This window comes from Urocitellus parryii, chromosome 2 (assembly GCF_045843805.1).
Source record: "Urocitellus parryii isolate mUroPar1 chromosome 2, mUroPar1.hap1, whole genome shotgun sequence".
In the NCBI taxonomy this organism is placed as follows: domain Eukaryota; kingdom Metazoa; phylum Chordata; class Mammalia; order Rodentia; family Sciuridae; genus Urocitellus; species Urocitellus parryii.
This window is the reverse complement of record NC_135532.1, coordinates 197,469,641-198,623,073: the sequence shown is the minus strand read 5'-3', so window position 1 is coordinate 198,623,073 and position 1,153,433 is coordinate 197,469,641. Positions and strand designations below refer to the sequence as shown.

The 1,153,433-nt window shown below is 34.1% G+C and overlaps 1 protein-coding gene across 1 annotated transcript; it reads left to right on the top strand.

Annotated features, from left to right (window-relative positions):
- Window positions 1-339,761: 339,761 nt before the first annotated feature.
- Window positions 339,762-850,554, top strand: Robo2 (roundabout guidance receptor 2). Its single transcript, XM_077795545.1, has 28 exons — window positions 339,762-340,098; window positions 679,387-679,544; window positions 682,539-682,659; window positions 692,993-693,131; window positions 717,676-717,803; window positions 722,514-722,525; window positions 739,708-739,832; window positions 744,014-744,185; window positions 747,721-747,926; window positions 752,033-752,114; window positions 752,560-752,722; window positions 754,347-754,513; window positions 757,621-757,742; window positions 767,670-767,901; window positions 770,994-771,118; window positions 773,443-773,614; window positions 784,501-784,683; window positions 792,671-792,713; window positions 794,160-794,287; window positions 799,581-799,862; window positions 800,265-800,390; window positions 805,028-805,184; window positions 812,200-812,460; window positions 815,664-815,869; window positions 827,721-827,894; window positions 834,362-834,634; window positions 836,420-836,620; window positions 850,385-850,554. The coding sequence occupies exons 1-28, from the start codon at window positions 339,762-339,764 to the stop codon at window positions 850,552-850,554; spliced, it is 4,665 nt and encodes a 1,554-aa protein (XP_077651671.1).
- The last annotated feature ends 302,879 nt before the right edge of the window (window positions 850,555-1,153,433 follow it).

Sequence of the window (1,153,433 nt, the reverse complement as noted above, 5' to 3'; positions counted from 1 at the left end):
ATTGTATAAATTTTGCTGCTAATACAGGAACAATTCATAGCATATTTTTAAAGTTATCCTTTAAGAAAAGAAATTATATTTCTACTTTCTGCTGAAGATCATTGAATGGAAAATAGATAATTTAATGAGACAAAATGGGAGAAGGTTAACAGAAAAATTGGATATGTTTAAGAAGTATTATAATTTCTGTGAACGTCTCCATTTGCTTCTTTTATACTATATAAGTCTATGTTGTATTATCTATACTGGTTTAAACATTGCAGAAGCTGAAAAACCTTAAAATATACATTAATTAATGAATATCTATACATTAACAAGGTGAGTGTTAATGTAACCTTATAAAAATTCTATTAAGAGCTCAAATTTAAATAACTCTTTTAAAAGAAAATAACTGATTGTCCCACTTTTTTCTCAAATAACTTTTTTAAATTTTAAATTGAATTTATTCTGTAGACAAAGGTAAAGATTCATTCTTGCCTAGTCAAAAGGTACGTTTTTCTCTCTGAAAATGTTCAACTTTATACATGATTTATTGTGTACTTACTTTTAGCTTTTCCTATCAGAAGACAAAGGATTCAGATCAATGACCTTTTTTTAATTCTATGAATGTTCTGTAAAATGGTCTCTTGCTTTTCAAATTACATTAGAAATCAAAAGTGCACATGACTTTGAAAAGATTTATCTTTTCTTAAGTATATTGGAGGATTAATCATTTTTCTATTAATCTTATTCAAATTCTAACAAATTAAAATAAAGCTGCATTCGAAGGGGAAATAGGTATCTACCATTCCAATATACCTTTATATATAGTATATATATGTTTTACATATATATGTGTGTGTGTATTTCTATAAATATATTGATGGATTCATCAATCAAGAGATATTATAAAATTAGTTACCAAAATCAAATTTTATTATAGCACCATCATTAACTCTATATTTCTTCTTAGATTTACAGTAAATAATTTTATCTCAGGTTCTTCAATTCCAAATTATCATGCTTTTCAGTTCTGTGACTCTTCCATTGAGATATTTGAGCTTTAAAAGGCACATTATAACAACATTCAAGACTTTAGTTTTATTCTAGATGATTTTAGAATTACATAATTTTGAATCATTAAAGTTTTCCTTCTTAGAATGAAGGAAAGGAATCATGTGTCCACGCATTTTTGTTGCTCCTAATTAAAAAAAAAATTGGCAATAGAAAAAACCAAGTGGTCCATTTCCATCATTTCCATTTGCAACTTTATTTTTTTCTCTTCCTGATTGTGCCTTTGTCTGTTCTGAGCAACTAGATCAAGTGTATTACCTTACAGCTCTATGGCATTTAAAAGAAATGTCTGAGGAGAGTTGCTAAATTCTCCTTGAGCCTTTTCTACATTTTCTATAGACTCTTGCAGTATCTTAGAGTAATCTCCTATAAACATAGTCAAATAAATGTCAGGTCCTTCCTAAAATGTCTGCTTGTTGTTGCCTAGGCATATATATAAACACTACACATGTTCTTTATCAATTATCCATTGATGAACACCTAGATTAATTACTCATTTTAGCTGTCATAAATAGTGGTGCAATAAACCTGGAAGTTCAGATGTTTCTTGGGTGTACTAATTCCTTTCCCTTGTATTAATATCCAGAAAGGTAACAGCTGGAGATCTAGTTTTAGTTTTTTAAGTAACCTCCATTCCATACTCCGCAGTGGTTTTGTCTATTTACATTCCCACCAAAAGTGAATGAGAGTTCTTTTTTCACATCCTCACCAACATTTGTTATCCTTTGGGCTTTCTTTGTTTGTTTTGCTGAATTGCAATCTTCCTAACTGGGGGGAGCTATGGTATTTTGGATTTGAATTTTCCTGATTGCCAATGGAAGGAAGCATTTCTTAGGTATTAGCTAGAAATTTGTATTTCTTCCTTTAAGGTCAAGGCTTAACCTGTGGCTGTACCTTTCTATGGACCATGAAATCAATTTCCTTGAAATTTAATTTGTACAGAATTCGAGGGAATAAATTAAAAAAAAAAAATCAGAGAGCTTTTCTTGCTGTTCTTATCCTCAGTTGCTCATATTCTAGATCGTAAGATAGTTATACTATTATAAGTGCCCAGTTGAATAGAATTTATCTGGAAACAAAGCAGAGGATGGTCATTCCATGCAGAAGAAGCAACATGAGCAAAGTCATGAAGATGGAATTTTTTTTAAATCATAAAATCACACTCATACATATAAATTGTGCATGCAAGTATTTATGTCAGGGCCTACCTAGACCAAACCATGTGTATTAGAAATATGATTGTATATTATGCTGTAGACAATGGTGGAAAATTGATAATATGGTATTAATGTTGAGGATTATTGGTGGTCACTTGATAAGGGCTGAGCAGGGAGTCAGGCTCACCAAGGCAAAAGGATTTGGACATCTGTGAAGCATTCTTTCCCTAGATTAGTCTTGAATGTCCTGAATTGCTTTAAGATGAGGAGGTGTTGGGTAAAAAAATGGGATTAAAGAACTGTTTGTACTCATCCTTAAAGAATTAGAATCATGTTACACCAAATGTTTTCCCCAAAGACAAACCCCAGAAGATCTTGACAGGTTTGCTGTGAATATAGGGTTTCATGTCACAAAAATAGTTTGAGATAAACTGGATTAAAGGAAGTTGAACATGGTTATGTACTAAAGGATGTTTCAAAGAGTTTAATATGCAAACATGAATTCTGAATATTTAACAAAATGAAGTTTGAAGAACTTTTTTGTTGTTGTTCTTGAAATGTAAAGTATTATGGACTCTGTTGTTTTTAAGTAGCATCTGATAGGACTGTGAGTCAGCACAGTTAGCAAGTTCTGTCTGTCCAAATGATAGTGGCAAACTTGCAAACTTAGAATGCAAAGACAAGGACAACTAGAGCATTACACATCACTCTGTGAAGAATTTATAAGTGATATCAACAACAAAAAAAAGCACCATATTGAACACATAATGTTCATAATTAGGTTGTGCATTCAAAAGAATTAAGAAAACATTTTTGTTAGTTTGAAAGGCAGATGCAACATGTGTGTATAAATACATTATTTCAGATGTTAATTGAATGAATGTATTGACTAAGCATTAATATGCTGAAAAATACTGTGGCAGAACTGGGTGTACTATATTGGGAGGGCTTCTTAGGAGAAGAGGTGAAATATGAAGCACAAAATTATTTCAGTTTATTTAATTCTTTTGTTATTTTCACATCATGTCCGAAAAAATGGTGATGTGAGAAAGGCATGATAAAATTTTAAAATATTTTAAATCAAAGTTTATGTCCTCCTTCCTTTATAGAGTCATACCTGGAAACTCATATGCTATTTTATTATTTTTAATATGCCTCTCTTTGACATTTGAAGAATAACAACATAATAACTTGTGAATCCAATAAATTTATATGTTTAGTTTGAACTACAAATATATAGTTATCATAACATTTCCTAATTTTTCTTCTGTTAACAGATGAGGTTTGTTGAAGATTGATTTTGGCAAACTCTGTCAAGATGGTAGTTGTTTGAGCAGTTTTTTAAGACAATTTCTTCAAAAGGGAAAAGAAGCCTTTGAGATTTGAATCTCTGAAAAATCACATTTGATTTGGGACAAATACAGCAATGGCTTCAAGTAGTATTGAAAAAGAGTCCTTGGTCTATACCCAAAGGACTTAAAAACTGCATACTACAGGGACGTGGCCACATCAATGTTTATAGCAGCACAATTCACAATAGCTAAACTGTGGAACCAACCTAGATGTCCTCCAGTAGAAGAATGGATAAAGAAAATGTGGTGTATATATACACAATAGAATATTACTCAGCATTAAAAGAGAATAAAATTTGCAGGTAAATTTGATGGAGTTGGAGAATATAATGCTAAGTGAAGTAAGCCAATCCCCCCAAAAATGAATGCGGAATATTTTCTCTGATACAAAGGTGCTGATTCATAATGGGGATAGGGTAGGGCATGGGAGGAATAGAAAAACTCTACATAGGGCAAAGGGGAGGGAAGGGAATAAAGGGGGTACAGGGGTAGGAAAGGCAGTGGAATGAGATGGACCTCATTACTCTAAGGACATGTATGAAGACACAAATTGTGTGACTCTATGTTCTATACAACCAGAGATATGAAAAATTGCACCCCATATGTGTGATATGAATTGAAATGCATTGTTCTGTCTTATATAACAAAATAAAATTTAACAACAACAAAACAAAAAAAAAGGAGTCAAAGGAGAGGCAACTCTCATTTGAACAGACAGAACTTGCTGATGTCATCTATTCTGTTATTGTAACTTCTTTCATTAAAATTTCCTGTCTCAATTATATGACAGTAACCAGCAGGGGCTGCTCTTAGCATTATAAGCAAACTAATTTTCTCTAGAAATGAATTTTTGGTACTAAGTGATCAGTATAACTAAAACAAATTAAGCCTTGTGAGCATTTACAGTAAAGCCCTGCCCTTTTCTTTTGGGGGTTGGTTATTTATTTATTTATTATTTGTTAACTCTTTGAATTTATGCTTTCTCTTTAAGCTTCCATGTATGAAACATCTATGTATTTATGAAAATACTACTACCTCCTACCATTCTTCATAATTTTTTCATTAGTACAGACATAATAGAAAAAAGACAAATTAGAGGCTATATGCTCAAAAGTTAAAATGTGCATTTTTCAAAAAATTTTTAGTTGTTGATGGACAAAATACCATTATTTTATTTATTCATTTTTATATCGTGCTGAGAATCAAACCCAGTGCCTCACACATCCTAGGCAAATGTTCTACCACAGAGTCACATCCCCAGTCCATGTGCATTTTTAATAAAAATAATAGCAAGGAGAAAGAAAATGGACTTTCTTTAATAATTGTGATTTCAAACAGAAGCAGGCTGTCCTTAGGGCAAGTTTCAATAACATAGAAACCAATTTAGTTTTTTTTTTTTTAATAGCACAGTTCTTTTCTATAAGCCATTGGAGAAATTAGAATAGAGGACCAATAATGTCAAATGGCTTTTGAAGGTGTGCTTGGGAAGAGAGAGAAATACGCTGTGTTAGGAACTTGCAGAGTGCTGTTATTTGTCAAAGGTTAACAGCATCATATACATTACAGCCTCTCCACTGAAGCAAGGGGAAGCATAACCCCTTCACAATTCTTAAATTGTACTATGATTTCCCCAGCCTTGCTGTTCTTCCATATTTTATTTATGTTCCAGCCTTTCTGGAGAAATTCCAAATAGTTGAATAAATCACCTATCTTATGACATTTAAGGATCATAATGAAGTAAGTCTGATTACTTGGGATAATGCTACTTCTTTTATTATTTCCAATTAAGAAATGTACAGTTGATCGGGTATTATTAAACTTTTCCAAGTCCCCAAATTATATTTTGGATTAGACTTGACTTTCAATAACTCACACACAGACACCTCCAGGTCATGGCAAATATTATATTTGAGGTGGTGAAGTTTGAAGCTCAGCCCTAATTAGGGAGTTTGGTACTTAGTCATGCACATAGACACTTAGGAATCAGCTTTTGGGACTACTGTATGATAGGTGAGCTGGGAAATTGCAACCGAAGCTCAAAAGTTAAAAAGCTAATGGAGGAAATATAGGGCCTAGATGTATCTGATCCAGATTCTGTACAAGTAATAACTTTTAAATAATAAAAAAACCCACATGCTACACATGTATTCACTTCACATACATTCTGTCTCTAGTATATCCTATTATAAACTCTTTTCTATAATCCGGTCAAGTTCACCCATGAAGTAAATAAATTTTGTGATTAATTAGCCCTCAATTTTAACTTTCTTGGAAATAATTTGTGTGACTTTTACTTTTTACATTTGGATTAGTGACTGAATGAATACTTCTGTATACTAAATTCTAACAAATTACCAAATATCTATTTTAGTGCTTAATATTTGCTCATTCATTTACTAAGTGCTTATTAAATAGTTTTCATGGTACAGATTCATTCTAGGTTGTAGAAATGCTAATTCAAATGAAACTCTTTCTCTGCCTTTGGGTTATTACAGTCTGTTTGCAGTTTAGGAACCCTTAAGTGCTCTGATACAGACACCCAGGAAGAGTCATGAGTCTAGCTAAGAGACAACTACCCCACAGTGAGTAAGGATTAGAAACCATGGTAACTTGGGGAGTCATATCATAAATTCATTCTCAAATTATACTCTGGGAAAATAGAATATGTAAAAAAAATTCTAGCAAGATGCAATATTCAGATTAAGAGAAAGTTATACATAGAGCATTAATTTAAGAGTTACAAAACTAACTCGACTTCAAGACACAGTCTACCTTTTCTTATCTTGATTCCATTTCAGCTCATGTACTATAGGCTCAAAGATTTGCTTCCATATGACCTCTACTGCCATTAAACTGAAATCCTTTGTTGTAGTGGGCTATATCTTTTTTCACCTTTATAAATAAAGCATGAATAAAATAATTAATGCATAAATGTCCTCAATTGGTAAATGAATAAATTAACAACTTTTTGTCTATCTATATTGCTATTTGTGCTTTAACCCTATATTATTTATAGAAAATCATTTTTTACTCTTTGAATTTGCCTTACATTCAGTCTACAGATTTCAGAGCTAATAATATAAAACCTCCCAATCCAATCATTGTCTCTCTTCCTCTGGATATTTGTTTAGCATCAAGGGAAAATACCGTGCCAGTCCTGTGACTGAATAAATAATTACTGAGTAGTACAATTACTTTAATTTTTTTATTAGTTAACATTTGTCAAAAAAACTTAGGTATCTTTGTAAATATAGCAAAACCAAATAAAAATAAGCTTGGTCTATTAGCATTATAGCTGGAGTGCTGCTTACTGTATCTATTCATTGAAAACCCTGTTAGCCCAACTTTAATAGGCAGGAACAGTTGATTAAAATTGTGAAGGCTATTAAAATATCTACATCTAAATCACTTATTGTTGAACTGGATATCAATTTTCACAATAGTTCAAAGGACATATAAACATATTCCTATATGCATTAACATTTCTTCTTTTGATCTCTATAACTGAATCTATATTTAATCAAAGTTACTCAGTTGAACTGATTTTTTTTTCTATTTTGAGGCAACCCATTTAGAACTAAGAATTTCTTTTTTTAATCTCTTACAAAAAGTTTTTCACAATTTTTTTAACCATTTAAATACTGCCCTGGCATTAAGAGAAGTGTGTGCTTCAGTCCTCACCATCAGTCTTCTCATGTAAATACAGCTCCTCAGACATAGTAAATAAACTCCACTTGGACTCCATTTGATAGTATGATCGTGTATAGAATTTCTTTAATTTTTCAGTACCTTATATATTATATCAATTATTAATTAGCTATGAATATATGAAATTTTAATCTGCATTATAATGTAATATTCATCTAATAGTCTTAGACATTGTATTATGAAAATATAAATTGGATTTTCGTGGTCTATTGGCCAAGCTCAGGAAGAAACACCAGAATTATCAATTACATTACTAGATTATTTTTATTCTTTGAACATGTTTCTAGTTACAAAATATAAACTCTCCCAATTACCAACATTAGATATAATGAATATCTTGAAAAAATAATCATAAAATAATAAACCATATTAGAATACTTAGAAAATATGAGATGGTATTCAGTGATGCGTTATATCATATTTTGCTCCATCAGTAAATTTGGGGGAATTTTAAATTAAACTAAAATAAACCATATTATCAGCACTTCAGATATTCCATTGCAGTAACCTTAGTGTGAATTTTGGATGAAAATCATATTTTCAAGTGGAAATGAAAAAGCAGTTTTCCTTTCAAAGTTTATTTATTTTCAGAAGGCATCAGGATTAATATTTTTTTAAAAAAAAATCTAAAATTTGGGAAATAAGAAGAGTAAGTTGCCTTTTAGAGAAAAGCAAATTATAAAAGCAAAAAGACCTGGGAAGGGTGGTCTCCTCTCCACAAAACCTTTTTTCTTTGCCTGTTCATTTCCTTACTATACTTAATTTTGCTTCCAAATTGGGTTAACTTCTTATTTCTCCATCTTGTCATCTTCTTTATAATGTCTCATCTAATACTGCCACCTATGGACATTTCAGTGGCTGATTGCACTATGTCTTTCAAGTTTAGTTTTATCATCTATTTATTTCTTCATTTGCTTTTTACAAGTTCTTGACAGCATAGTATCTAGGAATTTTGCATTCTGCATGGCACAGATTCATTGTGCAGTGGCTAATTGTTATAGTAATAAAGACATACTCTAGTATTTAACTAAGGGCAGATTAGAACAAGAGATGTAAAACATGGCTTGACACAAATGTCAATAAATAACTTTTAAGTTATCCATTGTAAAAACATTTAAAAATGGCACTGACAGAATTGCATAAGTAATTTTTCCCCATCAGGAAAGAATCCTATCCATTCCTGTAGCACTCTTCACATGTAATGCCTGCCTTAGGAAAATCCTTACCATAAATGTCTCCTATTAAACAATGCATACTAGGAGAGACCTTCAAGACATAGGAATGAAACTCCTTTGCTACGACCAAGGAATTTCTTTTTGTTAGAGAAGCTCACTAGTAGGGCTATGGCTTCACTTAGCTTTGTGGACATGGTGTGAGGTCTATAAAAGTATATTCTCAGGTATTTTCTTTGACTACCATATCTTCCATTGATCTTTACAACTGCCTTCAAGTAAGGGTCCTTGAAATTTCGAATGCTTTGAAAGATCAAGCAATGTCCTTGATCCTTCAGAAACTCCCCAGGGAGGTGGAACTTTACTACTGGTTCTAGAAGATTGCACTAAGCCATCCCCTTCATATTAGCCATAGTGGTTATCTCATCTCTCTGCTGGGAAAATGAAGCCTCAGTGATCAAAGCTGATAGAAATGACATTGCAGTCCTGGTTGTTTATAAGTTAACTTAGTCAATGCAAACACTAAGATTGGGATAATATACACACAGCAGCCAGCTGGGTGCAGAGAAAATTGCCTCCAAGAATCAGAGAACTGAGCTGTGGGTCAAGTGCATACCCATCTGTGGAAGTTGTTCCAGAACCATCTGAGCCAGGAAAAAGCAGCTCCTTCCTGTTTTGGTCTATCAGCATATTTCCAGCACCCTCTGATATGTCAACTGGAAGTGGGGAAAGGCTCAGGTCCCGTTTCAACACCACAGAACAAGAGCTAAGAATTGCAAAATTGCAACTGAGTAGAATAAATTTGTTAGAAACTTAAGTCCAAAAATGTAGATTTAAAAGGTGATCAAAGTTATAGAAGTACTTGTGGGATTATCTATAAAAATATTAAAAGCTGGATATGGGAATCACACTTGTGATTCCAGCTAGTTCAGAAGCTCAGGCAGGTGGATGGCAAGTTCAAGGCCAGCCTCAGTGACTTAGAAAGACTGTCTCAAAACACCAAGAATAAAAAGTTCTTTGGATGTAGCTCATTAGTAGAGCACCTTGGGTTCAAATTGCAGCACTAAAAAAAGTGAATAAAAGTAAAAATAAGTAGAAATAGATAAAAGAATCATGAAATTCATATGGAATAATAAAAGACCCAGAATAGCAAAAACAATGCTAAGCAGGAAGTGTGAATCAGGTGGTATAGCTATACCAGACTTCAAACTATACTACAGAGCAATAGTAACAAAAACAGCAGGGTACTGGTACCAAAACAGGCGGGTGGACCAATGGTACAGAATAGAGGACACAGTAACCAATCCACAAAGCTACAACTATCTTATATTTGATAAAGGGGCTAAAAGCATGCAAATGGTGCTGGGAAAACTGGAAATCCATTTGCATCAAAATGAATCTGAATCCCTATCTCTCGCCATGCACAAAAGTTAACTCAAAATGGATCAAGGAGCTTGATATTAAATCAGAGACATGGCATCTGATAGAAGAAAAAGTTGGTTATGATCTACATACTGTGGGATCAGGCTCCAAATTCCTCAATAGGACACCCATAGCGCAAGAGTTAACAACTAGAATCAACAAATGGGACTTACTCAAACTAAAACGTTTTTTCTCAGCAAAAGAAACAATAAGAGAGATAAACAGGGAGCCTACATCCTGGGAACAAATCTTTACTCCACACACTTCAGATAGAGCCCTAATAACCAGAATATACAAAGAACTCAAAAAATTAGACAATAAGATAACAAATAACCCAATCAGTAAATGGGCCAAGGACCTGAACAGATACTTCTCAGAGGAGGACATACAATCAATCAATAAGTACATGATAAAATGCTCACCATCGCTAGCAGTCAGAGAAATGCAAATCAAAACTACCCTAAGATACCATCTCACTCCAGTAAGATTGGCAGCCATTAGGAAGTCAAACAACAATAAGTGCTGGAGAGGATGCGGGAAAAGGGCACTCTTGTTCATTGCTGGTGGGACTGCAAATTGGTGCAGCCAATTTGGAAAGCAGTATGGAGATTTCTTGGAAAGCTGGGAATGGAACCACCATTTGACCCAGCTATTCCCCTTCTCGGTCTATTCCCTAAAGACCTAATAAGAGCATGCTACAGGGACACTGCTACATCGATGTTCATAGCAGCACAATTCACGATAGCAAGATTGTGGAATCAGCCTAGATGCCCTTCAATAGATGAATGGAGAAAAAAAATGTGGCATTTATACACAATGGAGTATTACTCTGCATTAAAAAAATGACAAAATCATAGAATTTGGAGGGAAATGGATGGCATTAGAGCAGATTATGCTAAGTGAAGCTAGTCAATCTTTAAAAAACAAATACCAAATGACTCCTTTGATATAAGGGGAGTAAACAAGGACAGGGTAGGGACGAAGAGCTTGAGAAGAAGATTTGCATTAAACAGGGATGAGAGGTGGGAAGGAAAGGGAGTGAGAAGGGAAATCGCATGGAAATGGAAGGCGATCCTCAGGGTTATACAAAATGACATATAAGAGGAAAGGAGGGGTAAGACAAGATAATACAAATGGAAGAAATGATTTACAGTAGAAGGGGTAGAGAGAGAAAAGGGGAGGGGAGGGGAGGGGAGGGGGGATAGTAGACAATAGGATAGACAGCAGAATACATCAGAATCTAGAAAGGCAATATGTCAATCAATGGAAGGGTAACTGATGTGATACAGCAATCTGTATACGGGGTAAAATTGGGAGTTCATAACCCACTTGAATCAAACTGTGAAATATGATGTATTAAGAACTATGTAATGTTTTGAACGACCAACAATAAAAAAAATAAAAATAAAAAAAATTAAAAAAATTTATTTGGTACTAAAACAGAGAAGAATAATTGACCACAATTAATGTAGCTATGGATGAATTTTTTAGTTACAGTGTCTATGTGCCAGCACAGTCATAGAATCAACTGACCCAGAAAACACCTCCAGACAGAATACATTCAGTAACTATTTCTTATCAAAGTGAAATAACTGATTATTTGGACCAAGGATCCATCCCTGCAGAATAGACTCAGATGAACCTCAAGTTTGTAGGTGAATATGTGTTACCTAGACCTCATCATGAAACCCTTTAATGCATTAGACAAAATTGAGATCACAAGGCACAAAAGCCTTAGTATTTCTGATTTGGCAACCCAGGATAGTCTTGTAAAGATGTTGTCAGATACTGACAGCAAAGTCCTGGGCTTCTGAAGTCCCAGGTTTCCCTCTTACTGCCAAGACTCCCACCCCCCCTTCTTTATAATGGCAGTTGACATCTTGACTTTATCTTTATTGGGCTTTTCAATAAAATTTTATCTTCTCTTAAAAAAAAAACAAAAAAAGTAAAAATAATAAAAATTACATTATGACTTAGAGTCTAGCATTTAGTTGAATCTCTATAAAGTCAGTTAAATATATGTATTCATTAAATGATGCAGAAACATAATCATGCATTTGACCAAACCATAAATAGTAAGTGGAGTTTCTCAAATATGTTATCCATTGAGACCAAGTCTTTCTGTAGCACAAAATTTTGGAATGTGATCATCTATACTGGAGTTAGGAAAATGATTCTTGTCTTTGTTGTAACTTGCAAAGCAAAATCATTTCCCTGTCTTGGGCTATAATTCCCAAACTGAAAAATAGGGAATTTGGAATCAAGGGGATTCTTGTAGGGTTTTCAAGCAGTGCTGCATGATTTTCTTTATGTAGGTCCTAGCGTTAGGTTGCTAGGGCTGTCATAATCAAGAAAGATGTCATAACTTTAGAATTTGGGGCCTGAGTATTCTAGTCTATAAAATGTTGAACCAGATTGTCTCTTAAGTCCATTCTGACTCTGGCATGTGAAAGGAAAATATGGATAAGCACAGTTTCAGGAAAGTATAGATGAAGGAAAAAAAAAGGGGGGGGGGAGAAGCCACAGGGGGAAAGAGACTAGGGGAACTACGTGGCACTCCTACCTGGATCTCTTTCCTCAATGGTTTGATGTAGGCAGTAATATTCTAACAATGAAATACTACGGAAATCTGCAAGTCTCAGGTGAATCTTAAATTTGTAAAAACAGTTACAAGAATACTAAAATAGACTCTTTCCAAATTACCAAAAATAAAATCCTTTCTTTCCTCTTGTAAAAGAGTTTCCAAATACCTGCAGGCAAATTTAGCCTTTGAATTTTTTTAATAGGCACACCATGGATGAAAATAAATATCTGCTTTTTAAAATAGTAAGCAACAGAATGCCAAGAACACTTCTTGAGCCAACCTCCTGAGCTCCTTGCTTCAGGAGAGGGCTGTTAAGATAACAGGTGTCACTAATCACCATGCAATCCGGGGGCTCCAGTTGGAGGTGGAGAGAACCTCAACCAGATGCTTTCTTTTCTGATTAAAAATTCTTTCATATGAAACCTCTAACCTTATGTATGCTCTCTTGCTCACACACATTTTGTACTTTTTATTTTTTTATTTTTTTTTTTTTTGAGTGGGCTTGGGGAAATGAATGGATTAGCAGCTTCTTACTTCTGAGTCAGTAAGTTAATTAAAGAGTGTGTATATAAAATGGAGTAATGAATTATTTAGCTGATAACAAACATGATATAAAATTCCATTTATTGGATAGTCAATTCAATTTTATTAGCTTTAGAATTGTGTAAATTATTTTTTAACAGAATGCAAAAAAATATTTAGTATTTGTAGATTTATTTTTCCCATGGGACATTTGTTGTTCTACAACCATCTCTGCACTTTATGAAATGTTTTAAATATTTGATTGAAGAATGATGCAGTTTAAGAAGAAAATTATGTGGCTTTTGATTTAAGGATACATAAAAGCCTGAATGATACCTGTATTTTGCCTCTTATTTCTTCTCTACTGTCTCTCTTTCAACAATGTACCCTTCTTCAGAGATAATTTTCAGATCACTTTTAACTAGGGAGTAATTTGTTAAACACAAAGAGCTGTGGGCAAACCCTCATTTGCATACATCTTTAAGAAAGGAAAATTCTATAAATATACAGCCTAGAATGACTGTAAATTCATGCCTTTAAGGAAAAAAAAAAAGCAAAAAAGCAGCCCTTCCCAGTGAGAGGGTTCAGTTTAGTCTCAGTGGTTTCTCTCATTCATCTCTCCAATCCTCCAATGCTATCAGCATTTCCAGTTCCCTGGGTGAGGATGGCCAAACATTCTGGTTTGCCAAGGACAGCCCCCTTCGCAAACTTGCTGACTCACCTTTCTTTCTTCTGAGTATTCCTTTTTACTCTTCTTGTTTGCATAATAGCTCTTTACCAGTTCCTATGTCATGTCACCATGGCACAAATTCATTGTTCTAGCTAATTGTAAAATAAAGAAATTCTCTTACTTCCATTTTAAAGATTAGGTATTGTGCTTTTTTTTTTTCTTCTCCTTACCCCAACAATGATATTCTTTAGAGATGTCCAGAAAGGTTTTTTAAAAATGCAAATGCTCTTTATTAAAGTTGTGACATTGTATAATGCAAGAAGAAGTCTGCATGGCTTGCTAGCAAGAATATAGGATTTAGATATTGCTTGGCTGAGCTGTGACCTTGGGCAAATTTAACTTTAATCCTTCATTTCCTTTCCTCTAATGTGAGAATAATAATACTTTTATGAATTATGGTTGTCAGAATTGAAGTATTGTATATCAGGTGCTAGGATACTGTCTGATACATGGCCAGTGAATAAAACATGGTAGCAATTAGAATTGTTACTTTTTATCAGAGAAGATCATGAAATACTTATGGGAGGGCTGGGGATGAGGCTCAAGCAGTAGCACGCTCACATGGCATGCGTGCAACCCGGGTTCGATCCTCAGCACCACATACAAACAAAGATGTTGTGTCTGCCAAGAACTAAAAAAAATAAATAAATATTAAAATTCTCTCTCTCTCTCTCTCTCTCTCTCTCTCTTTAAAAAAAAATACTTATGGGAATCAACAGAGTAAAATAGTCTCTTTTTCATGCTCAGGGAAATCACAAAACCAAGTAGTTTGGTAGAGTTCACCACAAGTTGGACTTTATAATGTTGATAAGTCTATTTAGAGATAAGTGTTCAGATAAGTATTTTTAAAATATGGATTTTAAGTATTCAGACAATTAGAACTAATGAAAAACAGAAGCCTAAAATTTCCTATGAAATGACTTTACATAATTGCTGTTACTTCATGATGAATTTGTGCAAATTTAGAATGAGTAACATATTTAAAAAATACAGTGGTACTAACAGATAAAAAATCAAGATCTTTGATTTGTCAAATAACAAAATTCTGTCCTCAACAATATGAAAAAAGTTCCAGACCCTTAAGAAATACTGGTTAATATAATGTAAAAAATATCAATCCATTATACCTTTGTATGAATCAAATATTTATCTAATAAAATGAAATGGTCATGTGTTCCTTAATTACTTTTGTTCTTCTCTACAAGGAGAATCCATCTTTTACTTGTCCTTTAATCTGAGCAAGCTGTTTTTGAGAGGCATGTTATGTTGAAAGTATGTTCCAGATTTACATGGACAGCTAGTAGTAACTGCAAACAACCCTTTTTTGGGCAGATCACACGTCATACCATGTGCTCTAATTTTGAGAATTAAAAATGAGGTTCAGCCCATAGGAGTGTTTTCTCAGTTGTTAATCTGAACATGTGACATCAAGTCCTGATTTTGAAAGTCACTATTTGTCTGCATTTTAACATTGTAAAACCTTCACATTGATGCCTTTTATTTTAAAGCATACATTTCTTCATGGGAGCTTTATAGGACTCAAATGGTGGAATGTACTGTGCCAGGGACAAAGAGATACAGATGTGGTCATTCGTTACCAGCACACCTACATCATATTGTTTTCATTTCTATATCAATAAGGACAATGTGGAACACTTCTCCAATCTATATCAATCATGATATTATGTTGACTTGGTTTGGATCATAATGTAAGCTTAAAATCCTTTATGCAGCAAGCTAGGATATAAAATGATACAAAACAAATTAAACTGATTAAATTCATAATTCAAAAGTTAGTAAGCATTTACATGGCAGCTAGCTATTTTAGTCTTTGTTAAACAAAGTCAGTAATATAAAAAATTATCTTCCTTAGAGGACAATTGAAAATGCTGTCTTTAATGTATGAACATTCTTAACATCAATCATGCACTAAAAGGTTGTGTCATACCTGTTGATTTTAAGAGTTATTACAAAGTAGACAAGTTGAAAGCATCTATCTTATGATGCCATCCACCCGTTCTACCCACTTTATGGGAATAAAGTGCTATTTTGTGAGATTCTAAGTGAAATAATATATGGAAAATTACTTTATATGATAATGAGAAATATGTAAGGTTTATTCACTCAGTTGATATTGAATGTGTTCCATGTGCCAAAGTCTAAGAAGAAGTCAACTTATTCTAACTGTCCATTATTTTTTTAACTTTTCATCTTAGATTGGTTTTTATATTCATATATTTATCTACATATCAGAATTTTTCCAAATAGTTAACACTTTTTCAATTACTTGCTGGGTTTCCTTTTTTTTTTTAAATTTTTCCTCTTTACTCCATCATTTATCTTTTATTTTTACCTCTTTAAGACTTGATTTATATTCTTTCAACCAATTCATGAAAACAAACACTTGAGGCTATATTAGAGCTTTCAAAACAGTCCTAAAACTTCAGGGCCCTGAACTCATCCTTCCCAGATTTTCATGTCCATTGGATCATTAACGTGCTAAGATGTGGATTCTGGTTCAGTGGGGCCTGAGATTCTGCATCCCTAACAAAGTCCCAAGTGACCCAATTCTCCTGCTCTGCAGACACACTCTGGGTGGCAAGGTACTCTCCTTTTGAAGTGTGGACCAGTGCCCTGTTTACTCCTTTTATACTATTTTCCTGCAAGCCATTTCTTTCCAGAAAAAGTTCTTCTTAGAAATAATTAAAACTTGGAGCTGTAAACAAAATTCTGCCATTTTTCCTGACATTAACACATTCCACGTGCAGGAAATTTCAACAAGAAAAGATCTTTATTTTGTGTTTTCTCTAGAAAACTCTCACTCACTTTAATTAGCTAACTCATGCACAGTAAAGTCACAAGATCCAACTGATGTGAGCTCCATGTGTTTTCTCCCTTGAGAATTAGCATGTAGAATCTGTTCTCCTTGTTGCACGCTCTGTCTTGATTACTATATGTAAATAGAAATGCTGGGCGATTGGAACATAACCGAACACGTGCATGGCAAAGTGAAATTAAGTCCACACCTGATTTCAATCCAGTTTCATGTGAGCTTTTGATTAAGCACCCATGGTTTGTTTAAATATGCTTCCTCCCTGCTTCAGATTCTATGGAAATTTTATGCAGTTTTGATTACTTAAATTTATTTTTTTATTTCACTGTTTTTATTGTTTGGAAATATCAACACAGAAAATTTTATGGGACTAATGCTTACTTTCCCATTGTTTCGTGTGTGTTATATCATTATTATTCGATGATCAGACATGAACTCTTAACTATGATAGAATATCCTTCAGTTTATGATCTTACTTAACTTTCCATACTAGACTTCACTCCCACACTTACAGCACAATATAAAGGAGATCCAACCCAGAGTCAGTATCAGGACTTTGGTCCTAACTCAATTTGTATACATCTGGGTAAGTCATCTTTATGTCTCAATTGCTTGGCAGCTATTAACAGTACTATTTTCAAAGTACTTTTATCTTCATTAATACATTTCTAAATTCACAGAATGCTCTGTGTTTTGAAGTTTCAGTGTCATGCTTTTTCAACCTAAGAACTTGAATCTAAGATTCCTTCTCAGTTCTGCTTAAGTCAAAGGAAACTCTGACCTAGAAATTTTCGTAAACCTCTATGTGTGAATTACTTCAACTATAATGAGAATTAGCAATGAGACTTGTGATCACTAAAGTCTGATCTATCTCTATGATTAGAAGTTTTTATGATCCTCTAATAACAATTTTCATTTCAATCGGTGAACTCAATGGAGGAAGGAACAATGTGAACATAGAGTCTAGATAGCAGCTTTTAAAAATGGAACATGCTGTAAAGTATGGAAAGAAAATGGCAGAAATAAAAGTTAAACAATAAGTTGCTTAAAAAATTAAAAGACAAGCCATGATTCAGATGCAAATGGCATTTGGAAACAGGTGAGCCAGAAAAAACAGTGGCATTTTTACAACTTGTTGTTTTTGTAATGGGAAATTTGACATTTATCACATATTCCACAACTATATACAGTATGCTAACCAAATTTTGAGTTGTGATGATTTTACTGGTACACTAATTGGATCTTTTCCTTAACAACAAGGTGGGGGTGGGGAGCAGTAATTTCTAAATAGGCAAAGCTCTCATTGGGATAAATGGATAATGGAACAATAGCTAATGATTTACCATATATCACTGTTAATATTTGTCATTGCTCTCTGGTGGATAATTGAACACTCTGACAACAGATATAGGACTAGGGAACAGTAGACTATGTATCTTGGCTCTAATATTGACTTGCTGAATGACAATAGAAAGTAACTTAGCTCATGTGGCTTGAGAAATGGAAGGGTTACTACAAGGTGAAAAAAATCATTCACTTTTCACATTATTTATGAAGTTTATAAGGAGATTAATGAATCAATAGATAGGAAAAAGAACAGTGATCTATAAATGATAAGCATAAGAAAATAAACTATATTAACTGCATCTCAAAAGAAAAGTGCTTGAAGACACCTAAAATATTTGCCTTATTGAACTTTCATCTTCTTTGTGTTAACACTGCTCAATCAACAGGTCTGACAAAAACCTTTTAGTAAGTGATTGACGTTAAGAATATTTGTGCATTAACCATGATATTTTCAATTATCTTCTAAGAATGGATGACTTTTATGTTTTATTGTCTTTGTTATTTAAAACACTGAAACATTTAGCTTCTATGTAAGTACCTAAAAAATTTACAAATTAGTGTGGCTAGCTTGTGAATAGATCCAAAAAATAATTAATAAGCAATTTAGCTAATCTTATCTTTTCTGGTTCCAAGAATGATTCAAAGTAGGCACCATGAACAATGATTTTCAACATATGAGTAACATTATTTAGTAAAATAGTAAACATATTTAAGGAAGTAGAAATGAAAATAATATTTTGACTTTACTTAGGGCAAAGAATAAACATACTCTTTCTCTTATAAGTACTACTTTGGCCCATTTTAGTTTAAAACAATCTCCATAAAGAAATGAAGCACATTCAAACGTCAATTTTGAAAAATACTCAGGCACAATGCACTAGTTTTTGTCATTTTTGTTCTTTATTATTTTCAGTTTAAGTTTTCATCACTCCAGTTTTGATCCAATGTGACACTGGCAGGTGCATATCAAATGAGTACATGAGAAACACTTTGAATACTTCTTTCATCCCTCACTTCCATTCACAAATACAGGATGCCATTAAGGTGTTCACATTATCAAAAATATTAAATTTTAAATTAAATTTTACATGTAAGTCATAATTTTGTTTTAATGAATATAGTTCTGATTTTTAAAATATTTTTCACTAAGATAAGCAAAAAAGGACAATATTTTTGGTCACCAGAAAAGCCTACTTAAATTGAAACATTAATAAAATATCAAGCTAGTTTTTAGCTCATTAGCACTTATACAATTCTCATTGAACCTAAAAAGTATTTTCTGATATCAACCTAAAAAGTGTTTTAATATTTCAATATATGTTCCATTATGAAATATTTTAAAAAGAGATCAATCAAATAAGCATGGGAAATACTGAGTACAACAGTGCTTCCTTTAGACTTCAGGTCTTTGCAGTAATTTAATATACTAATCTGTACTTCACCTCCTTAGGAGTGCCCCAAACTTAGTTTGCACAGTACATGATTTTCTACAGACCTTTGTGAGGTCAGTGTTCTGCAGAAAACAATTTAGAATAATCTGCCTTGTACAATTTAGAATAATCTGCTCTGAAAGGCAGATTATTTTCAGATATGAATGATTTCATCCTCCTGTTCTGTCACTAATAAATGAATCCCACTGCCTTTCTGAAAGATTCTAGAGTTTTCTAGTTTTCCTTTCATCATGTGTAATCAAGTTGAAGATGACTTTTGATCTCTCTTTCTTTTAGAAATATCAATTAGGTGAAAAGTTACCTAAATGTTTAGTACATTCTATTGGTAAGTCGCTGAGAAATATTCTAGAAAACTGTAGATTACATACTCAATAGTAAAAAGAATCACTTTTTGAGATGAAAAATGTTCCATATTAGACTTGCCAAAATTTTGTATAATCAAAATTGTTAATTGAATTAACAATTGTGCTAAATTATAGGCTAAATTAACAGAATCCTGTATTACAATTATAGGTACTTGTTTTACATAGGAATTTTTTTTTCCATTTTTAATAGTATTTCTGTGAAATAATTTATTTGCTAAGCAAAACATACAAAGATATACAAAATCATTTTTATGGCTAAACAAATGCATATATCTTGGTCAGATAAAGTTGATTGTATATGTGATGTCCTTTTATATAGGTAAAGATCATTCAATAAAAATACAGCCTATGTTTATTTAAATCTACACCTTGTCACTTTTTGTAATTTTGTGTATTAAAGGGAGAAATAGCAAAAAATAAAACATAGTAAGATGCAAAGAACATCATTTTTTTTCCATCTAAATTTGGTTTTCAACCTGGCCATATGGAGTGGTCCATAGCAAGAGCACTATGAAAGGTTTGATAACTGACACAATTGTACATCTTTGTTTGGCAGATGTGATGATGCATAAAGTATAGCTAGATATGACTGCACTTGATAAAATTAAGTGAAAAACCAATATATGTAACATTTAGCTTTTTATACACACTCAAGCATTTGGGTACCTTGTTAAAACTCAGTTCCTAATTCAGTAGGTCTGGAGTGAGAACTTAAAGACTGTATTTTTACCTGCCAAGAGATTATAATGATGATTCTACTCCAAGGACTAGGATTAGAGTAGTAGGAATATAAAACTATGTTGATTTTGTTGATTTATCTCATTGGTCAGCTGAATACTCAAGGCTCTCTCAATGATCTGCATTGGGCTATTTCATAAATAGTCTATACATTTTTATTTAAATCATAATTCAGAACAAAAGTCAAAATACTTCTGAGACAAAAGATCAGACAAAAAGATTTCTTTTCAGCTAGGAGTTATTTATAGGAACCAACTTTTAATATTTGCTTTGTATTCTTCAAAATGTGGTCTGGACAATGAGCATTCATTCTATAATGTCTTTGTTTTCTCTTGCCATGTAGACCAGACACTGCTCAATTCAACTCTGACATTTCAGTGTACAGCCAGGTGGATACATTATTCTCCCCTGCTATCCTTTGCAGGCATATGTTATTTTACTTAAATTTGTCTAGCTTTAGAAAAGATCTTGCTTGATTTTTTTTTTAATTCTTGCTTATTTCTTCCATGGTTTAGTTTGTGACTTAACACTTGTAATTCTGCTCTGAATTCCTGATGTCTCTCTTAAATGAATAATTACTAGAAGCTTCCAAGGAAAAATAGTGCCATTTACAAGCATATGTTTTTCACGCAGCATCAACTCTTTCTGTATGTTATTAAAACTTATCTTTAATAAACTATTATTATATGATATTACTTATCTAAGTATACCAAAGTCTTTTTTATTGATCACCATAGAATGCTTACTTCATTGCTTTTGACTTAGTGTTATTCCGAAAAATAAATAAGTTGGGAATAATTCCATAGTAAAATATTTGCACATGTTGTCAGCCTGCATGGTTTTATTACCTAGATATAAAATTTGGCTTAGGGTTAGAAGGGAAACAATATCATAACTCCACTGGTCTGATTTAGTGTTCATAGTTTCTTTTTCTCTCCCTCTTTTTCTATTCATCACTTCTCACTCTAAATGCTTTATTTAATGTACCAATGGAAAGTACAGCCTCTCATCATGGTGTTGCCCCTTTTTTCTAGATGATGATGATTAATCAATTATGAATTTATGAGAAAGAAACACCTGGCACACTTCCATAAACAAATAGGTTTCCTAGGGTTTTAAGAACAGCTGAGGGTATTTCAAAGGGTCAGGGAGATCTGTGAGTAAAGCTCTCTTCACAGTTTGACTTCCCCACATGCCTGTTTCTCATAAATATGCGCCTTTCCACCAACAACATACATTTATATACTTATTTAACACACAACATAGTAAAAACTATAAAGAAAGAATGTAAGGGAGAAAGATTTAACTTAAAAACTCATGCATATTGAAAAAGTTCTCTTTAAAAATATATTTCTCAATCAGAAGTCTAAATAAAAAACACAAAGATGGTGGTCTTTATGAGTAAGAAATATACAGCTGAATGCCTCCAACTGAGGTGGTTTTATCCTACAAGTTAATGGCAGCTGTTGGTGTTGGATACAAGGCACTGATAGAGAAGCATGTTCCAAAAATTCCTTCTGCTGTTCCTGGAGACCTGTTTCTGGCCCTTGACTACACTTCTGTGGAACATTCTACTGGTATGTTTTCACATTTGAGGGGGGATTATGAAATTGACTGTGTGGTATTTTTCTACATTTCGATATCTCATAATTTACCTCACTTTCCTGAAGACAAATTTCTTTCCAAAGCTAGGGTTCATGACAGGTGGTACCCAAACATTGATGGATGTGCTGTACAACAGAGTTCCTATCTAGGTGTCCAAAGTGAGAAGAGATGTTAAGGTAAAAGGTAACCAGATGTAAAGGGTTAGGATGCAAAACAAAACAAGGTGAAAAAAATAATATGATATTGATGATGTTTTTAGATTGATTACATGAGAAAATGCTAATATTTTAAATTGTGTTTAAGTATAATATATTGTTAAAACTAATTTCACATTTTCCTTTAGTGTTTATTTACTGTGACTACTAGAAAATCTAAAATTATCTTTGGAGGTCACATAATGTTTCTTTTGAATAGCACTATTCTAAGGGTTTATTTTTGTTTATTCTTTATATCATTTTATCCTATAACTCAAAATATTTTCATAGTTCGAGGCTATCATTACTAATGAATTTGAACATTAAAATAACTTCCAAAATTAACCCCCCCAAAACTCAAAATAATGGTTATTTGCATCAAGCTATATATTTAAGTAAAAGTCACAGTTAGAATCTATCTACTTTTTATTAAAATAATCTTTAAGTCAGACTTGTTCACATTTAGAGAAGCAATTTTGCATTCCTGGCATGACAGTAATTTAAAACATTGTATAAAATCACTCTTAAAAAATTAAATTTGCTTGAGAATAAGCTTAAATTTGTGGGGGAAATACACTATGAATGTTTGAAATATTAGACAAATTGAGAAAAATTGCTATATTTTTAGCTTAAGACACTTATTCATTTTTAGCTAAACTGTTTTGTTTCTTATAAAATGTTTAGTTTAACAAAAATGAGTACAAATTTTTACTGTTGGAAGGTATTTTAATTCTGATTTAAGAATTGCAGTATGGAAATATTGAAGCTATTTTCAACATTACAGATTTTCATCAGCACATTAATGTACGTTCTAATCATAATAGAGTAAGGGTGTTTCCCAACATTATTTAGTAGACAAAAAGAAATCAGCACAGGGTAAGTCTGTTTTGAACTCTGTTCAGTCATGTTGAATGTTTGAGACAGCAAAAGTACCTCATATCACGTGGGCTTTATTTATAATGTAATCCTATTCTATGCTTCACATAATGTTTTTAAGGGTTCCTTGTATTTAACTTAGAGTATTGTCCTCCACAATATATAATAATGATATCTAAAAGGTATATTGCACAAGGACAAGGCTTTCTTAAGGTTGTATTTTATTGATCAAATAATGAAGAATAGTAAGAAATATGTATATACATATATATGTACACACACATAACAAACATGATATTCTTAAAATCTACTGAATTAATTTTTCATGATTACTAGAGTTCTCTCTTCTTTCCCCAATGTTTCACCTTGCATTGTTTTTTGTTTTGTTTTTATCTTTAGGAATTTTTGTTAATGAAGAAGTTGATCAATTTAATTCAATTTTTAGTCATTTTTTTTTGTTTACCTATTTATATGTTGCTCTTTTGAGTTAGAACAGAAGTGAAGTGAGCCCAGGGTTGATGTGTGTTACAATTTACTATATTTTAAGAGATGCTATAATCATTGCATCGTGAACGTTTGTCATGTGAATGGTTTGTACTAGGTCCAGAGGGTTCAATTGTTTTCCATTTTAATTAGTGGGAATCTATATCCTTAACAATGATGATTTATACTTCACAACTGACACAAAGAAATATGAATTCAAACAGCAAGGGGATGAGACTGAAATTTCTCTGTATACACATTGTTTTTTCACAGTTTTCCTAAGATCTTTGGCTTAGATAAAAAATTCTATGATGACAGTCTTCATGTCTGAAAGAAATTAAAAACAATCACTATAGCCAAAGTAAAGTTAAAGACAAAAAGAGATTTCAAGAAAAACGCAAATATAAGAACTCATCCATACACTTGATAAACATGAGAAATGGAACCTGGTAAATGAAATGTCATGGTTAATACCTTTTAATCAATAATAAAATGTAGCATTATTTACCCAATGATTATATCTGTCTGAAAGGTTTCTTTTATTGTAAGGCATGCTTTTATTCTCTTCTTTAAAGATCTTAAGTGTGATTATGTTAAAGTGTTACGTTCATTCTTGTATGTTTTCTTGTGAAATGAAATTGGGATTTCATGAAGGACCTTGTTCTTGAAAACTCCCAAGACTGATCAATCAGCCTTATTAGACAGATATGTTTTATTCTTTCTTTACATACATTAGCTTTTATCTGTGCTTAATGACAAGATTTCCATATGTATATGCCTTACCTTTCTGCCTTGGTCTTCAGTACTGCTTCTTCATTAACATATGCCATTCTTGAGTCGTTATTTGGATCTCATTATCTGTGAAAGGCTTCAAATTTGAGGGTTTCTTTTTTCTTTTGGAGATTAATGGTTTTTTAAAACTCTTAATAGCACAGTGAACTTTCATCTCTGAAATAAACCTCTTGCTCTGTATATATTAAGAAAGTATTTGATTCTTATGTGAATATGATATATAGTCTTAGTTCAATATTTTACAATACAAAGATCAGATTTGGATGCTCTGATTAGAGATAGCTTATAAGCATTTGAATGGAAACTTACAACATAACCCTGGAGAGAATACAAAGAAACTGGATATATATATATATATATTTTTGAAACAGTTAAGAACTGGAGAGCAAATAACATAGTTATAAATTACCAATGGAGACATTTAAGCTGTGAAATTTTGTCCAATTGATAAAATATGGACAAATACTGATCTTTTATTTCTGACATAATACAAATGTGTTCCTTTTTGAATACTAATCAAATAATGTTTTTTTTTTTTAATTTTAGTGAGACTTTCAGTCACTGAATTCACACTGAGGAAGCTGTGAATATGTTTCAATCTAAAACATAATATAATTCACATTATTATCTTATATAGGAAATGAGTGCAACTTCATCCAATGGATATGATATGTAGCTTATGGAGTAATTCTGGAATTCATGAACCAAGTTTGTATTTTTAATTCATTTGTAATTCATCACAAATACTAATTTGCAAGATCTGATTCTCTGGTCTTGGCATAAGAAATAATTTATTGCATTTTCTGATTTTAACTGAAAAAAACATTTTTAGAATCATAGAACATCAGACTTTGGAGAAACATTCTGATAACTTATTAGTTTTTTGAAAGAAAGGCAGTTCTTTAAAGAAATACATTTATAAATTGGTTTATTTCATACTACATACTATTTTAAGTCTTCTATTTTTGATAAATCATGATTTTAAAAGATGAAACCTGATATGAGATATGATTTGTATTAATTCCTTTAAATTGATCCTCAAACAAGTTCCTATTAAACAGTCATTTTCAGTTAATAGATATATGGACTAAGAGAGAGGTCAAGGTCAGAGGAAGAGATAGGAAATGGTTTTATGATGTTTAGGAAGTGGGATATAGTTAGATTTGATATCAACCTACATTTTCATGAATGTATTTTACACAAATCTATTTATTGAACATATTTTTACAAAAATATTTTATGTGTAATTTCTCATTTTTGCATTTTATTGAGAAATTGAAAAGATTTGTAGATTTGAATATTCTATTTTTTTCCTAGAGAGGTAGTAAATGTAAAATAAATGTTTCTTTTGTGATGGTCAAAAACTTTATGAATAATTAAGAGCTTTTGATGCAAAGCCAACATAAAGACTCAAAATAAAAGAGGTGATTTCATTCAAAGGAGTTCTGGAATGAATTGGATTCACTTTGGTTTGGTTTTACCATAAAGATCAAATTTATGGAACAAATGAAAATGACATGAAATATCTACAGTAAAACTACAGAACAACCATAAGTTTTCTAAAGACTTATTTCTCTAAAATGAATAAAACTTCTAAATCTTATTATAGCTATTAGATTAGGAAACAAATTTTCCCATGTCTTCATGAAGCTATGTATATAATTCTATTGAATACCAACTACTTAACCTACATACATGAGAATAGAAATAGTTTTATTATTTTAGACAGGCTTATTACTGTTCTGCATCTGGAAGTTATATATAATTATTTGCTCATAAAAACTACAAGAAAGAAACAATATTTTAAACTCTACAAAAGAAATTCCCCTTAGGTTATAGAACATGATATATAAATTATGACTAAACCATGTAGTTTCAAATTTTGAAGAAGGTATTATTAAATTTATTTTATAAGAGACTTAAGTAATTGATAAAATATCACTGAAACAAAAACTGGAATTTAAATCTAAAAATTAAATTTTCATACACCTCAATTGTTTCCTTTTATGCTTAGAAACGTATTATACTAAGCAATGGACAAGTTGGTTTGACCATAGTTGTACAGATACTGAATATGAAACTCATTAATTGCACGTTTCTTTATTTACAATTAATTCAACTTAATTCCATCCATAGCATTAACATCTTTTCAGAAGGAAATATTGATGAACATTATTGATCTTTTGACAAATCCATATCAAGAAGTACATTGATGCTATTTAAGTGTTCAGTCATATTAAATAGCCTGCAAATTATTTTTTGGAGCTTAGGGATCTAGAACATAGTAAATTCTACAATTAAAATAGGCTTTTTAGTATGTCTATAGGGAATTAAATAGAAAAAGTAAATTGTATTTGTGCATTACAGATTATAATTGTGATATCCTACATAAATATTGCTCTGAATATCACTCTAAGTAAAAAGAATGTTGGTACAAACCATACACACATACATACACACACATATATATATGAACTAGACAATAGAAAAATACTTGTTACCCACCAGAAAAAGTCCTGGATACTTTATATTCTTGATAGTAGAGGCAGACATACATTTTTTTGGTAGCTCATTCCGCATGCGAATAAATGATCTTAACATATCAATGGTGATGTGTTACACATATGGGGGACCCAGTAAGTATTATTTACTGGCCAAAAGAAGGGCTGTGAAACTCTACAATTAATTATTAGTATGTAGCATCTTTAAAGGATGTATACAGAGATAGAAATCTATGGGGGATAATAATATTAAATTTCAGCTACCCTGCTGCTTCCAACATTTCCAGTAAATCTAGTGAAACTTTCATTTTCAATGGCAAATTATAATATTACCATAAAATTATAATACATAAAGCAGACTCCTAACTGCCTTTTACCAGCTGCCTTTTTCCCTATGGATTTAAATATCCTGTTGATGTATTATGAGATAACCATTTTGCAGTTAACTCATGTTCTGAGTATCCTGTTAAAAGTGAATAACTTACTCAATGCTAGAGAGCCACACTAGCATTCCTTTAGTTCTGCAATATAATCCTTAATTTGAAATGAAGTTTGATTGTTTTAACTACAAAACATAAAGGAGCCTGCACTACATCAAGACCTTTAATGGAAACTAATGGAATTTTTGGCATAAAATAGTAGAATTAATTAGATCCAGCAATGCACACTGTTTAACTGCTAGCCTGCCATTTTACACTGATTTGAAGTCATACATACTTAACAAAAGACATTGAGTTGATTGCACAAAGGAGGCGAACACTCTTTTCACGTTCACTGTGTAAGTTATTATCCTCTGTGAAAAGATTATTGACTTTTTTTAAGGAGATATTATGGAGAGAAATGATTGCTACCAGGATGACTGGTAGAATTATGTATGAGATAAGTAATAACTCTAATTTCTCATCTGCTGAATAAATGGCTTTAATTTTAAAATACTAGTTAGTGCATATGAGATTTCTGCTGAATTGAGCAGAATCATCAAAGCTGGCTTTGAAATGTAATGGACACTGAGATTGAAAAAGAAAAGAAACCTTTTATGTATACCTTTTCTTGTTCAATAGTTATATATCCTGCATTGTTGGTGGTGTTTCTTATTTCTTCCTGAAGATTGATTTGGAAAAAAAAATGTATGTGCTTTGGTTTATACTAACAAGGTATAGAAAGGCTCCATACCTCTTACCATATTTAAACATAACATAATACAAATAATACCTCTGATCTTTATATAAGAGAGTTATTAGGCTTATAAAGAATTAATGACACTTTAGTTAATCTAGATAAAGGGATCAGTTCATATCCAGGTAAACCTAAATTCAGATTTTTAAACTTTCTTGTGTTTTTGCCTTAAAGTATTACTTTCCCATTATTGCAGTTTTCTGTAACTATGTGACTCAATTTTGCCTCATAATGTTAAGTATCTGAAAAGCCTGTTATAAAATATAGACTTTCAGGTCCTGCTGATGAACGTTTAGATTTAATCCAAACTGAGAGGTACCATTCTGTAATGTGTGCGTTTCCCTATATATAAATGTATCCTTTGTACTAGGCATGTTTATGAGGTGAGTTCTGGCCAATGGACCACAAGAAGAGGTGACATGTGTTCAGATGGAATGAAGCACATAATGAGTTAGCCTCTTCCATCCCTGCTTCCTTGAAATGGAGACCTTGGAGGCCCTATGTCCCTGACAATATACGATATGGGGAGAACGGCTTGTTTGCATAAATGTGGTAGTTATTAGAGCTGTTTACTAAGTACTTCCTATTATTCTTCCTCTGAGAATTTGGCACATCTAGAAGATGAGTTTTATTTTTGTAGTTGTGTGGCTAGTTGCAGTATGTATGAGCTGTGAGGAGAGGTTATACATTACATTGCAGATCTGAAGCAGAACATTTAATTCTCAGTGAAAGACTTCAATTCCATTTAAGATGGTAGGTATCTACTAATTCGGACCCTTGAGTAATTTAAAGATTGTACCATAAAGGATAGACAAGGAGAAGAAATGGATATCTCTGGTTTCAAATTATGGAAAGGAATTAGTTATCAGGGAGACATAATTTGTCTTGACTTACATAAGAATAATAAATATATCTATATAATTAAGACATTAAAATGTGAGAATTTTGGTGTTTTAGCTATTATCCTTAATTATCACAAAATTACAGTGTATGGGCAATTTTCTCTATTTTGTTATCTGAGGTATTTTTATTTACTTTTAATTTATACATAAAAATATGAAAATTGGCAAGGATAATATGTAATGCTTTGATAAGTGTATGCGTTATTTAATTAGTTTAAACATGGCTATCTTCTTAAACATTTTTCACTTTTTTATGGTGAAAACATTCAAAACTCTTTCTCCTAACTTTTTGAGATAGATCGTACACAATCCCTATCTATAGTCACCCTACTGTTCACACCAGAATGTTTGACTACTGTATAAGTGCAACATAGTTCCCATTAATCTATTTTCCCTGTTGCCTCCTTCCCCCTATTCTCCTCTGCCTCTGGTAACCACCATTCTACTTTCAATTTTTATAAGAAATATTTTTATGTTCCACATATGAGTGAGATCATGCAATACTTGTCTTTCTGAGCTTGTCTTATTTCACTTAACATCCTCTCTTTGCATGATTCTGATATGCAGAATCCAGTAAACAGTTTAGTTGAATAAATCACAGCAGTCCCCAACATCACAGTTCAAATTTCCATTTCCATTAACTGTGAGTAACTGCATAAAGAATAAACCTTAATTCTAGCCCTTCAGTGAATTCCAAATTCACTATTTGAATAAGAGATGTGCTACTTCTTTTTGAAAGCTGAACAGTAATTGGTTGTTGCATACCTGTTATTCAGTGTTCATACAGACAGCAAAAGCATCACCTGAATTTGTGTTGTACCTTACTTTATCCTCCAGTAATAACCTGTGGCATTTGTAAAAATGATAATCAGAACAATGAATTGAGCAACAAAGGTGAAATTGCAGCAAAGAGATGAAAAGAAAGAACATTGCAAGTGAATTCCAGATAAAATGTAAAAGGATTTATAGAAGAAATAATCTACCCTGGAAATGTAGAAATTCAAGAGACTTTATTTTTTTTGCAGCCAAGGAACTCGGTGAACATAAACTTCTCAACATAAATTAGGTAACTGATGAGGTAAAAAGAATGAAGAAGTCTCAGAGGAAGTGTTCTGGCAAAATACTTGACATTCAAGGAGTTTTCAGATATTTCATGACGTTGAAAGTGTGAAGGATAAAAAGTTGGAAGCAGATCCAAACTTAAAAGGGAGTATGACAGTTCACCAAGGCATAGCTAAGACAGTCACTCCATATTACAAATTACATGACAAGAAAGCAAACAGTACTTAAACACTGCTAAGAAGGCTTAAAAAAATCAACAAAGCATGCTTCAATTTTCAATCTTCTTCCTTTTTTCATTTTTTCTTACTATTTTGTAATTTCTCTATACATATATAGCCAATGTAAGATAATTTTTAATATTTTACTCAAAATTTGTAAAGGTCACTGGGATATCATAATGTTTCCTATTAATATTAGGATTGTTTTGCATGGTGTCAATTTGCATGGTCATTTTTACTTTTCTGGTAGTATGCAACAGGAACACTGCCTGTATTTGATTAGGAATAGTTTCCTGGGAGATAATTTTGGTGATAGTACCTTTAAGATCTCCTAAAATCATGCAGTCTACTAACTGCTCAAGTTTAGCTTCAAAAATTATAAATTGCCACCTATTTACCTCTTCATTTAGTAAAGCCTGCTGCACCAGTTGAAATGCCCTCTTTGTAGCTCTCAGACATCTTGCCTCTTTCCACCCCTTCTCTTCCTAAATCATTATTTCTCTGCTTTTCCCACCAGCTTAATCCCTCCTTACCTTCAGCCTTCAATTGTTTTGTCTTCCTCAATAATCCTTCTGGATATTTCTAAGTAGAATTTTTTATTCATATCTTTCATTTGCAATTGATTCTAGAGTCATAATTTTATATTTAACAATATCAATAATTTCAATAATGACTGTCTGAGTCACTGTAATAAGTTACTCCAGGCAGGTTTCACATCTTATACACAGCAGATACTTCCTATAGGTTTTCTGACTTTCAAAAGCAAATGGAAGCCAGTAGTGGTGGCACACACACATCTGTAATCCCAATGACTTGGGAGACTGAGGCAGGAGGATCGTGAATTCAAAGCCAGCCTCAGCAAAAACCAGGTTCTAAGCAACTCAGTGAGACCCTGTCTCAAAAAAAAAAAAAAAAAATAAGGCTGGGGATGTGGCTCAGTGATTGAGTGCCCTTGAGTTCAACCCCCAGTAACTGCCCATGTCCCCGCAAAAGCAAATGGATATTGAGGCAATATTGTCTACTTTCCAAAATATTTTAGGATTTCCTTATAAGTAATTATTCTGAGAGTTATTTACTTTTAATCTGGAAGGGAACCTTATGAATCACACCATCCAAATATCCATATTATACAGGAAATATTTCTATCCAATTAATCATTATGATTTCTTTGGTCAGGATTGAGGCATGCCTGTTACAAATCAAGATTTTTCTTAGCTACTGTAGGGCCAGATTTAAATAGCTGATGATTAGTTAAATGTTGGGACATTTTGTGGAGTGCAAAATAGAAATACTGGTGAATAAGAGTTTTGACATTATTAAGATTATTAAGAAAAACAGAAAACATACCAAAGGGTGGGTGTGCAGAGAAAAGAGAATGGTTTAGTATTCGTTGTTTCTTATAATTCCCTAGTTTGAAACTTTACACAGTTCTTTTAAAATTGACATTGTTAGATAGATGTTTTTCACTATTTACATTTGAAGAAAATAAGTTTTCTCAAGAATACAGAGCTAGTGACTGCATTATAAAGGATTTGAACCCAAGTCTATCTGACTCCATAATCCCTGCCCTTCTTATTATCCAGACTGAATCCTAAAGAAAAGACTCAAAAGAGCCCAGAGAAGTCCCCCCAACACACACACACACACACACACACACATATGCTGGCACATACTATTGTCTTTCATTCTTTTTTTAAAAAAACACACTCTCTTGAAATATGATTAACAAATACATAACCATACATATTTAACATTTACAAAGCAATGAGTTTGGAGATAAGTATACATCCATGAAACCATCACCATCATCAAAACTAAAAACAAATCTATCACCTCCCAAACTTTCTTCCTGCCAGCCCTCTTTATGATTACCATTATTACTTTAATTTTGTGTGTGATAAGAACATATATACATAAGTCCTATCATATAAGCAATTATTATTACTTAACTGTAAGACATTATGCTGATAGTAGATGCCCAGAATTTATTTACCTTACATAACTAAAAGGACTGTGACCTCTAATTTGCCCCTCAGCCAAACCCCTGACAACCATTCTACTATGCACCTGTGAGTATGACTATTTTATATTATACACATAAATGAGACCATAATATGTGTCTTATGTGTCTGGTTTATTTCAATAGGTATAATGTCATACTGGTCCATCCATGTTATAAGTGTCAGTATTTCTTTTTTAAAGGGTGAAACATGTTCCATTGCAGGTATTTAGCATCTTTTTAAAAATACATTCATCATTTGTTGTTTTGTTGTTTCAATATTTAGCTATTGTAAATAACCCTGCAGTGAATAGGGGAGTACAGATAATCTCTTTAAGATACAGATTTCATTTCCTTTGACTACTTACTCAGAAGTGGGAAGGATGAATCATGTAGTAATTCTATTTTTAATTCTTTGCAGAAACTCCGTATTGTTTTCTGTGCTGTCATTACCAATTTTCATTCTCATCAACAGTGTGCAAATCTTCCCTTTTCTCCACAACTCACCAACACATATGGGTTTTTGTTTTTGTTTTTGAAATAACAGGCCATAATAACAAGTATGAGATGTTAAATCATTGTTGATTTGACTTGGATTTCTCTTGTAATTAGTGATATTGTACATTTTCATATACTGATGGTCATTTTTATGTCTTTTTAAAGAATTGTCTTTCAGGTCCTTTGCCAATTTTTTTAATAACTAATTTTTTTCTTTTTCTTTTATGATTCAGTTGTATGAATTCTTCATCTGTTTTAGATATTAACTGCTTATCAGATAAGTGATTTGCAAGTATTTTCTTCCATTCCATAAGTTGCCTTTTAATTTTGTTGATTATAAATTTTATCATCTATTAATTTTTAATTTTGCAGCCTGCACTTTCGTAGCATAACCAAAAACAACACTGTAAAGACAAATGCCGAGGAATTTTTTCCCTTATGTCTTCTTAGTTTTATGGTTTCAGGTGTTAAAAAGTTTTAATTCATTCTGAGTTAATTTTTGTGTTGGTACAAAGTTAGTGTCTATACATTTTTTTCTTTTCCTTTCTTCTTTTCTTCCAGTTTTCTTTAACACCATTAATTGAAAAATCACTATCCTTTCCCAAATGTATATATTTGGTGCCCAGTAATTTTTTTTCTTTTGCTACTAGGGATTGAAGCCAGGTGTGCTTAAACACTGAGCCACATCCCCAGCCTATTTTATATATATGTGTGTGTGCGCGTGCATGTGTGTGTGTGTGTGTGTGTGTGTGTGTAGATACATATGAGAGACAATGTCTTGCTATGTTTCTCAGGGCTGTGTTGCTAAGTTGCTGAGGCCGGCTTTGAACTTGGGATCCTCCTGCTCAGTCTCTTGAGCTACTGGGATTACAGGCATGCACCAACCAATGTGTCTTCTTGGTCCCCTTGTTGAAAATTGGTTCACCATACATACTGGTCTTTCTATTTTCTGCCATTCTTCTATATATTTTGTTTTATATTATTATCATACTGCTTTGATTATTACAACTCTCTAATGTAACTCAAGATCAGAAAGAATGATGTCTGGTATTGTTCTATTTGAGATTGCTTTGGCTATTCTGAGTCTTTGTAGTTCTGTAGACATTTTAAAACTGTTTATTTTTGTAAAAAATTTAAATTTTGAAGGTGACTGCATTGACTTTACAAATTGCTTTAGGTTGTACTGTGGTGTAGATATGATTTGAATGTGTCCCCTCAAAAGTGCATGTGTTGGAAGTTGAGTCCCCCTGTAATAGTGCTGTGGCTTAGTAGGAAGCAGTTAGGTCATTGGAAGGGCTGCCTTAGAGGAGAATAATGAGGCTTTTGTAGGACCTCAGTTAGTTCCCACTAAAGTGTTTATTATTTTAAAAAACTAAGACTGTCTCCTGAATGTCTCTGGTTTTCTCCTTTGCCATATGACCTTTTTTGCATGACTTCCTGACATTGTGATGTCATCCACAATTGGTCTTCATCAGAGTCTGAATGGATAAGGCCACCTTATCTTAGGAATTCCGGCCTCTAAAATGTGAGCTAAATAAACCTCTATAAAGAACCTAGTCTCAGGTATTTTTGTCATAGGAACAGAAAACAGACTGATAAAAGTATTAAGAGTGGTTAAACAATATCAATTCTTTCAATCTATGAATACAGAGTAACTTTCTAATTATTTGTATCTAATTCAATTAATTTCATCAATATTTTATCATTTTCAAATCTTTCATCTTCTTAATTAAATTTATTCCTATATATTTTATTCTTCCTGATGCTATTTAAATGGGATTGTTTTCTTAATTTCTTTTTCAGATTTGTTGTTACTGTAGAGAAATGAAGCTGATTTTGAATATTGTTTTGTATCCTACAACTTTACCGAATTTGTTTATTAGCTTACCCTGGTTTTTGGTGGAGTCTTTAGGAATTTTATACACAAGATCATGTCATCTGTAAACAAAGGCATTTTATTACTTCCTTTCTGATTTGCTTGCTATTCTTTCTTTTTTATTATTTATTTTTCTTTCATGCCCATTTGCTAGGACTACTATTACTGTGTTGCTTAGAAGTGGTGAAAGTGGGCTTTCTCATCTTGTTTATGATAGTATAGGAACAACTTTCAGCTTTTCATTGTTGAGACTGATGCTGACTTTGAGCTTCTTATATATGGCTGTTATCATGTTGAATTACATTACTTCTATACCTAATTCATTGAGGATTTTTATAATAAAAGGGTGTTAAGTTTTGCTAAATTCTTTGTCTTTATCAGGATGACCACATGAATTTTATCCTTATTTGCGTTTATGTGGCATATAATATTTATTGATTTATATAAATGTTAAACCATCCTTGGATTTCAACAATACATCCCATTTGGTCAACTTTAATTTTTTGTTTTGTTTATGGTGTTGTGTTTTCCATGAGAGGGATTGGATTCAGGGACTTGCTTATGCAAGCCAAGTGCTCTATCACTGAGCTGCACCTACAGTAAAGAATATTTTTTCTTTTCATTTTGTGGTGCTGGGGATTGAACCCCCCCAGGGCCTTGTGCATGCAAGGCAGGCACTCTAGCAAGTGAGCTATATCCCTAGCCCCAGAACATTCTTTTTAATGTGTTCTTAAATTTTATTTGATAGTATTTGGTTGAGGATTTTTTTCATTTATGTACTTTTCTTCCAGGGCCCTTGTCTACTTTTGTTTTGAAGATAATATTGGCCTTATAAAATAAGTTTTGAAGTGTTTGTCCTATTCAGTTTTTTTTGAAGAATGTGAGAAACTTGGTATTAATTCTTTAAATATTTCATAAAAATATACGGTTCTGAAACTCCTTTCGAATCCTGAAGGACTCAGAGTAGCCAAAGCCATCTCAAGAGAGTAAAACGATGCCACCTGTGAAACCGTTTAGTAATTTTCTTTGAGAGATTTTCAATAACCGATTCAATCTTTCAAGTTATTGGTTCTAACTTTATATGTCTTCATTATTAAATCTTGGTAGGTTGTAAATTTTTGAGAATTCAGCCATTTATTCTGAATGATCCAGTTTGCTGGCATTATAAATCTTTATAGAAAAAGGAAACAGAGAAGACAAAACTAAAAATGAAAAAGGAGATGATACAACAAATACCGCACAAATACAGAGTCACGAGAAACTTCCATGTTCACTTCTGTCCCCAGATAATTCACCTTTGCTGATTCATTTATTGGATGGGACAGGCATAGTCTTCCTGAGCTGCTTAACTTTTCTCTCACTTTCTTCTGCAGAATAAACTGCTATGCTACTCTGAGGAGGGGGTAATTTCTGTAGAAGGAAGCTTCTCTTCTAACATGCCTCCCTATGTCCACTCAGATATTGTGCTTCACCAAGGCACCAGAATATTTCTTAAATGTACTCTTGAACCTACACATTGTATTCTCATCTGTGGGTCTTATTTCTGTTGGAAAAGGAGGGGTAGCCTCTCCTGTTTCATCATCTTTCTGATGTCACTTCTATTTTAGTTAGCTTTTTCACTGCTGTGACTACAAGACACAACCAACACAACTGTAGAGGAGGACAGGTTTATCTGAAGGCTCAAGGTTTAAGATGTCTCAGTCCATAGACAGCTGGCTCCATTCCTCAAAGCTCAAGGAGAAGCAGAACATCCTGGCAAGAAAGTGTGGCAGAGAGGGAAGCAAATCCCCTCTGATTAAGAAGCAGAGACTCCACTCCCCAGATACAAATATCTGCCCAAAGCCATACCCCAATTCCCACCTCATCCAGCCACACCCTACCTCTTCAGTTACCAAGGTTAATCTCTAACAGGGAAATAAATCACAGATTGGGTTAAGACTCTTACAATCTAGTCATTTCTCCTGGGAACCTTCTTGCTTTGCCTCACATGTGAGCTTTTGGGAGAGATATCTTACATCCAAACCATAACAACTCCCAATTATTGTTTACTTTGTCCTTTTTATTCATGGCTGATTATAATCTCAGTAGCTCTTAAAACCTTTATGTCTTCCTTTTGTTTTCCATTACTATTTTAGCCTCAATAGGAAAATCAAAATTAGTTTTGACTTTGACTTATTGGATGATAAGTAGCCTTTAATTGTTTATATGTTGGGGAATCAAGGATCTGAAAATCAACCAACTGGAGCTTTCACTAAGCTAGGACTATCTTGTTAAACTGTCTAAAAAGCTTATTCAAGGTTTGTTTATGAACATGTCTTCTTAAAGCACAGTGTAAGCTGACCTAATAAAGTATATGCCAATCTCACATGTCTGGTTTTCTTCTTATAGAGGCTTAGTAGTATTTCCTTTTAAGAAGATATAATATATTACCAATGAATCAATTTCACTTCATATTGCATATTGTTGAAGTTTAAAGGTTGCAGACCCAGAGCCAAATATTTGAGAGCAAAGGAAGAATCGTGTTTTAGCATTTGATCTGCACCTAACAATACACAGTCATAAATTTCATTCCTCCCCATCTCACCAATTCTAGAACTATCCTAGAATGCCAGTTAAGCCAGATTTATTTGCCAGTGACTAAGAGCTTCTAAAGCCTAGTACTGCATATGAATGGAAGATATTTGTAAATACTTTATAATTTATTCTAAAAAGTTTTTGGCCTTGATATCCAAATTGGCCTGAAACTATGATAAGTGCTTCATAAATATATAAATTTTGTTCTATGTTTTGACATTCCTTAGACCTAGGCTTAGAGGGTAGGTTTGAAGAAGGACCAAGTCATTTAACTGAATAGAATTGAATCAAGTCAGGAATTGATCCCTAATCAAGTTTCAGTTCTAAACTCTTCCTTTTTAATCTGTGCTTAAATATGTCAACATACATTGAAATTGAAAAACTGTCTATTTAGTCATTTTTAATTTTTACGGCAACAAAGGTTTCAAAGTTGTAGTCTCTTGTATTTTCATATATACTGTACTTTTCTTTTCTCTCTTTGATCAATGTACACATGATGATACATTTTTCCTGCTCTAATTTGACATGTATATTTTCTTAATTAATTTCTTAGGCAAGGAGTTGGTATGTATATTTTTTTTATAAAGAACCAGTTTAAAGATTTCATCTTTGTGGGCCATATGGTCTCTGTTACAACTGTTTGAAATGCTCTACCATTAAAGAATGAAGACAGCTATATATAAGTAAATGAATATAGCAATGTTCTTATAAAATTTTGCATATGGACACTAAAATTTGAATTTCATGTAATTTTCACATATTACAAAATGACATTCTTTGGATTTTTGATGTTAATTTGTTTGTTTTCTTCTTACAGTGCTGGTGATTAAACCCAGGGCCCCTCCAAGCTAGACAAGTATACTACAGAGCTGTACTCCCAGCCCACAAAACTTTTATGTTGAGAAAAGTTTAGCTACCTGTATTTGACCCATAGGCCATAGTTAACATTACTTTAGCATTCTTAGTTACATTCACTAAGATGTATGGCTTTTTTTCTTTTTTTTCTGAAGCCAGGAAAATCTCATGTATAAAGATATATCATGTAACCCACAAATACCAAAGAGTGTGTTACTTCCTGCAATAGGATTTTAAAATTCTCTTATGTTATCACAAATGTTTTAAAAAGCATTTCATTCAGTATTTCTTCAAATTGGCAAATAAGAAGCACATTTTGTTGTCTCTCAGAAGTAATGAAACTGGTGACTCACCTACCAGCCAAGAATGATTAAGCCAAAGATTTGGCTAACATATGAAATTAATGTATTTTAAAAATCTGAAATGTCAAAAAAATAGCCCCAAATACTTGGATCTATGGCAAGTGCTAGAGTACAAGAACAATTAATATATATTCTGTTGTTTGTGTTTTGCAAATGTTTTTACAAACCATATCTCATTTACTCTACAGGACAACTCATTATGATATCAGGATGGCTCAGGTAGCCTTCCCATAGCAGGAACCTAATTAAGCACCCAGATAGTAGCTCTCACTGATATAAAAATAAATCCAACATTAGCAACAACTCAAGAAATTGATTATCAACCTTTACTTTTAAATCAGTCCAGAGAGATGAAATTTAGTTAAGAATTAAAAAACAGGATTTGCTTTTATCTCATCACCCCTCTCTCCTTATTTCTAAAAGATTCTCATTCTTTTATTGACAAAGCAGAAGGGAAGAAAAAAGAGAGAAGTTCTGAAAAAGCAGAACTCTTATTTGCTGAGTGCCTATATCAAACCAGGCAAATGACATTAATATCAAAACAGAAGACTTGGGAGAAAATATTTGTGAGAAAAGGAAACCATGTTCAGAAGTTTCCCTCCACCTAACATAACACATAACCTCAAAAATTCTAGCATTCCTTGGTTCTATTTTAAATGATAAAAGGTGACAGCAGAGCCCTATCCATCTCACCCTTACTATGGCAGATATATTGCTTTTTTAAAAATCTTAACAAACATACAAGTGGATAAAACTGAATCTCAGAGAAATTAACATGTCTTAGTTTATACATCTAATAAAAAATCAGTAACAAAACCTGGGCTTCAGATTCCACAGTCTCTTTGTTTTGTTTTGTTTTGTTACCAGGGATTGAACCTAGCTGCACTTAACCACTAAGCCACATTCCCCACCCTTTTTTATATTTTCATTTAGAAACACAGTTTTGCTAAATTGCTTAGGGTCTCAATAAGCTTGACTTTGAACTCACTATTCTCCTGCCTTAGCCTCCTGAGCCACTGGGATTATAGTTGTGGTCACTATCTTTGAATACAGACATAGTATAATTAGTTTTAATTATATTACAAGAGAGTATGAAATTACTCTATGGTCTTTCAAAAAATATTTTTATAATATGTCAATTTTGTGTTTAATATTACATATGTAATATTCATTGGAATGATATAGCAAATATCATAGTGGAATTTTTTTTGTGTGTGTATTCTTCAGCTGATTCTCTTAAGAGAAAAGCAGCTATTATTGTGGGTTCAAAAATGTCCACTAATATTTCAACAGTAGGGCCTTTGATATAGCACAGTTCAATAAGTCTTTTTCCTCTAGCAAGCTAGGGGACCTAAGAGAAAGTTTAACAGTGATAATCAAAAGAACCTTAGGTTTGAATGCTGATCCTATTATAGCAAATGATTAGCACAGGTGGACCTTTCTCCATGTTCAATGACTGTTGGTAATCCTTAAATAATCAGGCAGCTGCTAGATAGCAAGGAAATGTCAAGTCGAACACCTGGGTGTTAAACATTTATACATGCTGTAGGCCACTTTTGATCTATCTGCCCAACATGCCAAATGTCAGTGGCTTCACAGAGGTCAGGAGGAAAGCACCTCATTAGAGCATGGCTAGTTTACTTGGAGTCAAAAGGCACAAAGAATCCTGTCCCCTTAGATGCAGGGTGGTTATTTTCTTGTGCAGTGAGCTTGCCAGTAGTTTTGAGTGGCCCAGGTCCTCTATTGTCTCTATGTCTATAAACTACGCTTTCTTTCTTTCTTTCTTTTTTTTTTTTTTCCTTTAAAAAGAACATCGAAAGGGCTTCATTTTTTCCAAGCAGAACAATACAAATTACTGTTTAATGGCCTAGGATACTATTATATGAAGGAGCAGCCGGCACGAGAGCAGCCAGCACTGGCAGCTCCAAATTACACTTGGGGTTCTTCAAGAAGTTAATGACTGTTGGTGGTACGCTGTAGAGAGCACAAGATAAGGCAGCGTCCTGGCTCTCCGGATGTTGTGCAGACAGAAGCATGTTGTCTGATTGCCTTCCCTAGCCTCCAGTTCAGTTCTGTTTTCCTTGCTATTGTACTGCAGATGCAGTAATTAGTTCATGAACAGGCTTGAGGAAAACTGGGCTCACAAACGAACTCATTTTCTTTTTTTCAAACAAGCTGCCCAAGTTCATAAGCTGTGGTGAGTGCCTTCCTAAAATCAATGTGAAGTTTTATAAGTGAAGAAGGACAAAGAACATAACATGAAATGAAACTTGATTTTTTCCATTCAATTTAGAGGACAGCAAATTTGATTTAAGAAATACGAATGTCAAGAAAAAGGAATGTCATGTATTAAGTCAAGGGCTTACCAAAATCTAACAAGTCTTCGAGGAATCACTTGATTCCACCATAGTTCCCTGTATTATACAACTCTCCTAGCTACACACAATTTGAAAAGGAAATTGAGAACACAGTCTAAATAATAGATGTTTCCTTCTTTGGCTATATACCAACTATTGATATCTTCTATATTTCCGTGGTATATGTTATAGCTCAAACCAATATAATTTTTTTTTAGCAACTAGTTAATTATGAACTGGGGTTTAAAAAATTATGGAGATATATATCCATAATTTTATGGATATATATTTTATCAAATATATATATATATATATATATATATATATATATATATATATATATATATTTGACTAGAAATCATGATTTGCCTCAAATTGCTGACAGTCAAACTAGTGTTCTCTAAACCACCTCAGCAACCTGGACTTGATTTTGGTAACTATAATTTTTAAGCAAAATGGGAAATTGTGGGCAACTTTGGGCCTTTAGGATGATTTTAGAAAAAGACTTGCCACCAAGCCAAACGAATTGATGAGGGTGTTACAGAGGTTATTTTCCATAACCTTAATGGTTTGGAACAATATGGTTTCAAGCATCAGTGCAACAACATGACTTTTCCAGTCATGCTGATTTAGCTACATTCATTCTTAAAATTCAAAGGTAATAGCTCCAAAAGTGATCATAAAGCCAAGCCTAAGAAATTTTGCTTTTCATACTTCTTCCTACTTTTTGGTCATGATGTGAGCTGTTTCCCTCTGCTACATACTCCTGCCCTGATGCTCAGCCTCACCTTGAGCTCCAAGAAATGGAGCCAGCCTTCTATGGACTAAGACTTCTGAAACTTTGAGCCCTCAAATAAACCTTTTCTCCTCCACAATTGTGCTGGTTGGGTCCTTTAGTCACAGCAGTGAAAAAGCTGACTATGAAACACTTTCTCTTCAACCATTCCCTTTTTCTCATTGTTTCCTTCTGTCTTCATCACCCCTTTCTCTCTCCCACCTCCTCCCTTCTCTCTCCCATTCTCTCTCTCTCCCTCATCAGTCTATGTTTTCTCTTTCTACTTTTCCCTCTCCCCCCCCACCTCCATCCATCCCTTCTTCCGTTGGCCATCCAGTGAGCAAACCTATGGAGAAGCCAGGGGGCTCTCAAAGTGAGCAGCTGTAGACTCTTGCAATAGCCACATCAGAGAGTCCATTAACCTTCAGAGGATATACCCATGGTCTACACCTTGACTATAATCTCATGAGAGACACTCAGCCAGACTGACCCAATAAACTGTTCCCAGATTTTTGGTTCCCCGATACTGTAAGATGGTGTGTGTTTGTAGCTGTTACATTTGGGAAGATTTGTTTTATAGTACTAAGCTACATCTGAATATGAAAATAGATAATCAGAGTTTATTTTCTGTTACCATATTCTGGGGTTCCTTTTTTATGTCATTAAAGTAATCCTGTTTCCTCAAAAAATGTAATATGTTTCCTAAGAAATGTTTCACATAAAGTCTAAGAACTTCTCTCTGGAAAGTAGCTATTGTGTAACTGTTTCAGTGTGTCTAAAATATGATTCAAGTATTTATAACCAGAAGATCATGTTGTTCTACTTAAAGGGGGGAAAAAAACATGTCAGATAAGATTAAATTTTGTTGACCAAAAATAATTTTGGAGATGTTATAGGAAGAAATAACTGAATTAAAGCTAGGTTCTAAAATGAGATACAAACAAAATTAATTTAAATGCACAAAGCTCACATGTTACAAAGTCTTTTGAAGTATTAAAAGGATACCACACATACATATTTATGTAAATTTTGATTTCCACTCCACTATAGTTGAGTGATCCCATTTTCACAGCCAAATTAGAAATTTTTCCATGCAAAAGGCAATAAAATACTAAATATAAACATAGAGATAAAATACAATTACATATTCCAATCTTTCAAATTACTGAAGTATAAAAATTTTATCCAAATCTTGCCCACATGTACAAATTTACATGCTTCTAAGCAACTATTTTTAAACTGAAACTTAAAAACTATTTAAATATTAGTGATATAGAAGGTTATTTTTAAAAAGTCTAAAAATACAAACTCAACAAGCATTCATTGTTAATTTTTTTGTTAATTACACACAATTCAATATCCACTTTTCCTTAGGGAGAAGCTGCATGGCATTAGCTTGAGTCACATGGCCACTCTTTAGGTAAGAAATTTGGAGGGGAAGAGAGAAAAGAGTTGAGAAAATGTGAATAAAATTCTTACCATAACTTCAGGGAGTGTGGAAGAAACTCCCCACAAAATGAAGGGATTCCAGGAAGTCAGAAACTTAACAGATGTTAAATATAGTGACCATTCTACAGGAATAGATCGTAAGAACAAATTCTGGGTTATTCTTTTCTACTAATTCCTCAAATTTCCACGGTCACCTTCCTTTCTCTTTATCACCAATTTGACCTCATCTTCCTAGTTCTTGTTCTCTAATCTGCTTTTCCTATTTAAGACTTGTCAGAAATAGGGCCAATGTTGTAACTGTATGATATGGTGCTTGCCTAGCAGGGGCAAGGCCCTGGTTTCAGCGCCCAGAATTGGAAAACAGAAATTCACAGAAACACCCCATGAAAAACATGATGTCTACTTTTGTCCAATGATGTTTCAGTATTTTAACATTTTGGTTTCAAAATATTGTCAGATCTCTTTGAGGAATCCTCTTCCTTTCCTCCTCATCTACTTCCATGAAACCTCTTTCTTCTGGTTCCACCTTTCCACAGATCAGGTCTCCTTTGTCTCTAGTACCTTGAATGATTGTGTTGAATTGTTGTCATGTTTAAACAGGGGGAAGGTTTACAAAGAAAATATTTTTATTTAAATATACTATATGCACAAATCATAGCTGTTTTGCTTATACATTTTTAATGAAATGAACAAACCTTTATTAGCCTGCATCACAAAACAGAACATTAGCTATATCCTTGAGGCACCTACAGTGTCCCCTCCCAATCACTGCATCCCCCAAAGTCATTATATGCCTTATATACTCTGGATTAGTTTTAAATTTTTAAAAAATTTCATATAAATGTAATCAGTATGTAGTAATTACCTTCGCCTTATTTAATTCAATGTAGTGTATGTAAGATTCACCCATGTTGTTGCATACTGTAATTCTCGATTTTGTATGAATTTCCACTGAATATTTTATATTTTGTATGCCCGTTCTTTTCCTTTTGATAAATATTTGTGTTACTTTCTGTTTTCACTCTTGTTAACCATGTGGCTATGGGACTTTTTTAATTAGAATTTTATGCTAGATTTTTTTTTCATTTGCCTTTTAGCAGTCAAGTTTTATGCCTTATTAACTTAAACTCCCTCACAATTGAGATAAGTAAGAAAAACAAATACAGAAAAAGTTGTGGAACTTGGTGGAAATGTATTGCATCTTACATAAGTTCTGAAAACTACCATTTTCAAATTTAATATTAATCACTTTGATTATGAACAAACTACTCAGGGTAGACATTCAAGTCATAATTTTTAAAGTAAAGTTTATTCTAAATTTAGAAACTCATATTCCACTTTGGTAATAAATGCCCTCCAGTTAGCTTTTTAAGTTGGCATAATAAAGGTTATTTAACTTTCATAGGATTCCTAACTTTAAGGGAAAATTCTATAAATATATATGAAGGTAATATATCAATTGTTTTGTAATTTAGAATTTCAAATTTGGAATAACTCATCTGTAGATGAATTGTATTCTTTAAAAATAGTTTTCACATCTGAGCTATCTATATTATTTGTTTCTATATGTCATGTTCTGATTATGTTTTAAGCCATTTTTTTACCCTACAACAAATAAGTTCCATTAAAATTTATTACATTTTTATTAAATATGGGTACCAATATAACACATATTCAGACTAAATCACTTGTGGGAGTTCTGGGGCTGATCTATTTTTAAAAACATCACACCCTTGAACTACCTAACTAGACCTTCATGAAAGTATTTTCACAAGATTTCTATTCTTGTTAACTAATCAGTTTTGGTAAAACTGATCATTCTTTCCAAGAGACAGTTTCCTTTTTTTGTAAAACAGAAATAATGACTGCATCACAGGATTATTTATAACATTTTTCCAATACTCTAATACAAATATATTATAGACCTTGATTATTCCACATAAACAGTACTTTAATAATGCTGTAGATCTACTTCTTAAAACTGCCAGTCAGTTACTGGCCTTCCAGCATAATGGGATTGTGAGTGCCTTTAAAACCCTTGCCTTCAATGTAATGTCTTTTGATTTGCAAACAAATGTTTCTTTGAAATGATTCATGCTGATGGCAAAACAAATACCCTTCATAGTGCATATGTATAATCCTAGAGCCTTTCAGACCCAGAGACAAGAGAATTGCAAGTTCCAGGCCAGCTTCAGAAACTTAACCAGACTCCGCAAATTAGTAAGACTGTATCTCCAACTAGATTGTTTACTTAAGCCTAACATATCTCCACAAATGCAAGGGGTATGTTAAGACCCTATATCCAACTAGAAAGGACTGAGCATGTAGCTCAGTGGGAAAATGCTCCTGAGTTCAATCTCCAGTACCAAAACCAACAAAATATGCTTCATACTAAAGCAGTACAGCTTACCTTCTCTTAGCCTAGTAAATATTTAGCCATATACTACATGGGTGAAGGACAAGGACAAATGGTATCTGAGACCAATAGATAGGCAGAAGTTGAAAGTCTATGATTTATGGAAAGTTATCTGCATAGTTGTATTTTTTATTGTCTATAGATAGTATACCTCAAGAACATAGATAAATACTATGATAAATACTCAAATTTAGAGTTGCTTTTCTGATCTCATTACATAGATAGAAAAGAAAGAAAGGCATAGGGTATTTTACCAAAGACAATTTTGATAAGACCTCCAAAGATAAAACTAAGTCAATAATAAATATTAATAAAATTTATGTATATAATTTGTTACCTACTTGATAAGAGATTATAGTTATAATTGGGTGGCTCTCTGTTTGCATATTTCTTAGAAATTCAGAGGAGGCCATTGGCTTTTATTTGATTACTTTGAAGCACTTGCTAAAACAAAGGAGATTTCTTTACCAGTAAAATATTCCTGTTACGCTTCTTTCTGCTTAACTAAAAGGAGGAAGAGGGGAAGGAGGAAGGGGTAAGGAAGACAAAGGAAAGATGGAGGAAGGGACATATATAGAAACACACCCACGCACACACACACCCCCACAAATACACACCTTATCTTTCTCTACTTTGCTTAAACTATTGTATCAGGTTTACTTAAGCTTCCTAAAATTGTTGTTTGAGTGTATGTTCTCATATAAATTAAATATTTGTGCAGTACCATATCTTATACTTTGTATTTTAACAAACTTGACTCCAGTCTGGACACCTAAAAGAAATTTTACAAGTGCTTTTAACAACTTACAGGAAAAATTGAAATGAATAGAGGAAACATAATAAACAGAGAAGGTGGAATGACTTTTAAATATAAATAAGTCATATAAGAGTATAGTCCTTGTTTTCAATGAATGACATTTTGAAGAGAGTTAAGTCATGCAGCTCTAGAAAAACCATGTATACATGCAAAATGCAGATTTTCTTATCAAACTTGCAAGTGTGGGCAGCAGAGTGATGAAACAGAATTTCTGGGGATATGTTAGGCTTAAATATCAATCTAGTCACTTTATTTATTCAGCAAATATTTACTGAGTTCCTATCTTGTATGGATAAAGGAGAACAAGTGCAATGGTCACATTATTATTAGGGAGACAATAAAAGTAAACAACGTGATGGACACACTAAGAGCTGTTCTGGCTAGCAAGAGGGGACAGCACTGGAGGTGGCCATTGTGGCACTAACTACAAGGCCTCAAGGGAAGCTTCTCAGAAGGAAAAACTGAAGCTGAAAAACTGGAGGTCTCTCCATGTGACAAAATGAAGGGAAAGTGTTTCTGGCAAAGGGAACTATAAATAAAAGACCTTTAGGCAAAACTGAGCATGGTACAGGAAAGAAGTCCAGTGATGGATAGCAGTCTGTCTCCCAACAATGATAGGCGCCCAGACTGAGAAATTAGTTCATAAATAAGTTAAGAGCAACTCATATTAATAATAGTAACAGCTCATATTTAATGAGGACTTACTTTACCCACCAAGGTCAGATTTTTTGCATAGACTACATTGAAAGACAACTATTGTTCAAGTTCAGGTTTTGATGGTACATAGCCCTGAGATTTGAATTCTGGCTCTCCTAATTATTACCTTTGCAATTACTAGTAAATTCCTTGATACCACTTTATATTTTATACTTCAACTTTATAATGGCATGGTAACAGTACATTCCTGTATAATCAAATAACATAATAGTAGTTAACATTCACTTACTGAGTATGTACTATGGCCTAGAACATTAACATGAATTAATTTACTCTTGCCAGGATTAAACCCCATTTGTCTAAGATTGGAACCCTTATATTTTTTAATAAGTCCACCGTAAATGCATTTCCTGAATTATTTATACATATATTTTTACAAGTAAAGTGTTATAAGGAAAACAGAAACATTTTAAGATCCAGTTTACTCTAATAAAAAGCAATGATGATAAATTTTACATTATAGTTATAGGTGCTTTGTGATATATCAATTAGTATGAACATTTTGAGAGTTAGAAATACAGTCTACTCATTTTCAAGGCTTTGTATCATAGTATCTGATACATAGTAGGCTCTTAATTAGTGTTTGTTGAATGAATGATAAACATTGGAATTTCTGCGAGTTTATCTTCAGCTAATTTCACTTTTCTTTTCTCCCCTTGTCTCTGTCAATATAAATGTCTATCCTTTGCACTTTCATTTTTGCTATTTCTGCTCCACTTCACCTTTGATTATTTTTTTCTTCAACTCCATGTTCCACTGAACACTTCCACAGCTGGGAATATCTACTTTTCTTTGTAAAGCTTTTGGTTTTACTCCTTCCTTGAGTGCTTCCTTTATATCATTTTAAATATACCCTGCCACCAAAGGCATCTTTAAAAGGGACCTAAGCGTCTATTCTTTTGATAATTATTTCCACTTTCATTTCTTTGTATATATAACTTAGATTTTATAGCTTTTAAGAAATTAAGTGTAGCTAATTTTAGGAACAGCATGGATCAGAAAAGCAGTATTTTATAAAGCTCTATTATTTCTTGTTCATGAGCCTCCTAATTCCACTGTAGTCCTTCCATATTTGTGCATATGGGTATGTGTTAAATGTATTAGAACTACTGGTACTTATATCTAAATAAGCATCCTTCACCTCTTACAGACTGAATCTAAATATTTGGCCCTCATGGGTCATTTTCTGTTCACTGTGATCCTGTCTTTGTTTCCTCAGACAGTCAAAATTCTGCCCTAATAGACATGTCTCTTGGTATGTTGGAATGCTGCACAAAAGTTAAATCATTCTTCATCTTTCTTTTAGGACTGGTGTTATACAACTGAGAATCTTATCTTTGTTCAGTTCACTTTTATAGTCAAACATCTTCAAACTTGGATCCTGAACATCTCTAAACATAGCCATCAGTGTCCTAAATTAAAGTCCCCCTTTCTATTTCTTTTCTCTTTACAGGCCAGAGAAAGAGGCCCACTACCTCCCTTGATGTGAAATCAATTTCCTTCTTTGTATTGAGGCTTGTTTCTCTTGTACTAAGATTACATCTTGTCTTCCTCTAGCTGTCTGTGTTCTTAATGCGTTACATGGTTCTGCTTGAAGGAATGCTTTCTCTCTATCTGGGTGATTTTAATTAGTCTTTTGAAGTTTCTTTTGAAATCCTTCTTCTCTTTCACTTTTGATTATTTACTGTCTACAATTCCCCTTATCTCAGTCTCTGTGTTAAATACTTTTCTATACTATGATTTCTTTGGGAATTTTAATTCTAGTTGTCAGAGTATGGGTCTGCCTATATTTCATGTGTGTATGTAGGAAAACATACACACAAATACATTTGCTCCTTTTAAAATTCTCCAGCTTCCTCTGAACACCCAGGGAAACATAAATAAGTCTCAATTCTTGCTCTGGGATTCAAGATACCTCGACAGTAAACAAATGTGCTCCCAGCAATGAGGGAAAGCCTACACAGAGATCTATGAAAGAAATGAATCTTAGCAAACTCTTTCTAGAAAGGCAAGATTTTGCAGAGAAGATGCCTTGAACTTTGTCTTGAAAGCTGAATAAGTGTTTGTCCAAGACATAAATAAACATGAAATGGTTTGAAAATCATTGCTTCACAAGCAGGTGAATCTTCTGAAAGAAAGCACCTCAGCTTCTCAGAGATGCAAGCCAAAGTTTTGGCACTTTCACCTTTTAAATACACAGTGGGGTTTCCAGCAGTATTAATGGGGAAAAACTCTAGTCTGCATTACAGAAAGCCAGGATAAGATAACACATCCAAATGATAATAAATGATAAATTCTGTCACTTCTTGACAGATGCAAAGTATATATATATATATATATATATATATATATATATATACACACACACACACACATATAGATATATATCAGAGAATTTTCCCTATTTTACAAGATTAATTTCTGCATATGATCAAAATCTGTATCTTGATCTATTGTCTCAACATCACATTCTGAACTCAAATGGTGAGATGCAAAATTTAAGAGTTGAATGATTTGTGGTCAAGTTTTTATGATGGCTTCATGAGAAATTGGAATCAATGTGACAAGACTATACGTTTCCACATTAAACATTAGGAAAGAAGATTTTTTAAAATTTATAATTATAATGAAATCCTATTTGTTTATTCTTTGTTTGTTTTGTTTTTCATTGTGTGTCTTGCAAAGGATGTGTATGGAATCATTGCATAAGCTGTCCTTCAGAGAGATATTGATACATTTGAATTCTGGGCAAAGAGTTATTTATTAAATTCTTTCTTCCTCAGGATGTCAGCAATGACTCCATTATGTCAACCTCAACATGCAGATTTCTGCTTGTAATTGAAGATGCAGTTCAGGATCCTACAACAAATTACTTCTCAGCTGCAGTGTCTTAGTTCCTACTGTGCTCACCCTGAAATTAACCTCTATAGGTATATATATCCTTTTTAAAATAACTGCTTTCCATTTATGGAAAATAATTCAATATTCATCATTTATTGACAGACTGAGATATGACAGACCCCCTGCAGACATTTTCATTGATAAGAACACCTACTAGTGGATTTTATTAGCCACCTACTTAGAAACTTATTAACTAATTAAAATGGAAAATTCTCTCATCATCTTTTAGGTTCTAACAATTTCTTTAACCTCTGGTACTAATTTATTAGAGAAGTAGAGCAAATTCTGAGAGTTTTTATGCTCTTTTAAAAACATAACAATAAAGGATATTAATAGCCGTTTATATACCATCAGTCTTGTTTTAAATGGACTTCATTTTTAAAAGAGGAATGTATTTTTAAAAACATTTGCTATGGTTTAGAAAAATTCTAAACAGCATCATTTAAAGGTATTCTAAAGAGATATTGCCTTCTTTAAAACAAACTAGCATATTAAAATATTGAAATAACTAAGCACATAAATTATGATGAGGTTTTGATTACTGAAACTATATTTATTACAACACAATTTACTCATAAAAATTTAGAACTATTAGTGCCTAAAGAATTCAATGATTTTTATCAGGTCATGAAATTACTTGACAAAAAATTTTAGTTGTTAAGCTACCAAAATCAAAATATTTAAAGCCACTGTCCATGATCAGTCAATACAATGTGAAGAGAAAATACAACTGAAGTTATAGTCTGAGTCACTAAAATATGAGTAACTTGAATTACAATTTCTAAATTAATTTCATGAAATGTATATTTATCAGTAATTTTCAGTGGTTACATAAACATATAATGTCCAAATTATTTTTATTCAGCCCAAAGGTATCTGTTGTGTTAAACTGCATTCGTCTTCCTCCAGGGTATGTGCTGTAGAACCTGTCCTTGATCCCATTGATGATAAGACATGCATACCCATAAATTAAACAGTAAGCCAGCATATTAGATTAGCTATGACATTGTAGGTTTAAATAAGTGATTTTGACAATAAAAGTTACAGTTTTTTTAATAAATATTTTTTGAGTACTTTCTCCATACCAGGCTTTATTCTAGTTGTTGGGGACACCCTATTGATGTCAGCACGAACAGTTCTGTCTTCATGGTCCTTGAAAAGAGAAGACAAACGGTAATAAAGAAAATATGAAAGAATAGCATCTTCTGTACATTAGACCGGGTCTCACTGACTTCATAATAGAAAGCATCATAAGTGGACTTTAAAGTATTCAAAAAGAATCAGGATAATAAGAATGGAAAGGATCATTTTAAGAATAATTAATTATATCTCTGGGGAACAATAGGAGATGTCTTGAAAATGGGTAACAGATACATATATGCAGAAAACAATTAATATGTTTCTGTGATGGGAAGTGTTTGTATTAAACAGGAGTGAGTGATGAATTTGGCCCTAGAAACTGAAGCCAAAGTAGACAAGCCAGGCCATTGCATTATTAGTGATTGGAGAATGAGCAAAATATTGTTATCTCATAATTTCTGTGGGTCAGGAACTAAGGAAAACTTAGCTGGTCCTCTGCTCAGGGTTTCATTGTGTTATGAGGGATCTCATAAAAAGTGAAAAGTGTTTCAAGATCCCTCAAGTTGTTGGTATAATGTATGTCTGTAGTTTGTAGGATGGAGATCTTATTTTCTTGATGGTGCTTGCTTGGTGCTCAGGTACTAAGTAGGGCAGGCTGTCCACTGACCATTGCCAGGTAGTGGTCTCCAGAGATCCTCCCATGATGTGGAAGATGACTTCCCTAAACCAGAAAGGGAAGTCTCTCTCTCTCCTATCTCCTGAGACTTAGTCTTTCATGACTAAGCAAAAGTAAATTTCCATTGATTACATCAAATTAGATTTCATCTGAATCCTAGAGAAGATAGTAGAACATTGCAATTCTAGGAGTCCAGAAATATTGAGATAATCTAACCACCAATAGACTTCTTGGCAAACATAGAGCTAAATTTGTGGGTCCCTCTTAGCAAGAATATGTACATCTTCTAACCTTATTTGTGGCTCCTTTGAAGGAATCCATACTTGCTTATTTTTTTTTAATTTTTAAGAATTGTGGAAAGTGTCATTGTCTTTAAATCACCTTAACTCATTTTTTGTAGCAAATAAGGAAGAGAAGGAAGAATTAAGAAACTAAGGAAAAAACAAGTCAATTAAGCAGAGAAGAAAGGAATGGAAAAAATAAAAATTAGAGACTAGGGAGTAGTTAACATGATTTTAAAATATTATATCAGAGAGTAGGTAATGGATTTGTGAGGTATTGTTATGCATAATCAAAATAAAATATGAGTTACCAATACATTTTGACTGGAAGCATTGTAAAATTTTAAGAAAACTCTAAGAATTTAACAGAGCAGAAAATGAGGATATGAATCACACAAACTTGAAAAGAAAGTGTTGAAGAAAGATGACTAATTTTAATCTGAAATGATGGCACACTTAAGTAGAGGAATATAAAAAGTTCAACTCTAAGCTGCACATTTTAGATAGAAGGAAACTGATGTTCACAGGTGCCCAATGACTTTGTTGAAGGTTACATAGTTAGTCAAAAGCACACCCAGGACCCAACCCAATTTTTTTATTATTTTTACTGAATCATGATTTTTTATTGTATAATAATGAATCTGGGGTGATCAAAGAAGACATAAAGACATGACAAGTAACAAATCCATGGAGCACAGATGACAATTGGGAAGGTAACTGAACTGGAAAAAGAGTTGGGTGTCATCTGCATAGAAATCAAATATTTATTTATGTTTATTACATAAATATATAATGTCCAAATTATTTTTTTCAGCCCAAAGGTATCTGTGAAAGTTTTTAAGGAGGATTCTTAATTCAGAACAGAAGGAGGAAGAAGGAATAGCTACTATAGACACTATTTAAAAGATTTGAAGACTATTGAATATTATCCTTTTCTGAGTATTTAGCAGTTTGGGGATATAATACTTTAGACAACTTTCCCAAGGAATGAAGAATTGTTTACCAATGTATAAAAATTATGTAATTTAGCTTTCAAAATCCCATTTGTAAGTGTAGGAAAGTCTAGCATTCTGAAACTAAGAAAGGTATTAAGAAATAAAGCATTACTATTTGGTGATGATGGAGAAATTCCTACTATGACTAAACTATTTAATGACAGTTTGAGAGATGAAGATAATTTGGTTGTTTATTAATAAGATGCAAGTTACTTCCCTAATGAATCATTTTAATCAGTGATCTATCAGTTCATCAGTGTTAATCAGCGTTTCATTACTAAATAAGGACTTCATGATGAGGTGGACAAACTCATAGTGTTGCATGACTAATAAGAAGACATCTATTTTTTTTCAAAAATATTTTTATTACTAAGGTTTTATAATATTCAAAATTTGAGAAAATACCATATTTAGATTAGCAAAATCCAACGGCATCTTGAGAGATGTCCAGCATTTATAATCAGATGTTTGTGAGATATACATAGTTATCAGTATGTATGTAATTCCTCCAACTATAATGACACAGATAAAATAGTGTTATTGTTTATTTTATGTAGAAAGAACAGTTTCATCATTTTTTTATTTTATGTATATTTGCACTCCATTTACTTAACCAACAAAATTATGTTACTTAGATCTTAATAATGATGAGATGTGGAAACATTGAGATAAACTTAAACAGGTATTAGAAAATAGGCATTCTAGCAGAATGTGTCAGAAGGTGTCAGGAACATTTTATTTTCGGCATCATGTTGTATATGTTGGATATCTTACATCTCATCCAGGTTTCTGGTGACTAGTTTTTCCATATGTAGTATCATTGGTGAATCGCCATCCTCATAGACACTTTCAGCTTCATGTCCAGGGTCCTCAGACTAGAAAAACTAGTACCAACCCTTGTCACATGAAGAAAGGTCACATTGAAATTTCAAGACTTCATATCACTACCTCTTCTCCAGTGTCTTTGGCTGGCTTTTTTCTTTGAATCTGTGCTGCATTTTGTGTTCAGAGAGAGAGAGAGACACAATTTCAGATGGTGTTCAAAGCCTTTTTGTCCTAAGCTGTCAAATTTATTTTCTAAGTAATTTGTGTCATTATTTCTCATATTGAAACAAATACATTTAATACATACTAAAATCTAAAAGATGATATTACTTTTAAAGTCCAAAGATGTTTTTAAAGTATATATTTACACAAGGCCATTTCACACCTAAGGATCATGGCTATTTGAACTTTTCAGCCTTTAGTTACCAGACAAATTTCTAAGTCTGAGAAGAATTTGGGGGGATTACAGTCAAGCAGAAGGCTTTGTCATGAATTTCAAAAAAGGAAATTTGGGAAAAAAAAGGAAACACTGATCATCTATCTTATATTTTATGTGTATCAGAAGAATCAATTACTTATGATGTGGCCTTGTTTATTTTTGTCACAATAAATATTCCATTGCACACTGAAACAAAATACTAGTCCTCAAAATGAAGATACTTGTAACTAAAATAAGGCAATAGAGCTCTCTAAGAGGTACTTATAAAATATTAATAGATAACCAGTCAACATTTCTAAAAGGAAGAAGTACAGTTGTGAAATATGCTGAACAAAATTAGTACCGGATGAAAGTTTCTTGCAAGTGTTATTAACAGCATGATCAGAAATCCAATTAAATATAATCTCTTCCGCACAATAAAACCATCCTAGCATAGACATATTTTTCCAAATACCATGTATTACACAAATTGAAAAGACACTTGCTTAGGAGATTTTTCAAAGAGTTGAATAAATAAATACAGCTCTTTGTTTGTACTGGCACTTCTACTGGTCAAACTTTAGAACTTGGAAGAATATTAAAATAATCCCTACCAGGAAATTAGCATAGTGCACAGACTCTTTTAAGAACAATCATAGCTTATTAAAAACATTATGCATGTGTCTCCTCTGTCCAACTACATATACATATGCAGGATGATAGTAATTTTATTTAAAGACATTTCCTTTGTTTAAATAACATTACTTGTTTTGAAATATTAACTTTCATTGATCCTTAGCCAAAGAACTCAAAATTCAAGTACCGCAAAAATTTATTAATCCACATATAATATGAACCTGAGACTTAGAACATATTTATTTAAGTTTAGATTGTTTCCCTTAAATTTAATCACCAGATGATTTTTATATATAATTGTTTTAGTCAACATTTTTGTCAAAAGTTTTAAAACTAATTTTGTATGTAAACAAGAATTCTTTCCTATGTTAAAACATGTTGTCTTTTTTTTTTCTTCTTTTTTTTTTTATTGATTGTTCCAAACATTACAGAGCTCTTGATAAATCATCTTTCATACATTTGACTCTATTGGGTTTTGAACTCCCATTTCTACCCCAAATACAGATAGCAGAATCACATCTGTTACATACTCACATTTTTACATAATGGCATATTAGTGACTGTCTTAATCTGCTACCTTTCCTAACCCCTACTATCCCCCCTCCCCTCCCCTCCCACCTTCCCTCTCTGCCTCCTCTGCTGTTGTTCAATTCTCTCCTTTTTTTTCCCCCCTCCCCCTTGCCCATCATAACCTCTTATACTTTTGTGTATCATTGAAGGTCTCCTACCATTTGCATATCCTTTCCCTTCTCTCTCCCTTTCTCTCCCCCCATTCGTCTTTGTTTACAGTTAGTCTTTTCCTCATGCTCTTCCTTCCTGTTTTGTTCTTAGTTGCTCTCTTTATATCAAAGGAGACATTTGGCATTTGTTTTTTAGGGCTTGGCTAGCTTCACTTAGCATAATCTGCTCTAATGCCATCCATTTCCCTGCAAATTCTATGATTTTGTCATTTCTTAGTGCTGCATAATACTCCATTGTATATAGATGCCACATTTTTTTTTATCCATTCATCTATTGAAGGGCATCTAGGTTGGTTCCACAGTCTAGCTATTGTGAATTGTGCCGCTATAATCATTGATGTGGTCGTATCCCTATAGTGCGCTCTTTTAAGGTCCTCAGGGAATAGTCCGAGAAGGGCTATAGCTGAGTCAAATGGTGTATCCATTCCCAGATTTCCCAGGAATCTCCATACTGCTTTCCAAATTGGCCTCACCATTTTGCAGTCCCACCAGCAGTGTACAAGTGTACCCTTTTCCCCACATCCTTGCCAACACTTATTGTTGTTTGACTTCATAATGGCTGCCAATCTTACTGGAGTGAGATGGTATCTTAGGGTGGTTTTGATTTGCATTTCTCTGATTGCTAATGATGGTGATCATTTTTTCATGTACTTGTTGATTGATTGTATGTCCTCCTCTGAGAAATGTCTGTTGTATGTAAACAAGAATTCTTTCCTATGTTAAAACATGTTGTCTTTTTGCTTTAAGAAAACTTTAAAAGACTTGACAGAAACAAATGATGCTTTAGTCTGTAATTACTTTGTATTTGGGAAGTGATTGTTCGGAACCATTTCCAATTTAGTGAAATTAATGTAATAAGAAACTGTAGGTGAATATTCTAATTCATTCCACACTTTATATCTAATAGCCCAAAATCTATTTTCATTGTGATCAATCTGTTAACTTGCAGGAGAAATTTATCACATTACATCTAAATATTTCCCAAACCTTATTTGGGGGAATATAAAGGTACTAGAGATAACTGAAGATGAAAAGAAAGGACTTTTTGTGTTATTCATGAAAAAGCTGTCTCTATTGTTTTATAACAGTGGAATATAACCTAAATACATGTAAAAATAAGTGATAAAATTATAGAACTAATATAAAATTAGTATGCTAGCTTTAACATTATAGTATATGAGTCATTTTTAAAAAATCATTTTAAAAAACCCACATAATAGAAATACAACCAAAGTATTACAAAGCTATTCCCAAAGGAAATACAAATACAAATTTTGTTTGTAATTTGTTTAATTTTAAAAGACATAAATGCTATTTTATGCTTTTTTATTATTAATCAGAAAAAAATAAACATAAAATTACATTATGTCTTTTTTTTTTCTTGCAGGGGTACTAGGGATTCAGCTCAGGGCCACTTGACCACTGAGCCATATTTTTACATTTTATTTAGACACAGGGTCTCACTAAGTTGCTCAGCACCTTGCTTTTGAGGTTGGCTTTGGATTTGTGATCCTCCTGCTTCAGCCTCCCAAGCCGCTGGGATTACAGGTGTGTACCACAATGCCTGGCAAAATGATGTTATATCTTTTAAAACTAAACAGACAAATTACAAAAAAAATGTTTAGTCCATAACATAAATATTCTTACACAACGCTGATGAGAGTGAAAATACAGCTAACTAGAGAGATATCAGCTTTCCCATTCCTAGGCACTGCATGTATTAATGCACGGGCTAGGCAGCTAAGGTGATGACTAAGTTATGGATTCTAACTTTGTGTCCAAAGATATTGTACAAACGTATATGTGGAAGGATGGCTTGGATGAAGCTCAGAGTTTGATCTGTCTCTTTTCTCTCCATTTCTTTTTGTATTCACCTCACAAAAAAGTACAAAAACCATAGCAGTTGTCTCTGTGGAGAGTATATATAGCATATGTGAATCTATTCAACATAATGAAAACATCCATTTCTGTGATGAATTATGGTGAAATTATTTGGTTGACATAATATATTCTTTTAGTTAATTAATTGGATCAGTATGATATATACAAAAAAGATTAGTATTTTTTTCTCATGGATCAATTAAATGTTTATTGGGTAAAACAGACATGGAATAAGAAACTGTAGGTGAATATTCTAATTCATTCCATACTTGATATTCTAACAAAATAGCCTAAAATCTATTTTCATTGTGATCAATCTGTTAACTTGTAGGAGAAATTTATTACACTACATCTAAATATTTTCCAAACCTTATTTGGGAGAATATAAAGGTATTAGAGATAATTGAAGATGAAAAGGAAGAGCTTTTTGTGTTATTCATGAAAAAGCTGTCTCTTTATATTTTATGCTAAAGTTCTCATTAAGACATGGGTCTGAATATCAAGTCATTCAAGAAACATAAAAGAAACTAGATAATTCACCCAGTAGCTCTCTTCATAATAGAGTTATTTCACATTGCTCGAAAAAAGAACACTTAGTAAGAATAACATAGGAAAAAATTTTTTCTAGAAACATTAAGGACTTTGTACTGTAGAAGTTCACTGTATTTAAGGCAGGCATTGAAATAAAAGGAAGAAATAAAATTCATTTGCTGAGGATCTAAGAGTGCTACAGATTCAGACTGGAAAACATGATATCCTGTACTCAAGGAATTCATAGTCATGATTTCTGTGCACTTACGGTTTTCAAAACAAAAATCATTAGTCTGGTATCCTGAAATTCAAAAATTAGAGGCAGAAAAAAGTGGAATGGTATTATTAAGTTCTATCCTTTTGATAAGATAGCTAAACTACCAATCCTGTTTGCAAACAGTCCCATTTATGATGAAGAATTTTCATGCAAAATAAATTCACCACCTAAATTTTTTAAATGGACCTGGCAGGAAATTTTTAAATATCAAGTGAGTTGATAGTCAAGAAAGAATAACTGAAAATATCATCTCTTCTCTGGTAGAAAGGTACATCCACATTCCTACTGTAGAATTAACATAATTATATTACAGATGCTTTAAGCTTATTCAATTGAACTACTCTAAACTCAATTTTGCACAAATATTTAGGTGTTTGATAATCAGCCCCCAATCAATAGCAATAACTAATATCCAGCAAAATAAAAAAAAGTGTTAAGAATATCAACAGTAAGTGACTCACTACTTCGATTAAAAATATTGGAGGTGATTCATGACAATCCCAAATGAGGAATATTGTATTTTCTACTATTTTCTGTAAGTTTTTAAAAGTATAGTCACAACATACCTTGTTCTATTTTTTTTTTACTCTTTCTTGATTTAATTTTTTTAAACATAATTGTTCTTTAAGGACTAGGGAAAATGGCAAATCTTCTGGGTAGTTAAATTACATGTCAAACATTTCAGAGTTTGGAAAGCAGCTAATGAGGATATAATATTAAAATGTCAAACATATACGTACCATTTTCTTCCCCTTCCTGCCTCTGAAACACTCTGGTAACAACCATAATGATCTGTTTAGGCTTTGGTCTATTGTTCCCTTTCCTCAGTCATATTTAGTAATTAGTTTCTCCTCAGGGCTGCACTTTGCTGAGGGAAAGTAAATTTCCAGAATGATGTTCAGCTTTGAATTAAATCCTGCTTATAGGACAGCAAAGACACATCAGGGGAGTGAACTTGACAGTGTCTAGATTTTTTCATTTATTTCCGTCTCTACAAAGTGCCTTACCAAGTATCCAAGTACATTTTTTTTTTGTCTTGGTGAGGTTTTGTTTTGTTTTGTTTTGTTCTTACAAAACTTTTTCACCTACTGACTGTGGATAACATCAGAGGAGATTTTTTAGAAGCCTGGTATTCCCTTTGCAACTAAAACAGGGAATGAGAAGCCAAAAAGAACAAATTTCGGTGAGCGAGAGTCCCAATAGAGTGATAAGGCATTAATGTTTGAAGACCAAATGTGAATTTGGAATTTTGTTACCAATGGCACCCTAAAGAAGTAATGTGGTATTATGTATTTATAAAAACATATACTTTCCACGTCTCATGAAGGTTCAAAGTGAATTGACATGACAGAATTATGTCCAGCAGTTTGCAGTCAGATAAGTACAGAATTGTCATCAGGAAATGCTTTGTGAACAAGTGTAATCATTGAGTGATCTAAAGTATGTGATTCAGGATCTCTCAGTGGCCATAAGTGCTCTGTTATTATTTTTTAAGTGAAAGGTCAATCTAAAATATGAGATTGTTATGATTTTAATAACTCTTTTGCTGTGATGTTTTACTGCTCTAGTATGTGTACCTTGCCCTAAACCTGTCATAAGATTATTAAAAATAATTTTGAATTATTATCAACACTTGGAGTGTTTGCATAGAAACAAAAAAAAAAATGGGATGCTGTATGGTCCTTCACTAAGCTGATAAAAATTACTTGCAGTCTTGCAGGATTACTATAAATATTTTTAAGTGTTTTGTTTCTTGGGGCATCATCAGGATATTTGTATTCCTGATGATGAGAGAAAAACAGAAGAAATAAACCTGAGACCTGTGATGTCAAACAACAGCAAAAAAGGAGTATATTAAGGATGGATAGTAAAAGATGTTCCACCCTGGCTCTTCCTTTCTCAACTGTTCATCTTAGATCTTCTCCTAGCACAGGATAATGTGTGACGGCTTTCACTGTTCTCAGCTATTCATTCTTTTTAAAAAAAAAAAAATATTGTTTTTTAGTTGTAGATGGACACAGTATCTTTGTTTTTTATTTATTTGTGTTTATGTGGTGCTGAGGATTGAACCCAGGGCCTCATGCATGAAATGCAAGTGCTCTACTACTGAACCACAACCCAGCCCTATTCATCCTTTTAACAAATATTTCTGAGCTTCTGTTATGGGAAAGGCACTGGGTTTTAGGGTGAATTTAGATTTAAAACAGGCCCACAGGAAAATAAATAACAAAGAGTCACTCAAAGAAGTATTAAGAGCATATAGCAAAGAACTTAACACAGTCAGGGGTTGAGGGAGGCATATCTATCCAGATGATAATCACTTCACGTCCAAAGAATGAGTGAAAACAAAGGGAAAAGGGGATTGGGCAGTAGGTAGACAAGGCTGTGAACAAATATTGTCTCTCTGATCCCCTGTTAAACTGAACCTTCTGTTAAGCTACTGGGCTTTAACTGCAAGTTTCACTTCTTGACTCCAGTGCTGTCCTCCAAGGGGTAATTGGAGCCACGAGATGCCTTCTTCCATAACCCAGCCCCTGAAACATCTCTTAAAAATGTGGAACCTGAGGCAAGGAACAGAGAGCATGGTAGGAGTCTCTGGGAAATTAGCAATAGAAAAATCATGGTGGTCTTTTGTTGTTGGAAAGAATCTTTTATGTTGGGATTTTTGTGAAGACTACTACTAAACTTCTAGGCTAGGAGATCAACCTCTGCAGTAGAGAAAATGTTAATGCGTATTAATTGATGGTTAATTTTATGAATAAGCATCCAGCATATAAAAACATCAAAAGCAAATAATCCAATATGCTAGTTATGTTTTAGTAGCTTACAGTATTCAAAACAATAGCAAATGCTTCACTATTGTACAGCAGCTTCACTGGGCCCCATGCTATGTGAGTCCACATTGGGAGAATGAGAATAAATACTGGCTTTAGTTCAATAGAAATTTTTAAACAAGTCAATCTCTATTCTGTCTCTCTGATGACTCTATTTTTCCATGTGTTATAATCAAAGACATAACTCACTTTTACTCAAACAAAATGCTCCACCAGGTAAATCATGAGTGACAAGCTGACTCAGGTTCAATCCCGGTTCAATATTGCCCAGCTAACATGTCATTTATTGGAGAAAGCCTGTTGATCGATTTGTTTCATGTACACATTACTTTGAATCACGGTGATTTTAAACATCAGAATTTCAAGTACAATTATGTTGTAACTCATCACCATTAGCATTCTTCATCATCCACTCTCTTTCAATGCCACACACATGAACATGCACATTTCTTGTCATAGGAAAGGATATTATTTAAAAGTTTCCCTAACATGATCTTAGTTTCAGAATGAAATTATTTCTCCAGCTGAACCAGTACAAAAATAATGTGTCCTTTTGTTTACAGAAAAGTCCATTTAATGTACAGTAGTAAAACATATTTTTCTCTTATAATTTACTTTAGATAATTTAAATATATAACCTTACTTCCTTAGAATTATATTTATGTACGGTCATCATACATAAATAAAAAGAACCAATAGTGTTGTTATATTTCAGTTTTCCTTTAAATTTCTAACAATTGAAAATTTTAGCCATAACCAATAGATTACACATAATAATTATAATAGCTTGACATGAACTAGTGTATTTAAGAAATTCCAGTGGATGATAGATAAAATTCCCTGAACTAATAATATACTTTGAATGTGTGAATTTGTGGGGTTTTTTTGTATTGTATTGTATTGTTTTGTTTTGTAGTTGATCAAAGGATAAAAATTATTTACAATAGGTAGGGTGGTATAGGTGATTTTGTGTGTTTCATGATGAATCATTATCTCCAACTAGTGCTATTAGAAATTATGCTATAAACTTTGCCCTATATGTATTTATTTTGTTTTTTTAATAATATACAAAAGAATCTTTCCTGAATTCTACAAATTATAAAATAACATGGATAGGAATATGTGAACAGTAAATGATGTTTGATTTATAAGAATGAACACTGGAAAATTGATGAAAAATTCAGTTAATCTCATAGAAATCAAATTGAAATAATTCAATTTATTATTTGAATGTGTAATTATAGCAACATATTCTATCATAATTTTTTAAACAATCTTTTTAAATTCAGGAAATAATCTTTTATGTGTTGCCAAATAGCCTAAATGAGAAGGAGATGTAGCCTGTAGTTCACTGGTGGAATGCTTGCCTAGCATGCTACATTCCCTGTGTTTCATCCTCAGTACAAAAAACAAAAAGTCAGGCATGGTGGTACTTGGAAGGCTGAGGCACGAGGGTTGCTGGTTCCAGGCCAGCCTTGGCATCATATCAAGACCCTGTCTCCAAATAAAATTTAAAAAGCACTAGAAAGGTAGTTCAGTGATAGGATGCTTGCCTGGGTTCAATCCCCAATACTGCAGAAAAATATAAAATAAACCACAATAACAAAACTTGTTGCATACTTAATTGAATGTGATGTCAATGTATTGACATTATTTTGTTTTGTGCTTGTATGTAGGACACAATACACACCCAGAATTAAACTGTTTTTTTTTTCTTTTAATGATTAAGCTAAACACATTGTCTTTTATCACTTCATCAAACTTATAGATTTTATATTTCCTTTATGTAACTCAACAATGCAAATATTAAGTTTATAAATAAGAATTGAATTAACATTTTAATTCCCTTTCTGACAGTTGCTGTTCTTTCCATCTACAAAGTTAAGTTCAATACATTGGCAGAAAACAATTTTTAACTCTTTCCTATCACTTTGTTGGTAAAGAAAAAAAAAACTGGCTCTTTTTAGGTGAATAGTTTTGAACTTAAATTCTGAAATTATTACTTTCTATGTTTCTCTTTTATTCAAAAGATTGGATGAGGGACTTTAAAGTTAATATTTGGGAAGTGCTTGCGACCATGACTAGCATATAATAAATGCTCTATAAATATAATAATCAATAATAAAACACCAACATTCAAATGAAGCTCTATTTTCTATACTTTTATTGCCTGCATATTTTCAAAATTAATAGGGGAATTGGCAGACTACCTTAAGAATGGGTCAGTTGGAATGTTCTGCCCTGGGAGCAGTCAGTATACACAGTAATAAATCAGCTGATAGTTGTTCTACTCTTTAACTATCATACTGCACTGGCAATTATAAATAATATCAGTGAAAAAATGCTTCCATTGCTGTTCCCTCTGTATGACAATGTATAAAATAATAATAAAAGACCAATTTACTTTATTCTTAAACGGCAAACTTTAGTGTTATGTTCCCAAACTAGACATCAAATGCCCTTGTAAGTTGATGCTCAGCAGCATTTACCAAATAAATCATTTTACAGACACATTGTAAGACTTTATGACCAGCATCATAATATTGTTTATTAATAAACTAGAGTCAATAATTCAACAATAATTGAATTCCCATGGGGCTTTTGTTTTTTTCAAAATAACCCTTCTAATTACTTATTTAATATCCGTCCTTTCCATTAGACAGGTAGATTCATGAAGTAAGCTATAATGTCTACCTCTCTCAATGATAAAATCCTGGTTCCTAATACACAGTGAATAGTCCATACATTTTTTTCTTGAATGGAAGAGTTAATTACTAATAAGGTTAATGGAAGTTCTGTGCATTTATCCTAATAGTAGCATAAAACTTCATTTTGCTAGAATAACGTAGAAAACTGCTGAATTCCAGGTTTTAGTTCATATGTGGTTGCCATGTAGAAGACAAAATAGTACTTAATAATAAAATTTGCCAACATTTGCTGAGTAACTGGTATCTTAGGCAGTGATCTATGCACTTTAGATATAGTCATTTAATCTTTATCCAATTATAGTGGTTTAAGAACTATAATAATTTGCTTATGAAATAGGTCTGAGGTAAGTGGTTTGGTTTATATGGCAACTCTGCCTAATAGTCATTTCAAGGGCCTGGTTACCCCCAGGTTACCACCCCATCATCCTTTAGGGTGATGTGGTCATCTGTAGGGTTAAAGCAGGCTCACTCCATATCTGTGTTCTACCTATAAAGCAGGAAGTGGATATAGTGGAGAGGTAACTGTTCTCTGAGGTCCTGACCAGGACATGGGGCATGTGCCACTTTCACTCTTACTCTGCTGATAAGAGCTTGCTCATATGGCCAAGGAACTACACCAGAGGCAGGGAAATACAGACAACTTGGACAGTCGCATGCCTAGCTCCAATTCTGTTACTGTGGAAGAGAAGGCAGATTTTAGTGAGGAGCCAATAGCTGCTACTCAGCAGTTTCTTCTCTTTCACAAATGCCTGTTTTGTGTGTTTCCATACTTTTTTCAAACTATTGTTTTCAACTGACCATCTCTTTCCTCATTTAGACAGTGTCATTATTCCTCCTACCCTGAATATTTTAACTGCATTTATCATTCAGAATTCAGTCAGGAGACAGGAGCCCCATGGAAACATGGAAAATATAATATTAACTAATAACTGAATACTCTAAGAGATACAAAGAACTCCAAAGAATTCAGAAATCGCAGACATACAGAACATTTACTACTTTTAGGGCTAAAATAGAAAATAAAGAAAATGGGAAACACTCCAGTTCCCAACTCCTATCCTGTCCCTGAACACTGAGATTCAGACTTTGTTGCAGAGGGAAATGTTGGGGCCATTGTAGACTGGGGCGGCTCAGCAAGAAGTTGTCTGCTGGTGATGCACTGAAATTTCTAGGATACTGCTGCTTGGGAACTTGTAAAACTAACAGGAAGCCTTTCATGGGCTTTCATGACAAATGCTTAAAGGTGGGTAACCACTGAGTGTCCTCCATTCCAATGGCAGTCATTGTTTTGGAGCAGGAATTACAAATCACCCAAATCAAAGAGACAACCCCTTTCTCCTGTAGGTCTTCCACCCCACCAACACCCTGTACCAACAAAGATAAACATTCTGCCACCTGAGCTGGCAAAGGAAATGTGTTTATGGGTCCAGCTCCAGTTTTCATTAAACAGTGCAAGGGAAGATAGATTTGAGGCTAAAAGGCAATAAGTTGATGTCTGCCCACTGGACAGACATGCTGTGAATAGTGTGATATAATGTGTTTGTTGTTTTACTATAATAAGGTTCTTCATTTTACAACTGAATGAGATGAAAAGTTGTCATAGTTTTTCCTCCAATATAAACAAACAAAAATCTCCCCCCAACATAAGCCTTCTTTATTCCACGGTTAATATTCAATCTGCAGATTTCCTCTCCTACCTCCCCCAATATTTTAATAGCTCTCAACAAGTTCCTCACACTGTGCATAGTAACCATGAAAAAAAAATATTATCAATTGGCTAAACAATAATGAAAGTCCACCTCTTTTAGTCTTAGCTAAAAAAATCGTTCAGGCTCATTTATCCTTCCTATTTTCACACAAAGCGGTGTCTGTTTCCTAGGATTGCTTGTGACCATCTCCTCAATGACCCTGTCATTATCAGTGTGAGTAGTGAGAAAACGAAAACCAAAGCTGCAGATGTGTTCCTAGAGCCATCTGGCTCCTTTGGAAGGTAATTTACTTACCTAAAAATAATCACATGCATATATGCACCCCCCCACTCCCTTAACACAACATATTCCTAAAACTGTTAACACTGGTTCAGTTGAGTTTACAAAGAAAAGCGTTTCTTCTATGCACACTGTTCTTTTGTTCATATTCACATATGGTATCTGAAGGAAAGAGGCAACTCTCACACATCCTAGGAAACAGGAAAAATCTGTTGTGGAGATTTATTGTTCTAAAAAAATCAAAAGCATCTTTTTGATAGTGTGTGTGTGTGTGTGTGTGTGTGTGTGTGTGTGTGTGTGTGTTATGTGGCTATAAAAGTGTCACAGTTTAAGGAAGGAGTTTAGAGTTTGATTCCAAACTAACTTATTATGGAAGGCGAATTTCAGTAGGTATGACCATTCTTGAAAATTTCTGGCTGTGGGTGAGCCTGATGGCATGGGAAATTTGAATTCTTCATGTGTAGTCATTACAATCCACCAGGTAGATAGAATAATCTAGGGTACTCACTGGGCCATCATTAATCATCATTTTGTTACTTGACTGAATAATAATACAGACAGTTTAACATTAGTGCAATGCTATTCAACTGCTGTAGACATAGTTGCAGTGTCCCTAACATCTTCAAATTCCCCTTTGGAAATCTGTGGATGAGTTGATTTATTTTTCAATTCTAACTTTTTCATACTATGAAACGTTGATAGTGATTGATCACAGAATGCCCCATGGGTACCACTTAAGTGGTCTTCACCTCATGGTGGGCTTGAGTGTGTGGCCTCATAGAAGCATGAGCATGGTCTGTAAAATAGATGTATTTGGGGGGCAGTCATGGTAAGTGTCTGTTCTTCTATAAGCTGCTTCCTGAATCTTAAGACTAAATATACATGACACATTAAATACTTAGGCCACACCTGTAATCTAAGATATAAATTAATTCTATCTTAGTAAAACTGGTTTAGAAAGGAAACTATTGATTTTATTCTGGTCTCTACAATTTTACTTGACACACTTATATTCTAATTATAAAGAGGATGCTCCCTTATATTTTTAGCTTGAAATTATTTTCTGAGCAGCTTATATAAGTAAGAGTAAAGTGTAGAAACAGCTGTCCCTTGTTATTTTGTTTCCTGAATACAAATAGTCTTAAATTGCTGTAAATGGAAAGGCTGGAATGAATTCAAACGCTGCTTGTTTAAATACACTCAGGCTGATGTTTGTGTGTTGGAACCTTTGGAAAGGGCAGCACCAGAAAATACCACACATTAACTTGTCGCACATGACAATATACGATTATGGCTTCCCTTTTGTTTGGCGAGTAGAGTTGCATTGGTATCATTCAGAAATGTTGGTGACAGTAAATCACAAGAGATTTGAAGTAAGATATGTGGACTGGAGTGTTAAATCCTGAAGTATTTAGTGAGACTTTTACTCCAACTCCTCTTTGGAAACCAAAAGTCCTTTTGGAATTTAATATTTAACTGAGTTCAAGCAAGTATTTCATGATGTGTATAATATGTCAGGAAAAAAAATGAATAAATGCATCGTGATTTTTCTTCTGACTTCTGAACACTTCCTATGTAAGAGGTTAGAAATATATGTAAAAGTCAAAGAAGGTGATTTGTTTTCCCTCCTTAACCCAATAGCTTAAGGTAAGTGCTAGTCTTAGAATGTTCTTAAATAGATCTTATCCAAAAGTTTTATTAAATATGTAGAATTCTTGACAAATTCCTTTTTCTATATTTGAGGAAAGAGTAGCACCAGGAAGTTTAAGAAACTTGACAAAGATCATAGGCTTGTGTTTGGTAACAGACATAAATAAGTCCTTGGTATTCAGAAATGCAGTCTACTGTTTGTATAATAAAGCCATTTTTTTACCATTCATCTCAAGGATTCTCTTTAGTTATTATAGTAACTGCAGGCAGAGCAAGTCATTCAAACTTCCTCCACACTTAATATACTATTGCATAATTTGCAGATTATTTTCCTGTGTGGCTCATCCACACAAAAGCATGGGAATTTGTAAAAAAGATAAAAGATATGCTCAGCCTTTTGAAGTTAAAACTGCTGTGATTTTACTACTTCACAGATTGCAAGGGACAGTACCAACTAAGCAGAAAGGAAGTGAAAGACTGAGGTTCATAAATAAAATAAAAGAGAAATCATAAAAAGAGAATCAGACTTATCTATTGGAGAAAATACTAACAAAGAGTAAGTTAAAGCTCTTAAAATTGTAAAAAGAATATAATCAATTGTTCTTTCTCCTGTCAAAGATCTTGAATAGAAATGAAACAAAATTATGTCATTAGATATGGTGAGAACATACAAAAAGCAAAATGCTGCATACAGTATTAAATTCAAGTCTTGGCCTTGCTTTGAGCCTTTGGATAAATTTGTGAACCTCTTTGAGCTGCAGGTTCTTCTTCACTGTGTGGCTATAAGCATGATATAGGGTCATCTATAAAGTCCCTAACTAGCAAAACAAGACCTGCATATTGTATAGGTAAAGAATAAATGGTTCCTTTTTATTTTATTCATATTATAATTATGTTAAATTAATGTATTAGTTTTTTAAAAAAGTAATCTCTAATTTAACTGACTCTAATCTCGACAAACACACACACATATATATTTTTTTCATTTATTAATAGTGCAAACTTAATGATAACTATGCAGTAGGGAAATAAACAAATACTCAATAAATTTGTGTGCCAAAATGATTGGAACCCAAGGTGCGTATTTGTGACGGACCCAAGCCATATTTGAAATTAATTCTCAAGTTAAATTCTTAGATGTGCTGTCCCATTATTAAGAAATTATTTCCTAGGCTGTTTTTCAGTATCATAAAATATTCAACTTTTGCAATAAAAATCCACATTATGGGAACACTTTTTTCCATATCTAACATAAATATCTATCTGAGCATGTCCAATAATCTTGACATTTTATCATACTTTATGTTCTGTGCTATGTCTAATCTTTGTAGAGTCCAGTTCCTTAACAATAAACTTCACATTGCCATTCTTGTCAAAGACAGGTTTTTTTTTGTTTTTTTTTTTTAAATCTCCTCTCACACAGAAAAAAATTGGCTTTCCCTTTTGAAAACTCACTGCCCTTGAGTGCCTTCCTTGAGCCCCTTCCTCTTGCCTTTGCTCCACATTTCACTTTAGGATTCTTTCCCTAAACTACACTTTCCAGTGTCTTTCCTTTATTTTTCTCTCGACCCACAAAAAGGCTGAGTCCTTTCCATCCTTATTAAAGACTCTCTGAGTCTGGCCACCCTCCTCCACGCCCCCAGATGCCCAAACCTCACATGGTCCACATTTGCAATTCCTTTTTTCCTCATTTTTCATCAGCAGCCTGATCTAATCTGCATTTTCTTCAATGCAATACTGAAAATATCTTCTCAGAACTGTTACTAATTGCTAAACCCAAGTTGTGTGCTTTCAGACTTCATTGTAGTTGATTTTCCTGCAGCATTTAATAGCATCTCTTTGTTCCTTTTGCAAAATCCTTCCTCACATGATGCTCCCAATACTTTTTCCTCATTTTTCTCCCTGTGTATTTCTTTTTTTGGTTTCATCTGTCTCTTTTTCCTCCACCTTCACCTAGTTGCTGTGTTTCCTAAGGCACCGTTTTCAGCGTTTTACCGTTTTCCTTATAATATTCTCCAGTCCTGATCTCTCTTTTGAAGACAAAGCTTTGATCTTATAATAGGTTCTAGTGCCCCCACCATTCAACCCATTCCTTTTGGAATGCTCTTCCTTTAGGGACTCACTTTCTTGATTATTAAAAGAAATCTCTGTATATTTACAAAGTTCAGTCATGGTGCCGTTTATTTCTCCTCCTTCCTCATAACTGGCTAGCCACCTAGTCCTGTCCATATTACTTCAGAGGTATCTGTTACCTGTGTGTTAGTCTGCTTTATGTTAGTTTAACAAACACCTCAGGTAATCAGCTTAAAAAGAGGAAAGGTTTATTTCGGCTTATGGTTTTGAGATTCGGTCTATGGTCAGCCGGCCTTGTTGCTTTTAGTCCTGTAATGAGGAAATGCATCATGGCAGGAACATATGACAGAAGAAGCTGCTCACCTCATGGTAACTGGGAAGCCAAGAGAAAGAGGAAGACAAGGTGTCAGGGTCCCAATATACCCTTCCAGGGCATGCCACAGTCCGGCTGCAACAAAATAACCAGGGGGGGGGGTGACGAACAACTTGTGTAGATTGATACAGCAGGAGTAGGAGCCGTGTATTGTAGGACAGGAGCGGTATTTATACATTCCACACAGCTTATCTTAATTAGCATAAACTAGATACAGCAGTCAACCAATAAGGAATCTCCACACTTAATGGCTTGAAGGCATGACTTCACAAACCACTCCCTCTGGCATTTTGCCAGGCGCCATCCAGACTTGTTTACAGACTCTAACAACAGCATGCCCCAATGACCTAACTTTCTTCCACTAGGCCCCACCCTCAAAGGTTTCCAATACCACCATAGGCTGAGGACAAAGTCACAAAGCTCTTTAGGGAACTTTTAATATCCAGACTAAAGCACCTGAGCTCCTTGGATTCCACTGTTGCTAGTATTCTAAACCCTTTCCAGAAGATTTTCTCTTTTCTAGTTCTTGTTTTGTCTTCTCCAATTCAGCTTTCAAAACTCCAGCAGAATATCCTCTCCAAAGCAAAAATCTATTTTCACCTCCTACTCAAAAAGCATTTTTTTTGCTCCTTATTGCTTGCATAATAAAATAGAATATTTTTAGCATTATCCATAGTCTGGATATCATGACACCTCACATCCTCCAGGCAGTCTTTGTATTTTCGATCCTCTGTGACTTTGTTCATGCCTCCTTTTGGCACCTGTAAATACTACTCATTTTTCAAAAATACAGATCCAAAGTCATACCTTGGAATCCTCTGCCATTGGATTTACTTCCATTGTCTTACATTCATTTCCCTTTCTGGCATCATTAGAGTGTGTCCAATTACTACACAATATGTACAAAATAATATCCAGAATTATGATGGACATCTAGTTGTCTCCTGGATTGAAATTAGTAGGAGTTTTTTTAGGGTCTTGTTTTGTTTGATTTTCTAATCATAAACTTTCTCTCATGCTACTTAGGTATGTAACAAAATGCATATTTTAAAATCAAAAATTTCATCATATGCTAAGCCCAATCATCTATTTAAAGAACTTTGAGAACACATTTGCTGATTTTAAAAAATCTCCAAGGCAGGCATAGCATATAAACAATATGGATTATTGTGAAAAATCTACTAGAATATCTAAAGGTGTGAAATTTGTATAGGGTTTATTTTTAGGCACAACATTATATAAAGTGAATTCCTTTTAAAGAAAAGAAAATGAGGCCTAATTGTTAATTTGCATTAAACTGATCTGTAATATTGAATTCATCAGCTTTTCTATAAGCCTCAACTCACAAGAAGCCATTACTGCCATTTGTGACTGGATGTTTCATGTTTATAAATTTGTATTATGTCTTTCAATCTTTGTGTTTATTATTTTATTGCACATATTTCTATGTTAGGTAAATAGTATTAATACCTTATCCAATATTTTCTTATGAGCATCAGAGCCAAGAGAAGCAGTTGTGATGGTGCTTTGAGTTGCATTTAATAAAAATTCCAAAATACACTGTCTAAAAAATGTGAAGCGTTATAGGTCATATACCTGAAAAGGAAAGATTTCTGTTGGCAAAATTAGCTAATTTTGTGCTGACTGGGTGAACTCTGAACCAGCTTTGTGGGCAGCAGAATACCATATGCTGACTGTCTTAGGCCAGGATTACTGGAATTTACAAAAATTGAAATAAATAATTATTTGTTGAAACCAGTAAAAGCAATCTATAAAATGGAGAGGGAAGGGTGAAATCAGAACCTTCTAAATTACATGATTGCTATACATGGGGGAGGGAAAAATGGGTAACATGAATGTTGGGAAGACAAGTACAATGACCACAAACAAGATTAATTAATAACTTTGACTTCATTTAATGCTTTCCCTCTGAAACATTCTATCTAAGACTCTGAAGAAGTTTAATACAAATCAATAAATTAATTAAATACTTCCATGTTATATCCAAAGAAAGTAAAGAATTATTGAACTAATTTTCAATTTACTGTGTCTCTAAATAAGCACAGAATTTGAAGACTATTGGATAACATGTCAGACTATTTTCTGTTCTTGTTAAAATCAATATGAAATTATAGTACTCTTATTAATGACAAGAATTTCAGAATTTATAGAAGCCTTAGTCTTTGCCCTCAAGAAACTAACAAGTTGGGTTGTAGATACAACATATAAACATAAAACAATGGAGAAACAACATGATTTAATATGTCACAAAATGTTAGGATGGGATCATGATACAAGATAAAATTGGTCCTTTGAGGAAGGGAAGTTTCTTTGTTGACCAGAATTCATGGAGTTAGGCTTCTAGAAAAAGATGCGAGTTCAGATGACCCCTGAAGAGGGGTAGATTTGAATAAGAAAAAAAGGGCAGAATATCCATTCAAGGTTCAGAAAAAAAGACAAACCAGTACAGATTGTTTTAGAAGGTACACATTGAATGTATGTGTGGGAATTAAGGAACTTGGGATGCAGAGATGACAAAGAATACAGAAGCTGGCCTCTCTAAAGACAAATGTCTTCCATCAGGAAAAATTATTTTTAAGTATTTTAGGGTTAAGGTGAAAATAAATTTACACCTGAATTCCTACCATGTCAACTGGTTTCAGACATGTAAAAATTAGACTTTGTTTATCTGAGGGACAACATGATCAATGCTGTGGTCTTTTTAGATATTATCTCTCTTAAACTCATACAAGTCCAGGAACAGTGAGAACAGAGATAGGTTCAAGTTCAATTTCAGGGAGAAAGCACATGAGTCTTAAATTCAGTGTGATAGGGAGAGTGAATGCAAGTGTTTTAACAAATCAATTTCAGAGTCAGGAAGTTCAAAAATGGAACTAGGACTTTTTAATTCTTTCAATGTATGGGAACTTGAGCAAGTAATTTTGCCTGAAGTATCAGTTCCATAATTTATAAAATAAAGGAGGGAATTTTAAATCTTCAATAGGAATGTATGGCAAAAATTGTCAAATAATTTATTTTATTATCTGCATTTTCTAATTGTAGAATAATTCAAAGGTTGAAGCTCTCATCCTTGTGGACAAAAAAATAATAGTATGTACTCTTGCATGACTACCAGCAGGGGTCAGATATTTCAGCAAAAGTACAGTATTTTGAGACAGCAAACATTGGATTCAATTCTCTGAGAATTCTGAAGAAATAAATAAATGATGTTAAGAGAAAATATTAGAATCCTAGAGAAGTCAATAGTTTTCATTTAGATTTTTTACAGGTATATAGATAATAAAAATGGCAGCTATTCTTTGACTAGCTGGTGGAAATATACTCAAAGAGAACTTTCACAATTGTACATAAATATGTTTCCCCAAACATTCTTTTATTGTGGTCTTTTCTCACATCCCCTGCCCTGTTCTTATTAATTCTTACCTTCCCCCTCATTCCTTATTCCTTCCTTCTCTCTCTCTCTCTCTCTCTCTCTCTCTCTCTCTCTCTCTCTCTCTCTCTCACCTTCCTCCCTCCATCCCTCTCTCTGTCATACACTGCAAGGGAACAGATACACTAATTTATAAGTACATAAACATTGAAACCTACATCTTTCAGTCAGTTAATATTAATCAAAAATGGCTACTCTGTGCACTCTACCACTAAGCCATATCCTCAGCCCTTTTAATTTTTTCTTTTGAGAAAGGGTCTCAATAAATTGTTTAAGGCCTGCCTAAACCACTGAGGCTGGCTTTGAACTTGTTATCCTCATGTCTCAGCCTCTTGAGTCACTGGGATTACAGGCATATGCCACTGTGTCCAGTTGCTATGTGCTTTCCTTGTGTGAATTTGAGTATCCGAAGATAAAAGTCATTATAAAATATGTCTTCTTGATAGTAAAGTCTGGTTATTTTTTATGGCATTTAACCAGATAGGAATTTACTCAACACTGCTAATTATTTGGATCTGCAATAAGAGGATATACATATGTATATGTAAATATGTGTAATCTCTTCACTGGTCAGAGCATTCCATTTGTCAAATTCTTGAGACAATCCCAGTTGTTAATGTCTATAATGTTTTGTTTAGAAGATTGGTGGTACTGTTTATAGAGAGAGGTCTCCTGAATCCATTTTGGAAAAATAAATATTAACATCTGTTAGAAAAGTTCAACTGTGTGCTTTCAAAATTGTACACATTCAAATGGAATTATATCTTATAAATAATAAAAAAAGCATTTCAAAAACAATTGTCAATATAGACTGCAAATTTCTTGGCACAAATGAATTGGCTACATACAAAAATTATACATTTCCTAACTGATAAAGAGAGCTGAAAACTTATCTACCAAATCTTTAAACTGCTTGAAAACATTGAAAACTTGGAATTTTTATCACAAAAAAAGTTTTAAATTTGAGAATCACTTTTTAATATGGAATATTTGCAAAACTTACATAAAATTATTTAACTGTTACATTTTATGCAACATGTAGAATGTGTCAATTTGAAAAAGGAGGAGAAATTTCTTTGAATAAATACTGCATATACTATATTTGCTAATTGTAGAACAATTCAAAGGTTGAAGCTCTTCACATAAGATGGATCAGCATGTTAGTTTTCGCTTGTTGTAAACTATATGCAGAGGTTTTCATGTTATTGATATTTTGTCAAGCATGTTGATATATTCTTCTAATACCACTGTCCTATCTTTGTGCTTCCTACTTGAGTTCATTTAAATTGGTTTCTCAAATCTTATGTTTTCCAATTTGAAGAATAAATTATATTTTATTTAGAGACTATAGTCCAAAATCCAAGACCATTACAAAAACTTTACAAAGTAGACACAAGATTTAACTTTTCAACTTATACAAGTCATTTTGAAAAGGCATGAATATATACCTTAAATTCTTGAATTTGGTACTACTATGACTAAGCAACTTGGGGCCATTTTTGGTACCAGAACTGCCATGCTTGAGAGAGAGATTGTAGGAACAAATCCTATTACTTATATTTTGGAAAGGTGATGTTAGGTGAGAATTTATTTTAAATTATTTGTATTCAGTTGGTATTTATTTGATCAGATCTTATACAGAATATATTCATTGAGAATATATTTGTCACATAAATGAATTTGAAGATTTCATTAATACATTATTTAAGATTAGATATCAATGAACTTCAGAACTGTGTTTCCGTCCTACTTTGTCTACTGCTTGATAATTACTACTTCCTTTTTCTAATATACATCCATCAGTTGAACAAATATGTTTTGGAATTTTCCCATATGTCAGGTATTGAATTTATTCCCAGTTCCATATTCATTTAATATTTAAATCTCCCATCAGCATTATCATCGGTCCTACACATTCTTGATTTTGGTCCTTTCATGTGTAAACTCTTATCCTTTTCACTATTTTGTTCATTAATTTTAAAGTATATGATAATCTTTTTTTATTAACATCTTGATTTAAAAAATTTCATAGGTGGAAAAGGTGTAGTTTTGTATTTTTAGCTTTATTTTGCTAAACTATTGGCTTTTATGTTCTATTTTGTTTTTATTCAGTCCACATACTTCCTAATTTCATTTTGTTTATTTCTAGTTTCTTTTTTTTTTTACTTTTATCTAACCCATGGATTACTGAGAAGTATATTATTTAATTTCAAACTATTTGGAAGTGTTCTAGGTGTCTCTCTTTTATGATTTCTAGTTTACTTTCATTCCCACAGGAAGTAATATATTTCTAAGTTTCAGATTTACTTAGACTTGCTTTATGACCCTAAATACGGTTTATCTCAATAAATATTCCTTGTGCATTTTAAAAAATTCTAAATAATTCTTTTGCTATTACATGTTGTACAAATTTTAAATAATTTTTAATAATTTTAAATAATTCTTCTGCTATTACATATTACACAAATACCAATTAGGTCTGTTTGGTTGATAATGTTATTAAAATCTCATACATGCTTAGTAATTTTATCAATGTGTTATATCACTTACATTTTTGAAACCTATTATAATTGTTAGATTTCACATTATATAGTATTATATATTACTGTATGTGATATGGCAAAAATGTTTTTTCCCATGTTATGATGTCACTGATGTTGTCATGTCTACTTACTTATATTTGAATAATCCATTTTTAATACAGTGTTTTCCTAGATATTGCCATACTGTGTAGTTTCTGATTGCAGGAACTCTATAGAAACAAGGAAAAGTAAACTGAGGAAAGTGAATTGTGTTTTACATAAATATTCAATTCATGCAGAGTACAGACATTATAGATTCATAGAATATTTGCGACCTTACAAATGTGCATATTAAAATCCTTTACTGATATGCTGACTTTAAAATAATTATTAAAGGGTTTATAAGAAAATACCCCTATGAGAATCAACTACATATATTGTATTTGATACATACAAATAAAATTATTATGAGTATTTTAGGCAACATCCAATCCTCATAGTGATTACTATTTTTTACAGTGGTTTTAACTCTTCATACTGTTATTTCTTAACATTTTATGTTTTTTAAAAGTCTCAGACTCATAGAAGACTTGCAATAATGAAACTGGTTTAAATAAAAATATCACTTGAAGTTGCAATTTAACATTTTACTTGTCTTAGCGCTTTTCTTACATATATATTATATATTTATTAGATTTATATTTAGCATACAAGGTTCTATTATATATAAATATATAATATACATTAAATATAAATGCAGTTATTAAATATCAGAATGTAAAACATTTATGCTATACTCTCTTACTCACAGTCCAAATCCAAATGTTTTCAACTATGCTAATAATTTCTTTGGGGCTATTTTATTTCCATCTAAAATAAAATCTGATTCACTCAAAGACTAGACCAAGTATACTTATTTTCTCTACTTTGTGTTCTCTGATCTTGAGCATTTCCCCAGCCTTCACTTGCAATGATCTTAAGAGGCAATTCTTTCACACCTAATGAAAAGTTTTATTTTTCCATGTAGTATTCAAGAAATAGTTTAGCTGAAACTCACTTCTTGAGATTTGACATAAAAATGCCACATAATTTCTCAAGTAGAAAAAAAAAAAACCCTAGTATTTAAATAGTTGGGACATGTTCTGAAATGGAAGATTCCAATGGAGGTTTTTAAAAGCATTTGACTATGGCTCTGTCCTGGTATCTTAAAAACAGCCCTTTTAGCTTCTCTCAAAATTATATTGTATAGATGACCACATAAATTCAGGTTATTCTATAGTCGTTGGGAGGAGGAGTAGCTTTAAGTCACAGTATATTTCTCAAATGTCCTTTGCTGATCTGTTTCCATGAATTGTAACAATGCCATTATGCTATCATTGTTCAGTGTTACAGCTCTGAAGACAGAAGTCTTGTTTTTGACTCCTCCACTATCGCTTATCAGCTAAGGAATATTGAATAACCTCTTCAAACTCATTTTCTTCAGTAGAAAAATATGATAAACACAATAACTTGCAAGAGGGGTATTGAACAAATTCAAAGAGTATATCACATTCAATCTGTATTGAAACTCTTAGACATTGACTGGTATTCAATAAACATTAGCTACAACCAGTTTATAAAACCACTAACCGAAGTCATTTCTTAAATGTTTGAATACTCTGTTTTACTGCAAATGGAAACCACCATTTACACAATCTGGATTTTCCGTGAAATCCCTTAATAAAGACACATGACATCATTAATATACAGACATGCCAGAACAGAGGAAAAAAGTCGAATTATTGCTTTTGAAAATAAAGGGGAAATTTTCACAAGGAAGAATAAAATATGGAGACACAAAATGCAAATTGAATCATAAAATCATTTTGTGAGAAAATAACCTAAACACTGTAGGAAGTTAGATATAAACCTTGGAGCCAACCACAATAGTTTGAGTTCTACTTGGTGAAATAATAGGAAAAGGTAACTTGAACAATTTATTGAGTTAGCCTTGCTCAGGATCCTTATTAAATTTATCACTATAGAGTAACATCAGGAAAGCTAAATGGAGAAGATATCATCATGGATTTAGTAGTGAAAATAGACTCCACAGAAGACATAGAATTAACCTGGGCCTTAAAAATAATGTTCAAATAAAAGGAGGTAGTTAGGGAGACATGGAAATATAGAGTATCTCATTCTGGGAGTGAAGATACACACACACACACACACACACACACACACACACACACGAATAAATCAGTCTACTTCAAGCATTTGTTTGGACAAAAGTATCTGCCATTATTAGAGAGCAGAAATTATCCAGATTCTAAGGAACTGTCATTATGTAGACAATCTCATCAAAAATTTTAAAGTAAGAATATGTTATCATGCAGAGTTCTCAGTTGCAAGTATATAAAATGTTTATTAAACTCTTGCTAAAATAAGAAAAACTAAATATTCTAGGTATAACCATAGCTCACATATTAACACAGAAGGCAGGATTTGGGCAGCTACAGATAAGGAAGGTGGATAAGAATTTTGGAGTGTATTCATTGTGAGAATGCTAAAACTGGGTCTTTGATTTGGTGTCTCTCTAATGAAGAAAACAAACTCCAATTATTTCTGTTACCTTTATGACAGTCCTTCAGGGGCCAAAGTCTAAAGAAGAATTTAAATGGAGGACAAGGAATATCTAATGTATAAGCCACAGTAAAAGGCAGAAACTGGGTTTTTATACCACCAAGACTATACCCATTGAGGCAGGGATAATCCTCTAGACAGATACAGGAGTGGTTTGGACTTGAAGTGTCCCCCAAAGCCTCATGAGTGAAAGGCTTGGTCCCCAGTTCAGCAATATTTAGAGGTGGGGCTTTTAGGAAATGTTTGGATCATGAGGGATCTAACCTCACCTGTGGATTAATTCATTTGATATATTAATAATAATTAATTGACTACTTGATGATAAGTAAGAGAAAGTGGGTCAAAGCAATGGAGCTTGCCAACCATAGACTGAAAACATGAGTCAAAAATTAGTATTTCCCTCTCTAAGTTGTTTGTGTCAGGTATTTTGGTCATAGCACTGAAAAGCTGGCACAGGTTAGGAACAAAGACCTACAACGTGCTAAAAACAACATTGTAGAGGCATAAAGTCTTACAGCACTACATAAAAGCCATTGGATAAGACTGTAGGAATAATTACAGTCTTATAGCAGTCCAGGTATATGGACTCAAGAATACATGTAGACTTGAGATCACTAATGGAGCTTCTGATTTCCATATGCAGATTTCTAGCATTCCATACTACAAGAGAACAGAATCCCTTTGTATTTTTCTATGCCTCTGATATTTGATATTTGTAGTTCATATAAGATAAAAATCACAAATATTTTAGAAGTAAGATGGAAGATAAAGAATGCACAGATATTAAAAAATGTGTAGTAAACTAGCCACTGTCCATGGAATTTATTTGAGAGCTGGAAATATCTTTTTTGAGAGAGAGAGAGAGAGAGAGAGAGAAAGAGAGAGAGAGAGAGAGCATTAGCAATCTTGACATCCTTGTCTTCTCTTTTTACTGTACATGTAACAAATTCAGTTTCATCAGTCTTAAAACTGATAATAAAAGATAAATGGTAGTTTTCTAAAAGGCACCACTATTGGGAACTTGGGAAGGAACATTGGTGCTCCTTTCATTCCAACTAATTCAACACATGAGAAAGAGGAAGAAGATTTATTAACGTTTCTAAATACACAAGAAGAAAGAACATCTTTCATACATGAATCCAAAAATATTCTCTTAAGGAGAATTAAAAATACAATTTAGTACAAATTTGTGTCTGGCAGCTAGTGAAGCAGAAGTTGTCTATTTGCTGCAGCTGATGCCTCTCAGACTCCAAGGCGCAGTAGGTACCAGCTGAAGTCTGTCAACAGGGAGACCAGCAGAAGGGCAACACGACAGTCAAAACAGGATGAAACCACAGTCTAAACAAGATGACAGGAGCATTTGTGCAATTAACAGCATCAGCAAAAGGAAAATTGTGTTTAGAATATTCCGCCAGGAATCAAAAAAAAGGCAGAATGCTTATCTTGCCATAATAATGTTATGCTATATTTGGCTTGATAGAATCAGTGGCACGAAGGATGGTATTAAAGAATGGAGTAGAATCTGATAAAGTTGTTAGCAGAATTTCCCCCAAATCCAATATTCTCTTACAGACTTTTCATGTTCATATTCATGAACTGACCATTGCTAATGTTGTTCCAGTCATTGCTAACATTTCAATATTTATTATTTGGTTTAGCTTTTTAAATAACTGTGCATGGTCGACATTATCAACCCCATTTTACAAGTGACAAAAATACAAGGAACCATTCTGAGCACTAACTATAGTAGAAAGATTAGGAACTGTGAGTCATTGACCAGGGGCAGATTCAGTGCTAAGGACAATACACATCTAAGCTTATTTCATGATCCCAAGTCTCTATGAGTAAGTTATCATCTCAGATTTTCAACTCAGAAAGCAGAAGTTCTGGTAATTTTGATCATACAAGTACCAATATAACTTCAGTTCTGCTCATTTAAAAATCTGATATTCATCCAGAGTTTTCCATTATTTAAAAATAATGGAAATAGTAGAATTATTTATTATTAATTTAAGAAGCTAGTCAACCTTTATTGCATTTCCCCTTGAGCTTAATGGAAGTATCTTATCATTAGTTACATTTGTTCTTAAATACTATAAATCACTTGTTCACCATTTTGTCATTAATGATGATTGGTTATATAAATATAATAAATATATTAATTTGCTAACTAGTATAACATTGCAATATATTCATTCGTTAAAGATAGCATAATATAAACTACATAATAATGTAATAAAATAAATGTTTATTAATACCAGGAACCATTCAAAATCTGTTTCTATAAAAAGTTTTGAGAATAATCATATTACAGAAATAGAAATAGAATACTAGTGCATCTACAGTGCATTATATTGTTGGCATAGTAAAATTTTATGATTATTAAGAAGAATTTTAAATCATTACAACCTCTTAACAAGAATAAGGAGGCTGGCTTTCACAGTGGGTGCCATTTTCATTAGTTCACTTTTCTTAGCTGCATCTTAAAGATGCCATCATAATATGTCCCACATTTTGTTTACCTTCTCCTTCTTCAGATATTCAAGTTTTCTTTACATCAACACATTTGTAGTAACTTAAAAGATTTGTTGAAATTTTCCTTGTCTATTTTGTCCTCCAGAATCTTGTTGATACTCAGGGTAGCAGAATAAACATCAACTGGAGATATCAGAAATACTAAATCTGGGGTTCCAGAACTGCTCAGTCACAATCTATATTTTGCTAGATCCCCAGATGATTTGATGTTAATTAATATTTTGTGATCATTTTCCTAAAAAATACAAGCTAATATTTTTGCTGAGCATAACTCTGGTTCTACTGAAAATACAAAAGACTTCACCTATCTACTTGTAGCAGCAAGAGTTGGTTTGCAAGAGAAAAAAAAAACAAAAACATGCTGATATTCTGTTAGGTTCAGAAAAGAAAGTACAATTTTTGAAATGTATTATCCTTAAATATTTGTGTTCTAAATTTAATGTGCTTAGGCTTTTTAAGTATCTTAACTTGATGTAAATCTCTTTAGAATCATTCTGATTTCTTGTTGCTAAGGGATTTTGGCATCAACACTTTTGTTTCCCACACACTTATATTATTTGAATAAATAGCATGTTTATGTGGGGGTAAAATGCTCCATGTAACACTGTTTTCAACTGAATAAATATGGATTGGTTTTGATGCAACTGTTACAAATAATGGTATAGTCCGTTGAGAATAAAATATGGTTTTCCAATCTTCCTGAACAGATTTCACATTACCAAGTCATCTTAACATAAATTCTCGTGGATTAGTGAGAATTTTGCACCAATAAATTAGAATATATAGAAAGATCTATGTATGTAGTAAACCATATATGCAAATTAAACTACTTCATCAGGGGAAATGGTTTTTTATGTCAAGTGTGTGGGCTTCAGATAATGGAGCAATAGTAAGTGAAAACCATAAATGGTTTTTATTTTCCTTCAGAAAAATCTTCAAATTATCTATTTTAACATTGAGCAGTCCAGTCCCTTTATTTACCTCTGCGTAGCTTCCCCCCAGGCTTGTTTCCACCAGGAACCCATCAAAGCTTAATTCCATAAGTGATGTAATACAATTTGGAGGCTCCCTTTGCATATGACTTGAACATTCAACCTTCCAAATGCAAAGATTCTGTATGCCCAGTTCAATATCCATGGATTCCATATCTCTGGATTCAACCAGCTGCTAATAGAAAAGTATTTTTTTTTAATTGCAAATGTTCTGAATATATACAGACATATTTTCTTGTCATTGTTTCCTAAGCAATACAGTGTAACAGCTACTAAGGTAGCATTTATAAAGTATTAAGTATTACAGGTAGTCTTATAGAGATGATTTAAAGTATGCAAGAAGATGTGTGGGGATTATATGTAGATATATTGAGATTTTATATAAAGCACTTGAGCATCCACAGATTTTCGTATTTGTAAGGGTTCCTGGAAACAATTTCTAGAGAATACCAAGGGTTGATTGTAACTCCAAAGTTATGTGTATCCCTGGCAAGCAGAATAGCCATAGGTCTGTACAGGCTTCTATTTTCTTATGACAGCACTCAATATTGAGATTTGCCTTTTTTCTTCCTTCTTCTGCCTAAGACTAAAAGAGGAATTAAAAACTGGAGTTTTTATAAATAGCAAAATAATGATTTATTTATTGCATGAGAAAAATCATTAAAGTAGTAATGACTTCAGGCACATAAAAATCAAAGTATTGAGGATTCTTGGATAGCAAATTTGAAGAGGAATAAAAGACCTACTAAGCCAGCAAGGCACTCAAAGAAATCTTTTAGACAGTATCCAAACGCTTTTTACCCTAGCTTATCTGAATACTTTCAGTCTGATCAAAGTGGTTTAGTTGTAGGTATCTTTTTTAAACTTAAAAAAAAATCAACTTTTCTCAATTTGATAAATCTACTAACCTTAGCTTAAAACAAAATTTAAAACTCTCCAAATATCATAATTCAAATAATAAAACTTATAGATAAATAAGCAATTTTGAAATGCTTGGTTTTCAAAGCCTCATGGTACACACCTCTAATCCCAGAAGCTTGGGAAGCTTAGGCAGGAGGATCACGAGTTCAAAGCCATCCCCACTTACTTACTGAGGCCCTAAGCAACTTAGCAAGATTCTGTCTAAAAATAAAAAACAAAAATGGCTGGGGATGTGGCTCGGTGGATAAGTGTCCCTGGACTCAATCCCTGGTAACAAAAAATTAAATAAATAAAATAAAATGTTTACTTTCATTTGTATTCTAGGAATGTTCTTGCTACTTATTGGATAAAAAGAAAAAAATCTAATTTAACATCTTCTAATAAAGGATGTTAAGTCCATTTAATTCCTCAAACCCTTCACAAATTCTTAAATGAATTAAATATTTGTAATTTAAGAGATTATCACCTTCTTAAAAAAAAGATTTTCAACAATCATCATTAAGATAGAGATTTAAAATTCTCTGTTTTTTTTTTTAAACTAGGTATTCCAATTGTTTTTATTTAATTGAACCAAGGAGCTCCATCTTTCAAATGAGATCAGCATGGATACAGCATGACTTCGTCCATGATCTCAAAGTTGGGAAATGCAGAACCTGGCTCAAATTCCAAGTCTGTTTAGTCCCTTGTGTCTTCACCACTGTACTGTCATTACATCATTGCAGTTAACTAAGACTCTGGCTCCCTTAAGCCCAGCTGTACACTGCACCCATATCTGACACCTCCACCTCCTTCTCTGCAGGCCTTCACACCTCCTTTAGCCATGTTAAGCATACAAAGCATTTCCCCACTTTCACCCTTTTTTTTTTTTTTTCTCAGTCAACTCGATAACCTTCACTTGTCCCTTCTGGATTTCATCATAATTAATTCTGACAACTTGTGGAATTTCCTAAGGTTATTTTATATTGTCATTTTTTTCCCCTCTGAAGTGCTTGAGATGTCACTCTCCACAACTTATCTGAGAAATTAATGATTGTGTTCATGATTCAATCATCAAAGTCACTGATTAAAATGCTCAACAATAGGTCTGGAACCAAACACTGTGGAACATTACTTATGTCACATGAACTTGGCAATGGCCCATCAAATACAACTCATTCTATAATCCTACAGCTCTGTGCTGTAACCTAATGGTAGTTGAAACAAGACAATATATCCCAATTTATTGATGACTGTTGGCATGCAGGACAGAACCTAAACCTGTATGAAATAAAACCGCATTGGATCCATTGCTTTTCCCTCAATTTGTCACATCTGTCACTCTACTATAGAGGCAATCAATCATAAAGTATATATGTAGCTTTCTGGTAATTAACCATGTAGTTTTTCTTCTGTGCTGGTAATTAACAGAATAGTTATTCTTCTTTACCCATGTTCTAGTCTTTGCAAAAAAATTTCACATAGATTGTTTGTAGCTGGTTGTAGTGAACATGGTATTCTGTCCAAATTTCACTATTCAAACATTCTTACAATTTGTACTAATTGATTTATATCTGTGATGTGCACATGGTAGACATCTTAGCATATTTTTAAAAATGTAAAAATTTTAAAGATAAATGGATTTTTTTGTCTTCCTTTTTTTGTATCACTAAATGACAGTTTGAAGAGTAAACACTTCAATTTACTAGTAATGCTGGTTGGTACATTGTTATTCTCAATACTTGGGTTCACTGTCTAGGCTAGAAGTAGTTTTGAAAAGCTTTCCTGTTATTTTTACCTACTTACTGTCTTTTCAGAGATCACATAAAAGAATCTGTATACTTACACTGATAAATTAATTATCCATGTTTCATTTTTCTTTTGGTCATTTTTATTCAGAAGTTTAAATTGTTGTACGTTTTTACTTACCAATGATAAAGAGAGTCAATCTTCATCCTATATTCAGTGATCATTATACTCTGCTTTTTTTTTTTTTTTAACAATACTGGTCTCTTTCTATAATTCACTTCCAATGCTGGCTGACCTTGTGATTCACATCTTTCCTGGAACTTAATTAGATAATTGAACAACAATCAACTTATTCACTCTCAGTGGCCCTTCAGGCTGGAAATGTCAATAATAATTCTCCTTTACAGAAGCAAATTCAGAGTTGATTTAGAGCTATTGGTCTGCTTTGTTAACTATACTAAGCACACAGTGCCAATTTGGTTGTTTTGCTACTGGACAAGAGTTTTATTGGTTTTTTTCTTCTTCTTTATTATATATCAACCTTTGATTAGAAATTGAGGTGATAGAACAAATATACTGATTCTTTGTATTTTCAGAAGAAGAAAATAGACATTTAAATATGTTGGCAATACCTTTCTAGGAATAATTATACTAAACATAGTATCTAGTCTAACTTTAGAAAGAGTAAACATTTAATACTATTTCATGTGCTTGGGACAAGGTAGATCAAGATAGATTCTGATCCAAACAGAATGAGGATGGGTATATCTCACCAGACAAGAATTCGTTTAACTTTTCTGTAGATCATTATGCTTCTTTTGCTCATTCTGAAATTACATGTCGTCAATATTCAAGAATTATCAAGTTTAGTTAAAATATACAAGACACTAATCAAAATTCAATTTTTTTCTTTAATTCCAGGTTCATCAAAAAATTTCTAATATTTATTTTGTGAAAAAAATCACTAAAATATATACTGATATTTCTTCTCATTATAATTTCATAGTTCTTTTTTAAACATATAATAAATAGCATGATTTTCCAGTATACTATTCCATAGCAAAGACTATAAGTTATCCTAGAACTCAAAATTAATTTAAATCAAAACAATTCCTATTCAATTTATTTGTAGAGGTACTTCATCTATGAAATATATTTCAAATAGGTAATTGAATTGTTTCTGGTACAGAAAAGCATGGCTCAGATGGGATGTTTTATACAATGACTGGTTCTACTTCATGAGAAAGTAATGATATAAGACTGGTTAGTTTTCTTACTGAAATTTTATAATAATTTTTTCTTTAACTCCAGAATCATCAAAAGATTTCTAATTTTCATTTTGTCAAAAAATATCAAACTACATGCTGTTGTTTCATGACTAAAAGAATATTTAATACTTAAAAATTTAAAAATTCCCCAAATTTACAATTCTTGGTAGAGAATGAAAATTTGCTTTCTTACAGCAGCATTTTATGCATTTATGTATTTATTGCCATTTTATATATCAGTAAAAACTACCACAAGCTGATAAGCACTTTGAAACCCCTATAAACACAATCATATTAAGTTTTCTTGCAAAAAAAAAACAAGCCATCAAAAGTAGATAGTGGTAATACAGTGAGAAAAGGTAATAACTAATTTTGAGCAATAACAAGCGAGTTGAGGTTTCCAGATGTACTATCCAGTCACACTGGCAAAGGCCAAAAATCTTCTAAAGATCTTTTAGCTGAAGAGATTACTTCTTATCTATGCTCATAAGTAAGTTTCTTAAAAGTTTTTCCTATTACATTTCTATGTGTCAATCTCCAAATACATGTGATTTTGTTACCACTTTTTTTCTCTTTAAAAATTGGGAGTCTATATCTATCTAAGTCGGCTTGGGCTGCTATAACTGGGTGATTTATAAACAGAAATGTATTGCTTATGGTACCATAGACTGGGAAGTTCAAAAACAAGTTTTCCATAGATGCTGCATCTGGTAAAAACTCATGTCCTGATTCATAGATGGCATTTTCTTCCTGTTTTGGTATTCACAAGGTTGAAGGGAGAAGGCAACTCTCTAGAGCCTCTTTTATAAGGGCACTAATCCATTTGAGGGCTCCACCCTCATGACCTAACTGTTTCCTAATGATCTCATCTCCTAAATACCTCACATTAGTATTAGGTTTCAACTCATAAATTTTTAGGGGATGGGTCACAAACCTTTAGAACATGACAACACTGTGGTTTTATTAGAATTATGATATATATTTAAAAATTTTATATTGGATAACAAAGTAATGATGCTAGAATGAAAAACAAATCAATGAAAATAAATCGAAGAAAAACTCTAAAAGATTATTTTATTGTTATACTACATAACATTTTTACCCAAGATTTACCCTATGTATATCCTGAATGGTTCTGTACTTGGCAGTATAATTCTGACAGAATATTTACACTTTATTACTTTCTGGTTAGTAAAATCATACTGGTATATAATATATATATATATACTAGGCATGCTCCATAGACTTTAATTTCCCATCAGAGAAATAACTTGAAAACATATTAAAAGCGAGGAAAATAGCTTCTCTTAGGCACGTATTGGGTGTATATTATAGATAATGGCAAAAGTACAGTAGAATCTCATATTTGGGGGAAAAACTAAGAGTAGGTGTTCCTTTCTAGTATGTGTTCATCTAAAGCCTGTTTTCCTTTCTCGACCACATCTGTATTACTCACTTCAGAATGTTGATAACTTTTCAGCCAACTTTGAACACATACGTGGATAAAGAATGAAAATTCTGTCTGGGGATGAAGCTCAATGTTTGCCTATCTTATTCAGGGTTCCAGGTTCAGTTCCCAGCATTTCATTTTTACAAAAGGAAAGAAAGTTCTTAGACCTCTATCCCCACATTTAAAAAACCAAAAGTGATTCTACTATAAAAGATTTCCCATATTTGAAATAATAATGAAGTAAATTACAAATGCTGATTTGAAAATATTTTAATTTATGGCATTTATCTCCCCTCTCCCCCAAAATTAAAAATCTATTTTTGCTTTGATTTAGTATTATTATTTTATGGTAGTAAATTGTTCATACGGCATAGTATCATAGTAAGGAATAATATAAGTTATTGTACAAAAATATTCAGAAGCAGGTAGTTGATGTTAATGAATTTAGATTTACTGCTGAAAGGAGTAGAAGTGATACAGTTACAAAATACAATACTGCTCCTTAGAATACCATCTGGATAAGATTAAGTTATGGTCATGATTTACAAGTCACTTTGTGCTTGTCATTGTTCTAGCTCCTAGGATACAAAGATAAAGAAGGTTTCATCTATCTTCCAAAACTTTCAATCTATTAAGATTTCATGACATAAAAAATGAAAAGTGATATATTTATTCTTATCTCTTTAAACTGCATATCTTTCCATTATGTATGTGAAATAACACAAAAACTAATTGAGCAACAAATACAATTTAACCTTAAGCTAATAGACTGGAAGCTGGAACGGTGCCACCAGTATCCTCCTGACCTTACCTCATCATTGTGCTCTGCTGTCTTCCATATGCCCCGGAGCTTTGAATGATGGGATCTGGGAAATTAAAATTTCAGCTCCCTCACTTTATAAAGTCTCTTAACCTTCCAAACGGAGATAACTCTGAGACATGCATTTAAACTACAATCCTGGAACCCAGAAGCTCTAGTGCTCACCTGCCTGGCTTGCTATTGGTCCTCACAGTTATGGAGCCTCCCCTGCATCTCTTTCCTACTACTTTTCTCCAAGTGTCCCAAATAAACTACCTGAATTCTAGTCCTGGTCTCTAGGTCTACTTCCAGGTAGTGACAAACCAAGGTACTACATATGATTTCAATTTGAAGGGGAGATGCACATAGGTTACCAATTTTTTTAAATTATCCAAGCAAATTGAGATATTATCTCAAAAATATTTTTATGAACATAAAGGCACCTAATCTTTTAGTCCTTACGTCTTCCCATAGCATTTCTGCAATGCGGACACTTGTTTTTCTCAGATTCAGTTGTCTCTTTCTGTCCAATAATAACTTAAATGTCCAGAGGCCCTTACAAGGCTTGTTTATTCTTACAAGAGCCTGAAATTTTCACTTCTGTAAACAATGTTTAATACTTTCCCAAATGACAATTCAATATAGACAGCCATTTCTTAGGAAAATGAGAAAATTCAAGTGTGTCAATCATTCATTCATTCTACAAGATTTGTTGAATATCTATACTACATATAGCACTGCAGATCTACATTGCTCAATAGGTACCACTATTAAACACTAGCCACATATAACTATCTTTAAAATTGAATTAAATAAAATTTAACATTTATTTAGAATCATCTAGCTACATTGTAAGTGCTCAGTAGTCACCCATATCTCATGGTTATTAAATCGGTTAGAACAATTATAGAATATTTTCATCCTTACCAAAAATTCTATAGGATGCCACTACTCTGGGTGATAAAAACAAAATAAATGAGACAATTTGCCTTCAAGAAATAATGTTGACCAATTATACTATGTACATATATGAATATTTCACAGTCAATTTCAGCTTTGTCTAGAAAGCATCAACTTCAAGAAGCAATAAATAAATAGAAGACCAATAGAATATAGGAAGGAGAATGGGGAGGGAGAAAGGAGGGCTAAAGTAGATACTGGGGACCAAAAGGGAGAAAATTATATCCAATGCATGTATTATTATGCCAAAATGAACTCCACTATTATCTATAATGCACTTATAAAAACATTAATAAAGAGAAATCATACAGAAAGTATTCAATAAAATACCATGTGATTGAATTTAGTTGATATAAAGTAAATATTCCCAACCACATACTTTAATGTCATTGGGATATAAACTTTCACAGAAGACTTCCTGGTAAACTAGCAATCTGAAGGTTGTCAGGAGAGAAGGTTGTTACAGGCTTTGCAATATTAGGAACAGAGACAAGTCAGGGAAGTTGGGAACTTTGTTTAGACTTAATAGTGGGAGATAAACTGTAGACTTAAAATTATAAAGTAGTCATCTCAGTCATGTGGGATCTATTAGAAATAAAACTGGAGTTAAGATTTCACGAGGATATATCTTTTTTCCTACTAAATGGGTCACTTGTTGGTAGCTCTTTACTTGTGAGCTGCCTTCTTTCACTTAAAATCTGAAAAACAAAACAAAAACCAATTTGAGAATACCTTGGTATACAACAAAATAGTTACAGAATCTTCTTCTCCCTCTGAATATGAACTCCATAGCTTTGCACTCTGCTTTTTCTAATTAAAGGGAAAATATATTTGTTCTCCAGATATTGACTAAAACAGAATCTAAGACTCTGAGCCTTTGAAACCAAAGTCCTGTGACCTTCATAGTACAGGCTCAGAGTCACTGCTACCTTTGTGTAGGAAGGAACTCAGTTTGTTCTAGCTGGGTGGTAATTAGGTTGATTTGCCTAAAGGAGTGTTCTTGAGATCATGATGTCATCTCAAGGGTAATGGATGCTTGAGGGTTGTTGAATATTTAATATATCAGAAGGGGTAAAAGGAAAGAGATGTTAAGTATTTTAAGAGAGGAGAAAATTAGAAGCTTATAAAAACAACTGATGGAAACTTCCAGATACACAACCCCAATCTGAAAGAATAGAAATATCCTGAGAATAATTTACCTATGCCCACAATTAAATATCTTTCATTATTTTGCAGTAATTTCAACATTTACATTGGCAAACATTTTTCTTTGCATTCTGCCTATTTATTTAACAGTTGATTTTGTATTCACTATTGCTTTAAAATAGTGTCAGGATTGTTGTAATACTAAAAGTAATATGTATATGTTATAATACTAAAAGTAATACGTATATATATATGTATATACATACATATATACATACATATATACACACACATACATATGATCCCAGGAGATACCTGATATATACATACATATATACACACATATATGTGCACACAAATATATATATATATATAATTGCTAAACAGTTAAGAGTGATTATTAAGGACTCACATGCATTCAAAGATGTATCTTAGTGACTACACTTTAGGTGATACTGTTTAAATTTTCATGGATATATATTGAAATTTACTTCTTAAAATAATGTCAGGTTTCACCATATTCCTGACAATAGTGTCATGTAATATTTTTAAAAGCATATGATCCTTATACTGTCACTATTTAACTTTTGGAATATACTAAAGCATTCTCAATATTTAGTTTCATTTATCTCCTTAGGTTAATATTTAAAATATTTTTTCACATGATAATGGAAATGATGCCAAGATACAAAATGACTGAAAAAGGAGTGGCTAAGATTGCCACTTGGGACCCTAAATGTATTACTTTTCCAAGAGTTACTCAAGCTTAGAAAAAGTCAAGAATTTCAATCAAACCCAGGTATTTATTTTTAAAGTCTTGTTGAAAGTGATTAATAGAGTCTTTCTTTGCACATAGTTTGAGTTTGAGAATAAATGACATTTAGTTTTTTTATTCATGTCATTCTACAAATCAAGTTTATTTCCTTTGGGTTCACATGTCATTAGAAACCCAGGGATTGCCTTAGCATTGATTCAATATATTAATTCTCTTGTATTTATTGCAATTATATACATATGTGATTGGAGGGGCAGGGAGAGCCTATAATATTTATCAAATTTTAAAAAAAACATTGAATTAGTCTGTTTTAAAATACAGATGAAACATAGATAATTGATTAAAACCCCAAATAATCAAAAATCACTGGAGAAACCTTCCCTAATAGTGTTTAGTATACAACACTTTTATCTTTAAGACATGGTCATATGTATTCCATGTATATGATAATCCATACTTTTTATAATGCAGTATACTTTTGGAGCTGAATTATTTATAATTACAATTTTTAAAATTTACCTGGTATTGCCACATGATACATTGTATTAAAAATGCAAAAATAGTCCAGTATGGTGGCACATGCCTGTAATCCTAGTGGCTCAGGAGGCTGAGGCACGAGAATCTCAAGGTTCAAAGCCAGCCTTAGCAACTTAGTGAGATCCTGAGGAACTTGACAATTCCCTGTCTAAAAATATAATATAAAAAAGGTCTGGGGTTGTGGGCTAGTGGTCAAGTGCCCCTAAGTTCAATCCCTGCTATTAAAAAAAGCAAAGCAAAAATATATGAAATAAAATGTATACTGTATTCCCATCCCAGTCACCCAGGCAATTACTGCTTTGATCTTGAGCTTCTTTGTAATCTTCTCTACAAGTACAAAGATAAATGGATAGTCATGAAATAGTCTCAGTCTGTCTCTCTCTCTCTCTCTCTCTCTCTCTCTCTCTCTCTCTCTCTCTCTTCCTTCTCCCTCAGTAAAATTATAGTTTACCATACATAAAATTTTGCTTTGCTTTCTTAATCTAATAGTATGACTTAAAGATTAGTCCACATCAGTACATATAGAAGTACATTCTTTCAACATCTACAGATAATCTGTTACATAGATGAACCATGATTTATGTAACCTATCCCTTTTAATAAATATTATATTTCTTTCTGTAACTAGCTATTACAAACCATGATGCAATGAATGCTTTTGAATGTCTTGAATTTATGAAGGTTCAATTCCTAGAGTTGCAAATGGTAGTTTAAATGGTAAATTCACATTTAATTTTTCTAGACATTAGCAATGTATCCTGCATAGACAATACCAAGTTACACTTTTACTCACAATGAATGAATGCCATAGTGCAAACATTGTAGGACTTGGGCATAATTTACTTAATTGTATTAATAAAACTCAATGGGCAAGGAATATATTCACATGAATATTCTACTTTAATTTTTTGATATAACTGAGCAATGATAACTTATAGATTCTTGCTGCAGTTCTCTGCAAGTCTCTTCAAATGCCTATGTTGTTGAGAACTACAATTGCTTTGCCAAATATTTATTGAAATCTTATGCTTACTGAGGGTGAGTAAAGCCCACATTCTTTTCAAACTAACAGCTCCACTATAATATTGTTCAATTAATTAAAATTAAAAAGTTTATTACTGTTAAATCAGTATTTATTTAAACTATAAGTTCAAGGAGAGGAAATTTCTATTATGGAAATTTTAAAATACCTAACTGAAAATACCTATTTGAAAGATTAGATAAACTATTGTAGCTATTATTGGAGTCTAAAAGGTAAACTAAAAAATAACTGAACTAAACAAGAATCATATTACATGTGAGAGAATAATCAAATATTCAAAGTACAGGGTTTATTGCTTCTCTGCATCCTTTCCTTTCTATAAATGAAATTGCTAAACTGCTCCAGGAAATGTTATGTTTTTGTAACTTTCCATCCCGGGTAGTAATCAGGAAGCACTAAAAATGCTCATGAAAACCATATTCCACATATTAAGTGAAATTCACACATGGTTAAATAAGCAACCTAGCATGCCTAAGCAAACATTTTATATGGTTTCTCATTACTAAACATTCAAAACAAATCCATCTAAGAAGTTGGTTATCATCCATTTAAATTATACCCTCAAATTTAATCACAATTTTTTCTTTAGGGCAAAATAGTCCAATATGTGGAGATGTTAATCTAATGGTGTTCAAGGAAGGGGGCAGACATTTTACATATCACTTAGACTATTAATGAATATCTTTACACGTGACTTTACGCAACAAGGTGAGGCATGTTTGGATGTCTGTCCTCCATAAAGCATAAAGAGGGTGCTGTAGTGGATACGGAGTTCAAATTTCAGACCTCTGCAATCTGTCTGTATAAGACAAATGTTTTCACAATATCAAAGAAATAGTTCTCTTTTGATAAGGTTGCATAATTCTAAGATCATCACCCATCTGTGTATATATTTTTTCTTTTAGCTTATGTTAATGGCTTTATTTGGCAACTTAATGTTTTCCTTTTTCCTCCTAACAGCAGGTGAAAGAATTCATAAATCTGCCATGAACAGTTGCCAATGAATATTCATATCTGGGATGTCTGATTGCAGCAGTTTGACATTTTTATTTGATTTCCATCAAGAAAAAGAAATGCTTTGTTTCTTAATTCATAATGCATTCTAATTGGTTTCTGCACATTATACCACTGGTTAAGTTATTGTAATTGTCAGAATCAAACAACTCATTTATAAAATGAGAATATTTGGTATAATCCACAAAAGAAAAAAAAAGCGACTAAGAATTCATCTCTAAGACTCATTGAAAACAGTATGCATTTGTGTTTTATTATATAATTTGTGAGAAAAAAAATGTAGCCACACTGAGCAACTTCATGTTCTATGCTGAGTGTAGGATGCACTCTGATAATGCACTGGGATACCCTGTTAGATGAGCAGATCTGATTTGGAAGTCCCACCAGCAGATAATGCATGCTTAAAAGGTATATATTCTCTGTATATAAAGATCTGTAGAACTTTGTTACATGAAAAAGAAGACATAATTGGTTCAACCTTCATCAACATGGGCTCAGAACACTTTTAGCAGATATTTGTGGTTATTTGTCAGAAGTCAAGGCATTCAAAAGGAGCAAAATTGATTTTTTAATTAATTAAAATCTGCCTTTAGATTGATCTGCCTCTAGATGTGTATCTTTAAAATATCTTTTAAAATAAAAAGAAACCTAAGTATTATCTGGGCAGCTAAATGCAGATTCCTGGGCCACATCCCTAGGGAATCTCTCTCACTGCATCTGGAGTGAAGCAGGTAGTGTTTTTGTTTTGTTTTGTTTTAATCTCCAACAAGCTCCTAGGTAGTGATGATGATGCTCTACCACATTCTCTATTAAAGTATTTTATAGTTCTGGGTATCTATTGGTCTTCTATAAAATATATGTAATCCTAAATGAAAATACAGTTTAGCAAATCATTAAGCAGCTTATACTTTCAGACAAATTGCAAAAATATAGAGAGGAGAGGGTTCAGAGCAACATACATATTAATAATCCAACACAGCAAGTGTTTACTCCCTTTTCTGTGCTTGCATATGCTATGCATTATATGCAAGGATTAAAAACTAACCACTACTGCATGTTTTTTAATCCTCTTAAGAAATAGAATTTGAATTCTCCAGCTCCACTGTTGTTATCAAAAAGCTAAGTATAATATAACAGTGAATTAATGCATTTCTATTCTTAATTACCTGTAAACAAAATACTGAATAAAAATATCTAACAGATTAGAAGGGGGAAAAACATGGGAATTAGAGGGTGTTTTCCTATTGTGTTACTAAACTCAGAGCATTTATTTTTAGTTGCAATTTATGAAAAACTGATTTTTGTGCTTTTGCAAAGTGGACACATTTTTTTCTTGAAATATTATTTTGTTTTCATACATCCTCTCTTCCAAAATAGTTTTGATGACCCATTGGGTTTCAGCACCAACAATGAACACAAGTTTTTGTTGTGGTGGTAGTGGTGGTTTTTAAACAATAACCATTTTCACAGGACTTTGTTAGAATCCAAAGCTTCCTTACTTGTTTTCTTTATTTCATGCTCATTCCCTTCCAAGTGTTTCATCTTGACTACCAGACGTCTTTCTAAAATATTAATATCATCATGCACTTAATTATATTAATTGTATTCATTGTATGCAATTGCATTCATTGTAGAACAAGCATTTCTTAGCCTTGCCCCCACAAACTCTTTACAATCTTATCCCAGTCTACCTATTTTAGCTTTATAGTTAAAACTTTTAATCCATCTATAAAAAATCAACTTCACATATCCTGAAAATACCATGTGTTCTCAAGCTTGTTATCCCTTCCACCAAAAATATCCTCCACTCTATCCTTTTGGGTTAACTCCTATTTGTCTTCAAGACTCCATGTATTCTTTCACTTCTTTTAGGATTTTTCCTTGTTCTCCCTTTTCTATTAAGTTCCCTTTATCTAGGTCTCCATTATATCCTTTATGTACTTTTTGTACAGTGCTTGCTCTCTATATACATCATTTATCTGCCTTTACCTAAGTCTCAAGATACAAAGGATGGACTGTGTCCTTTATGTTTATCACTATGCCAGATATATAGCAACTCAGTAAATAGTTTTTTTTTTTTTTTTTGGTACCAGGGATTGAACAGGGGTTCTCAACCACTGAGCCACATCCCCAGCCCTATTTTTGTATTTTATTGAGAGACAGGGTCTCATTGTGTTTCTTAGTGCCTCACCATTGCTGAAGCTGACTTTGAACTTGTGATCCTCTGTTTCAGCCTCCCAAGCTGCTGGGATTACAGGTGTATGCCACCGTACTAGTTTAGTAAATAGTTTTTTTTAAGTAAATTTATTACCCATGCCATGAGTTTGAGAATAAGACAGTAGCTAAAATTTAATTGTAAAGAATCTGCTAACACAAAGAATATTAATTTTTAAATATTAATGAGCAGACAAAATTTGTATTTCTTTGAGAAAATGGCATAATGTAAAGCATGAGTTAGGAATGTATTTAAGCTGTCACAAAACTTCAGGTATAGAGTAAAAAAAAATCCATAGTTTTATGGTATTAACATGGGTGTTAGAGAGAGAGAGAGAGAGATGCTAAATGCAGAGCTTGATAGTCCAAGATTTCTATCCTGGTAGATGAAAAGTGTGATGGTATGAGGGACAGGAAGAAATACCATTTTTCACCTGGAGGTTGATAGGGTATTTTTTTTTTACAATCACATTTAGAAAGAGGTCAATGGAAAATAAGAAAATATGAATGCAATTAAAAACAAGCATCCACTGCATAAATGAGTTTATGGGGCTTGAATCATGAATATGAGCATCAGTAGGATAAACATGAGAGTGGATTTCATGAATGCTTAGCAGGCACTTTGTCAGGGGAGAGCAAAACTAGAATTTGAAGGATGAAGGATTAGCCTAGACAGAAAAGAAAGAAAAGAGATGTTGAGCAAAAGATGCATAACTTTCAAAAGAGGTTTTGTTTATATTACCAATGCAGAAAGTATTTACAATTTTCATATCATTTTGGACAATAGGCTTTAATCATAAAATTACATATCCTGAAATTTTAGACACATATCAATGTAAAACGTTGCTGTGAACAGCTCACATGGGTTGTCCTGGAGATAGAGGTGCTAAATGGTATCTCCATGGCTTTGTTCCTGGCTCATCCCTGGGTATCCCAATGCAAGCGGTCTGTGTGCAGCAGCAGCAGCCTGTGATGAGGCTTGCTTCTCTAGAATGGCTTCTTCCCTCCTATCTCAATGGCTTTCCCTCCCCTTGTTGCTTCATCATTTTCCTTCATCATCATTCTGTCTGCCTTCAAGCCTCATCCTAATACTTTACCTCCCTCTGGAGAGCCCCACCATGGGAGACCCTGAGGATGTGGTGAGACCACATGGGAAAAACAGAAAGGTTTCCCATAACTGAACTGAAACTTCCCCAGCCACAACTTCTGGCAATACCTTCCCACCCAGCCAGTGGTGGCCACACATCTTCTTTCTCACTGTTTCTGCTGCTTGGCATATGGCAGTTAACTGTTCTCTTTCCAACAGTCATGTTCCTCTAGGCCACTTCCTTTGTTCAAGGCATCTTGCTGTTTAAACTTAAGTGTGACTCATGGGAGACGAAAGAAACCAGATGTGACATCTGTGGTGAGTCTACCTCTTGCCACCACTGAGGTACTTGAATATGAATGCTGGTCATCAGTTTTTGTTGCTTTAATCTCCTAAATTACAAACAATGCTTCATGGTTTCCAAAAGTGCCCCTTGCCTTTGTGTAGTAATGTGTATTATAAGGGTTTTCACATAAATCATTTAGTCCGACCCTTAAACTAGTCTTCAATGTGAGGCAAAGTGGTGACTTATTTTACAAAGGACATGTCCAAGATTGAATGTGAATGAGCAGTTGTCTCAAAGTGACACTGCATAGATGTGGCAGAGTTGACCCACATCTGGTACTATTCCCACTGTACTATAAGATGGCTTTTAATCTATCTATAAAAAAATCAACTTCACATACCCTAAAAAATACCATGTGAAAGATGGCTTTCAGATTATTCTTGGATCTTCCAATACTGATAAGATTATAGAGCAGATGTTTCCTCTGCTATTTTGATTTTTCACAAAAATATTGTTTCATTAGGGCATTTTGTACATCAGAAAAATTGAAATATACAAACCCTAAAGAAGACAAGTTCTTTCAGATAACTCCTAGCAGAATTAGTAGGAGGAGCCAGGCTTCATGATAATTTTCCCCATGCTGTTTTTATAGTGGATATTGTGGTGTGGTTTCTTTTTGGTTTTGTTTTGTTTGTTTGTTTGTTTGTTTGTTTCATTGTTCTTAGAAGATACTTAAATGTGCTTTGCTTTCATATTTCCTTGATATTGCATTATCTTTTACTAAAACATGAGGGATTTACCATCTTGTGCTCTGGTCGAATCCTGCCACATGACCCATTACTACAATTTTGTGCAACTTGTCCTAGAACTTACTCTGTGAGTATTCTATCTTCCTCCTCCATTTTCCAATAGTCCATCTACAGGCCTCTTCACTACATATGAGGAGTTATAATTATGTCTCTGGGTTTTAAGAACAAACAGAACCCAAACCTCTTCATCTCTCACTGCTTGCTGAACTTGCTCCTCTTTTCTTCCCAGATAAATGACAGACCTTTTCTCTCCATTCCCTTATCCCAACTTTACCTTCTTTGGACTTTATTTATTTAGAGTGAGTGACTGTGTGAAAGATGGAGAGAAAAGGAAAAAAAGATACAAAAGGAAGGCAAAAACTTTCTCTTTACTTCAAATGTATCAAACTTTAGCCCACCATGCCACTGAGGAGATATTAAGAAAAGTCACTGGCAAGCCTGGACATGGTGATGCATGCCTGTAATCCCAGCAGCTCAGGAGGCTGAGTCAGGAAGATTATGAGTTCAAAGCCAGCCTCAGCAATGGCAAGGTGCTAAGCAACTCAGTGAGACCCTGTCTCTAAATAAAATACAAAATAGGACTGGGGAGGTGGCTCAGTAGTTGAGTGTCCCTGAGTTCAATCCCTAGTATCCCCTTCCCCCCAAAAAAGAAGTCCCTGGCAACTGCCAACATTTCAAATCAAGTTAACATCATTGGCCTCTTCCCCTGACCTCTCTGAAACAGTGGTAATTTCCAATAACATCATCATTTGAAATTCTCTCTCTCTATGGGCTACTACACTATTCTGAATTTTTTTCACAACTCTTAGAACTTCTCCATCTATGTGAATGAAGTAGAGTTAATAATGAAGGGCAAGGGCACCGAATGCCATGCCACTGGGCACCACCGCTAACTAATATCAGGCAAATTATTTAACTTTTGTACATGTTTCTTTTAATGTGTGAGATAATAATAGTACCTACCTAAGTTAGGTACTATCTTGTAGGGCTGTTTTGAGGATAGGAGGGGTTGGTGCATGGAAAATGCTTAAAATAATGCCTGCCAAATATTTACTAAGCAATTAGTAAATACTATCATGGCTGCTACCACCACTACTACAATGGTTACTCTTCTTCCTCTTGCTTCTCCTCTTTCTTCACCAACTGGTATATGTAGCGGCTGCCTAGAATTCTCTTCTTAATCCTTATTTCCAATGAGTACTCTCCAAGTCATCCTATCATCAAGTCTTCAAATCACTGTATATATAATTTTGCACCTCAAATCTTTATTCCCATCCCCTTATTTGAATTCCAGACCATTATATTTAATCATCTTCTGGACAACTCCTGTTTGATGTCATGCTGGTATTTTAAGGTTAATATTTGGAAATCTAATACATCCTTTCTCAAAACTTATAATATTTATAAATTAATATATCATTCCTCAAAATGATTTTGACTTCTCATTAAGGTTAATAACTCTGAATTTGGTGATTATCTAAACCAAAAATTTCAGGTTGCTTTCCCCTTTTCTGCCACTCTAATTGACTGTGTATCACGAGAAAGAGGTCTTGATATAAGTAACAGAGAACTTAAGTAGAATTGGATTAAACATAACCATTTATTTTATATTATTTATATTGTCAGGAAGGTAAGGAATGATTCCCCAATGCTGCCATGCAATATACTTTCTCTTGTATCTTATCATATATAAATTAATCACGTAGTTACATGTAACAGTCCAGAAGGCTGAGAAATGACTGTCATTCTGGTTGGTCTTATCTTCATCTAGAAATTGGCAAGAGAAGATTTTTTCTTTAACCCTGTTAGGGTTCCCAGCTACCTGTAAAAGGAAAACTGACAAAGACAAATTAGGGGGAAAAGTATTTTATTAAGTTTTATGTCTTAGGGGAGCTTCCATAAGAAAAGGAAGACCCAAAGGAATGTTAAGCTTGTACATTTTTATGCTAGGTTTAATGAGGAAGTGATCTGTCTTGGAGAAACAGCACAAAAGGGGTACAAAATGATAATAAAGTGGAGGAAATCTATGAAGGTCTGCTTATTCAGATTTTTCTGTGTCCTGTGTCTTCATAGATAATGATCATCTTCTTTTCTGTGTTTAAGAAGGGCACATCTCAAATGAGGGTCATATGATCTGCTCCAGCAGAGTGTCAGAGAACCTTCTTAGTTTTTATGAGCTGCTTCAGAGGAGATGGGTGGGAAGGTGATAGTGACTTTCTGACTTCTGCCATTTCTTCAAATTTCCTCCACCTTATTATCATTTTGTATCATCTTTTGGAGTCATATGTCTTGAACCCCACCAAAAAACATAAGGAAGAAGATAATATTTGGAGGGATTTAATCAGTAGTCTAATGTCTTGTTATCTTGTCAATTATAACTTTGACAATTTCACATCTCTTTCCTCTTTACATTGAAATTGCTACTGCCTTAATTTAAGGTATCATAGTTCCAAAAGGCAAATGCAAAGAAAGGTAATCTCCACATTGCTGATAAAGTCAACTTTCTAAAACAAACACCTGGCAGCATTTAACTTCTCATCCACAACTTGTTTCTTAAATCTTCCTTACTATAACATCTGCATTTCCTTTTATGAAGGACTGAAGTCGCCTCTGTAACACAGATCTAAATTAATGAGAAAACCTTAGCTCCCAGCTGTTCTTGTATCTTGTCTTCGAGTCACTATGTATTTCTTCTTTTGAGTTTATACATTATGTTGTTCTGCATACGATATTTTGCTACCCCTTTTCTATGATGAATTTCTGCATATCCTTCAGGATCTAGCTCAGAGAAAGTACTGGTCTGTTAAGTTATTATGTGTTGTTTCCTAAAAATCAGATAAAGTTGACCACTTCTACCCTGGAACACTCTACCTTATATATGTAATATATTCTAGGGGGCAGTGTTTATTCTGTTGTCTTATAGGTAGAATCTTGTTTTTTCCATCTTTTCCCTTAGGCTGTAACTGCAATAGGAACTTGGCTGGGTATCTTGTCTCTCTTTAGTACAGTATCAAAAATAATAAATACTCAATTGTTTGTTTAATTATTAATTATCTGAAAAAAATTAGATGAACATATACATTATCACAAGAATGCATATTAATACTGTAAAGACACAACTTCCCTCCACCAGTCAATATCTCTAGCAACAAGAATGCTAATCCTTACAGATTGCTTATCTCAATTTAAACTTAGAAATATGACTTAAATTCTCTTTTCCCAAAGACTTACCTTTTACTGATGCTTAACAAAACGTTTGTTCTCTACATAAAGACAATCCTGATGAGACTTAAGGAATTCCACTGCCATGAAATATAAGCTTGTCTAATGCAGAAAATATATAGTATTTCCAGGTCAGTGAGCATTTCCCAGGAGCCACTTGTAGTCCTCTCGAACACTAATCTATTATGCATTGCTCCATTGAATTGCATAAGGTCCTTCTCAGGAATTGGCTGTTTCATTTAATCTGATCTGGGCCATATGTAAAAAAATTTGTAAATGTTTGAGATCTATCTGGGCACTCCATCATTCACAATATGTTATTATTTGATAGTTATGCATCTGTGGTTTCTTCAGTTTAAAATATGACTGCTGGTTTTATAATATTGAGAATATTTTCCTTGGCTTATATATTTCAGTACAATATCCCTCATTATATGCAAGAAAAAGTGATCGAATAATTTCTGACTTCAACTCGTATGTTCCAGAATATGTATACCAACTTCCTTCACTTTATCCTGATGAATAGAAAAATGATTCCACAGCTATCACAGAATTAATCATGAAAATTGGTTTAGTTTCTACATTTTATAGCCTATGTTTGGGTTTTTCTCATCCTTATGTCTCCAGGGTAGAATTGCCAGAAACTCACATTGACATCATCATGTTTCTTACTCCCAGTATGTATCTTTATTTTGACATCCATCAAAAAACTTTGTCACTGTATGTCTGTGGGTAGATGGAGGGCTTTAGTGTGAGCATCAATTTGTCATAAACAAAGTAAAAAGTAGTTTATCTATTTTAATTTCAGAACTGAGGCCACAGCAATAATGTTTTATTGTCTACAAAAATTAGTTGACTAGATTATCAAAACCTGTTTGTGTCTGCAAATATGAATACCTAAAATCAAACTTTGTACTGATCTAATACATCAGAAAACTGATTTTCCATCTGAGTTGTAAAGATGAGCTAAAAATAGATTTGTACTAAAATAATTCAAAATGGGAAATGACACATTGTGGGACTATGCAGTGTTTTGAAGGTCAAGACCACTTTTAATAATGTGCAATATAATTCTTGTCTAACTAACAGATTTAGCAAAGTTAAACTGAAAGTACTGTTAGGATGGCAGAAAATCAGAATTTAAATTATTGAGCAAAAGATCCGTCATTAAAATGTCAAGCATGAGGTTTATTTTTCCTGAGGATAACTCAGAGAATATTCTAGTTCCACCATGTGCTTTCTCTTTTCTTTCTTTTTTTATATATCAAAAAATATTTGCAGGCATATCATCTACCCCATTACTTCTCAAACTGTCAGTAATAAAGAGTTATATTTTTATGATTTTCATTTGCATTCTGTTTGGGGCCAACATTTTTCAAAAATATGAGACATGAATTTTTAGGAATTCAAAATTAAAAGACAAAGTCATACAAAATTTAAGGAGATATGATAGCATGAAATAACTAACAAGTTGTTTATCAATGCTTACTTTCAAATTCTGTTCTTATATGCTGTGCTCCAGCAACAAGTGATTTATAAATTAGCACAGGTTCGTGGACTACACTTTGAGCAGTACTGCTTTGCAATATCACCAGTCAAAACACATATTCTCTGCAACATAAACACTCTAAAGTCAATCTCCTTTGATCTACCACAGTTGAGGTTGACTTAAAATAATGGATCACAATGTTATGGGCAAATTGATTACCCTAAACTCACCATTCATTCCAGGTAACTAAATTTAAGTTTCCCTTGTATATATGTCACTGATATTGGTTGATTGGACACATGATAAGTAAACAAAATTTTGTTTAATTACAGGTATTGCATGATACCATAAACACTGTAATAATTGCATGGAACTTTAAAGTCTTTACCCACCAAGATTATCTTTAAAAGGGCGAATCTAATTTATACCTAGTTCAAATGCTATACTACATTTTGAATTAAGAGGCATTTTTATTTCTGATGGTAGAATTTTAGGATCAATTATAGCTACCTTGTATTTTAGTAGGTACTTCAACATGATTATATTAATTTAAACATAAAAATCAGGATACTTATGCAGTAGTTGAAGTTTGAGAGAGCTTCTCAATAGGCTTCTTATTTCAAACCTTACCAACCAAATTATAGTATAATTGCTTTTATTTGATCTTTTGCTATCTAAAAACTGCCTTGAGGGTATGTGTTTCAGTCCATTTAATTTGATCAAAGTCCATGAGTTTTTCAAAGAACTTCCAGATTTGAAGTGGCAAAGAATATTCCATGTATTTTTACTACCCCATATGGACAAGTAATTTCAATTGCTTTAAAAAAAAGGAGAAAAGAAAAGGGAAAGGAGGCATATAATTCTTAGCTTTGAATAAAGTTATTTAATTTCATGTTTTGCAGGTAAAAAGTGTTATTTAGAAGCACAATAATATTTGCTATGGTTCTGTTATTATCGATCTGTCTTTCCTTTAAGCCTTAGTCTTTCTGTTCACGTTATTTTGTACTATTTTTACTTTTTTATTACTATTTAATATTTTCAAATATTATTATTGTCAAACTTTATATCTGAAATATTTGGTTTTACTAATTTCTATTAACAGAGTTAACTCATTCATCCAAGGCTTCTGACTTTATAAGTCTTTATCCTTGCTTCATAAGTGAATCATTCCAAATGTCTTTATTACTTCTTTACATTTAATTCTCAGAAAGGGTTTTAGATGTTTATAACCCACAACCAGCATTTCCTCTCTTTTGTGCTACACAATCATTGGTTTATTTTATTATTTTATTTTTGGGAAACAAGAAACAAATGAAAAATAAGGATGACTGTTTATACATAATGAGAATGAATTAAGAGTTGAGTAGGATAATTTTCATAATCTGCAGTATCTGTAAGTAGACACACCTGCACATCTCAACTGCTACTTCCCAGCACCCTGGGATTTTCTCAAGGGCCTGATCTTCTCATTTAATGAAATATATGTTAATTGTTCAGCCATTTCTAGTGGCAGGGTGAAGTCATTAAGTGACTTTGAATATATAGCGAACTATCTTTAACCAGATAGTAGCTACATTTTAACTCAAATGTGTGACTACCACTTTTGTTTTTAAAAGAGAGAGAGAGAGAGAGAGAGAGAGAGAGAGAGAGAGAGAGAGAGAGAGAGAGAATTTTTTAATATTTATTTTCCAGTTTTCGGTGGACACAACATCTTTGTTTGTATGTGGTGCTGAAGATCAAACCCAGGCCGCACACATGCCAGGCGAGCGCGCTATCTCTTGAGTCACATCCCCAGCCCACCACTTGTTTTTAAGCAAGGAAAAGGGAAAGGTGTTCAATTCAACAGACATTTACTGAGTGTTTATCTATTCCAAAGTATTACTATTATTTTGAAAGATAGCACAAAATGCCATAAGTGGACTATCAACTTATACTTTTTTCTAAAGGGAAGTTTTATTGAGTGAAAAACTTATAATTTCTGCTATTATAAGGTACCTTTTCTTGCTTTAGTTAGGAAAATAGGTTAACTGGGCTTTTATATGTTATGTGAATTGTGGTCTCAGTTTAGAGCTATTTGAGGGAGCCACGTTCAAGGTTTCTACTTAAGATGAGTCCATTTTATAAGAGGTTTGTATACACTGGAGGATGTTGATGTGTTTTAGTTTTGCTTGCTTTATCTGTATGTTTCAATTGGCAGAGCTTGAGTTTCAGAAAAGTTAAGCCCACAGAAATCTAAACCTTAAAAGCTTACATGTAGGGCACTTTTACTTAATGCTGTTCAACAGGGCAGAAAGGCATTCATGATGATCTCTGCTATCCAGAATCTTCCAGAAAAAAATGTTAACATCAATTTTCAATGGGATGTATTAGCATTTTCATTCTTATACTTAAATTGTTTCAAATTAGAAAACACTTGTAAAAATTTAAAAAATATATTTATTTGGAAGAAAGTACTTGCTCATTCTGTCCTCTAAAATTCTTACAATTCAAAGAAAAATTTAACTCATTGCATAAGCCTTGTGAAAACCAACTGCTTCTAACAAGGCAGAACATCATTTTTTTTTTTCCATAGAGTTTCCATCTGGCAGCAGGGCTGACAGTAACATTTAAGACCAATGATATTTTTAGGATCAAGTATGTATTTCATGACCAGTATATCGCTCCATTTTCTGTTCCTTGAATGAAATACCTGAGGCACAGAACTTCATAAAGGAAATAAGTTTATTTAGCTCACACTTCTAAAAGAGCTGAAATTTCAGTTTGGGGCAGCCCATCTTTTCAACCTCCAGGGAAAAGTTTCCAGGCTGTGTCATGCACGGTGAAGAAGCAGGAAAGGAAATGGCTCCATGCAGGAGAGATGATATGGCAGAACAGAAGCAAGAGGGATTCGGGAGCCAGCTTTACTCATAGAACATCTTGCTTTCATACGTTCTAACCAGGATCCTGTAAGAAATGTGTTAAGCCTTTGATTCCCAATTGCCTGACCACCTACCACTAAGTCTCACCTCTTGAAGAGTCCACCACTTCTCAACAGTGCTACACTGGAGTCCAAACTGGTAGCACCTCTAGGGGACACACTTGAACCACCTTTAAACCATAGCACCAAGGGCATTGCCTGCCCCACCCTTCAATGCTTCATGCTTCCCATGGCACTGGAGCCTGGCAGTATTTCCTCCCTTTACCTGGTATAAACCCATATTCATTGAATCATCACATGACATACATTTATTTTTGTAATAACTATGTATATAATAGTATACATATAGGCAGTAGGCATGAGAATGTCAATACAAACTACTATCAGACATGATAAATACATACCTATTTCAATTTTGTAAATTACATTTAATGATTTTACCAAATATTGAATCTTCTCTGTAGCCTACTTAATTTCAGAATCTTGGTTGATATCCACTAAAATTGGATAGTGCTCTTTTTCTATATTCAACACCAGTTTATAATCTGTCCACTCCTGGACTGTACTACTGTACTTCCTCTCATCTTCCACTTCTTTCTCTGTATAGCATGTTTGCCTTGATTTATTCTGCCACGCGACCAGCACGCTAGCTTCATACTAGAGGTTCTAAGCATAGAAGTTAACTAGTGAGATCAAAATAAACACACAGAAACTCAATTTACCTTTTTCTTTGACCAGGTCAGAGACAGCCCCCCCTCTGGCTCCTACCTCGAGCCACCCAGTGGGGTAGCTAGGTTTACACAAGAGACTAGCAGGAGAGAGAGGCAGGGCATGCCAGAGAGTGGCCTTTTATTGGAGAACAAGAAATTCAGGGGAAATTTCCATCCAGTGAAGGTCGAGGGGGGCAGCATTCCAAGGTCAGGGTCAGTGATTGGTCTCAGGGTCAATGGTCAGTCACACCTCCACACGGATGGGCTCTCTTGCACCTAAAAAGGGTGGGAATTAGTTCTGACACAGCTTGGCCAGAACGCCTCACACCCAGTCAAGGAGGTGCCCAATCACGTGCGAGAACGGCTTCCCACAATTTATTGCTTTTTAGTGGACAAGAACTGGCCACAGCTTCTCTCTTTAGAAGTAGAGTTCTCACTATCAAGTACATATTTGTTACATGAATTAATTCCTTAAAACTTAGGCACAAGCATCTCTTAGATGATAAGTTATAACTTTTCATATTTAAAATAGTGCAAATTACTCAGAAATTTTTTTAATAATATGCCATAAAATTGGATTTAAATTTTGACCAGATGACACTGCACGTTGTTTCTGGTGTTTTTAAAATCTCCAAGTTAATTAAATAAATATGTCCCCAAATATAAAAGTGAAGAAAAAGAATAACAGAATAAGAGCCTGATTTATGCAAGGCTTTTTTTCCTCCTACTGGAATTTTGTGTATCATCTTTTACCTTATTTAATCCTCCAGATATGCTAAGTGATATAATCCATTATGCTTATTTGATAGCATAAGGAAACTGAGGCAAAAAGCTCATTTGCCTTGCTAAAATGACATAAGTGGTAGAACCATTGTAAATACTGCCTCTAAATTAGTGGGACTCTAACTCTGCAAACTTGCATTGCTATTAAATAAAACAACTTGTTTTGCAACAAGTGGGAATTTTTAGCATTTGTGGAAAATTCTGTGCAACTCATAGATTGATCACTTTTTAATATCATGGAGCTTATCAAAGAAACAGAATATCAGAAAAATTTTTTTTTAATATTTATTTTTTAGTTGTAGATGGATACAATATCTTTATTTTTTTTATGTGATGCTGAGGATCTAACCCAGGGCCTCACACATGCTAGGCGAGTGCTCCACTGCTGAGTCACAACCCCAGCCCAGAAAAATTCTTAAAATTAATTAATTCTATAAACTGTGGTTCATATTGAAAATAGCAAGTCTCTCTATAATACAATTTGCCACTTGCTAGTACTTTTATGTTTTTTTTTTTTTTTTTTTTTTTTTTTTTTTTTACCATACATCAGGAACAAACAGGTACAAGATTTGGGGGATGTGGTTTCAGTTTTATTGACTGTGATTTCTAGGTGTCATTTGGTATTCTTTAGTCCATTGCTCCCAGTTAGTTTCCATGCCCAATGCTTAATACTTAGGACAAAGTGAAATCTCCCAATTACATTATTACAGTCTCAGAGGAATTGTAATCCCCTGAGTATCACATAAACCACCTAATCTCCTAGGAAACTTTTGCATTAGGGTAAATATGACTGGAACTTCAACCGACCAGATTGGAATTGAGCCCCTTTCCATCAGCCTTGAGAGATGCAGTATGATAGCCCTCAACATCCTTAGGCAGCATTGATTCCTACTAGAAGTCGCAAGTCCTTGTGATTTTGGCAAAGCTGTGAGTTGAACAGGTGCTCTGCTTATTGAAATGCTCCTGGAACAAAATTTAGCCTTGTAGTACAAAGAGATCAGGGCCAAAATCCTTCTTAAAGTATACCTGTAATCTGTGATCTACAAAAAAAAATTTGATTTCTTTGAGATTCCTTAAAGACATTTTTTGGAGATATTTTCAAATCCATGTACATATATTTATGTTTATCAAGAAGGATTTTGTTGAATTTTAATTAATTTTTTGGTAGCTATGGATGAATATAATTATGAAAGAAGATTATGAAAATTTAATGGGCATAAAATGGCATGTATAATGATTTTTTTTAAGGTGAAATTCTTTGGAACTCAGCAAAAATTAGGGAATTTGTGGAGGTTAATCAGTAAGCAATATTTGAGATACATTTGTCACTAAACTAATGGCAAACAACAATTTTGCATCCCAGTTTATATGAAATCTGGAATATAAGATATAAAAGTCTGGTAGGAGACAAAAGATAAAGCTCCCTATCTGAATACCCAGCAAAATACAGAAGAAAAGCAAAACATTAAAAAAGATGAGTCATAGTTCTTTAATATCCTATATCTCTATTAATCTAAAATTACACATTGATTTTTTAGAGAATCATCTCAAACATTTGTCAGGTGAATGACTTGTCTTCTGCTAATGTATATTTCTTCTCTTTGGTGCATCATCTAATAATCTCAGGATTAATTATATCAATGATAACTATAGTGGTGTGAAAATACCAATAATATCTATGTGGCCTTGTGCAAAAGATTGGCTTTTTTGGATATATTCCAAAAAGAAGATGATTTTGAAATTGCAGATACTCACAAAATTGGCTTTCATCAGAACTATGAACATTATTTTTTAAATTATACATTCAAAACCCACTTTTTGAGTCTTATGTAAATGATTTTATATGGGACTTAATCATCTCTGTTTTTCATGTTTCCCAAAGGATTATATTACAGCCACCACATAGACTAACATTTAGAAAATGCATTACAATACTCTTCCAGTTTTCTAGAAAGCTCGAGTTGCTATGAGGTATATAAGATTACATTTGTAGATTATCTCTGGTAATAAAACTTCTCCATTCTGGACTAGTGTCTCAGTAGAGTATGGCCTCTTAGAGAACATGTCTCATTTATCATTGACATCTAGAGTCTAGGACAGTGCCTGACATTTGGTAAATATTAATAAGAAAGTAAAGCACACTAACAGATCAACAAAATTTTTTTATAATAAAAAAAAACTTTCTCTCTCCTTCCCAAAATTAAGACAAATGAAAAAATAAAACATTTTAGAAGGCAGAAAATAAATCTTGCCTGGTTTGTAACATATCAATTATCTTAAGAATGAAACAAAATGATGTAAGATGGCCAAGATCTTAAGTGTCTATATTTTGGCTCAAAATCTTCACTTAGCATTGACCACTTCCTCCTCTTTATCTTGTTATTTTCTCTCTCTCTCTCTCTCTCTCTCTCTCTCTCTCTCTCTCTCTTTCTGGTGCCTGAGATTGAACCCAGTGGTAACTACTTGGTTTTAAAGTATGGGGTATTAAGAAACTATCTAAGGTAATGTTGTTTTATGAAAATCAAATACATTAACATTTCTAAATAACAAATTTACACCATGAAGCTCCTCAGCCCTCTATTAACAAACCCAACCAACTACAAGGTAGGTGCTAACTTATTGCATAGTGTCTGGAAATGACTCATGACTTGGTGACCCTCTTTCAACTTTGTGGCTTGTGGCAATCTGCTCTTCTCAGAATCAGAGATGTTTTTTCTAAAATTGTTTCTTCATCATTCACTCTTTTAATTTCGTTTTTATTAACACCCAGGTATTTTTTAGAGTTTTATTTAACGTAATCCAGGATTTTGTCTTTGAAAATTATCTGTTTATCTAATCTTCCACTAGTCACTCAGGAAATGATTAGGGAGAATCTATGAAGATGAGATACATTTTTTTATGGAAATGAACTTGATTAGGAGCTAGAAACCAGGCCTATGATTGCTACCTATTATCTGTAGATTTATGGCAGGGAATGGCCACCAACTTGTTCTTAGAAGGTCTATCCAGCTAACTTTGAGAGCAGTAGAGCTGAGATTGCTTTGTGAAGCCCAGCTCTTGCTTACATCACAACGTGGCTGACCATAGATGTAATTAGCTTTGAAGGGCTTTGGTCACAGATGGCTACAGGGATGTAAACCTTGCGGAAATAATGACAGGCCTGCAACTCAGCAGTAAGTCTTCATACATATATTTTTAATTTTTCTTTCATTCTTTTCTTTTAAATGAAAGTTCCAAACTTGGAAAATTGTAACACCTGGAGATTTGTCATAAATGTCACTGAAATATTAATGAAGGCACCAAAGGAGAATAACAATTTTGGGTTATCTTTTATTCTACAGAAATAGTCTCTCTTAAATTTTAACCACATAAACTAAAAAAAAAAATCTACTTACGACATGACAATAAACTGCTGAGCCGAAATATTCCTTTGATATTTATTTTTTTCTGATTTATTTTGCAGATCCAAAGCCAGTGTGTTCTTAGTGCAAACACTTAAAATATGGCTAAAATAAGATGTTAGTATTAATATCTGAAAATTATAATTGCAAAAGCAAATTAGACTTGTGACAGTATAATATAAAAAATAAACCACAATAATACTATAAACACCCAAACCTTTTTTTATTACATTTTTATGCATAGAATACCTTTTATTTCCATTTTAGGTATTAGAAACTAAGAAACTCTGTATATTATATTGATACATGTAAAATGCTCATGATCAATATTTTTCAAAATTCTTATAATTTCAAATGTTTTATTATACAAGAAGAGAATTAAATAATTGACTTCTTTGAGGTTATGAAACTTACAATCATTGAGATCATAAACTGTATAAGTTTTGGTGAGAAAGAAACTCTAAGGTACCAGAAAATTTTCCTAATGTTTGTTACAAATTTTAAATTACAACTAGTTGCACTTTTAGTGCCAAGTTGATTTGCATTAAAAATGTTCATCCTTGTACATCGAAGTTTTAAAATTACACATATTTCTGCTTCTGTAAAATGAATACTATTAAGACCTCCTGTATGCTACCTCTTATTGTTCTCTTTTGCATTCTATCAAGTATTTTATACTTATATAAGACTGAGTCATCCAAATGACTGAGTGACAAATAAAAAATCACATTAATTGTATCAGAGTGAACATTAGGCCCACAAAGGTTCTAAACAGACTTAGGTGCTGATAATTTCAAGAATATTATGTAAAAGTTATGTCTTGCTTTGTTCCAATAATTCATATGATATTTGGTATTTCAAATATTTTTATAAGAAAAACAAGTCTTATATTTTTAACACTTACTCATTTATTGTTGTCCAGGAATCTTATTTAACTAAAAAATACCCAGGAACTTATTCTTAGGAAGAATAATGTTAAACCAAGATTACTCTTACTGCACATTAAACATTACAAAGGTTAATAAATGTCACATTGCAATGGGTCAGTCAATATTTAAGCCTCTTCCAAGGCAAAGTTCATGTGCTGTAGGGCAAGAAAGAAAGCTTCATAAATATTTTAATTATTTTCAAATCGGAATAAGGATGTACTGGGTGACTTGTAAACCAGAGGAATTATTTTATTTTTTAATGTAGTGTCTGGAATCCATAGAGTCTCCTGAGAACAGTCAGCTTAGCTCCTTAGAAAGAGTGAATCATCTTCTTCTAGCAAACCAAACTTTTCTGTTTGAGTTTACAATTTCTTTTATAAAATGTCCTTTGAATTATGGAACAAGTTGAATAATTTGCTTTCTGGACACTTGTGGCAATTCTCAATTCCATAGACGCGCCTTGAACTGCCAGTTGCAGATAGCAAAGAACTGAATCAACAGTAGCATCAGCACAATCTTGAATATACACTAACTCTGAGAGCTTTTTCACCAAATTTGCTCATTTGACAGAAGAGCTATGAAAGCTGGCAAAAGAATTTCTTTCCATTTCTTCTTTCCTGTGGCCAGATACTGACTGAGCATTCTGAAGTTTACCACCCAGAAAGAAGCTTCAGTCTCCTCCTAATTTGATTATTGACCCTGGTGGCCTTGAAAGAGAGAATGGCACTAGCTAAGATAAATAGATTGGGGAAAGAACCAAACAGAAGCCCAGCAGAAATAAGCCAAAGAATGTAAATTTGCCTGAGACCCAAATGTTAAAGAGGGAAACAGGTTAGTGGGCCAGCCACTGTTGATTGACTGGAGAGATAACTCACCCTGGGAATTTGAGAAAAGGAATTTAAGTGCCTTTAGGTTAAACACAGGGTTTAGGTTAAATACTTTATGTAAGAATTGGTTGTTTGTTTTCAGACCAATAAAAAAAAAAGTGCCTTTGACATCTAAGAACCATTAACTCTGTTTTTGGTCAGGCATACTTCATCTTACCCATTAAGAATCTTCCAAGGCCAAACAAGGGATGAATTTTTTAACTTCAAGCTGCCAACAAGTTTCTTGACTGTTTTTCCTCTTTAGTCATTTATTGTTATCCAGGAATCTCCTGATTACTTCTCAACCCCATAAAATTTTGAAGGGGTTGTGTTGACATGGTTTTATTTTAAGTCACAAAATTTCAAAGCAAGAGGGTCCTTCTGTTATGATTCTGAAACCAGTGGAGAGAGAACCTCCACCATTAGCTCTTTGCATCTGATGGCAGTTTGGAGTAAGGAAGGAATGAGGGTTATTTGAAAAAAAAAAATTAATGTTCTGTTTTCTTCAATGAAAATTGAAGTTCTTTAAGAACTGCATAGAAAGCAGATGAGAAAAGCCTTAAAGGAGGAATAGGATTAGCAAAGAAGATTCAAGAGATGGTAATCTTGTTTAATTCCTTCACAGTTGATGCAAGAGCATACTTAGTCCTGACAGACCAAGAGACTTCCTAAGGCAACACAATTAGTGACTAAGACCAGAACACAAATTACCTGACCCAGCGCAACACTTTCTTGAGATACTGCCTGTGTAAAAGAAATCATTGTGTCTGAGATTTAATCATTTATTGATTTAACACAAAACCCTTTCCTTGTTGTGGTGGTTCGAAAACTCATGTTTTGAAACTTCATATGATAATCTTCAGAGGTGAAGGTCTTTAAGAGGTAATTAAATCCTGAGGACTATTCTCATGTGAATGGGATTAAGACCCTTATAAAAGAAGCTTCAAGTGGTTTTCCTGTCCTTTTCACCTCTTTCTTCCATTCTGACATGTGAGGACACAGTTCTCCTTCCCTTTAAAAGATACACCAACAAGGTGTTATTCTTGGAAGGACAGCAACCCTCTTCAAGGAACAAAACCTGCCATTCCCATGATCTAGGACTCCCCAGCCTCCAGAACTGTGAGAAATAAATTTCTCTTCTTTATAAGTTATTCAATCTCAGGCATATTGTTATGTAAGTATATTGTTAAATAGACGAAGATATTTGTTATGTATGGTGTATCAATTTCCTATTGCTGCTAGAACAAATTATTAAGTTTATGGTTTAAAGACAAGATGGCTTTATTACATTAATATTCTGGAGGTCACAAATTTGAAGAAGACTTTATGGTGTTCAAACTGAGGTGTCAGCAAAGTGGCATTTCATTCCTTGTGTTTTCCACTCTGTGGAAGCCACCTTCTTTCTTTGGCTGATAGCTACCTCAGTCTGAATTCTGCTTCTCTCATCATTTTTCTATTTTTGTACGCAAACCTTCCTTTTCCTCTCTTTAAAACACACAATTGTAAACCCAGGCCCACAACTATAATCCCAGTGGCTCAGGAGGCTGAGGAAGGAGGATCATGAGTCCAAGGCCAGCCTCAGCAAAAGCAAGGCACTAAGCAACTCATGGAGACCCTAAATAAAATACAAAATAGTGCTGTATAGTGGCTCAGTGGCCAAGTGCCCCTGAGTTCAATCCCTGGTACCACCACCCCCCAAAAAAGACACATTGTATCAGTCCCACAATGATAATTCAGTATAATGGTCACAACACCCTTAATTCAGACTATATCTGCAAAGTGCCTTTTCCTTACCAGCCTACCACAGTCACAGGATTGAGGATAGGCTGTGCTCATGTTATAGGGACCAGTATTTTCTCTACCATACGTAGTATTGAATCAAACACTGATATGAGGGATGAGGATAAAAAGAATGACTTTGATAAGAAAGGTTTTCTTTTTTTGCCTGTTTCTTTTTTTGTTTACCATGGTTTGGTTGTTCTAGAATCACCTCATTATAGGTTAACATTTTGACCACATCAAATCAAATACTAGGAGAGATGGAAATTTGAACCTATTCCAATTAATAGGCAAATAAGGGATCACAAATAATTCATTCTCGAATTCGCTTTGACTGATACAAAGAGCATTTTTAAGAGTTTATTATGATATTTAATAGGTTTGGTATATAAGAAATGTATAAGGTTTTTACAATATTTTAAAAATAAATGCCAAAGTATTTAATGAAATAAGATTTTACTCAGAATAATTGCATGTGAGAATTAAAATGAGCAAAAACTTGCTATTTTAGGGAAATTAGAAATTGCTAGCACTTATTTGCAGAGCATTAAGTTTGGCATAAAGTTGTCTCTGAAATTCTAAAATGCTATAAATGGATTTCTAAAGGATATCATCATTTTTTTAAGACTCAAAATTGGAGGAGGAGACTATGTATATTCTAATACCTAAGTAAAAGGATTTATTTTTAATTTTCTATAAAAGTAAAAAAAGTCTGAACTTTTCTTGTATTTTCCTAGACTAAAATTACACAAATGTTTTATACATAAACATGTAATATTAAATTGTATTATTTTATTAGTATTCAAGTTAGTGCTTCAAGTAGCAGTGGCACTGAACAGGATATGTCATCGTTAAATTTTTGTGCACAGACCACTTTAATGTTAGATTAAAGATTTTTCCTACAAATAGGGGCTGGGATTGTGGCTCAGTGGTAGAACACTCACCTAGCAAGGTAATGCACTGGGTTTGATCCTCAGCACCACATAAAGATAGATAAACAAAGGTATTGTGTTCATCTACAACTAATATAATATATTGTGTGTGTATATATATATATATATATATATATATATATATATATATATGTGTGTGTGTGTGTGCATATATATGTATATATAGTATATAGCATATTGTATATACTATATATGTATATGTACACATATATAAACATATATACATATATATGTATATAAACATGTATATATACATATATGTTTTCATTTAATCATTTATTTAGGTATCTAATTATATATATACATATATGTGTGTGTGTATATATATACACACACACACACACACACACACAAACAAATATATATAAGATTTTTCCTACAAATATGCTGGTTCTGGTCAAGGAAGACTGTCTAAAGCATTCAAACTGTAGATACCTAAATTAGTTTTTCTATAACAGTATGCTATGGTGTTAGACCAGAAGCCAGGATGAATTAATTTTTTATTCTGTGTTTCAAGGTCATAGCATTTCTGTAGTACTAAGCAGTCCAGAGAGGAAGAAAAAGAATGTAAAAACTGTGTCAGGAGAGGAGATAATAAAGAAGCATAAGTGGAGGAATTGTAGTTGGTGGGCACTCTGTGGAGCTGTTTTAATCTTAGTTCAAACTAATTTATGATGCATTTGTTTTGTGCTTAAACACTCATTTCTACATTGTATCTTCCAAAGTTTTATGATAACATAGTAAGTATTCCACATACAACATACTCTGCTACAAATAGCTGCAGGGCTTATTTGGCTCTAGCTGCCATAATGAATTAACATGGACTGGTGGTTTAGGCAACAGAAAAATTATTTGTTCACAGTTCTGGATCCTGGAAGGCATAGATCCCAAGATCAGATGCCACAAAGCCAATTGCCTCCCTGGCTTACAGATTTCACCTTCTGTGTGTGTGTGTGTGTGTGTGTATTCATATGCACACACACACACATATTAGTGGTATTATTATATATGACAGAGAACTATAAATATATGTAAAATTGGGATTTATTATGTCATATCCATGTATGTATTTAACATAATTTGATCAATTTTCACTACCTTCCCTTGCCCTTCTTCCTCCACCTGATCTGCATGCCCTACTCTACTGATATCTCTTCTATTACTACTGCTACTGTCATCATCATCATCACAGTATATTATAATTATATATAAGCAGGATTCGTTCTAATATATTCATAGATGAACATAAACTAATTTGTAGGTTTAATTCTCTAGTACTTCTCCATGCCCACTCCTCCTCCCAGCCAATTTCTTTTCTCTTCTGGTCTTCCTTTTATTTATTTTTTACTCTTTTTTCCATATGTAAGAGAAAACATTCAACCCTTGGCTTTCTGAGTCTGTCTCATTTCATTTAGCATAATGTTCTCCACTTTTGCTTACTCGCAAATAGCATGATTTCACTCTTCTTTATGACTGTGTAAGATTCCATTGTGTATATGTACCACATGGTCTTTATCCATACATCTGTTAACGGGTACATAAGCTGGTTGCATAACTTGGCTATTGTGAATTGGGCTACTAGAAACTTTGCTATGCATATATCATGATAGCCTACTGATTTTAGTTCTTTTGAATACCAAGGAGTGGGATAGCTGGGTCATCTGGTGGTTCCATTCTTACTCTTTTGAGGAATCCCCATGCTGCTCTCCACAGTGGTTGTACTAGATGTTCCATCAATAATGTATACATTTACTATTTTCTCCACATTCTTCCCAACATCTGATCAGGTATTTGTATTCTTGATGATTACTATTCTAATAAGAGTGAGATGAAATCTCAAAGTAATTTTGATTTGCATTTCTCTGGATGCTGAAGATGTTGAATATTTTTTAATGTATTTATTGGTTTTTACTGTTTATTTAATGTCTATTTAGTTCATTATTTAATTTAAGCTAACTGTTTTCTAGTATATGTCTTTAATAACTTTGTCAAGGATTAAGTGACTGTATCCATATGGATTTGTCTCTGTGTCATCTATTCCATTGGTCTTCATTTCTGTTTTTAATGTCTGTTTTATGCTATGCTATTTTTGATACTATAGCTCTATACTATAATCTGAGAGTGGGGATTAGGATGCCTTCAGCATTTTTCTTGAACTATTAAGGTTTGTGTGTTTGGGGGTGTGTGTGTTAAGTTCTTTAAATATTTTATTTACTTTGGATATTACTTAGTAGTCCAATCAATAAATGGATAAATGAGTTAAATAGACATTTCTCAGGATTGTTTTGGCTATTCTAGGTCTTTCATTATTCCATATAAGTTTTAGGACCATTTTTCTAGTTCTATGAAGAATGTTATTGATATATTGATGGGGGATTGCATTGAATCTGCACAGGCCCCTTTCACAATATTAATTCTGAGTATCCAAGAATGTGGGAGGTCTTTCCAACTTCTATGGTCTCCTTTAACTTCTTTCTTAATACTCTATAATTTTCATTTTAGAGGACAGACAACTTGCCTTCTTTTTGTGTGTCATTGTGGCCTTTTCTCAGGACATACATGCACAGAGAAGACTCTCTACCTTTCTACCTTTTTTTTTTTCTTTTTTATAAGGCCACCAATCTTATCTAACTAGAACCCTATCCTTATGACCTCATTAACCTTAATTACCTCCTAAAAGTCCTATCATAAAATATAGTCACTTTGAAGTTTAAAGCTTCAACATACATATTTGGGAAGATACAATTCAGTCAATAGCATTCCACGCCCATGACTCAATGAGCATTTTTAAGGAAAAAAAAAAAGTCTCCTTATTTAGGAAGACTTTAGGATAGGAAAATCCACAAAAGATAGAAACAGAATAGAGAAAGAAACTTTTTGCTCTTGGCTGACAATTGTTAAAATATTTTTAGTATTTGGGATATTTTGGAAAGTCTCTTAAGCAGCTAATCTTAAATAACGTGAAATAAAAACAAAAGTTGCCACAAAGGAGATCTATTATTCCTTCTTTTTTTATTGAAAGCTATTGACTCATAGCAAAGAAAAATCAAGACATCTTTCACTAAAATTTTTCTTTGGGTTCTAATGGCATGTAGTTGGCTTATCATGACAAGAATTTAGGATTGCTTCAAACATTTCCTATAGTATAATATTTTTAAAATGATCTGATTATTGTTTATTTTCAATAAAACTCAGAACATTATTTCAAGTGAATACTGAACAAATACATCTGAGCTAAATCCAATATTGAAAATTGTATACCAAGATTACCGAGAAAACATTTGTCCAACAATTTTCTTTAATCATTTGTTCAATAAGGAGAAGCCACTTCTTGTAATGGGGAAAGAAGTGGTCTAGGGCGCCATTCAGCAAAGCAATGGTGCTTATATAGACACCCATATTTTAAAAATAGAAATGGAGCTGAAAGTATAAGGGGTCTTTGATGGCTTGCAGCACAACCATAAAAAATTCTAAGCTGCATCATAATAAGCTGCACATACAATGGGGCAAATGTTTGTGTTAATCATCCAATGACACTTTTCATGTTCCCTGTTTCTTCTTGGGTGATTGAAAGAGAAATCATATGATCAGAATTTCTAAATTAAAAGAAATAGAATTATTAATATATTCATTTTTAATAATAGAAATGGGGAAAATAAGGTGTTTTAATAATATTCTTAAGTTTTAATTTCATTCCTGATGGATAGACATTTTAATTGAGCAAAACCAGGAAATTTATTCAGCAAAAGGATCCATCAGGCAATTTCTCTAATTCTAAATGTTTGTAAACTCTATTGGGTTTCCATGCCATTTCTCACTGACACTTTTATAGATAAATATAGTATAGTCCAACAAAATATTCAGGAGAGAAGAAACAATTGTGTATTTACTCGATGTTTATTAAACTTTAAGGTGCACTTGGATCACCTTGTAATATTATAAATGTGAAACTCCTGGTTCCATAAGACGAGGTTGATTGTCTCTAAGAATCTGTATTTCTGCCAAGGTCCCAAGTGAGGTGCCTGAGACATTATCTCAAGTATCACTATGATGAACAAGAGATAACATCAGGAAATACTCTACAACCCCAGTAAGCATCCACCTTGGAAAATATAAGAAAAAAAATCATATTATAAGGACAATGAATTTACATAGCAATAAAGTAATACATTTAGGAAGTCTTCCTGGGGTATTTCAAGTCTAGATCAATGCTATTGAATGTGATCCAGAAGCTAGAGTTATAGAAACAGAACAAATATGATATGGGATGTGATCAAGGTGAGACATTCTGTAGCAGACATTCTATGAGGTAAGACATTCTATTATTATTATTGGATAATATGACAATAATAGTGAAGTTAAGATGTAGAGCACCTTGATTGCCTATAGTGTTTATTCAGAGTCAGCTTGGCTTAAGTCTATCAGCAATTTGAACCACTTTGTTTTAAACTATTCAATCTCTCTCCCTAAGAAGAAAAGATAATACAATTTAATAGGTGAATACAAAAATAAATTGAAAATGTTGTATGATATCTTTCATATTTGACTGTGTATACTTTGCTGTAGGACATAAATGCACTGGGGTTCTGATGCAAATTATTCATTATAAGACCTAAAAAATAATAAAAGTAGTTCTTAAAGTAATGATTTAGGGCTTGAATTTTATATGTTTTCCAAGGGCCTTTATGACTATACATAATTCATGAACCTGTAGTTCTGTAATGTTTGAAATTTTTCCCCTCAAAGTGTTTTTTAATGATTGGGTCACATGGCCAGAACAGTCCTTTAATGTCTCTCTTTTTTCCTGGTTTACCATTTTTCCATTTTGCTTAGGAATTCATTAGCCTTTGCTACATACCCTCAGAACATCTACTTTTATAATCCACTTGGAACACAGAATGAACAGGGGGACCTTATTGAATATCATGCATTTAAGATGGCTAAAATGGATAGAATTAAAATGGGAATGGCATATTTGTATACACAATAAAGATGAAAAGATGGTCAGTGTGCATACAGCCATGTATACTAGCTGAACATCTATCATTGTGCAGGCAAACATGTTTATTAAAACTAAAAAGGCATGCTGAACTGAGATCATGTACACCTTTCTATTTGAAGACAAATTATTTTCATTCTTTAAAAATGAAAACTTTTCAGTTATAAATAAATAGTTCATTCTATGTGCATGTTAGTTTGGTTTAACTTTTTGGAGGCTTTTTAAGTTGTAGATGGACACAATATCTTTATTTTTTATGCGATGCCTAGGATCGAATCCAGTGCCTCGTGCATACCAGGTAAGTGCTCTACCATGAGCTACAACCCCAGCCCATGGGGGCTTTCTTTTTTACATGTTGTAGGAAGAACTGAGAGACAGGATTTTAATACTGGTGGTCTTCATTTTGTCTAGCAAAGTATTAATTACTATTTTTATATCTGATTCTTAATAGTCCCAACTTGTTTGATACTTGATAAGTGGAGTAAAACAATCATTCTTGGTTATGTCAAATGAAAATATTTGTGAATATTTGAATTTTAAAGAATATACTATCGATCAAACTAAAGTTTAATGCATCCATGAAAGCTTAATCTTTGGGATACTTTATTAAACATTGACTAATATAAAATTGGGATTTGGAAAGATTCTTATTTTGTTTATTACACAGGCTTCTTTCTCCTAGGAGAGTTCCTCTGTATTAATTGCTTCTGTGCTCAGATGCTTCTAATTATTAACCTGCAGGTGTCTCTAATCACTGTGTCTTCCAGCAGAGTTTTGTTTGAGGACCATTAGCTGTGATGCTTAATTACAATACACTGTACCTAGTTTTGTGTACTGTTTGATCTTTCAGATGGCTTCCCAGACCTCAGAAAACAGTCATTGGCAATCATTTTCTACAATTAACCACTGTGCCCTGTATCTCTTTCTCTATTATTAAATTGGATCAGAGTGTAGAGAATTCTACAAGAGCCATTCCTTAAATCGGAAGACATGAGGCACTAAGATATAGCTAATGCCACTTAATCTCAAAGATGTCAAGACCAAAGAATGATCATTTCCTCCCATATTTTCAATTCTGAAAGCTGAAGTACATATAAGGATGTATAGAGTCAATGAATCTTAAAGTGTGCAGATTTCCAAAATACTTATTCTTGCCTTTTAAAGGGGAGAGAAAAAAAAAAAAAAAAGGTCAGCAGTAGACTTCAGCCTAAAAGGCAGTTACCTGCTTCTAGGCCTCCCTCATCTGCAGCACTGCATTGCTGACCACTCATTTGCCAGGCCACTGTTAAATATTTCAGGAATATGAAAAATTAAAGTGATTGGAATAAAGTTGATGTTGCTTTTGAAGTACAAACCGATGTATCTTCTATTTCACATCAGAGCAAATTGTATATTTGAATAAAAATCAACATGCAAATAAAGATGTCCATAGGTTTCTCCTACTCAAAGTGCTCATTTGGATCTCTGAATTTGTCTTTTGACCTAGACGTGGCATCTAAATGGGGCCCTGTGATTATGGCCTTGACTAAGGCAGAAAGCAGGGAGGCAAGGTCTGATGCTGCGATCAAACAGTTCTGTCTGGTGGTTTCCAAGCCTGCTCTGGTAATTACTGTTTAACTTGACTCAGCAGGATCACCAGGGCATCTGGAGGTGGTAGGTTGGACTTTATTGTGGGTGATACTTTTTTGCTTTGCTTCTGATTTGTTGGTTGTAAGTTTGGGAGTTGGTGCTGTTATTTAGAATCGTGGCTTTCACAGTACAGATCTCTGCAGGGGTGAAACAAGTGTCTGGCAGTCTGTTCATGTTATATTTAAAATCAAAATTAGTAAATATTTTCAGAGTATCATTTATCTGTCTGGGTTTTCCCTATAGATGTAAAGTTAATGTTTAGCACATTTGGCAATATAATGACATCATGTGTCTCCCATGAAAAACCCACTCCAACCCCGGCCTGTACTATAAATACATCTGTAATATCAAAATAGCTTTTGAAAACCCTTTAGATGTTTCTTTCTTGAAAACAGAATTGTTGTTTTTAGCACCTTTGGTAACCATTACCTATATTGTTTAGCATGCTCAACAAAAAAATGCCCCAAGTCACAAAAAATAAAATTAACAAAAACATACAGTTCTAAAATACAATTTTAGGATATGGTTCCATGATTTTTAAAAATCTGTCAATAAATTACTGGGAAAGTTGTTATCTTTATTTATTTATTCACAATTATTTACTGCATTTGTTTGTTGTTAAATTTATCTTCCCATCTGTGAAATACAAAGAAAATTAATTTTCGTACTTTGGTGTTAGGAAACTAAAATGTTATCATATTGGAAACTCAATTTTTGCATATAAGCTTTAAGATGCCCTCTCTTTGAATGAGAATTTTGAAATGAGTAAATGTTAAACATGATACTTTAACCTTGTATTCACAGTCTTCTTAATTAGTTTCCATTATCAGTTTGTTATGTGTGTTAGTATCACTTGTGTCTGTAAAAGGATATTAACCTGGAGTCCTGCCCAAAGAAAGGAGAATGGCCTCTTTTCTTTCATAATCTAAATAAAAGTATAATCATCACTCATTAGATTGCATACTTTGGGGTTACTCTGAATTTTATAAATTATCAGGTAACTATTTAAAATAAAATTCAGTCTTCTGCAAATAATTGCCTAGAATAATGAAAGATGATGGTATTTATAATTCACTTTGTAATATATAGAAGTGACTGATTTAAATCCTCCTGAAATTTTTATATGTTGTTTGTTTCAATTTAGTATTAAAGTCTGCAGCATCTAAGTCTGCATCATGAGCCTGCAGGAAAAAAAAATTAAGTATGCAAAAATAATAAAATAAGATTGAAACATACTGTTAATTAATAACGCTCCAATCATGTTCACATTTTGTGATTTATATAAATGATCTTAAACTTTGTAGGCTTTGGCAAAGCCTATAATATTCTGGGAATACAATCTACAGGCCTGTTATCTGAACTCTTTATTCTAATCTTCCTGAATAATGAGGCGACTTCAGTATATTGATGGTGTCATTTTCTGGTTTTTATCCTCAACAGAAGCATATGATGAAAACCATTTATCTCAAACCAATTTAGTACCACAGTGTAGAAGATAGTAAATGGAAAGGAATCTTGTATTATGATTTATTTCATGCCATATGATCTAAGGTTGCTAACTATCTATTTACTTTATCTGGTGCCCAATACAAGACGGTCTAATTAAATTCTGATGTCCAAGGACCAGCTATTATCAAAGCAATGGTTTCCTAAAAAGGTTAAAAACATTCAATGCAGACTTTGTCCTGGAATTTGTTGAACGGTGTTCTTTTCTTCAAGAGTTTTGTTTAAGAGAGTCCTCAACTTAAATATTCAAGTTGAAGCTATATCCAGGCTATAGAACAATGCTGTGAGCAAAATACATTTCTAGAACTAGACACCAGCTGATTTAAAATGGCCCTTTATCTTTCATCCTTTGTAATCCATTGCACATCCTTAAAAATTAATAAACATTTATCAACCCTCTGGGAGAGCACACTAGGGGGTTTAATTATCTTTTTTTGCTTTGTATGAGCATAAACATTATTATGAATTTTCCAAGTGGCACATCTTCACTTGCTTTGTTTTAATAGATAAAAAGCTTCTTAATAGAAGTTAAGTTTAAATTCAATATAATTATGTTTTATGATATAACAATTATAAAATATGTAGAAATATTCTCACTGTTGGCATTTTGAGATTTTATATATATATATATATATATGTGTGTGTGTGTGTGTGTGTGTGTGTGTGTGTGTGTGTGTGTGTTTCTCTTAGGTTATATTGTAATATTTCCTATATTAATACTAATAATAGTGCCTCTCAGGGAAATACAACATTATACCCAAATAGGAGACAGCCAGGCTATGGAGGTTGTCTGACTGCTAGATTTCCCTAAATAGTAATAACAGACATATTAAGCTTCCCACCTATAACATTAAAAGATAAAATAAAGGCAGAGAGTATGCTTATATTTTTTTGAGATGACCTGATTAAGTAGAGTTGATTCTCATACCAAATCCAACTTTATTAAATAAACAAAGAATGACAGTGAGCCTGAAAAGATCAAGAGCCAAAATGATAGAAGGAACATGTAAATGACAGAAGGTTTTCTTGTGACTGAAGCCATGGAGAAAATAATTACTAATCAAGACAGATAGTGTCACATAGGTTTAAATGAACAACGTATCTATATGTAATAGTGTCCCTAGTGGATAATTTTAATAATGTTCACATACAATTTTGACTGACCTTAGTTTTTATCTTATTGAGTGACTTAAGAACTTATAAGTAAGTAAAATTAGACTGCAAAATAAAATCTTTCCACACAGGTGACTTTGGAATTGAGCCTTGAGGATGCATGAAACTTAGTGGATGAAAAAGGCAAAAGGTCATTTTGTCAAATACATATTTACTAAATGAACATACAAAGGATTTATCTAGGGCTCATAAATTTCAAAGATCCAGTTGTACAACAAGTTGGCATGAGTATCACACAATTTATTAGCATTAGAATTAATAAGCAAGATGAGCCACTATTCCTACTCAAACTATTCCAGAATATGTACCATGTAAACATTTCAGTATTCAAACATAAGAGAATTCCTTGTTCGTAAGTACACCATCACATTAAGAGAACTCAAATTAGAGGCTATATCAGAGAAGACTAAAGGAAGTGGAAAGTACTTGCAAACTGCATCAGATACCTCTGGGTGCTAAGAATCTCTTAGTAAAATCTCTCACTGGGACCCTTGAGCACTTACCTCATTCCAGATACTGCAGCTCCTGATTGGTTTGAGCCACCATGCCTTCATATTTCTTATGCCCCCATAGCACAACTCACCCTCCTCCTTCATGTTTTTCTATCGTTGCAGAGACATGAGAAGCCATGGGGACACATTAGGGCTTCCTTGAGTACAACCTGAAATGGTGTGTGGAGAAGGGGGCGAATGAAAAGGGGGTTCATATAATGGCCCCTGAAGTAAACCTGTGATGATGGAAATGAAAAGGATAGATATACTGTTCCTTCCCCCAAGATAGATGGAGATGCAGTAGTTCATAATACATTTTAAAGATGGAGAAATTATGTCTGATAAAAAGTATAGTCAGGTTGGTAATGGGTTTTTCTAGCTTTTACTCTCCCTGTTTCCCTTGTTTTTTCTCATTCTGACTTCCTTGGAAGGGTATTTTCTAATAAAGTACAACATCAGATAAGAGTTTGCTGAATTTCTATGCCCTAAGGGCTAAGAAAATAACACACCACACACACACACACACACACACACACACACACACACAAACACACAATAAATCCATTGGATTATGGACACCTTTTAAACAAATATTAGAAAAACAATGACAAATAGTTTATCCCAACTATTTATATTACGATTATATTACGATTTAAGGAGTAAACTTTTAATAGGCTTTAGCTTTGCCGTTTTTGTAAATACAAAATCTTTCTCATCCAAAGCCACAGTAAAGAATTCCAGCCTCTAAGATGGTTTACGGTCTTGTACCTACAGCAAAATTATCTGGCTACTTGAGAAATATGAGATATCATAATTTGAACTTTTGGTAGATGCTGTTTACCCTGGGTTGAAAACTTAGGAAACTTTCTTTAAAAAATCATCTAACTGAAACAAGGGAAGTGAATAGAAGTGGTAAGGGAGGCAGAAGTGAGAAACCAGAGGTACTATTAACAGAATGGCCAGGAGCCAGGAGAGAATGGTCAAGCTCTAAAGTGGCAGGTAGGGAAGTGGTTTGAGATGAAACCACAGCAGAGGGAAACATGAAGTCTGAGTTGTCTCCTAGGTGGCCAGCAGCAACATGTCATGCCTTCAGTGTAAACTAACTAGAAGTAAGCTTTTCATCCTTCAGGCTCATAAGCCGTATTTGAAGTGCTCCGTAGCTCATAGTCACCATGTTGGACGTGGGAGAAGCATGACAGAGTGTTCTGTTGAGCAAAATTTGGCTAGTTTCTGGAAAGCACATCAAGACTTATTTTTTTAATGAAATAACTATATTTATAGACAGGTTTTAAGTAGGAGTGCTTTTTAAAAGTATCTATTTAAAGGGAAAACTCTGATGCCTGTATTGTTCATTTTCTGACTATTAGAAAGATTGCTCTGTCCTTGCGTTAGGAAGCATACTTTAGAATTGACTTAAGAAAAGCACTGGACTAAGTCCTAGTCCCAAATTATCCATGTAACCTTAGGGAAATCTTATGATTTCATGGGTCTCTGTTTTCTCAACTGTTAAAGGCAGACATTAAACGTCCATGCTCACTTATTCTGACCCCTAGGTAATAAAAATAAAGAACAAAATAAAGTGAAAAGTAAGTTTAAGAGAGAGGCTAAAACTTCTTTTCAGAACACCTTCAAGTGAATCATCAGGTACAGTGGGAGCACATCCCGGGCAGTACAGTAACAGGTAGAGAAAGCAATATGGAGGAGAGGTAGGAGTGGGCTGGTCTGCCTCCTCCATCCTACCACCTCCACATACCATTCAAAGCTGTTTGGATTCTTATTGTGTAGAGAATCCTAGTATTGTTGTATTAAATTTTTTTCTACTTAAAATGGTTGTCTCCAACATATTTTCTGAGATTCTCTGATTCTGGATTTCATCATCAGTATTTACCTGCAATCATAGGATGGGTGAAATAAAAATGCACTTTCCATCATGAGCTTTCACCCCTCAATCCTTAGCAAGTCATGTCAGGTAGCCATGTTAGATTATGTAATCTCAGGCCTAGAGTCTTATCATACCCCACTCTTATTACTATCTATATAAGGTAGAATCTAGAAAGTCATTTGATAGATGTAGTTTATTACATAGAAGTTTGAACTAAAATATCACTTTCTTTAAAATTCTGTAACTATAGATTTTCATTCATCTAAATCTTAAAAGTTCCAAATACTTTGGTGACTTTACCTATATACAAATTGGAAAGCAAGAATCTGAATAGAGAGTAAGATCTAAAAAGAAATCTTCTAAATTGATTCAATTAGTTATTATGATGGTGGATATTAAAGAATTAAAATTAATAATTTTTCTATTATGCTTAATATGGGTAACCACAAAATAGGTATAAAAATCAAAATAAATACATATAAGATTTATATATAGTTTTATAACAACTGTAACCAAACCACTAAGTATACTCCATCAGGATTATGATTGAAACAATGTATGGAAAGAGTTATATTTTCTAGTTTGTATTTACTGTATGACATCATAGTCTTTACCATTTACAAACCCCCATCTACATATCACTGTTAAAAAAATGCCTTTAATTATCTCTTACCACTGGAAGATTTCTGGCTCCAGGTTTAATCAGTGCCAGCAGGAGTTAAAAAAAAAAAAAAAAAGCTGATTTATTGGTTCATTTTCTCTTGTGAAGGTTCACACATGTGTAATGTTTAAAATCCTCTAATCTCTGCATAACTTCTCTAGTTCATGCTTCCTCCAAAAAAATATTATCTATGAAGGACTAATAACATTTAACATAAGAGCCAGTTTTTCCTGAAGCTTACAGTCCCTTCAAAGTTGACAGATTGTTTGGTCAGAATCTTTTAGGAAGTTCTTCATAAGTTTTATTCATTCTTCACACAATTTACACACCACAGCAGCACCTCTGTTGGAACTAGGCCGACACAACTTCCTATGAGCTTTTCCAAATCAGAGCTGTGCCCCTGGGGCTTGACTGATGATAAGTGCTGAGAATCTGATTCGTATTTGCAGTGAGAGAGAGAAACCCTTTCCTCAGCCAAACTGATTACTGAGCTGAGACTGACTCACTGGCTCTGTGTAGGGACTGATCTCCAGTCTTGGCAGTGGATCCTCAAAGCCACCCATAGGAAGGAGATTGGAATATAGGTGCTATTTTTTTAAAATACTGGTAACTTGTTAAGGCACAAATTCCTTTAAGAAATGGATATAAGAAACATTTAAGTAAAATCTATCTACAATATTTACAAGACCATAGATCAGGATAATCAAGGGATATCTTATCTAGAAGGCAGCTTTCTTGTTTTAGGATTTAAGGAGACCAAAAGTATAATCTCACAAAGACATGTTGATAAAACATGGTGAGACTATTTTATGTTTAGAGGTCAACATTTCAACACATGGAAATCCATTCAATAGCTCCATTTTAGAGTGGCAATATTAGAATAATAATTATTATAGTCATATAGCAAACATTTATTCAATACATATGTGTGCCAGTTTCTGTTCTAATTACTGGGGAAAAGAAAGAAGAGATGAAAACACCTGTTCAGATTACTCTTTTCTAGGGAAGACAATAACAGATATTTAGATAAAAATATAATGTCTGTCACAAAGAGGTCATGGAAAAATCATTTTAAAGGAAACGGGAATAGGAAATGCTCAAGTTTAGGACGTTTTTTGTTGTTGTTTGACTTTTGGATAGATATTCAGGGGGGCTTCTTTAAAACATGACATTTCAGTAAATGATGAAGGAGCTGAGGTAGCTAGTTTCCCTCAGAGTGCTCAGAGTAGAAGGAATGAGTTATGCAAAGGAAAGGGGGAATTTATCACCAACCAATAAAAAACCCTGTGGCCATTGTGAGGACTTTGCTTCTATTTTGCCTGTAACAGGAAGTCATTTAAGGACACATCATCATCCGAATTATGTTTTCACAGGATTATTCGACATTGGAAACAGACAGGAATGGGGAGACTGGTTAGGAAGATGGTTCAATGACCCAGGAGAAATAGGCTCATGGGTTACTGAACCATTCCCATGTGCCCAACATTGCACTAAGAATTTTATATGATGCATCTCTTTTAATTCTAACAACAATCCAACCAATATCAATATTGTTATTAGCCTTTACTTGTTAACAATAGGAAATTGAGGCACAGATGAGTAACGTCAACAAACATACTATATTACAGTTAGGATTTGACACCTTTGACTGTTTCAAGAACCCACATAAAATAAAATATAATGTCAATTCACCACCATACTACCTAAAGTCAGATACAGACCACTGCTAGATTGGGTAGAATTTTTAATTGAACAAATCTGTGTGGTACAATGCCATAATTTGATACATGCCTAGTATGGAATTATCAAAGTGATATAGCAAACACTTTTATCTCCTTAAACATTTTATGAGTTTTGAATTAACTTGTAAGAAATGTACATGTTTATGGAACATAGTCGGATACTTCAATACATAAAAGATTATCAAAGGTGTTCTGCTCATGTCCTTCCTCTGTTCAAGATCATCATTCCAAAGGTTTCTGTTTAGGGCTTGAAATTTTCTTGGAATGATTTTGAGTGTGTATGTATGTGTGTGTGTGTGTGTGTGTGTGTGTGTGTGTATACAATAAATTAAAGATTTTCATAATTTAGTTTATTGATTATTAAAACCACTTTTTTCTATATTGACATGATTCTGAAATTTGATGAACAGTTAGTTTTAATAAGCAATGATGATTCTTTTTCTTTATTTTGTGATAATGAATCAGACATTCTCTTTAAATAACAACATCTGTGCATCTGTCTGTCTACCACTTGCCACTCATTTCTTCTCCTCACCTGCTGTGATGGATAGGTTATCTCATTATTCACCTTGGTTAATGCTTCCAATACCTTACCATATGTATAATGTTTTAGTGAAGGTTTCAAGTAGATACTTTTCATCAAATCAAAACATCTCTTTCTTTTCCTAAGTTGCTATATCATTTTAAAGTCAGAAATAGGATTCTTAGGAATCCTATGACAAAGAAGCTATAAATATAGGCATTCTTTTTCTAAAAAAATCTTTTGTAGATGTAGATAGACAGAATACCTTTGTTTATTTTTATGTGGTGCTAAAGATTGAACCCAGTGCCTCACACATGCTAGGCAACCACTCTGCGACTGAGCTATAGCCCCAGCTCCTGGCAGTCTTAAAGAAGATGAAAAGGGGGGAATGTCTTAGGGAAGCATGAAGAACTTGGCTTGAATCTCTGGTTCCATTTGCCGGTGATCGTGAGGACTCCACACAAATCAGGGACATCAATAGCACACAGAAGTCTATACTCCTAGACAGCTTCACCAACAGCATTCATCACTCGGTCTTAAATCTCTGTGATTATGTATCTGCAAATATGATACATCTAACACTGTAGTGTGATTTGGGACTACTTATCTCCCATGATTCTGCCCTCTCATCACTTCAAACCATGAACTCAAAAAAAAAAAAGTTCCATTTGAATTGTCATTTTTTCTATCTATCCTGTCTAGCTCATCCAGTACTGAGATGCCAACAATAATTCCAACTGTTTCAGATTTCCAATTAATGGACATCCTTCTACCTTTATTATTGTTCTCATCTTACTGAAATTTCCTAGTCCAACATTATACTGTAATGACTCCCATCAACCCATCATCTATTTGGGTTGCTATGTCTCTCCTCATTGCCCTATTCATCTAGCAAAAATGCAACCCCTGTGAAATTTTTTTTTAATCTGCTATTACCAGCCTAGTTGGAGCAAAACACAAACAGGCTGAATTGATTCATTTTAGATTCATGATTATATTTGAGGCAGTTTTCTGTCACAGTAACAAATGCCTGAGATAAATCAACTTATAAAGAGAAAAGGTTAATTTTGGCTTAAAGTTTTGGAGGTTTCAGTCCATGATTGAATGATTCCATCACTTTGAACAGAGACATTACAGCATGGACTTGTGGTTGAACAAAGTTGCTCAATTTCAAGACCCAGAAGTAAACAAAAGACAAGAAGAGAGCCCAAGGTCCCACAATCCCCTTAGAGAGCATGCTCCCCATAACTCAAAGAGTCCCTACTAGGCACCACCTCTTGAAGATTCCACCACCCCCAATAGTGCCAAGCTGGAGACCAAGTCTTCATCACCTGGACCTCTGGGGTACATTCCAGTTCTAAACAACAGCAAATGACCTTCAGTGTCACCAGAAATTCCACTTTCATTTCTCCAGCCAATTTACATTTTCTCTTCACAAGATGAATATTTCATACCTTCCTACTTTCCTCAAACCCTATAAGACATCATCTCTACTTCTTTCTCTAAGCTGATAATTTTCCTGTTAGTTCATTGAGTACATATAAATAAATAAAAATTCTCGCATGCTCTAATAACTCTTCAACCAATAACCTTAGCTCTCTCTATATTTTGTGGTCAACCTCCTACCTCAAAAGAAAATTAACTATTCTGGTTTGTGCCCATGATGATCTCTTCTGATTGGAATTTTAAATGCCACCCCATTTTCATGTTTCTGGTTGTCATTTTGAAAATGTTATGCATTATTTTGTGAGTGATATTTTTGTATGTGTGTGGTACTAGATAACCCAGGGGTACTTTACCTCTGAGCTACATCCTCAGCCCTGTTTTTTAAGTTTTATTTTTAGGCAGAATCTGACTGAATTGCTGAGACTAGCCTCAAACTTGCAATTCTCCTGCTTTTAGCCTCCTATGTCTTTGGGACTGTGAATTATTCTGGCAATGTTATTCTCGCCTCTTTCCCTTTTGATCAGACACACACATATGCTCATCATATACATATAAGAGATATACATACATGTTATACATGTATGTGTATGTTACATGTATCTTTTCACTTACATCTTAATAGCTTATCTGACAGTGACTAGAGAGATGCACACATTTCTTGCTAGCTGTATTCACTTAAGTATTTCTATATCAGTGGGAGGGCGAGATTGTCATCAACAAGTTTGGAGATGGAAAAAAGAAATCCTTCAGAATCATAATAATATCTCGTTGAACATATGGATTATTTCTTCCTGAAAGCTATACATTTGTATTTTTTTTATTTTTATAATCAAAACTTAAAAATTATCCCTGTATATGAAAACTACAAATTCATAAAGGTTTTACCTAAATACTATGGGAAAGTTCATTTTCTCCATAGTAGGGACTCATAAGGAATTCCCTTGAGCAATTGGTATTTCTTTCTGAAGTTTTAGTCTATTCTATTTTTATAGTGGTATTCATTTGAGGGAACAAAATCTCTTTCTCCTACCTCATGAAACCTATTACCAATACTTGGCATTATAATTTGTTAATTCAATGCAGTTTAGATTCCATTAGGCATTTTGTATATAAAAATGATTTTTCAAATGTTCTGATATTTCAAAACATTATCCCTATGGATCAAAAATATGACAACTGAAATTTCAGTTATATGATGCTGTTGTTGATATCTTCTAAAGCTAATAAATGCCTCTTAAATCTTAAACACTTCTGATAGTGTATCTCACTATCCTCAATTGTTATGTCAAAATTTATAAGAATGATGCTGTCTTGATACATTTTTGTAGGCAAAATATTCCAATTGTTATTATGTAATTCTTTCCATTCAACAATGAGATATAGTGTCTGAAGAATGTATTTGCTCCCTGTGTTTTTAACTGATATTGGCAGTGTTGTCCAATACAAAAGATCACTGAGAATAAACTATCTTATGACCTGTGCTATAGTAGTCAGAGCTAATTATCATAGCCAGTTGTCACTGAATAGTGCCAGGCTCCTGAATTGCTTCCTAACTAAAAAGAGCTCCAAGTCAATTTTAATCCTATTCAGAGACATGAAATTTATTTCCTGTGTAGGTAAAAGTCAGAGATCCTGAAGAAACATGACCATCTAACACTAGTCACTTAAATACAGTTGGATTAAGTCAGAAAAAAAATACAATTTTTTCAATTGAATCCAAAGCAAATAGAATTATATTTCTTTGAAAGAACTAGCATAGTTTTATTTTAATTTGAGTTTTTCCCTTTTAGAGACTATAGAAGGAAATTATTTGTGTTAAATCTTTTTATAATGAGACTGTTAGTAAAAGTTAAAATCAAAAGTTAGATTTGTAGCTTCAAGTTAAGATAATCCTTCAATGGAAAATATATTTTTATTTTTTTCTCCTTTTCACTTTTCTCTTGTATTTCCTTCTATGATCCAATTTTTGCTTCCTCTTTCTTATATTTTCTTTTTGAAATATCATATTAACAATTTTCTCTAATGTCTTTACCCTAGCACTATTTATCTCTGTAAGGAAAACATAAAATAAACTGATCATTCAACTTCTTCAAGGAAAATAAATGTGTGCTAGTTGATGCAATGTAAAATATATGCACCATACTCAAATCAGTGTTAATTTGTAAATTATTTAAAATTTGGTATAGTTCAAACAGAGATTATAGCATTGTGTGTTTGTGTACATACATATTAAAGTAGCTTTGAGAACATCATAGGAAACTTAAGGAATGGAAACTTCACTTTCCTTTGCATGGATTGTTGCAAACTAAGTTCTCTGGAGCCTGCAATATCAAACTCAAGTAGCAAAATAATTTCAACTTATGATTATAACATAGAGCATTTAAGAAAAGGTTTCATGTTCCTTTTAGAAAGAGATTTTATTTTCTATAGCATGATCATGTTATGTTTTTTCCTTCTTTTCTGATTTGAGATAAAATGTTTTTAAGTAATTTTATTTTTGCCATTTTAATTCTTTGTCTTTTGTCTTTATACCTTTGGCAAACTGCTCTTGTTGCTTATTTGATCTTTTTCCCTTGGGAAAAATGGAATCTTCCCTCTGCTCCTTTGACAGCCCGACTTGCGACTTGCCTTCTAGTCTATCATCTGCATATGTGAGAACTCACCTCTGTCTGGGATCTTGTACCTGGGAACTCAGAACTTTCCCTACAGTGTCACTGCCAATTTGGTGTGTTAGAGAGTTGACTGTCACCTTTTTCTCTGGTGGGTTTTACCTCAAATCTTAAGGGGTTAACTCAAATCTTAACCCTTTACTTAAGAGTTAACTCAAATTTTAACTATTCATCTATATACAGATTTTCTATTTCCTACAATAAACATGATTCATAATATCAAATATCTTAATGTTTACTTGATCCTGAAGCATAAGAGATTAAACTACTCCATCTCCTTGCAAAAGGGAACACATTATCTTATCAGTCAAAATAGAAAAAGTAATCTGAACCTTTGAGATCTTCATTTTCTTATCTTGATTCTTGAACTTTAGAACATTTTGTTGAGATTGTGGTTGTATCAATTGACTAAATTCTGCATTGAATAAAAATACATAAATATTAATAAGATGAAAATAAATTTACCTTGCTTTATTATTGTTTAAGTGAATACTTGTGGGTGGATAGATATGATATAGATGACGATGAGTTCCCTTCATATTGTTATCTTCAATTCCTAAATCTCAAAATAGGTTGAATGCAGTTGATGAAATTTTTAACTAGAATTTTAGTAGGTTCATTTGTTAAAATTCAAATGTTAAAATTAGAGCCTTATGTAACTGACTTGATAACAATTTTAGTTCTCTAATACTATTGGTGGCTGAAAGCTGAATATATTTTCACTAGACAAGTATGAGTCCAGTGATTTTGGTGATGAATTCAGAAGACCACATAGTAAAAAATTTAAAACTTTTTGAGAACTTGTGGGAGCTTTTTCAAAAGTACTTTTTAATCTCTAAGTTTTAAAATAAGCAGAATTGAAACATTAACCTCTGTTTTTCTGAAAATTTTATCACTGATGTGTGTGGTAGGTTGGTGCTAAATTACACTTATTCTGCAGTAAAGAGGGTTATCAGCACTGTGTGTGATAGCTAAGCACTATGCCACTGGATCCCTTTTAGATCTATTAGTTCTAGAAGAATCTAATAACATGGACTAAGCTTTCAAAATATAAGGGCCTGGTTTGCATGTTGTACATAAAAATATGTAAAAATTTTACATTTTCACTTCAAATTTTTGATGGATCCATCAGTGCTTAAAAAAAGATTGAAATTTGGATTCACATTAAAAATGCTAATTATATTCTTGTAAAACTGCATATCAACATCAGGAAACAGCTGCTTCCACAAAAAAAAAAATGCTGGCTTTAACTTACATTTAAAAGAGTTTCAGCAGTTTTGTAAAACTTTGAAACATCCCGGTGGTTTTTTTTTTTTAATTATTCATATGAGGCCTGGAAATTGTGTCACAAAAATGTCTAAACCACAGGAGGCTCATCTTGAGAAAGCACACAGAGGTAAGACATAGACATCAATAGCATCCACACAGAATAATTGTGGTCACTCTAAGTGCAATTCTCTGTTTAAAGTGAAGGCAGAGTAAGCCAACCCATATAACATAATTCTGAAGTGACTGGTACTAGGAGAAAAAAAGAACCTCAGAGCAAGAGGTTCCTGAAAATCAAATTGACTCTATCAATGTGTATCTATTCCTTCATGGACACATGTCCTAGTTAACCTCATTAAAATGAAAATCAATCAAGGAAGTAAGGGTCTCCAGTTTTAAAATGTTTTAATACTTATATATGGCATATGCACTTTATAGTTTGTTGAGTGATTTAATGAAAGCTTGTTCTTCAATTTGTTGTCCAATGGATGAATCCAATATTTATACCATCTTGTCATGTATTTTATCTGCAAGTAAATGAAAAGAAATATCATTAACCTATTTACTATGTTATGGTTTGTATGTGAGGTGTCCCCCAAAAGCTCACATGTATGAGAGACAATGCAAGGTTTGGAGAGAAATGATTGGCATATATCCTTAACCTAATCAGTGAGTTAATTCCTTATGGGATTAACTGACTGGAACTGGAGGCAGGTGGGGTGTGGCTGGAGGAAGTGGTTCATTGTGTGTATGGCTATGGGGTATATAATTTTGTATCTGGAGAGTGGTCTCTCTCTCTCTCCTTTTCCTGATCGCCATGTGAACTGTTTCCCTCTACCACACTCTTCTGCCATGGTGCTCTGCCTCACCTCAGCCCAAGGAATGAAGCCCTCCTTCTTTGGACTAATACCTCTGAAACTATGAGCCCCTAAATAAATCTTTCTTATTCTATAGTTGTTCTGATAGGGTCTTTCAGTCACAGCAGAAAAAAAAAAAGCTGACTAAAACACACTATGTGTTTTTTCATTGTAGCTATTATGTATTTGTCGTTTTATTTTACCTGGTTTTCTAAAGAATGTTTTCATGTCAGCATATACCTTGTGGTGAGATGTCAGCTTGATAACTTTAGGATCCAAGTAGAAATACATACATTTTTTTTTCTCACAAGGCTGTGAGGGTTTATTCATTTTGTCATGGAATTAACAATAGCCAATATTGTGTGTTGCTGGCTCCTTTGTTATATTTTATTGTTTAAGTGAGGTTATTATATTTTGTGGAAAAGAAAGAAGATGAATTGCTTCCATAAAATAAATATATCCTGTGGCAATTACATGTGTAACTTCATATAATAGCCTTATTTTGAAGCACTACTTTACAATCTGAACTGACTTTATAATTTTGGTACTGTTTTATCACAATTAAATTTCATCCTCTCCAAATAAGATAACCAATACCAACAAGTTTGACTCAATAAATCCATCTAAAGTAAGTATTACTAACAATTGAAAAGCACCTATACTTAAGATGGTACAAGGTATTTATAAGTAAAAAGTATAAGTAGTGAAAACTTTAATACATATAAAGTTTAATTCATAATATGTGTTTTCAGTTGCTATGTTCTCAAAACACATTATAAAATAACAAGGGTTTTCATGGTAAGATCCTACATTTTGTGCTCCCTATTTTACTTAACTATTTTACTAATAAACATCAACTATTGTCACTGTAAAGCTTAAACGAAAAGATATAAGTCAATGAACCTTAAAACTCATTTATAGGTAGTGATTCTCTCTACTTTTGTTTGAGAACAGTATTTCCCCTGCAGTAAGATGGTGTGAAGATTCATTGTTGCATGGACTTAAATTTCACTGTGTCTTTTGGGTCATCTCAAGTTCTTTAGACATATTTGTTAAAAATATATTCTCTACCATGTGCAGTATAGAAAGGAAAGAAGGATTTTAGCCGGCATTTATTATATTCCAATTACTGGGGGGAACTCCAGGCTAGGAAAGACAGGTTTTCAAGAAACCATCCGTTCTTCCATGTGTTTGACAGCAGAGAGGAATGGGCCACGTGATAACCTTAAGGAGTGGAAGAATAGTAATCAGACACCCATCCCTTGTGTTTCCATAATCACCAGCACCAGATGCGCTATGTTTGCAACCATCCTCCCCTTTCTCCAAAAGGAAAAAAAAATCTCTCTTTTATAGCCAATCCAGTGTAACATTATAAATAAGACCTGATTTTTTTCAAGAGGAGAGGAGGGAGTTTTGAAAAAGCTCTGGATCTTCATTGAAAAGATTGTTCATGATTTTTTTTTCTAGTCTTTATCTTTAAAACAATTAAAGTGCTTGAAAGAAATCAAAAACCTAATCTACTTCCTATGTCAAAATCATACAAGGTCACATAGAGATGATTATTTACTAAATGAAGAAAACGCTACAGTATAATCTATCATAGCTAAAAAAAAATGTGTGAATTTAAATAATGCCTCCTGCTTAGGATCAGAAAATTTTATCTTCAGCCTATATCTTTTTCACAAATATTTGATGATGATCTTGCTCTGTGGCACTAATAATTTCAAGTTATGATTTTTTAAATCATTCAATTTATTTGATAGCCATTTTCATTCCATAGAAAAGATAAGCCTTGGATTTCTAAGGCTATGACCTTGATAGATTTATTTAATGTGGATAAGGACTACATTTTTATTTGTTAATCAAACATTTCCTGAGCACGTTGAGTGTGAGACTTAGTTAAGGTGAACTACACAGTCAGAACCCTTCCCTCATCCGGCTTGCTGCTGCTTTCTTTCTCTGCATGTGGTTAATTTCATGGGTCTTGTTACTGTAAAACCACCTACCCAAAGTTATTCAAAGTCACATGAATATTAATTAAGTGCTATACTCATGAGTATATATTTTATGTACAGTAGCACATATTTTTAAATCATAAGAGGTTTATTCTTTTAGAGCAATCTTAGTAGGAAATTATCATCACCCTCTGTCACAGGATGGAGTGACCTTTTCCCCAAAGTCTGCCTTAAGTTTGATGCTAAATTTAGGTTAGTTGGAATGGGTCACAAATCGCTAGAAGGTTTATCACTTCAGGGGTGTCATAATGTGATAAGCCGCATAATGAAGAAGTTGGGCCAAATTATTAAAATTATTTTCAGTGTGACCAAATTCTGAATTGTCACACTTTCTCTAAGACTCTGGAAGATATTTTTTTCCAATATGCCTTGTCAAGTGCAAGTACCAATTAATGTTAGTGACTGAAAAACCATCATAAAGGTGGCCTGCCAGCTGAGACAAGGATTTGGGAGGAGGGCTACCAGCCTATCTGTGAAAATGTAAAAACACATTGTGAGAGAAGCTGCTGTTGATTATTAAGAAATGAACATTCCTGCGGTTCATTTGAAGGCAATTCATAGTAGTCAGCAAAAGATACATGAGACCACATCTGAGGCCTGGAATTTTTGAGTTCCTGTATGCAATGAGAAATGGAGTGGTGCGGCAGTGCAGATGAAGAAAAGATGGTGGGAAGTGGTGTTGCCTTCCCATCTGGTGTTTTACAGCAGCTATGCTCACAGGCACTCTTAAAGCAAAACAGAATGAGGAAAAATAAATCCTCAATCCTGTGATGTTTAGGCTGAATCATCTAAGCCAAATGATTGCTTAGGAATACATTAAATACTGAATAAAACAGAGTCCAAATGTAAATAAATAAACCCGAGGGAAACTTCTTACTTTGATGAGAATCCTGAGCTAATTGGACTTGCCCAAGAGCAAGAGCATAATGAAACCAGTCCCTGGCGTGAGGTTTGTAGGTATTTTGTCATTTTCCACTGACCGCACTTGATTAAATTGCAACACTCCCATATTCTCTAATTTATTTTTATCTGCAGAATGTACTCCTAAATTACATATTATATATTTAACTTGTTCTCTGGCACTGGAACATAGCTTCTGAAGGGCAAGGATTTTGAAATGTTTCATTCCATTTTAAATCCTTGGCTCATGGAAGATGCTCAACATATCTATTAATGAAATAATGAATTAAACTCTCTTTAAATATGGTACAGGAGGAAGGACAGCATATGGGTGATATGCAGTGCAAAACAACAACAAAAAAATTTCAGATGCATTCTCATGCTTCCCGGTCTCAAGAAGAAATTTAATTAATTAAATTTACTTCCTACTTAGATGCCTAAAAACATGTTTTCTTTTAAAACACTTTTAGATTTAATTTAATTTCTTAAGCAATATATTCTATGTATAATTTAAGTATATGCATACTTGTGATGACTTGCATTTATTTTTTAATACAGATTTTTGTTTTTCTTTTTCCTATTTGGTTTGTTTTAACACTAAAACATGTTCTGCCTTCTTTCTTCTTCCATTTGCAGACACCTAACAGTACCCATGTTCTAAACCTAATATATGACATCCATATTTTCTGACACTCATCAATTCTCTTTGTTTTAAACATTCTTGCCCTATGTAAATGGAAAATATTAAATGTACCTTTTGTACATATTTTAGTGTAGCACTATAAAGACCAGATTTTTTTCATATAATGCCTTTTGCATATTGTTTCCTTATTCAACAATACCATGGACAGTTTTTGATGTAGATCATATTCATTCTGGTTTAAAAGCTATCTAATATCCGCTAGGGACAGTGGCTCATGCCTGTGATCTCAGTGGTTCTGGAGGCTAAGGCAGGAGGATTGTGAATTCAAAGCCAGCCTCAATGAAAGTGAGGTTCTAAGCAACTCAGTGAGACCCTGTCTCTAAATAAAATACAAAATAGGGCTGGGGGTGTGGCTCAGTAGTCAAATGCCCCTGAGTTCAATCCCCTGTACCATTAAAAAAAAATGCTATCTGATATCTGATATCCTATATGATGGGTGTACCATAATGAATTCAGCCATTCATCACTGTTGAACATTCCTTTGTACTTTCTTCCTACTTGTTTGCACAAAGCTATAATAAAAGGCTATTTGCATCAATCAGTATTATATACCATGGGTCTTATTATTTTTATAAAAGCTTTTTTTAGTAACATTTACATAGACTGATTCCTTGCCCTGGTCTATTTATTTGTGAGTATCCTGCGTGTTGGTTGTTTTGATGTCTAGTGTGAATATAGTCACACTAGTATAATTTTCCTCATTTTTTCAAGCTATTTTTAGGCATTTTTTTCTGTACAAGTGTTAAGATTATTTCATAAAATTCTACAAAATACCATGTTTGGACCTAATTAGAATTTTAGTTAAATTTATGTTTATTACAAAAAAAATCTTAAAAATACTTTGCCTTTTTAAATTGTCTAGACCTTTTAATAATTTCAGATAACATTCTGTAGTGATGTTCCATTGGATTCCAGAACTAGTTAAATTAATTTTGTAGTATTTAGTAATTATTCCTTGATCAAATTAGTTTCTCAAATAAAAGCTATCTGTCCATTGCTAAAATAAATCTTTTGACTTTTTATCTTTACATTTTATCTGACAACAATCAAATTTTTAATACTTCTAGTAACTTTTATAATAGTTTGAGTATTATAAGCATGTTATTATATTGGCAAAAAAATTAATTTATATCGTCCTTTCAGTTGATTTATTTATTATTCTTTCTGGTCCTGAGTATTGAACCCAGGGACACACTTAACCACCGAGCTACATCCCCAGCCCTGGTTAATTCATTTTTTGGGAGATAGGATGTTGCTAAATTGCTTAGACCTTGCTAAAATTATTGCTAAAATTGTGCTCCTCCTTCCTTAGCCTCCTGAGTCACAGGATTTATAGGCATGCCACCACTGCTGCCCAGCATTTGATTTTTCTAAAAGTATATTATTGGAATGGCAAATATCAAAACTATGTTAAATAATAATGGCAATCATGGGCATTGCCACCAACTTTTTAAATGTCATGTTGTCAGTGACTTATCAAATAAGACATTTTTGTGTTATTTTGATAGAATTTGCCTTTCTTATATAGACTCTTCCTGTACTTATTTTGCAAAGAATATTACCAGTTATAACTTAATATTCATCATGATTTCTGAACATTTCTTATTATTTTCTTCTTTGTTCATATAGTGTTTTTAGAAAAAATACTCAACATTGAAATCGGCTTACATTTAAAAAATAAACTCTGAGTCTTTATCATTATATATTTTAATTTTTTTGCATTTATTGAAAGATGATGCTTTTCTTTAGGTTGTCTTCAAAACCATTATTATTATGTTTGAAGTTCTACCATTTTGTTTTTGTTTTTTTTTGTATACTGTTTTATAATAGACTTTTTTATAAGTTGAAATTCACTAAAATAATAGAAGTAGTAAATACATAAATCAATTACATAGTAAAGTCATTCATTATCATTTTCAAGCATTATATATTGCATATAATTATATGTGTTTTACTTTTTTAAAAAAATTTTTATTGTTGGTTGTTCAAAACATTACATAGTTCTTGATATATCATATTTCACACTTTGATTCAAGTGGGTTATGAACTACCATTTTTACCCCTATACAGATTGCAGAATTACATCGGTTACACAGCCATTGATTTACATATTGCCATACTAGTGTCTGTTGTATTCTGCTGCCTTTCCTATCCTCTACTATCCCCCCTCCCCTCCCTTCTCCTCCCCTCTTCTCTTCTCTCTCTACCCCCTCTACTGTAATTCATTTCTCCCCCTTGTATTTTTTCCCTTTCCTCTCACTTCCTCATGTATGTAATTTTGTATACCCCTGAGGGTCTCCTTCCATTTCCATGCAATTTCCCTTCTCTCTCCCTTTCCCTCCCACCTCTCATCCCTGTTTAATGTTAATCTTCTTCTCATGCTCTTTGTCCCTACTCTGTTTTTAGTTACTCTCCTTATATCAAAGAAGACATTTGGCATTTGTTTTTTAGGGATTGGCTACCTTCACGCAGCATAATATGCTCTAATGCCATCCATTTCCCTGCAAATTCTATGATTTTGTCATTTTTTAATGCAGAGTAATACTCCATTGTGTATAAATGCCACATTTTTTTTTCTCCATTCGTCTATTGAAGGGCATCTGGGTTGGTTCCACAGTCTTGCTACTGTGAATTGTGCTGCTATGAACATCGATGTAGCAGTGTCCCTGTAGTATGCTCTTTTGGGGTCTTAGGGAATAGACCGAGAAGGGGAAAAACTGGGTCAAATGGTGGTTCCATTCCCAGCTTTCCATCTCTATACTGCTTTCCAAATTGGCCGCACCCATTTGCAGTCCCACCAGCAATGTACAAGTGTACCCTTTTCCCCACATCCTCTCCAGCACTTGTTGTTGTTTGACTTCATAATGGCTGCCAATCTTACTGGAGTGAGATGGTATCTTAGGGTGGTTTTGATTTGCATTTCTCTGACTGCTAGAGATGGTGAGCATTTTTTCATGTACTTGTTGATAGATTGTATGTCCTCCTCTGAGAAGTGTCTGTTCAGGTCTTTGGCCCATTTGTTGATTGGGTTATTTGTTTTCTTATTGTTTAATTTTTTGAGTTCTTTGTATACTCTGGATATTAGGGCTCTATCTGAAGTGTGAGGAGTAAAGATTTGTTCCTAGGATGTAGGCTCCCTATTTACCTCTCTTATTGTTTCTTTTGCTGAGAAAAAAACTTTTTAGTTTGAGTAAGTCCCATTTGTTGATTTTAGTTATTAACTCTTGTGCTATGGGTGTCCTATTGAGGAATTTGGAGCCCAACCCCACAGTATGTAGATCGTAGCCAACTTTTTCTTCTATCAGACGCAGAGTCTCTGATTTGATATCAAGCTCCTTGATCCATTTTGAGTTAACTTTTGTGCATGGCGAGAGAAAGGGATTCAGTTTCATTTTGTTGCATATGGATTTCCAGTTTTCCCAGCACCATTTGTTGAAGATGCTATCCTTCCTCCATTGCATGCTTTTAGCCCCTTTATCAAATATAAGATAGTTGTAGTTTTGTGGATTGGTTTCTGTGTCCTCTATTCTGTACCATTGGTCCACCCGCCTGTTTTGGTACCAGTACTATGCTGCTTTTGTTACTATTGCTCTATAGTATAGTTTGAAGTCTGGTATCGCTATACCGCCTGATTCACACTTCCTGCTTAGCATTGTTTTTGCTATTCTGGGTCTTTTATTTTTCCATATGAATTTCATGATTGCTTTCTCTATTTCTACAAGAAATGCCGTTGGGATTTTGATTGGCATTGCATTAAACCTATAGAGAACTTTTGGTAATATCTCCATTTTGATGATGTTAGTTCTGCCTATCCATGAACAGGGTATATTTTTTCCATTTTCTAAGATCTTCTTCTATTTCTCTCTTTAGGGTCCTGTAGTTTTCATTGTATAAGTCTTTCACCTCTTTTGTTAGGTTGATTCCCAAGTATTTTATTTTTTTTGAGGATATTGTGAATGGAGTAGTTGTCCTCATTTCCATTTCAGAGGATTTGTCGCTGATATACAGGAATGCCTTTGATTTATGCATGTTGATTTTATATCCTGCCACTTTGCTGAATTCATTTATTAGCTCTAATAGTTTCTTTGTAGACCCTTTTGGGTCTGCTAGTTATAGAATCATGTCATTTGCAAATAGTGATAATTTAAGTTCTTCTTTTCCTATTTTTATGTCTTTAATTTCTTTCGTCTGTCTAATTGCTCTGGCCAGTGTTTCGAGAACTATGTTGAACAGAAGTGGTGAGAGAGGGCATCCCTGTCTTGTTCCAGATTTTAGAGGGAATGCCTTCAATTTTTCTCCATTCAGAATGATGCTAGCCTGAGGCTTAGCATAGATTGCTTTTACAATATTGAGGTATGTTCCTGTTTTTCTAGAGTTTTGAACATAAAGGGATGCTGTACTTTGTCGAATGCTTTTTCTGCATCTATCAAGATGATCATATGGTTCTTATTTTTAAGTCTATTGATGTGGTGAATAACATTTATTGATTTCCGTATATTGAACCAGCCTTGCATCACAGGGATGAATCCTACTTGATCATGATGCACAATTTTTTTGATATGTTTTTGTATCCGATTCGCCAGAATTTTATTGAGGATTTTTGCATCTAGGTTCATAGAGATATTGGTCTGTAGTTTTCTTTCTTTGAAGTGTCTTTGTCTGGTTTAGGAATCAGGGTGATGTTGGCCTCGTAGAATGAATTTGGAAGTTCTCCCTCTTTTTCTATTTCCTGAAATAGCTTGAAAAGTATTGGTATTAGTTCCTCTTTAAAGGTTTTGTAAAATTCTGCTGTATACCCATCCGGTCCTGGGCTTTTCTTAATTGGTAGTCTTTTGATGGTTTCTTCTATTTCTTCAATTGATATTGGTCTGTTTAGGTTGTCTATATCCTCCTGACTCAATCTGGGCAGATCATATGACTTAAGAAACTTATCGATGCCTTCACTATCTTCTATTTTATTGGAGTATAGGATTCAAAATAATTTCTGATTATCTTCTGTATTTCTGAAGTGTCTGTTGTGATATTGCCTTTTTCATCCTGTATGCTAGTAATTTGAGTTCTCTCTCTTCTTCTCTTCATTAGCATGGCTAAGGGTCTGTCGATTTTATTTATTTTTTCAAAGAACCAACTTTTAGTTTTGTCAATTTTTTCAATTGTTTCTTTTGTTTCGATTTCATTAATTTCAGCTCTGATTTTAATTATTTCTTGCCTTCTACTTCTTTTGCTGTTGTTTTGCTCTTCTTTTTCTAGGATTTTGAGATGAAGTATGAGATCATTTATTTGTTGTTTTTTTTTTCTTTTTTTAAGGAATGAACTCCAAGCAATGAATTTTCCTCTTAGAACTGCTTTCAATGTGTCCCATAGATTCTGATATGTTGTGTCTGTGTTTTCATTTATCTCTAAGAATTTTTTTAATTTCCTCCTTGATGTCTTCTATAACCCATTGATCATTCAGTAACCTATTGTTCATTCTCCAAGTGATGCATGATTTTTCCTTACTTCTTTTATCGTTGATTTTCAGTTTCATTCCATTATGATCAGATAAGATGCATGGTATTATCTCTACTCCTTTATATTGTCTAAGAGTTGCCCTGTGACATAATATATGATCTATTTTTGAGAAGGATCCATGTGCTGCTGAGAAAAAAAGTGTAACTGCTTGATGTTGGGTGGTATATTCTATATATGTCAATTAGAAGTTCTACCATTTTGAAACATTGATTAATAAGATTTCTGTCCAAGTCCTTCCTTAGCATTTAAATGCACCTACTTTTTAGTATATATTTTTCACCTACCTGTCCAACAACTCTGTTCTTCTGGAAGACAGTTGTCTATAACCATCATCTCTCTAATTGCCCATTGTATTTTTTTTCTTTGTTGTGTCATTAAAACTCAGCTATGGGTCTTAGAGTACCTTTAGTGGTCCTGCACATGATAGGAAAAATATTCTGCAACCCCACGCCATCCTAAGATGAGAAAAAAGCAATTCAATCTCCTAGATTTGCAGAGCTGCAGGGGTAGGTCAATGTATCTTTGTTCAGTTCTTCCTTTATTCCTGAGAACCTGGGAGACCAGACCATGTAGAGGGATCACTGATAGAAAAATAGGGACAAAATTCCTCTACCACTCTGAAGCTCACTTTTACATTTCTGCCCTTGTTCTCCCCTTACTCTCTCCTCTTCACCAACTTTTCTCAAAACTGAACAGTGTCTATAGGTTCTCAAGTACTCAAATGCCTAATGCAGTTACTTGGAAAAGAGGAAAAGTTAAAAAAAAAGTTAAAAAAAAAGTTAAGAGGCAAAGGGCTTGTGCAAGGACAGGAAAGGGAAGGGAAGCAGACAAGAGGAAGGAAACTTGCATTCCCTTAATCGTGTTGCCAGAGTTCTCAACTTTATTTCTAACACTTCCTGCTACAAAAGTGACATTAAAAATTAAGGCATTTTTTTTGCAATCATATCATGAAATCTGCCTTTATCTCCCACCCTAATACACAGTAATTTTTATGGAGAAGGACCATGTACTTTTTATGATGCTTGAGGACTTTCTTATGAATTCATTTTAAATATATTTTCATGAATTCATTTTAAATATATATTTAAGTAAAAAAAAAGCACTGTTCACTGTATCCTTAATGATGTATGCATATTTGTGCTTGTGGAAAGACATGATTGAATAATGGAAATCAGAATTGTTCTTCATGTAGCAATGACAACAATGTGTTGTTTATGCAAAAGCTGTTTTTTGACTTTGATTTCGGTATATTTTCTCTTCTAGTCTTACTCAATTTATCAATTAAATCTATTAGTAAGAAGCAAAGCTATAGAACCAAGATATACTTGAGGTGTTTTGCTCTCCTAATAATATGCTAGAACTTAACATCTATGTAAAGAAATTATTCTATAAAGGAATATATCTTTTTTCCCCACTTGAGTTTGGTAACTTTTCCTCTCTTTGTGACATGCTGGGCACCACTTCTCCTTTCTTACTGTCTCCACCTGCTGGTACATGAGATTGATGGTTATCCATCTTATGACTCAAGAGAGTCCGAGATTTAGGAACTGGCTCCTGTGGCCCATTTAATCTAAATTCAGTCTGCATTCTTGCTCTGATTGATCTCTCTTCACTTACTCCATGAATATGAGCCGTTAAGGGCAGAGAACATCTTTTATCCCCCAACTCTACAGTTGCCCAGAGTAACTGAGTTTCCTATGTGTCTTTCTGATACTATCAACTTTTATTTGTGACTCTTGTTTCTCTTGCCCATGCCTAAGTCTGATGTAGGCATCCTCTTATACCTCTTTTTCTTTTCTTCCAAGCATACAGTTCTTTGAGGTTAATGAAAGATTGCTTCTATAAGTAATGAAAAATATTTTTTAAAACTAACAAGTTACCTCCAAATTTTTCTCTTTTTTAAAAACATTAATATCATTGGAAAAAAAAATGGCTGTTTCAGAGTTGCATGAAATTTGTTCTCCAAGACAAAATTTTGTCAATATTTAGGTGAGAACAATGTGATGGTAGTGTACAGAGGAGATAAGTGTTTAATCCCAGACAGTGAATAAGGCAACTGAGGGGGAGTCATGAGTTTTGCCTTTACTCATGAATACTTTTATTTTCCTCATGAGTACAGGCTTACACTTACATATTACGAATAGAGTGAGGAAATTAGAAGAGAAAAAGTAAGGTAATCATGTACTTGGGACACACAAGGACAAGGGAGTCATAAAATCTGTAGAAGGACTGGAGGTGGAGCTCAGTTCTGGAGTGCTTAACTGGCATGGGCAGATGGCATAGGTCCTATCCTCAGGACTATAAACAAAAAGGTTACCCATGTGGAGATATAAATTTGAGTTTGAAAATGTAGTGAGTACTTTAATATTTACTCTTATGAGTATCAGAATATCTTTAAGATGGTAAAATCCATATTTATTAGCCCAAATAATATGAAATTCTAATTTACTGTAAAGGGGGGAGCAATACCAAGCAAGAGGTAGAGTCATGATCCAAATGATTATCTCCCAACTTCTCCATGATAGCCAATAACTGTCCTAATCCTCACTGGGAATGACCTAATTAAAAAGCCACATTTGTTATTCTTTCAACCAGGACAATGCAATGGCTGAAAAATTATAGCCTCTATGTGAAATCCAGGATTTATGAGGGACACTTTTGTTGTTGATTTCAGCCTGGGTTGCTCTGGGTGTTCCACAGGCTTCTCCTTTAGGTGCCTCATTCCACCATCATCTGAGAGCTCAGAGTTACCGGAATGTTGTACTGAAGGACTGTCCTGGAAATATTAGGCAGTATCAGTGCAGTAAAAATCTGGCACTCAAATCTCCCAAATTTAGTTCTTGGAGTTAGATTGGTTTTTCATCTCTGAATATCTTTATTTTTCTTATCAAAGGAATTTTGAAGATAGGTATAGAGGTTAAGAGCTATCTAGTTATTGGAGTTAGATCATGTTTTCATCTGTCATTACTTTATTTTTCTTATCAAAAGAATTTTGAAAGTAGGTATAAAGGGGTTATCAGTAAAAGCTAGCATTTATTTTCTTCTCTCTGACATGCATTTGTTAAAGCAACAAGGCAAAAAATAAATCACATCTCTTAAAGTCGAAGTGAATTCATGATGAGATTGTATGAGATTTTTAAAACATGTATAAAATGGAGTGTTTATTATTTTGTAGTTCTCAAGTAATTATAAAAAAACTTATATAAGACCTACTATTAACCTCATGTCAAAGCTAACATATATTTCCTTTTTGAATTGAAAGATTCTTCTTATATGAAAGTATTATTTATCCCTTAAAATAAAAATTTGATATAATAATATATCTGCTCAAATTATACAAGTTGATTTAAATACTTATATATGATTATAACCAAGTGAAAGATCTATTGCCTGTACATAGTTAAATTAAATATATGTAGATGTAAAATGTAACCATATATATTTTCCATAAAATAATTTTAATGAAAAATATTGTTAGGGTGATAGTGATTTCAAAAAAACTACACAATTCATTTGGTTATTTAGCTAAAAAGACATATGATACCCAGCTAATAATTTTGGATTTGGACTCATATGATTAGTATTTGAAAATCACTTGGCACCTACTAATATAAATATATATATTTATATATATGTATATTTATTTTTACAAATTTATTTGGTCTACACAGTAACATTATATGACATTGTTGCCATTGTGGTTCCATTTCTAGATGAAAAAAAAAAACCTCTAATACAGGTAGATAAAAGATATATGTAAGATATATCTCTTATCCAGGATACAAAGAATAAGTAGCCTAACTAGGACAAGACCTTAGACTGAACTTCAGATCTGTTTACTTAAGAAAACAGAGGCTGTTATACAACCCATAATATTATAACTGTTTAAATGCTATGCCTTTCACCACTATGCCTTAGAATTTTCTTTATCCCCTTTTTCTTTAGATTGGTACCTCCCAGCTGGAGTGCAAGTATACTAAATGATTCATTTTGAATTTGCCTGGATGTTTTTAAAGATACTTTTCGGCTGCAGAGTAATTTAGGCTTTGTAAAAATGTAATGAAGTTACAAGTCTGCATGTGCTGTTTCCTGATACAGTGAGATGGAGGAAAGCTGGGATTGTGTGTGTTTTGTTGATTGCTCTGTCCCAAATGTCCAATATTACCTGGCATACATAAGTCCTCATAGTTGAAATGGATGAATATTTGAATGAATGGATGAATAAGTGAATGCAGAGGGCAGTGGAGGAAAAAGATGGAAAGTACCTTGATCCCCAGTGGCATTATTTAAACATCACATTAACCACATTACTGCACCCTTTTGGGCTTCTTGCTATGTGGAATAATACTTGTCCTCAATCTTTTTATATATGTTAATATTTTAAGTGTCAAAATCCTAAACTGAGTGTTTTATTTTCCTAAATTATTTTATTTCTATTTTTTTTGTATGATGACAATTCTGTTTTGGTTTATTTGGAGGCTATAAAAACTATTATTAATTTACCTAAAAAGTAAAATTTTCCAATGTAAAAATTACTGCAAAATAAAATTCTGAGTCTGCCCATCAAGACAGATAAAAACGTGTATAGTTAAGTAAATTTGCCTTGCCTACATGAGGATGAATTTCTCTTGGTAAAACAAACGGTTACTATATAATGTTGTATAGGATATTATGAGATTGAATTTCTGTTTTTACTTTTCTCATAATTTTGTTCCTTCTATTCCTCTTCTGTATTCTTGCATCCTATAGCAGATATATTTAACCCAGTTAACTGGAATAACAGGTACATCAGCCACCACAGCTAAACAGTAGGAACAAAAATACTTGACCTCTTCAAGTTATATATTTAGTTGATAATTTGATAAGTTTATTGAGTGCCTACTAGCTGCTGGAGAGTCTATTAGATACTAAAGCTACTATGAGGAGCATAATTTTTTTAATGTAGCAAAAACTATGGGAAAAAATTATTCATTAATTAAATGGCGAAAGACAATAAGCCCTCTCCATGGTGTTTCTGTTTTAATACCATGTTACTAATAAGTCAAAAGGCAAGGAAAAATTGTCAACCCTAAAAATTAAAATCTTTTTCTTTGTAATGTTAATTCCTTTCCCTCCTTTGAGTGAAGTTGATTGTTGGTAGAAACAAATCAATATTGAATATTTAATATTTATTTTAACCAAGGATGTCTTATACACATTTGCTTATGGGGCATCTGTTGACTAACTAACTTGATAAGCATTATGCTTTCCAAAGCTATCAGTGCTGAAGGATTTGGTACATGTTATACATGTAATTGATTTTTCCTTCAGTTTGATAAAAACTAAAATAGTGCACAATTTGATTAATCTTTAAGAAAATCTCAAGTTTTTTTTTTTTAACTTGGAACATTAAAGTTCCATGTTTTGGCCACAAAACTTTAGAAATATTGACCTTGTATTGTGTTCTAAAAGACAGATATAAACCCAAAAGAATTTTTTTCCTTAAAATATGCATGTGCAGAGCAACAAAATATGATAGGACAAGAGAAATGGCAGTATAAAAATCGATGGAATCTCACCATACTTGATTCTGATCTCATTGCTGTGTTCTTGTCTATGCAGTAATTCTTGGTGGATTAAATTTTAAATGACATTTTAACCTAGCCTCTTTTGGAAACTTCAATACTGGAGACTTTTTATTCAAGATTATTGTTTCATAATTATAGACTATTTTAATGCAAAAATCAAGACAGATTTCATCTCAAGTAAAGCTTTTAGTTGATCTTACCAAGAAAATAGAAGAAGAAAAGATTCAAAGAGAAAAAGGTTATTTTTTTTTCCATTTCCTCTCCTTGTCATATAATTTACTTGAAAGTTAGAAGTACTCAATGGTCTTCTCAGAGAAGCATTTTTTCCACACCCTATGCAAGATGTCTTAATTGGGACATTATTCTAAAACTCTTTGGCATTTCTGAACTTCTTAGGAACTACAATAACGACTGAATCTAGCAAAACTGATATATGTTCAGCAATTGCAGATGAGTCTTGAATTTTTGTAAAAAATTAGGCTATTTAAATTATTGTTTATACATGAAATGATGAGAAAGCACTGTAAATTTAGTATGAGCTATCAGCTCTTAGAAATCATAATAAGTTACACAAGTTTTCAAATTATAAAACCATTGTCACTATGTACATAAAGTTTGCAGTAAATGAATATGCATCACAGCTTTAATCATTAAAACACTTTCCATGCTATAATATTTCTTCTTGAGAAGGGACAAGTGTCATTTAATTATTTCAAAAAGAAAGCTTGGCAGATATGTCCTTTTTCATTACTTCCTAATGCTTTAGGTACTCTACTGAAATATTCTCTAAAAATTGTCACCTAAATGATCCTGAGAAAACACAGGTTTTAATAGTATCTGTGTTGGCGGGCATTTGGAAAGATTCTACGATGCACCATCTGCACTTCTGACATAAACAACTGAGAGATTAGTTTAGCAATTAAGCAGGAATATATTTTAAGAAATGAAGAAGTATAGGCGCTTGCTGGTGATTTCATTTTCAGGAACACAAAACCATATTTATCGCAAACTATAAGTTCTTTCAAGGAAATGGAAATGACTGTCAACAAGTGGTATATTTGTTGCTCAGCACAATTCTTATTGATCTGATGTAGCATTTTCTTTTTAATCTAACAATGATTTATTGGAATTTCTGTGAAAGTCAATGCACTCCATAGTTGGAAGAATTAGAAACCCCTTCTGAATACAAATATGCATACACATATATGTGTGTGTTCTAATATGTGAGTATATATTAGATTAAGGCAGGCACACCTAAAGGGAAAACAGTCAAGCTTACACAAAATGGGTGAGAGCAACTATTGTTTCTATAATGGGCTAATTTTTTAATTAGATTAAAAAGTTAAACTTTGAGTACCCAATTATGGCATTCAATAAAGGGTGTCGGTAGTATTTGTTATTATAGATGTTCGATAGTTAAAATTTGCAGTTCTCCCAGTTATTCAAAGTATGTACTGTTATAGTTTTCAAATATGAGGGGTTTTTCTTCTCAAAATGCTAATAATTATTCAAATATAAGTTATTGATGATTCATAAATTATATAATATATATCAAAATGTTCTATAAGTTTTCTGAAAACTCAGTTAATCTTCAAAAGGACTTTTCAGGGGGATAAAATAAGTCACACAAGTTTTCAAATTATAAAACCAAAAGCCAATTCTTAAACACTAACAGATTAAAAAAACTCAACAGTAGATGTAAGAGCCTATTTTCCATACATGTTACATGGCATAATGACCAAATCAGAGTAAGAAGCATGTCATCACCTCCAAAGTTTATAGCTTATAAACTCATAATATTATTATGTGCCAGTTAAAAATAAAATGAAACTTGAGTATGCAGATTTTAAGGCTGATTCAGACCCCAGTTTTGTGATCTGATGCAAATAATTTCTCGGTGTTTGCTTTATTTTCTATAACAGGAAATTACTGTCATGTGCTTCCAAAAATCCCTTAAAATTACTAGAGTTTATGATACAGAAGCTCCTATATCTGGGTTCTGCTGAGTATCTCACACATAAACAGAAAATGATTTGATAGCAAATTTGAAATCAGAACTGAGGAATTTTTAGTTCTAGTGATATAAGAGGAATTAGAATCAGAAATAAAATACAAATAGATAAAAAAAATCTATTTTCTTTCTAAATATCTGCTGCTTTTTCTTATGATTTTTTAAAATAAAAATGTAACAGGGCACAAATGGTCCAATGTAACCAAGCTCAAATGTTCAAGTATCCATCAAGGAACATAAGTTGTTTAGAAAGCTAAAATTCCATTTGGTAGATAAAATAATTTACAAACCTGTCAAATTTATCAGCACAGAATAATCAGTAGACAATTAACTTTCTACATGTTCTTATAATTCTCAGTCAATAACAGCTAATTGCTCTCTTTTTTCAATGAATTATTCTCCAATTTTAATGACCCAAATAAAACTTCAAATAGAAGTAGAAGTGAAAATTATCATCTCAGAAGCAAATTCATAATCATTACATAAGAGGCTAATTTATAGGCAAAAATTCTATTTCACTGAACTAAAGTTAATTAGGCAGTATGTATTTGACATTAAGCAATGAAGCTTTTAAACAAAATGTGTGTGTGTGTGTGTGTGTGTGTGTGTGTGTGTGTGTTTTCCTGAATCCAGAGAAGGCTGTTAATGATGAATTACTACTTTCTCTCTTTACTCTGAGATTTGAAATAGAGAAATACAGTGATACAATCCAGAACCCAGTCAGCTAAGATTACATTCTTTGTACAGAGGGAGTTTTAAAAAATAGATCTTATATGTCCAAAGAACACACAGATAACTGCTGAGTAACTCAAACATAAACAGGAAAGAAATTTGATAGCAAACCTTGGTGGCGGTCCAGATCGAGTCTAATTACTGATACTCCATGTGAACATTTTTTTTGAGTTAATAATGTGGGAGGACAAAGGGAAAGGCAGGGATGATGAGCCTTCCGACTCTAAAATCCGAAACCTTGACCCTTTGTCAAAATGTGACTCTCCCCATGAAACTGCCTGAGTTGATATATGAGTGAGTAATTCGGGGGTTTGGAGAGGTCTCAGAGAGCCATTTCTCTGTCACTTCACCTGTGTTGAAGATCAGCATTGCGCAGGGAGTCACGCCCTCCCCACTTGTGAAAGCAGACAAGGCATTCTAAGGACTTCACCTTCAGCTACTCCCTGGGGCTAATTAAAGTGAAGAATTATCTGGATCAGCTATTTAGCAACAATCAGGGAAGGGAAGCTTCTCCTTGCTTTGTGTGTGTATTTTACATGAGTGTTTCTTTAAATGTTAATTCTGTGTATTATCCATTCTATAATAAAATCAAGAAATCAGTTATTCAACATCATAAAAGCCCTTCTTTATTACTAAGCTAGTTATAGCTTCGAATAATTTTTTAGGACCAGCAAATTTTAGCAAATAAATAAATTTAAGCATTTTAGCATTTTAGCTTTTTATCAGATGTGTTCTGTGCAGAAACATGACAATGACTACATTTTAGCTACTGACTTCTTTGCCACTGAAGGGCCAGCCCAACCTCTTGCCATTAATTAGTCTTTTAGAAAGACAAAGTGAAAACTATAGATTGAAATTCAGTTGAATTCTCGATGTATTTTTGCAAAATGAAATAGTAAGTTATACCAAAGCATTTTGCATTGGAAGTTAGTAACTTAGATAGATAGTAATATCTATATTCATAGAAATCTCTAAATGTAACCACAATTGCATAGACAAAGTATGCCTCATTGACTAAATTCATTGCACACAACTCAGGTTATATACATTACGTATTATTCCCTGTAAAGTGCCTATTGGATTTTCCACAAAGAGTAAAACACTTACTTGTTAATTATGTAAAATGCTTCTTATAATTGTTTGGAGTTAAAACAAACATGAAATGTAATTTAAAAATTCCGGTGTTCAACTATGCATAAGAGAGAGTAGCAGAAAAAGATGAAAGCTTAGTCTGTTTTTAGTGTTTTGTAGTCATTAATGTATCATCTTTTTTTTTTAACCTCTCTGATAACTGAGAATAACTGATACCTTATGTATTTTAGTCTGCTTTTTCACTGCTATGACTAAAGGATCTGACCAGAACAAGTATATAGGAGGAAAAGTTTATTTGAGTGCTCATGGTTTCAGAGGAGGTCTTAGTCCTTCAAAGAAAAGCTCCATTTCTGAGGCCTCGAGGTGTGGCTGATCATCATGGTGGAGTGGACAGCAGAGAGAAGCAGCTCAATTCATGGTGACCAAGAAACAGAGAGAGAGACTCCACTCTCCAGATATAGACTATACATACCCCATAGCCATTCCCAATTCACACCTACTCTAGTCACACCCTACCACTTCCATTAATCCCATCAAGGATTAACTCAGTGATTGGGTTAAGAGTCTTATAAACCATTCCTTTCTCCTCTGAACCTTCTTGCATTGTCTCACATGTGAGCTTTTGGGGATACCTCATATCCAACACTATGTCTACTTCTACAACATCTACATCAAGAGTATTTATTTTTCTTAAGAACCACTGGAGAAATACTTCTTGGATCTTTGTGTAAAGATAATGTCTTAGTATCACTATGATTTATAATTATTTTTTCTTCTCCTCTGTACCTTTTCTTTCAATGTTGTTGGGAGGCTGAGTACAGTTATTAGGATAAATGTATGCAATATTAAAGTGCCTTTTGCTATACATTTTAATGTACTGATGTTACACTTACTACATGATGATAAAGGATATATAGACAAAGTTCTTAGTCCACTTCCTCTATTTAGTTATAAAGCAAACTGATAGTTGCACATGTTGGAAGAAGAAAAGCAAAGAGAAAGAATTTCAAAAGAACAAAACCAGGACAGTGATGTTTTAAGGAGAGAGGAAAGCAGGAATGTCACTACTTTGTAACTGAGAAGGATATATCTTGTCTGTATCAGACTTTACCCAATTGAGATGACTAGAAATGGGTTAGGAAACCCATTCTCTCTAAACTTCATTATAACTGATATTTAGAGAAATTGTCCCTTGCCCTCCCTAAAATAGCACCTATTTGTAGTCCTGTTAATATGACTCCTTATTTTCTACTTTCATAACATTCAGCACAGTTATTAGCCTTGTTTTTAATTCATGCATTATTGCATAAACAACCAGGATCATATCTGCTTTCTTCACCACTCTATTCCCAGTGTTCAGCCACATCTAGCAAATAGTTTACCATGACACATTTTAAATATATGAATGTTGTCTCTTCTGTTTATTAAGAAACTCATCAAAAAACTTAGGAATGGATATTGGGATTGTAGCTCAGTGGTAGAGCACTTGCTTAGCATGTGTGAAGCACTGGGTTCAATCCCCAGCACCATATAAAAATAAATAAGTAGAAGTATTAAAAAATGAAATTTTTAAAAAGCTCAGGGATGTAAATGAAATTATTCCAACCTTAGTACTTTTGTGGACAAGAACTTAAAAGGCAAAAACAGTAACTTTAGTAAGGTAGCCCTGAGGCTTGGTGTGCTTGCCTGCTTATAACAAGGATATCACTGTCATTGTCATTTCAGGCTCTTACAATAAAAAAAACATTGTATACCTAATGGCTTAAAGAACAAACATGCATTGCTCACAGATCTGGAGGCTAGGAAATCCAAGATAAAGACACAAGCAGACCCAGTGTCTGAGAGGGTCCCCTTCCTGGTTTGCACACAACCCCTTTCTTGTATCTTCACATGGCTGGATGCAGAAAGAAGCAAGCAACATTTCTGCTTTATTTTATAAAGGCACTTACCCCATTTCTTTTCATATTTATTTTTTTCCCCTAATACTGAGGATGGAACCCAAGACTAATCTCATTTTTGAAACCCTTATGACTAGTCACTACCCATAGGACCTGACTTCTAATACTATCACATTGTGGGCTAGGATTTGAAGATATGGATTTTAGGAGGCACAATCGGTCCATTAGAGACACCAAATAGATTGTACAGTGTTGCAATTTCTGCAAGGCGTTCTTTAAAAAAAGACAGCATGGCTCTAATATGCTTTTATTTTACTTGACCTTCAGATGTTAATTGCATGTATAAACTACAATTTGAATGAGACTTGATTTTACAGCCATCTTAACTTTGGTTTACAAAGTCTACCAGAGGAAAACAAAATAAAGTAGACATGATGGATATATTTTTCTAGATGATAAACACAAATTTGCAAACCTGTTTAGATTTTTTTTATTTGTATATAACATCGGAATGCATGACAATTCTTATTACATATATAGAGCTCAATTTTTCATATCTCTGGTTGTATACATAGTATATTCACACCAATTTATGTATTCATATATGTACTTTGGATAATAATGATCATCACATTCAACCATCATTTCTAATCCCATGCCCCCTCCCTTCCCCACCCAGCCCTCTGCCCTATCTAGACTTCGTCTAAGCCTGCTTATATTTTAAATTATGTGTATGTGAGGTAGTCTCCCAGGATATTTTTATATGGATAATTGAGTTTTTTTAAAAAAAACACTAAATCATCTAACACCATAATGTTTTCTTCTAAAGGGTATGCAAAGGGAAATTTTAAAAAAGAATAAATTCAAAGGAATTCTTTCAGTCTACCCAGGAGTGTGAGAACAAGAGCCCTTGCCCCACTCGTCGTTATTATGGGCAAACATACCATTTTTCTTTTCAGTTTTGGGGTGTTTATGATAAGGAAAACGCTGATCTATTTGAAGAACAAAAAGATTTCTAGTTTAATTTTCTAGTACTTTTCACCTGATCCTCTTCCCAAGACAACACATTGACTAAAGAAGCAGACAGGCTTAGCTGGAAGGGGGCCTTTAAACTTTATTGGCTGTTAAAGGCAGGCAGTGATAATAAGTGACAAACCACACCTGGGCTGCTTGGACAAGAGGCTATCCAAAACCAGAGGGAAGGACTCTTCTGCAGTTTGGTGTCCAGAGAGTACTGTTTCTGCTTCGTTTTTATGTTCTACATATGGTAATCAAGAGTCCCATTAAAGTAAAGAATGAAGCCTGGTAGTCTGTTGCCTTTTATGCACTGGGATCATTACTGTTTGCTTTTTCAGTAAGAGTGATTTCTTTTCTGTTGAGAATTATAGACTTTTCTGAGGAAACCCTTTCCTTGAGTGGATTCAGAAATTGCAGTACCTTCAGGCAACACTTAACATGGACACACACACACACACAAAATAAAGTTCTTACTGACAAGAAAAATGATTGATAAGTATATGCTGAGAAAATGGTGAAAATGTTAGGAAACCCAAGGAAACTATTCAGTGGAATCAGCTCTATGCAAATGAATATGAATATTTGCATATTTTCTTTTCCTGTTCATACATAAAGAGCCCCAGGTGGTGCTGAAAGAAGAGTGCAGTTTGTTTGGGGATTCTATAACAATTCTTGTCTTTTGCTCATTTACCAGCTGTGTCAAATATGGCAAAAAATGGCTTCTGGGAACCTCTCATACAGGGGAAAAGAAAGTCCTTTTTTAAAAATGTGCTTTCCAGGGGCTGGAGATGTGGCTCAAGTGGTAGCGCGCCCACCTGCCATGCTTGAGGCACTGGGTTTGATCCTCAACACCATATAAAAATAACGATACTGTGTCCATCTAAAACTAAAAAATAAATATTAAAAAATAAATAAATGAATTTTTTTTAAAAATGTGCTTTCTGAAAGTCATATATAAGAGGATAACATCTGGGGATCTGGAAAACCATAAGATTTCCAACTGATGGCTTTACGCTACAAAACTTTTGGTTCTTTATTTCTCTGGAAAATATGAGCAATTATGAAACCAGCTGTGTAGCCAAGGAGAACCTCAGACCAATGAAAAAGGAGAAAGATCAGATGAAGAAAGTAAAACTGTTATATTATCTAGACATTAAGATGAACAGAAATAAAAAAAATCCCCCTTTTTCTTGTAATTAAGAAAATTAGACATATTAGACAGTGACCAGAATGGGTACATAATTTGTAGAATCCAATGGAAAAGGAAAACATGTATTTCCTTACTGAGAAGCAGGGAATAAAAACAAAGATAATAAAATATGAAGCATCTTCCTTTAAGAATATTTTATTATTTTGCATAATAGGGATTACACTTGAGTAATCATATACTTACAAATTAGTGATATTTTAGTATCAATTTTATATATACAGGAATAGTTTGTCAATATGATCTCTTGATTGATCAATTATGGGGGATTTCTGGCTGATGTTTATACAAAATTATTTTCTAGGTCATCAACTATATTCTTTTAAACTTTATTTTAACAAATGCAATTGAACATGATGTCAGTAACTTTACAAATGTTTGATAGCAAATATATTTGATAATATTCAAGTTAAAAGTATAATTCTGATGTTATAACTCTTGGGGAATTATTAAGAAGGTTTTATGAGCTGGGGCAAAATTGGAAAAAATTTCTCATTAATTAATTTAAAATATAAGTTTTAATACGTGTAAATCTGATAATTCTCATGCGAAAAGTTTTTTTAAAAATTATTTCTTCATATAAATCAATGTAACATTAGTCTGAATTTAATTTTAAATGTATTCAGTGTCATTTCCATATTTCCTTTGATCTTTTCAGTAACTTGTAGGATATCATATCATACAAGAAACCAAAAATGGTATTTTCATTTAAAAACAATTTAAAACACTTGTATATACATCCTATCAGTGTTTTCTTTGTTTTTGGGGTTTTTTTTAGGTGTGAGAGACTAAACCCAAAGCTTGTACATAAGAAGCACATGTTCTACCACTGAGTTTCACTCCTGGACCCCACCCTACATTTAATATGAAGGAGAAAATAATTTTACAATTGTCTTCTTTATTAATACTTGTTTCATCCAAAATTGTACTATTTTGCATTGACAAATTGCTATTTAATTTCTATTTCTAAGTCTATGGCTATTTCTTTTCATAACTGTTGCAGCAGTTATGAAAAACAGAGATTCTAAACCCTCTGAAGAACTCTGATAACTCCCTGTTATTCTTCATTGCAGTATCATGTATAGGTTTTTAGTTTCCAATAATTTACTGACAAACTGAACAATTCTCATTTCCAAGTATTTATATAAATTTGTATTCTCTTTGTTCCCACTCAACATAAAATGTGGAACTTCTTGTTCATAAAGGCAAAAAAAAAAAAAAGAAAGAAAATTCAGTAATCCAAAATTCATCAAGTCCAGGTAATTCTTAACAAATAATATATCATTTTGTTTTATATTATCACACCTTTTCTGATGTAATATTTTTCTTTCCTTCATTTATTAAGAACTTAGTCCAGAGTCTCAATATTGTTAGAGAAAATAAAAGATACCATACTAAGTAGAAAGTGACACAAAAGGACAGAAAAACACTTCTACTAGCTTATTTATGAAACATTCTTTTTAGGGAGCAATTTAGAAAAATATTGCCAATAAGTAAACCACCATCATTTGCATCACATTCCATCTAGGAAGAAACCATGGGTTAATGATTTAACCCTTTAGGGTCATTAGAAACAGCTAAAGTTTTATTATATACCACACTGGAGACAGAAGATTTCTCCTTTCTTCATCTCAATTTGTAACTTTACTGTTTAGTTTCTTCTGTAAACCAGAAAATCTTGAATTCATGATATACAGTAACACACACACAAAAAAAACCTTCTTGCTGTGGATACTGTAACAATCTAATGCTTCTTCAACTTAAATCAGTGTCTTATATACTTACACTTTTAAAGTCGTATTTGCTTAGAAACACAATGCTCTGGGGCACTAATATTGCTACTTCCTTGAAAGTTTACATTTTGCATGTGTTCAACATCAGTGTCAATTAACTGAACTCCTTAAGTTCAAACCTTTTGAAAAGAAGATGTAAAACTATAGAATATATATTTCCAAGACAATACTCAAATTAATCTTTGATTACAATAGTTAGACAAATTTAAAATCAATGAGTTTTTTAAAACATGCAGTACATTTAATGGAAAGTAAAACATAGTGATGTTTTTAATAAAGACTCATTAAAAACTGTGATTCTTGGCAAGCATATACATTACTACATTAAACTATAAAATGTGTATGTTCGGAGGGCAAACAGTATTCTCTTTGTTGGTCCAGAGAATGCAGAGAGGGAGGGTTAAAAAAAAAAAAAACTATTTCAAGCTACACTAATAAATTTTTAGTGAGTCCTTTTAAGTATCTTGCCAAAACATTAGACAGTTTTAGTAGAATGCTTGGCTGCAAATTGATCCATAATAAATTGATTGATGTCATCACTTGAATGTATGCCTTTCATGGTTGGTGATTTAGGATGTATTAAGTTGGATGTGTGTTTGACTTGTCAAAAATTCCTCTGGTGAATTCAGTTTAATTATTAAAAGTAAATGGGAAATATTCATTAGAAGAATACTCATTTTTTTGCTATGTGCTATCTCTAATATTTATAATAATTTTTAAAAGATTGAGTGTGTTTATATGCCAGGCACCATTACTGGCACTTGTGATACTTGCAGTGAATAAATGTAGACCACAAATGAATCATGAGATAGTCAGATTTCTCCTAAAAGACAAGATCTTACCAGTATTGTTAAGATCATGTGAGTTAATTACCTCATTTTTTTGTCTTAAAACCTGTTGAAATATAAAAATACTAGAAGAATCATAAAATTTCATGATTTCATATAAAACAGGAAGAAATGACACCTGAGCTGTTTTCTATGAACAGGTAAGAATACAAGGAGAACTGAGTCAAAGAATCACTCAACCATTACTGGCTGATTCCTAATGCGCAAGTTACAGTAATGGGAACTGAGTCATAAAGTAGATTGTTGTTCAGAATCTACTTTTCTACCAATCAATGCTTCAAGAACCTAAGAAGAAATTATAACTCTAGTTTTAGATAGCATCCTGCTATAGCCAGTAAAAATGAGGTTAGTCCAAAGTGAGGAGGAGGCATGATATTGAAGTGGGAGTTGCTGTATTTCAAGGGCAAAGATAGTTTGCCAGGAAGATCTTCCTTGGAATGAAAGCTGCAGATCTTTCTTCATTACCTCTCCAAATTGTGTTGGATCAGCTTTGAGCAGAAGCCTTCCAAAGTCCCAGGATTCATAATAAGGACCACACACTCCATAAAGAGCTTCAGGTTTTCTCAGAAGCCATGGATAGGTCAATACTGTGCATAGGCTGTTATCATTTCATTTAGTCCCTGACAGGAGCCTTTCCAGCTTCTCTGACAGGTGTAAAGGTAACATGTTTTCAATCTCCTCGGGATCAGGAATTCATTTTTATCCCTTGTGAAGAGAACTCCGTGAAATAAAGTTTTGTTTCCTGAAGAACACAATAATAGTGGATGTTTACATTTATTTCTGTTTCTAGCTGTCACATAGTTGCCTCTGGCATAAAGGGCAGAGTATATGGGCTCCATTTCTTGTGGTGTCCCCAGGATTTATACCTTCATCCAGGTATAAAGAGCTTGCTATGACAGAGACAAAGCTTAACTCACTCAGATCCATCAAAAATATGAATCATTGCTAGAGGCTGAGGAGGAACAGCTTCCTGCCATTCAGCTTCTGAACACCATTATCATCCTTTCTAAAAATAGAGAATAATGTTCTCTCATAATCTTCTGCTTTGGAAAGCCAATCTCTTTCAGCATTTTCAATTGTACTATGATCTCTTCTATCTAGAAAGGGTACACATGTACATAAGCAGACATTTGTTATAAATATGAAAATAGAATAATACTATATACCTACAATGGCATGTAGATACATATGTATATATGATTGTTATTAGCAATAATACAGTCTCTATTTCATCAAATAGCCTCCATCCAAACTCAGTGAGCTGAAGGAAATGACCATACCAAGGAAAGGAAACTGCTAATAGCTCTAGTGCTTTTTAGGTTTTCAATCAGAGTTCTTCTGGCTCATTGGCTGAGCTCATTGGCCAGGAATGAGGGAAAAAAGCAAGTAACTACTGGTAATCGTGCTATTCTGCAAAGTATCATTGGTACATCAGGAAGATTAATTGCAGAAACACTGTGTCCTGTCTAGTACTGTGCCGACAGACTGAAACAAAGCAGTTGCGCTACTGAATCACTCGGAACGTGTTTCCGGCCCTTCTTCCTGTGCTTCTCCCGAGTTCAGAGCTAAAAGATGAATAAGAAAATACTACAGCAGAAATGAAAAATGTGAACATGAATGTATGTGATCTGGAAGTAATACATTTCTTTTTATGCATTTTCAAGATAAGAAATTACATAAGCTACAGACAATACATTATTATATATCACAATTATATTTGATTTAGAAAATACTTGATTGTCATCTTTTAGCTTGAATTATTTTTTTCCATTTCTCTGTGGATAAAATATGTAAGAATTTCAACAGAAGTATACAGACTTTCAAGTTATTATTTTTTTCTACACAGATTTTATCATGCAAACAATAATGGACTTATATTTATTCTTGTCCTGTAACTTTCTATGATGTATTAAAATGTAGTTATTTGGGGCTGGGGATGTGGCTCAAGCGGTAGCGAACTCGCCTGGCATGCGTACGGCCAGGGTTCCATCCTCAGCACCACATACCAACAAAGATGTTGTGTCCGCTGAGAACTAAAAAATAAATATTAAAAAAAAATAAAATAAAATAAAGTATTTAAAAAAAAAATGTAGTTATTTATGGAGTATTGGGTTTGAAAGTTTGTGTTTCTCAAAATCCATGTGATGAAATCTGAATGCCCAAGGTGACAGTATTAGCAGGTGGAGCATTTGGAAGTTGAGTAAGTGAGAGGGACAGAACCTTCATGATGAGATCAGTGCCTTGGTACGAGATCCAAGGGAGCTGCCTTTCCCCTTTCCCTCTTGAGAACACAGCCTGAAACCACCCTGTATGATCCAGGAAACAGGCATTCATAAGACACCAAATCTGTCTCTGCATTGTTCTGGGGCCTCTCAGCCTCCTCCAGAACTGTGATAAATAAACGTTCATTTTTTATAAACTATCTAGTTTATAACAAAATGGTGTTTTGTTATTGTAGACTAGGCAGACTAAGATATGTGAATTACCAGTCTTTCAAATTAAAAGCTACTTAAGTCAGAATCGTTATTTGATTTATTTTAGTACAACCAATGTGTGCATATCAGAATGCTTTATAAAAACTAAGTAAATTAGAGGGGAGCATCAGTTTAGTTGTGTTCATGGATTTGGGGTTAGAAATACCATACAATGGAATCCCAGCTCAGTCACTTTGCTGTGGCCCTTCAGACATTTAAACTCCAAGAGCTTTCATTTTCTTGTCTGAAAAATGGGAATTACTCATACCTCAGAATTATTAAGATGATGAAGTGAGTAAACATGTGTAATGCCAAATATAATGATGCACATAAAATTATTGTTTGTTTCTCCTCTTGTAAACCTCAGTAATATTGTTGGATGCATAAATTAAAAAATGAAGAACTATGAAGACTTTCAGTGTCCTTAGAATGTTTCATGTATTTACATAATAATAGCCCATCATGCATACTGAACATTTGGATAAGATTTTTCCAAATTTCATATTTGTTCAGTTATAAACTTCTTTTTAAATTATAAAATAACTTTAGATCAAAATTTTAACCATGCCAAAATATTAAAATTAGCTCACATATATGTCTGGAAAGGATAAACAACAGCAGAAGTGTCTATAATTGGTTAGAACAAGTTTACAGTATAGTTGATAGTCACATGTGCCCTTAAATACATGAGGCTTGGGAGTGACCACAGATGAATGGGAGGGGCAGGGGAAATAGGCTGAGCAGTTTAAACTACAACAATCAAATCAACCTCAGAAAATTGAGTACCTAGGGAAGGCAGCTGAGTTAATAATTGAATGTAATAAGTATCAGATTAGTATTCATTTGTTCATTTATTTTTTAAAAAATTAAATGAATACCTACTATGTTCCATAGACTCACCTGGATACAGTCAGTTAGGAAAGAATCTATAACTCAAATTTAGAGGGATAATGACAGGTTCAGGCTTGTCTTAAGAGGCATGCATTACTCTTAGCAGTGAATGTCTTCAATACTGCCATATGGGCCATATGACTACAAAACTTTCTTTTGATTTCTATCCCAATAAACTATGATGACATTATCTCGTATCTGAAAATTCCAGGTTTCCCTTTTTGATTCAAATTGCTTTACCCTCTCCAAAGAGTAAAAGTATTTCTCTATTACAAGGATGACTATATCCAAATAAAATGTGTTCAGAGTCAATGTGGCTACATTCTTGGACTCCTGTTTTAAATTTCTCTACATTATACTAAAATGTAGAGAAAATGTTAGATTTTTGTTATGCGTGGGGATGCTAAAGCAAATTGTTTAACATGAAGAATGATGGTATTTTAATGGTGTGTCAACAAACAGAGAAAAGCATTCCTAGGAACTAACTATAATCATCTTTCTCAGAATCTTTCACTGGAAACAAGGTATCATGCCTGAATTATCTGCAAATTTTCTGAAGTTCTTTTGGAGATTTTTATCTTGTCTTAATTATTCTTCAGAAGTTACAAAGATAATGAATCTAGATTTTTCTATGAGTATTTTGTCTCTGCTAGCTTCTCTGTGCATTTCATAAAGCTTGGTTTCTTTTCTATACCTTATATCCATGAATAATTTACTTCAATGAGATGATTAATCATTTGACTTGATTATCCAAGTTAATGATGAATGGTCAACACAAGTAGAGAGAGAGAGAAAAAAAAATATAGATTCTTGAAGAGAAGTTGATAAATCTTTTGCTTCAAAATATAAAAAGTTCAATTAATTAGAAATAGTCAATAGTCTGAACAGAACTAAAGATCTACAGAAGACAACTAAGTAACATATTATCACAAATAATCAGTTGTTAAGGAGAGTCAAGCTCAAAGAACCATTACTGAAGTCTATTCACTTACTCATTTCTTTTAAAGAATGGAAAATTAATCATTTCTTTCAAGTATTCAAAGCCCAGTAGCAAATACTGACAATGAGCAATTATTTTTATCCTAAATTTACTGTAATGAAATCTCTTCATACCCAGCTTCACCTTACATGGAATCTTTGCCAAAACATGGGATTATTTACAATGGCTTTGCTGAATTCTTATTTGTAACTTTTAATATTTCTCTTGCTCCACTCATAATATAGAAGAGGGATTAGATCACAATAGATGGTCAACTTATTTTCATTGAATTCAAATAAATAGAGTTGTACATATCCATTATAATTAGCATTGTTAAATATATCTCATAATACTTGTTCGTGGGGGAAGAACTTGGCCAAAATTATTTTTCCCAGTGAATTCCAAATTTTTTCTAAAGACCTTTTGAAAAAAATTCCTTAGTAATGTAAGCTCCTCTAAAGGATGCTATATTTTTTTCCAAAGTTTCACTATTCCAAATAACAACAAAGGATACCCTTAAACATAAATCCTTGACATCTCTGACTACTTATTAATAATAAATTCCTAGAAGTGGCACTACACAGGAAAGGTCTATAAATATTTTTTTTGAGTTCTTACAACATATTGTCAAGTTGCTATCCAGGAAGGAAATACCATTTTATATCAACCATCAACCGTGCATAGGAATGTTCTTTTTCATGGGAAACTTTTTAACTTTGCCAAGAAACAGAATTCTACTTGTTTTTTAATATACATTCGTTTGAGAAATACAGAATTCTGTGAAATCAGATACAGGAAAAAAATGTTATGATGATTGTTAAGTTGTGAAGTTCCATAAATATTTTATTTCTTTTGTTTTTAAGTCTTCAAAGGGAACAGACTCAATCTAGGGGCAATGCTTTCCCTCCAACACTGCTTCATCTCCCCCACCAACACTCCCAGTTCCTCCATTTAATCATTTCTGTTACCAAATGACCATGATGACCTTGCATTCATTATCATCAAGTCAAGTATTTTTTTTTTACTTCACTTGAACTTTGACCTTCAACATATCTATTCTGTCAACAAATATTCTATTTTTACTTCACAGGGTCTAGTGTTCCTTCATGGTTACTTTCCATCTGCCCCTTAACTTACTCTTTCAAACAGAATGGTTCTCTTTAAATTGTCATAATCTTGAATCATTAAAATAAAATATTAATTGGTCTTTCTAATTCTGGTCTTTTTCTTGTACAATCTATTTCCTTTACCGTATTGCATTAATATCCATTCAAATGGTGCTTGGATCACCTCATTCTTTAAAACCTATAATGACTATTAAGAAATTCCCACTCTTATGTTTAAAATGACTTTCTACCTAATCGGGTAAAAAGCAATTAGTTTTCCTAATGAGATCCAATATAAAATATCATGCATACAATTTGTTAATATATTACCACCCAACTTTGGCCTGTTTAACATTTTAATATATTTATGCTTTATTCATACCCAGAGGTAAACCACTAAAGAGCAGTATCTTTATACTACCCTAGAACTGAAATCTCACATTAAATAAGATAAAAATTTTATAAATATACATTCTATTTTAAGAAAGAGATTTTTGTGAAGTCATGGTCAGTAAACTCTATTGTGTTGCAATTCATAGCAGAGGCTGAAAGTGCTGTGGAACTGTTCTAAAAATGAAAAATTGTTGCTTCAAGAATACTACTTATGAAATCTCTCTCTAAAGCTTAGATTCTATTTGTTGACCTCTGTGTGTTATTGTTAGTTCTTACAGACTTTGAACCAAGATAGCTATAGATAATTTCTCTCCCATATTAGCCTCACTGAATTTTGTTGACTTCTTGTCAAATTTCCTAATACCAATTTCTAACCAAGCTTGTGAATTTGCTACTGCCCTCCAATCATGATCCAGCTTATTTTCTACCTTCTCTTTCACAGCAATCTACTAAGTTCTGGGTCTTTCTTTACTTCCCCACCACATGACAGAAACTAAAAAATTACACAAAGTCTCTTAATTCCATAGCATCAATAATTCTATTGCTGTAGTTTCATGAACTTTAAAACTTGAACTTGTATTTATATGGCAAATTTAACATTTTATTCTTTTTTTAATATTTCTTAGTTGTAGTTGACACAATACCTTTATGTTATTTATTTATTTATGTGTGGTGCTGAGGATTGAACCCAGGGCCTCACATGTGCTAGGCACACGCTTGACCTCTGAGCCACAACCCCAGCCTCTAGAATTTTATTCTTCATCAGTTACATGTAACTATTTTATTTCAAGAATATACCATAGTTGGGCAAGTAGCAAATCTGTATTTGTATCTATTTAAAATTTTGTTGTATTTTTCTCTGGTTTATCCATATAATAGTAAATTGTTGGACTTATTGAATAAAATTAATTAATCAGTATTAAAAATAAAAACTATGATTTATTATTCATGAACAAATCATATTTTGATTGTGGTAGGGAAAATAACAACCCCTGGAAAATATCTCTGTTCTAATCCCTGGAATCTTTGAACATGGCAGTTTTACGAGCAAAAGAGAAATCAAATTTGCAGATGAAATTAAGATTGCTATCCTTAGAATAAAAGTTGGAGAGGGAGATCAGGAGAGATGAAGTGAGATGTGACAATAGAAGAAGAGGAGCCAGAAGAGAGGCATCATTGTTGGCTTTGAAGATAGACAACAGTGGCAATGAGTCAAGGAAGGTGAGCTGCCTCTGGAAGTTAGAAAAGACAACAGATTCTTCCCCCATGGGCCCCAGAAAGACATTCAACCATACTAACACCTGGCTTTTATCCCAGTGATACCTGTGCCAGACTTCTGGCCCACAGAACTAGAAAATTATACACTTATGTTTTTAAGTCACAACATTCATAAAAATATTCATGTTCATTTAAAATGAACACACTCAAGCAAACCCTTCATCACCAGAGCTTTTTGATATTAGACATCCTTGTTCAGGACCCTCAGCAAACATCAAAGGCAGTTTCTCTGCCCTCATTACTCTGTTTCTCTCCATTACTGTCTGGATTCAGGCATCTCAACAACCCTATCAACACACACAATTTTTTTTTTGGGGGGGGGGTACTTGGGATAGAACTCAGAGCACTAGACCATTAAGCCACATCCCCAGCCCTGTTTTGTATTTTATTTAGAGACAGGGTCTCACTGAGTTACTTAGTGCCTCACTTTTGCTGAGGCTGGCTTTGAACTCATGATCCTCCCGCCTCAGCCTCTTGAGCCTCTGGGATTACAGGCATGCACCACCATGTCTGGCCAATATACACTTTTTTAAGTGGGCTTCCAGGACTGCTCTCAGGGTTTTGTCCACTTCATCAGCTATCTCCTCTCACCCACCTTTGCTAGTCTCTCCTCAATCCTAGAGTACCCACGGAGAGTCCTTGGACTGCCTATCTTTCCTTTTTTCTCTCAACTCCATTTTTAGCTAGTCAAATCTAAAGGCTTTGATTATATTCTGTGTTTTTATTATTGACACAAATTTCTCATTTCTTCCCTCCTTGTGGATGGCCTGTTTCATACCTCGTGTGGATATCCAAAGATATCTCAAATAGTAAATAACCCAAGCAGAGCTGCTGATTTGTGCCTCATCCCCATCTTAGTGAGGAGGAACTATATTCTATTTGCTTAGATGAGATATCTTAGAGATATTCTCTATTGATTTTTCTCTGAAAAACCCAATACTAATACCTGTCCTGTTAGAAAATCATTTTGACCCTATCTTCAAACACTGTCTAGAATTCAGCACTTCCCACTGCATCCCTTACTTTTCACCTGGTCTAAGCCACATTCATCTCTCTCCCCTGTCACCTTAATAGCTTCCCAACTATTCTTCCTGCTTCCATTATCACCCTCTTCCTCCAAAAAAAGCAAAATGACGCCTACACATGCATTTCAGAATGTGAAACATGGATCAGAACATTCCAGTGGCTTTGGATCTCACTCAGAGTAAAAGCTAAAGCCCTTACTGTCATCTTCACCTTGATGACTTCCTCCTGTCCCACTTCCACCCTTTACTTTGGCCTGTTCACTGCTATTGATTCACTACTTTCCATTGTAGGGAGTATTTTGGCTTGAAATACTCTTCACTGCTATTTGTACACAAATCTGTCCCTCACTTCTGTCAGACCTTTTCACAATGTCACCTGTAAAATCTTACCTGACTACACCATGGAACAATTTCACACACCATCCCCCAGCACCTCCTACCTTCTCTGCTCAAACATTTTTTTATCACATTCTCATCCTATATAATTTGCTTACTTATCAAGCTTATATTCTGTATTTGAAAAACAGTGCACATAGGAGACAGACACAGATACATCTATCAATAGATATCTTTCTCTACAAATGCATATATCTAGAGAGATAAATCTCTATATACACAGATATATAGAGAGAAATACAGATCGATATAGAGGTCTCTGTATATAGAGAGTGGGTAAAAATTAAGAACTGGCTTTAGAGAAGCTGAGAATTCCCACAAATTGCTTTCTGCAAGCTAACGTCACCAGAAAGTTTGTAATGTAGGTCTAGTTCAAAGTTAAAGCCCTGAGAACCTCAGGAGCCTAGGATGTATCTCCCAGTCCAAGTTTGAAGATCTGACAACAAGGAAGTGTAAGTCTGAAGACACGATAAATATATGTTCCATCTCATTCAGAGATAAAGTTCACCTTCTCTGCCTTTTTAAATTTTTTTTTTTTTAATTTTTTCTATTTGAGTCCTTGATGAATTGGATGATACCTACCCACATTGGGAAGGGAAAAGTTTATTCATTGTAAAAATTTAAATATTAATCTCTCTGTAAAACACCTTTACAGACAAATTCCAAAACAATGTTTACCAGCATCTGGGTACCTCTTATCCCAGTTCAAGTTGATGTATAAAATGAACCATTTCAAAGTCTTTGATTTCCTCCCCCCACCTTTCTCTCCTAGAACACAAACTTTATGAGAGTTGGGACTTTTATCTGTCTTTTCACTGCTATATCATAAATAAATGAAGACCCAGGACTAGGACTATATAGAGAATACAGAAAAGAAAAGCTTTCTGTTACTGTCATACAGAGCTTACAAGTTTCTAGTTTTCCCACAGGCATATGCTCCTTTATTTTGTTCAAAGTTAAAATGTTGAAAAATAAATAAAAATCCCTGATTTATGCTTAGGTCAAAGGTTTTATTTTTTTAAAAAAAATCTTTAATTTTAAGCCAATTAAAGAAAAACTTTAGTGAAACAGATAAGTAAGTTGAAAATCAATTTGAATACACTTAGAAATACATTCCACAATGTCAGTCTGCCTACTTCAAAAAGCAAAATAGTGAAAGCTACCCATTTTTATTCAATTCACAGTCAACACACTTTTATTGTAGATCAATGATATGCCTCTTTACCACCAAAGAAAACTTTTATTCTTTTATTTTGTAACCTATATAATTTACTTAGCATTTGTATTACATTTCTAAAATTTTATACCTACATGTCTTTGTTCACTTTACAAAATATATAAAACATATAAAAAAGTATTTAGTGTTAGGTATATTATATTGTCAATGTTGGCAGCATTATTTTCTGCATTTTTCGGCTTTATTTATAGTGATGTTAAACCACTTTATTTATAGTGATGTTAAACGTGTGTGTTAATCTATACATAAATGCCCAGGTCTCCATTGAGAATCATCATGAACACTTTAAGGTAGTTTATATGGCTTTAATAACTATCAACACCAAGTACTTTTTTTTTCAGATTTTCTCAGGACTTCTAAATATAGACCACAAATAAAAACTTTATAACAGGGCATGGGAAAAAACAAAACAAAACATGAAGTCTAGTAGCATTTGACTTTGAACTAGTGTTCTACTTAAAGACATGAGAAAGAAAATAGAATTTTTGACATAATGGAAAAATATAAGATTGAAACAAATATTTTTTCTCATATTTACATATGCTTAATAAATATCTCAGGATCTTCATACTAATTAAAACTAAGCATTTATTTATACTGTAGAAATTATTCAAAATAAACAGAAAAGACCCTATTTTCTATGTTTGCATGTGCATATTTAGAGATACACACACATATGCAAAGAAATGTAAATCATAAATCTGTTGCAATTGTAATCCCTCGTGTATTTAAGCAATGCCTCCACTCATCAATTGCCATGATTATTTTTTTCTTTTTCTTCATTAAGAGTATAAAAAACATCTTCTGGGGAAAAAAAAAAAAAAAGACCACTCATTTCTGATCATTGCACAAAGTTCTACCCAGGTAGAAAATCAATTCAGAAGAAAACATACTTCCATTCAAATTAGGATTTCATTTTATCTAAACAGAACTACCTGAACAAAAATTTCCAGCTTTAAAGTTATTCCTTATGTGTTCTATTATGAAGGAGATACAGAAAAATTAACTTTTCACACTTGATTTCTGTTTCAATATATAACTGGAGTGTAGGCTTACTCATGAAAACACTCTTTCAAGGTCTCCACATCTTCTCTTCACTCAAATGTTCATATAAAAAGGGCACTTAAATAAATATAGTGAGCCCACCTCCCTATCACCTTAGTATTCACAACGTGAACAGACACATTTTATTTATAAGTGTTCCAGGAACCACTTTATTTGTTGGGGTGAGAATATTGTTTTAAAACCTGTACAACAGAGACAGGTTTTAAGCACCGGATAGGATATAAAATATAAAATAATATTTATTCAAATAGTAAATGTGGAAGAGTCCAGAATTACTTCATGGTATTAGCATGGCCTCCAAGTATGTTATAATCCTTCCAAAGTCTCATTAATTTCTTCATACTGCATGTGCTCTATTGCCAAAAATGTATAAATCTAAAATGGAGAGTATGAAGTTTCATTAAGCTCATTGTTTGTGATTTACTACATTGCAAACTTGCCACTTTTCCTGTCATCCAGATATTGAGTTGTGTTCCTACAGAGGAACTAGTTTCTAATGACTTCTACAAATTTGTAGGGATTGATTGTTTGTCTTTTGGGAAGGCAATCCACTATGGAAAATTTTTTAAACTTCTTAAAGTTATCTCCGTAACTTGCTGAAATCAATTTTTCTAATGATGAATATTGGAGTCAAAACTGTAAATGAAACACCTCTGTTCAAAACAAAATATATGAGTAACACTGTAACTGATTGATGGTCATTTGTGATCCTGGCTTGATTTTGATTAAATTTTAGAACTCAGCTTTGTAGCAATGATTTCACACTTGACTAAAAAGCTTTCCCCTCTCTAAGTTTGGATTGTTAGACTCATACATTATGTATTCCCTTTAATGACCCACATAGCCAAGGGATGGCACTTTAAATTGATGAGGGTTATATATTCATATGTAGAACAAATTAGTTTAGGGACAAATGAAGAATAGATGTGCAGTTGAGCTAGCATGAACTGCTACAATTATAGTGATTATTATAACCACAGTCTAATACCTTCCAGACACCAGCTATCATTACATGTATCTCTATCACAAAGAAACAATCCTATCTCTCCTAATAAAATTATTTCATTACAGGAATATTATTTATATAAAAATATCTCAGATGCTGCATGCATTTTCATGTCAAACTGCTATCTTCCAGTGTTTAATATTCAAACAACATAAAATTCGCTTGACAGCATATCTGGGATTAGAATTTGTCTCTAGAAAAGCTTTTTGCTGTGCTGTGAGACTTTTTTTGAGAAAAATTATTGAACATAATGACAGTTTCATTCATAGCTGACACAAATTGCTTTCTCTTTGCCATGTTGCTATATACCTAGCAAGGATCTCTGTGTGGCATGAGGTCAAAAACATAAAAATAAATTTTAAAAATATCAAACAATGTTTTAACTGACTATGAAATAAAATTTCATAGATTTTAAAAATTCAAATTAGGAAATGTATCTTTTAACATGTGATGACTGTATTTTATTATTTATAAAATTTTAGAAGATTATACATCAAATATTTGTGGAATTTATGTTTGCTTGAATAAAAAATTGATTTTTGAATGAAATATTAATCAATGTTCTGTTGACACATTATTCCAGGAGAAAATAATTTCATTTCAACTTGAAAGTAAAAGAAGTATGACAAAGTATTTTCTCACTGGTTAAATTTCTGCAGTGCCAAGATTTGTGAGAATTATCAGAATACTCTTATTTTTCACATGTAGCCTCTAATTGCAGGCAAACTTTTCAAATAAAAGTTAAATATAAAGTGCATTTGAGTTTCAAATTAATTTTAAATATCCAAGTCTTTCATATGTAGCACTTCAAGACAGAACATCTTACTGTGGATGGTATTGCTGCTCAGGTCAGAGAAAGTGTGATCTGAAGGATTTATGAGGTATTAAAGGCAAGGACTGATAAATTGAATCTTTGCTGGAGCTAACACATTACAATTAGTACCACATGTTGACATTAGTAGGTTTTCCTTACAATGCACACGTCTATTAAATATAAATGATGCTTGTTATGACATTGGGATCATTCTTTTAACACAAGTTAAGAAAATGGTTATAAGAATTCACATAGGCAGTGAGTCCTCTAAGACTCTATGGTAATTACATTTTGGCTATTTAATGCAATTCTACTTTCTTATATTCTACCTTTAGTCTTGGTTCTTTTACTCAAATTATAACATCTACTTAAATATATACATTAGTAGGAACATGTCTGAACCTGAGTTGATTTCTTGCCACATTATTCCAAAACAATTCCTTACGATGCATGGAATATTAAAATGATGACTAGTCTCCACATCCACTAGCCAGCTCTATGCAGTGTTGCAACTCCATAAACCACTATTTCTTATTGACCTACCCCTCCTAATCCTCAACCCACACACATTGATTGATTTTCCATTTTTCTGCTTGTACATAGTAAACATCAAAAGTGAAAGGTAGTCATGAAATGAGCTGCTATTGTCATGTTTAATCATTATAAAATAAAACTTAGTAGTAGAAAAAGCATATGGCTGTCCCTCGGAGGGTTAGGTAATTGTACTATTGCATAATTACAATTATTTGATTCAAATATCTACAGTACATGTGCCAAGTCTGTGCATAATACTATCTTTATGTGTTACAAAACAGCAATACAAAATAGTGAAAAAACATAACAAAAAGCATTCTTGATCTGCTACCATAAAAATGTATTGGCATAATGTCAAGATATATCCTTCTACTTGTTTCCTGATGTCTTTTACCATAGATTCAGTCATATTTCAGTGTAATCTTGTATTCTGTTTTTGTTTTGACATACATATACTTTATTTTCCTCATGTGTTTATCATTTTTATTAGAACAAACAATGCATGCTTATTTTGGACAACTTTAGGAAAAAAAAAGTTCAGTGAAATAAAATAGCAACTTTATAATCCCATCAACCAAAGAAAACTACCTATGCATATTTGAATATTTGATTACAAACTAAAAATAAAGTATAAATTTTTGCAGGAGGGCATACCAGGGATTGAACTAAGGGGCACTAGACCACCGAGCCACATCCCTAGCCCTATTTTGTATTGTATTTAGAGACAGGGTTTTACTGAGTTGCTTAGTGCCTTGGTATTGCTGAAGCTACCTTTGAACTCTAGATCCTCCTGCCTCAGCCTCCCAAGCTGCTGGGATTACAGGCATGCATCACTATGCCTGGAAAAATTATAAATTTTTAACTTAAGTATGTTTAGCCAATATACATGTGACAAGTTTGTAATATTCAATTTTTTGAATGTCATTAGTATTTATTTAAATTGTCTTTAATTCTTCAATATTACACTTAAAGCTAGACGGCCATATGTATATATACAATGTCACCTGCTCCTCTATCCCCCACATGCATTTAGGAATATTCATTTTCAATCATTTCCTATTCTCTTTGAAAAGAATAAATAACAAAATCAAGCAAACTTGAGTCAAAAAAGTCAAGATACTATTTGTCAGCATGAGGACACAGGAAATATCATGGGACCCAATGATAGAAAATACAGATGCGCCTCATAGAACAGGTCCCTAGAACCTGATCAGTATTCCAGGCAACTCCTCTGCCCCTGAAGACACACCACACGGTTTTCCTTATCTCTGTATGCCTGCTCTTTATGGAGCTGCTTCCTGCCTCACTTGATTCCTCTGCTTATTCTTTGATGGTTTAGCTCTGCAAAGACCATGAACCTACATACAATCTGCTTCTCTCAGCTGAACTTCTGTGCCTTTGTGTGTTGGTAGTTCTAAAAATTGATAGATGGTCAGCTCAGATAAGCAAGAGCTGCCCAGTGAACCCTCTGGTGTTTTCTTACAATGCTTGGCCACATGTTGCTCCATCCGTGGCCACTCTTTTGTTCTTTCTCCTAATAGGAGGCAGTGCACAGAACTGCTAAAGCAAGAAAGGTGGTAAGGCAGAAAATTGAAAGTTGATACCTGAAATGAACTTGGTTAAATGAATTAAGATTGAGTGGTTCTGTTTTAGACATTTTATAATAAAAATGAAAAAGAAGAATAATCTGCCCTATGCCTAGAACTAATTAATTAGAATATATTTTGATACTTGTATACAAATGGAGCACAAATTCTCATTCCTCTGGGTGTACATGGTGCAGAGTCACACCAAGTCATGTAATTATGCATGTATAAAGGGTAATAATGTCTGTCTCACTCCATCATCCTTCCCACTCCCATACCCCTTTCCCTCCCCTCCCCTCACTCCTCTCTTCTCAATCCAAAGTTTCTTCATTCTTCTCTACAACCCACCCCCCAAATTATGCATAATCATCCACTTATCAGAGAAAACACTTGACCTTTGGATTTGGAGGACAGTCTTATTTTGCTTACCATGATACTCTCCATCTCCATCCATTTACCTGCAAATACCATAATTCTATTCTTCTTTAAGGCTGAGTAATATTCTTTTTTTACAATATCTTTATTTTTATTTATTTATTTATTTATTTATTTTTATGTGGTGCTGAGGATCAAACCCAGGATCTCATGTGTGTGAGACAAGTGCTCTACCACTAAGCCACAACCCCAGCCTAAGGCTAAGTAATATTCCATTGTGTATATACACCACATTTTCTTTATCCAATTATCTGTTGAAATGTATCTAAGTTTGTTCGGTAGTTTAGCTACTGTGAATTGAGTTGCCATAAAAATGTGGCTATATCACAATGGTACATTGATTTTAAATACTTTGGGTACAAACCGAGGAGTGGGTTAGCTGGGGACAAATGGTGGTTCTATTCCAAGTTTTCTGATGAATCTCCATACTGCTTTCCAGAGTGATTGCACCAATATTCAGTTTCTCCTGCAATATATGAGTGTTTCTTTTTCCCCACATCCTCACCAACATTTATTATTACTTGCTTTTTGTTTGTTTGTTTGTTTGTTTGTTTGTTTTGGTGCTGGGTGTTGAACCCATGGCAAGCATTCTACTAACTGAGATATCAACTGAGCTATATCCCCAGCCCAGGTGTATTCTTGATAACTGCCATTCTGACTGAAGTGAGATGAAATCTTAGAGTAGCTTTGATTTTCATTTATCTAATTGATGGAGATGTTGAACTTTTTTTTTCATATATTTGTTGTTCTATTGTATTTCTTCTGTGAAGTGTCTGTTCAGTTCCTTAGCCCCTTTATTGATTGGGTTATTTGTGGGGTTTTGTTGTTGTTGTTGTTAACTTTTCTGAGTTATTTATATATCCATGGAGATTCATGTTTTATTGCAGGTACATGTGGTAAAGATTTTTTCCCATTCCATAGTCTTTCTCTTCATATTCTTGATTGTTTCCTTTGCTAAGAAGAAGCGTTTTAGTTTTAATCCATTCCATTTCCTGAAACCTGATTTTACTTCTTGCGATTTAGGAGTCTTATTAAGTAAGTCAGGTCCTAAGTTGACCTGGTGAAGATTTAGGCCTACTTTTTCTTCTATTAGGTGCAGGGTCTCTGTTCTAGTGCTTAAGTCTTTGATCCAATTTGCATTGATTTTTGTGAAGGGTGAGAGATAGGAGTTTAATTTCATTTTGCTATATATGGATTTCCAGTTTTCCCAGCACCATTTGTTGAAGAGGCTATCTTTTCTCCTATGTATGTTTTTGGGCCTTTGTCTAGTATTATATACCCATATTTATATGGGTTTGTCTCTGTATCTTCTATTCTGTCAGTTGATCTACATATCTACTTTGGTGCCAATACCACCCCATTTTTTTACTATTGGTCTGTAGTATAGTTGAAGTTCTGGTATTGTGATGCATCCTACTTCACTTTTCTTGCTAAGGATTTTCTTGGCTATTCTGGATTTTTATTTTTTGAAATGAATTTCATGATTGTTTTTTTTCTAGTTCCACCAAGAATATCTTTGAAATTTTAATAGGAATTGCATTAAATCTGTATAACACTTCTGATAGTATGACATTGTTTACAATATTAATTCTGCCTATCCAAAAGCATGGGAGATCTTCCCGTATTCTTAGGTCTTCTTCAATTTCTTTCTTTACTGTTATATAGTTTTCATTGTAAAGGTCTTTTACCTTTTTTGTTAGATTGAATCCCAAGTGTTTTATTTATTCATTTATTTATTTTTGATGCTATTGTGAATGGGGTAATTTTCCTAATTTCTCTTTCAGTGGATTTGTCACTGATGTATACAAGTGCATTTGATTTATGGGTATTGATTTTGTATCCTGCTACTTTGCTCAATTCGTTTATGAGTTCTAGAAGTTTTATATTTCTTGATGAATCTTTGTGGTAATGTACTTGAAAGCAGATTTTTTTTTATTCTGTGATTTGGTGGAAAAAATTTTAGTTTTTAACATTGTTAAAACTTGTAGTGAGCAAAAATTCTAATAAGTGAAGAGTTAATGCCAGTGATGAGACACATGGTTTCTTTCGTGTAAAACATTCTCTGTCCTTCCAAAATCTAAAAACCTATGAACACAGCACAAAGTTATTATCCACCATTATGTATAATAAAATTAGTTCTACAGTGTACCAAATTGGTTATCAGAACTATTCTTTAACATCACGTAAATTTGTGCATAAATATTTAATTTGAAGGGAGAAGGTGACAGATGAAGAATGAAGTAACAAAATAGTCCAAAACTTCCAAACATTAAAACCAAACTCTTTTAAGTGTTTTCCACTTAACAGAATGTTGAATTATTTTTTTTAACCAGGTTAATCTTGTTAGTCTCAAACCTTGTCTCAATTGTCTATACTATATCAAATCAGAGCCAATAATGATTTGATCAAGGCAGAGTGGCTATTATAACTCTCAATAAAACAAAATATCCACATACCTCCCATTTTGTCTAAACTTACTTCATGTTTTATCAAGCATTTTCTTAAATTGTATTCAGTTCATAGAATAATCTTTGCTTGTCATGCATGCTGACCTTAATTCATCCCAAGATCACCAAATAGGCATCAATCTGCAGAGCTCTAGAATATCAGAATTAAAAGAAGACTGAATATCCTCAGTAACATTAAAATAAATAAATAAATAGGCATTGATCTTACAGCTGCTAGCTCAGACCTTGATTCCTTTTGTCATGTCTCCAAGTGATCCCATCCATTCCAGTGGCTTTAAATCCTATACCCACAGGATAATGATGCCAAAATGTATAGCTTTGATCTAAAATCTCTTTCAACTTTACATTTATATATCCATTTTTCTGCCTGACTTTTGGATTCAGATTTTTCAAAAACAAATTTAACATTTTCAAAGGGAAGCCTTTTCACTCTAAATCTTTTCCATCCTTAATCTCTTTATCTTTTACTTCTTAGCCAATAGTACCTTTGACCACGCTTTCCCCAAAGTTAAAGTTCAGGAGTCATCTTCAAAATATCTCTTGTTCCCCATCACCAACTCCTGTCAATTCAACCTCCAAATTGTGTTTCCAATGCTTGTATCTTCTTGGGTTATTTTGCCATCACTTATTTCAAGTTGATATTTTCTTCCACCCAAATTATAGCAAGAGCACTTCAATTGCTTCCTTGTCTCCACTCTGGTCTTAATTCTCTTTTCATTACTGTTAAAGAATTTCTAAAATATGAATTTATTAAGTCACTACAGCATTTTAAATCACTTTAAATGTTCTATGTTATTAATTTGTACTAAAGGTTTAGAAAGTACTCAGTGATAATACAAATTCTTAAACTAGACTCATAGGGCCCTGCATGAGATGCCCCTGCCTTTCTCTCCAGGACAATTTTATGCCACTCTTTCTAACTTTCAAGAGTAACTACACTAGCCTTCTTTTATAGTCTTGGTTAAGTCAAGTTCTTTAAAACTAAAATATTAAGCAGGGTGCCATGGCACACACCTATAATCCTAGTGATTCAGGAGGCTGGGAACAGAGGTCAGTAAGTTTAAGGCCAGCCTCAGCAACTTAGTGAGATCCTCAGAAACTTAATGAGACCCTGTATCAAAATTAAAAAACTGAGGACTGGGAATGTAGCTAAGTGGTTAGTGCCCCAGAGTTCAATCTCCAGTACTGAAAAGAAAAAAAAAAACAAAACCAGAAAACAATTATCATGTTGCTTCCTTTACTTCCTTTATTTAGAAGACACCTTTTTCTTTATGAGGCTAACTCTTGATTGTGTTGCAGCCTGTGTAACAGAAATAATGATGCCATAGACCCTGTCACCTCTGCTTTCAATGAGCACTAACATCTATGATAATTGTCTCTCTTGTTCAAATGCCTATAATTTTTAGGAAGGTGTTGCTATACCACTAGAACTCGATCACTGCCATGCTACTGGAAGGAAGTCCACTTCCTGATGCATAATAATTGCCTAACAAAACTTCTTTTGACTAACCAACAAAACCTAACAGCATGTGTTTTTGCTTTTACCTTGTAGTATTAGGGTTTGAATCTAGGGCCTTGTACATGTTATGAATATGCTCTACCTCTGAGCTACACTCCCAGCCTTTCATTTTATTTTTTATTTTTCCATTTCATTTTAAGATATCTAAGTTGCCCAGGCTGTCTGCAAACTTGTCCTCCTGCCTCAGCCTCCTAAATAACTGGCGGTACAGGTACATGCCATGGTTTAAAAACACACATTTTTAAATTAGTAGGGGGCTGTGAATGTAGTTCAGTGATAGAGCGCTTGCCTAGCATGCACGAGGCCCTGGGTTTGATTTTCAGCATTGCAAAAAATAATTAAATAAATTAGAGAATAGAATAGCATCTGAGTAAGAAAACAGCCTCTCTCAGGATATAATCTAGCAGTAATTAATTACTAAGTATTAAGTGAATGATATTTTTAGCAGAAATTGTCCAAAAGAGAACATATTTTCTTCTCATTTATGTTGTAGTTCAGCTTTCTAGAAGGAAACCAGTACCTGTTTTATTTCCAAAAGTTATATCAAGTCATTTTAATATGAAAGAAATTTGTGCCTATGAAGAATTATTTAGATTATATAAGAAATTTATACTTATTTAGGAACAGAAGACTTAAACTATTTAGAAGCTTCTACTTCCAACTTTTGACTGTTGAGACCCATTGATTTGTTTTCCTTTTCATCTCTTTAACCTGGAAGCTCTGTGTTTGACACTTTTATCACCACAATGCAATGCCTGGTTTTCATTTGTGAAGAACACCTCACTTTTACAACCGAAACATTTCATTTTTACAAGTGAAACATCATGGGCTAAGTACTACATGAAAATCTTACACCAGTTCTTCTTTATTGTCCTGACTCCATATTGCACAAACCTAGATTTCTCATCAAGATAAGTGTTGCATAACTTTAATTCTATTCCGTTCAGGAAGGGAAGGCTGCCTGCCCCTCTTGCTTATGACTTTTTGTTTGGGAAGCACCGGTGACTTTGAAGAGTGCTGGCCACGCTCATGACATGCTGATGACAGCTGCTCCTGGAGAGCAGACGCTTCATGTGCCTGGGGATGCATTTCACTTTTCACACTCAGAGACTTGGGCTGCACACACCCTTGTCCTTGACGGCAGACACAATGGAAACTTCAGGATGGCACAGAAAACACACCGGCCTCGGGGATTTTTGAGTCTTATTTTACTTCTGATTCTAATTTCCTTTTTGATACTGAACAGTTGACTTAATTCTCCATGTCACACCCTCAACTACAAAATGTGAAGTTAATCTGAATGGACGGACTCTAATAATCTCTTTCTATTCTCTCTTTCAATTAGTCTAATTTTCCATCTCAACTGAAAGAAACAATAACAGGATTGAAATACTATGTTATATTAACTTATGTTGAGCACTGAACTGTGTCCAGAAGGTCGGACTCCTGTTTATTTAGATTCCTAAGATTTATACTGTTATCATGAATGTATTTGTGACAACACTTTCTTCTTCCCTATCAAACGTATTTTGTAGGAGCATAGACTTTTGAAGCAATGTTCTTCCTTCAGTATTTACCTAACATCATGCAAGTACTTCAGCTGTGCATGGAGAGGTTGCATTGCTTGGGTAGACTGATTTGGAGTTGGTCCCTTCTAGGAAATTGTTATCATGGCTTATTGAGTTACCTCAGAGGATTGGCATTTGTGTTAGGGAATTCCCTTCCTCCTTTATCTTAGGTCTTACATACCTCTCATTGCTGTGTTGTTAGCTATGTCTGCTGATCTGGCAAGAACATTTTTTAAACCCTTCTTGTTTATTAAGGTTGTCATTCAACTATAATTATTCTTCTGGTATTTCCAACCTGCCAGTTAGTGTTCCCAACTTCCCAGAGAGTGAACTTTTTAATTAGACCATTAAAGAAACCATAAAAAATACTTATGAATTTTCTATAAAACATGTTGGAAGAGGCCACTTCAAATAACTTCTTTTTTCTTGTCAATGAACAAACTAGAAATTAGGAACTGTATTTTAAGTGGGTTCTGAACAATAAATTTTGATAACTAAAATATCTATTCATAGTGAAAATATAGAACAATTGCAAGAAGCAAAAAGAGAAGGCATTTTGTTATATCAGTACTTTCCTTTCTCCTGGTGACTGGGGATGTTATAAAACTTTATCTGTGTCTAGGTTTGCTTCCTTTCTTTCACCTCTGCAATCCTGTTTTACTGAGTACCAATGGTTTTAGGTGATATGGACACTGCTTCATTTGCTCTTCAATGGAACCTGAGGATCAGTAATGCAGTCCAGACTTTACAAACCAGGAGGAAGCTGGAGTTCTAGTGACGGGAACAATAAATTGTGAGAACATGATTCAAGCTGAGTTTATTTATCTAATTCAAACTTGTTTATTTTTTATTTAAAGAGTAGTTTGTATGAATAGGAGAAAAACTTTGGTGAATTTATGGACACTCAGTTATTAGTTTTAATGTTTCAAAGATGTGGAATTAATCAGCAGTTCAAAACTTTCCAATATAAAGTTCTGTTAACATTAAACTCCAAACTGTCCCATTGTGAATCCTTGTTATAAAATCATGATTCAGCAAGGAAATAATACTTTTCTAAGTGATTTATATACATTCTTCAAAGTCCTATTGTTCTTTGATTTGTTTGGCAAATGTATCTTTTTTATAGAAGATGAAAAGATAAATTGTAGCCTTGCCCTAACAAGTTATAACTTCTGGAAGTTCAAAATGCAAGATTAATTGTACTCAAAATAAAATTAAATATATTGCACTTACTTTAACCAACAAAAAAATATATATACATTTTTTTTTCAAATAAACTTTCCTCTAACAACATTCACATTAACTTACCTTCCTTCAGAACAAATAATACATTTTTCTTGAATTTCAAAAAAGGGGGAAATTTACATTTCATAAATTTGCAGATAGTAATTCTAAATATCATTCTGAACAATTTGAGCTATCAATTGGAAGTTTTAAGAAAATGAGGAAGAAAAGGGAAAATCCAAATTCCAATTACATAAGTTTTTCCATATCCTACATGTCTTTTGAAGCCTAGGAAATAGGACATTCCTAAGCAATATGAATTGAAAACTAATGATTGTGAATTGTTTGACTAGCTATTGAAACAGTTAAATATTTTTATATAAAAGAGGAAATTTTATTTGTTTATTTTTATGTGGTGTTGAAGATCGAACCCAGCACCTCACATGTGCTAGGCAAGTGCTCTGCCACTGAGCTACAGCCCCAATGTCACAGTAGAATGGGTAGAGAATAGTGATGGGAGGGGAGGGGAGGGGGAGATAGGGAGGGCAGCAGAATACAACTGACACTAGGATTGCTGTATTTATACACATGGATGTATAACCAATGTGATCCTGCAATCTGTACACGTGGAAAAATGAGAATTCATACCCTATTTGAATCAAATGTATGATATGTCAAGATCATTGTATTGTCTTGAGCAACTAATAAAAAAAGAGGAAATTATTTTCTAACACTGTATGCCAAATTCCTGAACTGAAAGTGATCAACATTCTATCAGCTGATATGAATATTAGAAAGTAGTACACACAGATGAAAGACAGTCACATAGTCTTAAACTCTTCTCCCAAGAGGAGGTGAAGGTCCGTGCCCTCTCCTCCTGAGGCCATGTGGGTGCTGGGATGGATTTTAACAATAGATAATGGTGGAAGTGGTGTTGAGCCAGTTCAGGATAAAAGCATTCAATAAATGTTAATCATTAATCTTATTTTTAATGTGCTATCACTATACATATATAAATTTTTAAATACTGAAGACAGATTGCCATCTTGCTAATGTTTCATATCAAATCAGACTTGGAGTCTACTGTATCCAGAACCTAAAAATTTAGGGCACTTATTATGCTATAAATAAATGTTTGGAGCTCATTGAATTTCTTGTCTATGAGTTTAGAGTTGCCATTTAATTTTGAAAAATGTTGGCAATTTTTTCTTTAAAAATGTGTCTTATCCCACTCCCACAATTCATTTTTTTTGTGTGTGATATTCCAATTTATATTATACTCCATTTATATTAGATTATTTGTAGTTGTTTCACAACTCATTGACACTTTGCTATTTTATTTTTAATTCTTTTTTTCATTTTTTAAATTTTATTTCAAATACCTCTTTATTACTGTTTCAAGGTCACTGATCTTTTCTTCTCTACACTATTATCTTTCCTTCTCTTAACTATTATTCCCATCTTACACATTGTAGTTTTCACTTCTACAAGTTCAACTTCATCTTTTTTTAAAAAAAATCATTCATGTTTGTACCTAGCATGTTGACTCTTTCCTCTGGTTTCAAACTTGTTTATTTTAGGACGTGGTTTTGAACATGTAGAATACGTTTGTTATGACTACTTTCGTGTTTCTGTCTACTAAGTCTGTCTTCTGTATCATTTCTGGGTTGGTGTTGATTGTTTTGTTTTTGTTTACATGTTTATGTTTTCATTTACTCTGAATTATGCTTTCCTGCCTCTTTGTGTGCCAGGTAATATTTTTTGGATGGTAAATATTCTAAATTTTACTCTGTAGGTTCTAGATAGTTTATTATTCTTGTAAATATTCTTTCCTGCATTCAAAGATGTGGTTAAATTCTTTGAAAATAACTTGATTCTTTCTTGTACTGCTATTATGTATTGTTAGATGGGGCTAGAGCAGTGTTTCATGTAGGATTAATATTGCTTTTGCAAAGCAAATAATTCTGAGTAGTACAGAAAATTGCCCTTGAGTTGTAAGATATTCTCTGGTGGCTAACCAGATCCAGATTTAGTTCATCTTCTATGATCTCTAGAAATGTCTTCTACTCTCAACTTTTTAGGTGACTCTTTGCCCAGTTATGGGAATTGGTTTACACATGTGTCCTAATTACTATTTAACTAATTACTTGAAGAAGTGTCTGCAGAATTCCAAAATTTTCTCTATGTGCAACTTTGTTCTTCCCAAACCTTTTCCCATGAGTCCCAGACATAGGCTTCCTCAAACTCTCAGATCCGTTTCAACTGCTTTTTCTCCCAGGTCCCCATCCCTGCAACTGTGGCCTGCCAGCTCTGCTAAGACTGCAAGCTGGGGACAAATTGTTAATTTTTTCCTGCCTTTCAGAAATTACTCTTTCTTTGCTGATGTTCACAGTCCTGAAAACCATTGTTTTATATATTTTGTCTCATGTTTTATTTGTTTTAGGGAAGAGGGTATACTGAAAAAAAATTAATTATAAACTGTTATTACGACCATGCAAAATCACTGTAAGATAAAAATTCTCATAGCTTTTGAAGGTCCAATAATATACTTAATTCCTTTTTCACAAATCAGAAAAAAGTCAGATGTACATTAGAATTGTGGCCCCAGAAATATTATCAGTTCAGCAGAAATATTACAGTAAAATTAATCTATTTAGTTCATTGACTCTGTTAGAACATACAAGATACCTCTAGAAACCTCTAGACTTTCTTTGAAAGTCCATTTGTTTTTAAGGAGCCATATTGTAATATGGGTTTTTCTTTATAATCCAGTGACACCTATACTTTGTTGTTCCTTGATCTATTATTCAGTGAGATTTAGAATAAAATACTGTAAACATTCCATTATATGACAGCACTTGAAAATTTTGAAGATACACTTTATATTCCAATGTCTGTGTCTTCTCTTTAGCTTACTTTTTTTCTTACAGGTTTTTCAAAATCTTTGTGAGTACTTACTGCATCTCAGATCTTCCTTATAGGATAACTTTCTTTCATTTTTATATTATATTCCTTAGGATTTCCTTTACTGAGAATCTAGTAATGGTAAGCTTTCTCAGTTTTATTTTATTTTTTTTTTCTTTTTTTTTCTTCTTCTTCTTTTTTTTTATTTTTTTATTTTATTTTATTTTTTTTTTATTGGTCGTTCATAGCATTACATAGTTCTTAATACATCATATTACATGGTTTGATTCAAGTGGATTATGAACTCCCGCTTTTACCCCGTATACAAATTGATGTATCACATCAGTTACCCTTCCATTGATTGACATATTGCCTTTCTAGTGTCTGATGTATTCTGCTGTCTGTCCTATTCTCTACTATCCCCCTCCCCTCCCCTCCGCTCCCCTCCCCTTTTCTCTCTCTACCCCTTCTACTGTAAATCATTTCTTCCATTTGTATTATCTTGTCTTACCCCTCCTTTCCTCTTATATGACATTTTGTATAACCCTGAGGATCGCCTTCCATTTCCATGCAATTTCCCTTCTCACTCCCTTTCCCTCCCACCTCTCATCCCTGTTTAATGTAAATATTCTTCTGAAGCTCTTCATCCCTACCCTGTCCTTGTTTACTCCCCTTATATCAAAGGAGTCATTTGGTATTTGTATTTTAAAGATTGACTAGCTTCACTTAGCATAATCTGCTCTAATGCCATCCATTTCCCTCCAAATTCTATGATTTTGTCATTTTTTAATGCAGAGTAATACTCCATAGTGTATAAATGCCACATTTTTTTTTATCCATTCATCTATTGAAGGGCATCTAGGCTGGTTCCACAGTCTTGCTATCGTGAATTGAGCTGCTATGAACATCGATGTAGCAGTGTCCCTGTAGCATGCTCTTGTTAGGGCTTTAGGGAATAGACCGAGAAGGGGAATAGCTGGGTCAAATGGTGGTTCCATTCCCAGCTTTCAGAGAAATCTCCATACTGCTTTCCAAATTGGCTGCACCAATTTGCAGTCCCACCAGCAATGAACAAGAGTGCCCTTTTCCCCGCATCCTCTCCAGCACTTATTGTTGTTTGACTTCCTAATGGCTGCCAGTCTTACTGGAGTGAGATGGTATCTTAGGGTAGTTTTGATTTGCATTTCTCTGACTGCTAGCGATGGTGAGCATTTTTTCATGTACTTGTTGATTGATTGTATGTCCTCCTCTGAGAAGTGTCTGTTCAGGTCCTTGGCCCATTTATTGATTGGGTTATTTGTTATCTTATTGTCTAATTTTTTGAGTTCTTTGTATATTCTGGTTATTAGGGCTCTATCTGAAGTGTGTGGAGTAAAGATTTGTTCCCAGGATGTAGGCTCCCTGTTTATCTCTCTTATTGTTTCTTTTGCTGAGAAAAAACTTTTTAGTTTGAGTAAGTCCCATTTGTTGATTCTATTTGTTAACTCTAGCGCTATGGGTGTCCTATTGAGGAATTTGGAGCCCAATCCCACAGCATGTAGATCATAACCAACTTTTTCTTCTATCAGATGCCGTGTCTCTGATTTAATATCAAGCTCCTTGATCCATTTTGAGTTAACTTTTGTGCACGGCGAGAGATAGGGATTCAGATTCATTTTGGTGCAAATGGATTTCCAGTTTTCCCAGCACCATTTGTTGAAGATGCTATCTTTCCTCCATTGCATGCTTTTAGCCCCTTTATCAAATATAAGATAGTTGTAGTTTTGTGGATTGGTTACTGTGTCCTCTATTCTGTACCATTGGTCCACCTGCCTGTTTTGGTACCAGTACCATGCTGTTTTTGTTACTATTGCTCTGTAGTATAGTTTGAAGTCTGGTATCGCTATACCGCCTGATTCACACTTCCTGCTTAGTATTGTTTTTGCTATTCTGGGTCTTTTATTATTCCATATGAATTTCATGATTCTTTTATCTATTTCTACAAGATACGCTGTTGGGATTTTGATTGGCATTGCATTGAACTTATAGAGAACTTTTGGTAATATGGCCATTTTGATGATGTTAGTTCTGCCTATCCATGAGCAGGGTATATTTTCCATCTTCTAAGGTCTTCTTCTATGTCTTTCTTTAGGGTTCTGTAATTTTCATTGTATAAATCTTTCACCTCTTTTGTTAGGTTGATTCCCAAGTATTTTATTTTGGGGGGGGATATTGTGAATGGAGTAGTTGTCCTCATTTCCGTTTCAGAGGATTTGTCGCTGATATACAGGAATGCCTTTGATTTATGCGTGTTGATCTTATATCCTGCCACTTTGCTGAATTCATTTATTAGCTCTAATATCTTCTTTGTAGACCCTTTTGGGTCTGCTAGGTATAGAATCATATCATCTGCAAATAGTGATAATTTAAGTTCTTCTTTTCCTATTTTTATGCCTTTAATTTCTTTTGTCTGTCTAATTGCTCTGGCCAGTGTTTCGAGGACTATGTTGAACAGAAGTGGTGAGAGAGGGCATCCCTGTCTTGTACCAGATCTTAGAGGGAATGCCTTCAATTTTTCTCTATTCAGAATGATGCTGGCCTGTGGCTTATCATAGATTGCTTTTACAATATTGAGGTATGATCCTGTTATCCCTAATTTTTCTAGCGTTGTGAACATAAAGGGATGCTGTACTTTGTCGAATGCTTTTTCTGCATCTATTGAGATGATCATATGGTTCTTATTTTTAAGTCTATTGATGTGGTGAATAACATTTATTGATTTCCGTATATTAAACCAGCCTTGCATCCCAGGGATGAATCCTACTTGATCATGATGTATAATTTTTTTGATATGTATTTGAATCCGATTCGCCAGAATTTTATTGAGGATTTTTGTGTCAAGGTTCATTAGAGATATTGGTCTGTAGTTTTCCTTCTTTGAAGTGTCTTTGTCTGGTTTCGGAATCAGGGTGATGTTGGCCTCGTAGAATTAATTTGGAAGTTCTCCCTCTTTTTCTATTTCCTGAAATAGCTTGAAAAGTATTGGTGTTAGTTCCTCTTTAAAGGTTTTGTAAAACTCTGCTGTATACCCATCCGGTCCTGGGCTTTTCTTAGTTGGTAGTCTTTTGATGGTTTCTTCTATTTCCTCTATTGTTATTGGTCTGTTTAGGTTGTCTATATCCTCCTGGCTCAATCTGGGCAGATTATAGGACTCAAGGAATTTATCTATGCCTTCACTATCTTCTATTTTATTGGAGTATAAGGATTCAAAGTAATTTCTGATTATCTTCTGTATTTCTGAAGTGTCTGTTGTGATATTGCCTTTTTCATCCCGTATGCTAGTAATTTGGGTTCTCTCTCTTCTTCTCTTCGTTAGCATGGCTAAGGGTCTGTCAATTTTATTTATTTTTTCCAAGAACCAGCTTTTAGTTTTGTCAATTTTTTCAATTGTTTCTTTTGTTTCAATTTCATTAATTTCAGCTCTGATTTTAATTATTTCTTGCCTTCTACTTCTTTTGCTGTTGTTTTGCTCTTCTTTTTCTAGGATTTTGAGATGAAGTATGAGATCATTTATTTGTTGGTTTTTTCTTTTTTTGAGGAATGAACTCCAAGCAATGAATTTTCCTCTTAGAACTGCTTTCAATGTGTCCCATAGATTCCGATATGTTGTGTCTGTGTTTTCATTTAACTCTAGGAATTTTTTAATTTCCTCCTTGATGTCTTCTAAAACCCATTGATCACTCAGCAACCTATTGTTCATTCTCCAGGTGATGCTTGCTTTTTCCTTTCTTCTTTTATCATTGATTTTCAGTTTCATTCCATTGTGATCAGATAAGATGCATGGTATTATCTCTACCCCTTTGTATTGTCTAAGAGTTGCCCTGTGACATAGTATATGGTCTATTTTTGAGAAGGTTCCATGTGCTGCTGAGAAAAAAGTGTAGCTACTTGATGTTGGGTGGTATAGTCTATATATGTCAATTAAGTCTAGGTTGTTAATTGTGTTATTGAGTTCTATAGTTTCCTTATTTAACTTTTGTTTGGAAGATCTGTCCAGTGGTGAGAGAGGTGTGTTGAAGTCTCCCATGATTATTGTATGGTGGTCTATTAGACTCTTGAACTTGAGAAGAGTTTGCTTGATGAACACAGCTGCACCATTATTTGGGGCATATATATTTATGATTGTTATGTCTTATTGGTGTATGGTTCCCTTGAGCAGTATGAAGTGTCCTTCTATATCCCTTTTGATTAGCTTTGGCTTGAAATCTATTTTATTAGATATGAGTATGGACACTCCTGCTTGTTTCTGCGGTCCATATGAGTGATATGATTTTTCCCAACCTTTCACCTTCAGTCTATGTATATCTTTTCCTATCAAATGCGTCTCCTGTAGACAGCATATTGTTGGGTCTTGTTTTTGGATCCATTCTACTAGCCTGTGTCTCTTAATTGGTGAGTTTAAGCCATTAACATTTAGGGTTATTATTGAGATATGGTTTGTTCTTCTATCCATATTTGTTTATTGATGTTACTAAACCTGATTTGTTATCCTCTTTGACTACTTTCCCCCCTTTACTGTCCTACCTCCCATTGTTGGTTTTCAATGTTATTTTCCATTTCCTCTTCCTGTAATGTTTTGCCAAGGATTTTTTGAAGAGATGGTTTTCTAGCTGCGAATTCTTTTAACTTTTGTTTATTGTGGAAGGTTTTAATTTCATCTTCTAACCTGAAGCTTAATTTCGCCGGATACACGATTCTTGGTTGGAGCCCATTGTCTTTCAGTGTTTGAAATATGTTATTCCAGGATCTTCTAGCTTTCAGAGTCTGTGTTGAGAGATCAGCTGTTATCCTGATTGGTTTACCCCTGAATGTAATCTGCTTTCTTTCTCTTGCAGCTTTTAAAATTCTCTCCTTATTCTGTATGTTGGACATCTTCATTATAATGTGTCTAGGTGTGGATCTCTTATGATTTTGCACATTCGGCGTCCTGTAGGCTTCTAGGATTTGGGATTCTGTCTCATTCTTCAAGTCTGGGAAGTTTTCTTGTATTATTTCACTGAATAGACAGTTTATTCCTTTGGAATGGAGCTCTGTGCCTTCCTGTATCCCAATGACTCTTAAATTTGGTCTTTTGATATTGTCCCATAATTCTTGGATGTTCTGCTCATGGTTTCTTAGCAGACTTGCTGAGCTGTCTATGTTCTTTTCCAGTTGAAATACTTTGTCTTCATTGTCTGATGTTCTCTCTTCTAAGTGATCTACTCTGCTGGTAGTATTCTCAATTGAGTTTTTAAGTTGGTTTATTGTTTCCTGCATTTCTAGAATTTCTAATTGTTTGTTTTTTATTACCTCTATCTCCCTGTGAAATTGATCTTTTACTTCCTGGATTTGTTTGTCAATGTGATCTTTCATTGTCTGATTTTGCTGTCTCATGTCTTCCTTGAGACTCCAGATCATCTGAAGCATATATATCCTGAACTCTTTATCTGATATTCCATCTGTTGCAGCTATTACCTCTTCTAAAGTTGAGTTGACCTGCATTGCTTGTGGTCCTTTCTTTCCTTGTCTTTTCATACTGCTCGCGTTTCTTTCTGCTTGGTGCAACTGTTGTGTTTTTGAAATTTACCCCCTATTTATTTATGTTGCTCTTGTATACTTGAAAAGTCTCCCTTGCAGGTGCAGGCGGCGGCTGTGCCCCTACTCCAATTGGGGTGACGTGTCTACCACGCTGGCGGCTCTCTGGGCCTGTTCAGGGAGTGGAAGGTGGCTCTGCTCTGTCCCTATTCCAATTGGGGTGTCGTGACTACCATGCTGGCAGGTCGCTGGGCCTGTTCCGCGCGTGGGCGGTGGGCTTGGCTGGCGGGATTCCACCTAATGGCAGTCCCTAACCTCCCTGCTTGCTAATTAATGGCTTCTCTGAGGCGCCACGCCTTCTGTAGCTGCGGGGCAGGCCACGAGAATCAGTTGGCCTGGATCTCCGGGGTCCTGCTGCTGGCTGTTTTGATGTTGCAAGCTGTTGGAGAGTGGTGGTGTATCCTTCAGCTTTCCCGGATGGTGGCCACTGACTGCCTGGATGGAGTGTCCGCTGTTTTGATGTTGCACTCTGAAGGAGAGTGGCGGTGTATCCTTCAGCTTTCCCGGATGGTGGCCGCTGACTGCCTCGGTGGAGTGTCCGCTGTGGGGGATGGGACTGTACCGCTTCCTTCCCCTTCTGAGATCCTGTGCTCGGCCCAAGGGTCCGTGTGGGCTTGGCTGGCGGGATTCCACCTAATGGCAGTCCCTAACCTCCCTGCTTGCTAATTAATGGCTTCACTGAGGCGCCACGCCTTCTGTAGCCGCAGGGCAGGCCGCGAGAATCAGTTGGCCTGGATCTCCCGGGCCCTGTTGCAGGCTGTTGGGATCCCTGGCACTCTATCACTTTGATTTTTCCTGCTTGCCCCTCCCCCAGCACTGGCTAGCCAGGTTTCGTTTTGGCTGCTACTGGGAGGAGGGGTTGGAGGTCAGGTGTCTCTAGTTTCCCCCTAATCTTTATGGAGGCTCAGCTTGATACTCCCTCTCCCGGCAAGCCTAGGAGAGATTTTATGCGAATTCCCGCTGTCTGGGGGGTGAGCTGAATGACACCGACCTGTTTTGATGTTGCACTCTGAAGGAGAGTGGCGGTGTATCCTTCATCTTTACTGGATGGTGGCCGCTGACTGCCTCGGTGGAGTGTCCGCTCTCAGTTTTATATCAACTGAAAGTTTCCTTCTTTAATCCCTTATCTTTATATAATAATTTAGCTGAACACAAAATTTTAAGTGAACTCCTGGCTTAATTATTCATGATGAAAAGTGAATAGATAGTATGATTTTCATTCTTGATATATAATCTATCACTTCTCCTTGGTTATTTTTATTTATTTCCTGAATCTAAAAATTCATGACTTTCTTCAAATCTAAAATTTTTCTAATATTACCTTTCTCTTTCCTCATTCCTTTTATGGTAGTCTAGCAAAGTATATGCATAACCACCACCCTTCACCTGAACCATTCATATTTTTTAACTCTGACTTTCTGTGCTACATGTTAATTCCTTTAAATCTTCTAAATTGGGAACCCACTTCTCAGGTGTATTCAGTGGATTGTTCAACCCCTCTATTGAGGATTTAATGAAAATAAATTTAATTATCATTTATACTTCATCTTTTCTAAGAGCACTTTTTCTTGCTTTAATATATTTTTTTACATTCTTAAATTGCATCAATGTGTTTATAATAAATATTAGATAAATCTAACATTTAAAGTCCTTGAGGAGTCATCTGCTTTTTTCTGTATTCGGCACTAATGCTTCTTTTTCTCCTTGTATTGATTTCAATTTTGAAATAGATTGACCAGAATTCTGCAAGTCCTAGATTGAGAGTGAGTTTTTCTAGAGAATTCAGTTTTTTTCTTCCAGTCCCATTCAATATACAGGTCATACCAACTTGAAGATCATTTTACATTCATTTATTGACTTGAATTTTCCTGAATGAAGCAGAGAGTAAATTTGAACTGTAAACCAGACAGAGGTCAGGAATTCTCAGAAAGCCTATTTATTTTTTTATTTATTCAGAGGTTAGGGCAAGTCTGACAGACTTCCAACCAATTTCCAGTTGTTCATAGGTTTGCTTGTTTTAACCAGGTTTGACATTTAATGGGACAAGTTTGTTTACTTTGTGGGATCCAATGCTGCCTCTTTTCCCCAGGATAGCTGTGAAAACATGACACTTTAATGTTCTAAGGTAGTCAAACATTCACCAGGCAGCTGTAAGTCCTATGGTAGATTTTTAACCAACTTTCTAGCACTTTGTCTTTGGTTTTTGAGGATTTTGCTTACTGTGTTTATTCCTCTTAGCTCTATGTCTTCAAAATTATGATTACGTTATTTTGGAAATTATTTTTAATGTCTTCTTAGGGGAAAGTTTTTCAGATTTACTAGTTGAAATAGTTCCCTATTTTCCATAACATCTTCCAAGTCATTTGGAGACATACTGTAATAATGACAAAGAAGTAGGACTGTATGATGTTAATTGAGAATTCTGTTATTTAACAATAATTCCAATATTTAGAAAGATTAAATGTGCATATTCCACCAGTTTAAAATTAATTTAATTGTCTTTACATTTGGCTTGTATTCCTTCTTATCCCTAAGTATAAACAGGCTACAGATGTTCAGATATGCTGGGGGACAATTCAAGATTCTTTCAGTTTTGATGATAGAATCCCATCAAACCATACAAAGCAAGAAATTTGTTTTTTATTTGATAACATACTTAAGAAGTTCAGTACTTAGGTCAGCATATTTCAGGTAAGCTGATGTCACTAGAAACATCTTCATGTCTCATAGCTGCTTTCTCCTTGATTTTATTCTTCTTTAAGAAATGGTAGAGGAATCAGCCTCCTTATATCAGAGAAAACATTCAGCATTTGGTTTTTTGGGATTTGCTAACTTCACTTAGCATTATCTTTTCTAACTTCATCCATTTACCTGCAAATGCCATGATTTTATTCTTTTATTGCTGAGTAATATTCTATTGTGTATGTGTGTGTGTGTGTGTGTGTGTGTGTGTGTGTGTATATATATATGCATATATATGTATATATGCATATATATATATATATATATATATATATGCCATATTTTTCTTTATCCATTCATCTATTGAAGGGCACCTAGGTTGGTCCCACTGTTTAGCTGTTGTGAATTATGCTGCCATAAACACTTATGTGGCTGTGTCCCTGTAGTATGCTGTTTTCAAGTCCTTTGGGTATAGACCAAGGAGAGGGATAAGTGGGTCAAATGGTGGTTCCATTAACAATTTTCCAAGAAATGCTGAATGTTTTCTCTGATATGAGGAGGCTGATTCATAGTGGGGTAGGGAGGGGGAGCAAATAGATGAACTCTATAGATAGGGCAGAGGGGTGGGAGGGAAAGTAGGGGGCATTGGGGTTAAAAATGGTGGTGGAATGTGATGGACATTATTATCCCCAGTACATCTATGAAGATACGAAGTGGTGTGAAAATACTTTATATACAACCAGAGATATGAAAAATTGTGCTCTGTATGTGTAGTAAGAGTTGTAATGCATTCCACTGCCATATATAAATAAAAAATGATTAAAATTATAAAAAGAATAGTAATCAACTCATAAAATAAAGAACCTTGTAATTACACACACACACACACACACAAAAAAAAAAAGTGGTAGAGGGGCAACCAACTTCCTCCTGCAAATCTGGCAATCTTGGCTAAAACGATTGCCAGAGATTGAATCTAGAATGCCCCTCAAAGGCCCATGTGTCAAAGCTTGGTCCTTAGCTTGGCACTGATGGAAGGTATTGAAATACTTAACAGGTGGGGCCTAGCTAGAGATTTTAGGTCATTGGGGGAGTGTCCTCTAAGGGGATTAAGGGAAGCTTATCTCTTCCTCTTTCCTTTTCATGTCCTGGTCATGAAGTGAACTGTTTGCTATACCACAAGAACTTGCCATGATGAGCTATCCTTCCAAAGAAGGATAAAAGCAACAGGTCTGTCCAGACCTCTAAAACTTTTCTCTTTGTAAGTTGATTTATCTCAGGCATTTGTTACAGGAAAGGAAAGAAATCCAATGCACAGATCTTCTCTTTTCTAATAGTTTCTAGTAGTTTGGTGGGGGGGAGGAGGGATCCCACTTATCATTCTCATTTGTATGGATAAAATGTCTTTCCCTGAATCCAGAATGTCAAATTTCTCCCTTCAAAATGAAATGAATCAGAACTGGAGGCAAGGTAGTCTCCCAATAGAACACTTTAGTTTGTTATCTATTACCACAGAAAGGAAACCTATGTGAGGAAAAACAAATAGAAGCAGAGTCCTATTGTATGTCCCCATTGTCTCAAAATATTGAAGGAAAAGAGCTTATTCTGAAATCATATCATAGTGAATCCTCCTGGTGCATAGTAATCCCTGCCTTCTCAGTAAGTTCGTACACCATCTCATTGTGATTAGCTGAACCTACTTTCTTCCACTTTAAACCATGAGGGGGTGACATAGTACTTTTTATAACCCCCTTTTGTAATGAGTTCTCTAAAATTCCTCAGATGATTCAATGCTCATCTTTTTAATACCCTAAGCTGTAATTGCAGAGACTAGAGAATTGAATGAATTTAGACTGATTGGTGCTCTGTTTTAAATTTCCTAATTTAAAGTAAATTAGGGTTCCTTCTGTTAATGTTTGTTCTAGGATGTTCAGTCTGAAGACTGGGATATTTGACAAAAGTAAGAAAGCAGTAGTCAAGGAATCCTCCATTCTTTCTACCAGTAGAATTATTTTCTCGTACTCCAACAGGTAGACAACATCTCCTCAGTTTCTTCTTTCCCTAACAGAATCAAATCAGCCTTGATGTTGGTTTGACCCTTTGTATTTCTAAGTTCTCCTGTGAGTAACATACTACATATAGGGATCCCATTTTATGAGACAGTGACTCTCATTCTGAAACTATTAATGATGAAAGAACTGTTATTATTGTTTTTTTTATTTCTTCGTGGATTTTGTAATATACAGTTAATAAATTATTAGAAAATGTATTGCATATAGGAACCACACACATTTCAATGTAGTACTCTAAAGGTTTCTAAACCCTCTTAACACCTTACTCATCTCGTCATAGCAGTACTTCACGGGCCACACTTTGAGTAGCACTAATCTAAGATTTATGTCTCACTATCTCCAACTCATCCTTTGTTGCAACCAAGTATAGAATATGCTGGGTTTTTCTTTCCCATAGTCATTTTCTTAAGAATATGACCTTACTTTGAACATAGATACATTTAATTAAATCTCTCAAAATATACTTATCCCCAAGGTAATGAAAGTCAAGAACATAGCTTTTGTAAATATTCAGAAAGTTAAAACCACCAGCAACACAATACCTGGCCTCCGCTCTCTGTTGTGATCTGAACATGAAATAAATAATCCACTTCCCTCTCCATTTTAAGGACTAAGGCTAATCTTGCAACGTGTTTTCTCTTTCTAATGTAATTTTGGAAGCTAGCATTCTATTTCTGTCACCTTCCATCCTGATAGAAACTTACTTGTTTTAAGGTGGTGCAATCTTCAAACATCCCAATCTTTACATTCATTCAATACTATCTTGATGATACATTTGAAGTCATATTTACTTCCCTGCATTATATATAACCTCACTGTAAATATAAATATAAGAAAAATTAGTTTGAAGTTATGTGTGTATGTATATATGTTCTTATGTACATGTTTATATAAAATGAGAGAAAGAGAAAACAGAAGCCAAAGTATTGTGTTAAATTTCTTTCATGACTTTTTGAAGTGATGTATTTTTAAAATTTCCATGTCATGCTGTTTGTTGTAGGGAACAGCAAGCTGGTGCTATGATAGTGTGTTGTTTTCTTTGTTCTTCCCTAGTTAATTAGAATTTTTCTTGATGAAGATATAGTTTTTTAAGTGTTTATTTTTTTAATTGTAGTTGTATACAATACCTTTATTTTATTTATTCTTTTTTTATGTGGTGCTGAGGATCAAACCCAGGCCATTGCATGCTGCTGAGCTGCAACCACCGCCAAAGAGATAGGTTTTTAAAAAATGGTAGTTGTAGATGGACAGCATGCCTTTATTTCATCTGGTTATTTTTATGTGATACTGAGGATGGAACCCAGTACCTTACACATGCTAGACAAATGCTCCACCACTGAGCTAGAGCCTCAACTGGAAGAGATGCTTTTTAAAAATGTAGTACCAAAAGAAAAAAAAAGTCTTCTACCTGTGAATGATATTTGAACCATTCCTGGAGTAAAGCAGACCATGCTTCAGAATTCTCTCCCACATAGCCAAATGTCACATCTTCTTCCTGATTCCAAAGGCCCAAAATTACATATCTTGCTATTTATGCCTTGACACTATAAAATTCCCCAGTTAGCTCACCAAGTTTTCAATGATTGCACTTCTCCAACATTTTCTTAAAAGATATAAAATGTATTCTTTAGCATATATGGTTCATAATTGCTTATCTTTGATAAATTATATGCTGTCACTTATTTTGGCAAGTAATGTCTCCCTGAGAATCAGCATAAGCCAATGGCATGAGAAATTGATGGTTTTTAACAGACTTCCCATCCCATAATAGACATAATGCTCTGCAAATCAGGCTATGTCTCTTTGATCATGTTTACTAATATATTTCTTAAATTTTAAAAAATTTATTAGTGCATCTTAGTTGGGGTTCATTTAGACATTCAAAAATGCACATTACATAGTTTTCTTCTTTTCAATTCCCAGTGCTTTCTTTTTCTCTCCTCTGTTCCCTCTCCAGATCCCCTTTCTCTGTTTCTTTCTTCTCTTTATTTCTTTTTTAATAGTGTTTTATAGTAATATATAGAAATAAATTGTGATGTAGTCATACCTACACATACCATAATATGACCAAATTCATTCCTCAATTCTTCCCCATTTTAAATAACTTAGCATAATAGTTAACTGACATTGGACATAAACAGTTTCTGCATCAGGCCATGGAAAAGCAACTTTCCCATTGTAGGCTACTTTTGTTTCTTCCTATGAAATAAACTTTCTATAGTCATGTTAAGGATTACTTACGCCATGATTTTTCTCGCCATGTCTTTAGCATAGGTTATTTATGGGTATATTTATGCATGAAATATACAATAGTTATATTTTAATAATAAATAATGATATGATTCATACAGTACATTTGGTTTTCTCTCTCAGTGGGGAGAATTTTAATTAAACAGAATTTTCAGATTCTATTTTAATTGTACAGATGTCGAATTTTTTATTTAATGTCTAAAATTTACACACATTACATCAAACTCCGCCAAATGGTAGTATTTCTGGCCTTTTAATGCATCAAACATTAGAAATGTTTGCCAGAATTCATTGCAAAACCTGCATAAAATTTTGCTATCTTGTACCACTGACAAAATCACAACAATGTACTGTTGATGCTGGAATTTTAACAATATTTAGAAAGAAAATTAAAGATACATGTTGTCCAGCCTTTTAAAAGTTGGTTCTGATTTAGAATCTCTTAATTCCTGAAAAAAAAAATACTTGTTGCTGTACTCGATAATCTGAAGATTGAGGCTGCTAATTTCAGCTGTCTGCTCTTTGTGATTCCACCCATTAAGAAGGTCACAAAGGACTTTGAGTCAGTATGTACTTTAGTTGGAAACAAAAAAAATTCTAATATTTAATGCAACCTAATTGACTATAATAAACCACACATATGCATAAAGAGACTACTCAAAGGATGAGGGTTTTGGAAATGGCAAAATATGCCCATATTATTATAATGTACCTAGAAACTTTAAGCAGGACTTGAGGACACAGATCATGACCTTAATTTTATCCTGAATGATAAGGAACAGACCTAAAAAGCTGCAAATCTATTTAATATACTCAAGGACCTCAACATCTTGCTGGTATTTATGTAATTCAATATACTTCCAATTCAAAAAGCACTCTCTCCTAATAGAAGTTTGAATTTCATTGTGGCAATGTCCTTTTACAGCCAAATGGTCCCTTCTATCTATATTTCTGGTTGAGTAAGAGATACCAAACATTGTTTTGCATTGTGTTTGGTAGGGAATGTGGTTAGCCATGAAAAGAGACAGGCCTTGGAAGTATATGCACTTATGTACATGGACCAGTTGTACTCTTCCTATTTCACACTTGAAGGCTGGTAGCTGTTGTTCCACCAGAATAAATCTGTACTCCAGTGTTCTTTTGCTAGAGGGAATCTTTAAATGCCATGTAGCTATAGCCTTAACCTTGACTGTCTTTCATTCTTGAATCTCTATTCAGTTACATGCGCTGAGTGACTTACAACAAAGTGGGAGAAAATTCAGCGACTTGACATTTACAGGTCCCAACTGATTCGTTTATTTATTCAACAGAGTAAATATTTAGGCAGCAGAATTAAATTGGAAAATGTTTATCAAGTTTGAAACCACCTTTCTTTCAATATATAAAACATAAACCCAGAAGCCAAGGCATAGAGAAATTTACCAACCAACATGCTCTATAGAGAAGGGCACATTTAAATGTCCCAGTCTGTTTTATTCAGCCACTAATTTGTTTTGAAAATTTCCACCAATCTTTTAGTATAGCTGTATTGAAATCATACCTAATAAACCATAACTTTCATGCAACTAATCTTTATTAATCATTTTGTATAATATTATAGTACAAGCAGTCCTCAATATATTCTCTGACTCTTCTTCAAGCAAAGGATCTAGTCTAGTTGCTTCACCTGAATGACCTGTGTTACTCCCATTATTTATAACAACATCTATATCTACACACTAGGGAACAGGTTAATTCAAAAACTACTATGACTATAACCTCAATACAGACTCTTAAAAACAATGTGTCAGCAAAAACTGTGATGAAAATAAACAGTCTTGTGGTTCTTGCTTATAACAGCACTGTATAATAAGCTATCTAAAGAGCATTGTCCACCTGGATATGTGGTGCATACCTGTAATGACAGGATGCTGAGTTGAAAGCCAGCTTCAGCAATTTAGCAAGGCCCTAAGCAACTCAGTGAGAAACTGTCTCTAAATAAAATATTTTAAAAGGGCTGGGGACTTGGCTCAGTGGTTAAGCACCCCTGGGTTTAATCCCTAGTACATACATAAATGAATAAATAAATAAGGTATTGCCCCAAACTAAAGTTTGCAATGGTCTCAGAATGATTGTTTTATGTATTTTTATTAGTTGTCAATTGACCTTTATTTTTTTACTTATATCTTGTGTTGAAACTCAAACCAAGTGCCTCACACATGCTAGGCAAATGCTCTACCACTGAGCCACAGCCACAGCCTGCAAAATGATTTTATTATCACAAAAGAAGAAGCAAAGTGACATATAAGACCTTTAAGAGCTGACAAAGCAGTGATAGCTCATTGTCATGATGGACAAAATAACTATAAGCTTAGGATTACATCAGTCAGAAAGTATATGATCCTAATTTCTATGGATACATTATTATATGTAAAAATGACATTTTTTTACAATTTTAATCATTCCTAAGTGTACAATTCAGTGCATAAATTGTGTTTACAATATTGTTCAACCATAAACTCTGTTTCTAGTATTTTTTCTCATCTCATGTAGAAACTCTAGGCCAGAAAACAATAACCTTCGACCCACCATTCTACATACTCTGAAGCTCCTGGTTTGTAACCTCTAAACTTCTTTTTATCTCTATGAATTTGGTTACTCTAAATATTTCATATAAGTGAAATCACATAATATTTGTGCTTATATCTGGATTGTTTTATTTAGAATACAGTTTTTAGGGTTCATCCCCATTGTAGCATATATCAGAACTTCCTAATAGCAGTTTTCCCTAATCAGTTTTGTTTTCTGCATTTCAGTTAACTTTGATTGATGTCTAAAAATATGAAATGGAAAATTCCAGAAATAATCAATTCATAAGTTTTAAACTGCAAGCCATCTAATGTGATGAAAGCCCATTCTGTCTCACCTGGGATGTAAATCTTCCCTGTATCCTGTGCATCTACACTATATCTCCTACTCTACTGATATATCACTTGGTAACTGTGTTGATTACCAAACCACTATCACCATATCACAATACTTATTTCCAAGTAACACTCATTTTACTGAATAATAGATGCAAATCACAAGAATAATGACATTGGCAATTTGGGTAGGCCAAAGAGAAGCCATAAAAAGTACATCCTTGAAGACAAGGTAAAGTACAATAAAATATTGTGACAGAGAAAAAGACCATTTCATATCATTTTTAATACAGTACATTGTTATAGCTATTTTATTCTCTTAGCTATTGCTGTTCATCTCTTACAATGCCTAAGTTCTAAGTTAAACTTTGTCATGGGTATGTGTGTATAGGAAAAATCATAATGTAGATGAGGGCTTGGTACCATCCATGACTTCTGCCATCCATGGGAGACTTGGAATGTACTCCCCATGAATGGGGGCGCACTGCCATGTCTTATTTTGGCTGAATAATATTCTATGGCATCCACATGTCACTTGGGTTATCTCTGCTTTTTTACTATTATAAATAATGCTGCAGTGGACATGGGTATATAAAATATCTACTTGAGTCCCTTTTTTTGTATTCTCTTGGGTGTATATCTAGAAGTGAATTGTCCAAGTCATTCTATGTTGATTTTTTGAGGAACAACCATATTATTTTCCATATGGCTATGCCATATAACATTCTCAGGAGAGTCTGAATTTCTCCACATCCTCAACAAAACTTGTTATCTTCTGTTTTTCATTATAGTCTTCCTAATAAATGTGCAGTGGTTATGGGTGCTAGTTAGGATTTCTCTTTACCCAACCATTGATAATGTTAGACAGCTTTTCATGTTCTTTCTAACCAATATTCAGAAATATTCAATATATCAAAATCTGACAATTTTATCTTGATGCCCTTATTAAACTAAACTAACAATTTTAATTATGAAAATCTGCAGTATTAAAATATAAAATAGGTCTTTAAAATACATTACTTTCACCCAGGTGTGGTGGTGCATGTCTGTAACCCCTGAGGCTTAGGAGGCTGAGACTGGAGAATAGTGAGTTCAAAGCCAGCCTCAGCGAGGCACTAAGAGACTCAGTGAGACCCTGGCTCGAAATAAAATACAAAATAGGGCTGGAGATGTGGCTCAGTGATTGAGTACCCCTCAGTTCAATCCCCAGTACCTAAAATAAAATAAAATACATTACTTTCATCTTAAATATACATTTTAAGTATTTTCCTCAGTGAAATGTGGAATTACCCTGAGAAAATGATATATGCTTCAGCAAAATTTTAAACACATATTAACACAAATGAAAACATCTTCCCAATATTTCCTCTGGTTTATGCCCTTTAGACTTCAGCTTTCAACAACAGTAATCATCATGAAAATCACAGAAATTTTATTTGTGAGCTGCTTATTTACTGCAGATATTAATAAACAACTGAATATCAAAAGCAAATGTGAAGGTTAAATATACATTTAATATTTATTTTAATAATTAGATGTGATTTGCCTTTACATTAGAATATTTTACTAAGTTAATTATTCTGGTGCATCAACATTGCACAAATATTGGAATTTACCATGAGGAGCCATACAAGTCTGTGAGGTTACTGATAGAAATAATGGAATGCAGAACAGGAAACAAAGAGAGATATATTAGTTCATGCTAGGCTCTAAGTTATTGTTTCCCACACTTATCTGCAAAATATCACGTGGATACATGACTAAAGCACACAACCACAAAATCAAAATTTCTGAAGAAAACTTAGGAATCTGCATTTCTAATAAGTATATTGAAGATTATTATGAAAAGGTTGAGAAACAGAGGAAGGCTGTGAGGTAGGTGCTTGTCTGAGCTGATCCAATAACTCATGTGTATATAATTTTTCTGATTCAGACTTAAAAAACAGGATCTCCAAAAGGTTAACTCTTGTGCCTTCAAAATAGAATCTTGCCTTTGCTTCAAATCTGATTGTTTGAGCACATCCATTTTTAATATCTAAATTTAAATATGCCATATCCTTGCAAAATACTAGCATTTTTATGCAGAAACTACTGAAAATTTTCAGTCTGCTACTGTTTTTTTAAATAATTTCCATTACTAGAAATGAAAATGGGCTTTTATCAGATAATAGCTACCATCCACCTATGTTGTGGCTTTTATTTATTATATCCATTTTTCTTGCAATTTCTCTTATTTAAAAAGAAGAGTCAATGAAGTTCCCTTACAGATTCTTTTCCTCTGACTCTAACAGTCTGTGTTTCAATACAGTTATATCAGCTTTATATTTCCAATCTTAAAGACAGTTAAACAATAAAATATGTCTTGAGTATCTTACTAGGATTTGGAATATTTCTGTAATATTTAGATTGATACTATCTGATTTTTTTCCAACTCATTCACAAAGAAGCAAAAGTAGTTAATGTATGTTGGTATTTACAGCCTCTGATAGAATCATTGTTTGGGTTTAAAAAGCTGTAAAATTTAACTGTAAATTAACTTGAAACAAGCCTGAGGATTTTAAGTTCATGACCACAGATTAGAGGGAAGTGAGTTATCACAGATGAGTTCTCTGAAAGGCACTGATACTAAATAAAGGAGTTCTGTCTCATTTTTATTGCTCTTCTCTCTTTCCTCTTGACACCCTTCCCTCACAAAGGAACAGAGGGGTGAAATGTGGCTCTTAGACTCTGAATTACACTGTAGTAAAATACAGAATCCACACTTAGAGCTGCCCCACCCAGGATTGTCACTTTGTTTGAGGACTAGAGAGACTTCGTGCTGGTGCCTTCACCGCCTTCTCACCTGCAGCATGAATGAAAGGAGATGGTCTGAGCTGCTGAATTGCAGCCTATTTTCCAAGTATTTCCCTCCTCCTTCCATATTAAAGCAAACTCAAATATCTAAGCAAAACAATCCCCGCTCAGAAGAGAGTTTGTTATTGTTATCTGTCTGCAATTTCTCAGTTCCAGTTTAGGCATCAAATTACACTGAGTATACCCATTTTAAAATCCCAATCTCATGGAAGCAAATGTGCCCTACTAATTTGGTCTGTAGTGCTGTACACCACCTTCATATCACTAGTGAGTACAGTTACTTGGCTTGAAAAATCCCAACTGTTTTATAGTTTTAAGACTGGCATATTTTACTAGGACTTTCTGAAGTTGCATTTTATCACAGTCCTAATGAGCCAATTTCCCAACTGTAACCTATGCATTTGGAATGATTTTTAAAACTGTGTGTTTAGTTTTGTGCCAGCTCACTTTACAAGTGAGGGTTCAGGGTTTTTTCCACATGGTCACTTGATGTATTATGAATACAAAGCCTGCGTAAGAGACAAAAACAAAATCCTTTTTGTGCAGCAGGTATTCCCACGTGTTCCCCAGAAGTAGCTGTGAATAAGATGCTTACCTTTTTGCCACCTTTTCAATTATTGGCATAATTGATATTCTTCCTCCCCTTAATACAATTCCTTCCCCCACCTCTTCTCCTAGGTCAGACTTTTACAGTTATCTCCATAGCAACATTCACATCTAATAGGAAGATACATCTTCTGAATGGCTAGCAATACAACATTAACTGTTAGAACATAACATTTTTCATGTTGGAAACATCTGGAATTCACAACCAGCCAAGATATATAAAAATGTCTTTGGCTCTTTAATAGTCACCCAAGGCTGAGCTTGCTTTCTTTATTAGAATTCATTTACAAACAACTCTTATTAACTAGCTATGTAGCATAATAAAACTAAGCTGTATTTCAACATCAAAAAAAAAGTTTAATTTACAAGTGAAGTTGCTTATAAAGGCTCAAATCACCCTTTGTGGAAGAGAGTTTATGGTAGATTTGGGGCATATTACCAACCTATTACCAGTGCACTAATACCTCTATTTACTGGCTGATTATGTCCTCTGGCAAAATTCGGAACTGTCTACTACTCTGGTGCAAACTAATCAGTTTTCAAAATTAGTTATTGATCTCAGACCCATTGTAGAGGACCAATTTAGTGGCTGGTTCATTGAGTACTGAAGTGACACAGTTTGTGTAAGTAGCAGAGCAGTCAGAGCAAATATAGTGTTCAAAGGCAGTGCTAAAGGTAGTTTTGTATTGCAGGGCATTGACAAATAAGAGTATTCAAGGGTGCTAAGTTGCTCTCATTAGAGATAAATAACACAGGGGCATCCCCGCCAATCACATGAACTTCTGCTTTTTTTGTATAGACATTTGTTATATGTTCTCTTGAAAATTTCACTAAGTAGTGGATTATAAATCATTTTAAAATTCCTTACAAAACTAATGTCCCTCTGTTTCTTCAAACTAGAATTTTTATTTAAATTTACATGAAGGTGATAAAACCAAGTCCTTACCTTAAGTGATTTTTTGCTGATAAGCATATTTTTAAAATGCTAGAAAAAAACTCCAGAAATTATGAGTTCACTTAATGAGCTCAATGGTTAACGAGTTACACCCCATTGAAGGGTGCTTCTTAGTGGTTAGAGTATTGGCCTACCATGGTACTGCCCTATATTGAATCTCCAGAACTGCAAAAAATAAATAAATAAAAATAAAAAAATATTCAGTTTCTAAACTCTGTTTTACATTTCTTATAAATTATCCATCATTTTTTGTTTCCCTGACTTTTGTATGTTTCTTTTAAAATAGTTTCTTAATGATTTATTTTTTTTGCTTTGTTTCAGGAAATGTTAGGGACAATTGAAAGTTAACATATTTTCTGGGTATTTCAGAGAAACAAAATAATGAGTTGAACCACATGGCTACCTACAAATAAAAACAATTCAAAAATTGTCCTTGATATTCCTTATCAATCTGACACCCTGAGGAGAAAATCTCAGAGGGTTAAGATGTAAAATATTCATATGAAACTTTAGGTGCAATTTGCTCCTTTTTAACTATAATTTATTTCAAAAATAAATTCCACACAAGCAATGTAAGAATTAATACACTGTAAGGTCAGCTCAGTATTGAAAAGTAACTTGAAAGCAACTATACTTACACTACCAGTGTGACTCTTCACCATGTACTGTCAGAGGAAGGAGAAGCTGTGCTCCATTTGTGTACAATGTGTCAAAATGCATTCTACTGTCTGGTATAACTAATTAGAACATATTTTTAAAAGAAGAAGCAACTATATAAATAAGTTTTATTGTGTCGTTGCTGTGAGTTCTTAACCACTAAGCTTCATTCCCAGCCCATTTTACTTTTTAATTTTAAGACCAGGACTTATTAAGTTGTTCAGGATCTCAACAAGTTGCTGAGGCTGGCTTTGAACTTGCCGTCCTCCTGCCTCAGCCTTCAGAGCTGCTGATATTACAGGTGTGCATCATCTTGCCTTACCTTGTTTATCATTTTCTAATCACCATGATTTTCAAGAATATACTGATCTTATTTTTTTCTTTCAAGCTTCTTACAAATGTGTCTGTGTTTCTATAGGCACATATATGATGTGAATTTAAAATATAAACTTCAATAATTATTTTAATTTAAAATATTCCACAAAATCTCTAGTTTGATTATTGTAAGTAAGAGGAGGTGAGAAAATATATGAATTATCTATTTTCTAGACCTTCTGAGTACTATTTCAAAATTCCTTCTAGGAGATAAAATATATTGCTTATCAGATAAAATATAAATGGCAACTTGAGCATCCAATTGTATATTGCACATAAACTGTTAATGTCTTCAGTACTTGGTGTGGTTAACAAATCTAGGAACATTTGGCAAGATTTTAATGTGGGCTATGGGTAGACCCATTTTTAGCCACATAATTTCTTTGTGGTTGTGGTTTTTAACCCTGGAAAATCATATCTTTTTCTGAGACATGTAGAAAGACACAGACCCCACTGAATCAGAATTTTCATGGACAGTTCTAAATTTCTTCATTTTATAAACTCATTTGCAACAGAGAAAAACCACTTAACACTTCAAACGAAATGTTTTACGAACACAAATATGTGATAACAGTTAAAAATGTATGCACCTCACAGTTTTTCTTTTACTTTTTTCTTTTTTTTCCCAGTCAGGCTTCACAGAGACTTCATTAGCATACCTGTTACCTTGCAGGATCTAAGACATCACTATCTTAAGCCTAAAACCACATACAAATTAACAAAGTCTATTCATACACATATCCTCACATTAATCTCAAAGATGGATCTTACTGTCATCCCCAATATTTCAGAGTAGTTAAGTGAACATGAACATATATTGGAAAGAACATGACCTATGGGTTCACACAAACCTGTGTTTGCAATTTGTGTGTGTGTGTGTGTGTGTGTGCGCGTGTGTGTGATGCTGGGAATAAAACTCAGGGCCTTGGGCATGCTAAGCAAATGCAGTTTTGCCATTTTTCATTAGGTATCTTTCACTATTGCAATTTTAGATTTCTTGTGTAAAATATAGGAAAACCATTTGCTCTGGGTAGCTTTAAGGTATACATAACTAAAGTTTCCCTACTAGCCAATCAGAGTAGATATCCGACAAATTTTATGTAACCTACAGATTCTTTACTTTTTTAAGGACATTACTGAAAATCAGTTCATGATATATTGTCCTAATTTGCCTATAAATGGCAATACAGCAATTAATATTTTGTCAGTTACACAATCTAAAAGGCATTCCCTAGTCCTGTACCTGTCCACTGGCTTACCAGAAGTTCTACTTGATTCAATCCATTCTTTGTTCTTTAGTCTGCTCAGTCAGTGTGTCACTGTTATTTGAAAAAGAAATCTAAAATATGATTTTCATTTTAATGCTGTAGGAATTATTGCTATAAACTCAATTCATAATTTAGGGCCTAAATGAGAATAACTGTAAAGAACTTTACATTCTTTAAATGCATAATACTTGGTCTAAATATTTGATGACATTTTAAATTGTATTCAGCTCTTAACATGCTCCAAATATGTTGTTGCCTTAGTTGTTATCTACACAAGATTATAAAGTGTGAGCCCATCACCGATGCAGGTCATTCTATTTCTTAGATTCTCTTTTTCCTGATTTTGTGATCCTAGTATTTAGTCTTCACTATATAGTAGCACAGGTCCTCGCAATTTCCAGGGGGTGGTTGTTGTTGTTGTTGTTGCTTGTATGTTCTTTTTTTGCTAATCTAGGAAGTAATACATTGGATACCACCTAAACTTAGAAAGCAGAAAATGCTTCAGACTTATTAGTTTCCATAATTTATCCCTTTACTATAGTCCAGAGATTGTATAACTACTACCCTTACCCTGCATCTTTAAAAAATAAAAGCCATTTCCATGGGGTAGTTTATAATTTTTATAAAGACATCATATTTAAATGTCTGTTTCTCCAGCTGGATTTTCCTTTTGGTATCTCCAAAAGAGCTTACACAGCTAAGCACAGCCTAAGTGTTGCAGAAGTAAGTAGACATAATAGTCCAGCAAAAACCTTGGACTGATAGTGTCCTTGGTGGGGAGTGGTGGAATAGGAATGGAAAGGAGCATCTGAGGCCACACATCTTCTGTGTTACAGCTGGACATCACCTTCTGACTGGCCGCCTGGATAGAACTGCCACAGACAGACACGGCCTATAATTTGGCAAACTGAAGTATAGAATTAAAATAGGAACGTGGATGTATAAAGTTATAATTAGGCAACTAGCAGCCTCAATCTCCTTGACCTAGCATTTCAGGAGATGTTCAGCAAATATTTAGCTCTAGTTCCTCAAGTGTTGCATAGTTGCCACTGCTCTAGAGCAAAGCCAGTTGTGTAGGAAGTCGTGTAGATCTATACCTGTGCCAGTAAAAAGGTTGAAGAAGCAGAAAGGTATATGCTCCTCATTTCAAAGGTGTGCTTGCACACTTACTATCTGTATTCTTAGGCAAGTAAATTAACTTCTCATTCACACTTATAAAATAAAAAACTTCACAGACTGGGATTGTGGCTCAGTGATAGAGCCCTTGCCTGGCATGTGTGAGGCACTGGGTTTGGTTCTCAGCACCACATATAAATAAATGAATAAAATAAAAGTCTGTTGACAAGTAAAAAAAAATATTTTAAAAAATTTTAAAAAATAAAAAACTTTATTAAATTGCTGTAAGGTTTGGAGATAACTGTAGACACTTCTATAATGTCACTATTCAAAGGGTAGTATTGTTTATGATTTATGTAATTATTTAATAGTAATTGTTTATCTGTCTATGGGCAGTGTTAAAGAACCATTCATATATATTTTAAGTTTTTCCTCTTTGCATTTTTTTTACATATATTAAGAGGCACTTTTTTTTTTTTCTTGGTACCAGCAATTAAAGCCAGAGGCACTTTAGCCCATAGCCATATCCCAGCCCTTTTTTATTTTTTCTTACTATCATGCCAGTTGCTGAGGGCCTTGCTAAATTGCAAAGGCTGGCTTTGAACTTGGAATCCTCCTGCCTCAGCCTCCCAACCTGCTGGGATTACAGGTGTGTCCCACCAAGCCTGGCTAGGCAGATATTTTATTTTATTCATAAAATGGCATAGTGTAGACATTCATAGTTTATTCACATATGCTATGATTTATACATATGTAACATTTATTGAGTCTTTAGCAAATTCTGAGCACTATACTCAAAGTTTTACTTGTACTGTTTTATTTTTTTCTGTTTTACTATGAGAAAGCATTAATAATGCAGTCAAGCAAAATTTCCCCAGAGCAAAATGCAGAGCAAACCTTGCAAACAAGCATACTTTGTGTCTCACTATAATCTCTGTGTGTCTAGTGTTGCAATCTTAACAATCAGAGTAAGGATTCAGTGAAATGAGAATATGAGCAATACATAACTGATAAATGTAAGCGTAAGAAGTGGGAGAGATTATAGTTTAAAAGTAGGAGCATAGTTATTATTATTAGCCTGTATTCCCTTCTCTAGATTTCTGACTTCAAGTTAGTCCTTCTACCTCTCCTCAGTCTCTGGTATTCTCATCTATAAAATAAGGCAAATAAGAGGAACTTATCTTGGGATTCTTATGATATTTAAATAATATCAGTAAGCATTAAAACAATATTGGGCATGATTATGTTATGACCAAAGAGGGAAGTTTTGAGGTACCCTGGAAAAAATCCTTCTATACATCACAATTTTACTTGAGACTCCTTGGTAATAAAGTTTTGTATTAAGCTGGGGTCCTCCAAACATCAGCCATGTTTTTTCACATGTCTGGCTGTGTGAAATGTTACATTATAGCTACTGTTTATTAAGTATCTATCACAGCCCAGTTTGTTGGTTACTTTGCATACAGCACCTCTACTCCTCACATCACACTGGTGAATACTATCAGGCCAGTTGTACAATTGAGAATGGCCATAGATGTAAAGATAAAATAACATCCAGAATTACACATACATACTTTGCATGTGGGCAAAATCTAGAAGACACTGAAGACTGCCTAAAGCTAAAATGTACGTTTGTTTCACAATAGATTCTCTCTCTTAAGATTACCTATTTTCAATATAGACACTTTGAGCTTAGCAGCTGGACGTGGACCTCAATAGTCAAATGTTGCTGGTGAGGTTAGGGATGTAGATAATATTCTTCTTATCTTGACTTTGGAACACTTACCTATTGTTTGTGTTTTGTTCATTTGATTTCATAATTTTTCTAAAATTTAATGTATTAGAATTATTTGAGTAAAGCTGAATATCTAAGTATCTTTTTATACTCAAACATCTTGTATAAATTTCAAAATAATTTTAATCCCCAGCACCCCCCAAAATTCAAAATATTTCTAGATCTAATAATGATTGAGAGTAAACTTATCCTTCTCAAACAGATTTAAGGTGAAGGTCTTTAGAATATAAGTAAAATCTATTGTTTTAGAAACTGGACTTGTAGCTGGATCTTAATATTTCTGAAAATTATATTACATATAAGTATGTTTCTTGGAAACCTCATCTACAGTTTTTAACTTAACCTTAATATGTATCAATAATTTACATTTTAGCATATCTAACAATGTAGTATGCAATTCATACAAGGTAATCAGTACCTTTTAGGGAATGCACATACATATAACTTGCATAAACCCAACAATTATTATTTCTCATATTATTGTAAGTCCTGAATATGTATAAATTAAATTAAATTAAGATAATAAGTGGTATTCTAATTGAATGTCAATGATTTAAATTATGTTTCCTAGAACTGCCCTACATTTTTTTTCTTTCTTTTTCTAATAGCTTCTGTGAAGGTTAAATCTTGAATATTTCACTTTTTAAATGAGGTTGGTAGGCTGATATATGCAGGTTCGCATCAGGTTTGTATTATTCACCAGAAAACCATCATAAATATTATAATTTCATCAATGATTGATGGATATTTTCAGCTAAATATGTGACATTCACTGTTGTTATGTAGGTCATCCTTTTGACAACAAGTTTTACATTTTAGGATGTTTTTTCAGTTGTTTACATAGTACAAGAGTTGATATCTCCCATTTAATCGGTTTTAAAAGTTAATTTGGTGACAGCTGCATAACTGTATAATCGGTGTCTGTTTTATTCTCAGCATAGAGAGCTTTTAATTAATTTATATTTTAATCTAGATAATGTGTGTTTCAGTGCTACAGCATTTGGAGACATACATTTAATAAGTAAAGACTGGAAGAAAGTGAAATACATGGGCTCAACTGTTTGCAAGAGGGAGCTATCAACTGGTTCAATGAGCTTTGAAAATAAGTGAAAATAGCAGAATTCAATAAGGTGGCTAGGAAATTTGACCTTACGTTTTTGGATTTCAGAATCAATACGTTAAATGTGTTAATATAGAAAAACGTTAAAGTATTCCTTATGGAAAATAATGAAGCTTTAAAATTTAATGACTGATTGAAATACCATGCCCCTTTTGTGTGACCATGGCTTCTCTCATTATACTAAACCAGAAATTGAACTGGACTGCAAGACACAGAAAGGGCCTTTGAGAGACTGATCTTTGTTGCAAGAGACTCTTTATTTGATCCAATAACCAAATTTTATTATTTCTGGAGAATCTCATGTACTCACATTCCCTAAGTACCAAGAGACACAAAACCCAAGAAACAGTACATTTGCTGAATCATATATCCAACTGAGAAGAGATTTGTTAAAAATAATTCTTTTGAAGAATAGATTCAGCCTCAATTGTATTTCCACCGATGGCCTCATGCTGGTTTTCTCTCTTGATTCCTACCCCTTTAGCTTTCCCTTTATGTCTCTTTTCTAGTTGTAAAGAGAGCATTCCAGCCTCTGATAATGACTTACAAGCTTTATTATAAATTGTTGGTGCTTTGGAAGAATAACAAAGAGGATGTTTTCTCTTTAGCTGTGATAGAAACAACCATATCAGAAGAGCTTTGTGTGAGAGAGTGTGTATGTGTGTGTTTGTTAGTTTTAGTATTTTTTTTTTGAAGCAAATAATTTTTCTTTGAAAATCACTGTATCATTAAATTTTAAGAATATAATTATAGCAAGTGGTACAAGAGTACCTTGCAAATCTCTCCAAAGGGACAAGATAAAGCCAGCATGGTTCAAAAGTTCAGAATTCAAAGCATCAAAGTATGAGACTGAAAGAAAGGAAATTCCTCTGGGATCACTATCATTTTCTTACATTCCCACCAGTGCTTTGCTGGTTTGTTCTGAAGAACCATTCTCCACAGACCCCTCATTACAATTTCTGCTGTGACTGGCCACAGTCACTTGAAACTGGCGATAGAAGTCAAGGCATTTATCCACATTGTCATTTTGCTTCTCTGTGGCCAGGGGATTAATCACTTTCTCAAGGGCCTAACTCTACCATTTCCTTTACTTTCGGGAAAGGAGATTTTAAGAAAATGCCACTGTGTGACCACAGCTTGTGCTTTAAAAAGAAATGCAATATATCATTTAAAGAAAGAAAATTACCAGGAGATAATTTTAGCTAGGATTCAGTTATTTAATGCATATTTGAGAGGTGACCTCACTTCCTGGCCCAATCAGGTCCTGAAGCACCCTCCTAAACATGATGAAAAGCTAATGTCTTCACACAAGTGAGCCTTGTGGGCTGGCTGGGTGACAAGCCTTTGGTTGGCTTCCATTTTCACCAGTTTACATCTACAAGCTGGAAAAGGACTAAATGGAAACTGACAGACTAGTCTTTCCAGGAAACAAATCTGGTTAGGATACAGGAGGAAGGATGCCTGGATCAGGCAGTGAATCAATGTAGTGAATTCAGAATTAACATTTCAAATGGCTCAGTTGTAATATTTAACAAACTAGTAGCATTGCATTAAAATAATTGAATGTCAGATGGGTATTTAGAACCAGATAGATTCTTTTTTATGTGGGAGGGGGGGTTGAACTTGGGGGCACTCAACCACTGAGCCACATCCCCAGCACTCTCTTGTATTTTATTTAGAGACAGGGTCTCACTGAGTTGCTTGGCAACTCGCTGTTGCTGAGGCTGGTTTTGAACTTGTGATCCTCCTGCCTCAGCCTCCCAAGCCACTGAGATTACAGGCCTGTGCCACCATGCCCAGAGACAGGACCAGATGATTTCTAAGAAGAAATTCAGTACATTTCTTTAGAATAATTTTTTAGTCCCTTGCATTAACTACATTAACACAATGTTCACGTGTATCATGTTATTCCTTTTTATAGTAAATACACGAAATATATGATATATTATTTTCATTTTATGGACAAGAAAAACTGAGTCAGAGAAGAACTAAGGAAATTTGACTAATATTACATTTTTATTAAGTTTATAACTCAGAATTCAAATACCTCTCTTCTTGATCCAGAATTTTCCCATATTATGAAATTCTGCCTTTAACATCATATATAAATTAATGTATGTTCACTTATCTGTTTATAGTTATAGAAATAAACACCACAAGAAAAAAAGTACATGAGGAATATATTTTCTGTGCCTTTAAAGTAATGACAAAAGACCTTTTTTATTCCAAATTTAATCATCCATTATTACCTGCCAATTTCTCTAGGATATCCCCATCTCTTAAATTACAGCTGACATGGAAATCATGCAAGACATTTTATGTTTGGGAATAAGCCACATTTTTCTTATATAGAGATTATAATTAGATCAAAAATATTTCTAAAAAAGAAAAATATCTGATATATTCCAAAGTATTTTTATCTGAATTTTCTAAATTTTGTAAAGGTTAAAACTCCTTAATGCCCACATAAACTGAACCAATATTTCTAAGATATTGATCAATAATCCAAGATTATTATTTGGGTACAGTTAAATTAACATATCTTAGATTTTATTTTTTTGAAAATTATACTTCTTTTATTTAAATTTATTCCAATTCACTTACTTTTTAATTAATTTATTTATTTTTACATTACAATTCTTAATACACCTTTATACCACAATTCATCATATCTCTGATTGTATATAAGGTATGTTGACACCAAATTCACATCTTCATACATGTATTTTGTATAATGATAAGGGTCTCCTTTCACCATCCATGCTTTCCTCCTTCTCCCTCCCTTTCCCTCCCACCCCTATTCCCTATCTAGAGGTAATCTTCCTTCCTTGCTCTCCCTCCCAACCCCATTTTGAGTCACCCCCCTTATATCAGAGAAGACATTCGGCATTTGTTTTTTGGGGATTGGCTAACTTCACTTAGCATAATCTGCTCTAATGCCATCCATTTCCGACATAGCTTAGATTTTGGATGTGGGATAATGCATTAAAACATGAAGAATAAACATATATTTGGCAGGATTAAATATCTTCCTTCAAGATGTAAACAAAATCAAAAGCCCATACACTATGAATGTACCAATTTGTCTGTAACTGTCAAAATACTGCTGTATCAAGCTTGTGAGGTTTACTGTAGATTGATAGGCACATATTAGTTCAGAGAGCTTCAATGAAAACATAACATTTACATTTTTGCCTATGGTTTATAGTTCAAAAGAATGCTATATGGGATGCAAAATACTGAGCAAAACTTAGTGATGTTAGATTTAGTTTAGAAATATGTTAACTTGATTCAGTTCAACCAACTGTTGAATTTTGCCCAGTCAAGCAGTATGCAGCAAGGTGAACACCTGTGGTGGGTTCTGCAGGGTGAGCAGGGAATACTGGACAATTGAGTCACACTAATAATAACCATTCTTTCTGGAATGGGGTGCTATCTCACTGTGGTTTTGATTTGCAATTCTATGATGATTAGTGATGTTGAGGTTTCTTCCATAATACCTGTTGGGTATTTATATTCCTTCTTTTGAAAAATGTCTAGGGCAATAGGCATTTTTTCATAGATATTTAACATTTTGCTATTGTGCTTTTGAAATTCCTTATAAATTCCAGATATTAACCCCTTTTCAGATGTAGAATTTGCAAATTTTTCTCCTATTTCTTAGACTGTCTCCTCACTGTGATGTTTGTCCCTTTGCTGTGCAAAAGTACTGTGTATTTCCAAAGAACTAAAAGGAAGGATTTTTTTTTTTACCACATAGAAATGATAAATGTTTGGAAAAATAAGTACGTATACATCTATAAATAAAATATATATGTATATCACTAAGTCACATGGTGCCTCATTCATATGTGTAAGTTTTTATATTTTTATGTATCAGTTAAGAATTAGTTTAATTTAAAAATTAAAAATCACAGGAATTAACTTTGTCTAATACCCTTATGGAACTTCAGTTTGATCTATCTAAATATAAGCTCTGCAATTCCACTTAGTGTCCGATACTTAAGTTCCCAAATAACCTTGTTAGAGACTGTATTTTTTTCTTCTTTCAATCCTTAGATCTCAAAAATGGAAATTATAGCTATCACCTTAAGTTCCTTAAAGAAAATAGTTGTGAGAATTCTTTTTCTTCAGCTGGGGTTGTAGCTCAGTGATAGAGCACTTGCCTCTCATGTGTGAGACACTGGGTTCGATCCTTAGCACAACATAAAAAAAATAGAATAAAGTTATTGTATCCATTTACAACAACAACAATAAAATATGTGTGTGTGTGTGTGTGTACACACACAGAGACATATATAAAACTTTTTCTTATCCAATGAACTATTAAAAAAAAACTTGGTTACCTTCTGGAGTCTCTGAAAAAATTTTATTTACTTGATTACCTGTAAGACATTTTGGGCTTGGAATTGAGTGGCATTTCCCTACCTGCCAATCAAGAATTTTTATCTGGATTGATATCCTATGTGAAAATTGGTTGTTACTTGAAGAAAACATTTTAAAGATCTCAATAATATGGAAGATCCTTTCATTTGTTAGTTCTTACTTCTTTGCAAGGTTGTTTTATGTATAGAAAGATGTTGATTACATCTTGTTAGTAAAGAGTAGGACAGGGCCTCTTTGTACATATTTATGATCATGTGTACATATATGCTCACATATTATGTGCATAAATATAAGTGATATTTTCTTACATTATGTAGCAAATTTTTATTATCAACTACTAAGTTAAATGTCTTTACTTTTTCTTATCCTTGAAGTTTTGGTAAGGGCCATTTAGTACGGTTTAATAGAGAGTTTGTTTGTAATTCACAAGTTAGAGAGAAATAGAGAAAATAGCCTTGAGAGGCCAATGTGAACAATATGTTTGACTCTTAAGACAGGAAGATAAGCTCAAACCCAAGTTCAATTGTTGTCAAAGGCTAAAACTTTTATCTCCTCAATCTGTCCTCTTTTACTTATTTTTCTCAGTCCTAATGACAAATGCTTAGACAAATTCCTGGTTACCCAATGAGCAACATGCTTCAATAGTCCACTGAAAATTATTACTTTACCTATTACCTGCCTCAGGTTCTTGCCCTGAGAGATGAAAAGAAATATTTTTAAATGCCCTGAAAAAAAAATCTTTCTAGTCAGTATAGTGTTGCATAAATAAATACACTGTATCAACAGTTCTTATACTATTCACATTGTTATTGAATGTGATGATTAATATAATCAACCACTACTGTAAAGGGGAAAATGCCCATCTTATACCTTTTTATATATAATTAATCAACAGTATTGTCATCATATATGATGGACACCATATTTCAGCAGCCAAGAATAACTAACACTTTATTCATATATTAATTATAGAGGTAAGGGACACAGCATGACCTTTCTTGACATTAGAGTTCTAATTTGAATGTAATAATGAATATTTACTAAGCTCTGACTATATATAAGATCTTAAGCTAAGAAAAAATTGAAATGTGTCCATGATGTCTCCATCCCAATCCAATCTCAGAGGCTCACAGTCTATTTCAACACACAATAGTATTGCCTTTTAATGGGATTTTGATTGCATTTGATCAGCTGCATCTCTGAGTAGAAATGGTATGAGAGTGGGTGAAAAACTCAGGAAAAGAATATGCCAAAATTGTGAATTTACTCTGAGTTATGGCAGTTCAAGAGGCTTTGAGACTCTCTTGATCAGATAACAGACACATGACATTCCATTAAATTTGTTCATTTTTAGTTTTGATGATTCTGTTAACAAATCATGGAATTTCAATTTCTAGAAGATTCTTGTTTATCAATTAGCCTTTTACAGGCCTGTAACAAAAGAAAACCTTTATTCAATTTTTTATTTGAAGAACTATTCACAAAAATTTTTAAAATATGAAAAATTAGCCCTCTTCACACACATTAATCCTGGAAGCAAAGATTTTAGAAGTATTTTTTTTTCAGTCTTTCAATTCCCTTTCTTTTTCTTTTTTCTTATTTTTTAAAATTTTATTATTTTTTAAATCATTTCATTTGGAAACAAGACAATATATTTCATGTATAGCTGTCCAGAAACTGACATATTCTGAAAAGATTCCATGAATTTAGTAGTTTGATATTCACAAAATAGGTATTATTTTTAACCTGAATTCACTGATGAGGAAAAGCAACTCACCCCAGGTCAGTTACCCAGCTATTGGAGAAGCCTAAAGGACTATAACCCAGATGTTCTGTTTACTGAGCTCCTGTTTCTCAAAGGCTTGGTAATGTATTTACTTATTTATTCTCTCTGACACAGCCTCTTGCAGTGTTTCAGGAATCTCCTGATATTGCATCTGGCTTTTCTGACCTTCACTGGTGAATTCAGTTTCTACATCTTCACAAAATGTATTGCTTGAAATGTGCCTTTTGTACTTAGTGTTTGGAACCATCTATTTTTAGAAATATTTTTGGCTTCTCTTCCCTAGTTCTTGGTAGACCTTCAAGGGCTCTGTGGGATCAGAATGGTTTATTTCAGTTGGTTAAATAATACCATTCAAAAAAGCAAAAGTAGTACACAGTGTAAAAGCAGCTAAGATAAATCCTCATTTCTCCATCTGCAATGACAGCCCACTCTCACTCTATATGTGCATTGCTCTTTAATTAAAAAATAACTTTAATCCCCATATTATAAGGATAGTACCATATAGAAAATAACAACAGGTTACTAGGAATGCGGACATGCTTTAATATGAATTTGTTCCTGATTTTACTTTGAAAAAAAAATACTTTCAAAAAGCCAGAACATATTGATAGAAAATATATTGCTCTTCAACTGACAGTTGGTGCTTATTCCACCTTTGTATTCTTGGATTTTTGGAGCATTTTCAGCACTGTAGAGTCTTAGACAATGCGTTAGGAATCACTGAACTAGACCACTGTCGTTTGATCCCTTTCTCTATCTTGTCATGGTTTAACATTTCATACAACATTGACTGTGATGTTAAGTTTGTTTCCCTTGTTTTAACTTAGCTTTCTGTTTCCTAGCTTATTTTTTAAGGAAACTATTGCTTTTTGTCTTACAGAGGTGTATTCTGACTTAGATTACATTAAAATTCTACCCTTTAACTTGAACCACAGTTAATTTTTGACAACTTGTCAAAACATGAATATGTTTTGAAATACAAGCATAATTTTTAAGTATTAGTTTTCTTAACATATAAATAAATTATTGTTTCCAAACTTTATACCTTCAAAACTCTCTTTGCAAACATCCTCTATAGTTATATACATATATTGACTATACAGAAAAGGGCAGGATTTAACATTGACAAAGATACTAGATCTCAAATATTCTACACGAGGACTATGGTATAGACAACTTAAAGTAGACAGCTGATGAACAGGTATGTAAAGTCTTGTCTGTCCTTTGAAAGGAATTCAACCTGGTAAAATGTGCTTATTCTTGGTGATTTATTAGAAGTTCTTAGGGAACGTAAATTTGTCTTAAATATCTAAACTGAAGTCGTACTTCATAGAGTCTAAAAACAAGGAGTAGAAGATAAAAAATACAATTAGACAATTGAACAGGTAATACAAAGAACAGATGTTTTCTGGGTGGATAAAATGTGGAATAATACATTGAATTGGAGAGATATCTGTTGTATTAAAGGTGACAGCCTAACATGCCATGTTAGAATATCATTATTTCACAAGGCCATAAAATAATCTTTTCAGATTGAATAACATTTCCACTAAAGCACAGAAATGTTGTCATTGACATAAATTGTGTTTTAATCAGCAATGGGAGATGTGTAAACTACATTGAAATACCATAGCAATTACTGTCATTTTCTATGTAATCCTTAGATAGCATTTTTAGATTGTCCAAAAATGCAGAGAAGGGTTGATAAGCGGGTACATATTTGACTTGCGTGGTAATGTTTCATAATAATTAGTAACTTTGTCTACACAACAAAGCCCTCCAGCCCAAAGCAGGACACATAGTGGTTCACTGTATATTGATTTCCATTGAGTCACTTTGTGTCTTACAACATTGAAAGTTGTTTAAACAAATAACTTTTCTGAAAACATGGAAAATGTTTTCAGAAGAGTTAAAACATGAGAACATACCAGAGACATTTTTATTTTATTTTATGCATCCTTGCTGAGAGAGGATTTATATCAAAGTATGAAAAACATGTGAAAACTATGTCAAGCCTGATGAAAAGTGATTAGTGACTTTATCTTTTGGTATTGCTGAAAACCAAAGTTTAACAAAGTTTTAAATATGAATGTCAATATAATATTCACTTTAATAATACATGATTTACACTAGCATTCGCATTCACTACTGAACAACATGACTTCTTTTCTAGATATTGCTTTATGCTTTGGTAACTTCATTTGCTATTCATATGGAATATGACATCCCTATGTGAATGCTCTCATGAAAATTTGGAACTGAAAATGAATTCCCAAAGGGAAAGTAAGCACTGTATGAATTCATGAGTGTTCAACTAGCCCAGTCAATCTCACAAAAAGAAGCCCTGTGTGGCTTGATAATTTTGGCAGTTCACAACATAGACTTGTTTCTTCTCCAGTTTGAAGTTCACTGCCCATTATGGATCACATTCTGACAAATCTTTTAATCAGAATTTTACAGGGTGGAAAGTGATTCAATAAAGACTAATAATGTGCACTTGATATCATTTCTGAAAATTCTAATTGATCTTCTGAGAAGATAGATGGCCAATATATTTTTTAATATATTGTGGGCAATATATTTTCAATATATTGTGGGAAATGAGGAGACATTTTTCATTATAAACTGATGAAAATTGGCAAATAAATCTGTTGCTAGAAAGGTACGTATATTAGACAGCTTTCTGTTCACTGTGTCAAAATGCCTGAGAAAAACAAAGAAAGAAAGGTTCAATGCAATTCCAATTAAAATCCCAGTGTCATTACTTATAGAAATAGAAAAAGCAATTATGAAATTCATTTGGAAATTATGACATATATACACAATGGAATATTACTCAGCATTAAAAGAGAATAACATTATGGCATTTGCAGGTAAATTGATGGAGTTGGAGAATATCATGCTAAGCAAAGTGAACCAATCTCAAAAAACCAAAGGCTGAATATTCTCTCTCTAATAAGTAGATGCTGATCCACAATGGGAGGACATGGGAAAAATGGAGGAACTTTGATTGGGCAAAGATGGAAGAGTATGGAGAATACGTGGGGGTAGGAAAGATGGTGGAATGAGATGGACATCATTACCCTAGGAACATGTATGACTTCACATATGGTGTGATGCAACATCATGTACAAAAGAGACATGAAAAGTTGTGCTGCAATTGTATACAATGAATCAAAATGAATTCTGCTGTCATATATACATAATTAAAAATAATTAATTAATTAATAGAAAGATTCATTTTGGCTTACAGTTTCAGAGCTATCATGAGTGTTCAACTAGCCCATGGTCACATGGCACCATTATTTCTGGGATTGTGGTAAAGCCGAACATGATCATAGAGAGGTGTGGCAGAGGTGCTCACCTCCTGGAACCCAGAAAATGGAGTTGAGGGGGGTAAAAATATACTTCTTGAAGTTATCCCCACCAGTCACCTCCTTCCACTGACTAGGATCCACCACTCAAATTTCCACAACCTCCCAATAGCACCACTAGCTGGGGACATGAACCCATCTATGGGTGGTGCTCCCGACCCAAACTGTAACATCATATTAAACTTGATGTTGGTGCAAAAAAAGTTTTGTAATGCATTATAAAATATTATAGGAGAATTTAGAATATTAAAAGTCTGTCCATGAGGAGGAAATTTTGTTTCACTAAAAGTTAAGACAACTAGTCTCATCAATGTTTTAGGTTCCTTTTTAAACTTCCAAAGAATGAGAAGTTACAATGTGACTGCCCTTCAGCAAAACATTTGATAATTTCTCCTATATTTCTGAGTATTGCAGTTAAAATGAGTCCTATCAGCTGTTCCCTTTTTGTTATAAACCATTTGACAGCTACACAGCATAAAACTAGGATCACATTAGTATCTTTATAAAGCTTCTTTGCTGATATTCTAAAATGTGTGGATTCCTGTGCCCCCATGCAAAGCTTCCAATTTCAAACTTTGGCATTCTTTAATTTCAGTATGTACTTGCAGGTCTGGAATATTAATGGCCTTGACAATATTCTTGGAAATTCCCATAGTTATCTTGTAAACTATGTTACTAATTGAAGATCCAAACATAAATAAAGCAGACAATCTATCTCCAGGTGGTGAGAGCACATGTTCAAGGCTGGTTCATAATTCTATTTTATATTGCAAACTCATTCGTGTCAAGTAACAACTAATTGCAATAAAGATTCACTATTCTTATAGTCAGTCTCAGAAACAAAATATATATTTTACTGGAAACAAAGCACATTTTTCTGTATTTTCCTGTCAAAAAGTATACAGATATATTTTTCATTTGGAAAAGTATTCTAATGATCTGATATCTATAGGAATATAGTTGAGTTTCTTATAGCAATAAATAAGTGCTACAGATTCTTCTAAGTAGCTCAGTTTAGTGTTCCAGTGCCAGGTGAGATCTATATTGCTCACAAAATCAAAATGAATAACCACAGAAATCATTATTTCTTGGACCTAAAACACAAAGGCAACATTATAGAGGATATTCTCAAGGTTCTGAAAAAACAGGTTGTGTAATGCCTCAGGAAAATAAAATAGGGAAGCAAATACTGGATTCCATTTTTGAGAGTAGCTGCTGCCTTATAATCAATAGAGAAAATAAAATATGCTGTCACTTTGCTGCAGTTCCACATAGAAATATACCAACTGCACACACAAAGATTTTAAACAAAATTGCCTCTGCAGAAGCTTGGAGGGTATTTCAGAGTTATGAGGGTTCTGCTCCGTTGTTTTGTTTTGATTTTTTTTATTGTTTTAGGAAGACAAACTACTCTCTCCAATTATTTTTCTTACACACACTTGAAGGTCTTCACATCCCTATAGATTTTGTACTCTCTCCCTGATGTTCACTTTTACTCGGTGAAAACTCAGTAAATAACCGTTTGATGAGATTTCTAAAAATAAGGCCAGGAAACATTCATAAGGTCAAATACTAAGTAGTAGTCAATTATAGGCATAAACAAATAAAGGACCCGATGTTGCAAAACCTGATGTGGAGACCTGGTAGAACACCTATATGTATAGAATTGTCTGTTGAGCTAATAAAGGAGGGAAAAAGCATGATGCTGATGATGGCATTCTTGGCTACATCACTACATAACATTATGATGAGATCACATTGCTATATAGGAAGCCAGAGAGAGGGAAAGAGGGACAAGCTTGATCTTTGCATAAAAACTTGCTCTCATAAGAATTAATTCAGACACCCAGGAGAACTACCTTAAACTCTTAAAAGGGAAGTACCCCTAATGACCTCTAACTTGGCCCACATAAGGAAGGTAAAGTTCCTAATACCTTCCAATATAGCCACACTGAAGACCTAGCTTCCAACACAGGAACCCTTGGGAGACAAAACACATCCATCCTTAGCAATACCCAAGCAATGAAATATCAAGCTCTAGAATTCTTAGACAATTAAAGAAAATTTAGCCTTGCTGTTTATCTTAACTCAGTACTTAATTATGAAATGTATGCATAAAATATTTAGAATAGTGAATAAAAATTACTAGTAACAATAGACAAATTATCTCAAGCACTCAACAGGTGTATGTTAGTTTTTTATAGACAGTACATGATTCAGCAAATACATTTATTTGAACCAAATAAAAATATAAAGTAAACTCACAGGATAAATTATATATATGGATTAGTCAGTTTTGTTTCTATAACAAGATGTCTGAGATAATAATTTTTTTAAAAAAGTAAAGGCTTATTTTGATTCACAGAAGTTTTAGTCAGTTTTCAGTTGGACACATTGTTTTGAGAATCAGGCAAGGCAGAGCATCATAGTGCTGATCATAGAGCTAGAGAGATAAGAAAGGGAGGGTTCAGAGACCCAATAACCATTCCAGGGCAAGCCCCAATGACCTAACTGTCTCTCACTAAGCTATGCCTCTTAAATGTACTACCACCTCCAAAAATTATAATAGGTCTGGGCCATACATCAGCATTTAGATATTTGGGGAACATTCCAGGTCCAAACCATAGCAACATATTAATAACATTTATCCTATGAATTCAATTGATAATATACACACTGAATTTATTTATGCCTCTTTTTCACCAAATACTGGAATTTGGCCTTATGCTAGATGAAATATCCAAAGTACCAATAGATTAAATATCTTTTAAAACACTTACTGAACACTATATGTTAGACATTAGGCAAAGTTACTTTGCATTTAACTTAATCTTTCCAAGCTATAATAGCATGTACCCCCACTTTTTTTTTAATGAGGAAACAGTTTTTATAAGTTGAAGAGACATGAGTAAATTCACCTAATGGCTGGTAGAGTGGAGATTCATACTTGGGTCATCAGAAAACAAATCTAATTTTCTACACACTTGTCATTTTCTCTATTCACTAAATTCTACTTTCTAAACGTGAACTACTAATGTGGAACTTACCAGCTGTTTCAGTTTTCTACTTGTTGGAGCACAGGCTTCTTCTAAGGCCTAATGAAATATCAGATCAAGCCTTTTAAAAATAGAAAGTCTTAGAGAAGTTATAAAAGAAAAAAAAAAAGCAAAATCAGACCCATAGCCTACCAAGCCTATTGTTCTCCAAGAGCCCAAGTACAAGGATACCCTTATTCTACAGGTGACACAGAAATTCTTACCATAATAATCCAGAGAAGATATAGGACATTTTTATCTTATGTTGACCATTCTAGTAGGAAAAATTTGAAAAAGCATATTTAAAATTTATAGGTGTTCCAGATCTAAAAGTAATAAAGACATTTATGAAATATAAAACAAAGGATAAAATCCTGACTCACATGGCATAGATTATACTGGGATTGAATGGTAATAGAAAAATAAAGAGAAAACTGAGGGAGTAGAGGAATGAAGTTGTAGAATGAGGGGAAAAGAATAATTATTAGGAAAAAATATTTATATCACTATATGCTTAATTCAAAACTATTTGACGTAACTCCATAAATTCTTTGATTAATAATTTTTAAATTTTACATAAACTTTGTACATATACATTGAAAACCCTTTATTGCAACAAACCCTAAATATTTTTAAATAATTTGGCCTAAACTAAAATAATGTATTTGGAATTATTTATGAATATAGAATAGATGGAAGTGATTCTAATAATATAGAATTATTAATTAATAATAAATGCTGTAAGTAATCTTAGTTTATGCAGAAATAAAAATTTCTAAAGTATTTACTCCTTTTCTCTTATTCAAAATCATTAGGCTCTTGAATAGTCTAATTAAGTGAATTTATTAAACTCAATAATTTTAGAATTTTAATTAATAATCACATTCTGAATTTTATTAAGCATTGTAAATCAGTTAAAATATATGTGAGTTATACTGAATGACTTGAAAATATTTAAGGAAAATCTTGGCTAAGAAGATAATAAAATGAAGATAATCTATTCTTGTATAGAAATTGAAACAGTCCATTTCTGTCTAGGTGACATAATTTGATAATTATTGTTAATAATAGGTGATGTTATTCAGAGATTATTTCATGGCATACATATTAGATTTTTAACTCAACAGGTGGGACATAATGCAAATGACAAGTATGAGACAAGGCTGCATTCTTAACTATATAGTTTCAGAGATGACATATAAGATGCCAGTATTTCCTGAGAATTAATGATCAGCTGGAAGAGCCTGTGGTCTTAGGGCCATTAACTTCATGTGGTCATTAATCCTGTTGGAAATATCTTATAGCAAGGATATTTGTAACAATTACTTTTCCTCCCTTAATACAATTTTTGGTTAGTGCCTCTTTTAATCCTTTCATTTTTGAGGATGCTCTTTTCTTTCACACTGACAATGAAATGTTATCAATCACTTTATGATAAGCATTTGAAGCAGATTCGGATTATGTTATTTCATGTATTTTGTATATTTTGGCATTGTTCTCATTCTTATAACATCACAGTGGTAAAGGCATACATTGTATTGTAATTAATCAAATGGTTCAAAATAATATGAAGCTAAGTACCTATTTGAATGGCTTGCTGAACAGTATGCATTGGTCAGCGATGAAATGTATCAAGTTCAAGTTACAGAATGCAGAATATTTATCTTCAGGGTTGTTTACTAGAGATTAAATTTCTAAGGAGTTGCCACTGCTTTGAAGATTTATGTTCCTGCTTTCAAGACACAACTTAAAGTAATGGTGAAGTTATAGAACCTAGCATTTTTCGGTAATGTGTGTTTTTCCACCAAATATATATGTATGCCTATGTATGTGTATATACACATGTGTATATATGTGTGTGTATGTATCTTTATATATGTTATTTTCTAACAGAAAGCAGTGTCTTAATTCCCTGTTATTTATTGCCATAATGCCCATGAAATTATTAATGTTCTACTACCAGTTGAATTTTTATGACAGAGGACAATATTAAATTAATTTAGTTCCCTTAAAAGAATTTAAGAATATTAGCACTTCTTTAAGAAAGAGGTCCTATCAAAATAATATTTTAAACTTAACATGCACATGTATTGTAATATTAATCATCACATTAGAAATACATGTCAAGAAAGTATAAAGTTGGTTATAATACTTTCATTAGAATGCAGAATAACTGTTATTGGCAGATTTTAGTATTATAAAAATGTATTGAAAATTAACCTCCATCTTTGGAATATTATTGAAACCATTAGGAAATGTAATAGGTAAATTCGTGGCAGAGACAAGATGCAACAAGCAACTAAGAAGACTTTGCCAAATTAAGGCAGAATGAGACCCACACTTCCTAAAATGAACGTGACATTGTAAGAAACCAATGTCACATCTTATTGACGATAAAAGTGCCAAAAGCATGCATATTAGATTAGAGCTAACCTGATTGGAGGATGTGGGATGTTTAAAGTACAGTAATAGAAGTAGGCGCTAATCTCTGTCATGATATGCCATGTCACCACTCCTTGAAATTCCATTGGGCAATATTAATTCAAGCAGAGGTCTGAGCAACTAATAAATGAGGCAAATTGAGTCAATTACTAATTTCATGCTTTTATGATTTGGGGTTTAGCTAGATAATATGTGCAATTTAATACACTACTCTCTAGAGATCTTGACTATTGGCAAAGAACAAGCATTTACAGACCTATTTGTAGTGTTCATTTTGCCTGAGTTCCACCCTGCCATGTGGTAGATGAAGGGAAGTCTGAGGCCACGTGTTATTTTGTTTCTTCAAGCTTCATGTGTGACTTCTCTTTGATTGAAATCTTCATCAGGGTTTATAGCTCAATTCCTTGCCTTCTAGCAATATTTACTTGGCCCTATTTCTCTTTAGGGAACAGTAATCACAAAAGATAAGGCAAAATCTATGTGTTAATATATTTGACTGGGATACTGCCAGGGGTTTTATGACATTCATGAGCTTTTAAAAATTAACCTGATCTTCAACTTTCTTAAAAAGCTAGTTATATTTTATGTTCAAAACAGTAATTCTAAATTCCTCTCTTCCATACCTCCCCTCCCCTCAAAATGATGAAACACCAGTTCTCATAGATTCTTTGTGTCATCACTGATTACCAAGTTAATTTGTGCATAAGTAGGTATTCCCATGGGAATAGTTTAAATTAAAGTTCTCCAAACAGTGCATTTTATTTCATTTACAAGAATGTTTTGCATGACATATACATAATTAATTAAAAGTGTACTTATTAATATTTTAAAACTAACCATGCCACATAAAATTGCATCCTGAAAAACAAAGCAATATTAAAATAATCTAAAAATTTATTCATCATGTGAACTTTTATTTTGGTAAATTAGACATTTCTTACTTTTAAAATGCATCTATGTAAGCTATACTTCACTTGGCTCAAAGGTTTAGAATTTGTCAAATTAAAAGACAAAGTATAATTCTATGCAACCTATTTACTAATGTGGTTGTTACAACATTTTTTACTTTATTTCTCATTGGAAAAATAAGATTTTTTTAAGTCATTATACTTATTTATATCAATTCTAAGGTAGACCTATAAGCCTGTTTTTCTTAGTGTCACCAAGAACCAAACAAAAGCATACTTTAAACCACGTCTTTCTAGCCTTGTTTCACCTGATTCAGAAGAGATCAGTAGGGGGAATAGATGGTTGCCAAAAATTCTCTTTGGCCAAAGTTCCCACCACAAAAGTGAAGTAGTAAATTGAAAATAAAGCCAATTGTGTGAATAAGTCAGGCTAAAAAGCATTTTCCAGGGAACTCTATCAATAATTTACCTAAGCTGTATTGCAGGAGTGTGGGCTTTCATCAAGGTAAAAAATGCAGAAGAAAATATTTTCATTTTCTTTCTGTTCCTCCCTCTGGCCTTCCCTCCTCCCTCCGTTCTTCCTCCCTCTCCTGCCATTTTCTCTCTGTGATAAATTTTGTCCTTTTCCACTTTGCTCTGCTGGTGTGGGCCTGACTTCCCACCCACAGTTATTCCCGGTGGAGTAGTTGCCTCTGTCCCAGTGGAACTGAGACTTGCAGGACTCTGGTTCTTTGCTCTGACAATAAAACCACAAACAACTTGCTTTCTCAAGGGCAGTGCACGTCCTAGGAGGTGAAGAAGAAAAGAGACATTAGCCAAACCCAGCCTCCGTACATTTCAGTAGATTCAGTGTAGAAAGGAAGTGGTTTCCAAGACTTGCCTGGTGCTGCACATTTCCAGGCCCCCTCTAAAGAGAGACTCCAAATGCCCCCTCTGTGCTGTCAGAGAATGAATGTATGTAGCATAAAATATTATGTCATAATTCATATTCTGAAAAAGGCATGTGAGTCCTGTCTCTACACATTTATTATTTCACTAAAATCCTTTTTAATATGATAATTAAATGCTTGCTGAATAACAACACTATCTCATTCGTACTGTCAATGACCAACTAAAGGGTTTCTAGTTTAATTATAGAGGAAAATGTAATTTAATATGAAACTGCTAAAGCATTAGGAACTTAGTGGCATAGAAAGAATAACAATAGATAGTATTTATTGAGTACTTAGCATAAACTTTTCCTTTTTGAAGAATTTTATATGAAATACTATGATATCCATTTTATAAATTAGGAAATGGAGGCACAGAAAAGTTACATTAACTATATATTGAAATAAACTTGACAAAGAATAGCTTTTGACTCTATATAAGCTGATTCTACTATTAACTACTCTATTATGGTCTGGTTTGTATAAATAATATATAACACAATAAGACTAAAAAATATAATTTCTCTTTTCACTTATAGTCTTAGGTATTTGGGGAATGATTTTAACATTTGAGATGAAATGTGTGTTATCATGTAATATTTTGATATATATATATATATGCATCCACATATTCACATATATATGTATATATATGACTATGCATTTAGTACAATAGCAATGACACAAAACTATAGAGAGAAATCTGGTAGGATATTTGTGAAAAAATGTTTCAATGAGTTGAAATTCTGGATGAAATCAATTTTTTTTCATAGTTGATGCAATGCACATGCACATACCTGTGTGTGTGTGTGTGTGTGTGTGTGGTCCACAGGCACATAGGTGTACAGGTATGTGTGGACAAGGCTCATTTGTATTTCTTTTACATCTACCAGACTCAGTATTCACCTTTGTTCCTCCTGAATCCTATTATTTGTATTAAACCTGTGGATTCCATTTAATGAATGGTTTAAATTTGTGCATTTTATCTCCTGAGATGCAGTAGATCTCAAGATGTTAATACTGCTATTTTCCTTTCCATCTCCATTAACTTTGTTTATAAAGGTTGTTGAATATTATTTTGCCTCAACTGTCCTTACTCTTCCATTATTTATGTAAAAAGTGAAATGTAAAATTCAAACACAGAATTTCAGGGTACCAACTCTGTAGAGTTCACTGTGATTTACTTTCTTCTTCATTTCTCTTAAGATGTCTATCCTGAAAGCCACATCCAGTCTTTCTTCAACTTGGTGGTAGTTTTCCTGCCTATGTGTTCCCAGTCAGAAGATATGGACACAGGGAGAGACATGCTACATATGAAAAGTCACTAGTAATAGAAATATAAAACTTTTAAAATAGCACAAATTTATGGAATGCTTAATTTTTTAAATGACTACCTGTACCAATATTATTAAACAAACAAATAGGGTATTCAACATATAACTCATTGCAGCCATATTTCAAACCATTGTGAATATGCTGTATTGCAGCCTTCTAAATTATGTAAGTAATTAATCTAAATGCAGTATCATCCTACAGCATGCACTGTTTTCTAGTTTTCACTGTCCGTGTGCAGCTGAAGTCATCAATACAAATTATAATGAAATGTTGTTCATATTTTTATAACTACTGTCAGCTTGTATCTCTAGTTTGTTCAAGCAAGCTGTATAAATCATGGTTTTACAATGTGATTTTATTTTGTTTTCATGAGATACACTGAGTTTTGAGGGCTTGGAGAAGATAATAAATAAATTAGCATCCAAGGAAAAGAAAAAACATTCATTACCATAGAAAATATAGACAAAGCCCTAATGTTAGATGAACATACTAGGCTTTTGGTCTTTTATTATGCACAGTGTGAATATCTTGCCATTTATTGATTTGCAATAAAAAATCAAGTGAATAGAATGTAAACAGGAATAGAAAGGCTTCAAATATCAGAGCATATAGAGCAGGACAGAGTTCAAAAATCCCTGAATTTATGTTGAAAGATTCCAGTTAGGGTATTGGCTCCAGTATAAAGGACATATATGGTGAAATGTAGGATTATAATCAGATATTTTCTCTGCAATGGAAAACTCCAAATGTAAAGGGGGTTGTCCTTTAAAATTTCCATGACCACACAGAACTTTCAGGTCTTTGTGGCTGATGCTCATTTTGTTATGAGTGTGAAATTTATGCCACTTAAAACATAGACCTTATTAAGAAAAGTCACTCTCTTTTACAGTGTAGGAGAAACACATGGTTAGATCTACCCTCCCCCACATACCTATTGATTTTGGAAGAAACAGGATAGAGAAAGCAAGGGAGCATTAGTCTTTTCGTTCCGAGGATTACTATCTCCAAGTATCCAAGTCTATGTGTATATGTAAATTTAGTTTCAGTTTAAAAAACAAACATAACAAAACAGAAAACACATTATGAGCAGATTTAAAGCTCTGTTTTTCTAAATGACAGTTATACATCACCATGGCTGAGAAACATCATGGATGAACACTTGCACTGTGGTAAAAATAGCAGTGAGAGTTATTCGACATCACACATTCTGGGATTTCGATCCATAATTTCATTAGGGGAAAAAAATAAGACTATATGCTTAGACCAATTTTACATGATTTTTTATGAAAGAAAATTATATGAAATCTTGGTATAACATATTTTTTTTTCCAAAAATAAGAAGAATCTTTTTTTCCTTTGTATGTGGGACCTGATGTCCCTTTTACTGAATAAAAATCACTCTTCCCCTTCTGGGAATAGCATCTCAGTCACAAAAGATATAATGTTGTCTATAGGGTCTTATTCCTCAGTTTTTAAAGCAATATTTTCTACTATGATCCATCTAAAATTTAAGAAGTGAATTTTGGGGGTATAGAAAAATAAGTTTCGAGAAAAATAAAAGCATTTTTTAAAAAATTTCAAAGCTTCTGATTTATTGATCGATGTATGTTCTACCAACCTTCCAACAAGAGCTACTAGTATCATTGCAATGGGATTTATTACTTTAAAAAATCAAATTAATAACTTGGAGCTCTTAGCAACTCTGTCTTTAAAAATGAATCAATAATGAATTTGTGAAATTTAAAGGTAGCTTAGAGGAAATGATCCCCTAAGCTGCATACAAATTATTCAAAATAAAACTTTATTTGTTCTAGATCACTATCAAATTCACATCATCTAATTTTTTAAAATATTACTTTGCTATGATGCTTGAAATTCTTCTAATTAAAGTTTAGTTAATGACTTTTTTTTAAAAAAAATGCATCTATCTCTGTCAATCTTGTTAAAAAGCTTTTAATCTTTCACACCTCAATGTGAATTGGTTTCATGAGCATGTATTCATAGTAATTGCTCTGTTTAAACAGGAAGGGGAACTCACACTTTGATGGATATTGCTCCCTTGGTTTCTTTGGCTCCTAAAATGGCAGATAATGTTTTAAAATTTGCTAAATGAGCTCATATATATATTTGTTTGTTTCAAATGTTGTCATTGGACAACTGGGTACAAGGAAAGTTGTGTGTGCTCATCAACTATCAAAACTTGAAATTCAATTTGTTCCATTAGCTACATTAAAGATCAAATAACAATTTGTGTGCTGGCATATGATCCAAATTATTTCCAATGTTATATCTATAGAGAATAAATTTGGGGTTTTCAAATATAAATTTTAAAACTTTCTGCATGCATTGGGTATATTGGAACTGTTACTGGCTACCCTTTACTTTTCCAATTATAAATGATTGACTAAGAGGTTTACAATAAGCAAACAGGATAATAATTATGTTATAATAAGACACTTTATTATAATTTCCCCCAGAAATTTGTGTGAATCAAAATAGTTCATAAAAATATCTTTAATTTTTTTTTAGCAAATTTTTATTGAAGTCATACTGTATGCAAGATAGCAGGAGCCTATGGGCAGAGGGCTTAAAAACATCCAATGCCTGTTCCTAGGGAGATCCCCACATTTTAAAATAATATCCTGATATTTCCTGAACAGATTTTATTAATATCTTATCCTCACTCTCCCATATACAACAGAAATGTGTCTTAATTTCCTGAATTATATCAACAAGTAAATGAATTATTACAGGGAGCATCATAACTCAAACATACCAAGTTGGCAAAGCTGTATGTCAATCACTGAGTTCCATTTGTTGTTGTTGTTTTCTTCTTATTCTTCCTCTTTTCTTCTTTCTTCTTCCTTCTTCTTCTTCCATTTTCCTCCTCCTCTTCCTTCATCTTTAATCGTTTTTAGCAAATCTTCCTCAGATGGTAATACTGGTAATTTTTTTTATTTATTTAGGATTAGAAATAATTTTTGCATAAGGCTGAAATTTACACTAGATATAAGTGAGAAAATTTAAAAGTAAAAATAATAGTGCATTTATCACAATATTTAGCCACAGTCTGAGTGTTCTCTTTCAAAATGATTTATAATAAACCATTGTTAATTCATACTGGTCTTCCATTGATATAGAGTAAAAAAAAATGTTTTGATTGGATATTGAACCCAGGGCCACTGTGTAATATCCCCTTCCTCTTTTATTTTTTCATTTTGAGACAGGATCTCACTAAGTTGCTGAGTATTTTGCTAAATTGTTTAGGCTGCCCTTGAACTTGTGATTCTCCTGCTACAGCCTCCAAAGCACCAGGGATTACAGGCATGCACCACCACAAATATTGAATACATTTTACCCGTATTTTCAAATTGAACTATAGTAAATTATGAAAGAGAGTTTAACAAAGTAAGGTAGTCCTTCCTTCTTTGAATCTACTAGGCACACAAAACTATTCTTTTGTTATTTCTTGGTCTGATGTTATTGTTTAAATAAAGTATTATCGATGGTTTCTAGTATAATTATTAACTGGTATGCAATAAAATACATACCCACCATGTGTCTGTTTCTGCAGTATAGACATGGTTATTTTTTAAAGGCAATAAAATAAGTAAAACTTGCATAAAGATTCAGTTTTATGTATAAGGTATTTTATTTTATATGCATTTCTCTGTTCTGTCTATTCTGAGATAAATTTGGTATTTTGAAATACCATACATATCTGCTATGTATAGCTTTTTTTACAGAACAGTTTTGGGGAGTAACTGTAATTTTAACAGGAATAATTGGAATTAGTAGGAATAATCATTTCAAAGTAAGCATGAGAAACCCTATTATAATTTTTTTATATATTCTTCCATTTAAATGTAGATAACTTAAAAATGTGTAAAGAAATGTGGTAAAGTACCTGAAACATTTCATCTTATAGTAGAAGTGATACTCTTATACCTCATATTGAATTTTTATTTATACCATTTATTACACATTTGCTGTTAAATATGCCATTGCTTACCAATAAATTCAATATGTGCAATCTGTCATGGGGTCTGATATTCTTTAATATGTTTATCAAGGACTATTATCACTAACACTGAGCCTGATCATTCCAGATGATGCTAAATCAAAAGGGTTTCCTCGTATAGCACAGAGAGAATTGAAAAATGGTCTTCAAGATTTCCCAGCACCATTTGTTGAAGAAACTATCTTTTTTTCCAGTGTACATTTAGGATACCTTTGTCTAGCATCAGACAACTGTATTTATGTGGGTTTGTCTCTGTCTCTTCTGTTTCATTGGTCTTCATGACTGTTTTGGTGTCAATACCATGCTGTTTTTGTCAGTATAGCTCTGTAGTATAATATAAGGTCTTCTATTGTTACGCCTCCTGCTTCATTTTTCTCACTCAGGATTGCTTTGGCTATTCTGGGCTCTTGTTTTCCAAATGAATTTCATGATTAATTTTTCTATTTCTATGAAAAAAATCATTGAAATTTTAATAGTAATTGCATTAAATTTTGGTAATATGGCCATTTTGACAATATTCTAAATATCTAAGAACATGGAAAATCTTTCCATCATCTAGGGTCTTCTTCAATTTCTTTCTGAAATATTCTGTAGTTTTCATTGTAGAGGACTTTCACCTCTTTTGTTAGATTGATTCCTGAGTATTTTTATGTTTTGAGGCTATTGTGAAAGGGATAGTTTTCTTAATTTCTCTTTCAGCCGATTCATCATTAGTGTATAAAAATGCAATTGATTTATGTGTGGTAATTTTATATCCTGCTATTTTAGTGAACTTGTTTATGAGTTCTAGAAGTTTTCTGGTGGAGTGTTTTTGGGTCTTCTAAACAGAGGATCATGTCGTAGGCAAATAGGGATAATTTGAGCTCTTCTTTTCCTATTACTATACTTCTGATTTTTTATTTTGCCTAATTGCTCTGGTTGGAGTTTCAAGGACTACATTGGATAGAAGAGGTGAAAGAGGGCATCCCTATCTTGTTCCAATTTTTAGAGAAAATGTTTTCAATTTTTCTCTATTTAGAATGATGTTGGCCTTGCATTTAACATATATAGCTTTTCCATATGTAGCAGAATGAAATTTAACCCCTTTATCTCACCCTGCACAAAACTCAAAGTGGTAGAAGGACTTAGGCATTAGACCAGACATGCTGAGCTACTAGAAGAAAATGTAGGCCCAACACTCCATTATGTCAGCTTAGGAAATGACTTCCTCAACAAGACTTCTAGAGTGCAGAAAGTTAAAAGCAAGAATCAATAAATGGGGTAATATCAAACTAAAATGGTCTTCACAGCTAAGGAAACTATCAAGAATGTGAAGAAAAAGCCTACAGAATGGGAGAAAAACTTTGCTACCTGCACCTTAGAGCGTTAATCTCCATATGTAAAGAACTCAAAAAACAAATAAACCAATCAATAAATGGAAAAAGGAACTGAACATGCACTTCATAGAAGAAGAAATACAAAGGTCAACAAATAAATGAAAACAACGTTCAACATCTGTAGCAATTAGAGAAATACAAATTACACTGATTTCATCTCACTCCACTCAGAATGGTAATTATCAAGAACATCAGTAACATTAAATGTTGGCAAGGATGTGGGGAAAAAAGGTATGATCATAAATTGCTGGAGGGACTGCAAATTGATGCAACCACTCTGAAAAGCAGTATGGAGATTCCTTAGAAAACTTGGAATGGAACCACCATTTGATTCAGTTATCCCACTCCTCAGTTTATACCCAAAAGACTTAAAATCAGCATCCTACACAGCCACATTCATGTTTATGGCAGTTCAATTCACAACAGCTAAACTATGGAATCGACCTAGGTGCTCTTTAACAGATGAATTGATAAATAAAAAATGTGGTATATAAACACAATTGAATGATAAAACAGAAAGATTTTGTGATTTTTCTGGTAAATGACTGCATCTGGATACTATCATGCTAAGTGAAATAAGCCAATCCCAAAAAACTAATGATCAAATGTTCTTTCTGATATGCAGATGCTAACACACAACAAGGGGTAGGGGAGAATGGGAGTTCAGTGGATTAGACAAAGTGGAATGAAGAAAAGGGAAGGGGATAGGAACACAAACAACATTAGAATGAATCTGACATAACTTTCCTATGTTCACATATGAATATACCACCAATGAAATTCCACAACATGTACTACTACAAGAATGGGATCCTAACTAGAATAAGATATACTCCATGTAGGTATAATATGTCAAAATATACTCTATCATCATATAGCCAAAAGAACACATTTTTAAAAGTAAAAATAAAAGATCTTCAAAATAAGAGGAATATTTCCATGAAATGATGTTCTGATAATAGGACAAATGAAAAGAGTGTGAAAAGATAATAGCACAAAATTCCAAGAGTGTGAAAAGTTAAAGATTGTTTCCTAATCAAGAATAAGATGAGAGAGCCAGGTATGGTGGCACTTGACTATAATCCCAGTGGCTTGGGAGGCTGAGGCAGGAGAATCATAGGAGGACTGCAAGTTTAAAGCCAGCCTCAGCAACTTAGTGAGGCTCTAAGCAACTTAGTGGCCTATCCTGTCTCAAAATAAAAAATAAAAATGGCTGGAGATGTAGCTCTGTGGTTAAGTACCCCTGGGTTCAAGGAAGAAAGGAAGGGAGGGAGGGAGGGAGGAAAAAAAGGAGGGAAGGAAGGGAAGAATAACAAGAGAAAACAGGCAGTATGAGTTAGCTTTTGCTAATCTTTTTGCTCCAGGCAATGTATCATCTGCAGTTTTATCACTTAATTTCTGCTGCTGGGTAAGTATTGACAATAAAACTTTAGTAGCTTAAAACAATCAGCATTTACTTCTGCTCATGATTCTGTGGATCAACAATTTGGGTGAAGTTCTGATCTAGGCTTCACTTTTTCATATCAGCACGGAAAAGACACAAAATGGCCTGAGCAGGAGTTTCTCTGAGCACTCCATGCTTTCTCGGTATCCAGGAGCCCAGCCAGCCCTCATTCACATTTTGCTGCAGGGTCCCAAGAAGAAGCACCAAAGAACACAAAGCTATTTTATTCCTGGACTACAATCAAGTTCAATATCAAGTCTACCACATTCTATCAGCCAAAGCAAAACACAAGACCAGCTAAGAATCTAGGAGTAGAGAGATTCCATCTGTTTATGGGAGATTTTACGAAGATCTGTGGTTGATTTTACAATTAACTAGTATAGCCTATATATTAGGAAATGCTGAGCATTTCTTATTTTAGGATAAAACTATCAATAACTTGCATTCATTTATGAACACATACAATAAAAATGAGGACATGACAGGTCATGGAGTTGAGAAAAACATCCAAAAGAAATGAAAAACTTGACTAGATTGTATAAGACCTTAACCAAAAAAGGAGAGGAGGAGAGACAGAAATTGAGGATATTTTCAAGAAATCTAGACTGATAAAGACAAATGCCCTAGTCTCAGATAATATTAACAATATTTGTTATCCTCTTTGACTACTTTCCCCCCTTTACTGTCCTACCTCCCATTGTTGGTTTTCAATGTTGTTTTCCATTTCCTCTTCCTGTAATGTTTTGCCAAGGATTTTTTGAAGAGATGGTTTTCTAGCTGCGAATTCTTTTAACTTTTGTTTATTGTGGAAGGTTTTAATTTCATCTTCTAACCTGAAGCTTAATTTCGCCGGATACACGATTCTTGGTTGGAGCCCATTGTCTTTCAGTGTTTGAAATATGTTATTCCAGGATCTTCTAGCTTTCAGAGTCTGTGTTGAGAGATCAGCTGTTATCCTGATTGGTTTACCCCTAAATGTAATCTGCTTTCTTTCTCTTGCAGCTTTTAAAATTCTCTCCTTATTCTGTATGTTGGACATCTTCATTATAATGTGTCTAGGTGTGGATCTCTTATGATTTTGCACATTCGGCGTCCTGTAGGCTTCTAGGATTTGGAATTCTGTCTCAATCTTCAATTCTGGGAAGTTTTCTCGTATTATTTCACTGAATAGACTGTTTATTCCTTTGGAATGGAGCTCTGTGCCTTCCTGTATCCCAATGACTCTTAAATTTGGTCTTTTGATATTGTCCCATAATTCTTGGATGTTCTGCTCATGGTTTCTTAGCAGACTTGCTGAGCTGTCTATGTTCTTTTCCAGTTGAAATACTTTGTCTTCATTGTCTGATGTTCTCTCTTCTAAGTGATCTACTCTGCTGGTAGTATTCTCAATTGAGTTTTTAAGTTGGATTATTGTTTCCTGCATTTCTAGAATTTCAATTTGTTTGTTTTTTATTACCTCTATCTCCCTGTGAAATTGATCTTTTACTTCCTGGATTTGTTTGTCAATGTGATCTTTCATTGTCTGATTTTGCTGTCTCATGTCTTCCTTGAGACTCCAGATCATCTGAAGAACTTAAATTATCACTATTTGCAGATGATATGATTCTATACCTAGCAGACCCAAAAGGGTCTACAAAGAAGCTATTAGAGCTAATAAATGAATTCAGCAAAGTGGCAGGATATAAGATCAACACGCATAAATCAAAGGCATTCCTGTATATCAGCGACAAATCCTCTGAAACGGAAATGAGGACAACTACTCCATTCACAATATCCCCCCAAAAAATAAAATACTTGGGAATCAACCTAACAAAAGAGGTGAAAGATTTATACAATGAAAATTACAGAACCCTAAAGAAAGACATAGAAGAAGACCTTAGAAGATGGAAAAACATACCCTGCTCATGGATAGGCAGAACTAACATCATCAAAATGGCCATATTACCAAAAGTTCTCTATAAGTTCAATGCAATGCCAATCAAAATCCCAACAGCATATCTTGTAGAAATAGATAAAAGAATCATGAAATTCATATGGAATAATAAAAGACCCAGAATAGCAAAAACAATACTAAGCAGGAAGTGTGAATCAGGCGGTATAGCGATACCAGACTTCAAACTATACTACAGAGCAATAGTAACAAAAACAGCATGGTACTGGTACCAAAACAGGCGGGTGGACCAATGGTACAGAATAGAGGACACAGTAACCAATCCACAAAACTACAACTATCTTATTTTTGATAAAGGGGCTAAAAGCATGCAATGGAGGAAGGATAGCATCTTCAACAAATGGTGCTGGGAAAACTGGAAATCCATTTGCACCAAAATGAATCTGAATCCCTATCTCTCGCCATGCACAAAAGTTAACTCAAAATGGATCAAGGAGCTTGATATTAAATCAGAGACACGGCATCTGATAGAAGAAAAAGTTGGTTATGATCTACACGCTGTGGGATCGGGCTCCAAATTCCTCAATAGGACACCCATAGCGCTAGAGTTAACAAATAGAATCAACAAATGGGACTTACTCAAACTAAAAAGTTTTTTCTCAGCAAAAGAAACAATAAGAGAGATAAACAGGGAGCCTACATCCTGGGAACAAATCTTTACTCCACACACTTCAGATAGAGCCCTAATAACCAGAATATACAAAGAACTCAAAAAATTAGACAATAAGATAACAAATAACCCAATCAATAAATGGGCCAAGGACCTGAACAGACACTTCTCAGAGGAGGACATACAATCAATCAACAAGTACATGAAAAAATGCTCACCATCGCTAGCAGTCAGAGAAATGCAAATCAAAACTACCCTAAGATACCATCTCACTCCAGTAAGACTGGCAGCCATTAGGAAGTCAAACAACAATAAGTGCTGGAGAGGATGCGGGGAAAAGGGCACTCTTGTTCAATGCTGGTGGGACTGCAAATTGGTGCAGCCAATTTGGAAAGCAGTATGGAGATTTCTCTGAAAGCTGGGAATGGAACCACCATTTGACCCAGCTATTCCCCTTCTCGGTCTATTCCCTAAAGCCCTAACAAGAGCATGCTACAGGGACACTGCTACATCGATGTTCATAGCAGCTCAATTCACGATAGCAAGACTGTGGAACCAGCCTAGATGCCCTTCAATAGATGAATGGATAAAAAAAATGTGGCATTTATACACTATGGAGTATTACTCTGCATTAAAAAATGACAAAATTATAGAATTTGGAGGGAAATGGATGGCATTAGAGCAGATTATGCTAAGTGAAGCTAGTCAATCTTTAAAAAACAAATACCAAATGACTCCTTTGATATAAGGGGTGTAAACAAGGACAGGGTAGGGACGAAGAGCTTGAGAAGAATATTTACAGTAAACAGGGATGAGAGGTGGGAGGGAAAGGGAGTGAGAAGGGAAATTGCATGGAAATGGAAGGCGATCCTCAGGGTTATACAAAATGTCATATAAGAGGTAAGGAGGGGTAAGTCAAGAGAATACAAATGGAAGACATGATTTACAGTAGAAGGGGTAGAGAGAGAAAAGGGGAGGGGAGGGGAGGGGAGGGGAGGGGGGATAGTGGACAATAGGACAGACAGCAGAATACATCAGACACTAGAAAGGCAATATGTCAATCAATGGAAGGGTAACTGATGTGATACAGCAATTTGTATACGGGGTGGAGGCGGGAGTTCATAATCCACTTGAATCAAACCGTGTAATATGATGTATTAAGAACTATGTAATGTTATGAACAACCAATAAAAAAAAAAAAAGAAAAAAAAAAAAAAGAAGAAAAGTTTTCATCACTCTAAACTTAAAAATAATTTTTTTATGATCTAAACAAAAAAAAAAACAAAACAAAAAAAAAAACAATATTTGACATACAAAAAGTAATTTATAGTGTTTCATGAAACATCAACATAGATTTTTTTCCTCACTTGAAAAAAATAGCAAACATGTAATTCTCACCATAATCAGTAAGACAAATAATATCACTCATAATTTATAGGTATGGAAATTGAGGTTCATATCGAACTGTGGATAGCAGTTACTTTAAATATAATGGTGTTTTCTTTTGGAAAAAAAGAAGTTATGTCGGTAATTGAGTACAAAAAGCTTTCACATCTTGATATTCTCAAGTGAATGCACAACTAGCCTATGACTAATTTTCACACCTAGAGGAGTTTGGTGATTAATGCAGGCGATGTGTTGGCAATTTCTCTGGAAGGGGTTGAATTAAGTGCACTGTCTCACATGCACTACAGAAAGATTTGCCAAGTATATTGAGGGAGTAAACCTGATCATAGGAAACACTTTATTTGCTTCATAAAAATTTTTAATGGGTCTTAATAACTGCATCTATTTATTGAAGCAGATGCAGCAATGTTTCAACTTATAAGAATTTAATTAACTCAGCTCAAATTAATATTTGCATTCAAAATGCAAGAACCTGCATTAAAGTTCACACTGGCCTTCTCCCCAAACAGTCCCAACCCTCAAGGTTTTCTATAATTTAGTTAGGCTTCTCCAGGTGATGTTATTACCTCTAAAGGACGTTTTCAACCATCTATTTATGGAGAAGAGAAGCTCTTGTTTTTTTTCTTAAAATTTTTTAATTGATTTTTTAAAAAATAAGTGACAGTGGGATGCATTACAATTTTTACTATACATATACAGCACAATTTTTCGTATCTTTGGTTGTATATAAAGTATGTTGACACCAATTCATGTCTTCATACATGTACTTTGGATAATGATGTCCATCACATTCCACCATCCTTGCTAACCCCTGTCCCCTCCTTTTTTTTTTTAACTGCAAAATGAGTACAAAGTGCCTATTTATTTGTTGTGGAACTTACTCCCGTTTCTTTATTCAGTCTTGGAATTAGATAGCACTGTTGTCTACAGCCTGGTTGGTTCTGAATCTAACCAACCATAAATAAGTGAATGCACTCAAGGTTATCATAAACAAAGGCAGAAACCGGTTGTCTTAGAGATAACTAGGGGTACCCATAACACCCTTTATCCAGGATACAGTTTCTTTTAACTTAAAGTATAAAATGTCCAACATGACCACTGTTATTTACACTTAAAAAAAAAAGAGAGAGAGAGTATGTCTTTACAACTCGGCAAGAGTCAAATGCTTTTGTCGTGTGACTCCCTGTTAAAATAACATTACTCAGTTTAGAAATGTCAATCTTGTTTTATCCCCTGGAGAAACTATATTCTAGTTAATGGTATTCACTCTAGCAATAATTACAGGAATTCCAGCTCTTGACTAAATACAGAAAAGACTCACATTTTAGCAAGAAATGTGTGACAAGACTGATAACATGCATGAGGAGCCCTTGGGATTTATATAAAATGCACTTTTGAAGAGTTGTGTGCTTTGTGCCTGCATTAAACTCTTAACTGCAGGCCTTATTTCAGAGGCCTGATCTTTAGCCCTATGAGTACATACTCTCCCTTTCAGTACTGAATCATCTACACCTCTGAGTTCTCCATTCCATGTATTCTTCCAGTGAATTGGTAAGAGTAAAGATGGGGATACATTTTCCTTGCTTTGGTATCCTCCAGGGCAACTAGCGCATTTCATGACACATAGTAGGTGTTTAAGCTGGTAAATTTTTGCTGTCACTCTCAATATTTCCAGACTTGTTTTATTCTTCCTTTATATTATACTTCTACCTGAGACCAGATGATGTCTTCAATGTCCAGTGAGAAAAGGAAAAGAGATCAATCCTCCGTTCTAACCAAAAATAGTACACATGATCTTTAAAAATCCCTCCCAGTAAGACCACAGAGGAAATTATTTCACACAGGAACTATTGTCAGATGCAAATGGACTGCACAAACCTGAGTGATTCTTTAGGGTTTGCACTGGACATGATTCAAACACATGCCTGGTAGGTCACTAAAAGTCCTTGGGTCCTATGATGACATCATTACCACAGCATATTAAGCAGCAAGGATGTGTACATGTGTACATCCTACAATGTGTACATCCTACCTCCAGAGTGCCCCTTTGACCCTCTCTCTCAGTCTGGACAGCTCTCCCTCTGATATTTTGCTTTTGCAAGGTCTTGAGTCTCACATTAAGTTCTCATGTTAACCTAAACATTTGTTGGCCATTACAAAGTGCTCATTCTATATGTTTTCAAATAACCATTATTTATAGGTAGCTGGTATCTTTAGTTACTCTTATTTCCCCATGCACATTTACTTCAAATGTCATAAACTTTCTTAATAGAAGTCATCACAAAAAGTTCTGAAGACAGGACTTTCTAATATAAGCCGATAATTGATAAACATTTTTAGTGATAATACTTATCTATTGAGGAAGTTTATTTTGAATGCAAGAAAGTAGTATAAAGGGAAAATGCATATACAAAATGATATTAAAATCAAATAATAAAATATCTTTCATTCTTAAAATGTATTTTAGTTTAAAACTTCTCAAACACTATTCACTTATAAAATACATTGGTAAAATCTGAATGAAATGCTGTAGATGCAGGGGTAATTTCCAACACTTGCCATGATGTGCTATGAGTTTTAGTCTATTCAATGTGATATCAGGTATTTCAGAGCCAAGACAAGGTTTGAAGAGTTTACCCATTTGACATTGTGCGCCTGTTAAATTTCTATTAATGAGCACTGACTCTGAAACAGTGAACGCTGGTTTCACATAAGAACAAAGAAGCAATAGTGCAGCCCTGCTTCTATTTCCCCTTAAAATTATGCTCCATAAATGAAATTGGATACCATACTTTGAGCAAAAGTAGGGCAAGAACAGAGCTATTACTTTAAAACAGACTCATTCTCAAGCAGAAATCCAAATTGGAATGTCGGCTATTGCCAGTAGTAACAGAGTTTTGGCTACAAAACAATCAGTTTACGGACTTATTAACAGTTCATAAAATGTATGGCATTCCTCTGGTTCTTGTCACTGGCGAACATATGCTCTGAATTTACAACAGACTGAAGCGCCATTCCATAAATATTAAAAATAGTTGTGAGCATCACAATGGAAACTCAAACCGCAGTGGAAATCTGATGCATATTCAAAGAACATCAGATCTTTTAAGATGGGATCAATGATGGCCAACACTGCAAGTCTGTGCACTAAGGGTTTGAGGAAGGATTTTTGAATTAGGATTTTTGAGGTCTAAGTGGTAAAAAATGTACCTTCTCCATTTCATAAGGACATCACTAACACCATTCTCTATCAAATCTATGATTCTAGAACAAAATTCTCAGCAGATTAGTGGTACCAAGATTCTTCAGTGTGGGAAAGATGATCCTCTTAACATCAAACCAAAACAGTAATGTCATTTATGAACATCTTTCTATTCCACAATGAGCTAACAATCTGAGAACTATAAAGTGACTCCTTTCATTTTCCTTCAAAAATACTGCACTTAATGTATTTTGTTGCATATATATGTGACTCACTCTGCTTGGAATGTGAGCTCATCAAGGTTAGAGGCCCTGTCTTCTTTGTATGCCCTCTCTACCTACCTACTCAACTGATTTCCATAAGACATTTAGCACGATGTATATCTCAAATCTGAACATCAGTCACTATTATTTAAATGAATCAAAAGTTTTATAAATCTATTATTGGAAAGCATATGGTAAATATACTTAAAGAAATGTGTAAGAATCCTGTGATATTAATTATCATGCATAAAATTATCTTTTAAAATGAATTTTACTTTTCAACCATGTTAATAGTTTAGCTAAGTAGCTTAGTGTTCAAATTAAACATCTTAGTGTTCATATTAATTTATTTTCCTTAAATTATCTCTTTCAAGTCCTTAAGAATGATCCTTTTATCCCATATTCTAGAACTCATGACAAATTAATTTTAAATTTATTAATATGATTAGTGTTTACATTAATTTATACATCAAATTAAGTCTTTTCCTGTTTTATCAAAGTACATCTTTTCTCAAAATCTAAATCTTAAGGACTCTGGCTATATTTGAATATACAAATTATACTGATAATGCATTATTTTATATTAAAATATCATAGTTAGTCATCATCTATTTTATAATCACATGTTATTTGAAATTCTAAAAATGATGCTTTGTTAAAGTAGCTTAAATGTATTCAAAGTCCAATAAATCTTAGGATGATAACATAATTATGCTTCTACTTATATATTAAAAAGAAACATCTTTATTTGCTAAGACCTAATGTGCAAATATAATAATTAACTTAATCTTTGAAGTTTGTAGTCTTGTCTAAATACTGGCAAAAGATTTCAGCTGGATTTTGGCTTCAATGATATCTTTTTGTTTCAGTCTCTAAATCCAACCCATAGGTAATTATTTATTTAGTTGTGGTTTTGTTACCTTTTAATGTTTTTCTTTTTGATCTGGCATACCCATGAAAATTAGAAGAATTAAAATAATTTTTACTTTATACATGTTTGGAAAATACCTACACAAACATTCATCTATGATCACAAGATCAAAGCATTCTGATGACTGACCATACACCCAGGAACACATTATTATTAAGGTAGATAAACAAACCGTCCCACAAGAATCTTCTAATGTAGAACCACCAGAGAAGTAAAAGGAGAAAGCAAGCTATCTTTTTAATATATAAACTTTACTGTTCTCTACTTTTTATCTCCATAGTGAGTGTCTAATATTTTTTTTCTATATACATCTGTGAATATGGTAGATGTTTAGATAAGGGTCCTTCATTCTGCAGCACCTTTACAACTCCTCCACTTTCTTGGAAACAATATCCTCTATGAAATATGAATCTGACCATCACTTTAGAAGTTCTCAAAGCATGCTGATCCCTTGATCATTACTGTCCCTCCAGCTAGAGAAAATATGGGAATGAGAGACCTTCAGGCCAGGGAGAAATCCAGAATAGAAAGTAAGACCTTTCTTCCAGGGAAACACCTAAGTTATGTCATTTAGCTCACAGTCCTTCGAGAACAAATGAGAGAGCACTTGCTAGTTAGCTGAAGCATATGGAGTACGTAGTAAATGTTCAGCAAAAGGATGATTATCAGGCTTTTGTTCACAGCTTTTTGTTCTAGACCCAGTCAGAGTGACTGCAGGGTGGGTGTGGTGAAAACAGATTCCTTAATAAGATCCAGTGAGTCTTTTTGAGAAAAGCTGCAAAATCCATCTTTTCTTTCTCTGCCTAGAATTCTTCAAATTGACAGTTCCCTTAGCCCCTCATTATAAACTAGGCAGCTCCAGAATATATAACCAAACTTGGAAACATATTTTAACTTATAAATTATGTTTACTTCTTTAATAATTTGAAGTCAGTTTAAAAAAAACAGTGAAAGATTTAAATTCTAAAATTCTAATGTGTCAAAGATAATTATAAACTTTAAAAATGTCCATCAATAACGACTACTTTGTTGTCATATGAAACTTTCTTAAAAACCTCAGGATTAATAACTATAGACACTAATTAAATCTGCATAGTTCTTTCTGTTGGTTTCTTGACCATAGGAACTAGATTTGTGGTTTGTAATTCTGCCAATGGTATAAAAAGAGAGAGCTAGAAAGATGTAAAGAAAATTCATAGGCAACAATGGTTTCAGCTCTGAGTTCTTTGTTCCTTGCTGGCAACCAGTTGAATAGTAGTTTAGGACTGAAAGTGGAAAGAGAAGCTGTAATTGAAGTTACACCTACTCCCACATTTTACTCCCTCTGAAAATGGGAACCCTGTTAGGTCAATCACTTGCCTGCAGCTATACAACATCCATAGTATTTCAAACCTATCCAGGAAAGCAATCAAAACCAAATGTCTAAATTCAGTTGAAAGCTGCTTATCATCAAACTTCTCATTCATGATTTGGGGACCAGAGTGATTATTGAGAAATCTGTTGCAGAGTCAGAGGAAAACCCCCATTTATAGACATTTTGCTTCCAGTAAAAAGTCTTGTGCTGATATTTGTTCCCTCAAATACTTTGCAGATGGTAATCTAAAGTAATATTATGCTGATGACATAGTCTCTTCTTTTTATAAAGTAAGACTATGTCTTGGCCACTTTCCTATGCTTTTCCCTATGCAGTCTCCATCTTGCACATTTCAGATCCATGTTCCATGGAGACAGCATGTCTTTTGCAGACGTTTTTTCCCTTTGTCCACACTTCCTGTGCTGCTGTCCAGATTTTTTTTTCAAACTTATCTCCAAATGCCAATACTACTGGAAAACTCTTCTTAACTCCGAAACTGGTTGTTCCTTTTCCTCAGTGTTTCTGGAACTGCATTTTAATTATCTGATAACTTTTTTTTTTTTTCTAGAAGTGCTCTCAGGGTTCTTTGAGGAAGGGCAGGGCTCAGATATTCATTACATATGTATTGATAATGTCCTGAATAATTTCTGGAGTCAGCTCAACTGTTCCTATTGCTGCAACAATAGTGTATTATTTGTTTGCCATATAGTTCCTTTCAACATATATTAAGCAAAATAGAGTTATGTTGAAAAGGCAGGTGTCATTCAGTAGTGATGAACTCATGTCATCTGTGGTTCAAAATGGACTTTATATTTTGACAAGGTGATGAGCAAGGTGAAAAGAAAGAGGTTTGTATAATATGAATTCTGTGGGAATTGTATTTTAAGAAGTACAGGAAATAAAAAAGAATGATAAATGACAACTTAATACTGAAGGGGGTCTAAACAGGCATGTGAAAGAATGGCTGGCTGCTGCTGCTGTTCCTGCCCTGACAGAGGGTTATTTAGGGTTTGAGAGCATGATTCTGAGGAAACCTGATCACATATGTTAATTTTGTTTCTGCATCTGGCCTAGCCTCCAAGTCATAAAGAAGATTGTCATACCGAAAGATGCTGTCATTTCTCCTCTAAGCCAAAGCTGGCTTATACTAGAACTTAACTATGTCTTCAGGTATCTTATCTCTGTTTTTTAAAGAATTCGTTGGTTTTCTGAATTTTTATATTTTAATGAGTTATATTAGAAAAAGTGCTGTCTTGATATTAACATTCACTGTATGTTAATAAGAAACTCAGAATGGTCTTACTTGGGTTGTAAATATGTTGCTTACAAACTTTTATTTGATTCTTTTGAATACCAGTCAACCTTGTCACATAAGGGGTGAGGACAGTCACTTGTGTAGTCATCCATACCTGAGTTTGATCGGTCTGTCCTGACTCTTGTGTTGGTGAAGAATTCATAGACCTTTAAGTCTCAAACATTATTCAATCAGGATTATGTAAATTAACAGAAATAGGGGAGTCAAAGATAGACATATAAAATGTATGTACTGACCAGATGTCGATGGTACTTTTGGTGGTAGTTGTTGCTGTGGATGGAACTCCAGGCCTCTTCATACCACACACACACTGTACCACTGATCTACACGCTGCCATTCAGATGACATAAATGTAGAGTGTGTATACATTCAAAACAGCTGTGTAATTGTGAAATCTTCAAAAGGTCTTAAAGGCACCTGGGTTTGGAGAAAACTAAAGGAAAGATAAGGAAATAAGACAAACACTATAGGAAATGAAGACTTTAACGTTATTTTAGAAAATTATCTGTGAAAGTCACAAAACAAAGAAGGAAAAGTCCATAATGGGGAAAATGTGATTTAGGTTAAAATATCTGAGTTTTCCTTTTATTGATTATAATTATGTACATACATATATCTTTCTCTGAGTGTTGGTTTCTTTTTTTTCTGTAAAATGTTCATAATGAAAGCTTGTTGATAAGACAGGTAAAATCTCATATGGATTAATATCTAGGAATGTACTCTTTGAAAGATCAATAAGGTATATATGAAAGCAGAATGCATTTTGATTCATTATACACAATTGTAGCACAACTTTGCATTTCTATGGTTGTACTTGATTTAGCATCACACCATATGTAGAGTCATATATGTACCTAGGGTAATGACGTCCATCTCATCCCACCATCTTTCCTGCCCCCATGCACCTTTTCTCCCCTCTCTCCCCTTTACCCAATCAAAGTTCCTCCATTTTTCCCTTGCCTCCCCACTCCCTGTTATAAATAAGCATCCACTTATCAGAGAGAATATTCACCCTTTGGTTTGGGGGATTGTCTTACTTTGCTTAGTATGATATTCTTCAACTCCATCCACTTACCTGCAAATGCCATAATTTATTCTCTTTTAATGCTGCGTCGTACATCATAGTGTATATTTATCACAGTTTCTTTATCCATTCATCTATTGAAGGGCATTTAGGTTGCTTCCACAGTTTAGCTATTGTGAATTGAGCTATTATAAACATGGATGTGTCTGTGTTACTATAATATGCTGATTTTAAGTCCTTTGAGTATAGACCAAGGAATAGGACAGTATTCTTGTGCAAACATCTCTGAGACACGTACTTATATAATGCATTCCTCGAAGGGAAATCCTTGAGTCTGTTTTTTGGTTGGATCCAGAATGTCCTTCAAAGGCTCAGGAGTGGAAGATTTGTTCCTCAATGCAGGAAGGTTTAGAGGTAAGACTTTAAGGAAGTAATTGGATCATGAGGCTCTAACCTCATTGCTGGATCCACCCCACGGATGAGTGTTCATAATTGAATGACTATTGGGAAGTGGTGGAAGCTATAGGTATTTTGTCACAGTGAAGAAAAGCTAACTCTGTTTGAGTACATGCACTTTTTTAAAATTATTTTTACAATCTTAAGGAGTACTAAACTTACTCTTCCAAAGGGTTTTAGTGATTTACATTACAGTTACTAGCTAAGGAATCATGCAAACTATTGCTATTTTAAATGGATTTCAGCATTGTATGATTTAATACAACCATATATATATATATTATTTTCACAATATATATTTCATGATAAAATTATATATTTTTAAAATTGCTCATATTACACCTCATTATTTCTAATCAGGAGACTTCAGATACTACCAGAAAGCTTAATCCAAGTTCCCAGAGCTTCAACTCAGTTTTTCTTCACTGGTGACACAATACCTAAGAAAATCAACTCAAAGAATCATTGGTCTAATGAATGAATGTCTGTTTTTACTTGAAAATCAAAATAAGTATATATTTGACATTATTATATAAAAAAAAAAGACTCGTTTCTTGTGTTGTGTGTCTTCTACTTAGTACTCAAAATCCATCTTCAGACCCTTCATCCTATTCAGTGCCCTGGGGAAACTGACCATTTTGATGGCATCAACAGCCTGTGCTTGAGTCTGGCCAGGGTGAGCACTTCCAAATGATGATAGGGCCAGGGAAGGGTTAGACCAGGAAGTTTTCCCCAGACTCCCTTCTAACCCAACTGACCCATGTTGGCTGCATTGCTCTAACTCGGTAGATGTTTCTTGTCTTCTCAGCTGGGTATCTCTCTACAGCTCCATTTTTCAGGCATAGGAATGATGGTAATTCCTTCCTGTGACTAGCTCCAGTGTAGTTTTCCTTAAACCTTACATAAACTTTTGTAAAAATCTTCTTTATTAAAATATTCTCAAAATATCAATAGGAATGTGCCCTTTGTGTCATGCTGTGACCCCGATTGAAATTTCAGACAAAAACATTTTCACACAGATTTTAAAAATGATGAATTAATTCACCATTTGAAGAGGAATGATTTAAAAACAACAGTAATTTGTGAACCCAACTTATAGCTACTTTATCTAGGCCTGAAATTTCTTTGAAATGTATTCTTTTCTCACTAAAATCTCAAACTGAATATGTACATAAATAAATGGCTACATAAATTTTGAGGAATATATGAAGTGTATGACTATTTCATCTATTGTAATACAAATAAATAAATAGAATGTGAATAACTTTGATATCTCATTAATATATTCAAGGATTACAATGTGGCTTTCTGTATGCCTGGGACCAATACTGCACTCTACAGTTACCTGTGGTCCATTTTGAGAGACATAAGTTCAGTGTATAGAGACAGAAAATAGTTGAAATGTGCAAGTTTATTTCTGGGATTTTATATCCTTTGTTGACTTCCTATTATATCAAATCTTCAGGAAACTTCTAGCCTAAATATAAGCTTCCTTCATTAAAAGTTAGTGTTAGTTAAAAAACAATAGATAGATAATTTTGTGACACTATCAAGCCAATTTTAATAATGTGAATTTAGTCTCCTGGCAATAGCATGTATGCTTTTGTTCTGAATTGAAAAGTCTCTTGAAAATAGGAATTTCAGTTGCCTAAATGGAGAAAAATAAGTTAACCACTGGATGGTAAGCTTTTGTTGCTAAGATTTGCCTAATGGAATCTCAGAAATCAATTATTTCCAAATTTCTTTGATTGTCACAATTACTCTGTAGACTTACACATTTGGAATGTCAGAGCCTCGTCCGTAACTTTAGGTACCTAGGAGTTAGCTGCTTATCTTTATTTCAACAATCCTGGCCTTTCTGATAATCAGCTGCTGTGAATTACACTTTGAAGTATCTTCCTAAATCCAGGTCAGTTCTATTTCCCTCTGTGTAGGCAAATTTTTATTAATTCCACGTTTTCATTGTCTGATTTGACATTTTTTTTCTATTTCACTATATGATTTCAGCTGACTTAATAGCATCCCTTTCTATGGGAAGGAAGCATTTCTGTTTTGATCTTGGGTATGACAGAATTAGAAAGCATAGTAGACTATTCATTAAAGAAATAAATTTCTCTAAATCCTTTTCTCTGTAAGAATTGGCCAACATTAGTGTTTTAGTATAATTTGTAATCACTTGGCATCACATCCTTAATCTAATAAGAATTGAGATAATTTTTAAAGGAAAGTAGAAAAATAAATTAAATTATAGGTGTACCTTAATTTATAAGATAGATGTGCTTCTGAGAGATTGGCTGTGGTGGAAATTTCTATTAACTAAATTATATTTTCTCATTGACTGGGGCTTATAATTGGAGAGTCATGATTTTTAGAGTAGGGGAGAAAGCAGAATGTGGTTTTGAGACTAAAAAGGAAGCAAAAATATATAATTTGTTGTAAATTTACTTCAAGACTCATATTTAAATATAAATGGCAGGTATTGATAAAAATAACAATACTTAAATACATCAGAAAAGAGTACACCTTAAATCCCATGCCTTTAGGGCTCTGGTTTAATGGAAGGGCTCTAGTTATAAATGAACTCTATAAGGAGAAATAGATTATGTAATATGTATTACTATTTTCTTCCTATTGGGGAAGATATATCCCTAGTAAGATAGATTCTCCTCCTCTTAAGATCCTGAGTTTAGAACCACCTCTATAACTAAGACCTCAATTATTTGCTTATAGTAAGAGGGCATAATACTATTGAGACTGAGGAGGTTTAGTTAGAAATGTTGTTTCTAAATGGTAGTTTTATGAATTTCCAATAAGCTAGAAGATTTTCTGATATCACTCAGTTTAGCATTTTGATAAACATAAGTTTCTCCAAATTTAATTTCCTATTAGCAAGGTCTGTCCAAATATTTTCAGGACAATTAAAATTTTGTGGAATGCATTGTCTTCATTTTTAAGCCTGAATTCCATAAGGTATTAACATTTTGTCTGATAAACTCCAAAATTTTAACACATTAAAGTTTTTGAATGGCTGCTAAATTGGTCCCGTCTCTTATTTTACGTTCCCCACACTACCACCTAAATGGATTACTATTTCATTTAACATTCCTCTCTGTCAAGCAACTTAGATAATTTGTTCACTGGACAACCCTGGTAAAACCGTGATTAAACTCACAGCAGATAGTGGGATTCAGTCCTTCCCCACTACAGCTGCGTTTGAATAGAGGTCTGACTGAGATGTTCACAAGGTGAACTGCATAATGGCATGTGACTCCAAATGGGGTGGCAGCCTATGATACAGAACACAGCAGTTTTCACACTCACTTTAGAAGATGAGAAACCCCAGAAAACAGGACATTGGGTTGGAAGTCCTGACCATCAGTATCTTGCATTTCTATTTAAACTGTGTAGCTGTCTCTTGAATTAAAATCCGAGGTACTGTATCAGAAAAGACCTGGTTTTGTTAAGGGAATGAACAATTGGGGACAGCTGGGGCCTGGGGGTGGCCAACAGACCACCTAAGTGTTACTCTATTATCAGAGACAAGCAAAGGAATTGGTGGTTAATGGTGGTCCATTAAAGCAGGAGAAAGAAAAAGGGAGTAAAAGAAAACTAGCCAAATGATCAAGCAGAAGCTTATTCAACATCTGAATTCCGGCTTTCTTAGATTTTTCCTGAATGATGAATCTTTCACTTGGTAAATTATATTTTTATTATTAAATTTGTTGTGCTTCTATTACATCAATATTGTAGGTTGTCGTCATAATTATGAAATGAACTCTACTGAACTTACTTTTTTCAAATAGGTATTTGCACCCTCAATAGTATTTTTAAAAGTTAAACTTTTTAACTCTCCTTAAAAACAGACAATTAATTTAAGGGAAAAAAAAGGAAATATAGCATTTCTAGACAAGGCTTCAGGAGAAATCTTGTCATTTCCCTCCAGTGCAGCTCATCATAAAAGCTCGGAGGAAATAGTGTTTAAAATCAATTAACCAAGAAGGCCAAAATCAATTTAACAAGAGTTAGCTAATGTTTTACTAAAATGAGCTCTGTTTAAAAAAAAAACATGATTAATATCATTTAGGGGTTTTTATTAGTGGTGTCACTTCCAAAAGTGTGACCAATTTGTAATGAAAGGGCCTTTGTGTACACATAGGGGATTTATGGGAGGCACGGAAATTTAACTTGGTATTAGTGATTATATCTTTTCCTTTTCTTTGATATTTTAAGAGAATACTCCATTTTTACTCTATCTCCTTGGAATGTCTACTAAAAGGTCACTGAAGGATCAAGAAGTATTTAACCTATAACCATCTATGATTAAAGCAGCTCTATTCAAATTATATTCTAGAATGACATTTAACAATGTTGGTATTGGGCAGAATCATAAAAATCCATGCATTTTAGAGTTAGAAGGGTACTAAACATTTTAGGCCCATACTTTTCAAACTATTTTAACAGCTTATTTTTAATAAGAAATACAATATATACAAATGCTTTTAATGTTTTTGCTGTGATTGAAAGGAGGGTCTAACCTGGGCCCTCTGGGTTTCTCCATCATGGTGATTCCTTGTCTTCAGACCAAGACCCACAGTTTGAAAACCCAACCATCTGCTATCTTAACATAAAAGCAAACAGAAACCTAATGTGTTCAGATGACTATGTTAGAACATACCCACACACCAGAAATATAACTTGATCTATACACTATGACATCTTCCCAATTATCCATGTACTAATATATTGTTTTGCACTATAGAATTTTAGTTTTGCATTTTAAGTTGCCTTTTCAGGTCTTAGTGCTACCATGCATCAATCTGTGTTTCTCTGAAAGAAAGATATTGCATTGATTGTAAACAGCAAACTTTTCATTATCTTCATATGCATATGACTTCCAGCCACCAAAAATAGCTCCACATTTATTTTTGTAAGTCCAGCTCCTGGCAAAAATAATGTTAATAGCAATAGTCATGTTAATTATGTTGGATCTTACAAAATGGTAAATCTTTTTATTCTACAAAAAACAGTTTTATGTGGCTTAACCTAATATATTTTCTAATTTTTTCAATAGCTCTGTAATGCAACCATTAGCCCCATTCTCTAGGTGAGAAACTTACATTTTACAGAGGAGAGCTTTACCCTTAGTCACAATGTCAGGAGTGCCAAGGTGGGCATTTAGCCCTACACATCTCTAAATCCCCTATCTTTTCCCTTGTGCCATGGTATACAGTTCAGATAATTTTGATATAGAAAAAGCAATGTTCCATGTGTACATATAAGTGAGAAACATATCTCAAACCATATTTCTTTATGAAATAAGTTTTATATATATGATAATACTACTTAAATTGTGATCAGATATCAGCTCTATGGATTTTTAAAAGACTTTTCTTCTACCTCTGAAGCCTTCAGCAACATGGCTGTCAATCATATTTAATTTACTATAACTCATATGCCATATGCCGAATACAATAATCTTGCCACTTGTTCTTATCACATCAGGAGGTCTTTGTTTTGTCAAGAATTTTGAACTAAAATAAATAGTAGGACACGAAACAACAGAAGATGGCTATTAGAATGGAAAAATGTTGCTTCATTTAATGGGAATTTATCTCATTTCAGAACTGCTAGGTGGAAAAACAATCAGCTTTTGTGTCTGTGGCCTTCAGTCTTTTAAATTCAAAGGAAATGAGTTAAAAACAAAACAACCACAACAACAACAACAAAAAAGCCTTCTATTGAAAAAAGGAAGATAAAGTCAATAAATGGGGGAAGTAACACTGATTTATGAAGAGATTTTTTTTACCCCATCAGAGGTAGCATCAAATGGCTACCAGGACCTGAGAAATTAAAGTGAATCTGAAGTAAATCAGCCATGGGTTTCTCTCACAATCATTCCAGAGAATTAATTCAAGAAAAGTATACGATAGTTCCTTAAGGGAACAAAATGAAAAAATTTTAACATTTTATGATATTTCAGCCTCTTACATAAATAATTTACTTCAAAAACAGGACATATTTAAAAGTGAGATATAGAGTGCCTGCAAGCGAGGCGAACCTGCAAGCCACGGGCGGGCGGGTCAGGCCCAGCAACCAGCCAAGAGACAGCAGATACACGTGCCTGCGGGGAACACAGACCGGACCCACTAGGACAGGTCCGGTGGACAGCTGAGGGCAAGGCCCGTCCCCTTCCCCAGTGTCTGCAGGTAGGCGGGGGACTGTGAACAAAAGCAGAGCGGCCCCAAAGCCTGCTGAGGGGCGGAACCGGCCCCTCCCCTAGTGCCTGCAAGCGAGGCAACCCTGCAAGCCACGGGCGGGCGGGTCAGGCCCAGCAACCAGCCAAGTGACAGCAGATACACGCGCCTGCAGGGAACGCGGACTGGACCCACTAGGACAGGTCCGGTGGACGGCTGAGGGCTAGGCCCGTCCCCTCCCCCAGTGTCTGCAGGTAGGCGGGGGACTGGGAACAACAGCAGAGCGGCCCCAAAGCCTACTGAGGGGCGGAACCGGCCCCTCCCCCAGTGCCTGCAAGCGAGGCGAACCTGCAAGCCACGGGCGGGCGGGTCAGGCCCAGCAACCAGCCAAGAGACAGCAGATACACGTGCCTGCGGGGAACACAGACCGGACCCACTAGGACAGGTCCGGTGGACAGCTGAGGGCAAGGCCCGTCCCCTCCCCCAGTGTCTGCAGGTAGGCGGGGGACTGTGAACAAAAGCAGAGCGGCCCCAAAGCCTGCTGAGGGGCGGAACCGGCCCCTCCCCCAGTGCCTGCAAGCGAGGCGACCCTGCAAGCCACGGGCGGGCGGGTCAGGCCCAGCAACCAGCCGAGAGACAGCAGATACACGCGCCTGCGGGGAACGCGGACTGGACCCACTAGGACAGGTCCGGTGGACAGCTGAGGGCAAGGCCCGTCCCCTCCCCCAGTGTCTGCAGGTAGGCGGGGGACTGTGAACAAAAGCAGAGCGGCCCCAAAGCCTGCTGAGGGGCGGAACCGGCCCCTCCCCTAGTGCCTGCAAGCGAGGCGACCCTGCAAGCCACGGGCGGGCGGGTCAGGCCCAGCAACCAGCCAAGTGACAGCAGATACACGCGCCTGCAGGGAACGCGGACTGGACCCACTAGGACAGGTCTGGTGGACGGCTGAGGGCAAGGCCCGTCCCCTCCCCCAGTGTCTGCAGGTAGGCGGGGGACTGGGAACAACAGCAGAGCGGCCCCAAAGCCTACTGAGGGGCGGAACCGGCCCCTCCCCCAGTGCCTGCAAGCGAGGCGAACCTGCAAGCCACGGGCGGGCGGGTCAGGCCCAGCAACCAGCCGAGAGACAGCAGATACACGCGCCTGCGGGGAACGCGGACCGGACCCACTAGGACAGGTCTGGTGGACAGCTGAGGGCAAGGCCCGTCCCCTCCCCGAGTGTCTGCAGGTAGGCGGGGGACTGTGAACAAAAGCAGAGCGGGCCCAAAGCCTGCTGAGGGGTGGAACCGGCCCCTCCCCCAGTGCCTGCAAGCGAGGCGACCCTGCAAGCCACGGGCGGGCGGGTCAGGCCCAGCAACCAGCCAAGTGACAGCAGATACACGCGCCTGCAGGGAACGCGGACTGGACCCACTAGGACAGGTCCGGTGGACGGCTGAGGGCTAGGCCCGTCCCCTCCCCCAGTGTCTGTAGGTAGGCGGGGGACTGTGAACAAAAGCAGAGCGGCCCCAAAGCCTGCTGAGGGGCGGAACCGGCCCCTCCCCCAGTGCCTGCAAGCGAGGCGAACCTGCAAGCCTAGGGCGGGCGGGTCAGGCCCAGCAACCAGCCAAGAGACAGCAGATACACGCGCCTGCAGGGAACGCGGACCGGACCCACTAGGACAGGTCCGGTGGACGGCTGAGGGCTAGGCCCGTCCCCTCCCCCAGTGTCTGCAGGTAGGCGGGGGACTGTGAACAACAGCAGAGCGGGCCCAAAGCCTGCTGAGGGGTGGAATCGGCCCCTCCCCCAGAGCCTGCAAACGAGGCGAACCTGCAACCCATCAGGAGGTTAGGCCCAGCAACCTACGGAGTGACACAGGTGCCCCTGGCGCCTGCTGAGTAGGTGGACCTTTGACCGACCAGCAAAGCAGACCTAGGGCCTGCCAGCATGGTAGATGGTTCACACTAATTGGAGGAGGATCACAACCACTACCTGCCCTGCAAGAGTGATTTTCCAACTATACAAGAGCAATATAAATAAATAGAGGGAAAATATCAAAGACACAACAATTTCACCAAGCAGAAAGAAACGCCAGCGGTATGAAACGACAAGGAAAGAAAGGACCACAGGCAATGCAGGTCAACTCAACTTTAGAAGAGGTAATAGCTGCAACAGATGGAATGTCAGATAGAGAGCTCAGGACATACATGCTTCAGATGATCTGGAGTCTCAAGGAAGACATGAGACAGCAAAATCAGACAATGAAAGATCACATCGACAAACAAATCCAGGAGGTAAAAGATCAATTTCACAGGGAGATAGAGGTAATAAAAAACAAACAAATAGAAATACTAGAAATGCAGGAAACAATAAACCAACTTAAAAACTCAATTGAGAATACTACCAGCAGAGTGGATCACTTAGAAGATAGAACATCAGACAATGAAGACAGAGTATTTCAACTTGAAAAGAACATAGATAGCTCAGCAAGTCTACTAAGAAACCATGAGCAGCACATTCAAGAGCTATGGGATAATATCAAAAGACCAAACTTAAGAGTCATTGGGATACAGGAAGGCACAGAGCTCCAAACCAAAGGATTAAGCAATCTATTCAGTGAAATAATACAAGAAAACTTCCCAGACTTGAAGAATGAGACAGAATCCCAAATCCTAGAAGCCTACAGGACGCCGAATGTGCAAAATCATAAGAGATCCACACCTAGACACATTATAATGAAGATGTCCAACATACAGAATAAGGAGAGAATTTTAAAAGCTACAAGGGAAAGGAAGCAGATTACATTTAGGGGTAAACCAATCAGGATAACAGCTGATCTCTCAACACAGACTCTAAAAGCTAGAAGATCCTGGAATAACATATTTCAAACGCTTAAAGAAAATGGATTCCAACCAAGAATCGTGTATCCGGCGAAATTAAGCTTCAGGTTAGAAGATGAAATTAAAACCTTCCATGATAAACAAAAGTTAAAAGAATTCGCAGCTAGAAAACCATCTCTTCAAAAAATCCTTGGCAAAACATTACAGGAAGAGGAAATGGAAAATAACATTGATAACCAACAATGGGAGGTTGGACAGTAAAGGGGGGAAAGTAGTCAAAGAGGATAACAAATCAGGTTTAGTAACATCAATAAACAAATATGGATAGAAGAACAAACCATATCTCAATAATAACCCTAAATGTTAATGGCTTAAACTCACCAATTAAGAGACACAGGCTAGTAGAATGGATCACAAAACAAGACCCAACAATATGCTGTCTACAGGAGACGCATTTGATAGGAAAAGATGTACATAGACTGAAGGTGAAAGGTTGGGAAAAATCATATCACTCATATGGACCACGGAAACAAGCAGGAGTGTCCATACTCATATCTAATAAAATAGATTTCAAGCCAAAGCTAATCAAAAGGGATAAAGAAGGACACTTCATACTGCTCAAGGGAACCATACACCAACAAGACATAACAATCATAAATATATATGCCCCAAATAATGGTGCAGCCGTGTTCATCAAGCAAACTCTTCTCAAGTTCAAGAGTCTAATAGACCACCATACAGTAATCATGGGAGACTTCAACACACCTCTCTCACCACTGGACAGATCTTCCAAACAAAAGTTAAATAAGGAAACTATAGAACTCAATAACACAATTAACAACCTAGACTTAATTGACATATATAGACTATACCACCCAACATCAAGTAGCTACACTTTTTTCTCAGCAGCACATGGAACCTTCTCAAAAATAGACCATATACTATGTCACAGGGCAACTCTTAGACAATACAAAGAGGTAGAGATAATACCATGCATCTTGTCTGATCATAATGGAATGAAACTGAAAATCAATGATAAAAGAAGAAAGGAAAAATCAAGCACCACCTGGAGAATGAACAATAGGTTGCTGAGTGATCAATGGGTATTAGAAGACATCAAGGAGGAAATTAAAAAATTCCTAGAGTTAAATGAAAACACAGACACAACATATCGGAATCTTTGGGACACATTGAAAGCAGTTCTAAGAGGAAAATTCATTGCTTGGAGTTCATTCCTCAAAAAAAGAAAAAACCAACAAATAAATGATCTCATACTTCATCTCAAAATCCTAGAAAAAGAAGAGCAAAACAACAGCAAAAGAAGTAGAAGGCAAGAAATAATTAAAATCAGAGCTGAAATTAATGAATTTGAAACAAAAGAAACAATTGAAAAAATTGACAAAACTAAAAGCTGGTTCTTTGAAAAAATAAATAAAATTGACAGACCCTTAGCCATGCTAACGAAGAGAAGAAGAGAGAGAACCCAAATTACTAGCATACGGGATGAAAAAGGCAATATCACAACAGACACTACAGAAATACAGAAGATAATCAGAAATTACTTTGAATCCTTATACTCCAATAAAATAGAAGATAGTGAAGGCATAGATAAATTCCTTGAGTCTTACGATCTGCCCAGATTGAGCCAGGAGGATATAGACAACCTAAACAGACCAATAACAATAGAGGAAATAGAAGAAACCATCAAAAGACTACCAACTAAGAAAAGCCCAGGACCGGACGGGTATACAGCAGAGTTTTACAAAACCTTTAAAGAGGAACTAACACCAATACTTTTCAAGCTATTTCAGGAAATAGAAAAAGAGGGAGAACTTCCAAATTCATTCTACGAGGCCAACATCACCCTGATTCCGAAACCAGACAAAGACACTTCAAAGAAAGAAAACTACAGACCAATATCTCTAATGAACCTTGATGCAAAAATCCTCAATAAAATTCTGGCGAATCGGATTCAAATACATATCAAAAAAATTATACACCATGATCAAGTAGGATTCATCCCTGGTATGCAAGGTTGGTTCAATATACGGAAATCAATAAATGTTATCCACCACATCAATAGACTTAAAAATAAGAACCATATGATCATCTCGATAGATGCAGAAAAAGCATTCGACAAAGTACAGCATCCCTTTATGTTCAAAACTCTAGAAAAATTAGGGATAACTGGATCATACCTCAACATTGTAAAAGCAATCTATGATAAGCCACAGGCCAGCATCATTCTGAATGGAGAAAAATTGAAGGCATTCCCTCTAAGATCTGGTACAAGACAGGGATGCCCTCTCTCACCACTTCTGTTCAACATAGTCCTCGAAACACTGGCCAGAGCAATAAGGCAGACGAAAGAAATTAAAGGCATAAAAATAGGAAAAGAAGAACTTAAATTATCACTATTTGCAGATGATATGATTCTATACCTAGCAGACCCAAAAGGGTCTACAAAGAAGCTATTAGAGCTAATAAATGAATTCAGCAAAGTGGCAGGATATAAGATCAACACGCATAAATCAAAGGCATTCCTGTATATCAGCAACAAATCCTCCGAAACGGAAATGAGGACAACTACTCCATTCACAATATCCCCCCAAAAAATAAAATACTTGGGAATCAACCTAACAAAAGAGGTGAAAGATTTATACAATGAAAATTACAGAACCCTAAAGAAAGATATAGAAGAAGACCTTAGAAGATGGAAAAATATACCCTGCTCATGGATAGGCAGAACTAACATCATCAAAATGGCCATATTACCAAAAGTCCTATATAAGTTCAATGCAATGCCAATCAAAATCCCAACAGCATATCTTGCAGAAATCGATAAAAGAATCATGAAATTCATATGGAATAATAAAAGACCCAGAATAGCAAAAACAATACTAAGCAGGAAGTGTGAATCAGGCGGTATAGCGATACCAGACTTCAAGCTATACTACAGAGCAATAGTAACAAAAACAGCATGGTACTGGTACCAAAACAGGCGGGTGGACCAATGGTACAGAATAGAGGACACAGTAACCAATCCACAAAACTACAACTATCTTATTTTTGATAAAGGGGCTAAAAGCATGCAATGGAGGAAAGATAGCATCTTCAACAAATGGTGCTGGGAAAACTGGAAATCCATTTGCACCAAAATGAATCTGAATCCCTATCTCTCCCCGTGCACAAAAGTTAACTCAAAATGGATCAAGGAGCTTGATATTAAATCAGAGACATGGCATCTGATAGAAGAAAAAGTTGGCTACGACCTACATGCTGTGGGGTCGGGCTCCAAATTCCTCAATAGGACACCCATAGCGCTAGAGTTAACAAATAGAATCAACAAATGGGACTTACTCAAACTAAAAAGTTTTTTCTCAGCAAAAGAAACAATAAGAGAGATAAACAGGGAGCCTACATCCTGGGAACAAATCTTTACTCCACACACTTCAGATAGAGCCCTAATAACCAGAATATACAAAGAACTCAAAAAATTAGACAATAAGATAACAAATAACCCAATCAATAAATGGGCCAAGGACCTGAATAGACACTTCTCAGAGGAGGACATACAATCAATCAACAAGTACATGAAAAAATGCTCACCATCGCTAGCAGTCAGAGAAATGCAAATCAAAACTACCCTAAGATACCATCTCACTCCAGTAAGACTGGCAGCCATTAGGAAGTCAAACAACAATAAGTGCTGGAGAGGATGTGGGGAAAAGGGCACTCTTGTTCATTGCTGGTGGGACTGCAAATTGGTGCAGCCAATTTGGAAAGCAGTATGGAGATTTCTCGGAAAGCTGGGAATGGAACCACCATTTGACCCAGCTATTCCCCTTCTCGGTCTATTCCCTAAAGCCCTAACAAGAGCATGCTACAGGGACACTGCTACATCGATGTTCATAGCAGCTCAATTCACGATAGCAAGACTGTGGAACCAGCCTAGATGCCCTTCAATAGATGAATGGATAAAAAAAATGTGGCATTTATATACTATGGAGTATTATTCTGCATTAAAAAATGACAAAATCATAGAATTTGGAGGAAAATGGATGGCATTAGAGCAGATTATGCTAAGTGAAGCTAGTCAATCTTTAAAAAACAAATACCAAATGACTCCTTTGATATAAGGGGAGTAAACAAGGACAGGGTAGGGACGAAGAGCTTGAGAAGAAGATTTACATTAAACAGGGATGAGAGGTGGGAGGGAAAGGGAGTGAGAAGGGAAATTGCATGGAAATGGAAGGCGATCCTCAGGGTTATACAAAATGTCATATAAGAGGAAAGGAGGGGCAAGACAAGATAATACAAATGGAAGAAATGATTTACAGTAGAAGGGGTAGAGAAAGAAAAGGGGAGGGGAGGGGAGGGGAGGGGAGGGGGGACAGTAGAGAATAGGACAGACAGCAGAATACATCAGACACTAGAAAGGCAATATGTCAAGCAATGGAAGGGAAACTGATATGATACAGCAATTTGTATATGGGGTAAAAGGGGGAGTTCATAATCCACGTGAATCAAACTGTGTAATATGATGTATTATGAACTATGTAATGTTATGAACGACCAATAAAAAAAAAAAAAAAGAAAAAAAAAAAAAAAAAAAAAAAATAAAAGTGAGATATATTAGAAAAATAAATTCATGAAGATTCTCATTGTTTTTGCTATGTTCTTTGTATATTATTAAGCAGATATTATATTTCACAAAAAAATTAAATAATCTCATTTTTTCTTGAGCTATACCACAATTGATAATTCAAAACCCTATGGGCATAAAACTGCTTTTCTAACATTTGGGGGTTCTTAAGAATTCATATGAACAGAATATTGAAAACTAAGCCCATATCCTACAATATTGCTTTCATATAGAAGATCTTAATGATTATGGTAGGTATGGAAAAGAAAAGGAAATTTAATAAGCTCTTATTAATTAATGATATTTTAAATATCATCATATAGAGAGATTTTAATATAGAGAATTAACACAGAGATTTTTTTTAAAGTAATATTAATTAGGATGTCTGTGTAACCGGCTGCATCTTCTGTCACTTCACTACTGTATTGTCAGAGCTGATTCCATGGTTCCTGATAACCAAGAAAAGTAGACCCCTGATCTGGCCTGCTCCCTTTGCAAGTATGTAGATGTCAAGGAGGAAATCCTTCCAAATACAGCATCCTTATTTTCTCAGGGATCCCACACAATATAGCAATAGTTCTCTATTAGAAACTCAAAGAGGTTAGTATTAATTTCAAATGAGTTACCTTAGTCAATTCACGCTGCTATAGCAAAATAGCAGAAACCAAGTAGGTTAAACAACAGAGACTTACTGCTCACAGTCAAAGCAACAGCAGATTCAGTTTCTGGTGCCTAGGTAACTCCTAGCTGTACCCAAACATGATAGAAGAGGCAAAGTAGCCTTCTGGGTTCTCTTTTATGAGGACACTAATTCCATATATGAGGGCTGCTCCTAAAGACCACCTCTTGATACCATCACCTGAGGAGTTAGATGTCAATCTAAGAATTCTGGAGAGTCCAGCATTCAGACCATGGCATGAGAGCTCCTAAACATAAGCACTAAAGAGGACAGAGAGTTCTATGACCTAAAGACTTCAGGAAATTCTTTGTGAACAGAGGGGCCTTCAGAGGAATGGTAAGGAGCAGCTCAATAGAAGGAATAACAAGGGATTCCATGAGAAGAAGTATTCCAGAGGGTGAAGCCAGAATTATAAATGCTCAAACTAATAGATTCTTGGTTTTTAGGATTTTTAACTCTTTCTCTCTAAATGGGTTTTGAGTGACCCTTTCATACACAAGAATTTATACCTTAGACACCTGAAAGCATTTGTTTCAAAAACTCTGTGGAAAACTTTGAGAAGACGAATTGGTTTCTGTAAGGAGATATCCTACATTGCTCCTTGAGGTTAGAACTTTAGACCTTAGATTCAGTCGGATTTGGGTTTGAACCACACTCTAACACTCCTGGCAGGTTGAGTTGATGATGGGGGGACTAACAGTATTGGAGACACGATAATGAGATTACAAAGGATCTTCTTCAAGTGGAAATGAGTCATGGTATAAAAAACGCTTACCCCAGCACACACAACATAATCATTATCTCTAGCCATTTTGACTTACAATATATTTTAGAAACTATTAAAGGGGCCCTGCTGTTTTTAAAGAGTAAGAACAGGAAGAATTACTTAATAAATGAAAACTGAATAGGAAAAATAATTTAGGCATTCATATCACCCTATACTAAAAATAGAAAGTGCATCTTGATTTTATGGTTAAATATAAAAAATGAAGCCACAAATGAAGCAGCAAAAACTGAGGACTGAATAATTTATCAAATATCTGGATGGGAAGAACTTTCTATATATAAAAGCATTAGTGAAACAGAAGCTCTTATTCACAGCTGGGGAGCCTGTAAATATTTTCTGTTTTTTTTTTCTCAGAAATATTTTTGCCATGAATTTTGAAACCTTAAAAATGTTCATATACTTTGAGTTAGTAACTCAAGCTATTTAAGCAAACACTTAAATTCTAATGAAGCAATGACAAATTTTGCACTATCACTGATGGAATAACCTGTTCAAGTTAGAGTTTGTTAATCTAAGGGAATAAAGAATAATCCTGGAAGTAACTAACCTAAATGTCCAAAAATAAGGGAATATTAAATAAAGTGATATGTCCACACTATATAATATCACCAACTATAGAAAATGGTATTCATAAGCCTAATGATATAAGATAGCTTTACTTTTCAATACTAAACAAAACAACAACAACAAAAAACCAGGATATAGAATAAGAGAATAAGCTTATAACTATAAAGCAAAATGCTGAGAAAAACAGTAAAAAATTATAAAAATGTGCTTTTTCCTTGAATGGTAAGATGCAAGTTTTATGAATTCTTTTCTTTATTCATTTCAATATGTAAATATTTTCTATAATAAAAGAGTGAGAAAAGCTACTTTGCTAAATATATAAGACTTTTTCAACTGTGGTAAAATATACATTTACTTAAAATTTATTATTTTAACCATTTCTAAGCGTACATATAGGTGGCATTATGTATATTCACCTTGTTGTACAACCATGTCCACAGTCCATCTCTAGAACTATTACATCTTCACAAACTGAAACTCACCTCTCTTTATCCCCTGGTAACCACCAATCTTCTTTCTGTCTGTATAAATTTGATTTCTCTCAGAATCTCACATACTGGGTAAATAGTGTTGGTTCTTTTGTGACTGGCTTGACAATTACATTTGTGCAAACCATTTTTTCCCCTTCCACGAAACAGTAAGCCAAATAGTGTATGAGAAAGTAAAATTTAAAAAAAAAAATGAAACAAGGCTGTAACAATAGTTGCAATATCTTAGGAATGGGTAAAATTTACAGAGTGATTTATGATAATTTTAAACACCTATTTTACATCAAATATTTTAGTACTTTTAGAGTACAAGGAATGAAACCACTACTGAGAGGACATAGCCTCTTAGTGAAAAACAGAAAAAGAAATTAATGAACCCCTGGTCAATATAGAATTTTTTCAACATACTCTTTTTGAAACATAAACTAGACAGAAAAAAATTAAAACTTGCTGATACTGAAGAAAGTCTCATGTGAAAGTACTGACCTCTCATTTTAATGACTGCTAGTCTACTTTTCTACAGTCATAGCAGATTGTAGAAATATTCTGATTATACTTAAATCACACAATAAATATAAAAGTTACAACAAAAGACTCATGTCTATAGTTCTGAAAATTACAAACATCTACAGCAAGCTTCATAGTGATAACTGGCAACCTTAATAACTCAGATTTTCTGTATATAGCATTCACATGTGACAAATTATGCACAGAAGCTCAATTGTATGTAGAAGGAACACACAAACCAATATGAATTTATTTAGCTACAGTAAGTTTATAGTATTGCCAGAGAGTTGCTGCTTTATACATTAGTCTTTCCCTACCAAGTTAGACATCTAAATTTAAGTAGACAGAGACTCGTGTGGATATCACAGTACACATCAAATGAAGGCCTCAGGAAACTTCAAGAGGGATCAAAGGGGAGAGGACACAAGAAGGGTACTATGAAGAGTCAGGTGGAAACAGCGCAAGCCCTACATGTCTGTTGCTCTGAGTGTTAGTGTGAGAGCTGTCACAGGTCTGGCCCTGAACTACACAGTGTTAAGTGAGGTAGTAACTGTTTTGATACCCAGTACTTCATCTGTCTCTCTCTTATCCCTATCATTCCCAACCTTTAGTAGTCACTATACTATATTCAGATTGGTGTTTCTTAACTTCCACATATGAAAGGGCATATGCGATATTTGTCTTTTTTCTCTGGATGGAAGGAGTAAGTCCTAGTGTTCTACAGCAGGGTGACTGTGGTTCACAATAGTTTATTGTGCATTTTATGAAGAATATAGGAGCTTAAAGGCTCCAAACATAAAAAAAAAAAAATAAGGAGAGGGAAGAACTAATTACCTTGATTTGATCAGTACACACTCCATACATGTGTTTAAATTTCATACTGTACCTGGTAAAATACACAGTTACTACATGACAAGTTTTAAAGAGACGGGAAAATCGACTTTGAGTTGTTGACTGGCAACAATTAAAACAAGGAATGATCTCAGCTCCAAAAAGAAATTGTATTACACGAACATAATCATATACGACACACATACAAAATACGTTCAGTGTTCTGATCCAGTGTTCAGAGGGGATAGTGTTCTTAGAGTTAAGCTAGAATTGGGGATTTGCAGATTCAACTGCATTGAGAGAAAGGACAAAGAGTTAAATACTTGGGCTGGAGTTGTAGCTCAGTGGTTGAGCACTTGCCTCCCATGAGTGTGGCACTGGGTTCCATCCTTAGCACCACATAAAAAATAAAATACATAAATATATTTTTTAAAAAGTTCTACATTAAAAAAAAGTTAAATACTTTGCACTGAGAAGTACCTAGAGGTTGGGGATTTGGAGACTATGTACCAATTGTTTTGGAATGCATTTTGAATAATAATGAAACAAATAATGAGAGAAAACAAATTTAAAATTTGCTTTTATAATGTAAAGTTTATATCACTGTCTTGGAATATTTTTATACATTTTGCCCCCCAAAATCTTTGTCTTTCTTTGAATTTGCAAGTTAGTAACATATTGGGGGTTGGAGGAGGACATGTTTTGGGATATAGAATACCATAAAGTGAAGACATTAAAGCATTAGTGAAGTGACCACTAGTTTGACCTTTTCCTGTCCCTGCCCCCCACCCCCCTACCCCTGCTCTTTTTAAAAAAGATTGGCAGTAAATTAACTTAGTGTGCCTTCTTTAAAAGGCAGGAGACCATGAGACAGAATGGCTAGCTCTTCCCTTTAGAATGTGTGGCAGTTAAATCTAAAGGAAGTAGCCATAAACTTCTAACACAAACTGTTTCACTCTAATGGCAAAGTTCTTTCTTTCTTTTTTTTTTCTTTTGTTATTAGACATTTCAACTCTTAGTTATTGTTTTGTACTCATCTTCACTAATGACTGCTTCAACCTGCCATCAGCTCATAAGAATCCCCTCAAATTGTTTCCTTTTATTAGAATTCTGTGACCATGTTGAGCCTTGAAAACAAAATATAATAGAATGCATCCCAAGAGACAGCAATAATTAAATGTGTGGAAGCTGTCCAGTTTCTTGGGTGTAACAAATTCAAATATAAATTGATTGCTAAGGGGGGAACAAAAGTAATGTCCTGCAGTGACTTGAAACTTTTAGTTAACAGGACAACTAACAAAAGTTTCTGAAAGAATAGACAAATTGCTCCTGATTGAACATAAAGGGAGATGACATCAGGTTGGACAAGAGATTCATGATTTATGGTGAATTTCTTTTGAAATGCAAACGACCTCAAGGAATCTTTACAGCTCCCTTAGGAGAAGTCTCTTGGGTGGTATCATTTGTGCTGCAGGACTTAGAGAGGGCTGGTGCAGTGATAATGGAGAGTCTTAGGAGCTTGATATTGGGGGATTTACATGTAGGAATCCCTTGAGCACTTACTGAAGACACCCACATAAATCTCCACATCATTTCTTGAGAGGCATTTTCCTTACTGCTGCTTTTAGCTGGATGCTTTAGTTTTATTTCTTAAGAGGTACCTGATAAGAAAACAGCCTCAACACCACCTGGAGGAGGCACAATTCTGATAGGAGCACCTCAATATTTCAATTTATGGATTGATTCTGAAAATCGCCTTTGCCATGATCATCACCACCATCAAATCAATCAAATTTAAATGTTCATGGTAAAAAGACACCCAAATGGGAAAGTATATATGCTTTGTATGCTGGATATTAAGACATATCTCTGCATTTTGTAGTTTCCTTCAGTCCTATGGGTTTTTAATGGTACATCCCTGGAATCCCTATAGACCACTTAATAGCCACAGATAAATTTTGACCTTCATGATATCCAGATCTGTGTTATTACAATGACACTAGTATGATCTTTATTTTAATAGAAGTGTGTGACTTTTAGCATAAGGCAGATACATTATTCCTGTGGAATACAATGGATTAAGTAGCTACCCAGAATGACCCCAACTTTCTAGTCAACACTTGGACCCAAAGAACAACTGCTAACACTTGCACAGCTTCACATAAAAAATAAGCATAATGGATTAGACCAGATATACCAATGTAATACTATTAACATATGTACCACTTCACAATCATAGCTTTCAAAGTAATGTTATTTCACATATCCTAAACCTGGAAATAATGACTCTTTATAGTTCTGCAAAGGGCTTAGGCCCAACAATTGATACAACAGGTGACTCTTTGGAAACATCTCCTACCTGAGCAAAATAAATTAAAAAAAAATGTTTATTCTTAAAAAGATGGGGCTATAGAAGTTAGTAGTCCAACTGTTGTCATTGTACACATGAAAGGCAAAATATGTTTATAGGGCAGATTCTACTCATGTTATACCCTGGCATATAATAGTATTCAGTGAATATTTGTTGATAGATTGAACAAATTTCCCCCATGATTCTCTTTATTCCAACCACTGTAGCCTTTCTGGCCTAGAAGAACTATCCAAAGATATGCAGGCATTTTAACAAAGATGATGTGTTTTGATATTTATTATGTGGTATAAAAACTTGATATTATTAAAGCAACAGTTTTAGGGCAGGGGAGGTTAATGGATTTTTAACTAGAAGAATAGAGTCATGCTTCTACTTATCAAACATTCAGATAAAAAACTAAATTACATCAGCAGTGAAAAGTCATGTAGCCAACATCAAGTCTAATTTAAAAAGCATTTCTGTAGAAAGGCAAAATAGAATTCTATTCCTCAGTTGAAGCAATACTATTTCAAGGAAAATTAATATAAGTCTGACAACAATAAGGTTAATAATCCCCTTACATGTCTCTCTGGTGACAACAGTGATGAGAATGTCATATTACAAAAAGAAATCTCTGAGAGATGCAAGTAGGAAAAATTCACCTGAAACCCCAGTGCACTCGGGTCTCTGGTGAAGCTCGTGGCCAAAGTGATCTCTCTACAGAGCTGGCTTACTGTATGTGAAAGTGATACTTGCATTGCTACACTATTGTTTCCAAAGTTCATGCAAAGGAACACACAGGCATTATCAGTTTGAAAACCCCAGAGAGTATATACAACATGAAAAGTCAATTGGACAGTAAATGTAAAACCAGATTCTGAGTGGTATGTAAAATCCAGTGACAATTGTTAAGTGGTTTCCTTCAGCTCTTTTAGTGTTAAATGATAGGAACCATTAAAAAAAAAAAAAAAGTCTTTGGCATATTGATGTCAACATGGTACTTTCTTGAACTGCACCAGCTAAGAGAGTCATTTTGGCATTGAGAGCTAGCATAAGGACTAGGGAGGGTCAAATGAAGAACTCTACTTAAAAGGTAAGAGTCAAGAACTACTCTCAGACCCACTTAGCATATTTAACTAAGTGTGTGGGGCAGGATAGGGGGGATCCTAGCTAAACTAGCTCAAAAGCCCTGTGGTGTAAACTAATGAGGTCAGGTCACATTTTGTCATGCGAAAGAAATCTGGAGTTCTACTCACTAAGAGCTCCAAACAACACTAGCAGCCCAAAGACTAGCAGATCACACCAGGCGCTTTCTCTTGCTATTGTTTCAGTGAAATGAGGCTTATCCACACCCTCCCCCTCACCTTCCTCACACTCCTGCTTTTCCTTCCTCCCACTTTTGCTTTCCTTTTCTTCTGTTTCATTTCCACCCTCCTCTTCATAACCCGTTGGGGCAAGTCAATAAGGGACTGTTCATGAAATCCCTTGCCAATTTTTTTCTCAGAACTGTTCCCCACACCCTCTCTTTAGGAAAAAAAAAAAAAAGATTAACATCAAGTTGGGGTACACAGGATGGTGGAGATGCAGTGAACTGTGGAGGGCATAAGGTTGAACTATTTCTCAAGCTATATTTATATTGAGAAACATTCATGAAATTCAGACCATATCTCAAAACAAATCATAGACGTCCCAATTGAGCTCTTGTTTATTTATTTACTTTTACTGTCAGTTCTTTTCTCAAAGCCTCCATACTCGTCATACACAATAAAAATGTTCTTCACTACATCTCTGATCTGAGTTCTCCAAAAACTTTCCAAACCATCTTGACATTTCTGGTTGACTTTTTGCTGGTTCTATGCATATGAAGTTTCTGAACTTTCTACCAATGTTGAATTCCTGTTGTCATGAATATGGCTTTTTTTCTTTCAAAAAATCTTCTAATATTTCTTTTTCTGTACCTTACTTGGGTGACTATAAGAAAACTGACATTGCCTATCTTTTTTCCAACAACTTTCTTCCACACTGAGGGTTTAGTGTAACATGTGGCACCTTGTATTATACATAGTAAAATCAATTGGGATGTCTATGATTTGTTTTGAGATATTGGTCTGAATTTCATGAATGTTTCTCAATATAAATATAGCTTGAGAAATAGTTCAATCTTTACTATGGATATTACTTTGGACTAAAAGTAAGAGGCTGATGCGACTTTGTTCCTTCACTTAATATAAAATATCATCTGAGAGAGAGAGAGAGAGAGAGAGAGTGTGTGTGTGTGTGTGTGTGTATGTGTGTACGCACACATGTGTGTTCTCCCTTCTTGTTAATGATTATACTGATTCTTGTCTCAGGCCTAATGTATATGGAGAAAATTTCCAAAATAAAGAGTATTTCCTTTTTTCTTCTTTTCAAAATCGAATGTACAAGAAAACTGATGTAGGTGGACTAGGGCTGTAGCTCAGTGGCAGAGCACTTGTCTAGCATGTGTGAGGCATTGGTTTTAATCCTTGGCATCACATTAAATAAATAAATAAATAAACAAACAAATAAATAAATAATTGTTTTAAAATATAAAAAAAAAAAGGAAACTGATGGAGGTTGTGACATAGAAACTGAGATTTGTCAATTTTTAAATTTTAACACAGGAAAGCTATAAAAGAATCAGAGTTAGACCTTCTTCTTCTCTAAGACTACATTAAATAAATAAATCAACAGAAGAAATAAGTCAAGTCTTCTATTACTGCCATAAGCACTTGTGTAAATCTGGTACTCTGATAACTTTTACTACATTTTGCAAGAGGCATTCTGCAGAAAAAATCAATAAAAATCAGGACTGGATATTATTATTTCTTATTTCCACATAGAGACAAAATTTGGTTAGTATTTCTTCTAACATTTCTGTGGTTTAGAATTGTTTTAAATTTTTGATATTTTTTTTCTAATCACATACACACACACACAAAATAAAGTATGTTTAAATGTACAAAGCAAGATTTTAATCAAACTCTACTGGCATTTGCAATACCTATTAATGAATGACAAAATATAAATGACTAAATTTGCCATGGTGAAATTACTATAGATTTTAAAAGACCAATTTATTAATAAGGTATCTGTTATTAATTTTAATTGACCTGCTATCCTTGAGATATATAACAGCAAAATTACAATGGCTGACTTAGTTCTGAAATTCTGACATGGATCTTTTACACAAAATTTTTATATTTAAATTTTTTTCATTTAAATTTCTTTAATATTTAATAAATGGATGTGTATGTATATATATATATATATATATATATATATATATATATGATAAAGTTTTAAACAGGTTTAAAATGATTATTTCCTGTTCCCAAGACTTCTACTTCACTTGACTCTAATTAAAAAATTATTTTCGCATTTTGAATTTATCAAAACAGGTAATGGCTATATTGGTTTATTATCGCTACCATAAAAATATTACTGTGAATTTAGTGGCTTTAAATGACAGAATGATTCTTTCAACATTGTATAAACTAGCTGTCCAGAATCAAGGTGTTGGTGGGACTGCTCCCTCAGAAGACTTTGGAGAAGAATCCTCTCTTGCCTCTCACAGACTGTGCTAGCCCCCAGCAATCTGTGGATTTTAGCTGTTCATGGCCAGTCTCTACCATTATCTTCACATGATTGTCTTCTCTGCACAGTTTCTATAAATAATAAATTCCCCTCTTCCTTTTTTATGTATTAAGTACATATACATATAATACATAAAACATGTATATAATTTAAAAAAAATATTTTTATGTGGTGCTGAGGATCGAATCCAGGGCCTCGAACATGCCAGGCGAGTGCTGTACCACTGAGTCACAACCTCAGCAATTCTCCTCTTCTTATAAGTACAGTAGCCATTGGCTTAGAGCTCATCCTAATCCAGTATGAACTAAACTCCATTATATCACCAAAATCCTTATTTCCCAAAACATCCCATTCTGAGGTTCTGAGTGGACATGAATTTGGAGGATGCCATTCAATCCAACACAGAAACACATTGTGGTCAGTCATTTCTCTTTATCCTATGATAACCTATCCTGCCACAGTGAATTTATATTCCTTCCAAAAGTGAAGAAATCCACAGGAGGTGAGTGTGTGAGACACTTGACAAAACATTTCCAGTTTTTTGTCACCAGTGGAGTAGGAGGTGAGCTTGGGCATGCATCCTGCTTTGGTAGTGATATATAAGAAATCATGACATTTTTGCTCAGCCAGAAGATTTAACAACCATCTTCTGCCTTTTCATTTGTTTGTAAAATGAGAGCTCCATTTCCCAAGCTCCTGGCAAGAGGATGATACATAGGAATCCCTGGTTAATTCAAAGTAACAAGAAATAACAGTTGTTCCTTGAGATTTAGAAATGGTTCCTATCTGTAAAATATTCATTCTCATGGGAGGTAATAGGAAAAACTTTCTCTTTTTATGTATTAAGTACATATAATACATAAAACATGTATACAATTTATCTGTGGTTAAAACTCCATGGAGAGGTGATTAAGAAAAAAATCTAAAAATGCGCTTTCTTACACTGCTCAGGTTGCTATTATAACAACAAAAACCTTAAAAATTGGAAGGCTGAAAACAACATAAATTTGACAGTTCTTGAGGCTGTAATGTGTTAAGAATAAAGTGCCAGCAGAATCTGTGTCTTCTGAAATCTTGATTTCTATTTCATGGACAGCATGTTCTTTCTGAGTCCTTAAATGGTGGAAAAGACTACCTATTTTTCTGGGGTCCTTATAAATCTGTCTTCATGACCCAATCACCTCATAAAGGATCTATCTTTTAATAACATGACCCAAGATTAGAATTTCAAGGTACACAAACATTCAGATCTTAGGAGCTCCTTAGAAGAGTGACAAAAAGAAAAACTGTCAAGATACATTAGAATAATCTAGCTTATACTGGGTGATAATGTAGGGTTTTTGAGAGTGTTTATCAATCTCCCTTGCATAGTTTCAACTTTAGAAGATCATTCCTCAAACTGGGAGTGGTGGCACATGTGTGTAATCACAGTGACTCAAGAGCATCACAAATTTAAGACCAGCCTGGGCAATTTAGTGAGTAGCCATCTCAAAATAAAAATTTAAAAAAGGGGGATGGGGATGTAGCTCAGTAGTAGCTGAGTTTATTCCCCAGTGGGACAAAATAAAAAGAAAAAAAGAGAGAGATATCAAAGTGGTTACCATATAGAAGTGGCTTTAAATCTTTACATATTTAGACATTATTATAATTTAATTGTTGTAATATTAACCATAGTTTAATGTCCTGTGGAGAAATAAATGACAACATTTCCAATAAAACTTTAAGCGATATTCCAAGTAACTGATTATATTTATCAGGATAGATTAAATGATAAAGTGAATATTATTAAAACTTTGATAACTCAACACATTACAAGATATTTATCACACAACTCATAGTCCAAAGCATTTGAAAGAGAGTGAGGTTGCGTGAGTCTACTCTGCACTATCACTCATCTATTCCATCTGCTGGTTCAGTGTTTTCTACAGGACTTGGCCAGGAGACAATAGTCAAAGTACCTGGGAGGATGAGGGAAGAGGAATCTTAGAGACCATATATAGAAGTACCTGCATCCAATGATCAGAACACAGTAATGTGGTCCAAATTGACTGCAAAGGAGGCTAAGAAGTTTGGCCAATCTCTGTGTACATGAAGGAAAGGAGGTGATTCCTAGTTAGCAAAGAGCATCATCTCTGCTATACCGATGAGGATACTCCAGCAACCCTAAGTCTCAGAAACCAATTAAAATACATGAAGTTTGGGGCTGGGAATGTGGCTCAAGCGGTAGCGCACTTGCCTGGCATGCCTGCGGCCCAGGTTCAATCCTCAGCACCACATATAAACAAAGATGTTGTGTCCACCAAAAACTAAAAAATAAATATTAAAATTCATTCTCTCTCTCTCTCTCAAAAAAAGAAAAAAAATACATGAAGTTCTTTAAATGCAACACCATAGTAAATAGCTATTATATTATCATCTTTGTTTTATGGTTGATGTAGAATCAAGATGTAGAATGCAGATCTGCCTCCCAGTCTGATTCCAGATTTCTAGTTCTCAATCAGTGTGATCTGCCATTTCCCTACTCAGGAATCATCATTATCCCAAGGGTTAATGTAAGGGAAATCTATTTCAATGTTAGATTAAACAAAATTAAATTTTTTCTAGTGTCTAGTAAGTGGCTTACCTAAGAATATTGTGAAATCTCATCTGGAAATCTTTAAAATAAATTAGGTTTTCATCTCTTTGGATAGTTAGACATTATTCAATATAAAATTTTGGGGAAAAAGACACGACAACCCCTATAAAAGTTCCTGTAGCATTGTCATATAATGTCATTTTAAAGTGTCTATTTGATGGGGAGGAGAGAAGCAAGAAACAAAATAAGTAAGCAATAACCTGGATTTCAGTTGGCTGTACAAACTAAAAGAAAAAAACAAAAAGAAACAACAAAACAAAAAATCCTCAGTGCTCATCATAATTTCCATTGACCCCATTTGTAAGAATTATACCTCAAACACTAACATTGGTCAGATTACTAAGAAGAACAATATAACAAATAATTTTAGAAAAATGAGAAAATAAGGTATACAGATTTGGTAAAAATTGCTAAAAAACATAACAAATTTAGATATGAAATATATTTTATATCAGATACTGTGTAAAATATTTAAAATGTATATTTCTAATAAATATAAGGAATTAATCATTGAAAAAAATTATAAAACCAATTAAGATAGGAACCTTACTGTATAATTTGTATCTAGTTGTCAAAAGCTGACATACAGTTTTTTGTTTTGTAATATTTGGTCTTGGGATTCCCTTACATTTATGTTAGCATATACTGGAAAGGCTAAAACTACTCAAAACAAAATCATTATTGCTATACTATTTCATGAAGAAAATAATTGGTAGAAAATGTTTAAGAGAGAAAAAGACAATTTTTCATCCATACTGAAACATTTTGATATAAAGTATCTTATATACCATATCCTAGCTTTATTGTAGGTTTGTCTATAAATATGAGCCATACAATTTCTTTCATTTATTTCATTTTATCCTTTAAGGAAGAGAATGTGCATTTACATGTCTAATTTTTTTTTAAAAAAAATTACATTACTGAGATTCCCTGCTGGTATCTAACAACTAGAAACCTAGTATTCTCTATAAAAAGGACTTCAGAAACTACACAGGCAGTCAGAGTTTATTTTATCAGGCAGAAATAAGATACTTTGGATATTGGAAGGGAATCAGAATTTGCTCCCAAACAGATTAGTTCTCATATGATAGAATCCTGGGCAGTGCAATTGGATTACATGTGCCCTTGGATTAATTCCATGGTATTATTGGAAGGGAGAATAAACAACTTTTTTCTAATCTAAAGAATCCATTATGAAACATATCTAAAAGACAATGCTGAGAGAATATGGATAGTTCTCAAAATCTGGAACCTATGGACAGAATGAGTCTTTCCCCAAATCTTTGGCAATCTTCTTTTTAAGGACAACAAAAAAAATCTATTTTGGATATAAATTAAAATTTCCTATAAGGATTACAGTTATGTGTTGCTAAAATTTAATTATGCAACATCCAGATTGAAGCAGATGGACTTGGAATAGTTTGGCAAAGAATCAAAGGGATTTTCTTGGTTTCAATATATTGCGGTATAAAAATAACAAAAAGTGTATTATTTTACATCATTGAAGTCAGATTTTATGTTAAAATAAGAAATTGAGATCTTTCAAAAGAAAGAAGAAAATAATAGGAAGTGAGGAAAGGATCTCTGAACACATATCAGTCTAGTCACAATCAATGACTCGAATTGCACTTTTCGATAATTTTTAATTTTGCTTATTTTGTAAAACCATTAGCCTAACCTAGATGAAAGATTATGATCTTTGCTACCAGACAGCTAGTTTTTCACTTTATTAGGTGTTTAGGTTTTGTACTTGACTAAGATATGTGTGGGCAAAGGTGATGGAAATTTATACTGACATTATGAGGATAAGTAAAATATCATCAGTAACCCCTGAAATACTTTTATGTGATTATAAAATATTAAAATTTTAAGACATATACACTTTGAAAAATTATGCCTTAATATCATGTGCTACTTACTGTGATTTTTTATTATTCAAAAACCATGAAGTTTGGAAATATCAGTAAAGTCTTCAATTGAGATAAAAAAGATTTACTAAATTTATTTTAATTCTAAACAAAGTTTTCTTTCTTGAAAACAGTTGGCACATGTTTGTCAGAAAAGCACTTAATTTTCAAGTGAAATGTTACTATATTTTATTCAACTTAAATCTCAGGCTTCTAATATATTAATAACTCTATATAATGTACCAAAACACCATCTATACATAGATACATAAAATTATTACATATGAAAATGATCAATACTTCAAAATTAATTCATTGAAATCAGATACAACATCTTCCATAAGACTAATAGTTACCTTACATTTTCTCTCTCAAATCCTTTGGGGAATAAGGTAAAAAATAATTTTTTAAAAAATGAAGTAACAAATGAGTCACTCTTCTCTGATCAAGTCTGTTAATGCCTCACTTACTTTAATTTTCCTATCTTCTTTTGTAGATAATGACCCATACATTTGATTTAAATGTGATGTTTCTACATTGTATGGTAAACAATCTTATATTTAGAAAAATTCAAGCTGAATAGATAATAATTGATGATGTTTTGGCTTTAAAAAGATCCTTAAGTTTTACAAAATTATCATATGTTTTTATGTTGTGATGTGTAAGGGCTTTTTAAAAGTTGATCAATAAAAGAAAATACTTATAGTATTACAGTAGTTCTATAATGTGGAATATGTTTTAAATTAATCCCAGAAAGCATAGCCTAAATTAAGAACATAGATTATTTTATAGTCACATATGAATTTAAATGAAGAGTGTGTCTTTGATTAAGTTGGGTTAAGTATCTGATCTTATAGTTTTCTCATCTGTACAATGGGAATAATATCAACTACATAAGACTTTTATAGAAATTGAACAACATAATACTTTTTTTTTACATAATACATTTTTAAAGACTAGAGAAATTCCTGAAATGTTGTAGTAGATACTCAAATTACTATTATGAATCAAACATTTGACTTTCCTAATATGAGCCTTGCCATTATGAGCATAATGGAAAGAGTAAAGAACAGAGTTGAAGCTTTATGGTTTATACCATATCATTGAGGAATATAGTTCAAAAATTAAATATGTAATATCTTATATGTCATATTGTACAGATTGCCTTCATATGGTTATTTTCTAGTTCTTGGGGATGGCTAACTTGGAGGTTCAATCACAAAGCAGGCTATTTGATCACCTTACTCAAATTAGGGTAAATTATAGTCACCCACACATAGTAATCTTTACATGTATTAAAATATATTTATCTGATAGGCATATTTTGAGTACATAATAATATCATTCCAAGTTTTACATAAAAGAAGCCTAGATTTCATGTATATTTCTATATTCAGCTGCCTGTTTAGAAAAGAAATAACTCATCCTTGAAAGAAACTGAAGCCAAATCCCCATTTGATTCTTGTTTCTTAAACCCTCTGAATTGATGATGCTGGGGTAGGGTGTTCCCTGTTCTAATCCATTTTTGGCTTTTGTCTTAATGGAAAAAAATTAAAAACCATTTTTTTGGATGACAGTAATGTTAAACTGACTCTTCAACAAAATTAAAGTGAGAAATCTATATCTTATATAGACAGTGCTCACTAAAATGTGTTGTTTAAATGAAATATGCACATTTTCCCTGGACACATCTTATCAAATTTCTCCAAAGTTGGTGTCTCTGTTCCTCTATTTAGTGTTATTCATAGTGAATTTATGATCCTTACCATTGCTGATTTAGCATAAGAGTTTTAGTCATAATTCTGAACTGTTAGGATAAGATTCATATAATAATCATCTGTTTTCTTTAGTCATATTCCATAAAAAGTGGCATGTCCATAAAGCATTCTTTCAAAAACTAGTTTATGAACTTGTCTTTGAGGAAAGCAGAAAACACAAATTCCAAATTTCATTTGTTGCAGGTATTATTCCATAATACAGATACTATATAGCACAAAGTTGATACCAGTCTATAATTACTGGTTTTGTTAGTTTTAGTAGGTAACTGTGAGTACAAAATGATAATGATTGGCAAAAATGCCCACTAAATATAGCCCAGTGATTTGCCTGAAATAAAACTCTAGTTTGTATGCCATCATTGGTCATACTCTCTATATGCTCTCCTAAGTAATGCTTTTTTGTCCTAAGGACAACAGTAGTGGGTGGGTGTGTCTCCTCCAACCTATCTCTCCTGCCTCCCTCCTCCACAGTTTTTCTGTCTATAGGTTACTTAAAGATATAGTTTGTGAGTCTGTTCTGTATGAAATAAAATATTTTGCCTAATAAATATAAAAAGACTCTTCCAGGTGAAAAGTTTCAACGTTTTCCTTTCCAAGATCCATCTTCAAATTAAAGGTCTTGTAAATGCATAGCTTTGTTAATTCCTGCACTATTTTATTAGAGAGATTCCATTATCAGAATTTTTTGTTGCACTCATATTAAAAAAATGCAGATATGGTGGTGGGGGTACATTATTTAGAGGAATGAGTTAGAATTTTTCATCTCTGACTTTTAACCTAGTCCAAGTGTTTGAAATCAAAGTTTGCTGGGTGGTGGCAACACAGACCTAGTAATCACTTTTATTAGAGGAAGCTGAAGTTGAAGGATTGCAAATTCCAGGCCAGCCTGGGGAATTTAGGGAGACTGTCTCAAAAAATGCACTCAAATGGAAGTTTTAAAGAATTATCAATTATTTTTCAGTATCTTAGAGAGAGAAAATAAATGTTAATCCAAAACATTTTTGGATTTTCTAGACCACAGTATTATCTAACAGACCTCTTAAGTCCTTAGGGGTGTGGAAAGGCATCTTGGAGAACTTGTTTCCCTTTAATGGTTTAGTCGTCTTTTTCCTCTACATGGTACTAATTTAGAATCACTACTGTGCAAATTCAAATGGTTATCTTCAGCACATTAAGCCCCCCACCCCTTTACAACCCAATACTGTAGGTCAAAAGTGTGCTGAAATTACTCATGAAAAGAATGGCTTACAGTTTTTGCAAGACTGTTTCATTGTACAATTTTTAAGCATGCTGGGGTTCCATAAGAACTCTCCTAACTGCCTGAATGTCGGTGACGATTTTTTAAAACACGCAGCATCACGCCTGTGATAGGGAGGGGAGAACAAAGTTAAGTGGCTGCACCAGAACCTTTTCAACCAGACAAAAGGCTCTTCCTCCAACGTCCTTAAACGTAGGGGATCTTTCCTAATATTTGCCAGTAGGGGGAACTAAAGACTCACCATCCAGCATTAGCTAGGCTCTGGGAACTGCGTGAGTTCCTGTAAACCGCCTTCTAATCACCGGACAAGCATCAAACAGATACCAGGAGCCTGTGATCACACGTGGGCCCGGCCACACCGGACGCACCGGGGCACCACAGACACTGGCATCCCTTTGATCAAACGTGGCCTCTCTTAATCATCACCGGTCCCGAATGACATTCGCTCTGTAGATTTTGCCGTATTTTCGCGGTGTTATCCTCTCTGGGCAAAAATCCGGCTCTTTTAGAGCAGCTGGTGTTAGCTTAGTTAGGTTACCTAGATCTCCCAGATCAGAATCTGTGTTTACCAAATTTCCTTTCGGACATGCCCTTCTCTGGAGTGTAAAGGCTTTGGATATCCCCAGACTCCAAGCTCTTAGTTTCTCGCTTTCCCCATCTTCTGGTGAACTCCCTAGCGTCCCAAGATCCCGCGTCAAACTCATCTTTGAGAGGTCATAAGGCAACTGAGTACTGTAAGAGGGGATGCCACCTCTTCCTTTGCCCCCCGCGCCCGGAATTCTTTAGGGCCATAGATCTTGGCTAAAAGGAGCTGGTAGAGGTTAAAGATTTCTCTCCCCCCCCCCCCCGCCTGCCTAGGTTTTCCCCCACTTCCTAGTGCCTTTCATAACCATGTAGGAAGTACCAGCACACCACCTTCCCACTCCAAAAGGTGGTTTTATTTCCTTTCCTTTCTCCCTCCTGCTCAGCTTCTCATTTTGCTAAAAGGTGAAGAGTGAGTGTTTGTGTGATTTTTACGCGTAATGAGGCTGCGCCCTGGGTCCTAGAGGATGATCTTTTTTTTTCAGAAAGCGTGTGCAGCTCCAGCAGACGGAAGGATGAATAATTAGGAAGGGCTTCCATGAAATCACTCACCGAGAAAATTACCTGCCCATTAAACGGGACGCGGCGAGGAGCAGGAGGCTAGAGCCCACCTATCGCCTCCCGAGGCGGGAAGGAGGGGGACGAGGAGGCGCAGAGAAGGGGAAGGAGTTGACCGGTGGCCCCGGTCCTTGGCAGCCAGCGGAGGTCCAAATTTGTTAATTTCCGTCCCCCCAGGGCTCTCGACTCTCCAGACCCCTCCACAGTCCCCGGCGGGCTGTTGCCCCTGCACGAGGGGGGTGGCGGAGTCTGGAGGTGGAGAGCTCAGTGCACCCCCTCATCCCCCCAACCCTCCCCGGGGCAGACTCCCAGCAGCTTCATTCCTCCCCTCCCCTCCCTCCTCCTCGCCTTCCCTCCTCTAAGTCCTTCCACCCGCGGCAGCTGCAGGAGGAGGCGAACGCTCTTCAGCCCCGCTGCCGGAGCAGCGGCAGTGGCAGCGGCTGGACCAGAGGGACAGGCGGCTGGACCGCGCCTGGCGGCTGGACTGTGCGCTCCTATTCTCTCCCGCTCCTGGGTCTTGGGCTCGCTCGCCCAGTGCCGCTGGGTGCACAATCGCTCAGAGGCGGCACCGCCGGGTGGCCGCAGCCTCAGCCCTGCCCCTCCCTCCCTCCCTTCAGCCTCACCACGTAGGAGTTCGGATTCTCCACCCGTTTTCTTTCCCTTTTCCTCTCTTTTGGAAACGAGAGGTGGAGGGCGGCAACAAGGCTGCAAAGGAGAGGCCCGCCTGCAAAGTGTTGCTTTGACACATCCTTATTATGGAAGTTAAGTGAAAAAAACAAAAAACAAAACAACAACAACAACAACAACAAAAACCCCAAAAAACTCCGGGACGTGTTGCTGCTACGGAGAAGGAGAAGGGGAAAGGAAACCAGTAGGCAGGCCAATGGTTTTTCGGCAGCTCTCTGGCAAGTTTGTGGAACACTTTCTAGGAATTAGATCTTTTTCCTCCTCCTTCATCTTCTTGACTTCTGAAGAAAGAACTTGGCTTTGGATTGCAATGGAACCAAAGGAGAGAGGGTTAGACACACTTGAGTAATCTCTCCGGCTGGGGTAAATTTGTGGGAATTTAGGAATCAGAGTGTGAAAATACAGCAGCCTTTGAAGTGCCCTCCGTTAATTTGGATGGATCTAAGCGTGTCCCACTCAAGAACTGGACACCAACCCCTTGATCTTGTGATTTGCTCTTCTTGATTCTAAGTAGTATTTAGAAAAGTCTGAACTTTGGACCTACCTCTTTCTTTGATACTTATTTTTGTACTTTTGCTCTCTGGGATTGGTTTCTAAAACAATCTGGATCGTTTTTAATATGTCAAAATGAGTCTGCTGATGTTTACACAACTACTGCTCTGTGGATTTCTATATGTTCTGGTTGATGGTAAGTTAAAAACGCTTTTATCCTTTTTCTGTCGTCCCACTCCCAGCATTTCTTTCTGAGTCTGATGTGGGTTATACATAAAATGACATTATGTCTGCTGGTCAGTTTGGCCAGTCAGGAGTTCTTTAGGGACAGAGGTGTTAGGTCTTTTGTTTCTATACTGCTGTAAGTGGAACACCTTAATAGTACCTATTGTCGTTATTTTTGTAATTTACTTAATTAATTGAGAAATTGGATAACAAATGATGGGCTCTCAGCTTTGTTAGGAGAAGAAATATCAAAGTGAATATCCTGAAAGACCCTAATGCCTAATGTGCCTGCTCTCTGCTTGGTGTTTACCCTGATATCTAAACTTTGGCTTAGAAATTCAAGGGAGGAACTATTGTAACAGACACTCTGAGGCAGGTTCAATGGGTCAGGAATTTGAGATTGGGTATCACAGGGATCAATGTGTATCACCTGCGTGCCAGTGAATGCTATCCTAGCATGAAATCAGAATGAAGAATTTAGACCACAGAGAGAAAACTGTCAAAAGTGAGACTGGGCGAGGCTCCAGCAAGGGGCAGATGCGGGCATGGAGCACTCAGCTCAGTCCCCAGAGGGCAAACACAATGGGGACCTGAAACAGGTGCTATAGGTGTCTCCCTCTAGGTTGAGTCAGTCTGTCAAGCAGATAGCATTCTGCCTCTGATTCTCCTGTCTTTTGTTCTGATTCTGTTTCCTGGGATATTTTCATAGAATGTCAGTATTTTGTGAGACTATTACAAAACCCTTTTTGTAGCTCTTTTTAATGAACTGCAGAAATAATAATAAGGAAATCTTTTTCTTCAATAGAAGAAAGTCAAACAAATATTTGGTATTAGCCTTCTGTGGACTTTAAATTTATTTTATCAATGGAAAATATTGATAAGAACACCCCTCCCCTCTGGAAATAGGGATTGCAATACTTTTGTTTTCAGTTATGAATTTGTAAGAATTTGAGCTGCATTAGTCCAAATATTGGAGTCATCATAATAATGTGTTGTCACATAAACTTCCTTTAGCATTTGCATTGTGGATGAATTCATTATTTGGGACACTGCCCATTTTTATCCATCTGTGGGAGCTAACTTTATTCCTGGCAGTTGCTGCATGGTATCTAATGTATTGGACTGAGAAAGGAAGCCTTTCTATAAACATGAGGCAATACAGATGAGTTTACCTACTGTCAAGTGGCTGTATTCAATCATGGACTACATGAGTACCTATGCCCCCCAGCAATAGTAGGCAAGGGATGCATGTGTGCAGGCTGCTTCTTTTTCCCTCCTAAGTGATCATTGTGAATTATACTGGGGCAATATCTATAATCATATGTATAATCATTCTCCATACATTTTCTTTTCTAACACATTTACCTTTACAATATATTTACATTACCATAATATAAAGATTTACATATTTATCCCAAGTATATTTGATCATGATAAGACTTTGGTATAGCCATTAAAATAGTATACCCTCATAAGTCACAATTTTACATACTTCAGCAACAGAAAGCCATGCATAAACTATGTATTAGACTATAGACTTATCACCAAGTTTTTTAAATCAAGTGTGTCTCTAGAAGGAATACAATTAATTTGCTCAGTGGAGGTGACAGAGGGAATCAGAAGATCTCAGTGTTACAGAATGTAATTAATGTACCTGGGTGTTTGGAGGTATATGAAACAAATGCAATTAACCAGCTTGCTAGAACAGCAGTAGCAAGACATCATTTCTCTCTTTCTCTCCCTCCCTCCTTTCTTCCCTCCCTCCTTTCATTCTTCTCTTGCTCCTTCCTTCCCTTCTTCCCTCCCTTCTAACCCTCCCTCCCTTCTTTCCTTACTTCTTTCCCATACTCCTCCCACTTCCTGCTCCAAAGACACACCTAGAACCTTTGTTCTGGTTTAACATTATAGGATCAGGGGTTATAATTTGTCTGGACCATAATTATACAGCAGAATTCATAGTAGATTGTGGAAAATACCCAGGGGTAGAATAGTTTAGACTGAAGAGGCAATGTTAATTTTTTTTTCTCATGTGAAACTAGTTTTGTATGTAGCATCTGCTATGTTGAAATCAACGGAAACTGTGGACACTCTTATTGAATTAGTATGTAAATCATATGTTTGACATTGGATTGCCTTTGGATACTTCAGAATGATGACAGCTTCTCCATGGGGATTGTTGAAATTTGGGTTGTGGACAACACTGCCCTCTAGGCTGTTTGGATACCTTGGGACTCAGTGTTCACATATATAATGAGGAAGCTGGTTTGTAGGATCTGTAAGCTTTGTTACTTTCCCAGGATGCTGTGATGTCTATTTACTTATTATCCTTCTTGGAGGTGTGTGCTTATTCTCCACATGAATTTCAAATTTCAAGAAGCTTGTACCATTTCAAAGATATACTGACTATCCTTGTGCTAGACACAGAAATTAATTTTATTCAGTGACAAATGATACATAGATTTGCATTGAAATTTGCTTGGTGGGTTATTTATATGTGCATTTTTATAGTGTTTGAAAAAAATGTTAGAGTTTTGCCTCCTTATATAAGATATGTGCTAATATTATTTATGATTTTTTAGAATCCTGTCCCTGTAGCAATCCATAGGGAATAAATATTATGTTAGTTGAGAATATTAGTTCAGAACTGCAGAAAAAACTTTTCTGTTTTCTATGTAAAGAAAGATTTTTTTTTCATTTGGTACAGATTAATTAACCACATTCAGATTTTTCTCTATATAGGGAAATACATATTGGGTTTAAAGTTGTTTTCTATATTTTCTTTGTTTTTAACTAATAATGGAGTTTTTCAATCATTTATAATAAAGCAATTTTAACTATCAGACTTTATATTATCATCATGATTGCATACCTTGATCTGTTGATCTAATAGCTTTAAAATATTTGTGAAAAAGTGCTTTTAAAATAAGAATGGTTTTCTCATCTTTAATTCTTTTTTAAAATGGAAATGGTACATGTGATATTTGGGGAGATAAAGATAATGCGTGTGCATAGTGCAGATGTATAATCTCAAATAGGTTTATACATTTTGCTAAAGTGCTCCTTTCAGTAATGGGCTCATTATTGTGGCCATATGTAGCCAATTTCAAAACTTAAATGGCATATAAGTAACCTGTAATGTGTTCTTGCAGCTATGCAGTAATGTCATGTTTGAATTGGCTTTGTTTGAATAACCTTTGATGCTATGCAACATGTGGACCATAAACCAAAAGGATTTCTTAGAACATTAAACAAGGATATCTAAAAGAACATTAAAAGTCATGGTTATACAGAAGGGACAGTTCTGATCATCTCATCTCTGAGAAGCTTGTACAAAATTGTATCTTTGATAATAAAAATATGGATATGTGAGCACATTGCATAAATGTGGATACATACATAGTGATGAAAGAAGCTTGTGTGTGTGTGTGTGTGTGTGTGTGTGTGTGTGTGTGTGTATCTAGTTCTAGCTGCTTAAGAAACCTAATCTGTTAGACATTCATTTACTTCCAATGTGCATTTTGGTCTCTGACAAGTATTAAGAGAGAATTTTCATCTTATTTCTTTTCCTTTTCTTCTTTTTCTCATCCTCCTTTTCCTTCCTTCTCCTCATTTTTATGGTTCTTTTCTTCTTTCTCCTTTTTTGAATCTTGAGAAAGGAATTAGAGAAATATTTCAAGAAGATAAGTGAGAGTATTTCTTGAATACTACTTAAGAGAAATAATAATAATAATAATAATAATAATAATAATAGAAAATTTGCAGTTAAGGGCAATGTATTAATTATGTTTTAACTTTAGGTTAGGTGTATCCAATTAGGGTTTTGGCTTCCTTGCTTTTCTGCCGTAGTCTGACTGGGCACAAATCACAAGCCACTCAAGCAGGAACAAACTGTATTTCTGAACTCCACCAGCACACTCCACACACGCTCCCCAGGAACTCTCCCAAACGCCACCACGCGGCTCCTCCAGGAACACACCACCCACCAACCGGAACTCCCCCAACCGTGCGCATGCACCCACTGCACCCACTCTCTGAATCCCACAAGAACTCCACGGGAACTCCAAAGTAGCGGGCGCTCAAGGCAGCAAGAGCAGCCCTATACTGGACAGTAAAGGTCTGATATACAAAATTGAACCAATCCAGCATCATCTTAATGGCTCATTTCTCAACCATTACTTCTGGCAAAATGCCAGGGGCCATTCTGACTTGGCTGTGGCTCTCAACACTTTTCTTTAAAGATACTAAGTTTATACAACCTTGTTTTTTATAGACCTTCTGTTTTTCTAGTTTAGATAAACAAAAGTCTTCATATCTGAGTTCGAGTAGAAATAGAAACTTTATAGAGTACCATTTCACAGATTTTTCTTAAAGAAAATAATTTTTCTTTCTTAATTGTGTATCTAGATATAGGCCTGTCAACATAAATCAGTACATTAATATGAATATTTATTTTAATCTTCTTTTGAAAAATTATTGAATAAAGAATGAATTTGGGCTGGGGTTGTGGCTCAGTGGTAGAGCACTTGCCTAGCACATGTGAGGTGCTGGGTTGGATCCTCAGCACCACATAAAAATAAATAAAATAAAAAAAAATTAAAAGAATGAATGGGTGACTGTAGTTTTTTTAAATGTTTTTAAATTTGTTTTAAATAGTTTTACATAACAGTAAAATGCACTTTGGTACAGCATATGATTTCTCATTCTTTCAGGTTATACACAATGTAGAGATGATTCTAGTCTTTTAAGGAGAAATTTCTAAAAACTCTTTCAATGTTTAGCAAGGTGTTTATCATTACCATAATAGTCATGTAATATGCCATCTAATGAGTGGCATGCTCACCCAAAATACCTGTCCCTAACTGAAAACAGCATTGAAGTAACTTGGGCCTCAACTTTCTTCTTCATGATCTTTGCTGACTCATGTCCTTAGCATTTATTCTTTACTCTATTGGAAATGCTCTTACCTGGATCTTTGTATTGGTAGGTGAGTCTTTCAATTGATTTAGTTAAGTTCCTGTTTCAATATGTCTTCGAAAATAAGGGTATATTAGTCATTTTTTTTTTGTTACTACAAAAGTACAAAGACAAAAGGTTTATTTTGGCTTAGACTTTTGGAGGTTTCCATTTGGGATGGGTAGACTGCATTGCTTTTAGGCCTGAAGTGACACATCATGGTGGGAAGGCATTTTTACCTTATGGCCAGAAGCAAAAGAGAGGAAGGGGAAGTTATTGAGGCCCCCTGTCTCCTTCGTGAGAATGAAACCAAAGACCTAAGGTCTTCCCACTCTGTTACCTTCTCCTAATAGTACCAACTTGAGGACTAAGTCTTTAAAACATGGGCTTTTGGGAAAAAAAATCCAGATCTAAATTTTTTCCCCTTAAGACACAATTTGGCTACACCCTTTATCTTTCTTAAAATATTTCATCTTTCTTGGAAGTGTGCTTGTTAGTGAGTGTGTGTGTGTGTGTGTGTGTGTGTGTGTGTGTGTGTGTCTGGTGTGTGTGTATCAAAAATTGTGAAGAGACTGACATTTTAACTTATTTGCAAACTAAAAAGAGCTGCATGAATAGCGGCAAAAGACATGAGATTGATGGGTCAGAGATAATGGCCTTTATTAGTCATGCCACAATAAGCAGCATGGTTCATATTTGTGTTGATTTGCTTAGTCTCTGGGGGGGGGGGTGCAGATAGATAAATGATGCATACATAGTGGGTTTTTCTCACAACCGAGGAACCCTGAACTTGGAACCTGAATATTTATAATAGGCAATAATGTAACTTGCCCCACCTATGCCTTGGGTAGCATTATTATCTTGACCCTTAAGGAAATCTGCCTTCTCTTCTCAAAGGGGACAGTCTCTATTTTCTAAAATATGTGAACTCTATTTCAGTAAATATCTTTGAAAATACAGTTTGGAAGAAAACAGTAGTTAGTGCCTCTGCTAGCAAGACATGCAGAAACAAGAAGATCAGCATGTTCTCCCCCAGGTAGACAGGTATGGACATTGGTTTGTTTATTGTCTGTCTCTTCCACTTAGTGACTCCTCCACTAAACTGCTAGGTCAGGGACTTAGGAGTCATGTTTACCAATGTACTCTAGTGCCTAGAGCACTGAATGACACATAGTAGATAGTCAAATATTTGTCAAATAAATGCAATTGTACTTATGGAGTAATTTTGACATGTTGATTTTCATGCCTTAACCCAACACATGAGATGTTTCCCATTTGAACTAGGGTGTGTGTGTGTGTGTGTGTGTGTGTGTGTGTGTATACAGAAACTAAGACAGAAAGATAGCTTACAAACTATATATTGACTCAAATGACACCATGATTTCTGGTTATTTAAAATTTTGCCTTTTGCCTATCAGAATATACAGAATTGACCATTTGATTTGGTATACCTCTTTCCAGTCAAAGAAAGGTTATTTTATCTCGTGATTATTTTCACATTCACTCTTTCCTGATCCCAACACCAACACTGCTGTGTTTTTTAACAGACTGTTGATTGTTATGCATATTTTGATAAGGCATTTTTCAGATGATTCTGATAGTCCTTAGTAGGACCATACATTCTCCCCTACTCTGAGCAACATAATGATATCTAGCCTAAGATTTGAGACTTTCTTTTACATTTATGTCAGATTTCACTTTCCACTTAAACATTAGCAACAAATAAAAATGATTTCCCTAGTTTGGAAATGGAATCAAATAGATTAGCCCTAAAATTGGTCCCCAGATATATAGCTCCCAAGTAATTGAAAAAGAAAAGGAATATTAAAAGTAATATCCCTAGTAATGGACATCACCCTGTTCTATCTGTTCTTGTAATCATCATACCCAAGGAGCTGTTTACCGTCCTTGACACTGAGCTGAGATACATTCAAGAATTTGGCAAGTGGAGCCTTTTTTGCAAAGTTACTTTTGGTTTATGAAAATGAATGGAAGCCTTAATAGGAAAATTTATTTTTCAAAAGTAATAAATGTCAGCCTAGATAATTCTCTGAACTTTGGTGTTTAAATCTTTTCTCTTTTTCTCTAGTAGATTTGCAGAGATGTAATTCATATACTGTAAAAATTTACCTGTTCAAAGTGTGTAGTTTAGTAATTTTAGCATATTTACAAAGTTATGTAATCATCACTAGAACCTAATTTTATAATTACCTCAAAAAGAAATCTTGTACTCTGTTCAGTGTGCAATGTGATCTCCTACTATAGGAAACAAGTCACTTGTCTACTTTTCTGTTTCCACAGAATTGTCTGTTCTGGACATTTCATGTATTTGGAATAATGCAAATCATGACATTGTGTGACCAGCTTCTTTACCAGAGTGTAATATTTTCAAGGGTCATTATGTGGTAGCATGAATCTGTACTTCTTTTTTATATTACTGAATAATATTCCATGTTATTTATTATTTAGCTTATCAACTGTGAACTATTATGGAGATTGCTGCTTTGAATATTCATGTGCCTAATTTTTATATAGACAGTGTTTTTCATTTTCTACATTTACCCTAGACTGAAACTTTTGGGTCATGGCAGCTCTAGACTTAACGTTTTGGGTAACTGCATGACTATTTTCCAAAGTGTCTATACAATCTTACATTCCCACTAGTGGTGTTTATGGTAGATATTTTAATTTAAAGAAATTATTGAATATCCTTCATAAGTTGTTTTACATTGAATCTATTTTATATTACAAAAATATGTATTTTTGGGCTGGGGATGTGGCTCAAGCGGTAGCACGCTAGCCTGGAATGCGTGCGGCCTGGGTTTGATCCTCAGCACTACATACCAACAAAGATGTTGTGTCCGCCGAGAACTAAAAAAAAAATAAAATATTAAAATTCTCTCTCTCTCTCTCTCTCTCTCTAAAAAGAAAGATCTCTCTCTCTCTCTCTCTCTCTCTCTCTCTCTCTCAAAAACAAAAGAAAAAAATATGTATTTAATTCCCAACAGTCCTAATTTCTCATTGGTTTGCTAATTGTTTTTTTTTTAATTTTAAAGATCAGTTCTTTATTTTTTTTTTCCATTCTTACTCTTGCCTTAAATTTTTTTTTATTGATTGTTCAAAACATTACAGAGCTCATGATAAATCATCTTTCATACATTTGACTCAATTGGGTTTTGAACTCCCATTTCTACCCCAAATACAGATTGCAGAATCACATCTGTTACATACTCACATTTTTACATAACGGCATATTAGTGACTGTTGTATTCTGCTACCTTTCCTAACCGCTACTATCCCCCCTCCGCTCCCCTCCCACCTTCCCTCTCTGCCTCCTCTGCTGTTGTTCAATTCTCTCCCTTTTTCCCCCCTCCCCCTTGCCCCTTATAACCTCTTATAATTTTGTGTATCATTGAAGGTCTCCTACCATTTCCATATGCTTTCCCTTCTCTCTCCCTTTCTCTCCCCCCATTCGTCTTTGTTTACTGTTAGTCTTTTCCTCATGCTCTTCCTTCCTGTTCTGTTCTTAGTTGCTCTCTTTATATCAAAGAAGACATTTGGCATTTGTTTTTTAGGGCTTGGCTAGCTTCACTTAGCATAATCTGCTCTAATGCCATCCATTTGCTGCAAATTCTATGATTTTGTCATTTCTTAGTGCTGCATAATACTCCATTGTATATAGATGCCACATTTTTTTTATCCATTCATCTATTGAAGGGCATCTAGGTTGGCTCCACAGTCTAGCTATTGTGAATTGTGCCGCTATAATCATTGATGTGGCCGTATCCCTATAGTGCGCTCTTTTAAGGTCCTCAGGGAATAGTCCGAGAAGGGCTATAGCTGGGTCAAATGGTGGTTTGCTAATTGTTGTTTTTCAAATCTTTAGTTGCCCTGTAGGGTTTTATGAATACGGTTAACAATACTGAACCGGTCACTTTTAGCAGAGATCTCAAAAATATTAAACATAAATCATACAATGTGATCATCTCAGAACTAGAATAAATACATATAATTATGTGGCACAAATCTCTATTATTGGGACACATGCAGAATTGAAGATCAGAGATTTTTCTATTCCTTGTCCCAGAACCCCTTGCTTCTTAATGATGGAGCAGAATCTAGAGCCTAGGGATGTTTTATGTCTATAACATACTTGTTCCTGTGAGAGACTGTTTCTAGTTTCCTAGCCCTAAAACTTTGTAACAGGAATTTCAGCATGCTGTTTATACTGCATGAAAATGACAAATTGTTTTCCTAAACATGTCAGTGGGAACATCAGCCTGGATATGTTGAGGTTATCATTTGATCCAGCACATGCTAATTGAGTATCCATTTATAGACAGGACAACTTGCTGGGCTCTGTGAGGACCATAATAACTGTAAAATCGATTCCATCTTTAAGGATATTCCTATTTAATAGGGCAGGTACCAAATGTTCAATTCACCAAAATAAAAGTAGTGTCCAATAAATGGGAGTTTGATGACATTCACCACAGAGTGTGAGAACTTCAAGAAGGAATAGGTAATTTTAAGCTTATATTATCTAAGAAAGGTAAGCACCCATGGGTTTCTTAACCTGGGCCTCAGAGGAGCAGTGGGGAGTTTGATGGGTGAAAAAATTAGAAATTGCATTTCAGCAAAAGGAGGAGAAGGAAGAATGTCATGGATAGGACAAAAGCATGCTAAAGGGAAAGATAGGAAATGTACTTTGGTTGCAATATTGTTTGTAGGGAAGAAGCATGTTATGATAATTAAAAGACTTGGCAAAGAATACTGAGTGAGTTTCAACAAGCAATTTAAACTCTGTATGCCTCAGTGTCCTTATCTGTAAATGAGGCATGGTATCAATGTCTCTCTGATACAGTTGTTATGAAGAATAATGAATATATATAGGAAAATAAATGTATTATTCTCTGAATGGGACCTGATGTTTTATAAGCACCATCTAAATGTTAGTAGCATTTTCATTATCATTCCTCACTACTGTGAACAAGGAATTAACCAGAAGAGAACTTTGGCTGTCAAACTATTTGGGAGCTACATTTGGGATACATTTCTATGACAATTTTAATATAATGTTTTTCAATCATGAGTCTTCAAATGACTGATGAGAATTTTTGCAGCCTCTTAAGTGGATGCATCTGTGACCACACCTATGCAGCTGTGACAAACGTGCTGTGACATGTGTGTTTCCATTGCATCATTTGCTGACTGCAGAGCAAATGGCATTCCCAAGTGCATAGTGTTATGAATGAAAGGAATAAACAAGGGGGACATACTGCAGATAGCAATTTTTGTTAACAAATGGAATATGCTTGGATAATGCTGCATTTTATTTCATGTCGACAGTTTACATTCTATCCAGAATATTTTACCTGGTGCTTTTGATGTAAAGTACCAAGGAGATAAATCTTGTATAAGATCAACTTACAGAGTCCTAATTTAATACTCCTACTATGGAAAATATTTTGAAAACCCAATATTGAGCCTCATTTTCTATTTTTCTCTAGATAACCCAATTTTGTAGTATAGACATTGATTCTAATAATTACCCATTATTCAGATTTGCATAATGAGTGTTTGTATATATCAGAAAGGATAACCTAAATATAACAATATCATGACTACTAAGGAAGGGGCACTCCTTGGGTGACCAAAAGGTCTGGACTTCAGAGTCAGTCTTTCTACCTATTAATTGTATGGTCTTGAACCCTTACAATTTTTTTTTTATAAAGATGAGATTATACTGTGTACTCTCCAAGGTCTGCCTCAAACTTAAATTCTTTTTTCTAAGTAATTTTATTTAATGCTTTATTGTATGTTATCATTCTTGAGTACATTTTAAGGAGAAATTTTGGCCTAGAAAAAATATTGAAAAATATGCCTAAATATGCATCTTTGAAAACTATCATGGTCTATTGTCCAATCTGCCTGCTAAATGTGAGCTCAATGACATGGATATGAATGGTGGGCAAATGTCACTAATCTTATAATTCACATCCACATTTGTTCATTAATGACCAGTAGTACTTACATTTTCTTTATGAATAATGGAAGTTAAAAAAATAACACTGCTAAAAAAATAATAGTCTTCAGTCATTGTGTTTAGGTTTATGACCTCTTAACTAGAACCATATGCAACATAGTAGCTATAGCTCAGGAGGGTTAATAGCCATTTTTTAAATTTCTGTGGCAAGGATAGATGTGGGATCTATTTCCCCTTGTTTTGGGTCCCAAGATTTTTTGGAAATTAGCTGTAGAACATGGAATATAACAACAATCCCAGTACACTGCTTTTGAGTTTAAACAAGGATCACCTAGTTAAAGTCAAACTGGAATTAAGAGATTTGTCCAAAACCTCTGCCATATTTATAACCAATTAAAATGTTCATAAGTATGATCAAAAAGGGGAGAATTTTTGACTTTTAAAAAAAATTGTCAGGAATTTTTCTTTGTAAATAAAAGTTTATAAATCATTATAAATCAAGGTTAGAGCTATACTTAAAAGTTTTGCAGTGTATATTTTCAAATACTAGCAAAGAACACAGAATGGTTAGACTAATTTGTTTAACTCTGCCTCCTAATCATAGAATATGATTTTTGGTATTGCATTGAATTAAAGAAATTTAGGATGAATCTAGAAATAGGCATTCAGTTGTGTTTTATAACTTTGATCCTCTGAATATTGTTAAATAACAGTGTAATATTGAAAATCAAGCCCATTGTTGATAAGTTAGACAGGGCATTCTTCCACTTTCTCCTCCTAGATAGCCAACAACAGGTTGGTTGTTGTTGACCTTTATCTGGCTTGCCAATCTTATTATGTATTGGAAAAGAAATTGGGTAGAGAAAAGAGTATAACTTTTTTTTTTTTTTTTTTTGGTACTAGGGATTAAATACAGGTACTTTAGCATTGAGTCATATCCCCAGAACTTTTTTTTTGTTTTATTTTGAGACAGAGTATCACTAAGTTGCTTAGGGCCTCTGTGAGCCCTAAACTTTGCTGAGGCTGGCCTTGAACTTGCAATCTTCCTGCCTTAGACTTCCGAGTCCCTGATATGACAAATGTAATTCACCAGGCCCAGCTTGCATATAATCTTTTGCAAATAAAACCAGTTATGACATTCATCAGCATTTTATTTCCAGGCAAAATGGACTTTCAAGAGTTAGAACACATAATTTGATGTTGTGGGAACAATTTTATTGACTGCAATTTATTTCATTTAAACTCAAGACTTAAAAATTGAAAATGCAAAAATATTTCAAGGGTGCATAATGCCTGCATGCACAAAACTTAAAACTGTCATTCAGTGGGGATTCATAGCCTCCTCTTCTCCTCCAAACATGGTCAATGCTGTTTAAAAACTTCACCAGAGAAGAAGTGCTCAGAGACTCAATGGTGGTGTTTTTTCCATGGCTCTTATGAAAATAAGTAAGTGGTTTTGTAGTTAAGTAGTTTTTTAAGTGCTTCAGTCCCACTGAAACCCTGAATAATGTCAATTTTTAATACAACATGAAAGAAAAAGAATTTGGGAAAATATGTAACAACATGTGGGTACATATTTTGGGCAAACAAGCTCTTATCCATCTCACGTCCTTACACAGGGCTATAAGAAATGAATTAACTGAGGTGTTTGATGGTTGCTGTCTATTCACAATTCAACACAGAATTTTATTTCAAGAACACTTTCCAGACTATGAATTTGTATTGTACTTTTCTGTTAAACTCTAACACCTGTGATGTTCATCCATTGGATATAATGAAATCCTCCAGATTTGTGATTCTCTCAGTAAATGTGTCTCATTACGTTAACTTTAAATTCCAAGTTTGTTCAACTTTTCAAAAGGAGTTTTTATCTTTTGAATCAGGAGCTACACATGGCATGCAAATAAGATGACCAGACAAATGCTCTTATAGGCTCATCTTTATCAGGATTTGCTTGTAAGTTTTCTAAACATGGAGTGCTTTGGGAGTTTCTGAATATTTTTTTTTTTCATTTGAAATGATCCGGGAGATTCAAGGATATGTCTGGGAGGGGTAATCTTTGTGAACTGTAAGGGGTCAGTGACAGGGTGCATTATAAATTAAAAAAAAAAAAACTGCACATTTGAATGAAGTGGATCAGACTAGTATCACACACTCAACTATATAGCAAACAGACAAGCTGATATTTAGTTCTATGGATTGTTAACATTCACATAAAACAAAATTATTTAGCATTTACTGAATCCTTTTTGATAATCAATTTGGGATCAAATGCAAAAGAACATGTGTCTGCTTTGTATGACCCCAAATTCTTCCGTTTTCCCTTTGAGCAGATGACATGCCTTCTTTGCTGACTGATATTGGTTGCTAGGAGAAGTGCACTGGTTTGGTCCCTTCTTATCCAGCAGTAAAACTAAAGAGTGTATTGAGTGAGAGAAAGAGGCAGAACATAGTATAGGCCATGAATCATGACTTGTCTCTAATATGTCCACTTTGCTCCAATTTTTTTTCTTTAAAAACTTTTGTTTTTACCAATGATGCTTTCTTTCAGCCATTATCTATAATCCTCCTGGAGCCTAAGGGGACAGGGTTGCTAAAGAGAGGCTGTGCTGCTAAGAGTCCACTCAGAGCAGTAATAAAAGCCTTGAGAGTTATTCATGGGTCCACATGAGTGAGAAAGCCCTACTCCGTGAATAGCATCAGTCAGCTGCCTTTGAGATCCGTGATTAATACCTTCTGTTTGTAATTGGGGGGGGGGAGGCAGACAAGAAAGGTTTTTATACTACTTTGGCCATTTTGCAAATTATATATTATACAGCATCAAAGCTTTAGACAAAGAAGTTACTAAATTTTCAATATCTGCAATGTTCTTTTTAAAATGTAGTGTTTTACAAACTGTTAATTGTGACTACTGTCAAGTGAAATTGAAATGGTAAAAATATCACAAATGAGCATTAAAAAAAATCAGCCATCCTTATACTTTAGCAAAGTTTGTGATGATACTGAATTAAAGAAAACATGGTATTAGTGATCATATTCAGAATGTTTTCTAGGCACATTTCTTTTACAACACTCAAATAGCATTTTTGTTTGTTTGATGAAGAAACTAATTACAATACTCTTGAGGATGTAGAGAAGCATCTAATGAGAAAGTGTTAAGGGTGGCAGGTGTTAGTTTCCCATGAGCACTTGGATGTAAGGAACAATCTGTGGTTTATAAAGAAGTTGTTATTTATATGTATATATGTGTGCACAGTAGGTTTTATCTATAGGACGGTTTAGCATTAGGGACTGGAGATGGTATCAATATAATCCCATTACATCATATCTTTTGATCACCTTATATACACACCACAGTTCAAATAAAATGCTTGAGGTTTAGGAACCATGTGGTGCACCCATAGAAAAGTTTCCAGTTTTGGTGGCCTGTTGTGTGTCAACTAGAAAATGTAAATTGATGCTGCTCTAATCTGTTTTTCAGCATGATTCTAATGTCATGCAGATTGTTAATATTTAGATAGTAAATTAAGCCAAACCTTAGTGTTTTTAAAAAATAATTCCCATTTTTCTCTTTATTTTACATTTTTATTTTTGATGGAGCACCCTAGTGTGGTCCTTGAATACACTCTCATGTTCAATCAAAAGAGTATACTTTTATCTGACTCTGAGAATAAACAACATTTAAAAGATTCTGAATGATGGTCTTATAAAATGTTTTTCACTCTGTGGAAGTGAAATATCTTGTTAAGAGGTGGTAATACCCAAGGGCAATCAGAGATGAAATTGTAACGATTTGGTGAGTGATGTCTAGAGATCAGCTTTAAGTGAGGTCTGATTTAACATCTTTATTAGTGATACAAAGGACAGAACAAAACGATACAGAAATTACATATCTCATTATTATAAAACTATCATTCTTTCCCTTCCTCCCCTGAAACCACATGGAATGATTCACAAAATTTTAGGAAAAAACTCTTAAGAGAGTAAAAGCTAAAGCTTTATTTAGCATATATATATAAACAAATCCTTCAGGGAAATAATCAGAACTCTAGATATCTAACTAGAGGGAGAAGCCAGCAAAACAATAAGGCTGAAAGGGCCCAGGGGATAAGTGTAGGAGTCAGGGCAAGGAGAGAATGTGATTCAGATTAGAAGTGTCCTATCCCAGTTTAAAGGTCACGAGATTATAGTGCCCATTTTGGTAGTTTTGCATCACTAACTAGGGAGAGTCCCCTTCAATGAATGTGGCTTAAGTGCAATTGAAATACTTCTTTCATTTTGTGTTTCACTGCCAGAACATGAGAGAGGTTTTGGCAGAAGAGACACAGAAGTTAAGACAAAGATAGAGTCTTCAGAAGGATGACCGCTTAAAACCAGAGAAGGCTGTGCTCAGTATCTCTGTATATCCAGGCCTAAGCAGATGAAATAACAATACTAACATGGATTCTAGAAGACCTTTTAAAATATTGGGATGGGGGGATTTGGAAAAATGAAACCATATTCAAAGTATTTTGCCACTCACATTTTAGGACTTGTCACAAACCTTGTGACAAGCTATGAGCTGTACTTAGGTGGAAAATACTCATTGAAAATTGTTGACTTAAACTACAGGAGATGCTTAATATAAAGTTGCATTGTAGTTCAAAGGATAATTAGTAAACAGCAAGAGTCTACTATATAAAGAGATGAGAGTTGTAATCAGATGCATTGGTTGAACAGAACCCAGAACATAATCCTCTTACTACTTTCAACATTAACAAAATTTTATTAGATGGTCCTGTGTCCTTTGGGGCTATGCAATTTAAGAGAATGTGAAAAATTTGGCCATCTCTATTCTGTAAGAAGCTGGAAAATGGTAACAGGAAAATAGTATCTAAGATTGGCAATATAAGTTGGAGTTCTTTTTTTTTTTTCTGTTTTTCATCTGGTCCCAATTTTTTGAATTAATTAATAATAGAAGGCAAAATAACGTCCTGTAATTTGATTTAAAAATCAACTTTCATGGTTTAAAGTATTTTCAGATATTCAGTAGCTGTCACATACAAGCTGGTAACCGGCTATTGTTTTATATCATGAATGATAAGCCCAAGAGAACAAAAAGAATGTAGAGCTGGTGCCAGCCCTCATCAACTCCATCTTGTTCTTACAGTCTCAGGGTACCTCTGTTACCATATTCATCTACTTAATACTGAATCTCTCAGAACTTTTCTGTTAAGGGTAAAAGCTGTAACTAGTTTTAACATGGCCAGCTCTGGACTTCTGTCACATTATTCAACTCTGCTTGTAGTGAGAAAGTAGCCAATATGTAAATAAATGAGCAGAGCATGTTCCCATAAAATTTTACTAACAAAAAATTTGAGTATTTATTATAATTTTTTTGATATCATAAAATAGTATTTTTTGCTTGCTTTTTTTTCTTCCATTTAAAAATTTAAAAAAAGATATTTCTTATGAGTCATAGCAAGAATAAACAATGGGCCAGATTGTGCCCGAGAGTGGTAAGTTTCTGTTAAGAATATATACTGGTTTTGTTCATTAAGAACTAGAGGAAGAAGGCGTGGGTGGGTAAGTGGTAGAATGGAGTTGGAATCCTGATATATTATTTCTTCAGCTTCATCATGATTCTTTCATTCTTCCCATAAATATTTAAGCTAAATATTTACATACTTGGTTGTGTGTTCTTTTTTTTGAACCTAAGGGCGCTTAACCACTGAGCCACATCTACAGCCCTTTTACTTTTTATTTTGAGACAAGGTTTTGCTAAGTTGCTTAGGGCCTCAATAGGTTGCTGAGGCTGGCTTTGAACTTGTGATCCTCCTGCATCAGCCTACGATAGTTGTGTTGTTTAGGTCCCAAGATGACTTACCTACATACAGTCTCTGGCCTCAAAGACTACTATAGTTGAGACATTCACACAGTTCATTGAGAACCTAAAGGGTTGCCCAGAGCCTTTTGAGAAAGCTCACCTGGCAGGTAACTTAAGCAGCATTGAAAAGAAAAGGGAGGTTGAGCTCCCCCTTTCAACAAGTGGTTATGTTGCTGGGAATGGGTGGAAAGGTTGCCAGAGGCATCAGATTACCCCTGGTTGGGTACAGGGGCAAAGAGGAGAGCCCTGGAAATGTGTTTGGAGGTTGTCTTGAGAAAGACTTAGTCATAGATGGAAAGCAGTGAAATTCATCAGGAAGTTTTAAAGTGGATTAATGTTCTTAAAAACATAATATATGCCCTCTACAAGGTTGTTATTAAAGATAGAAAGACCAAAAGGAGAGAAAACCCTTTGGGAATGAAATGGTGAATTTCCAACAGATGTTACAGTGGGGAGACAGACTGAAAAACTATGGTGGAGGGAAATTTGACAGAATTGGACTGGATGCAGGGAGTAAAGGAGAAAGTGGGGGTGGGGGTGGGGTGCAGGGTAGTGATACAGCCTGTGTGCACATGAAAAGAGGCTTCTAGGGCTTCAAATCGAGAATTTGGGAAAGTGAGTCAGAATTAACATATTTGCCATTGCATCTGTCTGTCTTTATGGGGAAATTATTTTATCCTATCCTTCCCTGCTGTTCCTCTAGAATTGAAGATATTAGATCATTTGCTATTTGTGATTTCTTTTCTGTTCACATGTTTGGGCTAGTGTATGTTTGAACTCAACTTCAGATTTGCTTGAAATTTAAAACTAAGGCTTTGGTTCCTATATACATGCTTTCCATTGAAAGATTCAAATAGTTTTTTTTTTTTTTTTTTTTGTAGACAGTGTATGGCATCTTTAAAACCCAAGAATAATTTCATAAAGTTTTCCAAGAGAAATCTCTGCCTTCTGTCAGTATACAGCAAGATTCTTATTTATGTCTTAGTCCATTTTATATCTCCTGAGTTACATTTAGGAGAGTTTTAAGTTCGATGAGCATAAAGCATACTACATAGACAGTTTTTATGCAGTGGGAGAAGCCCATACAATGGTGCTTCAAACTCAATGTGTAGTCCCCTCCACCAGCATGGTGGTGCATAATTCTATCAGCCTAGGATGAAGGCCCATAGATGTACCAGTTGAGATTCTCTGTTTGCTGCACAAGGATGTGTGGTCTCTTTTCCCCCAGTCCTTAGACATCTCCATATCACTCATTTTTTAATTTGTGTGTGGGGGAGGGTATGAGAGAGAGAGAGAGAAAATTAGAATGGAGCTAGTACCTCAGCAATATGGAAGTAAAAATAAAATGAGCAGTGAGAGATAATGAAGACCAATTCTTAAAGCTTCCAATCATTTTTTATTTTGTCAGCTTCACATTGCTATCATGCTGTGGAACTACATCATAGCCAACATTTGAAAACACATGGGTACTGTACCTTAACATCACTGTAGTCAGCAATGAGAAGAGTCCAAATTGTGCAAAATCACATCAGTGTATGTGCACATGTGTCCACATGTGTTTGAAATCTGGCTCCAGAGTAATACAACAGCAGTGAAATTAGAGCCATAATAATTAACTCCCAAATGGCTCACGCCTGTGATCCCAGAAGTTCAGGAGGCTGAGGCAGGAGGATCATGAGTTCAAAGCCAACCTCAGCAAAAGTGAGGCACTAAGCAACTCAGTGAGATTCTGTCTATAAATAAAATACAAAATAGTGAGTGCCCCTAAATTCAATCCCCTGTACCCCCACAAAAAAATTAAGACCCGCATGTTAATTTGGGAATTGTGGTACAGATATACACAGATACGCACTAATTTATTTTCTTTCTTTCTTTTTGCTCTTTTGGAAAGAATTAGCTGACACAAAATAGTCACCTGGAACTCATCCCTCTATGATTTCTATATACTACTTTTTAATTTAATTTTTTTTCTGATTTTCCCTCTTTTCAACTTCTACATTTTCTGACTAAATCCTGTTGCTTCTAGCAGTCATCATTCTGTAACAAGGCACATTATAATTTATATAATGTTGAAAAAGATAGTCCTAATATTAGGGATCTATGCATACAATTTATTTTTCTGATTTTGTCATCTGGCCAGAAAGTTGTGTACTGTATTGATGAAGGGCTTTAATTCTAATAATAGTCTGTGAACTCAGCAGGGACAACTTTGATGATGAGGCATATAGAAATGATTAGAACTATCCAAAATCTCATAATGAATTGATACTAGATATATGTAGATGCCATGAAAGAAAATATGGTAGACTGTTTTTCCATTTTACCTCAGTGGTATTACTCTATAACACATTATTCTTTCATAGTATTTTACAGTACCTTCAATAATTCTGTGTAAGGGTTAAAACGAGTTTGATAAAATGAACAGTTGGATGCCTCATTTAAGCATAATATATCCATATATGACCTTAAATAAATTGGATTGGACTGTATCTTAGGTGATATAAATGTAATTAAACTACATTTGTGTACCCTGGGAAACTAATCGAAACCAGCATGTTACTTTTCTTATACCCATTGACATTTGGTTTACTTATTTAAATTAATGTAACCGTTAAGAGCATTTCTTAATTTTGCTCTTCTAATTTTATATTGCAAAAGTAGGGAGGCTGAGGCAAGAGGATTGCAAGTGTGAGGCCAGCCTTGGAAACTTAATTGAATTTTGAGACCCTGTCTCAAACTTAAAACAACAACAAAACCCCAAATTAGAAAGGCTGGTAATTTAGTTCAATAGTAGAGCATACCTGGTTTCAACGCCCAGTACCACAGTAAATAAATAAGTAAATAAAAGTAGGGTCAAGTTAACCAGAAGAATATTTATAAGCTGAACTTTGGCAAAATATTAATTATGAGAAAACATAGCTTTTCAAATAGCTGCGAAATATATTATATTAAAAGGTAGATGGAGAATTTGAACTGTCCTTATAGTGCACAGTATTAATAATAAGCCTTTCATGAAAGGATTTAGAACTTGGTTTTTAGTCATTTGCCTCACACAAAGAGAAGAGTTTCCTTTGTGGGAAATTAGATCATCAGAAGACCTCAAATATTTGAGTAGCAACATTGTGAAGCTACACTCAGTCCAAACAAGTTCCAACGAGATAAAAGTCCTCAGGGTAAGAGAAAGGGATGATGGCCACAAAGATCTACCACTGAGTTTCCCAGCTTTTTTTGTCTCATGTAGCTAAGACTTTCTTTGATGAAGTCATCCTTTCCTGATCCATCTGTTTAAGAACTTGCTCCCCCTCCCCACCCTTTTTTCAACAGAGGCAGTATTTAGCAAATTTGGTACAACTTGTAAAGACCTAATTTTGTTTGATGAGATTCACAAGGATTAGGCTACAAAAAGTAAAGATGATAATGCTGTATATTTGTAAATGAAAATTTTCACTGCTTATTATTAATATCTTAGTTCATGCTGTGCTTTCACTCATCTGAAGACACAAATACCGAATAACATTTCTTTTTGCATTGTGAAAAGCATACATCCTCTCATTTCTTTGAACTTACATTTAAGGCTGGGTAACATTGAAAATAGAATGTTCAGGAAAAATAGTATATCCAGTATCCATTTTCATAGCCTTATATGTAACTCAAAGTACAGAAACAAAGCAAAAATTTTTGGCAAATTTCATTAAGGCTTATAGAATCAATGATATAAAAGTGCTTAACTATTTTCAAATTTATTATTTAATATTTCTAACAATATTATAAAGTTTTTGCTGTTTTAAAATTAATATTTTAAAATTAATATTTCTAACATAAAACCTAAGATGGCTATATTCATAAGAATAGCCTACATATTTCATAGATCAAAGACCATTTGTACATATATCTAGTATGTACACTGAGTTATGTACAAGTATACATACATTTTCACATACATGTGTGTCCATACTTAAAATTTCATAAAAGAACTTACTTTGTATTCTTTGGTCTTAACATTTTCATGAGTTAGTTACTAATATGGAAATATATATTTGCAAGGTATATATTTTATACCATATGAGTCAAACTTACAGATTTTGGATACTACAGAGTATTTAAAATATATATATAGTTGGATTTTGATTGCATTCAATGTTATTAGGGTGTGTATGTGTTTGTGTGTGTTGTTTTCCCATCAAAAAGGGGAATACTTACATTTATTTCTAACATGTTATTTAAAGATGCATTAGAATATTGGGATAAGAAAGGTCTCTAAAATCTTTTTACTAAGCTCTCAAATGTCACCTGAATAGAATAAGTGAACAAAAAATATTAGGTTTAGATATTTTTAGCTTGATAGTCACCTACCTCAGTTGCCTTAAGGCAACATACGGACATTAAAGTATAATTCTCTGCTGTTGCCTGGAAAGTTCCGACTTAATGTAAGTAATATTCACAATGGATTTGCTATTGTAATTTTAAATAAAAGAATAGTGTATGCCATCTGGTATAACCTGCTCATTTCTTCCATAACATCCCAAAGAAAAAGTTCCCAAGTCCTTCCAAGTTTAACAAAAGTTTCAAGCAATATTGCCAGCACTCCTGAAAAAGCAATGGAAAAAAATATGTCATTCGAATTATGCCATTAAAAGACAGTTGCTTTTTAAATGCATATTGTCTTGCTGTTTCCAAGATAATGACTGTTATTATTAGTTTAGATGATAGAACATAGTCACATTATATATTAATTCATTAAAATGTATTTACCGAACATTTGCATTATGCCGAATACCTGTAAAGAAAGGGAGAGTTTTTAGTTTGGTGGGAAAGGTAGATCATAAACAATCACATTGAACATGTTTGTTATTGTGCTTGTATTTAAATACCATAAAAGCAAAGAAACGGATCATAAATACTCGAAAATAGATTTAAAAATCTATGCATTGTGGTTTGTTGGTCCTAGAGGCCTCCTGGGGGAAGTGATATTTAAGTTGAGACCATTAGGGTGGAGATAGCTGTGGGAAGAATGAGGTCAGGGAAGGAAATACCAGGCAGAAAGAAAGCCCTGAAGAGAGACCTGATGGGAGAACATGGCAAAATCTTTGAAAATTTGGAAGAATGGTCCAGTGGCTGGGAGAGTGGTGAGGGAGGGAAGGTGGAAGGAGGCTGAGCTGGGTGACACAGCCTTGTAGGTGAGGACTCTGAGATTAATGCTAAGGATAAGGAAAAGATTTTGGAGAATTGCTATGCTCCTAGGGGAATTGACAGGTCAGTAGAAGAGCCACCCGCAGGTCCAAATATTGTAGTGCCTGAGCAGCTGCCCTTAGAGGTAGCCTCAGGGACTGTGAAAGCATATTGGGTGGGAAGCCATTGTGGGGGGGTATGTGGGCATCCAAAAGGACATTTTGGGCTGAGTTCAGAGTAAGAGTTAGTCAAGGGCTCCACTACCTGCCCTAGACCAGTTATGTAAAAAGCTGGGAGTGGGGTATACCTCAGTGGTCAAGGGCTTGCCTAGCATATGTCTTGAGTTTGATCCCCACCACCTCAAAAAAAGATAGATTCCTCTGGGAGGGGAGAACAAGTGTTTGTTTTCTTAAAGCTTTGTGCATCCAGGATTGACACCCTGATGATGTTGAGAAATAAAATGGGAAGAATTGGATATCAATAAGACTGGAGCAAAGAGGGACATGACTTAAGGGATAATAGGAGTGTGACCCCAAACAGAGTTTCAAGTACATGCTGCAAGACAGGGAGGCTAATTAAAGTTTGACAGGGTCTTCTTAGCTCATCCACTCACATAACCCTCTCTTGCTTTCCCCTGGATTACAACCAACTGCAATGGTAGTAATTTAGGTGTGTGGTTGATGATTCACACATAAGTTACTTCATGTCAGGAGCTGTTTCCTCCTTACTTGTTATTGCTTGTAGTAGGTAGTGAAGACACCTGCATGTAAAAAAAAAAATGTGCAACAAACACATATTTGTTGAATTAAATTAAGATGAGCCACTTAATCAACTCTTCCTTTGCCCTTTCTTGTTCTGGACTCGGCAAAATGTTTTCCTGTGGTATTGCTGAATTGATCTATAGTATATTTCTGGGATATACATAATTTAGGGATTCTAAGTTTTGATTAGGTTATCTGTATTTTGGTGATTTTTGAACTCAGGGGCCCAGGACCACCGAGCCACATCCCCAGCCCTACTTTGTATTTTATTTGGAGACAAGAGTCTCACATTGCTTAGCACCTTGGTTTTTGCTGAGGCTGCCTTTGAACTCATGATCCTCCTGCCTTAGCCCCCTGAGCTACTGAGATTAGGGGCTATGCTACCACATCTGGCTATTTTGGTATGTTTAAAAACTATTTCTAGTAGAGAGGAATTTGAATGAACTCACCATAAAGAAATGACTAATGTTTAATGTGCTAATTAACTTGAGTTGGTCACTAATCAATGTTAACATGAATCAAAACAACATACTGTACCTAATTAATACATACAAATATTATATGTCAATCACAAAATTTGAAAAAGTTAAAAATTAAAGACCCCCCCATTTCTCACTTAGGAATATTTAAAATATGTACTTTTTGTACTGTATTTGCTAATTTACTTACCTAGATGGAAGGGCAAACCTGTTTTCTCCAGGTTGACTTTATAAACCTCATGAAAACATTAATATGCTTAGATTGTTCTTTTTTAAGCTTTCATTTTATAATGTCACAACAGGAAATAATATGGTTATAAGAAACTGACATTTAAAATATATTTTAAGTTGTCAATGGACCTTCATTTTTTATTTGTTAAAATTATTTATTTATATGCAGTGCTGAGAATTGAGCCAAATGCCTCACACATTCTAGGCAAGTGCTCTACCACTGAGCTAAAACCCCAAGCTGCATTATCTGACTTTATTTTAAAAGTGACCTTAACAGGAAAATTTATTGTTCTATTCCATCTATTCCTTTTAAAGAAAAAGAAAAACAAAACAACAACAAAAAACAAACACTAAGAGCTCTAGATTAGTTTATAACAGTTGGTAAAAGAAAATTGAAGCATATGAAAAACTAGTAATGAGATATATTTTTATATAATTGCAATTCCATATTATAAATATTTAAGTAAATTTAAGAGCAGAATACTAGCGATATTTAAAACAAAAAATATTTTATTCTAGAATTAAAAGTGGAAGTTTGTAACAATTTAAAAACTTGGGACATATAAATACTTGAATCAGAGGTCAACCTACATAATATAGTGTGCTTTTTTACCAAATATTTTGATTTTCTCCTGAGAAAAAAGACAGAATGAATTATTTTCTATAATAAGATATTTGTGATAATGACTTCCTAATGTTCTTAGGTCCCATTTTTTCCATAAGGTTGATGACCACCAGGGGGATATAGAAGCCCTGGTAGCATTAATTCTCAGCTTAAGGCAAGAAATGGATTTTTGGAAATTGATCAAAATTGTGGGACTCCCCAGCTTTGAAAAAGTAGAGTGTTCACAACAGTATTTTTATTAAGTGATTCCGACAAAAGGTGGGTCTGGCTTAATCAAGGGCATAAACTAAATTCATTTATAAAAAATCATATGAGGGAACTGCATATAAAATAATAATAATTACAATAATGTTCAGTAATATTATTACAGTCCTTCCCCAAGGAGCTTCAAGCGCTTGGCAATTGTCTCATTAATTCTCAGGAGCTCTCTTGGAAGGAGTAGAGCAATAAATCACCTATCGAAGAGATGTTTTAAATAGGAATGTCAATTACGTTCTTAATAAATAAAGGCTTATCTACAAAGATCACAGTTCACTTTTAAGAGAGTAAACTTTTTCTTTACAAGAAATGAGTGGCTAAACAAAAACTTTATTCAAAATTAATTTTGAAAAATAGCTCATTGTTTCCCTTTGTGTTTTAATTTAAACTCAATTACCTGTCATTCCTATGACCTATTTTCAAAATTCCATTAAAGTCAGCAAGTAACAAGATTCTTAGCAATCTTTAGTCAGGTGTCATTTGACTATTGGTGATAGAGATTGAGAGCACCTTAAATGTGGAATTTCAATCAATGGCCGTCATCTATACTATTGATTAAACATTTAGTTACTTTCATAATGGCCTAAATTTTAAACATTTCCTAGAATTAGTTAATTTTAAGGAGCAATAAAAATACTAAAATAACACCATTGTTTGCAAAATTAATAAGGAAGTTAATGCAATGTAAGGTAAATATGCATGTTTCTTTCTGAAAATAGTGCCTTGTGCCATTATTGGATATATAGATGCCCTTTCCACTCTGAGGTCAGAGTTCAAATTAAGCCTCAATCCTAAGTAAATTGAGATGAATGGTTTGGCCTTTGTCCCTGGTGTAAAATAGTCCATATCACAGAATCACCATACATCTGTTTGTGCACAATTGGCATAATTGACATTCTCCTAGGACTTTGTTGGCATTGAAAGTGAAGCTATTTCTTACTATTATTGAAGATTCTTCACTAGTTCGTGGATTTAAAAAAAATAGTGTAAAAATGGCCCAAAATATATGTTCACTTGTGACAAGGGAGAATTATGTCTCATCATAATCAATTTGGTAATTGATAATAGTACAGTAAAAACTAATACATTTATTAAGATTGGATGTACCTCTGGGAAATGACAAGGTAAACAGTTGGAATAATTCTGAAGAGGTCACTACCTTCACCTTACTACTAGTTTTATAACTACTTATACACATTTATACTAAGAAAAATCAAGATTGCCTTTAAATTCTAAAGAATTAAAAAGTTTTTCATATTTATCATAAACTTTTAAATTTAAGTGAATAGCTAAAATATTAGAGCCTCAAAGGTATTTGATAATAAAAACTCTAATGATACTACATACAGGTGGAAAAAAATTGATTCTAAAATTGACTTTGTTTCATAGTTTTCTGTGTTAAGAATAGCATAATTACATAATTTCTCAAAATTTTTTATTATGTATATGATACTATATCAATTTGAAAAACTTCTCTAACCAGAAAGACTGTAAGTGAAACATTTATTTGTACATAATTTTACTTAGGAAATCATAGAATGATGTAGTACCGTAAATAAGTATTAAGCATAGAGAAATAAACTTAGTATAGAGGCAAGTATGTTATTCTTAAATATGCTCATATTTTTAATTATGTAGTTCATTTAGTTTTTTGGTAGGAGTGATTGATTTTAATTTTTGCTTTAAAATATAGTTGATACTATAAGCAAACAATCTAAAGAATTTGTAAGGAATTATTTTGTGTATTGGAAAATTATACGAAAATATAGGATGATTACTTCCATTGTCCTCATTTATTTACCCCAATATAATAAGGAAACAAATCTTTGGTATCCTTGCAGCAGCTTTTTAAAGTTGACACAAATGTTTGAGTTAGAAAAATTTTAACTTTCCATTTGGATTAAATATAAGATTAAAACAAAACAGCACAGCTTGTATTGGTGGGTAAGCCTCAGTAGTTTTTCCAAGGAGTTATAAATCTGTCTTTCCTTCATTTTTAGTGACCACTAAGGTTGTAGTATTGGATTACCCAAAGCTGTCATTCTCTTAATGTACTGGCTGAAGAAGGGGCCCTCTAAACATAAAAGTAATATTGTAACTTGAGTTGGTGGGTGCACTGGTAGGCCTGTCAGTTGAATCTATACTCAATTAGAACTCAGTTATACTTATTCTATTACTTTTGCTAATTCTTGATATTTTCATTACCATTCTTATTCCACAAAAGTTAAGCCAGTGTGTACCTTTGAGTACAAAAAATGAGTTATTCATATGTAGCAAATTAGAAAGAATTGATAACTATTTCTAAAATAAATTGCCTTGAGTTGTGTGTTAGTTACAGACTAAGAAGATTGGAAAAAGGTCACAGTTTTTTTGTAAGAATAGAATTAACGAAGATAACATAGAAAACACCTAGCACCATGTTTGACATAAGCTCAGTGATGAACTGAATATTGTCTTTTCTAAGTTTGTTGATGAAGATCACCTGTTTGCTACTACCTTCAGCCTCAGAGGGCACCGACCTCTGGCAGTAGGTAGAATACCAAAGCTGCTGCTGGTATGAAGTAGTTATTCTGGGAAAGAACCCTACATGTCACATTTTCCTTACCAGGTTTTTTTTTTTACTAGGTTTACCAAGCTAACCAAGACATCCTGGTTTTAAAGAAGATGCAGCTGAACTTCAAAAGCTTTTCCTTTTAATATTAACGATGTACTGTATTAATGTTTAAAATCATAATTACTACTTTGTTAAGTGGTATTACTGTTCAGGGTATATAATCTTCAGTTATAAATAGGTTATTCAAAAATCTTTTCTTTCTTTGAATTTCTCTTTTCGTTACCATTCCTTTTATGATCTTGGTGTATTTTTCTCAGAATACTTGAGAGTGTATTTTTTCAAAACTTTGCAAACACTTGCAAGTACCTAGCTTTTTGCTGTTTCTGCTGTTATGAATTGTGCTAGAGGGAAGAATCAGCCCTTTATTTTGCAATACTCCTTCTTTCTCACCACTGGGAAAGCACAGGCTTTTTGGTTAATATTTATGTCAAGGGTGTGAATCTTAATTTGATATGAGAAAACATATTTTCGTGATGAAAGAAAGCTGTAAATCTTATGTGTTGGAAACAAAGAGAGAAATTAAGACAGCTTTTGCAAAGATGTTCCCTTCTGTTGTGCCATCATTTCCCAAGGGAAGAGAGGGAAGCCATTTTGTTTTGACTCTTAAATGAGAATGAATGAATTACCCTATAGAGAATAGTCTTTGTTTAGATGAACATTGTATAGAATGAGGCATACTCATTTTTTTTCCATTGCTAATTTCTGAAACCTCCTATCAACCATTCGCTTAACAGTCAGCTTTAATATTCACTCGGAAGGGAAATATATCTTGAGAGTGTAATTCTAACACATTATTCATTTGTGGGGGAAGGGTGAATGGCATCCAAACAGCATAAGAGGAGGCAGAATTGGAAACAGAATGTGTGAATGAAGACTTTAATGTTTTGTGAACATTAAATTCAATATAATTCCAGAATCAAATGTGCACAACCCACTTCCATGGTGTATTGTGTAACTCACATCATTCACAGAACACATTATCTGAAATCGAGGTGGGCACACTGCAGTCTGTAGGCTGCATTCATACTGCCACCTGTTTTTTTAATGACCCACAAACTATGGTAATGTTTTCTTAACACGTTTAACTAGTTGACATAAACAGTAATGATTCATGATGTGAAACTTTCATTAAATCTAATTTTCTTATCCACAACTAAAGCTTTATTGGGACACAACTGCACTGCATAATCAATGGCTATCTTTGTGCCACAAAGGCAGAGTTAAGTAACTGTGACAGAGACCTTATAGCTTGCAAAAATTAAAATATTGACTATATTGCTTTTTAAGAAAAAAAAATTGGTCATCTCTGATTTAGAACAGAAGGGTGATAACTTGTGTCTCAATGTTGGACCATCAACAAAAAGGCTGCTTTCTGAGTCAGAAATAGACAAACTGAAATGAAGCATAGGATGTCACTTAGCAGAAAGGATGAGAGTGGGAGGGCTGAGACGAGTTTTAAAAAATGGAATAAGAAATAGTTGAAAGTATGAGGATACTTTGCCAGGCAAAGAAATTGACAGCACTATCCTTCAAAAACCTGTTATCATAAGGGTGAATGATTAACTTGTTATTTAACATAAAGGGGTCAATTTGGACTTAGGACAGTAGGTGGATACTTTACCGAAGCATATGTTCCTTCAAGGCAAATGATATATACTAACAAAATTATGCTACTTTGGAACTTTTTTGAGTTAAGGACTTCTAGTACTTCAGACATTTAAGCATAAGCTATTTATTGGCTTGCTAGAGTTCTTGATGGAGGTAGGACCACATGTAAGTAAAGATACAATCCAAATGTTGGTAGGACCAGGCTTCCCTGAAGGCACTAAGGTTGAACTGTATCCTTCCAGGTATCTGTTGGAATCCTAATCCTGAACAATCACAGTGTGATATTATTTGGAAATAGAATCTTTCCAGGGATGGTCAAGATGAGGTCATTAGGTGTATACCTTAGTCCAATATGATTTACATCCTGATAAAAAGAGGAAATTTAGACACAGAGGCAGAGAAACAGCAAGTATTCATATAATAGTACAGGAGTAAGAAATGCAATATGCAAGCCAAAAATTATCAGCGAGTCACCAGAAACTGGGAGAAAAGCATGAGACAGATTCTCACAGCTCATAGAAGGAACTAATTTAGCCAGCACTTTGGATTTGAACGTTGAGCTTCCATAATGAAGTGTGAAACAAATTTTGTTGTCTAGGCCACTTTGTAATATTTTGTTAAAGAGAATGCCAAGACAGTAATACATCTCCTTCACCCCTTTTAACTTCTCGAGGACTAGATGTCTCTGGCCTTGTGGCAACAAAACTCCTGTCCCTTTCTTTTTTCTTTTTTTAGAGAGAGAGAGAGAGAGAGAGAGAGAGAGAGAGAGAGAGAGAGAAAGAGAGAATTTTTTTTTTTTAAATATTTTCGGCGGACACAACATCTTTGTTGGTATGTGGTGCTGAGGATCGAACCCAGGCCGCACGCATGCCAGGCGAGCACGCTACCGCTTGAGCCACATCCCCAGCCCACTCCTGTTCCTTTCTTGGTCATCATAGGAGCTGCTCCCCAGGGTCTTTGTGGGTCTTTTTCTGACTCTTATCAGGAAAATAAACTCTAAACTGTAAACTGGAGTTAAATTAAAATTTAATATAAATGTCCCTCATAATTGTTGAATAATGGATATTTTACGAAGTTTGTTCAAACTTCCTAGCCTATGGTTTTGTAGTTTTTTTTTTTCCCCTAGAAATAAGAAAAGCAACACTCCATTGGAAAAACTCCAAAATTAAATGGAATGAAATGGGTAATGTTTCTCCTCCTTTGAAGTGAGTGATATGGTTTTGGAAAGCATGGTCTTGAAGCAGCTTACCCGAGGGGCACAGAGACTCCTCCACAGACTTCATATGAGGTGAAAGCCATAATGGTTGCCTGTGTAAATGCTCCATCCTGTGAGCCACCGCCATCTCTGTGCCCATTTCAGGGTCTTTTAGGCCATTTATAAAGTTATTAGGAAGCCATCAGCTTCCTGTGGTGAAGAATTGAACAGAAAATGTCCTTACTTCCATCAAGCTGAGCCGTGTCCTTCAGAATTTACTCCCAAAGAATCACTCTGCCCACTAATCCAGGTCCTTGTAAGTTGTCCTCTTTTATCTGGGTTACTGCAAGAGCCTCATACTTGATTTTTCTCCTTCTACCCTTCTTGACTAACCAGGGTGGGTTTTGAAAGGGTGAACCAGCTCCCTGAGGCATTTAAAGCACCTCAGTGAGTTCTATTGAGTTGATGATGGGTTGTAATCGTTAATATGGCCTATGAATTCCTACACAGTCTTGGCCATAACTTCTAAACTTTATTCTACAACTCTTTCCCAGATTCCATACCCCAGTCACACTGATGATATTTCAGTTTTCTAGAACATATGAAGGTCTTTCACATTTAAGGACATACTTATACTATGATAGGAGTACTCTTTTCCTGTTCTTACTTTGTATAACTCCCTTTATCTTTCAGGACTGTGCTTATGAGTCAGTTTGAGAAAACTTTCTTGACAAATAATTCAAATCAATTCTTCCTTTTATATCCTCCTTAATCAGATTTATTACAATTTAATAACATTTTTATATTTACTCTCTGGGAATAGGTGTTAAACACACATCTGAAGAAATATATTTTAAGTTTAATGTGTAGTAGAGATTCTAAGCTTCATTCATTCATTCATATTTGTGTGCTTTGAGGCTTGGTCTTGCATTAATCTGTTATCATTTTAGTTCAGGATAAAATTTATATTTATTTATTACAAACACACCATAATAAAGTGAATTTTGTTTTTATGAAAGAACAGTTAGGCCATCATCATTTAGTTTAATACAGTGATTAGCAGAAGTTATAAAGGAAATCATTTAAAACACTTGAATAGGAAATGAATCTGTTAAGCCTTGTGTTTATAATATTGTTGCTTTTGAGTGGTTTGTAGGTAAGTATTGAGGAAAATGCTTAACAGATATGAAAACAATTGTACTTTAAAATTATAGCAAAGGAGTATTTAATCCCAAGGGGGTTAATAAATTTCTCAAAGGATAAAGGGTTGTAATTATATTTAATCACTATCATTAAAAATAGTATTTCACAGGTTGAATGATTTTACCTCAGTGTTCTGAATACCAAGTAAACATCGACCATTATTTTTCTAATGTTCAGTTTGTTGTAAGAAAGGAGCAGAGTGAAGAAAGGGAAGAAAGCATGCTGTTCTGAAAACACCTGTAGGGTGAAATAAAAATGAAAGGAAATATTCCTTGTAATTGCTTAAAATCCATTAAAAAGGTTGCTTTTCCATGCAAAAGAGGGCAAAAGGTTGTGAGAAACACATTATAGAAAACAAAGATCAATGGGACAATATGATTAATTCGAACTTAAATAGGGACAGTTCCCCATTTGTCACCCAGTGGCAATTTGCAGGAAACCTTAGCATTTCATCGAAAGGCTACTGTGAACAACTTTAAAACAATTAGCCTTCCTAGAATGGGACTGAGGGCCTTCCTGAGTCCTCCTTGGGTGCACAGAAAACCCCTGGTTAATCTTCCCTTCTTTTCTGTCAACATGAATATTAAGTGGTTTCCTCCCTAGTGCACTATTAAGTTGTCTTATTCAGTATCACTTTCTGGGGACTCCACAGTTTGTCCTTCACGCTGAAGACGAACAGATAGGCTTGTTCAGTGAGCCTGGTGTCAGTTACACTTCATCCTGAAGCTTTATGCCTAAGATGTTCTGACCTGGATGTATACACAAAAATGGGAGTTCGAGAGGTTTCTTAACTGGGTCATATATTTTAACTTTTTTTCAAACCAACTATTTTGATTACTATTTTTTTTTTATGAATTGCTTAATATATGTACAATGAATGGCATTTACTCACAAACTAAAATCCTGTGTGTACAAATGAGCATTCTCATTAAACAGATAATGTTAATATTTCATTTTTATCACCAGTACCATGCACATTTATGAATTATAGATGCAGATGGAAATTTAATTTGACATAAATATTCAAGTATTTTGTGATTGTTTTCACAAATATTAGTGAGTGAGGTAATTGCATTTCTGTTCTCCACCTCTGTGAAGGCTACCTTTAAAAAATGTCACAGTGTCATTCTACTTCACATCCTTTTGTCTTTCTTTTCTCTAAAGTTCAGTTTTAAAGTATGTTTCCTTCCAACTGTGCCATAACTCTAGGACATAAAAGAAGTAGTTAGGAACAGACGATTTTTTATGTGTATTGTTTCCTTACAAATGCCTACTAATGCAATTAGTTACGTTCCTGAGAGGGTCTTTGTATTTATCTATTATATTTTGAAGGAACCAAAGCACAGTCTTTTCTAACACATTAGGGTATTTATTGGCTCAGCTGGTTGGCTGACAGATGTTCCTTTCGGATGGAAGAAGAACTAATACAGCTAGATCAATTAAAAAAAAAAAAGTTGTGTCTTGGGTGGATTCACAGCTTTGTGTTTCTCTGTCATTTTTAGAGGAACTGTCCCTAGAGGAAACATCACCTTTATTATTTTTCCCCTTCTGTGATGTATATTAGTCACTAGAACATTACGTATAAATAAATAAATGATGAAATAATGAATGAATGCAATCTTTTGAAGAAATAATATTATTTCCCATACAGCATAAATGTCCCTGAGGACCCAGTGGGATGACAGTGTAGCAACCTTTCCTCCAAAACTTAATGAACATTTTAAAGTGCTAGATGTTGATTGCTGCTTTATTCTTTGTAGGGTCTTGAGAAGAAATATTTAAAAATGTCAAACTTTGAATTTCCAGTATTTTCAAGTGAAGGTTTTTGTTGTTAGGATGTCTCCGTCGTAGCACTTAGAACTTCACATGGAGAAAGTTGATTACTTTAAAACCTAGCTTATAGTAAACAAGTCATAAATTGAAGAGGAGATGTCATCTTGCTTCTGGCCAGTGACATATACATAAAATACATCTCTGTACCTTAGCATTATATGGCATTCTATATTAGCATTATAGAGTGGCTAAGCAAATTTATTAGGAATCATTTATTTTCTTCAAACTTCACTTGAAAACATTTTTTCTTGGCCTATTTATATCGGAAGGTACAGGATGTGGAAAGCTGTGTGGACATAGTAGTACTTTAGGTGAAAATACAGATGGATTTCAATAATACAGGAAGGTGGGAACATCAGTAAGATTTTAGGTTTATAGTCATGTTTTTCCTCTCTCATGGAGGCTAGGCACTGTTGAGATTATTTGGGATTCCTCTCCTTGTGTTCATTAGTGACTTGGAAGTGGATTAGGAATACTCAGTGTGGTAGGGTTGGGCATTACTGTTTTCTTTAATCAATATCCTCTTGATGAGAATAATCAACAGAAAAAATATATAAAGAAAAACCTTTTTGTACTTTTGTTTTAGTATATATACAAAATATTATTTGTGTATTTTCTCCAAAAGGAAAACTTTAATTATATACTATTATTTCTTTTGGAACCTAAGTAGGACTTAAAATACTGTCTTTTGCTAAGCTCAGGATATTTCTCAAAAATGCAAAAACAGTTTGAAATCTTGGCCACATTTTGTTGTCTTGTACTGCTGTGTTAGTCAGCTTTTCATCATTGTGAATAAAATACCTCTTAAGAACAACACAGAAAAGGAAAAGGGTATTTTGTTTCAGCAGTTCAGTCCATAGTTGGCCCATCCCCATTGTTCTAGGCCTGAGATGAGGCAGATCATCATGGTGGAAGGGTGTGGTCGAGGAAAGTGGCTGAGCTCCTGCAGGTAGGAAGTGGAGACAGAGAGGAGCCAGGGGCAAAAAATATGAGTTCCAAGAGCACACCTACAGTGACCTACTTTCTCTGCCATGCCCCACCTACCTAGGGTAACTACTCTATAGGTAATCCATTTAAACTATTAACCCATCAAATGGATTAATCTGCTGATCACATTTACATAATCAGTGGATTAATTATATAAGCTTTTCACCTCTGAAAATTCCTGCATTGCTTAATACATGAGTTCTTGGGAAAATACCTGGTATCCAAACCATGAATCGCTTATTTTTAAGGACCCAATTTATTTTCATCATTTACTTTTACTCTCAAAAAAATGTAATATATAAGTTCTCTATATTATTTCCCATACATTGGTCATTAGTATACCCCTTTAGTTGTGCCTTCTTGTGAATTATACTTCAGCTTATGAAAACTCTTCAACTTTTAGGGATTAAATTAGACTGTTTTATAAATATTGTACCTAATTTAAGTGTTTAAATCTTGTTTGGAAGAAGGGAGACATCTTAATATACATGGTCCTAAAGCATCTCATGGAAACTTCTTATTATTTATTTATAGATTATTTTTATAAATGATAGATGTTTTACAATGTAGAGAAAATAAGTAAAGTTGGAGAAAGTGAGCATTTCTCCCCCCCCCAGGTCAAGCCATGTCCCACTAAACAACTATAACTTATTTTTAAATGAAACTACATGAAATCTTTGTCAATGATTGCATCAAAAATTGAGTAAAATTGTTCACATATATATTAGTTGTGATTTTGGATATAAATGATGTAGCACTTTGCATCATAAATAACTTACAGTAATGTACAGGTAAATCTATATGAAACATTAACATTTACTTTAATCAAAGTTATGCATTCAACATTATAGAAAATTTTGAGATTTGAATGCCTTTGTACTCCAAAAAGGAAGTTAAAATTCTGAGCTTTCGGTTTTGTTTTTGTGTTACTGTGAATTAAACCCCATGAGTCACATCCCAGCCCTTTTTATTTTTCATTTTAAGACAGGGTCTTACTAAATTGCCCAGGCTGGAGTTTCCAGTTTTGAATTAAAGAATTCAGCAAACTGACATGGATCAGTGCAAATTCTACAGATTGTTTAAAGCTGGAGAAGCTGAGGTTTAAAAGGAAGGAATTTGGTAATAAGGACCTTTTAAAATGTTATTGGAGCTGCTCAATTAAACTGTTGCTTCCTTTTAATAAATGTACTGTCTCCTAAGTAAAACTCTGAGTAAAAATAAACAGTGATCATATAACACATGTGAAATATATGTTCTTGCTTTTTTGAAAAAAAAGGCAAAAATGTTGAATTCTGTTTTGAAAACCTTGAGTACTATGGATAGTTTCATGTGAGTCTGTATAAACTATTTAAAGTAAAACAAGGATCATTATACAAAAGTTGTACTGAAAATGAAATAATTTCAGTAAAGACCCTGTCCTTAAAAATTCAACAGAGTATAACTAAGTGGCTTAATGTTTGTTAAACATGTTATGTATAGCAGAGAGTACTGTGCTGGGCACATAAACTACTAGGTGCAATCCTACAGAAAAAAAAAACAAGATCTTTATAATTAACTAAAATTCCAGGACAACAATTGATAAACTGTTTCTTATACTCTTTTATACAGGTAAGTAGCAAGCCTGGTCAACTTTAGTTTTATTACAGGTGATTCCTGGCGTGGGGCTTAGCATAAAGGAATTATTGGCAAAGGTTAGTCAAGAAAAGATTGGAATCAACTGAGACTGATACTGTCCATCATCAACAGGACCTTCCAGTCTTATCTAGATTTTCAAGGGTTTTATTCTTTTTAAATATTCATTAGTGTATTATATGATACATAATAGCTGAGTTTGCTTTGACACATTCATAAATGCATGTAACATATTTTGCTCTTGAGAGTGAACTTACGCATGAACATATATAGTTCTAGATTCTCTGTCTCTGCCACTATCTCTGTACTTGAGACCTAAGTTTTCATTAATATGTAGAAGTTAAAAAGGTAGATCTCATAGAAGAAGAAAATAGAATAGTGGTTACCTGAGGCTAGGAAGCAGAAGAGGTTAGAAAGAGGCTGGATAAAAGGGTATCTAGATAGAGTCAGATGGAATAAATGAGACTTAGTGTCCTACAGTGTAGGGACAATAGTTTACAATAGCTTATTATATATCTTACAAATAACTGCTAGGAAGGTGTTCACAGTGCCTTGATATAAGGAAATGGTAAATGTCGAAAGAGATGGAAATGCTAATTACTCTGATTTTATCACTATACAATGTGTATATGTATTAAATTATCATACTATATCCCATAAATTTGATTGATTTTTACATGTCAATTAAAAATAGAAAAAAAGTAGACATCCAATCAATACTTTTACAATTCTAAGTTTTATGAGTTTCCTTAACACTGAAGGAAGTACTGGATATGTCCCCTTCAAGTATTTTACTACCTCATGGCAATACGGGGTTAAGTCAAAGTAACAGGGCACAAGACCCTAAACTGCAGGAGATGTGGAATCCTGTCCTCCAACACGTAGTTTTAGGTTTGTTTCAATGATTAATGAAATTATTGATATTATTCAGGTGACTTTTCATATGAAAGTCAAATACAAGTAGTTAATAGATCACATTATCTTTCCACTCATATCATTTCAGCACTTGCAATAATTATATTCTTAAAACACAGTTTGTTTTTATGATTGAAAAAAATGTAAATGTCATTGAAAAAATTAACACTGCTTCTTACCTACCTTGCAGTTAGTGAGCATTCACAGTTGAGAACTTACAACACAAAGACATCTCCCTTAGGTTTTATTCTTTAGCTTACTTAACAGTTTATCAATTGTTGTCCTAAAATTTTAGTTAAATATAAAGATCTTGTTTTTTTTTTTTTTTTTTTTTTGTAGAATTTCCTGGAATGCTTTGCTCCAGGAACTTATATCTCATATTCCATAAATTAATTACCTGTACTAATTCACTTCTTATAACACAGGGTAGGCAATATTATTGCCACCATTTTTATACTGAGGTACCAAGAGTGTGAGCAATTTGTCCACAGTTCCCCAATTATGTCAGAATTTCAAATATGAGTCTACAGTATATGTTCTCCAATAGCCCTACTGTACTGGCTTAAACCTGATAGGGTGCTTTAAAATTAAGAAAAAGAGTAGTTAACATTTTTATATTTGTGGTTCTGTTTCATCCTAACCCAGTATGTAGAAGCAGATAGAATTTTCTTTTCTTTTTCTTTATTAGTTGCTCAAAACATTACAATGATCTTGACATATCATACATTTGATTCAAATGGGGTATGAATTCTTATTTTTCCCACGTGTGCAGATTGAAGGATCACGTTGGTTATACAGCCACGTTTATACATACTGCCATACTAGTGTCTGTTGTATTCTGCTGCCCTTCCTATCCCCTTACTATCCCCCCTCCCCTCCCCTTTCCTCCCCTCCCATCACCTCTCTCTACCCCCTCTACTGTAACACATTTCTCTCTCTCTCTCTTTTTTTCCTTCCCCCTCACACCATCTTATATGTAATTTTGTATAACAATGAGGGTCTCCTTCCATCTTCCATGCAATTCCCCTTCTCTCTCCCATTCCCTCCCACCTCTCTTCACTATTTAGTGGTAATCTTCTTCTCATGCTCTTCCTCCCTGCTCTGTTTTGAGTGACCCCCCTTATATCAAAGAAGACTTTCAGCATTTGTTTTTTAGGGATTGGCTAACTGAAGCCCAAAGAGGAAGTGTTCCAAGGGCAAATGTGTGTTTGAGGTAGGCCCAGTGGTTGGTTTTGTTCACGAAGAGATGTTTATGGCTCACTCTTTCAAACAGAGATGGATCCATGTTTTCCATGGGGGCCAGATTCAACAGGACGGCCAGTTTCCCAGAGCCCTTGGTTTCTTCACCTCAGCTTCTCTGTTTGTCTTGTACTTACAGTGACCCAGCTACCCACAGGCCTTATCTTTTAGAAATTTGGTCAGAATTATAAAAATAGGTTATGTATTCTGTTGTTTAATTCAACTGTTAATAGTTTATTATGCCTTATGGAGGCATTTTGACATTTTTCTATTCCGTATGCTAATGAGACTGACTTACTAGACATCCTTCATTACAAGATAGACTTTTTGCTAAGTGTTTTTCTGGCTAATCTTATCAATTTTTCTAACAGCAAAAGTATTCCTGAGGCTGATTAGGAATACTTAATATCTCATTATGGTGCCTTTAAAGTTGAAAAGAAAATTAACATTATAAAGATATATTATGTAAGAAGTATAGCTATAAATTAATGAAACCATGGTCATAGGTTGCATATGAAGAGTACTTTCTGGTACTTTTTTCCTTTACATAACCTGGGACACTTATTCATTTATTTTTTTCCTAATTACTGTCTCTACAATGATGTTTATTCCACAGGTATTGCTTTCCAGTCCATGGGGAAGTGTTTACATTGTGACTTTAATCATGGATTACAGTAGAACTTCCATGGGAGTGAATGTGATTGCTAGCCAGGGGCCATCTTGCTTAAATCACCTATGCTTCAGTGAATAAATTATTGCATAGTTCTGAAATTCAGAATTGATTTGAATAATATATTGGTTTCCCAGAGTGGGGTTTCCATGCAGCTTTGTGGTTATTAGACAAACTCATCTAATCTCAGAGGAATCTACAGAAGATAGATTTCTAGAAAATTTAGTGTTATATTATATCGTAATATTATAATACATTGTAATATTCTCATTGCACATTTATTTACCTAAGGAAAAACCATATTGGTTTGCAAAGCTTCCTGGACAAATAAGCATATTTTTCTCTCTTCCTGTAGTTTTCTTCTCTTAGCTTTTGTGTCCTGTGTTTCTTCCCAAGCAGTGTTATGCAAATGAACCAATTAATGGTAGATAAAATGGTCTTCCTACCTCGCTGTGTTGGTAACTGGAAGGGCAACACCGTAAGTCACGTACCTATTCAGTGGATTCTATAGGCCACTGTGAGGGTCTGATTAGCTTGACTGTGGAAGACAATCGCAGAGGCATCTGCTCCGTTAATTTTGAGAGAAAATTTACCAGATGGAGGCTGAAGATTTAAGTGATTAGAAGGTAGTAGATTGGAATACAAATTGGATTAAAAGAAATTAGATTGATATAAATCGAATTGAGTCACAACAGTTTGTGTTGTTCGTACCAAGGGCCAGTGGATTATGGGAGAAGCAGATGCTCCAATGAGATAGGAATTAATGTGGCTTTGACAGTCCATCTGCGAAGGTCTGAATATCGAGTACATCCCTAATCTCTCTCTCCATTTATCAATGCCATAATGTTAATTAGTACTTCATTCATTAAGTTACTTACAGGAGAAAAAACCTCACCCCTATCCCCTCTTTGCTTGAGAATTTGTTATTCTGCCAAGAACTGGAAAGCTCTTTTCAGCTGAGCTAGCCACCGGTGACTGGGAGGGTAGACCTGTGTCCTGTCCCTCATGCATACAACTGCCTCTGGTTCAAGCACAGGAGTTTGAAAATATTCACTCCTGTATTTTTCTCTATAACTATATAGTCAGAAGGAGCCTTTTGTTAATGCCTAGACACAGTTCCACTTAAAAGTGTGAATGAATTAATCTGATAATATAATTATGCATATTTATACATTCCGGATTTTATAACATATTCACTGAGTCATATGTTTTGCTTAATGGAATAAATATTTGACATTAATATTGAGTGTCAGATTCCTCCTTGAAGGGAAAAATGAGAAAATTGTGTTCCATGATTCTGTTTGTTTATACTCGTGTGTGTGTGTGTGTGTGTGTGTGTGTCTGTGTATGTGTTTGATGTCGCTGGACTAGATTATTTATATAGAACGGTTGACCCTGATTGTTCAAGAAAAAATTTAAATGAAATGTAAAGAGACATATCATTTTAAATACTTGTGCTTATACTGGGAATATGATCCTTTAAAATCCAAGAGGTATTGACATGGAGCCTCATGGAGCCTCATTATTACACCTTTGGTCACAGTGGTGAAATTCAGCAGAAGGCAGCTCTGTCTTGGATCCCATCCAAGGGAACTGAGCCAGTGATGATCCAAAGGTGATCTTACCTCTAAGATAGCCCGAGGGTGTGTGCACTCTAAGGACAGCCATGCAGAAATGCCCTAGTGTATTAATAACAATAAGGCAAATACAACTTTTGGAGACTAAGGCGATGAGATGGGCCAAAATAGGAACACTGAATCCTGTGATGCAAGAAGTATAGCATTAAAGGTTGTGCCAATTCATTCAGAAATAATTGTGATACAAACTTGGGCTGCCTGCCAGTGTGCAAGCAGGAAGAATTTCTGTTTTTGTTATGTGAAGTAAGTCAATGGCTTGTGCAAAAGCATATTAGGTGCTGTAAGTTTTTGGTTTATCAAAGAAAATTCTATGGACAATGAACAGTTCATGCAAGGTGCTTAATGTAGGAAATATATACATTCCTCACCTGGGATGACAAGGGGCTTCTTGTGCATTCTCTCCCCAGCATCCATTACTTAGATGGTTGTTGTAATCACTCTTAAAATTGGCTAAAGAATATGATCCTTTTAAAGCCCCTCTTTCTTGCATTTCAGAAATAACCTGACTTTAAGAGTAGGGACTGAATCTTAGGTCTGTCTGAATCTGGACTTCATGCACATTGTCTGCTTAGGGGCTATATTTAAACACTGTGTGTGGCTCACATTTCTCATTGTACACTTATGGATGTAAGTTGATTATAACGTAGAAGGTATCAAGCTAGATATCGGCACAATTTAGAAAAGGAGAAAGAAAAAAAATACAATGAAATTTTAGCCTGCAAATTATAAACTGTAAAGCAGAATAAGGGTGATAAAGAACAAATTTGTTTCTTGCTGTTGTGAGACAGATTAAATAACACCTGAAAATAATTTAGCATTTAGGGGTAATCCTGTGTTCCTGTTTTGATACTTCAGTGCTCAATCTAATTGTCATTTGTCTAATTAATGGTGGATGTCTTCGTTAAGAACAGTCAGTACATCAAGGTGGTGCTTATTGAGCCTGGCAAAGCCATACACGTGCTTGTATTCATGCTTTTGTTTCCATGACTGACCATTGGGTGTTGAACATATTTTTGAGCCCCAGTGAGGATAATTAAAGTAATCACTTGATTGTAAACTAATGACAACAGAGATCCAACCTCCTCATTTGCTGATTGTTGATAGACCTTCGACCGTTGATATATTTTCCCTGTGAAATGTTTCAGTGTTTTTGTGCATTGGAGTTCAAATTCCATGTGCTAGATACGTGAGACATACCGAAACTGAGTCTGGTGCGTATGTGTCAACTGTGTGACTGCATAGATCCAACTATATTCTAATTATTTCTGTTAATAGTCTCCCAAGGAATATTCAGAGATTAGGATTGGTTATGCTTCTACCTAGTAAATAGATAATTTTTCTTTGTTTTATATTTTAAAATGGTCATAAACTGTATGGAAAATGTCAGCCAGATTCTATCACAGCTAGCATAGTTAGCTCAAGGATTCATATCTGTGGCAGGTGACCTGCAGGTCTGATGTCAAAAGAGGAAGTTTAGAAAAATGTATCAGGCACAGGCCACCTCAAGGAAACAGAGCCTTCTGCATCTTATTTTTTCCTCTTGTAGTCAATATATTCCAAATTTACAGTCAACTGAGAAAATGAGAAACGTGGCCAATTCTAATATAGGAAGTGATGTGCTGACACCTTTGACTATAAACCCAATGTCACAAAGACATCATATAACATGGGTAAATACTTCCCAAACAAATGCCAAGCCTTAGCATGGTGCTTCACAGGTTTGTGTTTCATCTCAGGTCTTCCAAAGCAATTTACTTAATCCTGGCTGCATAAAAATTGTTCTAATTAGTTATACTTGATAGCAGAATGCATTTTGACACATTGTACACAATTTGTAATTCAGCTGACTGAATAAATGGATTTCTACTGGCTAGAGGGATGGGAAGAATTTAGAGTAGTCCAAGAAAGTTGGGGAAGGTTTGGCTATTTCACATACTTCTTTGTTTAAAGATAAACTGCAGGTAGATATTCTAAAATCCTTAGATATTTTTCTAGAAATAAAATGATGAGGGAGAGAAAGGAGGATGCTCAGAAGAGCCAAAGATGAAATTGAGCGTCTGGAGAGATGGTGGCTGTGAAACTGAGAGGCAGACATAAACCTGGAGAAAAGGAAGAGCCCATCAGGATCTGACCTATGTGGATATGAAAGAAATTAAAGAGTTAAAGTCCAGAATGGGGATTTGAGCATGGAAACTTAAAAAGGTAGGGATGATGCGAGGAAGAAGGATGAGATATGACACAAGGAGAGAGGAGAGGGAACAATTTTGAGATACAGAATTTGAGAGGATGACTTGAGTTTTGGGGCTGGCATGTGCATAAAGCCCAACTCATTCCTTAGCTGGAAATACTAAACTGCAGATTTGAGTCTTTTCACAGAGAAGATACCTGACTCTATGCAAGGGAATGAAGGTTCTGTGGAAAGCACTGGGGAGAGCAGAGGTTCAAGGCACACACATCTTGGGAGGTGTCACCTGGAGTCAGAAATTACTGAACTCAATTCAAACTTTTAGTTCCATGGTTTACATACAACTCAAAGATATTTTTATTATCCCATTTATGGTAGAAAAATTAATTATTAACAAAAGAAATCAGTAATGATCTTCCTTTAAAAAAAGCAAAAAAAAAAAAAACAAAAAAAAACAAAAAAACTGCATGCTGTTTATCTCTTAAAAAAATTGTTCTAATTAGTTATACATGACAGACAGCAGAATGCATTTTGACACATTGTACACAAATGGAGCACAATTGCTCATTCCTCTGGCTGTACCTCTTAAAAACACACAGCCCTTATCAGTTTCTTTGAAGCAGAATACGTACATGGAATATGAAGCAAACATCACTATATTCTTATAATTTGTACACATTTTCTTTCAAATTTTCACATTCTGCAGCTTTATAAAGTCCAGCTTTTTCGAGTTGAATGTATTGAATTCTTGACTATAAAAGCAACTTCCCATATTTGAAAAATACCACCTTATTCTAAGTTGTCATTACTCTTGTCTTTCACAGTCACTATAGCCGTATACCTTTTTATTTCCTCGATTGTCAGCATTTTATTTCCTCTCAGCATAATCCAGAATAATTCTGTGTGTTCCACTCCCTTTGCTTTGTGACAAGAAAGCATTGCATTTTGAGAGTGGCTGGAGGGAGGTTAATTCCATGTCCTCCCGGTAACAACCTAAGAAAACCTAGGATCATTGCTTTCATTTGATCCCTCATTTGATAAGGCTTCAAAGTAAATGGACTGAGTGGAAAATAACATTTTTCATAAGTTCTCTAGAAAGTGCAGATGTTTTTTTGAGAGACCCCAGGAATTGAGTCTCATATATTTTAGTGAAACATAATTCAAGCAGAAAAATATCATTTTAAAACATTTATAGCCTTCCCATTTGCTGATTTTCTCCATTCAGCAGAAAAAAAAATAAGCTCTTTTTTTTTTTTCTATGCACACAGAATCTTTTAACTGAAAACTACACTCAGTATTTCTCTTGCAGTAGTGATATTATCTGGTGGTCATTGTGTTCTGAAACAGAAGACATCTCTTGAAAGGAAATTTAAAGTTTTATTGAATCACTTACTTTTGAAAGAAATCAACAGATATCATTAATAGACAAAAATGAAGAGAAAGTAGATTTTCAGATGAAAAGTATCCTGTCCATTAAGGTAACATATTCCTTATCTACTAAAGTAACTTCAGTTTTCAGTCTCAATTTAACCAACCATTTACACAGCTTTTCAATGGATGTTTTAATAAAATCATTAGTTTACCAAATAAAACTGTATAAATAAAAATTCCTTAAAGAGATTAACTCAGACTTATTCATTATTTTAATGCAACACATAAAGTGAGGACAAAATTCAAACTTAAAATATTTCTTCAGGGTCCTAAAACTTTGAAAATAGATTGTATTTCAACCTATTTGCACCTGATTTACTGGCCCACTTTTCAAGCTATTTTGTATCAGAAATCTTGTCTAAGTTGCTTTTAGTGGAGTAAGGATTTTACTTAGACTTGCTGCATGAAGTAAAAGTGAATTAGGTATGTATCCAAAGATACCTCTGCAGAAATGTGATGCTGTGGCCCCTCTTCAGTTTGGTCAACTGTGACAACCCATTCAAAGCAACAAATACAAGTTACATTCAGCTGGCTTTAAGAGTCTACTTTGCTCCTCAGGTCCAAGTTTCAGCCAAGAATTCCAATAGGCCTTTGTATGATAGAAAGAAAGCTGAATATGGCTATTCCCAAAATTCAAGGAAAAACAAAAACAAAAACAAACTTTCTACTATTGGGGTAACTGTATTAATCCTTGACATGGGGGTCTCTCTCTCTCTCTCTCTCTCTCTCTCTCTCTCTCTCTCTCTTTATTGCAGGAGGTCTAGCCTTATTGTAAAAATACACAATACCATAAGATTTTAATTTAGAGATTTTAAAAAAATGGGTTGCTTTTACAGGGAAAGAATAATTTTCATTTGGTCCATTCCTTGAAATTACTGTTTAGAGTTTTAAATAGTTTCTAAATTAATCTTCCTGTTTACATCATGTCACCTCAATCAGGTGATGTGCCCTCAACAAATATCATTTGATAGCCCTTAATCCTGTCTAAGATTTAGAGTAAAATCTACCAAAACATGTGTGCTTTTTGTATACTAATCATGCAACGGTTTTAATATTTTCTTGAATACAAGTCATCAGTGTTTGTATAGCTCATTTTGATAAGATAGGTGAGGGATACAGAAAGTTATTTAGAATTAATGTTTGTTTATAATTTAGTGAATAAAGGTTGGAAATTATTTCTTCAGTTTGCCTGGATAATAATTCTTGGTACTAATGTCCTACTTATCCAATTGGTCATGAGCTGCCATAGAAACTTTCTTAAGCTTTTTGATAAAAAATTAGCTGCTTATAGCTCCTTTGAGAGAATAACAAAAGTGACTTTGTCTATTCACTCATTTGTATAACATATTGATTGGGCACCTAATATTTTCATCTTTATAACTTAATATAGTATGGCAAAGCTGATAAGGTACAGAGCTATGCAGCATAAATCCTTCAAGGAGGACCAAATAAGATGCATAGAAAGCCCTTCAGTTTGGTAAGTAGGAATGGGTAGAAAATTAGAGAAGAGGGATACACAGAAGCTGTATTTTGAGTGACTTAAAATTACATAAAAGGACCATATTTTGTACAATGATGGTTCTTTGTCTTTATGGGGTCACATATTTTCTTTTAAGTATAGTGATCAAGGTTATCCTAATGAAAGATCATACATTATACTAATGCTAGTAATCATAGCAAACTTTTTCTGAACTCTAACTTCCACTCAACACATGCAAAAATGACATTCAATCCACTAGCTATGTTATTGGTCTGGTGCTGGTAAATTCTAAAATAAGTGAATCAAAGTATGGAGAGGTAAGAAACTTATCTGAATACACACTTCTATCTAGCATTTGAAAAAGAGCAATTTCAAGCCAGAATTATTTTACTGATAGAGAATCTATATTAACTTCTAAAGATGTACCCCTCCTTTTTTCTCCAGAAGACACATGCACACATCCATACCAAATTACATATCATCACTTACTACCATTACATGTAAGGCCATACATAGTTTAACAATCATATTTAAGGACTGGGGTTGTTGCTCAGTGGTAGGGTGCTTGCCTTGCATATGTGAGGCTCTGGGTTCAATTCTCAGCACTGCATAAAAATAAATGATTAAAATAAAGGTCTTGGTGTCTCTCTCTCTCTCTCTCTCTCTCTCTCTCTCTCTCTCTCTCTCTCTCTCTCATATATAAAGGGTAATGGCATAATGCAGTGACATTCACATGGTACACCAATGTCTCCAGGAGATGAATGCTCACTACAAGTGCATGAACCTAAAATCAGCCCTTTTATCCATCACTTGGACATGAGGCAGCTGAGACACTTGATTTAAGATAGCTCTGATTTTTTTTTTGGTAGTGATTAGCCATTATTCTTTTAAGTAACTAACTGAATTATATTAATATTTTTAATCCTGTCTTTTAAAAATACTTAACATAATATATAGTAAAAGAAATTTGTGTGCAGGTTAACCAGGATCATTGAATTTCAATTTAACTTTATAATAAAATGTTTCAGCATAGAGAAAAATATACAAGAGTTCTAGGCAAATTTATTCATCCAAAACTCAATTTTAACAAATAGTACATGTATTCACATGTCAGAGGTGTTGGGAATGGCGTGTTTTAGGCACTGACAGGGGGTCTTTGTTATCTAGAGTTACTAAGATTAATGTTTCTGCTGTAGAAGTTTCAGAATATAAATCTTAGAAAATAGAAGGCCAAAATGTTATCAGTACATCAGAAGTTTAGTTAAGTAGCACACCATACATCATCTACATCAAGTCAATGTTACTAGTTTTTAGAAAATTAAACATTATCGAACAATTTTCTGAGTTTGGAGTTTGATTTATTGCATATTCTGTAAATCTAAACCATGTCAAAATATTTATAACTATGATGATAAGAAGCTAAATTTCAAAGATCTCTTTCCTGGAATAGGGATTGTTTTTGTCATTCTAAGGCAAATCTGCATAACCCATGAAAGCTGCTGATTTGGTGGCAAATCACTCTTTAAAGAATGCCTTCAACCATGTATGATGTAGCAAATTGATTTGAAATAGTAATGGATGAAAGTCCAGGTTAATATATTGCCTCCTCACTGAATTGTTGGAAAATGAGTTTATAAAGTAGGAAATTAATTTGTTATTTCTCAGGAGGAATATCACCCCTAAAAATTTCCTGGAAACCTTTCAGATTAGTGGTTCAAAATTTCTCTTTAGTGTTACAGAGATATTCCCATATGGCCACCCTGGATTCAATTGCTTTCAGTTACTGATTTTAACTTAAACTAGTTCTACATTCCCTTAGGATGCTGGTACACTGATACTGGAGCCCACCTGCTCAGGCAAGGTCAGGGGTTCAGTGCCTTGGAACTGAGCAACCAGAAAATGTAACATTCTTAAGAAAAGATTAAAACTTATCTGATAAACTGAATAAAGCATGGGGTGGTGGAGAAGAAAAGAGGTACAAGTGTTCTAGTTTTAATATATTTAGCAGTCTCTGTTAATCGTAGATAAATAAGGACTGAAATACATTTGTGAATTCAGAGAAATAGTTTTGTAAATGGCTCTTGGTTACCTTTTCCTGAAATAGACACTTTTTCCCTCCAAACAAGGAAGACAATTTTGAAGATCTTTGATGAAGTTTGTATTTTAAAAATTAATGAAACATTTACCATGTATTTATTGCCAATGGGAATAAATTTCATAGATGTTTTAGGATAAATTAATAAATTTCAAGTATTACATAAGCTTTTTTTCTTTTTTTCTCTTTTAACATAATTGTTAAATTTCAGAGGATTGGCTAAGAATATATATTGGTACACATGGGCTTTGATAGCAGACAAACCTTCCAAGAGCCAACTTTTGCAATCTATACATTCATTAAAAGTATGAATGCTGTCATGTAGCTTTAAATTTTTTGTTTTGTGATCATAAATTTAAATTGTGCTCATTATCCTCTCTTTTAGATGTGTCCATTAAGACATTATTGATGTGATATACAAAAAGTGTGGATCATGCTTCAGAGCAATATTTTTGGAGCAAATTTATTCTTCTAATTATCTCAGTTTGGGGATAAAAAATAGTGCCATTAAAAACAGGTTAAGTAATTACTCAAGGCCATAGAACTAATTATACAAAAATGCAGAAAATAAAGTCAAAACAAAACACAAAACAACTAAAACTTAATCCTTGGGAATTTCTATTTTAGAATTCCAAAATGTAGGTAGGAGGAAGAGGGTATGAATAATGAAAAGTCATTCAGTAAACAGAGAATGGAGTCAAAGTTAAGGCAACTGTGTCCCATCCCCAGGTGTGGGGGAAAAAAGTAAAGTTCATTGGGGCTCTAATTACTCTCTGTGTATAACCAGTCTTTGAGATAAAAGTTTTTCTAGTATCTTAATCTTCTGCCTCATTTCATACAAAGGTAATAGAGACCTTGAAATAGTGGGGACTTGCTTTTAGGAAATGGAAACATTATTGAACAATTTAATCAGTTTGGAATCATTTCATTGCATCATATTTTGGAGAGCCATATTGTACATCTGGGAACTCTCAGAATTGAAGCTACATTTTGCCTGGGTGTAGTGACACATGCCTGAATCCCAGTGACTGGAGGCTGAGGCAGGAGGAGTAAGAAGTTCAAGGCCAGCCTCAGTAACTTAGGGAGACCCTATCTCAAAATTTAAAAACAAAGGACAAGAAATCCATGTATCTCAGAGGTATAGCACCCTTGGGTTTAATCCCCTGTACAAACAAACAAACAAACAAATCTGCCTGTTGAATTTGACAAGAAAACATTTTTTAAATTCCTTTAACACATAAAACCCTTTAGTTTTAGAATTAAAAATAGGAACTTTGCTGAGTTTCAGTATGCAAATATGCAAGAGTCTTTGTACTTTCCAAATATTTACTTACCATCCTATCACACTGTAGGACTTCATCAGGAAAAAAAAAAAAAAGTATCTGAAAGTCCAATTCTCTCTCTCCCTCTTGCAAAAGGGAAGTACACTGGGATTTAGAAAAAATTCAGTGATGTGAAAGTTCTGAGGATTGATTTGATGGAGTGATAGAGGAATTTGTTAATTACATTTTCTTATAAAATATTTTAGCTTATTAATGAGAACAGCATTCATGGTGGCACTGAGACATATTTCTCTCATTGAAGAGAAATTTTGAATACGACTTATTTTGATAGAGGAGAAAGCAGTAACAAAACTTGAATTCTTTTGAAATTGAGTCTAAAGATAATAGCCGGGTCTTGCTAAATGTATCAAGGAGTATAATATTAATGCTAGATTCACCCTTTAGGGAAGAGAACCTTGCCAATGTGATTACTGTTCTATGTGTAAAATTTCACAAATAATATATGTAATGATTTAAAGGAGGAATAGGAAGATACACTGAATGTCATGACACCCTCTGATGATCATTCAATCTATCTGATTTCTTTTCTAAACCAATTGGTGAAATGACTTTGATTTACACATGGTTGAAGTAAGGTAGACAATTATAATAATATATAATAATATAATAATATTAGCTGGATATTATTTCTGACACACTGATTCCTTCTTCTGCATGTTTTTATGCAGTGTTAGTGTAGTTATCACACTAGGATAGATCTTTAGCCATTTTAGAATTGTAGTAAATATTCAGACTCTTTCTGGGTTAATATTACTAGGAAAATCTATTTGGAAAGTAGTTTGTTAAAACAAATATAGTTATGAATTGGGACACACCATCACATAAGCTCTTAAAGAAGAGAAAAAACGGACTTCATGACAGGATGCAGGTAGACATGATGAGGTGTATTTCATACTTTCCCCAATTTACCAAGAATTTCATCTGCTCTTAGAAAATTTCAGAAAAGTTTGAGATGCATTTCTTGGCTTGTAGAGGGACCAAAAGTTGATAAAGCCAAGTTGCCGGAATACTGTATACTGTAATAATGTGGAATCATTTACTTTGAAACACATGAGGTGAAATAAACAAGTGTTCTACTAGGTAGTTTATCTTCTTTGTTCTGTTATATAATTGAAATTACTTCCTGAAAACAAAGTTCTGCAGTACTCACTCCCTACAAAGGAGTGGTTATTGACTTCACAAAATCAAATTAAACTGTATTCATGAATTTTGATTTTTATACTTCACCTTGGAGAAAGTTGAAGAGGTTAAACCACTTAAGTTTAAAGAATTTAAATATTTTTCCAAAACCATTACAAAATCATTGTTTGAGAGTCTCTGTAAAGCAGAATTAATCCATTATGTAAATTTGAGTACTATTCAAAGATTTGAGCATTATTCAAAGATGCATCTGCATCTGTCTGGGCTGAATGATGTGGCTGTGGAATGTTTGCATCTAGCCAAGTCAAGTGAATGGTCTACTCTGAGTCTGCTTGTGTATTAAAAAAGAAATACCTAGATGATCTGATGCAAGTAGTCAAAGAATTGCACTTTGAAAAACATAAATGATACTTGCTGGCTCAATTATAACTAGGCATTCTGGTGATTCATTTCATTGAAATCAACTTTTAAAAGAGGGTTTTGGAATTAGCCTAGATCAGGTATGTGTTCTTTTCTTTCTTCTTCAACCATTTATTTGAAAAGCCTGGCATATTCTGAATGAAAGATCTTATGTTCCTATTCTGCCTCTTCAGGCTTTTTGATTATGAATGTCATATGGCTATATCACAGTGAGTTTTTGTAAGAAAAATAAAACTTTACTTGTCATTTGTAGGATCTTCTAATTACTTTCCATTATGTTTCTTTTATAATAATAACCAGGGAGAGTTGACCAAAATATTTTTAATTCAAACTTGACAGATTGCCCAATTAATAATTGAGAAATAGAGGATACCTGAGTTGATATCAGCTGCATACAAAGTTAGAACCATAGACAGTTCTTCTGATACATTGCCATTCATTATAGGGTTAATGAATATTTCTCATTATGTCCATAATATTAACATTATATCAAAATAATTTTCTCATTTGAAATCTGGAAAAGAGGTGGTTCTATATCAGACAAGCATAAATTAAAAATTAATTTATTAATGGAAAGTTATAAGCAGGTAGAGTAGGGTCAGAAAACTTTTTCTGTAAATGACCAGGTAGTAAACATTTCTAGCTCCATAGGCAAGAGCCTTTCTTTCCTCTCTTAGACCTCCTTCTTCTCCCCTTTTTCATACACCTTCTTCATCTTCTTTGTTCTCCTCCCTCTTACGCTCCCCTCCCTCATTATCTTATAAAAATGTTTTTAAAAATATAAAACCATTCTTAGAACATATAAGAACTGATTAAATCATTGCTTCTCAAACTTTGATCTGCATCCACATCCTTTGAGAGGGATTTTGTTAAAATGCAGACACAGATTGCTTAGGGTTCTGTATTTCTAATGTGTCTTTGTGTGGTACCTGTGTTGCTAGCTGGGGACCACAATTGAATAACAAGACTCTTGAGTTTAAACTTTTTTGTTGCACTTCATGTGATGAACAGCTCCCCCTGTAAAGTTTGGTTTGGAATCCCCAAAGAGTTCTATTGACAACTCAGCTTTTTTTGTTGTTGTTGTTGTTGTTGTTTTATGCCAGATAATTGAATTGTTTTGATAGTCCTTTCTAATTTCGAAGGTGTAGAGACTCTTTTAAAATTTAGTGCAAGATATGTTGACTATCACCATCCCCCAATATCCCCACATGTACACCTATCTTTCTGAAAAATAACAAAGAATTCATGAATCTACATGAGGCTTCTCATTGGCTCTTAGGGACCACTTCTGTAATTGTATAATGTCTAAATTGAAAGAGCTCAAAATTGATCCCCATTCTTGTAATAATATCTTAAAATTTATAGTTTTATTTTTTATCTCTTTCTGTCTCTTTCTATCCGGATGTGAGTCATTTCAAGACCCAAATATTGGTAGGAGAGCACACAAATTGTTACACATTTTATTAAATTTGTTCATAGTACCCTTTTATACATTACTGTTCTATTTTTATTTTTCTGATACTGTGGATTGAACTCAGGGACACTCAACCACTGCGCTACATCCCCAGCTCTATTTTGTATTTTATTTAGAGAAATGGCCTCACTGAGTTACTTAGCACCTGGCTTTTGCGGAGACTGGCTTTGAATTCAAGATCTTCCAGCCTCAGCCTCCTGAGCTGCTGGGATTATAAGCATGCACCACCATGCCCGGCTACATTACTGTTTTCAAACTGCTTTATTGATAAATAATTCATATGTTCAAAACACCCTCTATAAGTGTACAATGCAAGTTTTGTTATAGAGTTGTGTAATCTTCACCATGCTCAACTTAGTAGATTTTGATCACCCTCCAAAGCAACTCCATCCCCCCTAGCAGTAACACCTCATTTCCCCTGACTCTACTCCCATCCCCCTGCTTAAGTCTCACTAATCAACTTCCTATTTCTATGGATTTTCCTATTCTGGACGTTTTATATAGATGAAATTGTACTATTTATACTTTTTGTGATTAGCTTTTTTCACTTATATTTTCAAGGTTAATCCATGCTGTAGCATAATGGCAGTTCTTATTCATTTTTATTGAGGCATAATATTCTATCATATGGCTATAACACATTGTATTTATTTATTCATCATCATCATTAATGAACATTTTATTTTTCTGCTTTTTTGACTATTATAAATAATGCTGCTTTGGACATTCATCTATAAGTTTTTGTGTTAAGGATGTGGTTTCATTCCTCCTGACTATATTTCTTAGAGTAGAATTACTGGGTCACATGGTAACTACAAAAAGTGGTGTTTTCAGAACTTCCCAGATTGTCTTACTATTTCACATTCTCATCAGCAATATATGAAGCTCTCAAGTTTTTCTTCGTTTCAGACAACACTTTTTTATTTTACTTTTATTTAAAATAATATAGCCACCTAATGGGTATGAAATATATCTTATTGTGATTTTGATTTGCATTTTCCTAATCATTAATGATGACCCGCATCTTTTTGTGTGCTTACTGGCTATTTTTCTAACTTCTTTTTAAATTTAAAACCACTTGTACATTTTGAAATTTGGTTATTTATATTTTTGGATTATTATTTATATATTTGAGGTATGTTTCCTATCAGATATATGATTTGTTTTCATATTTTTTCTGATTCTGAGTTTGCTTTCATTTTTTGATTTGTTCTTGTAAGCAAATTTTAAAATTTTATAAAGTCCATTTTGTCTGGTTTTATTTCTGTTGCTTATGTTTGTTTTTTTTTTTTTTCATCCAAGAAAGCTTCAGCTAACCCAAGGAAATGAAAATTTGCTTCTGTAATTTCTTCCAATTACTGGATAGTTTTACTTCTTACATATAAGCAGTAGGTGGCCTTTTGAAATGTTTATAATGGGAATAAATTTACTACAGGAATATCCTGATGTGACAACACTAACAATCTGTATGTAACATAGTGTACCTATGTGCTAATGATAGATGTGTAAATTCGTGTTCATTGAATATATTGGATTGTAAATCCATTACTAAAGATTTTAGATATTTTTCCCTTTTTATTTTTCCTTTTTTTTTTTTTTTTTTTTGGTACTCAGGGGCACTTGACCAGTGAGCCACATCCCCAGAACTATTTTGTATTTTATTTGGAGACAGGGTCTCACTGAGTTCCTTGGTGTCTCCCATTTGCAGAGGCTGGCTTTGAACTTGGAATTCTCATGTCTCTGCCTTCCATGCTGCTGGGATTACAAGCGTATGCCACAGCACCTGACTTTACATTTTATTTAATACAATTTGTGTATTTCATGTCTTATTTAGGCCTTATCCAGTCTGACTGTCTTGTATAGTAGGGAACTATTTGATACAATAAACAGCCACCCAGTAGTATGGAAAATCAAGTTGCTTACTTTTGGCAATACAACATTATCTTACAGTAGGAAAAATATAGATTGTTGCATATGGGAAATTAGAGAAGAATAAGGAAGATACTAAATAAGATGACTGTAGCCCACCATTTTTAAATAAAAAATGACATGCAACTATTCATGCATTTTAGAATCAGATTCTATTCTTATATGTCCAGACCTTTCCATTTGAGAATATGATTTGAATTCTTTGGGAATTTTTGATAATTAAAAAATCATTGTTACTTTATGTATTCTGTCAAAGCCTTGTTGGATTTACGAACCTGGTATTTATAGATACATAACCTTTATTATTGAGATTCATATTGTATTTACTTATTCATTTGCTTTCCTTTATTTTTATGTTTAAATTCTTATCTGTCAACTGTAAATTACTCTCTTGCTTTACATACTAACACTTATAATGTATGTTTTTTTTTCTGTATAAGATAAAAAGTGATAGTCAACAAACTTTAAAAGTTAATTCTCATCAAACAAGAGCAAGTTATTCATGACCAAATTAAATTCCCTTTGTTAACTTAAAATATGCATTTCCAATTAGTATTAAAAGTGAGCTAAAATTACTTTGAGGAGTAAACATTACTTCCGTTTATTGATCAAAAATGTATTCATAGTAGGTGAATATGTGGAAAATTATAAGAACAAACTATTAAGAAACTCTTATTGAGGTCATCATTATGTGCCCACATATGGGTACTCCTTTTAGCATCTCAGTTTAATTTATTTGCAGAAGCTATAGAACATTACCACAAATAATGATTACTAATACCTTAGAAATTTGAAGTATCCAAAACATCACACTGTATAAAAACTTGACCTTAAAGTACCACCATATGCTTTTGTTTTTATTTCACTGAGCCCTTTGTGGCTCAACTTTCGTTGATATCAGAAGGAGATCAGTGGTACCTAAGTACTGGTGGCTATGTACTTTACAGAGCCAAGAGATTTACACAGCTCACAGTCCTGGAAGTCCAGGAGCCTGGTGCCTGCATCCACTGGCTCTAATGGGAACCTCTGGCTGCGACACAACATGGTGGATGTCAGCACTGTGAGTGCACTCGTAAGAGACAGATTAAATGGAAAGACAAAGCCAAGAGCCTTTCAGAGGCAGGCTTACTCTTTTAAAAACAGCTCACTCTTGCAAGAAGAACTAGATAACTCTACAAATCCAGCAGTAACTCCTTCCAAGGATGTTACTCACAATGACCTAACTACCTGCCACTATGCCCCACTTCTTAAAGATCTACCCTTTCTCGACAATGCTATACTGTGAACCAGTTTTCCAAAAGAAGGACCTTGGGGTCACAGCATATTCAGACCACAGCAATACTCATCAATTTTTCTTATTATATGGCAACATACAAAATTCTGTCAGGTGTCTATATTATAATATGCTTTATAACTGCTTCCCTTTTTCTAAATGCAGCATCATTTCTGAAGGCTAGATTCTTTTTATTGTTTCATTTGACCAATTCTTTCATCTTTTACCTCCATTGCTATCCATCTTTTATACTGCAAATAAAAATGTCTTTCTAATATAGAAAGTCCAGTCACTGCCCCTTAACAGCCTGTTAGCCACATGGGATAAAAGGTACACTCTTTAATATGATATTCACGCCCTTTTGTATCATACTCAAGACCAGTTGTATCTTCACCAGCTGCATCAAGTTGCTCCCTGGTTATGAAATGCAGTACATGCATAATCTCATTGCTCTACCCTTTGTTCATGGTGTTGCTTCAGTCTGTGTGTTTTCTTCACTCAGGTGACATATTTTCTTTCTGCCACCTTTTTGGGAAGAGGTCTCTTATTATGCTGTAGTTAGGGTTAAAGCTTTGTTTTTATCCTATGATGCTTTCTTGAACCACCCTAGAATACATTTCACTTTAACTTGGTGACTTATTACTTAAATTCCTCAGACAGACAAACCTGGGTTCATGTGTTGCCTGTTCTGTTCATTTCATCTACATTTCTGGGCAACTCATACCACTCCGAAACTACTTCCTCAAGTATTACGTGAGCTATATTGTTCATAATTCATTGGCCTCTTTTGTGTTGAAGTGTGATAACACAGTGCCAGCCCAGTAAGTGGTAACCCTTGTCTTCTAAGCACTTCCCGCTTACCTTTCTTAGTAAGTACTTCAGGCAGGAAATTAGTTTTTTTTCCCCATTTCAACATGTTGGTCCCCAAAGAAAATCTTTTTGCCTGTCAAGATTCATGGCTATTAAAAAATATGCAAAGGTTTTCAGCTATGTGGATAGTTCAAAGGCTGTTACTGCGAAAGCAGACGGATCCAGGCTGCAATCTATTGCCTTAAACTGTGTGCTGAATATTGGTGCTTGTAAACTGAAGAGGTCAAATTGGTAGGGAGCAATTGACAGTTGCTTAGAGGCTCTTGAAATGGACTCATCAAATACCAAAGCACTGTACCAGAAGATAAAGCCATCCAGGCAGAAATGCTAAAAGTCAAACAGAAGATAAAGGCAGAGAAAGATAAAGAGAAGGCAGTATATGCAAAAATGTTTGCTTAGTAAGGATTTAATTTTGCTTAAATATTATGCATTTGTTGTATGAAGGAAATAATACAGTGTAAGAGTTATTGTCTATATGTGATCGCTAATGTGATTCCTTGGACATTTCAGTTCTTTGTTGTTTACACTTTAAAATACTAATACAGGTTCCTTCTTAATAAAAAGTGGCACAAAATTAAAAAAAAACACTAAAAAATTCATGGAAATGTAACTTACTAGAATAAACATTAAGTTATTGCTATGTTGTTTCATTCTACAAAAGAGTTGGTATGACTTATGACCTGCCTAAAAATCAAAAGTGGGATTCATAAATAAAGCAATTGTGTTCAGTTATTCAACTAAATAATGGAAAAACTCAACTTCATCATCATGGAGATGTTAAAGCTCATCTTGTTCTGTCATGTTTGTAGGATCTCGACTCCGCCAGGAAGATTTTCCCCCACGGATTGTGGAGCACCCTTCGGATGTCATTGTCTCTAAGGGAGAGCCCACCACTCTGAACTGTAAGGCGGAGGGCCGACCAACACCCACCATTGAATGGTACAAGGATGGTGAGCGGGTGGAGACCGACAAGGATGATCCCCGGTCGCACAGGATGCTTCTGCCCAGCGGATCCTTATTCTTCTTGCGCATCGTGCATGGGCGCAGAAGTAAACCTGATGAAGGGAGCTACGTCTGTGTTGCAAGGAACTATCTTGGCGAAGCAGTGAGTCGAAATGCATCTCTGGAAGTGGCATGTAAGTGAACATAATGAACCTCATATGCACATTGACGTTAGTCTTAGAAAATTTTAATTGTTTCTCATAGATGCTTAATACTGTCTAAGAATCAGTGTACTACCTAATTTCATTTTGGCTTCTCCAAAGAAATCTGATTAAAATAATGTAAGAGGTATTGCAACACATTTGTTGATATTAAATCAATGTGGAGATTGTTCTCATGTTAAAGGTGGTGATTCATGATGCTGCCCATATTTAAAATTTGCATTTTTAATGGGAGATATAACCAAGTATTAAAGTTGGCTATGTTAAAATTAAAGTTGCAGTGTGACATGACATCTAATTCAAGGTATAAATTCAATATCATACCTATTTTTGGTACGTGTATATTATTTGTGAATATATATGTGTGTGTGTATATATATATATATATATATATATATATATCTGTATACACACGTGCATATATGATATATAAACTAATAAACTATTTAGAGGTTTAATATACACACATATGTATGTGTGTATAGATATATATTATATATATGCAAAACTTCTGAACTGTTCTTAGGAATAATTTTATATAGAATGAATTGTGAAGAAGATGGCAATAACTTTTCCTAAAAAATATTGTAATCTTCAACTTTCTGGTTTTAAATAGGTCTTCAGAAGATAAGAGAATTAAGGAGTAGAACTGGGCTGGGAGTGCTGAGTAATAGCTCCTGGACCAATGTCTTTAATTAAAGTTAGTAATGGTGATCAATCACATGCTCCATGGTATCCCACTGGATTACAAAGGTTGTATATCAGAGTATTCAATTTTTTTAAATATAAAATTGTCTTTACACATGAGAACATCTTTGATAAAGAAAATCTTACTATTTCTTATTTTGTTGTCCTGGTGGAAGCCTCCTTTCCTCTGATTTATAGTTTCTACCATAAAACCCACTGATGCTTAAAGTGGGTCACTCCAATTGGAAAAAATGACACAAATTCCAAGATCTACTTTATTTTGTGTGAAAAACATTGAGATATGAACAATAGAATCTTAACTTTTAGTGCCATTTTGCATTGGACATCAGATATTTTTTTTCCAAAAAAACGATACCACAAAAAATAAACATGTGGCTTAGTAAGATATATGAACACATGTAGTTTTAGTGAAATATACAAACAAAACCTCAAGAATGCAAATATTCCTAACTTTTCCATTTGTGATTTTTTTTTTTTATGATCCTGGGGATTAAAACCTGGAATTGCTCTGCCACAGAGTTACATCCCCAACCCTTTTTTTGTATTTTGAGATAAGATCTCTATAAGTTACCCAAGTTGGCTTCAATCTTGTGATCTTCCTTTCTCAGCCTCCCAAGTAGCTTGTATTCCAGGTGTGTGCCACCACTCCCAGCTCCATTTTTATCTTTTATTTCTGGAACATTTCAAACATATTAAAGTATTTCAACGTAAAATTCTATTGATATCTTTACCCTGTTGACTGCTTTATTGTCAATATGAAAGGCATTATTCTCCCATTTTGTAGGAGAAGAAAATGAAATCTATGGTGATTTAATGATCAAGATGCAAACTATAAGCTATAATGGGAAATCTAAGACAAGGTTCTGAATCCTCTAATTTTTAAATTGAGGGGATTGTGATTATATATATATATATATAAAACCATTGTCAGTGGTGTTTAACCTGTTTTACATAAATGAAAATAAGAAGTTTTTTTTTCATTTTATGTCCCCAGCAGCAAATAACTGCTTTAAATCCTCAACTAATTTTCGTTCCCCAAACTATGGTTTATTTAAACGAATTGTCTTATTGTTGGTTACTCATAGATTTCTTTTTTTTCTCTGAGTCTTAGCTGTGTTAAAAGTGCAACCCACACACATGCATGTTTTATTTTTGTTTCATCTGAAAGGATTACTGTCTTTCCTAATTGCATCATTAATAATGAATCAAACTTTTTCAGAAGGAAAAAATTTAAACCACGATTCTTTTTCATGTAACTTGACAGTAGCGTATTTTATTTTGAAATAAATGAGCTGTAGAAATGCTTGAATTTACTTATGATCTAGAGAAGTAAATAAGAAGGCTTCCAAATTGGATTTAGTTAGTGAATAATATTCTTTCTTCTAGTGCCATGTCAGTTCATGCCATCTGAGGTAACACAAGATCAAATAATCTTCATTTATATGTTGTTTAGTGCTTTCCATGAGCTCATCAGTCTTCTTATGTAGCTCATAAAACATATTAATATGCAAATTTGGGTCAAGGAATTGTGATTTTTTGATACCTATTGGTAACTAATTATTTCATTATAAAATGATGGAGGACTAGCTGAAAATGGTATCAGTGTTTGCCTTTATATTTTGTACTACCCAACTAACTGCTCAGTCATGGTGCATTCAAGTCCTCATCTGTTAATGGAATGTGGATAATCTCTAAAAGAGGTGTTAGATTATAATAAAGAAGAAGAGATATTCCAATCTATTCTCAAATAGCACACAATCTACTTGGAATAATGAAGTAGATATATATGAAGTAGATGAATGTAGATATATCATTACAATGAATTAAATGAATGAAACATAAAGCCCATTATAGAAACAAGTAAAAGATACTGTGGGAACCCAGAGAGGAAAATATTTAATTCTTCCTAGATAAATTATTTTAAGAGAGGATTCTGGCTGTTACCTACAGACATAAAAAAAAGGAAGAAGAAGAAGAAAGATTATAAGAGGATATAATATTTGAGCTCTGATTTGAAGGTCAGGTGAAAATGTCTGGGATGTAACCTGAAATGGAAGATCATCCTGGTAGATAAAAAGAAAAGTATGAAAGAACACTGGGTGTTTGGAAAACTGCAGGGAGCTTGATGTGAGGTTGGTGAGCAGAATAAATTGGGAAGGTAGGCATAAGCTGTTTCATAAAATGCAGACTTTTTTTGTTTTGTACAAGGATAGTCTTTAAAAACTAATTGACAATTATATAAAAGGGATGATGAGTAAAGTCTGAGAAGAGTTAAGCAATTGTTAAATAATTCAGAGAAGAGTTCATCTTAGATTTTAAACTGAAAACTGTAAAGACGAAAGATAGGAGGAAATGCTTAGAAACACATTTAGGAATTAACATTTTTAGTAATTAACATTTTATTTCATATCACTTTATGACAAATTTGGGAAGATTGAGTGTGATTCCCAGATATTCATTTCTGCTGACTGTCTGCATATGTAGTCCTACTATCCATAGAGACAGGATATGATAAAATAACCAGTGGACATGAGGGATAGTTGTCAACTTTAACTATATGGTTTAGCATGCCAAGGAGATGTCAAGGGAAAAATTTCTCACATTTCAAAATAATGAACAAAATTCTAGAATTGAGAGGAGAGGTCTTTTCCAGGTAGAGGTTGAAGAAATTGGAGTGGGAAAAGTAAACGTGAGATCTCAGGCAAGCCATATGTATGGGGAAACAGTTGATAAACGTGGACATCACTGCTTAGTACCCCTGTATTTAATGGGGAGCAAAGAAAACAAGTACCAGTGCAGGAGACTCGGGCTCAGAAGAGGTATGATAAGATATGGGCAATGAAGTGACAAGAAGAACAAAATACATTTAAGAAAATACTTGGTGGACTCTACCTAGTACCAAGTACCAAGAAAGCACCTGTGGACTCTAGCACTGGAGACACAGATCACAGCAGTTGAAGAAGGACTAGGTAGTGGAGCTGGAGTGGCAAATGATGTCTGTTCTTTCAAGGCTGCAACTCGGAATGGGGTGTGTGAAAACTAGGGTATCTCAACATCTGCAATTGCCTTTAGAAGTTGGATAATTTTGTATTGTGGGGGCTTGTGTTCTATATTGTAGAAAGTTTAGAGGCATCTTTGGCCTTTCTCCATAAGATGTCAGTAAAATTTTTCCTCAACAACAGTTGGGAAAACCCAAAATGTTGGCAGATATTGTAAAATCTTTCCTGGGGTACTTCAGACAGGAACCAGGGCTCTAGATGTAAGCATGAGATCAAAAGTATCCTATTACCAGCAGACCAAACTTGTCAAAGCTTTTACTGTGAAATGATTATTGATAAAGAAAAAAACACTATGAAAAATGTGTGACTCCCTTTGCTTCTCCATACTTTCCTTTCTAATTAAAAAAAGACTGAATTTTGCTCTACTATGATATGTGAAATGTCATTGTCTTGATTGGGCAAGTGAAAATCAGCCTGTTCTATCCTGTACCATGTTCATACACTTTTCCTTTTTCCTTTAATGTATAGTTAGTTTTATGTAATGGAACGATGCAATGAAGATAAATAATACTCAGACTAATCATTGCAGTGGAAATTTAAATTGCTTACCTCTTTGTTGCTTTTTTCCCCCCTTGGTTTGAGGGAAATAAAAAGCAATGCAGAAAGTGCTTTTCAAATCACTTGAACTCAAGAAAGATCTTTAGGCAAAAAGCAACATTTGAATAGTTAGAAAACAAGAGTTGCAGGGGCCACAAGCAAGAGGCCTGGCACTGAAGAAGTTAATGTGCAGTGCTCTGATGGGACCACCAGGAAAGCCAGGGCCTGGCTGGGGCAGATAGGGTTTCAGCTCCAAACAAGTGCTCTGGTGTGTGTGTGGAGCAGGAGCACAAGGGGCCCTGGAAGGAGCTCGGCTGCCCTGGATACAGCCAGAGTCAGTGGCAGCCTCTAGAGATAGCAGCTGTAGCCCCAGGTGGTAAATATATGACAGCAGCTTGATCTATCGACCAGGGGAAGAGGGGTTCTGGCCTAAATGAAAATTCATGAAAAATTGATGAAGTCCCCAGATTATTTTTTCCGTTTCCTCTCCTCAGCACTATGCCAGCGCAGAGAGGAGAGATTAAATGAGGTACTGAACATGTTCCTGGCAGGAGGTTGTGGTTCAAGGGTTAAGGGTCACATAGAAACCGATCTTTTTTTTTTTTTTTTTCCCATGTTCTTACTTCTAAAGCAAAACACAGGAACTTTTCAGGTTAATTGTGATTCACATTCACTTTGCTTTGATAAATAAAATGACAAACTGTTCCAAAGTTAGCTTTTGGTAGACTACAAAAGACAGAACAAGCATAATCCTTAATTCAGTAGGGCAATAAGAAATAAATTGAATTTCATGACTGCAGGGTAATTCCTTTCTTTTATTTTTTTCTTCCTTTTGTTTTCTGTTTTCTTCATTTCTTTCTATTTTTCTTTTGTTATCAATGCCCATGCTACAAGAAAGTCATTTAGAGAAGGAATAGGTCTTGCATTATTTATAGGTCACAGATTGCTAGAATAGCAAAGCCATGGAACACTCTACCAACATAATGACCCTGTTTGCTTTAAATCCAAAATGAAATTGATGTTTTATCTGTACAAGGAATAGAAGTTACAGAAGTAGACTGACTTTAGTATGAGAGGGCAAAGGTGACACTGAAAATGAACATAAGGTAAATAGATTCCTTGATGTCTTCAAGTTGATAAATATGCAATTTTTTATGTTTTTATTTTCTTTTGGCTGTAGATAAATTTTATTCAGACAACAACTTTATTCTTATTTGAGATATAAGATAATTTAAATTGCAAAAAGTTTAAGCCATGGAGACCATTAAAAAATCACATTATTGTGATATAATTACATACCATATTTTTTGCCCATTTAAAATATACCATTAATATTCTTTAGTATATTCACAAAGTCCTGTAACCACCACTGAAATCTAATTTAGAATTTTCAGTTTCTCTCACTGTACCTATGCTCAGTCAATTCACATTCTTTCTGACCATTCCTGCCCTAAAACTAAGCAAACTCTAATCAATTTTCTATATCTATAAATTTGCTGTCTTTCAAATTTAATATATGGAATCATTCAATCTGTGTCTTTTATGACTGACTTCTTTCCCTTGGTATTAATGCTTTCAAGGATCATGTCTGTTATGGCATGTAACAGTACTTCATTTCTTTTTACGGCTGAATAGTATTCCACGGTATTGATATACCACAATTTGCTTATCTATTTGTCAGTTGGTGGACATTTAAGTTGTTTCTATATTTGCCTATTATGAATTATGTGGCTATGATTATTATTTTTAATTAATTTTAATTTGGTATATATGATGGCAGAATTCATTTTGATTAATTGTACATAATTACAGCACAACTTTTCATTTCTCCTGTTATATACAATATAGCATCACACTGTATGTGCAGTCATTATTACCTAGGGTAATAATGTCCATCTCATTCCACCATCTTTCCTGCCCTCATTTCCCCTCCCCTCCCTCCCTCCCCTTCGCCCAATCAAAGTTCCTCCATTTTTTCCATGTCCCCCATTATGGATCAGTATCCATAGCTATGATTATTCTAAAAAAAAATTAATATTACTTTTTTAGTTGTAGATGGACACAATACCTTTATTTTGTTTGTTTATTTTTATGTGGTGCTGAGGATCGAACCCAATGTCTCACACGTGCAAGTCAAGCACTCTAGTGCTGAACCACAATCCCAGCCCTAGCTGTGATTATTTTTGAACAAGTTTTTATGTGGACATGTGGTTTCATTGTTCCTTTTTATTTATTTATTTTTCATGCATTAATGGGGATTGAACCCAGAAGCACTTTACCACTGAGCTACATCCTCAGCCATTTTGATTGTTTATTTCAAGACAGGTCTCATTAAGTTTCCCAGACTGGCCTCGGACATGATTTTCCTGTGTCAGCCTCCTACGTGGCAGGGATTATGTGTGTGTACCACTGTGCCTGGTTGGTAGGGTTTTATTTGAATATTCTCTGTGTCTAACTCTCCTCTTAGTGTCAAGCAGGCATGAACATATCTAGTGTTTGGTAAATGTTACTGAATGGCTTCTGTGGTGGCCACCCTGTGTCATGTCCATCAATTGGGATTCCATTAATTAAAAATATCATCAAATATTTAATTATGTGGAAACACTGAATGTCCATAAATTTTCTATTTTTTTCTTTGACTTACTCATTAAATTAAAATAGGTAAAAATTGATAGAGTAAATCCTTGAGTAACTTCTACTAGACTATTTTAACTAAGTTGGATAATCTTCCTGTTTACATCATAGTTTCATTGAAAGGGGGCAATTTTCTGACTTTTAAGGAGCTGAATTATCTTTTCTGAGAATAACCGGCTCTGTATTTTCCATACCAGGCTACTTCATGATATTTTAACTTTTTTTCCCTTTACTTGGGTGGCATAGAATAAGAAATCATGAGTGATTGTAGTAGATGTTCATTAAGGAAGTCCAGGAATGGGAAGATAGAACCAGCTACCACAACTCCATATCATCGTTGAAACACATGTATGCAAACAGCCTGTTACCTGCATACATGGCCATAAGCTGGACTCGAATTGGTATTTACAGATTTTTACCAAAAACAATTTGGGAGCAACTGACTTTTTCATAATTTTACTACTTGCGTTTGTGTCAAGAGAGATTTCAGAATTTTTAGTGGTGATATATGGAAGATGGGGAGAGATACATAAGTGACTGAAAACTTTCATAGCTCAGAATACTTTGCATAAGAATTGGAATGTGTTGTTCCTTGGGCTGTTTTGTAAACATGCCTTGTAATTTTTTGATATTTCATTAAATGCTTTCAAATATGATCTTACCTATGATTTTCACAAATAAAGAAATAAAAGTTGCTATAAATAAGGAACAAACTTGAACTTATGATCTATTTTAATAAGTTTAATACCATATTTTCATATCAGATTCCTTTTAACTGGTTAAATTAACTGTATCTAAACCCTGTCTCAATGTCATACTCAAGTTGTCATTTACTGATAAATAGTCTGAATTAATTAATTGTGGGGAAAGCACATAAATGAAGTGAAATCTTGATGTCATGTAGCTTTCAAAAGTTTATTCCCATTAAAGGTACAAGACTGGACTCTGCAAACATAAATTCTAGAATGACAGAATAACGTAGTGATGTGAAGAAGATACAAAGACAAAACATGTTTAGGTCTTCATAGTAACTAATGTTAAGGGGAAAAAATGGTACAATGTTTTGGAGGATTTCCTACTATAAAATCTTTGATTTTTAAAATTTATACTGGTATGTACACACAGTAGATTTTTGCTGAAAATGTATATAGGGTGACCCTATACTTGAGGTGTGTACATTTGTGCAGCAACTCATGAGCTTTTTTTGCAAGATGTGTGTTTCAGAAAGATGACAGTTTTCCAATTTTTTAAATTGAATTTTTCTGTTAATTACAATACACATCCTTCCCTACTGCAGCAGCCCCCACAAGGTTACTATAGTTACTTAAAGGAGTTGTACTTCCTTCATGCATGAGTCAAGTGTGCATTATTAGCTCTTCAAAATATTGAAGTTACTACAGTGGGGTTTTTTTTCCACTCTGGACATCTTTTTCTGTGTAGAATCTGTACAAGTCTCTAATGTAATTGGCAGGGAATGAGGTTCAATTACAGTATTGACATGTTCTCAGCACTACACAATATTGGAATTGGGGTTTTTTTTTTAAGATATTCAAAGATGAAGACATTGCCAACCACCCATTCCTTAACTAGGAGATATAATATATTTTTGTCAACTGGAGAAAATTCAAGCAAGAATGAGAGGCAGGTGTTTTAATAGTGTGACAGATAAACAAGCCTACAACCTGTTAAGGCCCACTTGGATTTTTTCTGTTTTCTTCTTCTCCTTCGCAAAAATATATGGCACTGAAAATAGCCCTTGGTCTTTTATTCATTGGTTACTTTAATCCTGTTATAAAATTCCCCATCAAAAATTTAGCAAGCTGGGCTGGGATTGTGGCTCAGTGGTAGAGCACTTGCCTAGCAAGTGTGAAGCACTAGGTTCTTGGCACCACATATAAATAAATAAAGATCTATTGATAACTAACTCCATTAAAAAAAATAGCAAGCAAAGATATTAGGCTGGCTTACAGACAGCAAGAACATTTTGATTGAATGCCACATGGAGTAACATCACAAATAGGGACTTGTCATTGGGTTTTTATGAACATCCCATGGAGAAGGAGCTGTCCTTTACACAAGGACTTCTTTCTGGAAATCAGGTATTTTTCAGAGAAACAAATACTTCTTAGTACTTGTGATGGCAATAATTACTTTTCTGTGTGTTGTTATCTAAACATCTAAGTATAGACCAAGATTTTGGAAGAAACTTTATCATGGGAGAGAGAGAAAGAATATAATAACATAAAAACAAAATGGAACTCTTTCTATAGGGCATATTTGACGTAAGCCATTTTATATGTCTATAAATCTGTGTTCCATATTTTCCTTTTTTATGCTTTCTTTGATTATTCATATTGAGTGAGGACACTCAATGTTTTTCCTTGAATCAATTTCAAGGGAACAATGGTGTGTCTTAATTTTTATTAGCAGAAAGGTTTTTAAGTGGCCCATGCCTCCAGTGGTGCTTGTATTACATGGGGTAGTCTCATCAAGTGACAACTAACATTCCATTCTGCATAGGGGCAGGCCTTCAGAGAGAGCAGGTCACACAAGTGGAAAGGTGTAACCTTGAAATGTTTTCAGATGAGTTAGAGTGAAAGATGACATTAGAAAACTAGAAAGAAGTATAAAGGCAAAGACCTGAGGTTGTAGTTGATTAGGTCTGGAGGAAAAAGGATATAGTAGTTTAGTTGGAGAAGTTATATAGTAAAGTACAAGGAAATAAATTAGAGAGGTAGACTGGTAGGGACTAGACATTAAAGAGTTTGTACTTATCCTGGAAGACTTCAGGGAGCACCTTTTGATTTGGGTTTGCCTACCTGGAAATGAGGTATAAAAGAAGACCTGTGAAACATAGTGTGAGGTGGTTTGGAGCAAGGAAGAGTGTGGAGGGGTGTTATGGTTTAGATATGAGGTGTCCCCCAAATGTTCATGTGTGAAACAATGCAACATTGTTCAGAGTTGAAATGATTAAATTATGAGAAGTAAGATATAATTAGTGAATTAATCATCCAGTATGAATGAACTTGGCAGTAACTGTAGGCTACTAAGGTGTTTCTGCAGGAAGTAGGTCACATCTTTGGAGTATAACTTTGGGGTTTATATTTTGTCCCTGGTGAGCAGACCTTTCATTCAGATTTCTGGCTGTCATGTCCTGAGCTTTTTTATCTTCACCACAACCTTCCACCATGATGTTCTGCCTAACCTCAGGCCTAGAGCAATGGAATCGGCTCACCATAGACTGAATTGTTAAACCATAAGCCAAAGTAAACTTTTTTAAATTGTTCTTGTCAGGTCTTTCGGTCAAAGCAACAAAAAACTGACGGAAATAGGGAGGAAGAGCGCCTATATGTTAAGTATGACAGGATGAGGGCTAATGAAATTGATGAATTGAGTCCATATTGGGAAAAAAGAAAATTGCATTTCCACAAAGAATTGACAGGATTTTAAAATATGAATTTGTAGCTTAAGAGAAGATATGAATTTAGTGTGCTATATTTTTTTGGGGGGTGGGGGAGTACCACAAATTGAACTCAGGGGTACTCCGCCGCGAAGCCACATCCCCAGCCCTATTTTGTATTTTATTTATAGAGACAGGGTGTCACTGAGTTGCTTAGTGCCTTGCTTTTGCTGAAGCTGGCTTTGAAATCACCATCTTCCAGCCTCCGCCTCCCAAGATGCTGGGTTTACAGGCATATACCACCGTACCCGGCTAGTGTGCTATATTTTTGTACAATATCTTCTCACTGTTGTCTACTCAGAGAGATGCTGCAATACAGATAACTAAAACAGACCAAGAGTTGATCAATGGGAATACAGATTCAGCTTTTCAGGATGGTGTTGTAGAGAACTATTGCACAGCAAGGTGAGTATACTCAACACGACTGAACTTGACACTTTAAAATGGTTTAGAAAGACTATTTTATAATATTTTTACCCAAACTAAAAACAGAAACAAAAACAAGATGTGACTCATGTCATCAAAGAGTGTCGAATGAGATGTACCGAAGGTGGTCAGTGATCCTGGGCCAGGAAGAGCTGCCATGCTGGGTGAATACAGAGGAGAAAGAGGCTGACTTGGGCAGAGCAGTGGAATAGGTGAAATGATTTGCATATGTAGACAGTGAGCAATAATCATTAGTGGTGGTGGGGGGTAGTACCAGAAATTGAACTCACGGGCAGTCAGCTACTGAGCCACCTCCCCAGTTCTATTTTGCATATTTTTTAGAAAGAATCAGGCTATGAGTTTCACACTCATTGTTTTTTCAGTTCTCAAAATATCTTTAAGATTTGGTTAATATTATTTTCTCTACATTATATCTGAGACATAAAAATAACTTGCCAATTTTTACCCAGAAATTAGAAAGGGTTCGAATTCAGATAGACCTGGCTCTCAAGCCTGTTGTCTTAATCACTATGCTAAGCATCCTCAATGATTCCTTTAAGCAAACAAACAAGATCATTTGGTACTTAGAAGAAATCATTAGTGTTTGTTTCCAGTATTTTAGCCAGAGATCATTATGCAATTGCATGTAAACAATGATGATACTGGACTAGATATAGTATGAAGCATTGTTTTGGTGCTACAATTCTGTGATTCATGGGATATTAAAGGGTAAAAAAAAAACAACAACAACAGATAGAGTAATCTTTTCTATTTTTTTATTTAGTTATATATTGACATTTGAGAGCTCATTAGTTTATTCAAGTAATTTGATTTTCTCTGTACAGTTCCTAGTTGTCAAATATCAGTATCAGGAAAATCCATCACTTTCAGTTCTTATTGACATGTTTGCAGGCCAAAGCAGCTTGGAGATTAAGAATCCAATTTATAAGATGAGTCATCTATCATTTAATATCTAAAGATAACTTGACTAAGTTTATAAAAAAAAGGAGGATGATAATAGCAATGATACCCTAAATACCTTATAGTGTTTTCTGAGAGCACATTCATGTGTATTATTTCAAATTTTTTGCTGTATGTGTTTGTAAACATTTGCTGACTGATACTTCCTAAGTTCAATAAAGGGTATCATTACCATTGGTCAATTTGGCTTTCAAATTACTATAGTTATGTAATTTTTAAATTTAAATAAATGAATCGAAAGAGAAAGAGAAAGGATTGTCTTTAACAAGTGATGCTGAAGCAGTTATTTATCCATAGGCTAGTGAACTTCAACATAGACCTCACCTATTATGTAAGAATAATTCAAAATGGATCATGAACTTAAATGTAAAGTGTAAAAATATAAAATTTTTATAAGGTAACATAGGAGAGAGGCTTCGATGTTTAGAATTTGGTGAAGAGTTCTTAGACATGATATCAGAAGCACAAAACAGAAAGGTAACATTAATAAATTTGACTTCATTAAAATTTGAAAGCTTATTTTCTGAAAGATCCCATTAAGAAGATAAAAAAATGAGATTCTTGGCAGGAGAAATATTTGCCCACCACATAGCTGATAAAAGACATATCTAGAGTATGTAGAGAGCTCTTAAAACTCAATATTAAGTAATACAATCCAATTAGAAAATAAGCACAAGGAATAATGAAACTTTTCACCAGAAAGGATATATGGATGGGAAATAAACACCTTAAATGATATTAAAATCACTGGCATTATGGAAATCCAAATTAAGATTTGAATACCAAAGGAAGCTATATAGTCCTAAAACAACTAAAATTGGAGCACACAAGTAATCCCAGCAACTCAGGAGATGGAGGCAGGAGGATTGCAAGTTCAAAGCCAGCCTCAGCAACTTAGCAAGCCCTTAGCAACTTAGTGAGACCTTGTCTCAAAATAAAAAATGAATAAATACAAAAAAAAATTTAAAAAGGGCCAGGGATGTGGCTCAGAGTTTGAGTCCTGGGTTTAATCTCTGCTACCAGAAATTTTAAAAAAGGAAGAAAAAAGTGTGACTTTACCAAATGTCGGTAAGTTTGCAGGAAACTGGATTACTCATCCATTGCTGGTGAAAATATAAAATGTACAGCCATATTGTAAATTAGTTTGACAGTTTCTAAAGGTAATGAATCAATATTTCCATAATATTTTTCTCTTCCTGAAAACTTATCTTAGAAAAAAATGTAGGTCTTATCTACACACAAATCCTTGTGCATAATTTTATTACCAATTTTATCTGTAGTAGCAGAAAAACTGGAAAAGACTAACATTTGCCTGAATCAGTGAAAGAGAAACAAACTGTCCTATACCCATATTATGGAATACTACTCAGCAATAAAAAGGATTGAAGTATTGGTATATGCAGTTTCTAGGATGGGTCTCATGGGCATTATGCTAAATATAAAAATGCAATTTAAATGGCATCTAAAAGATCACTATGGAATGATTCCATTTACATAACATTTTAAATGACAAAGTTATAGTAAAGGAAAAGAGATTAATGGTTGTAATGTGTTAGAGATGAGTAGAGAGAACTGGTTGTGACTGTCAAAGGACACCAAGAGAAATATCTTTGTGGTGAGAAAATAGTTCTGTATATCAGTTGTGATGGTCATCACATGACACAATGAAATAGAACTGTACACATGTACCAGTGTAAGATTCCTGGTCTTGCTATACTATAATGATCTAAGATGCAATCATAGGAAAAATGTGGGTGACATCTCAGAACTCTATTTGCTACTCCCTGTGAATCCATAATTGCTTCAATGTAAGAAGTTTAAAAATTAGTTGTCAAAAACTTACTCGTCAAAGTATCCTAAGTAGGCATCAATGATAAAATGACATTAAGAACTGAATAGTTTATTTTATAACTTGTGAATATTCAAATGTTTTCCTTAAACATTGATGAATTCATATTTTCTTTAAATATTCATGATCTGTTTAAAATTCACTTGTTCATGAATTCACTCTTTGAAATTCATAAATTCAACTTTTCAAGCATTCTATATACAGTTCTGTGATTTATCTTCCTGTCTCTGATTTTTGCTTCTTCATGATTTTTTGACTTTGGCAATAGACATTTTTTTTCTAAGAAGAGGAAGTTAAGGAAAGAGAGCAGTAATTATTTATGAGAGCTAAATAATAATGTCTGATATATAAGTTAATGTATAGCGTCCATTAGATAACTATCAATTTGTCTCTTAACCTCAACCACCTTGATAACTCAAATCAAGGAATGCTAATCTGCTAGCTCAGTTCCAAATTCAGTTTAAATTCCCCATTAAGATTGGAATGGCATTAAAATCAAAGATTTATGACCATGATACGTAGGAAAAGGTGAAGGAATTGAGATTATTGATCTAGGGGCAGTGAAGACATCAGTAGTTCCATAGTTTTGACCAAGCACAAGACCTGTCATGACAGAGAATGAGTTTGTTATACATGACCTGAACAGAAAGAAAAGGAACAGTGGAAGGAAAATGCACATTTTGCTTCAACTGGACAGTGATTGTGAAGTGTGTTCTTCTCTTGTATCTTAAGGAATTATAAACAAACCACAGCCAATAAGATGTGGTCAGAAAGGAACTTAAAAAGTTATAAACAATTCAGTATTTTGGTAAAGCTTTGCCATATGTATTTTCTCTAAGGAAAAATTAATCTCTAGGCTAATGAAACCAGAAACAAGTGTTAGTATCTGGTGTCCTGTTCAGTTGAAAACTAATTCTTATCACTATTCTTATTCACAAGGAATTCCATAAAGTAGAAATACTTTTCTTAAATTTTATATTATCATGCTGTATGAATAATCCTTGGAAGAATTTCTTTTGTGTGTACATCTTATCCTTTGAGATTATAAGCAATTAAATTAATTGCATTTTGTAGGCCAACCCCTCATTTATAACATATAATTCCCCAGGACCCACATGTCCAGATTCAAGAGCAGCTTGATGGAAAGGCTGATTTATTTCTGTTTTCTAGCTGTATCTGCTTTGAATATTCTTAAAAGGAGGAGGAAAATGTTGTGTTTAATATTCATATAGGATTTTCTTTTAAAAGCAGCTTCTATCAAAAGCCTACTGTCAAATAGGACTACCTATAAACGGGTCAACTTGTGAAAAGCTTTCCTGAGTACTTAGTTTGTTCTTTGGGATTGATGGATAAGCTGATGGAGTCTGAACTTCAAATGTGTATGTCATTAATAGAGATGTAAGAATCTCAATTTGCTTTGTCTTTTCCTTTCCTGACACATCATAAGGAAAAGCTTTACTAATGAAGTACCCAATGGTAATAACCCATTATATGCTAGACTCTCTTTATATCAGATGACATGCAAATGAACTGTTCTATTTCTGTGGAGAAAGAGAGACAAGGAGTGGTCTAGTTAATCATACTTGAGGGCTGCCATAGTTGTCTTCTGGGAAATATTATCATTATTCATTCTTATTTAAGGGTCCTTACTCTGTGCATAAGAAAATCTCCCATTCATTTCATTTGGGTTTGATGTTAATTACAGGGGCATTAATGGAAGCTTTCTCATAAGAAATGAATGTGGGATTAAATCAGGGGGGAAAAAAGGAGAAGAAGCCACAGCAACCTTTGTGAGTCAGGTCACCATGAAACCATGTGTGTGGGAGCTGGCCAGTTGGGGGAACGTTAAGAGATCGTCCATGCCTTGTTGTTCAGATAGATAAACTGAGAGAAATGAAACGACTTAATCAAAGCTTCCAGCTGAAGAGACGCAGGAATGAGATCACAAATGAGGGAATCAGTTTCATCAGACAGCAATGTAGGGAAGAGAGAGTTCTGGGAATTTAAGAGATCAGGCTCTGGCTCTTTTCTATTATTAACTAATTCTGTGACTTTTGGCAAATTTTTTAAATCTCCCTGGACCCATTTTTTTTTTTTTTTTTTTTAGTTTAAATGGAGGAGACTTGACTAGGTTGTTCATCCTCCCCAAAAGGGGAAATCTAAGCAAAACATACATGGGGTAAGTGTGCAATTACTTCACTAAGTTCCTTGTGAAAAAAGTGTTTTGAACATAATATCTACGTTTTGCTTCCAGAACTTGAGAGGCACCAACCTTGGATATCACGTAAATCCAACAGTAGTCTGTGAACTGGCCTTTCTCCTTGTCTGTGAAAATACTTTTTTTCTTATTCTGGATAATATCTCCATTAAAAAAAAAAATTCTCCTGAACACTCAAATTGACAACAAGTAATTGATAATATCATGAGGGCAATGAGTCTTTTCCTTAATCTTATATGTCTTTTGAGGAATTACTTGATCATGTACCCATGTATACATAGTCTGTGTTCACCTTATGACAATGTAATTAAGTCATTTTTCTTATTCAGTCAAACATTCAGGTCGAAAGTAAATGGTTTTTTGAAAAATTATGTACATCCTGGACTAGTATTTCTAATGTAGTGACTTTTAATGTGTACAAATACAAATATTTCATGATATAAGACTTTTTCTCCAAAACAAGCCAAATAATGCAAAGAAATTATTGACTTACGCATTTGATTTTCACTTGGTGTAAAAATATTTGATTACAAAAATGCATTCTATTTATCAAAATATTTTCATCCAAATAGCATAATTTTATAAATAGCAGGGTTATATTAAATAGATATCACATATGGCTCATCTTTTTTTTGTCCCATCTTTGAACCCATAATATCTGAACTGTGTAAAGTCTTTTCCAGCATAAATGTTTTTGTTTATTGATTTTAAAATTTTCTTTAATTTGCATAATATTTTTATATTATTTTCCTGTTTATATACAATATGTTTCTAATTTAGAAATGCCAGAAACTACAGAAAAGTTTTAAAAAATATATTGCCATTAGAAATTTAAACATTAGTTTGCATTATGTTTTTATGTAATTAATGGCCAACAGTATTGTTTATTAAAAAAATGGACAATCTTTGACATAGTCAGTTTTGTTTAATACATACATAAAAGATATTAATGCTACACACATAAATAACTATGATTTGGTCAAATTGGATAAGACTGATGTAATTGTTAATTTCTCCAAAGAATATTAGAAAACTCATATCTTGTACGTATTCTCTAAAAATAGATGTAACTAAATTTCAAATTTGTCAAATAATCCCTTCCAAATTCTAACATTGATGTATCTTGAACTGTTTCATGTATTGATCCTAGTGCCAAATATTTTATAACTCTGTAGAATAACTTAAAATCATTATCTTTCTGGCCACCTGGAAAAGTTGACTTCAGTACTGGATATTGTCATATCGTTGCTAATACTTAACCTTTTCCACCTTGAGAAAGGCACATATAATAGGTCTGAAATTTGACATGGTGAAAGTTAGCAGGATAATTGTTAATTTGTGGATTAAATAGACTTTTATGGTTCCCTTTAAAATGTGCACTGTTCTTTTGCTTTTTATTTTTCCCAATAAAGTGATATTTCAAAGTCGGCAGAAAATTTAGAAGCTTCATTTTTATAAGTGATATCAGTTCTAAAAAATTTGGTTTATTTTGTCCAAGTAGTCTTATTTTACCTATACCAGATTCCTCGGTTGGAGTGACCTTTGGAGTGACTGGTGTCTTGAGTGATGTTGTTAATGAGATCTAATGACATCATGACCCTGACCCCTTCATGGCCCTTGCCCCTCTCATCCATCTTCTTAACCCTACAAACTGTGAGTCACTGTGTAGAATCAGGATTAAACAAGTGTGAATAAACAAGTTCAAGAGTTTTCTGCCATGGCTGCTGGTGCATGGCAGTGGCAAAGTAAGACACGGAGAAGTCAGTGCTGAGAATGCTTTTCGTGCACCTCCATGAATCTTGTTGGAGAAATCTTTACTGTTTATGATCAGGGCAGTGCATCTAATCTCCTCAGCGTGCTCCTTTCCTGGACAGTGATGGCGGTTGGCCTTTATAATCACATAGCTGTTGGCACATTCAGTGAAAGGATATTTGATGTATCACTTATACAGTGTCACATGTTACTAAAGCTTTTATCTCATTAACTGTGATTAATGTTGTATGGCATGGGCTTGTCATGTAAGTGTTCATATTCAGCAAGTTTTAATCCCTTAGTTGGCTTGATGAGGGAAAGATGTTTCTTTTTAAAGATGAGAACTTTATCTTAGGGACTAAGCAGCCTCATTTGCAAATCACCAGTTCTACATTGGGCCTGACAATGTGTGACATAGCTCTTCCTTGGTTCTTTCCCCATTATGTCCTTCAGTGTGTTATCATTGAACATGAGAATGTCTTTATATAACTGTGATGTAACGGAAACAGATGAACAGTTGTCTTGTGTAGAAAAGAACAGAAGGGATACAGGACTTAAGGAAGAATATGATGTAATTTCTTGGCCTAAAAGTTGCTTTTTTAAAATATGATTTCCATTGAAGTTAGATAGAAAGGAGTCGAGGCACAGGCTATAGATACTTCCTTGCTTTATCTACTTTTGACAAGTCCTTTCCCTTAGCCCTGGGCACCATTTGATAAGTTGACCAGTCAGTGATTAAACATATTTATTTAGTTCAATGGGTCAGAGCTATTGCGACAGATAGAAAATTACTGATGGATTATCAATTTCAGCACCTCTGACATCTGGCCTCAGAGTAGTCCATCATTGGAGGACTCATAACACATTTAGTTAGACAATAACATGCTCAGCTACCTGTGTGATCACAGAGCGAGATATTGGAAATATCTTACTCTGAATTAATAAGACAGATCACAGAAATTAGAAGTGTTTTGCACTTGTACTTGAAAAAAGCACCCAGTGATGTCCTCTGTTTGCAGCAGGAGTGAGAGCTGACTTATACATTCCATGTTTTGTTAATTTTGTGTTGTTTGTTTTATAAATTTCCTTAGCAAGTAACTTTTAGATTTGATGAGATGGTTATTGGTAAATACTGTGGAGACATTATGAAATATAACATGATTAGTTTGTCAAAGTATACTATTTTTAAATGCTTTAATGAATTAAAATAAGTCTTAAATTTTTGTCTACTGAGATATCAAAATGACCAACATAAAAAACCAGATCGAAATACCTTCTGTTCTAATATTTTAAATCAAAAACAAGATTTCAAATAGAATTTATGAAACCCCTTTTTAATCTTTTTTTTTTTATTACAGTTGAATGTTTCTTTTACACTAAAGTAAGTCTGACTAGCATAAGTTCCTTACGGTAAAGGCCATCAGGAAACATGGAAATATATTTTATTTTGTGTATTTGACTAAAATGTATTCTAGTATAATCAACATGGAATTCAAAATAATCTCATGACTGGTCTTTGAAACAAATGATTTAGGTTAGTAGTTTGTTTTAAGGTATGTTCATGTCTTTAAAAAAAAAAGTGGGCCGCACACTTTGAGAAATTAATAGGTTGTGACAGATAATTATCTTTTGGGGGCTTTCTTCTCATTTGTAATTCTTTCCTGAGATTATCCCCTTTATCTTTATATCCCATGTGCTTAACAGCTTACTTTATGATGAGCCCACATTTAATATTTATGTGCGCTGTCATAAGAGTTTTTGTGAAGCTAAGGGGCTGGGGATGTAGTACTGTGGCAGAGTGCTTGCCTAGCAGGTATGAGGACCTGGGTTCAGCCTCTAGCACCACCTAGGAAAAAATTTAAAAAAGAATATTTGTGAAATTGAAATGAACTTATTTCACGCCTTTTCTTGAATATCTAAATTGATAATAGCTTAGAAATAATACCCTTTTTAACAAAATGAAGATTGAGCTCTTTGACATTACAATTTTTGTTTTATTCACAGAATCTGTACCAGTGCTATGTGCTATAAAATTGACAGGGCCTTTGTAATGTCCAGCTTTTTACAATGTGATAATAACTTGGCACTATTATAGGTCATTATGGGTCATTATTTATTTCCAAAGACTCCTTGATTTTAAAACATTGCAATGAGATTTCTTCTATAATTCTGTGGACATCTTCAGTGGTTGGCTAGTCTTATTCAGCTTATCTCTTTTGACAGACCTGAGCTGGCTTGGAAAATTCTTAGATGAATGTTAGTCATAGGATTCTCTCTGGAATCTAGAAATTTTGCTGAGAAAAAACTGCTATGGATATTCAGATAAGACACAATTAGAAAATGAAGGAGACAAATTAGGATAGGAGTTAGATTTGGAAAATTCTTTTGAGCAGTCACAGGGAAGCCATTGTAACATTTTCCCTTGAAGAACAACCCTTCTATTAGAACATGACACATCTGTCATTGCTTTGAATCCTTAAACAGTATGTCTAGTCTTCAATGCTTCTTCAGAAGTGTTACCCTGTGCTTTTAAAATCGAAGATGCTCATTATGTACCCTGTATTTTGATTAACTGTTAAATGCCAAAATTTTCCCTTTGCTTTTAGTGTATACCATTTACTTCCCTTTGAATTAACATGTATTTTATTCATTTGCAATTTTCTGGCAATAATAAGCAGGTCAACAGATATTTCCATATAAAACAAATAAACAATGGAGAAGTGATTTACCTTGTTTTGTAACAGACAACATGGTTTAGGCAATTAGCATGAAAATTTGTTGTCCCATCAGAATGAATCAAATTAGATGAAAATATTCATTAATGTGACTTGATATGCGTCAGGGTTTCTTTGGATAAAGGAGCATGGTATGTTAAATTGCTAAGTGCTTTTTTAGAAAGGGATTTTATTTTCTGGTACCCGACAGGGAGACTTAGAAATTAGCCACGTAATACCTGTGACAGCGCCTTTAAAACTGTAAAGATCTCTAACAGAGTGAAGTATTTTCATGTGGTGTGAGTTTGTTGCAACAGACACTGAAAGGGTGAGAATGCACAACAGTCTTATTTCTAGAGCTTTCTCTGTTGACAGTCTAAGAATTATGATTTTGTGAAATTCATTTTGACATGTAATGATTTTTCATGCAAGGACATTAACATTGGCCAGTTTTGTATATTAAAATGCAATGTAGGAGGACTCTAAGAACTGCAATATTTAAATGCTGCCTTCCACATTGATCTTGAAAGCTTTGAATCAGTAATTTTGAATGACTTTCATGCTGGGCTACTTTTTTTAAAAATCCACCCTATTAAGCATCAGTGATTTTTTTCACTTCTTTATGTATTTGGATTAGTGTTTTACATGGTCAACAACCTTCATGTTTCATTTAAATCTAATTCTTAAGCATTGTGATGAACAATGATGGTAAAAAGTCAGGGAAAGCATGATTATTTAAAGTTGTAACATGCATTGGCATTTATCCCATGATGTCCAGTATATGCATTCTTCCATACTCAGCATATTTTGGAAAGATGCGGAAAATCACAAAATCAATGACATTAACATAGTAAGCTTTCCTTAACTTTGGTGATCAAACAGGATTTATGTACTGCGGGATTTTGAAAAATTGTGAAATTTCTAAAATATGTGCTGAAAAGATTCTAATATAGTCACATTGTGCTCATGGTCTGGATTAATTCATATTTTAAAACTGTGAAGGTGGATTAGCTGCACAAAAGAAGGAAGGAAAGTTTGTCTTTATTTTGTGAATGTATGAATACAGTTTTTATCATTCTAATGTTGGCAAAAATAGAATTCAATGGCATAGCTGGAATTTCAGTGATAGGAATTAGATTTGGTGAAAAATCAACTTTGCCACCCAAGAGTATTGCACTTCTGTGTATTCAGAATATTAAAATTTGAGCTAAATCCAAATGCAGTCTTAAAAAGCAAACAACAAAACCAAAAAAAAAAAAAGCGCAATTGAACAGTTTTTGTACTGAATTTGAGCAGGCAGTAGATATACATTAGCATTATGTAACTATTCTTGAACCTGGCTTTATTTGACGTACTCCTTAGAAATAGTAAGCTCCCCCAAAAAACTTATTAATCCATATTTGGGCAAATTAACTGGGGAAACAATGTACATGTTAATAGTATAATCATTCTGACTTGGCTATATGCTTAATCTTTGACATTCATTTTGGTTTCTTCTGAAATTCCTTGATATTCTGTCACAATAATATTTTGACTAAAAGATGTTTTACCGTCCACCCATGTAAATCCTTCACTGGTTGAAATTGAGTCAGGAATGGGACACCCTGATGTAAGTATTTTCTACTTGACTCAGTTAAGCCAGATTTATTCCGTTTGTTGTGGTTAAGCCACCATGCTGTGTTGAAAATCTTTCCTAAACGTATTATTCTGTATTCTGTATAAGTCAGAATTGCTTGTATTATTATGGTATCCTGGGGTAATGATTCTGAATGTTAGTTTTCTTTATGTTATAATATATTGTGTATACTATGATATTCCACAGTAAAAAAAAAATCAGAATCCTTCATGAAGTTGAGCACTAATTATGTTTTGGAAACTTTTCATACACCATTTCAACTTCACATCAAGCCACTGATACTTAGGACATTACTTTTATTTTTTTCTTTATGAGAAAATTGTCAAGTTAGAGTTTTTTTTTTTTTTTAAATCCTTCCCCCAGTGAAACATCTACCAAGAGAGAATTTTTAAATTTCCATGTGTCAGTTCAATGACATGAATTTCTTTCTATTTAGAATAGTATTTGGAAATGGTGGATATAAGGAATTCTTGGTATTGATCTTTGTGCTACCAGCAATTCTTATTCTTGACAGACCAGCATCTTGGTTTATTTAGGTGTGACTCTTGTTTTACGTGTGAAGTGGATAACTATTTATGATACTGAGGAGTGCGTGTATTTATATGTATAAAGAGAGAGCAAGAGGGTTTTACTTATTATTTAGATCCCCGACTATGTGAAGGTAGACCCTTTGCTTTATGTTCACAAATATGGTCTACCTGCATAAATTTGGCTGTCATCCATACAGATATGTAAGTGAGTAAGCATGGCCCAGGCAAGAAGTCAAGGTTACAGTTGAACAATCACTTATGCTGATTAAGATAGTTAATATTGTAAATTCTTCATTAATTTTTATATTCAAAGAAAATGTAGAAATTCACACAGGTAATTTGGAAGCATGTTATTACTATACTACAGTAAACTCATGAAGAATGGCCATTCAAAAGGCTCAAGTCCAGTCAAATGTCTTTTTTATGGTGATGACAACATAAAAAATGAAGCTAGCATGCCTCACCCAAGGCTTCCTTCTCAGATCTATTCCACATGTGCTGTTGTGGTAATATTGTGAGCACTGAAGTATTAAAACAGTTTTGTCTTGTGTTCTTTCATTCTGACAGGCCTATGACATAATGTCGACAAGCCATGTCTGATAGATTCAAAATTAAAAGTGAATACCCTGTCTTTTTTTTTCCTTACGTGCACCTAATGGCCTTTGAGTCAATGTGCTATTTCACTGCTTCCAGCAAACGATATTCCATAATAAGTCTGGGAAGAGCTTGTAAGGTGGTTTTTTTTTTTTTTTTTTTTTTTAAGGCTGTTAAAGATTGTTTGGTGTTGGCTCTGGTGTAGCCCAGTAGTAGAGTGCTGGCGTAGCACCAAGTATGTGTTAGGCACTGGGTTCTATTCCCAGCATCCTCCACCCCCAAACACCCAACAAGATTATTTTGGTCTAAACTATATTTGCTACTAAAAGAGAAGAATGGAGAGGAATCAGCAATGACAACAAAAGCTAGTCAAGGATCTGAACTCTGAAAAGCAGTTTGCCAATGAAGATATTAGCTCTGTGCATGTGATTTGATATTTACACAATAAGATTAACCAGTTTATTTTCACAAACATTCAAGTGGCATTGAAAAAAGTATAGGTGGAAATTTAAAATGTTCAGTGATTTGATGTTTAGCCCAACATGACATTCTATGGTCCCATTAAGAAAGATGACGAGCTGTGACCAAGACACTACCTCCTAGGCATGCCTTCGTTTTGGCAGCTTTCTCACTAAATCAAAAGTTTTGCATCGATGGCTATATAATTCAAGATGATTTTTAAATTGTTGCTTTTAGAAAGGCATGTGAAAAGAACTTAGAGGGCTTAGAAACAATTGAGCTTGGCTGTTAAAACACTTATCCACTATTTGGCTCTTTTACTTATTTAATCAATGAAATACTAGACTGGTTATGAATTTAGCTTGTTTTGATGGATAGTCGGGTATGGAGTGGGCCTTGCTCTTGACTGCTTCTATATTCATTTTAAGAATTAGGCATTTGCATATAAAACTGGCATCAATTTCATAAAGCAGGCAAGAAAGTGATAAACATGGGTAATGTTATAGGAGAGCAGCTTTCTTATAAACTCACAATTGTGTCTAAAACTCATCGGTGTAAGACATTTGAAAACTACTTTCTTGAAACAAAATCTTGCCGGAAACCCTACAGTTCGGGATCCAGACTGAATATAAGCAGAGTGTGTCTGAGTCTTCTTTCCTGGAAACTACAGGATTGAAATGGTTCCTTCTATGTTCATAGGGTCTAGGAGGTTTGAGGTAAATGTATTCTAGAGAAGCTAGTGTACACTTAGTTTGTGATTTCCCTGGAAGGGAACATGTTTTTATTGAACTGGACAAAATTTGAAAAATTGGAAAAGAGGAAAATGAAGCATAATGGAAACAGAATAGAAAGAACACTGGTGAAGGCAGAAACTTTGAGCCAAGAAGGAGCAGTGGTTTTTGAAAGACTGTGAGAAGACCAGTGTGACAGGAACAGAGTACTAGTACTGACTTCTGAAGTCAGGTGGAGCCCCATCAATAGGAACTGCAAATGCCAAGCTGAGGTGTATGGAAGAGTGTCTGTGAGGCAATATGTATATGTTTAGGAACAACATGGTGGAACACACATGGTGGAACGTTTGGTGGAGTTGTGGGAATGGGTTACCCAGCAAAATAAAATTGAGCCAGGAGAAGAAACTGGAAGCGTCTTTGGTATTATTGAATTTACTTTTGGTAAAAGGAAATTCTGACTTTGGGAACAGAAGTATGGTTACTTTTATTTTAGTCATAAACTAAGAATCTACCACAGTTCTTATCTTACTTAAATAACCATTTTTAGTTACAATTAAATATAGCAAATGATTTATCCATTGTAATTTCTTGCAGTTTCCAAAAGTTTGCACACCGCTCCTCTCTCTTACAGTCTTTATTCTTTTCTTTCCTTTCTTCCTTCATCTACCCTGCTTTCTTCCTCCCTCCCCTCTCTCCCTCTCTCTCCCTCCCTCCGTCTCTCTCTCTGTCTGTCTCTCTCTCTCTCTCTCTCTCTCTCTCTCTCTCTCTCTCTCTCTCTCTCTTCCTAGGGATTGAACCCAGGGATGTTTTGCCATTGAGCTACATCACTAGCTCCTTTTGTTTTATTTTGAGACAGGGTCTTTCTAAGTTGCTTAGGGCCTCCCTAAATTGCTGAGACTCTCCTTTGACTTGTGATCCTCATGCCTCACCCTCCCAAGTCACTAGTATCACAGGGGGGTCACTGCTGGCTTCCTCCTTCTTTTTACTTCCTCCTTCTTTTCCAATGTTCTTAACAGTATATTGGGCTTCTAACATGATAAGTACACATCCTCATGATACAGTTACATCATGACTGATATGGGGAGAAATTTTCTGGTATTTAATTCAAATGATAGGTTCCTATTTTGCTCATTTTTTCAGATAGAAACAACTTTTATTTGTTATGAAACCTGGAATTATAATAAAGTTTAAACCAGATAGCCACACTTTGTGGAAAAAATATATTGAACAGTTGTGGTCTGTCTGCTCAATGTCAATCATGGTCACATGAGTGTTCCTGATTTTCTATCTTCAAGAGTACTGTTTAGGTAGGTCCAGGTGATTATATGGAAGGAGTTAATTTGTTTCTGAAACACAAATCACGACAACTTTTATCCCTTCAGTGGACATGTATCATCTATTGGTGTGAGTTTTGTTAATTGCTTTGCATTTCATTCAGATACAGTAGTATTGTTTTCTTATGTTAATATTAATTCTGCCCTTGGTCTGCATGCCTTGTTTCACTAATAGGTACTCAGCTCTTAACCAAAAAAAGATTGAGCAGAAAAAGCAAACATATACTGACCCAAGCATGAAGGCACTTAGAGCAATGTTCTTGATCAATAGTATGCTGTAGTGTACTTAACCTTTATATCATAAGGAAATATGAAACAAAAACATGTAGTATAGAAAAAGTTTGCTTTACCTTAATTGTAATGTTTTTTGAATTTATGAATTTACCAGCTATAGAGTATATAATAAATTTTATGAAGTTTTCCTGAAGTACAAATCAATTAGCAGCCACTTTTAAAGAGTGCAATCATTAGTAACTCACATCATAATAGAATATACAGAATTGTCATAAAATGTGCCTACATTAGTTTCCTTCTCTTTCTGAAGTACTATTATTAGTTGGTTTACTTATAAAGGAAAACATGTTTGCACACTCTGTGGTCTAAAAATTTAAAACAGGTTATTATTTATTCAGCTCCTAGCGTTTGCACACATTTGACCTTAAATGACAAAGTAAATGAAAGCTCTTTTTCAAAGTAATACAATCAGTTCAAAAATATTGTGCTAATAAAGTTATACATTCTAATTGAAAGATTGATGGCAATCCATTTAGTTGTTACTAGGTTATTTGTGACAGACAAATGTGGAGTAACCTCATTACAGTCAGAATTGTGATGACTTGTAGCTGAGGAGAGAAATAAAGCTTTAAACCATTGTCACAGTCCATTTCCAAAATGTATTCAGAAGATGATTTAAAAGAAAATATATGACCATTAAACATAAGTTTGAATTGCTTACCTAGAAGTGTTATTATAACAGCAATGAAGTAATCATCTGTTTGATCCCTAATTGGCCTACTTAAAATTCACAAATCCAGATTTACAGATTCCAATTTGTGTAAGAGAAATGCAATAGCAAGCCCTAGATTAAAAAGATTATCCCCTGTGGTTTGGTATTTTCTGTTCATATTTTTAGTCGTTTTCTTCTTGATCATTAAGCCTATATGAGTTTATTTTAGACATCTCTGTCCACAATCACCAGTTCATGATAAATTATTCAGCACTTTTCATTTGTGTGTTCACTAGTAGTTTAATGTCAGGCTTTCAGCACAAGCACTCAAGGGAATGCCATCAACATTTTAAAGTTATGTAGTTGAGAAAAAGAAGGCAATATGGATGCATGTAATTATTTTTTTTTTCTTTTGCTGAAATCTTTGTGGGATATATTTCATGTATATTTGATTTGAAGTTTCTTTGTCTCGATTTATGAATAATAATGTAAAATGTTGACCATAGAAAGCTCTGTGTTCCCTGCACAGTTTCCTACTGTAATATCTGCATGTATCTCTAGAATTTCTTACCTTCAGAAGTGTTTGCATAGACATCCTTTTTGCTTCAGACCCAATTTATCACTTCTTACTTGTGGTGCAATCTCATTTAGAGTAGTCATTGTTTCTTTTCAGATCTCAGTATTTTCACTTTCTCTTGTTCTTCTACATCCTGAAATTTTTCTTGTGTTTCTTATAATCAATGACTTTCATTTAGCTTATTTTTTTGTCCTGAATTCGAAACTAATCTTGTATTGAAAGTGATCCTCTTTGCAAGAAGATGATTAGAAACTTGATTTAAGTCTGGCCCTAATTTTTTAAATGTATTTAGAAAAAAAATGATTTTTGTTGTCTGGTTAAGTCAATTAAGTATCTGTTGAATATCTTCATCTACTAATAAATTGAATATAGTGTTCTTTTAAGATAGTGTCTCCCCATAAATTGGACATTTTGTCTCTCCTAATGAGTAACTAAAAGAAAGTTTGTCTCCCTTCTCGCTTTTAAGTTTTGTTGTCAGCTAAGGCCAAGGTTTTTGCTTGTTCAACCCAGTGAATTAAAAACCATGTAACAGTAGAATCTTTGCTAACAGGAACCAGTCAGTAAAGGTGTTGTGTGTTGAGGTGAGAGTCCAAAGAGTAATGAGGGTACAAAGTACCTACCTTCCGAATCTAGTTAAAAATAATTTAATATAGATTACTCACTAGCTACCTAACCTCACACAATTGTTTAACTTCTCATCTGAGTTGTTTTTCACCTATAATGTTGGATAATGACGCTATGTTACTTATAAAGTGTTGTAATACTCATACACATATTTATAATTATACATCATCAATTTATAAGTCATTCAGATTGAAAATGTTTCAAAAATTCTACAGGCTTTTCATCCTCTTAAGCAAATGAATATAAAATGCCTACTGCATGCCAGGTTTAGTTACAGATGTTAGGGAAAAGTCAGTGAATAAATCAGAAAAAAGTTATTTTTTCAGTGTTTACATACTCAATGCAGAAACCTGAACAGTATATAATATAAATATATAAGAATAAGATTACTCACTATTTTATTATTTTTGCATGTGTCTGTGAGTGTGTGCATGTGTTTTGCTTTTGTTTTTCAGATTGTCATTGTAAGCTATCATTTTTTTGCTTATTTGTATTTCATAAATACTTTCTCAGAGCGTGTTTTTTTCTTCTCCATGATTTTTAATGGTGCGCCCCCCTCTACTCTCCCCAGTCTCAAGCAACCACCCTTGTCCTGTCAATGTCCATGGATCCCATTTCTACCTTTCCATTTCCATTGGCTTCATGGAATTCCAGAACCTCTGGTGGATCTTTGATTGAAAGATATCCCTCCCCACTCCACGCCACACACTCACTTTTCCTCTGGTACAGGCTATAGGCATCTGAATTTGTCTTACTTTTCATATTTTAAAGCAGGCAACTACATAGGCCAAATACAGGCAGTGCTTGCTCTTGTTGGGTTCCAGGGCATTGCAGATTTTAGATAAGGCTTCTCTCATGTCCTACAAACCAGATCTACCTATACCTAGCATGACTTTTCTCCTACAGAGGGTACTTGGCTGGAACCCAGGGCATGGAAGTTTCAGATAGTTGCATTAGTGATTAAAGACAGCTGAATAATAAAACATCAATAGTCAAATGACATTTAAAGTCTTATGCTTTATGAGTTATTAAAGATGCCATCAGTATAAGAGGAAATATGCAACCTTCAGAATCCATAACATAAATATGAAAAGTAAATTGTTGATAAACTCCAATTTCAATAAGGGCAGGGTACTTCTTTAAATTTTTTTTTCTTTTAAATTTATAATACTTATCACAGTGCCTAACACAATTGTGAATGCTCAGTATAATTATTTGGATGAATATAATGTAGTTTTCATGGTCTGTTTTTTTTGTAATTATTAGACCAGTAAATTTAGGAAAAATTATTTACTTATTATATTTGACTGTTTAGTAAAAGAAATATTAAATTTACTGGGCAATTATTACTACTACATTCTGGAAAACTATTTATACATTTTGGTATGTGACTGTATTTTTAAAAATAAAAATAATTAAAAACTTGGTCATTGCCAGGCATGGTGGTACATGCCTGTAACCCCAGCAACTTGGGAGGCTGAGGCAGGAGAGTATCAAGTTCAAAGCCAGCCTCAGCAACTAAGCGAGGCCCTATGCAACTTATCAATACTCTGTCTCAAAATGAAACATACACAAAAAAGGGTTGGGGATGTGGCTCAGTAATAAAGTGCCCTGGGTAAATCTCCAATACCCAAACAACAACAACATCAACAATAAAACCTTGTTCATTAAAGCTAGTAAAAATTAATTAATAAAATATTAAATGAATTCATTTGAAATTCATCATTTCAAATGTGCTTAAATTGCATTAATTAGAATATTTTTTTCTTTAGAATAGGATCTAATATATTATGGCTTGCTCATAAAATTATAAGAATTAATAGGTATTTTTTTCTAAAAAATACACATGATTTATTATAAATTTGTGATTTTTATCTACTGTCCTTGTATTGAATGATGATGTTTCATAATGTTTGAATACTGTATGTCAGAAGATTTATTGTAGTTTTAATTTCTCTGAGCCAGTGCTTGCACATATTTTAGTGATTATTGGCTGATAAACAATAAAGAGCCTGCACAGAGCTCAGTGGCAAATATTTCTGCAATTTCCCCTGATTAATATGGTCCTTTTGGTGTAATGTGTCAATTTTATCAGATTCAAATTTATCACCAAACTATCAATAGCAGTTTCAGCTCCTGGAAAGGGCTATTCTGACTGAGTTATCACTGGACTCACACTATTTTTGTTAATACCATAGGGAACGTTTTTAAGAAAAAGTCATTCAAGTTCTGCTTGATGAGTCTAAAATACCTGTATGACATTCAATGAGGGCTGGGGTCGTGGCTTATCGGTAGAGCACTTGCCTAGCACGTGTGAGGCCCTGGGTTCAATACTCAGCACCACATTAAAAAAAAAGAAATAAAATAGAGGTATTGTGTCCAACTACAACTAAACAGTAAATATTTAAAAAAATCAATGAACTGTTTGTCTGAAGAATTTGAAAATTTTAAATAGTACTTATAAACTAATAGAAATTTTTACACAGTCATTAAATTTCTTTGGGATCTTATTTTTTAAAATGTGTTCTAATTAGTTATGCATGACAGTAGAATGCATTTTTACACATTGTACACAAATGGAGTATACTTCTCATTCTTCTGGTTATACATGTTGTAGAACCACACTGATTGTGTAGTCATATATACATATAGGGTAATAATGTCCAATTCATTTTATTATCCTTCATACCCCCATACCCTCCCTTCCTTTTACTCCCTTCTGTCTAATTCAAAATACCTCTTTTGTACCTAGCTCCACCCCCCCCATTTTTGTGAGTTAGCATCCATGTATCAGAGAAAACATTCTGCCTTTGGTTTTGATTTTTGGGATTGGCTTATTTGGCTTAGCATGATATTCTCCAGCTCCATCCATTTATAGGCAAATTCCATAATTTTATTCTTCTTTAAGGCTGAGTAATATTCCATTATGTATATATACCACATTTTCTTTTTTTCTTCCCCCTTAGGCAATTCATTTTTTTACTGTTTCTTTCCTGTAAATTTTTTTTTAAAGAGAGAGAGAGAGAGAGAGAGAGAGAGAGAGAGAGAGAGAGACTTTAATATTTGTTTTTTAGTTTTTGGCAGACACAACAACTTTGTTTGTATGTGGTGCTAAGGATCAAACCCGGGACGCACGCATGCCAGGTGAGTGCGCTACTGCTTGAGCCACACTCCCAGCCCTCCTGTAAAATTTTGACAGTACAAAATTCATAGTGTTGTTATGAAGATTAAATGAGCTAAAATATGTAAAAGTCATAGAACAGTTTTGGGGCGTTCTAAGTTCTGTGTAAGTGTAGTAATAATAACAATAATAATACTCTTTATTAGTTTTTTTCCACAAATAGGTTTCACAATTCAAAGCAAATTGGTGTTTACCAAATTTTTTCTTTTAATATCTTAGAATTATTTTCCATGGCTCAAGACAGTATTTCTTAGCATGTGCTCCTTGGATTATTTGCATCAAAATCAACTGAGGTGCTTATTAAAATGCAGAGTTTTTATTTGTTATATTAGTTTTACATGACAGTAGAATGCATTCTGACACATCCTAGGTAAATGGAGTATAACTTCTCATTCTTCTGGCTGTACATGGTATGGAATTACATCGATTGTATAATCATATATGTATATAGAGTCATAATGTCCAATTCATTCTAGATCCTTCCTACCCCCATACCCTCCCTTCTCCCTTCATTCCCCTCTGTCTAATCCAAAGTACCTCTATTGTTCTCTAGCCCCACCTCACCACTTTATTGTGAATTAGCTTTAGCATATCAGAGAAAATATTTGACCTTTGGTTCTTTGGGACTGAGTTATTTCGCTTAGCATGATGTTCTCCAAATCCATCCTTTGGCAAATGCCATAATTTCATTATGGTAAATGCCATGATTTTATTCTTCTTTAAGGCTGAGTAATACCTCATTGTGAATATATACCACAGTTTCTTTATTCATTCATCTGTTGAAGGATACCTAGGTTGGTTCCATAGCTTAGCTATTGTGAATTGAGTTGCTGTAAACATTGATTGATGTGGCTGCGACACTGTAGTATACTGATTTTAAGCCCTTTAGAGATAAACCAAAGAATGGTTTAGCTGGATCAAATAGTAGTTCCATTTCAAGTTTTCTGCTTTCCATAGTGTTTATACCATTTTGCAGTCCCACCAACAATGTATTATTGTACATTTTCCCCTACATCCTTGCCAACATTTATTGTTGCTTTATTATTAATAATTGCCATTCCAACTGGAGTGAGATGAAATCTTAGTGTAGTTTCTGTTTGCATTTTTCTAATGGCTAGAGATATTGAAATTTTTTTTTCATATATTTGTTGGTTGATTGTATTTCTTCTACTGTGAAGTATGTGTTCAGTTCCTTAGCCCATTTATTGATTGGATTATTATTATGTGTTTTTTTTGTATTAAGCTTCTTGGGTTCTTTGTATATCCTGGAGATTAGTGCTCTGAGGATCCTTACTTTTTAATCTCAGGATTCTTTAATCTCAAGAATATGAAAATACCTTTAATTTAGAAGCACTGGAAAAATGAGGACTAGTAACAAAAAAGTCTGTCATGTTAATAGTAATTATAATTGAGTTCAATTCAGCAAATACTTTTGAACCACTATATGTTATTATGTGTGCTAAATTGAGGAGCTACAAAAATTAATATATGCCAAGCAAATTGAGTAGATAGGTGATGTTTATTAATTCTTTCTGGAATACTACATATAAAATAACCAAGTCTGACAACATAAAAATAACTCTAACTTCCTACTTCTTCTAATCTTCAGTTTTCTTAGTAATATGGTAAAGTGCATCATTAGAATATTTCATAGCCATTATGGTATATAAGAGCAATTTCACATTTTCAGGGTCACTGACACCAAAAATCCATTAATATGAAAGTGGAAATGTAAAGGAATTTTATGTAATAATAATTTTCCATTTTGTGAAAGGTGATTTTCTTGCATGGAGAGTGATAAGACAGAAACAGAATTTTGAGCATAAATCTATAATTTTCAAGATAACAATACATTATGGAACCCAGATTATCTTATTTCTAAGGAATTGCATCATTTCTTTGTTAAATTATTGTATTATCATATGAGATTTCACTCTCAAGCAAATCATGTTACTCTATTAAGAACTTTGAAACCACCAAGAGAAATACTAGCACTATATCAAATATTTTAAATATACTCTACAACACAGAAATGTATGATTATGAGAAATTCTGTGCATGTACTTGATTTGACATTTGCCAAAAGTCAAAGAAAAAGCAATTTAGTCCTGTGATTTACTAGCACACCTTCTGTCTAGGGACCCCTTCAGTTTTTATGATTATTCCTAACAAAATTTTAACTAATAATTTTGCTTCATATTTCAAAATATTATTCTTAAAAAAATTTAATGTATTTGTATACATGGACAGTTTCTAGAATACAACTATTTACAAAGGGTAGTAATTTTTACTAATCTGACATATTTGGTTATCATGCATGTTAGAAGAGATATACTTTTCTTATTTATATTATTATTTATATTATTATTCAGAGCAAAATAAATCTGACATTTCACATGTTTGTGAAATTTCAACCAAAACCACTCAGAAGAACAGAAGTGTAAAAATCTGAAGTTTATTTATTGTTTTCCCAAAAAAACTTTGCATCATTTTTTTCTACTGCTGATTTTGGCCAAAACAGTGTTTAAAGATTAAAAATTTACAAATGACTTGTAACCTGCCGAATGTCCTTCTCCCAGACATTATAACAAGGTTTATTGCTTTCCAGGCGTTTGGGACTATGGTATTAAAAACAGGAAGGAGGAACTGAAAGGCAAAGGTTAAGTTGTGATAAGTTCTTTCCAGAAGGTTCCAGAATTGGCTTGGACATATGCTGTATCTACGCCCTTTCAGTTATCAACCAACAACTCTGCAAGTGAGGATATCGTGAATGTTCACATCTCTACCTGTCAACACTTCTGAAACCCTTCAGCACCCTGTTTCTCAGTCTTTTCTTGATCAAAGCCTGATATCTCTAAGGCTTTCATAAGATAATAATCTAATAACAAACCCTGTGTCACAAGACAAAGGAAAAGACTGTGTAGGAGGCCTCTGCTAATTTCCCTCATAACATAATCAAATCAGTACAGCTATCCAGCCAGGACTCATAACCCTTAATAAGTCACTCTACTCGATTAAGAGAAATTGATTTCCTTCTACTGTGGATCATAGTGATTTTGATAAATACGGTATCTGCTTTTCACTGTACTCCCTCCTTAGCTGCCAGTGTCTATGTGTTCACAGTTGGCAGGTAAACGAGCTAGTGAGATGACGCCCTGTCATTAACTGCAGTTGGTATCAGCATTTTGACAGCTGTGGAGTTGAGTGGATCCATAGATCAGCTTTGAAGCCAGTTGTAAGAGCCTTGCCCAGCAATTACATACTCCTGACAACACTGCTGGCAGCCTTCAGCATGCAAAACTCCTGGGTTGCAATTTTTAATTGGAAATATGGAGACAAAATAGAATGGGTGGAAATGACTAGGGTTTAAACTCCAGTTCTATAATATGAAGAGTGGCAGTGAAGCCAAACACTACTATGCTACTCACTCAGGTTATTTCTTGGTCCTAAGGTTATTGAAATGCGTGGTGAACTTACCTGATTTAGATTGTTGCAACAAAATCTAGGTTTCCAGAGAAAGCCATTTCTCAAATAATAGCATTGGAGGAAGGAAATTCTTGTCCCTCCACCCTTTCTACTCACATGAAGAATGTTGTTGGTTGATTTTAATTTGAATCATTTTCCTTTGCTTTACATAATTCCACAGCTCTTAGCAGTCTATTTTAACATAAGTGGGAAAAGAAGGGAAAGGAAGGAAAACATTCTATCAGAGAAGATTTACTGTAATTGCTTAAACGTTTTCATATAAACTTTCTATACATAGCATGTCAAAAGTTTATTTCTGTAATTGAAAACATGAAGTTCTTGGTGTCTGAAAGGGATTTTATATAACATAGTATACACAGAAATGGCAATAAAGATGCATCTTTTACTACTTTTCCACTTTCTAAATGTTTTGGGACTTTGTGTATAATACTATTAACTTCTAGCAGGTAGCTCCTGTTTCTGTTCTTTACACAGGATGTAGTAATCTGGAGTGATGGATTATAGAAAGATGTGAAATGTAATTGTTAACCAAAGAGACAGTAAAGTAATTATAGGAGACACAGAAAATATTCTTCAGTGTTCTCTTCATAAAAATAATACTTTTATTTCTTTTGATAAAAATTTTATCTTGGCCTAAATCAGACTTTTTTATAAATTAACTTCATTGTTAATACATATATATTATTTTTTATTAGAGTATGCTATGACATTGCTTTTTAATGGTGGTTGTTCCATTTGAGAATATAATTGGAATTGTATTAGGGGAAATTAGTCTTTTAATCTATATCTTGATCTTTTATTTTTATATAAAGAAAGGAAAAGAAAATATACTCTTTTCTATTTTTTGTAGATGAACATCTTCATCCTCACATCCATTATTCAAGAAAATATTGTTCTTTAATATTATTGCTTCTTAGCTTTTCCCAAAAGAGAAATACATGATAGTTTATATACATTATATATTGATTTATTATTCATTATATATTAATTTATTACATATTAATGATTATTTGTATGAATAATGTCTTAACAAATTCAATCTTCCTTTTATTTGCATTTAATTTTTTACTATTTGAGAAAGAACAAATGAAGTGATGATATGATTTGGCAAAATTCTGGCTCTATCTTTACTGATTTTGAGGGGAATTCTTTCCCTCATATCCAGGGGATTCTAATTGTGTGATTGAGTGATCCCAAACAAGTCAACTTGAGAGCAATTCTCCAATGATTTCCTGCCCATTCGACTCAACTGTCCCATGAGGAAATATGAGGGAGAGGTGTATTTTACTCTGTCCTGTCTGTCTAAGCTAGAAAGTTAATGAATGAAATATAGCCCGATATGTTTGTAGTCATGTCTCACTTAGAGCAGTACCATCCCTATCTATATCAGCAGCTCTATAACTGTAATAGATAAAGTCTCTGGTACATTCCTTCCATGCAAAAGTAATTGTATTTAACAAAATAATTTTAGGATTTATAATATTCCAGGCTCTGTGGAAAACAAAGATGGCTCTGACACACATTTGAGTATTGAGAACTTTCTATATTATCCAGAAAAATTTCCTTGTAATTCCCTTCTTTTTAGTTTTCATAATAATGGTAGATTGTTTTTGAAGATATGGTCCAGTTCTTCAGACCAACAGTGCAACCAATTCTGTTTTCTAACTAGTTCACATTTACTCTTTATTTTTTTTTTCGTACTGAAACATATTGTAACCTATTGAACTATATTCATTGTGATTGTTTTGTAAAAATACAGCTAATTCCTCAGATTATAAAAAAATAAAGCAATATGTCATAGTTTCTACTACATATTCTTAATTCACCACACAACTTAAAATCTAATTTATGGATCTTCTTCTCAGTAATATTTTACATGACATGGTAATTTCAAGATGGTAGGAGAATAATGGAGTTCATTTTATATAAAAAATGTAAATGCATAGAATCTCTTGTGTATCCAGTTTAGAGTATTCAAAAATATATATTCATGGTAGGGAGACAACATAGGCTATAATTAGCATAAAAGAGAGACAGTAATCATTGTATGAATAAATAGATAAAAGGACTAGCATATGTCTAAAAGCTTTTAAATGAAGTGTATGTAGAGTGAGTTTTTAAAACTCTTTTTCCCTGTAGCCCTTGTTTAAAGTTCCATTGTACTTTAAGTCAACCATATAACTAATAATAGAGATAGAAAGACTTAGACTGATTATCTCTATGTTCTGTTTGATCTTGTCATTTGAAGTGGCCAGAAGCAAGCAAGCAGAACTTGGACTCACAAAAGCAGTTTGCAGAGTTCAGGGAGGATCAGGCCAATTGCAGGCTTCCATACTTATGGAGGAGAGAACATAATCATGAATACAAAATTGGAAGTGTCTTGAATGAAAAAGGAACAAAAAGTCTGTTGGAAAGCATAAAGTTTTCTATGCCAGACAATAAGTTAGTAGCTAAGCTACATTTAAAACTGTTTGTGATATGAGAATTTATTATAAATATTTCTTCTATTACAGGGGAAGTGGCCAGGATCAGTCTAAGCAGCTACAGTCTCTGAATCTATTTGAAAATATGATTGAGTACAGATTAGGAAACAAACAATCGAGGAAAATCTTAAAAGCTTACATTTAAAATATTCTTAAGAATTAGTCTCATTATTATGAAGACTATAAAGTAACAACAACAACAAAAATGCTTCTCCTTGCTCTGATTTGAAAAAAATTAAAAATTTTAGTCTCATACAAATTATTCCCTGATGTCAAAAACCTACTATTAGAAAGTGAACAGCCCCCCACCAAAAGTGGGAAATTCCCAACATATAAAAATGAAAAAAAAAAGAAAGAAAACCTTTTATTAGGATTTTTCTGAATAATTTAATAAAATAACAAAATCAGTTTCCATGTATTGTATCAATGCCCCATTCATATTTTTAAAATTATTGAATTTTAAATCCATTGTACTTGGAAAAGTTCTTCAAAATAATAACTTACTATAGTACATCCATACTAAACAACCTTGACTCTCTTAAGAGACTAGTAATGAAAATGTGATTTACTCCCTAAAGTTTGTTTGTAAATCCTGAATCACTTGATTGATTTGGAAATCTAAGATATTACAGAGTATGAAACGAGTTCCACAAGTTAACAGCTCCTGGGGATAAAGATCAACTCATTCTCACAGAGGAACAATGTTCAGAGTGCGTTGGCATTTACCATCACACTTCCCAGTAAAGCTTTGTGTTCCTGTAGGCTGTGCCTTGTACACACTGGCTTTAGCAAGACCTTCGTCCCCTCTTTTCCTGAAGTTGGACAGCAGCAGCAGTAGCAGCAGCTGCCTATCTAGACACTTTTCTTCCCTTCATTTGGATAATTATGAGCAAAGGTCAATCATTTCCCCATCAAGGCAGATCCTGACAACCCCACATGTCAGAGCCTAAGTTATAGATGACATGCTTGTCAACCTCAGAAAACCAGGAGTTTATCTCAACTCCCTTAGATCAGCTGAAAGTTGAAAACCAGAGGTAGGAATGGAATCCATGAGGGTGGCTGTTTGCCCTGCCTTGGTCAACTGCAGAAATACAGTTCTAGAGATTTTTTTTCTTTCTTTCTTTTTTTTCTTTTTTTTTTTTTTCATTTTAAGCTCCACAAATGGACAATTACATTCCGCTTGTTAAACATGGACTGTGAGCCTCCTGACGGAATGCAAATGCCTCTGTTAACAGCATGACCTTGTAGTGCCTTAGACAGAATGTCTTTAGTTATATTGCGTGTGTGTTTTTTTCTTTTCCTGAACCCAGATTAGTTTTTTAGATGATGATGAAATATTTTAATGCTGGGAGTGGGACAAATGATGGTCTTTAAAAAAAATAATAAGTAGGTTCTGCGTAAGCTAAAACTCTGGCATCATTAGAGACATAAAGACATTCAATTCAGTGCACTGAACACTGAAGGGGTAATTACAGATATTTTGTTTATATTGTGAAATTTAAGATTAAATTTGTACTGCTCAGGTTATGTCAGAGATTGATTTACATTTAATTATACAATACGTTCCAGTATCCATGGACTCAGCATTGATAGAAACTTGCATTATTGAATCTGCTGGTAACCAGACCCTAAAAGCATAGATAGAAAATTGCAAAAAATCAACAATGGAAAAATTTGTGCTGCAGTGGTCTTTGGGTATTAGAGTTCCTGAAATTCTATCACTGTGTTAACCATTTACACTTCCAATAGTCCCAAATAATCTCTGTGATTTAAAAGAACAGCATATAAAGTTAAAATGTAGCATGGGGGGTCCCAGATTAGAACTGATCTCTCATTTGCCTTCCTCTACCTAATCAAACATTTTCCCACAATTCTTTGAGCAATTTTATTTTAAATCCTTTCAGAATTTTCTCTTTCAAGAAAACCTAAAATAATTCTTTCTTCTTTTAATAAGAATAAATGCTTTTATATAGTAAATCACTATCTTCATACTTTGCACTTGTTTAAATCAAAGTTTTTATTTATTACATTTTATGACTCTGCATATAGGTAAGCTGTGTTAAAATGATAATGGAATATTCATTCTCAGGATGAAAGAAAACATTGCTTTCCAAGAAAGACATGACCCAATGTGATAACTCAGGACCAAAAAGAAAGTGTGCGAATTACTTCCTGAAATAGGAATCTAACCTGACCTTGTATCAGGTAATGTTTGTCCCAAACTCTTAAGAGTCAAAACCTGCATAGAAATCTAATGAATTTTGTGTATATAATTCTGTCTTATAGTCAAAAAGTACTCGCTTGCTATTTTCTTTATATACTGAGGTGAAATAGATAAACCCCTCCTAAAAGGCTTTTATTAAGTGTACTTGTTTTATAATCAGTCATTATAGTGGACATGTACGTCTTCAGACACAACCCTCTGCTATTGATGGCACTTGTGGAGACGATTGCTTTACTTGTCCTCTGTTCTCCTATATCACCTGCCCTATTTCCTATATCCGGATTCTTCACCTTCCAGGATTCCCACAAGAAGGGAGTCAAAGGCTGGCAAATTCACAGGTGTTTTGTCACTTTTTAAAATCCCCCCTCAGATATTCATTATGTTAATGGCACTTTGTGATGTGTGGTTTCTGGATTTATGACCCATTCTTGATAAGTGTGAATCGGGACTGCATGTGCATCTTTGATAAGGTTCTAATTGGATACTGGTGACCTTTCTGGATGTAATTCAGGGAGGAAGATTAAAAAGCAGTCCAGGAAGTGACAGGTTTGGGACAATAACATATGAATTCGGCTCTGCTGGCAGGCAAGAGATGTAAGCCTTGATAAATTAGAGGCAGACCAAATAGGCTTACTGAATGATTTCTCATTTCTGCTGCATCCTTGGGTAAAAACCTCTTGTATGAATTGTGCTAATGCAGTATTCCCCTGCCTCTGGGTTAGACTACTTGTTTACTGATTGCAGAAGCTGGCAAATTATTCACTGAATGTAGTTTCAAAGTGACTAAACACTGCATACTCAAAAGTGCAGGCTTCTGTTGCCATACTTGTTCAGTCTTAGAAATTGGACACTTTGCCCATGTTTGGAAGAGAGTTACCCGAACTCAGAATAACCCTAACTTGTTTCACTTTTTTTTTCTTTTTTTTTTTTCCTTTCTCATAATTGTATAAAAAGCCTACTGGAAATATTCATGTAAACATAAAGAACCTGATTCTGAAACCTGAAAATACCTTTGTCCAATTTTAAAGATAAACTTTAAAAGACAATCAATTTAATAAAGAAGCACATAATTAATAATTTTCTGTATGTGATCAAGTGATAAATTCTTACTATGTTTTCTACTTTGACTATATGGTGGACATGCACTTGTATAAATAAGTATATTTAATTATGTATTTAAAGGCTAAGAAAATACACTTGAAGACAAACACATCCCTTCAGAGAAAGACAGATTGAAGTGTATTTTTCTCTAAAGGGACACTTATTTTGAGTGCTAATATCTGATATTTCAATCCTAATGGTTATCCTATAATAAAGATTAAAAAGCCATTTTGTCAGGTGATTTTGTAAGGGCTCCCTTCTTTGCTATTGGGCCCTGTTGTGTATATATAGAATATAAAACAAAATCCAAAGTAGCAGCCATGTCATTGCTGGAACTCTCTACAAGGATGAGCCCAGATAGGAGGTCTGTTTCCACTTATTTTCTTCTCAGACATGGGTACATTCAAGGTGCATGGATTCTGTTAATTCTGCATTTACCTTTAAAGAGAACCCCCTAGAGCTTGCCTTAAGGAATAGAAAAGGCATCCTTTCTCCAGGGCCTTAGACTTGGCAGATATCACACTAGATACCTACACATGTAGAAGTTCTAGCCTCTGTGTAACTCAGGAACATGTTACTAGCACTGTTTTTACAGGTGAGCAGTTTTCCCAGCACTTATATTGCACAGTCTCCCCACTAGCAGTTCCTATGTAAATGAAAAACAAAATGAGTAAGACCAGGAGAAAGGAGGTAACTCATGTAAGGTTACATTGTCTGAAACCCTGAGAAACCAGATTTGAACCTGGCCTCTGTGGGTCTTAACACAAGCAAGTACACAAGCCAGCAAACAAATGTCAGCTGTATAGCTCTTTAACCATTTTACAATTCATTTACCAGACACCAACATTCAAGACAATAGTTTTATTGAGATGTAATTCACAAACCATGTACTTCCTTCATTAAATTGCCAGGCATCATTTTGTATCTTATGTCTACTATAAAATCAGTACAACATATTGGCACTTTTTTTTTCAGTTGTGTTTAATACACACGATATTACTCATGGTATGAAGACTATTTGTTTTAATCCAATTAAAGAATGCAACCCACACTTGAATGCAACAGTGCATATTTCTGCTAAATTCTAGGATATCAAATTGGACTTTGTGTAGAATTTCTCTGACTTTCATAATTTTGGATATTTGTATTCACCATTCATGACCTCCTGTGACCGTCAGACAATTCCGACAAGCATTCTACTTCTAGATCTCTTCATGCTTCTTTCTACCCTGTAAAGTTATTGAAAATTGAATCTAATCTAATCTATTTACTTTATCCATGACTTTGGTGTTTTCAAAGCGTGTTGTCTGTCAGGTTAAGTTAAAAAGAAAAAGCAACCTTATATGATGGACTGTCAATGCCATACATGAGCTGATGCTTTCTTATTAATACAAACTTCCCTTTCATAAATCCTACCAGGAAAGTTTTCTCTGAAGAGACAAACCCCTTAATCTCACTCATGCTGATGTGTATTTCTGAGTCTGCCACCTTTCTTACTTGTCAAGCAAGTTTATCCTACTTTTTCTTTCCTTCACAAATGTGATCCAAGATGAAAATTAAATAGCAGTTCCTTTAACAAGCCCTAGTGGTGTCCTACACACCCACCTCAAATTTATCCTTACCTCTTACAAATTCCTATTGAGCTCACAGTTGGTTCCATAGAATTTAACTCTTGAAAACCATATTTTTTTCCTCATAGGTTTCATTTATGGACACCTTGATTCTCTAAAAATTTTAAATTTCTTGAAAATATGTTATATCATCACAGATTTCTTCCTTTTCCCAGTATGTCCTCATTAGAACATACACTTTGATTTGTCTAGATTATACATAAATATGCATGTGCATACACACACACACACACACACACACACACATACACATCACCTTTTTTTTAAAAGAAAACAAGATTCACAATGATTATTTAAATTTTGTGAATTTAAAAGGAAATATTGGATCAAATATATCCATAGATGAGCAGATTCTACAGATGAAAAGTAAGATAAGTAATATGACTATGACATTCTAATGTGAAGTGCATCTCTAATTTTTAGGAAGTGATATACAGTGCCAACTGGGGGAAGCATGTACAAGTAAGAATTTTATCAATTGCAAGATACCTGGTTTTGGAATAAACATAAATGTAATTAACTTTTCAGGACTCTTATATCAGAAATCATTAAAAATTATTAATAACTTGACCAATGGAGCATGATGATAAAAATGAACACTCACTATCTCTCTGATCAGTTGTTTTGTCTTATTTTACTGCCTCTAAATGTAAAAATATGAATTATGATAGGAATCTGTCAGTGGCTGTGGCACATTTATCTTTTGCCGTTTGAATTTAAATGTTAATATTAGACATAATGAAGGCACTTAGATTCAAGCTGAAAATGAGTAGAGGAAGTTCATGGGCTTTAGCCTCCACAGTAGATTGCTGGGTTGTGGCCAGTGTGCCCTGCAGAGTGTATATGGTCTGTGGGATCATGTGGAGACTGCAGTTTCCAGGCCCTATGGGAGTCAAAGTTGAAGATAAATAATTTCCAAGTAAAACGGACTCATAAGCTTTTTAAAAAATATTTTTTTAAATAGAATTAATTCTGATTCTAGAGAAACATGTTTGAAAATTGAACCTTTTGGCTCTGCTTCGGTTTCAAAAATTTATGTTTACATTTTCAAGGACGGTTTCTTATAGCTAATTTTTGCAAGAACTCCATTAAAAATTTTAGTTCATGTACTTGTGTATGTTTTTTATGTGGTTCAGCGATAAAGAAACAAATCTGTAAAGAGATTTATAAAGTACAACATTATTTTAAAACAATAATAAAATATTGCTTAAGATTTTACACATAGTCTAAAAACAAGGAAACCTAGAACCACAATGGATCCTTTAAAATTAAACTTATTAAGACAGCACTTTTCTTGGCTTAAGTATGTTATTTCTCTCTCACTTTCCCCCACTCATCAAATGAATGAGATAACTGACAGAGCAACTTAAAATAAATATGGCATAAACTTGTGTCAATTTAGGTTTGATCATATCTGGGCTCTTTTTCATCACAGTTAACAATGTGATGCAATTATTATTTTTTAATTAATACTTCTCATTGCTAAAAAATGATTTAAAAACAGAATAGTATGCTTGTTGATTTGGTTGTGCAGGAAGGTACTGTTTCTTCAGTGAACATCAGAGGAAGGAAGGTCACTGGATTGAGTTTCTGAAGCAATATTCTCATGCACTTATCTACTGAAGGTAGTGATTAGAATGTACACTTAAACTGCCAGAGCTCAAGTCATCTACAGATTCTGTTCCTGCTACTTAAATGTTGTAGTGCAGGAGATACTTGCTCTTCTACAAGCTACAAACTCCCAGCCTGCTGCCATGTCAGGAAGCCTGAGAAATCAAAGAGCCACCTAATGACCTTCCCCATTGTCTGGCCTTGTCGTCTTCTATCAGCCGTGTGCCACAATCAGTGAGATACACTTGTACCTCCTGCCTGCTCAGGGTTTTGGCAGCCCCTGATCCTGCACCTGTTTGCTTATACATGAGCTGTGCATGTTTGAATTTAAATAGACGCAGGGGGCGGGGAACAAGGGGTAAGGACAGTGCCTCTGTCAGAAGCAGTTCATTACTGCATGCACTAGAGCTGACCACAACTTGTAGGCAAGTGGTAGGCATCTTCATACAGTGTTAGTTGATTAAAAAGATTAATTTCCCCCCATTTTAGAGTTGAATGGGAGAGCGATTTGGTTAAAACAAGACTAGTTATCATTTTGATTATCATATCGATAAAGCCTGATTCACCTCAAAACTTATCAGTAAGCATTACCTTCAATGCATAAAGAATTATGAATGATTGATTATTACTAAAATTATCTCTCCCTGAACTCTTCAATTACAAAAAATAATTAGTTGAATTTATTAAAATAAAAGCATGAATTCAGCTACTCATACAGTTGAAATGCAGCCAGTGTTTTGTAAACATATACATTGTGGGCTCCTATCTGGGATAAGTATCTGTTTATATTAGGAATGTGTTTTACCTAAGAAGAAGAATTGCTAGTGATTTTCTTTTTCCATATTTATTAAGCTATGGCTTAGATAAGTTTTCAAACTCTTGTTTACCAACTGTGGCATCTTTCATCAATTCTTTTTTGCTTTGAGTAAGAAGGCCCTAAGACTGGTTGCTGATTTTAGTATTTACAAGTTCTGTGACTTTGGATATGTTGTTTAATTTGTCTGAGGCTCAGTATCTACATCCACAGAAAGAAAGTGCAGGTGCCCACTAGAGAGCTGTTCAGTTATTTTGAGTGCTTTCCTCTAACTATAACGAGTTTAATATACATTAGTGTTTATTAGTATTAGTATTGATGTTGTATAAAAGATTAGTCATGGTATTCATAATATAAAATCTCAAAGTTTCACTACTAAATATTCTGTATTTCTAAGAATCTTCAAAACCAAATTTTGATTGTATCACAATATTCAAAGTTTCATAGAAATATTTCTTCTGTTTAGCATGTTTTCCTCATGTACTTTTCCATTATATATAATTTCGAATAATTCTGTAATATCAAAATGAAATTTTAACATATAATTGCTTAATTTCACACTTCTTTCTAATTCTGTTATCCCAAAGATTGTGCAAAAGTTATATAGACTGATATATATATAATAGTATATACATAACTGATATATATATAATTTATAAAAAATATATAATATATATATATATATATATATATAAAATATATATATATATATATATTTTTTTTTCCCCCAACAATTAGTCACAACAAAAAGCAGATAAGAGAATTTAGGGAGTGACTCTGACATTTACAAATATTCCCTTCCACACAAACTTCCCTAAAAGTTATGAAAGATCTGTTTAATTTGGGGATACCTTGAAGGACTTCAAGCTGTCACTGTTTCACTACCCCATGCAGTTTGAGCAAATGAGCAGCCTTGAACTTTGCAAGCAGAGTTCCAGGGCCTGGGCAGAAGGCAGTGCATCTGCAGGTCCTTGCATGACTAATTTCCTGTCAGCAAGTGATTTTATTATCATTTAAATAAGAATTTGTAATAATAGCAGTAAACTTGCCAGATGGCTGCATTGGTAAATTTTAAAGGATATAGGTTTGGAATAATTTTGTGCTTCCTGCTTCCACGTTAGTTCCTCGGTCCTCACTGCTTCACAATCAACTACTTTTGTTACCACTTTTGCTTTAGCCACTTTCAACATTCCCATTGATTAAAAGGATTTTAATAACTCAACCCGTCTTTGTCTGCTTTAGCAGAGGACATGTGTTTCCCTGCTCCTGTTGGTACTGGAGAAGGGGGGACCCAATTGTGTCTTCTGATCATTTCTGCATGAAAAAATATTGCTTCTGTCTCTTTTTAACCATCATTTAGCAGGAGAGAAAAATTACCTAAACTTCTTAGTTCTTATTTCTCCTGAAGTTATGATAAGGTATATCAAGAAATATATCCATTTTCTCATGTTCTTTTATCACAGCACTTTTTACTCAGCAATAAATGAGGACAAGCTGGAGCACAGGAGAGCTTACTAATATTTGCAGCTTTCACATTTTTTTTCTAAAGAATACAGCCAGAAAGACAAATCATATCAAATGATATTTTGCAAAAATTAAATATCATTATGTCAAAAATGCCCCTAAATATGAAACATAATATTGATCATATTTCATAATGGACAGTTAACAAAATAAACCTAACAGATAAATTTAAACTGTCAATTATGCTTAATTAAAAAATACAGTTTCCTCAGTCATGATTTAAAAAATAATAAAAGCCATGTGTTGAATCCTCTCGATCTGCGATTTTTGACAGAATGTTTGAGAAAGTTTTGTGTTGGAGTTAGAATTGTAAACAGTGTTTATGTTGACTCCTTTTGACTTAATATATCAGCATAAGTACTAAATACTAAATAAAGTCCCTTAATTGAAAGCTTGGAGGCAAAGTGATGGTACCTTTCAGGCATCTGCTTTCAGATAATAGTATTTAATGTACACAAGTGACACTGGTTTGGGGAACTACTATCCACATTTCTTAAGCTTTCTTAGTAGGTATCTCCACACTTAAAATGCTCAACTCATAAACTGCCTTGAGTTCAATACTTTTCGAATGAGGTTTTTATTCCTGCAGGTCAGTAGCAGCTTATAGGAGGTTTAGCTGCCTCTGTTGGCATTAGTCAGCTTTGAACATCCCTCTCATCCAACTCACAGCTTGAACTTCCTCACCTTCCAATATCCATGTTGGTTGCCTTGAAAACAAACTGTTGAACAGCAGCTTTAAGAAGAATAGATTATTGACTTAGGTCCATTCAGTCTTGTCTCAAATGTGATCTATGTAAAATATTTTTGTGATTAGGTCTTATTATTTTACTTGTTTTTTCCCTTTTGTGACTCTATGGTCAATTTGGGCTGTAGTTCTCATTTGGTTTTTCTCTTTATTCTGCATATATGCTTTTTAATTGTGGTCTCTTTACAGGAGGCTACAGCTAATTGGTAAAAAAAAACCAGAGAAATTGATGAAAAAAAAAAAAAGCAAAGCAAAAATATGTGCGCCTTCAGGAACATGTTGCAATTGGGTGATTCTTTAAATTTTTGTTCATGATTTTTTTTTCCTTTCCAATGGACATATAATTATATCGTTGTTTCTGTGATGTGAAACAAAAATTAGATGTGGAGGAAAACTAAATAGGGAACTGCAATGTTCTTTTAAAATGAAGAATTTAACTGAACCACTCAAAAGTCCCCTGCTGGGCTCAGGCAAGCTGAAATTAATTCAAGACGGCAGATAAAATTTTTAACCAACCCGGGTGGAGATGACGGATGTGACAGCTCTCAGTTAAAATGTCTTTTAGTGGAAAATGCATGCGTATTAGTCAAGAGATGTGACATAACTGTCCCGGATGAGAGAAAATGAACCAATGACCATTTGCATTGAGAACAAAAGAAAAATTCTTTTATAGTAAACTGTGGAGAAAGGTAGACTAATAAGTTTAGATTTCTCATTTATTCATTCATGTTTGGGAATATTTTGTGTGATCTTATTACCTTTATAAAGAACCCTCTGAAGGTTAGGATGAGCATTATATCTTGGGCAGTAGTTCTTTTCTGGCTTGTGTACATGTCAGGAAAGAGAAGATTTTTGAATAAAATATCTATGCCCTCAAAAGTTAGATAACCCTTCCCCCCCCCAATGACAAGTAAAACAGAAGAGTATAAATAGTCACGCTTTAAAAACTGAGCAAAAAAGAAAAAAATGACAAATTTAAAACTCAATTTTCACTTCATGAATGAAATTTTGAAGTGAGAATTTTTTTTCAATTTGTTTTCTTTTTTACTATAAAACACTGTAAACAAAACAAAAGTGGATATGAGTTTATAGTAAAATGTTTTAGGGAAAGAAAATTATTTGTAAACTTCAGATGGAAAGAATCAAACATGTGAAAGTCAAGTTTAATTTATTTTAGGAACAGAAGCTTTTAAGACATGGTTACTAGTCAGAACTGAAAGTATTATTGACTTTTATAGTACAGAGTTTATTCTTCCAATCAAAGTTAAATGCATTATCATAATTTTGTTATCAGAAGTGACACTGCTTTAAAAGGAAGTCTCAAGTATAAACCTATAAACCTAGAATTCTCTCTTTTATGATCAAAAGGAAAGAATCAACAAAGAAGTATTTTAGTGTCAAGTCTACAACAAAATTTCCAGTTTGGAAGTTAGTTTTTTTTTTAATAATCCATTATCCTCAAAATAATATTTTAAAATATAAAATTTATAATAAAATAAACATTATATACACAGTAGTTAATAATGCAGAGTGATTTGTAAAAGTGTCTTTGAAATAAAGTGACGCTTTACCTGGGCATTAGTGATAAATAGGTGTTTATCATCTATGCAAGATGTTTTTTATTTCTAGGGAGAAGTAAGATTTAATCTTCTGTCTCTGGTCTTTCCTTGTATCTTCCCTTTCAGAATACTGAGGTTTTACTCATTCATTTTGTCAGGATTAACGCTTTGCAAATCTTCTCTTTCTGAACTGTAGCATAATTTTCTGTGGACAGCTATATGTCAACACACACTACAAACTACAAGGCTGACTTTTTTTTTCAGGTACTCTTTCACTAAATTTGTGACACTGCTTAAGTATTTTTCTTTGAAAATAATTTACTGATATAAATTCCCAACACATCTTTAACTCAGAGACTAACTCATTAATTTCCCTGAGAAGCTCAAGACAACACAGTGGTATTTTATTCTATCGTAATCTGCAATTACAAATGACATATTTAAATGAGGTTGAAGAATTAAGCAATATTAATTATACTTTCTATATGTGTATATGTAAAATTTATCTTTCAACAAATACATACTCTTGGTTTTTATGGAGTCTTACTCATGAATAGTTCATGTCTTTGCTATTCTTTATTATACACTTCCTGCTTCTGTAACTTTATTACAGTCTTCAGCCCTTCTAAGTTATTTAAAACATGCATTCTAAACAATTTCCTTCTGGTCTTCTGCTTTTGATAAGTGTTTTTTAATATCATTGTACAATAGTATTTTGTTCATATTTCTGTTGCTTATCCATTCTATTCTTTCTGCAAGGCACATCTAAACTACAAGTTTGGGCTGCCTTTTCATAGCTGTGGAAAATTCAGTATCTTCTTCGTACTGATAATGTCATGTCATTTATAGCCACCCAGTTTGCTGATACTTATAAATAGCTTTACAGTAACTGTATGTATAACAGAAATAGAATGTAAATCACATAAATAATTTTATAATTTCTATAAACAATGTTAATATGATAAAAGAAACAGATAAAGTTAATAATATTATAACCCCAAATCTACAGTTTTATATTAACATGTAATCAGTATAAATTATCATTAATGAAATATCAATTTTTGTAATAAGTTTTTGAAATCTAGGGCATACATGCATCACATAGTAATTTGAACAAACCACATTTCAATGCTAAAAAGTCACCTGGGCATTGAACTTATACTTGTAACATATTATTTGAACACATCACATTTTAATGGCCAACAGCCACACATGGATGTGGCCACCATAATTGCAAAGTGCCACTCTAGGACTCTTCTTCTCAAATTGTGCTTCGTGACCAACTAGCATGTGTGTCACCTGTCAGCTTGCAACAGATAAAAAGTTTCAGGTCTTACCCTAGACCTGCTGGATATAAATCTTCATTTTAAGTAGATCCCCAGGTTTTTGTATTCACATTAAATATTAAAGAGCATTGCTTAGGAACTTAAATGTAACACATCTCCTTTACCAATTACTCCATGTGCCATGGAATTTTTGTAACAACTCTATTGAGGTATTCACATACCTTAAAATTCACCCCCTTAAAATGTAAATTCAGTATTTTTAGTATATTCACAGATGTGTAGTCATTACTGTTATCTAATCTTAAAAAATTTCCTTTACCTAGAAGAAAAACCTGTATATATTAGCAGTTACTCACCATTCACTCTGGTCTCAGCTTCTGACAGCTAAGCTGATCTACTTTCAATATCCATGGGTTTTCCTATTCTGGACCTTCCATATGAATGGTGTTATTCAATGTGTGGTTTGTCTGGCTTCTTTAAATTAGCATGTTATAAAAATTCTTCCATATTGTAGCACATGGATCTCTACTCCATTCCTTTTTAAGGTCAGCAAATATTACATTGCATGATATACCACATTTTGTTATTCTTTTCCTTTTGATGGACATTTTATATACTTTACTTTTTGACTATTTCAATAATGCTTCTGTGAGTACTCATATGCAAGTTTTTGTTTGGACATATACTTTCAATGCTGTTAGACCTTAAAGTAGAAGTGCTGAGTTACATACTAATTCTGTTTGACTTTAGATGGAATGGCTAGACGGTTGTCTAATGAAGCTGCATACTTTTACACATTACCAGTAATCTATGGGGGTTTCGGTTTTTTAACGTCCTTTCTAACCAATGTCATTATTCATTTTTTTGAAATTCTAACTTCTATTTTAGTGTGTGTAAGTAGTGTCTCATTTGGCTTTAATTTGTGTTCCCTAATTAGTAATAATGCTGAGCTTTTTTTCATGTGCTTATTGATCATTTGCATGTTTTCTGGAAAAAAATGTCCTTTGCCATTTTTTGAGTGCCTTTTTATTATTAATTGTAATAATTTTTTGTGTGTATTTTACATTGTAAGATACATAATTTGTGAATATTTTCAACCATTCTATGTAATGGTGGATGGAATTACTTAAAGCACAGACATTCATAACTGAAAGTTCCATGTCTATCTGACTTTCCATCCATCCATCTTCTTGTACTTTTGTTGTCATATCTAGAAAACTATTGTCAAATCCAAGGTCAAGATGATTTACTGCTCTGTTTTCTTCTAGGAGTTTCATAGTTTAAACTGTGATTCATTCTGAGGTTTTTGTTTTTTTGTATGTGGTATGAGGTATGGCCCTAACATCATTCTTTTACATGTTGATTTTTAGTTGTACTGACACAATTATGTTTAAAAGACACTTTTTTTCTTCCCCTGAGTTCTCTTTGCACCATTGTCTATTATCATATAACCCTTAATGTAAGGTTTTAGTTCTGAACTCTCAATTGTATACCATTCATTGACAGGTCTCTTTTTATGCTAGTATCCCACCATTCTGATTATTATAGCCTATGGTAAGTATTGAAATTGAAAATCTGGATCATTTAATTTTGCCTCTTTTTTTAAATATTGCTTTGGCTCTTTGGTGTCTTTTCTATTTCCATATAATTTAAGGAGCAGCTTATCAATTTCTGCAAAAATGTTAATTGGAAATTTTATAGAGGTTGTAATGAATCTGTAGATCAATTTTGGGAATTTACCATCTTCAAAATGCTGTCTTCCAATCCGTGAATGTGAAATACCATTCCATTTATTCAGGTCTTCTTTTATTACTTTTAGAGATGATTTATAATTTTCAGTGCACAAATCTTACCATTTCTGATGTTAAATTTATTCCTTACATATTTCATTATTTCCAGTAATTATAAATAACATGCTTAATTTTATTTTAAAATTGTCCAATTTTGTCTTGTATCTTACCACATTGCTGAACACAGTTGTTCTAATACTTTCATGAGTATGCATATTTCCTATTTTTTCATATCCACAATCATATCATATGTGAATAGAGATGGTTTTACTTTCTTCTTTTGTTCTATTCTTTATTTCATTTTCTTGCCTAATTGCCCTGGCTAGAACATTCAGTATAATAGAAGTGATGAAACCAGTGACCCTTATCTTGCTGCTGACCTTAGGGAGGAAATATCACAAATTTTATAGGTTTTTAAAATAAAGGAGTCAATTTTCATATGGTAATAGCTTTTTATATTAAATATGATATTAGCTGTGGGATTTTTCTACATGGTTTTCTCAGGTTAAGAAGTTCCTTTGTTTTTCTAGTTTCTTCGATGTTTTTTTAACATGAAAAGGTGCTGGATTCTGGCCAACAGTTTTTCTGTATCTTTTTGGAATGAAATTGTGATTAGTGTTCTTTATTAATTGGTGTGTTAGGTTTTTGACTCTCCTATGTTAAAATAATTCTTGAATTCCTGGAAGAATCCACACTTGGTTATGTTGTATAATAGTTTTCATATGTTCTTGGATTTGGCTTGCTAGATTTTCTTGAGGATCTTTCTATTACATGCATAAAGAGTATTTTGTAGTGTTTATACTTGTGGTGTCTTTGTCTAGTTTAGGTATCACAGTAATTCTGGCCTGTTAAGCATTTGAGAAATGTTAATTCTTTTTCCAGTTTTTGGTAGAGGTACTAAAGAATTGGTGTAAAATCTCCCTTAAACATTTGGTGGTATTCTTCACTGATGCCTCACAGGGCCTAGATATTTCTTTTGGGGATTTTTAAAATCATTATTATTAAGAATTCAGTCTTGCTGGGTGCGATGGCACCTTCCTATAATCCCAGTGGTTCAGGGGGCTAAAGCAGAAAGACTGTGAATTCAAAGCTAGCCTCAGAAACTTAGTGAGAACCAAAGCAATTCAGTGAGACCCTGTCACTAAATAACATCTAAAAAAGGGCTGGGGATATAGCTCAGTGGTTGAGTGCTCCTGGGGGAGGGGGGGAAGAATTCAGTCCCTTTACTTATTATATATGTATTCAGAGTTTTTATTTTTTCCTAGAGACAGGTTCAGTGGATTGTATTTTTCTAAAAATTCAATTCATTTGATGGGTAGAACTCTTTCCCATCCATGAAACGTGGCCATTAAGTGAATTGAGAAATTCAATTATTTTTTCACCAGTCTTCCAAGTATTTTGCAGCAGAGATCATTCACTGTAGTTTTCGATGTGACTGTGCAACCAGAATGAGCCTGGAGTAGTGTGTAGTTTCTGAAAATTAATTATGAATTTCCAAGAAGTAGAGACCAGAACAATGTCTTTCTTTGGCCATAGTTGACTTCTTAGTCCCACAAAACATGCATAAGACATTTAAATAATGAAGCCAGATGGACAACGAGTCTCAGTAGTAAATGAATGTAAGTAATCCTTCATTTCTCCTCCAAAATTAATGACAAGTTGTAACACACAAAAGATCAGATCTATATTTTTGTAGTATAAATCACATTTAAGTTAAATCCATATACTGTGTATTGAGAGAGATTTGATAAGACTCAATCCAATCTTGCACTCAACATGATTCTTTCATATTCCTGTCTTAGAGTTGGGATGGTAGCCCTTCTCTTCTCTGCTTGAATAATAATAGTAACAAGGCAATCATCTCTCACAAAGCAAACCCTTCTATTGTGAGGCAATTCTAACATATAGTAGGATCTTTCTAATTTTAGAAGAAAATAGCCTCCTAACCTATATACACTTGATTCTGATTCTGCCACAAAAGCGATATGGGTCAAGTTTACTTCATCTTCTTTTTGACAGCCCTTCAGGTATGAGAAAGCAGCAGAGTATTTTCTTCTTACTAGATTGGTAAAAAATGAAGTAGAGTGGAACAAACAAAAACCAGTATAGAACATACTCTACACTCATAATTCCTTAATTAATTTTCACTTGAAGCAGTACACTTAAAAAATCTCCTCTAGACTTAGGTTTTCTTTCCTCTTGTGTTAGCATGACGTTAAAGAAATAATCCAGAGATAATAAATATGTACAGAGAAAAAGCAGATAATAAGGTATATATACCTAATGAAATATTTCCTTAAAGTATTTTGAAAAGACTTGTTTTTGAAAGAGTAAGAGAGATTAGTAGGCATATGGTCAGTTCTCAAAAAATTTGAGATGGCCATAGTGCAGAAGACAGAATTATGTCCATCAAAGGTGCCATGTCCTGTTTTCCCTCTCCTGTGAATATGTTAGGTTATATAGCAACAGTGATAAATGTGGCTCATCAACTGACTTTTGGATAGTGAGATATCTTGAATTTTCTAGGTAGACTCAATGTAGTCTCAAGTCCCTTCAAATTGAAAGAGGGAAGCAAAAGAGGAGATCAGTGTCATCTTGAGAAGGATTTGATTGGCTTTTGCTAGTTGTAAATGAAGATGGAGAATGCAAGTGCTCTTTAACACACCCTCCCATGGTGCCTACAGAAACTTGCCAATCCCTTTAGTTTAACCTAGTGAGACCCATGCAAACTTCTATTGATCCTTATGATAATAACATTATATGGTTTAAGCTGATACATTGTGGTAATTTGTTACAATAGCAATAGAAAACTAATATAGTTGTGTAATAGAAAACTACTACTTTGATCTGGATTCAGGTCTAATTACTAAAATTCATGAAAGTTACTAATTACCTATATGTTAAACTCTGCACATTTTTCAGTCTTCATTTTGACCTCTCAGGAGCATATGTAATTTTAACTCTGCCACATTTTCCTCTATGATATATTTGTTTTTTGCTTTTCATGACCCAGCACATTCTTAATTGTCCTTCTACTTCCCTGGCCTCTTTCTTGGACTCATTTCAATGAAACCCAGTTTAAAATTTGAGGACTTCTCCCCCTTTTGCTCCAGAGTTCTCACCTGCTTTCACTGCTACTTTTTCTAGAGAGCATGGAAATTTCAGTCTCCAGTCCAGATCTCCTTAGTGAGCTCTATCCATGTATTTCATTGCCCACTGGAATCTCATTTCTTTTTCTCAGAACTTCTTCACCTCTGCATTTCACATATTGAACTCATAATGAAGAAGACCAGGTACCCCCACCCCAAAAGACCCTTGCTATAATTAAGCTGCTCTTCTTGCTGGAAAGATTTTTACAAAGAGTATCAACAGGATATCAGCAAAAATTTCTGCAGAGGGATTGTGGTTTATAGTTTCCTCTTTCTCATAAATGCCAGATTTGCAGACAATACATGTAAAACCTATGTTTAGCCTTAAGAATGTGGGACTATCCCATTGAGTATAAGTCTAAAAGAATTTCTACACTCCAGGTCCAGAGATCTTTAGGTACTAACCCCCTCTGGACTGCTGTAGCTAAATAAAACTGCTTCCTGGAAATTCCTCATGTGTCCAGACTCATTATCCTACATTGATAACTTTCCTGTTCTCATGACCCCACTGTTCTCTTCCTTTCACATGCAAAGAATTAGTACAACCTGCCAGTGTAACATTTTTCAGCTATTTCTTTATTCTGCCTCCACCTTATCAGCCAAGTCTATCTGTTCTCACCTCAGTGGCTCAACTGCATCTTCTCTGGACTGTTTTACATCCTGCTATCCACATTTCAGCCACAATTGTTTTAAAGTGTTAATTCTACGCTGTCATACATGCATCTAACACTGTTGCCCATAGATTCTCCTACAAAAGCCAAATGACTTCATTTGGCTAAAACTTTTCAATAGTTCTCATATTATCACCTGCCCCAATATAATACACGACACAGTTTTAGTTTCAGTCATATTTTTACATCAAACAATAAAAGGAATGATAATCATGGAAATATAGAAGGTAAAGCTGTGTTCACTATTAAGATCAACCAGTTTTTCTTATTGTAGTTCTTCTTCAGTATAATTATAAGTTGTGTCCTTATGGTTGATTGAGAAAGTGGGAAGTAGGCTCTGTTTAGGAATGAGTCAGACAAGGGTTCATGTAGTCTAAAAATCTATTGGACATGCAGTCAGATTTTATTTTATTTTAGATTATCTTATATACTATATGATTGCATATTGATGCATATGAATCATTTTACATCTATTCCCCAGTTAAATGGATGTCAGTGCCAAATTAATTGAACCCTAAGCATCAGTTGGCTCTTCATTCACTGATTGTGTTGTTAATGTATGATGTACCTATGACATTGTAAAACCATTGTTCAACCAATTGTCGCATATATTGGTTATTTGAAATTCAGTGGCAAGAAAATTTTTCTATCTATTGCAGGCTGCTATGACAAATTATAACAATTTTTAAATTTTAATAGTCCATGTGATTTCTTAATATTGTTAAGCTCTTATATTATTACATTTAACTTAAATGATAAAAAATAGTACCACATTTAATATTTACAGATTTATGGTGGTATTTATTATTTGTTTTTATATGATCATTATAAATCAGGATTAAGCTACCTTGTGAGAGGAAATATAAATCCCTTGATTTTGATAGAGTCCTTCTGTCTGTAATGTTTGTACTCTTTCCTTTATACAATGATTCCCAAAGTAGGCTTCCCACATCAGTAGCATCAACACCACTTGACAACTTGTTAGAAATACAAACTCTTGAGCCCCACATCAAACCATCTTAATCAGACACTCTGGGCTTAACCCAATAATAGGTGTCGTAATTGGCCTTCCAGATATACACTAACTATTGAAAACTATATTGTTATGTCACTTATAATACCTTAATATGACAAGCACCCAACATCTTTCTTTTTGTTCTCCTTTAGCTTATTAATTTTTAGACACTAATGGAATCAGAAAGTAATTCAATGTTTTCTTCCAACTTACTTACCAAAAGATTACACAAATTAACAAATAACATTCCCAAATATATTTAGGGTGGCATAAAATTAAAAGGTTGAAATGTTTTTAAACTGTGTGTTCTCAGTATATAAGATATTTAACATCAGTATCCTGAACCAATATTCTCATTTTATTTCATTATGGAAGTTTAATGATTCTCAAAATTCCAGATCGATATTCCAAAGAAAGACACTTGTAACAGGTTTATATTTGGAACTTTTTTTTTCTTTCTGTGTAGGAACAAAGCAATTCTTTATATATCTGCTTTACTATCATTGAAGGGGATATGGTATTCCCCATAGCTACTGGAATTCATGGAGTGGGGACTTGTTAGTAATTAGTAAGAACCTGTGTGCTCCTTGTTCTTTGGCATGCTGGTGTTGAATTATTTTGAATATTTATTTCACTACACTTTAGGCTAAAGTTGAGCTATTGCTTGTAAGAAAATTTCATTCTCTCTTCTAAAACTACTAAATGAGTATCTAGGTCATAGATTGTTTCTGAATTGGAGATTACCTATATTTGATTCTTAGGTCAAATATTGGTTCTTTATATTAAATATTAGTGTGTGCATATTTACCAAAATTCTCATAGGAGTTGTGAAAGTTAGATAATAATAGCATATTGAAGTCCTGAAATACAGCCTTCATTGCCCCGCCTCTTAGCCTAGGGCTTTGTAATTCAGGTGTTTGACTTTAAAGGAAAAAGAGGAATATAAAAACTACCATGCAACATGCTCATTATGAAATTAACTTCATTTAAGTCTCCTAGTCCCTAAATACAGTAACAAAAAGTATATTCTAGTGCTGTTTTCCAGAAGGCTGAATGCACAGGTTAAAAACAGATTAACAGTGAATACTTTGAAGGAGATCCAAGTTTGCTGATCACAGTGCATGAGTTTAGACATAAGCCAGAACCTGTGAAGCCCCGATGCCTATATTGGGTAGAGCTTGCTGATAACCAAATGTGGTTAGTAGAACTTTTCTCAATGAATATATTGGTCAATGCAGCCTTCCTGGGAAAACACCTTGCCCTTAAGAAGCTGTGACTTAGAATGTCCCACTGTAGCCTGGTGTTGTGGGAAAACAGTTGACCAGATGAGATGAGATGAGTTAATATATGTAATTGGGGATATTGCAGGAGATAGTTGAATTCTTTGGAGAAAAAGTGGTTCACAAATTAATGCATTGATAATGAATGTCATTACCAGTTTACTAGTAATAAGGCCAAGGAATAAAATGCACCTCTAGCTTTTGCAACTCAAGGGATGTATCTTAGATAATAAGTACTTGTAGTAGTATCAGCTTATAACTAAAAGTATGTGCTAAGAGACTCCCCCAGAAGAGTTTGTCTTCTGACATGCTGAATTGCCCTGGGGTTGGTGGCAGCTTAATAAAATATGTGAGTGTTCAGTATGGAGCTGTTAAGTTATTTATTCCACTTCTGATACTGCATGCATGAACTGCCACTGTTTGATGAATCACTGAGGAGAATGGGAACTGACAAACAACTCTTCCTTTAGCGGCTGGTCACACTGACAGCATCAATAGAAAAACACATCATGGCTTCTAAAATGCCACATTTTCACCATTTACCCTGAATAAGACATGAAGCTCTTTAAGGAAAGCAGTAGTACGTTATCATTAAGGGCCAGCTGACAGAGAAGCGAGTGTGCTTTGAACTCTCTCAAGTCATCATTCTTAATTTCTTCTCTTCTTAGATGGAAGGCCCACCCACATGGGCTCAGAGCAAGGCAGGGACTATTGCACCATTTAAAATCTCATTGATAGATTGGTTTCATCAACACCCCTCCTGGCTCCTGCCATCGCCATCGGGAGAAGCTCCTGTTCTCATTAGGGTCCTGTAATGTCTGTGCCTAACATTGTTCTCATGCAAATAGAATGACACAGAAGATAAGTGCCATGAAAATTCAATTTCCCCCAACCATCATTACTCCTTTCCTTTTAGTTATTCCCACTCCAATCTGCAGGAGGTAATGTGTGCAATCTGCTGGTACTTGTGCAAGATGATTACTGCATTTTAGTAATGAATTTCCCAGCACTAGGGGGTGTTTTCGCAGGTTCTCTGGTTTACCTGACATGGACTGGGCAGCAGTTCTCACTTAGCTCTTGCACAGGGGAGCTCTACAATGGTGGATACCTGATTGGACTTGTATCCAGGACTCTTCCTTCTGTAGTCACCAACAGCACTTGTGAAAGTAGATTTGTTTAATGTTGTCTGGAACATAAAGATATATGTCTACTTGTCTAAATCAAAGCACAAAAACCCTCTCAAAAGATGATAAGAACCTTTCTCTGAAGTCAGCACCCAACCGTAGATAATGAATAAGAATGCAAAATCCAGGATGGCTCATATAAACATATTGAAATGATAAAAGTGGAGACGTTAAATAACTCTTGTTTTGTTAATATGGAGAATTCCTCCTTGGGCTCAGCTTACTACTAGGAAAATTGATGGGGTACATTTTAAATCCCCATACCCAATACTATTCTCTATATTAAGTTTCTTTGACAGTGAGAATAAGTATGTAAACATTTTATCCTCAACGATTTGTTAGGTTTTAGATGTTCTTTGCTTCTCTGAAATTAACCTCTAATTCTTCATTAGTTTGGGAGTTGACTGCATAAAATGAGAGAGAGAGTGACAGAGAGAGAGAGGGAGGGAGGGAAGAGGGGAGGGAGACAATATGACTACTAAAATATAGATTCACTATACAAAGCAGATTTCTTCACCACAAACAAAATGTGAATTATACTTTCTGTGATGATTATATCCCTAATAGTAAATGAGAAGGGCAACTACACAAGGCACACTTTTTAATGGCATTTATGTAAAAGTTATTTATTACCTAAATAAGTAGAGATGATCTTTATCAATGAATAAGAAAAATACTTTATATGTGGCAGCATTTTATGTACAAGGTGGACTAAACAAAAACTATTTATAATTATTTGAAAGAAAACATTGCATTTGTTTTCTATAAAACTTTTCCGGAAAAATGTATTTATTTTTCTTATAAAGGTAAAGATATTTTAGTAGGGTAAATGCATTTAGTAGGGTAAATGCAACTCCATTCTCATGATCTTGAGATATTTTGCTTGGATTGATGGCTTGGCTTTCTTTCACATTTTTTAACTGCTGAAATTTACTTGTTTATTATTGTATCTCCAAAAGTTAAAGATGTTGATACAATGAAAATAGAAATCATTTCTTCATTTGAATCATTTAATTTTGTAATGCTGATTTATATATATAATATATGTCTATATATTTTATATGTATACAATATACTATAATAATATATTATAATTCAGTAACGATGCCAAAACTGCTTAGAATGTCTGTAGCACACAATTTCTAAAGGAATTAGGCTAGACTGGGAAAAGGTTCTTAAAAATCAGTGATGATCTCTTAACATATTAGTGAATTTTTCACACAACATGCAGTTTAGGTGGGAACAGTTGCCAATATGTGGTTCAGAGAGTCATATTTGAACTACACTTTTAATTCTACTACTTCAAGTTAGATACTGAGCATATAATTAGTATATTCTTGGCATGTAATTATACAGGAGTTACAGTTTATGTTGACCTTGAGAAATACTGATACTGCAATTTTAATCTAAAAAGTACAACTTGAGTGTGAAATTGTATGCTGATTTGAACTGCTTGCATTGTGAGTTTGCTCTCCTGAAGAATCATCTATTACTATGATAATTTCCTATGGAATTTGAATATGTAAAGTGTTATTAAAGCATCCTTTATGACTGAATGGTTAACCATTTACACAGATAGGTAAAGGAAGGACTCCAGTGGGTTGGAAGGAGTTCCTAATTACAACCCTCCCATCCTGTAAGCTTCATGGCTTGCACTTCTCAGAAAGATAGAACCAATGGAGCATGACTGCCTAGGGCACTTGGTCCCAGTGGGGTTTACTTGTTTGTTTAGTTGTTGAGAAAAACACATTATGACCGTAATAATAATTATGTATTTGGAATTGGATTTTTGCATCTGTAACACAAAGTTCTATCTTGCATATAATGCAGCCTCAGCACCATTTTTATGGTGCTTCATTTGCATATGGAGCAGTATGGGACTATTCAAATATAGACTTCATTTGACTATAGTGCCACCATTGTTAATTTAGTGTAGTATTAAGTATTCCCTGTGACCACTCCTCAAGCCATGCTTGAACTCTTCATTAAGGAAAAACGTGTGTGGGTACATTCTTTAGTTGATATTTAAACTAAGGTTAAAAGATTTTATGTTGTTTTCAGCAGTGTGTAATATCTTCGTAAAGTTTGGAATAATATCAGGAAAGGAAAGTAGTTGAACATTAATTCGATATTGATTTCACAGTACTTTTTATGATTTTTGAAATATAGCTCAATTCTGTTTTAAGCTCATTTTAAGGAATCGTGTTTAGAAATTTGAAATTTAACTTGAAAATCAATATGTAGACTTTCATTTACTTTCAGATATTTTCTGAAAATACATTTTCTTCTCTTTGTCTCTCTTTTGGTAAATAGTTTTTCAGTTCCCCTATTCTGTTCTGCCTTCTTATTTTTTTTCCTCTCACACCTTTCTTTGCTATTTTAGTTCTTCACTGATGCCTATAGTTGCTTTTCAGGACAAGAATTTCCCATCCAATTTTAAATTAGTACCTTCCATTCAAATAATATATGAAGGCACTGTCTAACAATAAGGTAGCAACAGAACTTATCTAGTACAAATTGTATGTACCAATAATGTATTTAAAAAAATAAACTCTTGCTAAAGTAAATATGGATATAACTAATCCATTTTAGAAAACAATTTATAAAAACTGGAGCATGAATTTATCAGATTTTTGGGGACTTTTATACATGTTAATTTATGCCTTTTAGTACTTCACAAATAGGACATATCACAGAAACGCACACTCTGGTAAACATGACATTTAAAATGAAATAAAAATAAAATAGTTTAAAAATAAATAGGTTGTCCATACCAGTAAAAACAGCAACAGCATAGTATATATCCATGCTGTATTTTTATTTCAACATTTAAATTTTGAAATTTTGGGGTGCTATAAAATTATAACTCTGATCAGAAGATGCATATTAAAATAATACTTGGCCTAACAAGTGCTGACCTAACACCTTTAGATGTCCTGCATACAATGAATGGATACAGAATATTGTACTAGGAAAACAGTTACCATTGTCTTCTGTGTTCAATTAAAATAGCTGTCAAGCAGATAAACAGCTTTCCATAGGCAAGATCCAAGACATTTTATAGATGCCAAGTTCAGTGTCTTAATGAATTCTTGAAACTTGCATAATGGAAACCAAACACACCTGCCTCTGTGTCATTCTCTCTCTCCCTCTGATTATGTGATATAGCAAAGATGATTAAAAACAACTTCTTTCCTGTATGAATTGAGTAAGATCCTTTATAAGTCTTACGTATTTCCTTTTTCCTGTAATAAACCTACAAGGTATAGGGGTTATCACTAAAGGTGGGAGACACACTGAGAATTATTCTGTTTAGTCTTTAGTAATATTATCTTGGAGGTTTCAGGAAAAGTTGGTGGTGTAACTTTTGCTTTTTTGAATCCTATGTAATATTTTCATGTTTTATGATATTAATGATGTCTGCTGATATTTAAAATGTATGTAATTAAGATATTCTTCAGGCCATCTAAACATGCTGCAGGAATAAAGAGCCCATACATAGATTTTACAAAATATTATTTTATGTTATATAAATTGTCCACATATTTCCAGTTGTTAGTGTAAGGCAGAGTCCTGGCTGATTCTAATAGCAGTCCTGCCCATCATTCAACTGTTAACTTACAGAAATTCCAATAATCCAGTGATGTACATTGTGTTCTAGGCCATTTATTTCAAATGCTGTGTATTTTCAAATGCCTTAATCACAGAGGTCAACTATAAGTGCTGCAATCTTTTTTGTATCCTCCTGTATTCTCTTTAACAATTCCCTGTCATTTCACATTATACTATTCATAATTTAAAATTATATCTGCATGTATATTTGTTTAAAATCAGTTTATTCATCTTGACTGACAGGTCTGGTTTATTTACCAACTTACATCTAATACTTACCAATGGTTTGGGACACTGAATGTACACTCAAGAGAAATGGTTTTTAATCTTTTAACCATAGCTTACATTTAAACATAGCTTACAGTTATGTTTTTTGAAAATATTATTTCCATCATAGCCAATTTTTTTCCTTTTATTCCCTTTTATATTATACATATTAATGAGGTTCTGTGTGATATGTCAGTATATGTATGCAGTTTATAATTAGGTCAAATATAATTATATCCTGAAATATTTATTGCATCATCATGGTGAAAGCATTCAAATCTTTTCTTTTAGCTTCTTGATTTATATAGTACATAGTCCTAGTCTGTAGTCACCCTATTGTGAGTATCATACCCAATCTTCTCTTGAAGGCTGGAAAGGCTGGATGGATAGTTAGACAGACAGATATATATATATATATATATATATATAGATATAGATATAGATATAGATATATAGATATAGATATAGATATAGATATATGCATAGAGTTCTGTTATTAAGCTATAACATACTTGTATGAATTAGATATTTCATCAATTTCCCATTGCATATAAAGAGTAGGATAAGTGGTTCCAGGGTAACATAGAAGCATATAGATGAAGACTATGTGGATGTCAGTATTCTGGTTGGGATATTGTACTATAGTGTTTTTCTTTCTTTCTTTCTTTCTTTCTTTCTTTCTTTCTTTCTTTCTTTCTTTCTTTCTTCCTTCCTTCCTTCCTTCCTTCCTTCCTTCCTTCCTTCCTTCCTTCCTTCCTTTCTTTCTTTCAAGATGAAACCATTGGTAGAATCTAGATAAAGAGTACAATAGTATTATTTCTTATCTTAAAATAAAGAGTTTAATTAAAAAAGTATATAACAATGATATAAGAACTGAACAGATATAGAAAATGAAATAAAGAACAACTTTAGTATCATACTTGGGCATTAGGAACATTTTGTATCCATAATTTACACATTAAAGGAATTAGGCTAGACTGGGAAAAGGTTCTTAAAAATTAGTGATGATCTCTTAACATATTAATGAATTTTTCACATTATCTTTGCAAATTTATATAGTTGCCATATTAATTTTTTTGGTGGTGCTGAGGATTGAAACCAGGGTCTTGCATATGCTGGGCAAACACTCTACCACTGAGCTATACTCCCCCCTATTTTTGCAAGTTTTAATGGAATTATAATATATATATACAGAAAAGTTAAAAAATATGGGTATCCAGTTTGCTGAACTTTGATAATCTGAACACATCTGTATCTGTAGTAGTCACATTTTGGAATAGACCATGACAAGTACTACAGAACCTCTTGCCCCAACCCAATGTTTATTTCTCAATAGAACTTCCATCTTATCTTCCAACTCTTTAGATAGAGATTTCTTTTATCCCTGCTTTTATCTGGAAAAATGACAATATGTAAAAGAGTACAAAGTGCAGGGTCAGTAGGACCAAGCATTACACTTAACCTAGATGAGTATTTGTTAATATTCTACTGGTATCTCTTAACCTCATCCTCTGTGTATGTACAAACCATGTGAGTGTTGTTTGCAAATACTGACACTTGAACTGTAAATACTCAGGTATGTACTTCCTAAGAACACAAATATTTTTCTACATAATCATAATTAGATTTTCACACTCAGGACATTTAATACTGATTCAATATAATTAGTTAATAAAAATTTACTTCTACATATACCCAATTGTTTCAAATATACACATTATAATTTTTGACACAATATTCAGTTCAGAATTGTGAATTATTTTTGGTTATTCATTTCCTCCATCTCCTTTTTTTTATTCTATTTAATTTGGAAAAATTTTCGTCACTTTTTTGTTTCATGATGTAGAAGTTTTAAAACAATCTAAGACAGATTTTTATAAAAAAAAGTCTCAACTATTCATTTGTGTCACTAAAAGTCACACATTTGTACTTACTACTATTTCTGATACATTTCTTTATTCTTGCCTTCTGAGTCCATTGGGCTTACAGTTTAAAAATATATGTTTCATCTCTGAAACAAGGTGTATGAACTTGGATAAGTCTATTGGTCTCTTTAGACCTTAATTTCCTTGTTTTCAAATAAGTTGGATTCTTTTCCATTGATAAAATTTTATTTATGTGCATGTCACATTGGCCTTGATGTTACATTTGTAGTTGGTATTTCTGCCATGGAAAAGAAACCTGTATTACTGCTTCACCATCTACTACTTGGGGGGAATAGCATCTCATGGTACAATTTTATGAATGTTAGATATGCTTACCAGAGAATTTTGGAACATTATCAATAGAAACTCTGCTGGAAAAATTGAATTTGAATTTCCAAGCTGTTGAAGTGTGTTTTGAAGAGCTGCCTGGCCTCACCACCAAATTCACTTTTCTCCTCACAGCCTACTTGAGAACTTTTCGTTTTTCCTTACATTTCAAACATAAGTGTGGCTACAGGAATGGCAGTTAAATTTATATATGTATCACTTTTCTATCTATTTTGTTTCACAGATATGTAAGTAGTTTTCCTTACTCTTCAAAAATATTTAATTTTACTGTACAATGTGTGGCCTTAGGTATTAGAAAAAAATTTGAAACACATTTTTGTGCAGAATACATTAGGACTATTGTAGTTGCAAAAGCATAATTATTTCTATTATGCTGTAGTAGACTTTGGATTTTCTTGTTTAATAATTATGTCAAATTTTTATGTATTTTGTCCTGGAAAAAAGACTATTGGATTATGGAACATCTTTCTTCACTGTTAGGAGTGTTGACACAATATTTCTCTCCTGCATTAAATTTACTGTTCCCTGGAAAACTTAACATGGCAAAAATTTGAGCTAGAAAATGAGAAACACATCTTTATCTTGATAATGGAAATGAAATTTGTAATTCAAATGAGAAAAGTTAGTGAACATAGTGCATAGCCTTGAAAAGTGTTATAATGTGCTAATTTGGTTCTCATAAGATTGATTCCAAACATTCCCATAAAGGTATGGATTATGTCCATTTAGTAAAGTCGAAGGTACAGTGAACTCCTGAATGGCTTGACATTCTTATAAGCATTTTGCTTAACAGACCTCTGGTCCTTAAAATACATGACGAAGTCAAGGGCCTATGGATATACAACCAGCGTAGTTCTTGAATTTTATATTAGCTGATAAATCTGCTTTGGACCCATGATATCTTATGAAGGCAAACATCACGAATATGCACAGTTAGAAGGATTATCACTGTGTTATCCCTTCTTCTATGGATTTGGACTCCATAAGGTGCATTTCTCTACTCAATTACTTTTGTTAAGTTGTAGCCTTAAAACTAGCAGGAAGAATAGGAAATATCAGGTCTTATTTCAGATCTTTGTCGTTCTTTTCTTACTTCCTTTGCTTTAGAGAATCAGACAATGGAACTAGCTACATTTTGGTATTTATATTCTATTATAGTATAATTAACTTTTCCTGTCTTGTCCTCTCATTAAAATGCTGTATCTTCATAGCAGATACCATTGCAGGTTTAATTTTTTGCCTGCTCCTAACAAGTGCCTCACTTATAGTTGTAAATTTAAGAAAAGCAAACAAAATATCTGCTCAGTTAGGGAATGTTTAATGATTAAATGAATGAATCAGTCCAACTTTTTTACATGAAAATTCCTTTGGCTTTCTAGCAGGTTAGAATCCTCACCCCTAATCATTTCGCATCACTAGATGCCTGGACTCAATGTGGTACTGGGGTGGGCAAGCTTGGCTGCCTTTACCTTTTTGCCTCCACGGGAATATTTTCTCTTAGGTTTAGAGAAGTGTGTTTTTGTAGAAAGGTTGTTTTGTGTTTAAGTGCCTACAGGAAATGAGAAGCAGCAGTTTTTCTATTTCCAGGGTTCAAAACAGACTAGAATGAGAACAGAATAATAAGGAGTCCCTTCTCCTTTGTATAATTTTCTGATTGTGTCAATATGCTAATGGAAAACAATCCTTTTCCAGTTTCTAACAATTTGTGTATAAATACAATGTGTGTTGATAGTTTTAAAAATTCACTTGGCTTTTGGGATTCTCTTTTAAGTATTTTAAAGAACAATTTTAGATATGTAAGTCTAAAATAACCATGTCTTTCAGTATTTGTCTTCAAATTTGCCATGATTTAATAAACTTATCATTTTATTTTAGGCAGTCTCTAAAATAAAAGAGATCATAAGACTCCTGACTTGCCAATTGTTGGTAAATCACTCTTACTAGGTATTTGAATTAGATTTATACTCCCCAAAGAACATTTCCATTATTGTTAATAAAAATGCCATTTATTAAGTAAAATGCAAGTTTACAAGGTGGGAATTTTGTGAATGCTGTTTCTGAAAATCATTTTTCCACTTGTAAATCAAACCTACCACCCATACTATTTTAGTGAAAACTTTTATCTGAACTATGGCTGAGTGCTTATACGAGAAACATGCTTCAGTTATGACTGCCTTGATGTTCGCCTCTTTTTTTTTTTCATTTTAAAGATAAAGGTCACTGTAAGTAGGTAGTTCATGAGTTAAAAGTATTCCAAAAGGTTGAGGAAAGGTTGAAGATTACAATGGAAACAGAGACAGTTTCCCACAAAGGGGACAGGAGTACCCACTGTGGTCCTCTCAGGGTCTCTGGGGGTGGGATGGGATCTGACAGTGATGGGCTTCCCTTGACTGGTTCCTTTCTTTGTACCCTAACACTGGTCCGTAAATAGAGCAGCTCATCATGCTCTGAGACTGACACTGCGGAAGCTTCATAAATCAGCTAGTGAGTGTTCTGGCATGAACCTTTAGCCACTGCCTTCCCTCCAGAGCTGACACCTGTCACCTTTTAAAGAGTGCACATTCTCTGTCACTGGTGCTGGGTCCTATCTTTTCTTTATTCACTCTCATATTCTGCCTAGGTGGTCTGATCTGGGTGCTGCCCATATGTGATTAAATCACTGCCACATGGACTTAGTAGGTTTTTATTTATGTCTAAAATCTTAGAATTTCCACATAGTCATTGGGTATACAACTTAAAACATCATACAAAAGGCATTTCATTTTTAGAAGATGGTTGAAAGAACATAACTATGCATATGAAAATTTTATGTGTTTATAATTACTGATAGACTATTGCTTTTATTGGGCTTATAAGCTAATACTATAGAGCTTTTAAAATATGAATTCTTAAGAAATTGTGAATTAAGGAAGAGGGCTTTGGGCATCATGATACTACAGCTTTCTTCATTAAGTCAGTAACTATTGCCTATTTGTTTCTATTAAAAATATGTATCTTCTCCATAAAAAGCATGCCACTTTATTGGAAAACCATAAGTGAATCAGCAGTATTATTATCTGGTTTTATTTTGTCCTAATTATGTTTTCTATTTAATTGGCATGTAGAATCCCTTAGCTTATACAGAGGAGTCATGAAAAAAGTTTGTAAAAAGTTTGCAGTCACTTATTAACATGAAAAGAAACTTATACCACTCTAATATTTGCATGTTAATGGCACTGAAATAAAATAGCCCACACAGCTTTGGCCATTTCGCTCCTTTCCTAAATTTAGACCTTACTTTGAATTCTGTTGAAGCAAATGAGGATCCTGAGGTGTTTGTAATTGGGGGGCATTAAATGCAAAATACAAGCAGAGGGTGCTTAAAAGGGACAGAAAAAGTCAGTTTCCTATTGATTGGGCCATGGTGGGATAAATGTGTGGCTTCTGCCCTTAATGGAAGCTGATTGTTCGGGGATGTGCCGGTGAGACTGGTCGATTCTTGAGCTGTTGTTTACTGGGAAGGACAATATCAATTTTCCAGAGGGATGATTGGTGGGATGTCAAGGCTGTCACCCCTTTCTCCTCGTCACTGACAGACAGCCCAGTGACAATTACCAGTGAAGGGACATTGACTACATTGGCATATACACTAGAGGATAAAACTGGCAAACAAAAAAAAGAGGAAGGCACTCTGTAAAAAAGATATAATCAGCACTTGTCAGGACTGGTTACATATATGATGTCTGAATAACAGGGCCACACATTGCCTTTACCAAGGAGGCCATGTGGCCCGTTCCATCCTGCCCGGGAAATTCATCTTGGAATATTTGGGGGAGGGATAGCATTAATTGTTGAAATTATTTCTATTCAAGAGTTATTATCAAAACAAAAATAATTTCCATTACCTATTTTTCTCATTAAATCCAACATTGAAAACTTGAATTTGAAAGGAGATATTTTTATTCTACAGAAATGATGACATGCATAAGTATTTCCTTATGAATTGAGATAATTTTTATGACTTTTCCTTTTGGGCTTATGTTACAAAAGGCAAACGCACAATTAATGAGCTGCATTGCTTAGATATCGCAACAGTTTTGCCAGAAAAGTATCATTTTAATTGTGGGAGATGCTTTCTTCAGAGTTGGTAGTACATTTGCTTATTGCTAGATTTTCTAGAAAGATTCTTCTATCAGCCCCATCGTTTCTATTTCCTTCTGTTCCAATGCTAAACAAGGTGAAATATGTTTAAATAAAAAATCAGAATGGCCCTTGCCTACTTTAACCTACAGAGAAACTAACAACTGAATTAGTCAGATGCCCTGGAGCATTGGAACTTTCGGGTAACTGCATTTCATTCTCAGCAAGTGACTAGTCTTTGTGTTAATTCATAAATGTCATTTGCTCATTTCATTGTATTCACTCTAGTTACTTCTTAGTAACTTTCCAGCAGAATATAGTGATCCTATTTGGAAAAATTCACAAGTAAAAAAATAGTTTATATAGTCAGTTTTATATATTCTCTTAGGAGCTCAACACCTCCCTCTGCCACAGTCTGGCAATACTTTCTAAGCATATGCTAGATCGCCTGATGAGCTTTGTTTTTACAGTGGTCACTGTAGAGATGAAAGTAATTAGATAAACGTGGTTGGTTATCTCTCCCGTGTGCCATGCATGATTTACATCAGATGGATTTCTCCTCAGTGAGAAATATTGTCTTAAATACTATTTATGTGATTTAGAAAAGAATATGTATTTATTTTAGAAACTGACAGGCATAAATAAGTGCAAATGGTGGTATAAATATTACACATTATCCTATCATTTACAGGAAAGTGTTGTTAACATTTTCAATTTTGTCTCTTTTGGTTTTTGTTTGAATATTTTAAGTGTTTGTGTTTTTTTTTAATGAGGTCTTGATGCTACTATTTACCAGCTTGATAAATACATAGAACACAGTCTAATGATGTTGATGGTGTTCTTTTATTTTAAATAAATACTTTCAATACTTCCAAGTGATTACATATGGAGGTTGTTTTTGATTGAGGTTGTAAGACACTATGCAAAAGTTATCATTAATTTCCTCCCATAAACCATGGGCTAATTGATTTTCCGTTGAACTCATTAAAAATAGATACTTAGCTTTTTAGAATATTGTCTCAGAAACCCAAGGCAGGACCCAGGTCCTCTGGGATGCCATCAACTGACCATTGCAGCAGGCCTAGAATAGTGGCCCTCCTACTTGTCAGTACTATCCATTTCCCAGCAGATAAACATTTGCAAGGCAAATAATAAATTAGCCATTAATCAGAAGAATGTTTGCCTTCGATGGACTCTGAATGGAGTGGAGATGTCAGGTAGGTAGACAAGGTAAATCAACAAGGCAGAATCGATCAGAAGGAAGAGCCACCCACAAGAAACTGGCCCTTACATTTCAGGAAACACTGGCCCTTACAGTTAAAGGCTTTGGAAGGTAAGAACACTTTTTAAGAAAAGAAAAACTATAACATGGTGTGGGTAGATTTTAAGAATAGAATGCTCACACTGTTCACCCATATTTATGCTTCCAACTGATGATATGTTATTTAGAAGTTTGATTTGGAAAAGACTGTCAAATATTTATTTTTGAAGCTCTGTATATTTAAATATTTTATTTTTACCCAGAGAGCTTTCATATCTTATTAAATGTGCCCACATTTTTATTCTTTTTTTGAATTAACGATTTGTCAAGTATATTGTATTAAAAACAAGAAGCAACCTTGACATTTTTGTGTTCTTTTTTTTCCCCCCCCAATTGTGTTGGCTAGTATGATGCAAAGACTTTTAGATTTGGGTTTTGAGAAATCCCATATGTTGAGCTTTGTCTGGCCAGTTAAAAGTCATGTGCTCCTGGGTATGTCACTTAACCTTTAAAACCCATAATTTCCTGAGTTGTAAAATAGGTCCTGGCACTATTATTATTTTCTTTTATAAAGAAATCATGTATGTAATATAGGTTTATTCTAAAGCATTGTTCATATTTAATAATTCCAAAAGATGAAATTATTAAATGGAAAATCAGTTATTGTTGCATATCTTTTTTCTATTATATCTAATTGATTAGAAATGCATATCTTGTTTCTGAAGATCTTATATGTAAAGAGATTAAGTGGCCCAGTGGTTATAAAGAGGCAATATTATCTTTCTCAATTCTCTTGAGGTTAGAAACTACAACCTTTGTTTTCTTAGAATTGACCATGAGGGAAATTGCTCTTGACTCCAAACACCTACCATCTGGCATACTCTGTCTTCTTATTGTGACATAATGCCTTAGGCATCCTAAAAGATAAGTTTGGAACATTTCCTGGACTCTCCACATGTTTGTTGTTCATTTGTTTACTCACATGTACAAGAGAGAATGAAAGTAAACATAATAATCATAATTCTCCACATTGACTTCTGTTATTTATTTGCTGACTCCCTCACTTCCCATGAGTACAATTCTCCAAATGTGGTTTCCTAGACTTTGGTAGTTTATAAAGTAATGACACCTTTTAGCCAAGACATTAACTGGGTCACAGATGTCCCATCCCCATAGTTTAGCTTGACTAAAAAAATACTATTAATTAGGAATTTTAAATGAATACTTGAGGTGTTGATTAACATTGCCTTAAGCATAGAATACAATTAATGTTTTGCAATTTTGGAATATATGTTACACCTGAGAAGGGGAAAATTTCTTTATACAATCCAGAATCTGTTAGATTAAGTAACCTCTACTGATAAGTTTGAAGTGATAAACATTTCAGTCAATACATTGTGGCTTCCCGTGAAGCTATAATGCTATTTGCTCTGTGTTATTTTTTAAAAAATCATCTCCTTAAATTTTTCTATATATATTCAACCTCTATCTTTCATTCTTTTATATAACTTTAATGTGAATTCATAAAGAAATATGAGTTTTTATATGTAGATTATTTATTTCTGTCATTTACCTAAAGATTTAACTCCAAATCTTCATTCACCATTTTCTTTTCACTGTTTTAATATTTGTGTCTAAGACTAATTCGTCTGCTTAAGTTTATCTTTTTCACTTACTTTCAGTCTATACCTATCGAATATTTATTTTTTTAGTCTCATATATTAATACTTTCTTAAAATAGAATATGCAGTTCTCCTTCATCTTAAACCCAAGGAAATATAAATAAGTAAAAAATTACATGGGATTCCCAAAGAGAAGAAATTTCATTTAGATTTGCATTTCAAAAAGGTTTCATAAAACTAGAGTAACTTGAAAAAAATTCTTAAATACTAATAGTTTAAAGACTGTTAAAACATAAATACTATTTGTTGTTATACTGAAATTTTTTTTAAGTCTTAAAAACTCATTTTTAATAGCAAAGGTTACAATGAGTCATAATCTCACTCCTTTGAATTTACAACTCACATTTTTCACAATTCTGGGAGCTATTCACTTTCTACAGATGTGCAAACTGAGTCAAAAAGGCATTAAATAGCTACATGAATTTATATATTTAGTAGTAATCGATTGATCCAGAGTCTGTACTTAGTTAATTCTAGAGCCAGTGCCTGGCCACGCACTTCTTGCCCCTCCACATTCACTCAAAGATGTTATTAACTCTAAAGTCATTAGCTCTACACGCTTTACAAATTCACTTTAAGAATTAGTTCTTTTCTTTAGTTTTGTTTTGATTATGGTGCATTGAAAGGGAAGTAGAATAAAATGAAAACAGAAATGTAAGGTGGAACTATATGGTAGACATTCTTGAATTTTGGATGAAGAGTTATAAAAATTTATTTGGTATGCCATGCGGTGCCATCAAAATTTTGAATTGAAGTGATATAGTTGGAGCTACATGTTAGCAATTGTGGGATAGTTTGAAGCAAGGAAACATTAGCAAAAGCATAATCATTTGGAAGATTTGCAGTGGCGTGGATGAGAAATCATGAAGCCTAAATCAGGAAGGTGACTGGGCAGAGGGTACATTTGTGAGAATAATTTAGGTAGAACTTATAGAATTTGATAAGCCAGAATGGTCATAATCCTTAGGATCAAAGGCAAGGGTGACTTCAAGTGACTTCAAGATTTTATATCCATGCCTGCAAACATGGAGTAGTACTAGTGAAATCTGGATTAAATGAAGATGAATATTTAATTTGGAAAATACCTCTTTTAATATGTGTTGTATAATATATTAATGGAAAATTCAGACAAAGTTTGAAAACAATATTCTAGAAGTCCTTACTGACTTATAAAAGTCAGAGACAGAAAGAAAAATAATTTCTGGAAATATCCAGTTAAAGAAAACTAGAAGGTGCGGAGCAAAGAAAGACAAAAGAATGAGTCTGCAATAGCAGCAACATTTGAGTAGCAAGCAACCGGAGCAGAAATAAGAAAGTAGGAATGGGAAGCTCCAAAGGATTGACTGAAACCTAGAATAAGGAGAGTCCTAGTGAAAGAACAGAGATTTCCAAAAAATAGAAGGTGGTCAAAATTCATACTCATCAGAGCCAAGGAGAAGTTCTTACTTCATCCAACTCTATAAAAAAAAATTAGGTCCACTACTGTGGCTCTTGAACAATGAGTAACTACCTAAAAATGAGTGAGCCAGTGAAAATGCCCAACGAAACAAATATACATATAGTATACGCATAAGGATTGTGAATTTCTGTACTGCCAGGGTAGTTTTGAGTGTTTCTGTTTCTGATTATGTGTGTATGTCACACACACACACAAACACACACATATGATATATATGTATCATCCCTCTCTATATATGTATATATTGAGATATATATTTATGTATGTTAGATTTATAATCTGTGAGAATGAAAAAATGCTACATACCGTAACAGTAGCTATGCATGAATATCTAAGTAGATTTTCTGCCTATTTTCCAATGAATGTGCACATATCTTTTTCCATTCACAAACACATATGCAAATGTGCTAACTGTCCCATATTGTGTAATTCCTTCAATATTTTCTATTTATTATTAGTCAATATTTATCACATATTACTTTGTATCTTGAAGTATTTAGATTCGGAAACTGAGCACTAGGCAATAAACAAAAGACCTGTCTTTATAAAGTGCCCATGTAAAAAAAGTAGACAGAAGATATCATAAATTTTCCTGTCAGTTGTAAAGAAAGTAAAAGAAGATAAAGGGATAGAACATTCTGGGGAAAAGTGGCACTATGCTAGGTAGAATGGATGGAAATGCAAGGGAAAGGGAAAATCTATTGCAAACTTTTTCAATAGTAGATAATCCATATTTATCAGCCATTTCCTATAGATCTGGGCTCCTTTTGTACAGGATAGCACACAGTATGCAATACTTCAAAGTTCTTCCGTGCAGAACTATATGTTGATATCTAGATCACTGGTTTTTATTCTTAAAATAAAAGATGATCTTTCAAAGCATTTGCTCCTAACTCAGGTTCATCAGCATTGACCTAAAATCTCCAGTACCTGTTTATTTCAAAATATACATTCCCAAATAGATTTCAGTGCTTCAGGTTAATGAAGGCACCTCTTAAATAAATGCTAGATGCATGCAAGTTTAAGAGAGACTAAAAAAGAAAAACTTTTAAAACTTAAGACATTAATAACAGTGCTTCAAATAAGTGTGATTTTAGTCCTTTGAAAAAAATATTATACCCTCTTTGTGTGTATATGATTATATATTCCCACTTATATATTTAAAAACCTCCATTTACATAGGACATGTTTGGCTTCTCATTGTATTGAAATATTTTGTTAAATATGCTCCCTAAGACAGCTTTTTCTTTTGTTTTACTTAGTGCTTTGCAGTAATATCTTGAGAACAGGAAGCCCACTCCTATTGAGAATAAAAGCAATTTTTTTTTCCTAAAGTGTCAAGTTTGAGTTTAAGTTAAAACAGAGATATTTTGGTTGTTCTGATTTGACTTTTGTTTAGACACCACACTAATGCAAAGTAGCTGAACAGTGATTCAAATGCAAATATTTGAGTTTCTTCCAATGATTCCAAAATAACTCACTGTGATAAAATTAGTGTACCTTAGGTATATATTAATAAATGGCTACAAGCTGAATGTATTGCTTTTATCTCTAAATTATTATCTTATTTCCAGCAATAGAATATTAGTTAGAAACATGAAATTGAAAGGCTATTTTTAATTTTATTTTGTATAATGAAAATAAAAAGAGCTTTAATATTAATAATTGCCTTTAGATGTGGTATTTCCATGTCTTTTGACTCCTTACCAGTGAATTTCAAAACTCCTCTTTACTTGCTAATAAGTCCTCGCTTCTCAAGATATGGATTTGCTGTAGTCGAGTTTACTTAATAAATCTGCAAAAAGAAGTCAGATTTAGTAGAAGACTCATGTACATGTGTTCCTATTATTTTCCTTTAATGACATCCAAATATATTTCATTCTTTCACATAGTTTATGCATATGTGCAAACACATACATGTTTATTTAACAAGATTTATGTTTTGAAAAAAATATTTTAGTTGATCAGAAAATATGTAAGTATTTTACATGAGGATATTAGAATTGTGGAAATATCTAATGGGATATAGGGAGCAAGAAAAAATCACACTTGAAATTTGTTCATCATAAGATAAATTAATATAGCATAAAAAACAATGGGTTGGCACTCTTACCTAATGCTATTTCTGGTGTTTTGTTTTGGGTGCTGGGGACCAAACTTGGGGTCTTAAGCATGCCAAGTTCATGTTCTATCACGGAACTATACCCCTCTCTCTTTTTAACCATGTATATAAACTTACTATTAAATATACTATAAAGTTTTAGTTACTTTCCACTAAAACTCAAATAAGCAAACAACACATCAAGCAGAAAATTGATTGCTGTTATTACGGAACTACATGTGACTATAAGAGAAGATTTTTAAACTGCTGGAGTTGGTTTAAATTGTCTCTTAAAAGTTGCAACCCTGGCTGTACTCTGTTAAGTCTGTACTCTGTTAAGGAGATAGTTTCATGGACAGGAGCCCATTTGTAATTAGATAAGGAAAACTGACAGCAGCAGTTGAGTTAGTGGCTCCCATAGAATGACAGGTATTGACTGGACCCTGGGCTGTGTTTGAGATGGTGAGGGAGTCGATAAAAACATCAGGGCTTATTTGGAGTAACACTGCTGGCAATGCTTTAATTTGCCGCCTGGAAAAGAGCCACAGACGTTCTTCCCCCACGTTTAGTGTTGATGAGATCCAACACCTACATTTAATCTTCTGTTTACCACTGAAAACACTTGTAAGTGGTACATGGCACCACAAAGAGGGAACATCACAGGGGGGTGTACTTTGAACTCCATGCTGTAGTCCCAGTCCAGGAAAAAATCCTCATTTGTATCATTGAAACAAACATAAAATGAAAAGTTTAAAAAATGAAAAAAGTAAAAAAGAAAAAAACACTGTTAACTGAATTCAGGAAGAGATAAAGAGAAGAAAGTGTTCTTTGGACATCCTTTGTATGTTTTTCTGCATACCACCTCTGTTGAATAAAAGAAAATCAATTGAAAAGGAATGCTGTGACATTCAAAGCTGCATGAGAAATGTATTGCTTCTATATCATTTAAAAATTCTATTTCATACTTCTGTTTAAAAGCAAAAATATTCTAAATACAGACCAGGTATTTTTGAAACTTTTTATATAAACACACACATGTGCATATATATATATATTCATATATATATGAATGTATATGAGATAGACAGTCATGTGCTGCATAAAGATGATTTTGGTCAATGATGGACCACATAAAAGACAATAGTCCCATAGATTATATTGCCAACTGACATTGTAATGATGTTAGTTTGTGTAAGTGTACACTGTCATGTTTATACAGTGAGGAAAATGTCTAGTAATGCATTTCAGAATATATTTCTTTTGCTAAGTGATGTCTGTATAAATTTGGTGACAAAATTTTGATGCATTCTTTTACATGTGTGCTTTTATATATGTTTTATCCTGTGATATCCATCCATAAACATGCAAAAAAATCACCCAGATTTTAATACTGATTACTGAAGAACTCAAGTGAACAAATTATTGAAACAAATTACTTTTAGTGAAGATTCTACTATACCACATTTAACTTGCTGCAAGAACTCAACAGAAACTAATAGAAAAATTGCATATTTATTACTATAAAATTCAAATAATCCTCTAAATGTGACCTTCAGTGTCTATTTAAATATGGGTAGGATTTAAAAAAATACTTGATTGCCAGTGTTTAATATTTCCCACCTGTTGTAATGGAGGAAATGCCTGAGATTGTGTTTGGATTGTGCCAGGAAATTTCCACAGTTTAGGTTTAACAATACACACCAAACTCCCTTTAGGCTCAGTAAATGACCTAACAAGATTATCTGACATATTGTGGAGATAAGAAGCTCATATAATGGACGCTTGTCTTATTTCCCTGTGTTCCCAGTCTATGTCTACCTAGGGACTGACTGAATCAGTGAATTGAGATTGTATTTCCAAATTTATTAAGGTAGGACATGCTGTGTCCCATTAAGCATTTATCTCAATATAATTTTAAGCATGCAAAAGGAAAATAATAACAAGAAAGAAGTGTAAGCTTGAGCTAATACTGTCTCACACATGCAAGGGACTCCTAAGGTGTGTGAAATGTATGCTTCTTTAAAAAGGCTACAGAAAATAGGAAACAGACTATGACAACCCAAAATTTCAGCAAAAAAATCTTTCAACTAAAAATGTATCATTGAATACTATAAGAATAATGATGTATAAATATACTGAATGTTTGAGGCTTTCATCATGTGTTAATAATGTTTGATCTCATTATATTAACATATATCAATTGCCAAACATTTAATTATATCAAAAATATTTTAATTGTGCTAAGACACATATACATCATTTGACTTATTTTGTGGAAAGATCAGGCATTATTAGGTAGGAGTGACTATTGCCTTTTCTTTTATTGGTGCAATGATTCATTGATTGATTGATTGATTGATTGATTATTTAATTATTTATTTTGAGATGGGATCTGTCTGAGCTGGCCTTGAACTCCTGGGCTCAAGTAATCCTCCTATTTTACCCTCCCAAGTAACTGAGACTACAGATACATTGATTGATTTTAATTAGGATAACCTTGAGTCTTTTGTGTTTCACACAAACAAGTGTAGTTTTAGATGTATGTATCCTGCTGTTAGGGAAATTGTCAGTCACCTTCTGATTCTTTGTGGATGGCTATTTCATTGTGGATGGTTATTTCATGCATAGTGCCTTGGTTTATTCCCTTAATTTATATTTGGCAGCTTTTTTAACCATCCTTAACAGGACTAATTGAGATTAAAGTGTTGTATATCAAGAAATTTCCAACAGCTGGGACTTAACATATAAGCAATTCATATTGGTATTTTATGTAGTACCAGAAATTCATGGTGGAGAAAAGCCAAGTAATTCAAAGTTCATTCTTTCATTTGTTCGTTCATTCATTCATCAAACATTGCTTGAGGAGTGTGGTGGAGTTGGGTTTGGGACAACAAACATATACACAGCCCCTGTCTTAAAGGGGTCTCTAGCTCAGTGAAAAGAGAGACATGTAAATAAATTATTGTAATAAGGTAGAGTACAGTGTTATCAGGACAGTAATCAAGATATGTACCAGCTTGAACAGTAATTCTCAAGGAGGGAGTGATTAATTCCTTCTGGGGTGGGGTAGAGGAAGGATTGAATTTGAGCCCATTCTTTTGAATAATACATGAGACAGCACCAGTCCATCCTCCTAAATTGAGTAGTTTAGCCAAAGAGACCTGCCAACCTATCGATCAGCTGATGAGGAGACAGAATATAGAGCTAGTGGGCCTGAATGAATGGTGAGCTGACAGAAGCAGGGCTTGGTGCCATTTTCAGTGTTATCCTGAAACTACAATGAGCTGGTGTGCTGGACAATCTCTCCATAAAGATGAGGTGGTCCCACTGCAGAAGAAACTTTTTAGAAATGTGTTAGTAGAGAGCATTCACAAATGCAGGTAACAAGGCCACAGATGACATGATCCATGACCTGAAGGCAAGAGCTTTGCATAAAGTTCAAGTCGTCAGATCTGTTTCTGAGTGAAATTCTTACTTATGCATTTCTGCATGTTCTGCAAGGTGTTCTTCCTATCTTAGGTGATAGAAGGAATAAACAAAATGAACTTTACAGTAATAATTTTAAAGATTTTTACTTGACCATGATTCCTGCCTCAAGTCATGATGTGCCTAATTGGATTCCAGGCTGTTTTTACTTCACATCGTATTTCATCACATCGTATTTCATCGATGCCAGCTTTTATCTTAGTGTTCCTAACCCAGTGAACTTTCTCACAAACAAAACCAAAGCAAACAAAAGAATGTGTTTGTTCTATTTTCCAAAGCTAGACTGTTATTCCCTTTATCTGCTCCTCTGTAAACTTTAAAACTTCCAGGATACCTAGTGTTTCAGCATCTCCAGTGCTATCTTGAGGGCTGCTTCCTGGTTACTTTCATGTATAGGTAGTATATGAAGTCAGGGTCTGAACTGTCTTCTCTTCACTTATATATGTGAAGTCCTAACCCAGTATTTCAGAATGAAATTCTGTAAATCCTCCTTGAATCATGAAGGGGTATGTTTTAATAAACCATCATAAATAAAAAATATCCTAAGTTAAAAATACATTTAATACACCTACCCTACCAAACATTATGACTCAGCCCAGCATATCTTAAAGGTGCTCACAACACTTGTGTTAGTTTTTCCCTACTAGAGGATAATGTAAGTGTTAATGAAAGGTCTATGCTATGATAAACTATTGAATATCTTATGTAACTTATTAAAAATCTGTATGCAAAAAATGGCTGGTAACACAGAACTATAGAGTATTAGCTTTCCCCCTCATGATTGATTGGCTGATTGGAGCTGTTGCTCATTGCCGCTGCCCAGTACCACAAGAGATTGTTGTATTGCATATAGCCAGCCTGGAGAAGAGCTGAATTAACAATGTGAAGTACAGCTTCTACTGAATGATTAGCACTTTCCATCATCCTGAAGTAGAAAATCATAAATCAAGGGCCATATATATTTGGAGGTAGGTTCTACAGATAATCATACAGATAGATACATACAGATAGCTAATATGATGTAGGACCTTAGACTAGTATGACTGGTGTCCTCATAAGAGGACATTAGGACACAAACAGTGAAAAGGCCACCATGAGGACACAAGGGGAAGATATCCATTAAGAAAAGAGGACTCAGAAGAGACTGGCTTTCATCTGACCTTGAACTTCTATCTTCCAGAATTATGAAACAATTTTTTTTGTGTGTGTAAGAAATGTAGAATATGATATTTTGTTAAGAAAGCCATAGCAAACAACAAGGATAAAAGTTATTGTTTATGTATTTTTTTCAGTTCTGCTGCGTCCATATTTTGTTCAGACTAGAATTTCCTGACCATCTCTGGAACCTAGTACAGATCACTGTTCACAGTGTAAACCTTCAATAAATCACCACTGAGTTGATTAACTTTCTTTTCCAAGTGATATATCACAATTTATAAATATTTCTTTTGATGTCCTCTGCTATCATTGTTGATTGGGACTATGCTGTTTGTCACATTAGCACACTGTGGAAATTTTTCTGCTGTCATTAACCATCATCTATTTCACATTAGCTTGCATCTGAGGTTCAGTATCTATTCCCTCCTGACTCTGGACATCATTAGATCTTGTTAAACACCAACTGAACCTCCAGGATGAAAATATTTATAGATATGTTCACTGAATGATTAGGGACATGTTTATAAGATTGGTAGAGAACCAAGGCTCTGGGGATTTCCTTACAGCTGGACAACATAACCCGAATCTCCAGAGTTGGTCTCCACTAATTACAAAGTGTATGTACTTTCTCCTTATAACTCTTGCATCACCTTTATTTTAAAATCCCAAGATTCATGAAATGTTGGGTATTTTGATCAGAAATAATAAACTAGAAGTAGTCAATTTTGCCAAAGGGTTAAAGCATCTTTGCATGATGTATAGTGGGCCATAGGAAGATGAATTAGATGTCAGTTTTGCCAGTGAGGATCTTGTGTTTTAATAAAGGGAACTATAATAAAGTAGAAAAAGACCTGGTGTAGAAGTGATACAGATAGAATGTTAAGAGTTCAGAGGATTTCTTCTGTTTGGTGAAGTGACTCATGGAAAGTGAAGGCTTGTAGTCTGACTAGAAAGGAGGGTAGGCTTCAAGTTTAAACTCATTTATTCATTTATTTATCCAGATTTAAATAAAGTAGAACAGTATTCTGTTTAGAGTGGTGGATAAAGACAGATTACCAAAGGAGATTTTAGGAAAACATAAATATGGTATTCATTTTGTTGTTGTTGTTGCTGTAACCAAAATACCAGGAAAGACCAACTCAGAGGAAGAAAAGTTTATTTGGGCTCATGGTTTTAGAGGTTCAGTCCATGATTGGCTAGCTTCATTGTACTGGGCACAAGGTGAGGTAGAACATCGTGGTGGAAGTGGGTGGAAAAGGAGTGCTGCTTGGCCTGTGATGGTTAGGAAACAAAGAAAGAGTGTAAAGGGCCACAGGAAGAGGAACCCTTCCAAGGTATGCTGGTAGTGATCCACCTCCTCTAGCCATTCCCCACCTGTCTACAGTTACCAATCAGTCCATTCAAACTAGGATGGACTGGTTAGGTTATACCTCTCATAATCATTTCATTCTGAACATTCCTGAATCAAGAGTAGATTTTGATTTTGATTCAAACCACACATACGTGTACACACACACACACACACACACACACACACAAAGATAATGGCAAAGAACTTGTATGTGGGGAACGGATATTTCTGTGGAAGAAATGGAACCACAGATGGAAACATGGAGTAGTCAGAAGGAGCACCAAAATGTCAATGTCACAGAGATGAATGAGGTTAGAAGCAGACAACAATATTTACATCAAAGGGAAGTTTGAAATGATGTCACAGGGACAGAGGGCAGAGTCCTGTGCTTTTGAAGCTTCACTAGTGATATTGTAAGGTAAAAACGAATAGTTTGGTAACTTTTGATTCTTGCTTGCAGCCCAGTAAAGCAAAATAGAGTGATTTGTGGACTAGCATGTGATAATTTGAAGAACCATCAAGATAAGAGGAAGGGCCCTTTAGGATCAAGGGACAGAGTGCAGGTTGACACAGAGAAGTTGAAGTAATGCAAAGTTAAATGGTAAAGCTAGGAGTTGAGCCAAAGCCAAAGAGTTTTGTCCAGAGCACATATCTAGTATTTATACAAAATGAGGGATTTTTCTTGAAATGAAAAAAATACTTCTAATTGTTCTCTCTCCATACATATATGTATATATGAATATAAATAAATATATATATATGTATGGAGATATATATATATATTTATTTATATTTTATACTGGAATTAAACCCAGGGCCACTTTGCAGCTAAGCTTCATTCCTAGTCCTATCTTTAAAAACAACTTATTTTGACATAGGGTCTCCTTAAGTTGTTCATGGTCTTGCTAAGTTGCCAAGGCTGAACTCAAACTTGCAATGCTCCTGCCTCAGCCTCCCAAGTGACTAATTATAGGTGTGAATTGCTGTGCCTGGTGATGGTCATCTCTTTAAACTTGCCAACAATCCCTGAAGGCAACTATTAAGACAAGTTTATAGGCACTGAAATTGAGTTTCTGTGAGATTAAATAACATTATTCAAATAATAGAATTATTTGTGCTGAGCTAGAATTCAAACTCTGATCCCTTTGGCTTTTGTATAATTATTATATTCCTTTTTTAATGACTTTCCTTGAAGATTAGCTATTAAAAAGGTGTTTTCACTTTCTTTGACTAGGCAATATTATTTACAAACTCTATTATTTACAGAAAATATTACTTACAATCCCAACAGAATAGTGCATGTGTGTGACAATATGAACTATGTCAGTATCAGCTGATTGTAAACTTGCACTTCTAGTGCTCAAGGGGCAGAAAGCAAAAGCTGTAAATTTCCTGTAATCATTGTCACAAATGTAATCACAGCTATTGTTTCTTCTACAAATTTCTCACTGAAGTAAATGAAAATGAGGACAATATGACTGATCTTCCATTGTAAAAAGTAAAATCAAAAAGCAGCAACTAATATTAATAAAGCTGTGTATATTCAACAATTTCTTCTGTGGAGTGCCTAGGTTATAAGACGGATCCAAAAATTATTATTTGATTTTGTTAGCTAACTTGTTTACCTACATTAACTTAAAACTTTGGTTATTCTGCAAAATATAAGCTATTTTATTTTCAGTTTATAATGAAATATACAAAAGGTCTATTGTTGTCATTGTTGGGCCTCAGAAAGTTCTGGTTGGTATCCAATGGGCCCATTCATCCGACATCCAAATTGCACCAAAACTGTGACTATAGCTTAAAATAAATACACTTAAAACTAGCAAAATCTATTAAAATAAAACTAGTAAACAGTCCTTTTATGAATAATAATTGTTGTTTATCTTTACTTTTGGTTTTAGTCTTGTTTTGATAGGCAGATAGAATGGAATGGCCTGTTGCACATTGTACTTCAATCCCATTGCAGATGCTGTGGGTCCTCATTTGCTGTCTCCTGAATGAGGTTACATATTGGTAACGTTTTCCTCTGTTTTGATCCTAGAAATCTCCATTCTATTTTCTTGAACACTTAGAATCTCTCTTTATGATACAGTCTAGAAAAAGTAGCTCTGTGATTCTTTCATGTTCCAAATATCTCAGTTGTTCTTAAGGCTTAAAAATAAAGTTATTATGTTGTGATTTACATTGATACTATAACTCATATGGTTTATATTTTTTTCATCCTAAACTATTGAAATAAATATAAGTGAATGATATTTTTCATTTTAAAACTAAATATGGGATAAGTCAGTAAGTAATGAAAAGTAATGATCTCAATCCAACTAACTGCATGAATGCTGACTAAATCAAATGTACACTAAAAACAAAATGAATTTCAACCCATCTGTTACCATAAAATATTGGGATATTTTTAAATGGAATAAATGAAAAATACCATAATTTTTACAATATCAAACTTGAAAAGTTTGCTTCCATATCAAATCTTTTAGAGATTATCTGTATTCTTCCTTTGAATTATCAATGTTTACCACTCCAACTCACTGCCCCCCACCCCCCAAAAAAAAAGAAAGAGAGAGAAAGGTTTGAAATGACATCGGTTTATTCACTTATATACAATTTGCTCTAAAGGGTAAAAAACCAACTACATGAACTTACAAACATGGAAAAATTAGTGTATATGATATTTTTTCCAACTAAAGGATTAAATAATGTGAAAGGGAAGCACTAATATTTGTCAAAACAGAGCTACCTTTACCCTTGAGGGTTATTAAAGTCTGGATGTGTTTTATATGCAAAATGACCTGTCAGGATTATGGAAAAAAATCCTGACACCTGCTCCTCATCAGTGCCCTAGAAACAAAGGTGAAGAAATGGGTTTCTGAGCATGGGATTGCATTGCTTACTGGGTTTGCCTGAAAATGCACACGTGTGCTTTAGGATGGCATCACTGCGCCTGTCACTGAGTCCTTAATTACTTTAAGGCAGGAAAAGCAGCACTAAAAGAATAATGTGTGGATGAAAGAAACATGTATTGTTTTCTGGATAAAAATTTCAGTAGGCATTGCATTAGGTTGTAAGAGAATATTTTTATTATGTATTTTTATAGGAGATAGTATCTTTGTACATTTTATGTTCATCAAAAATTTAAAGAAAAGATTAAATCTGAAGTGCCTTAAAACTGCCAGTAGAATAGTTGACTGGTATAATTTTAGTCCTGTACTCTTAGAGCCAAATAGTGGGCTGAGAGGAAGGGATTCTTTTAATATATATTTTAAACAATGCATGGTGGCAAATGATAACATTTCTAGTTCAAGAGCAAATATTTAAAACTAGAATTTGAATTATTTGTATAACCGTGTGTGTGTGTGTGTGTGTGTGTGTGTGTGTGTGTGTAAGAGAGGGACTGGCTGTCTTATTTAGAATGCAGACATTTTCTTTTTATATTATAAGCTTAAAAATTGGCTCAGATTATCTCAGCTGAATTAAAATATTTCTCATACTTTCACACATTTATTTGGCCTTCAAAATAAATTTCAATGAATTCCAGATTTTTTGGTATAATTAGTTTTAGAAAAGCTTATTGTACTAATTTTAGTTTTATATTGTGAACTATTTTGCAAATAGATATGATATAGTTAAAATATGTAACATCTTGAAGATAATAGAGAAACTGGAAAAGTTACAGGTTTGCTGAGACAAAAACATTGAAGATAAGATTTGTAGCAAAGGTTCCTAGAAGTGACCATGGAAAGATGATAAATGATATTTACCTCATATGTCATGATAACTGTTTTTTTAAAGAAGATATCTGTGCCCTCTTTTATCAGGGGTATGGGACAATGCATCACTAACAAGCACTCAATCACCATGACATAAAGAAATAGCAAACCTTGAAGATGTCAAACAGTGCCTAGTCAATCCTCCTCTTTTTCTTAAATATTGAGTTTATTCTCAAAACTGTATCTCCAAAGTGAGTGGTTTTTAAAATTTGATGTTTATTTTCTCATAAGATTTTAATCAGACACACAAGTGAGTATGTGAATATATATAATATTTAACAATCTAATGAAACTATTTTAGCATTAAAAACTATCTGTAGGGGCTGGGATTGTGGCTCAGCAGTAGAGCGCTCACCTTGCAAGTGCAAGGCCCTGGGTTCGATCCTCAGCACCACATGAAAACAAATAAAGGTATTGTGTCCAACTACAACTAACTAAATAAATATTTTTTTAAAAAAACTATCTATAGTTAAGTCTTTTTGAAACTGTTCACATTTACTGAATGCTTTCTATGGGACAGATGCTCTGCTGAGTGCTTGTAGCAAACCCAGAAGGCTACAATTTGTATTCTCATTTCATAAATAAGAAAACTGAAGCACAAGGGCACCAAAGTAATCCAGATATAGTGTTTGCTTTCTTTTCTTTCTGTCCACCTGGTGCTGGAGATGGCACCCAGGGCTTTTGGCATATTAGGTAAGCGCTCTATCACTGAGCTACACTACCTACTCAGCCCTTATTGCTATATTAGAAGAAGATCACAACATTTGTTTAAAACAATTCTTATTTGAGGTACTGTAATCGGCTTAGTTGTGTATCCTGGCACTTTCATCAATGTTGTGTATAAAGTATGTACTTTTTTATCTCCATCAAGAAGAGGGAGTAGATTTAGCATTGAATTTGAAATGATATATCTATACTTCTGTAGTCATGAAATATTTTTTTCCATGGAAAATTTGACCTTTATTTCAGAAGAATGCATGAAATTTGCGCAAAGAAGATCCATATCTAAACCAAACATTAGTTATATTCCAAACATTCATACAAGGCTAGAATGCAATTCAAACTGTATTAATGACTTACTGACAAACTGAAAGATGAACTTAAATGTATTGGAAAATTCTATTTGTGTTTAGAACATACCCTTGTAGTCATTTGCAACTTTTTCAGAGTGGCATTATCTGTATATAACATAGTAAATGAATTCTGACCTCTAAGCTTAATTGTTCTGCTAGATGTTTCTCAAACTAAAAGATTTTGTCTCTGAGAGTTTTATAAACAAATCCTGACCTAAGTGGCTCCTTAAGCATTCATCCTGATTTGTAAGATGAAAATGAACTCTATTTTCTTTACAGACAAAACCTGTGTGACTTCCTTTTAGAGAAAACAGTGAGAGGCCACATTATAATCTAGAACATATGCAGGGTCTTGGCTAGCAAAGTCCAGTAAGGAAGCACTGTATTTTGAGGGAACATTTATCTTGGCCAAAGCCTTTGTAAAAAGAACGTGGCTTAAAAGACTTTGTTTGTGCTGGTCTACTTCTACACTGAATTTTGAAATAGAAGAGATGTCCATATTGTTTTCTCCAGTGGCTAGAGGCTTGGACTCTAAGGAATGTGAGATCTGTGTACAAAACCATTTTAATCAATGCACCTCCATGGAATCCCTGAAATGGCATTAACTCTGGGTTCTCTCCATAATTTGTAAAAGAGTGTACAAAATCCTAAGGCACCCTTCTTATAGATGAATAGCCCTGCTAATAAGAAACATAAATATGAGCTTTGGGGAAAAAAGGCATCTCAGAAGGACAAATTGTACGGATGCTCCTGAAATATTTCAAATGTTGTAAGCAAAAAACCAAAAATGCAGAATTTCAGAACAATGAAAAAATTGATAACCTTTCCTTTCAAGTATACACTTATTAAATGCTAAATAAATATATTACACTGTGCAGGGTATTTGTCTATTTCCTTTTAGTAAGGTTATAATAATAGAATGTAAAACAATGGCAATGGAAAGTAGCGTAATACTAGCTGCATGTATTAATGGCTTACTGGATGACAGGTATTGCACTTTGAGTACATTATTTCATTTAATCCTGAAATAGCACTAAGAGGTAATATAAGGTTACCATGAGAACAAGTTAGTGTCTGCACCTTAATTTTTTGACCTGTTGTGCCATTAGATAGTCCAGATGAGAGCCATAAATTGAGCAGAGAGTCTTAATTGTTCAGGGACTCAGTGATAGGTCTAAATACTCATGAGGGATTTTGGCAGATCATTCAACTCTTTAAAATTATGACCTAAGACAGATAGGAACCATGATCTCTGGGGATAAGAGCCTAATGCATTAAAGTTCTATACCATCTTGCTTTGGGTATTTACCATTTTGCTCGTGTTTCCTTTTTACCTAATAAAATTCAAGGTAGTAGGAATTTTAAAAAAATATATACATATATATGTTGCTGAAAGCTTAATCTAATCAGGCAAAGACTAAAATTTATGATTTGGTTGTTAATTAGACTTAAAGAACAAAGCTAATGTTGTTCCATTTAGTGAGAAAGGCCTCTGAGGACTGAGAACTGACCAATATTGGTTCTCCTGCTGGGAAAACACTGTGCATAAACAAGTCCCCAGGGCTTCATTACTAAGCCTTTTAGACAAACACAAAATGCATCTTAGTTTATTTGAAAATCCTTACAATGAAGCTTTATTGTATATCTATAAATTTTTCACACTGACGTGTCAAAGACTTGTAAAAGTATACTGGCAAGAACGATAAACATTATAAATAACTCTTTTCCCTTAAATGTAAGATGATTGTGGATTGTACACAGCATGGTCATAAAATGAGTACGATGCTGTTTGGAGAAGCAATTGTGGGAATGAGTTGTAATGTCTAAACAGAGTAGTAAACTTTATGGAAAGGGTAAGCAAGTTAGCATTATTTAGCCATGTTGAGTGTGTAGTATTTGATGATCAACAGAAAAGATGTGTCACTGTGTATATTATTTGGTTGATTTTTTAGAAGATAATTTTAAAATATAATTTAATGCCAATATGTCCTAAGACAATTACACTATCTTCCTAAGTTTTTTTTTGTTTTTTAATCATGTTCTGGCTTATGAATGTATTTCATATACTAACTATGTTTTGTTTTAAAGAACATGTATAATTTCCTAGGAATTTTAAATGGAATTTGTCCAATTCCATAGAAGCAGTCCTCTCATACTAGAATTTATCTGCTTTGCCAGTATACTATACATATTTCTTGGGACAAATTCTTATAGAGTAATTCTAATTTATAATTTTGAATGCCACTATTCAGGATTGGTCATAGTGGGAATCTTAGCAGTTCAAGTAACCTGCCTACCAATTTGAACTGCTGGGTAAATTCTCTGTTAATTAAAAAAAAATATTTTTTTTTTAACTATTCATATAGATTGCAAATGTGGTTCTGTAAACCAATTGTTTCTTACTAAATTTCAAAATCTTTACCACTTCTTGAAAAAATACAGTTATGTTTTTGACATATACTCTGCCCAATGAATATTAGAATATGTTTCCACAGTGTGTCCATGGAAAGACCAGTCTTTGAGTGTCATGCCATCATCAGAAGATAAGCAACCTTGGAATGTTTAGTTCGAGTTGTCAATGTAAAAGTATAATCAAGATTACAAATAATAGAAAATGACTCTCAGAATGAAATTTGTGAAGTTTTGGATACTTCTTGACGTCAAAGAAGAAACTGGGTCTCAGCCAGAGTGGTACCTAATTGTATGAGAAGATTTCATGGAATTAATTCTTCCTGGAATGAAAGCTTACCAGGATGGCCACTGGAGAACTTCATATGAATATTTGGACATTGGGAATCTTCAGTGTACTTCAGTTAACCAAATAAGTTCATAGACAAGTTGCCTTCATTTTGCTAATTGAGCCATGACTTTGGAATAACAAAGGTGAAGACAGGTCGTGACCTAATTAGCAAGGGAAAATAAAATTATATCATCACCCTGGCCTAAGCATTTACACTGCAGGGAATTCTTTGAAGGATTTTTTGTTTGACTACTACAAAACCTCATATATTTCTTAACAGTTTTCCAAATACATAATTTCAGAAAAATACAAGAATAAAAGTGCAGCATGCTGCTCCTCCCACCTTTTTGAAGTTCTGGTTACTGAATATAGCTATACTAAGAATTATTTCACTAATTTATTTTCATTTATCTTTGAAATGTGAAGATCAGTCATATATTTACAGGTATTCAATTTATTTTCTTTTTTAAACAGCTATCTAATAAAATAAAATAAAATCAACTAATAACAAAGTGTATTGACTAATGTTTCTGTGAAATGATGACTTATGACAAACAATGATTCAGCTCAAGGATACTCTCCAACTGAGCTACATCCCCAGCCCTTTTTTAATTTTTATTTTGAAATGGTTTTACTAAGTTGCCCAGTCTGTGTTTGAACTTGAGATAATCCTGCTTCAATCTCCTTAGTTGTGGGGATTACGGGCATACATACTGTACATAATGCACAAGAAGATGGATTTAAAGGTTTCGTTTTTATTATTTCACATCCAAGTCAGAAAAAACCCTAAATATTGTAGCTAGTTTTTATAGTTACCATGATTGTAAGATTAGTGTCAGCTTATTCCTATTGATTAATTAATTAACTTTTCTCCAAATCTCGGGGTCGGGGAGGATTCTTCTTTGAAGCTCTTCTCTTGAAATTGGCCCCAATGCCCTGCTAATATTAAGTTCTGGTGTCCCAGGACCTGCTGCTCTTCTGTTAGTTCAGTTTACCAAACTTAATATGGTTATTAGTTTTCTTTAGCAACTTTGTTTTCAGGATGTTACTTTGTATCTCATATTGTCTGATCTCTGGATTCCTTCATGTATTTATTAAAATTTTCTCCTTGATCCAGTATATTTATATATAAGGTGTGTTTCATTGAATGACTGTAGAAACTCGAGTTCATTCATTCAACTCAGCCAGTATTTACTGAGAAATTATTAAATGCCAAGTAAATATTCATTGGATAAATCACATTAACATTATTTTTAACTATTGTGAAAAACTGTCCCCAAACTTCTGAAATTAACATTAGAATAATTGTAATTATTAACTAATAGTGTCTATGAGTTGTATTCTTTGAAACCTCCCATCAAATGATGAAGTTTTGTTAGGGCAAAATGGGAAAAATAAAACGCATTATTGGGCTGTTAGGAACATGACATTGGATGAAGAAGTAATTATTGTGTAATGTTCCATTTATGATATATGATTTATATCAGAAAAGCACTTTTTCTACTAATTATTATAATTTATTATAAATCAAACATCACAAGTCTCTTTGAAGAAACAATTTCAGAATATAGAGACAATGTTGTTAAATTTTCTACCTTGGAAATGACACTGAAATCTCTCAACTTCTTCTTTTCCCCTTTTTTTCACCACTTATATACCCTTTAAATAATTTTTCTCTCAATTTCATTAAATTCAGAAAAATATGATACTCTTCAAATGACACATATAGACACCTTTTTTTCCTGTTACATTTCTCAAACTAGAAATCTTTTGTTTTTTGTTTTTCTTAGTACAGGGGATTGAACTCAGGGACATTCAGCCACTGAGCCACATCCCCAGCCCTGTTTTGTATTTTATTTAGACACAGGGTCTCACTGAGTTGCTTAGTGCTTACTGTTGCTGAGGCTGGCTTTGATCCTTCTGCCTCAGCTTCCCAAGCTGCTGGGATTACAGGTGTGTGACACCGCACCGAGCTCAAACTAGAAATCTTTTATTGCAACTTTTTTGGATTTAGCTTACTTATACAACATAGTACATTTTGATATTTCAATTTTTCTATGCCCATTCCTTTGATTAGATAAAGAAAGACAAGGAGATTGCTCAATTAAATGTGAAAGAAACATTATGAATATTGAATGAATGGGAATTTTTTTTCAAAGGAAAGTTTATTTAAGTTACTTCCATACAGTTTTTTTTCTATCTTCCAAATGAAAATAATTGCGCTGATGACGAAATTCAAGGAAAAAAAAAAAAAAAACAATGGCAAGCCGACAGTAATATTGAAAATTAAATGGAAAGCGGAACAGATAACATAAAGTAATTTTAAAGATTGTATCTACTTCATTTTGACAATTGAGCACTTAAAGTTTCTGGAAATATTTTAGTTCACAGCAAACATTCCAAATCTATCATATCTATATTAATAAGATATGTAGACTTATTTTCTAAGAAAACCTGCTAGAATGAAACATAAGCAATTTTAGAATTCCAGATACAGCTTATAATAATTGCACATACTTGCCTTGCACAATTATATTACAAAAGAAGCACAGTAGCTATAGAAGTGCTGAAGTGTATGGAACCTGAATCTGTCAAGTTAACTGTCTTCTGAGTTCCTTTCCCCACCTACCAGGCCTCATTAAATTAATCTGAAATGAGCACTATCTCTTTAAGGCTGGGAAAGTGTTGTGCTGATGAGCCAGGGGCTGCCCACCAATTGGCAGACCCATTGGGTGATAAATGTCCAAGGACCTCCAGGCTGACGACACATTTTTCATCATTAATCCAGCCCATTGTAACCGGGGCCACTCACATTGATTCCAACTAGGGGGCATCATCTGCTGTTAAGAGGGTGATGACTCGCTAAAAATGAAGGCCTGAAACTAATCAAATATATTTAGAGCCGTCCCTGGCAACTCTCTGGGAGAGCAGCAGTGGTGACCTAACAGGGAGCCACAGGCAGGTAGTGCAGTGCTTTTGTATGGGAATGTGAGAAATCCATTTGGAAGCCTGTTGGTTGTGCACTGTAGTACAAATGGGGTGGGGTGGGAGGGGAGGTGGGTTTTCCAGTAGGACCACACTTGAGAGTTTCATTAAAAACACAGTTGAGAAATACCATGCTTTTGTTTGGAAAATCTGGGAACTTAGTCACAAGGAACAGAATTATTCTTAAACTCAAATCTCTTTTTTTTTTTTTTTTGGCTCATTAAGTTGTTTTTGTGTTTTTAAACATTTATTATATTTGGTTTAAGAAAAATGCTTAGTATTCACTAAAAAAAACCTCCAAAACACAATACACAAACTTCATGGGGTAAAGGGTATCTCTTTTTCCCCTTGGAAAATTAAAAGAGAAAAAAAGTTAAATTTGACTCCTATATACTTTTATTTTAACCTAATGAATTAATTTTTATTATGTGTTTTGTCACAGTTAGCTAGGTTGTAGTACTTCAAGCATATGATTGTCCAATCTACATTAACATTTTATTCATGTGCATATATATTTCTTTTAACTAATGCTTTCATTTTTTTCATACATATTCATAATAAATGTCTGCAATTAACTCTTAACTGGTGATCCTAAAGGTAATGGTTCAGCCAACTTGTGTGTCTCAGGAAAACATATTTACTTCCTATTTGCCCTTGATTGAGTAAAATCAGGTGCATATAGGAAATTAATTCAAATCATCAGACTTACTCATTAGAAAGTTTTATTTCTATACTGAGCAAAATAATTATAATAGAAGAAAGAGCAACAATGTTTTTAAAGATTTGGCTTAATTAAAAAAGTAAGGAGACCTAATTAAGTTCCTTTTCACAAAGAAAAATGTAGATAGGGATCAAAGAGAGGAAAAGGACAAAGTAAAACACATGGTGTCAATCTCCAGTAAAATATTTTATGTATTGTTAAAAAATATTTCTTGAGGATTTGAAGGCTTCCATCAGAATTCTCTGGAGGAAGGTCATCAATCCTATTTTGAAATCTTATTTCCCCTAAGTTCCAAAGCTGAAATTTCACACCTTTCATATATGCAAGTTTTAATGAGGCCTGTATATGCAGAATGTAGTCATCAAATGCCTCTGGAGTTGGCTGAACTTATGTGGAAAAATTTATTAATGAGCAATCGACGACCTGACTTTATACTGCCTGTTGATGAATAGTCAGCATCCGAAGCTTGTCTTCACTGGGTCTGTGTGACACAGTGCCAAAAACCAACTGGTTATTAAGCATCCTGTAGGAGCAGGAAAGAGACCAGTTAAATAATTATGTTCCTTGAAAACCAAATTTTATTGTGTCACCTGTTTAGGGCTGGTTAGTTTTAATGAAGTCAACTGGAGCCTAGGCAGAGAGTGGGTGGCAAAAGAATTGATTTAAACACCACCAACCTTCCTTTCTCTGCTTTTAGGAGGGAAGGCAGGTAAGTCAGACTTGCAAAGCTCCAACATAAAGGAAGATGAGAATAAATTAGCTTGCTGTGGTAGACAGAATTAGCAGTCTAAAGATGTGTACATTGTAATCCCCAGAATCTGTGAGTTGTACATGGCAAAAGGGATTTAGCAGATGTGATTAAATTAGGACCTTGTGATGGGGAGATGATTTTAGAATATCTGGGAGGGGCCAGACTAGTGATATGAGTGATTAAGAGTGGAGGCTATTTCCCATTTTTTTTTTTTTTTTTTGCTTAAAGGCACTTAGGATTATGGAATGTGAGTCAGAGAAGTGCACATTGCTGTCATGAGGAAGGGGATACAAGTTGAATTAGTCTATTTGTTTAGCTTCCAGCTTCACCATAGAATTCAAACTTAACAGGAGCTAGGACTGTTGTGTCATTGGTGTCAAGCACAGTGCCTGACATATAGCAGATGCTTAGACAGTAGATGTTTGAGTGAATAAACTAGTGAACAAAGGATTCAATATTAGACAACAAGTCTTCTTAAATTTTTATAATCCATAAACATCAAAGTAATTTCAGGATCCCCTGGTTATTTATATCATTTATTCGGACATGGAGAGCTTCCAGTGTCTACCATCTTGTTGCATTCATAAGTCCTGTTGAGAAACAGAGTTGAAGTAAGGAATATATATGTATGTATGTATATATATATATATATATATATATATATATATATATATTTATTTATTTATTTATTTTTGAGGATTGAACATGGATTTTTCCAGATGCATGATGTATATAGATTTGCAAGGGGAAAAAGATATATAAAATGTATCTAGAAAAATCCATGTTCAATCCTCAAATTGAGTGAAGTCCTTAAAGTTGGATGTTCCTAACATTATCCTGCTACTGACTGTGACTTATAGGTAGACAAGACACATGAGGTCCATTCTTTCATGTAGCTTCTGTTCTACTGGGGAAGACACAAAATGAATGCAATCCATCTTTAGAGAAATTAAACGGGTGATGGTATTAGGAAAAAGTTACATGTTATTATAGGCTTGGGCAGGTGGTCAGCACGAAGGCAGGATATTTAAGTTGAAACTCATGAGAAGGAATGGGTCTTAAAAAGTCTTAAAGATTGAGAATTTTAGAGGGAAAGAACCTCCTGCCTAAAATACCTAAAATGGAAAAAGAGTTGGATGATTTAAGGAATCAAAAGAAAAGTCTATAGCTGAAGAGGAATGAACAATAGCTAGAGTTATCCAATGGCATAGTGAAAGGTCATCATGATCCTATTGCAAAGTGGGGCATTTGAGGACCAAGTAAAAAGTTCAGACTGTACATGGCTTCTTTTGGTAAGGTCCCAAGATGTTTCTTAGAAGTATATTTCACTTATAAAAAACATGCTCTATCTTCAAGTGTTTGGTATTAGTGATAAACTTTAAATGCAGTACTCTCAAAGAACTCAGACTCAAGGGAGAGGGATGTGTAAACAGATAATTACAATACAATGTGATACATATAAATGACATGATAATCAATAGTAATGACTCCCAGCAGGATAATATTCAGTGGTGGATAAAGTAAAGTGTTAGCTCCTTTAGTGAAAAAATATTTTATACTCTCTTGTAAGAGTCTATCCTGGTTTTCATCTCTTTGTAGCAATACTCACTCTATAAGTCTTAATGTGATTCTTTTGCCTCTTATTTTTTATGTGTTAGATAAGTAAGACTTCAATCATGAAAGCCTTGCCTGTCTCCCTGGGAAACTGAGGCAGAGGACATGGTTGATCACTGGTCCCTGTATGAGGGATCTATAGGGTGATTGCTGATAGTGTGGGCACAGTCATTTTCCAGTCTCTAAATGATGATATCCAGGAGACAGACACAAGGGTATTCAGAAAAAAATCACAAAGACCTACTCAGCTGTTGTCATTATGGGTTAAGTCAGTGATTCCTTGGCCAGAATGCTCTACCTCTTATTCCTCATCTGACTTACTTACTTACAGTGGGCAGCCAGTGATTCAGGCTGTTTTTATTCTGATGGACTTAGTCACTCTTTACAATCCATATAAATGGTTTTCATTTAGACCTTTATGAATTAACATGAAAATACTCATCACATATTTTGAATGTAGAGACAAAGTGGAAAAGCATGATAGAATTTGGATAAACTTAAAGATTATTTTTAGAATTATACATATTTGTAAAACATTAAATAAAAGGATACACACAAAGCTATGTATTCTTTGAGAGTGAATTGCAAATAGAAGGTGTAATATAGCCTTTTCAGTGTGTTATAATTGGATAATAGACATTAGGGTTTGGACCTAATGAGGGACATTAGGGATGTCCCTCAAAGCATGAGCCTCAGTACCAAAAAAGTACAGAGGCGGGCTTCTGTTAAGTGATTGGATCATAAGGGCTCTGACTTTTTCAGTGGATGAATCCATTGATACCTAAATGGATTTCTTGAAGGTAGGACCTAATAGAGGAAGTAGTTCCCTGAGATGTACCCTGTAAGGGTTTTTCTTCTCCCAGGTCCCTTCCATTCCCCAGCCCCTCGTCTGGCTTCCTGCCTGCCCTGAACTGAGAAGCTTTCCTCTGCCATGATGTACTACCTTATCTCAGGCCCAAAGCAATGGAGCCAGCCAACCATGGATTGAACCTCTAAAACCAAGAGACAAAAATAATTCTTTTCTCCTTTAAGTTGTTTTGCTCAGGTATTTGTCACAGTGATGAAAAGCTGAGGAACACAGTGGCAATGAGATATATAGCCATTATTTTAGAGAGAGACAGAGTGTGTGCATGCATGTGTGTGTGTGTGTGTGTGTGTGTGTATGAGTGTGTGTGTATCCTAACTGATCCATTATTATTTCTATTATAATCTATAATCTATTCCTGTATATAGATAACCTAATAGTGTAAGCTAAGGGTACCAGGTGGGAAATATTTCAAAGACTGCAGATATGATTATTTTTAGTAGCTATTATTATTATTAAATCAATTTCAGAGCCACAAGAGCAACACAATAAATTCAACCTAAAGAAAAAGAAAAATTGAATTGCTGTTAGCTCTCATGGATCAAAGAAAAGTTTTTTGAAAACAATGTTTATGTGCTGTGGGCTGGATGAGCATTCCATTTATAGTTCTGTTTTTCTTGAGTGAAAAACTGCTTCTGGTGTACATCCAGACCAAACATTCCTTTAATTGCAAAACTTTATTAGAAGAAGTCTAGTTTATCTCTTTTCTAAATCATCACCTGGCGGTGACAAAGAAAATAAAAATAGCCTGAGAATGCTCTTACAAGAAAAAGTAACTGAAAGACATTTAGTTTTCTCAACAGTTATAAGGTGTGTTTGATACTAGGGACTAGAGGACAGATATGGTTTAAGAACATTGTCTCTGTGTAATACACCATTGGCAAGAAAGGATTGCCCCAGAAACCACAGGCTTACCTCTCCTACCAAGGCCTCAGAGTGTAATTGCAGTTGTAAGTTCCCTTTACTGCAATAAAGGCACAGTATGTGATTACAATTATTAAACATTCTGCCTTTGTCATTGATCCTATTCTTCCTAGATATCATTTATCAAGCACCTACTATGTGCCCATCATTGTCAAGCCTATATCCCCAAATTCATTTTAGGATGACCTTGATGGGTAAGATAGTATTACTTTATTATGCAATGTGAGGAAAACCCAAATTATAGACATTTTATGCATTTCTCTCAAGGTTACACTGCCTATGAAACAGAACAATCTGTGGTTGAGCCCAGGTCTTTCTGGATTCTGTTCTCTTTCTACAGCTTTGCATCTTGGTGAAGCAGTATCTCAACATTTCATCATTGATTTTATATACACTGTATAGAGATGTAAGGGAAAGTCCTTCCAAAAAAGAAGTTAACTCAATTGCAGCCAACTGTGCTTCATTTGGAATTTAAACATGAACCATTTACAATAAAACTTTTGTTAATTTTAAAGTTATTCTTTGTTCCTCAAAAGGCCTCTGAACTTTGAATAAACTAAAGAATAGGATGAAAGTATTTAGAAGCTCATAATTTCTGTAGCTGAAGATGCAATCTTCATTTTTTTTCTGTTTAAATTCTTCATAAACCATTTTAATTTGCCTCCTTTCATCTGTATATGACATTGGATCAGTATTTCTGTTATGTCTTAAAGCATATATTTTGAATCAAGCTCTTGCACACCCACTCCATGTGTTGCCTAAAATTTATATAATAGTTAGGTCTTGGTTTTTATTCTGTTTTTCTTCATTTTGAAATAGGGTTTTACTTTATTGAACAGGCTAGCCTCAAACTTCTGAGCTCAAGAAACTCAGTGTTCCAATTTAGATATGAGGTGTCCCTCACAAGCTTATATGTGAGAAAATGTCATAAAATTTTTAGGTGAAATGATTGGGTTTTAAGAGCCTTAATCTGACATGTGCATGAATCCCTTGATGGGGTGAGTAAGTGTAGGCAGGGAGAGTGTGACTGGAGGCTGTGAGTCATTGAGGGGTATGTCTTTGGAGCATATGTTTTCTGAGCTGAGCTTAGTCTCTCTCCTCTTCCTGGTATCCTGTTCTGAGCTACTTTTCTCCACCACACACTTCTGCTATGATGTTCTGCCTCATCTCTGGCTCAGAGCAGCAGAGTTACCCATCTATGCCCTGAAACTTCTGAGACCTTGAGCCCCAAATAAACTTTCCCTTCTATGAAACTGTTCCTGCCAGGTCTTTCAGTCATAGTGGCAAAGAAGTTACTTAAACACTGATATTACAGATACATTCCATTGTGCCCAACTGGTTCTTTGTTTTGAACTAGTATTATTTCATTGAAAAAAAATAAAGTAGATCTATATTCTAAAATCTACTATAAGAAATGATGGGGGCGTGTAGCTGCCAAATTTCTAAATACTGTTCCTTGGTTTTCAAGGACAAAACAAATTGTGGATAGCCTAACAAGTTTTACTGATCTAAAAATTGTATATCTAGATTACTCACAAATTTATAAGATTAAAATAAATTATGCATGCAAACTTTAGAGCTAATTAGAGAGTACGAATGATTCCCACTTAATACTCATTTTTAATTGTTTCAGTAGCTGTACTCCTCCACTACTGGGTAGATATGCACATATTTTAAATTCAGAGAGGCCTGGGGATGTAGCTCAGTTTTAGAGAATTTGTCTAGTGTGCATAATATATCCCCTCTACACACACACACACACACACACACACACACAAACACACACACACACACACACATGCACACACTCACACACATACACACACATGCAAAGTCAAAGAAAGAGTCAAGAATAACATCAAATATCAGGCAAACCAGTGGGCTGTGAAATTACTGGTCACTGGGCTTTTTCTGTGAGTCCTGACTATATGTTGTAAACTGCTATTGACATTTTCTGCAGTGTACAGCAATTCTACATCATGATGCTTTATTCTAATTTACTCCATCTGGTTAGATCTATCTTCTAGAGTAATAGAGAAATGCTGAATGGTTTGAAGAGAGATAAAATAGTGCTATTTCACAAGGGATGATAATAGTAACAACTACGAATGGTTTTAATGTACACCTATCATCCTAATCATTAAAATTTAGGGACATGACCTGAGGCAGGAGTTGTCTGAAATATAATTATTGCTGTCCTTAAAAAGTTATCATTGCTTTAAAAATGATTTTCATAGGCAATTTGATTTTCCTCAGCATGAGTAATGGGATTAGTATCTGGGAAATCTTTAAACTTTCTGTATTCTTTCCTCCTTCTCTCCCTTCCTTCCTCCTTTCTTTTCTTTCTGCCCTCTTCATTCATTCTATCCCTCCCTTTGGTCTCTCTCCTCCTCTCCCCATTCTTCAGTAGTTTCTTCTTATCTCAATTTCTTTCATTCATTAAATATTCATTTTAATGCCTAACAAGTGTCTCCTGGGTGATTGTTGCAGCTCCAGGAAGTCAAATCACTCCTCTTCTCAGGACTCACTGACCAAATTTTCCTTGGGAGAAAAAAATGCTCAGCAAGGGTGGTTTCTAGCAGAGCTAGGGTTCTAAATTCCATCAACAAGATGCCTTCATCAGCAGTGCCTTTTAGCATGAAACATCTCATCTGCTTGTGGGAATGTAGCTGGATTGGTTGACCACAAAAGAATGTTGAACTCCAAGCCATGTGGTAGATCAGTTGAGATTTGGCATAAGATATGCTATGCTGCCCTTTTATGGCACTATACATTGTAATATCATGTCCTGCTAGGTCCAAAGAGTTGAGAAAAGCAAATAATGTATTTATTTGGTCCAATATATGCTGAAAACAAAACAACAACAACAACAAAAGCACATTGAACATAAAGGTGCTACCCAGAAGCTCAAAGGATTTATGAAATCTGCAGAATGATTTTGATAGAATTGTCACCTCACTTTTCTGATTAGCAGGATTTAATAGTCTTGGTGTAAATCATTCATGGAAATGATTTTTTCACACCCAATTCTGAGGAATAGGATGCTGACAGTTTACAGCATTTATTTTAGGTTCAGTGTCTATTTTTTCCTAGAATGTTTATGATATGAAAGTAAATCAGGTTTTAACATCTCCTTGGGAGGGAAGACCAGAGTGAGCAAGATTGATGTATAACTAAGGCATTGGAAACCAATGATGGTGCTGACATTTAAAATGTCAGCTTTGAAGTGTCTGAATATACTTTCTGTGTAAAAGTTACTGAATCATACTTGTCTGTCTTTTTCAAGAAAACCAAATACCAATTTATTATTTACATATATTTCATTTATTTCCCTCTCTTACTGTCTCATGTTTTTATTGAAGGAGGCTTTCAAGGATTCCCTTTGAAAACAGATTTTCATGATGATTGTACTGATAGTGGCAGCTGAAACTGCTTCCCTTGGAACTGATTTACCACTGTTTTGTCTCTCAGCCTTCACTGTAGCTCTATGAGATAGGACCAGTAATCATCCCTAGCTTAACGATTAAAAAGCTAAAGTACAAATGAATTATTAGTATTTTCAGAGCTACACAGCTCCCAAACTGTGTGTTCTTAACCATAATACATGGTTGCCTTTCCATGGAAAAGTAACTTAAATAAAAGCAAGGTCTATCTTTTGGCACCCTGTCTCTTAGGACAAAATATGACTCATGATTTGGTCTGAACTTAACCTGATGAAAGAAATGTAAATAGGAGGTGAATCTGCTTTCCAACAGAAAGCAAATAAGAATGATTCACTGCCTGAGTTATTTGAAATAGATTGGGGTCTGTGTTGAGTTAGGATTTGACTTGCTTCTCTGCAAGATGTTAGTGGAACAACTAAAGATGTAGCACCAGGGACCACATCTCCTGTTTTTATTCCCACTTCATAACTATTGAATAATAATTTTCTAGACTCACTTTTATATTAATATTGAACTCAAAGGAGGTGACCAAGAGGTATCAGAGTTTTCGTTTTTAAGCAGAAAAATAATTTTTCATATTATCCAAACTCTCAGACTTTTTATTTCAAATTACCTTTGATGGTCAATGGATAAGGTAATGTAGAATTCAGGACTAACTTTCCTCCCAAAAAATTTTAGAATATATTTATGATGATAGCTTTATACTTTTAAGTACCATGTTTTCTGTTACAGAGTTCATAATTGAAAAAGGTCTATATGTTTAAATCTGTATTTTTAAACTTTTTGGTTTTGTATTTACAATTATAAAAGAATTTAAAAAACTAATAATTTTCCTAGAATATACAATTTTATTTTTCCTTTGAAGTCTAATTGACTATTCAGTGGGCCACCTAACAGTACTTTATATAATTTAGTATTTTCTCCATAATTGTAAATATGTCAGCAAAATAACAAGATCTGGAAAAGATTATCCACATTGTTCTTTCAGAGGAAATGCCTCGTATTAGCCAGTCTAATTAATCAGAATTTTTCCTTAAGGAGTTAGGAATGTGTCATAATTCATAACAGAAGTTCAATCAAATATAGTCTTAAACTAGCAATAAATTATGCTGCTAGAAAAATTACTTTTTCAGTGTGTAGGCAAAAAAATTGTTACTAATAACAACTTTTCCTTGATAAGAAGGCAAATACTAAAATAAATAGAAAAGTACTTTTCAGATGTGAAACATGCATAGGATTAGAGTTGTGCAAAATAAGAATGTATTAGTTTCCTGGGGCTACTGTGTTAGTAAGCTTTATGTTACTGTGACAAAATACCTGAGATAAGAAACTTAAAATGTGGAAAGATATATTTTGACTCATGGTTTCAGAGATTTCAATGTATGGGCAGTTGGCTCCACTGCTTCTGGACCTATGATTATGCAGAACATCATAGAGGGAAGGGCATGGTGAATCAAAGCTACTTATCTCATGTTGGCTTAGGAAGCAAAAAGAGAGGAAGAGGCTAGGATCTCAATATCACTTTGAAGGCTATATCCCCAGTGACTTAACTTCCTTCTCCTAGGACTCACAACCACAGGCTGACAACCAGGTCTTTTACAAATGGCCTTTGGGGGATATTCTATATACAAACTGTAGCAGCTACTATAATAATTGCCACAAGATGGGTCGTTTCAAGCATCCAAAATTCATTCTCTTTCATTTCTAGAGACTGGAAGTTTAAAGTCAAGGTAGTATAGGACCATTCTCCCTCTGTATCCTCAGAGGAGGATCCTTCTTGTCAGTTCCAGTTTCTCATAACCCTGTGTATTCTCCATTTGGCTGGATGACTTCAATGTCTACCTTGTCTTCATGTGACTCTCTTCCCCTTTTTGCATGTAGTCCTGTGTCTGTACATATGTTCTTACAAGAACTCCGGTCTTATTATATAAAAGAAAGGCCCAGCCTACTCCAATATCACCTCGTCTTAACTTGATTACTTCTGCCAAGACCCCATTTCAAATAAGGTTATATTTTAAAATACTGACCTTTAGAACTGCAATATATCTTTCTGAGGGACACCATTCAATCCATAAGAAAAATGTAATATACGTTTTAAAAATTTTGATATTATTTCCTTTTTGGAATTAGATATTTCTAGTGCTCGTCCATCTTTGAAAATAAGGTAGCAATACTCACTTGTAATAAAATGCTGCTTCACATTATTTTTTTCATGGTCCTAAATATACTGCAATCTTCTTGAATTGTCGCACAATTTACACTGGTTGGGCTCACATGAATCATAGCACTTGCTTAGACTGTTTTTCTCCTTTCATGTTTGGATTGGTGATTTGATGTACTTTAACCTTTACATTACAGATATTTTGTGCTAATAAAATACAAAATTATTTTAAGTAATATTATTTAAATATTAATTGAATTACATTATTTCTTAATGCAAAATACAGGTATATACATTATGAGGGATATTTTTATCTACGTGTTTTCTCTCTTATCAAATTCTGCTTTTCCAATCTTCTCTCTTGTCAAATTTCTAAAATTTTGAAAGAGTGTGAGGAATGAGAGGATTTAGTAGAACAATTACTACTTTATCTATTTTAGGAAGAATCATTCTAAATCATAAATTTTATATCATTTAAAAAATTCATTCAGGTAGTCACAAATTCATAGTAAAACCCAATTTTAACTAACTCTGATTTCTGTATTAAATAATTCAGAATTATAATTTCGATCTCAATTTTACATTTTGGTATATAAGTAAAATACACAATTTATTAATTTATGTTTTTTGTTGCTGTTTCTCACTTTTGTTCACCTTGTTCATCATTTACTCTTACAAGATGCTTAGACATGTAAAAACGTATAGTCTCAACATCACTTTTAAATAAAGGAATGTTAAAAAATGAAAGTATAATTCATATTTGACATTTTTATTTGTGGTATCTATACAAAACCCAAGATTATCTTCACTGTCCGGGGAGGGGGGGGGATAATGTAAAGGCACCAAAATAGAATCATATGTTATGTTCCAGTGATCAGAAAAGGAAGTTGGGGACTGTTAGTGTGCAACAGTTCTGAGTGTCCTTGGTTAACATGAGGCAACTGGAGGTTCATTTGGTCTGTGCTTAAAGCTCTAACTACTTTGGGTGAAGTCTATTAATGATATTCTTTACATGCAGCTGACATTTTAAGATTCTTGCTGCTTTTCAATGAGTGTGGGCACTAAAGATGTCTTCTAGCTCTTGAGAATTGATTTCATACACACCAGGAGCTTGTGATGGATTCACTCCCACTGTGGGAATTGTCTGTGAATATCCAAGGGCAGGAATGGGCTTAAATAATCTATCAGGAGCTCTCTCCTGAAAGAGTAAGAAGCCTGCATTAGAAAGAGGTGATGCTGAGTTTAATTCCTAGCCTCTTTTGTGATTCTAAACCCTTTGATAAAGCCTTACATAGTGTGAGCAGGCTGATCAGGAAATGTATTCATCTGACTTTTGTCTACCTCTTTATAGCTCTTTAAAGTACCTCACCTGGAACTCAAAGCTCCCTATGAATTTAGAAGTGATGACTATATTTCTCTCTCAAATTACATTTGGCTTTGAATAAAATATCTAACATTTTGAGGAAATTCTATTTTGATGTGGTTGATCAACTTTCATGTTATATACAATGGACACATTCATAAATGGCTCTTATCACAAATTCATATTTTGTTTGTTTTAAAGAACATAAAGATTGAATTGAAACCAATAGATAAAGTTACAGAAGCTTGTGCCACCCATGGTGTGCTGATTTTAATAGCAAGCAGTGTTAGAATTGTCAATGTTGCATTGACTTCTCACCTGTTAAAGCTCCTGAAAACCTGTTATGCTGAATAGAATTCATACCAATAGGTGGATACTATATTATGCAGCCATAAATGAGCAATCTAACTCATATTTGTTTGAAGTTGGGCTACAGTTAATGGTCCTATAGCTTATGACAGGATGAATCATTGAGTTATTAGGGTTTTGTTTTAGGGAGATATCTCATGTGGTATGGAAATAACCTTAGATATCACTGGATTTCTTACTATCACAACAAAGAAACAGATTTTTTTTCATAAAATAAAAAAATCATAAAAAAGAAATTCTCCTTATAACTGAGAATGGAGGAACAACCATGAATAAGAGAGATATAGCACTTGCTTCCAGTGAAATTATATTTTAGGGGGTAAAGAGAAATGAAAGAAAAAAAGGAGACAAATAATCAAAGAAGAGAAAATCACAAGCCAGTGACAACTGTTATAGAGAATTAAAACCTTCTGGCTGCTGTAAATACTCATTAGTGGCCATTTTGGACATGTCTGTCAGGCAAGGTCTCCCTGAAAAGGAGGCTTCAGCCTTAGAGAGCCTTGCAGATGATTGGTGTACAAGCATTGCACCCCAGAAGATACTGCCAATTCCAGGACCCAAATGTAACAGAAAAAACTTGGCAGACTTGAGGAAGTGAAAGAATGCAAATATGGCAAGTTATAGTAAGTGAGGAGAAAAACAGTAGAAATAAGCAAATTACATTGGACTCCATAAGCTATAGTCAGGCACTTAGAGTTCATATAAAAGCAAAAAAAGAAGCCATTCGATTGCTTTAAATAATAGAGTGGTATTTTCCACATATTTTTAAGGGATTTTTATGGGTTATATATGGTAAAAAATTCAATCCCATTTTTGGTGAATTTTCAAATGATTCCAAAAATAGATGTACATCTAATTCTTTGAAAGGCAGGCATGATTATGTAGAGGTAGTAAGAGCTTAGCTTTAGGTATTTATATTATTTTTAATGTAACCTTATTTCAGGAGTATTCAGGTTCTGTTTTATGTAGTAAATATAAATAGTACTAAAGAAAACAAAAGTCATTTTTTTCTATTATCTATAAAATTATGACCAGAGCAATTATTGAGCAATAATTAAATATTAATGGTAGAACTAGTGGGCTGGTTGTCACGGTTTTGCCAAATTAACAATAATTGAGGGAAGTTAAATATAGCAGAAATAAAACCGATTTGTTGTTTCTCAACTTTTCATCTGTTTATTTAACTGGAGAGCTGAGCAAACAACCTAGTATACATGGGGTATTTTCCTAATCTACAAAATTGAGGACTATAGTAGGTAATATATCCCAAACACTTACCCAGTGACAAATGTCAGGCCTTTCCCTTCTGAATTATTTAGGTAACTTAAACACCATTGATTACCTGACTTTATACTCAGAAATATTATGTCTAAGGCTCAGGGACAGGCATTTTAAAAAATTATTATGTGTGATTCTGATGTGTAGCTATGTTGTAGAATTGTTGAAATATATGAACTCCAAAAGACCCTTCTCTTAAAAACAAAAACAAAACAAACAAACAAAAAAACAAAACAAAAAACACTTTGAATTCTGTTTTTTAAAGCTGCTTCCAGAAATCCTCACATTTTAAATCAGGATGCATTGACAGGTTTGGTCTTAGCATGTTAGGACTTTTTGGCTTTGTAGTTGAGCAGCATCCTGTACAGATATTTTCACAAATATCTCAAAACTATTGCATTTTCCCTTTCAATTTAGAAAATGTCTTAAAATTTACATGAATTTTAGCCTACAATTTTCTTCTAGTGTTTGATCTGAGATTGTGCTAAAAATTAAGCATATTTTATAACAAAAGTTAACATTACAAATATCAAAAAAAGTCATGATTTAAAAGAATTTTGATATCACAATACAACAATACACTCAATAGAGATTAACATTTCTGTGTAGAACTGTATTTATGGACATGGAAAATATTCACTACATATTTCTTGGTAAAAGAAACAAATTACCAAATGGTTCTATCCTATGTTATAGACGAACAAAAGATGAAAAATGAAATCTCATATATATAAGGAAATAATCCTGTAATGCAAAATACCTCAATATTAAGTTGATGCTTCTATCTCTAAAAAAGATAGAATTATGAAGGATTGTGTTATGTTTTATTGTGTTTAGATTGACATTTGTTTTTGAAATATATGTTTATGACTTTGTATTATTTAAAAGATAACCCATAGCCAGTGTGTAAGACGGATGGGGAGGTTTGACATGAAGGCACTTTTACTTTGGTCTAAATCTAAAGATCCATTTCAAGACACTGTAACTGATGACAGAGTTCAAGGCATAGGAGAGAAGCATATCAAGGAAAAACTAGAGCAGTAATGCTCACAGTCAGATGATCATATGAGTGACCCTTCATTTTCATACTGTCAACTTAAAGGGAAACATATCTAGTAATTAATATGGATTTGATATAGCCATTCATCACTGGGCTGATCAAAAAGCATAGTGAAGTTTTTTCCTTCCTAGTGAGCTTTTGTCAACAATTTTTTTTTCTATTTTGTCCTGGTTTCATGATGTAACTAATGGGATTATACTTGAAGAGCACAAAATTAAATGCTTAATTATATTCAGCTTCAATTACAGTTATTAATTGATCCAAACTTACTAGCATGACACCTGAAGGGAACCAGTTTCTGAAAAATTATAGGAGGCAGTACTTTGGGTATTACACTCACATGAGCTAACAATCTAGATGAAATTTCTTTAATTAATTTGATTAAGTTTCAACAGCTTTGGGGATTCATATTGCATACCCAATGCTTAGACCAAAAAACCTTATTTTATAAACAAGGGAAACAGAACACACAAAAGTAAGTATTTATTACAGGCAGAAGCAATTTTCATTCCAAATAAGTTTCTATCTCATTATTTTTTTTTATATTTATTTTTTAGTTTTAGGTGGACACAATATCACTATATTACATTTATGTGGTGGTGAGCATCTAACCCAGTACCTCAAGCATGCTAGGTGAGCACGCTACCACTTGAGCCATATCCCCAGCCTTATATCTCATTATTTTGAAAGTATTTTTCTTGTGTGTAATTTGGGCACATTGTCAGCTCTGAATCATGCTTGTAAAAGATTCTCATGAAAAATATTTTACAATAAATATATACATACTTCTGAATTCCATGAAAATTGAGTTAGATTTATAGTGTTGACAAGTAATTTAAATTGATGCTTTTTAGGGTCCAATCATCATGTGCATATGTGTTCAATTCCTTGACCTTGGTAGCTCCTGCTAGATTTCTCATTAAAAAAAAATTCCTTAAAGTCTGCCTTTCTACCACCTTCACCTGCCTTGCTTCTTTATTGTGCTATGTATACTGTACACAATTTCTCTTCTGGCTGAAATCCTCTTTATCATTAGCCTTTTTTTTTTTTTTGTACTAGGGATTGAACCCAGGTGCACTAAACCACTGAGCCTTTTAAAAATATTTTATTTAGAGACAGGGTCTTACTGAATTGCTTAGGGCCTTGCTAAGTTGCTGAAGTTGGCTTTGAACTTATGATCCTCTTGCCTTACCCTCCCAAGCTGCTGGGATTACAGGCGTGTACACCATGCCCGGCCACCATTAACCTTTATTTGTCTACGTCCTACTCATCTTTCAGAGATCAGGGAAAATTCTCTTCCCTTGAAGAAGTAGTTATGACATAAAGACCTTTATATTGAATGTTCTGCAACATAGCACACTGAAGTATTTCGTTAAGTGCTGAAGAATCAATGAATGAAATGCTCATCTTTCCAATAGATTTAGCAATGTTCTTTATTAACTTATTTTTAGATACAATACTCTTTGTTTCTTGTTTTCATTGGCCTGACAACCTCTCTTTCTCTCTCCTTCAATTTGGTTAAATAACTATATTCTAAGTTTATTAGTCTTTATAAGTAAACTTTGAGATGATCATTTTGAACATCTTGCAATATATATCACATCAGGTGTCTCCTCTTTGGGGTAATGGATTAGAGTGAAATACTAATGATTTGAAGGTTAGTCTGATTCACCATTGACCGGGGGCCATAAGAAAGTCTTTTAGCTCCTGTGAACATCAGTTTGCTAATTTGTAGAATGTTTAAAAGTAGCACTTTCTCTATGGAAATTGCAGAATTATTGTCAAGTCAAATTAAATGCACTCAACAATGCTCTATACATGTTAAGGAGCTGTACAAATTCTGTTTCATATTACAAATTCAAATTGTATAAGAATTTTTTTCAGATCTTTGAAACTGAACAACTTTAAAAATACTTGTGAAAGATAGAAGGAGAGGTTTTAATTACTTTAAGACAAAGTCCTCTAGTAATATTGGGATGACAACATATCTAATTAGAAGTATAGATGAAAATAGAAAATGTTTAGAAGGTGACCTTGAAAAGCATGCTTCAGGTTTTTTCAAATTGGCAACATCTGCATACACAAAAATTGCTTTTCAAACTCAACTGAAAATATAGCTCTACTTTCACCTAGAGATTTTACTAAGTATGTCATAATGCTTCATGGAATTCAAAGTTAATCATTTTAACTGAACATTTTTACCTATATCTAAGTGTTCATTTATATATGTCATTTTCATATCAGTATAAAATATTAGAATATTATTATCTCTAATATTTTAATAGAGTTCAATTATATTCTTTTTAGAAATTATAAATGATTCTTAAAACATAAAGGCATTATTCTGTCAACATGATTAAATGGACATTTTTCCAATCTTTGGTTGAACTATTGAATCTTCCAGTGAAGAATACATAAAATCATGTAAGTTATGAATAAACTTTCAGGGTAGGTGTAACTAACATCACCTGACTAATGAAGAGAGATTATCATCTCTTTTATCATTTAGACATTAATGAACTTTCAGTCTTACATAGCAAATTTACCCATTCATCTTTCTGGAAAATAGATTAATTATTGTTTAACTTGTCTCCTAAATACTACTATGGTGTATAATAGTAGGAATATCACACTTTCTTCCACAAATATAAATAGGTGAAGTAGATTCATGGAAACTATCATCTGAAAGAGGAAATCAAATTGAGTATTACACAAAGTTTTCAGTGGCATTTATGCATGTGATGAGAAAGCCTTCCTCTGCACCAGGGGTTATGTGATCTAAATGGCTTTTTAAGGAAAACATCAGTTACATGAGACTGCAAAACTTAACGGCAGAGAAATTTGTCTTCCACTGGTCCCAGAGTTCAGAGCCACTGAATGTTTGTTCTGCACTTGGCTATCTCTGCTGGTGCTGTGTGAGCTCTTGGTGCTTTGCTGCTCAGCCCTACATGGTTTTAATGTCAACTGATATCCTATCACCCAAACCAGTTCAAGATGGATAAGAATGTACTTTTTACTCTTAAAAATGTGTTTGTATAAGATTGCTGCGCATTCTTCTCTAGGCATTTTGGTAAATATAGCAGGAATACATCTTCGATCCGTTCAAACTAAAACAGGGCTAGCTAGCTAGGTTATGGGATGTGTCACTGACCCAATGCATAGGAAGGAAGGTGAGTCTAAATCCAGGCTTCAGACTTTCTTCAATCTTTTTTGTGTCTCTCATATTTAATCTCTCATCTTTTTCCCTCTTTCTGACTCTCTCTCTTCCCTCAGACTCTCCTGACTTTATATACACATTTATAAATTATCCTACTGAGTGTCCCCCAGATTAAAAAAGTTCACTAACCAGTTTAGTTTCTATCAAGTTCCCATTCATACACCAATCCATTGGGATATGTATGAACATGGCTGTTTGGAAAGGAAATGCAGTAAAGAAATTTCCAAAAGAAGGGAATTACTGTGAAGATAGACAAAAGCAGTCTGACGAAAGAATGATATAAATTTGTTTAAAAATGTTGTCCCAGTGGAATATGCTATCTAACTTTACTCTTCTGTCAAAAACCTAAGAGGAATAGAAGCTACACTTATTTTTATAAAGTATAGATACAGATCATATCTAAAACCTGTTACAAAAATGCACTGGTTCATTATCAGAATGAAGAATTAAGTTTAAAGACTGATTCCTGCTAAAGGTCGTTCAATTTCACTGATTTGGGGTTTCCCCAGGAGGTTATGTTAACCAATAGTCTATCAGAAGAATTTGAATATCACAGGGGACTTTCAAAATGGGAAGCATTGAGTAGTAGAGATGAAAGATTTTTCCTCCCGGAAGTATCTTTTTAAAATGGAAACACTTTTTTAAATATGAAAGAATGTAAGAACTTGTGTTAAGAGGTTTGAAAAATAAATTGTTTTTCCTTCATTTCATCTTTTTTGTATTTTTTTTCACCTCAAATTTTCTTTTATTTGAAAGAAACTGCTTTCCAATAAAGGATATTTCATATGGCACCATTCAGAAAGTGTCATGGGGTGGGATTGTAGTTTAGTGGTAGAGTGCTTGCCTAGCACATGAGAGGCAGTGGGTTCCATCCTAAGTACCACATAAAATAAATAAACTAAAGGTGTATGTCCATCTACAACTAAAATGATATTTTAAAAAACTGTAATGTGTGTACACACATATACGTACATACATATTCTATAAAACCGTGATATTCTCTGAGAGTTTCTTCTCAGTTAAATATTTACCTTTCTTGCTTTATTTTAAGCTGATGATGACACAGAACAGTGATATGTCCATTAGCTTCATGTGATTGGCACAGTTGTTCTATGGGAAAATGTGGTCTACTCCTAATTTCATTTTCATTTCCTAAATAAGAAGACCCATTAAAAAGCAGACATCTGGTGTACAAAGCACTTAAAGCTGTAGCTCTCAAGGAGTGCTTTCTTTCCTCTTTAAATATGTATGAACTGTTGTTTTGGTAATCCACTTCACCCTGTCAAAATAGAATCAAATAGAATATATGTGTGACCTCTTCCCCTGCTACCCTGGGAAAATGAGTTCCAAGATCATTGAGGTGTACAGTATTCTGAAGCCTTCACTTTCTGTTTGATTCAACATCAAAGCTCTTACAGTTACGGAAGTTGAAAGTTTAGCTGAATTGATTTCATTAATAGATACAATACTATAAAGAATGGCTCTATGAGCTTTAAATAGTTGAAATGTGAAGAATAAATTGAAATATTGGGAAAGTCGGCCTTGAAAGGAGTTTTTCAGTATCTCTGCCCTCACTGATATGTCATCTCAGATAGGGATTAAGTGAAATAATTCTACATTCAAAATATTCACACTTCATGGATACTGAGATGGCATATTTTTAATTTGTTTTCCTGAAAGAAGAGAACAACCAAATGAGGCATTTGTGCTAACATTTTCCCTTGGGTGGTACACATTTGATATCAGTGATTCTTTGAGATTTAGATCCACATTTCCCAAGATGAAGTCCTTTGGGATTCTAATTTACCGTTGCCACCCATTCTGCTCTGCAGGAAAGGTTTGCATAGTCAAATGCTACATTCCCTGACTTCTGTAGATTCATGGTTAAAATTTGCTTACTGCATTCTCTGCCATAGGTTGAAGTAAAGGTATCTGTGCCTCCTAAATTACTCCAATATATGTAAGTCCTGAACATTTGGGAAACTGCTACTTAGATAATTTAGATATAGATGATGATATTTAAAATGATTAGTACACTTTATAAACCAATGAGAAATACCTCATGTGGTCTTCCTTCTAGTTTTGTTGTTTATTTTAGTGTAATCACATCAATCTGACTTGGTTAGCTTATAATTTTATTTAATTATTCTTCTAAGAATAGCTGGGCTTCCCATAACATTTCATATCTAGCAAATTCATGTGCATCCATCTAAATTCTGTTCAATTTTTTTTAAGGAATGAAATGTATACTTTGTTATTAGAATGTATTTACAATTTTTTTTCCTTATGCATTTTATTTAGTTCATCACATTAATTCTGTGCATAGGGCACAGGGAAGAACGAATAGCTCATTTCCCATTTGAAAGAGTAGTTATTTTATTTCCAATAGTTATATTATTTTTAGGAATTACTTATTTTTTTGGTATTTTAAATTTTCATTTTTTTTAATTGATTGTTCCATACATTACAGAGCTCTTGATAAATCATCTTTCAATTTGTATCTTTCTAAATCTGTATGAATGAGTCTGTGTCACTTTGATGTTTTATGATATTCTGTTGTAATTAGAGTATTTTAAACAAATGATCTTAAAAGTAGAAGCACTCTGAGCTCTAATTGGAACCCCTCTCTCTAACACTGTCTTTTACTATGTTCTCACCTGATGTGAAGCCTGCAAGAGGACAGCTTCTTCATTGGAGTAAAGGAAAAGGAACGAAATTCTGAATTGATTTACCATATGACTCTAGTCAATAGACACTGAATGTGTTTTTAAAAAATTTTATTAGCAAACCATGGATATTTGAATAATATTTATAAAATGCTTCGAGGAATTTGTCTGGGCAATTCAAGATGATGTCAAATGGCATTTTTCACTCATCCATTTGCAAATAAATCCTTACTGTCATACCAAATGAAATCAACACAACATAGAGAATAACATTTAATACTCTTTGGATTCAGTCTTATAATGCTTTAATACTGTCACTCTGGAGGTTAATGATTTTTGCAACTATTGTATTATTGACTTATGTATACATTATTCCTAGAGCTTATCACAAAAATATGTTTCATTGTTTGATTTTGGTGGAGATATTTTGCTTGTTATTTTAACTAAATTCCTTGTATGCATTTATTTACTGGCTGCAGCTCCCTCTCACCTAAAATCATCCAAGGAACATGATCAGAGAATGGGCAGGAAAATCCTGATAGTTGAAATTCTTAGCTATATGGATTATAGATAAGATACACTTTAACTTATTAGACATTTATTTTTCCCTAGGGAACATTGCAGATAGCAGACTACAAGACTAATCGATGATATTTGGTTTGTCAAGTTTCCATCAGATATGGGGAAAGTCTTGAATTTTAGCAGAGGTTTATCATAAATGTCCTAATTTATCAACATAGGGACTTTGGTTTTTTTTATTATAAAAAATTTCAAACATGCACAAAGTCAGAGCAAATAGGATAATGATCTGATATATAACCATGACCTAGCTATAACTATTTTTTGACAGAATTTCTTTATCTTCCTTTCCTTTTCTATGAAGTATATTAAAGCATTCCATTTGACCTATAGATGTTCTATTAGGCATCCCTCAAAGTGTGTATAAACTTTCCTTTACAAAGTTAATGGAATTTATTCTAGGCATTTTACTTTTTTAATGGAAGATATATAATTGTTGGGCCTAAAAGATTTATATTATTTCACTGTGTTGAAAATAAAGAATTTTTACCAAGTGTGCTTCCCCTACTTGGTTTTTACTAATAGATTCTAATTTAGCTAGTTTTGCATGTCATGTAATGATGAAAAGCTTCTTTTTGTTCTAACAGCTTTGGATTTCATTACTCAGAGGAAAATTATCTTCAGTGATATGCCAGGGCTATATGAAATCTTGCTGTATTTTTTTGCTTATTCTTCAAAGATTAGTTTCTTTAATATACTTGAAGCCATGCATTACCAAGCAGCCTATTTTATAAATTCTATAATAAATTAAATAAAGCTCTGTCTGGGTCATTTTTGATTAACCTGATTTAAAATAACATGATTTACTAAAGAGATAGAGGGAGAGAAAGACTATGTGCTTCTAAATCCATTATGAGTATATTCATCATCAAGCAATTGTCTGTAAAAGTGTATTAAAATATGCCTAATAGTGTAAAAAATGATTCTTTCATTGAAATTGAATTAGCACTTGCAAGCTTATACTAGTGTTTGAGAACTGTAAACATTTAATCAAAATCTTTCACTTTTATCCATAAATACCATTTCTATAGGTAACTTCATGCTAAGGTATTAGAGATTTATGATTTAGAACATTATTTTTTTGTAAGGTTCAGGTTTTAGATAGAAACATTTTAATTGGAATGGTATCATGAGACTTAGTTAAACCTAAGACATCACACATTGCTATTGTCCTCATCAGGAAAATTATGGGAATGCAAAATTAGAGATAGTTACACTCTTCCATTATGTATAAGAAATTGTACAAATCTTTCTTTGTTGTAAGAATGTTATATTCATGAAAACATTGAAATATGTTAAATACATCAGTTAAGGCTGTTTTGACTAGAATGATTTAATTTATTTTTTTCTTGGAAAACAAACAAGCAAGCAGACAAACAAAAGAAATTGCTATATTAGTACAACAATATAGTGCTATTATGATGCTGGAAATGTGCATTTACTTATTCCCTTTTTTGTTTGTTTTGTTTTTTCAGTTTCACATATTTTCTTTAACAGGCGTGAGATTACACTATTGGGTTTTATTTGATGGTACTTTTACCTGAACCCCATTTCCTCCTGTCCTCCTGTTCTTTTCTCCTCTTTTCAGTTCTTTACCTGCTCTTTACCTCATATGCACAGCTTAGAGTGGCTTGTAGGTTCTGGTGCTGCAAATGTGCATAGAAAGAGCCATGGAAACATCAGGTGCAGCAAATCATCCACACATGCTCTTTTGACTTTCTATAATTCTTGATTGACAAAGACAAGAATACTCAGTTAAAAAATAATAGTGCTGACCAAGCTGATTTTTCTTAAATAGCTTGAATTATGATGTCAACATAGAGTAGTTCCTTTAACAAATTCTTGATATTTTATATAATGAAAAGAAGTTGCATCTTAAAAACATTTTTTTTTCTGAAAAGCCTTTTAGACTTCAAATTTTCTTATAGCAAAGGAAAACACAGTCATGCATTTCTTTTTCCACAAAGTACAAAAGTAATCTTCCTTACTAATTATGTAACAACCCCAGAATATAAATTATAAAAAAGAGGTATTGATAAAGAAATGATATTTCTGAAGGTTATAATCTTCAGTTAAAAATATATCTTTAAAATACTCATATAAGATTCAGACATAACATTGTACAATTTTGTCAATTTGCTTTTTACCTTTCATTCCATGTAGGAATGTCAAGGAAAATATTTTCAAATAGATTATTTTTCTGACGTAAAAATGAGTTTCAAGCTGTGCATGGTCGAACATGTCTGTAATCCCAGTGACTTGGGAGGCTGAGTTGGCAGGATATAGAGTTCAAAGCTAGCCTCAGCAATAGTGAGGCACTTAACAACTCAGTGAGACCCCGTCTCTAAGTAAAATACAAATGGGTATGTGGTTCACTGGTCAAGTGCCCTGAGTTCAATCCCTGGTACCTACCCCTGCAAAAGAAACAATAAAAATGAGTTTCAATATTTTTCAAAAGGTATATATTGGAAAAAAATGTACTGTTAGTACAGTACATTTTATCTCATAAAAATAGTATTCTGATAAAATAATTAAAATTTGAATTCTGAATTTCAAGTGTCATAAAACAAATGCCCCAGTTCAGCCTATTTCTAAGGAAAAAATTTAAGATTTACATAAAATGAAGTTGAGTTTTTTTGTGAAGTTTGAATTCTTCAGTTTTAGAGTGGTACTCAGTAATTCTGCCAGAGCCAATGTCTACAAGTACAAGCTTGTTTGTATGTGATGTGTTTGAATGACAGGTTGGATCAAGTTCAGGTGGGAGATTAGGGTGGACTAGTGGGAGGAAACAGGTTATGCTATCCATGCCAGTCAATCAGATTACCTGATTGTTCTTTCAACTGCCTTATCCTGTCATTGACTGTCAAGTCAGTCAAAATAGTGAAACTAGGTTTTGCATGTATGCAAAGCTGTATTGTATGAGTGCTATTACCTCACCCTTGTAAAGATAGACATAACAAATATTTTAGTCTTGTGCTGAAAACTGTACACAAATATTGCAAATGTTTATGAATGTGCATGTGTGTAGGAGAGAAATCAGACTGAAATTAAACCCAACATTGTATTTTTATAATATTTGAGTTATTAGTTGACATTCAAATAATTGGTAAAGCATCCACCATGATAGATTCCTCTTTACAGAAATAATCATTCATATCTTCTCCATATTGTTATATCTAAACCAGCAGTAATTCTGGGAATTATTTGGTTTGCATTAAATACCTGGGAAATACTATTTCTCTCCTCCTCCTCCTCCTCCTCCTCCTCCTCCTCCTCCTCCTCCTCCTCTTCCTCTTCCTCTTCTTCTTCTTCTCCTTTTCTCTCTCTCTCTCTCTCTCTCTCTCTCTCTCTCTCTCTCTCTCTCTCTCACACACACACACACACATACACACACACAAATATACTTATACACACTTTAAAATTACTTAAACATTTTTGAAAAAAAGCTTTTAAAATTATAGAAATATTCAACCAGGTCCATAAGAAGACCTAATTATTTCTGATCTTGGGAATATAATTCTCTGTTGAATGATGAAGTTCAAATTTGGCTCATCAATATAAAGTAATAAGCTGATAGGACACACACTTAAATATAGTTGGATTAATCATTTCTAGGCCTAATGCCCCTAACTTTGTGGCTCAATCTCAAATCTGTCTGCTAGTTTCATTAAGCATGTTTTGGTGCTAAGATAGTTGCTAAGTCAATGAAATTAATCTTTAAGAAGCTATTTTCATTGTAAGGAACAGGCTTTAATTTTAAGCCTTCACTCTTTTTCTGTAATGTTCTCCACAAACCACTGAAAGTAGCATGGTACTACTGTTGGCTGCAAGGAAGAAGATGGAAGATACAGCTATGTTTAGTTTTGAGAAAGTTTTATATATATTATATAATTTTTTCTTTAAAAACAAAAATCCCCAGAGATAAGCATAATAAGTGCTATTAAAGCCATTGAAGAGATAAATTAAACAGGGACTTAAGAGTTCAATGAATAGACCACATTGGATGAGCCCAGGAGTGATAGAATAACCAGGGTTGAGTTGTCCAGTGCCCACTGACACACTTTCCTTATGCTGCAGATATTTTTGCAATTTAAGTGCTGTATATTTCAACCCACCTGAATCAGGAGGTTGATTATTACTTTTCCTAACCATCTGTATTGAGGATTCCCTCTGAGAAAAAAGACCAGTACTTTAAAGGTATTATAAAATAATAACAATTGTTTGACCTCATTATGTCAGACTTGAGAAAAATATAAGATAGTTTACATAAAAGTAAATTTATTGTTTCATCTGGTAAATAAAAAGGTTGAGCTTTGTTGAAAGATTACCCCCAGTGCTGAAAAGTATATATTTTGACTAAGTCAAAAAATTAGGTTGTTCCTTCACTGTCCCTGCTAGATTGCTTTTAAACAACAACAATAATAATAACATACAGAAGTTACTGTAGAAGCTTTATAATATAAATTAAATTCCTTTGAGGGCAAAAGTGAATTTATTACGCCAAAGCCAATGGGGAAAGAAATTAAAAGAATATTATTACTAAAATTGGATGTATGTGTCTGTACCAAGTGGAAACTTATTTTTAGAACATATTAAATTTATGTTAGTTTACTTTTCTATTAGAATCCTTCAAGCAAATCCTAAAGTACTTATCTGAAAACTAGTTTCATTTTCATATTTGCTTAATGAAAGGACTAGAAAGTTGTCTGTTACATAAAATATACAGAAACTAAAGTTACTCTAAAACATAAGCCAGGTTTTAAGTCAAGAAAAACATTAAGCATCTGTTTATAGAGAATATTGAGCCAGGTGCATAGGCGCACACCTGTATTCGGAAGGATCAAGGGTTCAAAGCCAGCCTCAGCTAAAGCATGGTGCTAAGCAACTCAGTGAGAACCTGTTTCTAAATAAAATTTAAAAATAGGGCTGGGTATATGGCTCACTGAGTTCAATCTCCACTACAAAAAAAAAAAAATATATATATATATATATATATAAAATCGTGTGTGTGTGTGTGTGTGTATATATATATATATATATATATATATATATATATATATATATATATATAAAATACAGCAAGCAAGCTTCTGGTTTTTCTTAAATAATAATTTTTGGGGGGTTACTACTGGGGATTTTAACCCAGGGATACTTTACTACTGAGTTACATCCTCAGACCTTTTTATTGAGACAAGATCTTGCTAAAGTTACTGAGGCTGGCTTTAAACTCGAAATCCTCTTGCCTCAGCCTCCCAAATGGCTGGCATCACAGGTGTGTGCCACCACACCTGGCAAAGTAAGAATTTTTTAAATTTAAAATTTTTTCTTTTATTAGATTTGGTGAAAATTATCTACTTAGATGAGCCATTAGGGGGTATAGATTTTGATTTAATGTTTTATTTTTAGCATTTTTCTAAAATATTTACTTAATTTACAAGTTAATTTTCATTTAATAGAAAATATTTTGTGTGATTGAATATGTACTTAGAAGATTGGTTAAGAAAATACTGATTTACTTAAAATCATGAGTGACTTTCTCACTTGTTAATCATCCTTTTCCATAGGATCATTTAATTAAGTTTTTGATGGTAAGGACCTTAGAGTAAAGTAAAAGCTTTATATTAAAACTAAGACAAATATATTCTTAGGATCCTGATCAAGTTGTTTTTTTTTATTATGACTTTTTGAAATGTGGTCCCACTGTGTTGCCCAGGATGGCCTTGAACCCCAGACTGACACCATCTTCCTGCTTCAGCCTCCGGAGCAGACAGACCTACAAGAGCACACCATGGCTGACTTCTATTTGCTATTGAGTGTTTTAATGCTCTCTTTGGCTCTGTTTGAGTTTCTAAACCTCACTACCAAATATATTAAGAAAATAGAGGTGGTCACATTGAATTCTCTTTTTTCAACTATAAATTCTTAAAATATGTTTTTAAATATGTTCTCTTAAAATCTCAGCACAGACTTGTCTCTGATCTTTTCAAATTCAAAAATCCTGAACAAGTGTTTTCTCATCCTGTCACCCTTCTCTGGGGTGTTGTTCTGTCCCCTGTCCACTATAACTCTCTTTTTTTTATCTCGGTTTATCTCCACATTCTCCCCTTTGTGCCTGATCCAAGCTTTATAAGAGCGTTTGGTTATTCCCTTTTAATCAGCACTCAGTCAGGATTCCTTTCCTTTTCTACCACAGTTACTCAGGAGCCATACGTTTGTCTGTCTCCTCTTTCTCTTTTTACTGGCACTTTCCCATCATATCCTTGTCATATCTGTACTGCTGGACAACTGTACACTCGGCTAACCCTCCCTCCTGGCTTCATTTCTCTTGTCCATTTAGGTGCTGATACCACATAGATAATGCAATTCACCAACTTCAGCTGGAGAACACTCACACATGGACTTCCTCACCTAGCTATTGAGATCTTCCATTCTCTTTCCACATAAACCGGAGATCACCGGGACCTCAGGCCGCCTTTTCTACCTCCAGACGTTTATTCAAGTTACCACATTTTTAACTAGTCTCACCCTCTCTCCCCAAATGTTGCTCCTCCTTGAAAGAATATCATTATTTTCCATTCCATACCATCTTGTTTTATTTTACATCATATTCTTTTTTTTATTTTAGATCTTTATATATTTTCTTCTCATGTAGTTTCTGAAGAATAGAAATAATATTTTTTGCTTTTCATGTTCTAATTAATACACATTTGATTAAATATTCATTGATCGAATCATCTTAATCACTCAATTCATCTCAAGTATCCGTATCCTTGATCTTGTTGTACGTATTTAAATTTCCAATTGGATATCTCCACATACATGTACTGTAGATATTTAATCAGGACATAAAAATTCAAATATGGGGGCTGGGGATGTAGCTCAAGCGGTAGCGCGCTCGCCTGGCATGCGTGCAGCCCGGGTTCGATCCTTAGCACCACATACAAACAAAGATGTTGTGTCTGCCGAAAATTAAAAAATAAATATTAAAATTCATTTTCTCTCTCTCTCTCTCTCTCTCTCTCTCTCTCTCTCTCTCTCTCTCTCTCTCTCTCTTTAAAAAAAATTCAAATATGATTACTTAATGAACCCAACCCCACTCTTTATGGCAATTTCTCATGAGGTTTTGACTAACTAATGACATCACCAACCTTTCTGCAACCTAGACTAAAAAGATCAGAGACATTTCCATTGACTCAATCACTAAATTTGATTTATTTTGTTTTTTATGGGTGTGTGACATCTGGCCTTTACTTTCTCATTCTGTCACCATTACACAAGTTCAGGATTCAGAATAATTAGGGTTTCATCATATGACATTCAAGGCTTTCTGTAAGTTTCTCTGAAGCTTGAGTCTCCTGTAGTTTTCTTTCTTAGCTATAAGACTAGCCACAAATTCTTTTTTGATATTTAATTGACTTGTTTATCTCATTGTCATTGGTCCTATTTTCTATTTATCTTATCAAAATCCTTCTTCAGTAATTATTCAGTCTCTCTTAATGTTTGATTTTGGAAGATATATAGATATATAGATATAGATATATATAGATATAGATATATAGAGATATAGATATATATAGAGAGATATAGATAGATAGATAGATAGATAGATAGATAGATTTTTTTTGGCAGTGAAAGTGATAATCCAACTTGTTTCTTGTTAAGTTATATGAAAGTCTATGTCTGCCAGGAGAATATGAACTCAAAATATTTTTTACTGTTCTTTGTCTTGACCAGGATCTTCTTTCCTGGCATGAATGGCACTGCTCAAATGTGTTTGTTGATATAAATCACCCCATCATTTTCAAAGTGCTTGTAGCTCTATGCCATTCTCAAATTACATATTATTTCCTTTAATTTAAATAATGGTTTTAAATTACAAGTACCAGTTGCACCCCACACATACTGAAAACCTAATAAATCTTAGTTATTTTGTGTGAGGCTTATGTTTGCAATAGAAACAGAATGCATTTCCTCTGTCTACATGGAAAAATTGAAAGAGGAAACTGTCTTCAATAAGGACAGGTAATAGGTTTAACATATCTTCATGGTCAATTTTGATCTCTGCATAGGTAATTGTATTGATTGTTGTCTCATCAATTAATACATCTGCAAATTCAAAGCCAATAATACTGTGAACACGTGAGTAATTTCACTGAGGTAAAGCCAATTTGTGTTATTTTTGGAATGTGATTTAAATGATGTGAAAGAAGCAATTCTCCCTCTTTTTTTATTTTTAGAAACTCAGTGGTGCAACATACCTCAAGCAGTTATGCTTTGGAAAAGCCAGTGCAGATTATAAAAGTACAGTTAGGCCCTTGTGACAGAGACAAAGGTGATATAGGCTTTCTGCCTCATAGGCTTTCTGTGTCATAGCAGAGAAACCCTGTCCATCACAATATGCAAAAGGATGTTATTTAGTTCATGGAATGCCCCTATTAAATCTAGAAATTAGTGGAGATTTAACTATATTTCAAATCTTAGTAAAATTCTCAAATAATTTTATATTTTTAAATTTTACTCATACTTTTATATCATTTCAACATTAATAAGTCTCACTATTTAAAATACTTAAGAATTAAATCCAAATATTTACATATACTTTTATATTTTAAATTAATATATAAATGTGTTTATATACATTTTAGAAGGGACACATGAAGAATTCATTATTAAACTTAACTTTGTTTTTCTCTTAGGAAGAAAAATACTCAGATGAAACTAAAATTCATTTCTCTTTTAAAAATCTGTGTAAAGACAAAAATAACCACTAATGAATCATTAAAACATATAAATACATTTATGTTAATATTTCCACAACTTAAAAGTATGCATATTGCATTGATGTTTCTGTTTATAAACAACAACAAAAAATAGCCTTGGGATTTATAAATACTTCTGAAAAAATAAATTCCTTGTATTTTATAGTCAAATTAGCTCTGAGTTTGGCATTTGCTCCTTGCAGCCTAAGTCGAGAGAGAGGACCGTTAGCCCTCCTGGAGCTTTGGGACCTTGGGCTTTTGCCTTTGGAAATTAAATATTTAATATTGCTTTGTCAAGGCTGGCTTAGAACAGGAGCCTTTCTTCATTCCAGGGCAATGTCAAAATTCATAGAAGAGCAACAGCTCATATTGTCTATTGAAATCAAACCTGACTCTTCTCCCCTCCCCTCTCCCAGGGCTGCTCTTGGGATTGTGACATCATTACCATCTCTGGGACCCCTAGGGTTGTTGTTCCTGTTAAAATGAAGTGAGATTAGGGTTCTAGGAGAGCACAGTCAAATATTTGAGCACTAATCACACCCGATGTCTTTTATTACTTTTCAGGCTGTGGATATCTTTTGGTTTCAAGAATTACATGCTGCAGTCATTTAATGTGAATGTGGACAGAAAAGAATACAATTAGGTGAATCATACACAGAGACAAATCTGCTTTTTACAGCATTCTATGAAATGGAAGATGCTATTTAAAGGTTAGCTGGTATATGAAAGAGACATTTATCCCCTAAGGAGAGAAGGGAACTATGTAAAAGGAACAAGACTTTTATTAATATTTTACAATTAAATTTGCAATCTCTTTATCCCTTTCCCTTTTGTAATTTTCATGTTGACCTATGTAAGTGCTTTGTCCATGTAGCATCTACTCTTTTTGGCCAAGTCGTAGGATGGGACAAATTTATTGAAAAAAGAAAGAGAATTAAAAATTCAGTGATGAAGATTCAAATAGTGTCTGTTTAGGGATTATCTTCTCAATGCTAGGGCTTTCATGGTTATTAGTTAGGGACTTTTGGGATTGGTTCCTTGATGCTGAGGTGGGTGATGTCAGTATCAAGGGAGACAATGGTGTTACTTTAATTCTGGGGGTTTCTGGTGATTACATCATATTTAAATGCAGTGGATAGATACATTCATTGCAACATTCAAAAGTGATCTGTTTTTGTGATTGGGGTATTTGAATTAGAAAAGACAGAATAACTCAATCAGACAAAATGCATGGGGATTTTATTATACCTTCTTTTAAAAAAATGAATAATGGAAAAACAGTGACTATTTAACATATTTGAATAAATATTATAATCTATTATAGTGAATGATGTTTAATAAGATTCATTGGGAGAGAAAATAGACCACCCCAAATGATAACAAATCATGAAAGGCAGGGTACCTTAAGCACTATTTTTTTATTCTATAAAGCCAAAGGAAAGTCATATGATCTGAAAATACTCACCTAGCTCTAAAATCTTATGACTTATGTAACATGAGAGAAGATGATATTTATGACATGAGTAGAATTTACCTTAACAAGAGATATGAACTTGGATCAATAGAAGTTTTATGCATTTTTTGTCTCTTTGCTGATATGAAATACTCTATATCATGATATGACATATTAGCAGAAGAATTTGTTCAACTGTGTATTAAAGAGAAAGTCTCAGAGTTTAGAATATTTATTTTCAAAATTTCCATCATGCTTTCTGCCAAAACTAAAATGTGATTCAAAAGCATTCACTTGGATAATTAAACTTCTTTCTGCTAGAATAATCTGATTTTAGCATTTCATGCCTTTTTCTAAAAACCAGACTTAGAAACAGTTTTGGGTTCACAGAAAAAAATGATCAGAGATACAAAGATTTACCATATCCTCTCCCTTGACATGTGCATAGCTTCCCTCACTATCAACATCCCTCTCCAGATTCTTATAATTATCACCACTGGTGAACCTACTTTGACACATTATTATAGTTCATATTTGGGTTCTCTTTTAGTGTTCTATGTCTGTGAGGGTTTGGACAGATGTCAGAGTCATGAATCACCATCCTAGTTCCACATGGGGTTATTTTCAAAGCCCTAAGATTTTTCTGTGCTCCTTCTACTCTTTTATTCCCCTCCTCTAACCCTTGGAGACCATTAATCTTTTTACCAACGCCACAGTTTTGCTTTTGTAGAGAATATCATAGTATGAAATCATGTAGAATATGCCTTTTCAGATGATCATCTTGGATTTTAATGTCATTCCTATCTGCTTATGGCTTCATAGCTCATTTCTTTTTAGTTATTAATAATAGCCATTATCTGCCACAATTTATGTATTCATGCACCTGTTGAAGAACATCATGATTACTTCCAAATTTTGGCAGTTATGAATAAACCTGTTATAAACATCCATATGCATATTTTTAATGAACATAAATTTTCAATTTCCTTAGGTAAATACCAAGTACTGAAATTGCTGTATTAAGAGTATTTTGAGTTTTTAAAGGAACTGCCAAACTGCCTTTCAAAATGCTATTACCATTTTGCATTCCTACCAGCAACAAATGGGAATTCCCATTTCTCCACATCCTCACCTGCATTTGATGTTGTCAGTATTCAAGATTTTGGACATTAACATATATTTGTAGTGATGTCTTATTATTGTTTCAAGTTGCATTTTGGACTTATTTGTCATCTATCTATTCTTTGGGGAAGTGTCTATGAAGTCTTTGTCCTATTTTTTGTTCAGGTTATTTCTTGCCGCAGTCTGGCTGGGCACAATTCAGGAGCCACTTGTCAAAAGAAATGAACTTTATTTTTAGAACCACACAGGCCAAACAAAACAGCTCCTCAGGAAAAACCCTCAGAGCCCAACTGCCACCACCGGCTTCCCACAAGCCTCTCTCACAACCACCAGCCTCTTCACCTCCCACAATCCTCCTGCTCTTGAGGCCGATTGGCTGGGTCGTGTGGGCGGAGCCAAAAAAGTCCCCCAACGAGCAGCTCCATGGTCTGAAAGGGCAGGGAAACAGCCCAATGAGCATCACCGCAGAGGAGCCAATCAGCTAGATGTTGCTGGGGCCGCTGTGAGCCAATCATCAGCTGGCAGTCTGAAAGGGTGGGGAAACAGCTCAATGAGCATCTCCAATGAGCATCACCACAGAGGAGCCAATCAGCTAGATGTTGCTGGGGCTGCTGTGAGCCAATCATCAGCCGGCAGCTTGAAGTTTGCTGGCAGCTGGAAGTTTGCTGGGGCCCCTTCCGCTGTGGCTTCCAACATCTCCCCCTCTCTGTTTAAACAACAAGCATGTGGCTTAGGGACCGTGCCTGCCTTAGGATGTCCAATAGTACATATGGTCCTTACCTGTTATCAGATGAGCTGACCTCAAGGCGTCAGCCTCCTGTCTTAGGTTGGTACCATTGCAATTGGATCTTACCCATAACTGACTACCGGTCCAGTATACAGCCACACCTGTGGAAAGGTCTTTGTACCAGCGGGGGGGGGGGGGGGGTGGTGGTGGTGAGGTTCTTTGCCTCACCTCTGTTGGCCCCCAAAGTTTAGCTGAATGATCATGACAAGCAGAAGGGAGGAAGATACACCAAGCCAATTGACAGCTCCTTTTGGAAAAATTGTACCATTGATGACATCATCAGCAAAAATACCCCAATACTACCACAAGTTGCTGCACCAACAGATAGTTCACAATGCATACAGGTGAGTTCACAATGCATACAAGTTATACATAGTCCAGGCAAGTTCTGCAAGCAGTTCAGTGATGGCTATTGCAGAAGCTGTAGATTGGTTTTATCTTTGTCTTCACAAGCACTGGGATGAAGATAGGAATTCTGGCAATAATGGCTAAAGAAAAAATTATGTAACATTCCAGGAGGCACTAAAAGAAAACAATTTTCTTAACAATTTACATTGTCTTGAAGTGCATTATTAAATATAATGAAAGGAAAGGTGAAAGTAAAAAAACAGATCTGTTAACCTCCTTTTTTTGTTCATATATTAAAATAATCCTCAACAGCTGTTTACCCAATTTAAATTAAACCATTTAAATCACGTGAAAAAAAAAATTTGGATCAATTTTTTCATGAGCGCTCATCATATATGATATATGGACATACGTGCATTCAAACATAACACAAAACACAAGTGTGCACACATAATATAATACATACAACACATAACATAATAGTAAAGGCCTTACAACTTTTTACAGGTGAAATCTCCATTGCAATGTTTAAAAACTCTATAGTCAAAAAAATAGAACTGATCAGCAAAACATTAACCTAGGTCTGTATGAGCTCAAAAAACAAAATAGAACTTCATGATATGGGAAAGGGCAATAATAAAATAGATATTGAAAAAAGCGTCTTGGTTCTTTCTGTCACAGATGTAAGAATAGCCAAACTGGAGTTTTGGATATCAGTTGTTATGGATTTGAGCCAAATCATCTTCTTTTTGGTCTGTAGAAATCGCTTTAGTTAATCTTTCTGGAATCCAGATAGGCTGCTGTTCTCCCTGTGGAAACACATAAACAGACCTCCGACTCCAGACAATCACTGGGTCAGGACCTTAGTTAATCTCTCTGGAATCCAAATCGGCTGCTGTTCTCCCTGTGAAAACACACAAACAGACCCCCGACTCCATACAATTACTGGGTCAGGACCTTACCATTGTCCTGTTAGAATATCCTTCCAAAGTACCTTGGGCTTATGTACATTTTTTGGACACATATGCCTTTATGCAGCACTAAGCCCTGATGAATCCAAATTTTAAAAGTTTAGAGGAAAAAGGGTTATTTTAAGTTTATCTTTGGGGAATATATACCCCTTCCCAATTCCTTCTTTTTGCTTTAATAAGTACATTTTAATAGTTTGATGAGCTCTTTCAACTATGCCTTGTCCCTGTGGATTGTATGGGATTCCTGTTATATGAGTAATGCCAAATGTTGAGCAAAATTGTTTAAAAGAGGTAGAAGTATAACCAGGGGCATTATCTGTTTTTAACTGTTTTGGAATGCCCACAGTGGCAAAATTTTGTAAGCAATGAGCTATAACATCTTTAGTTTTTTCTCCGGCATGAAGGGAGCCCATCAAAAATCCAGAAGAAGTATCAGCTGTAACGTGCAAATATTTTAATTTTCCAAATTCTGGCAAGTGTGTGATGTCCATCTGCCAAATATGGTTAGGTATCAGTCCTCTAGGATTGACTCCAAGATTAACTTGTGGTAAAAAAAAAGGTCACACAATTTTGACATTGTTTTATTATTTGTCTAGCTTGTTCCTTAGTTATTTTAAAACGCTTTTGTAAAGTATTAGCATTGACATGGAACTTTTTATGAAAATTTGTAGCTTCTTCTAGTGTAGAGAAAATATGTATGTCATGTGTAGTTTTATTTGCTAAATCATTGCCCAAACTAAGGGCTCCAGGCAATCCTGTATGTGCCCTGATATGTCCTATAAAGAATGGATCTTTTCTGTCCCTGATTAGACTTTGTATAGTGGAAAGCAAAGAGAAAACAGTAGAGGAAGGGGAAATCCTACCAGCATCTTCAAGGGATACTATAGCATTAACTATATACTGACTATCGGAAAATAAATTAAATACAGAATCTTTAAACATCACAAAAGCTTGTAATACTGCATTAAGCGCTACCTTTTGAGCTGATTGTTTGGGTACTAAAAATGTAAAAGTTTGATCAGGTGTAACTATTGCTGCTGTACCATTATTTGACCCATCAGTGAATATATTTGGAGCATTCATGATAGATGTTTTTCTTGTCATTTTTGGAAAAATTACAGGATGCAATGACCAAAAAGACAATAAAGGATTAGATGGTAAGTGGATATCAAATGAAACATTAGATTTGCACATGATTATTGCCCAAGTATTTAACTCATTAGCTAACTCATCAATTTGATTCATAGTATATGGAGTAATAATTTTATTGGGAGAAATTCCAAACACTCCCTTTGCCGCTTTTATTCCTTTGAGTATTAATTGTCCTATGGCCTCAGGAATAGTAAGAATAGTATTAGGAGAATAAGATAAATGTATCCATAATAATGGATCTTCTTGCCAAAATACTCGTGTAGGAATATTTTTTGTTGGTAGTACAATAAATAATAAAGGCAAACTTATATCAATTCTATCCAAATACATATTTTCCATATATGTTTCAATGATTTTTAATGCCTTTCTTGCTTCGGGTGTTAACATTCGGGGTGAATTTGGGACTGATGGACCTTTTAGGATACCAAATAAAGGTCCCAACTCTCCTGTTGGTATACATAGATAAGGCCTTATCCAATTTATGTCTCCTAATAACTTTTGAAAGTCATTAAGTGATTTGAGTTGATCTACTCGTATTTGAATTTTTGGTGGACGGACCATGGTTGAGGATAATAGAACTCCTAAATAATTAATTGGAAAATTTAATTGTATTTTATCTATTGCTATCTCTAGATTATAATTTTTTAATAAGTTTGTAAGTGTGGCATAACATTCTAGCAATGTGTTTTTATCTTTGTGTGCTAATAATACATCATCCATATAGTAAAATATTTGTAGTTCAGGATTTTGATTTTTAAGTGGTTGGATTACTTTGTTAACATAAATTTGACACATAGTTGGGCTGTTAGCCATCCCTTGAGGAAGTACTTTCCACTCATATCTCTGATTAGGACCTTCATGATTCAGTGCAGGGATAGTAAATTCAAAACGTGGACTATCCTCAGGATGAATTGGAATTGAAAAAAAAAAAAACAATCTTTAATGTCCATAACTAAATCATACCAGGTTTTTGGCAAAGCAAACAATTGAGGAATCCCCGATTGAGCAAGTCCCATAATAACCATCTCATTATTAATGGCTCTTAAATCTTGCAATAATCTCCATTTACCAGATTTCTTTTTGATGACAAAAATGGGAGTATTATGGGGAGATACAGAAGGTTGTATATGTCCTTCCGCTAATTTTGTTTGACCAGGTCATGGGATGCTTGTATCTTTTCTTTAGTCAGGGGCCACTGAGGAACCCATACTGGTCTTTCTGATTTCCAAGTAATTTTTATTGTCTCAGTGGCCCTTTCTGAAAATCCAACCCATGTCTGTCTGTTCCTTGATCTATTTGTATTGGTGCTGCTATACCTTGTTCTTGTTTTTCTAATCTTTTTCCTTTCCTAAAACCTTGTCTAGTCATAATAGTGGGTGCATTTTGGTTGATGTTATTTATTAATGTCAAACCTAATTGATCTAGGACATCTCGTCCCCATAAGTTTACGGGAAGATGATCCAATACATATAGCTGTATAGTTCCTTCACATCCTTCAGGATCCTTCCAATCTAATACCATTGCACTTCTATGGGGATTAGTCGCCACTCCTAGGCCTCGAAGCGTTTGAGTGGCTTGTTGTAATGGCCAATGTTTTGGCCATTCTTGACGAGAGATGATGCTAAGGTCTGCACCTGTATGCAGTAGCCCATTAAATTCATGTCCTTGAATATTTAGTTTTAGCATGGGGCGAGAATCTAAATTTAACGAAAGCATAGCCCAATCTACACCTGTGGAGCCTAATCCCTTGGAACCTCTTTCTACAGCACGACTGGAAAATTTATCATGTAGGCTTGGTATTATTAGTAACTGTGCTATTCTATCTCCTGGTGAAATTACTGATATACCCTTTGGAGAACTGGCTATAATTTTTATTTCACCTTCATAATCAGGATCAATTACCCCAGGACTTATCATAAGTCCTTTTAGAGTAGAAGAGCTGCGTCCCAATAATAAGCCTACTGTTCCTTTGGGAAGAGGTCCTTTTACCCCTGTGGGAATGATTTGAACTCCCATCTCTGGAGTTAGTTCTGATCTGGCGGAGGCGCAGATGTCCAACCCTGCATTCCCTCTGGTTTCTCTGATGAGGGATCTGATGGACAATGTGTCCTGGGCACAACCCTGATGGGGTTGCTGGGTTCCTCCAGTGCTCCGTATATTTGTGGTTTTGGGCCCCGGAGCATTGGGCCCCTCTGTCCATTTTTTTGGCAATGGAGCCCGATGCCTTTCTCCACGATATCGTGGATAAACACCTGGTCCTTGTTCGTTTTTTGATAATGGAGTACCCTCTATGGTGGTTTGAGAACGGCATTCATTAGCCCAATGTCTCCCTCTACGGCATCATGGGCAAATACCTGGTATTCTACTCCTTTGATACCTAGTTTTGTTAAACCCTCCTCCTATGGGGAAATTCCTTTTAAAATGTCCTGTTTGTTCACAATTGTAGCATGTTCTTGGCCTGGCATCTAAAGCCTGTTTTACTGCAGCTGCCACAATTTGCCCTTGTTCATTAATGTCTCTGGCATCTAAAGCCTGTTTTACTGCAGCTGCCACGACTTGCTCTTGTTCATTAATGTCTCTACATAATTTAATATATGTGTTTAAATGTTCATGTTTCCATGGTCTAATGATATCTCTGCACCAACGATTCGCTTGCTCATAAGCCAGTTGTTTTAGTAATGGCATTGCTTGTTCTTTATTCCCAAAAACTCTGGTAGCTGTTTGAATAAGCCTATCTACAAATTCAGCATAAGGTTCATTAGTTCCTTGTATTACCTTAGATAATTGACTTTGTAAACCTCCATGTCCTTGTAAAGTCTTCCATGCCTTAATTGCATCTACAGCAATTTGTGTGAATACACCAGGATCATATGCAATTTGTTCCTGCTGATCCTCATAAGGTCCCTTTCCTAACAACATATCTAGATTTCTCTGAGGGTAACCAGCAGCTGCATTTCGGCTAGCCGTCTCCTTGCAAAATTCCTCATTGGCAACCTTCCATAACAGGTATTGTCCTCCATTTAGCACAGCTTTACACATATTAGCCCAATCTGCTGGCGTCATGTTCAAGTTGTTAATGGATTCGACCATGCTTACAGTGAAGGGTGCTTGAGGACCACAGGTTGTTACAGCCTCTTTTAGCTGCTTCACTGTTTTGAAATTTAAAGCATGGTGAACTCGCTGCCCTCCTGCCTCAAATACAGGGCATGTTAATATTTGAGATCTTGTCTCAGGATCCCAACTATCAACTGCGGGGGTTGGGGGCCTCCCAGCATATGGAGGTGGCCTTGTTAGTTGGACACTTACGTCCTCTGGTGATAGAAAGGTGTTAGTAGCAGTCTCCTGTAGAGGTGGTTCTGTTGGTTGGACACTTACACCCTCTGGTGATAGAAAGGTGTTAGTAGCAGTCTCCTGTTGTAACTTTCCCCCTGATGGCTTTTTCTGCTTTACAATTTCTTTCTCTGTCTGACTAGCTTGAGAGGCCTTCTGTTTTGCTTGAATTTTTTCCTCTGTCTGACCAGTTGGAGAGACCTTCTCTTTTAATTGATTTTTTTCCTCTGTCTGACTAGTTTGAGAGGCCTTCTCTTTTACTTGATTTTTTTCCTCTGTCTGACTAGCTCGAGAGACCTTCTCTTTTACTTGAATATTTCTACTATAACTATAATACAACCCAAGAAGATAACGCCAAATAAAACTGAAACAGAGTGAAACAAAATTGGAACAACAGAAAATCATTATAGCCTTTCTATCCTCCTGAAATGTCCATCCGTCCTTTCTCTCTATCTGTTCCTCAGATGTGAGCAGTTTTTCTTCCATCTTACATATCTCCAGGGACAGGCAACTTAAAACAAAAGTGAAGCAAAACAAAAGAGGAATCTTAAAATGGCTACCCATCCTCTCGCCCTGCCCTCAGGGATGAGCAGTTTACCTTATTACTTACCCTCAGTCATTCCCAGTACGGGCCACCAAATGCCGCAGTCTGGCTGGGCACAATTCAGGAGCCACTTGTCAAAAGAAACGAACTTTATTTTTAGAACCACACAGGCCAAACAAAACAGCTCCTCAGGAAAAACCCTCAGAGCCCAACTGCCACCACCGGCTTCCCACAAGCCTCTCTCACAACCACCAGCCTCTACACCTCCCACAATCCTCCTGCTCTTGAGGCCGATTGGCTGGGTCTTGTGGGCGGAGCCAAAAAAAGTCCCCCAACGAGCAGCTCCATGGTCTGAAAGGGCAGGGAAACAGCCCAATGAGCATCACCGCAGAGGAGCCAATCAGCTAGATGTTGCTGGGGCCGCTGTGAGCCAATCATCAGCTGGCAGTCTGAAAGGGTGGGGAAACAGCTCAATGAGCATCTCCAATGAACATCACCGCAGAGGAGCCAATCAGCTAGATGTTGCTGGGGCTGCTGTGAGCCAATCATCAGCAGGCAGCTGGAAGTTTGCTGGCAGCTGGAAGTTTGCTGAGGCCCCTTCCGCTGTGGCTCTCAACAATTTCTGGGTTTTTTGTTGTTGTTATTGTTGTTGTTGACTTTTAAGAGTTCTCTATATATTGTAGATAGCAGTACTTTGTCAGGTATATCTTTACAAGTATTTTATCCTATCCTATGGATTGTCTTTTTCTTCTCTTGACAAGTATCTTTGTGTTACAGATTTTTTTTTAATTTTTAAAAAGTTCATCTTTTCAGTTACTTCCTTCATGGATTATGTCTTTTTGTCTGAATATAAAAAATGAAACTCAAGATCATCTAGATTTTCTTCTCTATCATTTTCTAGAAGTTTCATAGATTTTGTTTGACATTTAGGTCTGTGGTCCATTTTGAGTTTATTTTTGTAAAACTGTATCATTCCATACCTGTCAATACCTTTGTTCCTAAAAACTAAGTCTATATCACTATTACTACTTAGCACTTTGCCAAAATTTTATTGAGAATAGTGTTTTACAAATTTCTTAAAAGTTTTCTATTAAAATAAAAGTAGATATGCATGAAAAAAATCACTGTGAAGAACATTTATAGTTACTCTATTTGTTGTTAATCATTTCAAGGGTATTTTCTATCCTATTTTCTTATTAAGAGACATATTTAATTTATTAGGCTAAAGATATTTTTCTACCATGCTATATAATCATATTTTTAAATTGATTTTTTAAACACAATTTCCATAGCTTTGGACCTTTTAGGCAAACAGGCCTCCTTAGTCATCAATAGGGACATTCTGCCAGCATGCATTTGGTATCCACTGCATACAATGCAAAGGCAGCAAAGTGGTGGACCCTTGTACACTGAGAGATACCCTGTTTTATCTTCTGTCTACCAATAGAGAACTGATATGCTGAGAACCTCCATGATGTTCCTAGTGTCCCTGAAATGTATAGTTACTTAATCAAATTTTATGTTTCTTTACTGACTTTAGGAAATGTTGATATTTCTAACGAAGATTGGCTGTGATTTTTACCTAGATAGAACAGGGAAAATCAGAACTGAGTGGATATGTCTAGAAAATGTACCATCCAAAGTAGGTTAGTATCTCATAAAATGGAAAATAAACACTATAAAAAATTAACACCAGACCCTGGTAATTTACATTTATTTTACTTTTTTTTCCTTAAGGAACTATTATCCAATCAAGGATCAAAGCTGAATTTTATTTTATTTTAGAATTGTATTTTGAGACAGTCTTGCTATGTTGCTCAGGTTGGTCTGGAATTCTTAGGCTCATGTGATCTTCTTGCTTTTGCCTGTTGAATAGCTGGAACTACCAATGCATGATACCATAGCCACCCAGACTCTCTGGTAAAATTAAATTTCAACTACAATGGTATTTGTGACTTTTCTTTAACTTTTCTTTTAGTCTGTTGATTAGCTGAGGGGTCAGGGATGATTGGCTGATACAAGTATTCAAATGAAAATATTTCCCAAACTCCTCCTAAATATCACTTTATAAAAAGTTTTGATGCAGCTGGGCTCAGTGCCATGTGCCTGTAATACCAGCTGCTGGGGAGGCTGAGGCAGAAGGATCACAAGTGCAAAGCGGCCTCAGCAATGTAGGGAGGCCCTTAGCAACTCAGTGAGACTCTATCTCAAACAACAATAACAACAACAACAACAACACAAATAAAACAATAAAATAATGGCTGGGGATGTGGCTCAAAGTTATGCTCCTCTGGATCCAATCTTTGTTACCAAAAAAAAAAAAAAAAAAGTTTTAATGAGAGAGTAAATGAAGTACTCTTATTTTATACAGGAAATTTCTGTACTTTGTACCTATTTGATTATTTGCTCATCTATTTACCTTTTATAGAGGGATAAATTCCCCAAAGTTATTACTGTTTAGCAAGATAGTAATAGCAACATCTCCAATGCTACATTGGAGGAATTATTCAATTTGTTATATGTTCTTATAAATCAGGCTTTAAGTATGCCACAATCTCTAGGATGATAACAGTGAAAACACTGTGAAAATTATATTTCTTTTGGAATGGTCACTGTGACCTCATCTTTGTAATTTTGACCCAAGTCATAAAGCACACAATTAAAGAAGCAAAATATTTAAAATAAGGAAGTAGTTGTTCCATTTCATTCAAATCTACTTTGTGCTATTTATTTTTAGTAAAACTTTACAATTTAAGTGACTTTCTGTAGCTCACCTGATAAGAATGATAATAATAAAAACAATGAGCACTATCCATTTGACTTTCAAATGCAATGGATGTAAATCATTAGTGACCCCGAAGGCCAAAGGAGAAAATTGGGGTGCAGACAAGTAAAGTCAGGTGGCAGGCTCACACAGCAAATAAATAGTGGCTGACCTGGTATAAAATCATCAATCTTCTGAGCTCTAATTCAGGGCTTTTCCGCCACCGCAGTATGATTAATCAATACCAGGAAGCAAACTAAGTATCAAGAAAAGATCATCCATTTGTATCAGTCTTTCTTTTATGTGGTTGGAATCTAAAACACCAAGCATGCAAGGAACCCAAAGTGGAAGCTTCTGCTGCTTTAGTAACTAGCAAGTAGTTTTCTCTTTTTTATTATCAAGAGATTTGCTGAGAAACAGGCATTTACCAAACCCAAATTGTGAAATACAGTACTTTGAAGATATTTTGCTAACATGTGGAAAATAAGCCCTTTCTTTTAGCAACTTACTCTGCTTTTCTTTTATTTTTATACTGCAAAGAAAGCACTCAGATATGTGCTGAAATATGTATCTCCTTATGGATTGCAGTTGGCACAGGCTGGTAGTGTTATAGATTCACACATTTCAAGTGAAACTGGGTACATTTATATTGGTGTCAGAAAGAAAAATAATAGAATCTAAGAACTTAAAATGTTACCAAAAAGGCAAAATCATGGCTCTAGGACAATGAAATAGCAGCATCTTTCCTTGTCCAGGTTTTTTTTTTTTTTTCCTCCCTAAAGCTTAGAAAACTAAGCTTAGCTAAGTTTGGCAAACATAATATTCTTTTTTTGGTGGATGTATTCAACTTGAATATCTTCAACTGAAAGAAAAAAAACAACAACAGTGATATAGCTAATGCAATTTGAATCAGGTCTAAGATATGAGGAGGTATTTAATAAAGAAGTGAATGCTCCTTCAAGGATGCTGTTATACAAAATATATTCTATTTAGCAGTTTACTGAAATAAATTCTAGAGTGTGTTCAAATTCCCTTTACATCCAGCTTTACTATAGACATGACATCACATCAACAGTGATATGACTTGTTTACAAGAGGGTGGTGTAAACAGCAAATGCTCTTCCATAAAACAGCTTTCTTGTTGAACTTAAACAGAGTAGAGAAACTCAACAGAGAAAGGAAAACAAGCGATAATCTTTAACATGTCGTGCAAAATCGAAAGCAGAGGAGAGAATAGAAATTGTTGGTTCCTTGTTTATTCATTTGATGAGCATGCCTACTGCCTTCTTTTTCATATCTAGTGAAGAATCTTCCAATTGTTCATGGACTTCTTGTGGAACCTTGTTGATACCTATTGGGGTGTGATTAGTTCAAGATATACCTTGGTTTGAAATAAATTTAATGATTAAACAAGATAAGGATCTTCATGAGACAGTGGAAAGAAACAGAGCAGGTGTCTTTTGAGTTACCTGTCTGACCTAGGATGTTGCAATAGTCACACTGAAGGAATTATAGGTATAGCACAACCTCTCCCATCTTTTAAAACTTAAGTTAACCTTGCTTCCTTTCCTAGGAATAATGATAGTTTGCATAACACATTTCTGTTTGTACCTGATCATATTGCAAAATATTATTTTACTTATTGCGTGAGAAACATTTTTTAGGGCAGTAGCACCCAGTGAAATAGAATGAGCTAAATTTTGGCTCTAGGAATAATTTTTAGATCATGATTGCTAACTACTTTCATACTGATTGAAGACCTATGCGATTATCATTCTGAAGATTTGGGAAATCTTGTTCCAACACCTTGGTCTTTAGGTGGGATGCCTTACTCAGGAGCTCCCTGGAGCTAGGCATAGAGGTGCTTCTGTTCCCAGATATTAGCATACAGGAGAAAGTCATTTGGGTAAAGAGGGGTGAAGAGTGAAGCCTGTGGCTATAGTCAGGCTTTGCTATTCCAGTTTCCTCCAGTTCCCTTGATAAATGTAGTAGTGCTTTATAAACAGGTAAAGTAATTGAAGGTGTTTGGTATATTTGTGTGTGTGTGGGGGGGGGGGGGTCAAATACTTGAACTTGCTCCCTAGCACCACCACTTCTATGAGAGTAAAAGAAGTTATGTAAGTTTTGAATTTCAGTTTTCTGATGTATAACAAAGGTAATACTGCCTTCTTCATAGGAATGTTAATTATTTGATAACACCACAAAAGTACACAGATACTATTAAACTCATGGCAAATGTGATTCTCCTTGTTCTCTGGGATGGGACACAGAGGATTCCCCAGGATTGTCTTTCAATCCTGGATTCTGCAATCTAACTCAATCCTCCTTGAAGACCAGGATAAGATTCTGAAATTGTGCTAGTTTTCATAGTAGAGAATGTAATGATTTTGAGACTTGGAACTTGAGTGACAATTGGTATCCAGTATCAAAATTCCTCCAGCCATATTGAGACAATGAAGAAACAAAAGTGACTGTAAAATTGCAATCTGAATAATTGGTCATGTTATTTCTCTTTAACACATAATGGTTACCTGATACATGCAAAGTCTCAGGCTAGATGCTGTATGTAATGTGCAGGTAAATAAGGACTCCTTTCCCTAATAAAGGCAATCTACTGGAAGAAGCAGGTTTCTTGCAGACAGCATTAGCATATGAGCCTGAATAAATAAACAAAGCACTACAGAAAAGAACAAGACACAAACTGTAAGAATGAGTACTTATGATGGCATGGGAGAAAAGATGGTGAAAATCAAACTGTGGGACTAGGTAAGACATTAACAGTTGAAGAGACAAAAATTACACATTGGAAAATGTACAAAGTCAGGGAACTATAAATATCACTGGGTTTTTCTACAGAGCTGTTAGTAGTTGGGGATGCCAAAATACAGAATGAGAAATATTCCATAAGTCTTGCTTTTGTCCTTAACCAAGCGTCCAAATCTTGGTAGAGATATCTTAGAAAATCCCAGCTTAAGTACTCATGAACAAATGAATGGCTAATTTATATTGGAAAAAAGGAGATCTTTGAACTATTTTTGCTTAGTTTATGCTAACAAATATTATATTTCCATTTTGATTTAAAGTGATGAGGATGATGGCTAAAAATAAAATGAAACAATTTTTATGCATGTTGCATTTTAACAAGTTGGATGTCTCATTGGAATGCACTGCCTTCTTGTTCCACATTTATTTTTGGAATTTAATAAGGCGCCTGTCATATCTGCCTCAAGGCTAAAAAACATCATGGGGGAAAAATCCAAAGTACTGTCATGTTTGAGTGACATGGAGCCAATTTTATTTTATTTCCTTTTCATAGGGGGTGGCTGAAATTAGCCAGCCTTGCTCTTGAAAATGCTTCGCTATACCATCTGTTGTAAGGACCTTGTGCTGGTTAACTGGTAATGACATTGCCCAGTGACATTTGTCAGGTGGATCTGACTCAGAAAACCAGTGAAGGATTTTCATTAAAAAATTAATTCTGTGCGTTTTACTGCAAAGCTCATTCTCATGATAGATTCTGGTAGAGTGCCACATATCTCCAGAAGTGGGTCTCATTACCTGAGAAACTTGGGAAGGTAATAACTTCTTTATTTCTTCTTTGTGCTCCCAGAGCACATAATTAACATACGGACTCATTTAGCTCAACTCTCAGAAGGATGAGGCTGTGCTAATACAATGGAGACTCAGAGAAACTGGCAAACAAAGTATGGTTTCTAATTCTCATTGATGGTGAAGGAAAAACTCTATGATTTTCTGCTTCATTCTTTTAAAATCATGTTTAGTACAATGTATCTATCTTAAATAAAACTATAACATGTTTGGTGATAAATGAAAACACACATCTTAAGGGATTCTACCTAAGACTTGGGGTTGGTATCTGATAATGATATTGCTATCGCTCAGTTACTCATAAAATTAAAAATCATAATTAGCTAAAGGATCTGAGGTATAACAGTCTGTACCATTGAGTGAGTAGACTATTATAATAGCTGGGATAAGCATTTCAAATGTTTTACTGTTAAATCAGAATTAAGGACTATTTTTCAGTAGTAACTAACAAAGAGTAAGCTAATATGTAATATAAATTTCAAACATAAACAGTACTTTTATGTTAAATAATAAATACTATGGACAAAGTCAATAATATGCAGCTAGAAAGCAATCTTTTTATTTATTTTCACTATTTTGGATGTGATGCCTCTTGGGTAAATGGAAAAGGAAAAAAAGATTCTGAACTGCTTTTTAATGAATTTGTGTCCTCTTGAGTCAAAGAAATCCACAAGTTCTTTCTTGTACCCCTGAAGACCTCTGAAGTAAGAATGAGAATTGAATTTGGCTTTAAACGTGTGTGTGTGTGTGTGTGTGTGTGTGTGTGTGTGTGTGTGTGTGTGTTTGGGGAAAGGGAAAGTCTAATTCTGAGATTGCATGACTACTTAGATTTTAAATCTAACTACATGGATTAGACCAATCCTTGGGTATTTTAAAGATCTAAACCATTAGATATTGGTGTCTAAACCATTAGATATTGAGTACCAAGTAACAAATGGATGTGGAATGAGAGATAGGAAAATGCCCTATAACAAAGACTATACTTTAGTGCTCTCAGGGAAACATGAATTGTGAGAAATCAACTGACTTTTCACATGGCCACGCTCAACATTTTCTTTTCCCATGGAATTTCAAAGGAATCCTGTTTTAATTGCTAAAATATTCTGAAAGCTATCAAGCAAACAATTTAGACTATTTTGGGGTTTTTTTTGTGGACAAATGAATTTAATTTAAATAAATACTGTTCCTTGGAGAGAATGTACCTCTTGATTATGGCTGGACTCTATCTTATTTTATCCAAGTTATCTCTTGGGGGCATAATTTTTCAGTCAAAGAAACAGGAAGATTTATTGGCTGTTTGATTTAAATGTTTATTTGGTTCCTCAAACACTTTATTACTTAACCAATCACTGACAACTGATTCTGGAAGTAGAAGAGGGGTAGATAGACTATATTAAATTTATGAAGGATGTAAGGTATACTCTTTTGAAGAAAAATAGATGGGAGCAACTTTTAAAATGTTTCACTCTCGGTAAATGATTACATTTATTATTTTAGTGGTTGTCTACCAAGAGAGAATCATTCTGAACAGACTTATATCTTCAATGCAGCCTCCATTTCAGTATTCCATGCTTTATTTAACTTCAGTGTATCACTAATGATACTGCTGTGGAATTGTGTGATGCTATTCCCATGGGCAGCTCAGAATAGCTCCCTAGCATTGAGTCTAATTTTTATTCCTGGAGGTGGCAAGAGTAGGTTGTCATGGAGCTGGTGGAGAAATCGGCAGATTCTATTTATGTTTTAAGTGAAAGGGTGCTGCTTCGCTCCTATAAAATTTTAGAATGACTCTTTGCTGCAGGCTTATTGGTATGAGTGCTTAACAGTGCACTCTACTCTTGGACTCTCAATAAATTTTGTTGATAGTGATGAGAGTAATAACATATTCACAGCCCAACTGGAGGCCAATTGCCATTCTTTTCAATTATTTGTTCAAAAATACATTGGCTCCTCTTCTTTCTTTAGTAAGAGTAATTGTACTATTTGCAGACTATTTCTCTAACCAGAATTCCAAGTGCTAGAATCATCTTCTACAACAGAAAAATACTATATTGTGGACTTTGTAAAATATATGTGTTCTCTGTTTTTCCTTTGGGTTTTCATTACTTTGGGTCAAATTCCCCTGGCATCTCGAAGCTTCTAACAAACCAGATCTGCCACTTAACTAACTTTTTAAATTAAGCAAATAAAAAGGATGTTGTTAAATTAGTACTGTTACTTCCTTAAAATATCTGCAAAGGAAAATGAATTTGGTAGATGACTTGCCTATATGTGTTTTTAGAAATTGAGCCCACCATTTTTTTTCTCTAAGTATAAAGGTTCTTTATTAGATTTTTTTTTTAAAAAATTGACTGTAAAGAAATGATAAATGTTTGAGGAGATAGTTGTTTAACCTGAGTAAAAAAATGCACAATGTGTACATATATTAAAAGTCACGTTACCACATTAATATGTTCAATTTTATGTCTTTATGTACTAGGTAAAAAGTAAGTTTAAAGTTAAAAATAAAAACTATAAATTAGAAAAAGAGCCTTTGCTGAATTACTTGGAAGCTACCTGTGATAAAATTATTCTATTGTGACTTCCATGGTCATTTTTACTTATAATTACTTTTTTCTGAATTTTTTTTGCAATGTTTGTGATGTAGAGAGAAATAATGAAAGATTCATGCATGTATGAGGCATTAATGAAAAGCTCAAAGACAGGACAGCATTACAGCACATTGTGAGAGCAAAGTTTTTGCAGAAGTTTGCATAATGGAAGGTGGTCATCACCTGGGACCTGACTGTATGTGTAGGTCCTTAGCTATGGCAGATAGCCTGGTCTTCATACGACAGTAGGGTGGTAGTTTCAGCTGAAAATTATCCATCCCTCTAAAATAACTTATTAGTCTAAATTTTAGGCATTTCACCATTTGATTTTTACTATATTTAAAAATTTCACATTTGCCCACGGATGTAAACATATAAAGCTAAAACCTAATTTTATATATGTGAGTTCTTATTTATATTTAAGTAATATCACATAAATGATTGTATTTTATTTATTTAATATTTTTTGGTACCAGAGATTGAACCCAGGGACTCTTTGTCATTGAGATATATCACCAACCCTTTTATTATTTATCTTAAGATGGGGTCTTGCTAAGTTGCTTAGGACCTTGCTATGTTTCAGAGACTGGCCTCCAACTAGTGATATTCCTGTCTCAGACTCCAGAGTGAAATGTTAGTATTTTATATTAGACCTATATGCATAACTACAGAAAACTAACAGCTGGCTGTAAAGTTATTAAGTGTTAGATGTAACGATTTTTCCCAGTGCTCTATCTCTGTACAGTTTTGCTTGAGGAACCCTGCACTTAATAGGAAGAATCCCAAAGATTTTTGTTTTCTGTACAAACTCCCCAAATTCTATGATATTATAGCATGCTAATATAAGATAAAAAGTCATATGATAGACTGAAAATATTTATATAAACATGGAATAAACTTATTTCAAAATTTACTACCTATCCTCTTCAACTGTAATTGAGAACCTATTTTATAATCCAGAGTAACATATTATTTTTAGAATTAGAAAGGTCTAGAACAAATTCTCTCCCAGCTTTTGATAGCTTCACTTTGTGATCTTGGTCAAGTTCTTTAACTGGAATGAATTTTAAGTTTCCTTATCTAAGTCCCCAGAAAGACCACTTTGAAGGTTATGTCTGGTAACTATTAAAGAGGCCAGGACTGGGCTCTCCCATGTAGAGCTAGTTATCAATACAGGTTGAACTTTTTCCCATCCTGTACCACCCTTCCACAGGTGTAAATACCTCTCCCTCCACTATTTGGCTTCCTTTCTACCTCCTGCGGGTCAATTTTTGCTGGGTGCCATATGCCAAGTAGTGTATCTACAATGCTTGTATGCCATGAGTGAGCTGTCTTTCTAAAATAACAGCTGAGGTAAGCACAGGGTATTTTCCGTCAAACTTACACATTGTGTTAACTTGACTGAACAAGGCACTTTTTTTTGATGTCATCCACTTTGCAATCCTGTCACTTACTTGTGATATACCTGGATAAAGTCTTTGTTATCTCTGAGTGTTTATGTCTTTCAGCAGATACTCTTCTATTTTTTTCCTTCTAGTTATGACTCATAAACAAGGAGAGATCAAACACTCTTTTAAACAAACAAGAAATTCATACTGACTCAGAGCAACCAATATATGCTTGCTTATTCATAAATCAATTGATTCATTTAAAATGACAACCACTTGTTTTGAAAGAATAAACATTTCACAACTTGCATTTAAAACTAGGAATAAATAGATTTAATAAATGAAATTCTAACTGGTTGTTTGTTTCAAAGTGCTCAGCTTTAAAGAGACTTAAAGTCAACAAAGTTAAATGACTGGACTAGGGTGACACCATGAATCAGAGCTAAGAACATCTCCACAGGTTGGCACTGAGATCGGTGCAGAGAGTGATAAGACCCCCATTAAAGAGCTAGGGGGGATGTGGACAAATTTGTGTGCAGTAAGCACAGGAGAGGAGTTCCAAGATGACCTGCTCTGTTTCTCCAGATGGCGAACAGATGCTTATATTTGATTCTATAAAAAGTATGCTGCCTGTGACATACATAGTTTCAACACTAAAAGTTTTGACTTTAATGAGAATATTAGAAAGATAATTATGATTCCTAGGAGACTTTTTCAAAAGGTAAATGTAGACATTCACATTAAAAGTTCATATCAGCCAAGTGAGTATTTTTTACAAGTTGAATTTTATATTTAAATATGTCTGTGTAAAGTCTATTTATAATCTAATCAAGTGGAGTAAATGATTTCTCTAGGAGTTATTCACATAAAAAACCATATGATATAAACTGCAGAAATCACTGTGTACCTTTATCCCAAATATAATGTCCTTAAATTTTCTTTAAAATATTTAATCTTGTATTCTCAAATTATTATGAGACGTGTATCCTGATTAAAAACAAAACCTAAAACAAACAAACAAAAAAGAAACAAAGCTTTCCCCAGCTAGAAAGAATCTAAAGCTAGTTCAAAGTTATGGTTTGGATTTGATGTTTCCCCCCAAAGCTCACGTGTGAGACAATGCAAAATGATTTAGGGGAGAAATGATTGGGTTATGAGAACCTTATTCCAACTAGTGAATCAATCCCCTGATGGGATTAACTGGATGGTAGTGGAAGGGAGGTAGTAGGGTGTGACTGGGGGAGGTGGGTCATTAGGGGTGTGTCTTTCAGGTATATATTTTGTATCTGGTGAGTGGAGTCTCTCTCTGCTTCTTGGTCACCAAGTGAACCCCTTCCCTCCACCACCTTATTCAGCCATGATGTTTTGCCTCACCTCAAGCCCCAAGGAATGGAGCCGACTATGAATTCAGACCCCTGAAACCATGAGCCCCGAAATAAACTTTGCCTCCTCTAAAATTGTTTTAGTTAGGTGTTTTAGTCACAGCAGAAAAAAAAAAAAAGCTAGCTAAAATATTGAATAATGAAATTTATGCAGTGATGTTCAGAATTATTTTGTTTTTTTTTTTTGCCAATGAGAAAAAGTGAAGCAGCAATGGCGTATTCTTACATGTAATTATTTAGGTTACTTCCACAAAATGATTGTGGTTTTCATAGAGTCAGATGTGGATCCTGAGCTCTAGATCTTGATAGGACATAGTAGAAATAATACTAAAGAAATGACCCTGAACTATGAATATAAACACATAATTTAAAAAACACTAATCTAGAATATTTGAAATACATTGTTCAAAATAATAATGGAAAATGACACATTTGAAAACGATTCTTTTGTTATTCTGCTTTTGTATTTTGCTTAATCACTATATTGAATAAGCCAAGTGGTTACATTTTGTTAGAGAAGGTAATGAAAATATTGCTTCCTTTTTCATTTTCTTTTTTTTTTTTTTGGTGGTGGGGGAGTACTGGGGATTGAACTTAGGGGCACTCAACCACTGAGTCACATCCTCAACCCTATTTTATATTTTATTTAGAGAGTGGGTCTCACTGAGTTGTTTGAAGCCTTGCTAAATTGCTGAGGCTGGCTTTAAACTCAAGATCCTCCTGCCTCAGCCTCCAGAGCCACTGGGATTACAGGAAAGCACCAGTATGCCTAGCTTCCTTTTTCTTTAAAGACACGTTTTTTCAATTTTCTGGTGAATATTAATTTCTATTTCAAGTCAATTTATTCATAGTTTAATTGGATCAATACAAAGCTCAATTTGTCTAATGCAGTAAATATTTTCCAAGGAATAATTAGGACTAAGCCTCAGAAGAACTTTTTCAAAGCATTGAGCAATTAAAGTATATCTATTTTGTTTTTTGGAGAGAATGAAGATTTTTCTCCTTTCTCTAAGTTGGGAACTTAAAATCTAAAAACTAAAGTACTAAAGAATCTTATGTAGTGTCATGTTTGATGTTGAAGTTGAATACCTTTTAGAACTGTTAGAAAGGAAGTGAATATTGTCCTACTTTTTAAAGTTTGGTTTTATGATAAGTTGCTTCTATTTCTAATAGATGTTTTGTTCATTGCCAAATGACAGTGAGAAGGTAAATTAATCCTGGTACAACATTTGTTAAAGGACCACTCTGGTTTAGGCACTTATTTCACTTCCTTTTACTTAAACTTTATTTCTGTATTGAACCAACATTACCTTTGACCGAAGAGGAAACTGAGGGTCAAAAAGGTTAAGTGTCTTGCTTCAAGTTACCCAGAAAAAAAAATAAATAATTGTTTTTTAAAAAAATGGCAGACCCATATCTTCTGGCCCAGGGTCTAATGGCCTTTCCATTAAAATTTATTTGTCAGGTTTGTGTGTAATGGGGCCAGGTTACTACATATTTTCTTGAGAAGGGTATCCTGAAATGCAAAATTCATAAAATGTACTGCTAAAAGAAGAACTAGAGAAAGTGAGAATTTTCACCAAGACCACAACTATTTGTGGAAGTAAAATTTAGATTAACACGGGAGAGATTACATTTTCTCTTAGTAAAGAAACAGTAATGTGATATTTCCCAGTGAAATATGAATTTAGGATAATGAAAATCTTTTGGAAATTTTTGAAATAAAGTTACATGAATTTAAAACAGTTGAAAACGCATTTCTTAAATGTACTTGTAAATTTAAGGAAAAGAGTTGGTACAATGAAAATTTTCAAGAAATCATAAAATGAGCATAGAATATTTCTTTTCTTTTTTTTTTTTTTTTAATTTAAAAAGAAAATGACCTGAGGGGTAATATGACAGTGGACATTTAATCCTCACTCTTTGGAGTTCCTAACCATGTGACCACAAATCTCCACTGCCACCTTGTGGCAGAGAGCCTCTTGAGGAAAGTTAACCTCTAAAGTGCCAGGAAACATAATAAAAGATGTCTGGTGGTAGTTAAGCTCTTAACTTCTGAACTCAGGGACCAAATAAGATTGGAGAATATGATATCCCCATTCTGTAGCTACTATCTAAATTCTGATGGTAGCAATTTAGAGGTTCCTTAGAATTGGAGAACAAAGTTGTTACAAGTCATCACAGACTAGAAACCATGAACAAGAGTAGGTACTGAATTTTATTCCAGATTCTTTGGTGTTCATGGCAGAGGAAAACATACTGTGTTTAAGAGGGTCCTAAACACTAACGCAATTACGATCTGGAACATACATATGTGATAATCACTTTTGTATAAAGCAATGAGAAGAGTCTTGCCCAAGGACACTGGATGGGCATGTGGGAATGGAAGGCTTCCAGTTGCTTCTTTACACTTAGCTGCCTTGGCAAACCTGACTAGTTGTGTTTCCATCCATGGGCTGAGCAGAACAGCTTTGTTGTCAGCAGTGAGCATGAGGTTAAATACTCACATCAAAAATGATTTTGATTCCAAAGGATCGATTATTGAAGCCTTTACATGACCATGCCTCATATGTCTAACCTTTATCAACCAAAGGAAGCCATAGAATTGCCAATAGTTGATCAGAATCTTGTGTGTGTTTATCTGTGAATGTGTGAAAACAATAAACAAAAATATTTTTTATTCAGCAAAAACATCTTGACATCTCTTATAGCTTATTTAATTTAAATGGTGGGTGCTTAAGCATTAATACAAAATCTATTACTCAGTGCTTTTTTTTTTTCATGGAAAATATTGATAGGGAAAAGAGGGAGAATATAGTCCCATGAGAGTCTTTCGCTAAAATCAGAGTATGAAACCAAAGCTTTCCTAAATACCAAAACAAAGCCTGGCAATGTCAGGGTTAACCAAACATTTTTATCTCAATAATTTTCATGGTGCACCCCGTGATTTCTTGTGCAATTTTTAGAGAATTTGGCAAATAGTCTCTGAATTGTGCATTAATGTAGCACTGTGATGAAGGCCTCAGTAGAATGCAGTTCATTAGCTCTCACTTTATTGCTAATCCACAAATTCTGTCCTTCTTGCTGGACACCTGGTGGTCCACCCTCCACGCCCAACCCCCATATCTCAGCAGAGATGTAATTACCAAGTTCTGGAGTGAGGTTTCATATTACCTAGTCATGTGGTGTACGCAAACTCTTTCATGAGACTGTCTGTTGTCAATAATTAAGAACTATGAAAACACTTGGCTAATTTACACTTGATAATATGAAATGAGGGTCCCTGTGATAGCCAGATTCTGTCTTATTATTTAAATTCACATAGTGAGAGAAGCAGACTGGGGTCTAAGCAAACCATATCAGGAGAAAAACTGGCTTTTCATCAAACAGGATATAACCCCAAAGATTATGAGCAAGTCCAAGTATGACCAGATCAGAACAAACCTGCCAATTGAATGGTCTGTATTGCTGGGAAGCTTCACAGAGCAGGTGGGATTTTAAAAGTTCTTTTGAACATTGAGATGGAGGGACCTGGCAAGATTTAATTGGCAAGCTGTTGGAAACAAATGCAGAGGCCATGAAAATGGACAGGCATTTTGCACAAGAGCAGGGAACTAGAACTTCATTTCAGAAGGAATGACTGCTAGAAATAATAGATTTTTTTATATATAAAGGATGAAATGAAATAAAATTATTAATATTTAGAAAATGCAGTCCTGGTAAAAGAGAAGTAAAGACAACATTGTATGTTAATAGTGAAAAACATTTTTTTTTAATTGTTGACTTAGGTTTTCATCAGAGTTAGCCTATCATAGGATTGACTGCTGAGCTAATTTTATTATTCGGGTAGAATTCAAACTATTTATGATTTTTTTTTTTCATTCTAGCTAATAAGTTCAATGATTAGTAGTAGAGGTGAAGATGTTGTTGCCAGTATTTTTGGATTGTGTTATGGGTTAAGATGAATAGTACCTATAGAGAAAAATAATGTATGATAATAAGGAAAAATTCTGTAAAATTTTTTGGATAATAATCACAGAATATATTATTTGAATCTTTCTAATAAAATGCTTTGTTACAATGCCACTTGGACATTTCTCACTAAAACAATCTTGAGTAGAATGTGGAGAAAATGACTTAAACTCTACTATACAGTGAGTTATAACAAAGTACTCTTTGTTTGACTTGATAACATGCTTTGAGATATATTCCCTTGTGAATGAAAATGCGGAGGGTCAGAATGTTTAAAAGAATATCCCAGCATGTCAAAGGAAAGAGTGTACAGGAGGTTAGACAGGTAAGTGTAGTGCAGATTCACTGGTATGAAATTCAAGTGGAAGTGTGGCTGAGAATTATAGGTCAACCCTCAAGTTAGAAGCACAATCACTACTGGCTGAAAACATAAGCAAAACACTTGGAGAATTTACTGAATAACCTGTGAGGGTGGGGGGAGAGAAATATAGGATTTTTAAGTCTATTTTACTTTTTATCTAATCATGGTTCTGTCTCGGGGTTTTCTGAACTTTAGAATTTAAGACATTATACTGTTTTTTTTTTTCTTAGACAATTTAAAATGTCCATATAAGAATTTTAAGCATTTCATTGTCTGCTTTGCTGATTGGAACAACAGTGATCCTCACCACCACCACCACCACCACCACCACCACCCATTTCTCTTCCTCTTGTGCTCTCCTTCTTCCCTGGAGGGAGAATTCAGTCCAGGGCCTCAGGCATACTAGGAAAGTACTCTACCACGGAACTTCACCGGCAGCCCCAGGATCTTCTTTTAACTTTTATCTTTTTCAGTGCTGCAACTAAAAGATCCAACCAGAGCAATTGTAGAGGAGGGAAAGTTTATTTGAGGACTCATGGTTTTAAAGGTCTTAGTCTATTGAAGGCTGGCTCCATTCCTCAGGGCTTGAGGTGAGGCTGAACATCTTGGCAAGAGAGAGTGGCAGAGGCAAGCAGCTCTCATCCTGATTAGGAAGCAGAGGGAGAGAGGTCTCCACTTGACAGATACAAATATATACCTCAAAGCCATGCCCCAATTCAGGCCTCCAGTCACACCCTACCACTTCAGTCACCACTAAGTTAATCCCTATCAAGGTTAATTCACTGATTGGGTTAAGACTCTTAGAACCCATTCTTTTCTCCTCTCAACCTTCCTGCATTGTCTCACATGTGAGCTTTTGGGGGATACCTCATATCCAAACCATAACACACCTTGTCTTCAAAGTCCAGCACAAATGCCCTCAAAAACCTTCTATCTATACATAAACAATGTGGCATTCTTTGAGACTTTATCCCTTTTTTTATGTATAGGTGCTTCTGTATTTACCTAATCTCTTTAATCAGGATGCCCTGAGGACAAAGTATCTTTGAAGTCACAAGTGCTTTTGCAGTGAATTTTCTTATGTACAAAGCTCTTCATGATTGGCCACTGCTGCCCACTCCACCTTTATTTCTTTCCCTCTTTTCCAGCTCTGCTAAAAAGTTGGCCACACTTCACTCTGTTTTGTTCAGGTTGTTTCCTCCTGTGTGTCCCCTTGGCTAGTTTCTTCTAAGCCTTCAGTTCTTAGGTGAGATCTCACTTCATTCTGAAACACCTTTCTTCTTCTCTCTTCATATTCATGTTCAATTTAATGACTTTTCTCTTAGCTCTCATAAAATTATCTTATGCAGTTACAGTGAGCACTGCACACATTTCGTGGAGTGTTTCTAGTCTGTCTCCTTAACAGTTTCTCCTCTCCTGGAGATAAGAATTGAATGGTGCCTTTTCAGAGTTCAGTAAATATTAGGGAAGGAATATTAGAACTAGCATCCTAATAGAATATAAGCACCCCAAAGTGGGGACTTTGTTTTGTATGTCCCTACATCTCTGGTTCTCAGAACAGTGTCTGGAACGTAGTACCTTCAGGAAAACACTAATCATATGGACACTGTGCCTTTTAAAAAGGAAAACAATCCACTAAGAGATTGTGTCACAAATGGCCATTATTACTGAATGAAAATTCTTAAAATTAAAATGACGACAATAAAAAAGATGAGAGTAGGCAGGGTTTAATATTTGAAAGTGAGTACAATCAAAACTAGGAACAACAACCACAAAAAAAGGTTTGATTGCACACTGGCTGTTGTTCTTTGACAAATAAACCCTTATTCTCTGAAAGTTTACCTTAGCATTTCAGCAGCTGACAATAATGAAAGCAGTAAGAGGTATGAAAAATTACATGCCATTTCAGTCACTTCCGTGCTTTGTCTGTTTGCTCCATTGTGATGGTTCAGATGGTTCCATTTGACCCCAACCTCTAGCTGTTTCAACCTCAGAACCAATATTTATTGCCACATATGGGCTATGCATGGCAGCTGCAAAATCCAGATGCCAAGCTTTGGAATGTATTTTTACGGCAGCACCATCTGGGGCTCTGGCCAGCCTTCTTTATTGTCTCTTGAATGTTTGCACTAATAGCTTTGCTGGACTGTGGCACTACCTGTGGGATATACTGAGGGTCAGGCCTTTTATGAGATCCTCTTGTCATTCTGGTTAGAATTTCCCTTGAAATGCCTCTCTTGCTATCAACTTATTCCTCTTAATGTATCTGCAATGTTCCACAAAAGTAATAAAACAGGTGGTCACTGAGACCAGGAAAGAAAAGAACTGTTTTCACAGCAATGGGTTAGGATGTCACTGACCAGACCATTTATGGGCTTTGGTGAGGGAGTTGTATGTATCCAGGTTATCAAATGTATTATGTTGCATATGTAACACTAAAATACAATCCACATCTTATTTTTTGTTCTTTATCCAATGTATTGAAGTAGCATATTGATCTCTAATTGAGATAATAAAACTCTGTAGCAAAACTAAACAAGATTTTAATTCCCATGAAGGGGGAGGGGGGAAAAGATTTATTTTCTGCAACCAATGGACTGAGTTGTTGGAAGACTTTACTTACAACTTAGGCTAGATGAAAAGACTATTTGTGATCTTTGGAACTGTGATTTTAAGATATTCCTCAAAAGATTGAGTCAAGTTGGATTTACTGTTTTGAATTGCAATAAACCCATTCTTTGAAATGAAGTAATAAAGCACAGAGAAGATTCAGTTTAAGGGATAATTTAGTGTGCTGTATCTAGCAAAATGATCAGGTCTTGAATTTTTAAATGATTTATCCAAATTTACACAGGACATAGTTCCATAGTCAGAAGGAAGATGGGATTTGAACAGTTATTTGACAACAGTAAGGTTGACAGAAGTGGCAGTCTTGATAATCAAGTTCCTGAAATGATGAGATGATATAATAAATGTGCAGCATCCATCCACTATACTTTCAGTGCTCTGACACTTGGCTGCCCAGGTGAGTTGTTCCACCTTTTTGAGATGGCCAGGGTTAGGGATTATGGAGCATGGCTGTACTCAATCAATGTACATGAAATAACTGCCTTGGTTTGACACTCTTCCAAGCCTCTTGTTGGTAACTGAGCTGTGTGGGAATTTCACAGAGAGGCTAACAACATGGAATTAGTCATGAAAAGAGCTACTTCCAGCCCCATGGTTTCTAATTAGGAGATATGTTAAGAGGAAGAAAATTGAAAGGCAATTTTCATGGGCACCTGCCTTTCTCTGCAGTAGAAACAAGATGCTTCATTTTAAATAAAGCCAGGTAAGGAAACAGAAATGCTACTGTTATGCATACCTGTACCAAAATGGCAACTGTGGGCTTGGGGAATGCACAGGAGGTGCATAGAAGCAGCCTGTACCTGTTAGGTAACAATACTTAAGAAAACAGCCACAATTAGATGGACTAGAAAGACAGTTTTCTCCCCAAAGGCAGTTTAAGTAGTAACAAGCTGCTATGGCTTTCCAGTAAACTGAGGATAGGTCTTTTTAAATGATGTTCAGTCTTGAAAAGAACAAGACATATTGCTACATTGTGTTGTCAATTCTCTAAGGAAAAGCATAAAAAGGAGCTTTGTTATGCCTTTCTCCATTGTTCTGGAGGGCCTATGCTTTTATCTACATGGACATACTTTAATAAAATGTCACAACAATGAAATACTAAGATGGGCAGATGCATATGATGAAAAATGCATGTGTGTGTGTGTGTGTGTGTTTGTATTTTTTAAAGGGTTTGTTACTGTTGGAAAAAAGTTGATATAATTAAGGAATAAACATCTGGTTGTTCTGTTACTGAGAGAATACAATTCTGATTTCATCATTTGTATGAATAAGATGGAAGAAAAGTTTAGAATGCTTTGAAATATCCTTAAACTGATTGTCATACTCTCAAATTCTCTGAAAAAATGGGGCTTAGAGATGCTCACCTAGTCATTTTTGCCACTTCAGATTTATACATTATTTTTCTGTTGGAAATAAATGTTTCACAAAACCATTAGGGTTGAACACAAATCTATCACCATTTCATCATTTTATATAGTAACCAGAAGATATCTTTGATATAGAGTTCACAAAGACATCCTCAAGTGAAGCCATGGGTTATATGATATAGATAATATCCAGTGAATGAAAAATACATCAGAAGATTCTACTATTTTTGTCTTTGTTTTGAAATCTATGTTTTGTAAATTGAAAAATGACTCTATTGTGGTGCTTCAATTGCTAGAGCCTTATAAGGAGAGAAAAAAGTACTGAGTTAAATGATCAATTGGAACCAGATTTTTATTGCATAAAGTACTCACAAATGGGTACTTGTACTGATAGGTATACAGGGAGTTGTGCATTCGCAACGAGAGAGAGCATTCTCTTCATAAAAGTCTTTGGATGGACCTTGGCTGTGCATTCTTGTAATATATTACTATTGGAGAAATCCCTCAGGCACTCCTGAAGAGGCCAGCTTCAAGTTGAACCTAGAAGTAGAGAGTAGGCATACTCCTTTTGTGCACACCCCCCACCAAACACACACACACACATACATCCACAAACAAAAAAAAATGTATAACAGAAAATTCTTCGAAAAAATAATTTTTAAAAAATGCCTAAAGTTAATGTTGAAAGTCATATATATGCTAATCCTTGTCATTTAGCATCATAAATCAGAGTTAGAATATCGTAAAATAGGGAGGTCTGACCCTCCCTCAACCCCTAGGGACTATAGTAAATCTTTGGGAGATCAGATGAGGTTGACAGTGCTGATGATGGTGATGAATGTGATGATGAAGGTGTCAGCCAACCTTTATTGAGTCTTTGCTGTGAATCAAGTAGGCTCTATGTACTTTAATTATTAATTCATTTCATCCTCAGTTCTACAGTATACCCAGTTCATGTGTGAAAAGGCAAGATGTGATGCTTAAGGTTGGCTTAGATCATACAATAACTGAATGAAAGATTCTGTTTTCTGTGTTGTTATGGAGTACATGGATCTCAGTGGAACAAGTTACAACATGATTTGTAGGGTCATCAGGTCATGGATGGAGATTTGAAATTATGAATTAAGGTGTTGAAATAGGCAGGCTTAAAAGAGGCTAAACTAAATTATAAGCCATTAACCTGCAATTTTAAAAACTAGGATTTTTTATATGTTTCAAATTCAGTGCTAATAAAAATTGAAAAGATCAACCATAGTTGTCTCTAAACATTTTTAACAAAATGTTATATATATGTGCCTATGTCTGTCTGTCTGTCTATCTATAATTAAAAATAGAAGATTGTTTCTAAGTCCTGATCCAGGTCTAAACTGGAAGTTTAAAGACATATGAAAAATTCTACATTTGAGATCTATTAGTGAATCTATAATATTATTCATTCTTGGTCAAATCTATTGTCAACATTTTTTATTTTACAACAAATTGGTTTTGTATGACGGCTGTTTCACATGGATTTCTGGGCATCCCCTGACCCTGACTTTGCTTATTTTGAGAATGCTTATAATTTCCATTCAGATTTATTTCACTTTACTAACATTTACTCTCAGTCATCAGAGGAATATTAACTTTGCATTTTTATATATCTATTTTTCCATTTTGAAAAAGGCTTGTGTCTACTGAAAGAATAAATAATCTTAAACTTCATACCTAATCCTTCTAGAGGATTCCATGGCATTTTTGTTTTTACCATGATATTTTTCATACTCTTCTAGAATCATAATTTATACTAATTTTTTAATAAAATATAGCAAGAGGAAAGACTTTTCTCTTTTTGTCTCTTTTAACAACTGCCTTTGCCATTTTTTCTTAGTCATTGTAGTACTTCTGACAAGTAAGACTAGAGATCTTCCTTCCTGTTGAACTACTAAATAAATGAAGAGTGTCTTAAAGACACTCTTCATTTATATAAGATTTTTTACATTTGAATGCAAACAGAGAAGACTATTGCTTTGATATATAACTGTATAAAAATCACTTTATTCCAATTCCTTCAGAAATACCTTGAACAGTTAGAACACTGTTTGTTTAATAGTTAGAATACCATCTGGATTAAAAATTGCCCATTTTACAAATAAATACTGAAGTTTTGTCACTTAATCTGATGGAATTGGAATAACATCATTAAGTACTTATTGTCACTCAAAAACCAATTTCTTCTAATGTGCTCCAAAAGCTTCATTTATATTTTCTGATTCATCTTTATATTACTATGACATAAAGGAAGGGTAGGTGTCATATTAGCCCCATTTTCCTGTTGAAAAATATGGGAGGAAAATAAAAGCCCTTGCCTGTGATTATTCACACAGCATGGAAGCAGGAGGAAAAGCCAAGAATGCTCAGTTTGCTCACTGCCAATCCACTCTTCCCATTAGACCCCAGCCTCCCTGTCCCTTAAGGTGTAGGCCATTAGGGGATTGATCTTGTGGGGAAAATAACATCTGTTTTAAAACTGGATGCCTTTTACAAGTTTATGTGCTTTGATATAATTTTAATAAGTGTATCATTGCCTGCTTTTCGTTATGAGAGATGATATAAAAGTGGAAAAATACACTTAGAGAAATGAAATGAAAATAATAAATAAAGCCCTCTTCCATTTCCATTATTCTAAGTCATGCTTCTTGAAACTTCAATCTCAATATGATGTTAATAGAACCATTAGATATGATTCATACCATACATAAGACACTTCTATTGACAATTCCATCTTGACCAGGGGTCAATGGATCCATTACAATGCAAATCTTACTGTATGCTTTCCATCTAAATCAAAAGAATTTGGTCTTGTGTCCACTCTAATAAGTTTCACAAACTAGAGTGCAATCTCAGATGTGAAGTACACATCTGTGTTTCTCATATTAAATCATGCCTATGCCTATTTGCTCTCAATTTAAAAGGTAATTAATTAAGTTTTGTATTGATAGATTACTTTGGAGTATTTAAAGAAATGCATAGCATTTATGGGAATCCAGTTTGACTTTTTAGTACATAACAACCCATAAGAAAAATCCTTTCATGGATATGGATCCCTTAATTTTTGGAGGTTCCCATAAAGCTATTCTACATATCCTGTAACATAGGCATAATCAGGGTATTTTCTAAAACTCTACTGAATCTGCCTTAGAAAGTATAAGAGCAAACTGCATTTTCAACCAGTTTTTCAGATAAGCTGAAGGATATCTCATTAGGCATGGGAATTTCCCTAGCATCCTCTTTTCTCCATGCTATTTCTTTAAAAGGTCATCTGTTTGTCTCTTTCCCCCACACTTCTGGACATCCCTCAGTATTCTTCTCAGAACTCTATAAAGCAAATGAGTAGAAACCCATCCTTGATAAGAGTAATCCCTGACCCTATTCCTGGCTACATCCAAGCTTCTGAGCAGTGTCCTGATTTCAAATTAACCCTTCCCTTTCCTTGAACTGAACTCTTCCTTCCTAAACATCACTGCCTTTTCTATTTCTGCCTCACAACCTATGCTGCTGCCAAGGGCCTCCTCCAGTTACGGATGAAGTTAGAGCAGCTGACAAGTGGATGAACAAGACCACACTGAAGGACATTCTCTCTCCTAGAGTTCGATGACTTCCACTCACTGTCTGATCTCACAGTTCTCTTCCATCTTCCTCACTTTTTTTCTTGGAAAGGTGGGTGATGGTAATCTTTGGACCCAAGCTGGTCTCCTTCTTCTCAATGCGTGATCTTAGGCATATCCCTTCATCATGCTGAATCCTCAATTTTGTCATCTGTAAAATAGTGATAATTATGACCCACATCAGAAAATTGCTGCAAGAATTCAATGAAGTGATTTCTGGAGGCGTCACAATGCCTGGCTCAAAGTAGACAATCAAATGATTTTATTACCGTGTTCCCTTTTTGCATTTTTTTCTTTTTCAGTTTTTCCCCCCAAATACGCTGTTTATGTGAAAATATGGTTAACTTTTTAAGCATACCACCAACCACTCATGTGGCTAAAAACAGATGCACTTGTTGATATTCTTTTTCAGATATATTTGTTTCTTGTTGCATATCAAGAACTACTTCTCATTTTTTTATGAAAAATGAATTCAAAACTCATAAAGCTTTAGCCCTTTATGCAGTAGTACTGAAATATAAAAAGATATTACACAATGATCCTAACTACTGAATTGATACCAAAAGCATCTTATTTAGGGCCTATTTTGTAGGCCAGTTTAACTGTGCCGGAGATAACCAGTTTCAGTGATACATCTCTTTGTATAAGTGGTAGTCAAAAATACTAGTTGATTTAGTGCCAACAGACTTAATTTGTAAATGGACAGTATCTAAAAATGCCAAGTACAATATTGAAGAAAGTTTTCATTGGCAAGCTAATTATTGGCTATCATAAGGAATCTTAGCAGAAAAAAAATAATAAATTAATTACTGAAATGTGTCATGTCCCTAGTTTTCAGTTTCTCATAGGTGTTCTGACATGCTTCACCTGCACTTCACCTACTACTTAGACCATACTCCATCTGTTCAAAAAAGACAAATGTATGTTAGAAATAATTGGCTTATTATTAGTGGGTTGGCCTGACGGTGGGAGGAAATTCTAGTGTGGAAAAGATGGGTCGCAGTATGGGGCACAAGTGAACAAGAATAAATAAAACAGTTTATTTGTAAGTGGGACTGATCCCTCTTGCTCATGCATTAGTGCTTGGCTACAGGAGAGTAGTAATTTATTGATGCAGATGGCTATGTAAAGTGCATGCAATTTGTGAGGGGGCTTGACCCTTGACTGATGGGCCATATGTTGTAAAGCCCTAGGGGCGTCATTTGCCTCAGCTCTCTTCCTCTCTCTGTCTCTGCACCTATGGTCCTTGTTCAATCACCACATATTGAACTATAGACTTACTAACTCCCCCAATAAATCTCCAACTAATGGCTCGAAAAGGCCATAACTTAACCCTTTATATACAACAGAGCACATTATTTTGCATCATGATCACACTCAGTGAAATAAAGGATAAATATTATATGACCTGCCTAGAATAGGAAAGCAAATTGTTGTAAATGCCATTCCCTACTGGGTATTCACTGTATTTAGATGTAGTAAGATTACTTGGAGCTTGCTGAATTATATTGTTATTATCCTACCATGTTATAATTACATCTTACTTTTGTAACATAATTCTTAGATATTCTTAATACACCACACTGGGAAAAAAACATTTAATGTTTTTTTTTAAGTAGTTTCTTTTGTGTGAGTCTTCTCCCTTATAAAATATGAAACATGCTCAATGAAAAATGAATATATTTTATTTCCCACATAGCATTACAAAACATGTAGGGCATTTGTATGGACTAATAGGCAAAACAAATACAGTGTGTATAGTACTTAGTGAACTCCTATTTTTCAACAGTTAATTCTAGCAAGAAGACTTCAACCCATGAAATCATTACTTCTCCACTGCAATATTGAGATTTTCTTATAATGTAGGCTGAGTCCTATAAGCCTCCTGAAAGAGAACTTATGACACCAAGGAAGAAAGAATTTTCATACATATATGAAATATGAATTTTCATACATATATATGTGTGTATATATATGTATATATATTATATATATGTATATATATACATATATATAATTTCCTCTCCATCAAGCAGAGTGAAACTGAAGAAATGATACTATTCAGTGATGTACACATCAGCCAAATTTGCCCAATATTAGGAATGCTGTTAAGTGGTCACATGTTCATTGCCATTACTTAGATGAGGGAGGAGAGAATGTGTCAAGACACATTTTCTGTTTTTATTTTAATTATTTTATTTTGAAATGATAGAGAATACGACTTGTACATATTTATGTGGTATAGTGCCATATTTTGATAAATGCATACATTAAGCAATGTTTAAATCAGTTTATACATATCTAGCTCCTCAAATATTATTTCGTTATGATAAAAACAATAAAAAATCCTTTTTTCTGTGGCTCAAGTGGTGGTTCGCTCGCCTGGCATGCGTGTGGCCTGGGTTCGATCCTCAGCACCACATACAAAGATGTTGTGTCTGCCGAAAACTAAAAAATAAATAGTGTCAAGTTCTCTCTCTTTAAAAAAAAATAAAATTAAAAAATAAAAAATCCTTTTTTCTAGCTTTTTTTTTTTTTTTTTTTTTTGGTACTGGGGATTGAACTAAGAGACACTTAACCACTGAGCCACATCCCAGTCCTTTTTTGTATTTTATTTAGAGACAGGGTCTCACTGTTTAAGGCCTCGCTAAGTTTCTGAGGCTGGCTTTGAACTCATGATCCTCCTGCCTCATCCTCCTGAGCCTGGGATTATAGTTGTACACCACCATGCCTGGCCTATTCTAGCTTTTTTAAAACATGTAGTACATGACGGTTTTCTGCAATCACCCTAACATGTAATAATAACACACCAGAATTTCTTACTGTCTGTTAACATAGTACCCATTATCAATCTCTCTCTCCCCATCCCTGGCCTCTCAGTTTACATTTTCTTATGCATTACTTTTCTCCTTTACTGGGCAGCACTTGACAAATGCACCAAGAATGTATGAATGTGTATAAGAAGTATGCAAAGAGCCAAATACCCTTGGCTGGATCCCAAGGTTTCCCTAGAGCATAAGCCCTTTGAACAGGTAGTAGTTGAGTACCTACCTGCAGTTATGTTTTGTACTTGTAAAAATCATCTTCCCTGAAGCAACTCGTCTTCTATATAGCTTGCTGCTACGGTATTCATGATCTGAGCTTGATGTATTTTAACAGCTCTAATCATCCTTATTAGTTAGGTATACATCTAAATCCATTTTAGTTTCATTTCCTTTATTAGTATAAAAAATATACCTCAGATTTTTTCCTCTTCTAATTGATGGATAATTTTCTCACACTGCAGTGAAAATCCATCTCCCTGAGCCAGTTTGAAGAAGGGTCAGAGGAAAGTTGACTTACATATGTGCTGTGTAAAAGTTTTCAGTTTTGAATCATTTGTCTTATTATCAAGGACAACTGATGTAGAAAAAAATAGTAAAATAATACAGGAAAAAAGTCACTGTCTTCTCTCCCAAACCCAGTAGACTCAGGACACAGAATTAAGCCTGAAATTAAACCAGCAATAAATAAACCCTGTGTTCACAACTGAATCTCAATAATTTAAAGATAAATCCTTGAGGCTTAGGTACATCTTTTTCCTCATGGGATTTTCTTTGGGATTTTTGCATTCATAGTATATATTTACACTTCATCTACAAGTCACAAGTAAACAAGTTGCCCAGGATTCTAGCACTCTATCCCCTTTGAGGTTATTGTTTGGTAATTTAAAGGTTTCTAGGAAAACCTCAAGAAAGAGGGTGGGGTGTGTAAGTCTGTTAATAAAAGGAGCAACTTTCTACAACATAAACAACCATCTGAAATACATGTAAAATGAATAAGGGATCTTCATCTGTAATGTGTTTTTTGGAGACCAATAAGCAACGGTGAATTGATGAGTTTCTGGTTCCAGTTTATCAAGGAAAAGTCTTGATAGTTTTCAGAAAATATGTTGAAAGAAAAGCTTTTCTCTAGTGTGGTGTAATTCTTTCCTTAATTACAATTTTGCAGCTAAAATTCATTGTTTCTTGTAAAAAATAAACTACATATAAAATTACATTAATTTTAGTTTTTAAAAGCCCTGTAGTTAAAATTTAAACTTAACAGCAAATGGCACATGAAACATTTTCAAAATTGAAAGGTATGGAGTAAGTCGAATGTGTCAACCTGAATTGGTATAAATGAAGATTAAGAAAATTCTTATTCCATATTTTACACCATGAGTCTTTTTCTGATTTTTCAGTTAGTTGATGTTAATGAGTTTGTGTTTCTTAGAAGCAGCCACCAGACTGAGCTTTTCTATAAGAAGAGCAATAGCATTTCCTAAATTAAACTTTTTTTGGCCCAGATTTAAAGGACCTATGTTGTAGCGTAAGTCTTTATGCTTTGCTAGCCCATAGAACACCAACTCATCTTGTGATCACACCATGAGATGCTGCCACATTCCTGTATCATGATTGATAAAAAGAAAACTGAGTCAATTCTCTATGTGCATGCCTTCAGGAACATTCAATTACAGTTTGCCTCTTAAAGTTGTATGGCTACTTGCTCTTGCATCAGGTTATAGTAATAAGCATTTTAATTAAAATGTCTCAGTATTGAACTCAGAGGTTTAAATATTATGATAATGCAAACAAGAAGCCTTAGTCATTGCAATTTGATGATGCTGTTTTGTTTGCTTTTTGTTTTTTATTTTTTAACTAGAAGGACAAAAAGTCATGGAAATTTGATGATTGATGCTGGTTTTTTTTTAACCAGAAGGACAAAAATTTATTATTGCAAGTGGAGCCATCTTTCGTAAAAGATATAAAAATAGTGGCTCATGATTGAAATGACATGAAAATAATAAAGAAAATTTTAGGTTTTTTTTCTTCTTTAAGAGTTTTGTCATTGTTGATAGTGATAATGGTTTTTTGTATTCTGTAAGAAATAATACTTTGTTAATGAATATTAAAGGTAGATTTGTATTTTTTTATTTTTCAGAAATTTTACATTTTCTGTGTAGAAACTTTGCATTATAGTAATTATTTCTATAACTTAGATTTAAATATATACAATAAATCAACAAATACTATGGACACACCTGTTTGGTCCTAGGTGTCGAAATGATAACATAGAGCAAAACTGTTTCCTCTAATTTGAAACCCTCTTGCAATATAAACTACAATGGTATTATATGAAAATTTTCAACATTTCTCTAACAGTTGCTACAAATTCTAAGATGGGAGACTACAGAAAGAAAGGGAAACATACTAGTAAAACTGTAACAGAAGGGTACAATGTATTGGGGAGACCAAATGTTTACATTATTGTCTTTGTTTAATGTGATTAAAAAAAAAAAAAGCATGGTACCATCCCCTGAGCAGAAGTTAATTTCTTAGGCATTAAAGAGTATTTAGGATCACCAGCTGAAGGATTAAAGAAACATCAGCCCTGAGTAAGGAATTAAGCATAAACTGATTAGTTCCTCCATGGTGTAATATTCTTAGCCAGTCATTTGCTACAATATCACAACCATATTTCTTAGTGACAGTTTAAATTGTCTCTGTACAAAATACAATAAAATAGAAGACAATAAAATCATAAAGGAAAATTTCCAAGTACAACTCAGAGATACACTGATGTTCTTTGTTGGTTGGGAGTGACTTGAATTATGTATTAGCAAGAACTGCCTTGTAGCAAAATTAGATGCCACCATGGACCTTATCTTTACCTTATTTGTGGTTGTTTCATTTTTTCAAGAATATATTTTTTTAATGGTTAACCAACCACCTTTTCATCTTCTGAACAAGTTCTTACAGCAAGAGGCTTTGAGTGCAATTTTTAGCATGCCTCTGTGAGTGAGTGTGGCTAGGAATTTCTTTTCTTGCTATATGAATTCACTTCCCTGCAGAGAGTAGAGGGAAGCACTTAATTTTGAGCTTTTCATTTTGGTTAGCAACATTGCAAACATAGCACAAGTGGCTATAATTTTACACCATGTGAGTGAAAAGGTTCTTTTTCCTTCCCCTTCATCCTTCTTATTTGGCTGTCTTTAAACATATAAGGTTGAGAGTTAGAAAATTTGATATTTTAAATTTGATAAACTAGTCTAAAATTCTCCTGAAAAAGAAATCAAAACTTTCAATAATTAAAATATAAAATTGATAGTATTGGACAATGATGTATAACCTGGATTCAAGTTAATGTAAAAGTGTTGGCATGTGTCATTACTGACTATATATATTGTTTATCATAGTTTCAAAATTGTAATTGTGCCTTACCTTTGTGAAAATATATCCAAGTTATTTATGATATAAAATTTACTACTTGGCAGTTTTTAAGTCAGAGATGGCTTTTGTAGAGTAGAAAGTATCTTAAAATGTCCTCCTCAGAGGAAAAAAAAACTGAAGCATGGATCTTGGCTATAATATCATAATCTTGATTGGTTTAATTCAAGTATCCCTGAAGAGTGAATCAGCATCTTTGATACTGAAAAAATAAAAGAAATCTAGCAGTTTAATTAAGCATGACCAAAGTTAGACATATACTATGTAAAATATCAGATAATAGAATTTTCTCTCTACTTGTTGGCCATTCTTTTTCACTTTATGGTTTCCATTCTTGTGGAGACTTTTCTTAGTTTCTAATCTGGTCCGATATTATTTTTATATATTCTTATTTATGTCTCATTTTAAATGCAAATACTATAGTATTTGTATGTCTTAATTTCTACTGCCTTTTGGTGTGCTGTGGCTGCTATTTTTAAAATCTCTAACATGGCTATAGAAGTTATTTTTCTATAGAACATTTTTATTTTGTTTTTCTTCTTAAGTATAGAGAGCTGCATAATAGGAAATTTTAGATACATACTTGATGAAAAGCGAAATGAATCACATTTTTGGAAGAAAAAAATCACAGCAACCAGTTATCAAATATATTTCGTAGTGATACATATTTCTTAATTATTGAAGAATAGGAATTTAAAATTTAACTGTTAGGAAAGCAAAAGTAAAATAATCTAATTGTTTAAGGTATGCAAGGTGTAGTCATTGATGCTTCTTAAAAACTAATTTCACTAGCTATGATGGAATAATGGCTCAATTTTTCCCTTCTACCTAAACAACCAGACAAATGGATGAAACAGTGCTTTTCATATTTGAATAGCAGGCAGTTTAAGCCAGAGAGAAGGGAATCAAAATAGAACAATCTTAAGTTTGTTCTACTTTCTTACTGGAGGTCCTCGCATCCTCCCACACAAGGAAGGGGAAACTAAATAAAGCCTGGAATTCTCTCCATTGGAAGGCTAGAACGTCTAAAATTTGTACTATAAGGCACTAGAAAAGAAGCCTCTCTAATAGCAAGAGACACAGATACACACAAAACTGAACAACAGCAGAGATATCACCTCATGTCTTTTTTGGGGTATTGATCAGTTAATAAAGGATAAAAAATATGTAATGCTGGAATATTTGAGCTCACAGAGGGCTAGGAAGAGTTTATGTTTCCATCAATGGGTAGAATCCTCAGAAGGGTATTACTCTGTTAGTGGGGATAAATTAACTTTACATTAAAAGATGCTCTGAACTTGCCTTGAGTTTAGAAAGCAAATCTCAAAAGAATCCAATTCATTCCCTGTAAGTTAACTGTATATCACAAGAAAATCAAATGTTAAGCAAGGAAATGCAATAGAAATCCAGCAATAAGCAATTTAAAATTTATAAGGTCATCACCAATCAAAAATTATCTGACCTGATATGCTAAGAAAACAGTAAAATATGACCAATATCCAGGATAAAGTCCAATCTTTAGAAATAATACTAAAAACTGTAGAGTGAAGGAACTAGTAGACAGTAAATTTGAAATAACTATGATAATAGTCTCCATATGTTCAGGGAGCCAAAGAAACATGAGAATGATGAGGAAAGACATGGAAGAATAAAAATACATCTTTCAGAGATGAAAAATACAGTGAGTGACATGAAAATTATATTGGTCTAGAATAACAATATATTATACATAGCAGGAGAAAAGATCATCGAACATGAAGATCTAAAAACTATCCAGAATTAACCAGAGAAAGACAAAAATGGAAAACATGAACAGAATGTCATTTGGTAGTTGGATAATATCACACAACTTAACACAGATATAATTAAGAGTCCCAGAAGTATAAGAGAGAGACTAATTTGAGGAAATAATAGCTAGAAATTATCTTAATTTATTAAAAACTATAAATTGACAGATTGAAGGGAACTCAATAAATCTAAAGCAGAATAAATCTAAAGGAAACCATATCAAGGTGCTGACTTCATAATCAAGTCACTGAAAACCAAGGATAAAGAAAAAAAAAATCTTCAAATAAAGCAGGAAAAATAAAAAGACAATATTTTAAAAATTTCAAAGAATGAAAGTCTCTTTAGAAACCACATAAGCTGTGTGACAATGATCTAGTTTCTTTAGATCATCCAAAGAACAACAAGAAGAAAGTGCCTAACTAAAAATTCTTTGATCAGCTAATTATGAAAATGTTTTACCAATAGGGCTTCCAGATGAAAATGATTGGGTGAAAGAATGAACATTTAGCATAACTACATGCCATTACTAATTACTAACTAAAAATGGGTCATAGACTAAATGAAAAAGCTGAGTCCCATAAAGCTTCCAAAAAGAAGGAAAGAAAGGAAAATAAAGAACCTTGGAATAAACAAATATTCTTTATAAACCATTAAAATATATATAAAAACACCTTTTGCTCTTCAAAATTCTACTTTATAAACTTATATTAGTAAATGACTCATGTCCAGAATATGTAAAGAACTCTTCTATCTCAGTAAGAAGACCTGCATCTCAATTTTAAAGTCAAAAAATTTAAAAATTAAATACTTCATCCAAGTATGCATATGAATGAAAAATAAGAACATGAAGCAATTCCTGTTGTTATTTTTCCTGAGGGAAATATAAATTAAACCACATTGAAATATTATATATACTACCTAAATTAGCTAACATTTTAAAAGTCTGATATTATCAAGGTTAAGTGATGCTTTAGAGAAACTGGAACTCTTGTACTTTATTAGTGGGAAGGCAAAATGGTATCATCAGATTGAAAATCTGACAATTTCTCATAAAGTTAAACACACCATATATTTCAATATTTCATTATATATTGACCCATTAGGAGTAAAAATATATGTCTACATAAATATTTGTTTCTGAAAGTTAAAGTAACAACTTTAATCATGATAAATAGAGATAACTTAAGTGTTCATAAATCGGTGAATAAATAAGTTATAATGTGTCTATACAATTGAATACTGTGTCTCAGTAAAATAATGAACTACCAATATAGAACAATAACATTGACAACTCTTAAAAATATCACACTACGTAAAAGCAGCACATCTCAAACAACTACATTCTTTAAGGTTTAACTTATGTAAACTTTTTGAAGTGGTAAAATTGGATTGATGTGAAGTTCATCAGTGGTTTCCAGATACTGGGTTTGAGGGAGGAGATTAGCTACATAGTCCAGAGTGAATGTTTTGTGTAATGGAAAAGTTCTGTATTACAATTATGTCATAAGAGCCCTATAGATTACATGACTTTTTATACATTTCAATATTCATTCAATCTCTTTTTAAAATTGATTAATTTTGTTACATGCAAATTATATTAAAACAGGCTTTTTAATTTCATTTTGATATGACTCTAATCTAGACTTTTTTCTGATTTTTTCCATAAATTAAAGCAATAGTGAATTTATTAATTAAATTAATAAAATAATTTTTAGCCATAATATATTCCTAATTATGTGTACACTTTACCTTTAGTTTCCATGTACAAGCATTTAAGCAGAATAAATTGAAGAATAAATTTTTAACCAAAACTAAACCCTTTTGTTCCTAGAAAGCTTTCATCACACAAGTGCATATAAAATACATGCATTTCATATCTAAATTTGCATATAAAGTGTTGTGGGAAAATTAGAAAGCATATGGTCTTTTTCATTTTTATTGTCTAAGAAGTACTAAAGCCAAATAACTTGGCATGAGTCTTCCAGTTTGACTCTTTTTAAATGGCTTTATTGTCAGGCAGATGGGAACTGCTAGTCATTTATTAAAATTACCCATGTATATATTGTTAGAATGTTTTATATTTATTCGTGAAAATAAAATTTTTTAGAATTGTCATTTAAAACCAACAAAACCTATCTGTCACAGGGTTTAGTTACAACTGTACCTGTCACTTCAAAACCACCTTGAAAAATGTGGTAACATGGATGGCTGCCTAATGAATATTCTGAGATTCAGGTTCATTTTAATGATGTTTTAAAAGCTCTCCACCTTATAAAGTAATAGCTTATCAAAGACTAGAAATCAAATTACATGAAGAGAATGAAATTCAAGATGTATCATCTCTTCAAAATTGTTTTGGGAAAATAGATGTGGGAAATCATATCTCCAAGAACATTTTAAAAATTCGTACTTAGAATGAATGTACTTCAAACATCTTTTGTGGATTAATAAACTGAGCCAGATGTGAATTTAAAGTATCATGCTGTAAGTTTGTGAATACTAGAGAGCTAAAAGATTCAGGAGTATCTTAAAGTTAAAAGGATAACTAAAAACAGAAGTTAGATATCTGTATTTTACCATCAGAATTTCATACTTCATACTAAGAATTTGGAGAAGTGAAGGATAAATTTCTTTCACATATTTAAATCTCTTTTCTCTGCAACTTGGATATTTTTCAACTATCTGAAATACTAATACATTTCTTAGATTCATATTGTGGATAGCAAGGTAACCAAATTATTTGATGAACGTTTTTGATATGAACAATTTGTTAATTGAAATATGAAAATATATCACATAATTCAATATGCCTATGCAAATATATAGGTAGATATGTAGATATAAACCAATCTTTCTATATAATTTACTTTAAAAACTTAAAAGGTGAATTTTATATACACGAAGTAGAAACTAAATTCTTTTTTCATTCAAAATTACCATAAGTCAAAACCTTCTTAGGTAAAACTTTAATAGGATGTTAGCATCTCAGAATAAACTCGAGAAAAATGTCTGAGAAATTTTGAATGTCATTAGAGAATCTGCCAAAATATAAGGAGCACACATCTGAGCAACCATCACGTTGGGGATAAAAATGCTTCCTTATCTCTCCTGAGTATGGTTGCTCTGCCCCTACAGTTTATCCTTGTAAAATGTATAACAAGTAAGAAATAAAAAGGGCGGAGTGGGGGTGAACAGGTTTAGTAGGCTTTTGCTGCAGAGACTAAAAGACCCAACCAGAACAATTATAGAGGAGGAAAGGGTTATTTAGGGGCTCATGGTTCATGGTTTCAGAGGTCTCAATCCATAAAAGGTAGGCTCTGTTCCTCAGGGCTGGAGGTGAGGCAGGATATCATGGTGGAAGAGTGTAGCAGAGGGAACTAGCTCACATGAGGATCAGAAAGCAGAGAGATTCTGCTCTCCACATACAAATATAAACCCCAAAGCCACGCCCCCAATGCCCCACCTCCTTCAGCCACACCCTACCAGTCACCACTCATTTAATCCCATCAGGTGACTAATTCATTGAGTTAAGCCTTTCATGAACCAATCATTTCTCTTCTGAACCTTCTTGCATAGTCTCACATTTCAAACCATAGCACAGGTACATAAATGCAAGTACCTTTAGTTTTTTTTTTTTTCCTCCATATATCTCTTTTTTATCCTAGCTTATACCTGTTTTATTAAATAGGATTTGCTCCCCATATTTGCAAGGTTGAAACTGTGGTTCTTAAACAATATGTTAGTTTAAACCCCAGATTATGTTTTATAATATGTTGACCAAAAAAAAAAATGGTGTGAGAGTTTTCCAAGATCATAATTTGGTGTACATTCTAATATGAAATGTCCTAAAAATTATTTTCTATAAATTTAGTTCTAAATGAAATGGAAGTGGTATTGGAAGAGCTTACCTCACCTTTGTTCTTTATAATCTTCACCTTTGCTTATTCTGAACCTGTTAAAGCTAAGTGAAACCTCACTTTCCCAATTGGTGATATCAAATTGTTTTTACCTTATATATAGTGTTTTGGAAATATTCTGTGAGTGTTTTGAAACTTATGCCATGTTTATGCATTATGTAACTTGGATTTATTTCATAATTTGTGGAGAGGTCACAAAATCTCTATCCCTATTATATAATTATTTTGTGTGCTCTCCTCTACTGTTGTATGTTAAGGTCTGTAAACAAGTCTGGATGGCACCTGGCATTTTGCCAGAGGGAGTGGTTTGTGAAGTAATGCCAGGGAGCCATTAAGTATGGAGATTCCTTATTGGTTGACTGCTGTATCTAGTTTATGTTAATTAGATAAGCTGTGTGGAATGTATAAATACCCTCTTATTCTACAATAAACAGCTCCCTCTCCTGCTGTATCAATCTACACAAGTTGTTCCTCACCCACCCCCCCTGGTTATTTCGCCCACCCGGCCAGGCTGTGGCAGTTGTATTCATTTTAATTTCACCCTGCTTTTTACATATGTGTGTGTATATATATATATATATATTTAAATAGTTAATATATTTTTTAAAAGTCTGGTATCTATAGTGAAGTGTTTCTCAAACATCATTCATTATTGTCCTTTAACAAAAGCACTTTTACCATTTTTTTCCTAATTGCTATCAGCATGACATTTTAATACTACAGACAAACTGTTTGGGTGCTAATTCTGTTTTTATACATCAAAAGACTTCACTTTGGGGCTGGGGCTGTAGCTCAGTGGTGGAGTGCTTGCCTCACAAGTGTGAGGCACTGAGTTACATCCTCAGCACCACATAAAAATATTGTGTCCATCTACAACTAAAAAAAAAAAAAAAAAAAAAAAAAAAAAAAAGACTTCATTTTTGCCTCTCCAGTTCTTTCCCTACTTTTGACCTTTTAGGGTTGGTATATATCCCCTCCACTGAGAATGCACACTAAAGGCAGTATTAGAAGGTCCTCAATTGGAGAACTGTAGTTAGGACAAAATTTTACATGTAAGGATATTTATTTATTTATTTTTCTGTATTACCTTACCTGACCTCTACCTAGAGATATTCATTTAATGGAAGGCTGTATTCTTTGTTCATTTCAGAAAGCACAGAGGCTGGGAAGACATGAGAAGAAGGCAGCCCCTTCTCTACACAAGAGAGCTCAGATTTTGGTTCTCATCGCTGATATATTGAGTTAATATTTGCACCATGAATAAAACACATGAGCACCTATTGTCAAGGACATAGGTGAAGGGCTGAGGTTACCTGTCCTTGTCAGCTTCTGTAGCTTCTACTATGTTAATGAGCTTAAGAGTATCCACATTCAGCCTGTGCTCTTGATTTCCTCATATTATAATAACTGATACCATATTGAGCCCTAGAAATGTTCAGGGGATATATTCTGGTCTGAGGGATAATTTTACTAGCAAATAAATATAGCAAAAAATTACATACACTGATTTTACAAATTCGGTTCATTTTTGAAGGTATTGATACATGAATGATTAAAAATTGGGATTTATTATTGAATGTATTATGTATTACTAGAGTCCCAGTATACAACTTTGAGCATTTCTTAGAATTTCTAATATTATTGTCACAGTAAACCTAGAGGATACATACTTGTTTTAACTCTATTATATAGTTAAAATAGTATCCAAATTTCATTTTAAATAATGGTTTCAGTAGCTAGTTTTACTGAAGGTTTTATTAGGAATTATAAAAACAAGAACTGGCTAATTCATATTTTATTTTTTAATGTGCTTTCTACTTCCTAGTTGTGGAGATATTAGCAAAAAGTACAAACAAAATAGTGACCAGGACTATTAAAAGAGATAAACAAGAAAGATAACTCAAACTTAGAACTCTAAAATTGGCTGTTAGGAAACTACCGACTCAACTCATAATCGTACTTGTACTTGTGATAACAGCTGGCATTAGTTAACTATTTACTAAATCATCACCACCTTCAAGGCAGTGCTATTATTTTACTGGAAAAAAGACAAAGGGTCAGAGAGGCTAATCATATTTCATAGACTCTAGACTCCAATATTTTATTAGCAATGCTCTTGATTATTTGTTGGTGTGAGATGTGTTAAGAATAATTAAATAGTCCTCTATGAAAACTGTAAGCCTCTTACACACATAAATAATTGTCACAATATAAAATATAAGTATGCTATTTATTTTTAAAATGCTTTAATTTTCAGAAACTTATGCGTATTCTGAATATAATTGTCCAAGACAATAAATTTAATTCTTTTGAACCTAATAAGATGTACCTTACATTTGAAAAATTTCAGTAACTTAATGATGGTGGAGCTTATGTGGAGAACATATTATGCAAATGGCTCCCACTGAAGTCTATGAGTTTAGTTAAGCTTGAGAAAAAGTTTGTAATTAACAGATTAGCATTTGAAAAAGGCGTTTTGAATATGCATAGGAGAAAATTCTGCTTAACTTGTGGGGTGTGTTCATGATGATTATTTCAGAATTCATGCATATGCATCTTTTAACATGCCAACATTTGAAACCTTAATGGACTAGTACAGATCTGGCTTTGTGTGTGTGTGTGTTTGTGTCTTTTTTATTTGTTTTATTGTGTTGTTTTAGGAAAATGACTAAATTTATAAGTAAGTCACCACAAATACACACATCAACATGCAACATCTTTAAGGCTGACATAGTATCTTAAAAATTAAGAACACAAAATTAAATGTTATATTTATTGTTATTTCAATGTGAGTAAAAAGAGAACAATAACAAAAACCAGTTTCAGTGTTCATCTTTCCTACCTAATATATGGTATATATCAGAATGTTATAGTTCATTAACTTTTATAGTTACATTGTACAATTGGGCCTTGTTCAGATTTTGGTGTCATATGCTAAATACATATGCACTTACAAACATACCCTGGAATTAAATTGTTATGGCAAATGAGAAGAATATCTTTTATTTTTTAAAAATTATTTTCTTTAGTGTATATTTTCTTAATGTAACTCATGCCCTTCCCCTTTTTCAGATCTTTACAAACTCTTCATTATCAAATATGACCCCAAATCTTTAGCATTAAAGACTGTACTCCAATACAAAGCACTTCTCTCACTTCTCACATGCTCCATTCTCATCTGGTCTCTATTTCTTATGCTTACCACAAATTCATCATCTTTAAAGGTTTTTGTTGTTGTTGTTGTTGTTTTGTTTTGTTTTTTGTTTTGGTTTTCATTTTCCTGCCACTATCCAGATGTTTAGGTGAACAATGTTTTTTCCATAAGACCTTGCCTAACTTACATAGGTTACATGTTATTTTTCATTGCTTAATCCATATAGCAGGTATTGTAGTAGGAATTACCTTAAAAAAGGCCATGTAGAAAGTTGTAGCTAATTTAAATCTGTAGATGATAAGTATGAAAATTCTCAGTCTTTCCATCTAGAGGAAAGAAATTACATCTTCTATTGGTTTGGTAAACTTCCTAAAGTTCACTGGGCAGCTGAGAACAGAAGATTTGGCTTGACTTGATTCATGAGACGTTAAGCCCTGCCCTCTAACGAATTCTTAATTAATGCCCCATCTTGCATTTGAAAGGAATGGTTGGACCTAAAGATGCAAAATATGAGTGAAATAGTTTCTCTACACTAGTTTGATCATGACCCTACACTGGAAAATAAGATTATTCTTAAGAAGCCACTTTAAAAAAATAACAAATTAGTTGTTTAGACCCAAAATTCTTCTGAATTCAACAAATTGGTGAATGTGCTTTAAACTTGTCATTTAACTGGAGTAAGTGCTTACTAGCATATAGAGAAAAAGTTTTTTTAATATGTTAAGTAAAACATAATAAACATGTAAATATTGAGTCTTTTCCATTAAACTACTGATGTTAGTCTGGAAAGCTATCTGATTTTATTTTCCCATTTCATTTGCTGTCTTATACTTTAGAATTTAAATTACAATTATGGCAGATTGAAGCATTTTCTTTGCAATTTTTTGTTTCCTTTTAAAATCATTAATGTAACATGAACTACATATTAATATTTTTAACCATGCTGCAAATCATTGGTGGGTTTTTTGGTCTGCATCTAGAACAACCAGAAACCATGTATAATATATGTATCTAAAAGGGAATGAAAATGCATGTAAAATATCTAATTGTGTATACTGTTAAGCTGGAGAATTAAAGATGATAACCCCTTTTCACCATTCAGTCGAGCGTGAAAGAGCAAAAGAGATTCAAAACTTCATTAATTGCTCTCACACAACATTACAGGCCACCTGCACTTGAAGAATTTACATTGGAGCAGATGGATTGCTGAATGCAATATCAAAGATTTTCAGAGTGTTTGTTTTAAAAATAAGCTGGAGTCTAAGGAAAGGACATGCGGAGTATACTATTTGAAAAGATGACAGAGGTTTCATTATTAGAATATTTTAAAAAATATGAGTAAAGACACTTTTGATTTCTAACATGAAACCAGACACATCAACATCTCTTTAAAATTATGGGAGTTCCAACATTATAGATGACAATTATTTGCAAGTATTTTAAATTTACATGTTCATGAGCGCATGCACAGTTAGGTACCTGTGGTTTTTGAACCTCCATAACTGGTTTCCTCTACTAACTCCCAAATCAATGAAAAACAGCCTTTGCCCAACAAAACAATTTTTGCAAATCTGATTATTCAAGCCACTGAGTGAAGATTTTTATGTGGAACAAGTTCTAAAATGAAAGGTTATTTTGTTGTTGTTGTTGTTGAGGAAACTCATTTCGCTTAGTTGATTGTAAACTGAGCACTGAAGTTGTATAGATAGGTCCAAGCTGACCACTGTGGAATAGCAGGTTAAGATGAAATTGAGCCACTGCATGCTTTTCTTTAGAGTTCAGATATATTGTAGTTTACTTTTGCAGTATATTTTAATTTTTGTATCTTGCAGGTATTTCTCCAGCTTTACAACCAAATCAAATTTTACTTGGAAGTTGTACCATGGTACTTTATCAAGCACTCTATAAACATTGATGTACTAAGGATTAGCAAACAACAGCTATAGGGCTCAATCTGACTTGAGAACTAATTTTTGAAGATGAGGTTTTTTTTTTTACACAATCGTGCCCATTTGCTTACTTATTGTTTGTGACCCTTTTGTGCTGCAGTAATAAAACTAAATAGTCACAATGGAGAGTGTGGCTTACAAATCCTCAAATGTTTACTACCTATTTCTTTATAATAGAAATTTACTAACCCTGACATAGTAACATACCATGTGAACTTGAACATGTTTCTTAACCTCTCTGGGCATTCATTTCCTCATCTTTAAAAATAGGGATAATGATGATAACTACCCATATACATCTACATATGGTTAATAATAATGGCATCTATCCTTGGTACCGTCATTATTATAGACAGCAGGGATGCCTATCCATGATTCAATGGAATATAACGTAAGCTCATAGTAGCTAGAGCATAATAGTAGTAATACAAACTGGACATCAGCATCAGTGTCATCATTTTCTAAAAAAATAATGCTTTGTCATAAAGACTGCAAAATGGATTGTGAACCATATTATTGTAGTTTGCCCACCTTTAGTACTCAAATGATTATGTAGATAGTAAAGTTTTGTATTATGATCATGGACTTTGAAGATAGAAGCCTTGTGTATGGACGACAATTACCCTCTTACTTGCTATTTAATTAGAAACTTTAGTAAGCAGTGCAAACTCTCTAATGCTCTGTTCTTTATCTGAAAAATCATCATCATCATGATCATCATCATCTCCAAATAGCCTGCATATTATGAAGGGCAATGAAATAGGAAATATGAAGTAAGGTAGGTACAATACAAATCAAAGATTCTCATGCCTAATTAACCTTACCTTGTTTCCATGCATCTCACTTTGGGGTAATAAATATGTGTAATTATTTAGCTAAGAGAGCTCCAGATTAACCCTTTGGTGTCAACATACATTAGCAAAGATGAATCTTAAGACAAAAGGAATGCATGAATCTAGATACATGAGAGTAATACAGTATGATTCTCTTCCTCTCGTTTCACAACTAGGAAGAATCTAATATTTGTAAAAGAAAATCATACCCGTTACCTTTTAAGGTGTTTTCATGATGGGAAGGGCAGTGGGTACTAACTGCAGAGACGTGGCAAGGCTGCTAATGTTACAGATTTCCTTCATGAACACCCTCACTTTGTACAGCTTTGTTGACTTGAACAGATATGTTTGTCCACTTTACTGTAGGTGTATCAATAACTTGAGTTTAAAAATGATCATAAGAATGAAAAAAAAGAAAATGGAAGAAGGATAAAATCAAAGAATCTAAGACAAGCATATAAGTACAACCACTGATACTGCTTTTAGAATTAGAAGGATCTCCTGCCATCTGATTTGCTCAACTCATTCCAGCATTTCAACCCACAATTTATCTTCACCATGCAGTCCACCAATACACATACGCATGCGCACACACTTCTGAAATAAGGTGGGACTTGAGTTTGGCCAACCTGCTTTTTTATATTGTAGCTTGAATATATGGTATTTGACAGAATTGATGTTTTATTTTTCTAGTTATAAAAATTCTAGGTCTTCATTTTTCTGTTTTAAGTGGTTATGACATTTATGTGATTCATAGATCATGTACATGTCATATAATAGTCATATTGTTGTGCTGTTTCCCAAAGTTATTTTATGTAGGTATATTATTTATTTTCTCACACTGTATGCATGTTCAATGAAGACAAGGCCAAAAAGAGAACATGGGTCTCAACTAGACTTATAGTAGTGATCAAATATATTTAGGTTTTTGTTTTTGTTTTTTAAGACAAGGCTATATATAATACAAAACCAAAATGTATAAAAGCTGTGAATGGAAAATTAAATATCTATTTTTCCCTAACCCCTATGAAACCTATTACTTTCTCAGAAATACCAAATATTTTTGCTTTACTAGTTCACACTTCCATTATTTTCTGTGAATAAACTGTCTATAAGCATATAACTTTGTTTTCCAAAAATGGTAACTTTATAGAAATGGTTTCCATAAATGAATCATAAATCTTGAATATTTTTCATATTTATAAAAATTGAATTAAAAATATTCAAGGTATGGAAGTGTGGAAATGAAATGACAGTGTATCATCCTTTTAATTAATGACTTTGCAAATACTACAAACTGCCTTCTTTATATGGACTATTCCCATGATCATTTTTGTAGCTTTGAGAGGAATTAGAAAAACTGTTTATGTATAGAGTATACCCAAAACTGTTTTCTAATCTGTTCATCGGCTTTCCCTTACCCATCACATAAGCATATTGAATAAATATTTAGTCTATGGTTCTTGATGTCTGCAATGAAAAATATGTGAAGCCCTCCTATTTTTTTTCCTATTTGTTTGTTGCATTTCTGGCCATGGAGTTGTATAAATTATATTTCAGAACTTTGGACTTTGCCAGATGTTAGGCAATATGCTGCTAAGATGTAAGTGCAAATGGTTTCACTCTTGATTCCTTTGTACAAGTGAAAGACAACTTGGAATTCAAAACAGATTAAAAATAGAGATTGCTATTCATTTGGGCTCTCTTTGAAAAGAGGGCTCTCTTTGACAAATCCCTCTGCTTATTAGACAAAGTGCAAAAGCATTACATCTGGAGTTCATAAGCCATTGTTTTATGGAATTGATCCATCATACAATCCCTCTACTCTTGAAATAAACCCATGAGAATTTGTTAAGTAAGGTGCTGTATGCACACTAGCACACATTCATTTTTCTTACACACACACACACACACACACACACACCCTCACATATACACACAGGCATTACAGACTTGCATCTTTACAAAAAAAATCTCATATAATGGAAGTGCAACATACTCTCCAAATTATTGAAAGCAGTTACTGTTTTAACATTGTTGTTTTTTGATGGATTTCTGAATTGAGCTGCAGGAATTATTCTTATTCCCTCAATTCAAAATGCTTTTATGATGTACTATCTCTCTTAATAGAACAAGAGAACAAAATGCTGAAATAATTTTTGAAACATGCCATCACCAGATCCTTCTTCAAATCTTGAAGAACATGATATTTTTTTTTCACATCTTTAGACTGTCCGTATCACAAGTGTTCATTCTGTGGGAATAGAATTTAAGGAAATCTTCAGTAAATGGCGCTATATGGGGAGGATGGATTTTGAGAGGATTTTAAGTATTTGAGGGGAGTCCCTCACAGATTCTACTGCTTTAAAAATTCTTCAGAATGTCATCCTAAAGGATGACTGCTATTCAGACCACTGAAGTGCTTTCATGTCTTGTTTTTTTTTTCTTTTTCTTTTTCAGATTGTAATCCACATGTTCAGAAGGCCTCTCCCTAGAGTAAAATTTAATGTAATTGATAGTCATTGTTTCTAGAAAAGTTTGAATTAAACTAATATAAGCATGAGTGAAACTGGTAAAACAACCACATAAAAACTTCATTTAAAAAAAAAAAAAAACTTCATTTTTTTTTCCTTTTAGGATTGGGGACAATATTGTGTATAATATTAGCATTTGGCTATTAGATGCTCATTGAATCCCTCATTATTTGATTGAAAGTGGATATCTCAGTATACTGTAATTTAGGTTCATGAAAAAGTCTTAGGGTTCCCATTTAGTTCTTGGCTTTATGGAAGAACAAGGTGTTTATGTGTGAGGTGATGAATTTTGTTCTTTCTCTTTTTATACTAAGATCAAATACAGACTGCAAAACTGACCGAGCATGAAATTGTTTTTAGAAATTGAGGGAGCTAGTTTAGATGGCAGGAATCAGAGGAACAGTTGCTAATAAAAATGTGTGTGGAGAGCGTGATTGCGGGGGATGAGGATGAAGGTAGAGAGGTATCAGCATAGTGCAAAAACCTTCAGCAGCAAACATCTCTGTACAGTATTTTTGCATGTTATGCTGGCATCCTTAAAAATATACAAGTTTAGGGGAGAAAAAAGGCTCATTTTCCTGACTTTTCCCCCTGGTCATATACATAGAAGACTACTATAGGTCTTGTGCCTGATAGTAACTGCCACTGCCAAGCAATTAGACTTCATTATGGCTGTGCTGATGCAATACTAATTAACATGCCTGTTGTGCTGTTTTTGTTATTTGACCATGTGACAGCCCACAGGTCTGACACCCTCTGTGAACCAACAGCTGAGGAAATTTTCAACATGGCAGATTTTTTACAAAATACACCCAAACAGAAATGTAATCACACTTTTCCTGAACAACTGCATTAACAGAATGTGTTACAGCGGATCTACAATTAGTGGATTGCATTCATTTATAAGGGCAGGGGGTTGGATGGGTAAAGGAGACTAGAGTCTGTTCAAGCATGTGCATACAAATGATTTTACCTTGGGTCCAGAATTTAAAAGTGTAATAAGACGGTATGTCATGGAGAATATCATTTTGCCTGCTCAATCAGATCTAATAAAATTAACGTTAAAAGCTAGAAGCAAATTTGTCATATATTATAGCACCAATACATTGACTAAATTATCAAAAGTGTACATGTTATGAATGTAAGATTCTTGATATGGTGAATTTTAGTTTTGTTTGTTTTGTAACCAGATCAGATATAATCCTGCCCGCATGGATTTTACTGTCTCTAGGTGAAGTGAGGTGAAGTTAGAACAGATGGTGGAAGCCATCCAAGTAACTACAAAATTAACACCAGGACATCAGGAGAGACCTGAAGTAAAATTAAAGGTTAAACACATGAGCTGAGGTGGTTAAAGCACTGTCTCACACATGTTTTCTATACATTAGAATCACCTAAGAAGTTGGATTTTTTGTCTGCTTGTTTGTTTTGTTTGTTCTGTATACTACTGATATCTAGGTCCCATTTCTAGAAAATCAGATGCACTGGTTCAGGACTTATCCTGTGCCTTGAGAGTGTTAAAATAGTCCAAGATCAGACAAGGGGTTCCACTCATTGATAGTTAATAACCACTACTCTACCAGAATGTGCATGGCTCAATTCTCAGCACACCCCCCACACACACACGCACAACAAAAACAAACCCCAACAACAATAACAAACACCTCCTGAAAAAATATATTTAAAACTCAGATTATTTCAATGCCCAGCAGTGTCTGGGACAATTTATCAAAATAGTCCAGGAGAATAGAAAAGGCTTTGTGGTAAGAGGAAACATGGCAGAAACTTCAGGCTGAAAGATCAGTTGCTACTTGGTGGGGCAAAGAGAAAGGAGATGGAGAGAGGAAGGTACAAAGTAAGACCAACACACATGGACCAAAAAAGCACTGTAGGCCATGATATGGATTTGGTATTTTGCTTAATAGTGGTGGGAAGCCCTTTGAGTCATTTGTAGACATGCTACCAACCCCACTTACCACTTTTCCATAAAAAACTTGAATCATGTCAATTTTGCTTTTCTTGCAGATTTTGACATGTTGACCTGCATGTGCCTTTAAATGGGAAAGATTATTTTGAAAACAGGTTTGCAGTGGAGAAACTAAAAGCCTCCCTCTTTCCCCAGTCTTTAGTTATCACAGTGATGAGAGATATATAAAAGATCAAGTCAGTTATTAAAATGTCATTAGAGAAACATCTGAGCCTGCTGGTCTCCCAGTAACCAAAGATGGATCTGAGCAGGGCTTTTTGCAGTAGGCTTTTGACTTTGGGTACATATATTGACGACATAGAGATATTTCTACAAACAGGCTCAAATCCATCAATTTAGTGATCCTATCTGAGCATAAGTTTTAAATTTCCATAAATGGTTCTGATATCCAGCAAGAGTTAATAACCACTAATCTGCTGGATAAATATATTTAGTTTTAATTAAATTTGGGCACATTGATCTTTGGATTGAACTGGAACCTCTTGGATTTTGGAAATGAGAGGAAGTTAAAACAAATACCCTGAGGGATCTGTGTAAGGCTGACTCTTGATGAACTGGACAGCAGTTCTTCCAGGCTGGTCTAGACAGTTAAGGGAAACAGGACCCAGAATGCTTGGGAGGAACTGATGGAATCCTTTCCTCCTAAGGAGGTCTCTATAGACTGTTTCATATTTCCCATGTTGTATTTTCAATAGTCTGTCTACTGGCATCTAAGTTTCAACCTTTGTTTTTCTGTCCTTTGGTTCTGATTATTGTCCCATGTTTGTGTCAAGTCCATAAGGTTTTATCAGTGCTTCTGCATTTCTGGGCCCCAGTTCTACTCAGAGTCTATACATACAAGGGAAGACGAAGAAATTGACAAACAAAAGGAAGTGAAGGAAGTTTGTATAAAATAGAAAGAGAAGGAAACAGACCTTGAACTTGAGTTAAAAGGAGAAAAAAAATACCCTGTCTGGGAGAGAAGGCCCATTGACAGGAGGCTTACTGTCATTGGTAAGAAAGAATGAGAAGAGGTGCTGGATGAGTGCCAAGGAGGTTGAAAACCAGGCACCGAATGAATGAGTCTGTCAATAGGCAGGCTACCTAAGGAGGCAGGGCATTAAGCCATTATTCACCAAAGCCTCCTCAACCAAATAATGAATGGCATAAGCACCATCAAAGGATTCAGTGATAGAGCAAGGGAGCCTTTGGGGTGAGGAATCCCAGGGAAATTCTGAGGGCTGTAACAGAGAAATAGGAAACTCCTTGGCATGAATTGAACAATATTAAAACAAAGTTTGGAAGTTAGTCCTTAGGATGAATATTAAAACCAGGGAACCCAGAGGGCCAGTTAATAATAATTCTTAGGAACTCAAGCACGTTATCATGAGTTTCCAAAGGTCAAAGTTAATCGATTGTGCCTTTCACCTTCACTAATATCAGAGCTGTAAAGGAACTCCCAAATTATCCAGCTCAGACCTTTCATTTGACAAATGAGAAAATTGATGCTATGTGATTTGCCAAAGTAAGAAATTTTGGAGAGCCAAGCTTAGAATCTTGACTGCCTCACATTTAATTCTGTGTGGCTGCTCTACGGACTAAGTCAACTCTTTTCTTTCCTAGAATATTTTTTTGGAATATGTAACATGGCACAGCAAATGATAAAATTCTGGGCAGAATCTATAATTTGAATGAGAGCAATGGTAAAAATAAAAAATTGATTTCCCTAAAGCAATATTTAATTTGTGTCAATTTCTTTTTTGCATTGAATCTATCTGATCTGAAAAAGTTCTAACATTTGTATCTCGTCTTCTTACTCTATCATGTTGTCTGCAGAACAGAGCACACTATAAGGAGGATGAATTGTAGTGGGGAAGGGATTCCTTCAGGAAAATTGTAAGAGGGTTATTTGAAAGTGGGAAAGCAATATATTGAAATACATAAGCCATAACAATTGCAGCTGAAAGCAGGTTACCACCAGCAGAGGAGTGGACAGAACACTTCTGCTGGGACTTGGAAGACTTTAGTGCGAATTCTTCTCTGTTATAGATGGATTCATTATTTACTGCTTCATTCATATATGCCTGCCATGTGCATGACAGCATACTGGGCACTGTAAAATAGATAATGCATAGACCATGCCCATAAGGTATTTGAAATTAACATGGAAGGTAAAACATGTAAATGTAATTATAGCGAAACACTGAGAAAGAAAAGTATTGTAAGATCCAGAAGAGGTCCGTAATGAGGGCATCTCAGAAGACAGAGGGGTTATTTTCATTTCTTGAGGCAAACTGAAATAAATGCCAGGATGAAGCAAATTTCTCAGGAAAAAGTAGAATTGGAGCTAGATATTGAATGTTAAGTAGGATGTGTAAGAAGAGGAAGAAAGCAATTTAGAAGAGGGAAAAGAAGCATGCTTGATTAAATTAGTCTTCTTTTGATCAAGAACATATTACAATGGGAAATAGAGAAATAGCCCTATAAATAAAGTTTGTGATATAGATGGAATATATAGAGAAGAAATGACAGGCATGGTCTGCCAATGAGATAGAAGTTAGAGAAGGGAGATGGAGAATCCAAGTTAGTCTGAAATGTTCTGAGCTTATGACATGAAGACAGATTCATGAAACAATATGGCACACAAGCCTTTCCATAATGCTTGTCATGTTCTCATACTTTGAAAAATGTAACTTATTAGTTTTCCCCATACTATACAAATCTGCCATATAGATTGTATATAATGCATGTACAACATGCACAGAGAAACAAATGTTAGAACCTCCATCAGTTTTTCAGATCAGATAGACTCAATGCAGAAGAAATTGACACAAATTAAATCTTGCCTTAGGGAAATCAAATTTTTATTTTTACCATTGCTCTCATTCAAATTATAGATTCTGCCCAGAATTTTATCATTTGCTGTGCCATGTTACATATTCCAAAAAATATTCTAGGAAAGAAAGAGTTGACTTAAGTCTATAGAGCAGCCACACAGAATTAAAAATAATCAATTGTAGCTTGAGATTCAGGCTCTAAGTAGACATTTAGGCAGGGACCCAAAGAGATGCTTATTTCTGCTAACTCAATTTAGTACAATCTAGGGAGCATGAATGTAGCAGCCCAACCCATCTGTTCTTTTTTTCTAATTTTGAAGAGTTTATTTTTATATCAGTCTTTGGAATTTAAATTCTGTCTCTTCTGTGCTACAAAAATACTGACAGTAACAGGCTGAAAGATTAGAAAAAAGAAATTGTTGATAAGAGGACAGGAAACTATGCTAAATTAAACCTAGCTGTTTTCCCAGTTAGGTCCTGTTCCACCTAAATGAGAATTTATTTGCATAATAATTTATTTATTTAAACATACTGCATAACCCTTTACTTTCTCACTTTCTCTCTCTGTCTCAGTTTTTATCATTGAATTTCAACACTTCTACTAGTTAATGTCTTGAGAATTCTTTGTGGTAGGAGTTTAGGGACTGTAATCTTACTGAAAGAGTTGGGAAACTTGTTTTAAACTTAAATTGGAATAATAGATGCATTTTCTAATTATAATTCTAAATTACTGACTTAAAAGAATGACAGCATTCTAAAGATGATTTTAGTCACATACTTTATAATATTTCTGAATGTAATTGCCTAATATTATCAATAATATTATTATCAGGAAAATTAGTAGTGGAGACTGGGAGACATGTTGACCCTTGCTGACAATATACTTACATGCAGAATGTAATTTATGAAAGGATTCCCAATGGTGGCTTCTAGCCATTAGCATATAGCCTCTAATCCCTACATTGTCATTGTGTGTGTATGTATGGCTCCAAAATTATAGAATAATATAAATGGTTTTACACAGAAATCCACATATTTATTAATTTGCAGTTCATTCACTCATCAAATATTTAATGAGTTCCCATCATTCATATACTTGTGAATATATAAATTCACACATAAAAAACATTTTTTGCATGCCATTCATAGTTATGAACAATTTAAAACATCCCCTTTAATAGTCCTTTTTGTTCTATTAATAGTAGTTAAAAACATATTTTCTCATGAGTTAGAAGAAGCCAATCTTCAAATATTATAATTCTTTTTCTACAGACACAGTATGGTAGTTAAACGTATGCCTGTGGAGTTAAATGGCCCAATCATCTCACATATATGCTTTGTGTCCTCAGGCAAGTAAATTGACTTCTCTAAGCCTCAGTGGCCTTATCAATAAAATGAGGACAATAATACTCACTGGGTTGTTGTAAAGATTAATTGAACTAATACATGTAAATTACTTAGAAGAGTGCTTATGCATAGTATGTACTTAATATAAGTTTAACTAATGTTCCTCTTAAATCCTGAATTCTGTTCAATAGTTTTACTTAAGCATTTGGCTTAAGTAACTTGTCTTCCATAATCACCAATAACTGTGAACAATACTAGCTATGCAAATATAATCAATAAACCCATAATTGTACCTGTATTTATGTATATTTAATGTACATTCTTAAAGCTTATGCTGTTTTGAACACCAAAAACAGATGATAATACCAGATTTTCAAATCTCTTTTCTACTATATTCCAATTTAGTCTATTATTACGAGAGATTTCAAAATCTACTGATTTCACTTGTCTTTTGGAAAATACATTAAATATCCTGTAATGATAAAAAAAGTAGAAGAATACATTAATACAGCTGAAATATGTACTTGGAAGGCAGCAACAGCAGCTGGCTATGACCTTTTTATTGAGAAAGTGACCCAGAAAATGGCCAAGGAAATTTCATCATTTATTTCTCACTTCTAAACCAAAGTCTCAGATGCCTTTAAATCCCCATAGGATGAAGTTGGCTTTAGGTTGTATATAAAATAGAAATTGAGTAGAGGATGTTTTATCTTTACTGCTTTGATCATTTTCATCAGCTTCTAATAGACAACCACACTATTGTTCCTATTCTTAAAATGGGCAAATCACATTTAATTATAATCATCATATATCTGGAATTTATGTGGCTTAATGTACTACCAAATACAAAGAAAGACCTTACTAAATTCCTAAAAACATATATTTATTTCTGAGTGTGTATATGCAACAATACCTCTATGCCACATTCTTTCTGCATTGCTACAAAGCACTACAGATTAAATTGTGTTGGAAATTTGAATTCCTAGAATATGTTTTATGTTTGAATATGGCTTCCATATTAGTCCTTTTGTAGCACAGAGTAGACACTCATTGTGGGAGCTGTTGAATGAATGAGAAATGACAAAATAAAGGAATCTCTTTGCAAAATAATGAAAGGCAAAATAACCGTATATTTGATAAGGGGATTAAGTCAGCATTGTTCTGATATCAGATTTATTCCTATGGAAAATGCAAATATTCTCTGATTACAACAGAGTAAAAAAATAAAGATATATATGTATATATTTATTCATGTAACTAATATAAAAATTGTACATGGAGTAATGAAGTACACTAGATTTCATGCCCTCACAGTGCTTATATTTAAGTAGGAAAAAAAAAAAGAGGAGTAAAAGGCAATTAGAACATATGGATAGCTTATAACCAAAAGTTTGTATGATATGCCCATATTTCAGAAAGTGATGGTTGTTAATGGATTCGATTGTGAAAACCATTACACAATATTATATGTATATCAAATAATCCCATTGTACAACTTGAATGTTTTCAATCATTTTATAGCAGATTAAAGATTTAAAATACATTGCCTATACATATGTATTACCTATATACATTACCTATATATATACATATGTATGTATATATATAGGCAAGCACACACACATACACACGCATAGACACACCTATATATATATATTTATATATATATATACACACACACACACACACACACACACACACATACATATATATGTGTGTGCATATCGGCAAGTGCTAGGGATATGCAGAACTTTCTCTGGGAACATGGATGTATAAGATCATTAACTGAGTATAAAACTTGAGCTTCATCAGTATGGAAGGTGTAGTGCCAGGCTTCCTTTCGAAATAAAGTGGAAAGGATGTGACAGAAAGTAGACCAGGATAACTTTCTTCAGTGGAACAGCTTTCTCAACAGTGGGTAACATATCTCCTAGGTGTTCTGAAAGTTTCAACCTATAAATATTCTACCTCATTAAGCATAAGGACCAGCCATGGGCATATGCCACTAGTGTCCGCTTTCCTTCAGAGATTTAGGGTGATGAGAAGATAAAGGGTCTGCTTACCAGATGGAGCTTGTCAGATTAGCAATTGGAGCAGAGTAAATATCGCTGTCATATTGGTTTTTTTTTTTTTTTTTTTTGAAGCACAAAGAACCCCCTTTGTATAACGCATGTGCATACTTAATGGTTTAAAACAAAAAAAAGCTCAGCAGAAGGTTGGCTGGTGGTGGTACCTCTAGCTGAGTGGCCATTGCCTGCAGGCATGTTTCTGCTTTCCTCATAATAAGGAACATTAGCAACCAGTGGCTCGAGAAAGGCAGAGTCAAATAAGTCTCTTGGGGCCCAGTCGGCCACATGAAGTGAGAGTCCTTAGACACAGAAATGAGATTACTGCTCCAGAAAGGGTTTACCACATATATTACCACATAGACTTTACAGGGCTGCCAGCTCACTCAACTTACAAATGTCAAACATGATTTAAAAGGTTATTATACTATCGAGAGAGAGAGAGAGAGAGAGAGAGAGAGAGAGAGAGAGAGAGAGAGAGGGAGGATGATTTTCCATCACTGGAATTTCTATTTCGTTCTGTTACACATATTGCATCTCACAAAGTCCAATATTACTAAATAACCTGCTTTTATCTTTAATAAGTGTTTTATGGACCTTCAATTGGAAGAACCATTTTCACTTTATTTGTATTAGAAAATCTGATCTTTTCTGGTTGAATAACAGTGTGATAAATACAATATGTGTATCTATGTATGGTGCCTTGAAGATTGTTCTTTTCAGGGGAGTGAATTAGTTTGTAATGTGTCAGGGAGAGGATACAGAGATAAATTGTAGATTTGGTAAAAAAAAAAAAAAAAAAAAAAAACATTTCTAAGTCTGCAGTATTCCACACTTCAAATCAGGTATGGTTCTTTATCTTGTATTCTTTATTTCTCTTTAGGTTTTGTAATAACTGATCTTTAAAGGAGTCTACTTTTCTAGCTCTCTAACCCCTCTGGAAACATTTATTTATTTCTTCAATAAGAACTCTCTTGGTTGTCTTCAATAATGAGTTAATTTAAGTGCAAAAGTATCATCTAAACGTAGAGAGTATTTTTTGTTGTTGTTGTTTGATTGTGATTTGGGCTCTTGTTTTTCAACATTTGAAAAATAACTTTCGCATGGAGTTGTTAAAATATATAATAGAAAGGAGGTTGCCAATGTGGAATTTTTTAAATATTGCATTTGCATTCATAAAAAAATAAAGGCAAAACAGGAGATTTCTACTGCCCTTTGGTAGCAATCTTCACTCGCTTTTCTAGCAAATCACCAGGATGGCTTTTCCTGAGTTTGAGACTATAAAACTGAAGGTTGACTACCTAGCCGCGTCCAGGAATGTGCCATGCACAGCAATACATCAGCACTATATGCTGACACATTTGGGGATGGTGTTCTCAGGTGGGAAGTAAAAAGGACAGCGAATGCGATCTATGGTATGAGAGAGTGTCTCTTTCTCCCTTTATCTTCTTCTCTGAAACATTAAATTAAAATCTGTGCTTGCACCCATGTTCACATGGGCATTGTCAAAATTAAATTAAAGCTTGTGGAAGAAAGCATTCTCAGTCTGAAGGATAACACCTTTGTTCCAAGGTTAGCACCAATTTTATCATTTGCCATAAGACTGAGAAACAAAAAAGAAAAGAAGAAAACACTACACTACTTTAAATTTTGAAGAATTGCCATACTTTTTTCATGTAAAAATAATACCCCCCCCCAAATTTAAATTTTCCAAAGTTCTCCAGCTGGAGAATAATGAGAGTAGCTAGATAAAATTTGAACAAGAGGACATTTGAACATAAGGGTTAGAATGGGTGTGGGCATGTGTCTTTTTTTTCTTTTGAAGATTTTATATTGTATACATTTATTTTATTATTATGAAAGTAGAGCCACAAAATATGGAAATAGATTAGTTTTGGCGATTAATTAGAAAATTCCATATTTTTCCTCTTATTTCACATGATAGATGAAGTAGAAAAATCATTTAAATACTAAATAGAAATAAAGATGTTTTTAATTTTACCTTTGAAATTTGCTCAGAGTAAATGTACTAAGGTAATGTATTTAAATACTAAGTAGCCAATAGATATTTATATAATTATGGGATTTTAAAATAATCCTATTTAAAAATTTCAAAACACTGTGTTTTTTCCCAACTAGATAAAATTACTTTTCACAAATTTCACACAGGTTTCTTTTAATTGAAATTGTCAGTATATATTTCGTACAATTTTATTAGTAAAATATAAATCTATGTATACCTTTTTAAGGCATTTGGGCAAAGAAAAGTATGTGTATAAGCTGAGAGTCATAAAATATGATTATTACCACGATTTTATATATCACACATTAAGTTGTAATTTATGAAAAATGTTGGTTGCTCCCATAGCAAAAGCTTAGCTTCTATTGAAATAAACATGCATTTTTAAAATGATGCATGAACTTATCAAGAGATAAGTTGAGGGCTGGGGATGTGGCTCAAGTGGTAGCGCACACGCCTGGCATGCGTGAGGCCTGGTTTTGATCCTCAGCACCACATACAAAGATGTTGTGTCCGCTGAAAACTAAAAAATAAAATATTAAAATTCTCTCTCTCTCTCTCTCTCTCTCTCTCTCTCTCAATCTCTCTCTCTCTCCCCTCTCTCTCTCTAAAAAAAAAGAGAGAGATAAGTTGAGATAAGTACACTAATTTAGACCAATAAACTATTTTCTGAAAGCCAAATTGAATTTTGACAAAGAATCATTCTCTAAAAAGGATAAAGATATAATGCTCTTAAAACAAAAGTTATTTAAAATATCAGCCTATATGTAGGAAAATTTATCTTTCTGCCTATGGCTCTATAATAACTAAAATTATTAATTGATGTCTTTCAGTTTAGTAAACAAATTAGAGAGATGTATAGTCCTAGAACTTGTTTCCAAAAGTCACCACAAGATTTTTAAAGAAATACTAGCCTAAGAATCAAATGTCATGTTGATATTGCTTTTTTAACATTATGTACTAATAGTATTATCTTTATAAATGACAATATAAAATATCACTTTTCATTGTCATTTGCTTTGAAAAATGTTCAATGATGCACTCTCACAAATAAAGGCATTTTCTTTTCCACCCCAATGCCAAAATGAATGCAGTATCACCTAAAATGCCTTCTTTTAAAAAATAATTATATCACTGAGTCTGTATAATACAGCCCTCTCAAAAATAGGAAATACGGCATTTCTAGTGTTTATAATAACTAAACTTCTTTAGGTGAGAAATCAAATTACTCTTGCTGGCTTGCCCCAGCTTACTGGATCAAGCTCATTTATGTTGCTAAGTGGTACAAAACAAGTGGTGGGGAGATGCTAAGGTGGGGATTTTTAAAATTCAAATAGAGGTAAGACAGCAGAATACATCAGACACTAGAAAGGCAATATGTCAATCAATGGAAGGGAAACTGATGTGATACAGCAATTTGTATACGGGGTAAAAGCGGGAGTTCATAATCCACGTGAATCAACCGTGTTATATGATGTATTAAGAACTATGTAATGTTATGAACGACCAATAAAAAAAAAAAACAAAAAAAAAAACAAATAGAGGTAAGTCTTCTATTGGGACCATGTAAGCTAACACTAATGTCACTCTTTATTAGTAGAAAATTATACATTAGAAAACATTCTCTAGAGTTGAAACAAACTATTTCAAAGGTTGAAAACTCAAAAGCACAGAGGCACCAAATGAATGAAGTTAATGTGAATGGACTTCAGTGAGCTGAATAGGGTAGGCCAACACTAGAGACAGGTTTTCTTTAGATACTCTATTGGCCACCTTACACTTTAGCTGTTTCTGACCAGTTCTTCATGAGGCATATTCATTCTTTTTCATGTTAGAAATAGTAAGTCATAACCAAACATTAAATCATGTTCTTATTTTAGGCAGGAAGATCTTATTTAAATTCCCTGGCCTTGGAATTCTAATTCACAGTGTCATCATCAATCTTCCAATGGTACATGAATAACAATGTAATAAAAGATAAAAACCAGCATATCATCAGGAATTCATGGGAGAATGGACACCCATCTCAGTGGGCACATTCAAACACACTGGACTTAAGAGAAACTGGAAAGAGATACAGAAACCTGGATACTTAGATACTAAATATAAATGATAAAGTACCTTTTGAAAAGTGCAAGTATAGTCAGTGTCTTGGTAATCTTGGTCAGTTGGTTCCAGAATTCTCATGAATACCATAATTTGAACATGCTCAAGTTGCTTATATAAAATGGCACAATATTGAGATATAATCTATGTACATCTTCCTGTATACTTTAAATTAACACTAGATTTCTAAAAATAGCTGGGATAATAAAGAAACATCACTTTGTTTATGTAGAATCAGCATAATTCTGTGGAGATGGAACTCACAGATATGGAGGGCCAACACTACTGCCATTTCTGACTGTTCTTGTTGTGATATAATTTTATGGAGCTATGGTGTACTAGTAAAAAGATAATCACTGCCTGATAACTTCAGTCAAATGGGTGGAATCAAGGAGTTCTATAATTTTGTTAAGGAAAATGCCTTTATTTGTGTGTGAATACATTATTCCACACCTTGTGCAAAAATTTTCTGGTAGTTTTGTAATATTGTATACTTCTTGGATCAAGAAACTGAAACCCAGAGAGGTTAAAGTAGTTGATCATATGCCTAAGTGTACAGAAGAATGGCTGATCTGGGATTCCATACAAGGTTTCAGAATTTTGGTCTAATATTTTTTTCCATCATAAATAAAGAAGGTAAATTAACACAGAATCCTAATTCTGACTTTATTGATTTCATTAATGCAGGACACAGTATCACAATATGTATATGGGTTATATCATCAATTGTGTATGTATTACAGAAATACTATTTCTTTGAATTTATATATATATATATTTGAATGTGTGTGTGTGTATATATATGGATGTATATGTACATTTATATATATATATTTATATTGGAATTACTAGGGATTAAATGTGTGTTTGTGACATACACACACATTTAATCTCAAGTAATTCCAAAATACACACAGACACACACACACACACACACACACACACATTTAATCCCAAGTAATTCCAATTTGTCCCAAGGATTGAGAATCCCTGGCCTAGAACCTAAAACAATAAAATTATTTGCCTTTTATTTTACTTATATATTCTAATGATTGCTGATGACTATTAAGGTGCACATTTATATACATGTAAATGCATGCATGCATCATTCACAGAAATACTGTTTCTGTATTTGAAGCTTCATTCCCAAAACTAATTTAGGGAATCCAGAAGAAAGGCAGAATATGGTGCTTATCAGAAGAAAAATGGGAGGTATGCTGTTCATTTGTTTTTGGTAGATTTTGGTGTCAAGAGTCTAGAGATACCTAAAGGAGATTTGATAGTTTTTGTGTCTATAATGTGTTTTCATGGTTATGGGGAGTTATTTCATTCACATTCTCTTACAAGAAGCCACTAGATAATGGCGAAATGTTTATAATTAGAATCACCATGTTTAGCAAATAAAAATATTTGTTTTAAATGTAGGTGGCTGGAAACCCCACTGAAAGCCTGTCCTCTCATGTTAGTCTGTGAACAAATGTTCTTAGCTTCCTTCTCTCATGATGGAAGAAGGCAACTGCCCTGACTGCAAAAGACAAACTGTAGTTCTTTTTCATCTCTAGAGACAGTGGTCCAGATGAGACCTCTCTCTGAAAAATCCAAGAAAAATCAAATATTTATATCATAAAAACCACATTAATGTGCACAGTTTTTTAAAAAGTGTTCATAGGAAGATAACTGACATTTAAAGCAGTGATACTTGAAAAACAGGAAGAGTAAAATCAAGAGTTAATGCCCAAAGTGATTTCCTTCATTACTTAAAACCAAATCTTCTTAATGACAACTCATAGTTAATGGAAATGGGATGGGTGGGTGGTGGACATTAGGACTTTCTTCTATTAAGCATTTGTGCAGACTTCAAGGTCATTTTCTATATGCCACCCATAGGGTGATTTCTCCATTTGAAGTAAGGTGGCCTTGCCTGTGATTCTGGTAATGGAAAGAGGAGATGTTTTTCTTCTTTTAAACTTCTTTTAATGTAACACATACCAAACTTTATGTTCATATAAACTCAAATCTAGAGTCCATGTATGGTAAATTAAATTTTAATGAATTTCCAGTCTAATATTTATAAACGTGAGCTCCACTTTTTAGGCTGGTTATCTCTGAAAAAAGTAAGGTTAGAGTGAATTCTTTATACTTGTAAGTGGAGTTTTATAACTAGTTGAATTAAATTGAAAAATATGTTTTTGGAGACCCTATTTAGTTGAAACAAATTTTATTTTGTGTCTCAAGAACTAAAATAGAACAGGACAATGGCTCTAATTCTGTTTTAAGTCTCAGATTCCTAAAAGTTAGGATATATAAGAAAAAGAGATTTGTCTTGTGTCAGTTTGTCTTGCTGTTCATTTCAAATATTTGTTCTAGAGAAAAGAATATTAATTCCCAGAGATAGAAATTCTGTCTTTCAAAGCAATTATTCATTTCTTCTCCATTGAGATCTCATAATTAAATGATATTATAAAATTTATATAATCTATTTTCACATAAGACTCGAGTTCCATTTTTCAGAATATTTAACCAACATCCTGATAGATGAAAAATAATTTAGACCAACTATGTTATATGGCTAAGGTTTACCAATTCAGTATCCTACTATTTAAATGTAGAATTCAATGTGGATAGAAGTGATGAGCTTTAAGTGGAAAAAAAAAAAAGGCCCATAATGGATTAGGTCTGGTAGAGTCTTTTTCTCATGAGTGAAGAGTCTAATGTAATATAAGCACTCATGAGTAATCAGTGTCTTCTGATGAGTGAATTGAAATGTCATAGCAGAAGTAATCCACTATATATTCTATTAAGAATTTTTTGTGGGTAGATTTAAATTCATTTTCTGACTCATTTAATATATTTAATCAAAACAAAATCTAAGATGCATGAAAAAATCGATTTGTGTTGTAAGAGATTTACCCCAATAGATGCACTCAGTTCTATTTTTTCTTTTCCTGATCATTTGGCTGGCCTCTCATTGGTATCATCATTCTTTACAAGTTTGTTGCCAGTTTTTGCCAAAAGTCACACAGCTAGATACATCAAACATTTCCAACAGTATTATACTATTGTATGCACACTAGAAATATCCCAGTGTTTTTACTGACTCTGATCAGTTGTGTCCTTGACATGATTTTTTGACATGACATGATTCCACAGATGAGCCTTAATCTTACAAAACTGAATTTTCCAAGAAGTAGTCAATTAGAAATATGTATGGCTATTTAATTAACTTCTGTTGTGCTCTTAACATATAAGACCTCAGGCTTATACTATCAACCGTATGAGAATATAATTTCTGAGAGTATTTTGACACCACTGGGTTAGTGATGAACAAGGAGGGAGTGTTTAATAACAATCACCACATAGCAGTCATCATTGCCATCACTACTGCCTATGGAAAACTGAGATTCAACTAAATTCCCTTGAATAAAACAAACAAACAAACAAACAAAAAAACCACAAAAAACTACTGTTTCTAACAGTTCTTGATTTTGTTAGATAGTATTATATACTTTAATTTAGAACACTAATTTATTTCCTTAACCAATCCTTTTGTTCAAACAAATATCCTCTTCTCCCCAAATGAGAAAACTTTTATAGCTTGCAAAATTCTTATCTTCTGTTTGCAGTTATTTATATATATGAAAACCAGTTGAATTCCAGAATTTTTCAGACTATTTATGGAGCTAATATTTGATAATTTATAAATTAAAATAAACAGGTGCAGAAATGTTTTATATATTGGCCAATTTTGTTTTTATATGCATAGATAATTTTTAAAACAACTGGTCAATGGCTTTGAGTGTGTTTTGATCTCCCTTTTATATATCATTCAGGTATTATTTGTAAATGATGAATCTTTTTCTCATGAGTTAAGCGTCTAATGTAATATAAGCACTCATGAGTATCAACCTTTACCTGTATTGTTTGGAATAATTTTATCAATCCAATTTTATACATGCCTTGGGAGGAAGGGGGAAAAAAACAAACCTACATTCCTCTCTCTAACCCAAGTCACAAAAAATGTGAATAAGTCCTTCTTTGTCTTACCTTTCAATTCACACATATACAAATGTGGAAGTAGTAATAGTTTACATAGTAAAACAGAAAGCTATATCTCTTTTTTAGATTTTTGTGTGAGTGTTACTTAGATAAGTCAGATAATAGATCATTTTAGTTCTTGGGCCATAAAATATAAGATAGAAAGATCCCTCTTACAAGCTGACTGCAAATTTTCATAGCTTAAAACTTCACTGACTTGAGTGAAAAGTACACATTTTTTTGTTGTTGTTGTTGTTACTTTGATGAGTAAAAATGTCTACATTGAGGAAAGAAAAAGAAAAAATAGTCCTTCCTCTAGCATGAGAGTGAAATAGAAAACTTCACACCACAATTAAATCAGCCAGTTACTTATGAAAATAATTCAACACACATTTTTAAAATTCAGAAATCTTAATTATCACTAAATCTATAAATCTGTGACCTTACTTCACTTGCCTAATAGTTTTTAGAGTTGTGTTTAGTTTCACCACTATAGTACAAAAATTAACTTCATTTTTAAAAAGGTGTCATTGGAACCTAGCAGCTGTTTTCCATAAAAGAAGAGCCCTCATTCTGTGAAAAGGGTGCGGCCTACTCCACCATTCATCATCAGATAAAGATTAAAGGAACAAGAGAAAGCATAAGAGGACAAATGTTACTCTAAGAAAGAATTTTTACTTGGACCAGTCAAGATAGGATAGGAATTCTCTGGTAGCAATCCAGATATTTCAGTGGCTTTAAAATAAAAAGGTCTATCACTCCTTGGATTTGGTGCCTATTGCAGTTGGGCTGAAGCCTTGCTTACACATGAATATCAACCTTTCTTCAGGATCTGAGGTGAAGGGATATTGACACTCTTGTGATGGGGAGAGAGGGAAAAGAAGAGCTGGAAAACTTTTCAGCAACCTAAATCCTTCATCCTGTAGTAAAACATGCCATAGTCTTTCACAATCCATAGTCTCCAGAACGTCATATGGCCACCTAGAATCCCAAAGTCAGAATTCCTCTGGAAGAAGCCATAACAGCAGACATTCAGCAAGTACTGATAATTATTGTACAGACACAAACTAGAAATCCATGACTCAAGTCCAGGTACAAATCCAAGACACAAGTCAAGATGGACTCCATTGCTATCAACCTTTCTAATTCTGCATGATGGCTTACTCCATATTTTACATATATATTGTTTTAGAAACTGTGTCAAGCATCAGTCCCTTTCTCTATTAGCAGAGTTTTCTCCTATGTGTTATTGATGCATTTTGGTTTTAAGGTGCTTCATCTTGGGTCAAAACAAACACTGGTGAATCTGTCATTAGTCACTAATTCTAGTAATGATGTCATTGATTCAACAGGATTAAGATTTATGCATGACAATCTGCCTGACAGGTAGTTCAGGGAGATTTTTTTAAAATTCCCTGAGACATACAGTTTTTTGTGTTTTTCATGTCACTTTATAGGTATTAGAGAGAATAGACTGTAAATCAGAATCATAACACAGGGTTGGCAGGGAACTGTCAAGAAATATCATCTATTTCTCACATTTTTATAAGATTCCATATAAGGAAATACATATCAACTACTTAGATTGGGAAGGCAGATATAAGAATTTTTTCAAGTTGTTTTAATCAGTTAATTGGAGATTACTGTAGGGATGTGAATGGGGTTGGTTTTATAGAAATAAGTCTGCTTTATGGCCTTTTTATGCAGCTAAATGTCAGCAGAATATTTTCTCTTTTACAACAGTTTGCAAAGAATCAACTCAGAAGTTTTAAATTTATCTTATTAGCCAAATCATTATTTTGTATTTTCATGGATATACTGAATAATAACAGCAATAAGAAAAGAATGTGGTGTAGGGAGAAGAGTTCTGGACCATGTCACTGTGGTGATTTCTGAAGTTGACTTACTCTGTCTAAAGCCTCAGTTTCCTTTTTTATACAATAAAGAAAAAAAATCAACCTTTCACAAACTAATGAAATGAACTTGGAACTACACAAAGGTCTTATTTGCAGAACAGGCTCAGCACAACTACGTGAATAGAAGCATCATAACTGTGACTGTATATAAAAAAAGCACAGATTTTAAATGGAAATTAAATTTCATTATTCAGACTCCATTGATTTTATCTGATCAAACTGCTCACGTATTTGAGTTGCAAGGTCTCAGGGTGAATGACATTCTGTGATGAATTCCAACAAGTCTGTGCTTTACCTAATCAAATTTTACAGTGTTGGCCCAAACAGTAAAAGCGTATGAAGTTGATTTGTTCTTCTCTCCTTATCTCTGAGATGCTTAATCGAATAAAACAATAAAATTTAAGAGTTAGAAGTGACTTTAGGTTTATATCCTCCAATCCTTTCCCTTACTTTTTTTTTTAAATGGGGCTTCTCTCATTGAGGCACTTTATTCAACTTCTAGTAAAAAAAATTCCAAAAGTTAATGTCATATTTACATTATGAGTTTATGCATATCATGTTTTTGCAAGTTTCTTGGCTTTCCTCTCATAATTGTGGTCATGTTTGCAAGGTCTGTGTAGCATCTTATTTATAGAATAATAAAAATGATAAAAAGCAAAAGGGTAAGTGGCTGTGAATCTGTCCCATCTTTTAAAAAGCCAGTGTTTCTAGCTTAGCTTGCTGCCCAGGGTTTTATCACAGAGCCCTCACATCATAAGGAAGGCTGGGCAATGTAGTTTTGTGACTGGTACTTCTATTGCTTTTTATTGTTATTATGTCAGCAAACCAGTTAGCCAGAGATGATATTAATTAAAAGCCCATGTTCTTGAATGAAACTGAATTAAGTTCAAACGAGTATTTCATCATTTGCATAAAATATGTAACATCTTTAAACCTCAGGGTTCTCCTGTATGAATTAAGGATGAAACTTATCTCACAAGGTGGAATACTAAGTTAGATAATACATGAGAAGAGCCATGTTCACACCATGCCTGGGACATAGTAATTTCCCTGTTGGTTGTAAGCACTGTCCCCAGACAGTCAATGATCTTTCTACCACTTGTGATTAAGAAATCAAGAATGATTGACATTTTATCTAAGTCCATGTCAAAATGACATTACTCTACTTTAGGTCATGAGCATTGCCCTCCTGCTTTTCAGGTTCTTCTCTCAGATGACATTGTCTATTATTCATCTTCTATCATCTCTGCATTTTTCATTTAAATTTGGCAGATTTATCTTCTAGAGACATAGCCAAGTCAATGATTTTGATTTCTCTTACCCAATAATATAGTAACTCTTTCTGTTTTTTATTTTAAATGGAAAATGTTCTTGCTGTGTTGATAAGAGGGACAATGGCCAAGTCCATTTTATGGTTAAAAGGAATAATTACTTTTTAAAATTCTATATTTTGAAATTCTCCATGACTAGAAATATTTTTATTATAATGATTTCCATTATAGACCCAGTATGCCTATAGAAATCTCCTACATGTTTGTCTTTGGACATACTTGGAGCTTTTGGAAACTGATAAACTAATTGCCCATGATGATTTACAACAAACACTGAATATCTAAGTAGTCTAATCTTTGGTCATTATTTCTCCATTTAAGGCAAAGTGGCTGGAAAGTTTATACTATGACTGGCTATACTACAGATAAGACAGCTTTAATTGAAACCTCTACAGAGGAAAAGAAAACAGAAATTATTTACTTGTATCTTTTTCCATTATCAATAATGCCTGGGGCCAACAGAGTGGTAGTGAATGACAATATTGATCATGGCTTTTTTACTTTCATGTGCAATTTCAATATGAAATTATTTAAATTATTATCGGGGTATATTATAATGTCTGCATTATCCAAGTATGAATGAAATAGATTTAAATGCAGGTCAAGTGCCTTTTTTATTCACCCATTTATATTTTTCAAAGGCACTTAGAAAATATACTGAGAATGTTGCTTATCCTGTTGCTTATCAATTCCTGTGGTTGTTCAGTCTGCCCCCAAGTGGTGGAGAGCCTAAGATTCCAAAAAGATAACCGTGTGATCAGTCAATAACCTATTGCTGCAATCGTTTGGCTGATTGATTTTTGTTGCTATGCCTCAGCTGAATAATTCGGAATTTATTATGTATAACATATGAGAGCATCTACTCAAATCATAGCACTGTGATAATTCTTGAAAGTGTGGCCATGTATTGTAAATTCAATACACTAAGTAAATAAACTTTAAGATATACCATCACCATTTGTGAGATGTATTTCCAAAGGTTACTTTGGGGTTCAGTCTCCTCATCCTCCTTCCCTGCCTATATTAAAGAAACACTTATCACCATGGACTTACACCCAAAGAGAGTTTTCCTGAAGATTTTTGGCAGTTGCTAGCCAGTGTGATTGAGTTTTAATATTTCAATGGGATGCAGAACTCTTGCTGCTTTTAAGCTCTCGCTCTCTCTTGTCTCATTTTTAAACATGGCCTTTGGGGAATGGCAGTGATTGTGACAGATGGTAAAGGAATAAGATTGCACTATGGTGCTGCTTCTGCCTTTGCCTCTTGATCTCTTTCCACTTTCTCAAGGCAAATTATAGATTTCCTTTTGCCTCTAGAGGGACGCAAATTGCAGTTGCCAGTTATATGGTTCTTTGCTTCTAGCTCTTAGGAAAAAAAAAGAGGGCCTTTATTTAATTAAATATTGTCATTATATTTATTGTTGATGAAAGGTACTGATTAATATGTTGACCAGATACCTGAATGGACAAGAGAGGTGGTGACTTGTTGAATTACAGGTCAAAAACTAGTGTTTCTTTTTTGTTGCATTTGAAAGTAGCTTCCCTCTTGTGGCCAAAAATGGTATTTCACTTTCAGATTATAATCTAAACATTTTATAAACATCCTTTCATTATCTTTTAAAAAATTATCTGATCTATGTAAATTAAATATTACAAACATTAATGAATGTGTCTTTCAACTAGAATGGTATACACTAAATAGTGTAGAAATCTTGTCAGTATTAAATTTATAATTTTGGATATGAAAAAGTAGGCAAGTTGCTTTAGTGTGTATTTTATCCTCCAATGAAAGCCAAAATTCCAAATGAAAGAATTCCAGGGATTAACTAGATAACTCATAAATGGGTCTGGATTTTTTTGTAAAAAAAAATTATGGGAAGGAATTAAAAAGTAAAAATATAAATGTAGTTGTGGGTATAGTGTTTATACTTTGTATACATAGAAATATTTAAGAAAGAAAAAATTAGAGAGAACCACTAGATAGTTAAAATTCGAAAACTTAAATTTAAATGGCACTTAGAGGTGAATTAATTTTATTTTAATTTGAGTTTATTTGTTCACATTCATTTATCAACTTGGAAAGTATTTAAGCAATACCAAGATTGTGCTAGACTTTAAATAATGTATAGGACATCCAAAGACAAACCGGACATGCTAAAGGCAAGAAGCAGCCAATAAAGCAATGGAATAAGCACTAATAAAAGTATGTGTGAAGCAGTAGGGAACGCACCAAGCACAGAGTGGCCCTCTGTCCGGAAGCTTTGGAGAGGTTGCTCAAGTCCATAGGAGTTGGTGTAGAAGATCAAGAGTTGGGGCCCAGTTCACAGGATTACCACACAGGTGGCACTTTGTGAAGTGACTCTGAACAATTGGGAGAAAATGGGGCTTGAAAGGTAGAAGATTTATTTGGCAAGAACTGAGGAGACCTTATTGCTTACTGATTTTTCCTGCAGCAAACCCTAAGCAGACACTACAATAAATTAAGAAATGAGGAAAAAAAAAATCTCTAGGTCACACATGTGACTATGGATAATCTTCAAAAAATAATAAATTTATTTGTATGATGCTAGGTATTCTGGGATTATCAAATGAAACCTAATTTAGTGCTATAATTTGATTTGGGCACTCTTTTGTTACCTTGAAGGAGTTGTGTAATATGGAGATGCTTCCATTTCAAAGTTTTGCTGAGAAAATGTTTCAACTCAGATCATGGTGATGGGAGGTTTCTGGTTTCATCCTGAAGTCCAGTGGAAGTTGTCACTGCTAATTGGAAGTCATATTTCTCTAACATAGTGCTTAAGAAATTTTGGGGGGCTGGAGATGTGGCTCAAGCAGTAGCGGGCTCACCTGGCATGCGTGGGATGCTGGGTTTGATCCTCAGTACCACATAAAAATAAAATAAAGATTTTGTATCCACCGAAAACTAAAAAAATAAATATTAAAAAATTCTCTCTCTCTCTCTCTCTCTCTCTCTCTCTCTCTCTCTCTCTCTTTCTTAAAAAAAAAAAAGAAATTTTTGGTGGCAAGATTTTACAGTGATTTGAAGAACTATGAAACACTGACGGCAAGATCAGGACCCAATTTAGCAAACTGATAATAAAGACTTCAGTGACCATAAGCCAGGATATGGGAGAGAAGCTGACAGTTGTTGATATGCTATCTGTAGGTAGTTAGATTGGCTATATTTTAATTTTATTTCACTTTTAATGGATAACGAATAATTGTTTGCATTTATGGGATCCAAAGTGATATGATGATACATTTATACACTATGGAATGATCAAATCAGAGTAAATGGAACATCCATTATATCAAATATTTTTTATTTCTCTGTGATTTAAAATCTTTCCTTTTAGCTTTTTTAATATATGTAATACATTGTTACTAGCTATGGTCAACTTATTGTGCAATCCAACAGAGACCTTATTGCTCCTAACTGAAATGTTCTACCTATTATCTAATGTCTCCCCTCTCCCTGTCCACCTCTGCCCAGACCCCCAGCCTCTGGTATTCACCAGGCCTCTTCCTACTTCCATGAGTACAACTGTTGTAGAATCCACATATAGGCAAGATTATCCAGTATTTTTCAATGTAGATTGGATGTTTTTCTATGCATATTCTATAGATATCTTCAAATTTGAATGTTATAGTCTTTAAGGTATTTATTATGAAGCATAATTACAGATATAAAGGTATAATAATATGTTATATATAACACGTACATATAATATATACATATATATAGCATGAGGCATGTATTTGTGCTATGTATGTTTAAATTGCAATTATTAAAAAAATATAATTACTTATATCAAATGGTATTTAATCCCCCATGTCCCTATCCTGGATGTCAGCCATGTTCACCCTCTACCTCACTTACCCCAGGATCCTGCTGCCTAAGATTATGACCTTCATGCCCAAAGCACAGTAACCCTCAGGCTGTTGAGTTTTTACTCCAACTCCTGAGTTGGGATTAGTTTATATTTTGCCTCTGTTATCTCAAGCCCCTGATGTCAAGTATAAGATGAGATCAAGTACATAGTCTGAGGAGCTACCCCATGCTAATGGAATAATACATGCATATTTTTCATCTTTGCCTTCTTCCAAAATTAAACAAAAGGGGTAGTTTTTCTATAGAAAATAAACCATTTGATTTACAAAATTTATGTTACAACTTTGAAATCTCTTAATTATGCCGTGTACATTTCCTTAACACTACATGTTATGGAGGTCAACTAATACCTGATACATATTTGCAATACTGATAAATTTCCTAGATCATTGAGCTATGTTATTCTTTAGTCTGTTTTTATAGATGAAACTCCTGAAGATGATTATAAAATTCCTAGTTTTACCCCCCCCCACACACACACATGTTTTCATTCTTGAAAGACTTGTGTCAGACAAAAGTATTGTTAGTAAACTTGGAAATCACTTGGCATTTTTGAGATTTGCCAAACAGCTTGAGATATTTTAAGGTATTTTTTTTTCAATCAAATCCCAACCATGTTTTTCCAAAGTACGATTTTAGGTCAATTTTTATAACCATGTGTAATTTCAAGGAAATTTAACCCATATGTTTGTTTCTGTTACTGTATATTCATATTGATTTATAGCACAGATGTAAGTTTTCTCTTCAACACTGGTGTATGAACAGGGTGGGAGAAACTTGCAATTTGCTCTCAGGAAAGTCTGCAGTGAGACTCAAGATTAATGACTGTAGACTGTACCCCAGTTCTAACCTCAACACACTCTTCATGATAAAAGTCCCAAGGGACTGTCTGTTAGCGTCTGCAAAGGTTGAGATGCAGGTACTATACTATGTTGATGGATGTGTGTTCCTTACACAGACTCAAAAACATGGCACTTCAATTGGTGACTGCACGGTGCCATGAGATTGAAGCTCTTAAGTGCTACTAAAGGTCTTTGCCAACTGTAATGAAAAACTGGGTCTAAGAGAAATATACTTACTAGCAAAATAAGACTGAGTACTGCCAACATATTTTATTATTTTTTGTGGCCTAGAGCAAGGAAGTGGGCTGCTTGCTCAGAAAGTTGAAACACAAGTCAGAATACCACCATACTTTATAGGGACAGCAAAAATTGAATCTTTAAACCAGCATATGTATTGCCCAGATGATGTTTTCTAAATTAAAAATAAATAAAATATCACTATCAAGATCCTGTGCCACTTAAGAAATAAGAGATATTTCCATGGCAGAGATGCTGGGGGTGAGAATGGACAATACAGGATACCAGAGGAAGGAAATTAAAAGTTATGATATAAGAGGGTCCTTGTGAGTAACTATCAGCAAGAGTATTTAAGAAGAAATCATTTATAGGCATTGCCTGTGAATGCAAACTAAAAGTCAGTTATCACATGTATCATGAAGTTTAATGCCACACTAATGCTTAGAATATTCTGATAGAAAATATGCCTTCTGGTACTAAATGTTTTGCCTACAAATAGAGGAAAGAAAATAAATCTACCTACAGGAGAGAGAAATCTCAGTGGTAAAAGAAGTCAAACAACTTCTTGAAGTCTAGGAGCCACCTTATCTGTTCTGACTCAGGGTTAGGGGCCACATAACATTTTTACGAATGTTATCTCACAGAATGTTAGTTATACCAGGGCAAATGCAACTGGGGATTTGGCAACCTTGCCACATTTTGACTGGACTGACATTTCCTTTGCAGTAACAAGCTGCTACTGTCTGGTGCCATGGGGGCCCTTGGGCTTGATTTAGGACTGCTGACATTGACTGCTTGTTATTTCATATCTTAGAGCTGTCAGGAGGCAACTGATGTCAGCATAAAATTATTTGATAGCTCTACATCTTGGGCAAAGTGTGAATCAATGGATGTCTATAAACTAGCCATCAAAGTCTCAGATTTGAGCATGGTGATAACTGAGACTATAAACTCACTTGGTTAATTGGTGAGTATTCCTTTATTTGAAATTGGGTTCATAGAAATGTGATTGAAACCACCTATTGGACCCTTATTAGTAGCTCTCATTAGGCTACATGCTCATGAAATCCTAACATCGATATTAAATAGTACTATTTTAATCCTCATTTGACAGAACATAATATGTTCTTAGAAGGTGGTAGAAGTAGCATTCAATTGCAAACAACCTGGTTTGAAGTCCTGTGTTTTTTCCTTCTGTTTACAGTTTCTTCATGGAGTTGAAGATTCTACATTGATGTAATTTTTTTTTATTGAACTATTGTTGATTTTTCTTTTAGTTTTAATTCAAGAAAATAGCTTATTTTATTGAAGGAAAATGGCATTAACAGCCGGTATTATCTAATAGTTAATGAAAACTGGAATTTTATCATGCCCTTGCTTCTGGATAAGCAGGTATCTACTGGGGGTGAGAATTTTTAGTGACCAATTCTCTCATTATTATACTTAATAACATGTTTTTTAGACAACACACTGAAAATTTTTAGAATAGTAAATACACATAGGGAATTCTTAATAATTTAAGTAACAAAGAATTTCAGAATCTCAGAAGTTTGCAAAGTAATAAGTAATTACCTGATTTTTGAATTGTTTAAAATTGTTGTAAATTGTTTAAAATTTTAAATGATGTTTAAATTGCTTAGCTCTGATATTTCCTGATTAACATGAACAATGGCAGATGACAATTATTTCTAGACTGTGTATGTGTGTTTGTTTGTTTGTTTGTTTGTTTCTTTCTTTCTTTCTTTCTTTCTTTCTTTCTTTCTTTTTCTTTTTTTCCCAACAAAGTCACAGAGATCTAGGGGAATTCTGACTCTCTAATTCTAGTTCAGTATATAGCAATTGAAAGCATTTAGTTGTGATTAAAACAGATTGGAGGAGATAATCCTTCTGAGAAAGCAGCTTCAAGTAGCTTAGCAGAGCTTCTTCAGGGCTAAGAGCTAACATAACACAAGCTAATTCCTTCAAAGTCTCCCTAGTGGTGTTGTAGCGATACTCCTCATCTGCTGTTTTTCCTCCTTATTTGGTTCTAGTTGAGTTCCTCTCAATGTGAATTCTACTTTCAAAAATTTCTTACTCTTTTTGTTTTCTAAGAACCAACATTTAGCTTTTTGCTTAAAGAAATACAATGAAATGCAATTTATATCAGAAAGGAACAAAGTACAGGGTGTTCCCAATATGCAACTGAATGATATTATAAAAGTCCATGGCTAAGTCATCCACATTATATAATTTGGATGTGATTTATCGTAGTAGAAGCACAGTTCTATAAGAAGTTTAGGTTTCTTGGCCAACCCTAAGAAACTTATTTAACTGGCATTACTGAATATACTATAAGAAGTACTATTAAAATATCTTACCTCTGTTTTTAATTAACAGTCTCTAAAATACTTCTAATTCATGTCTGGATATAACAATGGGAAGAAAAACACCTTTTTTATTTTTCCCCTTTAGAATGCCCACAGATTCATTTCAGTCAACAGTGTGTGAATCCTAGGATCAGAGAGCCAAGAAGTTTGTACCTTCTGGGGATCATGTGCAGCACATAGATATAGAATAAGGTATAGGCTAAGGTTATACCCATACCACAACCCCTTTGTAGTTTTTTTTTCTTTTTTTTTATTTTGAGAGGGAGGGTACCAGGCATTGAACTCAAGGCCACTCAACCACTGAGCCACATCCCCAGCCCTATTTTGTATTTTATTTATTTAGAGAGTCTTGCTGAGTTGCTTAGCACCTCGCTTTTCTGAGGCTGGCTTTGAAATTGTGATTGTGCAGTCTCAGCCTTCTAAGCCACTGGGATTGTAGGCATGCACCACCTTGCTGGCCCTTCTGTATAAGAAGCACATTTGTGACAGGGAAGAATGAAGAGACTATAGTGGTCCCATCTATGAAAGACTTAAAAAAAAAAGGAGAAAATGAGAAGGAACAATACACAAAACAGAATACACAAAGAAGGAAACTCTTTAGCCAAATTCATCTGAGTGTAACACAGTACAGAAGAACTGTGTTCTCAGCTATTGGATGTATAACGAGTAATGACATTTCTAAAAGTATCCCGAAGGGCTATCCCTAACTGTTGTATTACAAGATTGAAAATACTCCTGTTGCACTACCACATTCTACTCCTTCCTCAATTCTCTAATACTTGTTCTGCCCCCCCCCACACTTCCCCAGCAGCTAAAATTGCTATAAACAACCTCTTCTCAGGCACACAGGTAACTCAGTGAGGAGGCACATAGTAGGTTACTATGAGAACCCATTAGTTAAGTGATTAACCAAATGGTACCACAGAGCTTATTAATAAAATTTAGGTCACAGTTTAAAGAGAATTAATATTTGAAGACATAAAACACGGTTCACTATGTAAATTTTTGTATGCTTGAGCAACAAGGTACAATCTAATATCCTAAAGAATGTTATTAGCAAGCAAGAATTTATTGACTGCCAGCATATAACCAAATCTAAAGTTTCAATATAGCTTTTTTATATGTAGATAGCCTGCCAACCTGCCATCATTTTTCACATATGCCCTTGTGCTGTGCTATGTGGTGACTGATCTGCTGTTTAATTTATAGTAATGATGATAGACTGAAATTAATAATAATGGCATATGTTAAAAACGTAACACCTCAATGCAATAAAAGAAATAGAAATATAGTTTACTTTAGAACTTTTTAACATTGCAATGCCCCTGTTAACATGGCACAATACTGTATACTATGAAGAAAGAGAGAGAGAGAGAGAGGCATAAAAATAACTGTAAAGTGTTATTCCCACATGCTGTTCTTGGTCTTGGCATGCCTGTTTTCTCCACATTTTCCAAAAATGACAAGAATGCATCCCATCTGATACATCCTGTGAAAAATTTAAAAGCATATTTGAAAACACAAAATACTGTTTTCATAAACTGCTGAAATCTGTGATAGTTTGGCAGTAATCACAGGAACAATGCCGGAACTCAACTCTTTATTTTTTCCTTCCATGTATTCTCTCGTCAAACCCACTGAATTCCCTGTGCTGTATTGCTTTCTGATGTGCTGATCCAAGTCTTCGTGAAACATCCATGTTAGGGTATAAACAGGGTTTAGGGGTTCGATTTTTCCCTATTAATTCATGATCTAAGGCTGATATTCATGGGTGGTCTTTCAAGGATAAAAATAAATAATCTGAATCTAATTTAACATTCTGTGAATTAGAAACAAAGCTTTTATGGAAATCAGGAATGATGGGATGGGCAATTCCAGATGTAAAATTTTTTAGACTGATAAACTTGGATAAAATTCTGTTGAGGTTAGAAGAGGCAAAACTCTGAGGATGTCTGTTTCTATTTTTATTCTCCTTTTTAGTCCTTGGGAATTGGAGACCCACTCCTCACCTGCGTGGCAAAACATAGTCAGAGCTCCTGATCTCATGTCCAGGTTAATGGAATAACACTATATCTCTGGTTTACACAGATTCCCTTACACCGAGTGATCCCATACCATTTATGAATCATAAATATCTACCTGGCTGCCAATAAGAATAGTAGAAAGCAATTAGAAAAGCAAGAGCTCAGTGTAGTGAATGTGATATTATTATGACTTCTTTAGCCATTTTTTGCTGGTGTATTTACTGTAATTTTGACTCCCTGCTGCCCTGTGGCTCTCATTGGTTCTTTACATTCCACAATGCTTAAGAGATGTGCATTAGTCTAATTTGTAACCAATCTAAGGAGACAGGAGACCCCAGGATTTTTTTTGTGGCCTGTCTCTGCTCTTCAGTGTCACATGAGGCAATCACAATGATGGAAGCAATGTTCACTACACTAACCATGTGAACTCATTTAATCTGGGCAGTATTGAAGTTTGGGGTTAGGAAGAAGATGATAATAGAGATGACAGAATCTCACTGAGAACAGAGTGTGAATCACCAAGTTAGTGATTTTGCAACTTTTTAAAATCATTTGATCCTCTCAATATAAACTGAACTGTTTACTCCTCCACACTCCTTTGACAATCAAGTGCAAGGCATAAAACTGGCTAGTAATTCTTAATTTGTTTTTATACCAAGTCAGAGGACAATTTAGAATACAGTATGCTTTATATCTATTGGTCACTTGATGTGGTCTTAAGTATCATATTTATTTGTGAGTGGTGATTGAGTTCAGGGTGCTTGGTAAAGAAGTATGTCCAGGCAAATCAATAGAGAAGGACAGTTATGAAATTCAAAGATCAACTTGGAGTATGGTACTCAGAGTGCAGAGTAAAGAATAAAAAATGGTGTTAGGTCATAAAGAATCTTAAAAAGCAGTAAAAAGTTGAAATTTCATCTGATCACATATTGCATGCTTATTTTTCATTGAGATATATTACTGAACACTGCTTATACCTTTTCAAAAACATTCTTGGTTTGTTTAGTAAAGTACTAGTGTTATATGTGTGTATGTGTGTGTGTGTGTGTGTGTGTCTGTTTTAAGTGTTGAGGATTCCAAATTTCCACAATAAACTAACAGCCAGATGAAATTGTTTATCAGTATTTGATTGATTGATTCATCCCTTTTTAAAGAAAAGATAAATCATAGAGTATTCTTCATGATCAGATTGTATCATATAGTCTGAAAGTTAGCTGTGTTTTCCATCATTTGAGGGCTTGCTTTTGAATCTGACAAGAAAAGAGCCTCAGGGCAGCAGAAGTACACATTCTCTAATCTAGATTTTAAAATGTGCACCAGACATTTAGGATATGACAGAAAAATATTAAGCCCATTAATATGGTAATTACCTTGAGTGTTTCTTTATTCCCCACCCCCTTCACTGATTGCTGCAGAAACTACTCAAAAATACAAACTTTTGCATTTAGTAAAAGCACCAGCATCTGTGTCTGAATTCATAAAGGCCATTTTAGGAATCAGGCAATTTCTGTTTACAGCCCAGTGCCTTGGGGAGACTGTTTAATGAGGAGAGGTGAAGCCTTTTACAGTTTATTGTTGATGACATTTTGAGGACACTTGCAGTTGGGTAGACCGAAGAACAATAAAGCTGGGTATTTTCTTGGATGTGGTTTCCGTGCCCCAGAGTGTTGTATCAAATTTTATCAGTAATCAAATTTCTACTTGCTGGCAAAAAAAAAAACACAAAGAAGAACAAAACAAATGAAAACGTTTTTAGCAACTAAATTTCATATATTTAAGGCAAGGGGAAAAATTGCAAATCCAATGTCTTGATTTTCTGAGGGTCAAGGACTCTTAATTTTATTAGTCATTCAATTGAACTGATGGTTGCTACCACTTGGCTGTTTTTCTGGTTAGACACAATATTGGCATAACTGTTTATATTGTTTGTTGGTTGTATTTAAACACTCTGAAATAGCTTCAGACAATTCTACCACAGAATTAAATGGGCATTTCTATTCAGATAACAACTCCCACAATGTAGATTTATTTATTTATTTGTTTGTTTATTTATTTATTGATTGATTGATTTTTGAGAGAGAGGGAGAGAGAGAATTTTAATATTTATTTTTTAGTTTTTGGCGGACACAACATCTTTGTTTGTATGTGGTGCTGGGGATCGAACCCAGGCCTCACACATGCCAGGCGAGCGCGCTACTTCTTGAGCCACATCCCCAGCCCCACAATGTATATTTATACATTCATATGCATGATAAATTTTCAGATTCATTGCCTGATATTTTTAACATGAAAAAGTCAGCTGTTACATTTTTTCCTGTTTTTGTTTCACCCCTTGAAATCTCAATAAATAAATAACTACTTGTTGGGACCAACAAGTAGTTATAAAAAATTATAGGAATATGGCAGAAAGATATGGAAGAAGATGAACCAGTTTTGTCTACAGTGGAAGGCCAAAGTTGCTGTGGCTTCTTGATCTTGTCTAGCAATCTTTTACCTGGGTACCTTTTCCAGGAGGGGCTGTTATGGAATATGTGCTTAAAATGTCTGGAATTGAACTCTGTGGCCTTGAATGTGACCCCATGTATTTCTTAGTGTATATTCTTGATATAATTAGGTATCCTCACCAAGTCTTATGCATACCTACCTACTTATACCTTCTTGAGCTATCATAATGATAAATAGAGATGGATGTTATAGTTTTGACATGTGGTATCCCCCAAAAGCTCATGTGTAACACAATGAAAAATTGTTCAGAGGTAAAATGATTGGGTTATAAGAGCCTTAACTCAATCAGTGAATTAATCCCTGATAGGGATTAACTGAGTGGTAACTGAGGGTTGGCAGGATGTGGCTGGAGGACTTGAGTCATTAGGGACATGACTTTGGGCTATATATTTTATCCCTGGAGCATGAAGCTGTCTCTCTTGGCTTTATGGCACCATGTTCCAGCTGTTTTCCTCCAGCACATTCTTCCACCATGATATTCTACCTCATGTCAGACACAGAGCAATAAGAGTTGGCCATCTATGGACTGAGACCTCTGAAACTGTGAGCCCCAAATAAACTTTTCCTTTGCTAAATTCGTTCTTGTCAGGTCTTTTGATCATAAAAACAAAAAATCTGACTAAACAGAAATCCTTATAAATACCTTAGCTCTCAGGTAGAGCACAAAATTATGATTAATCAGTATTAGGTGCTAGTGTGAATATTAGTATTTGTACAGTTTTATCATCTGAGATACTGAATACTAGATCACAACAGAGAGAGATTAGAGAGTCTTAGCACAAACTCTTCTGGATCGTGGAAAAGTTCTGAATCTCTTCCTCACCTGAATCAGAAAGTTTGTCTCTGATGATTCTCTCTTTTCCACTTGTGGTTGACATGGGTGATAGCTCCTAAAGTTTTTCTCCTGATCTCCTTTCCTTAGTCTGTGCAGATAACTCTCTTTCCCTAAAAGGGGTTATTTGACAGGTTACAGTGCATATGATTAGGGTTATGCCAGCTTAAGTCAGTTTATTATAACAGAGTCTGTTGAGGCTTCATTATATCCCAGCCTTAGCCATTTTATTAACAAAGAAGAAGTTATAGCGGTATATTAGTTCACTCAATCATGAAATCTTAAGACAGTGTCGCAGAAACCTTAATTAAACATGGCTCTTCCTAAATTTCCGCTGCCATTTCTTCACTATATTTATGATTTAACTTTTACAAGGGATGCTTTCTGATCCTATGTAATTGAAATGCTAAAGAACACTAGATTGTAGTTTTATTAGATTGAGCATTATGAAGAAAATGCCAAGTATAGTAGTTTTAAGTGAAAGCATCTATATGAACTAAAACCTATACCCCCATTTTTTGCCACAGACCAGTGATTTGAATTTTAGTGAATTTGTATATGAAGAGAACTGGATTTGTTATTATAATAAACACTAACAAGCCATTGCCCACGTGACTCCTGAAAGCAAACCTGGCAGTCAGTTTTCTCCTATGTATTCTCAATCTACCGCCACATATGCTAAACTTTTAGAAATATGTGTCCACTAAGTTGTTATAACCATCTGCAATCAAATGTGCTATGCAAAACAAAGACTAATTTATATGGCTATTTGCTTGTTTCAATAATGAAAATCATCACATTATGTTTTTCAGAGTCATTACCCATAGCTTGGGATAAACTTGGCATTTTTTAGAAGTAAAATGTGCACTTTGGGCCCAATTTCTTCTGAAATAGGGATGGAAAGTGAACTAATCTAGCATAGGAAGGCAAACCAGCAAGCTTTCTTGATTAGAGCGTTAATCCCAAGGGTTTCACTGATAATTCCATCCAGATTTTGTAATGTTCTGTTTAAAAAGGCATAATCTAGCACCCATTCCTCCAGCTATACCTTTTTGATAGGGTGACTAATCCTAATAAAAATAGCAGGGACTTTTTGACAGATGCCTAGATTCCACCCTGAAGAAATGAAAGTTTTGATTGATAAGTAGGAAGTGAGAGTTTCAGAACTTTCTGTTGTACTTAGATCCTATGACTAACAGAAGGAAAAGAAGGGTGCCCACAGATCTTGGGAAGACTGAGGAAGAACACAAAGTGAGGCGAGAGCAAAGAAGTGCTTCATTTTTATAATTCTATTAGGACACTAGTAACCCATGTGAAGCCAATCACTTATCTTCATTGACATATTTGATGTCCCTGTTCTCAAATGTCTCTGATTGGTTTTGCACACTAATTTTCTTTCTCCACACTGTCTAATCTATTAAACATCTGCTATAGGTTTTCAGGCCTGTGGAATGATTTTTCCTGACCCAAGACAATATAAAGCATTCACTGCTTTCCTTCATTCATACTTCATATATATTCCTCTTTCCCACTTGCTTTTCTCCGTTCTCTACCATGCAGAGTGTTAAGGTTTAGACATGTGGAGTCCCCCAAAAGCTCATGTGTGAGACAACAGAAGAAGTTTAGACAAGAAATGGTTGGATTATGAGAACCTTTACCAATCAGTGAATTAATCCCCTGATTAACTGAGTGCTAGCTGAAGGTGGGTAGGTTGTAGCTGGAGGAGGGGGCATTAAGGGTATGCCTTTGGGGTTTATATTTTGTGTTTGGCAAGTGGAGTGTCTGTCTGTCTGTCTGTCTGTCTGTCTCTCTCTCTCTTTTCAGATCATCATGTGAGCTGCTTCCCTTTGCCACACTCTTCCTCTATAGTATTCCACCTCACCTAGAGCCCCAAAGAGTGGAGCTGGCTGTCTGTAGACCAAAATCTGTGACACAATGAGCCTCTAAATAAACTCTTCCTCCTCTACAATTGTTCTAGAAATGTAAAATTCTACAATTGTCAGGTTTTTTACTCAGCAGCAAAAATGCTGACTAAAACGCAGAGGCACTCCTAAAACTCTGGGAAATTCCTTCCTGTGCAACAGGCTCTTTGGCAGAAGCAGAAGCAATAGATCTTTGGTAGTGCTCAGAGAAGTGACAGATCCTTTTTAGCCTGAAGGGGAAAAAAAATCGACAGGAGTTATTTTTCAGGAATTGTTTTTTGATGGTGTGTTCCTAGTAAGACACAAAACTGAAGCTAAGGTGGCAATTATTAGGTCCTATAACTCAAGTGAACTTGCAATCCTGAAATCTCTATGTACCCATAAGAGAATTCCCTGTGGAATAGTGTGAGCAAGACACATAATCTGCTTTGTAAGGTATCTCTTTCATTAGGTTTGACACTTTCAAGTAAGTCCGTGGCAATAGGTGAGAAAGGTGGACCTTCAGAGTTACCGATTACACAGCAAAAAGGAACTAATGCTTGAAGTGTTTAATTTAGTGATCTCTCCAAAGGTTGCTTAAGAATATATGTTCGATTTGTATTATCTTGTCTTACCTCTCCTTTCCTCTTATATGTCATTATTACTCCTGTTATAAATAAAACTATATTCTTTGATATCCATGATGTACAAAAATTTAAAAAAAAAAGAATATATGTTGACTATTAGTAATATCTGCTGAGTTTATGCTGTGGCCTATGACAGATATCTTTACATATGGAATAGTTGTAAAAGCAGATTTAAAAATAAATCTATCCTTTCGTCTATTTGTATTTCTGCCTTTTATGTCTAGAGCTATAGCTACAACTATGTCCTGTGCTCTTTAATTTCATACTGTGATATAAAGATGTTTTACCTCTATTCACTCAACTTTTCTTCCTTTCTTCTGTCCTTTCCTTCTTTGCATTTCTTTCTTTCTTTTATTTATTTATTTTGTACTGGGAATTGGACCCAGGAGTGCTTTACCACCAAGCTATATCCCCAGGCCTTTTTATTTTCTTTCAGAACAGGTCTCATTAGGCAGTCCAGGCTGCTCTTGAACTTGCAAACTTCCTGCCTTAGCCTCCCAAGTCTCTGGGATTACAAACCTGTGCCACCACACCTACCTAGACCAACTTTTTTGCTATACACCCTAAGTCTACTCATAACTTACTGGTCTCCTACTTGATTCTACATGTGATTATAAATATAATAATCCCTCTTTATCCACAGTTTTACTTTTCATAGTTTTCGTTATGTGCAGTCAACTTCAACCATTTATATAGAGTGTGGCATTATGGAAAGTGAGACTGAGCAGATAGCAGAGGGCAGAGTGGAACAGATGTCTTAGTTTAAGCAAAATATTTTATTTCAGAAGAAACAGGAAATCAAAGGGAATTTGCTTACCAGCTAGTTTTCTCTGTATGGATTTCCTTCTTCTTTGATCTTATTTTCTTCCTTTTTATTGCTCTTCTTCTCCTTCTCGTACTCTTCTGCATCCTCTGCTCCCCACCTTTTATTGGGGGGTGGAGGGGTGGGAAGGATGATTCTTCTATTTGCAGTGTTGTGATACCCTAAGATTGGGGAATGATGTTGGCACACTGAAACTGGAAAATGTAGCACTACTCCATGAGGACAATTATGAGGACCTTCCATAACAAAGTAGCCAATAGAAGAAGAAAGGCGTGTTGTTTATGACCTTGGAAACTAAGGACAGGGAAAAATCTCTGCTTTGCCTCTCCAAGTCTGGTTTATTACACCAGGCCTAACACAATATAGGCTCTCTGTGAAGTCTTCCTGTTTACAAAAAAAAAGTAAAGTGAATGAAGTCCTACTTTCTATTTTGCAATTTCTGAATTGTTTGGTGATTACTTTTACCATGCTCAAAAGCAAAGCATGTGGAAAACAGTTGTGAGGGAAAACAGGATAGACAAATTGCATTTTATTTTGTTAATTTAGTATGTTTCCAAGATGAAGTGATATTGGGATCCCACAAAAACTTGGTAAAGTAAGTTCTAGAATAAGAGAAGGAAAGACAGTCTCCAAGAGATAATGTTCAATCACAATATTGTAGGTGATAGATTTTATGTTAGAAATTGTTTACTTTCTGAATGAACATCAGTAAGTTCTAGCTAATGGGATATGAGCTATTTCCAATATTAATTGGAAACGAAGCACTGTCACAAAGATAAATTTGGGAGCCTTGAAATGTCTCTTTGTGTTTGTTTGTATCAAATGTGAGCAGGCACAATTGGCAGGGTATACATGGCTTTTTTTGTTGGAAGAAAAATTTGTTCTAAGAAAAATGATATCTTCTAAGATTAACCCCAAGAATATTAAGCTAGGAATGAGGCAGCCAATTCTGTTTATGGTTATTATCAAAAGGAAAAATAGTTTATTTTTTAAAGACGACTCAATTTAAAACTTTGTAAATTTGATCTTCAAAACTAATTATATGTTGAATAAGTTACCTGAACTTAAGTTGAGTTCACAGTATTTTTCTAAACACACTCTAACAACAAAATATTCATTTTGAGATATAATGATATATTAATTATGTTTCCTACATTGTTGCTTTATTTTACTAGAACCTAATAATTAACTCAAAATTGTAAATGTTCCCAAATAAACTATTGCTTGAAGCCCACATAAAACATTATATAATGATACTGCAAAACTAATTGATTCTGGGATCACTGAATCACTAATCTTAGCACCAAATTTATTTCTTTTCAGAGTACATTGAAAAACTTAAGGAAAAAAAAGTCTTTTTAGTTACTTTCTAGTATGAAATGGTATAGTCTTAAAACATATATATAATCAGTAAAATTTGTTTGTCTCAAATAATCTGATTAGTGAAGTTTCTTTTTCCTTGGCAGGAACCCTTTAAACTTGGCTCTATCAAAAAACATAATCAAGTTTGTTATACACTGAATAATCAATCTATAAATATCAGTTGAAGTTTAATTCCAGCATCCTTGAAACTTTTCACTGAACTTTTATAGTTGTTTTATAAACAACTATGGTCAGTAATAATATACTTGAATAAAATAAAGAAAGTGTGGTATTTCTTTCCAATTCTAAAATTAAGTTTTAGAAAATAAGCATCAGAGAAGGGGAACTACAGATTTATTATTATAGTGTTCAAATAAGCTAGAGTTTATATTTTATCTTGGTCAAGGGGGATTAAGAAAAATGTTCAGGGGAAAAATAGTATTTTAATTTAGGGAGTCCTCATTGGATTTCTTGTGTTTCTCAGTATTTTGGATATTGCTAAGGAAAATGAACTTTGTTTATTAGATAACATCTTCTCCTCCCTTGTTTTAGTTAGACCCCCACATCTGGTTGCTGTGGAGTTATTCATGTGATCTCAGGCAGGATCACCATGACCTCACTGGAGAGTGGTTGAAGGAGCAGATGAACATCATGATTTTCTGACAAATGATTCCAAAAATAAAATGCAGAAAGCAAAACACATTAACATGGTTCATTCAGAGTTATAAATCAATTTGGGGGCAATTATTTTCAAATAATTTATTATATTTTAAAGCATGGTAAGAGAACTGGTATGATGGTATACTCCTATAATCCCAGTTATCTGATAAGCTGAGTCAGAAAGATCTCAAGTTTGAGGCCAACCTTGGCTACTTAGAGAGACCCTAAGCAATTTATCAAGAACCTCAGCAAGTCAGGGAGACCCTCAGAAACTTAGTAAGACCATGTTTTAAAATAAAACAGAAAAGGACTAGGGATATAGCTCAATAGGAGAGTATCACTGGGTTCAATCCACAGTACCCCCCCCCCCCCAAAAAAAAGAGGAAGACAAAGATCTTTAAGAAACCACCATAAATTGCAGCTATTGAATTAAAATATTCATTATAATATGGTTCAAATGCTATGTACTCACAATCACAAATATTCAGTGTTTAAAAAATGCTAATATATTTAGGTGTAGGTTAAGAAAATTACTAGGATTAGGAATTTGATACAAGCCAGGCAATGCCATTTTTTTTTTTTGCTGTTTTTACTCTTTTGTTGAGGAAATTAAATAACTATTTGATTCGATATTTTAAAAATGAGACTAAAACCATACAACCTGTGTATTGACAAGATTGATTTGTTTTGGAATTCCATATCTAATAATAGAAACAGCTGTAGAGCTTAGTGCCTGCTACTATCCCAAAATGCTTGTTTGCTTTTCCATATTAAAGAACTGACCTGGTAGGGTAACAGATGCCATTAGAAAAGGAGCACTTAAGTTATTTTCCTTTGGCTTCTTAATCACTTATAATATGTCTTTTTTTTTTCCTGGAGGGGATGGAGACATGGACACAGCTTCTTTCCTTAATTCTTTAGCAAAAGATAGGAAAAAAGAAAAAAAAAAAGATCAACAACAATGAGGACAATAACAAACCTGCATTACACATTTTTTTTCCAAATCACAGGAGAGATCCATATTATTAAAGCAGCTACATTCAGAATCAGATTAGAGTTTGAAGTTATCTGTAATTATCCTGGTATATGTTGGCTGTTAATGAGCAAGAAGAACATTAGCATGAGTCTATTATATTCAGTTAAGTTTCTATTCAGATTATTTCAACCAAAAAAATGTTGAAATTACCAAGCTGTGATTTTGAAAGTTCCAGTTGTTTTTCACTAACTTCAAGCAAAAGAAATTTTAAGTATTTGAGTTTCAAAAATATATCTTGTGAATGGTTGTGATGGGCTGAATAGGAAATATTATTGAAACTTGTGTTTGTGGACAACATCAGGGTAACAGAAATGATCTTGGTCACCATGGCATTATAGCAAATAAAATGAAGAGAAAATAATTTCCCCTTTTTTTTGTATCTTTGGACAGAATTTTAAAGTCTATGTTGTCGTTAGATGTGTAGGAGGAAACCATTATTATCATGGCCTTTTCATGGAACGAAAACATATATTTATAGGAAATGATGACCTTGTGAATTACTGGCTTTGGGCATCTTAACATATATTAAAAAATAAGTTGGAGAGTCAAGCAACATGCAAACATTTTATAGGGGCTTTTTTTTCTTTCTTCCTTTCGTTCTTTCTACTTCAGTGCATTTATTTGAAAACTGCTTATTTGCCTGAATTTCCCTGCTGGCAAAATTTTTATACCAGACAGCTACTTTTTATTGTTGCTGCACATCATGAATAACAGCTTTATTTGATGGCAAATGAGATGCCCCAAGTTGCAAGCTCTCCATAAACATATCTGAATTGTTCAATTTCCTTCTCATTGTATAATTTCTTCCCTGGCCCTTTGCCTGCTGATATTCAGATAAAGATTTCATTGAAGTCATTTTCAAACTGTCCTATGGAGCTTGCTATCGTAAGTGGTAAGATTGCCCAATTCATATTAGCTATAATACAAGTGCTGCTCAGGTTTTTATCAGATATTTCTAAAATCACTTCTTTGTAATGAGTGATAATGAGAATAAGAGAAGAATTCCTCCATTTGGGTTTCCAAACACCGGTGGTTATCAGCAATTGGATTAGTTATATAACTGTCTAAAGACAATTTTCTGAAGAAAGTATCTAAATGAATCCCTTTATTTCCTTTTTTCTTTCATGTCTTCTAACATGGATTTGGAAATTATGATTGCTGATTGATTCCAAATGACTTGACCTGTGTTTCTCAAATAGGTAAGTGATTCTGATTCTTTGATATTCTTAGGAGACCATGGTTGTATTTTAAATCATTATTCACTGCCAATTTACCTTCTTGAGTGCTGTAGCATAATAAGTAAAATTTGATATAAATGGGATAAATCAACATTTTAAGAAAAGTATTTAAGGTGTGTTTTATTAATTTGCACAGGCATAGACCAGCAAGAGTACCCAGTTAGGTCATTGCCATTCACAGAAATGATGTGTTCTAATTGGATTTAAGCCCTTTTTGTTTGGATAGCTTTTGTTTTAAACCAGCTCTGTCCAGTTGTATCCAGAATGTGCCAGGTCATTCATATCAAATGAGTAACTAATCATACTACCCACCTAGGTATAAGAATACATGCCATATGACATCAAGTAAAACAGTTGGGTATGCAATCAGTAACTAACAATTTTGGTGATCTCAAAGATATCTAGGCTGAAAAAGAACTCAGCTTTAGATTTTATGTTGTTACCTGTGGTACTAAAACCAGCAAACTATAGTATATGGGTCAAAGCTGGCTAACTATGAGTAGGAGAATACCTTTTACATTTTAAAATGTTTGACAATAATCAAAAGACAAATAATATTTTGTCATATTGAAAATGCAATTCAGGTATAGGTGTTTAGAAATAATGTTCTATTAGAACACAGCCATGTACATTACATGTTTTCTGTGACTGTTCTCATCCTGTAAGCATTTAATTCACAAATCCTAAAAAATTTACAGTCTGGCTTTTAACAGAAAAAACTTGCTGATCCTATTCCTTGAGCATCAGTATGCCAAAGGTTAATTCCCAAAACTTCCTAATTTGGGGGAAACTGATAAGGACAGGTAAAATCATTACTTATCTGGCCTTTTCTTCAATCCCAAGGAACCTACCATATTTTAAATGACCCCATCAACCTGAATGGAAGAAAAAATCTTGACTTTAAATTTAAACTTTCCTGAAATAACCTTTTATAGTTATATTTCTTCTATCATTTATGTCCCACAGTATTCAACCCATTAAGTCTAATTTATATTACTACTAGCAGGTTTTTGAGCTTGCCCACAGATATTTGAAGTCCAGTGGCAGATGGGAACTAGGGAACTGGTATTTTGTGGCTAGTGAAGCAGTAATACATTATGTGATGAAAAGTGACTTCCTCTAACTTTTAAGTAGTTTTCAAGGTTCTGTATCACCTAAGAGAATATTAACATATTATAATTACTGGCTCTTCCCAATTACATAAGACACTTTAGAAATGTATGATATTGATCATCATCATTGAACTCAGTACCATGGGCAGCACAAGTGGGCATGGATGTTTTGTGACATGGATTTTTGTGGAAATTTTCAGGGGCGAGGTGGAATATGAATGATTCTATTCATATTCTGATTAGCAAAATCTTTAGAATAATTATAAATGTATTCCTGGTTCTTTCATCTTTGCACTTTCCAGAAATGGATGCATTTGTAGTTTGAGAAAGAAATAAAAAAAAAAGAAAAGAAAAGAACAAAGAAAGCGTATTCTTGGAATATTGCAAGCTACAGCAATGTAGAAATCGCTGGATATTAAGAATATGCATTATCTTCTAAGTTTAGGCCACTGGGAAATAAAGCTTCCGTGTGTGTATTTGATATATAATGACAGGCACAAAGAAAAAGGCAAACATACTTTAGATATTCTAGCATGGTACAATTATACAATATGCTTTCTAACCTTTTTCGTGAAAATTTGACATTACTGTACCTCAGATAGAAGCAGCAGGATTCACTAGGGAAAGAACAGCTGGATACTTTATTAGGTTTTATGTTGTACATAAGGAGACCATGTTTTCCATTGTCAGTGTGTAAAAGAAAATGAAAGCTCTGGGCATCATTAAAGTCTCGAACGTGCAGGATATGTCAGCTCTGTTCTCTCAACACCTGGATTGAAAGCACAGTGTGAGGTCACTGTAAAACAAAAACAGACTGTCTGCTCTGGTTGGCATATTAAAAGTTGACTTTAAAAAATAAAATTGTCCATAATTGTTGCACAGAGAATTATTCCATTATAACTAGACAGTTGAATGATGGACATAAACTTATGTGTGTACTTGAATGTGTTTTTTGCTAATAATACACCTGTGTATCTTTCCCCCCCATACTTTAAGGGGAACTCAAAGGCTCTTTGGTGTCAGAAAGTGCTAGAAGATTCTTATTTGCTGATTCTAACTGTGCCTTACTCTTGATGCACATTTCATCCTGGCTTTCCATGTGCTCTCTTTTGTTGAATTGTTTTCATTAAACCTATAAACATGCCCTACACACATTTTTTTATTGATATCGTCATTGTGTCTTCTTTGTAAGTATCTTTATGCTGGGGACCACTTTGCCACATATCTTTATGTATGCCATAAGACCCATAACTGGTCTCCTCCTACAGTGGTTGCCTTTAAAGTGCTGGATTCAGCTGCCTATACCAGAGATGCTGTATCTTAAGTAATAGAAACTTCAGTTCTCACCGTTATGGAGGCTGGGGAACTAGCGTGTTTGGTGTCTTATCAAGTTTCTCTTCCTGGCTTGAAGATGACTCTTTCAAGTGTGCCTTCAAATAGAAAGGGGATTGGGTAGAGAAGAGGAGAAGAGAGGAGAGGAGAGATGACAGGGTGGGGCAGGGGTAGATTGAGAGAGAGGATCCTCTTGTTATAAGGCAACAATCTATTGAATAAAAGTCCCACTCTTCTGATTTCAATTAATCTTAATTACTTCCTGAAGAACTATCTCCAAATATAATCACACCAAAAGAGCTTTAGGATATGAATTTGGGGGAATTCCATTCAGTCCACAGCATGTACCTTTGATACAAGTTAAGTTCTATAAGCAAGTGAGAGGGCTAATGGTGACCTGTGTCTCATTCACAAATTGGGGTGTTTTCTACATTATAGGTTTATAGTAAGTGTAATAGCTTACAAAATGTATTTCAACTATTAAAGTATGTTCTATGTACTGGCTATAACCTCATTTTAAATTTGACTTTAAAGAAGATACAATGGCTTGAACACTGTATCTGCTAACCACTTATGAATTTACTTAAGTATATATTTAACAGCAGGCAGCTCTATGTAGAAGTTGTACAAAACAATGGGCACTTTCTACTGTTAGGAACTCACATTTGGAAGAAAGACAAGTTCAGAGTTGATGTTGAGACATAAAGGAAGCAGTACTATCACCTCATAAAGCAGTGAATTTTCAGTGCTGATAACATCTGATCATGAGATTGAGTTTGAGAGTTGAAAGAAAAAGCATAAACACCAAGCAAAGGGAATGGCAGATAGATAGTTAACGTATGGGGAAGAAGGGTCTTTACCTGAGTGTCCAGAAACCATGCATGATGAGCAAAATGAGGACAATGGAACATTCTTCTGTTTTTCTACAATGATTTTATTGAGCTCCTATGATGTGTCAGGTTCCAGATTATATGAGTTGGAGTAGAGTGGTAGTCAACAATAAAATCCCTGTTCCTGAGCTGATGTTCTAGGATGAGAAAACACAATTAATTAACAAATAGGTGAATAAATTCTTGAGATGCAAAGAAGAACATGAAATTGACCTTTTTAGAGCAAGATGAAAAATTACGACTCTCCTTGAATGGCCTAAGAGAGCCTCCTAAAATGGTAAAAAAGGTGTATTTGACTTAAAACTGGATTAACAAGGAAGAGTTAGCCATGTAGAGATCAAGGTAAATGGAATTTTACACACACATACAGAGACACACACGTATATATCTATATATCTCTCTCTATATATACATATATATATACACACACATATATATAAGTATATATAATATATACACACATATATGTATATTCTTTCTTAAAATATGAAATGATGTATCAGCCTTAAATATGTAACATATCTTTAAAATATTCAATAAAAAAGTGGGACGATATAATGCATTGAATATTTGTGAACCTAAAATTCACTCATTGAAATCCTGATCTCCAAGGTGATAATATCAGGAGGCAGAACAATTTGGCTGGTACTTAGACCATGACAACAGAGCCCTTATGAATGGGATTAGTACCCCTATCAACAAGGTCTGAGGAAGCTCTTTAGAAACCCTCTACCACTGAGGAAATTGGAAAGTCATCATCAATGAACCAAATTCAAAATCTGCCAAAGGCTTCATCTTAAACTTTTAAGTGTCCAAAATTGGCAAAAGTAAATTTTTATTCTTTTAAAATAGTCTAGTTTAAGGGAGTTTTGTTATAGTAACCCAAATGGAGTAAGACAAAGAAAAAAGGTATAAGATCAATAAAGTGAGATGGGAGGGGGATGATGTATTCGCATAAAATGGATGTTAGTATAGATGGGAGATAGGTACTTTGGAATCCATCATAGGATTCTCTAATTTCATGTGCCTTTAAAAATGTTCATATAAAAAGCTTTTGGAAATTTTTCTGCAATATTTTCGTCACTAATGTAATGTTTTTCTATTTTTATTTTTTGTTAGTTTAATGAGTAGCAAAAAATACTAACGTGAAGAATTATGATCATTTGTATTTGATAGATTTTACATTTACTTTCTATTACATCATGACAAATTACCTCAAACCTCAAAGTCTTAAAACAATAGGAAACGTTCATTATCTCTTCCAGTTTATGCAGGTCAAGAATTTGGATTTTTTGCTTGTGAATATTCCCATAATAAATTAAATCACACACACACATACACACACTACTACCACTACCATCACCGCCAACAACAAAAACCTAAAACACAAACAAAGACTTTTAGAGGTGTAAGTCAAGATATCAGTCAGTGTCATAGTCATAGTCATATAAACTGTCTTGACTGGATGAGAGATCTATGTATTATTCTGTAGTCTGCTACTATAATGAAATACCTGAGACTAAAGAACTTTGTAAAGAAAAGAAGTTGTTGGGCACAGTGGTACATGCTTGGAATCCCAGCTATCTGGGAGGTCAAGGCCAGCCTGGACCACTTAGTAAGTCCCTGTCTCAAAATACAAGATAAAAAGGTCCTGGATGTATCTCAATGTAGAATGCCCCTGGGTTAAATCCCTAGTATATCAGGAGAAGGAAAAAAGAGGTTGATTTAGCTCACCATTCTGGAAGTTCAAGGGAATGGCACTGGCATCTGCTTGGCTTTGATGAGGGCCAATGCAGATGGCATCACAACCGCAGAAGTATGTGCAAGAGTGGGATATCCCTTCAGAAGACAAGAAGCCAGATCAATGGGTAGGCCAGTTTGTTCTCTTTACAACAACCCTCTCCAAGAACTCAGAGTCACATGAGAACTCCCGGTATCCCTTTGAGGACAATGAGCTCCTACTGTCTCTCTCTCTTGAATGCCCCACCACCTCTGCATCACCACACTGAGAACCAAACCCTGACACACAAAACTTTCAAGGGACAGACTCAGACTATACCCAGAGCAATGCACCCTCCCTCCAGGGTGACTGACTCACCTGACTGACCAGTGGAGGCTGTTTGTAAGCCTCTGTGCCTCCCTACAGTCTTTCCACAGGACTGCCTGTATGTCCTCACAATACGGTGTCTGAATTCTTCTGGAATAATCCATGTTCAAGTATGACAGGCTCAGAAGTCACACCCTCATTCTGCTTTATTGTACTGTTCCCCAGAGGTCAGCCCTACTCAGTGTAGGAGGGGACAAAAGGACCCAGATACCAGGAGATGAACACAATTAGTAGCCATTTTGAAGGCCAGCTATGACAAGGAGAAGTACTATATTTAGTATTTAAACAATCTTTATATTGTGTTCACCGAATTGATATTTAAGAATCTCTAGTTAATTTGATGTTTTCAACTAAATACTGACATAATTATCTTTGAACCTTAATACCATATTTGGTTTCTAGAGTACACATTCGTATAATGATGTCTTTCTTCTGATCAGGCTTTCAGATTAGTTTTATTTAATAGAATAATGATATTAAATACTTTTGTAAATCAAAAGGTGAAAATATATGCCTAGAATAAGTTATCAAGACTTTGTCCAGCATAATTGATGGTGATTATTTTCCAGTATTCTCTTCAATTCATTACTGTAATAATCTTTCAACCAATTAACAATCAATTTGGTTGGTTATGTTAAAACCGTAGCCCCATTATTTGCCTGTTAATGTAGGTTAAATGTTAATTATGCTGTTCTATAGTGGCTAAGACGGTACATCTCGAAATTACACATATTATTGGTTGGTTCTTTGGTTGTCCTATATTAATGTGCCTCATTAATATTGTGCTGAATTTTGTAACAAGCACATTATATTCTGTTTCACAAAAACAAAACTACCTGTCTTATATTGTTTTCAGCCAAACATCAGACGCTTTTGCCTGTCGACTTAGGAATAGTTCATAGGACTAATCAGATAATGATCTTCTATGAAGCTTACATATGGCATATTTAAGCTGTAATGTTCAATGTGTTTTAGATATTTGTAGGTCACAGTGTCCTTGACAACAGATGTTAAATTGTGATTTTGATTTTTAAGTTAGATGTACATGTACACTAGAGCTTTATGTGTGCCATGACTATAAATACAATGATGATGATTTCCTCCTATTGCACTGATAATGGACTGGCACATTGTTTAACTTCCCAGGCCTAGTTTTGTTATTTTCAATCCAATCTTGGGGCATTAGGTAATTCTTTAGTGCCCGTGAACAGCATTTAGAATGGGTATATATTAGTTTTGTGTTGCTGTGCTGCAATCTGGCTAGGAACAATTCACGAGCCACTTGTCAAGCAGAAACGAACTTTATTTTTAGAACACACACACACACATACACACACACACACACTCACACACACGCCACACCACAGGAGCTCTTCAGGAATTCCCTCAGAGCCCAACTGCTACCACCAGGTTCCGGGGAGCCTCTCAACCCCCACTCCTCCGGCTTTTGAGGCCGATTGGCTGGGTTACATGGGCGGAGCCAAAGGAGTCCCCCAATGAGTAGCTCCGTGGTCTGAAAGGGTGGGGAAACAGCCCAATGAGCATCATCGCAGAGGAGCCAATCAGCTGGAAGCTGGAAGTTTGCTGGGGCCCCTTCGGCTGTGGCTCTCAACATTGCTGTGCAACCATTGCTACAATGATGGTGGCTTAAAACAGGACCTGTTTATTATACTGTGGTTCTGTAGATTGGAAGTCCAATCTCAGATGGTTTTCTGCTGTGGATTCATGTGGTCATAATCAAAGTGCTGGACTCTCTAGCAATGGATCTGCACTCCAGCTCATTCAGTTTTCAAGCGGAATTCAGTTGCTTGCCTGTGTGACTGAGGTGCCCCTTCGTGGTAGCCATTGACCAGTCCTTTCCCCTTTTTTTGTTTGCCTGCATTCCCTGTCCTGGGGTACACATCCCCCATTTTCAAAATCAGCAGGCATAAAACCCTTTTCAAGCTCCCAGCCCCTTTTCATCCTCTCCACTGTGACTCTTCTCCCTCTAGGCAGATCTCTTTATAATGTGGCTAGATTGGGCCCATCTGTATAATCCAGGGGACCCTCTCTGTATAAGGTCAATTGATAAGTGACGACCTGAATTCCTTCTGCAAAATCCTTCCACAGCACTACCTTACTGAATAAGGGGAAGAGAATCTTCCCTAGATTGTTGGAATTCTGTTTTCCACAAGTTCATTGACTGATTGGAAGACTAAAGTGAGGTAACTTGAGAGGCTATTTCAGGAAAAGTTACACTTAATTTTTGTCCTCAGAGACAGAAGGAATAACAGGAAAATACAGGGAAGACTGCTTTAATCCCAGTCATAAGATTTATATTTGATTTGTCCTATGGCTTCTCAAGAAATATAGAAACCAGCCCAAATTTTAAAAAAATAGCAATATAAATATTTTGTATATCAGACCTGAAGTTATTTCTGACTATATGTTAATAAATAAGCTCCGATCATGACATATCCTTCCATGTTCTTAAAAATATTGTTATAGCCATTTTCCCCTGGTCTAATCCATTCCCATCAGCACATGACCATAATGTTTATTTCTCTCATTTAAAAAAAAAGATTAAAAAATTGTCTCATTTCTCTTCTCTCTCCATGTTTGTTTATCTTTTCTGTGTGCAATCTCTTTCCATTTTTTTTCTTGAACCCTCTTTAAAATCCAACCTCTTCCCCCTCATTCTATACAACATTTATGATGAATCAAGGTGACTTTCACATTGTTAAATATGACCCCTGCCTGAGTATTCTTCTTAGTAGACACATCTTCAGTATTGGACAGAGGTATTCATTCCCTCACTAAGCCTCTAGGACCTCACTCATTCACTGGTTTTCTCTCTCTGTCTGGACATTGCTTTACAGATTGAAGTACCACCACCTCCATCCTCTTGCTCAACCTGTGTACTTTGTAGTGCCCCAGTGCAGGGTCCTTGAACCTCCTCATTTTCTATCTTACCATACTTCCTACATGATCATATCAGTTTTTGTAGCTTTAACAACCCTCTATATGCTGTTAATTACAAATGTATATCTGAATCATATGCTCCTTCCCTGAACTTCCAAAACTATCTTTCAACATTCCATAGGCATGTCCAAAGGGAATTTCAAAATTAACATACTCCAAACAGAACTCTCACTTCTTCCTTCCTTCCTAATATCTACTTCACCCATCGTTTTCCACTCAACTAAGCCCTTGACCTTGATTGATTTTGTACACCACTTTTTTCTTCTAGTCTCTTTCCCATAGTGAAAAACCTGTTTCTTCTATTTTCAGAATATTTCCAGGTTACATTTCTTTTCTTTGCCACTGCCAAGGTCAAGCAACACTATTTTTCATCTGAATGGTGGAAAAATCCACTGAAAAATTCTCTCTAATCCTGTCCTTGCACTTATTGGATTTATTTTTGCATCAGCATCTCTATATACCACATCTCTGACTTCTCCCCTCTCAATGTCCCCTTTTGTCATGTCCTCATTGTCTTTCCTGGCTTGTTTTTGTTTTTGTTGTTGTTTGTTTTTGTTTGGGGTTGCAGGTACACTGGCTCTTGGCTTTGCTTCATTAGTTTTTCCAACTAGGTATTCATTCTCCCAGCTCCCTGCCTTTCTTCACTTCTTTCTTCCTAGTTTCTTCTCAGATAGGCCTTCCCTTACCACCCCACTTTAACTTGCAACCTCTCCATCCCACTGGTGTTTCCCATTTCCCACTCCTGCCTTTTCTTCTTCTCATCACTGACCTGTCCTCCATCTAGACTCTACTCTGTGTGGACAGGTGATTTGGTCTGCATTTTTTTCTCATTACAGTGCTAGATCAGAGCCTGGAATATAATAAGTTGTCAATAAATATTTAAGGTTGAGGAAAAGAAGGATAAATACATGAAAGTACCTTGATATGTATAGTATAATTTGGTGCTGGATACAACTTTTTGAGATAGGTCATACAGGTCTTATTTATTTTTCAATGAAGGCAATTATATTTTGCCCATGGTCACAAAACTAGTTAAGTGTCAGAGATTAAACCCAAACCCAACTCTCTTGATTCCTAACCCCATTTTCATTCTACTACACTAGGCACTAAAAATATAATGTTGTCTGCTCTTGGAAACTACATTGCAGAGTCCCCTAAGAACCTGAAAATAAAGAAATAAGATTGCCTTCTGAGAATTACACAATACAGTCTCCATATGAAATGAATCCCTTACTTTAAAGAACTAGAATTGCTTTTAAACCAAAGGGACCTTTACTGATTAAAAGATTTGACTTTTCTAAAGAAAAAAAAAACCGTTAATAAGAAAAGGCAGACTTGGAAGCACTTGGAAACTGTACTTCAAAGCAATAGTTAGACAAATGCATCCAATGAGCAGGGGCCTCAGCCAGGAAAGTTCGAGAATTTCAGAACCTTCTGTGTCCGTGGGTGCATCAAATGTTAGTCTTCTGCCAATGAACCTTTGATTCATCTCACTGACTTGTTTGTTTTCTGATTCCATGATCACCAAACCACCTTATGACTAATAATTGCTTTTCCAAGCAGCTCTGCCTGTATAGAAGAAAAATTCCTAACATGTACTTCCAGGTATTTGGTCCTAATGTTAGCCATTTCTTATTGAAAATTAACAAAGTGACGTTGTGATTATGATTTGGCTTCTGTGGAAAATAAATTTGGAAGAACAGGCAGACTAATTCCATTGACCCATATATTCTAATCTATGACTGTTATGTTCAAGATTTAAAAAAAAAAACTAAATGGTATTTTTATGTATAAATCTTTTGAGACTTTTCTGTACCTTCCCTCACTTGTGATGAATACTGACAGGCTCTTCACATGTTTGCTTGTGGAAGAAAATCCACCAGAGCTCCCTTAGCATGGAAGTCTACTTGAAATGCTAAGCAACAGGAAGTTCAAGGGAAGGTCCTCGTTTATTGAAGGAGGGCTGCCTTAGGTCATTATGTGCTGCTATTACAGAATAACTGATGATGACTAATGTTAAAGTCAAGAGGTTTATTTGGCTTAGGAATCTGGGGAATAGAAAGTCCAAACAGCTTGGTGCCAGCATTTGGGGAAGGCCCTCTGTCTGCATCACAATATGATGGGGAAGGTGAATGGAGAGGAAGCAGGCATTGACAAGTTGTGAAGCTACAGGGCAGCCTCACATTGTAATAGCTCACTCTTGTACTATCTAATCCAGTTTTGCAAGACAGAGCTCATTTCTGCAAGACAGACATCAGTCCCTTCTAAGAGGTGGTGCCTATGATGACCTAATTACTTTCTACCAGGGCCCACCTCTTAAAGTTTCCACGACCTTTCCTCACTTGGTTCTGGGGACCAAGCTTCTAGCAATGAACGTTTGAGGGACAAACAATATCCCAAAGATGGCAAAGCTACACTTTTTCGTAAAGATGCTTTAGCAGGAGGTATCAGCTGAAGTTCAACCTTTCAGGGAATAGCTCCTCAAGGACAATTCCGGTCTTCAAAGGAGGGAGGAATTGCTCTTGTAGATTAGCAAATATTGTTTTGGCAGCATGGATTTTTATCAAGAGGGTGAGGATGGAGAGTTTATGCCTAAGGTCATCTGCAAGACAGAGTCCAGAGAACAGCTGTTTGGAACAGGACACAAAAGAGGCCAAGTGGATAATTCTGTCTTATGTCTCAACAGAAGAAAACAAGTAAAGTTATGTAGGCTGAGAGCTAAACACACACTCAATGACTTTCTGATTCATCAGACACAGTTGGCAAAAATTCTTTTTAATGCTTGCATTTATATACTTCTATATGTTCAGTAAGTTATGTTTTTGGTGATTTCTTTTTAAAGCAATGTGTAATAGCAAAACAAACAAACAACAACAAAAAAAAGCACTCAGGGAAAAGCTTTTTAAGAAATCCTTCCTTCTATTTATTTGTTTTACTCCTGACTTGCTTTTTAATTTATTTCCTGTTAAAAGATAAATCTAAGGAAGATTGTTATGACAATCAGTTTCAAACTTCTATTGTACCATAGTCTGATCTTGAATAAATAATTAATTTGTGGGGAGAAAAGATCAACATAAACATATCAAAACATCCTTGCATTGTGATGAAAGAATACCTGAATTTTAGTTCTAGCACTAAAAATTAATCTTTAAAAAAAGGCACCATTCAGTTACCACAGAAATGAAAAAATGAGTAGGAGAAGTGAGGAGGGAAAAGGTGACATGCCATTTGTGAAACAAAATATGAGAGGAGGTGAATGGATTAATGATAAGGAGATCCAAAGTTTACCCACAGGAACTAGCCCTCCCAAGAATCATGGAACAATCAGATAAAGGGTTTAGTAGTTGATAATATTAAGGGTGGCTCCCTCTAGTCACAATGAATATTTCCCTCCACATAGTGGCAGAACCATTTATTGAAATACAAAAGAGGTGCAGTATCTGAGGCATTCCAGGTGGGGAGTGGGGTTTGTCATTTGTCAGCAAGTAAAATGGAGGGTCATTCTAACAATTTCCGAGTTTTCTAATGAGCCTACAGCTGTTTAGAGTGAATCAGAAAGGACATGGTTTGTTAACATTGTTAAGTGGAGATTACACAGCATGATCTGAAGTCTTTAGCAGGGAGAGGTATAAGAATCAGCACTTTAAACTTACATCCTGGAGGAACTTATTTTATTTTCTTTGTACTGAGAATTGAACCAGTGGCTTAATTACTGAGCCATATCCCCAGCCCATTTTTATGTTTTATTTTGAAACAAGGTCTGGCTAAGTTGCTTAGAGCCTCACAAACTGGCTGAGGCTGGCTTTGAACCTGCAATCTTATAGAAGCTTATTTTAAATTCAGTCCAAAGTATTACAATGCTGTGTGACAAAATATCTAGGGAGTTTTTCTGAAAAGGATATTAAAGGTGGCCCAGAATATGAATACATAGTCATGACTATAAAAGTGTCAAACTTCTTCATACCTAAGGTTTTGTCAAGGGCTTCTCAATTCATGCATCATTCTATTTGATAAAAGATATCCCCCAGCATCCTATCTGACATAAGGTGTCTATGCCTAGCAATATCTCCAAAAGTAGATGCCGCAGTCTTGGCTGGGCACAGAATCACAAGCCACTCACAGCTTGTAGATTCAAACAGCAATTCTTTATTCCCGAACTCACACCGGCCTCTACACACGTTCTGGGGAAATCCAAGTTCTGCCCACAAATTCACGTCCCAAATACTTTCTGAATTCCATGAGAACTCAACGGGAACTCAGACAGCAGGAACGCCCTATTCCCAGCAGCAATAACCTTAAACCTGGAACTTCCCTAAACCCAGATTGTCTTAAACCGGGAACACCTTAAACCCAAATTATCCTAAACCAGGATACTTCCTAAAACCTGCAGGATACACCCTAAACCTGGATCCACCCTCGTCCTTGAGCAGGGTCACCTTTCTCAAACACACATGCAATGTCACAGCAAATTTCCAAGGCAAGTCCATTTAACATGGGGTACGCTGGCAAGGAAATTTCGATGCGTCATTCCTACTTGGCAATGGCCCTCAGCAATAGAAACATTGACTACAGAAAATAATACTATTTTTTTTTCCCCAGAGGAAAAAAAAAAGTCAATATGACTGCGAGTATAGCTCAGTGGTGAAGTACTTGCCTAGCATGCAGGAGACCCTGGGTTCAATCCCCAGTACCACAATAGAAAAAAGAAAGAAAAACAAACAAACAAACAAACAACAGCAACAACAAAACAACGACACCCTGATGGTAGAAATTGCAAGGTCATAAAGTGCTGTCCTCATTCTTTTGGTAAACGATGTAGCATCAGGAGATAATGTTTTTAATAGGAAAAAAAAGTTGTACAAATTCAGTAGTGCCAGCAAAGTTCAAAGCTCTTGTTTTGTTTTGTTGTTTTTGTTTTTGTTTGCTTGTTTTTTTTAAAAAAAATGGGCAAATTGTTGAATTTTACCTTCACATCAGTTTTTTGAGGATTTAGTATTAAAAGCATTGAAATCACAACCAAGAAGTGGCCACTGGGAATGAAGTCTTTTGGTTGAGTTGACATGCTACTTCACTCAACATAGGGCATAGAAAACTGTTCCTTTTTATGGCAAGATGGCTACTAGAGAGATCAGGAAAATGTATATGCTGAGGATTTATGGATTTAAATAGCTTATTTTGTATTGTCCCTAACAAAATCCTTGTTAAAAAAAAATAGTTTGCATTAGTCTCAACAGACCTATTAATCTTCTGGTGCATCTATTGCCTGTGTTTGATTAAATCCCAATGTTCCCACATTATCAACAGACTTCAGAATTACTTCTTTGAATTCTGTGTTGAAGGAACAAATTTTTATTGGATCAGGCATTTCCCTAAGCCATTATCAACATTAAATTTTATTTAGAAAAAGAAGTCACTCTTCTGAGCTCTGTCCTGAAGTTCATACTGTAACTCTCTCCTCTAAGAAATCACGGTTGTTCTAGGTTGACCCAGATGATTCAGTTCTGTGCTATGTGCCACACAAACTTCCCAGGTTCTCTTAATGACATAAAAGATGGAAGCAACGATGGTGGCTTTCCTTTACCAGTCCTCACTTCTGGTAAAGCACAGCCAGCAGGCAGTGTTATTTCTGAACCAGACTGAGGACCAGGAAAAATCTGGTTTCTATGAATTGGATCTTGAGTGATCCACAAATTCCCATGTGTTGGAGACTTGCTGTTGGGAAATGGTGGAAAATTGAAGAGGTGAGGCCTACTGGAATGTGTCTCTGGGAGTACGCCCTCGGAAAGGATTCTGGGTCCCCAGCCCCTTCAGGTTTCTCTCTTTTTGCTTCTGAGCCATGAGGTGAATAGATTTTCTCTGCCATGATGTGCCACTTCACCACAAGCCCCAAAGCAACAAGACCAACTCTTCAAGGACCAAAACTTCTAAAACTGTGCGCCAGAATAAACATTTTTTTTCCTTTATAACTTGATTTATCTCTGATATTTGTTATAACGAAAGAAATCTGACAACACAATAGTATACTTCTGTTCAAGTCCATCATTTTCCTTGAGTAACTATTGGGTGTTATGAAACAAAAACATTACAAGAGGTAGAGTGGTATTAAATTCTTCAGTATGCCTCCAATAGCTCTTGAATGCACAAAGAACCTTTTAAAAATATTCAGGAACTATTAACCCCACTCAGAACATACAGTGGAAACTATTGCTTTAGATCTGTTGAAATCTCTTCTTGGATTAAACTCTAAGCATAGAAAAATGTGCAAATGAATTACATTAATTACCGCCTGTTCCCACCACAACTCTATTCTGCAATTCTCTGCCCAGAATTGTTTTTCCTGAATTGTACTTTGGAATTATGCCCTTGGGTCACATAGAGGATCATTAGAAGAAACAGTCCCGAGAAACTCATTATTTTATTTACTGTAAGAATTTTGTTGAGGATGTTGTTCTCTGCATTGCCCAATGGACACCTTGGGAAAACCCCCAAGAGAGGGATATCTCAAGGCGCAGTACCAGAAATAGTACTGTCCTTCCTTAGCAGGTGGTCATAGACATAGAGAATCACAAAACTGAATGTTTTTTTTTTTTTTTCCATTTACACTGGAGAATAGGATATACAGAGTAATTCTGGACACATTTCTACAATCCATACAGAATATTGTAGCTTTTTCATTTTCTTATCACTACCCATTTCCTTTGATCTTTCCTGCTACGTTCCCTTTGCTGTGATACATTAATCTACTTAATTATATTGAATTTTATAATAAAGATCTACATATAAAACTTCTTTGAAGAGTATAAATATGCCAACTGCCTTTCTAATGTGAGACCAAGATAACACTGGGAAGTCAAAGGTGTGGTCTTTAATGAAGAACTCAGGGGAAGATGGTTAATTACCATGACCATTAGCCATTAAGTCTCCCAGTGTGTAAGTAGAGATGAAGATAGTTGTTCTTTGAATCAGAATCCATTGGGATAACACCTGTGCACAGGTATTTTTTTTTTAAGAGCTAGTAATTATAACATGTATTATCAGAAGAATGGTATTTCTGGCATAAAAATGACATGCACAAATGCCCTGAGAGGGAAAGAGACTTGGCATGGTTCAGAGGAAGCAAACACCTCAGCATGGCTGCACCCAAATGAGAAAAAAGGAACAATAAGGAGGTAATATGGAGAAGAAGACAGGCCATATTTTAGGTAGAACCTTTGAAACCATGGTATAATGGTGTACTTTTTTATTTTTTTAACACAATGGAGGTACCAGCAGTTTCTTTGTTCAAAAGATCACTGAGGTAAAATTAACCTACAGTAAAACTCACTCCTTTTAGTGTATATTTCTATGAGTTTGTAGCCATCTCTACAATCAACACACAGAACATTTCTCTCATGCTCCATTATGCCCCTTGGAGTAAGCTCATCTTTCCACCCTACTTCCTGGTAACCATGGCTCAGCCCTCTGTCTCTACAATTTCCCTTTCTGGAATATCTTATAAATGTGATAATATTTTTAAAACTGGCTTATTTCATTTAGCAAAATGTTTTTGCCATTTATTGAGGCTGTTGTGTGTATTCCAAGCAGAGAATTGACATACTTATTTGTGTGCATTCTTGAATTTGGTTGATATTGACATTTTTTTAAAGTTATTTTAAATACATAAATAAATGTGTATATCCATATTATTCTATATGTACTATTGTTCATTTCTGAATTGTATGCAATTTAAGATATTAGCATTTACTATTCTGTAATGAGGTTTTATATGTGTAGAGCAATGCCTTTTGAAAAAGACATTTTTAAATATCACCCCAATATAGAGATAAGTGGCTAAAGACTGCTTTCTTTCCTGAAATTCTTATTACAAATAGTATATAGTATTCAAGTCAACAAATTACTGCATAAATGACCTTTTAGTAAATCGTTATAGAAAGACCTGCAAGACCAGGAGACCATGTAGGGAAACCTATAACCCGAGTATGTTTTGTGTTCCTTTTTATTTAGTTCTGGTTTGTTTTGTTTTCTTCTCTGGCTGAAAGCCTTCGTGGAACCCAAATTGTTTTTCTCCTGAAAAATGATTAGCTCTCTTCCTCACCTTGACTTCCTGCCCGACTTGAATAGAAAACAGTGCAGGAGTATCTAAATAGGAATCAGACATTCTTGGAAAAAGATGCAAAAGACACAAGGAAGCAAACCATTTCTCTTCTTGGGGATGTTCATTGAACTGCAAAAGCTGAAGCACATGGGAAGGTCTGGCAACACAGGCGGGATGAGAGCAGTAATGGGAAATGCTTTTCTGTGTCAGCTTAGAGGGCTGGGAAGCATTACCCAGTGTGACTGGAGTGTGATCAAGTGAAATTCAAAGAGAGATTATTTCAGAACTATGTAGCATAATAGTAAAATGTAGGAAACAGATGAACGTGTATGCCTGTCCTTTGGGGCAGAAAGCATCTGTTTTGGAATTTTTTTTTTTTTTTAACCTATGCTTGTTTAGAGAATCTTAAAATGTGCTTTTTTCTAAGGGCCTTTTCTTGTGATTACTATAGTCCCAAATCAAAGCTCACTATAAAAACCCAATGCCTGTGAGAGTGTGACTGTCATAAATTGTGTGGTCAACAGAGCCAGTGTGGAGTATAGAAAAGCCTTCTATAGATTATTCAGGAAAAGAAGATATTTTAAATACAGCTTTCAAAATTCAGCTTCTTTTTTTTTTTAAAAAATTTTAGTTGTCAATGAACCTTTTATTTTATTTATTTATATGCGGTGCTGAGAATCAAACACAGTACCTCACACATCCTGGGCAAGTGTTCTACCACTAAGCCACAACTCTAGCCTCTCAAAATTCAGCTTCTTAATGAAAGAAGCATAGATGACATAGATGCTTCAGTATAGAAACTGAAGCACCAAGTCTCTGCCATGTTACTTATATTGCTAGCTGGAGCTAGCAATGGGATCCCCTAGTTTCCAATTGAGCACTTAAAATGATGCTCACAGTATCCGATGTCCTGACCCACTCTTCCTTGGTTATATTGTGAAGCAAGCATAGCCTTGGGGATGGGTGCTTGTGCTTAAATATTCCAGTTGCAATGCACAAACATGCAAGAATTAGAGTATAATTAAATCCCTCAAACTGTAGAAGCCCTGGAAGAGTTCCTTTTACCCATAAGTAGCAATGAATTTGATACCTGTAGAAAGTTACTTTGTAAAAATCAAAACTTCATTGGTTATATATTTTGAGGGTTTTGAAATAGAAAATGGAGAGGGAGGTAGGAGAGAGGTTAAAAAATAAACCCATTCCTACAATTAAAATCAGTGAACTTTGTGAGAATCTATTATCATTAAATGCTATAAATGCAACTATCTATCAATAAATTGTTGGTGAGAGTTTAGCACAAACCTTATGTAAGCCTTATAAAAGCATATATAAGGATGCCAGGTGTCTTGTTTTTTTTTTTTTTTTTTTTCAGGTTGACTTATTTTTAAGTGAGACCTGTGATGTGCTATTAATTTCAAACTCAACACATATTCTTGTAAGAAAAGTGACTTTTATATACACAAACACTTAATATCATTTCTTTCCTTTCCTTCTAACCAAATTGTAGTGCCTGAGGTCTACTACCTTTCTCAGAGCTTAATTGTTTAGCACTTTCATTTTCTCACATTATATAATTTTGAAGGAATCCAAAGGTTTCCTTAGGAACTCTAAAATAGTTGCTAATGTCTTTTAACCTACATTTTTTTCTTGCCTTGGATTTTCTTTCTTACTTTCGTTTTTGTTTTCTTCTGTCTTCATTTTCCCTATTCCTTTGCTTTTCTTTTTCTGATTAGATCAGTTCGTTATTGATAGGGATTTGTTTTAATTCTGGTAAATTTCTCATGCCTAAGAATATGACCTAGTACATTCCCTAGGCAAGTATTAATAGTTTAACATGTTATAGTTCTCCATTTCTTTTGAGGCATCTTCTTTGATAATTTTGTAACTGTTTATGCTCAGGCCTAATTAGAACCTCAAATTTACTTTTGTAGGGTTGCCAGATGAAACAGAGGATGCCCAGTTAAATTTGAATTTTAGATATGCAACAATGGGTATTCCTTAGTACTGAGATTTAATTTTTTTTTGCATGGCATATGCCTGTATCAAAAAGTAATTTTTATTCAACTGTAATTTTAAATTTTTGTCCAGCAATGTTTGAGGAAACAAGTATTTGAAAAGCTATTAGATAAAACATGTTATATATTAATAACATATCAAAGAATAGCAGATCCAATGGCTGCTGAACATTTTCTGACTCAAAGATGGTGCCTTCTACATGCCCTCACATGGTGGAAAGGAGGGTCAGGCTCCCTTCAACCTCTTTTACAAGGACACTCATCCTAGTTGTGAGGGGGAGTTCTCATGAACTAAGAGCCTTTAGTTCAATAATTTTGAGCACTCTGTCCAACATATGAATTTAAAGGGACACAAACATTCAGATCACAGCACTACCTTTAAAAATGTGTATAATTGACTGAATTATTCTGTTAAGTTTGAGGAAATTGTAGGTGTATGTTTAGGATCTTCTTGATGTTGATTCATCAATTTATTTCATAAATTTGCTTTAAATGTCAGGTCTTAATGAATGATCAAAGCAAACATAATACCTGCCTTAATGGAATAAAAATAAAACTTAATGAAGGTGAACATTAATCAAGTAATCTCTCAAATATATAGCATGCTTTAAGGACAAAAGAGAAGTACACTGACCCTACAGTAGGGGACCTAACTAACATATTGGAGTAACAGTGTCAGTTAACTTTTTTTTTTTTTTTTTTTGAGGAAGTGAAATGAAAGTTGAACTATTAAAAAATAGATCATTCAATGATACTTATTGAAGTATGTAAGATACTTTATTCGGGGCCATCACTATAGGTACAGGGGTCGTTCAATGGGATTTAGCAGTCAGTGAGAGTGGTTGAGCTAACCTACAAACATAGCATGAGTAATTGGGAATTTGTAACCAAGGAGCAAAGCAGGAAGGGGTGGTTAGTGGAAGAAAATTACCAAGATAGATCCTCAGGGGTGGTGGGATTCTGGCTAGATCAACCTAACAGGATTCTTGCTGAAGACAGACTAGACATGGGGGATGGTGGAGGATGGTGGAGGATGAGGCAAGGCTGAACATCATGGTGGAGAGCAAATGGAAGATCAATTCTGCTCTCCCTATGGTAGCCAGGAAACAAAAAGAAAAAGGTGACAAGGCTAAGATATACTCTTGCAGGACATTCGCCCCAGTAACCTAATTCCTTCAGCTAGGTCTCACTTCCTACAGTTTTCGCCACATCCCAATAGTCCATTCAATTTTGAACCCATCAATGGATTCGTCTGTTGATTAGTGGATTATGAGCACTCATGACCCAGTCACTTCCTAAAATCCCCACCTACAAATGTTGTGTTGTTGGGGACTCATCCTTCAACATAGGAGCCTTTGGAGGATGTTTTATATCCAAATCATGACAGGGGAAGATGACATCAAGGATAGGAGTTCTTGCTAAAACTGAATTTAAAATGTCCAGAGATGGCCCTAAAAAGAGGCTGAATAAAGTATGGTAAAGCAAGTGGGCTTTCTTTCTTTCTTTTTATTTTTTAAGTTTTTATTGTTCTTTTCAGTTATACATGATAGTATAATAACTTTTGACATGTCATGTGTGTGTATATATATATATACACATACATATACATACATAGAGTATAACTTCCCATTCTTGTGGTTGTACATGATGTGGCGTTACCCTGGTGTTATAATCATATATGAACATAAGAAATGTATGTATGATTCATTCTACTGTCTTTCCCATGCCTATCCCATCTCCCTTCCTCTCATTCTACCCTGTCCATTCTGGTGAACCTTGCTCCCTCCCCAATGTGAGTTAGCATCCACATATCACAGAGATCATTAGGCCTTTGGTTTTCTGGGATTGGCTTAATTCACTTTGCATGATAGCCTCTAGTTCCATACATTTACCAGTAAATGCCATAATTTCATTCTTCTTTACAACTGAATAATATTCCATTGTGTATATGTACCACATTGTATATATGTATCCATTCATCTGTTGAAGGACACCCAGCTCAGTTCCATAGCATAGTGATTGTGAATTGAGTTCCTATAAACATTATTGTGGCTGCATCATTATAGTATGCAGACTTGAAGCCATTTGGGTATATATCAAGGAGTGGGGTAACTGAGTAAAATGATGATTATATTTCAAGTTTTCTGAGGAGTCTGTATATTGTTTTCCAGAGTGGTTGTACCAATTTACACTCCCACCAGCAATGTATGAGTGTTATAGTTAAAGCTTCATCCCAGGGTTTCATAAATTGACTTACAGCCCACTCATGTATAATCAAATCAAGCCTTTATTGAAGTATACCAGTGGCAACTGACCAGAACATAAAGCTGTTCCCCTGATGAGCCCGGAACAATTGCAAGGGCACTCCTTATAAGCCTGAAAACCACAAAAGGGATGTTTGGGGGTCTATCCAATGCAAGCAAGCTAAATTACAGAAGCAGGAGAGTGAAGTCAGGCGGAGGGATGCTTAGCCAATCACAATTAGCCAAATCACCCCAGTAACAGAAACAGAGCCCTGTTACCCTAGTTACATAAACAATGCCCCATTTGGTAGTTCCATGTTCTTAAAGGTTTCTATAGTAAAAGGAAAAGAACATCTTACCCTGGTCTTGACCCTTCTATTTGGCATGGTTGTTTTACAAAATGGAGTTACTAAATAAAATGGAGTCACTTTGGCTTGACTATCGCATGAGTATACTTTCCCCCCCACATCCTCATCATTTATTGTTACTTGTATATTTGATAATTGCCATTCTAACTGGAATGAGATGAAATGTCAGTATAGTATTAGTTTGCATTTCTCTAATTGCTAGTGCTGTTGAACATTGTTTTATATATTTGTTGACCAATTGTACTTCTTCTGTGAAGTGTGTGTTCAGTGCCTTAGCCCCTTTATTGATTGGGTCATTTTTATCTATCTGTCCATTTATTTATTTATTAGTGTTAAATTTTTTGAGTTCTTTATATGTCCTGGAGATTAATGCTCTATATGGGGGCACAGGTAGCAAAGATTTTCTCATATTCTGTACATTCTCTGTTCATGTTCTTGGTTGTTTTCTTTGCTGTGAATAAGCTTTTTAGTTTGATATCATCTCATATATTGATTATATATATATATATATATATATATATATTTGTGTGTGTATGTGTGTGATATCTATATCTATCTATCTATCTATCTATCTATATATCTATATAGTCAATGGACTTTTGTTTTATTTATTTATATGTGGTGCTGAGGATTGAACCCAGTGCCTCATACATGGTAGGCAAGTGTTCTACCAACTGGTCTACAACCCAGCCACGCATATACTGATTCTTGGTTTTACTTCTTAAGCTTTAAGAGTCTTGTTAAGGAATTCAGTTTCTAAGCCAACATGATGGAGAGTTGGGCTACTTTTTCTTCTGGTAGACACTGGGTCTCTCGTCTAATGCCTAGTTCCTTGATCCACTTTGAGTTGAGTTTTGTGCTGGGTGAGAGATAGGGGTTTAATTTTATTTTGTTACATATGGATTTCCAGTTTTTCCAGAACTGTTTGTTGAAGAGGCTATATTTTCTCCAATGTATGTTTATGGTGCCTTTGTCTTGTATGAGATAACTGCATTTATGTGAGTTTGTCTCTGTGTCTTCTTTTCTATACTATTGGTCTTCATGTCTGTTTTGGTGCTAATGCCATGTTCTCTTTGTTACTCTGTAGTATAATTTAAGGTCTGGTATTTTGATGCCTCCTGCTTCACTTTTCCCGCTGAGTATAAGGCAAACAGTGTTTGTGTGGACTAAAACCAAAGCCTAAATGTGAGTAAAGTAAGCAGAGTCCTCATAGAGGAAAGACAACTATTTCTGTGAAGATGGAGCATCTCAAGCACAGGAATTAAAAGATGGTATTTTTGGCTGACCCCAGTGAGCAGTAAAATATGGATTATTAGAAACTGTTCGAAGGAAGTCTGTAGCCAGATAATATAGGACCCAACCAGAATTTTGATCACTATTATAAACAAACAATTGAAAGGTCTTGCAAGGTTTTCAGAGAGGAACAAAATTTGTATTTGAAAAGAAGAATATAACAGCTTAAAAAATGTAAGGATTAGTATGGAAAATTCATAAACCATTTCCTGGGTGATCTGCATATTCTTCCAGCCAAAAGATCATGATATATTAATATATATCAGAGGTTGTCAAACTTTTTCTGTACAGGTCTACATCATAAAATCTGAGGATTTGAGGTTGACAGAGTCTCTGCTATAACTACTCAATTCTTCCTTGTAGCAAGAATCACCCCATAAATGAGAAATAAATACGTAAGCATCACTGTTATCCAATAAAAATATCTACTGAGAGCAAAGTTTTAATTTTCTTTTCATTTTCATATGTGAGAAACAAATTCCCATTGTTTATAAGCCACCAAGTATATGGTATTTTGTTATAGCAGTTCAGACAGATTTAGACACCTACTGTATACTTGTGACTCCCTGATCATACTGTGCTGTTTACTGTGCCAGATAAACATCACTTTAGATGAGAGACCACCATACTATGGTATGATTATATTCTTGTGTGGATATTTACATTAAAAAGCTACAAGAAAGAAGCCCCTGTCCAATTCTTAACTGAAATGTGTTCAGCCAGAATGAAAAGTCAGTTACAAGTGTCCATTTATTGAAGTGAAGACTGGAATATTCCTTTATATTTGAATATCCTTGCTGTGCAGTGTCTCTTCCATTGGTCCCCTTTCCCCCACATAATAATGGTTAATTTCTAGTTCATACTGAAAACCATCTCCCATTTGGGAAATGATGATAATTCAGTAAGGTTAATAATTGAGCTCTTGATAGTTTTCATAGGTAAGTAATAATAAAAAAAGGCATTCAACATAAAAAATTAAAGGTGTTATGAACGTGCTAAGAGACATATTTTTCATTTTATCATAGAAATATTGGGAGGAGATGAAGAGTTCCAACCTTCACAGAACAGGCAATAGTAATTTTCTCTGGTTCCGTGGGACATACCATGCTTAGCAATGAAACTGTGTGTAATAAAGTTTGTGGTTGAAATATTACCTCTAGCTTCCAGAACTTGATTCTTTCAACCTCTCAAAGGGATTCTGCTCTCATGTTAAATCTTAGGATGCTAAAGTTTACCCATGTCTGACAAGTCCAGAGGTTCTTTCTATGAATATTTGAGTAGTGATCTTTAAAACTTTAGAAAATCCTTTAATAGAAATAAAAAATGAGTTTTTGGATGATAGCTCAGTTTTATAGAAATCTAATTTTTCTTCCACTTAAGAATATTAGCATAGGACATTACAATAGAAAAGAAGTGTGCATTTAATGAATGGCTTGGTGTTTTTGGTGTTTTGTGCCATAAGTGAATTTTCTCTTAATGTAATCATTTTCTTAGCACACTCATGATCTGTCTATATGTTGTTTACTTTTTAAGTAGATTCTGCTTATACGCTTTTCAAGAGCTTAGTTTATAATTCTTCAGCTCTTTAAATTTCTATTTATATTTTTTAATACTAAATTTCATTATCTCCTATTTTCTTATGAAAATATTTAATGGGACCAAATATATGGAATTATTTGTCTTTAAAATGAAAACCAAAGGTAACTATCCCGGGCATATTTAAAATTTATTATCTATTCATATGTGCATGTGTGCATATGTGTGCATATGTATGAATAAGTAGGAAAATTATATAAGCATATATTTTTGAAACTTTGATTCATATGTCAGGCTTTGCAAATTTGAGATGAGTTTGTTTCTGATATAAGGTTGAAAAAGCAGAAATATCTTGAGCATTAAATATGCTCTTTGGTGGTCAGTAACTATATGAAATTTCAGGGATTATGTGCTTGTTAGTGATTAGTTCTCTGGATATACTAAATGTAATACTCTGGTGAATATACTAATGTTCAAGACAGGATGAAATAAAAATACTAGGCAAAATGCCCACTTGAGGTCCAAACACATTTTTATATTTATTTATTCATACTTTCAGGTCTGTGATGTGTACCATTTATATCTTGTGTCCTTTTTCTTTTGTGACAATATCAATATATTTAGCTACTTACATTTGAAATGTGAAAATCTTTCATCCCTTCCTAAATGAATCAATTAATACAAAAGGTTCTCAGTGTTCACCATAAATATCAAGGCTGGGCCTTTGTCGTATCTTTAACAAAGTTCATATGTATGAATACATGGATAGTATTACCTTTTGTCAGAGAACACCCATAAAATCACATTAATTTATTCATTCAAGAACTATGTATTTACCACCTAGAGTGTGTTAAAACTTATCCTATAGCACAGTTGCAGATTCTGGCTACAAGTCCCTTAAACATTGATATTTTTATAGTTTAGCATGTAGAGGTAGAGACAACATCCTGCTCATTCAGGAAGAGCAGCTGGAGTGGTATAGTCTATGTCACCCCTGAGTCCAGGCACAGCACACTGAGACCACAGTGAGGTAAGCGCTGTACCCAGGATGTAGTTCACACTCTGGGCCTCACAAGTGCCAACCCCACCCTCAGACAACCTTGTAGCTCATGTTGTCTTTAGAGTGAGGTGTCCAGGTTACAAATTTTAATGCAAGCTTCACTCTTAGGGGCAGACAATTGCCCCTGTCATTTTGCAGCTGAAGTACCTTCCTTGCAGCTGTGGTAGGATTCACAGAATGTGTGCCAGGGAGCCCCATCCTGAGTCACTGAGCTGCAGGCAAGAGTAGAGGAAGTGTCCCAGAAATGGAGAGTCTCTTAGAAAGCCAGCAACAGTCATGTAAAACTTCAAGTGATTCTAGCAAGTGTGCAAATGTAAGCCATAACTGAAATGATCTAGGGCAAGTTGGATACTTTCATAAAAACGAGGTCCCATTTCTGGTACTTGGGCTCTTTATAGATAGAAAGAAGGAAATTTGCCAGAAGGGAAAAGGAGATAAAAACAGGAAAACTTCAGGAAAGCATCAGGAAAACTCACAGGACAATCAATTCTATAAGATCACAGAGACCCTGTAGAGCCATCCTCACCTATCGAAAATAAGGGGATAAATTGTTCTCCCAATGGGAGGTTTATGGACTCTTGATGTGGCTTCTTTGCAGGATATTGGAATGTCCATTGGAGTAGCTGATTCAGGTTTCTGTAAATACAATCAGGACAAATAAAATATGAGATTTCCCAGTTACCAAATAGTGGAGTTTTCTTTGTCCTAAGAGTTACATTCTCATGAGAAGCTTTTCACTGGCCTATCTATTTGTGTGAAGAGATGGTCATCTGTGGTTAATAGCGGTAGGTAGGTGACAGCAATGGCTGAAAAGGGTCATCCAAACATAGTGAGCCCATTATTAATCATTATCTAATGAGTTGATCCAGCTATTTTAGAACCTTCCAAAACATTGTATTTACATCTATTACATATGCATCAAGAGGGATGAAAGTCAGATTAATCCTGGAAAGATAGAATGCACCCAAATGTATGGTAATGTGTCTGTGGACATGGCTGTGTAACAGGAGAAAGATGATCTGAAAAAGGGCCCCAAGGGGAGCCAGAATTTAAAGCTTAGTATTTTGTATCCAAGGCATAGTAAGTTGTTTTTTGTCTCTAGATGTATATAATCACATTGTTGTTCTTAGTTTGTATATAGAAGATAATAATCATACTGTGCTGCTCAAAACTGAGTTCAAGATTTTGGTACATCTCTTGTTACACTGCAGTCTCTTTAGCAGTGGGCTGAGCCTGATCACCTATCAGGGTATTGATGGAAAAGATTACTGAATATGCAAAAAATGTAAGTTCTGACCTTCCAAGGTGTTGAAGTCCTTTCGTAGTTCCCTTTCTCACTCTGTTGCTATAGCTTTTTATTGCCTCCTTCCTCTTTGGGCTAATTGAAGCTTGATGCTTTGTAGGTTGGATATACTACTCTTGCCAGTGGATTCATTCCAACTTAGTTCTTATGGAAGACTTTGATTTAATCATGCTTCACAAACAATGGCCACATACTGAGTCTGACCTACCACCATCTTTTTTTTGTACAACCTGTGAGCCAAGAATGGTTTTTGCAGTTGTACATATTTGAAAACAAATTTAAGGAAGGATAATGTTGTGAGATACATGAAGTTTTGATGAAAGTCAAGTGTCAGTGTCCATAAATAAAATTTTTTCAGGACATAGACACTGGCATTTATTTCCGACTTTTGTGCGACAGCAGCAGAGGTAATGGGAGACAAAGTTGGTAACAAATAACTGTATGGTCACCAAACCTTAACATATTTACTATCTAGACCATCACAGGATGTCTTCCTTAGATAGTATGGAAATAGATTGAAAGTATTCAGAAAATCCCTGGCATATTTTCAGTTTAGTGTATTTCAGATAATTAGGGGGCAAAGTTGTATTCTGGCAGTGAGTCTGGGAAAAATAGCTATTATAAAGAAACTAAAGGAAACCAAAGAAATGACTTGGGGGTCTATAATTATAATTTTAACAGTAAATTGAATAAATACAAACTTCTAAATTCAAACTTATTTAATAGCCCTTAAATATGTTTTATGTGCCAGGTACCAAACTTGGTAATTTGACATGTATAATTATATTATGAGAAAACTATTGAGCACTAATCCATACATAAAAGTCATCTCAAACATAACTATGTACTTTTCTAAATAATTGTTTATTTCAATGAGTATGATTTTTCCTTTGTTTTAGGTACTTTACTCTAAAGCCAACATTCAAAATTCATAACGATCTTTTTTCTGTTTCTTCTCTCTCTATCTCTGTCTTATCACTATCTCAATCTCTAAATCTGATACAGGTAATATTGCATGGCATTTAAGAACATGGACATTGTAATCAGATAGGCTTGGATTTCAATCCTGTTTTTGCCTTATAATAGATATTTTAAAATGGGCAGGTTTATTAACAACAGTATTCTCATTTATAAACTTACATGCTTGAGACATTTAAAAAACCTTAATCATGGGGATCCATACTACTTCACATATACATAGCATTGGTAACAGGCAAATCTTCGTTTTTCTAATATGATTTTTCTTGTGAAATTATCCAAGAGGAAAGTGATTCCCCACAATAAGCTATATTAATACATTTTAAAAAACTCAAAATACAACTCTGTTGGATAAGCCACACAATATTCTGTTCATGTAGAAATTTATAAACAACTGGTAACTATTTTAGTTAACAAACCCAACATTTGTTTAATCATTTGATACGTATTTTCTTGGAGCATAAATGAATTGCCGTTAAACACTTGCATTTACCACATACTAACCAATGATTAAACTACTTATTTAAGGCAAGTCTAACAAATTTCTTTGAAGGTCACTTATTATAAATAATAGAATATTTTTATTGCTAATAATTATAGGTAACTAATATATTATGAATGGTTCCCATCTAGAATATGACTTGAGTAAATAGGTGAATAACTTGTGCATTCCCCAAGGTTTTTTGGGGGGTGTGGGTGGGTAGGTAATGGGCATTGAACCCAGAGGCACTCAACCATGGAGACATATCCCACCCCTTTTAATTTTTTTTTTATTTTATTTTGAAATGTGGTCTTGCTAAGTGACTTAGGGCCTCAATAAGTTGCGGAGGCTGGCTTTGAACTTGTGATCCTCCTTCCTCAGCTCACTGAGCTGCTGGGATTACAGGCATGCATCACTGAACCTGACAAGAATTCCACTTTTTAAGTATAACAAAATATTAATCCATATTATTATTGAGTCTTTATGGTCTTTCTGTGCATGCTCATAGCTATCTAACAAATATAGAGAGTACACACTATATATAACAAAGAAAAAGTGGGAGCGAAAGAGAATAATGGAAAGAGGCTGTGATGGAGGAAGAGAGTGAAGCTAGAAAGGACAGAGCAAGAAAGGAAAAGAAATAGGCATTATTTTTAAATGTCCAATTTATGCTATCAGTTCCTACATCAACAAGATGCTAAACAGAAAAGAAATTCACAAGTTGATTTTGTCTCTATTTTAAGAGTTATTAAAATAAGCCTTAAATTTCTTTTCATTTCTGAGTCTGATCATAAGATTTCTCCACAAATGACATTGTAATGACATTCCATGTCATTTATAAGTTTGTAGGAGAGAAGGAAACAAGTAACAGTGTCCCATACTAAAACTGAAAAGTTTTAATCTCTTAGACAACAGATAATCTTGTGTCTGCATAAAACCTGTCATAGTAAATGTATAAAACTCTGCTGCTCAAAACCATAGAATAATTGTTTCTTCCAACTTATAAAAACAAGTATACTACTCTCACATAAAATGTAAATTAAAGCTGAAATTCTGTTGGCCTTAAGTGGAAATATGCAGTTCTCTGACAGTAGAGCGATATCTTCCTGGGTACTTGTACTTTGGGTGAAATTGTTATCACTGGATTTGCATTAAATGAACTTCCTTCCTCTTAGGATAGGATGATTGGCAGGGATTAAGGTTGTATTACTAAAAGAGTTCTAAGCCAAGCTTCTCTTTTTCATGAATAATACCTACTCCTTTATTTATTAATGGTGTTTCTGACAGTTGACAGTTCAAGAAGTATATACTGCATTGACTATTAAATTTCTTTGTTTAGATGAAGTGGAGATGGCATATACCTTTTACACAAAGATTTATGTGAAAACCATGGATTTCAAAAAAATGTTAATGCAATAAAGACATAGAAAGGACAAAGCCATATTAATTAGAGGAAAAATTTCCACAGATTACTAACTCATATTTAATTATACCTTTCCTTTTATTAGTTCTTCTAATGATTTATTTATATATTAATGATGGATTAACTAGATAAAATGATTACCTCTGGAGTTAATTTTAGCCTCTATTGAACTTAAATAGTTTTCTGTAAGTATGTGTCTATATAAATTTGTATCTTTCTATCTATTGCCTTAGTTTTACTTACATTAAAAAAAGACTTCTGACCTTTGTTTTGCATGTATTATTACATTTTCTTCGTAGGAGTTTCCTAACATATAAAGAAATTATACTCCTTAAAAATAATAATGTTAATATCAAAATTGTGAGTGAGCACAGAGCACTTCCTGACAAGAGAATCACTTCTCTTCAGGATAGCTGCCTCCTGGTGAAGGGGGAGCCGAAAAAACACACATTTTGATTGAATGGATCAAAGAAATTATAGGTGCCGGCAGCCCTCTCTGCAGAGAAAATGGTCATATGGGTTGATCCACAGTAAGGAGATCTCTGCCCTGCCTTGCTCTTCTCTGGGCCTGCATTCGGCATTCTCATCCTCTCTCTGATCGTACAACAGCCTTAACACTAAAGAAGGTAAAAGAGTAGAACTAAAAAAAAAAAAAAAAAAAAAGGAGAAAAAAGAATCTGAACACCTTCTTCATTATTAGGAGCCATCTGTGTCTATGTCTTCTATTTGTTCTTTAGGTGTTTTTAAGAAAAAAATATTATAAGCATAGCAACTGGGTTTGAATCAAGAACAAAATAAGGAATTGGAGTGATGGGAATAACTTCAGTGAAGAGAACAAATTAAGAGATTTTTCTTAGGAAGCAGGTTGTGGTTAAAAAGGAAACAGCAGTGTCAGCAATTTATTTACTTTTAATTAAGAATTTGTTGACCTTTTGAGAGTCTTAAAGAATTATAGTCAACGAAAAGTATGCCCATTTAAATTTCTATATAAATTACTGTTACTGTACAGTATAACTCAGGCCTATGCTTCCTTAAAGTTTCTATGAGTTTATTTTATAGGCGTTATTGGTATGGTTTGATTCTCAGTTTGATCTTCAGTTTTGATTTTCAGTTGTTCTTTTAAGTATTTACCCTCTTGGCTTAGAATGTACTTTGTTGCCAGTTTACTAATATAATAACTAAACATGTGCTGACAGAATTAACCTTAATATCATTAAACTTTAAATTTTGCTTACATCCTAACTATACAATTCTATTCTTAACAACAATAACAACAAAATGGCAACAATATTTGTCTTTTTGGTTCAGTCTTTGAATTTCACTAGAAAAGACTATGTCAAGAATGTCTTTGAAACTGTCTTATTTTCACTATATTAAGATACATATTAAAACTGAAATGTTTTCTTGGGGCTTTTTTATCTTTGAGTAAAAGATCTATTTAACTTGCATTAATTTTCCAATGATAATGGGATGTCTTCTTTTTTCACTTTGTTTTCTTTTCTGTAATATCAAGCAACTGCCATCTAAATAAGTAATAACAAAATGTTAAAAGGATGTATTTTTTTTAATTCTAAACATTGTAATTTTTTAGAATTGCAATGTAAAAATAGAACTTCACCTTGAATGCCTCCCTGTTAATGTGCCTGATTTCCTGTAAGATTCTCTCTTTATACAGTATGACTTAGCCTGTGGTGACTAGTAAACTTTGGTTTAATTCTTCTATTTCAACTCTTTACCATTAAGATCTAAGTTTGAGTGTGAGTTATGAAAATTATAGTAATGAGTTATCAGATGTTAATTGGGTGACAATAGTATGCAAAACAATGTCTCAACTGTTTTCTTTCAGGGGCATGTGTTTACCATTACTCTTATGCATTTATCAAGAAACTTGGCATAGATTGATGAGTAGTCACACCGCTTTCCTACAGCTTCTCCCTGCTCACACTCCTCACAGCATGCAAAATAGTAGTAGTTAACGAAGTGCTTGGTAGTACCTCAGAGCACCTCATAAATGCTTAGTGAAATCAGATATTATAACAATACAAGCTTCTAGCCAAAAGAAACTAAGGAGGCCTAAGAGGCCAGGTCCAAATAAGACTTCCCTTTTTCAAACAGAGCATCCTTTTCTCTGAAGAGCCTAAGGCACTCCAGGAAATATTCCCTCAGGGACATTTCCTTATAGCCACCAAGAGCTGATCTTGCCATCCATGCTATTTTAGAAGGTAAATGATATTAATTTTTTAAAATTAATATCAATAGATGTAATGAATGATTCCTTTGGTCCTTGAAATTTACACAATAGGTACAATTTAACTTTCTTTTTGTGAAGTTTATCCACGTGAGGCATGAGGTAAAGCTCCTCCTGCTTTTGCATTAAGTTTAAAATATCACAAGCCTACCCTGAAGTTAACTAGGTGCTCAGTTTCTGAAGACCTTTAATTTTTTTATTTGTTATTTTTAGAAATACATGACAGTAGAGTATATTTTAATGTATTATACATACATGGAATATAACTTATCCTAATTGGGGTCCTATTCTTGTGGTTGTACATTATGTGGATTTTCACTGGTCATTTATTCATGTATGAACATAGGACAGTTGTGTCTGATTCATTCCACTGTTGTTCCTATTCCCATCCCTCCTCCCTTCCCTTCATTTCCATTTGTCTAATCCACTGAATTTCTGTTCTTCCTGGCTACCCTCCTTTATGGTGTGTTAGTATCACATATCAGAGAGAACATTCAGTCTTGACTTTTTGGGGATTGGTTTATTTCACTTAGTCTAAGTCCATTTACTGGCAAAAGTCATAGGGTCATTCTATTTTTGAGTTCCTCAGAAAACATGGAATGGAACCACCATTTGCCCTAGTTTTCCTACCCCTCAGTATACACACAAAGGACTTAAAATCAGTATACTACAAACATGCAACCACATCAATGTTTATAGCAGCTCAATTCACAATATCTAAGTTATGGAACCAACCACATGCCCTTATATAGATGAATGGTAAAGAAAATGTGGTATATATAACTGAAGGCCTTTAGTAATCACTTCCCTGATAGCCTTTTGTTTTCTCTCTAGACTGGTTACATTTTCTTCCTATGTATGCATAGAAAGTCCAACTCCTAACTTGCTTTGGACTTGCTGAATTTTAATTACCTGTGAGTTTCATACATCTCTTACTTCTCCTCCTCCAGATTACACAGTAACTCTAGGAATTCTCTTGAGGCTACAAACTCAACACTAGCACGGTTCTTCACTTATATAGATTAAGCTCTATATACGTATATTGACTGGATTTTATTATATTCAATTACCAGTCACTTTTCCTATTTTACCATTTCTACCATTCATTTAGTTTAATTGTACTTGTCAGGAGCATTTGAATTAAAATGCCATCTCTTATTGAAAATAATCCTACTACATCTACAAGAGAATGTCACCCCAAATCATTCCCTTATTTTCATGAAAGAGGAATTCCTATGCCAGGCTTATTTACCTAAAATTCTAATGTATTTAGGATAAAAGTTTTTGCTTTTTAACTTTATTTGTGCAGTGATTCAAGAGCCTGGCCAGAAGCTTATTTTCCTGTTATATTTTAGAAAATTATCTTTTAATTTTATATTGTTTTATTATTATATGTAAAATCAATACACATGAATTAAAATGCAAAGGTATAAAAAAATTAACAGTCTTGTTAATTTTTTTGTGTCATCTAAACCATACCGTTGCTTCTTCCAGTACAACCAATGTTACAGTTTCTTGGTTATTCCTTTTAAAATAATTTCATGAATATACAAGAGACTACTTATATAAAAGTTATGTGTCTACTCCTTTTTAAAACTAATATCAATATATGTAATAAGTGATTCTTTTGGTCCTTGAAATTTGCACATGTTTATGGTACCCTTCTCTATCCACATCAGAGCATCCTCATCCGTTTTTATGATTAGATAAGCATTCCATTATGTGCTATTCACAGGCTGAGTTGTTTGTTGCATTTCACTTGTAGAATACAAATCCCTCAGAAATTTACATACAAATCAATAACATCCTCAACACCATATGAAAGATATCAGTCCATGATCCAAAAAAGACCATATCAGTCCATGATCCAAAAAAGACCATATCAGTCCATGATCCAAAAAAGACCTGTTCGACCATTGTACCATGTTGTTAAAGTGCTTTAAGGTTATTAACAGTACTAAGATATCTGATTTAGTTGTTGATATCCAAATCAAAAAGAAAACCCATGATTATTGCTGGTTAATTCTTTATGTACCTTACCTAACTTTTGCCATTATATTGGACATAAAAATACTTAATATCAGTGACTAATTGTTCATCCTGGCAGTAAAACAATATCTTTTAGTACTAATCAGAAAGATAACATCAGGTATATGCCAGATATGGGGGATAATTTTTATTATCTCTGCTCTAAATCTGTGGTTTCCTCTTTGTAGTAATTTTGGTCATGTCTATGTTTACTGAAATAAAACATTATCTGTTGCATTCTCTGTATGGTGAAACCAGCTAAATCTAGTTCTTTGAAGTAGGACTTTGGAAAGATTAATAATTATGACTTTTTTTTAAAGATAGTATAGACACAAAATTGGGCATGATTTGTTTCTTATTTGATGTTTGAAGGGATGTAACATTTTTTTGAAAATTACTGTAGTCATATTATAACTTCATAGCTAATTGTTAGTTTCCCAAATTTGAAGATGTAGCTAATATATAACGAGAACTGTCTCTTTGTCAATTACTATTGTACGAGACCTACTTGTATTAACTCTTGGAAATCCTGAGGTAGTTTATGTTTTCATCCTCATTATATAGAAAAAAAGACATCACAAAGCAGAACTTAAGAATTGGCTCAAGAAGACAGAAGAAAGAAGACACAGTAAAGACAGAGTTAAAAAGAAATAACAACAACCAATAGGAAATATGGAACCAGTGTCATTACTTTTTGCCAGTAAATTTACATAGCCTCCTAGATGAGGAATTGTAATTCAAAAAACTCAAAGCTATGATCTGCTATGAGGCAAAGCCAAGGTTTGCCCTCAAGCCCGACACCAAAATCTTGATAATCTTATTCTATGTGTAGGTAAATAGATTTGGAAAACCACAGGTATAGATATAAAAATATAGGTAAGCATATTTGAAGTTGGTTATGTGATCTTTAGGTAAATGAATTTTCGCCTGTGCCTTTACTGAAGTGATGCCAGACTTCTTGAGCTGTTTTGTAATTCTATGCCATGAGTAGCAGTGCAATTACTTCTGCATAGATGTCTGAAAAGTCTCTAAGATTTATTCAATTACTATTTCTTCTGTGAAGCCTTCTTCTACCTAGCATGTAAGAAATCAAGGTTATTCATCTTTCCTTGGATCAGAGTATCTTTTTATATAACTTAATTAAGGTACTTACTAACAAAAATGCATTTGTTGATAACTGAGTGTCTCTTTTTTAATCCCTGATAGCTTTAAATAAAGCTTGATGACTTGTTTCTTTCCAAAGCATGTAGTTTGTTATTCTGGCCCTGATAGATGCTCAATAACAATAGCAACAATCACAACAAAAAATTAAAAATAGGTGATTCATACTACCCTACAAACAATATTTGCCTAACTCATATAATGACTTAAGAGTAAAAAGAAATGGGATTTTGTTTTACAAAGTAAAATACAGAATCTCTGTATTCTTGATTTGGGTTAAAATTTTTTGAATATTATTTGAAATGATTCTTAAATTTCTTCATAGTATATGAATCAAATCTGTTATGCATTTAAACTCTGGTACTTTGGAATTTCTCTTCTTGCCAATGCTACCTCTTCTCAGTGGTATTGTGTAGACATGATTTGTTCCTTATTTGATGTTAAAAGGGAAGTAATATTTTTTTTGAAAATCACTGTAGTCTTATTGCAACTTCATAGCTAACTATTAGCCTCCCAAATTTGAAGATGCAGCTAATATATAATGAGAACTGTCTCTTTGTCAAGTACTATTGTAAGAGAACTACTTGTATTAACTCTTGTAAATCCTATGAGTTTGGTGGAGACTGGTCTTGGCTTGGTCAGGCTCTCTCCCAGTTCATTCATCAGCCCTCTCCTAGGCTTGGTGTTCCAAACTCTTACCCCAAGTGACAGCTGCAGACTCCATTCACCTTCCAAGTCTCCTGAGAACATCTCATCCTGTGTCAACTCCATTGTTAGCTTTCACCCTCCACTTCTCCACTCACTGAATATGGGTGAATCAAGTGTCTTTTTATACTCAAGGACAAGCAAAGTTATTTGGATTGCCCTAAAACACTCAGGAAGGACTTAATGGATCCTTACTTCTAAAGCACTCTTTCTATTTTGACACTTTTACTTTGTGCCTCTGTGCAATAGAGAAGTGAGTGCTCATATTAAATGTATGAAACAATGAACAGTTATCAAAATAAATACCATCAATGAGCCATTTTTCTTGCAACCGGCTCCAGGCCAAAAATATCTTGCTCTTTTTGGGAAGAATTCAAACTAATACAGATTTTACTTCAGAAGATCAAACACACCAGCAACGTGGCTGTCTAAACATTTCCTTCTTGACTGTCTTCCTGTTGGAAGTGTGACAGCCTTGACCTGCCTGTAGTGACTTTATGGAATGCAGCCTCATTATCTGGTGCTCTCTGTCATAGAGAAAGAGGAAAATGAAATGGTTGAGGGAAAGGTTAAAGACAGACAACCATAATGTAACATACTTAAGGATTTTTTTTTTTTTTTTGAAACTGAGTGAAGAGAAATAAACACAAAAGGAGAGGAACAAAACTCAAAGGGTAATTAAGAAAATGGCAGCTGGGATTTTTTTTTTTTTTTTTTTTTTTTTTTAGAATTCAAGGATTAATAGAATGGGCAGTGCTTTTTGTTCTTACACAACACTTAGAGATCTTCAGCTAAAGTCTCTCTTCTTTCTTCTTTCTTCCTTCCTTCCCTTCTCTCTCTTCCTTCCCTCCATCTTCTCACAGGAGCATTACAGAGATGATTTCAGGGTTGCATCTGTGTGACGATGAATGTCTCTTTCATTTCCTTCACTCACTAGTGCATTCACAAATGGCAACTATTTTATTTTTTTTATTTTTATTTTTTTTATTCTCTTAATATATATTTGATAAATATAATATATAAAATATGAATAAATGGGAAGACTTACTGTCTTTTGAAATATCTCAATCTTACAAAGATTTCAGTTATTTCCAAATAATACAATTAATTTATCACAATCAAAATCCAAATAAAATGTCTTCAATTAGAGTGAACAAACTGACACTCAATTTCTGTTTTAAACCTCAATCTTTGACGCCCTTCCTGATCCCCACCCTAGCCCCAAACTCAAAGAGAATAAGATCACAGTGTTCTTTTTCCTTTTTCCCCTTGAAAAAGAAACTGCCATTTCCCCACATTTCTTCCTAACGCACACAGTCAGAATAATTAGGACAATGTCCTTACATTTCCTGTTTCCATGGAATCTATAGAAAGTCTAAAGTATCCAGGATGCCCTGTTAGCCCATAAAACCATTATCAGATTTCCAGTCTCTAGAGCCTAGCACAGATCTTCAGAGGGATAATGCAGGGCAGTTTTCAACAGAGAAACTCTGCATGAAGGGCCTTTTAAATGTTAGCTTCTCAACTTCCAATATCCCTTTGATGATTTCACACTCCGGCTATTTTTGCATCTTCCTGACATTTGCAGTTCCCTTGAGGCACATATTACAGTACACACACTGCCCATAGTTAGATAATCACAAGTTTAGATATTTGTGAATATTTAGGCTCTGAAGAAGAAAAATGACTGCAGGCAAGGGTACTTGTCAACAAAATCATAAAAAATCTCAGAAAATTCCATTTGCGTGTATCCACATGTGGGAGTACTTAGGGGTTTTTCCCTCATGATTCCTCTACTTTTGCTATTGCTATTTTGATCTGTTTGGGATGTCCTTTTCTGATCATTAATTTTTTACGTCAGAGAAAATTCATCATGTAGATTTTTTAATTTGTTGGGAGGTGAAGATGGGGTGAAAAAGTGCTATTCAACATGAAATTAGTTTTCCTACAGAGAAATTTAAGGGAGCTGAAAGATTCAGTTATTAATCCCACCACAAGAACAAGCATGCAATACTCAAGCAAATTTTGTTCTTGACACTTTGCAAAAGATTCTCTGGTTGAATCAAAACCTGGGAGGACATACCAACAAATGTCCATTATAAAAATAAAGCTTGCTTAGCTCTGAACTTTTACTTCCCAAATGAATGAGTACATGAAAGAGCTGCCAAGAGAGAACACTGTTGTCTAGTTCTAGACTGAGCCCACAGATGGAACTCAAAAAGTAAATGAGACCTCAAATTACACTTTGTGATGAAAAATTGAGATATTTTGATGTCCCTTTAAAAACACCATTAATATTTTATTCTAACTTATTCTAAATTATAACATTGAATTATAGCAAGTTTCCTCTCCTTTAAAATACAAAAGATGACTTTCTTTCAGGATTTCTTCCCTCATTGATAACATGCCAACAAAATAATTTTATTGTGACTGAGCACTTAAAATTGATGTTCAGTTTTGGTTTTCTTTCATCCTCTTTTACAGATTTAATTAATTTGCAAGTTCCTGGTTTCTGGAAAACATAAAATAGACAACTATTTGCATATGTATTTAAAGTCATAACATTTGAATCACACTGTATTAATTTTTATTAATACATTTTATTTGCTTAAGTGAAAACAATGTCATTATTATATGTATACAGTTGACAAAAAAGATTCCGAAACCTCTTTTTAACTGTGTTTCTCTGGATATGTTTCATCTCAATTTTCTCACCTGTACAGTGGAGGTAATAATAACACCTAAGTCAAATGGCTAAAGTTTAGACACATATTGCAAAAAAGCTTGGACCTCAGTAATGAAATAGTTATTATTATTTTGCTTCTAGGAAAAGTACTCAGGAACTTGGAGTAATTTATCAGGAAATAAGTTTCACTTTAATAATTTTGCAGCTTATTTTCCTTTTTTATTAGCTTATACATTTTTTTTTTCTTTCAAACTCATCATGTGAATGGAGTGAGGATTTGGACTTGTAGTAACTGGAGCCAACTTTCAGCACCTATGTTGGTTTGCACAGCAGGAGTCAGTGTCACTGTAGGCTTGCTCCAATGTCACATTCCATTCTCCCTCTTACCCACCCCACACTACCCAGTTGCTAACTAATATTGACTCTTCTCTTCTCTCAGGTCTTTCCACTTCACTGTGAAACCTCTACTTTAGCTCAGGCCTTCCTTACCTCTTCCCAGTATCACAGACTCTAATGGGGCCTTCTGTTTATAGCTACAGGCCGTTTTAAATATGTTTTTAAGAAACAAAACTCATGATGTGCTTTTAAACTTCAGTGGTGGCCACAACGTCTCTGTCTGTGCACTTTGGGTTATTGATGGCTCGGTTTACTTACCATCCCTCATCTTGCATCTGTTTTTCCTTCTGGAACATGTTACTCTCACCTTCTGGAGCCTCTGCTTCTCCTTCATCCCAGTGCTGCTATCCAGGCCAGCTCCTCTCTCTGGAATTCTCCATTGCTCTCCTCCTCCTCACATCTTGCCCACCGAATTGCTCCTGTTCCTCCCTTGGAGCCCCAAGACTTCACAACTTCTCCCACAAAGCCTTGCCTTACCCCACATGAAACTGTGACTCATAGCTGGATTTGACTGAATCCCAAACCTGTGCTCAGCTGACTTCCATTCTTCCCCAACAGCATTCTGATGTGGTCCCTGGACAAACAATACCAGCAAAACCTGCAAATTCACTGGAAATGCAAATTCCTAATCTCTACCCCCAAACCTATTGAATCCAAGAGCTTCCCAGGGAGGCCCCCTAATTTCTATTCTAACAACCTTTCCAGGTGATTCTGATGAACACTGTAGTTTGAGAAGCACTGCTCTCATAAAATTAGTTATGCATGGATGAATGTTTTAAATTATTTAAAATACATTAGAATGATACATAAAGGTTAAATATAAGCACAATCCTTATGTTAAAATATTTTATTTTCTGACATTTTCAATTTACATTCTTAGAAAATTAAGAAACTTTTTTTATCATTACATATAGAGCCATCATTTTTCCTTCATTTTAGCTTATTTCTTAAATTGACAAATGAAGATTGTATATATTTATAGTGCACTGAAATCTTTACTTAGTACTGTACTCATTGGTATTGAACTTCAAGGCCTATTATTATAAAACTCATTTTTGAGATGAAAGTTAACTAAGCTTTTTTGTTTTTTTATTTAGGTTCCCAAAGGTAGATATACTGCTTTTCATCTAGAAACTAATTTAGGAACTCTCTTCTCTCCTTTGCCATGGAGGAAAAGGGGATAGGCTAGGTACCACCCAAGGGAAACTTAAGATTTAGGGTATCTTCTTTCACTCCACTTCACCTTCACATCCTTTTAGCAGAAGAGATATTCTCATCCACTATATAATCTTCAATATTTCATAGGCTTTTAACACTTCAGTTTTAGTAAAATTGCAAAGGTGACCTCAACTCAATCACTAAAAGAAAATGGGAGGATGTTTCTAACTGAATGTATTTGGGGAGGGAAGAGATGATATTTAGAATACTTAACTAAATAAGTTCTAACAAAAACTTGAGAAACAGGCTGGGCACAGTGACCCATGCCTGTAATCCCAGAGGCTTGGGAGGCTGAGGCAGGAGGATCCAGAGTTTAAAGCCAGCCTCAGCAAAAGCAAGGCTCTATGCAACTCTGTGACACTCTGTCTCTAAATAAAATACAATATAGGACTGGGATGTGGCTTAGCGGTCACGTGCCTGAGTTCAATACCCTGTACCCCCCACCCAAACAAACAAATTCTCCATTGTTCTCCTGCTCCTCACATCTTTCCATTCTGTGGAATAACAACAACAACAACAAAAACAAAAACCTTGAGAAATATTCTGGAAAGAACAAAAATGACACAAGTTGTCCTGATAATTTCACATGTAAAGTATTACAAATATTTTTTCATAAATAATAATAATAAGGGTCAGTAGATTAGTCTACCCTTGTGTTCAGGGAATACATTCCAAGACCCTCAGTAGATGCTATAAATTGTAAAGATTACTCAGACTTATGTATGTTTTTCCTATGAATACACACCAATGATATAGCTCAAAAAATTAGGCAGAGTGAAAAGAAATAACCATAAATAATAATTAAATAGAATAATCAAAACATATACTGAGTATAACACAGGTTATTTAATTCTTATTAACTGTTTATTTCTGGAATTTTATATTTAATATTTGACCATGCTAGGAATACTATAGTAAGTTTTTATATATAACATGCAGTTATCATAAATCTAAATGATATGTGGGAGGAGATTAGTGATAAATTATTTCCCAGAGTGCTAAAATATGTAATTACTGAAACACTAATATAGGATATTTCTTATGCCAAACTGAAATATATTGATCAGTCTCTTCCAGATATGCTGATAACGCTTGGTGCTTCATGACTCTGCTGGGGAGGGCTCACACTGAAGTTGTTATCTAAGACTTTTCTCAGCAGGTCTGTTTTCTGATGTTGCAATCTGTGAAGCTTTAATGACTCCTTTTTATTGAAAGTGATTTTAAAGGAAGACCAAGACAGAAGGTTCTCCTAAGGCCTCTCAGATAAATAAACTGGCCCTCTATCTAAATATAAATATTTTTTTTCACTTTGTGGAAACAATGAATGATATCGTTCTAGTCACTCATTGCTTAGATGGTTGTATAATCCTTGAAGATGCAGATTGGACTTCATTGGTCTGTGGCCATCTAGCTAGTCCTTGGCCTGAAACACAGGTGATGTTCATCAATGCCATTTTAATACATAAAATCATAAATGAAAGAATAAGTATAAACCCTTAAAAATACACATCACATTTACATGTTTTTTGTAGAATAATAAAGCAAGACACAGTGAGAAGTTGAGTTTGAGAACTGGAAATATTGAGATGTAGAAAATGATTATAGATTTCACTTATAGAACAAAAATTTGAACTTTCTAAACCTTGTTCCATCCACACCAGCCTTTCTTAAAATTTCCATGATTTAAAAACTGTGGGATTCATTGTGCTGTTAACTATTTCTTGGAAGCAGTGCCATTCTGTGGAAGATAGAAATACTTGTGTTTCTTAGAATCCTGGCAATGTTGTTTCAAATACGAAGCTCATTTGTTTGTTTTTATCAGAGCATCTGTGAGTGATTTTAATCAGTAACATGTCATAGTTTTAACATTCACAACTATCATCATCATTTTAAATCTTTTTAATATCCTGTTGTAATGTCATCCATGTGAATTTTAAATGGTAGTGCATATATCTAGAAAACACATGTGGAGATAGGCAACTTTGAAACCAAGTTTAGCAATGACAAAAAGATCAGAAAACTTGGTCTTGATATATCTGAGGAGGTCCAAGCTGCAGGTACCATTTACACCTATTCTTATAGAAAATTTGCTTGAATTATGCAAGTTTTCTGTTCCCTGAAGTCTTTGAATGAACCCCTCAAATGAGTGAGGCACATTCTCTAATAACACTGTCAATTATTTGATATCTGATCATGTAGATGATTCTTCTGTGTTCTTTCTGGTACCAGTGAAGACATTTTCTTATGGAGTTTAGATGATTTACCAAAACCCTCAAATACTGAGGAACAGGATTTTCCTATCACATCTTCTCTAATCTTAAATCTAAAGGTAAAATCTAACAGTAGCAACAGCAATAACAGCAGCAAAGAGAAGCAAAGATATGAAATACTGTCCTGTAAAGTGAATTTGCAATGACATTTATATTTTATTATTCTAATCATATCTAACATTTATCCAGTGCTTTCTGTGGACAATCATACTGTGCTAAGCATTTTACTTGAATTTCATTGTTATGTTTACTGGAACCCTCAGAAGTGGTTATTAATATTTACTCTATTTTAGAAATAAAAAAGGTATGGCTTTAAAAAATGTTTTAAGTAATGTTAAATAACCTTTTTAGCTAGTAGATGTCCTAACTGAAATTGATTTCAATTTCTATTGAGCTGGTTCTCGTTACCCATCTCAGATTTCAGTTTACAATGTCTTCAAGACTAACTTCCTGGTGATGTGTACCAAAGAGCTATCTATTCTAAAACAAGAATAGGACGATGGAACTCATAATTTTCTAAAGCACTCAGAAAATATTTTGTATTTTAGCATTTTCAGTACAGGAGTTCAGACAATACAAATTCAACCTTTAGAATAATTTTTGCAGAATTTCTTTTTGTGTTACATCAGGTACATTTTAGTGACATTTGAGCACACAAGATATCTTTTAAAAAATATGGTTTCATAATTGTTCAAAGTTAATTTTTCAACTTTATTACTCTTGTAAGTTAATTTTGTTTGATTGGATAAGAAAAAGGTAAATTCAAATAGTGAGGTATTTTGTATTTTCTTTATGAAAATGAGTTTAGTCTGTCCCACTAATAGGGTATAGATGCAAGTGGTTGAAACACGAAGTTAAGGGAATAATTCTACAAAATGGGCCCACCATGCTGACCCTCACTTGTTTTCTTTTCCAAGAAGCAATTTACCTGCAGCCCTGCCTGGCTTAAGTGGGTTGGACAAGTGATATTCCTCAGCAAACTACCTATTATCAGCAGGAGAAATGCAATTCCAAAATAATGTTGATAAAAGGAACCCAAGTTACCTTGGGTAAGGGAGAATTTTGTGACCCTTTTCACAGACTAAATCTCCAAACTCAGGGAGATAAGGATAATGCCTCGTAACCATAAAATCTGTTAGAATTTATGGTTAAGAATCCAATTAGAACCCGTCAGCATGAGCCAATGTGTCATGCAGTTGTCATGTCAGTAGGGACTTGAAAGCCTGATGTCATTCTGCTTGTTGGTCAAAAATCAAAAGGTGAACTTGGGTGTGACTCTTTGGAAACTTCTCTGGAATCCCCTATAAACCTGGAATGTGGAAGAGACACACTATGAGAAGACTCACTCTGTCCCTTGAGAGTGCCCCCTTTCCCTTTTCCTATCCCTTCAATAAACTCAGACCTGTTACTCTAGCACCATGTCGAAACATTTCTGACTTGATTGCAAGAATCAGGATTTGAAGGGGACTTCATCATGCTGCCTCTGTTTCTCAGAAGGCCTCAGCCCTGTAACACTACCACTTATTCCTGCATGGTGGTCTGATAACTGCTCATTATCCTCATGTTTGGTGTTTATAGGAAATTTAGTTACATTGCCTTAATAACTATAAGCACTCCAAATTCAGTGTGTGTGTTTGCGCGTGCACTCAAACACACACACATACACACACACACACACACACACACACACTTATTTTATCAAAATGTAAAAAGGTACAGGGTTCTCAGTTTATGTCAAATAGATAAAAATCTGTTTTAGCTTTTCCCCTCTCTCCCCTGTTCTCTTCCTCGTTTTCTTTCTCCTGACTTTTCTCCTTTTTGTTCCTTATTTTTAAAATTTTATTTCATTTCTGGATTTTCTCAGTTTTTCAAAAATTATAGATGGCTTTACTGTGTTTTTAATATTTAAAAAGATTTGTGTATATAGAATATACAGCACAATATTTTGATGACTTCTCTCACAATTAATGCCAGGTTCCAGTTTATGGTGTTTAGGAGTGCTGTGTCTTAGGTATTTTATCATGGCTCTTCAATTTGTGGCCTTTTACAACCACAGATAATTGACTGTAAATCAGGATAGAACCTTAACATACCAATGAAATCTATTAAAAACTCTCTTGAAGAATCTTGTTCTCTAAAAGCAATTTTGAAAAAAAGAAAGGATTGAGTATTCTAAAGTATAGAATATAAAGCAAATGCAGAGTTTACTGTACAGTTCTTTTTATTTTTTAATCTCCTTCCCCTTCTACAGATATATGCTGCCAATGTTGTAGCCAGTAGTTACATTTGCTTATTCACATTTAAAGCATATTTAATTGAAAAAAAATAGTTCCTCATTTGATCTAGCTATACTTTAACTGGTCATTATCCTCATGTGGATGGTAACTACTTTATTAGCACTGACTTGGAACAAGTCTGTTGTCACAGAAAGTCACAGCTGCCTGACAGATATGGGTATTCAGCTAACCAGGAAAATCAGAAGCAGTAATCACTCTTAAAATTTAGAAAGTATGCTGGCCTTATTCTGTTTGAGCTACTACAACAAAATACTATAGAGGAATTTAAAAAGAACAAAAATTTATAGGATCAGATCTTTCTTGCTAGGATCAAAACACCTTGTTGTGAACTCTCAGGAGGGACAAATACTGTGTCCTAACAATGGAAAGTATGGAAGGGCAATAGGCCTAAGCTATTTTGCTCCAGGCCTGTAATAGGGTCCTAACCAGTTGGCGAGGGCAGAGTCCTCAAGACTTGATAAATTCTAAAAGGCCCACTTCTTTTTTTTTTAATATGTTGTTTTCATATGGTCTTGGCCACATTGTATTTACTTTGGTGTATTTTTAGTGAATTTATTTAGTTGTAGTTAGACCCAATACCTTTATTTTATTTTTATGTGGTGCTGAGGATCAAACCCAGGGCCTCGCATGTGCTAGGCAAGCGCTCTACTGCTGAGCCACAACCCCAGCCCTGGCCCACTTCTTAATACCACTGTAGCGGGATTCAATGAATTTTGGAGAGAACACACATTCAAACAATATCATATTTTGCACACATATTATATTGTATGTTTATAAATATTTAATTATTTCCTCTTTCTTCCCTTCCTTTTTCCTTCCTTCCTTCCCTTCCTCTTCCCTTTTTCTTCTTCCTCTTCCTTCCTTCCTTTCTTTCCCCATTCTTTCTGTTGTTTAATTTCTCTTGGAATACATTTACTTTTAACCTAAGCCATTAACCCTTTTTTAGCAAGATCATATGGGCTTGGCCACATTGTATTCACTTTGGTGTATTTTTAGTGAATCATTTGCAACTCATCTGGATGCTAGATCTGGATGGGAATTGTATTAGTTATCTTCCTATTACTATGATAAATGCCTAACTGGATTGATTTATATCTTTTTTAAAGGTTTATCTTAGCTATGTTTATTTTGCATTGGGAGGTTTTAGTCCATTATTACTATTTAATTGGCCCTGTTATTTGGGGCTTGTAAGGAGGTAGCTCACGGTGGCTGGCAATGCAAAGTAAAGCAAAACTCCTCACTTCCTGATCCACATTTGAAAGTTGAAGAAACAGGGAGTGGCTGGGGTTCCCATCTCTTCAAGTATAAATGCATAATGACCTGAAGATCTTACACTAGGCCCTACCCTTTAAAGTTTCCATTATCTCCTAATAGCACCACTCTAGGGACCAAGCCTTTACCACTTGAGTCTTTGGAGGAATTCAAGATCCAAACTATAGAAAGAATAAAGAGCAGATCTAAGTTTCTCCATTTCATGGGAAGACTGGACTGGAATTCGGCCTGATTCCTAATAATTTCAAACACAAACACTAGACAGGAATTTAAATAGGATTCTACAATTGTGACTTTACCTTTAAAGGTATAATTAGCTCAGTGATCTTTGTAGAGAAGAGAGGAACAGGTTTTCCCGATACCAATTCTTGAGGCTGGGCCATCTTTAGGTGAGTAGGGTCACTGTGGGGAGGATAGTAAATCCAGTTCCTAGGCTTCTTTCTGAATCCCTTCTTCTACTTCAGCCAAATAGCTTTGAGTAAAATAGGATTCCTGTTTTACTTTGTCTATTGATAAATGGTAAATTGGCTAGAGTTTTCCTGTAAAATCTGGGATTATTATATTAGACAACTTTCAATACTTTCATATTCTTTTTTTTTTGTCTATGACTTTTATAGTCAAAATGTAGTATGAAGAATGACCACTGTATTTTAAAATAACAATGAGCCCCTTATATTTTAAAGGTAATATCAATAATCCATCATAGCTGTGAGCACCATATTCATTATACACAGTGTTAACATCACTGGGATTATCATCTTGATAAATCCCCAGCAACCCAAGAGTTCAATGCATGTCTCCAGTATCTATCTCTAGTTAGAAACTTTCAGTGTGGTGTGGTGGTACATTCCTACAATCCCAGTGATTTAGAAGACTGAGCAGGAGAGTCTCAAGTTTGAGATCAGCCTGGGCAAATTAGCAAGACCTTGTTGCAAAATAAAACATAAAAACTGTTGGGGATGTAGCTTAGTGATAGAGCACTCCTGGGTTCAGTACCTGGTACTGAAAAAAAAATAACAAAAAGAAACTTTTTCAGCTTATAGATAGTGGGTACATTTTCCCTCTCTTCTGCACACTTTCTGGATATATTCTATTTCCTTCATATTTCTTGTCTATGTTTACGTTTGTGACTCTCCTGAGAGTTCTTTGTCAAATAGATTAGAGACTGCTATGTCCCCATAGAAGACATGCATCTCATTTCCAGAGTCTTTCTCCTTGTTGAACACCAAGAGTTTACACTTTTAGAAGATAATATTGTATTATATTAATTAATTTATTTATAGTGCTCAGTATTGAAGTAGAAGTTGAGGTAAGAAAAATAAAACACTTTCCTAGAAAAGGGCACATAGTAATTTGCATTTATAATTTGCAAATGTCAAAAAGGAAAGGCATTCTTTTTTGTAATGTGAGAAGTCTATGTACCTTAGATGGTGCAGACCATCTCTTGCTTTCCCAGATCTACTACCTATCCCTTCTAATCCCTTGAGATTTTGTCTTTCAAATTCTTAATTTTTTTACCAGGCCATGTATCACAAATTTTCATCTATGGAAGAAATTGCAGTGTGAAATAAGAACTGCTAACAAGGCAATATTTAAGAAAAGCTTTGATGTCAAGTTGAAGTTTGACATTTAGTTTGGAGTTCTACTCATCTATTCTTATACTTAATAAATCATATTTAAACCACTAGTGGCTACAGTAATGAAGTTACTGTGGATTATAGAAATGAGGTACTGCAACCATGGTTCAATATGTAACTTTAATAGACTCTTTTTAAATTGCTAAAATTCAACCTATTTGCCTCTATCAGAGGAACTTGAATGTTCTTGATTGTGTAAACTTTGTTTCTGCTGCCCTTGACAAATCCTAACAGGGATTAATTTAGTTATGGGAGACAGAATAAGCTGCAACAGTTTCCCCAGCATTCTGTCATGGATCCAAACTAGTTTTAAGCTTTTCTCTCCTCACTGCAGTCAGCAATTTGCTAAATCTACAATGAACACAATAATACCTGCCTCTTCTTTCCCTTATGTGTGCTTATTTCACATAACCTCTTTCTTTGCAGTATGGCCCAATTTAAAATTATATATTGTGGGGGTATTTGAAATTGCAGTAATAAATATGTGTTCTACACATTTTTAATCACTTGCCACTCTGCATTAGCGTTTTAATTATTAATAAAGTGAAATCCATTGATTTCCTCCAGTTGTTCGAACATGAGTCTGACCTAATCCTGCCTCAGGCTTGAGGAGTTCTGAGATGAACAGCAAATCCTTGAGCTAAACATTAATTTTGTGGGATTTAAACATAGTAGTTTTTCTTTTATTCCTAAAGGACGCCACTCCTTTGTCTTCTTGCTTCTGAATTTGCAGAAGTATTATGAACTTTGGTCTGTTTCATGTAATACATGCAAAGCAAATCTTGGACAAAACAAGTTTCTGATGACACTAAATTTGACCTTTTTTATAATTTTGTGCTAACATTAGAAAATTTTTCCATAAATATTTTTAAAGTAGCAGGTTCAGAAGACTTTAATAGAATTTTAATTTAAATTGAAGCATCATTTACTAATGGATCATTTTTATATTTTCAGTAGTAGGAAAAGCTTGTTTTCATAGTTATATTTCAAATCATGTTCAATAACACATTTGCATTTATTGAAAATGTTCTTAACATAATCTAATTTCTTTTCCCTTTGTTCATTGACATCAGATCAGCTGACATATCTTTATTCTGTCTACCTATAGGAATTGAATGATATCTCAATTTACCTTCTTGATCTCCTCTTACTTATAAAGAGATGTGAGGCAGGATGACAGCACTGTTTTTGAATGAAAATTTGTACTTGGGCATGTTTGATGATTTTGTTTTAGGAAAACAGTTTAGAACTTCAAAACCAAGTGAACACTATGAGCTAAAACTTCTGGAGGACAAACCACAAATTTAAGCACTCTATATTATTCTATATGCTCAAGTTTTGTCAAAGATAGAAGAAAAATTACCTTATGCTTATAGTACCACACAATGACTAGCACATATAGGTTACCTATAATATATGCATAAAATTCTGAATGGATTAAATATAATAGTCTATGGCAAATTTCTTTTTTTGGAGAGAGAGAGAATTTTTTAATATTTATTTTTTTAGTTTTTGGTGGACACATCTTTATTTCATTTTTATGTGGTGCTGAGGATACAACCCAGCGCCCCATGCATGCCAGGTGAGTGAGCTACCGTTTGAGCCACATCCCCAGCCCTATGGCAAATTTCTTTATGATGTTTGATGCAAGGACTTCACATAGTTGAGAATATTCATATCTAGAGAACATTAAAATTTTACCTCCGTAATCTCCTCTTACTTTTAAAGAGATGTGGGGCAGGATGACAGCATTGTTTTTGAATGAAAATTTGTACTTGGGCATGTTTGCTGATTTTGTTTTGGGAAAATAGTTTTCACATTCTCTGTAGCCTCATTCAAATGTCATATATTATCATTCAATAGTTATTAAATTATGATGCATATATCAGCTGTTAAATATTTAACTTGATGAATTTGGTAATTCCTTGCAACCCAATTTGGAATTCTTTTATTATAACAAGCTTCTAGGATTTTGATTTATGTGCAAGTATTAAAGTCTAAACTAGATTTTATTAAACTAAGAGTTAATATAAATATTTGTAATTGAAACCTGAAAAATGGAAGGTGACAAGTATTTATTTCACCAAACAGTGGCAAAAATATGTTGATTTTTGTGTGTGTGTGCATTCTTGCCCCATATAGTGAACCCTTATAACTGCTTCTAATCCCAAATCTCAGGGAATTTGTTTCCAACACCATAATAGTCTTTCAAAAGCAACTGTGATTATAGTAACTTCAAAGCAGCAAGCATCTGTACTTGAAGATGGGCCAATGGAGGCTAGCATCAGTCTTCCATAGAAAAGCAATCGTGCTTCTCCCTGCTGCCACTTAGAAGGGCTTCCTTGGGGACCTTGTTAGATGCTTTCATGTGAAGACCATTTGACCCACTTCTGATTAGTGTGCAGGTTTTCACTGCAGTGGCTTCTGGGAGGGAGATGCCGTTGGCTGGTCGCCTCCCTCTTCTTGAAGTGAAAGAAAACTCTCAGTGGAATATATTAAGGATAATAAAGGAAAGAAGAAACACCAGTTAAAAGACAAGCCACGGATTGAATTGCTATTAAAGAAAATCCAATGAAAACATATTTCTTTACTGATTGTTAAGAAAATAATAGAGCCAACATCACAGTGTCCTATTTTGTGTTCAGGAGAGTTCTGCTTCTCCACTTCTTTTTCTTGCAATGTTTCAGAAGTATATGCTTCAATGAGGCAAAGAGTAAGTGACCATAGCTTATTTTCCTTGGGTCCATCAGTTTTGCTTTGCCTGAATACTCATCTTGACATTTAGAATAACACAGAAACATTTTTTAAAGTCTTTAAAAGTAACAATAAAAGTACCAAGAATGTCTGCATCGTTAATATTTCTGATAATTAATCAATAGGTTTCATAGCCTTATATATCTTCATGCACATTTTAGGTTTCATGTGACATGCATATCACCAAGTGTTGGCATCAAGATATCAACATCCTTCTAACAAAGTTGCACTGTGTTTGAGTTCAATGCTAGTTCTTCAGTACTACCTATTATTTGCTTTACAATAAGTTTCTACTTGCCTAAATAAGTCCAATGCTTCTTCATTGCTCCAATTAACTGGATGTTCATATTGGCATCATCAAATTATGGAGAAAATTTTTTTTAGTATTTCTTTTGCTATTTTTCTTTATTTTTGATATGAAATAGTTGACCACCTAATTCAGAATTTGCTCTTTTCTACCCTATTTTTCATACATAGGATTGCTATGCTCTAATTTTGAATTAGGATAAGTTAATTTTAATCTAATTTGATACATACGAAAGTAGATTTCACATCCAGTGTTCAGATACTTTCATTTTAAAATTCTCCTGCTTTAGTCTTTTAAAAACCACAGCTGTTGCTAGGATAACAAACATGATGTTGAATAACTGTGTACATTTTCACTTTCCTGGAGCAGTGGGGGAACAGCAGGTAGCATAGCCTCATCCCTAAACCAGATGTTACTTTATTAAAAATTGAACATTTTGAAAGGAGTGAGAGGAGAATTGTGCTCTAGAAGAGCAGTGAAATTAGGAGAAGAATATGAATTGTTCTAATTGAACTTTTAAATTCAAGCTTTGCTTTTATTTATTGTTAACATTTTGGTTGAATCATTTTTTTATGTATCTTGATTTATAAAATGCTTGAAGTCCAATCTGACACCAGGAAATGGTTACATTAATTAGTCCATTTGACAAATTTTTCTAGTTTTTGCATATAAAGATCTTAGGTAAGTTCTGTGGAGAAACTACATGTAACAGAGTATGATAATATACAGCTCCTGCCTTATGAGAAATGAAAGTAGTAACATTTGGCCTAAATGTTCAATAGTTACTGAAATGCAATATCTGATACAATACACCTTGATATACTATACAAGTTCATTTTATTTTAATTTGGGATAAAAATTTTATAGATCATTTTATATATATATTTTTAAAAATGCATATTTCCAAATTTCTAAGACACAAAGAAGCCATAATTTTGAAAGTACTATAATTTTGTCAATATTCAGGACTCTTTTATTCTAATTTATCCTGAAGCATTAAGAACATTTCAACAAGTAGGAAATCATTTCTATAATAACTCAATCTTTTTGACATCCAAATGATCAGTGAAAATTTATATTTTTAAATCTACTTATGAGTTTTTAAAATTACATCTGAGAATCTTAAAACAACATTTTTGACATTTGAATTGTCATTCATCCATTCCATATTTAAAATTCTGAAGATTTCTGTCTTATTTGCTACCTGGACCACTTTCTTTGCTATACTTACATTTCTAATTCTAAATTATTTTGATAGGAGGTGTTTTTCAAATACCATGTGAACAAAAAAAGTTGTAACTTGTGAGAAAATTATACAAAAATAAATTAAAGTTATAAAGCTAGGCAGCCTGTTGTGTACTTAATTTTTTAAATTTCCTGCTGCTCCAGTTGTTTCATCTTCAAAAAATCAAATTACTAAGATCCTCCTAATTAACCTCCAGTCACAGTGTAGTGACAAAAGAGAGAACACATGAAGCACTTTGATCTTCAAATTATTATGGACCTACTTTGTATTATTGTTGTTACCATGGCCACTAGAGACCAATTGAGGGCAATTATGCAGAATCATTGATTTTTAGTTTATTGTACTTAAACACTTGTGTCTCTTTCTAGGTGTTGGTATCTGTTATTTTATTTCTGCTCACGGTGCTAAATATCTTCCAGACAAAACCATCCTATTAGATTCTGCCACCCTAGTAGATTGCTATTGTTGAGTCTCTGTTATGAAATTGTGTCAGTTCCCAATGAGGATGAATAGTTTAACTCCTGCAATTAGTCAGTCAGAAAAAATTCATCAAGTCATTTGTCTTAATCATGTCAATTTCATTTTATATCATTAGATAAACAAAGAAAAGGAACACACTTATCTGTTCTGCTTATTCCATGACTCTCTGAACCTTTAAGTGAAGCCATTATTAGTTTTCATACTGAAGGGAGTAGAGAATTTACCTTTCAAGATCTATGGTAAAGGCCAATAATGACAGATTTAGATTAAATATAAATATATGTAAAAATGTCCAGATTATAGACACTTAAAAGATATTTAAAGATATTACATATCTGAATTCCAGATATGTATGAACTGTGTAAGTAGCACATATAATCATCATAGGATCCAGTTTTTCAAAGCAGGTATTCAAAGTATCAATGTAAAAAAATCATATTTTTGGAAAAATATTGTCTTCCTTGCCCAAAAGGAAATCCATCTGTACATGTTGGAGCTCTGTGACCAAAAGGCTTTTAATCAGTGAGATTGATCATGGCCTGTCTGTGTCTGTTGCACCCAACCAATGAAGAGATTCTGTGAATTCAAACTGCATAAAGTCTGCACAGCAGAAACTCTCTTCAGGAAAATGCATTTACAACCAGCCATTCCTGAAAGCAAGAATCTTAGGGTGTTAGTTGTTAAAGCAGAGTGGAAATGCTTCCTCTAGAACATTCCTGTCTTTAGGAGTTCCATCATAATGTCAACACCAACCCAAAATGATATGTCCATCTTTTGTTTGACAGTCCAGGTTGGAGAAGGAGCCTTACAGGTGTGAATGCAATCAGTCACTTTGGCTGAAATATCCTGAATAAGTAACTCTTTGATGCACCCTGTGTATTTATTTGGTAGTTACATCACTTCTCAAAGATGTAAGTCTTTCTTTTGGCACTCTATTATATTTGTCTATAAATAAATGTCTATGAATGTTTAATATCACCCGTGAAGTGTTTGTTGCAATGAGTTGGAGTTTAGAAAGTACATTTAAAAAAAAATCAATCTTCCTTCCTTCCTTCCTTCCTTCCTTCCTTCCTTCCTTCCTTCCTTCCTTCCTTTTTGTCTTTCTTTCTCTCTTTCTCCCTTTACCTCTCTGTCTCTTTTTTCTTTAAGGCCACCTAGTTATAATATTTTTGGTCTCTAAGTTATGTTAGATTAAAAAAAAAAGCTTGAAGTATTTTTTCAAGTTTTATATATTTATATATTTATATATATTTTAATATATTTTTATATATTATTTACATTATTTTAGTAATATATGTCACTTTCATAAAAATTGGAAAGTATGAACAAACAAAAAGAAGTAGAAAATGAGACAAAGAAAAAGAAATTTGAAAATACCTTTAATCCTAGAACTTAAGCAGAATGTTTAACATGTAAGGGTAAGTATAGTCTTCTACATATTTTCTAGATATGAGAATTATCAAGTAAATTGCAAGTCTTTTATAATATAGGTCATTTTATGCAAACTAATTGCTAGTATTTATTTCAGTAATGGAATAAAAAGCATCATTCGTAAAAGAATTATATGAACTTCTGAGCTTAACTATATTTTAAATATCTAACCCTTTGTGATTTTTTTTTTTTGACTGAGCAAAGTTAAAATACAGGTTTTTAAAAGGAAGATACAGGAGTTACCAAATTTGGAGTTTTTGGTGGCAAGAATTGAGTATTAGGGTAAATAGGCTAGGTTGTGCAAATGATGCCCAGCTGGACAGCTTATACTTTACTAACTCAAGCAGTGATAATATCTTGTTCTTGATTATTTAAAAAGTGAGAGAAGAGAGAGGAGAGAGAGAGAGAGAGAGAGAGAGAGAGAGAGAGAGAGAGAGAGAATGAATCAGACAAAAGGGGAACAGCAGATAGATGTTCATTCTGTATTTTCTACAATTTACAATCATCTACTTCAAAAAATTATCACTCAGTTTGTTAAAGGTCTTTGGATCAAATATGTAGACAACACACACACACACACATATATATATATATATATATATATCTATATATATTTTTTTTTTTTTTTTGGAGGAGGGGTGGATACCAAGAATTGAACTCAGGGGGACCTGGCCACTGAGCCACATCCCTAGCCCTATTTTGTATTTTATTTAGAGACAGGGTCTCACTTAGCTGCTAAGTACCTTGCTGTTGCTGAGGCTGGCTTTGAATTCATGATTTTTCTATCTCTGGCTTTGAACTCATGATTCTTCTGTCTCAGCCTCCTGAGCTGCTGGAGTTTATGGGTAAGCATGCCCCATAGAACCCTACTAACAACACAGATTTTTACTAATTCTTTCTTATGTCCTCACCAAAGATAAGTCTTGCAAAGTAGCCCATTCTTTTCTTCTTATTATTTTTTCCTTTCTGCAAGTGGCAAATTTCAAGCTCCTATTCAGAAATTAACTAGGATTTGTCATTTATTTGTCATTTGTCATTAACTAGGATCAATCATTTGTCTCCATAGCTTGATGCTTACATATGTCTTTGAGATCCTCTTTGAAAAGACAGATTGAATTGTCAAGTTCTTTTTTTTTATATTCCCCTCCCATTTCTCAGTAGATATAGATTTCAAGCAAATATTTCAACTAACAGTAATAAATGTTTCTAAAATAGTTAACAACTAGAGCATGCTGGTTAAATGATCTGAATGAATGAGACAGAGAATTAAATTGATTTGGTGCATTAAGTTTTTTTTAAATATTTAACCTGTCCTAGAAAAGCTTACCAAAGAGTATATGCCTCAATGAACACATAATTTGGAGACATATTTTTATCCTGCCCTTTTATGGAACACCTTTTTTATGGAATTTTCCTAGTGATTTCTTTACAATATTTGGCTTGATAAACCAATAATTTTGTTTCGGGTTTCTTTTTAAACCACAATTCAGTCCAACTTCAACTACTGAATTCTGGGATCTTCAGTCTGCTCTGTAGCACAAATTTCAGAGCATGCCTATTATAGCCTCAATCTAAACAAATTCTAAGTCCCTAAAGTCCTTGATGTTGAAATCAGACTTTAGAACATGTATACAAAAGTAATTTGACTTAAATGGCCAGGATAATGACTGACACTTATATATCATGTAATGGTAGTAAATAAAGTTCATGTATCCTTTTAAGAATAAAAATCCATATGGTGTGCATATGTATATGTGTACTATCTCTCTCCCTGTCTTCCTAAAGACTGTAAAAAAGGGTACAACTATCTAAAGTAGAAACATGTATTATTTTTAGAAAACCAAGTCTTCATAAGCCTAAGCAACCTGCTCAAATCATACCCTTTAGGAATCATATTGCTAACACTGGAACCCATGAACCTGGCATGAAAAATGTGCAGCGTATCGTTTTTTGGCTGGGTTGAACTGAGAGGTATCTTTCTGTGTGGATTGGGTAGGAAAAGGGAGGTAGATATGGGAAAGTGTGGATAGGCTATAGGGAGCATGGATAGGAAGGCAGAAAAAAAGCATGGGAGTATGAGGGGAAACATTGAAATTGATTTCCAAATTATTTCTAAATATTGTAGTTTTGTGATTATTCTAATCAGTTAGCTTGGCTTTTTAAAGAAATTCCTTATTACTGCCCCCATGATATCATTGTGGATCCAAAAATCAAGGCCTCAAAAATGATAGGCTTAGCTAAAATGGCATTGAGTGAATGGGTGTTGTGACTTATCTGATTTGGTAAATTCTAATTGGTAAAGCCATAGTATCAAAATACCTCAGTAACTTTAAGGGCATCTTAAATAATTACTAGGAGTTAATATGTCTGAACTATACTAAGTCTCTTTTTTGATGTTGTATCAGTGATTCAGAGTGTAAAATCAACCACAGATTCTTCTTGAGTTTCTCTTTGAAGGACTTGTTGAGTAAGATAGATATTGGGGAAAATAATTCTAAAAAGAAGGCAGTCAATTCATATATATATATATATATATATATATATATATATATTTCAATTTATGCATATAAAAAAAAGCTTACTAGAAGGGAAAATTAGCAAAGCTTACTAGAAAGGAAAATTTCAAGAGAAAAATGTGATTCACTTTTGATGTTAAAAATTATCAAACATATTTTGTTCTTCAAAGCATGGCACTTTACAAAACAGCCTTCCCCCTTATCTGAAATTTTGCTTTTGGTAATTTTAGTTATCTATGGTCAAATTAAAACTTGCATGTAGTAACAGGAAATTTCCAAAAATTAACCATTTGTAAATTTGAGACTGGTTACTATTCTGAGTAACCTTACACCATTCTTCTCTGTCAATTCTGGGATATGAATCACTCCTTTGTACAGTGTGTTCATGCATTATATACTGCCAGCCTGTTAGTAGCCCTCTTGGTTAGCCAATTGATTATTACAGTTTCATGGTAAATATTTGGTTTGTCACTCTTTATAGGCCTCAACATATCCCCTTAGATAAGAAAGGTATACTCTAATTGTTTTAAAATATTTAACTTGCACAGCAGTTTTAAGAGAGAAATATGTTCAGATTTTCCTTTTGAGGAACATGTCTTTTCATAAACTATACTTGTTTTGTGATTGCCTTTTTATGGTTCAAAAACATATTTATACTGTCTAATAGATGGCTTATTATGAATGCAGAAGTAAGCTGATTGCAGGTGTATTTAATGTTCACAGCAACTCTCTGAGGTAGGTATTTTGATTTCCTTTCCATAAATAAAATAAAATGAAGTAGAACCCATTTAAGTAAAAATTCAACATTCTACACCTAACAAATTTATAATTAGAATTCAGATTTCAAAGTACACAAATTTGCTCTTCATTCCTATTCTTTATTCTCTTTAAAGTAAATTTTATCATATTAGGACTCTCCCAGGAAGATCTTATATTAAAAAAAAAAATTGTGGGGTTTTTAGGATGTCCTCTTTGTTTTCCGTCATTTCTTCCATGGGCATGAAGGACACAAAGGCATTTTAGAAGGAAGTAAACAGGTCCAGAAATGTCTTGCCTTTGTTGGCTTCCTCATCAGTCCTTGCAGTTTATTGAAAAGTCCAACTCTGGGTGGGTGGATTACCAGTTTCTACTTCATTTCATTTCAGTATATCATGGGCTGCTACAGAGGTGATTGGTGATTGCTTTTTTTTTTTTTTTTTTTTTTTTTTTTAACTTGAGAGGGAGTCTGATCCTTATAGGCCAAAAAGATTCCGTGTATCTTTGTAGTATTCATGCAGTTGTACATATCTTCTCTTGAATCCAAGCCTCTTCTTCACAGCTTTATTTTTAACCTTTTTTCGGTGCGGGGACAGGATATTTTAATACTGTTTTGTATATATGCTGGATAAAACTCTGAATTTTATCAAATGTTTCTTGAATTAGATTTTACACTCATTTTGAAGACATTCCTGTCTTTTGAAAATAGGGAGACACAGATTTAAACATTTTGGATATACAGTAGGAGATGCACTTTCTTACTTAGTGGCATTCAGAGCCATGAGATATTAGAATAAAAGCTCAAAAGGACATACTCTGTGGAATTAGTAAACAATGCTAGAACAAACATTTAAAGAATTAATTGGTTAAAACTGCACATGTTTATGGTATACAACATGATGTGTTGAAGTATGTGTACTTTGTGGAATGGCTAAATCAAGCTAACTCACATATATGTTGTCTCACATAACTATCTTTTGTGTGTGTGTGTGTGTGTGATGAGAACACTTAAAACTTACTCTTAGCAATTTCCAGGCATATAATAACACTAGTCACTTTGTTCTACAAGAGATTTCTTAAATATTATTTCTCCTGACTGAAATTTTATATCTTCACACCACCATCTCCCTAATCCTTCCCACACCACAACTTCTGATAAACCCATTTTTATGCTCTGTGAGTTTGACTTTTTGGATTTGACATACGAATGAGATCATATAAATTTGCCTTTCTGTTGCCTGGCTTACTTCACTTAACTTATAATGTCCACTAGGTTTATCCATTCACGCTCCAAAGTATCAAAAATCATAGGATTTCCTTTTTTAAACGCATACACACACATACATATTCATATTCTTTATCCATTCATGTATTGATGAACACTTACATTGATTCCATAGCCTGGCTATTGCAAACAGGCTGCAATGAACATGAGAACATGAGTGAAGATACCTCTTCTTCAACATACTGGTTTCATTGCCTTTGTGTATGTATCCAGTAGTATGATTGCTGGATCATGTGGTGTACTTCAGTGCACCAAACGTTTTAATGGAATAATAAATCCAAGCCAGAATAGTGGAGTATAAACCAGAATAAGGTGGCAAGAATTTTCAAGATTTTAGTTTGTTTTCAACCCTGGATCATCTGGATCTGGTCAATGTTCCATCCTGGCAATATACTTTAAATTATACTTTAAACTGGTTGCCTTTTCACATGGATGTTTGCTAGAATAAAACAGCACTAGCAAATGGACAAATTCAAATTCAATTAAAGTTGCCCAAATATTGCAGCTCCTTTAGAGCTGTGAAAATAAAAATTCCTTAGTACACTGAGGAATTTTACATTTGACATTTACAGAAATGCCATGTCACAGTCTCTCTATATATTTTGTCATTATTAATGGGTCCTTGGTTTTAAAATAAGCATTGAGCATAGGGAAATCATTAGATGAAGCAAAGCCTTATTCAATGTAAAGTCTCATAAGTAATTTTGTATACATAGTCCCTCTACATAAACAGTGTGTGTGCATGTGTAAAATGTAAGGAGACAAAACTTCTTTTAGTTGTGTTTATATAAAACATAATTTTATGATTACATTTCTTATTCTGTGTCACTTACAGTATTTCTTCTCACAGTTGTTGGACAACATACTTGGACATTTTAAGAGCCCACAGATGTCATAATTAAACTTAGTAATCAGTCTAGAAATCAACATATAAATAACAAGGAATCATAAAGATCAGAAATATGGCAGGGAATAAACATAGAATCCTTATGCTTGCTTTTAATGTAAAAAAAAATGCTTTTTGTAGTTCCAAGCATGTCATTCTTTGCATATGTTCAAGCGAAATATGAAAGAAAGAAAAATTCTCTCCAAATGATTAATGTAATGTTTTGCAGGGGACATATGGATGCTCTTAGAATTTAATGGGGGAAGGGGAAGTTACCTGGAATCAATTATGGGAAATCTGGCAAAATGAAAATGAAACATTCATTTGCTCTTTTTATTATAATTACATTTGTTACAACTTTTTTTAAATTCACAATAATAATATGACAGTAATTTCAGTAAATGGGGATAAATTGTATTCAAATAATAACACAATTTTTTAAAAAAGATGCCCTCAGGTTTTGGAATTGATTATAAAGGACAGATGTCAGTGTGTGCTGAGTAAATTTTAGGGCTGGTGTTTTCTCTTCCTTGAAATTCACTCATAGCCTCCCCAAGTGATCTTTCTTCTCCCACGTCTTATTTTTTTTGCAATCCATACACATGCACATACTTCCCTGAGAGCAAAAATTACAGAATTGTTTGTTGGCACACCAATCCCACCAGACTGAGTTTCTTCCTAGAAAGCAGTGGCCTCTCTTATAATGCACCTTTGCATCCCTAATAATTTTCAATACATCATGAACTTCCTATTTCTTCACACCTGAAAGTACTCAGTAAGTGATGAATAAGAATTCATAATAAATAAAAAAAAGAATGAGGTGCATTAATGGTGCAGTTGGTGCATTATTGTTGCACAGATATTTTAACTTATTTTGAGATTTTCCACTTCAATTACCAGAAAATGTTAAGATTATTCTTTGTCATGGGGTAAAGCACTACAGTAGGCTTTCTTTATAAAAGATAATGTAATTTACTTCAATACTGGAGATATGCTTCATTCAGAAAAAAATTAAAATTACCATAATATAAATCATATCTTCACATTCTACTTAAAATTAAGTCTTTAAAGTGAAAGTGCAGTAGTGTCCTACCCTAAATTTATTTTCAAAACTTGATTAATGTTACCTACAAAGTTAACATTATGCAAGTTTTAGAAATGTGTACAAGTGAGAATTGCAGAAGATGGGCATGGTAGCACATGCCTGTAATCCCAGCAGCTTGGTAAGCTGAGGCAGGAGGATTGTAAGTTCAAAGCCAGCCTCAGCAACTTAGTGAGTCCTTAAGCAGCAACTCAGTGAGACTTTGTCTCTAAATAAAATATTTAAAAAGGACTAGGGATGTGTCAGTGGTTAATTGCCCCTCAATTCAATTCCCAGTACCAAAAAAATTGCAATTACTCAATCTACTTATAAATATATTTAGTATAATGTATTTACTTATAAAAATTTTCTTTATGTATTTCTAGATGAATATACTTATACATACACATAGTATAAATACAAGTCACAAAGAGTATAAATTGATAAATCTCAACTTTTCTTAGTCTACCAAAGCATTAAAAGTTTGTAGTAGGTTGGTTGGTTGAGGGAAAGAAGGGGGAGATAATAACTTGCAGTGCTAGATACAATTTGATGCTGCAGAATTCAGGAAGAAGGTCCCATGGACCATATCCAGCAAAATCATCTGTGTAATCCTTTACAAAAAGTTTGGTGACCCCCTTAGGCCATCTATATGCCATGAAAAGAAAAATCTGAATTTTATATGAATGGCAAAAATTAGAGGTACTAACTATGTAGGAATCATCTAGAAAAATCTGCAATGTTATTGTATGTACAGTTATGCATCATATAACCGTGATAGGATACTTCTGGGAAATAGATTGTGAGATGATTTTATTGTTGTGCAAATACCACAGCATATACTTTAGTAACTAAGTTGGACTGCTAAGTCACCAAGTGATATAATCTTATTTAACCCCAGGAAGATGAGTGGTCCATCCTTGATCAAAACATAATTATACATACATGGTTATGCTAATTTTTTACTTATTAAATGAAAGAGTTAAAATCAGTAGAATTAGAGAATAATTGATTAATTGTATTTCTTGTTTCCTAGACAAGAAGTTTCAGACAACAAATGTTTTATCAGCATTGCCTGTTATTAATTTAATGATTCAATGTAAATTGCCTACTGAAATATGATTAATGATGTTATTATGTAGACAATAATAAACATTGGCAGTGTCTCTCCCCCCGCCCCGATTTAGAATATATTTATGTTTGAATTTAATATTAAAGTAATACTTTGGCTGATTCATTTGTTTTTTAAACATTTTAAAGTTCTAGTTTTCAACATCTTTTCCTGTCCTCAGGACATGCTTTTCCATTTTCCAAGTCAAGACATAATTTTGAATTGTTTTTGCTGTTTGGATGATTTTCAGCTTCTTTTCAGCAGTTTAGGACCTTTGTTGAAAATGCACATTAAATGAGTTTATCAAAGTTTACTTTCTAAACTTCATAAATGTTTGACCTTGTATTTCAAGTTCAGGTTGAATCTGATAAGTACTCACTAATGAAGTTTCTTTTTAAATGAAGACAGAAGAAAGGCTCTATTGCTTTTCATAGCTATAATTCCTTTCACATTTGTAGATATTTACCTGCCCTAAGTGACAGGGACTGGGGCAATATTTGAGCAAGCACATTTGAAAAATAGACTTTTGGTGAACTAGAAAGTTGTTAGTTGGTTGCACAAATAGTTTTTGAACTACATCACCACAGACTAGTTTGCTCTGGGCCATTTAGAAGAGTTTCTTTAGATATTTATATGACCTTATAAGCAAAATTAGTGAAAATACTGTAGCCATTGACTGACACATTGCCTTGTTGAGACTGCATTTTGTGCCAAGAACAAGTGCAAAAAACCGACTTGTATCACTGTAGCACCGCTTATCACCATGCAGTGTGTGCCCATCAGTTGATCTTTTCCAGGAATTAAGCAATATTCAAAGGAAAGATTATCATGTGCAAACAGAGAGCTTAGATATCTTGCCTACTGGCCTAAGGTCTCTCCATCATTCCTGCAGCATTTACTTTTTGTATCAGGAGTTAATTAAGGTGAAACATGAGGTAATTAGGGCTAATCCTCCTGGCCTCCTGCTGGCCTGTTGCCTCCTAGGCCATTGGCTGAACCAAACAATTTTCACAGTGTAAGAAAAAAAGCAGAATTTTAAAAAATGATGTTCATGCTAATTTTAACTATGATTCCTAATCCTTTAAGGTTGTCACTATTTTTTTAGTAGGGCCTTTGCACAGAAAATGTATAATGAATTATCCACTTCTTCTTGGGTCTTGATTTCAAAAAAAAACAAGACTTCTATTTAAAGATATATTTGCCACTGATGGGATTACAGGGTTACATTTGTGTACTTCATATATTTCCAACAGACTAAATGAAATTTGTTGTAGTATAAATCTTTAGCTTTTATTTTGCTCAAAAGTTACGCCCTTCCAAAGATAATGATATTCATTATACATATTTGTCAATGAATTATTCATTTATAAATATATAATAGTAATTGGATCCGGGGATGGGAAAGTAAAGCTTCACTGAACTGCATCCAGGTGTTTTATCCTGGGACATTCTAGACTTTACAATGCACTTACTGGATCTGCTATGTAGTAATTTACTTATTTTTCTTAGAATAAATGTCATGTTAAATATGTTTAGACTCAAACTAATTTTTGTGTGAGTGAATGAGTATGTATTTTTATTTTTTTTTAATGGAAGGAAAGAATAAATGATTTAATGTCTTTGGTTGAAAGATAAGACATGTTGAAAGAAAATCATGTGCTTCTTTATTGATACCCTTGCCTTCTAACTTGCCAACCATAATAGAATCTCTACTCTTGCCAAAAGCATCTTATTAGGTAGTTAAGATTTTAGATTTGACAATCTCCCATATTAATTAAAAAGTAATTGCCAGTTTAATTGTTATGGCATTCATAAAGGAGGGAACTTATAGAAGAAGTAAAATTTCCTCTATCATTATTTATAGTATGCTATCAGATCCCAGGCTAAAAGTCCTATCATTATAAATTTGATTTTTAAAATCTTTTCCCAATTATTCTCAGAATTTTAACTTCTTATGTAGCCTATATTAACTTAATCTTTTATTTTCAGACAAGCTTTTATAATTGTTTGTGCTAACATCTCCTGTATATATAGATATATACTGCATAGTGTATTTTATTGGGAATAAAATCATTTCTGTGGACTAAACCTTTAAAGACTACAGAGCAACCATAACATATCAAGTTGCTGATTTATATCTTCTATGTAAGAACTTGGAGTAGTTATCTTTTACATTGGAAGATACGTGTTCAAATCAGAAAATAGTATTTAATTGTCAATTTCAAAATCTTCAACTCTCTGAATATTACTTTTTTCCTCATAATAAGAGAAAAAATCATTTTTAATTCTTCGAGCTAAAGGACTAAAGACTAAAGGAAACTCAGGGTAGCATTGTTTGTGTTTATTTACTGAATTTGATGTCAGTTTCTTAAAACAGGAGTGGGGCTTTTCTTCTGTAAAATTGCAAAGAGAGCATTTGCACCATGGCATTTAAGAATATATCAAATGAGATTTTCTATTGATCCCAGTGGCGGGGATGAGTGCCCCTTGAGAATAAATGAGCTGCCTTTATGAGGCTCCCTGTCATCAAGGATTTAGCTGTTTCATTTGCAGATTCCTGTAAATGTTCACCAGATTCATGACCAGTAATTTTCACTGGAGAAGGACTGGACCATGGGTAGCAAATGATTCTTTGTCATTAATGGTTTCAAATAGTATTAAAAATGTTCTGGCAGCTCAATTGATTCTGATGAAGCTATAGAGCCCAACTGCAATGTGTTTCTAGCTAATATTTCCAATTATCAGGCCAAGGGAAGGATAAAAGTGAATAATGTGTAATGTGCATTCATACGCATGCACTAATTTTGACCTCATAGTTTTTCTGTATAAAAAAATTTAAATTGAAGCTTAGAGATGTTCACATTTAGAATAGCACAGAAAATAAACAAGAAACTACTTATGCAATTAAATTTATACTGTTAATTTTCACTTCTTTAATTGGACTATCTTCTCTGTGATCAGCAAATTACTAGCAGTAACTAATTTATATGCACTCTTGGAAAGGGTAGCTTCCTGAAAAAATTAAGTATAAGTATCTACTAGTATCAAAATTGGTTTTGAATTAATATCAAAGACAGAATTTTTCAAAAATTCTTAAGACACCGACGAGCACCATGGCACACGCCTGTAATCCCAGATACTCAGGAAGCTGAGGCAAGAGGATCACAAGTTCAAAGCCAGTTTCAGCAACTTGGTGAGGCCCTAAGTAACTTCCTCTCAAAATAAAAAGTAAAATGACCTGTGGATAAGGCCCAGTGGTTAAGTACCCTTGGATTCAATCCCTGCTACCAAAAAATAATTTAATACATGACAGATAAGTGGGTTAATACATCTATCAGTTGAATCAGTTCCTATATATCAAAGTTTAAGTGACTATGTTAATATTTAAATTACCTATTTCTAAGATTATTTTTCTTATTCATTTTTAGTTGACTATTAGAAAAACAATCTATAGGCCATTAATATATAGGCGACTGATAACCTCATACTTCCAAAGCATGTTTCCTATTTAGAAGAGGAGAGTTATTATCTCACGTGGAATTCAGACTGGTTACATTTCAGGTGGTTCTTGAAAGTTCTTCTAGACTGTGTTCACATGATCATTGGATTAAAGTGAAGTCAGCAACTCAGATCACTGACAAAAAAACAAGTTGTCACTACCACTTACACCCAGATTGTACCTGGAGATTGGTGACCAGAAGGCTCCCTGGTAATTTACACAAACTAGTACAGAGCTGCCGAGCTCTAGGCCAGTATATTTCAGAATATGGTTATGACCTATGTGCCATAAAGACAGACAACAGATGACCAATGCTCCATGTTAGAATTTTGCTAAAATGGAAGACTCTAGAGCCCCTACTTTCCCAAAGTGTACCAAATCAGACACTAAATAAAAAACCCTAGACTGAGCTGTGCTACTCCACATGTCTTACCTATCTGCTGCTTCCCAGATCCCAGTAAATGGTAAGAGTGAGAACTCAATCAAGATGTTTGTTCTTGGAACACCCAAGCCACAGGCAAACTGAGCAGCCAAGCCTAGAGTTCTCTGAGTTAAAGATCTAAAAATCTTTACAAAGCTCTTTAGAGCCCCACCCTGCCAGGACTGATCCCAAAAATGCTTTTCTAGTCCATTTCCTGGGGACTCTCTGCTTACTCCAAACCAGCACAACAAATCCTGTTTTTAACTGATAGTCAGGCTCTGCCCTGGGGCACTGGCCTAGTGAGTGTGTTCCTTCCCCACCCTAGCTAATGTGGCCTGGCATTTGGGATGAGTCAGTGCAATGAATTCTCTCAACTCTATTCATTTAATTAAAAAAAAAAATCAATTGAACTCAGACTTTGAGCCCTGCATTCTTCTGGGCCCTGGAGGTTCAGAAAGGAACAAAAGAGACAAAAATATCTCCATGGAGCTTTCTTCCTAGTACTTGATGTAAACCATAAATGAAGCAAATAAAGAAAAATTATTGTTTAAGGTAATAAAGATGTGTGTCAAGAGAAGAACATGAATGAAGAAAAAAGAAGTATGTTTGTGTGGTCGGCTGTGGGTTGCAATGTTAAATGCAGTGGCCTGGGAAGGTCCCCTTGAGAAGGTGACTTTTGAATGAAGTACCATGAGGAATAAAAAAAAAATCAATTAGGTATGCTAGAATAGGGGAAGAGAATGTTCTAGAAAGAATGAAGTGCAGAGGACTCCAGGTAGGAAGAGCAAGGAGGTAGATGTAAATGGAGCCACCTGAGTGAGGATGGGGCAGGCTGGGTAGGATGAGGTCAAGTCAGATTTGTGAACAGAGGCCCTTTCAAGTAGTTCCTCTGGGACTTTGGTTTTTATGCTAAGTGAGAGGGACATCCATTGAAAGGACTTAAAAGAGATGACCTATCTTGGTAAAATGTCCCTGTTTGGATCAGAATTTTCCAAATGGCAGCAACACCTGGAAAAGGAAGATCAATTGCAATGACCTTGGTGACAACCAACCAGGGAGAGGAAGGGGTGATAGTCAGCAGTGATTAGAACCAGGTATATATTGAAATGAAAAAATGTCAAGACTAGATTATTTTATGTGAAAAGGAGAGGAATCAAAGATGACTCAAATTTTTTGTCTGACTCCAAGAATGGAATTGTCAGGGAGATGTAAGATGGTGAGATGTGAGTATTTTATGTGATGGGTCTATTTGATCTCTAAACATGGAGATGTCAAGTATGTAGTTGAATGGATGAGTCCTAGGAAGCAATCCTGCGTTGGACATATACATTTAGAATCTTAGTGTATATGAAGTAATTAAAGCCGTGAGAGCTGATAAAACTACAAATCGAGTACATAAAGGTAGAAGATTTATAAACACTGAACTTTGGGCTACTTCATTTTTAAAAGTTGAGTTGATGAAGACAACCTAGCAAAGGAGACTGTAAAAGGAACTGTTAGATAATAGGCACAAAATGAAATGAGTATGTTATCCTGTCGGTCAAGGGAAATAAATATTTAAAGAAAGAGGTAATGTTCCACTCTGTCACATGCTACTGAAGTGTCACAAAACAGGAGCAATAAGAACTGACCATTGTAAATAGCAATGTGGAGATGATAGGTCACTGTTATTAAAGCAATTTTGCTGGAGTAGAAGGGGGAAAGTTTTTATTGCAAGAGGCTCAAGAGAGAATAAAAAGAAGAAATTAGAGATAGCAAGTAATTATGTCATTCTTTGTTTCTTGTCATATGGAGAAGGAAATAGGAAGTAAGGAGGAATGTAGGGACAGTAGAGGTTCTTTGTTCTTACCTTAGGATACATAAAAGCATGCTCATTGTTCATGGAAATCATATAGCTAAGAAGGAATAGTTGATGAGATAATATAAAAAGGGGGGAATTGCTAAAGTCAAGTCCTTGGGTAGGCAGAAGAGGAAGGAAACTACGCCCAAGTGGGGAAGTTGCTCTGATCTTTTAATCTAGGCTCAGAGACAGATGATTCAGTGTCTAGAGAAAGCAGATAAGAGGCCACAAGGAATCATATGCCTTAAGGTGGTAAATTATATATCTTTGGTCTTTATAGTTTCTAATCACAGTACATTCATTTTATTCACATTCCTGCTTGAAAAAAATGGGAGCACTGGCTTACATTGTTTAGTAGAAGAACAATAACTGTCGAAAAAGAACAGATTTCCAGATGACATTGAGATCTTAGATAATCTATTACATATGGCTCCTTTTATAGCCAACTTGTGTATATAATTCCTTTTCTGGGTTGGTTTCATTACATAACAAAGCATTGAGTGCTCATGAAGATTTTTAAGACCCCATCCCTACCTTCAGGGAGCTGCCTGTCTAGTGGGACAAGCCCAGAAGTATCATGTCCATATTTTCTAGCTAAAATTCAAGACTTTCTACTCACTCTATGGCCTGGCAACAGGAAGGGATATTTAATGTGAGGGCCATCCAGCAATGTTCTAAACATATGTTCACCATTACTGTAATTAGTGTCAGATGTTTGTAAGTGCTGATATAGAGAAATAAACAAAATTGTAGAATAACAGAGAAAAAAAAAAACATGTTCAGCTTTGCAGGAGAGGTGTGAGGAAGCAAAGTTCAAAGATAACTGAACCAAAAGGAGAGGTAGGAGCTAAACCTTGGCATGTAGATTAGAATAATATATATTGAAAACTATTCTAAGGAATGTGGACATTATTCTGTAAACATAAGGGTGCCATAATTATGTCTGTATTTTAGAAAGATATATCTGGTACCTATGTGAAATAGATATTGGTCAGAATTAAAGGTCATGAATCATTAGGTATCCTCTGCAGTAATAGGGACAAATAAAAGGAAGTGACAGAGGCAATGGGTATTGAGAGGAAGTGGTGAGTCCTAATAGTTTTTGGGGAGTAAAACCAGGATTTGACACTGCTTTGAAAAAAAAAAGAGAAAATATGGCAATAACTATGATGTTCCTATTTAAGGACTTTAATGTCATTTGTCAAAATACAGGATGCTGAGGATAAGCTATTTTGTTCAGGAGGTAAGCAAACATATTGAGTTCACTATGTTCATGTGGTGTGTCAGGCAATTTAAGGAGCTAAAACATGGGATTTGTTTTTGACTTCTATCTTTTAATGGACACTGAATTTGCCATTTGAATACAACAAAAAAGAAAATTAGCAATAGATGGAACAAAAGGGACATTGACTTCTAAAGAAGAAATTCATTCTATACCTAGCAAAATCTGGGATTCTCAAAATTTTTAGTGTAGGATAACCACATTTTGGTTTTAAAATAATTTTTTGTTATGTTTACCAGAAATAATTTATTTTATTCATTGTTATTATATGTCCATATTCAGTTAATATCTTGATAAAGAAAAAATTAACAAAACCCCAGAGCAATGGTTAGAAGAAAGTAATAAATACACATTCCATAAAGACAAAGAATAATCTAATTGAAGATACCCCTTTCTTATATAGGACATATGACCCAGTGAAAAATATTTTGGGTTATAGTTTTAAAATTTCTACAAACATCAATAAACATACATAATACATGTACCAAGTTCTCTATTGCATTATCTAAGTCCGTTATGCACCAAGACCATTTAATGATAGAATAGAGTGCTTATTTGACCACTCCACAAAGACTGCATTGATTTGGGCCTCTGTACTCTATGAATTCAAATATTGTAAATCTTTAAAAATTAGTGAAATCATTCTTTAGTGAATTAAAGAACCACATTTATTTTCTGTTTTCTGATTACACTAACATAGTTTGCTCATGCTCAAAAAATTTAACAACAGGTAGGTTATTATATGAATTTATTATTTTATATTGTGAGATAGTATATACTTAATTCAATGCTTTTATTTTTTCTTGGAAACCTACAGAATCCAATCCATAATCATGGCAAATGCATTATTTGCTTTTATTGTTACTGTATTTAAAATTTTCTTTTTAATAAACGAATTACTTTATTATTTGCTTAAAGTCTGTTTTTTGGAAATAGAAGATATAGAGGAAAAAATAAATAATACTGAACTAATAAATAAGCTCTGTTGCTTATTTATTAAGTTTTTAAAAATTAATCTTACAATATTAGTTGTTCAATGAAAGCAACATCCTTATAAGATTTTTCTCCCTGGCAGAAAGATGCATGAAGAAGTCATAGCCACCATTCTGGTGCTTCTCAATTCTCTTTAGACTGATACTAGCTGTGTCTAGCATGGAATGTGGAAGAGGTTTTGTTTTCACAATTCCAAATATTGTCTGAAACAAAATTTCTTTAACTGCTATGAAGAAAAATATTGTGGTTCACACATTCATATATCAGATACTTCTATGCAGATTTCCCATTTTGCTAGGAGTTAACAGGTGTAGAAGGGAAAGACCCTATCTCCCTCTTCCAAGAACTGGTAACATGGCAGAGAGAGAGATTTACACACTAGAATGAGAAAAATGTGTAATATCTTTTATTATAGAATTTTCAAAAATTAATATGAATTACTTTGGCCCAGTATGGGAGCATGAATAAAAAAGTTTATGGGATCAAGAAAGCCTCTTTAAACTTGGCCTGCATACATGCCAGGAGTGATAAAGAAAGAACTGTTTACAGGTGCACAAAAGGCAGTTGGAAGAAAGAAATAACTGGTTTGCTAGGTGTGATAGGGTTTTATAAAAAATAGTATAACGTAGATGGCCAGTTGCAGAAACCTATCCTCTCTCTGTTCAGGAGGCTAGAAGTCTAATATTAAGGTTTGGTTCTTTCTGGTCACTCTGAAGAGAAGCTGTCCTGTGTCCACTTTTTTTTTCTTTTTTATTTATTTCTTACATACATGACAATAATGGAATGCATTACATTCATAATTATCCATTCACAGCACAATTTTTCGTAACTCTGTATATAATGTATGTTCATGCCAAATTATGCCATTATACGTGAGCTCTCTTTTTTTGCATTACAATTCTTAATACACCTTAATAACACAATTTATCATATCTCTGTTTGTATATAAGGTATGTTGACAACAAATTCACATCTTCATACATGCATTTTGTATAATGATGACCTTCTCCTTCCACCATCCTTGCTAAGCAGATATTGTAAAGGTCTTCTAAGACAATATAAACTCTGTTCTTTCACAAATATTCTATTGTAGAAAACCTTAAATCACATTTTGTCACCTTACAAAGACTCACTAATCTATCTGATAGAATAATAATAAATATTATTAATAACAGCTATCATGTATTGAACAAGACAAGTATTTAACATCTGTCATATTTAATTTAATATTTTAATGGTAGTACTAGAATGTTCTTGGTAGAGATAAGAAAACTGAGGCTTAAAGAGTTTAATTAATGATGGTATCTAAAATATTTTATGTGATAATCAGAGTAATAATCAATTGAACATGAGATCATATATTATTATATTAAAGAATACATAGGCATAAATATTAAAATGATAGTATAGTATGACAGAAAGGAAATGGAAATCTATGAATTATAAGCAACTTAATTTTTAGTACTCTCTACTTCTGCCATCGGCAGCAAAACCCTTTACACTATATAAAAATGTTATGTGGCTATTTACTGTGATAATAAAAATAAAAGCTATAGTACATACAGCTTTGAAACCCTAATGTTTGGGATTGAATGCTTTATCTTATGAAGTAGAATTTAATATGAAATGCTCATATAAATAATGGACTTTTTAAATAAAGGAAATAAAATCAAAGAAACTTCCCTGAAATGACTTTATTTCTATGCTAGAAGATGTCCAAGTTCTTGAGTCACCTTGCAAGGCTAATATTTCTCGAGTATGATTTTCTTCCTGAAAATGAGTTTGGCAGAATAGCTAAAATTAAGATTATTGTGTAAAAGCTTCATATCTTCTGAATATGAGTATCAGGGAATGGGGGGGTATAGAATCTTCATTTTAAAGAGGTGTTTGAGATAATTCTTTATAGCAAGCATCTGAAATGGGTATTAACCTCATTTCCATCCTTCCTCAAAACTGCTTAATTTTTGACTTTTTAAAAACTGTTTAATAAAATGGAAGAGAGGGTCATACAGTGCAAGAGCTGTCTGTCTGCAATGGTTCCCTAAATTTTTACTCCAAAGAAATTTCTTTTAAGTAAATAGTTAAGGTATATATTTCCAAGCTACTTTTGGGTAATCAAAAATGTTTGAGAAAGTAATTATCTATTAGTAAATTCTTTTTAATAAGCTTGAATATGTCAACGTATATGATATGAAATAAAATGAATTTTGTTCAGTCTCTTACTATTCAGAAAGAAACCTCCACATTTCCTGGGTTTGGCTCTACCAATCGGGCCAAATTTCCTGGGCATGCATCCTTCTGGGAGTGGCTGCTCTCTTTACTTCCCATTTAGCAGCTGTACAACTGGGAAACGTCCAACAGAATGAAAGCCACCTGCTCCTCTAATGATTTCAGCCAAACAGACAGGATTGAAGCCTTACCAAATGTGTTGTCTGTCACTCTGATTCAGTTTTAAAAAATAAATCGAACTGGTCAGATATTCAGAAAATATATGCTGTTAGTTAACTCCCTTAGTGCCTGAAGTACCTTTCAGGCTACTGGACTCCATGGATTTGAAAGGACCATTCTAAATCAAAGAGTGGCAGTAGGTTGGAGAGTTACATTTAGAAAATAAGACATTCTAGAATATTTTTTTCATCACAGCTTTACTGTTGTACTCTCTAAAATGAGCACACTTAGGCACATTTTTTTTTCTGCATTGACAATTTGCCTTTAGTATGTGATTATGTATGCTCCCAATACTACTAATTATATGTCAGACTCCTTAACAGTTTTCTACTTACCCCTTTTCCCAGCTCAGTCTCCCTAGAATCCTTAAAATTGTCTACAAGACAGAATATTATGAAAGTAAAAGATCACATTGGAAAGTTACATTGGAAAATCACGTTGGTGGTGTAAGCTGGCTGGTCTCCACCATAATTTTCCTTGGCCATGTTCTTTAACCGTTTTATACTTTGGTTAACTGTAAAGTAGAATTATTTTATGGATGAGCTATGTCTGCAAATGTGGCGATAGGACCTCTTATTTTGAATAAATATTTAGCATTGTCTGTTTTTAAAATAGTTTGACGCATTTGAGTTTTATATGATCATTCATCTCATGGATATCTACATCATGACAAGCATCCAAATAAGTTTCATTTCTGTTGTTTTGTTTCATCACAATCTGACCCTGTATAGCATCTTTTATTTCCTTTTGCAGTTCTCACTATAATTCTCTCAATAATGGTCAGTAATGCAATAAATTTACATGTACAAATATTTCCATAATGATAGGGGAAATTCTTTGTAAGAATTAGACCACGTATGGCAGAGATTATGGCTCAGTGGCAGAGCTCTTGCCTCGCACATGTGAGATACTGGGTTTGATCCTCAGCGCCACATAAAAATAAATAAACAAAATAAAGATTAAAAAAAAGAATTAGACCACATAATACCATAGAGTAAATACAAAAAAAAAATCCCACAAAAATTTGTTTAATAATTTCAGGAAAATGCTCTAGATATGCACTTAAAATTTTTTTTAATATTTATTTTTTAGGTGTAGATGGACACAACACTGCCTTCATTTTTATGTGATGCTGAGGATCGAACCTGGGTCCCACCTGTGCTAGACAAGTGCTCTACTGCTGAACCACAATCCCAGCCTGATATGTCCTTTTTAAATTGGACCACAGAGAGTTTAATCAAAAAAAAAAAAATCTTGAACTAGTGAACATCTTCAGTAATTATAATACTGTTAAAGACCCCATACTTAATTGAAGCAGATAGAAAGGAAAAATGGCAATAGACAGAAAAACAAAAGTGAATACATTTGATTTAACAATAATCCATTGATTCTTTTATTTTTAGTATAATTTTAGTATAGTAAGCAAATGAAATATATAAACCTTAAATAATTTTAAGTATAAAAACCAAGATGTGCTGTTCAAAAATGTTATCTCCTTTCACTCACTATGTGTTATTAATTTAGACTCCTCCAATTTGGAGTTCATCAAAATTCATTCAAATGAATTAGAAATAATATCATGAAAAAATTAGTTTCATATGCTGATTTGTATTCTTGCATTTAATGGGCACTTTGCTTTATACACTTCTGGCAATTTTGAATGCTGAGGCAGCACCATAGAAAATGCCAGCATCGGCAGATTAGTCAAAAAGTTAAGAAACCATTTACTTAATTACAGTGTCAGTCTAGCTGCATGAGTGGCCTGGAGGGTTTTGTAGTACTAGTACCTGAAGGCAAAATCCACTTGGTATAGAAAAAGGATTAGTAAATTCTTTGACATTTTACAACTTCTTCATTCTATACCCACCAAGTCTTTTGGTGACAAGAGAATCTTTCCCATAAACGGACTTGAAGGGTAAGAAGACATTTATAACAAATGTGCAACTTCCTACCCTACCAGGTGATTATGTAATGGTTATCTTTGAATTATAGATTGCTCCTGGCACAAAGTGTTGCATATGATGGGCATTCTGAGCATTTTTTAAAAATGCCTCTGCCATGTCCCCTTGAGATATATGTATGACTGTGAATCAATCTGTTCCCACACTACTGTTTATAAATGAGAGTCAGCTCAATGATATTGAACCACAGAATTATTTAAATAGGACTGCATTTGGAGCATGGATTTAAATATGATCATCTTAATATTTTCCTGCAAAACACAACTAATGTGTGGGAGTTTTTTTTACAGTTATTTGGTGTCCCTCTTCATTGAATTGCTCTAAATTTGCTGCTTATGCATGCAGCATGGCCTGGACCCTCACAGTGATTTGCACCTATTTTTCATGGATTTGTCAGCAACTGATTATATAATTATATGACTTTTTATAATAGCATAGAAGGCTTAGAGAATAATGTGCCCTCATTTTATGAATACTCAAGTACCCTTTGAATAGAACACTTTGCTCACTTTTAGAGACATGATATGCCACTGGAAGGCAATCGTTTGGTCTTTTATGTAAATTACTATTTTTCATTATTTACCAATTCCCAATTGCCCTATATATAGTGTAAGTATATTCTCTGTGGTAGTCAGAGTTGTTACAGTCTGGATGTTAAATGATTAAAAAAGCAGATTTCCTGGGATCAGATGCAACATAATGCTATGCTGATATAAGTAGCTATTGTTTTTCCTCTCACTGCTTTTTAGGCAAAAACCACCCAAGTATGTATTACTTATGTAAATAAGAATGCTGTGCTTTTAACCAGTATATGAAGCAACATTTTTATAAAATCTTATTCTTTAGTCCCTAAGATACTGTTCAGATAAATTTCTTTAAAACTCTTAGTGACATATCATATCTTATTAATTGTATATTTAGTGAGTAGCTTCTATGTTCAATTCAGTGACATTATAATATTAGAAATGGATATCTCTGACATGACCTTCCCAAGTAATTTCAAAATCAAGCAATACATGTAAAATACAAAACCACCAATACTGTAAGTAAAAATTTAAAATAAACAATTATTAAGAATAGAGCATGTTAATATATATTGTCAATTTTCAACATTTTTAATCCAACATGCAGTTTTAATTTAACCTAATATTTTGCATTTTCTTGACTGCATGCCTCTGTTCTTATTGGTCTTTCCTGTATTCCTATTTTCCTTTGACTGTGAATGGAGAATTTACTTTTCATCTATACCATCTCAGCTGTAGGCCTATATGTACTCAGTATTTTTTGGTAATATTTATAGGAAAAGTTAGGCACAGCGTTGCTGGTTACACATTTTTCACATTTAAAATACTCCAATATGTGGACATTCTGTCATATATGATTTCCCATACCCTGAATCCCACCTTAGTGAATTTTGAAAAATAATTCCTCAAGGTTAGTGTCATAACTTCTTCATTTTCTTGAGAGTATATGTAATAACATTTATGTCTATAGAACTTAATAATGTGATTGGCATATAATAAGAGCTAAAGAAGTGACATATATAATTATATATATATATATATATATATATATATATATATATATATATATTAGTTAGTAATTCAGTAACTTTTCTTTTGCGGGGGAGGGGGAATTCTGGGGATTGAATCCAGAGCCTGTGCATGCAATGATGCACTCTATCACTGAGCTATATCCCCAGTCCCGACATTTTTTTTTTTAAACTGGGAAAGATCTTAGAGATTCTGTACTTCTGTACTTCTGTACCCTTCCCTCATTTTACAAATGAGTATAAAAGTAGTTCCTCGCTGCTTCTTAAGAGGGGAGTTACAGCTGGGATAGCAAAAGTAGGATATTAAAAGTCATCTAAAATTATGTAGATAATAATTGCCATAGATATCCACACAAAGAAACAGTAACTCCAGCAACACTCTAAGCCATAAAGATCAGAGAAGACTTTTTAGAAGAACTGGATGTAAATTGAAGAACAGGCAGCATTTGGACAGACAGAGGAAATGGGAGAATGAGTGGAATGATATTATGGAAGAGTAAAATGTTCAGAGAAGAGAAAGAAAAGAGGATATTAAATCAGTCAATGGTTGTTTGTATGTCTTTACAAAGTTATGTGGCTTTAGCCATGGGAACATGGTATATGTATTTGGGCTTTTGGATTTTGGTATAAGATGCTGTATATGTGAAATTTCAGAGACTGTTTTATCTAGATGGCAAAATAAACAACAGCTTATAAAAATATGTTATAAGGGGTGGGGATATGGCTCAAGTGGTAGCACGCTCACCTGGCATGCTTTCGGCCCGGGTCCGATCCTCAGCACCACATACAAAGATGTTGTGTCTGCCGATAACTAGAAAATAAATATTAAAAGTCTCTCTCTCTCTCCCTCTCTCACTCTCTCTTAAAAAAATAAAAAAATTAAAAAATGCTATGTTAGAATAGTATTGCAGATTTATTATCTCAAATTTCAAAACTTGTTTTATGCATATATTCCTAATTAACTAAAACACTTGGTAATGTAAATGTTTTTTTTCTTTATTTTTTTAAACCCATCACATTATTTTTATCAATAAAAAAATACTGAGGCTGTTCTTTAACTTGTAATCATTCTGTCTCAGCTTCCCAAGTCACTAAGATTGCAGAAGACCCTCATAAACTTAACATGACTCTGTCTCAAAGTAAAATATAAAAAGGGCTAGAAATGTAGCTCAGTGTCAAAGTGCCCCTGGGTTCAATCCTCAGTACCATCCATACCCACTGGAGAAGTTTAGTCACATAGCTTAGTTCTCTTTTGTATCTGAACATTGTGTGTGTATGTGTGTTTGTCTGTGAAATCGTAAGGAGGGATGTTACAAGGGAGTTAATAGAGATAACTACTAACTATTTAGAGATAAACAGCCCTTAGTAATGTATTAAGAGTTTCTCTGTTCCCAACCTTTGCACAGCATAACATCTTTAACTAAATATATTGTTATCTTTCTGTATAATACCTTGACTCTAATATTCTCTTACAAATAGCCACCATAGATATTCCCTTTCAATTATTTTGACTTGGATCACAAAATATAATTATCAGTATGATGTAGGGTACATCCTTCTAAAATTCTGTGTATATACACATTTATACATTTGCATACATGTCTATATGTGTATATATATACAAACATATGTAATATACATGATTAATTGTTTCACATGACTAATATTTGGGTAAGGGGCAAATTGGTATACATCACCTTTATTGAATCATTTTTGATTTATTTAACAGCCACTTTGTGAGTGCTTTCTATGTGCCCAGCAGTGTGCTACTTGTCAATGATGCGATGGCCAAAAAATAAGCGTGGTCTTTGCTATTGGAGATTTAAAATGGTGGGAAGACAGTTAATTAAAAGACAAATAAGTTCATTAGAAATTGTTGAGTGCATTTTGAGAAAAGTAAACAGAAATTTTGGGAAGGCATAATTTAGGACGAAGTTCTATATTGGGGAAAGTAGTCAGAGATTTTTTTCTTTCACAGATAAACTGAGACCTAAAGTGAAAACAAAGCCGCTCAGCAGGGAAAGAGAGGGAGAGGGAAAAGAAGAGAGAAAGAAAGAGAGGAGAGAGAGAGAATGCGAGCAAGGGAGCAGGCAAGGGGCTGGGATCCCAATAACCCCTTCAAAGGCACACCACCATAGACTTAAATTCCTTCCACATAGTTCTTCAGGTCAAATGTTTCACCATGTCCAATAGTGCTTCAGGTTAGTGACCAAGCCTTCCACCCATGGCCTTTGGGAGACATTAAAGACCCCAAAAAATTACAAAGTAGAAATGGAGTGAAGAGAGTAAATTCTGGAAATACTTGGAAGATACAGTTGTAAGAGCTTGATGGGCTGGCTTTGTGATTTGAGGGAAAGAGTTTGATCTAGGACAGCTTATGCATTTCCAAAGATGGATGGAGGAGCTATTAATGGAGATGGGGACCTTGTAGTGAGCTCAGTTTTGTATGCTGAACTTGATGCAGCTGATTATCATTCAAATTGAGATATTTTATGGTGCTTAGCAAACAGGGGTGATATAGGTAAAAGATAAGGATTTGAAAAATGTAAAAATAAAAATGATTTAAGGTATAAGAGTTATCTTTTTTCTTTATCATTAGAATTAAAAAAAAACCATGTTTGGAGATGGTGTGCATGATGTGGATATATATGTATATTTCAGATGTAAAATATGCATACACACACACACACACACACACACACACACACAAAGCCTATTGAGTAAAAAGAGCAATTGCATTGCATTTGGACAGAAAGGAAATGAAGGAAAAGAAAAAGTGAGAAAGTGAGGGACAGCATGAATGAGAGATTTTGCTTGCCTAAAGAAAGCTGTGTTCAAATCAACTATAAAAATTGAACTAATTTACTAATTCAGTTTACTAATCTTCCCAACATAGTTGTCTGTGAAGAAACTCCAAAATATAAATATGATTAACACAGCTTCTGAAGTTCATGTTAGGGTAAGGATTTGTACTGAAAAATGTGAACTTTTATTTTCTTACATAAGTCATAATCCTATCATTATTTGCTAACAGTGAACTTCACATTTTAACACTGAGCCAAAAGCTCTAGAAATGGCACTGCTATGTGGAAGGCGTCCTAGATTACCAGAGAGGCACTTGGAGTGTGTGGAATATAGGCAACCAATTTGTATATGTTTGGGGGCATTAGAATAGGGATGAATTTAGTGCTAAGTCTGCTGGATTTGACATTTGCCACTGAAACTTCTGATATAAACATTGCCAAAGTACAGAATGTTTGCTGCTGAAAATACAGGGCCATATTAATGATAAATAGCTAACATATGCTTTATTTATGACTTGCTAGGCAGTGTTCTAACTACTTGACATATTATCTAATTTAATTATAATAGTACTTCTAAAATGGGTACAGTTATCATTATCTCTTTTAAAAGTGAATAAATCAGGATGACCTTACATAATTTGTTAAAAGCTCACAAAGTTTCTGAGTGATAGACTAAAGGCCTGAACTCCTTCCCATCAGAATTCTATAGGGCCATCTTTATATGTTGGTTGGGATGAATGGTTCCACAGATAAAAGAGCCCAGTCCCAGAGGAAAGAAATTCTAGCTATTTCCTGGAGTGAATGGTCTGCTAGCTCCCACTGGCACATAGGGATGGAGAAGGGAAATAACAGCAAGTAGTTAATTCATAAAATGTAATTTTCCCAACTGCAAAGCTTGCAGTTTCTGCACCTGCTACACTGCTGATTCATCTCACCTGAATCATTTAGTCAGCTTCATTGTGTTTGCAAAGATTGCTAATTACCTCCCTAGAATAATTTAACTATCACTGAAGAATGCAATAAATCATTAAAGATATGGTTAATAAGGAGAAATAATTTTGACTATTCAGCTTGCATTGATCCTTGATATTAAAAGATTAATTTTACATTCTATTCTTAACCTTACAAGCAACCATTAGTCATTTCTTTTTCAAGAGTTGAGCTGAGCTGTTTTGTTGTTGTTGTTGTTGTTAAAAAAGTGGCATTTATCTTATCATCAAATTCTTACTTTGATATCTCATTCCAGGAACTGAAAAATATTGTGACTTACCAAGAAAGCACAAGACAAATGTTACCTTTTTAATAAAAATCATTGCAGCAGAGCTTTGAAACACAGGCTCCTTTAGTGCTACTATTGAAAATTTTCATCATTTTACTTTACCCAGGTGCACATGTACTTTATTCCTATTAATTTAGAAGAAGATCAGTGTCTTTTCCCCTTGGAACAAAGGAAGTATGTGGTTTTTACTTGGTACTGAAATCTAATGGCAATACAGTATAAAAATTATTTGATCTGTAATATATAACAATGGAAATATTTTATGTTTGAGACATTCCTATTAAGTATTACATACTGTTTTAGTGTAAAGGTCCCTTTGGATGTTTTCAGAATAATGCTAATTTTTCATAGCATTTAATTTATTTTTATGTTTTTGCTATGGCTGAACAAAGTTATATTACAAGAAATACTTGTACTTTGTAGTCATGTTGATCTATTGCACAATGTAATTCTATTGCATAATGCATATATGCATGACATCAAGAAGTTTTAAAGTGAAGGTTTTCATGTTAACCTCAGGAGAACAATGTATTTTGCATCAAAACCCCTGTTGGTGGAAGACAAATTCAGAGCCATACTATAGAATTCTGATATACTTTAGATTGGGGTAAAATGAATATTATGTTATTCTAAAGTTATACCACCTAAGAAATTTTTACTTATGAAAATACATCATTGCTATAATCTAAACATATTCCAAGCCAGTATTTTAGAATTATATCCTATGATCAAGTAAGGTAGTTATTTATATCCCAAGTATGGATTTAAAAGTATCTCTGCCTATTCTTTTTTAAAATACTTTTTAGTTATCAATGGACCTTTATTTACTTATATGTGGTGCTGAGAATCAAACCCAGTGTTTCACACATGCTACTTAAGTGCTCTACTACTGACCTGCGACTCTAGCCCCTTTGCCTATTCTTTAATGTGGGAAAATGGAAATTAACAAATCTACTCTGTCTCCTATATATTATTTTTTTTCATTCACTGATTCTGGGGATAGGCCAGGAACTACATTTGATTGTCCATCCTAGAAGAGCACCTCATTTATTTTTCCAGATTATTTGATATATTTTTATGACATTGCTGTAGCCCAACTTATACGTAGCTGGTCAGAAGGTGCAGATTTATACTGAAGTTTTAAAATAATATTTTCTTTCCTCCTTAAACTTGATGGAAAATCCTCCCTTTATGCAGTCAACCAATAAATAAAATCTTTGTGTGCTATTCTCTGAGGGAAACCAATTAAGTATAGAGAACCAAGGAGTTTGTGGTTTTGTTTGGTCCACAGGTCTGTTGGTTGCTACTAATCGAAAGCAGGTCAAAATTGCTTGTGTAAAAGCAAGATTGTTGTAAAGTTGCTTCCATGTTTTCATGAAATTTAAACATAGAAAAGGAAGGTCATGAGAATCAAACCTGGGAAACTGAAAAACAGAAGTGTAGTCTTCTATACTAAAAAGTATAGCATTCTCTGTGCATGTTGTTTTATCTGTTTATTGTTATTCTTTGCTCTACTTCCTACCTATGGCTTGAAACAGCCTCACCAAAGAAGAAACTTCGTGGTCCCTTACTTCTGGGACCCGCAATTGGCTACCAACAATTTCTATATTTTGGGAGTGAGCATCTTGATCAATATGGTAGAGCCCAAGAGTAAGAGGTTGCCTTGGTCCTCTTTGCTATGACCATAGGGTTAGATTCAGTACATCTATCAGTGCAAGAGACAATAATGGCTTGGTTCATATAATCCTAACCAATAAAACATTGAAGAGGCAATGGGATGATAGCTAGAAACCCAAGGCAGTTCAATATCAGGTCTCAACACACAGATTCAATCTTGACCTGATTCTTGAGGGACAAGTAAAAATTGACAAGTAGGAAGGAAGACAGAGCAACTCAGACTGAGGGAGTAGTATGAGTAAAGCTAAGATTGGCGCCTCTAAGAACATTTTCTTGAATGATGACTAGACAAATCAGAGGAGCTGAAAGTCTACCTGAAGGTGTTGTGGACATCTAGGGATGTAGCTCAGTAGTAGAGTGCTTGCTTGGCATGCATGAGGCCCTGGTTTCAATTCCCAGAACTGCAAAAAAGAAATACAGTAAGGAAGCAAGAAAAGAAAAGAAAAAAAAAAAAAGATGTTATGGAAGCCTGGAATGAAGTGGTTTGTGAAAAGCCTTAGGAGATAGATCATATAGCTAGAAATGTCCATGAGAAGATCCTTGGAAGTTCTGTTATAGTTAGTTAATGCTTAGTTAATTATAGTTAATGCTTTTACTGTATGGGTGTGGTTTAGAAGGGAGTGGCTACTAGTCAAAGGTATGCTGGTCAGTATTTTAAAAACAGCTCTTTAAACTTTTTAAAAAAATATGTGTACATATTAATTTATTAAAAATGTACTTACAGAAATGACTTGGAACACAGCATTTATAAGTAATAATAAGATTAATTGCTATACTCTGAATGCTCATTTTTATAAGAAATTTATATGTTGAAATTGTAACCCTCAAGATGATTGTATTAGATTATGATGTGGGGCCTTATAAGAGCTGAATAGGTGGTGCCCTTGTGAATGAGATTAATGCCTTCATAAAGGAGGCCCGGAGGGTTGTCCTGCCCCTTCTACCACATGAGGGCAAAACTAGAAGACTTCTCCTATGAGAGAAGCAGGTTGTCACCAGATACTGCTAGCAACTTGATCTTGGATTTTCCAATATCCAGAATTGTAAGGACAAGTTTTTATTGTTTACAAGTTACCTAGTATAAGGTATTTTGTTGCAGCAGCTCAAATAGACTCTCATATCTTATATATATATATAAGATATATATATATATATATATATATATATACACATATATATACATACATAGAGATAGATTTATGACTCTTTTCTATATTTCATATACCTACTTTATTATCTCAGAATATTTTTCATTAATTTTTGTCAAACTCTTATGTCATTAGCCAATCTATGGTTGCAGTTCAACCACAATTTCCCAAATGGGATTGTATCCCATCTGTTCATTCTTTCCCCAGTTAATTTATTGCCATTAAATCTGATATGTGGTCTACTGCTACACTAATTCCCAAGCTCAGATAAATTATATCCTTTTAAACCAAAAATTTTCCCGGCTTCAGTATCTATTACAAATGTATATCAGTCAATAAGAGACTCACAAAATATCTGAAAATTTAGCAGATTAATTTGGTGCAAGGAATGTTTTTTCTTGTGATCCCAGATAAGCTGGCTGTGGCAAACACTGCTTCCTATGTGAAAAGTGATGATGCCCTCAGTTACAACATCAATGGGAAGGTCAGTTGCATGTGGGGAAATCTTAAAAAGAATCAGTAATATTTGATTGCCCTTGGAAGTAAGGTGAGGTTTAAGAAAATTTCAAGTTTATGCTTAAGTAAAGGAGTTATGAAAATCTATAATAGAGAAAGTATAAGAATTTATTCAACATTCTTATGGAAGAGCAAATACTAATAAGGAAAAGCTAAACATTCTATGTACTCTAAAAGATGGTCTTCTAATTAATTGAACAAGTCACCTACAGTTCAAAAATAGATCTAAATAAGTATTGATTTCTATTAAATGAAGCCTCTCTTTTCAGCTTTTAGTGATGACCCTCTTGCATGTTCTTCCTGAAATGGTTCCCTCATCACACTCAGAGCCCTCTGGAAGCAGAATCTGTCTTATTCCCATCCTGCATTCCCAGCATCTGGCTCAATGTTTGGCCCATACTGTTCAGTAAATGTGGGTTGAGTTAAGTAGTGAAGAATCTATAATTGGCTCCACTTATGAAAAGAAGCAGCCTGGTTGACTTCAGTCCTTGCCAGGCCCAGAGAAAGTGTTGACCAGCATTAAAATTTAATGGGCTATTTTTAGGTCTTTTTAAATTCCAGGCAAGTCTATCAGTCTATAAGGAAGTCTTAATGGAAGATTCAGTAATAAAAGTCTATTGCTTGACAGTGATAGTTCATGTGCTCCTGGTAAAAAACCCAGCAGTCATTCCATGTAGGTACACCCTTGAACTCTTAAATGCTGGAACTAAGGATAAGGATTAAGAGATTCATGGTGGATACTGATATAGCTATAAACATTCAGCAAAGATAAGCAAAGTAATTCCGTCTGCACTATATAGTGTACATACAGTATGTTTCTGACTGTATTAGTAATTTGGAATAAAATCTTTCAGAATTTTTTGGACTCTTCTTCTTAATGTGAATAAATTCAAAGAGGGGATTATAAAACAAAGGTCTTTAGTGTGTTGAAGCTAGAGCAGCAGTATTTACTTATTGGAGTTTAGAGGATAGATAAGAATGATAAATATAGAGAGAGGGTTCTTTGTATCCCAGATTTGAGGATGAGTTCGAAGTAAAACATTCCTTGCATCAAATTAATCTGAGTGGTTCAGAAAAATTCAATCCAAGACAATGGATTAGATTAAAGTGATCTTGGATTTTCAATGCCCCAAGTGCCCATGCCAAACTACATTAATATCAAACTCTTGATTTATCTGTCTCTTACCTTATGCATCAGAATATATTCATGGTCATGCACACTTATTATTTGGCATATGACAAGCTCACAGGAATTCTCAATAAATATGTTGACTTAATACAAAAATTATGCATTATTGAAGTGAATTTTTAATGCATTGATACAGGATACTTTCTGTGAGAATTGACTGTGTTCCCAAAATTTATTTGTCAACAATGGTTTGCAAAATGGCACTTGGTTTTACATTAAAGAAAAATTAAACGTGGTTTTTAGTTACCCCCACATTGGTCTACAAAACCTGATTTAGCTCTGTGCCCAAGTCCATGAAGGGATTTATGGAATTATAGATTGAGGTTTGGCAAATTCTGATCTACTCGTTGATTTTGTAAATAAGGTTTTTTGAAACACAGCTATGTTTATGCATTAGTGTGTTATCTCTGGCTACTTTTAGGACACAGTGGCAAAATTAAGTTGCTGTAAGATAGAACTCTTGCTTCACAAAACCAAACTTTTCAGAGAAAGAGTTACCTTCCCTTAGGTAGTCCTTCCATAAGGGAGAGTAACTTATGAGGAAGTTCACTGAATGTTTCAGCTATGGAGATTGATCAGGAATGCATCTTACTACCTCCAGCAGATAGGTATATTACAGATAGTTTCTTAGCTTGTTGTCGAGATGAACATAAACTAATGTTTTCCATCCTATATTATGCTTTTCTAGACTGTTCTGTATTATTAATCTGTTGTGCTGTCAGTATCACTGCTAGATGAACCTACCATGGAACAGATAACGTGCACTGCAATCTCTATTCACTACACTTAGAGGATTTTCCTTCTTTCTCTGATGACTCCTTTTCTTCAATTCAGATGTAATCCTCCTCCATCTAACCTTCAAATGATTGAGTTCCTTCTGACATACCTGTGATTGCTCATAACCTCCCCGCCCCATGTTATCTCCCTAGAGAATCACATTTACTTCTCAGCTTTAGTTGTCTTCTATAAAATGATAACTCTTGAATGTATAACTTTCTACTGGGTCTAATTTCTGAGCTTCAGATCTGTATATCCAATTGCCTGCTTCAACACATTTCCTACTCTGTTCATTCATGTTTTTAATCTTACTGATCCATCAGGGCAGATCTTAGTGAATATATCCACCATCCATGAAATTTCTCAGTCCACTAATGCTTGTGTCAATCTTGCTCCTTCTCTACCCCTTATCCCCTCTATCTAATCACTAAATCAACTATGTTTCCTCTCCCTAAATATCATTGTAAATCCATTTACTTTTTTCTACTTCCACTGCCAACCATCCTGGTCAGAGCAGTAGCATTTCTCCTTAGGAGTATGAAATAGCTTGTTACCTAGGTCACCTGAAGTCACTCTTGAACAAATTGTGTTGCTCTTCTACTTGAAACGTTTCACTGGCCTTTTGTGCAAAAACTGCAACATTATTATCACTGCCTATAAGCCCTGCATGATCCCTGTGCAGAGCTCCCTCTGACCTTTTCCACTTGTCCCCAAATGCCACTCTTCCATCTTTGAATTTGTTGTTACTCTCAGAAGGTTTGTGCTGGGAGTGCAGTGGCACATGCCTGTGATCCCAGCAGCGCAGGAGGCTGAGGCAGGAGGATTGCAAGTTCAAAACTAATCTCAGCAAAAACAAGGTGCTAAGCAACTCAGTGAAATCCTATTTCTTAAAAAAAAAAAAAAAAAGTACAAAGTTGGGCTGGGGATGTGACTTAGTGGTTGAGTGCACCTGAAGTCAATCCCTGGTAGCACCCTTGCAAAAAAGGCTCTTGCTTCCTTATCCTAGACAGCACTAGACAAGCCTTGAAATATTTTTCAGTAGAACTTAAGTCATATCCTTCATGGAAATCTTTCAAAAAGGATCAAGCTAGACAAGAAATCTTCAACTTCTCATATTCAACTAAAATCAAAATTGTAATTAAGTAAATGAGTACATAATTGTGTAAAATCTGTGAATATCACTGTAGTGTAATCTTAGGAAGACAAGGGTTATGTATTTCTGTTGAGGGCTGAGTTTCCATCTCATAACACAATAGTTCTGTAACTATTCAAATAATTAATGTGCTGGCTGACTAAATGAGGTCATTCAATTCATGCAAACCCATAAGGTTTTTATTGTTACCATGATTCATGGTAAATAAATAGAACTATTTATGTTTTTATCTAAGTTTCAATAGAACTAAGAGTAGAACTAAATTTCAAATGTAAGCTATTGAACCCTCAAACTATGCCTTGAATATATTGCAGAGAAGGTTTAGGGATTATTTGCTCTTGTACTAGTTCCCCATTACCATGTATAATGAAAAGTTGATGAGGTCCTGCTACTGGATCCTAGGTAAAGAAGAGCAAATCAATATATAACAGTGTTTTGGTGTTAAGGGTCAAATTGAATATATTGTATACCTTATTCCTGTATATAGATAATGGCTTCACTGAATACCCTTTTATTTTAAGATTACTTATTCTGAGTATTATTGTTTTTAATGTGCTCACATATAAAATGGAAAAATGAAGAAATAATGAATACTTGATCTTCAAATCATGAAATCAATTTTAATGTGCTTGGAAGATTTAATATTTTCTTAGTGCAATGAGATTGATGAAGTCCTGTTAATGAATATATTGATGAGATTGAAGGAAAATGGGCTCAATAGTCTCTTGTCACCATGAGATGAACCCTACAACAAATCTAAGAAGTACATAAAGAGGCAATAAAGCAATTGAATAAGTGTAAAAAGTTTACTCAATATTTTTTAAAATTTTTAAATGAATATGTATCCTTTGGTATAAGTAACAAAGTAAAGCTAATTTTACTCTAATATCCATTTACAATCAACACATTTATGTATCTTAAATTTACTGTTGCACTATTTATGTTCTTTCTAAATGATATATTCTCTTTTCCTGATGTATTGGTGAAACATGTTATATTTCATATCATAGTTTTTTAAGAAACTAATAAAACATTCTTTTTATACCAAGTAAATACCAAGAAATGTGAAAAGAAACCACTGTTTCAAAGAAATTAAAATTTCATATTTATATTCTAGAAATAATTTTGAATACAGATATAACACTTTCATAAAATATTTTTCCATCTGGATTCTGCCTATCTAGCTGTAGTCCCATGTTAACTAGCCTAAAGGCAGATACTAATTGTACCCCCAATTTGTAATGCATCAGTTTAGCACTATTGATTTGTTAAAAAAAAATGAGAGTAAGCTAAGAAAGAGCTAGTCTCAATACCAAAGGAATGATATATTGATTCCATCTGACAATGCTTTGTCTACAGATCAATGGGAATGTGCAGCTTAGAACAGTAAGAATGAAACAGGGTGGACAAAGGTCATGCAAGAAACAGGGTAACCAAGATTATTGAAAACTATGAAATGAACATAATTTAAAGTTCACCTTACAGGTACTTACAAAAGACTTCTGCACATTTATTGTGTAAAATAATTCAAAACATAAATATTTAATGGCTAAAATACCACTTCCAGGGCCTGGGAGTTTCTTTGAAGAAATTAAGGTTCACTTGTTAATCAAGAATAAGTTTGTAATGAATTTGTAAAATAAAGGCATGATATGAACTCTCTCTCTCATTTCACCATATGTGAAATCTCTATTGAAAGTCCGATTCCACTCTCTGCATTAAACACTTGTAACATTCAAATGGATTCAAGTTCATAATTTTCTGACACCTGCCTCTAGGCCTTATTTTAGATTTTAATGCTTAACCTCTATAATCCTTTAGGACATAGGACTTGTTTACTTTTTGGTTGTTTTCAGATTTTGATTAAACTAGGAGTATGTTCTTTCAATTTGACCATAGGTTCTAATGTGGAACATATAATAGAACATACCTGTAAACTCTATATCTTGGGGCTGGGTTATGGCTCAGCAGTAGAGCGCTCGCCTCGCACGTGCAAGGCCCTGGCTTTGATCCTCAGCACCATATAAAATAAATAAATAAATAAATAAATAAATAAATAAATAAATAAAGTTATAGAAAAATTAAAACTCTTGTGTCTTTTTTTTCTTATGTCTTATTCATATTTTAATCCCATCAGATTAACCCCTTCCCAAAGAGAACCATTTATATAGTTCATAATCTGATTATCTATTCACAGACTTCTCACTATGAACCCTGATTAATTACTTTAAAATGTAATTTCTATTCCTTTGAAGGTGAGATATATATATATATATAATATATATATTATATATATATAACTTCATTATATTATATATAATATAATGAATTTGAATTCAAGTCTTCAAGATTCCCTTTACTACATATTCACATTGTCTTAATACATCCTGATCTTTTGTATCCACTCAGTTTAAGATATAAGGTTTTCAATGAACATAGCCTTGACTCAGCTGGATAATGCAAGTGTGCTTTGTCTTTTGAGACTCTCTGTGTCTCAGGGTCTGTCTCTTTCTCTAGATAGATAGATAGGCAGGCACACAAAACTGGCCTCTGAGGATCTGAGCAATTGGCTTGAACAAGACCTGCAAGCAGTACTATCAGTAGTTCAAACTACCACTCACCTAGGCTGACTTCTGAGCATTTTAGATTGGAGACAGTTTTATTAGGTATTACATCCATATATAATATTAAGAGTGAGCATTTGCTATCCATGAATAAAAGCAAGTTTGCTACCATACTCAAGGCCATTTAGGTCAACAAGTGTACATCTGAAAATGAGTATATACCAACCAGAAAGAGATGCAAACACACATGAATATGTATATATTTGTTATATTATATATATGATATAACACATTACTATAAAATCATGAATGCTATGAATATAAATAAAAAACATTTAAAAATGAAAATGCCATTCTTAGCTTTCCAGCTGTATAAAAACAGGAAATGGGTAAATTTGAATCATAGGGTTTTGTTTGCCAACCTCTGTGCTAAACTACGCCTTTTAAAAAAATTTTTAGACATTTTTAAATTTGTTTTAATTAGTTATTCATGACAGTAGAATGCATTTATGCACTTTAATATATCATACATAAATAGAGCATAATTTCTCATTTGTTTGAATGTACATGTTGTAGAATCACATCAGTCATGCAGTCAATTTGTATGTACTGCCAAAAGTATCATACAGATTTAAGGCAATTCCTATTAAAATCCCAATGACATTCTTCATAGAAATAGAAAAAGCAATCATGAGCAATCATGAAATTCACTTGGAAAAATTAAAAACCCAGAATAACCAAAACAATTCTTAGCAAGAAAAGTGAAGCAGGGAGCATCACAATACCAGACTATGAAGTATACTGTAGAGCTAAAGTAGCAAAAACAGCATGGTATTGGCACCAAAACAAACAAGTAGACTGATGGTACCAAATAGAAGACAGGGAGACAAACCCAAAGTTATAGCATACTAGACAAAGATGCCAAAAACATTCACTGGAGAAAAGATAGAATATTCAACAAATGTTACTGGTGGGAAAAATGGAAAGACATGTAACAAAGCAAAATCAAACCTCTCTCACAATGCATGAAACTCAAAGTGGACCAAAGCCAGGCACTGGAACAGAAACCCTGTACCTACTAAAAGAAAAAGTAGGCCCAGATCTTCACCATGTGGGCCTAGGATCTGACTTCCTTAACAAAATCCCAGAAGCACAAGAAGTAAAATCAAGAATCAATAAACTACACCTTTTTAGTAGATTCAAATGGAGATATATTTATTTTGCAGAGGATATATTACCAGGTAGCTATTATAGGGAAAAATAAAACTGAATACATCATAGTGGCTTCGTAAGGAAAAATGAAATAGTGTCTCGAGATGGTTTTAACTATGGAAGTTAAATCCTCAGTGTTCTATACTGTCAAGGTGAATTAAAATAAAACTCAAGGGAATTTTAATAATTTGGGAAAAAGTTGAAATCATAAACATTATAATTTGGGAGCACAAGCTAGGGCATTCCTATAATTCCAGCAACTTTGGAGGTTAAGAAAATTCCAGCAATTTGGGATATTAAGGAAGGGGGAGTACAAGTTTGAGACCAAAATAAATAAGTAAGTAAATAAATAAAAGGCGAACATGGTAAGAATGTAGATTCCTCTCATTTTTTTTCCTCTTTCTTAAATGAACATTTTTTAATTGAACATTTCATTTTTTAATGTTTTAGATCAATTCTAGATGCTTCATGTTTATCAAACTATATCTTCTAGGTGACTTTTAACCAAGGTAAATACACAGTAGTCTAGTATGGGTCAAGTAGCCAGCTAGAAAATGTTTATTGAATGAATTATATAGGAGAAGAATGTGCAAATATAAATGGATTTTTTTCTGATTGTCAGAAAAAACTATGTGTTTAGAGTAACAATGAAAAATGGTTCAATAAAATGACTGTTGATAATATCATTTCTTTATTTTGGTGACTCAAATTAGTTTTACGTATGATATCTGTTTTTATCATTTTGGTCATTCAGATGTCAACTTTCCATATTAGTGTCTATGGTATACTTATTGAATCCAAACTCTCTCCATGTAATTGTTTTCACAAGCCATTTTATGTCTTCATTTTGTACTTAGTAACACAATTCATTGATGATTATGATTTGACAATCTTTGATATAAATGTTAGATTGCTAGAATTGCATATTGCCTGTTTTCAAATAATTGTAACAATTTTTCAGTTTGCAATATTTTCATTAATTTATTTTAATTAGCTATACATGACAGTAGAATGCATTTATGCACTTTGATATACACAGGTGGGATATAATTTCTCATTTTTCTGAGTGTACATGTTGTAGAATCATATTGGTCATGCAGTCATATATATACATAGAGTAATAATGTCTGTTTCATTTTATCTTTCCTATCCCCACATCCCATAATCATACTACTTCCCTTTACCAAATCTAAGGCAATGCTATTCTTCTCTAGTGCCTGCCCCCCCTCCACCATATTGTGAATTAGCATCTGTATATTAGAGAAAACATTTGGCCTTTGTTTTGTGGGGATTGGCTTATTTCGCTTAGCATGATATTCTCTAACTCTATCACTTTGCTGGCAAATGCCATAATTTCACTCTTCTTTAAAGCTGAGTAATATTCCATTGAGTATTTATACCACATTTTGTTTATCCATTCATGTATTGAAGGACACCTAGGTTGGTTCCATAGTTTAGCTATTGTGAATTGAGCTGCTATAAACATTGATGTGGCTGCATTACTGTAGTATGCTGATTTTAATTCCTTTGGGGATAAACTGAGGAGTGGGATAGCTGGATCAAATAGTGGTTCCATTCAAGTTTTCCAAGGATTCTCCATTCTGCTTTCCATAGTGGTTGCACCAATTTGCAGTCCTACCAGCAATATATGAGTGTACCTTTTCCCCTACATCCTTGACAACATTTATTATTGCCATTCTGACAGGAATGAGATGAAATCTTAGAGGAGTTTTGATTTGCATTTCTCTAATTGCTAGAGATGTTGAACACCTTTTCATATAATTGTTGATCAAATTATATTTCTTCTTCTGTGAACTGTCTGTTCAGTTCCTTAGCCCATTTATTGATTGGGCTATTTATTTTTTTGGTGTTAAGTTTTTTAAGTTCTTTATATGTCCTAGAGATTAATGGTTTGTCAGAGGTGCATGTGGTAAAGATTTTCTCCTGGTCTATAGGCTCTCTCCTCATGTTATTGATTGTTTCCTTTTCTGAAAAGAAGCTTTTTCTGCCCATTTTTAAAATAAATGTAACAAATTTTCATTTGAAATAATTTCTTATAATGAGAGGTGTATATAGTTTTAGTGTTTATAATGTATACAAAATAAATATCTCTGTGCATATGTGGGAGCCATAATTGATAAATGGAAGTTTTATCTTATTGTTCTAGTAAAAGCAATATGAAAAATAAAAGGATAGATTCACTAGGTTTATAGAATAGTGATACGTATATAGTATGTGATAGATTTCCATTTTCTCTCCTTGGATTTAATATCCTGAAATTCCTCTGAATCTCATGGGTATGTGAAGGACCCAGTTTACTCCTTGTATTGGTTCTTTTATGGAAGAGGGAAAGACTCAGCCTAGAATATGGTCTTTGACATTATTAAAAGTTCCTGCTGTTATCTTGGCTGTTTTCACCATTGTGAACTGACCTGGTTCTGACCTGCCTCTCTAGGAATATCTGGGGAGGGGTGGACAGAAATAAGTGGGAAGACTATCTTACTGAGCACCCAGATTCAAACAAAGTTATGCTTCTGCATCTTCTTTTCTTTCTTCTCTACCTATTTTTCCTTTATGTGGCCCGAAGTATAGATTTTCCAAACTCTATGGCATTCTTTCTGTAACTATGTCTTCCTAACTCTGGTGATGTAATGTCCAAGGGAGAAGTAAGATACAAGTGAGGAGAGTATTGTTCTATGTGCTATCCTGTCCCTATGAATGTTTCCTGTTTCATTTTGGACCTGGACCCCACAAGCCCTTTATCATCCAACTGGTTCTATAATAGAACAGCTTCTTTTCATTCCTCTTTTGTATTAACACTATATTCTTTAATCTAATCCAAGACCCATAGTTTGAAGTCTGTCTTGTAAAACATAATGTTTTCAAAGCAATATTAGGAAAAGCGATTGTGTTGGTTTTAAGGATAGGTTGAGAGATGACTGTTTCATTTAAAATATAAGCTTGTAACTATATAGATATCTCTCTCTCTCTATATATATATTTATATATGCATATATAATCAGAAAAATGTAATAAGACTTCTCATGAAAATATTAATATTTTCAGTAAGCACTCTCAAAAACAGTATTTGGCAGCATATTAAAGATTAAAAATATGAGATACTACAAGAATATATATGTTCATGTCAAAATTTAAGAAAGAAAAAAAATATCCTTCATAAAATGAATTGCACTGCATAAGAAATCAGTATTCCAAAGGACATCTGTTCGAGAGGCCTTTGGGATCAAACTGAAGAAAAATGATCATCCAGAGTAAAAGTTACAAGATGAATGTCTTTAGTCAAGATTTTCAAAGTGACTTCTTGACTCTTATAGAAAACAACTTGTTAGTTTCTGAACTTTAAAATTAAACATTGGTGGGTTTGGATTGTGGCTTAAAGTGGTTGAATGCTTGCCTAGCACCTGTGAGGCCCTGTGTTTGATCCTCAGCATAACATAAGAGCAAATAAATAAAATAAAGTTACAAAAAATTTAATTTTCATGAATAGGCTAAATATATCACAAGAAGGCTGTTCAGCAAATCAAAGAGGACACAATTTAAGAATAATGCTAGGTCACCCAATTATGTAGGCAATAACATTGCACTTTTCAAATGTTATTTGCAACCAATGGAAAAAAATGTTTTCATTAACAGAACTCCTTCATATAAAATGTAATTAAACCATATTTAAAGAGAGATCATGTGTTAGTCAGCCTTTTGGTGCTGTGACCAAAATGACAAAACAACTTAGAGGGGCAAATATTTTTTTTTTTTTTTTGGTTAATCTTTTCAGAGGATTCAGTCCATGGTTGGCTGGCTGAATTTCTTTGAGTCTGAGATGAGGAAGAACATCATGAAGGAAGAGTGTGGTGGAGGAATAGCTGCTAAGTTCAGGGCAGCCAGGTAAGAAAAAGAGGGAGAGAGGGAGAGGAAGAGAGAGACAGACAGACAAGGAGGAAGAGAACACAAGCTCAGAGTGAACTAGAGTTTATATGCAGTGTTCTTATTTGTAAGATTTTACAAGTTCAAAAAAGAGGAAACTTGGAAATTGTAAGAATTATAAGTCCAATGGTAAATAACAACTTTCTAATCCAAGGCCACTTGAGGTATATTGTGTATGACGGTCCCATATAAAATGTCAGAAATGGTTTTGGAAACATCTACAGTGCTCTACACATAAGAGTAATAATAAACTCTTTAATTTACATCCATGCTTAGGAAGAGTTTGAGTCTAATCTCTATATGAAGTCAGTTAAATTGGCAGCATATACCATGTTTCTTATCTGATAAGATTGAAATATAATGCATTTTGCTATATTTTTACATTTAAAACCACATTTAAAATCATATCCAAATCAGATATTATTCATCCCTTAGATACTTCTATAGAAAACTAAGATTTTGATTGGATATATCTTGAAATACAATAAATGCAAAATGAAAGGTCTTATATAATTTCACTTAGAATAACTGCTTACAATAATTTTTGTTTAGCTCTACCAGTTCATAAAACCATTTGTCACATATTATTTTAGTAACCTTCTAATCAGTTGTATGAAATTCCTAAAATAGGATGATTGTTATCATTTTTTTAAACAGAAATAGAGACACAGAAGAAAAATAGGTACTGCTTGACATCATCTTAGATTTTTGAGACCACTTTATATAATGTGTTGGATGAATGTGGCAGAACTGTTTCCATAGGGAGGGCAATAAAATATCCTGAATCTCATTAATTGCCATATCAAAACCATGCAGTTCTACTCAAATGTATAACTACTAAACTATTCTCAGCACCATGAAGGAGCTTGTCAGAATAATATTGAAAGATAAATACATATGCTTTTGGACTTCTTGTTTTAGAGGTAGGTCACCTCTACTAAAATTGCATTTTAGAAAATAAGAAAGCAATTTGAGAAAAAAAAATGTCATCATTCTCTTCTTTTTCCCTTCAAAAATTTATATTTAATATCATAATCATTACCCATATTAATAAAAAGTATTTATGTCCTCTGATTTTATTTGGAGAGTTCTTCTCTCTTTTTACCATGTAGCTGTATACCAGCTATATACCATTAAGGCAAACAAATGGAACTAAAAGATCGATTAAAAAAAAAAATGTCATGAGTGACCTAGTATGGAGCTCCTTCCTTATACTTAATCTTAATTTTTTTTCTTATCTCATGACCCTGTAACCAACCTCACAGCCTACTAAAATAATCTGTATGTGGAGTCTCAGGCTATATAATTTACAAATTAAGAAGAGAATGTAACTAATTATTAACATCTCTCTTCTTACTCATTACCTCTGCATTTATTTCTCATTTATTTTTGTCCATGCCTTCATGTTAAAAATTTTAGATTTCCTATTTATTCAACATTTCTCTCTAAACTTCATATAAATCCAGAATACTGTTGAGTAGAATTTTAATAGCTTTTCATTCTACACATGTATTTGCATAAATAAGTTTAGGTTCATGTCTGTATATTTTTCACTAGAAGGATTATCTTTCTAATTAATGCAGAAGATGAAGTTTTAAGAGAATATAAACTTTCTGTGATGCTTGCTGGGTTTTAGCATGTAATTATGCTCTTAATCTGATTTGTAGATATACATGTATATAAAGCTTTCATATTTTAAAGGAAATTCTCTGTGCATTATGTCTCTCTATAAATTCCTTAAGAACTCTGTTGGATTATACCTTACACTAAATTTGGCCTGTTGGTATTTGACCAAAAACTATGTTTTTCTAGTTTCAGTTAATTGAAACTAAGATTTTGCCACCCTGCAAAAATGAAAAGGCATTATATATTTCTTAGAGTTCTTAATAGAGAAATTTTGAATTTTTCACAAAAAAGAATTGCTGTTTCTAGAGTGAGGCCTCTAAGTGTATCAAATAGGAAATGCTGTGTGGGAAAAGTGTGGCAATTACGGAGAAGAGCACATCTGTTCTTCTCAGGCTTTGGGAATTAGGAAAGACCTTTATTTAAGCTACATAGTGTATAGGGAAAGTGTACTGATTTCATAGCTGATTAGTTAGTATTTCCAGTTAGGGGTTGTCAGCAGATATCCAGGATTGTCATCTACATTTGGAATGTCAGGAGGCATCCTTTCTAATTGATGTAACTGAGTCAGGATGCAACATGTGTCCACAATGCATTCCTGTTCCAAAACCTAGCTGGATTTGTTTTCTAATTCATTCTTTAAATGACATATTGCCATTTTTTGGCAAAAAAAAAATCAGTAAGTGATTAATGTGCCACACCAGTTGGGTGACCATCTCTTGCTGTATTGTTGACATCATTTGCTTCTTCCTCAAATTCAAGCCTTTTAAAGGACCTAATTACTTCATTGTCTTAGGGAGATGACTGATACTAGAACAGAAAGACAACCAACTGACCTCCAGGATCATTAGCCCCTCAATGGCAATAACAGAAATATAAATAAAAAGATCAAATTTTTATTAAGTTAAAATTTTTGAAATTAGAATTAAAACTATTTTAAATAGGTTGAACAAATGTGACATTCAATAATGGCCACATGTATCTAATTCAGTGAAATATAAGTTAAAGCTTATTTGGTTTCACATGAGCTTTGAATACCCACAAGTTTCCCATCCATTTTATACACACACATTTTTTTCACTCTGATCTATTCTAATATGGTGATAAATGGTAGGTTACAATGGCTTTACACCAAAATTCCTAATGGGAAAAAAGAAAAGATGAGTCTTGAAATTACAGTTTGTAAAACAAGGTTAGTGATTTCATAGGTTTGTTCACAAAGTAAATAAAGTAAGTGCATAGCATAAAGACAATAATCTTCATTTGGTTACTGGGGAAGGTAGAATTTTCATGATCGGTCTTTAGGAAAAAAGGCATAAAGTTGTCCTTTATTAAATCAGCTTATTTATCATATTATCATATAAAGGTAACAGTTGTTTTTAATAGTAAAAAGTGTGGGTTTTGCCAATAATAAGAACAGGTTTTCTTTGAAATGTAAACCATAGAAATACCATTTAGAAACTATGTCTAATATACTGCATACGTGAAATAATTACAAAGGATGACAGGTAGTAATTGGGTCTGTAACTCCAATTACCCTGAGGCATTGACTCATTTAGATTTATGCCTTTATTCATCAGGTTTGTGAGATAAGCTTTTCTGTAGAAATAAATCCAGAGTATCTTCCCTTGAATTCAAGGATCCCACAACTCTACTCTCTAGAGAACCAGCAAGAAATCACTGAATTATTTGCTAATTGTGAGCAAAATTTGTATTGATTTTTCTCTGTCTTTCTAGCTGATGTTAATAGCATCATAATTCAGGTCACTAAATACTTTTCAGCACCATCTAATTGTCAAAGAATCACTTACTAAGACAAAACTGTAGATATCAAAGACATACAGAGAGAAAGAGAGAAAAAGGAGGAGGGTGAGGAGGAAGACACCCCAAGCATTTAATATTCTCTTTCTTACCTCCCTGGCTCATATAGCAATGTTGTGCCATGCACATTACATAATTTGAAACCAATAATATTTTTTTACAGGTTTTATTCACATTATTGTTGTTGTTGTTGTTGTTGTTATTATTATTATTATTATTATTATTATTATTTGTATAAAAACCCTATGTTGTAGCCACAGCTGGAGCCAGGGTCCTCTGTACAGAAACTCTGGTGTGGGTTTTCGGGATGGTCAGTGAATTCCTGATAGGGAGTCTTGGTGAACACAGTCTCAGAGATCAGGGGTCAAATATTGATGCCATCACAAATAAGTTGAAAGCATGTTAAAACTACATCACTCAGTTCTAGCCATGCCCAATTTAACTGATGGGAAAGTATTAATTGATCATGGTACCCCAGGACTCCTAGCACAAAAAGTACAACAATAATAAGCATATAGCTACCATTTTTCATTATGTTGTCATGTCCTTTGAGGTCATAAGGAACATAACTTTTAGGATTCTTTGAAAGTCACTATATATATATATATATATATATATATATATATATATATATACACACACAGTGTTCAAAACCTTCATGTGGTTTCTCATAAAATGAATCTATTTTCATGTTTTATCATTTCTGTGATACCCTAATAGAGTATTTTAAATTAAAGATGCATGTCAGTTCTCTGCACTAATACACAAAACTATTACTCAATAAATTTGACTAAATTTAATAAAATATAGTTATAGGAAAAAATAGACAACAATCCTTTGGATGCCCATAGTAGGTTTTACATGGTGAAAGCCATTCCTCTCATGGCCCCTAAATAGCTGTTAAAACCAATGTACCTCATCTTTGACATCTGTTTGAGCAGAATGAATCCATTTTAAATCCCCAAATCACTTTCACTGTGACAGAATGTAGTAAATGAAGCAAAATGGTTTGGGGAAATGAGAAAGTGTAAACAAGCCAATCAGATGCTATTTAATTTCCTGGAGAGTCAGAAGTTTTCTTCAGAGAAAGTGAGATCAGATTTTGAAAAAGGAAAACCTACTTATAAACCCTTGCTATTTAAGGGAAGTTCTCTCAAATATATTGAGATTTAAATGGATACTATACCCAGAAATGTTTCATGGCAACAGCCAATGCTAACTTACTTAGCACTATTGCTGGAACTTAGTTCATGAATATCTATTCTATGTAAGCAGAAACAAGTCGCCATTAATATTTTTGATCAAGTTTGCTGTACTGACAAATGCCATATTTCAAGGGGCATGTGCTATGGGTTGGATATGGTTTGTTCCCCAAGGGATCATCTGTTGAAGACCTGGTCCTTGGTTTGATGATATGCAGAGGTAGAACCCAGTGGGAAGTTCTTAGGTCATTGGGGGTGTGTACTCAGAAAGCATTAGGTAGCATCCTGAATTAGTTCTCTTAAGAGGAGTGTCATAAAGGAGCAACACTGGTCACTCACCAACCTCTTTGGCTACGTATCCAGTGATGTGATCTCATTTTCCTGAACACGTGCTTATCACTTCGACTTCATCCACCCTGTGGCTTTCACTAGAGGTAAGCTAATGCTCTGGTGCAGGGCCTTAAACCTCCCTAACTGTGAGCTAAATAAAATTCTTCTATAAAGAAATCTGAATCAAGTATTTTATTATAGTAATAGAAAATTGACTAATGCCCTGTGTGTTCTAATATTCAACTCTTGGATTTCTTTTTCACTTCACTTATAATGATAAGGAGCTTCTTCATTATTGCTATTGGATTGTTAATGCATAAAAAAACATAAAATTAAAAGAAACTTTTAAGAATTGATGTTTCTACTCACTAAACTAAAGGTTTGGGTACTGGGGCTCAAAGCCAAGACCTTATGTATGCTAAGCACATGCTTTACCACTTAGATATACTCACAGCCATTTAATAGGTTTTTAATTATTCTTACTCTGCCATATGTCCCCATGTAATGTGCTCATGGAATGTCTCTGGAGTGTCAAGTAGTTTCACAAGACAGAATGTTTAAATTATAGAAAAAAAATTGGCATCACCCCTTGCTAGGGTTGGAGTTCATGTTTGATATTCATACAATTCCTAAAGGAACATCAGTAATAGTATCCCTTGAATTACTAATATCACTTTTCTTTAAATTCAGAATATAGTTAAGATCTCGTCTACTGGTTCCAAAATTAAGGTTGCTAATTGAGACATTCTAGGGCATAACACAATAAAGATAGAATTCATGTATGTTATAACTTTGTCTTGTTTTTAATTTACAAAAAAGAAAATTTATCCTTGAGAGATTGAAAGAGATGAAGACAAATATGTGCAATATTGAGCTGTTTAAGGCCATATATATGAAGAATGTTTTGTTGATATAAACTCTTACTGTATATAAACACTTCAAAGTGTCACGGTAAAACTTTAAATTTATGATAGCAGTATATTGGCAAAATTAAGACAATTATTCCATTTATCCTTGTCCTTACATTCTTTCTAATGTGATTTCACTGGTTCTCTTATCAAGAGGAGGAGTCCATTTCTTCATTGCTTGAGTATGCATTGGTTTTTTGTTTTTGTTTTTGTTTTTGTTTGACCAACTGAATTCAGTGGAAGTGATCTGCCGAACCTGCACCCATGGGACCTTGCTGATTATTCATTTGTATTCTTTGAATATTGATGCTGCCATGTCTTGTGGTCTGGCTTGCAATCTTTGAAGTTTGGGTAATGGGTAGAGGGGACCAGCTGTACAACCATACAGTTGTCCCAATGACCACAACCAGAACCATCTTCCTAGAAATGTGAATGAGGCCATTTGTGTCCATTTAGTTCAAATCAAGACTCCTAGATGACTCTAGATGGTTAGTAGCCCCAAGCAAGATAAGCAGAAAATCCACTCAACAATGGCAGCCCAATCACTGATCTACACTGCAGTTTGGGGTGATGAGGCTGCAATAGATATCTATTAAGGGATGATATCTCTATACTTTTCACTGCCTAATATAGACTAGATATAAAGGATGAATTACTGAATCAAAAGAAATGAAGTGATAGAAAACTTGGATTCAGGAGACTGGCTTTTTAGTTGGGTAATTGGTCAAAGAAATTGTATTATTGGCTGAATCTGTGCCTACTAGAGTCACTCACTTTCACCCTCCTGCTTAATTCTAGATGTGAGACCAACATTAAGTTTTGTCCTCATAAAGTTACTTACAAAAGCCAGGGTAAAAACAATTACATACAAACCTATCTGCAAAAAAAAAAAAATTATTTGAGCAAATGTTGATAACCATTAGCTATTATTTATTTCATTTAGTCTGATCACATTGTTTTATTTGAAGTAGAAATTATTTATAGATATCTGCAAATTGTTTATAAATATCTCTGGCATTTAAATAAGTTTTGCTAATTACTAATTATCAAATGAGAGGCAATCTTTTCTAAAAATATTGTACATTCAATCAGATATGTCAAATGAGTTCCCGTGAAGGTGTAATGATCATTAAAAAATGAAATTAGTTTGTTTTTCAAAATTAACTTTATTAAATGCTGTATTTCTTAACTCACTATTAATTAAGGCTTATCAAATAAACTTGAGCTTGAAGGAAATGGTCACTTTAGCCCCAGATGCAAGTGGTTACTAAGATTATAAAAATATATTGATGAGAATCAAAGGCATATATTTTAAATATTGAACTTTGAATTTTAAAAAATATACATAGGAACATAAATGAATTTTAGGTTGTTAGATATGCCCTTGGATTGGCAAATTTATTTGTACAAATTCAAAGTGATAATATATGTGCTCTAATTCTGTACATTTCAAAATACATTAGAAAGCAGATTTTCTCTATTTAGCAAAATGTGTTAATTTTAATCACAGAGAGGACATTTTTGGTTGAATTACATTCCAAGCAGGGAAGAAAGAAATCTGCATCTTTCATTAAAGTCTCCATCTAGCCATGTTTCCATTAGAGTTCACTGAAAAATGACTCATAAAACCAACAATTTTATGCATCAGGTGACAGGTTTTGACAGAAACAGTACTGCAGTTTTTTCGATATGCTACATTTTGAATGCTTAAACTGTGTGATTAGGTGTGCTTTATATGACTTCCACGTGCTTAGCTAGCAAAATCTGAGTTTATTTATACAAAATTATTCAAGTGAAAAAAAATGGTGTCTCTCACAGTGAGCAGAGTCAGACCTCGACGGGGCCATGGGGGGAATGGCTAGCATTTTACTACCAAGAGAGTCCTGCTCTGTAGGCAGAAAGACCCTTTTGGTAAGCACAATAGGCTTTTTATTTTCAACAGATCCAAAAATAAAAAGTCACCATTTTATAAGGTAGTTTTCTGTTTTAGTTTCTATTATTTCAACTCAAGTAAAAGAAAAATCTGCAAGTCCTCTGTAAACCAACACAATTTTTTTTCCCTAAAGTTAGTGTGTGCCAGAAGCTTTGTTTTTCCATATGGGAAATATATAGTTGCTAATGTTGAGATACTTTCTAGACACTTCTCTGGTTATATTTTAGAATAATTATATTGTACATTTTTATTTACATTTGAGAATCCAATTATTAAGATGTTTGAATGTACTTTCTGCAATTTGCCGTGGAATGAGACACTTTACTCCTTATTGTTAACATGGAATACTGATAATGCAATTTAAACTAACATTAGCCACTTTCTAGTGGGAAGTGAAAAGACCAAATGCTCTGTCAGACAAAGAGTACTGCATTTCCATCTCTAAACTACATGACCTTTGGAAATTCAGTTTCTAAAACTCAGAAATACACCTCTTAATTGGATAATTCCTTGAAAAGTGATATTTTTTAGATTGTATGCTAAATATGGTGGCTGACAGACAATAGATATCTTGAGAATAATTATTATTAGAACTACTATATTTAATAAATTGAATTTTTCTTCCTCTGATCCCATCAGTTACCAAACAAATTTTAAATACTATTTATGGATATTCACACATGCCATTTCTTTCCTTTTTTTGGGGGGGGGGGTGCTGGGATTGAACCCATGGGTTCTTAACCACTGAGCCATATCCCCAGACCTTTTTATCGTGAGACATGATTTCCCTACACTGCTGAGGCTGTTCTCAAAATTTCAATCCTCCTGCCTCACCTTCAGAATCATTGGGATTACAGGTATGCACCACCACACCTGGATATGCATGCAATTTCTAATTTGTCAAGGAAATGGTAGAATATGTAGAACAGGTATAAAGGTTTTATCTCTTAGACTAGAAATTTTCTTGTGGTATGAATAAGTTGAGGCAAGGTAAAAGTGAAAGTACTGGGAGGAAAATATTTTTGTTATATATTTAAAGTTATTTTCATGATAATAATGTTTAAGCTAAGTCATTAGAAAATTAAATTTTGACTATTATTAATTATAATGCATAGTATAGTAAAATTGCACCTTTCATTGAATTCACTTTTGAAATCCTAAAAAATTAAAAGCATGTCTCCAACCCCACAGTGTTGTTTGTGTTTTATTGCATTCATCCTTCAGTTTCAGTATTTATTTTCATTTAATTGTCACATATATAATTTTTCAAGAATCTAAATTTTTTCGAGAATGTTTCTATTTCTGAAAGGAAATCAAAAACAGCTGCTATGTAAGTATATTTCTACCTGTTTTAAATTCCCAGCTATATCAAAATTTCTTTCAGTAGTTTCAAGTTCAGTGTAAGCAAGTTTCACTAAGCTGTATTTATAATTTCCAAACCTTACCATTTAATTTCTTTAAACTTTTAAAGTTTTAAATCATCTTGTTTATATAAAACCAGAATTGTCGCTTGATATTTGCTAGAAAGATACTCCAAACTTCAAGAAAAGAGGCCTCCTCTTTCCTAAGTTCATTTTGATCTTTTCTAAATTACACTTCTCTTTCTGTATCATTCCTACCCTTTTCCTTAATTATGATGATATCATTGTGCTTTTCTTTGAATTCCTATGTTTGTCAACATTTAGATCATGCACTTTTGGATTAATGACTTAATACTATTCAATGAAAGCTCACAAGGTTCATGTCTGTTCAGCATGGCATCTTCTGAAGCTAGCATAGCACATACCCAGAGTTGGGTTTCATTTGATATTTATTAAATGAAAATGAAATTATAAGATCTCACTCTAAAAATTTGAATATTTTGCCAGTAAAGATGTACAATGTATTTAATTTCCCTCTCATCCCTGTTTTCTTCTGCCTCCCTTGTATCTTTTCTTCTCTTCCTCCTTCTTCCTATCCACAATCCCCCACAAGACAAAATAGAATCACTTCACTGTATTTAATTTTAAGCAAAAAACAATTTTGAATGGCAAAATAATGTAAAAATTATCCTTAAAAATCTTTCAAATCATCAGAAAATGAGAACATATCATATTCATTCATCCCAGTCAGAATGGTGAGGTGGTCCCTACCTGTACAAAATGACACTACACAGGAAAACAGATTTCTAATCCTATTTTATTAAATTTGGTAACTGCTATTATTACTAGCTTCAACCTTCAGGTGGCAAAATTAGCATTTATTTATTCATTTATTTTGTTATTTTTGAGATGGTATCTTGCTATATTGCCCAGGTTGCTCTCAAACACCAGAACTTAAGTGACCCTCCTACTTCCACCTCCTTAGTATCTTGGACTACAGGAGTGTACCACCTTTCCCAGTTCAAGATTAGCTTTCATGTGATTAATTTAATGAATGATTTTTTTATGCCTTCAGAATAAGTGCTTTTTTCTATAAGAAACCTAAGTTACTTATAAAAATCAATAAAAAATTAATCCCTTTTGCAGAAATAGGTTTAAATGCCAGAAGTGCATGTTGACCAATGCAAATTAAATAGTATTCTCTTCAGCCTCCCTTTCTTCTGCTTTACCTTAGAATTGGCATTTCTGAGAGTCTTCAGGATTTCTACCATCTACTTATTAAGGTTTTCTAATCTCATGTCTTCAGTTTTTCGTGATTGCTAACCCTTCCTAGGCATATCTACAGCTTGGACATCACAGATATGTGTACCTGAACCCACTCAATCTACCACCTGGAGGTCTTGCAGACAGCTTACTCTATTTTCTCATTTATATAAAACTCTTTGATACCTTATCTATTAGAATACTCAAGAATTTTGGAAGAAATACTTACAAAATAAAAATACAATATCTGCTCCATGAAGTATATTTTATTTAATAAATGCTTACTGAGAAGGTTCTTCATCTCTGATAAGGTTTAGAGCTGCATAGTCTAAAAGCCCATGGTATGTATCTACTCCAATGCGCATCTCATCTTGGATTGAGTCTTAACAGTTACAATTTCATAGGCTTTTTTCTTTTTCTTTTTAATTTGATCTAAATTTTATTTTATATCTACTAACTAGACTTATAATTCCACATTCACTGGCAATTTCTTCAATATAGTCAAGTTTCAGTTAGTACTGTATAATATTAGAGAATGTAAAAGGATTATTTATATTACAGATATAAGGATTAAAAATTGGATGTAATCTATTCTCCTCAATTACAGATGCTATAGAGCTTCACATAATTTGGGTATTTTTCTATTGTTAAATAGCTATGACAGTGATGTATATAAAATTTAGTTAAATTCCTGATATCTAAAAATTATTGCATGATTTTCTCTTTTAACCATAGTTTTCATTATACTCCTAGATCCTTGAAGATAAAAACTTTTCTCATTAACTATTATTTCTCAGGTTCTATTTAAGTGCATATAATATAAGGGTGCTTTTAACCACTGTTTGATTAATTTAGAACAGTTAACTGCCCACATCAAAGGCAGATAATAAATTTTCATGTGAGCTTTCAGGAAGAAAAGTGAAGACAGATCACTAGGAGATTGGAAGATTGCCCATGGAGTTTAAGTATCCCACAACTACATGTCCTTCCTGTCCTTCTCTCTATTCAGTCAGGACATCTATTCTCCATCCTCATTTGTTTCTTTCCTTCCATTTCTTTTCCTTTCTTCCTTTTTTCCCTCCTTTCTTCCTTCCTTTTCTTCCTTTTTCCCTTCTTTCTTCTTTTTTGAGGTACTATGGATTAAATACAAGGTCTCTCACATGCTAGGGAAGTGTCCTACAACTGAACTATACCCCAGCCCCTAAATACTCATTTCTCAACAGTGATGCACTGGGTACTCTCATTAGAAATGTAGAGGAGAAGGAGAAGGAGAAGGAGAAGGAGAAGGAGAAGGAAGAGAGAACTGTGTATAACCTTCTTTAAGATTGGAATATCCCTCAAAATACCCTTAGTCTGGCCCTTTCTGTAATACCATAATTTGAAATGTTTGTCTCTTTATGATATAGTACATCCCCTTTTCTCTTTTTTTTAACTTTGTTCAAGACACTGATGTTTATTTTGATTCTTATTCTGCTTTATGCTACTATAGCATATTGCTTTTTTTTTTTTTTAAAGATAAGCATTTCTGTTGTTTCACTTCCAGGTGCACTGCCTTGCTAAATGTAGCAGGGTCCCCAGTCAGCCTCATCAATTCCTACATTTGTCCATTGCCATCACATCAGTCAGGCACTCAGGCTAAAACAGCAGATGACACATCAGCTTTTATATCTAGGAACCTTTACATTTAGTTGTAACTTGTCCTAATACATCTATAGACAGAAAGCTGGAGATATTTATATCAACTTTCTATACAAAAACATGATGCTGCTCTCACTTTCAGTCTGTATTGGCATCATCTTATAAAAATTAGTATCAATACATAAAATACTTGACCTATAAAATTTCACAAACATGATGAAAGTTGTTTACTTTGGTTATTTCTTTCAATCCAAAGTTTATAAAAAGTTATTGCATATTCTTAAAAAATTCTAAGTTTAATTAAATAAAGTTAAGCTAATTTATAATTACATAATATTATAACTAATTTTATTTAATTAAAGGTCTATTCTGTTTCTCACCCTTTCTAGTTATTTATGTTATTTGCTCATATTCATTTGATTTTGATGGAGGTTGGTTACTGCTAAGTGTGCCTATTGGAACAACCCATGAGTCATCATGGCTTTGATAAGTTACCTTTTTCTTATAGTTCGTATGTTTCCACCCCTAGGCTGTGTCTATAATTTAGTCTACCATCTCCTGAGTTGTTGAAGTGGCCTAAAACTAGGAGATGCCCAGAGAAAATGGATGAGTAGTTTAATATTGCTGATATAAAGTAGATATTGTATTTACTGGATTGTAACTATTAAGGGTAAAATAATCATGGAGACCAACAAGAAGAATGAGACTATAAGGCTGACTGAAAAACAACCAATTTAAATGTCTTTACAATGGATAGAATTAAAACTGTAATTAGAAAGCTTGCCTGTTTGATTAACGAAAAACCTTTTTCATACCTTTAAGAATGAGAGAATCAGTAAAGAATACCTGAAAACCTGTTGAAGCAGTTATAATCACTACCGAAAAAATTATTTTTTTAAGTTCCACAAATAAAAAGAACTAGGGGACAGAATGTGTAACAAGAGATATTCAATTATGAAACTAGAAATTTTTGATGATAGCTGACATTTTGAGTATAGTTCTTTAGAGCAAAACACATTAGTCTGAAATTTAAGAGAAAAAAAAATCCTCTTCCTTTTTAAAAAATGTTGGTGGCAATAGCAATTGACCTTTTCTGTTGATTTACAATTTTCAAATGCTATCATCATAAATATCATCTCACTTGTCAAACTTTTCTTACACTAGGGTCCCTTGAGGTTTATGAAGAAAGTTTTTTTCAACAAAGTGTTCCTAAATGTAGAATGAATCTTCAAAGAGCACATTTTTATTTTTCCTCCTCTTACTTGAAAAAAAATTAATAAGTTTTTACATTTCTTCTTGTAGAAGAGTGAAATATTTAGAAAATATTATCAGTGTTCCTTTTGTTACCTTGAATTCTGAGCACCTATTTAGTACCCCAAAAATATATCAAACATAATATCATAACATTTTATATAAAGCTACAAGTATAAATAAACATAACACAACTGGATATCAGTGAATAAAAAACAATAATATTGACAGAAGTATCATATGTTTGATTTGAAAAGAGAACTTTTTCATAGTTTGACATAGCAAATGTATAAAATTAGAGAAGACCTAAAACTTAAGAGCAAAGAGAAGCTTGGTCTATAGACATAAAAGATAATTATTTTTGTTTTGTTGGGATTGAAGAAATCTCCAGGCTTGGCTCTGCTTCAAAGGAAACAATTTCTGGTTGGTAGGAAGGAGGTAGGGAATAGTTTTGTAACCGTTGGGCAAATATCCATGTGAAATCACACTTACAATGTCTTAATAAAGTTGAAAGATAAACAACATGCCGGATTTTATTTGCAAAGTTTTTATTCTGTTCCAATTAAATATCATGTACAAAAATGAGAAACCCAGTGGCAAAATGAAATAAAGGAAACAAGTGGCAAACTCCATCCTGATGGGCCAAGGCAGCAGTCCAAGCAGAAGATCCTAGGCACCAGATGTGCTGTTCTTCCTATGGGGTGATTTTTTGAACTTTACTGAAAGGAGTGGACTGGCATGAGTTCTGACAGCTTCTCTTTGCTTCAGCTTCACATAAGAGGGTTCTTCCTGGTAGAATGTGCTCACAGAAGAGCCAACATTAATTGTGAGAAGGAAGGTTCTACATGGCCAGTGTTTTGTCATTTAGTGCCCATCATCAAACATAGCTCAGGGTCACAGTCTAAATATGATGATGGGAGGCAAATCGGAACAGTGTGCATCTGGGAACCAATTTCCTACATCTCCCCATTACACATCTTTCTGCATCAAGAGAGCTGACGGATGATTTGTTGCATTTCGATAACCCTTGGTACCTGCTCCCACACTGAGTGGAGATTAGACTCTCCCTCCAGCCCTTTTAAAGTCCAGCACACCCAGCCCTGCCATGTGTGAGCAATCTACTGGCACTATTAGCCCCGCTTGAGTAGCTCTTGATAACAGTCTCTAGGAAGTCAATTAAAGATGTCAGGGGGTGGGCTGGACAGCTTTTCTTTAACTAACAGGCATTTGGAGAGTGAAAGATGGAACTGTCAGGAACAGGTGATTTTTGGTTCTCTAGAAATTAATGGGCCCATGGTTTGTTTAGTTTTTTTTTCCTCTCATAATCTCAACTTTTTTTTCCTTTCAATGTGCTAGAAATAAATTATCAAATTTAGATTTTTGCCAACAATAATCATGTAACATTGAGGACCAGGTATTTGCTTGGCATAAGTTAGAAAATATAAAGAAAGAGAAACTTTCAAGTTTTTACAAGTTTTAAAGAATGAAAAATAATAAGGAATTTTTGTTGTTAAAATGTCTACTCTTAATAAAAAATTGAATGATTGTTCACTAAGAATTGGGCATAAAAAGTGCTTGATATTAGATTATAGTGATTCTTTGCACTTCTTTGCTATAAATCAGTACCCATTTCTTTTCCTAAGAATCTTAACCCTCTTATTTCTTGAGTTTTTACTATGAAAGACTGTCTAAACAGTAAATGACTAGATTTATTTTCTAAAATAAAACAAAACATAGTTGAAGTATCACTAATATTCATAGTTAACATTAATATAGATGTTTCAATCAGGTAATTCAGGCCCAGTAAGAACTGTTTTTGTTTTGCTGGTGCAAAATATCATTAGGTATTACATTGTTAAAATTAATGCAATGATAGAGAAATTTCCATCTTGTTGTGTTTGATTCACAACTTAATTATATATTTCTGTACTTAGTGGAATTATTACTTGGGGAGGTATATACTTTATAAGGAAGAATATAAATCTTAAAATATCCTATTTGTTTATGCAAAACCATGAAAATGAATATATAGTCACCCTTGGCCCAGTGTGTGATAAATGCCCAAACTTCTTCTGTTTAGTTCTTACTGCCACCTTAGATGATAGACACTGTTTTCTCCTTTTTAAAGATAAAAAGCAAAATCTGTGAGACAGTAAACAAATTAACCCAAATACCACAGCTTATAACCAAAATTCCAGGGCTCAACTCAGGCTTTTGTTTACCAAAATCTGAGAGCTTAACTCCCTGAGAACAAGAAATAGCTCAATGTCCAAAGTTCTGTGCATACTTGTTATTGCAATATATATATATATATATATATATATATATATATATATATATATATAGAGAGAGAGAGAGAGAGAGAGAGAGAGAGAAAGAGAGAGAGAGAGAGAGAGCTTAAAATGATGATATCACTCTCAGAAATGAACCATCTCCAAGATGGTTACACATATTTCCTTGTTTTATAGTAAAAAGAAATGAACAGATAGAAATTATTGAAGCCAATTTGGTATGCTTTTGCTAAAAGAAGAAACTGATTTAAATGGGGTTGGGGGAGAAGACTACAATCCTGAGGGTTTTAGCATACCATTAGAAAAAACTGCAACAGTTCATTATAGAGAAATATAGCAGTACATTCTGATCCATAATTCACTCACCATTAGCTTTTGTTCTCTAGATTTTTATTAAAAAGGCAATTGTACAGAATCAAGCTCATATTAAGGATTTATTCAAAGTATGAAGTTTCATCATGAATTTTGAATTAAAAATAGATTTAGTCTAATGTTCAAAATCACTATCTCACAGCAGGGTACAATAACTGATTATAATGAGGACCTTAGTTACCAAGTTAAATTATTTATAATATACTTTGATTATTAGGTTACAGAATCATAAAATGTATCCATTTTGCCTAAATTTCCATTATAATATTTTTAAAGTGTAGACACTAGGATAGAAAATTATCTATTTCAAAGTTCTGGCTTCTTATTAACTTATTCAACCTGGGCATGTTAGAATTTATCTTTTCATCCAGAAACTTTTCTGCCTCACAGGGTCATTGTGAAATTTCCATTGACCTTATAATGGAGAAATCTTGGCCATTTAAAAGCTACAGATTTATCTCACTTAACTAGACAAATGAGAAATTTCAAAATAAAGATTCAGAACATCACCTTTAAAAGTTTATGGATATGGCAAGTCATGACATATTTCTGACTTTTTCCTGACCACTTGAAGTGACCACTTATAAGTTAGCCAGTAACAATGAAAAACAACCGGAATTTCATGGAAGATCATCCCAAAATTATGTCTCTTAATAAGGCTCATACTTGGCTAAAACTAAGGACTAGCAATCTCTCATACTGTGATTGAGTAAAAGCTAGACCTATATATGGAACTTCTTAATAAGGATGCACAGTAATTAACATATGCAGTTTAGTTAAGGACAAGAGCTAAAATTCTTTATTCTTCTGTATTTTTTTTTCAATAAGTATTGACTGTACACCTCTTAGGTGCCAAGGATACCATTCCAGACCCTGTGGATATGACGGTAACCAAATTGAATGAGGTCTCTGCATTCAAGGATACAGTTTGAATCTATGTATGCAGTGGGCGCGAGGGCTGGGATCTGAGGGATTTGATGTGTGATATCTGGCCACTTCTTTAAAGTGGGTATTTATAAAAGAGGGAACCAGAAGAAGGGACGTATAAAATGAGATTTGACTGACAAAGGAAAGAGAAGTGCTAGAAGTCCTTCGGGCAGAGCATTTCATAGGTTGACTAAAATGAAGAAAGAAGACCTAAAGAAGTAATTGTCTTGCCTAAGAAGGGAAAGGTCAGTGAGGCTGGAGGAGAATGGAGCAAGAGGTATAGCTGTTATAATGTCAGAGCTCAAGTTACCGTGTAGGCCAGAGGGAGGATTTTTATTTTCTTCTATATGTAATAGGGAATCTTTTGGTATTTTTAATACAAAAGTATGTCAATATTTTTTTTATACTTTTTAAAAAGCTCACCCTGTCTGCTGTATGGAGAATTGACTGTAGTGACAAGAAAAAGTCGCCAAGGCAAGATGTTAAGAGTCAATAGTGGTGAAACATGACCCAGACAGAGACAGGAAGGGAGGTACAGAGAACAGACTATGGATAGGTTTCACAGTCAGTGGGACTTGCTAATGGTGAAGCTGGTCCAGTTGTATTTGTGTCCATATGTGACAGAAATGGAGGAAAAATAATCATTCCTTCAACAATTTGTATATGAGGGTACCACATGCAAAAGGCAGGGGAGATTAAGGAGATGAAGACTTTTGTGACAAAATAAAGATGTTAAAATCAATATGGTCAAGAGGAAATGTCAGACAAGCAGTATATGAAAGACTTATGTTCCTGGGAGACTCAGAGTTGGAGAACTACCTTCTGGAGCCATCAGTATTGTTTTAATCAGCTTTTTCGCTGCTGTGACTAAAGGACCTGACTACCACAATTAGAGGGAAGGAAGAGTTTAGTTGAGGGCTCACAGTTTCAGAGGTCGTAGTCCATAGAAGGCCAGCTCCATTCCTCAGGGCTCAAGGTGAGGCAGATATCATAGCAGAAGAGGGTAGCATAGGGAGGCAGCTAACATCCTGGTGAGCAGGAAGCAGAGACAGAGAGTCCATTTGAGAGATACAAATCTATACCCAAAGCCACACCCCAATTTCCACCTCCTCCAGTCACACCCTACCACTTCAGTTACCACTCAGTTAATCCCTATCAAGATTAAATCACTGATTGGGTTAAGACCCTCACAATCCAAGCATTTCTCCCCTGAACCTTCTTGCATTGTCTCACATGTGAGCTTTTGGGGGACACCTCACACCCACACCATAACAAATATGGAAAAGGAACTGGAAGAGGTTAACTGGGAAGCATGTATAGCAGGGACATTCCATTTTGAGCAGCATTGACGTTGTTTCAAGAGCAGGAAGTTTCTGACAAAATACACAGATGAATGAATAATGGCTGGTGAGAAGAAAATTAGGAGAGGATTCAAGAAGATGAAGAAATATTCACTTAAAATAGATGTTTGTGTAGTGCTTTAACGGTAATGATTTCATCATAAAGGATTGGGGAGGCAAATAAAAAAATCACATATAATGACTCTCAACAAATATTTATTGAGAATTTACTATGGCTAAAATTCTATGAAGGGGAAAAACACATGAAATAATTACAGATGTATTGGAAATATAGACAATTTCCAATAAATTTCCACTGCTACCAGACTCAAGTCTCCCAAGGTATTGAAATATTTTGTAGCAAAAGCAATTAAGCACAATATTTGATTAAGCCATCAAATATTGTATGGAAATCCTATTCCAATTCAACATTACAAGTATTGAAAGATAAAGACTATTTCTATTTCTTATAGCCACCATCTCTAATATGAATCACTTTTTCTAATTGAAAGAATGACCTCCAAACACTCTGCCTTTTTCCTCTGTTTTTGAAAAAAAAAAAGCATGTTTAATTTTCAGGATGCTTTATTTCTGAGGACTATTGAAAATATAAAGTGAACCTTTTAATCATGCAAATGTACTCAGTTTCAAAAACAAATGATAATAGAGCATTCTCTATTTCTTTACATCATACAACAGTAATGAAGCTGTTACCTCTCAGTATGAATTTTAATGATTTTTAACTAACATTTTAATGAGCTGACACTATCACAAATCCAAGAATTAAACAAAATTGACTTTATTGGTAAAGAGAAAGTTTCATCAATGGTTAATTTTATTATTAATATGGAATATGATATATTTTGTGGGTATATCAGCAATCATCCTATAAGAAAAACTATGCTAAGAGATCAAATAATGTCATTTCACTTACCTGGACATAGTGTTTTACCTCACTTTTTAAATAAAAATTAATGATTATTTTATGTATTCAAACTATAGGGAAATCAAAGAAAATACATCAAAATTCTTGTATGGTTACATTTTCTCTAAGGAGAACTCCATACAGAACTTTTAAATAATAATGTTTTTGCTTTTTAAAGGAGGAATCATTTATAATTCTCTTAATTCACATATTTAAGGTAAGCTTTTAGACTCTTATTATTTGAGAGAAATATTATTTATAAATAAATGATATTTGGGATTTTTACAATATGTGTTGACTTTAAGAATGTGTGATAGCTTTAAACCTTCCTTTGCTGCAGCAAGATTTCCACTACTTGCTCCTTCCTTCCAAACCTGCTCACTGTATATCCTGTTCTCTATTGTGATACTTAAGACACAGTCTAGATCACAAGCATCTCATTTTATCCATCTTTATGTCTCTTATACCTGGTTCAAGGTAGGCCTTCTGTTAATTTTAAATAAGGAGACCACCTCACAACTAATGCTTATGAATTTTTATTCTATCTTAAAAATAATTAATCAAGCTGTGTATTTTGATCATCCTTGGGTATTTTGTTGACATTTGCCTTCAAAGCATCACTCTTCTATAAAATTGTACACAGTATGCCTTTCAAGAAACCAAATTTGTATACCTTCTTCACAACTCTTCCAGTGGAATCTAATTGGGACAGATAGCATGGTTCAAAACACTATATATACTGACCAAATATACTTTTGGTCAGTATATTTTCTATTGAATTTATGTTTGTTACATATGCATATTAATAAGAAGCTAATACATTTACAGGTTTTAGAAATCATGAGCATAAAGTAGACAATGTAGTAAATTTTTTGTCTCTTGTCTCTCATTTCTCAATATTTTTATTTCTACAAAAATGTTATGGTTTGGATATGAGATGCCCCACAAAAGCCCACATGTGAGGCAATGCAAGAAGATTTGGAGGAGAAATGATTGGATCATAGCCTTAACCTAATCACTGAATTAATACCTGATGGAATTAACTGGGTGTTAACTGGAGGCAGGTTGGGTGTAGCTGGAAGAGGTGGCTAATTGAGGATGTGACTGTGAAGTATATATATGTATCTGGCAAGTGGAAACCTCTCTCTCTGCTTTCTGATCATCAGGTGAGCTGCTTCCTCCTTCCACACTTTTTGACCACAATGTTGGCTCACCTGGAGACCCAAGGAATGGAGCCTATGGACTGACAGCTCTGAAACATTGAGCACCCAAGTAAACAGTTCCTCCCTTACAATTGTGCTGGTTAGGTCTTTTAGTCACAGCAGAGAAAAAGCTGATTAAAACAAAAGACATTTGTTATTGTTAGTTTCTTCTGTGTTTTTTTCTGGGGATGGTTTTATGTATATGCAAGCACATTCCAGCATGTTTGTTTACTTCTTACAATTAATTAAAGCATACAATGCATATTCCAAAGCCATATCTGAGGTTTACTCATTTAGAAATGTCTTCCTTTTAAATAAGATTTCTCTTTTTTGGACTTTATGGCATTTCCAGTATACTTATTTTCAGATACTTCTTTCTGGTTGTGATTTCTGGGTTATATAGGGTATCTTTTTAAAATCTCTTAGCACTTTAAGGGAAAGATCTCTGCTTAAAATCTGTTACATTCCTAAGATATGTAGTGCCTTCAATCAACAAAATGTGCAGTGCATACTTATTGCATAAAAACAAAATGAATAATTAAAAGAAAAAAAAATGCTTTTGTTACCTAGTCTGAGTAGTTACTACAAGAACTGGTTGAAAAGAGAACAATGATGATCTGACTAATTTGGTATCAATTAAGCAAAGCAAAATTATATGTCACATTAAAACTATTTTTTTAAAATGAGCATGTTAGAACTTACTGGATAAAACATAAGTTTTTAAGGGGGAATTATTAAGATTGTGTTGTTCTAATAATACTTTATAATAAAAATAATCACCTCTAAACATATTTGACATAAAATTATATTACTATATGTAAAGCCCAACTCTTGTGTTGCCCATTTATAGAAATTGTCATTAGCAGTTGCATAACATTTGACAGTCATACCTGGATGGTTCTGGGAAATCTGGTCTGGGTGTGCACTTACCACTCTCTACAATGCTGTATGGTCTATCCTTTAAAATATATAAGCCCCATCTTTGATCCTGCAATCATAATATTCAACCCATAATGACTAGTAGTGCTTCCTTTAATTTTAAAAGTATCCAGTTTGGAGGCTAAAGTACATGGTTCTCCAATTCACAGGTCACATTGAAAGTTTTTATATCAGAAGGAATGAATAAATTTTTCCCAGCTACTTGGGATATCAGAAGGGTAATAATGTGTTGAAGAGTACACTATTTTCCAGCCTTTAGAGGGAATGTGGCAAAATGGTTAATATTTTGGTGCATGAAAATGGCCAACATAAGGGATTAAGATCATTTGTGAATATTAATAGTATGGAATTATGAATGTACCTTATGGTGTACCTCTGTGAACTGTGAAGTGTTGGGATTCTGTAAAAGCTTTGATGGTGTCAAAATAATGACGATTTGATAGGCCTCCTAGTACATATTACTTATCATGTTTTTATCTAGAAGGAAACTGAGCTTCTTCCCTGTAGCTAGTCAAGGTTGACTCCAGTGTAAATCAGAGAGAAGGAGGGATAGTACTTTTAAATCATTATATGTAAGAGGACTTCTTTATAATTTCTTATAAAACATAAGGTTCAATTAAAGCATAGAAAAATTTTAAGTATCAAATTACTTTTGGAGAGAACACACATACACTGAGTTTTCATTAAAGACCTCAGTATCACTTAGACTCTTAAAATATATTTAATATATGTTGTTTAACATCAGTTTATTTCATAGAGTATATAGAAAGCCTGGGGGTGGGATGGATAACTGTGTTTTTCATAGGTAAACAAAAGTTGTCAAACACATTGTTTTTCATTCACTGTCAATGGTATGAGTTTTCTGAAATAATTTAAATTTAGTCTGTAAGGTATTTGCATTTATAAAAAGTGCTTTGACATGCTCCCTGATTCCCTTTCTCCTGCTCAGCTGTCAAACATGGTGATACTTCTGAAGATTTATGGTGGATGAGTAATGAGAATGCTGAATGTAAACTGCAACATTCAGAAATCATTTGGTGGCAAAAGAAAAAGAGGCTTACTAGGGTTTGGGGATAAGGTAGGAGGTGATACAGCTTTTTTTAATCAGCCAATTTAAAAATAAACATGCTGCATTCTGGATTAGGAAATACTTCAAGCTTCTTGTCATACAATGATCACATAGAACATTACCTGAAGAATATATCAAACTGCATAATTCCAGGAAAATTCAAGACAGTGAAGAGTAATGCCCACATTTTGGGATGTAGACATATGCAAATTGGAATACTGAAAAGTCCAGACATGTGGGGCATGATTTTTTTTTTTAATTAAAATTTCAAGTGCAGTCTAGTGAAGGTAGACTTTGGTCCATGTTTCTGTATAAAAAAAAAAAAAAGAAAATAAACAGTGTACTCTCAAACTGTTCATTTTCAAGTTCAAGGATGAGAGTGAGATTCCTGAGTACCTTCTAAATCAGGCCTACTTAGTAGCTAAGTTTACAAAGTGTATTGGAAAACAGGTGGAATAATGGAAATTGTCAATTCAGCAGAATCAAGTTGAAAACCCAGAGAGGCATTATATTACATTTCTGCCTTATTCAGAAATTTGTTGCATTTCAGGTACAGAGAAAAAAAAAAGATGAAGCAACAGTAGTTTGGAAGTAACTAGCATTCTTGACAAGGAAGGTTGACCTTGACCTTCTTCTCCTTCCAACCCTCATTTCATCAGCAGGGGTAAGATTACTTTGAGACCCTGCCAATAGGTAATAAATAACACATAAATTCCAGGACACCCTTGCACTGTAGGGTGCCCTAATGTGTAATAATCCTTAGACTATTGAGTTTATAACTCATGACATCTGGCAGTTACTTGGCATTGTAATTCATGTTGATCATGCACATCAAAATACACCATGGGAGAGAAATATCGGAGCAATAATGCTTTGATACTAGGAGAGGCTGGAATGACAGGAAGACGCTGCTCAGTCGGTGTACCTCTGTGAATTGTGCAGTGTTGGAATGCTGTAAAAGCTAATGTCTTCAGATAAGGACTAACAAGGTGGGAGGAGAGCAGTAAACTGTTGGGATCCAGAATAAAGCAGCACATTAATATTTACTTGGTAGCATTCCTCATTTTATTTATGTAAATTGACAGGTGTACTTATAAGAGAGTAATGTATTCAGAAATTTGAATTTAAATATACACTTATGTACATTTTAAGTGTAAAAGATATACTTAAATAGGTTTAATTGAAATTTTGTATATGTAAATGATTTTTTGATCCTTTCAAATTTTTGTTTTCTTTGGTCAAATGGTAAGGAATAAATGAGGAAATAATAAGGGGTACAGATTGGGGAGAAATAAAAACCAGTTTGCCGAGAATGCTGTCTACAAGCACCTGTACCAAGCCTTCCTGGTAGTTCACAGCTTGGCTGCTTGGCTGAAAACTTGAAGCTCATGGGATATGAACCAGATTGAAAAACTAGAGGCAAACAGATGGTTGTTTGTAATTATCCTGTAAATGTAAATCCTATGAAATTGGTGTGTGCTTGTTCATTATTTATTCACTTACGTATTTATTTATCTAGCAGTATCGATACTGAGATCCAAGGAAAATATGAGGCGGTAAAATAAACTTCAAATACTCTGGTATTCCTTCCTCATTACCATACATAGCAATAGTATTAAATATGGTTTGTCTTTAAAGCTAGCCTGTGCTGTTCTAAATTTAAGTTAAATGTATTCCATCGTCTATTGTCCAGAGTTAAAGGTATTTTAGTGACCATGACTGAATTTAGTACAGAATATTTTGGAGCATGATGAGAAGTTTTTGTTCTACCATGGAGGGAAGGCATTGCTTTAAGTGTGTTTAGCTTAATATTATGGTTCAACACCATGATCTTCACATATTTGAGAGTTGGACACAATCTCTAACTTTGGTCTCTTCCTTTGCAATTTCTGTGATATCTGAAGATATCAGTCTCACATGAACACTTTTGGGGACACTGGCTGTTTAAGAGAGAGAGAGAGAAATGATTAAACATTAATTAGCCTCAATCCACAACTTCCTCATAAGCTAATGGATAGGGTATGCAGATCCCTGTCAAATATCAGATGCTAGACTTTGCCAAAAATAGGACTTGCAAGTGTTGAAGATATGCCAAATGCTGGCTCCTTCACAGCAAAGCAAAGGAAATGATTGCCAGAGACAGGCCTGAAGTCTGCTGTGGTCAGATGTCACCAGTTTGCAGTGCCACATGTGATCCAAGAGTTTATGAATGATCTCAACACTTGGTCCCTAAGGAGAACATATGCATTACAGAGGTTACAGATACAAATTACAGAGAGCACAATGTTGCCATGCAATTTCTAAGAATCCTTCAGCAAGTTTTAAACATTAATGGAAAACATGAAGGAAGACTTGGCACTCTTAGCAGGACTTCAAATTATACTGTGGGTGAGGACAGAACAGGGCTAAAAAAAGCATTTGAGAATAAAGACTTGGCTAAGAAACTTGGAGCTGGCCATTCCTCTTGCGTGAATTTTGTGTTTGTGTATTCGATTCCCTGCAGAATACCAGGCTTCATAAAATGCTGTGACTTGAAAATGAGCAAGTCACAGGGCATTCTTGTTTATTCAACATGCTCCAATTCATACCACTGGTTTATCTGGATCATTTGTGGAGTGAATTTGCTTATACAGGGAGTGTGAGTGGAGGTGGGGGTTGAGAGCTTCTCATTCTGGAATTGCTAGCAGGCAGTAGGGGTGCCAGAGTGTCAGCTTGCACAGTGGTAGCAGGATGTCTCCCCTCTGAGTTCTTTCTTTCCTATTCCACTTTTGCAAAAGAAACCACTTCTGACTTTTCCCCCAAATATCAGATCATATAGGCCATTTAGCTGGTAACAGACCAGTTTGTTCTGGTTGTATGTTTTTCAATTATACCAATTATAATGAAGTAGTTTCCTGTGAATGGCAATTCACCTTAACATTTATTTGGAGTTTGAGTCCATAAAAGCTCAGAAAAAAAATCAAATTCCTGTGTTGTATCAATGGGGGGTTTTCACTTGGAAGGGAAAACGTAATTTTGACTGGCTTCAATATGAAAGGGAAGCTAACAAGAAAGTCCAAAGTTAACACAGTTTTTAGAATTAAATTGTCCATTTGTATTACCCAGATTATTTTAGCTCATGCTGTCGTTGTATATAAGCTCCCTTTCATCCTGAAATGGAGCTCCTAGCATGGCAGCCAAAAATGACCACATGGTTCAAGAAAAGACAGGGTGCTTTCCTCAAAAGTAGAATGGAAGGTCTGAGCTTTATGCTAGTTGGGATTACACCTGGTCATTCTCTGTACTGAGCGTTGTTAGTGGTGGTGGTAGAACTGAGAAAATAATGTGTACATGTTCCTTTTAGCTTATTATAATATATACTATTATGTATTATAATTTGTGCTACCAGTTTTGGCGATTGCACATAAATCTGTGGTTTACTTATGAGATGGCTTTCTGACTTTCTTGAACTGTGTGACTTTTATTTTAGAGCATGAAGGTAGTCAAGACAAGTGCTCTATCCTTTAAGTCCAACCAACTGAAACTGTAATTCATGAATGACAGTTTAAAATTAAATAAAAACATTATGGTCTAGATTAAATAATAGGAAAGGGGCTGGGGATGTGGCTCAAGCGGCAGCGCGCTCGCCTGGCATGCGTGCGGCCTGGGTTCAATCCTCAGCACCACATACAAACAAAGATGTTGTGTCTGCAGAGAACTACAAAATAAATATTAAAAAATTCTCTCTCTCTCTCTCTCTCTCTCTCTCTCACTCTTTCTAAAAAAAATAAAATAAATAAATAATAGAAAAGTACTGCAATATAATTTTTAAAGAGGAGTTTATCAATTTGGTCCAACCAATGAAAAAGGACTTCACTAACTCTTCTGCTGCCCTTCAAAGTGGAGCCTTTTGGAAGGTTCCTCTCGTTTGGTATAAGTGTTTAAAGACAAAATTTTCAGATGAGTGAGTCACAGACTAACACTGAAGGATCCATATATGTTTGAGAAAAGAATAAGCAAAATTAGGAGCACAAACAGGAAGCAGGGAAATCTTTTTAGGCAGAAAGATCATCATCTCCCAATGATAATTAGTTGTTTCTCTGTATACTTCCTGCATGAACATCACAGATAGGTCTGTAATGACTGGGATATAGAAGCAGGAACCCAATTCTAAACAACCTATCAAATCATATTAAGGACAGAATTTTAGCCTAAGGGGCACTAAGGAGTATGAGAAAAGAATTGATATGATTACATTTTCATTTTAGTAAACCCATAATAGCTTCAATGAAGAATTTAAAAGGGAATTAGAGAAAAAAATGTTAAATAGGGTATTCAAGGAAGATATAAGAACATTCTAAACTAGTACAGTGGGGACACGATTAAGTAGAAGCAGATGATGTTACAAATCAGTTTGATTGTTGTCAGAGTCCAGTGCTAAACACTGGGTCCAACCTAAAATATTTACGTATAACAAGTTCAAATGACCTACTCATATCTATGATGGTGTGTTTGGCACATAGCATGTGCCATCAAATTTTAGTTTTAATTGCAGGACAGTTGTTTTAAACATAAGAGAACAAAAGTGTCTTTAGGTGTGCCTGCTAATTGATCCCCAAATTAATTTAGACACAAAATTCTAAGAGCTGGGTGTACAGTTTAATGGTAGTAGAGGAAGACCCTTGTTTCTATCCTCAGCATCAATTAAAAAAATTTCTTCTTAAAAAACAGCACATAATTTCATGTATTATCTATATGTAATACTGAAATCCCCATGTATCCTGAGTGTCATGATTTTACTGAAATTTTGCATTAACAAAGTGAATCAGGCACCAGGTAAGTGTATACCTGGGCCTCAAGTTCAGTTTTCCAGAGAAATCTGGATGTGGCTGGGCCAGGAGTTCCCATAACTCTTATGCACATAAACAAATTCTGCTTGCATGGAGGCTAGTGTTTGTGTTCTCATTGTGGCCTTTGGTTCTTAATTGCTCCTAGTCAGGTTCATCATTATAATACCTTTTTAGATTACCTTTCTCATGACCAATTTAGTTTGTTTAAAATAGTTTTCTTTATCCTGTTGTGTATAAATACTTTTATCAATAACATTTTTACCCTTTGTATTTCTAATAACTTCACTGGGAAGCCGATGTATGCTCTGGTATAATTCTCCTTATTGTTATTGCCAATCTATTTTAATAAACTAAGGAGGAAATGTCTGAGTAATGATTTGCCTTAACTGAGGTTAAAAAATAAAAGCCAGGGAAGTCTTGATTCAAGACAGAGGAAGCCTTTGTGAGTGAAAGAATGTGGGTTGTGAGGATAAAAGAGTCAGAGGTGTAAGATTGAAAATCACAGTAGACATAAAGCATTATTTAGGGTATTATTTTTTATTATTTTTATTATTATTTTAGGGTATCATTATTTTGTAGCATATTAGTTTTCTATTGACTTCTCTAAATTTCCACAACACTTGGTGTCAACTTGAGGTTTCAGGGGATGCCAGACTGAGGATCTCAGTTTCTTGCTGGCTGTTGGCTAGAGGCTGCCCTGGGATCTTTTCCAAATGTATCTCTCCATTGGGCCACATGACACTGTATAAGATCAGAGGAGGCATCGGAGGGAAAATAGAGAGATAAAGAGACAGAGCTAGAAAGAGGAAAGTCACAATCATTTATAATTGAATCACAGTAGTGATATCCTGTCACTTCAGTTTTCTCTTGAAAAATGGCATTTGATCCAGAAAGAAGAAATAAAATATACCTGACAACTTAGGGAAAATGAAATGGTATCACTAGGCACAAATGAATTAGCTGAGTTATATACAAACCACAAAGAGCATATTACAAGTTGAAGAGGGTACAGTACCAATTATATCATTATCTCACCCTACTCTCTGAGTGAATAGTCTGAAAGCCTAAAATTACAGTCAATGTTAGATTTCTTGGCTTCATGTGCAAATTGGAGTCATTTTCCTTTTTTTTTTCTTTTCTTTTTTTTTTGGTGAATGCATAAACACATGTTATATTGCTTAAGAGTAGCAGTCCTTCTAGTATGTTATGATATTTTTCTTCATTTCGTTACCCATGTTAAAGGGTTTACTTTATTTTATTTTTTAATTTGGATTGTTGGAAATCAGTTCAACACTACTCTTTTGAATTATTTGCAATGGTCATAGGATCATTTAATCTAAGACTTTTTGGCATGTCCTTTGTAGGGAGACTCATGCAGGAGAAGGCTCTTCAACTGGCCAGATGTGTCATTTTCAAACAGATTGAGGGTCTGCCAAAACACCATTTGTTGCCAGTACCGGATATTGTAGGGGGGCCTATCACTCTGTTACCATATTTTTGCACTTCTTAACATTGAATAAATAGGCAGCTGTTCTGTATTTAGAATATAAATTAGTCACCAGCTTGCTCTCCCTGGAGGATATACCTGCAAGAGGGAACCACATTGTTAACCCCTTCTTACCACTTGCACGAATGTCACACTTAATTGCACACTTCCCTCTACCCATTCAGAAGCAAATACTTATGCATACCAATCACACCTTTCTTGCCCATTAGTCAAAATATGCAGTTCACAGTGCTAAAATGGAACATATTTCCTTAGCAGCGAAAGCAGTAAATTAATCAGTTGATAAGCTGAGGCTGAACAATTTGTGCTGAATTCTTTTCTTAGTGCTCCTTCAATAGGAAATAAAGTTCTCTAATCTCCTAAAGGGGCATGACTTCATTAAGCTGGAAAACCATTTTAAAGGATACATTGGATGAGAGAGAACAGAAAAGCCCTGAAAGTCACTTGGTTGTCTCTCTGGAGCTATTTTCAGGATGGAGATTTTTATTTATTTGGAGATGGCAATTAATTTACAGACTTGGCACAACAAAGAAACTGAGTGCTGAAGAGGGTCTCATTACAGGACAGGGAAGGTGGCTGGTTTGACCTAATCCCCATTTGCAGCAGATAATTTACATAACAGGCTATAACAAGTTGCCTGATGCTGACTTCAGACACTACACACACACACACACACACACACACACACACACACACACACATCTACATACACACACACACACACACACATATATATATACATATAAATGTGTATGTATGTGTTTATCTTTTTGTATAAATAATATACAATAAACTCAATATGTGCTTGTATACATAAATACATCATATATATAAACCTGTTTTACCCTTACATAATTTAAAACTGAATTAGCCCTGAAATATCAAAGACCAGGAAAAGTGAAGGCAGCTAGGAGAGGTGGAGATGGTTGGAATATATAGTACATGTGTCCAAAAGTAGTCCCAGCCTGTATTTATCAAATAAACATAGGTTTCTACAATCTGATCGGGCCAAGTCACTGCTGCAGGCTTTTCATCTTGCCAGCAGCAGAAGAGCACAGGCTGATAGATAGGTGACATTTGGACAGCCAGGCGTGCCAGATTTTTGGAGGTTATAACGGAGGTCCAACCTGCTGTTCTCCTTAATGAAAGGAGGGAAATTCAGACTGGCAAAACTGCTACAAGGGATATCTCTGCCCTGAATGTCACACTGCCCAGATGTCACTCGGCAGGTGGAGATGCAGAGAGAATGAAAATGGAGCCTTGTGTACGTGGGTGCTAGAGCGTTGCAAGGGTGAACAATGGGTCTGCCTTCCAAAGTGTAAGGAGAACAGTGTGCACCTTGTCCATATTCATGTCATGAGAAAGAACTTTCTCAAAGAGTCTCACTCCACTTCCCCTCAGAGAACGACACACATGCTCACAAAGCACTTGCACAGGAATTGCTTCACATTTTGGAACATCTTTAACATTTACTTTAATATAGCTATTATATAGGTGTGTATTTTTTCTTTATAAAATTAGATTCATGCCACATTAGGTTTATATAATTTGCCTTTTAAATTAAATCTTAAGACTTTATCATAAATATTTCTCATATAATTGTCCTTAGGGTCAGTCATCTCAATTTTTAGCTTGGATTTTAAAGCAAAGATGCATGACCATATAGTAAGCCATTCCCAACTTGAGCATTTAGGTAGACTCTAGAGTATTTTAAGATGGGCCTGACTGTATTCTCAGTAAGTATTCAGAATTTTTTTTCTTTTTTAACTAGAACAAGTAAGACTTGAAGTTACGTTTTGTGAGTGAAAGCTGAAGTTACTATCATTGACTTTTTTTTTACTGTAATTGTTTCTCTGCAGTGTTGCGAGATGACTTCCGGCAAAACCCCACAGATGTTGTAGTGGCAGCTGGAGAGCCTGCAATCCTGGAGTGCCAACCTCCCCGGGGACACCCAGAACCCACCATCTACTGGAAAAAAGACAAAGTTCGAATTGATGACAAGGAAGACAGAATAAGTGTGAGTTAAATTAGAATGACAGCTTAGACAGATGGAAATTCACATCTAAAAATAGATGTATTTTTTAAATTTATTTTTAATAAAATTGTACTCAAATGCTGACTAACATTAATGCCACATCAAAAAGTCTTAAAAGACTTAAATTTACGGATGAGACTACAAAAAGACACAAATTATAGAAATCAAGTATACATGCTGTATTAATAATCGTATCAGTCTGAATATGTAAATTTATATTTGCAGTGTGATATTGATGTCTTAGCTTTTCAATGTCTTCTGTTCATCATTTACGTTTTAACATGAGTGTTCGAGTAAGCAATAGCCATAAACCATATTAAGAATAATATCTCATTTTGTGCTATGTATAAAATTATAAGAGGAAATCATCTGAGGTGATGAATATCTCATTTAATCCAGTTTTTCAAATTCAATATTTGTTTCAGCAAAATTTTTAAAATGAGTTAATTTTAAGGCAAATTTAAAATAAATAAGTTAAATAAAAATTAAAATGACTGATTTTGCAGTTTACTTCATATAAATTGATTACCAGGTTCAACAGTTGATTAAGATTCAATGCTTTTATGTAAAGGTACAGAACAAAGGGAATTAATATATACAAATTTAATAATTCATATTTTTAGAGGATCCACTCAATATTTGTATGAAAAAATTTATAAGTGACAGCCATTCTAAGGAAACAGAATATAATTCCACTTATGTTATTTAGTAATATTTAGTAGTAATAACACAGTGAAGGCATTTTATTTAAAATAATTTTTCATTTGCCTGAAGAAATGTGACATTTCAATCAAGAGTTTATATAATCTGCAAGGCACAGTGGCATATATCTATAATCCCAGTGACTCAGGAATCTGAGGCAGGAGGATCATAAGTTTGAGGCCAACCTTAGTAGCTTAGTGAGACTCTGTCTTGAAAAGTAAAACAGAACAAACCATAAAGAAGTCTGGTTGTATAGTTTGATGGTAGAGTACCCATGGGTTCAGTCCCCCACAACACAAAGTAAATAAGTAAATGAACCGATATAAATATATTAATAAATGATTGGGCATGGTGGTGCATGCCTGTAATCCTAGCAGCTCAGTAGGCTGAGAAAGAAGGATCTCAAGTTCAAAGCCAGCCTCAGAAACTCAGGGAGGTCCTAAAAAATTTAGTGAAACTGTCTCAAAACAAAAACAAATAAATAGATGATAGATAGATAGATAGATAGATAGATAGATAGATAAAAGCCTTGGATGTGGCTCAGTGGCTAAGTGCTCCTGGGTTCAATCCCTAGTATAAAAAAATCAAAATGTATTTATTATCTTTAAATATACTTTTATTCTTGTATGTACACATTGAAATTACATTGCAGCACAGAAGTGATAGGCCATGTAAGAGACAGAAATATAAAGTGGAATATTTCTGATTTTGCTGTTTACATCTTGAGTATCTATGTTGCCAAAGAGACTTTGGTTCTCAATGGTCTGGAATTGCGTACCAAACTTTTGAAAATGTGCTTTTTCTCTGTAAAAAAATCTCCCTGAAATTTTTGACTTATAAAATCCATTTTTGACCATGATTCCATGTAAAAGTTGATATTCCTGATCAAAGACAGCATGACTTATCTCTGCCAGATTTTCTTATCCTTCCCTGGCCTGTTTAAAGGTGAACTGGCAGCTGAATAATCTAGGATGACCTTACTTAGGTCTGGAAATTTGCTGACTTTCAGCTAGAACCTCACTTCTTATGGTCTCCCATATTTTAGCAGGTTTCCTTAGTCTGGTTTCATAGTCTTAGGTTTCCAGTTGTAGCAAGAGAAGGCAAATCCCAATGTGCAAGCAACTTTTTTTTTCTGATAAAGCATTTGCTTTATTACCATTGGTGAAATAGTCATATTGACAAGCCCTGTTTCAAGGGAAAGAGAAGGCTTTATAGGCTCCCATTATGACATACTGAATACAATTGAGGACAGAGTGATGGCTTTTCTTCTCATGTAAAAAAAAAAAAAAAAAAAAAAAAGTTGAAAATCTTTATGACATGACAAATTTTGGAGCTTAAACTATTTCTGATGAACAAACCTAAATGAGTTTTGTTTATCAATGAAAAATTTAAAATTAATGGAAGAAATCAGAATGTTTGAATGTTTTATTTCCTTTAAGAACACTCAATCATGTAAAATTAAGATTGTTGAACTTTATTCTTACAAATAAAGGGAAAATGAGAAAAAATAATGTGACAATATACTTACTAAAATTCTAACTTTGAGTTAATCTTCTCTTTAGTAGACATTGTATTATTATTGCATTTTGGGGGTCAACACATGCTTCTCTTTTAAGAAGTATTTAGCAACCACTTATTAGATGTCAATAATTTGTACTAATCCATACACATTATTTTATAAGTTTTAATTATTTTTGCTCAACATACCCTTCTTGTCAAAAATTATTTCCAAAGATGATTAACACTGATAGTTGAAATGTAAGGTTCACAAAGAAACAGATTTTGACTGTTTAGCTTACTGTTATATTCCAAATGCCTAGAACACTCCCCAGCCCTTGTAGTACTCAATGAATACTTGATGCATCCTTTTAAATCAGCTAGGTTTTATTATATTATCTAAAACAGATATCTAATGTTATTTTTTGATGACGAGCAATTCATTCAGCTGAACTCAGTGTGAAGAAAGACCCCTGCAGATTTAGTGGGGACAGTCACAAAATGCAAAATATGACCAGGCAAAACAGAGAAAGACTGCTTCAAAGATGCATTCTCTAGGAAGGAAATATAGAAAGTTATAATAAAGTTGAATTAAGAAGCCCAATGGGCAGAAGCCATGGTGGGAGAGTTTTGTGTAAGAGTTTTGTCTTAGATGCAGTTTTTTCTTTTGAAAGCAAATGTGCTTAAGTATTCCAAATTATTAATGTCCTTTTTTTTCCTTTCCTGTTTCTTTTCCTTTCCTTTTTTAAAAGAAAATTTTTTGTTTGACATTAACAGATTCGTGGTGGAAAATTGATGATCTCCAATACCAGAAAAAGTGATGCAGGAATGTACACCTGTGTTGGTACCAATATGGTGGGAGAAAGAGACAGTGATCCAGCAGAGCTGACTGTCTTTGGTAAAACTCTTTTAAATTCCAAATTGCTATTTATACTCTACATTGCCTTGGTTTTAAAATATTTTTGTTAACTCTAAATCCCAAGCCATATATGAACAATTACTCATCATTTGTGATAATCAACAACCAATTAAAATTTTCTTTCTAGTGAAAATTTTGATGTCTAAATTTTTTTGAAATATCAATTTGTCTACTTTATTCATATAGCTTTATGATTTTGTCCTTCACCAAAATGTAAAATTTGTTGTTTCTCAAAATCTATTTGAGATATGACATCCCTCTACATTTTATTACTCATCTACTTTGTTGCATTTATTAGTAAATATATGTAGCTGTATGTATATGTGTATATATATATACACACACACACTTATATATATTATATATTTTCATATACATCAGGTATAGGTATGTATACACACATGATTATATGCTTTTATGCACATACATGCATATGGATATATGTATGTCTATGAATGTCCTTTAATAAAATTTTTCACTGCTTGCAACTACCATGTGATTTTTATAAGGCATAAGAGATTGTGATTTTTAAATTACTTTGTTGTGCCAGTAAAAACGCCTCCTGATTTTATGCACAACATATAATAAGATGTCTATTTGTGGTTGTTACTCTAGGACATGAACAAGTATAGCATCAAAGTCCTACAGGGGTTTCTAGAGAAACTTCTTTTGCAGTATGAGTATGTAAGGAGCATCCTGTGGTGGAATGGGATACCATGATGGAAAGAGACCTACTGCAGTTTCTATTACAGTTCAAGAGTTAAGGTTGTGCTTTATGAATATGTACCAGAGTGCAGGCCTCTCTTTTCAATCACTCTGAGTACTGAGTAATCTCTGATAATATTCCCTGTGGATAGTAAGCAGCTTGGAGGCCCAAATGACAAAGCCAGGGGAAATCCCTCATAATTCATTAAAGGAATTGAATAGTAAAAATAAAATTGCTCCAAGTATGCATTGCATGTAAATTTCTGTCACGCAGAGCTCAGACAAGTATCAGTTTGCCCCTAAATTTTATGCAGTCGTCTGTAAGAGTTTCAAATGTGCTTCGCTCTATAATGAATAAAATACAGTTTTGCCTGATAAGATATGAAATTAGTGGTCACTGAACATTAGCACTGAAAACCCACAAGGATAGCTCTTCCATTTAAAGAAACACTCACTGCTATTTTTTCTGTAACTACCACAAGCTTTGGAATAGAAAAGCATTGCATTATAGCAGCATTGACTGCCTTTAGAAGGATATTAAGAGGGTTTAATGTCATTACCCAAGCAATTAGACTTACCAGTAATGTGCCTATATTATGAAATATTTACCCTACCTTCCCTAAAGACATGATGAGAACTGCAAGGGATCCCTAAACATGTCAAGAGTTATGGGGCAACTTCTAAATTATTTTGAAAATAGCTATCAACCCAAAAGATTGAATTTGTCCAGAGGCAGTTCCTCTGGAGGAAATGATTCAGGAACCTGAGAAACGTTTATGTGATGGTGTAAACTAGTCACAAATGACCTGAGGGCTTATAAGTACACTATTAAGTAAGAAAACAACATCCAAACTCAGAAGAAAAATCACAATACAGAAGAGACAGTCCAAACCAAGGATGAGGATTGTTCGAGAGGCCCTTTCTGAAACTGACTCCCTCCTTCCAGAGAACATGAAATAAATGGTTTGCTGCTCATGGTGAGGCCTTCTTTATTTCATTCTGGGGCTCTTACTTCCAGGACATGATTTCTAATAAACCTCATTATATTTCATCATTGTTAAATGCATCACTTCTGAACTAATGTCTATACACCTGATTACATTCCACACTCCACCTGCTCAACATTATTTTCAGGTAGTTACGATTCAACTTGAAAGTATTTGGTTACCATAACCCGTCTGTAGCGAGAGAGAGGCTTTTTACTGTCTTTTGAAATTCAATTTTTAAGAAATGTTATACAGATTTTTAGTTGGGCAAGAAATATAATTCACTTACAAAACCAAGGAGAACAAATAAAGGGTGTTTTCTTATCCAGTGGTCACTTTTTGAGACATATTGCCAAAAAAAACTTCTTCAATCATTCAAGCATTTGGGGTTTTTAGTAAATAAGCTTAGACGTGTTATAGTTAAAAAATTTAGGGGCTGGGGTTGTGGATCAGTGGTAGAGTGCTCGCCTTGCAGGCATGAGGCACTGGGTTCGATCCTCAGCACTACATAAATGTAAAAATAAAAATATTGAATAAAATTTTTTTTAAATTATTTTTAAAGTGCCCTTTTGACTAAGTCATGATCAGTATATCCTAATTTTCAAAAGTTTACCATATTTCATGAAGTATTCATTATACTTGTTGTTTGCAATATTTTCTGATCATAAAAAATTGAGTTAAATGGATACTACTAATTCTAAAACTTAGAATTTTATGCACAGTCTAAAATAACACTAAAAATCTGAAGCATAGTCTAGATACCAACACAAAGAATACTCCCCAGGAATTTTACCTCAAGATCCTAAGGCAGAGAAATGAAAGTCTAGTATGTCATTAAATTCTAAGCTTGGATAGATTTCAGATATCTGCTATCCAAAATTTAACTGTCATTCAAAAAATAACCCAAAATAACATGATTTTTCCAAATAATTTTTGAATGTTTATCAAAGTAAAATATGAAAATAAAATGTATGCATAAAATTTCTATCATAAATTATAAATATTGCAAACCATAATGAAATACAGAAACGTTATATCACATAGGTTCCCCAATACACACACACACACACACACACACACACACACACACTCTCACTCTTCAACTTTGAATATTTCTGCAAGTATACTTTATGATTTCTCTGGAATTTATTTCTGTATGTATGAACATATGTTTATTCTATTATTTATTAATTTATCAATCATATATATTTACTTTCTATTTCACAAAATAATAATTTGGCCCACTTACATGTTCTTCCCTTTCTTGCTTTTTCTGTTTCTAGTTTGTTTCCCCTCCTCATTTTAGAAATATCAGTTATATTAATATTTGGAATTTAGTTATAATAACCTTGTAAGTATCATGAATTGCAAGCTGTATATTATACTTATGATAACATTTATCTTCTTGTACTATATTTGTTCTTTTGAATTAATGATCAATAAGTTTTTCCATAATTATGTTAGTCTACCCTGTCATAAATTCTTGACATCACTATGGAAAAATATTCTAAATTTAATTTTTCACCCTATAGTGGTTAAATGTCCTTCTCTCTATAGTCTTCCTGGAGGTTTCAAACCTCCACTGTCCCTGGTCTGGACAGTATTTAGGTCTGTTCCAAACATTTCATTCTGATTTTGTCTTCCTTTTATTTGATGCTGTATCCACCATCTTCTGTCCCCTGTTTCTTTATTGGTTAGTCCTTCTAAGATGGAAAATGTTTTTCTCTTACTTTCTGCTCAAAGAGCCTGGAACACATTTCAAGCCAAAATGCTATTATTCTATCTAGAACTTAAGTTACAGAATTGTGGTGTAAAGAATTTTTTTATGAGAATATTGAAATTGTCACTTTAACGTAATTTACCTTCCTATGTTTTTCTTGAGAAGTCCAATGAGGTTATGATCACTATAGTTTTGTATGTAATCATTCATCTTTTTTCTTTTTGTTTCTCTATGCAATAGAATGTGCCATTTCCTTATCTCAGTGTTCAGCAATATTTCCATCCTATGCCTTGGTTTGGACCTTTTTTTCCCCCTAGTTTATACTCTTCATGAGCAATCTCAATCACATATAAAATCTCTTAACCAAAACAAAATGAAAATTTTTCTCTTTTCTATTCATTGCTGTGTCAAACATGTATTTATTAATTAAATATCAAACCTACTGTCTTTTCTCTATTTTTCCTATTGATAGCATCCTGTTCTTGTTTCACATATGTTATAACCTCTCTTGTTTCACACAATTTTAATAACAAAGTTTTGAAGTCAATATTTGTCATGTTTTCCTGCCTTTTAAAAAAGTATTTAAGACTTTCTTCAAATAACATATACTCTAGTATACTCTATTGGGGTTTATTGATATTCAATTGCTGTTCACTAAAAAGACTGTTCTGCATAAAAATACTAATGTACAGCTGGTGGTTTGATGCTCAGGTTGGGATGTAGTCCTTTCATTGGGAATGAAAACAGAGATTGGGGCTGGTGATGATTTTCTGTAATTGTATAAGAGATAACTTTTGATGGATTGAGAGGAGCTTTAAAATACAGACAAAACTATAAGGAAAGAGCTCAAAAGGAACCATAAGTAATACCTACATTTTGTTTATATTCTGTGGCTTTCATGTAAGAATTCAGAGCATAAGGTGTTATTAAAATCCAGCATGATTGTTAGGAGAAATATAGTTCTTTCTTGAGTCTATTTATCAAGTATCTACCAGGTGCTAAACACTGTTGAAGTGTTTAAATACAGTAATGCATAGACAGTGCCCCTGATTTCAGGCCAACTCTCATATCATGTTGTCAGCACTAACATGAAATTTTCCATCTAAAATATGGTGAGAGAGGCTTTTTATTTCGTCCAAGAACTTTTACCTATGTTGGTCTTTGCTTCTAGGGTGATTTCCCTCAGATAAAGGAAACTCTTGGCAAAAAGAAATAAATGTAGTCAGTATTTAATTAATCATATTCAGGTGGTCTGATCATTATCCTCCAATGTTTTTTTGGAAGGGCACATTAATCACATCTAGTGGTTATAAAAACCCACTCTCACCTCACACATGCCCAGTTAAGTAAAGAGATTTCTACTAGGCCAGATGTCTGATTTCCTCATTTAATAGACACTACAGTGTGGCAGGTCTTACTGGGGTAGCTAAAGTCAAGACAAGGTTTACAAGCAGTTGCTAGTTCTAATGTCCTTTTATTGCATAGTTTTCTTCTTACAAGATTTAAAGAACTCAACCCATGTAATTATTGCCACACACTACTGCTAAAAGTCAAGCAAACTTCATTTTAAAATTGCTAAGATCATCCTAGAAATAGCTGCCATGGCACGGTCATTGGCAACTATGCAATCATTTTCAATGACTGGGTACTGTTAGAAAATTTGTCAACTGGGCACTTAATTTCCTTAATTGTAGCATATGAAGGGAACTTAAAGTGATATTCTGCACTTGAGTTTCAAACTTATGGTATTTTATGCTAAATTGAATATTTTTCTTTTCTAATAATATTGACATAACTACAATGAGACTTGGCATTTGATTTTATTATAGCTACATATAAAGTTGGATTTTCCAGTATTCTAATTTAGAACTAAATTGACAGGAATACTTGAGAGCTGTGCTTTACAGAGTAACACACTGGCAAACAACACAATTGTCTCAGGAGAGATTAACCTTGTAAGCAAGTTATGCAGGTGATTCAAATCCAGTTAATCTCACAGAAAAAAAAAATGTTAATTGCATTGGCAAAGACATTGCCTGTGATCACGCCACAGTTATATAATTAGGGATAAGCCCATTCAGAAGAACTCTAACCTAATTGATAAACAGTCAGCAAACAGCCCTGGAGATTTCTCTCCCAATTTTCAATATGTGATCAGACATAAGGTGATACTGTGGAAAAAAACAGTGACCTGGTTTTTGACATGCCTTAAAATTAAGCAGCCTTGTTGTTCAATAGATCAAGATTTTCATACATATTTATTTTAATTATACAGAGGCTCATAGGTACAACCTCTTTGGACATTAATAGGTACTGAGTGGGATCACTTATCAACTAACTAAATTGTTCTGTTTTCGTCTTACTTTCTGAAATTTCCAATTTTTCATTTATATGCAGATGACTTTGATACGAAAGAGGCAAACAAAGATACTTCTTTGTAATTTTTACAACCTGTGTCTGAAAGGGGCTTAGTTTTGCTTTGGCTCTAGCCTCTACAAATTCAAGCCTTCTAAAAATATATTTTCCACTTTCTTTGTAATACTCATTTTTTTGTCCAAGTTTCATATTTCTTGGAGAACAGCCTAATTAAGGAATTTGGCAAGAAATTCTTTTAAAAGATTTCTTGGATTTTATATATATATATATATATATATATATATATATATATATATTACCATATATGTATATATAATATATTAGTCCAACCTACAGTTTTTAACATACTGTTTTCTGTAGGCAGTGATGAAAATTGCAAAGCAGAAAGTGAGTTTATAATTAACATAAGACAATAGGAATACTGAATAATATAATTTAGAGATATTTACAGGAGTGGGTGCTATGGATATTCTAATGCTTTAAAACTTATGAGCAAACACCAGTGTATCAGTAAATTTTCTTTCCTTTTTTGGAAGGCATAACCAAAGTTAGTCTGGTGTAAAACCCACTTTGATGTATCATGTGAATCCAAGTGACTTTTATCTCAGTTATCTTGGCATCCATCTTTTTTCCTTTCAACTAAATTACACTTTCTACTATGAGACACTATCAGGTTTCCCAAAACTCCTATACCAGATACTCTCCCATGGTTATCCAGTTGCTAAGCAACTGGACTCTGCTTGAGGGCAGAAGGAAAGACAGAAGGATCATCCTGAAGTTCTCCATCCTGCTGCGCTCATCAGAACAGCAGCAGGGGATCCTGCATCTTGCTTCTTCTTGAAATTATAAGTCAGGTACTTCCCTTATAACACAATGGGACTTAGAACACGTATGATAACCAAAAACTCCTTAAGGGTCCTGTCCCTGTCTCCTGGAGGAAGAGACTCTGTAGCTTTGTGCCACATCTGATGTAAAATTTGCTCCTCAGATTGATTGTGTGTTGTGGAATTGTGCTTGATACATGTTAAATGAAGCACACAAAATCTTTGCCTAAAAAAACAAAGTAATTTAGTAGAACTGGTCTCATGTGCTGTCTTGCTATTTATTTTATACTCAGCACAATGTCATGATAATAGACAGCTTTACTCTTCCAATGACTTGGTAGATTTTCAATGTATAAATTTGCCATGATTCATTCAAAAAGTTCCTCATGTCCCAATACCACTAACATTGCCAAAATTCTATGTATTTCTTGTTTTGTTTTTTTTTGTTTTTTGCAGTTACCAATTAGCAAAGTTATTGTTCTGTATTTTTATGAATTGCAGAGTAAAAACAGATAATTTTTTTGGTTCTTCAAATTTCATATTTTTTCTTACTGATTATTAATATTGCCAAGTTCCTCTTGTTCCTAACTTCAATGAACATGACTTTAGCATCTTAATTTTTTAAATGACATTTAATTTATGACAAAAACTTTATCAAATCTTCAGATGTGTCTTTTGATTCTTCTTTAAATTTTTTTATATGTAAGAGTTACATCTATAGATACCATATTTTTTCTTTCCCTTTCAGGGACTTCCTTCATCTTATTAATTCAGAATTATTTTGACTTTAAGTAGCACAAACATTAATGGCTTGAGTATAAGAAGTTTATTTTTCTCATACTTACTATTTTATATACACTTACACAATGATACTCACATTTTACCTAGCAGTATGTTAAAAATTGTTAAATGGACTGTTAAAAATCTTTCTGGACTGTTCTTTTTCACCCTGCATGTCTGATTGATTACTCAGTTTTGAATCTCTTTAGTGTATCCCCTTTTCTATATCCTGGGAATCACTGTCAATTTAAGCTGAAAGAATTTCTTATAACAACACTTTGACCTAATTAATTGCTTCATGTTCTTTGTTTGTTTGTTTTGGTACCAGGGATTGAATTTAGGGACACTTAACCACTGAGCCACATCCTCAGCCCTGTTTGTATTTTATTTAGAGACAGGGTGTCACTGAGTTGCTTAGCACCTTGTTTTTGCTGAGGCTGCCTTTGAATTCTTGATCCTCCTGCCTCAGACTGCCAAGCCACTGGGATAAGAGGCGGGGCACCCCATGTGCCTGGCTCATGTTCTCTTGTATTTCATCTTTCTCAGATGTACTAACATGGTCTTTCATATGCTTATTACAAATAAGCATATGAAATCCTAACTGCTCTCCATCATCCTGAGGGTCTAGAGCTTAACACTCTTTATCATGGCACACAGGCCCTTCATAGTCTTGCTACTTACTATCTGGCAAGCTTCATCTCCTACCACTTTCCCAAGGTAACCAAGCTGCTGGCTGTTTCCCAGCCCCCAAACCAGAAGCCTGGCTTAGACTAATATGTGGTAGATGAATGAGTGGTTAAGAAAAGACTTATCTAGCTTGTCCATCCTATGCCAGGTATAATACAGTATTTCTGTTAACCCCAGATGGGGCAGCAGGGGACTTCTCCTAAATTATTTTTCAATCTCAATCAACAGTGGTAGAGGTTTAGTCCTCTTTAGCAGATTCTAGATAAATGTGACTAATAGCTCCATTGGATGGCAGCAAAAAAGTTAATCCCAATTCTTAGGCTAATGATACATTTGTACTATTAATATTTGCAACACCCGTAAGTATACATCAATCCTCTTGCCTATTTGCTTCCAGTAGCAGAAATAGTTCAATATCAAATATGCTATCCTTAAAATAGTGGGAACACAGTATTCCGAGTTCAAAAGGATAACACTAAATCATTATATGCAAAATGTACTTTTGTTCTCTGGTCAAAAGGACATATTTTGCTATCTAAAATTGTTCAGATAATAATTTTGGCTATCTAAAATATTTAGGGATATTCAAGTTTTCTCTAGTTTTATGGGTTATTTGTAAATTCAGCTCTAAAAAAAGTTTTCATGATAAATTCTTGTTTGTCTTGTTTTATGGCTTAGAATTGTGGGTTCTCAGAAGACAGTGGAATATATTCAGGTGTTTGTTTTGAAGAAAATATTGACTCCTACTGTCTAATTCTCATGAGAGATACAATTGTGCTCCTTCTGAATGCCAGTGACAGTTGATTTGTCTTGCAACAAAATATTTCCCTTGCAACTTACATATTTGTTTTATAGATAGGATCCTGATTTAGTCGACAAACAAACATACTTCTATTCTATACTCCTAACATGTTATTTTGTATGATTTATTTTCTCCAAAGTTTTCCTGCTAAGTATGTTTTAGTTGCTGGGCCACCACATTCATAATTCTATACCAGGAGTTTGAACCTAAAGTCCTCAGTGGCTGAACATGGCCAGATGGCCAGATAAATTGTGTCAACTCCCTATGGATCTCATCTTTCTTTTCCTTGACTTAGTTTTCTTTCTGCTTCAATAAGTAGCAATATTGGACTTGCCTATGATTTGGAGATGTGCTAATTTTTAAGTGTTAATTTTTTAAATATCAGGCCATTTTCAAAAAATGAAGAAAATGGACAAGAAACAGAATTGTTTAAGGATGCATGAAATTTTTTTGTTTTGTTTTGTATGGGTTTTTGGGGATGGTAAGATTCTTATGATTAGGAATTTATTTTCCACTTGTTTTATGTAGACTAGTGTTAAAATGCATTTTTTCAGTCCCAGGTATATATTAACTAACTAACTAACTAACTAACTAACTAACTAAGTAAGCAAAGGCAGAAACACTAAAGCAGAATATTGAATAAATAAGGAACACAAAAGTTAAATAAAGTAATATATATATATATATATATATATATCTGATTTAGGAGAACACTGGAGAAGACCTTTGAAAATTATGTATGACAGTTTGCAATAATTAAAAATGACAATATTTACATTAAAGAAAAAAATCAGGCAGACAACTTTCAATACATGCAGTTAAAATAAGTAAATGCTTAAGTGGAAAAATTTATATAAGACTCACATGCAAGAGCATAAGATTTTTTTCCTGAAAGCATTCTTTATTTTATTTGTTTATTTTCATGTGGTGCTGAGGATCAAACCCAGTGCCTCACACGTGCTAGGCAAGAGCTCTACCACTGAGCGGCAGCTTGAAGCATTCTTGATGGAGTATTAATATCTTTTTGATGTTTTTCATCAATCTCAACTTATAGTTTTCTTACTGTAAGCCATGATAATAGATTACATTAATAATTTTTAAACTCACCTTCTTTCTATAAAATTTGGTGTTCTTAATATTTTGATAGGGTTCACCTGATATGGCCCACAAATTCAACAACAAAAAAAATCAGTTTAATATTTTTTTCCACAAGTTTGCATGGTCCTATATAGAAACCATAGTTATTCCTTTGCTTAAAAGTAATTCATTTTATTCAGTTATATTCAATTTGTAAGGCCTTATCAGACATAGTTGAGATACAGCATTCCATACCTATGTACAAAAGTAAACCATATGTTCCCTTTGCTTTTTTCATAATTACTTAAGTCATTCACATTTCATCTCACTTTATCTCTCTCTCTTTTTTTCCAAGAACGACCCACATTTCTCAGGAGGCCAATTAACCAGGTGGTGTTGGAAGAAGAGGCTGTAGAATTTCGCTGTCAGGTCCAGGGAGATCCTCAACCAACGGTGAGGTGGAAAAAGGATGATGCAGACTTGCCAAGAGGAAGGTAAAACCATTATGTGGACGGAAAATTGTTAGGTGATCAGAGAATAATTAGAAAAGAAAAAGACTTTCCCAATTTCCCACCAGATTTTCTTGCATTTTGAATATTTCCACACATGTGGTGTTTATATATGCAAGCTACATATTTGATGTGTGCATATTAAAGTTCTTTAGGCTTTTGATATCACTCTCAATAAAAATCCACATTAGTACCTGATCCTTAACTCCATCTTTTATCCCAGGTAATAAGAATCCTAAGGAGTTTTTTTTTCTCAGGACCCCTGTAGGTTTTCCATTCTCTTCTTTCTGAATCCTTGACCATCCATCCCACTTGTACCTTCAACAATGGCCCTCATTCCATGATGTTTCATCCACCCTTGAAATCCACTCTGTTTTTCTTTAATGCCCAAAGAATCTCTACCAAAGCTGAGTATGGCCAACTTTAAGGGCCACAACACCAAAGAGGCAATAAGTAAAGGATACCACCTTCCACACAGAAGATTTCTCCTCAGGGATCTCCTGTCACTTTTTCCATTGCCATTGTTTCAAGGACTCATTCTCTCCATTTTTTCCCCATTCTTCTTTCATCACACCCTAAAACGCAATCTCTCTCAATTATCTATATTATAAAATAAAGTCTATTATCTATTATAAAAATAATTTGAACTTTTGTTTTATAATTTTTTAAAAATCTATGCCCTGGAAAAAATCATTTAAGATAGGCTAGAAAAAAAGTCATTCAAGTGTTTGCATTGTTTTTTCCTATGCAATTGAGCAATTCTAGTTCTAAAATTTATTATGCTTTCTTTCTTTTTGCACATGCTGAAACTCTAAGCATCACACCTACCACAATAATTGTCTCCAAAAAATTTTGCATCCCATTTTCTGTCATTTTCTCTTTAAAAAATTAGGTTTCATTCAACTGGTTAAAATTAAATGTGCATCTGCCGAAGTCATATGCCCTTATGTGCATTCTCTAGCACTGCTGTAGATACACTGCTAAATTTGTACTTTTATTTCAAGTTTGAACTTTGTATGCCTCTAGGTATATGTTACTGTACTTTCCAAAATCATATCATCAACGACATTAACCTCAAATGGATCAAATGTTTTAAACAGTGAGAGTTTCTTTCAGGTCTGTAGGTATTGAGAGCCACAGCCGAGTCGGGATGGCGCCTGGCATTTTGCCAGAAGGAGTGGTTGAGAGGTGACAAAAAAAAAAAAAAATCGCTCCTTCTGGCAAAATGCCAGGCGCCATCCCGACTCGGCTGTGGCTCTCAACATGTAGGTATAAAGCACTTATTTTAAACTAATTCAGTAATTTTTTTTTCTGTCTAAATAGAAGCTGTGTTTTTTTGGTTTATTTATTTATTTATTTGTTTAGCTTTGCCACTTTTCTTCCAGACATCTACCTTTAAAGAATTGTCATTAACAGTGGGTATTAGTGAATATGAGGCTCCTTGTGCCTTCCCAGTGAAGATAGCTAAAAAGCAAGGAGAATTTATAGAAACTGAGTTGTTATTATCTACTCTTTATAGATTGTCAAAAATTTTCTTCAAATTTAAGAGAACATATGGATAATTTTTAAATGTTAATGTAAGTTTAAGAGATTAATTATAGGATAAAATTTATCCAAGTATAGACAATGGTTAATTTTTAATTTCTGAGAGGATACAGAATTTTCCATATTAAAAATAACTTATAATTTTGGAATACTTTTGTAATTATGGGAACATGACAATGATAATAGTGAGAGTTTCCATACACAGTGTATGCAGTTTCCCTTATTGCTGACATTCATGAAACATTTGTCATATCTAATTAACAAAGGTCTATATGCAATAATTTAAAAAGAAGGAATGTTACTTGGATTTTATAGGTTTTTCTTTAATGCCCTTTTCTTACTCCAGAACTCAATCCAGGGATTTATTTGGGTGGGTGTCATAAAGTATTGCATTTAGTGTTCATGTTCGCCAGGTCTTCTTTAGTCTGTGACATGGTCTTAGTATTTTTTTTGTACTTTTATGACCTTGGAAAACTTGAAGAGAGGTATAGATCAAATACACTATAGTGTTTTTTCCAAAACCTGTATTACCCCAATGTTTTCATATGATTTGTCTGGGTTTATCAGTTTTTGGGGGAAAAAAATGCCACAGTGCTGAGATGTCCTTCTTATTGCATTGTATCAAGGGTACATGCTATCAAAGGCTTCTTGTCTACAGGTCATTTGTGACAGGGCAATGGGGTAGCTTACATACAGGCTAAAGAAAGTGCCTGGAGACAGCATGGGACACCTGTGGTTTATTGGAAAAGCTTACAAGAGATCCGTGATTGATCTAACAAGAATTCAGCAGCAACAGGCTGAGAGATATCACCTCTGTCCCTCAAGGTGCTTTGCAAATCAATTCCTAATGATGGTGTTTTGTCCAGTGACAGCCTGCTGGGCAAATGACATGAATCCTTTCCACGGTGCCCTCCGTTCCATGCCACTCTCCACTCAGAGGGGAGTTCTGTACTTAGAAACTGTGATGTAATCAGCATTAGCTTGCTTATTTACCTTGTGAAACCCGGTAGTAACTGTACTGGTGTAAAGGGAAGAAAATAACGTTCTTTCTTTTTTTGATTTTGTTTTGTTTGAAGTTCCCCTGGGGATTCTTTTTATTCAAATTCTTATTTTATTGATTCTTCTTATACATAACAATAGAATTAATTTTGATAAAATTATAAAAGCATAGCCTATAACTCATCTAATTAGTACACCATTTTGTGGTGGGTACAATGGTGGGGCTCACTTAGGTATTTTCTATGTGTTCATAGGAAAATTATGTTAGATTTATTCTACTAACTTTCTGCAGATACCACTAAATTACCCTAGTTCCCAGTGAACATAAGAGAAAGCCAGTGTCCTTCCAGATACATGTATTGGAACTCTCAGGCCCAGGCTTGCTTTCATTGTTGCCATAACTTGGCTAGATTTTGGGGAACAGAGAGGGAACATTCAGGGACATGATATTCTATGACCTTTGCTTTGGGTTTGATAGAAAAGAAATTTACAGTTGATCTGGTCAGTTTTTAAACATTACACAAGGTGGAGTTGAGGAAAGATTCAAAAGTAGATACTTAGAAGAGTATATTGTATCTTAAGTGTGTCTGTTTTTGAATGAAGGGAAAATAAAACTTGAGCCTAGTTAGATTTTCCCCAATTGGCTAGAGGAGCTAATTCGTAAACCTTTTGTTGCTACACTATTCTCCAAATCTTGTCAAAAGTATTTACTTCAGATTATAGGTACTGCACATTAACTATACAATAGCATACAAGTTAAATTTTCAGACTCTGTGGTATCAGGCACCCCAAAGTCAAGGTTAAATTTTGAGAAATCTGATCTCCACAACCTTCCCTTGAAACATTTTCATAGTCTCAGTCTCCATTCATCCATACCTGGCATTTTACTACTGCAATATTCATGTGACCGGCTAAATATTTTTAAAGTATTAGGCAAATGGAATTGCTGGATAAGCTTTAAATTGTTATGTTACAAAGGCCTTAGAGCAGAATCAATGCAATACAGAAATTGAGGTCAGTATTTTTATCATGATAGAAGCCATTCACTTTTTCTGCAATTCCCCATCTTTAAATGATATTTCAAAGAAGATTATTCATTCTTGGATTGGTGTGTATTAGCATAAGCTTCTCTTATGTATAATGAGGGGGAAGAGACCTCTTTACTCAGAGAAGAATAACAGTAATGACTTTTAGCCCACCATGAACTAAATCAACAACATTGATTCTATTACATTATTTAGGTCTCAGACAAGGAAGATGGCCATTGTTCTTGGATAAGCAATTGGTGTGGAGGATGACATTTCTTTGGCTTGCCATTTAATGAAATTTGAATAAGGTTTGTTTGGTGGTTCATGCTTAACACTTTGATAGTAAAGCTCTTTAGGGCATCTGCATAGCCTATAATTACTATGTAAGTAACAAGTGACTAGTTTTCTTTTGAAGACAAGAACAGCCTTTCAATTCAGGTTTAAGTTTATGAAATGCTGTGATAGCTATTTAAAGCTTCAACACTGAAGAAGATATCTGCACCAGCATTTCAGGAACCAGAGAGGAATTCAGGGAATATTTTTTCTTTGTGGTGAAAATATTTTTTAAGTAGTACTATTATATGCTTTTCTTTTATTTAGCCTTAAACTCCTTGCCTTTCTCATTAACTACCTTTAATAAAATTACAACATGTTCTTGATGAGATTGTTAAAAACATTTCTGACTATAGTGTTTGGGGTAAGCAGGAAATATAGCAAGTTCAACAATAGCTGTTGTATGCAACTTGGGCGAAGTTATTTATATATTCATAGAACAAAGGGATGAAATAGGAAAGAGGCTTTATATCATGTATGCTATTATCAGAATAGTAAATCCTTGCAGTAATTTATGAAGATATTACAATTACACGGTTGGATACTTCAGGAAGAAAAAAAAGTGACTGGATTTTTATAACCATGCTAATTGTCAATAAATTTTTTGGGGGGGTCTTGATAAATATATGTTAATATAAATCAAAACTATTTCATTTTATACACCGATATGAAAATAAAAAAGTGAGTTGGGGGAACAATGGGAGAGAAGCACTTACAGTTTATGGTGATTACACTTTTTAAAAGCACAATTATTTTAAAGCACAGTTAACATAGAAGATGGACTTTCAGATTTACTTTTACTTATTAATGGCCTCATGCATTTAAAATGCACATTGCCAGAGAGTAAACATAAGTCATTTAAGTATCATAAAGGTATATTTTTGATTCATTGTTTTTCATTTTAGGTTAAAGACATTAGGCAGTATGGGAAGGTATTTACATGTGGAGTTATTAAACAAAATTACATAACCTGAGGCCATTTCTTCCTTGGGTACTATATCTACCTTTCTCAGGCAACCCTGGACTGTTACTTACTCAGGCTCTTTTGATGATCAAATGACTTTAACACATCTTTTCATAGTGTTTTATGTGTTAGAGGTTGCCAGTGTTTGTAATGAGGCAATATTCCATCTTGTGCCATGTTCCATTATAGAGCAAATATGTTAATATTTTGTTGAATCACAAATATGCTCCATGAAAGTAATTTATATCAATATGAAGAAATCGAATGTAATAAATTTATAATTTATAAGAAGTAAAAATAAAATTGAAACATACCTACACTATAATATTCTGTTCAATCTAAAAATAGCTCTCCCAGAATTTGGCTAAGAAGTTTAATTTTGACTTCTTATCTGGACATGCCAGCAGAGTTTGTCTTTCAGTTAATTATTATCAGTCTTTAAAATACTGTAAACTGGATATTTGACATCCATCATAAATCACATAATTTCATCATATCCCTATTAGTTATCTCTAGAATCTTTTCTATGACAATTTTATTTTCTAAACTAACTCTAAAATGACTCTAAATTCCTCAATAAGGATCTACAAGTACAGAAAGGAATGTTCATAATAGCTTATCAGAGAAAAAAAGGAAACAAAATATGCCATTTACATTCTTATGTATGCTTGCAAATTCTAAATGCAGTTGATGGCTTGAACATAGTGAATATAATTCATGAATATTTCATAAAATAGTAAAAGGACCAGAGAATAAGTATTTGAAGATATGTAGTGCAAAATTCTATCAATTTTCCTGAGCCCACTGACATATTCCTTTTCTAAAGTGCAAGTCTATTTTAAGAGAGACTTCTTAGTTCCATGAAATGTGAGATTCACAGAAATGCATGATTCCATAAGAAAAGGAACTGAATAGACCACTCATACTCTTTTTTTTTTTTTTTTCTGTGACTCTTTTACACAAAGCGGCTCTTTACACTTAGTCCTGGAAAATGTTCTTATATTAACTGTCTGGAGGCTCCATTGTTTTGAGCATGTGTTACTGGGATGCAGGATCCTGAACAGGTGCTCAGCTCCCCAGCTGAGGAGATCAGACTTCTTCACTTGCAGCTTGTGACTCAAGGACATGTGGTAATTTGGGCTTCTGATAAATAACCACTCTGATTAGGTTTGCTGCTAAAGAATGGGCGATTAAAATCATTTTAGAGAAAGAAGGTGAAAGCTAAGAACAAGAGAAAAATGTTGTATATAAAGCATTGTAAATGGCAATTATTTTTTTTAAAAAAACCTTGTCCAAAAGCATCAGATATTTAAAGAAAAGTTTAAATGAAGACTCTGCATTGTTTTCCTAATGCTATACAGATTTCTGAACCACTTCTGTCTCAAAAAATAAAAACTGCAAGAGCAATTACTGTGGGATCTTTTAATACAGATGACAAAAAGCATAAGGACTATTTAGACCATTGCCCATGATGTTGGATTTGGCCTTGTTCTGCAGCTCTTTGATCATTTATCTGTTTAGTAGCACCTCATCTTCTGAAAGAATGTTGGACAGATTTTCCTACCACTAACTAGGAGTTTGACCTTGAAGAAGCAATTCAAGCTCTTTGTGTCTTACTTCCTAAAAGATATGGACCATTAATGTGGTGGGACTAAAGATTACCCTACGCTTTGAATCATTTGTACAGGGTGAATAACTATGTCATATTCTAACACCAGTGGTTATTGAAATGATATAACTATTTTAAAAGAGTTGTGCAATGGATGCATATATACGGTGTCCTAGTTTTATAAATCCAAACAATTGGTGGCATTTACTTGTAATACAGACAACTACAAGGAAAAGAAATGGTTCCTGCTAAAATATAAGAATAAAAAACTTTAGTAGTAATTATACATTCTCCTTTCTTTAGCCCAATAATTTCCATAAAAGCACATAAAATGTTATTTATTTAAAAATATCAATTTTGCTTTTGAATTCCACAGATTCATTTATAAATTCATTTGCCAGTCACTTTGTCAATCCTGAAAGTTATCACCCATTTTCTACCTCTGCAAGTTTGTGCATCCCACAAATACCATGTTCTAACTCCTATTCAATCAGATTTTAAAGCTGGGACCTTCACATTTCACACATTATGCAGTATTATTTGGCTTCTAGTAATGATAATAGCACTGCCTAATAAGAAGATTGTGTAATAATACAAGAAAATATTTTCAGAAAATTTACTACCTACCAGATACTCTACAAAATGCCTTTAATATACACTAAAATTCCATTATTTTAAAGAAAAGTGTTATAGAATAATATTACTATCATTTGAGGAATGAGAAAACAGAAGCTTAAAGACATTAGGTTTTCAAATTTACACAATAATAAGTGTTAAGAACAGAACTTGATTTTGAATCTGTCAAACCTGAATCTATGAAATCTGTATTTTAAACTAGTGGGCTCCCTAGTATTATGATTATTAGTTGTTTAGGGACTTGAAACACATAAGAATTTTATGTTTTTTGTGAATGTTTATATAATTAGCTACAAATAATACATTATAAATAACTATGTAGAAATATTACATGTTATTAAAGTTAAGGGTTACTTTTTTGAATAAATTTCATAAGCTTCATATAAAATGTCTTGGTATTTTAGAAATATAAACTTGGAACAGCTTAAATTACCTTCTGGAAACTGAACAACTAATAATAATAAAAAAAGAAACTGAATATATAGATTTTGTTTACAAACAGAATTAATTAGAAACTCTCAGATGGATGCCAGATTTTTTTTTTTTTGTATTTTCATTAAATAGGTGCTAATAGTTGCTGTCAGCACAAAACTAATTGCCACCTATGGTGGGAGTGCACATTGCCTGGTCCTATGACATTGGCCCATCTGTTGAGAATCTCAGCTTGGGAACAATGCTGGAACTGGCATCCAATTTGGACTTTGGCTAGTGGTCAAATAACAAGCTGGAACACACATGGAATACGAAGGGCCTTGAAGTCAGAGATGCTCTGCTGTCCATTAACTGGCAGTTCTTGTGTTGCATGAGGGAAGAGCCAAGACCAGGTGTCAGTTTGCAGAGCAAAAGGATCTGTCTGAGTGCCACCTGTCATTGGCATGTGGGTATTGTCCAACATGGGAGCCACAGTAGGTATGCTTCTTCCATCAAAGTCTGGCACATTAGAGCAGTCAGTAAGAATGAGGTGGCGAGTAGGTAACATTTTGCCTTGGCCCAAACTGTAGGAAGAGTCTGAGGCCTTCCAGCATTGTCAACATTATCACACAGGTGGTCGGATATTTATTGCTATAGACACTCTCCCTTGTCCCTAGGTTTCTATCTTCACTATGAGCAAAATGTGAAAAGGATAACATTGTTGAATTAATTAACACAAATGCTTATGTTCGTAAGACCCTCAGTGGTTAAAATTATTTAAATGGTTTTCAAACCCAGGATTTTTCAAATACCTTTCTTCCTGGTATTTGTTGTCATTGTCATGCTTGCTATGTTGAATTACAATGTGGGGCTAACATACAAATTGGAATTTAGGAGATCAGTACTTTATTCTAGCTCTGTCATAATTCCAAATGTTAATTTAAACAATTCACATAACATGTCAGAGTATCAGAGTCCACATCTGCAAAATGCCTAATTTGGATTGGATCACTTCTGTAGATCTAAAAATTTGTAAATGGTATGATTACATGGAAACAACTACAAACAATTGCAGAAGCATGGTAATCCTTAATTTTTCCCCTTCAATAGTAGAAAAAGAAAACAGAACCAAAAAATTCAAATAGATAAGCTTAAAAAAATTAAAATTACACATATACTAATTTCCAGTGATAACCATATTTTTGTATTTTCCATATATCTTGCCAATTTCCTATGTGAATTTATGGTTTCTGAACATTCAGCTTAGACCTTCTTACCTAGGCTTCTAAAGAAAAATTGCAGCATAGATTTAAAAACTTATTTTGATTGCATTTCCTCCATGAATATAATATTCACAAATGATATACATAGTACTTATCAATAACAGAACTACTATAATCATTTTGTATACTCTAATCCTTAGAACAATGATATGGTTATAATGATATAATATCCATATTGCCAATTGGAAACCAACACATAAAAAGCATGTCAGTCACTCACCTAATAAGTGACCTGAGATGTCTTGTTTTTAAGCCAACACCCTTGACCCCTGCCTAGAGGTGTTGGGAAGAAATAGCTTTTTCCCATTTATATTTGGTATTAAAGATTAGGAAAACAGTCTACTACATTCTTATCTAGAAGTATATCTTTGATCATTCAGTCACTTAATACATCTGTGTAATAATAAAGCACATATTAAATATTTTATATATCATGCCACTGACTTACTATCAATAATAGATAAAATCATTATATCAAATACATAAGGAAATTTATCTCTTTTCCCTTTAAATTATACTTTTGTATTGAAACAAAATTTAGACTAATTCTACATCTTTTCCTCACAGTGTATTTGTACTTAATATATTCTTATCATCTTATCTTCACTGTATTAGGAAAAAAAAACTGTCACCAGAAACGATCAGAAGCCAAAGAAATAATTGCTGAAGGAATTAAATAGTACTAGTAGAGTATATAAATCTAGAGCCATGAATTCTGGAGCATTGACAGTTTAATTCATCATTTTTTAACCAGTTTTTAAAATTTGTTCTAATTAGTTATACGTGACAGTAGAATGCACTTTGACACATCATACGTAAATGGAGTATAACTTCCCATCCTTCTGGTTTTACATGATGTAGAATCACACCAGTAGTCATATGCACATAGAGTAATATTGCCTGATTCATTCTACTATCCATCTTACCCCATTCCCCCTCCCCTCCCACTACTCCCCTCTGCCTAATTCAAACTCTATGTTGCCACCTCCCACCCCACCACTTACTGTGTATTGTAAATTAGCATCGTCATGTCAGAGAAAACATTTAGCCATTGGTTTTTGGAATTTGCTTATTTTGCTTAGTGTGATATTCTCCAGCTCCATCATGAAATTGTTTTAATTAAACATTATCAAAAGGCTACTTTCTTATTAAATTCAAAGGTACCCTGAACAATATGTTAGGCAGTGAAGATTAAAAGATGAGTTAAATTCTATTTTTGCTAAGAGTTTAACTTTTAATAATTTTTTGGTAATGTTTGATTCAAACAATTCCATAAATTGTTATAAATTGGAAAGCAGGAGGGAGTTCTAGAATTTTTATTTCTATATATATAGAAATATATATGTGTGTGTGTTTATGTGCATACATATGTATATATGCATATATATTAATTTCACATAATAGTTTATAAGCAAAAGTTGACTATTTCATCCAGTTATTCAAGTATACTGATATAAATTAAAAGGTGAAAAAAGCAAAGAAACAAGACCCAGTATTACAATAATATAATTAATGTGTTGATATATCTTTGCTAGTATTAAGGAGATATAATTGTCAAAGATAACAGATAGGAGGAGAAATACCTTCAAAGTCACTACTACTCACTGCAGCAAGCCAATTATTGGGTAAATCTGTTTTAGTTGTTACATAGTATTAATTCATTGGAGCTTTGTTTCAAAAAAAATCGTATTAGGAGATGAGACCTTGGCATTGGGATACAGTGTACATTTGCCAAAAAGTTAAAATGTGACAAAACCTTCTGACGAAATGATTCCTTATATAGATCTATGGGTCAGCATCATGACACAAGATCTCACTGTGGAAATTTTGCTAATTTTTCTTATCTATATAATGTTATAATTACAAAAAAATAATGTAACATCATTAAACTCATTAAATGCTATACATTTCTAAATGTAGGCATTTGGAGTACATTTAAAATACCCAGTTGGGTATTTTCTGTCACTGAAATTCATATGACAAAAGGCACTTGTAAAAAAAATATGTTTGATGGCAATCATAAACATTCCAACCAGGAATGCATATTAAATTCATTAATCTACATTTTATAGCGCTTTGTCCAAATATTTATACCACAGATAACAAAAACAAAAATGTAAATCAGGACTGCTATCTTTATTTATTTGAGAGATTTTAAAAGGAAAAAAGAAATTGTTTTTGTCTTCTTTATGAGCATAATTTATGATAAAATGTCAATTTTCTCAAAAGAATAATAAAAAATATCCAATGTAGGTTAATAATGTATTATATTTCAAGAATCGTTTAAGAAGTAAGAAACACATTCATCAAAGATTAGAAATATGTTGATATTTCAGCAAATAAGAGATGAGTCAGTTCTCAAGGTTAGTGGTAGGGCATGTGAGGTATTACAAAATAAGATAAACCACATAAAACTATGGCATGCAAGATTCTGGGGAGTTTCACCTAAAACAAAGGTATTTTATTCCTGTGTAACTCCAGAGGTGGGTCTGAAAGAGAGAGTAGATTTTGTAAGTGAAGTGCCAAAGACTATTTCTGGAGACAGAAGAATGATGAAAAAGCTTTGGAAAGTGTGGGCCAACAGCTTGTGGCTCACTTTGCCTGAAGAACAAAGGAGCAGCACATAAGGCCAAAAACGGAGAAGAGGTTCTATTTTGAAACCCCCAAATCCAAGGGAAGCACTTAGGACAAACATATTAAATGGGGGATTATCAAAGCATGTTGAGGTGGAAGGCATCTGTCTGTACACCTTGAAAACTGTTTTTTTTTTTTTTTTTACATTTCTTTGTAGGGTAGTAGTTTGGAGAAAATTTGTATATAGGCATTCCTGGTAGGAAATTATTGGAAAGGTAGTGACACTGTCTTGAGGTATTTTCTGTGAGTACACAAACTTGGATATTAATGCACACAAATCCAAAGGGGGGAAAAATTTCAATTGGACATTAGGGTTCATGGGAAATAGAAGTTAAAAGTAAAACTGAAGTTAATAATTTGGGTGCCTGAGTGAAAGATATTATGCTTAGTAAATAGAGAAGTCAGATATATTGCTTAGTCTAATCAATTTTAATCATATAGTGATAGTTTATAAACTGAAAGATACAATTGATTGAGATCCAAAAACTTTTTCTCTCAGTTAAAGAGGTTAAAGAATGACCAAATCATCAATGACGTGCAGGCTGTGGTAAGTTGATTTCTAATTCTAGAAATGTTAAAATGTAAAAAATGTAATCTTAAAATTTATCAACTATGAGAGTGACAGCTAATGTTTATGAGTAAGCTTACATGCAGTTAACTCATTTGATCTCCATCTTTGCCTCATGGAGTAGGAGTTATTACCATCTGGATTTTACAGACAGAGAATCTGGGGGACAATTTTAAGTGGTGAAGATTTGAATACAAACACCACATATTCAAGCCCACTTTCCTAGGGAGTATACTTACCAATTTATACCTAATGGAATGTGTATTCTTAAAATTAATAACAAAACTATAATTTTTAAGGACACAGATTTTGTGCTAGGTGGATACATAGTTTATAATTAATGTTTCCAGCAGTCTTGAAGTATGAATCAATTCCCACATTTTTTTTTATTTTTTATTTTTGTTACCAGAGATTGATCCCAGGAGTGCTTAACCACTGAGCTACATCCCCAACACTTTTTTTTTTTTTATTTTGAGACAGGGTCTTGCTAAGCTGCTGAGGGTCTGGCTAAATTGCTGAGGATGTCCTTAAACTTGCAGCCTCCTGAATTTCTAGGATTACAGGCATGTGCCTGTCAGGCTTGAATCCTCTCTTTTTGCAGCGGAAGAAACTGAAATTTAGAGACCATGCTCAAGGTGTACAGACTCATGTAAGGGAAAACTTAAAACCTCTAGTCTATCTCTCTGTTAAAAGCTTGTGCTCATTTCCCACTTGGGTTCTGGAAAGCCCTTCATTCCATGTTTTATTAAAAGGTTGCTGCTTTTTTAATCTATTGGTTTGTATTCCCATATTATTAAGAAAAAACAGTGTTGAGCTCATCATTATTTCAATTGTCTATTTTTCTACCCTCTTAACACCCTTTGTGTATTGATCTTCATACTAAATATTTAGCACTATGTCTGACACATGGTATTCATTAGTTAGCCATTTACATAGAGTGGTTTATCTACTGAGGGAAATTTTGCTTTTCTTATTCCCCAAGAGACATTTGACAACATCTGGAGACAAGTTTGATTGGTTCCTTGCATCTAGTGGGTAGGAACAAAACTGGTGCTAAATATCCTACTATGCACAGGACAACCCCCACAGCAAGGACAATCTGTCCTCAAATGTGCCAGGGTTGAGAAACCCTGAGGATCAGGGCATTACTTAACTGTCATCTTACATCTTGTGTTTTTATTTTTAATGTTAAGATAAAATAATAAAATATATTTCCAAGGAATGCATTTTCATGATAGTAGTCTTTCCTTATTGCTTCTAATATGAAGGTTATACAAAAGTGAGATGGATAATGTAATGATTGGATTAGACACAAAAATTTCATCATTTAACAGAAAAAACAGGCCCTTTGGTTCACTAATGACCTGAGAAGAATGTACACTTTTGCATATTTTCTAGAATATATAAGGCAAGTGATTTTTCTTTGTATGTCTTGCTCATTAAATAATTGCTGAATTGTTGAAACCAGTTAAGAATACCTCAATTAGGTAAGTTTTTAAACCTTCATTTTCAAGTAGATCTACCAACCCATGAGATCTGTGTCACATTTAATGATCAGAAGTGCCCCTAGGAAACAGGGCTAAATTTCTAAATGGCACCATAATCACATTTCATACAGAAGTTTATGTTGGCAGAGAGGAGAGAGCCTTTTCAATCTTCTAGAGCATAACCTAGTCTAAATCTCCCTCTGATAATATGGAACCCTCACATAGCTCAGCAAATGCTGAGTTTGAACACTAGTGAAGGAGGCTTCTTGGAATTTGTCCAACAAAGGCAGAAAGGCCACCTGCACATTCCAAAACCCAATTTACCCCAAACTTGTAATCCCTGATTGCACATGTTCATTCCCACCACAGGAAGTATATGGGGTCTGTCTATGGAAAAACTTCTGGTCTAGGCTGTGAGCTCTGTGGATTCCTGTAGACTTAATCCCTAAAGCCCTTTTCTAATAGGACTTGTAGTTAATTTCTAGCTGAACTGTGAGACACAGTCACTTTTTGCAATCTGATATTGCAATTTCTAGTCTTATTGTAAAACCAAATTATCTTTAAAGAAATTAAGCCAATAAGATAATTATTCCTAAATGGGATGAAAATGGAACCTGCTTCCTGACTTTATTTGTTCCAACTTGCTCTTCTTAAGTGTGATATATTTGCATTTTTTCACCATATTTGTAACAGCCTTGTGAAGTAGGGACTATTAATTATCCCATAATTAAGTTAAGGAGGAAGAAATTCTAGATTCCATTTGTAAATTGAATGATCTGAGATTCAATGGAATCAGACTGTGTTTTGTTTTACTTTGTTACTTTATTGATTTTTAAGAGAATGAGTTTTTTATTGAGTTACTATTCTGTGAAGGTCTGTAAGTGAGAGGTCTCTTCTCTTCCTTTGTCTTCCACCCTTAGGCCAGAAGTCCAATTAGGGAAAAGTGAGATTTTATTTAAGGAATAAGGGATAAATATCTGAGAACACAGAGGATAAAGAAGAGTTTTGTTTTGTTTTTTGGCAATCAGGGAACAGGTGTTTATTTGTGGAGGTATTCAGAAAAATTTTGTAAGAGGTTAAATTAGATGAGATGAATCACATTGCATAGGATGTGAGAAATAAGCGAATAAGGTGACAGTAAATGGGAACCTATATAGTAACAAAGGACAACAGGATGTGATCTTTACAAATTTGCCTCAAATTTACCAAGAAAACGTGTCTCTGGAGGAGCCCTCCGTGTCTGCTATAAGATTAGAAGATGGGGTTACTCAGAAGATAGCTACAGCCTGCACTGTTTAAAATGCTAAGAAATTTGGGTTTAGGGTAAGCAGGGTGCAGTGACCCAGTTGTGAATTTGTTCAACTGTTCAAGCTCCAGAGGGAGGCTCCAGTGCTCAGGGGTCAGGACCCAGCATGGCTGACAGTGGTTCAAGGTCTGGTCCGTTTGGCCTAAGTATTTGTTAGCAGAAATCTATACTTTGTTAAGTCAACTATTGTTATCCTATTATGGATATTTTTAAATGTCTTTTAAAATTTGTTTTCATTTAGCTTTTTCATTGGAAAATGCCTTGTTTCTTTCAGCTGTGCTAAAGGGAAAGTACTAATATGACTCACCCTCCTCCTCAGTAATGTGGTCTCTTCAAAAGGTTCAAGAGAAGCATTAATATTTTCAGATTGAGGCTGACCATAACTGGAACTTCAGAAACTGTGGATGAGGAAGTATTACTGTTCAGGGGTTTCACACCTGTGGGCTAGTCTGATAGGGAGGGAGTCCCCTGGACACTAGAGTAGACAAGGGTAGCATTATAGAAACTCACAAGAGGTGAAAGTATTGTTTGGCTAATTCAGATGGGAAAGAATGCTATGATATTTTTAATTCCTTGGGCTTTCTGTATAGTTTCCAGAAGAGAAAAGCAAGTTCACTTAGGGATGACCTTGCCTCTTACAATTCCCTGCAAGTCTAGTCTTCATTTTCCTCCCAATGAATATAAAGGCAATTATCATTTTTTTAAAAATTGAGGATATATATACTTATACTTCTCTTAGATGTCTTATCTAGAAATTGCCTGAGACCTGATTCCCAAATGAATAGGTGAATATTTGCTCACCCAAACTGTAGACATTAGCCTTCACTGTAACTGTAGATAGAAAGAGAAAAGGCAACCAGGGTTTGCTATGAAGTATAGAAAACTACTCAGGTTTTGGCCAGCATACGAAAGGGCTATTGTGCTCATTTTGAAGTCTCATGCCTCAGATGTGTTTTAAGAACTTGTCTTTAGGGTACACTTTAAATATTAAAGATTAGAAAAATATCATATAGGATTTAGGTAGCTATAAGTACTCTTACACAAATTTAATAACAGATTAAAATGTTGTCTCCGAAGGTTTTTGTAAAAAAAAAAAATCATGAACAGATTGTTTTAGGAAAATTAAGTAACCTTTTCTATTTGGTGCTTTTAAGAGTAAAAGTGACACAATATTTAACTTTCTCCAGGAATATTTGAATATTTGTATTTTGTAGATGAAGCCATGATTAAAAATTTAAGTTATTAAAATGGTCCTTTTTAACAATTGAAAAACACTATTACCAAGTTCTAAATGACTGTATCTAAAGATCCGTAACACGGCACAGTGGAATTTTGCTCATTAGTGTGTTTTAATAATCAATGAATGATTCCATAAGCTGAATAAGTGAGATATATAGATATCAATATCTATATCTATATCTATCTATCTATCAAACAATACTTGTGTTGAAAGAAAAGCAATAGACTTTGCAACATTTTTATATGAAGCTCTATAATGAAATTATCCTTGAAATTGTGGAATTATGGGAGACCTATTATTAGACTTTTGTTTCCTGAAAGAGTATGAAAGGTCTAGGATGATCTTTTGTTGTTTGGATTCAGTAGAAGTATTTTGAAAATTGAAAACAAACCTTTGGATCTCCCCAAATGTAAAGAAACATTTACTTGCATAGACATTAAATGTTTCCTTATTCAATTCATACTTTTTACTATTGGCCAACTTAATGTTTAATAAAGCAGATGCATAATAAAATTTTTAAGTGCTAATGCAAAACATTTGCTCAGGAATTCGAGCCAGGAATCTTATAATAAGAAGTAGTAGACGCTTTCAAAAACTAAAAAGGTTGAGAAAATAAATTTCCTTCCATGGAAAACAAAGGTGCTTTTGAAAAGAGAATTGCCATCTAGGAGATTTTATAGAGTCCTCATGTAATTCAAACAAGATGATTAGGTGCACAGGTTTGGACTGAGTATGGCAAAAGTCCAGTTAGTAATAGAAAATTTAGTTTGTATTCCTTCTTTTTTTTTTCTCTCCTTACCAAATTCTGCTCCCATTGTGGAAAGCTTGGGAGTACCTAATTATCTGAATTATATTTATAAAAGCAAGAAAGTCATGAGAAGTTTGTACCCTCCAGGCTTAACATAGCTTGGGAATTTCAAAGTATGAGTAATGAATAAAATGTGGTTATGTTATAAAATTTTGCCCATTTTGGGGGTCTTTCTTGATATTTTCATAGCAAATTTATATTTATAGAAATTATTCCCCCCCCTAGTATGCAAACAATTTTCTTTACGAAAAAGAAATAAAAGAGTTTCTTTTGTTTAAATTATTTAAAGTTGGAAATGATTTTATAATGAAGCGCTTTGTTTCTTGAAACAATGAATACTAATATTTCTCTTTGGAGGCACTTTTAGATTTATTCATCAAATATAAGATCACACACAAAACAGAAACTTGCATACAAACTGTTGTTTTAAGTATTAAAATAGATTTACTTTGTTTTGTTTATTATTTAGCTGAACAGATGGTAATGATTTTGACACAATTCGATTTCCTTTTCTTTCTGTTCTTTTTTTTAACTGGGGAAATAAAAACCCACATAAAAACAGAGCTTCTTTCCCCACTTTGTCACAGCTGGTTACCAATCAATCTCAATTCACGGTACAGTGATGATAGCACATGTTGTCCAGGGGCCAAATCTGATTGGGTTGCATTTTTCAGCAGTGTTTCATATCAGAAAAAATAAGGTATCTCTATGGTGTAGACTGTCAACACATGATTGTACAACTGTCATTAATCAAACCTGGCAACAATGACTGCATTTATAGAAGTCCACGACTGGCAGATTTCACAATGAAAATTACCCCATTTCTAGTAGAATTGCCTCATCAGAAATGTTTTTTTTTTCATCTGCTTCTTTTTTTCTTGTTTTTAATTAAAGTCAGCATAGCTTCCTACATGTTGATCACATACAAATTTAAACCATGCCATAATGTAGCTGTATTAAACCAGAGTCTGCTTTTGTTACTTCAAATCTATTCTGGACTGTTTAAAGGCAGCCAAAAGCAATGGAGAGCAAAATTTAAGTGCCTCTGATTAATACTTGTGTTAAATAAATAAATAATGTTAAATAAATAAATCATATTAAGACTCATGTTAAGGCATGTACAGATTAGTAAAAATATTTGTCAACCTCCTAGGGTTACCGTTTATTTTAGAATAATATTGAGAGAAATGTTGGTAAAGAGTTTCTGGAGCTTCAGAAACCCTGAACACAAAGTCACCAGTACATATGGACACACTTATCCAATCCACACCCACAGAGTAATATATATATATATATATATATATATATATTCATATGTATATATGTATGTGTGTGTGTGTGTGTGTGTGTGTGTGTGTGTGTATATATATATATATATATATATATATATATATATATGTATATATATAACAGTATGACTTTCTTTTGTAAAGTTATTTGTTATTATGGAATCATGTTGTTGTTTACTGTAAAGATCTCTCTAAATGGAAGGGGAATTATTACCTATAACTTTTCATATCCCTCTGTCAATATTTTCTTTCAGGGCAATAATGAATATCTTTCCAATTACCCAAAGTAATGATATAAAGCACAAATGAGATTACAATTAAGCACGTACCAATTTACCCAGAGTGAAATAAGGGAAATAAATCTACATTTATTTGACTTGGACCTGAGGAAATATTTGAGACCTGATTGCTTGTCAAATATGTAATTTTAGGTAGCAGCTTTTTTTTTTTTTTCCTCAGGGATAACCCAACCCAATTAGAGAAAGAGGAGAAGAGTAATAGATACTCGTGTGAGATTTTTCTTCTAAATTTAACTGCCTCCATGTGTGGGCTTGGGAAAGAAACTTTGTCATGTTTTGCCTTGATGCCTAAATGTGAAATTAGTTAATTAGCCACATATTTCCTTTGTAAGTTTTGAAATGAAGACATATTTCTTTAAAACCAGTCCTCATATTCCTTAAGCTTTTGCAGATAAGCAGTATATGATCACCGCTGTGAGACTCTCAGGGCTCATGATGGCACTGTGATGTGTTTGAGTCTACTGGGTTTGTTGTGGGTATTGTCAGGGTTGAGACTGGAGACTGGCACAGTGGTTCAAGTGTGTGAAAAGCAGCAACAAGTAGTGTTGCCAGTCATAGGTTGTACAATTGTACTAAAGTTGTATAAAACTGAGAAAGCAGAATTATCTTTCACTTTAGAGTAAGAAACACCTGGATCTAAAAATTCAAATTTGCATGTGAAAATGTCAGATTTTTCAATGGTATCTAAATTTTACTTGGCCAAAACACACACCCAAAATAAATTTGTATTTTTGTAAATTATAAAACAGAATATAAGGAAATCAAACTAATTTTTAAAATAATAGGTGTGGTGGACAGATAGTACTTTACATCTCTGATGAAATGATGATTGGGTTATCCTGATGATAAAAAAGATTGAGTGATGAAAATGTATAGGGAAAAAAATTCCATGAATTTACAGCAGTAATAGAAAGACATAGTGGCATCTGACTGGGTGTCAAACAAGGGAAAAAAAGAGCCATGTGGTTATAAACAGGTTATAAACATGAAGTTGAAGAGGTGGACAAGAACCTGTTTAAAGCCTTAAAGACCATAAATAAATAGGTTTTATTATAAGTGACAAATGAAAAGTTGCAGAGACATCACAGATGTAGATTTGTCAGTTAATGAATTTGTGTTGATGCTCTTAATTCACCAAAAAATGCTCAGATTACATAATTGCTCTTATAGCATATGGGTCATTGTTAGGAATACTTGACCTACAGTTAAGATAATTCACAAGGAACCTAAATTTTAAAAGGTGGTCTTGCACATGAGAGTGCACTGTTCTTTTGGCACAAGTGTAATATGAATAGTAGAAACTTTTGAAAGAAATGTTTTCTGTTATCATGTACAGAAGATTATCTAATATTTCCAAATGTTCAAAGATGGAATAGGCCATTCAGCATACAAATAAGCTGGAACACTGGTTGATTGATGGCATGTTGAAGATAGGATTAAAATGTTGATGGATGGTTACAGAAGGTAAAATTTAATGTCTCTTTGAAGAGTTAATCACTTTATACATACTCAAAGTATGTCAATATAAATTCATAATGCTGATTATGGTTGCAATGTTTTCTCCTACAAAGATCCGGTGAGAAAAGGTAATTTAAGGGAAGCTACTAGAGACTAACATTGATCAAATTATGGTATGTACACGTATACATATGGCACATAAAAAAGTTACAAGAATAAAAGATTCTGAACCTCCCAAAGTTGGAGAGTTTTCAAAGTTTGTTTCTGTCTTCTGCTTTAAATTGCAACAATCCTGTGTAACAGGACTAGTGTATTGTAGCAGTTATTTGTAATTGGGGAAAGACAGGACATATGTGCACACCAGACCTTGTAGCTGGGGAAATGTGCACTAATTGGTAATTATCCTCTGGCCTAGACCTGTGAAGGCAGACACCATCCTTATGACTGAAGATCTTTTCACTAGGCTCTACAGTCTATGAAGGCAGGTACTCCAACTTCTGATGCAATGTCTTGAGTGTAGGCTATGTGATTTGTTTATTGCTTAAGTAAAATATTTAAGTCTTCATTATAACCTTCTCAAATTCTTATGATCATCATGGGGAAATTAAAATGAGATAATTGTGAATGAGCATCTATTAATTCCTGTGAATTACACCAGGCATTATGATGTGGAAGATCATTTAAAATCATAACACAAGCCAGGCACAATGGTACATGCCTAGAATCTCAGAATCTCAGTGACTCAGAAGACTGAGGCCAGCTTAGACAACTTAGTGAGATCCTGTCGAAAGAAAGAAAGAGAGAGAGAGAGAGAGAGAGAGAGAGAGAGAGAGAGAGAGAGAGAGAGAGAGAGAAAGAAAGAAAGAAAGAAAGAAAGAAAGAAAGAAAGAAAGAAAGAGGAGAAATAAAAAGGGCTGGGAATATAGTTCAGTGGTAAAGTACCACTGGTTCATTGTAGTACCATAAACAAACAAATAAATAATTACTCCCAAACTTCTTTCAACTCCAAAATCTTCCTGTCTTTCAGGAATGGTTTTCATACGTGGGTGCAAAAGTTCTCTTCATCTGTAAATTTTATAACAAATATCTTCATACTACCAGATCCTCCTCCTCCTCCTCCTCCTCCTCCTCCTCCTCCTCCTCTTCCTCCTCCTCCTCCTTCTTTACAATCTGTGTCTGAAAACCTGTTCTCCAATATTAGAATATTTGCCTATAAAAACACAATATCTTTGAAATATAGATTTTTTATTAGCTAAGATTAATATGTTGTATTCATCCCAAGCAATATTTTATTTTTAATATTTCTCAAGGGGAATTGTTATTGTAGCAGAGAATACACAGTAACTTGTGTCTCTGATCATAATACATTTCATAAAGAAATAAAAACTAACTTTAAAATAAGAAATTCAGTGTTTGTATTCTTATTCTTGTTTTCATCCTCCTTAAAACAATTTTAAAAATCTCAGCCTGGCATGATAGAACACAGGTGAAATCCCAGCAACTCAGAAACCTAAGGCAGGGGGATTGCAAATTTGAGGAGCACTTTCTGCAATTTAGCAAGGCTGTAAGCAACTTGGCAAGATTCTGTCTCAAAATAAAAAATGGTGGGGGGTGGGGGGAGTTTGGAATGTGACTCAGTGGTTAAGAGTCCCTGGGTTCAATCTCTGGTACCAGAAAAAAAAGGGGGGGGGGTTAATATCTCAGAAAGTCAGATTACAGAGTTATTTTAGGTTTCAGTGTATTTTCTATATTTTGAAGGTAGCCTTTTTCTTAGTAAGCCAAGAGATTCCAAGTTGTATTTATCTTTCATGCTGTACCTGTGTAGTGAATTTCTCTCATATGAAATAAAATTTTGTCAAAACTATAACTAAATATTTTTTGAATGTGATATTATACTTTTAGTTATGTCTTAACATGTCTTCTATATGTATTTATAAATTAAATGATGACTTTAAGAAATATTTATGTAGTGCATACTTCAGAGAGCTAAATGTATTTAACCTGCTTTAAATGTATACATGTATCAAAACCTCACATGGTAACATAGTAAATATTTTATGCTTTTCTAGAGAAGTTAAAAGACATAAAAAATTAAAAATCCACAGGGAACAGGTACACATGGAATGGGAATAATGGAATGCTCAGAGTCAGGGTTGGAATTCTGCCTTTTCTCTCTAGTAACCAAAGGACATTAAACAAGTCATTTAACTGAACTATCAATTTCCTCATCAATGAAATGAGGACTCCAGGTTCAGAAGATTGCTTTGAGAGTACTCTGAACAATGTGTATCTTTTTATACTGTGAAGCAATAATACAATTGTTTTTTTCAAGAAGATAATGTGCAAGTATCTTGTATTAACTTAGAATTGTGATTCCACATGCTTTTTGATCTAGAAAAAACCTTACAGATCATCACATTGACCCCCTCTCTTTTAAAACTTTTTGAGAAAACTCAGCTATAGAACAGCAAAGAGACTTCCTGAAAAACACACTAACAACCAATTGCAAAACTATAGTCAGGAATGCAGGTGTTTTTGTTTTTATGTGAATGGGAAATGCCTGCAAAATACATTGTTTTTATTCATTGTTTAAATATTGAAACATGTCATGCAGAACATTGGATAATTGTAGGAGGATTGTTTTTCCTGGACATTTTATCACCAACAAATTTTCTGAAGCCATCATCAAAATCATTGTTGTTATATTTTTATTGACAAAATTAATCAGAAAAGGTTTCTCTGTATTATGTCTCTTTTATGTATCTGAGGTTAGTATTTGTCCTGAACTACAAACATAGAACATACAAAAGCCCTAATAGGAAAGTATGGCAAATTACCAGCCTTGAAGTCATTCATAGTTAGTTGGACTTTAAATTAGCAGGAAGCAAGGAAGGTCTTTACTATGTTTTCAATTGGTATTTCTTGATCTCTGGATAGGTGTACTAACCACCTGACATAAAGTGTGAATTCACTGTTCCAGTTTGAAGTACTTTATATTTCATACACCATTTAAAGCCCTTACTCATTGAGACAGATATTAGTGCGATTTAGTTAATGAGGATATTGTGACCCAGAGATTTTAGTATTTTGTCCACTATGACAACCATAGAAAAAGGCCAAGTCCATGATTAAAATCTGGCATTTTGCTACTTAGTCTGTGGTCTCAATCCCTTGGTCATGCTACTGGATGTTAAATATCAATGCAATGTTTGGGAGTATGGACATCATACTGAGTGAAACAGACAAGGTCTCTGCCTTGATCATAATGGACAACAATAACAGTGTACATGCAGAATCATTCATGTATCAATGAGTTTCAAAGAATGACTGATTGTAATTTCCTGGTATTCCTATATAACACTTTAAATAAGACCGCACATGAGTCTTTTCTAACGACTTGTGACATAGTAAATAAACAAAACTGTAAGGCAAAATATGCAGAGAAGACTAAACACCATAATTAAAGAATAGAGTAGCATGAGTAGTTAGGTTTATTTGGCATAAATGGTACGTAGATGTTGCATTTTGTCATGCCAAAGTCAATAAAATAGAGCTATTATTAGTGTTTATTTTAACCTCTAATAAAGTTAAGCTGTTGTTCTCTTAGCTAAAGGTAGAAGTTCAATATATCCCATTATGGTAGCTTTAAATGCTAGCCTAAAATATTTTGCTTTTTTCCTAAAAACAATAAAATATCACAGCTAGTTTCTAGCAGACAGAATCAATTAAAATAATATTTTGGAAACATGAATCCAATTGTGGAATGTATGAGAAAGAGAGACAATGTGACTTAGCAGAAGCTACTGCAAAATTATGAGTTGAAAAAAATAGTGAAAATCATGAGTAAACATCAGATATGAAAAGAGTAGAAAGCGAATGGCTTTGTTACATTGTTTATGCAATTTAAATTTTTTAGAATTTAAGAAGTGTGTGTTTTATGCAACTTGCCTCACACAAATTCATGTTAAAATTTTAAAATTTTTGAACCAATCTGTTAGTGTACAGATTTTAAAAATGGAAACCAGACAATGAATGCATATGATTGAGCTGAGGATGTACGTTTCTAAAAACCATTTCAAGTCTTAATATTTTAACAGTTCCTGTGGTTAACTTAAAAGAAATTATGACCCCTCTTCATTTTTAAAAGTAATACCCATTTTTTTTCAATTTACCAACAAGCTAGTGTCATGCTCTGCCTAAAAAATAGATTAGATAATTGAATACAATGTTACTTACAAAATAATAAAATATAACTGACCGAGAAACTGAAATTTGTACAATTTTCCTTTCTAGTGAAGAACTACCAAAGAAAGGTGCCTTTGAGAGTTTTAAAGTAGCAAGAGTTACACACAAGCATAAATGTTGTATATACATATGTATTGTACATATATGTACATAAGTTATAAACATTAAAACATAAATGACTGATAAGCAGCTAGAGATCAGGTGTGAAATTAATGATCATTTTAGTAAAACCATAATGTGAATGATTGTACTTTTATGACTAAATAATAAGTGTGTGTTTGGCTTTAGGTACAATATAGCATAAAAAGAAAAAAATGAAGATGAATACTTAATGTTGTTTTCTATCAACCAGTGCTATTTAATAAGGCCAGCTCCTATTTCACACAGGTATGACATCAAAGATGATTACACTCTGAGAATTAAGAAGGCCTTGAGTACAGATGAAGGTACCTATATGTGTATTGCTGAGAATCGGGTGGGAAAAGTGGAAGCCTCCGCTACCCTCACTGTCCGAGGTAAGAGACTTAAGGTGTCAGATATAACTGAATCGGAAGACTAATATTTTATTTTTGGTAAGTGAACTCACAAGCAAAATGATAAATTCTACTTTTATTATTACATTAGATGTCTACATTGCATGCCCTCTCTATCATTAATTGAAATAAAATTATTTCTAAATTTGGGTGCAAATAATGATCATCTAAAGGCATTCATTTTTATTTAATAAAATAGAACATGGATGAAAGTTGACAGTTTTTGGCCTAAAAGTTAATCTTAGAAAGGATATAAACCAGTCATTTGGTCTCAACTACTTATGCTTTTAAATGGCATCTGTTTCAAAAGTACTCCTGTTTTCTGTTCACCAGTTTGTCACTTTATACTAGTAGAATATTGTTTAGAAATTCTTTTTTATTTTAGCATTCAAAAAAGCAATCTGAATAAAAAACTAATCATACTTCCAAAGGTGAACAAAGGGTAATGGAAAAGCTCCAGCTTCCTGATAATCTGATTTAGAGAGTGATATGTGAAATTCATTGGCTTAAGTAATTGCAGTAGTTGCTCTTTTTCATTTATAAGCATTGCACACTTTCTTAATCATGGAATAATGTTCATTTGCACACTTTCTTAATCATGAAATAATGTTCATTTATAGATTTACTGGAATTGCTTACACTTGAAGGAAAGCATTACTAAGCCCACAGCAAATTATAATGAATAAACTGGCTTCCTGGTGGAGCAAGTTGTCCCAAGAGGTAAAATATGTCCCAGGTACTAAGTGAAGTCTTGACAGTGAACACTTAGCTTCTCCAAACAGACATTATCACCACACTGTTCACTTTCATAGGGATCTAAACACACGGAAAAGCTCTTCTGTTCATTCTCAAACCTTTCTTTCACACTACTTGTGCCTCCTCCTCTCATCCTTCCTTCCTCCTCTTCTCATTTTTTTTCCTGTTGGCTGCAAGTGTTCATTCACACCTGTCAGATTCCTCTCAACCTATTTAGTTGTACTTCTACCCATATGCAGCTTTGCCCTCAGAAATTTTTGTAAGATGAGCAGAAGGGTTTGGAGGAGTTTGGAGGTATAACAAATGCATCAGAGATACTGAGGTTGCTCCTCCATCTTGTAAGAAAAAAGATTTTTGCCAAACCTGCAATGTAAGCTTCAAATCACACAAAACTCATTTGACTCCAGTTGTCTCCTGGGAGACAGGCATTCTGCATACCTTGAAAATACAGTGCTTTTGCACGTCTCAATTGCTCCATTCCTTTTTCACTTGATCCAGTGCTTTCTCCTGCACACAATCTAGTGTTTTCTTAGATGAAAAACACATTTAGACAAAATCAATAAAGCTACTTAAAAATATTTTCACTTCTTACAGGTAATAGATCATAAAGGACTGTGATCATATATGAATCAAATTATACACTCATTATATCTGATCAAAATCTAATAAATCATGCAAAAAAAATGAAAACTCTTTATTTAACCTACACACTCTGTAGATGATTTTATATATGATTGTTTTTAAATAGGAAGCTGTTCACAAAAAACAAAATTTATCTTCGCAAAAACAAATTATCTCCAAAGTTTGTGTTTGTGTGTGTGTGTTTCTGAAGTGAATGGGGAAAAAAATAAACAACCCACTAGAAATGTTCTATTCAAAAAATATTTGCTGACTAAACAAGTGGTGTGAAAATGTAAGGAGTTGTTTGTTTGTAAAAGCAGCAGGGTTCCTTTTATAGTTCAATGCTTGGATGAATGAGACATGAAGTGTTCTGTTTGCTTAAAGGTCTTTCTCACCTAATTGTTTTTATAATTTGTTGAAGTTTCAGGTTTAACATTTTATTTAACAAAGCATGCTCCACATGCATGGATGTCTGAAACTAACTTACAAGTAGAAAGCATTGTTTAGTTCTAAAATGTTTTTTTTTTTTTTTAAATCAGAAACCCTTAAATAGTTTCTCCTCTAATCTGGAGCTTGTAGATGAATTAGAATGTTTGTTGTGTGTGTATGAATTTATTGCTCATCTAAAACTGAAACCTCAAAATCACGTTAAAGGAAAAACAACTCTCCATAATACAATGTAATGTAGAGTAAAATATTATTTAACAACATTTTTACCATTAGGAAAAGCAGTTGGGATTTCTCAAGCTAAGAGGTTAATAAGGAAAAAAATTGTCTACAACATTTTTTTTCCTGTGCTTTTTCTATGCACATAAATGAGATGTTCAACCTTTCTCCAGATTGTTTTATTAAAACAGGGTCAACTGACCCAAGAGGCCATGTCCATTTAATGCAGGGACACAGTTTAGTTTAATTTGCTGATTTTGAAAACATCCACCTGCTGATTTTTTTCACATGAATAATTTTCTATGCAATAAAGAAGTTTTATTATGATGTTTCTACTAAAATTGTATCATTATGTTCATTTTAGCCAACTGGTGAATATTTAAGGCAGTTTTACAATCAATATCTGAAACAGATCTCTTCAGTTGTTTTTCATTTCAGAAACATGACAAAAATAAAGTGGAGTAAAATGGAGATTACCATCAAAATAACTCCCTTTGCTGACTTGGCAAATGTAAAATTAGTAAGAAACAAAGTTAGTCAACAACATATCGCCTAGCATATACAGTCTAATCAAATATCTCATTATCTAGGAGCATTTTTTAAAATGGCTTAAAAATGACTTCATACAAACTGCATATTTGGAAACATAATTTTCCTCTATTTTTCAATTGCTTCATTGGCTTTGCATAAATAAAGATCTCGTTGTAAAAAATTACATTTCCTCTAAGGCAATGAAGCCTTAAGTTTTTTGGAGTTATTCTAGACTTCAGTGAAAAAGAGATGTGTTTTATTTATTTGAACATGATTTTTTTTTATCATGGTTTCTTCTTTTTCTCTCTTTAATATTATAGATTCAAAATACCGTTTCAGGGCTAGGGTTGTGGGTCAGTGGTAGAGTGCTTGTCTCACATATGTGGGGCACTGAATTTGATCCTCTGCCCTGCATAAGTAAATAAAACAAAGGTATTGTGTCCATCTGCAACTAAAAATTAAAAAAAAAAAAGATCTTCAAAAAAAATACCTTTTCATTCCTTAAAGAAACATATCTGAAATCCAGCTTGAGGTGGCAATTAAAATAGTAAATTGAAAGAAAGTTCCTTTTCTACTAGACATTGACAAAATTAGGAGAAATATCATCAGTTAGAATGAAGCATGACTTTATATTAGTCTGTTGTCTTACTCTGGATATTTTTGTGTTCTGCTCCATACCCCCTTACAAAGAAAAAGAAAAAGAAAAAGAAAAAGAAAAAGGAAAAATACTTCAGGGTAACTTCAGTTTTTCTTTTCATGTAGCAAACTGACCTTATGCTATGAGACCTAAGAGTTTGTCTAAGCCAGAATGTTAACACTGCTACTACTGTCAGCTTATTTTTCTTTCTGTTGCCTCTCATGAATACCATTTCTATAATAGACTATATAGAGGCAACTATACATATGTAGTATATGTGTTATAATGCACATAAGTATTATACTTTATTTTAGAGATTACTCAAGGCTAAGTATTATGATGGATCTGTTTTGAATATACAAATATGCTTTTAATGCTGCATCTATCTTACCTTGCCCAAAGTGATTAGCAGCAAAATACTTACATTGTTCTAGAGACATGTTATTATGCAGGAGGGCTATATCCATTTGGATATAAGTGAAAGGAATTTTTGTTGAAAAAGCTTATATTTTTCAATGTAAGATTTCATAAAGTTCAAATGCCGCTAAATATATTTCTTCTTCTCTGGATAATGGGACAGCATGTTTTAAAATATTCACCTCTATTTTATATAAAATGGTTTACTATCTTAACAGATTTGACATTATTCTGTTTAAAGAAAATGTTATTAAGCCCATGTATCTCTCTTACAATTTTTGTGCATTAATAACAAGGGAAGCCTATTACTACTGATTTTAGTGATTGAAAGTTATGATATAATAAAAAAAATAATAATTTGTTGGCGCATCAGTTTGAAAGCCATTCACAGTGTGAACAAGAATCAACTTGTCAGTCATTGTTTCTTGGCCTCTGCCAAAAGAAGAAAAAAGCTTAACTGTAGTTAGGGAGCTACTGAGTTGAAATCTCTAAGGATGTTCCAACCTATTTGTTATATTTTCATCCACCCTGTCCACGGATGAAAAGTGATGTGATCTTAACTTATTACTGACTGAAAAGCAGCGTCAGGGGCTTTTCTGTAGTCCTTGTAATGGTTCTGACTAACCATGCTTAAAATCCAATTGCTATTTAAATCAGACAGTGAGGCCTTCTTTTATTGACATGACATTTGCTAGTCTGTGACTTGAATGGTTATATTCAGCAGGTTCTTAACTTTGGGATAGCACTTGGCTGTTGAACTCAAGGTCTTTGACCTAATAACTGTAGTAAGTAATGGTGATGAAACTACCTGAAATAATAAAAGTTGCTGATCATTAGTCCTGAGAGCCAAAATGATATTTTTCTTGGGATCATATTTATAAACTTTCAGTTTCTTTCAAACTCAGACATCCTTGTTCATAAGTTATGAGACTAGAAATCACTCTATTGTCCATACTTAACTGTAACATTACACATCATGATCATGCATTCTGATAATTTTTTTTTCTTTCTTTTTTTTTAAATTTCCTTTTTATGTTCTCACCACACCATTGTAATGTCTACAGCTCGCCCTGTCGGTAAGTAGCCATCCTTTTATCCATTTAGCATGGCTTTTTGCAATGCTTCATAATTCATGCATAGTAGAATTTGACAGAAATATTATTATTCACCCATATTCAAGTATTACTGGAGGGACTGTCTACTATAGAAATTCTTCTGACTTTTTTGTCACTTTGAAAAACCATTTTTTTGTAACGACTTTTGCTGCAAAGCATTGTGTAGGTGTCAGTTTTCATATAAATGTATAAATGAATGATTTTTGGTATAAAATGCTAACTTTTCTTAAGGAGCAAAATAGAATTCTTTCCTTTCCTTGTATGTATAAAAGAATCAATTACTATTTATGCTTGGTATTGGTTAAGACAAAAGATTATAAGATTTTATAAGATCAATTAAGCAATTCTATTACTTTCATCACTTATTTTATTTTAACCTACACAGACTCCCAGTTCTTTAGGAGTATTTTTACCTGCTACACACCTGTTATCTGCATGCCTATATATAAACAAAATTAAGTAGAACGCTTTAACTTATTGTGAATAGATTGTGACCCTTAGTGTATAAGGAAAAGAGAGCAGTGGTTTTTGGCATGAAAAGTTAACGTTTGTGTTTTTAACATATCTCATTCTTCATTTGGCTTTGCAAAATTGAAGTAAGAGCTTACGCTTGCAGAGATTTAGGTAGTAATTATTCATGAGCATGTGGTTGATAAAATATTTTCAAATTCATTGATTTACTAATCTTTTTGTGTCAGATTTGAAGTTTAGTTTAACAAAATAAAAAATACATTTAAATAAACGAAATATTGGTAATTGTGTGATAAGTAAATTAACAGATGGATGTGTACATGGCTGAATGAATGAATGGATCAATTCTACATATTGCTTCATTAATATACTAAGAAATAACAAATTATTTTCGTTTTTAGGAATTTTAAATTTTTCCAGCTAGCTTTAAAACTTTCCTTAATATCTTTATATTGCTCACATTGATATATATTGATCCAAATTCATAACCCTCCCCCTACCTTTCTTTGAAACAGTCACAGACTTTATTATCACATAGTATGTTGTTTCATTAATAGCAAATATCGTAAATAGAACTTTCATGTCCCAATCTGAATTTCTGATATGCCATTTCTGATCAGTACTTTCTTATGTTAGCTCTTGAATAACTGAAACTTTCATCATCTCTTCTATAAAACGGACAAAATAATATTGGCTTATCAAAGTTGCTGCAAGACTGGATTGAGCTTATAATTGATTATGTATTTGAAAAGTGTTCTGTATGCCAATACTGGCTAATGTATTCCTTGTTTCTGAGACATTATTTTGCATTTTGATATATTGAAATATGGTTATGACTTAAAGTTATTTGAAAAATAAAGTACCAGACTATTTTTTTTCTAGGAACATTCATATTATTTGAAAATTGTGGACTATATTGTTATAATATTTAATATTCATTTTCTTGTGTTTGAAAGAAATCCTATGAATGATAACTTGGTTGTCAAAGGAATAGTATCTAAAATATGGAAGAGAAAGGAAAAATTCAGATAACAGAGAAAGACAGAGAACAAGCTGACAGCAGGCTCCATGACCACTCTCTCCAATTTCCTGGTCTCAGCATCTGTGAAAACGTTTTCTGGTCCAGGGACAGACTTATTTATGTGTCCAAGAAAGTATTTCATTATTTATTCTTGTTGTATAATAAAATATAAGTGAAGAGATTTATACAAGTCAGGTGTGGTGGTACATGTCTAAAATAGCAGCTATTGGGGGAGACTTGAGGCAGGAGGATTATAAGTTCAAGGACAGCTTGGACAAGATTAGTGAGATCATATCTCAAAACAGACCAACGAAACAAAAGCAAAAGCAGAATCATTTATATATAACAAATTTAAGGAATGAATGAGAGTAAATGTAAATATAACATTAATTGACAAGGATTAAAGCAATTTGAACTTTTTTGGAATTCTTGATAACTAAGCAATATAAATTTACAACTTTAATTAGGCATTATTTTAAAATATTAAACTTATGGATTTTATAATAAATATATAAAGATACATGATTAAATGTGAAAATTTGTCAATTGAAAGGTTGGCAATAAGTACCTCAAAATTCAATTTGATTAGGCTTAGGCATCAATTTTAATTATAAGATCATGACCTCAAATGAATAGAAAAATATCACATATAAATTATAGATTTTTATACAGCAAATCCTGAGTCTGCTATATTGTTACCAGTTAATTTATATCAAACATTTCCAGAACATAAAACAATATTTTAATAATTTTTTATGTATTTTAAACATTTAAGCAAAGAAAACAGTACATTGATGAAAACAATGTGATGTACACAGAGTATAGGGATTTATCTGTCACCTACAAGTCCTTTTAAAAGTTATTTCCATTTTTTATTCTTGTTTGAAATGATTCTTAAATTCCCATTGGACTGGAAATAAAGAATAGCTTCTTGACACATTGCATTTTACTTGGGAAAGTCTGTCATTTCATAAATCTATCTCGAATGACTTATAACAATTTTCAGAAATATGAAGAACTATACTTTATACTTGACAACTACTATTAATTTTGGAAACTGAATTTTAGATACATTTTTTATTGAATTACTAAAAAAGAGACTGATAATTGGGAAATTAGTCTGTTTTTTTCTATCAAATTCTTACATTAATTTAAGTTTAGGAACTATAGGTATTTGAACTGTTATTGTTAGTGGACTCAGAAGAAAGTTTTTAAACTTTCAGGTGATAGTAAGAATATTCTGTAGACACTATAGACTGTGAACAGAAGCTAGTTTTTAATTCCAATATGTTTGGTGAAAAAAATTGTACCCAGCACATAAAGCTTAGAGAAAATGCAGAGAGGGCAAAGCTTTCCAAAGAAAATTAGAAATCATTGCAGATTCTGGAATTCTTACAAATTGGGAAAATCATCATGGCATTACACTAGATGAAACTTCCTGATGGTCTATGGAAAGTCCCACTTAGAAATCTTTTAAAAACCCCAACTGGGAGTTTGTTCAAATGGATGACTCTTATGAGTTAAAGAATTTGCAACTTAGTGCAATCCACAAACACCTTCCAGACTCTACTTTGGAGATTCTATAAAACTTGATTAAGAGAATCCCCAATGTGGAAAAAAAATTGCTGAAATCAGTCCATTATACACTTGCCAATGGAAACCAATATTTTCCAGATTGCATTATTCATCTGTAATGTTACCAACATCTCCTAAAGAGCCCTTTAATTCAACCTCTGTATTTATTGTTTTCCAAAATTCTAGACCAATGCCACTTTGACAATTAAAAAGCCATTTTTACTATTTCAAAGACATTCCTTATAAGAAAAGCACAAATGCATTGCAGGGCATAGTTAACTAAGAATGTTGAAATGTTCTTTTGTTTATGTGGAAAACTCTTCCAATGAAGGAACTGACAAGAAAAAAAACATGGTCTAAATAAGGATAAATATCTTGCTTCCTATACCCATCTGTCTTATTTTCCTATTGGAAGCCTTTCCCAAGCTTAAAAATAAAAAAGAACATCTATTTTGGAGATGGGCAACACATTTTTTCCTAGCAGCAACTCAAAACATGATGAGTAATTTGGAAAAGAACTGTCAAATCGACCAGCTGCCTTACTTGTGACGCTGAGCCCTGCCTCATTTTATATCTTGTACACCATATGCTATCTGCTGATTGCCTCAAGTAGAGAGACCAAAAGCTGAGCATATCAGGTGAAACGTGTTTGAAATATCACAAACAAACTGACAGTACACAACTTTATGAAAAAACTTTTTTCCCAATTCAGTGACATAAAAGTATGTTCTTTTTGATAGTAGAATATAATTGGTCACAGAAAATTTCATAAATATTGAAAAAATCATGTTCTTGGCAAAATTCCACATTTTTCGATTATGATTTTATAGAATCTGCCACTAGTCAAAACAGACATCTATAGGGACATAGTTTTTCAATGTTTTAACTGCTTAAGCACAAAAGTAAACATATTCTCATTTTAGAAAGATCTATTTTATGAGTTGAGGCAGTTTTGGAATAGCATGTTCTAACTTATTTTATTCCTGAGGCCACCAAGAAATACAACAACAATAAAAATTAGTGAATAAAATAATAATTCAAGACAAATTATAAATCAGTTATTACTAAGGTACAAGGTGACAGATATTTTTGACACCTTCATATCCCACCCTACCTTGAAATTTGGAAACTATAATGTGCTAAATGTAATTTATATTAGAAGTGGAAAAAATACAGTTACTTTCAAGTAAAAAAAAAGCATGGTTATTATGCAGCATGCTGAGATGTATTGTTTGTAAAAGGTGTTCTGAGTGTGTTTTGGAAGGAGACCTAGAATTTTATTCCTTGCATTCATTCTTTGTTGGACAAACTGTACCTCATAACCTGGGGTAATCTTTTCTTTCCTTCAAGTTCTTGATGTTTCTTGCACCTGGCACTAATTAGCTACTTTATACAGAGTCCTGATTAACTATTACTAAATAAATATCATGTTTTTCATAGCCCCATATATTTTTACAAAATTATGGGTAAAAATGCATATTCTAATAGAGTTTCCACTATGTGAAATGTTCAAGATATCTTAAACTAATACTTATTTTTAAAGTGAAAAACAATTTTAGATTACTTCTGCTGGGCCAGTTTTAGCCTTATGTGCTTGACAGCATCTGTCCATTGTCTCTATAGGGAAGGTTAGGTAAGAATTATTGAAACACACATTTCTTTCTTTCTTTTTTTGTTTCTCAAAACTGGATGACATATTCTCTTGTTTTGGAATTGAAAGGTACTTCCACAACAATTCCCTCTTGGTTGGGATATCTCTTTACATATGAATACCCATGTGATCCCTCAAATATATTTTCTGGATTACATGTTGATGATAATCAACCTTCATCAGATATTCCTGGGACACCAAAATCTCCCCGAATCTATAGGATCATAATTAAGTTAATCCTTCAAGGATGTTTCCTTCTGTTTTATCTTTGAATATTTTTCTTTCACTTACTTTCTTCAGACATACTTTGTTTATTGGCTTTCCTTTGTTTACATTCCATGTTTAATGACTATGCTGTAATAATTTCAAAGGTAAGAATTTTATTTCATATGTGTGAATTTTAATGTCAGTTTTCACCTTCCTTTTTAAATTATAATCATCACATATTTCTTCTTACTAAAATAATTTATTGTTTTTCTCTTTCTTCCCCCATTTCCTTGCTGAGCCCTTACATACCTTTCTTATCTCATGTGTCACTTAATCCATTTACCCCTTTTATGAATTTGTTTGTTGCTTTTGTAGAAGAAAAACTTCATTGTATGTACTTTCCTTTAAAATATGGTCAACTATTCTAAAGTATGTCTGTGTTTCTTTGATAATTCCTAGAAGGTACTGGTCATTTCTCTTGGATTAATTATTTTTCCTTTTTTCTCTTTAATTAAATAAGTAGTTCAGTAATATATATATTTATTTTGTTTTGCATAGATCCTATTGAATCCTTATCTGGTAATTATCTAGTTGAGTGCAGAAGACTACAGTTTGCATGTTTAGAGAAGAGAAAGAGGAAAGTATGAGGGTCATTTGCTAGCCCTTGCTTGGAATGCAATCTTAAATCTCTCTCTTTTTTTTTCTTAATTTTTAAGCTTATTTGTTCTAATCAGTTATATATGACAGCAGAATGCTTCTCTGGTTGTACATGAAGTAGGGTCACACCATTGATGCAATCATGACCTAGTATAATGATGCTGGTCTCACTGCATCATTTCTTCAAATCTTCATGCTCCCTCTTCTCTCTTCCCTGCCTTTGCCCAATCCAGAGTTCCTCCACGCATCCTGTGCCCAACTCCCCATTATGGATTAGCATCCACTTATCAAAGAGAACATTTGGCCTTTAGTTTTGGGGGATTGGCTTACTTCGCTTAGCATGATATTCTACAACTCCATCCATTTATGTGCAAATGCCATAATTTTATTTTCTTTTATAGTAATATTCTATTGTGTACATATACCACAGTTTCTTTATCCATTCATCTATTGAAGAGCATCTAGATTGGTTCCTTTATGAAAAAAATAAAATCAATTTCTTCTTAGTGTTTTATTGACTCTGCTGATAAACAATAATCTTTGTTAGGTTTTGAGCTCTCTGCTTTCCCACATGAAACTACCTCCTCATCTTCCCTTTATATTCCTTTGTTCATAATGAAGATGGCTTAAGATTCTCTCTCGCTTGCTCGCTCTCTCTTTAAAAATAAAAAAATAAAACAACATCCATTAATTAAGTCAAAATTCTATAGATACAAAGAACAGACAGGTAAAAGGGGGGGGGGGGTTGCTTAGGGTCTCAACAGGTGAAAATCAAAATATATACCCAGTTAAGCTCTTCTCTAGAAACTCTCCGGAAAAAAAAAAAAAAAAAAAAAAAAAACACTTCAAATTTTGTTTGTGTTGATGGCAGACTTAAGTTCCTTGCAGTTGTAGACTGAAGACCCCAATTCCTTGGCTGCAAGGCAGTGTCACCCACAGTTTTGAGAAGTCATTCTTCAGCCTTCCTATATGGCTTACAGGGCCTTCAAAGTTGGCAATGGTTTCTTGAATTCTTATGTGTTAATTTTGTATTGCTTCCCTTTTGGTACTCGAGAAAATCTACTTATTTAAAAATCTCATAGGATTAAGTTAGGCCCAACTGACTCATCTTCCTGTCTTCGGGTCAACTGATTTGTACTCTCAGTTATATCTTCAGAATCTCTTTTGTAACATAACATGATCATGAGAGTAACTCCAGCAAGCGGAAGTCATGTGGGTCACCTTAGAATTCTGCCCACCACAGGACGCTTGGCTTTTTCTTTCTTTAAGTTCACCTTCCTTTCTTCTAAATTTTAGCTGGTTTTCTACGTAGTCATGTCTCTTATTTTCAAAATCATGATTAAAGGATCAAATGACTAGCTTTTGCAATGTGACAGGAAATTATAGTGACATGACTAGTGATAGAGAATGGAGGCTGTTTATGCTGATGTTCACCTTGCTTCCTCTTTCTCCTCCCGACTTGAACCTGTTTGGCAGGGATACCATACAGTTTGTTGTTTTGGCTTACAGTAGCTTTTCCATATTATTTATTTCTTTTCTTATAATAACTAGAGGAAAATAGAGCAAAATATATTGGCTACATTATCTTAAACCAAACATCAAAAAGTTTAAATCTCATTAATTTTAGAATCTCTCCACATAGGATTAAAATAGAAACTAAATATTTTAACTTGGTACCTAGAGTACTATAAGTTTTGAATATTGTAATAATGTAAATTTTGTGGCCTGAAACTGTCCAATGAGATGAGAATTAAGAGATTTCACTGGATATAGACAGAATAAAACACATGAACATCTGAGTCATGCCTTTAAAAAAGGTCAAAAGTTTCATTTTTATACGTTATTGTAATTTGTAGACAGCAAGAAACACTATGATATGTATGTTTTCATATCCTATAAAATATATTGTGATATGTATTACACCTAAGTCTTACATGCATGACATTTAAATTACTGCACTACTTACTTAAACATATTAAAGGTTACTCAAGGGACTAGTACATAATTATATTCATTAAAAATATATAAACTAGCAAATTAAATTAAATTTTGAGTTAAAATATATATGAATGCACATTAGGCTATCTGGCAAATATTGCTTCCAAGATTTATTGGTGATGCTATTTTCTTCTATCCTACAAAATGATTCGTTCTTTATTTGCAAATATGTTGTTGTATTAATCTTTCTGCTGCTTCTAGCTCTAGCATAACACTTACATGTGGTAGGGGCATGCCAAATGTTGGCACAGTTAATTGATACACACATATGCATACATAGGTAATACTTGCCTAGAAAATGTTTATGCAAGCAGCTTTAAATAGTGCCATAAAAAGATTAAGCAACATTAATGGTAACAGGCCAATCACATATTCCTCATTCTGCTAGTAGGAGATAAAATACAACAAAAAGAAGGCACTAATGAGTTAGGATGGTGCCTTACTAAGCGTGTAATTAATGTTATTAAGAAACATTGCAGTTGCATATTAAAATTCCGTTAACTAAGCAACCCTTCAGCATCAGTACATTGGTTCCTGGGTTGCAAAAAATTTTTCCTTTTCCCTTTTTCTGATTGGCATCTTCATGCAATCTTTCTTTAAAAAATGAGATAATGGGATGTGATCAGCCTTCCTGGTTTTCCTGGAATGCTGATGTGACAGTTCTGGCAAGTTGACAGGTTAAGTGACTGAAAGTGGATGTCTTGTCTCACCATTTACTTGAAGAGCCATTTTTTAGGCTATAGTTTTCCTCTCCTCACTTGCACAGTTATGACCCCTTCTACCCCCAATATAAGAAATCTTATTTCCCCAGTTTAGCAGCATAGGACCTTGATATTTTTTTTAACAAACTTTTAAAATATTCTCTATTTGCTGGTGAAAAATATGATCATTCTTTTCTGAATTATGTGAATATTGTCTTGATAAACAATTAGTTCTAAAATTAATAGTATTTCATTTGCAAATCAAGAGTTCCCTAAAGAGTAAAAAAAAATTATTATGATAAAAAACAGAAAATATGGGGAAGTGGTACTTAGAAGTTCAAAATTTCTTAAAATGTTTATAGATGTTTCTAGAATATTTTCAATGTATAGTTTTATTTTTTTTATAGTTCAGATGTTCTATGCAACTTGTATGTTGAATCAAGTATGAGTTCCTGTAATTACCTACAATCGAAATTAAATCTACTTTGGTAATACAAGATATAATAAAGCTTAAAATTTCTATAAACATACCTGAGTTATATGATGAAGTTAGTGTACTACTTATATGAATTATGACCAACAGTATCACTGGTGGAAAAGTGTCAGAAGCTTTGAGTATAATGAGATGGAAAAAAATATTGCAATGTAGAAATATTTAATGCCATCATAGGATTATAGAAGGCTTTGTAAAACAAGGAAAGACAATTAATATGGAAAAATACATGGTTTCACTAATATGATCCTTTTGTTTAACATGCTGACTAAAAATGTAGAATGATCTAGATTGCCGGTGGTGACAAAGAAGGAGGTGAGGTTAATGGACCCGTGGTGCCATTGGAAGAATTTTATATTTCTAACATAAAACATGTGTTTTTCTCTCTGTGAAGAACAACCTCTTACCCTTCCTCTTAACTGTTTAATCAATAAAAAAGAATCAAATTCTATCCTTCCTCCCTTTCTCCCTCTGTCCCTTCCCTTTCTCCCTCTTTCCTTCCTTTAGCTTCTCTTAGAATTGCTTTTACAGTTGCTCTACAATGCAATTAAGAAGTCCACTTTGATTATTTTGTGATCACACTAGGTAATAACTGGCTCACTTCATTGCCTACTTTGGTCATCAGATTTGGAATAATTGAGAGTGATTTTGGGGTTTCAAGTATTATATGAACCCTCCAAAATTGTAGTCTTCCCATAGTCAACAAATTCCATAGGAGGAAGTAAGAAATGCACAAAGTAATACTAAATGACAGCAGCATCATTATTCACACAAGGAATGGATGCTCCTATGTATGTGACCTCTGAAAGGTGAAGAGCAGGATGTGAAGTCTGAATAGTTGAAGAATCTAAGGAATCTCATTCATTGTGATCATTCTATTCTCTTTAACCATTTACTTCACTTTTTCAAATTTATGAAACCAGTAAACTATATAGTACTTTTCCGTCTTCATTTGGATATCAGAAAAGTGTGTATATTGGGGGGTGGGCCAGGCATGGGGGTGCACACCTGTAATCCCAGTAGCTCTGGAGGCTGAGACAGGAGGACTGCAAGTTCAAAGCCTGCATCAGCAATGGTGAGGTGTTAAGCAACTCAGTGAGACTCTGTTTCTAATAAAATACAAAATTAGGCTGGGGATGTGGCTAAGTGGTTGAGTGCCCCTGAGTTCAATCTCTGGTATCACCCCCCCCCAAAAAAAAAAGATGTCATAAAAATACATATCTGTTTATGTTTATACAAATTGTATTATTGTCAAAAGAAAAGTATAGATATTGTCAAAAGAAAAGGTATAGATATTGGTATTTTTAGCATGGAATCAGAATTTTAATATTAGCTACAATTACTCATTCGAAAAGAAACAATTCACTCATCTAGAAGAGTTATTGCTATAGACTCAGTAAGAAAAACAATTAATTGGGAAAGTAAGTAACTTAGCAATTTGATCATTTATATTCCTTGGAAATAGTGACAAATGAATAAAATGTGATTAAATGGGCTTTATAAAAGTGATTACCTTAAATCCTATATTTCTAATTTATATTTTCCATTACAATTGCATTCTTTCCTCTGAGATGAATTATGTATTAATATGCTTCAAATCAAATATTTTATGACATTATGTATGCATTTCCAATATTAAAAGAAATGATATGTACTCAAGTGAATGTTAAATAGTAAAAAATTAATAAAATTAAATAAGTTCAAAACAATCACTTATCAATTAGAAGTCAAATTCTTCTGTTTTTAGATTGAATAAACATTTATCTCTTATTCCTAGAGTACACTGCATTCTAATGAAATGACTTCTGTCTGTTTCTTGTTGGTAAAGGCAAGCCTACTAACATTTTGCCAGGACTTCTAGGTCTGATTGCTATAAAATGCCTATTTTTGTCTATATACTTTTGTTCCTCTGGGATGGTAGCTACTTGTTTATAGTTATATAGTCATGTTCAAATTGGTTAGAAATTTTTTTCCAACATTTTTTGTCATTTCCCTCCATCCAAATTATTACCAATAGTATTGATGAAAAAATGTCAGAAGCTTTGAGTACAATGAGATGGAAAAAATATTAAATATTTGCTATAGATCCATTTTTTAAAATTTCCTAATCCATGCCCTTTACTTAGAAATTCACTCTTAGGAGCTTTTCTAGGCCAAGTAAAGACAACATTTCAGTGCAAGGTGGTAAACAACACTTCACACCAATAAGAATGTACTACTGATCTGAGTAAGATATGTAAATGGGGGAAAATAGAGGAAAAAAAAGAGAGAGACAATGCAAGCAAGGGCATGTACCTGAAATTGGAAGGAACAAAGGGCAAGTACAAGGTCAGGGTGTGTTCAGGTTAATCCTTGTTGACAAGGTGAATCAAAAGATAATAGATATCAAGATTGGTTAAGCACAAGAAAAGCCAATATATATGTGAGTGATGGAGAGAAGACTGGTCTACTGAAATTCTGGAAGTAGTCTGGGGACAAATGAGTGTCAGGATGATAAAATCTTGGGAGAGAATGATTTGCAAGCCTTGCAATGATATGCATTGTAGGTTTTTATTGCCATGTAATGAAAAGCACTGTAGGGTTTTGAATCAAGAGTGCTTTGAAAGAAAGTGTATTTAAGAAAGGCTGTACTTAGAGTTAGTATAGGAAGAAAAAGATTATGGGTTTTATGCTCCTTTAAATAATAAAAACAGCTATTCAAGAAAACTATGTTATGATTTTTTAAATATTATACCTTATTGGAAATTGTAGCCTAAAGTTCTTACTCAATTATTTGATACTAGACATGAAAAATTCTCAATCAGATTATAATTTGAAGTAAAACAAATTAAACTAGCAGTTCAGTGTTTAATAGGTCCAACTACGACATTGAAATGAATGAATGTAAAGTAAGCCTATCTTCCAGTCTAAGACTTTAACCTTAAGAAAAGTGTGTACCCTTTATAAAGTTCAGTTTACTGGCCTTTATATCATGATGGTAATCATTAAGACATCAGGTTTTCAAATTTTAAATGAAATAATGCCTGTAGATGGTTTAACATAGTCCCTAGCACTTAATAAGCACTCAATTAATGTTAATTATTGTCATTGTATTGCACAGTTTGTGACTGAGCAAGTCTTTGACTCAAGCAAATGATCAAAGAGATTGCTTTTTAAATGTTTGCAGAATATATTAGCATTTAATAAGTAAATTATATTAAATAGCAAAAAATGTTTTCTACTCCAGTTTGTCAGGAAGTTCAAAATGTTTATTACTATTGAATCAAAAGTTTATTCATTCAGGCATGAAATTACACCCAAAGAAAGGGAGCAGCTGAGTGTGCCTGTAACCGCCCTGTATCACATATTAATGTACCTAACTGCTGCATGACTATCTCCATGTTAATGCCTGCCATACAAAGTCATATTTTCCTGTAGAAACAACTTGAACATGATGCGATTAACCTTTAAGGTCCCCCTCCCCTCATCTGAAAGCCCACCTCATGCATGGCCTATGCTTCCTACTCGTGTTCAGCCATCTGATTTCCATATCACCCACTCACTCTCACCAGCAAGCATTAGCATAACAGAGCTGTCTCTGACTTTGATTGAAGCCAGCTTGGGCTGAATTCAGTATCAAAGCATAATTTCGCAGAAATCAAATCTAATTTGCTGTGCATTGTATTTAAATTCTCAAAACACAGTTTCAAGTGAACTGGCCTAGACCTCTAATCTTAATTGACCTTTTTATAGATCAGGTCTACTTCTCTGGAAATCATACAACATACTTTTCTCATAAAGATATTGTTTTTTAATGTGTTAGTGTTGATTAAATACTGAACTGCATCACTCTGCGCCATCTCATTCCGTCTTATAGCTAAAGCAATAAGGTATAATCACTTGACATAGTAGGCAAGTAGGTTATTGCAGCATAGTTACAAGAAATTTGTCTAATGTTTTCAAGTTTTAGAGAGGACATAAATATGTATTCATAATCGTCTGTCTTAACAAACATCAGAGAATTGCCATTTTTATAACTAGCATATTCTTTTGGAGTTTATAACTCGATATCCTTAATTCGAATTGGGTTTAAATTGTGTTTTGAATTGTCATCTTGAGGACCTAATTGTGTTTTTTTCATATTTAATGAGAACCATTGAATAAAATCCCTTTTATGTAGAGCACACTTCCCACTATCCTGCTGTGTTGATAAAACGCCATCCCTGTCTACTCCCTCCCTTTGGTGCCATCAGCCAAGTACTCTCTTTTCAAACCATTCTCACTGCCACCTGGCAGAGATGCGGAAACTGTGGAGTGTCATCAGAAGAATAATTGATGCTATTTTTCATTTTAAAACCTCAAAAGTAAATTCCTTGAGCAGATATGCCTTCACAGAAGATTGCAATATAGATCTTGGGCAGAGAAAGAGAATCTACAAAAGTAAAAGTGGTTGCAATTTTATTTGTTGGCCTGACTTTGGGTGACAATAGGACATACATTTTCAGAGACTCAAAAGCATTTTAGATTGTTTTGCTAAATGATTCAACATTTTTAGTTTTCTTTAAAAAAAAAAAAAGTTTACACCTGACAATTCTGGTTCTATTGAGACCCATGAGGCTATTGACATGAAATAATTACATACATTAGAAATAGAGCATATTTGTAGTAACTTAGTATAATATAAATAGATATCACAGGGAAAAGAGAGTTCTTAGGATTGATGGCTTTTGGTTAGTGGTCTTTAAAAAAATATAAAACTGGAAAAAAGTTCAAGAAATTATGATTTCCTGGTCTTTCAAAATGATATCATAAGTGGTAAATATTATGTTGTGATACTGCAGCACTTCATTTTTGTGTAGGAGTTCTGATGAAATGTTTTCTTTAGGTGCCACTCATAGCAATTCTCACTGGATTTTCTATCCCAACTTGCCAAGGTGTTCCATCCCTTTGTCTCTGTCTTTCTAATCATCATCTCCAATCACCATCTACATTGCTTCCAGAGCATTCTTTTTAAAACCATGTATCTGATATCTATTTTGCAAAATCATCTTTGAAAAGATCTTAATAGCTTTCAGGACACAATTTTAAACTCCTTTGTATAAATTATCTGGTCTTATATATATCAGCTCTGTACACCAGGTTTCTTCTACTTTCAAAACTCTTTATCTTCCGTTACCAAATCCAGTTCCACAGGTCTTTGCCTTATGTTTGGTGCCTTTGTTCTGTGACCTTAATTCTCTTCATCTAGTGATCTCTTACCTGTGCTTCAAAACACAGCTCAAATGTAGCCATTTCTTGCATTTTCTATTATTGTACAAATTGTGTAATGGTGTGTTTGTTCCCTGAGAAATCTCTGCCATAGGACAAGTAGGATGAGAGCACCTCCCAACACCTCTTTTTTTTTTTTTTTTCTCTCTCTTGTTCTTTTATTTTGGGTATACTGGAGATGGAACCCAGAGCCTGTGAATGCTAGACAAGAGCTCTAACAGTGAGCTATACCCCCACTCAAGTGCCATGTAATATTTGGCTTCCCATGCCCTGAACCAAGCAGAATGTCTTAGAATTTGTATTCAATCAGTACATTTTGAATGAATAAATGGATGAACTCTAGCTTCTCAGGAAATTGTATGCCTAGATATGGTCAATTCTGAATCCTTTTGGGGGGAGACTATATTTTAGCAGCTGTGATAAAACTATAGGATGTGGATTTCAAAAATGCTTTACAAAAACAATCATGTAAAACACATTTTTAAACATTTAACTATCAAATTCAAGGAAGTCTATAGCTATATCTAAATTATAGATACTGCTTTTACTGACATAGGTAGATGACAGAGAATAAAATGCTTAAAACTATGTTTTGATTGCTTCCGTTTATGTTTCATTTGATGATTTCAATCTTTATATATATATATATATATATATATATATATATATATATATATATATAAAGGAGGATTGTGTAAGTACCCAGGTTCTCAGGTCTTACTAACTAGTTATATAGGCCAATTTAAATTCTTTCTCACCCAAAGCTGTGCAAATGAACTAATAAGCTGAGTAGGCAACTTTTATTAAAGAGTGTCAAATAACTGATTTTGACTGAATTGGGTTTTTAATTTTTGAAGATGACATACAAGCTAAATACCTCAATACTTCTCAAAAAGCTAATGTCCACATTGGCATTATTACTTTTCTTTCATAGTATTTCATACAACTATACACTGATTCTTAAATATTTCATAACATTTTTTTTCTAGAAAAATCCTATACCATATTACAGATGATGAAGACTAACCTTTAATCTTCTGTGGCAAAAATATCCAGTGGTTTCACATTTCTGCTGAAAAAATGAATACTGTTGTGCTTTAAAAGTTTTTCCTAAAGTAATTTTGTAACATTGATTTAAACTATCATTTCTATTAGCAAACATGTAACAAAAATCAATGTATCTGCTGATTCAGGAGAAGTGTGTAGAAATAACAAGTAGATTGTGAGAGGCCTGTAATCTTCTGAGCATGCCAGGCAACATAAACCACACTCTGTCCAAATAGAGCCGTAAATCCAGGTTCTCTGTACTGTTAGAATGAGTCTTCCGTTATCTTTAGTTATAGAAAAGAATTTCACTTAGTAGATTTATCCCTTCTGTCCTTGGGGTATGTGTTGGATACCTTGAATTAGGAGCCAGGAAAATAGAACACCTAAAAAAAAATAAGTCAATACAAATCTCACTGAATTCTTTTTGAGAAAAATACCCCATGCTTTCACAGTGATAGCATTTTTGTTAGGATGAATGATTGGTTTTAGGTTTGGGGCACCATGTATTTATTCTGTTCTTGGATTTGCACTTATGCACTTGAAATAGATATAGATATAGATAGATAGATTAAACCCTGGGGTGCTCTATCCCTGAGATACATCCCCAGCCCTATTTTTTAATTTTATTTTAAAACAGGGTCTAATTAAGTTGCCCAGAGTGGCCCTGAACTTTTGATACTTGTGCCTCAGCATCCTGAGTCATGGGATTACAGGCGTGCATCACTGTACCCAGCCCCTCATCCCTCTTTTTCTTTACTGTTAGAGTTACTCATTTGTTTTCCTTATTATCTTCACAATACCATTTTATTAGCTTGTTAGCCAGACTCCATGCTTTAGTGACTAAATGTCACTCACCCCATTCATTCTTCCTCATCCATACTAAGTTCATTGAAGGGTTAAAGCTTCCCAAACCACTTTTATCATCACTACCCCACTCAGAAAGAGACAGTATAAAGTGAGTATGGCTTCTAAAGTCTTCCTTTGTTGCCATGATATTTATATAACTCCGACCTCCCTTTCCTGCCAGATTGTACACTGTTAGGCTGGAGATGGTCTTGCTGCTTCTACTTTGCCCGGAAGACGCCTATGCTTGGAATGTGTCCATCAACCACTTATCCAAATGCTTCCCTTGCCCCAGAGTTCCCACAACTTCCCTTTCCCACACACAGCCTTTCACAGCCACTCAAGCACAAAGAGATCCCTCCCTCCTGAAGTCTCCTCACACTGACTGTGTACACCATAACTGAAGAGTTCCTCTCAGAGCTCGAAGAGGACCTCTACCACTGAACTTAACATTGTCTTAGATGTATAGGTTTTGTGTTTACTGTTATCAAAATCATCATGTTTTTTAAAATGTCTCTATTCAACTGTGAGTTCCTTGACAACTATCATATAAAGCTTTACCCTGTGTGATTTTACTGCCAAGTAAGAGAACATAAGAATTGCCTGACTATTGCCTATCTGTCCAAATGAAATCAATTAACTAGAATAAACTAATTTGATACATTTATTTATATCGTTTGTTATTTCAAATATGTAACTTCCATCCCTTAAATAATTCAATGTCTTTAATCTTCAAATCTTGAATTCCAGAATATAAGAATTTTAATAATATGGATCATATTTTATGCCTTCTGACATTCCATTGCCTCATTCAATATCTTACAAATATTGTAATAAAATGAGTGTGTACCAGGAGATGGATTTTAAAGGAGATAATTGTGTAAAGGAGTGATTCCTTTCCATGTTTTTCTATTAAAAAACATAACCAAATCATTTTTCAAAAAAATGTTAGAATCATAAGGGATCTATTTTCCCATACAAGTAGGTAGGACACAGGGATATAATATAATGGACAATATTTAAAATAGATCTGCTAATAAGTTTTCTCACATTATTTCCCCAATCCCTTAATGTTTTAAGAAATGCCTACAAGTAAGTAAAAAAAAAAAAAAAAAAAAAAATTGTAGCCTCTCTGGCACTGAGCAATCCACCCAGAGCCAGATTTTCTCTTTGATATCTTTTTCTTTGACAATGGTTGATATTTACACATTTTCTTTCCTTTTAAATTATAGCTCCTCCACAGTTTGTGGTTAGGCCAAGAGATCAGATTGTTGCTCAAGGTCGAACTGCAACATTTCCCTGTGAAACTAAAGGAAACCCCCAGCCAGCTGTGTTTTGGCAGAAAGAAGGCAGCCAGGTGAGTGTGAGGCTTGACTGCTTTTCTGAAGTCTCTGAACTTTGCTGACTTTGGTACTCCCTGAAGCTTGCCTTGCCCCCATTGCTATCAGATGCTGAACTTATTTTATTGCTAAAAGAAATGATTCTAAAATAAGTGAAAGACAGATGTTCTTGCACTTTTTATTTGCTAGTGGTAACCTTTGAAAATCCTGCATTTTGCAAGAAACAGAGTGCAGCAAACTTATTTTAAAAATCCAACCAAAACCTCTGTAAATATTTAAATCTCTGCAGGTTAAGGTGATTTTGCTTTCTTGCACAGGATTAGTCTGTGTAAGTGAGTTGGTACATACAAGGAGCTGAGAATAATTCCTCGCTCATGGAAGATGATCAGAAAATATTTCTAGCATTTATTGGCATAGATCCAATATCCCTCCACTCCTAGATAGAAAATATAAATGACTTTTAAAAATTATTAATTTAAGCCTGTTTCCACTTAAGAGTTGAAGAAATCTTTTCTTTCATTTTCCCTTCTGGATTTCTTCACAGTAGGGTTAAACAGAAATAATATATAACACAAAGAGCCAATACCTGCCTTGTCTTTGCTTTGCTCTTTCTGGACATGATGGCCTCTCAATGTCTCTCCCAAAGCCAAGTGGATACATTACTTCTGTCATTTAGCACTTGGTCCAAATTCGGAGAGTGTTTAGCCTCTTCATTTCTGAGGCAATGAATGGAACTTTCAGCTTAAATTAGATCTGAAATTGTGATCTTTGCATAAAAATTTGTGCATTCCCCAGAGATCTTGAATGATTTTGTGCTAGATTCTCTAAAACCATCCAGACAAGAAATGTAGTTCTTGTGGTACTCCTCCCCAGCACATTCTGTACTAGTCCACGTTCTGAAAAAATTTCTCAAGGATTAATTGAAAATAGTATTACAAGTCATAGGAAATCTGAAAACTTTGCCATCATTAGGGAATGGTTTTAGCTACGTTAAGAGAACCTAAAGATTAGAACTCATATGTCTATCTTTCTGGAGAGTATCTAGGAAGTCCTGCTCAGCCATGCTTTCTAATTTGCAGGGGTTCCTCTGCATTCCTGAACCACCCCCAAACTATCAGTTTTAATCTCTGAATGGACACCTGGTCATTCTTAATTTCTCAACACTCCTTGTTACTTCCCCTCTGAGTCAGGGATGTAAAGGCAATGAAAAAAAGAGAGTCATACCCACTGCCTTATCCCATATCAGAATTATCAGACTTCAATTCCCATTTTTTTTTTATCATTTAACAGCTATAAAATGTATTTCTCTTCATAGATTTCCTTGACTATTCTTTTCAGTTTCTTTCACATGAATTTATCCCAAATATTCCAGTGAGTATGAAAAAAAATGATATGATAGTTAAACACACACATGCATACACACTCACAACCTTTAAAGAAGAGGCCTTAAAGCCATTTTTTTCCTTTTTTTGTTGCACAGTATTTGTAAGTGCTATTTAACTTTACTAAAGCTAGTTTTTATACTAATCTGAAATTTTGGGCTATACATCTTACCTCCCATGAGTTATGAAGATTTCATGAATAAGTGTAAATGTAAAAGGAATTTACATGTTATGAAGATAACACAAATTGCTTTTTTGTCACTGATAGCAAACATAATGATGTGAAGCAATTTGATTATTGCAAATTCACACTTTAAGTCATGTTTTGAGTGAAATCTCATAATGTTTCCTGATATATATATATATATATATATATATGTGTGTATGATTTATTTTTGTAAGATTATTTCATGTGTACATAATATCCCTCAAAATAGCTCCAAGTTAGATACAAAATGTTTTTTTCCTGCAGTGTAATTCACATATGGTATTAAACATTATTTTTAATGGTTATGAAAATAGTTATCAAAAGCATTGAAGTATTCCTTTTCCTATTTGACAAAGTAGCATGTAAATCCATATATACTATAGCTAAGGATGCCACAAAATTTCTACTTAGCTTCTTTGGCTTGTTTATTATCATAGGTCTAGTTACCTTCTTCTTACCAATCTGCTCCCATCAGGGATCTAGAGATTGGGAGGAGGGAGGGAGGCACAGAGGGAGAGAGAGTAAAGAGAAGTGCTTGAGCAAACTGTAAATTTTCAAATCATGAATTAGGATATTAGGAAAAATAAATTGGTCTTACTGTCTCTAGTATCCAATTTCTATGGTGATCTATGACTATCCATCAGTAGAAAGAGTGAAGTGCTTGGACTTAATGGTCCATATTCCTCAATATGTGCTGATAATGCCAATTAGTACTAATAGGATTCTCAGACACTTCAAGGCAAGCAGAGCTCTGTAGAGTTCCTTGGTTTTGCTTATAATCCATTTTCTTTTGGCCATGTCATACAAGCAGGGAATAAAGATGATGGGTTAACCTCAATCAAATGCCATTTTCCATGTCAATGGATCATTTAGAAGGTGGACTGATATTACATCGTAGAGGAAAAGATCCCAGAGAGAATTAGCCCATCTGATGGATTGGTGCTATGTAAATTAGTATTCTAATGGCTAATTGTAAGAAAGTGCACACTTTGAGTTATTGTATCATTTTCAAGTGCCTTTAAACTTAGACCCTTCTCTTTTGGATGGTTTATTTCTGTAATATATTTGGATTCCACATGAGATTTAACTTGTTCTCAAATTATGTTTCATATGCATGAAAATATCTAGACTTAGATAGTAATTCAAATTTTAGGAGAGGGAAACAGTTTTTTTGAAATCATATCCCTGACAGGCTAGCAAACATCTCTTCTTTTAGGAGTTTAATAACATGGTAATGTTTATGTAAAGTGGGCTTATAGTGTCACACTTGAATCTAATAAAGTGGACATCCATCATGTTGCAATAAAGAGAAGAGCTTCTAATTAAAGTAGGACATCATTTGCAGGATTAAAGTCATTTAGCGTAATTGAAAAGTGTTAATACCCTATTTTATCCTCTTCCATTGGTAGTACTTCAAGGGTAAAAACATTTTAAGGTGAAAATGTGTCTTGTGCCTTTAATTGAATGTTATTACCTCCTGATTGCAACTTATTGAAACTGTTTAATTACAAACCTGGAAAATTAATTACTATATTGAGAAACAGATCCCCAAGGGTTATAATGTTCTTTTTTGTAAGTAAATAGAACATAAAAATTGATATGTTCTTATTTATAATCCAACTTGGAAACATGCCTCAATATGATTTATTATATCCAAATGTTTTTCTTAATTGAACAACAGTAAAGTGACATAGGTCATCTAAATTGATGTTACTGCTCTCATATAAAAACTTTCAACATTTATGATTAGGCTATATGAGATATATGATAGGCTTTTTTGTGATATATATAGTAAAGTGTTTTTTAAAAATAATACTTCAAAGTTGTTTGGTAGAACATTCTAACTTCCATAATAATTCTACATCCTTTTATTTTCAGCCATTGATTTTATCATGCTTAATTAGCATTTGTCCATAGCTCTTTTGGAAGTTGTCATGATTTGCAGAGCATTATAGCAATACACTCAGCTTTGTCTGTCAGTCAAAGATACACACATTTTTTTAAAAATGTTAGAATTGAATTTGTTGTCCCAAAGTATTCAAGATTATCAGTAGCAATTGCAATTATATTTTACATTCTTTGTTTCTTGTAAGTTTAAAAAACACCTACATATTTATTGTTACTCTCTCCATCCTTACCTTGTGTAGGAATTAAATCATATGAGCATTATGCTGCCCATTTTATAGATGAGGAAAACTTGTTTCAGAGAGAGTAAATGGCTGAGATCAAGAAACCTTAATGTTACACTGATTTTATCATTACATGCTGTATATATGTGTTGAATTTATATACTGTAGCCCATTAAAATGTACAAGCATTATATGCCAATCAAAACTTAAAAATTGAAGACAGATCCAGCTCTTTAAAAAATGCAGGTGATTATTCCTTCAACTGAAGTATGTTGAGGTCATAGAGCATACACCATGATTGGAAACTTTCCCAGTTAGTTTTCCCACTACCCGACCTATAATTATTTTGAAAACTTTTTTGCTTAAATCTATACATCTTTTTACCAATCATATTTTTCATAACTATAATATTTGTTGTTAATGCAATTTTCCTTGTAAATGGTAAAAAAATATTGATAAGATTGTGTTTGCTTCTACAGAACCTACTTTTCCCAAACCAACCCCAGCAGCCCAACAGTAGATGTTCAGTGTCACCAACTGGAGACCTCACCATTACCAACATTCAGCGCTCAGATGCGGGTTACTACATCTGCCAGGCCTTGACTGTGGCAGGAAGCATTTTAGCAAAAGCTCAACTGGAGGTTACCGATGGTGTGATATTGTTTTTAGATTCGTCTCATAAAATATGATTTTATTTCATGATACACATTAAATGTGGGGTTTTTCTATTTGTTAAATGGTTTAGATCAATGTTTATCCTCTAAATTCAAATCTAGTTAAAGTAACACATTTTAACAGTTTTTAATTTACTTGCCATTATTTCCTTTAATGCCATTTATTTTCCCAAAGGCAGCCCATTTTAATCTTAAAAACAGTGATTTGAAAGAAATTTTAATTTTAAATTTAAAGTAATTTTAAAGAAATGACATCAAAATTATTGTGTTTACAGGTGTAATCTGAATACTTTTAGTTAGTCTTATGTTGACATGACAGCTTCTCAAAGATGTTAATAATTTTATATTTTACTGCAGAATAAGAGATAGCATCTTTAATATTATCAGTGAAACAGAGAATTAGTTTTTAGTTAGCTAATCACATTATGACATTCCTCTGCCTTTAATTATACATTCACTAAGTTAAATTAATTAAATACTTTTGGAAGCACTGATGAATGCTAAAATTATTATTTTTTACTTGCACTTATATACTTTGAATCTTAACTGAGACACTTACATTCAGAGTGAAAGTTGAAAAGGTTCTGATCTTTCCCCAAGGTTCATCCCAATTGACAGGAAGTTCTAGCTATTTTTTGAGCCTCTGAGCATGAATTTATTCCCTATTCTTCCATGCCTTAAATTAAAATTTTCTATTGCTGTCTTATATTGGTGAGCTTTTTGTGTTTGTTTTCCCTTCTCATGCTGGTTTCTGAGATATAAGACCTTTCGTCTGTGGTTTCTCTAATTCTCTGCTGGTTAAATTTCAATGTGCTTTCATACAATTTGAATTTACATGTAGATTAAAAGGTCATTTAAAATTAATATAAAGGCAGTATTTTTTAATATCTGTCCATGGTATGGCCTGATTCAGCACCATGTCAGGAATGGGAATAAATAGGACAGACAAACACTGGTTGTGAAGACATTGAGTCGTTAATGTCTGCACCTGCTGATGCTCTGGAAATTTATGGCCATGGAGCTGAAAGAAGAAGTCAGGTTCAAGGGTAACAGTGATGAGAAATCCTTCCTTAAATAGGCAGTGCTTCCTTAAAGCCTCTTTGATGGTTTCTACCTCTTTGTTTATTTAAAAAGAGTGAAAGATAATTATGAATATTTTAAAAGTACTCATATATTCTATCAGTAAAAATTTCTAGGTATTTATACTTGGAAAACAAGATATCTGGGCCTAAACCTAAGATTTACTCTAAATTGCTATAAAATATTTCAAGCATAATGCTTAAAATATCTACTATAATCTAGCTACTTGTAGTATTTTACATGAGAGAGACTGAGCTTAAATGAATAATTTGCTACGAAAAAGCAGACCATATATGTAGAAAACAAAATGAGTGAATTAGAAGAGGTAGTGGTTTCAACTGACAGGGTTCATGAGACAGGTAGATATTGAGAATTATTTTTTGATACAATGAATTGAAAACTTATGTTAGTTGATGATATCTCACAGCTAGATTATCTATTCTAGGTCAAAATTAAAAAGGTAATGATCGAGTTTAAATTTTCAGTTGACTGAGATGGCTCTGAACATTTCATTACAACTGTTTTGAACATTAATTCCTACATTGATTTTTACTTAAGCAATCAAAAAGTCAAAGTTATTATGAATAACTATCTCTAAATATGAAGTTGTGTCCTTGGCTGATGACTTCAGCTTCTAGTCATACTTTAGGTTTTTCGGAATAGTTAGTGATTTAATCACATGTAAGCCATCATTTTCATTTTAGGTGTACTCTTTGATAAGATCTAGGGCAATTTTGAGTCAATTGAAATTGTAAATTGAAAAATATATATCATATTCAGAGAAACAAGTGCTTATTCCATCTGTACCAATGTTTTTGTTATATCTTTGACATTAAACTCAATTACTGAGCATATTTTTAATTTAAACATTCATATAGTATTCACATGCTATTGCTAATAGCGATGAAATATGTCATGTCGAGTTACAGTTGTACAGATTATGGATTGAGGTAAGATGTTTCCAAATACTTAAGTTTCAAAATAGACCTCTAAAAGATCTTCTCATGGTTATTCACTTTTTTCCTTTGCCCTTATTTCAGAAAGTTAAAATAAAAAAAAAAACTTGTAAAGAAAACTCTATGGGTGGAATGAATAGAATCTAAAAGGACTAGGAGCTGAAATGCATTTCTGTCTTATACTGACTATAAATGTCAAACCATAATCTTACATGAATGGTTTATTGAGGATTTATAATGCATAGTTAGAGAAGACCATGGAGTTGTTCACAGATCACTGGAAACCCTAAATGTTCATTTAAACTTTGACCTTAATGTCATGGATACCTTGTGGTCATCTTTCACCCATAACATCCTTGAAAGTGAGAATTCCTCTGGCCAGGAGATTTTCAATTCACTTATTGATCGAAGTCATTCAAAAGACAATGAACCACACATTTAGGCATTAAAAAAAAAAAGAAAAAAAAAGGCAGAGGGGAATAATTAGATGACCTTTGGCTACATCTAATGATTTCAGAGATATGACAATAAAAGCAGGTTATAAGAAATTACTGGAATTCTTATGAAGAACTTAATTTGAAGCAAAGACATACATTTAAAATTTGATAAATAAGTTAGACTCTGAAGACTATTTTTCTCCTCATATTAAAAAAAAATCCATTTATCTAGTTTTGGCTCATAAACGATTTATGTAAAACCTTTAGCTTAAATTTCTATTTGCCAAATTATTGCCAGATGTCTCAGAATTATTGTAATATTGGGCTCCCACATTCTCTTAAGCTTCTTCATTTGTTTCTAAAATGAAGAAAGTGATCAAAAAAAATCAGTGAAATAAGTAGTTCTAATTTTGGTGTATGACCAAGTAATTGTTCTATGGTTTATCATAGTTTTTTTATTATCAATATAATAAATTCAGGTTCTTTGGGGTCTACAGTGTCTTGACTTGCATGGGACCTATTATCCTAAGTTCTAATGTAAATTAAAATTGATTGGTTGTGTCATGGGTGGTTCGTAGAGGCCTGGTAATTTTAATGATTTCTTCCCCAAATCTGTGAACACTAGTGTAAATATGATGCATACAGATGGAGACAGAGTCATGAAAATTGGTGTTTACAAACATAGATAGACAAAGGAATTGAGAACTTCAAGCAAAATTACTTTTCTAATTATTTACCTGGTAATAAAAAATAACTTTTTGGAGAAAAGAAACCATTTTTTTTTCATCACAGTTGCTAAACAATAATTTAAATCCACTATTCTTTTTTATTTTCTGGGAGGATTTTTAAATATATATCTTATGTATTGGATGTTATATGTACATATATGATATATATGATGGGTATTGAATAAATACACAAAGTAAGTTCTAAGTAGTATGTTTGGCTTTGGGGTTTTCACTTGACTTCCAATATCAGTACTTTAAGACTATTGAATGCATAGGAGTTAAAATATACTAAATATGTCTTTATTCTTTAGTTTTGACAGATAGACCTCCGCCCATAATCTTACAAGGCCCAGTAAACCAAACACTAGCAGTCGATGGTACAGCATTACTAAAATGTAAAGCCACTGGTGATCCTCTTCCAGTCATTAGCTGGTTAAAGGAGGGATTTACTTTTCTGGGTAGAGATTCAAGAGCATCTATACAAGAGCAAGGAACACTGCAAATTAAGAATTTACGGGTAAGCAATATGTGGTTTGCATTTGAGTCCTTGTCTTAACATAAGAACCGTTCTAGGGAAATATTTTGTGGTGAACTTAAAATCTTACATCTTAGCATGCCTTCTGTGCATGTTATTTCTTACTGTAAAAATTCTTAGTTGAAATTAGAGCAAGGGTCTTTTCCTTATGTCACTCTTAAATTCAAAATAGACCTAGAATCTTTTTACTCTTGTATCACATCTGCTTTGTATGTAATCACTGAAACTATAAATCATAGTTTAATGATTTAAGGATAGTAGTAGAATATATAAAATCCTTTGAAAAAGTGACAGATGCTTCTGATTTTACTATCACTGATGAAAGGGATATCATAGCAAGATGTAGATAAGTTGGCTTGGTCAAAAATTGTGTAGAAAAAATAAAGGGATGAAAACTGAATGCAAGAAAGGCAGGTTTGGCTAGTTAGAGGAAACCCATAGGTTTTAGGGGATGTTGCTGTGGATTTTTTCATTTAAACACCAGGATGAGAACAAATTGTTGGTGATCTTTTAACTGAAATGTATGCAACAGAGAAAGACCATTCCTGGAAATTTAACCAGTTGGTACCTCTTCAGGAGAAACTCAAAATAATATGTGTGCTTCTGGATATTTTTTTAACTATCTATTACAATGTAACAGTATTGGCAGTAAAACAATTATTAATATCTCATAGCTTATGTGAGTTAGAAGCATGACCATGACTTAATAGGGCCACCTGTTTCAGAGGTATAATCAGAAGTGCCAGTTAGACGAGATGAGGGCTCATATGAAGATTGACAGGATAGATTTGCTTCCAATCACCATGACTGCTGGTAGACTAGAGTTATTTGGGTCTACTGGATTAACAACCTCAGTTTACTTGCCTTTAGTACATTGCTATGTGGACTTTCTCAGTATGCCTGTCTCCTTCCTCTATGTCAACAAGGGAGATCATCTCCTACCAAAATAGGCATTGCAATCGTATGTATGAAAGTCACGAACAAGGTATCTTAAAACCTTGAAACCAATGGTTTTCAATTTTCTCAGGTGGAATATGGAAATTTTAAAATCCAGGTGAATGTCACCATGAGGGATATCTGTTCTCTGCCTGTATATTCAACTCATTCAACCAAGAATAGTTACTCTACCCCTACTTGCCACATGTTGCAAGCATTACACTAAAGCTGGAGAATATATTCATAGCACTGGGTTTGAGAGCCATAATTAAGATACTGGGTATAATATAATGCATGAGGGAAAATGGATTGAAAACAATTCAGTGGAAGAACAGTTAGTAGAAACTGGTATCTAGGTAGAAATTGGGAATGAAAGATAAAGAAAAACAAACAAACAAGCAAAACCATATTGCTCAATTTTCACATTCAGAAGCCAAGGAGGAAAGTAAAAAATGATCTACTATAAATGTTTTCAAAAGAAAAGGATTCTTCCTGTATGATGGGAAATGTTATCTACACTTATATGTTTATCTGGTTATTTATCACTGTAACACACACACACACATACACACACACACACACACACACACACACCAAATAGAAGAATGATCCTACTTTTGTAGCAAATACATGCGTACATTTTTAATTGTGTGTGTATGTGTGTATATATAAACACACACACACACACACACGCGCACACACCACACACACATATATGATTTTGAGACATAGGCATTAATTATTGCTCTTAAGTAACAAAACTACTGCCAAGTTCAGTTAAAGGAAAATAAATTAATACAGACTCTTTTTAATCTGTCTTTTCATTGATTGTAAATTAGTTATTAACTTTCTTTGAACAAAATGGAGGTTATTAAAAAATTAATGCCAGCTCTCCTTGGGTAAACACTTTAACCTCTCTCTCTGGGCCCAAGGCAGCCTAGGGCCATGGAGGTTAATGCATTTTCGCTGTATTGTTGAATTAAAGGGTATTCTCGAAGAGTCAAGATTCCTAGGAGTGTTTGAAAGAAGCAATTAAAGGTGCGTGCTTGATGATGTCAAACTCAGAGCCCTGACAGGCTTCTGAGTAGTCTCTAAGATGCCAGCTTCTAGGGGCTTGTCTATAGCCAACTGCACAAGGAGAAAAGTAGGATGGAGTGAGCTAGAATATGCACCTCTTAAAGCAGTTGGTGAGATGAATGGATAAGATTGGAAGAGAAGTGAAGCATTCCTGTCCAGAAAAGTTATTATTTAAAGTTAAAACAATAAAAGAGAGTGAAGTGCTGATGAATTTGGTGATAAAATAGTGAGATTTATCAATGATATTCAGGCATTTGATAAACACCAAAGTAAGCACATCATTCTTTTTCTGTAAAGTCTCTTTACAGGAGGATTCAAATGGGCTTTTCAGTGTTTCACTTGTATAATCAAGAAAGGTTTTCTATAGGTCATGTTCTTTTGTGTCTCACTATTTCCTTTTCAGTATGTAAAGCAAGAGAAAAAAATAACATGATGAATACAGTGTTCTCATAGTCCAGCTAATTGGTAACTGAATCTGTATCTTTTGAGAAGTAGAATATTCCAGTACTCATTAAAACCTACCTACCACAGCTAATGTCAGGTTGTATCTCTACACAATGACAAGGAGCTACAGTTAAGAAGCATCACCTACATACTCTTCTTTTAGCATTTGCACAGAATAACAAGTGCTACGTTTTAGTTCAACAGCTATAATAAAATGCAAATTTTTTTACTCTTTCACAGTCCATATTCAAATGAACATCCCATTAAAATCCAACCTCGGCTCATTATATTTAGTTTGTGAGTGATGCTTCTTAAATGCAAAGATTTCTAATGACTATAATGTGCACACAGCCACATTTGAAAGAATGGCTCATTCTACAATGGCTATTCCCATCATCCCTCTGTGTAATAGAAGACAATTGTATGGAGATAATATGGCGAAGAATGACATGCCAGAGCAATTTGAAACTTAAGTTAAAATACATAATGACATTTAAAATCAATTAAAACAGTGAAATGGCAGTAACATCCATGCACTAATGATATACCTGAGAATTCATTCTGAAATCTGGAATCATCAATACACTTACATTTTGAACCTGACAGATGTAATATTCTATGAACTCCCACATTTCACCAACAATTAAGTTCAAGTTCATCACAGTTTTAATCTGTGCCTTCTGCCTTGCTTTATTCTCTTTTTTCATGAGCCTCTCTTCCCAGTCTCACTTTTCCTGTACTCCTAAACCCAACATAAGTGAGTGTTGTTTACCATGGAAGCCCACAAGGCTCAACCACAGTGAGGACTATTGGAATTATTGACCTTGGGGCTATTTTCAAAGTATAATGAGAGAATCTTTTGGCTTAGATTTGTAAAAGAGACCTCTTTTTAAGTGTCCTTGGCTATTCTTCAATGAGTAATGAAAACATTTTCAGTCATCAATGAAATGACAGTTTTTAAAAATGTTTGAATTTTGTTAGATTATTTTTATGATCCCTTTCAACACTAACTCCATAGTCAGTATTCGTTGATTTACATATGACACAACTTTCTTTTACTGGATTCTGCACTGCTACAATTTACATAGAAGTGAATACTGAACTCCTTAAAAGAAAAAAAGACTTTTTTTCTTCTTAAAAAAATATTTTTTCTTTTTTTCATGTTTTTGAAAAGAAAGAAAGTATGGCCTCCTATTATCTCATTGATAATTTATTCCAGAGTAAATAGTTTATTTTAAACAGAAAAAAACAGAAAAGACAGCTTTTCATTTCTGATGGTGTGTAGCCTTATGATATTATGAATGAATTCTGTCCTGAGTTGTCTATATTTATCTCGGGCTCTATTATAAAATGGAATTAAGAGATTAGTATTATCAAAAATGAAAAAAGACAAATAGAATTTATCCAGTACATTTAATTGTAGAAATATAATTTTGAAAAATTTCGAATCAATGCTATGAATAACATTGTATGAATTTATTTTAATATTTCATATATATAAAATTAATGCATTATTTAGATGGGCAAATGGTACCCCTCACTTTAAAGAAAATCAAATATTTCCTGGTTGAGATTGAGTAATTATTCTGTACATTGATTACAGTTGAATTCTCTCCTTCCATGCATGCTAGATTTCTGACACTGGCACTTACACTTGTGTGGCTACAAGTTCAAGTGGGGAGACATCCTGGAGTGCAGTGCTGGATGTGACAGGTGAGCTCTTTGTGAACCATCTTAGCAGCAGAAATCTTGAGCCTCATAATGATGGTTCATTATTAAATAACAAGGTAGTGGACGATCAAAGTTTTAATTGATTGAATGTAAATCTAAGTCTTTACAATTCAATACCACTTTTTAAGCCCTCTACCAGTTCACACTCAGCATTACATTTGTGAAATTTAGTACATTTGTTCTTGAAAACTTTGTTATTTTACATCCTCTTAAGTGCAGGCAATTCTAGTGATCATGTATGAAAGTAGAGTTTGCATTTACTAATGTGTAAGAAAAGCAGATATTCACTTACATAGATGCTACTGATTAATGAAGATGAATTGTTCACCATCTAAGCCAACTTCTTTAGTACACTGTTTTCTTCTTGTAAGCATCAATGTCAACATGACTGATCAGGAACAAAGTTTTTTCTGTCTGTCTTCTACAGAATCTGGAGCAACAATCAGTAAAAATTATGATTTAAATGACCTGCCAGGACCACCATCAAAACCACAGGTCACTGATGTTACTAAGAATAGTGTTACCTTGTCCTGGCAACCAGGTACCCCTGGAACTCTTCCAGCAAGTGCATATATCATTGAAGCTTTCAGGTATGGCATGATTTCTTTTTTCTTAGTTGTGTTTTTAATTTAGCTCTTAAGTACTAAAGCCTCACCTGAGCTATCTGGCTGTGTTATGATAAGAATGGGTTCAATGGATGCATTTGAAGAATTTATCTTTTATATCAGTCTTTATTCAAGAACAGACTTTATGTTTTAATTTATAACTTAATTGTAGGGTTAAATATGCATCATCTATGTCTATATATATAGAAATATAGTCATGACACAATCACTTAGCTCATTTATTTTTCCTGACAAGTGTATGTATTTAAAATGAGAATTTGGGCATTAGAACTGGGAAGACAATACTTTAATTAGGGACAGACACATTTTTATGTTATGCAATATTTATTGAAGCATGAGACTTTGGAATATTTATGCCTAATAATTAGGATAGAACTTAATTCCAGTGTTTTTATTCTATATATTTGAATAAATCTATTAAATATGTCTGCAAGAAAATGTAAATCTAAATCAAGAAACTGATTCCATGTGGTTTTAGTGCAGAAAGGAAAAGATGTTTTCATGTATTATTTGAAATCTTATCAACTTACAGATATGAATGATAAATTAGAAAGTATTATTATAAAATTACTTTATGGGAATTTAATAGCATACTTATGCAAATGGGAAAATATACTTAATTTACTTTCATGTTCAATTTCACATCATGACATCATATATTTTGAAGGATATCCTTTGTCCTTTGTCAATATTGGGACAAATGATCACTTTCATTTTAAGCTTTTTGAATCCATATTTAAGATAATGAAAGGTACATAGTTTTCAAATTTCAAAATACTATTTTCCTACAGTTTGATAGTTTGATGCTTAAGGACATCTAAAATGAAACCTCCCTAATACCATTTTCTCTTCATTGTGAGCAAAAGTAGCATTTGACTATAGACAAAATATTTTAAAATGTCATCCATTCATCTGGCTCTAAAAGGTCTGTCTACACACACACACACACACACACACACACACACACACACATATTCAGAGATATTTTCACCAGTCTGAGATGCCAAATCACAATTCTGTGTAATGTACAATTTTTAAAAAAAATGTAACCAAGGGAAAATATTCATTACATGCTTCCTTTCTTCTTTTACAGATATGTAGTTTTAGAAGGCTCTATTATAATATTGCATGTGGAATTGATGCAAAAGAAAACACACCTTGTAACAGGAAAATATATTGGCATAATTTACTCTGTAGTCCATTTATTCTTTCTGCAGGTTAATTCTTTTCAAGGTATATATATGCATTTATGAGGACCTTACTTATTGTATAAACTTGATGTTGTGATCTTGGCCTCTGTTCCTTTTACAGGTATTCATTTAGTGGGCTGCTGTGCATTAGCAAAGGGCTGTCACATCTCCTGGGCTGAGTTTAATTTTGTTGTGCATGGCACTTCCGTTAGGTGGGCTCGGCTTTGTTGTTGAATAAACTGAATTCATCCAAATGTTTCATTTATTGGGCTGAACACTTCAAGTGTTGTGTGTATGTGTGTTTAATTTCCAGCCATTAACCTTTGTCATTGCTACCCAACTCCATTTCCAATAACTGTATGACTGTTCTTTAAATGAAATTTCTGTTCACCTTTCAGCCAATCAGTGAGCAATAGCTGGCAGACAGTGGCAAACCATGTAAAGACCACCCTTTATACTGTGAGAGGATTGCGACCCAATACAATCTACTTGTTCATGGTCCGAGCGATCAACCCTCAAGGTCTCAGTGACCCAAGCCCTATGTCAGACCCTGTGCGCACACAAGGTAATTTCAATAGCTGTAAACATGACTGGTTCTAGAGAGAAGCATCAGACGGACATTTGAGAACAAAGAGATTGCATGAGGAAAAGTATATGTATGTACACTGCTTTGTAAAATGATTCACTGGACTTTATCTAGTGAAGAAGAAAGAAGTCAGCCGTTCACCTTGCTAAAATGTTTCCTTTCTCTGGAGCTATTGGGATCTTTGCAGAGAAAAATTAAATCGGGTACATTTACATGTTAAAAGTAAATCCACTAAGCTAGGACTTTAGTATATTTACAAGAGGGAAAAAAAGATAAAATAAAATAAATAAAAATTTTTAAAAATTCTCCTTCTTTGGAAGAAATTATACACTAGCAAAAAAAGTGATATTTTAATGGATAGATGCTCAGATAGGGGTATCCAAATTACTTCAGAAATTCTATTTTTATAGTACAGTGACTGTCCTGAGAATGCAGCATCTGGATCCTCTGAGATAGTTAGAAACACAGATTTTCAGGCTCCAAGTCAAAAACACTGGGGTCAGCCAGTGTCTATCTTAATATACCCTCCAGGGGATGCTGGTGCTAAAGTTTAATGACCACAGTTATGATGTATTTTATTCAATCCAATGTTTCAAAAAGTAATTTAGTACAGAAAACAGTAAATCAAGTTTTCTTCCTGAGGCTTGTCATTCTTTTGACTAGTATAAAAACTCCTAGAATATCAAAATGTGATTTCAAAATGCAGATGTCCTTATCTCATCTTTAGTAACCTGTCTCTTCCAACTGAAAAGTCACTGGAATCTCAGATGGAATGCAGGATGCTAGATTATAGTTTCCTTTTCTACTAGTAGGTAAAGGGAATTAATACAATAGAAGTAGTGCCTTTATTATTTGCTACAAACTGCTCCCCACAGAGTTATAAGAAAGGGTTAATTATTTCTTATTTGTAAAAGGCTTTGAACAAAGATATAATTCAAAGTAGTATTTTGTGCTATGAAAAGCACTATACAGCCATAAAATATTATTATAATTACCATGTAGTTCAGTGATAGTAACTAGCATGCCATTATAACAGAGAAGGTGCCTTAAAAGAATCAAGTGAGCTAAAGTCACCACGTGACTAACGTTGCTGACATGATGACAGTCAAGAGAGGAGGGAATGCCACTCTGCTATTGTTCTCTAAGCAGTAATGTGATTAATTTTCCTTGATGATAAAGGGCCTGTAGGTAAAAAACCTGTCTCAGGAAAAAGAAAAAGCACAACAAAGAATCTTAAGACCTGAAACTAGTTATATTTTACCTTACCTAGATCCAATTGCTTTATAGGGTGTCTGAATTTAATGAGTAAATTAAATTATTGGATGCAAAATGGAAAAGATGTATAATTTTAATTCAGGAAATCCTAGTACCTAGATCATTTACACCTGTGTGGATTGCAATAGTTTTTTGTGTGCAACTGCAGTGTGAGGTAAGGAGATAACAGAATGTGGATGACTCGTGTGTGACTGAGTCTGGCAGACTGTCCAGATCATTCAATAACTATGCCAGTCACTAAATCTTGACTCATAAAATAACTCTCGGTGAAAAGGTCAAGAAAGATTAATGAAAAGTTGTTTGTGATCTGACCTGTTTCAGTTGAGAGACTATCCAGAGCAAAAGACTTATGTTCTTTTAACATATATTTAATAGGAAAACTCATGTTGTGTGTCTGAATGTCAGGATCATTTTTGATACCTCACTTTCAGTAGCTTTGCATTCTGCAACCAATAACTTTCAAAGAGCTCTTCTTTTACAAAGATTTTAAATATCAGAGAACACAGAAATTATTTTATTTCATTAAGGCTACTAAATGCTTACACAATCAACATCATAATTGAGTGTACTTATGTAGGCAAAGATTAACATTGTTCATATAAAGGGACTCCCTCCTCCCCCAATTTCAATGAGATTGTATTTTGCAGTTTGTTAAGGAAGAAACAAAGAAGGAAAATGAGGGGAAAAATCACCCAAGTATAGTTTCCAAGTATTTATGTTGCAATTTAAGTTAGTGCACTCAATTTAAATTATAGCTAAGATATGCACTTTAAAGACATTTCTGCAAGAATATGGCATGGTGGCCTGAGAAAACAGGAGGGAAAAAAAAGATGAAGAAAATAAATCATTTTAAATTGGACCTCCTTCCTTAAATAAAGTAGTTTGAATTCAACTAAACTTTGAAGTGTACCAGTTAAAGACAACTTGAAGAGTGTGAAATTCAGTGTTTGATATCAATTAAATGTCTATAACTTACCATTTTGTCTTAATGGACACAGAATATATACCATTGTATACAGTAATAGGTGAATGGTGAATAAGGAGACAACAATATACAGTTGAGTATGTCTTATTCAAAACATCACCATTCTTTCTTTTCCTCCTTTCTTAACCACCAAAAGCAGCTGCATTTCCTCTTTTTAGATATTGGAGTTCTGGCCAAAATTTATTATTTTGGAATATTTTGTCAGTATTCTAAATTTTTCAGTTACTGTGAATTTGCGGAGCTCCGTCCCCTCTCTCTTCTACTCTATTTACCTTTAATGACATAGTTTATTGTTCCAGTCTCCCAAATTTTTCTTTCCATACTCCCAGACTGAAATAGTTCAAGGGGTGGAAAAACACAACCTGAAACAAGGGATTCAACAAATTTCTAACCTTCTGTGTTCAGATATGTCTCAACTGACCACTGGGGAAAATCCTTCAATGCTCTAAAATCTACATAAAGCCAATCCTTCTAGAAAAGTCTCAGAGTATGTACTTCATTCTTTCTAAAGGATCATTCTAGTGATCTTCCACAATACTGTGTCTGCGTTTGAATGGAGATGAGGGACTTTAAATGCTCTTTCATTAAACCATTGTAATGAAGATTAATATCTTTTAACTTATGTCCTCACTTTGTGAAGTACACATACACACACACACACACACACACACACACACACACATGCTTAAATGCTCTTTGTCATGAAAGGTTTGTAATTTTTTTCCCCAAAATTAATTCTAGAAGGATAATTTGACTTTTATAAAGTAAATTAGAATTTTATTATGAATTTCTAAAAATCAGGAATTTTTATTTCATCTAACTGCAGATATCAGCCCACCAGCACAAGGAGTGGATCACAGACAAGTACAGAAGGAACTAGGGGATGTCCTTGTCCGCCTTCACACTCCAGTTGTACTGACTCCCACCACTGTTCAGGTCACATGGACGGTAAGTTGTCAAAAACTATATGAGGCTTTATGGACAGCTTTATGTGTAGTGACAAAGGCTATATGAAATGTTTTGTAATACTTTAAGGAAACCAGAAATAATAGGAAAATTCAACTAACCAAACTCAAAATGAATAATTAAAATGCTCACCTTTTAAAATTCAGGTATAATCCATGAAAATACTCAATAGATAAATGTGTAAGTGGAGTATTAGAATAAAAATATATTATGATATAAACATGACCTTTTCTATCTTCTAAATTTTTAACAGTTTTATTAAGGTATAAGTAACACGTCAAAGTGCACAACTAAATATTTTTGTTATATTTATAGAGGATTGAAATTATCATCAAAATCTAATTTTAGAACACATTTTGAAATGAAACTCTGTTCCCACTATAGGCATTCTCTGTATTATATATCTTAGCCCTGTGCAACTAGTAATTTTCTCTCTATATATAGATTTGCCTATTCTAGACTTTCTTGGGTATGGATTCATGTAATGTATGTCTTTATTGTGTGGCTTCTTTAATTTACCATAATGTATTTAATGTTCACCCATTGTGAAGTATGTGTCAGTACTTTGTTCCTTAAAATGTATTATTCTATTGTGGGATTTCATTCCCTTCTTTACCAGGATAGTGATTCCAAATAGCACTACATTGTATATCGTATTTTCTTTATCCATTTATCTACTGATGGGCCTTTGGGTTGTTTGGAATTTTAGCTATTATAAATAATGGCACCTTGAACATTTGTATGCAAGTCTTGGTGTGGACCTACATTTAATTGTTCTTGGTATACACCTAAGAATTTTTGAATAATATGGAAACTCCCCACTTAATTTTTTGATGAAGTAGCAAAATGTCTTCACAGTGATGATATCATTGTGTATTCGAAACAGCAATGTTTTAACATTCCAATTTCCTTCAAATCCATTCCAATTTTTCTTTCATCCTTGTTATCACTTATTATTCTTTCTCTTTTTTGGTTATGGCTGTTCTAGTGGGTGTATAGTAGTTTATCACTGTGATTTTGACTTGCATTTCTTTCTAGACTAATGATGTTCTTCTTTTCATGTGCTTGTTGGCATTTGTATATCTATTTAGATAAATATCTATTCAAATTCTTTGTAATTTTCTAGTTGAATTGTTTGTCTTCTTCTTAAAGACTTATTCCAGATATGTCACTTATCTGATACATGACTTGCAAATATTTCCAGCCTGTGAGTTGTTTTTTATTTTTACATTCTTTACGGTGTCATTTGAAACACAAAAGATTTTAATTCTGATGAAGTTATCTTCTGAATTTAAATAAGCCATCTTTATATTCTTTTAGGTGAATGTGATACAACAGCACAAAACATTTACACAATTTTAATCATTTGGCATGTGTGGTCAAAAAATTAAGGGAGCGTTATTTAACAATTTGATATTTTAATGAATGTTAAGAAAGCTCAAGTGTCATGCATTATTACATGTGTCAGAATATACGCTTATTTCAAATGGCAAATGTTTGTATCATATGGCAACTGCTGTAGTGAAATCAACAAATAGGATGAAAAGAAATATCAGTTGTATTTGAGAATACTGCTACTGTGTGTGCCTATTGTATGTGTGCGACTGTGTTTTGAGAGGAGTCAGAACCTATTCTCTGTACCTACTATAGTTAGCACCAACTTCTCATTTATGTCCAAATCCCTCTCCATTATAAATCCGAAAAATCCATTGAAATATACATATTGGAATGATAGAAGAGTACGTCTACTTGGAACACTCGGAGGATGTGGCAGAATTTGTTAAAGTAATGAACATTTGAGGGCATGGTTAAGAGTTTTCACTTTAATTACAATATTGTTTATTTAGACAGTACTTGTGTTTCTATTGTTGTTGTTTGATATTATGTATGTAGAAGGAAGACAAAAAGTTAAAATAATGTGTTTACTGCTCTTGGAATCTAAGTTACTTCAGAGAAAGAACTCTATCACTATTCCTACTGACTCCCTTAACTAATAGACAGGAGAATGCAAAACCAGTTATTTTTGGTCAGTTTGTGAGTAGTTATGTTTGGAATATAAAACACAATAAAGAGAAACATACTGATGTCTTCCTCATGATAATTCCATTGCACAAATCCAGTTCAACAAGCATTTTTTTGTGAATGAATTATATTCTAGATGGAGAGTAGCACCACATAAGGTGTGATTCTAGTTGCTGATACACATGAATGGTTGCAATAACAGTATTTATGCACACATTCAAATGAAAAGGAAGTGATTAATTCCATCATAGGCACCAAAAAAGACACTATTATTCTTTCCCATCCATATTGAGAAATATGGAGACATTATTGTGTAAAAAAAGGAAAAAATGAAAATAACAGTTAAGAATGTTTAGTCCATGCTCCCCTCCTCCCAACCCCACTATGAATCAGCCTCCTTATATCAGAGAAAACATTCAGCATTTGTTTTTTGGGGATTGGGTAACTTCACTTAACATTATATTCTCCAACTCCATCCATTGACCTGCAAATGCCATAATTTTATGCCCTTTTATTGCTGAGTAATATTCCAGTGTGTGTGTGTGTGTGTGTGTGTGTGTGTGTGTGTGTGTTTGTGTGTGACATTTTCTTTATCCATTCATCTACTGAAGGCCATCTAGGATTCCACAGTTTAGCTATTGTGAATTGTGCTGCTATAAACATTGATGTGGCTGTGTCCTTTTAGTATCCATGGGAGGATTAGAGGAACTCCAGATAGGGCAAAGGGGTGGCAGGGAAGGGAGGGGGCATGGGGATACAAAAGATGGTGGAATGAGGTAGACATCATTACCCTAGGTGCAGGTATGAAGACACGATTGAATGTGTGAATGTACTTTGGTGTGAATGTACTTTGTATACAACCAGAGATATGAAAAACTATGCTCTATATGTGCAATATCAACTGTAATGTATTCTATTATCATATATAGCAAATTAGAATAAAAATAAATAAAATGTTTAGTCCAATTATACACTCTATAAAAGAAAAACAACGCAGACAGGTTGAATAGTATCCCTAAACTCCCTTGTTTATTTATAGGTAAAGATAAGACTAGAAGTCCCTGAATTTGCAAATTTAAACTTTTTTTAATGTATGTAACTTTGGGGATTGAACCCAGAACCCCAAGCATGCTATGTAAGTGCTCTACTACTGACCTACACTCCAACCCCAAATTACCTGGCTTTACATATGCATTCTTATTTATTTTTTTACTTTAAAGAGAAGCTATATATAAATATTTAATTGAAAGAAATAACTTTTAATAATGAAATTTTGATATATGATTCTGGGTGACACATTTTGTTACTTCTTAAATGAAACCTCATTATTGTTCAAATGTTCTAATTTATTTGAACAAAATTGGATAATATTTTAATAAAAATATGACTAAGTTTATATTGACTGTTTAGTATTGTAGCACTCCTAATTCCATTTTGATATAATTTTGTATTGGCCTATTTTATGTTCTGCACATGACACTTTCTATTCTTCCAATCCCATGAAAGTAATGTGATTCTCCAATAATTCCAGTGGTACAGACTGCCATGATTCTATCTTTCAGTATTTTTGACTGGATACAAAACCACCCAAGCCAGGAAACAATGTGTTTTTCATAGCAGATTTTCCACCATTCTTAATAGAAAACATGTCATCTGTAAATTTTGAGGGGGTTTCTTTTTTATTGATTTTTAAAAAAATAAATGAAAGCAGAATGCATTATAATTCTTATTACATGTATACAGCACAATTTTTCATATCTCTGTTTGTATATAAAGTATATTCACACCAATCCGTGTCTCCATATATGTACTTTGGATAATGATGTCTATCACATTCCACCATCCTTGCTAATCCCCTACCGTCTCCCTTTCCCTCCCACCCCTCTGCCCTAACTAGAATTCATCTATTCCTCCCATGCTCCCCCACCCTACCCCACTATGAGTCAGCCTTTTTAGATCAGAGAAAACATTTGGCATTTGTTTTTGGGGGATTGGCTAACTTCACTTAGCATTATCTTCTCCAACACCATCCATTTACCTGAAAATGCCGTGATTCTGTTCTCTTTTATTGCCGAGTAAAATTTCATTGTGTATATTTGCCACATTTTTTTTATCCATTCATCCACTGAAGGACATCTAGGTTGGCTCCACAGTTTAGCTATTGTGAATTGTGCTGCTATAAACATTGATGTGGCTGTGACCCTGTAGTATGCTGTTTTTAAGTCTTTTGGTTATAGACCAAGGAGAGGGATAGCTGGGTCCAATGGTGGTTCCATTCCCAGATTTCTAAGGAATCTCCATACTGCTTTCCATATTGGCTGCACCAATTTGCAGTCCCACCAGCAATGTATGAGTGTACCTTTTCCCCCACATCCTCACCAATAGTTATTGTTGTTTGACTTTATAAGAGCTGCCATTCTGACTGGAGTGAGATGATATCTTAGAATAGTTTTGAATTTGCATTTCTCTAATTGCTAGAGATAATGAACTTTTTTTAATATATTTGTTGATTGATTGTATATCCTCTTCTGAGAAGTGTCTGTTCATGTCTTTGGCCCATTTGTTGATTGGGTTATTTGTTTTTTGGATGCTTACCTTTTTGAGTTCTTTATATACCCTAGAGATTAGTGCTCTATCTGATATGTGAGGGGTCAAGATTTGCTCCCAGGATGTAGGCTCTCTGTTCACTTCACAGATTGTTTCTTTTGCTGAGAGGAAACTTTTTAGTTTGATTCCATCCCATTTATTGATTCTTGGTTTTAATTCTTGCACTATAGGAGTCTTGTTAAGGAAGTTGGAGCCTAATCCCACATGATGGAGATCAGGGCCTACTTTTTCTTCTATTAGACGCAGAGTCTCTGGTTTAATTCCTAGGTCCCTGATCCACTTTGAGTTGAGTTTTGTGCATGTACAGAATAGAGGACACAGAGCCTAACCCACAAAATTACAATTATCTTATATTAGACAAAGTTGCCAAAAATACGCATTGGAGAAAAGATAGCCTCTTCAACAAATGGTGCTGGGAAAACTGGAAATTCACATGCAACAAAATGAGGGAGCTTCTTTAAGCTACTTCTAAGTGAAGAAAATATTTGGGGAAGAATCAAAGTCATCATGTTTATGAAGTTAATTGCTTTAAGATTCACTAAGTTTAAAAGAGTACATCAAATTAGATTAAAATTGCATGTCTGTATATTGGGAGTTCTTCCAGGAAAGGACCATGTCATATTTATCTCTGTAGCCCATGAAGGTTGACATTGCCAGTTTGCTTACCTGTCTCTTTCTTGGGCAGGGATTTCTGTGAGTACAGAATCCTTTTCTTTCACGTCTGTTTTTCAAAATATTCTTTTAATAACTGCCTATTAAGCAATTGAAGCAGTTGCTTTCATAGGTCTTTATATTTCTTTTGAAATATAACATATTCAATAATATCTCAGGGTATTGTCCCCCTTCGGTTTGTAGTTACACCTATGGTAAGAATGTGTTTGAAGCCAGGCATGGTGGTGCATGCCTGTAATCCCAGCAGTTTGAGAGGCTGAGGCAGGAGGGTCGCAACTTCAAAAGTGAGACCCTAAGCAACTAAGTGAGACCCTGTCTCTAAATAAAATACAAACTAGGGCAGGGAATGTGGCTCAGCGGTCAAGTGCCCCTGAGTTCAATCCTTGGCAAACCCCCACCCACACCCACCAACCACCACAAAAAAAAGAAAAAAACGTACTTGAGAGAGATAAGTTTTAGTGAAAAAAGTCTGATTGGGGGTGGGACCAATAGCGAAAGAAATTGTAATTTTGTAATATTTTAACTTGCTAAATGTGTAGGTTATTTAAATTATTACACTGTTATCATTTGAATGACAGATGTATGGGAGTTTAAGGGGAGAAATACATTCTCCAGCCAAGTGATTGGAACTGTGGGCAGCTGAGGTGATTTACCAAAGGTCCACAGGATTCAGCTATCCAAAGGACAAGACATTGTACTGAAAAATTATCCCCATACCTCACCAGTGGCTGAAGTTACAGCAACAGTAGTTAGCAATAGCTAATTTCAGAAGATCAAATTACCACTGTTTTAATGAAGATAGGCAAGATGATTAGAAAATACCTGTTCCACAAAGAAAAATAGTCACTCACTGAACAATGATTATTCCTGTGTTTGATTGTTATTGTTGCTGTTCAAGGCCAAAAGGATCACAGACCATTTGACTCCGAAAACTCTCAACACTGACATAGAAAATAATATTGTTTTGAACTCAACTAGAACCAGATCAGTTCCTTAGCAGATAAACCCATCAAAGAAAACTCACTTTGAATTGTATATTTAAATGGATGTTTTTGTTTTTGTTTTATTGAACAAGTAGCTATTAAACATCTTGAATGGTTCAATAACAACACTGATTTGAAAGCCCACATATTCCACTTCTTTTTAGTACATCCCTTCTTTAGCAAAGCTCCTTAACATTACACATCTGTACAGTTTACAGTGTTTTTACTGAAATTAGACATCTGATTATTTTTGCACCCTTGAGCTGAGGGTATTATCGAACAAAATAAGTATAGGAAGGCTCAGAAAACTTAAAAGACTAAACTCTGTTTGAAATCAAGGTCTTATACTGGAAGTCTGAAGTTTTCTTTTTCATTTCACTTCTTCCTTAACACAATTCTTTTTAATACATGTTTCAAAATACAGTGGTATTTTTTTAAATCATATAAACCTATAAATTTGTGGCCAGACTCTGATTGCAATCAACTCTAAGAGCACATTTTTCTTCTCCTCAGAATGTTAATAAAACTAGTGACAAGCGTATGGTTTAACTTGAAAATGATTACCTGTCAAAATGAGCACCACACGTTAGTGGTGTAGAACACACATCCAATAAAAGCCAGCCTATTTGTTTAAATGGTAATGCTCAGCATTTTCATTTTTGCTTCCACCTGTAACAACAAATTTCCTCTCCCCCCAAATGCCTGGCAACTGCACAAACTGAAGTTAAACCACGTGGCTATTAAGTAGGCCATTACTATCTACGGGTTGGAGAGGGTGCCCACTGAAGTGAGCAAGGCGATGTGGGGTAGTAAACATTAGCTTCATAAAGTCCCTAAAACACTTAATTAATGAAAACCAAACATGGATAAAACCAATTTACCCTGATTTACAGACTCCCTTCATCTGGAAACAGCTGCTTAATGTTCTTCTTAAAAACACAGCTTGCTTCTTTCAGTATTAACAAGCTATTATTGTGAGTTATGTCTTTCTTTCAGTATATAAATTCACTTAAAGCCAACACAGAGAAGTTTATAAAATGTAAGCTTGATGTTGTTTTAACATATGCTGCAAGGGTTTTTTTTTTTTTTCTTGTTTTTTTTTTTTTTTTTTTAAACTTTGACAGTTTTGATGAAAAGCATCACTCTTTGACTCTTGTAAATTTAACTTTTTGCTTCTTGGTTGCCTTATTTTATGATGTCAGAATGATTCCTGCTTTTCAAAAAAATATGTCAGTCATTATGAACACAAACTGGTAACATGGATGAGGACGCAGAGACCACGAGCTTCTATGTTAGACCTGGGCTTCCCCTTTTCCTCTTTTAAATTTCTTTCTTTCTTTCTTTCTTTCTTTCTTTCTTTCTTTCTTTCTTTCTTTCTTTCTTTCTTTCTTTCTTTCTTTCTTCCTTCCTTCCTTCCTTCCTTCCTTCCTTCCTTCCTTCCTTCCTTCCTTTCTTTGCTTAAATGGGATTTTACACATTTACTAAAATGTCATTTTAATGAATTATTTATTTATTTTCATTGGTTTCTTTTAGTTATACATGTCAGTAGAATTCATTTTCATATAATACTAAAGCATAGAATATATTATACTCCAGAGGATGTACTTACTATATGGTGAGATTCACCGTGGTATATTCACGTATGTCCATAGGAAAGTTTTGTCAGATTCATTCCACTCTCTTTCCTTTTCCCATCCTTCCTCCCTTCCCTTCAATCCCCATTGTCTGCTCCACTGAATTTCTATCCCCCACCCCCTGATTGTGGTTTAGCTTCCACATATTATTATTAAGAGTGTTTAATAATAGTAATGTTTTCAGTAAAAACATTCCACCTTTGGTATCTGGAACTGGTGTCTTTTACTTAGCGTGATAGTCTACAGATCCATCCATTTACTGACAGGCAAATATCGTAAGTCATTCTTGATATAATCTTCTACAAGTGTAGCCGTAATTCCAGAAAAATCTTTGAGGGTTAGAAAGTTGTCAGATGGGTGAAGAAATTTATATTTGTTGAGACTCATCTGAAAGGCTGGAATTAGCTGTATATAGATACACACACACTCAGACCCATCAACTTCATAGAGATTTCTAGCTTGGACATTCTGAACATGGAAAAAAAATTATTCCATTGTTTTGATTAAAGTTCTGCATTTTTATTATTTGAAAACTAATAGCTTAATATTCATTGATTTGCTGACTTCCCTTAACAAACAAGACAATGATGAAGCTAAATAAGAGGTGTTAGAAGTTAATTCATGAAAAAAACATTTTTTGTTCATAACAAGCTGACAATTGAATAAAGAATTTTTTTAAGAGTTAACATACCCATTTCCATCATCACCTTCTCTCTTTTTTCTTTCTTCATAACCATTCTGAAATGAGGTGATTTTATTTCTCTCCATTAATCTTTACTTTTGATTTGAAAGTAAAATATATCAAGCTTAAAGCTTCTTAGTATATGAATATTAAACTATAATATGAGATATTAATTGGAGAAGTTACCATTGCCGTTTATGCTTCAATACAGCATCTTAAGAAATAGGACAGGAGCAAAAACTCTTTAAAAATAAAGAAAAAAACCTAAAATTCCTTTCCCTACAAATGAAGAAACTCTGAGATGCCTGTGAAGAGTGCTTAATAAATGTATAAAGGGAGCATGTTTATTTTTCTACTTGCACTTATATTGTTTGATTTTCATGTAATTATCATGAGACTGAACAAAAATACATATAAAAATACATATGAAAAGTTCTATTTGATTTAAATTTTAAATAAAAAATCTCAGATCATTATTAAAAATAGCTATTGTCCCTTAAGTAAATGAAAACGTAAGAGAGTTCGATTGTGTACAGAGCAGGCCCACTGAAAGAATAAGAAGTTACTGAATTAACAAAAACTTTTTCATGGAATATTTGGTAATGGGTATAAGCTTTCATATGCATTTAAAACATTAACAGCTGAAATCTCTTTTATATGCTCTCTCTTAGCCACAGGGTGGTTACACATTTGTTCCCACTTTCCTTTCCTCTGGTAAACTATTCTTATTGCAGATGGCAAATCGTCTGACTCTTGTCCGGAAACTACCTCCCCTTCCCAACTCATTGAACTTCTCCTGCTCTTATTTCCTGGTGCCTGTCATTCATTACATTTATTTCTGATATGTGCTGTAACTGAACTTGGCCATAGTAGGCATGATAATGCCTACCTTCCACCTGGACTCAAAGTACCATGAGGCCAAGAGTTGGCTCTACCAACTTTTTCCATTTTATTCCCAGCTCTTAGAAGAATTCCTGGCAGCTACTAGTAAGAACTCAAAAATGTCTAAGGAGCAGACAAGTGATGAGAATGGAAATCCCTGAAAAATACCACATCACATATAAAACCATAAGTATGGGCGTTGAATGCAAGAGAGTTGTCCTACTCTTTATTTTGGAGATAATGTTGCGGGCAATGTGAATGTGGGATTGGAAGAGGTTATTGGAAGCAGGGAGATGAGTTAGAAAGCCCTGGTCTCACTGAGATGATAAGTGTGTGGATTGAACTGGGACAGAGAAGAGAGGATAGGTCTCTTGTGAATCTGGCACACCTCCCTTCAGGTTCAGAGGGTCTTTGATGTGTTTTCCAGGTTGACCGCCAGCCTCAGTTTATTCAAGGCTACCGAGTAATGTATCGTCAGACTTCAGGCCTACAAGCCACCTCCTCATGGCAGAATTTAGATGCCAAAGTCCCAACTGAACGAAGTGCTGTCTTAGTCAATCTGAAAAAAGGAGTCACTTATGAAATTAAAGTCCGACCGTATTTTAATGAGTTCCAAGGAATGGATAGTGAATCTAAAACAGTCCGTACTACTGAAGAAGGTGAGTATCCCAATTTGTAATGTAAACCAAACTTATACTATGAATAAACCAATTTCTCTTACAGTTCTATTTTAGTATATTCCTTAGGAAACTAGACAGAACATTTAAAGATATATGGGCTGGGGTTGTAGTTCAGTGGTAGAACACTTGCCTAGCATGTGAGGCACTGGGTTGAATCCTCAGCACAACATATAAATAAATAAAACAAAGGTCCATTGAAAACTAAAAAGTTATTTAAAAATAGAAAAATATATAGCAGGCACTGTCATTTTTCTCTTTGTATTAGGAGAATTGTACAGAATCTGACAAAAATGAATATAAAAATATAAATAGATTCTGAATTTAAATTCTTCTTAAACATTTGCCCCAAGTTTTATATGTTTCTGTGCCCTGGAATTTGATTGTAACATATTTCCATATATTTATGTGGGTGCACTTCATAGGGACAGACTATAGAAAATACAAGATCACAGGTTATTCACAGTGACTACTCCTTTTTAAATGTAGTACAAGGTGATATTTTCTTTTCTCAGCTATTTTCTACTGTGGGCATTGCCAGTCTAAAACATAAGTTCTGATTTGGATGGTTACTTTCATGTTTGTAATACCTTTCTTCTTAGGAAAGTTCTTGCCTTCTCTCTAGTTTTGAAAATTTTTTACCCACAGATACTTTAAAGTCAATATATGATGGACCAAAGATTGATATAGGTTTCAACTAGTCCATTTATAAAGTCTCCTTCAGTAAGCCAGAGACTTATAATGAATATTGCTATTAAAATAAAAACGTGGGATGACAAAACAAATCCCCCCTTTTGTTTTTATACTAATTTTATGTGCACCAATCCTAATAAAAACCTTTTGTCTAAATGTACTTCATGCAAAAAGATATTTTAAAAAAGGCTTTAAGAAAATGTATATCGTTTGCATATACTGACAGGTATGCCTGACCAAAGAAATTTTATAAAATATAAATTCTCTATAATATAATACACAGCAAAAATAGAATGTCCACATTAGTTTACAGTGTGATCCACAGGCATGGGCAGAAAGCCTTATTTTAAAGGCACATTTGGTTCACTTTTAGGATACGAAAAGAAAATGCAAGATTGATAAAAATTGGTAATATTTTCTCCAGCATTAAATTTTACCATATCTTGCAAGTGTAGTACTAATGAGCAGGGTGGATAACTCCAATACAGAAGATCATGTTGGAATCCTCCCTCCAAAAGTCAGTTTCACTGCAGTTAGGCTTTTCCTCTGGCCTAGACATTTGTCACCATTCAGTGTACATTCAGCTCTGATTTCTGTGGCCTTGTGAAAGTAACAAATGGAACTCAGCTGGGCTATGTCTGGGAATGATGAGCAGCGATTTGGGTTCTTTCACATCTGTACAAAGAAGCTGAGTACCAGAATAATTGACCTGTCAGGAAGCAGGCCTGGTGTTCTTGCCAAGCCAGCAGCGAGGAGAATGAAAAGCCAGTTTCAAAAGTGTTATTTTTCAGTGAAGTCTACTTAATAACTACAAGGCTGGTAGAAAAGTGGTCAGATTGATGTCATCATACCCCATTTTACAGCAATATTGTCACATAGAGGAATAGGAAATGACCAATATTGTATTATCACATGTCTGTGTACATCCTATATCTCAATGTAAATATGATCATTCCTCATTGAAATTTATGTCCTGACAAGTTTGCCAAACATGGGAAAAACCTTATCAATGGGTCTTTAAAATATCTTTTAGATACGATTTTTAAGGGACTAAACTGCAGAATATAAAAGCATTGATGATTTTATATTAAAAATCCTTTAATGTCATAAAATTCCTTGTTTTCTAGTTATCAGAGAATTTTTATGTAGAATCCTTATTATGCTTTCTCTACATTTGGTTTAAATTCAGAGATTCACTGAAAATAAATGAGTTTTTTTTCTGCAAAATTAATATTTCTTAACTCTCAGATGCACTGTATGGAATATGCTTAGTCTAAATTCAGGAAAACCTTCTTGCTTCCTATTTCTCAGTACAGTGGTAATTAGTTATAGGAGAAACTATAAAGGAAGAGAATTATTGTTGGAAATCAAAATCTGACTATTTCACATTTGACCCAACATGAACCTGTTTTCATATTTATCATCATACTCCCTTGCCCATCCATATAAAATCAGTTTTAAATCTTAAATTACGGGTTAGTTTATGAGAGTCAATTATTGTTCCCAGTGTGAAAGGATTGTTTTTCTTTGTTGGTGAAATTTATATCAGTGTTTCAGTTTTTATTTACTAAACACAATCGAAAACAATATTTTTAAAAAGACTGTCAATAATGCTTCAGAAATAACACCTGATAAAATTTTGAGATATATTCTCTCAAAATAATTTTGGTTGGAAGCTATGGTTTTATTTTTCAGAAACATGGTCTATTAGAATTGAAATGATCAAATTCTAAAAACAGATGTATCTGGTTCAAATAGTAACTTACCCTTTAACTTTTTTTTTTTTTTTTTTTTTTTGTGAGGGAGTTCCAGGAATTTAACTCGGGACACTCAACCACTAAGTCATATCCCCAGCCTTGCTTTGTATTTTACTTAGAAACTGGATCTCACTGAGTTGCTTAGTGCCTGGCTTTTGCTGGGGCTAGCTTTGAACTTTTGATCCCCCTGCCTTAGACTCCCAAGCTGCTGCGATTACTGGCATGTGCCACCAAGCCTGGCTTCATTTGACTGTGATAAATTTCATACAGTAGATCATTTCCTTTTCTGTGAAATTAAGAGATGCTTCTACCCACTGAGGTTATGGTGATAATGAAAATTGACATTTTGGTACTGGGCATATAAAAACCACTCATTAGCATGTTAGCTGTTAAATTTATTATTTAGTGCATGTTTTCCCACCTGTTGTATTTGTTTTAATTTTTTCATTGAGTTTAATGGCTTAATTCTCAAAAAAAATTGTCACTGTTAAATGCTATATACAAATTTAGAACTACTGGAAGCCAGAATGTCATTTGTCTTGCCTTTCTATTCATATTTTGTAAGCAGTACTAATGTACACTGAGACTCAAAGTCTGCATTTATTCTAATTACTCCCTCTGCAGCCCCAAGTGCCCCTCCACAATCTGTCACTGTGCTGACAGTCGGAAGCCACAATAGCACAAGCATTAGTGTTTCCTGGGATCCTCCTCCTCCAGATCACCAGAATGGAATAATCCAAGAGTACAAGGTAGGGCCTGCATGAAGAAGGAGGGTTTATGGAGAGTTTTTTGGAGAAAGTTCAGTGCATATGAGAAAGAGACAGCTCTAAATATTCTCTTTTTCGTTTAAAGTGTGAAGTGATTATACCTTTGTATGACAGGTAAGGAAACAAATGCATCGGGAATCACAACTTAACTTTAAGATGACAGACACACAACTGAGTTGAGCAAAAAACCTACAACAGAGGAATGATTTTCTATATGGTATGATTCAGAAACCAAGGATTTAAAGGGATGGGGATAGATGTAGGTAGTAAAGATGTCATCCCAGAAATTGCCTGCATGATTAATATTAAATTCTGTGTAAGGGACTTAGGGCAGCTGTTTTAAAACTGGTTCTCAAGAAATGGAGAGAGATTTTGGATTTAGAGGGGATAGTGTAGGGACAGAAGATGGCAACACCAACTTGTACTCTATATTCTGCTTTATTTATTTATTAAGATTTTGAAAGATATTTCCCTTGGGGTTGGGGGGAAGGTGATCATTAAAACAACAAATTTAAAAAAAACTTAAAAAAAGGTTTGTCTCTTTTATTAATTGGTAAATTTGTTGTTATTTAGAAAGAGTATCTGTTGTTTTATCCTCATCCTTGATGTTTAAGACACAGGCCATGTCTAAGGATTCAAAATAAAATTTTGCCTAACTGATATGATTAAACCATGGATGAGTATAAAACTTCTTACTAAACTTTGTAAAATTTGAAAACTATGTTGCTATTAGGAAATATTTCCAGAATTCTGAAAACAACTTATACAATAAAAATAATATAATAAAGAACACCTCACTTTACTTCAGAAATCCATAGTTGGTATGTGAAATAAAGTTGAAATAGTTCACTCAAAAGATTGCTGATTGAATTTTATCTCTAAAAATATCCTACATTTTAAATAGAACTGTATTAAATTGAAGGTCAACTTGGAAGCACATTAATGGACTAAAGCATAAGGTTTTATTTTAGAATGATTACCATCACATTATCAGCAAACGTTCTAAAGAAGTATAAGAATAAATGCCTTCATAATAGGATAGTTTTGTATATTCTCAAGTTTTAAAATATTAGAACATTCTTTGAACACTAGATAATTAATCACTATGGTGTATATATGTGTGTGTGCATGTCTATGATTTAATTCAGTGAGGAATTTGCTTTAGGACCATCTAGGTCTGAATACCCTAAATTTAATTTCAATTAAATTTTGATAAATTTATTTACAACATGATGAATGTTTTTCATAAATTATAAAATTTTCCACTCATTATAAATCTGTCATATTTTGTTAGCAAATTGTATACATAGATGAGGGATAAATATTCTTTTGTTAGGAACACAGATGTCAGATATAAATATGGACAGGATGCACAAGAATTATTTTGCTAAGAAAATTCAGGGACTTACCTGTTTCAGAAACAAACCTTATGTATTCCTACACATTCATCTACATGCAGATTATGAAGTATAATATGAATTAAAATAAAGATATGCAGCAGAATTATTTTACAACCATTTTTCAAGTACAGTTTTTCATATCCCTAAAGAAAACATGCTCTAAAGTATGATTTCTTCTTGGAGTAAAGACCTAGGTGCTTTAACATCAGTGTCTAGAATCTTATAACCATTTTATTTTTTTGTGTTTCTATGTGTCTCTGTGTGTGTATGTGTGTATGTATTCATCAATATAAAGATTTATTAGTGTCAATGTAAATATTGGCTTTAATCTCATTTTAGTCAATACCTATAACTTAGGTCAATTAATCTCACTAACTACTTCTGTGTAAGTTAATATTTTCTTAAATGAAATATAAATTACTTAGATGTACACCTATATGCCTTAGACATTATAATTCATAACCATCATATTTTAAATAAGTTAAATGCACAATAAATTTTGATAAATTAAGTGGAAAAAAGTATGTGTTTTAATGTGTACCAAAATGCTATTTCCAACTAAAGACCATTTTCTAGATAGGTGTTAAAGGAATTATTGTTCGCTACAGATTATTTATCAGAATTCCTTGATGATAGATATATATATATATATATATATATATATATATATATATATATATATATAGTTGAATGTGGGATAGTTTTATTTTCTTTTATTGTTCTTCCTTTAATTCACACATATACATAAAATGCAGGAGTTGGACTTTGGGAAATGTCATTCACAAACATTTCTGTGAGACCAGAAAATAGATTGGTCACAATTAAAAATATTTAATCAATTATAGTCATTTAGTTACCACAAATGGGATTTTCATATTTATGTGTTTTCACTTTCCCTTTGTGTAGATCTGGTGTCTGGGAAATGAAACACGATTCCATATCAACAAAACTGTGGACGCAGCCATTCGGTCTGTAATAATTGGTGGATTATTCCCAGGTATTCAATACCGGGTAGAGGTTGCGGCTAGTACCAGCGCCGGGGTTGGAGTAAAAAGTGAACCACAGCCAATAATAATCGGTGAGTATTGATGTAGGTGCTAAGTACTTCAGCATTAGTCAACTGACAACAAGGTAGATTGGTTTCAATCTACATCTTAACCTTGGATATGATATGAACATACCATATGGGCAAATGACTGAGTAGGATTTCCTACAAAAATGATATAAGTTCTTGTACTCTTAAGACGTCCACCAGCCTCTTGAATCTATAATCATTATGAGTTTAAAAGATGAAAGGTATTTGAAAATTATTTTTAATTAGCTTCATTTGTAATTTTGGTGTCACTGAAATATTAAGTAACTGAAAGGAGTGCATCATGTCTCAAATCTACATGGTTCTTAGCCAGAAAAATGTCAAAAATTAACCAGAACCAGGCCAAAGAAACTTAGTAATCCAAATATACTATCCCAAAGAAATTCGTGTTAAATCTGCTTCCATCATTGCATGGAACTCTTCTCTATCAACATAGATTATATTTGTCTGCTCTTGAAGTGTATATAAATGGGATCATGCAGAATATGATATGTTATGTCTGTTTTTTTTTCACGAAGCAGTTTTTTGGTGATTCAACCGTGTATGTATTATGCAATTCACATGTTTTGCTGCTGAGCAGGATTCAGTTCTATGAATAAGCTGTGTTTTGTTTATCTGCTTTTCTCTTGGGAGAATGAACATTTTTCTGTAAGCCTTTACAAGGACACATGTTTTCGTTTCTTTTGGAGAAACACCTAGGAGAGGAATTTGTGGGTAATAGGGCTTTATAGTTTTGACTTTATAAGGAACTGCTAAACAGTTTCCACAATTTCAAATTTTAAAATTTAATACTCCCAGCAGCAAGGACAATGACTGTCAGTTTCTCAGCATTAACACCAACATCTGATGTTGCCAGCCCAAATTTAGCATTCAAGTGTATGTAAAACAGTAACATCCTTGTGATTTTACCTTGAATTTTCTTTAATGACTAATGATCTCAAGCAACTTTATATGTGCTTCCTAGCTGTTCACATATTTTGTTTTGTAATTTTTCCAGGTCTTTGCCTCTTTAAACTTGGATTGTTTCTTGCTACTCCTTGGGGAGAGTTGTTTTTAAATTCTAGAGATAGATAGATAGATAGATAGATAGATAGATAGATAGATAGATAGACACACAAAAACATATATCTCACAAATATTTTCTCCTAATCCATGACTTCATATTTATTTTCTTAATTTATTTTGATGAACAAAAGTCTTAAATTTTAATGAAGTACAACTTATCATATTTTTTCATATTTATTGTTCCTAAGAAATTGTGTTCTACTTCTTGATATTGACGACATTATCTCATACTTCTTCTAGAGGCCTTATAATTTTAGCTTTCATACATAGGTCTGTAATTCAATTTAAGGTAATTACATGTGGTTCAAGGATTAATGTTTATGTATGCATATCAAATTGTATAGGCACACTGAAAAGACTTGTTTTCCTCCAATTAACCACATACACATGGATCCATTCCTGGGTTCCTTATGTTTATAATGTTTATATGGCAATTATACTGTCTTGATTACTGTATCTTATAGTAACTCTTGAAACCAGGTAATGTGAATACTGCCCATTATCTTCTGCAGAATTGTTTTGGCTGATAATAGGTCTTCTACCTTTCCATATACTTTTCAAATTAATGTCAATTTCTGCAACATGTTGAAAGTGTGATTGAAGTGCAATGAATCTATCCATCAAAATTGGGTAAACACTTTACTCATGATTTTTTCTGTTCAGGACATGATATACTTCTTCATTATAGACATCTTCAATACTATTTCAGAATATTTTGTAGTTTTCTATGTATGGATGAACTTACATGTTTTGTTAAAATATTTTGTGTGTACTTAAAGATTTGTTTTACTATGATAAATGGAATTTTGAAATTTCCTTTTGTTTTACATTATACATACAGTAAACTTTTATATTGCCATTCTATCTTGTGGCCTTACTAACATCTCTTGTTCATTTTAATAGTTGTGAAATGCCTTTTTTGAGTTTATTAAAATGACCATTTTTTTTGGGGGGGGGGGTTGGTTTATTTTGTTTTAAGGTGGGCGGTAGTTGTTGACATGGTCAATTCTAATGAATGGTTTTCAAATGTAAATCAACTTTGCATTCCTGGGATAAATTCCACTTGGTCAGGATTGTCCTCTATATGGATGTTTCTGGATGTCATTTACTGACATTTTGTAAAGAATCTTGCACTTATAATTAATTTGTCAAGTTTTGGAATCAGAGCATCTGGCTTTATAAAATGGGTAGGAAGTATTTCTTCCTCCTCTTTATTCCTCAGGAATTTTTGGAGAGTTTTTTCATTATATCTTCCATTAATATTTGCTAAAAATCACTGATGATATCCATTCTTAGAAGTTTAATTTTGATTTTTTTAAATTCAATGAATGTAGATCTGTTTAGCATTTTTTTTAACTTTTTCCTTGTATTGGCTGTGGTAAGTAGATTTTTAGTTTTGGCCCAAAAATGAACTAATTCATCTAAGTTATTGAATTTATTAGCATGTGATTAGTTGTATTTCCTTAAGATCTTTGTCATGTCTGCAGAATATGTCGTAATTATGTTAGCTTTTCTTCATTGTGACAAATACCTGAGAAAATAAACTTAGAGAAGGAAAGATTTATTTTGACTCATGGTTTCAGGGGTTTCTGTCCAAGATCAGCCAGTCCATTGCTTTGGGCCTGACTTGATCATGGCAAAATGGGCATGTCAGAGCAAAGTTACTCATGTTGGCCCAAAAGCAGAGAAAGAGGAAGGGGCTACAGATGGAATATAGTCTCCAAAGTCATGTCCTATGGAAGCATTCCTTACAACTAGGCTGTATATCTCACATACATTTTCTCCTAATCTATGAATTTTCTTAATTTGAAAAGTATATGGAAACGTAGAAGGCCTATTATCAGCCAAAACAATTTCAACCTCCTCCCTAGAATGTCATCAAATTATTAATTTACCAAGAAGATCAGAGCCTTATGATCTAATCACTTCCCCAAAACCTCACTTCTGAACATTACTGCATTAGGGACCAACACATGAGCCTTTGGGAGACATTCCTGATCCAAAACATAACAGTAGCATCTTTCTTTTCTTCATAAATACTAAGAATTTGTGTGTACTTTTCTGCCTATTTTTTGTACCCCTTTGTGACTGCCTCTCTCTCTCTCCCCACACACAGTTATTACTATTAGTCTTTTTAAAATATACTTTTTAGTTGTTGATAGACATTTTAGTTAATTAATTAATCAATTTATTCTTTTATTTATGTATTTATTTATTTATATGCAGTGCCTCCCACATGCTAAGCAAACGCTCTACCACTAAGCTACAACTCTAAACCTTATTCAATCTTCATAATGATTTAGGAATTTTAATGATATTTTAAAATTACAAACATTTGACTTTTTCGGTTTTGTTTTCTAATTAATTGTTTTTTGCTATTTCATCTACTTTTATTTTGCTTCTTAAGACCAATAATTATTTAATTTTGGGGACATTTTTGGTTTTCTGATATGAATATTTTAAAGTTTTACTTTATTTTGAAACACTTCTTCAGCTAAATATTACCAATTTTGATATACTGTTTCCATTTATTATGGAGTATAAAATTTTTCATTTTTTTATATATTTTTGTTCTTTTACTGAGGTAATTTGGAAATACATTGTATAATATACAAATGTTTGGGGAATTTTCCAGATATATTTTTGTTCACTGACTTCTAATGTAATTCCTTTAAGGACAGAGAATGTACTTTGTGTGAATTTAATTTTTTAAATATAGAGTAATTTTATGGACCAACACTTAATCTTGTATGTACTTGTATTTCATAAATGTAAAGTAAACTTGGTAGTGTTTTACAAGTCTAATATTAATGACTTTCTTTCTTTTTTTTCTTTGAAATACAAATAAAGGGTCTGGAAATCTATTATAATTATGGGTTTATGCATTATTTTTCTGCCTATAATTTTGTTTCATGTCTTTGTTCATTTGTTTAAATGATCACATTTTAAGAATGTTAGCTTCTAAGTGAACTTATACTTTAGCATTATGAGATTTCCCTCTTCAGTCCTAGCCCCCAAACTTGCTTTGTCTGATACTAATATAGCCATATTTATGTAGGCAGTGTAGTCTCTTTCAAGTATTTGCAAGATTTGTCTATTTTCCAGTCATTTTTGTTAACCTCTCTTTCATTGCATGTAATGTGCACTTCCGTTATTTAATTTACATACTAACAGGTCTCATTATTTATATATTCTGATTATTTTTGCCTATTAATCATGGTGTTCAGATTATCCTTGGTGTATTTATTGACACGTTGGAATTTAAAATTATCAACTTGCTATGGGTTATCTGTGTTACTTTCTGCATTCTTTGTACAAACTTAGGAACTTTCAGTTTTATATTTTATCTCCACTAATGGATTTTTAAATATGTTTCTATATTTGTTTTTTGTTGTTGTTATTGTTGTTTTTAGTGCTGATCAAACCCAGGGCCTTTATGCATGCAAGGCAAGCACTCTACCAACTGAGCTATAGCCTCAGCCCCTTCTATATTTGTAATGGTTTCTCTAAGATTTCCTACAAGAATCTGAAGTAAAATTTCATTTCTTTCTCTCATCCTATTTAATTAGCCATACCATTTATTTCTAAATTTGTAATAATTATCAGTGTGTAAATTATAGTGCATGATTGTTTTTTTTTCTGTAAGGACACAACCATCTTTCAAATAAATTTAAAATAAGAAAAAAAAATTTTTGGTTACTCCTATGCACCTGATACTCTGCTCCATAAATTGAATCCCTGAGCTTTCCCAGTGCCTCCTTGTCGTCAGTTCATGAATGATCTCAGTCATGTTTGGGTGACCTATACTGCATCACATGTTCAAAACTGTCTCCATTTGGAAATCTGTGAAATAGTAAAGATCCCCTGTTTCATTCCTGTATCTCAGAGATCACAATAACATTCTTTTTCTTATGTATTTAATCTGGTCTTGTTTGTGATGTTTGCACATGTCCCATGCCTGCTATTTCTTCCTGGGTAGAGGTAAAATTATCCAAGGAGATATTAACTTAATATATTATATTTTTCTGATATCCAATTTCTATTTCCTTTCTTTTTTATTTTTCATTTCCCTCTGATATTTTCTATAGATTCATTCATTATGACTTTATTAACATTTTAAATCTATAACCACATTATAACAACAGCTTTAAAACCCATTTCTCCTGATTTCAATGTCTGTGTTGTATCAAGGTATATTTTTATTGAGTATATTTTCTAGTTTTTTACCTTGGGGTATATTTTTCTAGTTTGTTGTTATTGTTTGCTTATTTTTGCATGTCTGGTAATATTTATTCTATACTGATTATTGCTGATGACATTATAAAAATTGTATTATCTGTTAAAGTATGTTAAGTTTGTTCTAGAATACAGTCTAGGTAAATACCTAGAATTTTTCCTTTTTTTTATTATGTCACTATGGGATTATTTATGTGTTCTCTTTATTCTTAGAGCAAAATCTTGGTTTGATATTTACTTTGAAGGCATGGCCCTCCTAGGATTTCAATGAAAATTGTAATATATTTATCGGATCTCCCTAACTTGATGAAATTTAAACTTCAATCATTAAGTTATTTTTAATAGCTCTCAGATGAAACCTCTCTTCAGTCTTTCATCTTTCTAGTTTTTGATTTTCATGAGATCCTTGCAATCTTATTCCTACATGCATAATTCAGGATTCACCCTAAGATTTAGAGATTTGGGAATTCACTCTCCACTGCTTTCTTTTGCTCATAGTTTTCCCCTTAATTTTCAGTAAGTATTGCAGTCCTGAACTCTATCTTCTGGCTCATCATACCCTTAAGAATGTGACTTTTGAGACTAGGCTCTGGCTTTCCTATATTGCATGAGCTAAGTATATCTCTAAGGTGGAGGGGGCTTATCAATACATATTTCCTCTAATAGAGCTTTTTTTTATCTCAAGAGTCAAATCTCTTTCAATTAGCTCTGTTCTTATTGCTTGGCAGGGCCATTAATTTTTTTAAAAAGCATTTAAAATATTTTTCCCAGAATTTATATATTTTCAAATATCTGTCATGCATTTGTATAAGCCAGTAAGCTTTTAGATTCCATGACCAAAATACCTGACAGGAACAACTTTGAGGAGGGAAAGTTTATTTTGGGTTCATGGTGTCAGAGATTTAGTTCATGGTTGTCCAACTGCATTGCTCTGGGCCTGAAGTGAGGCAGATAATTACGGCAGAAGGGCCTACTAGAGGAAAAGTTTCATCTCATGGGGCAGGAAGGAAGCAGAGAGAGAAAGAGAGGAGAAAAAAGCATGGACAGATATAGTCCAGGCCACGCCCACAGTGTCCTATTTCCTCCAGCCCTGCCCCACCTGCCTACAGTTAACACAGTAGTCTGTTCAATTTATTAATCTATCAAGTGCATTAATCCACTGATGAGGGTACAGCTTGCATAATCTAATCATTTCACCTTCTGAGCACTCTTGCATTGCCTGACACATGAGATCTTTGGGGGAAATTTTAAGATCCAAACCATAACACCAATCCCATTATTCTCTGTTTATTTTTTTTTTTGAAGTAGCATATAGAGGCTATATTGCTAGTGACTAGATGATTATTTCTACTGAAAAGTATTTAATATGTATATATTTAAACTCAGTCATAATGTTAAAACATTTAGATTATCTGAGTTTTCTCTGTTTTATATATTAATAACATTGAAGAGAGAAAGTTAAAGTATTACCTTTTCTTTAAATTGCCTTCCCTTTCTTAATTAGTTGTACAAACTGAATTAATTTCTTAACCGGAGGGAAACCTACAATCTTACCCTTCTGAGATTTTCTAAGATAAATTGGAATAAGAAAGAAATACAGGTATACCCAAAAGGATTTAACTGATACATAGATACATATATAATAATATATATGTATATAATAATATATATGTATATAATAATATATAATATATATACACACATATACAGACATATTTATTTCTCTTACAGTATTTAGAAGTATGCCATTAATTGTTTCCCTAAAAACTATATATGAAGCATTTTTAAATGCAATAGTTCAATGTGAGTGCCCCTAGATAAGTAAGAAACTTATTTTTTGTGTCTCCCTACTATATATATAGTTTTATAGTAACATAAATTAATAAAGTCAAGTTATGTATGTGTATATATGTATATATAATGGATTTATTAAATATAATTATTATAACTTGAAGATAAGTAAGATTACCAAATAACTATATTTGCATTTCATGTTTTATTTTTATATACTTTAGAAATAAGTATATTTCTTAAGGAAGGGCATTTTTATCTTTTCCTAGTGACTATTTGATTCCCAATATATTGGAGAGCTATGACTTTTGGAGGCAAAGAAAAAATAACAAATATAAGATATAACCAATCCCTTGTCATGACAATCAAAGTTATATACTGAACAGTTTTATAGTAACATAAACTAATAAAGTGAATTTAGATTATTTTAAATCAAAAAGTTTTCATTAGCTTTTCAATCATTTATAAGAGATAGAGTCTCCAAATGAATAATGAGTATTTTAAAAAAATTTTTAGAGTACCATAGAAAGATTCAAATTTTCCTATGAAATTAAAAATATCTAGTAAATTATTTTACTATCTTCTCTTCAGATAATTAGAATATGTTGTGACTGAGGGGTAATGATAGAAGGTAGAATTATAGTAATTGAGTAGATGCATGTGCACACACACATACATACACAAGCAGAGTTCAGCCCCCAAAAGTCTATTTGTCTGAAGAGATTTATTTCTTTTTAATATCTACTGTTGTAGTGAGAAACCTCCTAATTGTTTCTTTAATTATCACTCCATATCTACCTTCACATCTTGTCTGATAACATTATCTACACAACTGTTATTCCTAGTTGAATAGTGATGGCTAATCTCCTTTCTGTTTCAATTTATGCTCTCCTTATTGCTAATTCAGTACTGGAAACAGCATTGAAGTGACTCAAGCTCTCTCTCATTTCCCCTTTGCTTTAATTAAATTGCATATTGTCATTTGATGTAATTTCTAGTTCCTCATTTTACATTTGTCCTATGCCAGACCAAATGTACTGTTTTATCTCTTCCCTCTCAGTTTTCTTCATTTCAAAAGATTCCATAAGGAGACCATTAATTAAAATATTGAAAAATATAATATATGACCTAATGTAAGCTTAAAATCAGTGTTATTCTTTTTTCTACAGTTTTCCATGGGAAAGTGACTTTTATATGAAAGTGTCCATAAGCCCATATCATTCGTAAAACTTACAGGCGCAAAAATGCAACACCATTTGTTCACATATATAACTATCAAGCAATATTTCATGTAAAAATTTTACATTGATTTACAGTTTTCGGGAGTCTTGATTAGTAATATATCTATTGTCTCTCTAATCATTTGGCCTTTTCACGCTTACATTACATAGTTGGTAATAATATGTGGAACAGCTGCAAACTTTCACAGTAATAGGTACAATCGAATCTGATGTGTCTAATTAATTTTTAGTCCAACAAATTAGTTTTGTTCTTCATTACTCTCCAATGGGAGGGAGACATTATATTTCATTATATTTTTTTGTCTGCAGGAACAATGGAGCATTAAAGGTCACACACATCCTTGTCTGTGCTCTAATTAGTCCAACTGATAACATTATTTCAAAAATGCAAGGAACATTAAAAAATAGTAACACACCTTGGCAAAATAAGTATTGTACCATACTAAATAATATTCTATTGACTCTTTATAAAAATGAAGGGAAATTTTTCTTTTCTCTTTGCACTAGAAGGTATTTATTTTCTTTTAGGTAACTGTTAATAGTTAAGAAAATCAGCAAATCTAGTACTGAAAATGCAAACTATTTTAAGTAAAGTTTTGGTTGTGTTTATATGTATGATTATGGGTAAACTTATTGGAGGAAAAAGTAGACTTACTACCTAAGTGAGTCTGGTTTTAAAACTGGAAATTAATACAAAATAACTTTTGAGAATGAAATATAAGTATATATAAGGAAATATAAGCAGCTTAACAATAAGCCTTCATTTTGATTGTATTCACAAAATAAAAGGTCTTTATACCCTTACTTATAGTCTAGTGTAAGACAGGTCATCAGAATGAAAAACAGGGTTTCAGGGTCCCATATAGTGTTCCAGGAACCTTGTATCCAAACTTAGCCCTATTATCTCTTAGAGATTCAGCATCCTCCAATAGACCCTTTGTCTCTGTCTAACATGTAAGGAAACATAAAGAGTTTCAAGTATTGTTACACAAAGTAATGGGTTAGGGCCCAAGGTGTTGTGCATCATTTGTGCCTACACACTATTACTTATCATTAAGTCACTTTGTTGTACTCAACTCCATGTGAGTCTGGGAGATGTAAGTTAATTTTCTGCTCCAGGAGAAAGGGGGAAGAGTGTGGTAAACTAGTCATTCACAGTTTGACTTATATTTCATTCCCCAAAGTTATTTGTATTAAAAGTAGTAAATCTACTTTTTCAAATCTAGATAATTCATGATGCCATGAATTTAACAGAAATGCTGTTAAAGTAAAACTCTTACCATTATGTGAGTCATAATTTTCAGTGAAAAAGATACTGTGCATCTATTAACCTCTTTATATGTATCATCTCCTTGAATCTTCCCCAAATGAATGAAGTAGACAATGTTGTTGCCGACTAACTCAAACAGGGACTTAAGATTAGTTATCTTACATAAGTTCATTGCTTACCTAGCTAGTTAAGTGACAGAGATGGTACTCCAATCCAGGGCTTCAAGGACCATCCTCTTTATAATAGTTACATTGCCATAAGGTAATGACAGTCCTACACATACTTTTCATGTAATACACTGAAATGTGCCATATATTTTGCTTGTAATTCAATTTTTGAAGGTCTTTGATTAGACACTCACTAGATATGATATTTACTTTACAAATCACTTAATTCCCAAGGTCTGAATTTCTTTATTTATTAAATAAGTATCTGAATGTTCACTCTCTAATGATGTTTTGATTCCATGAGTTTAAAACTTATTAAAAAATATAGATTGAAATTTTTTAAATTTTTTTGAGAGATCTAAATTTTCAAAACATGACCACATCCAGAATAATCTTTGTCTAGATTTACACGTATGTTTTAGTTATGAAGATCTTAAAATCATTTTAAAGTTGTTTCTCATATTTGATATCTAATCATATTGTTAAATTAGTCAAATACATGAGATTTACCTTTTCATTAGGTTTTAATTATACATGCTGATCTCTACAAAAAGACATTTTTATGACTATAATGATTTTGTATAGCAGTTTTTCTTTGAGAAAGTTAAAGCATAGTTGTACCAAAGGAAAGGGTAACATGAAATTATATAGTTTTGTGTACCAGGAACATTTGAATATAAACAGATCCATGGCCAAAAATCAATTGGTACATACCTGTGTTAAATGCTGTAGTTGCTTCCTTTTCTGAGAACTATTTTTAAAAATATTTTGCTTAACTCAAGAAAAATTACTATTGTTTAAATTCCCAGTACTTGTGTGAGTCCTTATTTATAAGGATATAGATCAAGAAATGGTTCAGAATTTTAGCAAACCAAAACAAACAAAAAAAAGAGAGCAATATTCTTAGTCATGCTTTTAAGAACATGCCTCAATTCTTCTTTTTAAACATGCAACATATGTATGTTGATGATTGTCACAATTACAGGACAGAACAAATACTATTTGAGCTTACAGGGATTTTCTGTGCCTTTGATGCGCCCCATATGTATTCTGCATTTATTTTTGTCTTCATATTTACTAACACTATTGTTTCTTCTATAGGAGGAAGGAATGAAGTTGTCATTACTGAAAACAATAACAGCATAACTGAACAAATCACTGATGTTGTGAAGCAACCGGCTTTTATAGCTGGTATTGGTGGTGCCTGCTGGGTAATTTTGATGGGCTTTAGCATCTGGTTGTATTGGCGAAGAAAGAAGAGAAAGGGCCTCAGTAATTATGCTGGTAAGAGACTATTTACAGTTAAGAAAACCTCTTATCTTTAGGAATGTAATGAAAGGAAAGAAAAAAAAAAGTATATGAAAGAACAAATGAATGATTTGGGCATGTTTTTAAATCCTGCTCTGTAAAATGTGATGATAAACAACCTACTTTCACATACTACTCTTGACCATATCACTTTATGACTTTAGGCAATCTTTTTGCTTGTATCTCCAGTGAAGCGTAATGAGAGTGCACAGTGATAAAATGTTCAGCTGCTTTTCTCAACTAGTTCTTCAAAACCACACGCAAATACTTTGAACACTATGAAGCCATTCTTTGAAAAATCTGTTTAGGCAACAGCATTACTAAAACACAAAAGGAAAATAAAGGAGAGATTTGGAATCTAGCTTGTAGTATGTCAGGATGCAGATTGCAATAGGAAATGTCCCAGAAGGAAAATACAAACAAGCAAAAATCTCACCAATATTAATAAAACTGATGAGGCATGAATGGAGTGATTTACTCTTCACTTAAATGGGGTGGTCTATTTCAGTGGGAACTGCAGCCTTTTAGAAGGAAAAAAAATAGGAGAGAGGAGCAAAAGGAAAAGGGAAAGAAGCAGATCAGCAGACCAAAATAAAACAAAAAAACCTTGGATGTTCTATTTTTTTTAAATAAATTGGTTTTGAATCCTAGACAGAGTTTCAAGGACATTAGATATTGTGATCTTCAAATTATCTCCAAAGGAGGGAGGGATAGAGCAGGTGAGAGAGAGAAAGAGATAAAATCGTAAAGTGGGTAAATGAGAGAAGATATTCAATGCTGAAGTTATGTTCAATTACATTTTGATCATAATTTACATTAAATATTATCTCTAACAGCAACAATTCATCCGAAACTGACAATATTTCATACTTACTAGAATTTGTAAGCGGACCTGTTTAAAATAATATCATCCTACAGACATTTAAACAGTTTCTGAGACATTATATTCAGTCTTCCATTTTTAATAATCAGCAAAGGCTCTGTCAAAATAAATTATTATTAAGACATTTGTTTTTTAACAAAACATTAAAAATAGAAGATTTAATATAATCAAATACAATATGTACATAGTGAAAAATGTATGACATACCACCCATTCAGTTGTATTGCATGTTATTTGACAGCATTAAACATGATAATCTAGTTGTGACATTGTGACTTATCTCTGCATCTTGTGAAGGTTAAATTTATTAGTTATTGGTCAAAATAAATTCCAGGAGTAGAGAAAGGAGTATGGCATATCCATTGAGCCGAGGTTTCCGTGTGGTTGACATTCTACCATTCTCAGTTCTCAGTGGTTCTTGGCTGCCCAATTCCTTATGTTCTATCATCCAAGTATTAAACCACTGCACCAATTAGAGATTCTTCCCAGAGAGGTGTGCTCAGAACTAACTGCTGAGTATAGAGTCTTGAATATTAAAAAAACTTTCATATACTTTCTTGTTTTGCATTATAGCCCTTTGCCTTCACCCATGAATGTATTGTCTATCAGCCCTTTCTTTAATCAGTCATTATGTAATATTTTATCTCTGTGAGACACACATATAAAAATTTTAAAAAACTGCTCCTCACATATAAATGATTTAAAAAAACTTAAGGAAGAATTGATTTAATTCAAGGACAATTATGTGTTTATCCCTTCACTTGACTTTAAAGATAATAAAAGATGAATTATGCAAGTCACTTCAGTGCAGAGTTCTAATATATCCATATTTGGAATGATGCATTTTTAAACTTCATATTTCTTTATTCATTCACGACTTACAAATGAAATATCTCTCATAGTTGGTAGGTTTGCACTTTTAGTACAATCACGTTAAGCTGACTTTCTTCTTTTTCTACTACTTCTTTTTTTTTTAACAGCCATTCTTTGCAAAACCTATGCACTTAATTTGAAAATATCTGTTGGTCTTTGAGCTTGACAAGAATAGTACATTTCCCATTATCATTTCTCATTGTGATTGATATCCATCTGCTTGTAGAAAACTGCTAACTCGGAATGTGCTATGCCCTTCAAATATTTTGGAAGAAGGCCAAGCCAGAGAAAAGCCTTTCAAAACTTTTATACTTAATTGATAGATGGCTTACTCTCAGAATGGATTTCCCTTCAGCTAGTAATTTGCCTTCTAGCAACTGCTGCTCCAGATGAGAAGCAAATGAAAATTTGCCAAACCACAGATACCTAGCATTACATGTCTGATTTGTGATATTTTCTACATATTTTCCTCCAAAAATAACCTGTCTTCCACCTTTTTAAGTTTTCACATTCTTGTCCTTTTATAACTTAAAGAACAAGGGATTTTGAATGAGTAATGGGATATATATTTATCTTTTGTTTCTATTTTTGACATTTCATGTGTGAGCTAATAATCATACATGAAAGAGCAGAGAGATTTCATAAGGGCTTTTTACCTCGAAGGTCTTATAAAAATTATTTTAAAAATTCTTGTGTTGGGCTTGTTTATATTTTGGTTTTCATACATATTTCTTAGTCTTACAATTTTATAGTATAAAAACTGAGGAAGGTAATCAGAAGGAAGGAAAGGAAAGGGATATCATAAAAATAGAGAAGAGACCCAGAAGACTAGAACAAGGGAATATGGAGAAAGGAGAGAGGTAAAGAAGATTGGTATGAGGGAATGGAGCAGACCAAATTGTGAGTTGTGCATGTATAAATATATCACAATGAATTCCATTATTATGTAAAACTATAATATACCAATATAAAAGTGAAAACTAAACCAAATAGAATCCAAGCAATGTGATTTGATTTGTAAAACGTAGTCTGAAGTGTATATGTATTTTTTCACTACCTGGTAATGTGTATGTAGTCTCAAATCTATATCTACAGTCTCTAATTGTTGATTTATGATAAAGCACCTTTTCTTGTACAATCAGGTTCCACTTTGAGTCAATATTTAAATTACTTTATAGCACATTTATTTCAAATTTCAATTGTGGTCATAATTAAATAGTTGGTGGAATTTTCCTACATTAGAAAACATATTTTTAATGTAACTGGATTGACTATAAAAAAACAGGCTAAATTTGTTTTCAAACCTCCCTTTTCCTACTTCTTCATTTCTGTTTATCCACTAGAGGAAGGAAAAAGAATTTGTGTAAGTGCAGAATTGCTTTGCAAGGTGTGATCCAAACTCTGGTTAGGATGCCTTAGCTAACTCTATGTAGGCCAAACATTACCCATTGACTCATACTGTAGCTCCTCTGGAACTTGCCATTATTGCAGAAAATTATACTTGAAGACTTAGAAAAGAAACAACAACAACAACAACAACAGAAAACTGCTCCTCACTGTTAATACTTTCTTTTAGGTGTCAGAGGGTATAACAGATGTATCAGAGAACAGTAATGGATTAAATTTTAGATTAAATATCAAGAATTGAATGTATATCTATATATTCATATCATCTGGGAGGAAAATCTGGCCTAAACATGTTTTGCCTCTTCACATAGGAGAAAGTAGAGGATCCTTTGAGACAATGTTACACATCAACTTATAATTTTATATATGCATATTAATCACTTACTTAAACTCTTCAGATATAAACACACATCTGAGGTTTTGACCCATAGCAATAAGGACAGCTGAAAGAACTAAAAGCATCTCTGTGTATCATATCCTAAGTGAAATAATATTATACTTCTATAAGCAACATGAAGCGCTATCTACCTTAATTTTTGCTGAGCACTAACAATCTCCATATCTCTGCCAATGGGGGTCCTGTTTGCTGAACATATTCAGTCCTTAAACTATTATAAACAATAAAAAAATGTAGAGATTTAGATAGAAAATATTAGGTGGTTTTGAATTCGAAGTAAATATTTGATAATATCTGTAATAGTTTTTGTGAATAGAAAAAAGAACAATGTAAGTTGGGGAAAAAAATCTATACAGCTTTGATAAGGTTCATATAAATATATCAGTATAAATGTATATAACTGTATTATAATCTGTATGATAAATGCACAGTACTTTTCAAACTTCTGCTATCCATTTTTTCTATTTGTGATTATTGAAATCATCAAATTTAATGAAAGCAAATGTATTTTTCTGGAAGTATAAAGGGTACATTATGTTTTGTGAATATTCTCTCTGAGGATAACATTTTATGAAACTCAGTAAATATAAACAATTCGTGAGTGAGCAAATTTGAAAATGCTAAACACATCACACATAGGTTTTATGACTGGTGGTGAAATAAGTTACTTGACAGTACTATCCAAAAGCAACTAAAAGATTTGATGGAATTTTTATACTCTGATTATCTGGGGTGAGTTAATGCTTCTTAAAAAGGATTAATATGCTTTCATATTTGCCAAATAAGCATATCAGGAAAGAGAATGAGAATTGGCTGCAACAATGAAGTTTCCATTTGGAGTAGGAAAATGTGACCTACTAGAGATAGGCATTCTGAAAGCTTCATTACCTCAAAATGCCAATTTACCACATAGTTACATTTTCCTCCCAGTTCTGGCAGACATGTAGTATTAATCCTGTCAGATAGTAGTAGACTTACTTTGTATATGTTATAGCTTTGAAAAATCCCACTGGTATGTGGGAGAAATTTCTGGAAGCATTATTAGTATTCAGTTCAATTTTGGTCAAAGCTTCTATATGTTATGCCTTGTAAGCTTTTAATTTGAGATTCCACACAGACTTCTAATTAAGAGCTTGTAATAATTAAGTTATTCCAAATTTATTTCTGATGAGCACAAAGTTACTGCACTGTGATTTCAAAATTATAAAAAATATAACAAGAAAAAGATTCTTCACCATCGATCTATCACCCCCTCATTCCCACTCCTTCAAGTGAAACTTTTCTTATGAATGAGGACTACCTCAAAATAGCTTTCAGTATCCAATGGCATTTATTTTTATGTTACACACGCCCGCTCACACACACACAAGCACTCACACACACACACACACACACACACACACACACACACACACACTTGCACGTTTATATATACACAAACATTCATCAAAATGCCATTTCCATTTTAGAAGTTTTATTTGTTCATTCTAATTTGTAGTCTCTTTTGATGGCCTAATAGACTAAGTTACTCTTGTCCTACTTTTCAAAATGAAATTAATGTAAATATTTTGGAGCAAAGCATTAAAAAAAAGAAGTGTGAAAAGATGTCCCCTTTCCTCCCTCACTTTTAAAACACAGTTAACCAATGTTAGTAAGAGAAAATATGTGTGTGTGTTCTCTTCCTCCTCCTATTGTACTTTCCTTCCTCTTCTTTTCCTCATCTGCCTCCTTCTTCTGTGACAGAAAAATGCAAAATGAAAGATTCCTGTGTATACTAAATTGTATGGAGCCCATTTTAAGTTATTCAGGTATTCCCATAATATTCTGTAAAGTTTTGCCTATGTTAGTAGGCATGCAGAGATAGAGACGAATGACATTATAGAATATTTGACAAACTATTAGCAGTCTAGAATCATTTGAGAAACAAATGTTAATGACAACTAGGACACAAATAAAATGGATATGTCCTGAATACTGAATATGAAATTAATTATTTTGCTTCCAAATTTAGCTCTCAACTGGCAGATATGGACCATCCCATGTGGTCTATATTCTAGCACATCTGCAAATTAACCTTAATGAATGATATATTTTGATAGTACTTTGAGTGTTATGTCATACTGCTTTAAACTTCACATTTAATGAAAAATGCCATTGGTTATCTCATAGAGTTAAGGACAACTCAATTTTTGTGACTCTGCTTCAGTTTCTTTTCTCTGCTATACTTTATTCCTATGGCAGTAACAGAAATTTTGGATGATGAAATAAAAGTCATCTAAATTAGGGAGAACTATGTAGCATCTCACAAATCTCTTAAACAGCACATTTTTGAGATGCAGCCTATCAGAACCTGCTTATTCGCATATTTGCAATGATGTTCACAGCATTATCTTAACTCCCTTTTAGCAGAGTAAAACAATCACTTGATATTCCATTAAAATGCCACATAACTGAAAAGTCACATCAGATGGAAAGCTAATTAGCTGTACCACTTTCACATTGTGAAAATGCATTTTTACATGTGTGTGTGTCCTAATCAGGCCTTTGTTGAATACCTCTAGTGCTCAATTTTTTTGCATTAATTGTTTCAGATTAATTCTATTGTGTTCAAAGCAATTAATAAGAGGCACAATGTGATACAGTTGCACTGCTGATTCATGACTCCCAGCCCTGAAGTGACTCTGTAGTGATCAGCATTTTTTCATCATCTCTGCGGACCTGTCTACTGCCAATTCTGGGCAGATGTTAAGGTTATGTCAGGATTGTTTTACAATGCATTTGAGGTGTTACCTGAAAAAATGAAAAGGTTGTGTATTTCAGATCCCAGTTTGAAGGCCCTTATTTATTTTACTGTCTTGAAATCCTGATGGACCCTTGGAATTATGTTCATATTTCCTGGTAGTGTCATGAAAAGTAATGTTACTAGATGACCTTTCATATGGGCCCAGGAAACTGTGCTTGGAAACTTACAAAATTTAAAAAGTTATCATATTTAATAGCTCAAACTTGGAAAGCAGAAAAATTATGGAGAACCATTCAAATGAAAAAGTATCCACCGTTTGTCTATCTTAAGTGGAAATATGCTTGTTTACTTGAAATATGAATTCCTTCATTAAAATTTTAGTTAATTTCACTTTTAGTCACCAAGCAACAACTTTTAATTGACATAATTATTCTGTTCCAAAGATAAGACGTATTGTTTTCACAACTGTGAAAATGGTATTTTTCTTTCATCCCCAGGGATTGATTTAACTGACCCTTGCTTTTATGTTTGTTTTGTTTTGATTTGATTTTAGAATTCCAAGTTTATTGCAATTTTGTAATCTATAAGTTTCTTAACAAATACCTTGTCCATAATTTTCTAGTTAAGTAATTTAGTGGCAAAACTTGGTACAAGCTAGTGTGAAGCTATTTTAGACTTTATAATCATTCATATTCAGTTTTCATTGGACAAATATTACATAAATTTGAGTGCAATTTGCTACTTCAAACATTATAGTATGAAAAGTATACTACCTTTTTCAGGTATGAATCATTTTGAAGTCTAAATACATTTGGCTTCAACAGTTTGGGATAAGGTGATGGCCCTCAACTGATATTTGCATTCTTTGGCTGTTCCTGGAGGTCCACTTGCTCATTGTTAGCTTTGTGGAGTGGAAGACATTGACTGGAGGGAGTGGCTTCATTGACCTTGGTTCTACTAGATACTAGTGGACATTGTTAATAAGTCACACAGTTTTGTAGAAAACTTTAACTTGTGATCATTACATATAATTGGAGTCTATTTAGTATAAATTGGTTAAAATTTTATTTTCATGAATATGTTATTCTCTATTAGTTACAGTTTACATCTACTGTAATTATATCTATTCAATTCATAGTAACTATTAGCATACTTAAAAGGATCTATGATGATAAGCAATGTGTAATAACAGTTACCTGTTTTTTCTTATCTTGTTGGAAGGACATTACCTGTTAAAACACTCCTGTTTCAATTTCTAGTATATATTTTGCTTTATGCCTTCTAATTAAGATAGTTTTATGTTAATATTAGCAGTTTGATTTGATAACTCTTCATTAATGCTGTGAAAATCTTCAAGGACTACTAGGTCCACCACTTGTAACAGTGTTTGATGTCTAAATCCAAATTGCCATTTTTACGTATCCATACTTTTGACTTGAAGAAACTTGAAATATTCTATTAAAGTTGGGGCAAGTGATAACTTTGCCCTGAGCCAAACCACTGCTTTTTACTATCTGCACAATTATGTTAATTATATTTTGTTAAAATTCCCATAGGCTTAGTTCTAAACTGAGGTCCAATATGCAGTTGTTATTAATTGTAATTAATATTGACTACTTATGTGTGTACATGTCTTTCTGTGTTTTTTTTTTTTTTACAGTTACATTTCAAAGAGGAGATGGAGGACTAATGAGCAATGGAAGGTATGTTAAGGAGATTCTTTATTAGTATTTTTAATCAGGACTAGAAAAACTCTGTAGTAAGAAGCTATTATTGTAATAAACGATCACTTATAAGTCTGAGAATTCTAGGAGGAATTAAATGGCTTACTACTAGGTTTAATGATCTATCTGTTGTGCACTTTAGAGGAATCAAGTCCAGATGTTTCATATCTCCCAGATGCCCCTGAAGAAATTAGTAGTAAATATCACAAGGAATGTGTTCATTTGTTAGCAGGATGTTTATTGCATTAATTAGACATTAGCAAATGAAGTTGCTGTTGTTTAAGACTCCTTATTGGCTCACACTAAATTGCTGTGAGTGAACAATTACATATAATCGATCACAAAGTAAATGATTCATGGATGATGAATAGGCTGTAGATTGATAGGACTGGATTCCACAACTTTGGATACTCAATTGAAATTGATAAAAGCTGATAACAAACCCATATATCCTCATCTATTTTCCCTTTGCCAATATGGAGATTGTAATTAGGCTCTGGTAATAACTTCCAATCTCCCATTTAATCAATATTTTAGCAAAAAGAGATTAAGTCTAATGAGAACTAGTGGATGTAGCAAGGAAGCAGTTGAATCTTCTTATTGCAGTTTCCATAGAAACACATGTTCCTCTTAGGTATTATACCAGAAGGGGTCTATCAACAACAACAACAAAAAAGTACAATGATTATAGATGTTCTATTTCTTTGTAAATATGTTAATAACCTGGAAAGGAATCAGAATCCCATTTTAACATTAAAGAAGGGAATTCTTTATTAAATACAATGTGAAGGAAATTTTCCTTGTAGACTATACTCACATGCTGGAGCAGATCACAGGGTGTCTTTTATTGCCTTCAGAAAAACACTTAATAGCCCCCTGATATTTTGCCATTTAAAGAACTTGGAAATGTGCTATTGATGGAACAGTATAAGTACTGTTCATTAATTTCTTTCAAGTTCTTTGCCTCTAAATCAAACATGAAGGCTCACAATAAGGGTGACAGGCTAGAGAGGACAGATTCATGTTGGGACTGCAGTTACTGGGAACAAAATAACCCAAAGTCCTGGAAATGGCTAATACCAAGAAGCCATTCCGAAAGATTGTTCCCTTGAGGTGTCAATTTATCATCAAACCTTGTGTGGGGTTACTACTATTGCCAATTCCCACCAGTTTCAGGGCAGACATCTGATTTCTTGTGGATTTTGACAGGATCTCAGGCAAAGACACTTCTTCCACTGACAGGGTTGATCTATAGATAGCCTTAATGAACTGCCAAAGTTCCTTAATTTTTGAGAGCCTACACATTTCAATTCTAAATTCAATTAAAATCTTCTTAAATTCCTTCACCCTTTTTAGTGCATGAGACAGGCATCAACATCTTTCATTGAGCTCCATAGACTGATTTCCTTTTCATTTCTGTCTTAGCCGTCCAGGTCTTCTAAATGCGGGTGATCCCAGCTATCCATGGCTTGCTGATTCATGGCCAGCCACAAGCTTGCCAGTGAACAACAGCAATAGTGGCCCAAATGAAATTGGGAATTTTGGGCGTGGAGGTAAGTTGTATTTTTAAAAATAAAGTTATTTTTCATTTTGTTTTTTTCTCTGTCTTCATATTCCAGATGTTTTTAAGAGATAGAGGGTATTTCTTCCATAGTTAAAAGAATAAAGCACATATACTAACATTGCTGTATATTTCCTAAATATTTTATTATAAAATTAGTGTGTCTATAATACCTTAAATAATAAAGGAGGTCATTATTAATGTGGAAGTATTCATAATACATTTGGTTTTTAGGAATATCAGTAGAAGGTAACTAAAATCAGGACGTATACTGATAATTAGGGTTTATGCTTTTGGAACAAATATTTCATTTTTCAAAATCTCATTCAACATGTATTTATTGAGTACCTCCTGTGTACCTGGCACTGTGGAAGTCAGAAAGAATATAATATTGGTATAAAAAGTGATCATCCTTACCCCCATAATATTTCATGTGAAGAAGACAGTTAACTAGTTGGGGTGGCATGTTCAGAGAGAACTTTCTATTCTACAATCATTAATTGCTATTCCAAAGCAAAGATAAAACAATGCAAAGTGGCTGACATGCTAATACCTCCAAAATTTCATGCTAAACTCCCCTCCATAGGTTTTTCTAAAGAGACAGAATTGTATCTAATATAAATAATGACTGCTTCCTCCCAAATGAAATTTTTCTTCTGGTGGATAGGTTAGTTTAGATAAAGATGAGAGGAGCAGAGAATTCCCTGATTGGCACAGCAATTATACATAAGTTTTCTCCTGGTACAATACTATGCAGACAGTAAATGGACTTGAACTGCCTTATCAGTACCCTGATAAGAAAGGCTGAAATAAAGGCTGCCCAACTGGAGTAAGAAAATGTTGTAAAAGGAGTGTTATTTAAATCGATATCTGAAAGAGGGACAGGAATTAGCCAAAAATATAAGAAGGTGTGTGGAGATAAATTACTATATTTTAAGGACCAGAAATAAGAGAGACTTTGGGCTGGGGTTGTGGTTCAATGGTAGAGCTTTTGCCTAGCACATGTGAGGCCCTGGGTTCGAACCTCAGCACCACATAAAAATAACAAGATAATAAAGGTATTATTGTTGTCCATCTACGATGAAAAAAATTAAAAGACAAAATGACAGACACTCAACCTATTTAAGAAATGAATAGGAGACTGTGGATGTAGCTTATTGGTAGAAGACTTCTCCAGCATGACCAGGGGCCTACGTTGATTACCCAGCACTGAAAGGGAGGGTAGGTGAGGGGATAAGAAGGAAGGGAAAGATGGAACTTCCTAAAGGTTGAGTTTAACGATGTTAGAAAGCACAAAGGGACAAGAAATAAAAGATGTTCTAAGTCACATTAAGGGTTTAAACTTTGTCCATAGGGTAATCAGAAATTATTGGTGGGTTTTTAAGAGGAGAATGCTGAGATGTAAACACTGTTTTAAATCATTCAGGCTTCTTATGGGTGGAGAATGGAAAAAATAGAAAATCGAAGTGAGGAATTAGGAGATTCTTGTAAAGCAAAGCAAATTTCGATAGACACACTAGAAGATTTCCACACTTGGAGAATTAATTCGGAAGACCCAGGGCTGTGCTAAACTGTTCCAGTTCTACTAAAAGCTGCAGAGGATTTCACATGTATGACTATATAACCATATTCACTTAAGAATAAGGGCTGGGCCTGTGGCTCAGTGGTAGAGTGCTCACCTAGTATGGGTGAGACACAGGATTCAATCCTCAGCACCACATAAAAATCAATAAATAAAAATAAAGGCATTGTGTCCACCTACAACTAAAAAAAAAATTTAAAAAATTTGGAGGAATCATGGATCGTTGCATTTTCTCTTCAAGATGGATTAACAATGTATTTGCATATCAAGTAATACCTCAAATTATGAAGTTACTAAGTATTTCATAAGCCTGATTTCTATGAATATCATTTCAATTAACTCCTTTTCCTTCTTGAAAATAAAATATAAAGATAACCATCCCTATCTCATAGGTGTGTAATTAGAATTAAATGGATGACAATATATAGTTTTCACATAGAGCTTAACTGCATAATCAACTCCCAAAAGGTATCAGATTAAATGAGAGAATACAAAGAAAGCTGTAAGTTTCTTTGACTTCCTGCTTTCTCTCTGTATGCCTTTATTCTCCCCTGGGAAGTTTGTATGTCTGAGTATTCCCCACTAAGGAAAGAGATCATCTTTCCCCTAATATGCAGACTGATTTTTGCCTTAAGGAATTCTGTTCCCAAAGTTTTTATCAGTCAATAATAGCTCCCTATTTTACACTTTGTATAAGAACATCACAAGGTTCTATCTTTGTATCAAGAGATACATGCCTCAGATGGAGAAAACATTTTCTTTTTCTGTTGGCTAGCAAGATGAATTAACATCTAAAATGTCTTAGTCCAATTTAACTGAAGGTAGAATGCAAGGTTTTTCTTCCATTTCTACCTTATTTTTATGGCATAAACATCAAGGCCAAGACAAAGTTTTTCCAGTTTCTACCCACTCTCTCTTCAATTTGATAGTCATTTAAACACTTGTGCCAGAAATACTGTAGGACATTTTTGTATATTTAAATTTACATCTTTTGCATAATTATAAAATACATAAACATATTTACATGTTTAAAGTCAAGAGACTAGAGTTAAGCAAGATAATTTGAGAAGTGGATATAGAATGCACATCTGGTAGATTTTTAATGCCTCTGCTATTTTATTTATACTGCTGTGTAGTCTGAAGTTGGGTTCATAAGTATGATTTTATAACCACATTCACTTAGAAAAATAATCATGGATACTAACATTTTCCCTTTACAAATAGAATACCAATATATGAATGTAATGAAAATCATATTTTGAAAAATGAAAATATTAATTATCTCATAATTTTGCATTTAACCAATGCAAACTATGAGAAATTCATTTAAACATTCCATCAACAAGTGCTTCCTCTCATAACAGTGGGTGAGGAATTATGGTAATGAATGCATATATCCAATAGGCTCCTGTTTTCAAGTAAATTATGATGCCGTGAGGAAGGCAGTCCTTCATACAAATAATTACATTGGGCAAAAATAAAATAAATCCATGAAAATACAAATAAAGCCAAGGTACTCAAAAGCTGCACCACTAATCCAAACTGGAGTCAAGGTTTCTCGAATTCATAGGTTTCCAAAACAAATGTTAACAAGTGCCAGTCAGACAGCATTAAGGATGGGTTGGTGGGGACAGTAAGAAATATTAAATGGATAGTCCTTCCTAATGATAGCAGCACTTATTCAGAGCCAGCTTGTTGAATGGAGGGCTGGTACAGAGTTCCAGAGTATTTGATGTTATAAGATTCTCCTCCACATACAGATATTCATGTGTGATCCTCCAATATTTCAATGTTGGATATAATTTAATTTAGTTTTTGAAAATGTGGGAGTGATCAAATAATATTTGAAGACAATACATGCAGCCCAAAAATCAATATAGAAGCACTTAGGCTGGAAGGCTGACTATAATTTCATCTAGCAGGGAAAGAGAGATACTCTATTTCCAGAGCCATAACTTTAGTGTTTAGTTGTTAGTAATATTATGTAGAATTATATTCTTGGACAACATTGTTCCATTTTTTTTTTATTGTTTGAGCACAGAACCCTTTCAATAACATGTAACTGAAGGGACTCTGGAGAACCCTAAGTTCAAGATATGAGAAACTGAGGTCCATGGAGGAGAAACATTTCTATTCAATTAATATTCAAATATTCAGCAGTGAGAGATAGGTGGAGAGAGCCCAAAAACTTATGCAAAAAAAAAGATCTTTTTTTTGCCAATTTTTGATATATTATTAAATATTCAAGGTTTTGAGAATAAAAAAAATGATACTAATACTTGAGAATGAACAACGCTTCTTAAAATCAGATTCTATAATTATTAATCACAAAAAAGAATGACAGAAAAGCAATTTTCATATTCTGAAATCCAAAAAGTTTCTTGGTTATGCAACCTAGCATAATTTAAAATGTGAATATGTGTAACAATCTCACTGAGATGCCTTTAAAATCTTTATTTCAATAAACATCCACATATTTGTAAAACAGGTTGGTATTCCAGACTTTCAAAACTTCAGAAAGAGTGAAATTGCACACTGTACACAATATATTATAAATTTCTTGTCACTGTTGTTAATGAAGATTTTTTTTTAGTTTTTATAAAATTCCATACTTCTGTAAGAACTTTTATTTCAAGTACTATGGGCATCATCAAATCTAAAAGTTTTAAAGATAGTTGAAATGTCTTATAATGAAGATATCGAGTGGTTTCATGACCTCAAGTCCTATGAAGTGATATTTTCAGAACATACATTATTAAGGACTGCACTATAATTAGATTTATCTTAACTGTACATGATTAATACTAGAGTTAGTGATTTCTCGTTTAGATTCACTTAGTGTCTTTCTTCTGAAAAGGGAAAAGAGCTCAGGAGCGAGGTGGCAGATCTGAATTATAAAGCATCCTGTAAAGATAATTCAGCATACCAAAATGATAAATGGACTGATTGATATTCAGTGTTGTTCCTGAAGTTTAATTTTACTCTTGCTGTATTACAACGTGAAACTGTAATTCTCCACTTCTAAGTGTTGATAGCATAAATTAAACTCACTGATCACTCAGGTTGCTTTTTCTATAGTTAAATCCTGCTATATTATGGAAATGACTTATTCATGAAAATTTTCCTTTGTTATCCAAGAAAAAAAGAACACATTTTCTACCATCAGTTCTCCATTTCTGCAGTTATAAAATCAGATCACATAAATGTCAAGTAAAAACTTCAGAAAAATGGATTTCAAAGTCAGGGTCGTACAATTTTGGAAATTTTTGCAACTATTTAGCAGCCATATTCCATATCTTTGGGGATGAAGTAGAAAGAGCTGTTTTGAGGCATGATTTGTAGATTCCCTCTGTTCATTGCTGCTGTATCTTGCTACCACTTTCCATGATTCTAAAACACAGTGAACAACTGAAAGCATTTTTCAGTAGTGAAATATCCCAAACTTCTCATTCCTGGTTGAAGGAAATGGGGGAAGGGATGTGTTAAGCAGTGAGATGTGAAGGACGAGCAGTAGGCCTGCCTGTCACTGAGGTTGATAGCTTGGCGATGGTTGTATATCATCTACCCTTCATTGGTTCATGAAGCCCATCTCAGCTGAAATGCAAACGTGTGGCATGACACATTTATTTTTCATCTTCAATCCTGATAGTTTTGGGCTTCCTGTGCGTCATTAAATTGTTTCATTTCCCTATGTTCATCACAGATGTGCTGCCACCAGTTCCAGGCCAAGGGGATAAAACAGCAACGATGCTCTCAGATGGAGCCATTTATAGCAGCATTGACTTCACTACCAAAACCACTTACAACAGTTCCAGCCAAATTACACAGGCTACCCCATATGCCACGACACAGATCTTGCATTCCAATAGCATCCATGAATTGGCTGTCGATCTGCCTGATCCACAGTGGAAAAGCTCAATTCAGCAAAAAACAGATCTGATGGGATTTGGTTATTCTCTGCCTGAACAGAACAAAGGTAACAATGGTGAGTCACATTCTTCTGTCCTGAGAAGTTAACTTCATATCATTTGTGCATGAGATAGAAATTAGTATTTGTTGTTCAATTCAGTGATGCATTACCAGGTTTACTACCTAAACTAAAAAAACATACTGGCATGTATTCAGTACCTTGAACAATTCCTACCACCACCGCCACTGCCTCCACCGCCGCCACCACACACCAACACCAATCGGGTTCATCCTTTCAGCTCTTTTTCAGTATAGTGATCAGCAATCCATCTGTACTTCCATTAGGACAGGCTAGACGAAACATTCCTCCACTCTCCCACGACATCCGCTTCTGAGTTGCTAACTGCATGTTCTGCATGGGCTTGTGCTGTGAACTAATCACATGATGCCACTATGACCTCTGCCCTTTAACCCTTAGCCTTACTTTACATCCCTGACTACCGATTGGCTGAGGGATTGTCTAATAGAATGCCACACAACCAGTCACAGGATTTCAGCACCACCAGCTCTCACAACAGCTCAGAAAGGAGTGGCAGTCTCTCAGGTTGGTCTCATCACAGTAAGGAGAAATATTTGTTTGTCACCAGCATATGACCTGTGTTCCCTAACAACTGATGAGGAAATATTGAATCGCAAGCCACTGTCAGGCATTTATCTTTCAAATGACAATAGCAGTTGATCCTGATGAAATTATGCTTTGGTGGGGGTGGGCAATAAAAATCATTGTCATCACTAACTGCACAATAATGTATTGAAAGAAAAATAGTGCCATTTTACTAATTACTATTCCTTAAAGAGCAGATGAGTTCATTCCATCTTGAACCAAATATATGAGTCCAAAGAACTTTATAATAAAAAGATCATTCATGAAAGTTAATTCCAGGCCATTGATATCAAAAGATAAATTCAACTGAAATGAAAATAATCTCGGAGACTTTCATATTGGGATGCCAATGATATAACTTCCTATTTTAGGGCAACCTCTCAAATATTATGTAATAGTTATCTATTCAATGATTACTATACTAAATATGAATGTTAATATGTAAAATTATTTTTACTTGAAAAAATACAATATTTGATAACAATAACTATTTTATGCTGTCACTTTTAATATATATTTGAGAAATATCAACTAAACCAACAAGCGTAAGGAAAAATACATTTTATTGGATAGAAATATATTCCTATCCTAATGAGTTATCCTCCCTTTGTATGTGAGGATATTGTATTAACCACATTGTAAATTCCACCTATTTACATCACATGCCTTTATCTGCCTACTTCTGACTGGTTCCTGACTCCACTTACTTAATGCTTAATTATATGCTAATTGTTTTTATGGAGTTTTTGTTTGGTTTTTTAAAATTACATATTAATAGTAAAGGATTATAGTGTACTATGATACTGTGAAGTCTCCCAGGCATCAAGACTATAAAGAGTTAACTTTTTCTTATCATTAGGGTTACATTTACTAAATTACTTTTCCTCAGGAGATGGAACCTTCTCAGAATGAAAATGTTAATGCTCTCTCTTCCCTCCAAAATGAGTCATTTGCTCTTCTTGCCTATTGGTAGGATTAGGTACATTATAGAATTCAGAAAATTTTAAACATCTGTTATGAATTTAAACTGGCTTAATAATATAAGGGAATGTTTTGAATGACCTTCTATGTCATTTATGCTGGCATTTATTTATAATTAGTCCCACAATTTTTCTGAATAATTAAAAAGTAATTTGTTGGATCTTCCTTTTTATTTCATTAAATATATGTAAAGATCAAGCAATATATGAAAAGAAATCTCCATATTGCAAGCCATGGACTCTATAAGACCTGTGAATCCTTCATTAAATGTTCTGTATAGATTGATTGTCACCGAATTTAAAAGTTATCTTTTGAGTAATTGTAAGCAGAACAGGATTCACAATGGTGCTTGCTGCTTTTTGAATCCATTAATCTCTTGAGTGACATTTACATATATCCAGGAATTATATTAACTACTTCATCTACATTTGAATGCAGGATTACTTGAATTGGTGATAGAAAGCATTTTTTAGTAGGTAAGAGTGAAGTGATTATTCCTTTTACAGTTTAGTCTAATTGAGTTTAATATTACACTTTTTTTTAATTCTTTTATTTATAGCTATGTTTCCTAGGGGCCAAATCTAAGAATTAACTGCCCCATGGCCAGCTAATCATATATTATGGGATTTTTCTAATCTGTGCACATTGGTGTAACCAATTTAAAATAATCACAGTGACAAAGAAAATTGGGCATTTCTGAATGATTTGAGTGAACTTCTTACCCTCTTTGAAACACTTTTATAATGCATTCAATATATAAGTTCTGAGTACTTCTTGTTAAAAATCCAACCAGTAAAAACTATACAATAAAACTCAGATGTTTTAAAATAGTATCTGAAATCATAGTTGTATGTGTATATAATATAAAATATTGGTAACAATAGCTAAATATTTTAATATAATATTTTTAAATAGACCATATGTTTAATTTTAAAATGAATCACTTTTATGATTTATTTTTTACAGAGAAGTCATTTTCAAGATTTAACTATCCAAATATTTGCATTTTTATTTTAAGAGAAAAGGGTCAAATATGTTTACAAGGCATCAAATCTGCTCCATTAAAACATAATTTAGGTACTCTGGCCTTCAGATGATTGAGGGTTCAAGGTGAAGCAGCAGACTGTGGCTTGCTTCTCTAAAGATTCAGATCTGAGAGATTTTAACAGTTGTCAGTTATATCAAGCTCACCTCCATCTCAAAGTCCACCACTTAGTTCATTGTTAAGACAGGACGCACGTGTTGATGAATAATAGTCCTATCTAGACTGATCAAATGAGAGAACAGATATTTCTCCAGAACAGGGGAAAAATAAGTGTTGGTTGTAAAGTCCTCAGTAATTCTCTCTATGCTTCAGCTATTTCCAGCACACATTTTAAAGCCTGTTGTTGTTTGGAAGCATAATGATGAGTAGCTTTCTTGAACCTGAGCAAGGTCTTCAACAATGAGGTTCAGGGCTCTAGAAATAGTTTCAAGTTAAGCTGCTCAGTAGTAAATCTGATTGTTCTCTTGCTATGTGAAGGGGAATTACATAACACTCAGAGCCTTAGTGTTATCATCTAGAATACGGAGGTGTAGGAACTTCTTTCTTAGGCACTTGGTTCAGGTGAGATTCAAATGACATTTCTAAACTGCTGTAGAATGTGATTAGGATTGTGCATACATAAAGTTGAAAGGGAGTGGTCAGGAAGAACAAATAGCTCAACCATTCTTCTGTCAATCATTGAAATATAGTTCTGATACTGTAAAAAGGAAATAGACCTTAGTCTTTGGTGGGTTAAGGAAATGAGGAATTGAGGTTCATTTACTTTAAAGACAAAAATTACATACTTATAACCAAGCAAGCTTATTATTATTTTTATTCTGAATATGAGGCCATTTCTGATAAGTAAGACTTCAGAAAACAAGTGAAACTGGGTTTGCTATGAGGAAGAGAAGACAGGAGAAAGCAATTATGATTGGCATTTATTGAGTTTTTCTGTGCATCTGAGCACTTCATATACAGTATCTCTTATAATCCTCATGACAACTCAAGGAAGTAGTAACTTTTGCATGCTTGTAATCCCAACTACTCAGGAGGATCACAAATTTGAGGCCAGCCTCAGCAACTTACCAAGGCCTTACACAACTTAGCAAGACCTTGTCACAAAATAAAAACTAAAAGGGCTGGGGATGTGGCTCAATGGTAAAGCATTCCTGGGTTCAATCCCAAGTACCAAAGGAAAAAAAATGGAGTAAGTTCATATTTCTTTTACATGTATATAATTTAAGGCAATACCTTTTGAGTGAGGAGTTAAATTTCAAACTCAGAAACCAAACTCTTACTCACTAAACAGAGGACGCTTTCTTACCCTCCTCTTAACATCTTTTGTCCTGTCAAAGAATAGAAGTGAGAGTAAAGCTGAAAGCACTTTGTTTGTAGAGATCTTCTTTTAAATATTTATGTATCCTATGTGGAAAATGTACACAACTCAATAATTGGCTGTAGTGTCTAGTTTAAGAGTTTCATCACTTTCTGGCACTCAAATACATTATTGCCAAATTGCATAATCTGACTCAGCAGCTGTGGAAGAAAGAGGATGGATTGACTTCTAGTGAGATCTAAATGGCTAGATAGCCCTGCTACAAATACCCTATGCTTAAAATTTAGCTATAAGTTGAGGTGGGATTATTGGAAGTTACTGAGTCACCCCTGAAAGGTCATTTTCATTTTGCTCAAGAAGTATTCATTCTGCATCCAACTGAGGTCCATTTTTATGAAAAAGCTTTATTTACTTGATTTTAAAAAGTTCAGCACTATGCAGATGATGAATTTTATTCTTATACTTCATTAAGCATCATGTAATCTCAGATATGGCTCATGCACTCTTCATTTATGTTCTGCTCATATTTGTGCATGAATTCATTCATGTAACAAATAGTACTGAAACTGATTACTATATTATCATTAATTTCCCCTCCTTTTTGGAATTTATGAAATGTGATAGTTAAAACATCTGGGAAATATTCTCACTATATGCAAAAATAATTGTGCCATTTATTAGTCAAAAAGTCTATGAAATGTATCATTGTGAGAGATTTACAGGTATTCTCCAGATTGTACTTGATTGATTTTTATCAGTGACTTTTGAGAGAAAAATGTTACTCTCCTGGATTAATTAAATTGAGCAAATTCTAATGGAAAAGTTAAGCCTGTATCCTTAGACACTGTATTTTCCACTGAGAGAGATTATGCAAAAGAGCATTTTAAATGCACTAAAATCTGACATTTAAAAGAATTTGTTATGGACCATTATTTCCTCTAACAATGAAAACGTGGAGGCAGCAGACATGAATAAATCAATAAATGTTCTTTTGATACAGCAGCCATGTTTTTGGTTTATTCAGCTCTGCAGTTAATGCAATGGGAAAGAAACAATATCATTTTGAGTGATTTATAAAAATGTGTTTCTGATTGTATCATTTCATTGTTTATAGCTTTTACCATCTCTAACATAGTGATTCTGGTATTTTGAAAACAAATACATCTTTCCACCTGATATTGCCTGTTTGTTCTGATATTCACCATCTCTAAATAAATGCATTATTATTTCCAGGTGGGAAAGGTGGAAAAAAGAAGAAAAATAAAAACTCCTCTAAACCACAGAAAAACAATGGATCGACCTGGGCCAATGTCCCTCTACCTCCTCCCCCAGTCCAGCCCCTTCCTGGCACAGAGCTGGAACACTATGCAGTGGAACAGCAAGAGAATGGGTAAACGTTATTTTATATACCAACAAAATGGCCCAGGCTGCATTCCACTCTCTATTGTTCTCTTTTGCCCTGAGTTCTTGTTCTTTCTTAGCTCCCCTCCCACCCTGTTCATTACATTTTCCCTCTTTCCTGTTTGCACTGTCCGTGTATTTTTAGCTGATAAACACAAAACAGCACATATTGAGGACTGTGAATCCTTGGCCTTCAAGTGCCTCAGATTGTCTGCAATCATGATAATGCAGCCTACATTTATAATATTGCTTGTTAGTTTGAAAGCAAGTACCCACAGCTCTGTGAACTAAAGAGCCACTCCTGAGAAGGGCTGAAAAGGGAATTAAAATAACCTTCTTCATCATCCCTTGCAGTTCTCTAATGACTTGATGTCTGGCCATAGCAGGGCGCCACGGTAGAGCGCCATCACAATGGGATAATTGTAGGGACCTGGCCAGTGGGTAGAACTTTAATCATCAGCTCTGATGGGAATTTAGGGGCAGGGACAATAAAAGAGGTTCAAGCCAATGCACACTCTGTAACAAAACCTTTTTAAGTTAGAAAATTTCCTTTGAGGACCTTTAAATGTGATCAGTTTTCTTATTCTTTCTTTTGAAACATCTAACAAGAGTTAGTGTCCTCTGTAAGCTTAAGTGTTAATTGATTTTGAACACAGACACAGATAATTTTTTATTTGAAAGAAAAAAACAGGTCAAAAGAAATGTACTCTCTTTTTCTGTATGAATAAATCCTATGTCTTCCTTATAATTTCTAGGTCACTGTTTATTTTGACTAGACCTTTATGTAACCTAAAATAGAGAATACAGAAAATTTTTCTTTGCATAAATTTTCTTTACTTAGAAATATATATATCAGTTTATTTGAATGATAGATTTAAGTCTTGTCTTGGTTCAAAAAATATCATATGCATGTACTTATCATTTTTTCTATCTGCTTTCTAAATCTTCTGAGGTTCCCACAGTATTTTTCATAACTATGTTTTCTATGTCATAGCTTTTGTTTTCTTTCAAAAATATTATTTGCCTATATATATATGTATATATGTATATATAACATGTATTATATATATATAAATATATATACACACACACACACACATAGTATCTATACATGCACACACATCACATACACACACACACTCATCACATATTTTTGTATGTCTTTTTCTCCCTCCAAAGGACTTTATTTATTTCTCTGGGATTATAGTGCCCATATATATTCATATTATTATCATTTATACATTTTAGAAACATATTGACCTATGAAATAGGCAGCTAAGGGCACATGCTTTCTTTCCCTAACTTAAAAAAATTAAATTTTTTATATGAACTTAATTTACCCAAGGAGTAATCATAGATGCCAGGTAAGCAGGTAAGCCTTACAAAAGCTGATAGCTGGAGAATATTGCCATCAATCTTGAATCATTTCTTCATAAAGAACATTACCAAGTTAGGTGGTTGTTAGTTGCCAGATATAGAGCAAAAGTAAGGACAAAGGAGAACAAGAAATAAGTCTCTAAACTAATGCATCTTATGTGCTAGAAATAGGTCGTTAATCAATAGCTGCATTGAGACAATACTAAGGTCACTATTTGAACAAATGGAAAGAAACTTCTCTGGGGAAAGACAAAAATATAAAATTAAAATTAATACTATGTGTGATGAGAAAATGAGAGTAGAAATAGCTCCATTGGTCTTCCTTTGGAAACCCTGCCCTATTCTAGTTAGCGGTCTCTGCTTTTCTCTTAGTTGCCCCTATTCAGTACCACCCCCTTCCATGCCCTACCCCTAGCACTTTATTTTAATTACTTGTCTGTATCCTTCAGCAATTGGTAGCTTCTGTATGTGGTTTTATGAGCTTTAACCTACATTTTGTAGGACAACATCTGACATGGAGTCTTAGTTTTCATCGTGAATCCTTAATGCCATAGGAAAAGTCTGATTTTTGAATACAGATGATGGATTGGAGAACATGATGCTGAAGGACATGGGACTGCAGGTGGATCACGTACAAGATATCATAGCATATGAATAGCTGATATAAAAATGCTAAGGCAGTAAAATAAGACGATGACAGTGGGTAGGTGAGAAAGGAGTAGATTTAGGCACAATACCTAGCTGATAAAAACTGTGATCTGGAAAATATAGTCTCTAGTTTTTGTTACAATTTTTAGTATAATTTCTAAGTGTTTAGAAATCAGCAATTTTCTTTCTAAGCATTTCTTGGACCAATCTTTCCTTACAATACTAAATAGCAAAAGTTATCAAAGCATTGTCCAAATAACAAAATATTTAATTGTTAATTCAATAATATGGGAACAATGCTAAATGTTCTCTCTCATCAATATGCATCTTCAGTTAGACAAAATAGTGTTAAAATGTATTAGTTCTTCACTATAAATATAATACATTTTATTATAGTCATGATGCTAGGAAGCATTGAATAGTAATTCAGTATAAAACTGGTGCTTTGCTTTGTTATTGCAATTAGAGATTGGCAAGCTTTTGCTAGTGTTGAACTTTATTGTATTTTTATTAGTAATTTGATATTTGTATTTGGCCTTTAACAAGTTAGTTCACATGCGGCATTGATTTGCCGTCATCTTTACCATTATTCATCAGGCAAGACATAACGTGACGCCTCATATTTCACTGACAGAATGTCAAAAGAACAAGCGCTTCCCTAGGAAAGGTTGGACAGAAGAACTATGGTTTGGCATTAGGAGAATTTTCATTCATTTTAATGTTACACAAGAAAAAGATGAAATTCTATCTCTCAAATAAGATGTGTATTGTAAAATGTGAAGGAAACTATCAAAACAGACGTACATTTTTATAAACTTCATAGGCACATCTGTAGTCTTTTCATCCTTCATTAGTAGCTGCATGAACTAAGCCTAAAATATATGTTTCTCTGGAATGGATCAAGACTTGACTATTTCAGAGATGATGAACAATTCTTCACCACTATGATTTGCACTATATCCCAGCTTCCTTTCCTTTATTCTTTCATATTTTTCTTCTTTGGATATTCTTTCTTTCTTTGTTTATTTATCTAATGTTGGTACAAATCACTTTGAATTCATGGACTTTTCCCAGCTTTGCTTATATACTGCATGTAGACTTATATACAGAGTTGGTATATTAAAGTTCTAGAGTAACTTTGAAAAAGGACGTAGAGGAATTGGTGATAAAATGTATAGTATGTTAATGAAATAGGTGATGAAATATGTTTTAGTCATTTAATACACTATGCAATGCATTTACATAGTATTAAAAATAATATTTTAATGGTTAAACACTTCTTTGCCTGATATCATTTGAATAATAAAAATGAATCTAATACAACTTACTACCATGTTTTTTCCCGTTACCTTAACACATGTGATGCATATACCATACACTTTTCCTTTCTCTTATGTTCATTTTGTGTTTTCATTCCATAGGTATATCTCTAGTAGATTATTGGAAGTAAGAACAATTTACTATTTATGGACTACACAAATTTTAGGAGATAACTGGCTAATTTCATTTGAAAGATTAAGTATATAGTTTTTTATTTAAAAGTATAATATATCTGGGAATAAACCAATGTAAGTAAAGAAAGTGCAACTATGACTTTCTGACACAAAAATAAATGTGCTCTTTTCTACTGAATTTTACAAAATAAATGTAAATTTAATTGATGAAATACAACGGTAAACACATTCTATACTGAAAAAGGACAATTATTTTATGATTAGTTTTCTTGTATTTTTTTTGTTTGAGTTAATAATATGACATTTAAAGTTAAGTAAGAAAATAAACCTAAGCATTTTTATTAATTAATCAACTTGTGTGTTTTCAGTTCAAATCAGTAAATACACTTATAACCTACTATTTTTAAGGTATACTGTTAGGGGCAACAGAGCAAGAACAGTTCAGTGATATAACTCTAAGGTAGCTTAAATCCACTTTAGAAAAAGATACCATAAACATGTGAAAAATAAATACAAAAATAATTTAAAGTGTTAAAGAGTCCAACATTGGAAAGAACATTAGACTGTGCATAATCAATTTTCAAATAAATGTAGAAAAATATTGTCAGCACCAGTTAAGAAGAGTAGTTTAGCAGTGCTAGTTGGCCTCATCAAGGAAATCTTTATAAATATATGAGATTTCACCTATACCTTGAGGATTTATCAGATTAAGATAGGTAAAATTGGAGGCATCCAGTTTATTTGAAATAAGTTGGATTCTATAAACAAACCTACCAGAAAAGCATGTAGACAAGAGGAGACAAACCAATTTAGTTTGAGCAGAAGATTCATGTTGAGAAACTATAAAACCTATCCTAAAGGTAGACTAAAGATTAAATATATTTAATAAACAGAATAGATAAGAGAAATAAAATTGGTAGACCATTCTCATATTTTCATAGAAAAAAATGTAAGTGGTGCTCTGCTTCACCTGTGCCCAATTTTTTTTTTCTTTCTTTGGAAGATATTGCCATTTAGGGAACTATCTGAATTGTTCCAATACCATTTCCCTTCCACATATGTCACTTAAAATTTTCTCTTTTTAGTGATCACTGTAGCCTTGACCAACCTCAAAACAATATTAGGCCTTCCAAATCAATTCTATAGTACCCTGTATTTTTAATAATTTACTTAATATCAATCTACTGAATTGTATGCTATATGAAATAAAGTCAGGACCCTAACACATAACTATTGGGAAAAAGGATGATAAATTTGGGGTTACTTTAAAAAGAGATTTTAGTTTTTTAGACCAGTTTTGGGTTCACAAGAAAATGAAGTAAAGCATAGAGATTTATCCCAACTTTCACATATGCATAATCTCCTATCATCTCTCACCAAACTGGTGCACTTATTCTAGTTGATGAACTTGCATTGGCACATCATTATTGACCAGAATGCATCATTTCCCACAGGGTTTACTCATGTGGTACATTCTGTGGTTTGGACAGATTCAGGTTGACATGTATCTACCATTATTGTATCATACAAAATATCTTCACTGCTCCAAAATCCACTTTGCTTTTTGCCCATCTCTCACTCACTCCCCAGAGTCTGGCACTACTGATATTTTTACTCTTTTCATGGTTTTGCCCTTTCTAGAATGTTCTGGAATTGGAAATATACAATCTATACCCTTTGTATATTGACTTCTTTCACTTACCAAGGTGCATTTAAGTTTTCTCCATGTCTTTTTATGACTTGAAGCCCAATTCATTTAAACATTGAATAATATTCCATTGTCTGGATGTATCTGTTTATTTATTCAACTTCTGGGGATATCTTAGCTACTTCCAAATTTTGGCAATTATAAATAAAACTGCTATATATGTCCACTTGCAGGTTTTTATGATATATGCAGTTTTTAACAAAATGATTAAAATGTTACTCAAGTGAAGATATTCAACCTACAGTGGATCTATTTGGGTTACAGTTTTTTTTTAATAAGGGAGATCAAGACTAGTTATGCATAGCTGTGATATGGATAGTTAATTCTAATTTTAGGTACTAGGCACTAGCAATACAGAAGAGTATTAAAAAAGTTCTTGGACTTAAGGATCTCACAGAATAATAGGACAAAAGAGACACAGAGACAAATAATCCCAATATAATATGGGAAGTTCCACAATGTAGGTATTATAAAATTCTAATCAGTTGTATATGGAAATGGGAGAGAAGGTTCCACAAAACTAACCACCTTTGAGGTGACCAGGAACCCACAGGCAGATAGATGATTTGAGAACAGTCATACGCAGACCCAGAGTTTAGGAAAAAATAGAAAGTAGGCTGATGTTGGGGAAATAGTGAGAAACAGAGCTAAAATAACAGATTAATCCGTTGGGGAAGGATCTTTTAAGCCAGCTCATGAGTTTTGACTTTTCTAGTATTAGTTATGATCTTAAGTGTAGGTGTGATGTGAATTAACATCCTGTTGCCTACATTAAAGATAGGGTGGAAAAGAAGAAAAGAGAATCAGAAAGCTAGTGAACTATTTTATAGAAGGTGACTGATCAATAATTGTGGAAGAGGAGATGTAGGAGGCAGATTCAGGAGATGTTTAAGATGTTGAATTAAGAAAACAATTAAATCCTTTATTATTTTTATCTTATACTTAAAATCTATAAAAGAGTATATTAGAACTTATTTGATTTCTGTAAACATTAGAATTACAGAAAAGGTATAAGTAGAAATTCTCTGATTTTGTGCCACAACAAAAACAGTTTAATTTTTCATATTCCTGGACCATAATCCCCCTTCTAGATGTAATTTTAACATGAAATATAAGTATTTAAAATAATTGTATTTTGTACACTTAAAATATGTCAATGGGGTTCATTTCATATTAAATGTTTTACTACAATAAAACAATTTTTTAAAAAATATATATTTTGTAGGGCAAGGTTTTGAACTTCTGTTTTCTGGTTTGAATTTAACACTCAATGTAAGCAGAAGCCTTTGATTTTACTGAGAAAATTAAGAGAAATGAACTAATATTGAGTATAATTTGTGTTATGAAGTCTAATGACTGGAATATCATATAGAGAGGTTGTCATAAGCCTAGAATAAAAACAAATCAAGTTCTCAGATACTTCTTACATGGTCAGTCAGCTCTATTGCCATATTCTGCTGGTGCATAAGGATAAATAAGAGAAGGAAGCAGTTAAGTCTACAAGCACTAAATTCATTAATTGTCCTTAATTAGCAATTTGGTGTTTCCACATGAGTAACTTTGTTGGGAAGTTATTGCTTTTTGTAACTGTGGGGTAACAATTAGCCAAAAAGATCTTTAAAGAATAAATTGAGGTACTGAGATAACAGTTGTAATTACAATTTTAAATTAGGTGATTTACTATAGTAGCACTGACAATGTGATCAGGACGAAATAAACTGAGAGAACATTTTTGACACCATGTGGTTGCTGTTTATTGTCAGTGTAGCCATTTTTGTTTGTCTATTAATGTGCATTTTTTCCTCATCTAATTTCAGCTATGACAGTGATAGTTGGTGCCCACCATTACCAGTACAAACATACTTACACCAGGGTATGGAAGATGAACTGGAAGAAGATGACGATCGGGTCCCAACTCCACCTGTTCGAGGCGTGGCTTCCTCTCCTGCTATCTCCTTTGGACAACAGTCTACTGCCACTCTTACTCCATCCCCACGGGAAGAGATGCAACCCATGCTGCAGGCTCACCTGGATGAGCTGACAAGGGCATATCAGTTTGATATAGCAAAACAAACATGGTAAATATATTCACTGAGTCAAGGGATCCATGCTTTCTGCACATGGAAATGCCCTTTTATATAAACTCACAAGACATATTCATAAAACTATACACATGGGGATAAAATTTTGATTTTGTATACTCCTTAATCATTTAGAAAATGATTTAACTACTACAGAAATGTTAATTTGACCAAAGTCGCATAGCTAGTTAGAGAGTAAGCTAGAACAAGAATCCAGGTCTGCTGAAATTCAGTCTAAAGTGCTTTTTGGCTACACTGGAATCTTCTAATTTACAACTGATTTAGCTTCAATTAGCTTATCCTTGAACTCACTTTTAATGTCATAATGAAGGACTCCTTTTGGATTCTTCAAAGTGCCTGTGATTAATTCTGCATGTGGTTGTGAATATGTAAATGCAAGCTTCTGCAAATCACTTATGGTCAGTGTCAGTTATTAAAAGACCCTCTTTGGGCAGAATTAAACAAATCAGAAAAATAACAAATTTACTAACAGTAAATGCAATTTTTAAAATCACAAAGAATAGATTAAAAACCCAAACTTCATTTTTTTTTCTTTTGGTACCAGGGATTGAACCCAGGGTCACTTAACCACTAAACCACATGCTCAGCTGTTCCCCCCACCCCCACCTCAGACAGGGTCTCTCTAAGTTTCTTAGGGCCTCACTAAATTGGTGTCTGAATTTGTGATCCTCCTGCCTCAGCACTGGGATTACAAACCTGTGCCACCACACCAGGATCTATAGCTCTATTCTTCTAAATATTAGAAAACTTTCATAAATTATAGATGCAATTCATATAGGTATCTTGTACAAATATGGTAGATCATAATTTTATAGGGTTGGTTGTTTGTTCCAATGTTTTTCTCTCAGATAGTGATATATAGTCCTGCACCCTTGAAAACAAAATCTCTGTGACATTCTTTGATTTATGTTCTCTTGATTTATACCCTGTGCTTGAAATCATGGTAACTTTTTTGAAAGATAGTATTATCTTTCTTTTTATGGGAGGGTAATTCTAGCTACTAGAGTAAGTTGATTATGAGATGACTCTTATTCTCACTGTTAATTGACTATTTTTAAAATATAACAGCTATATTAAAATATAACATAGTTAACTATACATACAAAGAGATTCTCAAACAGGTATGTCACTTAAAGCTGTATGAACATGCTCTTTCCTTAGGATAAGAGGGTCTTGAATATTTTCTCATTTTTTTTCTAAAGATTAAAGACAACCTAGTGTTACACATAATTATTTTATGATACATCACTGGTTAAAATGAAGCCAATTACTTAAAGAGTGATAGGATTCTCTTAAACCAAGGTTAACTGGTGAAATCACAACTTTAAGTCATTAGAAGCAGAGACTTTGGCTCAGGGGTTCTCAAATTGGTGTGTGTTTTGAAATCATATGGAGAACTTTAAAATATATTGGTCCTAAGTCCCACCTCTTGGCAGATTCTAATTCCATGCTCTGAGCTTTGACTGAGGATAGCCCAAGTTGGGGCAGTTACGATGAAGGTGAACCTGCTTCCTATCTGCATAACTATGGGCAACTTGCTTACCACTTGCATGCTATAGTTAATGTGTTTAAAATGATGTCAGAAATAATAGCTCATGTATAAAATGAAAGGGCAGTCCTCAGACCACTCTCATTTCTGATAAACAAATACAAATATCAGAGTCCTAAGACCACACTGAAGTTCAAAAATTCACTAGAAGAATTTATAGAAATCTATTATTCTCAAAGACACAGTCAACTACTGTAAAAACATATAGATTAAAGTCAGCAAAGAGATGAGTTATGAGGCAGGGTCTAGAAAAGTCCCCAAAGCAGAGCTTCTAGTTGTTTCTTCCAATTGGAGTCAAGGACAGCACTACTTTCCCTAAAGTGTGATGATACACAGGGGATATTGCCAGACTTGGAAATGAGTTTCAAAAGACAACAATAAAAGAACATAGCACTTACTCTTTAATCTCGCTTAAATAGAAGGGGTCTTTAAATTACTTTTGTATGACAGCAATGAAAAGACTCTATGTTAAAACTTGTAGTACATTTGCTTCTAAGTGACATTGAGAAATAACCTTGCTGATGGCTGCAGTGGCGCACACCTATAATCCCAGTAGCTCTGGAGGCTGAGGTAGGAGGATTTTGAGTTCAGAGCCAGCCTCAGCAATGGCGAGGCATTAAGCAACACAGTGAGACCCCGTCTGTAATTAAAATACAAAATAGGGCCGGGGATGTGGCTCAGTGATTGCATGTCCCTGAGTTCAATCTCGGTATGTCCCCCAAGAAAGAAAGAAAGGAAGGAAGGAAGGAAGGAAGGAAGGAAGGAAGGAAGGAAGGGAGGAAGAAAGGAAGGAAGGAAGAAAATAACATTGTAGTGCTTTTGCTTAGCATTTTGAAGGTGTCCAGCTGCACATTAATTAGCCACCTGATTTAATAAATTTAAGTTTTACTTGAATATGTTTGAAAACTGTGATGGTAATTATAAGATTCTATTTATCTAATGAAGGTTGAGATTAAAATTATTTACTCATTTCAAAGGGTTTATCTAACACATCTTGTGTTCTAAACACAGAATACTAGGGTGAATTGTCTCTGCCTTGGAGAAGTTCAAGACGTTGTTGGCTGAGATAGATGCACAAATAGGTAGATAGAGCAGAAGGTACTTGCCCTAACTGGGGCAAATGAAAATACCACTCAGCCTGCTCTGAGAGGGTCATGCAAAAAGAAATCCTCCTAAGTCCAGAAATATGCTAAAGGTGGAAGAGAGAGAACATTAGGCATTCCAGTGACATCTTAAGTGCCAGCAGGCCGCATGGGTGGGTTACACATAAACTGGAAACAAAATAATATGTATATGTATATATTTATGGGTATATATATTATTTTTGAAAAGGTCAACTTTAAATAGTCTTGTGACAAGTATTTTCATTCTGTTTCTGATGACTTATCTATACAAAATATATGTTTACATCACTAGAATAATTCTTAAATTTATGTGGTTGTTGGTAAGGCATATGCCCAGAGACCTATTGTCTCTATTGACGTGTATGTAATAAAGCATTGTAAACTCCAAAATTATTAATGCAAAAGAAGAATACTGTTACCATAGCATGCTATTTAATTCTTATTACAGTGTTTTTGAATGTTAATGGACTGCTTTTCCCATTTTATTGTTTCCATTTGAATTCTAGGCACATTCAAAGCAATAATCCACCCCCACAGCCCCCAGTTCCACCATTAGGTTACGTGTCCGGAGCCTTGATTTCTGATTTGGAAACAGATGTTCCAGATGATGATGCTGATGATGAAGAGGAAGCTTTAGAAATCCCCAGGCCCCTGAGAGCACTAGACCAGACACCCGGATCCAGTATGGACAATCTAGACAGCTCTGTGACAGGTAATGGGACTGATTTAATATGAATAACTGACCTATTTGCAATATTGAAATGCATCATAAATCAAGTACTTTCTTACTTTCTTATGTAAGATTTATTCCACTCCATCTATTTCTGTAACATTTTAAATATGTTAATGTTAAACACAAAATTCAAAAAGGATTTGGAAATACTTTTGCTTTGCTGCAAAAATGATAAGAAAATTCATGAATTTTAAAAAGCTTTAAAGACATGAAAGAAAACTCAATTATAGTCATGGCTTTCATGAAAAGTTCACTGTACTAGGAAACCAAGTCTATTACATAAAAAAAACTGACTTTTAGAAATGATATATTTTGTATATCAGGAGGAACATACAAAATGAATGCAATCTTAAAATGCTTCTTGATATTTCACTCTGTAAAACCATTCACTGATGAAAATAAGCAAGTCTTCAGAAAAAGACTCTTCAGTTGCACAAGGTATTATTTTTAGAGTGGAAAATGCATAGTGAGATAAACCATGCATTTATGCATTTCATAGTGTAGAATCCAACAACTTCTCCTCTTCCAAGAAGTATATTTATTTTGACTACTTACTCCTCTGGCTTCTGCTTGCCTTGTTCACCAAGTGAAAGACTTCAGTTGGTACCTTCCTCTGATGATTCCAGGACTGATGTGTAACCTATGTCCAACAATTTCAATTGGAAATTTTAAAATCCTAATATGTACACAATAAATATGGTAAAAAGTAAAGATTCAGTATTCCTGTTCACATAGTTATACATTCTTTGATACACACGCACAAAAAAAATGCCTTTTACAAAATTATGAAGACCTAGCTACTCCAAACTAAGCCTGATCTTTGCATTTCTTTAGGGTTTCTAAGGAAACTACACATATCTGTATTTTCCTTGATGGCAACTTTCATCCTAGAAAGCACCTTATCACAGTCTCAATTTCCTTTTAATCCAACAGCTTCCCAATTCCACAGACTCTGTGTTCCATATTAGTTCTGCAAACACCAATGGAAACTGGTTTAGTGCTGAGAAAACATGAGTGCCTGCACTTTTCCTGTACAGCCCTCCCTGCTTGAGGAAGTGCATGATGCATGAGTCCACGATTCAGTTTTCCTTCTTGCTTGATGGCTGGTCAGCTTGCCAAGCTAATTAAGATTTTAAAACTGCAGATATACTGGTGTGATTTGAAACCCAGAATCAACCCTGGGTGACAGAGCAAAAGTTAAAATCTTTGAATTCAGAGAGCTGACTTATTAGTGCACTATTATGTTAAGCCTCTTTGCCTGAATTTCTAGCATAATCTCCTTAAGGGTAAGATTCTGCATATTTTTGCATATTTCACTAGTGATACTGAACTCTTTTTTTCCATTAGGAATGCAGTAAAAATTTGCAATAATGATGAAAAAAAGTCAGCTATGCTGATGTAGTTCTTTTATTAAATATTATAATGACAAAGATGATAAATGTATCTATAAATTGGGAGAACACCACCCTGCACTTTTACATGCACACATGTCAGGAACAAGTAAGGATGTCTAATGTAGTCGACTGGTTAAGATGTCAAGTTTGAAAGTCTTAAGTAACCTGAATTTCTCCTGTTGGTAATATAATGTTGATTCCGAATGAAGCTCTTATTGCTAAGAAAAGAAAGTCTATTTTCCTACTTGAATTCACTGCTTAATTACTTCTGAATATAGAAACCTTAGGGTGTTTAGGCATGAATTTCACAATGCACTTATCCTATGAATAATACATCTCCTTAGCAGAAGTTGTACTTTACACTTAAACAACTTAAGCACCTCCCCCATACACATTTTTTTTTTTTTGTCTTTCCAGGCACCAATGACTTTGAGGAGAAAGTTTGATCAAAGATTTAATTTGCCTTCCAGGGTGTGTTATGTGTCTATGTGTATGTGTGTAGGAAGTGTGAATGAGTATATGTAGGTATTAGTGTGACCATAGGGGATGTGAGTGTATTAGTGTGTGTACATGTATGGGGTGTAGAGTGCATGAGTATAAATGTGTGTGAGAACAGGGAAGATTGAAAGTGTATATATAGTGTGAGTGTGAATGGGGTGTGCACATCTATACAGGGTATGTGCATGTATTACACAGTTTGCAATTCTATACAGTTTGTGCACATGTGTGTAGAGTTTATGGTATACATGTGTGTATGAAAGACAAGGCACAATGTGTGTGGAGTGTGTGTGAGTCTATGTAGCAAGTGAATGTATTTGTGTGTGAGGGAGAGCAAATAGGATGTACATGTAATTGTGTGTGTAAACATGCCTGCTCATATGCTCAGGTGGATGTTTATGTGGACCAAATGTAATCAAAACAAACATGCTAATGAATATTGTCCTAATGATGTTCTTAGGTTTTCTTCAGCTTTAAGGCTACTTTAATAGTGCTAATTGAGATAGGCCATACACCGTCAATGAGCTTTGGAGACTAGAGGATTCTGAACTTACCATCAGTTAATTAGAGTTCTAAAATCACCTGTGGTGTAAATTAAACTTTACTTTCAGCTGAAATTCCCTTATATTGTCATCTTCATGAAGCAAATGACCATTTTTATTAAATAGAACTAACAATTTCCATTCCTGGAGACTCTAAAGCCATCCAGAATGATATTACAGTAACACTGGGTGGGCTGAAAGCCTTTATGTAAAATTACACATTTTATTTGGCTGAATTGTACTCCCAACTGCCAGCTTAGGGAATACCAGCCATTAACATTCTACAGAGCTTTATTCTGTAAAAAAAAATGCACATTAACTCCAAATATTTTCATAGCAAGTATGTAGTTTGTGAGTGGCTACTTAAATCTTGAAATGATCATCAAGAATGAAAAAGAACAAAAAGAAAAGAAAATATCAATAGTTCCATATCCCATGACCTCAGTAATATGTATTTGCAAGTCTACTGTTTCATGTGTTTATTCCCTAAACAAACATTTATTTTAAGCCTATTACTTCTAATCACTTGAATAGACATTTAGATTCAATAATAGCAACAACCAAGCAACAATAATGATAATAAAGTAGAAAACCTAGCTTCTAGTCGATGCATGATACCCTTCTAAGCAGTGGCTTGTTTTTCCTGCGGCTGGCTGAGCTAAGAATGGATTTACATGTTAAAGTTTGTAAAGAAACAAGACATAAGTAAGAAATCAGAACTAAAGAATGCATGACAGATGGTGAAGCCTAAATTATTTGGTTCCTTACATTTGTATAAAGAACTCCTTGCCCTGATGTAAAGTTTTACCATCTACTAACTCATTTAATCCTCATAACCTCATTATTATTGTTGTTGTTCTCAGTTTATAGCTAAAGAAATTGAGTCACAGAAGGATTTGAATCCTTTTTGAAGGTTATCTACCAGATAAGTGACAGAAGAATGAACAAAATCAATCAGTTTTACTCTAAAGATAAATTACTAAGGTCTCTGCCCTGGAAATGCCCAGTTTATTCTAATCCTCAGAATTAGCATATTGAAGAGGAAAATAATGTTCTGGTTTTTTTACTTCTCGTGTGTGTGTGTGTGTGTGTGTGTGTATAGAGAGGAATAAGTATGTATTTATAAAAATAAAACATGCATTTTATCCCTGGAAACATTAATCCTTTTCCACAATGCACTTAATTTTGATAAAAATATTAAATTTTGATATGACTTTTACTATTTATTCTTCTCATGTTTAGCTCTGTGTGCAGTTAACTTTTTCTAATAAAATTCAAATCCATCAGCTCTTTTGGAAGGAATGTTTTATTTTTATAATTTTTATTTTAATCTTTATTAATACTATTTGGTTGTAATAATGTACAATTTTTTTTTTAATTTCATACCATCACACTCCATTTGGGACTAGGCAATGTCAATGCAACATTGTCTTGGGAAATATGGACTGTTTCTTCCTCAATGGTCAACCTGTCAGCTTTGTTCTTTGAGTACCAGGGAGGGGCAAGGCTTCAACATTTCTTTCTCTAACTTCCAAGGTGGTGGGAGTCAAGGATAAGTGTTTCCTGAATTTAATGACACCACCATGAAAAGAGACCAATGGCAAGAGGAGAGAGGGAGAGGACAATGTCCTGAACATGTAGTCAAGCTTCTAAATGCCTCACTGATTACAAAAAGACCCAGATTGAGTGTTGTAAAGTGAACCGAATAAAATTTTCCTTGCCTGTTGGATCCCACATGAACACTACAGCTGAAAGGAAATTGCGGCCCTGTATTTTCCACTTTATATCTTTGGAAGTTTTTACTGGAATGAGTATGAAAGTAATAAAACCAGACATCCTCACCATCTGACCTGAGCACATACCTTTTGGGTCCTTGGACTCTGGAAATTTTGATCTGACAGATGGTGAAGCCTAATGGCCTAACAATTTCTCTCCCTCACACACAAATACACTCACTCCCTACACAGACTCACACACACTCCACACACTTGCCACACTTTGCTTCTGCTACAAAAGCATAATAATTGAGTATTAAGGCAAATTCCAGGAATAATGCTAAAATTAAGGAAATCATTTTCTGATGTCTTTAAAAAGAAATTAAATATATACTTTGGAATTTAATGGATAAGAAAAGTGCATATTTTATGCACAATTTTTTGAAATGAGTTAACAAGTATTATATGAACCAAGGGAAGAGATTTTTTAATAGCTTATTTTGCTTTTCCTTTATGACACATTTCTCTCCCTTCCTCCCTCCCTCCCACTCCCTCCCACCTACCCTCCACCCCTTTTTCTCTCTAGAATATAGGTGGGACTATTGTATATTCAGATATTTGAGTGTAAAAAGAATTTCCAGAGACTAGAAATGTTTCTCTGCCTCTAAACAGAGGTCAATATTTGGATTGATTTGATCAAAGACATTTAGAGTTGAAGATTTTACTTAGCAGGTAGTTAGGCAATGAGAACTTCATAGGGAGAATTTCAGGATTAAATATTGGCTCGAAAAATGGGGGACCATTAGTTTTTGTATCTCATAAAAATGGTAATGCAACAATTAGCAGGGTCATATTAGAAAGCACAGACTTTACTCTAGCTTAATGGATCTAAGGATAAGCATTTATCAGCAAGGAAGGATTTAGCATAAAACGACATGTAAATGAATTGATGACTGATCATAAATTAATTTTAGTGCTGAAGATGTAATAGAGACACAGCAAGATGCCACTTTATCATGGTATTTTATGTTCAGTAACATTTGAGCAACAACTTAATGTCCTGTGTGCACTTTTTCTTTAACAACTTGAATACATTTGAGGTATTTTTTGACCTTTCAGTAATTTTAAAGCTGAGAAATTTGGAAAGATTGAGAACATAAACACAAATTTCTCTATGTGACATAAATTCATTTTTCATTAAGTGTTTAAGTATGTATTGATTATGTTTGGGGCTATAATGTGTCAAATGAATATGAATCTCATATAATTTGTAAGAATCTCTGGCTGAACTCCTTTTACCTGGTGTTCACTTGTATTTTCATGTTTATGCTTACATTTACAAAAAAAAAAAACTGTTACCACTAAATGACTTCCTTTTTAATTTATGAGTTACTCTTTTTGTTTTCTTTCAATTACTGTCTTCTTTCTCCCCCTCTTCTCTTCCTCCTCAAGGACTTCTACCCTTCTTCTTCTTCTCCTCCTCCTCCTCCTCCTTCTTCTTTCCCTCCTCTCTTTAATAATTGTTTGCCTGAATCTTCAGATCATTCTTGATGTTCAAATCAAAAGTAAGAGGAAAAATTGTAATGACTAGAGGTGAAATCAATAAATGTTAAAAATTCTAACAATGTTATGGGAGGAACTTTAACGTATGATATACATCTTTTTATTCATACAATATGACTAAACTGCTTTAAAATTGTCCTACAAAGGTACTAATTCTATGTATCTCACCCCCAATTCATAGGAAACTTGAAGACTTACCAGAAAGGCAGAGTAATAAAGGAAAAGGAAATATTGATTTCTTTCTGTTTATATTGTTTGCAATCTATTGAAGCAACTAACTTAACTTCTCTCTTTCACTTGGGATCATTAGTGTTCTCATTGCTTAATATGGCCAAATAGCTATGGTATATTTGTCTTTAACTCAAAGTCATCTGTCTAGTAGCTTTGCTCTTATAGGAAGTACAAGTAAAAGAATAGCTGATGGTTGTCTCTTTATCAACCGAAACCCACTTGGCGTCCTGCCTTCCAGGCCACTCCGTCTTCCCAGAGAAAGGAGTCAGTGAGCGTCAGGAAAAGCTTCATGAACAAAAGAAAAATAAATTCATTTTTAAATGAATTGAAATATGTTTAAATATTTATTGATTATGTTTGAGGCCATAATGTGTCAAATTAAAGCTTGAAAGATTGAGAGAAATCAGAGCAAGCACAAAAGTATGAAAGTTGCTGATCTATTTAGGGTAAGGCAGATGTGTGTATGGAAATCCACTTGTGTGGGACTCACTTTCACAGGGAGATAACAGTTTATTTGGGGGAAAAGTTGGGCAGTCTTACAAGATGGGATTTCTTTGGTGACATTGCTGTGAGATTTTTTTTTCTCTCATTTCTCTCTCTCATTTTCTCCTAGGAGATTTTTTTCTAAATTTTGCAGATCCAGAAACTAAATTTGTCAGTATGCTAGATCATCAAGAGTGGAACTACACAGCAGGCAGACAGAAATAAAGCCCAGAGTAGACTCAATTTCTTGGCTGATCATAGTGGATAGTAGTGGAATAAAAAATATTTAAAAGAACAACAACAAAAATAAAAACTTGGGCTAAATGCATTAGGATGGGTGAATCTGGATAGAGATGTCACATATATACACACAAATAAATTTCCACTTGCCACTTAATGAAATTTAGCATCTTCATTGGAAGAAAATTTTGTTTAACTTTGATATTCAAAAGTATCAAAGCATAACCAAGATGTACATCATATGAACTTTATTATATAATATATATCCTATTTTATATAATAAAACTTACATAGTACAATTTTTACTTACTCACATGAAGAAGTCATTGTTTTTCACATTATTCCAAAGTAATCAGCAAGCATTCACTAATTTGTTTAATAAATTTTCTAAGGATGCTTGAAAGAACATTCTTTTTGCAACTTTTGCAAATAAACCAAGGTCATTGCTAAGAAATTGTACATCAAATATAATTACTCAAAGAATTTACAGTGAATAACAGAAACAATAAATGCATTTAATTCCATATGCCCACTGTTCATTGAATTCCTTCCTACTGTACAGTGGCCTTGTACAGGAAATACTGAAGTGAATAAGAGATAGTTCTTAATGACCAGAGTTGTATTTCCTGGAGCAGGAAAAATATATGCAATATACTATAATACAGGGAGACAGCTCATAGACTACTGCATTCACAATGTTTGCACACAAAGGAGGAAGTCACCCTAACAGAATGTTGAAGGTAGAATCCAGGTGATAAAGATGGTATTTTATTTGAACTTTAAAGTTTGGCAGCAATTAATAGATTTGGTGCAATACAGAAGTATTGTCAAGGAATGGGAAGTGATGTGTGGGAGAGAGAGTGAGACTACACTAGTTGTGGGACAGAATGGGCTGCAAAAGTAGGCTGGCTCAATAGTGGGGGGAGGTCTCAGATTCCTAATTTTGTATGTGCATTGGTGTTATAGGTAAGACTTCAAACAGAGGAACAAAAGTAAAAGATCAATGCTTTGAAAAGATAATGTAGATAACAATGAGGAAAGATAGAAGGGACTAGAAGGAAATCAGCTAAAAGGAGTGTCAGGATGAATTAGGAGAATAACAATAAGGAGATGCTTGTTTGGTGAGTGAGCACAGACATTTAGAAAAACAGAAATCACATGGAAGGGTTTGGAACTGAGCTTTTGAATGTTTTAAAACTATTCCCAGTTCTCAACTTTCATATTCTTTTGTGACCCCTTGCTGAATCACTTTGATTTCTTCTTATCTTCTGTAGCATTATATTGCAAGGCCTACTGCATCATTTCTTCTTTCATTTTGGGCTGTTGATCCTTGACTTGTGATTATTAACCTAGAAATGAATCTCTCAGAGGAGGCTCAGTTGCTGGTGTTATCTCAGTTTCCTTGCAGTGGTCTGTGTCAAGGGAATTTGTTTGGAAAGTAAAAAGTATATCTTTGTGCTTTTGGCAAATAGAATCAAGACTCTATCTTTCTCAGCTACACTTAACACCCTTTTAACTTCCAGATCATTCTAACCCTTTCAGTTTCAGTTTTCTCTGTCTTGAGAGTGCATGAATCTGTGTTATTGTACCATGACGGCCTGACTACCACTTCAAATACTGAGTCGTGGCAACTCTTAACTACACGGCTGTCTTTTAAATATTAGAGAAATAGAAATAATCTATAACATACGACTTTCATCTCTTTCCTGGAAACACCTGTTTGGTTTATTTTGAAATTCTAAATTAACTTTTTGTAAGTACTTTTTTGTCCCTCTTCTAACAAAAGCAAAAGTTAGGGTAAACAATACTTGATAGTTTATTGTGTCATGAATTAATGGTACACCAACTTAAATATGGTACTGCGATTTTAATTTTATTACATAATGAGTTAAGTTCCCAGTGTGCTTTTATCTAATATGTGTATGTATGTATATGCATAAAATAGTAAATGACTTTCTAGGAAGAAAAAAAGTTGTCAATATCTTCAAAGTGTATTTTCTTTAAATATAAAATTGCAATTTTTTTCCTCTACTGCCATAGTTCATCTTGAAAAAGAAAATCCATAGAAATGCTGATAATAGTCTCCATAAGGGCTAATTTCATAAGTATCAGTGTTAAAGAGAAAATTAGAGTTCTTCAAATATTAAAAATCAAAGAAAGCAAAAGAAATATTGAAATTAATAGCACTTTTGCAAACTAACATTTTCCTTATGTTCTATGTTTAGTTGATTTGATATCATTTATACATTTTAGTTGATGTATTTTGTTATTTAACCAGTAATTAACTGTTCACCTTAAAATCTTGAAATAATTCCAGATCTTCTATGATATACAACTGTATGTACAAGTCCAGTATTCAAGTTTTTATGCAGATTATCATTGTCATCTGAACTAACTTCAAATTATACCCATACTGTTTATTCAAGCAAGTCACGGATCAGTTTAAATACACCATAATTTGTTTCAATAAGTGTGTTCATCCCTGACTTGTAGAAAATACACATAGCAGTTCTTGTTTGGAAAAATGATCATGTAACAATTTAAACAATGTAAAAAATTAACCACTTGGAACATGTCTTGCACATGTGCTTCAAACAAATACAGATTTTACACAAGCTTCTTTCATTTGTACTAAGTGTGTTTAAAACACGGATAATGTTTAGCTAAGGAATCCATGATGAAACTTCAAAGTGGCGAGGAGTGGAGGCAGTGTACTTGCTCATTCGTATAGTGTTTACAAGCACATGAGATATGCAATATATACAAACTCACTAGACAACTACATTTGTTTTTAGGTTCAATGGTAAATGGATGGGGCTCTGCATCTGATGAGGATCGTAACTTTTCTAGTCATAGATCTAGTGTAGGTAGCTCCTCAGATGGTTCCATATTTGCCAGCGGCAGTTTTGCACAAGCACTGGTGGCAGCAGCAGATAAAGCTGGTTTTAGGCTGGAAGGAACCAGCCTTACAAGAACAGGTTGGTAGACTCCAAAGTCAACACTCTTTGCATGAGAGAATCTTGTCCTTGGGACACTGACCTTTTTTCTCCTCTTCTTTCTCAGCAAGTCTGACTGCAGGACTCTCTGTAATATGCATGAACATTTGGGATGCTCTGTTGTCTGAACTCTGTCCTGATGCAAGTTTTGCAGAGCCAAAAATAGGCTCCAACTTACTACTTTCTATCCTTAATATCCCTTTCTCTTCACGGTGCTGCTGATTAATTGGAATATACTTCCTTTTTATATTATGGCAAATCAGCAAATCAGATTGCCATTAAATTTTCAATAACTCACACTTTGCAAAATCTGCACACATTAATAATGAACCTAGTGATTAAAATTATTCAGCTTTTATCTCCATTACTTTCCTTTGCCCCATCTCTTTCTACAAATGCAGTTTCTGGGAAGCCTTCCTCAGCATGGGGTAAATGGGTGTAAGGCTTTCAGTCTAACAGTTCAAATGGCTGAGGGTCTTATTGTTTGGCTAAGATTTTAATACAATAATTTATTATATGTTTTAAAGGATGCTAATTAAAGATACACCTACTGCATTTGCAAGTTGAATAAAATGATGACTACATGTATATTGTACTTTAGAGAATTTAATATTGATTTCTGAGAGTAATAAGTAATAATATAAAGGACCAATTATGTCATTTTTCACATGCTGCTCATTCCACAGAAAGAAATGCAGTCTTAATTCTAAAAATAGATTAGCAGTTTGTAATCATTTGTTTTTCTGGAAAAAAAAACAACATTTTGGCATGATTATGCTCTAATATTTGTATATGTACTTCTTAACTTCACATTTAGGATGGTAATATATGAATTAAACTGAGCTCTCTTACAAAACCAATGAAATATCAAATGCATTTTTAAATTTTTGTAGTGTTCAAATATTAAATAAAAGTGATATACTCCTGATTTTCATTAAACTCTCAGGTTATAAAAGTGAGCCTTGGAAATTATCTTGAATCATATCATCAGTATTTATTTTGAGCATGTATTAGATATCTTCAAGCAAAATAAAAAGATTTCTCAAGCATTGCAGAGGTTTATTTTCATATAGCATCCAAACTAAAATATGTTGTAATATAACTGTTATTTGAATTTTCTTGCTTTATAAAGCATAAGTCAAAAACTTTATGTTGCCTGAGTGCTTTTTGTGGCATTAGCTGTAAGTAGAACAGTGAGAAAGTGCAAGGAAACTAATAAATTATACAGAATAGGTGCATTTCTTGCATGTATGCTAATAGCTAATAAAGCATTAAGCTACATCATGTCACATTGACTTAGGAAAATGAAACTACATATGATAAGTTTGTATGAAATGAAAACATGACAAGAGAATAAATATATGAACATAAACCATCCTTCTCTTACTATAATAAACAGTATTAAAAGACGTTTTTGAAAATGTATTAGGTAACCTTTTCCCAGAATAAATTTCACTTCTTTTGTACTAAACCACAAGAAAGGGAAATAGTACAATTCATTCGTCCATGAGAATTTGAAGTCTGCTCAGATACAGTAATCACAAAATACCTACTTCACTTTGGATATACAAGGTGATTTTAACCTGCTATCCTCTACACTGATGTTATTGAGTTTCCACTAAGAGATAGAATTCATTTTGTTTGCATATAAGTGGTAAAGTCAATTTAGCATATGTACCTGAGCAGACTTTTCACATAAAACTACAAGGCATTTTTTTCTGTACTCAGATTTTGTAAAATTTCAGGGGTGAAATTTGATTAAGCAAATGAAACAGGGTGCAATTCATTTAAGAAATAACCTCTTGAATTTTGAGAAATAATGTTTCATGAATTTGCATATAACTATAAAGTTATCACTAAGATTTTCAAGGTAATATAAAAACTAATCAAGCAGTATGAAGCTTTGGATTGGTGGATTTGTTTTATGTTCAATTGTTTGAAATATTTTTGTGGGTGGGGTGTTCTTAGCTTATAAAAATTGAACACATTATATGTAGCAGGGCATATATTTATTTTTGTAGGTGCACCAATATTTGGTATCTTCCAGTGGCATCTCTAGGTAGGTTCACAGATTTAGCCTTAGGAAGAGCAGAAAATACAAGACAGACATTATATCAGTGCATTACAATGACATTCCCTATACCCCATTCCCTTTGTTTTCTTTCTAGGAAAATCCTTTACCTCCTCTCAAAGACCTCGACCCACCAGCCCATTTTCTACTGACAGTAACACGAGCGCAGCCCTGAATCAAAGTCAGAGGCCCAGGCCCACCAAAAAACACAAGGGAGGGCGAATGGACCAACAGCCAGCACTGCCTCACCGAAGGGAAGGAATGACAGATGGTAGGCTGATTTCTGTTCCTCTTCTTTCCTCAATGAAGAGATGCATTCCACGTGGTCATTAACTCAGATTAAAATATCTATGGTAGATTAGGCATTGCCTCATTACATACAAGGCAGAAACCTGGCAAAATGGTCTTGCTTACGTGAAACACCCTCTCTCTCAACAATCTGGAATTATGTCTTTATGATCAATCCCCAAGAAAGAAAAGCTGTACCACTCTTATCTGTTGATTTTTCTACCCTTCTGGCATTTTTTCTTTATTGCATTTTAGCAAACATTCCACTTGAAGGTTAGGAAAAAAAAACATAAGCAGCATGTGCACATGTCATAGTATCAGAACATTTATGATATGAAATTATAATCTCTTTCACCCTTGGAAAAGAATTTGAAATGGTTTAGTAACTTTTTAGTTTCGTGAATTTCAGAGCTTCAAGACATGATAGCAGTCAGGTAGTTGAAGAATGTCTACTTGGGCTGCTGTAACAGATGATTATAACTTTATAAACAGCAGAAAGTTTCTAAACAACAAATATTTATTTCTCATAGTTCTCTGGGCTAATATTAATGGAAGTACAAAGATCAAGGCACTGACTGATTTGGAATCTTTTGAGGGCTCACACTCTGGTTTACAGATGGTACATTTTTATTACTTCTCACATGATGGAACAGACCTCTCTAGGGTGTGATTAATAAGGGTACTAATCCCATTCATGAGAACTTTACCTTTATGACCTCATAAAGCCCTCATATTCCAATACCATCACCCTGGGGTTAGGATTTCAACAGATGAATTTCAGGGATATACAGTCATTTGGACCACAACAAAGGGCTAGTATATTATTTTTTTCTATTGAAATTCAGAGAGTAAATATTTGGGGTTTTTTTTGAGCATGTGGCCTGTGCCACAAGTACTCTGCACTGCCAGTATTGCATGGGTAGAGCTATAGTAAAGTGAAAATATGGGTGCGACTAATATCTAATAAATCTTTATTGATAAAATAGTGGCAGAATTTGGCCTATAGGTCATAGTTTGCCAATTTATGTCAATTAATTGAATAGCCAATATTTGAATATTTGCTTAAATAGTTAGTTTCAGAAAATATTATTACTGGAAGTTATCCATGGTCAATAATGAGTATTTCAAAAGCTCTCAGAGCATAGTCTATTTCCCATATTTTCCACTTAATTATTATATCTTTTAAGTCTGAATAAAAATATTCATCCTGAAGCTTTATTCTAAGCACACATGAAGTATATTTAAGGATATATAATTATATTTAAAGTGCCTAGTATACAGTGAGACTCAAAAATGAGTTTCTTCCCTCTTCTCAACCTTATCTTCCATAAGCATACAAACTTTATCTGAGATTGTCCAACTAAACACTAGGATTAACCTAGCCATGCTGAATGTTGGAAACATTTGGGGAGATCTTCAAATAAACCATGGAGACATTCATGATTATTCTGAGGTATAATCCTATTATAGGAAGTTTTGAAGCTCCATGGGTTAAATTTAATGGACATCCAGCTTCGAGAAGCTATGACCTAGTCCTTAGCACTCTTACATCTATCATTATGAAACAGAGTGAAGCTTGTTTGGAAAAAAAGCATTTTCCTTTGTGGGAAGGGGCACTCTGTCAGGAAGCCAACTTTGTGCTTTCTTTTGTCACCGTGTAATGCTAAGAAGGCTTAAAAAAGCCAAACATGCTTGTTCTAAAAGCTTTCAGGTTTGTTCATATATCCTGCTTATTTTGTTTTCATTGGGAAGTGTTTCTGTGGAATATGAAGGTTAAGGGTCCAATTGAGTTTTTCATTCTCTCTAAATAGATACCCTGTGGTGAACAAAACCTTTCTGCTTCAGATGCTCTGGAGATTAGTTGAGCACTTAGAACAGTTTGCAGGGTTGATCTTATTCACTCTAAATAGAAAAGACTGCTCTCACTGATATGCTACTCAAAACTTTGAGAATTAAGAATTTTATGTATTTTTTCTGCTCAGAATATGTGGCAACAGAGAAAAATATAGTGTGTTCTTTTTACAAATCTTTGAAGACCATATGTAGTATATGTGTATGGCATAAAATTTAAATATACAAAATAGAGTGCTCTTTTTTCTTCTATAATAATTTTTCTGCAAGATTTTTCAATATGTTCACATAAAACTATCTTCCTCCTAGTTTAAATCATGATCAATATATTGCTTATCTTTCTAAAAAATTAGGTCCCTAAATTTCAATTTTGAAAAGTGATTATGAATTATGTGTTGTTAGTAGATATATTTTAAGTGATATTGCAAAGGAAATTTGGCTCACATCTCTTCCCACATGTGCAATCCAGACACATTTAATTGTGAAACAAGGACATTTATTTTGGAGGCCTTAAGAATATTGTTATTCTACAATAAATGCTTATGACATAGCACTTACATGATATGAATCCATGTGTCAGGAATAATTCATAACTTCTTTACATAAAATCAAACTGTTCTTTTTGGGAAGATTGGTGCCTAGTAGTTTATAGTGTATGGACACTTTACAATGAAACTTTTACATTATAGATTTTACAATAGTGTTTTATGGCTATATTAATTAGGGTAATTATTGCTAGCTGCTTTACCAAACAACCTCTAACCCTCAGTGTCTTGGCACAGTAAAAGATACTTTCTTATTGACACAGTCATCTATCAAGGTCAGGTGGCTCTCCTCTAAGCAGTAATGTAAGGGTGTAGGCCTCTCCAGGATTGAGATGGCATTATTTTCAGAAATCTTTATGGTTTCTGAGTGAGGCAAAGACAGATAATGAGTGATCACTGGGAGTTTCTAATGGCAAGAACCTATGTCATGTCTCATATGTCATTATCAAAATCTCTCTCCATGGTGTCTAGTACTAGAAAGTATCCTCCATGTGTCCCAGAAGAAGAATTGGAATGGATATTTCTGTGTCCGTTCCAAAAGCTATACCAAAACCCAGGCATACCTAAGGAGTCATTGATGAATCCACATCTTCTATCCACTTGCATAATGAATCAAAAAATACCTTTGAAGTCAACACACTGAGTAAAAATTGGCAGTTCTCTACCCAACAAACTGATTTTCCTTAGACTACATCCTCCCAACTTGTGTTCCCTTTACCCTAGTTTTTAATGCCCTGTTCAGAAAAGGGGCCCTTTCCAAGCTCTGTCAAATACTAGCTTTACCCCTTAAAATATATATTAAATATATTCCACATGGAAGGCAAGAGGAGCCAGATAGACAAAAATCCTATGGAGCTTATATTTGAGTGTAGGAAGATAGATAAAGACCAACAGTAATACATGAATATAAAAAAGCAGTTGATAAGAGGGTGATCATTGCCATGAGGAAAAAGACAAAAGGGAAAGAAGTTGAGAAGTACGGAGGTAGGAAAGAGATATTTTTAAGAATGTTTTTTAGGGAAGGCCTCACATACAAGGTGGCATTGGAGAAAAGACTAGAAGAATGAAAGCAAAGATATCCAAGGAAAGGTCCTTCGAACAAATAAGAAAACAGCAATAAAATCTGGGGCTTATTTACCAAAAATGTTAGGGGAGAAAAACGACTAGAGCAAGCATAGAAACAAAATAGAACACGAAGTCAGACAAGCAAAAGAGCACATGTGATGTAGGACCTTGAAGCTGAGGTGATGCAATCAGCCTTACAGTATGTTGAGTGGGAAGCTACTGGAGAGAGGGGCGGGGGGGGGAGCAGAGGAGTGACATGATCTTCTCTATTTTTCTTTTTAAAAAGATCATCTCCACTGTTGTGTTACATTTAATGGGGAAAAGGTGTAAAACATACATAGGAGGCTGTAGAAGCAATATAGGGGATAGACAATGGTGGTTCATACCAAGTCAGAAATAAGTGAAAGGGATGAGAAATGAGGAATTTTGGAAATGGTGCTCACAGGTCTTGTTAATAAAATTAGTAAAGCAAGGCTATAAAGGTCACTTCATAGCTTTTGGTGAACTTGTAGGATGAAATTGCCACAGGTAGAGAAGAGGCATACCATGCAAGACACAAATTTTATAAAGGAGGCACTAGATTTCAGTTCTGATATGGGCAATTTGAGAAGCTTTCCAAATGTCTAAATGGAATTGTCCCATGTGGATTTGGCTAGAAGAGTCTGCAGTTCATGGGAGGAGAGATCCAGAATGGAGATACTTCATTTCTTTGTGGTCCCAGTTTCTCAGCTAAAAAATGAAGACAATAACAACCCTTATGTCATGGGATTGTGGTCACCTGACAATAGCTAATTCTCAGTAGGCTAGTAAGATACTCTTTAGTGAATTGACTTAGTTGAAATGAATCAACCTAGAATTGAATAATAAATTTAATTTAGATAAAATGTATTTGATTATATGTTTTTATTTTTCTATAGCCATTTGCAATTCCATTTCCCTTTCCCGTTGGTTTATTTCAAAGTGCTTGCAATGCCCTTTCTTCTTAGAAGACACAATCTTCAAGGATATTACTTAATTATGAAGCTATATAATTTCAGGTTAAATTAAATAGTCTTCAGAATTTTAGCTGGCATAAGCAGATACCATTTTGACCATTTTAGAAATTAAGCTGCTCTGATGGAGAGTAAAAATCAATGATAAGATCTGTTATTTTGGAAGCAAATTTTATAATTTCTCCTTGCTGTCTCTCTAAGACCAATAACTCAAATGAAATAATTAATTTGCATTTATAATAATGTATAGTGATGGGAGTCCCAAACTCATTGGATTATCCAACAAAGAGATATCTCAACATTACATTAGCTTTTCATCTTGGAAGAAATGTTTGGAATAAAACCTTATTTTCCCAGACAGAGACTCTGTTCCCCTCAATAATTAGAAATTCATAATATATAAGGTATACATAAGAACTAGTAACCATCCAACCTGGGTGCTCCAGATTCTCTGTGCAGTGGAGAATAATATCATTTTGCTCCTAAGACAAAGTATAAATCTTAGAATGACCAGTTTAACATTTCTTTGAAAAAGCTATTTTTTGTATATAGGAAATTTATACTTTTCCCTTTAAAATTCATAGATAATATTATTAGAAATAAGAACCTGGTTATAAAAGTGTCATAACAATGCTGTATTAATATCTTCTAATTAATGAAATAAATACTATACATGATTTTTGCTTTTTATGAATAAATGACATAATTGCCAATACTCTAAGGATAAACTAAGAAGTATGCAATAGCATACACAAAACCATAATAAATCAATCTAAATGAATATTTAGAAGGATTTAAAAATTATTTTAAAGCTGGGTGTTGTGATGTTCACCTATGATACCAATGACTCAGGAGGCTGAGTCAGGAGAGTCACAAGTTTGAGTCTGGCCTCAATCATTAGCATTTAATGAGACTCTCAACGACTTACGAAACCTACCTCAAAATAACAAATAAAAAACACTGGGGATGCAGCTCAGTGGCAAAATTCCCCTGAGTTCAATGCCCAATACCAAAGGAAAAAAAATAAATTATTTCAGCTAGTGTAATACTTAAGGAAGGAAATATGATTTCACAGTGGAAGACTTTCAAGACACAAAGCTGAAGATATGAAGAGCTAAGAAAAGGAAAATGAAAAATTTGCTGATACTTGAACTTTTAAGTTTTTCATTTCCGATATTTAATTTAAAAAGCGTTTCTGAAAAATTATCTATTCCACTACTTCTCAAATTTCCGTGATATATTGCCAACTCTAGTACCATAAAGCATATTCAATCTGTATGCTGAACATTGGTTATTACTTATTAAAATTAATACATTGGAAGATTATAATATATTAGTTGTAACTCATTAGCTAACTCATGAAACGAATAGCCAGAATTGATTGTCAGGCAGAATGTTAATTGCATTTAATAAATGTTAGCTTAACCCTTTGACTATTGCTAAATGTGCCACATACTTGGGTAAAGGCAATCATATGTTGCATATGATACGGCATATAGTTCTTAATTTCCCAAGGGTGATGTTTCCTATGGAGATTGGCAGGCTGGCTTTTGTTCTTTTATTAGCACAGCTGCTAGAATATTTAGTGATCTTATTATTCTATTTTTTTGCCATAGTATTTCTACTTTGAAAAGGGAAGGTCGAAAATGAATTATGACCCTTAATTTGCCCTTTAACCTTGAATGTTAGCCCCAGTGTGCAATTGAAAACACTTTCCATGTTTAACAGTTGGATGAATCCAGTGAATTTGATTTCAGTGATGCTGTGGTAGAAGACAGCAGAGAGACCAATAATATGCATTTTACATATCAATAATTGACTTTTATTTTTCTCTGTTTTTTTTTTCTTTTGTTTGTTTTTATTTTTTTGCATGGGTGATACTTGTACGAGGGCAAGAGGTTTTTTTGTTTTGTTTTGTTTTCTTTTCCAACTTGAAATAAAACCTGTATTTTTTCATTAAATTTTAGTCCATTCTAAACATTATTCAAAATTTTTAGATCTTCCACCACCACCAGATCCCCCACCAGGTCAGGGTTTAAGGCAGCAAATAGGCCCGAGTCAGCATGCTGGTCATGTGGAAAACTCAACAGAGAGAAAAGGAAGCTCTCTAGAGAGACAACATGCCTCCAGCTTAGAAGACACAAAGAGCTCCTTGGATTGTCCAGCCAAAACCTCCCTAGAGTGGCAACGACAAACCCAGGAATGGATAAGCTCCACAGAACGCCAAGAAGACACACGGAAAGCCCCACACAAACAAGGGGTTGGATCAGGTGTGTTCTGCACAGTCCCAAGCAAGTGTGGGCTGTGACCCTTTTATTTTCTACCAGGTATTCCAGAAATGGCCGTTGTTTAAGGGCATCTGAGAAATATTTGCCTTAAGTCAGTAAGTGAAGTTGGAATTTCTCAGCAGAGCTCACAGGCATGTTCCTTGAGACTGATTACAGTGGTGATTGCTCCTCAAATGAACCTCTCCATAGGTCTTTGAATCCAAGAGATCTCCAGCCTTCATCTACAGTCTCAGGAGACAATTTTGACTTTTTTGCCTTTTACTGTTTATGTTGAGTAGCTTTAAGACCACTAAATTTCAGCTTTTTTGTCAGTTTAATCTCTACCTTCAAAGAGATTGTCATTTTGACAGAAGTAACCAGTCATTTGAAAGGAAAGCTCCTGTCAGTCAATTAGGTGAATTAATTGAGATTATAAATTTACAAGTAAATGCCCAACCACAGACCTCATGTTGGAAAAGGTTAACTGGGCTTACACCTCCCCCAACTGATTAAATGTAGATGACTGTTCACATGGGGACAAGAAATGCTCTTGTTTATAAATCACACTTCCTGGAAATGTTAGAACATAAATTTCATGGTTTCCGATTGGACATTAATTAGGGGTGGGGCTATTGCATTTTTTTGGAATATCTTGCATCAGGATTTACTGAGTATTAATAAACATATACACATGCACACAACTTTTGAAACACATTCCTTATTCATTTGGACTCAATCTTTATTAGACAAGTCCTCTCCCCATGCATTTCTGTAATTACATTTTGTTACAACACTGTGCTAAAGTTTTTGAAAAATTCAATTTGTGCAAGGGCCAGAAGATGACAATTTCAATATCTAGATTTACTGAAATGTTTAGGAATGGTTGACCATTCAAGCTGTGAGAGAAAAATTATGTGATCCCTGTCATTAAAGACTATCTAAGGCAAGAAACAGTAAATTCAGCCAACATTTTTTCATCATCTAATCACTTGTTAATGGCCAATACCTCAAAAGAAAGAAAGAAATAGAGTTAGTTGGGGTGGAAAGGAAGATGTGGAGAGATGAAAAGAAAGAGCTAGAGAAAGACAGGAAGAGAGAGGTAAGAAATAAAGAGAGGAGGAAAGAAGAATGAAGGAATGATTCAAAATATTAAATAATTATTTATACTATATTTGATAAGTTATTTGCAGGGAGACAATATATCAAATGAATATTATCACAATTGTTAAAATTGGGTGGGTTTATCCTTTCTTTTAATGAAATTCCTAGCCTTTCAATTAATATATTTATGTCCCAAGCAACAACAGAAATTTAAGAAGCTTATTTAATTAGCTAATACATAATTCTTTATCTAAATTGATTGAGAAAATATTGCTGTAGTTTAAACTAAAACCACATTCCTTCTGTTTTGATGGGAATATTGAAGCCTCATTGAACTCTAGAAATTATTTTAAGATATGCTTTTTTTTTAAACAAAGTAGTTCCTGTAAGCTGCTCTCTTTTATGATGAATTTAAGTTTTGCAAATAATATACAACATTGTATACTTATCCCAAGATCTCTTTTAATTTAATCCTGCTTCAGTTCCTATTGTAGGAAATGTTGCTTGCACATGGAAATTCCTTTAATATCCGGTCTTGATTAAACCTCCTAATTTTAATTTTACTAAAGAACGAAACAGTAAAATGGTCCATTCTGAGCTTAACTTGTGAGAGTTAAACTTGTGTCATTTTCCCGGGCTACAGTTCAATTTAGCCCTTTATGGTTTTTTTTTTTTTTTCTTTTTCAGAGGAGGCCTTGGTGCCCTACAGCAAGCCCAGTTTCCCATCTCCAGGTGGCCACAGCTCATCAGGAACAGCTTCTTCTAAAGGATCCACTGGACCCAGGAAACCGGAGGTGTTGAGGGGAGGCCACCAGCGCAATGCCAGTGACCTTCTTGACATAGGATATATGGGCTCAAATAGTCAAGGACAGTTTACAGGTGAATTGTGTAAGTGTTTTAGGTCACTTAAAAGGCTATCATAGCCAAGCATGGTGTGGCACAGCTGTAATCCCTATGACATAGGAGGCTGAGGTAGGAGAATTCCAAGTTTGAGGCCAGCCTCAGCAATTTGGTGAAACCATCAGCTACTCAACAGGACCCTGTCTCAAAATGAAAAATAAAAGCCCTGGGGTTAGTAGTTCAAGGGTAGCTCATCCCTGAGTTCAATCCCTAGTACCAAAATAATAAAAATAATGGTTTATTGTGATTCAGAAAGTATATTAGATTAATAATATTTTCATATTAAACAAATTTAAGAATGATAGAAAACTTTCCCTGCTACAGGAAAAAAAAAATCAATGATTTTTTAACAAGTTTGGTCATAACGTAGATGATTGCTATTTACAGCAGGTCAATGACATAAATATTTTATTTATATTTCAAGTTGATTTATGCTACATAAGAATTACTTTAAACATGGTGGTGCATACCTGTAATTCTAGCTACCAGAGGCTGAGGCAAGAGGATCACAAGCTTGAGGACAACCTGGGCAACTTAGTAAGACTCTGTTTCAAAATAAAATATAACAAAGGCTGGGGATGTAGCTCAGGATAGAGCACCCTTGGTTCAAACCCCAGTACCAAAAAAACAATCATAAAACAACAAAAAATTGTTTAAATGTGGGCAATTAGTCTCAACACTTAAAAGTTAAATTAAATATAGTTCACTGGGTACTTTTCTTGCTCTTTTAAACTCAGCACAATTAAAAAGAGAAATTCTGGCCCTTTGGTACTTTAAAGAGTCTTCTGAGGAGTTCCTCCTATTCTTCATTTATTTGCTCTTCACTCATTTTTTTTTTTAATTTATCCAGTCAGTCTTAAAAAAATTGGTCTTTGATTTGAGTTAGTTCACAATATTTTAATTATAATGATATAGCTATTGATTAAGTTTAACTTTTTGTATGAAGAACTGGCATTGGTTTTCATATTTTCTAAATATAAAAATATGAGGTAATGGTGAAAAATAGGGATGTCACAGTACGTCCAATTAAAAACATTGAATTTGTGTTAATTTCATCAGGAAATTTACCAACTCCCTATTCCCTATCAGAATGATGCCTGCTTAACACTGTCAACTGCTTCTTTGAGTTCAGCTTAACCAAGGCTGTTAAGAGAACAGCTATGTCTTCTAATGTTCTCAACCACTTGCCTGATTATGGCTTATGAGAAGACAAAGCTACTTTTCTGATCTCTTGAATTCCTCATGGAAAAATAGTTTATGATTACCATTATGCTCACATCACAGGCTGGAGGAGCTCATGAGATAATGAAAAGGGAAAATAGTTTCAAACTTGTTGTTTATGGATCTGAGTTATCATTTTTGGCTATTATTAATCTGATCAGTATTAAGATTTATTTATAATTTTTCATTTGGCCCATGGGTACTTGAAATTTTCTTTAAATTTTATATTGAAATAATCGTAGGTGTGCAAGGAGTGAAAAAAAAAAATAGAGCTCTAGTTGAATTTTAAATCTCCAGATTCTACAGTGTTTCTATTTTCCTTGTTTCTCTGGTTCAATGAAAATGAATTGCACAAACTCACCAAGATCTTTCTGATGACCTCATCTTCATTTACTATCCGGTTGCTCTGATTTTGATTATGCGGGTCAGGATAGAAGAATGCATCATTTAACTCTTGAGCTTTATTCCTGACTTTTGTTTCCATCTCTTTTTAGAGTAACTGAGAGGAGACATACAAAGCTGCTCTGAAGGACCATCAGGTCCCAACTCATGGACGTGATGACACTAAACAGTGCAATGAACAATTTCTTTTATTTATGTACTATTAAAAGAACTGTAAATGCAATGTAAAGACACACAGCCACACATATCCCACAGATATTTTACTTGTGTTCTTCTCTTAAGTACACCACCCACCTTAACTCTTTCTTGTCAGGAGTATATAAAAAAAAAAAAAAAAAGAAAGAAAACAAAACTCGCCCTCCAGGAAGAAAAGGATTTTCCTCTGTATATAATTTCTTTTGTGCATTGCTATGCAAGCTCACTCTTTTTAGCTCTGTTCCTATTATTGTCTGTTCTTATTGGTCTGTTGTACTATATGTGAATTAATAGGCTGTGGTGCCATATATTAACTTTTAATTGTGTAACTTTTATGTTTAAATTTTGCACTGCAATTTTATTTGGTGATAAGCACAAATCTCTACTCCTCATGACATGAAGAAAAGATTGAATGTGAAGGGGGTTTCTGTACTGTAAGCTAGGTTGGATAATGCTGGTGTAACCCATCCTGTTAGATGGTTTTCAGTTGGGGTGTAGAAATAGGAAGATGCAAAGGAACAATGGTGTTGGCAAAGTCTGAACATCAGGAATTGAGTCTGTTTTTAAGAGAAGAAAGATGGATTTTGCTATTGACAAAAGCAAGGGGTCAAAAGAAGGAATATTAAGTCTTTAGGCTGAATTTGCATTAAAATATGCAGGTAGCAAAGATGTACTAAACTTGCTTTAAAAAAAGATAATTAAAGTTTTATTTAGAATCAACTTTACCTGTCATTGTAATTGACCCATCTGAGAATGGCGACAAGCAAAAGGAAATTAAGGTGTTTCACAAGAGCTGTATTTATATTACAGCTTTTTAAAACAGCATTTTCTGAATTACCATAATTAATCTCTCCAACTCATTAAGTCAGAATATAACATGAAGTTCCCCAAGGAAACAAACAAAATGAACTCGAGACTATCTAGCAAGTAAAGAAGCAATTTATTATTAGGACATACTCAGGCTGCTTCCAAACATGAAATCTATTGCAATATCTTGTTTTGTCTTTCTAATACATGTACAGTACACACTAGAGGATAAAACTGCATCACTTAAATTCATGATTGAAAAAAAATGCAGTCTATATACAACTTTGTGTTTCATTTGACTAAGACGTAAAGTTGATTTCACCAAACGTAGAGCCAAATTGCAAGTGCTTAAAAAGCAGTGCTCAGAGTATGTTCAGTTCACTGTCCGTAAGTTTATCGTAATAAATATTTGATGGTACATTCTCAGAAATTGGCTACCAACTAAAATCTGTTTGACCCATTTTGAATGAGTAAATTGAAAAGAAAAATTTAAAAGGAGGGAAAAAATGCATGTTTATACACTTTTTAAATAAAACCAAACCTTGTAAGTGGACATTAATAACAGTGTCCTGCCTCATTTGTTTTCACGACTTTGAGAACAAGAAGTTCCTGAACATCAGTTATGTATGCTCAAAATAAATGTGACTTTGAAATATATGTTAGCTACTGTACATGTATAGTCAATCAGTCAAGTAGAAGATAACCTTCCTGAAATTCCCACTTGTGACATTTTTCCCATGTGCTACCTACACAATCTTAAATTCTAGCTCTGACTATATTTTCTTATGTTTTTCCTATGATATATTCAGTACTTCAAAACTATCCAATGTAACAATCAGGATCAGTTCTCAAGTAGGAGACCCTTTAATAAGTCTCACACTCTGCATTATTGGCTCGGTCACCGGTTCATGTCCTGTTGTCATAGCAAAGGGATGACGTAGTTCAATGGCTCCATCTTTTGAATTCCCTGAGACTGCATCAGCACAGGCAAGCCTAGAATGTGATGTTCTTTATGGGCCCCAACATCTTCTTGGTGTCGTGTGTAGTTCATTTCTTCACTGAAGAGAAAAGGAATTCTGAGACACACTTATTAAACACTTTATCAACTTTCTACCATCAGTGCCTGGATTTTCATGCAGTTTGATTTCTCTGGGATAAAGAGACTGGGAGAGGAGAAAAAGCTTCTGCAAAAAATGAATACATAATTATTCACAACTCTAAGATGTGAGGAATTTATTTTTTATTTGTGAAGTTCCTTAATTCACCTTCTTTACTTCAAAACAAATATCTAAGAAATTACATTCATTTGTGTTTCATCTTTTTGCTCCTCAATCACTGAATTTAGTCTAAAATTTTATCACATAGATTATACAATTCTTGACTCCTGGTAACTGGCATTTGTAGGCAATTAATAAACCAAGACTTTAAAAATATGTCTTTATGTAGATGACATGTAGAATAATTGGAACATAGCATCATACCTTCCTGATTGTCTTGAGTACACAAAAAATTAACAGTTAGGTAATGCAATACAAACCCTGTGGTTACTTGGAATGTTCTTTTAGAATAATCCATGTTGCCCATTAAACCTAGTTTTAAATAAGTTGGCCCAACAAATCTTCCACCCAATATGGTCATCCTTTTATAGAGAGCAAAATAACAGGCTATGGCTATATAAATTCAGGAACATTCTTAAAAATCAGAAATCTTCATCAACATGATACATGTATAAAGCTACCAGTCAGTACAAGCCAAAATGTCAACAGAATAACACAAATCTAAAAGAGAACCTTTGTAGATTTTCATTGTGTAGCTGATTGAATGAATGTGATTAGAAATTCACTGAGCTCACTGGGCTAACCAGAGCCTACAAAAGCCATCAGAAGGAAACGTGGGTGGGAGAGAATGTAACTTACCTTGCACTTACAGGCAACACTGCTGTGAAGTCAAGACACACACAAGTACTGCTTCATTTATAACGGGTAAAGTCTCTTTGGAGAAAATAACCATGTCAGTGCCCAAACTCAGGTATGCCAGTGTATGCCGGGGAGTCAACCCACCCTCCTCTAAATCTTTTCCATGCCATTTTTTAAAAAGTTAGGATAGTACAGGGGCATGAAAATAATTGATCCCTTCAGAGGATTTGCATCCAATTCAAGAGAGAATATAAGAAAACGAGGACCAACATGTTATCATACAACCAAAGGGAAGTAAAACCATTGCAAGTTTACTTGCTTTGAATAGCAGATTTAATGGTGTTCTATGTCATAGTTTAATGCTCTGGGTATTTAAATATATTTTCAATTGAATTTGAGTTGAAAGTTTGTATGTGCTTTGGTGGAACACTTCCTAATTTCTACTCAATAAAAATATGTAACTGTCCATTGACAATAAAACAATAATGATGCGAATGAGCTCCAAACGGTGGATTATCTCCACTGGAAAGCAATTGTGTGTCAGTATTAAAGATATGCAGAACCATAATATTCACTAATGTTAGTTTTTTCATCTGCTTCTGTATATTGTGTTTATAGATTTACATGACAAGAATTGGTGTAAAGCTACATGTCTTTCCACATTATCTTAGAGGTGAAGTTACTTTCATTTTCCTTCTTTATAATGTGTACTTCAAATGAAGCACCATGCATTTCTTTAAATGACATGCAATTTACTAATTCTTTTTAATTCCATAATTTTAAAAGCATTTATTGTGACTTTAAAAGTGTTGCAAGATAAGGGATTCTGTGGCCGTGGGTAGACTTTTTATACTTTGTTTTATAGATGCATTTTTTTTAAACTGTAGTTTGTTTAAGTCACCAAACAGCGTCCAAAATCTTAATGTGTTTCATTTGATGTTAGATTGGCAAAGAAATTGGCATAAAATTGGTTAATAGTATTGTCAAACAATTGTGTATTGTGTACTCACTGGGAAAAAATAAAATATATTCACATTTCAAATTTGTAAAAAAGCCATTTAATGTAAAACAAACTTGCTTGTAGACAAACCAAAAATAGACTATTTTGTCACTTTTAGGTCTTCACATTAATATTTTGTAGCAAAATTAATAATCTTGTTTTCTAATTCAGGTATGGGTTGAAAAGTGACAGCTAAGAATTGGCATTGACCTATAAAAGTCATTAAAATACAATGATTGAGACCATGACCTGTAGTTGAAATTTCACAGTTCATTCTATCAGCACTGTTTTCCAGATCTGAAGCCTCCACTACACCATAATGACCTTTAGATAGTTAAAATTACCACAAACGTTTCTCAACAGAATTACTTTAATGAATTATTTTTAAGTGTAAGTAAATATGAGAATTACAAGCAAGTACATACTTCTTAATTGCTTTAGAATAGTTAATTATAATTGTTTGAGATGTTGGATATTGAACAATTACCTCAGGGACAGACGGGTACAAAAGAATAATATTCTATCTTATTGTACTTCATAAATACTTCGCCATTCTTCATGGTAAACTATAATTGTAGGATACAATTCTCCAAAAGTAGTTTCTGAGTTTTTAAAAATAATTATCTCAGTAACTGTAAAAAGCAAATAGTAAAAGAGAAAAGATGAATTCATTCATTTAAAAATAGCCTTAAAAACACATGGTAAATGGACAATACATTTTAGAGATCTATTTAACTTAGATGCATCATAAAATGCTCTTAGAGTAATTACAAATAATGTTATAATGTTGCCTTAATATAATATAGTGGTGATACATACTATGTGGGGTTAAAGATGAAAACCTACAGTTATCAATATGATGAAAAACAAACCAATTACAAAGCAAACATTGCTTTATTGAATTTTGTTGTATTGTAGAAACACCTACACATGGCAAAAATACAAAATTATCACAAAGGTTATTTTTAAAAAACGCACTATTTTATCTTGATTACTGTAGATATTAGTTAAGGAAGTATATATTTTAATATTTCAGAAAATCATTTATATAAAAATATTATTTAGAATCTTTAATTTGTGAAAATGAATTCTCTCTCTCCCATGGAAAGCAGCAGAGGTCAAGCTAAACCTCACTCTACAACAGAAATGCGAAATGAAACTATGCAGATGAAAGAAAACCAAGTTTTATGAGTATAAAGGGAAAGGTATATAAAAAGGCTAGCTGGTGACAGACAGCATGTTATTCCAAACTCTTTTTTATCTGTATGAATTCAGTGCAGTCTCATGGACAGAGAGTAGGAATTTGATACCTGGAAGTGTCACAAGCCTGTCCAGAGTCACAGAAAAAGGGGCAAACATATCCTATGGCTACGTGTTTAATTTATGAAGAATTAGAAATATGGCATGTCTTTGCATTTTCTAGTCAACACTTTGCTTTTGCAGTAGTCAAACGACAAGGGAGGGGATATATATATATATATATATATATATATATATGTATATATATGTATGTATATGTATATATACACCTATATTTTTATATATATTTACATATAAACTCACGTCCAAGATATCTGACTAGATATAACCAAGATATATGAATATCTGAATATATATCTATGTGTATAATATTATATGCATGTCTTTAGGTATATATGTGTATGTATCTCAGATTTCTTAACCAAAGAAAGCTACATTTTCACATCAGATACTGTGACCTTATACTAAAATCAATATCCCTTGCAGGTCACTATAACTGCCCTTAGACCATAGTACCATAGTACTCTTTCCAAAAAAAAATAATACCTGGACAGATACAGGCTTTATAGCACACATTTTTTTTTAAGAATTTTCAGACAATATTTTTCTAGACCCATTTTTCAATAATTTGTTTCTGTCAAATGTAGTTCTTGTTTTTATTCTTTTTGCAAGCAAGCACTGAGACACAGTGCTTAGAATTAAATATTCAGAGTGCTTTAAAAGGAAATAATTCTTGTCTTGAGAAATAGATTAATATCTTATTAAATCTTGCCCTGATTTTTAAGAAAGTATTGTTTTAAGTAATGTTTTTATGTTAATGGGAAAGACCCCAAAACAAAGCTTTCAAATACATTTCATACAATAAATTCTGTGTTAGCATCATTTGTATCTCAAACTCCCATCAAATTACCCTTGTTCTAGTCTTTCTCAAAAATAGTATGTGGGATATTAAAAGTTATTTTAAAAACTAAGAAGAGGCTAAAGAACTGGAAGCTTGAGGTTTGAATACATAAAGAGTTTTCTACACTGCCTGACTTATTTACACATCTGTCCAAATCTTATGTGACATAAACCCTTTGTTCTGGGACACCTCATGGAATTAATACTCTTCCAGGATCTGTAGTACCTATTCTGCCATCAGACTCTTTAGTGACCCCAAAGGTATCTCAAGCCATACCTTGCTGCATATTGTTTTTAACCAATTTAACTCATGGGCAAGAATCATGCAAATCCCAGGAACTCTGTGGAGGTGATGAGAAAAGTGAGTTATTAAATCATTAAATTATGTTTCAAGAACTTAATTGAGATCAGTACTCTGCACTTTCTCAACAGATATGAGTGCATCGTGTTCCTCAGCATTTCCACAATTCTCTGCTCTGAACACTTGAAATCATTAGGCTAAAACTAAAGCATAAAAATAGACTCATTATCTTTCCCCACCCCCAGTTCATAGCTCCTACCTCCCACAAAAGAATAATTATTTATTTTTTAAGACTATTGCTTGATTATCACTAGGCTCTACATAAAGTGGAGTTTTGCTAAAATTAATAATGGATAACATGAAATTTAAGGGAAAAAAGACTTATCTCAGTAAGATAATAATAGAACTAAGTCCCAGTAGAATTTGAAATATAGCTAACTAGAAACTACAAAAATCAGAATACTCAGAAATTGCTAAATATAGATGCTCAGAAGTGAAAGTGAAGGGTTACCATTATACAAACTTTCACTGGCAGTGAGTACAAAGATGCTAATATTATCATAGAAATGAAAGTGGAAGAGAGAATATAAAGATTTAAATTTGCTTGATTAATTTTGAATAATGGTAGATTGGTGCAATCAATAAATTTAAATATCCTAACAGGGTGATTTAGAAACAATTACCAATGGGTAATGGTTCTACTAAAAGATGAAACAGGCAAATGGAAGCAGCCTGGGTGGTGGGGGGAAGACACATAAGGCTAATATTTAAGAAAAAGGAGTAATATTTTCAATAAATATGCAACCCTTTCTCATGCAAGTAACCATTTACCAAGAATTAAATTCATCAGTAACAGAGATGTTATTTTTTAAATGTATAAGAGAAATCCTTATATATGCATGGCAACAAAGTATTTAAAGAAATTAGTGTGTTCAATATCAGCTAACTCCTACTAAAACTATTTGAATATTGTATTACAAGTTAAAAATTGGGCTGGGAATATAACTAGGGCTGGCCTAGTGTGCATGAAGCCCTGGGTTCAATTCCAACACTGGGAAAAAAAAAACATTAAAATCTATGATGAAGATAAGAACTGCTTTTCTCAATGAAGCTCAAGTAGAAAGATAGTTTGGATTTCCTTTGATAAATTCCCAAGTAAAAGATTATAATGCTTACAATGTAATAGGTAGTCAACAAATGTATTCGAGCACACACATATAAAAATAATTTTCAATCATTAGAATCTAAAATAGATGAACATACTAATGGGTAAGGAAAAAGGGCACCTTACAAAAACTTTGAGTATCCAGAAAGGCATCTCAGATTAAATAAAGCTTCAAATAATCTCAATTTCTATTTGATAAAGGATACATTTCTATGTATATATCCATACATACACTCAGGTACACAAATATTTTCATACTGCCTATCATTTATTTCATACACATATATGTTGTAACTTATGAAGGAAGGGGTATTTCGTTTGACCAAATGCTGTTTTGGAGTGAATGAACATGTGTCATGTTGTGCATGGCACAGTGTAGTGGGGAGAAGATTGATGTATAATAAGATCTCATTATAACTTAGTTGGGGTGATAAAAGGCATAGAGTGAATATTCTACCGGAAGCAGAAAATTAAACAAGTGATGTAATTTGACAAATGTCACAGAAATAAATCTGGAGCGTCAACAGGGAGAGAAAGTATGGTATGGCAGCCAGTGGGCAGTGAGGGTTGTATGGTAATCAGAAACCAGTGGAAGCAGAATGCAGGCTGGCCTTGAAAGGAAAGAACTGAAGAGCACTCAGAAAGAAGGGAAGAAGCAAACACAGCACAGTCCCTAACCTATAGGAAACTTGAGTCTGATGAGGAAATTGGTTATCTGAGCCAACATTTGACTTTGGTGGAATCTAACTATGATAAATACACAATATGATACTTCAATGGAGTAAGGAAAATGGGCACCTAGGAGGCAAATCAGATTCCAGGCTGAATAATGCTGTACAAGTCTCCATTTCTTCCAGACAGAAGATTTAATGAGCACTTCATTTTCCCTGAGCAAACATACTGATCCATAATATAGCACAGCATAGTATACATAGAATAAATATAGAATAGCAAATGGCAAAGGAAATAAAGTACTCAGTGGTACAGAATGTTTAAAAAACAACAATGGAATATAGTGCAGCAATGTAGTAGATTAAAGGGCACATGGAATAAAATTCCCCCAAATTCAACTAATGTCTGGAATTATTAGTGAAACCTAAAGTAAAACAGATGAAAGGTTAGTATGCCTGCTCCATATGCTTCCTTTTCCACATGGAGAGGAATGGTTTTGCTCCTCTAGGGGGATTTATGCTTTTGCAAGTGAGAAGTGTCAATTATCCTTTCAAATTCTATGTATTCCACCTTTCTAGGTATGCAGGAAGAGTCAAAATTAAGAATGCTAGGTAATCCTAAGTCTGCAAACTAAACAAATATTATAATTAAAATGGAGTATAAAGTATTTCCATTTAGAAAGTGTATGACTTCATGTAAACAACATCACATACCAGACGAAAGCAGAATGGGACCAATTATGATGAGCACAGTCCAAAATGGGTCAAAGTGACTTTCTACACACATTCAATTGAATGTAACAAAGCCAAACCAGACCCCAGGGCACCAACAGAAACTTCATTAGGGAAAATGAAGAACAACACACAATGATGATGAATTTTGCAACAATGATCTGCCTGAGGACCAACCACAAAGGAGCACAAACAAATAATGCTATATCCTGCAAAGAACAGATGAATGAAAATAAAGATAATGACATACAATAACTTAGTAGGGAAAAACATTGAAAGCAAAACATAGTCTTCCCACATATCTTCCCTCCCATTCCACCTTCCCCCAGGACCCTAATGAGTTGTTGATTATATCTTATTAAAGACAAACAACAGAAAAGCTTAGAAACATGAAAAATAATTAGAGCATAAAAGTGAGTATGGATAATTAGGAAATGGCAAAATATAATTAATCATCCATTCTCTGCAAATATCTTTTCTGAAATGATTCCATAGTTATAAAGTGGACAAGGATTTTCATTTCATAAAGCCCCGCACAAATACGAACTGCACACAAAGCTATTTTCTCACAACATACACTTGCTATGCCACTTCGGGCAGTAGTCAAAATACATTTGAACATGGGTTTGCTAGATTAGCTCTCTAGGCATAAGGCATAATGGCTCAGACTTTAACTGATATCTTTCTGTAGGTATATCTTGTCATCAGAGGTTTCAAGTTATCTATGTTTACATTTAATGCTACTAGAAATGATAGCTTTTTCTTTCCAAGTTATATCTATTTATTTTCCCAACCATTTGAGGTTTGAGGAAGTATTTCCAAATAAAGATTTTGGATTATTAAAAAAAGTGCAGTACTAGAACACCATGTTCGATATTCCTTTTACATCTGCCAGCTTCTGGTACAACACTGAATTGAGAGGCCTCCTAAATATTCAATTGACTTTAATATATTGACACCAGCTGAATTATTTTACTAAGTTCAGTTGAGCATCATTGTGACTTTACTTGAAAAAGCAGCCATCTCACATTTCACTAAATGTCCTATCTATGAGCTAAAAGTCTAAACATAATGCTAAATAGCCTTAGTTAGTTGTGGCAATAGAATAGCATCAAAACGGTTAGAAGCTATGAAGCGCTGAAATTTTGTCTTCAATACACTTAAGAACAAAGTTTTATAAAGCACCATTTCACTACTTATGTTCAATTAATTATAACATTTCTCTGGAGAGACAAATATACATATTCCACTAAAATTTTAAGCAAGTGCAAGTTCACCAGGTGAGACTTCAGATAAATGCTGGGTAAGAAAATAGCACTACCATCAACCACAGCTTTGCAAGTCAGAAGACTATTTTTCAAACAGATCCTTTTTAATATAAATCCTTTATATATGCTTAGAGGTGAAGTCCCAGTAAATATTACCTTATCAAAGGCAATTTTTTTGTGGAGTCAAAGTGTGGGCATTAGACCAATATTTCTTACCTGTAGGGTCAATCTACTTAAGCAACATGTATACCCAGAGAGCAGATAGTCAATATTTTCTTATAAGAAGATCCTTGGATCATCTTTAGCATTTAGAAAAGGGCCGAGTTCTGTGTGTAATAGAAGAAATTGCCTTTAAGCTTAAAATATTTCCTGCAGGTGTTCCCACAAAAGATCTTCCCTCTAAAGAAACTCGGCTGAGGCTATGAAATATGTGCTTCCAGCTGTGGGACCCACCAGAAGTCACCCAACATACTCTGAAAAAAGCAACTTGTCAGTTAAATGAATGAATCTAAGATTCTTCCACTCAGGGTGTTGATGAATGTGCAATGTACACACTGGTTTTGCTTAGGCAGTGACTGCTCAGCAAAAACCAGGATTATACCCACAGAAACCTACTGGGACTAAAGAAAACGGAAAATAGGACTGAGTGAAGGAAGCCTGCCAACATGTGTTACTGAGAAAAGTGAGGAATGACTCCCGAGGAATTCAGAGAACCTCTGACTGCTGCTTCCCTCACAAGCCTGGGGCAAGGTGGCTCCCTCCCCCACTTTAGCAGAACAAGTGGTTACCACAAAGAACACATGGAAAATGCCCTCCCGAGAGAGCCATGTTGGTTGGTCTCCGGGGCAGACTCGAAGGACCCATGTTTTCCAAGAAGCACTTATTTTCTTTCTTCTGTCTTTGATACACATGGTGAAAAACCAGCCTCTACCTCAGAGCAAAGCCTGTCCAAGGAAGGGACATCACCTTTGTCCTTGGAAAGACCCACAGAGCACTCCTAGGCACATTCCCACCCTGCTAAGTTGTTTATCTACAAATAACAGGAGAGATCTGCTTCACCAGGTGTCCCTGACTCAGTCAGGCTAGGTGGGGACCCATAGCAATCCCCTAGCAGCCACCAATCAGCATGAGACAGGGAAATACCTGGGATGCCAGATGACCTTCCCAGTAGTTTATGGTGTTGGGAAACCATGTAGATCAGCATGAACACCCCTCTTGGCTTAAACCAATCAGTTCAAATGAATCCCCCTTTTGTACTGACCAATCACCCCTACCCAACTTGTTCCCGCCAGTGAATGTGCTAATCATGTTTTAGAGTGGTTATTTGATTTTCCCGAGGTGTGTGATGATTTGCTAAGAGATGCTATGATGTATGTGGGGGTCCCTGCCTTCTCCAAAGAATGTGTCACCTGTTGCTGTGTTTGCTCGGAGGACCGAGATAGCTCGCAATAAACACCTCTTTGCTGTTTACATTGATCTTGGTCTCTGGTGGTCTTTTGGGGGTCCCGAATTCATAAGAATGGTTGTCCTAAATGTCTTGCCATTGGCCTCGGTGACATCAGATACTCCAAGACTGTTCCAGCTTCAGCTGCTGCAAGTTTTGATGAGTGTTCATCTCAGATAACTCCACCCCACAGCTTCTCTAGATGATGTCCCCCTCTGCAGCCATGTAGCTGTCCCCTCTGTGGTCTCTCAGAAGCTCCTCTTGTGAGGAAGCAGAAAGTCCGCCTTATAGGCAGGACATGGTGCACATGTGTGAGTGTTCCATCATCCATTTTTTTTTTCCTACATGAGCAGTCTTCTCCTCACCCTTTTTGGAACAGTGGAATAGTCTGAGTGCTGTTTCCCTTATGCTGCAGCAAAAGTTCTAATGAAATGGGTTTTATTTTGTGTATTCATGATTTCTCTCTTGAGTAGAACCAGCGGACCTGGTGACTCTAAAAGCTAGTAACACTGAGGCTGCTGGTACTAAAAGCAGCCACCAACCAGGGCTGGCAACGCTGAGGAGTCTAGCAGCCAGAGAGGAACAGAGTGCAATGGAGAGTTCCAGAGAGCAGTTGGTAGCTGCTGGCTCCAGCTTCTAGTGTAACAGGGGTCCACTTCACTTTTTGAACACTTCACTGCTCTGAGGCCTATTTTCAATGGGATGTGTTTATCTTTTCCTCCTCTCCCTCTTCCCTCCCTAACCTGGGAGTGGAGAACAAGAACCACAGCCTCTGGGACTGGAGTCCCCTGTGCTTCTCTTTAGCTAGCAAAGCAATAAAACTTCTTTTTCCTTTCTCTCCCAATCATGTCCTTGTTATCAGATTGGCATCTGGGACAAAGATGGAGCTTTTGGTAACAAAAGAATTATGTAGAAGCCTTCATGTCTGATGGAATGTTTCTGGTAGAGTTTAGACTTTGTTTGGGACCTATCTTGTGTCTTTCTTCCTTCTGCTTTCTCCCTGCTGGAATGGGAATACCCTATGCTTATCTAACCATTGTATTTTGGAAGCACATAATTCATCCTACTTCCCAATTTCACAGTTGGAAAGGAATCTGGTCTTAGGATGAGTCTCACATTTAAATGATGTTTAGGCAAGAGTGGACTTTAGAAGTTGAGTTGATGCTAGTATGAGTTAGGACTTCAGGACTGTTGGGTTTTAATAAATATACTTTGCATGCAAGAAAGACATGCATTTTAAGCTATAGATTGAACTATGCCTCCCCCAAATTCAGATATTGAACCCCTAAATCCCAATGGGATGGTATTTGGAGATAGAGCCTTTTGGAAATAATTAAGGTTAATTGAATTCATATGTATGAGGTCTTAATTTTATGGGTCTGATGAGGAAGAGAAGGGCTAGGGATGAAGCTCAGTAGTAGAGTGTTGGCCTAGCATGCATGGGTTTGGTCCCTAGCATCACAGGAGAGGCAGAGATATTTTTATCTCTTCATCTCCATTACCATATGAGGAAATGGCAATGCAGGGCAATTTACAAGCCAAACAAACAAACAAACAAAAAACTATACCAGAAAATGACCCTGCCTGCCCACGGAAATCTCTGTTGTTTAAGCCACCCAACAAATGTAATTTTGTTATGACAGCCTGAGTTAATACAGGTCTCATTTAAAAATTTTGAATAATGAGAACAGCAAAAATATTTTGTCTCTCCTACCTTCATACATCCTACTCAGCTTTTTGAGTTTTTTTTTTTTTCAACTGAATCTGTCACCAGTTGAGTTGAGACGACTCAGTTAGTGGGGTAGGAGGATGCTTGGATAAAATAATGCACTACATTGGCACTGCTGCTCTCTCCAGCTCTTTAAGCCAGATGGCTAATGGTGCTACTGCAGGACTCTCAGTGAAGATGATTGTCATCATGCGAATCATTTGGCAGGAGCTTTTCTTCCCCCCCACCAGCTGGAGGCCAACTCAAGTATTGATTGCTATCATTTTGCTTCTGTGAGCTCCCTTTGCTCAACCTTCAGTTTTGCTGAGATATGTTTATAGGGAAGACGTGTGTGTGTGTGTGGGGGGGGGGTGAGTGTGCACACATCAAGATGAGATAGTTTTGCACGTGTGCTAATCTTACCGATTTTTTGTTTTCCTTTTCACCATGCCATTAGTAGGCCACTTACTCATTTTGGACCTAACAATTCTCTAACAGAAGCAAGGCTGGACTCCACTGTGATTCCTAGGATTATCCATTGGCTTCCAGAAAGCCATATGGGCTCCTAGGACTATGGGGTAGAGCACATGTCATATGTTGGAAATGATAAACTCTTTTCTCAAAGTATAAGAACTAGATTCACCTGCAAGCAAGAGAGATGTTTTCTTTTGTGAAAAACATGTTCACTCTTACTGCTCCAAGTGTCATTAAAGACTCATTGAAGAGTCAGGAGTGTGGGCTTGGAAGTCAAAGAAGCTTCTAGTTCTGGCTCCCCCAATGACTGGTTGAACAGGTGGAATATTGTCACTTAGCCTCTTTCAGCCTCATAAAATCATCAAGTAAATATTGGTCAAAGGCCCACTGAATGTCAGAGGCTGCACAGGGAGATAGGAAGGAAATAAAGAAGAACAAAAAAATAAACACATGTGAGGTGTGGGGGAAACTAAACTAAAATTTCCAAATCTCAGAGGAACTTACAACCTTGTAGAAGGAGCAGATGTAAAATAAATATGTCGGGGTGTTCTGGGGACATCAACCTGGGAATCACAGTCTGCCTTTATGTAACAAGTGTGGTCAGTGACCAGTACTTCAGATGTCCATGTTCAGATGAACTCTTCAGTAGTAGTGATGGAGAGGATGAAAGCTTTATGCTCACTTTACAGGGAAAAGCAGGAGATGGAAGAGAAATACTGTGGATTAGCTAGCCTGTCATGGCATTTGGCACATGACCATGGGACCGGATTTGTGTTGTACCTGAAGACACTCTAGAATGGATGATATTGCTTTCACTTGAGAGCAAAATACGGTTTTGTTAACTTTGATGCTTTTGCAGCTTTGGACTGCCCTAGATTTCTGTTCCCAGAGCAAGACCTCATTTTCCAAGGAAGAGGGAGCTTTAGCAGCAGGCAGTGCTGAGAGGCAACATGCTCATTAGAGTCAGCAATTACCCAGGAGACAGTGACAGTTATCAGTTTAGGCCCGAGACTGGGATAGCCACACTCAGAGTCTGGGTCTCCCTCCTGCACATGTGGGGTGTCCACAGTATTGAGAGGTCATAGATTGTCTTTCCAGGAACTGCTACTATGAGGCAACTGAGGCTACAAATGAATATTAATAATAATACAATCTCAGAGTCCATGGAGCCTGAGTCCCATGTAGATTACATACATGATTATAATAAATTTATAATAAGTATATAATTATGGTAACCACAGATAGTAATAAGGACACCCAAAAGTATAGAGTTAACTCAGAAGACTTAAGGGAGGATTCAACAGAAAAGGCTATGGTTTAGAATTTTCTTATAAGTAGAAAAAAATATTTTACATATAGGAAATGGGAGAGATTCATTTCAAAAAGGTCAGAATATGTAAAAGCATGAAGAACTAGAGAACTGAGAGAATTTGAATAATTCTCTCAAAATAGGCAAAGAGATATCTTGAAAGAAGGAATTAGTGAGGAATGCTATTTGTTGCATATCACAGAAGACCCTGAGGCAATAGTTGCAACAAACAAAAGTTTATTTTTATCTCAAAAAAAAGCAAACAAGTTCACAATAAGTAATGGCTGGATATGTTTCAGGGTCAATAATGCCACTCCTTCAAGGTTATAACATGGCTTCTGCTGCTCCAAATATTACACACATGCTTCATGCAGGAGGAATAGGAAACAGAAAATGGTTATGCCTTACTTTTTTTTTTCCTGGAAAGACAAGAATTTGTCAGAATCTTCTCAACATGATTTCAAGAAGATCTAATCCTGATTGTGTCAAATGTCTCTTCTCATGGTACCATGCCCCCACTCCCCCACCAAAAAAAAATCTGGGAAAATAAAGATTTATCTTCATCTACTGTTGTATTTATAAAACCCCAAAGAATTGTTAGAAATAAAAAGATGGATCAATAAGAAGTGGCGAAAAATTGACATTGTTAGAACATTCAGCCTATGGAATGTAGGAGAAACCAAGTTTAAAAAGTAAAGAAAAAGGATATCTGGTTTTAAAGGCCTCTTGGTCCTATAAACTTTGGTGTTCTGGTCCTCAAAATAGGGAACCCACTAATTTCCTTTTGACCTAAATTCTGTAAACTCCCTTGTCAATCATCCCTAACACTGTATAGAACATCCTTTGGAAACCTAGGCAATGTTAGTCATTGCCATGAAATCCTTGCTTATCCGACTTCCCCTGATACTCAGGGAAAGGAGAACATTCCTCCTTCTCCACCCTAATCATGCTCCATATTGGGACTCTGGCACAGTAAAGGTGAGTGAGTACAGCAGGAAGCAGCTGCTCCTGACGAGAACAGACCTTCCTCATATCCAGCATCTAGGAGCAGTACTGGGGTGGGCAAGAGACTGGAGGAAGGAAATTTCATTCAGATCCTGACTGTCACAGATGAGCTTACTGGCCTCACACAACTCATTCTCTAGGCTCCTGTCATGGAGGATAAGCTAAAATAATAGGGTTGAACTAGTGAAATTATAGAATCCATTCTAGTTCTATGATTATTTGTTGATTTATATCCTTCAGCTCCTCCAAGCATGCACACACACCATGGCTGTATTTTTTAAAGATTGATAGGATGACATTTAATGGGGAAAAAAAAAATCAAGGCAAAAACCTTCCTTTATTAGAGACGTGGATCTCTAAGTTAGCTAGATTTACCGTCTTTGTACAAGTAACAATGTAGCCATTAAGGAACCTATGAACTAATATCTCCCCACCACCATTTCCCAGTGTTGGAGTCCTACATTGGTGTAGCTTTAGACTCTCTTATTTCACTATGAAAAGTTTTGCCGTCAAGGCTGCTGGGTAATTCTCTTATTTCCTTCAGAACACATGACTGTTCATTAAGCTTGGAGCTACAGCCTTCATGCTTCTAGACAGTCACAAATATCTTTAAATGTCATTCAGGCATGACTGTGCGTATAAGAATGAGGAGGTTTTGCAATTGAGTTCAGGAAAATAATGACCTCGCTGTCATTTATCATCAATAAGCCCTTGAAGATAGTCCACATAGGCATTGCTGGACAGAGATGCTCAGTCAGTGTGCTCCACTAGCTTCTAGGCTCTGCTTCTGATTGCTCTTCTTGGACCATTTCCTTTATTTAACTTTGGCAAATTACTAATGTTATAGACGATATTTGCTTCTGTTGTGGGTGAGATCAAATCACTTGTCAAATAAGCTGATCTTGAAATTTGGGTGGAACGTCTCAACACTGGGGACTAAAGACAACATGTTCACTGAAGAAGGAAATCTTCATTACTGTGAGTGTACAGCATTCTGTTGTTGCAGGAGAACTCTGACATTTTTCTAACTGGATTGCATCTGCACTTTTAAAAGACAGACAAGTAGAGTATCACTGGAGATAATAGGATCTGGGACTCGAAAGCCTTCATATTTTATTAGAGCTATATTGATCCCATTTCTTTAAGTCACTGGAGTGTTATTTCACATTCCGGTGTCTGCATAACTGCATTGCCTTTGTTTCTCAGTTCTATTTAAAATTCCCTGGCACATCAAGGCTAGTGAATGTCAGTGAAGATAACTATCAACATGTAATAACTTCCAACTACAGGAATGTGTAGCTTGAAAGCACTTAAATGATCAGGTCTCTTTGTAATAAGTGGGAGCCAGGGGAGGACAAATTAACTCCAACCACTTGGTGTGGATGTCAGATTTAATTTGAGTTCTGACCGTCCGTGCATAGACATAGACATTTATCACAGATGGTCAAGGAATGGAAGTGTGTTCTAATGAAGAATAAGTCTACATAAAGCAAACGAAAGACTGATTCCCACATCACAAAGAACCTCTACATCAACCAGTCTCAAAATTACAAAAGAACCTGGGAAAGGATGTAACGTGAATTTGCACCATGAAAATATACCACAATGACAACTTAATTTAGTAACTTGCTTCGAACTTTGTTCTAGTTGTCCATTGTTGCAAAGAAACAAAAAAACAAAAATAAAACAGCAAACTTGGTGACTTTAAGCAAGAATTTATTATCTTTCCTGGCTCTGTGAGTCTCACATAGCATTACAGCCAGATGTTAATTGACTTTTGAAGGTTTATCAGGGTCACGATCAAGATAACTTCTTCAATCACTGGTCTATCATCTGCCTGAGTTAGAACCACTTAGGGCTGTTCAAGCATCTTTCTTTCCATGCCATCACTTCACATGACTAGTTGGAGTATCCACAGAGCATAGTGGTCTGAGAAAATTGGTTTTCCCTAGAGCAAAATTGGTTTTACCCAGAGACAAAGTTAGAAACTACAAGAGTTCTTGTGACATAAGATCAGGAGTCAGTCAGACAGTATTACCCCTCTCACAAATTATTTGTTACCAGCATATCACAACGTCAGCCTAGACTCAAGGGTCAGAAATTATATAAGCGCATGAATATTAGGAAGCATGGTCAGTAGAGGTCCATCTTCAGAGAACAGCTATAAAAAACTTGTTAACCTACGAGCTGAGGGATTTGCTGTTGCTTACTATGAATAGAGCACTCCTCTAAACCAGATGTTTCTTAACTTACAATGGGGTGATATCCTGATAAACCAAATGAAAATTGAAAATGTCTTAAGTTGAAAATGTGTTTGATACACCTGGTTGGTCCTACTGAGCATCACAGCTTTGCCTAGCCTATCTTTAAGATTAAGTGTTCCAAACACTTCCATTATCCTACTGTTAAACAAACTTATCTAATATGAAGACTATTTTATAATAAAGAGCATGTATACACATAATAGGCATTTTGCAGACCTGATGGGATGCAAAATAATAATAAAAAAACCACTATATCTGAAAAACTATGGCATTGCAGGACACTGCAGAGAATGGGTTATTTATGTTTGTGATCTCATGGTTGCCTGGGAGCTGACAAGCACCACAAGAGAGTACTGTACCACATTTTGCTAGCTCTGAAAAAGATAAAAATTCAAAATCCAATGTATAAGTTCATTTTCTACTAAATGTGCTTTGCTTTTGCACCATCCTAAAGTTGAAAATTTAAGTAAAACCATCTTAAGTTAGGGACTATCTGTACTTTTGTATGCATTATCCATTTTCATCTTTGTAATAACCCAGTGAAAGGTGAGTTTTGTTTTTATTTGTTTGTTTGTTTTTAGATAAATTAATTGCTTTATATATTTGGTGCCTGACAGCTCTGTACCAGCCTGTGGTGGATGGAATTCTACATGGCCCTGTGGTCTCTGCCCCATGGTGTTCTTTCTCTAACTCTTGTTATGTGACAAAGGGATTTTGCAGATTTAATTAAGTTTTCTAATTAGTTGACCTCAATACAAGGAGCTTATCCAGGTGAGACTATCCTTTAAAAGCAGGGATTTTCTCCAGCTGGTAGCAGAAGAAAAAGTCAAAGAGATAAAAAGCATGTGAAGGAATCCAGGAGCCACTGCTGACCTTGAAGATAAAGGGGTTGTGTGAAGGCCGTAGAGAGATTTTAGAAGACGTGGATAACAACAGCCCAACAGCCAACGAGAAAACAAGGACTTCAGTCCAGCAATCGTAAGGAATTATGTTCTACCACAGTTAAGGGAATTTTGATGCATGTTCATCCTCAGTTTCCAGGTCTGAACTTAACTAGACCAATCCTTGATTTGGGCCTTGTGATCCCTAAGCAGAGAACCCAGTTGAGTCTGGCTGGACATCGAAATTATAGAGTTATGAAATAAGTAGGCATTGTATTGTCACAAAATGTGGTCATTTGTTAGTCAGAAACCAAAAATCTAATTTGGTACCTATAGGGCTTTTGTGGGTATCACACTCTGGCTTGAACTTTGCCTGTTTATTCCGCTATCCTAAAATACCACACACTGGGTCATTGATAAATAATAGAGTTTATTTCCCACAATTCCAGAGGCTGGGAGGTCCAAGACGGAGGAATCAGCACATCTGATTGTCTGGACATGGCTTCATCCTCTAGAGGGAAGAACACCATCCCCATATTGTACAAGGTGAAAGGGAAAGTCTCTTTTATAAGGGTCTTGATCCCATTCACAAGGTCTCATTCCTGATGCCATTACACTGGAAATTTGGAAGAGATACAGGCAAACCAATTTCTAATTCCCCCCACTCCTTTTCCAGTTTTTTTTTCAATGAACTTTCTCTAGTAAATTCATTTCATTTCAAACTCCTTATCTTGGGATTTCACTTTGGAGAATTAACTGAGTTAACAGAGGTGGTCCCAGAAAGTGGACAGTGGGAGAGAATCCTGGGGTGGGGTCATTTTTCGGCCTGATGGTAACATAGATGCAATTATTGGTGGAAACTGTATTGTAACTTCTAATACAATAGTGTCTTATATTTTCTAACCTTCCTCTGAGGTGAAGTGGGATGGGATTAGGAGGGAATGGATTTATTTTCTTTTGCGTTATCTCCAGCATTCAAGTAATGTAGGGGAAGTAGTAACTTTTAGAATCATTGAGTGATTGACTGGTTTTTGCCAAGTATTATTTATATACTAAAGAAAGGAAAGGATAAACTCAAGTCTTGTAGCCTCATGTCTGGCAGCTGGGGTACATGGCATCCTAACGTTCTCTCCAAAAATCTTGTACAGCTCCACTCCTATGTCCTTGCTGTTTGGAGACCACGTGGCCTCCCTCTCTGTTGGCTTAATCCTGCTCAATTCCTACAGCTCTCCTCAGAAGGCACTCCATATTACTGGCATCTCTTCATCTGGAGAGTATCCAGTGCTACTTGAGCTTCCTTGACACATCTCCAGGCAGCACCCTCTCAGGGGCTGCTTGCAGGGTCTCAGGAGCTGCAAGACTTGTTTTTCCAGGTGAATTTTTCTCTTGCTTTGATCTTGTTCCTTTTTTCTATCCCCCTATTTATCCCCTATGGAATACAAATGTTTATTCTGTGCCTTCATATATTGGATATATATAATTTGCTTTAGACTTTTAGAGGGACTCATGCTGAGAGTTTGCCTTGAGTCTCAGTGGAGACTTTGAACTTGAATGTTTGAGCAATCCTTGAACTATTGAGACTATGGGGACTCTTGGAAATGAACTAAATGTATTTTGCACTGTGGGGTGGGCATGAGCTTTAGAGGGTACAGGCAGAATGTTATGGTTTAGATATGAGGTATCATCCAAAAACTCACTTGTGAGACAATGCAAGAATGTTTAGAGATGAAATGATTGGGTTATGAGAGCTTCATCCTGATCAGTGCTGATAGGGATTAACTGGATGGTAACTCTAAGCAGGTGGGATATAGCTGGAGGAAGTGGGTTCACTAGTGGTGTGCCTTTGGGACTTATATTTTGTCCTTGTTGACCAGAGTTCTCTCTCCCTGATTCCTGGTAGCATGTGCCACATTCCTCTACCACATTCTTCCACCATGAAGTTCTGTCTCACCTAGGCCCTGGAGCAATGAACTTGGCTATCTATTTACTGAGCTTCTGAAATCATCCTCCTCTAAAATTTTTCTTGTCAGGTCTTTTGGTTGCAGCAGTGAAAAATCTGACTAAAACAAGTGGCATCTTTGGTTAGCTAAGCTTGTTTTCACCTTGTACAAATCATAGTCAAACTATGGCACAGTGACAAGGACCAAGTCACTTGAGGTAAAGACATTGTCACTCCACCATTTAATTAATCCAGGGTAGCAGAAGTGTTGACCAAGTGTCATAAAAGTCTAGAATAAATGGTGAAGGTGGGAGATGGTGTACATTACTTAGGCTTCAGGACCAACTATGATGGAAGTCCTGCCATAGGGCACAATATAGTATAACTCACCAATACTTCATTTTCATTTTTATTTTTCTAGGAATTTTATCAGACATCATCTTGAAGCAATAGTATAATGGATTTAATGTGACAACTGAATAGATCTGACCGTTGATATGGATGAATTGTAGCAGATCATGTTTCCCACAGGTTTCTTATAATCATCCACAGATTTCCCCACTAACTCATATTCTAACAGTCCAAATCTGCATCTTTTAAACATAGAGCTGTCTTCAGGATGATGAGCATACCCTGTCTGCACAAATGAGATGCAAAAAAAAAGCCTGAAAATGTATGTTCCTCCAGGAAAAGCCACTAAAAAATAATTAGTGACATAAAGGTACACATTCTCAGCCCTCTCACAACGTGATGAACTGAACTCTTGTGAAATATGCACTGGGTAGATTATCCCTTTAGGATTGACCTAAATTTACTATCTGTAGGACTTGATTACCATATTTATGCTTGGCCTCCTTCTAGTTAAAGGACAACTTCCCTTGAATTTCATGCATTCTTTTCTCTGCTACATCATTTAGAAGCAATTCTTCCTTCTCTTCTTCTCCATTGATATGGTTTGAATGTGTATGTCCCTACAAAATTCATATATTGGAATTTAAACCCCAAGATGATAATATTAGAAGATGGGACCTTTGGGAAGGGACTAGGTGAAACCCTCATTAATGAGAACAATGCTTTTATGAAAGGGCTCGAAGAAATCACTTGGGCCCTTTTGACCTTTCACCTTCTGCCAGGTGAAGATGCAATAACAAGATGACATCTTGCAAATAAAGATGAGCCTCACCAAATCTGCTGGTATCTTGATCTTGGACTTCTCACCCTCCAGAACTATGAGCAATAAATTTCCATTGTTTACTAATTGGGTAATTAGTGGTATTTTGTTGTAGCACCCGGAATACATCAAGATCTCCTCTCCACATACCCTTTCCCCAGCTTCTCCTTTACTACTTCTCCTCCTTCTTCCCCTTTCTCCTCTTCTTCCTCCTCCCCTTTCCTCCTCCTCCTCCCCTCTTTCTTCTCCTTCTCCTTTTCCTCTTCTTTTTCCTCCTCCTCGTCCTTCTCCTTCTTCTTTTCTAGCTTAATTATTTCAGAAAGCATTGTTCCTTTAAGAACTCAGCCATATCAACTAGTTAAGACTTTATTCTGAGCAATGCAGGATGCCACTGAAGAGCTTTGAGCAGAGAAAAATGACACTTTTCTGGATATTTCACGTAGAAAAGACTGTAAGACAGGAGTGGAATGACAGATGATAAGGGGGAGACTTCAGGTAAAATATGTGTACACACTCACACACACAGCCCTTCATTGTATGATATGTGTATGTGCCAGTCTCTCCTCCCTTATTGTATATATTTTAAAAAATTCCTATTGTCCATGGAAATTGACAACACTGTCTCTCTTATTGTACACCACTTGAAGATAGGGATTATGGTCACAAAGTTTGGAAAACCGAAAATAAACAAGAAAAAATTTTCCCATCATTCTCACCCCCTATTTGGGAGTAAAGACCCATGTCTTAATTATTGTGCATGGCTATAATTGTCCTCTCTACCTCTATCCCTCCCAATACTGAACTGGGTAAGACATTTTTTTTTTTACATTCATTGTCACATTTCTTGTCTTATCTTAGGCATTCTTTTTTGCCATTTTTTTTGTAAAAATTAAAATCAGCTGTATTGATTTTATGAATTAACAAGTGAATACAATTTTAAACTAATTAACTAAAGTGGGAATATGAAGAGAATGTCAAACCTGAAACCTGGAATGGCACCAGAACATTAGTGTGGGTTGTGAACAGGAACTGATCATTAGACCCAAGAAGATAGTGCCTACAAATAATTAATGCAATTATAACAGGAAGAAGAGAATGTACAAATATATAGTATTGAGCATTTGCTTTGGGAGTCATTTTCCTGAGCATTTCCTTTTTCTCTTTAGTTCATTTTAGTTATACATAATATTAGGGTTCATTTTGACATAATTATACAAGCATGAAATAAAATTTTCTGTGATTCAGTCCCTAGTAATTCCCCCTTCCCTCTCCTCCCTCCGTGTTCCCTTTCCTCTATTCTACTAAGCTTTCTTCAATTTATCTATATATTTACTTAAATTAGTGCCTTGTGGAGATGTGTGTGTGTGTGTGTGTGTGTGTGTGTGTGTGTGCATGATTTAGTGTGGTATATTCAAATACATACATAGGAAAGTTTGGTCAGATTCATTCCAGTGTTCTTCCCTCTTCCTGTTCCTCCTCCTTTCCCCTCAATCCCCTTCCTCTGCTCCAATGACCTCTTCCTGCTCTTCCTGAGCATTTTCTATCCATTCCTTAAGTTAATCTTCACAGCAGCCCCATGGGTTTGCATTACTCTAACTTTTTACAGATAGTAGCAGCAAGGGACACTTGGGAGAAGTAATGTGTGGACCCTTAATGAAAAGTATGCAAACAACAATTCAAAACTCCACTGGATTAGGTTGAAATTAGGAAGACACTGGTATGGTTGCTGTGGGGGATATATTCTGGCTCATTTGGGATTTCTTATGGAAACTCTGGGGAGGCTGAATCAGCACATACAGGAAATCAATGGTTCCATGTATACAAAGTTGAAGGAGACAGAGAAGCAGCAGCTGGAGATCATGGTGCATGGAGATTCCAACTTAACACAAACATGAAGAATGGCCCTGGATTGCAAAAGACTTAATCTACTTACATATAACATATGATGACAGAGTACCATTCTTTTGTGAGACACTTACCTGAATTTCAATTCCTTTCATTTTCATGACAGAACTCTTACAGAAAGATATTCTTCTTTCCACTCTCCTCCTCCTTGGCTTCACTTCCCTTTCCAATCCATCTCCTCCACTTCTTCTCCACCTCCATTTCTCTCCTTCCCCTCTCCCTTTAATGAAGAACAAAGCTAACAGTTGAACCCCAAGTTTCTGATTTCCAAACCCGCCATGTGCTGCCTCTATTATTTCTGTATAAAATATGAATTTTCTTGAGATATATGTGTTAAGTTAGTTTTTGGCCTGTGTAGAATTAATTTTAATTTATGTGAGAATAAATTTTAAAAGGAACATTTGATAGGTAAAATTTGAAGAGTTGAAATTGAGAAAAATCAACATAGTCCCCAAAGCAAAAATTATATATATATATATATATAAATTGACTTCTGCTTATCATGTGTTTGAAAAATCATCATTATTTATTATGTTCATCATCAGCCACTTAAGAGCTTGTATTACTGGGGCTGGGATTGCAGCTTAGTGGTAAAGTGCTTATTATAGCATGCATTAGGCCCTGAGTTTGATCCTTAGCACAGCCCAAATAGATCAATCAATTGATCAGTCTTTCTTGGATTATTTACTAAACTCAATATTTAGTTTTCCTATCTCATTACTTCTTTGCTTGATTAAGTAGTATATATGATTATTATTTATTATATTATTTTTATATAAAACCTTCTAATCTTGTGTATTTAAATTCTCTGACTCTGGGCAGTGATTTTCTATTTTTTTTCCTATTTTTTCTTTCCCTTCATTATAGTAGATCTCTGTGTAGCAGTTGCTATGATCATAAACAACCTAATCAAAGCAATCAACATTTGCTACATACCTCCTACTTGTGAGGGCCTGTGTCACATTAGGACTGTAAATGAAGTAACATGCTGTACATGTGTATCCATACAGTATCCACTAGTTACATGTGGTTAATTAAATGTAAATTATTTAAAATAAAATGTCCAGTCCTTTTTCATTAGCCACATTTCAAATGCTCAATAGCCACATAATTCCATTGGTTGTGGTATTGAAGAGGACAGGTCATAAAATAGATAAATCATTGTCCATGTGCTCACAGAAAGTTCTAGAATTAGTGCATAACTTATGCTAGCAATTTATGACTGTAGTCTGTGCTGTTTGAATTCACTACTTCTTTCTTCCATTAGACTTTGAGTTCCATCTGCAGTACTTGCTGGATGGTAGCTACTCAATAAACAAACATGAATAAGGAAGTGGGGGAAGTCTTAGAATTTGCTCTGCAAAGAGATAAACAATTCAAATATGTCCAATTTTAATTTGTCATGTTTATTTTTTAATTAGTGCTCATCCAGAAAAAATTGTACTCATTTGTATTAAGGAAACCTAAAAAATTTTTGGTGAACTAGAATAAAAAGAGTAATGGTAAAATATTTTCTATCTTACATAATCACATATAACAGGATTGAATTGTCTCTCTTTGTTTATCTGTTCCATACTTAACTATTGAATATTCTCAGGATTACTTAACCTTTTAAATGTGTTTTATGTAAATGATCCCATTAAGAAAAAATACATTTGGGTCAATTTCAGACTTAAATCTTGTACTGATAGTTTTTGTTTATACCATAGTTAATACATGATGATGATTTTTTACAGGATACCTGAAAATCATTAATTTCAGAAATGATATTAGTCAAGATTCTTGATTGTTAAGTGACAAATGCCAATCTGAATCAATTTGACAAGACAGAATAACTTAAGAAATACAAGAAATAAGTGAATATCCAACACATAGGAAACACTGGGGTGTAGTTAAGTCTGGCAAACACCTTGATACAGGGCTTGAAGGACCATAGGACTCTATGTATTGATTGAGCTTCCATTTGCTTATTGATACCATTTTATCAACATATAATGTTATATAGATTTCTTCTGTATGGTAGAATGCATGAATTTTAACTGTTTCTGTATGTTTCATGTTAAGATTTCAAATCCTAGAGATGTACTTTCCTAGATTAATTTGGTGCAATCCTGTTCCCAAGCTTCCTAGATCATTGAACTCAGCCAGGAATCAGGCAATAGATTTTTTTTTTTTTTAACCAGTTTTGGTCCGATTCTCACAATTGGATCAACATGGCTGGGAGATGTACTCATGGCCAATATTGAGGAAGTTATGAAAAGATAAAGGAGATTCTAGAAGGACACAAAAACAATACACATCGAGGACGACAATAATATAAAAGAGTTTCCAGTTCTTCTCAAATTTTCACTGGGGACTCAGAAACTTTTTCCATATGGTTCTGAGTAATCCTTGGGTCTCAACTCTCAGATTGCTGCAGACAGCTCTATCAGGCACTCTCTCCTGTTTTTTTTGTTATCCTTTCTAACAAAAGGAGCAGTGTTAGTATTCACAACAGCACAATACAATGAAATCATCTGTTTACCAAGCACCAAAGGCAGTGTTAGATATTAATTAACCCTTATTGTGGTTAGAGAGAAAATAATAACAATAGTTCTCTCTTCTTTCATTGCTAAGATCATAATTGAGCATTTAGCAGAAGTTCCATTCCTGAGTTTCTTTCTTTAATAGGCAGTGACCTTTAACAAATAACCACTAATAACATTAATATTTTCCTTCTCAATCTTGCACTCTCCACCCGTTGTCTACACTCTGTCTTTCAAATTATATTGGGTCATACAGAGGACACATGCTAGATGTTTGGATTCCAGAATTACAAGCTTCACAGCCAATGTGTATTTGCATAAAAGCAGACTTCTTTTTCAGACATTAGACACACAGAGCAGCCTTCAGTCTGCCAACTTTATTACTGTTCATTTCACCATCCTACAGCAGCTCTTCCTAAAACAGTACCATCAATCTCTGCAGTATAAGGTAGTCGTCCATAATCACTCACAGAAGAAATAAGATAGTGTCTTGTTCTATGGAATACATCAATGATATGGTATTGTTAAGCATTTTATGATTCAGGGAAAAAAACATGATAAAACTGAATGAATATTTGAACGAAATAGCTTGAAGACAAAAGTGGAAAGCAGAGAAATAATATAGCTCTTTTATTTTGGTTGGGAGTGCTATGCCAGCAATACTGTCAAAATATCTGTGTGCCATTGTGGCAGCAAAATGAAAATGCTTTGATAGGTAGAGACTATCCCACATAATTCACAACAGACAGCCACAACATAACCCTGTATATGATATGTTCACATTTCAAGGCCCGTTCTGTGACTGGCTGAACCAGCTAATGGGTTACTCCATATTCGAAGATTTACACTAAGCTTTTTCTTTCCAATTTTCCTTGGACTGCAGGAGTTACTGATGCTGATTGAACACTGTGGCTCAATAAACAACTTTGCTATCTCAAAAAATACACCCTCTTTGCCAGCAAGATGTTTGGAGTGATTCCAAGAAAAAGGAAAAAAAGAAAAAAGTCTGGTCAATGGAGAGAAGGAACCACATTGAAAGGTTTGCAATCCTATTTTCACTCTGGTCATAAATCATTATCCACTCTGGCATTGATTAATTGGTCTTTCTCGAATTCTCCAGAATTCTTATGAAAATCTAGGATAAAGCACTATTACACTATTAGCAGAAGACAGAAAGGGATACATTTTCTAAATGTTGTCTGGAGATAACAGTGTGTAGACAAAAATGTGCCACATTGAAAGCAGCTTTTTGGTTATTTACATTTTTAGAGTGATTTAGTTCCTTTTGTCAAAGTCTTCATTCACCCCCTTTCTTATCTCAGGTCTACAACCAAGCCAGAGAAGGTGAGGGTGACATGCTCTACATAGTCCACCTGTCACTTGTGACACCAGGGCATCCTGGCCCCATTGAAAGTTTCTATGTTATGATGTCTAATTCTTCAGGGTTTATTGCTAATGATCCAGTTTTGCATTGGTAATTGAAGCTAGCATCTTAAATAGATTAAAAATGGGCTAAAACAGCTGTCTGAATGTCACATTTGGTCAGTGTTCTGGAGATGTGGCTCCGAATTCGAACAACAGTTTAACTTTGAGAATTAATAAGCTTTTAATTTGAGGTCTAATGTCTACTGATTCCTGTTTTCTGTTCACTCACTGCCATCTTGCCTTCCTTTTACTCCTCAGTGACTGCAGTTTTTTTTTATTTTGCTTATGTGTTTCTTTTGAAGAAAGTTTGTCATTACACTTTACAGTTTGTTAGTTACCGTTTTAAGTGATACCTATTATTTATTAAAGAATGGCTATTGCTATAAATTTATCAAAGTATACAATCATACGAAAGGAAATAAACTAACAGGTCACATTCAAAAGCTCAAATACAGACCCATGTATACATAGACACTATGTACATGACAGCTGCTTTTGTGTATCAATGGTTTTACAGACAGCATTTAGAACACTGGCTACCCATTACAGATAATGATGAATCCATATTCCTATTTTAAATACATGAGAAGGTTGTATTTCAGGCAGATAAAAAATGAGTGAGTCAGGCACAGTGGTAAATGCCTGTAATCCCAGTGTCTCAGGAGGCTGAGGCAGGAGGATCGCTAGATCAAAGCCAGCCTCAGCAACTTAGCAAGGTCATAAGCAACACAGTGAGAACTGCTCTCCAAATAAAATACAAAATAGGGCTGCAAATGTGGGTCAGTGGTCAAATACCCCTGAGTTCAATCCCTAATACCCCCCTAAAAAAAACTAAAACCAAACAACAACAACAAACAACAAGTGAAAGGTAATGCTATATATCTAATGAATGTTTAGGAGCATCATATTCCTATCCTGATGCAAGGGTAGAATAAAGGTTTTCCAATATCTCAAAAAAAAAACCTGAATAAATACTAAATTTAGCTAGATTAAATTAAATGCACATTATACATTATGTTTAAATAGTTGAATTCCAAAATTTTAGAGGATTCTTAAAAGGAAAAAGATACAGGCAAATCACGGATACTCCTAAAGTAATGCTCAAGCCTTTTAGCTGTTAATTCTCAAAGAAAATGTCAGGTAAATCAACAAAACTTGGCTTTGTAAAGGAGCATAAAAATGATGGTGAAAGTGTTACTACACACCCATATTTTAATGTGTAAATTCTTGTATGACTAAGCATTGTTCTAAACACTATTAAGAATACTACTTTATGAAAACTACAGAACCCTAAAGAGAGAGATAGAAGAAGATTTCAGAAGATGGAAAAATGTACCCTGTTCATGGATAGGCAGAACTAACATCATCAAAATGGCGATATTACCCAAAGTTCTCTGCAGGTTTAATGCGATGCCAATCAAAATCCCAACGGCATTTCTTGTAGAAATAGGTAAAGCAATTATGAAATTCATATGGAAAAACAAAAGACCCAGAATAGCAAAAGCAATTCTAAGCAGGAAGTGTGAATCTGGAGGTATAGCAATACCAGAGTTCAAACTGTACTACAAAGCAGTAGTAACAAAAACAGCATGGTACTGGTACCAAAACAGGCAGGTGGACCAATGGTACAGAATAGAGGACACAGAGACTAATCCACAAAGTTACAACTATCTTATATTTGATAAAGGGGCTAAAAACATGCAATGGAGGAAGGATAGCATCTTCAACAAATGGTGCTGGGAAAATTGGAAATCCATATGCAACAAAATGAAATTGAATCCCTTTCTCTTTCCAGCCACAAAAGTTAACTCAAAATGGATCAAGGAGCTAGATATCAAACCAGAGACACTGCATCTGATAGAAGAAAAAGTTGGCTACGATCTACATATTGTGGGGTCAGGCTCCAAATTCCTTAATAGGACTCCCATAGCCCAAGAGTTAACAACAAGAATAAACAAATGCGACTTACTTAAACTAAAAAGTTTTTTCTCAGCAAGAGAAACAATAAAAGAGGTAAATAGAGAGCCTACATCCTGGGAACAAATTTTTATCCCCCACACATCAGATAGAGCCCTAATATCCAGAATGTACAAAGAACTCAAAAAATTAAATAATAAGATAACAAATAATCCAATCAACAAATGGGCCAAGGACCTGAACAGACATTTCTCAGAGGAGGACATACAATCAATCAACAAGTACATGAAAAAATGCTCACCATCATTAGCAATCAGAGAAATGCAAATCAAAACCACCCTAAGATACCATCTCACTCCAGTAAGATTGGCAGCCATTATGAAGTCAAACAACAATAAGTGTTGGCGAGGATGTGGGGAAAAGGGTACACTTGTACACTGCTGGTGGGACTTCAAAATGGTGAGGCCAATTTGGAAAGTGGTATGGAGATTCCTGGGAAAGCTGGGAATGGATCCACCATTTGACCCAGCTATCACCCTTCTCGGACTATTCCCTGAGGACCTTAAAAGAGCGCACTATAGGGATACGGCCACATCAATGATTATAGCAGCACAATTCACAATAGCTAGACTGTGGAACCAACCTAGATGCCCTTCAATAGATGAATGGATAAAAAAAAAATGTGGCATCTATATACAATGGAGTATTATGCAGCACTAAGAAATGACAAAATCATAAAATTTGCAGGGAAATGGATGGCATTAGAGCAGATTATGCTAAGTGAAGCTAGCCAAGCCCTAAAAAACAAATGCCAAATATCTTCTTTGATATAAAGAGAGCAACTAAGAACAGAACAGGAAGGAAGAGCATGAGGAAAAGTCTAACAGTAAACAAAGACGAATGGGGGGAGAGAAAGGGAGAGAGAAGGGAAAGGATATGCAAATGGTAGGAGACCTTCAATGATACACAAAAATATAAGAGGTTATGATGGGCAAGGGGGAGGGGGGGAAAAAGGGAGAGAATGAACAACAGCAGAGGAGGCAGAGAGGGAAGGTGGGAGGGGAGGGGAGGGGGGATAGTAGGGGATAGGAAAGGTAGCAGATTAAAACAGTCACTAATATGCCATTAGGTAAAAATGTGAGTATGTAACAGATGTGATTCTGCTATCTGTATTTGGGGTAGAAATGGGAGTTCAAAACCCAATAGAGTCAAATGTATGAAAGATGATTTATCAAGAGCTCTGTAATGTATGTAACAATCAATAAAAAAAAGAAAAAAAAAGAATACTACTTTAAATATTCTAAAAGCCACATAAAGGCAATACTGTTTCAATTATATTAATTTCATAAATGAAGGAAATAGAAGTTATTTTACTCATTCCAGGTAAGACTTTGAGGAAATTGACTCAGTGTGATATGAATCCAGGCAGTTTGGCTACAGATCTGTCCTGTTCAGCATAGTGTATTGGGTTTTCTGAAAATATTAACAAAAGTAGCATTTAATATACAATGTTCTTTCTTCTGGAAAAAAATAACTTTAGCTATACTTTTTTTCTTAAACATCTTATTCTCAAACATCTCACACATTTCAGTTACAATGGTGAAAAAAAGAAAGCATTCTCTTTAGTGACAGTTCAGACATTTCTAGCTCATCAATGTAGTCTTCTGAAAAAAAATCTTTCCATCTTTTTATATTTATGATATAGTTTCCATTCTACTTCTTTTGGTGTTTTCTTCTAATTAGTCAATAATTTAATAAAAATTAGTGAGATAATCATATTTATCTCAAATATGTAAATATTAGCATTAAGTTAATAGATTGAGTATAAAAAGGGACAGATATAGTTTTATGTAAATATATAGTTTTACATAGATATAAAAAAGGGACAGATATAGTCCCCAAATCCATGCTCACAGTGATCTACTTCCCACAGCAATATAATGGAAATACATTTGGAAGGTTATGGATCAGATGAGATGAAATTAATCTCTTAAGTTCCTTGAATATGTAAAATATAGATCACATGGAGGATCTTCACAATATCACTAGAATGAGTATATAAATGCATCCTCCACTCTATATTGGAGGTTCAGTGACTGAAATACTATCATACTTGAAATTACAGAAAAGAATCCATGTATTACTATTGTTAGAGACAAGTGACACAGGGAAGTGCAAAAAGTGTGCTAAAGGGGAAAGCCTTGTTGTAGGTCTACCATCATGTGTTTCTATGAGTGTTTCTTTATGCATAACAAACCACTCCAGAGGGTACTGCCTGAAACAAACAACATAAATTTTGATCCCAGATTTGCAAGTTGGTGAGAGCTTGGTGGCCATCAAGTGGTCTATGCTCTACTTCGCTTTGGCTGAGGTGGCCAAACAGCTGAAGTACTGTTTACTCTGAGGTTGGCTAGCGGATGTTGTTAACTTGGAACTTCCTTAGCTGGGGCCAGAGACTAGAACCTTGGTGGAGTGTCTTTGTGACCTGAGCTTTTATCCTTACAAAAAGGGGTCTGGATTCTAAGGGTGGATCCAAGAGACAAGTCTAACTTTGGAAGTTGCTCAGTGTCACTTCTTCCCCAATGTATTCATGAAAAACAAGTTGCTAAGTGCACAAAGTTCAAGATAGAAGGAATCTTTACCTTTTCATGAAAGAAATAATAGTGATCTCCAGACTTTTAAATATTTGAATATTGATATCATGTTCCCTTAAATTTTCTCTTTTGTTTGCTAAATTCATTGTATTCAGTTTCTTTAAGCTTTCTGTCAGGCTATTTTTTGGGTATCCCCAATACCAAAATTGGGATTACTTTTAAAAGACAATTCCTTTTTTTGCTTTGTTAAATAAGACTGCACTTAAAATTGTGTAGCAGGAGTTAGTTCTCAAATTATGGTTCTGAGATCCCTGGGGATCTCTATGTTACCTTCAAAGGTCTGCAAGGTCAAAATTATTTTTTGTAGTAATAATAAGGAATTAGTATTATTATCTTTTATCCTCATTCTTCCAAGAGTACACAATGAAGTTCTCCAAATCCATGTAACAATTGATAGCACTGTTAAAAAAATTTTAAAGGTAAAATGATGACTCTCCTTTGGGTATAAATTATAATGAATTTGAGATTTTACACTACTCATTATCTGAGAGAACCTATTAGGGGGGATTGGTTTAATACAGTCAAAAAAGCTCAAATTTCTATGGAGTAAAAGAATGGTGAAATGAATTGCAAATGAAGGCAAACCTGCTTTTCCCACAGAGTTCAAGAGAAGACATTTGAACTTCTATCAGACAAGACAGAATTTGCACATCTTTCAGCTCCTTACACCTTTGGAGACTGGTAAAATAGCTCTGAAAGAGTCAGGTAGAAGGGGATTTTACAGAAAACACATAGTGTTGCAGGAAAACACATTATTCTCCTATGGCAGAACAACTTCAATGCACAAAGAGATGTGAGAATCCAGTCATCTTCCATAAAGCCAAACATTAAACACATTTTCAAAAACATAAAAAAGGCAACTCTTCTATTATTTTTGTTTTGAAAAATATAGTTCTCATCATAAAATATGTTAATAAACAATGAGTTAATTATTCTCATTTTAAATGAACTACTTAACATTTAAAACTTTTATGTTTTAATTACCAAAATAGTAAATATTGATAAATACAATGCACATGAACCGAAGGCCTATTGATCTTCAAATGTGAGCAGTATAAAACATTGTGAGAATCACTGCTTTAGGAACTTTTGATTGTGAAGGGGATCAGAGTATTTCACACTGAAATACACTACTTTGGCATAAGTATTGAGGTAATTAAGAATCATAGATGCAGAAAGAGTTCTCTACCCTACTTTTATCTGCCTCAAAGCATACATTTTCCTTTGTGAAGGTGTCCCTCTCCTTTCCAGGGGAGACAAGAACACTCATCACCAGAGATAATGAGAACATTTACATCCAAAGACCATACTAAAATAAATGTAGTGTTGGTGACTTCTCCTACATATTTCCTAGTCATTTCCTCCATGTTTGATCATCTCTTGAAGCCCAGACCACCTTTTCTTTTTTAAAATAATACATATGCTTCCAAGTCTGTCCCCTTCTTTGAATTCCCCTTCTTTTCTGTTAACTCCAATTCATGTCAAACATGACTCAAAACTGTCTGATAAAAAATCTTGTTCATCTAACTTTTGTTAGTTTCATTCATGGGCCCCACAGTGACCTCTTTCCTAAGAGGAAAGAGGACAAGTTTTTCCTCCCTGACAATTACTTGTTTTCTTTATGCTTTATCAGAGTGAATTCTCAGAAATTGGAAATTCAGAACCACTGCATGCCTGGTTTTCTTTGGATTTCTAAAACTTACCAATTTAGCAAGTATATCAAAAATATAAATAGTCTGACTTCTCTTTAGGCAATTGATATGAGTTCTCAATGGGTACATGTTTTCATTAAGTCCTTAGATATTGTTCATTCAACATTCCTTTTAATAACTTCCCTAGAGATTGACCTCAAGATTCATCTCTCTGTACTTGGAAGAACCCAAGTTTTGGCTCTTTGAAGAAAAATGCAATCATATTTTTTGATCTCTAGTCTTTGGCACCTCTCTTATTTTCTGTTTCTTTTATCACGTTACTAATTAGTGGTTCAACTATCTCCCCTAATTTTAGATAATTTCTATGTTCCTTCTAAACTTAGTTCATTCCAGTTTCAAAGATTATCTTTGAGTGTTTAGAGATTTAGTGAATAATTTTTTGCTTCTCTCTATGTATGGCATTTCTGATTTCAGTCTTGCCTATACTCTTTGTGGCCTACTGAGGTTGCCATCCATACCTTTGATGATTTTAGATTTGGTCCATTACATTCTCTTTCATCCCCTGCCTTTCATATTTTAAGGCCTCTGGAATTTGCTTGTACCCCTAGAACAGTGTTTTTTTTTTTTTTTAAAGTGTGATCCAATTACTACCTATACCAGAATTCCTTGTTTTGCTTGCTTAAAAAATGCATGTCCCTGAACAGCATCTAAATATCTGGTTTGAGTTGAATTTCTGTCAATCTTAATCAAAATATTTCTAATTGATATTCTTATAATATTAGACTTTGAGGTGTTTTAACTATCCTACTCATTTAGTCCTCATAAAACCTTATCAACCTTTTTTTATGGTGGAGTGCCGCAGGCTGCCCGGGCCCAGGTCGAGCGAGCTGGCTGAGCCCCGTTCCTGCCGCTCGCCGATCACTGCCTGCGGCACCCCTGCTGAGCGATCCCCTGCTGAGCTGTCAGTGCACACGGGCTTGCAATCTTGCAACCCGGTTGGGCACAAAAACACAAGCCAGTCAAACTGAGACAAAGTTTTATTTAGAGAGAGGCCGTGTGCGTCCCCTAACAGGTGGGTCCGCCACGTGTGTGTTCTACCTGAGCCGGGGGGGGGGGGGGGGGGGGGGGGTGGGGGTGGGGGGGGGGTGTTTCCCCTTCCCCCGGAACACCCTCCTACCATCCTTTCCCAACCAATGGGAACTCTCCCATTACAAGAGTGACATGAGTAACCTGAGTCCTGAAAATGGGCCCAGCTGGACAGCATGAGTCCAATTACCATATGAATGTGAATTGCTGGCTGGCAGTCATAAAATCCAAAGGTGCCTGTATCAATATTTTTGCTGTGGCTCCTAACATCTGCCCCCTACTGTTTAAATAAACAACAGGCAAATGTGGCTAGGGACCGTGCCTGTTAGGTATGTCCAATTCACATATGGTTCTTACCCGTCATGGGAAAACTGACCTTATTGCGTCAGTCTCCTGGCTTAGGTTGATACCACTGTAACCGAATCATACCCGTCACTGACTACCGGTCCAGTATATAGCCATACCTGTGTAAATAGGCCTATGCACCAGTGGGGGGGTGAGGTTCTTGCCTCACCTCTGTTGGCCCCCAAATTTAACCTTGGTGCCAGTGGGGGGGTGAGGTTCTTGCCTCACCTCTGTTGGCCCCCAAATTTAGACCATCACTAGCAGAAGGGAGAAAGACGCAGAATTGCCACGACACCAAGCCAATTGACGGCTCCTATGGAAACACTGGTGACACATCGGCTAAGATATTTAGCACTACCAGTTCGCTGTAACAACAAATAGAACACAATGTATACAGGTGATACATAGTCCAGACAAGTTGTGTAAGCAGTTCAAAGTGGAGGAGTCTATCAATATGTCCATTTCCTCCCAAGGTAAATTAAGTCCTTGATTGAGCAGTTCAAATTGGAGGAGTCTATCAATATGTCCATTTCCTCCCAAAGTAAATTAAGTCCTTGATTGAGCAGTCTTATTGAGTTATTTTGATTGATGTATCAATTTATACAGTTTATAGTGATAGCTATCATAAAAGTTGTAGTTTGGTCTTAGTCTTCACCGGCACTGGGATGGAGATGGGAATTATGGCCATGTTGCTAAAGAGACATTATCCTGAACAGAATTATGAAATATAATGAAAAGGAAAGGTGAAAGTAAACAAACATATCTGTTAACCACCTTTAAAAACAAAATTTAATAACAGCTGTTTACCTAAAGTAAATTAAACCATATAAGTCACGTGACTAAATTTTTTTTTTTTGAATACTTGTATCTATATATACATGAGCGCTCCTTATAAATGAAATATGGACATACACACATACAACACAAAACAGCATACATAACATAGAACATATAAGACAATAGTAAATAAAGGCCTTGTAGCTATAGCTAGGTGAAATCTCCATTGCAATGTTTAAAAACTTTACAGTTAAAAAAAAATAAATAAATAAAACACAGTCAAAAAAATAAAACTGATCAGAAAAACATTAACCTAGGTTTGTATGAGCTTAAAAAATAAGGTAAAATAAAATAAAATAAAATAAAATAGAACTTTATGATGTGGGAAAAATGCAAATAATAAAATAGATATTGAAAAAGGCACCGTGGTAAATCACTGTCGCAGATGCAAGAATAGCCAGGCTGGAACTCTGGATATCAGCTGTTATGGATTTGAGTCAAATCATCTTCTTTTTCTGTAGAAATTGTTTTAGTTAATCTCTCTGGAATCCAAATTGGTTGCTGTTCCTCCTGTGGAAAAACACAGACGGAGCCCCGACTCCAGACTATTACTGGGTCCGGACCTTTCCATTGTCCTGTTAGAATATCTTTCCAAAGTACCTTAGGCTTATGTACATTTTTCGGATACATATGTCTTTCCGCAGCACTAAGTCCTGATGAATCCAAATTTAGAAAGTTTAGAGTAAAAAGGGTTATTTTAAGTTTATCTTTGGGGGATATATACCCCTTACTAATTCCCTCCCTTTGCTTTAATAAGTACATTTTTATAGTTTGATGAGCTCTTTCAACTATGCCTTGTCCCTGTGGGTTGTATGGGATTCCTGTTATATGAGTAATGCCAAATGATGAGCAAAATTGTTTAAAAGACTTGGAGATGTAACCAGGACCGTTATCGGTTTTTAACTGTTTAGGAACACCCACAGTGGCAAAATTTTGTAAGCAATGAGCTATAACATCTTTAGTTTTTTCTCCGGGATGAAGGGAGCCCATCAAAAATCCAGAAGAAGTATCAACTGTAACATGTAAATATTTTAATTTTCCAAATTCTGGCAAGTGTGTGACGTCCATCTGCCAAATATGGTTAGGTATCAGTCCTCTAGGATTGACTCCAAGATTAACTTGTGGCAAAAATGTCACACAATTTTGACATTGTTTTATTATATGTCTGGCTTGTTCTTTAGTTATTTTAAAACGTTTTTGTAAAGTATTAGCATTGACATGGAACCTTTTATGAAAATTTATAGCTTCTTCTATTGTGGAGAAAATATGTATGTCATGTGTAGATTTATCTGCTAGTTCATTACCCAAACTAAGGGCTCCAGGCAATCCTGTATGTGCTCTGATATGTCCTATAAAGAATGGATCCTTTCTATCTTAGATTAGACTTTGTATAGCAGAAAACAAAGAGAAAACAGTAGAGGAAGGAGAAATCCTACCAGCATCTTCAAGAGATACGATAGCATTAACTACATACTGACTATCAGAAAATAAATTAAATGTAGAATCTTTGAACATCATAAAAGCTTGCAATACTGCATTGAGCTCTACCTTTTGAGCTGATTGTTTGGGTACTAAAAATGTAAAAGTTTGATCAGGAGTAACTACTGCTGCTGTACCATTATTTGACCCATCAGTGAATATATTTGGAGCATTTATGATAGGGGTTTTTCTTGTCATTTTTGGAAAAACTACAGGATGCTTAGACCAAAAGGACAACAAAGGATTAGATGGCAAGTGATTATCAAATGCAACACTAGATTTACATATGATTATTGCCCAAGTATTTAACTCATTAGCTAACTCATCAATTTGATCCATAGTATATGGAGTAATAATTTTATTGGGAGAAATCCCAAACACTCCTTTTGCTGCTTTTATTCCTTTGAGTATTAATTGCCCTACAGCCTCAGGATATCTAGTAAGAATAGTATTAGGAGAATAAGATAAATGTATCCATAATAATGGACCTTCTTGCCAAAATACCCCTGTAGGAATATTTTTTGTCGGTAATACAATAAATAATAAAGGCAAACTTATATCAATTCTATCCAAATGCATATTTTCCATATATGTTTCAATGATTTTTAATGCCTTTCTAGCTTCAGGCGTTAACATGCGGGGTGAATTTGGATCTGATGGACCTTTTAAAATATCAAATAAAGGTCCTAATTCTCCTGTTGGTATGCCTAGATAAGGCCTTATCCAATTTATATCTCCCAATAACTTTTGAAAGTCATTAAGTGATTTGAGTTGATCTACTCGTATTTGAATTTTTGGTGGACGGACCATGGTTGAGGATAATAGAACTCCTAAATAATTAATTGGAAGATTTAATTGTACTTTATCTATTGCTATTTCTAGATTATAATTTTTTAATAAGTTTGTAAGCGTGGCATAACATTCTAGCAATGTGTTTTTATCTTTATGTGCCATTAACACATCATCCATATAGTGAAATATCTGTAGTTCAGGGTTTTGATTTCTAAGTGGCTGGATTGCTTTATCAACATAAATTTGGCACAAAGTTGGGCTGTTAGCCATCCCTTGAGGGAGTACTTTCCATTCATATCTCTGATCAGGACCTTCATGATTCAGTGCAGGGATAGTAAATGCAAAATGTGGACTATCCTCGGGGTGAATTGGAATTGAGAAGAAACAATCTTTAATATCTATAGCTAGAACATGCCACGTTTTTGGTAAAGCAGACAGTTGGGGAATCCCTGATTGAGCAGGTCCCATAATAACCATCTCATTATTAATGGCTCTTAAATCTTGTAATAATCTCCATTTACCAGATTTCTTTTTAATAACAAAAATGGGAGTATTATGGGGAGATACGGAAGGTTGTATATGTCCTTCCGCTAATTGCTGTTTGACCAGATCATGGGCTACTTGTATCTTTTCTTTAGTTAGGGGCCACTGAGGAACCCACACTGGTCTTTCTGATTTCCAAGTAATTTTGATTGTCTCAGTGGCCCTTTTTGAAAACCCAATCCATGTTTATCTATCTCTTGATCTACTTGAATTGGTGCTGTTATATCTTGTTCTTGATCTCTTAATCTCTTTTCTTTTCTAAAGCCTTGTTTTGCCCTAGTAGTGGGCACGTTAGGATTGACGTTATTTGTTAATGTCAATCCTAATTGATCTAGGACGTCTCGTCCCCATAAATTTATGGGGAGATGGTCCAATACATAGGGCTGTATAGTTCCTTCACATCCTTCAGGATCCCTCCAATCTAATACCATTGCACTTCTATGGGGATTAGTTGCCACTCCTAGGCCTCTAAGCGTTTGGGTCGCTTGCTGTAATGGCCAATGCTTAGGCCATTCCTGGCGAGATATGATGCTGAGGTCAGCGCCTGTGTCCAGCAGTCCATTAAAATCATGCCCTTGAATATTTAATTTTAGCATAGGGCGAGAATCTAAATTTAAAGATAGCATAGCCCAATCTACACCTGTGGAGCCTAATCCCTTAGAACCTCTTTCTACATTACAACTGGAAAATTTATCATGTAGGCTTGGTATTATTAATAACTGTGCTATTCTATCTCCTGATGAAATTACTGATATACCTCTTGGAGAACTAGCTATGATTTTTATTTCACCCTCATAATCGGGATCAATTACCCCAGGACTTATCATAAGTCCTTTAAGTGTAGAAGAACTGCGTCCTAATAATAAGCCTACTGTTCCCTGGGGAAGAGGTCCTTTTACTCCTGTGGGAATGATTTGAACTCCCATCTCTGGAGTTAATACTGCTCTGGCAGAGGCACAGATGTCCAACCCTGCGCTCCCTCTAGTCTGTCTGATGAGGGATCTGATGGATAATGCGTCCTGGGCACCACCTTGATGGTGCTGCTGGGTTCCTCCATTGCCCCGTATATTTGTGGTTTTGGGCCCCGGGGCATTGGGCCCTCCAATTCGTTTTTTGACAACGGGGCCTGATGCCTTTCTCCACGATATCGTGGGTAGACACTTGGTCTTTGTCCATTTTTTGATAACGGAATACCCTCTATGGTGGTTTGAGAATGGCATTCATTAGCCCAATGTCTCCCTCTATGGCATCGTGGGCAAATACCCGGGATTCTACTCTTTTGATACCTAGCTTTGTTAAACCCTCCTCCTATGGGGCAATTTCTTTTAAAATGCCCTTCTTGATTGCAATTATAGCATGTTTTTGGCTTGGCACTTAAAGCCTGTTTTACTTCAGCTGCCATGACTTGTCCTTGTTCATTAATGTCTCTACATAATTTAATATATGTGTTTAAATCTTCCTGTTTCCACGGTCTAATGACCTCTTTGCAGCAACGATTTGCTTGATCGTAAGCCAGCTGTTTTATAAATGGCATTGCCTGTTCTGTATTTTCAAATGTCTCAGAGGCTGCTTCAATAAGTCTAGCTACAAAGTCAGCGTAGGGCTCATTAACTCCTTGTATTATCTTAGATAGTTGACCTTGAAAATCCCCTTGTCCCTTTAAAGTTTTCCATGCCTTAATTGCATTTATAGCGACTTGAGCGTATACGCCAGGATCATATCTGAGCTGTTGCATTTGTTCTTGAAACTCTTCTTTTCCCAGTAACATTTTCAGGCCTCGTTCAGGGTAACCTGCTTCTGCATTTTGCCTAGCTGTCTCCTTGCAAAATTCCTCATTGGCAATTTTCCATAATAAATACTGTCCTCTATTTAGCACAGAATTACACACGTTAGCCCAATCTGCTGGTGTTAAGTTCCAGCCGGTAATAGATTCGACCATACTGACTGTGAAGGGAGCGGCCGGGCCGTAGGCTGCTACAGCTTCCTTTAATTGCTTTATTATTTTGAAATCTAAGGCACGGTAAACTCGTTCTTTTTCTTCTCCCTGCTCAACTACAGGGCATGCTAGTTTTTGGGGTCCCGCCTCAGGATTCCGTTCATCATCTATGGAGGCAGGTAAAGCTGTTGGTTGAACTATGCCCTCTGGTGGTGGAACGGAGTTAGTAGCAGCCTCCCTATCTGACGACCGTTTTTTCCCTGAGCTTGCCTTGTTCAAATTTTCTTCTATCTGACTAGCTTGAGAGACCTTTTGTTTTGCTTGACTTAATATGTTTTCTGCCATGGCTTGGACCTCTAACAATTTACTTAACAGTTTTTCGGTTTGTTTTTTACTAGATTTTAATCTACTATAAAGGTAACGTAACCCAATAAGATAGGATAGAAGAAAGCCAAAACAGAATGAAACAGAAACGGAGAGGAGGAAAATGATTATGTCAATTTTCTCTCTCTCAGGGCCGAATAACTTCAAACCTTGAGCTAGCCATTTTTCCCAATTTGCCTGACAAAATTGTAAGGCTAGAGAGCCTGAAATAAAAGCAGAATAAATCAAAACAGAAATACCCATTCTGTCGCCTTTCCTTAGGGGCGAGCGATATTACTCACCTTTAAGTTTTGGGCGTTCCCAGTACAGGGCCACCAAAATGCCGCAGGCTGCCCGGGCCCGGGTCGAGCGAGCTGGCTGAGCCCCGTTCCTGCCGCTCGCCGATCACTGCCTGCGGCACCCCTGCTGAGCGATCCCCTGCTGAGCTGTCAATTACTACCTATACCAGAATTCCTTGTTTTGCTTGCTTAAAAAATGCATGTCCCTGAACAGCATCTAAATATCTGGTTTGAGTTGAATTTCTGTCAATCTTAATCAAAATATTTCTAATTGATATTCTTATAATATTAGACTTTGAGGTGTTTTAACTATCCTACTCATTTAGTCCTCATAAAACCTTATCAACCTTTTTTTATGGTGGAGGACACTAAAGAAGTAGCTCAAGGTCATACAGCTAGTAATTGTCAGAGACTGGAATCAAATCAAAGCCTTGTTTATTTGTTTCTCTGCCTCCTAATGTCTGGTAGGCAGATTAAACACCTGAGGGGTATTGAGAATGGCTTGGTGACCAAAATAACTCTCATTGGCCCTGTCTCAGAGTCTGAAATCCTCTGCATTTTCCAGTTCTTTCAGTTAAGGCAGCTGTTTAAATGCAAATTATATCTGGGAAGGGTGTCACATTAATAGCTACTACCAGCTATTAACTCCTAAACACAAATCAATGTTCTTGTTCTCTAGACTAGACAGGGCTCCCAAAAGAATGTGACGTTTTAGGAAATTTTGAACGGAGAATGAAAGGTATGGGAAAGGCATGGGAACATGAGGATGCTGTCACAATGGGAGACTTGGACAAATGACAGGCCACAAGTGCTGAGAGCTGGGCAGGCTATGACAAGTAAAGCTAGAACAGGAGAGGCAGTCTGAGAGCACTTTTATCACAAGCCATGATAAAAGCAAAGCTTTTCAGCTTTGTGGTTTTTTTTTTTTTTTTTTTTTTTTTTTTGCATACAATCATCTCAAATTGTGGCATCCATTTTGAAGATGTTTCAATCTTGATGATAAAACTCAGGGAAATTACTCCCCCTTAAGTGTGTAATGTGTGTTAAATATGAAGAATTAATTTGAGACTGCCAAACCTAATTCACATAAGGTCCCAGCATGAGCTCGCATTCAGTTATCATTAACATCTTTAACCTATTCTTCAATTTCTTTAATGAATAAATTTAACTTCTTTCCTCATAATATAGAACAATTGGACTTTCCTTCTTGAGCATTGTATATATGCAATATAAAATATGATGTTAAAGTATTCTATCGAGTCATAAACCTTATCATGTTGCTTTTCGGTCAGAATCATAACTAATGGAATGATGTTAGAAAGGTATTGAAGAAACAGGTCTTGATTTATATTTTTTCCCATAAATTCTTCATGAAAACAGATTTCACATACCAATAAAGTAATTCTGAGGCTGCATAAATTACTAAATTACTTGTTAAGTTAAAAAAACAAGTGACAGAGCTATTTGTGCCTTAGTGGCTAATGTCAGTGCCTAATAAATTTGTTATAAAAGTTACAGGATTTAAAAAAAAAAAGATCATCACTTAGGATTGGATTAACAATAAAAAAGCAGAAGCCTTTTCCTAAAGCTCTATGTGAACAATGGCACTTGAAAATGAAACACTGGCAATTTGCCCATCTCCTGTGGGAAAAGGAGGAAGGAGGCGGCTGTGTCTTTGTAAGCAATCACACTGGAGAAGGCAGGCTTCTTCCTGGGGCATTAACAACATCTCAACAGGACTCAGAGATTTTTGTCAAGAGCCACAATTTACACAATAATTACACTCATTGGAGCAAATACTGATCCCAAATTGCCTACTACTTCTTGTTCGCTCCCCAAATCAAATGTTTTGTTCATGTCCCCAAGTTGTTTGAAAGGATTAGTTTATTAGTGTATTTGTTTAATAAATAGTAGCTTTTATGTGTGTGTGTGTGTGTGTGTGTGTTTTATCTTTCCAAGCAATCAATTCATAGCCCTGACATCATTTTCCTTTCTATTCATGTACAAAAAAAATTTTTTTAAATGTGATTTTGGAAGTTTTTGACCTACTTAAGCATACCTCTTATATTCATAAAGGACATAGATATTTTTTAAAGGGTGGCTAAGCATGCTAATCATAATTTATTAAGGAACCCGAAACCAAAAAGCAAAGAAAGACAACTTGGATTTATGTGGAAATGGCAAAGATTTTATTGTGCATTTTACAAGACAAAGGTAGTTTTTCCAGACTATTAGTTGCTGGTTTTTCAAGGACAGATGTAAAGCTATCATTTTTCCAGATGAATAGGATGAGAGAGAGAGGTGCTTCTCTGTAGTGGATGCTCACATTCTTGCTGCTGCTGTTCATATAACATTCGCATATGTCTGTTTGTCTTGACAACATGGGAATTCACTGAACCTGTGATCAGACTCTGCCTTCATGGTACCATGAAAGGGAAGCTATTTTAGTCCAATGTCGCTCAAACTATTGATGTCCAAGCTTATTATGCATTATTAACTTCTCTATGGTGTTGGGACACCAAAGAGAGATCCTGTTAAGAAGCAGAGTGCAAAACAGGATCAGGGGGATATTGTAATCAGGTGGATGAGGAACTAAAGTGCCTGGGAAAAGACCTCCAGATGGTAATGAAAAAAAGATGACCTCCAATGGAGACACTACACAAACTCCTGGAGGGAAGCCTCCTTGTGGACACACGCTGGGAAGGGAACTGAAGAAGAAGAAAAGGCAGCCTATTTTCCCTTCTAGGTAGAGATCAGGTCAAAAGCTTCCTTGGGGATGAAATGCAGACCCTTCAAGGGAAAGAATTTCCTTGATTATCTGTGGATTTCCATCACTCATGCACACACCCACTCCTGATCAGCTAGAATTAGGCATTGCACATACATAGGAAAATATCCTTGACGATTGAGTTTATGAGTGTTGGTGCCTCCCTGTTTTGCACAGCTCTAGAAAGCAAACCAATTCACATTTCAGGAATTCCCATTTTGAAGCAAAAATCGATGTTTTAAATATGATAGGTGTTTTTACTTCTGCTTCTGGGAAAAACACTAATGATTCACCTACTAGTGGCTATGACAATTTGGTATCACTTTTAAGTTTATCTTCTCATAGGGCTATAAGATTGAAATAAATATTGCTTTTAATATTTAAATGCTATACAAACAAGAATTATTTTTCCCATCTTATTGATATTGAAGTAAACTGAAGTAAAAAAGAATCCTTTATGAAATGATGAGGATCCCTAGCTAGCACACTGTATAATTTTATTTTTGTTGAAAAGAGATCCACACCCCTATAAAGCCATATCATCATTTTGAGAGGGAGATTCAACAAGAGTTAATATTCAATCATTAAAATCAATCATCAAAAACATTGCCTCAATCTAAAGAAAATTGTAAATAGTAAGTAAGAGTATCTGAAGACATGGTTCCAAATTTTATCTGATTCTGTATATCATTTCTTTTTCATTACTAACTGAAATACTAGTGTAATATCCTCATTACAAATATGCAATTACATGCAAATGTATAAATAAAAACAAATTCAGAAATAAATATATTTCAATAGGAGACAAGTTATAGATATGTGCTTAAAAACCAGTATGTTCCAAAGTAAGAATGTGTTCCTTTCAAATTCGTGGTGATGCAAGAAGACAATCCTTGGGGCTGATAACCTAATCATTCTTATAATTTGAGGTGGGCTTGAATTATCATATGACCTATTTGTGAAAAAAAGAAAAAGGAAAAAACTTAATGAATCATGAGAAATAAAAACTTTATAAAAGTAGACTAGTCTTCATTATTCCTACAGTGTATATAGCAACCTCAGAGAACACAGTTAGCGAGGGGTGTATATATGATAGAGAGAGAGAGAGAGAGAGAGAGAGAGAGAGAGAGAGAGAACACAAAGGAGGGACAAGTTTGGTGGTTGTCAATTTGTCCATTATCTTATGCAGAGCTTTGTGGGAAAATGAAACAGGTATAAGGGGTGAGAGGTGTGAACCACTATGGTATTTTTGGAGCATTGGCTGTGGCATTGCAAAATTCAACAAAGGAGACTGAGGCATTTCATCACCCTTTCTACTTCGATCCTCTGATAATCTTTTTTAATATTTACTTTTGTGGGAGACCAGAATATGCCACCCAATAATATGAAGGTGTGTTGAGCTGAGGACAATTAAGGAACAGCAGATGCAGGGAAACTCCGTGTCCTCTCTTACCTAAAAACAGAACACAAATTTAGGGAGATAAAAAGGACCCTGCCCCCTCTCCCACCAGGGTACAGTTAACCACTAAAGACTAATCCAGACTCTTATTAGCCTGGGGATGATACCAAAAGAAATCCATATTAAGAAACCTCAAAAGCAAGCCTTTACCTGACATTTATTTGCCTTGCCACAATTGCCTTCCCTAAAGACTCAAATACTCTTCCCTTTGTCTTGTCATTTCTCTAGAAATTTGTTGCTCTTTGTTGAGGATGCTCTAGGAGCTGGAGTTGAAAGCCACATCTCTGAGGAATGCTTATTTCCTGAGCATGTCCCATGTAGACATGAGATATACTTATTAATAAATTTGTGTTTGTTATTTCTTATTACTTTGCCCCTTTTTAAAAAATATTTTTAAGTCATAATTGGACACAATATCTTTATTTTATTTATTTGTTTTATGTGGTGCTGAGAACTGAACCCAGTGCCTTGCACCTGCTAGGCAAGCACTCTACTGCTGAGGCACAATTACAGCCCCTTGCCTCTTTGCCTTTTGTTACCGAGTTCTGTTTCAACTAAGAATTTAAGAGAACTTCCCTTCTGTTACAAATTCCTGACTACAGTTATTTTGTTGCCAGCTTATTGAGGGGTTGATATTTTCCTACTTATTTACAAATCTCAGTGCTTAGGTACTTGGAAAGCCCTACTCTAAATAAATATGGGAAGAGGAGATGAGAGAAATAAAAGGAACTCAAACCTGAGATCTGACTCCCTCTACCAGGACCTAGGAAGATTCTATTCCATTAGGAAGGTTCTTTTCCATCTGCTCTCAGGGAGAAGACTGGCAAAGAGACACAGCATCAGAAGATGCACCCTGCAGCTGAGTACAGGACTGGTGGTTGTCATGCATAATCTCAGCTTTCAGCTTTCAAGGAATGCTGCATCTGAAAATAAGGTGAGGGGATGCTGAGCTAAATGGTCCCCAGGTCTCTAAGCTCCTGCCATCTCTAACATTCTAAGACTAGAATTGTGTATTGGTTGAAAGCAGACAGCATTATTGATGCCTAATGATTTCATTAACAGAAGTCTCATTAGAATAAGGTGCTAAAAATGAAATGCACTATTCCTTAATAACCAGTAAAAGAATCTGAAATGAGTTTAATTTAATTTAGCTTTAAGGAATCGTAGGGTTATATAGCCAGCTGTGAATAATCTGCTTTAGATCACTACAGAAAGTGCTGTGTATTCAAGTAGAGGAGAGAATATTTCAGTCTCTTCCGTGGGTATAGATTAGTGCGGTTATTAGCACAGCTTTATAAATGCACCAGCTTACAATTACAGAAGGCTAGAAGGTCACATGCTGAAATTTCTCAGAGTACAGCCATCAAAGCCATTTCAAAAACAGTTTTAGAGTCTCTCCTTGAACCTATGTGCTTTCTGTATTAGACTATTTACATTTTTTGACACACATTGTGTCAGTCAAGTGAGAGAAGATAGACATCAAGTGTTTGAGGGCCCTAATATACCATTTAGGAGGGAGCCACCAGCTGTGGCAATGAAAATGTAAGGGAAGAATACAATCTTTTTAAAAGAACTCTTTGAAACATAAAAGAAAAATTACAGTGTGCCTTGCTGCTTGATTGTCTCCTGTACAAAGGCAACTGACACTGACTTGAATCTGTGGCCTTGTAGCCCACGTGCCTTCCAGATGATCTAAATTACTCAGGCTTGAAATGAGAAAACTTAGGCCTCGTCTTGTATGTAGACAGAAGCATGCACTTGGTTGTTTTCAATCAAACTTCTGTGTGTGTCCCTCGGTTCTCTCTTCCCCCTACTATTCTTTAAACAAAAGCAAAACACAAACTGACATGAAAAATACTATCTTGATTCTTGTGGAACATTGTCAGTTGAAAACTACAATCATTACATTCATAAAAAAAAATTGTAGCAACATCTTCCTGATGATCATAATAATGTGAATGTCAAGTCTCAACACCGTCATTTCTAAGCTTGTCGATGGGATTTGCAGTCCTTTCTCCAAGTGTCACTAATTCTAAATTTGGGGTTGGATATAAGCAAGTGCAGCTAGCCGAATGTTCTTGAGGATCTGACTCGTCCATCTGAGTATAGCTTTTAGCTGAGAGTAGTGTGACTACCCCATTCAGTTAAGACCAGTGGTCTGATATCCCCCCCCCCCAAATAAGTGCAACACTTGAATTAGAGATGCTTTGCTTATTTCAAATGTGTGGAAGCAGGTAACCACCCTTCATTGATGGGGGACAAGGGATCATAGAAGAGACAGGACTCTCAAACTTTAGTGTGCTTCAGAAATACTGGGTAGTTGATTGTTGAAAATGGGTCTCTATAGAATCAGATTCTTAGGAGGTGGATCTGAAGCTTTCGTGTGAAGTGCATCCAAGTGAGGCAGGGGTACCCTGTTCTGTGTTTTGAAAATGTTGGTTAACGATCCAGAACCCATCCTCATGGAATAGTGAAAAGTATACTGGATCCAGAAGTAATTACCTTTGTGCATTTTTAGCATCTCTAAGCCTTAGTTTCTTTAGCAGTAGAAAGAAGAAGTAAAATAAAAAGAAAGAAATTAAAGAAGACCTTAGAAGATAAAACGATCTCCCATGCTCTTGGATAGGCAAAATTAATATTGTCAAAATAGCCATACTATCCAAAGCGCTATACAGATTCAATGTGATTCCAACTAAAATCCCATCATCATTCCTTATAGAAATACAGAAAGCTTTCTATTCACCTCACTGATTGTTTCTATTGCTGAGAAGAAGCTTTTTAGTTTGAATCCATCCATTTATTGATTCTTGATTTTATTTCTTGTGCTATAGGAGCCTTGTTAAGAAGTTGGGGCCTAATCTGACATGGTGAAAATTTGGGCCTACTTTTTCTTATATTACACGCAGGGTCTCTGGTTTAATTCCTAGGTTTTTGATCCACTTTGAGTTGATTTTTTTGCTTGGTAAGACATGGTGGTTATTTTAATTTTGCTGCAAATGGATTTTCAGTTTTCCAGCACCATTTTTTTTTTGAAGAAGCTATCTTTTCTCCAATATATGTTTTTGGCACCTTTGTTTAGTATGAGATAACTGTATTTATGTGGGTTTGTCTCTGTGTCCTCTATTCTGTACCAGTGATCTAAAAGTCTATTTTGATGCCACTACCATGTTGTTTTGTTACTATTGCTCTGTACTATAGTTTAAGGTCTGGTATAGTGATGCCACCTGCTTCACTCTTCTTGCTAAGAATTGCTTTGGCTATTTTGGGTCTCTTATTTTTCCAGATAAATTTCATAATGGCTTTTTCTATTTCTATGAGGAATGTCATTGGGATTTTGATTGTGATTGCATTAAATCTGTATAGTGCTTTTGGTAGTATGGGGACAAATTTTTACCAATTATACATCAGACAGATGTAACTAATCTTTAGCATATATAAAGAACTCAAAAAACTTAATACCAACAAAACTAACAACCCAATCACTAAATGGGCTAAGGAAATGAACAGTTCTCAGAAGATGATATACAATCAATTAACAAATATATGAAAAAAAAATGTTCAACATTTCTAGCAATTAGAGAAGTGCAAATCAAAACTACTCTAAGATTTCATCTCACTCCAGTCAGAACAGCAGCTATTATGGCAACAAAAATAAATGATAATGAGGATGTGGGGGTGGGGAAAGGAACACTAATACATTGCTGGTGGGACTGCAAACTGGTGCAACCAATATGGAAAGCATGTGGAGATTCCTTGAAAAACTTGGAATGGAACCACCATTTGACCCAGCTATCCCTCTCCTTGGTCTATACCCAAAGGACATAAAAACAGCATACAACAGTGAGGCAGCCACAACAATGTTTATAGCAGCTCAATTCACAATAGCTATACTTTGGAACCAACATAGATGCCCTCCAGTAGATGAATGGATAAAGAAATTGTGATATATATATATATATATATATATATATATATATATATATATATATATATATAGTCAAGGAAGCAACAGCAGATGTATGTGTAGATATATATATATATATATATATATATATATATATATACACCTATATGTATGTGTATACACCTACACCTACATATACACACAATGGAATATTACCCAGCATTAAAAGAGAATAAAATTATGACATTTTCAGGTAAATGGATAGATTTGGAGAATATTATGCTAAGTGAAGTAAGTAAATCCCTAAAAATCAAATGCTGAATGTTTTTCTCTTATATGTGGATGTTCAACCATAATGGGCCTAGGGGTGGTGTATGAGAGAAATGGAGAAACTTTAGATGGTGCAAAGGGGAGGGAAGGGAAGGGAGGGTGCATGGGGGTAGGAAAGATGGTAGAATGAGGTGGACATCATTACCCTAAGTACATGTATGAGGACATGAATGGTGTGACTCTACTTTATAAACAAGTAGAGGCATGAAAAAATTGTGGTTTATATGTGTACTATGAATTGAAATGCATTCTGCTGTCATATATAACAAAATAAGCAAATAAATTCAAAAAAGAAAAAGGAAGAAATAGAAAGAGCAATAATAATATTCATTTGGAAAAATAAGAGACCCATAGAAAAAGACAAGTCAATCCTTAGCAAGAAGAGTGAAGTAGGAGGCATCACAATACCAGATCTTAAACTATACTACAAAGCTATAATAACAAAATGGCATGGTAGTATCACCAAAATAGACTTGTAGACTAATGGTACAGAATAGAGAACACAGAGACAAACCCACATAAATACAATTATCTCATACTAGGCAAAGGTGCCAAAAACATATATTGAAGAAATGATAGTCTCTTCAACAAATGGTGCTGAGAGAACTGGAAGTTCATATGCAGCAAAATTAAAATAAACCCCTATGTCTCACCATGCCAAAAATTCAACTCAAAGTGGATCAGGGATCTAGAAATTAGCCCAGAGACACTTCATGTAGTAGAGGGAAAAGTAGGCCCAAATCTTTATCACATGAGATTAGGCCCCAACTTCCTTAACAAGATTCCTAAAGCACAAGAAATAAGATCAAGAATTAATAAATGGATGGATTCAAGTGAAAAAGCTTCTTCTCAGTAAAAGAAACACTCAAAGAGGTGAAGCCTATATATTGGGAACCAATTTTTGCCACACATATGTCAGATAGAACACTAATCACCAGTATATATAAAGTACTCAAAAAACTTAACACCAAAAAAGCAAACAACCCAGTCAGAAAATGGGCTGAAGAGCTAAACAGACACTTCTCAGAAGATGATTTATATTAGACCAACAAATATATGAAAAAATGTCCAACATCTATTAGTAACTAGAGAAGTGAAATTCAAAACTACTCTAAGATTTCATCTCATGTCAGTCAGAATGGCAGTTATCAAGAATACAGACAACAATAAATGTTGGAAAGGATGTGGTTGCTACAAACTGGTGCAACCAATATGGAATACAGTATGGAAATTTCTTAGAAAACTTGGAATGGAACCACCATTGGACCCTGCTATCCCACTCCTCAGTCTGTACCCAAAGGACTTAATATCAGTAAAGCAGCCACATCAAAGTTTATATCAGCTCAATTCACAATAGCTAAACTATGGAACCAACTTAGATGCCCTTTAATAGATAAATGGATAAAGAAACTGTGGGATATATACACAATGTAATGTTACTCAGTATTAAAAGAGAATAAATTTATGGCATTTTCAGGTAAATGGATGGAGCTGGAGAATATCATGTGAAGTAAGTAAATCCCCCAAAACCAAAGGCCGAATGTTCTCTCTGATAAGTGGATGCTGATGGGGGAAGGGCATAAAAAAATGGATGAACTTTGATTGGGCAAAGGGGAGGTATAAGTAGGGATGGAGTATGGGGGCAGGAAAGATGGTGGAATGAGATGGACATCATTATCCTAGGTACATATATGACTTCACATATGGTGTGTTGCTATATTGTGTACAACCAGAGCAATGAAAAATTGTGCCGCAATTGTGTATAATGAATCAAAATGCATTCTGCTGTCATATACACTTAATTAAAATTAATTAATTAATAAAAATAAGTAAAATAATATGTCTTTAAGGATTTATCTAACAATATATTGCTTTTGAATGTTGTGTTTTAAAGAATTTTCTTTTTTGCTGAGAGCTATAGCCGAGTCGGAATGGCCCCTGGCATTTTGCCAGAAGTAATGGTTGAGAGGTATTGCCATGGAGCCATTAGGATGATGATAATTAAGCTAAGCTGTGTATACTTTTGAGTTCTCACAGAGTTCCCGTTGAGTTCCGGTTGAGCTCTCGAGGGGATTCCTGGAGAGTTCACGTTGGTGGGTGGAGTTCCCGTGGAGGGAGTTCTGGTTGGAGTGGGGTGCCTGGAAGGACCATATGGGTGGTGTTCGCGTGAGTTCAGAAATAAAGTTTGTTCCTGCTTGAGTGGCTCGTGATTTGTGTCCAGCCAGACTGTGGCACTTTTTTTTTAACTCTTTTAAGAGAAAAATATAAACTAAGGTAGTAGTGACAAAACTTTCATTGAAACAAAAATATTCATGCTACCATGCTCTTTGAAACACTGAAATGCTGTAGTAGAGATACACAAAAATGATGTCCACCTGAGTTTGATGATGGTCAATATTAGCAAATATGCTACAAAGCCCAGTGTAGGTTATGATACTAGATAAATTGTATTAGTAAGGGCTCCCTAGAGGAATAGAATTAATAGGAAGTATAATTATAAAAGGGATTTATTAAGTGGCTTTCCCAACCAGAATTTGGATAGTCCACAATGGCCATCTGCAGGCAAGAGAGCTGGAAAAACCAGTAGCTGTGCAATACAATAGGCTGAAGCCCCAGAACAAGAGGGATCAAAGGTGCTACCCTAGTCTGAGATGGGAGGCTTCTGCAGAATCACTGGCAAAGTCTGCTTTGGAAGAGTGAAGAAGTGAGAGTCTGATATCCTCAGACAACTGCAATAGCAATCAAGAACTGGTTCAAGAAGAATGGAGCTTACATCTGCTGCTGCTTCCTTATTCTTCTCACTTTTATTCCATCCAAGCCATCATCCTACTGGAATGTGCTACCCACGCTTAGGGAGGGTCTCCACTTCAGTTGGCTATTCCACATGCCAGTCATTCCTAGACACACCCTTATTGACACACTCAGAGCCTCTTAATAATCAGCACATCTTAATCCAATCAAGTTGGGAATTCAAATTAACCATTACAGAAATGAACAAATAAACAAAAGAAAACAAACTTTCTTAGACATTCTCAAAGTATGGTAAGACCAAAGAAATAACACAAAGCTGTAAGTTTGGTAATGATGTACAATGCATGCTGTGCCTATGACTGGCTCCAGGACTCAGATCCTGGTCTTTCTACTATGTACTCTCAATCTTGATGATGTCAAAAACCCCCACAAAATTACAAAAATGTATCCTTCTTTTCCAAATTTTACCCTTTAAATTATTCCAAGGTAATATTAGCTCTGAGTTAATAGCTTGTTTCATTTCCTTGCTGTGAAGAAAATATTGTTATATATGTAGCTATTAAAATTGTCAGGGAGAATGTCATGCATATGAAATTTTCCCACTTAGTGGCACCTCAATCCCACCACCACTTCAATTAAAAAAAATTCTGCAGAAACATCCATCATTTGGGTACTGTATCCCCCATGTCTGTCTATTTGAGAACATTTAATCGTATGCATGGGATTTTATGTGCTCTCTTTGCAGAGGTGAATCATATATGGCAAAGGAAGGTTTCAGAGTAAGGGAAAGACATCAGAATAACTTATGATTTCTCAAGATTGTATCAATTTTGCTTAATATCCTTTGTTTCAATAATATTTTCTGTTCTTTATTTCTAACATAGAGCCAATCCAAAAAAAAAAAAAAGTAAATACAAGCCAGATCAATAACATTGTTTTCAGAATCATAGGAGTACAGAGTTAGGCATCTGGCAATTCATCTGTGCATTCTTTTTGCACCTGCACAATTCCTTTCTGTGTTATATACTTGGCGGCCTAATGCCATGCCTCAAGGGCAGAACAAGGTGTGCCCTGGCAGCAACCTTCTAAATAAATTTCCCAGCACCTGCAAATATTAATTGTTAGTTGAATTTGGACAGCTGAGGTAGGCAAGTCTCTTGTTTTGGTTCCCCCTCCTTTTTTCCCCATGTGGTTCCAATCATGATTATAAGTAACTAGATGATATCTGACACTAATAAATGCAAATGCATTTTAGGTCAGGTGAGTTTCTACAATATTGAAGGGAGAAAGTGATAGTTTCTTTAACAAGCGATTAAAATCAGAATGTATTATAATTATCAAAGACAAAAGCCATTACTCTGTTAAACATCAATGATGAAACTGTGTGTGGAAGAATTAAATACTAAAATGTATATACAATTCCCTGACAAACATGGGTAATATTTTCAAGTTGGGAGGAGATGAAGGTGTGGAAGCCAGAAGCAAATTCTATAAAGGGAACATTAAACACATGACATTTGTTTCTCTGTTATGAATGACAATTTGGTGTCAGTTAAAATTTAGAACTTGGGTGATTTTTTTAGGAACAGAAAGTGCTTATGCCCAGGCTAACATTATTGCCGGCCCCAGGAGTACTTACTGTACTCAGCACAGTAAGCAGGGCAAATTAGCAACTCCATAAATATTTTCTGAGTGAGGAAATAAGTCAGTAAAAAACTTTTCTGAAGATGACCACTTGAAGTCTGAACATGAAGATAAAACACTCAAAACATATGAAAACTTCTCTCAACCTTTGTCTAGTATTTATAGCTTATTACCAAATCTACATGTAACAAGCATTTTGAAAAGTCAAATTTTAACCTGGGCAAAAGGAGAGAAAACATTCCCCCCAACCCAGGAACAATTGAGGCTTGAAGGAGTGGACTAGTTGGCAGACAGACTATTATTATGCTAATTAACGGTAAAACTACTAAACACCTATATGAATGGAACACATAAAGGCAGGAGAAATAACTTCAGGAAAAAAAAGGAAATTTCTTTGAAGGACTCTTTCTTACTTTTCACTATTGCTAATTGAATAATTGTTTTAGGCAGCTTTTTCACTGCTATGAGCAAAAGAACTGACAAGAACAATTTGTTGCTTTATTTGTCGTTTTCAGATATGCATGGCAGTAGGGTGTATTTTGACATATAATATATACATGGGGTGTGACCCATTACAATTTTGATTTCATACTTGTGGAGACAACTCAGCTATGGAAAAAAAAAAACAATTTTAAGAAGGAAAAGTTTATTTGGGAGGTCAAAGTTTTAGAGATCTCAGTCTTTAGGTGGCCAGCTCCATTCCTTAGGGCCTGGGGTTGGAGGTAGCCAGAACATCAGAACATCATGGCAGAAGAGTTTGGTGGAGGGAAGCAGCTCAAGAAAGACATCACACAAGGAATCATAGATAGAGAGTTCTGCTCAACAAAGACAAAGCCATGCCCTCAGGGACCCACCTCCTTTAGCTACAAACTTTGTGCTTATAGTTACCACCAAGTTAATCCCTATGGAGATTAACTGATAGGGTGAATTAACTCAATCATTTCAATCATTTCATCTCTAAGCTTTCTGACATTGTCTCACACATGAGCTTTTGGGGGACAACACATATCTAAAACATAACAATAATTAAATAATACATATCCTTAATTTGGTTTCTGATTTTAGTTGTAAAAATCCGTGCTTCTAAATTAACTTAGTGTCAGGGGCTGGGGTTGTCGCTCAGTGGTAGAGTGCTAGACCAAATTAATTTAGTGTTCAAAACTAAATATCACAGACATTCACATACATACGTGCATGTACACATACACACACACACACACCCACATAAAGAAGCAAATCCTTTGTGGGGAAAATGTACACTCATACATTGCTGGTGGGACTGCAAATGGTGCAACCACCCTAGAAAGCACTATAGAGATTCCTCAGAAAACTTGGAATGGAACCACCACTTGACCCAGGTATCCCACTGCTCAGTATATACCCAAAGGACTTGAGTTCTGCGTAGTACAGTAATGCAGCCATAACAATGTTTATAGCAGCTCAATTCACAGTAGTTAAGCTATGGAACCAAATTTGGTGCCCATCAACAGATGAATAGATAAAGAAAATGTGGTATATATACACAATGGAATATTACTCAGAGTTAAAGAAGAATAAAATTATGGCATTTACCAGTAAATTGATAGAACTGGAGAATATAATGCTAAGCAAAATAAGCCAACCCAGAAGAACCAAAGGCAGAATGTTTTCTCTATTATGCAGAGGCTAATTCAAAATAAGGTGGTAGGGAGACTATGGAAAAATGGAGGTATTTTGGATTAGACAGAGGGGAGTGAAGGGAGGGTGGAGTAGGAAGTAGGAATGTTAGTAAAATCAATCAGACATTATTATCCTATGCACATATACGACTACACAACCAGTATAATTCTGCATCATGTACAACCAAAAGAATGATATACTCCATTTATATGAAGTGTCAAAATTCATTCTACTGTCATATATAACTAATTAGAACAGATAAAATTGTACAAGTTAAAAAAAAGAGCAAATCCTGTGTTATTAAAGCACTAGATTCTACATTTCATTCAGAACCATTCACTTAGCATCCACTTCATGGAGCTCAGATGAGTAAGACTCACTGACTTTTACTGTTGGACTTAAAGAAATCAGGATGAAAGATACTTGGAAGAAATGACTGTACTACATCACAAGGACAGCCAGAGACATGTGAATGGCCTGTGCCTGCAGGAGGCAGAAACAACTTTTCCACTGAGAGAAGATATGCATGGGGAAAATGGAATCCCTGGAATAAGTGGGCATACATAAACATGGACATGCACTCCAAATTTTGTTCATTTAGCAAAGTTTATTTTCTTTTTGTTTTCAAATGCACAAGCAATTGAAAATAACAGTTCTCCACTATATAGCTACCAAATGAAACTCCTATAAGGCTATAAAATGTAAAAGTTCATATTAAACTGGTAAGTAGTTACTATTTTATGACCTGATATTTTGAAATGGTTCATATATAAGATAGTAAAGACTTTTGTAAAGGACAATGATTTGATCAGATTTGAAATATCAAAAGTTTGTTCTGTAATTCCTGTAAAGAGCTGGAAAGGAAATGCATTAAGTGCTGGATATGTGGCAACATGCCATGTCCCCAGCAAGAGATGGTGATGGAGGCATACAGAGCAGACCGGAAGGGAGAGTGAGGGCAGTCGGAAGAGAGGGGGCAGAGTAGGGGTCCTGAGTAATGATGCAGATTACAGGGTATTGGATGAAATACAGGTATCACAGGGAACAAAGCAAAATTTTCTAGAACTGTACACACAGATTTTGCATTTCACAATCAGAAGAATCTTTGGCTCGAAGAATCTCTAAAAATGAGGTTTTGAGATATAGTTTCTGAAATTTAGGACCTAGCCAGTATCTTAGAAATTCCAGGCTACCACAGCAAAAATATCATAGACTGGGTGACTAAAACGATGTCATTTTTTCACAAGATTAGAAAGTCTGAGACCAGGACACCAGGAGATTCCACATCCAGTGAGTGTCCTCTTCCTAGTTCATAAATGGCGAATTTTCTTTGTGTTCTCACATGACAAAAGAGGCAAAAAAAAAAACAAAAACAAAAACAAAAAACCTCTTAGGGGTCTATCTCATAAGGGCACTAATCTCATTATGAAAGCTTCAACCTTAAGACTAAATTACCTCCTCAAAAATCTTACTTGTTAATACCATCACCCTCAGATTAGGATTTTAACATATAAATTTTGGGAAAACAAACATTCTGTCCATAATAGCCAATTTGTGAAAATTTTCTTCCAACTTCCTACATACATAATCCATATTTTCTGTTGGCTCTGCCAGACCTATTTCTGTCTCTTATCCCCCAAATGCTGCCTCACCACTGTACTTTATGAGGCTGACATTTCTGGATACCTTGCCCTCTGACCCAGGCCCAGATGATTCATTCTCAGGCCTGCAGTGCTGCCTAGCTTGTTTTCTGTTGCAGCCCAGCAAGGGCTAACATTGTTTTGCATCTCAGTGAGTGAGAGCTGTGCTGCTGTCCCCAAGTGCCTCTATTTCAGCCATCAGCTTTCCTTCAGATCACTCAACCGTGTCCAGACAGAACCATGGCTCATGCTGCACACCCCTTTTCTTGTCCATGTGGTTTCCCCGAGCACCACCATTCAGTGCCCATGCATGACATGGTGTGGAAGATCAGGAACTTGACAACTCATGAAGCCCTTAATAGCCAATGGATCCCTCCAACTCTTGAAAGGCATCATAGCTTCTCTACTTCTCTGGTTATGTTTGGGGGAAAGCAAGCCATCTGTTGATTATGAAGTTGTGTTGCACTCTGGCATAGCAATTTTTACGATTCTTTTTTGCAATTCCTTTTCTGCTTCATTCTCCTTTCACTCATTTTTCTTCCTTTGTAATTATGTCCAAATAATGTGCTAGAATTGGCTCTGTTTTCAAATTCTCTTGGACCAGGACACTAGCTAGCTTCCAGTTTTGGACAATGGGAGGCAGAGCAAGGTATTATTTAAGGAGATTGAGTTTGAGGTTTTTGATTTCCTGGCTTTATCCTTGCCCATTCAACTGTATTGTTCTCCTCTAATTTTTTTTTTCTTTTGGTTCCAGTATTTGCACCCTCTTCCTGTCTTTTCAGGCCTAGGAGGATAATGACTCCAAAGTTCTGCACCATCTCTTACAGCTTTCTCTTATCACTGCCCACACCTTTGTAATTGGGTCCCTTTATTACAGATCCCTAACTGCCCTGCTAATTTGTTCAACATCTGATTGAAAAGGCTTGTAACTGATCCAGGGGATATACTTCTAAGTAAAGCTGGAATTTGGCATGTTGATAACCGGAAGGGGAACACTAGAGAAGTTGGGCCAATTTTTAGAAGGTATATGCCAAAAGAAAGGATTTGGCCAACCTGGTATAGGGTTGTAGTTCAAACTACATCATCTCTAACATTTTCCAAGTCTAATATTCTGTGATTCTAGCTCAGGAAAGAAAACCCCCTACCCCTTGATGTCAGTCATCGATTAGAAGGAAAATGTGGGTAGTTTTTCATTTTTGACTTGTATCAGTAAATGATATAAAGAAAGCAGGAAAAGTGCTCTCACATGCTAAAAACCAAAGCAAAAAAGGCAAAATCATCAGCACTCAGCTTAGCATCAGAATAGATGAGAATCAGCTGTCATCAAGATTCTTATGAAGTGTATGACTCAAGTCATTTCCAATCCTGGAGACTTAGTGTCTTCACAAGTCATATAGGGATTAAAATGCCATGTCATATTGGTTACATGGTTATTATAGAAATTCAACAAGATGAAGCAAGTGAAATTAGATTATTGTTTTAGAACATAACAATACTATAAGATGGATGCAGATGTTGACCATACATGGGCAGAGCCGAAATCTCAGAAAACAGCAAAGCCTAAATTTGTGAAGCAGAAAACACCAGACATGCCTAGTCTTTGGGATGATAATAGTCCTGTGCTTATCCTTGGTAATGCATCTTTTGTTGTCAACTTACACATTTTTGCCTACATAATACTCTAAAACACAATATACTGCATAAGTAAAGAAAAAAATTGTAAATTTTCCACTATTTTCAACAAAAATTCATGTTTTTCTTGTCATTGTTTTACAAAGATGTCAATATGCCTGAGCTTTTCTAACACCATTTCACATATATCCAGTGTAATAAACAAAACAAACATGGTCACCTTTCCAAAACAAACAAAATGTGTGCCTTCTAGAAAGACAACCACGAGCGTAGATGAAGCTGGAAGCAGATTTTGTCCAAAGGGAGCATGTAGGGCCAATGTCTCTGGCTCCAGATTCTCTGCTATTTTCTGTGGCCAACACTGAGTTGCTTTGAACCAGCTCTTCATGGTTTTGCAGCACAGACTGTCTGAAACTGCAGCATATGTTATGGCAGACATTCGATTCCCCCTTTATTGTGAGACTGATTCAGAAAGGGCATTTATCAACTGTTCCTGCTTTCTTTGGTTCACATGTTGAAGTTTTGCTGACATCCACTGCAGAATTGAAATCAGATTCAATTTCCCATCAATTTTCAGCATAGAAAAGCAAGCACATTTCAGCTGTGTCACTTCATCAGCAGTAAACATGTTTAATAATATCAATTACTCACTGCAACACTTCCATGATCTGGAAAAACATACGGCTTTGTGAAGATGGTGTCTTCTGCAAGGGTGAGAATCATGCATTCATTACAGAGTGCAGTGCAAATATTCCAGGGGATGCAACTCACAGCTACAAAAATAATGGAATCTTTTTTGATTATTTGGGTGATTAGGTAGTAAGTAAACCATCCAATTCTTCTAGATAAGACTCTTCAAAAATTCACCACATTCCTTTAGAAGAGCTATTTTTAATATTCCAAAGAGTCAAAGCTATGTTTTACAATTCCAAAAAAAGAATTATATTTTAATCTGTAAGAAATTTCACACTCACTCACACTCAGAAATTATATATAGTGGAGTTCAACATAGTGCCAAATAAATTAGTTTTGCTGTTGTTTTATCAACATGATCAGCATACTCTTGCTTTATGTTTCTCATTTCATTAAGTAAAAAAATCATATGAAGTAGAAACTACTATGCCCATTTTACAGAGAGAAAACAGTTTCAGAGATGATGAATAATCTAAGGCAAGAAGCTAGTAATTGAGAGAGAAATATATTTTAAACTATTTTTTGCTGCCATTTTTGTTGATGTAAAGATTATATTCTTTCAACTATGTTCAATTGCTCTTTGGTGTGTTTCAGAAACCATCAGGATCTATTTCTATAAAATCTTGGATTCTGAGTCTACAATGAGTATTCTTTTCCAAAAGTAAAATTTCTCTATTATTCTTCTAGTTACCCTTAGATAATGCTACCCAGATTTTTTTAAAAAAAAATTCTATTTGTAATATATTCTTCTAGATAGTAATTTTTTTGTAGAGAGTGTCTAGTTGCATTCTTATGTAAAATCTAAGGCACCATTCTGTGAATGAATATTCACTCACCTAATGGAGACAATAATTGAATGAGGGCTACAGCTTTGAAGAAAGATTATTTAAAACAGAAGTTTTCAGGAGAGTGAGGATGGGTTCTGATGTTAGAAACATTCATACGACCAAAAAGGTTGGATAGACAGGCCTATCCCTCTTCCACACTGTCTCTGTCTTACCGGGCTCATGGAAATATGTTCCCATAACTGCATAAACCCATAGGTACCATACTAGTAGTGATGGATTTTTGGATTCTCATGACCAGGCAATGCTTTGGATCCATTATCTACTCCCAGATGTGGGGAGGAGCAGCATGCACAAGACTATTCCTTGGAGTCCAAAGAACTGAAGTTGAAGTTGGTTAATTAAACTCTAGCTGGCAAAATGGTATCATGGAAAGCCATGTCTCCAACTACTGGTGTTACAGAGACACAAGAATAACGAGGAGCTATAGCACAAAGTAGACAAGGAATCAGAGGCTGGGCCCTTGAGATCTTGGAACAAGTCAAGCTCCATTACAGGAAAAGAAACTCCCCCTCTATGAGTAAAACTGGACTGATATATTTAGAGAAGATCATATCAACCCACTAGGGCAAATTTCTTGCTACTAGCCATGGGAATCACAACTCCAGGGTGGGAGTGGGTTCTTCTGGAAGCCAAATGGTGGGAATTTCTTTCAGATAAAAGGGCATCTGTGGATGCTGAAAGAGGATTGTCACAAAACTTTTGTCTGGTCCCTGACCCAAGACAATTCTGGCCAAGAGAATAGGGAGAAAAAAATAGGCCTGTAAGGGATGATACCGTCTGTAAAGGACTCTAAGGATTAAATGTTTCCTTTTAGAAAAAGCAAAGAAATGTTTCGTATTACATCCTTGATGTTATCTTTGTTCACAAATGATTAATAAGGTTGATCTCCTTCTATTAATGAGCTTCCCCTCCTGCTCTTCTAGATAATTCAGTCACATTGAGGAAGAGTTACATTTTTTGATTATTACAATTATTGTGCTGTGTGTCTATCTTCTTCAATAGATCACGTGTTCCCGAAAGGCATTTCTGTGTGCATTTCATCCTTGTTTCTTGATCATAGCTGTTGAATAAATGAGAGAACAAATGTTAAGCTTGTGTTTAGCTATTCGACTTGGTCTCTAGGCTGTGGAGCACTTTTGATAGTAAACTATTCTATCTAGCTTTTCTCTGGAAAATGGAGTGACTTCATACCTTAAAAGAAATTACCCATGACCATATCTTGTATTAGAACATTTCCCTGAGGGGTTGCAACATCTGAGGGCATGGTAGCGGGGCCGGGGGCAGGGGAGATTTTTGTTTTTCCCTTACCCATAACTAGGTTCATGGTTGAGACTTGTTTTAGTCAGCTTTTGCATCACTGTGACCAAAATGCCTGACAGGAACAACATAGAGGAGGAAAGTTTATTTTGGCCCATGACTTCTATCTATGATTGATTGGCCAAGCCTATTGCTCTGGGAACCAGGTAAAGGAGAATACCATGGGGGAGGGATGAGGCAGAGGGAAGTTGCTCAGCTCCTGGTAGCCAAGAAGCAGAAAGAGGGGAGAGAGAAAGGGACCACAGGAAGAATAAACCTTCCACAGAACTACTTTATGAACCACCTTCTCCAGCCACACCCCACCTGCCTACAGTTATCCCTCAGTCAATCCATCCTACTTTGAACAAAATGATTAGGTTACAGCATTGATAATCTAATCATTTCACCTCTGAATATTTCTGGATTAACAGGAAATTTCAGAGGATACCTCATATTCAAACCATAAGAAGATCCCTATAATGAAAGCTAGATTAACAACAGGAAAACAAACTAATTTACTTGACATAGATTGTACATGACACAGGAACCTTTAGAAATGAAGAGCTTAAAAAGTAGGGTGTAATTTAAAGCTTAGGAATAACCAAGAGTGGATAGTTAAACTGAAGTATGAGTGGAAAAGGTGGGTGTAATATAACAGTAATCCACCAAGGGGAAGTTAAAAGCACTCTTGGTTCAGAATCTTTTCTGCTTTCTTGTGTCTTCAGAGATACTCCAGGAATGAAGATTTCCTGTTTATTTTATAGGAAGGGGTAAAGAGAGGATGACAGGGACCTTTCTGCTGCTTCTGCTTTCTCAAATGGCAAGGTCTCATATTTTCATGCAATGTGTCCTGAATCCTAAGAACATATTCCCATCACTGCCTAGGCCCAAGTTCAATCCAAAATGCAGGAGGACACTGTTGAGTGGTGGTGGGGACAAGTACAGTTTTGAGGCTCAGACCTCAGAGGATTGTGTGATTCCCTACCTAATATATAATCAGAGATACTGAGTAGCTGTCATATTTACAAGTCAAATAATTAGCCTGGATTTTTTCTTAACTTTTTTAAAAACAAACCCTATCACTTGAATATTAAGCATACTGTGATTCACCAAAATAGAAACTGTTCTAATTTATCGTATTTTATTTTTAGAATGATATGCAAATATTCAGAGAGAGAAAATGACTTCTGTGTATTTATTTAAAATTCAGACCTATTAATCATTTGTGTGTGAATCGGATATTATGAAGACAAAAAGTTAATCATTTGAAACATTTTCAGCCAGAAAAACCTATCTCAAAAGTTAAAAAAGATAAAGTTACTTAATGTTAAAAGCCAGATATGTTTAAATATAATTTGTGGGTTTTTTTTTCTCTAAGAAAGAGGAGAATGATTTAGTTATTGATGATAAATTTTCCCTATTTGATCACATACTAAACATAAAAATACTGTACTTTATGAAATAACATTATTTTATTTATTTTGTGGTAGTATGTGGGGTGGGGGAGGGATAAGTTAGAATGGCAGGGAGCTGTGTGGAATCCACCCTCCCTTCCAAGCCATGAAGCTTAACTTGTACTTCTTAAAATCAAAGAGCAAAAACACTCATCTATCACTATAGGTTTCACTCCAAAATCATTATTTAATCACTTGGGGCAAATTTGCCTTTATTGCATTTAAAATAATGAGGTCAATGATTCTGTATTACTCTGTCTAAATGCAAGCCTGTCTTTTCAGCTGTTTTTTCCTGCATCTGACCCACTAGGTTACTCTGTACTTTTCCCCTTTTTCTTAGATTATCTTAGACCTTTTTACTGTACCCTTTGGAACATCCTGGTCCACTAACAAGCAACTGTTTTATATATCCCAGTGTTTCCACTTGTATTTCCTTTTCTGCATTGCCTCACATCTGGTTTCCCTCCAATGATGTACTTCTTGTGCAGTTCTCCTTTGCAAGGGTTCTTATTCCCCCTCTGCCCTACATATCAATGGGACATGAGGTTAAGATGCTATCATGCTATCTCCCAGTTTCAGCTGCAGCAATTATAGCAATTACCTCCATTATCTTGGAGGTCTTTGGTATCCATGTACATGATTCTCTAACATCTTAGTTGCTTATCTAGTCATGAAGACAATTAGTAGACCTGTCATCATCTTGAAGATATTCACTCTATAATGTTAAATAATATTAATCTGAATACAGTAGTGACTGCTTACTTGAACATTTATTTCCTGCAGTTTCAGTTACCTGTGTCAATCATGATCAAAAAATATTAAATGGAAAATTCCAAAAATAATTAACAAGCTTTAAACTGCATGCTATTCTGAGTGGTGTGATACAATCTTCTATTATAACTCTCTGTCATGCCCAGGATATAAACCATTTATTTGTCCAGTATATCCACCCTGTATATGCTCCTATCTGTTAGTCATTTAGTAGTCATAACAGCTATCAGATTCACTGTCACAATATCACAGTGTTTTTGCTCAATTAACATTTATTGTATTTTATGCTGTCCCCAAAGCACAAGAGTAGAAATGCAAAGCAGACCTAGGACATACAACACAGAAGGACAGATTAATTCTGGAATCAGATTGCAATGCTACATAGTATCTAGGTAAAAACATAGTTAATATTTGTGGGTTTAGTGCAATTCACATTTCAAGCATGCACTTAAGCTCTTATTCCTCATTAATAAGAGGTAATTTGGTACCATATTTTACATTTCTAATGCCTTAATTTTTAAAATTTAAATTAAATTACTTTGCTGATTTTCATATGGTATCAAATGTCTTGATTTCTTCTATTCTCAAATATATTTATTCCTTCCTCAATGCATACAAGTCCCTAGTACAGTGTCTTGGCTATTAGGAGTATTCATTCAGTAGGTGTTACCTTGTCATTGTTATTAATTATAGCTAGTGTCCATATGGATGCCATTATTTACCATTTTGGTCATTTTCTTTTTGGTTATTTTGATTCTCTGGTCTTTCTTCCTTCACTGTTCCCATCTGGCAAATTCCAATGTAGATTAAGCCAACCTGTCAGTTTTCTGGTTTGTTCATAATATCCTACTTTGCTCAATAAGTTGTTCTTTAGTCTCTAAATACTCTTAACAACATACTTATCCAAATTCTAACCTTGTTTCTAGTTCACATTAGGAAAAGAGATGGATGCTGACAGTGAAATAATACTTAGCAATTAGAAGCAATTGACTAGCTGTTCACTCATCAGCAAGAATAGATCCTGAAAACATAGTGCTGGGGGAAGAAAAGAAAAGTAAGAGGAGAAGTATAGAGCGCAATAGTAGCTTTGTACAAATTAAGAATTCATAAGCACAGAATGACATTACAGGTTCTACAAGAATCTAAGCTTCTTATCATTTCCTCCCTGATTGGTGGCTGTGCTCTACTGAACAGTCTTAGAGCTATACCCTTGACCCACTGTAATAAATTTACTAAAATTCTTCCATGACTTCTTACGACACTCAAAGTCAAAGCAAAATCCCTCTAGTGACCAACAGGACACTCAAGATGGTCTGTTGTCCAACTTCCGTCTCTGGACTCATCTCTTCTAGCCCCAATGGCCTCCTCACTGTTGAACAAACCAGGCACTCTTCTTCTTCTAACACTCTCCTGGGAACATCTACCTCACCTTCCAGATACCCCATGATTTTCTCCCCCTGCTTAGGCCGACTTTCAATATACTTTCCTAGGCCCTGGTTGTAAAAGGTGGTCAGTGAATATGATCATGATAATAACAGAAGAGAAAATTCTTGTCACCATAGGAGAAGCTTACCTTCTCTCTAGTGCATGTGAGGGTGGGGATAGCATAGATAGATAATAAACAAAATGAGCAATTTGTATAGTGTTTTAGAAATAGATATATACCATGGAGTAAATTTATGCAGGAAAGAGGGAAAGGGTAAATTGGGGGAGGGTGGAAGTAGAGGATATGAAAACATTTAAATGCATGCTGAGGGAGGGTCTTACTGCAAAGTGGCAAGCAGAGAATAGAGGCAACAGGCGAGCTGATTCCATGTATGGAGGCATTGGATTCTATCTGAAGAAGGAGCAGGGGCAGATGCTCCGGTGTGAGAGGTGCTGGCTTGTCCCAGGAGCAGCCTGTTTGTGGATGCTGAGAGTAAGTGGGTGTGGGAGACATGCTTACAGAAGTGGACAAGGGGTACAGGGCTTTGTAGGCTTTCTGGGGGTGCTTTGGTTTTGCTCTGTGTGATATACAAAGCTCTTTGAAGACTTTGAGCAGGGAAAAGACAGGATCTGGCTTCAGATACTTGTTCAGTTTTTCCGAGACTCCTTGAATGCCACAGTCAGAACTCTAGCCTCATGCTGCCTGGCAGCTCCTCATTCCTACTTCCTAATTCCTTCTGTCTTCATAGCACTTATTTACAACAAAACAACATGCTCTACTTATTTATTTTATTTATCCTTTATATTCTACTTCCTTTTTCGTATTAGAATGGAAAATCCATAAATGCAGGGACATTTTTTTCCCCTCTTTTGTTCACTGACCTATTCCCCAATCCTGTCTCCACATACAGGGTGTTGGGAATAATACACTGTTGGAGAGATAAAGGAGAAAAAGACATGTGAATACGAACCTACAGGGGCAGGAAAGATGAGTGAAATAGGAAATAGGGATAAGACTAATGATAAACAGGAAACATGATCTGTGTTAATAGAGTGCCACAAAATTAAAGTAAGATTTGTTCAACTCTTGGAAGAAAAGATTAAAAAAATATAAATATGTCTAAGTAAAGAGAAGCTCGAAGTAAAAGTTGCTTTAAATTACTCAACTCCTGGTGTAAAATGTATTGCATCTTTTTTCATCTTTCCATACCATTGTCATTTTAAAGACAGAAGACACTCTCTTATGCAAAGCGAATTCTTTTATGTTTGCTCGGAATGATGTTCCCTTTATCCTTCTTAGGGACATGACTTCATAATTTGTGCCCTCTCTTTTCAGATTTTTAACTTTTTGTTCTCCAGAGGATCTTCCCTTTTACTACAATGCCAGGCCTGTCTTTTTCATCTTAAAAATAAAAATGAAAACAAATATATAAGATACCATTTTGTGTTAGCTTTTTTTGTCACTTTGACAGAATACCTGTCGGGGGGAGGGGAGCAGTTTAAAGGAGAAAACGTTTGTTATTTTGGCTCATGGTTTCAGACCATTGTAGGTTGATATGATGACAGAAACATCATGGTCAAAGAGCATAGTGGAAGAAAGCTGCTCACCTTATTGCAGCTATAAAGGAAAGAGAGAGAGATAGATAGATAGATAGAGAGAGAGAGAGAGAGAGAGAGAGAGAGATGGAGAGAAAGAGAAGAAGATACAGTCTAGGGGCACACCCCCAGCATTCACTCCCTTCATGTAAGTCATACTTCCTACAGTTAGTGTTCTCAGGTATGGTGACATCAAGGAATTAACCCATTGATGACATGAGAGCCTTCATGACCCAACTTGCCCAAATCCCCACTTTTGAACACTGCTGTATTGAGGACCAAGCTTTCAATACACAAGAGTTTGGAGACCTTCCAGAGCCAAACTATACTACCTTCTGACCATGGGCAAATCCTGCTCTATTCCTTTCAGAGCAAAACTTTTAGAAGTGACCTAAACTTTGTTATAACATGGCAGCTTCCAGTTCTCATTATCATTTCTCAGTTGTTTCCTGCCTGTTTTATACACATAATACATTTCAGTTAGGATTATTATTCATTTACTGATAATTTTGATCACTTAACAGGAACTGTGTATGTGTGATACATGTCATCACTCTACTAGACACTGAGTATGCAAATTTTGTAGGAGATAATGTTTTTTTTTTTTTTTTTTCACCAGTCTGTCCCTACAAACTTCTTGGGAACAAAACCTACCCTCTTCTCTCTGGTAATTCCTGTCCCCCATTAATATAGAGTCTAACTGGTGAAGATTTCTACCATAATTACCGCACATCAATCTGATTCTGAGTACTCCATTCAAAGGATAATAAAAACAGTGAACTTGATTCTCCAAAGAACTGTACTCACCGTACTAATGATATTATATAAGGAATAAGACACTGCCTCAGCCCTCAAGGAAAAGCAGCCTACTGCAGAGGGACATTCCCTGTAAATAGTTATAACTAAACAAGACAATTGCTTTAATGATGTGTGTACCAAGAGCAGCAGAGGGAGAAGGGATATCTAAATCTGCCTGAAGGTGTCAAGTTCAATGTCAAAGGAAACATTTTGAGCTGAGAGTTTTAAAATATAAAATGTTAGACTCCTGTGAGTAGAGGACCCCAGGAAATACATACAGAGTAGGTATAGGGAGATCAAGGATTTTTTTTTTCTTTATAGAATTTATACATAGTTCAATGTTGTGAGATTAAACACCAGGGAGTTAATAGGTAAGGGAAGGGAGTAAAAGGCCACGAAGTGAGATTCAGGAAGTAGGAGGTAGACCTTGAGAAGTTATTTCATCACCGTCAAAGGGTTTAGATTTTTATCATATAGATCAATGGAAACCATTGAGGAATTTTGAGAAGGGGAATATTGTTAAGATTTGCATAATGGCAAAAACTTTCTATCACCATGGAGGTATAATATTTAAATCTATGAAATAATAAATAATAAGCTGATAGTAGACTATCAGGAAAAAAAACCCGTTTAATTATATGTTCACAGAATTCCCCCCAAATATGAAACTTGACAAAAGGCCAGGTAATTGAAGCGTATGTACCATCTTGAGCTTCAGAAAGGAATAAGGACTGAGACTCCTGGGGAAGTGGGGGTTACAAGTTGAAGGGAGGAGAGGCAAAGACATTTATGTTGAATAAGTGTTATTGTTTTTGCAGATAAGGTGGCTCAGGTAACAAGGTGGTCTCAGAGCAAGTCTCAGAGAAGTGAGAGCCTGTGAGGAAGTCTTTTCCCTGGTTGATAAGGGTCTCAGGGAGAGGAAGCCTGACCATTGAGTTCCCTTTAAGAGCAACTAGAGAACCTCAGAGAGAGCCCCTCTCTGTGCCTTGTGGGAGAAAAAAGAGCAAGAGATAAGAATGCATGAGAAGGACAGAGAGAACTTGATTCTGAGGCTGCTTTTGAGGCCCTCCAATCACCTTAGTTTGAAGTACCCCAATATGCTAAAGGAACTTACTTTGGAATATCATTTTCTGGACCCCAACAATTGTAAGCTCTACCATGAGAAAAGGCCTCAAGGGCTTACCATGAGGCTGCTCTCCAGGAAGAACATTTTTATCACCTAAATTCATCTCAAGTACACAGGTGAGAAGAGAGACTGTATGTCAAAAATTCTTTCAGAGGGTGAGCTGCACCTCTACTGCTAAGTCCTGCAAAAGGCAAATTTTGTGTAATTTCTCTCTATTCCCTTTTAAAAGTAATTGAACAAGTACATTTCATTGGAAGAAGTAAGTACCACGATTCTATATGCAAGGGAGATTGAGAAATTGAATTCGGACTTTGATAGAAAGTGGTGTTGATATATATTGAAGGAATATAAAAGTATAAATTTTTCAAAATACCATGGTGAGTATCCATAATATAATAGTCATTCAAGAAACATGGCTACAGGGCTCCCATTCCACCTCCTGATTATTTGCCACCTAATAACTTCCTTGGAACAACTATGCCTTGTTAATACAGATTGAGAAACATGAATCAGAAGAAAGGACACCAAGAAAAAGTCTAAAGATAAAACAAACTCCTTTCAATATTTGCAGGTTCTACCACTCAGTAGTTCCACTTTAAAATAAATTCCCCATTTGATAGTTGGTAATCAGCCAACAGTACAGTCATTACAGTATTTCATGAAAAATAGACCAAAACCTCAATGTTATTTCAATTGATAAAAAGCCATATGGAAATAAGATAATTTGGGGTATCAAAGGATGATTTTTTAAATGAGGCTGTGATCATTAGCTTTAAGTTTTAATGAAATTCCTCTCTGTTGCTAGCCATTATTGATACTTTGAATGTCAAGAATATACGTGGGTGTGTGAATAGAAATTAAAATAGGAATATATTCCAAAAGAATATATTTCTATACCTTACTTGTTTCATTTTCCATTTAAAGAATACCTGAAATTGAAGAGGGACAGTGTTTTAGTTTCTTGAGGCTTCCATAGCAACATGGTGGCTTTATGCCAACACATTTATTTTGTCCTACTAGTATAGAAGTCTGAAGTCAGACTATCTGCAGGGCCACTGTCCCTCCAACTCTTCCAGGGAGTATTGTTCCTTGCCTATTCATGATTCTTATGGCTCATGCTCTCCTTGACTAGTGGCTGCTTCACTCTAATCTTTGCCTTGGTGGTCACATTATCCCCTTCTTTTCTATCTCAAATTTGTTTCTCATATAGAATATATTTGGGGCCCACTTGGACAATTCAGGATCATCTCCTCATCTGAAGATTCCCTATATAATAACATTTGCAAAAACCATTTTTTCAAATAAGGTATTCAATGGGCTCCAGAGATTTAGAGATGTGGACATTATCTTTTAGGGGCTACAATATAACACATTACAGAGAGAAAAAAGTAAAAGCCATGTTTTCTACCTTTCTATTTCCCAGAATCACTCCTTTATAAAGTGCTTGAGGAAAATTACCTCTTTGAAATTATTGTTAGGTGACACATTAGAGTTTTTCAAAGGTTAGGGAAACCATGTTTGTATGCATTTCTGTGTGTGTGTATGTATCTGAATGTAAGATTATAAGTATGTAGAGAAAGGAGAGAGAGACAGGGAGTATTTTTAAAAAGAATTGGAATTGTCTCAAGAGATCATGAAAGTGCCAATTCAAATTTGCTGGGTAGGCTAGAGACCAGGGAGGAGTTGCAATCTGAGTCAAAAAATCAGTTGTAGATCTCCCTTTTGCTCGGGGATGTCTGTCTTTGTTGCATTATAGGCTTCCACTGCTTGGATGAGGCCCACTCATAATGCTGCTTGACTCAGGGTTAGCGGATTTAAATGCTACCCTTATCTAGAAGACACCTTCACTGAAACATCCAGGGTACTAAATATCTAGGCCTCGTGGCTCAGCCAAGCTGATATAGAAAATTAACCATTAAAGTTTGGGTAATTTTAAATAAAAGAACTGTACCTTGTCTGGAAATTACTGAAAGCAGGGATCCATTGAAGTACACTTTCTAGGAGGGCTTGGGGAAATGCATTGTGTTTCTTTAGTTAGGAGAGCCTGAAGAAACAAAGTTCTTCTCTTTCCTCTACCAGATGTCCTAGAATGACAGGCATACAAAAATAGTCTATGGGACTCTTCTGTCTCTTAGAGAGAATAGCTGGTGACAGAAATCATTCAGTCAAATGATGGGGAATAGGGCTTAGAGGTTTAGCACTTGGTACTCACAGAAGAAGAAGAGGCTCAAGATGCTCTGAAGGCAGGGGAAGGAAATGACATTATCATTGATAACACCAGTGTAGCATCAGTGGTCAAAGATATTAAACAAAATCAAGTCCAGAACAGAAAAAAACCTTCTTCCCATCACCAGCACCAAGTAGAAGATGTAAGCAGAAATTGATTCTTTCAGCAACAGGAGTTCCATTTAGAATACGTACAAGTAACAGGAGCCAGTGAAGGAAGACGCCCAACCTCCAACAATCTCAGGCAACAGGCATGACCTCCCCCAATACACAGATTCCATCTCAGAAAGGGTAAAGAACCTGGACTAGAATAAAAATTTCATTCAGAAGAGATTCATGTCATTTTCATTGTGAGTTTAAGATTTTTGCACCATCACTGAAAATCGAGTTTCTCAAGCTAGGATGAGGTTAGTTGTTGAGATGTGTCACCTCCTTCATTTCACGTATCACATAAACTGGATTAAGAACCATATGACGTATTGTTATTTTGTCACATGAATAATATTTATTATATATTGATCAATCAAATACTGTAAGCTTTACTGTAAGCATAGTATTATAAGTAATCATTTTTTCTAATATCAAATATAGTATCATGTATAACATTTAATATATAAAATAATATAAAGTATGAATTAAAAGACTAGACAGGTAATTCAAAAAGCTGACAGTACTCATTTCTGGGGTGCACCTGTGGTTGATTTTTATTTTCCATTTTTGGTTTATCCATATTTTATAAGTTTTCTTCATGAACAACTTCTATATTGGTATGAGAGAAAAAAATAAAAGGAAAATTTATAGATTAATGCCCTCTCCACATACTTAGGAGTAACATATAAATTGACATTTAATTTTTATATAGTCAGTCATCTTTGAGTTTGTTTGTTTTGTATAAATATGTCTTTGATTTTTGTAACTACTGTGAATTGATAACATCCATGCTCTACATATGATCAACTATTTTCCAAAGCATCTATTGATGAATAAGCTAGACCCCTTGCACTTCACAGAGAAAAATGCCAATAAGAAAACACAATTTTCAAATCTTATTTTTAAGGCACAGTTTCATCTGTCTTAGCAATCACACAGATGTTCACTGTATGCCACAAGACTTTGCCTGGGGTAGGCTGGGTTTGAGGATTGCTGAACTGTAAATTTTTTAAAGGATTCTTGCTATGCTTAGGACTGCTTCCCATTTTTTGAGAGCACTATTTTTAAGGTGTTCAAATCTTTGATTTAGTATACCTTCATGTATGTTTTATTTTCATAGCTGTTTCCTCTTTTAATGGGTATTGCATTTTTTTTTTCATTTTTATCTTAAGCGTGTGCTAAGGACACAGCTGTATGATCTATTGTCCCTAGGAATGACTTCAAATTTTCTCATTACTGCAAGACATTAAGTTGCCAAGATATGATTTACTTTAGTAAGTGCCTTTTATGTCATCTACGTTGGAGTGTTTTTTTGTGACTGTTATTTAAAATTCATTTCCCTGGCAATCTGTCTCGGTGTTAAAAAACAAAGGAGAGACTTTAATGTGTAGGTGTCTCAGAGACACCTAAAACATCAGAACACTCCCCCTGCTTTGTTAGGCAGCCACCACCAGGACAGACCACACAACACACCAGCCCAGGGCAGCCACCTGGAAAAGCAGAGGACCCGCATGGCACTGTCTTTCCAAAAATGTCCCTATCAGCTGCACACACTTCTGAATATGTGGAAGCAAAGAGGAGACCACAGAAGTGGAAAATTGGAAGGCAGGAAAAAAATCCCTTCAGGCAAAGATTTAAAGTTAATTTTAAAGAATGTTTAGGTGGAGAATGCTTGCTGGAGTTTGATAAAGGTAAAGCTTACAATAGAAGGCATCTGTTCTGATGTTTGGGGACTGTGTTGAATGGGCTGATAAGAAAATGAAATTGTGTAAACAAATTGAAGGAGATGATGGAGTTCAGACATGCAGAGGACTTGCTAAGCAAGGCGCAGAAAACTGTCACCTTATCTGGCTGAGAAAGTGATGTTTTACATGTTTATACTCGGTATGATATTTGGAGTCAAATAATAGAGTAGATAGAACCTGTTTCATTTAAATCATTTTTCCATGGGATGGCAAAATATTCCAATATTTTAATATAATGCATTAAGCAAGAGTGGGTGATTTAAAATACCGGGTTCAAGCAAATGTTTCAGGGAAGCAACATAATAACACATTTCAAAGATAAATATTAGCTTAAAAGTGACTAAGATAACTTAATAGTCATATTTTATTTGCTGATAATGTCCAAAGCCATTATTTTTATTCCTTTGATTTACAATGGGCACTTACTTTTACGGCCTCCAGTCACAATTAAACTGCAAAATCCTAAAGGATTTAAACAATGGCATTAACTAACTATGGCACTTAAGAATGTGTTAGCACTACAACATCACTGATACTCAAATCAGAAGACCTTACTTGTATTATCTCAGATATTATATTATAGAATTATTTCCAATCTTGTCATCATATGTATTCATGTTCAATGGTATTCACTTAAAAAGCATTTTATGTTTTGAGCAACTAATAAAAAAAGAAAAATAAGTAAAATTAAAAAAAAATTAATTTGTACATGTATATCAAATTCTTATTGACAGAAGCTTTTGAACCTGATGGGAGAAACAAATATATCTAAATCTATGCTTGAAAGAAATAAATACAGTTTTCATTATATACAGTTCAGAGAATCATTAGTTTCCTGTTTTGTTTTGTTTTGTTTTGGGGGTGGGGTGAATGGTTAAAAAAAAAAGCATTTTATTAGAAAGAAAAACATAACTTTTGAACTATGTTTTCCAAAAAAATCCTATTAATAATTTTATGGCTAATCTCAGTTCAGTTTTTCTCTAATGAAATCATCTTCAGAAATTTTCTTTGTTCAAAAGTAATCCAGAAAACAAAGACAAGGTACTATTTGCTATGAGATGCACTTTATCAACTATCTTATGAGATTGAACTATTATTTTATCTGTTTTTACAGAGGAAGTAAATGAAGGAAAAAGAGGTTAGGTAATTTTTCCTAGAATCATCTTTTAGTAGCATAGCAAAGCTCAAACTTTATCATGGTTTAGTTTCGGAAAAAAAAAAAAAGAAGAAATACTTCCTTTTTCATCAGCGATTATTTCAGGTTAATTTAATTTGCATATTTTAATTTTTAAAAGCAAATTATTAAGTATAAATTATTCATTGGTATTTCTCATGGCATGAATTGTCAATTTCCAAAACACAAAATATATGGAAACATTTGTGTTTTGGACCAAATAGTTCAACCTTCTGTTTGTGTTTTTCTCTTTCCATTGGGCTCCAGTTCAGGGTTAGGCAAGAGAGATCAACAGAGCAAAAAGGTGAGCCAGTAAATCAGAATAAGTTCCTGAAGAAGGCAAAAGGGAAGTCTGGGCAAGTAAGATGTCCTGCAGTTAAAGCAGCCAGATGTCCTGGCAGGTGATGTTGTTTGGCGACAGAATCCAAAAAAACCATTAGCATAAGAAGATTTCTTCAAAACCATTACATCCACAGCCAAAAGTTGATTCAGAGGTCTGTTGAACAGGAAACTAAAACAAGTAAGATACTAGGATCCAATGAATAAATAAGAACTTGAGATTTGGAGCATAGACTTCTCTGGAACAGGAACAAGAAGTAAATGAAAGTAAAAATTGATCCTGCTGATGATATAACTTCAGTATTTCTATAGGAAAATATTTACCAATAGGTGAGGGGCAAATCTAACAGAAAATCATGTTTCTAACAGAATCCTACAGAAGGCCACACTGTAGCTGTAGAATGACTAACAGTTGTTTCTCCAGAGTGACTGCTACTGTCTTATCTATGACATCCCCAGCTGTTTTTCATCTCTCCCACCCTTTGAGTAAAGATTACTGAAATATTCAGATGCAAAGTAGTCCCACTTCTTGAATGCATCCATCTAAAAAACAAGCCACCACTCCCCTATTCCTCTTCAAATCAACCAGCACAAGACAAGATTCTCTAAAGAGATCCTCTTCTCTCCCATCTCTTTTTCCAACTTGACTCACAGTAGTTTGGGTATGAGCTCTCCCAGGTTTCAGGAAACTTTCATAAGCCCTTCTTTATGGCATATATTTCTGTAGGAGTCAGCTTTTTGCCACTGTGACCAAAAGACCTGACAAGAACATTTTTAGAGGAGGAAAAGTTTATCTGGCTCTTATGATTTCAGAGGTTTTACTCCATAGATGGCCACTTCCATTACTCTGGGAAGAACATCATGGCAGAAAAGCATGGCAAAGGAAGATATCTCACGACAAAACAACATGGAAGCAAAGAGAAAAATCCACTCACCAGGGACAAAATAGAAATCCTCAAGTAAGCCCCAGGGACCCATCTCCTTCAGTCACACCCTTTCTGCCTACAGTCACCACCCAGTTAATCTCCATAAGGGGATTAATGCACTGATTGTGTTGAGGTTCTTATAACCAATCCTTTCACCTCTTAATTTTTTTGTATTTTCTTACAGGTGAGCTTTTGGGGAATACCTCATATCAAAACCATAACAATTTGTGTTCCTGGTAATTTTGGGATAAGGGACTTCACAAAGAAAATATACAAATACAGAGAATGAGCATGGTTGTACAAATAAGACTTAGTACTGTCATGAAGTTGGTGTATGTGAAATCTGAGTTGAATCAGATTTTGGTCTAGAGTCTTGGAAAGAGCTAATTCATGAAGTTAAGGGCTCTGGCTACCATGTTCCAAAAGGCTAAAGGAAAAGAAGTGAAAACAATTACCTACAGACAAATATTAACTATAACATTGTTCCTTAATTTATTATTTCATTTATATAAGAATTGAAAAGAATTGGGATTAAGGTGGCCTTTTTAATAATACAATATGAGAATTAGACAATTATAATGTTTCTTTGAATATTCAATCTCACTGTCAATTTTGTGACATATATTATGTATATATAATTTTAAAGACCAAAGGATTTTTTATATCAATGGATTTTGAAATTTGTCTTTGTTTTATTCTATAAAAATAAAACAAAGTTCATTGCTTGCATTCCTCATCTGAAAAAGTCTATCCTTGACTCCCAGGCATTATCTGTATCTGGTACCAGTTTCCTTAGTGAGGCCTTCATATACTGTTCATGGCTGCTGTAAGGGCAGGATGAGCACAGGAAATGCATTGCTTTTCCCCAGAAATTTCATCATAAACATAAATATTCTACAACGTTTTTAAACCTAGAATAAAATCCATTGCAATGTCTAATCTTGAGGATTTTTTTTCCCCTAGCTTTCCTGTTTATTTACTAAAAAAAAAAAAAAAAAAAGCAGAAAGAAAAGAAAACAGTACCTAAATCTCATTATAAATTCCTGACTACACAGTAAAGGTGCAGCTGTTAGCTATTCATCACCTAAACTTTGCTTTGTTTCTATTGACAGATCATTTTAATAACCACAATTCTCCAGTTGATGTAAAGTATTTCACGTTTCTGGCCTCCAGCAATTTATTATTTAACTGCCTAACATAGGAAGTTTTATTTTCTGCACTTCTTAGTAATTCTTCCTCACCATGCATTCTCTTTTCTCTCTCTCTCTCTCTCTCTTAAAAGTGCACCTGAATCAAAATGATTGTCTTTCCAGAAGAAATTTTAGTCTGTCAGTTAGCCAGGCCTCAGAGATATTATAAAACCTTTTAAAGAGCAGATTCAATGCCATGTGACCTACTATACTTATGTTCTATTTCTTATGTTAGTTGGCACTATTATTGATCTCTTCTGTCTGAACTTACAGAATGTTTGAGTTAAGTAATTTTTTAAGGAGAAAAAAACTAACATACATAAATTTATACTGTCGTATAGTATAAATATAAAGACTAATGTGTGCCCATTTGATTCTGCCTAATATTTTCCAGTTGTTCAACCATGTTCCCACTATCCCCTCTATTTAATATAAAGTGAGAAGTAGTGCTAATTCTTTTTCTCATGGTTGGTATAAGAATCAATACTGCAATGACATTATTTTTAACAGTAAAGCATCTCTCCTGTGTTGTGCTCTAAGTTAATGATGTGACAAGATTGAGAGAAAAGGCACTCCAGTTTTGCTTATGACAACAAATAAGGCTTTAGTTGTCAACTTGCTCACTTTACTATTGAACTTTGAAGCTGAAAAATACTTACACATGAAATAAGAAATGAGAACATTTACAGAAATGAGCTTCATCTTGTCTATTTCATGCTATTAACTAGTTGAGTAGAAATTGATTTGAGAATAACCTGATAAAGTTTACATTTTTTTTTGTCTTAGGGAGAAATAAATGAGAGTTCAAAAGGCTATTTTCTTTGCCCTTGATGATTTTGTTCTTCATTGCATTTTCTTATTTCTTGCTAAAGCTATTTTGCTGAAGGCTATAATATACTAAGAATTAGAGCTAGTGGAGTGGAAGTAAGTCGGCTTTGAAGCTAAGTGGCCAAACTGCCTCCCTCTGGCAAAAAATATCTCCTTATGATAAAGCAAGATTCCTTTATAATAGGCCTGGTGGACTTCTAAGGGATTACCTAGGTGTCAGGTCCGGTTTAGAATGTACTTAGGAGACCATTTTAAAGGAGAAAAATACCATGTTTGTTCAAGTAAGTCTTAAAAATAATGCTTAGGCTTTACTTCCCCCTTTCTTCCTGCAGGCAGGGCACAATAAAATTATGGATAACAAAAACCCATGAACAGCATCAGGGAAAGGGGTCATGACCATGAGTTGTTGCAATTTAAGAAAAGATTTGGGGGCTGAGGATGTATTTCAGTAGTATATCAGTTGCCTAATGTGAGCAAGGTCTTGAGTTCTATCCCTGGCACTGAGGGGGGGCGGGGGAAGGCCAAGAAAGAATTGGGGGTGCTAATATGTCTGGCTTCACCAACCTCAAGTTCTTTATAAAATTATGAAAGAATCAATACTGCATTGATTCATATTATTTAACTGCTTTCAAGTCACTATAGAGAGCATCACTCATTCCCTCTATGAGTTGAGAGAATCTCATTCTACATTCCAGCTTCTCTTCCTGGTGTACTTTCTAAAGCCCAGAAGAGTTCATTTTGATTGACCTGGTGTACTTTCTAAAGCCCAGAAGAGTTCATTTTGATTGAATTAATCCTAGGTACTGCCATTGAAACCCTTGCTAGCCTGAAGAATATTTCATTGCCATATCACACTGTTTTTAAAGACCTGGGAAGACAAAGTAGATTGGATCCTTGTTAACTGCCTGTGTCTCTATACTCCACTATAGTTCCTCAAGGTACAAGGTGAGGATAAATTGATAATCAGCTGTATATTTTGCTGGCACTTTGCTACTGTCTTCAATGTGTAATGGGAGTCCTTGACATTCACAGAGATATACATCCAATGAACAAGGGAAATGAATTTTGCAAAGAGAATTTCCCCCAAATATCAGCTATTTCTCCCAAATAACCATGATAAAGGCCATCAACATTCTAGTTCAGGTTGCCTGGAATGAGTGAGACCCTGGGTTAGATCTGTAGCACATTCCAATGAAAAAAATCACTGTTACAAGATGATTGTCTGGCTGGAGAACAGATAAATTCAAATTTACATTACTATATAGAATCTATTAATATCTCCATTCCAATTTAGATGACTTCAGTTTCTCTCCCAGAATGACAAACAAATAACTTTCTCTGGTTGATCAATACTACTAATTCTCACAAAATGATCATATGTGTGTGTGTGTGTGTGTAACTAAATGGCTCTTCCTGATACCCTTCCCAAACCAGAGGAAGATTAGTCACAAAAGGTAATTACACCTTGAGAAATCCATACTGTCAGGCATGTCAGAGGCATTCCCTTTATTTAAGAACAAAATAATAATGTACCTCAAAGAAACCATATCCCTAAATTCATTTTTATTGGTTTCCTATCTATATTATATATGTCTTATTTAGCTTAGTGTTTTATAGGTGACATCTTGACTATCATCATGGGGAATCTTTAGAAGTATGTCAACCCCTGACTGGTATAATTTGGATGAGGAATTTTAAAAAGGAATATTTTTGAGTTATTTGATTAGTATATTCTGTACGTGAAACATCTTCAATGTTTTTGCTTTTATCATCCCACTTGGAAAAAAATAGCTCCTTGATTGTAAATGTTATTTAGCATAGATGTCAAATGTGAATTATTTAAAATCTAGCATAAGTTACTATATGATGAATGTTTAAAATTCACATTTTTAATTTATTTATGTATAACTGTCCAATTCAGATTAATTTTTTTCTCTTGACATATATTCAAATGGAACCAAATCTCCAAGCTTAATCGTGAGAGCATTTGAGTCCTTTTTAGTTGCCCTGCAGACATGGGTTAGGAGAAACGCAGGTTAGCTCTGTTCTCTTTCCTGCTCTGAGGTCAGTGTTTAGCATATTTTCATAGCACTCCATTAAATCTTTCTAATTTTTGCCCTTGGGAAGATAAAGAGTTTACCTTGAAATTTCCATATTTAACAACTGAAACAATTTCTCCATAGTAAACAATTATTGAAGTATCTCCCTTGCTTTGAATGTAGATGGAATAAGAAATTCATAATCTGAAAAGAATGTCTTTCTACATCATTCATAATTGGAGACTTTCAAAGCTTGGTGAAATGTGCTGAGGTTATGAAAGTGGCCTTCTTGGTGACACAATATGTTGCTAGGCTTAGGCTATTTAGTTGTAAAGACAGAACAACTGGGAGTTGTTGTGTATATAAATGCTCATCCTTTATCTGTTTTAATGGATTTTGTACAAACATGAGCCATGATTCCTAAAGATGCTAGACCACCTTGGGGAAGCAGGTTAAAATGCGTCTATATTTGATAAAATTATTAATGCTAGTTGCTATGGAAAATAACTCACAAACAACAGGGACTTAATACACACATTTATTTTCATATGCATAGCATAGTCTGATGTAGGTGAGGTGTCTTTCCTGAGCAAGGTTTTCCTTCAGGGTTCTGAGGAAGAGATTCTTGCTCTTTTCATCCTGTGACTCTGCTGTGTTTAATGTCTTCTGTATTCATTATCAGAAGAAAGAGGGGAGAGAGCTCTAGTTGAATATATCTGGTAGGTCTTAGTGTACAGGATGGCAGAGCAAGTATGAATTTTATTGATATTTTGGTGACCAAAACTTATCATACAGGTCTCTAAGCTACCTTCAAGAGAGGCCAGGAAATATTATTTCTGCATACTTAACAGAATGTAGGTTGGGTGTCTAACCAAGGTCTACCATAGGGCTCTTGACAATCGTCAGTTTCTGTTGCATAATTGGGAATTTTATGAAGCTCATAATAACCATCCAGGGTGAACAGAAGGGAACAATGGGAACAAGCCTGGGTCAGAATGTCAAGATGCATATAATCTCGAAGGATACTGACTTTCTTTCATGCACACTGGGAACTAGGGCAAGTTAGTGCCATCGTTGTAAAGCTACTTTCCTGCACGTACAATAGGACAATTGCTCCTTGGGATGCTGGTGATATGAGCTAACTGAGTTAATGCTGATGATGTCACTGCTTCTGCAGCCTAATACATAAAAGCCCTCTCTGTCAATTTTATTTGTTTTTTTCAAAGAACCAACTTTTTGTTTTGTCAAGAGAGAGCCTACATCTTGGGAGCAAATTTTTACCCCTCACACATCAGATAGAGCACTAATCTCTAGGGTATATAAAGAACTAAAAAAGGTATGCACCCAAAAACCAAATAACCCAATCAACAAATGGGCCAAGGACATGAACAGACACTTCTCAGAAGAGGATATACAATCAATCAACAAATATATGAAAAAAATGTTCATTATCTCTCTCAATTAGAGAAATGCAAATCAAAACTATTCTAAGATATCATCTCACTCCAGTCAGAATGGCAGCTATTATGAAGACAACAATAAATGTAGGCAAAGATGTGGGAAAAAAGGCAGACTCATACATTGCTGGTGGGACTACAGATTGGTGCAGTCAATATGGAAAGCAGTATGGAGATTCCTTGGAAAACTGGTAATGGAACCACCATTTGACCCAGCTATCCCTCTCCTCAGTCTATACCCATAGGACTTAAAAACAGCATACTATAGGGACACAGTCACATCAATGTTTATAGCAGCACAATTTACAATAGCTAAACTGTGGAACCAACCTAGATGTCCCTCAGTAGATGAATGGATTAAAAATATGTGACATATATACACAATGGAACACTACTCAGCAATAAAAGAGAATAAAATCATGGCATTTTCAGGTAAATGGATGGTATTAGAGAAAACAATGCTAAGTGAAGTTAGCCTATTCCAAAATAACAAAAGCTAAATGTTTTCTCTGATATAAGGAGGCTTATTCATAATGGGGTAGGGAGGGGGAGCATGGGATGAATAGATGAACTCTAGATAGGGCAGAGGGGTAGGAGGGAAAGGGAGGGGACGGAGGTTAGCAATGATGATAGAATGTGATAGACATCATTATCCAAAATACATGTATGAAGAATTGGTGTGAACATACTTTATATACAGAGATATGAAAAATTGAGCTGTATACGTGTAATAAGAATTGTAATGCATTCCGCTGTCATGTATTTAAAAAATAAAATCAATTAAATATTAAAAAAACAAAACACCCACATATTACTGAATAAATCACACACACATACACATACACACACAAAAAAAACCTCTCTTGAGTAGCTCCTAGTGCAGAACTGAGGGCACTGTGGAAAGGATACTGTGGAAAGGATACATGTCACTCATTCATTCAATTGCCAGTGGACAATATGCCCCAAGGGAGCGGAGACACTGCTCAGCAAACACCTTGAGGTATGGAGGTGCTGCCACTTCAGCCTGTCACCACTGAACTCCTCTTGGACCAGTCACTGTTCCCCTGTAAACTTTCCCCAATAAATCACATGTCCTTCATGCCATCTCCAAGTGCTTTCTTTGGCCTCTCTTAAATCTAACCTACTCTCCTGATACAACTGGGCTGTGGATGTGACAACTTCCTTCATCACAAATTCTGTTATTCATTTTAGAGTCCTAAAGACATTATAGATTTTTAGAAAGCATCCTAGGCCATTTATTGAAACTATAATTGGATTGTCAAACTCCTCACTGATTTGACCAGGCTAAAGGATTCTGAGCATTCAGTGATGAAACCTCAAAGTAGTAAAATTTTATGTGGTGATTTGGCTGGCAATGGCTTGGAACAATCACAAGACCTGTGATTTTCTCCAGGACTAAGAAACTATTTCTTGAGAGGGCATGTTGTCTGTGATATGTTTGTCCAACTTATTCTTGGAATAAATGAGGCAGTCCTACTTAGTTTTTTATAAGTCTGGATATCTCTGGTTTTCAATTCTGTCACTTAAACTAACTTCAGTGTTAGTAAGAAGTAAAGGACAATTTTGAACAAATTATATTCCTTGACTTAGATTTTTAGTACCTGGTTACAATTTTAAAATGTTTGATTCCATGCTGTTTTTGTCCTTTAATCATTTCATGTAAAATATAGAAAAAAGCATTCTAATTGTTAATTTTAGGTGATTGAAAATTGGAATTTTCTTCCATTTACTCTGAATCTTCTCTAAAAATATTCACTTTAAGTTCAGAAATATCTAGTACACTGATGAGGGTCTGTTCCAGAATTTCAACCTGTATAGAACTTCAAGAGCAGGATCTTTCATCTTCTGCAAACCCATTATTCTTTCTTGAACTTCTGATCTAGGTCATATGCAAAAACTCTTAACTTTTAGAATGTGGGTACACCCAAGCAGTCTGCTCTCTTGCCCTAATACAATTCCAGGCCATCAGCCTAAGGCTTATGATAGACTGAATGTATTTCCACAAATTTCATAAGATTTGGTCATAAGACTGGAGTCTTCCTGATGGAATCCCCACATAAAAGGGAATCTAGAGGGTTCTCTTCCTTTCTTCCCAGCATGTAGATATAAAATAAGCTATCGGTCTGTAAACCAGAAAAAAATCATTTCTAAAACCCCACTGTATTGACACCCTGATCATGATCTTTTATTCTCATGAACTGTGAGAAATAAAGACCTGTTGTTAACAAGGTATCGCATCCCTGGTTCATTGCCACAACAGCGTGAAATTATAAAGATCTCAAAATAGCCACCAGTGAATTGATGCCTACTCAGTTTATCCCACCAGCTCTTGCAATGGGTCCATTTTGTTTCTATAGCAATGGTATAACTTTCTCCCCAAACTCTCTTAATCATGTGGTCTTACCAGGTCCTTTACAGAGCTTGCCTTCCTCTGGAATTTTCTGGTGGTCTCTCTTAACTTCCCTTGGTAAACCTACATAAGACACAGTTCTATCTTTATATTTTTGTGTTTATTCTGTGCCTGGTGCAGGGAACAAGTTCAGTTTTCTGGATCTCCTTTCCTTTTAGAGGGTATGGTGACAAATAGTCAGTACCTACTAATGCTTAATAAACCCATGGCAATACTAGGTGCACTTTTTTATACTTTGTATTAACATTAGTTGTCCTAGCAATGTCTAATAAGCTTTAGTTCTGTGGCATAATTTGATGAAAGCCCAGCCAAATACTTTGTCACATACTATAATTTCAGAGAGTGTCACCTCAAAATGGCAATACTTTTAGGTAATGGAACCTACATTATAAGCTTGATTATAAGCAAAAATTATAGAAAATTTATCCCTTTTTTTCCAATCAAGACCACTAACTATTCCAAACCACACAGTATATTTTACAATGTAATAGAGATATTGTCTGTTGTTTGTCCCCAGCTTAATTCTCTGACATGGCAGCCTTATTCCAAGACTCAGAAATTACTATGTGGCTACCTCTATGTTTGAGAGAGATTTCCTGTTGGGCCATGTTCTTTGCCTACTCCCAACATTGTTTTTTGGTCCTGTTGTCTCTCTTATTTATTTTCTTCACCAAGCCTCCACTTCCTCTAGTGCCTGGTGTCTAGCTTGTATTTTTAGACATTTTCTGTCTCATTCATATTTGATTATTAGTGTAGAAAGGAGTAGAGAGAACTGGAGAAAGATGCTTAGGGATGTTGGGAACACTTAACGCTTATGGAGATTAGAAGAACCTACCCAAGTACCCACTGTACACCATAAGGGGTTTAATTGTTGCATTACAAAGGACTGATTTTCTCTCTATATAAGCTATGGTGAGATACAGTAGATACTTTGTTAAAGAAAATGAGTATCTGTCTCTTTTTCAACTTTAAGATATATTACAGAAGCTCTATTTCTATTACTTTTGATTAAGAAGGCAGTTAGGAAGAAACAGATGAAAGGACGAATACAAATCTATGATAGCTTTTCTAGTTTAATTGCCTTACAATTACTTGAAACAATGAGCTTCAGATAGTCATAAGAAAGTGCCTTATGGATGGAGTGAAAGAAGGTCTAAACTTACAGAGGGACAAATATTAACTGAGACATCTTGGAAGACTGAGAATTTTTCATGCCAAATTATCTTTGATTGGGATGATTAAAGCTAAAATCTAAAGTTCCAGGGGAAAATTGATAAATACAGGTCCATTTCATTAAATAATGAAGAGAGAATTTAAATATTGAGATCCATTATTTAATATTTATGTAATAAGAACAATATGTTTCTTGGCTACAAATTTTGGAGCTACTGCTACCTCCTGGGAAGGATAGCCTTAGCAATATAGAAAGAACGTTTTCCCAGAAGTTTCTACAAAATAATTCTTCCGTATGATAATTTTGCCTGAATCAGATGATCTGTTTTGACTTCCTTCTAAGGTAGTAGAATTACTAATGTGAATGGTTTCTTTGTTTTTTCTTTTTCTTTTTTAAGGCAAATATTTCAGTTTGCTTGATATATTTCCCAGTTACTTTTCTACCTATTATGTCATCATCAGATGGGGATGAGAAAGGAGCACAGTAAAAAGAAGAGGTGAATCATAAAGGAATTAAGTTTTCATTTTATTAGGAGCAAACTAAGCATAGAATTATTTTACAACAGAGTAAGTAAAGGTTCAAAAACTAGTAAAAAAAATCTACTTTTTATTATTTTATATTTTTCTTTTTAAATTATATATACAATAGCTTTATGTTTTATTAGAAATTTGAAGTGTACTGAGATATATCCTGATCTATTTATTATTACAACATCTTCCTTATATTATACAATTTTTGAAAACTCTGCTTAGGATTTTATCAGTCAACTCTTTTTATATATCAATAACTTTTGATATAATTTCTTCAAATGTTAAAACATTATAATCAGTGAAAAAGGCATTTCATATCCTCATTTTTGAAAGCATTATTCTATGGGTTAGTGATATTTGGAGACCAGAAATAAATATTCCACAAAGGACAAGCAAAAGTAAATGATAAACATGTAGAGACATATTTTACTGGGACTTCAAATACAGCATTTCCAAAAGGGTTATAATTGTATCTCCCTAAATCCTCACTTTTGATACTATAACACTACCAGATGTCTCTTTTGTGGTTCACAGCTTTGCTTTCCTGAAGTAGAACCATTGTTCTATTCATGCTACTATCTCAAGAGGCATCAAACATCTCCTCTCTTACATGGTTTCTCCTCACTCAGGCAATCACCAAGTCACAAAAATTTATCAATTATACCTTCACAATCACATTGTGTTTTCTTTCTTTCCTCTGCTGCAGTGATTCAAGCTCATAATTCATTATTTCTTGTCAAAACTACCCTAATACATTTCTTTTACTACCTCTGATCCCACTTTTTTTTTTTCTCCAACCACATTACAAATTGATGTCAGAGTGAACATCCTAATGCAGAGTTACAATGGCATCAGTTCTTTTCTAGAAAAACCTTAGGTCATGACCCACTGTATCAGTCAGGGCTCTTGACTGCAAGCTCAAAAACCAATCCTAGTTCTCCAGCAATGAAAATTGAATGTAATGACAGACTTAATGGGAGGCTGGAGAACTAGATTTGAAAAATGCATGGGGGAAAGGTCAGTTGGGAAGACTTTCCTGGAAATACAATAACTGTATTTTAGCAGGAATGTTCTGGTCAGGATATTGCTATTGCTGCTGCAGGGCACCATTAGTGCAAGACAAGAAAGGAATATTTTCTTTTGGCTTTTGTAGTATGAGAAGATGCACTGCATCACAGAGACACTGCATGCAATAGAAAGGCCTCGAATCACGAGAGAAATTGGACACTGATCGTTCACTCCAAAAAAAGCCAAGCAATAACAACTAGTACTGCTACTGCTACAAATGTTAATTATTACAGAAATAAGGCTTAAATTGGTTAGCACTGCATTCAAATTTCTCCCCAAGCCAACTCTAAACTGCATTTCCAAAATAATTGCTTGCTGAGGTGAGCCTTTCCAACATATCAGCTGCGTATTTGCATTCTTATACTGTACAACTAACTATTCTCTCAAACCTACTGCATCATTCACAACTTCAAGTCTGTGCATACACTGTTTCCTCAATTTAGAGTTGCTTAACTGGGGCACTCTTGACATTATATGCTGGGTCATTTTTTTGCTTGGGGAAACTGTCCTTTCCATTAAAGTTCATTTAACAGATCTCTGGCCTCTACCCAGTGGATGCCAGTAGCATTTCTCCAGTTGTAATAATCAAAAATGTCTCCAGACATTGACTGCCCAATCTTTCCTAGGGACTAAATTACCCCCAGGTTAAGAAGGAGACTAAGAAGAAATAATTAAATGCAATGTGGGATTCAAGACAAAGGTCACTTGTGGGAAAATTTGTGGAATTAAAATTTTTAATTAATAATAGGGGATCAATTTAATTTTCTGGTTTAGATCATTATCTCTGGTTATGTAACATGTTGCTTTAGGAAACGTTAGAGGAGGAATATATGGATGCTATCTGTGCTAGCTTTATAATTTGTTATTTTTTTGTAAATATATGATTAGTTCAAAATAATAACACTAACAATTCTCTGGGCCATCCTCACCCATTGTTGTAGTCCAAAGTTTCTTGCTATTTTTCCATCCTTGTTCCTCTCCCAAACACCTGGGAGCCTTTTGAGATATTTTTTCCTGATTATATACCCAGTGAATTTTGAATACAACAGACTATATATACATATGTACTGTAACTATATCTGTGTCTTACAGATAAAATGATACAAAATATTTTCTTCCTTTGAGAATGCATGAGGGCTGGGATGTAGCTCAGTGGTAAAGCACTTGTCTAGCATGAGCAAGGCTCTGGTTCCATACCCAGCACTGCAAAAAGAAAAGAGGAAACAGGTGACAGAGAGTAGAGGGCTAGTCAGAGCAGGAACTTTCCTCTGACCTGCTGAAAGTCTTTAAATCTCTTTACATTTATACAATTGTCAAACATTTCTTTGCATTTAATAACAAGTGTACCTGTGTGTATCATACCCATTATCATCTTAATATCAGTGGTTCCATATCCTTCAAATTATGTTCTTTCCAGAGTGACTGACACACAAGGCATTCAACTTAGACTATTTTAAAGCAGAGATTATATTCAGCTGAGATGACTTGTGTAAAACAGGTAGATAATATAAGTTTAGAATCAAGATAATAAAGTAAAAAAAAATAACCAAAGCAATATTGAACATGATGAAAACTATGTATGGCTAGAATTGTACTTGAGGGGAATAGTGAGGAACTGGGCAGTGAGACAGTTGGGTGGATTTGCAACAAATTTATTTACATTGTGATTTATTTAAAAGAACACAAGATTTATAGAATTTTTTAAAAAAATGCACAGTTAAAGGTGTGTGGCAATGGACAGAATTTTAATGCTACCTGGATTAGAGATATGTGTGTAACCTAGTTAGTAAGATGAATTAGGCTTAGTAGGAAAACAGGAGGCAAATGTAACCCCCCCGCCTTTTTCTTTTTCTTTTTTTTTTTTCTTTTTGATGTTTCTTTCTCTTTTGTGAAACTCATTCAGGACTCAAAGCTTTTCCAGATGGTTTTAGGTGATAAATGGTCTCTTTTTTCCTACTGCAAAAATCTTGCTCAGCATCATATTGAAACTCTAAACTTCAATTAATATTTCAACCAGCTGGGCTTACCTTAGGCTGGGAAACTTGGGAACAGAGTTACAGACTCTGAGTATCCTCCCAATGATTATCTTCCTTTTTTATAGTTTTCATGGATAAAGCCATGACCTGGCCATTTATCTATCAAATATCAGGAAAGATTTATCATATTCTCCTGAAGTTTCCATGAAATCTCCTCTTGGCTTAAGAGGGAAGGTCACCCTTTCTTTGCACTGCAGAAGGGCACAGATACACTGACCACTCTGAAAATGAACTCTGTCATTGTCCTCAATTCCTTATCACTTTTGCCTTCCTTGTGGACAGGTTGGAGGGAGGTGATAGGTTAATTCTGCTGAAAGGAGTATTATGCCAGTCCTGCATAGCTGGTATAGGAATCAAAGCTAGAAGTGTACCAGCACCTAGTGCATAGTTTTTCTTGACTTTAAAGATGTTTTGAAATTCAAAGATTATTGTAAAGGTCTATTATCTGGCTATATTTTTAAGCGTAGATCCTCTACCTAGTCCATAACAGGTACCTGTAAATGTTAGTCTATTTTGTTTCTCATTTTTCTCTTCTTTTTCATTTTTAAAGTACTTATTTTTTCAGTTGTAGTTGGACATAATACCTTTATTTTATTTATTTTATATGTGATGCAGAGGATCGAACCCAGGGCCTCGCACATGCTAGGCAAACCACAAGCCCAGCCCCTAATTTTTCTCTTCTTTAAAAATCCTTATCTGAACTATATCCCTTGCTTGCCCCCAAATTCATGTCTATAAATGTCTTCTTATATAAATATATCATATCACAAATTCCTTTACATTTTTGTCAACCCATCTGCTTCCAAAATTGTTAAAAAGTAAGGAGAATTTGGTTAAGGTAAATATCATTAAAGTGATAAAATATTGAGCGTATGGAAAATGGAAAAGGATCTCCATTGTTTTTAGAAACAATTGAGAAAAGTACCTATTCTAAATATCAGTAAATATTTTGTCCCCGATTCCTTAACCATGATAGATTAGAACAAGACAATGTTGTTAATTTATAAATTAGGATTGAAAGATGTCATACTGGATGAGAACATGTTACATCTTCTCAGCATTATACCTCTGGACATTTAGGTCTGTTTTATGGAAAGTCATCCTCTATGTTAATTAGAAGTATTTAATTCTCATCTCTTTCTTTCAGCATTTCCGTGGATTTAAATATATAATGATCTTTATACTTTTGTAGTTTACCACTTACAGGACTTACTATTATATGGAGAAATGCTTTCCATTGTTAAAATGAAGTCCAGGGCTCTAGGGTACAAAGAATGCCCTCTAACTAATAACCCTGGATCACCAGGCAACAAGAACTGAAGTGACTTGAAGGAATGTCAGAGGCTGATAAGCTGGGGAGTTTGGGCAGTTGTCAGTCAGCGATCAGATAAGCAGAAGCCATCAAGAGAACATCCATACCAGTGAGCAGAAAAATAGAGTGCCCAAGTCCAGCTAAATTATCTGACATTACTGGCAGGCAGGAAAAGGTAATTGTTGAGAACCCTATAGAAAGGATAAGGAAGAAGGGTGTTTGGCAATGGGGAGGGAATTGAAGGAGAACTTGACACAGAGCCAGCTTACTGTCTTGGCCTCCACTGCCTTCATATTCCTCTCGCTTGGTTGAGATTCAGTCCTAACTGAACCTAGCGTGCAGGTAAGCCCTTGATAACTACAAACAGGTGGTTTTCTGTCTGAGTAGCAGACATGTGTTGGCAAGGAGGCTGGACGTATTTCTCCAGTATAGGCTGTTCCCTGACACTGATACTGGTGACCAGGCTCTCTGCTTTCCTGGTTTTATAAGCTTTGATCACAGCTGCTTCATCTTTCATATAGCCTATTTGCAGGCTGAGTGATCCCTTAATCTTTCCACATGTGGAAGCCCTTCTTTCCCCTCCAAAAGTTAACTTTATTATTCTCCAGACCAGCTTCAACCCTTATTCCTTGAGGTAAATCAAGAAGGTCTAATTTTTAGATATAGATTCTCAACAATTCACAACGGGGATTATTACTATAGTGATTCTTTGGATGTAATGTGCGTGAGAACTATTGGGGGACCTTGTTAAAGTTTCATTGCCAATTCAGTAGATCAGGGGTGCGGCCCAAAACTTGAATTACTAGGAATTTCCTAGGTGATGCTGCTGGTATGTAAACTACACTCTCAGTAGTGATGGATTAGCATGCAATAGTTAGATGCTTTCTGTGTGTCAGAAAAAAAGTTCTGAGTAAAGTGTGGAAAGTTTCAACCATTCTACAATCCCCCCTGCCAACACACACACTTTCTATTTTTCCAACCAACAAACACACTTTCTATTTTTCCAACTTGGTTTACAATTATTGATTTCCACATGCAAATAAACACATAGGAATCTCACAGAGATTTATTTACATAAATCTAAAATTAATAAAAATTTCATTATTTTAAGTTAGTTATATATTTTTAATTTAATCTTAAAACTTTTCATCAAGGCATGTGTGTGTGTTTAGTTGTGTTATCTGTCTTTGCTGTTACTGTGGGTGTTAGTATGGTGTGAGATATATATATATATATATATATATATATATATATATATATATATCCTTGTTCTAAGGTAATGATGTTTTGCTATATATCTAAATATATATATCTAATAAAATTGGCAAAGAAGAATTGGAATGATGCCTAATAGGAAATATATTAAAGAAAAGGCTATTTGATGCAACAGTTCAATCTAAATGATAGAGACCAAAAAAATTTAACTAATTTTAGTCATAGCTCTAGTGAAAGGTAGAAACAGGGCTTAAAACTTCTGTGATATTCTAATATATGAATAAATGAATAAGAATTTGGTTTATACTGGAAAACCCAGTTCTGCAAGATGACTAAGATATAAGACTCGTTATTGCATTAAAAACTCAAAACTAGAGACATAAGAGAAAACAAATTCGTTATAAAGTCTCCTCTTGGGATGAAAGAACAGGGAGAAAATGTACAACTCACTCAAAGATAGACCTAATTTGGAGAAAAAAATAAACCTTTGTCTAAGTATTTTAATAAGCTGCACACTTACTTCCCTAGATCAGTTTAAGAGATTATAACAATGGGCTGGGGATGTGGCTCAAGTGGTAGCGCGCTCGCCTGGCATGCGTGCGGCCCGGGTTCGATCCCCAGCACCACATACCAACAAAGATGTTGTGTCCGCCGAGAACTAAAAAAAATAAATATTAAAAATTCTCTCTCTCTCTCTCTCTCTCTCTCTCTCTCTCTCTCTCTCTCTCTCTCTCCTCTCTCACCTTCTCTTTAAAAAAAAAAAGAGATTATAACAAAAATCAGGTATGCTTGTCTTTATAGATTTTTCAAAAAAATCACTTGTGGGGACTTGGGTCCCGTACACACAGGGGATGCCAAAGATTATCCAGATGTTAGGATATTTATATTCCTTTATTGAATTTTTTGTTATATACTTTTGTGCCTTTTAAAAAAATCTGAACTGCATTCATGGATATTTCTTGTACATGGGATTAGTGAATACTCACTCTGGACAGAAGAACATTTATTTGATTTTCCTCAAAGTTTCTTGCACACTATGGGGGAGCTCCACTAGTTAACAATGCTACCCTCCCCACTTCCTTATCACTATGAATATTGCAAAGAACTGGGTGTGGGAAACCTGCCCCTTTATCCTTTGTAGAACCTTCTTGTTTTTGGAAGTCAGATGCTCTTGGTCATGTGATCAACTTGGAAGTAAAGGTTCTATCTGTGCAGAGGCTCCTGGTGGTCCAGGGACCCTCTGATAATTGAGATTAGTGAGGTGTAACTCTTGTTTTTGAAAGTCAGATGCTCTTGGTCATGTGATCAACTTGGAAGTAAAGGTTCTGTCTGTGCAGAGGCTCCTGATGGTCCAGGGACTCTCTGATAATTGAGATTAGTGAGGTGTAACACCAGGGCATGTGGGTGCAACCTATATAGATACTCCCACAATGGGAGTGGAAGCCCATCTTAGGTGGTGTGGTTTTCCATAAGCACTGTTGATTTTGACTCTTGAAAGAGATTCTGATACTCGCTATTCCAAATGTAGTGAAGGACACTGTTTAGACACTGATGCAGTTCCTGATGCTTCATGTGGATAGGTGAGAGCTGGGATAAGAGCTTTCTGTGTTTGGCACTCACAACACTCTAGTGTTGTCAGTAGGGTGTGATCTACTGTGTGTGAGAGCAGCTGATTCTGAGCAACCTCATTGGTTCAGGGTCCACATAGTTGTGTTATCTGTCTTTGCTGTTACTGCGGGTGTGACTATCCAGGAGAAGGACATCAGACCCTATATGCTGTGCTGACTTGGGGACATGTCAGTCATTGGCCAGGGACTTTTGTCTCTCTTATTCTCTAAGTTGAAGTATCCATAAAGGTTCAAGAAGTTCTGAGTCATGGCTGCAACTACTTGCAATTAGTCTTCTCTGTGCTGGGAGCAGAGTTCTGTGGCAGAGCACGTTCCTGATATGCATGAATGGGCTTGATCTACAGACCAGCAAAGGAAACAGCAAAACAACAGAAAATAAAGGGTAAAAGAATAGAATAAGACAATAAAGGAAGGAAGACAAAAGTGAAAATTAATAAAAGGAAAATAAGGAGAAAAATTAAAAAGTGGCAAAATGAAAAAAAGAGGAAAGATAAAAGAAGGAAATAATAACAGCATAAAAAAAATAGAGTGGATGCTGGGGGTTGTTCTTGTACCCAATTCTTTCTGAATGGTGCTCACCAGGTGACCAGAAGGAGTTATTTGAGGCTGTAGTTAGTTAGGGTTCCTTTCTGCTGCTTTTCCCATTAGAATAAGCTAGTGTGGAGTTGTAACTTACGAAGTAATAACTCTCTTCATAGCTTCTTGGGTTGTATACTTCAAGGGCATGACCGGTGCTGGTGCCGCTGCATGTTAATGAGTTAATGCAGAATGTGGATCTCTCTAGGCTAAGGCTCTCTACAGGGCTATGTACTCTGAGGGTTGGGACAAACTGCCTCTGTGACCTGTTTACTATCAAATATGGAATGCATAACTTATTTATTTAATTTTATTTTTTAGTTGTAGTTGGACACAATACCTTTATTTTATTTATCTTTATGTGGTGCTGAGGATCGAACCCAGGGTCTTGCCATGCTAGGCAAGCGTTCTATCGCTGAGCCACATCCCCAGTCCCTGGAATGCATAACTTATTAAGCCAACGTTCTCTCTGGAGCTCCCTGGTCTACACTCAGAATGGGGCAAGTGCTAATGCATATTCCAGTTGCTTCTGTAGGTGGAGAGAGGCCACAAAGTTGCAAAGATTTGTGCTGAGACAGGGATGGCAGGTTTCATGACACTCACAGTCCCAAATCTCAAAGCCCACAAATTTGGATCCTATACTCAATGAATATTCACTGTTCACTCGGCTGTATAAAAATAGCAGATTTCCCAAATTGCCAATTTTAGAGGGAAGTCCTTTTCCATCTCACCACACCACAGTGTGTTTCCTACCACATAGAATTCTCAATGGATTTGTATCAGAGTCACCGTCTTGAGCCCAAACCATGGCACAAGGTGGCCACTTGCTGGATCAGTATAGAGGAGAGGTCATTGAGTCCTGGAGATAGAAAATGCATGGACTTCTGATGCCCAGAGCAGAGTCGTTCTCAAATGGCTCCTGCTTTAGCACCATGTGAACACATTGGTTAATGCAGAAAACTTCTTCCTCAACATTTCCTTGTTATGTAGATAACAGAACTCTTATTTGCTGAGACTACATGTTTGCAAAATGCTATATTCTATACTTGTGGAGTACGCTGTGACTCTGTCTCCTTCACCTATATCCAATCAAGGGACACTTTCCTGCTGAGGGTCAAATTCTTGATACTGGGGCACTCTGTTTCTCTGAACTATTCCAATATCCAAAATCTCTAGGCTAAACCTGGCCACTGACTCTACTCTTGAACTGCCTCACTCTCCTATAACCACTTACCTCAACATGCAGCTATACAACTGATGTTTGGTTGTGTTTTGTAGAGATGCATTCAAGTGCTGGGTGCCTCCAATCTGCCATACCTCTCATGAACATTGCTCTTAGTTGTATTTAAATTGCTTCTCTTGATAGAAAGCTGAAGTTAAAACAATTTCTGCTTTCTAAAAAAAGTACTACCTTTTATTATTGGGTCAGATTTTTATTCATACTACAACACATCTTTTGTTCTAAGGTAATGTTTTGCTCTATACATTAATAATGGATTATTTTATATGAAATTCTGAAAGTATTTTCTTGTCATATAAAGCTATTTAAGAGTGAATCATGTTTATATCACTTAGGTAGTCTTTTTTTAACAATGTAAATATCACTTAGTATTATTGTTATACATCTTGAGATTTATTAATTTTAGTTATATGCAGTTTCAAGTAACATTTGTTAGCCTATTTCAGTGTAAGCACCTTTAAAATATCAACCAAACAGATGTTCTACTATAAACATAAATAAAAATGAGGGCATAGTAAGACTAAATATAGGAAATTTTATTATGGGAATATCACCTAAGATTCAGTAGTGATGAAATTGTATATGACTAATGAAGATGATAAAAAGAACTTCCAAGTTTATCGAGTTCAAAAAAGTTTTAATGCTTTCACCTTTTCAAATCAAAAAGGAGATTTATTGATTTTCTAAGTAACAAGATTATAAGTCTAAAGTTAGGCAGATATGTCTTATAGCATTATACTGAGGATTTCTGTTTCTGCTTCTAGTGTTCTGATAATGATAAATTTCAGTACCAATTCTAATTTCATATTTAAGTGGATATTGTATTTTGATTATATATATGAATATATATGTATATGTGAAATATATATATATATTCATGAAATATATATATATATATATATATATATATATATAAATATATATATATATATTCATGAAAGATGCATTCCAAGAGAGAACCAGTGGATGCCTGGAAGTGAAGATAGTACTGAATCCTACAATATATTAAGAGGTTTTTTTTTCCCCCCACAGGTGCATATCTATGATAAATTTTAATTTATAAATTTGGCATAGTAAGAAACTGGCAACAATCACAAGTGGTAGAATCAAATAATTATATACATAAAAATATACTGAATTAAAAATTATGTGAATGTTATTTCTGTTTATTTTTGTGGGTTTTTTCACTTAATATTTTGAACTGTAGTTGACTATGGGTAATTGAAACATGGAAAACAAGATTGAAGCTAGGGGAAGACTACTCTGTGTGTGTGTCTGTGTGTGTGTGTGTGTGTGTATAAAACAACTCATAATAAAAAATTATATATATGTATGTATATCTTATTTAACATATTTATTTTTAATTGGAACAAAATTGTTAGCAATAAAATTATTTTAAAACACATTTTCTGTAATCCAAGGTAGGAAACACATAACAGTGCTCATATAGAAATACACCTCTTGTAATGCTAGATGTAAGGGAAATTCAGAAGTGTAAAGCAAACAACTCTGAGATTATTAATAACATACAGTCTCCTGAATATTCATTATGAGCTAAACATAGCCTTTGTACACATGATAGGAATTTCTTTAAGTTAAAGAAAATGTACATACATGGAAAGAAAACAAATTGATTCCAGAGAATCCCTCATCAAACAAACCTAGCTATTTAAAATATTGTATCATAGACACTTTATATTTAAATGTAAAATTCTTTCCTCCAATGGCTATTGAAAGGAGCTTATGGGTGACTTTTTAAAAATAGATAATAATTCGTTGATCTGTTCTGTAGGGATGGGATATCATAAAACTAGTGTCCTTAAAATAAGATCTGCCTGAAATTCTATCATTAATTGTTAATAATTCACATATAAAAATAAAGATGCTGAAGAAGATTTGGGCCTACTTTTTCTTCTATTTGGTGTAGGGTATCTGTTCTAGTGCCTAAGTCTTTGATCCACTTTGAGTTGATTTTTGTGTGGGGTTCAATTTAATAGAGGTTTAATTTCATTTTACTACATATGGATTTCCAGTTTTGCCAGCACTATTTGTTGAATAAGTTATCTTTTCTCCAATGTATGATTTTGGTGCCTTTATCTACTATGAGATAACCCTATCTATGTAAGTTTGTCTCTGTCTTCTATTCTGTACCATTGGTCTTCATGTCTATTTTGGAGCCAAAACCATGCTGTTTTTAGAATCAATAAATGGGATAGATTTAAACTAAAAATCTTCTCAGCAAAGGAAACAGTCAATAACCTGAAGAGAGAACCTATAGAATGGGAGATAATCTTTACCTAACTCAGATAGAGCACTAATCTCCAGGATATATAAAGAACTCAAAAAACAGAAAAAAAAAAAAAACACCAATCAATAAATGAGCTAAGGAACTGAACAGATGCTTCTCAGAAGAAGAAATACAATTGATCAACAAATATATGAAAAAATGTTCATAATCTCTAGCAATTAGAGAAATGCAAATCAAAATTACACTAAGATTTCTCACTCCAGTCAGAATAGCAATCATCAAGAAATACAGGCAACAATAAATGTTGGCAAGGATGTGCAGAAAAAGGTCCACTCATACATTGCTGGTGGGATTGCAAATTGGTACAACCACTATGGAAAGCAGTATGGAGATTACTCAGAAAACTTATAATGAAACCACAATTTGACCCAGCTATCCCACTTTTCAGTTTATACCCAAAGGACTTTAAATCAGCATACTACAATGATGCAGCCATATCAATATTTATAGCAGCTCAATTCACAATAGCTAAACTATGGAACCCACCTAAGTGACCTTCAATAGATGAATGGATAAGGAAAATGTGGTGTGTGTGTGTGTGTGTGTGTGTGTGTGTGTGTGTGTGTGTATGCCAATCCCAAAAAACCCCAAAAAATATTTTCTCTAGTATGTGGATGCTAATTCATGCCGCAGTCTGGCTGGGCACAAATCACAAGCCACTGAAGCAGGAACAAACTTTATTTCTGAACTCTACCAGCACACTCCACACACGCTCCAGGGAAATCTGCGGAACGCCACGTGGCTCCTCCAGGAACCAGCAACCAGAAATCCCTCCTCCAGCACTTCCCCAACCAATGCGAACTCTTCAGGAATCCCCACGAGAGCTCAACTGGAACTCATGAGGAACTCTGTGAGAACTCGCTGGCGTCACCTCTCAACCACTACTTCTGGCAAAAATGCCATGTGTCATCCCAACTCGGCTATGGCCCTCAACAAATTCACAATCAGGCAGGACACTAGAGAAGAATAGAGTTACCTTAGATTAGATAAAGGGAAGTGAAGGGAGGGAGGGGAGGGGAGAGGATGTGAGGATAGGAAAGATAGTAGAATGAAATAGTCATTATTACCTTATGTATATATATGACTGCATGACCAATATGATTCTACAAAACATACACTCAGAACAATGAGAAATTTTATCCCATTTTTGTATGATATATCAAAGTGCATAAATGCATTCTACTGTCATGTATAATTAAAACAAATATTAAAAATTATTTAAGATATTTTTTAAAAGTTATAAAATAAAAAAGAATACAAGCAATAATAAGTGTTGGCAAGGATGTGGGGAAAATGTACACTCATATAGTGCGGATGGCACTGCAAATTGGTAAATCCACTATGTAAAACAGTATGAAGATTCCTCTGAAAACTTGAAAGGGAACCACCATTTGACCCACCTATCCCACTCCTTGGTTTATACCCAAAGGACTTAAAATCAACCTACTATAGTGACACAGCCACATCAATGTTTATAGCACCTCAATTCACAATAGCTTAACTATGAAACCAACCTAGATGCCCTTCAACAGATGAATAGATAAAGACAACATGATACACACACACACACACACACACACACACAATGGAATATTACTCAGCCTTAAATAAAATTATGGTATTTACAGGTAAATGAATGGAGCTGGAGAATATCATGTGAAGAGATATAAGCCAAACCCTAACAACCAAGGGCTGAATGTTTTCTTTGATACATGGATGTTGAACCATAATGGGGAAAGGGATAAGGCATAATGAAGGAATTTTGGATTATGCAGAGAGGACTGAGGGGAGGGAAAGAAGTGTGGGGATGGGAAGGGCTGTGAAATTAGATGGATGTTATTATCCTGTATACATGTATGATTACACTACCAGTGTGACTCTGTACCAGGTACAGCCAGAGGAATGAGAAATTGTGTTCCATTTGTGTACAATGCATCAGAATGCATTCTGTTGTCACAATAACTAATTAAAATGAATTAAAAAAATAAAGAGTCTGAGTTTTTAAAATTTTTATTTCTTGTAATGATAAAAATCATGGGTGTTTACCTAATCTTCAAAAAATAAATTTTCATGTAATATAAAATTTCTTTTCTCCTTTCTTGTCAAAAGTGATTTATATAAATACATACATATATGTGCAAAAACATATAAAAGAAATAGTAAAGAAAGATGAAAGTAATAAATGATTAACATTGCTATCATTTTAAAATGATGTAATATGATCTCCACTGATAACTCAAAAATTAGATATTGTTACTGTGCTTCCTTTATATATTAGCAATCTGAACTCAGAAAAATTAAGTAGCATGTCAAAGATTTCTGACCTAAATTAATATAATGACATTAGATTTAAAAGAATATCTTAGTTTTTATTCAAGCAAAGATGAAAATATATTATGTAAGACAGACTCTCTTCACTCAATCCCTACTAACCTGCAAATTTTTCCATTTTGTTGGCTGAAAAAATTAGCTAAATTTTTAGCATTTGTGAATTAAATCTACATTTAAGATAAGACCTTTTTTTTTAAATTTGGAAGGCTCACAAAATATTAGCATTAAAACTTTAAACTTGTAAATTTTCCTTTTTAGTTTCTAATTGCTGCTTTAAAAAGTTACTAGAGAATTAGTAGTTCAAAACAAACAAAAAAAAATTAAAGAAGTACAGAATGGTCTTTAAAATTCAGGATTTATGCTGTAAGCTGGGTTACAGCTAGAGTCTCAGCCACTCCTAATTGAGATGATTGAAACCATGATATTTGAGAATTTTGATTTGATGATATTTATATGAGATTTTTTTAGATTTAAATTGATTGTGTAATGAGTTTAAATGTTCAAGACCTTGCAATGGGGTGAAAATATTGCATGTGAGAAGGATGTTGTTATGGTTTGGATGTAGTGTCCCTCAAAAGCTCACATGTGAGACAATGAAAAAAGACTCAGGGGAAAAAATGATTGCATTGTAAGAATCAACCCAATCAGTGATTTAATCCCCTAATAGGGATTAACTGAGTGGTAACTAAAGTAGTAGGCTGGAGGTAGTAGAAATTAGGGCATGTCTTTGGTGTATATATTTGTATCTAGAAAGTGGAGTCTTTTACTTTGCTTCTTGATCACCATGATATGACCTGCTTCACTCTGCCACCTTCTCCTGCCATAATGTCCTGCCTCACCTTGAGCCCTGAGGAATACAGTCACCTCTCTATATACCTTGGCTTCTGAAACTGTAAGCCCCCAAATAAATCTTTCCTCCTCTATAATTGTGCTGGCCATGTCCTTTAGTCACAGCAGTGAAAAAGCTGACTAAAACAGATGTCAAGTTTTGGGAGACAGAGGGTCTCTTCTGCTGAGATGGATCAGGGAATTGAGGGAATTCATATCAAGAATCTTCAAAAGTCTCTGTATCTCAGCGTTTTGACTTTCTCTTTATATTACTAGAGGTTAAAGTCAGGGGTGCTTTACCACTGAGCTACAACCTCAGTCCTTTTTATTTTTTACTTTGAGACAGGGTCTTGCTCATTTGCTGAAGGTCTTGCTAAATTACTGAGGCTGTTCTCCAACTTGCCATCCTCCTACTTCAGCTTCCTAAATTGCTGAGTTTACAGGCAGGCACCACATCCCAGCTACCATTTGACCTTTGTACACTTCAGAGATACTAGCAAAATATTATACAACCACACCTTTCAGTTTATACAGAGCCAAGCCACTTTCTGACAATGAATCTCCAATTTAGCATTTTCTGATACACCTAGATAGGCTGACAACACTCCCTGTCATCTAGTCCTAGTTCCATTTTGATTAACAGATATTATTTATTCCATTTTTTGTCTTGTCACATTTTACTAAAGTAGTAAGAATAAACCAGGCTGCACCTCCAGTACTTTTAGTGGAAATATTTTCAGTTAAATATTCACATTTAGATAGCTGAGAATCTACATGGTGCTGGGTTTTTCTTTGTTGGGAGTTTTTTTTAATTACTGTTTTCCTATCATTAAAGTTATTGGTCTGTTTAGGTTTTCTATGTCCTCTTGATTCAGTCTTGGCAGATTGCATTTGTTTAGAAATGTAGACATTTCTTCTGGGTTTTCCAATTTAGTGGAGTATAGGGTTTCAAAATAGTCCTTAACGATTTGCTGGATTTTTGAGATGTCTGTGGTGATTTCCTTTTTCATCTCTAATTTTGTTAATTTGTTTTTTTTTTTCCTCTTTTTTTCTTTTGGTTATTTTCTCCAGGGGTTTATCAATCTTGGTTATCTTTTCAAAGAACCAAGTCTTTATTTCATTAATCCTTTGGATTATTTTTTATTTTAAAGCTTGTTAATTTCAGCTCTGATTTTATTTCCTTTTTTTTTTTTACTGGTTTTGGAAATGATTTCTTCTAAAGAAGAAATAATGCCAAAACTCCTCATATTATTCTATGAAATAAAAGGGATGGAACACTTCCAAATTCATTGGTTGAAGCCAGTATCGAACTCATACCCAAATCAGATAAGGATACATGAAGGAAAGAGAAGTACAGACCAATATCATTGATAAACTAGATGCAAAATAGTTAATGAAATAGAAGCAAATCATTTTCAAAAACATATTAAGAATGTTGTATACCATGACTAAGTTGGTTTTATTCCAGAGATACAAGGATGGTTTGATATGTGCAAATCAATAAATGTAACTTATCACATAATAGAATTAGGGGAAAAAGTCACTTAGTCATCTCAAGATTCAGAGAAGACTTGGACAAAATTCAGCACCAATTAGTGATAGAAAAAACACTGATGAAACAAGGGACAGAGGAATCTATCTCAACATCATAAAAGCTATACATGAAAAAATCCGAAGCCAACCTCATAGCAAATGGGGAGAATGAAAGAATTTCCTTTAAAATCTAGGACAAACAATTCTGTTTGTGGGTAAATGGACAGAGTTGGAGAATATAATGCTAAGTGAAGTAAGCTAATACCCCCCAAACAAAGGCCAAATGTTTTCTTTGATATGAGGATGCTGACTCATAATGACAATGGAAGGGGCATGGGAGGAATGGAGGAACCTTAGATAGGGCAAAGGGGAAGGAGGGGAAGGGAGGCGGTAAGGGGATAGGAATGATGGTAGAATGAGTTAGACATCAGTAGTCTAAGTACCTGTATGAAGATACAAATGGTGTGAAAATACGTTGTGTACAATCAGTGACTTGAAAAATTGTGCTCTATATGTGTAATATGAAATGAATTGCATTCTGCCATCGTGTATAACATATTAGAATAAATAAATAATTTAATTAAAAAATTTCAATGATCTGGCTTAAGAAACTGATCTCTATCATTTTACAAAACTATGTTTGACTAATAAAAAATAAATCAATGCTGGAGACATCATAATAGCTGACTTCAAATTACACTATAGAGCTATAGTAACAAAACCTACATGGTTCTCACATAAAAATAGAGACATAGACCAATAGTATAGTATAAAAGGCACAGAGACAAACCCACACATCTTCTGTTCTTTGAAAAAGGGGCCCAAAATATACATTGGAGAAAAGACAGCTTTTTTTTTTTTTTAACAAAATGCACTGGGAAAACTGATTACCTATATGCAGAGGAATGAAACTAAACTGTTATCTGTTGTCTGCACAAAAATCAACTCAAAATGGATCAAATATTTCTATTTTAGTCAAATCTCTCCTCATCTCCAACTCAGAAGGGTATTTGTGATTGCATTGGATATACCCTGATGGCACAGGATAATTTCCCCATCTCCAAATCTCTCACACACTCATATCTGCAAAACTTATTTTACTATATAAAGTAACATATTTACAAATTTGGGGGGTTCAAATATGGTCAAGCTCCACACAGACATTTCAGTCAACAATGAACTGCACATAGGACCATAGTCCCTTAATATTATAAAGGAGCTTGAAAAATTCCCAGTACCCAGCAATTTTATAGCCATCATAATATTATAGTATAATACATTTCTCAGATGTTTGTAATGATGCTGGTGTAATCAAGATACTGCTGCACTGCCAGTCATGTCAATGTATAGCACACACAATTACTGTTCATAAAATGATGAAATCACCCAATGACATATTTCTCAGAATCCTCATCATTAAGCAACACATGACTATATCAGCATTTTGGGGGCTGTTATTCAGGCTAACACGACTTTATATTAACCCCCATTGATTTTTTGTATTCTGATTGTAGTCAACCATGAAATGCAATTACTTGTTAATTGTCCACAAACTTAATGCATAGATTTATTACTGACAATTTACCAAACTTCATGTTGTTTTCAAGAGATTTCTATCATGTAATATTGTATAATACAGATGATTTGGTGTTTGAAAGAAGTTTCAGTATTAAGATTATACAGTGATGGTTTTGTGATAGTCAACATGTGACATAATCACATTAGAGATGATTTGTTATTTTGTGTTTGCAAGTACAATCTGTCAGAAAACATCATATTTTGTTAGATAAGGGAGAAGAGGGACTATGAGTTGCAAAAGCATTTGTTAGGGATGAGTTGTTTATTTGATTGCTTATCATTGACATTAACTAAGAAAGACAATACCATTGTGTCCTCAAGCTTCGTGTTTTTTTTTGTTTTGTTTTGTTTTGTTTTTACTAGTTTGGGATACAGTCTGTATGTGTGACTATGTTGAGAGAAAAAATAATATTACAAATCTATGAAGAAGAAGGGACTGTTTTCATATTGTAGAAAGTCTAAAGTAAATTTTAATAGTAGATACAATGTACAGTTGGCACTGTCCTCACAACTATTTTTCTTTTATATGAAGCACAGTCACAAAGTTAGCAATCTGGTTGCACAAACTATAAGGGAACATCAGATTAACTTCATCATAGAATCTTGGTATTTGAAATAGTTTCATTTCTCTTCCAATTGAAACATCATTCTCTCCTCAGATCTGCTCATCTGATATTCAATTTTGCTGGTGACTGAATGGTGACAGCATACAAAGGACTTATAAACTAGCATCCTCAGAGTCAAACTCAGATCCTCTCTTACTAACATCCACTTCCTGTTTTGTTCTTGAACACTGTCTCTCCTCTAATTAAGTTCCATAAAACTGTCTCCTTTTGTTATTTGAGAGCATCCCAATTAGCCTTCCTCTTCACAACAGTGCTCATCTCCAATTCATGTTCTCCATGTGACCCAGACGATTTTTTTCCTAAAGTGCCAATTTAATTATGCCACTTATCTTATCAAAATTGCTCACAGTAACTTCATATTTATGTCCACACTCCTTAACTCTATGTACACAAAGTTTAGGATTTGGCTTGCCTACAATTATGAGTCACCCCTTCTTAGGTCCTTTTATTCTACATCACTTTCAGGAAGAATTAAGCCCTCTTTTCTGGACTTCTCTTCTTGATCCATTTAACAGTTGGCCTGTTTTGTGTACCTACAAAATTGCAGGGCAATTTTAAAAAATTTCCATCCATTACTCTTGATACATTTACTAGACATAGAGTAAAATACTACATATTAGATAAGGAAACATCTGTAGATGCTATGACATTTCTTTGGTCATGTTTTAAGCAGAGTTGGTGAAACTGGACATATTTAACTCTTTCTTATATTTTCTACTATACCATGGTTCATGCATTACCAAAACACTATGTTTACCTACTATTATACTTAGCATTGCTCTCAGATTTCTCCCCACTAGATAGTAGCCCCTAAAGACAAGAATCATGTTTATATTCTAAGCGTATAATATCATCTGTGATGCAGTTATGTCTTCATTAAATATTTGTTGGTGGAATGAACCTTGAGAATCTATTTCTCCCCAGATGAGAGTGTGGCCAAAGAGCAATGATTTGTACACATCAGCATAGAAAGGGCTGAGTCAAAGGATCAAAACCAATAAGCAGAATCAAAACCAATAAGCAGAATCCTCACACTAAGTTCATCAATTTCAAAATTTAGATAAAGTAGACAAATCATATAAAGATGATTTTTTTCCAAGATTCTGTTTTCAAATTGTATATATTCGAAAAGATGAGGAGCCACTGTGCCTTGATGAGGTAGTATAATTCGATTATGGGGTAGATAGCCGAAAGAGTTTACATTAACATATTTCATGTTTTCTACCCAGTTACCTGTGTGTGTACAAGTATGTTTAAGAACATAAAATGAAAGCAATAATTACTAATATTGTGGAACTAATCTAATTTGAAATAAAATATTAAGTAATTTATAAATGCAAATATTTTTAATTGATCTCATTGCTTAATTACAGAGAGAAGAAAAGATATTTTGAAGAGCTTGTAAGTATAAAATAGATTTTCAATGCATAGAAGTAAAAAGAATTTAGGTCTCTAAGAGTTTGTAGATAGATACACAAGATAGGAGGCAAAGCCAGAAGAACTATGGGATGTCTTTTTTGTTTGTGTTTTTGATTGAGATGGTGAAGAGAGTCAAGAACAAAACAGGAGTTTATCTAAGGAGGAGTGAACGTTGAATATTGATTATATGTCCTCTTATCCCTTCTGTTTATTGGACACAGGACCAGCACTGGGTGAAAAACGTTATCATGAGAAAAACCAAAAGAACTCAAGTAAATAGTAATTAATAGTGACTTCTGTATTGTCTAGTCAGTTCTGCTTTTCTTGACTGAATGGAGAGGATATGGGGAGAGCTTGGTAATGTGTATTTGAGTTTATTACATGTAAAAGGATTCTTTTAAACCTGCATGGTTGGAGGGTTCCCAAGTACAGTGCATACCCATTGCATCTCCCAATAACTTTGATAGAATTTAGGTGTAGAAAATAAATCATGCACTTGCTAATCATATATAGTGCATGCTCTACTTTTGACATGATTCTTCATCTAGAAGAAATTTGGGACTAAAAAAACGGGCTTTTTCTTTGTGCTTTGAGTCCGTTGGCTTCTGATGACAGTAACTGTAAAGACCAATGTTTATTATTTCCCAGGAAATTAGGAACCACATAGAGAGGGTAATGGGTCTAAATCAGGGAGCCAACAAATGACAATTACAAATTAAATCAGTTTGTCACTGTTTAAGATAATCCTGGTTTACTTTCCATGCCATGTCTTGGAGCCAGCAACCATCCAGATGGTGGTAGTTCTTTGGGACTTGACATTATTTAAAAGGTCAGCACAGTAAAATTATAATAGGCACCTCATTCTTATCAGAGACCAAACATCTGTGATCTTCTTCCAATTTTGAATCATCAGTGCAACAGTTTCCCATAGCAGCTCCTTGCCAACTTCTTTCTGGGTGAACTATGTGAACTATTTATTTTTCCTATTAGAAACTGTCATATACCCTATATAGACAGTCCCATAATGTTCCTAAAATTTTGTCACTTACATTTGAGTCAAGAAAATTAGGATTTAATTTAGAAGCATGACATAGACTCACTTATAATAATATTAATGATATCAACATTAGGAAATGCCTCCTATGTAAGGCATTTCCTTGCAATGTTATTATAGGCTAGCAAACTTACATGTACTTTGGTGCCTCAAAGTAGTGTATATATTTTAAATTGATAAATATTATATATACTTAAGATTGATAAAATAGTCTATATTTTATATAGATATGATGTTTAAATTCCATATTTAAAGTGTATGTTATTATTAATTTCTATATCCTTCCATATTAGAGAGTAAAAAGTTCATATTATCCTCTGTACTCTCATTCACAGATATGCAGGTCTCTGGTTTTTCTTTTACATAGGCATTTATTATAGGTAGGTATTTTGGGAAGAGACAGATTGAGAAATGTAAACATATCTTTATTTCATCATCTTGACTCTAACAAGAACTAATACTCATATTAAATATTTAGAGGCTGTTAGTTATGAATGAAAGCTTCCATTTCAGAGGTTCAGTACATAGTCAGCCAACTTCACAGCTCTGGGCCCAAGGTGAGGCAGAACATCACGTCAGAAGGGCATAACAGAGGAAAGCACTTCGGGACATTGCAAACAGGAAGGAGAGAGAGGGAATTCTCCTCACCAGGGACAAAATATAAACCCCCAAAGCATGTCCCCGATGACCTAATTCTGGTAGGTATATATCCTACATGCCTAGAGTTACTATCCAGTTAACTCATATTGTGGATTAATCCACTGATGAGGTTATACCTCTCATCATCTAATCATTTCATCTCTGAATGTTCTTGTGTTGTCTCACACATGAGCTTTTGGAGGACATCTCATATCTAATTCTTGACATTATAAGAGGTTTTCATAAAATAAAACTTATTTTGAAACTAAACAGGACTAAATTATCAATTGACTTTGTTTATATGGGTAATAAAAAAAAGTTAATGATGGTATAAATGTGATGTACAATATACTTACATTAAAATTTTTGTGCATTTAATTAAATTTTAGCCTTTAAAACTGCTCACCACAAAGACACATGAATCTTCTATAAATTTTGAAAAACTTTTTATTGTTATGAGAATTGTTGATTTACAACCTTAATACAAACGAATGCCTGATGAAGGAACCTAAATTTAAAAGAATATGTGACTGCTTATTTTAATGGCAAACTCTTTTTGTCATATAAAGTTTTCCTCAATACCATTGGACTCATTAATTTGTGAACCACAATTCCACTGATCAAAGTTTTTAAATAACATTGCAAAATTAACTTCAAGTCACAATGCAGAATCATGATCTTTTCCTTTTCCTTTGAAAATTCCCAAAGCACTGCTCCTTTTCTAAGCAACTACCTGTAATAAATACTTCTATCTATAGGGCTCACCTTCTGTAGTTATGCTTTCCCTTTATGTTAAGATTGCTTCAATCATTGATGAGCATATGACCCAAATTAGCAAATCAAATTATCTTTCTTGGGTACTTGACATTGGATCTGTAACACATTGGTGCATTACTGTGGATATTTAAGCAAAAAAAAAAAAAAAAAAAAAAAAAAAAAGATATATCTTGGTCATAAAGAAGCAAAGAAAACTGGTCTTAGAAAGAAAGATAAGACCACAAAGAAAATAGATACGATACGCATCAGGCACCATGGTGCTGCATACCTGTAATCTCAGTTACTCGAGGCTGAGGCAGGGGATCACAATTTCGAGGATAGCCTGAGCAATTGAGTGAGACTCTGTTCAAAATAAAAAGGGGCTGGGGATTTAGCTTTGTGGTAGAATACCCCTTCATTCAATGTCTATTTCAGGGGGGGGAAAAGAAAAGAAAAATAAATATCAGCAGTAAAAAGAAAAACAAAGGGTATTATTTAAGTTTTTTGTTTCTTTCTGGTTTTTAAAGCCTGGCTGCATACTGTCTGTCCTGCATTCTATGGAATATCTGTGCTTTTTTTTTTTTTTTAAGGGACTCTCTACTTTCACTCAAAGTACTTTGAATGGAGTTCTATTTCCTGCAAACTATGATTGAATAAAATAACTTTGTGTAAATTTTTCTGATCCCATATCTGGCTACTTTGGAGCCTTTGATGAAGAAAAACCCAAGGCTGTGGTGTCGCTTATACATAAACTCAGGTGCATGTTACTTTATTTGTGTTACTGATTGTACTGATTCTAAGTTTCTTTGCTACCTGTCTTTGATCTTGATAGTAGTTTGTTTTCTTCCTTGTCCTCAATTAACTTATAATGTTGTTAATGGTTCAAATATGGAATACTGAGATAATTCTCTGTACTTCTTTGAAGTGTATTGTCCTTTGTTTTATATTAAAGTTACCAGGAGCAATCCAAAGCCTGACTACAGCAAATACTGAAGTTTTAGAAATCACTTTTAAAGGTTGTGGAAACATATGAATGTCTGGAGTGAGGCCTGGGATTTTTTTTTATTTAGCTTTTTGATGGGTAGCCTCACTTGACAACCACTAATGACTCCTAGACTAGGATCCCTATAAAGATACCCATAGATGGAAAACTTTTGGTGGAACTCAATAACCTTCCATTTCTTCATTCACACCACTGATTTCAAGGAGATAAACAGACCACAGTTAAAAAATTTCAGAGTTTTAAAACTAAAATGTCAGAAAGTTCATTTTTAACCCCAGATGGCCATTTTTCTACAGATGGAGAACATTTTAAAATGGACCTTCAAATCATAACCAACTCAAACATGTAGACAAAAGTCATAGCAGAATTATAAAAGATAATTGTATCTTTTATAAGAATGAAATTTGTTAGGTTAAATGAGTGCAATTTTTTTTAAGTTTCTTTCTTCCTTTTATTTGTGACTGAATCTACTATTCCTCGAAATGGTAAAATTTGAGGATCAAAATGATCACAGTATCTTTCTTCATACTGATTGGAACTCACCAATGACTAAGTTCAGTGTGCTCCAGAAGGAAAACAAAGAAACTTTGCACCAAAGTTGCTCCATAATCAGTTTTCCTAAAGTGTCTTTCCACAGAGTGGTAATCATGGGATACTACTTGCAGCTGAATCTAGTTGCATGATTTCAGGAATCTGAGATTCTGCAATCTTTTTAGACATTCTGCTAACACTTAACATAATGCTTTAAACTTGTGCCTATACTTTAGTAGGTAGTTTTTAAATAAATGAAGGAAATAATTTTCTTTATTAATTCCTTATGTGTAATGGTTTTGAACCCTGGTAAAAATATTACTTCATTCATTGAAAAGGACTGAAATCATAATTTTCTTCATAACCAGGCTCTCTATAATTTGAAGACAGATAAGTTTCTGCCTGATGATTTTTGATAGTCATGCAAATAATAAATCCATTTTAGAATCTGGCATCTACACAGCTAGATTTTCAAATCTAGTTTAAAAAAAATAAGAAGAAAAATATGGATATCTGGATAGCTGCGTGTATGGCCAAATCTCTTTAGGGAGCCTGGCCATAGCATTAATGGAAAAGATATCAGAATATTCTGGCAGATTTCAGATTCTTTATTAAAAGCAGATACTTTGTGCTTATGCATTAGTAATTCTGTTGTTCATAGGGAAAATGATTCATCATTATGTGTAATTGGTAAACAGTTGGAAAGAAACATTATTCACTTTGTTTAGTTTCTTTGTAAAGAAGAAAAAGTTCGTTTTCTTTCCCAGTTTAAAGTGGTAGAAAGCAGTGCAACAGATGTGGACAATTTCCTGTTTTGGAGTGATACTTTTTTGAAATAGAAAGGAATGGGGCAAAAATATTTTAAAATACATGTTCTATATAGATCATGATTAGTACTTAAAACAATTTAAAAATTTTTTAAAAATCTAAAGCAATCATTTGAAATTTAAGATTCTGATCTTTCAAGTATGAAATAAATAAGTAAACCAGAGTTTCACGATGTATAATTCTTGGAAATGTAGTTTTAAAATATACCATTATGTATTATCCAGGACAAAATATCTGTGTTCAAATTAAATTGGGAAAAACTGGTTTAAACAAGTCAGATTCCTCCTTCTTAATGTTTATGTTATTTTTGCTGGGGACTGAATCCAGAACCTCATGATAAACATGAACTCTACCACTGAGCTATACTTCCAGCCCCAGACAGATTTCCTTATTAAAGTACATCCCAGAGCCTATAAAATGTTAATGCAGACTGTGATCACATACATATAGTTATACACACATACATACACACAAACGCACATACTCCAGTTTTCAAATGCATTTAAATTTAGAACTATTTTTTTTCTCCTTGGAAAGTATCTTAGGGAGTAAAGTTCTGTATAATATACTTTATCCATTCAATATTTGTCAATTCACCCATTATGTTTTCAAGGTTGCTATTGTGTGGTGAATTTCACTAATGAGCAGATTAAATGGTTTTTAACTAGCCAGATAATGATAAATAATCTCCAATAAATAAATCACATACTGGTTTTATCTATATTCTGGTTTGCCTTTCCCTTTTGTCCAAACAATGAAAGAAGTTCGTTATTAAAACATGCTTTAATTTTAACACAGAAATCTTAGGCTGTCAGCAGGGGAGAAAAGAGCTCTATTTCTATCATGAGATTATACCAAACTGTAACTCTGGTTAATAAAATACTTAGACTCTTGATGAAATAAATCATTGTAATAATGATATTCATCACCATTATTATTTCTTCAGAAAGAGAATTGGCTTCTGGGTATTCTTAGTCTAAATCCATCTGCCAACACAAAATTTGGACTTTGAAAAAAATGCATTAGGTATTTCCTGGATTACATCCCTGGATAACGAAGAGCTTCATTACATGTGAAAAGCTCCCACTGGTTTAATATCTAAACCTTTGCACTAGATACAGAAACTATATCTATATTTTCAAATCCACAAAATTTCATGACATGTATGAGAAAAACTGGAGGTTACCCTCTCCCCCACAGTCTGCTCCCTAAGGGCTGGTATTTGGATCCAACTCTATTTTTTTGCCTGATTTATATTTAAAAAGAAACAACAACAAAAATAACAATAACACAAAACATTTCAAAGCCAGTTTTAAAAAATGGTAGCTTGCAACCTCTGCAAAAAAGCAAAGATGTTCCAACTGAATGCTAAACCAACATCAGCTATAGGGCTCTTAAATAACCATGCAAGACAGACAAGAAAAATCTAAGTGAAAGGGCATGCATATGCTGAAGAGTAAAACAGAAACCAGGGTAAGTCCACTATGGAAAATCACCACATTGCATGATAATAGTAATACATAAATATGATTTAAGTGATAAAGTTAAGCCAAGCAGAATTCTTTTCTGGCTGCCTGCAAGTCTAGCCATAGTTACAAGATCCTGCAACTTATGGTCAAGAAGAGCTATAGATGTCTATCCCAGACATGTTGTCTGACAAATGTGCATATTTATCTGTATATTTTAAATTGTTATTTTGAAATTAATTTGTATAAATTTCTATTTTTCTAAATGTATACATTTCTATAATTTATGAAATAGTTTAAATTTTGTATGAAAATTCTAATTATTGAAGTAACATTAGCAATTCCTCTGACATTTAAAAGTTGTAAACCTGGACAAATTACTACAAGGAATCTAAATAACTGGGTGCAGAAGATATATATTGAATGGGGAGAAAAATATTGTGTGTTTTGATCCAAAAATATCAGTTTTACATTGTTTATAATAATCAAATGCCAACTATGTGCTATAATGAAAATTATAAGTACTGCAATTTTATCTCTGGTTCATCTCTCCTTTTCTGAATCTCATTATATGCAACTTAAAGATGTCAATTTACATTATCAGCACTCAAAGGATAAAAATCTCCTTACTAATTAACTCAGCGTATAGTCTGGTTATCATTTAGTAATGAAAGAAAAAGAGTGCTTCCTTAAGACAGCAAAGATACATACTTTGGTGGGTATATTTTGGTACATTTTACATTAAATTATAAGCATATGTATATCAAAATGACCATAAAGAAAGTAAAAACATAAGTGATAGACCTAAAGAAGAGTTTTGCAACTTTTATATGAGAGATTATAAAAAAGTATTGTTAAACAAAATGTTCAAAAACTATAAATTAATAAATATAACTCAACAATCTGATGGAAAAAATGGATAAATGAGATGAATGGGTAAGTTGTAAAAAAAATCAGCAATAATATCTAACTTTTATAGTTACCATAATAAATTACTACAAACCAAATGGATTAAGCAGCATAAATTTATATCTTATAGTTTTGAAGGTCAGAAGTCTGATGGTTGTCAATTCACTACATTGAACTTGTCAGTGGACTGCATTCCTTCTAGAGGATCTGAGGAAGAATTATTTCCTGCTCATCCGGGTTGGTTGCAGAATTTAGTTCTTTGAAGATGTAGCACTAAAGTCCCCATTTTCTTGCATACTCTAAACAGTTCACTCAATTTTTAGAATTTGCCACATTCCTTGGATCTTGTTCTCTTTCTTCCATCTTTAAGCCAGCAATGACAGAAGGAGACTTTCTTACATTGGATTTCTCTGACTCTTCTGTCATCTTTCATGCTTTTAAGCGCTCATGTAATTATACTTAAAAAAGCCAATCTGGAATGATACCTTCACAAAATCTTTGACCTTAATCACTTTAAGGTTTTATTCATATAAGATAACATATTTATAGGTTCTGGGGTTTAGCTCATGGATATCTTATGGGAACTTTAGTCTGCCTACCATACCCAATAAACATATGATGATTAACTTAAACTCATTTGTAATCAGAAAATGTGTATTAAGACAATCATGTAGGATTGAATTAAAACCATTGACTTGGCAAAGCTTAACGTGGAATTCATTTTCTCCATTGAATTGGCGAAGATTAAAAATATGACAATATCAAGTATTGGTTATAATGTAGGGAAACAAATATATTTATATAATACCTGTGGGAATATATGCCAATATAGTTAAAAAGAAAAATGGCAAAACCAGGTTGCCAGAAGATGGAGTCCATGGAAAGTCATTTTCGGGTGAGAGGTAGACTCAGTTCTAATGGAGAAACATTCAATCTGTGCTGAGTGGATTTCAGAGCTACTGTGGACCACTCGTTATTCCCCACCCCACCACCATTTCAAATAGGAATTCTTGCAGTATTAGAATCTTTGGGAGATGATTAGCTCATGTGGGTAAAATCCTCATGGATGGGCCCAAGAGAACTATATTTTCCCATGTGTAGACACAGCTATAAAATACTATTTGTGAACCAGAAAATGTCACTGGATCTGTCTGCTTTGATCTTAGTCTTCCTGATCCTCAGAACTGTGGAAAATTAATGTCTGTTGTTTATCATAAGCTACCCCATCTATGGTATCTTATTTCAGTAACTTAAATGGTCTACTACACTGAACATTCAGCCTGCTGGCCTCACTTGGACCTGCCAGCCTCCATAAACTCATGAGTCCCTCCCCCTACACACACACACACACACACACACACACACACACACACACACACACACATTGTATTGGTTTTGTTTCTCTGGAGAATGCTTACTAGTATGTATAATTCAAAAATATGTGACTAAATGTGTTTACATTGAAAAATTCAGAGCTGATATAGGTACTTTTAGAATACAACATTTAACAGGAAACATGGTAACATGACACTTTACCTGGGAAACTTTCAACTAATATGGTAGCCAGACTTCAAGGTGGATCCCAATGATCCAGCTCCCAAATGGAATTCATACTCTTAAGTAGTATTCTTACAGAGAGAAGTCTGTGTAAACAATAGGATATTTCAGAAGGTGGTGGACACATATTTTTCAATAAAAAAATAGAGACTTTGAAAAGTCTAAGGGAGTTTTACCTTAGTTATTTTAACAGAAGTCCAAAGTAGAAAAGAACTTATCTAAAAGGATTTCGGGGCTGTTGCTTTCATTCCATGCATGAACTGCAATAATAAGAATAAGAAAGGAAAAGATAGTAGAAAATGAAAGCTCTTGTATTTACAAAGTTCTGCAAGCAGGAAGCAACTATTAGCACAGTTTCTTTTATTAAAAAGGAAGAATAATTCAGGGCAGAACCAGGATCCCAGAAGATGGAGACCATGGGAAGTCATTTTCAGGTGGGAGGTGGACTGAGTTCGAATGAAGAATCATTCAATCTGAGCCTAAATGGATTTCAGAACTATTGTGGACCACTCATGTTATTTCCCACCCACACCACCATTTCAAGTAGGAATTCTTGTAACAGTTGTCCTAAGCTTGTTGGGTCATTGTATTTTGATTTTGTGCATTTTGTGCATTTGTGTGTAATGAGGAGTGATCATCTGTCTCTTTAGCTCACTGATCTCCAGCTGTAGAAGATCTAGGCCTATGAAGTTTTCCATAAGAAATCACACAAGAATACCCTCTGCTGCACCTAGACTAGATATAAATGACAAGATTCTACCTATCACACTGAATTTGTAATGGCATGGGAGGTTGGGATTCTTTGGAGGGTGTGAAAGAATTCCCCATGTAGGACAGGTATGAATTAATTATTGGTGGAAAGAGGGTAGACCATGGAATGCAACTTCCAAGTTGGTCCTAATAAACTCCATTTCTTGAAATGCAGACTTTATAGTCCCTTTCTTCATTTTAATAGGGATAGACCTGGGACAAATAGAAAATATTAGGAGTGATTGTATTTTTACTTCTGGGTTAGATTATAAATGATACCACAAATTTCTTCTTGATGTTCTCAGGCTCTCCACCTTCTCCCTTCCTCTTCCTCTCCCTCTCTGGTTACCTCAGGTTATTTTTTCTAGGAAAGTCAGCTATTAAATCGTGAGCAGCATAGCAGAGAGACCCAAGTGTTGCAGAACTGAAGTTTCCAATCCATAACTAGTAGGGAACTGAGGGCTAACATGAATAGCCATGTGAATGCACTTGGGAAGGGGTCTTTTCATCTCAGTCAAGCTTGCTGCAGACCCCATCCCAAAGTTTGACGACAACCTTCTGGGACACTCAGAATCATCCTGATTCCTGACTCTCATAAATTAAGTGATAAAATAAGTGTTTCTTGTTTTAAGTAGCCAAATTTTGGGGGTGATTTCTTGTATAACAATGAATATCTAATGTAACCACCTAAGGAGGCAGAGAGGGAAGGTGGGAGGGGAGGGGAGGGGGGATAGTAGGGGTTAGGAAAGGTAGCAGATTAAGACAGTCACTAATATGCCATTATGTAAAAATGTGAGTATGTAACAGATGTGATTCTGCTATCTGTATTTGGGGTAGAAATGGGAGTTCAAAACCCAATAGAGTCAAATGTATGAAAGATGATTTATCAAGAGCTCTGTAATGTTTGGAACAATCAATTAAAAAAAATATCTTACCACATCTTTTACTTTTACTCAAAGCTGAAAGTAGAAACCACTGTAGGAACTATTAACTGGAAGGAGTTTATTAGAGGGAAGTAAATGCTTAGAAATACAATGGAAACTATCAAATGCATAAGTAAGGCTCTTTGGGGACAACTGGTTTTGAGACTCTCACTGGTACCAGGAATTAAAAAACATACCTCTGCAGTTGAGTCAGTGAGATGGAGTGAAAAAAAAAAATAACCACAACAGGGTCATACTGCTGTTCCTGATGAACATGGTTCTAAATACTCAGTAATGGGGAAAATGAACACAAGAATATTGCTTCAGGAAAACACCATATGACTACAACATTGCTCATCAGCATAACCAAAGAGGTGTAAATAAATGGCTTCTCCTTCATTCCTACCCTCTGGTTCTTCTGCAAGAATATCTAGTGGAAATTGATACTCTTCTGGAATCTTAATGGTGAAGAAGTCTTTGAAAAATTCTAGTTAGAGGTAGAATGGAGGTTGAGAGTCAGTTTTTACTCTTCACCATGGTCTGTACTAACAAGAAGTATACAACTTTAATGGAATGACAAGATTCTCATAATATGACAAGATTAGAGATGGGCGTGTGTTAAATTGAGTGTTACAGCTTAAGCTCAATAGAAAATCAGAAGAAAAGAGATTAGAGTGTGGCAGAGAATTCAGATGAAGTTTCATGGAAGAAAGCAGCTTTGGGTTAAGGCTTGAAAAGATAGTAGAAGCTAAACAAACATTTTTTTTAAAAATCACATTTCATAAAGGTGGATGGGAAACGTAAACACAGAGATTAACACAGATGATGGCAAGTAGGTAGCCTGGTGCTTCAAAAAATAAGTAATGGAGTGATCATATGGGGCTTTGAAATATATAGGGCTTGAAAAATCAAGGTGATATGTAAATGTATTGCAGGTGGTTCTCTATGTACTGAATGTCTGATAATATACATTTACATATTATGTAAAATCATGTGTTATTGCCATTCCGCAGATTCATTTCTTTGCCCCATATTCAGGATCCTACACTCAGCAATAGAATATTCATGCCTGCAGATGTCTCAATATCCCTCTTCTCAAAGCCTGGTAATATTTTTGCAGTCACTATAAAAGCTGTTAGCCCTTTTTTTTTTTTTCTGATTTGTACTTTGGTTCTTTTATTCCAAAAAAGGTTTTCCTTGTACACCCTAACTCTGGTCACTTGCTTCTTTATTGAGGGACTAGGAGGATTTTCATATCTTCCTAGTTACTGCCTGGGGTCCTGCTTCTAAATGGAAAATTGTGAGCATTGCTATATGTATGTACCCATCCTGTTTGGAATGCTTCATTTTTCTAGTAATTTGACTCTTCGTTCAGATCAGTATTGATAGGAATAATAGTTATAAAACAATGAGTATGTATTCCAGGAAAGGAAATAAATTCTTCCCAAATATTTCCATATCCGAGTATATGGTATGTTTTTGTCTCCATGTCATACAGGAAAGAATTAATTAGATATGCTGGGGTACAATGGCGCACACCTGTAATCCCAATGGCTGAGGAGGCTGAGGCAGGAGGATCGAAAGTTCAAAGATAGCTGCAGCAAAAGCGAGGCACTAAGCAACTCAGTGAGACCTTGTCTCTAAATAAAAATACAAACTAAGGTTGGGAATGTGGCTCAGTGGCCAAGTACCCCTGAGTTCAATCCCTGGTAGCACCCCCCCCCCAAAAAAAAAAAAAGAATTAACAAGATTTACTTAACTCCAGAGATGACAGCCTTTCCACTATATCAAAAAAAAAAAAATCAAAACTATGTACCAGTTTTATATGATAGTATCTCAGATATCACAGACTACAAATATTGCAATGGTTCATTAGCTCATTTAATCCTTAGGATAAACTAGTGAGGGGAGAAAGATGGGGAATTACTATTTATAGATCACAAAAGCAACTAAATTCTAAGTGATTTGCCCAAGCAAATTGAGTGCTTAGTAATATTATTATAGTGTAATTTAGTCTTATATAAGGAAAATTTTTATTTCATATACATTAGATAAATATGTAAATAGATATTCATTTAAGCATTTGAAACATAAAGAATTAACTTTACAGAACTCCTAATATCACAAAGAATAAATATTTGCCACAGTAGAAACTGGAAAAACACAGTTATAATAAACTTTTTTCTTATATAACTGGCAATGTCTTGACCACAATTATGCATGATCTCCATGCATTTATGTATATCATTTCTTTTATTTTTGAACTGAAGAAAAAATTAGATAATGGTTATCTTTCTGGGTCTCTAACCAAAATCTCTAGCATCTTCTGCTAATTAATGCTTTATTTTCAGTAGTGAAAGAGCCAAGAAACCTGTTGACTTTTTTTTTTCTTTTTCGTTTTTGGTTGGGTCTTTATTGCTGCCAATTGCAGAAAGGTGTTCTTTGGCTAACTTATACATGTTTATTTGTATCATGTTGGCAGATGATATTCTATTATTCTATCCATGTAGATAGCTGTTTAGAAAGTGTGAATGCATGAAATAATGCCTCAAAATAAAGCTTCACCTCAAGTTTTAAAAAACTGAAATTTTAGTTATTTGTCAAGGTATGAGAAAGAATTATAACTTTAGAATGACCTCCAGTTCTTAAATTTTATCTTTCAGCAATTAGACCTTCCAAGAAAACTAACCTTTTCCAATCAAGACTCAGAAACTTATGTTATGTAGCATCAGAAATTACTTGGTTATAATCAAAAGGAACATAAAGGTGAACATTTTCATTAGTGAATGTCATAAACATTGTATAGAAAAGAACTATATAACCATCTCAGTCCTATCCATCTTCACTGAGGAACCATTTAAAGAAATAGTGGTGGAGACCTTGGTGTTTTAGTTACTTCAACTCCTAAGTGAGTTTTAAAGTGGCACAGGAAAAGTTTTCAAGGAATAGCAAAGGTGGCTTGATGGTATCTGGAGCCATATGAAAACTTTGTAAGTTAGAGACTAATGACTCTATGTCAGGAATAATGTATTCAATTCTAAAATCAGGGATATTGATTGAAATCTAGAAGATAGATGCGAGTCTTAAGCCTGTGGAAAGAGAGTTAATACATTTTTCCATGTGATTAATTAATCACAGTCATTACAGGACAAAGAATTAAGGATAATGAATCATTTGTGTGGGCATTATTGAACACTTCATAATTGCATGAAATCTATATGAAAATTCAAATATTTTGCTTTCAGATCACAGAGAAGGAACTTCACTTTGCAACTTAAGACTAAAAATGAAAAGTTATTGGGAAAAATCAATTCTTGGTTGAAAATAATAGATGACTATTTCTGTAAGAACCACAGAATTACCTTCTAGACTAATAGATATATTAAAAGACATTCTAGTTGCTATTATTATTTAAAACAAAACAGTAAATTTTCAAATTGCCAACTCCAAAACTAAATGTGCTATGGAAAATCAAATAATCTTAACTTATGGTGAATTAATTAAGATAAATTTACTGTTGCATAGGGCATAACATTTCAGATTATTATTTGCTCAGGCTTGTTGGTAAGTCCACAAAAAAATCTGCAATTTTCTTATAGTTAAAAAGTACATGTATCTATAGTTTTCAGTATGCATGAATAAGAATTAAAAGCAATTGATACTGCACTAAAAATTCTATAAAGAATATACAGCAGTCTCTTATCTGCAGGGGATATGTCCCAAGATTACATAGTAGATGCCTGAAACTGCACATTGTCACAAACACTATATATAGTATTTTTTCCCTAAATATGCATACATATAATAAAGTTTAATTTATAAATTAAACACAGTAAGAAATTAGCAAGATAACTAATAATAATAAAATGGAACCGTTATAACAGTACACTGTAATAAAATATTACAAAATATTCAAAATATTTCTCAAAATATTTTATTAGACTGTACTTATCCTTTCCCCTCTTATCAGGCCATGAGATGACACAGTGCCTATGTGAGGAGATGAAGAGAGGTTTTCATAGCATTGTGGCATAGATTTAGGCTCCTATGGTCCTTCTGACAAGACTTCTGGAAAGATACCATTAACAAGGGTGATGAAACCCTCAGAAAATGAAACTGCCTGTAAGAGGAGATTGCCGTAGATTATTTTCTAACTTTTGAGTTGGGACCTTCAACAGTTCGCATTATCTCATTTAATCCTTCTAATTTCATAAATATTCTTATGTTGTAGGCATCACCTTCCCTGCTTTACAGCTGAAAAACTGAGCTTATGATTATATGGCTGGTATTTAGTGGAGCTGATAATTAAACCCAACTTTGTGAAAGTCCCAGTCTTTAGTAGATTGCATATCTGATTTAAAAGTGTCACACTTCCCTGAATTCAATCCCTGTGTCCTGCCTTCCTACTATTGTCCAGTGATCTGACTTTCCTCATGAAACTTACTCTTGGGCATGATCTGGACCCTGGGCCACAGCCAGTACCATCTCCCACAGTGCACATCTGATGCTACTTGAATATAATGATGACTTACCCCCACCTCCTGTGAGCACACTCGCATATGCACACATACATACTACTTGAGTCTCCCAAGATCCATAGAATTTCAGCAAGCATGTTACATGCAAGGCTTGGGTTATGTTTATACAATGGTACTTGACTGTTTTTGCTTCTGTCATTGTCATCAGGAGACTAGGTGGCTGGATTCAGGGATAAGGTAAAAGATATGCAGAGCAGAGGTTTTCTAGATAAGTTGTCCAAAGTAAGCCAGTAAAGAACATACCTCCCTCCTGCCAGAATACTGCAGATGAACAAGTTCAGTCAAGTTTAATCAAGTTCAACTAGGTGCACCTAGACCAGCTGTGTCTGATGTGTCTACAGAGGAGTGAGCTAAAAAGAAAAATGATAGTTGTTCTGAGTTGTGAGGTTGTTTGATTTGTTGTAACTGACAATCAACAATAACAACCCCAAACAAAAAAACCCATAAGCTCTTCCCTTGCATTTTTCAGATGATGAAATGAAACACAATGACCTGTAGGAGAAATTTGTAGAAGTGTTGAACTGTCTTTGTGGTGTTTGAATAAGGACAGTTCAATGATAATGTTGAGAAAAATGAAGAATTGGTTAAGCTGGCTTTTTCCATCTGAAAATAGTACTTGGTGAGCTCTATTATTCTAGGGAAGCAGATAAGACTCAAAAAGGAAGGAAAAGGTAGTATTCCATGATGCAATTTAGTGACTCAACAGTGTACCTTTGTGTATAGCAATCTCAAGAGGATGTACTCCTGACTCTCTCCTACATTGTCTTTGTAAGGACTGCAAGACTCACAATTATGGACAATCTCAGATGTTCCATCAGGGATTAGCAAGTAATAACTCCTGGGCCAGATCCAGCATACTGCCTATTTTTATTAATAAAATTTTATTGAATACACCATATGTATTCATTATATATTGCATATTGCTGCTTGTGCTTCACAATTACAGAGTTGAGCAATTCAGAGAGATGAAATGTGCCACAAAACTTCATCTATCTAGTCCATCTTGGAAATATTTTGCTGACCCTTGCTCTAAAGTACTCCAGGGTGTCATGGCTGGAAGATGTAAGATCTGAGTAGGAAAAGTCCTGTTAACCGTGTCAATCAAGAGAAGGCAGTTTTTAGATATAATCATGATTTTGGTTGTGTTTGTAGTGACTATAGTTAACCATGGGAAGAGAGAAATGATATATGGGAATTCTTAATAGGGTATATTGTGAGACTGGAGACCAATGCTTGTGTCATTAGCTTGTTGCAGAAAATTATTTAGTGACTTTACCTACTAAATATTATCTAATGGTTTATCCACTTTAGTGTAACATTATTTTGATGCAGTATATTTTGTAATATTAGTGCCATCTAAAAAATTTAACTTAATTTCTAGATGGAAATTTAAGCCAAGAGAAATGGGGCATTCTTGAAAGGTAGCCAAACCCAGATTTATTTTCTATAAAACATCTGGTATGTGTATGTGTGTGTGTGTGTGTGTGTGTGTGTGTGTGTGTGTGTGTGTGTGTTTAAGGATATTTCTCAAACATTGTCCCGATAATATATATGTTTGGATCTACGATAAATTGTATACATTACTATAAAATATATGCCATCTGACTATATTCTGGGGCACTCTGAGTTGTTTACTTGCTGCGTTCATCTTCCAGCTCTCAAAGAACCAAATAATTACTATGCTCCTTTCCACTTCAAAGTCCCACTAGTTTTAACTGTTCAAATTACAGTGGTGGCTGGTTTCCCTCTTTGCATTTGCTTGTCCTTTGTCTGTTTTCACACTCCTCCTCACTGTGTAATCACTCATTCTTTCTCATTTATCACAGCCTTTCCCGGTCCCAACTACACTATCTCCTCATTTTTTTTGTCATGGTGCACTGGTACATTACAAATACAATTAAACCTCTTACGAGACTGCAGCTTTTGGCCAACACAGCCCAGCTTCAAGGTTGAAAAATTTCTGATATTACCTCTGATATCAGTTCCTTTCCATTTATCGGCAGAGTCCGGACTAATGCAGTAGTGTTGCATTAATTAAAGGAAGCATCTAGTAATACTGCTGTTTTTGCCAGGCTGACACAGAATCGGGAGGCTGATGCCTGCTCATGTTTTAAGAACCATTTATCACCCATGTCATCCCAAAGCAGCCAGCTGTCGGAGCCAAGCCTCATTTGCATTTCATCAACCACAGGCTCTTTTCCCATCTCACTCTCCAGTCTTTGTATAGCAGTTCTAATTTTTTTTAAAGCACATTTTTCAAAGAAGGAGCTTAGCTAAAATTAGTATGCTACGTAGAAAGATAATTTGAATACCAGACACAAGTCTCCATACTGATTGTGGCCAAAATAAGTCACAGAAACCATGCCTTGGATTTGTTTTCCACTTGGTGGTGGAAAGATGGGGTACTGTAAAGACTATTTCATTCCCCAACATGGCTGCATGGATTTCATCTATACCATACTCAGTAGTAAATATAACGTTTCAATTTCATTCTCTGATTATGAAAGCAATTCACTACATTGAAAAATGAAATGTATTTGAATCCATTCCATCTTTCATTTTGCACTTGGCCACCGTTCTCCCTACTTTTTCTAATCCCACATTATATAACCTTCTCTATCCACACAAACTTTTCTAGACATGTCTTGACAATGGCTCAGATTTCCCTCACCAGAGGAAGATCAATTTATGAAACTGTGCAATTTGAAGCTCTTTTGAAATACGTTTGGCACTTGCATTCATAATTTCAGAGTCTGTGTAATTAATACACACATTTTCTTCTTCCCATGTAGGTCTTTTATATATCACCCTTTCTAGTTATCTTAGTTTTAATAGCTCTTGAGAAAATTTAGTTTTTCCTTGCCAAAGCAGAAGTACTAATTCCCCATTTCCTTGAACCATCTTCCTAATTCAAGCCTTTTTGTAAATCTTAGGAAAGAAAGAATGTGTAGGAGGTTGTATTTATAGAGAGAGTATGAAAGAAAAATTTTGTTAACCCTGTACCATGGACTTTCTGCACCCCCAGTGTTTTGCCTACACCAAATCTCTGGAGATCATTTTTAGGGGCAATCATACCCTTTTGTGGTTTTGCTTATTAACCCAGATGGTCAGCAACAGTGGACACCTGTCTCCAACTGAGACTATTTGATAAAGGTCATTTAACAGGCTTTCCTGATAATACCCTTTAGTCACTGTGGGCTTGATTTCAGATTCCATTCAGTGACCTAGAAACTTGAAAGCTCTGTATCCATAACTAATCCCTCAGGATTTCTACTCCTTAATAGGTAATTATTTCAACAAGTTTTCCTCCGAAAGAAAGTGGTCTTTTGGAATTCCTATTAAAAGGAATAGGAAAGCAAGAATTTGGTATGTATTAAATTTAATCTACATTTTACGATGAATATCATTTAAATTTTAATCACCCATATATCATTCAGAGCAAAAAAATGAATACTTTCCAATGAATTGTATAAAATCAGTTTTAATTTGATTATTAGAGTATTTAGGATTTATTGGTATGTTGATAATCTTTCAACACATTCTCAAATCACCTTTCATTTTTAAAGTGGCAAATATGTTTCATTAGAGAAAGTTTATAAATTATGACACAAATAATATGCATTTATTTTCCAGTGATGTGAAACTTCTGAATTCATAGCCATTCTTAAAAAACAAACCCATTTTTTGTAGTTTGTTGACATACATTCTCAAAGATTCATGATAGACACATTTATGCTCCTATATTTATGCACATCTTCTTCTAATGTCTTTATTCTCTTTTCTTTCATATTTATAAACCAAGACCTTAATGCCTGAAGCTAAAACTTTTTCCATCAGCCTTTGCACATGTAACTTTTTTTTATACTGACTCCTGCTGCTATGTCTAAAGTCATTAATATGTTTACAATTATGCAGATGATTCTTTCTATAAGTAACAGGTTTGTAAACATTTTCCTTTTGACTAATTTGCTTTCATATTTTTTTCCCAATACTTAAAAAATCATGGACTTTGAAAAGATGCAATAAGGGCCTCTGACATTGAAAAACAAATTTTAATTTAAACACTAATTGGCTGTGTAGATAGAACCAATTATTAATATAGAGGTTTTATTTAAAAAAACTTTAAATTTCTAGAAAAGTTATGAACATAGAATAGGGTGTTGTTGTGTACCTCAATTCAGTTTTTCATATTGGTGACATTTTACATTGGAATGGCATCTTTATCAGAATAAACCAATATCAACTTTTTAAATCAAATTCCACACACTGATCATATTTTCTTTGTTTTTGTTAAATATAATGGAGCCATTTTGATAAGAAGAATACAATTATGGTATGTATCTACAGGCAGACCATTTCCAAAAATGGGTGGAGTGATCATATGCAACCTTGATGTCTTAGCTACAACTTTAAAATTTACAGTTTTAACCTTGAAATTTTTAAAAAATGTATTAGCTATGTGATCTTAGTCAAGTTATTTGCTTTCTTACACCTCAATTCCTTTATTTAAAAGTGGACAAAACAATATGTCTTTCCCACAGATTGGGGAAGAGCACTGAATTATATTTTGAATACAATGTTCTTAGTTAAGGGTCTGGAACATAGAAAGTCCTTAACAAATGTGGACTGTTTTCAACTATTATTACTAAATTTTAAACCTGGGGAACAAACATCCCAAGAGAGTTAAGAATTACTCATACAATGTTGATGTTTCTTCAGACTGACCAGGAATATGTGAAGAACATACATTATATGCAAACAGAGATACAAAAATTGTGGTATATATGTGTATTAAGAATTGTAATGCAAAAAAAAAAAGAATAGTGTTACCTTAGATTAGGTAGAGGGAAGTGAAAGGAAGGGAAGGCAGGGGATATGGGAATAAGAAAGACAGTAGAATGAAACAGACATTATTACTTTATGTATGTATGTGACTATATGACTAATGTGATTCTACAATATGTATACTCAGAAAAATGAGAAATTATATCCCATCTATGTATAATATATCAAAGTATATAAGTGCATTCTACTGTCATGTATACCTAATTAAAAATATTGAAAAAAAAAGAACAAAGACTGGGGGTACAGCTCAGTGGCAGAGCCTTCCATCTCTTATGTGAAGCCCCTTGGGCTTGATCCCCAAAATTATGAAAAATTAAAATAATAAGAAAACAATAAAGTCAGAGCCAATAATCACCTTATCTCCAGGTATGGCTTGTCATAGACACATCTGATCCAGTGAGTGGCTCATCAGTTATTTAGCAGTTTAAAACTGAATTAGAGTGAGGAAGGCTTAATCCAGCTGATATGAGTTTTTTATTTTTAGTGAAAATGGTAACAATATTTTGATCTTTAAAGTTTTGTTTGTTATTTTCCGAGCAGTTGGAAGTTATTGGAGAAATTGTATATTTAAAATTTGATACAATGTGAAAGGAATTCTTTTTCTTACAGATTCTAACTACTTTGTGTATAGAGCAAAATAAGTTTCAGGCCTTTCCAAAACCTAACTTGAGGGAACAAAAGATTTGTACAATAAGTTTCAGTCAAAAGAATTAATTTCCCCCCATTACTTCTCTTGGAGGAAATAGAAGAGAAAAAGAAAATAGAAACAAAACAAAACAAGAGTTTGAAGGATAGAGTTCTGATAATGAAATCAGATTGAAAGAAGCAAAGATGGATCAGTCTCAACCCATCAAAATTAAAGAAGAGCTACAGTTCCAACAATGAACCAAAGCAGTAGGTGCATGTTAAGGGGGAGAGGATTAGGCAGAGATTTGATAGGCATTCAAAAGTTCTCGCAACATCAAGACTTTACAAATTGTGAGTTGGAAATTAAGATGTACAAACTAAGAAACCCAAGACTCAGTGCACTCTTGGATAAATGCTGCTGTGCGTACATCCATGTCTATGCAACACAGTTCTGTGCTTTGTTAATCATACACATGAGATAGAAGTAATAAGAATATGCATGTAGTAGTATGTTAAAGATAATGTTCCTGGAAAGAGCAAAAGTGAAGCCATCATTATTAAGCACAACTGAAAATAATCAAACATTGGGTGAACTTTTGTGTTTAGTTTTTATAAAATTTATAGCTATTAAATATAGTATTGAAATTGTATAATTAAAAAATCATATAATATTACAACTCTGAATTTCTTGAGGCTGTAATTTTTTAAAAACAGTTGAAACCAATTTTTTTAATATCAGAAAGCATATTTTGTCAGAAGTGAGAGTAGCTTGAAAAAGCTACAGTGTAAGATTCACCCTATTCTTAACATCTGTATCCCTTTCTATCATTTTTCAGAATAATGTATTTCACAAACCAACGCAAATCCTTTCCACCATTATGTCCCCCAGGTAGAACATATTCAATCAATGACTACAAACTCATGTACAGAGTGTCAAATTATTACTTACTGTCACTGAAAATCAGAATAGTAAATTAGCAACAGAGTTTAGTTTCAGGGACAGTAAGCACCACACATCGACCTAATTATTATTTGTACAGCATTATTATAAGTCAGAATTTGATCAAATTTATAAATTGGTGGATTTTTAAATGCATTTGAACAGCCTAAAGTATAAGTTTGTATATCTTTGGGAAGACAAAACAATAAAATAATGTAATATTAACTATCACACATTGACCTACACACTTTTCACAATTTTCAAAGTATTTGTCCCTTATTATTCCATGATTCCATGGGGTTGCTAAGTGGTTAGAACTTCAGATGTAATATAGACAGGAGATCCCTTTCTATACCCCTTTCTTCATTAGTTTATATGTAAGACGTTTTCTCCTTCTCCTCATCATTTAAAATATCCCAATCTTGAGTTGTAAATCATGTGGTTATACTCATATGTGGTTGTACCTGGACAAGCATTGCCCTGCATCAGTTCCATCTACTGTACGTAAAGAGGGTACACACAGCACCATTAATAATACCTTTATTAATACCATTAATAATAATATTAATGCCAGGGCAATTGAAGGAAATAGAAGATGAAAATATTATTTTTCTTTATGCAGTTTTATACTAATTTTGCTACACAAGTCTCATGCATTATTTTTAACTAAATACAAAAAAAAGTTCTAAAAAGTCCATGCATTTAACATACCGGGCAGGAATGTTAAATGTTAAAATCACAAATGCAAAAAAACTATTTTATTTCTCAGATTATTTATTCTGATAAGAGCAAAATCTTTCAGAAGTTTCATAGAAATATTTAAATAAGCAAAAACTATAAAAAGGGAAAGTCGTAAATGTGTTTTTATCGCATAATCATTGTTGATAGAATAAAGGCATCTAACTTTCAGCTCTTGAATTAAATCTGATCTTTTATTGAGTAGGAAGGCATGCTGAGGGTAGGTGGGGAGCAGTGTGTGTTTCAAAAGAAATAAAATTTACAAAAGCTTAGTTTAAAAGCTTCTTGAGTGTCAAATAGCTATTAAACACAATTTTCATGACTTTACTCTAAGTGAATCTGAACTAGCATATGGACTAAGTTTCTTTAAGTTGCCTATGTATTTAAAATATAGGGGAAAGAGATCACTTTGCAAATATGGTTTTGGTTTTGAAAAACTCCCAAACATTTTAAAAAGTAGTTTTCAAATCAACCATATCCATATGACTATAGGTTTTCTCATCCTCACTACTGAAGGATGGAAAAATACTAGAGTTGGGGCAGAATGAATGGAGATGGGATAACATATGGTGTAAAACGAAAAATCACTTGCTACTCCAGGGAATTGGTTAAAAATAAATAAATTTGGTCCTTATGGCAACTTAATCAAAAGAATCTAACACTTTTATTCTTAGCAATTCAGGATTATGGATGATATTAATCTGTCACAAAATTATCCTATGACCATTTCCAGAAGTGGAAAATGCAGAAATAGAAAATGTATATAATATTGCAATTTCATTTTGTTATTTTGTTCCAAGATCTGTTACTATCTGTGGAAAGCAGTGTTCCACAGGAATGAACATTCAGATGAATTATGACATGAAATCTCATTTCAATGTTTTATGCATAGATAAACTGATAATCACTGAACATTTTTGGCATCTGGCTTCCAGATACAATGAAGTTTCCCTCATAGCATCTAAAAATTAAATATGTATGTGTACACTTTTTAAAAAGACATTAAGCTCTATCAAACTGTTTTGGAAAAGTTATTTTTAAAGTAAGTATATTTTTAATTAAAAATTTTAAAATAAGATATATTGGGGCTATTAGTTACTAAATATTTTTCTAAATAATGAAGTACATTTTGTTTTTGTTTATATTTTAGATCAATTTGAATATGTAGATGTAAGACAAATTAAACATTGCTACAAAATATACGTGAGTATCAATAGTTTCTGAACATTGAATGATATCCAATGAACTTCCACACATGTGTTTGGTGGCTTACTAAAAATTAATTTAAATAAATTTTGCAAAAGACTCAGAAGTGAGCACACTATTTTCCTGTCAATCTTTGTTGGTTTCTACTATTTTCACTACCTAGACTAATAGTCAAGATCAAATGAATGCTTTTGGTTATTTAACAGATTCTTTTCAGTTGCTGCTGCTGTTGTTATTGTAATCATACAGAATTTTTAGAGTGCTATGTAATGAGTCCTATATGGGCCTGTAGTAATGCTAATATGTGTATTTGGGAAATATAAAGAATACTAGTTTCTGCTTACCAAAGATACTATCAAGCAAATTTAATGAAGAAAGGAATACTTTAGCCCCCAAATGAGAACTCCATGAGTTTTACTCTATGGTATTATTTAGGTGATGCCTTCATATTCTCATTTTTTGGATATTTCTGGAATTTTTTAGTCCTTTCTTCTTGGGAAAGTGTAAACAGAAGATTTTTAAATATCTTTTTAATTTTTAACTTTTGCAGGACAACCACAAATAAATTTCTTTAAGTCTATTAAATAAACAAAATAAACACACAACAATAAATTGTAGTTTCTGGGAGAGTGAGAAATCAAATGTACTCTACCTTTAAGTGTATACATGCCTCCCAGAGTCAAGCATTTGGATAAATTCACCTTGGATAGAGGTACTTTCAAGTGAAGATAGATAGATAGATAGATAGATAGATAGATAGATAGATAGATATGTGTTAGATATGTGTATTTTTTAAAAAAAAAAAAAAAACAACACATGGATTGCCTTTGCAAGAAAGACATGGAGTGCAGTGGCATGGCTATCTTATGTTTCACTTGGGCCAGAGGGAAAGCAAGCTGAGCCAAGTGGAATGTAACTTTCCCAAAATTACCTTGCTTTTGTCACATTTATTTATGCTTTTTAATCTATTTATTCCACAAAGACATTTTCAGCACCCATTTTGTACCAGATACCCTTCTAAGAAACTGAAAATATGAATTACCAAAACAAATAACATCTCTGCCCTTATGAAAATGTAAGAGTATCCTCAAATCTAACACTCCAATATTCATTGCACTGGATTAGAATCCTATTACATTTTCTGGACTTTTTAGGTCTCATAATGGTAAATGCACTTTCAGTGTTGCTTTCTCTCTCTGGAGCTAAAACACCAACACCATCTTCATTACATTAAAGTATGATTTTCCACTTAATAAAACTTCAGTTTTTTTTTACATCTAAAAATTTAATAAATCCTAAAACTATATTTTGAGCCTCTATTATTAATATAACCATGAGTAAACTTGCTCTTGTACAACATCCCACTCTCTCTCACCATTTTCCAGCCTCAATGCACTATTCTGTGAGTATCAAGAACACAGAGCTTTTATGTGTCAATGTCTTCCCTACTTACTGTGGGCTTGCCAGGTAGTCCTGGCATGTAGACAGTTGTTCTGTTATCTTACTCTTGCAACATATTAGCCCAAAACTTAGTGGCTTAAAACAAAAACAATAGTGTGCTCATGATTCAGTATTCATGGATATTTAGTAATTGATAGACTTGTTTAATCTCTGCTTCATTTGGCAGCAGTTGGTCATTTAACCAGGGCTAGGAAATATGTGCCCCAAGATGAATTTCTTGCATGGCTGCCATGTGGTACTGAGTTCAACTGGAGTTGTCCATTAATTTTTCTCCATAAGGGCCCCTCCACATTCTTGCTTAGGCTTCCTTATAGCATGGGAGCTGGGTTTCAAAAGACAGAAAGTAGAATCTGCCAATCCCTTACGGCCTAGAAACTAGCACAACATAACTTCTGCTATGTTCTACTAGTCAAAGCAATGTCTAGTAGTCAAAGCAGAATCCTCCTAGATTCAAGGGAAAAATTACCAAAGATTTGTACCCTGTTTTAATCTGTCACAAAGCATGCATGATAGTTATTCAGTGAATGATTATTCAATAACTTCAAACAGTTATTTAAATTTTCCATATCCTTATGCCTCTGCTCTTCTATTCTTTCTTAATGAAGAATACTTTCTCTCAGTCCTTTAAAGAATGCCTTTTCTACTACTCTGCATGCACCAGTCCTATGTGTCATCACCATAAACTGGTTGTTATACTTGATGTTGTTCTTTGTATTAATTGCTTTATTACCACTAATTGTAATCTTCTGTGATACATTATTGAGTATTTTTATGCCTGTTTCTCCCAGTAGATTTAAGAGTTTTTTGAGCTTAGAAACAATATTTCATTCTGTAGATATGCTTAACCTAGTGGAAACATGGGGCTTCCACAAACAACATGGAGGAAAAGACAGAGACTGTACAAAAACTGAATTAGGACTTCTTTCTGTTCAACAGAGGTGACCCCATCAGGCAAATTCTGAAGACCATTAGATTTTCCTAGTTACAAAGTGACTCACTGATAAATTTATGAAATGTGAGGTAAGGACAAACTTTTAAAAATATTTATTATGTAATAGAACCCAAATAATAATGTTTTTCGATTCTTGTAAAATAGAGCAAAGTTTGCATAATAGCTCAAGCTTTCCTCTTCTCCATTGCTGTAATATTTTAAAAACTCTCTCTGTGGAATAGACTATGTATGCTAACCATACTGTCACATGCTTTTCTACAACTATTGATCACATGTCACTTTTCTTATTTGAAGGAAGTCTCATCACATTTGGCAAATGGCCAAGGCAGGTTTTTAAACTGTAACACAGCAAATTCCAGGAGTTACCTCAAACAATGGATCAGTCATTCCCTCACTGTCATCATGGAAGTTACTAGAATGGGACACCTAAATCTTAAAACTGAGAGGGACTAGGGATATGTGGATCTTGCTGGGCACAGGGATGGGAGAGAGAAACACAATTTTTTTTTTTCTATCTCACATTTAAAGTAAATTACTTTCATTGTATAGTTTGGTGGAATTCCTATGGAAATGAAATATCTTAGTTGCAAGTGAAACGAATAATGAAAAAAGTATTTAAAGCTAATAACCACCCCTTTCAATTCTCTCAGTGTATTTATCTATCTTTGTCATCTATGTCTATATTTACCTCAACAATAGAGAATAATGAGTAGCAATTTTATTCATTTCTTAAAATCTGCTGACTTAGTGGGACATTGCAACAACTGATCTAGGAAATGAGAGCCCAGACACAAGCCAGTGAGCTTCAAAGGTACTGACATTGAGACATTCACCCTGCAATTCTGCACTTTATCATGTGAGGTTTCGTATTTTTTACTAAAAGGTAATATATATTTGTGTCATTTCCAATTTTAAATTTCCATCCTCTATTATAAAAGAAAGTATGTGCTTTCTCAAATGCATTAATCCAATGTTTTAAAATTTGTTCCTGACCTCCCTCTGGATGTTTTGGATGCAGTATAAACAGTGTTTAAAAACACATGGGCTCAAGCATGGCAAATGAAACCATGGGGTAATTGGTTAATTGAAAGTGAAATTGGCCACTCACCTTTATACTGAAAGAGTGAGTAATTGCTTTTATGAGTGCTCTAAGAGAACAAATTGTTTCCCAATTATGGAGTAATATACATTCGCTGGACATGCACAGGCTCACATGAGGAAAAAAATAGTAAGATGGATTTGAAACCTTTCTCTCTTTTCTTTGATATTGACATACATGCATTCCCTCAATGTGTCCACTGAAAAGACCTGGAAACAATCATTATTCAAAAGAAATGATGGAAATAACACCTTAGTAGGCAAAAGGAACATACAAGATGTTCTTGGTATATACTCTTACACCAGAAAGAAATGGTCAATTAATAGAATGGTAGGAATAACAAAATCATGTTAACGCCAAGTTAAGGGGCTCTCACTGGAAAAATAGGATCCACTGAGTATCATAATAGATAATAATAATAACAGATATGGCCCAATGTAATTCACATTGGTAAATTTAAAGATGAATGAATTAAAATTTCCTTGAAAAATGTGAATTATTAGAATTATTCCAATGTCTTACAGTAACAGTCCTTTCCCCCAAATTCTTACTGATCAAAATGGGAGAATATATAAATTTACTTTGAAGAAGTTAAAAGATTTCCTCTTGAACAAGTAACCAAAGTATATTGTCAGTGACAAGAAGAAAAATCAAAGTCATTGTATCTAATAAAATTCAATGAGAAGTAAATGCCATTATTTCCAGGATATTTCAAAGATGCATAATCTGATTCTAAAAATTAGAAAACACTAGAAAAACCCCCAAAGGAAGGACAAAATAATTGGCTTAAAACTTCAAAGGTATCAAGCTCAAGAAACCAATGAGGAATGGAGAAGTTGTTCCAGAAAAGAAAATACAATACCTGCTTCTGAAGTGGATATTTTTACTATAAAGTTTTTAGGACTGTGAATCAGGAAATAATATTCTTACTAATTCAATTTTGCTACAATTTTGACATTACTTCTTTCAACCATTGATTGGTTGTCATTTCTTTCCCTACTTCTTGGCATTCAAAATGAATGGATCTTAAAGCATTGTCTGGCCATTCAAACACATCCACTATTTAAAATAGTAAAACAATTTATTTTTCTTTTATTTTGTTATAATATGAAATTATTTTATTTAGAATATGTGGAGACTTCTTGGTCAAAATTCTCACCATTTTAGAAATGACTTTAATATTTAAAAAATATTGGGGGGCTGGGGATGTGGCTCAAGTGGTAGTGCGCTCGCCTGGCATGCATGGGGCTCTGGGTTCAATCCTCAGCACAGCATAAAAATAAAATAAAGATGTTGTGTCCACGGAGAACTAAAATATAAATATTAAAAAATATTAGTTTCAATTTAAGTAAAATTCACTATCTTATTAAGACTTTGTAATAAGTGGATAAAAGCCCAAAATTCATTCTTTAGGTTATTCCAGAAATTTTGGTTGAGTGCCTCTTTGGCTTCAAATAATGGCAATATAATAGTAAGCAAAACTGATCCTAATCTCTGACTTCATGAAGCTCTTATTCTATTGGGAGGGTATTAGACAAATAGATTACAAGTAGACAGATTTAAAATACACATAGAGTGGGGAAAAATACAGAGAAGGGAAAAATAGAAGCGTGCTCTCTATGCAACTTCAAGTACAGGGTTAGTTTAGACATTGGTGGAAGGGGGCATTCCAGCTGAGTGTAGAGAAGGTAGAGAACTGAACCATAGGTGTTCTTATAGCTAGCCAAGTGCAACTAATGTTCTGTTTTTGTTTTTATACGGTATGGTTCAGTGTTGAGGAGACTTCTGATTGAATTTTTCAGTATATATGACCAGAAAACAAATGTGTGTATGTGAGGTTAAAAGCCATTTTGAAAAAAAAATCACTTGGACAAAGTACTTGGGTATAATAGGAGTCAAAATAGGACATAAACATATGTGGAAGGCAAGGGAGACATGGGAGAGAGCTTGGTACCATAAAAAAGGGAAAGTCTGAGAGAAATTAAAGGAAGAAAAAAAGGGTGAGAGGGAGAAAGACTGCCAGAGAGAAAAGGAAAGGGCAGGGAAGGAAAGTATGAATAGATAAGAGTTCAAAGTGAGGAAAAAAACAGAAAAGGGAAGGAAACTTTTTCAAAAGCACACATGGGTAAATATGTGCAACTGTATGAGTCTAAAATGGAGTTCTGTCAAATGAGTCAATTGTGCCTTTGGGGTCTGAAAGCAGCCACAAGAAATACACAAATGAAAAGGTATGATTATATTAAATCTTTATTCATACACACTAAAATTTAAAGTTTGCACATCACAAACTATTCTTTTTCTTTTTAATTTTTTTTGGACAAGTTACAAGTGAGAAAAAAATATTGTTAGATTATAGACTCAATGAAAATATGCCACCTTTTGCAGATATTTGACCTAGAGATACAGGACTAAGTCATGTGAGAGAATATGGTACAGAGGAAAGTATAAAGGAATCAGATCAAGAATGCTGGCTGGACAATTTAATAGTTCTTTTATTCTGAGCAAGATTCTACTTCTCAAAGCTTCATTGTTTTTAACTAATGAAGCAAGAATGTTGAAGTAAAGGAACATCACATTCTCTTTTTTAAAATAACTAGCTTATTTGTTTTATGGATGTTCACTTTCTCAGTTCCATTTGCAGAAATCTCTACGTAAGCCAAAACTGTTTTTCACCCTTTGTGTGTGGAAGTTACTCTGTTTAGGTCCTTTAGGAAGTTGGTGTCTATATAGTTTCAATGATATCTTCTTGGAAATTCCCTCAAGTGACGACTATCAAATGTTATGAAGTGAGCCACAGTAGAATCTGGCAAGATGTTAGAAGTTTGTTTGTATATAGGAGCCATACCTAAAGGTAAAGGGTAGGTGAAAATTCTTACCCATAACAGTTTATCTCATTTATTCCAGTTTAGGTTTCCTTGAGAGGCCAGGTGCATTGAGGTTTTGTGTTTTAATAGTGAACATGTGTTTCTTATTAAAACAGTGCTGGCTGCACTGCTTCAGGACAATGAGGGCCCAGATGCTGACTCCTCATTTAACTATCTCTCAGAATGATTTGGAATTTATATACTTAACCAGGAATTATCACAAGATATCTCTCTCCTCTCTTTAAGGAGATAACATTTGTAAGTCTAATATAATTTTTAACATTAGTTCTGTGAAAGAAATGTGAAAGTTTTTAGTATAAAAGTGAGGTTGCTTGTAGGTGAATTCTAAAAAAGCAAACACAGCCAGGAGTTTAGGAAGGAAGGGTTATGAATTGTTGCCTGATAAGAACTATCACAAAAGACTCTGCCAGAACCATTAACTTGCACAGAGGCCACCAAAAAACTCATGCAAAAAGTACTTCCACAAGGTCATCTGCCCAGCAACCGTCTGTTCAAACTTGGATTGGCGCCACACTTGTTATTAACCCTTGTGACTAAGGATTATTGTTTTGAAATATATGAGGTAATCCTCCTCATTTTTGTCTTTAAAAACTTCCCCTTGCATCAGTGTCTTTGAATAGGCCCATTATTTCCTATGACAGGCATACTCCCCTTGCAATACTCTGCTATTTCCAAATAAATGTTAGTATTTTAGAGTCACCTCTGTTTTATTTAGGTAGATAGTTCCATAAATAGGGGGCAAATTCTGGTTGCAAAATGAAAGACATTAAAATGATTCAGATGCATTTGGGAAGAAGATATAATAATATCTGCCATTCCACTATGTCATACTGCTTTGAAATCTATTTTTCCCTCCATCTGAACCTAGGCTTACTGTCTTTGGCCAATAGAATGTGATAGAAATGACACCTTGTAATTCTTGACACAGGTCTTATATTCAGCTTTTAATTTGTCTGAGTCCTCACCTAACCTACTGGATAAAGAATATGGAGGTGGGGAGAGGTCCAGCCAGCCATCCCCAGCTGTTCCTGTCATTCAAGCTGAGACACCACATAGGTGAATGGATTCCATTCATCAGCTAGCTCTGCACTCCAACTGACCCTGATCACTAGCTGATAACCCAGATGAATACAGCCAAATGCTCAATCCCAGAAAATACCACAAGGAACAGAGGAAATACCCAGTCAAGCACACCTACCCCTTATTTCCTGACCTATAACATCTTAGGCAAATAAAACAGTTCTGGATTTAAGCCACTAAGTATTGGGATAGATAGTTGAGTAACAAAAGATAACAAAAACAAACCTGACACTAATTAAATTTCATAATGACCAATTATAGAACGCCTACACTTGAGGTGATCTATGACCTGTTTACCTTCAACAAGTTACTCTATGGAAAACCATGCTGAAATCTGGAATATTCAAGTGATATGCTTCTAATTTTAAACATTGTTCTTTTGATAATTTATAGTTTGATATTAATTTAAAGCAAATCTAATACAATTAATACAAAGTAGCATATGTAAAGTTCACAATTATCTACAAGTTTATCATGAATTCAGGTTTATAATTATTAAAATTAGCCATTTGATCATCACATAAAAAAAGCAACTACATTGTTCTGTGGAATGTAGTATTCATGTCTCTAAAACATAGTTTTCAAATAACAGTAAATCAGGAAAATATATTTAACACATTCATGCCAATTGAATTGAAAGAATTGTTGCCAAGGTGGGTATAAAATTATGCCATATGAAACTATTTATAAGTGTGTGATATAGCTGATTTTTAATTTAATCATAGCTTATTTGAGGTTGGTCTAACGTTTTCTTGATGTTTTCTCTTCAAGTCAGGAAAAAATGCGACTAACTACTTAAATGGTAGCACACGTTGATGTTAATAAATTAGTACATTCATAAAAGGACTCCCAGTTTTACTGCTAAAAGCACTCCATTATTTGCAGCATTATGTAGTTTAAAAGGCACACTGATAAGTGCCTGTATTCAAATCCTTTCCTGTGCCCTTTGTGTTCTTATCTTCCCTGGGCCAGCAGACAATCCTGCTTTTCACTAACCTTTGGCACTCCACCATCAGCAATAAACTGAGAGCTCCTTCCTAGTCCCTGAGCTTCCTTAATTAGCATCACCTGTGTACTTTCCATTTGGAGCAACCCCATCAGCAGTGCACACCTGCTTTGGAGCCTGCAGGTAGAACAAGACTCAGTGTCTCTGGGCTCTGGGGAGTCCATCTGCTTGCCCTAAAGCCATAACTGAATACCTATCATCCTCAACAAGCTTATGGTAGCCTCTAATCCGGGTAATTGTGCCACCATAATGTCAAAGTGAAATGATAAACAAAAAACTAAACAGACCCACACAGAGTGGCCCAACAAAGGAAGTAAAATGATTCCTTCTTTTTCAAAATAAAAGATATTTATCTTTACAAAAAAGTATTTTTTCTGCTCATTTCAAGATGAAACATTTTTATATTTAGATTTGTTCTAAACCTCTCACAAGACAGATGAATTGCAAACATTTTAATCTTCTTTTCTGTCACAGTATATTTTTAAGCACAAATTTTGAAGTATATCTTTAAAAACATTCAAGATCATGTTTTTCCTTAAAATATTTTAATGGTATAAAGCACTTTGCATTTATGTTAAAAGGGTACAATTGACACATCTTTAAAATAAAAAAGATAGCAATGAATCATAAGAAAAAAAAACGTAATGAATGTCTTTTACTGAACAATGGATAAAACATAGGTATTTAAACCAAAGAAATTTTAAAAGGCTTAATTTGTGTTCTTCTCATGAACTCGCACTTTTCTTTTTTGTACCCTTTTTTCTTTGCCAAGAAGAATTTAGCTGTGACAGTTAATGGGTATATTTTGTTGAAGCTAAGTTCTTTTAATGTCAAGCTATTATATCTTCTACATACAGAGGAGGGAAGGTGCCAAGATTTCTAACAAGTAGGTACACATTCTTCTTTAAACAAAAAAGCACTAAAAAGCATTGTGCTCCTAGATTGATGTGTTGAAAGATATTCAACTGAATTCTGAATCTATTAATCTAAAGACTATTTTGATAGAGAAAAATTTCTATAGATGAACACACACTAAAAACAAGATTCTCTGGTCTCCTTGCCCAATTTGTATTTAAAAATGATATTTTAACCAGAAATAATTTGAGTCTGAAGATAGGGAACAAATGTTTCCTTATTATATGAGGTCTCACTTAATAAACCTCTAGTCTATTTCAAATGTTAATATTTATGTTTTAGATAAAAAGTTGAGAAAATATAGAAATGCAGATTTTTTGTTTAATGATTTTCATTTGCAATAAGAATGGCTCATATATGTAAAAAGAAATAATTATTCTAACTCCTTATCAAGTTTTGTTTTCACATCTTACACTCAGAATATATAAATCATACAGTCTTCATCTTTTATGAGAAACTGAGGCCCAGAAAATGAACTGCCAGGAGTTGTCCTGCCATTATTAATTAAACTCTCATTCCTTAAACCTCAGTCTAATGTTATTTCCATTGTAATATGCCATCTTCCTTCACTGACCTTGAGTTCCTGAATGTCAAATGAAAAAAGTATATTTTAATAACAACCAGTATAAATAAGAGCACCAGATTACATGTGATTTTGCATGTGTATGGGATGTTTTCTAACCACTTACATAGTGGTAAAAAAACAATATAGTGTTCTAGTTTCCAAAGCACAGCCAATGCTTCAGCATGTCAAAAATGGTCATCAACCTATTTGGAAGTTTTTTTCAATAAAGCAAGAGATAACTCACATAATATTCTAACTCTACAAAGAAGCAGAAGATAAAGAAAATAGAATGCACAAAGAGAAATTTTCATGGATTATAGCAATCCACTTTATCAAAATACTGGCAATAATAAATAAAATTTAAGATCAATGATTCTTGCTTATTCATGCAACATTTTGGTAGACTTTTTCAAAATATAGTTTGCACAAGGCATGTTTCTCAGGATATGAATAGGCTGTAAAAGTGAAAACAAAAATTTCCAACTTAAATATACTTGAGTGAAACTTATGAAATATCTCTTCATGATGTGCACACTTCATATGCCCATATGAAACGTTCTGCTAAGTTATATAGTAAAACTATCCAATTAACTTTGTTTCACTGTTTCTCCAAATTATTTTTCCATAGAACCCCTAATGAAATAAGAACATTGCATAAAGTGCAATGAATGATGCAAAATGAATGCATATCGTGTGTACTGAGAAACTGCAGTAAAGTCCTATCTTAATTTCCAAGCCAAAGTATAATTTCCAATCACTTTCCTGAAAATAAAAACTGCACAAAATATTATTTCATGATAATCATCCCTTTTTTAGTTTCTTTTTTCCTTTTCTGAGCCAAAAAATTAAAAACCCACAAAAGATAACAATAGTCAAAAACATTGAATGAAACTGCTTCAATATGAAAAAGATGGAACTCACATCTTGGTTTCATTCATTTTTTACTGAATGAATGAATACAGGTCACTGCATCTGTCGTGAGAGCCAATCTTAAGATTATGGATCCCCCCCCATCCCAAACATGTACACACAGGCAACAGTCTATTTCTTGTCTATATGAATTAAATCTGACAGAACTCTATAGAGGTGGGTGCTATTAGGGTACGTCTTAAGATTTTTTTTTACTTTATTTTTCTACTCTATTTATTTTTACTTGGGAGTTTTTACTTTATTTTTCTACTCTATTTACTTTATTTTTTGACTCTACTCTTTTGGTATGATAGGGAAATAGCACATTTCTTTCCTACAAAAAAACTAAAAATAAAAATTAAAAAAAATCAAAACAGATAAACTATACACACGCAAAAAAAATAGGCCCCCTGTGGAACAGAAGTTTTTATTTGAGAAAGAAGATAAAGACATATCTGGCAAAATGGATCTGTAAATTGTTCCTAAGAACTGGCCAAGGAGTGGATCTGGCCAGATAATAGTAACTCAAAGTAATTGCAAATGAGCACTCTAACTCACTGCTGATTCAAGTTCTAAACTACTAAGGTCCTGTTAGAATATAAGCGTTTAGTCTTCAGTATAGGGTCTATACTATTAGATTACATGAGACAGTGTGAAGTATGGTTATTTAGAATTTTTCTTCCCTATACAAGTTGCACAAGACAGGTGTAGGAATAAGTATGTCTGCCTAGTAATCCAAGGCTCCTTTTGTTAATGGATGGCAGAATGAGCAGAAGAGATCAATTAGCACCTGCTAATTGAGTCAGTCCAAATTTAATATTGACTTATAGAGAGATTCAGGGTAATCTTTAAATATGATTTTAATCAAGCATTACCAACAATTTAGCATTACCTTAGTACTGAATTACAAGCTTCAGAGTAAACCAAATTTCATTGATGAAACTATAAATGGTTTCCCTCTGTCTTTAAATACATATATTTACATCCTCAACAATTCACTGGGCATTGAGTTAGAGCTCTGTTTAATGCAAAATCTGGTCATGTGAAAAATACGGGCACTGAAGTGGAAAATATTTTGCATTCTCCTATGCCAGTGTTGCCCTTTTCTGTCAAGTTGCACATGCGCGTGTCCACAATGGGAGCAATATTTACAAGCCGCATTTTACATAATTCTGGGGACTGACTATCTACTCTTCCACTGAGGAGAATTCCCTTGGCACACCCGCTTGCCATTTCGTCCTGCTGGTTCGTTTGTTCTATTGTACATCCTGCAGAGTGATACATTGCAGCATCTTTGCCCGATGTAGCTGAAGCAGAGTCATCCATCATTGCAATCACAGGAAGTGAGGGCCTTATGGACTGGGAGTAAATTATGAAGCTATGAGGAAGATGATCATTTTTGCAGAAACAGCTATTTTATGTTTCTGTTCTCCACACCATCTTTCCTTTCTTGTTTGGGATAATGAAAGAGTAAAAGCCACAGGGCCAGTTTTTGTCCTTTGGATTCACGCTGAAGAAAGAAAATACAATCAATAAAAATGCACTTAACGAGCCTAAGATTGACTAGGGTTTTTTTTTTATTGTTTATTTTGAATTTCAGATGTGATTCTCTGTTGACCTGCTGTTAATGTTCTGTAGCTGCAGATTTCCCAGATTTAAATATGTTATAAATGGATAAACTTCACCATGTGGGATGATTTAAAGTAACTGATTTACCACCCAGGCTGGGCACTACAAAGGGAAAGTTGTCAATTATCTTTGTGAATTTCAGTCACGTAGTACAGTCAAACTAGATAACATTCCCTTTCTCCCTCTTATCCCTCCCCTTCTCCTACAGTGGAAGCATCAATTAATGGCTGGAAACATAATCTAAATTCATAAGTTACTTGGAAACTTACCATTTTGCTTCATGTAATTTATGTAAGTCTTTATTTTAACCTAGTAAATTTAGAATCAGTTTAACATTCATAATATGGGGAAGATATGCCTAGGTAATCTAAAAAAAAAAGTGACTTACTTCCCAAATATTCTTAAAGAAAATTGAAATTGAGGATTTAATCATAAAATTTAAATAGTTCTAGTGCATGTTCAATGGGACTAATATTTACTTGTTCTTTCTTCAGTTATTCTACAGTTCTACAGTTTGGTATTATAATATACCTATATTGATTTGCTGAGTTTCTTACAGATCATTGGCTATTTCTTTTTCTTTCTCTATGGGTGCATCATGATTCTACACAATAGTGGGTTTTGTTGTTACATATTCACACATTAACACGGTAAAATAATATAATTTGGCTAAAATCACTCCCCAGTATTTCTCCTTTCCCTCACCTTCTTTCTGACCCTGGTCCCTTTCCTCTACTGATCTCTCATTTTCTTAAGATTCCTCTACACAACTTTATATTTTTCCTCTCTAGCTTCCGCATATTAGAGAGAACATACGACCTTGACTTTCTGAGTTTGTTTTATTTTGTTTAACATAATATTCTAAGTTCAATCCATTTTCCTGAAAAATGGCATTATTTCCTGTGCTTTCGGGCGTCCTAATGAAAAAGTGTGACCTATGTCTGTAAGTTGGAATATTTACCATCTATTTTGTTCTAGAGTTTGCTTACTTTCTGATCTCATTCCTAAGGCTTTGATCTGTTTTGAGTTTATTTTTGTGCAGGTTAAGATACAAGAATGTAGTCTCAATATTTTACGTACCAGTAACCAGTTTTCCCAGTATCATTTTGTTAAAAAGTCTCTTTTCTCCAGTGCATGTTTTTAGTACCTTTGTTAAGGATCAGACCGTATCTGTGGATTTCTCTGTGCTCTGTTCTGTACCCACTGGTCTATATGTCTGACTTTATGTCAGTATGATGCAGTTTTTGTTAATACAGCTCTGTTGTATTATTTGAAGTCAGATATCGTGATGCCTCCAGCACAACTTTTGGGCTTAGAATTGCTTTGGCTCTTCTGGGTCATTTATTCTTCCAAATTAATTTTATGACTTTTTTTTTTTTTTTTTTTTTTTAGTTCTGTAAAGAATGCCATTTGTATTTTGAACATTGACTCTGTACATTGAATTTGTACATTGCTTTAAGTAGACTGGCCCTGTAAAAAAATACTAACTCTGCCTATCCATGAACATGGAGGTCTTGGAAGTCTTTTAATTTTCTTGTGTCTTCTTCAATTTCTTTCTTTAGTGTTCTATAGCTTTCATTGTGAAGGTCTTTCGCCTATTTGATCAGGTACTTTTTCTTTGAGTGTATTGTGAAAGGGATTTTTTTTACTACTTTCTTAGCAGATTCGTCATTTGTTTATAGGAAAGCTACTGATTTTTGTATATTAATTGTGTGAACTTTTCCTTTGCTAAATTTGTTTATTAGTTTAAGTAATCTTTTGTGGATATTTATGGATCTTTTAAGTTTAGAATCACATCAGCTATAAACAGTGATAATTTGATTTCTTCTTTTCCTATGTTAATCCCTTTTATTTCCTTCTCTTGCCTAATCACTCTGACTAGAATTTCAAGTACTATATTGAACAGGTGACAGTAGATATAATTGTATTGTTCTGGATTTTAAAGGAAATACTTTCATCTTTCCCCCATTCACTATGGCTTTGCTTTGGGATTGTCATATACAGTTTTTATGATTTTAGATAATTTTTTTCTCTCCTTACTTTCTTCAGTGTTTTTGTTATAAATGGGTAGTGGTTTTTTTGATTTCTCTGCATTTTTGAGATGACTATTTATATGGTGAATTACATTTATTAATTTGCATATTTTAAAACATCGTTGCATTCCTGGGATAAAACTAACTTGGTTATAATGTGCAATCATCTTACCATATATGTTGAATATGATTTGCTAATAGCCTATTAGGGACTTTTGTATCTAAGTTGATCAGGAATATTGTTCTATAGTTTTCTTTCCTTGATGTGTCCTCATCTGGTTTCAGTTTGAGGGCAACACTGGTTTCATGGAATGAATTTGAAAGTGTTTCATCCCTTTCTATTTCATGTAATAATTTGAGGAGCATTTGCATGAGTCTTTCTTTAAATATCTAGTAGAGGCTATTTTCTTATTGAAGAGTTAGTACTTTTATCACAAATATTATTTTCTTAATAAAATTTTCAAATTAAGAAGTGATTATTTTTATTAGAGAAGCTAAATAGCCTTACTTTGAAGACTTACTTTTTTAATATAAATAATATGCTGACCCCTCATTATAGTTGCTGTGAAATAGTCTAAACCATAACAGTATGCTATATGTAAGTCAACAATGCAAACAATAAAACATAATACAAGAAATAGAAATATAATGTTTTAAATTTGGAAGGCATGTTGCTTTATGGACAATAAAACATTAAAGGAACCATTTTAATTAAATGTTAAATACTGGGAAGAGACTGTCAATGTTACATCTGGTTGTTGTATATGAGAGATAAATATTTAACACAAATTAAACTAGCATTTTTGAAACAAATATTTACCTTTTATTTTAGGTAACCACACACCACATATATTTTGTACTATAGTTACTAACTGTTTATGCAAAATGCAACAAACATAGTAGTAATAAAGCATGAATGTTGGAAAGAAAGTAAGCTTTCTTTGTATAGGAAAAAGTGTGTGTGTGTGTGTGTGTGTGTGTGTGTATTTATAGTATATATACACACACATATATATTTGACGTTAAAGTAAATACATATATGACTTGTAGCAGAGCAAGATAATCTTACCATATATGAATGAAAATTTTACTAAGACAAACCAAAGGCAAGAAAAGGTAGGCATAGTAACTTTATTTTAAACTATTTATTGGCTTCAGCTGCTATGTTTTTAATGAAACCAGTTTGTCTCTTCTACTCAATTGGCCACAGACTATGCTCAATTTTCCACTAAGAAACAGAATTTTCACTATCCCCAAAGAATCCTCCCATTACCTGTCTTACAAAGTTAGTAAAATTATTAAAGGGTTGGTCTATGTAAAAAAAAAATTAAATTTGTACATTTTAAGCTAAAGTTTGAAAGCTTAGGCTTTTAGAAATACAGGAATTATAGAAACATAAACTAAACATAGATGATTCCTGAAACTCTCTTAAATGTTGTATCCATCATTTTCAGTTTTGTGGAGAAGGGGATTCATCCAAGAGTATTCTAGATGGGATACTTTAAAAATTTTTCTACAATGAGCAATAGACCAATTCTGCCCTCAATAGACCAAGGTTCTAGAATTTCACATGTCCTTGCAATGCAATACTCTGACTCCCATTTCAAAGACAGATTTATAGCCATGTATGTAACCTAAGTTGTTCAAATTTCACATGAACATCCCAAACTTGATTAAATTCACATGGCTTTCTGTGTGAGATATAAAACAGCTTTAGAAGTACCACCTCCTTGTGTCTGTTTTTCCTAAAATATAAGTAGCACAATCCAGTTAGTGGCCTCTGATGCTTATGAAGTATCTATTTTTTGAGACAATTTTCAGGTCTACAGTATAATTTAAAAAGAATTTATATAACTGACAAAGAGTTGTATAAGAGATTCTCATGCCATATTTTAAACACTCATTTGACTGATAAATATACTAACAGATTCAACTCTTAGAGAAGTTGTATTAATTATCCACATAAAGAATTAATAATTGTAAACTGATTGAAATGGGGGTTCGAGCTAAACCTAATTCTTGGCATTCATAAATTTCACATATATGGATTACAAAGTACTATATCTTAATCATATAATATTAAATATAACTGCCTTTGAGTCTTATGATTGATTTAGAAATGTTAGTTTTCACATAATATAAACTAACTAAAAAGTTTTATAAATTTGATAGAAAATGCATGTGATGGGGCTGGGATTGTGGCTCAGAGGTAGAGCGCTCGCCTAGCACGGGCAGGACATAGGTTCGATCTTCAGCACCACATAAAAATAAAGGCATTGTGTTGTGTCCATCTACACCTAAAAAGTAAATATTTTTTTTAAAAGGAAAATGCATGTGATGTTCATATCACAAGCAATCAAAACATACCATTGTTTAACATTGTCTGATTGTATTTTTCACCCCAAATTTAGAAATTTCACTTATTAGGTTTCTGTGTTCAATATCCTTGCAATGTACCACAACTTTTCTGATATACATAAGAGAAACATGCATGACTCTTCTTTCATCAACTCATTAAAACTGTCCTCAGAAAAATAGAATTTTACTGTTATAAAACTTGAGTTTTAAATTCCCAAGAGGAATCCTATTTTCTGTTTGAAGAACATGGGGATTATTATTTCATAGGAAGGCAAAAATTATGTGCCGTTAGCCCCTGTGACTGATTTGCCCTATTTACATATTCCTACATATCATTAATCTTTCCTGTGTATACTGAAAAGCATCTAGCATGAATTAAAAATCTTTTGTTTGATTCAAAGTTAACTGTTAGGCCCTATATCTATGATGCAGAAGACATCATTTTTTCAACAGACTGTAGTGTAATTTATATAAGGCTATTTTTTTAAGTTAAAACATTACACCACATAAACACAAACTAGGAGGAAAATTAACATTTAGAAAGTTGTACAATAGCAAAGGATTTCCACCTTCCACTAGATGAAATAATGCTCAATAAAATATAATTCATATAAGAATTGGTGCATTTTATCAGACACACATTTTATCTATCCAGCTCATTTCTGTGTTTGATATAGTCACCAGGAATATGATTAAAATGATGTTTGTGCTAGAATTCTGGACTACATGGGAATATCTTTGGGATATCAGTGGATGATGAAGTTCTGTGTGCTCTATGATATGTAAAATATCCTTTTTTTATACCACTTCAAATTTCTATGCTAAACTTTTTCCTTGGACATTTTCTGCCCTTGTCTTGTGGTCTTCTACCTCTAGTGCTTTTGATCTGTCCCAAACCTTGGAAGATGTCAAGTAAATCTATCTCAGGAATCAGGCACATAGTCACTCAGCTCTTCCTTAGTTTTCATTTCTGTGCAGTGATTTTTGCAATGTAAAGACCTGAAACCTCTGACCATGCTTGGTCATTTTTCATTTGTTGGTACCAGACATGTAGGCATACTGAAGATATCCAAAGAACATACTGAATTTAAACTTTCTGATAATAAAATCAGATCTGTAACCATGGAGAAATTGAGAGCCCAGCAATTTTATCTAAAGTCAAGAAATGGATGAAACAAGCACTAGATTTAAATTCTCTGAGGTCAGTTATGTGAGTTTTTGACATTTAAATTCTTAGAGAAGATATTTTCATCTGCTTTGTTTATTGTCATAGCCAAAGAGAACATAGTTGACACCCAATAGACATTTAGTTAATGAAGAGATATCAAAAATATTTACACCAAAAGAACTAACAAAAGAAAAAGATGGCAATAAAATGGCAAAGAGTAAAGGACAGGTGTTAGAAGTCAATCTGTCAGTACACTATAAAGTGGCATGCAGACAAGAGTCAAGAAACTCCAAAATATGAAAGCAAGACAGGAATAAATAATCTAGTAATAGTAAAGCTGACTTTTTAAAAACTTACTATATAGAGGTATTTGTCTAGTTATGTTGTAGATGGACAGAATACCTTTTTTTTTTTTTTTTTTTTGGTAGTGTATGGTGCTAAGCATCAAAACCACTGCCTCGCACATGCGAGGCAAGTGCTCTGCTACTGAGCTAGAGCCCCAGCCCTGTATATCACCTCTTTAGGACCCTCTTGTTCTGCCATGTTTCCATCATGCACCAGACAGGAAAATAAATCACAGGAAAGTTCCATCTCACTCAAGGTCTTACTTACAAAAGGGATAAAAACCACATTTAAATCAGAGCTTCTGCTCCCAAATGCTGTGTTGTTCTGCATCCCTTTGGAGCCCCTAGATATAATAAATATTAAATGAGCCAAGCAATCAGAGCAATGGAAGCCTAACACTAGGGAGAGAACTTGGTTTTGAGTCAAAGTTCTAGGTGAGCCAAAAAAAATTAATAACTGTTTGGGCAAACAACAAACCTGAGGCTTAGCTGGCCCAGAAGTTCATGTTGGATCAATATGTTTGAAGCACATGGCAAGATGTGGGCAAATTATAATAGCAAGGTTTTTGGTTCATTTGTGCCTTTTTGTGACATAACTCAACCATTTTGATTTTCCTAGTCCAATAATTCCCAGTATATTTTTTAACATCTAAGATTTTGTGAATTACCAAAGATTAATATGTAATCTCATAATCTTGATTGGGTTATAAGAAGCCCATGATTAAGAGGCTTCTGGGTGTGCTAATAAGGGTGTGTTTTGGAAATGATTGGCACGTGGGATAGCCAACTGAAGTGGAGACCCTCCCTAAGCGTGGGCAGCATTGTCCAATAGGAAGTTGGTTTAAATGGAATAAAAGTTGGAAGAAAAAGGGGGCAGCAGATGTAAACTGGATTCTTCTTGAACAAGTTCTTGATTGCTATTGTGATCATCTGAAGACATCGAACTCTCACTTCTTCACTCTTCTAAGCAGACTCTGCCAGTGATTCTACAGTTTGAGCCTTCCATCTCAAACTGGGGTAGCACCTTTGATCCTGCTTCTTCTGGGGCTTCAGACTATTGGATTGCACAGCTACTGGTTCTTCCAACTCTCCATCCTGCAGATGACCCTTGTGGACTATCCACCTTCTGGCTGCATAAGCAAACCTAATAAATCTCCTTTTTATAATTATAATTCCAGTTGTTCTGTTCTAGACAACCCGAGTAGTACACTATCTGATCTGCCAGTTAGTGGAATAAATATTACAAAACATTTTTAAAAATAGAGTAATACTTTCTACATGTTTGCCTTTTATACTTAATAAAATTGAAAAGATAAAAAGCCATACATTTAAAACATGTTCTTAGTTACTTTTGTGAACTTGGATTGTTAAACCATTGGATGGTATCAGATAGATATGCAAATTTAATCTGAAGAAATTTTAAGCTATATTAGGGTAACTACTATGCATTAAGATCTAATTTGTTATTCACTTGAATTAATCAGGGGAGGTTTTCGGAACCTTAATACTATTGATACTTTGGGTAGGATAATTCTTTGTCATGGAGGATAGCATAGTAGAATGTTTAGCAGCATGTATAGCCTCTACCTACCACATGTCAGCAGCATTTTCCCTTAAGATTGAGTTACTTAGGGTGCAAAATTTATTCTTTCTTTGGTTGTACCTCTACCTCTCCTCATCCTGGTCCTGGCCTTGACAGACATTTTCAAATGTACCCTTGGGTGGTAGCAAAATCCTACTCAGTGAACCACTAAGTTAAAGAATACTAAGAGTTTTAACAAGTACATTACAAATTTAAAAATACACTCAAGAACAGAAGAATATATCTCATTCAAATAATATTCCAGATCCATAGTTCTTGACATGAGAAACTTTTTTTTTCACATGACTAGCCAGGGACCCAAGTTCTTTACACATTGAAGTTCCAACACCTTCTAGAGCCTCTTACATTCTGTGTGCCATTGATGGAAAGGGAAGGAGAATATATAAAGGAGTACACATCACCTGAAAGCTGAATCCCAGGCATACTACTTGTCCACATATCATTGGCTAGAACTCAGTCTCCTGACTGTATACCAAGGAAGTCTGTGAAATGTAGACTAACTGTGTGCCTAGTACAAAGAGGAAATATATATTTAATGAACAGGTTGTACATACACCTAAAGAACACAGAAGCAACATGTGTGTAAACGAAAGAGAGAAAGAGAAGATATGCATGCCCTCTAAAATTGAAAATAATTAAAAAACACATTGACAAGAAAATGAAAAACTTAATTATTTACACAATTGTATAAATGCAATAGTAAAAAGAAATGAACTATAGCTAAATGTAAGAGGAGTGGAGTTTTAGAAACATATAAGAACAAAAAATGTCCTGGAAGATTGTCACTGTATTGTATCTGTCTATAGAATTTAAACAAAAAAATGCAATATAATCTTAGGCACGTGATAAAGCTATCAAAGCTAGGAAGCAGTGATTTTATCTTATTTGAGAGTTTGGTGCTGGGTTCAATAATTTTCTTTATATTATTATTTGTTGTAATTTACATATTATTTACATATGAAATAACACAGAGTATAAAATATTTAAACAAAAAGATCAAAATAGGACAAGCACATTGCTGTTTATCAATTATTGTACATTATATGTTCACTGAGCATTTGCTAGTGGCAAATGTAAATAAGTTGCAAAAGCTTTAGGACTTGTACTGCTATTTTAGAAAGCTTCTTAAAGCAGTTAATTATACTGCTGTGAATTTCTGGTACTATATTTCACCATTGCTTTAATTACTGTTATTTTGTGAAATTTTTTGATTATAATATGTTAGTTTCAATATTAGGATTTGTTAGTAATATTATTTTGAATAACTTGGAGGAAATTATTTTTCATGCCAATATGCATTTGGAAATGCGATTTTATATTTCACGGAAGAGTTATTTTTTAAAATATTTTAAATTTATAATGAGACCCAAGAGTAAGAGGACAATACAGAAGTAGGTTTTATCTTAAACTCTGTTAGTATAATTTATTTTATTACATGAGGAATATTAGAAAGAAAATTAGAAAACCTCTATTGAGCATGCTGTTAAAAATAACTTATCTATGCATTGGAGAGTTAACAGATAACTGGCATAAAACCTAGAAATAATTTTTGGAGCATTGATATAGAGAAATGGCAACAATTTATCAAGATCAATGTTGTTATCTGTGGGCCAGTTATTATTCTCAGACCCTCACTGTATTCAAATACTTTCTTTTTTTTTCTTTTTTTCTTTTTTTTTTTTTACAAACTCAGAACATGAGCTATGATGACATCTAAGCTGAGGACTTCTTTTTAACTCTTAGAACCTTATTCTTCATGTTATTCTTATTTTCAATGTAGTATTATGTAAAGTTGATCAGAAATCATATTCTGGGGCCTGGAAGAAAGAGAAAAATGTGTAAGAAATTTGCCCTCCTTATCCTTTTTTCCCCTCCTATATCATAGAAATAATTCTAGCTATGGATTTAAAGTGCAGCACCAGAGAAACATTTCATAATATAATCATCAAAGAATAATTTATGAGATTATATTAAAGGCTAATACATGTGAAACTATTTGTTAACAAATTTAAGATGAAGCCAAAAATGCCCACTTATATTCCCTGATACTTTTTTCTTAATCATTTAAGCTTGAACATTCATAGATATGCACATTGTTCAAGCATCTTATTTTGGCAAAGGTACTTACAAAATGTGCAGCAAATAAATTTGCATGGGGATAGTCATGATATTTTGACAAGTTTAGGATGGATAAATATAAAACTGACGCAGAAACTGTGATGCCTGACAGACGTTGGTGTTTGCTTTATTATTGTCATGGAAATTTTGTACAAAAATAAATTTGACAAGCTTTGTTATGTTTGGTGCAATTGAAAAAGTTGTTTGTGTAATTCCTTTGATGATTAACTGACTAGAGTTTTAATGATGCCATTGAAGAGAAAAACAATGAAGCATCATTCCTAGCAACTGGGACCCAGCAGCATAGAAAATGATTCACATTTGGCAAGTTTACCTTGAATACAGCTGTTGAATGAACATAAAATTTGAATAGTTAGAAGAAAGCTGAGATATGGAGGCTGGCATTTATAATGAATTATCGAATCTGAGTAATTGTACTCAGTTGAACCAAAACACTGAACTTTTGAAGCTGACTCATCATTTTCTTAATTTCCTTTAAAAGCTATTTTATGTCTAATAAATCCATATAACATCAAAGTGCTTTGAAACATAATCAGTGCTATTTCTTTCATTAGATGGGAAAGGAGTGAACCTTAAAGTAAAAATTTCCACAGAAAAATCTATTTCTCTGTAATATAGTAATTAACATGCTATCTATTCTGACTGGCTGGGTTCCTGATTTTGGTCTAACTAGGTAGCAATTCTGTAACCATAAGCTGTTATTTGAGCAAAATTTAGTGCCTGGAATTAAGGAATTTGTCAAAATGAAAGAGCATCAGACCATCCACAGGATGCAGAATGAACAGAAGTGGAAAATCTTGATTTCAGTTTCTTAATGTGCAATTGTTCAGAGTCATAACTGAAAGATCATGACATAAACTTAAACTCAATTGACATAAATCTCCTTATCAGGAATAATCATGGTAACTAATTTTATTATTTTGGGCAAAATATCACCAATCATGCTATTGCTTCTCTTGAAAAATAAATGGCACTAGGAAAGTTACTGACTTTTTTCTAAAATTCACAATAAGTCACCAGGATATTATTATTTAATGTGGCTTTCTTTTTCATTTGTATCTTCAAAATTTCTTAATTTTATTTCCCTTTTATGCCTAGTGCTTATTGCAACAACTATGTTCCATTATTTATATAAATATTATGTATATATTGAAGTTTACATACCCTTATATGCAAGTCAGAAACATAAAGAAATATATAAAGACTGTTTCCTATGAAACAAAACTGGGTTCCATACTCAGCACCACATACCAACAAAGATGTTGTGTCTGCCGAGAACTAAAAAATAAATATTAAAAATTCTCTCTCTCTCTCTCTCTCTCTCTCTCTCTCTCCTCTCTCACTCTCTCTTAAAAAAAAAATCACGATATTCCATTTGGCCATTATTCACTGGTTCTCTTTGCTGCGTGTTGTTCCATTACCAGGATATACCACAACTTATTTACCATTCTTCTACATTTAGATATTTTAATAATTTTTCTAATATACGCAATGCTATTTGATAATTCTTATACTTTTCTCTGGGTTATGTACAGGTGTTTGCCAAGTGAGTGTTTTCCAAATGTTTGATAATGACACAGAACAAAAAAAAAAGTAACCAATTTATTTTATAGTACAACCAAATAAACAAATTTCCACAAAACATCAAAAACAACAATAATATATGTTATTTTATTTATATTATTTTAGTTGGTAAACCTTATGATCACCATCTAGGATTTATACTAAGAGGATTAACTTATAAATTCATCAAATTAGACAAAATAAACTTTGTTGAAATCTGGTTCGATGTTACACTAATCTCTTTGAGAGAATCCACTTCTACTAAGTGTTGATCATCAGAGAATTCCATGCTAGAAGGGCATCTCATTAAATCCATCATGTTGTCAATTTTGGTAGAGTTCATGGTTTCTGGTCTGCAGTGTTGCTGAAAATGGAAATTCTTACTCTTTAGAAACTTAAAAGGTAAGAGACAAATTATATTTTTGTGCTTCTAGCAGAGGGGAGCTTAATTTGATTTAGACAAATCTTTCATTAAGAATAAACAGCAGCTAGACAAGATGCAAAAACATACATAAAATTGTGCCTGTTGGTGCACATCAGAAGGCTATCATGACAGCAAGTCATTGTTTATAAAATGATCCCCAAGATTAGTAAAGCCCAAGTCCTCCAGAAGAAGCTCTTTCTAGACATTTGCTGTATTTTCTCCCTGAAGTTTTGACTCATTTAAAAACAGCAGCCAAGAAGTGTTAGAGTCTGTAAACAAGTTAAGGTGGCGCCTGGCAAAATGCCAGGGGGAGTGGTTTGTGAAGTAAAGCCAGTGAGCCATTAAGTGAGGAGATTCCTTATTGGTTGACTGCTGTATCTAGTTTATGTTAATTAAGATAAGCTGTGTGGAATGTATATATACCCCTCCTGTCCTACAAAAAAGGGCTCCACTCCTGCTGTATCAATGTACACAAATTGTTCATCACCCCCCCACCCCGGGTTATTTTGCTGCAGCCGGACTGCGGCAAAGAAGGTGCAAGTAATTCTAATTAAAACAGACAGCTGAATATAAATTGATATTATTCATATGAAGCAATGATTAAAATATTATGGCAATGTACATATTGCATGATGGGCATAGCACAAAAGTTGGGAGAGAATAAATGAAGTTAAAGTAATACAAAGTGTGTATAATTTTACAGAAGTAGTAATAGTATTATTTTACATTGGGCTTTAGTAAGCCCAAGCAATGTTGTAATCACTAAGGTAACCACTAAATAGACATTATAAGTAAGCTAACAGGACTTATATGCTAACAAGAGGAAATGGAATTAATCAATAAAGGGTAGCTATCCCAAACCATCATTTATCACAGATATTGGTAAAATAATGAAATATTTTCCCCATCAGTTTGCAAATGAGCAAAAATATCTTTGAATATCATTTCTTTGAAACATTGTATTAAAGGTAGTCAACATTATCTTAGAGGTTCTAGTTAGTGCATAAAAAAAATAACACTGGTAAAAATGAAGAAGTAGTAGTAAACTGTCATTATTGATAGATAACACAATTGTCTACATAAAATATATGACTAAGTCTGAATATAAACTTAAAACTAATAAGTGCATTTAAAAGGTCAGTAGCTTCACTATCAGTACATAAAAATAAATTATCCTTCTTTGTACCAGCATTGAACAAGTGAAATTTAGTTTAAAATTATATCATTTGCTTACCATAAAAATTAAATGCAGCTTAAGAAATTTAATGAATACCCACTATAATAACTAAAATTTAAAATACTGTTAAAACTAACTGTTAGAGAAGATGTGATACAATTGAAAGTGTGGCAAATACACTATTAATACATACACAAAAGAGACACTTACGATTGATTAAACCATGGTTTAATAACCGAACTATTTGTAACTGTCCCAAATATAAAGTAACCAATTATTCATCAATAGTACATAGTTAACAAACAAATAGTGGCTTTTCCCCTAAAAATATGATACTAAATAGCCAACAGAAAGGAACTCAGTAGTGCTACCTAAAATATGTATAAATCTCTCTAGAATTCTGGTAAAACAATAGCCCTCTCCCAGAAAAACATATACTCTACCACTCCATTTTTTAAAAATACTTTTTGTTTTAGTTGTAGATGGATACAATGTCTTTATTTTATTTTTATGTGGTGCCAAGGATCAAACCCAGTGCCTCACACATGCTAGGCAAGGGCTATTCCACTGAGCCAAACCCCCAGCCCTCCACAACTCAATTTTATAATGGTTAGAAAACAAATCTACGCCAGTAGAATTGAAGATGGTGGTTTGTTACTGAGAAGAAGGTTAAAAGAATAACCAAAGGAGACCATGAGAAGGTCTTCCAACATTCTAATTCTATGCTGCTACTTGATATAGGTGGGTACGGAAAAGGCTGAGGGTATATTTTTATTAATAATTCTAAATCTTTATTTTTTCCCCTGTCCTCGTCAAATGGTTGCAGTTTTCTTTCTTATAGGCAGAATCTCTCTCCTTTTAAGACTTATTTGAGAAGGCTTGATTAATAGAATGATGCAGAGTTTATCATTTCCAAGCAATGGCTTTAAAGGCTGTCATGCACTTCTACTTCCTTTAAGCATTCATGCAATTGCTGTAAGAAGAACATGCTTGAGGTTAGCTTTCCAAAAGGAGGATAAATGGCATGCTGAGCAGAGGTGTGCAAGGTAAGCTGCCCCAGTGAATACCATCATTGTCCTTGGAAGTATACAAATGTACAAGGAATGGGGGAGACCCCAGGCTTGTGGGCTCTGATCTAGTCTAAATTTAGCTAGGTTAGTTTAATGGGGAAGTTCTGTTCCAAATATTTCTTGTTCTCCTCCATGGTTTTCAAGGTTCATCCAAAGCCAAAGAGCAATAATAGATCATTCCTAATTAAACCCCTACTGTTCAAAACCAGCTATTAGTGGGAGTTGAAAATGGCTTCAAGATTATGATTTGGGGGATGATTGAGGCTAGATTGTAGTCATTAGACACAAGTATTATCCACCTGGCCTGCTATGCATTTGTATCCTAGAATGCAAATATATGTATGCCACATTAGTTATAGGAAATTTAAAAATTATTGCACATAGTAAACATTGCAAATTGCAAGAAAATACATTCATACTGCATTTGGGTTTAGTAATTCATATTCAACTTAAGAAACTCATGCATATATCCATTATTTAGCACAAACTTATTTTGACTCATATTGTTTAAACATATATTCTTTTTTTAGGAGTGAAATTTTGTTTTAATATATTCTTTTATCCATATATTTTTTTATTTGTTTTAATTAGCTACACATGAAGTACAATGACCTTGACATATCATACATTTGAATCAGATGGGATATAATTTCTCTTTTTTCTGAGTATCAGGTTGCAGAATCATATTGGTCATGCAGTTACGTATATACACACAGTAATAATAATGTCTATTTCATTCTACTATCCTTCCTATCCTCCCATCCTCTCCTCTCCCCTCCCATCACTTCTCTCTACCTAATCTAAGGTAACACTATTCTTTTTTTTTCTCACATCTTTATACATGCATGTTGTATGTCAATGAGGGTCCCCTTCCACCATCCATGCAATTCCCCTTCTCCTTCCCTTTCCCTCCCACCTCTCTTCCCTATCTAGAGGTAATCTTCTTCCCATGCTCTTCCTCCCTACCCCATTTTGAGTCACCCCCCTTATATCAGAGAAGACATTCAGCATTTGTTTTTTAGAGATTGGCTAACTTCACTTAGCATAATCTGCTCTAATGCCATCCATTTCCCTGCAAATGCCATGATCTTGTCATTTTTCAGTGCTGAGTAATTCCAATGACTGTATAAATGCCACATTTTTTTTATCCATTCATCCATCTTACATAATAACATTTGATACTTTTTTATCAAAGTCCTTGAGAGTTAAATATTTATTTATTTTTATGTTTCACCAAGAATGTATGTTAAAACCAAACATTTCAATAAAACGATGAAACAAAAATACTTGTTAGTAACAAGTTATACCAACCATATTATTCTCAGAATTTATCAGTAAAGTAAGTTTTCCTCTTTTACAACTGCAGATTGCAACTTTTTTTTTGGAATGTTAATATATAATTTATGCCATTTTAGTGCCTCATGCTTGTGCCTGGGAGAAAAAAAATTATTTTTGTACTGTTGTGAGAACTCTAATTTTCAAATTACAGCTACAGATACTAGAGGCACTAGCTTAAGCATTATGGGTTATATATTATAATGATGCAAGAAAATTTTATTTAACTGAACCGTAGATATCAATTAAGTTCTCTGGAGCTACTTGGAGACACTAACTGGAAAGTTTTATACCTCTCTTTGCATCTGTTTCAATTCACCTCCTCTCAAAGATCAACTTAAATTCTAATTTTCCTGACTGTGCATCAAAACAACAATAAAACATAGCCACTGAGGAATCCAGAGTGACATGTTGCACCCTGGAGCAGATTTCTTTCTCCTTCCTAATTTGAAATTCTTGGGACTGAACTGAGACTAGCTTAAACTAAGTGATCCTCTTTGGGTAATGGAATCTGATGGCCCCATCTGGCCTTGCTAGGTGAAAGAACAGGGTTACCTACATAACAGCTGCGTGAGTTGACCACTGCCATCCTGTGATACAGCACGGAAAGCAGTTCCCAAACAAGGATACCCTAGAGAAACCAGGTTGTTATGACATTCTTCGAGAAACCCATTATAAATACAAATAGTGCATTTTGAAACAACAGAACAATTTCATAGAGAAGCCAAAAAGCTAAAACAAACTTTGTTATGCTCAACATATTTCCTCTAAGTTTCAGAATGCTAGGCAACACACCTACCAGTTACATTAATTCCTTTGAGAAGTCTCAAAATAATAGCCAACTCTATATTGATCTTGCCATTTTCTTTTGTTGACTACATAGTTGATTTATGAGGTATTATTGCCTAGAAATAGGTGACCAAGAGGGGGAATGCCACATGCCAGGGACACACTGTGGCAGATAGTGTTAGCCAAGCCATCAATGCGTTTGTCCTTTACTAGGTGAGATTGAATTAAAATTAATTGCTTTACTGTCAGCCAGTCAGTATAGGTGTAGCAGGTTTGGCACAGCAATAGCATATTGAATTGGCAGAAGTATTTCCATAGAGCGCACACGATATGGTTTCTGCAGAAATACTGGGCAGAGATGCCACTGAATCAGTACAGTCAGACCAATGGAGCTAAAGCTGTAAGTGGAACTATAAGAAATGATATTTTAGATCCAGGGTGGCTTCCAAGGCCACTTAGTTTTCTGTACTTCCCCAAATATTGTTAAAATAAGTTCCATTCATCCAAGGAAAACTCAATGTGATTCAGTGCCATGGAACTTAAAAGAGACAATTTACACACTTGTTAGATACAAATGGTTACACTGATACTGAGAGAGACTGAAATAATGCTCATATTAAAAGTAGATAGTTTTGAAAGAGTATGAGGATGACACCTACTCTACAAACAACCAAAGTAACAAGTATATAGCTGATTTTTTTTTAAAGAGAGAGAGAGAGAGAGAGAGAGAGAGAGAGAGAGAGAGAGAATGAATTTTAATATTTATTTTTTAGTTTTCGGCGGACACAACATCTTTGTTTGTATGTGGTGCTGAGGATCAAACCCGGGCCGCATGCATGCCATCAAGCACTCTTCCACTTGAGCCACATCCCCAGCCCATATAGCTGAATTTTAAGGTGAATGACCATGGGAAAATGATGGAAATCAACAAGGGAGAGACTAGAATTTATTAAGACTCAGAGACCTAAAATAACAAACACTTCTGCAACTGCTACCCAAACTCCACAATTATGGGACATAAAACTCACTCTTGCTGGGGTAAGGGTGAACAGGAGAGACCCAAAACATTCTATTGTGACAGTCCTAACTATTGGAAAATCCTAGCTATTAGAAATTTTCAGTCACAAACTTGCAACCCAGATAAGTGAGCAACCTGAAATCTGCATAGTATTTTTGCTTTTGTGAAGGACTTACATCAATCACCTCATGGCAAACTCCTAGTCTGCCTTAGGTTGGTGCCATCATGAGAAGTGAGCTAGTGTTTAAATTCATGTTGTCTAAGAGTCATAAATCCCTCTATATTCCCACCTCTCGGATACCACTGACATTCCACAGCACTGGCTCAGGGGTTTACAGCCTCTAAGACCCCACTTGATCCAGAAGAATGACTGACCCCTATACTCAAGCCAGCTGGGTGCCCTGCATTAGAGGAACTCATTGTTGAAGCATGGATAGAATGGAGGGTACAACCCATGAGAGCCAGGAGATTGGGATGCTTGCTCTCTGAAACCAAGCTCTAGGGCCAGGACTAAATATTGGTACCCACATGGTTCCTACCACCTCTCTTACTCACCATGCCTGGGGAGGTATAATCAGGCTCAGAGGCAATACCATAGTTCCCGCTTCTGACTCCCAAGGTTCTTGCTGAGACAGTCCATGAGGAACTCTATAGCTTCAACCAAACCCAAACCTCAGGTACTCACTGCCAAAGTAGCTAAGAGGATGCCTGAAGCTTAGTCACTGATGTACCCCAGATTTATGTTCCAAGCAAAGGAGCTGAGAGAAATACTGCAGTTTCCAGTGAAATCCCACCCATGTGGTTCCCACCAGCACCCTGTCTTACTACTCCCTAACCCTGCAACACATCTGAGCACATGCAGTAAACACAACAAAATGGCTTCTATGGCTTCCATGACCACCTCTCTCTATGCAGTGTCTGGACACATACCACTGCCTGGTCTAAGGGAAGGCACTGTAGGCCCCTTATTATTGCTAAGGATGCAAACGTTCCAGGGTCAAAAGTGTTGAGGAAACCTCCAACACATGGCTGGGGTCACCATTCCCATCATAGGAGTAGTCACACAGTTAGCACCCACTTCCACTGCTGTCTGTATTACACCTGCCTGAGCTTCTGGAGAATCTGCACCCCTGAATCACCCTTGGAGACACTAGGTCTCTTCATTTTTGCTGCAGTGTTTCCTGTGCCCAAATTCATTAGTTACAGCTAGGAAAGATTCCTTGGTGCCCAGTGGGAAGTGAAGCCAGCATTACATAGTAAACTGAGAGCCCTGAATACATCTTCAGCAACTTACTAAGAAGGCCACCCCTTAAAAGTGGTAGAGATAACTTATCGTCATGTCTTCATGTAGGATTACAATAAATATGAACAAGCCAGGTAACAAACATGATGATTTCAAAAGAATACATTCAGCAAACTAAGAGGGAAATTTATGGCAGAAAGCCCCTACGTCAAGAGAACAGAAAGATTTCAAATAATCTAGCAATATTTGTCTCAAAGACATAGAAAAGTAGAACAAAGCCTAGAATTAGTAGAAGGAAAGAAATACAAATATCAGAGCATGCACACACACACACACACACACACACACACACACCATATAATACACACACACTAATACAAAAGATCAATGAAAAGGAGAGTTGTATTTTGGAAAGTAAACAAAATGGACCAGGCTTTAGCTAGACTAATCACGAAAAAAAGAGAGGAGATCCAAATGCATAAAATTAGAGATGACAAAAGAGAATTTACAACCAATGGCATAGAAACCCAAAGGATAATCATGACTTATTACAGAAATGGTACACTAAGTAATTGGAAAACTTGAAGAAATGGGTACATTTCTTATCAAAATTGAAACATAAGGACATAAAAAGTCTTCTGACAAGGAAAAGCCAGGATAGATGGCTTTACTGCTGAATTTTACCATCCCTGTAAAGAAGAACTAAGATCAATTCTTCTTGCACTGATTCAAAAAACTGAATGAGTGATAACCCTTTCAAACTCATCTATAAGGCCAGTATTACCCTGCAAACCAAACAAGTCAAGGACACAAGAGAGGAAAAAAAGGAAAGAGAAAGAAAACTGTAGATCAATATCCATAATGAACATAAATGAAAAAATTCTCAGCAAAATACAAGCATATTGAATGCAACAGCACATCAAGAAATATGACCCAGCATGATCAAGTAGGTTTCCTACCAGGATGTAACAATGGGTCAGTATATACAAATCAGTAAATGTAATATATCACATCAGCATAATGAAAATCATATGATTACCTCAATAGGCACAGAAAAAGCTTTAGGTAAAATTCAGCATCTTTTAATGAATAAAGCTGTACACATTTGGTGTAAAAGGATCTTAACCTCAACATATTAAAGGTTGCACATGACAAACCCACAGCCAGCATCATGCTGAATGGAGAAAAGTTGAAAACACTGCCTCTAAGATCAGGAACAGTATAAGTGTGTCCATGTTAAAGTCAGCTTGTTCACTTCTGTGACTCAAAGACCAGACCACTACAACTATAGAGGAGGCAAAGTTTATTATAGGACTCATGCTTTCAGAGGTCATAGTCTACAGAAGGCTGGCTCCATTCTATGGGGCTTAAGGTGAAGCTGAATATCATGGCCAGAGAGTGCAGCAGAGGGAAGCAGTTCACATGACCAGCGGGAAGCAGAGAGAGAGAGACTCTACTCTCCAGATACAAAGTATATAACCCCATAGCCATCTGCCCAATGAGCCAGTTTCTCCAGCCACAGCCCACTTACATTCAGTCACCACCCAGTTAATCCCATCAGGATTTAATTATCTGATTGGGTACAGGTCATAATCCAGTCATTTCTCCTCCAAACCTTCTTGCATTGTCTCACATGTGAGCTTTTGTGGGACAGCTCACATCCAACCACTTTCACTGATATTATTTTGTAAATAGTAGACATTTAGCCATGGAAATTATGAAAAATAAAAAGTAAGCAAGAAGGGAGGAAATAAATGACTCAATGGCAGATTATGATTCTCTATATATTAAAAAAAAACCTAAAGAGTATATCCGAAAAATTTTGGACCTGATAATGGAATCCAGCAAAGTTGCAGAATATAAAATCAACATGTAACAATAAGCATTTTTACTAATAGCTAACATGCTGAATAAACCATCATGAAAATAATTCCATTCTAAATAGCTACAAAATAACATACCAAGGAATAATTCTAGCCAAGGAAGCAAAATACCTTTACAAAGAAAATTACAAAACAATTATGAAAGAAATTGAAAAAAACATATACATACAAAAATACTCACAAATCTTCTCATGTTCATTGTTTTTAATATTTGTAAAATTTCCATGTTACCCAAGGAATCTATAGATTTAATGAAATCCCCCCAAAATACTAATGACATTCTTCACAGAACAAGCAATAACAATTCTAAATATATATGGGAACACAAAAGGACCCAAAACAGTCAAAGCAATCTTTAACACAAAAAAATAAAGCCAGAGCATCACATCACCAGATTATAAGACATATAAAAAAGCCACAGTAATTAAAACAGCATGGTAGTATCATAAAGATAGACTCATAGACCAATGGAACAGAACAGATATCCCGGAAAAAACACAGATATCTATAGTCAACTGATTCTCAACAAGGGCAGCAAAAAACATACATTGCAAAAAGATTAGCCTCTTCAATAAATGGTGCTAGAAAACTGGATAGCCACATGCAATTTCTTATACCATACAAATATCACATCAAAATGCATCAAAGCCCTAAATGCAAAACCTGAAATTCTGAAACTATCAGAAGACAACACTATAAGACATTGGCACAGGTAATGGATTCTTTTTTGATAAAATCCCCCAAAATACAGGTCACAAAAGCAGAAGTTGACAAAAGAGATTAAATCAAACTTAAAACTTATACTCAGCAAAGGAGATAATTAATGGAGTGATGTGACCACCTACAGAATGACAGAAAATATTTGCCAACTATTCATCTGACAGAATTGGTATCGAGAATATGTAAGGAACTCAAACAACAACCAACGATAAAAGTAATCCAATAAAAATTGGGCAAATTATCTAAATACTTTTTGAAAGAAATCATACAGGTGGCCAAAGATACATAAAAAATGCTCACTATCAATAGCCATTAGGAAAATTCAAAATAAAAATCTACCATCAAGATACTGTATCACCCTAGTTTGCAACTTGATATTTTCAAGAAAATACATAAATGAATAAAAATAACAAATCCTAGGAAGTATACAGAGGAAAAAGACTGCCTTTGGAATGTAAGTTTATTCAGACTTTAGGAAAAACAGTTGAATGTTCTTTAAAAAATTAAAATTAGATCTATCATATGATCCAGTTATCCCACTTTGGGGCACATATCCAAAGGAAATTCATTTAAACATCATTAAAAGATCGCTGCATTTCCTTGTTTACCATGACACCATTCACAATAGCTAAAATATAGAAACAGCCTAGGTGGCCCTCAACAGATGAAGGGATAAAGAAAATGTGGTATATATACACAATGGACTATTATTTATCCACAAAGAAGGATGAAATCCTGGTCATTGGCAAGAAAATGAATGGAACTGGAGGATATTATAATAAGTGAAATAAATCAGATATAGAAAGACTCATACTACATATTTTCTCTCATATATGGAAGCTGAATACAGAATAGTGATTAGCAGAAAGTGGGAAGGGACTGTGGATGGGAAGGGTGGGTAAATAAAGGCAGGCTAGATATAATTGGTCAGTACATATTGTGTAAATGAGTAAAAATATCACTCTGAATCCCATGAGTATGTAAATTTAGTATACACTAAGTAAAACTAAAATAACTATTTGAATGCAAAATGTGAATAATATTGAAAAGTGTATTATTAGTATAATAATTGAAAGTATTAGTAATAACAATGAAAATAGTACTAACTACTTTTTAGTGGGTACTTACCAAGTTCTAGAGAAGGTACTTTACAGGGAATACCTTGGTCTAAACCCAATGACCTTGTGAGGTTGCTTTAACTACTGTCATTCTCATCAAATGAGGAATTTCAGGCTCCAAGAAGTTAACAGTCAAGATATGATAAAGTTAAAAATAGCTTACAGGACTTGAGTTGTTAACCACTTTGCTTAACCGCTTCTCCCATGGGATTTTTAAAAATATAGAATATTGAGGACAGATCACAATTTAATTTTGAGAAACCAAATCTAAAATAAGACACTTTCATTGAAGAGTCCCAGTAGCAAATGTGTGGCTACCTTGCCACATATTTTCTAAAATATTTGTCCTCAGATACTAATCCTAAACTATTTTGGCATCTGGTTCATATTATGCATTTTGCTTTATCTATAAAACTGCAAAACATTTTGTCATTAGCACCAAGCAAACATGTGTTCTTCATTATATTTTATTCCATTCATATTGAAATAGCTATTAAAATAATATGAGACAGCTCCTCTATTTTCTTTATTTACTTGTTCTATTTTAGTAGCAAATAAAGTGCTTTATTGTTAAAGAGCCACGTTGAAAATATGGGTAATCTTATTGTTTTATTTTGTTTTGGCAAATAATCAACTATGACAAAAATATTAAAATGCTGTTACCCAGAGTTTATAGAATTATTCCTACCCTAACAAGCCTACGAATACCATGATTTCAAATGCTACCAATTTTTATTGAAGAGATACTGAAAAATCTTTAAAAATAGCTTTGGTGTATTCACTATTTTAGAATCCTTAATATTATGGACTACATCCTTACCTAAAGAAATTTTTTCCTGTGTGATTTATTTGTGGTTTTTATTCTAGTCCCTCTACATCTCTATTCCTTTCTCTGCTCCTTCTTGAACACAGTTGTCTTTCAAAGCACAGTGTAATACAATAGTTTTTGCTGTCTTATATCTAACCATGAAAACAAAAGTATTACCTATGGTGGTTTCAATGATTCTATGTAGTTCCAAGGAGCCTGATTCCTGGACTCAGGATTCTTGGAAACTCTTTCACTTATTAAATGGTGTTCATAGCTGGGAAAACAAACATTTTTACACCTCAGTTTCCTTTTGTACAAAACTTGAAGATCGTAATATCTTGTCCATTGGGATGTCTTGAGGATTAAAATGAGATCATATAATGAAACTGTCTCCTTGTTATGAGTGCTGGTCAAAAAGGTTTGTTTCTTTCAGCCCTGATGTTTCAACTGGATTCCAATTCCATATTTTCCATTTCTTCTCAGGAAGATGATTTAGTAGTTAAAGACTCAACAATTAAATGTCAACAGAAGATTTTTAAGAAGAGTGTGGGCAAGAGGAAGAATATCTGAAAGATGCCTGAAAAGCTAATTGGGGCACGAGTGGGAGGATCTGAGGTAAGGAAATGGTCATAGGAGCTTAGGGAGGAATCGAGTTTATGTGACTACTAGACTGTTGTATGTACAGGGCAAAGGATGAGGAAACAAGCAGCATGATGCCCAGTGACTACTACGTGAACTGCTTGGCAACTTATTAACACACACAACAGAAATTATTAAAGAGAGAAAAGACAGTGACAGGGAAACGGGGTGATGGATTCAGTTTTGGACATTCTGAAGATGAGCTGTCTTTAAGACAATTATAGCTATATATACATATGCTGCTCTTAAGCTCAAGAAACAAGTTATGGGATATAGATAATATATTTATGTTTATAAGATATAGATATTCATAAATCACTTAAAGAAAATTTGGCAGATAAGAAGAAATTTAAGTCAAAAAGAGAACATTTTGTGGACACCAACTAAAATGACATGTGGAAGAGCCCAGAATAGTGATTGAGAAAGAATGTCTAGAAATGTACATGAAAAATCTTGAGATAGTGGTTTCATGAGACACTGATGTCATGAGAGCCAGCGGTGAATAGTTAATAGTTGTAATATGATGTACTCTAACAGGACCATATGCCATGGAAAGACTCCCCAACTGGTCTTGAGACTTATCAACTTGGAAGACACATAAAATTTTCTAAGAGTACTTTTTTGTTTTTTGAGTAGCTGAACTGAAAGCCAAATCACAGTGAGCTCAAAAATAATGGGAATAAGAATGTGAAATGAAAAGAGGACATAATAAGAGAAAATAATGTCTGGAACCTTGGCTATGAAGGAGAAAGATGGTGCAGCTCTTGTAGCTTACAAGTTTTTAATTGATTTTTTTTTGAGGAAAGAGTGATGAAAATGTGGAGCTGTTTAATTGATGAGAGGGAAGAAATGATAAGGTGGGGAATTTGGAGTCACAGGTGAGATGGTTAATGATTCATGAAGCAAAACCCATGAAAATTTAAGAGATAGGAAAAAGTACCTACTCCCTAAAAGTCCAAGAAGTATATTTGAGAACATGGTGTCCTACCCCTGCAAATAAACTAAGGAAGAACATAAAGGATGATATGGATGCAGGTAGAATCTCTCTTTCCAAAATGCACAAGGCCAGATGTGTTTTGAACTGAGAGAGAGAGAGAGAGAGAGAGAGAGAGAGAGAGAGAGAGAGAGAGAGAGAGAGAGAGAGAGATATTAAGAGAGAGGGAGAGCGAGCAAATGAGTGCAAGAGAGAGCTGAAAGCGTATTACTTCCATCTGGTCATTGCAAGCCTTATAGCCCAATGCATAATAAGTCCCTTCCCCTGGGATCTGAGACCTGGACTCTTGAGTGAAATGGATGTCCATTAGCATATTTATTCTTTCTAGAGTTCATTTTGAATATTGATTTCTTAGTAAAAACTTGCAACTGTATTTTGTTTTGATAATTGAGCAATTACTTCTAGCTTTTTTTAGAACTATGCTATTTGGGGCTTTAATTTGAAAATAAAATGACCTGGCATGTTTTCATTTTAGTTTGAATAGAGAAAAATAAAGCAAACACTATGGTAAATATGCTCTTTGAAATTCTAAATTACTTACTTTTTATTCCATGTGCTTTGAGGACAGTAAAAGAAAAGTGCTGACCAAAAAGACAAAAAAAAATTACAAGACACTTAAACACCATGCAAAAGAATCAATCAGTCACTTTAGGGCACATATAATATCCCTTTGGAATTTTGTTTTATCTGAATAAATTTTAAACCAAGAATTTCACTATTGTATTTAAAACCCAAAGCAATACAGCAATAATTAAACCTTCTATGTCTAAAACTACAGAGATCCCCAAAAACATAAACTAATAATAATGAAAGGAAATAAGTGAAAATAAATAAGCAGAGCACAGCAATATTTAAATAAAACAGAGAGGACCAGGTGATTGAGAAAATCTGGTACAATGCATTGTGGGTTAATTCTTTCAAGCCAGTTATTCATTTAAGACCAATATGATCAATAGGATATACTTTATTAAACTGCGGATATGCACTCCTTTTTTTTGAAATGTCTGATAACAGTAAACATTAAATTTCTATAAAAATTCAAATATGATCTACATCAAAACCTTTCTGAACTGGCAGCAAATAATTATTTTATCTTCAAGTGGACTTCTGAATTTTATTCAACTTGTGATATAGTTTTCCTCTTTTCAGTCATTTTTTTTCTACTAAATAAATGGCCATAGTTTAACCATTCTCTAAAAGATGATTTAGCCATGCTTCAAAATGTGAATTCTGTGTTAGATTTACCTTTGTTCAATGACAACACAAGGAGAGACTTTTATGTATGGTATAAGTTGAAAATGAATGAGAAAAAAAAAGTACAACATAGAGTTTTCAGTCCCCAAATGCCCCAGTTCCTTTGAAGATATAAAATTCAAATTGTAATGATGCCCAAGTATATTGGAAAATACAAGAGTACTGAATTTTGAAAAGCTAATTTGCATGACCAAAATTGTGGCAACAGGTGTTACCACCAAAATCAATACATTCATGTGGCAGATATTGCAATAAAAATAAAAATACAATTTTCAAAAAATATTATGAATTAAATTTAAACTAAATTAAAAATTTATTACAAATTAAAGTCAGACTAATATCCTGTGTGTTATTAGCTAATATCCTGTTTGTGTATGAAAATGGAGAACATTAAAAACTATGTTTTAGATAATTGTAGTGCTTAATGATTCTTTAAAATCAACAATTGGAAAATGTTTTTGACTTTGATTTTAGAGGTGTGAATCAGTACCTGTGCATATGTACAAATGCGCTAGACTTTTCTAACCTGACCATAATTGGACCATAGTGTAGGTAATGAGGATTCACTCAGCATGCACATCACACTTCATCATGTAAACCTAACCACAGCCTTGCCCCATGAGATTGTTTTCATTTTCATACATTTCATAAGTAAGAAAACTGAGGCATAAAACAATTAACCTATTTGTAATAGGTCACAAGGAAAATCTCTAGAGGATATCACATTATAATTCTTAATTGTTAGAAGCAGGATCCAGGGCCACTCAGTCTTTTAACCCCCTAAATTTTTATTTCTTGGGTCATGTCACCAAGAATATAATTGCTGATGTATATAGGCTAAGGGATTTTCTGTCAGGATGATTCTTGCCAATTATTCAGAGTCACAGCTATGAAGAACTAGTTTTGGTTTCTAGACTGGAATTTAGAGGGTCTGGGGTCATATGGGTTTGGATACTAATGTATGCATGTTTATTTTTGAAAGTTAAGAAAAGTGAAGTATGTGAAAAAATAAAGCTCACCTACAAAGTAGGAGACTTTTCTCTTTATGTGGCTGTGTGGTCACTCTTATCTTGTCCCTGGCCATCCTTGTAACTGGAACATATAAGTGACTATACATACAGCTATGGAATGTTTCCATTGTCTCGAACAATCCTAATTTAATATAATTATATTCTTTAGAAAGCAAATAATTACAGATATAAACTTTATGTAATTTCTTAAACTTTTAATGCCTCTATGATATATTTTCCATTTTCATAAATGCATATATACTAAAACATTTTTCACAGATAATCATGTCTAAATATTAAGTTGATTATCAATGGAGAGGATTGAAACTAGGGAAACTATAAATCATGTTTTCCTAACTCCCCCTTATGTTAATTGCTTCCCACAAAATTCAGACAGTATTGGAGATAAAATATTACCACATGAAAAGTAACTTAATGGGGATAAGAATGGAAGGAAGAAAAGATTGCTTAGTAATTGTTTTGTAACATAGTGTGTTATAAATTTATTTGCAATTAATGTCTTTGAAAATACTGTTTGATGTAAGAATTAATGAATAAATGAATTAATGAATTAATGTGAAAAATCTGTACAATGTAAACTACAGAACATTAATAAAAGGAATTGAAGAGGACACAAAAAAGTGAAAAAAATGTCCTGTTTTCATGGATTTGAAGAATCAATATCATTAAAATTTTCACACTACCCAAAGCAATTTGTAGATCCAATGTGATCCATATCCAAATACCAATGACATTCTCCACAAAATTGGGGAAAAATCATATAGTTTACATAGAACCACAAAGTAGCAGCAGCAACAACAACAAATAAAACTCTGATAGACAAAGCCATCTTGAGTAAAAAGAACAAAGCAGAATGTATTATATTACCTGAACACCAAACATACTAGAAAGCTGTAGTAATCAAAACAGTACAGTATTATTGTCAAAAGTGATGCAGACACCAATGGTACTGAATTGAGAGCCTATAAATAAACCTATGAGTCTATAGTCAACTGATTTTTGACAAAGATTTTAAAAACATGTATTGGAAAAAGAACAATCTTTTCAATAAATGTTCAGGGAAAATTGTATAGCCACCTGCAGCAAAATAAAACTAGATATCCATCTTTCACCAGTTAAGAAAACCAACTCAAAATGGATTGAAGGCTTAAATGTGAGACCTGAAACTACTGCAAGAAAACATAGGAGAAATATTATGGAAAATTGAAATGGGAAAAAAAATATTTATTTATTTTTAACAAGACCCTTAAAGCACAGGAAACAAAAGTAAAAGTAGAGAAATGGGATTACATACAACAGAAGTTTCTTCACAGCACAGGAAACAGTCAATGAGGTGCAGAGACAACCTACAGATTTGGAGAAAATATTTGAAAACTGTGTATTTAACCAGGGGTTGATATCTTGAACGTATAAGAAACTCCAAAAACTCAGTAGTATAATTCCAAATAACCCAATTATAAAGTGGGCCATATATCTAAATAGACACTTCCCAAGGAAGACATACAAATAGCAAACAAATATATGAAAAATGGTCAACCTAACAAATCACTAGGGAAATGCAAATCAAAACACAGTGAGGTATCACTTCACCCCAGTAAAAATGGCTATTGTCTAAGAGTAAATATAATAAGAATTAGTGAGGACATGGAGAAAGGGAATCCTTGCACAGTGTTGGTGAGAACCCTGGGTCAGCCACTACGAAAACAATATGAAGCTTCCTCCAAAAAGTAAAGATGGAACTACCATGAAATCTGATAATCCCACTGGGAATATATCCAAAGGAAATGACATCACTATGTCTAAGAGACAACTACACTCTAAGAGACAACTGAACTCCTGTGTTCACTGCAGTCCTAGTCCCTATAGCCAATACAGAGAAATAATCTAAGTGTCCATCAAGTAAGAATGGATAAAGAAAATAGGGTGTACTATTAAGCTATAGAAAAGAATGGAATTCTGCCATGTGTAGCAATTTGGATGGAACTGAAGACTATTATATTAGATACTAAGATAACAATACCATACATTTCAAAAAGCTATAAGTTTTTGAAGTTTTTTGAAGTTTTCACCATAATGAAATCATGAATGTTCAAGGAAATAGATATGTTTAATCTGATTTAAATATTATTTTGTTTTATGTAATTCTATTTGTCTAGCTTTGCTTCTGTTTCCCATGTTTTTGAGGTCTTGATTAAAAAAAAATCCTTGCCCATTCCAATGTCCAGAAATATTTCCCCTAAGTTTTCTTCCAGTAGTTTCAGGTATTACATTTAAATATTTAATACATTTTGAGTTGATTTTTGTAATTGTTGAGAGACAGACATTCTTCTGCATGTGGCTATCCAATGTTTCCTGCACATTTATCAAATAGACTCTCTTTTCTCCACTACAGGTTATTAACTTTGTAAAGCCAGGCATAGACAGACAAGTACTGCATGGTCTCCCTCAGATGCCAAACCCAAATAGCTGGTCTCAGAGAAGCTGAGAATAGACCAATGGCTTTTAGAGGCTGGGGAGAACAGAGTGTGATGAGCATAGAGAAGGTAGATGAATGGGTACTAAGTTACAGTTAGAGAGAAGCAAGAATATTTGGTGTGCTGTTGTGCAACAGGGTGACTGTAGATATATACAGCAAGATTATTCTGCCTTCAATTTGATAAATAGTCCAAGGAAGCTGTCCTCATTGTTGGGATAAGCTGATATTCAGAAAATATTAATATGTTTATAAAATGTATGCATGAATATGATTTTCCAAAGACAATCTATATATAAATATAAATGTGATTAAGAAAATATACATTTACATATATATTTGTATGTTATAACACATGTACATAAAACATATAACATTTCTAGTTGACATATAGTATATAATAAATATAATGGGATTTTTTTTCTATGATAAATTTTATGTAAGCTTACTTAAGCATATGAGGAATGAGAGAATTAAGGTTGTTAGAAGCAATTATTCTCTGCCTTTTAACAATGGGTTGCTCTGTTTAATTCCTAACAAGGCCATCATCTAATTGTCAGTATATTTGGGGTCTTGATGGATTTAAGTGTCAGGAACAGATGTGGTGTGTTACCTGCAAACTAGCTTGTTTTGTGACCTGCCAGTTAAAAGTTGAATTATCCTCATTAAAAAATCTGATTCAATTAACCACTCCAGACTTTTGGAATTAAGGAATGTTGGACCTATATAAGTAGACACTACTGCTTAGTTAACATTGGGTGATTTTATTATACTATGACTTTCAGGAAAAAAAAAATGAGTGTGTAAGATGATGATCAAGAAATGTTTTAATCTCCTAGGCACACTGGCACACAACTGTGATGCCAAAGACTTGGGAAACTGAAGCAAGAGGATTGCAAGTTCAAGACCAACCTTGTCAACTTAAAGAGGCCCTATCTCAAAAGTAAAAAAGAAAAAAAAGTAGTTGGAAAAAAAAATTAAAAAGAGCTAGGGACATAGCTCAATGGCAGAGTGCTCCTGAGTTCAAGTACCAGTAGTGGTGGTGGAGTGGGAGAATTGATCCAGATTACTTTTAGATATTTCTTTAAACCAGGAATCAAGGAATCTGAATTCTAAATTTGTGAACATCAAATATTTCCAGCCTTGCCATTTCTCATTTCTGGACATAGGCCTGTACTTTTTACCTGTTTTTTTTTTTTTTTAACAATAGGTTTGGCCTTGGGACTTGCTTCAAAATATGAGCAGCAGTGAAGTGTGAAGTGTGAAGAAAAACTGGGGCTGACTTCACTGTGTTGTCTTCTTAGCCCTGACCTTGAAATTTTTTTTTTCTGCCTAGATCCTTAAATAAACACAATGAGTAACATCTCCTAATAACCTGCAAAAGACAGTGGGTCACATGAGAGAGAAATAACCTTTCATGAGATTAAGCCACTGATAATACTTGAAAACTAAAATAAGTATCCTAAGTGTAAAAATTTGTATTCACGCCAGACTTTAAATAAATGTTCAATAAATGCATTTTCTCATTCATAATTCAAACAACATATTTCATTCCAAAACAAGAGGAGACTTTAGATATCAATTCTAGGTCCTAAATCCTTTTCTTAATAAATAAAATGGGCAGAGATATATGCTAAAAATCTATTTTTAGTAACTTCCAGGAATAAATATCAATATTCTCTAAACATATCATTTCAATGTTAAAATACTGAGAGAAACTCTGATGCCCAACTTAAATTCCATTTGATTTCATTTAAGCCAACATCTCTCTGGTGTTTTCTAAAGATATAGAAGAGATTGTCTTTAAATCTCTCAGCAAATTTCTTTAGGTGTCTTTCCCAGTTCTGTGTCCTCTGCCAGAAAATCTCTTCTTCCTCAATACATAGAAACACACATGTGTGTGCATACACACACACACACACACACACACACAGATTAATTTTTGAAACTTCAGTTTACTCAAATTTAATTTGGTCAAATGATTCCTAATACCAATTCGGTCTCAATTTAGAGAATGTCTCATTCTTTCTTGTACCATAATGTCCTGCTATGCAGCTCTTAGAATATTTCTACCATATCATTCACTGATTTTTACTTTCTTTTTTATTCTTTTTTAACTGAGCTGTTTGCTCCTCTGAGCAGACTTAGTGACTCACTCATTACTGTAATTCCAATGCCTAATACATATCTGGTAAATATAAAAGCACAATAGTTCCATTTAAATGAATAAATGAATATAAATGAAGAATTTTACCTTCAATCCTTACCTATTGTTCCTCAAGTTTATTTTTTTCAAATCCTTAACTCATTTAACAAATATTGCTTGAACTTATTAACTGCAAAACATAGAGCAAGGGAATATGAAAATTTTATTTAGAATAAAAAATCTGACCCTAATTTTCACATTCTACCAATTAATAGTTTTTTTGATATCTCTGTTTGTATAGACTTTTTTTTTTAAGGAAGAAGAAGAAGGAGGAAGAGGAGGTAGAGGAGGAGGAGGAGGGGGAAGAGGAGGAAAGGAATCTGAGCTTCAATTAGGACATAGTGGGCATTGTAGTATCCTTACTAAGGTGACTCCAATTGTACTTCATGGTGGACAATAAAGGACTTCGCTTGTCTTTTTTTGTCTGGGCCTATGATAATGTGTTAATGCTTATACTCAAGTAACTAGTGGTCAGCCCCTAAATTGAAGGATCTGTTCCTATGAGTTAAGTCACTAAATTTTAATGGCCCAATCCCCAATTAAGCAAGAACACTTGAATTCTATTCTTCTGCCTTGTAGTATTGGCAGTCTTCAAGATTAGAACAGATAGTGTTCTCATTAAAGTGGTGAGTGAGATTATCTTCCAAACCATTGATAAAGTATATGAAAAACACAAGAGTCTTAGAACTGACCTGATGAGATAGCTCTCAATACGTGACCCTTCTTTTCCACATAATCATTAATCATCACCGATGGGTACAATCTTCCCACCTTACAAAATATTTCAAGTTTCTGGTGAAAAATGGCATGTGAGTTCATATCGGATGCCTTAGCTAAGACCTCATTATATTACAAGTCTAACTCGTTCTTATGCATCAATCTCACAGAGAATTAAATTGTTCTGGGGTGATTAACTTTCTAAAAAATCATATTGTTATGGTTGAACACCTATGCCTTCTAAGTATTTACTGGCTAATAATTTTATAATTACATCTACTAGCAATTCAACTACAAAATGAAAGCGGCTAATATTAAGATAATTTTTGAATATATGCTGTCAAATTCTATGCTTTCCATTACAACATGTCCATCCCATACCCTCATATTTCCTATATCACTTATTTCCTCTTCCTGACTTTGCTATTTTCAATTGAGTAGTTTGTATGTGTTCCTGTGTATGCTTTTTAACTGTTCCCTTTGGAATATTTGTTATTTTGAGAATAGAAACATTTCTACATTCATTCCTCTTGGCAAAGAGACTGGAATAATGTAGGCACTTAAGCAGTATGTACAGTCTGAAGGAAGTTATTCTTGGACTTTTCCTTGAATATCATTTCTACTTTTTTCATTTTTCCCAAGTATTACATCTAGCTGATTCACATGCTCCCCAGAAATATACAGCCACAGAAGTCATGTGCACATTTCTTGCTCCCTTGCAAGTGGCCAGACTACACTCAATTTACCTTCTTGTTTCCTTCAGTGCGTGTTGGCAGGGTTTGTTTTCTGTCCTTACTGAGTTACCCAAACATTCTTTCTCTGTCCTCAGTGATTTAAGCACCTGGTCTGCATTTTCACCCTCTGCCTTTTCTCTTGCAAAGTTTATGGCTGTATGGTATAATTCAATCACTTCACAGTTCCTTAACCTCCTCCACTCCAGTAATTTAATTTCTACCAGCCACAAGCACAACCTTATAACCTGCCAAGTTCATGAACACTAAAATTCTATAGTATCTTATATCTAACATGTTCTTACTCTGGATCTAACCATGCTGATCTAAATACAACTACTTTTAGGAATTTTAAGGATAACTTTTACATGAAAAGTCTCCAAAGAGGGCTTGGAAGGTCACCTTAAAATTATACCTCCTGCAGTGGACAGGAGATTTAACTAGAATGAACTAACAGCATGTCCCTCCCTGGGAGATCTTCAAAACTGCCTTCAGAACTCTTTCTAAATCCCTTCCCACCTCCCACCTTAACTCAACATGTGATGGATACCAACTTATTTTCTTGAGATTTAATTAAATTTCATGCATATTTATTGAGGATCTTTTATTTGTGAGATATAGTTCTAAGAATTTGGCATAAATCAGTGAATAAAACAGATAAAGCTGCCTGCTGTTTTGGTACTTATACATTTTGCTTGAATTCTCTTGCACAATATATCACTTTTTGCATATATATATATATATATATATATATTCTATAATTTTATAGTTTTCTGTGTTCAATAGGATCTTAGAACCAGATTTTTAAAACATTTCTAGTTAAAGTAACATCTCTAAGTCTCAGCTTCCTCTGTCATTATAAGGTGTGTAACTTCATAGGTTTCTTTGAGGACATGCTAAAAATGATACTATTTAGAGTCCCTGGATGGTGCCTAGTACATAGTACACATTTTGAAAAATTTTTATTACTGTTCTTTGAGTTGGTATTTTAGAAGTTATAGTAATAGTACTATATTAAAAATTATGTGTTAATAAATTGTAGCTATTTGTATATAAATATAAGCATAAATATATATTTTCTCCCTTTTTATCTCTAATATTCTGTGTGCAGAAAATTTAAAATTTGTATACTATATTAAATTTAATTTTAAAATACAATTTCATTTTAATAAACATTTAGGTTTTCATTTATTCTCAAGTTTCTAAGAAATATTCTGTTTTTAATACCTACCAGTTCCTAAAACAAAAATTGGGAATACAAACTATACAATTATAATAGCATGCATCTAAATATTAGTACGTTAGAAAATATTATAAATTTTATTCTCCTATCAAGGAAGCTATAATTGGTTTCCTGATCATAATTGAGATTTCCTTGAAGTATAAATTATGACATATGGAAGATTTTGCTCTGATCATTGAAATAAAATGTTGACCATCTTATTGTCTTGACCTAGACTGTCACTGATGGAGACACAAATCCAAGAAATGTACACATTGGAGGTCATCAGGAGTACATTTGTGTAAAAAAGATACAAATCATCCAGTGTGAGGACAGTGAAATCTAGCTTCCAACCTTTCCAAAGCCCAGATTTTCCATAGTTGGTATGCTAATGACTAATCAAATCACAATCAGTATGCGTTTTAAATCACAATGCAAATAGTGAACTTCATTTGATGATGTAAATATGTGATAATAATTATGGAAATTTTCTTGAGTGAAGGGCAGCAAATATTAGTACAACTAATGTGATACATACTTATTAGGTCCTAACTGCCTCATTCTGCCACAAACCTACTAAGGAAGCTATCAGCTCTGTTTTATTTTTTCATTTGCATGGATATAAAACAATATTCATTGGAAATGTGCTGACCTACTTTGACATAGCTCTTCACTTTATAATAACTACATAACTATACAGCACAGAATGACTGTCCAGTTTTCAAGATCATCAATGTGAATATTTGTGTGTAAAACATTTGTGTGATAAGGCAATTGAATAACAAAGAAAAATCAGATGGTCACTGTTGCATGGAAATCTACACTTTAGGTTTCCAAGCAATATGGTGAATCAACTTTTCATCTGAAAGTGGGAGAGATTTATTTTGCAGTGCGGACTGGTGGTGACAGCCTGTTTCTGAAGGAGTTAGGTCAGGCTGTAGAGGAAGGGGATGCTTTATCTCTGTGAGAGCCATTTACTGCACTGTCTTCTTCCTTGAATTAGAGGTGGCAAGATAATCTTATCAATGGTTAAAAGTAAATCTGTCTTCAGATTTCAAATCATAAGATGGGACTAAACATCACACAGGATCTCTTACTTGTTGTTTTTTTTTTTCCTTTTTATCTTTTTATTGGTTCTTTTTAGTTATTTAGAGCAGTAGAGTCCACTTTGATATAGTTATACATGCAAGGAATATATTTCTTTTAATTGGGACCCCAGTCTTGTTTCACTTATTATTTCAAGTTATTTCTACAGTTCTATAAAGTAGATTAGACATTTGTCAGATGAGAAAATTGAGATATTATGTAATTGGTAATTATGTAATATAATTACCTTGGTTGTTTGCCTTAATGGACAAGCTTTCAAATTTATTTCATTTATTTTTAGTCAGAAAAATCATGTTTTTTTTTTCTTATAGGGTATTAATATAAACTTCAATAAACAATGTAATACAAGATTGAAGCATTAGAGAAATAAATAATATGGAAAGAGTAAGTGACTCTTAATCACCTCCCAACTCCAAAGTCTGTCTTCAATTTGTTTTCTTTTAACATATGTATACATATTTTCTATACATATTTTCATCTTTTAGTATTAACAAAAACATGAAAGAAAATAGATTCTATTCTCTACATACTATAAAAATATGTTTTCTTCCCTAATATTTTTTTTTACTTTTCTATGTGACTATTTTTGTAAGCATATTTAGATTATTTTCAATTTTTCACTGTTAATAAAAATGTCACAATGAACATTCTTATATTTCTCATCTTGAGTAAAACTATCTTTTGTTTAACTTATAAAATATATGTATATAACAATAAATAATGCAGTCTATGTTGAGTAAGTATATATGTTATATATTTTTACTATGTTTTTATATCTTATTTAATTCTTGATAATACATATTAATTATGAGCTAGATGTTGGGAGATAAATTGAAAGTTAAAATTACATTTTTCTAAATTTCTTTTGTAAAAATGCATTTATAACATATTCAAATAAATTGGTCAATTTATATATATATATATATATATCTAACTGATTAGTAAATGATGTAAAGCCAATTAAGAAGTATTCATAGTGACAAACATGTATCCTATGTAGTCATAGAAAATGGGAGAAAAGAAGACATAGCTTATTTAAGCTGTATTATTTTCTAATCACTGTGCTAGACATTTTTTCCTGCCATTTTGTAATCCATAGATAATACTGTACATTATAGCTTAATATTAATCTTATAAGAGAATCTGATGCTTAACGTAGAAAAATGAATAAACAGATAATACCCAAATTTACCAAGTTTGTTAGTGGTGAAGTTAAAATTTGTCCCCAAATTTTTAAGATTAATTATTCTCATGTCATCAAATTGTTATAATGTGAGGCAAAGACATTAAATATTTTCTGAGCATACAGTCTATTATTTTCTTGTTTGCTTATAAGTGACATATCTGTACAGAGAGATATAGATATGATATATAGTTTCTTATAACACAGGGATCTCATGAATTTAATAATACATTTTTCCTGTAAAGAGTAATTTAATTCAGCTGATTGATTTTTTTTTCATGGGACAGATTAGATAAAGGTGTCAAAGTTGCAAATTTAGACAGAGACATCATTTTAGAATCCAAATATTAAGTTTCTGTAAAAAACTAAAAGTGGAAATGTAATCCTTTTAATAAGTCTACATTGCCACTAGCATTGTGGATAATGTTAACAGGGACATTAATAAAACATTTTGCAAAGCAAAACAATCAAGGAGGATTTGCCAGGAATTAAAGCAACATGATGAAGCATAACATGGACAAAATTTACTCGAGTATATTTATCACAAATAGCTCAGAGTGGTTAATGAGAACTCGTACCATGTTCTGATAAATTTTAAATCATCAGTTCAGCTCTTGCATATTCAATCTAAGCACCTCTTTATTGTAAGTGCTTCTACCTTTACCATCATAGCTGCTAGCTTTTCTTCCACAATATTGTCTTTGAAATAGCCAATAAGTATTGAGAATTTATATTTACACAGAAAATTCCACCACAGAATATTATATGTACTTATTTCCATTTTAAGGAATTGGAATCATGTAGTGATTATAGTCACATGGTGGGTAAACTCCTCCATGACAGTAAACTGCCCTTTTGTATTAAATGAACTACACTATTCCAGATGCCAGAAACCCCACTGAGTGAAGCTTTCTGTGCAAACATGCATTTGTTGCAAAGATAAAGGCAGCTTATTCTCCAGGAAGTATTTATTTACTGCAACATCAGGCTTTTTAATCTACCACTTGCACATTTATTAGAATCAAACACCCTTTTAAAGGAAACTTACCCAAACAATCATATGGCAAAAATAGGTAACAATAGGTGTTTGTTAAAGAAAAGGCAATGAATGTCATTAAACAAAGGAAGAGTCACTTGCATCTTATTATGACTAAAGTCTGTAGACTTCAATAATCCTTCCCCTCTCCCACACACAGTTTTTGAGAAATGATACCATACATTGAAAGCAATGGGTTCAATGGCCTGGTAAAATTTGCCCGCTCTTTGTTTCCTACTCTTGCTTCCTGAAGTATGAAGCATTAGCCCAGAATGCACATACTTTTAGAGATGGTCACCTGCAAGCCTGTAACTTAGATTTCAGTAGGCACTCTTTTCACCCACCAAATCCCCTGGACTCTGGGAAACCTCAGAGTGTGATAGTGATATAAGGATCTCCCAATACAAACAAAACACTCTGGAATGGGGTGGTATCACTCTAATTTGACATAGAAACTGATTGAGGAAGGAGGAATATAGGATATTGTTGGCATGAAAATAATTTCATTTGCCTTTCTTTTGCTCTTTGCACTTTTTGTCTAGGAAAAAAAAATGTGTCATCCAGAAGTGTTACAGCTTTTTATATGAAGACAGGAAATCATGGGAAAGGTAAAAAGAGGAGATGGTGTAGCAAAAGATGTTGATTCTGATTCTGACCAGCTGTATAACTTTGAGCAAATCTATACTCTGTAGATCTGCAGTTGGGTACCACTGTGGGATTAAATAAGTCCATGTATGGAAAGCATCTAGCATACGTTTGATTGGTTCTGGTAGATACTTAATTTTAAAAGGTTATAAAGATTCCAATACACTAATTTTACATTATTCTAAAGTGAAGAAGGTTACTATAAGTTTTTATAGTGTATTAAAAATACATATATGTGTATTATACATATGTGTATTATATATTATATATATATAATTATATATATATATATATATATATATATATATATATATATATATATATATATTTGTGTGTGTGTATTAGCTAAGTCTTTAGTCCTTTTTATATTTACTTTTTAAATTTTAAGACAGTTTTTAACTAAGTTGCTTAAGCCTTCACTAAGTTGGTGAGATTGGCTTTGAACTCACAATCATCCTGCCTTAGTATCCTGAGTTATTGGAATTATAGGATGTGCCACATGCCCCACTTGAAAAATATTTTTAATGACAAATTTGTTCTTGGCAAAACACACAAACACAAACAAAACAAAACAAAACAAAACAAAAACTTGCAATGCCTTCTAAGAGGTCATTTTGTTAGGCCTAGGGATTGTAAAATAAGTTGCTTGGAATTATGATAAAAATTATGTATCACAAAAATTAAATATTCAAGTGTTATTAAATTAATTGATTATAAGAGAGTGTCTCTTCAAAACAATGCAATAGCTTTATTAGTTTCGCTCTTTGAAAAGAACTTCAGCTACAAAGATTTTGAATACTTAAAATAGAGTGAAATTGTTACAACAGATGCAGTTAAAATTAAGGGACATCAATCAGATTTTTCTGTAGTCTTTGGTAGTCTTGGTCCTTACTGAGAACATGCAGTTAAAACCCACGCAGATCCATGACAAAATGATTAGGTCCCAAAGCAGCCTGAACTTTAACTTTGATGGCTCTTTTGCTTTAAGATCTTCAGCTACTCCTCCTTCGGCCTATATTGACCATCCAGTGCTCGAGATCTCAAGAGCCCAGATCAATTTCTTCATCATTACCACCTGCTAAATTGACATTCAGAGATGAACATGTGAGGAGATGTGTGCTGTGCAAAAAAAAACTTCATTTGTCACTTGAGGGTCTAGGAGTCCTGGTTAGTCGGTGGCAGTTAAGCATATGCTAGTGCTTGAAATCAGCATGGCTTCCTGTATCCTACAGACAGTATCCTACAGCGCCATGGCAAACAGCAGCAGAGAGAGGCTTGTAAACTTCTGCTTCTACTTGTCCCTTGGAAGATTCCCCAGAGAACCATGTCACATGAATATGTGGTCAGAACCATGTGATCTGGGCTGAAGCAGAATACTTTGGAGAGATAAATTTGGAATTGTTCTGACAATTTCAAGATGTGATCTTCTTGAAGCAAAATGGAACATCATGCATTTGGTTATCAAGGCCCTGAAAGTATCATGAAACTGACTGTTGCCATGTCTCACTCTGATAGAGTCCATTTCATTCAATTTTTTAAAAAAAATATTTAATTATGTTTTTACTTCTTTGATAATCGGAAAAAAGATAAGAAAACCATTATTATAAATTTGTCAGAACTCAATTTGTCTCTAAGGATACTTTGCTCAATTGCCTCAAACCATGATTAAAGAAAAGATTGGAATTATCATCAAGAGTTCAGGGATCAAATGGATTGAGCAAAAGAGGGAGAAAGTCTGTCCTAAAAATTGGTCAGCAATTAAAAAGAGTTGTTTGCTTACTGTATCTATCTCACATCTATCATCTACATATTTATGGAGTGACTATGATGGGAGTAGAGACTTTGTTAAAACAAAGTTTACCTCATGCTGCTCTATCAAAAGGGCTGATGCCCAGAAGGAGATCTATTGACCAGCAGTTTTTGTTTTGTTTTGTTTTCCTTGTAGATGGACACAATATCTTTGTTTATTTAATTTTCATATGGTGCTGAGGATTGAACTCAGTGCCTTACATGTGCTAGGCAGGTGCTCCTCCAGAGCTACAATCCCAGCCCAACCAGCAGTTTTATTCACTTAAATGTGTTTATGTAAGAGCGAAATAATTTTATGTCCTTCTGCTTTTCTTTTTTTTCTTATTATATTGCAATGCATTTCTAATTCAAATTTTGCAAAACGAGTGCAGAAAATTCACATATATGCTTCACCATGATTACATTAATGTTAAGAACTTGTGAAGGGCTGGGGATGTGGCTCAAGCGGTAGCGCATGCGTGTGGCCCGGGTTCGATTCTCAGCACCACATACAAACAAAGATGTTGTGTCCACCGATAACTAAAAATAAATATTAAAAAAATTCTCTCTCTTTCTCTCTCCCTCTCTCTAAAAAAAAAGAACTTGTGAAATTATCAGTTATCAAAACTATGAAATTAACATTGACATGAAACTACTATACTAAAGTCTATATTAGAGTTTCATCATTTTCTTCACTACTATCCTTTTATGATCCAGGAAACTATCAAGGATTGCACACTGCACATAGTTGTGTATCTCTTAGTCTTTTCCAAACTAAGTTCTTCAATCTTTCCTTCTCATTGGTTAAATATTGGTCGTTTAATTTGTAACATGTCTCTCAATCTAGACTTCTCTGATATTTGTTCATGATTGAATTCAGAGTGTACAAGTTTTGCCAGGATACCTTGGAATAATTATGTCTTTCTTAGCTCATCACACTGGGGACAGGTCATACTGATATGTCCTATTATTGGTGTTGCTAGTTTTGATCACTTGAATAGACTTCTATTTACTTAGTTTCTCTACATAAAATTACCATTTTTCACTTTGTGACTGGTAAGACAGATACTTGCAATAGTTTTAAATACTTTAAAATCATGCAAATTTCTCTTTCTTCCTTCAAATATTTCCCCATGATTTAACATCTGTCAGTGAATTTTTTTTCTATAACAGTCATTACTGAAGTGTTTGCTTATAGTCATTTTGTTTTCTTCATTCCTTCTACATTTAAAAAAGTTTGAATTTGTCTCTAATGAAGAGCTATTCCTGCTTCCAAACTTATTTATAATTTTCATTGACATGGACTCATGAATATTGTGAGACACTAAAAAAAAATGTCTTCTCTTAAAAAATTTCCATGTCCTTACCTGTATATATTTGTAAGGGTTATCTAGCAACATGGAATCATAATAACACTAGGTATTCCTTAATGGCTAACATGATTTATTATAAAATATCTTATGGTTATGGTGACCAAGAAGTCCCATCTGTATATTGGATACCTAAGAAATCTGGTGAACAGTTCAAAGGCCTAAGAACCAGGAACAACATAGGCAGAAGACTGATGCCCCACGCCAACCAGATAGAGTGAATTTGTCTTTCGTCCACCATTTTATTCTATTCAGGTCCTCAGTGGATTTGATCATGCGCACCTACACATGGGAGAGCTCTCTTCTTAGTCTACTAATTCAAGTGCTTATTTCTTCTGGAAACCCTCTCACAGACAAAAGACAGAAATAATATTTAACCAGCTATTTGGGTACCACATGATGCAAACATTGGCAGAAAAAACTAACCATCACATTTTGTTAATGAATGTTACCTTATACAGTCATGATGTAATTACAGTAAAATCTAAAGATAGGCAGATCACCCTGATAAGCCTGATGCCTTATAGATGTGATCCTATGTACCTTTGCTAGAGAGATTTACATGCAGAGATGGAAGGCAATGTCAAGATGGCATATACATAACTGTTTTCCCTTCTGTTGGGAAGTCCTACCTCCTGATACCTTCCACCAGAGTTAGGAAACATATTTGTTTATGTAAATCCATCTATACCTTTAGTTTGATTTTTACCATTTAAATTTCTGTGTGCATATGTATAAAATAAACCAAGATTCCATATTGATATGTCTGATTTTAATCCTATACCAGTATAAGAAAACTTGTTTTCATTTTCTAAAATAGATTCACTTATGTGTTCCATTCAATCATATACATAATGTAGTGGATGGAGTTGGAGAAAATATTGCTAAGTGAATTTAGCCAATCCCCCCAAAAACAAATGCCAAATGTTTTCTCTGATATAAGGTGACTGACCCATAATGGGGGAGGAAGGGGGAGCATGGGAGGAATAGATGAACTCTAGATAGGGCAGGGGGTGGGAGGGAAAAGGAGCAGGCAGGGAGTTAGCAATGATGGTGGAATGTGATAGACATCATTATCCAAAGTACATGTATAATGACATGAATTGGTGTGAACATACTTTATATACAAACAGAGATATGAAAAAATTGTGCTGTATATGTGTAATAGGAAATGTAATGCATTACAATTTCATGTATTTAAAAAATAAAATCAATTAAATATTAAAAAATAAACATAACTGTATATGTTTGATTTAATAAAGCTATGAATCATAAAAAAGTAGAGTTGTTATACTTTAAAGGATTTACTAACTTGTGTATAGTATCTTGTAAAGTTCACCTTTTTCTTTTGACTCTTCCAGTTGAAATACTTTCTTCCAAAATGACTTAATTATTTTCTTCCTCATCCTAATTAGTGTGGGGTAGTATTATGATATTAATTTCTGATCTACTTTGGAGCATTTTTTTGCTGCTTACATACTGTCCCTGCCAATCCTTTTTATTTTTTTTTATAGTGGCTTTATTTATTTATTTATTTATTTATTTATTTTATTGTTGGTCGTTCAAAACATTACATCTTTCTTGATATATCATATTTCACATTTTGATTCAAAAGGATTATGAACTTCCATTTTTACCCCGTATACAGATTGCTGAATCACATCAGTTACATCAATTACATTTCCATTGATTTACATATTGCCATTCTAGTGTCTGATGAATTCTGCTCTCTATCCTATCCTCTACTATCCTCCCTCCCCTCCCCTCCCCTCCCCTCTTCTCTCTCGACCCCCTCTACTGTAAAACATTTATTCCACTTGTATTATTCTTCCCTTACCCCTCACTTCCTCTTGTATGTAATTTTGTATAACCCTGAGGATCACCTTCCCTTTTCATGCAATTTCCCTTCTCTCTCCCTTTCCCTCCCACCTCTCATCCTTATTTAATGTTAATCTTCTTCTCCTGCTCTTCGTCCCTACTCTGTCCTTAGTTATTCCCCTTATATCAAAGAAGTCATTTGGCATTTGTTTTTTAAGGATTGGTTAGCTTCACTTAGCATAATCTGCTCTAATGCCATCCATTTACCTCAAAATTCTATGATTTTGTCATTTCTTAATGCAGAGTAATACTCCATTGTGTATAAATGCCACATTTTACTACTTGTTATTTAAGTGAAAAATCAATGCACTATAACATTTAAAGATAAACATAGAGGTATACTCATAAAAGTATATCTTCCTCTGCTTTTGTATTATAATATCCCCATTATTGCTTGCTTTCTACGCCTTTCCAAGCCAACCAGTATAGGTAACACATTTCTTCAGCTTCTTGTTTATCCTTTATGTACTTATTTTGCATAATGAGAAGATAAATGTACAGGCCTACCTTGGAGATATTCTATGTTTGATTGAAGACTATAAAAATAATAAAATGAAGTTACAATGTTTTTATTTTGCAGGGCATATAAAATTATGATTTTTGCCATGCCATATTCTGTTAGCTGTACAATAACATTATGTCTAGGATAAAAGAGTATATACCTTAATTAAAAATATCTTAGGCTAAAAGATGCCAACAATTATCTGACCCTCAGAGCATTGCAAATTTTTTCTGGCACAGATTCTTGCCTCAGTGTTAATGGCCACTGACTGATCAGAGTGGTGGTTGATGAAGGTTAGGAGTGTTTTTGTGAGCTTTCTCGCTGCCATGACCAAAAGACACAACGAGAAAAATTTTAGAGGATGAAAGTTTATTTTGGGGCTCATGGTTTCAGAGGCCTCTGTCCATAGATGGATGACTTCATTCTTTGGGGCTTGAGATGAGGCAGAAATTTATGGTGGAAGAGTGTGGTAAATGAAAGTGGCTCAGGACATGATCAGGAAGTAGAGAGAACCTAAGCTCAGATCACCAAATATACACCCCAAAGACAAACCCCCAAGTACCTACCTCCTCTAACCACATCCTACTTGCTTTCAGTTACCACTCAGTTAATCCTTATCAAGAGATCAATTCATTCCTTGGATTAAGGTTCTCATAACTTTTCTGCCTTTTCTCACACACGAACTTTTGGGGAATACCCAATATCCAAACCATAACAAGGAGACTGTAACAACTTCTAACAATAAAAAAAATAATGAAAGTTTCTGCATTGATTGACCCTGCCTTTCAAGAGAGAGATGTCTGTAACATGAGATTCTGTTGGGTAGCAGTTTACTCACAATAGAACTTCTTTCTAAATTACAGTCAATTCCTTCAAACCATGCTACTGCTCTACCAACTAAGTTTATCTAATATTCGAAATCCTTTGTTGTCATTTCCACAATGTCCATAGCATCTTCACCGGGAGCAGATTCCATCTTGATAATCTTATTTATTTTTGCCCAGCCACAACAAGCAACTCCCAATGCATTCAAGTTTTTATTGTGAGATTGTAGAAATTCAGTCACAATGAGAAGCTCTGCTTCTCATTCTGGTCTCTTGCTATTTCCATCACATCTATGGTTAATTCCTGCACTGAAATCTTGAATTCCTTAAACTCATCCTTGATAGAATCAACTTCTTGTAAACTCCTATTAATGTTGATATTTTAACCTCATCCCACGAATCGAATCAAAAATATTCTTAATGACATCTAGAATGATGAATTCCTTTCAGAATGATTTCAATTCCCCCCCATATACATCAGAGAAATCCTATCTATCTATCTATGGCAGCTGTAGTCTTAGAAAAAGCTTTTCTTAAATGATAGAACTTGAAAGATGAAATCACTCATTGACTCATGAGTGACCAAAATGATGATGTGTTGGCAGGTGCATTAGGGTTCTCTAAAGGAATAGGACAAACTGTATGTATATCTCCTATTGGTTATAAAAAGGTGAATTATTTATTAGATTGTCCCACAATGGCCATCTGCATGCTAGAGAGCTGGAGGAACCAACACCTGCTCAGACAAGGAAGCCGGAGCATCAGAAGAAGAGGGACCAAGATGGATCCCCAGTCTAAGACTGAAGGCCTGGATGCTCCCTGGAAACAGCTGCTCATAGTCCACTTTAGAAGTGTGAAGGAGTTAGAGTCTAATGTCCTCAAATGAGCACAGTGCAATCAAAACACTTATTGAAGCACCTACTCAAGAAGAGTGGAGCTTGCACATGTATTGGCTTTCTAAACTCTTCCACCCTTTGTTCTATCCAGCCCCACAAATTATTGGACTTAATCATCCCCATTAAGGGCAGGTCTCCAACCTCAGTTTGCTGCTAACACCACATACCAATCATTTCTGGAAACACCTTCATTGGTAAATCCAGAGGTTCCTTAATCTTAGGTATCTCTTAATATAATCAAGTTGACAATCCAGATTAACCATAACAGCAAGCGTGAAAAGAAAATCCACCCCATTGTAAATCTCTATCAGAATGCTTGGATGACAGGTACATTGTTGATGAGCAATAATATTTTGAAAGTAATCTTTTTTTTTCTGCAAAGTTTGTTCAATAGTGGGCTTAAAATTCAGGAAACTATGTTTTATGTAGATGTGCTATAACCCAGGATCTGCTGTTCCATTTATGGAACAAAGGCACAGTATTTTTAGGATGATTCTTAAAAGCATAGGATTTTCAAATGGTATGAACATTGGTTTTAACTTAAAGTAACCAGATTCAGTATCCCTTAACCAGTAATCCATCTGTCCTTTGAAGAGTCAAAGCTAGGCTTTGACTTCTCTCTAGCTATGTAAGTACTATATGTCATCTCTTTCCCATAAAAAGACTGTCTCATCTATATTGAAAATTTCTTGTTTACTATAGTCACTTTCATCAATTATCTTAATTGGAACTTCTGGATAACTTGTTGTAGCTTCTACATTAGCATATGCTACTTGACCTGTACCTGCACATTATTATGACAGTAATGGTTTCCTTAAACCCCCAAAGCTAACCTCTGAAACCTTCAAACTTTTTGTCTGCAGTTTTCTCAGTTCTTTCAGACTTGATGGAGTTGAAGAGGTCTAGGCATTGCTCTAGGTTAGGTTTTGACTTACAGAAATGTTGATACTGTTCAATCTTTTAATTTTTTCCATGTCACCAATAAGGCTATTTCACTTTTTGCTGTGATCAGTATGGCCAATCTAGCAGGTTTTGGTGAGGGGCAAAGAGGGATAAGAAAAATAAAGACTCATGGACTAAGATTTTGAAGATAACAGCTGGGGTCAGTTGGAGTGCTGCTCTCTGATGGAGAAGCAGGTCTAAAGAATTACGCCAGCAATATTTATTTCTATATGTCTCATTATCAGATTAAAGACCATGCAAGCATTATTCTTTGTAGTTATGAAAGTTACAGAGTTAGCAACATTATACAGCTTATTCTTCAGTTACATTCTACAGTTGTAATGTGCAATGTTAATAGCTTTGTGTAGCTCTCAAGAAAGTCCATTGTTTAAAGTTACTGTTAGTGGGGTAGGTTCAGGAGTAAGGGAGCTGGTGAAACATTGTGGCTGTTTAGCAAGAAAGTTTCTTTATTCCCAGGAGCTGTGTGCCTGGGATCAAGGTTAAGGCTGATTAGACTCTAGCACAGAGCCTCCACATTGAGGGCATTACCACAGCAGCTAAGCACCCTGTACCTTTGTACAAAAACTTTCTCAGGCACCATGCATGCCACAGCCATGAGGTCATCAGAAACCCCAATTTCAGACACTGCACTTCCATTCTCTGTCGATGCTCTCCATAACTTTTTTTTTTAAACTTCATGTATTCAATTGAGTTGCACATTTAACTTTCCTCAACTTTTCCTTTATATTCACAGTCATAAAAGACCTGGTTTGGGAGCTCTCCTTTTTTTGGGCAAGCCTTCCACATTTAGCTTAATCATATCTATCTATCATTTGAACTAAAGTGAGAGATATGCAACTCTTGCTTTCTTTTGCACACTTAGAGGCCATTGTAGGTTTATTAAATGACCTGCTTTTTATTTTGGTGAATAGGGAGGCTCAAGAAAGAGATAGATGGGAAACTGGTTGGTTGGTGGAGTAGTCAGAATACATATAACATTTGCCTATCAAGTATACTATTTTATATTGTAATTATTTATAGTGCCCCTAAATAATTACAAAAGTAAAGTCAAAGATTTCATATCACATATCATTATAACAAATACAATAATAGTAAAAATGTTTGAAATATTGAAAGAATTACTAACATGTAATGTAGACACATGAACAAACACATACTGTTGGGATAATGGAGCTGATATCTTGCTGAATGCAAGATTGCCACACAAATTCAGTTTGGGAAAATCACAATATTTGTGAAGTACAAAGCACGAGAAAATTAATTATGGCTATATTTTCATATATTTCCATCCTCCCTTTTAAGAAATATAGGATACTATTGGCATTCTTCTGCGATTTCCTTATTTTTACTTAACAGTGTACCATGAAAATCACTCCAGGTATTAAAACAAAAAAAAAATGTATACTACTGCATTATACGAAGGTAAAAGAAATTATTTATATATATCATTATAAATAATGTAACAGTGAAAAGATGTGAACATGTACATGTGTGTGCCCCCCAACATATTGTTTGAGGGTAACTGTAGAGTAGATTCATAAAAATAGGAATTGCTAGGTAAAAAGATAGCTACAGCACATTTTGTTAGTTGCTTCCAGAATTCCTCTGTTCAATCAGGCTCCAAAGCAAATGCTCAAAACCATCAACTTTACCTGCAGTGGTTACAAGCATTATTTTTTGAAACAGATCTGAAAACATAGAATGTCCCAACAGTAGTCTTGTACAAATATATTTTAATGACTTAAATTTTCAATAAGTCTATTGTAATAATTTAAAAATGATTTTCTACATTTTTCTCTGTGTGATGTTGGTACATCCTTCTGGCATCTAAAAGTTTATTGAGTGAGTCTTATGTAGACTAACGTGCACAATATGCACTAGTGTTTAGGTCATTTAAAATTATAATAATTTGTTCTACTGCTGGTATTAAAAATTTCAATGGCACTTCTTGGCTTAAATATTTAGAATGCAAAGAACTTTCAAAATCTTGAAATGTAATTATGTTCATATAAATAATATTTTTACTTTCTTAGTCATTATGATAAAATAATAACTCTCCCTCCTCAGTGTGATAAGGAGACATTTAGGACAAGGTTGAAAGTTTTTAAATATTCATTTTTTGTAGTTAAGATAAGGTTTGAGAATGATTGATTAATTAAGGAAGAACTATATCATATGGATAAATGATTTGTCATTTATATGACATTATATCACATGTTAGATCATAATCAGGAATAAAGTTCTAATGTCTCTCCAATTATATTACTTTTATAGCACAAGAAATGTCCTGGGAAGGTGATGTGGCAAGAGAAGATGTCATCCATCTCTTGATGCCAAAGAGAGCAAAAGAGCAACCTGGGATTAAAAGAAACTCAAATCAAGTGGGAAGTTTGGTGTGAAAGAATGTAGCATGATACTGAGAAGTCAGAAGGCTATTCAGCAGGAGGTGTAATAAATTCCAGTTTTTTATGGTAGATATCATCTACCATAAAATAAACTCAAATACTTTCAAGGTTTTCCTAAAGTATTCCTAACACATAAAACAAATATAAAGATATTATTTGAGTTCCTAGATACAACAAAGAAAATATGAATGATATATTTATTTAATTTTTTATTTCTGCTAAAATCAAACAAATTTAGTGTTTCTCCTTTATTGCTGGTCATCATGTAAATTTGTAGAATCACTTTGGTTATATTTAGAAACATAAAAGACAGATAAAACCTGGACTGGCAATCCCACTGTCTTGAGCATCTAAGATATGACATGCAAAGTTCCCTTCAAGAATGTTAATTTCAGCATTTTCCAATAGCATAAATTAATTGTAAGCCATCTAAATGTCCGACAAGAGAATGTATGAATGTACTATGGAACAGCAGTTACAACATAAATCATTGGTAAATATTTAAGCAAAAAGTTAAAAAGCAAGTTATATAATTGTGCATATGATATCATTTATAGAAATTTAAAATATGCCACTATACATACATGTATGTAGAGTCTCATATGTTGTACACTTTAAACTGTAGTGAAGTTATAAAGAGTGAATTAAGGAAGTGTTTACTTTTGGAAAAGAAGGAGGAAGGAAAGGGAATAAAGATTATTTATTTAGGGTACATAAATAGTTAATTATTTTTCTAAAATTTAAATAATTAACAATATGAGTATTACTATTACTCTTTATTTTGTCCCAATATTTGTATGTTAACTTTTAACCCTGGAATCATGATATGCGAGGCTTTGGGAGGCAATTAGTCATGAAGTAATGAAAGATATTAGTGCCCTTATAAATGTGAATCCAAAGAGCTTCTTCACCCCCTCTACTGTGTAAGAGCTCAGTGAGAAGACAGCTACCTATTAATCAGTAAGAAGACCCTCATTAAACATAAATCTCTCCCCACTTTGATCTAGGATTTCTTAGTCTCCAGAACTGTGAGAAATGAATTTCTGTTTTTTATAAGTCACCCAATCTATGGCGTATTTTATAAGTATACCATAAGAACTAAGATAAATGTAGGAAATTTCTTATTAATACTATCCCTTTAGTAATATTATGCATTATTTAACAATGGGATATACTCTGAGAGATGCATCAATTGTGATATTATCATTGGATAAACATCGTGGAGTATACTCACACACCTTTCAATGGTATAACCCACTACACCCTTAGGCTATAATATAGTCTATTGTTCCTAGGCTCTGAACTTATAACTTATGTTCCTGTTCTGAATACTATGGATATTTGTAACACAATGGTAAGTGTTTATATATCTAAAGATGTTTAAACCTAGAAAACGTGCAGTAAAAAAATGTAGCATTAGAGATTAAAACTATTGTACCATGATAGAGTATTCATCATAAATGGAATTTCTAGGAAAAAAAATGTTACTTTGGGTGAGTCAGTGAGTAAATAATGTATAAATGTAAAAACACAGGGTACTGTTGTATACTATGAGAGACCTTAAATGCAATGTAAACTTAGACTATGCTAAATTTATAAAAATAATTATTCTTTCTTCAGCAATGAGTTAATCTTAGTTCACTATAACTATTTTTACCTTAGTAACTTTTGAAATTTTTTATGTTTATAAGATACAAATATATCAAAAGATTTTTAAAAATTATTTTTCTCTGTATTTTTATTCTACATGCCTTTTTCTATTTTTAAATTAATTAATTTGCTTTTTAAAACTTTCAGGAGGCTGGGTTTATAGCACAGCGGTAGAGTGCTTGCCTTGAACATGTGAGGTAATGGGTTTGATCCCTGGCACCACATAAAAATAAATAAATATATTGTGTCCATCTTAAAAAAAATCTTAAAAAAAATTCAGCTAAAAACTAAGACACAAACTCAAATATTCACTTAGATCAAAAAAGGACTGGAAAAATAAGTATCATAATCTTCCATTTATACATCTTCTCCCAAATAAAGATCTTCGGGGAAAATGGCATTTGGGGGGCTTTAATCCCCTATGATACAATTTTTTTTCTAGAATACCTCCTAAAGAAACAGTCTGAGACTGTTTTATAGTAAACTTTTCTTTTTAAATAAATAAAAAGAATACACTCCTAACCAACAATAAAAATATAGTATGGTAAATACTATAAAAACTAGTAACAACCATTTCTTATCATTATCAAGCACTCTGTACTGTACATAATTACAAGTGCTGCACTTTTATATGACTGGAAGTACATTAGTTTTGTTTATAACAACATCAGTCTTTTGAGTAAATGTGAGGAATGTATTGTACTAGGACCCTTTCATTGGTATTACATTACTAAAAAGTTTCTGCATAGCAAAGGAAACAATCATGGAAATTAAGAAATGACTTAGAAAATGGGAGAAATATTTTCAAACTACCGATCCAAACAAAGGATTATTATTCAGAATATATATGAAAGTCAAAAAGATGAACACACACATACAAATACAATTAAAAATGAGCAAAAGAACTAAGCAGGCATTTCTTAAAAGAAGACAAATGGCCAATAAGTACATGGCAAGAATGGTCAATCCTACTAATAATCAGAAAAATTCAATTAAAACAAGAAGATATCTTCTCTCCATGGCTAAAGTGGCTATCATCAAAATCACACACACACACACACACACACACACACACACACACTGCTGAGAGGGTTCAAGGGGAATTCTCTTGGCTTAAATTTTAGAAAAAGAATTGGACTCAGAGATTCCTGTTGCTGGAATAGAGAGCAAAAAAGAGTTTATCAGAGACATATCGGTACTGTGGTGCCAGGGCAGACTAGCTGGGATAGTATAAAGAGAAAGAAAGGGCATATTCCACAAAATTGTTACAGAATCAGATGCAGAAGAAAAGATCAGCCTGAACTTTGATCATGGATCTGCTTAGAGGACTGGTGCATGAGAAATATTCCTCTTTTCTCAACATGTAAGTGGAGAACTATGTTGGGAAATATCTTGCTGGAGTTGTGCTTCAGATTGCATCTTTGAAGACATATATCCCTGTCTCCAAATTTCTCCTAGAGATCTCAGCAAATATTGCCCCAGGGAAACACCTTTGAAGCAAGTCAACTGAATAATATATACAGTGATTTCTGTGAGCTGAAGGCTGAAGAGACCCACTACTAGTTAGGAGCAGGAGTGTGACTATACCCACTTTACCATCCATACAAACAGTGCCTCTCCAGTAGGCACCCAAAACTCCCCTGTTGAACACAAAACCATTTACTACATTAGAGAAGTACCTGTCTACTAACTAGGAATACCCAGTTGCCATCCCTTCTGTGATATCAGGGGCCTCCAGTGTGCAGTCTTGCCCTGGAACTTCCAGAGCTTCATTAGTTAAAAGCAAAGGAGGATGAGTTAAGGGTTTTGTGAACTCCTCCCCATGTACCAAAATATCCTCCAGGAACATAGAGCTGCTACCTGCACTAGGGAGAGATTTGGCCACTTGACTGGGCCCATTGCCACCCCTCTATGATGTCAGGGCTTTCAATAGCTCTCAGGCCAGTTAGGAGCTTCCAGAGCTGCCATGGATGGGTTCATACCAGAGCAGGGCTAGGAGAGAACTGCAAGAGTAGCCTTTGGGACCTGAGCTTAACACAGTGTATTGAAGCAGGTTGCTGATGTAGATGTGGGAAAAAGTATAGTTTGGTTTCTGACTATATATCCAGAATCATTCAGAGGAGACACTTCAGCCTTAGCCATTTTCCAGATGGGGATGCCTGGGAGATTTCAAAACTGAAAATCCCTGAAAGAAGTCTATTTATCTTAAATACCTCACCAATGGAAAAATTGTCTTTTTAATGTTTGCTTTTTTAATTCTCTTGTATTGTTTTCTGTGTTGGTTTGTTTTATTTCCCATAACTATTTGTTTTCATATTTTATCTAATTTTAGATATTTTTTCCACATTTTTTAATTGAATTTTTTTCTTCTGCTTTTTAAATTTTGATTCCTTCTGCTTTTTTCTCACTTCTCATTTCTTCTTCTTTTTTCCTCTTATATAACCTTTTTTCTTTTTTCTCCTTTTCTTTCCTTTTCATTTTTATGTTCTACATATTAATGATAATTTCACCTTTGTCTATTAACTAATTTTTCAGTCTGTTGTATCACTTCCTTCATCTATTTGTTTAACAGAGTAGAAAAGAAAATGATCAAAATGTTTTTTTATTTTATGTAGGTATATGGTTTGTTAACCACTGTTACTGGTTGTTTTTCTTTCATGTCCAAGTGGTGCTGGGGATTAAATATGACACATGGAATATATTGAGGTGTTCTTGATATAGAAATATACAACCAACTTGGAGCACATGGTAAAGACAAAGAAGCTCACTAAAAATACCCTCATATAACAGTGTAAGAGACATTTATCCCAACAAATGAACAAATTTTGGCATAGAAATGCAGGTAACATAAAAAGACAAGACCACGTGGTACAGCCAAGAGTTCATAACTCCATGCAAAATGAATCCATAGATTTTGAAGTGGAGGAAATTATTGACAAAGAATTCTAAAAATTGATTGTTAAAATAATCACTGAATGAAAAGAAACTGAATAAAATTGTGAAGAGAACACATATAAAAGTATTTCAATAAAGTGATAGAATTTCTGGAAAAATATGGAAAAGAAAAGCTTGATAATTCAAACAGACAACTCAGTGTATGCCTTATCAATAGACAAGGTCAAGCATAAGAAAAAAATATCAAGGCTCAAAGACAAGGTGGATAAATCAGGACATTCATACAGGAATAAAGAAAAAAATAAGAAATTAAGAATAGACTATGCAGGAACTGCAGGCATTTAGAATCTCAAATGGACATGACCAGAAAAGAACTTCCCTGTAACATATTATAGTTAAAAATGCCAAAAATTCAAAGCAATGAAAAGATTAAAAAGCCACAAGAAATAAGTGAGAAATCATGTAAAAAGGCAAATCCATCAGAAGAGCAGCAATTTTCTCAACAGAGAGTCTAAAGACAAGGAAGGTATGGCATAATGTGTTTCAAGGATTAAAAGAAAATAGCTAGTGATTAAACTCTAAACCTTGATGATTGGAAAACAAAAGTAAATAACTTTAACCCAGAATTACTACATCCAGCAAAACTATCCTTCAAATTTGGAAATAAAATAAAGACTTCCAAGATAATATAAGGTAAAGGCATTCAGTACCATTAAGCAAGCATTATAGAGTATATTTAAAGGAATTCTACATGTAGAAAACGATATTTTAAAAAATGAAGAGATTGTGGGAAAGAATCTCAATGGAAGAATAAAAAAGCAAATAAAAATTAGAAACAAATCAAACATTAGCATTAAAACAAAATGGCAAGAATGAGTACTTGCCTTTCTATTATAGCCCTGAATAAAAAAAGATATTCATTCTCAAATTAAAGACATAGAGTGGCAGACAACATTAAAAAACAAGACCCAACTGTATGTTGGCTACAAGATACCTCAGCAACAAAGACATTCACAGTTCAAAAGTGACAGGATGCAAAATGATATTCCACGTAAATTAAAACAAAAATTGAACAGAAATAGCTGTCCTTGTATTTGACAAAGCAACTTATTGGTCAGAAGAGACAAAGAAAGCCATTAAGTATTGATAAAAGAAATAATCAAGAAGATGCATCAATTGAAATATTTATGCCCCAAACATTTGTGCAACTAATTTCATAAAGCAAACACTACTCAACATAAAGGGAGAGATATGTCCCAATATAGTAATAGTTATAGATTTAAATTCCCATTTCTCACTATTATCATCCAGATCCATCATCATCATCATCATCATCATCATCATCATCATAATGCATTATAAACTATGCTATAGAGCAAATGGAATTCACAGATATCTATAAAATATTCCATTTGAAAACAGTTGAACACACTCTTTTTCAGCAGTTTATATAATATTCTCCAAAATAGATGATCTATTACATGATAAAGAAAGCTTTAGCAAATATAGCTGTATCACTCCAAGATATTCAGCCAAAATAATTAAAGTCAGCATACTTTAGAGATACCAGCTTCTCCATGTTCATTATAACATAATTCACAATTTTCAAGTTATATACTCAGACAAGGTGCCTGTTAATAGATCAAGGATAAAGAAAATGTGGTGTATATTCACAATGGAGCATCATTCAACCATAAAGAAAAATAAAATATGTCATTTGAAGGACAATGGATGGAACTGGAGATCACTGTGTTAAGCACAACGTCAGACTCAGAAAGACAAAGTATTACGTGTTTTCTTTCATATGTAGAAGCTAGAAGAAGGGGAAAAAGGGTTGTTATGAATATAGAAGGGAGAGAGTTTAGAGGGGAAATATTAGGGGAGGGAAGAGGGAAAGATAAGGGAAAGATATTAGAAGTTATATTGATCAAATTCTATTATATACATGTACAAATATGCCATAATGAAACTACTATGCTATATGATTAATAAACACTAATGGGGAAAAAAGACAAAAAAAATAGCATATGCTGGTGAGGATGCAGAAAATAAATGGGGGGCGGAATTTATATATCATTTGTGGGAATGTAAAATAATACAGCCATTATGGAAACCCATATAAAAGATTCCTCAAAAATCTGAAAATACTACCATATGCTCAAACAATTTCATTACAGTGAACATATGCAAAGAAGATATAATCATTACCCCAAAAGAAACTTGCATTACTACGTTAATCACAGCACTATTTGCAGTAGCTAAAATACGTGCATGGTGTGAATCTAGTAAATTTAGAATGTCCCCCAAAGTCTCTTGTGTTAAAAGCTTGGTCTCCAGTGCAGCAATGTTCAGAAGTGAGACTTTTATGGAGTGATAGAATCGTGAGGGCTCTGACTTCACCAAAGTGTTAATCAATTGATTCCTGAATGAACTAGTCAGAGGGGTAGGCAGTAGGGCATGGTTGGAGGAAGTACATCACTGGGGGGATGCCCTGGAAGGGTCATTTTTTGCCCCTAGTCCTTTCTTATCTCTTCATGGATGCCATGAGAAGAGAAACTCCCCTCTTCTATGCCCTTGTGCCTTGATGTTTTGCTCTTTCTTAGACCCATAGTTATGTGCCTTGGAAATTATGGATTGAAATCCAAAACAAATCTTTCCTCTTCTACATATATTTATATCAAGTTATTTAATAAATTATACTTAAGTTGTTTATATCAGGCATTTTAGTCATAGCAATGGAAAGCTAACTAACACAAATATGGAATCAATTCAAATGCTCATCAGTTGATGGGTGGATGAATAAAGAAAAGTATGCACACACACACACAGGTACACACAAGCACACAATGGAATACTATTCATCCATAAAAAGGGAAATAATGTTATTTGCAGCAACATGGTTCGAACTGAAAGTCAACAGGTTAAGTGAAAGAATTCTGATACAGAAAGAAAGAAAAAAAAATGCCCTCACTAATTTTTGAAACTCAAAAAAATTAGTCTTGTAGAAGAATGAAATATAATGGTGATCAGTAGACACTGGGAACAAAAGGAAGAAGGGAAATGGAAAGAAGTTTATTAAGGAGCACCAAAACACAGAGTGGAGAAATTATATCTGGTTCTTCTTTAACACAGTATGGTAAGCAAATATAGGTTAAAACAATCTATGATATATTTGAAAATGATTAAGAAAATTTTGCAAGTCCAAATACACATAAATGATTAATGTTGAAATGATAATAAATAAGAATAATGATCTATGTCTTCAATATATATATATGTGTATATGCTTATGTGTGCATGTATACATTAAATAAATACACAATTATTTGTGTATACATATACATATGTACATGTATTTCAAAGATACATATATAATGGTTATTTCTAAACACACTGGAAATCAATTGCAGGTCAAAAAATCAACTTATATTAAAAAAATTATACATAGTATGAGAAAAAGATAATTAAAAGGATACTATATCAATATGAAGAATACAAAGACAACGAAAGAATCAAAAATAAATTAATAGCATTTTTGAACATGTTTTAGGGAAACATTCCTGAAAAACTTTTATTACAATTAAGAAAAATATAAATAAATAATAATTTAAGATACAAATTTGAAAACATTAAGCATTGTTGTGTAAAATAAATAGCTCAGTTAAAAAGGAAAATTATAAATATGGAAGTCATGCTTACATGTCGACATATCTAATTGCAATGATATAAACATTTTACACAAAAAGTCTTAATAAAATTGCCCCTATAAATTTTTAATATGAGTTCCATGGGGTTCTTAATATAACAGAAACTTTGTGCTATATATTTGAGTATCGTCCATGAAAAACATTACTTTAAAAATTCAAGTGCATGCTTAATCAACATTGTTTTTCACTTGGAATTTGATTCCATCAAATTTTCATCATCAACTTGTAATTCAGTGTTGAATATAGTGCCATTATATTTAAGATATAGTATACCTCTTATACTTATATTTCATTATTAAAAGACCATAGCTTTTTACATATATTGTGACTTGTATTTTGGAGTGTAAGGATAGATATGTTTAGTCCTTTAAGACTTTTAAAAATGCATCTTGATGATAAATGCCATTTATATAAAGGCAACCATTTTTTCATTTGGAATCATACAACAGAAATTCAAAGTGCTATTGAATGGGCAAAACACTATTACCAAAAGGGGTCATATTCTGGAGATCGTCATTAATATGATGATGACAATGTGTATAGATACACAATGTGCAAGATTCACAACAATCAGAAGATAAAAGTGTATATAGATGTGTAGAAATTCAACTATCAGGAACAATGGTAAAGGACTTGTCATCCCACTATAAACAAACAGAAAAATGGAAATGTTTATTCTATAGTGGTTTTCAGACAGAGAGAGAGAGAGAGAGAGAGACAGAGAATATAGAATTGAGCACCTTGAGAAGGAAAAATGTACTTTAAATACTGACACACACATAATAGTAAAGGCAAGGGAAAAATTATAACATGCAAACATTGAACATAAAGAAGTTGAATTGGATTAATATCAAAGTCAAGTTTAGGGAAAGAAGCATAACCAGGGATAACAGAGACATTAAAGCATTAATTCCTCAAGAAGACATAGCAATCCTACATCCTAGACATGGAAGGAGCTCCAAGCAGCATGCGGTACTTATAAGACATGGGAAAAAAAAAAAAAAAAAAACTCAAAGCACATGAAGCAGCAATACTTGATGGAGCTGAAAGAAAAAAAATAATATTTTCACAATTAGAGTTGGACACTACAACACTCGTTTTCTGTAATTGACAGACAGGTGGGAAAATTACCTACCTGTAACCTAGATGTGAACAATTTTATTCTATCACAAGACCCAAGCAACATTTAGAGAGAACCCCAACAACATCCAATGACAACAAATACACATCTTTTTAAGAGAACATGGAAAGTTCTCCCAAACAGTTACGTAGGGGGCCAGAAACAAACCCACAATAAATTTAGAAGGATGGAAACTACATAAAATGTGTTCTATGACACATAAACTAAAGCAGATTAGAAAAGTGAAATAAAACTGTCGTTACTTGTAAAAACTTAAAATGCACACAAAAATCTTAAGTTTTGAAGAAAGACTACTAGAAAAATGTTTTAGTAAAGCTGTTGGATAGAAGATAAATACATGTATCAGTATTTAAAGTATATTTTTCAAAAATACAATTGGATTTTTATATGTCAGCAATGGAAAGATTAAAAAACACATAAAATTAAATATCTTGATTAGATATAAACAATAAAAAGATATCTAGAAATTCCCTAAATATTTAGAATTTAAATATTATAGTTCTATAAGACTTATGGATAAGGAGAGAACTCAAGGGAAATTGGAAAATTTTGAAATAGGAGATCAAAATATGTAAGATATAGTTCAAATAGTACTTAGATATTAATATATTTAAGTGCTTTATTAGAAAAGATAACATGTCTAACATCAATGTGCTAAGCTTCCACCTCAACTCCCCTTAATAAAAGAGAAAAAAGGAGAAAATTTGCACAAATAAAAAGATGAAACTTATAATGGTAAGAATGGACACAATTATCTGGAAATAAACAATAAAGAAAATTAATGAAATCAAAAGCTTGCTCTACATCAAAATGAGAAAATATTATAATATACAAATAAAAATAAAATATAAATTTCTAATGCTTGAATTGTTTCTAAGAGTTTTATTGCTTCTATTATTTCATAATAGTCTTCTATTTCCTGAACTGTCACATGAACACCAAACTGGAACTTCTATTTTTTCCTAAATTTATAATTTCCCATCTTGGCACCTAAATCCTATAAAATATTGTATAGAATTTTTTTTAGATTACTGTTGACAAAGGATGTTTGCACATATTTTTATTAAATTCCAACGTATCCTTGTGAACTCAGTAAGGGAAGTCATATTGTGTAAAATTTATGAAGAAAACTGTAAGGCTTAGAAAAATTAAGTGACTTATCTAAAGTCAAGAGCTGGTAACTAGAAAAGTCTCAATACTGGTCCGCAATACCAGACATTTCTACTTCACTGAGTGTGAAATTCTAAAGAATCCTGGGAGTTCATAACCCACTTGAATCAAAATGTGAAATATGATATATCAAGAACTATGTAATGTTTTGAACAACAAACAATAAAAAAAAAACATAAAAAAAAAAGAATCCTGACCATTCCAGCCAGCTGAATGAATTTTTACTGAGAATAAACCATATGCCCAGGACTATAAATGTATTTTAAGGGAAGCCCAGAAAATATTCTTCATGCTATATATTGTTAAAATTTAACTGAATATTTACACAAAATGAGTGGGAAGATAGTGAGAAAGAACTTTCTATAAGGACAAAGAAAGCCTGAGGGCTATTTTCATTCAACGACTTTTTTTTCTTCCCTTTGTGTAATTCAAGTACTGTTACGCATGATAACAGGGATGAATCTCACAAATATGTTGACCTAAAGAAGTCAGGCTCATATTTTATATGATTACTTTCATATGAATTTGCAAAATAGGCAAAACTAATTGAAGTGAGTAGAGAGGTTAACTCTGGGTTAAATATGGGCTGAAAGATGATAAGATGGTGGTTTCTGATAGCTGGTGCCCCTCTGTGTCTGAACTAGGGTGTTGGTTATCAGGGCACATTCATCTGTAAAAGTTTTTAATGAAGATATTTATCAAACATTTAAAGATTTGTGTACCTTCTTATATGTGTGTATCTTATACTTTAAAAAGTTAACAAAACTTGTTTTTGTAATCAACAGACCTGATAAACCTTTAGGTAGACTGATAAGAATATAGACCTACACACACACATATATACATTTTATATACATATATATATATGTGTGTGTATGCTATGTACATATGATATGTATATTTTAATATATAGTAGCAAGAGTGAAAGAGGGACTACCACATAGTTCCAAACAAATTTAAGAAATGAATAGATAAACAAATATCATCATATTCCTTTAAAGGAGTACTACTCAATAATATGGCTGGGTATGTACTTCATTGATAGAGCACTTGCCTAGCATGTGAAGGGCCATGGCTCAATTACCAGTATAGAAAAAATAAAGAATTAATAACATAATATAGATCAGTCTCAAAAACATTATTCTGAGCAAACTGCATACGTAAGAGAGTACATACAATGTTATCAGTTAATGACCATCTAGTTAATGTTCATCAGTTAATGAGCATCTAAGTGATTCCACATTTTAGCTATTATGAATGGAACTGCAATAAACAAAGGACTGCATGTATGTCTTAAGTATGCTGATTTAGTTTCCTTTGGATATGTATCCAGAAGTAGGATATCTGAATCAAATCTACTTTCAGGTTTTTGAGGACTCTCCAGACTGTTTTCCTGAGTGGCTATATTAATTTACATTTCTACCAACAATGATTTAGAACACCCTTTCTCCACATGTGTTTGCCAGCATTTGTTATTGGTTTTGTTTTTGCTTTTGTTTGACAATAGCCACTATAATAAGGGAGTGAAATAGTATTATATTTGAGTTTTGATTTATATTTTCCTGAGGTCCAGTGCATTTTCCTTTTTAAAAAAATAATTTTATTTATTCTAATTTGTTATATATAATAACAAAATGCAAAAAATTCAATTCATATTACACAAATAGAGCCCAATTTTTCATAATCTCTGGTTGGACACAAAGTAGAGGCACACCATTAGTGTTTTCCTATAAATACTTAGGGTAATGATGTCCTTCTCATCCCACTGTCTTTCCTATCCCCATATCCTGCCCTTCTTCTCCCTCCCCTTTGCCCTATCTAAAGTTCACTTCTTCCTCTCATACTGACCCCCCCCCCCAATTCTCATTATGAATTAGCATCCTTATATCAGAGAAAACATTCAGCATTTGTTTTTTGTTTTTGGATTGGCTAACTTCACTTAGCATTATATTTTCCAACTCCATCCATTTACCTGCAAATGCAATGATTTTATTCTCTTTTAATGCTGAGTAATATTCCCCAGGCTAACATCATTCTAAATGGAGAAAAATTGAAAGCATTCCTTCTAAAAACTGGAACAAGACAGCGATGTCCTCTTTCACCACTTCTATTTAACATAGCTTTTGAAACACTAGCCAGAGCAATTAGACACATGAAAGAAATTAAAAGAATACAGATAGGAAAAGAAGAACTCAAATTAGCACTATTTGCTGATTATATGATTCTATACATAGAAAATCCAAAATATCCCACCAGAAAACTCCTAGAACTAATGAATGAAGTCAGCAAAGTAGCAGGATATAAAATCAACACCCATAAAGGAAAGGCATTTCTGTATATCAGTGACAAATCCTCTGAAAAGGAAATGAGGAAAACTACCCTATTTACAATAGCCTAAAAAAAATACTTGGGAATCAACTTAACAAAAGATATGAAAGACCTCTACAATGAAAAGTAGACCATGCTAAAGAAAGAAATTAAAGAAGATCTTACAAGATGGAAAAATCTCCCTTGCTCTTGGATATAAATAATTAATATTGTCAAAATGACAATACTACCAAAAGCACTATACAGATTGAATGCAATTTCAATCAAAATCCCAATGACATTTCTCATAGAAATAGAAAAAGCAGTTATGAAACTCATCTGGAAAAAAAGAGAGAGAGAGAGACCCAGAATAGCTAAAGAAATCCTTAGCAATAAGAGGAAAGCAGATGGCATCAGTATAACAGACCTTAAACTATACTACAGAGCAATAATAACAAAAACAGCATAATATTCTCACAAAAATAGACTGGTAGACCAATGGTACAGAATAGAGGACACAGAGAAAAACCTACTAGAATACAATTATCTTATGTTAGACAAAGGCACCAAAAACATATATTGGAAAAAAGAGACTTTTCAACAAATGGTGCTGGAAAAACTGGAAATCCATACGCAACAAAATGAAATTAAGCCCCTATCTCTCCCCATGCAAAAAACTCAACTCAAAGTGGATCAAGGACCTAGGAATTAAATTGGAGACCCTGCATCTAATAGAAGAAAAAGTAGGCCTAAATCTCCATTATGTTGGATTAGACCCAAACTTCCTTAATAAGACTCTTATAGTATAAGAATTAAACTCAAGATAATGAATGATATGGATTCAAACTGAAAAGCTTCTTCTCAGCAAAAGAAACAATCAGTGAGGTGAATAGAGAGCCCACATCTTGCGAGCAAATTTTTACCAATTGCATATCAGATAGAGCACTAATCTCTAAGATATATAAAGAACTCAAAAGTCTTAGCACCAAAAATAACCCAATCAATAAATGGGCCAAGGAACTGAACAGATATTTCTCATAAGATGATATACAATCAATCAACAAATGTAAGAAAAAAATATTCAATATCTCTAGCAATTAGAGAAATGCAAATCAAAACTACTCTAAGATTTCATCTCACTCCAGTCAGAATGGTAGCTATTATGAATACAAAAAACAATAAGTGTTGGCAAGGGATCCAAGATGGCAAGCCAAAGGGCAGCAGCATTCTGTGTTGCTCTGTGACCTGAGACTCAAGTAGTGAGAATACTGCTTCTCTGCAAGCAATATTCCTGCTCTGGTGCAGGAATCATGGCCACCGTGCCTGTGCAGGGCTTCAGACCTCAGTGTCAGAGTAGGTCTCCCAACTGCTCACTCACACAGGACTACCAGGTGACTACCCAAGTGAGATCATCAAAATTAGCACCGGTGCAGAACTTTCTCCTACTCACCCGAGCAGAAATCCCAGATACTGCACCCATAAAGGACACCCAGCAGCTACTGATGTTCAGGAACTCCATTTGACACTCTCTTGTGGACCCCCATGTACCAACGTGGGGCTCCCCTTGGTCACCTCATCTTGGGACCCTGTAGCGGTGGAGATAGTCCCCTACACACAGTAGCCTGCATGCACCTGAAAACTTCACACAGGCTCTGAAGACAGCCAAAACCCCACACTGCATGCCACAGAGCTATCTCTGAACACAAGTCCACATTCAACACCATCACTCAGTCCCTCCCCCTCCCCCGACCTGACCTGACACCCAATCAATGAAAGCAGCCACCTGCACCTTGGGTCACCTTTATCACCATCTTTAGTGGGGGTAACCTCAAGTTTGGAACTCTAGCTGACCAGGAACCCATTTCTAACTTCCCCCTCTCCCCAGCAACCACTAACCTGGCACCATGACCACCTTGTTACTTTCACCATCCTGAGGGTGGAGATACCAGCTAACAACAGACAACCCCACCTATTGGATGAGAAGTGAAGCAGGAAAGATACTGATCTCCAACCAAAACAATCCTTGTTTCTTCCTTCAATTTTTTTTCTTCTCCTTCCCCATTCTCCTGCCCTCACATCTCCAACATATGATAAATCTAGTACTTTGTATAAATTAGGATTTTGAGGACTGGGACATCTGAATAATATATTACAGTTGTGTTGTATATTCTTTTTTTCCCTCCAATTTTTACTATTTTAACATTTTGTTTTTCTTAATATATATGTGTGTTTGTTTTATGTACTCTACTTCCCTCTTACTTGTCTATCCAAAATTACTTTCTCTCTATTCTCCTGGTACTGCCTTTCTTCCTTAGATTTATCTTTCATACTTCCTAAGATATAATAACTCTATATCCTCACTTCCTACCTCCTCAGTATATCATCCTACACTTCACTCCTGGTTTTTTGTCCACCATCAGAAACTGCAAACCCTTTTACAAACCTACTGATTATATTGTAGATAATAACTGAATTCATTTCTGTACATTATGACCAAATCATAACATCTTAATAGCAACTATTTATTTTTAAATTTGTATATTATTTATATTGGGATCAGTAAATGTTGTCCTGATGCTCAAAGGAGAGTAATTGGAACCCTACAGGGGCACTATAAGCCTATAGGGTAAAAACAGTAATGCCACAGATCCACAGTGCTAGAAGACACAAAAGCAACATGAATAGACAAGGGCAGGAAGTGCCTCAAACAAATCAAGAATCACATTTTTATATTCCATGGTCAGCACAGCAGAAGAAATGACAGAGAAGGAGTTCAAGATGTATATAATTAAAATGATTTATGAATTAAAGGATGATATAAGAGAGCAAATACAGGTGGGAAAAAAGATCATTTTGACATAAATGAAAACAGGAAGCAAACAATTACTTCAATAGGGAGACAGAAGTTCTAAAACACCAAAGAGAAATACTTGAAATGAAATAAACAATAAACCAAATTAAAAGTTAAATTTTAATGGGATAGCATCAAAAGACCAAATTTAAGAGTTATTGGGATAGAGGAAGGCATAGGACTCCAAATTAAAGGAATGAAAAATCTATTCAATAAAATAATATCAGAAAATTTTCCAAATGTGAAGAATAAATTGGAAAAGCAAACTCTTTACTAAATCTACCAGTTATTGAAGCCTTTTCTTAAAATATTTAGGTTCTTCTATGCTTAGAATCATATCATCTAGCTTCTTTCCTTTCTACTTGTATGTCTTTTAGTTCCTTCTCTTGCCTAATTGCTCTGGCTGAAGTTCTAGTAATTAAATGGCATCTGTGAGAGTGGACATCCTTATAGAGGACTGTAAAGAAAATGCATTCAACTTTTTCTTTCATGCTGATTTTGGCTGTGGGTTTGTCATATATAGCCTTTATTATGTTGATTTATGGTCTAATCACATACCAGCACATAAAGCTATGGCCAATAACAATTTTAAGAATGGTTTGTCTCTAGTAATTTCTAACAGATTTCTAATATATTAATTTGGTATAAACAGAGATTATAGAGATCATTATCTTATGAAAAATATATCCTATCACCTGCAAAATGAATCCAGCTGAGGCAGGGAGAAGTCTGTACTTTATAAAACAGGTGAGAAAAGGTTTTATGCCTAAGTCTTTTCATGTAATTTTTCTGTTTGCAAACTTCACAGAAAGAATTAAACTTGTGAAATTATGGTAATTTCCTGGAAATAGAAATTGATCCATCACATAATATAATTCTGTTCATAGCCTCAGCTCTGAATACATTTAATTTTAAAATTGAGCAAGGAGGGCATGACTTTAAATATCTTTGAATCTGGAAGAAGACCAATGTGGTCAAAGGAAAATTGATCATGCCACTTTAGAGAAGTAATTGGTTTAAGACACAGAGTCATAAAATCAAATAAGGTATATTTCAAGTCAAAGACAGCTCTACCGATGGACATAGAAATAAAAGTCTTTATCTGAATATAGAATATTTTTATGCTTATTCTTGCTTGGCATAGTGGACTGACTTTATTAAATGCATCTTAGTCACTGTGTTGAGAAAAAGGAGATTTTGTTTTCGTGTAATAGATGTGATTAAATAGAGCTCTTACTCAAAAAAAAAAAGGTAAAAAAAAATAGAAATAAACAAACCCAGGTATTATGAGAATCAGAGTTCAGGGGAACAAATCAATTATATAGGGGATGTATAAATTTCAAAAACAACAGTACTCATTTCACTAGAGTCCTCTGGTAATAACTACTATTGGTTTAAAGATCAGACAATGTGGCAGGTGCTCATGGACTTTTTCTACAATTTAATAATTATCATAGTCACCCTTTAAGATCAGAAAGTTTTTTGACATTGTGATAGTCATATATCCCTGTGACAAAGAAACTTCACACTAAGTAAAGATACTTAAAAGGAAGAAAGATTTATTTTGTCTCATGGTTTCAGAGTGTTCAGTTCATAGTCATGTGGCCCCCTTGCTTTGTGCCTGTGGCAAGGAAGAATGTCATGGTGGAAATCTGTGACAGGGCAAAGCTGCTCATATCCTGTTAGTTGCAGAGGAAAGGATAGGAGTTCCACTGTCCCCTTTGAGGATATATCCTCAATGTCTGAACTTCATGCCCCTTGGTTCCACTTCCTAAATGTCCACCACCTCCAAATAGCACTGTAGACAGGCAACCAAGCCTTCAACACATAGCATTTGGGGGACATTTAAGATCTAAACTATAAGAGTCATACTCCCCATCTGTGCAAAAAATGTGAGCAACTTTCCTAAGGTCATGTAATTAGTAGATTGCAAAATTAGGGCCCAGATATTGACAGTACAGGTTCAAAGCCCATATGAGTACCTCTAGACTTCCTTTTCCTACATCTTCCTTCAAAACAATTATCTAGGTGGACTTGGATCTACTCTCTTATCTTTCTTTTCTCATTTATAGTTCTCAATAATGAATTTTGAATGTGCTGAGCATGTAACTAACATTCTGAGATAAGGAGAGCCTATCTGGAACAGCCTGGACTCAGTTCCAGTGTCCCCCTAGAAATAGAATGGATTTCAAAAATTTACGCCAGTGAACCTGACATATAAAACCAAGCACGATGTGGTTTTTGAGGTCTGCAAATAATAAATACACTTCGTGTAACTTGTTTCATGTGAGAGTGTTCTATTTCACAAGCAGGCAAGTCTGTAACCATCACAGCAACCTGATTAACACTTTTTGCTCATCTTTCTGCACAATCTGCAGGCAGCTTTTCCTATCAAAGTCTTCACAGAACATCAAAACACTCCGAACATCTATATCCCTGAGTTCATGAAATATCAGAGATGAGAAGGTGTCAATATTAGAGATGAGAGGGTGGGAAATGTAACTCTGGCTCACTGTAGAGAGATATAAGACTCTTCCAACTATGTACCTAATACTTGCAGGCATCAGGCCAAGTTGTGAGGTATAATTCATCCTGTTATCTCATCCACTAAAAAAAAATACACTATAGTCTGTTTCAATTTGCTAGGAGGACAATACAGAGGTTGGTTATTCTAAGCTCATATGATCAAGCAGAAGAGGACTAAGGACAAGCATCCATGAGGGAAAAAGCACAGCCTTACTAAGACTTTTTTTCAAAATTTATGCTGATTTATATGAGAACAACTTCAGTGTCAAAGGGGACAAGGATACTATAACCTTTGGGAAATTGTCAATAATGTAGAATTCTCCTGATAGCTATTGAATCAAAATAAATAAGTTAACACGAAGTCAAGAGTGATTCGTGTGCCTATTTACTTTTTTATTCTATTTTTAATCACACATAATAATTACAAATATTTACAGGATTTGTTGTGATATTTTAATACATTTATACAACATGTACTTACATCAAGATAATATCTATCACCTTAAATATTTATAATTTCTTCATGATGAAAACATTCAAAATAATCCTCTAGATATTTTGAAATATATAAAAATTAGTGTTTACTGTAGTCATCCTAACATGCTATTACAAAATTAGAAAGTATTCTTCCTAAGTAAGTATAATATCATACGTGTTAACCAACCTATCCCTATCTCTCTCTTTCTGCTACTGTTCCCAACTTATGAAAACCTGGTCTCTTCTTCTATGAGATTATCTATTTTAATTTTTGTAAATAAGTGAGACACATAGTATTTCCTTTCCATGCCTGGCTTATTTTGCTTAATATAATGACATCCATTTTGCTGCAGACAAAAATTTGTTCATTTTTATGACTGAGTAAGTATATCACATATGTATGCATATATATCATATATTCTTATCCATCTGTTTGTGGACACTTAGATTGGTTTCTGTGAATAGGGATGCTATAAATATGAAAGTGTAGGTATTTCTTTGATATATAGATTTCCTTTCCTTCAGATGTATATCCATTTGTGTTATTGTTGGATCACATGGTATTTCTATTTTCGGTTTCTTGAGGAACATACATATTTTTTACTTTTTTACACAGTGATGTACTAACGAAAATTCCTACAATAGGATATAATCATTCACCTTTGCATCATTAACAGCATTTGTTATTTTTCTGTCTTTTACTAAGAGTACAGTTTATAGCAATAAATGCCTACATCAAAAGTATAGAATATTTCAAATAAACAATATTAATGACCCACCAAAGGACTAGAAAACCAAGAACGAATCAAATCCTAGATTAATAGAAGAAAAGAAATAATATAAAAGATCAAAATAGAAATAAACATTTAGATTAAAATAATACTACAAAATATCAATAGAACAAAAGTTTGATTTCTGAAAAATTAAAGAAAATCAGTAGAACTTTAGCTAGAACAAAAGTTATGGAAGTCCCAAATTTAGCTATGGAACAAAAGATAGAAGACAGAAATAAATGAAATCAGAGAATGAAATAGGAAACATTACAAAAAAATGACAGAAATGTATAAAAGATCATAAAGATTATTTGAGCAGCCGTATACCATACAAATGGAAAATATGGAATGAGTGAATAAATTCCTGAACATAGCTTCCTATGATTGGGTCATAAAAAATAGAAAACATGAATAGAAAAATAAAGAATAACAAGGTTATATTCATAATAGAAAGTCTCCCAATATAGCTAAGGCCCAGGAATAGATGGTTTCACTACTTCATTACTGAATTCTACCAAATTCTTAAAAAAGAAGTGATACTAATATATCTCAAATTATTGCAAAAAAATCAAGGGGAAGTGATATTCAAAGCTCATTTAACAAAACCAGCATTTTGCTGATACCTAAACTAGAGAAGGGATATAACCACAATAAAAAGAAAGACGGGAGAGGGAGGGAGAGAAGGACGGAGGGAGGGTACGGAGGGAAGGAGACAAGGAGGAAGAGAGAGAAGAAAGATAGAAGAAAAGAGAAAAGGAAGAAAAAATAGAGAAAGAAAGGAAGGAAGGAGGGGAGGGGAGAGGAAAGAAGAGGAAAGGGAAGGGAAGGAGGGCAGAGGAGGAAGAAAGGAAGGAAAAAAAGAAAGGAAAGTAAACTACAAGCAATCTAACCATTTACCCTTGGTAAGTTAAAGACATTAATCTTTTTTCCCCCAAAGGATCCTATAAGAATCTGAGAACAATTCCTTAGCTACTAGTTCAGAAAGCAAATATACAACCCAACTTGTTGCTCGTTAAATCAAATTAATGTGGATAGTACAAGGATAGCTTTAATACATCATTCATCTCAATTGTTCAGCTTTTAATGGTTAAAAAGAAAATCATATATATTTCAGGGAGGTTTTTTGTTTTTTTTTTTTTTTTTTTTTTTGGTTTCTCAGTAACAAATTCTCACTGGTCTTCTCAGTAAAGTTTTTCAGACTATAAGAAATCTCAAGATTGAGTTCCTGAATTTGACCATTAGGCTTGTATAGTTTAGGCAAGAAATGAATATATCTAGAAGATATTTCTTTACCATGACCCCATCAGCTCCCCAAAAGCTATTCACTGAGTCTTAAGGTGTTGTTTGCAGTGGATATAGAATAAGAACAGTGGCTGGTTATTCTTTACCCAAAGTTGCTTTGGGAACACATCCCAGATCTAACAGAATGTTCCTATGCTTATAATATCCTTTAAATTGTCTAGTTTTCAAAATTTATGACAAATAGTTCTTCTTGTTATCAGGTATTTTTGTAAACAATGTCGACGTAAATGAAAATTATTTGGGGTATTAAAAGATGGTCTTAAATGTCTAGAATGATAATTAAAATTTAAGATTTTCATTCTTAGAAGAATGATTGATTTTTAATTTATCCTTTACTCTGTGTCATAAATACACAAATCAAATAAATTTCTCTGTCTCTAAGACTTTATTAAGGTCAAAAAAAGTGAAGGAGAAAAGCTATATACCTTCTCTCTTTTTGATCCTGTGAAAGCCCCAAAATGAAATTAATATTGATTTGCACTTTGAAAGGACATACATACATTTTAGGTGGACATATATGTTTATAATTGGTCTATTATTGATGAGTGGTTAATATAGAGGCATCACTAGAAAATGGAATCGTGATTCAAGCATAAAAATAAGAGATCAGGAATTTAATTTTGCAAGAATTCAGGCCATGACCAAGTTGCTTTTCTCAGAAATAGTCCAGACAACATAAAAAATCAGTATGACTACTGGAATCACACATCTGACTTTAATTGTATTTGCAAAACCTAACCATTGCTTTTATCTGTGACCATCTTGGTAGGCAGAATAATGTCCCCTAGAGATGTTCACATTCTAATCTTACTGACGGATTATATGCATTACATTACACAGGGTAGTTAAGGTTTCAGATGGAAGTAAGGTTGCTAATCAGCCCATCTTAAAAATGACAAAATCATCCTGAATTATCTGGGTGGGACCTAATATATTTGCAAGGATCTTTAATATTAGAGGAAGGTAGAAGTGAGAACCATAAAGATGGCAACATGAAAGAGGATGAAGCTGATATTGCTGACTTTGAAGATGGAGGAAGAAGGCCTTGAGTCAAAAAATGTGGGCAGCCACTAATAGCAAGAAAAGCCAAAAAAAAAAAAAAGATATTCTCCCCTAGAAAGGAATTGTGTCATTTGCTTTTCATTGATGTGACCAAAACGCTGAACCAAACAACTTAGAGGAGGAAAAGTTTTATTTGGCTCAATGTTTTAGAGGTTTCAGTTAATGGTTGGCTCACTTTGTTGCTCTGAGCCTGAGTTGTGGAAAAATTCCATGGAGGATGGGAATGGTAGAGGAAAGCTCTTCTCTGCATAAGAGTCAGGAAGCAGAGAGAGAAAGAGAAGGGACCATAGACAGAGTCCAGGCCACATCCCTAGTGACCTACTTCCTTTGGCCAAGTCTCACTCGCCTAGAGTTAGTACTGAGTAGTTCATTCAAATTATTAACCCATCAACTGGACTAATCCACTGAATAAGTTTCAGTTCTTATAATCATATCATCTCTGAAAATTTCCAAAATGTCTAACACTTGAGCTTTTCTGTGAACATTAAAAAATCTAAACCATAACAAAAATACATTCTGCTTATTCCATGATCTATTCCAATGAGATCTGTCTTCAACCTCAGATATGTAGAATGGGGAGATAATAAACTTATGTTGTTTTAAATTGTGGTACTCTTATAGCAGCAATCCAATCTAAATCTGTTAGCACTCTTATCATGACACCTACTTTCATGCTTTTATATTTTAAATACACAATATTTATAGCTACAGAGTATAATGAGTAACTGCCATGTGCCACAAACTTAGAATTTCTTTTAGTTCTCACAAATATCTACAAAATAATACTAAATTTGTGAGTTAGATAATAAAGTCTTCTATAATATAACTTGTAGTCAAATGATAGTTGAACAAAGATTTGAATGCAGGTATTTCTAACTTTTCTGTCTAAACACTTTCAACTATACATCTACTGTCTTCCAGACAATAAGTATAACCTTGCTTTAACTGAATTACTCAAATAACTGGATTGTCACTAAAATCATGAGCTTTTTAACTATGTGCTATTGTCAAGAAATAATCTATAAATGTTAGAAATTAAATAACTTTTGGTTTAGTCAGCCTTGTATCTCTGTGACTAAAATACCTGACAAGAAGAGCATACAGGAATAAAAGTTTATTTTGTCTCATGATTTTAGAAGTTCTAGTCCACAGATGGCCTGACTCCATTGCTCTGGGCTCAAGGCAAAGCTGAGCATCATGGTAAAAGGGCTTGGAGGAAGAAGGGACCTCAGCACATGGCAATTAGGAAAACAAAGAGAGCTATGCTCACCAGGGACAAAATATAAACCTCAAAGGCATAGCCTTAGTGATTCAGAAACAACCTACCTGTCTACTATTACCACCTAGTTAATCCATTGGGGGGGGGGGGCTCTTACCCCCATAAACTAATCAATTGCCTCTTAACTTTCTTGCATTGTCTCACACATGAGCTCTGTGGGGATACTTCAGATCTAAACCATACCAACTGTGTCGTTACATGACAGAGCAACAAAAGTACATAGAAATGAATTAAGTGAGTTTTCATGCATCCTTTGAATGGCAAAGTTAGACTTTGGATTCATGAAATATTGTGTTATTCTCCAATAATTGTTTCCATTGGATTAGACAATGGGGAATGAAGGGAAGGGAGGGGAAATAGGAGAGAATTAATTCAATATAACTTTGCTATTTTTGTATATGAATACACAACCAAGGTAATTTCACATCATGCAAAAACACAAGAATAGGATCCTAATTAGAGTAAGTTATATTCCATGTATACACTCTAGTGTCATGTATATCTTAAAAAAACAATTACTTCATGTTTATAACAAATAAGCAAAAAAGGTCAAATTTATGGCTCAAATACATTTCGCAATATCATACATAATTTTTTGTAAGAAAAAAGTATTCTTCCCTATATGTTAGAGAATGAATATATCTCCTTGGAAGACATCTACTATGATTATATGAAATCACTGTAATTCACTGTTATTTTCTTTATCAGTACAGTATAAATGCTTTCTGTTTTCTGGCTGCCTTATTATCTGGTTAACCTGTAAACATGGTTTAACAATCTGTAATGTTACTCTGTATTTTCCCTTTATATTTCTGTGTCCCTTTGCAGAAGGTCTGGAGGAAGGATATGCTAAGGGAATGATTCAGGCCAGTCTTCATTTCTGCAGAAAGTAGCACAGAACTACAATGGAAACTCAAGTGCTCATGTTTCCAACATCACTATTTTCTGACAGCTGACTCAATAGCTCAGCAGGCATTTTTAGTGCCATCTTGCCAGGTATGTGATTTACACTTGATAAGTAATTTGGTCTTGGCCTCTCACTTCCTTAGCTGTCAGAATGGGCTTCCCAGAGCAGCAGATTGCTCAGATCATAGAGGGAGAGAAGTGATTCCCATCCTTCAACAGACCATTAAAAAAAAAACCCATCTGGTACACTCAGTACCACTCTTAAGTTCTTGTCGGCAGCAGGATTCAGACACCGTATAGTAGTAGAAAAATTAATGAGGAGTTAGTGGGGAGAATAAGCCTTTTGAAAATAATTAAACATAATTCAATGTAATTCAACATAACTAGAAATATTTTCTTCTGTCTCAAAAATGAGATTTTAATTTTAAAGTAAATTAAAATTTCAATTAAATTTTTATTCTTATAATTGAATATGTAGACTTAAAGAATATGCTGTGTCAGTTAAAATGTTTCTACTTCTTTTTAGGCTAAAAGAAACCTATTTTACAAGTTATTTTCAATAGATTTGATTCAGAGCCCTTTTTAACTTGTCTACAGAAGGCCACATGTTATTATCCAAATTCAAATGTTTAACGAGTGGAATATATTTAAAATATAAACAAATGAATAAAAGGCTGTGTCTATTAAGACTCAGGAAATAGTTAAAAATCATATTAATATGGTACTCTATGAAATAGACTAATTCTATAATGTAGAGAAAAAGTAACTATCCTGTCCCATTTTGTGTTTATCCAGGTATGATAATGCACCAAGCCAACTTTCCTTGGGATGTAGATATATTTGAAAATTATAATTGATATTCTGGAAGACACTATGCAAATTCTTCCAATCACCCTGCTCAAACTTATTTTAGAAATAAAGGACAAATGTCTGAAATATTACAGAAGCCTCAAATATCTTAGGCTTATGAGAGTAATTATTAATAGAGGAACAGCTCAATTAATAAATTTTAGTATTGACTCACCCATTTTATAGCAACATATTTTCTAAGTCAAATTAGAATTTAAATTCTCATCACATAGGTATCACTCTATGTTACTATTGAAATGATTTCCTTTCCTAAAGAGTTAAAAAGGAAAAGGAAACTAAAACAATGTCTATTCTGTTATTCATCCATAAACACTTCTATATCTACTTCTGAATCAGATATCAAGCCCCACAGATGAATACTAATTTTTTTAACAGTCCATTTGGGAAATTCTTCATCATTAAGTCCTTGTAGTATTTATATTTCTTGCTTTTTAAATTCAGGAACCATACTTTTCTAAGCTTGGGTTGCATCATTGATGAGAAATATGATTATCTACTCATGTCCAATCTGCTACTTCTTGACATGCTGTGTTGGCATTTGGCCCTCACTCTGGGAGCTCCTTTACTTCAAATTCTGATGTCTTAAGAATGTTTCATGTCTGGACCCTTCATATCTGGTGAGAAAAAAGAATGTACTGGAAACTCATGTTGATATTTTTATTTTGCCTGGATGACTTTGTGAGTAAATTGAAAAATAATGTTCCTCGTCACTAGTTGTGTATTCTTTTACCATGTTGGTTGTCTTCCTCCATTTCTCTAATAAAAGGTAATCACAGTTTGATGCCAGAATTTCACAGTTCACCTTTTATGCACTTTGTATATAAGTATGCTTACATTCAGTCACCATCTTTACACAAAAGTAATCAAGCAAGCTCAACAAGATTTAAAACACTGATGGTCACTACATATAAATGGTGTAGCTTAACATGATTAGAAAGAGCCTGGGCTTTGGAATGAGACTCTAGATAGAACACGAGCTCAAACTGCTTTCATTAAAAAAAAAATCGTTCATGTGGATACATGATCATCTAACTTTGTTGTAGATGTTGATTATCTGTTTATTCTTAAAAAATATATTGGATAGATTCAAAAGTAGCTTTCTACAGCTACCATTTATTTGTACTCTACTTAATTTTAAAAAATAATGGACATTGATTGACATAACACTGAAATAACATTTCGTTTTAATACTTTAAGGAGTTTTGAGGGGTGGGAACTGGGTAAAGTTTGGCAAAGAGATAAGAGAGTTTTAATGATATTTAGAGATTTTGTGTCATAAATATGAAAGTGTAGGCAAACATATGTCTTCTACAGCTGGTTTTGAAGAGAGGGTTCAGCTAGATGGATCATAGGACCTGGGGAGGGCAGTTTGTCTGGGTCATCAGGACAACCTCCTTAGGTGGCATAAGCAACAGTGAAGAGGCCTATCTGTGCAGAACCACCTACTACCAAGCCACTGTGGCCAGTCTTTCCTAAATATTGACTTTTGAATCTACGTATGTCTCTTTTACCTTGGAAGGAATTTCACATCTTTGAACACAAAGCAGTTTTTCTGGGTGTTTCATTTTATAGCCTACTCTATGTTTAGAGTTCTATTTATAGATATATCATAATAATATACAGATATGTATAGTCCATAAATATGCATTATTAGAAATGTATTATTAGTATTAATGATGTCTTGACATCCCTAGGCTAAAAATCAAGTTAACTAGGAAGAAAAATAGTTACAAAGAAATAAAGATGATTATGAATTCATAATAACTGAAAATCTGAGGTTGATACTGCTATTAGAAGAGATTATAAAATAGATCTTGAGTAGCATAAATCTTTCATAAATGACCATGTATTTCCAACATTATGAGGTTTAGATTAGTCCTTTCTTAGTTTTGTTTATCCTTAAAGTAGTAATAGAGGTAATTTTCAATTGAATTAAAATAAGATGTTGGCACTTCTTCACGGATCATGGTACACGTTAATAATAAGACCTATTATTGTTAACAGGGAAGAGTGATTCTACCAGATGACAAAACTGATGTATCCCTCGGTGCTCATTTATAGTGGTTAAATGGGATTTAGTGAATTGTTAACAAACTGGTATAATTTGTATAAACATATTTTATTGCTACTTTTGAGGAAAAAAATACTTCTGTCACTTGAATTTCTAATATTTTAATCCTCTTTATTTCAAATATTATTATTTTTTCAGTAATCAATCCAAGAATAAATAGGTAAGGTTGAAATGAGTTAGCTTTTGATGCATAATGAAGAACCTAGTAATGATTAGAGATATACTGAAGTGGAATGCCACATCTGAGAATATAGTGGGGGTTCCTTTTATCAAAGGTATTAAAACAGTGTTAAAAAGCCATTTGTAGAAATGGTTCATGTTGGGGCTGGGGATGTGGCTCAAGCTGTAACGTGCTCGCCTAGCATGTGTGGGGCACTGGGTTCAATCCTCAGCATCACATAATAATAAAGATGTTGTGTCCACCGAAAACTAAAAAATATATATTAAAAAAATTCTCTCTCTCTCTGTCTTAAAAAAAAAGAAATGGTTCATGTATCTGAAAAGGACATGGATGACATTTAATATTTCATGTAAATGCAGTGGAGTATACATTTAAAATTTTTTTGTAGTTATAGATGAACAGAATGCCTTTATTTTGTTTATTTTTGTATGGTGCTAAGGATTAAGCCCACTGCTTCACACATGCTAGGCAAGTGCTCTGCCACTGAGCTATTTATATTATTACTGTTGCAGAGTTGTTACTTTTTATTCTAAAAGTAATAAATATAAAGTAACACATTCAGATGTTAAAAAATTAAGCTCTCAAGAAAGTGCTGAGGTTGTAGCTCAGTGGTAGAGTGCTCGCCTAGCATGTGGGAGGCACTGGGTTCTTTACTCATAAACACCACATAAAAATAAATAAATAAATAAATAAAGGTATTATGTCCATCTACAACTAAAAATAATTAAATAATATTATATGTCCTCTGTCTTCATTCTTTTATCCTAGAGGTAGGCATATTTAACCATTGCTTTCTTTTTCTTTTTGGTCAGTTTTTTAAATTAATGACTAAAATCAGAGTAGCATACTTAGGTCCATATACTTTAACTGTTACATTTAAATATGTTTAAATGCCTCTGTTCTTTGCAAAGAAAAATAATGAATTCATCACCATCACCATCACCAATACAATGTAACACCATCTCTGGTATTGTGTTCAAAGTGGTAAGACTCCAGGGTTCATTAGAGTGCAACATCTACTTCCATAGAAGAAGTTATGTTTTCATTATGCTAGTTGTCAACTTTTGTTCTAGTTCTATTTCTTCTTCTGTCTATTTTAAACTTTGTTCTATAATTTTTATACTTGAATAAACACATTCTCTTCTTTTTACTTTTATACTATCAAAGATATTTATATTTTATTCTGTTAATAAATTATTTGATACTTTGCCTATGAATTATAAAAAGTGGAATTCAATGAACTATGATTTCAATTTTGTGTTTATTTGCATATTATTTCCTGCAATTAAGTAGAGTGATTAAACCTGAAGAGAAAAGTTACATGATCCTGTGTACCATTAAGAGGGGAATGTTGCCAGATTTTATGTAATGTAGACTTATTTTAGCTTTGCATCAGCTCAAAATCATATCTGATTTGGGAGATCAAAGTCCTCAAAAGCTTATTAGATTAATAATATTATTCTTTCTTATGGAAGCAATATGATTGGAATGGAAAACCATCTTTTTCAAAATACAAATTTCTGCAAGAATCATTTATCCTCAGCAGAAGCAACATGAAGCATTTTATGATGAGGAGTAAGAAGTTAAAAATTATGTGGAATTCATGCAAAGATTAAATTCATTTCTAATAGTATGTTTATGTGTTTTGCTTTTCATTGTCTGTCAAAGAATAGAGAGGGATCTGCATAGTGACACCAGTTCAAATGAGGTTGTAGAACTGCAACTAGGTGTCATCATGGCTCATTAATGCTCTAGGGGGCAATAAAAGAGTTTGGCAAAATCTCTCCACTTTAACATGGCTGGTGGATAATTCTTACAAAGCTCTATGGCAAGTTGAAGGCAAACTCCTTAGTATCTGTTTAAGGCTAAGTGGCCGTGCCACTTGGTGACTTCTCAGACTATAAGTTGTTCAACGGTGCAAATAACATAACATTGCTTGGCATTTATGGCTCCAAAACTTTTATGTTCACTCACATTCCTGTGCTCCTTCAGTTTTCTTGGCCCTATAACTGAATGGAACATGAATGGAAGTACTGGACATTTCCAGGACAGACCCTGAAAGTATTTAATACCTTCTAATTCCTTTATCTGTGCATCTAGAAATCAAGGACTCTGAAATTAAAGTTGCACATGATGGAAATACCATGGTTCTATGGCTTTCTCTTTGCAAAAACATGCACAGAAGAGTCATTTGACCAGCATTTATGTGCAGTAAAACCTAGAAATAAACTTGCATTATGTTTCAAGTCTTAAGACTCCAGAGTTCATTGGAGTGAGTGCTCTATCCTGATTCCTACAGCATTATTTTATTAGGAAAAAAAAGGTCCACTTGATTGGTCTCTGTTTCTTGATGACTTTAAACTATATCATATCATTTATTTAAAATGAATCAAAATAAAACATAACCCAGAATATAAGGCATACCTGATATTAATGTCTATTTTGTTTGCTTCATATATGGACTGATCCTTTTTAGCTCATGTTTTTCTGAAGTCTGGAAATGTTTTCCTTCCTTCTTTCCCTCCTCCCTTCCTTTTTCCCTCCCTTTTTCCTTCAAACTGCTTTATAATTTCTTTATCATATTGCTAGACTATTTATTAATGATGAAATATTGATTTCCTTTCTAAGTCCTTCAATAATTTGTACTATTTTATTTTAACTTATGCCAATTTCTCTCTCTCTCTCTCTCAATAGTATCTCATTAAATTGCCCAGGCCTGCGATCCTCATTTTTCAGCCCCCCAGTTAGCTATGTTACCAATATGCACCATTGCTCTTGACTAGGCCAAATGATTAACTTTTCTGTCTACTGCACAGATATCATTCCAGGTTTCCTTTTCAAGTGTTAGATCCACTTCTTCTTATATACTAGGTTTTTTTTTTCTTTTGGAATTTTCCAAATAATATCCTTTAGTAAATTTTAAAAACATTATTGATGGTTGGGGATGTAACTCAGTGGTAGATCACTTAACCGCATATATTCCCAACACTGAAATAAAGGTAGGAGATACGTAGTATTCAAGTGACATAAACTTTTTTGACTTTGTGCATTTAAAAAAAATTGTTTTAACTTCCTTCATAAAGTGTGAAGGGCTTGTGTAGGTACAGAATTCTGGTTTCAAAATCCTTTCGGTAAAATCTTTGATAGCACTGTTTAATCAACTTTCAAAAATCATTGTTGCTAATCACCTGTCTATTACTTTAAGGGTCCTTCCTTAAGCATCAAGCTATAATTTTCTGGAAGACTCTCTTTAATGTTAGTATTCTGAATTTCACATTGATGTGTCTACTATGAACTACTTAATTGTTTATTCTGCTTGGCCTTTGGTAGCCTCTTTGGCTTCAAAACGTCCTTTCTTTAGCTCTAGGAAAATCCTCTTCGTTTGCCTTGAATCATTTCTTTATCTCCATTTTCCAATCTCTCTCATTGTTTCAGGACCCTCCAAAACACCTCAGAGATTTGTATTTAATATCTTGATTCCATGCTTTATATCTGTACACACACCCACACACAAAAATTCATTAACACAAATGCTATTAACTAATATGTAATACTGCATCTTCAATAAATATTTTTTGTAAAGAGAATCTGGGCATTCTGTATTTTCCATCTCCAAACAATCTAGAATTATTGATATTTTAATCTATCTAACTATATAATTATGCACATTACACATATAACTACTACCTTTTAGGCTATTGAACATGCATTTAAAAGTATTTCATAAATGAGTTATTGAAAATAGACTAATAAATTAATTTTGGATTTTATTTTTTCATTTATTTTTTTCCACAATTTTAATTTTCTCTCAAATACTCAAACCTCACACTATGGGGGAAAAGCAGGGATCATGTATGCCTGAGAAAGAGTTCTTTAGTCCCTAGATCATGAAAACAAACTTTCTGAAACTACATATCTTTAATCAGTTTGCTACAATTGGGTTCTGTCATTTGGTAAAGATCTAAGAGAAAATTGACCCTATCTTCTTCCTGGAATTTCCTATTAATTCTAGATTCTCAATATATGTTACCAATATCTAGAAATTTTAAAGTTAATTTTTTTTCCATCTCCATGTTTATGTCTGATTTTTCCCAGGAAATATTGCTCAGTCTTGGTATATTACAGTGTGTGTGTGTGTGTGTGTGTGTGTGTGTGTGTGTGTATTGCATTTTTGTCTTAAAGTTAGATTATGTATTACAATGGGACTAGGAACATGTCATAACCATTGTATTTCTGGGTGTTCCTGCAAAATCTAGGATGTACAAGAAGTATGTGTGTGTGTGTGTGTGTGTGTGTGTGTATAGGTTTTGGGAGAAAGAACCACTTGGAGGCCATCAATGCTAACATGTGGGAAGAAAACTCTTGGATATACCTTGTTCAATGTTACTTGAGATTTTAACTATATAGTGTGGTTTCTGATTTGCAGCAAGCTATCAGGCTTTATCATTTGCAAACTTCTGATTCTTTTTTATTGATTTCTGCAGTCATTCTCTTCATTTTTTTTCTTTTTGCTGAGATACATTTCTAGAGTTTGAGAATGAATGTCTCTCATCTGTTCTCAGTAGAGCCGGCTTCTTGGCTTGCTCCCTCTGCAACATGAAAACAGTTTGCAACTTTTATCTTATCTATACAGAAATATCTGCATCTCTACAGAAGGTTTCAATTAAAGCAAGGGTTCCTGAAATTTCACATCTATGTTTCAACAGAAATAGCATAAACCGTTAAATTTTTTTTTAAATCAATATTACTTCAACACTGGGTATTGGGAATGATATCATCAGAATATAAAAGAATTTCGCAAAGATGTTTGTGACATTGATATTGTACATGGCTAGCAGCTCCTTGTTAATATTGTGGTGGAAGCAAGATACTACATAGAAAACACAGAAATGAAAGGCCTAGTGTCTCAGGTCTTTGTTTCTTTGTTTTTAGGGCTGTGTGTCTGTGTTTGTATATATACTTGCAAATATCTTTCCTTCTCTGATTAGATGTGGGGTTATGATGACAGGTAGTTGGAACTTTAATAAATATTAAAATTGAAAGCACAGAGCATAATTAATGTTATTTCAAATCCATATTATAGTCAGTTCCAAATTTTGAGATCATATTATAATGAGTTTTTGCTTCATGTGTCTATGATATAAAATATGAAATCATTAAGTAGAAAATAAAAGGTGACATCATTTTCATCAGTTTGTACTTCAATAGAAACTCTATCCAGGTCAAGTTTCTCAGGTTTACAGGCTGTAAAAACACCTGTTTATTTATAAAAGCACAAGTGATGCACAAAATTTAGAAAGAAGACAGACTGCAAAACACTCATATTTTGAAATATTATCCTTATTAATAGTTATTATTTAATCAAAAAAATAAACTGTAGTGATATAAAACTAAAACCACTTAGTATTTATTAGTTACAAAATATGTGCATAGTAGTCTTTGAAAAAGAAATGCAAAGACTCTTATTTACATGCATTATAGATGAGAGTGTAAAATCTGTCTATAAATCAGGTTCTGAATTTTACTATAATTGTGCTTTTCAAAGTAGATAATTAAATTGCTATGTCTTTGGGAAAAGGTCAGCCTGTTGGGATAGCACAGATTAATCTCTCTAGGGCATTTGCTCTTAATAACCATGAATCGTTGTTTCATAAGCTTGAAGGCTTGGCGAGATTCCATCCAGCTGAAAATACTTTGAAAATGACAGGAATTCACTAAAAAACACTCTAATAGTTTTATTTAATCACCAATTAACCTGCATAAGCACCTTCGTGTTATCATCTACCAGTAAGCCTGTACTTCCATCAGATATCTGGGAAAATGAGAACATGAAGCCTGCTGGGTTTCTTTGTTCATTCCTCTGTTTAGTTTGATGCTGGTGCCCTGAACTAGATGAAGAGGGCAAGAGATATGAACTCAGGTTCAGACGGACTAAAACCTCTAATTCTATAAATTATTATTGAATGTCGTCTGGTTTTGTGTTTTTATTATAATGTCTCCATGTTGTACCATTATACAAATTATCAAGAATAATTTATAACCTAAGAGTCCTAAAAGTTCCATCCTAAGATATGCTGACAGAATCTCTGTCCACACAAACAAAAATGTCCTTTATTTAGAGAATGTCAATCTCCTAACCCTCCTAATGAGGCAAAAACAAAATAAAAAATAAATAATATGATGATGAATTATCAAAAAAGGAATATTCTCCTGTCAATGGGATTATCCAGTGTCCCATTTATATAGCCTTAAAGAAAAACAACAGGTTGATAAATTATACATGAAATATCCTATTTCTAAATAAAAACTACTAGAGTGTCTTAACACTCTTCATTTGTGAAGCTTTTAAGGTTGGGAGTCTAATATTTTGCTAAGTTCTACCAACATACTCAGCATACTTATAAATTACTAAAAGATATGAATCACACAGTAAAAGAACATTTTTAATGTTCTTTTATTAAAGCTTCCTTTTTATTTTGCAAGTTTACTTATGTTATAGGAAAACCTGTTGTTTAAAATAAAGGTTGTTGTTTTGAAATTATACTTGTTTTTTTCTTCTTGTCCATTACGCAAACTTGGGCTTTCTAGTAATATTCCTTGATTTTCTTCAGAATACTAAGTAAAGTTTTCCTTGTCTTGATATTTGAAAAAAGGAGTCTGTTCCTTATCCTAATGTCTTCAATATGTATATTGGCATCAACAGCTTGAACTGCTAAGGAAAATGAGCTTAAGATCTTGAGATGGAAGCTTTTAAGATAAAAGCAGGAAAAAATGTACATTATTTTCTAGAAGAAAAGTCACATTTTTTAATTAGTCTTAACTGGATATGATCATAACAACAACAAAAATGTATTTGCTTCTCTGGATTGCTAAGTGGAGTTTTGTGATTATATTAGCTTGAACAGCTATAATCAACCACTATAAATTGAGTAGCTTATAAAAATAGAAATTTAATTCTTAACTGTTCTGGAGACTGAGGTGTCCATCATTGAAGAAAATTCAGACTCTGATGCAGGCTCGATTTCTGGTGCATAGATGATAATTAGACTATACCACCACATACTGGAAGGGGTGAGGGGCTCTTTGGGGTCTCTTACTTATGGTAGTAAGGCCATTCATTAGGGCTCATTACCTAGTCATCTCATAAGGGATCCACCTCATGATACCATCACACCAAGCATAAGGATTTCAACACAGCACTGTGGCACATAAATACCCATCCCATTGCACAGGCACATGCCAATCACAAATCACACTTCAATATTCAAAACAATTTGACTAAAATTGATACAATTATCATTTCTATTGAGGGCAGACTGTTAAGTGCTAAACTTTATCAAAGTTCAATTATGAAGCCATGACCATTGTTAAATGATTATATCAACTAAAAACACTTAATAAATTTTGGTCTAGGGGAACATCTATTCTGAACCACCAAAAAAAATTTTGGTCAAGTCATAGACGCGTATATTTATCATCAGAAGTACTTTGACTCATCATAATTTAAAATTTATAATATTTTATTTTTATTATTATTAACAAGCCCTTTTTTATCATTTTCTAACAGAGATATTTAAGTGGACATTTATTACTTTTAAAACTTTATTCTTGGCCATTGCCAGTATTATACAAAATATTTTAAAAAGATGTGTTAGCAATTTCAGCATGAGTTTATGAAGTTACTGGCCAGAAGGTATAATTGCAAATAAATTGTTCGATAATATTTTTGACTGTTTCTGGAATCCTACACACTGAGGACCAGTATCTTCATGGCCTTTATGTCTTTCTACACTTAGTAAAAAATGTTTACTGTACATTTCATATTTAGTGAAACCTTCCCAAATTGATCTATACCTCAAAATGATCGTGTCAAAATAAACATAATCATAACTGTTGCTAGGTTTACAAATAATACATGTATTATTTTATTACATAATATTTTATATTGTTAAAATATACAAAAGGCATATAGTTTTTAAGTTGCTTTTATGCATGTTGTGAGCATCTACATAATTGTCTTTGATTTTAATGTTAAGACTGACTTTAAAGATTCTTTGTTTTGTCTGCTGTTTATTTAATGAGTTAAACAGTCACATTCATTCTAGTCTATACTATCTAACAACATGGTAAAAGCTTACTATGCCCTAAGGCTGTTTGAATCTGAAATTAATTTTATTTCTCTGCCAAATCATTTACTACTAATTCCTTGAAATCTCCTTACCCTGTTCCAGATCATTTGTTGCTTTTACCATTAATAAACCCATTAGCCTAAAAGTTATTGTTTAAAATGTGTTTTATATGATGATAACAGTCTACAAAATCATTTGTTCATTGTTACATCCAAAATTCGGTTATTACTACTGAGATAATAACTCTTACCTCTAACTATGCTGTCTACAAAGGCTTACAATAGCTTTGGTTTTTAACAGAACTTCCCTTCAAGCAATTCACCTCAAACTATTAAACTAAGAAATTAATGACTCTGTCTAGTATGGCTGTTTCTGGCAGATTCCTTGAGTAAGATAAAGTTTGTGTAAAGCACATTCTTTATCTGCTGTCCTTGACTTGCAATTTATCATGAAATTTGATGACCTTCCCCCCAACTCATCATTCTGATCAAACTTTCCCACTTCTGTATAAAACTCCAGCTACTACCTGTGGTGTGTATAGTAGCTGTTGATGGTGTGTGTGTGTGTGTGTGTGTGTGTGTGTGTGTGTGTGTGTGCACGCGCGTGCGTGCACATGTTCATCTGAGTAGGGAAGAGAGATTTTTGACATGAAGAATAGTGTCTTAAGGAGTCATATGGCAACACTAAAGACTATAGATACTAAAAGAAAAATGAATCAGCTTTTGAGCTTTTGTCCCTGGGCATTTACCTCTGCCTCTCTGATATATATTGAGAACTTACCTAGTTCTCTGTCTGGTCCACCCTTGCAAAACTTGCTTATAGAAAGGAATTTGATTGATCCATTCACAGTAAGATATAAACAATGAAAGGCTCAAATAATGTTAGAGAATAGGTCTTTATGTTTTCAAAGAAATCCAACTGAAAATTATAAAGAATCTTATCTAGTTAAGAAGTAGTGTTGCTTTTCAAGAATAATAACAATGGTAGTCTTAACATATGAATTATATTAATAAGTACATATGCAAGGCAAAATTATATGAATTTTACTTTCATTATCTCTTTTATTCTAATAACAACCCTTTGAGTTGGATAATATTATTTCAACTATGCAAATGTGTATCCATAGAGATGTCTCCCTGAAATTTCTGAAACCTTTGTGCTGTGGCAGTTAGTAATGTCTCTTGTCACTTAATAAGCTTTCTGTGTGTGGATCTGGAGAACTTGTATCTACAAAGCTCATCCTAATCTTTGAAAAGATATATGTTCCTGATGGACTATATGCACATTATCTTTATCTTATTTAAATCTTAAAATATGACAATGCCTATAGACTCTGGGGAAAACATAAAAATACTACTTGCAAGCACCAAAAGCAAGTGGAAATAGGGAAAAGTCAGACAGGAGGCTGCCCTTGGAGGAAGGCATAAGATGAGTCTGTCAGATCTGTGATTGGAGTCCCACAGTAAAGAAGAAAAATGACTGGACAAAAATTAAGATATAAGGACACAAATTTCTCCAAAATTGATAAAAAAATCAATTCACTACACACAAAACATGGAGAGAAAAATTTTAAATTAGAGGAAAAAAATGACACATTAAAACAAAGAACCTAAAACACAAAGGAGAATAGACTTCTCAGAAGAAATTCTGAAGGGCCTAAAATAAGAGAAAGACACTTTAAAGTGCTGGGAGAACAAGCCATCAATCCAGGAGTACATACTTTTTGAATATAACTTTCAAGAAAAAAAAAGGAGACATAGATTTTTTGCAGATAAGCATAAACTAAGATGATTCATCAGAAGAGCACCATAAGAAAGATGGCAGGAAATAAAACCATATGGAAACGTACATCTGCAACAAAAGAAGTTCTAATGACATATATATATCTTTTTCTTATTAATTTTATGAAAATATATATTATTTTATTAAACAGCTGGGAGTTTCTTAAATGTTACATGAAGTGGTACAATTTGAACACCATGTAAACTGTGTAATGTAATGATACTTATTGCCTGACCTAGGGTCACCACTAGAAAATACTTCAAAGAGGTTGACCTAAGTTAAATAAGCAAAAAACAGAATTATCAAAATATATAACTAACATGAAATTTGACAGAAAACTCTTAGAACAAATTCTTTGAAAAATCAGCATACAAAAACTCATGCAAGATTAATAGAAAACACTGAGATGTGTGTGATTATGTAAAATTAAGTTAATCAAAAACTTTTTCACAAAGAAAACTGCAGCTTCAGATGGGTTCACTGTCGAATTCTATCAGACATTTAAAAGAAACACAATACAAATTATATATAAACTTATAGAAAATTAAGCAGGACAATTCCAATTTTTTTAGTAAAGCAATAATTTTCCTAATAACAAATCAGACAAAGCTACTACATACAAAGACAAACTATAGTTCAATGTCCCTGTAAGCATAGATGCAATAATTCTCTACAAAATATCAAGGAATCAAATTCAGAAATACATGTTGTGTCAATGTGATGATCAAGTGAGTATCATACCATGAATGCAAAGTTACTTTCATATTTTTTTAAAGTCACTGTGATTTATCATTAAAAGGTTAAAATGAAAATCATGTGATAATTTCAATAGATAAAGTAAAATCTTTAAAACTCATATGCATCCATTTAGTAAATAGACCTCCGCAATTAAAAGTAAAAATGGAATACAGTATCTTGAATTTGATGAAAAGAATATACAAAATACCTACACTAGGATACTGTTATTTAATGGTCAAAGACTGACTGCTTTACACGTTGTGGTGGTGCATACCTGTAATCTCACCAACTTGGGAGGCTGAGACAGGAGGATCAGAAGTTAAAGGCCAACCTCAGAAACTTAGTGAGGCCCTAAGCAATTTGGTGAGAACTTGTCTCAAAATTAAACATAAAAATAAATAAATAACAACAGGATAATGACAAAGACATATAAGAAAAGCAGATCTGAAAGGAACCAGTGAAACAATATTCACAGCTAAGATATTTTTAAAAATGCATAATATGTTAAGATCTAAAAAACAAGTACTAGAACTAATACATGAAGTTACCAAAGTCAAAGTTGATATAAAATTATTTGTTCTTAGATACAATAGTGACAAAAATTGGGAAAAAAACACTGAATTTTTTTAAAAAATTCAATTATGGTACAGCATCAAGGAATTGCAGATATTAAAAATGCATTTAGCAAAAGCAACACAATACCTTTACCCTGAATACTACAAAAGGTTGCTTACAAAAATTAAAGGATGCCTTCAAAAAGAAAGAGATATACAGTAATGAATAAGCTGTAGTGAGATATAATAACACCTTACAATTCAATAATAAAATATCAACCAATATAAATAAACAAAATTGCTTGCACAGATCAACACAAGAAAAGGGGAATCCAAATCACTAACTGTCAGGTAAATAGAAATTGAAATCACTGTGGCAGATCATTGCACATCTACTGGAATAGTTAAAATTTAAAAGAACAGAAACACCAAATTTTGAGGCCAATAAGCAATTAGAATTCTTGTATCTTATTTATGGTAGTAATAAATGGTAAAAGCACCTTGGAAAAAGATCTATCAATTTTTTAAAAATTGAATGTACACTCACTTTCTGACCCTTCTAAATTACTGAACTAGGATGAATGGTACACAAAATTCTTATTTTTCATTGCTGGTTTAAAAGACTTTTTAAAATCATTGCTGTTTCTTAAAACTTTCCCTTCTGAAGTCGATGATACCCATATCTCTCACTACCAAATTCTGAGACTACTCTTACTATGGTGTAGATGTCTCTTGATGATTTCACTGATGAATTTTCTTCCAGAGACTATTTTATGCCTTTCTGTTTAGCAATTAATTGACTTCTTTGAATACCTACATGGCATCTTGGTACCATCATTTTGTGGCATTCTCAATTGCAAGGACTTACAATTAAACAGTTGCCAAACTGGCAAAGCCCCATCTCAGACTGTGTCTATAGTTGGCATTTGAATTATTTTTCTGTGACTTATAGTTTTTAATTTGCTCCACTTTCACATCTGCTTTTGTTTTTTTTGGTTTGTTTGTTTGTTTGTTTTTTGCTTTGCTTTCATTGTGACCTCTGATCCTTCAACACCTGCTCATTTTCCTGGCCTTTTTCTTTCTTCACTTACTGGGACTTAGCACCAAGCCTTGAAACTGGACACCTCCCATAAAGGTTAGTTAAACTGAACTGAATCCACACACCTCTCTGGATTGGCTGCACATTGTGACCTGTCATCTCCAGGTCCCCTTTATAGAACCACTCACCCCTTGCACTACATTACTGGGCATATAATCATGTATTCTTGGATTTTACTGTTTTCTCTTTTCTACTTTATTGAATGATGATACACAGAGTCATAGAAGTGATGATTGCTTATCATAATTACTATAGCTAAGCTCATTGTATTCTTTTTGTGTTCTATTCCTACTCTGTCCCCCACAGTAATTATTCCAATCTTTTAAAATTTCTTTCCATTCTTGTTCCATTCCATTTCTTTTCTGATTTAAAAAAAAAGGCTTTCTTGTTTTCTAGCATAATACTTCAATATTTGGTACCATTTTATACTGGCATCTACAAAAGAACAGGTTTTATTAATAAAATCCACCACACCTGCTCCTTCCATGTCTTTTGCCTTTGCTGATTTCCCCTTTTCTATAAAGTTACTTAATTCTCCTGCATCAAAAAAATATACACCTCCATTGTATACCTCACGTTACTATCCCTGATAAGTCAAAAGACAAATCTGAACTCACCCCTTCTATTCTTCAAGCGTGTAATTTAGTCCCTGTCCCTTTAATCACTCAAGCTACACCATCGTGGTAACTACTCTCAGAAGGGCCACTTGCAACTTTGCACCAAAATTGATGGTCTCTGTTTCCTCCATTTTCATCTATTTTTGAGTTGCCAAGGTAGGAAATGCTCAAACACACTATACTAGAATCTTATCTTTGACGTGGCACCTATGTCCCTACTTGGATTCCAAAATCATCTTGTATTTTCTCCTTAAATACTTATTTGTTGATACTTTTTATTCTCCACTTTCTATACATCCTGCTCTTTCATCTTCAAAAGTAATAAAGCCTAGCCATAATTTGGCCATAACATCTCAGTAATTTTTTATAAGATATACCCCACATTGGTACTGGTGAAGTGCTTCCTTACAAACATCTGGGTCTCAGTTTTCTTCTGTACCTCTGTCATCCGATATATATTTCCTTTCCTTATCCTATTTTTCACTCTCCTATCCATGTTCAGTACTCAATATCCACTTTGGGGAGCCATGTTAGTTCTAACTCATGTGGAACTTTTTGTCTGAAATTTCTAGAACCTAAGTACCTAAAGCAGTTTTTCCCTCTGCATTGCATGCATCCGTTACCATAGCTATTGCTTTTTATAATTGTTACTGCACCAGTCCAGGCAATTTCTTCACTGTGGTTGTCTATTGCTCAGTTTTAAATTTTTAGCTGTAGAAGCAAAAATATAAAGCTGCCTACTATAAGAAAATTCTTCCTCACTTGCTTTGTGCTCTCTAACTCTTCTTTGCCAACTCTGCAAGGATTAAATTATAATCAGTTTACTTTCTGCTCAGTGAAACGAATTTGCTCCTATCCATTTACTGTATCAATTCTAAACCCTTCTTAAAAGTTTTCAATATTCTTCATAAACTGAGCTAAACTCATGTATTAGTATTTTATTCCAACCCACAAAGTTCCTTTCATGACACAGATTTCAACTGCCCTAACAGTGTGATGATTCTTGTCAGCACACCTTGCTTAATGGAGTTTACTTCACCCCGTGGCCCTTCGTTCTTGCTCCACCATTATTAATCCTATGTATTATTCATGGTCAAACTCAAGTCTTAACTCATCAAAGAGCTATTCTTCAATTATTATACTGTTCTCATCTTCTCTTTCCCTTTTAACATTTATTCTGCACCATCACTAAGTATTTGGGTGAAAATATTATTGCATTCATTTTTTTTCAAGAAAATTGTCAAATTCCTGCTGTCAGGTGCTTTATTAAATAAAAATATTTATTGACAGAAGGGAAGTAGACTTATTTCAATTTTCAGTACCTGAAATATTATATATTCAGAGTGTTTGCTGGGTGCCAGATGCTATCTGAAATTCATTTAATCCTCCCAACCACAGTCTGCAGTTGTTGTTATTAAATCCATTTAATAAATGAGAACTGAGGTTTTGAGAGGTTAAATCTCCAAGGTCATAGAGCTAATCAAAACCAGATATGTTTGATCGCAAAGCCCATAATCCTTCCATTATACCTGGAAGATTCCAAATACTTGTGAAATGATTGTTTAAAATTAGAAGACTTTGAGTTGGTTTAATATGATGCTGAGTATTTGTATATGAATTGGCTGGTAATTTTGAGTCTATACTCTGAAAAGAAAACTCTTTCTTATGCCATTTTTTTTATGTTGGTAGTGAATATGTTTTCTGGTTTATTCTTTTCTGCCCTAAAGTGCCATAGTGAACTGTGAAGTTCTTCATAATCAATGTTAATTTGTATTATGTGGTAAAGAAACCATAAGTCCAAGTGGTTGATATTAAGAAACTGTCAAAATGTACTGGAACTATTTTTTTTTCTCACAACAACAAGCAACAAATTAATAAGATGATAACATCTTAAAAACCTGCTCATACTGTGGTAGTGAGATTAATGGAATATGAGTGTTTGGTGATAAGGGTTTTTAAAAGGTTATATTTTGAAGTTTTACCACATAAAGAATAACATACATATGATAAATAGTGAATGGGAATAAGGTTAAAGGAAGCCATACACAACTTTCCAATTGTATCTTGTGCAAGTCAAATATACTCTGACCTTTAGGGTAGAGAAAAAAATTGACAGAACTTCACAGAACAACAACAAAAAAGAAATAATATAAGCAAAAACAAACAAACAAAATGGATCAGAGGAAATGTATTTCTTTTATTATATTAGCTAGAAATAATTATGAGAAAACAATATAGAAAATAAACCATGTAGAATAGAAAGAGTTTGTTAGTATACCTGAATGAAATTTCGCTCCAGACTCCTGAAAGGAAATACAGTGGATGAACAAAGGAATGTAGAACTTTTTTCTGACACCATATTTGGCTGGGAAACCCCAGGAGTCTGGTTTCTTTGAAGGGCTGGTATCATTACGTAATGCCTTCAGAGCTATTAAAAGAGACGGAACCATATTTCTCTTTCACTGCTTATCTTTTGAGTTATTAATGAATCAGCTTGAATTTTCTCTTCTGGTTAAGGGTCCTAAGAGGCCTGTGCGAATGCTGTTTGCTTTGTTTGGAAACATCCCAATCTGAGGACCTGAGGGGTCTTCTAACACCTGGAACATTTTGGTAGCAGGGCATTTCACCAAATCCCCTACTGTTTGGTTTCCAGTGACTTCACAGCAATCAATCTACACATGGGAGGCTGTTGATATCCATCACCCTTTATCTCCACCCATTCAGTGGCTGCAGAAGATGTTTCCTTTTTCCCTTCCAGAAGAAGAAAGAGCCTCAAGTGGGAAGAAGAAAAGAAAAGCAACCTAGTTGATGTCAGGGGACTTTGAGGCAAATAAGAACTTTCTATATGAGAATAAGGAATGAAGAAACATGACAGAGATGACAAAAAAGACATATCTTTCTGTCAACAGTCTTACTTTCGTTCCGCTGAGATCCATTAGCAGCTGTGAAGTGTGAAAATTAGGAGCGAAAGCAGAGATGATATTTTAAGACCAAGAATGCAGCAAGCGCTCACATCTCTTTATCACATTCCTTTTTTTTCCATCGAACATGTTTCATTGTACTTTTTTTTCGAATATTGCCCAGCAGTCTGATAAGGGAACTGATCTGGGACAGAACGATAGCATCAGGGGCCTATTTCCCAAGAGAATCTTTCAAGAGGACAGGGAAGGAAGCAGATGTTTTCTATCCACAATTGATGCTGGAGAGCTACCATTACTCCCCTCCTAACCACATGCTCTAGGCCGTAATCATGTACTCCCTTCTTCTGCTTTCATAGGCACAGCAGCATGTCATAATTCAAATCCTGTCTTGTTGACACAGCTTGCTTCAGCTGTTCACATAGCAAATTGTTTGTTCACTGAAACCGAAGACACAGCAGCTCTTTGTGGAGTGACTAAAGGGAGCTGTGGATTTCTGGATGATGCTTGCAGTCGAGTGTACTGCCACTGCCGCACGGGGGTCTAGACACATCACACAAATATGTTTACACTCTTTCAGTCCCAGCTACGTATGTGGTATTTCCATTGCTGCATTAGCCAAAGCAAGGCCTGTGCATCATTTGATGAAACTTCTCTAAAGCCTCAGACCACTGCAGAGCAACTTGATCAAATTCCTTTCTGAACCAAAATGCAGCCTTTTTCAAAGAAGGGAACAAATGTAAAAGCACAGACAACCAGGACTACTATGTGGGACATAAAATGTCTCTTACATGCTTACATGTCATTGCATCATCCTGGAGTACACTGAACCCTTCTTTTTTTTTTTTTTTTAATAAGTTCACTTCTTACTCAGTGGCAACTTATTGCATATTATTTCATTTCAAGAGTTTGCCCCATAAAATGTGATTGGCCTTCATAGGTTCACTGTAGCAAGCTAGGGGAGCAGAGGATTGACACAATATTTCTCATCTCAGATGCACACAAATTATACAACCTGGACAAAAATCCCTCTAAGACTTAGTATCTTTATCTGTGGTAATAGATCTAAAGTATCTCAAAGACCCATTTAAGTTTTTAAATTCCATTTTCTCTAAATTAATGCTTGGTAATCAAAGCAGTACATTTGCAATCTAATCATCTTTCCAAATGATTACAAATACTTTTCAAAGACAAAGTCCAGATGCCTAATTTTCTCTGCTCTTCTAAAGGTGCTATGTTAACAGACAGAATTTTCCCATGAAAAATGGCCAATTTTATATAATCAGCTCTCTCTCTTTCCATTCCACTCTGATTAGACAAGTCAGGACTCTGTAGATTTTCTGGTTGGCCTTTTTGAATTTCAGTTAGTCTGCCCATGATCCCTCCCTCTCCAATCCAATTCCTTTATGTCACAGCCAGAATTATCATTGTTTCATCCCCCTTTCAAGGGTATAAGTTATATATATACAACTGTCAATCTAAATACTTTAGTCCAGCTCTCAATGCTTTTGTATTTATACCATCAAAATAAAGCCCCCAGAATTATCCATTGGAGATAGATTAGATTTCTCATGAACTGAGCTATGACACTGTGTTGGTCAACTTTTAGCCACTGTGACCAAAATATCTGACAAGAACAAATTAAAGAAGGAAAAATTTATTTTGAACTCACGGTTTCAGAGATTCAACCCATAATGAGTGGACTTCATTGCTTGGGGCTGAAGGAGATGCTGAACTTCATGGCTCAAATGTGTGGCTGAGGAAAACTTCACATCTCACAGCAGTCTAGAGGAAGAAAAGAAAGGGAAAAGAGGGATTAAAAAAAATCACCCAGGGCACACCCCCCAGGAACCCACCTCCTCCAGCCATGACCACCTGCCTACAGTTCTACACAATACTCCATTGAAATAAGAAATCCATCAATTGGATTAATCCACTGATGAGTTTACAGCTCTCACAATTTATTGATTTCATCTCTGGACATTTCTGCGTTGCCTAACACATGAACTTTTCAGAAGATGCGTCAGATGTATATCAAAACAGTCACTTTCATTTCTACCTATGTGGTTATTTTCTTCCTGGTGTGATTTGTATGACTTGGATTCTTCTGATCTTATACTTATCTGTGTTCCTCTCACTGTTTGAATCACAGTATATACCTCAGGCTCCTTTCTCTTGGTATTTCACAGGGCTGTCTGGCTTACATTCCTTCTATTTTAATTAACAGTCAAAAAAGTGATATTTTTAGTGGGACAAAGATTACTGTGCCTCTCCCCATACAAGAAAGGAACCCAAATTACTATACACTGAATTGGAGGCTGAATTAAGGCAGCACTAATTATTTTAGCCTCGAATCAGATAACCATACCCTATAGACTATATATAAATTACACACATATTTTGTTTCTTAGTGCTTAACAAAGATTTAACATGTCTCCCACCTAGATATTAAGTCTGAAGGGGACAGAAACCACTATCTGAATTTCAACTTTTCATTAAACATAATGCAAGGCACATGATAGTTCTTCATAAATTAATTGTTCCCCAATTGCTTAAGAAATTCAACAATTCCTTATTGTTTTGTAATTAAAATATATATTTTGGATTTTGTGTGTGCATGTTGAATATGAAAAAAATAAATATTTTCAGGTGATAATTAGGATAGTCATCACAGACACTGCTAAAAGAAATGTGTAAAGGCTAAAAAGACACTAATTTTGAGAATATCTTTTCTGTTGAAGTGGATGGTTTCATTAAAAGGTATCAGTACTGAAGCTTATTTTATTTTTAATGAAGTTAAATGAGCACAGCTGACAGTTAAAAAAGAAAAATAGGAACCAACAAATGAAGCCTGCCATATTTGGTTAGCTCTTCACTGTAAGGAAAAAAGACAAAGTGTTTATCATCTGCCATAATAAAATACTATTATACACACATTTTATTCTTATTATCAAGGGAGAGGGATGATTTTTCACCACAATATGGCAGACTTTCTTGATATCACAAACTTGGAATGAACCTAGAGAACAGAAACTTTTGCTGATGCTCTTGAATAAATAGAACTAGGTATTCCTCAAACACTTTAAGGAAAGGTAAAATGAATATTAATATTCAAACATAAAAACTATAGTTAATGAATCTTAAAAGAATAAAACTACATATTTTCAAAGGACTAATTTGTTCTTACCTACCTGTATAACTTTCATAATAAAAATTTCTTAATTCTATTACCTTTCAACTTATATTTTGCTTCATTTTCTGATATTTGTGAAATACTCAGTGAAGAAAGGAGAGAAATTATGGTGTGTGTGTGTGTGTGTGTGTGTGTGTGTGTGTGTGTGTGTGTATGTAAGAGAGTGAGACAGACACAGAGAGAGAATTTTCCCTAAGTGACATTCTTTCTTCTTTGGGTAAAAGATACAACTGTGTTTTGCTTTCATCACTATTTTTGTCCTTGTACCTTGTGTCAATTTTCCCAGAACATAACAACAACTAAAGCCTGAGCTGCATGCTGCTAAGACATACATAGATGGCTGGAGACAGCTTTCTAACAGGCAGTTCTCCAGAGGAGACTCAGACCTCTTATGCCCTCAGCCCTATCTCATACATAATAAAGGGGTCTCTAGCCGAGTGTTCTTCTGGTAAGCACAACTTCCTTTTAGGCTGTCCTATGTAGAAGACAATATGAAATTCATTATCTGGCAGTAGCTGGACTTAAATTGAACAAAATATTATATAGCCAGATGGGACAATTGCTGAATCTTTTTCTGTGTATGCCAGGGTGTTAAGGATAAAGGATGTGGTAGGCATTGCTGTAGATTATTGGAATTTCAGTATATTAATATAATTGTGTTTTTTATGTACATTAATATTAACATTTGGAATTTCAACTTTTCATTGCTGGAATAGAGAAATACAAATGATGTGTTATTGTATTCACCTTATATACTACAACTTCGCTAAAATCACTCAATTCTTCTTTGTAGACTCTTTGGAACTACATACCTATACAATGGTATTTTTTGTGGATAGATAATATTGTGATTAATCATTTCCAATGTTGGAGAAGAATGGAGAGAGCAGGCATTCTTGTCTTTTTCCTCATTTTAGGGGCAGATAAATAAATCTGTAACTAAGATATTGGCTGCAGGTCTTTTGTAAACCTTTTATCATGCTGAGGTGATGTGGTTCATTCCTAGCTGGTGGAGAGATTTTATCAATAAGAAAGTATGGAATTGAGTCAAGTGCTTTTTCTGCATGCCATGAAATAATTATATGCTTTTTAGTATTAATAAATTTATTTATTTATATTGAGTCCTTTGTTGCCCAGGTTGGTCTTGAACTAGTGGGCTCAAGTGATCTTCCTGCCCTAGCTTCTCAACTACCTGGGACAACAGGAATTTGCCATCACACCCAGCTTAATGATAATGTTTTAGACACATTGTGACTTTCTTTTTAATATTTTGTGGGTTGGGGATTGGACCCAGGGCCTTACATAAGTTAGGTCAGTGCTCTACAAATGAGCTACATACCCAAGCCATATCATTTCCAATTTATTCTGTTAATATGATCAAGTACATTGACTGATACTTATATATTAAACCAGTCTTGTATGCAAAAATAAACCCTCCTTATTTGTGATGTGTTATACTTATATGTTGCTGAAATTAGTTTCATAATAATGTTGAAGATTTTTTCTATCTGTATTTACAAATATTATTGATCCATTATGTTTTTTCATCTTTGATATAAGGATAATAATGGCACTATAAAATAACTTAAGAAGTGTTTCCTTCTCTTCTATTATCTAGAAAAGATTGTATAGTATTTAAACGATGCCTTTCTTGAATATTTGATAGACTTTAAGAGGAAAAGCATATACACTTGGAATTTTCCATCATTGAAATATTTATAACTAAGAATACAATTTTTTTTTTATCAGTGTAAGGATCTTCAGGTTACCTACTACTTACTAGATGAGGTGTGGAAGTATATGTCCATTTTAGTCAGTTTGGGAAGTTCTAACAAATTACTACAGACTATGTGGTTTATAAGCAACAGAAATTTATTTCTCACAATGCTAAAGAAGGAAAGGTCATGATCAGAGTGCCAGCACTGTTGGTTTCTGGTGAAAATCCACTTCTGGGTTGCAGATTGCTAACTGACCCCATGACTTCACATGACAAAAAAAGAGGTAGCTAGTCTCTGGCCTCTCCTTGTAAAAGTGCTAATCCCAACTCATGAACAATCCAACCTTTTGAACTCAGGCCCCACCTCCCAAACTCTCACTCCACAATCAGGGTCTTAGCCAAAGTTTTAGGGAGAAACAAATATTTAATCCATTTCAGTGTTTTTCAGACAGTTGGTTCATTTTACCCAAATGTTTTTTTCTGGTTGTTTTCCTTGTTATCAGTTTAATATCAATGGATTCTACACTGATCATATTATATTTTTAATACAGACATGATGCAAAGTGCGTTTTCAGGCAATAGTGGAACTAAACCGAGAGAGAGAGAGAGAGAGAGAGAGAGAGAGAGAGAGAGAGAAAGTGGGAAATGAATACTAACCAAATAGTGATCATGCCTTTTTCATTCTCAATGTTGATATTCCATGACCTTTTCTTCCTGTGGTCAATCCATTTAGAGGCTCATCATATTAATGACTTCAATTGTATTTATGAATTGGATAGGCTGTCTTTCAATTTTGCCATGTTTGGTTTTATACATTTGAAAATTATGTTATACGGTAAATGCACATTGTAGAATTTTATGTTTTCTTAGAGACTGGACACTGTTGTTACGTGATATTCTCTGAAACCAGAAGTAATACCTCATTAGATATAAAATGTGCAAGCACCTTAATCTCAAACTCTCCTGTACAAAAGTTGTGAGAATTTAATCACTATTGTTCATCAGCCACCCAGCTTATGCTATTTCTTTAGTTCTCTTTAATATTTTTTTTCTTTCTTTCTTTTTTTTTTTTTTGATGGTGGTGTTGGGGATTGAACCCGAACCTTCTTCATACAAGGCAAGCACTCTACTGACTGAGCTATATCCACAGGCATTATGGTATTTCTTTAAAGCAATCCAAATAGACTAAGTCAGTAGTCTTACATCCTCTTCAGTTTTTTGGAAGAATTAAAGAATATTTATTTTAATTTTCCCTTAAATATTTTGTGGATATGACCAAAAAGGAATGAGGTCCTGAGGTGTTTTTTTATATTTTTGTTTACTAATTCAATTTTTGAAGTCCTAATTGATCTGTTCACATTTTCTGTGTCTTCTTGACTCAGACATTGCAGGTTGTGTTCTAGGAATTTATCCATTTCCTCTAAGTTACCTAAATTGTTGGCATAAAATTATTCGTAGTAATCTCCTACATCTTTTCTATTTCTGTGCTATCAGTTGCAATGTTTCCTTTTACATTTATCATTTTATTTGAGTCCTCTCTTTTTATCTTTTAAACCTTAGTTTGATTAACCTATTCTGTTGTTTTTCTAGTATCCATTTCTTTCCTTTTTCCTCTCAATTATTTTTTTATTCTACTAAATTTGGATTGTTTATTCTCATTTATCTGATTTATTGAGGCATAAATAGTCCCATATCCAATGGCATCAAAAATAAATATTTAGGGGCTGGAGATGTGGCTCAGCGGTAGCGCGCTCGCCTGGCATGCGTGCGGCCCGGGTTCGATCCTCAGCACCACATACCAACGAAGATGTTGTGTCCGCTGAGAACTAAAAAAAATAAATATTAAAAAAAATTCTCTCTCTCTCTCTCTCTCTCTCTCTCTCCTCTCTCACTCTCTCTTTAAAAAAAAAAAATAAATAAATAAATAAATAAATATTTAGTGCATCAAAGGAATGAAAGATCTGTACACTGAAAATTAAAAAAAACATAGAAAAAATGAAGAAGATAAAAAAAAAAACTATCCCATGGATTGAAAGAACTAATATGTTTAAACATTTAAATTATTCAAGCTAATCAATTCACATATTCAGTGTAATCACTTTCAAAATTTCAATGGTATTTTTTCACAGTAGAAGAAAAAGCATCCTAAAATTCACAAGGAACCACAAAAGATCCTGCATACCCAAAGCAAAACTGGACAAGAACAAAGTTGGAAGCATTACATTTCCTTATTTCAAGGAACACTACAAAGCTAAAATATTCAAAACAGTATGATGTTTATATAAACACATAGTTTAACAGAATAAAATAGCCCAGAAATAAACCCATACATATATGTTTGGTTGATCTTTGAAAAAGATTTCAAGAACACATGATGGGGAAAGGACTACCTTCAGTAAATGATGTTGGAAAAAACAAATATCCCCATATAGAAAAGTGAAATGGGATACTTATATCATATAAAAAATTTAACTCAAAATGCATTGAAGAATAAACGTTAAAAACTAAGACATAAAAACATAAATCAACAAAAAGAAAATATAGAAAAAATGTTTACTGAAATTATCCCACACAATGATTTTCTGGCTAATCCCAAAAGTAGAGGCAACTAAAGCAAAAATTGACAAATGATATTGCATTAAACTAAAAAGTTACTGCACAGTAAAGGAAAAAATATATGAGTGAAGAGACAATCTGTGGAATAGAAGAAAATATTTGCAAACCATACATCAAAAAATATCCAAAATATATAAGGAACTCATAAAGCTCAATAACAAGAAAGCAAATAGCATAATTAAAAAATCGACAAATAACCTAAAGAGAATTTATCAAAAGAAGAGGTATAAATGACCTACAGGTTGATAGTAGGATGCTCAGTGTCACCAATTATCAAGGAAATGCAAATTAAAACCATAAGGCAGCATCTCATACCTGATAGAATAACTATCCTTTTCAAAAGAAAATGTGTGTGTGTGTGTGTGTGTGTGTGTGTATGTATGTCCATGCGTGCACGCACGCACTATGTATGCTTTGGCAAAAACATAGAGAAAAGTGAACACTCCTGTACTGTTGTTGGGAATATAAATTTGTACAAACATTATAGAACAGCATAGAGTTTCCTCAAATAAAATAGAATTACTATATGATCCAGCAATCTCATCTCTGGATATATATGTCCAAAGAAAGGGAAATCAGTATTTGAAGGTGATATTGACATTTCAGTAGTATTTATGATAATTAACATGTGGAAACAACCTAAGTATCTACTTATAGAACAATGAATAAAGCACATGTGATATATATGCAAAGAAATTATTTTTCAGCTTAAAATGGGAAGGAAATATTTTCATTTACAACTAAATGCATAAACTTAGAGAACAGTATACTAAATTTTTTAAAAAGTCAGGCACAGTAATGCAAATACTGCATAATTTCACTTCCACTTGGATAAGTTGAACTGAGAAAAGAAGACATTAGAATGTTGATTGCCAGGGACTGGGAATGGGGGAAATGTGGAGATGCTGATCAAAGTGTACATAGTTTCAATCATGCAGGATGAAAAATCTCTAACATAATGTACAGGATGAAAATTATAATTAAAATATAGAGAGAATCCTTGAATTATGATGGGTTCACATCTTGATTAACTCCTCATGAGTTGAAAATACTATAAGTAACAGTGTTTAACATATTTGTTGAACACCATAGCTAAGCAACATGGTACACTGCAGATTATGAGTTTACCCCTTGTGTTTGCATAACTCATGGAAGGGTCACTGCTCTGCCCAGTAGAGTAAGAGTATGGTGCCACCTATTTCTAGCCTAGGAAAACACTAAAATTGAAATTTACTATGTGGTTTCTATTACTTGTATATACCATTTTGTTTTCACCATTGTAAGTAAAAAAAAAAAAAATCAGAGGCTAAATTTTCTGAAGTCAGGGACTATCAACATATTGTATTCTTGAAATTTGCCAACAGTAGAATTTAATGTTCTCACCACACACACAGGTATACAAATGGAAACTGTGGCAGGTGATAAATAACAATTTAGTTCTGTGCAGTAATGATTTAACAATGTTTATGAATCCTAAACCATTTACTTGTATACCTTACATATATAGTTTTTAAATTTCCACTATATTTCAATAAACCTAGGAAGAGGAGAAAGTCCAGAAAAGAGAAAAGAGAGTCCTAAATATTAATAAATAAGATATATATATATATATATATATATATATATATATATATATATATGAAATACTGATCTTCAATTGAAGGGGAAAATATAAGCAAGAGGCTATCAGTCATCATGCTAAAGACTTTATTAGTGAGAACTAAAATAGTATCATTTATTATTCTTATTAAGTTTATGTGTTCAATTTTAAGAATTCACCCATACATCTCTTAATTCAGCAACATATATATTTCTTTGAAAAGGATTTATGTTATGGACAAAAAGCAGAATAATTTTAAACTCCTGATGTAAAGTATAAAAACATGTATTTCATTTATGCTCTTTGTCACCAAATTTATAAAAATGTATTTACAATTAACATTGATTTCTATAGTTTTTTAAACTTATTTTTTATTGTTTATTTGTTTTGCCATCCTGGAGAGGACCCAGGGGCACTCTACTGCTGAACTACATCCCCAGCTTTTTTTCATTTATTTTGAGAGAGTGTCTCACTAGTTTCTCACCCTGGCCTTGAACTTGCAATTCTACTGTATCAGCCTTTTGAGTATATGGAATTATAAGTGTGCACCACCTCATATATCTCAATGTTTTCTTTTAAGCTTAGATAATATTTTTTCCCTATACCTTTGTAGATTTGACTACAATTTATCAGAATACACACTATTACAGAATCCAGTTTTTTATTCTTTCTAAGCATGAGATAGATACCTCTTTAAAAATTCTGAGTTCAGGTTGACTCACTTAGTGTTTTATTCACACTGGCTCATTTCACCTTCTGTGCTCAGCCAGCCAAGTCTCTGATTTCAGTAGGAATATTGGCCACTCAGGATCACATTATGTTTCAGTATCATTTGTATCAATTCTTTGGGTTCAGGATGGTTTTTATGAAATGGGCTGGAAGTGGTGAGATTTTCAGCACCTTCAAGCCTGAAGGAGTTAATTTTCAAGGCTGAACTGTTCCCATAGTTCCGACTGCAATTGCTGCTGATTATTTTTATGTTGTAATGAAGCAATAATGATCAAAGCACAGGGCATTTCTTAGGAATTCATGACTGGCTGGCTTTGCCTTGGGCCATTAACCCCCTGTCATTAATTCCCCTGGAAATGCATTGTGCTGAGGTCATTATTGTTAATAACAGAGCTGTATGAAAACATTTGCACACACTCTGAAGTAAAACTGTTGATTATTTTCTGCTTGTACAAATTTTAAGATTAAAAGACCAAAGAGATTTTATTCTTGGAAAATAAATATATATATGTGCATGTATATATATACATACACATATATATATATTTATGTGTGTGTGTATACATATATATATTTTCACATATACATACATAAATGTTTATTTACATATTTATATTTATACATACCATTATTTATGTATTTACATATTAATATGTATTTATGTATTTCTATTTACATACTTATATATTTACATATTTTTGAAGATTTTTAAAACTTTCATATTTAATTATAGCTACATTCTTAATTATAACAACAAATACAGAAAGAATGTACTTTGTTTTCCAACTATAAATCTGTTTATTAATACCACTGGGAGAATGAGCATGAATAAAACTTTCTTGGTGAAGTAATTCCCTATTCAGTAAGTCTATTTTTGTCTGTGGGGCACAGTTGCCCACACTTGTAATCCCAGCAGCTTGGGAGGTTGAGGCAGGAAGAATATGAGTTCAAACCCAGCTTCAGCAATTTAGCAAGGCCCTAAGCAACTCAGCGAGATCCTGTCTCTAAATAAAATTTTAAAAAAAGGCTGGGGATGTGGCTCAGTAGTTAAATGCCCCTGGATTCAATCCTTGGTACCAAAAAAAAAAAAAAAGTAAAGAATCTATTTTTGCCCTCAGTTATAATTTCTTCAAATAATGACAATAGTGACACTTAAATCATACTCACAATGTTTATTTTTTAAATTTTTGTGTAAGTATTCTATATACGTATCACCAGGCCTTACCAAAAGAGTAGATAAGGGATGAGATATAAGGTGCACAGTTAGACATAAGAAAAATTAAAGAGCAACACAGTCTACATTCTGTTTAAAGTTTCAAGAGCCACTTGATAATCAAAGAATTATAATTAAAACATCACTTTAGTTGAGTTTCTCTAACAGGTAGAGCTGGTTGCCACCAGAAACAGGTAAGACACAATGAGACACCTGTCATCAAATGGAAATTTGAGCAAAACTAAGAAACTCAGTCTTCCCTTTACTACTTGAAAATGTAGTTTCTGTGGCAAATCTCAGGCACTGTTGAAGTTAGCATGCTGAAATAGATAACCTCCAATTTTCATTAATAGATTCATATATAATTGTGATTTAGTGTTTTTCTTTTATATTCTACCCATTTAAATTTTAAATTGTGAAGTGTATAAACAAAAGAGGTTGGCTAGTGGAATATTCCAGATATTTTTCCAACAAAGTTCACTGATTCTAATGGAATTATAAAGACATAAATATCAGGGAACTATAGAAATGTAAATCTTTAAAAAATTATCAAATAAAAAGCAGCTCTGATAAAATATTTTTAACCCCAGAGATCTAGGAAAAAAAGTAGTTTGAGCTTTATAGCTCAAATAGGAGCAAATCAATGCAATGTGAATTACTGGAAGGTCTGTCCTTATTTTACAGATGGAAAAAACAAGCCTCCAATAAGTAATTTAACTGAGGTAAATCATGTATTGAAAGTAGAACCAGAATTTAATTTGCTCACATATTATCCTCCTTATTTCATATGCTTTTGTCACAAAGAAATATTCACTATCACTTTTTAAAAACACTTCTAAATCACAGATGGCAACTAGTTTTCAATACATGCAATGATGGTTAATTTTATTTATCAACGTGGTTGGACCACAGTGCCCATATATTTAGTAAAACACATTCTGGGTGTTTCCATGAGGATCATTTTGGATGACATCAACATTTACAACAATGGACATTGAGTAATGCATTTTATCATCCATATTTTTCTTGAGCCTCGTCCAAATACTTTGATAGAACAAAGACTGACCTCTCTTGAGCAAAAATGAATTCTGCCAGCAGACTGCCTTTGGACTCAAAGGGCAGTACTTGCTTGAGTCTTTTGCCTTCTAACCTTTTCTGAGGATTGTGGATTTACTAAAATCTCATAATTGCATGAGCCTATTCTTTAAAGTAATTCTCTCTGCATATGTAAATGGTGGTTCTGTTTCTCTGTCAAATCTAATTAATACAGATTTTTTTCTAATCTGAGTAATACAGATGTTTTCTTCTCAACAAAATAAACAATCAGTGAGGTGAGTAGAGAGCCTACAGAATGGGAGCAAATTTTTATCACATGTGCATCAAATAGAGCACTAATCTTTAGGATATATAAAGAACTCAAGTATCTTAACACCAAAAAACAAATAACACAATGAATAAATGGACCATGGAACTGGACAGACACTTCTCAGAAGAGGATATACAATCAATCAACAAATATATGACAAAAATGTTCAGCATTTTTAGCAATTAGAGAAATGCAAATCAAAACTACTCTAAGATTTCATCCCACTTCAGTCAGAATGGAAGCTATTAAGAATACAAACAACAATAAGTGTTGGCAAGGATGTGGGGAAAAGGGCAAACTCATACATTTCGAGTGGGACTGCAAATTGGTGCAACCAATCTGGAAAGCAGTATGAAGATTCCTTGGAAAACTGAATGGAACTACCATTTTACCCAGCTATCCCACTCCTCTATTTATACCCAAAGGACTTTAAAAAAACAGCATACTGTAGTGATGCAGCCACATCAATGTTTATAGCAGCACAATTCACAATAGCTAAATTGTGGAACCAATCTAGATGCCCTTCATAGATGAATGGATAAAGAAAATGTGGTCTACATACACAATGGAATATTACTTAGCATTAAAAGAGAATGAAATCATGGCACTTGAAGTTAAATGGATGGACATGGAGAATATGATGTTAAGTAAAATAAGCCAATCCCAAAAGGCAAATGCAGAATGTTTTCTCTGATATGAGGATGCTGATCCATAATGGGGATGGAGTTTAGGGAACATGAGAGGAAAATTTAGATAGGGTAAAGGAGAGCGAGGGGAAGGAAGGGGGCAGTGGGATAGGAAAGATATTGAAATGAGATGGACATCATTACCTAAGTACATGTATGAAGACACAAATGGTGTGACTCTATTTTGTGTATAACCAGACATGAAAAATTGTGCTCTATATGTGTACTCTGAATTGAAATGCATTCTACTATCCTGTATAACAAATTAGAATAAATAAATTAATTATAAAAAAGAAGAACAGATATAAAGGATATAGTATGAATTTAGAAATATTATTAGTTGAAGTAGTCAAGGAGCTATCTCCACCACCAGAAAGAAAAAGAACAATAACAACAGCCTTAGTGGAGTGTGGGACTGACATGAAGATCTAGTGACATTTTACTGATGCTTTGTCCATGGTGAAATTACTAAAACCCTTTATATTTGATATACCTAGAATCTGTTTTCCTTTTTCAAAAGAATCTGGATTTATATGTAGTTTACAATTATAAAATACCTGGAAAATCCTTTTTCTGGTAAAGTTTTTAAACAGAATATGTATGAATGAATTTACATAAATATGCATATACATATATGTATACATATATACATACACATACATTCACATATATATGTACACACATACTTTATATATAATATGTATATATATATATGATAATTAGTTAAATAGGTAAATGTGGAGACTGGGAATAATGAATCCTTTGTGATAGATATTTCACAAAGGCTTCTATTTTCTATGAAGTTTAATTTGCTTCAAATTAAAAAAAAAAAAAAAGGAAAGCCCTTTAACAACATATCATCTCTCCTGGAAGTCCCATATTATTTCAATTACATCCAATTATACACACAGGTACACACACACAAACACACACACACGTTTATGGCAGGGAGGCATACTTGCAAAGAGCTTCATTTTATGTCTTATTGTTTTATAATCGACCACCCACATATTCTTCATAAATAATTAGTTCTACGTATCTGCTTAATGCTTTTTTTTTCCATCTATTTCAGTCTTAATGGTGGGAGAGGTTTCTTTAAGAGCAGAGCAGAATGGTTAAGAAGTGTAGTGGCAGGATCTAGAAGAGAGTTCCAACTCCTTATTCCTGGAATTCAATAAGAAAAGAAAATGTTTTCTTTTTGAGGAAATAATTTTATTATTCTCATGTGTTTAATCCACTGTAACAGTGGTAATATACTATTGCTTAATAATCTCTCTAAAATACCATTTCTAACGGCTATAAAGGTAAGTACAAGGGAAATGGGAGAGAAGGCAAAAACTCCCCAAAGAATTGAGAATTATTTTTTGCAACAATGATTTCCTCTAAGTTTGTCTGCAGAGTGCATTTTATGTATTTATAGGGACTACCTTTACACCTACCTCACTAGGTACCTGTGGTTTAGAGTAGGGAAATAGTTTCCATTTATAGACAACTACCTGGGACACTGTGGTTAGCCTATGTTCTTTGAAATATCTCCTGCATTATAGCAATTTTCTAGACTGAAGATAGGAAGACCATCCTTCTGAGAAAAAATACAAATGGAGAGCAAAAGTCTATGAGAGGGATCTCTCTTCTACAAGTATTTCACAGAATACAAAGTGGTAGTATTCACCCCCATTATTTTATTTTGTGTAGTGCTTTTCATAAGACTTCAATTTGATAATTTTATGATGAGTTATGATGATGATGAGTTTAAAATAAAGTATTATTCATGATATTTGAGGAATGAGAATAAAAAGTTTCAATTCAGAATGTGCCAGAAACAAATTTTTATATAAATAGCCTTATCTATCCTTAGTTTAAGATGTAAGCACACTTTCATATGAGGAAAATTTATAGTCCTATTTGATGATTGTCATTCTTTTTACAAATATAACAAAATAGTCATAATACTACTATGCCAAACTGCTTTCTTCTTCCTAACAGATTTACATGTATGTGTGTATATATGTATATGTGTGTGTATACACACATAGTATACATATGTCTGTGTGTATGTGTATGTATGTGTGTGTGTATATATATATATATATATATATACACACACCCATTAGTTAAACAATAATCCTTAATACAGTACAATTTTGTAAACTATAGTCCACACACAGTGTATGTGTGTGTGTATGTGTATGTATGTATATGTATATGTGTGTGTATGTATATGTGTGTGTATGTGTACATATATATATAACTGATACTAAATAAAAATAACACAGAGTCCTGGGAAGAATTCCTGTCTGATCTTAGGCACAGGAATAGTTCTGCTTAGTAACTGATTTTGTTGTATGGACTCTCAAGATTATGTAATTGACTAAATGTTTTCCATTTTCTTCTTCTTTTTCTCTTCCTCTTTTTTTTCTTCTCCTCCTTCTTCTTTTTATGCATTTTGTTAAAAAGAAAACATGTGGGGCTCGGGATGTGGCTCAAGTGGGAGCACACTCTCCTGGCATGCGGGAAGCACTGGGTTCAATTCTCAGCACCACATAAAAATAAAATATAGATATTGTGTTCACCTAAAACTAAAAAAAGAAAAAAGAGAGAAAAAAGATAATGTCTTTAAAAAAAAAAAAGGAAAAGAAAATGTGTGGCTTTCCCATAGTGTAGGCTTCATTTGATAATCCTGTTCTCATTTTTCTTTAGTCTAATACCCCACTCTTATGTCTACTTCTTAAATTCCCTTATCTCTTACTCTTATTGTATAAAGTAGATAAAGTGGGGTTCATAGCTAGAGAAGCAAACAAAAACTAAAATGGGGAAAATACAGTAACAGTACTTACTTTTAGTATAGAGATAACCAGGATTCTGAATTCATATGCTGTTTTTGAACCCTTTTAAACACAACATTTAAATACCTTTAAAACCCAGTATTCTTGTTGTTTCTGAAGAAGCACCATCCTTACTATAGTAGTATATCTGAAATGCAGTAAAGTCAAATTTTATGTTTGGAACACTACTAAATCAAAGAAATTCTGTGCTACTTGAGAATTCATAGTCCAGTGCCTACAGGAGGAATTGGAAGAAAGATTTTCCTCAGATTTTCAGTTTATAAAAAGAAACTAAGATGATAGTAGTAGTAATGTATCTGTTTCTCAAAACAAAATATCACAAACTGGGTAAAAAGCAAACAAACAAACAAACAAAAACAGAAATTTATTGTCTCCCAGTTCTGGAATAACAAGTCTGAAGTCAAGGTGTCAGCAGAGCCATGCTTGAAGTTTCCAGGGAAGAATTATTCCTCCTTCCTCACTCTTTCCCAGATCCTGATGGTTGCGGTAATCCTTGGCATTCTTTACCTTGTAGACGCATCACTCAGATATCTGCTGTCATTGCCACATGGACTGCTTCCCACTGTGCATGTCCAAATTTACTACTCTCCTCCAGATCCACTACCATAAGGCCAGTAGTTTTGCAAAAGTAAGCATAAATTGACATTTTAAAGGATATTTACAGACTCATGCAAATGATACATGAATTTGAAACTATGGTTATATCCATGCTGAAACCTTCAAGACAATATATCCCTTTCTTTTTAAAAATAAATTAAATTGTGTTCATTTGAGGTTTATAACAGGAACCTAGGGGACACATGTACATAGCAAAATGGTTATTATAGTGAAACAAGTTAGCATATACATCATTATGCATAATGACCTTTTTGGTGATATAAGTAACTAAAATCCATTAGTTTAACAATAATCCCTAATAAGGTACAATTTTGTTAACCATAGTCCTCATTTGGATATTAGCTCTCTGATCTCTAGAATTGGTCATCCTATATATTTCTGACTTGAATACTTTGAACTATATCTCCCCATTTTCCTTTCTTAAGTCATTCTTCATTTGTTTTACTCAGCTTTTTCACTGCTGTGACTAAAAGACCTGACTAGAACAATTGTAGAGGAGGAGAGGTTTATGTGGAAGCTCCTGGTTTCAGAGGTCTTAGTCCTTACACAGCTGCCTCCATTCCTTGGGGCTCAACATGAGGCAGAATATCTTGGTAGAAGCACGGGGCAGATGGAAGTGGCTCATACTATGAACAGAAAGCAGAGAGAAACTCCACTTGACAGATACAAAATACATACCCCAAAGGCACGCCCCTAATGTTTCACCTCTTCCAGCCACATCCTACCTGCCTTCAGTTAGCACTTAGTTAATCCCTGTCAGGTGATTAATGCACTGATTGGGTTATGAGACCCTTAAACCTTTTAAACCTTTTTACATTGTCTCACACATGAGCTTTTGGGGGATACCTCACATCAAAGCCTTAGCATTTATTAAGCACCATTTTATTTTCTCTTTGAATGTATGTACCCTTATATTTAGATTCCATTGGTAAGGTAATAGCATATTTTCTTTTCTGTGTCTGGCTAATTTCACTTAGCAAAATGTCTCCAGGTCATCCATGTTGTAGCAAATGGCAGGATCTCTTTATTTTTTAATGGCAGATTAATATTCATTTTATTAATGTAAATTTTGTTATCTGTTCTTCCACAAATGGGCATTAGGATTATTTTAATATCTTGGCTTTTCTGAATAATGCTATAATGAACATGGGAGTGCAGTTATCTTACAAGGCAGTAATTTCATCTTTGGGGGGGTACATATTCACAAGAGTGATTCCTGGGTCATATGGTAGTTCTATTTGTAATTTCTTTTGAAACTTTCGTACTGATTTCCACAACAGTTGCAGTAGTTTACATTTTTATCAATAATGTACAACGATTGATTCCCCTTTCTCCACACCCACAACAACACTTGTTATATCTCATCTCTTTGTAGTAGCCACCCTAACAGGTATAAGCTGCTATCTTATAGTTGTTTTGATGTGTATTTCTCAGATGATGGCTGATGTTGAGCTTTTCTATATATCTGTTGTTTGTTTATTTCTGACTTTGTTGAAAAGGTGTCTGTTCATGTCTTTTGCCAGTTTTTAAATTGGGTTGTCTTCTTCTGTTGTTTTAAGGGATCTTCATAAACCATGGATATAAATCTCTTATCAAACATGTGACAAGAAAATATTTTTTCCCAATCTGTATGTTGAATTTTCATTTTGTAGATTATTTTCTTTGTTGGACAGAGTTTTCTAGTTTGGTGTTATCTCCTTTATTTATTTTTGGTTTTGTGGCCTGAGTATTTTTTTATGTGAGAGCAAAATATTCATTGCCAAGGACAATGTTATGATGATTATTTTTAGGTCAGTTCTCACATTTAGATCTTTATTCATTTGAGTTGATTTTTCTATATGGCATAAGCATCCACTTTTATTCTTTTGCATGTAGAAATCCAATTTTCTCAGAAACATTTTTTGAGGATATTATCTTTTCCATATTATGTTCTTTTGGTGCCCTTGTTGAAAATTAGTTGACTATATATGTCAGGTTTATTTCTGGGCTTTCTATTATTTCATAGGCCTGATTCCCTTCCTTCCTTCCTCCTCCCTCCCTCCCTCTCTCCCTTCCTTCCTTCCTTCCTTTTTTCCTTCCCTCTTCTTCCTTCTGCCCTCCCTCTCTTTCTTTGTTTCCCTCTCTCTCCTTCCTTTCTTTGTTTCTCTTTCCCACCCTAATCCAGTAAGATCTCATGTTAACTTGATTACACACACAAAGGCTATTTCTAAATAATTCATTCACAGGTACTGGAGATTAGGACATGAACATACTTGTGGGGGGCACAAGGGACACAACACAACACACAAGTAGTAATAATAGTAATATAGCATGTATGTATGTATATACACATATACATACATACATATATATACACACTACAAACCAAGTTTTGGCCTCCCTTTCCATTAATACTTATTACTATAGCTATGCTGCTTAGCTCAAGTAATTGTACAAATTGTGTTTGTTATCCTGCACTCCAATATTTTTATTTTCAATGATACTTGGTCTCTGCATCTATATTTGTACCTGAATTATCTTTCACTGGCTAGTCCCTTTAGATAGATTATTCATTGGATAGGAAAACTAGGTGATTATTTTAGTTGCTCACAGGTTCTTCTTCCTGGATGACACATGCTGGACTTCACACACAGCATTCTGTAAGCAAGTAAAACCACATTTCCTCATAAGACTCGGGCTCCTTGAATGCTTATACTACAATTTACCTCTGACAAAGGATTCCACACAAGGCACCAGGCTGAGCCAGAGTAAGAAATGCTTGTTGATCCTTGTTGTAGGATGAAATGTTTCACAGCTTACTGTGCATGGAATTGGGAGATACCTAGAGATCAGTTCAAACTTGGGCTTCTCAAACACAGATGTTGATGCATATAATTGTATGGATTACCTAGGCTTACAGGGGCACAACTGAGTTCAAGTTTTTCTAACATTTCTAATACCAAAGGGAGACAATTTTCTCACAGAAATCTAAGAGGAATTAAACAAACAGTAATCTGATGCTTTCACTTCTGAAGTATATAACTTGTACATTAATTCTGTCCCCAAATAAATTTTTTTTCATGTAAAAAAATAAGGAAAAACAAAACAGCTCCCAGTTTGAATGTAAGACATAAATAAACCAATCTCTCTAAATTTTTGTAAATGTGACAATACAGTGCATACTTTTGTTGGGGCTCAGATCCACTACCTCAAAATATGGAATCTTGGAAGTTGAGAAAATTGCAGAAGGTAAAGCTCAGTCTCTGACCTTCCTCTGCAATTCTGGGTGAAAGCTGATCACAAAAGAATTATCTAGCCAACCTCCTCTGGAAGTAGGTCATAAGATCTCATGTGACAGGTGTCTCAGCTTACACCTGGAAGCCTGTAAGAATCTGAACAAAGAGGCCTTGCTGGACAGTTCTCTCCCCTCCCCCAACCCACCCCAGTTAAAATCATTAGATTAGTCCACTTCTGTTGAATCATACTTCTACATGACTGCTGTGGTTTGGATGTGAAGTGTTCCCCAAAAGCTCATGTATGAGACAATGCAAGAAGGTTTGGAGGAGAAATGATTGGGTTGAGCTTTAACCTAACCAGTGATTTGTTCCTAATGGGATTAACTGAGTGGTACTTGAGGCTGGAGGAAGTGGTTCCTTGGGGGCATGGCTGTGTGGTATAGATTTTGTATGTGGAGGGTAGAGTCTTTCTCTGTTTCCTAATTACCATGTGTGCTCCTTCCCTCTGCCATGCTCTTCCGCCATGATGTTCTGCCTCACCTTGAGCCCTGAGTTATGGGGCATCCTTCTATGAACTAAGACCTCTGAATAAGCCCTCAAACTTTTCCTCCTTTACAATTGTGCTGGTCTGGTCTTTTATTTGAGCAGTGAAAGAGTGACTAAAACAATGACTGTCTGTTCTTCATCAAACCTGAACGTAAATGTGCAGTTTTCCCTCATTCTTCTGTTCTTCATTTCTGAAGGTCCCCCATGTCACCTAAAATTTGGGCTAAATAAATTTGTTATAATTTATTTCTTGTCAGTCTTATTATTCTGTCTTTTATAATGCCATCAGCCATGAACCTTACAATGAATGAGGAAAATATATTAATTTTATTATGGACACAATAAATTTTAGTTCCTGTACCTCCCACAAAAACACAAGAACTTAGATTATCTTTAGTGTCAATCTGTAATATTCTTCTTGGGATACATTTTTGTGACATATTGAAATATATTATGTGAAATATTTATATCAATGATATTCCAAGGAATTTCCTTCAACAATTTATTTATATACTCAGTTTTTTTTTTTCCTCCACTACACAAATTTGTTACTTCGGTTTGCACAGGTTTTGTGAGCCTGACCTAAGAAATTAACCTTTTTCAATGTAGTTAACAAAACATTTTTCAAATTAACAGAAGAGAATGTTGCAGAGTATTAGAGTAAGCATTTTCCCCTTCTTCTAATTTTTAAGTCCCCAAAGTTTCCATGAACACTCAGTCAGAAACAACCTGGAGCCAAAACATAATCATTTAAAATATGTAAAATTTCCTAGTTATTGACCTAACTTCTCATATTAAGCCACCAGGAAAAAGCAGCAAGTCCATGGCAAAATAAAAGAAATTTTATCACAACACTTAAATTTAAAAAGAACTGGTTTTCTATACTTTACCAAAAACTGATAATATAATTCATGGATTGCACATTATTAAACACCACACACACACACACATACACACACACACACACACACACATACACACACACATACATATTATATACTAGTGAGGACCAAGTGGTCTCATTTGTTTGAGATTTAAAATAATGATAATATAATTGAAATAAAGTTGGTTTTTAAAAAATAAGTTAGAAATATATATATTTATTCACTTTTGAAAGCATATGGTACACTAGCACTCATTTTCAGAATAGGAGGAAGAGGTGAGGAAGACAGAATACTTTTCAAACAGAGACCATTTAAGATTTGCTATGTTGTTCAGATGAACCACAGAACTATTACAATAAAAGCACCATGATGTAGCAGTGAATATTTACGTCCTCATTTCCCTTTCTTAGAAGTTATTAACTCCAGTACACACATGTGCTGAATTTAGTACCTGGTAAGAATGCTCTACAATACCCTTTATATTATCATTGACACAAATGCAAATGTCTTAATTTATACCTTCAAGTTGATGATATGTTTCCTGCTTTGTAAAGTCAGGATAAAATGTGCTTTCATTAGTAACCTTGATGTATTAGTGTCAAGAGAAGCTGAGGTTCAGAGTGACAGCTTCTGAATAGTAAAACTTACATATTTCAAGCTTTTTAATAATTAAGCTAGACATGCGTACTTCAGAAGCACAGGAAAACGTCATAGTAATATTGATAGATGCTTCCCTAACTTGCAGAATATTTTTAGTAACCACCTCAAAAATATTTTCCCTTCTGTAATTGGCATTATCTTAATTTTCTGTCTTGCATTTTTTGCCAAATGAATATCAGTCTAGCTTTCTGTTCTTTTATGAAAGTCTATTAAATTTTGAGAATGTGAAGAAGGCACATTTAGGAATGTATAGAAAAAGTATCACCTTTGGGTGGCAATATGCACTTTTTAAGCTCATTCACACAGCCAGTTCACATTTCTTCAATGTCTACTCTGCAGTAACTAAAGAGTATGGAAAAATTGCTGGTCCCAAAAAAGCGATACTACATTTCTTGCTATTTATTTGCCTATAATATCAAGCTCACATTACTGAAAAATAGTACAAAGAATTCTTATATATCTTTTTTCCAGCATCACAAATTATTAACATTTTCCTCATTTGCTTTACCATGGTACATATCTATATGTCTATGTATCTACAGTTTTTTTTTTTTCTTATCCCCTTACTCTTATACCCTCCATGGTACATTCCCAATGAAAAGGAATATTCTCTAATAATTACCAGGCTTATACAGTGGATTATACAGTGGAATTTAATGTTGACATAATCCTCCTATTTTGTAATATACATATTCCAATTTTGCAAATGATGTCTTTAAAGCATTTTCCCCTCAGTCCCTGATCCACTCTAAACACACATTAGATTTAGTTGTTATGTTTTTTAATTTCATTGAACATGGACCAAACCGTTCCTCAGCCATCTTTTGTCTTTCATGACAGAAAGTTTTGAAGACTAAAGACCCTCCTATTTCTTTCTGGCAATACGTTTAAATGATTTATTGGAACTTCTCTCATATTTACCTTACGATCATGTGTCCCAGTCTGAAGTGTATACAGGAGATATCGTGTCCTCTTAACCATGTCCAATTAGGAGGTTCACAACACTGTCTGTTCCTTGATGGGGAGGCTGATTTGAATAAACAGATCAAGGTAGTATCTGGTTCCTCCACTGAAGTCAAATATATCTTTTCTCATCTATGTACAATCATGGAAAATTTCCTCTGAGAATTCTGCTCCATGTCAAATTTCCCCTTCTTATTTGACTTAACAATTTTTTTTCTATGATGACTAAAAAGTGGTGTCTTTCTATTTCCAGGATTTTTTTTTCTACCATTATAGATCAGAATTCTATTTCAAGAAGGAATTTTCACTTATCATTCTTTTTTTTTTTCACTTACTGATTGATGGATTAATTGGTTGATTATCTGAATGGACTCGTTTCTACTTTTTCCTTTATGGTTTATAATTTATAATCTTGCCTGATTAATAATCTTATTTCAGACCTGGTTAGTAGCAGTACTTTAAAGTTAGTGGAGATATCTTTTGACTGGTCTGTATCATTTCTTTCTACACATTTTTTAGTATCTAGCACACCAAGTGATTGTAGACTCATATTAACTTGTCTTCTTTGAAACCATGAATTTTTAAAATCTCTAAGGATTCCTGATTATTTTTTTTTCATGTGGAATGCTACAGTGGTGTGTAAATTTACACATGTTCATTGCCACTGGAGTTTCTTAACTTCTTGGTCATCACAACAGTCGGAGCTGTTATTTATAACATGAATTCATATTGGATACTTCCAACTGCTGTCTAATGCAAATGGCCTTTTCTTCCCTTCATTCACCCATGTTTATATTTACTTTCACCCATTGTAAGAACTCTGGTTTCCATCATTACCTAGGCACTTATTTGCACAATCCTACAGATCACCTATGATAATTGGAGAACTGCTTTATCTATCCCACTGTCAAAAGTAACTACTAAAAGAGTTGAGGGTTTTTTTTTTGCATTTGTTCTCCAATCTTCAGGAGTCATACACTGAATTGAAATGTTATTTTGATTCAGTTTTCTTTTGCTTGCATTTGGCTGGTTTCATCTCTTTTCGTGTTATTTATACTTTTTAAATACTATTGGATTCATTTATGTTATTTTTAGTTTTCTCTCCATGTTTTTTACTTACATTTAATTTCCAAATATGTAAAACATTAATGTTTCCAAGAATCAAAACTAGGTAAAAAGGTAGACTCAGAAAAGTAACACTTCCTCTCCTTTCCTTTCTCTTCTTTCATTCTTCATCAATAAACATTTCATAATTTTCTGGTTCATTCTTGTAGATTTCTTTTAAGAGCAAATATATGCATACTTTCTTATTTACCCATCTCTCTTACTCAAAAATGTCACATCCATCTACTTATCTACCCACCCATCTATCATTTCTGCTCTTCCCTTTTTTCATTTAATAATATAATATTATATTATTTTGAAAAAATGATGCTTTTAAGAGCAATAATATCACAGTGTTATAATGCATATGTGGCATTATAGAACAGCATAGTACACAAGAAGAAAAGTGAATGGACACACAACACATATTGTTGAGGAATACAAGGTCTCTCCTGTCTTTCCATCAGGCATGCCTTTGAGAAACGGTAACTTATGCCATATCTTAGCCATAGGCATTAACCCATTTCTCCCTTTGAATATATTAGACTTTAACTTTCCCACTTCATGACAGAACTTCTCAGAAAAAAAAGTTCATTGGTACTTTTCTTCCTTCCATTTCACCCTGTAGTCCATTTTACACTAATTATTTCTGTAATCCAATTTGTATTAATTTTCCCTATAACTCCAAATAAATTTTTCCTTCAAAGGTCATTGATAATGATTATGATGACTATTACATTCCTGCTACTCTAAGTGTCTTCAAAGAACCAGAATAATCAACACTTCTTAGGAGTTTTGCAGAAAAGTACCACAGACACAAATTGAAGGGCAGTAGACCACACTTCTAGAGAGAAAAACTCAGTGAGTTTGGCAGTCTTTATTCTGACAATGCTCTCATTAAAAGGAAGGTGAAATCTAACCATTTCTGCTCAGAACACATTGCAACCTGAAGAAAGAGCACGTATAAATATCCTCAACTGGGCACTTTGACTTGTATAATAAACAAAAGAGGCAGTGGTGTGTCTGATGCTTAGTGACACACTGATTGGCAATAAAGTTGAGAAATAGGCAGAGGGTAGATCCCAAAGGTCTGAATAACCGATGGTAAGTATTTAGACTTCATTTTACAAGAATGAGATGCTTTTACTAGAACATGATATTCTGTTGTCAATACTTATGGCACATTCCTTTCTCCTGATGCATTGTTAATTTCTGTCATCTGATGGAAATGTTTTTCATTACTGCCATATTTCCTTTCAAAGTTGAACACACCAACTTGGGATCACATTCTAAGTCACATGGTCACATCTATCAGTCAGTTTGGGAAATGTAATCCCCCCTCCCCCTGCCCCACAGGTTACCATATACATACCTAAAAATCAAATTTCAACCTATTTAGAAAAAAAGGAAGAATGAAAATGTAATACCAATGACTTAAAGAGTCCAGCCTACAATGTACTAGGTGACTAAAAAAAGAGAAATCATTTTTTATTTTAAGATCATTTTTCCAGCATGGCTGGGTTCTTTTGAGTTTTCTGCCTGGATTTCAGGCAGCCATCTTCATTCCATGTCCTCCCGTTTTGGAGAGAGAAGGTTCTGACTCTTTTCATCTTCTTATTTAAATGTTAATCTCATCATGGGGTCTCTACAGTCATAATTAATCTACATCAAATTGCCTCTCAAATGATCCACCTGCAAATATTATACAATTGTATTGTAATTAGGTTTTAAATATATAAGTTTCAGAGAAAACATTCAGTCTTATAACAACTAGCAATCTTTAAATCTTATAATATCCAAATGGGACTATTTAATCTTCCTTCTCCACACATGTCAAAATAAGAAACATTTTTCTACTCCAGTGTTTCCCATCTCAAAAAGTGCATCATTACTGAAGCCAGTTATTTGTAAAGCACTCAGTGAAGATCAACATATATTCATTGGGTGAATGAGTAAATGTTTGAATGGTCATTCCTCTAAAAGATCTCCCAGGTAAGAAAGTTACCATGTGGATGTCAGTCTAGAATCCAGCTATGGAATATGGACATGCATGAAGTGGGCAGAAGAGGTTTCTGTAGTTCACTTCTGTAGTTCACAGCCTCTCTTTTTTGGTGGGTGGAAGTATTCGAGATTGAATTCAGGGACGCTCAACCACTAAGCCATATTCTCAGCTTTATATTGTATTTTATTTAGAGACAGAATCTCACTGAGTTGTTTAGTGCCTTGCCATTGCTAAGGTTGCTGGCTTTGAACACCCAATCCTCCTGTCTCAGTCTTCTGAGCTGTTGGGATTACAGACCTACACTCCCATGCCTGGCTCACAGTCTCTCTTTTTAAATCAACTGACTCATAATTGGCTAAGGGAACCTGATTTGTTTATACTGTTGATCCTTTAACATGGAGTGTGCAGACATTTCTTAAAAATTCTATCACTTGAAGGTACTTTCTTGTTTTCCATAACTGCCTTCATACTCTACAATTCTAATCCCTCATCCTTTCTTCTTCCTCATCAGCATCCTCATTATAACCTACCCCTTTACACATCATTATTGTAATTTCATGCATTACTATCACTATCAGCCAAATTTGGCATTTTGTTTCAAATGTCACATCATTCTTCATAGTGCTCTTTACCATCCAGAATCATCTTGTTCATTTACTCTTTACTTCTACGTTTTCTGTCCCCCAGTGCCATGGAGGCAAAGACATTGTTCCTATCATACAGGGCTTAGAGATAAGTACTCCATAAATATTCTGTAATAAGTGGATGGATGAATAATTGCTTACAACTATTCTTGATGCAACTTTTTTCTATGTTCGAGCTTTCTAGCTGCATACAGATTTGATGATGCATTGTTCACTTCTTTAAAGTAGTTGAGATAAGAATAAAAATGGAATTCAATAACAGAAACCAGTTTCAAATGTGAGTTTGATTTTCTCTGTATCACACTTAACTGTTGTAATTTTAAACATATAATGTAAACCTATATATCTAAAACCACTATTTATGAGACAAAGAAATACCTTGACAAATTTAATATGAATCTTCATTTCAATTGGAAAAAAAATAGAATTGTCAGGAACCTACCATTAGTTTGTTTATTAACACCTAAGTTGAATGACTAAAAATATTTAAGAATTAAAACAACAAAAAAACATAATACTTGAAATAAATCATTGAATGATATAGAGAATTCATGCAGGAATGTTTTAAAAATCTGTTGTACTTAATAACAAAAGAAACTAAATTTTATATCATTCCTGAGATTGGTTTGAAATCAATAAAAAGTAGAATGTTTATGTGAAGAGAGAGTGGTGCTTTGGGGCTTCTAGCAGCTGATTTTGAGTGAGATTTGTTTCATTGGATTCTGTTTGTAAGGTTATCTAAGAGCAAGTTTTGCCTTTTAAATTGTTCATGTGATTGACACTTGTATTGCATAAATGGGCTTCCTGAGTGCCTTGTTCTACTTACAGAAAATATAATTCAGATTGTAGCCATAGGAATAATTCATTTGCCAGAGTTAAGGGATTTGGTCCCAGGTATATGGTATATTTAAGAACAACAATTTACTGCGTTTTCTACTCTTATAAAAATGTTACATTCTTTAGAGCCAGGTTCAACTAGAGATACTAAGTAGGATTAGATATGGGAGCCAAAATATTTCTTAACTTTGTGATTCCCAAAGCAGTCATAGCTAGCCTTTAGAAATCTCCTATTCACAAAGAGGGAATCTGATTATTTCTATATTCAAGGAATGAAGATATCAAATTCTGCATGTACATTTCAGGATATAAACTCCCAAGATTATGCAAGCTCCTTTAAGAAGTTTTCCCAAAGCTGTTCAATTTAAGTTTGAATGTACATACCATTTCAGATCTAATGTTGTGACTTAATTAATAGTGATAATAATAATAATAATAAATATTTAGATATATGTGGGATCCATTTCCTGCTTGTTTTGAATTCACACCAAATGTATCTTGATTAAGTCTTTTGTATATATGTAGACATTGTGTTTTTTATATTAATTGCGTAATACCTATTGGGTGAATCCCCCCCTTTTTTTAAATGTAAACATTTAAACATTTAAAATTAGTAAGCATTTAGCAATTTCTTTTTATTTTTATATTAAAAAAATATCCAGTGACAAAAAGCTAATAGTCAAGTGACTGGTTAGTAAATTTTTTTTTGTATTTGCAATGTAGGCCCTCTAGAATATATAAACAATATTGATAGTAACTGGAAAAAAAACAGTGCCAAAAATGTATGAATGACAACGATAAATAAACTATAGAGTAAGAAATATACAAATGGATAGTAATAAAATGTAAAATACATCAACCTCAAAAATAATTATGAACTGATATTTAAAATAATATCATGATTACTTCACCCTCAGATTGAATTAACTGTATAAACCAAGAAGTTAATAGTTTTAGACACTTGAACTCATTGATGGTGAAGGATAACTATTAAGTTTTTTTATTATACAGTTACAGCATCTACCTTATAAGACTCTTGATTATTCATCTAGGCAAACAGTGTCACATGCAAAGTTCATTCCCTCTTTCTAATCTTTCATTTCCTCCACCAGAGCTTCTGACTCTGCCCTCTGGCTGCTTTAAAGACTTTTTTGTGGCTGGTCCTCAATCCTCCTCCATACATATGTCCAGGTCCACTTTTGAAGAATGCAATCATTTTAAAAGCATTTACTCTAAAATGTGAAGAGACAATAGTCCTCAAAACTCTGTATTTTATAAGAAAAGTTTATAAGGTAGTACACATAATAAATTATTAATATTATATGGAGGAAGGTGATAGAAAATTAATTTCAGGTGATGATTTTAGAATGTTTTAGAGCAGGAGAATTTTAGCTCCTGTGTGTTAAGTGAGCATATTCTGAATTCTGAAGAAAAGTGCAAGATTAGAGATGACTACTTGTTTTCTTTCTAAAAGGTTTTCTTTTAAAATACATAAGAAAGGGAGGTATATGTGTTATTTTAGCAGAAAATTTACAAAAGCAAAGAATTGGGTTTAGACTACCAATTAATATTGTCTTTCATATTAAATTATTAAATATGTTATACTTGAATTTGATTAAATATCTTCCCCTTCAATGCATTCACATTCTGTAAATTTTCCCTCTTTACATAAAATATTTTGTTCGGATAGAAATGACTATATGGCTTATCTTCCTAAGGAAATATGTTGTAGGCTGATTGATGCGCCAATTATAGCAGATTCATTTATAAAGGGAGAAAAGGTGATTAGGGTCTAAGTGAACCTAAACCACTAACGAAGGGACCAAGGCTAAGTGGTTTTAATGCTAGTGCTTCTGACTGAACTGTAAAAATGTCACTGCAACATTTTTTTGAATTATCTCAGTTTTATAAAAAAAAAAAGTAGTTCTTAAACAGAGGTCAAAAAAATTATTTTTTCATTAAAGCTTGTTGATGCATGTTAGTTAAAATGTCTCATCAGATATGAAACATTGAGGATGCCATCCTCTGAGGATAATACTATATGAAATAATGAAAAAAACAGTTTTTAATCTTATAGAGCCATGATTTTATAATTAAAGATATGAGAAGGCTTGTCCATGGTCTTCCTTCTAAAGAAAACAAATACATTTGAATTTCCTAGAATATTTATCTGTCTAAAGGTATATAGTTAGGTGCTATTAGATTTAGAGTATATGCCAAGGTTATTTGAAACTCCATAATTTAAATTAAAGAAATTTGCCAAGCAGAATATGCTTTAACAAAATGTAACAAAATTTATGAGAAGTTAAATTATAGAAAATTCAATTCACAAATTGAGTTTTCTTTTACTACAGCTCTCAGTTGTAGCCAACAACAACCCCAGTGTCAACAGTTCAGAATAAGAGTCTTTCTTATCGACAGGGCTTCTTTATCAACTGTGCAAAGAAGTTTTTATCAAGGAACGTAAAAACCATGCCTTTTCAAAATCTGCTATACTTTATGGAAAACAGTAAAAAATATTTTCTTTTCCATTTAACAGGAAAATAATACACCTTTTCTGTCTTATTCAAGCTGTGTGTTAGCTTGGGTTATAGCCTGAATTTTATTTCCATTATATGAATGACAGTGAATCTCAGCTCCACAAAGGTACATAAAGGTATTTGATGAAGACCTGATATTGCTTTGTTAATTAATTTCCTGTGATAAAACTTACAAATGGAGGTATCTCCCCATGGCATGCTGACTTTACAGAATAGGCCATTCTGTCGAAATTGCACCACTGCTAACAAGCTTTGTTATGCTCATTGGGTTTCTGCTATTAAATTTTTTAATTTAACCATAAATTTTATTGACAACACATTCTAATTTTGAGGTGGATCAAATTAGTATTCAACTTTATTAATAATCAGGATGGTTATGAAATCCTATCTAATTCAATCATTACAAAAGAATTGAATGATAAAGATTATGATACCACTATTAAAATACCTTAATTGCTTTTTTTCAAGTGTGGAATAGAATGCTGCTACATACTTAAAATCACAAACTGGTGAATCAAAAATCAACACAGGTTATTTTTTCCTAATAATGGAAGTGAAATTGATGGGATTTTTAAAGAATTTTTCTCACTTTTAAATTGTGTGTGTGTGTGCACACATTTTATTACAGCATCCAGAATATATTAAGTGAGATTTCTATCTCTTTTTAACTTCTAGAAACATCATAACAACCAGATAACATCATAGCACTGTGTGAGTCAAACCATTCCAATTGTACCTTTGATTCAGCATTCTCAGCTTTCTCACTTTGGTCTGTATTTTAGTCTCTTTCAGATCATGAATTAAACTGTCAGAGCCCTTTCTGACTCCCTTAACATGAAATGCAAAATCTCTGCTTCGTGGACCTGTTATGGTCTAGATATTAGGTGTCACCCCAATATTCATGTGTGAGACAATGAAAGAAATTTCAGAAGGTGAAATGATTAAGTTATGAAAGATTTAGCCTAATTAGTGCATCTCCTGATAGAGATTAACTGGGTGGTAACTGTAAACAGGTAGGCTGTGGCTGGAGGACATGGGTCATTGCGGGTGTGCCTTTAAGGTGTATATTTTTTGTCCCTGTTAAGTGAAGCTCTCTATATCTGCTTCCTGGTGCTATGATCCTGCTGCTTTTCTCCTCTACATACTTCCCTCATGATGGTCTGCCTCATTTCAGGCCCCGAGGAATGGAGCCAGCCGTCTATGAACTGAGACCTCTGAAACACTGAGCCCCAAAGTAAATTTTTCCTTCTTTAATTTTTCTTGTCAGGTAGTTTGGCCACAGCAGCAAAATAAGGTAACTAAAACAAGGTCATATCAAGAAATAACAACCCGATTCACATTTACATTTCTTCTACTATTATCCTTTATCGCTACTGTCCATTTTGACACAGTGCCTGGATTTATCTGTATAAAGTAGGGAACACAAGCAGTTGTTTTGGAGTATAGAGTACCCCTGAACATGTCACTGTTTTTCTAGAAGCAAAGAAGGGCTGTAGGCATCCTAATCTCAAATACTGTCAAATTCTCACCATTAAGGTCTTTTGAATTAAAAGATATGTGGGGGCATGGTATCTGGGAGCATACCATTTGGCATGATTTAAATTATTAAAATAACTTTATGAGAACACTTAAAATTGTCTATAAAAGAAAGGATAAAAGTATAGTAGAAAATGCCTTCCTTTCTGACTAGGGAATGTTGACCTCCCAGAGAAAATTCACATTGATTTCCTTCCTAGAATCCCTTTTCAAGAGCACCCAAAGGGGTAGAGAACATCCTTCAATAACATTCAGTTCAACTCAAAAATTAATAAGTAGCTGCTTCATGCCAGATCATTCTTGAAGCCATGTGGAAAGTTAATTTTGGGAACAGGTTGGTGGACGAGAAACTGGAAATAAAGGGACTCTTTGGTAGGTAAAATGTGATGACAGTTTAAAACCAGAAAAATACTGTATGGAGAGAGAGAAGAAGAATTGAAAGTGGACATTTTTAATTGAGTAATAGAGGCAGAGCCAGACTGCTGTGGAAGGAGAATTTTTTTTTTTTTTTCAGCAACAAACTACAAGTGACACTGCAAGTGGTTTAAGTTTGAAGACACCCTTGTGTGACAGACACATCAAAGCTCATATAGTGAGAAGTTGACAGGGACCTCATAATTCCAGTTCAAGGACTCTTCCATTGCAGTACCTGTCTCAGCCACTGTTTGTAGAAGGAAAATATTCTCTTTGAAAGAGAAAGTGAATATATCCAATTTCGAGTTGGTTTATTTTATAACAATTGCATCAGCAATTATAAGCATAAGCAGCTATAAGCAACTCTGTAATTTGATAAGGTATTTTCTCTCTCACAAGAGGTTTTCAGTTAATCTTATGTTGGTGTTTTGTTTGCTGTTACACATCTCCTTCTACATTCATACTTATTTCTTGACCAGATCATTCAGGTAGATAATCTCTTTCTTTTCTGGGCTTTTGTGTTAATCAATCCTTCGGCACTCTGCCATTGCCTCTTACTGTGGGAGACATAGTTCCCTGTCTTCTATCACCTTCTTGCAGTAATTTATTCTTTCAACTAACAAACTTTCTCTGTTGTCTATGGGATACTTGTTACTGCTTCCCACACTGATGTTACTCGTCTCCTCATAGGTATGCTAGGATTGTACTCTTTGGTTAATTATATATAAGCAAGGAGAAATATCAATTTTCAGGAAGAGTCTCCAAGAACCAAGAAGTTCACCCTATATCTATATAGATCATGGAACCAAGTATAGAGACGGCATCTAGTTCTACCAGATCCCTAAGTAATATCTGCATTAGAATTATGTTATGAGTAAGCAATCAACCTGAGATTTTGGAGGGATTCACTACTGTAAATACTGAAATTTACAAATTAAGGTGTAATGTTCATGTAACAAAAACCTACACTATTCATTGTTTGGAGTGTTCAATTTGTGAGAAATAAGAAAATTTATTGGAAAATAGAAGAAAAAAGAGGATTGATATTTTAAAATAATGAAGAAACTGGTAAAGCTGCTGCCTGTTGTAAATTAGATGATCAGGATTCTAATGAGCTCTTGTAGGTCTAGAAATAGGCTGAAAACAATATTTGCATTTCATAATGTGACCAAAAAAAAGAAGCTCAAAAAAACTGGACAACTTGAGAAGGTTTGAAGGCAACAGAAAGAATGCATGGCAAAAGATACTTTTGGGTTCAAAGAGTCAACTGCTTCTTAAACTCAAGATGTGGAATTTAGAAATGACAAGACTATTGATTAAAAATCATATTAAAATTCAGCAGTACAACTGAATTAAATCAAGGAAATTACCAATATCCTTACCAGTAAGCATTCTGACTTGGTTATGGCATTCCAGAAAAAAAAATTCATTAAGTAATTCTGAGCAAATACTTTGCCAATCAGAAAATTAAAAGCCTTTTTAAGAAAATCAACAAGGTATTTGGCTTTCCCTTTGAAAGCAGTTACCTTACTAAGTCTAAAGATAGAAGATGGCCTAATGGAGGTATTTAATAGGTAATGAAACACTGTAAATTAGGAATAAATGTATAGAATGGAACTGTGACTATGGATTTTGACACATGGAGGTCAATAAAGTCAAGTAGGTAAAAACACTAAAATTGTTTTGAGAGAATTGTTTTGCTAAAAGAATCACAAGACTGGACAAATGTGTTGATTTACAAGAGCAAGTGACCAATAGAATCCCATCCAACAACAGATGGGAAATGGGCTGAGAAAGAACTCAAGACAGAAGACAGTCTCCTTTGCCAGTGCCTTTTTCAGTTATAGCTAGGGAAGTGAAGGAAAAGAAGGGTTTCCTAGAAGGTAGAACAAATTAGCTGTAGAGAACACAGATTATAGGAAGTACTGCTAGGTAGTGGACTCTGCCCCTTCTGGTATCTCCATTGGAATTAGGTCCTCAGAATGTCTACACTACATGAGGTCAAAATTACTGCTGCCCTAGGTTGCTCTTCCTTCTACTTGCTAAATAGAAATATTACTATGGTTATTTCTCATGTTATCATCATTGTCTTCTAAGTATCATAATTATTAGTCTGTATCTGCTTATTCCATGTCTCTACCTGAGCACTTGATATCAATGAAAACAAAAAGTAAGCAACTCTGCCAATTGGTCTAATTTTTAAATTCAAGACTATGAATTGCAACAGGACTAAATGATGCTTGGAAAACATACTATTTTCCCTACTTGCTTAGTTTCACACTCTGCAAGCCAGTATTCTTATTTCACTTAAATACTACATCTCTTCTGATAACAAATAACAAAACAAAGAAACTCTTCTTCTATCTTCCCACTATAAAATCTAACTGAATAGTATTTTCCCAACTCTTTGACACATTCTGTTATGACTGATGAATTCTCCTTCTTCTATCAAAGGTCAATATCTCACTGTGTAAATGTCCCCTTTTCTCCTATGCCAGAAATTTCTCTCCATCTGCTGAATCATTTTGCTAGGCCTTGAACTATCCAATATTCTGGTATTTTCCTTCCACACATTTTTCAATCCCTATTGATAGTAAATAATTGAAAGAGTTGTCTATAGTTCCTCTACTTCCTCATTTTGGACACTCACCCTTGTCTACCAGTCACATTTTTGCTTTTTCTTTAATTGAATTCTCAACCTCAGCTAAACCATTTTACCATTACTTCTTTCTTACAACATTTCTTCTCTTGGCCTCTGTCACATTGCCATTCTCAGGCTTCCTTTCCACTTGTGGCACTGCTTTTGAGTTTCTTCCATTCTGCTTCTCTGCTTGATCACTGTGGCAGAACCCTTGGTCTCAACCTTGGACATCCTTCTTGTTTGTTTCCATAATTGCAGCTAGATTCTCTCACCTAATCCCATAGTGTTACATAGCACTGCCTTGGTGATAGCTCCTGAATGTATCACTCTGAAGACCCTTCCCATCATCCCCACACTGACATATTCAATTTCCAACTTAATTTCCCTATGTGTATTTCTAATTAAGCAACAAATTCTTTATGTGGACAAACCCAAAAACTCATTTTCTTTTCCAAACTTGCTCTCACTTCAGCTATGCCAACTCTGTAAATGATATCATCACCAGGTGGTGTTCTGGGCAAAAGCCTACATGACTCCCTTGAGCACTTGCTTTCCTTTATTTGCCATTCACATTCAACAGCCAAATCTATTGGCTGATTATGCACCAAAATTATATTTTAAGTCAATCTATCTCTCTTCTGTCATTACTCTCCTGAACCAAGTCTCTGATCTTTTGTCTGGTACATTGCAATAGTAATTCTGCTTACTTCTGCTTAATTTTTCCCTTCACTGGACTCTCTTGCACTTGGTATCACTTCTGAACACACTACTTTGGCTTGTGGAGTCCTATAGCATTGTCCTGCCTTGTCATTTCTTCCTTTCACTATTTGTGCTCAGTCATGTTTGATTTTTCCCCCCTTATTCCTCTGATACATCAGGCTGTGTTCTTCTCAGAGCCTCTCTACTCCCTCTTCCAATTCACATTCTCATCAGCATTCAACCTTGCTGAAATATCAGTTCCTCAGAAAAACCTTATGGTGAGCACAATATCATGTAAACTTGTTGGTTTTGACATATGTTTTCACTACCTTAAATGGTCATGGTCACGTGTATCCTCGGGTTTAATTTGATACCCTACAATTGAATGTCGTGCATGAGAGAACAGACTTAGGCTTTTTTTTTTCCCTGCTATTTTTTTTTCCAGGGTATAAGTAGTTTATTTCTTATTTTAAATGCACGTTTTTTCATACCTGCATGACTTTAGACATTGGATATTCTGTTCTGTCCCAGTCCTTAGGCTTCTCAAAAATCACAGGCTTTTTAGGAGCCCTTGCTTCTTTTCTAGGCTTTCTTACTGTGTTTCTGTGTTATAGTTCCATCTGGGATACTACTCAGTCCTGGCATGGAAGTGATTTCATCAAGTACAATATAAGACCTCAGAAGAAGAGTCCTGTCAATTAGAACTGCCAAGCTAATATGATCTAATCCCCAGTCATTTTTATGCCTTGTCCTAATTTAACTTATACAGCAGATCAGAGAGAAAAGCAAGAATAAAAAAAGAAAGAATTAGTTTACAAACAGAACAAACTAGATAGAAGCTTAGAGAAGATAATAAGAAAATGTTGGAAAAAATAATTTATTAGTTTGTTTTAATTCAGATATTACTATGTTTTATGGAAAGCATTTTTGTCAGTGTTTCTGAGTCTCCACAGCATTATTCTCTCTTATTTCCATAAAGCCAAGAATTTAAAAAATACTATTAATTCGGTTTTCATGATTTAAATATGTATGTGAAAATTATACAGCAAGAAAGCATATAAAGAAATTATTCACATGTGACAGTCTTAAAGAATTACATCAGCAAGATAACTGCATACACATCACATATCTTAAAATTTTAAGCATAATTAATCAAACCTTTGTTAATATCAGGAAAGTGTTTGTAAAACTACATACAATCTTGACTTTTGATCATTCTAGTCAATAAATTAATTTTTTTCAATCTACATAATGTGCAACATGATATAGTGGGACTAGATATAGTTTTACTGAAAGATCCATTCAGCTAAAAGTAGCTTTAGAGGGCATTTTTTGCACTAAACCCCATTCCTGTCTTCATGTCTGAGGCAAACTGTTTCCATTTTAGCCGTGCATGCAATATAAAGACTCTAGTCCAACTGCTAAGTCATACTAGCTATTAAGCTTCAAGAAGATCTACTTACAAAATCATTTTAATGAAATGCACCATATTTGCCAATTAATATGCACCAGCTTATTTCATTATGGAGCATCTGTCCTTCACAAACATTTTTCTTTTCTGTCTTGACAAAATCAAGTGTGACTTTGTCCAGGTCTGCTGCACACAGCCATGGTCAGAGGTGCTATTGACAGGAGAAAGTTCACCTAAGCGCACCAGACAGAAGAAAAGGACATGGACATGTGCTGAGCTTCAGTACAAAGAAATTCCACTCAACATTTTTCTAATTCAGTTTCTTATTTTTGAATGTTAAAAAGTAACTTTCTCATAATAAAGGCAATAATTTAGAAAGTATGTATAATGTATATACATATATATATATACACATAGTACATATATACATACATATATTTAAATTTTGCTAGTGACAGAGGAGTAAAAAGTCTCTCTATTGTCTGGAAACATTTGAACACAGAAAGGGACAATAACTTCATTCCAAAAGACAGTGTGACTAATAAAATGATATTAAAGTGAGATGTTAAACTATTGGACTATGAAAGAGAACCATGTGGATATTTGTAAGGAAGATAGATGTTACAGATAAAAAGGAAACTGTTTTACATAATTAATTATACTAGGTAGACACAAAGAAATGAGGACTCTAAATGAAATTATCACATTCTTTCAATGAGTTAATGATAATTTTCCTACATTTCAAAAAGAACAATGAATTAAATATCAAAAATGAAAATTGGAAAAGGGAAGTCAAGCTTATAGCTGAAATTAATATGGGAATGAGAACGAAATTATTTTGGACACAGTTGTTGAATTCCAAATTAAACTTGAAGAATGAGAGAGATCCAGCTGAGATTATGTGAAAATGAAAGTGAGATTTCAAAATGCTTTTTAAAGAAGATTGTGTATCATTTGGATACTTGCTTGAGGAAAGTATAAATTGATCCTTTTTTTGAGAATCATTGGGTGGTAAGTATCTAGAGATATAAAACTGAACATTTCCCACTTTGCAAAAAGAAAACTATTGAAAATATTTTCACGAAGTAATTTTCTCCCCAACACAATATTTTCACCTTTGGGATGACAAGTATGACTGCAGGAGTGATTCATCTCGAATATTAAAAATATCACTGAGCTTCATGGCTGCCCAAGGGGGATGCAGAGAAAAACAAACACTTTCATTTTTTTTTTCTCTTTACTATAATGCATCTTTCCTTTTAAAAAAATTTTAGAAAACCATGCATCACACAGAATACACTGTCTTTTACAGACAAAACAGAGAGTTAAACAAAGGACAGGCTTGCTATAGGCTAGTGCGAAAAATCGATAAATAAGGTATGTCTCTTCTCTCTCTCCTTAACTCTATTCTCTTTCTAACTGTATTGTCCCTTATCCTCTTCTGAGCTGGTTGGTTTAATCCAGAGCTGGACTGAACTGTGATGGACACATATGTTTAGTCAATAGTCCAGGTAAATGACATCCCCATACTTTTTTGGTTGCATTCAAAGAAAGTGACCAAAGAAATGTATTGACCACTGTCTTCCTTCATAAAAAAAAAAATAGAAAAAAAAACAAGATAAAATTCATAAAGGAATAACTTCATGAATATCAATTCCATATTTTCTGAATTTGGAATTCATTCTGTAGTTTTTACTTGTCTTTCTCCTTATCAAAATTATCCTGTAATATACATCAAGCATTCTTAATTTTAATCCCTATAAAAATATGTCTTAGCAAAAAACAAGATTATGAAATCAAAGTAGTTCATATTTTAGAAGATGTAATATTGAAATTAAGAGAAAATAATGTAAAGAAATATATTGAAGTGAAAAGTCTCCTAGAGCACAAAGCACATATTGTTTATTTTAATTAATAAGTGGGTTATTTATAATTTGTTGAGCAACTATTAGCACCTAATAGTGCTGGAAACTGCGATGACAATATATGCATTTCTATGTTGAACAGGTACAGGAGGCACAATTACAAAGTAGAGTGAACCTAAGAGTAAAATAACAACTTATGTAGGGAGAGTAAAACTTTTAAAAGTTCTTAAGGAAGAAAGAATTAATAGAAGCATTTATTTGACATCGTCAGTTAGTTCTACAAATTAGAAGGACCTAATCTGACCCCTGAAGTGCAGAACACTTTCTATAGTTTCAAATGGTTAAAAAAATTGTTCATATATAAAAATTGTATTAAATTGAAATATCTGTCCATAAATAAGGTGTTTTTGATACACAGTGCTACACACACACACACAAAAAAAAAAAGTGACCGATGAGTAGGTAAGTAGTTGTAGTCTGAGGTGTTTCTCATAAGTAAGAATTTTTTTCACTCAAATTCTAGGCAAGTTGGCAAAAAAAGTAAAGCAGATAATATTATAAAAATATGGTAATCTTAACTTTTAAAGTTAATAGTTTATAATAAGTCTTATATCCAGGGGCTATTGGAAGCTCTGATAGTGCATCTCATTTTATGGAGATTTGCATATCAAGTCAGAGGTATCTCTGGGCAATTGCAGGCTCTCATTTGGGTCACGGGCTCTCTGTAACATATGGCATAGAACAGAGCAGCATGCATATGCCTGATAGGTATGTATGTCCTAAAACAGAAGAAATATGGAGGGCATAAAGCTGCCAGTTTCTTAGGACAATGTCAGTAATTAAATAAACAAATCCTACTCTCCAGTGGAGAGGAAAAAATAAACTGCAAGTGTTTTCTTCCTGTGGACATTTAAGAAATGGTAAATAGTTGAGCTCAGTGGCACACACCTGTAATCTCAATGGCTCAGTAGGCTGAGACAGGAGGATCACAAGTTAAAAGCCAGCCTCAGCCACTCAATTAGCCCCTAGCTCAAAATAAAAAATAGAAAGGGCTGGGGATGTGGCTTGGTGGTTAAGAATGCCAGTGTTTACTTCCCCATTCAACAAACAAAAAAATGGGAAATAAATGCTCCACCCTACCTGTCCTTAACTGTATGTATTATATACATAATGCTCTGGCTTTAAACAATAATCCAATTTTTCACCACAGCAACAGATATCTTCTTTAGAGAAGATGAACATAGACAGTCCCGTCTGCACCATATTGAATATAAACAAGTGATGGTTGTGGCTTTTCTTGAGATTACTGGGGCCAAGTATAGATTTGGAACCTAGAAATCTGTAAATTTTCTCAAAATAGTGCATTAATGTGGTTGACTCAATATCTATTCTGTACCAAAGATTTACATCCAATGTCTACACTTTATCTTATCCAAAGGTTTCTGGCCACATTGGCTGTCATAGTCTGAGCTTTAATAAATAATGAAATGGAAGACACCATTATAAGGTTGCCATAATAAAAAGAACAAAAACTTGAATAATAAATTATTAATAATGAAAAGGCAAGATCTGAATACAAACCCCATTCTTCCATTATCAATTTCTCTTAGAGAAGATAAATTTTGAAATTATAGTTCTACACAAGTTAAAGTCTAAAGAAATCCATGTGTCCCTGTTACTGCCCTTCACACTCCCAGATTAGATATCCCTAGTCTCTTCTCCTGCTTTTCTTCTGGGCCCTATGTTTCAATTGTTACTGCCACTCATACTCTGGTTTCTAACACAGGAAATCTGGGGGTGTTATCTCATATCTACTATGCATCCCACAAATGTGCAATCACCAAGTTCTAGTGACCCATACCTGAAATCACCCTTCCATGTGCCCAGTTCTGATTGAGTTGATACTCTATGCAGGGCCAACTCTCCTCATCTCCCAAGTGAACTAATGTAAAAGATTCTTGCAGTTCTCCTGTCTCTAGTCTCTTTTTCTGCACCCACTATCCACTCTAGCCAGGAATTGAGCCCAATTAAATCACATCAACAGGAACAGAAAGGTCTCCTATATGAGAGATTAAGGGTAAAATTCTCATCTATATAAAAAAAGAAAAAAAGTGTCAACTCACTTCTAAGTAACAAAACATGAAGCACTCTATACATGAGATGCACATAAATGGATAAAAGAAAACAACTATTTACAGTGGTTCCTTATGATAAAAGGCAGAAATACCAGCATGGGGTTTGTGAATGTACAGGTGAATTGGTATATTTTATTCAACATAATTCTGTATTATTCCATTCCTCTAGTAACATAAAATATCATGGCATGCTTTTTATTTTATTTTTTAAAAAAGGAAAAACAATGTCCAAATAAGCAAAACAATGTCTAGAAATATGTAAAGCAACAACAGTATAATAAATATGTGAAGGTATGTAAAAGCCTCATCACAGATACTACTCAGTAGGCTTTCCAGTGCTGTGAATGTAAAGTGGAGAAAAACTTGGTGGAACAGCAGCAATAGGGAGCAGAAATTCTTATCAGAGAGAAGGGGCAAAGCCCAAACACATTTGCAATGGGAAAACATCTCAATTCCTCCCCCAGCCTAGCAGATAAAAGAGAATTAGATATCAAAAGACACTTCAAAGTGTCTATCTTGAGTGATGACTTAGAGCTGACATTAATGGTTTATATATGAAGTTGACACATTTTTCCAAGATGCTATTTTTTTTATTTCCATTTTAATTGGCTGAATGAGAGATGATAAGACAATCAGGTAGAGATATTGCCTTGCTCCTGAGGGTTACAGTCTTAATGGTAAAAGTTGAGGTGGGAGATTCAGCTGTTTCTCTATTGAATATAAAGGTAATAGTGGATCTGCGAGTCCTTATGGCAAAGGAACAAAAATGAGAGAGGACCAAAAGGCTGAGCACAAACCTTTTAAAAGAGTCATCAAAGGGACTGGAAGGTAACAATGAGAATAGAATAGATAAAGAATGTGGAATGTACAGTCAAAGAGCTCAAAGGAAGAAAACATCCCAAGCAGCTCGGAGAGACCAGCAATCTCACACTTTATAAGTGATATAAAAGATGAGAGGATGAGAAAAGTTGTTTGAATTTGACAAGAAGTAGTTATGGGTAAGCTGAGAAAGAAAAGTTTCTGTAAATATATATTTCCCCTTTTAGAAAAAAAGAATGTAGATTAAAATACACTGCAGTGCATCAGTAAATGTGCTATACCACATTAAACATATATTCTGTGAGAAGAAGCTATAAAATAGGCAAATGATAGGAACAGATGATAAACAGACGGTGAAACACAAATAGCTATCAAGTATATGAAGAGATCCTCAAGCTCATTTGTAATCAGAGAAATGCAAATTAAAGTAAAATTATTTACCACTTTACAACCATCACATTGGCAGAAACTAGAAAGTTGAATGGCGATAATTATTAGTGGGGATGTGGAAAAACCAGACTAGTTTAATCTTGCTGAAGAGCACTTCAGCTGCATTTATTCAGATTAAAACCGCATCTACTATATGACCCAGTATTTCTATTCCCAGTAATATAGTTTGAAAATATTCTCTCATGGGACATTAAAGGGGCATGCATCTCTGCTGATGGTATCATTCAGAGATTAGGTGATGCTGTGGTAAACCCAAAAACCCTTACTTGCAAAAACATAGGTTTGGTTTTGATTCACACTGCCAGGCCTACCCAGATTGGCAGGCCAACTTCATTACTGTCACCACTCAGGCTGATGGAGCACCAACCCATCATGAATACTATTGGTTACTGCACAGAGTGGAAAGATGAGCTCTAGAGGGTTCAATTCAGCAATTATATGCTCCAGGCTAGAAGTGACATATGCAATATTGACCCATACTCATTAGCTGGAATTATATATCATAAGTGGTCAAAGATTACAATCATCCTCCCATGTATTCACATACTGTGTGTCGTGGGCTGAATGTTTCTGTGACCCCAAAATTCATGTGTTGAAATCTTACCCTATAATGAGATGGAATAAGGAGGTGGAGGTTTGGGGAGGTGATTAGAATTAGATGAGATCATGACAGCAGAGCCCTCTTGATGAGAACAGTGTGCTCAAAAGTCCCTAGAGAGTTTTCTTGTCTCTGCTCTCTATCAAGTAACAATACCAGAAGCTTGTAGTCAGCAATATGAAAGAGTGCTCACCAGAACCTGGCCATGTTGTCACCCTGAACTTAGACTTCCAGCAGCCAGAGCTGTGATAAAAAACATTTCTTTTGTTTATAAGTCGCCCAGACTAACAATTGGTAGAGCCACTGAAACTAAGATACTTTAAAATCAGAAATATCTGACTCCTCCCAACATCAAAAAAGAATTGCTCAATGCAACATTGTGGTAGTAAATATGTTGTTAATTTAGGAATTTTGGTTTCCATCTCAAGAGGAATTTCAGAGAAGTAAAAGAATGTGTAGGTTTCTTATGCAATACCACGCAGCAATTGGAACTGAAATATACACAAGAAAGTAGGGACCTATTAAATAAATGCTGAGTGTACAAAGGATAAGATAAGGAGGTTTTCTGCCCAACATTTATATGAATTAAATATGAAAATGCTCCTCAGTTTACAATGGAGTCTCATCTCATCTCAATACATCCACAGATAGTTGAAAGTATGGTAAGTCAAACCTCCCACATCATAGCTTAGTAATACAGTATGCTGTATGGTAGCAGCTGTTCACCGGCCTGACTGCATGACTCACTGGAAGCTGTGGTCTGCTGCTGTTGCCTAGCATGAGGGCAGGTTGAGGGGGGGAGAAAAAAATCATAGGTATAGATAAAAAATTTAAATTAGAAAATTAGAAGTATAGGTTCTTTTTATTTATTTATTTATTTTTTGGAACTAGGAATTGAATCCAGGGGCATTTAACCACTGAGCCACATCCCATCCCTTTTTATATTTTTGAGGCAGGATGTCACTAAGTTGGTTAGGGCCTGGCTAAGTTGCTGTAGCTGTCTTTGAACTCATAGTCATGTTGCCTCAGCCTCCTGAGCCACTAGGATTATAGGCATTCACCACCATACCCGGCTAGAAATATAGTTTTTACTGAACGTGTATTGCTTTTGTACCGCATAAAATAAAAAACTCATGTCAGTGAAGCATAAATTGGGGATTCTCTGTGTATATATACACTAGACAACAATATAAAGATATATGCAAGTTTAAGTGTACATATCACAAACGTTTCTCTTAATTATTCATGGAAGAGAAGAAAGAATGGGTATAGGAAAAGAGAGAAGAAAGTAATAAATTAAATAAATAGAACAGAAGTATATCACATACTGACCAGTGACTATAGTTGCCAGGAAGAGGGGAATATGACTAATTTGGTCATGCACACATAGGCAATATATAAAAAATAAGCAGCTTATATATAAAACAAGTCATGATAAAACTAGCATCTATCTAAAAGAGACTAGGTAATTGAAAGTCAGCAAGGAAGTTGGAAAACATCCTATAAGGTACTGCTTGCCTATTGGAGCAACAGTTTTTAGGATTAAAGGAAACTGGGAACTGTTCTAGGTGCAGACATAGGCAATTTCAGTTATTACCATTGAGTATTGCGAATTGATAAGACACAGAAAAAGGGACAAAATGATCTGTTTGAGGAAATATGTACCTTCTTGTCACCTTTTGTCATTTGTTAGAATTATCACAGGTGAGGAAAGTGCTAGGAAAGATAGTGCAGGGAGAACAAATTATCAGTAGCAATTGCGTATTTCAAAAGTTAATAGAGATGATTAAAGTCCCATTCATAGTTTTTAATGGAACTATAATTGTAGACAGATATGAAAGCTATTCCTATATTGCAAGTGCCCCCTCCCACTTGCTATAAAAGGTAGGCTCTCCTAGATTGTGTGACAAGAACTTCTTCCCACCTCACCTTTGTTTACTGCTAAGCTTCTTTGCCTTTTTGGATTTATGATGCTTCTTCTCAGCATAAGTCACCCTGTCAATGCTTTGATGCATGTCAGTATGAACCATCTGCTTCTCTTTCCTCTCAAAAGTGAACAGTTATGTGGTTCCTGCTTGATAAGCTGTAACTTGACCTCAAACTAGAAATGCCTACCAACATTGGACATCCACCTGCACCCCTGCTAACTCTCCCCTTCCTATGTACTCACAGGGCACAATCCATACAAGTAGCCTCAGGGTGTTTTGTAGTTCTCTTTTTCTTCCTCTGGTTATGTGTCCAAGTCATAACCTGAAATGAGCATGGATATCAAGCTAGTAGTCTTCAGAGTTTCATGTCACATCTTTAGAGAATCTACTGATAGAGATCAGGCCATAAATTATGTTATTTTATGGACTACTGCACCATTTTTTTAAAAAATAATTGTATTTGCATATTGGATCTTTCTGACTTTTCTGGTCAAATAGAAGAAAGTTAAACTTGGCAAGTTGACAAAATTGTAGTGCTGAAAAAGCTGGAAGTGACTTTTGTGGTTAGTCAAAGTTTCACAGTTCTCTTTGGGGAAAAGCATGACCTCTATTTTATAGATCCAGAACTTGATGCCACATTGGAACTATATTCAGACAAAGGACACAAGATTAGGAAGGGCAAAAGGACAGTTAAAAGCACAGGCTTGTAAAAAGGGCTTATTATTTACTTGAATTTTTAATAATTCCATGTTATATAAGTGTTTGAAATAAAACTTAGCTGACTGAACTCTAACATTAATATAGATTTTAATGATAATTTATTAATACTTGGTTTTGCTCCTCTTCAGAACTCAAAATAATATTGACATCAGAAAATATGCTATTAGCTAGAGATGCATATGGCTTACAGAGAAGATTATAATAAACATACATTGATTTTTGCTGAGGTGAAGATCAAGGTAAAAATTAATCAATAGTTTTCTACTCCAACAAAATCTTAATAATATCACCAGCATGAAAATCCAGCGAGTTTGATTCCTCACTCTTTCCACTGGAAAATCCTCTGGGAAATTACAGCATCTTCTTAAAAAAAAAGTAAGAAAATTGTTCTCTGTAACCTTCTTGCATCCCTCTTTGGTCATCTTCCTGGCTCCAAGCTGCAGAGTGCTGTCCAACCTCCTTGGCCAGGAACTAAATGACTCAGACAAAGAAGAGTGGTACCTCCTTTTTAAAAGTTTCCTGCTTCAAATTAGGAGTAATTACCCACCTCTTAGATAATTCAGAAAACACAAAGAAGAAAACAAAATGGAAATAGAGTTCTAGAGAATGAATAGTAAAGAGAAAGTCATATTTCCATATACTTCATTTGAATCATACAGGATTCTTAACAAATCCTTCATGGATACTGTTGTTTCAAAAAACATTTAAGAATAAACTGCATAAAAGTTGATGGATTTTGTTTCCACTATCCCTATGGAAATCATATTTTATTTTTGAAACTTTAAGTAGTTACTTGGGATTTTATATGCTTGGTATTCCCCAGTGGGTGGCTATCATAACAATACACTCGTTTTTCACTTCTTTTTAAACTTTTTCTCCTTAGAATTTGTAGCCATAAAATCATTTACATGCATTGGCAGTTTTTCTCAAATTTTAAAAATATGCAAATGCATACATGTATATATGCATATGCTCAAACACAGCCTGGGTGATGGGCATTCCAATGCAGAAGCCATAATGCCCTATCTCAGGAAGGGTTTTCCTCCTTCCTTAAACTTCTCTTCTAACACTATTTTGCAAACAAAAGTCAAACAATTGATTGTCATGGCATGTGTTGTGACCAGGGGTCATGTAATACTGCTGGTGGAAGCTTTCTTACATATCAATTCTACCTGCTCATTTTTAAGATAAGAACAGAATTCAGAAAGGTTGAAACAAGTATATAACATGTGGAAGATCTGGGATTAGACAGGAGGTCTCCAGTATGCAGTTTACAAAAACAACCTCTCCAGCTGTAGCTTTTGTTATTTTCTAAACATGATATTGAACTTCTGTTTCTAGAATAGAATTTGAAAGGGTAGGGTCACTTTAAGAATAAAGAAAAAGAAAATGGAAAAAAGTGACTAAATCTTGATTGGAATTAAAACCCTAAAATAGAACATTTGTACATGTTTCACATAAATCGATACTATTTTCAAGCCTTGTTTTCCTCTTTGCCCTAGATTCTTTGCTTCATTAAAATTTACCTTCTCTCTATTCTGATTATTTTCCTGACTTTGTCAATGGATTTGCAATGGCTGGCACAACTGGACTGCTGTTAACTCCAGGAAGTCTGTGCTAATAAGCAGGAAACCATGAAAACTCCCTCTTCAGAGCTTCCCCTTGCTCAGGGAAGCAATAAACACAGAACCACAGCCAAGGAATTGAGTTCAAACCACACACTCTCCCAAGTTGTCCTGTAAGGTTGGTGGAGTTCAGCTAAGAAACAGTGTCCAAAATGAAACATGTAAACTTGATTTACATTGAAATAACACACACAGATCTTTCCTGGCAGAGAAGTTGCTGATTCAGGTAGATTATTCCAAGAGTTCCCATTTACAAAAGTCCCCTTTTGTAAATGAAAGGTACCCCCTTCCTCTCCCTCAGATGGCTAATTTTGCCAGGCTCTCTTCATATTTATGTCTATTTGAATTCTAAATAAGTCATCTTTTACATGAGACAATCATTCACATTAAGATGTGATGTACTAAATCCATTTTCCATGTGCTAGTTTATTTTCCAGATATTTAAATATTAACTGTAGCCATTTTATAAAACATGGAAACAAGATGGGGCAGTATTAAGACATTCTTTTAAAGTCATATACTGGGAAATGGATGAGCTGCCTTCTAAAGCCAAGCTCACCTGACAGTATCCCCACACTGGTGCCTTTTGCAAGCACTGTGTTTTTCCAACCCAGGATCCATGACCTCCAGACCCAGATAGCCATATCTATGCTCACTAGGCTTTTTCCTTTAAGTGTCTGGTAGAAATGTCAATCAATGTATTATGCAAATTAGGTGATATCACATTCCCCCTGAAGCACCCACTTCTACTGATCCATGTAGTGCTCCATCAACCACTAATTGTTCAAACCAGAATCTTAATTGTCTTTCATAAATCTATGTTCTTCTAGTCTGGCCAAGCATGCACAATTAAGCAGGAAGTCTGGTCAGTTTTTACCTCTAAAAATATGTATCACATATCTAATTCTCTCCATTGTCATATCTCTCCCTGGATGCCAAGATATCATGATATCTTCCAGGAGTATTGCATCTTAACCCCTCCTACTCTTTTCTTGACTCTAAAAAACTTTTCATAGAACAGTTTTTAAAAACACAGTTATCACTTTTATCCTTAAAATGCCTTTTACTTAATCATAGAAATCCAATTTTTAAAATTTTCCCAGTTTTATCAAGGTATGATTGACAAACAAAACTCATTATGTGTAGAGTATAGCATGATGTCCCCATATATGTATACATTGTGAAGGGATTACCACAAACAAGCTAATTTTCATATTAATTATCTCACATAGCTCCTCATTGTGTGTACTGTGAGATCAGTAGAAATCTACTTTCTTGGTCAATTTTTCCATTGTGGTAATTATTAACATCAGTCCCATTCTGTTCCTTAGATCTTCACTAGCTACTCAGCTTTTAACTGAAGGTTTGTTCATTGGACAAATCTCTCTCTTTTTCCCCCATGAAGTCGTGGTAATTTCCATTCTCTTCTCTGTTACCACCAGCTCATATATTTTAGGTTTACATACTTGTTAAATCATGGTATTTGTCTTTGTGTGTCTGTTTTATTTCACATCACATAATGTCTTCCAGGCTCTAGGTTCATCCATGTTGCTGCAAATGGCAGGATTTCTTTCTTTTTTAAGGATAAATTACACAACATTTTCTTTATCCTTTCATCCACTTACGAACACTTAAGTACATTCCATGTATTGGCTATTATGCTCTAATGCACGTGGAAGGGCAGAGATCTCTCTAACATGTCAAATTTAATTTCCTTTGGATGTAGATCCAAAAGTGAGATTGCTGGATGTGAAGCAGGTTTCACTGAGCATTGGTTACCCACTTCTCTGAGTCCAGTGAGATAGAACACACTAAGACACAAGTTATATGAAGCAGATTTACTTATACACTGGCAACCAGGGAGAAAACCTGTGATCAATTGTGAGCCAGTCCCCCAAAGCTCAAGAAAGTTTTCCAGAGTGGATGGAGTCTCAGCTGCACATGATGCACAGCTAAAAGTCCCAAAAGGCAACCTGCCATGGGTTATATTTCTTCAGGGCAATGTGACTTATGGGGCAAAGTTTATGTGTTCTTTCTTGTGTGAGTTTCACACTGTTTTAATGATTAGTTTTGTAACATACATTGAAATCAGGAAGTGTAATATCTCTAGCTTTGTTCTTCTTTCTTTTCTTTAGGCATTTAGGGTGTGAGATCCAAATTCTCTCATTTGACCTTTAAGGCTACCTGAGCTGCCTTCAACCTCTCCTACTATGCTGTAGGAGACATTGACATTGACATTCCTTGGGTGTTTTTTTTTTCAGAGTTGTTCTTTTTTATTCACTATAAAATTGATATATTATAGTTGTACATAATGGTGTACATATTTTTATACGGACACATGGACACAATATAACAGTATAATTTGCCCAATATCATTCCCCAGTATTTCCCCTTCAGAGTTGTTCTTTAGGAAGACTGCAGTTGGTGATAGGGAAAGGACAGGTGGTTTGTGTGATGTTCATTTTCTATGACATGATGCTTTCACGTAGAGAGTAGTGAAGATTTTACTGTAAACTCGTTATAAAAGATATAAGGCTTCCTTTCTGCGACATTTAGAAATAGTTGAATAGTGGCTGTTTTGTGAAGTACAGCACAACTTAGAAAGAGCCAGTGGTTCTCAGCCTCCTAAGTAGTTGGGATCACAGAGTAGCTGGGATTATAAGTATGCACCACCTTACCAGCTAAAGTATTTTTAAAGACATGATTTGGCCCAAGATTTGATACAGCTGGATTCATGTAACTAAGTTACAAGATTCCATTGGCAGTGTTCCTTCTGGATGTTGTTCTTTCCCATCATTAAAAAATAACCAAGAACTGGTTGTATTCTATATGATATGCCCAGGTAACATGTTGTCTATAATCTTAAATTGTTTTATATAGGCATGATATTTTCTCTCACAATTTTAAATTCAATATTAAAAACAACAAATATTACTTCAGTGGACTGTAACCAGAAAAACACCTCAGGATCACCAGGAGGAACATTTTGAAGACATTCCTTGGGTTTTCAGTGCTGTAAATCCTTTCTCAGCTCTGGGTCTTGTACATACATCTTTCAGTGATCTCCCTATACCCCTTGGCAGCCTACCTATGGGAATGCTAACTACTTGTAATACTAAAGCAGAAAACTACTTTCACTAATGAATTCCATTTTTGAGGATTAAGGTAGGCAACTAGATAGATAGATAAATATAGAGATGTAGATAGAATAAAAGATGGCATGGAAAAGATTAGAAAGATTGGGGAATAAAACTTGGGAGTATAAGAATAAAGAATGTAAAGTGGTAAACAAAGATCTGAAGATATTACCTTAATAATAAATTGATCATTTTTAAAATTTAATTTCCAAGGCAACTGTTATATTGTTTCTTTCACAATTTTAACTTCATCATTCTTTATTAATTTGATTGAACTTAAAGAAGCATAATACCAACCTTAATTTCTATTTTGGAAAGAACTAGAGTTTAAAAACATCCACCCATATAGTAATAATGCTTTTGGGTAAACTGCATTAAAATTAAGTTTTAAGTAAGGGATTACTTTGTTGAATAAGGATTTCTTGAGCATCTGCATGCACTCTGCTCTTATAAATCCTGAGTTATAGTAATGAGTAGGATACAAACTACTTAGAAGGTTTTGATCTGATATTATGTCGGGTAGATACAAACAGCTGAAAAATTATAGTGAAATATGATATTGTTGCAAATTAAAAGAATCTGTAACTATAAAAAAAGTGTAGTTTGGAGAGACTTATTGTAATATGTACATTATACTACTGAAAATGAATAATCACCTTTTTGGAATTGTCCTACAACTCCCCTAGTAGTTAATAAATTCTTAAGTGGGTACACCTAATCAGAGTTGATTAGTCCAAAGGGGGAAACTGATCCAAGGTAGGTCCCTGATCATTGATCCTTACAGGAGTAGGCAACCAATCCAAGCCAGGTTATCCTGCAGGAGAAAGCAGAGCTAAGCTGTGGTCTTGAAGACATCTGATTTCTAGATACCTATAGTTTCTGTGGTCTATCTAGCAGCATCCATGTCTCCCAGAAATATTTTTCAATGTTTCTTTGGATTTCTTATTTATTGTCCACACACTTTTTGTTTAACCCTGTTCAATTTGAATTTGAACCAAATGCATCCTGACTTAACAGATTTGAGGGAGAAAACAACAGGAACTGAGAAATAGACCCAAGGGTGTCCCCACAAGAGTGTTCTGCCTACTTTTGTCTATACCTTTGTGTAATGGTACTCTTGAATGTGGCAGAAACTATAACATGTTTCTACCTAAAACCAATGGAGTGTAACTTTCATCATTATATCATAGAAATTTAAATTTTTAAATATTTCAAACATCAAAAAATCAGAAAATTAAATAATGTTTTTTTGTTAACTGGTTGATACCCTGGTGGCTCTATGCCTTGCACCATCATCTAGGATATGTCAACTTAATAGTAGGAAGGATATTTCTAAAAGTCATTTCACACTGGTATGTCTAATAAAGTATCCACAAAAGTGACTACAAGCCACATTCATATAGTCCATACAAGCTCAATCTATCCTCAATTCAACTTCCTCTAACCAGATAAAAATATCAATGTCCACTAGAATGCCATCCAATTTAGAAGGAAATTTTAACAATAGGGAATTGGGAATGAAAATAAACTGTAATTTTCTCAATTATTGTGAAAATAGCCCACTTCTGCAATGTTTACAAAGACCTATAATAATATGACCACATAATAAGGTCCTCAGCAATAACATGAAGGAAGCTTGTGAAAGTCATAGGTGCTCAAAGGTAACCTTATTGATAATCTGCCTTGGATTTACCCAGAGTCACTGGACTAGTATCATATTTTCTTGATACCCTGCCTCATATGCACACAGAAATCCTAGGGATGGAATCAGAGTCAGAAGAACAGGAGTAAAAGTGTGTGTGTGTGTGTCTGTGTACATTGATCATCTATATAATGAAGGATCTATCGACAGAATACAATAATGATTTTCAATCATCCAAAACAGTAGTTAAGTGTAAAAAGTAGATTGTGTATTAGAAGTATTTAATCAGTTATGGATAAATAAAGCTGTAATTATGAATAATATTATGTATTATGAATTATACCAATGAAATAGGTTTGAATTTATTTTTTGTATGTTTATTTGGCAGGGATGTGTTTCTTGAGAAACCAGGAGCACTTTGTAACAGCACTGTGGCTATGAATCATGGTGTCCAAATATATATCCAAAATGTTGAATTAACTGGTTAGTAAAGTCTTGTATAGATGAGTGTGGATATTTCCTTTTCCCCTATCTCCCCTCTCAATGCTTTCACTTCTGCTCTCTTAAAAGAAAGAACATCTCATTGGAAATAATAAGTTATATGACAATAATAGGAATCTGTGGGCCAGGCATGGTGGTATACTCCTGTAATCCCAGCAGCTCAGGAGACTAAGGCAGGAGAATTGAAGTTCAAAGCCAGCCTCAGCAATGTAGCAAGGCTCTAAGCAACTTAGCAACACCCTGTCTCAGAATTAAAAAATGAAGTCTGGGGGTATGGATCAGTGGTTAAGCACCCCAGGTTCAATCCCCAGTACCAATAAAATAAAATAAAATAATCAGTGAATAGTGAATAGATAAGAACCATCTAGCAAGATTAGATCCTGTAATAGTGGTTAAGAGACCAGGGAGAATATGCAATGGCCTAGACAGACTAATGCTGTTTCTTCCATGTTCTGGAGAATAGGAATAGAAAGGATAAGATTAATCTGGAAAATCCACTACCACAAAAGTTTTTACCTAAAGTCATGAGGACACAATCAGAGGCCCTCATTCTAGTCCAGAAAGGGAGCATTATGTAAATGGATATTGTTGACCTCATATGCTCCAAATTTACAAATGTATCTAAGGAAAATAGAGGCTCTCAAAAACATCACCATTTAGAAATTGTTTTAAAATTGAGGATGTGATTTTATATATTTATAAGAATTTGACTCTCAGTCTTATTTGAATTTTTATACTGCACAAAATTATCTGAGAAGCAACCAAATGGAACAGTCAGAGGTTACTTGGATATCTGAATTTTATTAAGAATGAAAATTCTATTTTTATTTTCAAAGATAATCAGAGCACGTTGATTGTTCTAATTTTCTATTTATTTCTTCTTGAAAATATTCAGAGAAGCATTTTCTCTCCTACCACTACAAACATGCAATCAATTCTTAAGGTATCCAGAAAGCTCTGATTAGGCATTTATTGTGTTTCCCATATCTTAAGATGTTCCTTTTTTTTCTTTTTACCTGCATATGAATAAGTTTTCAGAGTATAAAGTATTTTAATATAAATTATATCATATTAGTGACTGTGAGAGACTCCCAAATTTTAAAAGATGTTGGAGAGTAATCTGTAGATTATTATCTTTTAAAATTTCTGTCACTCAACAGATTATGCAGATTTGGTGCCACAGGAAATATAATGTCATTTCTATTACCAATCTCCTTAGTGTTTATTTATAAATGATGGACAATGAAATTAGCTTACTTAAAGTACATTAACTATAATAAAGATATTGTTTTACATTCTAGTCTTTCAATAAGTAAAATCAGAATTGAATCTTAGTTATTCTCTGGTAGTCTTAAAATACAAAAGATAAAAAAAGTAAAACTAAATTCAGCACACAGCAACAGCCAATTTTTTGTATTGGAAAGAACATTGGTTGAGAGTCAGTCAGACCTACGTTCTGTGCAGACATCAGTTAGTGTTAGAAAAAGCCTCAATATTTTCTTATTTGCTTTTAGTGTTTTTTTTACGTATTAATATTGAAATGCCCAGATGATTTATTTTTAGAAGTGCTAAGTTTGTAAAAGAGAAGATGATAATAGCATGAGTCCATAACAGAATCAAAACTAGGCAATTGCTTAAGAGTTTCAGCTATGACCAGCTGAATTCTGGGACAGATTACACAAGTATTCAACAGTTTCCTGCAGAACATCTTGGTTGGAAATCATACATATGAACACAAGTGAACTGGAAAGTATCAGTGCTGCCTCAAGTTGTATTCTTGATGCACACTCCTAGGCAGCCATCTTTTCAAGTAGAAAATTAAAGATTATATATAACTATATCTAAAAAGAAATCTTACAAAACCCATCAAAACAGCAAAGAATTTGCTATGACCAGCTGTCCTGTCACTAAGTAGAGTTTGGCAAAGCTCGGGGCTTAGAAGACTTTTCACATTCTCTTTAATGAAGATATCACTTGTTTCAGGGATCTGTATGTTAGAGACCTAAAGGTAGAAATGAGGAAGAAAATGTTTTGTCATTATGTTTCCTATGCAGTTTGGACTTATGACCATGAGAAAATGGCTAAAGTTACATGAAATATTGATGGTGATCTATGAAAAAAACATGAGAAGATGTATGGCATGAGAAATAAAAGAAGTATGGATTCCTGGTTAATAGTCTCAATAGAGATTCAGGAATAAATATCTATATAAAAATAATCTTGGCATATATACACAAATCTTTAAGTTTATAGGGCATTTGGTGGTTGGTAAGTGTAAAGGCTAATTTTATGTCAACTTGAGTGGTCTAGGGGATACCAGATAAAAGGTTGCTTCACTATATGTCTTTGAGGTGTAATCCTGCTTCCAGATGAGATTAGCATTTGAGTAGATAAATTTAGTAGATTAGATAGCCCTCCTCCTTGTGATGGTCATCATCCAATCCTTTGAAGAACTGAATAGAACAAAATATGGAGGAAGGAAGAATTCACTCATTTTCTTCTTCCTACCTCACTATTGTGCTAAAGCATTCCATTTCTTCTCCTGACTTCAGACTTGGATTTACATCCTCAGTTCTCCTGGTTCTCCAGTTTGCAGATAAGATATCTTGAGATTTCTCAACTCACATGATCCCTTGAGCCAACTCCTCATAATAAATTTCTTTCTGTTTATCTATCTACCTACCTACCTACCTACCTACCCACCCACCTACCTACCTAATCTGTCTCCTATTGACTCGATTTCATTGAAGAACTCTAATATGATAAGAAGCTGAGAAAATGAGATTATAGTGCGAGAACAGTTTGAGACCTAGAAAAATAAAATCCTTAAGAAATCTCACCTTTGATCTAGGATGGTCCTAATGACCAGTAGAATTCTAGTTTTAAAATAGAGAGGCATGGAACTATGTTTAGACACTACTGAGTATATTGGATGGAATTTGATATTGAGTTAGGGTACTGACAACTTCAGCTTTACTGTTATTGCAGGTAAAGTTCTTCGGCCACTTTGGGGGTTAAATTGTATTTTTACAGCCTATTGTATTAACTTCAAATTGAAAACTACAATGTTCTTTACCTCATCTTTTTTGTTTTTCTAACCTCAATAAGTATAAGCTTCTGATTTAACTATTTTGAACAATCTTAGCTATTTTTAAAAGCTTTATTAGTCTCCATTCTTCCCATGGGCATCCCTTATTTGAATAAGTACATCATCATAATTCCACATGATTTTTTTAAAGTTTCAAATTTTTAAGTAAAGCTACATGATTGTTATTTTGTGATGTAAATTAAAGCTATAATCTTTTTCAATTGCATTTTTGTTTTTATTATGTAAAAATTCCATAGCTTTGTTGAATACAAGTAGTTTGTAAAACTTGCATCCTCAGTCTTCTCATTTTATTCATGTTTCCTTCTTTAATTTCTCTGATCTATAAAAATAATAATTATGTAACTTAGGCAAAAATATTTCTAAGTCCCTTCAAACTGTCTACCAAAACATTCTATTAGTCTTGAACCAGTTTTTAATTATATTGATATCTTTCCCAAATTTTAAATTCACTTGGGACATTTATTTATTTAAACATAAAGATTATCAGAGCTCTTCAGAGTTCAACTCCCTATGTAATTCTTTGGATAAGCCAAATTTGGGAAATTTTACTCCACATATCATTGTCTTATATTGCAGCTAAAAATAAAAGAAACTGGGAAGATATTCTTTACATTTGAAGAATCAATTTTATCAACAGTATTTGGAGACTTTGCTTTCACATAAATTTACTCCAGTAATAAATCTGATTGAGAATAATTTTCTATGAAATTTATGATATTGCTTTACTTAGTAAGTACTGGTGGGACATTAATCTAAAATATTTAGTAACTAGGAATCTCTGGTGTTAAGAGTGATTATAGTGATGAATTCTAGTTGCAAGAACTTAGTATTGAGAAATGTGCTTCATGAGAATGTGAAGAAAACTTTTGATAACTTACATTTAAAAATATTAATCATAAGATATTCCTAAAGAATTTTCTGGTATCTAAAATGCTTCCACTCACAACATTATTCACTGCCACGAAAGTTAATGGCACATCCCTGCTACCTATTATAAAGGTAACACTCCATAAGAATGTCAGATAATCTCAAGGTATCCTCAGAATATATGGCCACATGCTAGAACATGGTATACCACAATAGTCCTATTTGTCCCCTTATACAACAAGAAGGCATACACAGACTCATGCAATGTCACAAGAATTCTTTTTTTTATCCTTGTGATATGTCTCTTTTAAGAAAATTACTTTTTTTAAAGAAAATTACACACTAAATGACTTTTTATGTCACAGTTAAACTTTAAGAAATCTGTCATAATAGTGCCATAAAAGGAGTTTATGATGTTTGCCTCATACTAAAAGTGTATTCATTGTTATCAATCTTGTTGAGTTTAGAAAGAAAATTAGAACAGGTGCTTTTAAGAGCAGTTCCAAGTAGAAGATGCTGCTGCTTCGCTTGTCATTTTCTTATAGTCTTAAGTCTACTTGCCATAATCTTGAGAGCAAGAATTCTTACCATTTTAGCCCCATTTCAGAATCAGAAAATAAGAGATCCTCTCTCCAGAAAGATGCACAGATGAACAGAAGGATCAAAGTTTGTCTGCAGTGTTTACAGCAACCATCCAACCCCTGCTGAGCCAAGGATCATGAACAGGCAGTTAAACCTCTTCATTTCAGAAGAAGCAAAGAAGGTTGTCCCTGTGAGTTTTGATTGCAATTAAAAGACCTGTTATTTTTTATAATCTTGACTTTGTTTATATAGAGGCCAATAAAATGTAGTGTAAGTGATAAACGCTTAGTAGAACTACTTTTGATTTTTCTAGGGAATGTTAACTTTAGTTTGTCATCCTGTGTACCCCTGTCTCCACCTCATGCTGTATATTGTTTTTATCAGCTTTTACACTGTTGTGACTAAAAGATCTGACCAAAACAATTTTAGTGGAGGAAAAGTTTATTTGGGGGCTTAGAGTTTCAGATGTCTCAATCCATAGACAGCAGGCTCCATTCCTTGGGGCTTGAGGTGAGGCAGGACGTAATGTCAGAAGATTGAGGCAAAGAGAAGCAGCTAACATGGTGATCAGGAAGCATAAAGAGATCAGGCAGCATAAAGAGAAGAGACTCCACTCTCCAGATACAAAATATATACCTCATAGCTACACCCCCAGTGAACCACTTCCTCCAGCCACACATATCCCACCTGCCTCCAGTGACCATTCAGTTAATCTCATCAGGGATTGATAATTTTTTTTCTGATTAGGTTAAGGCTATAACTCAACCATTTCTCCTCTGAAACTTCTTACATTGTCTCACACATGAACTTTTGGGAGGTAACTCACATCTAAACCATAACATATTTGAAATGATAGAATTATATACAAAAAGAAAACTATTTATCTAGCATTGAGTTTGAAGTGGCAAAAAGATTAAATCCCCCACATTACCATACTTAGAAAGGATAATGATAAAAGAAACAGCTTTTAAAGAGCACAAGATCGTATTGTTTTACCCAGTGGAATACCAGTTTCCAACTCCAATGTGAAAAGAAGTTCCTTCTCTCAGGAAAAATAATTACAAAGTGAAATATATGCACAAATACTGAACACAAAGAGCACTGAAAATAAATTGGAAGTGGGACACAGAACTCAGATTAAATCATTCACATATTGAAAAAATTTATTGAGCAAATAAACTATTTATATATAAGAACTTCTGCACCATATGTAAAGAAAGTAACCATTAGGTTGGATGATTTGCTCCTGTTATGTATTTTCAAAGAAAATTATATTTGGTTTATCATATTAGTTAACTTTTATTGGTTTTATGTTTTAGTCATCTGATTTTCTTGCTAAACTGTTAAGTTATAAGGAAGCAAAGATCACCCTGTTTCTATAATGTCAATGCCTTACCCAGTTTATAGTTCCTACTATGAATATATACATTTATTAGTAATAATAAAAATAACAAAATACTAAGTATGTTCCAAGCATGATATTAAGTACATTATCACAGGTATTTTTTTTAAATGCGATAGCCATGAGAATGTTTTGGCAATTTGAATCAAATATTTGTTGACTTATTAAATAAGTACATATATTAATATATTTTTTTCAGAATTCATTATGCTTTTACTTAGAAATATTATAGCAATTTTAGTAAATTTCAAATAATCTTTTGTATTTGGATATATATATATATATATATACACACACACACATATGTGTATATATATATATATATATATATATATGTTACATAACTAAAATTATTGCTACTGCATAAGACAAATGTAAAACACACCAATCAAACCAAACAGAATAAAAGAAGAGAAATTCAATCTAAAATACACAGAAGACAGAATTTCTTTCTTTTGGTCATATCTTAAGTATTATCATCATTCCTTGGTGAGAAAGAATTGAAAAATTACCCTAAACCTCACTGACTATCATCTATGATTTAGATAAGTAACCTTTGCCTTGGTCAATTCTATCATAAGCTATAGCCATTTCTCAATATCAATGTAGGTATATTTATTCATAATTAGTATCCTGAATGTGTGCATGAAACTCCAAGAAACTGGCCCTTCTGACATTAGAAATGGCCACTGCATAGAATGGATTCAGTTATTGCATCTAGATTCTGGGCTTTGAATGACTAGAGATGTACATCCTTCCAAGAAGACTCTATGCAGGTTTATTCAGCTCATGTGTGCTGTAAATTACATGACCTAGAGGCACAATAAATGTCCTCTCATCTAGAAGAGGCCACTACATATCTCCACCTTGTTTTTATAATCATGGAGACAATATGTCTGCTAACCTGCTTTATTTCCTCTTTTCACGTCAGAAGCTATTGGGAGACATATCTTACTCAGGCAATTTTCTTTTCCTTGTAGTGCAACCAATTCTTTTGCTTTTGAATTTAAAGCTTAAAGACAAGCTGAATTTGATTAAGTGTCCTCCAGGTAGCTCTATTAGATAGTTGTGTGTAATGTGAGTGTCAAGGCTAGGCCTTTCACCTTCTGCATTCAATCCTAAGCAAAACTACATGCTCCTGCTACAAGGAAGATATTTGTTCAGTTGCTTCACCTTCCCTACCTCAGCCCTTTCAACTACTTTTTTGTCTTCTTGAAGGCTGAATACATAATGTAACATTGCATTCTCTCCATCCATTTCTCAAACCCCAGCATGATGTTGAAGGCAGACAGTCATCCATATTGCTGGGACAAAATTGACTTCTGAGATCAATAGAAATTATAATTAAGCTGTGGATATTTATCCCTCTTAAAGCCTTCCATTTCTCAAATATTTAAATGATGACTTTGCAATACGACTTTCACTTCATCAGCGTCTCTGCGGAAATTGGAAATTACAGTATGTGATACAATTAAAATGTATATCCACAACCACTCAGAATAATCATGGCTAATTAGAAATTATGAATCATTAAAATGACATGGTTTTCTGTCAGTGTGTGTGTGTGCACAGCACATTCATGTCTTCTAACTTCCCAATCCAATCTCTGTAAGTCTAAGGAGATACATTTGTTACAATATTTCTATTAAGCCTCTCCATTAAGTAAATTACCATTACAGCCAAAGTTTAAAGGTTATCTGGGCTAGCAAACTACTCAACATAGCTAATACATATAATTAGCTGTGGTTAGATTCCACATTAAACTTTTCCACTGCTATTTAGTGAATTTTCAAAAACAAATCATTTATGCAGGCTTATCAGGGTTGCTACAGTACTGATGGAATTCAGAATATCTCTATCATAACAAAACACTAATTTCTATTTTTTCTACTACACATCATTAATTTTAAGGCTGAATTAAAGACATCTACATAGTTGAGTACAGTCATTCTGAACAACATTTAGAATGCTCTATGGGGAAAGTGAAAGTATATTTAGAAAGAGAAAGAAGAAAGGAAAGAGAAGAGAGAAGGAAAGAAAGAGAGAACTCTATGAAAATTTTTGCTTTAAAAAAAAACTTAAAATATGGTTAATTTTTTTTTTACAGAGTTCAGCATGAACTTAAAAAAATAACATGTAAAATTGTTATGAATCAAATAGGTCACATGTAGGCAATATTCACAGAGAACTTCAATTGCCCTCTTTTAGTATTAAATTCTGCATTTATAAGACAAAACACCGTGAGAAATTCCAAGAAAGACAGCCACAGATTAGGTCTTCTCTTCAATTGACTACAGATTCTACACATGCCTTGCCAGGTCATAAGCAGAGACAACACTGGCATGTACTTTTTCTTTTTTTTTAGGATGGCATCCTATCTCTATGAAGGAGGTAGACTCATGACCCTAGATGACCAAAGAGATCTTCCCAATCCTCTGCTATATTGATTGGTTTGGGGTAGGTATCAGATTTGGCTAGGCCATTTTCATTGAGATAGACAGAAAAAAAGAGAATATTAAAGAAAATTCAGAACCTGATTAGATATGTTCTCTCAGAACCAACTGCTCCCAATTCCAAGTAAATAATGCAAAGTAAACATCTTCCTCCTTGGATGGGTGGTAAACATTCACCATACTTTAAGTAGAGTATGATTTCATAAATTTCCAATCTGAGTAGGAAGAACTTAATGTCAGAATATGACGTTTTAAGAAATTGGTGGGTAATGAGATGATAGTCAGTGCAAGAGAGAATTCGCACGTTTTTTTTCTAATTAGTTTTGCATCTATACATATAGATTTGAAAACAAAACAGAAAAACACTGCTAAAGCTAAAGCATAATACATTCTCCTGCTGATTGCAGAACTGATGTTGCCAAATAATAAATGTGCTGGTTATCAAGCAATTCTTTCTCAGTCTCTAATCCACATCTGCATACCATTTTCTAAGGTGCTGAGGTTGGAATACAATAAACAGCACTTCTCCTTTGCCAAGTAGAATCTCGGTAGGCTCTGCCAATAAGGGGTAATAAACTAGAAAGCTAGAGGATGAAGAAACAACATACTTCTTGTTTTGAATTCTTTTGTGTGTGTGTGTGTGTGTGTGTGTGTGTGTGTGAGTCATTTCAGCAAAGGTTGTGCATTTAAAAAGTGGTATTAGACGGCTGTTTCTAGTTTGTCTTTTCACATTTTAAAAATGAGCCTCATCTACCCATTCTAGTGGGCAAATATTCTCTCTTGAAGATGTGAGTCTCATCTCTAGTTTTATAGCTTTTGTTTTTATTACAGAGAAACTTCATGTTTTAAATTTTTACTTTTTAGTTAAGAAGTAAAAATTGCATATACTTGCAGTGTTCAACATACACGCATACACATACGAATGGCTAAATAAAACTATTTAGTACATCTATCACCTCACATAATTACTTTTGGGGGGTAAAACTGAATCTACCTTCTTAGACAATTTCAAAATATACTTTTATTAACAATAGTTTTCGTGATGTATAATAGAATTTATTCTAACTGAAATTCTGTGCCTGTTGACCAACATCTTTTCCATTTTCCACCCGTGGCTCTGTCCCAGACTCTGATAACTGTCATTCTACTCTCTGTTTCTATGAGTTCACCTTGTCCACACCCCATGTACAAATGAAATCACATGGTATTTGGTTCTTGTGCCAACTTGTTTTACTTAACATAAAATTCTTCATGTTTATTCATGTTGTCATAAATGGCATAACTACTTTCCTTTGAATGCTAAGCAGTACTCTATGGTCATCTACCATATTATTTATTTATTTATTTAGTATTTATTTATTTTTGGCACTATGGATTAAACCCAAGGACAATTAACCACCACTAAACCACATCCCCAGACCTTTTTTTTTGGTTTTGAATATTTTACTTAGAGACAGGGTCTCCCTGAGTTGCTTAGGACTTCACTAAGTTGCAGATATTGGCTTTGAACCTGTAGTCCTTTGGTTTCAGCCTCCTAAGCTGCTGGGATTACAGGCGTGCACCACCATGCCTGGTTACATTTTCTTACTCTGTTCATCCATTGACAAACACTTAAGTAGTTTACATAACTTACCTATTGTGAATAATACTGCATTAATATGGGAGTGCATACATCTCTTTAATATACCAATTTTATATCCTTTAGATATGTAACCAATAATTGAATTGCTGTCTCATATGATAACTTCCTTTTTAAGTTTTAATTTCTTTTTAATTTTTTGAAGAAATTCCATATTGTTTTCCAAAATGATTTCACTGATTTCCACCAACAGCATGAAAGAGTTCCTTTAGGCCTTATCTTCACATACACTTATCTTTCGTCTTTTATTCATTGCAATTCTAACAGGTGTGAGACTATATCTCATTATGGTTTAATTTTTATTTCCTTGATGATTAGTGATATTGAACATTTATTCATATATTTGTTGGATTTTCTATCTTAAAACCATCCTGAACTTTGTCTTTTGGGGGAGGGAATTCCAAGAACCAGTATCTGGTCATCACTTCTTGCAGTAACCTTCTGAGATGCTTTCTTATTGTTCTGATTCTTCAGTTCCCCTGTGCTTGCTTAATAAATCCTCCATATTACATGTTCTTTGTTAAAATAGCTGGTGCCTGGTTTGGAAGTTACTATCTTCATGCAGATGAGAAATGTTGATCGTCCATTTTTGGATAAAATGAGACATTTCCTGCTATCTAACCTTTTTATTTAATTGTTTTGGAACAGGACCATATTAGAGGTCTGATAGTAAGAATCCCTGAAAGCACACTTTTGTTAATAAGGTAAGGCAGGGAATGATAACGTCTATATGTCTGTTGAAGCTGGGTCAATTATATCAGTAGAAATGTCTTTGCATTTTTTGATGGGAAAAGTGACCTACCAAAGTCTTTGTGTGGCTTAGTGTTACAACAATCGGTAGAATCTCTATATTTTCGTGATTATTATTATTTAAAAATATACCAGAAATGCACTAAATAAATAAATAATATAACTGGTATTGCTTTCTTAATACAGTAAGTGTTGTGGCAAGATATCAATAAATCACCGAGTGGATCTTAAAAACAGGAGATGGAACATTTATTCACCAGCTGCCAGTCCAAATTCACCAGCTGGAGGGCCAAGGGGCAGGCTGCAAGTCTATACCTTTCAACCCCCTCCAGGGGTTTGAGTACATCTTTTATACCATCAGTAAATCATGTCAGTACATCATAAGTGGCTGTTGCTATGATTCAAGACCATAAACAAACAATATGAGATCTAAAATCATAAGCAGAAGGGGAAGTGGGTTAAAATGATCCTAGTTGAGTACAAGTTAAAGAATGGTTACTAATGTCTAGACATTCATTCTCTGACAGGTACGTTGTCCAAGAAAAATGGGAAGCAAAAAGAGAACAATTTTACATGAGAATTGCCATTTTGTGTTGCCAAACATGCTATGCTAAGCAAGTGTAGATGCATACACAGGTGAGGTGTTCCCATGGGAGAAGGATTTCTTACATGACATGGAATCTCAGGGTAAAATGGAGTCTTTTCTGTCGTTGCCCATATAACCTGGTCCATAACATAAGTAAATAGGTATATTTTAAGATTGATGCCTACAGGTTTGCTCCATAATTCCTGGTCTAGCTTGTCATTCATGCCCGAGTCACAGTGAATATAAAGCAGTTTTCCAGCATGCTTATAACTTTGATCCTAGTGGGGATCTGCTGTCAAAGATACCTCTCATTCCCCTGAAAATGGTGAACTGGGGACCATTCAAGTCTTCCCAATCCTCTGGTACAGACTGATCTACAGTAGGCATGTGACGAGGTCAATCACAGGTGTTCCTGGGCTTTCTCCTAGAGTTGGTGAAGGTAGGGTGATGAGAGCACTAGGAGCTGTGGCAGCAGGCTCCCAACTTTCCCTGTTGCATGCAAGTTTTATCCACAATAGAAAGAAATGAGAGAAGCAAAACAGAGACAGAGAGCAAATTTCATCAGTATCCTTATCCAGCTATTAATTGTTAGTTCATGGGATCTTCTCAGGCATTTCTTTTACTTGAAATAAAAAAAGAATGTCTAACTAATGGGTCTCAGGAAGATTCATGTGAAGGACTGAAGAAACATTATCACTGTCCCTTCCAAATCATAACAATACAACGACAAAAGATCTTTGTTGTCATAACCAGAAAATATGGACTTTATGTTTGTAGAACCTATAATAAAGCTTTCTTACTTTTATAATTTAAAAAGCAAAATATGTTTTTAATATTTAGGAATCTGGTGTAGTCATTTTACTCACTGTTGACATCAATAGTGATATTCCCTGCCGGCTATTTATTTTGTCTGTTTTAGAGGTATATTATTAATTGTATATGCAATACTAATTATAACTCACAATTCCATCTTGCTTAAGGACACATTGAAGAGTAACAGATCTTTGGTTTTACATGCCTCATATGGTCCTTTACAAATAATTAGAGGATCACATCTTTCTGTGTGTTAGTGCCTTGAGTTATAATATATAAATTAGGACAGATAACAAATTTTAAAACCACCAAGCTTTAGAAGACTCCCAACACCTTGAGTGTTCACTATAGACACATATCAAGTAAATAGTGATTTCTGTACAAACTCCTCTTCAAACAGATGATCTACTTCTCTTCATTTGACCTAGAGCAGGAGAGATGAAGTGAGATTCAGGCTGGCTTTTGAAATCTCTCCTGGAATAAGTGATATGTTCTTCTCATAAATGGATCTCCTCCCCCTAGAAAGGTTTCTCCCTAGAGGGATGAAGGTGGTCAAGATTCCTATGTCACCTCAAAAGAAAAGACTCTAAGAAGCTGCATTTCAGTTCTGACTGCTCTATTATTTCTTGAATTATCCAAACTAACACAGCATCCATAAAGAGATTTTTTTTCCATCTCACTTTGATAATATCAGCTACCCCTCAGAGATTTTCACCTTAGAAGCTAGGTAAGAGGGGTTCTATCAACCCAGACACTTTCTGTGATATGATATTCAAACACCATTCCAATTCAGTTCTGCTGACAGCATTTTCAACCTCATTTAAACACACCAATCAGATGCCCTTCGGTAGATGAATGGATAAAGAAAATGTATATATACACACAATGGAATATTACTCAGCAATAAAAGAGAATAAAATCATGCATTTGCAGGTAAATGGGTGGAGCTGGAAAATAAAACTCTAAGTGAAGTTAGCCAATCCAAAAAAACCAATAGATGAATATGTGAATATATCTCTTGATTTCAAATTATAAACATATGGATCAGATTCCCATTTCTGAATGAATGTTTCAGGACTCACCAAACCTGTTGGCTCTCTCAGATACTTTTTCTCTTTGAGAATATACCCAATATTGGTCTTTCAATTTGAGTATTTTTAATCTTTGACTTAATGAATGTTTATATATAGATATCTGTCTATATATAATCAAGCAACTTTGGAGAATACCTGAAACATGCACCTTTATGCTTGTATCTTCCTGCTACCCAATCATTTCATTCCTTTCCTCCTCCTCCATACCCACAGATCATAAGCAAAATTGAGATGAATATACTGAATCAGCATGACAGAATCTTTTTTAAATTTTTCATTCTAATTTGTTATATATGATAGCAGAATGCATTTAATTCATATTACAAATATACAGCACAATTTTTCATATCTCTGGTTGTATATAAATTCATACCATTTATGTCTTCATACATGCAATTAGGGTACTGATATCCATCTCATTCCACCATCTTTTTTATTCCCAAACACCCTTCCTTCCCTTCCCACCCTTTTGCCCTATCTAGAGTTCATCTAATCCTCCCATGATTCCCCTCCCAACCCCACCATGAATTAGCCTCCTTATATCAGAGAAAAAAATTGGTATTTGTTTTTTTTTGGATTGGCTAACTTTTCTTAGAATTTTATTTTTCAACTCCAACCATTTACCTGCAAATGCATGATTTTATTCTCTTTTATTGTTGAGTAATATTCCATTGTGTGTATATACATTTTCTTTATCCATTCATCTACTGAAGGGCATCTGGGTTGGTTCCACAGTTAAGATATTGTGAATTGTGCTGCTATAAACATTGATGTGGCTATGTCTCTGTAATATGCTGTTTTAAGTCCTTTGGATATAGACCAAGGAGTGGGATTGCTGAGTCAAATGGTGTTCCATTCAGAAATGTCCTTATTGAGAAGGTTTGCATCTGTGTTCATTATTAATGTTGGTCTGGAGTTTTCTTTCTTTGATGTGTCTTTGCATGGTTTGGAATCAGAGTGATATTGGCCTCATAGAATGAGTTTGGAAGTGCTCCCTCTTTTTTTATTTCACAAAATAATTTGTAGAGTATAAGTATTAGTTCTTCTTTATAGGTCTTGTAGCACTCTGTTGTGCATCCATCTGGTCCTGGGCTTCTCTTGGTTGGTAGGCTTCTGATGGAGTCTTCTATTTTCTTGCTTGAAATTGATCTGTTTCAATTGTGTATATCATCCTGATTCAATTTGGGCAACACATAAGCCTCTAGAAATTTGTTCTGTAGTACAGGTCTTCTAGCTATAAATTCTTTCCATTTTTGTTTATCATGGGAGGTTTTAATTTCATCATCAAATCTCAAATTAATTTTCCTGGATATGAGATTTGTGGTTGGCATCCATTTTCTTTCAGAGCTTGATATATGTTGTTTCAGGATCTAGGTTTCAGGTTCTGGGTTGAAAAATCTGCAAATAACCTAATTGGTCTCCCCCATTTGTAATCTTATTTTCTTTCTCTTGTGGCTTTTAATATTCTCTCCTTATTCTGTATGTTAGGCATTTTCATTATAATGTGACTTGATGTAGATTTGTTGTGATTTTGTACATTTGGTGTCCTGTAAGCCTCTTGAATTTGGTTTTCCAATTTGTTGTTCATGTTTGGAAAATTTTCTGATATTATTTCATTGAATAGATTGTTCATTCATTTGTTTTGGAACTCTATGGCTTCCTCTATCACAATAATCCTTAAATTTGGTCTTTTCTTATTATCCCATGATTCTTGAATGTTCTGCTCATGGTTTCTTATCATTTTCACTGTGCGGTCTACATTGTTTTCAAGATTATATTTTTTTCTTCATTGTCTAAGGTCCTGTCTTCCAAGTGGTCTAGTCTGTTGGTGATTCTTTCAATTGAACTTTTAATTTGGTTTATTGTCTCTTTCATTTCTGTTTGGTTTTTCTTTAGAACCTCTATCTCCCTATTGAAATAATCTTTTTATTCCTGTATTTGCTTATGTAGCTCTTTGTTGAAATGTTCTTTTGCTGCCTCTGTTTGCTTTCTGATATTATCCATTAATTCATGGAACATTGTAATATGTACATCCTGAACTCCTTCTATGTCATTTCTTCTGCTGTGCTGGCCATGGATTCTAATAATGTGGTACCTTGATTCGTTTGGGGCACTTTCCTTCCTTGTCTTTTCATGGTGCTTGTGTGTCTTCCTTTCTACCACTGTGGATGCAAGGTGTTACTATTTTTATCCTATATGCTTTCAGTGCCCCTTTAGGGTTCCAATATCTCACCTTTGAGGAGAAGGGCGATGTTAATAGATCCCAATATAAATAAAATCTAACCTACTAACAAATAGTTGTTATTAAGACATTTACAGTTTGATCACAATGTACAAAAATGGTGAACTCAATTATTATCTATGATATAATCAGTAGGTTTATAAAAGGGTTTATAGTTTCTGATGGTGGACAATGAACCAAAGGTGAGGTATAGGAAGATATGTTGAGAAGGTATGAGGTGAGGAGGTAGAGTTATTATATCTGAGGATGTGTGAAAGAGAAATCTAAGGAAGACGGTTAGAAGCAGGAGAATAGAGAGGTAGTAATTTTGGTAGACAAGTAAGAGGGAACACAATAGAGTACATAACACAAATACACACACACACACACACACATATATATATATATATAAAGAAAATATAAAATGTTAAAATAGTAAAAATTGGAGAGAGAAAAAGAGAGGAAAAACAAAAACAAACAAAAAATAATATACCACACAGCTGTAATATACTATTCAGTCATCTCAGTTCTCAATATCATAATTTATACAAAGTACTTGGTTTCAAATATGTTGGGGATGTGAGGGAAGGAGAATAAAGAGAGAGAATAAAGAAAAAAATCTTGAAGGAAGAAACAGGGATTGTTTTGATTGGAGATCAGTATCTTTCCTGATTCCCTTCTCATCCAATAGGTGGGATTTTCTGTTCTTAGTTGATATATCTGCACTCAGGATGGTGGGGCTTACCAGGGTGTGAGGGTTGGTATTGGGTGCAGGGCACCTGAAAGTGGGGTATGGCACCTTCCAGTCCCATTGGGAGATTGCAACTCAAGGATCTCCTTTTGTGTTCTGCTCCTGTGATGTGGGTGCTGGGCTTATCTCCTCATGTCACCTGTAGACCTCACAGTTTCTGCCTCTAAATTAGTCTCTAAAGTGTATCTCCCTCACCCTCTCTCTTTTTACTTCCTAATCAGGAACCCTTCTCTCTGGGGGTCTTTTTTGTTGCACTCTGGTGGCTGTGCACCTGTCACAGAGGGCTATTTTGTATTGGGCAGCCACTCTGCCAAGTTAGTGGCTGCTGGGGATTGGGGAGAATTAGAAAACTATGGGTACCTGGCTCTCCAGTATTCCAAACTGGTAGTTGCCCCAACTAAACATGGTGATGGAGGTGACCCAAGATGGAAGCTGCTGCTTTCAGCAATGGGGTGTCAGTTTGGGTGGAGGGACCCCGGGGCCATGGTGTCATGCAATGCCTTTAGAGATGAGCTCTGTGGCTTGCAGTGTTGCGGCTGTCAGCTTTCTTCAGAGCCTGTGATGTCCCCAGATGCAGGCAGGCTACCCATAGTAGGAGACTACGACAGTAGCTGCTGAGACCCAAGATGGATGCTGCCAGGGGAGCCCCACATTAGTAGATGGGGGGTCCACTTGGGAGTGGAGGCCCAAGTTCCTGTGTGTAGGTAGCAGCTGAATGTCCTAGTGGGAGAGGTTTCTGGGAATTCTGTGCTGGTGCTAATGCTGGTGGTCCTGGTAAGGAACCCGTGATACCTGTGTGGGTGAGTAGTCTGCATTCCAGAGTCCTTTTCTAACCATGACAGAATCTTGTTCGGTGTCTTCCATGGTCATACAAAGTGAAAATTTTCTAGTGTGTTGAGTGTCTTTATGCCAAATTCTTGTTTTTTGATTGAGCCATGAATACACAAAGTTCTGCATTCCAGTTCTTTGATTTCAGTTCTCTTTCTTTGTATATTTCCTCTATCAATCATGAGAGCTGCATCATGTCTCGATTTTGCTATTTTTGACAAAAGGCATTTCCCAATGATTCTGTAGTTAACAAGGCACTTAAATTTTTGTTCTTGTTTTGTTATTCCAAAAGAATTACAAACTCCAGGGAGACAAAACACTTAACCATTTCTGTGACTCAATCAATTAAATAGGTCAGATATTATAGTTATATAAACTATTCAATTATTTGAAAATATATGTGCATCACTATTTCAATGCATTAAGGTTTTCTGTTGTTGTTATACAGATATGACTATAATCAATTAAAACCAATTGACTAATCCATATAAAGTACTTATTTGTGCTTTTCATATAGTATGTCCTATCAATGTTAATGTTAGTATGGCTATTACTACTTATTATTTATTTAGGCTACATATAGAAATACCTTTATCAATAAATGACAAGTATTATTTTCTTTGCATAACAAAATTGTATAGGTGAACATCAGTTCATCTTTCTTGTAATACTTTCCTGAAGCTATCATGAAATGATTCTTAGCACTATACTAGTACAACTCATTTTATTTAAAATATGGCCAGTATTTCTTAAGTAACATTTAAGTTGTATAGAACTAATTTTGCATTTTGAAAAAAAAAAGTAATGTCTTCTAACATTCTACATTATTTTAATCCATAATGTTTCTTTAGTGTAGCAAAATTTCCTTTTTGATAGACAGGCTTAAATCTTTACTATAATGATTTAAAAGTTGTCTTTTCCTGAGTATAACAAAATGTCTACTTACCTATAAATTTTATACAAATACAGTGATATCATGCAGTTTTCTTAGGTGCCACAATGCTTAATACACATCTCTGGGCATTATCTCTGTGACTGATGAACTAGAAATATTATATTTAATATGGAAGATTTTATTAAAATCAATTTATTTTTATTTGTATATTAAATCATTTTAAGATATAAAAGTTGGTAAAGAGGGTTTGAATATACAAAATGAGTGAGTCAGTGATGAAGTTAGCACTAATAACAACATATCTTATAAGGAAGTTGACATTTTCTTTATTATGAGAGTATTGCAAATAACAATGATAGTGAAATATTGTTCTATCAGAAGTTGCCTCAAGATACCTGGAAACTGAAAATGTATAAAAACTTAGGTCAACAATGAGAATTGTTTTTGTAAATTATATTCACTTGTTTACCCTTAAATTGGTATGACTTTTAAAATGCCATATATGAATATTCAAAATGCCATACTTGACATAATCTGTATACTGATACTCCTAGTTTGTTTATACCATAATGTTTTATTTTACAATGGTAAAAAAAGATATTTTATCAAATAAATCCAAGTTATTTTTCTTAATATTGTTTTCAGGAAATAAAAATGCCCCACCAAAATCTTAAACTTTTCTTTTTTAAATCTATTATACATTAATGGATTTATTTAAATTACATTTGAACATGTTTTCATTTGCATGGATTTTTGTTATAGTACATGCATTTTTGGTCACATTTGATTACCACATTCATAAACTCCATGAGTGTGCACTTTTCTCAATGTATTACTTCAAATATGGATGAGAGGTTTGGTCATCTGTATTATTAATATGCATTCATTTTCTGCTATATCTGAGGTAGCTGTCTATCTTAACCTGGAAGAAGAGATTCCTCTTACATGAAAATTAAATTCAGCTTGGAATTATATTTGAAAAAATAACCCATAAAATAAAAAATCCATTTATATAGAAGACATAATTCAATACTTGGAAGTCACACAAAGGTTTGGGTGCATATAAGCAGATGCATTTGCTTTTTATTATTCAAAGCTCTAGAAATCAATAGTGAGAACAGACCTATTAATCTAATTAATGGAATATTTGCTAATTCAAAATTATAATAAATCTTGGTGCTTAAAATACTCTTTAAGTAAGAATTTGCAATATTCTATAAAAAGAGGAAAGTTAAAGCTGCATTTATTATTTACTTTTGGATTATTTTGTCATCAAATTTATTAAATAATTGATATTTTTTAGGAAAAGCCATTTACATCTTGGGTTAAATCTAAGTTCTAGCTTGGGTACAATAAAAAAGTGACTCTAATAACTTTGGGAACTTAAGCTGTCAGAAATATTTTAGAATTTAATAAAGATTATTTTGAATCACTGGTGTAAACTACAGATTTTCCCAAAGGGTAAAGCAATATAATTCCAAAGGGAACAATTATTTTTTGGATATAATTGCTATAGCCAGTTGCACAAAAGTGATAAAACTTGGCAGAGAATGAATTAAACATATTGTGACTGTTACTCAAAAATGATACAATTTTAATCATTTTTATTAACCTCTGAGTAACACAGGAAGAACTAAAGAATAATTTAATGTGAAAAGAAATTGGAAAAGGGGGTCTATGCATCTTCTCATTCTATGGAGTACAGACAGCAAACACTTGGTTTGGAAGAAGAAACAGAGAGGAAGCTAAGGATCGATAATTAGTCAAAATGAATGGGAAGAATAATCATTACTGCAACATTTACACATTTATATTTTAGTGCAGAAGAGTTAACATAGATGAAAATATTTTCATTAAGATATATAAAGGTTCTGCTGATATTATATAATGATTATCTTTACTATCTATAACACATTAAGTAAAGATATCAGAGAATAAAAGCCCCAATTTACTCTGTTATGTTAATAGACAGAACCTGGTCTGGAAAACAAATAATTTCCCAGTCATGACAGCAAACATTGTACATTCACCCATCAGTGAATATCTCAATAAAAACATTAGGATATTCACATGAACATATTTTTAATAATTATAGAAATTGACTATTTTTTGGAATCTATGTTTTTAACATCAAAGAATTTGTTTTGGTTTTTTTTTTTTTTTTAGAGAAGCAAACACTTTTAACACTTCAGTTATTTTTTTTTCCTGACATTTTTATAGCTATAGTCTGACATGATTTTATTGCTTTTTCTTGTATTTTAAATTCCAGTTTACTTTCTATCTCATGAGATAAATATTTAACTCTATTCATATTCCACATTTTGTGCACACAAACACACAAACACTCAGACATATTCAACAAACACACACACACCCTTGCCTGATGTCTACCAAATTTAATGCATCATTATACTTTAAAATAGCAATTGAAAATTATATTATTTTGTCCTTGTAACTGTTATTTATAGATAATCTCTGTGATACAAAAATCATCATTTTCTTTCTTTTATAATTTTTCATTCACATTGATAACTACCATAGTTTTCATTTGCTTATTCTACTCATTTATCCTCATATCTTTTTAGGTGTTTAAACTTTCCTAATATACAACCCAAAACAAATCTATCCACATTTGATTCCATTGGTGATATTCTCTCTTTAATCTTCCATCTCTCTGCTTAGGTTTGGCTTGGTTGATTTTCTGCCATGTTGCAAAAGTGTTTTATTTATATTTATTTCTCTAACTTCCTGGGAGCTCCATTCATCTCTGTCCTGTGTTAAGCATCCCATTTCTTGGATTTTGTGTCTTTCTATTTTTTAGGAGAAAAAGTAACCAAAATATGTGGTAAAAACAAATGAATCATTGACCCAAATTCTACATAATATTTAGTCTAAAGGATACTAAAACAGAAGGATACATGATGCCCATTTATTATATAGTAATGTTCCAATAATGAGGATAAGAATGTGAGGGTTGCTGGGAGCCATGGCACACTGCTGTAAACCCAGCGGCTCAGGAGCCCAGTTAGGAAGATCATGAGTTTAAAGCCAACATCAGCAAAAGTGAGGCACTAAGCAACTCAGTAAGACCCTGTCTTTAAAATAGGACTGGGGATGTGGCTCAGTGGTTGAGTGCTCTTGAGTTCAATCCCTAGTACCCCACCCCCCCCCAAAATAATTTGAGAGTCAATTAATTATTGCCAAATCATTATACTCCTATATATTTACTTCACATCTTTAATATATAGTAAATTTTACAAATTTCAAATAAATTTTGCCAAGTTATTTGAAGCTCATGTTAGAAAACATAAAATACAAGGATTTGGGCACTATACTTTCTCAAGAAACAGATACAACAGATTCTCAAACCCTGACCCTGAGTCAGGTTCTTTTGGAAATTCATCCAAATTACTTGGGAATGATAGTCTTTTTAAAAAAGTCTTGACATAAAGTCATTCATTTAAAAAAATTATTACTACTTTGTTAAAGATTTGAAAACTTTAAAATATGGAATGATATTAAAAATAGTGTGAAGACCAAGAGTATAAATGCCTTTCATCTTTGGGTTTTAAAGATTAAGGTATTTCTAATATTTTAAAAGTAGTTTTATTTCGTTTGGGGTTATAAATACAATGCAAAGGACACCAAGGCAATAAGATTTGGAACAGGTAAATCACTTAGGATATGGTTGAATTTAAAGGAGAATGAACACTACACTATCCCATATTAGTATAATGAAAATTAATCAAGCATATAATGAGGCTGCAGTTGGAATAAAACTGCATATTTTAACAGAAATGTGACTTAACACATAATAAGGGGTTAAATACCAAGTGTTGCCAATTTCTTTTTTCCAGCAAAATAATTAATGGTAATCTAACAAAGAAAGAATTAAAATATAACATAAATTAACATTGTCTACAAATCTATTGTTAAGCAGAAAATGTAAGAAATAATTGTGTTGTATATAATTGAGATAACTATTGGTTTATTCAGAAAATTACAGAGTTAGAAGAAAAATAACAAAGCACCTTAAAATTATCAAATGTTCTCATCTATGTTTTAACAGGTGCATGTGTTTTATTCTATTCATATTTGGAAGCATATCATATTATGTATAGAAACCATGGGCTAATAAAATTAGCAAAATTATTTATCAATTTTTTTTTCATTTTGTTTTGTTGTTTTGGTACTGGGGATTGAAACCAGGGATACTTAACCACTGAGTCACATCCCCAGCCCTTTTTATTTTACATATTAAGACAGGGTGTTGCCAGGTTGCTTAGAGCCTCATTAAGTTGCTGAGAGGCTGGCTTTGAACTCACAATCCCCCCACTTCAGGCTCCCAAACTGCTGGGATTAAAGGTGTGAGCCATCGTGTCTGGCTATTTATCAATTTTAAATACAAACATTTACTGAATTCATATTGTGGGCAAATTCTAAACTACTATATCATTTTAACCTCAGTGGTTTCATGGAAGCCAGAGATAAAATCTTTCAAGCTGAAACATTCAATGGGATCAAATACAAGTATAGCAAAATATGATTTTAAAAATGACAATTAATTTGGCAAGTTCAGTCACTGATAATAATATTTGCCTGAAAGTGTCATTGGTGGGCTGAGATAAAAGCCTTGAGTTTAATCTCCTCCTGTGGGTGGGAGGAGAAGAAGTCTTTGCTTGATGCTGCATGCAGTTTCATGGAGCCCAACAATGAAAGCATGTAGTAGACGTGAGGGAATTCTGGATATTTTGCTCTGATGTTTATGTATGTGTTTTTCAACTCTTAGATTTACTTTTTTGTTTTTCTGAATCTGAATCAAAATAGACATATTAAGGTGAATTTAAAAAATATTTTTGTTAACCTTAATATTTGATAAGGGGGTGTTTTTCATTTGTAAAAGTTATTGGATGCATATTGATTGAAACCTATTTTACCACTGAATGAAAAACGATTCCAGACAAGGTACTGGATCTCCCTGATCTGTGTTCCCAACTCATTCCGCCACTTACACGCACAGTATTAGAAGGCAGATGTTTAATTATGGTTGCCAAAATAAGTTTAATGTTAAAACTAAAGATGAACAGGCAGAGTCTCCCAGTGAAACTAATAGAAATATTTTGGTGAGAATTTAGAAAGTGGTGGCAAATTAAAATAGTATGAGTGGTAGACAAACACGCATGTTGGATTACTGAAATCAAATTTTTGCCAATTTTATTTTTCCTCAGTGTATTGTGGCATTAAAAAAATCCTCTGGTTCTGGGGATATCAAATTCTACCTTTAGTACTAAGAAACAATAGACCATGCCAAAAACTTTTCCCTTTTTTTTCATGTGTATGTGGTCCTGAGGATTGAACCCAGAAACTCACATGTGCTAAGCAAGCACTCTACTACTGAGCTACAACTCCAGCCCCGAAAGATTTCCCTCTAAATAAAACAATGTGGCAACTTAATCATTACTAAATATATTTAGCGTCAATAAAATTAATTTTAATTATCTAAGGTTGTTTGTTTGCTTTTTTTGTACTGGGGATTTAATCCTAGACACACTTTACCACTGAGCTATATCCCCAGACTCTTTTTAATTTACTTTGAGTCAGGGTCTCCCTTAGTTTCTTAGGGTCTCACTAAATTACTGAGTCTGGCTTCAAATTTGTGATCCTCCTGCCTCAGTTTTCTGGATCCCTGGCATTATGGGTGTGCATCACTGCACCCATCTTTAATTATCTAAAGCTTTAATTCAATAAAGTTGAGAATAGGCATGAAAAGTCATGTCCCCTTTCCTAAGCAAGATTGTTTCCAAAAGTATCAAAATTTCAGTAGAATAAATCTGACTTAACTTTTCTATGCACATGTATACCACAGTGAATCTCACCTTTACATATATCCAAAAGGCAATAATTAAAAAAAAAACTATAAATAAGTACAAGAAAGATCAGTGGAATGCAGGTAAGGGAACAGGGGAAAAGGGGAGAGCCACCTGAGACTAAATTTAAAGGATATTATGTTCCTACTTGTATAATTATGTCAAAATGACACCAATATTATGTATAACTAAAACTAATTAATTTTTTAAAAAGGTATCTTCATTTTCAAATCAAATGCCATTAATGCAAGAGAGACCAGGAAGGATGTAATAATTTCCTGAGACTGCTATAACTAATTGCTACAAAATTTGTGTCTTACACTCAATCAACAAATTTATATATATATATATATATATATATATATATATATATATATATAAAAGTTCAACACCTTTAATAATTAGATAAATGCAAATCAAAACTATTCTAAGATTTCATCTCACACCAGTCACAATGGCAGTTATCAAGAATATAGACAACTATAAATGTTAGTGAGGATGTGGGGGAAAAGGCACACTTGTACATTGCTGGTGGGATTGCAAATTGGTACAACCAATCTGGAAAGCAGTATGGAGATTCCTTGGAAATCTTGGAATGGAACCACCATTGGACCCAGCTATCCCACTCCTCAATCTATACCCAAAGAACGTAAAATCAGCATACTATAGTAATGCAGCCACATTAATGTTCATAGCAGCTCAACTCAGAATAGCTAAACTGTGGAAGCAATCTAGATGCCCTTCAATAGATGAATGGATAAAGAAACTCTGGTATATATACACAGTGGAATATTACTCAGCATTAAAGAAGAATGAAATTATGGCATTTGCAGGTAAATGGATAGAGTTGGAGAATATAAATGCTAAGTGAAGTAAGCCAATCCCAAAAACCCAAAGGCTGAATGTTCTCTCTGATAAGTGGATGCTGATCCAGAACAGGGAGACAGGGACGGGGGAGGCCTGGGAAAAGTTGAGGAACATTGACTGGCCAAAGGGAACAGAGGGGAAGGAAGGAAAGGAGGGTGAATGGGGACAGGAAAGATGCTGGAACGAGATGGACATCATTACCCTAGGTACATGTATGACTGCACATATGATGTGATGCTACATTATGTACAACCATACAAATGTAAAGTTGTGCTGCAATTGTGTACAATGAATTAAAATGCATTTAGCTGTCATTTACACCTAATTCAAATTAATAAACTAATTAAAATATGTAACAGAAATGCCTCAACAGCTTAGGGAGGATGAGGCAGGAGGTTTGCCAGTTCTAAGCTATCCTCAACAACTGAGCAAGGCCCTAAGCAAAGTAGCAAGACCCTGTCTCAAAATAAAAAGGGCTGTGGATGTGGTTCAGTAGTTAAATGCCCTGGGTTCAATCCTTGGTAGCAAATAAATAAATAAATAACAGAAATGCATTAGTTCACATTCTTGAAGCTAGAAATTACAGACCTGGCAAGGGTACATTCCTTCCAGAGGCCCTAGAGAAGAATCTCTTCCCTGCCCCCAGCTTTTGGCAGCACCAAGTCCTCCTTACCCAAGGTCATATCACCCTAAACTCTGCCTCCCATGTTGCCTTCTCCTTTCTCTCTCTCAAAACTCCCTTTGTCTTTCCCTTAGAAAGTATAGGGATTGCATTCAGAGACCATCTGGATAGTACAGCATTCTGTATTTCAAAATCCTCAATTAGATTAGATTGGTAAAGACTATTTTTCTAAATAAAGTCAAATTTAAAACTCCAGGGATTAGGACTATGTAGTTTGGCCATTATTCAATTTACTACAAAGACATTTTCTTTTTAATCTTAAAAGATGAGGACATTCAAAAAAGACATATACATGAATGTTCATGTTCATAATAGGTACAACAAACTAGAAATAATCCTGATGTCTATTAAGTGTAGACTGGATTATCTAACTTGGTATTGTCACAAAATAGAATACTACTCAGCAATTAAAATGACTGAACCACTTATATACATGGATGAACCCCATATCAAAATGCTGATCAAAAGAAGAAAAGCAGAATAACTATATGCTGCATAATCCCATTTGTATACAGTTCTAGGAAGGGCAAAATACTTCAATACAGAAGTCAGAACCGTAAATTTGAATAGGGGAGGCAAAGAATGGAATGATTAGGAAGTGAGTATGAAAGAACATTCTAGGAGAAAGTAATCTACATTTGATGAGTGTTGAATAATTGGCAGCATACATTTGTCAAAGCTCATAGAACATTTTTAAGATCTCTGCATTTATTTTATGCAAATATGCATCAGTAAGATGGGGTAAAGGCTGTACAGAGAAGCAGATACAAGGAAAGGAACTGAACTCACCACCTCAATTCCCCTGCAAAATGAATCTCAGGCTTGTAGAAATTCCCTATAGAAATTCCTCATATTCCAGACCCTGGAGTATGCTTTTGGCATATGATTAAAAACAAGGTCATTCCAATAATCACAAAATGCCTCTAAATTTCTGTCTTGTTCAATATTCACTTTTTTGATAATTTAAAAAATTACAGTATATCCAAAACATTTTAAGAAAGCATGTTCTGTTGTTATTATTTCTAGTGGTCTTTAACACTACTAGCTAGCCAAGATATGATGAGAGCCCATATGGTCTGTTTGTAATTAATTTGGGGCAATCCAGGACCTCACACCCCCATAATACTCTGGTAAATCACAAGTTGTCTCATTTCATCTCTCTCCTCATCTTTCCTAAAAATCATAGATTCACAGTTCATAAAATTATGCTTTCAATTCTCTATACACATATTCTCTGCAAACATACAACCCAAACCCTTTCCAGATCACCTTAGTCCAATGATTATGTCTTTTATTTTATGTTATTTTCTGTTTTTTTATGTAACTTTTTTTTAGTTGTAGTTGGACATAATACCCTTATTTATTTATTTTTATGTGGTGCTCAAGATCAAACCCAGCTCCTCACATGTGCTAGGCGAGCGCTCTCCCTCTGAGCCACAACCCCAGCCCCACTTTTATTTCATCTATTTTCATCATATTGTTTTCAATTTGGAATTCCACCTATTGTTAAGTGACCTTTACTTTCTTCCCCCAGCACCAGTTAAATCAGGTTGTTTTATGTATACAGTTAACCATTCTTTGTTACACTTTAAGAACAAAAGAAGATAAAAAGACTAGATTTATACTATTTTATAAAGAAAAAAAGAAAACTTCACCCCAGTGAAGAGTATGAAGAAATGTAGAGCATACTGAATGTTATGAAATTAAATAGTGTGAATGATTAAAACAAATATTAAGAATCATAATTCCAGAAGCAATAAGAAAATGAGAATCATTCCTTTTAATGTGTAGGGAGGATAAGATGTAGAAAGTGAATAACTGAAAGAACTTTTGTTTTAGTTGCTTACAATAAATCCTTTAGGGAGGATTTGGAGACTTACCTCTCCATTAAATGTAGCAAAATAAAACCTGTGTGTGCTCCGAATTATACACTGAGTCGAATCCACAGGGACTTAGGTTGGGTTAGGGAGTGTCAACTTCCTGGAACTCTGAAATAAGCTGGAAATAATTTGCTAAGAAGTTTCCTGAATATGAAGTGGCTTTAATAAGATCGTTTGATGAGTAAATGAATCAGAAAATTGAGGACTAAATTTTCCTTACATTTCATACATTTTTGCAGTGATAGCAAGGTCAAAACATTTGGATTACATTTTGAAAACCATCGACTTCTTAGGTAAAGACTATTTAAACGGAGTCACTGTCAGGCACTAAAACAAAATCATGACTCCTGCTAATACAAATGCAATTCTTAGGTCTTGAGCTCTCACATTCAAGAAAATGGGCTGCTCTGTAGTACTTAATGCAAATATATAGATTAACAGCACCATTCAAGACTGTGACCAAAAAATCATGTACATAATAATCAAGTATGTAAATCATTTTAAAATAACATCGGGTTAATTTTGTTTTTTTAAAAATAAAACATTGTGTTTTTTGCTTGAGTAAATAGGGTTATAAGAACATAAGATATTTAAACACATTGGAATACTCTTCTAAAACCATATATTGTTAATTGTTGTTGTAATCACAAGTTATTGTAGTGTTTTACCTTCTTGATCATATATTTTTTGTCAACATGAGGAAATATCCATAAAAAGATATTCCCTTTATGAATGTCATCCACAATAGGTATTATAGAAAAAAAAGACTTGCGGTCATCATATGCATTTTGGCATATGTTTGGCATACATTTATGCAGATATCCAAGCACCTGGAGTAGTTCTTCAGTTCATTCATCATGTTAAGCACAAGGTACTCCATGGTGAACATAAGAGACTAAACATGGGCTTTTGATTCTTCCACTTGAAACAAATTCTTCACTGCCATATGCAAAATATATGAAGTAAAACGTTCCATAAATACATTGGAAAATTCACAAGCAATAGGCTTTTCATTTGTTTATCCACTCATTTATTTGCTTCCATAATATTTTAACCCATCACCCATACTAGGGATATCATCTTTGTTCATTGTACCTTCATAGGAAGAAAGATTGTGCCGTATGTATCCATTATCCACTTTCATTTTCCTTGCAGATAAGCCTTTGAGTGTGTAAAACCAATCTCTTCACCATATATGTTTCCATGTTGTAGCACAGGAAAGAATAAGTCTTTGAGGTTGTTCAGCTAAATTCAAATATATTATTGGATAACTTTAACAAGTACATGATTTCTAAACACAATCCTTACACTAATACAGTCCTGTCTTTCCTCTGAACCATTTGCCTTCATTCTTGAATGCAAATTATTTGTGGAGGAGCATCAAGGTGAATATTTATTGGGTGGAAACACAAGGTTATGAAAAGCAAAGTAATGATTGCTTTTGTGCATTTTGAGGTTTTATTTGGCACTCTGTATGTTTTATCTGTTGCATAAAAGCAATTAATCTTTTTCAGACCAGTGAATTTTGCAATTTTGAATTTTATTTTGCAAATGGGAAACATTCCTTGTCATTCCTTATAGGTGACTTAGCAAATTGACCTTCTCTATTTTAACATTTTTGTAGTAAAATTAACAATAAGGGATATTAAGAGGTGTGTGGAATTTTTAATCAGATTATCATGCTTCTAACAGATATTAAAAATACAAACATGTCAACTTTAGCCATTAGATCATCTAAATCCAAACAGAGAAATCAATTACACATACATTAAAATAATTTTTTCTACCAAATTAATTGACTATTAAAAATTCACTAATAAATTTCATGATATTAGAGAATTTCAATTTATCAAGAATCAATGTTATAATCAAGTTATATTCAGATGAACAAGGGCAATCTTTCAAGTCTGTTCACATGAATATTCAGGTTATATTTAACTTTCAAACTGCAACATTTAAGCAGAGAAATATGAGAGAGAGAGGAAGATGTCAGTAGGTTTGCAAAAAAGCATCTGTTTCTAAAATAAAAGCAAATATGTTTGGAAAGAAAACTAATACTTTCCATTGTACTAAAAATAACAACAGACCCTAGAAAATATATATTTATGTATAAGTAAATAGAGGTTTTCTAGGTGAAAATACTGTAAGAATTATCAGAAATTTGTTCTTTAATTATTAATTGCTTTTATCAGTTGGGATATTATTTGTTTCTGTAACTAACAGAAACAGAAGCTCAAAATATTTTAAAAATCCCCAACTCCCATAACAAGAAGTTATGAATAATCCATTTAGTACCTCAATGATGTCATTAGGTAATAAAGTTCTTTCTATCTCTTTGCTCTTCTGTTTATATTTCTGGCTTCATCTGAAGGTTGGTTATTCTTATTGTTTCTCATTAGCAAAGGTATATCCTCTCTATGAATGCCTAGTAGAAGGGAGCCTTTCCTTCAC

Coding starts and splice junctions, on each gene's coding strand:
- Robo2 (XM_077795545.1), top strand. CDS start 339,762: ATGTTTGTAGGATCTCGACTCCGCCAGGAAGATTTTCCCCCACGGATT. Junction 767,902..770,993: donor AGTCCGTACTACTGAAGAAG/GTGAGTATCCCA, acceptor CTCCCTCTGCAG/CCCCAAGTGCCCCTCCACAA. Junction 799,863..800,264: donor ACAGAACAAAGGTAACAATG/GTGAGTCACATT, acceptor TTTAACCCTTAG/CCTTACTTTACATCCCTGAC.